The 1,153,433-nt window shown below is 37.3% G+C and overlaps 9 protein-coding genes, 2 long non-coding RNA genes and 2 pseudogenes across 20 annotated transcripts in view; 8 read left to right on the forward strand and 5 right to left on the reverse strand.

Moving 5' to 3' along the window:
• Positions 1-2,468: 2,468 nt before the first annotated feature.
• On the reverse strand, positions 2,469-192,721 carry KIAA0825 (KIAA0825 ortholog). Its single transcript, XM_043593653.1, has 20 exons — positions 192,609-192,721; positions 173,200-173,343; positions 145,846-145,977; positions 130,763-130,931; positions 127,114-127,783; positions 90,310-90,471; positions 80,268-80,362; positions 78,435-78,662; positions 76,740-77,005; positions 75,187-75,337; positions 70,528-70,718; positions 68,036-68,218; positions 56,368-56,478; positions 42,371-42,510; positions 27,133-27,312; positions 21,720-21,944; positions 13,058-13,466; positions 8,612-8,771; positions 4,366-4,524; positions 2,469-2,593 (listed from the first exon to the last, which is right to left on the reverse strand). The coding sequence occupies exons 3-20, from the start codon at positions 145,974-145,976 to the stop codon at positions 2,495-2,497; spliced, it is 3,729 nt and encodes a 1,242-aa protein (XP_043449588.1). The 5' UTR covers position 145,977; positions 173,200-173,343; positions 192,609-192,721; the 3' UTR covers positions 2,469-2,494.
• A 33-nt stretch (positions 192,722-192,754) lies between these two features.
• Positions 192,755-273,874, forward strand: SLF1 (SMC5-SMC6 complex localization factor 1). The gene is made up of 21 exons (XM_043593667.1): positions 192,755-192,879; positions 204,063-204,176; positions 204,337-204,412; positions 205,545-205,785; positions 217,716-217,878; positions 223,602-223,745; positions 225,860-226,006; positions 227,304-227,450; positions 228,309-228,431; positions 229,532-229,585; positions 230,531-230,689; positions 232,510-232,673; positions 240,705-240,836; positions 241,415-241,580; positions 248,413-248,560; positions 265,462-265,607; positions 266,603-266,766; positions 267,572-267,705; positions 269,609-269,701; positions 270,089-270,271; positions 272,896-273,874. Exons 2-21 carry the CDS (start codon positions 204,063-204,065, stop codon positions 273,375-273,377), a joined length of 3,180 nt encoding a protein of 1,059 aa, XP_043449602.1. The 5' UTR covers positions 192,755-192,879; the 3' UTR covers positions 273,378-273,874.
• A 9,812-nt stretch (positions 273,875-283,686) lies between these two features.
• Positions 283,687-815,438, reverse strand: MCTP1 (multiple C2 and transmembrane domain containing 1). Of its 5 annotated transcripts, none has more exons than XM_043593772.1 (23): positions 813,800-815,438; positions 568,386-568,500; positions 524,391-524,533; positions 515,430-515,509; positions 511,378-511,489; positions 502,095-502,133; positions 492,915-492,974; positions 487,502-487,579; positions 482,396-482,566; positions 479,432-479,562; positions 463,466-463,652; positions 458,641-458,734; positions 441,075-441,177; positions 439,201-439,303; positions 438,770-438,871; positions 438,315-438,389; positions 436,146-436,265; positions 378,626-378,745; positions 356,536-356,589; positions 299,402-299,511; positions 295,327-295,436; positions 286,694-286,791; positions 283,687-285,715 (listed from the first exon to the last, which is right to left on the reverse strand). In XM_043593772.1, exons 1-23 carry the CDS (start codon positions 814,520-814,522, stop codon positions 285,644-285,646), a joined length of 3,000 nt encoding a protein of 999 aa, XP_043449707.1. In that variant the 5' UTR covers positions 814,523-815,438; the 3' UTR covers positions 283,687-285,643. The 5 variants fall into 5 exon arrangements, with proteins under 5 accessions (XP_043449707.1, XP_043449743.1, XP_043449715.1 ...); XM_043593808.1 differs by lacking the exon at positions 813,800-815,438 and adding an exon at positions 619,723-619,949; XM_043593780.1 differs by lacking the exons at positions 487,502-487,579; positions 492,915-492,974 and having other exon boundaries at positions 813,800-814,540.
• Positions 339,576-340,561, forward strand: LOC122491277 (annotated as a pseudogene).
• On the forward strand, positions 468,498-469,691 carry LOC122491285. The gene is made up of 3 exons (XR_006299321.1): positions 468,498-468,687; positions 469,220-469,278; positions 469,565-469,691. It is a non-coding gene; the product is annotated as an uncharacterized LOC122491285 (long non-coding RNA).
• A 90,455-nt stretch (positions 815,439-905,893) lies between the features above and the next one.
• Positions 905,894-960,937, forward strand: FAM81B (family with sequence similarity 81 member B). Of its 2 annotated transcripts, XM_043593834.1 has the most exons (10): positions 905,894-906,032; positions 906,701-906,798; positions 910,610-910,674; positions 923,505-923,748; positions 929,773-929,891; positions 939,059-939,188; positions 947,770-947,876; positions 956,067-956,202; positions 958,495-958,690; positions 960,638-960,937. In XM_043593834.1, the coding sequence occupies exons 1-10, from the start codon at positions 906,023-906,025 to the stop codon at positions 960,769-960,771; spliced, it is 1,239 nt and encodes a 412-aa protein (XP_043449769.1). In that variant the 5' UTR covers positions 905,894-906,022; the 3' UTR covers positions 960,772-960,937. The 2 variants fall into 2 exon arrangements, with proteins under 2 accessions (XP_043449769.1, XP_043449775.1); XM_043593840.1 differs by lacking the exon at positions 906,701-906,798 and having other exon boundaries at positions 905,897-906,032.
• A 9,531-nt stretch (positions 960,938-970,468) lies between these two features.
• Positions 970,469-1,057,832, reverse strand: TTC37 (tetratricopeptide repeat domain 37). 2 transcript variants are annotated; one of them, XM_043593865.1, is made up of 44 exons: positions 1,057,749-1,057,832; positions 1,051,663-1,051,729; positions 1,049,365-1,049,508; positions 1,047,254-1,047,344; positions 1,045,189-1,045,332; positions 1,044,032-1,044,123; positions 1,043,505-1,043,580; positions 1,042,611-1,042,751; positions 1,039,886-1,039,984; positions 1,039,668-1,039,776; positions 1,032,305-1,032,445; positions 1,030,361-1,030,462; positions 1,029,160-1,029,299; positions 1,026,969-1,027,055; positions 1,026,778-1,026,881; positions 1,026,196-1,026,322; positions 1,025,122-1,025,301; positions 1,024,645-1,024,769; positions 1,022,889-1,023,142; positions 1,021,423-1,021,525; positions 1,018,802-1,018,978; positions 1,018,569-1,018,713; positions 1,018,331-1,018,409; positions 1,018,181-1,018,242; positions 1,018,014-1,018,070; positions 1,016,481-1,016,549; positions 1,014,499-1,014,573; positions 1,013,748-1,013,889; positions 1,011,092-1,011,185; positions 1,008,595-1,008,672; positions 1,005,910-1,006,034; positions 1,004,988-1,005,111; positions 1,003,506-1,003,727; positions 1,002,617-1,002,689; positions 1,000,012-1,000,065; positions 999,714-999,825; positions 995,923-996,051; positions 992,396-992,517; positions 990,482-990,640; positions 985,190-985,342; positions 979,168-979,298; positions 977,099-977,225; positions 974,557-974,648; positions 970,469-973,313 (listed from the first exon to the last, which is right to left on the reverse strand). In XM_043593865.1, the coding sequence occupies exons 4-43, from the start codon at positions 1,047,341-1,047,343 to the stop codon at positions 974,574-974,576; spliced, it is 4,698 nt and encodes a 1,565-aa protein (XP_043449800.1). In that variant the 5' UTR covers position 1,047,344; positions 1,049,365-1,049,508; positions 1,051,663-1,051,729; positions 1,057,749-1,057,832; the 3' UTR covers positions 970,469-973,313; positions 974,557-974,573. The 2 variants fall into 2 exon arrangements, with proteins under 2 accessions (XP_043449800.1, XP_043449789.1); XM_043593854.1 differs by lacking the exon at positions 1,049,365-1,049,508 and having other exon boundaries at positions 970,469-974,648.
• Positions 1,052,942-1,053,498, forward strand: LOC122491306 (annotated as a pseudogene).
• Positions 1,057,833-1,057,939: 107 nt separating the features above from the next.
• On the forward strand, positions 1,057,940-1,104,478 carry ARSK (arylsulfatase family member K). Of its 2 annotated transcripts, none has more exons than XM_043593886.1 (8): positions 1,057,940-1,058,196; positions 1,064,221-1,064,350; positions 1,070,105-1,070,264; positions 1,086,692-1,086,974; positions 1,089,645-1,089,816; positions 1,093,328-1,093,552; positions 1,101,621-1,101,845; positions 1,103,607-1,104,478. In XM_043593886.1, exons 1-8 carry the CDS (start codon positions 1,058,059-1,058,061, stop codon positions 1,103,894-1,103,896), a joined length of 1,623 nt encoding a protein of 540 aa, XP_043449821.1. In that variant the 5' UTR covers positions 1,057,940-1,058,058; the 3' UTR covers positions 1,103,897-1,104,478. The 2 variants fall into 2 exon arrangements, with proteins under 2 accessions (XP_043449821.1, XP_043449827.1); XM_043593892.1 differs by lacking the exon at positions 1,057,940-1,058,196 and adding an exon at positions 1,058,203-1,058,323 and having other exon boundaries at positions 1,103,607-1,103,965.
• A 9,195-nt stretch (positions 1,104,479-1,113,673) lies between these two features.
• Positions 1,113,674-1,115,653, forward strand: GPR150 (G protein-coupled receptor 150). Its single transcript, XM_043593901.1, has one exon. The coding sequence runs from the start codon at positions 1,113,782-1,113,784 to the stop codon at positions 1,115,084-1,115,086; it is 1,305 nt and encodes a 434-aa protein (XP_043449836.1). The 5' UTR covers positions 1,113,674-1,113,781; the 3' UTR covers positions 1,115,087-1,115,653.
• Positions 1,115,654-1,116,793: 1,140 nt separating this feature from the next.
• LOC122491356 lies at positions 1,116,794-1,137,075 on the reverse strand. The gene is made up of 2 exons (XR_006299339.1): positions 1,136,969-1,137,075; positions 1,116,794-1,118,310 (listed from the first exon to the last, which is right to left on the reverse strand). It is a non-coding gene; the product is annotated as an uncharacterized LOC122491356 (long non-coding RNA).
• A 47-nt stretch (positions 1,137,076-1,137,122) lies between these two features.
• Positions 1,137,123-1,148,834, forward strand: RFESD (Rieske Fe-S domain containing). Of its 2 annotated transcripts, XM_043593930.1 has the most exons (4): positions 1,137,123-1,137,231; positions 1,146,549-1,146,724; positions 1,146,882-1,146,916; positions 1,148,545-1,148,834. In XM_043593930.1, exons 2-4 carry the CDS (start codon positions 1,146,550-1,146,552, stop codon positions 1,148,806-1,148,808), a joined length of 474 nt encoding a protein of 157 aa, XP_043449865.1. In that variant the 5' UTR covers positions 1,137,123-1,137,231; position 1,146,549; the 3' UTR covers positions 1,148,809-1,148,834. The 2 variants fall into 2 exon arrangements, with proteins under 2 accessions (XP_043449865.1, XP_043449874.1); XM_043593939.1 differs by lacking the exon at positions 1,137,123-1,137,231 and having other exon boundaries at positions 1,146,530-1,146,724.
• A 2,703-nt stretch (positions 1,148,835-1,151,537) lies between these two features.
• The window catches only part of SPATA9 (spermatogenesis associated 9), a 24,012-nt gene continuing 22,116 nt past the window's right edge, over positions 1,151,538-1,153,433 (reverse strand). For both annotated transcript variants that reach the window (XM_043593916.1, XM_043593911.1), the window contains exon 5: positions 1,151,538-1,152,017. In XM_043593916.1, coding sequence (XP_043449851.1) covers positions 1,151,730-1,152,017 — 288 coding nt within the window. In that variant the 3' untranslated portion in view covers positions 1,151,538-1,151,729. The remainder of the gene's footprint in view (positions 1,152,018-1,153,433) is intronic.

The following is a 1,153,433-nucleotide window of genomic DNA, read 5'->3' on the forward strand; positions in this document are numbered from 1 at the left end:
TGTACCATTATGTCCTCAGATAATAATTGCCGTCCCATATATACACTTGACCAAAGTGCATAGATTAGTATAAACCTACTACCAATTAAAGACAGAAAAAGAAAACAAGTTTAATTGCTGAGTTTGAAAAAAAAGAATTCAGCATATTCAGCCGAACTACTATAGGTAGTTCACAATAGTATGTAAAAGTATCACTTTACGGATATAGGATAAAATTCTTAACTCTCATTCTAAAGCTCAGTGTTCTGTGGTCTCACTTTCAAATGCATATTTTCAAATAGCCGTGTTGTCAAAACTTCAGGGTACCTTTTAAAAAATAAATTAATAATAATAATAAAAATAAAAATAATAAATAGTAATAATAAATAATAAATAATAATAAATAAAAATTCCCTTTAAGGTAGATCAATTATACTCATAGCTTGCACTATGTAGTAGTTTGGAGTAGAATGCCTTTCACAGCATTCTTTAAGTTCCAAGGTTCTTTAATAAAGTGATAGTCTAGCTGTTTCTATTAAAGATTCATGACCCTTTTCCAATAAAACTGTTTTGACCTGTTACTTCTGGCTAAATTTGTGGGAGTTCTATTTTCTCACTCTTGCACATGCTATCTCAGGGAAATAGACTTTAATAGCTATGGTCCTAATTGAAGTGTATCTAAAGTTGTTAAACAAATATAACAACATGCAATTTTGTTAAAAACACAAATTCACTTCAAAGTGAACATTATACATAGCAAATGCAGAAGGGTTTGAAGGGTGTGTTGCCCCCAGAGCACCATTTAGTGGACTGGAAGCACCAATTCACAGCTGAAAACACTCATTAAGATAGAATACAGTTAGTCAGCAAAGGCTCAAAACTTTACAGACAGCAGGGAAAAACTGAGTTATCTTTCCTAGTTTGTTCCCAGACAGACATTTAACATTATGTAAACATCACACAACCATAGATTCAACAAAGACCTGGTGTCTCCTCTACCACCCCACCTCCCATCTCCCAAGCAACTTTGGGAGATGATAGGAGCCACTCCAGGGGACTTGTGCATGAACAGAGTGCATTTTCAACTACTACCTGCCAGGTGGTAAGCTTGCTTGGAGAAGGCTGTCCTTGATGGGAAAGCTAGATGGTTCAGCTTTGTACATGATGGGCAGGAGAGCTTCCTTCAGGGGTGAAATATTAGAAATACCATCGCGACCACACATTTAAGCTCCAGCTTTCACTGGCAATAAAGCTGCCCTTTTTAAACCTCCACTTAATGGGGCGCCTGGGTGGCGCAGTCGGTTAAGCGTCCGACTTCAGCCAGGTCACGATCTCGCGGTCCGTGAGTTCAAGCCCCGCGTCAGGCTCTGGGCTGATGGCTCAGAGCCTGGAGCCTGTTTCTGATTCTGTGTCTCCCTCTCTCTGCCCCTCCCCCGTTCATGCTCTGTCTCTCTCTGTCCCTAAAATAAATAAACGTTGAAAAAAAAAATTTTAAATAAAAAAAAAATAATAATAAAAAAAAATAAACCTCCACTTAAGAAATTATGGGAAATACTGGTTATCTCTCCCTCCTGATATTTTCATATATATACCCAGATTTGTCAAGGATGATTTGACTATTCTGTCATTGCTATCAGGAAAAAATATATATTTAATATTTGTATCAAAAAGATATGAACATTCTACATCACAAAGATTCTATACAAAATAATTCTCATACTGAACTACAAGCAAACAAATGATGCTTGAATTTAAAAAGTTGCACACATATGTAGCTTATGTGAAAATGTCATACTTGATAGAGAAATCCAATTTTTAAAGATAACACCTTACAGTTTTCACCAAAGACTTTAAAGTATTTTAAAATCTATGTTAATTGATCCAAAATAAAAGGAAATGTTTATACTTTTCTGCAAAATAAATTACATGTGTAGGTTCCCAGGCTGAAATCACGTTATCATTTTATTGGATTGTCCTGGGGTGTGCGTGTGTGTGTGTTTATGTGTGTGTAAAATAATATGCAACTGAAGCTTTAGCAAGAAAGTGCCAAAATAACTGGCTTCAAAGCAAAAAATTCCATCATGACAGTTTTACTTACATGTTTCCCCTGATGAGACTGGTTGATTTGGCTTGGCATTTTGTACGCATTCATTAAATTATTGTAAACAAATATATAGTATTCTAATGACATTCAAATTGGTAACTTTTGGTGTGTACAATGTTGTGCTATTGTATTTACAAATTCAAAAATATTTGAAATTCAGACTAAAACCAACTAATTTCATCTCAGAAAAAATTTTGTACTGCCTTTTGTAAATGCTTACTATGGAAAAACAGCATTTAGAAAGTATACTTGATCTACTTCCATCTCTCTCTCTCTCTCTCTCTCTCTCTCTATATATATATACACACACACACATACACACACACACACACACACACATATATGCATATAATATATAAAGGATATATGTATATATATCCCCCAACCAGATCCCCCAAATCACAAATCTCATTACCTGTTTTTGAGCAGTACACTGAAGGTCATCTTATCCAGTCTCAGATAATTTGGCAGCAAGTTTGACCAATTCCAGCTCCATTTTGTGATGGCTGACTGTTGATAAATGGGAAGACGCTATTGTTAGTTATTAATCAGAGTTAATATGATCAGTAAATTAAAGCTCCAGCTGTGATAGACTAACTAAGAAGGAGGGGGGTCCAGAACAAGGACTTAGACAGATAGCATCAATCATGTCCACAGAAGAAGGTTTTTATTCCAATAAGACAGCAATTAATTTATAAATCCATTTGGGGATGTAGTCATTATTTATAAAAATATAAATCAATTTCTTGAGTCGTTATTCTTCCAAGTGCTAATGGCATTTGCCCAACAAGTTTCTCTGAGAGGGTGACTCTTTGAAAAGTGAAATAATTGGCAACTTTTTCATATATCCATTCATGGTTTTTATTTCTTTAGCATCCAGAGCTCTGATGTAAAAAACAAACTTAGAAGTGCTAGGACTCAAATTACAAGACACAGCTTCATTAGAGTATGATATCAACGTTATTTTGGTTAAGAAAATGCTTTAAAGTGGAAATGAGAACGAGCTGTGAATGTAAAAAGCATTCTTTTTTCTCATTTAATAGGTAATTTCACAACAAAGTAAAGAGAAAAATTACTGTGAAAGATAATCTCATAATTCAGAGCAGAATAAAACATGTCATTTATTTAAATGAAGTGAGGATAATTCAACAGCTACAATGATTATTTATGGTTTGGAGCCGTCTAATGTACAACATAGAGAAGCAGCCAATAAACTCAAACTTATACAATATATTTGGTTTCCAAGTATTACAGATGCTTGCATTCCTTAAAATGAAATAGTTGTGCTAATAAGAGTCCAGGCCGATGTTTAAAATCCTACAAGAACTATGCCCTGTCACTTGCTGATTAATGGAGCACCACAATCCTGTCATAGAGCAGGAGAATTCTGCCCCGGGTTGTCAGCATTTGAAGGTCTTATTCTACTACAGTATTGATGAATGTAGACTAGGGTCGTAACAGGCATGGCAAAAATATTATCTGCATCCCGAATTAGGCCATTGTTTTAATTCTTATTTTCATCAGAGCTCTAGGTCAAGCAATCCTTCTCTTCTGCCCTGTTAGTTCAAATAGTCTGTCAAAAAGCTTTTTCCTTTTTTATTCAGCAAAAGAACAAACAAAGCAAAGGCAACTTTAGACTTCAAATACTTTGGCATAAATTTGATCTATTTCACGTAATGACTGAAGCAGGTAGCTTCAACAGTGGCATAATCTGATGTTAAAAATGTGTGGTATTTATCACATTGACTTTATTCCAAGTATCCTGACTTAAAGATCAGGAATATGTTTAGGGTTATAAGAAGGGAAACTTATCTCATTCCACTTAAAACAGGAACTCAAGGCTTTATTTATAATTAATTATAAGCTGTCATTATTTTCCTGATAAATTAGATAAATTCATAACAATTGCTAAGTGTTCTTTGAGTGTGTGGATCAGGGATGGGGGTGGGCACAAGAGAGGGAGAAGACTGTTACAAAATGCCTGGTTTTTCAGGCCTTCTGTAGACACAGCCTAACAGATGTTCCCATTGCCCATGGCGAGCTGACCCGGTCAAAAGTTAAATTATACAGACCAAACATATGAATCAGTTTGACAAATAGAAAGAAGGTAAAATAACTATTTCAAAGTCAATTCATGTAGACTACATAGGTAAGAACAAGGCCTTTTGCTTGCTAGCCAAAAAAAAGAAAAAAGCTTATAAGTATTCAGACACAAAGCACCTTTTTTATTTATGTAAAAAAAAAATCTCATGTTTAAGGTAAACTTACTATTTTCCACATACCTGATCTAGCATGTTTTCACTAAATGCCTTGTACACATGGAAAGGGTTAAAGGCAGAAGGCTGATCTTCCACACTCCTCAAGGTCGTCTTTAAAGGTCTGATGGGTAATGGCTTTTCCTCTGAACCATTCATAGAAAACAGCTGTTCTTTTAAATATTCCTTCAAGGGGGAAAAAAAAATTACAAGTCGTGATGGTGGGAAGCATATATTCTCTTTAAAAATACACTGATCAATATCCAAATCTACCCTTTCAGCACATTTGCTAGATTACAGTGTATTACTTGCCTCAGGACAGAATACATTTTCGGAAGAAACATAGCAGAATACCAATCAGCGTTGCAATAAACCCATCAAAAACAGGTTCACCTAATATATAGGATGGATTAGAAAACCATTTTACCAATTCTCACATAATGAATGTATGCTTGATATATCAGGATGTTTTTAATAGGCATTGTCTTGTCATTGGTTCATGTGTTAACATGTCTGGTTACCAAAACTTAACTCAGATGCATGATTACTCACAGGACAAGATTGCTCATTCATTCATTAAGTGAAGTTGTTATCTACTTCATGCTCAGCAGAGTGCTAAGTACTCTGATATTTCACTGCAAGCAATCTTACTCTATGTAGAATTAATTATAATTCAAACTCCTAAATTCTATTTCCATGCTCTTGACTGGAAAATATCAAGGTTCAAAAGAAGCTCAACATACGTAATTCTAACACCCCAACTGCCAGTGGCAGCCTGGGCAAAAAAGTCAATCTACTGCATTATATTTCATTCTCCATCCATAAATAAATAAGGTGAATGATCCTAATCTATTTTATTAGACTTCTTCTAGAAGACAACAATTAAAATGACTTACAGTTTCCTATAAACTATCAAATAGTAATGACTTAATGTTAATAAGCATTTAATACATAAGGAATATAAACATTTTTCTGATTTTCAGTTTTTCTTCAAGAGTAGGCCTAGGTTCACAACATTAGAGCTAAAAAGGATGTCAGAGGTCATCTGGAAAACCCTTGGTACCCACAGTCTAGGGCCTAGACCATTCAAGTCAGCCTTTCTTGGGAACTTAGAAAACCCGAATCTCAGACCCCACACCAAATAGAATCTGATCACTAACAGGGTTTCCCAGGAGATTGGTAGGCATATGAAAGTTTAAATAACTCTAGCCCACCCCACATTCAGTGGTTGATTCTGAAAGGTCATGGGCTGAGCCTGAGGTTACACAGGGGTGAGTGGTAGAGTGTGAGTGAGAATCCCCATATTTGGTTTCAGTTCACTGTGCTTTTTCCTGTGGCTCTGTAACTTCGGGAATAGAGAATGCCCACTGCACTCATCCTGGAAGGTAAATTTGAGTTCCTGAAACCATAAAAATCACCACTTAACAATGATAATCATTTCTTAAACTTGCTCATTGTGGACCACATCTCCTTAGATTAATTCCATAACACACACACACACATACACACACACACACACACAGACTCCTACTAAGTATCATTAGATAATAATAAAGCCACCAAAAAAGAATTTTATGCCTAGATTTAGATTTTTACACAGAAATAAAATTTCTCTGCATTATGATTTCGGAATGTAAAATTTTAAAAAGGAATAAAAGATTCTAACGAGAACAACTGCTTTGTTTTGGCTAATGGCAATCTGTCTCAACTGATTTCCCCTTACATTGCTGCATTTCGGCTTTTTTTGTTCCACAATTCAAAAAAGATAAAGTGCTGTGTTGCAAGTTGTCAACACAATGGTGTTTTCTCCCTTGTTAATTTCTCTGGCCTCTCTGCTATCTTGACCATGGTTGCTACCCCTTCTAAAAAAAACTGATTTTCTGCGGTGTCGCTTTAACCGGATTCACTGCTAAATCTGATGTACTTCTTTGGAAAAAAAATATATTCTTCTTTTAACATCCTTTTGAACACTCTACCGGTGCAGTTACATTAAAGCTTATTTCTCTACCCACCGTTTCTGCATTTTTCTCCACTGGAAGAGCTCCACCAGTCCCACGACCTCAACTACCAAACTCACTGAGGCCACCAAAAACTATAGTCACGGCCTTCCTCATCTTTGCTCATGGCCAGGTTCTTCAACTACCCACTGAACTTTTAACTAAGACATCTGACCTTTATCTCAAAGACAAACATTCTTAAACTCATTTCGTCTGACAACTTTGTTGTTATTTGATGGCACACTCATTCTTCCCCTTACCCATGCCTGTACCTGTCAATGCATCTGTATTTATGCTGCCATTTGGAAGCATATTAAACAGTACACCTGAAAATGCTAAAGACTCATAACGCTCAGCAAATGAACACGTTTCACAGTGCAAATTTTACCTACAGCATAGCAATGCCTCAGTATAAAAGCAGCTCGAAGTAGTAACACTAGGTGCCTAGTCAGCCTTGTGTTGTTATTGAATTTTTTGCCTGTTTTGTTTTAGAAGTTAAGACAAAGGGCTCACTACTTTTTCTGGCTCTAGCCTCACCTCACAGCAGGCCTCTTACCTTGCCGCGATATTTCGCATTCGGCACAGTCAATCAACAAGTACGTGGCTTGACATCCACGTACTTGATAAACGCTGCCCTAACAGTAAGTTTCTTCACTTGTAATGAAAGAAAATTCCTAACTCTGAACTTAATTGATCAAAATGAGGCAGTGCCCCAGTGAAGAGCCTTATATACAACAGGTCTCACAATAGACCTGGTCAGAGCCCCTGCCTCAAACGTCCATAAGCTCTAGGAGGGAAAAACAGCCTTTTGATTGATTTCCTGAATATGACAGGTGGCTGAGAGCCAGTAAATATCCAACTTAATTTCTCTTATTGGTGATTACTGATCTTTTTCATGCCAAAGGCTTTTAAAAAGTGGACTCGTCTATCAGTTTGGCAATCTATACCAGCCACGAATGTTCTCAGAACTCTTGCAACGCCACTTTCCTAAAAATCCCATGGTAATCCTCCTTCAACAGCTGTTCCTCAGTAATCACCATGGTTACTTAAGCCAATCTGGGTGGCCACGTGGGCATGCCAGTGAAGACCATGACTTCGCAGTGGTGGTCTTTCCATTAGCCAAGGCCAGGAGCACCTGAGTTCCCCACATAGAAACCCTTAACAAATTACGAGGGATCATTAGCAAATGTGAATAGGTAGTAGGTAGCTAACAATTATATACAGAGCTTAGGTGCCTCAGGGACTGGACCATTCCTCACAGCAACAAATCCTTCCCCTCCTTCTCAGGCGATCATTGAATGCACTATTATATCACCTGTTTATAGGTTGACTGGTTGATTAGCTCTAGGAAAGCCAGGAAACAAAATTTACTTGAAGTAACTTTCAGATAGATGGTAGCAGGAAGAACATTTATATAACTGGGTTGTAAAATGCTGTGGTAGAATTTAATTCACTCCTTGGAAATTTATGGTTTTTAAGGCCTACCTCATTGAGATAAAACACTATAGCTTCACATTATTCATATTATAGAATTTTTAGTATTTCCAAAAATACATGCATGCATTGGCAAATATAAACATAATTCTAATGCACATTAGATGTCACATTCTAATTCACATACAAATGCTCAGATTAAAAACCTGATCAAGTTGGCAAACTTGTATTGTTTCAAGGCAATAACTGAGATACCTGCTCTTTACATTTTTGTTCAAACAGCCACAAACATGCAAGGTCAGAGGCTTAACCCAGCAGAGACATAGACAAGCATGACATTGGCTCTAACCAGTGTCCATACATTAATGCATTTTCTTGGGTTAATCTAGTTGCTCCCGAGTATGGCTCAATATTCTTCCGAAATTTTCTCATTATGTGAGAAATGTCCAACTTCACCAAGTATGACGTCTATAGGAGAAGAAGTACATCTCTCTGAGGAAAATTCATCATTCGCCAACAGCAGATTTTAACATCAGCTTAACAGTCACAAACACACAATTCCCAAACTACACGTCTAGTCTATACAATTCAGAACTGCACTGAGTTTATGAGCCGTGTTATTGTTTAAACCATATAAATAAAACCTACATTGTTTCGGTGAAGCTTCTGCTGTACAAATGCAGAACAGCCGGGGCTGAATAGATTCTATTAATAATGCAATATTGAGTTTGGTATTGACTTTAAGAAGTATTATCACCTCCTTGACTAACCCTTAGCTGCCAGCAGACGCTGCCTCAGGCCAGTACACACCTAATTGCTCGGTAAAAAGGCCGTTTCCCTACCTCATTGAGCCGCATGATGTGATAAATTTGCCGCAGGTACTCGCTGCCACCTGGTTTGTGGCAGATATCCAGGACCATCATGTTTATTTTCTGCTCAGTCAGTTCAAGAGCACTATCTCCTTCTTCTAAGGCTGTGCTTTTCTCCATTGTCATAAATGCACTAAACACAAAGAAAGCCTATAAGTATCAGTGGTGAAGAATTGTAAAGATGGAAAATAATCAAAGAGATTGAGTGTGGAGAGTCGATGTAAATCTCATATTCAAAGCACCATAAAGACTGCTCAAATAGGTAAGCCTTCCCAAACCGCCCCTGCTCATAGAAATAGTGCCTCAGGACTGAGCACCTGAAAGCATTTTTAAAAATTGAACGGTTTCTTTTAAAACACTTCTTTATTGCATTTATACTCCTATCTATAAAACATTTTCCCATTACTGCAATTGTTGAAATTGCTATAATCATGGGATGAAAACAAAACATTTCTTTTTAAGAACATGTAAGAAATAATTTGTATTTTCTCTTTGAGGATAAAAAGTATCTTTGATGCCAGAAATAGCTTTGGTATTCTGTCTTTTGTAGATTCCTCTTTACACCTGTCGTAGAACACATTAAAGACTAATTAAAGTGTCAAAAGGGGAGCCTATTATGCTAAATATAGGCTGGGTGCTTCCTGGCAGTGTGCTTACCACTGGGTATTTTACATTAGCCTTTTGACACTTGTTGCCTTTTAAAAATATAAGGCCCCTCTCCTGTTTCTTCTTGGTAAGGACACCTAGCAAAAGTCACTGCCCTGATTATTCTTTCAGGAAAAGGGTCTAATGTCACCACGCTGGGAATATGCAAGTTTTATTTGTGAAACATTTCTAAAAACACATACTCTTGTTATTGATTTTAAACATTATTTACATAGTAATGATGAATGACATAAGTAAAAAAAAAATTCTCAAACTATACCAGTGCAAAAGAACTCTATACAACATGCATCATATATATTCCATACTACTTTTCTTATTACACTTGATATTAGGTATGATCATGTTAGGCTTTGCAATCTAAGCATTCTTAAGAAAATTCATGGTTTTCCACTGTTTCTCAGACTAAATGAAATTTACTGTGGTGTAATCAACTATATACTGCAGTTCATTACTGAGATTTTGCCATGATTATAAAATTAGTTCTGCTAAGAGTCAGTGCTGCTGACCTGAAGACTGAACCAAATGATACCCAGCTGCTGGACATTAACTTTTATATTGCTTCCACATGTAGCTTCCAAACATCTTTCTTAGAAAAAAAAAAAGAACTTTACAATTGTATAAGGCTTGCTAAAAGTAAAGCAAATTCTACTCTTAGAGATATTCATTAGCTGCAGTAAATTTTTAATAAACAGACAAAAAGACCTTGTTGCAGTAAAAGGAGTTTGTAAATATCTTTTTTGAAGCTGCACACAGGTTGCAAGCAAAATTTCGTGTCAGGTTTTGTTGAGGCTGACATTGAAAAAGTTGAGGCCCTCTGACAAAGGAGTGTCTCAGTGTCAGCCCCTGAATTGTATCCTTTCCTGTCCATCACTGTGCAGGTGAAGCAAATGATTGGATTCAGTCAATGCTATGATTAATGAGTTCCTCTCTGGATTTGGGACTGCCTATCAATCATGTCATTAGGGAGAATGTGCCCTGAAAGAGGCAGACCTTAGCCAAGGAATAACTGCATTAATCTTAATCTGTATATGCACCCAGCCAGCCAAGTCAGGGTCACCATGATGAAAAACAATAATCTTCAACTCGACAAATTACTTTGCAAAGACAGACATTTCTTTACTTTTGGGGCTGTGTGTTCTCCAGAATCTAAGTTGACTGTTTACAGCTTGAGTGTTACTACAAAGTGAAGGTTATTTTAATGAATAGTAATGCTTTCGGGCAGTGTGCAAGACAAGCAATGCTTCCAGCTGCCACCTTTCCACTGCAGATATTTTCACAATTTCCATAAAATCAAAATTAAGTCTGAATCCATGTGAAAGAGATCTAGCTAAGTGACGTTGCGTAGTTCCAAGATGATCTTCCTGGGGAATTAACATTTCATTTATTTTAACAGAAGAATTGTTTAAGTTTAAATGGTTACATTCTCAAACTTAAAACAGTTATGATAAAGCCAAGGAAACCCTCTATCTATATACAGACATCGTGGTTTAAAATACATTTTCCTAATGGTAGAGATCTATAAACAAAATGATCATCAATCATCAATTTGTGAGATGTGTAGACGGGGAAGTTTACTTGTATAATAGACAATCAACCTGAAATCAAAGTCAAGAAGTACCATCCTATAGTGCCCGAATCCTGTAGAGGTGACCTAAAGTGAATTAGTAGGTCAAATTTAACTTTTTCAAATAAATATAAGAACTAACTTTTAATCTGAATTCTTATATATTTGCATTTCAGAAATTGAGAAAGATGTAGCATTGTGCTTATTACATGCTTCCATAATGTACATTCAGGACCTTTTTAAAACATTTTTAAAAATCAGCAATTCTTCATTTCAGATGCATGTTCCAACAGAGAGCTAATCAGCCAAATATTAGCTGGACAACTCCCTATGTAGGAGGTATCAGATACAGTGGTGCTGTTTATAAAGACTTTAAACCAACTTTTAATGAAAAAATATTATTTATGGATTCCTGTATGCATCCTCAGGTATATTACTGAGACATTACTTTAAACTGACCTTATTGACAGAGGGACTCCTAAATCAAAAGTATCAGAAATTTAACTGTATAATCAGATCCACTATTATTCTTTTTTTTCTCTCCTTTACAACCACTGCCATGGATAATGACATCTGGCCTTAATCTTTTAGTCATTGAATTAAAGCTTGTAAATTGGGATTGAATGCAAATGTAAAGATTAAGAAAGTTGCTTTCAGGAGCACCTGGGTGGCTCAGTGGGTTAAATGTCCGACTTTGGCTCAGGTCATGATCTCAGAGTTCGTGGGTTCCAGCCCTGCGTTGGGCTGTGTGTTGACAGCTCAGAGCCTGGAGCCTGCTTCAGATTCTGTGTCTCCCTCTCTCTGTCCCTCCCCAGCTCACGCTCTGTCTCTCGCTCTGTCTCCCGCTCTCTCTCAAAAATAAATAAACATTTAAAAAAAATTAAGAAAGTTGTTTTCAGAGATACTAAGCACTTGCCTGACTGCAATTGTTATTCCTACCCACAGGACATGCCAGAAGTACATTTCTAGAAGTCACTACAAGACCAGGAAAATCACGATTACCTACATTTTTCCATTTGGATTAATACAGATTAATTGGATTAACACAGTTTTACCGACTAATACAAACCAGTAAAGAGTATTTGTTACCATAATACCAGTGAGTGCAATGTGTTTTAATAGGGTTTATAAATAAGAAATGCTTGCTAGTTCTAAGCTTGATGTAAAGAACTTTATCAATGTTATTTAAATTTTCTAAATCATGCCATCAGCTTGGTCTCACCACTGAAAATGAGGCTTTGAGAGATTCCATAATTTGCCCAAGATGGCCCACTTACAAGGGATTTGTAGTTGTCTGTCTGATTCCAAAGCCTGAGTTCTTTGTCACTACAAAGAACTATGTAGTAAGGAAAGTAACAACTTTTAGTCGTTTCAGGCAGAAAGTCAAAATAGTATCTGCTAGAATCATGAATATATTTTAAAAGAATGGGGGACAGTGTGTGGAGTGGTATAAAAAAGGGCTGGATTAGTGATCTGTAGACCATATGAACCATAATTTCTTTATCAATATCATGCAGTTCTATACTGAAGACGAATTTTAAGACAGGAGTACTCTATGTACATATTTGAATTCATCAGGGACCCTTAAAAATCTTAGCAATACCACAAATCACTTAGCTGTTGGTGACAAACCTATGAGAAGGCTGACATTTTCATACAGAAACAGCTGGGTGTGTTTATAGCTCGAGTGTGATATGCCCCAGCTGCCCTCTGGGATTCTTACATTACCAGATGAAAAATGTGTACCTTTTTGACAATCAGGTACACAGAAAGCAATAAAAAGCCTTTTATACCCATTAATTCCTTCTTAATTTAATCTCCATGCCCAATCCATTTACAAAACGCTCCAGGCTATCCACTAGATACCTGTTTGTGCACTGAAAAGAAATGAAACCAAATTCTCTTGGGTTTAACTCCCACCCTTTTTATCAGAAACCTTAAGATGGTGAGTAAACAAGTATAATGTTCCAGGGTATCAATGGGGTTCAAATTTTCATAAAACAAGGCACATCTAAATAATGCAGTTTTTGTTGGAATATTTACCTTTTTCTGTATTCATCAAAGTTCCCATTAAGTTAATAGAATAACCATTGTTGCCTATCTTAATGGTATTTTGTTGTTGTTCATTGGTAATTTTGTTATAGTGAACATATTTAATGAAATTCAGTGAAAGAAAAACATTGCTTTACCATTTGGTGCTCAGTTTCCTTGCCTTCACCAACTGGCTCTCAATCCAGTTGGGTTTCTGCTGCTCAATGATCTGTATGACCTTTTGAGTCATTTGATTAGGGTCACTTGTCTGCTTTCCCATGATACTTTCCAAACACAAGCAGATTAAACCAAGTTTCTCTTTACTCCATCTGTCAAGGGAGGCACCTGTTAAAAGTTCCACAGTGTTTCCATCCTCAAATATCTGACATATAATTACAATCAAGTTCCAGACAAGGAGGCTAGCTTTCTTCAATTCAACAAAGTTTTTTGACATTTTTCTCTCAGACAGAAAAAAGAAGTATTTAATTGGGGGAGGCAAACATGCAATCACCGTAGGTAACTCGCTGATTACAATAGATACTGCCTGAGCAGCAAGCCTCGTGAAGCCTGGGGAAGAAAAGAAAGAAAAGGTATGATTAATATTAGCATTTGCATTCCATCTCTGTGTTGTTTTCAGTGGTGCGTAGGGATGTCTAATTTTTGTGGAGAAAATTGTTGAGAAGAGCAAGTGCTTGACATATTCCGACAGAACTCTACTGGGATCCCCTCCAGTGCTGCCTAACATTCCTCAAGTCTCAAACTCATTTTTTTGCTCTCTCAGAAATGAAGATTCGAAAGTTTTAAATTATTAGGTATATTTTTGTCTATTAAGACTGCAGGGGTAAAGGGCTCCGATGTCCTCTTAATTAACAAATGCAAAAGCACTCCTGGTGGACCTCTTTGTGGCCTTTGATACTTTCTTAAACCTTTCTCCTCTTCCCTTGAAATCCATAGCAGAATTACACCAGGTCTTGTCAGGACTGGCTCCTCTTCTTCTACTTCTTTTTATTATTTATTTTTTTTAATGTTTGCTTATTTATTTTTGAGAGAGAGAGAGAGCGAGAGGGCAAAGGGCAGAGAGAGAGGGAGACAGAGGATGAGAAGCAGGCTCCGCACTGTCAGTGCAGAGTCCCATGCACAGCTCAAACCTACAAACCATGAGATCATGACCTGAGCTGAAGTTCGACACTTAACTGACTGAGCCGCACCCAGGTGCGCCTCTTCTACTTCTTAGCACAAATGTCACCTCCTCAGAGACTTCACTCACCACCCCATCCAGAGCATCCCTTCATGCTCTTCCCATCCCAGCTCCCACTTCCTCTGTATCATTAGACGCCATTTTGTTGCCTTTATTATAGCACTTAACCATTGTCTAATAAATATCTCCTTAATTCTTCTTTATCTGTTACTATCCACTAGAATATAAGCTTCATGAAGGCACTTCTGTATCCTCAACCCTTAGTACCTCATATATCAGTTGTTCAATAAATATTTGGTGAATAAATGGGTCAACAAACTGGTTCATGGTTACCTTTATTACTCTCTTTGTTTCTTCATGGCCCATTCTAGTTCTAATTTATACTAATACCTCTTAAATGTAGTTGTTTGCTAAGAAGTCTTTGCCTATTGACTGATGAGTCTACACACTCTCCCTTCTTTGCTCTGAAGGATGTACTGATCCTCCCTCTCTAGATCAGGGTGTTTCAACTTTGGCACTAATGACTTTGGGCTATATAGTTTTTTGTTATGATGAGTGTCCTATGAATTATAAGATATTATAGCAGCGTCTCTGACCTATGCCCACTAGATGCCAAGTAACATTCTCCTCAGCTGTGAGAACTAAAAATGTCTCCAAGCATTGCCAAATGTCCCCACGGGGGCAAAACCTTTCCTTGTTGAGAGCCACTCTTCTGGATGATTCTAGAATCTTTAGTCTTGGTCTTTCTCCAGGGTAGCAGTCCTACTACTTCAGCTCCCTGTTTTCCTCCTGAACTAGCTTGGCCTTGCTGACTCTCCCTCCCCACCTCCCTCTGTCCCTTCTTTTCTTTTGTCTTTTAAAATCTTTTAAATAGTAACCATGTTGATAAATCCTCCTACCCTTCATCTGACATACAGCTTCACCTCACTGTAACCATGCCTACCGACCTATTAAAGCCCTTCCTTATAAATGGTAGTTGGACTACTGCAGTATTCTCCTAACTCATCTCTCTGTTCCAGACTATCCCCAGCCTCTCTCCTGTGTTGTGAAGCCAGATTCACATACTGTAAAATTTGTTATCTAATTTCTCTGCCACAATTGTTTTAGCTGTTTTCCACTGATCAGTCTTCAGAGTGTTGCTGTCAAAACACTCCACAGTCCAGCCTCCGCCAGTTTCTGTAAACCTTATCTTTATTTTATCCTCATTGCTTTTAAACTTCTGAATATCTCATTACTCTCACATGGGTTGCCCTTTCTCTCCATGAGTCGTCCATCTTCTTCAACTCTTGGTTCAAAGTCCTCTCCTCCTATAAATTTATTTGAACATAGCATCTATATAACCACTTCGGTAATTAGGTCCATAATGTGCCATTCTGTCATCTTTTATATTATCATCTATTATTGTTTATGTTTTTTGTCTTGATGAGTTATCTTTACAACTAAACAAAAATCTCCTTAAGAGCACATAAAAGAACCTCATCGGTCCTTGGCTATCCTACAAAGCCAGACACAATCTTTTAATCCACTAAATACATGACTGAATTTGATAATTGGAACCAAGTGACAAGTCAAAAGAAGGTAGCTTTGCGTTCTTCCATGAAACATCCTTTCTGTTTTTACTAAACAAAAAGAATAAAACAATGTGAAATAATTTTCAAGATACTTGTGACATTTAAAGAAGTCATTCTGCTCTAAAAAAGTACGAAGCTTTTGGAAAACATATGTCTAGTCTAGTGACTCCACAGAAACTCAGGACAACTTAAGAATCATGTTAAAAATGCACTGGAATAGTCTTTGTAAGTTTGTAAAATTGAGCCCAACATATATTTGAAAGATCTCATAAGACTATTGTATTAAAGAAAATACTAAATGTGAAAACACCTAGTTTAGTACTTGTAAAATATAGTTCTTTGATAAAATGCTATCCTTTTATCAAATGAATATGCTTAGATGAAGCTTAAAATATAGGTAAAGCAAATTAAGAAACTCCTCTGTGACCATTCTTCTCTGTGTTCTTAAAATATTTTAAATGTTTTGTTGTTCGTTATGTGTTTGTACCATGCACTCCCTATTCTACTCTGAGGTATTTGACTTAAAAGATTATATCTTATGTTCTGTTTATTCAAAAGAGGATTTAACTGCTGATACCAAGGAAACATTTGACAATCTAAGTAGATATCAGGTAAATATTATCAATTCTCTTCACACCTGCACTTCTACTGATACTTTAGAGATTTTGAGGACTCCAAGTACTCAGATTCTCACTACTTCATTAAAGCTTACAGCAAATTCCAATCAGAACCTTTAGGTTGATGTCAGATTAATCAATTCGTTCTACTAATCACAGAAACTCTGAGTCTGTGGTGATATTAACAACACACCAGGGAGGGATCTTTTAAGAATGCCAAACACTCATTTTTCTGTCCTTATTTAAATGTTTTGACTTCTATGTAAGCCATATATATATTACATTTTGGAAGGGCCATCCCAATTTCAGAGCTGATAAGGTATGAAAAAAAAATATATGCCTTAGAATGAATGCAATGTGATATGAATATTTACATATTTATCATTTTTTTCTTCCTAGACATGTACTAGTGGCTGTAATAACATATTATGTGGATTATAAAACACTGAAAGGAAATTTACAATGAATGAAGTAAAGACAAAATAACATCTTAAAGTTATTTAAAAAATTTTACTTATTAATGGTATAAAATGTCAATAATAATTTACTGAGTGAGGATAATGTGATTTAATATGCTTTGTAATTTTTAAAATCTGGGTTTAACGCTTGAATACAATGATTGAAAGGGCAGGTTTTACATTCAGTTTGTGTCAGAACTTGGTTTTAATAGCTGTCATAGGTGAAAAAGCTACTACATGAACATACATAGATCCACATGGGAACAAGTATATCAATAACTGTGCTTATGAAATCATGGTACTTGTTGTTCAATCTGAAGCACCAAATAGGCCAAGGCTGTTGTTGAAATTTGTCTGTAAATATTCATTATCCATGATGTCATTCAGTTGTTCTAGCAAACAAAATGAAAAATAAATTTTGTATTTTTAAGAAAAATATTCAGGAATCATTGAAACCTTTATTTGGAATATTATAAATTATGTTAGAAAATATTATTTCTAAGGGACACCTAGGTGGCTCAGTCAGTTAAGTAGCCAACTCTTGATTTTTGGTCATGATCTCACAGTTCATGAGTTCGAGCCCGGCATTGGGCTCTGCATTGGCAATGCAAAGCCTGGTTGTGATTCTCTCTCTCAATCTCTCTTTCTCTCTCCTCTTCCCTCTCTCTTTTTTCTCTCTCTCCTCCCTCTCCCTCTCTCTCTGACCATCCCCTGCTCATACTCTCTCTCTCAGAATAAACATTAAAAAAAATTATTTCTAAGTTCTTAAGTATGTAGATAGGATATTTTTATTGGTGATACTGGTTTTTCTAAAATGAATATTTCTGGATTTTATAAAATAAACTATCTTAAGAACTTCTTTATAGGATTTTGTGTATTTCTGCGTTTGGTTTCTTTCTCCACAACCTGCATGTGAACGGTGCCATGAATACATTTTTCTAGCAATGTTACCTCTGTTTCCTCTCCAGAACCCATTCAGTTAAAATAATTATTCCAACAGTTTTCCCATCAAGCATTCTTTTTATTTAAAAAGTAACTTACTGGGGCACCTTGCTGGCTCAATGTGAGTCTTAATCTTGACATTGTAAATTTGAGCCCCCTGTTGTGTATAGAGATTACTTAAGAATAAAATCTTAAAAATATAAATTAAAATAAAATAAATAAAAAGTAATTTACTGCTATGAAAATTTTTCTGGTATATCTTTCATTTATTTGTTGTCAAAGAAACAAAACAACTAGTTCTTTGTGTATTTGAACTTTGAAACATAACAAATACCTAAGCTGAGCTGTACCAGAAATATCTGAACTTTGATTCAACTCTTTAAATCTCCTACATTGTATAATTTATTTTAATGTTTATTTCTTTAAATCTTCACTATTTTCTATGTAACAGTATTTGCTGACAAAGAAATAAAGAAATGCATTTTAATTTGTCACTACAGTGTTTTCTGTGTTCTGTCATTTTCACTGTTTCAGGAAAGACAAATGTTCCCTTACACTAGTAACTATTTGTCTTTTAATAAGTTAGAATCCTCAAAAAAAAAAGACTCTAAACATTTATCATTATTTAGACACCTTCTGTAAAGTACTGAATTAAATATCATTTGACTTAAAACGTTCTTGAAAAACAATTACAGAGGTTTGTCTTCATGTTTTGGATGCTGAGTTTTGAAACATTTTGCTGGCCATGATGATTTCCAACCATCTTTAGCTAGTATCTCAAGGCACAATACCTACTTAAGAGGAATTCTTGTTTAACAATAATATATGGGAAGTCATATTTCAAGTGGTTTTCCTATTTATTTCCTTTTGTAAATCCTCTTTTGACCAAATCTTATCAGATCATCATCATTTTGCCTTATAATATGGCTGAGTAAGAGTGCATGTTAGGAACAGAAATAAACGTGAACTTTTTCACTTTGTTATTGTTTGCTCTTCCTTGCATCAATATTAGTGTTAAACTGCAGTAGGTCTGTTGATTTATAGGAATATGTCAAAGCCACTTGTGTGTTTTGTGGGGATTAATTTTGTTAAAAGTAGATTCTGAAATATAAAGGACAAACTTAATTCCGTACTGCACCCTGAAAGCTGAAGAAGTGCTTTAGCACTGTCCATCACCTCCCCACCAACACCAAACTCAGCACATGACTGTCTCACTCACAGACCAAGGGACAGTTACAGTTACAATCTCCATATGAAATTTTAGTAGAGTTTCATTTCTTTCTTTCTTGTTATACACCAAAGAATTGTCTTGTACATTCCCTGAGGTGTTTGCACCCATTTGGAACCAATTTTACTAGTCTTCAAGCACCAAGAGGAGGTATTTTCTTTATAGTTTATCTCTAGCCTCAACTGAGATGCTTGATATGTAGTAGTAGCTCACTTAGTAAATATTTATTGGATGAATAAGTGACTTAATGTCTGGCCTGTAAATAAAATCTGTCTTGTATACTGTAGGGATAATAAAGGTTGAGCACTATCAGTCTAAAAGAGGGCAGAGATGGAGAATCATGGTATTTTCCTATTGAATTATCCACCTGGAATGCACAAAATGGTTTATAAAGTTACTTTCCTCCACCATTTTCTTGTATATATTTATGTGATTTGGAATGTTCTACTTCTACTCTTCTACTCTTAGTAGTAGTAGTGATAGTTGTTTTTTTTAATTTAACTTTTTATTTTTTAAAATCTACATCCAAATTAGTTAGCATATAGTGCAACAATGATTTCAGGAGTAGATTCCTTAGTGCCCCTTACCCATTTAGCCCACCCCCCCCTCCCACACCTCCTCCAGTAACCCTCAGTTTGTTCTCCGTATTTATGAGTCTCATGTTTTGTCCCCCTCCCTGTGTATATTATTTTTGTTTCCCTTCCCTTATGTTCATCTGTTTTGTCTCTTAAAGTCCTCATATGAGTGAACTCATATGATTTTTGTCTTTCTCTGACTGACTAATTTCACTTAGCATAATACCCTCCAGTTCCATCCACGTAGTTGCAAATGGCAAGATTTCCTTCTTTTTGATTGCTGAGTAATACTCCATTGTATATATATACCACCTCTTCTTTATCCATTCATCCATCGATGGACATTTGGGCTCTTTCCATACTTTGGCTATTGTTGATAGTGCTGCTATAAACATGGGGGTGCATGTGTCCCTTTGAGACAGCACACCTGTATCCCGTGGATAAATGCCTAGTAGTGCAATTGCTGGGTCGTAGGGTAGTTCTATTTTTAGTTTTTTGAGGAACCTCCATACTGTTTTCCAGAGTGGCTGCACCAGCTTGCATTGCCACCAAGAATGCAAAAGAGATCCTCTTTCTCCGCATCCTCGCCAACATCTGTTGTTGCCTGAGTTGTTAATGTTAACCATTCTGACAGGTGTAAGGTGGAGTCTTAGTGATAGTTTTATGGAGAATATTATTTAGTAAGGAAAATCACAAAAACTGGTATCTACAAGTAAGCATTTTTTCTTGGAACCAGCGGTTCTTTGAAATGTTATGGAAGAGTTCCAGAACACCTGTAGAAGGCAAAACTGTTCATGAATACAATGACCTGAAAGCCACCAACAAAATAGTGCTACTCATACAACATGATATATTAACTACAGATTATGCCTCCTGAATTGCTCAAAATCTATGAAATATCCAAAAGCTAGAATGAAGGAGAAATGGCAACCACTCAGACAAGGAAGAACTGAAGTAATGAAAAGCTGACATTTTCCAATTTCAATTAAATGGCTTTACTAGATTCAAAGGCAGTTTAATAGGGCTTGGACAGAATTAAAGCATTACTATGAAAGGTCACAGATAGATAATTGATTTGAGTTTGTAATATAAGGTCGCTGGAAAAGAGCCACATTAGTTAGGATCTCCATAGAGAAGAATGAAAGAAGGCTAGTCTCTTCAATTGACTTAGTAGGTTCAGTTGGAGTATTTTACCATTGAAACTTTCCTCAAGTTAATGAAAAAATATTCTTTTATAGATTAATATAAAGGGAAAAGTTTTATTAAAAAATTTTTTTAATGTTTATTTATTTTTGACAGAGAGAAAGAGACAGAGCATGAGCGGGGGAGGGGTAGAGAGAGAGGGAGACCCAGAATCTGAAGCAGGCTCCAGGCTCTGAGCTGTCAGCACAGAGCCCGAACGGGGGCTCAAACTCACAGACTGCGATACATGACCTGAGCTGAAGCCAGACGCTCAACTGACTGAGCCACGCAGGCGCCCTCAAAAAGTTTTATTTTAAAAGTCCTAAGAAGATTCATTCATATGTCTATATAATATACATAATAAAACATTACATGTTTTGTAATGCAGAAACACATAGGTGCAAAGAAACCATTTAAGAAGATAGCAATTAATAAAATAAATCAATAATGTAACTCATGTTCTAAAATACACTTAATAGATGCACTGCCCCTAATAGGAACAATGCACGGAATTCAGAACCATAGGTATTGGGGGAAATTACTCTGTCAAAAAACTATATAGTTACTCAATGAAGTGCTATTTTTGACCTAAAGGCTACACAAGTAGGTCTGTTAACAAGAAAAAAGAAAGTAATAATTAGTGGTGGCAGAGGGAAAAACTTCAAGGAAAGAACATTAAACATCAGAGCAATATTCTTGAGAGTATGAATTTTAGATTACTCAACAGATTTGAGGTAAGTTAGTCACAATCATCGACTAATGTGTGAATACTAACATGAACACAACGTATCACAGAAAATTCTGAGCTGATAGTTAAATAAAGAAGATGACCGTTTGAGTCATTTCCCTTTCTAGTTTCCTTGGTCATAAGGCTCATAGTAAAAAAAAAAGAAAAAAAAATTACAGGTCCCAAATACATAGAAATGGCGGGAAAAGGACTAACATAGTTTACAAATCTTATAATTTTTAGAATTTTACTTGATTTCATATCTTAGAAAATTGCTTCTTCAAGGATGGGTTCTTACAAAAAAAAAATAATAATAAGGTACCTTTGCTTGATTCTTTCCTCTTAGTTTCTTTTGGAGTATAATTCCATTCCTTTGGAATGCTCTCACGCAAACGTTCAGGAACACTGTGCTTGTTTAGGTTGGGTCCACAGTTTCTCCCAGACCTCATCACAAATACTATCTGCTGTACAATGTCCTTGATAGCATCAGTCAGTGCCAATCTCAAGCATCGGATGACCTCTGGCTCGGACTCCATGCATGTTGAGACTTTAAAATCAGACAGCATATTATAGTTAGCAGAATCTGGCAATATTTTGTGCCTTATTTAATTGGGAATTCAGTTTCTCATTAGCTAGTTTAAAGCCATAGAAAAGAAGAGCTGTTTTTAACCTTGAAATCACATAATTAATAAACAGTCCATAAAAATTTAAAAAAAATTCTTCTTAGTAATAAAGAAAATGGCAATTAAAATAACAGCGAATAACAGTATTTGCTTGTGGTCTGCAACTCTAATGGTGGAAATTGAAGTTGTATGATTTTCTTAGATGATAACTTGGCAATAATACCAAATCTGTAACATTTTGCTTACCTGTTAACTCATTTATTCCTTCTCTGGACCTTATCCTAAGAAATTAATTATAATCATGTAAAGGATATAAAGGAAAATTGAAAATAATCTTAATGTCCAATAATCATCAGTTATTTAAGTAGCTAAGATATATCCATCAACACAATAAGGCCATATATTGTGTAGTAAAAAATAAAAATAAAGACATGTTAGGAAAACTATGACATGTTATTTTTATTACATACACACTATACCACACACACACACACACACACACACACACACACACACATAAAAGAATTAAAAGATGCATTCTCCAGGTTAATGGTGATTATCAATGCCTGATGGGATTTCAGGTATTTTCCTCCTCCTTCCCTCTTTCTTCTTTTACTTTTCCTTCTTTTCTATCCTCCCATCCTCCCTTCTTTTCTTCTTTCTGCTATCCTACCTTCTTTCTGATAATATAGATTACCAACCATTAATATGTATTACTTGTGTGATAAATGCAATAAAATTTTATTATTTTTTTAATATGACAGGAAAGTCTTGGGATAACCACTTGAATCAACACAGAAAAGTACCCATATGTTTTTCCCCCCAAAATTTGAGGTGATATTTCTTTTTTTTCTTAATTTATTTAAATAATCTCTACATCCAACATGGGGCTCTAACTCATGACCCTGAGGTCAAAAGTTGCATGCTCTTCTGACTGAGTCAGTCAGGCACTCCAAGGTAATATTTCCCAAGTGACTCAATCCATTATTAAAACCAGCATGCTGGGGCACCTGGGTGGCCCAGTCAGTTAAGCGTCCAACTTTGGCTCAGGTCATGATCTCCTAGTTCATGCGTTTGAGCCCCACGTCGGGCTCTGTGCTCACAGCTCAGAGCCAGGAGCCTGCTTCAGATTCTATGTCTCCCTCTCTCTCTCTCTCTGCCCTTCCCCACTCACGCTCTGTCTCTGTCTCTCAAAAAATAAATAAATTTAAAAAAATTTTTAATGTTTAAAATAAAATCAAGGTATTACAAATGATAGAGAAAATAACAGCCCTATCTCAAAGAATTATTTTTAAATTATATGAATTAATTTGTGTTAAGCAACTAGCACATAGTAGGCACTATGTGCACCATGTAAACCTATGTTATTATTATTTTACCTAAGAGGAATTTTCTGTAAAGTTTGCAATATTATAGTATAGGGTGCCCAGTGTTTTTTGATGCAGGGTTCTGCAACAAGTTGAGCATGGGATAGTATAGGGAGGATCAAGCAATATCCACAGATGCCTACAGTAGGGATAAGATACAGATGTAGCAAGAAGAGAAGGAAATATAGGAAGAGAGAATAGAGAAGAAAAAAATAGTAAGTGACGAGCCCTTCTGGTTTCTGGCTCTGCATATAAAGAGCTTAGAAGTTGCCTCTCTGTCCTACAACAAGTAAATAGCTGAACAGATGGAAAAATCAACAAGACTTCTTGGATCTGTAGAGAGGTGGGGACATAAGGCAAACCACCGCCTCCAAGATTGGAGTGATGGACAGCAAATACAGGGAGTCACAGTTTACTGGAGTGGAGACTCATAAGCAGAACCTACCATGGGAACCAGTGCCAAAGTAGGAAGTCTGAACTGTAATTGATGAATTGCTGGAGGCTCAGTGTGGACAAGTCTGAGAGTTAAAATTCAGTGGGAACCCTGTTATGTGGAGGCTGCCACACTTTTGTGAGTTTTGTCTCTGTGAGTTCAACTAGGTGCCCATAGTAAATGTCAGAGAAAAATCCCCAAGAGCTTCCAGCAAGGGAAAAGGAAAAGAAACATTTTGAAATAAGTCAGAGCACTCTGTTCTTCAGGGTTGCCCTCAGGAGAAACTACTAAAATAGAGCCTAACCCACTGGGGTATTATCAGAGTCTAACTGACCTAGAAGAAGGGAAATACCCAATTTCAGCCCACTCTAGCTATACTCTCCTACATGGAATGGGAGAAAAAAACTGAGAAACACTTATGAAGTACATCATCCAGAGGCACAGGTCCACTAAAAGACCTAATCATAGCACCATAGAATGCTTCCCATCCCTCCCCCACTTTTCCACCACATCACTAAAACCCTCTTTACACCAGTTTCTTTTACCCAATACATCATGTCCAACTTCCAAGAAAAATTACAAGACATACTAAAAGGCAAAGAACACAGTTTTGAAAGGAGGAAACATCAGAAACAGACATGGAAATCAGAATTACCAGACCAGGAATTAAAATAACTTTGATTACTTTGCTAAGGGCTCTAATGTATAAAGTAGACAGCATGCAAGAGCAAATGGGCTATGTAAATAGAGAAATGGAAATCTTGAGAAAGAACCAAAAAGAAATACTAGACATCAAAAATACTGTAACAAAAATGAAGAATGCCTTTCCTGGGCTTATTAATAGACTGGACATAGCTGAGAAAAGAATTCTGAGCTTGAGGATATCTCAATAGGAACCTCTAAAACTCAAAAGCAAAGAGATCAAAGTCTGAAAAAAAAAAAAAGAAGAACAGAATATCCAAGGACTGTGGGACAACTACAAAAGATGTAATATGTGTAATGGGAATAGCAAAAGGAGAAGAAAAAGAAAAGATCAGAAGAAATATTTAAGAGAATAATGACCGAGAAGTTCCCCTCAAATTACTATCAAACACAAACCACAGATCCAGAAAGCTCAGAGAACACCAAGCAGAATAAATACTTAAAACTATACCTACACATATCATTTTCAAACTACAAAAAAAAACAAAGGCAAAGAAGTACTGAAAAAAGCCAGAGGAAAAAAAAAATTACCTTACCTACAGAGGAACAAAGGGACGAATTAACATCCAGCTTTTCAGAAACCATGCAAACAAGAAGACAGTGGTGTGAGATATGTAGGAGTATCAAGGGGAAAAATAAAAAACAAACAAAAAAACCCAAACGACCTAGAATTCTATGCCCTGCAGAATTATCCTTCACAACTGAAGGAGAAATAAAGACTTTCTCAGACAAACAAATATTGAAGACATTGGTTGCCAGTAGACCTGTCTTACAAGAAATGTTAAATGAAATTCTTTAGAGTAAAAGGAAATAATACAAGAGTGAAAACTCAGATTTACATAAAGTAAAAAAAAAAAGACATTAAAGAAGGAATAAGTGTTGGTAATATAAAAAAATTTTATTTTTCTTATTCATAATTGATCTAACAGATAAGTTTGTTCAAAATAATACCAACAAGTACTCACTTATGTATATATATCTTATATATAACTGTACAAAAGTGACCCTTGTGACCACTGTAAGGTCTCAGGTTCCAGAAAATATTCCAGACCCAGAGGATATTTAATGCTTATGGAGAAACAATTTATACAAAGACCAAGGATATTGCACCAATCTGAAATTCTGATCCTTTAAAACACCCTACACAATTCAGGCTGTATTAATATGTGTAACACTTGTTTCAAGAGACTTGTGTGACCTGGTGGAGAAGGGTTTGCTCAATGTGTATGTGAAGAGAAGACTAATGAGGAGAGAGTAGCAGTTTCACTTTCTCATGGCAGCACCTGAAGGCCATTGGTATCTTCAGTACAATGTTGTGCTAAGTGACAAAATGGTTCAAGAACTTAAGTGTTGAAGGACAAATAGTGGTTGAAGCATGTGGGTCAACAATTCTTTGTCATCTTGTGAGAGAATTCGGCTCTCACTTCACCTGAATAACTAAAAACCGGAGTGGTAGGGCTTCCAAGGTTATTTTTCTTTCAGTTCCATAAGGTCTACATCAGAAGTAATTCAGTCTTTTTAACTGGAAAACTGTCCCTCCTTTGGGTAAAGAGATCACAGTAGGAAATACATGGAAACTAGGAGATAAAATTTTAAGAGGAGATAATTATTAGGGCGTCTTAAGTGATAGATTCAGGTTTTAAAAATCATTATACAGTTATCTATTGGTATTTTTCAGGGATAATGACCAAAAGATGTAACATAATAACCTTAAACTAGCTAAAAAGATATTCAAGTAGTATCTAGAGGATAGTCAGAGTCCTGGAAGAGTGAAACCATGAATATGAGCAAGTTAGATTTTTTTATATGGATCCTAGGAAATATTTCATGGAAATGTAGTTTCTGAAACAGTGTATAAAAATGTTTGTAGGTTGAAAGCCAAATGTAAATGATGTAAATGGTTAAGGGACTAACAGTATAACCACTAGGTTCTCAGTCTTTGTTTTCCCAAGATATTAATAAGTATGTAATTTAAGGCAGGATATTAAGTATAGAACAAGGTGAGAATCTATTCATCTGGCCCCAAGGTAGGGCAACCCATGAACACTTTCTAGTTACATATGCAACCTGCAACATCCATTCTATGTAGACAGAAGAACAATACAAATGGAAAAACATATTGTTCCCAAAGGAACAAGAAGACATACTTGCCTTATAGAGACACAGGTGCTGTGGTCGTAATAAACACCTTTTACGTTTAAAGAAAATGACTAGTAGTTTTGTGCATTGGTTTGCCAAAAAATGCATCCAAGAATAATATGTCAGTAATGTCTTACTTGCTCAAGAGCAAAACATAATCTATGGTAAATATTAAACTAAATTTTTATGAGGGGACAGTTCCTAATAATAATTTAAAAAGAAAATCTGCATTACATAATTTCTCTCCTTCTCCCTCCCCTGCACCTTGTCCCAAGCATATTATATTTTGATAGGACTGAATGGTTAATGATTCCCCAAAGAAACTGTTATGCTTAAAAAAAAAATGTGTGATAAACTTTTACAAATAATAGACTCAACAAGAGCGATATCAATAAAACTTTCAAAGCATCTTTAAAGATATATTTAAGTATCCATAAAACACTTCTTTTGCAAACAGTAAATTTTTCATACCTGGAATGTTATATAGAAAGTTCCATAATTGTTCTTCTTCCATGTAGCTCACAAAAACATTTCCAAATGTTTGTGGAGAAAAATTGCAATGGTACAATACTTTAAAGATGGTTTCTATTAAGCTGGATCCTTGGTTCAGATTATCATCTGTATCAGAACCTTGCTCTTGAAAGGTACATTCTTGGAAAGAATAAAATTAATTTAGTAAGATAGGTATCAGTGAATGTGATTAAATTCTTGTCACTTACCCAAGCATACTGCAGTAAAACTGTATTTGATTAATATTTACATAATAAGAGAAATGCCATATTCTTTCAGAGTAATGGCCCATCAAACTGAATATTGCTACTGAGATACTTAGGATATTTGTAGGGGGGAAAATGTGAGAAGGGTCACAATGACATGACCTCAAAGAAAGAGAGAGAGAGAGAGAGAGAGAGAGAGAGAGAGAGGGAGGGAGGAAGGGAGAGAGTGAATCACAAGCAAGCTCCATGCTGTCAGGGCAGAATCCAATGTGGGGCTTGCAGTGAGATCATGACCTGAGCTGAAATCAAGAGTCAGCCACTTAACCAACTGAGCCACCTAGACACCCACCAAGGTGAGTTCTAAGTCGGACCTCACCAACTGTCTAAGAAGGTCTGGATGGAGGGTGAGCCTCAGCTGATTTCAAATGTTTCTAAGGTTGGTGTCCTAGAAACCTGGTGAAAACCAATACCTTTTCGAGGCACTCCTCCACAAACCTTGGTCTTTCCCAGCTTGCACATTTCCTACACTTTAGGGCTTTTCTTCTGCGTTCCCTTTCATTCTTCTATTTCCCATTCCTTTCAAGAAGACTCCGCTAGGGTTCTATTCTTTTAACCTTCTTCTTAAGTTCGTCCCTTCCCTGCTCCTCCACATGCAGGTCTAGCCCTTTCCTTTTTCTTTCCCTCAGCCTTCTGGACAAGACACTTGTTTGTTTAATGGAAAATCTCCCAGGTGTGTCTTCAATCGTGAAAGACAAATATCAAGGAGTTGTAGATCTGTCTAGAGCATCCACTGTTCAAACAAAGGTCATCCACTTAGCCTAATCTTCCTCAGTCAATATTAATACCCAAGAGGTATTTTCCCATCCGATCTACAACTAACCCAGGCCTGCACTCTCTTATTGTTCTCCCTTTAATATGAGTCACACTACTGTCTTTCTCCACACTTCTAGCTAAGGAAGGAGGACTCTTCTCAGTGGTGATTTTGGGGCCAACCTGACCACAGGGAGTTGCATTCTGGACTGCTCTCCTCCTCATTAAGGCTATGAGGGCTGGTTCTGCCATTGCAAGGGAGTTCCGTGGCTTTCAGCTCTGTTGGTGGCTTGGGGAGGTGGGAAGGGGGCAGCTAGGGCAGTTGGAGGGACAGAAGGATCATCTTAATTTTGGAAAATGAGGCTGTGTGGGCAAGCCATATTTAAAGCCATATTTTCTGACCCAAACAATAATAAAGCTGCTATTTTGAATTCCATCTGGCTCCCCTCTATCTATCAAATGTTTCATACCTTCTATAAACAAATACAAGAATTGAAAACAGATTGCCTTTTCAGTAACACTGAAGGGCTCTTTTCACTGCAGACATTAACTAGAACTAAACTTGTTAGCGCTTCAAAAGAGGGTGGTATCTGGGGAGGAGCTCCCCCACCAACCCCACCAGGAGCCTGTGTTTACTGCTACCACAGATTTACACATACATGGTTCACTAGCACTTTGCTTTCCAAGACTGCTTAATTTTTACTTTCTACAAAAATGCTGTTAATGACAAGCTCCTGCTGAGTCACTAAAATGGATTTGGCAGCAATGTTGGTGAAGAGAGTGCCATCAGCTGAGGGACGCTGAATTAACCAGGCTCTAACGAGCATCCCTAACCAAAGGGAAGAGGCTGAAAGACTCACTTTAGACATAGATATTAGAGAGAAAGTGCAGGGATAGAAAATGTAGCCTATAAAACCAGGATTCAACACCTAAAACACCAGGCTGGTAAATTGATACCTGAGAAAAAGGGGGTGGAGTGTCATGTGAAAATGGCTTCAAAGAAGCACTAAATTTGAAAATCACAGCCTAGTTCACTGTAAAAATTAATAACAATAAAATTGAAACCTGACTTGAAAATTGGTTTGGAGTCTACTGCATAAAAGGTAACAATAGATACAAAGATCTGCCATTTATTTACAAGTTTTCAGTTAAACGTGACTTGATTATTACTTTTTCCTCCCTCAATGCATTCTTATTTTGGCAAAATTTAAATTTTAAAAACAAAGTCTCATGAAATGGGTCGATGAATTAAACTACAAAGACACAACAAAACAAAACAAAATCATTCTTTTTCAGAGATTTTCTTTCCCAAGTCTTTCCTGGGAATTATTTTCCTGCTTTCTGTTCTAAAATTCTCATACGCAAATTAAAGCACTTACAACATTTTCTATGCTGTTTTCCTCAATACCCAAATAAACTAAACATCAGATTTCTACCTCTTTTGAACAACCACAGTCCCAAATTCAGGGCTGTGATAAATGGTGAGATGGGAGACAGGCCTTTATTGAATACCCACAATGGTGCAGGCTCTCTGCTCACTGTTTTGCACGTATTTACCTATTTATCTTGATCCTCACAAAAACTCTACTAAGTGTATATATTTTTTAAATGTTTATTTTTTAGAGAGAGTGCACGCGCAAGTGCCAGCGAGCAAAGGAGGGGCGAGAGAGAGGGAGACACAGAATCCGAAGCGGGCTCTGCACTGACAGCAGAGAGCCCCATGCATGGCTCAAACTCAGGAACTGCGACATCATGACCTGAGCCTAAGCTGGACACTTAACCAACTGAGCCACCCAGGCGCCCCAAAAATCTACTAAGTGTAGATTATCTCTGTTGAGGGAGCCTGAGGCAAGCTGAGGGCAAAACACAAACACAAGCTAGCACCGCCCTGCCCCGCCCGCCCAAGGTGGGATTCGTGTGATATTCCTTGGACACCTCTGGCTGCACAAAAACAAGAAAGGACAAAAAAACAAATGGTTAATCTGATTAAGAGTCTCCACCAGTTTACCAGAAAAAGGCAATCCTATCAAAAGCCTAAAGTCCGGGAACTCCTACTGTCAACGTTAATGCTTTTGTTAGGGGGGAAAACAACCTTAACTTGACAATAGGTAGGCCTCCAGTAAGTCTTTAGCATGTGAGAGTCTCTTTGGAAATTCCCTCTTGACTTTATCTCCCCAGACTCCATAAAACGGTGCCCCACAGTTACAGTGCAGTTTTTCCTGCACCTTGGTCCTGTCTCCCGGCTTTAATAAAATCACCTTTTTGCACCAAAGATGTCTTTAAGAATTCTTTCTTGACCATCGGCTCTGGACCCCACAAACCCCCCACCACCCCAAAACTTCATCAATCTCCATTTTTTTTTAACAAATAAAGAAAATAAGTCTTTTTTTTTTTAATTTTTTTTTAACGTTTATTTATTTTTGGGACAGAGAGAGACAGAGCATGAACGGGGGAGGGTCAGAGAGAGAGGGAGACACAGAATCGGAAACAGGCTCCAGGCTCTGAGCCATCAGCCCAGAGCCTGACGCGGGGCTCGAACTCATGGACCGCGAGATCGTGACCTGAGCTGAAGTCGGACACTTAACCGACTGAGCCACCCAGGCGCCCCGAGAAAATAAGTCTTAAAGAGGCTGATGATAAATAAAATACGAAAGTTCTCTACAAGTGATCAAGAAAATAGCTACATTCAAGAGAGATTTATAATTGGACAATTGACTCCAGTGTCTTGAAAACTGATCATCTTTATAGAGAAGGCACAGGTAATTCTGGTATTTGAAAATTATTATGTAATATCTACAAATTTATAAATGTAGATAGGCAAACCTCTTTGAAACAGTTTTGGCTCTATCTACCTGTATCTACTAGGGTTCCTGTCCATACTTTTTATAAGATAAGATTTTCTCCAAAGTGCATTTCATGGTATGTTAATGTAGTAGCCCATATGTTCTGGAAGTGCTGGCTTCAACAATATTAAATAGTTTTGTTTTCTGCAGCATTTCTCAGAGCCTTTAATTATTCATGAGCCCTGTGCCTCTCCAAGAAGGGATTTTAGTATATAGTGTTTTAAAACATTTTTGACCATAAAACCTTTTTCTAGTATTACATTTAGCAGGAGTACTATTCTATAAAACTGAATCTCGGAATCCTGGCTCTACTGTTTACAAATAGACTCTTAAATTAACTTCAAGCCCTTTACGTTTGCAAATGAAAGTGAGCATTTCAAATGAAAAAGGAAGCAAGGTAGAAAGAAGTGCAAAGTTTTACTCTGCATAAGGAGATTGCCAATTTGAAAAGAAATCTGGTCACCAAAGTTGGACTTAATTTTAATTCAAATGAATCATTTTGGGGCAAAGAAGGATTTTGCTTTACCAGCAGACACTGGAAAGAATAACATGGGGCGCCTGGGTGGCTCAGTCGGCTAAGTGTCAAACTTTGGCTCAGGTCACGATCTTGTGGTTCACGAGTTCGAGCCCCGTGTTGGGCTCTGTGCTGACAGCTCGGAGCCTGGAGCCTTCTTCTGATTCTGTGTCTCCCTCTCTCTTTGACCCTCCTCCCATTCATGCTCTGTCTCTATCTCAAAAATAAATAAACGTTAAAAAAAAATCTAAAAAAAATAAAAAAAATAACAAAGCACAGCCAAAAGAGGTCTTGAAAAACCGATTCTTAGCCCACAGATTTGTATCAGGTTCTAACCATCTGATTAAGAAACATAATGAAATTATACGACTGGCAGGCACCTTACAAGGAGGTCAGTAAATATTTGGTCAATAAATGAATAAACATTTGTTGAGTCAATGAATAAAAAGTCTTCTAGCATTCGTGACAATGGTGACCTAGCTTCTTTTTGAATACTTACAGTGGTGAAATTTCCATTACCATTCCAGGCAGCTGTCCCACTGCTGGACAGCTCAAGTTATGATACGAAAAGATAGGATTCAGGAAGCATAGAGGGAAAGGTTCGGACCTGAGGTCCCTGGGTGGGGAAAACCACATATTTTGGAACAATGCTGGGCATGACTGACCATAGCAAACTTCCTTGGGGGTAGTTCCTCTTAAGCATGTAACAGACACCACCTACTCCCCCTCATGTTCCCATCAGGAATTTGACAAAAGTCCTGACTATAAAAATAAGTAGTAGACCATAGAACGGTACAGCCATAGACCATTATGGAAATGGGTCAATTAAAAAGAAATGCCTAGGCATTTAGAGTTACCTAGCCAATAAGGGTAGAACCTGAGAAGGAAAGTGGGGGAAGGGGAGCACCCCACCCTCACCACCAAAACCCGATTTACAAAAGACCCCTGCCTATTCTCACAGGCATTCACTTTCCAATGCCCCCTCTCTGTTAAGACAGCTTTCATATTATTCTTACTTTCTGTAAGAAAGTAATAAACTTTTGCCTGCTGCTCTTTTTATTCTGTGTCCACCTCTTTATTCTTGGAAGCAGGGAGTCAAGGAACCCTAGGTATTGAGGTAAAGGATACTGAAACAAAGTTACCAAGCTGTTTTTCATTTTTAAGAAACATTACACGATACTGTTATCAGAAAGGGGTATAGAAATCTACTCTCCTCTCTTTAGTAGATAAAGAAAAGAAGCACAGAGTTGTAAACAATTTCCTCAGGTATCATTAGGGATGAGAATTCAGGTTTTCTGACTGACAGAGTGACAGCCAAATCCATCTCCTTCCAACTTATTCCCAAGTATTTCTACTTGCTGATGTGGACAGCTTTTTTTTTTTTTTTTTTTTTTTTTTTTTACATTCAGACTTAAAATATTCGAAGATAGCTATCCTGCCTCTTCTAGTCTTTTCTTCTCTAAGTTATACATACCCAGTTCACTTAAGCAAGGTATGGCCTAGGGTAACATCTTAGCAGTTTCAATCTTTTTCTTTTTTTTTAAGTTTATTTATTTTTGAGAGAAAAAGAGCATGAGTGGAGGAGGGGCAGAAAGAGAAGGAGACACAGAATCTGAAACAGGTTCCTGGCTCTGAGAGGTCAGCACAGAGCCTGATGTGGGGCTCGAACTCACGAAATGTGAGATCATGACCTGAGCAGAAGTCAGATGCTTAACCGACTGAGCCACCCAGGGGCACAGTTTTCACTCTTAATGGGCAATCTCCCTTTAAACAAGTTGTGTCAAGCAAAGATCATGATATTTCAGGCAGGATCTGATGACCACTAAGCATAGGTGGATAACTGGTCCAAATTGTGCAGCTGGCAGCCCTAGGGAGTGAGAGGTAAGTTTTGAGCTCCACCTGGACCCCCAATACACAAGGTCCCTAAATGGCTATACGGTAAATCCAAGTCAAAGCTATTTCAAAGGGAAATTGTAGGCAGATATCAAGCCTATCTACCCAGTGGGAATGTCTACTCAGACCTTGGGAGAGAAGTTAAAATTGTCATGCTAGCAGTATGTGCAGGTCTCCTCTCCAGATGACTACACTGCAGAGAAGTACTAAAGCCACCGTGGGAGCCTGGGTGCTGTACAATATTCTAGAGCAAGGGTTGGCAAGCCCGGGGGACAAATCCAGACCGATGCCTGTTTTCAACAGACTGATTTCTGTTTCAAGCAAAGAATGATTTGTATGTTGTTAAATGGTTGGAAAAAAAAATCACAAGTAGGATATCCTTTGTGACACACAAAATTATGTAAAATTCAAATTTCTGTGTGCATAAATAAAACTTCTTTGGAATACAGCTGATGGGGCTCTGACATGCTACCTCAAATATGGTACCTAGGCATACTGAATATTTTAAACACTGGAAAGAGTTTGAAAAAACAGCAGAAGCAGGAAGGTTACTCTGACCTTCCCCCTGCTCTTCTCTCCTGAAACAGGACAGGTGCCCTCTCTATACCAGGAGGGTAAGGGCATCCCTGTTTCTGAAGTCAAAAGGATACTAAGAAGGATCCTAACAAATAGGTCCTGCTAAGTTTCCCCCAACTTACTAATTTCATACCCTTTGACCTATCATATTTCTCCATGACTGTCCATTCTTCATTGAACCTAGCATAAAAAGGCTCCAATTTAACTGTTTCTTTGGGTCACTCCTGTATCAGAAAGCAAGCAAGCAAGCAAGCAAGAAAGAAAGCACATGGGCAGCTCAGCCAGTTGTGTCCGACTTCGGCTGAGGTCATGATCTCACACTATGTGAGTTCGAGCCCCGTGTAGGGCTCTGTGCTGAGAGCTCAGAGCCTGGAGCCTGCTTCTGATTCTGTGTCTCCCTCTCTCTCTCTGCCCCTCCACTGCTCTCTCTCTCTCTCTCTCTCTCTCTCTCTCTCTCTCTAAGAAAAATAAACATTAAAGAATTTTTTAAAAGTGAATTTGTATTCTTTTTCCCCTGTTAATGTATCTTTGTCAGTTGAATTTTCAACCCATTCAGAAGCCCTAAGAGTGTTGAAGAAAACTTCTTCCTCCCCTACACAGCCATGTTCATTTGCTTATGACAGTGGTAGAGTTTGGTGGCTGTGACAGAAATGGTAGAGTTGACAAAGCCTGAAATGTTCACTATGTGGCCCTTTATACAAAAGTTTGCCAGCTCCCATTCTAGAATACTGGAAGAAAGTGTACATGTATTCCAAATAATCTAATAGTGAAGGACATCGTCCATCTACTCCCCAATAACTTACTTCAAGCAAGTAGCCATCCGCTCTTCAGAGCAGCCTTTGCCTATTACCCAGTCTGTCAATCTTTCTTCAGTCACTCTGTTTTATAAAAGCACTCCATGGCACTTATTAGCAGCTGAACTTATCCAATTTTTAATACCTCCTTACTTTATAAGGTCCGTCCTCTCCACTTTTCCCCAGCAATTAATCCCCCCGAATGTAAGGGCACTATGGCATGTCACATTTACCACTCTATCTCCAACTGAGAACAGTGCCTCGTACCTAGTTAGAGCCCATTAAATATTAGTCTAATAGAGAACATATTTGTAAAATCAAGTAACCGAAATTTTCAGAAATTAATTCAAAAGACTGTTATTTCTCATTTCTAAGAATGAATACCTCCATAAAGTCTCATGTTTTTATTTTAGAAATTTATTTAAAAACAATTGATATACTGTCACAAAATAATGGCTCTTCTCTCTGCTAACAAGGACCACTTAAATATCAAGTGGGCAATTTATTCAATTTCTCTGAATCCAAGTTTCATCATTTGCAAAATGGTCCTAATAATCCAAGGGTCATAAATGAAATAATATGTTAAATCGCTCTGAGTTGTTGGGGACAAAGATGCTACATAAATTCATGATAATAGTATCACTTGTAATATAATGCCCAATCATTTTGCAATGCTAACACTAGAAGCACATTAACTGCTAAAGAAGACACATGTTCCTATAGTTATATTAGACATTTTCTAGGTGCCATGAAGAGATAGAATATAAAATATTTCAGCCACTGTCAAGCCAGATTAGATTTGATTCCGTGGAAGAGAAGCATTATAGCAAAATTCATGCTCCCAGTCTCCCAAGCTGTGTGTGAAGGTTCCCAAGGAGTGTTACAATATTTAGAACTTGAGAATATTTATTTGTCCCAGTTCTCATCTTCATGTGCTAGCATCTTGACAGCTGCTCGGTCAATACCTTCTCAGGCACAAGGCCTTAAAGGAGAAACTCTACTTCCTAGGAAGCACTTAAATTTATGCTTAGACAGAGGGAAGGATTACTGACAAGCACAAGGAGAGACCACTGCATAGGGACCACAGGAGGAGTGATTAGAAAAGAAAAAATACATCAGATGTATTCTTCCAGGCATTCAGTATAAAAGAAGGAAAGAATCTAATACAAATTAAGCACCTACTAAGTGCCAAACAATGGTACTTCGTATTTACTTTCTTAAACCTTAAAATGAACACATAAGATCAATATTAGTACTCCATTTAAAAATGAATGAAACGGAATTGCTTCATGGAAATTTAATTGCCATTTATTCATTCACTCATTCATTCAATAAATGATTTCAAGTACACTCTATGTACTAAAGAGTCGAGAAGGAGGCCAAGCACTGCGGATACAATGCTGATCTATCTGCCCTCCTGGAACTTGCACGCACTGAGACAGACGTTAAGTACATAGTTACGTTAATTCAGCATTCGCTTAAAATTGTAACAAGTGTTACAAAAGGAATCATGGTAGGACCTTTTGGAACAATCAAAGATGACTTCCTAGGAAGTAATATTCAAGCTAAAAGAGGATTAGCGGCAGCCAGGAAAATGAAGAGGGAAGAGATTCTGGACACACAAAAACCACATTTCAAAGGTTCTGCAGCAGAAAAGAACTTGTCATATGGGCCAAGTGAAAGGTAGTTGCTGTTAAAGTACCTGTCTATTTTCTCACGACACTTCTGCAGGGCCCACAAATCTAGGATGCACAACCTAAACCAGAAAATGCATGTTAAGCTAGAGGAAAGTAGGATGCAGTATGTTGGATGAGTCAGCCACAGCCAGGGCACAATGGGCGTTGCTCATGTCTCAAGGAGAGGGTCCTTACCCTGTAAGTAGTGGGCAGTCACTAAAGGGATTTAGGAGGGGAGTGACATAATCAGATCAATACTGAGATCACGCTTTCTGACTACGTGACCTTCTAGATAAAATGGTTTATAAATATTCCTAGGTAAATATTGTCTCCTTACAAGCCAGTAATACACTGGAAAGACAAGCCACATAGTCAGATTCTTCGCCTTCTATAGCAACTATAGAAGGAGTCTATAGACTCTTTCTTAGACAGCCTTGCTACTCAAAAGGTGGGCCAGGGACCAGCAGCAGCAGGGGCGGCATCACATGGGAGCTTGTTAGAAATGGAGAGACCCAGGCCCATCCCCAAACCTATTGAATCAGAATCTGCAGTTTTAACAAGCTTCCCAGGTGACACATTTGCATTTTAAAGTCAAGAAGCTTTGTTTTACTTAATACCCTATAAACACACCACCCTCAGAGAAACTCAGCAGACCCTAGGCAATAAGTGATAAATGTTTCTGGGACTATAATAGTTCTACAGAGCCCATTGATATTCTTTTAAAAAAATTTTTTTGTGTTTAGTTACTATTTGAGAGAATGAGACAGAGCACGAGTGGGGATGGAGGAGAGAGAGAGAGGGAGACACAGAATCCGAAGCAGGATCCAGGCTCTGACCTCTCAGCACAGAGCTGGATACAGGCTTCGAACCCACGAACCACAAGATCATGACCTGAGCTCAAGACTGGCGCTTAACCAACCGAGTCACCCAGGCACCCCAGAGCCCACTGACATTCTAAGCTAGTTCATCATCATTCTAGGACAGGATGGACACTTGGTTGGAAAAGACTAGGGCAAAAACACACAAATATGGTTCTACTGTTCCTAATAAGAATAGGGTACAAATCCAGAGAAGAAAAAAGACTGAACAAGTCGGAGTACAGATATCATCACCAGCAAAAGCAGCTTAGAACATCGACGTTAGGTACGCTGAGGGTATCAAGAGGGAGTATATTTTTACTTTTGGTCATCTCCTTCAAGACAGTCATAAAACAGCACTTTGCTCATACTTACAAAATAAAACAACACACACACACACACACACACAGAGTGTATAACAAACACTAAGTTTCTGCCATAACAGTGCTCTCATTATGCAAAAAAAAAAAAATCAGGCTGATATTAACTGTAAAATAAGAGAATTTGAATTGATTCATTCATTTTAAGTCAACCGTCCCTTTGTCGTGGTAGCAACGTTTTTATCTAAGAGTTTTGTGTAATCTGTTTCTTGATTATCTTCACTTTGTTACAAGGCTGAAATGTACAATCTGTTTCTTGATTATCTTCACTTTGTTACAAGGCTGAAATGTACACACTGTGCGGTATACAGGCTCCTGACAGCTCCCAGGTTGTGCAGCCCTGCAATCTGGGAAACTCCGGTTCTGCGTAGATGCCAAGGGGTGTGGTGGGGGAAAGCACAATCTCTGGAAGCCAGCTGTCTGGATCAAATACTGCTTGGCCAATCACATGTGACTTGGACATGTGACTTAATGTCTTCGTGTCTCAGTTTCTTCATCTTTAAAATGGAGATGAAAATTGTCCCTACCACAGAGAGTTGTTTAGGAGGATTTGTTCACTGAACACATGTAAAGTAGTTACAATGTCTGAAACATGATAAACATTACGTATTTGCTTGCTTCGTGTTGTTATATTCCAAGTGAAAACCACCAGAAACTCAGAAGTTTCACTAGGAGTCATTCTTGGGGCAATGGGCAAAGGAAAGAATGTTAGTCACACTTCATTCAAGTGTCACCAACAGGAAAAGGCCACCTGTTAACAAATATTTGTTCCTTTGTTGCCTCAAGAAACTGTTTGGGCCATGTGGTCTTTGTGAAGTAATTACCAAAACAATCACCCTAGGTTTTTAAAGTCAATAATCCAAAATAGTGTCTTACAACTTTAAAATCCTCTATAAACATTTGTAACTGAGAGTTTTTTCCCTCAAATTTAAGATGTCCTACCTTAAAAATAAAACCAACAAACATTATCTTCTAATGCCAACTGAACGTTACCCTAAGAATGTTATAAACTATCCCCATGTGAAATCAGTTTATGTTTATCAAGTTTTAGTCATGTAATCATTCCCTGAAAATGGTACATTTTTTTATACAGGAGGAATTATTACCCATAGCAAAAACATGATTTCACTTCCCAGAAGTTTGGAGCCCATGAAGCATATATTATAGGTTAAAATTTTACCATTCCTTTATTAAATTTTGCTATTTTCCAAAATAGCAGTGAAGTTGCATCTCATACTATAAGACAATCATTTCTGTATATGACCTGCTGATGTTTTTTGTTTGTTTTGTTTTGTTTTGTTTTGTTTGTTTTTTTAAGTAGCCTTCACACCCAGCATGGAGTCCAGTGTAGGGCTTAAACTCATGATCCTGAGATCAAGACCTGAGCTGAGATCAAGAGTCAGGGCTTACCTGACTGAGCTACCCAGGCACCTCTATGATCTGCTGGTTTAAAAAAATAAATAAATACAAATTCTGATAAATCATTTTCATAGAGCAAAACCAAAAGCTACAGATATAAAAGAGATAAGTGGCATGTGTTTTAGCCTTTATAATACATGACTATGTATCAAAAAATCTGTACCTAACAGAATTTAATAACTGTTTCTTAGAGAAAGAACTTTGTTTTAAAATATGTGTAATGAAAATATGTACTCAAAATCTCTTGATTCTTCTTCCTGAGGCAATTTAACACGAGTTAAGTTTTATCAATTAGACCAAAAAGACCCTATTTATAAAGGAAAACTCTCCCATAAAAAGCTGACAGTTATGTTGCTTGAAACAGCTAATTCAGCATATCTTACTCCAAAATTTTGCTTTTCTAAAAATATGATCAAACTTCTAAATTACCAAATGAGTTCTGAAATACTCTGAGACTTCTAATCAAATGAAAAGAAAAGCTCTGCATAAAATATTACAAATTTATTTTTATGTACATAATAATTTCCATCTTAGTCTAGTTAATAAGATTCCCTGAGTATATTGTTTCTAACTTAAAGTGACAAGACTTCCATGGGAACTTAATAAGTAAGTCAATCAACTGATTAGTATATTCTGTCACTTCATTCTTACAGTATTTGCAGTAGTCAATAAAATTCAATACAAGACAATACCAGAACAGCCATATAACCCTGATCAAACACCTAACAATACTATATGTACCAGAAGGTGGATATAATATTTTTGGCAAGTAAATGTCGTTTTCATTTGGAAGAAAACATGGTTAGATATTCATAACTATGACTGCTATACTTAGTGGCTATATCATTATAGTCAGAAGGTTTGATCACAATTGGCTTTCCAGGCTGCTCTATATACCTCTACCGATAAGAGACCAATTCTATTCTGGGACCATGCTTGTGAGTTTCTACGATTATATTAGTGTAACTCTGTAGCCCAGTTGGATAGTATCCAGTCAGCCATCTTGCCTGAAAGCCCCGATTATTAAGTTTAAGGGAAGCTCTGTATTTTATATTCTAACTGATCATTGATTGTACAATCACTAGACTTTTCCTTTTTTTTTTCTTTTTCTTTTCTTTTCTTTTCTTTTTTTTTTTTTTTTAGACTTTTTCCATAAAGCATTGTGGTAACTTGCAAAGGAATATAAAAACTTGTGATCGGCCTAATTACTTAACTGGGAAGACCTGTTAAATACATGTGCATCAGAATGTCTTAGTTGATTCAGCCTGAGAGTGGGCAGATTAAAGTTCTTTCAGATTCCTTTAGCCCACACCAGGATTTGATTTGTGTGAGTATTTATATAGGAAGGGCAGGGGACGGAAAGCTCCGGCTGGGTTCAGAATCCAGGTTTACCCACCATTTATAAGCTGTGTGTGTCTCTAGGCAAATGACATTATCTTAAACTCTAATGTCATTACTTTCAACATAAAGAAAACAATAGTATATACTCTATTAGGTTGTAAGAATCAAATGTGAAGTGCTTGGCACAGCACCTAAAACCTAATAAGCAAACAATAAAAGTTGGCTACTTAAGGAAGTATTTCCCTAATACCAGTTCTCTTCAGGAGAGTGGCCTTAGAGCCTGAAGTTAAAGAAATTGCTTTCAGATCAACTTTGTGAGATTTGAGACCCAAACAGTACTATCTGGAGGCAAAGGGAATAAAGTGAGATTCAGGGATTCAGGGTTTGGGAGAGGGGTAATCTATGAATTTCTGTTTGGAACACAGCAAGATGAGGAGTTGAAGTGACCTTTGGCACCACAAGATTTTATGAGTTTAGGAGCACCTGAGCAGGAGCAATAGTCTCACAAGGAGATCAGCAGTGAAGCACTTCCCCTAAATAAGTGGCTTTGGGGAAGCCATCATCAGGGTGGGTGGGAGAGGAGAATATGGGGAACTTGTTGTGTGCAGATCTGAGGAACTAAAAATTCCCAGAAATGACTGGAGCCATCTGGACAGGAGAACACCATAAGCCTCATTTATATACCAACAGGCTGATAGGGCCTGGTGACATCTGCCTTATTTATATACAAACACAATAACAACATAAGGCAGCATATACTAAAGGGCAAATAAATTGCCAACATAACAAACACCGTGAAGTTCAGGAGAGGAAGAGAACAGGGTCAACTAGAGCATTCAAAGGTCTGGAACATCAACTGGTCCTTGGATACTACTGGTGGAGGCTGGGCTGTCTATGGAGGGTCTTTCAAGTCGAAAACAAATGGGTGAGCCAAGGTGTGGAGGGAGCAGGTGCATGTAACTTTGAGGACAATGGGCTGAAATAAGTGAGCATATGTGTGCAGGCACATGCACGCATATAAGTGAATAGTGGGGGATAAAAGGTTAGAAAACTACTCTTGGGTCACATTTGAATGACAGATGGATGGGAATTAGGTACTTCAGGGGATGAAGAGCTAGAAAAAAAAGAATGTGATGCATGAAACCTACAGTGAAGCTAGTGATTGATAAAGTTAGTCTGGCTTCATGTGGGGTATAGAATGGAAGGAGAGAAACGTATAGGGGTATGCGAAAATGGTTAGAAAACTCTTCAAAGATATAGCAGGAGAGCAGTGGAATATAATTAGATTGGCATAATTTCACTTACCATTTTCTAAAATAGCACTTACAGGGAAAAAAGTAAATCTAATTAAGAGAAGTATGGTCTTCTATTACTCTTCAATTTCCATTCATACTTTTCTTACAATGACTTCTCTATGTCCCAATGGATATGGCTGTAAGCCACAGTTTGCTTGTTTATAAATTACATAAGCCCTCTTCATGATCCACTGAAATTTCTAGTGTAGTTCTAATGCAATTTCTCTCTTTCTCTGTCTTCCTTTCCCTCCCTCTCTCTTAGATCTGGTTGAGACTTCTGTTTTTGACATTTAACTATGTTTGTATAATATTCTTGGGCATCTCAAACTCCAGATATTAATATATTTCTATATAATGATAGTTATGATAAACTAGAACCACATAAAAAGATTATATTCCCACATTTTGAGGTACTGAAAAAGAATGTTTTCAATAGGTTTATAAAGTGATTCAATATTTTGTTTGCAGCTAACCCCACTGACTGTTGATACAAGGCAGTTGGTTTACATTCCTCTGCCCATGTTCAAATAGGGAAAAAAAATTCATTCAACTTGAGCAATGACTGGGTTTTTTGAGGACATTCTCATATACTCACTTGAGCTCTTCAGCAAGATTCTCAGTAAAAGACCATCTTGATGCAGTAGGGTTTCCAGAAGCAGGTTCCAATTACAACCTGGCTGGGATAAGAGCAGTTTCAATTGACCCTCGGCTGTCAGTCGTCCAGATGATGGAGCCCTTTCGAAATGTAAGATAAAGATAGAGTAATGAAGTTAATTTATCTATGAAATTAATAGCCTTAAAGTACAGATGTAATGCTAACTCCTTTAAATGTCAATTCCTCCTAGATTACTCTGAAAATGCTTTCATGCTTGCTTACTTTAGGGTTGCTCTGGGAAGGAATTACATTTAATCTCAACTAGCTAAAAGCAAATTAACATTTGGTAGCCTGCCAAATTTAAAACTGATACAAAATAACCATGCCTATATTTCACAAGACTATGTCTGTTTTTGTTTCATGGAGCAAATTGAAATTATTTATGCATTTATTTTAATTGCATTTATTTGTTCATTCAACAAATATATGAGTGCCTACTATGTGCTATTAACTCCTTTCATTAGTCATGGAAAGAAAGTTACAGTGGGTTTTGACTACTTGTAATTGGCCATGTACTGTGATTGCTGATAAAACTAAAGGAATTCAAAGCTTCTGTCAAGGGTCAACTGTAATCTAATTATTTAATAGTAAAGCCTTAAATCAACATGCAATTATCAGAGCCACTGTAACAGTCACACTGCTACCTACTTGGGTAATCATTTCATCAAAGAGAAATAAATCCAAGGCAAATAGGCTTCTACTTGGGAAGTAATTATCAGTGTTGAATAGAAAATCAAAATCAGGTCTCCACATTACTACATTAATTTACCAATGAATTGGCAGGAGATAAGGAAGTAAAAGTAGAAACTGAAAACTGATAACATTATTCACTTTTTCCTTTTAAGATCTCAAAGTTTAGATTGGCTGAAGATCACAACATCCGAAGTCAGCTTACAACCACAACAACAGAAAAGGCAGGAAATGATCGAACTCAATCTGGTTGCGACCATAAGGGTTGTGGGAATAGGGTGGCATTGGGAAAGAACGATGTGACTGAAATGGAAAGGTGTGAATGAGAGCACCATATGCTTAGGAGCAGAAAGAAGCAGAACAAAGGGTATTGCTGAGAGAGACGATTTGTCGCATAATTCCCGGATGACATTTACTGAGTAGTGAACCACCCAGTTACCAGCTTACTCAAGCCAGTGGTTTTCAAAGGTTGGGCCCTGGACCAGCACCAGCAGCATCACCTGAGAACTTGTTTAAAATGCAAATTGCCAGGCCTCATCCTATCAGAAATTCTGCGGTGGGTCCCAGAAATCTGTGTTTTAATGGAATATGACTCCCTCTTGGGTGTGAGAACCACTGTGGTAGGCAGTACTTTCTGGAGCGCTGGCAGTAGGGACAGGCCTACTTGATATCATTTCTCTTCTGTCTGTGCCTTTGTGCCCTTACAGGTCCACCTTGGCTGCCACCCATGCAATGAAATCCTCACAACCCTTTACTTACCTTAATCCCACCCATCCTTCAATTTGCAGCAAAAACATCACTTTCTCTGTTCAGTCTTCACTAAAAATTTCTCTTCATAGGAGTTTCTATCACTCTAAATTAAAGCACTTATGGCAATTATACACATTTTAGCACTTTATTATTTCATCAAGTAAAGCTTTATCTGTCCACTCAGAGTCAGGCCTTGTCAGGATGCTTGTTTTATAACCCCAAAGCTCCCACCAGTAAACTAAGCTCATTTAAGGGCGCTGTAAATGCTAACTGATTGACTCATATGCTCACAGATGGGTAGGCAAACTCTTTTTAAAAAAGAAGATACTTTGTCACAAGGCTGATTTGAGCAGTGAGAGGATCTGAAGATATAAAATGAAATTTCAAAGCACCTTCCCTTGGTTTGGCTTGGGTTGGCTTGTGTGGCATCTCACAACATTATGATGCAAAATCCTTCAGCCTTACATGAACTTTGGACCCACCCAAAGTGAGATTCTCTGATAACATAACTTAAAAGAGAGAAATTCCTTGGGTAATTGATGGGTCACTTAGCTAGGAAAACTCCTGCCCTAGGTGGGTGCTGAAGAGAGAAGCGGGGAGTTAAACATAACTCTCAGGCAGAGGAATCAAGGCCTTCAGTTGAAGAGTTCTGAATTACTTTGGGTACTCCCAGGCTGGTCTGGCCCTTGCAGAAGTTCCAAACATAGTACCAAAGGATTACACTAGGTGAGTCCTTTGACTGAAACACTAAAGCAAATCTTCACAATGGCTGTCCCTATTCCCATCCTAACTCCCAGGTGCTGAGTTCTGGGAACTTGCTTGGGCTTCAATAGATGAAAAGCAACTAGTTGGTAGTAAGTTATATATTAAAAGTGACTTAATTTTTAAACATGTCCTACCTATATATTTCACTTGAGTTGAATGCTGATTTAAGGATACTTTTAATAAACTGAAAGATTTAGTTTGATGGAGTATTGAAAAGGAGGGGATTGTTGAGAGACAGCTGAAGAAGAAGATAGGAGCCAGATCATGGAGGGCCTTATTAGGCAAAGTGGGGATCTGGGACTGGTTGAAGAATTTAAGGTACATGAGTTTCCTGATCTGGCTACAGTGTGGAGAGTGGATTGGAGGGGGTTAGTGTATTTGCTCAGCCCTTTAGACGTGTAATAAAACAAAATAATTTGAAGGTCATTTCATACTACTACATCTGAATACCTGGCTATAAATAAAACCACTCATTTACCAGATGGGAAACTGTGTGTTGAAATGTACCTCCATTCTTGGATCTTTCAACTTATCACAGATTTTGAAATGTACAGTAGAATGACTCACTATGAGGAAAAATAAAATATTACAAACATTCCTCAATCACTAAGCTCCGAGTAATAAATGCATTGAGGAGTCTGTGTTGGGCATATGGAGAAGCATATGTTCCCTCATCCTTTGAGCTGGTAGAGCTGTGAATGTGAGATTAGCCTCACAAAAAATGACAGAAAGGGAAATTTTATACATATATATATTTTATATTTTTGTTTCAAATATGTACATGTTGAATTCCAGTATAATACAAAGAAAGAGAACAAAAATTTATGAATCCACTGGAACTCATAAAACTTATACTGGGAGACAAGATGAATTTATGGCTGGGTTTTTTTAGGCTTATACTCTAATAAGTGCTACATTTCTGGGGCATGAATTAGCCTAAAGAATTTTTCAAGTCCTAGTAGTAAGGAGCAATATAATAATAGGGTTCAATCATTACTGGTTATGAAACTAACAAATTATTTTTATAGAATCTTCATGCAAAACCTAAGCTGTATTTGGGTGTGTTTACTTTATGGAAGCTCATCAGGTAGTTCACTTGTAATTACTGCAATTTTTTTTAGTATGAACTCATACTGTAGTAGAAAGTTAAAAAAAAAAAAAAATCTTAGCTGTGCCAGTATGTACGGGCTTGACTTCCAACCATGGTTGTGCATGAGGCACAGAACAAGAGAAGGCTCTGTAGCAGGTTCAGACTGCATGACCATGGGATCCACTGATCCTACTATATATGTTTCATGCAGATGCTGTCAGACTCGGAAAACATTGGAATGGACTCTAAAATTCACATCTTGGGAATAACACCCAGCAATGTTGGGGCACTGTCCTTCAGGATTTGATATTTACTTTGAACCAATAGCCATTATATGGTACTATGTCCCTAAAAGATAAACTACATGAGTCTGGGAGTCAAGAGTAAAATTAAAAGGGGCCCCCCTCACTGGTTCTCCTAATGATCCACTTGGGGAATCTGTGTTTTCCATTCCCACAACTCCCCATAGATCCTGGAGGAGTAGAGGTTCTGGTTTCCATGGTGGGGTGAGCTGGAGTACACACACCTCTACCAGGGTACCATCAGGAATCCCAATAAACTTAATGTTACAGATGCCATCTGGTCATTTGTGGCTTCTCATGCCAGCAGTCTAGCAGGCAAAGAAAGGAGTTATTATATTGGCAAGGGTAATGAACCCTAATTATTGAGGAAATGGAGTTGCTATTGCATAAGGGAAGCAGGGAGGAGTATGTCTGTGACTCAAGGGATTCACCAGGGCAGCTCTCAATGCCCTCCTGAATGTTAATAATCATAACCAGGATGCAGAAATAACAACATTCTGGTAAAGGAATGGTAGCCAGGGGTTCAACTCCTCAAGGATGAATGTCTCAGTGACTCCACTGGGCAAGCAACATAGCTCAGCAGATGTGATTGTCGAGGGTGAGGAGAAGCTGGAATAAGTCACAGAAGGATGTAATGATGATTATCATTTGCAGACTCGGGAATAATTGTAATAGGAGATACTCTAGCTTGTCCCACTAATGCTACTGCAATATTTTTTTAAAGCTGATTTAGCCAGGCATCACCTTGAAGAATCAATGGTAAGACTCAGAGAAATTAACATGGGTAATGAGTGGATTTCAGTAATGTAAGGGGTACACCAAAGCAGGTGTTGTTAATGTCCCCACATTCTCTTGCCCTTACCACTCACTTGACCTGGCCTGCATTTCTCTGCCTTCCAGCAAGACAAGTTGGAAGTGCCAGTGAATTAACAGCCCCAGAGCAGCCTTCAACCAATGACTGATGCAAGTTGCTATATAAATGCCTCAGTATCCTTGCTCCCTTGGTGGGATAATGCTGAGATATATGCCTTCCACAATGGCTCCAAGAATTTCCCCAGAAGGTTTAAGTTCTGGTTATTCCTTCGGTAGTTGGCTTGATTACACAAATCTTTATTTACTGTCTTTCTTTCTTCGTCCCACTTACCCACTCCCCTTCCAGGGTTTCCTCCACTTAGAAAATAAACTACTTTCACTTGAATCTTTGTCTCTGGGTCTGCTTCTTAGGGAAATCTAAAATAAGACATGCATAGAGACACTTTGAATTCACCTCACTTAATCTTTGTTTCAGGAATACTGAGAAACTACTCAAAGGTTATTTAATTAATAAATATAGCTACTGGACTTTGAACCCAGGTCTTTCTGACCCATGTTCATTCCTGTACTCCATGTTGCTCTCAATTCAACCTGGTTGATATTTGGTGGGTAAGTTATATTTTCCAGCATTGAGTATGTTTGACTCTATTCAACCTCCTGATTGAAGACACCATCTTTTTGACCCAAAATCAAGTTTGTGGTCTCAAGGCTGATTCCCAAATTGGAGCCATGTTATTCAAGGTATCTAGGAGCTGATTTCAACCAGATGGTTCCTGTCATGGATTGCTGGACCAAATTTATACCAGAGGCCATAAGTTACATGATTCAGAGAACAAAGGCAAGGGCACAACTAAAGAGAAATGGACAGTAAAAGCCTTTAAGTGAGAAAGCAAAAACAGAAGAGAAGCCCTGTCTTACTGTACTATTCTTGGCTTTCCAAAACTGATCTTTTACAATCTTCCTAGGTAAATAAGTAAACACAAATATTTAAAGCAATTTTGTCTTCTTTCTCTAGGAAAATAACTTTAGTACCCGAGGAAAATAGTTCAGGGAAAAAAACCCAAGTCAAGGCTCTATGATCTTTATAATTAAAGGTGATTCAATAAACAGAAATCATACAAGGTTCACCTGCACATTTACATACAGCATTTGCCTCGCTTTTTAATAATTCTGTTCACTAAGGTAGATTGACACTTCTAAAGGGTCTCATTTTTTTACAGTTGGTTGTATCCACATTATCTGTGTACAAATTAGAGGGTAGGTGTTAAAACTATGAGGAGCTGTGTTATGTCCTGATTTTAGCAAAATTAAACTTTTTAGTTGGGATGACCCCATTTCCCCCAAATCACCCAAAGATATTAGTATCCAAAACTCATAGCCCAGCTCCACACTTTAATATTACATAGGTGAGTGTATGCTACTTCTTAAAATATATAAAATCTAATTTTAATATTTATACATATCAACCATCACCTTTGGACTCCCCTTGAAGTGCTAATTTAGCAACTGAGTCACGAGACACTGGACACTACTGAATCACTCAGTCATCCATTTTGAGGAGCAGAAGTTAGCTCTCTAGCACCTTTAATTGTTATTGGTCCCTGTCTACCAGATAATAAATGCCTGTTACAAGGAGTTCAAGAAAGGTCTCCCTTGGCATCACGTTTCAGATAACTGAGGCTCAGTAAGAAAGTGGTTCAATATTCTATTCACTTTACACATTTATGAAGATTCATTTTAATATGTTTGGGTAACTGATAAAATCTGCCACTTTCTGAAACATACAGCTCTTTACTAACACAGCAGTACCGAATGACTGTTTAGTAAGTACTGATGTGATGAGGCATGTTAGCTCATTTAATTAATCCTCACGACTCTCGTAGGAGAGTGTCTCAGAAGTCAAGGAAGGAAGATGTTTCAAGATGGAAGAAGTATTGCAAGCTGTTTGCAAGTAGATTGGTAAAACTGTACTGTATGTATGTTTTAACTTTTCCTCCAAAATATAAATATTTCCTCTACAAGGAAACTGAAGTTCATATAAGTTAAATAATCTTCCAAGATCACAAAACTATAAAAGTCTATAAATCATGTCTGTCTCATGTGAAAACCCATTCTATTATCTCATTGCTGGCTCTAACGCTATATTCTTATTTATATAATACCTTTAAACCATAATAGAAAAGGGAAGATATGAATAACTAGATATATCAAGTAACTAGTTCATTGGACATTTTAGCTTCTTTTAATAACGGATCCACAGACATGCGACTTTCTAAAAAACATTTTCAATGATCCAGGTGCTTGTTCGCTCACACTCTGGAACAACCACTTAAGAGCTTTGGTGTTAAAAGGCTCTCATTTCTCCTTCCCTGACTGTTGGCTCCAAGTCAAAGCTTGGCACCTCATCAGAGTACAAGATCTCTAAGCTCTTTTCCTGAGTCCTGTGGAACAGGCTGTCAGAAGCAGCTGGGAGACCAAAACTCTTTTTTGTCTTCCTCCCCAGATGTTTTATCCTAAGGATACTAGAAGCCACCTCCTCAATAAGACCATGCTTCCTGTGCCTGCGCTTTACCATTCAAATCAAATGTTTGAAAAGAGCTCCATGTACTATTTAGCCTGGCAATATCTGAAACTATACTATAATGATTCATGTGTTCCTTCATTCACTTATTCATTCAACTACTATTTGCTGGCTGATTTCTACGTGCTAGGCCATGTATACACAACAGTAAGCAAAAACAGTCACTGTATTACAGAATTTAGTGAAGAATATATGTATAGTTTAAATGACCATACAAATAAAGATAAAATTACAACTATAAAAAGTCGATGAAGGAAAAGCAAAAAAGATGCTTTTAGAAAATGCAGTGAGGGGCGCCTGGGTGGCTCAGTTGGTTAAGCGTCCGACTTTGGCTCAGGTCATAATCTCGCAGTTCGTGGGTTTAAGGCCTGCATCGGGCTCTGAGCTGACCGCTTGGAGCCTGGAGCCTGCTTCGGATTCTGTGCCTCCCTCTCTCTCTGCCCCATCCCCACTCACATTCTGTATCTCTCTCTCTCTCAAAAATAAATAAACATTAAAAAGAAAAAGAAGATGCAGTGAGAAGTGAACCAGTTTTTGTGGTTGGTAAAAGGCTTCCATACAGAGGTCACACTGGAGCTGAGATATGAAGATAAGTTGATATTAACTAGGTGAAAGAGAATAAAGACAACTCAGGGAAAGGGGGAAAGCATGTGCAAAGATCCTGTGGCAGAAAGGAGTGTGGCACAACAAAGAAATGTAAAAAGGCTAATGTCTGCAGAGCAGAATCACAGGATAGTATGGTATCAGAAGAGGTTGCAGAGGTGGGTAAGCCACACCTACGTAAGTCTTATAGGATGCTAAATGTTTTTGTTTACACTTAAGGACACAGAAGAATTCATGGAAAGTTTTTAAGCCATGAATGTGAAATGATAAAAATTTAGTTTTGAAAATAGATTTGGATGTAAGGAATCTCTGGCTGCAGTTCAGAAAACATTGGACATAGGAGTCAACATACATATAGGAAGAAAACTAAGAGGTCACTGCCGTTACTGAGGAGAAAGATGATTGTTAGGAGTAACGCAAAGGTGGGCAATGGACAGCAAATACTAGGGGTTAAAGTAAATGAGACTTAGCAATCGACTGGATATAGTAGGAGAGAAAGAGGGAGGTATTCAGGTTGTCTCCTATGTCTCTGGCTTGTACAACTGCATAGAGGTACCATCATCTAAACAGGGAATAAAAGAAGGGGAGCAGTTTGGAGGAGAATATCCTAAGTCCAATTTTGGTCATTTTGAGTTTGAGGTGTCTTTGTGATCACCAGGAGCAACCCTCAGGAAGGCATTCAGGTATGGTTGGCACCCATGGATATACGGGTCTGTAGTCCCAGGAGAGGTAAAAATTAGAGACTTGAATCTGAGGGCACACAAGGAGTACAGGAAGCCACAGGCATGTTTCAGTTCACCTGGAAAAGTTCTGCAACAGAACACTAAAGACGTTCGATATTTCATGGCCAGGTCTAGGGAGATGAACTGGCAAAGGAGACAGAGAAAAAGCAACAGAAAAGGAGGAAGAAGATTGGGAGAATATGTCAGGAAGAACTGGGAGAGCATCTCAAGATGGAAGAAGTGGATAATGGTATGTGTAGTTATTTGAAGAAAGGGGCTTTGTCTCCAACTTCATTGTCTACCTCTTTCCTCACCGTTAACACCTAGCACGGTGCCTTACCTGGAGAAAACATTTTAAATGCACTTATTGAGAAAATGAATAAACATCTCTTGGTGAACTGGATAAAAGGAAAGACCCACAAAGCATATAATATAATGAAGCCAAAAGTTAATATATTTAGGGAGGGAAAATGTATATAAATATAAAACAGGATAAACTGTGTAAAAAAATAATAGAAACAAAAGCAGAGTGGAAAGAAGTATCGGCAGCTCAGAATGGACTGGCCACAAATCCAAACATCATGTTGTCATCATAAAAGAAAATGAGCAGTGTAAAATGAATGGGCTGTTTACTCACACTGATTATGCTACTTGGTTTCAGTGTGCAGTTATGACCTACTTAGGTAAGGAAGACTGGAAAAATATTAGGAAATATTTAAAGAACCACAAGAAGATGAAAGTTTGGAAAATAATAAAAAGCATTATAATATAATGGCATAATTGACTAAGATGGTATTCTTCCTTGAACATTTATATGAAAGCACAGTATGGTGTCATAGTATTAACCTTGAGATTAATATATTCTCCACATGCCTCAGTTTAATCTAGTATGAAACTGATTACCCTTTCTAAATCAACTCACATTGTTAGCCTATGCCAGTGCTAGGGATAATGAATACAGTACATTTCACTTACTGCTTTGAAAATACATTTATTTTCCCTAAAGCAAACTCTTCTAAACTCTATTCCAGGGATTCTGGGAGAACATGAAACATTCTATTTTTACCAATTTATATACTTCATGGGCTTTTGCGAGTAATCCTACAGACAAATTTATGGTCCATACAACTGTGTATGCATTTGTAACTCTTATTTTAAGTCTTAATTTCATGTCCTCCTCCTTGCTCTGCTTCTTGCTTCTCACCTACTTTTAATTCATTATCCTAATATATTTAATACTTGTTAAAGGCCAACTTAAATCCTTTCTAAAACAATGCACATGTGCAAATAAATAAGCAAATAGGTGAATAAGTTACTAAGATCCTTCATAATATTAGATATTTCAGTCACCTCTACCCTCAGACGTACTTTTTCTAAAAAAGAAAAGCCTAATATATTTTTAGTTTAGCGTCATCCAACCCATGTGTTTCCCTGAACAGTTCATTTTAGTTGCTAAAGTGAGGAATGGAGTTTTGAAGACTAATTTGGGGGTGAAAAAACATACAGAAACAGCAGGTGTATGTGAGGAAAATGGATGGAAAGGTGGAGATTAAAAAAATTTTTTTTTAACATTTACTCATTTTTGAGAGACAGGGTGCAAGCAGAGGAGGGGCAGAGAGAGAGGGAGACACAGAATACGAAGCAGGCTCCAGGCTCGGAGAGCTATCAGCACAGAGCCCAACGTGGTTTTAGAACTCACAAACCATGAGATCATGATCTGAGCCAAAGTTGGACGCTTGACCAACTATGCCACACAGGTGCCCCATGAAAGGTGGAGATTTTTAATGTCACATGATGGTGGTCTAGGAATTCATACTGCAATGTGTCACAAGTATGAATCAATATGTTGAGTTATTTTGAAATACTTTCGTTGCTTCTCTGGGTTCCTGTGACTATTCCACTGTTCTAAAAGTGTTAGATCTCAGGTCACATGGATCCTGTCTTTCTGGGCATATTCTGTGGACCTGTTAGAGAATAATTATCAGGAAGTATTGCCTTCATGGTAGGAGAGCTCATCCTGTACAAGGTTGGTGTAATGGGTTGGAGAGAAAGGATGGTTCTAAGAGAACAGTCAAGAAAAAATCAACTGAACCTGATAATACACGAGGAACAGGCAAAGAACCAGCTCAGTATGGAAACTATAATCAAGATTCTACCCTGCATGTGTTTCAGAATGATGACACTCCTAATACAAAAGACACCATGCAGAAAGGACAAGGGAAGATTGGAAGGAAGGATCAGTTGAGGACATCATAGTAGATCTCCAGTAATACAGTGGGTCATTTGAGAAATACGAGCAGCCAGACATACAATGTTGAGGGTAAAGGTAAGTGCTTAGAGCTGGAGATGCAAAGCTGGAAATCATCTGCATAGAGATTATAGGATAAGCCATGTGAACAAAAAAGCAATAAAAAATGGGTTTCTTTTTGTTAAAAAAAAATTTATATTAATAAGACGGTCCTGATTTTCGATGGTTCGACTTACGATTTTTTAACTTTATGATGGTGTGAAAACAATAGGCTTTGAGTAGAAACCACACATCAAGTTTTGAACTTAGATCTTTCCCCGGGCTAGCAATATGCTGTATGATACGGAGCTGGGTGGTGGCAGAGAGCTGCAGCTCGGGCACCCGTGCTGGGTGAACAACCCAGACGCTCACAACCACTCTGTGCCCGTTCAGCCATTCCATTTTTCACTTTCAGTAAATAGTCAAGATATTACATGAGATATGCATCACTTTGTTATAAAATAGGCTTGTGTTAGATCATTTTGTCCAATTGTAGGCTAATGTGAGTGTTCGCACCACGTTTAAGGTAGGTGAGGCTGAGCTATGATGATTCGTAGTTTAGGCATGTTAAATGCATTTGTGACTTAACAATATTTTCAAACTTATGATGAGGTCATCAGGATGTAACCCCATCACTAGTACAGGAAGATCTGTGAAATTAAATTGTTTTCATTATATGAAATACAGAAAATAGGTAAAATGATACATATAAAAATCAAAATTGCTTGCAATCCTACCATATAAAGATAAAAACTATAAACTCCCTAGCATATATCCTTTCAAGATTTGTTTTTACATATGTGCTTTTTTAAAGTTTTTTTTTTTTGTTTATTTAGGTTTATTTGTTTTTGAGAGAGAAAGATGGAGAGAGCAAGAGAGAGAGTACGTGGGAGTAGGAACAGAGAGAGAGGGAGAGAGAGACTCTCAAGCAGGTTCCATGTAGTCAGCTCAGAGCCTGATGCAGGGCGTGAACTGAAGAACTGTGAGATCATGACCTGAGCCAAAATCAAGAGTCAGACTTTCAACTGACTGAGTCACTCAGGCACCCCTCTATACATACTTTTTAATGCTATATGTAAATAATATGGCATAGTTCAACACTTTCAATTGTATCCCACTTTCCAATAACTGTTCATCCCCTGGGAAACATGGGTCTCACATCCAGCAAGCTTGAGGAATCCACACACTAGATCCTTCCCCTGGACATAAACACTATAGATTAGTATGTAAGAGCCCCATAAAAAAGAGCCTTTACATAGTAAATAACTGACAATCTTAGACATTTCATGCACACCTGTTAACATCTTTCTGAATATGTGCTCTCTAGTTGAGAAGCTTAGGTTCACCGTCCGCCTCCCAGCTTTGAAGTCTTCAGAAAGTCGCTACTTACACATCACTGTACTCTTCATGAAAGAAGCACAGGAATACACACAGACTGGTGAGATATTTAAAAGAGACAATGTGCATGAAGCACCTAGAATGTCTGGTATATGGTTATCATTTGAAAAACTGGGACAGTTTTGATGTCATAATCACTATCTGTAGCTTCCCTTTAACTATAAATCATAATTATTTGTCATTTTAATATTTTTAAATATCAACCCTTTTAATGACTCCATAGTAGTGTATCATATGACTATCCTATAATTGACTTGTCTCATTCTATATTGTGGGACATTCATTTCCATTTTTTGTCTTTCAGAAATAATGTTTCAGCAGATATCCTCACATATAAAGCTTCATCAGCAGCTCTGATTAATTCCTTATGATTGATTCCTAGAAATTTCTGGGTCAAGGGGAATAAATATTTTTAAGGTTTTTGACACAGCTCACTAAAAAGTCCTCCAGAAAGCGTGTACCAAACTGCATTTCTGAGTAGTGACTAAGTAGTGACCCTCATGTGCTAATGTCTGTGTTGGATAATAGTGGAGATTGATTACTACACAGAAGCAGACAGAAAGAAAAGTCTTATTACATTTATACTTGCTGCAGGTATAGAAGAAATAAAGAAGTTAAACATAAGAAGTAGCTGTTTGAAAGATAAACCCATTCCCATGCCGACTTTCCAGGCCTGTCTCTAGGCTGAGCAACCCTGAAGGGCAAGACTTTATAGAGCAATGCCTAAAGTTATAGATGGTTAGAGAGCATAGATTATAGACCTAGGACCTAGGTCTATAGGATAGATAGGATGTAGGCTCTACAGCATATAGATTATAGATCAATGGTTATAGATTAAGATGAAAGTGGTACTACTAAAAGATTAAAGCAACTTCTCATTTGTGCAATAATGAATTTTCAAGAGTCAGCTCTTTGCTTTTCAGTGACATAAGAGTCTACATGCAAGCTGCTGGGTACTGAAATGACAGGGTATTGAGGGCATTCCATTTCTAGGAATCAACCATAAGGAGTTAATCAGAGATGGTGAAAATGTTTTATTTGTAAGTGAAGTAACAACAATACACTTGAATATAGAGTCTTATGTGTCACTGACCTCAGATTCCCCATTACCTATATGGAGACAGCAACTTAATAGGTCAACAGGGCATATCTATTGTATTTATGGAGACTTTGTGTAGGAGGTTTACACACCCTTATTTCTGGGTATGACTCTTGTTCCTCAAGAGTGAGATACACTCAGTAAATTTAGAGAGTGAAATCACGGATAGTGTATTTCCAAGGTGCATCAAGAATGTATGGTGATTAACAATATCTCCTTCAGCTATACATGATATATTTATTCACAGATACCAAGCAAAGGTCCTCTCCAATGATATATTCAGTGAAGAATCAAACTGACACTCTATATAATGCCACCAAATGTCATCAGATTATTCTGGAAGTATATTTCATGCTTTAAATGATTTTTCTTATGTTTAAATTGCTGTTAATTAAATAATAAAAGTTAAAGACCCTATTCATAATTTTTAAAGTTTCTCCTCTCTCAACTTTTACCTAAGGCTCTGAGTTAGTTTACATGAATTATCCAGTTTTGCTGTTTTTTTTTTTTTTGATAATTAGTTGTAGTACTGTCAAATCCCCAGTCATAGATCAAAAAGGATAAATTGTAAGATGGCTAAGCAATTAGAACCACTAAATTCCAAAAATTAACAATTTGCCATTATATCAGTAAAACTATGTTAGTAAATGATTATGTAGTTTGTATCCTGGATTCTTGAGCTAATAAAAAAAGAAGTAGTACTTTTTACTTACCTATATAATATAAAATTTTGTAACTTCTTTTTGTGAGATGCATTTACCTCGATGAGTAAAAGTTTCTCCTAAACTTTAAAGAAATCACCGAATTTTACATAGTAAAGCATTTAGAGGTTCTCACCTGAGTAAAGAAGGGTAGAAATGTGATATGCAAGAAAACCAATGTAATGGTTGCTTAAAAAATGGTTTCATGGAATTTGAAGCAGAGTCATCCATGCCATGCTGAAAAGTCCTGGGGAAATAAAATAATTATTTCATAATATACAGAAAACATTACCATGAAGACCATCAAAACTTTTTATTCTCACTTAATCAAAGTTAATGATTTTACACAAAATGATATTGTGTTAGAATGGACAACACATTCATCCACTTGGAATCTGTGTTAATAGGTAACACAGAGGCCCCCATATAGCAATCCTTATACTTAGAAAGGTCTGACAATATCATCATTATATTAAAATCCTCATTATAAAATTTGTCAAACATAAATGTATAAAGAATAGGACAGTAAATACCATTTCTATCTCCCTCCTCAACCTAGATCCAATAAATGTCAATATTTTGTCATATTTGCTTCATTTATGTAAGATGTTTAGCATAAAGATACCTCTCTTTATTCTTGAAAGTGATTTATAAATACTAAACAATTAATGGGAATTTATAATTAATTCTGTATGCTCCTAAGAGCCTATAGAGAGCTTATAAAGAAGAATTTAACTAAAAAATATATGACTATGATTTCAAAATTAGAACAATTTGGCCAGAATATCTGGTTTACAACTATCTTTGGAGAAGTGACTATAACATTTTTCTTGGTTGGCCCAAATTCAACAATAAATCTTGAGGTAATAAGAAAGAATTTGCTACATAAAATCTTTAGTAGATAGCTTGGTTAATAAAATTTTTATCATAACAGGAGACTATACTTGCCTACATGGAGTGAGGAATAACAACTGGGAATATTTTAGAAATGGAATTGTTTGAAGTGGTACTCTCTTTATATATAGTACAGGAACAACAGCGTCTTTAAGTAATATGTAGAACAGAATTCCATTCTGAAAACCCTTCCTACCTTTTCATTCCATATCCTGCTTCTTATAATATCACACTTTCCAAATTTGACATGACTCTTCTCAGTCTGTCTTGCCAAATTGCACACCTTCTAATTAAATATACTTCAACATTTTTTAGACTTTAATATCTCTTCTTTGAATATTTATTTATTTATTTATTTATTTTGAGAGAGAGAGAGAGAGAGAGAGAGAGAGAGAGAGAGAGAGAATGAGCAGAGGAAGGGCAGAGGGAGAGAGGGAGACAGAGAATCCCAAGCAGGTTCCATACTGTCAGTGCAGAGCCTGGTATGGGGGTTGAACCCACGAACTTTGAGATCATGACCCGAGCTGAAATCAGGATTAGGAGTCTTAACTGAGTGAGCCACCCAGGGGCCCATAATATATCTCTTCTTTGAAAACCATTTTTTTCTTACTAATTTTTTTTTTTTTTTACTAAATTTCAGAAAGAACAAAAGTTACCAGATAGGCTTCAAAATGAGGCTGTCATATTCCAAACCTTACATTACACTGTGTGAACCAAGCAGAAGCTTAGATCAGGATCCTAGGATACGCTTTTCTAAGGAGTATGGACTTTGTGCCAGCAGTGAGGGATCACTGAAGACTTTAGAGCATGGGAGTTATATCAGCTATCTTATATTTTCAAAAAATCACTTGTGCAATAGTGTGGAGTGTTGACTAAAGAGACCAAGGCTAGGGAAGATCAGGCAGAAGAGAACAATGTCCTAAACCAAAGTAAGAGGCAGAGGAGACAGGGAGTAGGAGACAAATATAAAAAATATAAAATTAATAGAATCAACAATATTCATTCCCTAAAGACATGGGGTTGGAGATGGCACAGGGAGAAGGGAGAAGGAGAAGGGCTAAGGGTTAAGAGAAACCTGGGATGGCTTGAAGGCATTTTACTTAGTTTCAGATATATTGAGGGAACTGCAGGAATTTGAAGTATATCCAAAGAGAGACATCCACTTGAAACTTAGATTTGCTGATGTAACATATACAAGAGATATCTAGGGGGAAGATATTGATGTGGAAGTCATTAGCATAATGGCAAAGCCAAGGGGATGGCTGAATTCACCCAAAAGAAAGTGTAAAAGGAAAAGAGATGGTCTGGAACACACTGACAATTAAAGGATGAAGTGAGAAAAAGAAGCACTCAAATGAAACCAAGAAGGAATAATCAGAGATGCAGGCAAAGATCCAGGAGAAAGTGATGTTAGGTAAACCAAGGGAAGAAAAATGGCCAGTAGTGATAAAAGCTGCACAAAGGGTAATTGAACGTAGGGACAAAGATTTGAGCTGGCAACTGGGTAGGCATGGATGACCTGGCCCACGTTTTTTGTTTAGCATGATGAGGGCAATTGCAGTGCATTGAACGAATGGTAGGTGTGAAAGTGCAGACAATGAGTGCAAACTACATTTAGAAAGGAAACATAAAAATAAAGAAATATATATATATATATATTTTAAGTAGGCTTCACACTCAGCACAGGGCCCAGCGAGGGGCTTGAACTCATGACCCTGAGACCAAGACCTGAACTGAGATCAAGAGTTGGGTGCTTAATTATCTGAGCCACCCAGGTGCTCCCAAAAGAATATTTTTAAATGTAAAAGAATCTTTGGAGAAAGAGTCAGAAGACAGAAAGAGTGTTTAAAAGACTACAGCTACGGAGTAGGAGGTAAATGTGATCGAGAGCTCAGGTGAAAATATTTGTTTTGGTTGGGAAAAGAGATACATTGATCAAAGGATTTAGAGGGAGTAAGGATAGAGATAATTATTAAAATGGAAATGAGAAGTTAAAGTACATTCATGATGATCTAAGTTTTCTCAGAAAAGTATAGGGGCAAAGTCATCTGCTAACAAATAGTGGGATAGGGCAAGGGGAGGTTTGCTAAAGTGGAGGAGGATGGAAGAGAAAGCCACCCAGATGTAAGACAAAGACTGGAGTTATCAGAAAGTACAAAAGGCCAGCTAAGTGAATGTCACGGGCAGTGTTCCAAATTCTGGATGGAGAGGCCAAGAAAGTGAGGGAAGAGAGAAGGGACATGCACTAGCAAGGGAGCTAGGAAGCGTTGGTACTGGCATAACGTGAGAGGAGAAGAAGCAAGCATTCTGGAAAGAAAGAAGACCTCATAGGAAAGCAGTCTGAAAGAAAAGGATGGCACAAGAGATGAAGGGCTTGATGAGAGACCAGTAGGGATCGGAGGCTGTGGTATTGTAACCTCTGCCCATTTTACCACCTACATGATTGAGCCCTTTGCATAAAGTCCGTTCTGTCTAATTATCTGGGGGGCAGTTCATTTCTCCAAGAATGAAAACCTTACCTAGAAAGTACTCTCTGCCATGGTCAGCTGGCTCTCTAGACTGCTCTACCTCAAAACCTTATAAAAAGTCTTCCCTGACTAAGAAATTTTCTATCTCACCACCTCATCCCTGTCTGTGGTCTTATTTTGCTTTGTTTCTTCTTAGGACTTAAGTCTATCTCTGATCCTCTTACATTTATTGTTTTGCTGTCTGCTCTGTACCCAAGGGGAGGGTCACTGAAGATTATCTAGAGGCAGTGCACGGGCACATGCAGGAGCTCTGGAGCCAGACGGACTGAGTTTGTATTTTGGTGTTTTGGGTGGGCTTTTTATTTGACACACAGTGTGGTTTGATAATTTATTCAGTTTCAGTTTTCTCATTTGTAAAACAGTAAAAAAGAAATAATAATCACCTCACGAGGTCAGTGTGATGATTGAGATAATGCACATAAAGGACCTAGAAAGTGTATGTACATAATACAGGACCCACATATGTAACATATTATCAGCATGAAAACAACGGTTGTAAACACTTCTTAAGAAGGTCTACAGCTATCTCAGAGTCTAAATGGTTGCCTAATTACAGTTTCATCCTTGAGATTAGAAAACAATAATGGAGAATCTAAGGATAATGGAATGGTTATTTGGAATGGTGTGAAAACTTCTCAGACCACAAACCACTGGCAATACAGTATTTCCCAGAACACTTCTGCCAGTACCTAAGCTCTTTTATTCCGCTCATGGTTTCTCAGTCATCCCGGTAATAGTAGGGTTATTTGGCTATAAGAAATGTTATGGCAGATGTTTATGGTCTCAGAGGGGGTGGGATCTGTATAAGCATTTAATTCCACAGCAAGATCCCAAATTAGTGTCATTATTCTGGAGAGTATAACAGGGTGAAAATTGGCCCACAAGCCTCAATGGGGGAATGAAATGATGAGCTGGCTATTAGATAACCTCTAATGATGTTTTGGTATACACTTAAAAGAGAGGATGCTCTAAATAATTCATAGTGGAGAATAAAACACAATCATATGAGCCACAGAGTTATATTTTCCACAAGACTTAAAAGAACTTTGATACAGCAAATTTAAATACTCTTTAAAAAATAAGTAATTGTCCATAGGTTGAAGCAAAATACATTTCCTCACATTTCCAAATTAGCAGACTGTAAAGATGTTTTTGCTTAGGGGGAAAAATGTGAATTGGGGGAAATTCCTTGCCTTTGCCCTTCCTCCAGCATCAGCTGACCTTTGCCCCTTCCCTCTCGCTAACATCAGACAGACTCTGCAGTCTTCACAGCATGCCACTTGGGCCCTATGCCCCAGATTCAGTCTCTTGTGGGTCTGTGATGTACAAGTATGTTGCCTTCCTTCCTTTCTTCATTAACAAAACTGAATGACTTTTGGGGACTTATGCAGCCAGCTGCTGCTAGAAAGAAAGAAATCTAATGCACATCAAAAGTGAGAACAACTGATAAGCAAAAAAGAGTTAGCTGGGTTTTATGCTTCTCTTGTGCCACCCTGCTTTTGGCTGCTCTCCCAGGAGAACTCTGTCTCATAATATGATGCTAATGGATTAAATCTCCAGGATGGAATTGAGGCAGCAGAGGGATGTAAGTTTCACAGGGGTAGAGGGGCCAGGCCAGACACCTCACTTCTGTGTCTACCATAGTGCCTAAGCCACTGGAGGTGCTCAAGAAATTAAAGTACCAAGAGAAGACCACAAGTTCAGAAGAAGTAGAATTAGTTTGAAACTGAACTACAGAGATAGCAATGGAATATTCGAGACAATGAAGACATGCAAGCCTTTCTGATGTCTCAAAAATCACAATTAACCATGAACGTGTAGAGAGAGCCAAATTCAATCTACTTCACCATTTTATTTATTTTTATGTTTATTTATTTTTTAAATGTTTATTTATTTATGTAGAGGGAGGAAGAGCAGGCATGCACATCCACGGGGAAGGGGCCGAGAGAGAGAGAGAGAGAGAGAGAGAGAGAGAGAGAGAGAATCCCAAGCATGCTCCATGCCCGGCATGGACCCTGACACAGAGTTTGATCCCATAACCTAGGCCAAAATCAGGAGTTGGACACTTAACTGACTGACACACCACACAGGTGCCCCATCTACGCCACCATTTTAAACACAGTTCTAAGTCATTATTTTGCTTTCATAATCCAGCATTACCCCTGGGACTATAAATAGTTGCATGAATATCATTCAGTGAGAGAAATTAAGGTAAGACACTTAGGATAAACAATGGCTCCCCACACTTCTCCTGCCCCCTGCCTTATGTTTCTCATGATGAAAATAACTCTTTGAGGTTAGACAATAATGATTTGAATTTGGAAAATGACTGGCAGAATGCTTGGACAGACTGTAGGTACACAGCAGACATCGGTTAAAAAAAAAAAAAAGAAAAGAATGGGGCGCCTGGGTGGCTCAGTTGGTTGAGGGTCTGACTTTGGCTAAGGTCATGATCTCCTGATGGTTTGTGGGTTTGAGCCCCACATCACCTTGCTGTTCTCAGCACAGGGCCTGCTTCGGATCTTCTGTCCCCTCCCCCATCCCTCCCTCACTCATGCTTTCTTAAAAATAAATAAAAACGTTAAAAACAGAAAAAAGAAAAAAGAATGAACAGTGACAATGAAGATGAATTTCAGGGGCCATCTGTGACAAGCAATCTTGAGTGGTATATAACCAAAGGGCAGATGGAGAACAGGACAGATGGTGGTGAAGCAGAATAAGACTGGATCCCAGAAGACAGGGCAGGAACCAGCTAGTCAAAGATTCAGGGCACAGGCCTTCTTCAAAGGTCATGACTAGCCCTTCACCAGTGTTTTACTTTATTACCTTATTAGAATCACATATAAGGCTGTTTGTGATTAGAATCACATATAGGCTTAAACAAAAAAATAGAAAGTTTATTCAAAAGCAATGTTTAGAGGAAGGGGATTATGGGGGTCATTTAATCTAAACAAAATGGCTAAAACAACTAACTTCCCTTTCTGAATCCTTTTGCATTCTGCCACTTTTTTTTAACATGTTAATTATTTCAATTTTTATTTCTATTCAGTACGTACTTATTTTTTAACAGCTTTATTAAGGTGTCTAATTCATATACCACAAAATTTACTCATTTTGAGTTTACAGCAAAGTGGTTTCTACTATATTCACAGAGTTGTGCAAACTTCACCACTATCTAATTTTATAACATTTTCATTAGCCTCAAAAGAGATCCTACACCTATTAGGAGGTATGACCGATTCTCCCCTCCTTTCAGCCACTGGCAACTGACTAACCTACCTTCTGTCTCTCATTGCTTATTTTGGAAATTTCTAGTAAAACAAACCTTACAATATGTACTCTCTTTGGTCTGGCTTTTTTTACTTCACAAATGCTTTTGAAGCTCAGCCCTGAGGTAGGAAGCACCTGTCAGCACCCCATAGTTTTTTATAGCTGAATGATATTCCCCTGTATGGATAGGCCACATTTTGTTTGTCCATTCACCAATTGATGGGCATTTGGGTTCTTTTCACTCTGTGCTATTATGAAAAATCCTGCTATGAACACTGTGTACAAATCTTTGTACTGACACACATTTTTGGTTTGTTTACATATATACACCTAAGAGTAAAACTGCTGGGTCAGATGACCATATGTTCAACATTTTACATAAGCATACTCTATGCTTAACGTTTTGAGGAACGACTTGCTTTCAAAGCATGCCAGGCACTCTAGCAATATGAAAATGAAATTTTAGTCTAACATGCTCTGCTTTGTGAGGGACAGTGACATACTTTAAAATAAATAAGTAAATAAAAAGGCTAAGACCATAACCTCAAAATGATTACCTAGTGCTGGTTTGAAACCAGAGACACAGCATTGAAATACCTTGGGATTTAGTTCTTCAAAGCCATATTGGTGATACCAAGTGAACCCCAAGATAGTAGGTCTGCTATTCTTGTCGTAGTGGTCAATATTCTGGCCTATTTCTGATGATTCCGGTTTTTGCCTGTTAGGTTGGCACTTGTACTGAAAATCATCCTTCTGTGTTATTAAATATTGTAACACTGGGGACAGTGGCTATGTGTGTGTAAATAAATTCAATCTTAACATGGAAAATTTTATTAGACTTTACTTGATGGTACATACTTCATCTTGCTCAATGCTATAATCCTGGTGCTTAATCCCTGTGCTTAATCACAGGGGCTAGAGAGGCAGCAACATTTGTTGAATTGAAAACGAACTGCATTTACCTAAAATTCTACGAATTTAATTTTAATTTGCTACAGAGACACTAAAATTAACATTCTATGCAAGCAAAATGCAACATACAAAACCATGTTGGGGTATGTATATGAATGTGCACTGAGTATACTTCTGAATGTGCAGTTTAACTGCCTTTATGGAAGATCTACAAGCAATAGGCATTTTGGAAAAATACACGGTGAATATTTCATGTTTCGGCACGTCTCTTTCCCTGGAGGACAAACTTAAAGTACTCCTTTTATAACATTCTAACAGAAATCTACAAAGGAGAGTTAAAAGAGAACACACATTTTTGCAAACAGGTTTCATTCTTCCTGAAAAGATTTTAAAATCATGTATTCCTGCCCTGGGATTTAGTGGTCCTACGTTAAACTCAGAAAGGAAAATACATTCAGTTTATCTGTCAGAACTACTTGGAAGAAAGGCAGTCACCTTCAAAAAAAAGGCATATCACATGTAGTGACAAATGTCAGGTACAGTTTATGAAAAATTCAGTACTATCAACATCTGATTGTTACTTTTCACCAATCCCTCAAAGCACAGCTTAATTTTTAAATGTGAGCTAGAGATATATTTTTTCCTCCAATACTAATAATATGACAATTGCATACTCTGGTTGTGAAAAGAAGCTCAATAAGTCAATAGGGTCCTTGCAACACACATACAATTTTTCCTACTTGGTGAAGATCACCCTGTAGATTTCCTTTGTCAATATAAAGCAAAATATATTTCAAAGATTACACTGGTATTCTAGAAAAACAATCATAACATTTAAATCAACTTGAATGGATACAATTTGTGAAAATTTATACGAACTGAGAAATATTGAAAAGGAAAGTACCTAGACTTTGTTCATGCTTAAAGGCAATGTAGCTATCTGTGTTTTATATTAAGAAAAACCAGAGGCGGTGCTTGGTGTAAAATGTTCTGTAATCCTGGTTGAAATTAGCAATTTAAATTTGTTGAATGAGGTTACAGTGCAGTATCTAATGCACAAATCACAGAGATTTGAGTACTTGCATAGTTGTTAAAAAAATGTACCAAAAGGCCATGGGTTAACAATAATCAATGTATGTTACATTATTATTATTAAAATGTGCAATCTTTGATAATAATTTATTTGTTTTACAAATGTATTGGGGGGTTAAAATTTTTCTATTCATCTGTGACAAACCATGAAATTCAATATTGCTCACCATGACCAATCCATGAAATTTGTCAACTTTGTTCCTGATTTTCACAGGGCCTTCCTCTCAGATGAAATGACCCGTTGAACTAAGAGCATAGCAATTTTTTCATCTATGGTAAATCAGTTTAGTTTACTAGGATTTATTACGTGCTTCAGACCTTGAGCTTTTTATGATTATGAACTATTATGCATATAATCCCAAACTTACAGCAATTTATCTTACTATTTCTTCCCCTTCCTGAAAGAATTCTCCATTTCTAAAATTAGTTCTTCTTGCCAGAAGAAACAATCTATAAACAATGGGTTTGTTGAAAGTCAAAGAGTGGGTGAAAATTATAGGGAAGGTGAAATCAAACTTGTTAATTACTCTTAGAATTTCTAACACAGAAGTCTCAAAATTCACTGAAAATCAAGATTTATATATTTCTCCTACCAGAATCTTCCAGAAAGGAATACTTTACCTAATTTATCCTAAGAAATAAAAATATTCATCATTTTTCCTACCCAAGAAACTACAAATATGCAATTATCTAGTCTTTTGAGATAAAGTGACTATTTTGGAGGAGAGTTTAAAAAAACTTGTATAATTATTTTATGATAAGATCTACTCCAGCCTCTTCTACAATATTACCAATTTGAATGAAATAAACCAGAAAAGTAGTTCAAAATTTTAATTTCCCTAAATCTTATTTACTATGTAAAATCTTTCAATATTTTAAAAATGCAGTTGCTGGGGTGCCTGGGTGGCTCAGTTGGTTGAGCACCCGATTCCTGATTTCGGCTCAGTCATGATCTCACAGTTTGCGGGATTGAGCCCCGTAGCGGGTTCTGTGCTGACAGTGCAGAGACTGCTTGGGATTCTCTTTCTCCCTCTCTCTATCTGCCCCCACCCCACTCGTGTGCACACACACACACTCTCTCTTTCTCTCAAAATAAATAAATTTTCAAATAAAGTAAAAATAAAAATAAAATGCACTTGTCGAGTCTCTGCTTTGTTGTCCTGCCCATTGTTCCCCTGCAGTGTATTCAATTAACTTCTATCTCCTTTGTTCTGCCTTGGGTGAATTCTTTCACCACCCTACGACCAGCCTTCACCTGATTGGGTCACCCCACATTTGGTGGCTCTCACAGGGAACCTCTGCTGGTCTGGGACTTTCCTTGGATTATCTGGGAACTTGTTGGGACTCTTCCCTTGGTGGATGGATTCTAGTACTCGTTGGGAAACTGAAGACCTCAGGAGGAGGTTATTCCTCCATGAGGATCCAAACTCCAGGGGGAACCAGTTCCCCTCTTGCCCTTTGGAGGGACCCTTTCCTCCCTCTCCCTTACTCTTCTTGGCCCTTCTGTGGCCTAACCCTAGTACGCCTCATACAACTGAAGATCTCTACCCCGGTGGCTCCCAGGTGTGGTCTGAAGGTCTGAGGGTGAACAAGTTGGACTGCCCATGCCTGTGAGGGCAAAGGACTTCTGTCCTCTCTCCCACTCCATCCCCCTGAGGCATCCATCCCCAAAGTATGGCAGCTCATCCAGGGTCAATCCACACGTTAGGGAATTGGTTGGAACGCTTTCCTGATGCTATCTCTCAGTCACCTTGCTTCTTTCTGCCCTTCTTTTTTCCCTTTGTTCCTGAGGATCCAGGCACCATCTTGATCTATAGGCAAAATCTGTTACTATCTGTCTGAGTGAATCCAACAATTCCATGAATCAACAAGGATTCCAGCCCACACCATGGGAGGATCCGCTCCCCCTAAATTCTATGGAGCTGGCCACCAGGGAATTTCACTCGAATTGCCTATCAGCTTGTTGATCTAATACCATGCTCTGGTCTATAACTGCACAGAATGTCTGACGGACTGACAATTTTAGGTAGGGACAGGTGCCTCCCCTGTCTGGCATGAAGCAGCTAATGAAGACGATACCTCTGCCCAAATGCCAAAGATATGTCATTGTTGACCTGTCAGGGGGGAATATAGAGGCCACTTTTAGGCAACAGGCTTGAGCAATGGGTAAAAGGGCCCACAGTGACCGCTGAACTGAATGCAAACAGGCTCTTTAAACAGCCCACCTCAATCTATCTATAAGCCCTAGCTGGCCAATGGGCTGCTTACAACCCCGCACAGGTACCAAAAAAGGAAAATTCCATACATTCTTATACCTCCTCACTACAACCCCCTTAACTGTAGCCCGCATCACTGTCTCCTGGCAGGCAGTCTCTCCTTTGCTCTTTTGCCTGGTGCTTCCTTGCAGTATATTCAATAAACTTCTATCTCTTAAAAAAAAAAATGCAATTGCTGAGGCACCTGGCTGACTCAGTCAGTAGAATACATGACCCCTGATCTTGGGGTTTTGAGTTCAAAGCTCATATTGGGCATGTAGTTTACTTTAAAAAATAGGTAGATAAATAGATAGATACACAGACAGAAAATAAAAATTCAATTACTTAATCCTATTTCTACTTGCCATTACTAGCTTAGGCACTCAGCCTGCTACTAAAAATGCAAATCTATGGCAGATTAACTGACAGTATGGAACCATTAGGTTTCGTCCAGATTTGGGAATATTTTAGAATCCTCTTTTAAAATTTTTCAATTAAAGCAAATTACTTCATATAAAATTAAAACTAAAAACTATTTTCAAAAAGCCATTAAATATGATTTTCTTTTTCTATGAAATGATTAAAATAACTATTAATATAATCATTTAAACAATTCAAATAGTGAAGCTCAAGATAATCCTGATCCTACTGGAGCCTTAGCATCTGAATAAGATTGATAACAGAGATACAGCACAGTATTAGTTCCTTTCGTAAAATGGCCCAATTTACAATATCAAAAATGCACTTCAAAATATCTCTATTCGCTGCTTCACACAATTCAGTAAGTAGTATAAAAAGAACTTTAAGTCACATTATATACCCTAATAGCTAAAAAAATATGTTTGATACTTACTGATATAATTCAGTTAATGGTGAAGTCAAAATGACTAATGTTGTAAACAGATTATTACAATGGGTATGAATTTTAAAAATTTTATCATCTATATACTGATGGGGATTCAAAAGCTTCTGTACAGATGTGCAAATTGACCATAATAAGTTCTCAGTGCATATTAAAATCGTCGTGACATCAAGTCTATTGGAAAGAAAAAAGAAAATCTTGTTAAGCAAAATTGTTTCTCTGACTGGTATATACACTATCATCCCTATCTCTTATATCAAACAAATGTAAGGATAGAAATATTTGGTTAGATATCAGAGCTTCAGAAATCAAAGACAAACAGAAAACAACAAAGCTTAGCGTTTGAGTTTCCAGGTGTTAGATGACTCATATACCACTATCTTTAGGAATAGTGAGGTCTCTAATACTAAAATATGTTGGGAGGGCTTTTTTTTTTTTTTTAAGGTTTATTTTTCATTATTAGGATACTGTTCAAAAAGCTCAAGACACTTTCCTTCAAATTATGTCCAACAAAAAAGGAGGCAGATTAAAAGAAAATTTGCTATTACCCACATACATATGATAGGTAAAGTTTTGATAAGAGAATAATTCTCCTTATCCAAGTACAAGCTGTCAAAAGAAAGTTACAAGTTTGGGTAAACACATTTCCCTAGCAAGTGGGAGAGGAGAAAAAAATGAGACCAGAAGCACAAATGGAGAAGCCTATAGTTTCAGAAATTTTCAATATTGAGTAAATGTGTGGAAACTTTGTTGTATTATATAATCTTATTCATAAACTCATTTGTTTCTATCTTTCTTTTGTTTCAACAGAGACCCAAAGATCTGTTCAAAGATTATTTTGGTATATGACTGACTGAATTGTATAAACCTCAGTTAATTTCCTCTTTTTTTTTCTTTTAAATTCAGTGTTGAAGAAATAGAAGATAGAAATTATGAAGTGATAAGAAAACAAATAAGTCTGAAGATCTTTTAAATGACATTTTGGCCTCAAGTTTATTATATATGTAAAATAAATTTATACATATACTACATATTACAACGATTACATATATATAGTTTTAGCCATACTAAAAACATCAATAATCGCCTTTAGGAAGGTTTAACTGTAATTTGCATCCACTTTCTCTAATTGTTAACTAAACAATTACAAATCGAAGATATCTACACACACACACACACACACACACACACACGCACACGATCTGATTTCCACAATAATGGTGGTTTAGTATTAACCATTCAAATATGACAATTTATTTATTTTACTTAAAAAAACTAGAAGAAATAATTCTAGCATTTCATGGCATTTTTATGTAACCATCCAGAAAACAAAAACCAAAAGTCTCCATCGTACAGTTAATTAACTATACTACCAAGTTCATGAGCTAATAGTAAATCTGATTTCACACACATCTCGTAATGACTTGCCACCTCTGAGTCAAAAGTGATTTAATCTACATAAGGAAAAGAATGAAGGTACCCTTTGCTCTCAAAAAAAGCCTTTCCATCTATTCTTCAGAGTTCAATGATTTAAAAATGTTTGGTCAGTAATTCAAAACAGCCTTTGCAAAATACCATATTTATGAAACACTGTAGCAGGACCTAAATACCCTTCAAATGCAGCATGTTTTACAAGAACATGATCAGGAAATGATTCCCACTGCCAAAAAGAAAAAAAAAACAAAAAAACCCTCTGATGTCTTTAGATTCCTCCAAAAATATATCTGAAAAAAAAATCTTTTATACCTAAAAGACACTTCTTAATCACATTGATGAGAATATTTAGAAAACAAAAGCCTTTTCTTCATATGGCCTGTTGTCATGTAGGCAAATTTTTGTAAAGGTCATTGCCTAGATGTCTCATGGACCTGGACTATATATAATTTAGTCATTAATATCCCGTGACTGCTGCTCCTCATTTTCTGCGATTTCACATTTTGTTAAACTGGCTTTTAGTAATACATATTGAAAAAGAAGGGGGGGGGGAAGAGGTAATTAGAATATATCAAGAAGAAAAATTATTAGACAAAGGAGTTTCCTTAATGAAGATTAACTACACTATTTAAAGATTTACAAACAAAAACTAAAATCCCCCGGTTGCCTAGAATCTCAAAGTCAAATTAACTGCCCCATCACAGAACTGTTGCTTTTTTCTCCATTTCAGGGCCCCAATTCTCCCTCTTTATCTTATTTATTAAGTTTTGTATATAAATGTCTTAGATTGTAATACATCCTGAATCATTTTGTAGAAACTAGTGGGTTCTATACACAATTTTAAGAAGAAAAAAGAGCACAGTTATTTTGATTCAAGTTCCACATTTCCACTTTAGTATCTCAGGAGAATTGAATACGATTTCCTCTCAGATGTTAGGAACGTGTTAACTATACAAGGAGCTATATCATGAGATTTAGAATTACATTCTGCTTTATACCAGCTGATGAGAGTTTTCTTGAAAAGCAATGGTTTTCACAACTTCAATTACCTTATCTGTGGAGTTCTCTTATAACTGGGATGGGCCCGAGCATATCTGGAGGCCAGTAGACCCAAACATTTCTCCAGCACATCTGTTAGAATTTCCTGGGCTAACTTCGGGGGCAGAATGGTCCAGAGATCATGGTGAAGAGCGCAGAAGAAATAATGCCACATCTGGAGTGAGAAGGAGCATCTTTCCCCCTGGCAAAACCACCACACGTTAAACAACAGAATCACATCTTCCAAGATGTCAGTTTGCTTCCTATGAACATAATTAATTCAGGCTGAAAGGAAATAGCTGGAGAGTTTGACACACTAGATGACCAAGAAAGATTTTTGACAAGATGTAAAACATCCTTATTGACAAAGGAACATATGTTTTATTTCAATTACGAGACCAGATATTCTAGTGCAAATCCAGACCACAAGCCTTTAACCTAGCATATCTAGTTTTACCTACTCCTAGCCTGGAGTTTAAAATTCATTTTAAGCTATCAGCTTTACAGTTGCCAAACAAGTCATACTAGTTTAAGATGGTGGGCTGATGCTCCTAAAATTAAATGTTAATAATTTAAATGTTTTAAGTATGTATATGTTTCTGAGACTATTAGCATCATTGAGGTCATCCTGTAAATGTTTGAGATTTCACATTATAATGAAATGACAGGAGTAAAAATAAACTTACATGCCACATACTTATTAACATGCATGAAACCAAGGGGCATGGGTAACTATTAAATATTATTGCATCAGGCTATTCCATTCATGGAGTTCTAATAACAATGCTAGAAACAGACACTACAATGGTCTGATTTTACAAGATTTTGTAAACCTAAAGCAGATGTTATAGTCTCGTCATGTCTTAGTATTTTTACAGTACTTCATACATCCAAGGGGCCAGATTCTCATTCCTTTCCACCCCCCTACAGACCTCTTCTGTGTACCAAATTTTCCCTGACCACAGAGGAAGACCCAGCAGTGGCCAAGGCCAATGGGAACAGGCAGAAATAGAAGGTGGCCTCAAGTGATTTACAAGCATTAATTAGTTAACATGCTCTCAGGGAGGTAGGCTAGTAGTTTGACCTCATTTTCCTCAAACCAGATTAAAAAAATCACTTGAAATTGGAAGAGTTGAATGAGTTTTTCAAACATTACCCAGATCATTACTATATCAAAAGTTAAATGAGTAAAACTTCCCATTTTATCCCTAAGCAATCCTCTTTGACTTAAAATTCGGCTTTGCTAACTACTTATATTTCTCAAACATTATCTGAAGAAAAATCTGCTATACTCTTATATCAAAAATTGATAATTTTTCATGCATATATGCCTATCAGTATTCTCCTTACATATTATTCTTCTGATAATTTCCCTGATTACTAAAATCTTTTGTAGTCACTGTAGTAATAATCTATAATTATTATCTATTGACTTCCAAATGGAGTTTATAAATGAGTAGAACGGGGATACTTGGGTGGGAATCCGGGCATCAAAATGTCTAAGAGTCAGGATCAAAAGAGAAGGCTTTTACCACTCCTAAATTCTACACTAGATGTGTATCAAAACTGTTTTAAAAAATTACAAAATTCGTGTGGGAGTAGCAAAATCATAGTTTCTTATGCTTTGCGGTGTGTTCTGTGATAAGGAATGCTTTTTAAAATTTCCTAAAAGGGCGCCTGGTGGCTCAGTCAGGTGAGCATCGGACTCTGGCTCAGGTTGTGATCTTGGGGTTTGTGAGTTTGAGCCCTGCATTGGACTTGCGGCTGTCAGCTCAGAGCCTGCTTCAGAACCTCTGTCTCCATCTCTCTCTGCCCCTCTGCCACTCATGATCTCTCTCTCTCTCAAAGATAAAAAAAATGAAAAAAAGATAAGATTTTCTTAAGTCAGAAAGGAGTTTTAGAGCTTGATTTTCTCATACTTTTTGTGTCGTAGGTTATTAAAGCAAAATTGCCCCGGCTGATGTAATGACTCGTATGAATGAGTTACACTAACTTTCTCCATGGCAATGGACGGGTGATTAGAATAACATGGCCAACACGATTTCTCATATGTTTCAAAATAAAAACCCATTTCCTTAAAAGTTACCGATAAATGAGAAGATAAAAATAACTTGAGGCATGCGGATTTCTTTCCCTAGAAGTGAAAAACACTTATTGTAAGACTTTTAAAAATACAAACTTCGTATTTCCTTAAAGACATTCCCAACTGGTCATCGTTCTCACGATTCTCTTCGAAGTGTGTCACGTGCAATGTATGCAAAAGGGTTTTCATTGAACCAAATAGGATTCATTTATTTTTCTGACCTGTTTCCCTATCTGTTGTCATTTCAAAGCTATTCTGCTAGTAAACATCTGTTATTTTTGTAGACCCACTATAATGTAAACAGATGTGAGCTTTTATTTAGATTATATATCAGGAAACAAGCAGCTGGGCTTTATTATATAAGGCATTCAATATTATCTTTGAACAGACAATTCTTTATTCTTTGACCATTGGAAAACACAAGTTGCTAAAATTGAGCAGATGTCAAGTATACTGAAAGCTTAATTCTAAACACATAATCTGAACACCCACTGTGCCATCTGACCAGCACCTCATCAGAGAGATACCGAAGTCTCCGACTCTCTCAACTTGACAGTTCAGCAAATGGACATAATGTATTTGGGGCTCACTGGATATCACAAAACACGGATGAATATTGCTTCATATCTTGTAAATTCTTTCACTGTTTCCTTACTACACTCTGCACAAGGCGATAGGCTCCCCTGAGATCTCTATCCCACTCTTCGCCTGCAGTCAGGCAGATTTCATCTCTTTCCTCTCACAACAGCCCAGCCAAAAAACAGACTGGTCCTGTTTCACAAATGAGTTGGAATAATGGGGAGAGGAGGAGAACAGGGTGCAGCGAATGGGATAAAACCATGTCAAGTACTCCAGTTGTCAAAACAGTTTAAAATCTGTGCTATTTTTAGAAGTTCCTTATTTTTGGTAAATATAAAAGCAGTATCACTTTATTTTTCTGAGCATAAATAACAGCCACTAACTCTGCAATTAAATTGTAACTACTGACCACGTAAGTATATGGAAGCCACAGTACCATGTAATCACAGGGTAACTATCTTGTTATTTCTGTCTTTGAAGCTAAAGCCTTGTCATAAGATCTGAGAGCTGCATGTTACATGGTAATTTGTTGTTGTTGTTGTTTTTAATACTTGGTAACTTCAATACCAGGTTCTCAATGCATCCACTTATTATTTATACTGTACAATTCTTCTGACTCCCAATTTGCATAAGAGAAAACATAATACCCCTATGGTGGACCTATAGTGAAATGATACCTGTTCCTCAATGAAAACATCGTATGAAATTGCTCATTAGTACACTGACATATTGAAATAGTTTGAAACAGGAGACGGATTCATTTTCAATCTCTCTGTTTACCTCAAGGCAAATAAGGAAGCTGTGATGCTGCCAAGAGAGGAGAAGACCAATACTTTCATTCTTATCTCAAGCTACCAGCTGCACTGTGCCACTTTCTCGTTCTCATTCTGCTCACTGCTGTTTGAAGCATGTCAGGTTTGGAAAACCCTGTATGAATGCTCTTGCAGAAAGAAAAACTATCTGGGAAGGGCCTCTAAAGGACAGATGAAATGGCCTTTGAAAAAGTGGAAAGTCCTTTAAAAGAGCTTCTTAGCTCCCTCTCTCTGTTACGGCAACATTTATTATGATAATAACTCAGGCATAAATAGAGCCACAGGACCCCTCAGTGCCAGAGAATTGACAAGGGGGACTCTGCTGAATAATACCCCAGTCTGTTTTTCCCAGTACTCCACTGATATTAGGACAGTCAGGAAAAACAAAAATCATAAGCTTCAAGCCAGAGGAAAGGGCAAATTGGAAAAGTTAATGGAGTTGTTGGGCTCGACTGATGAATTTTTTTAAAAACCCTGATTATCTTTTATTAAGATATTATAAATGTTTCACCCTGCCCGAAATCAACTTCAAGGAATTTCAAATATTGTGGCTTATGTATAATCAATGGGATTTAGGAGAAGGGAAATTAATGAAGCCTGATGATGAATAATTTTAATTGATCCTGGGTTTGGTTGCACTGGAAATCATTAGGCTTTAATTCAGTTGGAATTTGGGATTTCAAAACATGGGCTAAATGAAAATAGGTAAGCTATAAATGATCAGATGGGTCTTAAAGCACCCTCATAAGAACATGCAATGAGAAGGAAAAAAATATGTATAAAGAATAAAATGGCTAATAAAAGATACTTGTAAAAAACAGAAATACATAAGAAAAAAAGTGCAGGAGTACCTATAACTGGTCCCTTTAGAAAAAAAATACGAAATTGTAGCATTTTGGCATTGTTATCTCTTTGACTTTCTCATTGTATCCCATTATATTCCAACTTATATAGCACATGCTGCAGCTCAAATTAAGTTATTTTTACTTTTAAGCAGAAGGAGAGTTCTGATGTCTAGTTATTTCAGGTTTTTAAAAAGTGTTTTTCCCAAGTACAAATTCAATATTTAAAAAATATTATCCTAACAGCCTTCGTGTGTTGGTAATGCCAAGCTCATGTTTCTAATTAGCCAGAAAGCAGGTAGGCAGTAAAACATATTTGTGTAAAAAGGAGGGATAGTAAACTTAACTTCACACCTCATAAAAAGCTTTGTAGTCATCCCAGTGGTGGCTCTCAGCATCCTGTAAAATGCTTGTAGCACAAACTCTGACGCAGTAGTCCGTAACCTGAAACTGTAGAGTGTTGATGAATTCCTGATATCGTTGGACAGGCACCAGGAATATGGGTCTGTTCAGAGGCAATGATCAAAGAGACAGAGATTTAAGGCCTGTGCAGTAGGCGGTAACAATCTCCAGTACTACAAATGGTTTTGATTATTAGATATCAATCATTCATTTCCTCCTAATGCTGAAGTCTGCATCCACATTCACTTTCCAAAAAGGAAAAAAAAAAAAAAGCTGGTCTTTGTTTTGCAAGTCCTTTGAAAACGTACATCTGCTGTTCCACAAATATGCACTTCAACTTGAGACAAACTGCATTGTCAATACATCATTCAAAAATAAAAGTATTCTTTGTAAGCCTATTATTAGAGATCAGTGCATTATTTAGGCATTAGGGTATCGTTATTACAGAGAACAACATGCATTTGTCAGAACCAACTTTTATAAAGCTATCACACGTCCCACAAACACACTTCTTTTGTTTTAAAAATTGTAATTTTGTAGATGTCAATTATCTCATAAACTGTTTTAAAATATTCTACGGAAATAAAGTGACTTCTGGCACATTTTGTTTATAACTTCAAGTATGAGTCACCACATCTGACTACTTACGAGAATTAAATAGCAGAGCTATATTCTGCATCAAGTCAAATTTATTTTACTTTTATCTTTAGTTATTTATATTACACTTTCTTATGCTTTCTCTCATAGCTAAGGGACTACAAACACTGAGTGAGAATAAGAAGAAACCGTTGGCTTCACGCTGGACAGCCACGTCCACATGTTCCCTTTGCAAAGGACTGTGCTATCTCCTAGAGGGGCCAAGAGCAGCCAAAAAGACCATGTGGCCATTTTTATTCTCTTTCCAGGAAACATCCAGTCTTTTTAGACTACTAATACATGAGAATTAAGACTGCCGGATGCTTTCTCCTCACATATTAAGGATAGTTTCTTACTAAATGGATGTTTTGAAATATGTTTACATTGGTCAATAGAATAGATTGAAAATGTGTTTATTCTCTCTGTCAGTCCTGACATCCTGTTTGCTTAGAAACAAAAAAAGAAAAGTGCATATTTCACAACTGAGTATACAAGGGACAGAAACAAGTTCAGCTTTCCTTTCCGGGGTAGTCACAGTAGCGTGCCTTACAAAATGGAGAGGGTTTACTCGGTCAGGTCATAACAGCATGCAGAAAATAGTTGCCCCAGATTAGATGGAAAACGGATGGGTCTTTGGAGTGAGCCTTTCAAAGGAATACCTGTCTCTCTTACTACCTGTGTATCTAGTTTAACACCCCACACCCCACCTTTCTGACATTTTCTGGTCAAGGCAGATGAAAATATAATGCGCCATGTTCATTATTATTTTCTCCTTCTTCAATATTGTCATCAAAGTTTCGCTCCTGTGATTTCCGAAGATTACATGTTACTTTAAGCATGGCCATCAACTTAATTTAAATGACACTCACTTCTTAGTATTTTCTTTCATCAAATTATCAAAATGCGTAAAATGCTGGAAGACATATACCGCTGTGGAGAGCAATGTGTGTAAGTTTGTCAGGGGTGCTCTGGAAGGAAACTCCTTGCCCCTCTCCTGCAGTCTCGCCAGGACAGCTGTTGCCACTTTATAACAGGCCTCCACAAAGTTTGCTCTAATTTCCTGGAAAGAATCATCTCTGCATGCCAGAGCCAGTGGAAGCATTGTGTCAAGTTTTTCCATGATGTCAGAACAAAACTAGGGAGAAATAAATGTAGCACTGAGTTATTTGTACTCTGACAGCACCGTGTAATTTATGTACAGGGGAGCCAAATTCCTAAATAATGAATTTGGCATCAAACATAAATATAATGACACAACTTTATAACAATCAATTTCTCAGTTATATAAAGTTAAATGTTTTATGTCAAATAAGGAAATCCCAAAATGATGCTTTCCTACATATAACCTTCAAACCTTATGCTTACCAGACAGACATTATGAAAAACTCATGAAATAGCTTTACATGACAATACTTTATTTGTAGTTCATAGAACTCAGAAAACATGTATCCTTGGCATTAATATGATTGGATTATTTTTGAACTTATTCTAATTTTTTTGCTGAATTTTCATAAAGTAAGTTTTTATTAATCACATGTACATAAGGTTATATCGATTTAATTTAAATAATCTAGAAGCATCAGAAGCAATCTCACCTGCCATCTTCTTACTGGTAAGGAGTCAGCAATTTTCAGAAGTGATGTGCCTGTCTTTTCAGTAGTTATTATGAATCTACTCTTTTTAAATGGCAAAGGAAATACAGTGGATGGAGAGGCAAAACTAGCCTGCACTCCCAATTTGCCAACAGTGTTCCCAGGGGAATGTTCTGGAGCCTCAGGTTGCCAGAAGCCGAATAAGGAAGCCATCTTTAAGATCCCTCTTTTACAGGGACGCCTGGGCGGCTCAGTAGGTTAAGCATCATGATCTCAGAGTTTGTGTGTTCAAGCCCTGCATTGGGCTTTAGACTGACAACTCAGAGACGGGCCTACTTCAGATTCTGTGTCTCCCTCTCTCTGCTCCTCCCCCACTTGCTCTTTCTCTCTCACTCTCAAAATAAATAAAAACACTAAAAAAAAAAAAAGAATGCTCTTTTACAAACATTCCAATCATACGTTGCCAAACTCATTGTGGACTTAATATTGAGTAACGGTATTTATTTATTTCCGTAATTACTTCCTATTTTCTCAGTATGCTCTGTAACTCTCAAGACACACATAAAGATGCAAGACGGATGCTAATGAAATGGAATGTACATTAACGTGTAAATAAAGATTTAAAAGTTGCCTAGGCTAATAAAAGACAGTAATTCCTTCAACCTCCTAAATTTCTCCTGAAATCATTCAAAGGAATAACCCAAACAAATAGTTTTCCCAGCTCTGCATGAAGTCACAGAAGCCTCCCCTTGAGGGGCCTGAGACTCATGGAACAACAAGTTGGCAACAAGTTTAAGGCTTTTTGCTAGCAGTAGCCCATGTACACCAGGGAAGAAATCTGGTACTGGGTCAAGTACCAAGTATTTGCCAGAGACTCCACCATTTCCCTTTGCAAAGTCTTAAATTAAAAAAAAAAAAAAAAAATCTAATTATGCCAGTCTACAGTTTGAAAGGATTTCATTTGAATCTTGCCTTTGCAATTTTCTTTGGTTGGTCCTCCTCCGGAACCACATGACTGTCTTGCCAGACTTGCTGGACATTTGCAAGGTTCATAGCATAGGTTACAGCTGAAGACCTTTCATTCTGTTCCTGTTGGAGAATTTTTGTGGAAAAATCTTCAGTTGCTGCTGTTATACAATGTGCCACAGGAAGAGACACTTCTTTAAATGCATTTCGCCAACGAAAGTCTGGTAAAGTAGCCTGAAATATAAATTTATATGAAGTTATATTAATCTTAACTCAGCAACACATGTTCCTATTGTTATAGATATAAAATTATTATTTTCTTTCAGCATTTGAATATGGGTATTCTTTGATAAATGGCAAAGGCCCTTCTTACAACCTGAAAAATATTACCCAGCGAATAAAGCAATATACACAAACATGTGTATTCTTTACCCAGAGTAATATACTGGCATTTCATTTTAATTCATCAGTGGATTTAATCAGAAACTTTTTTCAAAATTTAATCTCTTAAATATAGTTCAATAAGACTATCTTTATGAGAGTTAAAAGTTACATTTACTATTTATCACATAAAGCAACCTTTAAATTCAATATAGTTAATAAAGTCTAAATTGGATTTTTATAGTCTTTTTTTATAGTTTATTGTTAACAAGTATTCCAACATAAGACAGAGTTTAATATTCAGTCTTTTATTTTTTTTTCACTCTCAGAAATCCAGACAAGCCAAAAAATAGCAACAAGAAATTTCTCAAAGAAAATGACATCATTGTACCTTTCTGGATTTTTTTCTTTTGAATTTTATTTAGTTTCTTCACCCACAAAGTGGTAAGCAACACAACTTTCGTTCCAAGAGATGAGGAATTAAAATTATCTGCATTGCTCTGTGTGGGAGGAGTGGGAGACTGGAGAGAATGGAGACTGGTGGTGTTTTGTTTTCTTTTTTCTTGTGGTCTGGCTCAATACAATTGTCAATGTATACTTTCCCCAAGTCCTCTAATGTTCTCTTATGTACTAAGAACATTAAGTAGGTGAGCCTGTGCTTAGCATTACTTTCTCCCTGTTTTAATGTAATCTTGTTTACTGTAATAATTCACCTACTCTGACTTCAGAAGACTCTAAGCCAATATACCTGACTGAATTACTTATTTTTCTGACTCTGGATGATTTCTATGGTTTCTTTAGGCCTAAAATTACTGGGACTATGATCATTAGCTTAGTTTTCATATACACACATCCCGTACAGCATTTATTTAGTGCTTTTTGTATATACTATAATCAATAATCAAATCCATGGTCAAAAAAGTGGCTCCCATTTTCATTATGCATATAATTATGTTGTAATTGAATTTTTCTTTGTTAAGTTTTAACATCAGAGGGCTTGAAAACACATTTCTCATTTTATTTTTACATAAATTAGTTAAAAATTGAATCCACCCAGCTTTTACAACCTCCTTTGTTTTTTTTTCTAATTTTTTAATATTTATTTTTGAGAGAAAGAGACAGAGTGCAAGGGGGGAGGGGCAGAGAGAGAGGGAGACAGAATCCAGGCTTCAGAATCTGAGCTGTCAGCATAGAGCCTGATGTGGAGATGGAACCCACTACTGGTGAGATCATGACCTGAGCTGAAGTCATTCAACCTACTGAGCCACCTAAGCACCCAAAGCTTATAAGCTAATTTTCAACCAGGAATCAATCTTATTTATTTATTTATTTATTTATTTATTTATTTATTTATTTATTTAAGGGTAAAACTCAAGGCATTTTGATTCATAATGTATTCACAGACATATGATGCTATTATATATGAGTAAAAAATACCACTCTTTCCTCGTCACTCACCTCTTTTACTGGTAGCAATTGCTCTGAAGGAACACTAGTTGCATTTCTTTTAGGTTTCTCTGTTACAACTTTCCAACTGGATGTTTCTAAAATTCCTATGCAACAGAAAACAAACACACAAACATACATTAAGGAAAATAAGCCATACTAGATGGAATTAATAGGGTCAGTTTAACATTAATTATGTAGAAAAGCTCTATACATAGTATACACATACATACACATATATCAAGATTCAGACAACATAGTCAACAGATGTAGGGTGATGTTACCATTACAATAACTACAGGATGAAAATATAGAGTGTCCCTTTCCATATATACAACTTGATGAAATTTGTATGCCATTTATATTCAAATTTGATATACATGCTTATGTAATCTGTAAAATATAGATCCCTTTGTCATTATTCATTGTCATGTTGATAATGTAGGATAAGAGTACAAAGTTAAAATGAATTTCTTTTTTCACTTAAAAATTTAAATTCTAAATAAAGAATGGTGCATTTAAGAAATGATAGTGCTCCTTAGCACATTAATACTTCATTTCTTGAAATGAGGAAGAAAAAAAGTACATGAATAAACATCAACATATCATGAAAAATTACATTATTAATAAATATAACAATAATCCTTTGGAAAAATACAAACACTGGGATAAGAAATAATCTCCAGCTCTTAAAACGGAATTATTTCCTTACCTTTATCTTTGAGAATTAAGGAAGTCTTTTCCATGGGGAAAAAATAGAGCTACAAAAATGTAATTTAAAAATATGCCAAAAAGAAATATTTCCACTTTTCCATTAAGGTTTTATTAATTACAGTTTAATTTGAAATAAATGATTTAGCATTTACCTTTTGCTTTTGCCTAGATTTGACATATTATGATGAATTATATATTCTGATGCATTTAAAAACATTTTTTAGGATCCTAAGAGTCAGTTTCTGCTTACATCCTGAGTAAACAAATTTCAAAATCTACTTGATTCTTATCAATAGGGCTCTGACTGATAGATTCATTTAGCAGATGTGTGGGGTTTTTGGTTTTTGTTTTTTTCTAAGTGTGGTTCTATGAGCATAATCATGAATGATTTCTAAGTAATATCATTTACAAAAACATTCCTCATATGTGGAATTTGAGAAACTTAACAAAAGACCATGGGAGAGGGAAGGAGAAAAAAAAAGTTTCAAACAGAGAGGGAGGAAAACCATAAGAGACTCTTAAATACAGAGAACAAACTGAGGGTTGATGGGGGGGTGGTGAGGGGAAAACGGGTAATGGGCATTGAGAAGAGCACTTGTTGGGATGAGCACTGGGTGTTGTATGTAAGTGATAAATCATGGGAATCTACTCCCAAAGCCAAGAGCACACTGTATTGTTAGGTAACTTGACAACAAATTATATTTTAAAAAAACAAAACCAAAACATTCCTTAGAGAGGTAAAAACTCCCTTTGGTTAACAATAATATCCTTTTTGGAAATTTTATCAGAGTTTATTCTGAGGAAAAGTTTTCCTCAACTCTAGTGTTTCTTTATTATTATTACTTTATTTTTTTTATTCTCAAGTTAGTTAACATACAGTGTAGTCTTGACTTCAGGAGTAGAATCCAGTGATTCATCACTGACATATAACACCCAGTGCTCACCCAACAAGTGCCCTCCTTAATGTCCATCATCCATTTTCCCCATCTCCCCACCCACCTACTCTGGAGTTCCTTAATCATTTTGGGTTTGTGAACACTTCTAAGAACTTGATTAAAGTGACAGAACACTCCAGCCAAAATGCACCATATGATTGCATAGTAGGTATGTGCACACGTACACACACTCGCACCCCCATACATACACACATAAATACTATTGGGAATTCCCAGGCTCTTTTGCGTAGGGCACTCATTAACCCCAAGGGCCTGTGGACTACAGTTTAGGAATCCTGCTTCATTTCTCAACACAAACCACAACATAGAGAGGGTTTCAGATCAGCGTTATATCATTTAACCCAAATTGCTCTCACCATGGCTTGCATTTTATTGTCTTTAAAAAAAAATGGTATTATAAATAACTAATTCTAACACTGAAATAAAATCTAGATTAATGAAATATTTTTTTAAGTTTATTTATTTATTTAGAGAGAGACAGAGACAGCATGAGTGGGAGAGGGGCAGAGAGAGGAGACAGAGAATCCCAAGCAGGCTCTGCGCTGTCAGTGAGGAGCTGGATGTGGGGCTCAAACTCACACAACTGTGAGATCATGACCTGAGTTGAAACCAAGAGTCAGACACTTAACCAAATAAGCCACCCAGTAGCCCCATGGAAGATCTTTAAATAAAGAAAAATGAAACTACAAGGTATTAAAATATGGAATACTTTTTCAAAAGATCTGTGTAGAGAAGATTTTTCAAAAGGACACTAAATGCAAAAGCCATAAAATAATTCTGCATAACAAAAATACCATTAGCAGTCAAAATGGATAGGACAAACTGACTTAGCACTCTTTTTCAAAATGTCCATACTATATATTTTTTATTAGTAGACTTTTTTTTTTAGAGCAGTTTTAGGCTTACAGAAAAGTTGAGCAGAAAGTACAGAGTTTCCCATATATTCTCTTTCTCTCTGCCCTGTTTGCCCTAATGTTAACACCTTGCACTGGTGTGGTATATTTTTTTACAATTGAGGAACCAGTATTTATTAATATTAACTAAAGTCTATAGTTTACATTAGGATTCATTCTTTTTTTAATTAAGTTTTTAATTCAGGTATAGTTAACATACAGTGTTATATTAGTTTCAGGTGTACAATATAGTGACTCAACAGTTCCATATGTCACCAAACCTCATCAGGATAAGGCCATTCCTTAATCCCCATCATTTATTTCACTTATCCCCCTCGTACCTCCCCTCCGGTAGCCATCAGTTTGTTCTCTATAGTTAAGAGTCTATTTCTTGGTTTCCCTCTCTCTTTTTTTCCTTTGCTTGTTATTTTTTGTTTGTTTCTTTTTTTAAAAAAAATTAATAGCCCAAGCATACTTTTAAATTCAAATTTTAGTTAATATAGAGTGCAATATTGGTTTCAGAAGTAGAATTAATTCATAATTACATACAACACCCAGGGCTTATCACAAGTGTCCTCCTTAATGCCCATCATCCATTTAGCCTATCCCTCCACTCCCTTCCCCTACATTAAGCCTCAGTTTGTTCTCTATCATTAGGAGTCTCTTGTGATTTGTTTCCCTTTCTTCTCATTATCACGCCTTTCCCACATGTTCATCTCTTTTGTTTCTTAAATTCCACATATTAATGAAATCATATTAGTCTTTCTCTGATTGACTTATTTCGTTTAGCATAATACATTCTTAGCTCCATCTACATTGTTGCAAATGACAAGATTTCATTCTTTTTGATGGCTGAATAATATTCCATTTTGTGTGTGTGTGTGTGTGTGTGTGTGTGTGTGTGTGTGTGTGTGTGTATACATACGCTTAAACACACACACACACGCACACACACATCTTCTTCATCCAGTCATCAGTCAATGGACCCCTGGGTTGCTTCCATAATTTGGCTATTGTAGATAATGCTGCTATAAACATAGGAGTGCATATATCCCTTTGAATTAACGTTTTGTATTTTGGGGGCGGTAAGTTCCCAGTAATGTGATTCCTGAATTGTAGAGTAATTCTATTTTTAACTTTTTGAGGAAACTCCATACTGTTTTCGACAGTGACCACACCAGTATGCATTCCCACCAACAGTGCAGGAGGGTTCCTTTTTCTCCACATCCTCACCAAAACTTTTTGTTTATTGTGTTTTAAATTTTAGCCATTCTGACAGGTGCGAGGTGGTATCTCAATAAATTTTGGTTTGCATTTCCCTGATGATGAAGGATGTTGAGCATCTTTCACGTGTCTGTTGTCCATCTTGATGTCTTCTTTGGAGAAATGTCTGTTCATGTCTCTGTCCATTTTTTAATTGGATTGCTTTCTGGGTGTTGAGTTTGATAAGTTCTTTATATATTTTGGATATTAACTCCTTATCTGATATGCCATTTGCAAATATCTTCTCCCATTCTGTAGAATGTCTTTTAGTTTTGTTGATTGTTTCCTTTGCTGTGCAGAAGTTTTTATTTTGATATAGTCCCAATGGTTTATTTTTGCTTTTATATCTCTTGCCTTTGGAGACATATCTAGAAAAATGTTGCTACAGATGATGTCAGAGAAATTACTGCCTGTGCTCTCTTCTAGGATTTTTATAGTTTCAGGTCTCACATTTACATCTTTAATATATTTTGAAATTAAGGATTCATTCTTTGTGTTGTGTATTTTATGGGTTGAAAATGCATAATGGTATGTGTCCACCATTACTCTATCATATAGAATAATTTCACTGTTCTAGGAGTCTCCTGTGCTCCATCTAGTCACTGCTGTCCCTCTCTTCCCTTGCCTTGAAAACCACTGCTCTTTACCATCTCTATACTTTTGTTTTTTCCAGAAGTTCATTAAATTGGAATCATATAGTATGTAGTCTTTTCAGATTGGCTTCTCTCATTTAGCAGTATGCATTTAAGAGTCCTCCATGTATTTTTGTGGCTTGATATCTCATTTGTTTTTATCATTGAATAATATTTCATTTTCTGGATGCACCACAATTTGTTTATGCATTCACCTACTAAAGGACATCTTGGTTACTTCCATGGTTTGGCAGTTATGAAGAAAGCTGCTGAAAACACACACATGATGGTTTTTATGTGAACATAAGTTTTTAATTCACTTGCATAAATACCTGGGAATGTGATTACTGGGTCATATAAGACAGTGTTTAGCTTTATAAGATACAATGAAATCATCTTCTAAAGAGGCTATACTATTTTACATTCTTATCAGCAGTGAGCGAGAGTTCCTGTGGCTTCACGTCTTTGTAAGAATTTGGTGGTGTTAGTGTTTTAGATTTTAGCCATTCTAACAAGTATGTAGTGGTATCTCTTTGTTTCACTTTCCATTTCCCTGATGACATATGATGTTGAGCATGTTTTCATATGCTTATTTCCCATCTGTATATCTTCTTTGGTAAGGAGTCTGTTCAGATCGTTTGCTCTTTTTTTAAATTGAGGTTTTTTGTTTTTTGGTTTTTTTGGTTGTTGTTGTTTTCTTGTTGAATTTTAAGAGTTCTTTGCATATTTAAGACACAAGTCCTTTACCAGAGATGTGTTTTGCAAACATTTTTCTCAGTCTACGGCTTGTCTTCTTATCCTCTTAACTACCATAACTTTTTACTTGGCAATTTCACTTCAGAAGTATACTGCCAGATACATATGTGCTCATATAAGACATAGTTTCAAGGAAATCTGCTGTGTCATTGTTTGTGGTAGCAAACGGAGAGGAAAAAAGAACCCTATATGCTCATCAGTTAGGAACTGGTGAAATTATGGTACATGCACCAATGGAAAATTATTCAGCTATTAGAAAGAATGAGGTCTTTCTATATAACTGTTAATAAAAAAGCAGCTCTGCATCGTATGACAAGATTCCCTGTTATTTTAACTTGGTGAATAGTAGTTGTCCCTAAAAAGGAAAACTACACAAGTAGAGTGGAAAAAGACTTCATTTACAGTCTACTCTTTTGTCTTCTTAAAAGTTTTCCTATATGCATGGACTACTATTCAAAACAAATTTTAAAGAAGAAGACATAATAAAGATAAAATTGTTAATGACGTGAAGGGACAATGCTTAGATTCTTAACGTCACCTTACTTTTCTACAGATAGCTCATAAAGCCAGCTAATTTAAAAAGATACTTACTCTGGAAAAATAACACTAGTTCAAAGTACAAGCTTTGCAGATCTATTTCTGGAGATAACTATCTGCCATTGTGCAGCTATCATTTAAGACTTACAAAAAAAGTTAATTATCTTATATTTGTCTTTTCACTTCCAAATACATTATGCTTATTCACTCAAAGTAATATGTCTTGATGTTTATACAAACCATTTGCCTATTTTCAAGATGAATAAAAAAAGCTAAGCTTCCCAAGACTTCTGTTGCTGGTAAGCAATTCTACAGTAAGACAGAAAATGAATTATGAAGCTGTTATGCTAACTTTTAGGATACAATCTTTCCCCCCAAAATTAAAAAAAAAATTTTAAACCTAATCCTATATAAAGAGCAAAGGGTATCATTTTAAGGCAGTATTAGTAGGACCGATTCTAGACTAATAAAATATCTTACAGTTTTAGTGAATTATGGCATCTTTGCATTCACTTGAAATTCCAAATGGTCAACATCAAAATTTGGCACTGTCAAACTTTATGAGTTCTGTGAACATGTGCAAAGTATTTTACCTATTTAAATATATATTGAAAATTCTATTCACTTACTAGCATTGTCTAGAAAAGTAGATCATTTTTGGCTCATCACTCTAAAACATAGTTATTTATATACAGTCAACACTGGTTTCCTTAAGAGGATGCCCAGATTAAGGACCTCAGTAGAGTGCAGAGGGTCACAGGAATGCCAGCTGCGTAACAGTCTCTCCCTAAAGAGTTCGCTGTGGTTCATTTTACATTTCTGGTTAGTTTCCACACTGTCGCTTTCTTTCATAGAGAGTAGAGGTTGGCAGTACTTCCCTGTGACATCCACTTTCACACCCAAATTGGTCTTCATAGGCTCCCATTGTGTGCACTACAAAGCAACTTGCCTTGTTGGCAGCTCTAAGTGGGAACTACAAGTCTTTCTTTTCTTCACTGTTCTTTTCTGGCTCACAAGCAACCTCCCACCAAAAGCTGAATCTGTGGAAGAGACTACATCCAAGAGATAATACTATGAAAAAGTATGAAGAGAAGCCCAGGTGGCCACCTTGCAAATTTCCAATGTGGAAGCCTTCGACCTCTCTGCCCAAGAAACAGCTAAAGTCCTAGTGTAATGAGCTTTACAAACCCTAGGAGCCTCTTTACCTTAACTACATACGCCTCCCTAATACAATCCCTTAACCATCTAGCTAAGGAACTCTTAGAAGCCATTTGACCCCTCTTAAGACCCCCTAAGAGTACAAACAATCTTTCAGAAGATCTGAAATCTTTGATTCTTCTGAGACAAACCCTAAGTGTTCTTCTTACATCCAATTGAAGCAGCCATTGCTCTTTGTCATTGCTGGGGCTAAAGAAAAATGAGGGCCAAGAAACCTCCTGGTTTAGATAAATCTCAGATGCCACCTTTGGAAAATTTGAGGAACTGCCCGAAGAACAACTTTATTCCAAAGGAGCATTAGAAGTGCCCCATAAATCAAACCTGAGGCCACTCCAGAAGACATGATCAACTAAAAGAAATACAGTAAGGCACCATTACAGTCAAATAATGTGCTATCATTTACTGAAATGACCAGAACAGAAAACCATCAAGTCGTGACGAAAAAAACAAAACGAAACAAAAAAACCAAATAAATATAATAACTAAATATCTTTTTTTTCTCTGAAAATGCGATGTCTCACAAAATCTATTGTATCATATTCAAATTACTAAGAGCATGGCCAATTTAGCTAAATTGACGATATAATGGTAAACATCAAAGTAAAAAGTAAAATATTTAATCATCTTTATATTTTCTCTGTGTGATGTTAAGCACCTGGATATTTTTAAAACATCTGGACAATAAGAAAAAAAAAAACAAATCCTCACTTTCATCACATTGTTTTGGTTACATGGACATAGTAGGCAACTCTTTCCAAGATCTTTATTAGCAAAATATGCTCCAATCAAAAGAAATACACAGGAAACCAAATGACTTGATCTTTTTTTTTTTTTCACTATTCCCTCCTACACAAGATTTCCAAGCAAAACATTAACTATCAGGATAACTTAAGACGCATTTGGTTTCTTTAATCATCCATTTCAAGGAATCTTTCCCTTCCTGATTTAAAAAAAACCTATGCTTTTGATAAGAATTGATTAACTTGGCTGTACTGAATAAAACATTTAAGTTTTTCTTGACAATTTCCCTCAAGATCATTCTTTTCAGGGAGCCATTTATATAAAGTTATGTCAGATTAAATCAATCTTAGCTTTGTTTTAAAAAACATGAATTTCAACAATGAAGAACGCATATATCACAAGGGGATAGTCTAGTACTTAAGATATTTCTTATACCTGTCCTTCAAAATACCTTCCACATACTACGTTCAATAACCCACAACTGTGTTTCTATAATGCATTCTTATTAATGTGAACTTCAGTTACTTTTATCTGCCATGCTGCTTATATGACAAATTTGGGTAAGGCAGTATATGTAGCATAATTATATATTTTCTCTGTTGATTTTATTCTTTAATGATAACTATTTCTCTCAAATATATAGCATTTGCAAGTCTCAACATTTCTTGGTCTTAATCTAAATAAGTTGGGCCAGCTTTTCCTTTTCTCCTTTTATTCTGAAATCAGTATGTCAAACCTCTGCCTCAATCATTAGCCATTAAGTTTTGTATCTTCATAATACTTCTCTAATACAATTCTGATTTTGAATTTATGCTGCTCTTTAAAGGAATAAAGTTCTTAAAATCCACCTAATTTCTCTAGAGCCTAGTGTTGGACCAATATGAGTCCAAAGAGGTAAGAGGCTATATGTGTTGGAGTCCACTCTATTTCTTGATTCACACTTCAGAAAAGATCTGCTAGAGATGTGGATGAGAGATGCAAAATCATAGTCAACCATGGTGGATGAGTACCAACATCAACTGTCAACTGCTTGAGGCACCAACTTGTCACTAAAAAATTAGGATGTCATATTTATCTACTCAGATCTTTCTCTGACCCAGTCAGTTAAATCTAGAAGACCCACTAGGGTTCATATTATCTCTAATTAAATCTACTTTTCCATTCTGTCTTTTAATTTTCATATTTTCTGTCTTTATATTTTTATTATTTTCCTATTAGACTTTTTAATAGCTTTTAGAAACCTGAAATCCACCTCCATTTTTCTTCAAATTATCTCCAAACTTGAAAAAATGATCTACTTTACTTTATAATTTCATAGTGCTACTTAAATGTAATCTGACACATAGAAGTATAAGCTATGCTTAAAACAAAAGAAACTTAGACCCTATAACTTTCCCAATATTATTCACCCCAGGCAAATTAACTAAAGAAATGGAAAAGTAAACATATTAAAGTACATGTAATTTCTTACTAAGAAATTGGGTTTTGAAATCTTCTGATTGATTGTTAATCATCTGGTTTTCTCACGTCATTTTGCAAACGCAGCCACAAGCTCTATTAATTGTCCTTAACATGATATATGGTATCATGCAAAAGAGAACTTTGTATGGTTTATTCTGATACAGATGAAAATATTTTGAAGTACAGATAGGAACACAGGGAACATATTTTAACTATCTAGATTTTGAAATCTAGAAACATTATTTCAACATACATGGCATAGTTTGCCTCGAAAGGATTTTGTGAAGACTAAACTTAAAACATTATATAATTATTATTACTTTTATAACAGCTCTCATTTACTGATTGTGACCTACTAGACATTCTTTTAAATACATAACACTAAATCATTGAATTCCCACAACCCTACATAACATAATGAGATCTGAAGCATGTAGTAGTAACAAAAGAGAGAGAGAGAGAGAGAAAGTTAGTTTAGTCCTACACCATCATTTTGAAGATGAGAAAACAGAGGTCTAAAAAAATGAACTATCTTGCCTAAAGTCATGTGGCAGCTAGTAGCAGAAGAGGAGATACTTCATCATCCACTATGCTTGTTTTTTCCATAGGCTAGGCTGTGTTTCTCTGAATTAAAAAAAAAAAAAATCTGATTTTATCTAAAGATCATTATCCAGAATTGACCTCCAATGTTTTGTTAATTAGAATTATGGAGTTTGCCACGTATAAAGGATGAAAATATAATTCTATGGTGTGTATTATATTTAATATTTATTTAAAGGATTCTATCATGCATTTTTTTTCAAGTAATGGTATAGATTTAGTGGCAGGAAGTGAAAACAGAGAGAAGAGTTGATTTACAAATTTAAACAAAGGAGCATGTTACCTGAAGGATTTCTGGGTGTCTTGAGTGATATAAATATTTCTTCCAATAATTCTTCAACATTTTCTTCCAGCTTCAAAAAGGATTTTACGAGCTGTGCTAAGAATTTGAGTTCATTTATGGAGAGGAAAAAGTTTCTTCCTTTCTGTGAACATTCGGGTGTAACTGTGAAAGAGAAGATCTATTTGTACATTTTATTTGTTTTCTCAGTAAATACTGAAACAATCTATGTGCTTCCGTAAACCATCAAAACTAACAAGTTCAATAAGTAAACCAAGTTTGTTATTAAGAAATGAATATAGGGGCGCCTGGGTGGCTCAGTCAGTTGAACATCCAACTCTTGATTTTGGCTCAGGTCAGGACCCCAGGGTCATGGGATTGAGCCTTGCATTGGGCTCTGCACTTATCTTTTAAGATTCTGTCTCTCCCTCTGCCACTTTCACATTTGTGTTCTCTCTCTCTAAAAATTAAAAAAAAATGCATATAAAATCTCCTAAAAGAGTCTTTTCTTTAGGGAAACTGGGGATGAGCATTCTGTTTCATACAACTATGACACTTAAATAATTATATTGATTCTCAGAGTTATAAACAGGAAGGTGATTGGTTGTTGTAAAATCATATACAATTTTATTTTTTTTAAGTCTGTCACAACTTGAATCTAGTCACAAGGGAATATCACAAACCCAAATTGACAGAAAGTGTAGAAAACAGCTGGTCTGTACTCTTTAAAAGTGGTATGTTATGAAACACAGAGACTAGGACACGTTCTAGTCAAAAGGAGTTTAAAAAGACATGACAACAGAAATCAATACATGATCAGTGTTTTATTTTACTTTATTTTATTTTTTTTTACAAAGAACATTATTGGGATAATTTGGTAAAATGTGAGTAAGGTCTACAATCTGATGCTCTTATTTCATGATTGTTAATTTTCTGATATGGATAACTATACTGTGATTATGAAAGAAAATGCCCTTGTTTTTAAGAAATATAGTGAAGTATACAAGGACAAATATCTGTAATTTATTCTCAGTTCAGGAAAAAAAAAGTTTTCAGAGACAGTGAATGCAAAGGTGGAAATGTGGTAAATTATTAACATTTGATGAATCTGGATAATTTTTGTAAGTATGAAATTAAAATAAAAATTTAACTTAAAAGAAAAAGTGACAAGACAAAAGGAGTTTTCAAGACCTTAGAAGGATTCCTCCTATATCATTAAAAAGAAGCAACCTAATTGTTAAATCTAGACTACATAATTCATGAAATCATGTTTAAAAATAACTTCAGTCTAAGTAATTGTGATATCTATTGCTTTGATAAGAACAAAACAACTTAAAATAAATATTGATTTTTCCCTTTTATAATTAGTGTTTTCTTCTTTTGTAATTACATCACACTACCATCTGAATACAGAAAAATATCTTAAACTTCAAGCATATGGAGAATAGAACTCACCAAATGACACCGTGGACCAAGTTTTCAAAGATTTAAAGAATTCTTCTTTATTAATGTCACTTCTTAAAACATACATGGCATTTAAGAACTATCTTGAGGCTTAATAACAAATTGAAAAATCTGCACTCTTGTAAGGTAAGCATACAATCCCTTTGGTGAGAAAACACGTGCAAAGTCTCTTAGAAATAATGTAAGGCCTGGTGATTCCATGTGAAAAAGTTTACCTTCATCACATGGATCTAAAAGGAGGGTTCCAAACATGTGACAATTTAATGGGTAATCCACTTCATTTCAGTTACATTTTAAAACGCTGGCATCAGACTTGTAACCGTATGATAGAGGTTTTCACTGAGGACCAAAAATGTCATGGTACCTCTGTGGATAATTTGAGACCCTGTCAGCCAACTTAAACAGTGGAATTTAATCCTGTTCTTGAAGCGTAAAACAAGGCTTTAAAAAAACCCCCCAAAAACCCACAAGTGCCTACAAAAACTATTTCATCTCTACATTGATATTAGGCCCACATACATTAAAGTCTACCTCTAAACAGCCCTGCTCACACCTGTCATTCACCCACAGGCGTGCCAGAGAACACAAACATGGACGTCAGCATATAACTAAGATTCTACCATGAAAATCATGACCCAAAAATGAAAAGAAAAGAGAATAAATATACTGTGAATCATTTAGCTGTTGCTTGACTCTCATTTTGCCTGTTTGATTTCTTTTAGGCTTTGCTCATGTGGTTGAAGGGTCTGGTTTAACCTTCTAAATCTTAAAGGTGTTCCTTTGGAACTAAATATAAGCCAAATTTTCAGACTTGAAGAATTCTTCTTCATTCTTTAATAGTTTAGCTAGAAAAATAAGAAGGCTTTGTGTAGCTCCATTCTCATTACAAGTATTGTGTTTATAAAGTAAGCAAAGAAACACACACCTTCCTAAAACATCTTTGAGGGTCAAAACCCTCTAACCTAACAGTGCTACTTGTTTAAAAATTATGTAAGGTTGGGGCACCTGGGAGGCTCAGTCGGCTAATCGTCTGACTTTGGCTCAGGTCATGATTTCATGATTCATGGGTTCAAGCCCTGGGTCAGGCTCTGTGCTGACAGCTCAGAGCCTGGAGCCTGCTTTGGATTCTATGTCTCCCTGTCTCTCTGCCCCTCCCCTGCTTGGTTCTCTCCCTCCCTCTCTCTCTCTCTCTCTCAAAAATAAATAAACATGAAAAAAAATTATGTAGGGCCTGAGGATTCCATATGAAGAGGTCTTACCTTCATGATCTGGATTTAGAATAATCTTGTATTGCAGAAATTTAACAATATTGAGTGCTAAAGGCTTTTCAATTCAATGCATCTTTACAACTTCATAGTGAAAGAGGACAGAAAAATATGTGTGACCTAAATCTAATAATTTTTGTCCCCAAGAAGCAATGATTATGGTAGAGGTCCATTAATTAGTAGTCCTTATTTCCTATTACTATTAGCTCAGTGTTCTCCCAAGGGCTATTGTGAAGGTTCTTAATTTATGGAAAAATAATTCTGTGATAAATTCATTTTGTGGAAGTCCATTTAAAGCAAAATTAAACACAAAGGATGGACTAGCATAGCCCAAACTTGTCTTATTTTCCCTACAATATCTCCCAGGACTAGAGTTCTACTCATCACATCTTAGCTCATAATTTCTATTTGCCTACACATATCTATTTTTCTGTTTCTCAGACTCTCACTGTCAACAAAATTAGGAAAGGGTTTCCCCTTTTACTTTTGCTTTCAGTCAATTAATCTTTTTTTCCTCTTTCTTTCACCATTCTGTTTGTCCTGTCCTCCAACTCACCTCCCCAGAAAATCTTACCTGAATACAATCAATTCATCTTCCCTGTTAAACTAATCTGGCCTTTTATCTATTTTTTTTTCCTAAACATTATATGACTGTCTTCTTTCAAGAAACTTTGGGCATACAGGCTTACCCACAGGCAAATATGTTTAGCTGTCCCCTAATCACTGCTATAAAATACCTGAAATAATGATTGTCAGTTTATTATAGGATGAGTTCTATGATTCTTAAAAAATATAAAATTCTTCTAAATCCTAATAATATTATAAACAAAGGTTACATTTCCATCTTAGGGTAAGACTTTGATTTACCATTAACTAACAATGAATAAGTCCAGGTTGAGGGTTTTTCCCCCCTCCTCCATATTATTTTAATAAAAATTTTTCTAAAATATGATTCCCTGCTTTATTATTTAGTATTTAGAACACAATTAAAATTTTTCTTCATGACAGAGTTATGATAAAAGTTTTTTTATATGCTCCACTGAAAGATGAATATCTGTCCCTCATCAAAGGGCATTTCTCAAACCTCATTCTACAAGGATTCTATGATCAAATAGGTTTAGGAATCACTACATACTAAATGCTACTTAAAGAGACCCGCAATGCAAATTAGCATATTAAAATCTATTTACTTTTATCATAATGTAAATTTAAAAAAAAAACAATGTTTCTCAAACTTTTTTGAGACACCAGTTTACCAACAAATCTATTAACTTTTGGGATGTTCTCAAACACCAGTGTTGTATAGGACACACTGGTTTAGATTACAGAACTATTTGAATACTTATATCTGACTTGTAGTCTTTCCTCCAATTGTTAGACCTTTAGCAGAGGGTTCTTGTTGCTGGCTTTGTGACTAATTTTACCAGTATTTGCTTCCATTTGTAAACTACTGCTCCTTATAGCATCATAGTATTCTGCAGACCCCTTTGAGAAACTAATCAAAGTCTCCTAAATCCCTATGGACCCTCTCATTGAAAAAAAAAAAAAAAGAAAGAAAAGAAAAAAGAAAAAAATCTATGTAGTCATTGTTTCAGGGCTTAAACAGAACCACCTGAAGTCCATTATGGCTCTCACAGGGCACTGTGGTCCAGGACCTCCTGAATTGTTAAAAATGCAAATATATTCCTTGGCCATCACCATATGCCTGTTAAACAAGTGTCTCAATTGAGTTTTCCACCTATTGGAGTTTGAGACCACTGCCTGAGGAGTCCATGAATTCTAGTTAAAAACTGTTATGGCAGAAAACTACTCTTTGGACATCAGAAAATCTGGGGATTTGGGTCTTAGCAAGTCAACCAAAGAGGTGCTATTGTGTAAAACAATGACTTAAAAGAGAAATGTTCCCTTTTTTCTGATTTCTGATTTTTAAAAAAATTTCTGGAGGAAATATAGAACAATGGTAGGAAATTTCTAAAAGCATATCTTACACATCTGCTCTGGGCAAAAGACCTGCTCCTAGGAAAACACCCAAAGAATAGTTGTGGTTTTATAGGCACATTCATCACAAATGTGAAATGATTTCCATGAGGCCCAAGATTATTTCCAGTGTATTCATCATAATATTTCAAGAACACAGCATAATTTCTTACACAAAGTGGGCACTAAAAACAAAACAAAACAAACAAAAAAAATTGGTTAAAAAAATAAATGTATGAAATTCCACAGGTCCTAGAAGTAGGTAGGTTTGTCTCAGAACAAAGAAAGATTTTATACCTCTTCCTGAAATGCATTCTTCAAAACAATGACTATAGATTGAGTCAATAAATAAATAGATAAACAAACACATGCATAAATAAATACAGTATTATATACTTTTTTTAGTATTTAGTTAGACAAAAGAAATTTGAAGATTATTTCTAAAATAGAAAATGTGTGCAAAATATATATAAACTCAATTATGAGCTGGGAACCTGATAGAGCATATTGATAAATCCTAAAATAGGATTTTTTGTATGTGTTAACAAAAATAAAATTAGGGGTGCCTGGGTGGCTCAGTTGGTTGAATGTCTGACTCTTGGTTTCAGCTCAAGTCATGCTCTCAGGGTTGTGGGATTGAACCCTGTGTTGGGCTACACACTGAGCATGGAGCCTGCTTTGGACTTTCTCTCTCTCTCTCTCTCTCTCTCTCTCTCTCTCTCTCTCTCTCTCTCCCTCCCTCCCTCCCTCCCTCTCCCTCCCTCCCTCCTTCCCTCTGCCCATCTCCCTAGGTCGCATGCTCTCTCTAAAAAAAATAAAAATAAAAATAAATTATATATACTTTAGGTAACATCGTAAGCCAACTATACACAAATAAAAAAGACTATACTTAAGAAAAATATCTCACCACGAAAAAATATGCACAGATATTCATAGAAATATTGTTCTAAAATTAATAAAAAAAAACCTCTCTTCTCTCTTCAAATATATACACACATACATATATATACATATGCATCATAGTATACATATATATGGATATATCACTCATAAAGAATATAGACTATAAACTCTACACTTACAAGTGTTTTTCACCTAGTGACTAATAGTTAGAATCTTAACTCCATTCTCTGATAGCAAAATTAAGGAAATTGAAAACAAATCTTGAGAAACATTAGGTCTCCTCACACTTGATCCACAACAAAGAGTATTTGGATTAATTATCAAAGTCCAGCTAAATCAGACAAACCATAAAAGTACAGGTAGTTGCTGAAAGAACACATATTATTTTTCAAAACCATTAGCAACAGAATTCTTGTTAATAATAGCATTAAGATACAGGAGAAAATGAGAAGCTTGAAAATCAGATAATCTGAAGCTGGTGGATCAGTATAATAGGATAAAAGAAGCACATTTTAGTTTTCCCAAGAAAAACGAACACTAGCTACTCTATTATTGACCGTAAATGGATCCATTTTCAGTGAGGCGTATTCTTGGTGCCACCAGACAAATGATGTAAAAAAGAGGTAACACACAAAAGCTACTGGAAGGCTCATTATTGCAGATGAAATTCATGGCATAATCCAAATGGAATATATTTATTTCAGTAAAGAAAACTTTTTAACAATATTACAAAAGAAGTCAGCAGGGACCACATGGGAACAAATAATAAGCAGTACTTTTCCCGGTACCCAAGTCACTTCCTGAGAGCAGGTGGGACTTTGGAGCACACTGTCGTATTCCAGAAGCCTGAATGAGCACTGTGCCTCCCGGAGCGCCTGCGCCTGCCTCCATGGAGCCACACAGCAGGGGAAGGAAAGAATGCACACACTATGTCCCCAAGTGTGTAAGGAATCTTCTTTGTCATGTTAGCCTAATAAGAACCTGGAAAATCATGGACAACCTACAGGCATTAAGCTATTTTCCCCTTTTGCTTTGGCATTATTTTTTTTAACTTTTAGTTATTTTTCAAATATATACAAGTAGGAAAACATTTTTTTAAATGTTTATGTATTTTTGGAGGAGCTAGAGACAGAGTGGAGTGGGGGAAAGGCAGGGAGAGAGGGAGACGCAGAATCTGAAGCTGGCTCCGGGCTCTGAGCTGTCAGCACAGAGCTGATGCGAGATCATGACCTGAGCCGAAGCCGGAGCCTTAACTGACTGAGCCACCCAGGCGCCCCAGAAAATATTTGAAATAAAACTAAGAAAGGAGTATTTCCACCTTAGTTTTCAAAGTGAATTTATTATTTCTTATCTCATCAAGAAGCTTCCATATGTACCACCCAAAACAGGGTAAAACTTTAAAATGAACTGAGTAAATGGATGAGAGACTGAATAGGTGATTGAAAGGGTGAAGTGTTTATCTTTGAAGTGAAGTGAAAATGCAATTCAACACTAGCTGAATGTGTGGAAATTTCGAAACCCCAGAGATAAGTATCAGGACCCTTCTTTATGGTGAGACAATGGAGAAGGAATTATAGGGAAAGCTGAGCCTCATAAAAGTTCATGAATCTGGGGAAATAGTTGGTTCGGTAGGTGGAGCATGCGACTCTTGATCTCGGGTTGTAAGTCCAAGCCCCATGATGGGTGTAGAAATTACTTAAAAATAAAATCTTAAAGGGGCGCCCAGGTAGCTCAGTAGGTTAGGCGTCTGACTCTAGATCTCAGCTCAGGCCGTTATGTTAGAGTTGTCAGTTGAAACCCCATGCTGGGCTCTGCACTGGGTGGGAAGCCTACTTAAAAAAAAAAAAAAAAAGTTAAAAAAAATTCTTGTAAAGGTTAATGAATCTGAATTGGAAATCAGAAAACATTAAACTCTTAAAAACTGGAAGTTAGACTCCTCTGAGTCTCTCTGTCTCTCCCCACTTCCATTTTTCCCTCATGTTTTATTATATGGAATACTGTTCATAGCACCACTACCTGAAGTACAGGAGGTAATAGAGTGGAGTAGCTAACATGTGGAATTACGAGCCATATGGCCTGGGTTCAAATCCTGACACTACTCTCTCCCAGCCATGTGACTTTGGACAGTTATTTAGTCTTTCTATGACTCAACAGTGCATGAGGTTTAACTGAGTTAACATTTCAGAGCAGTAACTGAGGGGTAGTAAGTCCTGTATAAATGTTAGATATTATTATCATTTCCTTTGAGAAGCCTGCCCTCAGATCCTACACCAACTTACTTTCCTTTTCTACATGCTCTTTCTTATTTTACCTCACACATACCTTCATTTTAGCACTTACTATGTCACATTGTAATTATAAGTTTGGGAGATGTGTCCTGAAACTTTAATCTCCTCAAGGGAGAGATCCTTTTTCCCCATTACTGCATTCCCACTATTCATCAGAGTGCCTACATGAATGAATGACCAGAATTATACATACTGGTGAGTATCAGAGACAAAACTAACTGCTTTTAACTCATTTTATTTAGCTTTTTCTCCCTGCCATAAACATGGTTCTTTAGTAAAATACTAACATTAAATGAGTTTCACATTAATTACTATATGCCAATTTGAACAGGAAATGTTCAGAGGAGAAAGAACTAGAAACATATCAGAGATCTTATTACTGTTATTAAATGGACTCAACCATCTCTAAGCTTAAACACTCATAAAGTTGCATGGGAGCCCACTCCAAGACCTTCCACTGCTTCTTTGCTATGTGGGTTCTTCAAACCCACATATGGGGGTTTTGATTTTGTGTGGGTGTGGTCATCATCTTTTTTAGAATCTAAGTTAGGCACCCACGTTCATAGAAATAATGTTTTGCATACAGCTTTGGGAGATTCCCAGATCCTTTAAGGCCTTAGGGTTCTACTTGACCAGCTTGAGGCCCTCTGCCTTGGTCTGCTTGACTTTATGAGAAGTAGGCCCCATAGATCCCTCCCACTATGGGAACCTATAGCCCCTAAAAATTCTACTTCCCTTGCAAGAAGGATAAGTCTAGTCTAGCTTCTACCTTATAATCTTTTCACACTTTCCGTGTGATAAAATAAAGGTCTCAACATTTACACAGACAGCTAACCCTCCTGACTTCTGTGACATAGGTCCTGGGTAAGGTGAGGGAATAAACTGAGGAATAACTAATACTCCATCCTTTCAGGAACTTAGACAAACACACAGATGAGCACTACCTGGCCACTGCATAGATAATCGTATATGACAACTGAAACATTCTATTATAAAAAACTGGGTTGCTAGTATATACTTCATCTGCATTTTTTATATCTTTTTTCTCTGACTGTTCTGGGCCCAGGTAGTTGCGACACTTAATTTTATATCCATTGACAGGATCAGTATTCATGATCTAAAGGCAGGTAGACATATGGACAGAGAAAACTGCTGCACTTAAAATAAAGCTTCACAGCCCACCAAAAGCTCCCACATGAGAGAGAGGTTTGCTGTTCCCTTTGGAGGGACCCACACAACAAACAAATATCCCTTTCCTTCCCATATCAAGAATCACCTAGCCGACTAACGAGGATAGAGTCACCTTGAAGCTATTCTTCTGGGTCAATGAGAAAAACTGAAAAGAAACTGCTTCTATTATTACCCTTTATTATTCCCTAGCCAACACTGGCTCCACTGGATGATACCTAAACGTATTCCTAAATGATAACAAATTCTCCCACACTCCATTCCATCTTCTCTGGCAAAAGCTGTCAGTATTACATTAACAAGGGATCGGACTTCTTGCTCATATGCCAAGGGTATAATGCTTGTAGCCCTCTCCTATTTTCTACCTTTCTTATTTTGTTTTTTTGGCTGAGAACATGAGAGAATATCTGACTCCTGATGTGGCCACCAGGAGTTGAAGATGCTAATCTAAGAATGGCTTACATTTGAATACAGCCAAAATTGAGAACCATACCCGGGGCAAATTTCTGAATATTTTCTCAGCTGGCTTTGTTTTAGGCTAGTTTAACTCCCAGTTATAAATACTTAGATATGCTGACCTTCTCAGGGAACAGCTTAATAAAAAGACATTTCTAGTATAATGAAATGAGGTTTAAATTCTAAGTACTGTATGCTAATAGCACATCATTAATGAAGTATCTTCCTAATATCCCTTTCTTAGCCTCAAATTTTGCTAAAGTTCAGTTAATTATATCTCTCACCATATGTGTTACTTTCTATTATCATGACCAAAAATTAACCAATAGAAAAACCTTAAACTAAATTAACAATTCATTTTTACTATTGTCTAAGGTTGTATTGGAGAATTGATATTTCATTTTTAAAGGAATATACCATGACAGAGATGTTACATTATCGACTCTTAGTATAACATATTAGAAACTAATTTTAAAAATTTAGCACTGGGATAAAAATCATGCCATCATCAAAAAGATGGATTTAAGTCAAGACACCTGCTGAGTCTGTGCGCCTCCTAATATATTTTCTAATTAAATTCTAACCTTTCAAAATTGAACACTTTTCCTCTTTTATATTAAAAAATAAAGACTAAGGTTCTCTTCACACTTTTTATCAGAGAGGCAAATTATAATGCTTATGAATGTATGTTAAAATTACTATGGAAAGAGATAGCCATGGTGATAAGAGCAATCTCTTGTACGAACCGAGGAAGTTGTAGTCATGAGCTCGTTACTCTAACAGAGACTAGGGCAGGTCCTAGACTTCGGGATGCCATTTCCCAGGTGTGATGGCACCTCACACAGCAAATTTTGTGGTTAAGTTTACACTTTTAGCTGCCCCCCCTCACCTGACAAATAGTTACCCAGACATAGAGGCAAGGTCATATTTCCCTCAAAGTTCACAGAGGACTTTGGAGAACCTTGGCAGCAGATATCATCTTTTACAGTCTTCCTCAAGACCTACGAACTACAGAAACTACCTTTAAGTGCGTTTCCCTTGCTAATTCAACCAAAGATTTCCCTTGTGCCTGTGATGCACTAGGTACCAGGTAGCATACGACTCATGGTGACCCATCCCAGAGGAACAGAATAAGCTCTCTAAAAGCAAGACAGAGGTGACTAACAAGAGTCATACCTCAGACCTATCACCATCAGCTCTTGTGGCCATGCCCGTCTCTTCAGAATAAATTTATCCCCCTTTATTTAAGTTCAGGCAGGAAGAAAAGCATTAGGTTCAATATATAAGAAAAAATTCAGAGTGAAGAAAAATGCAAGGATAAAGAACTAGTTGAAGAAATTATCAGGAGTCGATGGTCATCCTATTTTGATATAAATGGTCAATGATGGGCTCTATTGTCTTGTTAGGGTTTGTTTCCTGGGAACATTTTCTAACTGAAAAAAAAAGTGAATACAAATACATGAAAATTAAACAACTAGACTTTGTTTTTTGATATACAAGCAAATCTTAGGTGTATTTGATTTTTATATCATAATAAAAAATGAAATTGTTCAATAAACACAGTATTTTAGAATTCAACTTGCATTGCATTTTTGGGTACAGGGTTGTTGGCAGCTGGGTGTGAAGAAGAAGAAAGAAAGGCAGGAGTAGATAGAAAAAGAGAAAGGCAGTAGGAGACTAGAAGGCAATGTTCTCAAACAGAGAACACTGTATTATAGTTTGTGGACAATTTGGCCCATAGCCTGTCTTGGTATGGTCTGTGAGCTAAGCTGGCTTTTTTCCTTTGTAAATGGATGAGAGAAAAATCAAAAGAAGGAGAGTATTTAATGATATGTGAAAATTATATGAAATTCAAGTTTCGGTGTCCATAAATAAAAAGTTTCATTGAAACAGCCACACTGATTCACTTATTTATTGTCTGTGGCTGGCCTGTGCCACAGTGCAGAGTTGAGTAGTAGAGACACAGGGTGTACAGCCTGCAAAGGCTAAAATATTAACTCTTTATCCCTTTGCAGAAAGGGACAACCTCAGCCCTGGACAAGTAGGAAGAATGCGAAAGAGAGAAACAGTCAGGGATAAGTTGACACACAAAGGGAGAAAGCAGGGCTAAAAAGGGGCAGCGAGATAAAAATGGTCTTCTAGGTGGTTTCTTTGTATCTTTCTCCCCATTCAGGTAATCTTATCTATTACTGGACAAGTTCTATTTCTTCAGTGGCTCTCTCTAGTTACTTTGCTGCTCTACAAACTTTAACAAGACCATGTATAATTGAGACATCAATGACTGTTTTTCAAGACCCTGTAACCTTTCCTCATGCTACATATCTCATCACTCATTCAGTCCACCATTTATTTGGCATCTTAGTTTTTGTCTGCCTAACACTTTCCTCCTCCTTCTGGTAACAAGCTGATGATCCCTTGGCCAAGCAGAGGTTTTCCTTGAGACTTTCTGAACTGAAGTACAAGGGAAGCTGTTGGGACGTAAGCAGGAAGCTCCTAGGGTGCACATACTCTATTGAGTGGAATCACCACTGGTCTGACAACACCTCGTGGGGAGAAACCCAGGCGACAGATAATGCAATACACTAGAAAGCGAAGTTTCAGCTGCTCAGGTTTCCAGAAATCCTCCAATCCTTATCTTTCCAGAGGTTTAAATGTTTAGCTCTTTCTTCTCTCGTGTGAACTACCATGTTAGTTTTAAATAAATGCTCATCTCTCTCTCTCCCTCTCTGCTTTTTTTTTTTTTTTGTATAAGAAGTAGAGATGAGGAATGGAAGAACAAAGCTGTCACTCGCACATTCAGAGTCCTGGCTAATGTCTTCATCAGTTACATATATCTCTTATGTGCCAGTCACAGTACTCTCCACTGTCTCAAACAATAGCCCCTACTGCTGATACTGCTGAACTGCAAGGGAACCTTTTTCTCTTTCCATCTGCTTATACAAGGGCTACTCATCCTTCAAGGCCAAATTCAAGGCCATATTCTTCATGAAGTTTTGCCAGCTTGCTCTCCCTCACAGTAAAACCTCCCTTTTATGAATTCCTAATGTACTTAAAGAGACAAATTAGTTGCTAATTAATTTAATATGGTATTATATGCTTTTTCCCTCACATATGGCTTGATGGGTTAGTCTTTCTCACCCTTTCTCTAGGTGTTAGCCCTAGATTTGAAAGTACTTGAAGACACCAAATAAAAGTAGACTTTAAATTGATTTCAAACTTCAGAAAAGATTGCCTCAAGGAAAGTGGTTATTCTCCAAAGGAATATTATTAGCTACTGCTGAGTTGAGCTGGGGGTGTGAGTCGGTGATAGAGAGTAGGAACAGAAGAAGGTATCTTGTTGGAAGTCTTGGGAGTGAGTGCTGAGATGGGAGAAGCCAGAAGACCTGAGAAACCAGGCCCGGGTGTTCTTCTTACTGCTGTGTCTTCCAAATAAACCCTCTACTCTGTATACATCCCCTACTCTGCATTTATAGGAAAGCACCAGGGAGTGAACACTGTCACTCAACTCTTCCCGCTTTCTGCTTCTCCAGATCTCGCTCACCCTGCAACCAATTCAGTTCCATGTCATCTGTCATCTTCATCACCCTGGACAGCAGAAGGGACCCCTACCTGCTGGAATCACTTTCTCAGAGCTCTGCAACTGCTTGTCTGCATAACTTCCAGCAGCTTTTCACATTCGCATTTTATTTCTCTATCTATATAGGAAGTGTGGGTCTTATACTTTTTGGAATCCCCATTCATCTTAGCACAATATTTTTAAAATATTGTAGAGGCTCAATTAGTAAGTTGATAAGTTGTCTCCTACATTATACCTCCAGACACTGATTTATTTCAAGAAAACGATGCAGTTAAAAAAATATATTCACTGAACTCCTGTTGTGTGCTAGGCAGTGGATTGGGTGCTGAGGAAAATAAATAATACTTGCCCTTGAGGTGCTTAGAGTCCATATGGGGAGACAGACCCCTAATTAGATATTTTAATAGAATATGCTAAGAGCTTTGAGAAAGGCATACGGAGATGCTGTGGGAGTATGGATTAGGGGCTCTAGCTCGGAGAAAGCTTCCTGGAAGAAATGACACATGAGCTGTCATAAAGGATCGATGGGAATTAGGCAAAGAAGGGAAGGGAAGAGGGTAAGGAGGTGAGAGAGAGCACAGCATGAGCGGGGCTGTCAGTTTCATGTTGTGAGAGAGTGAAAAATATGAGGTGTGTAGAGGCACGACATGAGGCTGGAGAACGCAGGTGCTAGGTCAAGGAAGGCTTGGTTTCTAATACTGAAGAGCTGGGGCTGTATGCTGACAGTGATGAGGAGCCAGTGAAGGGCCTTCAATGGGGAGTGGCATGTGCTTGTCAGATGTTTCAGAAAATACAAGAATAAGGGCAAGGAATCCAATAAAAAAGATTTTTTTAACAGTCCAAATGAGAGATGATGAAGACAGAAATCGGGCCTTGATGGCAAGAAGGGAGAGTAGATAGACTTGAAAACATTTAGGTGACACGGCAAATTAAAGAATCTTGGTAATTCTTTTGACGGTGAGGAGGTGGGCAGAAAGGGAAAATGAGTCACGGTTTCTGCCTGAGTGATTATTAGTGACATTAACTTGGGCTGAGGAAGAGGAACAGGGATGAGGGGGAATGAAGAGGAGTTCTGTTTTATCCATGCTGTATTTGGAGTGCCTGTGGACCATCCCAGGGACCAGCTGAGCAGGCATTTATTTAGCTCTGGAAATACACAAGCTCCAGTGGGGGGATCAGTGCAGGACCTACATCAGATAGCCCTTCCAACACAGTGATGGTTGGAGTCAAGAGGATAAAAAAGAGAGAATCTACATGCATCTATTATTTTAACTTAGTCTGATTTCATTACTATTGCTTATTTTGAAATTGGAAAATGTTAATATAGCACTTCCAGAGAATATTATATGAAAGATTCTGAAGACAAAATTATTCAATGAGAAATTGACAAAAGTAACAAATAAGCAGCCCTTTGTCATGTACAGGTATTTAGGAACACCATATTAATATATGACAAGTCACATTTTCAGTTTAATGCTATGTATGTATATATGTATATGTTTAAAATGATGATAACAAGGGGTGCCTGGGTGGCTCAGTCAGCTAAGCGTCTGACTCTTGATTTCAGCTCAGGTTATGATCTCACGGATCCTGAGCTTGAGTCCTGCGTCGGGCTTTGTGCTGACAGTGCAGAGCCTGCTTGGGATCCTCCCTCTCCCTCTCTCTCTGCCCCTCCCCTGCTCACTCACTCTCTCTCAAAATAAATAAATAAACTTAAAAAAATAATGATAAAAAAATGCTTAGTTTGTGCCAAACACTAAGTACATCTATATTAATACTTAGATACTATGAGGTAGATTTTATTATCATGTCCATCTTACAGACTAAACTGATGCTCATAGAAGATAAGCAACCTGTCCAAAGCCATGTAGCTGTCAAGTGGCAAAGCTGGAATGCAAAGCCACGTCTCTCCAGCTGCAAAGCCCCCTACAAGACACCGAGCATTAAGTGTCCTTCCTACACCCCCATCCCTTTGCTGAGGGCCTTTTTTGGCAGCAATAGGACAGCTGACAAGACAGCAATAGCCTTGATAATCCAGGAGGAGGCAGGTGAGCACAGGAATTTTAACACTTCAAAAAAAGTCATAATGATCTGATGTTCAAATGAATTCATGCATCAACTTAGATATTTATGCTTCTGAATAGTTGTAGTTAAAACCCAGTAAGTCTATTGATTTTGGAGGGCTATTTTGAGTTCACATACCAAATTTAATTAGCTTTTTCTTTGGCTCACCAATGTCTCTTCTAGAAATAAAACTTCAGAAGATACTCACACGAGCATACAAACAAAAAGAAACTGGGAAAACCCTCATATCTATCAACAGAAGTTAGTTAATTAATTAAATAATGACATAATCATAAACACAATAGGTGGCAGCCCCTAAAAAGAATAATACAGATCATTTTGTACATATTAATACAAAAGAGGTCCATGATAGAGTAAATTAAAAAAATTGCAGAGGAATTTGTAGAATGTGCATATACAGTACATGCACACACATAAATGTGCAAGGGCACACGTTAAACTGTAAAACAGGGATTACTTTAGGGTTTTAGGGTTAGGGGTGGAGAGGGTAAAAGATCTATCACTGTTTAATTTATACATTTTAAACATACATGCATGTTTGATTAAACGCACACATGTGTGTGTATGTACGCATATTTCTCTAAAAGTGGGCATGTTGCTTTGGGGGAGAAAAAAATTAAGATTTTCTAAATCCATTGAGCCAACAACCTGATAAGACCAATTTAAATTTAGCCATATGCAAATCAATTATGCTACACCTCTATTAGGGAATATAGTTCTGCTGCAAAGAATGTCAAACCAAATTGCAATGACACGGGAGGAGGTCATGAAATTTTAATTGAAAAAAGCACAATGCAGAACAATATGTCTAGTTTGATCTCATTTTGAAAAATATAAATTTGTATATCAATTTTTACATGTGCATAGAAAAATTCTAGAGTATGAACAAAGTGTGAATAAGAGTGGTGATCCTGGAGACTGGGATTGGAGGGAAGGAAATGTGAGGACTTTGACCTTCTTCTTTTTTTATTTTTTTTATTTTTTTAATGTTTATTTGTTTTTGACAGAGAGAGAGAGAGAGCATGAGCGGGAGAGGAGCAGAGAGAAAGGGAGACACAGAATCCGAAGCAGGCTCCAGGCTCCGAGCTGTCAGCACAGAGCCTGACGCGGGGCTCGAACCCACAGACCCCGAGATCATGACCTGAGCCGAAGTCGGATGCTCAACCGACTGAGCCACCCAGGTGCCCCTTTTGACCTTCTTCTTAATATGTATTTTATGTTTTAATTTTTAAAATAAAAATTCATTACTCTGGTAATTTTTTAAAGTAGTAAGACCATTTCTAATGAAATGCAGCTTTAGCAGTGGGACAGTGGATCACTTTATTTCCACTTTATTTCAGATCTTAAGTATTCGATATCACAACATCTACAACTGTGTCCTAGAAAAAATTTCAGATCCATGTTTATGAAATACATAATTTAGCATAGCTTTTCATGTATAAAAGTGCCCTCAAAACTGAACAAAATGAGGGGCACCTAGGTGGCTCAGTCAGCTCAGCATCCGACTTCTGACTTCAGTTCAGGTCATGATCTCAGTGTTTTTAAGAATGAGCCCCATAACGGGCTCTGCACTGACAGTGCGGAGCCTGCTTGGGATTCTCTCCCTCTCTGCCTCTCCCTAGACTTGCATGCATTCTCTTTCTCTGTCTCAAAATAAATAACCATTAAAAAAAAGACTTAACAAAATGAAAAATACTTTAATACATTTTCCAAATCTTAGTTTCTCTCTTTCTTCCTGTCCTCACAATATAAATCTAGGCCAGAAATGTTCCTGGCGTTCATTTTGGATGTGGAGCCACCTATCCTCTGGCCCCACCTCCTCTCTCAAAACACCAAACTGAACTCTCTATTTTAACTGGGAAGACCCCTAGTGAGACCCCACTGTCCTCTAAGTCACGATGCATGTCCCTGTCTCACCTGTGTTCTAGGCTTCCCGTTGCACTCACACCACTTTTCCATTATCTGACAGTCTCAATCCTGATTCTGAGCTCTTGCTCATGCCTTAAGCATTCTTCATCTCCTTGGTTGTCTTCAGAGAAGACCAATTCAAGAGCCTCTCTGATTTCTCCCAAGGGTTCAGAAAGAAAGTTCTGCCACTTGAAAGGCAAATATGTGTATCTTCCTAATAAGGAATCATCTACTCTGCTTCTTCCAACCTTCGACATCTTCCAGGGAGCCAGATATCTTGGAGCCAGACTTCATCACCTTTAGACCAAAAGGACAGGGTACTACAAGGGCATGATGTGGAAGACACCTAGGATTCTAGCCTGTGTACTAAGGCTTATGATCATAAACATGTACCTGAAATTCAAAGGGGCCTAAGGAAGAAAGAACCTCAGTTAGATCAGCTCAATTAGGTCTAAAACAAGGGCTGCTTTTAACAAATAACAAAGACAGTATTATCAGAGTCCTTAAGGTATCTTAGAGAAGGCATTTATTGATAAGATTGTAATTCTCGGGGCGCCTGGGTGGCTCAGTCGGTTAAGTGGCCGACTTCGGCTCAGGTCATGATCTCGCGGTCCGTGAGTTCGAGCCCCGCGTCGGGCTCTGTGCTGACAGCTCAGAGCCTGGAGCCTGTTTCGGATTCTGTGTCTCCCTCTCTCTGACCCTCCCCCGTTCATGCTCTGTCTCTCTCTGTCTCAAAAATAAATAAATGTTAAAAAAAAATTTTTTTTTTAAAGATTGTAATTCTCCAAAGTTTTCGGTTTCAAGTAACAGAAAAGTAAATTTGAGCAAGAAATGGGAATTTCCTGCAAGCTGAGGGCTGTCCTGTGGTCTTTGTCTCCAATGGGTAGAGAGATAACTGACAATCAGCTGGAGTGAAAGTTGTAAAGCCCCTCTCTTAATCTCAGCTGAGTTTGCTTTCACTCATGCCAAGCAATAGGATCGGAAAGCAGCCATTTACAGTTGTTGGAAGAGCCAAGATTTCCAGTTTGCCAAAGTGAGACTTACATGCTTGGAATTCACTTGGAGGCTAGAAGGCTCCAAAAGGCTTGTGATAAATCGGGGAAGCAGCTGTGCTCCTTTGTTTTTATCACAAAGTGGCACTAGTAACTCCAAGCTGGTATTAGATGAACAATCTTATTTTTGTGAGTGATTCAACATGGAGATCAGATTTTATCTTAGTGTGTGTAAATTTTAACTATGGAAAAAATACAAATCTGTTCTTTCCCTGAGAAATCAAAAACTATATTAACAGAAGCTGCCTTTTTATAATTCATTTATATTTGTTACAAATCAAGTTAACATTTAGAATTGTGTCTACCTGATATTTAAAAGTTAATCTCAGTATTCAAATCTTTATTTTGTGTGGACATCAAGTTAAAATATCTTAAATGCTAATTTTCAAGATCAAATCTACATTATGGCATAACTAAGAGCATAAAATATGTTAGCTCTATTGCACCACCAATAAAGATTAGATCTTCAAACTGTGACAATATAAACAACTTAGCAATTCTCATTTGATGACTATGAAAGCTAATATCCTTCAAAGTGTTTTAAAATTAATATAAAGAGGATGACATATATCTTTTTTTCAAAGTTTCATCTTAAGTAAATAAAAGGAAATAAAACTATAATTGAATAGAGACTTCAAGATCTTGAAGGAAAAGATCTAATGAATGATAAGAATGCTACATGTAAGTAAATAATCATGGGTAGGATAAACTCTTAAAATAATAGCATAAAATTCAAATTTTATTACAAGCTAAGGTTTCAATACAGGAACTTTGCCATAGAGATGAAAACCCTCCTGACATTTAATAGTTAGTACTTTGCGGGATTTGAAAAACACAATTAGATATCAGCAATCAATTTGTTGACTCTATTGTCCCCAGATAGGACAGTGGGGAATTTCCAGTGGGGAAATTCTGCTTACCCTCTAAGTACTACTGCACACTCCATAACTTACTAATTAGCACTTAATTTTCCCTTTGCTTAGGGAATAATGATTACTGCTTTCACCTAATACAACAAGGGCTACCTTTAACAATCAATTTTTAAAAATTAGCCAATGATCCATAGACAACACCCATCTCCCAATGAGTGCCTTACACATTCCATCAGGACAGCACCACTAAAATTTTTCAAGCTCTGCTAAGACACAGTTAACTTTTATGCTGACATAAATGCAGAATAGTCATTTTGATTATTTCAGGAACAATAAAACTTTGAACGTTTTGACTTTGGGTATGAAAATTTCAATCATGAGTTTTAAACTTGTATACTGAATGATTAGGGTGTGATTTAAAATATTTAACATGAAATGGCAAGAGCGAGCCATTAATTCCTATCAAACAGATGTTCAAGAGGCAAAGCACAAACAGCCTTAGCTAAAGCCTTTCATTCTTACGTTCTTTAAATTTATAGAGATATTTGGTAACATGAGACTTTGGTAAAGGAAGTAATTATAAAAGGGAAAAGCTGACTTCTAAGAGCTGTCTATGGTTTTCAATGGCACATCTCTAGTTTCTAAGCCTCAAAACATGCTATACCTTCAATCAAATAAACGAGTTTGAAGTGCCAGTTTATGAAATCTGGATTGTAATTCTGATGGTGATGAAAGCATGAAAATCTAGATATTTTGGGTGATAACAATGAATTTACAATGTACATCTAACTTGTGATTGTATGTATATTACCATACACTAATATCATACCCAGTGACAGAAAGTGAAATAAATAAATATGCAGTCAAGAAAATGAAGCCAAAATAGTTTCTATATCAGTAGGAGTATGAAGGATACTATTATCCAAATTTCCAAATTCTAAATTCTAATTGGATCTATTGAATAAAAAAATATGACAAACTTTAAAAAAAATGTTGGCCAAAATAATTTAGACAAGTGAAATAGCAAAATGATTGGCAAAAAAAGTAAAAAATTCACTCCACAGTGTCATAAGACACATAAAGTAAAAAAAAAAGACAAGGGAATGTAAATCTTGACTAACTGACCTGATCAAATAATTCCTCAATTTTATTTGTGGTTTATGGTGAACCAATGAAAAATCCAAAGAAGTCACACATTTGACAAAAATTACTAGAAAAGCCTAAGATTTAACGCTTATTATACAAGTAAAAATAGAAGAAAACAAAATTAGATTTGGGTTCAATCAGATATGAAGTAGTTTAATAAACCAAAAGCAAGGCAACTTAGCAATTGTGTAGGGGGAAATTTTAAGGAGTAAGTTTTCAAAGTGGTGCATGGGGAGATCTATGCATAAATCCCATTAGTAATAATGTGTTCCTCTGATCTTGGTGATATTCACTTTTAAGTGATGCCATCACTATTGTAACAATCCTGCATTTATGACAACATTCATCTATTCAGTCCCTGAAGACAGTGAACTTAAAAGTAGTTGTTCTTTCTTTTGCATTTACTAATAATATATTTAGTTTTATAGGCACTAGTCACAGATCGACCCTTTTTTATGTCTCACTGTGGTGTGTAATTTTTTTTTAATAACTGTATGTTTAAAATAATTAGTACTGCTGGATATAATCACTAATTTCCTAAAACTGCAAAAGGCAACTTAATATTTCTGCATAGCAGCTGTAATACACAATATTGCACAGAACTAAATTATTACAAACAGTGCCAGCAGTTTTCTATACACAGTACTTAAGATAATTATAAAAAATCATCTTCATTACTGCTTGCTAGCATTTTTTTTAACAGTTTAATTTGGATAGGTTACAAAATACATTCAAATCACACAGATATAATTACTGTAAACCCAAGAAGCTATAAAATGTTCCCAACCAAATCCCTTTGACCCTGTTAATGTCTGTTCCTTGTTAATCTAAGGCAAACATTGTTTGTAGTGTGCATTTGTTATAGAATATAAAAAAAAAAAGAAGGGGGGGGGCTAGGAAATCCCTTAACAGTTGTTATTGATTCCGGCATTTACCGACGGAGAGTTAAGTGCTGTTTACAAAACAGAACAGATGCAGATGCTGACAAAAAGGTAAACAATTGTTGCATGGCTTCCTGCCAGATTGTGAACCGATATATTAAACTCCAAGTGAAGCACATTTCCCCTATGGATTGCACTTATTGCCACTTCATTTCCTATGTGCTCCATCTCTCCATTGCCGTGCCTGGCACTAAGCTATTTCCAGTTCTTTGCTGACCCCTGAGGCCTGGTGCTACCACACACAGCCATTAGAGAAGGGAATTGCATGTGTCTGACACGGCCTGAAACCAATTATTTGATATTTTCTTCAGAATGATGCCTAACTCTGTTGGGAATGAGCAATCATGAAATAATTTACCTCCTGATTTAATTTTTTCCTGCACAAATTAGTTGTAGACTGAGCTGGCTATACACAGATGCCTGTGACATAGCTATCTTATCAAGATGATACTTGAATTGGGGGGGGGGGGGAGAGCCTGAATTGAATAGGTTGGGGAATCCTGCTTTAAAGAGGCATTGACAAGTTTATCAGATACACTGATCACATGTACTCTCTGTTGACTGAAAATGACAGAACCTTAAAGAACTGTCAGGATAGCAGAGAAAACCACAAGGATGCAAACCTTATCAGGGTATTTAATATTTTTGAACATCTGTCTGATTTCTGGTTTCCTTTTTGTGTCTCAGAAAACTTGGCACACGATCAAAATTTAACAAAACAAAACAAAAACTCGCATTGGTTCATGACTGAGTAATCCTAACCAAATTTAGTATTCATTAGTTCTGTCTTTAGATATAGTCATAGTGTCAAGAAGGTATGCATTTTTCTATAACTCAAATCCCTACAAGCTCCTTTCATTAAAATATAAACGGTGTATGCTTTATATTTTCTCTGTATGCCACAGAAACAAGGCAAAATATGAGATTATCACTTATCAATAAACATAGAAAGACTGTATAAATTAACATAGGTTTAATCTGAATAATGAGATATTAAGGCCAACTGCTCAAGTTCAATAAAGACAACACAAGTCTCTTTATAGCGATCTCAAGTGAACATAAAGCTCCAACCAAATCTGTGCAGTAATAGCTTGTCTATAAAGTCGGGTAAGGATTCTTCTCATTTTTACATACTGATTCCACATTAGATCTTGGCTACTTAGTCTTAAAAGGACTATGACTGCTGTGTCTTCCTATTTCTCTTCAGGGTCCAGGCTCTACTAACTAGACTCACATACCAACAACTGTGAACTTTATGGCTTTTGTAACCATGACTAAGAAAAATTATAAGAAAAATGTCCATTAAAAATATACCCTCTTCAAATAGCTGAAGGATCACTCTTTTACTGTGCTACAAAAAGAACTGCAACAATGATTATAAGTGATTTCAGTACAGTTTGGAAAAAATATATAGAAAGGCATAATAAAACAATTTTACAATATAGTTTTCTCTGACAATGATCATTATAAAATTTAGAGGCAACTTCTCTTTCCTAGATAGACTATTTTACAAACCTTGGTATCCACTTCAATAATTACTGCTAGAATGAATACTGTGTGCCTTGTACTAATGGAAATGCTAACACCGAATTTTATTTTATTTAAGTAATCTCCACACCCAACATGGGACTCGAATTCACAACCCCAAGATCGAGAGTCACATGCTCCACCGACTGAGCCAGCCAGGTGCTCCTAATACTGAATTTTAAACTTAATTTCTACTTTGGAGAACAAACAATATAATGCCAGTTATCTAAAATCAATTCAGTATGATCATGTGATAGAGATCTAAAATATCAAAACTTCAAAATATTGTCTTTTATATTTCATTGGCATCAGAATTTCAAAGCCAATACTATCAGGGTACCTGGCTGGCTCAGTTGGTAGAGCACGCAACTCTTGATCTAGGGGTTGTAAGTCCAAGCCCTACTTTGGGTGTAGAGATTAATTAAAAAAAAAGAAAATCTTTAAAACAAACAGGCAAAACTATCTTGTTGCTTTAAACACACACACACACACACACACACACACACACACACACAAAGGCCAAGAGTATCATCTCTCACTAGCACTTATCTGTTAATTTAGTACTTCCTAGTGTTCAATTGTGGAAGAGATTAAACCAGTAATAGAGTAAACTTCACTTTTCTAAACAATACACATGGGTTTTTATTCAATGTTAAAAAGAAGTTGCAAAAACAAACACTGATAGGTTTTGCTTTTGATTGAGGCAATACACTGTACTTCATTTTAAATAACTTTTTGTTTCCTTACGTGAATAATTTAGATCTCCACTTAGATACTCAACCAGAGTTCCCATGAATGTTTTGGTAAGAGGAGAAGCAAATTAAAAATATATGTATAAACAAAGGAAAAGAAATTCAATTTTAAGAATGACAGAGGCAAAAGAATTTGACTGTAAATCCATTAGGACTTGAAACATTTTACCCAAAGCTAAGGATTGTTTTCTCATTTCCACAATAGGGGACTGATTGGTCTAACTCTCAAAGCTGCTAGCCGTTTCTCCTGTATAAATCCCCACTCAGCGATCAGCCCATACTCAGAAAATACTACTTCAGGAAAAGAATTTTAACAGTCCCAGGTGTAAATGACACAGATTTCCTCTGAGTTCAAAAAAAGTAGGTGGAGATGTTAAATAACACCCGCTTTGAGGCAGAAGATACGTTTTATACCAAGCACTTGACTTCATAGATGTGACACTGATGGTCAAAGATTTTCATGCACATATATATACAATGACAGTGAAAATGTTATATCTAATGTGCATGTTCCAAGTTGATTTTCATAATAAAGAATGTTTTGATAAAAGAACCATTAAGTTTTTCAATTATTAAAATGATTCCATTTTAAAATGAATATTACCAATGTTTGTTTGCTTATTAAACTTTACTTCTCAAACATTTGTGAAAAAAATTTGTTGGGTACCAATGACTAATAGTATAATAAACAAACAAACAAACAAAAGTATAATAGCCAGAAGTCACATACTACATTTTCTGAGAACCTGAGGAAAAAATATGTTAATTGAACAATATTTAACATTTTAATAATCCACTGGAAAATGATCATCTGTTAAACAAAAATTTAGGGATTTATCACCCCTACATGTAAAAACCCACAAATGCTTTCATATAAAACAACAGAACTGAGCATTCTCATTTACTATTATGTTCATAAATCAAGACAGAATAACAAGTAATTCTAGCAAGGGAAAGCAGAAGTTACAAAAATTTTAGCAAGCTTACAAAGTGATTTAGGAACGCACTTTCTATAGAATATGAATTTCTGGCTTGCAATGACCTCATATATATTACTTTTATATTTCTCCAATTTCTTTGTTCAATATAAAATAGTTGTAAAATAAATTTGTTCACTTTTAGAATAATTTTATTCTAAACTTTTCAGTGATTCTTTTCAATTATTTTCATCTTGTTCTTAACATTTTATTTATATTTTAATCAATTTCTTTTCCAAGTTAAAAAAAAAACAAAGGTTAAAATCTCAGTATTTTAATTTTTTTTACTTTTTCAGTTTTTAAAAATGTTATTGAATGGCTCATAGGCATATAAATCTTAAACTGTCCTATGACCTTCATGAGAAACCACTGAGTCATTTCATCTGTCATTCTTCATATTTGAATGTCATAATTAAAAGATGTAGCAAGTGAAAATATCCTTTCCATCTGTAGGAAAAACATACAGGTATTCTAAGCAGAGAGGGAGTAAATAACTGAGTGCAATTTAGTGGTTGCTAATTGTTGCTGTATGAATGCAAAAATATTACTACAACTAAATTGCATCCACTTTCTTTCTTATGGAATATACTTTCCATCTTTGTTGCCCTGTCTTTAGAACAAAGACCCAGAGGTCCTAGAACATTTAATGGTGAATCAATGGGTCAGAAAAACAGAGTCCATGTAGCAGAAAACATGTTTAACGTAAATAAATACAGGCATTTGTATAATATCAAACGTCTACCCATAACATACGCCCTTCTCTCATACACCTACACATTCAGTCATTTTCTCCAAGTTTTTAATGAAATAAATAATTTTCACAGATGACACAATCTCTAGTAGGGAGAAGTTAAAATAAAAACACCATCAAAACCTCAGGGAAAAACATTCTAGCATCCGGCTTTTTGTTTATTTTCTTATGAGGCATTGAGACACAATGAGATGATTCTTCTAATCTTTGTTCTGTCTCAAAATTGATTTGTTAACCAGCCAGAATGGTTGATTTTCATCCAAAACACAAGAACTGAAAATGTTGCACTAATTTCAGCGTGGTGACGTGGCAAAGAGAACTCGAACAAACAAACAACTGTGGAAGCAACTTGCAAACATGATGCTAACTAATGGTTATTTATTAATCTAATAACTAATGTTATTTATTAATCTAAAGAGGATCTCAAACCTGGTAATAATTGTTTCAACTATTTCAGTAGCTTAGTTTCTTTTAGCTTAACTTTGGCAAAAAGCTTGAATATAAGCAGCTTAACTGCATCTCTAGGAATAAAATGAGTCTCCTTTAGATACATTTTTTAAAAAATATTAAGTCAAAAATTACTTTCCTTTGCATGTGTTACTATGTAAAGTCTTGGGTAGTTCTTTTTCTTCCCAAATTTTTTCCAAAGAGAAAATCCAGTGATGGAACTTTGTACTCTATTACTTAGTTCTTTCCAAAATACAAATTTGTTTAATTTTACATGTAGAGAAATAAATATACACGTTGCAATTCCAGAAAGTTCAAAACAGAAGTCGGAATTGTGGTTAAAGTGGGAATTACTCTTCAAATTGTACATAAAAGGATTATTTATCTTACAAGGGAATTAAGAAAAAGACAGAAATTACAGTAGTTAAGAGAATGAGCTTAGTTATAATTCAGAAAAGGCCTTCGATACCAGCTGAGGTATTTTCTGAAGTGGGACTTTGAACAAGCTATTTAACCTGTCCAAACTCTGTTTTTTATCTATAAAATACAGATAATAACCAACTTTTCAGAGATGTTGAGTAAATGGTATACCAGTATATACAATACTTAGCACAGTACATGATAAATTAAAAGCACTTAAAAAAATAGTCCATCATATAAATGACTTTATATATTTGTAAACCGATAATAAGGAAAAGTAAAAATGATCGAGGGGGAAATACTATTGAACATTAATGTTGCATTCATGTTGAGTACCATCCTTTGCAAAGTGTATACTTTAGTCAAGTATTTCCCACAAAACAGATCCTAAGTGATATGTGCCTTATCAAAACTCAAGAATCAAAATGGCTGGGAATGACTTTTAACACACAAAACACCATCTTAAATGGCTTGAAGAATTTGTCCTGTTCTGCCTGAATTCATAAAGTATGAAATAAAAATGAACAGTTCATTTTTACCATCACCCTAATGGACCACCTGTATACTTCTACTAGGTAGAGATCAACAGTACAGGAAGTAGACTGAATGGAGGGAGAAGGCCCTCCTGGCTCAGACAAAGGGAAGACAAGACTCCTTCTCTCAGCTGATGACATGGTCACGGTAACATATGAAGGCGCCATGTAACAAAACTGACTGGAGGAAAGGCTGTAGGATGGATCAATGATGCCAAAACTTCAAATCATCACTTTTGATGTTCTTTATGTGTAAAAAAAAAAAAAAAAAAAAAAAAAGAAAGAAAGAAAGAAAGAAAGAAAGAAAAGAAAAGAAAAAGAGAAATAGAATTATTTATAGAAGTTCAACATGCGTAATTGTTTTACTATAATATGCCTCGTGAAATTCTTACCCACGGTCTTTTAGGACAAGCTCTTTCCTCTATGCTTTATACGCTTAATTCTGAGGCTTTTATTTTGTACTTACACAAAGATTTGTATGGATACGGAGAGGTTTTTAGAGAAAAAGTATCGCCCATGCCTATGGGCTTGCAGAAATAAGCTGGTTCTTCCCCAGGAAAAAACACAAGTTATCATTAAATTCCTGCCTTGTCTGCTTTAAATACATGCCAGAGAAAAGGCATATGGATTTCTTTTTAATTGACAATACAGAATAATAATTGCATTTCCAGTCCTCGCCTGTGATCTTAATTTTCAATAATACGATTAAAAATGTTCCTGCAAAAATATAAATAAATAAAAATAGAAACTACAAATAAAACAAAATTAAAACACTTGGTTGTGGGATCAGAAGGGAAACCCAAAAAATAATTACTAGGAAAAGCTTCAGATGTTAGCTGGAAGGGGAGACTCGACTTCTTGTTTTTGCTTAATTACCTACTCCTCTCTTCACCCTCCCATCTTGATAAAAAAAAAAAAAACGCAACCACAGGAGGTGGGCAGTTTTCATATAGTGATTTTCAAGTTTCACTTGGGGAAGAAAAATCATACAGATAAAGATCTAAAAGAAATTTTTCTACCTGCTTCTGTGACGAACAAAATCACATCTTTAGCCAGTTTACACATCTGTACTGTCAGTACAGAAAATAAATGTGACAGCTTCCAATGACAAACTGTAGGTATAAAATCTGGCTGTGGAATGATTTCCATGTCGCAGAGCCTGAGAAAGTGTAGTAGAGTTTAGATGTTCCCTAATATAACCTTTAAATTTTATCCATTAAGAAATTTGAAAAGGTTAAATGACTTATCTAAGGTCACAAAACAAAGGGGTGGGAGATTCAGGACCAGCACCCTTGACTCCCAGTAAGTACGCTTTTCATCTTCTGAGAGCCAAGGTATAACTGTAGACAAGGAATGCACCAGTATTTCATTAAACATGGCAATTACGATAAAGCAGTGGGGGAAAAAAACCTGAGCAACAATATCACTTTTTGGAATTTAACAATGCTACAAAACCTGGAACTACATTATGATTTTACAAGAATTTGTAATAATTTGAAAAAAGATCCTACTTTCTCTTATGAATTCTTTTTCCCCATTACTATTTTCTATTATTTGGAATTTCAGCTTCTACTAGTGGGGGGGATAGAAAGCATAAATGTCATCAGAGTTAACAAAGCTCTTCCCTTCGGTCTTAGGAGCACATGACAGGGTGAAAGATGCGGTCCTTCATGGAGGCTTGGAACCTTCTGTAACAGTACTCATACAAATGCTTCTTTTTTGTACGCATTTTGTAGGCTGGCCTCCGGATGCTTCTTCATCTTTCCTGAATGATGGTCACCACTCAGCTAGTCAAAGCTACTTGAGGAGCAAGAGAGAAATTTGGGTAACTATAAGACTGGCCTACTTTCCAACTGTGATCTAAGCCTCCCCCAGTCAAAAATTCTACTTTTATTTTGTTTTCAAGGTCTTCTTCACTCTGAAGGATCTGTTTATCCCTTGAGAAATTCTGTTTTTCTCACTCTGTCTTCCTTAAATAAAACAGCAAGGGGCTGTGAATGGGAAGGGGCTTTAGATGCCACTTGGTTGCAAACTCACAACCACTGCAGATCTTTAGAAACCTTCCAAATATTCAAAGGCATGTATTGTAGTCTCTTAAGTCTTTCCTTCTCAAAGCTAACAATAACCTCAAAAAATTCAGAGTAAAGACGTATAAGGGACCAGAAAATTTATTCTATGATTAAAATCTTCTAATTGTATCATTTTATATAATACAGAGGATTTATATAATTGAAATTTACTACACATAAACAAATCCTCTTTTTCAAACATTGAGAAAAACAGCAGTAACTTTCCTTTAATCCAAATAAAAATATAATTTAAAAATTATGTATTATATATTATGTTTAAAAAACATAATTTTTAATGTTTATTTTTGAGAGAGAAAGAGACTGACAGAGTGCAAGCAGGAAACGGGCAGAGAGAGAGGGAGACATATAATCCTAAGCAGGCTCCAGGCTCTGAGGTGTCAGCACAGAGCCAACTTGGGGCTTGAACTCATCAACTATGAGATCATGACCTGAGCTGAAGTGGGATGCTTAATCAACTGAGCCACTCAGGCACCCTCAAATAAAATATAATTTTAAAAAGTAAAAGTAATTTGATCAGTTTACCACTCCAAATGTAGACATAAAAAATGTTACAATATAAGGATGACACTATTCTGAAATTTGGATGACACATGCACATGTGTAAATATGGACTTGACTTCCCAGGTAATAAGCAATCAGGTTACAGTCAAAATACAAAAGGTAAATTTCTAGCTTCAAGAAAGTTGTTTATTTTGACTTTAAATAAAAATTTAAAGCCTTATAAATTAAATGAAAAAACACTACATTACAAATTGTTATAAAATAATTGATAATTTTCTCCAAAAATTATTAGAGAAACTGTAAGAACACAAATCAGAATTATTGGCAAAGTCTGGGTTCTTAAATCATTCTTGAAACTTTGTAAAAGAGTATCTGCAAAAATTATATTACTCTTTTCTAGGATAGATCACCAAATCACAAAGATCCTACAATATTTATATTGACATTATTTCATCATTTTCTTCAAATTACAGAATATACAAGCCATATACTTCTAAATATATTATAACACTACACATACTCTCAAAGAAATAAAAATTATAAAACCATAAGAAAGGTTACCATACAATGCCAAGATGTGCAATTCAAGTCAAGGGATTAGCTTATACAAAATAAAATTCAGTGTCTGCCAGGTACTTTATCGTTGTTGAATCAATACCCAGCTGCGGTTGCAGGTGGAAGTCACTCTGGGGTGTGCAAGTAAACACCCACCACCACCAGAAGGGCCAGCTGGTAAAATAAAATAAAATAGAATAAAAAGTGCCTCTAGTCAGTTTCTGAATTAATATGCACAAGCAAATTATGAGTCAGTTATGAATCACTGTCAACAAAAAAAAAGCAAAAAATTTGAGAGTACAACACAGAAATGTTAAAATCAAAAAGAAAACATGAAAGCGTCTGGAAAATCATTTTTATGCTAATTATCATGTTCCTTGTACAGTTTTTGCCATGGAATTTAGCAGTATATCAAAATAATATACCAAATAACTGCAAACAATGAAATTCCCTTTCTGTGGATTATTAGAAAATAATAATGTATGGCCTTGGAAAAGATTTACCTTTATAAATCTCAGTTTTCTCATATTTAAAATATGAATATTATGAAGGGTTGTTCAAAGACTAATGAATTCACATGTGTAAAGCCTTATACACAATAAAAAGCTGTAACTTTTTTTGATATTCAAGTAATGTTATCTCTACTTATTTTTGATACCCAAGCAATGCTATCTCTCTATCTCTATATTATAAATAGAGATGAAAATACACATATGTTTATATGTATGTGTAAATAAATAATTTATAGACCATTCAGGGAAAAAACCAGTCCTCAATCCACCTAAAGAATCAAAGGCAGTTAAGGATTCAATAGGTTCAAATTGCTCATCAAGAACATGGTAGTATATACATAAAGAAGGAGCAGCACTCCCAAACTCAACTAACAAGGTCAAACATTACACTGACACCAAAGTCAGATAAGGATACTACATGAAAGCAAACTACAGACCAGTATTCTTGATGAATATAGATGCAAAAATTCTAAACAAAATATTAGCAAACCGAATTCAACTCCACATTAAAAGAATTATATACCAAGATCAAGTTGGATTTATCCTTGGGGTACAAGGATGGTTTAACCTATGTAAATTAATCAATGTGAAACACCACATTTAAAAAATAAAAATCATATGATATTCTCTATAGATGTAGAAAGGCATTTGACAAAATACACATCCTTTCAAATTCTATACCCTATACCTATACCCAAATTCTATTCCCTCTATACCAAATTCTCAGTGAATTTGCTCATCAAGAACATGGTAGTATATACATAAAGATTGAAACATCTTCCTCTAAGATCAGGAATAAGACAAGGGTGCCCATTCTCACCATTCCTATTCAACATAATACTAGAAGTCCTAGCCAGGACAATCAGGCAAGATAAAGAAATAAAATGCATTCAAATCAAGGGGGGGGGGGGGGAAGAGTGAAATTGTCTTTGTTTGCACATGATATAATCTTACATAGAAAATTCTAAAGACTCCACTAAAAAATTGTTAGAATTAATCAACAAACTCAGTAGTTTCAGGGTATAAAATCACACTTGATCTTCGCCAAAAGGCCGAGAAGCGATTAGGGTATAAAATCAACATACAGAAACTAGTTGTATTTATTTTTTTTTAATGTTTATTTTTGAGAGAGAGAACATGTGCAAGTGGGGGAAGGGCAGAGAGAGAAAGAGAGAGAGAAAGAGAGAGAGAGAGAAGGAGAAACAGAAAGGGTCCCATGCAGATTCCATGCTGTCAGTGCAGAGCCCAACACGGGGTTTGAACCCATGAACTGTGAGATCATGACCTGAACCAAAACCAAGTTGCCGAACCGACTAAGCCCACCCAGGTGCCCCCAGAAATCAGTTGCGTTTCCATATACTAACAATGAAGTATCTGAAAAAATAAACAATCCCATTCACAGCAGCACCAAAAAAAATGAAGTATTTAGGAATACATTAAACGAAGAAAGTTGAAGATCTGTATACTGAAAAAATAAGACTTTGAGGAAAGAAATCGAAGAAGATATAAAGAAATGGAAAAATACTGGATTTCGTGGATTGAAAGAATTAAAACTGTTAAAAATCCATACTATCCAAAGCCATCTATAGATTCAATTCTCTATCAGAATTTCAATGCAGGGGCACCTGGCTGGCTCAGTCAGTGGAGTGCACAACTCTTGGTCTTGGGATTGTGAATTCAAGATCCACAACAGAGGTAGAGGTTACTTAGAAAAAAAAAATTAAAAAATTTTCAATGTGGAAAAAAAATAATCCTAAAATTTGTATGGAACTACAAAGACCTCAAATAGCCAAACCAATCCTGAGAAAGAAGAACAGTCAGAGGCATCACATTCCTGATTCAAAATATACTGCAAACTCATAAATGAAAACAGAATGGTATTGGCACAAAACAGACACAGACCCAAAGGAACAGAATCAAGACCCCTGAAATAAACCCTCAGGTATATGGTCAATTAAGATTTGAAAAGGGAACCAAGAATACTCAATTAGGAAAGGATTAAATAAATGGTGCTGGGAAAACTGGATAATCACACGAAATTGGACCCTATCTTACAACACTCATAAAAATTAATGCATAATGGATTTAAATATAAACCCGAAACTGTAAAACTCCTAGAAGAAAGCAGTTTTTTTCCTTTGCTCCTTGACACTGGTCTTGGCAATGATTCTTTGGATGTGATACCACAAGCACAAGCAACAAAAGCAAAAATAGCATGGGACTACACCAAACTAAAAAGCTTCTCCACAGCACAATAAATAATCTACAAAATGAAAAAGCAACCTATAGTAGGGAGAAAATATTTGCAAACCATCTATCTAATAGTGGATTAATATCCAAAATATATAAAGAACTCATACAACTCAATAACAACAAAATTTTAGAAAGGCCAATGGACCTGAATAGACATTTTTCCAAAGAAGATATACAAAATGGCCAACAGCTACATAAAAAGATGGTCAACATCAGTAATCAGCAGAAAATTCAAATAAAAACCACAATGAGATATAACCTCACAACTGTTAGACTGGTTATCATCAAAACGACAAGACATGACAAGTATTGATGAGACTATGAAGAAAAGGAAACCTGTGTGCACTGTTCGTGGGAATATAAACTGGTATCTTCACTGTGAAAAAAAGGACGGGGTTCTTCAAAAAATAAAAGAAAACAAAACAAAACAAAAAGAACTACCAACAGCAATCTCACTTCTGGGTATATATCCAAAGGAAATGAAAAGAGGATATTGAAGACATATCTGTACTCCCATATTCATTACAGCATTAACCATAATAGTCAAGATATGGAAACAACCCAAGTGTCCCTATATGGAGATACACACACACACACACACACACCCCACAAATATATGATGGAATATTATTCAGCCATGAAAAAGAAAGGAAATCCTGAAATTTGCAACAACATAGATGGAACTTGAAGGCATTAAGCTAAGTGAAATGTCTGACAGAGAAAAGACAAATATTGTATAGCTACATTTATATGTGAAATAAAAAAAAACCTGAATTCATAGAAACAGTATTATGGTGGTTAGCAGGGGCTGGGGAATGGGGGAAATGGCAAAATGTTGATCAAAGGGTACAAATTTCTAGTTAGAGTAATCATTTCTGAGGCTCTAATGTACAACACTGTGAATATACTTAATAATAGTGTATTAAGTCGTTGAAAGTTGTTAAGAGAGTAAATCTTAAATGTTCTCACCACCAGAAAGTAATGGTAATTATGTGACATGATGGAGATATTAGCTAATGCTGTGGTGGTAACTAACAAAACACATAAGTGTATCCAATCACACATTGTAAATTTTAAACTTACACAATGTTATATGTCAATTATATCTCAATAAAGCTGGAAGAAAAAAGAATGGTGTACATACAACGCCTGCTTAAGATAGATCAATAGGTTACAAAATAGGAATTATAAGAAAAATACTTTCAAATTAGTGTTATATAGTCATCAGATGAGAAGAGGGTGAGATGGTTTAGAAAAAGTAAAACAATGGCTGCACTAAAGTAGAGTTAGCAATATGGAGAATTCAGAGCAGAGTGTTTTTTTTTTAACAGAATGAGCTATTTCTATCTCGTTCTTTCAGGCAGTGGAGCACAGTGACATAGCAGAGGATCTGCAGTTAGACAGTTTGAGTCCTGGCTTCCTTCTGTAATCTTGACCAAATTAATTATCTCTATGCCTTAGTTTCCTCACTGTGTAATAGAGATAACAACGGCACCTACCTTGTTGGTTGGTTAGGATTAAATGAGATAATCACATCAATGTTTGGTGCAATAAATGTTAGCTATTGTTATCTTAGGGAAAATCTTTTCTATAGTTTCAGGCAAAATAAGTCTTGGTGAGCATAAAGATACAAATATACATTAAGATATATAGATATCTTATATCTTATAGATATATATAATGATAGATATCTATACCTATATCTATCTATCTATCTATCTATCTATCTATCTATCTATCTATCTATCTATCTATCTAGGGGTGCCTGGGTGGGTCTGTGAGTTGAGCGTCTGACTTGGACTCAGATCATAATGTTGCAATTCATGGGTTTGAGCCCCATGTCAGGCTTGCTGGTGTCAGTCTGTCAACGCAGAGCCCACTTCAGATGCTCTGTCCCCCTCCTCTCTCTGCCCCTCCTCAACTTGCTCTCTCTCTCAAAAAATAAAACATAAAAAAAATTATTGAAGACCCTCAAGAGTTCTTAAAAACATAAAGATAATACAATGTACAACCCGTTCAAGTCAATGTAGACTTTATTCTAATAGGGCTATAAGTTATTGTAATTGTATTAATATTTATAAAGAATGTTTATCATTACGTTATTTCACTTATCTCAAAGTATATTTCCTTGATAAATAAAATTTGGTCATTGGGTCAGATATTAATAGCAAATATGGTTGATCCATTAAGAATTAGTTTAGCAGTTCTTATACTACATTAGAAGCAGTTACTCATTTTGTTTTCTTCCCCTAGTGGGTCTAGCTCAGAACCTTAAACATGGAAGCTGCTATATTCCTTGCCAATGTTAAATGCTCAATAAAGCTGCACCAAATTGATTTTCAGGTAGTCCACCTGAACAGTGTTGTCTGAAATCTCTTTTGCAAGCGACAAAGCACTATACACCTTAAAATAAGGTCCAATCGCATGATGGTTAAGTACACGGGTCTTGGAGACATGAAGACCAACATATGAATTCTGACTCTGTACAACATGGCCCAGAGCAAGTTAATGTTTCTAAGCTTCTTTCTCTGTTTATGAAATTGAGATAATAAGAAAAAGAATGCATGTGGCACAGTGCCTGGCATATGGAAAGTATTAATTTAACAAGTGATTTACTCCAACGGTTAGATAAAGGAGCTTGAGAAAGATCAGTGCACCTAGACTTGCAGAAAATGTTTCAAATTTTGGTGTTAAAGCCTACACACATAGTTTTCTCTCACGAATGAGAAAACACCTCAATATCAGCCCTAAAGACTCCATAGCAACTTACACATATTTTCAACCATATGGATCTTTTCTTCTGTTATAAACTATATTTAGCATATATAAAACTTTCATGTTTTAAACACTTTACAAGTAAGCAGGAATTCTTTTAGAGAATATAAAAATTTTTAGAAAATAAGTACACTCATGAAATGCATTTAAAATTTATGTAACAATTAAAATGAAAATCTATTTGCTTTGAGCAAAACTGTAATGTTCCTAAATTAGCTGACTTTGCATTCTGCCATAACCTAAAGTTGGCTGATGCATGTCTGTTCTGTGATATGATATAGCTTCCAGAGGAAAATAAAAAAATATAAGATAAAACATTAAACTACTTGAAAATTCACATATCACAGTATTTTGGTATTCTGGCATTTTATTAAGGAAGGTATGTAAAAATATGGTGAGCTATGGAAATTTTTAAAAGTGATCATAAATTCAAAGACAGCAATTCACCAAATAACAATTTTCAAATGCTTAAAAACTATAGTTTATGTACCTATTTAGAAATATACCTCAGAATTTTTACATAAAAGCATGACTAATAATTTTCAACGTTTATTTATTTTTGGGACAGAGAGAGACAGAGCATGAACGGGGGAAGGGCAGAGAGAGAGGGAGACACAGAATCGGAAACAGGCTCCAGGCTCTGAGCCATCAGCCCAGAGCCCGATGCGGGGCTCGAACTCACAGACCACGAGATCGTGACCTGGCTGAAGTCGGACGCTTAACCGACTGCGCCACCCAGGCACCCCGTGCATGACTAACAATTTTAAAAAATAATATTTTTATCGTGATTTTTCTCCACTAGTGGGAAATTAAAATGGTGACAGAAAAGTTTATTATATCACAATAATTTCTTTTTTCCTTTACCTTTTATATAAAATTAGGAATTTTCAAATCACCTTTTCTTTATGGATATTCTTATAGAAATGATACTAGAGGAACTTTTAAAATGTTATGCCTCTGTGACCAATTATAATATAGACTTTTATAGTTACCATTTCACAATAGCTCTTTATTGGAATTGACTAAAAGAATACAATTCTAAACGTCCAATTTTAGTTCATGTGAATTTCAACAAATCTTTAACAATTCTCTTTACCTAATGTGTTTCAGGTTGGGAAGATACAATGGGTTAAGAATTATACTTTTCTGTTACATATATGAGAATATTGATTCATATATATATATATATATATATAAACAGTTTCACCCAGTAATTTATGCAATCAAAAAAACCAAAAAAACTGTTTATATATATATATATATATATATATATATATATATATATATATATATATAAACAGTTTCACCCAGTAATTTATGCAATCAAAAAAACCAAAACTCTTACTGGCAACATTTTTGACTTACATTTTCAATATCTTTAACAATTTAAAGGACAGGAAGAAAAGCACGTCTAGGACTATACCTACAGAAAAAGAAATGCAGAAGAGAAATGTGCACTGAAAAATTTCATAATATTTATTTTCTGATTTAGTTTTAAGTTTGCAGTAAGTTTCACCAAATAGAAAAATGTTAGAAAATTAAAGGTATCAAAAGGCTTAAGTCAAACCGAACAAATTTAAAAAATCACTAACCCAAAGCATGCACTGATCCTCTATGCCTGCTGGAGCTCTTGCTTGTTTTAATCACACGGATAGCACTTTCTTTGAATTGCAGCTCACAAAAATTTTCAAGAAACTTTGCCATTTCTTCTGCAACAGTATCCAGGTAAGTTTCTTTAATGAATTTCAAAGTTGAGGTGGGAGCTAAAATTTCGTGTAGTGTGTTAAAATCTTCTTTTATCATTGAGTATAACCTAAGCATAGTACTTTGGTATCCATGAGCCATTATGTCTAAATTCAATTCTCTGCTATAAGCAGGAAAACAGTTCTGCAGGAGCTCAGCCAACAGTTTATTCTGTATGCTTTGGTACTTGATTATAACTTCTGATTCTGGATAAAGAAACAACAGTTGTTGTATGCACTGCTTTTTCAACCAACTTTTGTGCTGTGAATTGATGATTTCATTATGGGTTTGTAATTTGTTCACTAAGAAGCGTCGAAGATGTAGTCTTATGTTATCCCAGATAGACTGTACATCCATGGAGGAATCATCTTCCACAGAATGAAGAGAAGTCCGAGAGAGGAAATGGAAAGATGCTCCACTTAGAGTTGCCGGGAACGAAACGCTGCTCTGGCAGGAGAGATCCCAAAGTAAATCCAGTATCACTTCTTCTTGATTTAGTTCACTCTTCAACGAATCTTGCTAATAAAAGTAAATTATAACATGAGAAATGTGATTAGCTGTAAGAGTCACACAATTTCATACTAATTCATTTCAATTTAGAATCAATACTCAAATGGTCTTCAAGGTTTTTTTTGTTGTTGTTTTTTGTGTTTTTTGCATTTGGAATTTAATCAATTCAGGTATTTTAGAAGGTTAGCTTTATGATCCGTTAAATTATGCATGCTCAGGTGATGATCTATATTTTCAGTTAGCCTTCCAAACATAATATAGTTTTCAGCCCTCATTGTTATCTATCCCCAATATAATCTGAGCTGCAGCTTGAAAATTCTAAATAAAAACCTATAGCAAAACGTTGATTGAAATGTATTCCTCTGACAAAATAAACTCAAGATTATGTCCCTAAGTGATTCCTGGTAGAAAATTTTCATGCCTGAATAAGCATATCTATTATTATAGAACCCCAAATGAACATACAAAATGGAGACCTTTAAATATAGTCTGTGCCCAGAGGTTACTAATACCTGCCATCCTGAGAAATAAAATATAATATAAAGACATTAACTTTCATTTAAGTCCCTTTTCGAGAGCCATGTTAAGAAATATTTTACTTTGGAAATTAATCTGAGAATATTTCAGTTCTCTCCAAAAAGAGAAGTAACTCAATATGGGGAAAAATACTCTCAGAATCATTCCCCAAAAGATGATACAAAATTATTCCTTTATGCCTTCTGTGTTGCCAGAAAACAATGATAGGTATAATTATGAATAGTAAAGGAATAAAAAGTTACTTTCTTTTTAGACCTTGTATTACATGCTCACATTCTCCTTACATGCTGAATTTCCTAATTTTGTCTCTTTCAGGTAGCACTGAAATTAGTTTATATTCTCTGAGTAGTAACAAGCTGATTCTAAGAAAACTGGAAGCAAAATTCAAGTGGCATTAAATAAGGCTGGCTTTGAAATTTCCTATTGACAAAGATACCACAGGTATTATGTATGATTCAGAATTATGCAGAAGTCATGCGAATTCCAGGAATTTGCTCTGAAGCCATTCTAAGCAGTGCTCTATCCAATTTAATGTTCCATATGTAATATAGATAGATAGAGAGAGAGAGAGAGAGAGAGAGAGAGAGAGAGAGAGAGAGAGAGAGATGGTATTTTATTATATAAAAAGCACTTATCTATCATGTCTTTGGCTTATTCACAATAAAAATTCTGTGATACAGATATTTAGAAACCCAGTTTGCAGATAAGGACACTAACATGCAACATGTTTAAGGTAATTTCCAAATGTCACACACAGTAAAGCACAAGACCAAGAATGAATCCGTGGCTTCATTCTCCCTATCTATGTTCTTTCTACTACACTCCAGAGAGCCACAAAGTGCACTGATCTTTCTGAAGCTTCTCTCTCTCTCTCATCCCTCTCTATTTAGTGCTTTTGATACTTCTAGAAAAAATGGTAAATTCTATGAAACAAACAAGTCATGTTAGTGCCTCTATCTTGGGTTTCTTTTAATCAGTCTAAATCTGTAAATATTTGATCAAACAATATTTAAAGAATAATAGGTTCAGGACACGTGTATAGTATGACTACTTAAGTTTGAGAATAACTTCAGTATAATTGTCATAATGAGAACCTCTGTTTCTTATTTAAGTACTTAGATAATAAATTAAAAAATGTCTATTAAAAAAAGAAAGCTATGAAAAATGGCTGTTAAGATTGACAGCTTTAGCATGTAAAAACTTTATAATAAGGTCGTTTCAACCAGAATCTGTTTAATAATGTGGTTCTTTCCTCAAAATAACACGATCAATTATGTAAAAAAAAAAAAAAAAAAACCTAGGTCTGGAACAACCCTATCAGTTTAATGAATTTGAGCAAAACTAAAGCGGCCTTTGCCCTGCAGTGAATACAGAATGACTTATGTGTGACAGATTAAAAGATAATTAAAAGCTTTTGCTTTTAATTAAATGAGAAAGCATTATTACATCAATATTAATGAAATTCAATACACATGGCTCTTAATAGAAATTAAAGGAATAACTATGTCCATATTTATTCTTCAAGCCTGCACCTTCAAGAGATAATGGGTGAGGGGATTTTCTTAAAAGAATAGGCTTCAGGGCACATAGTCTTCCTTTCTCTTCCTCCTATTACTTTGTAAACATTAAAGAGACATCTGCAATAATAACAATAGCCAAAAACTTTTCATCTGATTCTGTCATCCTAAGCCATCTACAACCTCAAGATATTTTCCACATCTGCCTTAGTCAATGTTTGATGTTTAGACGAAAACAGTGCCTTTTTCCCCCTAAAGAAAATTAAAACCATAGCCACAGACATACTGCTTTCTAACAATCATGCTGTTTCTTTGGGAAACTGTTGTTGCAAGCTACTCCTTGTAGATATAGGGGTAATAAAGTAAGTGTTCTTACTGCATGGCTACAAACACATCCTAACATAGTGAGTGGTCAGTATCAAAGAATGACCAATGTAGTATTTCCCCATCAATTAACAGTGGTCTTGTAGAAATTACTGCCTTGCTTGAAAAAACTGGGTATGCCTGCAGTTTGGGAATACACAGAATGATAGACAAGGCAACTTAAAAGATACAATCAACGGTGATCTCATTATGCTTAATAATAAGCACAGAGAAGATGAGTGGTTGTGAAGGACATAAAACATAATAAATATGAACTTTTCTGGTAGACAAATGTGTGGTACGTATCTACACATTTTGGAATTACAATGTTTAATCTCCATTTATATAAAACTTCATTCTATTGATACAAATCATTGTAAAAGGTAAAAAACAAACAGCTCACTGTACTCCACTGGGGATACAGAAACCAAACAAAACCCCAACCCCTAGATATGGTAGGATAACAAGGTCACTAAAATATTTACATATAAGAAGCTGAATGAATTATATTCCTGTTCACCCACCCACCTCACTATAAAACAAAGGATTTTTTTTTTTTTTGTTTTTTTACCAGTGTTGTGAGGAATTTTATCAAATCTCCATGGGGAATGGAAGGTGACTTGGATGAATTATAATTGTAGTTATCTAGCCACTCAAAACAGTCAGTTGTCGTTTGCAGCTGCACATCTGGACACTGCTTGTTAACTTCAGATTGTATTTCTTTAATGCAATGTTCTATGCTATAAAAAAGAAAAGAAAAGATTATTTTGGTAGGAAACAAGTAATGGCTCCATGTCATAATATCACAGGACCTGAGACGTTTATACGTGGTACCTGGTTGAACATGGTTTACAAAATTATAAAGCATTCTTACGATAGGAAACAATAACAAAGAGACTACATATTTTCATTCATAATTGAAAACTGAATGCTCAGATTTTCTGGCAATTTCCTATCACACACAGTGGAGGAAATACAAGATATAAGATATCTAGATACTCTGAGATGAATCAGAAATCATTCTGTGTTAAAACAAAAATCAAGCATGGCTACAATGAAATGATGGTCCTCTTGATAAGCAGTAGATGGAATGCAGAGATAAGATACTCATGTTGACTAATGATCATAAACATAGTCTACTAATAGGTGAATGACTATACAAATTATGGAAAACTTCAATCAATGGGATATTAAAATGTCACAAAGCAATTACAAAAACCTTGTAATTTTAAAAGTTGTAAAACATAGATACATGCTGTATACACACTGTTATTACAGCCAACTATCTTTTCCTGCCCTGGAACTCCACTCCAAAAAACGAAAACAAAAACATACTAAACACTGTCTTTAAAAAAAAAAAAAAAAAAAAAAAGACTGGAAGGAAATGAAACAAAACAAATGGTTAATAGCAATTATCTTTGGGTAATGAAATTGATCTTTTACATTTTACTTTTCTATAATTTTCTAAAGTTTTAGAAAGTATATAATGCTCATTTACCAAAAAATAAACTAAAAACAGAAAAACTTGTCCAAATGAATCTTTCAATACATATCTGCTTTAAAAATAATATACAGAGTACCCTTAGTTCTAAAACTAAATGGATATACTATGTTATTTTAATTTTCATATAAAATCTGTGGATTCATGATTATAAATCTTCGTGGTATAAACTGATGACCTTAAGCAGAATGTCATCTGTGGAGCCACATGGATATGACATATTACTACCACCTGATGGCAGCATATCTAAACTGCAAGAAAGCTTATTAACAGAAAAATTCTTTTGAAGCTGACCGCCCTCACCCAAAATTGACAGCTATGCATTTGCCTTTTAATAGTATTAAGAAAGATCTGTTACTAAAAAGGTTATTACTGTTTTGAAAATATCATTGCTATTAATTATAGATACCATGCGACAAAATTATTTAAGCTTCGGAAACCAAACTGATTATTAAAAACTGATGTCATATGAATGGCTCTTCAAAAATCATCAGGTGTGGGTTGCCTATAAAACACACTGTCAATTTAAGGAAGGCTTTTCAGGAGACTTCTGAGCATGAGTGAATTCAAACTGAATTACCATGAAACAAATAACATTCTGAGACTCAAAGAGCTTTTTCATGAAAACAAGTAACAGAATACCTCCTTAGGCCACAGGCCATGCAATTTCCTGATGGGACAATTCTATTCAGGAATACCAGTTCTAAGTCAGCCTTAATATTGGCAGATATGTTTTTAACTTATGTAAGCACATCTATGGATGAGAAACATGATACCTGAAGCATACACCTTAACTCTAGGGACCCTTTAACAAAGGTTTTTATTATAGCATCCTCATGTGTCTCATTCAATGAAACCTAATAGATGATAGCAAAGTGAATTGGAAAGGCTCAGTGCTGAGTCTGCCTAAATCTGTTTCAATCAAGACTCAGCTTTTAGGCTAATCTCTAACATCTGAATCTGGGTAGAGGCCAATAACCACAATCTCTATATAGGGTAAAGCCTTCTGAAGGCTAGATATTTTAGTAATTTGTCCAAACACTGATAAAGGGACTGAGCAGTTAGTTGCATTTCAGACCACATCCCTCACTGATACAAACTAAGACAGCTGACTGAGCTGGCTTTTAAAATCACAGATTTTTGGGGTGCCTGAGTGGCTTATTCGGTTAAGTGTCTGACTCTTCAGCTCAGGTTTTGGTCTCATGCTCCATGAGAATGAGCCCCAACTCAGGCTCCTCACTGTTGGGATTCTCTTTCTCCCTCTCCCCCACCCACACTCTTGATCTCTCTCTCAAAATAAATAAACTTAAAAAGTTTTTGTCATAAAATTTTTTTAAATATTTAAATATTTAAATATTTATTTATTTATTTATTTTATTTATTTATTTTTTATGAAACTTATTGTCACATTGGTTTCCATACAACACCCAGTGCTCATCCCAAAAAATGCCCTCTTCAATACCCATCACCCATCCTCCCCTCCCTCCCACCCCCCATCAACCCTCAGTTTGTTCTCAGTTTTTAACAGTCTCTTATGCTTTGGCTCTCTCTCCCACTCTAACCTCTTTTTTTTGTTTGTTTTTTTCCTTCCCTTCCCCCATGGGTTTCTGTTAAGTTTCTCAGGATCCACATAAGAGTGAAAACAAATGGTATCTGTCTTTCTCTGTATGGCTTATTTCACTTAGCATCACACTCTCCAGTTCCATCCACGTTGCTGCAAAAGGCCATATTTCATTCTTTCTCATTGCCACGTAGTACTCCATTGTGTATATAAATCACAATTTCTTTATCCATTCATCAGTTGATGGACACTTAGGCTCTTTCCACAATTTGGCTATTATTGAGAGTGCTGCTATAAACATTGGGGTACAAGTGCCTCTCTGCATCAGCACTCCTGTATCCGTTGGATAAATTCCTAGCAGTGCTACAGCTGGGTCATAGGGTAGGTCTATTTTTCATTTTTTGAGGAACCTCCACACTGTTTTCCAGAGCGGCTGCACCAGTTTGCATTCCCACCAACAGTGCAAGAGGGTTCCCGTTTCTCCACATCCTCGCCAGCATCTATAGTCTCCTGATTTGTTCGTTTTGGCCACTCTGGTGTGAGGTGATATCTGAGTGTGGTTTTGATTTGTATTTCCCTGATGAGGAGCGACGTGGAGCATCTTTTCATGTGCCTGTTGGCCATCCAGATGTCTTCTTTAGAGAAGTGTCTATTCATGTTTTCTGCCCATTTCTTCACTGGATTATTTGTTTTTCGGGTGTGGAGTTTGGTGACCTGTTTATAGATTTTGGATACTAGCCCTTTGTCCGATATATCATTTGCAAATATCTTTTCCCATTACGTTGGTTGCCTTTTAGTTTTGTTGATTGTTTCCTTTGCTGTGTCACAAAATTTTCAATGTCAGAACTTCTGATTTTGTTTTTAGTTGGCTAAACATCTTGTCATTCTGCCATTCACCACTGTCTAAACATCTTGCTTTAAAAAAAACAAAACAGGGGCGCCTGGGTGGCGCAGTCGGTTAAGCGTCCGACTTCAGCCAGGTCACGATCTCGCGGTCCGTGAGTTCGAGCCCCGCATCGGGGTCTGGGCTGATGGCTCAGAGCTTGGAGCCTGTTTCCGATTCTGTGTCTCCCTCTCTCTCTGCCCCTCCCCCGTTCATGCTCTGTCTCTCTGTGTCCCAAAAATAAATAAACGTTGACAAAAAAAATTAAAAAAAAAACCCACAAAACAATAGTTGGAAGTGTAGAGATTTATTGCCCGATTAGTATACAAAGGTATTATTTTCAAAATTTAAGGTGAAAGCTTGATATGTAATTTTTATTGAGGTCAAAATTAATTCAAAATTACCTAAAATGTAAACTTATTTTCTTTTTTTTTATTTTTTTTAATTTTTTTTTTTAACGTTTATTTATTTTTGAGACAGGGAGAGACAGAACATGAACAGGGGAGGGTCAGAGAGAGGGAGACACAGAATCTGAAGCAGGCTCCAGGCTCTGAGCTGTCAGCACAGAGCCCCACGTGTGGCTAGAACTCACGGACTGTGAGATCATGACCTGAGCTGAAGTCGGCCGCTTAACCGACTGAGCCACCCAGGCGCCCCTTAAATTATTTTCATATATGTGTAGTAGTAATATTGCTGATGGGGACCATAATCTTGGATGGGAGGAGGTCTATATAACTTCAGAGGTAGATGATGCAAGACCCTAGTCTAGGATTTTTGAAATAACAAGGTACTTGTCTTTATTCGGGTTTAAGTGTTTTCTGATTAACTGTAAGATGCTTCAAATTTTCTTTAGAAGAAAGGTCATAAAAAAAACTACCAAGATAATTCAACAAATAGAAATCCAATTAACACTTTTATTGTTAGATCCTAGACATTAGCCCAAAAATGTAAACAGTCTAAAAACAGATGTAGAATCTCTTCCCTAAATAGTTTAAATTCCCAAATTTACACCATTAGTTGGCTTAGCAAGGACTTTTTTTTTGAGAGAGCAGAGAACATGAGAGAGAGAGAGAGAGAGAGAGAGAGAGAGAGAGAGCGCGAGCATAGGCACACAAGTGGGGGAGGGGCAGAGGAAGAAGGAGATAGAATCTCAAGCAGGCTCCATGCCCAGTGGGGCTCAATCCCATGACCCTGGGATCATTAGCAAGAACTTTTTTTTTTTCATTAGAAGAACTTTTAAAAGCATTTTTTTTAGCCTTATCCACTGAAACCATCTTAAATGTCTATCAACAAGAAAATTATTAAATTATTAAATAGTTAATTCACCGAGTGGAAGAGAGCCATGAAAGTAAAAGTAGAAATGTAGCTATCAACATGGATGAATCTTACAAATACACTGTTGAGAGGAAAAGGTACAAATAAATACACACAGTACGATACTATCCACACAACAGTTTGAAAATCTGCCATGCATCAGTACACCTTATTATAAGGGATTATAAGCATAGGTAGTCGAAGTGGAAGGAAATGTGCTGGAGCGATCACCATCACCAAATCCGGGGTGGAGATGAGAAAGTGGATGATATTGGAGAAAGGCATATAGTGAGCCTTTGCAGTCCTGGTATTGTTTTATTCCTTAAGCTGGATGATGAGTGTATGAATGTTTATCATTAATACCCTTTATGCCTTTTCATATGTCTCAACATTTCTTAATAAATTTGAACCCGATGTACTTAATTATAATGCCTCTGAATTATCCAAGTTAATAACGTGTATGAGTGCATACATTACTGACAGGCTGTGTGTAAATCAGATTTACAAACCATTTTTAAAATGCAATATGCAATATTCTTTTTTAGAAGATATCTGTGGTGGTTTTCTCATTCAACATTCACCCCTGGGTACCCTGAGTGTAAAAATTACTTATTGAATGAAGACATGTTCGATCAACATTAAGTGAATGCTGAATATGTGGCAGGCACTGTGATATATACTTGGGATCCAAATGTGAATAAGACAGGGTCCCATCTCTAAAGGAATTCTGTCTAATGAGAGAGACAGACCTGTAAATAAATAACTTCATTACAGTAAGACTTGATAAGAGGTGTGTACAGTGCTAAGGGACTACACAGGAGGCAGCTGCTAAATGTGCGTTGAAAGGTATAGAAAACTTATAGAAAAGGAAATTATATGCAAGGATATTGATGCTTTAAGAAAATTAATGGGGGGTGCCTGGGTGGCTCAGTCGCTTAAGTGACTGCCTTCAGCTCAGGTCATGATCTTGTGGTTCATGAGTTCGAGTCCCACGTCAGGCTCTGTGCTGACAGCTCAGAGCCTGGAGCCTGCTTCGGATTCTGTGTCTCCCTCTCTCTCTGCCTCTCCCCTGCTTGCACTCTATCTTTCTCTCAAAATTAAATAAACATTAAAAAAAAATTTTTTAAAGAAAAAAGAAAACTAATGGGATCACTGTTCTTAGAATTCCCTGACATCTGACCCCTGAGAATTTAGTGATCATCTAACTTTATTGCCATGTCACTTAAAAACAATGTTTATTTGGATAATGAAAAATAGTTTATTTTTATGGTCACAACTAATTTATGTATGCATGTAGGTGTGTATCTTACTTCCAAAAAAGGACTGAGATGTCTTACAGTTAGACAGCATTGAATAACAAAAGTGTAAGAGCCTATTAATATCAGGCTGGTATAGGTGAGGATAGGGAGAGGAACTGAGAAAAAAAGAGAGTATTTATGACATAAAATCTAGAAACTTTATTGTAAAAGTTCTTTCAAGATTTAAAACACAGAGTTTTTATTATTCAACCACATAATAATTCAAAGGAAAAAAAAAAGTATGTTCCATTGGGGAAAATTATGACAATGTTTTTGATGTAAAGGTTGTAGAAAACATTTTGGTATGCTTTCATGGAAAGCTATAATTTCTATTTTTATTTTTAAAATCAGAGTAGAGGTGTCATGGTAGAGATTAAGATTTTTACAGTAAGAGAAATCTAAACATTAAAAAAATTCATTTCATATTTTTAATGCTCTTGTTTATACTGTTTACCCACAACATAAATTCAGTCTAAAGAAAAGACTTTTTCAATCTATCACATGTTTAAAAGCACAAATAGGGGGCGCCTGGGTGGCTCAGTCGGTTGAGCGTCCGACTTCGCTCAGGTCACGATCTCACGGTCCGTGAGTTCGAGCCCCGCATCAGGCTCTGTGCTGACAGCTCAGAGCCTGGAGCCTGCTTCAGATTCTGTGTCTCCCTCTCTCTCTGGCCCTCCCCCCGTTCATGCTCTGTCTCTCTCTGTCTCAAAAATAAATAAATGTTAAAAAAAATTTTTTTTTAAAGCACAAATAGTTATGAGATAAACAGTTTTCCAGTTTTTAGCTAAGTCCAATTTATCTAACTAGATTAGTAAAATTCCTAGGAATTAATAAGTAATTAATAGGGAAGAGGGCTGATATATAAAAATTAGTAATTAAACTATAAGCCAGCCATAAAATAAAAGCTTATTTTCCTGAAACAAACGTATTTTGGGATAGTACTTTCTAAAAGGTTGAGAAAAGGATTCATAAAACTATTTTAATGGCTAAAAAGTATAGTAAGAAATTAAACAAATATGCCAAACTATCTTTTATTTCAAAGAGATTTTGGTCATTTCAAAATGTCTTAAGTATAGTTGCAAGGAAAAAACATCCTCAACACTAAATCCTGTTAACACTATCTGTTTAAATCTTTCTTAAATGTATCCTCCCCTTTCAATTCTTACTGTGAAAGACTGGGTTCAGTTTCTTTTTATCTCTCATCTGAAATATACAAATAACCTCCCAAGATTCCTGTTGTTATGTTCAGTTATTCTATGAGGAATGTAGGAAGAAAGGAACTTTTGGGGTGTCTGGGTGGCTCAGTCAGATGAGCATCTGATTCTTAGTTTTGGCTCAGGTCATGATCTCACAGTTTGTCGGTTCAAGCCCTGCATTGGGCTCTGTGCTGACAGAACCTGCTTGGGATTCTCTCTCTCCCTCTCTCTCTGCCCCTGCCCTTCTTTCTTTCTCTCTCTCTCTCTCTCTCTCTCTCTCTCTCTCTCTCTCTCTCAAAATGAATAAACTGTAAAAAACAAAGAAAGAAACTTTTGAGTTAGGACGCTCTGTTATTTATTGCTTTATATCACTAATCCTCACAACAGCAATGTAGAGAGGCTCTTGCATGGTTCAGACAGCTTCAAGAAAGTTCACACCTAGTGTAGGGGTTATGCCAATCTAAAAGTCTACAGCACTTTCAAAAAATTTCAAATGTGAAATACTCCCCCAGCTTCTAATCAATGGCAGAGTCATCCTGGGAGTACAAGAGTAAGCTGGAACTGATGGGAGTCAGCCTGGCATTACATCCCAAAGCACATCTTTTTTTTCCTCTCTCTTAAATTTACATCTAACTTGGGGGGTGCCTGGGTGGCTCAGTTGGTTAAGCGTTGGACTCTTGATATCAGCTCAGGTCATGATCTCAAGGTTGTGAGACTAGTCTACATCTTTATTTCCATTGCCTGGATAAATTCAATCATTGTGCTGGACAACAGGTTTGACTGGAAGTTACAAGTGAGGGTTTAACAACATCCATGTAGGAAGGCACATACAGCATGCATTGCTCTATACTGCCTCTGGGAAAGAAGACAGTTTTAGCATTGCTGGAGAACAATTTTTCAACAGCTAAGTGTACAACTTCTAAGAAATCATCTTGTAGATAAACTCTCATAATGAAGGAAGAATGCACATATGCATGCATGTGTGAAGTAAAGGCAGAGAGACTGCAAAGAATATAACGTTCATCAAGAAGGAATTGGCTTGGGGTGCCTGGGTGGCTCAGTCGGTTAAACATCTGACTCGACTTTGGCTCAGGTCCTGATCTCACGGTGTGAATTCGAGCCCCATATTGGGGTCTGCACTGACAGGACAGGGCTACTCTCTCACCTCTCTCTACCTCTCTCTCAAAACAAAAACAAAAACAAAAAAACTTAAGAAAAAATAGGGAAATGGCCTAATAAATTGTTGCACACCTAAATGAGTGAAATCTAAAAGATGAGGTAAAATTACATGGAGAGATTTAAAAAATGTATTAGGTAAAAAAAAAAATCTAACTATAGTACATCATATAGTTCCCATTTGTATAAAAAGGTAAAGTATGTTTGGGTGCATGCATACATATGCAGAGACTACTTCTGCACAGTTTTACAATAATTTAACCATATAGGTTACTTCTGAAGAATAAGACTACGAGGGTCAGAGCCTACCCTTCTGTACTGAACTTTTCCTCATATATGCCTTTCTCTGCTGTCTGAAATCTTCCATGAGTCATACTCATGTATGTATTTTCAAATACATAATGGAAAAGAAAACTAGCATGTGATGACAGCATCTTCTATCACATACTACTCATCTAGCCTCACACTAGTTAAAGATAAAGCAAACACAATAGATGCCTAATTGACTGTCTTCTAGCCTACTTTGTGCCAGGACTATTTAAGGCAGTGTTGAGCAGCTGAAGTCTTTAATGTTTATTATTTATTTTGAGAGAAAAAGAAAGCGTGAGCAAGGGAGGGGCAGAGAGAGAGAGGGAGAGAAAGAATTCCAAGCAGGCTCTTCAATGTCAGCATGGAGCCTGACATGGGGCCAAACTCACAAACTGTGGTATCATGACCTGAGCCAAAACCAAGAGTTGGATGCTTAACTGACTGAGCCACCCAGATGCCCTGAGCACTTGAAGTCTTTAAAGTAGAGATGAAGGAAGTAATAATCCCAGTTTCCAAATCCCCCGATCCACCCCTCAGCTCCCTTACCATCCCAAAGAAAAATATTTAGTCCAGACATTCTAAAATTAGGACTGTAATTAACAAAGGCTGTGTTGTGTTAGTGGGACTCTTTATTTTTTTAAAAATATATATTTTTAAGGTTTATTTATTTTGAGAGAGAGAGTGTGTGTGTGAGAGTGAGCAGGGGAGGGGCAGAGAGAGAGGGAGAGACAGAATCCCAAGAAGGCTCCACTGACAGCACAGCACCTGATGCAGGGCTCAAACTTGGAAACTCACGAATGAGGAGATCATGACCTGAGCTGAAATCAAGAGTTGGATGCTTAACTGCCTGAGCCACACAGGTGCCCCTCTTTTTATTTTTTTTAAAAGTTTCTTTGTTTGTTTATGTAAGTAAGTAAGTAACCTCTACACCCAACATGGGGCTCGAACTCAAGACCCCAAGATCAAGTCACATGCTCCTCTGACTGAGCCTGCCAGGTGCTCCTGATAGTGACTCTTTTTAGACAAAGTGTTGACTCTGCTGAATCCCTGACTAGGCGCTTTCCAGGGAAAACTGGCAGGGTTGGGTTAGATCTCAGGGCATGGATCTAACAGGGAAGATGAGCCAGCCACAGCAGTCACATCTCATTACCGTGGCTCAGTTCTCTTTTAGTATCTCTGTCCTATTCTTTCCCTCAGAGGTGGGCCAGGTCTTCACCAGGCACCCCTGATTCTTAGCTCAAGAGGACTTACTTCCTAGTGGCCAATTAACTACCTTTCTCCCTGAGAAACAGGGGCCTAACTATTGTTGGCTCAATCTTATTGTTGGATGGATATTTGGTATACTATTGTTCTATTTTTGTTATCATAACAACTTACAAACAAGCAGACACTTGCTTCCTGCTATTTCCCATGGAAAGATAATGATAATAATAATCCTTAAAAATATCTTAAATTTGGGGCACCTGGGTGGCTCAGTCCGTTAAGTGTCCAACTTCTGCTCAGATCATGATTTCGTGGTTCATGGATTCGAGCCCTGTGTTGGGCTCTGTGCTGACAGCTCAGAGCCTGGAGCCTGCTTCAGATTCTGTGTCTTCCTCTCTCTCTGCCCTTCTACTACTCACACTCTGTCTCTCTCTCTCTGTCTCAAAAATAACATTAACAAAAACGAAAAGAAATCATCAAATAAAAATCCGTTATTGCCTTATACATTCTGGACCAAGAGCAGGTGAAGCTAACACACATAAAAATAAAAGTTACACTTTTTAAAAATGTCAAACACTTAAAACCCATGTGTTGCTTGAAAGGATCACTTAATAATCATCTGATGAGCTACTTTACCTTACCTAAAGCAGAGGTCTAAGGGCAGTATTGCAGGCACACAACACAGGACTATGCAGAAAAGAGTTAGGAACACCACAGACATTCAAATAAGGAGCTAACAGAGAAAAACGAGGGAAGAAAGCAGGTCCACAAGCCACCATGAAACATGGCTCATCTTTCCTGTCTTCTCGCCTATCTCCACTTCTACCTGCACGCATCACTAGACTTTAGGTTGAGAGCTTCAGTAGGAGGACCAGATAAGTTTAAAAAGCAGCAAATGTAAATGGAGTCATGGAAAGTTTAGGTTACAGAGCTGAGGCCCAGGATGCTGTTTGCCTGGAGGCATTATTCATTCTGAGAAGGACAAGAGCCCTGATGGGGGAAACTGAAAATGCCTATTTAAGTCTCACTCTAGGTTCAAGGATAGATGGGGAAAGCTTTCGGGTTTCTTTCCATGTAGCCTAGTCTTGTGGAGTAATTTAGGAGAAGAGGTACAGATTCTGTCAGACGAATACATGAGAATAGAGAAACACATGAGAGAAGTACAAACACTAAACTTAAAAAAGGAGTATGTATATATTAGTATCCCGTTTTTATTCCTAAGTGCCAAAATACTGCCACAAATAGTAATAGTACAGTGTATGAAATGAGTAATTTTCACTTTATCTGATTTGCTATGGCCATAAAATATATTAACGTGAATATGTGTGTCCACTGGCAAATTTGTGGTTCTACCATGACAAGCCCAATGTTGACAGCTTATTTGAAGATTTCTTTTGGTTATTTCTTTCAGAACTTTAGGCCATCATGTGGAAAACTTCCCCCCAAGACTTCATATATAAATATAAAAAAATTAAGCATTATGTGGAAAATAAATGTAATGTATGGAATATGTATCCTCTGTAAATAAGCATGACTAAATTTACAGAAACCATTTATCTAACGTCCTGTCACAATTTAAAGTTAATGCTCTGCACCCCGCAGGCCTCTCCTGGATTAAGGCAAATATTATCTATGATAACACTTCTTGTTGTTTTTGTAGGTAAAACTTAGGTCTTGAAGGACACACAAAGACCTTCTATATTTAGAAAACAGAAAGGTAAAATAAACTTTTAATGATAAAATTGTATCTATCCAACTGAAAGTTAAGAGGAAAAAAAAAATTCTTATTGTGATTCCAATAAAACTTCTACTCTTCAGTATCTTTTCCAACTATTAAGATCCATTTAGCTCAAAAAATATTTCAGTGACGTGCAGTTTTCAGTTACTGAACTAATGTGAGTACAACATTCATAGTATTCCTCTCTGGCAAGTTACTTACCTTCTTGTTACCAATTTTGATATGTGTTAAAAGTAAATAATTTGCGATCACTGATTTCCACGGTCAGACTTAAGAGTCACCTAGCTCTGACTTGAATGGAAATGATGATGTAGAAGAGAAAATGGCCTGAGAGAATGACAGCCTCTCTTGAAGGGCAGGTGAAGGTTCACTGACCCCTGGGCACTCTACTCCATTCTGGTGAATCACTGCTTTGGGGAAACAAAAGACCCTGTGGCTCGTAAAACCTGATGATATTAAGAAGAGGGAAGGATTTTATACTTAGAATTCAGGGTTACTGCTAGAAACACAACTTTAAAAATTCAAGGGTAAGGAAAAATACCATATTTAAAAATGAATTACTTGTGTTTTTTCCTTTAAAAAGTATCTGGTAAACCCATATCATACAGATGTTCATTACTTATTCAATGTACACCATTGAGAGATAAATAGAACTGTTAGAATACAAAAATGCCAAGGGTAATTCAACTACTGCAGTGTAAGTGTGGCATAACTGATTCGTCATGACATACAATTTTCTAAAAGCTATTCTGTTAGAAGGCAATAAATGAGTGCATAAATGATTTACATTCTTCTGAGCCATGGTTATTATTCAGTATTTTATTCTAAAAAATATATACACCCTATACTATTATGTTTATTCTCTAGAGTATAATAAAAACATAATTGAATTTGATGAAAAATAGACTTTATTCTAAATGTAGCATACAGCACATATAGCTACTCCCTTATTTTATCCCTTGTGAAGATCAATGGTCACTTGAGGTGGTTCTGTTCTAGGTTTGTTTTAATATATGGGCAATAAAATATTTTTAATTTAAAAATTATATCCTTATATTCCATGTCATATTTCCTTTTTAATAACATGAGTTTTGACCTAAATAACAACTTATGAATGCAAAATACAATATTTTAATCACTGTTTTACTTCTGAGCATGATTTCTTATTGACCAGGTAGGGCAGGAAATTAACTACAGATGGTATAGCAAATAAAAACGAAGCATTCTATAACAAAAGCATCAGAGTTCAGTGATTTGTTTTATTTTGAAAAAGCCTAAATGCTATTATGAAAAAAAGGTTACCTTTTAAAAATTATTTAAAATTTGTTTCAATATAACCATCTCTGGAATTTAGATAAATTACTTACAAATATATTTAAGCTAATACTATTTCCATTTATAAGATTCTTTGGGTTAAAAACTGTGCCATAAAATATCCAAATATATAACATATAAATTACATAATATGTAATTATACTAAAGTTTAACACAGTTATTTTATATTTATATACAAATTATAATACACACTCTATAGTATGGTTAAATCATACATATATGCTATCTTTAAAAAAACTATACATAAACACATACACATATGTATGTGTGTATGCATATATATATATATATATATATAGATAGATGTATGTATATACGTCTATATGTATATATATTGTAAGGGCAATGCAAATTAAAAATAAAAGGCTTAATTCTCTCTGTTGAAAATAAGGGAATGGATTTCCCTCTCTTCCTTTTACTTATTTATCTTTGAACTTTATAATTTTAAGTATTTTTTCATCTTTTTGAAATATATCCCTTAGAAGACTAGATTAGATCTTTTGTCAGCTTTCTCAACCAGGACTATCTCAAGAACCTGGAAGCCATCTTTTCCAAATGCAGACACCAAGCGCAATGGCTCCTGGCTCCAGTTCCTGATGAAGGGCAAGGACTAATTTCAGTGGTTGCTTTGTTCCAATCTGCAAAATCACTCTGTCCTAAAGATATGAGAAGTGTGTTTGTCTTCAGGATAAAGACAATTAGCTAACGAAGGTATCCTCTAACACAGGTAAAATTAGGATGAACTATGCGTGAAAAAATATGCTGCCATGCCAAATCCTCTATGTGAGGACTAGCTACTGTTTATCTTGAAAACATGTTTGTTATGGATTGTATCTACCAGGTTATATGAAGGGGTGCGATGCCCAGTTCTGACTTGCCAATCTCTTAGCAGACAGCCTGTGATATGCAATGCATTCTGGTTGAACGCCTGCTGAATAACAGAAGTGTTTTTATTCTCTTCTGCCTTTGTAGAGGGAATGTCTGGGATGGGAGATTTTGGTTTTAATTATAATTCCCCCAAAATATGCTTTCTTCTGAATTTAAGTTATTTATGCCCTTTGTTATGACAAAAAATAGACTGCATTCTTATATAAAACATGAAAAAAAAATCATAGATAGGAACATTTCACTTGCTTGGTTCGGTTTCTTGGATAATTCAATATTAACTATACCTTATATATTAAAAAAGGAAATACTATGTCTCATTCTATATTAGAAATTTGTACTGTGGTTTGCATATTTATAACCTACATGAGGTGAATTATTAGAACCTTTGACCAAAAGGATCCAAATAGGTGAACTGATTCTAGGACCCAAAACACATATAAAGACAAAGTCTCTTCCATCTAATGGCAAACTGCTTAACTGTCCCATTACTCCTAATGTTTGGTAGCACTAACTTTTGGAGTAGGTGATAAAGATTAACCTTGCAGAGCAACTCTCTATGGAGTCTCTGGCCTTCCACGTGGGAAGGTGACTTATAATGACAAATGTTACATAAAAATAATACATTTTTTTTGGTCTCTTTCAACAACTCAAGCAATGCATGGCCTTATACTACCATTTTAATACTGTAATTTGAAATTTTTAATTTCTGTGCTTATCTATCAAGTGAAGCTGCTTAACTCTAAACATGTTAATGAAAATCCAGGTCATCAATATTGGCAAACTCTAAGAAAACATTAGTAGAAATTCAATAAACTTTAATTTACCTATTTGAAGGCAGTGCCTAAATTTTTGAGTCACATTTGCTTAAAAAAGTTTTTTTAAATTTATTTTTGAGAGAGTGTTGCACGTGTGGGGAAAGGCAGAGACAGGGAAACAGAGGTTAGTAGGTGGGCTCCACAGTGATAGCAGAGAGCCTGATGTGGAACTCGAACCTCATGAACCACGAGATCATGACCTGAGCCAAAGACGGACGAACGCTTAAAGGACTGAGCCACCCAGGAACCCCTTGAGTCTTAAAGTACTAATAATGTTAAATTCTAGGGAAGAGGGTTTAATCAATTTTTTTCAGGAAAATTAATAATATGAAAACCTAAAATGATCTAAGAGTAGAAAAACACTAAAACTAGACCAGGTAAAGTTTGTGTAAATGAAACATGAAACCAACTAGTTTTAAATAATTAACAATATTTACCTTGTAGCATTTTGTTCTATCTTTTCATCAATGTCACTGAAGATCTGCTTAAACTCCAAGTCTCCAGGAAGTGAATTTAACAAACAATGTAGGTCAAAAGAAGTATGGGAATATTTATCTCCCCAATCCATTCTGTGGAATAAGAATAAAAAGCATGTCACATCCTCAAAAATAAAGAAAAAAAAAAAAAAACCTCAAGTTGTGATCCTAAACCAAAAATAATAATTCTCATTTATAGGTAAAATGAAATACAGCAGTAGGAAAACTAGGGTATTGTTAAACTAGGTATAGAGTGCTTTGTTATTTAATTTGCATGAGGTGTGACCTGATTTTCACACTTCTCTATGGTTTGAAAGCTGAACAAAACCGCACCCCTCAGAGAGTACTCAAGCATCCTGCTGCTTCTCACTGTAACCAAGAGCTGCAAAGGCGATCCCAAACCACATAGACCACTGTGAACAAGGGTGGCAGCAACAAGAATTCAACACCTTCCCTCCACCCTTGTCAACACACTGACCTGGAAATTGTAACTTCCAAATTTCAAAGTGTCATTCCATACCCCTTATTTATATGTGAAGAAGGCAGAATTTTCCTTGAATTCCTCTATCACCTCTGTCAACCTAAGTACTTATAACTGATTAAAACTTACATATTCTACTCTTCCTAGAGAGACATGCATTTTCCCACTATCAAATCATTCATTCAGTCAGTGCATATATATTCTTGAATGTTTGATATGTAAAAGGCACTGCTGTGGAAGCTGGGGATACAACTGCAACAAGTCAAAGTCTCTGCCCTCATGGAGTTTTTATCTCATTTAAGAACACATAAGCAGGTATACTTTATAAAAGATCACATGGTGAGAAGTGCTGTGAATACAAGAAAGCGGGGCAATGGAACAGACTAAAAATGATGGAGATGGGGTAGAATGTGATCTATTTTATTTAGGGATATGTTATTTTTGGATATAAAGTAGTGCTTATAAAGTACATAATGACTAACGGTATAAATGAAATGAGAAATTTAAATTATAAGAAATATACACGGAATAAATATTAACAAGAAAAAGGATTGGGGAATGTGGTTTTATTTCAGATAAACCCAAAATACTTGACAAATTGTCTAAAAAGTTTTGCAGAGGCTACAACACTAATGGACTTCCTCATCTTTAGTTATTTAATTGCAACAAATTCAGCTAATTCATTATCCAAAACAAAATAGCTGAATTTCACACAGGCATCATCTGGAACTTCAATGAGGTAGTCTTGGGATAAAGCTTTTATTTTTTGCACAGATTTTATTTTAAAAGGGAAACATCCAACTAAAACATTTTAATATAAAAGTCGGTGGCATCACAAGGTTTGTCATTTGTAAACTCAATTAGTCCCAATACAGAATAATCACAGAAATGTCATTCTAAAATACATAAATTCTCATGTATTTAGATCCTCTTTTTAAAATATTTTGCAGTAAAAGGTATAGAACACCATATATTCACCAGAAATTATATATCTTTAGGGTACCAAAACCTCAGTTTTTCCATATAAGCAGAGTCTGAGATCTTACCTCCCTAGTCATTTCTAAATCCAATGGCCAATATTACTAAAAATGAATTCAGCTTCTGTATTAGCATGTTTTTGGATCATTTTGGGTAGTTCAACTCTTCAGATGACTCATTCAAAAACTGTTGCAAGAAAATAAAATTTCACTTTTGCAGTGAAAAAATTTGATCAGCTGAGGGTCTGTAGAAAGCTCAAACTTAGTAAATACTTTGGAACTAGCTTCTCTAACAGAACCAGTTATATATCAATACTCTGCTAAGACTTGTCTTATCAATACTAGAAAGTCTCATAAGCTCAGATTCTACATATTTAAAACATAAGAAAATAGGCATAGAGATCAGTTTTAAATATAGTAGCAAAATAGCAATATGACTTGTTATATATCTACTGTGTACAAACATATACGTCATCTTCCTTAATTCTCATAATTCTACAAAATAGTTATTACCCTCATTTATAACGGAAGGAACCTGGGCCCAGAGACATTAACTAACATGCCCGTGTAGCAGCTACTTACTGTTAGAAGTAGAATTTGAACTGGATCTATTTGGTTCTAAATTTTAAGGCTGCCTCATCTCTTGAGAAATGAATCACTTACTGCATACAGAGTAGTTTTGCAGAAATATATTTTTTTAACATTTTTATTTATTTTTGAGACAGAGAGAGACAGAGCATGAACGGGGGAGTGTCAGAGAGAGAGGGAGGCACAGAATCTGAAACAAGCTCCAGGCTCTGAGCTGTCAGCACAGAGCCCGACTCGGGGCTCGAACTCAAGGACCACGAGATCACGACCTGAGCTGAAGTCAGACGCTCAACCGACTGAGCCACTCCGTCGCCCCAGAAATATTTTTTTAAAGATTATATATTTTTGAGAGAGACTGTGTGTGCACACACATGCATGAGCAGAAGGGAAGAGAGAGAGAGAGAGAGAGAATCCGGAGCAGGCTTGGCATTGTTAGCACACAGCCGGATGCGGACATCAGTCTCACAAACCCTGAGATCCTGACCTGAGATGGAACAAAGAGTGGGATGTTTAACCAGCTGAGCCGCCCAGGCGCCCCATAGTTTTGTGGAAATATTAACCAATATGCTAAAATGGTTATCCGTGGGGGCGCCTGGGCGGCTAAGTCGGTTAAGCGTCCGACTTCGGCTCGGGTCATGATCTGGCGGTTCGTGAGTTCAAGCCCCGCGACAGGCTCTGTGCTGATGGCTCAGAGCCTGGAGCCTGTTTCGGATTCTGTGTCTCCCTCTCTCTCTGACCCTCCCCCGTTCATGCTCTGTCTTTCTCTGTCTCAAAAATAAATAAACGTTAAAAAAAATTTTTTTTAAATAAAAAAAATAAATAAATAAATAAAATGGTTATCCCTGGATATTTTGACTACTGTTGATATTTATTTCTTTATACTTAGCATTTTCCTATATTTTTGCAGTGAGTACTTTATTATACATGTGAAAAAACAAAATTCAACCAAGTGAATGTAAAGATCTAATTGGCTTTGCTAAACTATTCATGAGTCAGGCAGCACTTCATCTAGCAAAAAGAGAGGCACTCCCGGGAGGTGTGAAAAATGAAGGGTTTTTATAGAGGAGGGTGGGGACATAAGAGTTATTAACAAAAGCAGTGTGTTGTTCCAGACAAGGCTGTTTTCTAGGGGAAAAAGTATGAGGTCTTATCATGCAGAATACCTCATCTTTCTCTAGAGGATAGAGAGGACTCAAGTAGCGGACTTATTGGCATTGATGGAAAGGACAATTTCCTGAATAACTAGGTAAGGCCATATTTCTGGTGGAAGGTGAAAATGCAATTAGATTGGATATTAAGCTCCAGTTTGGGAACTTGGTCTGAGTGACACCTTTTTGGGCCTGTGGTTTTCCTTTTTGTTAAAACATATATAATGAAGACAAATACTTTAAAAAGAAATTATGCCTGCTCTCATGGGGTTTTTGATCGTACATTTTGTCTTCATTTGAAACCTCTTCGAACCTTAACACCTCTCTTGCCAATTTGAATTCATCATTACTCTCAAAATCAAATTCAAAACTTACATAATCCCTAAATATCTCTTGACTACCATTTCACTAAACTTTTTGTATTATTTTGTGGTATTTGTGCTTGCAAATGCTGTTAAAGGAAAATGTGCTGTTCTGTGCTATGTTGGTATTAAATGTATGTTATGTCTTTCATTGAAATGGAGTAAAACAATAATGGGCTGAAACATGTTGAGCATTCAGATGGGGTTGGTGACATCATTTTAAAGGATTCCCGATACAGAGTTGTGTGATTTTTCTCTATCTAACCTCAGTAGATAAGTTAATCAATAAATACAAATAATACATTAAAGAAGTGCCACTTGGTAACAACAGGGTACCAGAATGATGATGGTTCAGAATTTTCATGTGACCACCATAGATCTATGATGCTTCTGTATTTAAGATATGGTTCCATGGTCATGAAAGACAAGAGAAGCAAGAATGACATTTATAGGTAAAGAGAGAGTAAGGATAAGAGAGAAAACTTGATTGGCAAAATAGAACAAATAGGATGAGAAAATTAACCTGAACAAATAGAGACGCACAGGACCAACAGAAGAAATAAATTAAAAAGGGAGAGTAGCCTGTGTAAGTAATGCTACAAAGTATGAATTTAAAGGTTTTTCTCAATGGAATGGCAGTGATCCCTGCAGGAATGTGGTGACAAAAAAGGACTGAATGGGCATGAGCACAGACACCAGACCTCCCATGTCCTTTCAAGCACTCTGAAGGTCCACCGTGTGACACTGTGCCGGGGCATCATGAGGGTATCATGAAAGGGAGAATGACAGTCTCTCCTCTAAAGAAGCAGAGACAGTAAAAACATAAGACAATAAACAAGGGAGCCAGTAGAAAGAGCACTCTATTCTCTAAGTAAGACATAACTAAGTAGGACCTCAACAACAAAAAAGTGAATTATTAAGGGACTAATGTAACTTGACAAATACCTCAGTGGTATTTCAGAAACATAGACCAACCTTTAAAAAATTTAGGGGGAGGGGTGCCTGGGTGGCTCAGCTGGGTGAGCATCCAACTCTTGATTTTGGCTCAGGTCATGATCTCCCAGTTTGTGAGTTTGAGTCCCACATTGGGCTCTGTGCTGACAGTGCAGAACCTCCTTGGGATTCTCTCTCTCTCCCTTTCTCTCTCTCTGCCCTGAGCCCACTCACTTGTGCTCTCTCTCTCTCAAAATAAATTTTAAAAAATTTAAAAAATTATAGGTGGAAAAAGGAAGAGACTGTGAAGCTGTGTAGCTTAACCTAATGCAAGATCAATCAAAAATGGGAGCTGAAACTTTTTAAAGTATGCTTTCTTTTTGAAATTGTCATTCCACAGTACTATTTTTAAATATTCATTCTCCTGTAATGTTTCTGATCATTTTTGGCATAAGATTAAAAAACCAGTGCTTAATATTTCAAACAAGTATTAACAGCCAATCTAATATTAATTATTGCCTTTTAAAAATGAGTAATGTTTGAAGAATTATATCTGAGCCAAACATCTGTAGATCAAGTTTCAGCCATAGGCAAATTATAGCAGTTGAGCTATAAATTCCTAAGAACAGTGACTACAATAAAATATGTACATATTATAAGCACAGCCAGAAAACATTAAACTAAAGCAATAAAAAAAATCAAACCTCATGTGATCAAAAGAAAGTCCACGAAAGTAATTTCGGAATCTTGTCTTTTACCATATTTTAAAACAATACTTTCTAACCTAGGGTCTCTTTTTCATTATTTAAACACATATGATTAGAATCCTCATTTTATCCTTTTTTTTTTCTGTTTCTTCAAGAATAAAAATCCAGAGTGTCATTTTTTTTGTGTAACCAAACAAATGCATGTTTTCTCATGCATACACTTTTCTCAACTATACACTTTTAAAAAAGTGAAAAAAGAAAACCCAACCAGTGGGAAGAAATCTACACTGAAAATGAGTTAGTAAAGCAGAAACTGTAGGACCATGTGATTTCTCCTCTGTGGAAAAGTCCAGTGAGGAAGGTCAGATGCCTGAGATTCTCAGCCCAAACTGTGGACTTAATGTGTCTACCACCTCTACTTTACCTGAAGTCCTACTGTCTAGCCTAAAAAAAACACTTTTAATCAGCATGGTAAGGAAATGTTTTCATTAATTAAAAATTTATGTTCCACATTTAATTAAACAAATTTCAAAACGTTACACTATACTAAAACACATTTAACTCTAAACACCATTGAATCAAAGAATCAGTAGGTTTGAGTTCAGATCCTCATTCTGTTAATGACCTTGAGTAAGACACTTGATCTCTCAAGAGGGAGAGCTCACATTCCTCACTTATAAAATGAGATGGATGGATTTATTAGGCTCTGAGATTTCCTCTGGCTATAAATTTGTTGTATTCTTTAAGGAACGGAAGGAGTAGGACATATTTCTAACTACCCCCCCCCACCGCCCATTAACTCTTCCAATGGAGAACTTTATTCATTAATACCATCATTTTTCTTATATCATGTACTCAAAGCCATTTTAAATGATTTCCTTTGCCCTTTCCCAGGGCTGTTACATGAAAGGCTTATGCAGAATCTGGGGCATCTGGGTGGCTCGGTTGGTTGAGCTGCTGGCTCTTGATTTCGGCTCAGGTCATGACCCCAGGGTAATGGGATTGAGCACCTCATCAGGGTCTGTGCTGAGCATGGAACCCACTTAAGATTCTCTCCCTCATGGGGCGCCTGGGTGGCGCAGTCGGTTAAGCATCCGACTTCAGCCAGGTCACGATCTCGCGGTCCGTGAGTTCGAGCCCCGCGTCAGGCTCTGGGCTGATGGCTCAGAGCCTGGAGCCTGTTTCTGATTCTGTGTCTCCCTCTCTCTCTGCCCCTCCCCCGTTCATGCTCTGTCTCTCTCTGTCCCAAAAATAAATAAACGTTGAAAAAAAATTTTTTTAAAAAGATTCTCTCCCTCTTAATATGCTCTTCCTCTTCCCCACTTGTGCTCTCTTGCTCACTCTCTCTAAAAAAAGAAAAAGAAAAGAAAAAGCTTTTGTGGAATCTATAGTTGAGCAAGAAATAATATGAGAAAAGAGGAAATGTGAGGTAGCAAGATACTCTTTCATGGTAATAGGTAGATACCCAGTACTAATGTTTTACCCACCACCCCCTAGCTTGCTAAAATATCCTAACAAGCAGCGAGTGCCTGTTTCTGGGCTTCTCTGACTTGGCACACTCTTCACTCAACAAAAGATGTGTGAGATCAACTGACCTTGGACATTATGCCTCCACAAGGAACAGGGTGACATACCTTCACAGACATCATGTGTCCCTGACCTATTATTCTTTGTATTCTTTATATTCTTTGTATTATTTGTTGTATTGCTGGTTCAGGTTGAGTTGTTGGTTTAATAAAAGTAGCAGAGTGAAAATAAACTTTGACTAGGTCATCTTTTTTTTTTTTTAAAGTAGGCTCCATGTGGGTCCTGAACTCAAGACCCCAAGATCAAGACCAGAGCTGAGATCAAGAGTCAGATGCCCAACCGGCTGAGCCACCCAGGCACCCCCAGGTCATCTTCCTTAAATTCTGACCAGCCTTTTATTCCAGTTTGGCTCATTTTTACTTCTCCATCCATATCTAGTCACAAAGTAGTTCTCTGGATCATTCACAAAGTCTTGCCAATATTATATAATGCAAAATTTAACTTTCAATAAATCTTGAAAATTTTATGTAGTTCAGTAAATTCATTCATTAAGACATGGATTAAAAGTATGATGGCTGAATAGTTATTTTTATGATAATTACAGCTAACTTTTAGCTGGGCCATGCATTGTTCTAAGTATTTTATATATATGAACTCATTTAATCCTTACCATGATTCTATGGGTCAGGTATTATTATAATCTCCATATTAAAGATATAGAAACTGAGGCACAGAGAGGTTTGTGAGTTGCCCAAGATCCCTTACATATGAAGTGGCAAAGCTGAGATTCAGAGTCCTTAATCACAATGCTATAAACTGCCTCTCTGTGTAGACTTCTACTTAAAAGGAAAAAAAATTACTATTTTACATCTTATATGTATTGACTTATTTACTGCCATATGTATTTGACAGCTATCCCTAAAATCACTATAAATTTCCAAAAATAAATTTTTTAAGGCTAGATCTTCCCCTTATGATATTTCAAAGTCACTAGAAATTTATTTCTTTTCATCAGTTACTGGAAGTTGAAATTTTAATGTTTTAGCCTCTCCAAAGATTGAGAGACAACTAGGATGGATCTCAATTTGTTGATAGTCATTTAAGATTCCTTATGCATGAAACTCTTACATTAGGAAATACAGAACTTGATATTCTATTCCATTTATTTTCTCAACTCTCATCTATGTATTAGGACTTCCACCACAGACTGCTATAGTTTCTATTAATAATTGTGGAAATTCTGATTATTATAATTAAATGCATGAGAATATTAATATACATCCAATAAATACACATAGTAACATGCTATGGCTATTAAAATCCGCCTTGATAAAATATAAAATACTTCATTGTAACTCCTCTATTAGTAATTTAAATATGTGCATGTATGAAGCAGAAATTGACAGGATCAGTCAGAATACACTATTGTAGCTTGACAAGCAAACAGAATTAACTGTCATATGTTTTACTCACCAAATCTGACATCGCTTTCTTTATTTTTCAACGTATTTCTCTTTGTAGAAAATATTTTCATTTTAATAACTCTATAATCTTCAATATGCAATCCTAGCCATCTCTTGCTTTAACACAACAGTGAAACCCAGATAATGTGAAATTTTAATCTCCACATTCTTTTATAACTTAGCACTCATGCATTTCACAGGACTTAAGAATTATAAAATTTTATATTTTTAGATTAGACCTAAATACAATCACAAATCATAGGGTTAAGGATTAACTAATGAAATTTCAAGCACAGTAAAAGCTTTATTAATTTGGAAAGCAGTACATCTGCATTAGTAGAAAGTTTAAGTTATGGTATACTTTTAAAAAGGCAATTGTATTATCTCTCAACTAGGAATAACAAACATTGCTTATAAAATGTGTCAATTACATTTTTAAGGAATTTTCTTTTAATAACTAGGTGAGAATGATTTAAACTTAGTATGCACTTTCTATCTAAATTGGTGCTTCTAAAGAACGTAGGTCTTTTTTTTTTTTTTTAGGTCTATTTATTTATGTATTTTTGAGAGAGAAAGAGAGCAGGGGATGGGAGAAAGAGGGAGAGAGAGAATCCTAAGCAGGGTCTGCACTGGCAGTGAAGAATCCAACACAGGGCTGAAACTCACGAATTGTGAGATCATGACCTGAGCCAAAACCAAGAGTTGGAGGCTCAACAGACTGAGCACCCAGGCACCCCTAAAGGATGTAGGTCTTACAGTATGTTCCAAGGGTTTTAGAATTTCTCCTAAAATGCTGTTAATAGTGTTAATTAGCAATTCATATTAATGTGATATTGTTCTCCTAAATTTTGGAATATTATTAACCTAACATTAATTTCATGAATAACTCTATCCACTGAAATACCCTGTTATGTCTTCTAGGACTTTGCTCCATCAGTTATCATTAACTAGTCCTGTATCATCAATATCCCTTTCAGCTGACTATAAACATGTTCCACTTTCTTGCTTTGTAGAAACAAAACCTTCCCTAGGGCCCCCTTCCATTCATAGCCCAACTTCAGCAAACAGCGTCCATAATCCCTAATCTTTTATCTCATCTCTCATTTACTTCTCAACTCAGAGCAATCTGATTTCTGTCTCTGTCCTTACACTGAAAGTGACTAAATATTTTTCAATTTCTATCATACTTAATCTCTGCACTAGTTTGGTACTGACAGCTACTCCTTCTGTAAGAGAGGAGAAGTTGTCTCCTCTCTTGTCAATCTTCCAAAGTACAAGTACTAGTACAAAGTACTAGTTCTTTCCTTGCCTCTTACACATGTATTCACAGGCTCCCAGTAGGAGTCCCCAAATTAGGTAGCCAACCAGCTAAAATTTATTTTTTTAAGCTGACAGACAATATATGGATAGGAAATGGTGGTCAATTTCTATGCTAGCATACCCAGCTTTCCTGGTCATAACTATCTGATCCAAGCTAGACATCTGACCCAAACTGAACCATCAGATGCAAATAAATTCTGAAAGTTGGAATGAAGGCAGGAATAGGGAACTACTTGGAGGTACACCATCCAAGTTAAATCCAGCCTCCCAAGTGAAGGTGCATAGATTTTTTTGGCTGAGGCCCTAGAATTGCCTAGTTTCTGTCCTTCTGGGACTGAAAGTTCATAAAGATTGTTTTTTTTTTGGGTTTGTTTTGGTTTGGTTCTGTCAGATATACACAATAAATTTTCTCCCTGTTCTATTGAGAAACAGCCACTATTTTTTTCTTTGCTTCAATTAACCAGACTATTTTATTAAACTAATAAACATATTTATTGGCTCCTCTCTCATCTCTGGCATTAAACACTGATATTCACCACAAGGTTTTCTCTAGAATTTACTTCTCATTTTAATTACTTCCCTATGCATTCTTCATTCAAAGCTATTGCTTCTTTTTATGTAATTTTACCAGATTAAAGTATTTTAATTTTTAAAAATTTTATTTTTATTCACTGGATTTCATTCTCCTTGGATCGTAAAAAAAAAATCTATTCCTATTAATTCTCATGTTGTAGTCTTCCCAAATATCCTTATTCCCCTTGCCTGACTCGGAAAGGGAAATATAGAAAATTTTCCTCCCTTTCAATCCATTTCAATCCTTATTCTATACTTTTTTTTTATTGAGTAACCTCATGCATCTATTATCTCTATGCTGAAAATTTAAAGTCTGTATCTCTAAACCTAGTTTGTCCTCCAAAACCCCAAAAACTATTCCAAACACTTATTTGGCAATTCTACATTGCTGGTTCAAAGGTCCCTTAAACTCAACATGTCCAAAGTATAATTCAAAATCTTTTCCTTACACTGCCTTCTCTTCCTAGATTACAGAGTCACTATCTACCTAATATCATTCCTTTTCCTTGCCCTATTAACTTAAATCAGGTGTCAGTAAACTAGAGCACAATCTGTTTTTTCTTTGACCAGCCAACTATGAATGGTTTTTACATTTCTTAAGAGTTGTAAAAATAAAAACAAACAAAAAGGATATGCTACAGTGGCCACATGTAGTCCATAAATCCCAAAATATTTACTATCTGGCCTTTAACAGAAAAAGTTTGCTAAACTCTGCCTTAAATGGTCACTAAATTCTTTGACCTTTTTTTCCCCTAATATAGTAAATGGTAACCAAATGCTCTCAAATTTGACTTCTCCCTCTATGTGCTTCCAGTGTCCTACCTATGGCATTATTTATTGCTGAAAAAAACAGAAAAACCTCCTATCTGGCCTCCAAGATTCACATCTTGTGCCTTCATAAGAAATATATATTTGGTCATTGCTCCTTGTCTCCCCTAGTTCCTTCCTTACTTTGTCCTATGCATCTCTTCCATGTGGCCATTCCTGAGTTGTAGACTTTCTAAAAATATTGTAACCAGAACTGCAGCATTTTACTAAGTTCTGTGTGTCAGTCTAATGACCTATTGAACCTGAAGAGGGGACTGTGGGAACCCTCAAATTTGTAGTCAGCAGGGTGGAAGTAGACATCCCCTGGAGAGGTGTCACTTGATGTTCTCACATAAAGTGGGGACAGCCTTGCGGGACTGAGTTATTAACTTTGTGGGGTTTGTGTTAACCCCAGACAGTGTCAGAATTGAATTAAACTGAATTGTAGGACACTGAGTTGGGTTCCAACTTGCATATTGGCATTCAACTTATTGTTTTAAAAACCAAATCAGACAATTCATTACCGTGCTTAAATACCACTGTAGGTTTTGTACAATGCATAGGACAACCCAGGCTTTTTATCTTCTTTTATATATATAGTTCTTCATATTTAATTATATTTTTCTACCATAACTGTCCTTGATTAACAACTTGAAATAGCCTCCTGGCTATAAACTCCCTCTGCTAAGGATGTTTGCAGAAGAAATCATATTTATGGAACACATTTACTTCATCAATGTATATAATATTGTTTATAGGCCACATAAAATTATAACATTTACTATCGTCAAACAAAGAAAATTGTGGCTTAAATCATTTTTTAAATGCTTTTTAACAACTTAAACCATTTTTTAAAAATTGTGAAGAGGTAAGAAAATATACTTGTGAAAAATCAGGATTTAACATTTAAGCTATCAAATAAAATTTAAATGTGGTAACTTAAAACCCTTTCCAGTTTCCATTTATGAAAAAAAGGAAATTAGATAAAAAGTGTCTCTAAGGACCCTTCTAGTTTTAAACTTCTATTATTTTAGTCATGTGATCTATTTCTCTAATATTTAATCTTCTGTTTTATTGCCTTTGCAGAATATGTTTTAATTCTATAGTACAATACAAGTATAATTTGTTGTTGGTTAAAGCGGATTCATATGAAATGACCTGAAAATCTATTTAAAAAGCAATCAGTGAAAGTACATATAGGATTTCTTCATGTTAAATCTGAAAATCCATCACTATACTCGCTTTTTACTTTATTTGCTGCTTAACATATCTCAACAGTGAATCTATCATATCAACATAGTCATCATGATCCAAGCTGCAAATAATAGAGAGTGTCAGTGTCAATTTTGCTTTCTCACACTTGCTTCCCTTCACTTCATCTGATTTTAATAATCCCTGTCAAACCACAAACAGTCCAAATTACCTTCATGACACAGAAGCTTTCAAGGAGCAGACAGAATCTCAACTTTCATTTAGCAACTACAAAAGAAAGCTGTCCAGCTGGACAAATATTATTTCCACACTTGACAATCTCTACAGTTGAGCATGCATTTTAATTTTAACTAAACCTGCCAGGAGTTTGATATGAGCTTCTTGTTTTGTGTAGATTGACTCACGGGATTATCAGACCAATGACTGTAATTGTGATGAAAGAACCTAGCATTTTTCTACTAAAAGATAAATCATATATCAAAGCTAATGGACCACAATGAACACATAAGACATATGTGAAGGCATACCTTATAGGAGGAAAACTACTTAAATTAGGTGTTTTAATCACTAACTTAAGTCTAAACATAAGAATACATTCTTTTTATTATTATTTTTTTAAAGTAGGCTCCATACCCAATTTAGGGCTTGAACTTACAACCCTGAGATTAAGCGTCACATGCTCTACCGATTGATATAGCCAGATGCCTCCAGAATACATTTTTGATATAATTTTTAAAAGAAAATGCTAGGAAGTAAAAATAAAATGTAAAAAAAGTTAAAATTTTATCCATGGATACTATTGACAAACAGATTCTAAGAGTGAAATCAAGAGATTTTTTGGGCTGATTCAATGAATAGTCAAATTTCTAGGAGAGGTCTATGCATCAAATTATTTAATAAAACTAATGTTCTTGACAAGACATTAAAAAAAGTCCAATCTACACTGAAGCCTGCGCAGGTCCCAGCCTGTCTGTGGTATGGGGTTCATAACTGCCTCGTAAGGCAAAGCAGAGGGTTTGTCTTCTGGGAAGACAAAGTCGTGTTCTCCTCTGAAAAAGCCTCCTATATGGTTGGCTTTGGCATCCATCCCTAGGGAGACAGGGATTGGGACTTCATGAGTCTGGGTTTTCAGCTGAGGCAGGAAGAGAATACAGTGCTCACAACCAGAAAATCTAGAGTCGGGTGTAGTCACAGAAGTGGATTCCTTAACAATAAAATGATAATGATAATAATAATAATAATAATAATAATAATAATAATAATATTTTTTAAAGTCCACTCTATACTAATCAATGTGCTCCTGTACAAAGTAAAACTCTGAAAAAAAGTTATAGTAAAAAGAAATAATAATACTAAGTTTGTAGAAAAGTATTAGAATAAAAGTTACAGTGTAAAAATATACTAAAGAGCATTATACCTTGGAAATTTAATTTATTGAATTTGAATCTGAAAGTTCCAAATGATAAGATATTTCTTGGACCATTTCCTAAGCTAGGCCTAAATTCCTCCTCCAGTTATTAGAACCTCACAATTGCCAGATGTCAAGTCTTCCCTCCAACCTGTTACACTTGGCATTAATCTTGGGTACTCCCTTCTCCATAGGCCAAACCATTGCCTATTGGAGCCCTGTTCCTTTCCCAGTGCTATGTTGGACACCACAGCTCTGTCCTTTACTCATTTTATTAATCTTCCTCTTGGTCAAATTAATTTCTATCCATGTCCTCTGCTACAACCTGTGTTTTGGAGCACCTGCTCTCCTTCTTCTCTTGAGGTCCCTATGATAGTTAACAGCCCCACTATCAACTCGGGTACTCATGTCTGGGAGTGGGAGTCATCTTACACATTCTACCATTTTCTCATTAATCTCATAGCCAAATGATCAGTCTTCTCTTATATCTCCTACCCATCCATATCCTATTGTACCTGAATAGGTTCAAACTTCATCATTTCCCTCTAACTCATTCTCTATCCTCCCAAGAGAATGGTTTTTGTAAAACAGAGATAGAAATCGTTTATAGCAAGATTTTAAGTCCACGTGACTGGGAGAAAAATCATACTCTTAAGAGACAGAAAAATCAAAAGAACTTGTTAATTTGTAGAGGGAAATTTGGCAAGGAGGGGGGTCACCCAAACCAGGTCTTTTTTAGAATAAAAAAGGTACTGAAAATAATTAAAATTACATAATTTTTCAAATGTTGATTATTGACCAATTAAATGGTCTTACTTTAGCTGTGGACCTACAATCTACATTAATAATTATATTCAAACACTACTTTCAAAAATTACATGCTTTCAGGGTACCTTGGTGGCTCATTCACTTAAGCATTCACCTACAGCTCAGGTCATGATCTCACGGTTCCTGAATTCAAGCTCCACATAGGGCTCTGCGCTGATAGTGCAAAGCCTGCTTGGGATTCTCTCTCTCTCCCTCTCTCTGCTCCTACCCCACTGACTCTCGCTCTCTCTTTCAAAATAAATAAATAAACTAAAAAAAACACATGCTTTCTAAAGAATTCTTGTATCTGTGATTAAAGTAAAAAGTTTGTTATTAGAATATTTAAAAAATATACATGATTCATTTCCATATACTTTAAATAATTTCTTAGCTATATCTGTCTCTCACAGATACTTTTCTGAGAAAGTATTTTTTATGATCATATATTTTTTATATTTTTCTAAACTGCAATTTAGGGTTGGTAAATTGTAAATTGTTGACACCTGTATAGTCTCCCTCAGATGTTAAGTTACTTGGTAAATTTATTAAGTTCACAGCAAATTTTACTAAATGGAAAATATCCTCAGTTTGAATTTTTATTAATAAAATATATTAATACTTAGCCTAAATGTTCTTAAAGGTAGTGGTTTGGGCTCTTTGTATATATATTTTTTTTCCTCCATGGAGACTATGATCAATAATCAAAACTCAAATACATATAAATTAAATTTCTGAAATTAAAAAAACCTCATCACGTATTTATGATTAGTTTCAATGTTGTGCTAAACTTAGATGCTGCAGGCTTTCTCAGTTCAACTTTACTCTGAGCTAGAATATCAATTTATCCAATTAAAAATATAAACTCCATCAAAAGATGTTTCTTATTAGTCTGCATATTTCAAAACACAATTATGGAATTTCACAATTAAATCTTGTAGACCATTTGAGTTCTCATCATTTAATTTGTTCAGTCTTCCCTTTAATTTCATAGGGATACATTTCATGGTCTTCCTATTTATTTGTGAGCATTGGTTTCAATTCAATTCCCTAAATGCATCATATAAAATTGATTTTTTTTTTTTGCCTAACATTTGTTGAACACTCTGATTAAAGATCTCATATAGATTTTAAAGAAAATGAAACAAAAAATTTAGAGGGTAATGTTACAAGAGTATTTAATACCATGATAAGCACTTAAAGTCAATTTCCAAAATACTTAAATTCTTCAAAGTTTCGAATATTTCTAAATCCAAAAATAAAAAGTGTATACTGCCATGCTTAAGTTATTTTTATTTTCTTCAACAGCAATCTAATCATAAAAAGTTAAGGCTGGTTATCTTGTGTATAAACATATTTGTCTTTTTGACAACCACATCTCCTATTTAGATAGGTAAATTTGCAGAGTATTTGGGGTATAATTATGAGTTACCATGGCATCACAACATATTCCAAGTATAGGTTCTCTTCATAGGTTCTATATTTATTTAAATTTTTTATGGTGTTGTGTTCTACTACAACATATTTTTAATATCACTAAGACCAAAAAATTTTATCATGTTGCAGTTTGGAATTCAATTTATAGTAGGATCCACAATAATGCCAAGTATTTCACTGTTTAGAGAATGAACGTCTAAATGCTTTACTTTTCGGGCACCTGGGAGGTTCAGTCGGTTAAGCCTCTGACTCTTGGTTCGGCACAGGTCATGTCTTATGGATGGTGAGATCAAGCCCCGTGTCAGGCTCTGTGCTAACAGTGTGGAGCCTGCTTGGGATTCTCTCTCTCCTTTCCTCTCTAGCCCTTCCCAGCTCTCTCTCTCTCTCTTTAAAAATAAATATTTTTTTGGCACAAAAACAGACACATAGACCAATGGAATAGAATAGAAACCCCAGAACTAGACCCACAAACGTATGGCCAACTAATCTTTGACAAAACAGGAAAGAACATCCAATGGAAAAAAGACAGCCTCTTTAACAAATGGTGCTGGGAGAACTGGACAGCAACATGCAGAAGGTTGAAACTAGACCACTTTCTCACACCATTCACAAAAATAAACTCAAAATGGATAAAGGACCTGAATGTGAGACAGGAAACCATCAAAACCCTAGAGGAGAAAGCAGGAAAAGACCTCTCTGACCTCAGCCGTAGCAATCTCTTACTTGACACATCCCCCCAAAGGCAAGGGGATTAAAAGCAAAAATCAATTACTGGGACTTTATGAAGATAAAAAGCTTCTGCACAGCAAAGGAAACAACCAAAACTAAAAGGCAACCAACGTAATGGGAAAAGATATTTGCAAATGACATATTGGACAAAGGGCTAGTATCCAAAATCTATAAAGAGTTCACCAAACTCCACACCCGAAAAACAAACAACCCAGTGAAGAAATGGGCAGAAAACATGAATAGACACTTCTCTAAAGAAGACATCCAGATGGCCAACAGGCACATGAAAAGATGCTCAACGTCACTCCTTATCAGGGAAATACAAATCAAAACCACACTCAGGTATCACCTCACGCCAGTCAGAGTGGCCAAAATGAACAAATCAGGAGACTATAGATGCTGGAGAGGATGTGGAGAAATGGGAACCCTCTTGCACTGTTGGTGGGAATGCAAATTGGTGCAGCCACTCTGGAAAACAGTGTGGAGGTTCCTCAAAAAATGAAAAATAGACCTACCCTATGACCCAGCAATAGCACTGCTAGGAATTTACCCAAGGGATACAGGAGTGCTGATGCATAGGGGCACTTGTACCCCAATGTTTATAGCAGCACTCTCAACAATAGCCAAATTATGGAAAGAGCCTAAGTGTCCATCAACTGATGAATGGATAAAGAAATTGTGGTTTATATACACAATGGAGTACTACGTGGCAATGAGAAAGAATGAAATATGGCCCTTTGTGGCAACGTGGATGGAACTGGAGAGTGGGATGCTAAGTGAAATAAGCCATACAGAGAAAGACAGATACCATACGGTTTCACTCTTATGTGGATCCTGAGAAACTTAACAGAAACCCATGGGGGAGGGGAAGGAAAAAAAAAAAAAAGAGGTTAGAGTGGGAGAGAGCCAAAGCATAAGAGACTGTTAAAAACTGAGAACAAACTGAGGGTTGATGGGGGGTGGGAGGGAGGGGGGGGTGGGTGATGGGTATTGAGGAGGGCACCTTTTGGGATGAGCACTGGGTGTTGTATGGAAACCATTTTGACAATAAATTTCATATATTGAAAAAATAAATAAATAAATAAATAAATATTTTTAAAAAATAAACTACAATAAATAGGTAAAAAATAAATGCTCTACTTTAATTTCATGAATTAGACATGAAACTTGAACCATTATTGGAATTAATCTTTTATTAGAAATATCCAATGATACTGATTTAAAATTGGCATTATTTAACTGTTGATAAGGTTCTATTAATGGAGCCAACACATTAATAGTTATTGATTCACCTTTCTTATATGAACAAGAAGACCTGTAACTGAAAATGACATAAGTTAACTTAGAAGAACCACTTGACCTAAATAAAAAGTAAAGTTTCACAGAGTGGCACACAAATGTACCTTCTGCAGGTGAGTTATTAAATGTAGCATTTTCAGGCACAATCTTAAAATATGATTGTGCAATAGATGTTGCTGATTCATCAGCAGAAGCATGTGTTCTTATTTTCATGTGATCAGTGATGTCATTATAGCCCCCATAGTTTGAGTTACACATTATTTCAACTCCATAAGTTAAACAAAATTCCGTGCTGTTAAATGTGCACTGCTGTGTGTGTGTGTGTGTGTGTGTGTGCGCGCATGCTCATGCATGTTGTGTTTGAAATCAATGCCACCAAAAGGGTTATTACAAAATAAAAATGTGTTACTCAACAATAAAAGTAGTTGTAGATTTATGATACATGATAAAAAACTTGTGGCAATAGATTTCAGGCTGCATTCACTCTATTGGCGAGACTGAACAAAAGCTGGCAAATGTTATGCAACCCATGGGCAAGGGCATGGGCTGAGCACCAAGTGGCTGACATATCAAGTATCCAGCAGAAGGAGCAGCATCAAATACTTCTGCCACCACCACCACCCAAAGCCTGAAAAAGTTAGCTGTACCTAACTGCTCATGCCAGAGCACATTCATTTTATCAGCAAGCACCCTCATGTTACCCTTGAAAAAGGTGTGTTAAGCTATTATTACTTCCAGGAAGGATGTGGAAAAGGGAAATGGGAGATTGCCAACTTAACCATATGGTAAAGTGAGAATTTCGTTTAGTACACTGGAATCTCACATATGAGATTATGTCAGAATGTAGAAATACAAAATATAGGTCTACCTAAACCTAAGCTGGTTTACATGCAACTATTAAATAATACTTTATTCAAAAATGAAAAATCGGAGACAAATGCTAAACCAGATGAAATACTAGGACAAAAGGCATAAATTGAGACTATCTTGGGCAAACTCGATATATGTTATCACTATATGTAATATTTTAAATAAAAATATAACTTAAGTAAAAGAACTTATGTACATATAAAAATGATAATCTAGCTCTGTATGGCATGACATAAAAAGATTCCAAAGAGCTGCATTATTTCATTAAAAAAATAATAAGTTGCAGAACTACATATATAGCATGATATAGTTAAAATGCTTTTGAAAAAAACAAATCATCCCAAAATATCACGAACGATAGTCAACAAGCTAGTAACAGTGCTAATCTATGGGCAATGGAACTAAAATGGGACAGGGAAAAAAGAAATTTTTACTCTTAGTAACTTCCTTTATCTATCTGAACTTATAATGAGCATGTCTTAATTCTAACACAAAAAGCAAAAACTAATTTGGGGCACTGGGGTGGCTCAGTCAGCTAAGCCTCTGACTCTTGATTTCAGCTCAGATCACGATCTCACGGTTTGGTTCAAGACATGGAGCCCTACATCGGGTACCTGCACTGACAGTATGCAGCCTGCTAGGGATTCTCTCTCTGCCCCTCTCCCCAACTCCCACACACATTCTCTCTCTCTCTCTCAAAATAAATAAATTTGACAAAAAAATGGAAAAAAAATTTAAAAATACAAAAAATACTGCATTAGCTAATTTAGTATCAACTGAATGGTTCAAGTAACAAATGACCTAGAATCCTGCAGTGGGAAGTTCCTTCGAAGCAGATGGAGATAGAGAAGTCAAGCCACCAAGAAAAAGTAAGATAAAGGCATTTCCTGAAGGTGGGAGCCCAGTGATCTTCTAAAATCTACAGCCTCCCAGGCTCCACAGTTGAAGACATTTAATCTCTCACCATATGTAGGTTGAAGCCTTCTCCTAATCTGGAATGATCCAACAACTAGTGAAGAGAGGACATAAGAAGCCTTAGCCAGTTAACTTGAGAAGTAAATAATGAGTTTGTCTCCTGCTCATTTCTATTCTCTTCCAGAACCTAGACTCTTCTTAATAACTTGCTTATTACCAATATATAATTAGGTCCCCACGTTTTGTTCTCTCTTGTTTTGTTTTTGAGAGAGCGCATGTGCGTGGATGTATGCACGAGTGGGGAAGGGGCAGAGAGACAGAGAATCCTAAATAGGCTCTATGACCACCTCGCGGTGGAGTTGGGGGGAGGGTGAGGTCTTTTGCAACACCATTAGATCAGGACCTGAGCCAAAATCAAGAGCCACTTAACCAACTGAGCCACCCAGGTGCCCTGAGGTTCCCATCTTGAGGTTTCTTTGTATGTACTAGGACACACTCCTAAACCCCAGCCACAACTACCTGCTCCAGATTCATGAACCACCACCAAGAGGGGCCCCTGGTAATTAAAGTGATTAGAATATCCCTAGAGCATAAATGGGACTGTTTGGGCAAGACAGAGCAGAAAACTCACAGATGAAAATAGTGAAAAATAAAACCAAACAGGTATGGGGCACCTGACTCGCTTAGTCAGTAGAGCATGTAACTCTTGATCTCAAGGTCATGAGTTCAAGCCCCATGTTGGGCCTAGAACGTACTTAAAAAAAAAAAAAATTGAAAAGGTATGCTAAGGTTTTTTTTCCTCTAGAAGGAAAATATTTGGGCTTTATTTTGTAAATCCTATACAAAATAGGGAGTCAGAGTGTTTTTCTTTTTTCTTGTGTTTTTTTCTTTTTGTTTTTTTTTTTTTTGTGTTTTACTAAGGCAGTACCTAACTAATGTTGTATAAATATTTTTCAGTGTTAAGATGAGAGAACAGAGGCAGGAAGAACAATTAAGATAGTGAATTAACCCACATGAAGGTCATGATGAATAGGAAGAGGATGATGGGCCATGAGAAAAGGAAAGATGGTTTTTGAAATGACTTTCCAGAGTATAAAACTTGGGTTGCTGAATGAGGCAGGCAAGTATAGCTGAGAGAAAACCAGGCAGGTGTCACATGTCCCAGGTACATGTGTCACATGTCCCAAGCTTGGATTTGAGACCCAAGTCATTAGAGAAACCAAACAGGACAATATGAAAATTATAAAGGCACCATAAGAGATAGGAGATGTGTGGATGTGTCATTAGAAGCTAGCAAAGAGTGAAAGCCAAGGTGTGGGTATTCCTGGGCAATAAAACTCAGGGCAGGAAAAAACTAATTGTAAAAAGATGGGCATCAAACAGAGCAGGGCATGCTTGCTGTCAAGGGCTCTTACAGCCTTGCTGAAGGCGGTTATAGATACCATCTAGTGCATGTCCATGCTAGCCTTTGAGGAGTTAGCTGAGGGGTGGGTCACTACCATGGTCACCCATACGTTTTCTACGGTTGGGGCATAAGGATAGACAAACGAGAAGGAGCTAAATTATTACAAAGGAAATTCTGAAACTTTAATCTGGATGAAGTTATGAATAGATATAAAATATAGGAGGTAAATGGTGATAAGAAGACACAGCAAATGTACTTTTACACAGATGATTTTGAGTGTATTATACAAATGGAAATGTCCAGAGTAGAGATGGAGGCGATATATGAGATGAATGCATGAGAAAACATATCATTAACAATGTCACACTGAAGCCTGGAATACCAAGACTCAGACAGTACCTTAAAAAATTTTTGGATTATGATTCACAGGTTAAAAAGTACTTGTGTGCTCTCTCTAAAATAAGTGCATTGCAAACTCATGTGTATGTGTGCACATACTCATCTTAAACATAGGTTTCATGAACCACTACTGATCCTTAATTCTTGCTTTGATTTCTATTCTCTATTCTACTCCTTTTTCTTTCTTCATTTTTATTTATTTTTTAATGCACCCACAGCCTCTAGAATGATTTAAGCACCTGCATTTTGGCTTAAATATTTTTAGATTAAAGAGAGACCTTGGGGATGTCTCGGTGGCTCAATCAGTTAAACATCTACCTCTTAATTCCAGCTCAGGTCTTGAGGTTCATGGGACGGAGCCTCACTTTGGGCTCTGGGCTGACAATGCAGAGCTTGCTTGGGATTCACTCTCTCCCTGTCTCTCTGCCCCTCCCCCACTCTTGGGTGGGCTCTCAGTACTGGTGTTCTCTCTCAAGATAAACTTTTTTTTTTTAAAGAGACCTTTGTGATCATTTTGTACAACCATCCATAAAGACATGACTAATCAATCCAGAGGAGATGTTTTTTTGAGAAAGGGTAAAAAAGAAAAAGAATCAGAAAATTAAGGGCTGGCATGGGACCACTAACAGGGAGTAGAAGAGAACCAAGAAGATAAAGAAAACGGAAAAAAATAGCATCAAATTTGTGTCCTTGACTCTATTGTAGTGTTTCTCAAAGTGTAGTCCAAGACTAATTGAAGCAGAATTACCCCAGCAACTGTTAAAAATTCAAATACCTGGGTCTCATCCCAGGCCTTAGTGCATTAAACTCTCTAGGTATGGGTCTTGACATTGGCAATTTAAGTTTCCCAGGGCATTCTTTTCACCAACTATTTTTATCTCAGTGCCTTTCACAAGTCAGCTTTCAAAATGTTACTTTCCAGGAACATGCAATCTCACTTCACATATTAGACACATTCTTAAAAAGTTAAGGGAGTACTTGCACACTAAACCATTACTCCCCCAGAGACTATCATGATTAATTTCAGAATTACTTTCCCCAAAGGAAACAAAGAAGCTTCTGGAGTCTTCAGCCTTTAAACATTCTTTTTTCTTTTTTTAAATTTTATTTAATTATTTATTTTTTCAGAGACAGAGAGAGAATCTTAAGCAGGCCCCACACTCATCTGAACAGAGCCCGATGTAGCTCCATCCCACAATGCTGAGATCATGAACTGAGCCAAAATCAACAGTCAGATGCTGAACAGACTGAGCCAACCAGGCACCTCAAATATTCTTTATCCACTTAATTTTTCCTCTATTACTTATGCAAGTAGTTGGCCAAATGGGTTTACAATTCTCATTATCTTTGTTCAGTTTAAAAGCATACGTATTTAAGAATTCAATATATTGGGGCACCTGGGTGGCTCAGTCGGTTAAGCGCCGACTTCAGCTCAGGTCATGATCTCATGGTCTGTGAGTTCAAGCCCCGCATCGGGCTCTGGGCTGATGGCTCAGAGCCTGGAGCCTGCTTCCGGTTCTGTGTCTCCCTCTCTCTCTGCCCCTCCCCGTTCATGCTCTGTCTCTCTCTGTCTCAAAAATAAATAAACGTTAAAAATAAATTTTTTTTAAAAAGAATTCAATATATTAACATATTTCATTTTTATTTTCACCTGATTTCACTGGACTTAACTGGTTAAGTACCACAATCAAGTGGCCTTTAGCAGAACTCACAGGCAGGAAGTGCCTCAATGAGATATTTTTCAGAAAAATCCAAATACTGAAGTTTATGGTTTGGACTCTAACAGCAAAGATATCCCTTTATGTGATGAGCTATGCTAACAACAGTATCTGTCAATTTTTTACCAACTGAGAACCAAGAAGTATATGATATGAATCTATTCTATTCTAAGATGGAAATCATAGCAACATTAAACTACAGTAGCTAACATTTATGCACTTGCTTCATATCTGGCTCTGTTCTAGACCCTCTGCATGGATTACATGGATTACTCATTTCATCATTCCGATAATCCTGTGAAATAAGAACCATTTTAGACCTCATTTCCCAGATGGTGAAGCTAAGGTACAGACAGCTGTTTAACTTTCCTGAGGTCCCACAAAACTAGAAATAGGAGCTGACATCCAAACCCCTGCCAGTGGTCTCTAGAATTTGTACTCAAGGCAGTGTGCTACACTGTGCTTGTAAGAAAGTCTCGGGTGTTGGAGTAGTTAGGTACTATTGTGGAGAGAAAAGACCTCTTGCCCTTTACACTATGGGATGTCAGCCCCATTTCCTCTCCTTCCCCCCCCCCCACTCTTTATACAACTGATTTCAAGATAACTTGGGGTCTAACCTCGGATGGCTGCTCATGTTTACTTGTCAGATCTCTTTATAATACACTTTACATATAATAGGAACACCCAAAACAGCATAAAGATGAGCATTCAGTATTACACTGCAGATAAAAATAGAAATCAGTTTAAAAACTTTTATTATGGGGCACCTGGGTGGCTCAGTTGGTTGAGCATCCAACTTCTGCTCAGGTCATGATCTCACGGTTCATGGGTTCAAGTCCCGCATTAGGCTCTGTGCTGACAGCTCAGAGCCTGGAGCCTGCTTCAGATTCTGTATCTCCCTCTCTCTCTCTCCTCTCCCCCACTCATGCTCTGTCTTTCTCCCTTTCAAAAATAAATAAACATTAAAAAAAAAAAAACCTAAAAAAATTTATTCTGCACATATAGAAAACATATTCTGCACATGTTCTCTCAAAGTTAATAACCTGGGAATCTTGTTAAAAATGTAGATTTTCAGTAGGTCTGTGATTTTTCATTTCTAACAAGTTCCCAGCTAATGGTGATTCTGCTGGTCCAGGGACCACATTTTGAGTAGTGAGGGTTTTAGAATGCAAGCTTTGGAGTCACACTACTGGTGTATGACTTCTAGCTCCATTACTTACTAGTTTTGCAACCTTCTCCTGGGCCTCTACCACATCTGTAAAATAGTAAGATCATTAAATTGTTGTAATGAGGATTACATGAGATAATCCATGGATTGTTTACACAACAGTCACTGGCATATAGAAAGCACTCAATAAATATTAACTCTTAATATTATAAAAAACTATTAAAAACATATATTGTATCCCATTAGAAAGTCATTTATAGAAATGACTGATACAGCAGAAACAATAAATAAAATTCCATCATTCTTTCCCAGGCAGTCACTGGGACATCACTGTACAATAAAGGACATTTAATACGTAAGTTGGATCCAGCTTTATTAAATACATAAATCTGAACCTGCTCTAAATGAATTTGCAAGAAACCAGCTTGGCCTATAATATTTTGTTTTTCTGCAGAGAAATTTTTCATATTGTAGGTATATAGTGAGTTCTGATTCATTTATTTGAATAGCTTCCTCTGAATTTAGAAACAGCCATTTTTGCTTAAAACTTTTCATTTTTATCAAATAGAAATAAGAATTAGTATTAGTATGAACAATAATCATGATTTTAAAAATTTGTTCAGTGGTGCTTGGCTGGCTCAGTTGGTAGAAAATGCAACCCTAATCTTGGTCTTGGGGTTGTGAGTTTAAGCCTTATGTTGGGTGTAGAGTTTACTTAGAAATAAATCTTAAAAAAAAAAAAAAGGGGGGGCATTTGTTATTTAAAAAACAAAATGTTCAAACAAAGGACACTAAGTAGAGTTTAAATGGGTTTAAAGGATTTAGTCCAAACCTTCACAAACAAATGTACAGATTTTCAAACCACTACACCACGCAGCATAATTCCCTCTTCCTGTTGAGGACTAGGGCTTAGAAAGACTATAACTTGTCAGAATTGTGATGATTTAATAATGATGTGATATGGGAGGGTCCAGTGAATAGGAAAAGTTAGGACCAGAAGTGAAGATTTCACAGCATCGTCCTAAATGAAAACTATTAAAAATGTCTAAAATTTAACACAGCTTGAAAAATAGATAGATAGAGGGAACAGAATGGAACTAGAGGGAACTAGAAAAGATTAATGTTTGCTGAGTCATTGATAAAAACCAGGAAAGGTAAAACCTAGTGGTTCAATCAAGGAGGAGATGAGAATTATGTAGTGTTTTTGGTTAGTCAGTATCTTTGAGCCAGCAAGAAAAGATCAATAGGTAATTTGCTTCTCTTTTAATCTTTTGTACCTCTAACACAGGTGATGAAAAAGACAACTATGGGACAGATTCTAATATGTTTATTTTTCTAAATTAAAACTAGATTCAGCATAGACAATTCAGACCTGAGTTGTGAGATCATGACAGATAAGAATCCAGGAGAAGAAAGGAATGTGAATGAATAGATTACTCTTTCCCTCCTCTCTCTCCTCTTTTGCTCTTTCCCTGCAGAATGCTCTTGGTTGCTCTTTAACATGTGGTGGGGTACTAGAAAATTTTTTAACACACAACACAACATATTCCATTTTACTTTACATTTTACTTTCTGTAACAAGTGTTACTTTAAAACACAAGATTTTGCCCCTGCCAAAAATCTACATAAAAGTGTTTTATATAAAAGACTACCATATGAAGTTTTAAGGCAGGTTTTACATATACTCAACTACACCGAATAAGGATTGTTCCGGAGGAAATAACTTATACTCTTAGTGAAAAAAAATATCAAGTGTGGAAACTGTGATTCTCAACATCTATGGAGGTGACGACCAAGATCCAATGGTTAAGACTGGAGGCACAAGGAGAGTCGATTATGAACAGAATTATATCAACATCTCATATCTGGTTATTTGGGTTTCTATTGGTCTGAATCAAATTTCTGAAAAACCAGAAATTCACCAAAATGCCTGAGCTAACTTGTCCATTTACGAGGCAGGCATTACTTGTCTTTCAACAGCAGAGAAGCAACAAATTCCAGTTCAGTGTGACCCATTTATGCCTCTTAGATTTATCATATGCAGTTTTTAATGACCCCGAACTAAAGGAAACGTAGAAACCTATTTGAAAAGCTGACATTAAGGTTGTGACACCAACCAAAACAACAGAGAATTTAAAGTTAAATTGACACACAATCCCCAAATGAGTCTGTTGCTCTCCTAATTTAAAAAACAGGTACTATGTGAAATAGTGATGGCATGTCAGTGTCTGCTTTGAAACTCCTGAATTTTGTCATGTGGTGTTTGTGTCACAACCTTAATATTATTTAAATATACTTTTTAATATCTATTATTTAAAAAATATCTTTGAATTGAAGATGCTCCTAAGGCTTTGAAGAAGCCAACCTCAAAGCGCCGCATTGCTAGCATGCCACTTTTATTAGAAGTGGTGCATAAAACATTTGCTGTTGACAAATCTAATTCATTAGAAGGTGAGATGGATGCATTTTAAAATAACTGGCTGGCATCATTATCTGCAGCATCTTTTATAAATTATTCCTCTTTTCCCTTTTGACTGAACTTGTCACAGTTCCTTTCAGAGCCTGAATGTTATGCCTTATAGTCAATGCTTTCAACATGTTGAGACGAGTCATAAGTTAAACAAGCAGTGGGACTTTCTTTTCTAGAAATGAGGAAGAGTAGCTAAGAAATGCTTACAGATTATTTCGTTCAATTCATTGATTTTTAACTAAAGACAAGGAAAGTCAGTTAGTGGTGGTTTTATCTCACACAAAGGATTTAAAAATAAAACTGTACTGTTTGGGTAGAAGGCAGCATTTCAAAGCAAGGTACATAAAAAAGAGCTGCTGGCAGTCCCGCTGCACTGTGGTGCAGAAGACTTAGTTTAAAATTGAATTGTGCTTCCCCTGACATCGGAGATCAGGTACATCATAAGGCTGACAGCTGGCTGGCACACGAACTTCCTAAAGGAAAATGCTAACTGTATTTCTCTTCGAGGCCAAAGGAATAGAATTACAGAAGCCTTCAAGGAGACAGAGCGAGCAGAGAACAAATTATTCAAAATATGAAGAAAAACTTCTCTTACCTAATTTTGTTTCAGAAGACTCGAAGAATGAGCTGGTCTTCTAATGCTAAATAAGGGGAAATTATTTCCTTCCAAGTTGTCAGTGGAAGAGCTGCCTTTTCTTTATTATCTTCATTTTTCCTCCCCAACATATACAAAATACACCTATAAAATAATTAGATAAAACTTTATCACCGTCACAATGGAGGGGGTATGGTCACATTACTTGTTTACGATGGTAGTGACAGTACTATCATGAAGTTCTGACATACAGGCATGAGTCAAGAGACCGGAAATACATCAAGACATGCAAAAGTTGGGGTACCTAAGAAAACTTATTAACTAGACGATCCATAGACTACGGACACATGAATAAGATACGCATCTAGAAAAATCTACATGCAAAACATTCCTTTCATTGTCAGTGATTTTTCAAATGTTCCTAAATAAATGTAGATTTTACAGAGTAAAGGATGGATGTACCACACAGAAGCAAAGCATTTCAATACAATTACTTTTATCCTGTTAATTACCAGTTTAGTTTCCAGAACAATTTGTTAAAACCATTTTTTTTCTCACTCTTCTGGATATTCTTGTTAAAATAGATTCTAATTCAGTTAATTGGGGGTTGGGATTTGGGATTCTATATTTCTAAGAAGCTTCTAGATAATGCCACCAATGCTATGGAGCCATGGATCACGCTTTCACTAGTGGGGTTCCACCAGTCTATTTGTCTTTCCCTCCATTAAAGTATACTGTTGCTATTTTTGATGACTGGCCCTTTGTTTTTCCATATCATCTTATAATCTACTGTCAAGTATTCCCCCTTCCACACCAAAACAAACAGGAATTTGAGACTACACTGATTGAATTGGGCATCTGTTAAAACATCGAGTTTTGCAAGCCATCTGTATGGTATATCATTCCACTTACCAAGTTCTTATTGTCACACAATAGTGCTATACTTTCCCCATAGGAGTTTTGTATATCTCTTATTATGTTAGATGTATTCCTAGGGACTTCATATTTTCAGTGTTAGGGTAAACAGTATGTCTTTGCAAAAATCTTTTCACTTTTTTGTTTAAATATGTATTTGTATAATTTTTGAATATGGATGTTCTTATCCGGGGTATTTGCTAAATTAATGTTCTTATATTTTTTCTTTAATTTTGCATCATGCACAAATAATAAGTTTTACTTCTTTGCTCCAAAATCTATGCTTTTTATTTATGTTGCCTTATTAAAAGAAGGAAAAAAGTTAAACAATAAATGTGCTATTTAGTAGAAAAGACTATTTTGTTATCTTCAACCCATGAAACTGATCTCTTGGTTAGGCCTAGGTCGACTAGAAATCTGCTATAAAGGTTCCAAATGTTTCTTTTGACATTTACTGATTGTCCTCATACTTTTTGCCTTTCTCTGGTGTCTAATATTCAAGTGCTTAATTGTTACTAACATTCATTAAACCAAGCTGACGTCCAGTTGTTATTTCATCAAAAACAGACAAACATCCTCATAAATAACTTGGCCACTCTGGGAACTGAATTTGAACAAAAGGGGAAACAGGAATTATAAAGAGAGAAATGGTTCAGTTCCACCTGTGAAGTAGGGTGAAGATGCCAAAGCTAGGACACCATTTTAGAGATACAACACATCATCTATACTCCATAGCTGAAATCACAAGATTTCTTGGAAAACCTATAAATAACTGAAATTGCCTTCTGGACGACAATGTCAGCCTGCTCCAGGGCAAATTGCCCTTCTTGATAGCTTTCAGCCAATCGGCTGACCAAAGGGGAAAAAAATTAAGATTTACTGCTTCACAAACTGTCAATGTTGTTATCATGGGTCACCTGAGGGAAGTTATGGAGAAAAGAGTAAAAATAGAGGAGGCAGTAATTAAAATGCAAAAGCCCTGTAATAAAAAAGACACAGCAAACTGTTTCTTTAAAAATACATTCATATACTGCTACAAACAAGAATTATAAAGATGTAGAGCATTGTACAAAATGCTTAAATGGCGAAGTGAAAGCAGGACCCAAGACAGCATGTACACGTTACACTGCAACTGTTTAAAATACGTGGATAGGAGTGCCTAGTTGGCTTCATTGGTGGCGATTCTTGATTTTGGGGTCATGAGTTTGAACCCATGGTGGGAGTAGATGTGACTTAAAAATTTTTTTTAATTATGTGGACAAAATTTTTGATTAGGAAGACCAATCAGCATGCATTTTCCCCTTTTCCCTGACATCCCCTTAAAAGATAAAAAAGGTGTGTGTTAGTGGTTGGGGGAGAGGATATAAGCCATAACAATGAAGAGACTGAGAAAGCCATCACTATAAATTTATACAAAGTGACAGATAAAAGAGCATTCATGGAAGAAGCAGAGAAGGAAAAGTCAAACCCTAGAGTGTGTGTAGAGAATGCTGCAATTAAGGGAATGGCTTGATATCCCTGACAGAAGTGTGGAGTAAGAAGTGAAGCTAAAATATGCCAAATCTCCCTCCCCTACCTTTTTGTACAAGCAACTATGTACTTTGTCTTTTTCTTGTTCCTGATTAAATATCTGACTGTGAGTAAGAAAAAAATAAGCACATGGGAGAAGTGTTGTGGTTGAAGAAATGCATTAACAGTCTAGAAAACTAGGAAAGGCAGTATGGGTATGGATACTTCTAAAGAAAAGTCAACCTCATTCAGGCCTTTAGCTGACTGCCAGCATTCTTGATTTTCTCATTTCTAATATGAATGCACAGCCAAGAACCACTGGGCATTTCAAGAAAATCTTTTTTTTTTCCTCCACATTTGGGACCACTATAAAACAAAACTTTACCCTCCAAAAAACAGATAAAACAATAGAACATATAAATTTTCCATCACTGTAATAAAGTAAAGAAAAAAAAAACATATACATAATATAAGACCAGAAGTAGGACTTCCAGACAATCAGCAAATAATTCTTCTAAAAAGAAACTAAAGAGCTAGACAAAACTGATAAGCACAGTCATTTCAGTGCTCTAGAAATTGACCAAAGGGATATAACAATTTGAGAAGCATTTATATTTGAAAGACTGCTAATCTTTAGGTAAGAACACTAAGACCCTGTTACATTCTGGTCTGGCCTCTTATCGCCATCAACCACAACTCAGTCAGCAAAGAGGTTCTTCCAGGGTGAGGAAGATCATTGAGACTGGAAACATCTCTGTTGTCATCAAATAGGGCATCAAATAGGGCTTGAACTTGAGTGGTAGGTTATGCCCATGTCCAGCAGCATTTCAGTGGAAGTGATCATCTTGTAAGTGGGCAAGTAGGGAGAGTAAACAGCCACTTTAGTCCAAGGTCATGGTCATAACTGGGATAGATATATTCTTACCTAAGGTTGAGAGGATGTGCAATCAAGACCAGAGAGGAACAAAGCTAGTCACATATTCTTAAGGCTGAATAATCACATGCACAGAGCAAATGTGAAAAAGCCCAGCAGAGAGTGAAAGCTATACCACACCTGAAAACAGTGTAAACTTCGAATACATTCCTCTATCAATACAGAGATCCATGAGTAGATTACAGAAGACTTATTGATTTCATGTGTTTAAGCACGAGCACTGTCCAACAATCAGCTTAAAGGTTACAATACACAGACACAGGATCAAGTCCTAGAAAGCCAAATGTAAAACTCAAAACAAGAATATTAAAAAAACAAAACAAACAAAAAACCCCAGATTTATCAGTGCCACACATCACAAGGGAGACACACGGTCACTGTACTTAGTTTAGGCAAATTACTAAACAAAGAAACAATCAAATGAACAAAACCACAACTTTCAGGGGAAAAAAAAAAATATCAGAATCCAGAGTTGCCACAATAGATGATCTAAAATATCCAGTTTTCAATAAGAAATTATGAGACATACAAAGAAATAGGGGAAACTATCTCAGTGTCCCTAGATTATATTAGATTTAAAAAAAGACTTCAAAGTAGCTATTACCAATATGTTCGATGAAACACAAGTGACCTTATTTAGAGAATTAAAGGAAAGTAAGACAACAATGAACAAAAAATAGATTCTCCACAAATAGAAAGAAATTAGAAAAAAACATCAAATGGAAATTTTGGAGCTGAAAAGTACAATCACTGTTGGGGGGTGGGGCTGGGTGGCTCAGTCGGTTAAGCATCTGACTCTAGATCTCCTTCAGGTAATGATCTCATGATTCAGGGGATTGAACATTTCATTGTGCTCTGTGTTGATAGGGTGGATACTGCTTGAGATTCTCTTTCCCTTTCTCTCTGCCCTTCCCCCACTCACATGCACCATCTGTCTGTCTCTCAAAATAAATATACTTCAAAAATAAAATAAGCTTCAAAGAAAAAAGACACATATTAAAACTACAGCAAAATGGAAAATGTAAACCCAACCATGTTAATAAGTACATTAAATGTGAATGTTCTAAACACCTCAATCAAAAGGCAGAAATTGTCAAAGTAGATAAAAAAGCAAGATCCTACCATGTGTCATCTAAAGATACATATCTTACATCCTAAGACAAAAAACATATTAAAAGTAAAAGGATGGAAAAAGATGCCATGCAAACAGTAACTACAATCAGCTGGAGTTACTACACTAATATTAAACAAAATGGGCTTTAAAAAGTAGTATTTGAGGGGCACCTGGTTGGCTCACTCGGTTAAGCATCCAACTTCATCTAGGTCATGATCTCACTGCTCTTGAGTTCAAACACCATGTCAGGCTCTGTGCTGACAGCTCAGGACGCTTAGGACGCTGTGTCTCCCCCTCTCCTTCTGCCCCTCCTCCACTCATATTCTGTCTCTCTCTCCTTCAAAAATAAATAAACATTAAAAAAATATTGGGGGGGGGAGGGGCACCTGGGTGGCTCAGTCAGTTAAGCGCCCAACTTCAGCTCAGGTCATGATCTCGTGGTCCGTGAGTTGGAGCCCCACGTGGGGCTCTGTGCTGACAGCTCAATGCGTGAAGCCTGTTTTGGATTCTGTGTCTCTCTCACTCTCTGCCACTCCCCCACTCATACTGTGAGTGTCTCTCTCTCTATCTCAAAAGTAAATAAACATTAAAAAAATTTTTTTAAATATTTTTTAATGTTTAAAAAAAATAGTATTTGAGGGGCAGCTGGCTGGCTCAGTCAGTAGAACATGTGACTCTTGATCTCAGGATCATGAGTTTGAGCCACATGTTGAAACTGGGGCCTACTTAAAAAAAATAAATAGACAATAAATAATATTTAAAAAAAATAAAAAGGAAATTTTAACAGTAACAAACAAAAGAAAAATAAATTTAAAAAAGAAAATAAATAATGTTTAACAAAAATGGGATATTTCAAAATGATAAAAGGGTCAGTACATCACAAAAAATAATGTTCATAAATGTATATGCACTAAAACAAAGCACCAAAACCAGTGGAGCAAAAAACGACAGCTGAAAAAAGATATAGATCATTTGACAAGTATACGTGGATATTTCAATACTTTCCTATAAAAAATTAATAGAACAGAAAAGCAGCAAGAGTATTAGAAAATATCGTTCACCTACTCAACCTAACTCATATATACTACTCCATTTAATGATGCCACAACACACAATTTTTCAAATGTCAAAACATATTTTCCAAATTAGACCATACACAAAGTCATAAAATAAGTCTCAACAAATTTTAAATAAATAAGATCATAAAAAGCATAACCTATGAATAGAACAGAATTAAATTAGAAATCAATAGTAGAAAAAAAATCTTGGAAAATCCTCAATATTTGGAAGTTAAAGAACATACTTTTTTTTTTTTAAGTTTATTTATTTTGAGAGAGAGAAAGAGACAGAGTACGAGTGGGGAAGGGGCAGAGAGAGAGAGAGAGAGAGAGAGAGAGAGAGAGAATCCCAAGCAGGGCTCAGACTCGCAAAACGTGAAATCATGACCTGAGCCAAAACCAAGATTCGGACACTTAACAACTGAGCCACCCAGGTGCCCCAAGAACACATTTCTAAATATCAAAAAAGAAATCACAAAAGATTAAAAAAATTTTTTACTGGGGCGCCTGGGTGGCTCAGTCGGTTAAGAGTCCGACTTCAGCTCAGGTCACGATCTCGCGGTCCGTGAGTTTGAGCCCCAGGTCAGGCTCTGGGCTGATGGCTCAGAGCCTGGAGCCTGCTTCAGATTCTGTGTCTCCCTCTCTCTCTGCCCCTCCCCCGTTCATGCTCTGTCTCTCTCTGTCTCAAAAATAAGATAAAAAATAAATAAAGTCAGAGAATCTCAATCTATAAAAAAAAAAATTACTGAATGATAGTGAAAATACAATATGTCACATTTTATGGGATACACAAAAAGAATTATAGAAAGGCAACACATAAGATTACAGCAGAAATAAATGAAACAGAAAAGCGAAAAGCAATAGAAAAAATAAAGCCAAAAATTGATTCTTTGAAAAAATGAATAAAATTGCACACTTACCACGAGTCATCAAAAAGAAAAAAGACACAAATTATCAAAATAATGAATAAAAATGGTGTCACTATTGACTATGCAGAAATCAAAAGGATTATAAGACAACACAATTAATAACTTCATGCCAACAAAATAGACATGCAGATGAAAAAGACACATTCTTAGAAAGACATAAATGAGCACAACTGACTTAAGAAGTAAGGTGAAAACTGAATACACCTAAAGCAAGTAAAAACATTAGTCATTCAAAATTTCCACATAAAGAAAAGCAAAGTCCCAAGGGCTTCAATGGTAAATTCTATGAAATAAAAAAATGAAATAATAGCAACATTTCACAAACTATTTCAGAAAATAAAGGGAAGAAATCTTTCTAATTCTATGACAGTATTATACTGACAGCAAAGCCAAACAGATACAACACAAGAAAATAAAACTGCAGACTAAAAACCTATGTTAAAAAAGAAAGATATGGGGCACCTGAGTGTCTAAGTCAGTTAAGCGACTGACTTTGGCTCATGTAACGATCTCCCGGTTCACGGGTTTGAGCACTGCATCAGGCTCTGTGCTAACAGTTCAGAGTCTGGAGCCTGCTTCAGATTCTGTATCTTCCTCTCTCTCTACCCTTAGCCCACTCATGGTCTCTCTCTCACTCTCTCACAAAAATAATAAATAAGCATTAAAAAAATAAAAATAAAGTTCTAAAATCAATACCCTAACTCTCAATCTTCAGAAAATAGAAAAAGAGCAAGCTAAACCCAAAGCAAGCAGAAGGAAAATAAGGATTAGATTTGAAGTAAATAAAAATAGAAAAACAACAGAGAAAATCAATCAAACTAATGTTGAGTCTTTTATTTATTTATTTTTTCAACGTTTATTTATTTTTGGGACAGAGAGAGACAGAGCATGAACGGGGGAGGGGCAGAGAGAGAGGGAGACACAGAATCGGAAACAGGCTCCAGGCTCTGAGCCATCAGCCCAGAGCCTAACACAGGGCTCGAACTCCCGGACCGCGAGATCGTGACCTGGCTGAAGTCCGACGCTTAACCGACCGCGCCACCCAGGCGCCCCAATGTTGAGTCTTTTAAAAGGTGAACAAAGTTGACAAACCTTTAGGTAAACTGACCCCCCCCCCAGTCAAAAAGATAAAAGACTCAAATTATTAAAATTAGAAATGAAAGAAGGGATATTACTCACATTACAGAAATAAAGAGATTACAAGGGGATACAATAAACAAATGTGTATCATCAAATTATACAATCTAGGTGAAACAAACTCTGAGAAAGATACCAAGTATTGAAATGACTAAGAATTTTTAAAAAATATGCATAGACCTATAACAAATCAACAGATTGAAGTTAATATCAGAAATCTTACCACAAAGAGAAGCCCAGGGCCAGGTTGGCTTTATTGGTGCATTCTACCAAATATTTAAAGAGGAATTAACACCAAACCTTCACCAATTCTTCTAACGAATAGAAGCGGGGATACTTCCCAACTCATTCTGAGGTCAGTATTACCCTGATACCAAAACCAGACAAAAACATTACAAGAAAACTATAAACCAATATAAAGGCAAAGATACTTAGCAAAACATAGCTAACTGAATCCAGCAACATATGAAAAGAATTATACACCATGACTAACTAGGATTTATCACAAAAATGTAAGGTTGAATCACACACAAAAATGAATCAATGTAACACACTTTATTAACAGAATATAGAACAAAAACTACATAATGCTTTAAATAGATGCAGAAACGAATGTGTGGAAATCCAATAAGCTTCCATGATGAAAAACACTCAACAAACTAGGAATTGAACCCAGAAGCTGACCTCATACTTAATGGTAAAAGGCTGAAAGCTTTGCCGTTACAGTCAGGAACAAGACAAGAATATCCATTTTTTATTCTTCTAGTCAGCACTGTACTGGAAGTTCTAGCCAGGGCAATTAGGAAAGAAAAGTAAATAAAAGGCATCCAGATTTGAAAGGAAGAAGTAAAACTACCTTCACTTATAGATGACAAGATCTTGTATGTAGAAAACTCTAAGGAAAAAAACCCAATGATTGAAGCTAACGAATACATTCAAAAAGTATGTAAGACATCAGACAAATAAACAAAAATCAAACTGTATTTCTATATACTAGCAATTAACAATTTGAAAATGAAATTAGGAAAACAATTCCATTTACAATAGCATCAAGTAGAATAAAATACTATACTTAGGAAAAACTTAACAGAAGCAGTCCAAGACATTCATTGAAAACTAGAAAACCTCATTGTGAAAACTTGACTTAGCCCTAAGTAAATTAAAAGTCCGTATCTTATGAATTGAAAGATACAATATTGTGAAAGGGGCAGTAATTCCCAAATCAATCTACAAATTGAATGCGGTCTCTACCAAAATCTCAGCTGCTTATTTTGTAGAAATTAACAAACTGATCTTAAAATTCATATGGAAATACAAGGGACCCCGAATAGCAAAAACAATCTTGAGAAAGAAAAAGGAGAACTCACATTTCCCATTTTTCCAAACTTAGGACAGAGCTACAGTAATAAAGACTGTGTGACACGCTATACTTAAGGATAGAGATATAATCAATGGAATAGAATTGATGGTCCAGTAATAAATCCATACATGTCCAATTGATTTTTGATGAGAATTTCAAGAAAATTCAATAGGGAAAGATTAGTCTTTTCAAGAAATGCTGGTGAGACAACTGGATACCAACATGTAAAACTGTCAGATTTCTTCATCAGAAGACATACAAAAATTAACTCAAAAGTGATGAAACACCTAACTATAAGCACAAAGTATGTTAATTAAAAAAAAAAGCCACAGGTATAAATCTCCTTGACCTTAGATTGGGCAATAGTTTCTTAAAGCAATAAAAGCAGAATTAACAAAATAAACAGGTAAATTGGTTTTCACAAACATTAAAAACATTTGCACTTCAAAGAACACCATCAGTAAAGTGAAACAACAATCTACAGAATGAGAGAAAATATTTGTAAATCAAATACCTGATAAGGAAATAATATCCCACAACCTATAAAGAAATTATTATAGCGCAACAATAAAATGACAGGTAATTCCGTTTTAAAATGGCAAAGGACTTGATCAGATCTTTTCTCCAAGGAAGGCATACAAATGGCCATTAGGTACACGAAATGATGCTCAGCATCATTAGTTATTAGATAAATGCAAATTGAGACTACAAGAGGTACCACTTCACAATTCACTAGAACAGCTATGATCGAAAGACAATAGCAAGTACTGGGGAAGATGTGGAGAAACTGAAACCGTCATAAACTGCTACTGGGAATGTAAAGCACTATCCCTCACTTTGTCAGTGGGAATATTTCCTTAAAAGCACTTTGCATTTTGTAATTATTTTTATAATATCTTTCAGGAGACTGAAAGCACATGAAAACTGGTTTGAGGTCACTTTGCTTCACGTGAGTATGTTAGTTAGGGCACTTGTCATTCTGTACTACCTGCAATTACTGATTTGCTTACCTCTTTCAACCACTAAACTGAATTTTAATATTGGACTGTGCATTTTAAAACAAAAATGTGTTTGTTTATTTATTTATTTTGAGAGAGACAGACAGACGGCAGGGGGAGGGGCAGAGAGAGAGGGAGAGAGAGAATCCCACGCAGGCTCCAAGCTGTCAGCACAGAGCCCAATGCAGGGCGAAGTGGGGCTTGATCTCGTGAACCATGAGATCATGATCTGAGCCAAAATCCAGGATCAGACACTTAACTGACAGAGCCACCCAGGCACCCCTGGATTGGGCCTTCTTAATTTTTGCACCTCAGTACCTATTCAAGTGGCTGACACAGAAGAAGCACAAAGGAAAAGTTAAAGTGATATCAAAGTGTGGTACTCAGATCCTGGATGGAGCCCCAATATTCTTTCAGGGCATTCAAAATTTCAAAACTATTTTCATAATAAGACCTATGCCATTCACTAGATAGACACTTGTACTAATACTGCAAAAGCAATGATCCCCAGGCCCAAACTGCAGTCCTCAAACTGTATTAGTTGTATCAGTGGTCTATTGCTGCTGTACTAACTTCCCACAAATTTACTGTTCTAAAACCACAGAATTGTATCATCTGATAGTTCTCTAGGTTAGAAGTCTTGAAATGGGTCTCACCACCCTAAAAGGAAATGGGTCCGGAGAGCTACATTCCTTTCTGGAGGATCTGAAGAGGATGCATTATTTCCTTGAATTTTCTAACTTTTAGAAGCTGCTTTCATTCCGTGGCTCATGGCCCACTTCCCTCCTTTTCTATTTAGCTTTGTGGGTTGAGTCCTTTTCATACTGGATTACTCTGAATTCCTCTTCAGGCTCCTTCTTCCACTTTTGAGAACCATCATGATTATATTGGACCCATTTGGATAATCCAGGATAATCTCACTATTATAAGGTAAACTGATTAGCAACTTTAATTCCTCTTTGCTATATAATCTCTCATATTCACAGGTTCCAGGGATCAGGATGTAGGCATCTGGGGGCAGGGCAGGGGGGAGGGGTTGGTATATCCTGTTTTAACACCCTAGTCCTAGTTCTTCAACCACACAATTGGAATAACAAGTAAAGCCAGGTTTACTTGATAATGTCCTCAATGAGGCAGTAAAGATTAGTAATTTTATGAAGTCAACCTGTGAGTACACCACACATTTTTTTTTCAAAATTAACCAAACTGAGCTCTCACTTCAAGGAAAACATTAGACAACATTTGTTGCCAATGATAAAATTACAGCTTTCAAAGCAAAATAAGAATTTTGGAAAATTCATATATTGTCAGAGGGAGAGGTTCCCAACATTTAAAAATTTTCCTGATGAGACTGCTGGTAATATTAACAAGTAGGATTTTTTGATTATGTATAATGAAAGGTATTAAGATTTGGAAGATCAGCATACCTCAAAGAATCAGTGTTTTCCATGTGGCCAATATTTTATGTAACAAAATCATATGTTTATAAAAGAGTCCTTCAAAGTGCGAGATAGACCAGTAACAGAGTACATAAAGTTCACTGACAGGGTTTCAGATTTCACATTGCAATTAAACTTTAAGAAATCCTACTTACTAAGTTTGGGTATAGGATCAAAGAAAAATATTCACAATGATATGAAAAGGCCATTTAAAAAAATCCTTTCTTTTCCAACCAGATGTCTGTATGAGGTTGGATTTTGTTCACTTCAATCCAAAACAACTTAACACAACAGACTGAATACAGAAGCAGATCTAAGAATTCAGCACTCTTCTTTAAGCCAGACATTAAAGACACTGCAAAAACATAAAATAATACCACTCTTCCATTAAAACTTTCTTTGGGAATATATAATCATCTTTTTAAAAAAATGCTCTATATGTTAATGTGTAAGGCTTTATTATTGAATTAACTACTTTTTAAAAAATATTTAATTTTAATTTATAATATAATAAATATAAGTAGATAGAATTACATACATAAAAACTCTTTTTGAGTGTAATTTTTAATAGTGTAAATTACTCCTAAACCAAAAATTTGAGAACTGCCTAGTAAGATAAAGGAGAAAGCCCCAGAAAGATCATGATCTGATAAAGTCTATCAAAGGCATAAGCTGAGGCAGCCACACTGGGCTAGCAGGATAGAGAAGACAACATAAAAACAGGGCATGGAAGGAGGGCTCCATTTACAAAGAGCCCCACCCCCAAAGTCTTTCCCGGTCAAATCTATGATTAGCAAGGACAGAGCTCGCCCTTGAGAAGCTAAATTAGCCCACAGGCATTTGTGAGGGCAGGTATTAATATATGCTAGAAAAGGAAAGAATGATGTTTTACAAAATTATAGAGGAATAAATTAACATGTGATTATCCACAAAACTTGCATTTAAAAATATTAGTGTGAAAAAAAATATCAGTGAGCTGGTCTAAAATAGCAAGAAACATGGATAAAAAATGTCATCATGCCAATGAAGCACAGAATAATATTCACTGCTATCAGTAAAAATTAAGACTTCATCAGTAAAATGCTTCTCAAAAAGAGCTTCTATCACTCCTCAATTTAAATTACATAAACTCCAGACTTAAACTGTTGGATTAGCTGTGTTCCCCAAAGGGAAAATGGAAATTCAGGTCACGTGGTACGGATGCTAGAAACAACTACAACTGTACAATGTCTCTGACACTCAATGAATGGCCTGAGTCAGAGAAGAGCCCTTTTCAGTAACCTTAGCAAACAAACAATGAAAGTGACAGAAAAGGACAGCCATAGTAACCAACTGGAAAATAGAGTAATTACGTCCCCTAAATAGGACAAACAAGTCTTTTCTTGGAAGCATGATAAAAAAAAAAAAGAGAGAGAGAGAGAGAGCCCTAAATTTAGATTCTTAAGACCTAACTTTTGGCTCAAGTCGCATTTCCTGAGTTACCTGGGCAACTTAAACTACCTCTTTAGTTTTCATTTCCTTATGTAAGATAATAAAGTTAGTCTAAATCTCTTGCTTTAAAATTCAACTGTAAAGCACAGTAACAAACACATCCTGTATCCAAATCCTAAAGTCATACACATCTAAAATAAAAATATACGCTAGTACTCACCAAACAGATGAGTTATAATCTGCCATTTGAAAAGCACTGAATTGATTGACATCCACAGTTGTTTGTTAAAAACAAAAGTGAGGGGGTTGCCTACAAAACTGTAATATCATGATCTTTTTAACTACAGAAGTATGTTTGGGAGGAAGAAAAATGTACATTCACAAAAATGGATATGTAGGCTAATATTCAACTATGGATATTAACATTACTCCGGTTTTTGAGATTGTTGTATTTATTGGATACCTGAATTTAGAAAAGTTTTTAAAGTTTATTTATTTTTTTTTGGGGGGGGGGGGGCAAGGGAACGAAGTAGGGACAGAGAGGGAGAGACAGAATCCAAAGCAGGCTCTGCACTGTCAGCACAGAACCCAACACGGGGCTTGATCTCAAGAACTGTGAGACCCTGAGACAAAATCAAGAGTCAGACCATTAACCCAATGAGCTACCCAGGTGCCCCGTGAATTCAGAAATTTAAACAGCATATTGTGTTTGACTACCTAATGTCAAAAAATCAGTTGCTTAGCAAATGTTTGCATTTTTCCAACTGCTATTTGGATCTTATGATTCCTCAACTGTTCACTGGCTAACAAAACTGTGTCATAAAATATAGGAAGTTGTTGATCTAAGAATATGTCCCTCAAATGTTAATAATGTCAATGTTTGACAGCAGGGATTGTACTTGTCTTAGAGGAGGTTAGGGCAGACAGTAAAAGTAAGAGTTGAGGGGCACCTAGGTGGCTCAGTCGGTTGAGCGTCAGACTCTTGATTTCAACTCAGGTCATGATACCAGGGTTGTGGGATTGAGTCCCTTGTTGGGCTCCAAACTCAGCATAGAGCCTGCTGAGGATGCTCTCTCTCTTTCTCCCTCTGTGCCTATCCCTCCACTTACTCTCTAAAAAAAAAACAAAAAAAAACAAAAAACAAACAGAAAACCCAGCTCTTAAAAAAAAAAAAAATCAAGAGTTTAAATACACTTGTAAATTATAGCATGTGACAACTACCAATTATTTTTACTAATAGCTAACATTATATTGAGCACTGGGTAACATGAGATTCCTCTAACAGATGACTTTGGATCACATATTCCCCATTGTGCTGTTGAAGCTTTCTTAAAACAGCACAGCAGTCTGACTTCCTTGCTCTTTCCCTTCCTCCCTCCCTCCTTCCAGCCTTTGCAGGTGGTCAGACCTGCACTGAGGCCTGAAGGCACTTCCCTCCTACTCTTGCTGCCCCTTCTTTATCTTTCACAGGCCTCTTCCCCAATAAACCTCTAGGAAGTCTAAACCCCTCTTGGGATCTGCTTTTTCTGGGAATTTGAGCCAACAAAGAAAGTGCATACAAGTGTTGCCACCATATTAAACTCTATGCATCATTATTAAATCTTCGCACAAAACTTATGAACACGTTATCACTATTTTCATTTTAAAAATAAGGAAACAAACACTAAGAACAGAAAAATATCTTTCCCAGAGTCTCACAACTAGTGACAGAGCTGGGATTTGAACTGTTTGCCTTCAGAGTTAGAGCCCAGATCTTATTTTAAAGCAATTACACTACATTAAACAACAAAACTAGACAAATCCCTAACAACATTCTTTCTGATGCCTGTGTGCTTTCACACATTATCACACTTAATCCTAATAAATCTATAAAGTTGATATTAGCACTTGACAGATGAACAAATTGGAGCTCAAATAACAAGTAAATCCTTTCAAATCATGTGTAAGTTCATGAATTTGAGCTCATATGCAGGTCTTATCTGAATTCAGCTGCTTTACATTTTACTGTTTTGCCTAATTAATCAAAATAACTTTTTTTTTTTTAGTTTTAGCTAATTTTGCTGAGAATGTGATTCAGCAAAGAATCCACCAAATGATTTAAACAGCTATATATGTTTCTTCTCTCTCTGTGAGTACACGGGTATTCATAAATATTATACTCTATTAGCAACTTAAGCCTGAGCCACCTCTCTCCTTACTGACTTGTACCAAAGTTTACAGGAAAATTGCTGGGGCACTGTTTCAAAAACCTGTCTCCAATAACATGTCAGCAGTTGAGGATGGCAGGCAGTATTCTCTTCACACTTCCTGATACTTTTTAATATTTCTATGCTGATTTTTACCTTTATATCTTGATTCAACTGCAGACTTTTGTGTGCACCACTCAAAAACTTCCCTTAACCAGAGTCACCTGAAGAGGTAAGTCAGGCGTCTGTAGAATCATCATGTCTAAGGATTAATCCCTGGTTGTTTCCCAGCCTCTAAAAGAACACAGCCTAGCAGTACTGTGCAGTACGTCAGTCAGAGCTGCGTGTTGGAAGTAAGTCAGCAATATATGCAAACATTGGAATGTAGGTGAGGCAAGGTCGGGGGTTTTTTGGTGCTGTTTTTGTTATTTTGTATTTCTGTAGCAAAGGCCTGTGGAAAATCTTCCAAAAGTGGCAATCCTGGGGATCTGCGCGCAGGCAGATCAGGAAGAGGAGACCCAAGACTGACCCCATTGTGGAGGTCCTGGACCCACTCCTGGGAGGAAAGAGGCAAGGGTCCCCTACCCAGTGACTTCAAATGCGGAAACTGAGGCCTAGACACGAGCAGGTAGTTGCTCAGAGTCACAGACATCAGTAAGGGGCAGGAGCCACGGAGACCAGGAGTACAAGACCTCACGGCTTCAGAGAATCCCCACCCCCAGCCAAACCTGAACCCCCAACAGCATCTCAGCTAGGTGCCAGTGCCCAGCCCCCACCCTGTCGGAACAAAGAGCTTATAAACCAATCCCCACACTACTGATGTGAATCCATGTCCTCTCAGGGAGAAGCCCCAGAAACGGAGTGCTAGATGGACGCTTAGAGTCCCCTCCCACCTCTGGCTGGGCCTGAGCCCTGAGTCTCAGCCATCCATTCACTAAGAAGGACAGGACTACTCCCTAACCAGGTGAGCAGATTGGGGGTAGGGGGTAATAGGCAGGTGCTGGACTGGGGATGGAGTAGAACAATGGACAATTTTTCATTTATTTTTAGTTGATTTGTATAGTCTCTAATTTTTAATCTATAACACATGAAGGTGGGTTTAAATGATCTATAAGGTCCCTTCAGCTGTAAAATCCTCTGACTTTAGCTGACTCCCAAGTATTACTCTGAGTATTTGAGAAAAGATCCTCAGAGAAATAAATTTCCCTTTGTGTATACACCTAGTTAGTAGATGAGCCAGGATTAAAATCCAAATAGAGGCAGTATAGCAAAGTGGGTAAGGTAGTGGCCTCTGAAGCGAGCAATGGTTCAAATCACAGCTCTGGCACCTGATGAGTATGGTAACCTAGGACCATTTGCAAGCTTATCTTGGCTTTAGTTTTCTCATCTGTAAAAGCAGGATAATAATACTCTCTATATACTTCTGTGAGGATAAAATAGAACACTGCATAGCAGAGTGTAAACAACAATAAATATTAGGTATTCTCTTATCTCCCATCTCACTGTCCCATTTTCTTTGCAAGGGACCACACTGCCTTTTAAGGATGAGTGTGGAGTGGACATTACATTTCAGCATCAAAGTGAGTTTCGATAAATAAGTATGTGGTAAGACCCTTTAAAAAAAAATGCATGTACAAATACTTCTCTGTGGATAAAGAACATTTTGAAAAGCAATCACTCCTTCAGTAAATGTTTACTGATCCCCTACCCTATGCCAGACACTGTGCTAAATGCTGAATATGGGATAATGGACAAAAGATACAGTCTCAATCTTCATAGCAGTAACATTGGATTGAAAACAAACACCTGAGATCTACATATGAACTACGCAAAGCAAATACCTTTCACACAGTGAAGTTAATACAATGTAATAAAATGAACATTAGTATTTGAGACTAGCTGTACATATATACTTGTGTTTATAAAATAGGATATTCTTTATAACTAAGTTCTATGTTATTTGTAATATTGGTCATTTCAATGAATTTTTAGTAAATTCCCTGACAATTAGGCTACTTCTTCGCTACATAAAATAGAATACTGGAACGGGTATGTTTAATTAAAGATACTCTCTTAAAATGTGTGATAAGCACCATCTGTCTGAGGGTTACATGAATGAAATGTAACAGTTTTGCTAATAACCAATAAATAGCAATTCTTTACAGGGCATTACAAAGTTCAATTTTATGAAGTTTGTGCTCATTCATTTTCTTTTTTTAAAAAAAATTTTTTAATGTTTGTTTATTTTTTAGAGAGAGAGAGAGAGAGAGAGAGCACACGCGTGAGTGGGGGAGGAGCAGAGAGAGAGGGGGACACAGAATCTGAAGCAGTCTCCAGGCTCTGAGCTGTCAGCACAGAGCCCCATGTGGGGCTCTAACTCACGAACAATGAGATCATGACCTGAGCCGAAGTCGGATGCTTAACTGGCTGAGCCACCCAGGCGCCCCTCATTTTTCTTTTTCTTCATGTGGGTGGGTGGGTGGGTGGGTGTGTGTGGGTGGGTGGGTGGGTGGGTGGGTGGGTGGGTGGGTGTGTGTGTGTGTGTGTGTGTGTGTGTGTGTGTGTGTGGTGGGGGGAGAGAGGCAGATAGAGAGAGACAGAGAAAGAGAGGAAACACCTGTCTAAAAAGACAGCTGATATTCTGGAGTTAGAGTCATCTATATCCTGATGGTCTTTAGATTATTTACATTTGTTTGAGTTAGGAAGCTAAAAGAGGCCAAGAATCAACATAGAAAAGAAGCCGGATTATTCATATGACAAAGGTACTTCATGGTGATACCTTAAATCCTCAACACATTCCTTAATCTTTAATACTTTAACGTAAGGAATCCGTTAACCCATTAACGCATCCCTAAAATCTCTTTATACTCCAGTTTTGCTATCCCTCTGACTTCTGAATGTGACATACTGTCTATCCAATTTTACGTGAGAATAAAAAGAATGATTCTGTTATAGTTATTTATGAGTATAAAGCACAGTAAAAAGAGCCCAAGTTTAGGTGTCACGTAGACTGTTCAAATCTCAATTGTGCCATTTGATTATATAATTTGTGGGAATGTTTTTCAGTCTCAGTCACAATGTTTTTGAGTCTCAGTAGAAAACGTTGGCAAAACAGGGATAATACAAGTTTTCTTGTAGAATGGTAGTAACTTCAAGGAATGTACCGTGCCTGGCAAACGCTAGCTATTTGTGCTATTAGTCGTGGCTGTATAAATTTCAAAGACCACAAATCAAGGGCAAGAATACCAAAAGATCACTGCCTGTCTAAAAAGCTAGTTGCTATATTGACACATGTAATTTCCCTTCAATTATTTACAATCCTTTCAAATGGAGAACAGAAGTTTAAATAAACATGGTAAAATTGGGACTGAATGAGGATATTATAAAAGTTGGCTGAACTGTGAATCAACAAGGAGATCAAAATATCAATGTGCTGTCCTAAATATGGTTGCATGACTCTCACAAGGTAAAAAGGAATTTGGCCCATCAGGGGCTTTTTTCTTCAGGGTAATTTCTAGAACTCTTTTTGGAACCGGCTGTTGGGGAATAAAAATCAGCTGCCTTTTAGGAGGAAAAGTAATGATTTAAATAGAAGGTGCTGAGGGCTAACTACTTACGTGAAGAAAGTGCATACATAGAAGTGAAGTAGCCAAGGTTCCCTAAATGACATATTTCAAACCTTCCACTGAGAGAACACCTTTCCTCACATCATCTCTCCATCGCAAGAAATTTTCTCTTTACGATTATTGTGGGTACCTCAGTCTTCAAAATTCTCCCGAATCCTTCATTACGGAGGAAACCTGGAGCAGAGCAAGAGCACTTCTGTCTGAAGCTACACCTACTTTCCCCCTCGTGATCACAGGTTTCCTAAAGCTAAAACGTACATCTACAGTCCAGGAGCTCGTGGTAGTCAGGAAAACAAAGCACCTTCTTACCCAATTCAAACAGCGGCGGGAACGTTTAATTCCAAACATGAACGACTCCCTCATCCCAAACATTTGTAAAAGGTGCAACCCAAGGCAATGGAAACAGCCAGGACAAGGATGGTAAAGTAGCTCTCGAAAATCGAGAGCGACTAAATCCTGCCAATGGGAGAGTAATGACACTCCTTGGATACTGGACGACTCGCTACTACAAATCGCGGTACACTTTGTCTTTGGCTTCAGTTGGGATTCCGAGGTCGAGTTCCAAGTTGGAGATGGACTGTCCTCGTGGAGAACGGGGTGAGCCGGAATCCCGGGGCCTTTTCCAGCAGCAGCGAGTCAAACGCTTTAAGGCTGGATGCAGACTCCTGGTTCAACCCTCTCCCGCTCACTTCGTGGTCCTGCTAAGATGCTACACCGGGCCCCGACCAGTCGGAACTATCAGCCCAAGGAGGCAACCCAGAAAAATGACTTACCAGTCTCCCACGTCTGACGCACATCTAGCAGAACCTGGCCCACCCGCCAGAACTCAGTCAGGCACCCGCTCGGACCACCCTGACGACGGATCGAGAGCGTCACTGACAACCACCCGGAAATGGTACAATAGCTTCCGGGGCCGCCTAGCGCGCGGCGGGAAATTATTTCCCAGAGCCCGGATTAGTGAGGTAGCGAGTGCTGCAGCGGCAGTCGTCTCCCCTGTCACCACCGCCACCCGAGGGAAGCAGCCCAGACTCTCCGGCAGGGAAGGTAAAGGGCCTCAGCTCGGAAGACACAGTGTACCCTGACTCTCTGGGGTTGTTTCCTCATTGCCCCCGAAGTTTCTGCGGCGCCCGGCTGTGAGATTGGGAAGGGGCTGGGGTTGAGCGCCGGCGGTGCCCGCTTCTCCTGCCTTCCGCAGCCACCATTCGTTCCCACTCGCCCGGCCTCGCTGAGCTCTGCGCCCGCGTTGGTGGGCTGCGGCCGCAGACCCCGCCCCGCTCCGCCCTTGCCGCGGCTGGGACCGCCGCCGAGAGTCTCCGCAGTGCAGGGCTGAGCGGCTTCCCCCGCCTCCTGTTTGCGCAGCTCGGCTGGTCGATCTTCTGCCAGGAAGGCGCTAGGCCACCCGCGTCTCTCGTTTCCATAGAACCGACTGGGACGCCTCTCGCTGAGTCTCTTGGCTGCTTTCCATAATTTAGCGTCAGTGCAGGTGGCTCGGATCCCCCTGGCCCACCTACCAGTGACGGGGAAAGTGGTGCCATTCTTCTCTCCCTGGTAGAATTTTTTAACATAACCAAATGGTAATGATCATGTATTTGCGGCTACTGTATGCCTTTAAACATACGCACACACTTTTCCTAAAAGAAGGGTGTATGTTCCTGGAGATTATAATATCTTAGCTGCCTGAGTCTGGGAACAAGACTAATCATTTTCACATTTCCTCCCACTTCCAAAGTGTCTGATTAAATATTGAAAAAAATTTTTTTTGGTTTGTCTCAGATACTTCCTGTCAGGATTTGACCCAGAAATTAGATGGAGCCTGATTTTTGGACGTCACCAGCTCTTTTTTGACAAATGACTATCCTGTCCCCCTCCCCAATTTTTTTTTTCGTTGAGACTTTAGGTATGAACATTTAAATTGAATTCACAGTAGACGTGTGACGACAGAGTGCCTAGTGAACTTTTTGGTTTATGTTAAGTTATGCCTCAGTACCTAGAAGTATCTATTGATATGCAAGGTGTTCTCGTTTTAGGAACTTTTGATAACCTGTATTGCAGGTGTTCAGTACATAAGTTGAATGTTGGGGGTGTATTTTTATGTCTAACTTGATTATATCTGATTTAAAGAGTATTGTTAATTTAAATGAATCAGGATGTTTTAAACACTTGAAGTTATAAATTACTGTGAAGACCATTAGCCTTCAAGTAATGCAGATAAGCCCCTTTTAGGTCTGTTTTCTAAGTAACGATTTTTTTTTTTTTTTTTTTTTTGCCTGTTGACTTAGGTTCAATTGTATGATGTAATATTTTCTTGCTTCCTTAAAGCAGAAAGCATCATCATGTGAAACAGTCTTTGAAACAGTTGTTAAATGTGGCTACCTTTCATCAAAATTCATACCTCTTATGACTTCATAATAGTATCCAAAATTTTCATGGAAATGTTTTTTTTTTAACCAATAGTATAGCTTTATTAACTAAAGAGTATTTTTCTTATTAATTCTAAGGTAATCTTTTCATTGCTTAAACACTTTTTAAAATGAACAATTGCGTATAGACTGTGAATAATAAAACCTAAAGAAAGTACAGAATCCTCTTTCTCAATAATACAACTATAATGAAATATGTAACTCTTGTAATTGTCCATAGATATGCTAATGGAAAACATATCCTGCACAATGTATTATGTACTCTTTCTAACCTTCTAAGGACATCTTATTATTGCTTAAAAGTAAAATCTCCCTGAAACTTTTTTTAAGTTATTTTTTAGAGGTTTATTGATTTTGAGAGAGTAAGAGCATGAGCAGGGGGCAGGGCAGAGAGAGGGAGAGAGAACCTCAAACAGGCTCCATATTGTCAGTGCAGAGCCCGATGTGGAGCTCCAACTCAAGAACTACGAATCATGATATAAGCTGAAACCAGGAGTTGGACACTTAACCAACTGAGCCATCCAAGCGCCCCAAAATATCCCTGAAACTTTTTTTTAATGTTTATTTTTGAGAGAGAGAGAGAGAGAGCGCGCGCGCGCTCGTGCACAGGTGGGCAAGAAGCAGAGAGGGAGACACAGAATCTGAAGCAGGCTCTCAGTTGTCAGCACAGAGCGCAACATGGGCCAAAGTCAGATGCTTAATGGACTGAGCCACCCAGGTGCCCCTCCCTGAAACTTTTAGGTTGACTTAGTTTTTACTTTCTTTGTATCAGAATTACTTTGAAATAGACTGTTTCCTTGTTCTTGATGGAGAAAAGCCCATATGAATTAGTCTAGTAATTAATTCATCTGAGATCCATTTTGAAAAGAAAATGATGAAAATTTACTTTTTCATAATAAAAAAATGGCACTCTTTAGATTGTTCCTAGAAATGCATTGAAACTTTAGACATTAGTGTTATTTTTTTAATTATGTTTAAATATTTTCAGTAATACTGTTCATTTAAATATCTCCTCACCCTCATAGTAGATTCCTTTTCCTGCGGTATATTTTTCTCTTGTACTAGCTAAAAATAGGTTAATTTGTAAAATTATAATGTGGTTAAAAGTATTAGGCTAAATTCTGAAATTTAAGTTCGTGGTATTGTAGAAAAGGCCTTTAGAAACAGAAACAGGCAGATCTTTGAACCAAACCTTGGTTTCACCATTTTGCTAGCTGTGTACCCTTGAGCTAGTTTCTTAATCGCTAAGATTCTCTAGTATCCTCATCCGCATAAGAAGGGTAAACAGCACTTAAATTGTCAATAAGGGAAGGAACTAACATGTAGTATACAGACTATAGTTAGGTCCTCATTAAAAGTGAACTCTTGCTTGTTTAACTTTATATCTTATGCTTCTACTAAGTAATTAATACAAAGTTCCTAGTGTACTTAAAGCAGGTTTGACTTTATCCCCCATAGCTAGCCAACATAGACGGTCTATCCATTCTTTTTTCCCTGAACATGGCCCCTCTTGTCCATCTTGTTTCCTTAAGGGTGGCTTTATCCATAAAAGTAGCATCTCCAGTGCACTTGTTCCTTGTATAGTACTGGATAGATGGAATATCTCCATAAGTCCTCTTAGCCTGCCATTTCTTCCTCACCAGAGTCATTCCGCTGCAACTTCACTTGCTCCCTCTTCTGCTAAATTTACCGTCAAAGACTGAGTATGACTGCTCCTTTCCCAAGTAATGCCATTGGAATAACAGCATACCTTAGGTCTCACCACTGGAGACCTATACACACTGGAGTCAAATACACACAAGCACACATATTTTGTATCTTTAAAGGAAGACGCAGGAATGGACACTACATCTTTAAGAAAAAAATTCCAAAGGCCAGCTGAATGAAATTAAAAAAGGCCTAATTTGGCTCTTAGGCCAAGAGGGTACAGAATTCCTAAATTTCACTTGATGTTACTGCATTCAGAGCCAAACAGTAATCTACTCACTCAGTATGAATACAGTGATTTGTATATACCTTTTGTGATACTGGTTAAAACAGAGATCCAACCCTTTGGCCCTTTTTCATTTATTTGCTTTCCCTGTTAAACGCTTTAGGTAGGAGAAACCATGAAAATCTTAAAACTCTTGACAAAGCAGCAATATTGATTGTATTTAAGACTTGGTATATCCTTTCCAGAAAAGGGAAGTGTAGAAGTGATTTTCTTTAGTAGATTTAAAATCAAAAGAGAGGTAGGTTTAAAATCAAAATAGTTTGAATAACATTAAGAAACTTTAGTTTTCAGTTTTCAGTTACTTACTGGTTGCCTTGAAAGGATGAAGAATATTCACTGGCATGGAAAAATGAACATGATAATATTTTAAATAAAACTTAAAATACAGAACTATATCATCTCAGTTTTGTTTATATATATATATGTTATTTTTTCACATACATAAACTTTTAAGTAAATCCTTTATCTTAATTATTAGCATACAACTTAAAGGATGCATTATGGTTGATCATAAAATCAATGTAATCAGAGGATCAGACGTTTATGCTTATTTTCCTACCACAAACCTTGTTGAGCATCCCTGCCCATTTTTTGCAGCACTTTATTCTTTCACTCAGTGGTTTACACCCTGGTTTTTTATCATCCCTCCTGAACCAGACCTTTGCATTCAACTGTATTCCTGCCTCTACTTCTCCCTGACTTCTCTTTTCTATACACTCGGTCATATTCTTCAGTTATGTTCTAGCTATGTGTCATTGTAAAGAATTCATAGACCCTAAAAAGCTAGTACATAATAAAATGTTCTTAATTATGATGAGTGCTATAGGTTTATTTGCATTTCCAACCAACACCAACTGCACAAGAATTTCAGGCATCAGGGATAGGCCCATGTGGGAGATATTTTGGGAAAGTCCACACCACAGAGACAGTTGCTTTCTCTGCATAAATGCCAGGTCTGTTCACAATCATTATCTGCTTAGTTGTGTGTATTATATGGTTCAAGGTAAGTAACTATTTTTTTAAATACTATGTTTAAAAAAATTATTACAAAAGTATTTTCTTGTAACTAAGAATCTAGTGTATAATTTTTCACTTTTTGACGGTAAAGATAAAACCTTTAACTTTAAATAAATGCTCTCTGTTTTCTCTTCTTTTTGTTGTGTTAGGATAGTAGCTTCTGTGTGAATGCTTGAAGGACCACTCCCTACAAGTTCTAGAAAAAGCTATCATTTCCTTAGAAATACCAATGATAGAATTATATTGCAGCATGTTTACTTACTTTCTTGCGCTGGAAGACATCTGGCAGTTAGCCCTTGATCCTCCGTACCCCAGAACATATCACCCACATAAAACTTGACCCTTCTTATAAGGACTTTGAATTATTTGAGTCATTAGTAGTTATTAAACCAGTATTATATAATCCTCTCTTTGGGCTTATTGGCATATCAGGCTGTTGTTTCTTGTTTTCTTAATCCTGCAGGGTCATAGGAAGAATCATTAAACCACTGATTTAATAAATATAAATAACACTACTCATGTATCTATAAATGTCTTTTTCTATGTATACAAATATCAATTTTTTCATGTATCTGTATGAATTATATCAGTGATCCAGCCCATAAGTTTGTCATAGGATTATAGTATTAAAAAGCATTGCTAAATCTATTGTAAACTGTTACTTAAACTAGAACACTTGCTAATAGGATGCTACTCGATTAGGTTAATGGAATTTATTTTTATTTTTTTTTTTAATGTTTGTTTATTTTCAGAGAGAGAGAGAGAAGGAGGGAAGGGGGGAGAGAGAGAGAGAGAGGGGGGAGAGAGAATTCCAAGCAGGCTCTGTGTTGTCAGTGTGGAGCCTGATGGGGGGCTGGAACTAACAAACCCCATGAGACCATGACCTGAGCCAAAATTGAGTCTGGATGCTCCATCGACTGAGCCACCCTGGTGCCCCCGGAATTTGTTTTTAAAAAATTGTGCTAGTTAGTTTGTGCCATCGCTAGGATTCACACTTCTGTGAAAGTTTAGCTAATAGCCCAGTTTTTCTGATAAACTTGTAAATAAGTGCCCTGTGTTTTTATTTGTTTTTTAACATTAGTATTTGCATAATGTTTGAATCAGGACATGCTGTTATTTCACACTTCCCTTCTTCTTGCTTGTTTAGTTTCAGTTTCATTTTTAATTGTTTTTCAGAGGAAAGAAATTGCTTTAAAAGAGCTTTCCTGATTTCTATTAAGTAGTTGGTCCTGTTTTCATTTTACTGTGGACTCTTGCTGTGATAGAAAATGCTGTTAAATATACAAAATGGATGTATTTATTCCACTGCAAACAAAGTATGATTTAAGATGAAAAGTTTGCATGATGCACATCCAAGTCATTTAATAATTTATACATCAAAATATGCGAAAATGCCAATAATCATAAACATTCCGGGGCCCCTGGGTGACTCCGTCAGTAGAGCACTGGACTCTTGATTTTGGCCCTGGTGATGATCTCATGGTCGTGGCATGGAGCCCAGCGTCTGGCTCCATGCGGAGTGTGGAGCTTGCTTGAGATTCTCTCTCTCTTCTCTGCCCTTCTCCCCAACTTGCATGCTGTCTCTTTCTCTAAATAAACATTAAAAAAATAATAATAAACATTCCAATTATAGAATAGCTGTTAATTAACTTGATCGAAAAGAGGAATATAGTATTTTTCCCCCTTGTAGTTCTATATAACATCTAGTTCTCAGGAAGCAGAAGAATAAAATTTAAAGGACAATCTTTAAATAGAACATTCTGGATAATAATGTTACAGTGATTTTGTATTCATTGCTTTCTATATGTATATTCTGATTATTTAACAGTCTATATATGTCAATATTTTAGAAAAGCCAGATGAGCAAAATTTTAGGTTTTTAAAGCTAATCAGCCTCTCTTTTGGCAACATTTCTTCGAATAGCCTACTAAATAGCTTTTTGAATCTTTAAAATACATAAACAAAATAAATGTAGTAGGTAATATAAATATGACTAAAACACTTGTGTTCCTCTGATAAAAGTGGCTCTCAAGAAATATAAAAAGTTAGATTGCTTTTCCACTAGAATACCGAGATGATCTTCACCAGTATTTTGAATCTCACTTACCTAATATTTGTTAAAGGACCTACCATTTTCTTTTTGTTTGTTTTAATTCTTTTTTATTATTCTTTGGGGGGCACCTGAGTGGCTCAGTTGGTTAAGCATCTGACTTTGGCTCACGTCATGCTCTCTTGGTCCATGAGTTAGAGCCCTGTGCCTGGCTCTGCCCTGACAGCTCAGAACCTGGAGCCTGCTTGGGATTTTGTGTCTCCCTCTCTGCCCTTCCCCTGCTCTTTCTCTCTCTCTCTTTCTAAAATAAACATTAAAAAAAAAAAAGAAAATACCAAGATGATCTTCACTGGTGTGTTGAATTTCACTTACCTAGTATTTCTTTTTTTTTTTTTTTTTAGTTTTTTTTTTTTTTTTTAACATCTATTTATTTTTGAGAGACAGAGAGAGAGACCACAAGCAGGGGAGGAGCAGAGAGAGAGGGAGGCACAGAATCCAAACCAGGCTCCAGGCTTCAAGCTGCCAGCACAGAGCTCAATGCGGGGCTCGAACTCACGGACCGTGAGATCATGACCTGAGCTGAAGTTGGCCACTCAACCAACTGAGCCACCCGGACACCCCACTTACCTAGTATTTCTTAAAGGACCTACCATTTTCTTTTTTGCTTGTTTTTTTAATTGTTTTTTTAATTCTTTTTTAATGTTTTTATTTAAATTTCAGTTAACACAGTGTAATATTGGTTTCAGGTGTACAGTATAATGATTTAGCACTTCCTTACAACACCTGATGTTCATCACAAGTGCGCTCCTTATTCCCTACCACCTATTTAATCCATCCCCCACCCCTTTCCCCTGTGGTAACCATCATTTTTCTCTGTATAGTTAAGAGTCTGTTTTTTGGTATGCCTCCCTCTCTCTCTTTTTTTTTTTTTTTAATTTGCTCATTTTTGTTTCCTAAATTGCATCGATGAGTGAAATCATATGATATTTGTTGGTCTCTGACTTAATTCACTTAGCATAGTACTCTCTAGCTCCACCTATGTTGTTGCAAATGGCAAGATTTCATTCTTTTTTACCGCCAAGTAATATTCCATTGTATATATACCACATCTTTATCCATTCATCAGTCTATGTACACTTGGGCTGTTTCCATAATTTGGCTATTATAGACAATGCTGCTGTAAACATTGGGGTACATTTATCCCCAATAAAAAAATTAGTATATATATTTTTTTTATTCTTCGGGTAAATATCTACTATTGCAATTGCTGGATCATAGGGTAGGTCTATTTTTTACTTTTTGAGGAACCTCTATACTGTTGTCCAGAGTGACTGCACCAGTTTGCATTCTCACCAACAGTACAAGAGGGTTCTGCTTTCTCCACATCCTCACCAACAGCTGTTGTTTCTCATATTGTTGATTTTAGCCATTCTGTCCCGTGTGAGGTGATATCTTATAGTTTTGATTTGTATTTCCTTAATGATCAGTGATGTTGAGCCTCTTTTCATGTGTCTCTTGGCCATCTGGATGTGTTCTTTAGGAAAATGTCTATCATGTCTTCTGCCCATTTTCTGATTAGATTATTTGGTTTTTTTTTGCATGTTGAGTTCTATAAATTCTTTATATATTTTGGATACTAACCCTTTATCAGATATTTCATTTGCAAATGTCTTCTCCCGTTCCTAAATTGCCTTAGTTTTATTGATTGTTTACTTTTCTGTGCAGAAGCTTATTTTGATGAAGTCCCAATATTTTATTTTTGCTTTTGTCCTTTGCCTCAGGAGACCTATCTAGAAAAAGGTTACTGCCTCTGTTCTCCTCTAGGGTTTTTATAGTTTCAGGTCTCACATTTAGGTCTTCCATCCATGCTGAATTTATTTTTGTGTCCTGTGTCAGAAAATGTTCCGGTTTCATTCTTTTGCATGTTGCTGTCCAGTTTTCCCAGCATCATTTGTTGAAGTGACCATCTTTTTCCCATTGGATATTCTTTCCTGGTTTGTCAGAGATTAGTTGACCATATATTTGTTGATTCATTTCTGACTTTCTAGTCTGTTCCACTGATGTGTCTATTTTTGTGCCAGTACTATACTGTTTTGATCACTACAGCTTTGTAATATAACTTAAGTCGGGAACTGTGAAGCCTCCAGCTTTGCTTTCTTTTTCAAGGAGGACCTATCAAATTTTTAAAGGAAATTTGCCTGAAGGATTTATTTATATCCATAGAATTAATAGAAGCAGCATTTCTCCCTACTTGTGGTCATATGCCTTGTAATACACTTGTGGCTTTATTCTACATGTGTTAATGTGTTCTGCATCAAACTGAGTCATTGTTTCAAGCAGCAGAGCATATTCTTTGTAAAGTTTTTATATATTACCAGTCTATATAAGTGGATATTATCACTCAGCAGCTATGTCATATATCCCATAAACATGGTTAAAGAGATTTATAAGGAGTTCCTTCTGCAAGAAGCCACTTATAATTTACTTAGTTGGTTGTATTTTCATGAGTGGTTTTTCATATGATAACAAGCCCTGTTTTGTGCATTTTACAATTTTGTACCAGAACCTTTTAACTTTAAAAAAAATGTTTCATTGAGGAACCTTATCCTTAGAGACACGTTCTTTATGTTAAGTATCTTGATTTTTAGGATTTTAAAGGGTTAATGCATTACATCCCTTTCCCTCTTTTGGAGCCACTAGAGAAATAAGAAAATTCATTTTTTGGGGGCCAAAATACCAGCTTTTTTACTGATTAAAAATTGGTTTGGAAGAGTTAGCTTTGTGTAACTCAAGTGTGCTTCTTAATACATAATCTCAGAATTCATTTACCCACCACACTGCAGGATTACTACTGGCAGTTTCTTGGGTCATGTCAGAAAGCATTAATAGGAACTTGTCTTTGCAAGAGGATGGTCCAGCAAAGCATACATATCCAGTTAGTTCTCTCAGGTAACTTCTCCTCCCAAAGCAAGGAGTGATGAAGGGTAGAGAGAAACCAGGCTTATTTCCAGCTGAAGTTCTTCCTCTTAGAAACCTTAAGCAAAGAAAATGAAGCTTCACTCATAACCCTGAATAGTGTTTTTAATTGTTCACAGTGAGACTTTCTTTCAGGTTTTACTCAAGAATGAATCTCAACTTTTACTTAAATACATATATGTATGTATAGTTCATATATATTTAGTATCTATATATGTTTGGTCTTTTGACAGTAGACTTTCTATAAAGAACACTTGTGTTTATACTCGTCTTGTTCTGTGTAACACTTGTCACCAGCTGTCTGTTACTATTCCCGGCCTCAAACAGGTATAATTTTTTAGTTTCCTTTTAATTGTCTTTAAAGGGTCAGCTGCTTTTGCTCTACGGCATTAATTAAACACTAATTTAGAGCCATAGTGACATAATTGTTAGAGAAATGAAAAATTACCAATTTCTCTAGTCCCTGCTTTCTTCATCTATAAAGAGAAAGTAGCTTTTCTATATGATACTATCTAGTTCTGAAGTTCTGATGTCATGTAAGCAAACAAAATTCTGTATTCTAATTAAAAATACTGTGAGGGCGCCTGAGTGTCTCAGCAGGTAAAGCATCTGACTCTTGATCTCAGCTAAGGTCTCAGAGTTTCTGAGTTCAAGCCCCACGTTGGTCTCAGTGCTGGCAGCAAGGGGCCTGCCTGGGATCCTCTCTCTCCCTGACCTTTCCCTGCTTGTTCTCTCTCTCTCTCTCTCTCTCTCTCTCTCTCTCAAAAAGTAAATTAACTTTTTTAAAAAAACATTTAAATAAAAATACAGTGAGGTGTAATCTTTTTTGCTTAATAAATGTGCCTCTTTAAAAACAAAATGTTTTATGAATAACATTTAAATGTAGATTAAGGTTCCTATTAAAATAAATTTGAGGGGCGCCTGGGTGGCTCAGTTGGTTAAGCCTCCGACTTTGGCCCAGGTCATGACCTCACAGTTGGTGACTTCGAGCCCCACATCGGGCTCTGTGCTGATGGCTCAGAGCCTGGAGACTGCTTCAGATTCTGTGTCTCCCTCTCTCTCTGCCCCTCCCCTGCTCTGTCTCTCTCTCTCAAAAATAAATAAACATAAAAAAAAATAAAATAAAATAAACTTGAAAACTGATTTTTTTTTTCAGTTTATTTTGTAGGTGATGAAACTAACATATAGCAGAGTTAAGAAATGTATATTGGGAATAGAATCCAGGTTCATTATATGTACCTACTATACTAAGTTACTTGGTGTAAATGATGTGGGACCATAAGTTTTATCATCTCTACTTACTTACACATACTCTCAATATATATCCATAAGCACCTTAAAAATTGTTATAAGGTAAGATTAGGTTTCATTGTCCATATTGTACTTGTTGCATAAGACCTTAACAAAAAGAGTGCTTTTAAAACGAAGCTAGTTTTATTATACTAATATTGTTTAAATATCCCCTTCTGAAGAATTGTATTCATTCATCAGTGTTTTAGTGTCAAGTGATGTTCTGATGGAAACTTTCAGTGTTCAAGATAGAAAAAAAAAATCTATTTACAGTTGTATTTTGAGAAGATAACTTTATAAACCAATTTCTATTGAACATAAGCAATCTTAACAGTGGTATTGACAGTATAGCCTTAGATGTTTAATTCTTTTTATGTTTAAGTTTTATTTTTTTTATTTTTGCACTCATAGTTAAAAAAATAATGTCAATCCTGTGAATAATATCTTTAACATATTTTATCTTTATGTGTATATATGTTAGATGGAAGATGGTGCTCCAAAGCATATCATCCAGATGACGGGATTTAAGATGGAAGAAAAGGAAGCTCTAGGCAAATTGCTTTTAAAACTAGATTGCACTTTTATTAAGAGTGAGGTGAGTACAGAAACTTACCAACTATTTAAAATAGAATTGAAAAATAATATTGGCCTAAGAATGACAAAATGTCCTCCTGATATTATAAGAATAAAATAAATGTGCTATAAAGGAAATCTTACTTTAGTAACGTTTCTTCACTTGGATTTTTTTCTTCCAGAAATACAAAAATTGTACACATCTTATAGCTGAACGCTTGTGTAAAAGTGAAAAGTTTTTAGCAGCTTGTGCAGCAGGTAAATTAACTACTTTCCTCCTTGAATGAAAATCTTCATGTGAAAAAAGAAGTACCTTCATCACCAAAAGATAGTATGCTTATTATATCAAATAAATGTGGTTTTTCCTGATATTTTTCTGAAAATATGTTATAATATTTTTTTGTTTTATTTTTCTAAGGAAAACTTTGTAACACACGAAAATGTATCAAAGAGGCATAAATCCTTAACTTTACCAAAGACTTAGTGTCTTACATAAATGTTTTATGTCAGAAAAAAAAAAAATTAACAAAAAAGATAGGCACAAAATGCCAAAAAAAAAAAAAAAAAAGCTTTTCTTGAAGCTTCAGTGAACTGTTCTAGTCAAGTTTTCTTTGATCTGTCGTTGAAAAGAGACTTTGTTCTCCTTCTACTGCCTCTGTTCCCACCCATGCTATGAAGCAATGATCATGCTGTTTTGTTTTTCTAAGATTTTAATTCCGTAAGTCCAACTTGGGATTTAGTGTCCTCCCTTCTATCTTTGTCATCCTTGATGTTCCTTTTATTGTTTCTTTTACTGTGATTGATCTGGCATGTCATCAGTCCACTAATTTTCAGAAAAAAATTATATATAATGCCAGTAAATTTATTATTTTTTAGAGTAACTCACCAAAAGGATACTTGGATTTATTTTTATATCTGAAAATGAAAACCTATACTGTCCATGCTGTTGAAAACAATTATTGATGCCCAGTTAAAGAAGGTGCAAGAGTGTTTGTAAATTTCTTTTACAAAATGTAACATTGCTGTAAACATCATTGCAAAAGTTATTAGCATAGGAGGAAAAATATAAATCTCAGCCAAATTGGTGAATAGTAATAGTAGACATAATTTAATTCCACATGTATTTTATTAAGCCTTGGGTTTGTATTTTCTTCAGTAATGTTTTTAGACTTAGAATTATTATGGGAAAAATTACATACAATGTTCAGTGACATTGTAACCCTCTACCAAAAATTTGGGGAAACAAACATAATTCAAAGATCGTGTTGGCAACATAGCCTAAAGGTCTCATGTTGAAAAAGGTCAAACTTTATTTGATATTTAGTCCTTATTGTTTACCATTCATTAGAACCAAAATTATTTTGTGACTGACAGTTGATTTGCTTTCTAGGAAAGTGGGTACTAACTAAGGACTACATAATTCATAGTGCCAAAAGTGGCAGATGGCTTGATGAAACAACTTATGAATGGGGCTATAAAATTGAAAAAGACTCTCATTATTCGCCTCAAATGCAATCTGCACCTAAAAGATGGCGTGAAGAGCTGAAACGCACTGGTGCTCCAGGAGCCTTCCATAGATGGAAAGTTGTCCTCCTTGTTAGAGCTGATAAACGAAGTGATTCTCTTGTAAGGTAAGATGAGTTCAATCTCATGAAAGCTAAAGCAATGAACAAAAAAAACCAATTTTGGTTTGCATGAATACCTTTTTGAATTTCTTTGAAATTTGTGATTTAGTCCAATTGAGCCATGATGATTTACTCTTTAAACTCAGAGTTAAGTCGTTATGTACATTTAAGTATATGTGTCTACTAGAACAAAATCTATGTTATAGTATTGATTTAGATTACTCTTGGGGTTTCTGTTTAACTTTCCATGTTATTTGTTTTGGGTAACTCAAGCAAAATAAAACTTAAAAGATTTTGATTTTAGTTTTGAAGAAATTTAAATTTTCATAAGTATTACCGAGGCTTTTTCTGGGTCTATATAGTGCAGGCTTCATGGTTCATACTGTTTCCTTTGTTTCTTCCTGTTTTTTACATCATATTTTTAAAAGTCTTCTGAGTAAACTGTATTCTGGGACTGTGATAACTATTAGGGGTGATGCAAGGGCCTTTTGTCACCTGTACAGAAGTTTTATTTATAGGTAAGTAAAATGTATACATTTTAAGTATACATTTTGATGAATTTGGACAAATTTATATACCCATGTTTCCTCCCCCACACACCCACACCCACACTACTGTCAAGATCTGTAACAATTATGTAATTCTACAATGTTCCCTTGTGTCATTGCACATTTAATTTTGCCCCACCAATGTAAGACAACCATTAACTTCCTTTGTGTCACCCACCACACATTAAATTTGTCTTTTTTTTTTTTTTAAGTTTATGTGAATGGAATTCTGTATATACTCCTTTGATATAGTTTCATTTGCTTAACTCATTATTTTTGAGATTCATCCAGGTTATTGTATCATCCAGGTTCATTACTTTTTGTTGCTTAGTAGTATTTCACTTAGCAGATGTATTGCTGTTTATTCACCCATTGATAGACATTTGTTTTTTGTCTTTGTTTTTGTTTTCTTCATTTGTGCTAATATAAACAAAGCTGCCATGAACATTTGAGTACAAGTCTTCATGTATATTTGTTTTTATCTCTCTTGGGTAAATACCAAGAATGAAATTGCTGACTGAGATGGCAGTTGTATATTTAACATTATAGGAAAATGCCAAACTATTTTCTGAAGTTGTGTAAGATTTCAGTTGCTGTGCAATTACTTTGACACTGTTGTCCAAATATCACTTGACTGTAGTTGTGTATTTCTGGGCTTTTTACTCCACTGGTGTCTGTGTCTGCCTTATACCAAAAACACACAGTTTTGGTTCCTGTAGCTTTATAATGAGTCATGAAGTCAGGTGGAGCGAGTCCTCCAAATTTGTCTTACTCAAAATGTTTTTGGTGATTCTGGAATATTTATTTCCTTATACATTTTAGAACCACCTTGTCAATTCCTACAAAAAAAAAAAAAAAAACAGCTGGGATTCTGATTAGGATTTTATTGGATCTATAGGTCAAATTGGGAAGAATTGAGATCTTAACAATACTGAGTTGTCCTACCTATATACACCATATCTCTCCAAGTCTTTGATTCTGTCATTAAGATATTACAGTTTTCATGATATAAATATTGAAGATATGCTGTTGCATCTGTTGAGATAATCAGCATTTTTCCTCTACTCTGTTAATACGGTAAATTATTTTGATTATATGTAATTCCAGTTAGTTACATACAGTGTAGTATTGGTTTCAGGAATAGAATTTAGTTATTCATCACTTACAGATAACACCCAGTGCTCATCCCTACAAGTGCCTTCCTTAGCCCGTTTAGCCCATCCTCCCTCCTACTTCCCCTCCAGCACCCCTCAGTTTGTTCTCCTTAGTTAAGAGTCTCTTATGGTTTGCCTCTCCCTATTTTTATCTTAATTTTATTTTCCTTCCCTTCCCCTACGTTAATCTGTTTAGTCTCCTAAATGCCACACACATATGAGTGAAATTATATTTGTCTTTCTCTAACTGACTTGCTTCATTTAGCATAATATACTGTAGTTCCATTCATGTCCTTGCAGTGGCAAGATTTCATTCTTTTTAATGGCTGGGTAATATTTCATTGTATGTGTTTACCAGATCTTCTTTATCCATTTATCAGTTGATGGACATTTAGTCTCTTTCCATAATGTGACTATTGTTTATAGTGCTGCTATAAATATTGGGGTGCATGTGCCCCTTCAAATCAGTATTTTTGTATCGTTTAGATAAATACCTAGTAGTGTAAGTGTTGGACCATAGCGTGATTCTAGCTTTAACTTTCTGAGGAACCTCCATACTGTATTCCAGAATGCCTGCGCCAGTTTGCATTCCCACCAACAGGTAAGCAGGTTCCCCTTTTCCCACATCTTTGCCAGTATCTCTTGATTTGAGTTATTAATTTTAGCCATTCCAATAGTTGTGAGGTGGTATCTCATTGTGGTTTTGATTTGTATTTTCTTGATGATGAGTGATGTTGAACATTTTTTCATGTGGCTGTTAGCCATTTGTATGTCTTCTTCGGAGAAGTATTTATTCATGTCTTCTGCCTATTTCTTTACTGGATTTTTTGGTTTTTTGGGGGTGTTTGATAAGCTCTTTATAGGTTTTGGATACTAATTCTTTACTAGATAATGTCATTTGCAAATATCTTCTCCCATTCTCTAGGCTGCCTTTTAGTTTTATGGATTGTTTCCTAGCTGTGCAGAAACTTTTTATCCTGGTGAAGTCCCACTAGTTCATGTTTGTTTGCTTTTGTTTTCCTGGCCTCTGGAGATGTGTCTAGTAAGAAGTTGCTACAGCTCTGGTCAAAAAGATGGTTGCCTTTGCTCTCCTGTAGGATTTTGATGGTTTCCTGTCTCACATTTAGGTCTTTGATCCATTTTGAATTTATTTTAGCATGTGGTATAAGAAAGTGGTTTAATTTCATTCCTTTGCATGTTGCTGTCCAGTTTTCCCAACACTATTTGTTGAAGAGACTATCTTTCCCATTGGATATTCTTTCCTGCCTTGTCGAAGATGAGTTGACCATATAGATGTGAGTGTATTTCCGGGTTTTCTATTCTGTTCCGTGGATCTCTGTGTCTGTTTTTGTGCCAGTGTTATACTGTCTTGATGACTACAGCTTTGTGATGTAACTTGAAGTCTGGAATTGTGATGCCTTCAGCTTTGGTTTTCTTTTTCAACATAACTTTGCTTATTCAGGTTCTTCTCTGGTTCCATACAAATTTTAGGATTGTTTGCTCTAGGTATGTGAAAAATGCTGGTGGTATTTTGCACTGGGGATTTGCACTGGTATTTTACACTGGGGATTGCACTGAATGTGTAGAATGCTTTCAGTAGTATAGACATTTTAACAATATTTGCTCTTCTGATTCATAAGCGTGGAATGTTCTTCCATTTCTTTGTGTCATCTTCAGTTTCTTTCATAAGTGTTCTATAGTTTTCATAGTACAGATCTTTTACCTCTTTGGTTGGATTTATTCCTAGTCTTAAGGTTTTTGGTGCAGTTGTAAATGGGATCAATTCCTTAATTTCTCCTGCTGCTGCTTCATTATTGGTGTATAAAATGCAGCAAATTTTCGCACATTGATTTTGTATCCTGCCACTTTGCTGAATTCGTGTATCAGTTCTGGCAATTTTTTGGTGGAGTCTTTCAGGTTTTCCAGATAAAGGATCAAGTCATCTGCAGAGAGTGAGAGTTTGACTTCTTCCTTGCCAGTTTGAATGCCTTTTCTTTTTGTTGTCTGATAGCTGAGGTTAGGATTTCTAGTACTATGTTGAACAACACTGGTGAGAGTGGATGGCCCTTTCTTGTTCCTGACGTTAGGGAGAAAGCTCTCAGGATTTCCCCACTGAAGATGAGAGTAGTTGTTAGTCTTTCTATTATGGCCTTTATGATGTTGAGATACATTCCTTTTATCCCTGTTTTCTTGAGGGTGTTTACGAATAAAAGGATGCTATATTTTGTCAAATGCTTTTTCTGCATCTATTGAGAGGATCATTTGGTTATCGTTTCTTTTATTAATATATGACATTGATTTATGATAATTCTTTTAATGTACTCTTGGACTTGCTAGTATCTTGTAGAGAATTTTGTTTTGATGTACATCAGGGATATTGGTCTGTAATTCTCCTTTTTAGTGACTTCTTTGGTTTTGGAATCAAGGAAATACTGGCCTCATAGAATGAGTTTGGAAGTTTTCCTTCTGTTTCTGTTTTTTAGGATGGTTTTGAAAAAATAGGTAGTATTTCTTTAAATGTTTGGTAGAATTCCCTGGGAAGTCATCTGGCCCTGGACTCTTGTCTGTTGGGAGATTTTTGATTACTGATTGAATTTCTTTACTGGTTATGGTTCTGTTCAAGAACCAGCTATTAGTTTTATCTATCTGTTCTACCTTTTTTTTTTTTAATTATTCCTATGTGATTTATTTCAGCTCTAAATTTTATTATTTCCCTTTTTCTGCTGGTTTTGGGCTTCATTTACCGTTATTTTTCCACATCCTTTAGGTGTAAGGCTAGGTTGTGTATTTGAGACTTTGCTTCCTTTTTGAGGAAGGCCTGAATTGCTATATACTTCCCTCTTAGGACCGCCTTTGCTGCATCCCAAAGGTTTTAGACTGTCATGTTTTCATTTTCTTTGGCTTTCATGTATTTTTTAATTTCTTCTTTAATTTTCTGGGTTAACCCATTCATTCTTTAATAAGATGTTCTTTAACTTCCATGTATTGGTGGTCTTTCCAAATTTTTTCTCATGAGTGACTTCAAGTTTCATAGCGTTGTGGTCTGAAAATATGCCTGATATGATCTCAGTCTTTTTGTACTGGTTGAGGCCTGATTTGTGACCCAGTGTGAATCTATTCTGGAGAATATGTGCACTTAAAAAGAGTTTGTATTCTGCTGCTTTAGGGTGAAATGTTGTGAATATATGTTAAGTCCATCTGGTCCAGTGTGTCATTCAAAGCCATTATTTGCTTGTTGATCTCCTTAGATGATCTGTCCATTGCTGTAAGTGGGGTGTTAAAATCCCCTGCTATTATGTGATTATCGATGAATTTCTTTGTTATTCATTTATACATTTGGCTGCTTTCAATTTAGGGGCATAAGTATTTACAATTGTTAGATCTTCTGGTTGGATATACCCCTTTATTATGACATAGTGCCCTTCTTCATCTCTTATATAGTCTTTTGTTCAAAATCTAGTTTGTCTAAGTATGGTTACTCCAGCTTTCTTTTGATATCCATTAGCATGATAAATGGTTCTCCATCCCCCCTCCCCCACACTTTCAAATTGAAGGTGTCTTTGGGTGTAAAATAAGTCTCTTGTAAGCGCATATAGTTGGGTCTTGTTGTTTTTGTCCATTCTGATATGCTGTGTCTTTTGATTGGAGAATTTAGTCCATTTATATTCAGAATAACTATTGATAGATATGAATTTAGTGCTTTTGTATTCCCTGTAAAGTCACCGTGCCTATAGATTGTCTCTGTTCCTTTCTAGTCCTTGTTGCTTTTGGTCTCTTTCCCGCTCCAAGGGTCCCCTTTAATAATCCTTGCAGAGCTGGTTAGTGTTCAAGAACTTTAGTTTTTGCTTGTCTTAGAAACTCCTTATCTCTCCTTCTATTCTCAATGATATCGTTGCTGGATAAAGTATTGTTTTGGTTGCATATTTTTCCCCTTTAGCATGTTATGTGTATCATGCTACTCCCTTCTGGTTTGACAAGCTTCTGTGGATAGGTCTGCTGCTCACCTTATGTGTGTCTACCTTTGTCTGTTAAGGACCTTTTGTCCCTAGCTACTTTCAGAGTTCTCTCTTTATCTTTTTATTTTCTAAGTTTCACTATAATGTATGTTTTGGTGTTGACCTTTTTTTGTTGATTTCAAGGGGAGTTCTCTTTGTCTCTTATACTTGAATAATGCCTGTTTTCTTCCCCAGATTATGGAAGTTCTAAGCCATAATTTGGTCAAATAAACTTTCTATCCCTTTTTCCAGCTCTTCTTCTGGGACTCCTATGATACAAATCTTACTGCATTTTAGAGAGTCACTTATTTCTTGACCTCTCCTTTTTAGCTTGGTTCTTTTCCATAATTTTATCTTCTGTTTACCTATCTGATTCTCTGCATCTTCCATTCTCATTGTAATTATATCCAGTAGGATTTGCATCTCAGTTATAGCATTTTTATTTCGGCCTGAGTAGTTTTTAGGTCTTTTATCTCTACTGCAAGGGTTTCTCTGGAGTCTTCTATGATTTTTTTCAACTAGCTGGTGTTCTTATCACTATTGTTCTAAATTCTTGTTCAGGTATATCACTTATATCTGTTTTAGGCAAATCCCTGGTTTTAGTTTCTTCCTGATCTTTCTTGGGAATAGAATTCTTCTGTCTTAACATTTTGTCTAGGTTTCTGTCTTTTACATGGTATATAAAAACTTGTTTTGTTTTCTGCTCCTGAGTGTAATGCTATATTAAGAAGGGGAATATACACTGTCCAGGGCCTGGCGCTTTAAGAAGTGTTTCTGGTATATGCCCTGTGCACTCTGCTATTGTGATTTGGCTGTTCTTTTCCCCAGGTCAGTCCTTTGCAGAGTTCCTCTTTGCTTGTAGTGGGGAGTGTTTGGACCATTAACAAGGTGTGCTTTGATTCATTTGTTATAATAAGCCTGATTAAAAAAAGGAAAGAAAAGTCTTCTACAAAAACTAGAGCAGGAAAAAGAATAACAATAACAACAACAAAAATGGACAAAAATAAAATGGACAAAAAAAAAAAAGATTCCACAGAAAAAGAAAGCAAAAAAAAAAAAAAGATCCAAAAAAACGAGAAAAGGAAAGAAACAAACAAAAAACAAATGAACAAAGAAATTATAATCCTGATTCAAAAAGAAAAGAAAGAAAAAAAGCCTGATCTTATTTCCACCAGAACTGAAGCTGACGCTTTGGAGCACTCTATGATCAGTAGACTTGGTGCATGTGGGGGTCCTTTATTGGTCCTCTGGGGGAGAGGCCAGCTGCGCTGTCTAACAATCAGACCGGCTCTTGTAAAGATTTCCCTACAGGGCACAGAAAAGTGAGTTTTGATGTATGTGGCTCCAGCCTCTACTGGCAGCACTATGTTGCTTGCTGAAGTCTGACCATGCTGGTGGGTGGGAAAAGATGGCTTCACCTGCTCTCTGGTCCCTGGGAAGGAAAGCTTGCACCTGCTGCTGTTCAGGAAGCCCTCACAAGTGTACATTCTCCCCTTCTGTGTCCCAGGCTTCCATCAGATCCCTGCCCTCAACCCTTCTATGCCTGGGCCGTGGACATGCCCAGCATCTAGCTCTCCTGTGTTTCATCTTTGGCACAGAACTGAGATTCAATATTGCAAATCTTCTTACTTTTTTTAATTAAACAAATTTTTAAATATTTATTTATTTTTGAGAAAGAGAGACAGAGCATGAGCTCAGAAGGGGCAGAGAGAGAGGGGGAGTCACAAAGTCTGGAGCAGGATCCAGGCTCTGAGCTGTCAGCACAGAGCCCAACACGGGGCTTAAACTCACGGACTGCGAGATCACGATCTGAGACGAAGTCGGATGCTTAACTGAGCCACCTGGGCACCCCAAAACTCCAAATCTTAAAGGACGCAACAGGGCATGGACTTGCTCCTCCTTGCGGTGATGTGCCTGGTGCCATTCTGTTGCAGAAAGTAGTCCCTTGGCTGGGCAGTCCCATGGAGGTTAGAGAGAAGCACAGCAAAAAGCTGTGAGCACTTTAACCACCTTCTGTGCACACTTCTGTCTCTGTCATAGGAAGGTTGCTTAAAGGTGCCAGCCAGGTCTTTTGTCCTTGTAGAGGCAATATACAGTCTTCCAAATGTACTCCAGGAAGGGGAACTTTCTCTCCCATTGTGACCCAGGGGATCCCCCCATCATGCTGTCCATTCCCAGTCTTCCCGTCTTTCTCCCCAGAAGCACTGCTGCCCACCCAGATCTACTCCAGCGAATGGCACAAACTTCCAGAAATTCAGAATTTCAGCTCCACTGTTGCAGAAACTTGGGATAGTCAGTTCCTCTTGATTCCCCCATCTGTGGTTTTGGAGGAGTGCTTTTCTTGCGCAAACCCAGCAACCTACTCTCTCTCCTCTCTGTGAAAAGGCCTCCCACCTCCTGCAGCATTGTGGCTTTTCTCTCTCCCCGTTCCCCTCTCCGCACCGCATACCTGCCACATTCTCTTCTTGATGTTATACAGAATCTTCACTTAATCCGCAGATTGATTTCCTAGGTGTTCAAAATGATGTGATGTTGATGTAGCTGTGTTCCGGGGACGAGACTTCCAGGGTCTGCCTAGTACACCACCATCTTAACTCCTCCCCTGACCAATTTAAATGTTAAACCAAATTTGTATTCCTGAGATAAAGTGTACTTCATCATAGTGTAGTATCCATTTTTAATAATTGCAGATTCTTCAGATATTTTAAAAATTTTGTCTCTTCAATGTGCAAAACTGACAACTGTAAAAATATATAAACTACATATCATGGATTTTTTTCCCTCCCTAAATAGGAATGAAGAAATGGATGCTCACTCTGATCATTTCTTTTCAGCATTTTGCTACAGGTGCTAGGCAATATAGTAAGACAAAGAGAATAAGAGGAATGGAGTCAGATATAAAGAAATAAAAATGTCGTTATTTCTAAAAGGTATGGTCATATAATAAATAATTTACCCAGAAAAGCTGTTAGAACTAATTAGTGAATTTAGCAAGATGACGGGATAATAAGTCACTGTACAAAATTAATGGTGTTTTTATATTCTAGTGATGAACAATTGGAAATTAAAATTTAAAAATATATTACCTTTTTTTGGCAATTTTTGTGTGTGTGTGGGTGTGTGTATATTATTTTCTAATTATTTATGTCATTTGCATGGGGTTCTCTGAGCTTCATGGACATGTAGTTTTTTTTTATCTTTTATTAACTACGGAAAATTCTCAGCCACCAAGTTTTAAATTCTTCTGTTGGGTTCTTTTTCTTGCACTCTGTTACCTTTGTTTAAGACCATTTAATTCATTTCCACAGTTTATGCATGTTCTGTTTTTAACTTTTTTTCCCATTTTTGTGTTTTCAGTTGGATAATTTCTATTGACCTATCATCAAGTTCATTACCTTTTCATTTGTTTGCAATCTGTTCATTAGCCTGTCAAAAAGATTATTGTTTTGACAGTAACTTTTATTTCTATCAGTTTTTTTTTTTTTTTTTTTTTTTTTGAGAGAGAGCATGTGCATACACCTGCACAAGTGGGGAACTGCCAGAAGGAGCAGGAGGGAGAATCCTAAACAGGCATCACACCCAGTGCAGATATCAAGGCAAACCTTGATTCCATGATCTTGGGATCATGGATCATTTTTAAACTATTTTGTTTTCTTTGTTTGTTTGTTTATTTATTTATTTTGAGAGAGAGAGGATAGGGGAGGGGCAGAGAGAGAGGAAGAGAGAGAAGCCCAAGCAAGCCCCGCACTGTCAGCACAGAGCCTGGTCCTGGGCTGGATCTCAGAAACCGTGAGATCATGACCTGAGCTGACATCAAGAGTCAGTCACTTAACCAACTGAGCCACCCAGGTTCCCCTCTACCATTTTTAATGTACCCTATGCACAGTTCCTAATCTCTTAATGCAATTTGATCACTTTATCCATTGTATAACATTTCAGTCATAGTTATTTTAGTGTTGTTTTTTTTTTTTAATTTTTATTTATTTTTGAGAGAGAGACGTAGAACGTGAGCATGGGAGGCGCAGAGAGAGAGGGAAACACAGAATCTGAAGCAGGCTCCAGGCTCCAAGCTGTCAGCACAGAGCCGGACGTGGGGCTCAAACTCATGAACCGTGAGATCATGACCTGAACCGAAGTCAGAGGCTTATTAACCCACTGAGCCACCCAGGCGCCCCACAGTCATAGTTATTTTAAAGTCACTTTCTGGTAATTTCAACAAGTGAATCATCTCTCTATGCTTTATATTGCTTTGTCTCTTGACAGTGGTTTGTTTTTCTTGCTTTTTGTGTATGTCTTTTTTATTGCATGTTTAGATATCACAGTACAATAGGGGCTGAGGTAAATACTTCTATCCAACAATGGGCTTACTTTTTCTGTAAGGTAGTTAGTATGGGTAGTTAATCTTGTCAGTCGTTGAGCAGGCACTGGGTTTTCTTAATGCTATAGTTACTTCAATGCATCCTTTCTGATTACTCCAGCAGTAGATGGAATACAGTTTCTTTGTCCTTGGCATGGAACCTGGGTTGCTGGAGGGGTTTTAATCAATGTTTCTCACTTTCAGCTTTCAATAGTCCCTGCATTGCTAGGTCACAGAAGGACTCTGTCATCATTGTCTCCCTGTCTTGCTTGTTACTAATATCTAGCTGGTTGGGGGTAAGAGTGGATGTGTTTTTGGTTCTGCTAGAAAGACTTCAGCCTTTTTCTTTTTTTTTTTTTTTTTAAAGTAGGCTCCATGCCCAGCTTGGAGCCCAATGTGGGGCTTGAACTCATGACGCCAAGATCAAGATCTGAGCTGAAATCAAGAGTCAGACACTTAATCGACTGAGCCACCCAGGCACCCCTGGATATGCTTCAGTTTTAAGCATTCTTTGTGTTCTTGGTCTCTGAGGTTGGGACTTTGTTAATATTTGTGTCTCAGTCCCTCATGGCAGAGAAATTCTGCCTTGTATGTGTTGTTAGGGTTTTGACAACAGAGAATTTCTAGCCTATGTCCCAGTATTAGATCTTTGCTTTCTATTGATGCAGGAACCTAGGTTTGGCTGGCATTTTTTTCTGTCCCTTCTGCAGGGACAGATGGCTTTTGTTTCTGTTTCTTATCTAGAAATAGTGAATTGTTTTTTGGGTTGTGCAGCAGGAGATTTTCCTGTTCCTTTCCCAAAGGCGCATGGGTTTTACTTACACTCTCCCAACAGAAGCTGTGCATCTTTTCCTGGGTTCTGAAAGTATAAGACTTCTTACCTTAACCACATGACTTAAGATGTTACCTCGTATGAGAGAAGAATCCAGGGAAGTGGACCTAGTTTTAGGTCTATCTCTTGATGGCAGCCAATCCCCACTGAGCCACCTATGCTACGAGTAGGGACTCCCATTGGTATCTGCCCTAATTCTTTTTCATAAATGCTTAATAGAGGCCTATGGCAAAGAGCTTGCAACTGACTACAGGCTTTGCTTGAGTCACTTACTCCCAAATATTATAAATTGTCATGGTACTTGCACTTGACTCTTAAATTTGTTAGAATTTTATCTGATTCTTACTTTTATGACAGCTACTTCTCTCTAGCACCCTGGCAAAATGAAATAGTTTTGACTGTCCATTCTCTTCACAAAGGGGCTTATTATTATCACTCTTAAGGAAAGTTAAGTTTCTTGGTTGGCTTGTTACCTCAGTTCTCTGATAGGTTCGTGAAAGGTTAAAGGTTCTGTAGATTATTTGGCTTTTTCTTATTGTTAGGTAATAACAGTGTTCTCTCGTGGCTTTCTATATCCTAGGCACAAGTAGAACTTTCATGAAACTTTGGGGATGTTAAAAGTTAATCAAAAACTAATTTTTTAAAAGAATGCTGGCAACTGTAGTTCCTTTTTAGTGGTTTAGAATGATTTCCTTGGAGGTATGTTGCCTTCTGAGGTAGCTACATCCCTAAACTTCTTTCATTATTCTTTGGACTTAAGGAGGTGACTTTTCCTTAGGGAATAAAGTCAGTATTCTTGATTCTTAAAAATATTTCCCATATCAAGAAATGGATAAGCAAAAAGAATATCATGATTTCTTCAACATCTTTGAACAACTTATAATTTAAGAAATCACTATAGGACTTATTCTACATGACACTCACATAGCCCAGGGGCACTTAATTCTTTCAGAAAGTTCTACTCCTACTCTAAGGAAGTAATTGATTTAGATGATGTGACTGAATATACTTTAAAAAAATACTTTCTATACTATTTACATTTTTATTTAGAGTTCTGGAGGCTGGAAAAGCAAATGTTATTTTACCAAAAAGCTCACCAAGTGAAATAACTCACGTGATTGCCAGTAATGCAAGAATCAAGGCTGAGCAAGAAAAAGACAACTTTAAAGCTCCATTTTATCCAATTCAGTATCTAGGGGATTTTCTTTTAGAGGTAAGCAAAACAAATGGTAAACATTTTTGAGTGTTTATTTTATAAAATATTGATATTGTGAAATATGTTAAAAATTATGTTCTGAATTTTAAAAATACAATGATTAGAAATACATTTGACTCTTGAACTGCACAGATCCACTTTATAAACAGACTTTTCAGTAAGTTGAGTACTGTAAGTGTATTTTATTTATGATTTTAACATTTTTTTTCTTTAGCTTTGTTACAAGAATATAGTACATAATACATACAAAATATAAAATAATATGTTAGCTACATACTGGTACAGTGTCTGGTCAACAGAGGCTATTAAGTCTTTGGGGGGCTGAAAGTTATATGTGGAGTTTGAACTTTGGCAGGAGGTGTTCTTGCCCCTAATCTCCACATTGTTCAAGGGTCGGCTATGATTAAAATGACATATTCTTAAAGGCTATAGCTCTCAGTTTTTTAAATATTTGAGAATATTTCTGATAAATGTGAAAGAATCTTGCTTGTTAAAGTTTTCAGTGCTTTAGTGATGTTTACTACAAAACAATTTTAGCGTTTTAATGTCAGTATAAATAAAATAGCAGTATCATGTAGTATCACGTAAGAATTTGTAATTTTCCCATGGGAAAGGAGGAAGCTGTTTCTAAGGATTTAGAAATACTGTTCTGTCCTATTCCTCTGCCTCCCTCTTCCCACTTTGTGCAAATACCACTTCTTAAGTTGTTTGAATAGGAACAGTCCTAGAAGGAATTGTCTGGAGATAAGAATTTTTAAGAAGGGTCACTCAAGGTAAAAGAGAAACCTCAGTGTGTCTAAAAACTACACTTTGATCTTCTAGGAAAAACTGGCTCCTTGCATGTTAACATCTCAATAAATGCTATAACCTTTTACCTAATAATTTATATTAGAGACCTGGGAATCACCCTTGAAACCTTCCTTTCCCTGATTCCCCACATCTTGTCAATCACCAAATCCTATTGATTTTATTATCTTAAATACCACTTGAAATCACTGTGCTTTTTTCTTCCTATATTAACATCATATTGAGTTCATCCTCTTTCCCCTGCCCTCCTGGAATAGACTCTTAATTATTCATCTTTTTACTCTACCTTTTAACTCTTGCTAATCTACTGATTACTCTTAACCTTTTCCTAGTCCATTCTTCTTCCTTCAGAAGGAGCAGCCAAAATGCTCTAAAACAACTCTAATTCTGTCACTGTCCTGTTTAACCCTCCAGTGGCTTTCCATTGCCTTTAGGATATAGTCCTAAACTTGTAACAATGGCTTAAAAGTTCCCCACAGAATCCTTGTCAGTCCTGCCTTTAAGGCACATCCTGCTCTACTTTTCTGCACTCAGCTCTCAATAACAAAACTTTCTTCTGCCTGAAAAAGCCTTCACCGGTATTCTCTCACTCCCTGTGCCTGTGTGCCTTCTGTCTGTTCATCATTCAAGTTGCAGTTAGAATGATGCCTCTTCAAGGAAGCCTCCCTTACCCTTTGCTAAAACAGGTTCACCTATAATTGTCCTCATAGCATTATTTTGCTTTATAATTCTTACCACATTTGTAATTAATCAGCTGGCTGATTACTTGGTTAATGTCTGCTTTCCCCATCTAAACCAGAAGAACCATGTCATCAAGATGATGTCTGACTTTTCCATGATTATATCCAGTCATCTTGTATGAAGCTTGGCACATGGGTTCTCAGTTTTATTAGGTAAACAGAGAAATTATGAAATATCTCTGAGTCTTCCAAGAGTAGATGTAATATATTACTCTAGAATTACCTTTCCCTACTGAGTAGCAGCAATGTAGATTGGAAATTTGACCTTAATTCAAGGGATGGATCTGCTTGCACTATGGATGATCTCATTGTCCTTGATAATGATGGTTCTTGGAATGGGCATGTGAGCCAGTTTTGATCCATGAGACATGAAGAGTGGTATGTAAGAGTTTCTGGGAAGTTTCTTCATTCTTCTGAAAAGACCACCACTGGCATTCTGGCTCCTGCTAAATGTGAACATGGAATAATGTAACCTAAATTATTACTAGCAGCCAATTTTTGACCATGAGGAGAGGTAACCTTAGGAATAAACCAGCCTTGTAGATAGCAAAATATACAAACAATGTGGATCCTTACAGAGATACTTGAGTTACTAGATCAGCCAACACTAAAACCTGTCTTGGCCCTGGACCACATTACCATTCTGTGCTGTAAAACATGGCCGTGTTATTTATATTACTTTGAATTGGTTTTCTATTACTTGCAGCCAGAAGCATCCTATCTGATCTACCTATCTGAATAGTTTAATGGTAGCCTTTACTGTTAATAGAGTGAAAGCCATTCTTAACTAGTTTGGTAAAAGTATATAAATTTTTTTTCTATGGAAAGAAATGAATAAAGTGTAAAATTTAATATGCTTTATCCATAGTCTTAGTCTTATTTTACTGCAGTAATATGACAGCATTCAGATTCAGTTGTTGAAATATTATAAGGCAGCAATAGTATACCAAGTAAAAGTAGCAAATAATCTATAACTTAGATTTATTTTTAGAATATATTGTTTTATAAGTTCTAGATTAGGCAGCTGGGAGTTCATAGCCATTTATTCCAAATAAGGAAGGCATTTTGTGATCACTTATGATCAGAAAATAGTTACCTTCATTGTAGTATCTTCTTCTACCACTTTGTCTTATAGCATATCACATTCCTCATTAGTTGGATTCTGAAGTGTCCTCTGAGAGTTGCCATGTAAAATGAGTTGAAAGTTACAACCAATTGTTTAAAAAAAAAAAAAAAGTTTAACCTACTTATACTTATTTGGAAAGCTCCTGAGTAACAGAATCAGGGATCTGTTTATTTAGTTCAGGCTTATAGATCCTTATTGAAGAATTTTGATGTACCAGGCACTGTGCTGAGGAGTAGGGAAAATAAATAAGACCACGTGTCAGACTTCAAGGTGCTTACTATTTAGTTAGTGGTGAAAACAGTACATGGAAACTGTTAATTACATTTAGTGTATAGTGTGTATTGTACGTTGGCAAATTTAAGTACAAGGGATAGGTATTTAGAGAAACAGGTGACTAATGTATCTCAATTGTTTGGCCCAAAGAAGGCCTCACGAAAAAAGAGAAGATATTTAGGAATACTTAAAACTTCTTTTGACTATCAGCCTAAGAAAGAAAGTAAAAAGAGAAATATAACAGGAACAATAGAAAAAACATACACTTTTTGTGGCAGATCAACTAATTTGTGACCCAGATGTATAGTTTATTAGTTTTCTGACGGTAGGAAAGTAATTTAACCTGAGACTGAATTTCTTTTTTTGTGCATCAAAGTTCATACTTTCTCATTTTGGTTGTTGTGAAAACTATTAAAAATGTTACTCTGGACTAATATTTATTGAATGATTATTATGTGTCAGGCTCTGTGCTAAGCATTATTCATTCTTCCTTCCCTCCCTTCTTTCCTTCCTGTAGTCTCCATACAGCATGGGCTCTAACTCATGATCCCAGTATCAAGAGTCAAATGACCTTCTGACTGAGCCAGCCAGGCACCCCTCATGTTCCTGTGTCTATGTATTATAGCCTCATTTTATAGTTGGTGAAATGAGGTAGAGTCATGTTAAATTATTTTTCCATGCTCCTACAACTGGCATGTGTCAGACCAAAAATTTAGAGTCAAGCACTCAGTAAAAAGACTTTTCTTGAACTCCCTTTCCTTTACTCATTTTGGATATTAATAGATTTCCTTGATATTCACCTGGTCTCTTTCTGGGTATTAAAAATACTTAATTCTGTAAACAGTACTAGAACCAGTAGTCAATCATAAGATCTTGAGACATCATTTAAGAATCAGAGTATAAATAATAGTTAAGAACCATGTAGAGCACTCTTTCTCTACTTGACCTCTCTGATTCTTCATGTCTTCTCATGAAGTCATTCACGTTGTGTGGTAAATGCCATGGCTGAATCAAATAATAAGACTTGAAGACCAGAGCCTATCCATACCTAAGTACCAAATAGTACACCGCATCAAATACTGAATCAGAAGTCAGGCCAACTGTTACTGCACACTATGCTACTCTCCTCCTAGATAATAGAATAATTTACTGAATAAGTAGGCTTTGGGTCATCTATCTGGAACATAGCATTATACTGTATAAAAGAGACTAGACATAACCCTTTTTGCCTAGGTCATATAGGAGACAAACACTTAACACAATGCCTAGTACATAGTTGGCACTAAAGGAATATTTATAAAAAGAATTAAGAAATGAATATGTACAGATAAATAAAATAATTCCTATATATTTCATTAAAGTAGCCAATTAGAGTATTGGTGGTTTGGAGAAAATTATATGTTGATCATTTGTTTAGCTCTAAAAATATGGATGATTTTAAAAATCTTGTATATGCCGTGGTTTATCAGGTTATGATTTTTAATTGTTTAATTTATGTAGAGTACTTGCATTATAAATCTTAATTCACAGATCAGTGTATAACATCTGAAACAGATACATAAGTAAATATATTCAGGATTAGAAAACAGTATGTTCTTGCTAGTTGTTAATGATAATGGAATGTTCTGTTGAGTATTGTGTTTTACTGGAATCCATGTGGGATTAATTCATTCTGTATTTTAGACATTTTTTGATGATCTGGGCTTGAGGATTTATCCTCCCATTGTCAACCAGGTAAAATTTAAAGCCAGATATTTACTTTTATCCCACTTCAAGGTGTGCTTGTACATTCAGAGTACTTCTTTCTTTCATGCCAGGAATAGGAAGGAAGAAAGGTATTCCTTTTTCATAGTTTTCGTTTTTACCTTCCTGAATAACTGAAAGATGTCCGTCAGGTACTCCCAGGAATTCTTCTCTGATTGGAAGATTGCAGCCTGCTTAAAGGACCGTCTGTGTACACAGGAATCCCAGTACAAGTGAAAGGGAACCAAAGATGATACCATAGGCCTTACCCATTTCAATTTCTATCATAATTGTTTTTTAAGAGGACAGTGATTCTTTAGTCTCAGTGTAAAGGTAGTTAATCTCTGAATACTCTTCTGTAAGGGCATTGTGGGATCTGTTAGGAACTCATCTTTGCTTCCTTCTCTTTACCCCACTAAACTTTTAGAATTCTATGTATAGGTACATATGCAAATGTCTTTAACATTATTGGTAGGTGGTTTATGAATTCAGTTTGGATTTCTTGGCAAGAGAAATTTTAAATATTTGAGATAGAGTTAGGTAAAAATGATTGTTTATCTCTGTTCAAGTAAAATAGGAGCTGTGAATTCATCTGTTAAGCCTCTTTTCCTCTTTGTATGTAGTAGACTTTCCGATGAGAAGTCTTACCAGTAAAAAGCTGAAAAATTATCTGGCATGTAATCTATAATCTGAAACTTTTCTATCTATATTATACCTTTAACTTGGTCAGGAATGAGATAAAATACTTCTGTTCATGATTATTCATAAAAAGGATTAATTGTTGCTAGACCAACAAAGCATTACATTTTTTGGAGATACACAGAAATCACTTTATTAGGACCTTTGTTTTGAAGTTTTTTTTTTTTTTTCTGGAAAGAATTTATTGGTAATAACTTCTGATATAGGAGAATGCATTTTACCTATTAACTAAAGGATTTTGCAATTATAGATACATTTGGTTAACATAAAAAAGTACATAATGTTGAAATTATACTTAACTGATTGTCTGAACCATTTATATATACGTACAGAGAGAAATTCAGAATGATGAAGATTCCCAGACCAATTCTGTTTGGAATAAACATAGCAATCAGGAAAAAAACAAAGATTTCTGGAAGGATAGGGGATTTCTTGAAATGAAAGGTGCCTTAAAAGAGACCATGCATAGAACCCAGGTAAAACTTTATGGGCCAAAAATGTATATTTCTGGTTCTTATGTAATTGTTTGAGATGCAATATGGCAATGTAGAAATAACACAAATTTTGGAATCAGAGCTAGTATTTGAACCCAGCTCTATGTTTTATTGTGTGTGATTTGAGCTTACCAAGATACTGCCCTATGTCTCCTCAGACTCTTATTGAAATAATGCATATATGCATATAGAAACACACAGTTCCTAGTATGTAGTGTGTTCTCAGCACATGAGAATTACTTAAAATTCCCCTGTATTTTTAATATGGATGTGTTTCTTATAAAGGACTCTTATCTGTCAGCAATATGTGTATTCATAATTCATGATCTGAAGTCTAGTATTTTGCTGCATACAGAACAAAATTTTTTTAATGATACAAATGAATTCTGTTTTGAGTAAGGAAAACAAACAGGAAGTACTTTGAACTTGGAGCAATGAAATGTACCTTAAGGAAGCATGTATGTGGCTCTCATGTAATATTTTTCAAATAGCAGCAACCAAAAAAAGGCATTATTAGTTTTATCCTAGAATAGCTAATGTTTAAGTATGCTCAATTTCATATTGTGTTTTATAAAACAGACTCTTTAGTTGATGTACCAAGTTCTATACCTAGTAATTATTATTACTTAACCTAAACTAAAATGTTTTTAAATGTGACGAGAAAGAAATTAAAAATTTTGTTTTCACTGCATCTTTTACTGCATCAGAAATTTTACAAAGAGCATTTGAAGTAGTATTTGGAACTTCATAAAATGAACAGTGCCTTAAATTATATGTGGAGAGATTAGATAAAACTTTACAACAGATTAAAATATTAATGCAATTTTTTCTGGCTTTTCCAAAGTATAATTGATATTTATGTGATTTATAAGACTGCTTTCTATGACTACATGTACATGGTCTTAATAAGAGGCTTTTTGAGTCAGTCTATGAAAAATGCGTTATAAACCACTGTATAAAAATTTTGACATATAGAAAGGAATTTAAAATGGAGTTACTGGGGCGCCTGGGTGGCTCAGTCGGTTAAGCATCCGACTTCAGCTCAGGTTACGATCTCAAGGTCCGTGAGTTCGGGCCCCGCTTCGGGCTCTGTGCTGATGTCTCAGAGCCTGGAGCCTGTTTCAGATTCTGTGTCTCCCTCTCTCTGACCCTCCCCTGTTCATGCTCTGTCTCTCTCTGTCTCAAAAATAAATAAACGTTAAAAAAAAAATTTAAAAAAATAAAATAAAATGGAGTTACTAAAATAAACTTAGTTTTTATTTAACATGGAAAAAATCAAATGGAGATTTTGTGAAAGATAGGGAAATTAAGAAAAAGACATCAATTTATATTGGATTTAAAATTCAGGTAGAAATTTCTATTTTTAAAAATAAGTTTCTTTGTACAAAAAGCAGACTCTTAAATATAGAGAACTGGTGATTATCAGAGGGGAGGTGGGTGACAGGATGGGTGAAATAGGTGAACTTTGTTAAAGAGTACACTTACCATGATGAGCACTGTGTAATGTATAGAATTGTTGAATCCTTATATGCCCGTAACTAATATAATGAATATATATAATTCAGAATGCTTGTATAACTTTATAAAATGAATATAAACAATATGGTTTTAATACTTCTTACTCTGTTTATTATTAAACCTATGTTCTATAAAAAGATTTTTTTGAAGTGTTTTTATTTGATATGCCTAATAATGGCAAGTTTCTATTTGATCTCTAGTCTAAAATTATTTTTACAAATATTTGGAAAAATAAAATAATGGAGATAAATAACCTAATAGTGTTTTGACTGGTCACATGATAAATGGTGGGGAGAGGGGAAGAAAGATTCCAAGCAAGACTAAGTTAATAAAAGTACCTATATGAAATGTATATGTCAACACAGTATAAACCTTTCTCAACTAAAAATGTGTATTTCTCTGCTTCATCCAAATATAACTAAGACGTTATACAATTCACAAGGCTCTTTGCCATAGTTAATCTCATATGTATGTTACAGAAAACCTGCCTTCCTGAGTAGGTGTTTCTATTGTGACTTGCATTGGTTGAGGCTATATTGCATCCACAGTCTAACTAAAGTATTCTTATATGCACATAGAAAGAAAAGCAAAATCATGATGAAGATGTTAACGTTAGTTCTCTTTTGACTGGCCATCACAAAAAACAAAAATTCAGAGATTCCAATAAAGATTTGAAATTTGTTAAAATGAGAGATGCCTTAGGAAGGTGCACGTATGGAAGTCAGGTAAGATCTTCTAAATGAAAAATAATTTATATTTTACAACTCTTTTCTAAATTTACCAAATGTAATGATATTCATAAAATTGCTTCTTTGTAATTACATTATAAAAATGTTTATAAGGCATTTGTATACAATTTTAAAAGTCTGCAAAAGTGACTGCTGTCTATGCATCAGCTAGGTTAAGAAATAAGAGCATTACCAGTTTTGTAAGATCCTGCTGTGTGTCATTTCTAAACTGTGTCCTCTTTTTCTCCCTCATACCCACAGATGACCTCTATCTTGGCATTTGTGTTATTTTCTTGTTTTTCATTACACTTTTGCCAGCTGTGTATTTATAATTTATGGTATTGATAGCCTTCTGTGACTTTTTTTTTGTGGTGCATATAATGTTTAATTGATTCACAACTCTTTTTTTTTTTTTTTAAGAATTTTTTTTATTGTTGGTTTTTGAGAGAAAGCACATGCAAGTGGGGAAGGGGCAGAAAGAGATGGAGAGAGAGAATCCCAAGGAGGCTCCATACTCAGTGAGGAGCCCAAAGCCCAATGTGGGGCTCAATCCCACCACTGTGAGATCACAACCTGAACCAATATGAAAGAGTCAGACGCTCAACCAGCTGACCCACCCAGGCACCCCTCACAACTTTATCTTCTTTCCATTTTATTCATTCATATAAGTAAATTTTGGGGTTTCATTTTCTTGGTGTGTGTTTGATTGGTTTGTATTTGCAGTTATGAACGGTTGTGCCATGAACAGTGTGAACATTTTCTTACATGACTCTTGGCACACGTGTTCAGGAGTTTCTCTAGCTTAGGATATATTCCATGGAGTGGATTTGCTGTGTGGTAAGGACTGCATATTTAACTGTAGTAGGTAATGCCCAACTGTTTTCTAAAACGTTTTACTAATGTATACCCACTTTAACAATGGATGAGATTTCCTCTTGTATAAAACTATTATGTTTTTAACAGGGTATACTTGTGTTAGAAGTCAGACTCTTGAGGGGCCCGTGGGTGGCTCAGTCGGTTAAAGCATCCAACTTCGGCTCAGGTCATGATCTGCCAGTTCGTGAGTTTGAGTCCCACCCCCGGGCTCTGTGCTGACAACTCAGAGCCTGGAGTCTGCTTGGATTCTGTGTCTTCCACTGTCTGCTCCTCCCCTGCTTGCACTCTCTGTCTCTCAAAAAATGAATAAATGTTAAAAAAATTTTAAAACAAAAAGAAGTCAGACTCTTGAGTTTGTTTGGATTTTGTAATACATATCATTCATATTGAGATTTAATTGTGGTCTACATACTTATAGAAGGAAATTAAGAAAAAGGATGAAGATGTTCAAAGGAGTTATACTTTGAGGAAAAAACGCAAAAAAGGAAATGAAAGAGATTCCAGGAAAGACATTGAACGTAACAAAATTAGAAGTACCTCAAGAAAGCACATATATAGAGATGAGGTAAAACTTTGTAAGCTCAGCTAAACAGTTCATTTTTTCTGTTTCTTCTATAATAAAATCTAGACATAGAATCTTATTTTTAATATTGCTTGCTGTGTCAAATATAACCTGCACATCTTATGGAAAAAAATTGTCTTCAGTTGGTCTGGTGTGATATTTATAACTAATGTTATAATTAACTTTGGTTTATAAGGAAAGTATTTTTACATGCATACACAAAGAAATTTGAATTAATAGTCAGGATTTTAAAATGTATTCTTTTTTGCCTGTCACAAAAAAGAAAAAGAAACAAAGTTTCCGAAAAAAGAAGCTAAAATTTCTAAAAAATTTCCTAAAATTCCTATGAAAAATACCTTGAGACTACATATGTATGTAGTTTGGGTAATACATTCCTAATCTAAATGTTAGCTTTTGTCTTTCTCTTCCCTGGTATAATACAGATTATTTTTGATAAGATGGCTTGTCTTTTGAATGGGATCCCTCTTGAGTTAATTTTTCTAGGGTACAAATTAATGTAAACTACAGCATGTTTACATACTATATTCAGAAAAATCTTGAGAAAAATGATAAAGGTAGACAAATAATGAATCATATTATGTGTGACCGTGGCAACAAAAAGGAGGTGGAGGAAAGATTCCAGGAAAGATTAGGAATAGGTAAAACTCTCCAAATTAAAATGTTTGCTACTTTAAACTCTATTTCATTCTGTAATTTTCATGAAATATGATCGTAAAGGTCTTTGTTGAGATTAATGCTGCATGAATGAGTTGTTTTTGTATTCTTTTGTTCATTATGATACTTAGATTTGTGGTGAAATTGCTTTAGTCCACTGTCTAAAGTACTTTTATGTGTATGCAGAAAGAAATGAAGAATTCCATTTTTGCTGATGGTGCCAAAGAATCAAATCCCAAGGATGTCAGGACAGATGTGGATATTGTTGAAATAAAAAATGACCTAAGGAAGCACATATATAGAGCTCAGGTAGAACTTGCCGTACTAAAATTTTCTCTAGTTTCATGTCCTCCTTTGGTGTAGCCAAAATATAATAATAGTAATGACTCATTATTATATTTAACGTATCTTAAAATTTTCTCAGTTTATTCCTTTGTTATGAACAGTAATGTATTTGGACATTTAATAAGTAAGCTGAATTCTCTGCCATTTATAGCTCACTGACGCTAGAGATAGATTGGGTGTTTATAAACTGCTGTATCTTGGTGCAGTAATGCTTGCTAGCCTGATATTAGAGGACGACGGCTGGATAATGGCCTTTGTTCTGGGTCAGCCTCAGTTTTAGGCAGCTTTTGAGAGTTTGGGGGAAAGGGCTTTCTCAGTGATCTTGCCCTGCCCCCAGTGGTAGGAGATTGCTAATGATCTGGGACCCTGATCTTTTTTTGTACTTCTTCAGGAGTAAAAATTTTTTTTTCCTGTTCACTTACCCAGAGGCTTATGGCTTTTCACTTCTACATCCTAGGTGGAAGCCAAAGCTTTATCATTGTTTTAATTTGTATTTCTTTTGGTAATAGCAAGTTTGAGCATATTTTATACCTTCACTTACCATTTGTGTATTTCTGTTTCTGTCATCTGCATACTTAGATTCTTTTTCAGTTTTCCATTAGGTTATTTTATATCATTGTATCTGAAACTCATTATATAATCAGATTATTATCTCTTTTTATGTTGGTTGCAAATGTTTTTCCAGTCTAATCTTTGAAACCAATATACAATTGTAGATATTTTAGAACAGTGGAGGAAGATGGTTATTGTATAGAAAACATGACTATATTTTTTATTCTCTGGACTTTTATACAAAATGTTCTTCCCATTTGTATTTCTAATTATTAAAATACTAAGGACAGTGGACCTCTTCAGTTCTTCAAAGCGAATATGACTTTAATTTTTAAGTTATTTTAGTTTAGAAAGAGAAAATAGAGCATGTTCCAGATCAATTATAGCTATTAATATGCTTCTGAGTCTGTTCTGTAAGTTTCCCCAAGGTTTTATTTTTTTATACACTATAATGTATTGTTCTATCTGAAAAAAAAATTACTAATTTTGGTAATATGGTTGCTATTTTGTAGGCTATCAGATACAGCTGCATTAGAATAGATAAACAACCAGTGTACAATATTGAGGTAAGGGGCTTGGAGCAGGGTGGTGATGGGGGCAAAAAATAAACTTTGTGTTTTGTCATTGTTAGTTATTTTGATATAAAGGAATGTGTTGTCTGTGTAGCAAAGCTTGCCATCAAATGTGAAATGTACGTTCTCTAATCAGTAATGAAAAAAAAGTAATATTCTGTTAAAGCTTTGAAAAAATTGTATATGATAATAAAAACTGATAATGAGACTTACAAACTTACCTTGTGCTCATCATGGATGAGTTATATACCCCTGTTCTCACATTTCCCAGCTTTTATGATTACTACTTCCATATTAAATTTTCAATTTAATATTTATCAAAGTACATATTTCCTTTATATTATTCATTGCTTTACAATTTATCTCATGTAGTCTTTCACAGTATTTCATTGTAGTTATATTTTGACCAAGGGGTCATTCAACTCTTAGAGTTATATTAATGTGCATCTTCAGAGTGATTCTGTGACACAATAGCAATTGTAACTGTTTGCAAACATTGATTGTGCTTGGTGACATCTTAATCTCTTTAGTATATCTTAATAGATGTAGTTTGCTTGTAAGCTTAAAGAAAACCAAAAAATAATTTTGCACCTAAAGAACTATGTGTAGTTTTAGTTCTGAGGTCTCCTCATTATCAGCCATACTTTGGAAATGCCTTTTAAAGTTTTCCTTTAGTGGTTGTATTTCCTCTTACTATTTAAGGCAACAGAGAATAAAAAGTAAATCAATTAATAATGTGTATTTTTGTAGTACCTTATAGTTATAAAACACATTCATATAAATAATCTTTTTGAACCACGTAACAATCCTGTGAAGTCATGAGGGCAGGAGTTGTCTTCATTTTACAGATAGGAAAAATAAGTCTCCTTACTAATTTGATTTGCTCCCCAGATTTTTCTCTGTTTTGAGTTCTTGAATCTTTTTTTTTTTTTTTTTTAGGCTAAAAATGCTGAATTTCCCAGAGGTGTATTAAATTTAATTGAAAGTCTCATAGAAGGACAGTTTTTTAAAGAGGCGATTGAAGAGCTTTCCTCATTACAGGCACATTATATCCCCCCTGTATGCCTTCTTCATGCTCTCCTAGAGAACATTCTGCAGGTAAGAGTAGTCCTAGGGGTTTATAATCTTTCAGAGAATGTTAAAATACGGACATTCTCATTTTTTATGTATTTACAGTTTGTCTCTTCAGTATTTTCCCCTCATTTTTAAAATTTATTTGTTTTTAAATGTTTTATTTTTGAGAGAGCACAAGTGGGGGAGAGGGCGGAGAGAGAGGGACAGAAGATATGAAGTGGACTCCGCACTGAAAACAGCAAGGCAGTGTGGGGCTTGAACTCATCAATTGCGAGATCATGACCTGAGCATCCAGAGTAGGTCGCTCAACCAACTAAGCCACCTAGGTGCCCCTCCCTCATTTTAATAAGAAATGCTGTAGCCATATATTACATTTTTTTTCGTATATTTTGTATTTGGAGTTATTACAAAACATTTGCTAAAAATTCACAATTTACTATTAGTCCCATAGAACTAACACAGCAATGGGAGACAAAATGGGACTTTAATGAATTTATAAGAATTCAAAATTACACAGCAAGGACTTGGTGGCACAAAAGAGAGCATTGATTGGCTGCTACAGGAGCATCTCACAGGAGTGAATTGTCTTGGTGAGTTCACCAGGATCCAGGCCTTGGCCTTCACTCTTAGATGTCTACAGCCTGATCTTGGTTATGTCCCAGAACTCATCCAAATTCAAGAGGTGAAATTATGCTGATTATAGCATAAGATTTAAAAACACGATTTACCTGGTACAGGATGTCAGAAAAAGCAGAGCAGCATTGTCAGTAATCTTCATTGTCTTCACTGGGTGAGCTGTTTTACAAATGCACTAAGGAACTTGAGTCATTCTGCAATCCTTCAGATGCTGGTTTGGGATGGGAGAAGTATATTCTGCTACTCTGGTGGAGGACGGTACAACTTTAGGCTAGGTGATGCAGAAGAAGGTGCAGAGGGAAGAGAGGGCTACTACCTCCCTCATGTTTCCTTTTAGATAATCCCATTGTTGAGCTAGGAGGCAGCACTTTTGTGGAGGCCTGGTTTCCCACATGTGTCCAGGTGGGAACGTGGATCTCCTGCAGGCACAAGGTTGGTTTCTCATAAAGACTATATAAGGACTGGGTGTTAGATCTCTCTGGTGCATCCCAGCGAGTCCAAGACTTGAGATCGCGGCCCATTTCTTTTTTACTTTTAAACTATTTTCTAGGTACTTTTAAACTATTTTCTGGGTACTACTTTGAGTGATCTAATTTACTTTCTTAGAATCTCTAAGATAATTTTCTCTTAGGAAAAATTTATCTGATTTTTTCTGTGGCGGTAAAGTAACTAACATAAAAATCTGATAACAATGATCAGGAAAGCCATTTGTACAGTGGTAATCATTTTATTCATAGTATATGCAGACAATAAACACATTCCTTAAACTGTGAATACCAGCAAGAACAGCTTCTCAAAGGTAGCTTTCTAATTATGTTCTTCATCATAGTGCCAGTTTGAAGAAATAACAAACGTAAGCTATGTCAGACTAATGTTGGTGATAACTAAGCATATTGCATGAAAAGCTTTTTACCTTTAATTCCTCTCAGGTCACATTTGGGCACTCTTAATCTCACTATAATCATGAAAAGTAGAGTGGACATTTCATATAAGTTAGTGTCAATAGCTGGGATTACCTAATGTATAGAAACGTATTTAGAATGTGTGTCTTTCTCAGTTGCAGTGTTTTAATTAGTTAAATATAATAACTTCCAAATACATCTATTTGGGAAGAAAGGTCATGGTTATTACAGTTTTAGGCTAGAGGAACAGTTAAAGTGAATTTTTAGCTGTAGCGTTTTACTTGTTTGTTTATTTTTAAACAATAGGATAACATAGATACATTTTCTGGCCGATACTTTCATATATTGTCTGCTCTTCTTCACCTACATCCTCCTTGGAAGTCCCCAGCCATGTCAAGATATTACTTAGAGCTGTTTCAGTGTCCAACTTGTATGAAAGGAGCATGGTCTCTCATAGAAGTGCTTATCAGGTAAGGAATTTGACATCTGAGGATGCTTAATTTTATCTCATTTTGCTATATATGTTTTAGACAAAAATGAAAGAAGTACATTTCATGTTAGAAAAAGTTTATGTGTGTGTATAATATGTTGTATTTCTTCTAAAACTCACAAAAAGGTCAAGTCTAGATTGGTCATATTTGTCATTTAGTTTCTTTACAAAAGAAAGAAGTTTAATGAAATAGGAAAAGCAAATCATTTGTTTTGATTTTTTTAACAAAATTATATGTGTATATATTGTTTTAAAATCTAATTAAAATTTATTGAATATGGAGATCATCAAATTTTGGTCATCAAAAGTGTAAACATTGGTATCTGTATATATTCTCTCTTACAGTGTTTTGTGGGGTTTTTTTTAGCTAGAAATCTGAATTTTGAAACAAATTAGTGTTCCCTAAAGAGTCATTCCTTTTGTGTCTCTGCATGTTTTCTTCCTAGATTCTTCTTTTTGTCTTAAAGATGTTTCTCTGGAAATCCTTTTTAATTCTCTTTCTTTGTACTAAACCATGAAGTTTTGTTTTGTTTTGTTTTTTTTGTTTGTTTGTTTGTTTGTTTGTTTTCTTCTCTGATAGCTCCCTGTATCTGGTAGCCTGCTTTTGTTTGGAAAGTACTTCCTTATCCAAGTGTTCAGTTTTAGGACACTCCATCACGGTGAGAGAAAGGATGCTTGACTAGCCAGGCAAAGGCTAGACCTTTGATTATCTCTTTGAGATTATAAAGATTATATCTTTGAGATTATATAAAGATATAAAGGTTGTGATATATTGGAAGTGAACTAACACCTGGCTAGCATGCTTTTTGTTAATTCTTTCAACAAGTGTTTATTGAGTACTTATTGGGAGCCAGGCACTGTGCAACATATAGGGGATATCTTTTTTTTATCTGGGGATAAAAAGATAAATAAAAAAGCAGTTCCTTCATTTTTTTAAAAAAATGTTTATTTTTGAGAGAGACCATAGGCACACACGTGAGCAGAGGAAGGGCACAGAGAGAGGGAGAAAGAATTGTAAGCAGGTTCCCTGCTGTCAGCTCAGAGCTCTGCAGAAGGTGGAATTCACGAACCTTAAGATCATGATCTGAGCAAAACTCAAGAAGTTGGGTGCTCAACCAACTGAGCCACCCAGGCGCCAGTTCCTTCACTTTTGAAGGTGACTGAGATATAAATACAATTCTAAAGCACCAGTACTAGTCCAACATTTGTATAAAATGTGAAGATATATGGGTTATGTATTTACAAATCTGCATCTTTACTGTTATTGTCATTATTGAAAAGCCCTCATGGCTTCATATGTAAACTATTGCAATACCTGCTTTATTGATCTTGATTCTACTTTTTGCCCTTTATCTTCCAAAGTACCTCAGTATATTCTTACCAAAGTAATGTTGTCATTTCCCAGATAAAAGTTTTCCATTAACTGACACATCACCTATAAGAGACAATTGGAATTCCTTAGCAAAACATGTAAGACCTTTTGTGATTTAGCTGCTGTATATGGCTCTATTCTCATCTTCATTATTTTCCCAAATGTGCTCAGTAACTAAACTATTTTTCATTTCCTATCCCTTTGCTCTTATGTTTTCTCTGCCTAAATATACCTCTATTCCTGAACCCCATGAATATCTAGCCAATTCCTAATTATACTTCAACTTATAACTCAGATGCCACTTCATAATTCTTGCCCTTTTCTCTAAGTTGTTTGTCACTCACTTCAGCTTCTGACTTTTTCAAGAGTAGATGCCCAGTTTTTCTAAGGCTTTTTTTTTTTTAATTCAGGTATAGTTAACACACAGTGTTATATTAGTTTCAGACATACAGTATAACGATTCAACAATTCTTTACATTACTCGGTGCTCATAATGGTGAGTGTACTCTTTAATTCCCAATACCTATTTTGGCCATCTACCTACCCATCCATCTCCCTTCTGACATCCACCAGTTTGTTCTCTGTATCTAAGAGTTTGGTTTATTTTGTCTGTTTATTTATTCATTTATTTTGTTTCTTAAATTCCACATATGAGTGAGATCATGTGGTATTTGGCTTTCTCTGACTTACTTTTTTCATTTAACATTATACCATGTGGATCCATCCATGTTGTTGAAAATGGCAAGAGTTTTTGTTTTTTTGTTTTATGGCTGAGTAATACTCCATTGTAAAGAAATTGACTCATCTCTGGATGGATACTTGGGTTGCTTCCATACACTGACTATTGTAGATAATGCTGCAGTAAACACAATGCATATATCTTTTCCAATTAGTGTTTTTATTTCCTTTGGGCAAATACCCAGGAGCAGAATTATTGAATCATATGGTTATGTCTATTTTTAATTTTTTGAGGAACCTCCATACTATTTCCCAAAGTGGCTTCACCAGCTTGCATTAACACCAACTGTACAAGGGTTCCTTTTTCTCCACATCCTTGCCAACACTTGTTTTTTTCTTGAGTTTTTGATTTTGGCCTTTCTCATAGGTGTGAGGTGATACCATGGTGGTTTTGATTTGCATTTCCCTAACGATGAGTGATGTCAAGCATCTTCTCAAGTGTCTGTTGGCCATCTGGAAGTCTTCTTTGTAGAAATGTCTGTTCATATCTTCTGCCCATTTTTAATTAGATTATTTGTTTTTGGGGGGTGTTGCATTGTAGAAGTTCTTTATATATTTTGGCTATTAACCCCTTATCAGATATATCGTTTGCAGATATCTTCTCCCATTCAGTAGGCTGTCTTTTTGTTTTGTTGATGGTTTCTTTTGCTAGATCCAAGCATTTTATTTTGGTACAGTTCCAGTAGTTTAATTTTGCTTTTATTTTCCTTGCTTTAGGGGACATAGCTAGAAAAATGTTTCTGCGGCTGATGTCAAAAAGATTGCTGCCTGTGTTTTCTTCTAGGGATTTTATGGTTTCAGGTCTCACATTTAGGTCTTTCATCCATTTTGAGTTTATTTTTGCATGTGGTGTAAGCAAGTGGTCCAGTTTTATTCTTTAGCATGTAGCTGTCTGTCCAGTTTTCCCAACACCATGTGTTGAAAAGACTGTCTTTTTTTCTCATATATTCTTAATCTTCTTTGCCATGGATTAATTGACCACATAATTGTGGGTTTCTTTCTGGGTTTTCTCTTCTATTCCATGGATCTGTGTGTCTCTTTTGTGCCAGTACATATGGTTTTTGATTACTACAGCTTTGTACTATATCTTGAAATCGGCGATTATGATACCTCCAGTTTCATTCTTTTTTTTTTTTAATTTTTTTTTTTAATGTTTACTAATTTTTGAGAGACAGATTGTGAGTGGGAGGTGGACAGACAGAGAGGGAGACACAGAATCTGAAGCAGGCTCCAGGCTCAGAGGTGTCAGCACCGAGCCCAACATGGGGCTCGAACTCAAGAACCGCAAGATCATGACCTGAGCTGAAGTCAGACACTTGACCAACTGAACTACCTAGGCACCCCCAGTTTTATTCTTCTTAAGATTTCTTTGACTACTGGGGCCTTTTGTGGTTCTATTTTAGTATTACTTGTTCTGTCTCTGTAAAAAATGCTGTTGATATTTTGGTAGGGATTGCGTTAAATCTTTAGATTAATTTGAATAGTGTGGGCATTTTAACAATATTGGTTCTCCCAGCACATGAGCCTGGAATATCTTGCTTTTTCTTTGTATCACCTTCAGTATCTCTCATCAGTGTTTTATAGTTTTCAAAGAACAGTTCTTTCACTTCCTTGGTTGAGTTTATTGCTATGTATTTTATACTTCTTGGTGCAATTGTGGATGGAATGGTTGCCTAATATTTTCTTTCTGCTACTTCACTACTAGTGTACAGAAATAAAACAGATTTCTATATATTGATTTTGTATCCTACAACTTGACTGAATTCATTTATCATTTCTTATAGTTTCTTGGTGGAGTCTTTAACATTTTCTTTTTTCTTTTTTCTTTTTTTCTTTTTACATTTATTTTTGAGAAAGAGAGAGACAGAACGTGAGCAGGGGAGGGGCAGAGAGAGAGGGGGACACAGAATCCGAAGCAGGCTTCAGGCTGTGAGCTGTCAGTACAGAGCCCGATGCAGGGCTTGACCTCAAGAACCATGATATTATGACGGGAGCCAAAGTTGGTTGCTTAATTGACTGAGCCACCCAGGCACCCCTAACATCGTCTATATATAGTATCCCATCATCATCTGTAAATAGTGAAAGTCGTACTTCTTCCTTACCAATTTGGATGCCTTTTATTTCTTTTTCTTGTCTGATTGCTGTGACTAAGACTTCCAGTATTATATTGAATAAAAGTAGTGATAGTGGACATCCTTGTCTTGTTCCTGACTTTAGGGGGAAAGCTCTCAGTTTTTCACTATTAGGGATGATGTTAGCTGTCGGTTTTTCATAAGTGACCTTTAGTATGTTGAGGTATGTTCCCTCAATACCTACTTTGTTGAGGGTTTGTATCATGAATGGATTTTGTACTTCGTCAGCTGCTTTTTCTGTGTCTCTTGAAATGATCATATGGTTTCTATCTTTTCTCTTGTTGATGTGATGTATCATGTTGATTGATTTGTGAATATTGAACTACTCTTGCATCCCCTGAATAAGTCCCACTTGATCGTGATGAATTGTTTTTTAGATGTATTGTTAAATTTGGTTTGCTAATATTTTGTTGAGAATTTTTACATCTTTATCAGTTATTGGCCTAGAGTTTTCTTTTTTTTCTGTGATCTTAATCCAGTTTTGGTATGTATCAAGGTAATGCTGGCCTCAGAATGAATTTGGAAGCTTTTTTTCCTCCTCTATTTTTTGAAATAGCTTGAAAACAGTAAGTTTTAAATTGTCTTTAAATGTTTGGTAGTATTCACCTGCGAAATCATCTGGTCCTGGACTTTTGTTTGTTGAGAGATTTTTTTTTTTTTTAACTTTTTTTTTTTTAATTTTTTTTTTTCCAACATTTATTAATTTTTGGGACAGAGAGAGACAGAGCATGAACGGGGGAGGGGCAGAGAGAGAGGGAGACACAGAATAGGAAACAGGCTCCAGGCTCTGAGCCATCAGCCCAGAGCCTGATGCGGGGCTCGAACTCACGGACTGCGAGATCGTGACCTGGCTGAAGTCGGACGCTTAACCGACTGCGCCACCCAGGCGCCCCTGTTGAGAGATTTTTGATTACTGATTTTCATTGCTAGTAATCAGTCTGTTCAAATTTTCTTTTTTTTCCTGATTCAATTTTGTGAGGTTATATGTTTCTGGGAATTTATGTTTCTTTTATGTTGTCCAATTTGTTGGCATATAATTTTTTATAATACTCTCATAGTCCTTTATATTTCTATGGTTTAAATTGTTATTACTCCTCTCCTTCATTTCTGAATTTGTTTGAGTCCTGTTTTTAGTTTGTCAATTTTGTTCACCTTTTCAAAAAAGTAGCTCCTTGTTTCATTGATTTTTTTTTTAAGTCTCTATTTCATTTATTTCTGCTTTAATCTTTATAATTTCCTTCTTTCTGTTGGCTTTAGGCTTGGTTGTTCTTTTTAGGTTTAAGGTTAAGTTGTTTACTTGAGATGTTTCTTTCTTCTTGAGATAGACCTGTATTGCTATAATCTTCCCTCTTAGAACAGCTTTTGCTGTATCTCAAAGATTTTGGACCATTATATTTTTATTTTCATTCATCTCTACGTATTTTTTTATTTCCTCTTTGATTTCTTGGTTGACCCATTCATTGTTGAGTAACATGTTATTTAACATCTGTGTATTTGTGTTCCAATTTTTTTGTGTGTGTGTGGTTGATTACTAGTTTCATACTTTGTGGTCAGAATAGATGCGGGATATGATTTCAATCTTTTTTAAATTGTTGAGATTTTTTTGTAGCCTAACGTGATCTTTTCTGCAGAATGTTCTGTGTGCATTTGAAAATAAGGTGTATTTTGCAGGTTTTGGATGGAATGTTCTGAATATATCTTTTAGATGCATCTGGTCCAATGTGTCATTCAGTGGCACTATTTCCTGGTTGATTTTCTGTCTGATCTATCCAGTGATGTAACGGGGTGTTAAAAGTCCCCTACTGCTATTGTATTACTATCGATTTCTTCCTTTATGTCTGTTAATAGTTGCTTTATTTATTTTCACGCTCCTATGTTGGGTGCATAAATACTTAAAATTGTTATATCTTCTTCTTGGATTATTCCCTTCTGGTTATGTAGTGTCCTTTGTCTCTTGTTACAGTCTTTGTTTTAAAGTCTGTTTTGTCTGGTGTAAGTATTGCTACCCCAGCTTTCTTTTTGCTTCCATTTGCATAATGTTTTCCCATCTCTTCACTTAAATGCTCAGTTTTAAACATCTCTATCCTTAGTCTTATACAATATCTGGAATGTAATAAATGCTTAATAAATGTTCAGATCAATTAATTGATACAATAGGAGGTGGAATTACAAGTAGACTTTTTAATAAACAAATACCCAGATTTCATTTCAAAACAATTGGGTTCATTGGGAGTCAGAAAGAAGGTGTTTAGGGAAGTGGTAGACATATAGATGTGCTGGATAATATTAGTCTACTTTTAAATATGTTTGAAATATTCCCTAAAATATGTTTTTGGGTTGTTTTTTTTTTTTAATTTTTTTTTTTTTTAATGAAAGATACTATGGTGTCCAGCTCTGGCACTTTTCAGATAGACTAATTATATAGGCATAGAACATCTTCTAGAAGAGATTTGAGTATTGTTAAATTAAATTTTAACAGTCATTCATGACCCTCCTAACCTGACAATGTGGTATTCAAAAAGAAGATGGGAAAGGTGGAGACAGGTAGAAAATTACAAGTACATTGTTTATATAATTGATAATAAATTTGGAACATTACTATAAGTATTGTTACGTAGGATTTCTTAGTCCTAGACTTCTGAGTAATTGCACACCCTCTTTAAAAAAAAAACTATACAACTTTGCTGTCCAACCCAGTAGCCAATAGCCACATGTGACCATATTTAATTTTAAGATTAGGGGCACCTGGGTGGCTCTGTTGGTTGACAGCTGACTTCAGCTCAGGTCATGATCTCGCAGTTTGTGGGTTTGAGCCCTGTGTCGGGCTCTGTGCTGACAGCTCGGAGCCTGGAGCCTGCTTCGGATTCTGTGTCTCCCCCTCTCTCTGCCCCTCCCCTGCTCATGCTCTTTCTCTCTCTATCTCTCTCTCTCAATAATAAATAAACGTTAAAAAAATTAAAATAAATAAATTTAAGATTAAAATTCAAGTCTTCAGGTGCACATTTCACATGTTCAGCAGGACATATCCCATCATCGCCGAAAGTTCTGTTGGACAGTACGGCTATAGTAGATGAAAAGAAAATATTAAATTTTTAAAAATGCATATTTATTTAAGAGAGAACACACTCACACCCAAGTACGGGGGCGGGGGGGGGGGTGCAGAGAGAGAGGGAGAGAAAGAATCACAAACAGACTCTGTGCTGTCAGCACAGAGCCCAACAGGAGGCAGGAGGCTCCATCCCACCAACCAAATCATGACCTGAGCCGAAATCTAGAGTCAGATGCTTAGCCGACAGAATGACCCAGGTGCCCCAATATTAAATTTTTTAAACTCTTAAAAAATAGCCTTAAATGATCTTCATTTTACTAGATAATAACAACAAATAATCTTGAGTAAGAAGAGGACTATAGAAAGTATTCTAAGAGACTATAGCTTATCATCTGAATTGAAAGTGTTTAATGAAATACATAATTTTTTGGTCTTTATCAATGAAATAAAGAATAGAGTACCATTTGGCTATTAAATATTACAGTCGTTTACAAACAGAAATGAGATCTGTATTACTAAAAATTAAATGTCATGAGCTATTTGACATGGTTTACTTTTTAAAGGAAGAAAACATACTAATGAAATATTGTTGATTAGTTTTATAGTTTGTTGAAGCAAATTTCATTAGATTTCTAATAATTCTCTCAAAGAAATACTTTGTCCACAGAATATTCATTAAATTGCTTGTATGTTACAAATTATTGGGTTCATGTTCTTCAGGTCTTGTCTTTACAATGAAAGTTTTTGTCATCAAATTTCGAAAAATATTATTGGCAGTAAGGTGCTCCACCTGACCCTGCTCAAATTTTTCTTTAATTTAGTGGAAAGTGAAGTGCGACATCTGAGCCAAAAGTAAGTTTAATCATAAAGAAAAATTTTTCTATATTTATATTGTTTTATGTCTTATATTTCTAATTTATGTACATCTAGAAAGTCACCTTGTTTTCTAGTTTAAAGTAGATTTGTTTTTAAAACATGGCTGTAGACATAGTCTTTCAGTAAAGTTTTTTATGTTCTTTATGTGGCTTCAGTTCACATTTTTGTTTTTCACTAATTTAGACATTTGGATAGGTAAAATTTCATATATTTTTCAGGGTTTATGTATTTTTTAATTCTTAAGTAATGGAATACCTAAGTGGAAGTTCTACTGGGTTTTTTAACATTGAATCTGTAATATCCATGATAAGTTTTGTGTATGTTCTAAGACATGCAGTTAGATTACTATTTGTGTTTTTTGATCATTATATTGAATTATGACCATTTTTTATATTGTGCTCTTTATTATAATTTTGTTAAAATCTTTATATATTACACCCTTTCTATATTTAGAAATCACTAGATCATTTTGTGTTATGGCAAAAGATATTATGCTTAGTGACTATAGTGATCAAGTTGGCATAAAAATATACTTTGATTCATATTTTCATTAGGTTGTATGACTGGTCAGATTCTCAGAGTCTGAAAATAACAGGAAAAGCAATTCTTCTTGAAATCTTTTGGTCAGGAAATGAGGCCTCTGGGCTTTTGACCAAACCAGTAAATATGCTTTTGGAGTGGACCATATATTCTCACAAGGAAAAATGCAAGTCTAATGATGTAAGTAGAATTGATTTACAAATGAATAATGACCTATGAAAAAGCACATCTTTGAGTTACACATCTTTTGTCTTTATTCTTTGAACAGTTTGAATAAAAGTAAAATCTCTCCAAATGTATCATTGTTTTCTGTTCATTTAGGTTTTATTGTAAAAGATCCTTAGAAGTTGGTTTCTTCATCATCTTACATCTGGGTGTAGTAGCTAGGGACAGTTTTTTGATCATTACTGCTAAGATATCTGAATTCACTTACTCTAGATTTTTTACTTTTGTACAATTTCAATTCTTACGGAACCTATGATTTTAAAAACTGAGTCCATACAATTTTTTGTGTGTACAAATAGAAAGTTTTACTTGTTTTTAAAACTACCTTTGTGGTTGTTAGTTATTTCTTCATAAGTAGATCTTGCTTGTCATTAGAAATTTAAAGTACGGTGATTTTAGTGTATTACCTATCTGAAGGGTAGTTGGGACAATTAAATGCACTGAAATATGTAAGGTGCATTGCAACATACTGTGCCATGTTTTGGATGCCTAATAACCATTTATCACCTTTCTTCTCTTGAGAATAATCTGCCTTTGGGACTTAATTGTCTGCTTTTTGTGTGTTAATATCATTGATTTCTGCTTATAATTTTTTTTCAGACTGTTATTTAAATTATAGTTAGTGAACATACAGTGCAATATTGGTTTAAGCAGTAGAATTCAGTGATTCATCACTTACATATAACACCCAGTGCTCATCACAAGTGCCCTCCTTAATACCCATCACCCAACTAGCCCATGCCCCACCACCTCCCTCTGTTCTCTGTCATTAAGAGTCTCTCAGCTGTTCATAATTTTTTTAGTTCTTTCCTTTTATATCTTGAATATTTGGATCTATTTTCTTTTTAGTCCTTATTTCTAATATACTCAAAATAAATTGCCTTTGAGATTTATTCACAGGTTTTAATACTTAAGTGTGCTGTTAGTGTTTTTTTTTTCCCCAATGTTTTTTATTGTCAGTTATGAATTCTTTGATTCAAGAAGCATTTTAATATGCTTTAAAACTTCTAAATGGATATATTTTTGTTATGATTAATGGATATGTTTGTGCTTTTTTGTTAATTTCTAATGTAAATTATAGTTAAAAAAATGAGCCCTGTATTTCTGGCATGTGAAGTTAACTGAACTTTACTTTTCGAGTCCATGTAAGATCAGAGTAAACAGTATGTTTTCCCCATTGTTTTAAATTCCTCTCTGTCACTTTTAAGTCAAATTTAATAATTGCCTTAATTAATACTTCTGAATCTACTTTGTAAATTTGTTCCTTTTTTCTTTCTTTCTTTCTTTTTATTTTAACCATTTGTTTGTGTAGATGATGCATAGTGTTTTAGGTGGAGAATTCTGGTGTCAAATGGCCATAAGTCTATTCTCTCTCCAGAAAAATTCTTACATAGTTTCTCTTCTCATATTTCCTCTGATTGACTTTTTCTGCTCTACTTTTTTTTAGTTCCAATTAAACTTACTATACTTTCTCCATGTATCTTCTGTGCTTTTTCCCTGTCATCTAGATTTTCAGGTCTTTCATATTGTGAAGCATTCTGGGTAGTGTCTTTTCATTTAATTTTTAATTCACTAGTCTCTTCAGTAGTGTCTAATATGTTGTTAAACATGACTATTGCATTTTTACGTTTTGTATTTTTGCCAGTTTTAGACGTTTTTACTTCCTAATTACTATGACGTGTTTTTATGGTTTCTGGTTGCCTACAAAATATTCAAGGTTTTCTTTCGTTTTTCAACGTGGCAGTAATAAATTTATAGTCTTTGACTGACTGTTGCATATCTGAAGGCTTCGTAAGTCTACCTGTTTTCTCCTGTTAACTTCTCTTGTGTTTTATATATTCTCTTATGAGCTAGTTATCATTTGCTATATGCCATAAATCACATTTGAAAAATTATTTGTAAAAACAATAACATGACAAAGACAGAATATCTTCCTCTGGAGAGAATTTCTGTTGCCAGGTTTGAGGGTTCCTGGGTAATCCCAAGTGAAGTACAGGGCTACAAATACAAACAGTTTTTATTAGGCCTTGGGCTATGGCTTTTATACTCCTTTTCCTCTGGGCTCCAAAAACCACAGTTTTATATCTCAGCTCTTTCTCTGGATTCAACAAGTGTCCTTAGGGTAAAGTCATCTAGCTTTGAGTGCCTCATTTGGCTTTTTACCTAGATCTTGACTTAGCAATTTCTTAATAGGTTTCCAGAAGATGTTTTACCTATTTTATTCAACATTTTTAGTTTTCTTCTTTAACAGCATATATTTGAATTACTTAGACCTCTATTATCAGAAACGGAAGCCCTTACTGGTCTTTCAGAATTCTGTTTAGGTGGTACCTGAGGCTTTAAAAAAGGAAAATTCTTTTAAAGGCCCCAAACTTTCTTTAATTTGGCATTAAAAAGGGAGAATTATTTCCGAGTATTGCTTGTCTCTGTGACCAAGGAGTTGTATTATGTGGCAATAACCAAGTGAGTAGTCTTATTTAAAAAAACAGGGTTAAAAAAAAAAAATAGGGTTATATACATGTGTATAAGTTAGTCAACATAAAATGATACTTCATCGGCAGTTGAGTTTAATACTTCTGTAATACTTTTAAGATAAAACTGATAACATTCTGGGGTGCCTGGGTGGCTCAGTCGGTTAAGCGTCCGACTTCGCTCAGGTCATGATCTCACGGTCCGTGGGTTCGAGCCCTGCGTCGGGCTCTGGGCTGACAGCTCAGAGCCTGGAGCCTGTTTCGGATTCTGTGTCTCCCTCTTTCTCTGACTCTCCCCTATTCATGCTCTCTCTCTGTCTGTCTCAAAAATAAATAAATGTTAAAAAAAAAAATTAAAAGAAACTGGTAACATTCTTATTAATTACTGTCTGTCTTTTTATGTACTTTTTAGATCATAGAATCATTAGGGATAGAAAATATTTTCTTATTATGGAGAATTTCTTTTTTATCCATTTGGGTTATATAGATTAAATTACTCATTTATAACTGAAAATAATAATAACACTGACATTTTCACAGTTTTACAAAAGTACTGTCAAAGATAGAAATTTACTCAGGAAATGCTGATGTAAATAATAACAGATTTACCCGTATTTAACTTAAAGATTTTTGTTCAGATTTTTAAATAAATTAAACATTTTGTGAAGCATTGCAGTTGTAGCATCGGTTATAATATTAGAACTTGACAGATTAAACTTTAAACTTGACAGATTAATATTTTATTTAACATTTGAATTGTGTAAATTCATATAAACTGGTTTTTGTGTGTATGTGTTACCTTATCTGCTAGAATTCATTCTTGAACTAATTAAATCTTTTTGGCAGTTTCCAATTTCAAGAATTCCATGCATGTTCACAGACATCATTTTCTGTACTATAAAGCATTTGTTTCTTGATTTGCTGAGTTGAAGCATTCAATTTAAGTCATTAGCTAAACAGAAGTCCTCAGTTTATGCTAATATTGTTTTGTCATAATGTCAATCAGCAAGTGTTGCAGAGTGACACAATGGCAGTGAATTTCATTGTCATTAATCTGAGAAAGCTTTGGGCTTTCCTTGGCAAAGAGCAGAGGTGAGCTGTGTCAAGGTTAGGAGGGAGGTATAAATTTTGCTAAGCTTGGCGGCTAGTCCTACTTTTCTTTGTGATATCTTTAAGTGCTATTTAATGATAACCCTACTATTATAGGTAGAAATGGAAGCTACTTTGTATTTAAAAATAAGGAAATTGAGGCTAAAGAGTTTAAGGAACTTCTTCAAGGTGTCACAGCTTGTTAGGGCAAAGTCTTGACTAGGGGCCAAGTCTCCATTGCAACATACTTTCTCTTGCTTCAGATGCCAGTGTTTTAAACAGGAAGAGGCACATTATGTGTATTATGTTTGCATCTTTCTGACAGAGGTACTGGAGGAGCCATGTGTCCTCTATTGCCATGGGATATTATGTAAAGCCCTAACCTGGGAGTCGGAAGGCCAAGATTGTAGTTTGTTCTACATGATACACTAGTCGGTTTTTGGAAGATCACCAAATTGATTGATTCAATGGAGATTACTTGTACTGGCAGTCAATAGAGACACTAGAGAACTGTATTGACAAAATGTCTGATAATAGACTTTAACACATTAGAAAGGGGATTCTAAGATAAATATATGTCATGTGCAGATCATGTCTATCTTTCATTTGTTTGTTAATTCTCAGGGTTTTCTGTTCTTTCAGCTTTAGCAAACATTTCAGTATTCCAGGAAAGCTTGTCTCCCTTGATGATATATTTGCCATATTCTCACTAATCTCCTTCTAAATCATATATATTCACTCTGTTAGAATTGGTAGCATTATTTATACACTGTTAAAGTCACAGTGAGTACAGTCCATAGGGCAATATCTTGGCCCTGTGGTGACGGTGAGTGGCATAGATAAGAATAAAACGTGAAAGGGTCCAAAACCCTGATTTGAAAGTGTCTTTTTGTATAAAAATTTACTATAATGAATATGTGGTAGTATGGATGCTTAGCTAATGTCACACAGGTAAGAATAATTTTAACAAGATCTTTCTTACCATGGCAAAGAAGCTACAGTAATTCCTTGCAAGTACTACCTGTCTCTATTTAATAACAGTAGTATCAAGGTAAATTGGATAATAGGCACTATCAAAATTAATTTGTGGTACCAAGTACATGTGTACATACATTTGTGTAAGGAAAGAGAAAGGTCCCAACTGGTTGATTTTGTGGGGTCTTTTTTTAATTGATGGAGTGCTGGATTGTGGTTTTACATGAGACTTAGCTCTGTGGGCTAACCTCCTTTTTCCCTATTCAGAGCCTTATGACTAGGGATCTGAAGTGATCCTGATTTATTCTACTCTTGGGATGGAGAATATTTTGCGAAATCAAAATTTGCCAATCTCTCGATAGTTTCCTAAGTAGTGTCATTGCTGACATTCAGATAAACATTTTGTTGCAAGGAACATTCTGCAGCATGGATCTTGATATGATCAACTTTTAGTTCAAATGTAGATTCTCACTGTCCTGTTTTATGTTCTCTTGATAAGTTGAACCCTGAGAAATAAAACTTGCTCAGAGTGATTATCTCCATGTTGGCTTTACAAAGTCAAGAGTTGGCTTCCTGCAAACTACTTTGAAGACTAGCTAAGACTCAATGCCTAAGAGAGTGAGTTGTGGTCAGCTTATGGCTCGGACCCTACCAGGGTACTAGGGGAGGAGTTGGTACTTTCCCGCCTGCTGATACAGCCAGTCCTACTGCTAGCTGCCCGGGTCACACAGCTGCAAGTGCAAGACTTAAACACAGCCCTCTAATCAGGGTGGGTGAGAGGGTGGTGCTGATGCCCAGTCATGAATCCTGACCTGGCAGCATCGAGCTGTGGTCAAGGTTCTGTGTTGAGGCTCCTGATGATATTACAGGAAGGGTAGTGCTTCCCTAACCATGCAGCTTAAAATCTCCTCGGCCCCATTCTTCATAGTCTCTCTCTCACATTCTAATGTCCAGCCCTGCCTTAATGCAGTACGGCCATACAGTGTGATAGAGCCACAGGGAACTTGCACACCTACCTAAGCACCCTGACTCTGGGCTTTTCCTCAGTAAACACTGTTTTGGCAGGCCTGGTGTATGTGCTGCTTGCACAACAAACCAGAACTAGAACTTTAGTTTTGAAGTTAGTAATAGCTTCTTATAATAAGGAATGATGGTACTCTTATGAAATATTTTATACTGTAGGAACCTTGTCTGCTGAAGGCAGGAGAAAGAAATCCAGTAGTCTCTGATGGTTCGTGATTTCTCTGCCCTTAACCCCATATTAGGTTTAGTATAGTTGCGGAACATAGCACTTACCATCTATTTGGATACTATAACATTTATTTATTAAAATCTTTTCACATGTTTTGTACCCAGCTGTTAATTTGGCATTTTTTTTCACACATCCAACCCACCTAAAGAACAAATACCGAAAGTAAAGGAATTTCAACTAGTTTTAATGTCATTGTGGAAAAGTGTTAATTTTTAAATCAAAAGTGTTTAAAAATATTTTTATACCTCTTTGCCTTCATATTTTGTGAATTAGAGATTTTCCACATTAGGGTAAAGCATACTTACTGTAATTAAAGTTTGTATGCTTGCTTTATTTTTTATAGGAATTTAATGTTTAGAAGTGATAATATAGAACAATATTCATCTTTAAGAATTGATCCCTATACATCTCTAAATTAGGTAATGTAACTTGATACAGTTTAATAATTAGAATTTTAACCAATCTGTTTCTTTACAACAATCTTGTTTGCTAAAGTTCTTATTCATTGTGTTTTTTAAGTCTTTTTCTGGAGTATGCCCATATGGAGAAATGGAAAGTTTAATTTTATATATAAACAGGGATGGCTAAGTCTATTTTTTTTTTAATATCTCTGTATTCCTGTTAACAGAAATCCACAGAAGCCAGATATCTCCTCCATGTTTTAATGGAATTACTGCCATAGTAAAGCACTTGACACTGTTGAATAATGATACTTTAAAAGTTTATTCTAAGCTGTCTGTATATAAGTACTGGAGGTTTTGTTTTATTAGCGGTTTTGTCATATGGATATAAAGATTTAGATATGGATAGGGGGAGGAAGGAGAGGCAGAAAATGGAGAGAGGGAATTAGCTTGCTGCGGTTCTCAGGAACACCTTTTAGTGTTAGCGTACTCTAATTTTAAATAGCTAAGTTTGCCTCAACAAGTATTTGAAATAAACACTAATAAAAAAATATCTATTTTAATATGCATTACTAATATTTGTCCCATCTTAATGTTAGGTCTTCAAACATGAACTAGCCTACTTACTCACAGGAATTCTTGGAGCAGCAATAGATTATTGGATCTTCCTTGGTCTGAAGAGGGGTAAAAATGTGATGCGGCACATGTCTGATGACTTAGGAAGTTATGTTTCCCTTTCATGTGATGGTGAGTGTTCTGTGTTGTTTTTCTTAGACCTATTATGTGATTTTCCTTTAGGCAGTCTGTAATCTTTAACGTACATTCATATGAAGCTTTCTTAAAATAGTTACACACACACAGGCATGCATAACATAGAAACAGTATAAAGAAGGTAAAAATTCTTCATCATGAATGTTCCCACGCAGATAAACATTTAACTTTTTTATCTATTTCTTTCTAGTAATATCTAAGTATTTTTATACTCTTGAACTCGTATATATCATTTTATACTCTTATTTTCCTCTAAATGTTACATGAGCCTTCACCCCCACCACATTATTTATTTTTCAAAATATTATTTTGATGACTTCACAAAAACGGAATATTAGATGGTAATGTAAAAAATAGTACCTGGAAATATTTATTTATATGCAATATTATTAATATTTTCCTTAATCATATAATTAAAAATTATAAGTAAACTACCCTATGCAAGTAAATATTTGACCAAATTTTTTTTAATTTCAAAAAATTATTAACTAGACAAATTTAAATCAGTTTATTGTCTTTTCATTGAAGTAGCGGATTAACTTTTTTATGTATGGCGTTTCAGAATCTTACATGGTAAGAACAATTTTTAGTCCTTTTAATACTTATAATCATTGAGGTTGAGTAGAAAGCATTATCCTTCATCTTATATGTGCTATATGAACAGTTCCCAGGTCTGTTCCTATATAAATACTTAACAGTAGTAAAATGAAATTCACTGACTCAGAATACTTACTTTATAAAACCACTTGCATTAACTTGTTTATCTTATTAACTCACTATCACTGTTTAAAGCTTTTGCCCCCATGTACCTGTTGCTATATAATTTTTCTTACTATAAAAAGCTGCTACTATTTTCAATTGAGTCTGGTGGTGTAGCAAATGAGCCTGGATGAAGCAGTGGGGGAGACTTCCAAAAGACCTGAGGGCACCATTCCTGAACTTCAAAGTCAGGTTAGGGAACTATGAATCTTGTCATTTCTTTCTTTCTCACTTGTATCCTAACTTCCTAAAATGAATGTATTTTAAAACAAGTGAGTTTTTGTGGCCCTCAAATATAAAAGATAATTTTTTATATACTGCAAAAATTTTAGACTGCCAAGTATTCTTTTTTGTTATACATGTGTTTCAGTACATCTAGGTTTTATGTAAAAGAAAAAGTTCTTGAATATGCTTTAATATCACTTTAATACTTTGAAGAAAGATTCTAGAATAGGAATCCAGGACTAAAACTGGAGTTCAGGATTTATTCGATGATGCCCTCTGCAAACGGAGGTCTCTTTTATACTACTGAACTTAGAAGATTTTTATCTCAAGCATTTTATCTTCTTTTCCTTTTTCTTTGAGCTGAGGGGTGATTACTGTTACTTTTGTGGAGTAGCTAGCCTTTGTTGTTTGACTTTTTAACATTCCTTAGCTCAAATTCAATATTCCTCTAAAATCCTTTCTTATTTATTTCACTCCATTCCTACTGGGTAGTTCTTTTGTTGCTGTCGTTGATGTTCTTGTTGTTTTAGAAATAGCAAATTTCTGTCATTATTTGCTAGCATGAGAACTGAACATTTAGCTAAAAGGATTCCCCTGCTTGTATTCCATAATGAAACTTCTTTGAGTTGGGGGACCCAGGACAGGATTTGCAGTGGCTTTAGAGGCCATCAGTATAGTTAAATGTCTTGTTTCCAGTATGTGTTGGTTACCTTGAAGGTAATACAATTTGTCTCATAATTTAGCCAAATGCAGAAAATATGAGCCTGTATTAATAGGGTTTCATTATATGTTCTAAGTCAGGTTCAATGCTTTCTTCACTCATATGCTGATTTGCACTGTACTTTAAAGCAAGGTATTGTTATCCACTGCTATTTCTTCCTTTCACATGACAAATTTAAACCCAGCAAGTTTGAGCCTATGACTGACTTAAGCTAAAGCTAGATGTTAATGTTACCATTACGATCTTTTTGACACACTGAGCGATTACTTTGCTTCCCCCTGATATGTTTGATCACTAGTATTTAAAACTCTAGTTGAGATTTAACCTATATCCATGTTTGAAAAGTAGGCTTAACCCTTTTTTTTTTTTTAAACTCTTCTCAAAACACACATAATTGGTCCTTTGGGCTTCTAATTCAGCTACAGGTGGGCAGTTTTAAAAAAGACATTTCTAAAATGGTTCAAATTAATATCTTCCTAAATTTTTGTTGTTAGTATGACTTGATTTGTTACTATTGTCAAGAGACAGAAATCAAGTGAACAGTTTAAGAGAACAGTAAGTAGCTTTTCTATAGTTAATATACAAAATTAAAGTGTTTATCATGGACTTTAATAGCATAATAACTTTTATCCCTACAAGTGGACCAGGTGTTTTAATAATGTCCTTTTTGTCAGTATGTCAGTATTTTGATGAAGAACGATTTCTTTATCTCTGGATACTCCCTTTTTAAAAATTTCTTTGCATTTTTCATCAGGTGCTTTTTGCTTTTCCTAAGTCACTAGTAAAGATGTTATAGTTTGTTACATAACATTTAATTGAAGATAATGGTCCATCTTTCTCATGGCCAACTGTACATTTTTGTTTTTCTTAGTGCAAAAATACAAATCATATTATGATGCTACTCAGATTCAAATCTATTAATTTCAGTTTAGTAAAACTGTTGTTCGTTTTTGTTCTGTAGAAGATTAAGGTAGAAGATATTTCAGTAGATAAGTAAAATCCTTTTTTCTTTCCTTCAGATCTCATGTCCGTTAACCCACATTGATGTCCTTCTATTTCTAAACACTTTGAACAGAAAGAGTTTTCTTATATCCCTTTCTATATTTTAAGATCAGGTGATCTGAAATTATTTTTTATGCTTATTGAAATTTCTAGTATATTGGCTTAAACCAGGGGTTGGCAAACTTTTTTTGTGTATGATATCACATAGTAAGCATTGTTGGCTCTACAGGCTCGTAGTCTATCCCAGCTCCTCAGCTCTGCAGTTGTACGAAGAGCAGCCATACACAGAACATAAATGGACATGGTGATGTTTCAGTAAAACTTTATTTATAAAAATAGCAAGATATTGTTTCTTAACTTCTAACTTAAACTTATTTTTTCTCCTGCTTTTACTGGGAAGAAAACATGTCATCAAAATGTACTATAATATTTTTTACATCTTTAGAGAAATTTAGTAAAACTCCCTTTACCCTTCGCAGACTACTTTATTATTTTTTCCTGATAAATAATGTTTCCAAACTCTTTTATTTTTTAATTCCTCTCCATTTTTCAGACCTCTTTCATAAATATGTTTTCATAATTTTACTAATTATCTCATCAGAATGTTTCTATTCACTTTATTTATTCAACATATTTTTATTGCTACTCTACTAAGCACCGAAATAAATACTGTGTCTAGTGAAGGGGTGGGTAACAAAACGTGGCCCTTGATTTTTTGGAGTTTTTGGTGAGAGAAACAGACTATAATTAGATTAATGTAAATATATCGTTTAAAAATGCTGAGTGCTTCAAACAAGAAAAACTAGGTGTTGAGATGGGTGAACTTATACTTCATATCAGGTAATCATGTAGAACAGAACCTGAAGGAAAAGTAGGAGTTGGGCAGACAGGGAAACATGTTTGCATTAGAAGACACATTTACCAAAACTGAGATAGGAAGAAGCAGGGCCTATTTGAAATCTTAAGGTAGCTAGCTGATGGCAAGATGCAAGAAGAGTAGCCAGAATAAAGGCAAAGAAATTGTAAGAGAGTTTGCAGAGGAACTCCTAAGCCATGTTGATGAGTTAGAAGCTCTTTTAGGGGTGCCTGAGTCGCTCAGTCAGTTAAGCATCTGACTTTGGCTCAGGTCATGATCTCACGTTTTGTGGGTTGGAGCCCCCAGTTGGGCTCTATGCTGACAGCTCAGAGCCTGGAGCCTGCCTCAGATTCTGTGTCCGCCTCTCTCTCTCTGCCCCTCCCCTGCTTGCACTCTGTCTCTCTCTCTCTCTCTGAAAAATAAACAAACGTTTAAAAAAAAAAAAGTTTTTTTTAACAAGGGAGTGGCATGACTTGATAAACACTTTTTAAAAAGCCTATCAAATGCTCTTTCTGGGTGAATAACTTCAATTGGATCATCTCCTTTGAACAATAAAGTGCAAGTTATTTCTACTTTGTTTTTGCCTCTGCTTAGAGGTGATATGTTAAGAGATCAGTTGGTTGTAATAAACACTGTGATGATAGGCTTTTTTTTTTAATGTATAACTAGAGATTTAATATTCAAAAGAATTCTTTCAGAATAGAAAATTTTTGCAAATCATATATCAGATAAGGGGTTAATATTCAAAGTATATAAAGAGCTAACAAAACTTGAGAGCAGACAGTCTGTTAAAAATTGGGCGGAAGAACTAAATTTGTCCAAAGGGGAATCAAAATGCCTAACAGGCACATGAAAAGATGCTCAGTAGCACTAATCATCAAGGAGGTACAAATCAAAATGACAGTGAGATATCACCTCACACCAGTTGGAATGGCTATCATCAAGAAGACAAGACAGTGGTTCACATGGATGTGTTAAAAAGGGAGCCTGTACACACTATTAATGGGAATGTAAAGTAGTCCGAATACTATGGAAAATAACATGGAAGTTCCTCAACAAATTAAAAATTGATCCACCGTGCAATTCAGCAGTACCACTTCTGGGTACATACCCAGAGGAAATGAAAACAGGATTTTGATGAGGCTTATGCACACCCATGTTTGTCACAGCATTATTCACAATAGCCAAGATATGGGAAAACCCAAATGCCCATCGTTGGATGAATGTATACAAAAGATGTGGTATACATATACCATGGACTCTTATTCAGCCATGAGAAGGGAGGATATTCTTCTATTCACAACAACATGGATGGACCTTGAGCACGTTACACTAAATGAGAGAGACAAGTACTGTAAGAAGTCACTTACATGTGGAATCTTAAAAAGTCAAACCTCCAAAAAACAAAAAGCAAACCCAGTAAAATTGATGTGACATACATTGGGTTCTGGAATCAAACGGTCAAGAAAGAGTTCGTGGGATGTCTTTGGTGCAAAAGCACAGCGACAGGAATCATGGGCAGAAAAAGCTACACTGGGATTGTGAGGAGTGACTGATGATACACTATTAAGTTGGGAGGGGCTTAGGGAAGCAAGGTTTTTGGGACCTTGAGGGGCTAGCTGCTGTTTAAGAATAAGGTCATTTACTAATCTCTAGTAAAACCTTAGTCATGAGACTCTTCAGGTGTGTATCAGGGGGCCATATGTTTGGAGGATAATTGCTAACCTATAGCTTGGGGTGGGGGGCAGGGGGGTTGGCAGGGAGTAGAGATAAAGGAAGTTTTCAAAGGGATTTTCGTATGTTAAAGAAAACTTACAGGATCCTGGAGGTTGGGCTAACATCATAATGTCAGGCTAAGGTTGCCTTTTGCATCTAGCAAACTACTAACACTGAGGCATTTGAGTTCATGTAGGAAGGTCCCTCTGCCTGTCTTAAGTACTTGTCAGTGGGCTGCAAAGGAAATTTAATATTTTTTTCTTCTACGCTTCTTTTGCCTTTGTTTTCCATATCACAGTGGTGGTTACTATAGGATGGGGAGTGAGGGGATAAAGTTGATTGTGTTTAAGGCTACAAACTTGAAGCGAGTAGTAAATAAGCCATAGAGATCTATCTAATATACAATATGATGAACACAGATAATAATATTGTAGTATAATGATGTTATATAATAAATGCTACTTCAGTGGCAATCACGTTACAGTATATAAAAGTTTCAAAGTGACAGGCTGTACACCTTAAATTTATAAAATGTCATATGGCAAGTTGATTAAAATCTTTTGATGATCATTCTTACTGCTTGCACAGTTTCAGTATTTACAGTGCAGTAGGTTGTAAGTAGTCAGTTGTAACAAAAGGTTGTAAATAACTCCTTTCTCATTTCCAGTTCCTATAATTGTATCTCAGTGGAGGCTATTTTGGAAAGGTTTAATTGAATTGAGCAGTCTCCTGTATGTGTGGGGCTAGGTGGATCTACTTAACATCTGACCAGAGCCCTTTGCCTATATGGCAGTGTGTTGCCTCAAGGCAAGAAGTTTAGGTCTTTAGGCAAGGCAGAATTTCTAGGTTAGCCTGGACACTGTTTATATTTGGGGCTGGATCATTCTTTGTTGTTGGAGACTGTCCTATGAACTGTGAATTGTAGGGCTTTCAGTAGTAGCTGTGTCCTTTGGCCACTGAATGCCAGTAGCACTTCCCACACTAGTTATGACAACCAAACATTGCCAAATGTTCCCTGGAGGAATTCCCCACCCACTTAGTTCATTCTTTCTCCCTCTTCACCCTGCTATGCCCCCCTCCTGCAGTCAAAATTCAGACAATCAAGAACTGCAGGAATACCAGCCCTGAGCCTTTTGTTAAGGCATTTGAGCAGGATAGGACTCTTGTTGGGTGTCTGGAGTCTTTTCAGCCCAAAGGAACTCAGCCCCTGTGTACAGAGGTCAAGTTTTATACTTCATATTGATATTTAGTTTGTCATTCTGTTCAATTTTTAAAACGCATTTTAACCTGTTATGTTTATTTTGCTGATTTTATTGACTTTTTCCAGAGTTTGTAGTAAGGGAGAACAGAATATGCCACCCCAAAATGTGCCACCTTGGCATGTGGGTTATTTTGAGCTAAAGACAGTTGAGGACCAACAGACTTTAGGAAGAGTTTTATCTCCCCCTTAACTGCCTAAAATAATTTAAGTAACTTTCTTCCTAGACTAGGCCTTCTATACAAAGAGTATGGGCCAGATGTGGTAAGCTGGGGCTAACTTGGCAGGGTCTGTTTGTTCTGATTCCTGTATGTGTCCCATTGTCTCTGCATAGTATGACAGACATTTTGTTACCATACATTTGCTTTTCCCAATTGCCTCAATTGCCAAGTGTCTTTGAACCTCTCCTGTCTGTGTGTGGCTCCTGCATGAAAGGAATTAAATTTGTTTTTCTTCTGTTAGTCTTATGTCAATTTAATTAAGACACCAGCCAAAAGAACCTAGAAGGGTGGAGGAAAAAATGTTCCTCCCCTACAAGTGGCCACAGAAAGAGAATAGTTTTAGTGTCTGGATGGTGGACATTCTGTGGCTGCTGCAGCTGAGAGATCCTGGGACCATTTTCAGAAAGCCACAGAAGGTAAGAATTCTTATCATGTCAGTTTCCCAGATCTCTGCCTGCAGCGTCCAGTGGAAGCAAGAATAGTGAGAGTCCTCTTTTTCCTTTTATAAATTTAGATTAGCAGGAGGAAATATTTGTGAAACTAGTTCCTTGCATATAGGGACTCTGGGAAAGGTGTGTAATTAGTACTCTTGGTTTTGTTTAAATTTTTTTTTTTTTATTTAAGTAATCTCTGCATCTAACATGGGTCTTGAACTCATGATCTTAAGATCAAGAGTTGAATGCTCTTCCAGTTGACCAGCCAGGCATCCCAAGTTCTCTTGGTTTTTATTGGTCATTTTCCTCTCAAAGATGGTCACTGTTTTTCTTCGTCTCTCTGTTGTGTTATTATTCATAAGGAGGAAAATTGTAGGGTGTAACAAACACAAGCCCTATAAACCTGCTATTTGAGCCACTGACCTCACAGACTAGTGAGTTCACGGTTCTCTGACTCTTATCAAATTGGCATTTGTTTAGACAAGCTTTGTTGTGCGTTAACATGCACATAAGGTGAAGACTTTTGGAAGCCAAAGCTGCAAGATTGGTGGGCACGGGTCAAGCACTTAAAAGCTATTAGAGTGCTCACTACCTAACTCAGTGACCCCATGTTAGGATAAGTTGGTCCTAGAATAGGTTAGATTGGCACTAGGTCACCCATCATCCTCAAGATAATTTCTGTGCAGTGAGGTTCTTTGATTTAAAATAACTCAAAATTTCCAACTGAGCAACATGTCCCTATTAAGTATTACTCTGGCTCTGAGAGCCCTGAGGCTCAGTTAGTGTACATATAAGAAAAACTGGATGAGGTTTTACTTTTCTCTCATTCTGTACCTTGAGAACTTGGCTTTGTGACCAGTGAGAATATTTTCTATCCTCTCTGCCAGGTGCAAGGCGCACATACCAGCATGCATCTTGGTGGCCACTCAAATAGACTGGAGTTCCGAGACATGAAGTCACAAGCAGCACTCTCTTTCTCTGAGTGTGCAGTCTATGAGGGGAGTTTGTTATGAGAGGTCCCACTCAGTCCATAAGGGGTTTTAGCCATCTCAACCTGTGTCATTTTGTCAGTGCTAGAAAAGTCCCATTCCAGTAGCGCCTGCCTGGTGTCATAGATTAGCATGTGTGTGACTGGAGATGTCTCACATTCTCCTTGGAAACCTGAGACAGTGTTATCATTATACCATTTTTACTGTAACAACTTTTGTAGACTCTTTGAGTGAACTTCTTGAATCATAGGGGCTGCCTCTTCTGTACCCACTTGAGGAATGTCTCTTGTGTCCATGGTAAAAATTGATTCAGAACATAGAAAGTTGCTTCCGGGTTTTTCCACAAAAAGGCTTATTAATTTGAGTTGCTATTAAGATTAATACACAATCATTCTTGTCAATGGCCAGACAGTAGATACTTTATAATACAAAAATATATAATTGGTTATATTTAAAAGGAAAAATTTTAGAGAGATGTCATCTTAAACAGTTGGTGCCTTTGGAATGACCAGATTTAAAAAGAGGACCTAAAGGGGGCACCTGGGTGGCTCAGAAGGTTAAGCATCTGACTCATGGTTTTGGCTCAGGTCACGATCTCAGTTTTGTGAGTTCGAGCCCTGCATCAGGCTCTGAGCTGACAGCGCGGAGCCTGCTTCAGATTCTCTCTCTCTCCCTATTTCTCTCTCTGCCCCTCTCCCTCCCCCACTTTCACTGCCTCTGTCTCTCTCAAATAAAATAAAACTGAAAAAAGAGTTTAAAAAAAAGGACCCAAAGGAATATAATCAGTAGCCTTAGGGACTCCTTTACAAGGTTAAATAACAGAAATTAGAACAAAAATTATAGTACACATCCAGTGTAAATTCTCTGTCTTAAATTCCAGTCCCATCTCCTCAGCAAATTCCCTAACTCCCCGAATTCCCCTGCCTTCCCTAGAAGATTCCGTATACACCCAGCTGCCTGTATAAATTTTACTTTCTCTAAAAGATTTGCCTGGAGCTTTTCAGTTTGTACTTCAGACGCGAGTGTATAGGTTTCTAGTTTAAATGCTGAAGGCTGGGAAGTAAATTTAAACAGAAGCACCTGTGACAGGCAGTAGGCCTCACTTTACTATTTCATACAGTTCCTCCTACTTCCCAGGGCTTTGTAATCAGGCCCTGCCAGCTTTGGGCCTTCCTATGCAGTGTCCCTAGAGGATATATCCTGGAACCCCCACTGCAAAGAATTCATGACCCAAGAACAGGAGCAGATCTTTCACATTATAAAGCCCTCTTACCTCCACTTTCAGAAGACATACCAAATTTAGAGAGCAGAAACATTAATGGCCATTCACAACACTACTAACAGAGACCTTGATTAGCTGCAAAAGAGTGTTCTCCCCACCCATGATGTCGCTGTAGTTAACTGACAAGCCAGATGGCTCCCTGAGGAAAAATCTGCCTCCCATAGGAAACTGGTGACCACAAAGTATCTCTTAGATCCTCCAACAGATGATCAGCTGAAGGCCTGAAGGCTGGTGTTTGGGATCTGATAGAAGCAATAGTAGAGGCTTTTTCCCCTAAGGTGAATTGGTCCAAGGTTGAATTGTACAGTCTGAAAGAAGGCCTTTGTGTTTTAAAATGCTTAATAGAAACTTTACAGAGGCATATTGCACTAAACCCTGAAGTTATAGATAAGGGAATCTTTTGGTTTCTATCTTAGTCGGAAATCCTTTCCATGATGCAAGTCTTTATCTTACAGATCTTTGCAAAACCAGAAATGAAGCCCTGGAAACAATTACCAACCCTCAAGTCTCCCTTATAAATCTGTGTAGATACTGTAAAAGATTGGGACATTGAAAATAGAATTGTCCCTCACTTAAAAAGAAGGCAAAATTTAGATAGTAATTACCCCACATCTCTGATAATAGGCAAATGTATCCCAAAAGCTGAATCTTGGAGAAAACTATGGATACTTTGTGCTTTTGTGATGTGAATTTTCTACCCCCAGATCCTATAAGACCTAAGAGCCATTCTTTGAAATGCAAACTTTAGGAAAAAGTTTTTTATCAAGAAGGAGGGAAAAAGGAGCTTGGTGGAAATAAGGCGAATAAAAAATCTTAAGTGTCATCTCCATAAATATTGAAAAGCTTTAGCCATCTGAGCAGGTGATTTAACTTATTTCAACTGTCAAAACAAAATTTGGATCCAACTGCTCTTTTAAATACCAGTAAGGTTTGCATTATCATACCCATCTCATGGCTAAAATTTTAAAACAGCTATATTGTGTGTGGTAGATGTATTATTCTACCTCTGGATAGTGTTGCTAATACCAGTTTTTAAAAGAATTCTACTTAATTTGCTCAAAAACAAACAAGTGCTTATATGGATTAAGTAATCTTAAAATTCTGAGAAATACGTAAGACCTAACACAAATGCCTTTTAGGTCCACATAATTTGGAAAAGCAGTTAGTATTAAAGCTAGTTTAAGTTCATTGGTTTAGTTACAATAGACATGTCTTTAAAATTATCAACACTGAATATAATGCAGACATACAACTTACTGTACCTGAGTTTATTAGTGAATAAGTTCATGTTATCTCTGTTAAAATATTTGTCAGCAAGAAAAATAGGTTGGGATGGCTGACTTTGTCTATCTCATGACATTTTCATGGGTAATCCGAATATAATTGTTGGGAGCAAGTGATTTAGGTAGATGTAAGTGAGATGAGAATTGTTAGGTGAATTTTTTCCACAGTAATTATGTTTTATGGTATGTGTACTTACAAAGCTTTCCAAATCTCTTTGGTAACTTCTTAAATCCTTAGAGTTTTGTTTGTAAAGTCAAGTTACATTATAAAAATTAATTTCTTTAAAAAAAATGTCTTTTTTAATGTTTATTTTTGAGAAGGAGAAACCGAGCACAAGTGGGGGAGAGGCAGAGAGAGACAGAGACACAGAATCTGAAGCAGACTATAGGCTCTGTGCGGACAGCTCAGAGCTGACAGCTCACAGCCCCTGATGTGGGGCTCAAACTCACAAACCGTGAGATCATGACCTGAGCCGAAGTCGGATGCCCAACGGACTGAGCCACCCAGGTGCCCCCTTTGTTTTTTTTAATTTTTTAAAGTCTATTTATTTTGAGAGAGAGCATGCAGGCAGGGTAGGGACCGGGGGGGGGGGGGGGGGGGGGGGGGGGGGGGGGGGCAGGGAGAGAATCTCAAGCAGGCTCTGCAGTGTCAGTGAAGATGTGGGCCTCGAACCCACAAACTGGGATACCATGACCTGAGCCGAAATCAAGAGTTGAATGCCACCCCAACACCCTGGTAGAAATTCATTTCTAAATAAGATGGAAATACTAGATCATTTTTAAATAAGATAAAATACTACAACATTAATTACCGTATAAAGTTTTATCCCCTTTTGGATTCACAGAGGAACTAAAGATATTTGGTGTGTTAGTAAACTTGTCTTTTGTCACTTTGGCAAATTTACTGTGAGGAACAATATATTTCTAGAAATTATTGAATGTGTTCAAAATTTCTTGGTAATGCTACAATTGTCTACTTCTTAGTTTTTACTAGAAATTAACATTTCTAAGGGTTAAGAATTTTATTTAATATATGTAATTAAGACTACTGGAAATAATAGGGGTGATAACTGCATGCAAGGAACAAGTCGAGTTTCTGACTAAGAGAAGGTATGAGGTATGGAGATGTGTTTTTGGTAAGAGAGAAACAAGTAATTTTTTCCTAATTGTTTCAGAATGGGAAGGAGAGAGAATTTTACCTTCGAGGTCAAGTTGGCTGAAGTTAAATGAATTTATTATGAGGGTTTTACAAAATAACCTTCGAGGTCAATAATGTACTTACATTTAAGTACAACTGAAAGTATTATTTCATCTGCTAAAAGGACAAAGTTTTCTTGGACCATCCGATTTTCTTTCAATAATGTGAAAGGTTTTTATTCACCTTTTAAATAATCTGCCTAGGAAATAACAATTCTGTGTATTATCAAAATAATTTCCTCTGTTGTCTTAACAAGTTTTTGATTACTTAAGAAAACAGAGTGTTCTCTATTGCCAAGGTGTTTTGTTGTTTTTTTTTTTTTTTTTTTTTTCTGGCTACTTGAATTTCTATATTTGAGTGCAAAATCTTTGTCACTTTGGTTAAGTTATCTCACAGTGGCTTATGATACTGTTTGACCAAGCGTTCTAAAATTTTTTTTTTTTTTTATGTTTATTTTTGAGAGACAAAGAGAGACAGAGCACAAACAGGGGAGGGGCAGAGAAGGAGGGAGACACAGAATCCGAAGCAGGCTCCAGGCTCTGAGCTGTCAGCACAGGGCCCAATGCAGGGCTTGAACTCACAGACCGCAAGATTGTGACCTAAGCCAAAGTCGGATGCCCAACCAAAGGAGTCACCCAGTCTCCCCTAAAATCTTTTGATACTCTAACAAACTTCTCAAAATCGAATTCTAAAGCCCTTTGTGACTTCGAAGTAAATTTGCGATTTTGCAAAGGATCCCTGGAGTATTGCAAAAGATATGTTCTTTCTCCTTGTCAAATGTGCATTTCTGAACAAATTAGGTTTATTTGATAAGTCACATGGGAAACACTGTCAAATAAGAAGTAATACTTAAGCCTTCTTTATGTTGTTTTTCTATAGTTGTATGTAAGTGTTCCAAAAATAATGTAAAATACCCAGAAATGTGATATGTGCTGGTATAATGTTGTCACTTGTAATTCTAGTCTTCATTTTTTTTTTTTTACTTTTTTAACATTCATTTATTTTTGAGAGAGAGAGAGAGAGAGAGAGAACGAGCAGGGGAGGGGCAGAGAGAGAGAGAGGGAGACACAAATCTGAAGCAGGCTTCAGGCTCCGAGCTGTCAGCACAGAGCCTTGATGTGGGGCACGAACCCATGACCATGAGATCATGACCTGAGCCAAAGTCAGACACCCAACTGACTGAACCACCCAGACACCCCATTCTAGTCTTTACCTTAAGATGTGTGCCAGAGAGATAACCAAATAACCAGGGCCATTTTTAAGTTTGTTATTTACAAAGAGTTACTGTTCTGCTCTGTTGCATTGTGAATATGTTTCATCCTCAGATTCATGGAAAGGACTCTGACAAATACTGTAGTATATTGTTTCTCATAATTTTAAGATCATACCATTTAATTGGGTAAGGATTTGCAGAACTCTGATGGAGAAACATCATTTCCTAAAACTGCAAACATAAGATCCTGATCAATAAGCATTAATTTTATGGGACTGAATGGATTAATGAGGATGACTATAATTTTTATAACTGTTTGTTTGAAACATTACTGTTTTTTAATGTTATGTTTTTCCACTTTTAAGAAACTTTATAACAAACTGGTAAAGTATACTTTTGTAAGCAAAGACAAAACCTTAACCTTTTCTCCCTACCTGATCTCTCTGGAACTCAGAAACTTCTTAGTATTCTTATTTTCATGACAGTATAGTTATTTGCATAAGTTCAATAAGAATCGGTTCAGGGGCGCCTGGGTGGCGCAGTCGGTTAAGCGTCCGACTTCAGCCAGGTCACGATCTCGCACTCTGTGAGTTCGAGCCCCGCGTCGGGCTCTGGGCTGATGGCTCAGAGCCTGGAGCCTGTTTCTGATTCTGTGTCTCCTTCTCTCCCTGCCCCTCCCCCGTTCATGCTCTGTCTCTCTCTGTCCCAAAAATAAATAAACGTTGAAAAAAAAAAAAAAAATTAAAAAAAAAAAAAGAATCGGTTCTCCTTGTAACAAGACACAATTGGATACATTGGTTATGTTGCCAAAGTTTTGGCTGGAATGTCATATTTGAGAATGTGCATAGAATCGCATTATGACCAGACAGCTTTAAGGAACTAAAGCGGACTTCATGAAGCCATTAAATCCCCTTGGAAAGACAGCCTGGTACCTTGCTTTCAGGATTCCCAGCAGCCTTACCAGCTAAACAAGGTCACTTCCTAGCAGGCTCAGAAACCTTGGGATATTTTGGAGACCTCAAGAAAAGAGGAATTTATCCACGTCTATAGGTATAGCAGGCAAAGTCTTATAGCAGGAACTTTGCTTGGCTTCCTAGCCTCAAGAGTCTTTTGAAAGTTGAATCAGAGTCATGCCTGGCTGGCTCAGTCAAAGGAACATGAACTCTTGATCTTGGGGTCATGAGTTCAAGCCTCATATTGGGTGTTAAGATTACTAAAAAAAAAGAAAAGAAAATTAACTTTTTAAATCATAAAAAATAAAAGGTCAATCTGAAATTCCTTATGAAAAGTTCCAGCAGATTTAAAAGAGCCTGTATGGTCAGTATCTATTCTTGCTGCACTTATGTAAATAATCAGCCACGTTTACTAGACTTCATTTGCAAATGAATTTGTCTCATTGTGGTTATATTTGATAAAATGAGGGTGACTGTAGAAAGAAAAATCGTTTCCATAATACACTTTTATGGATATCAGATCCTGTTTCTGTTAATTGCCTTTGAGGTCCTGTTTTATACCTGTAAACTGGACTAGATGCTGAATTCTTCTAATTCCCTCCAATATTTGGCTATAATTCTCCAAACTGGCCTTTCTAAGTTTTTTTCCCACCTTTCTGACTTGGAATTGTTGAGAACTGAAATATCCCTTTTCCTGAAGCTGTGCAAGCAAAAGCTGGATAGCTTGATATAAACTTTATAGAAATTACCACAGCAGCTCCTGCATGGGCGGTCTTCATACCTAATGCTATATGGCCACTCAGAAAACTCACCAGAGACATTCACACTGCAAACGAGGAAAATCTGTCAGATTGCCACTGCCTGCACTTGTTCAATCTGAAGGTGTTTTGACCCAGACATCTAGAAATCTTGACTGGCTGCCTTCACAACTTAGAGATTTAGATTATAGTCTGTCCCAGCCATTAACTTTTGCTTCCATAGAAATAACCTTAGTAAATTCCAGATTGTACAATGTAAGCCTAACTTTGGGAGCACACCTGTATTACTACCTCCTGAAATGAGACACAACTCTTTTCATTGAACTGACCAGTTCTCAGGGCTAAGAGACTGGTTCAGTGAGATGGAGCAATCTATCAACTCAGCTTCTAGAATACTAAACTTCTTGGGAAGTTTCAAAGGCTGGACTGAAGGGGAGGAAAATATGCCACCCGAGAATGTGTCACTTTGGCAGGTGGATTATTTTGCACTAAAGATAATCAAGTATCCAAAGACTCGAGGGGCGCGTAGGTGGCTCAGTTTGTTAATTATCTGTCTCTTGATTTCAGCTCAGGTCATGATCTTGCATTCATGGGTTCGAGCCCTGCATAGGACTTCACATTGACAGTATGGAACCTGTTTGAGGTTCTCTCTCTTCCCCCCTCTTTCTGCCCCTCCCACACGTGTGCTCTCTCTCAAAATGGATAGAGGGTTTGGTCCTGAAAGAGAAATATCAGCAGAGGTAACTATAAAGAGTATAAGCTAGGAGTGGTGAGCTAGGGGAAGTTTAGCAAAGCCTATTTGTTCAGATTCCTCTCTGTGTCCCATTGTCTCTGTATAGCATGTCAAATATTTGTTTACCAAACATTTGCTTTTCCCATCTTCTGTAAATTGTCTTCCTTCCCTGTGACCCCTACCTCCATTCTCCTTAACTAGGATGGCATGTAAACCTTAATTACCTGTCTTTGTACCTCTCATGTATATGAGGCTCCCATATGAAAGGAATTAAATTTGTTTTCCCTATGTTAATCTTTCTTATGTCAATTTAATTAATAGACCCGCCAAAAGAACCTAGAAGGGTAAAGAAAAAAAAGTTTTCTCCCCCACAGGAGTGAATCTGCCATATTGTATAATATCACAACTTTTTTGTCCTGTTTTAATTTTAGCTCTTTTAGCATCTTGTTGATTGGTCTTGTTTATTCTTTATATTCCATTCTGTTACTTATACAGAAAGTATCAATGGAGAATTCATAGCATCGAATAGATTATTTTATGTGGCAGATAGTCCTTTATTACTTTCAGTTCTTGTGTATATTTATGCATTTCCATGTTATTGGAAAACTTGAGGTTTTTGGTAGAAAAGATTTGAGTCTCTTGGTGTTTCATTTTGGTTTTGTCATTTAAAATTATAGCCCCCTCCCCTACTTCCTATATAGTAGATGGGTACAGACTTCTAAGGATGTCCTCATACATTCTCTTGTCTTACATTTTCCCTTCCTTTACATTTACTCCTCCGCAGTGATAGGATTCATGGATGTTGTCAGGGGAAAGGGCCTAATTTCTTTCTTCCTGTCATCTCAAATTAAATAATATATGTGTCCATTAAAAAACCAAGTACTGGTTCCCCAAAGACAACCCTATTGTGTGAAGATATCTTTACATTAGTTGGAAAATATAGTGATAAAATCCTATACCTATCTATTCATATATCATCTCTCTGTTCATGTGTGTGTGTATGTAATTTCAAAACTTTTATTTAAAATAATAAAAATTAATGATTGTTTCAAATGTGAGAACATGCACCATAAAAAAAATAAAATTTCTAATTTCTTGAAAGACAAGTATCATCTTAGGAGCATCGTCTGGTTTTTGTGCTTTAAAATCATATGGATGAATCTTACTGGTGTAGGAGTCATCATTTCAATGAATGACACCCATGCAGAAATACTCTGTAGAAAGAAGTTTTATAGGGTGTAGCAATAACTATTTTTATTTCTCTTGCTTTGTACAGACTTTTCTTCACAGGAATTAGAGATTTTCATTTGTTCCTTTTCCTCCTCCTGGCTTCAAATGTTTGTTGCAGAGGCAGTCTTTAAAAGGTTGTGTTCACAGAGTTCCATCAGCATTTCTTCTGAGCCACTCTCTCTCCAAAAAATGGTAAGCACCAGTCTGTTCTAGTTCTTCTAATTGCCAAAAGATGACTTCATAAATTCAACTTTAAAATGTTTTTGTTATTTCTAATAATTGGGCAGAGCTTATTAACTCTAAATCTTACAAATTTATATAAATCTATATAACCTTTCAATTCTGTGTAAGAGTGGGTATTTTCTACCTTGAAAATGAAGTGATTAGTGAATAGAAATTTTAATTATGTATTTGAGAGTAATTAAGGATTGATAACAGAAAAATAATACAAAAATCTTTGTTTCCTTGCCATAGCACATAAAATAATAATTTCGGAAAGATGTAGATCCAAAAAAATTTTATGTAGTATTTAATGATACTTAAAAAGCAAAATGTGTCATTGATGCCACAAGTTATTCCTCTTTATCATACACACACACACACACACACACACACACACACACACAAGCTGCGTTTGATTCAAGGTTTTCCAGTTTTGTCTGTCTTTAAGATCTACTGTCTTCGGTGTCTTCAACAAATGAGAAACATGCTTGTTTATTGATCAAATTGGGCAAATACTGTTTTGCAGCAATCCTTGTCTTCACTGACTTTTGCTCTTCTTATTCTACTTATTCCAGACTTGTTTCATGTCGAAGGAAGGCATTACCAAAGTGGAAATGACAAAATACTGGTTGTACATAAACCATAAATATTTAAAATATGCAAATGAACTATAACAAGTTGAACATTAGGCTAATCAGAAGAACTTTGCTAAATGAGCATCAAAAGTGAATTTGAAAAAATAGTTACTTTCAAGAAGATGTTTTTCTTTTTACGTATGTCATATTAATGACATGGAACTAGCGGCTTTCTTAATATCTTGGCATGTTCAAATGAGAAAGGGTAGCAACCATAGTGATTAAAACAAGAAAATATAAACTAATGGTGAAATGAATCAGATAATTTCTTTTTAATGCTTTTCCAGGTCTTTGTAGTTGAGAAAGCATTATAATATTATTTTGCAACAGGTATATTCCTATTTGCCAGCTTTGGGGAAGGCTGGTGTGCATGGGGCTGGAAAGATACAGATATCAAAGAAAATAGGACAGCGGCCTTGCCTTGAATCTCAGAGAGCCTTGTTAATGCTGAATGGTGCGAAACAGAAACAAGTGGAAGGGCTGCCAGAATTACCGTAAGTGATGGTCATGTATCAACCTTTTTTTTTTTTTTTTTTAAAGTACGGCCCTTTTTTGGACACGTTAAGTCTTAAACTTAATACTTACCTGTGATGTTGTCTGAATTATACTGAGTAGCACATAACTCAGTTTGAGATGTATAAATAAATACATATGATCAACATTATTACTTTCTTTAATGCAGGGTGTATGTTTTATATTAAGAGCAAGTGCTTCCCAAAAGAAATAAAACTGTTTTTCAAATTCTTTTACACCATTTTTGCCTGTGATTTAAATTACCACTTGTATATATAATATGATAAAGATAGGATTTCAGAATCTATAGTCATGTAGGATACTCTGAATTGTTAACAGTAGCTTTCCCCAAGTGAGATACCTCTTCTAAAAGTTTACTGTATAAAATTCAGAAAACCTTAAAATGTTTTTAGAAAGAATAGGATCAGAATATGAAAATAAGAATGGGGAACAAGGGCCTGCATTTGGATCTTAGCGCTTGGCTTTTTTTCTGTCTGCCAAATGTAGTTTACTTGGTCTCTTCCTCTACGTGACAGTCCACATTCATAAATTTTTCAGTGGGCAGTTGGGGGTACCATGTTATTAAAATAAGAACTAATGCATGAAAACTTATTTCTGTACATGTGAAATAAATATTGAAAAAAAATAAGCAGTAAAGATGTGAATGAATAAGGGTGGGGGGGTTCAATGAACAGGGGGCTGGATTTTTGAAAGTACTCAGTATGTAATGTACACTGCCATACCTTGGTGAAAAACCAGCTTTCATTTTTTTTTCTTTATTTTCAGAGAGCTGAACCTTGCTAAATGTTCCTCATCGTTAAAAAGATTGAAAAAGAAGTCAGAAGGAGAATTATCGTGTTCCAAGGAGAATTGCCCCTCTTTAGTTACAAAGATGAATTTTCACAAAACTAATCTAAAAGGTATTCCAAGTATCTAATTTATGCTAGGAACTTCTCATGGTTGTAGTCAGTATTTGCAAGTTTTACACACTGGCCCTGATGAATACTTGAACTTGACTAGGTCCAGAAAATACCTTCTTAGCATATTATTTTTTTGAACTGTCATTTATGCAAAGAAAGTGATTGTTTAATACTCAGTATAATAGAATATTCCTCCCTTACTTTTTTCCCCCTGCCTCTCCAGATATTAACTCATATTGAGCTCATTCCAAATTTGCCCGCCTTACTTTTCTATTCCACCTCAACCTGTGCAGCTTGGGATTAGACTCTTTTGATTTGAAAGTATAATTCAGTCTTCATCTCTCTCAGTCCTAGACATTTTGTGAACAAAGAATGGGGAGTAGTCTATGTTACATAGCTGTGTTAAGCATATGGACTCTTTTCTCCCAGGCATTGAGCCCAGACTATGAAATGTGTTTGGCTTTTGGTTCTGACTATACTGGAACCTAAGTACCTAAAGGATGGAGTTACAAGAATAGTGCTGTAATAATTCACTTCGGCACCTCTTTCACTTAGTGACCTCTTAACTAAAATATAAGACTCTTCCAAGAGTCTGTACCTGGCCAAAGAAAATTGCGCAGTCTCTTGATACAGAGCTGTATTGTGCTTTTAATACACAAATTTTCATTAGGACACCAATGTGAACAGTAACAGTGAAGCTCTTTTAATCCTTCAACATGAATAAAAGTTCATAATTGCATTTCATGTATTTAAAATAGCTGCCCATTTAGCTCAAAATGTGAAAAATGTATTAAAGGAGAACTCCAATATTAACTGCACAAACAGTGTCCTTTTTCTTTGTTTATTGTGTCAGAAAGTAAAATGAATATGAATGACTTTAAGCTGAACAGCAGAGGGAACTGGGAGGGAGGAAGAGAACTGAGAAATAATAGAGGGAAAAAAACTTCAAAAGCTTTTCAGTGCATGTAAAAGAGATGTTTTGGTAGAAGTTACAGAGATAATCTATAAAATTGAATACTAAAAATATGCTATTTAGTATCTTATATCAAGAAAGAGTTTGATTATTTCATTTGTTTTCTAGACAGTCGCTTATTATAAGTTTTTTTAATTCCAGTTACATCAAATTATCACTACGTCTTATTAGTCTTGGTTACAACAGAGATGGATATGGACACTTTTGGCCAGCAGGCATTAATTGCATCCCTCCTAGAAAAAACTTTACCATTTCATTTGTCACTCTGTTTCAGCTTTAAATGGTACTAGGATTTTTTTTTTCGTGTGTGTGTGTGTGTGTGTGTGTGTGTGTGTGTGTTTATATTAAGATTCCCCCATTTCTCCTTCTCTGTGCTGCTGTAGCCAAGCCAGACAGCCTATTGAGAAGCAGCAAACCATCTGTTAATGGATTTGAAGTTCTGAATTATACTTGAGTGTGTAGAGGCACTCGTGCTTAGCCAGAAACATTCATTTGAATTAAGCTATAAATGCTGTATAAAAAAGAGCCATACATTTAACGTAGGTTCATGAATAAATTTAAGAGAGGGCAATTGCACTCTAAACTTTTATTGCCGCAAAACCCAGTATTTTTGGTGTTCTCTGATCATTTGGAGCTTTTATAGCGGGATTGAAGCTTTAAACCTTGAACTAGGGGGAGACAATGCCTGTATTAAACCTTTTGCAGTAGAATTTCATTGCTGAATTGCTGATAGAACAGAAGCTCTATGGATTGGTGGGTATCCCTCCCCCTTCTTTTTCTTAATGCGAGAAATGTTTAAACCAGTCAAAAGGAAAACTCAATAAATAATTTTCTGGCATGTGGCCAGATCTCCTAGTTCATGCCCTTTGATTATTTTCTTTAGTTTATATCTTGTCTTCTCTGGAATAATCTATTAATTTTTTATGGCAGGAGAAACAGCCCTCCATAGAGCTTGCATAAATAACCAAGTGGAGAAATTGATTCTTCTTCTCTCTTTGCCAGGAATAGACATCAATGTTAAAGGTAAGTTTTCCATTTTTGTGGTCTGATCCAGTGTCTTAATATTTGTGGTATTAAGTGGTTTTATGTCAACATTAAGAAAAATCATTTAAGTTTCTTTACCTAACATATCTTTAAAATATTACCAGTTACAAAACCAAGAAATTAATGATTAATAGTGCAGAAACATTTTTTGTCCATATTTTGATAAGATCTCAAAATCCATATTTTAAAACTTTTATTTTCTTACAGTTAGAAATATGACTATGTGTTAGACATTTTTATCAAAGCATGCTATTTCTATATGAAGCATCTAGAAAGTCACACTGATAAAGGAAGCAGAATATCAGTACTTCACTACCAAAAGTCCTACTTTTGCTGTTCTAAAACTTGCCTTGATTTCTAATTTAGACAATGCTGGCTGGACGCCTTTGCATGAAGCCTGTAACTATGGCAACACAGTGTGTGTCCAGGAAATTTTGCAACGTTGTCCAGAGGTAGATCTGCTCACTCAAGTGGACGGGGTGACTCCTTTGCATGATGCACTGTCAAACGGACATGTAGAAATTGGCAAGCTGCTACTACAGCATGGGGGTGAGTGCATTTATGCTAAACGGGTTTTGATAAATTATCCAGTTTTTTGATGAATCCCTTAAAGGTAGACAGCATTTTATGTTTAAGATCTGTAAGGAAAGATGCCTTTATTTCATATTAGTGAAAAAGATAAAAAGTCTCCTAGAACATAAGCACCTTTTATTTAATAGGGGTGCATTTTCATAATCCATAAATATTTATTTATTTTTATTAATTATAAAGCCTATTAGGTTTGTATATGAGGGTGTATTTTCAATTGAATGTGTTGATTTTAAATATTAATCCTTTTACTTAAATTGTGTAATGTCTTTGTAAACCAGCCATTTCTGAAAGCTTATTAATAAAAGAATGTAAATGTTCCATTGTGATTACTTGGATTTTTCATTCTTGTTTCATTTCTTGTATGTAGCTGCTAACGCGATTAATCTTTTTTTTAATCTTTTTTTTAATGAGTCATTTCTTTACAGACTATAAAAAAAGATAACCTAGAATATCTTTTCTTCATTCATATTTTGCAGTCACTTAAGTTACAGTAGGAAGCTTTTTTTCAAATGATGTAACTGTTGTGCAGGGGTTTTGTGATGGAGATAACTTGAGCTTAATACTCATCTGCTTTTTCTAATTTTTGATTTCTGCATTTCAGATAGCACCTCCAACCCCCTCTTAAGTGAAGTTCTTCTTATATCTGAACTGAATAGTATACACTGTAGGTTAAATTTCACAGATAACTGATTTGTGTTTTACAAGAGAAACAAAGGAAAAGTGATGACTAGCTTGTAATGCAGAAATAAAAATTTGTGTTAAATTTCCTGTGACTCTTATTTGTGCTAACTTTAAAATTATTTTCTCTTATAATTAAAGCTGTTTCATTTTGCATGAAAGTAAAAAGCATGTTTTCTTTAGGTGTCTTTCACCCCCTTCCCTCCCCCCCCCCTCAATATATACCCATAAGTGAATGGTTGTATAGCTTGGTAGCTTAAGCAATTTGGTTATTTATAGTCTTCTCCTGCCCCCTAAAGGCCTTAGTGTGTCTGTTTTAGTGACACCATTTCATAATCAATATGTGTTTCAGTTCTTCCACTTTTTTTTACTATTACATGTTTACTAAACTATAATGTTCTGTCTCCTAAGTGCTTTATTTTTCTACTCAATCACATATGTGACATTCGAAGCCAGTATTTGGCCTTGCTTCAAATGATCTAAGCGATGGTAGAGCCATTATTGTATTAAGTCCAGCTCTTTGGAAGAGAATGGGATTATACTGACCAAAGTAAATTTTTCCATGGCTCTTGGTGAAGAATAGTAAATGTATGAGTTTATTGTCATAAGAGAGGAAATCTACTTGTAGGTGAATTTACCACAGCCCTTTTACAGTCACACTTGCACTTACCTTTCCCGTAGTCATATTCTGACTTTGGATCTGTCAGATGGTTTAACACCATCATTATACTAACTACATTAACTCTTCATTATGAGTTACCCAGTGTTGAGAGAAGTAATTTCAAGAGTTTACTTACATCTCTAAAGCCTTTGTTTACTTTTGGCATCTTGGGTCTGTAATTTTCTTGTATTTTTTTTTTTAAGAGGGAATCATTTGGTGCAGTTTGTTGAAATAAAACATAATGATGAGACCTACCTAATTTTGGTATAGAATTCTCTTTTTTCCATGAAATCAATCACATATTCTCATTGGCTGATCTTTTATATTAAATACATTTTATATCTAGACCACTACATGTGTTTCATCAGTTTCATCATTAGGAATTTTGGCAGCTTTAATCTATTCTCTGACAACATATTCTTCTGTTGTATGTAGGATCTTCTGATCATGTCTTCTAGTACTAAAACCTTTCTATCCCTTATAAAATTTTTATGGCAGAACGCATAAATAATTATAGGACTTGACGGGGGGGGGGGGTACAGAGTACTCAGTGCTATGTAACCAAATACGGAGTCATTTTTCTTTTGCCCTTCCCATATTATCCTTTACTACCCAGGGGATAAACTCTTGAGTGCTTGCTAAGTGGATATAGATAGGTTTAGCTAGGACCGAAAGATGAAATCTGATTTTGACCCAGAGAAGTTAACATTTAGTTTTTTGTGAATCAGTTTTTGTACTAAAATTGAACATAAGCAGGAATAAGTGAAAAGTGTGATCTGTGGCTATGCAAGGTTTTGTAGTCTTTAATGCAGTCACCTATTAGCCATGGAAGGGGACAGTACTTTTTTTTCTTGGTAAAATTACGATACCTTCAAGACTCTTACACAAAATTGAAGATGAATATATTTTGTTAATATCTTCTGGGAACACTGAAATTTTTAGGTGAAGATGACAATTGATGAAGTTTTACATGCTTCTTTTAAATTTGTAGTTAAATCTATTGTTTATTGAACTAAGGCTTCTGTTTTTAGGCAAACCTAATTAGGCATTGCCGGAAAGTCTGAGTTTTTTTAATGTACCTTTATTAGGCATTCAGTTCATATAGCCAGTTAATTTTGTCAACATGAATTAGGACAAATTTGGATTGTAAACAGAGACCTGGATGCTTTTAAAAAATAGAGAAAACAACTGTTAAGCTGCCAAAATAAAAATGTTTTAACATTGTATGTTTTCTTTTTCCCAGGCCCGGTGCTTTTACAGCAGAGGAACTCTAAGGGAGAATTGCCCTTGGATTACGTGCTATCATCTCAAATCAAGGAGGAACTATTTGCCATTACAAAAATAGAAGATACAGTGGAGAACTTTCATGCACAAACAGAGAAACATTTTTACCACCAGCAACTTGAATTTGGTTCATTTTTACTTAGTAGGATGTTGCTAAATTTTTGTTCAATTTTTGATTTATCTTCGGAGTTCCTTTTAGCTTTCAAAGGGTTAACTCATCTAAATGAGCTCCTTGTGGCTTGTAAGAATTATAAGGAAGCCACCAGTGCTCACACCGACTGGTTATTGGATCTTTATGCTAGAAATATAAAGACATTGCAGACGCTCCCAAATATTCTTAAGGAACTGCCTGAGAATGTAAAAGTGTGCCCCGGAGTGCACACTGAGGCCTTATTGGTGACACTGGAAATGATGTGTCGTTCAGTCACAGAGTTTTCGTGATGATGCCAAAAACAATGAGTCCACTTTCCAAACGTAGTTAGCTTGCTTTGTCATTTCTCATGGACGTCATAGCTTATTAACAAATAATAATTTTATTTATTTATTGACAGAATTTGCAGCTTTGCTGAATTTCAAAAGCACTTAATGAGCTGCTGCAAAACTCTAAATGTAAGCCCCTGACTTTTTCCATGTTGTAGAATTTGACTCAGAAGTAAAAAGAGTTTCATTTGGTGTACGCTGTTTTCATTAATCTTTATTATTTCTTGTTCTGAAAATATTTATTTATATTGTACATGTAAAACATTTTAATTTAAATATTTTTTCAAATCAAAATGTAACATCCTCTGTTCGAGGGATTTGAGGTTTAGAATCATGACAAGGATATTCATGCATATGTGTACCTATAAGCATGTAGCTACCTGTTTTCTTCTCTGTAGGCTGTTGAGCTAAAATTACTCAGTTTAGTTTTGTTGTAAAATAAACATTTCTAAAATTTACAATAATACTACTCTCTTGGTTTTTAAATGCAGTGAATGTGCCAAGTTTGACAGTTTAATCCCTTGATCTACCTTATTTTAGCAGTTCATGTACAGTTTATTTCTACTCCATGTAATCACTATTCTGTAAGTGAAAACATATTGCTACGTACTAAGTTTTACCAAATATCAAGATTATAAGTGGTAACTAAGTAATAGATTTGAGATTATCTAAAATCTTAATGTGTAGTATGAATTTATGTTTCAATTTGCAGTTTTTTTTTTCTAACAGCAATTTATGGTAAGACTGAAAGAAAGGGTGTGGATAATAACCACTTTTGAAATTGGAGTTGCTTTACTTGTGGGAATAAGTTACACTGTGGTACAGCTGAAAAAGAAACATTAAAACTTCCATTTGGCTTTTTTTTTGTAACTAAAGTGATGATCTCACAGCAATTAATCTACTAAAGAAGCAAACTTTAGTTTTATCTCGGAAATCTTTTAATAAGATACAAATTCTGAGTGTTTTATTACTGGGTTTATAATCTAAACTGAAAACTGCTACATTTCAGCTGCTATATCAGCTCTGAATAAAAATCAAGGTTTCTTTTTCTATATTTTTAAATCAGTAATTGTTTACACGTACTGTAAGAAATATTAGTTGTTTCTAGTTAGCCTTCAGATGTGAAATAAAAGCCTCATTAATATTTACTTAATCTGCCAGAGTATCAGAGAAAACATGACGCAGCAGAGACTGAGGAACATTAAAATACTCAAGAAAGATCTAGTAAAATGTTTCCCAACATGATGAATAAGGACATTTTTATTCCAGAGAATAGCCACTTTACTTCAGTTGTGAAGGCATTGTGGAATAATTGCTTGGTCAACTAATATAAACTTAAATACATAGTTTTGAGATCTAACAGGCATAGTTACAAATCCCTATTTAATATCTTAATAGCTAAATTATAAGGCAAGTTCCTTTCTGAGCTTTTGTTTTCTTACCTATCAAATGGAAATAACACCAGGTATTATCTCTGTCATGATAGAATTGTTAGCCTATCACCTTATATGCCTCTTAATAAATGTTGCTTCTTTTCTAACTCTTACCTTCTCTTTTTAGCTACAATGAATCACTTAAGATAGTAATTGCTTAAGTAGGTGATAATTCTAAGTTAATAAAATAATCAGTGCTATGAGTTAGGGTTTTGCACGGCTAAGAAAAAGTAGTTTTCTAAATTAAATGATCTTAAGAAATATCATTTAGTTGCAATGAGAAGTAATTTTTCATAACCGTCTATCTGCCCACTTTTGCAAGTCATGATAATGTGAAATATTAAACACTAAAATGCTATTGAGGTCTCTGCCTTTAATCAGGTATCATTGTAGTTTTGCACTGACTCAGAAGTACAACTTGGCAAACAGATTACTATGTTCTTTGTCCTAGTTAACAATATCAATATATGTATATGAATTTGAACAAATGTATGTGAATTTAAGCCTTCAATGAGAGACTTGATTTCTAATATTCCTTATGTTTTATTTTAGAAAACAATAATTGCTTCAGATTGATCTTAGAGGTAGATGAAATAGAAATATTAATAAATAAAATTCATAGTCTTTTCGAGTCCTGGCTTTTAGTTGTAAATGTTTCAGAGTTCCAACAGCTGAAGGCAAGGCTGAGTTATGCTATTCTTTCTCATACATTGCTAGATTTAATATCGTAGTTCACTAGATTTGTTTTTAAAAAATCCTATCAAGGCCCTCATTACAAGTGTAAATAAATCCTGGAATAAGATTTCTGAGCTGTAAAGATGCGCCCTTCCCCATATGTAATCCCTACAAATATTTGGAATATAAAAGGTTTTAGAATGTTTACTGGTAGCTTCTTAGGAAGGGTCTCTTTGAAGTTAAAATTTTCTAGCTTGTTAGTTATTAATTTCCCTATGCAGAATAAAGTGGTCCATGTTTATACATTTTCTGTCATTTCCTTAACTCCAAGATGACCAGAAAAGCATTTATCCTTATATAAATCAAATGTGAAATTAATCAGTGTTTTTGTCTCTTGAACACCTACTATATTCCAGGTGGTGTGCTTAACAGGGCTGACTACAATAAAAGGAAAAAAGCTTACAGTCTAGGAAGGTAAACTAGATTGAAATATTGTTACTTTTATTGTCTTCTATATAGGCTGTTGAAAAGCTTTTCAGTTTGTGTGTTTCTAAAATGTGTAGTATATTAGATCTGAAAGTTTAATCCTTTGATCATTAGGATTTTAGCAATTCTGTTTTAGAGTGAGTATAATGTGGGGGGTGTGCTTTTGCAGTCTTAGGGAATTAATACGCATTCCAGGTAAACACAAATGCATTAATGCTAGGATACTTTATATAAACACCAGGAAATGTTTGCCGTTGCTGTCTATGCTATTACAGAAAGTTAAATGAATACCTTCTCATGAAAACCCTATTGCTGGAATGTGCAATCCATATGCCTTTACACACCTTTCCAGTTAAGTTATGAACTTGATGAGAGCCTGTCACTGTTGCTCCTGAAGCAGTAAGAAAGGGTCATCTTTGAGTGACATGAGGCTCTCTTTCCCTCAGGCATTTATCACGCAGCTTCCACGCCAATCTCACCTCCTGCTGACGTGGAGCTTGCAAAATTCTGAATGATAATTGTTTTTATAACAAATGTGGATTGAGTTAGAAAGGTTGGGGGATGGCATTATTGGAATTAGGCTGTGCCTGGTGTTGTCAAAGTGTAGACATCAGTTCCATGGAAACATTGAATACTTAACTCTTTCTTGTAAATCAAATCATGTTATCAAAAAATTAACCTTTTGGGTTGAAATGAATTGTGGTGGGAGGATATTCTCTGGCAATTATTTGCTGTGACTCAGAATTAGAAATTATTAGACTAAATTAATTGGAAAAGGTTGTGGGATTGTTTCTGCTTGGTTCCAAAGCATGTATTTTCCAACTATTGCAAATTTTACTAAAAGAAGACCTTTTTCAGATGACACAAAAGATTTTTACCATCATGGATCACTAGATTTTTTAAAAAGTTTCTCGTTTTCAGTAAGTGCTAGTCTTTGAATCATGCTTTCCAGTTCATGAAAGCCTGAAGCAACAAACGCCCATAAACATCTTTGTTTCTTGAGACCCATGAATTTATGTGAATTGTTAAGAAGGGGGGGAAGACATACTAAATTAATTGAGAATAGAGGCTTCTTAATGTTTCCCAATCACAAATCCAAAATGATTAGCTTTTTATCACAGAGAAGTCTGCTGTTTGGGAGTACTTTTGTGTTATAAGCAAAATTATAATCTGATATATAGATATTTTCCAGTATTTTGTATGTTTGAATTAATTACTATAGGCCTTTTTTTTTTTTTAAGTGTAAGTGTATAGTTTTTGTTATAAATTCACTTACACTCTGTGTTTAAAAAAAAACTAAAACATAACTCTTAGGACTAGATATACGTGATTTTTTTTATAATGTTGTCTTTGTACTGTTGAATATATTTTTTCTTGTTTAAAACAGAAATAGAGTGAACATATCTGGGTTTTTAAACTGCTTTCCTGAAATAAGATCCAGTAGTATTAAATTGGAAGGTAACCAGTAATCAGTTATTATAAAACCAATACTCCTAATAAAATAAGTATATGATATAATTTGTAGATCTATGTAGTGTGTGTGTGTGTATATATGTGTGTGTGTGTGTGTGTGTGTGTGTGTGTGTGTGTGTGTGTGTGTGTAGCTTATAACATGTAACATTGCTCTTAGTATAGACCAAAAAATAAAAGTTGCTTATTCAAGCAATATGAAACCCAGATTTGGTAAATACAATCTCCTTTCTTTCAAAAGCATCTGAATTGGAGCAAATGAACATTTATGCATAATGGGTGTTAAACATTAATAGAGAATGGCTAACTGCTTTGGAACATAGGATTTAGTTCTACTGAAGAATGTGTGTGTGTGTGTGTTTTTTTTTTTTTTAATGTAGTTAGGAATTCCAGCAGGTAAATTGCACTGAACAGAAAATCTGGAATCCAGCTTTGAATTTACACCTATTATACTATCATTTATCTTAATAGTAGATGAACTGAAATTTCCAATGATTCTCCATTTTTTTCTGTCCTCAAAATGAAATAGTCCGGTTGAAAAAATCATTAATCTTCAAGTGGTGACAGATAAAAAGGACTTAGTTTGTTGTCAGTACTTCTCAACTTAAAGGTTAGGTCAGCAATGGCTTATGTCATGACACTGATAAATTTTTCTAATGACCAGAATAGTTTGATTTATAATAGTTTTTTGTTTTTGTTTTAAGGAATATGTATCTTTGCTATCTGACTCCATCCTAAAGATGCATTTCTCTATTTTGCATTTTCTTTTTTTACAACATAGAGGTGAAATGACAGAGCAATAAGTAATACTCAGTAAAATTAAAATAAGCATTTTAAGAGCTTTTCATGAATTTTTAAAAGCATAATTGTAAAGATGAAAACTGGGCAAAGGGCTAAGGGGAAAATGGTCAGGAGTCTTTGTGGTTTAAAGGACTCAAGAGGGTAAAGATTTCTGTTGACTGAGAAGTTAATGAAAGTATAAAATCAAACAAAAAGCATAGGCAGATTTCCTAATCTCAGGAATAAACTAACCTATCTTTGAAATTTTTGAATAATGTTCATTAACCAAAGGGTCAAGATAATTGTTTTGTTTGAGGGTCTTTTACTCCATTAAAAATAAAGGAGAATCAAAATCCCTGGTTTACTGGTATTATCAGAAATAGGCTATCTTGACTAGCAATATTCAGGCCTTTCTTCAAGGTTAGGCCAATCTAGTTTCTTTCCCCATGACTTCAGTTCCTTTATTCTTCCTTGCACAATGCTTGTAAGTTCATAGTCATGTTATTGGAGGAAATGGGCTTAAGGAGAGGTTGAAAGCCATTTACAAAAAAAAATGGTTAGACTGGTTTTCTCTCAATGCCATTTTTCTTGACTAATTTTAGTTCTTTTTTAAAAATAGGATGTAATTAAAAATTAAATGTAATTAAAAATTAAGTAAAATTACGTAGGGGAATATATTATAAGCAAATATGTTGCTAATAGTGGTTGTATTTGTGATAGAATTTCGAATATTTTCTTCACTTCTCCAAGTTTCTTTGTAACATGATTCATATTTATAAGGCCAGTAACTCATTTAGTTTTTAAAGTAATGCTCCTAACGTAAGAATCAAGTCTTGAAATTTTTCTAAAGCTCTTAATCAAAATGGCATCTACTGGATTTTTAAAATATAAAGTATATCTGTGATGCCTGGGGGCTCAATTGGTTGAGCATCCCACTCTTGATTTTGGCTCAGGTCACGATCTCACGGTTCACGAGATCAAGCCCCACATGGGGCTCTGTGCTGTCAGCATGGAGCCTGCTTGGGATTTTCTCTCTCCTTCTCCCTACCCCTTCCCTGCTTATACACACACCTAAAAATAAATAAACATTAAAAAATAAAAATATGAAGTACGTTTCTAAAACACGCCATTTTTCTTCAGTGAAGGATATAATTAAATACAGTACCATCTAATGTAGATCTCAAAAAAATATATGTGGACTGTATGCCTCACCCCACCTTTGATTGTGAATCATTTTACTGATCATTTTACTCATCATTTTACTGATAAATGCTGCTTCAGTCTTCTAAGCCTCTTCCAAGTAGTGTTTAGGGTGGAGTCATTAGGAAGATTCTTAAATTGTTAAAGATTAAACTTCTTCATGTAGAAACCTTGTGGAGTCATGATAACATAGCTTCACTATGAGCCTTTTCTGATTTTAGAAGTATTCATGGAACCTGAAGAATTACTTTTCTGATTGTTTTTTTGTTGTTGTTGTTATTGTTTTTTTCAGATTCAACACCAAAAAAAGCAGGGAGAAACTAAGACTCAATCAAGGCTGTAGCTTAAATGCATTTGAAGGGAGTTTACTACTGTGTTACTGGGCATTTTTTTTCTTGTATCATCAACAGACTTGGAAAAAACTCACTTTTTACTATAGATTTTATTCTATACAACATTAATGCAGATACAAGCAGCCAGTGTCTACTGAGAGAATTCTTACCCTCTTCTCCAGAGCATATTATTTTGCACCTCTTCTGTGAAGGCTAGGAGAATGATTGCTTGTAAGGTACTATTTTAATAGTACAATTCAAAATATAATATTTTAACAATTACTTTATATGAATTCTGTGGATACCTGTAATGTAACCATAATGCAGTGGTGAGTATTCCAGTAATTGTTTTTGGAGGGAGATTTCTCACCTGCTTGTCCGGTTTGTCACAGTCACGGGAAGTTATGCGTTATCAAGTACTTCTGTGTTCTCCGTATCAGCTTCTAGTACCACGAGAGGGGTGTGTACCTGCTGCCCCACCCCACAAGAGTTAGTGTGCCTGACTCTTGGCTATCATGTGCCAGATGTTTTGTGCTAACCCCCCAAAAAGGTTTTCTCTGTTAAATCTGAAAATGCATTTTTTTTTTTTATCCTACAGGGAAATTTTTAAAGTAGTGTTCAGTAGCTTCAAATGAATAAGATGGACCGTCACATTGATCTATTTTAAAACTACTCTTTCAAACATATGAAGTATTTGACTTTTCCCAGTGGGTTCCCATGTACTTCAAAGACCCTGCTGTAGTTTGCTAGTTCTCTGTGTTAATAGAATCTTCCATGTAAGAGTTCCACATCAAAGGCAAGGAGTAAGTATACCATTGTGTAAGATTGGGTCAGAACTTGGGTCAGTTACCTATCGTGTTACACAACAGAGTCAACAAAAGCACAAACATCCCTCTCTGTATAGTAGAAAATAGACACATAAGTCTTTATCAAATTTTTCTGAGAGTTTATAAGTTCTTGACACCAATAAGTTGTTTTCTGTGATTTCAGTATTACAGGTTACACAGATTTTGTCTTGTCACAAAATTTTGCTGTACAAAGGAGGAATGTTTTGTGCGAATGATGTAGAGTTTAGTTGTAAGGTTTCCAGTTCTCTGAATGGCTTTATTAAAAGATCTCTGAACTTGGGACACACATGGGTATTCCCTCCCTCTCAGCCCTCTTCTGTAGTCCAGCTGCCTCAGTAATTACTCTTGACTGTTGTCTCAGGTGGGTCTCCTGTAATCAAGAGACACTTAAGCATGGTTGGGGCCAGGTGTGCACCTTTCTCTATGCTGTGAGCCTTCCCCTAAACTTGTTACCATTTGAATTTTAGCAAAATAAAATGTCTCAAGTTGACTCATGCCTTTGTGAAGCTTGTCTTTGATAATAAGTGGAACTGAGTCTATATTATCATCTTGGCACAACAGCAGCAACCAGCCAGCTCTTGGAATCTCTCATGCTTTCCTCCTAAGAAAACAAGAGGTGGTTTGCATGTTCCTTCATTGACTCAGGTTGGTCACTCCTTTTCTCTCTTGAAGGAACACTGAAGAATCTCCAGCAGGGGAGAATTATGTTGCATTTTTACTTTTGCTACAAACTGAGAAAACTTTGGCACAGCTACTTACCTATTTCTGTTCTCCTTAATACAAATAAAACATTCATCTTAATATACTAATGCTGTTAATTGACTAGAGCAGAAGAGCAGTGCCATTAGATACTTTTTTAAAAACGGAGTTTAACGATTGTTCAGTAACATTTGGAGACACAACCATCATATAGATAAAAAACCGTCTACAGAAATACTGCTGGTGCATTTGAAGGACCACTTCTATGCTATTAATTTAAAATGCAAAGGAAGAAGATCTTGATAAATTGAAATCATTTGAGACCACTTACATATTTGATTATTGCACTTTTTTGATTCCAAGCACAAATCCCCTTGGAAATGTGGGTATATAATCATTAACTGCCAGCAAACCATTCACAGTGGTGTTAGTTTCTGCAGCAAGTGACCACTTTGGACATTTAATGTTTGGTTGTTTTTTGTTTTTGTTTTTGTTTTTGCATAGTATTCTTATATAACAAGAGATTTTGTTTGGTGTTTAATCTCAAAGATTCAGCTGAAATAACTTTTACAATGTGACTGCCACTGTACAAATGTAGAAACTGAGTCATAAGAGATAACATTTTCTCTCCAAAAAAAAGAATGGTTTATGTTTTTTTCTTTCAGTGAGTTACATCAGTCATCCTGGGAAAGAGAATTATAATTGAAAGGAATGACACTATTGTAAGTATTCATTACTTTTTTTATGTAGTTTTAATTCATACTTGACTGAGCAATTAGAAAAGTCTGGTTCCAGATACTCTAATCAAACAAATGAATTGGCATCTGTATACATACACATACTCACACATGACATTTAAAGCCCCAGAATTTAAATAAGCATCACTTTAATAATGTCTGAAGCTCTTGCAAGAAATATAATGGTGGCTGTCTTTACTCTCTTACATAAAACTTCTGCATAAGACTAGTTAATACAAAATTAGACCACTTACAGCATTACAGACATTTGGATATTAAAATGGAAAAATAAGTTCCCATGGTCCCTGGGTAAGAGAGTTTACTAAATTTTTTTTCATTTTTAAATATAGAATAAAGTTCTATAAAAGATACTTTCCAGAAACCTGTCAATTAAATTTTCTTCTTACCTACTTTAGCTCCAGATTTGATTTTAATATACTGTCATTGGTTGGATCATTGCTTGTGACAGGCAAATCATATAATTAGGTACTTAATAAATGTATCACAAAGCAGAGTTGCTTAAAAAAAAATCTTTTATTTTTTAATTTTTTAATGTTTATTTTTGAGAGAGAGACAGAGACAGAGCACAAGCCATGGGAGGGGCAAATCTGAAGCAGGCTTCAGGCTCTGAGCCGTCAGTACAGAGCCCAACGTGGGGCTCGAACTCATGAGCTGCAAGATCATGACCTGAGCTCCAGTCAGGCACTTAACTGACTGAGCCACCCAGGTGCCCCCCCCCCCCCCCCCCCCCCCCCCCGCTAAAAAAAAAAATTTGGGGCACCTGGCTGGCTCAATTGGTCGAGCATGAGACTATTTGATTTCAGGATTGTGAGTTTTCAGAGCCCCAGTTTGGGTGTAGGGATTACTTAAAAATAAAATCTTAAAAAAAATTTTTCAATTCAGATTATCCTAGTGTATTCTATGGTTCAAATGTAATTTGTAATCCCTATAGCATCTGTCAGTTTGAGTCTGTGGAACAATACCAAAATGAACAAGTATTACATTCTTTTTATAAATGAAAAAGAAATTTAATATGCTTTTCTTAGGAATTACCACAATTGGCAATAATACTTTCCCATGTGAATGACCTTTAGTGAGTTTACTCACTAAAAGATACTGAGGAAGGTATTAATAGTTGACAAGATTACTGTCTTTAGCAGTCTAACACCTATTTGGAGTGACATTTAATCTCTTAAATATATCTTGACATATTTACATGGAAAATCTTTAAAAACTAAAGTTAAACAGCTTTCAAAAGGCAAAACTGTACCTATGTGAGAAGGGGAAAGAAATAGTTCAAATTTTATTAGACACAGTTTCTTCTTTTCAGCCTGTGAATGTAGTACTTTTGAAAGCAGTGAAGATCCCTCTGAATATCATTTCATGCCTCAAGATAGTTCTTCCTCTTCTATCAACTTCATTCCATGCTCAATCCTTTAAAGGCATTGAGTTTCATACAACAATAGGGTTTTGGCGAAGGTCCTATGTGTGCAAACCAAACCAAGTTCCTCTAAGTGAAGTGTCATTTGTAAGAATATGCAAACAATCCTCCAGCATTCCTCTCTCTACCACCACCACAGGAAAAAAAAAAAAAAAAAAAAGAGTACAGATTATACTTAGAAAAGAGTTTTTTTATTTAATGCAGTGAATGTGTAGTTAACATTACCATTAAACTTAACATCTGAAAGTTGGTAGAATGAAACAAAAATTGGGCATCTGTTAATGGTTACTATGCACTAGGTACATCTGAAGTTGTACTATATCAGGCTTGTAGACATTTGAGTAGACACTGTCAGCACACAACATAAATTTCGCATAAGGTATAATCAAAAGGTATTTTGAACAAATTAGCCCATCCATAAACTTTCTGTAGTAGCATCAGCTTCATGGAATATTATGTCTAAGTAACAGTGATGGTGTGCAGATATAAGCATGTCATTATAAACATGGTGAGCTAAATAGAGCATATTGAGGTCAAAGCCTTTCTGTAGAAAGGGAATTTAATTGACACTCTCTTTCAAGCATAGTGTATAAACAGATCAAAATAGTTATATCATAAGAAATAGTATTTAACAACAAAGCTTTAAAATAAAAATACTTTAAAAATTAGCTTTGATGAGATTAAATTTATTTTTTTAAAGAAAGAATCTTCCTTTAGAGTGAAATATATATATATTTCTGACTTTTCTACATTTTTCCATCACCCCCACCTTCACCCTATCCCAGGTATTAATAAAGTAGTGCAAAAACATTTTCTATAGCATTTTCACCCAAACTTAATCCTGTGCCCGGTCAGGGAAGTAAAACATTCTCACCAAATTATTTCTCTCTCCAGAGGTATACTCCCTTGATTTATCAGGGAGTTAGGTACAAAAACTACCATAAGTCTTGGGAATGCAATTTTTAAGTATAGATTCTATGGTAAGTATTGAAACATTTTTGTAAAGACAAACTCCCCCCACCCCATAAGCAGTTGTATCTTTTTTTTTTTTTTTTTTACAAAATAGGTTTCATGCATTCATATTATCAAGAATAGTTTTTCTATAAATGAATATAATGAAACACTAGCATATCACTTAGCACACTGCATTCTCCTTTACATTAAAATTCACACTAACAAAAATTATACTATGCATTAAAGCATTTCAGTAATTTAATGAGAAAGCAGATACTTTGTGAGAACAGTTGAATAGTAAATATTTTTAGATGCACAGAGACACCAAAAGCAATACGGATTTAGTTTGCTAGTATTTGTGACAACTGAACTGGGTTGCTAACCCACTAACTTGATGTAAATTAAAGTAGTGATAGTATAAAAATTCAGATAGGCAATCATTTATAAACCTGGCAGTATTTACGTGTAGTCCTGTAGAGATTTTAAGGTTTTAGATGGAATGATAGAAGGTTTGGAAGTTTTCTTTGCAGAGTATGCAGGATTATCTTGACAGAGTGACTGTACCTTCACTCATTAGCTTAAAATGAGCCGAGTCATATCTTTATAATTTGCACAGGAATGAATGTCAGGATCTGAAGTAGAACTACTATGTTAAATTGAAATGCATCTGTTCTATTATTCAGATTTTGGGATCTCCCTTCTCTTTTGAAATGTATAAAACATAGAAAACTGTAATGGATTACTTAGCAGATAAAAAATAGTCACATTAAAAAAAAAACTTTAAAACCAAATTGACATTTACATTTTATGTAGATTTAATAGAGCACAGCTGAGCATTTAATGTGATATTCTAGTTCTTCCACTTGTAATTAGAGACGTGTATATCTCCCAGTGTTACCATTCTTATATTTGTTGTTTCAGTGTGTTGTATTATTATCCACAGCCACCAAGGCTTTCACACAGCAACAGCTAAACCTTTATCAAATTGAGTCTGTACAATGGAAGTATATTTTCAAAGACATATGCCTTTGTACACTATTTACAAATTCTCTCGATCATGATAAAAAGACAAAATAAATAAAAAGCAGGAAGAAAGGAAATGCTGCTGAGGCTGAAGGCTTTTTCTTTTATCTTCCCAAACAGATGCTGGTCTCCTCAGTGCTGGGAGCTGACTAGCCAAGATTGTTTTTCTTCCTTTTACATGGGCTATGAGAAGGATCTGGTTTCAGTTCTTGGTATTGCACCTGTTTAAACAGAGTTCAGAGAAAGACTGGTCAGGTGGTCATTTTCTGGCAAAGGAAGGAAAAGCAAAGGAATGAGAGACTGTGTTTGGAGTCAGGGGTGGGAAGAGTGCTCACCCTGGAAGCTGTATGAGATCTGCAGCTGGGATGCAGAAAACAATAGAGTGATACAGCAAGAATCAGAAGGGAAATCCTGCCAGAAATTACATGAGAGCCCTGATGTGAACTTTGGTTAATAGGCTGGGTCTTCACTGTCCGTAACACAAAGCAAAACCATCTTTATCTGTTTTGAAAGACTGGATAACAGTTCTTTGCAATTTGTTTGTTTAATACAGGCTTAATCTCCCTCCAGCCCACTCTCCTGTCTGACACCAAATCAAAAACTCAACTGAAACAAAAGAAACAAGGTATTGCTGCCAGTAGCTTTAAGATTTCGATTAAAAACATTTTTCATTCATTCTGAAAATAGTTGATGATTAATGGGCATTAGTTAACCTCAAAGAATTTTAAAGGACTGAGATGTGCCCCAGTCTTCAAACACCAGTTTTTCTCCCTGGCCCCACCCCCCACTAGTCTCCACGTGGTTTTAAAACTCAATCCCTGCAGATTATGCAAAGAAAGGTTTTTCACATGTCCTTTGGCACTTCTGCTTTCATCATCTATAGTCCCATTTCCTCCCTTCAGGTAATGGTGACTTCCCTTCACAAACTCCAGCTGAACCTTCCTTGGAGGAAAATTGCCCCGAAGAGCCCGGGTAGGTTTTTGATGTAACTCTCTCTCTCCTTTCTCCACTCCCCATTCTTTATAAAATTCTTCTTGGACAACACCCCAAGTGGGCTACTTTCCTGAAAGGCAAAATCTGCTACAGGCCTTTTTCACTTTAATTGGTTCTTCTAAAACCTTTGAAATTAAAAGAATTAAAAGTTAAAACCCAAAGCCATACAACATTAAATAGTAGTAATAGTAGTGAAACCTACATACCACTTGTACATCTGAAGGGACTCTGGAAAGGAAGTCAAGTAGTTCATTGTTATCGATTGCATATGGACTCCGCAGCTTTTTTGTAAATTTATTGATACCTGAGAAAGTGATAGATCAAAGATGATTGAAATCTCCAGTTAGGAATTAATCATGTACATTTTTTATATGTTGCAGTGACTTAAAGATCTGGATTAAGGTGCTCTTCAGTCTTAATGAAGCAGTAAACCCTTTTTTCTTCTTCCCTCCCTCTCCTGTTTCTTTCTCTCCTTTCCTTTGTCCACTTCCTCCCTCCATCCCCACTCAATGGCTGCTCTGGTTTTCTCTTTGTACTTTAATGGCTTCTTCCCCCACAGGAAAGACTTTTTATCTGGAAAACAAAAGGCAGTTGGCAGCACCTTGCACTGCTGCATTTTGCTTCACCACTCAGTCTCACGTGACTAGAAGCCCTGTTTTAGTGTTCCATCTACTATGAAACTTGTCTCCTTACATTGTTTTCAAGGCAAAAAGTCTGATTTACTGGTTTTCCCTTTTTCAAAAGATAAACCTTATTGGGTTTGGGTTTTTTTTTTTGGCGGTGGGGGGGGGGGGGCAGGGAGGGTGTTAATATGCAAACTAAATGTTTAGAAGATACTTGTCCTTGTGGGGTTTTTTTTTTCCCCCTCAAAATGACCTGAAATGAGAGTTTACCACCAGCTTTTTAAAAAAATGAACCTCTTTTAAAGATGGTGATGCAAGAAGATCCTGAACTCTCCTCCCACACATTAGGTGCTGAGAGAAGGCTTATGTCAACGCAGGTAGGAGAGGCTGGGACACAAATCTCGTCATAAACCTTACCTCCAGCATGGCAACCCATAGTCAGGAACGAACTAAAAACCTGTAGCTTCTCCCTGAGGACTGAAAGGTTTGAACCCCACATCAGACACGCCAGGCTTTTAAGACATGCACCTAAGAGAAGACTCTCCAAAACATCTGGCTTTGAAAAACAATGGGGCTCATGTCAAGGCTACAGTGCTCTGAGAAATGGCTCTTAAAGGGCTTGAATGCTTGAAGTCACCCCCGCGCCCAATATAGAAGCAGGTAATTGAGGGGTGCCTGGACTTTGTATGGGAGAGGCTCATTTGCTGGTCTTGGAGCATCAACTCGAGAGGCAGGCACACATTCAAAGGACAGCTGGAGTGCTCTGAGGGCCAACGACAGGGGGTGCCATCTTTGTACTTTCCCTCTGCTTTGCTCCAGCTGGTGTGTGCCATCTTCATCCTCTCCCTTTGCCACACTCCAGAGTGTCAATACCTCCCTGAGGGAAGCTTTGACACATGTATGGTGCCCCAGTTTTATGTCTGGTTTTACTTCTAGGAGGTGGCTCAATATGGTGACGTAGGATGATCTTGAACTCACCTCCTCCCATGAACACACCAAATCTACAGCTACATATGGAACAGTTCCCTCTGAAAAAGACCTGAAAACTAGCTGAGCAACTTCTTCACATCAGGCAACAAGGAAAAGGCCAAAGTGAAGTGGGTAGCAGAGGCTGAGACACGGTCTCTACCCCAGCAAGGCAACCCACAATCACAACGTAACTCACAAACCCGGAGCGTCTCTCTGAGGACCAGCAGGTGATACCTTGTGTCAGGCACCCTAACTTTTAATTCCTGCACCTAACAGATGAGCCCCCAACACATCTGGCTTAGAAAACCATGAGCCCTAAAGAGCTGTAGTGAAATGAGAAATGGCTCAAAGAGCTAGTGTGCAGACTCTCTTGCCCCAGGGTGCAGCACAGAAGCAGCCATTAGAAATGCACCCAGACTTTAAGAAATGAAGATCTTTCCTATAATCTTAAAGCTTCAGCTGGAGGGGCAGGGACCTGCTGGGACACTCTTCTGCTTGTGGGTGACATATTTGCACTGTCTGCCTTGTAAAGCTGGTGGGTGCCATCTTTACCCTCCAACTGGCAGGTACCATCTTCACACTCTCCCTCTGCCACGCTTCAGAGCACCAGCATTTCCTGGATGGGAGTTTTTGCACACATCTGGTGCCTTTGCTCTTGTGGCTGCCAGCAAGGGGACACCCCTTGATTGCTGGGTTCAGTAGGCCAGTATTGCTTCCATTCCTTAGTTGCACGGGACTCTAACAATCAGACCATCCTTGGCAGACGACCATCCCCAGGACACTGTACACATAGCAAAGGGAAAGATCCTCCCAGTTGCTCAGAGAAAGAAGCCTATTTGCAAGCTTTGGCCCTCTGGGCCACCTTCTGCTCCGGCACACTTAGAATAATGTGTGGGAGAGTTCTCAGGGAACAGAGTCCAGTGGATACGGTCTTTGCACTCTCTGCCTCACTAGAGCTCATAAATATCTCCCTAGGAAGGTGCTTATATCCTTGTTTGACACCCTTGATTTTTTGTAGCTGCTTTTGGTGGATAAGGTGCTACTTGTGTTTCTGAGTCCCACACATTTCTATAGTCCCAGGCTACAACACACGTAGTCTGTGAAAGAGAACTATTTGTCCTGGAGCTGCAGGCCTACATGACAAGCTTTAAGTTTGGCATACATCTACAAGCTTAGAGACGTGCTCTGAGGAAGTGAGTGCAGCAGGGTGTCATCTTTGTGCTGTCCCTCCACCTCACTACAGCTCCCTGGCATCTCCTAGAAAGGAGTTCACACACTTACCTGGAGCCCCAATTTTAGTCACTGTTTCCCAGGGGATATTCTCTAGATAACCTGGTTCTAGTGGCTAGAGGGGCTTATGTGCAATCCCACAGAAATTATAGATATATATTTGCATTCTTTATATATTTATATTTACATAAATTTATAAATATACATAAATTTATACGTGTGTGTATATATATATTTATACGTGTGTGTATGTATATATATATACATACATACATATGTGTATGTGTGTATGTGTATGTATATATATATATATATATATATATATATATTTAAATTGCATTCTTTAACAGCTGCTGCCCGAGGGTTTGGTTTCCAACCAGCCTGAATCTAGGTACTAACTGGTCTTGGCACACCATCAACTACAAGGAGCTATTAAAATAAGCTACTCAGACAATCAAAAAGGTTAGAGAGACAACTAAGAGCTAAGGCAGGGTTGAATAATAAGGTTCACCTCCTAAACAAGGCCAGCCTTTCAAGAATGGGAGAAGTGTCTTTTCATCTAATGCACAGAAAACAACAGTCAAGGCAAATGAAGAAACAGGAATATGTTCCAGAGGGAAGAAAAAGATAAAAATCTCTGGAAAAACCTTAAGGAAAATGGTATGTAATTTACCTGATAAAAGTCCAAAGTAATGGTCGTAATAATGTTCACCAAATTCAGAAGACTAGATCACAGTGAAAATTTCAAAAAAGAGATGGAAAATATAATGAAGTACCAAATAGAAGTCACAGCTGTAGAATCCAGTCACTGAACTGAAAAATACATTAGAAGGGTTCAATAGCAGACTAGATGAAACAGAAGAAAAGAATAGTGAACTCGAATACCTGGCAGTGGAACTACCCAGGCAGAGGAGATTAAGGGACATGGGGCAAAACCAAGCATACTAACACAATAGGGGTCCCAGAAGGAGGTGAGAAAGACAAGGGGGTTGAAAACTTCCCTAAACCTGGGAAGGAAACAGGCATCCAGATCCAGGAAGGCCAGAGAGTTCCAAATAAGAGGAAGGCAAAAAGACCCACACCAAGGCATAGTTTAAAAGAGAAAAGGTAAAGACCAAAAAGAAAAGTCCTAAAAGCAGCAAGAGAAGAACAACTTGTTAAGTAAAGGGAACCCCCATAAGACTATAAGATTTTTGTCAACAGAAATTTTGCAAGCTGGAAGGGAGTGGCACAGAAGCTGAAAGAGTTCATCACCATGAAACTGGCCTTACAAGAAATGTTAAAGGGACTACTTTTAAGCTGAAAAAGGATGCTAATTAGTTAAAAGAAAATATGAAAGTATAGATCTCACTGGTAATGGTAAATATATAGTAAGGGTAGTAGATTAATCACTTACAAAGTTAGCATGAGGGTTAAAAGACATAATAAAACTACAATAATTGGTTAAGGGATATTTAAGATTAAAAGATGTTAAATGTGGGACACCTGCGTGGCTCAGTCAGTTGAGCATCTGACTTCAGCTTACGTCGTGATCTCTCAGTTCATGAGTTTGAGCCCCACATCAGGCTCACAAGCTGTCAGCACAGAACCCACTTCGGATCCTCTGTACCCCTCTGTCTGCCCCTCCCCTGCTTGTGCTTGCTCAAAAATAAAGATGTTTAACATCAAAAACATAAAACACGTGGATGGAGGTTAAAATGTAGAACTTCAAAATACATCCAACCTTACAACGTTACCAATTTAAAATAGACTGTTATAAGTTGTAATATATAAGCTTTATGGTAACCACAAGGCAGAAAGCTCTACTAGATACACAAAGGATAATAAAGCAACCAAAGCATACCACCAAAGAAAGTTATGAAATCACATAGGAAGAGAGCAAAACCCATCTATATATATGCTGCCTAGAAAAGGCTCATTTCAGATAGAAGGACACAGAAAGTGAAGGAATGGAAATCAAAAGAAAACTGGGGTAGCTATGCTTACATCAGACAAAACATACTTGAAAACAAAAACTGTAACATAAGACTAAAAAGGGCATTATGCAATGATAAAGGGGCCAGTCCAACAAGAGGACAGAGAATTTTAAAGTAGCTATACAGCCAACATAGAAGCACCTAAACATGTAAAGTCAATATTACCAGACATAAAGGGAGCAATAGCAGTATAATACTAGAGTACTTTAATACCTCACATCAACACATAGATCATCCAAGCAGAAGATCAATAAGGAAGCAGTCTTAAATGACATGTTAGACCACATGGACCTAACATGTATAGAACATTCCATCCCAAAGCAGGAGAATATGCACTCCTCTCAAGGGCACATGGAACATAACATTCTCCAGGATAAATATGTTAGGCCACAAAACAGATCTTAATAAAACAGATTGAAATCATATACATCTGAAAAAGATGAAAAAACCACAATGGTATTAAACTAGAAATCAGTTATAAGAAGAAAACTAGAAAATTCACTAATATGCGGAGATTAAATAACATGCTACTGAACCAATTTGTCAATGAAGAAATACCACCTTGAGACAAATGGAAATAAAACATACCAACATGTATAGGGTACAACAAAAGCAGTTATAAGGGGGAAGTTCATAGCAATAATGCCTACTTCAATTAAAAAAAAAATCTCAAACTAACTTTACACTTCAAGGAACTAGAGAAGAAAACAACAGACAAAACCCAAAGTTAGTAGAAGGAAGGAAATAATAAAGTTCAGAGCTGGTTCTTTGAAAAGATCAGTAAGATGGCAAACCTTGAGTTAGACTTACCAAGAAAAAAAGATTTAAATAAAATCAGAAATGAAAGGATATGTTAAACCAGAAACCACACATGTATAAAGGAGCATAAGAGACTAGTGTGAACAATTACACACCGACAAATTGGGAACCTAGAAGAAATGACAAATAAAGGTGGTAATAAGCTCCTTGGCATTGGTCTTGACAATGTTTCAGAGTGGACACCAAAAAGCAAAGACAACAAAAGTAAAAATAAACAGGACTACATCATACTAAAAAACTGCACAGCAAAGGAAACCATCAATAAAATAAAAAAGCAACCTACTGAATGGGAGAAAATATTTACAAATCTGATAAGGGGCTAATATCCAAAATATATAAAGAACTAATACAACTCAACAGGAAAAACAAAAACACAGTCCAATTAAAAAACAGGCAGAGGACCTTATTTTCCAAACAAGACCTACAGATGGCTCACAGGTACACGAAAAGATGCTCAACATCACTAATTATCAGGGAAATCAAAACACCTTGAGTTATCACCTCACACCTGTTAGAATGGCCATTATTCCTGTCAAAAGACAAGGAAGAACAAGTGCTGGCAAGCTTGTGCAGAAATAGGAACCTCATTCACTGGTGGTGGGAGTGTAAACTGGTGCATGTGGAAAACAGTATGGATAATCAAAAAAAAAAAAAAAAATTGAACCACCCTATGTCCATACAGTTCCACTTCTGGATATTTAGCCAATGAAAACAAAAACACTAACTCAAAAAGATAAATACACCCTCCTGGCACATGTTCATCGCAGCACTGTTTATAATAGCCAAGACATGGAAACAACCTAAGTATCCACTGACAGATTAAGGAAATCTTGCCATTTACAGTAACATAGATGGGCCTTGAAAGCATTATGCTAAGTGAAAAGAGTCTAAGACAAACATCTTATGATTTTACTTATATGTAGAATCTAAAAAAATAATAAACCAAGCTCATAGATTCAGATTGGTAGTTATCAGAGGCAGGAGGTGGGAGAATGGATGAAATGAGTTGAAGGGGTACAAATTCATGGGGATGTCATGTATAGATAGCATGGTGACTCTAGTTAATAATCCTGTACTGCATATCTGAAAGTCACTAAAGAGTAGATCTTAAAAGTTCTCACCATAGGAAAAATGTTTGCACTTCTCCATCTCTGGCAATGAGATGTTCAGAAAGCAATTTTCCTTTTAAATTACACAAAATTTAAATTTAATGCTTGCAAAAGATGCTGTGATTGACTTACTTGGATCACTTTTGGACTAGAGCAGCCAAAAACCATGACAGAGGAGCTATATCTACCCATACTAAGTTATTCAACAGTGAATCCTCTGCTCTTACCTGAAGAGCAAATGTCATTGGAGGGCAAACAGGGGAAATTGGGGCTATTACAGAAACAAAAACTGTAATGGGATAGCAATGTCAAAACAATACACAAAACCAGAAGTATCTATCCCACATATTCTATGATACAAGGTAGAATTTCAGTGAGATAAGTCTACTCTGAAATTTATATTGCTCTTAATAAGTGACCAAGCATATTCACATATACAAAATAAATTAACAGCTTTATATGAAATCAACAAACCGAGCTGTAACTTAGAGGATCTTGGCTCTTCTTCAGGAAGTTCAGCAGAATAAACTTCTTTTGCAGTCTTGAATTTGGTCTGTCTCCCCATGTGAGACCCATGTCTTAAATTTCTGGTTAACATTTCAGCAATCACCTAGCACTAAAGAAATACTGTTCTTGTTTTATTTCATTTGATGAAACAAGAGGCCCAAACACATTCTCTTAGAATTACGTTTAAGACAGAGCTAGTGAGGCCACCCCAGGTTACAGAGCCAGATGTTTGCCATGGACTCTGCTTTTTGAGAACGCTGGGGAAACAGAACCAGAGGTTCACTACCTATCACAGCTGAGATGGCAGTTCTGACCCTAAGTAGGTTAGAGAAAATAAACTGCCACACCTCATGCCCTACCCTAATTCCTTCAATAAAACAGCATCTGTTTTAAATACCAAAGGAAAGAATGAAAGACCTTGAACATACATCAGGGAAGCAAGAAGAGTAGAAATGCTTCCCTCCTTGTGTAGTGAAGGTATATCTTATTTGAAACTGTTTAAATTATAACAAGGGAAAAAAGTAATCATTCCCCCCACTCCTTACTCAAGATGTAAAGTAAGGAGAGTGATGATAAAGGGTAAGAGGGCTGATTCAGGATATGACAAGATAGGCCAAAAAGAAGAGGGAGACAGGAATCTGAAAACTGGAGGGTTTGGAGACCTCTGATCCCTTTTGTCACTTTTTCCAGCATTTCTTTAAAAATCTCAGAAAATAACAAAACATTCCTTTTCAAGTGTAAACGTGTGTTTTCTGGACTTAATACCCAATTTGGTTCTTTGCATTTTATATGTTTAACAATCTTAGGTGTATGCAGGCTGAGGGGGAAGTAGAGAGTCATACTTCTACTGAGTCATGTTTATGTATATCATTAATGTAGTTTTATAGGTTAGTACATCTTACAGAAGGACAATTTTTTTCAAACCAGGAATTTTCTCAGATAAGGAACAGAAGCCCTAAAATAATGAAGGATGCTGAAACTACCACCTAAGTGGAGTCTAGGTCCACAGGAACTATTGGCCTGCAGCATAACTGCGTTAAAAATTAGGACCAGAAAATACCACCTTTAAAGTGAACTTGCACAGAAGCAATTTTGTTTAGTATACATAAAGCAGGTTTCTTATTCCTAAGCAGCCTGTCAGTGCCAAGGACCCTTTTTCTGCCTCCTAAAGGTGACCTCTTAAATAGGCGGCCATATATAGAACTGTGTTTACGGACACTTCCACAAGATAAAGCACCACAGCACAAAAGCATATTGTCCTAAATGCACCATATGGATCGAAATGCCTCTGTTTACGTATAAGTGGTGAAAATAAATCAGAATGGTATCTAGACAAAGCTACACTTTGATATATGAAGAATCTGCACAACTACATGTTTACAGTATGATGGAGCCTATGATGCCAGATAAGAAAAATGCATTTTGTAGGTAGACCTAAATCTTTATACTGTTGTGATTTTTAACTGACCTGTCTCTTTTCATCATGGAGTAGCTTCATGATAATAAATACAGGGAACTACTGACAGTATAACTCATTCCTTAAAAATAGTTTGTTCCTAGTATCTAAGGCAGTTTACAAAAAAAAAAAAAAAAAGGCTTTACTTACCCCAGACAAGGACAATGTATCTCAGTGGAATGAAGTACAGGATGACTGTGAACACACAGAGGGCTACAATGGCCAGCCAGCTTAAGAATGGGACAGTCCAGTTGAAAGTACTGAATAAGAAATTAACACATCAGCAATCTGAGCACTTGATACTTTTTTCAAGCAAAGATTAAAATAAATGTGATTCTAACCCACACTCTGGACTAGGGATCTAGTAAGACTGCATTTCTCTCTGGAATAGAAGGCAATTGTAGTAGACTGTCAGAGGACACAGGTTAGTCACAATCTGCTGAGTTTCATGAAAGCAGGGCCCAGGTAAACAAGGCTTGCCACCAACCCCTCCAGATTGTCCCAGGTGACTTCAGGGCCTCAAGGTGCACTAGACTCCTAGGTGGTTAAAAAAAATTTTTTTTAAATAGGTTTTTCTGCTTTTAAAACTAGTAGCCAATCTTGTTTTCTCCAAAATTTCATAGAGCAGAATGCCCCTGGGCCTACCATTCTTTCTTCTGTCAACTCACACTGGATTCCCGACACTGGAAATAAAATGTCAGCAATTGTCTGTAGACTTAAATCTTACACTGTTGTGTAAATCCTCTTGAGTTTAGAATTCCTTCGAGAAATACTCACTTTTCACTTCAGCTATGTTTCAAATGTAACTAGAAGTCAGGAAGGGGGAACAGAGCAGTTAGATTTGTAAAAATTCACCTGCCATCCTTGCCCTTCCCAGAAATACAGAGATAATTAAGAAATAAAGTCAGTAGTGACTCCTATTCTCCCTGTATTATTTCTGGCAAAGGAAAGCACATGGTAGATTTGTTGGAAAGACTGAAAATGGAGTGTAAGCTGGTAAAGTGGGTTACAGCAGGCCCTGCCTGATGGGTCTGCAGTGTTCCCATCCTGCTGCTGATTGATAATGTAGAGGGGTCAGGGAAGGCTGCAAGACTGAATGTTGACAGTGAGATAACATCAGAACAAAGAACAAAAACAGGATCGGTGAGGAAAAGTAGAAGAAGTTACAAAAAAGACAGTACGAGGAAGATGGGGAGGAATGTGGTGGGACAAAAAAGAAAATGACAGAGAAGTTTAAAAAGATGTAGAAAAGCAGGGAAATCGAACATGGAAATATTGCAATAGTTTAGGATTCTTTGTGTAGAAATTCTGTAGTGAATCTCACGGTTTTTAATGGAGAATGGCAAAATAATAACGGAACCATTGCATGGAGTCCACAATGTTGGGCATATAATTATGCCACCGTTTACAAGCATACAACTGCCTCAACAACCAGCCTCTGAGGAGGAACTAACACATACTGTTGAGTGACACTTTACTGCAGTTTAATGAAAAAAGCAAAAAAAGATACCTATGTTAGGAGCCTAGATTCTGTCATTTGACTTTAGACAAATCAACCTTTCTGTGCCTCAACTTCCCCCTTTAAAAATGAGGACAGCTGTTACTGTGGTGGACTGATACTGATGGCAACACATTTATGTGAATCAAAGTGATATTTTTAGAGCTAATCAACTCTAGTAGTCTATTGCAGTGACAAGGGCGCCAAAGACACTTCAGGAAAATATGAAATTATACATGATAGGGATAAATGTGAATGTTTTTAATTTTCCCTAATTTCCTGACAATGTATGTTATATGCACTTGGAGTGGGGTTTGTCCAGGGCAGTTTTTGCTCCTATAAAGGATGATTAAGAGATTTTCTTCCTATATTTCCCCTCGGCATAACACTGAGGTGTGAATCCTTAGCTTTGTGGGCATATACCTTGCCTTTTGTCTGTCTAGGGTCAAATGTTTCCTAAAAAAAATTTTTTTTTTCTAGTAAAAGAGGCACAATGAAATCAATCTGGTTGTCTTGTTTTCAGTAACTCTTGGGGTCTGGCTTTTCTCTTTGTTTCCTCCCCTGGCCAGAGTGAGCACCCTGTTTCACTGTCACCTGGTAAAGGATCGTGCCTTCCTTTCTTCACTGACACCTGTGCTTCCCTTGGTTCTGCCCACGTGTGGAGAGAACAGAAGGCTGAGGAGGGTCTGCTCGTTTTCCTGGGGCTCAGCTCAGAGCCATGCATCAGCACACCTCAGTGTGCAAGAGCACTGGCTCTTCGGTGAGAAAACCCTCCTGGGCAGCCTTCTGAAGGGCTCCCTATGTTCTCCTTTCTCCTCTTGGAAGGATAAATGGCAAGGAATCGCTACCAGTGTAGCTAATGTCAGAAAAAAAGACTGCCCTTTTCTAAATCCACAGTGCATCATGAAAACTAAATCTAGAATATGATCTTTCCCCAAAAAAGATGCAATTCAAGAAAGTTCTGGAATGATTATTTAGTAACAAGATGTGGTAATTATAGAGGCTTTTCACTTTTTACTTAATGATTGCTTCTGAATCTGCCTTCTGAATAGATGCATTTTATCTCGTGTGACCCCAGGGGACCTTCTCTTTTTTAATATTCAAAAAATTGTGCAGGCAAGATGGCTTCTATAAGACTCACTGGATCCTATGCCTGTTTCTGTACCTCAGCCTATACCTATACCTCTGTCTATACCTGTGGAAAGTTCCATAAAACTCAGTTTTTCCCAAGGCTGTTCCACAGCCAGGATCTGGTCATATCCTCCAACTGGCTCTGATGTTTTCCAACCAAGCATCTGAGGTCCCCAACCACCTAGAGTTACAAAGAAGCCTTTTCCTCTCAGGCATAAATTTGCCTGACCTCAGAGCTGACCCAGTGTCTTTATGGTATAAATGAAATACTTCCATCAGGTATCAACACATAGTGTACCTCAGAGAAAGGACAACACTCAAAAGGGAAATGCCCTATTTAATTTAGGACTTCACACTATGCTCCAGTGGAAAGGGTGTGCAGAACAAAAGAACATTCTTAGAAATGGAAATAACATGGAGAGGAAGAAGAAAAAAATGTGGGACTTGGTCTTCAGATGTCTGAGACTAAAGGCTGCTGTACATTTGGAGTAAAGGGGAAGCTATTCTAATATGATATAAAAAATGGAAACTCAGCACCTATGCATAAGTGGAAATGTATTAAAAAATTATACAAAATAAAATGCATTATTCCTTGAAACATGAAAAGCACTAGGTGAATGACTCACACCTTTAGTTTAAATAATTTACTCCTTTCAAATGTGTATGCCCAAGGATTCATATCTGTAGAACACTTCTGGTGAATAATAATATGAATAATAATGAATAGATACATGAAACTAGAAAATGTAGGTTTATCCAGATAACAGCACCCCTTGAATAGACTATTTAGCAATCATTATGTAGGCCAATTTTCACATACTTTAGTAGTATGGAACCTTAGTATATTTTTAACTGGGTCATTAAGACTTATAAATCCACATCATTGGATTTATAGACAGTTGTTTTTAAAAGTTCATTAGTAAATAAAACTATTGCAAGTAAAACACAAGTAATGTAAAATTCACAAGAATATTCTTAATATAAGAAAATTATATTCTTAATTTTATATTAGCTTTCAATGAAGCTGTATTTATTTTTTTAATTAGGAAAGGTAATTCCTTTTTTAAGAATTATTAAAACTATTAGTTTATTTCATCTGTAATTATGATCTCAACTATTTAAATAGACAAGTTAAAAAATATTTTTGCAGAGTGCTCTATAAAATATGATTTTTTAAAAAATTTTAGAGTTACTCGATGACAATATGTCAACCTATAATAAAATGAAGATGTGTCTTGATTACCTGAAATTCTCATCTAGTTTGGTTTATTTTTTTCCTATCACGATTTCATATTCCATTTAAGAACAAAGTCTTTCACTGTGAAAATGTGCTAAAATTTAGGACGGTGTTATTTCTTCAAAGCTACAAGTAGGACTTCTTTCCAACCAATATGTTCTAAATTTCAGGAAGGAAATTGACAGAACTTTCAGAAAACCAAAGACTGGCAGAAACAAAGTAAATAATGATGAAACTGAGCAATAGATCACCCAGAAGGAGTATCCCCTGCCAAAAAGAATGTGGCATTTCACCCTCTGAGAAACAAATGGACACTCTGTCCCACAGAAGGTCAGGGCTCACATGTCAGCATCACTCACTTCTTTATCCTTTCGCCAAAGGAAGCCACTTCATCTAGGATGTTCTGGACACTGATACAAACCTCCTGGATGGCATAGATTTTATTTATAAATCCCTTTTTTTCACTGTCCTAAAATACAATTAAGAAAAAAGAGAGATTCTGTGTGAGTAACGGTACTCTTCAGTGCTTGAATTCTTGAATTGTCCCTCTCTTACATTTTTAAACGTAAATAAGCTTCATCTCTGTGTATATATAAATGGATGCTTGGAACCGATAAAAATATCAGGGTGTAAAGGGAGATGGAGGACGAGGGGCATCCAGCATCATGGACCTATGCCAACATAAAGGTGGTTGCAAAGCAAGAGACTCCAATTCTGTTGATTTTGCCCTGATGAACAGAAACATTTTAGCCAGAGTTGGGGGGTGGGGGTGGGGAAGGATGTAAAGGTGTAGGAGAGAGGGCAGGTCTCAGAATAACCAAATCCGGAAGACCTGTGAGCAATGAAAACTGAAAGGGGGAAAAAAAAAAAAAAAAAAGAAAGAAAAAGACAAGGTCAATGGAAACTAATCAAGTAAACACTTCCTAAGTAGTGGTTTAGGAAAATCAGATGCAAAGTAAGCCTGGCCCATCTCTTAAGTGTAACAGTCCATACCTGATGCAATAGCATATGCTATTTTCGGGTTCTAACTAAACATTTCCCCCCCTCTTTGTACTTCGTTCTTCATTTTAAAACTTGTCCTGGTTTTAAGCAGAGCTAGTGTGCTCCAGGGAATGGGTGGGTGGGATTGAGTGTAAAGCACCCAGAGAATGGTGTGAGCCTGGGGGAAATGTGCACATTTTGTAATTTTAGACCCAGAGAAAGAAATAGTGGTGGCCTTTCACGATTGAAATTTCTGCTTAGTAGCCTGGCATCACAGGCACTTGCCTAGGCTGTTTGGTGGAGACCATCCAACCCTGATTCCATGACTCCATTCCTCCATGCCAGCTTGAATATCTATGGAAATGTAGATCCAATTTCATTACTTTAACTTCTTTTGAACACTTCCACACTGTGCCAGAACACTTGAGACCTCATGTGGCAGTCAGTGCTTGCTGAAAGCAGCCAGAAAGCTAGAATAATAATGTCGTCATGTTGCACATTTACATACTGACTTTCACTTTAGAAAAGTCTCAAGCACTTTGCACTGTGAACATGGCTGGGCTGGCATCCTGCCACCTTAGAAACTGAGGGCAAATGAATGACAGGTGTATCTGCAGCCCCCAAGAACAACAGGCTACAGTGGGACTGAGGATATGGAGGCCAGTTTTAAACATGATCTTTAGATAAAAGTTACTTAGAGCTGTCATTTTAAATTTAATTCCCATGGGAGATATTGTCTTCATTATTCATTTGGCTTATATCAAGATAGACTGTCCAGACAATAAGGTAGATGCGATGCATAAGGCTCAAAGTAGACAGAACAATTAAGTACTCTCAAGGTCCCCACTGTCTTCAAAAGCCACCCTTCACTTACCATTACAGACATGAACGCATCAATTTCTTGTCTTTTTTCCCTCCCCAGTAATAAAGTCCATTAATTTCACTTCTGCAATTGTACACTTTAGAAAAAAATGGATATCCAGTGGCTCCTTCTGTTCTTTCCTAATTACAAAGTTGGTCTGTTCTAATCATCTCTATGGCCTTCAGTGTTTTCTCTCTCAAACACCAGCTAAATTCATTTATCTCTATGAAATAAAGTGCTCTTACAAGTATTTTTCTGCACACAGAATAAATCAAGCTAGAATCGAAAAGGCTGGTTGCACAATCAAAATTCATTGAGAATAATGTCTTACCAGTTTGAAATGATCATGTGAAAAAATACTTTTCACAATAGCAATAAAATCCACAATCACTTAAGCATAACATTAATAAGATACGTACAGAATCTACATAAAGAAAAGAGAGATACTGTGTTTCTGCACTGGAACAGTGATTATTAAAAGAATGTATTCTTTTCTTCTGTTGAACATACAGGTTTAGTGCATTTTCAAGCAAATTCTAATGTGTTTGGAATGCAGTGAAATGGGGAGAATTTGATAAATTTGTTTGGAAAAATAAATTGAGTGCTATAGCCAAGAAATTTTTGCAAAAGAGAAACAATGAGAAGGCATTTATTGTACCAGATATTTAAGTAATTAAAATATGAAAGATGAACAGTGAAAGAGAGATTGTTTAATGATAAAGCACCACATAAATCCACCATAAAGATGAAAGCAGTATGTTACTGGGTACTTGTGTCAACTATTTGTGGAAAATTATGTTAAATCCTACCTCAACAGACTCTCAAATCTACTTGAGATAGCCCAATTCTACTCAGATCTACCTCAAATAGCCACAAATACATTCTAGATTAATTAAAAAGCAAAACAACTAAAGGTGAATTATAAAAACTGAAGAAAATGTAGGTAAGTTATTTAGTCACCTTGGAACAGGAAATAACTTTTTAAACATACAAGCAGTAAAGGAAGTCACAACAATAATTGGTGGCAAAAGTTACATAAAATAAGAAACTTATTCTGTCAAAAATCCTCATAAATTTAAAAGGCTAAATGGGAAAAAATTTGCAACAAATATGACACATCAACGGATGGGATTTCCAGTATACTCAATATTGGAAATGTTGGTCTGAAAAGACCTTCATTGCAGTTTTTTTATTATAACAAAAAGAAAAGAAAAAACAGTGACATGTTTTGTGGAATTACTTATAGCACAAACAACTGACATACTACTATGAAATTACAAAATATTAAAGAGAATATTTAATGGCAACAAAAATGCTTATGACCAAATAGATATGGGGGGGGAGGTAAATGTGAGATAAAGTATAATAACTTTTTTTGAAACGGGTGGGTTGGAAAAAAGATGAAGAGAATGTGCCAAAATATTACAGGTAATAGAAGTTACCTCCTATAATGTTAATAATTCTTAGCAATTAATGCTTTACTTTTATTTCACTGATTTCCTCCAATATCATAATTGAAGGAACATGAGTAGAAGAAATAAAGGAATTGATACTCATTGAGCATGATTTTAGGTGGTTTCTGTATTTTTTCTTAATATATATTTTTGTATTCTTATATCTGTTTTAAATTATTTTTAGAAAGAAGTAGAAGATAAATACACACATTAAGCATTATCATGTGTTTTTCAACATGGCTCATTCAATCTTCATAACGTCATCCTACAATGTAGCTTTTTCTTCCACTCTACTGAAGAAGAAAGGAAGGATTGAGAAAAGTGACAACTTGGATTAGGACTAGGATAGGCCAACTCCAAAGTTTATTCTCTCCATAATATACCATGTTACCTTACCATCCTATCCAGGAAGGTTTCATTTCCTACCGAGAATTCCAGTGTAATAAAAAAGAACAAAAGACTTGAAAACATTTAGGAACTTATATTGTAGTCACCATGACCAGCAAGATAATAAAGTCAGGAAACTTGATTCAACAGTAGGAAGTGAAAGATGTGTTAGAAACCACCAGATGTAATGTCAATAATGCAGTGTGTAAATCTTAAATACTCGATCTTTGTTAGTAAGATGTGTCACTGAAAGCATGTACAAAGTCTTCTTAGTAGATACTTTAAAATTGATGTGCTGGTCTATGATTACTGGCTAAAGAGTTTTAAAAATCTGCTCACTCTTAATTTTCTGTTTTTTCTCTACTCCTACCCTACTACCCAACCCCTCATCCCCAAACACAAAAAAACAAAATAAGATGGCCTGTAATGTTGACAAAGTTTTGAAAAGCAAATGCTTTGGGATAAAATTTTTATTTTAAAATCTCTTTCATCAAGTCCTATATTCCTCCACTGTGGTCCCCAACCAATGAAGTAATTACTCTTTATATACAGTATATGACCCAAAACTGCAATGGGTAATGGAATTGCTCTGTGTTGCATTCCAATATTTCACACTTTTTTCACTAATGTTCAATACTTTATTAGTAGAGAATAAATTGGTACATTTCTTTTATTGTCGTTTTTGCTTTCCTTTATAAACCAGCTTGGATGAAAGAAATATCATAGGGTAGTTAATCATCCAAAGGCTTGGTAGTGACACTGGTTTTTTTTTTTTTTTTTTTTTTTAATGCATTATTAAGGTTTCTTCTGAAGATGTAAAAAAAAAAATTACCCATAAAAAAAAAGCTATAACTATAAATCTGAGAACATGTGAGATTTATATCATACAACTTTTTCTAATGGCTCTATATAATTTTTAAAAATCTTATTATATTTTAAATAGTCCACACAACATAAATAACTGCAAACTTGAAATACAGTGATTCTTTCATATTCACCTATTTTATGATCACATATCACGACAGGAAGTTAACTAGATTTTTCTACAGAAGTATCTACTTCCTAGCTTTGAAATATTTAGGAATATCTAAAGACCTAAAGAATCAATAGGAGTACATTACATATTTAGAGAATCCTGTCCAGTGACTTTCAAACCAAAATGACAAGTGCCCCATTCATGGGTCCTATTGTGAATGGGAACAAGAACCCAAAGTGATAGGTGTTGGGGGATATGTATTGTGTGGCTGGACTCTCCATGTATCCAGCTGCATCCTGTCATAGTCACGAACGCTATTTAGGGGCCCGGCCAAAGTAGTCATTGTCAGCCCTGTTGACGTGATGGAAAATGGATGTGTTGAACACCTGTACTATATTGGTCACAACAAGTATGTAGAATATGTTTGGTCAAAATATTTGTTATAAAATTAATACTATTTCAATTACTTTCTAGAGTGAAAGAATGTCTTGAGAGTGCAAAGGGGCAGCTATTAAATCTTATGCCAAGGGAAGCATAGAATGGAACTGACCCAGCCAGCAATCTGGGACATATGATCACCTTACCTATTATTTCCTGGATGAAGCATTCAGATATACCACCCCAAAGAGCTCATCTTGATTATAATTTTGCTTTTCCTTTAAAGTCTTGCTATGTAACCTCTGGTAAAGGGTGAGTGATAAGATTGATATTTGCTATGAGACAGAATTGTTATAGTTTACAGCTTTTCTGTGAGCAAATAGAGTCTCACATAGCACAGGGTGTACAACTGTGTTTGGAATACATCTTGTGTTTCATGTGATTTATTTTTTATGCTAAAGATGGTTTGGGTTCCCAACTTGCTTGGTTCATTCAGTAAAATGCCCTGCAAAACTCCTCTCAGAGCTACACTTCTAACTTAAGGAAAATATATTAGAAATGAGATATAGATTGAATAAAGACACACAAGGTGATGAAATATTTTCTCTGTGCCAATGTTCCTTCTTTTTCAGATAGAGAAAACTATGTTTCAGCCCCAAATCAAGAATACTGAAATTCTCACAGCAGCTTGGCAAGTCAGAGACCCTTTCCTACTGAGTTGTATCTCCGTGTGTTACTCAGTTTTTATTATATCAAATCTTACCCAGGTTACTTAATGCCTTGGCTCTTTAACTCATATTAACCTTAATAATAAGAACCCTCCATTGAGACATTAAAGGATTCTGAGATAATGTTTAAGGTTAAGAGGACAGATGTATACCAGTTAAGACAGTATATTTTTCTCTTAAAAAATAAAAGTTCTCTAAAACATTTACATTTCAGAGTTCTAAAGAGGACTAAAATAAGACATGTAGAGCTCTTAGCATAATGCCTGTACAAATAAACTGTCTATAATTATTATTGATAGTAGTAGTAATAATAAAGTTATGGACACGGTTTCTTATTAAAAGAATTTAAATTATCTGTTTTTGCTTATAGTAAAAACAAAACTTTGAAATAATAGACAGAATTCCCTAAAATATGCAACCTTTTTATGCATGATTAGTTTTGCCCCAGATGACTTAGTGTTAACTTGTCAAATTCCATTTTTGAAAATGATGGTAGATCTTTATAATGTTACACGGAGACCATCTTCCACCACCACCACCCCCCCACTTCCGCTGCCCCTGCACATGTTTTTTTTTGCAGAATGAACATTTACCTGGTCTTCATTTTTTGCCTCTTCTCTTGCAAGGTAGCCCTATGCTTTTCAGTACTCGCTTTCTACAATGCAATTTTTAATTGCATTTAGTTGTGCCTTGCCCTGTTAGTTTAATGTTATACATTTTGCCTGTAACTTTACAATTGATTGTAAAGTAACAGAAATTTAGAGAGAAATGGCTCCTGGGCTAGGCAATGTAAACAACAGGCATTTTTTAAATGGCAGCTAAGATTCCTAAGAATTATGATGAAAGCCAGCAAGGAAGGGAAAACAATAGGAGAAAAGAAAGAGAGGTGATAGGAGAAAAAAAGAAAAAGAAGAAGAAGAAGGAGAGAGAAGGAGAATGAGGGCAAGAGAAAGTAGAGGAGGGACTCAGAGATACTCTAAGGCCTTGAAGGAGGATGGAGCATGGGGATCATAAGTATGGGGTTGAACATGAAGAAAGGAAGGGAAACATCTTTGATCATAAATACAAAAGACATAAAACCAAAGTACAAGCAAAACTTGTTGCCTGTGTTCACTCTCAATTAAGCAAAAATAATTATTGTAGAAGTCTGCACCTAAATGTTTAATTTTCATTAAATGTAAACATAAACCTTACAGAAAGCACCCAGGGATGCACGTATATAAGGGTAGTCAAGAAGGAGAGTTCCCCCAAATTCCTTGCAACTCAAACCCCTCATCCATAGGCCCTAAGGGACTTGCAAATCTCCCTCTTCCTAATGATTTAAGAAAATTCCTTATAACTGTCCTGCTAGTGCTTGAAAGCTCTTAAAAGATTAGGACTATATATCAATATCAAAACCTTTGACTTAATCTCCCTGCCAGCAGGCAGGAAGTGTACTTTCTAGAGAGCAGCTTTATAGATGATGCCATCTCAGGCTTTTGTCCCATGGGAAACTGCTCTCAGATGGACTCCCGAGTGAAAGGGCCAGTAGGCCTGGCTCCAGGCTAACCTTTATAGAAGGCACATCAGAAGCTGTGAGGTTCCTGTTCCCAAATAACCAGGAAAATAAGTGGCAAAGGACACTTTCACCCAGAACAGTACAATACACGTTTTGAGATAAGAATTTGTAGGCCTCACAGAATTTTCTGTAAAGTCAAAACAGATTGTGGAAAAGTTTTGAAAATGGGAGGGCACACGCAGGATTATAGTGGCCTAGGACAAGTCACTTCATGTCCTTAGACCTCATTTGAAAACCAAAACCAAAACAAAACAAACGAAAAACCCACACAAAATATTTAAATAAAATGTGTCCTCAAATCCCTGCTGGTTCCAAACCAGCCATATTACAGAGACAGTAAGAGATGTGGTTTAGTTTTCTGCCCCTCAGAGTTCTTTGAGAGCTAATGTGAGGACCTAGCTGGTGGTAGAGTTTATCCTGCTCTTTGTATGGGTTTTGTGGTTGGAGCTTAAGTGACAATAGCGAACAGAAGCACCTAGCTTGTTTCTAAATCCAAATAGCAAATGCCACTCTAGCTTTTCTTTACCTTAACTTGTAATGAAAAAGTTGGGTGTATGTGTGTTTTAAAAAGTCTCTTTTGAGGCACCTGGGTGGCTCAGTTGGTTGAGTGTCTGACTATTGATTTCAGCTCAGGTCATGATCCCAAGGTCATGAGATTGGGCCCTGCATGGGGCTCTGCACTGATTGTGGAACCTGCTTAAGATTCTCTCTCTCTCTCTCTCTCTCTGTCTCTCTCTCTCTGTCTCTCTCTCTCTCTCTCTCTCTTCCTCTGCCTCTATTCCTTGCTTGCGCTCTTTCTCTCTCAAATTAATAATACTCTCTTTTGAAATTGTTTCTTTTATTTTCAAAATGTGTGTTTAAATAAGATTGGAATTCAAATGCAGAGCTGAGAAGGCAAGTGAGAATTTAGAGAAGGCTGTGACCTCCTTATTCTACTCGACCACAATCTGATTTAGAAGATCAGACTTCTGACTAACTGGCTCCATTGCTAAGCCTGGTCAAATCCTGCCTTCAGTATTTCCTTAGCTACGTGGTTTTGAGCAATTTACTTACCTTCATCCATAAAGTGGGGGTAACGATGGAATCCACTTTCATGATGGTTACAGAATTGAATGAGCCTAATCCATTTAAAGCATTCACCATTAATGTCTGGCACATAGGAAGTGCTCAATACCTGTTAGCTGTTAATATTATTAACAATTTGATGAACTTGACAAAGAAAATACAATAAAACTTTCAAATGCTAATTGTATTAAATCTTTGTAAAGATGACAGAGTTTTCTCCCCTCTTATTTATATATCTAATATAACCATAGATTATCTTAAATATATCATCCCGTAAGGTCCTTACAACAGTCACACTAGGAAGATAGGTATTACTATTCTCATTCCCTACACGAGAAAACTAAAGACCAGTCACTTGACATCCTACCTCAAACTTCTATCCCAGTCTATGCTCCCTCTTTGTTGGTGCCTATAGCCATATCAGTTCTCATGTGAGATACGGGATTTGAAAAATTAGCAGGGAGTTCATCGGTTTATAGTATTTCCCACCCACTGAAAGTTGTGCATCCTCCGTAGGCCAAAGCTAGTCATACTCAGGCAGGGCGCACACCTTTTTGTCGTGTGATTTTTATCTGTCAGTGTTGATGCAGGCAAAATTTCCCATTAGAATCGGTGATTGGTTCTTCAGCAAGCCTCATGGCTCAATCAGAGCCAGAATGTATTATTTAATCTTAAATAGTGCAAGCGTTGTTGCTAATCTACCTACTAGCACAGTTTTTAGTAACAACTTAAAAATGCCTTTTATTATATATACAAAAAAGCATATACATAAAGGTGTGGAAGCCACAAAGAATTTTTTCTTGAATAGATTTGTTATAAAAATAATCATTTACCATTATGTAGGACTTTAAGGTTTATAAAACATTTTAAATTTATCTCCCCACTTGGATGGCAGGGACAAGCGAATCTTCCATTTCACAGATAAGCAAACTGAGGCTTGGAGACGACCTCATCACTGGTTAAAAAGAGTTCCTAGGATTTTAACCCATGTCTCCTGACTGAAATTGGGCTCCTTTCAGGTCACTGTCAGAAAGCCATCAAGTCACATGTGGTATTTCTTCACTGCACTGTTTTAGGTATTTAAACTTGGCTCTTCCCAAAAACGAATCTTGAGTTATAATCAAATTGTGTGAGAAAAGAATTATATTAGTATTATAAAAACAATGCTCTTTGTGACATCTCCAAAACCAAGTAAGGATTACTTTGTGAAATCCGGAGGCTATCTTTCTTTACAAATATTTTACAAGACAAACTTGTACCTTTCTAAAAAACCACATCTGTTGTAAATTACCCCCTTGCAGAAAGAGCGAGAATCGCCATCCTTTCTTTCCCATCTGAGCTTAAAAGAGATTTGTTGACATACTCGAAGGCCAGCATAGACAAAACAGCACAGGAAAGAGGAGGCGGTCACCAGGACCAGGGCTCGGCTTTGCTTAAACTAATTCCACATGCCCCATGAACCATTAGCTGTTTTTTATTTCCTGCTCTAAAGATCTGTAGTGAAAATAATCTGGGGTAGGGAAAAGCTGCACTTATTATTTTTTTCCCTCAACAAGATGCTGTGTTAGCAAATAGAACATATGAGCCACCTTCAGCAAACCAAGGTCTTTAATAATCCATTTTTCAAACACTACTGGTATTTCCTTTCCAAACAAAGATGGACTGTGACTGGAATCAATTTCATTATTTGTATGGTACAATTGCCAAGTTTCTGTAAATAATAGCCATTTAAATACTGGATAATATTTTTTATATGAATCCAACAACAGTTTTATTGCTATTTAATTTCCATGATTTGTTTGTTTGCTCTAAGTTTTCAGTGTTCTGAGAGCATGATGTTTGGGGATAGCTGTCTTAAGAACGGCTCCGGGAAAAAGCAATGTTAGAGTCATACTGGTACTTGAATCAACCAAACAAGGGACATTAAAATTAGGAAAAAATGATTTGCTCTACCATTTTGGGCTTTTCTCCCTCAGTTTCTCTATAAACTGCACAGTATAACATCACCCCTTGGTGTTGTTTCAGACCTTGGCATAATATAGGAAATCAAGGATAATATTGAGAACTCACTGGTCCCAATTAACATGATAATGGAGCTCTTCAATGAAATTTGACAAAACAGAGGTGATGGTACAAATAAAGGCCTGGTGAATTTGAAGGGAACTGGGCCATCTTTCTCTATTGATGCCATATGTAGCACATACCTGAATAAAACTTCATGCTCTATGGGATGCTGCTGATATATGGGGTGGGCCTATCCCCTAACCCCCTTCCTTACTGCAGACTAAATCACTAAAACAGGCTCATTCTGAGGTCAACCTGGAAGAAAACACCAGAGGCCCACTGTACTGAGCTGATGGCAGTATTTTTATTTACTTAGTTGTGTGGATCGTGATCTGTCTTGCGATTCACGTAGGAGGAGGGGAGAGCAGTGGGAAGGGCAAGAAAAACTTGGGAACTGATTTGAAAAAGCATCTCCAATTCTTTCACTGGGGATGGCCACTGGGTGAAGAGGATAAAGTAAGTGCTTCAGAAACAGTGTATATATCTGCATTTAAAGCTGCTCCATTTAAAATAAAAGTACCATGGGCATGAATTCAAACAATGATGTACTTTCCTGAGCTGGTCCTACTCAGACAGATGGCAGGCTTGAATCCTGTTGTACATTTTACAGCCTTGTGATTTTAAATAAGTTAACCTCTAAGATCCTTAGTTTCCCCAACAGTAAAATGGAGACAATGTCTCTACCTGATAGAGCTGATGTGGGAACAGAATGAAATCATGTATATAAGGCAACTGGCACATTAGTGGATATTAAATAAAGGTGCTTTCTCGTCCCTCCTAACGGTCTTTCTTGCCAATGGGTAACATTTTCCTTTCTGGCCTGGTTTTCTCTCTTTCTCTTATTTTCCTTCCTTTTTCATGGATTTTGTATTTAGAAGTCTGATTATCATTCATTCACATCATCTCCCCATTGGAGCAGTGTTCAGCTTAGCCCAAGCTCAGTCCATTCTTTTTATTCATTTATTCAATAAATATTTGCTGAATCTCACCTGCATATCAGACACTATTATAGGCTCTGGGGATAGCACCAAACAAAGATAGAAATGAAGACAAAATAGCAGAAAATGACAAGTGCCATGAAGAGACTCAAAACAGATGCATGTCCTAGACAGTTGGGGAGTGACCCAGCAGGTTGGGACGGGTGCGGGAGGGTGAACCCTGTAGCTGAGAACTGGTTTGGTCAGGAAAATAGACACTACTGTAGGTATTTCACACAAAGGAATTTAACACAGTGAAATGGCTACACTGGTGTTGGAAGAACTGAGAATCAAACAGAGTGGCAGACATTAGCGATGCAGGAAGCCACCACCAGAGGAGGCGATGTAACTGCTAGACCACATACACCAACTGTGGCAGGAAATGGAGCCATGGACAGGGCTGCTGGGCAGCATTTGTGATTATGGCAGAGAGGCCCTCTCTGTCTGTTGGGGAGAATGAGGCACCCAGTCCCCACTGGAAAGTGCCCCGAGAAGCAGAGGTGGGGTTGGGAGATGAGGAAAGGCGAGAACAAAGGGGAGGAGAAAGGAAAGAGATGGAATGGAAGAAATTGTCCAGTTTTTTTTTTCCTTCTTCCTTCCTTCTACCATCTCCCATTGGGCAAATCCCCCAAAAGCCACTGTCAGGGAGCTGGGAAATGTGGCTTGCAGGAGAAAGGTGAGTGAGGATCAACCTGGAAGCAAAAAGGCAAAACCTAGAACAAGGTCTGAATGCCAAGAAGGAGCCTAACCAGGAGATCTAGGGAGCTAGGACCAGTAAAGCAAACGCTCTAAGGGAGAAACAAATTAACTTGCTTGAGAAAACAAAAGATGCCTAGACTACGGTAGCCAGGTGAAGGCGAGAGTGGCATAGGAAGATGTCAGAGGAGCAGGGCCAGAGGGCCTTGTAAACCAGAATAAGGAGTGAAGATGTTGGCACACTTGGTTGGCTCAGTTGGTTAAGCACCAGACTCTTGATCTCAGCTCAGGTCATGATCTCACAGTTTGTGAGATCAAGCCCCATGTCGGGCTCTGCGCTGACAGCATGGAGCCTGCTTGGGATTCTTTCCCTCTACCTCTTTCGTGCTTGTGCTCTCTCTTCTCTCTCAAAATAAATAAATAAACCTAAAAAAAAAGAGTGGGGATTTTATTATAAGTGTGATGGGAAGCCTGTGGAGTATGTCAACCAGGGAATTAATATGATCTAACTGACATTTTTAAAAGACCACTTAGGCAAAATGTATTGTAGAAGGAAAAACAAGAGGTTATTGTGGTAATCTACAAAAGGTGATAGCTTAGACCACACTGGACATCCTCAGGATGTTTTGTAAGGAAAATGACCACAGACAAGTTAATCAACTGTATTTGGGAGGTGAGAAAAAGAGAAATCAAGAACTGCTTACATTTTTGCCATGAGCACTGGGGTAAATGAATGCTGGTTTCACTGAGCTACAGAAGAGTAGAGAAAGAACAAACATGGGAAAAGTGTAGATGAAGAGCTACATTAGGGCCATGAAAGAGTAGGAGTTGCCTACAGGACATCCACCTATGTAATCCATAGGTGGACGGATATATGAGTCAGGGCTGGAGAGAGAGACATGAGAACCCTTGGCATTTAGAAGGTCCTTAAAGTCATGTGAATAGAAGGAGTCACCCAGGGAAAGAAAATAGACAAAGGGGGGCCAGAACAGAGCCCCATGGCACAACAAAACTCAGTAGCTGAACAGATGAGGACGAGCCAGCTAAGAATACTGAAAAAGACTGAAGTAGAAGAAAAATTAGAAAGAGGCATCACAGAAGTCACAACAAAAGTGTTTCAAGGAGGAAGAGGATTTGACAGGTGGAGTTCACTGACCAGAACATCTTCAGTTCAGTGGTGGGGATAGAAGCTTTGCATATATTGAGCAGAGAATGGGAGTGAAAATTGGACAAACCAAATGAAGACCCCTACCTCACAAAGCATTGCTTGTGAAGGATGGCAAAAAAAAAAAAGAAAAGAAAAAAATGGGGGAAGGGGTGGAGAGCATAGACATGTGATCAAGAGAGGGGATTGTTTATTTAAAGACGGAAAATACAGGCTGACTACTCAAAAAACAACCGGCGTTTTAACAAGATCCCCAGGCACATGCATGTTGAAGTTCGAGGAGGGCTACACTCTGGTGTATTTTCTTGCTTTTGGAATGATCTAGTAAAGAAAAGAAAGGGAGGGGGTGAAAGGGGCAACAAGTACAGGAGCCATGTGTTTGGGAAGAGGTGGGACAGAGTTTGAAGCACTCTGGAGGGGAGAAGCAAGGATACCTCCTCCCCTGTGACGAGAGGGAGTGCAGGAGAGTGGTGCAGATGAATTAGGTCTGAGATTTGGCAGAAGAAAGATGTGAGAATGTGCAAGTTCCCACTGCCTTCTATTTCCTCAATGACGCAGGAGGCAAATCATCAGTGAGCCTACTCCTGAGAGCGAACAGGAACAGAGGCTGGGAGAGCCAGTAGCAGGTGTGGGGAACGGTCTTTTCACTGGGAAATGCGTCGCTCAAGTTCTCAGGTCTGTTCACAGGCCTGCTAGGGTGATTTATAGGAGCTCTGCACTGTCCTACTTGCTATTGATTTTGCATTTCATTCTCTTTCACTGCCTTAATAAAATTAAGACTTTTCCCAGCTTGCCTAGCCAGTCTTTTATTTAGCCTCTTTTTATAAAGCTTAAAAGGATGCCATATAACTTACTGTTAAAACGTCTTAACCAGAATTGTGTTTAACAGCCATGACTTGCTCCCCAAAGGAAAAAAGACCCTACTTTTGGACAAAGACGGACTCTCCTGGCCCTGCCCCAGCAGACCTGGGGATCCAGCCTGCGCCTGCATCAATATCTGACACCTGAGAACGAGGCGATATTTTGGTTTCGTTCTCACCAATTCCTGCTTCTTATTCCAGGCTCTTGTGATTTCTAAGGAGCCAAAGACAGTTCTTGGGTAAGTAACTGTATAAACAGTCTAGAACTTAGCCAGGCCACAGGTGATTTAGGTTTGTTTCATTATGCTGGAATGGTGGCAGGAAACCTGTCTCTAAAATAGGTGAACAGTCCCATCACATTTCTATTGTGTTTGCTGTTGGCATGAGGGATCTTTGTTGACCTCTAGGTACGTTAGCATCCAATTGCTCGTAGTAAAGAACTGAATACTATCATCCCACCACAAGCTTCTCAAGATTTTTTTGGTTTGGTTTTTTTAAAGTTTGCTTATTTATTTTGATAGAAAGAGAGAGAGAATAAGAGTGGATAGGGGAGGGTCAGAGAGAGAGGGAGAGAGAGAATCCCAAGCAGGCTCTGTGCTCTCAGCACAGAGCCCAACATGGGGCTTGATCTCAAAAACTGTGAGATCATGACCTGAGCCAAGATCAAGAGTCAGACACTTAACTGAATGAGCCACCCAAGCACCCGAGGTACTCAAGCTTTAGTAAAGTGTTTATCCTTGTCCTGGCTCTTTAACCAAACATCCTCCGAGTCAAAATTCTGAGTGAACCTCTAATCCCAGTCTTGTTTGTGCCAGAGATTCCAGCATCCACTGAGGAGGAGGAATTCTTTGCAATATAAGCTGGAAAGAATTGGTGACAGGGATGGCCCTACACACAGATGGTGACCCAGAGGCAAATTTCAAAACCATACTTTGTAGGAGGAGGAGCTCACTGGGCATCTCACCAAAGTGCTCCTGCCAGCTGCCTTTAAGGAGCCCTCCTCTTATCCTGTGACATCCATTCTTCCCTGCTAACCCCCATTCCCAAGTGTTTCAGAGGGGAATTAGAAATAGATGTTCATCACCGTGTAGGAACCTTTGTAATAGTCAGAAATGCTGAGTTCTGGACTGTGGTTAATATTAGCAACTCCAGCCAAACATACACACACTAAATGAAGGAGAACTTGACAGTCGCAAAATCAAGTACCTGCGTCAAAAAGAAGAAAACTTCCAATGCGAAGGGATTGGGAAATAGTACCACGACAATAGGGAGTTACTTCCAGTTCTTTTCTTTTGAGTACACATTCCAGAAAGACAAAAAAAAAAATGTTTTTGGTATATTTGCTTGCAGAGTTTAATAAATTACTACATACTTAGATGGATTTAGAATTGTTCTGAGTCTAATATGGTAAATTAATCTTGAATCTGCAAAGCATTTTGCCTGCTGATTGGTATATGGTGAGTTCTCAAAAATGTGACTTAATCACCCTTTTAATATTATTACTTTTGTTACTATCAATGAGTGTTGGAAGATAGATGACAATATACATTGACTGTTCCTACCTGATTTCTTACATTTCTATGATATCGGATATACACAAACATTTAAATGCCTTTGTTTATGAATGTGTTCCAATCGTAAGCATGAGAGTTACAACACTCTGCTCTTCCTCAAACACACTAGGCAGAGTTGATAGAAATTATTTTTAACCTTCTGGTTTGTGTGACTTTTTGGCACAGCTACCATATTATGAATTAGAAATTTTACCTAAGCCAAACTGCTGCTATGCAGACATACAAATAGGAGTAGCATTCTCCAGACAGAGAGCTGGGGAAACAAAAATCTTATTAATTTCTTTTCAAGAGAACTGTTATGCACCTCAATAGTCCAAATGCCGAAATTTTGCTTCTAATTTCTGCATTCTTGTTTTTCTATTTCTGACAATCATTAAAATAATTTTAAGTAAATGGGCATTTATTTGTTTTTAACTTAGCAGAGATAATCAACAATACCAATTAAAAATTTAAGATAAGTGGGGCACCTGGGTGGCTCAGTCAGCTAAGTGTCCGACTTTGGCTCAAGTCACGATCTCATGGTTTGTTGAGTTCGAGTCCCACGTCAGGCTCTGTGCTGACAGCTCAGAGCCTGGAGCCTATTTCAGATTCTGTGCCTCCCTCTCTTTTTCTGCCCCTACCCTGCTCACACTCTGTCTCTTTCTCAAACAAACAAACAAACAAACAAACAAACAAACAACAAAGATTAGTGACACCAGGTACCAACAGTGAGGTTAATTTGTGGAAGAGCCACTTGGTGGCAAGCATCCCGTGTTTCATCGGGGTGGGAGACAAGTTAGCACCCCATGACTACATTTGAGAGAGAAGGTTCTAAGAAATATTAGAAGGTAGTGTTATCACGTTACATAAAGGATTTATTGACAGAATATTTTTTACATTGCTGACACATAGGATTTTTTTTCTGCTAGTATAAAATGTTCATCCATCTACAAGTTTGTATATTTCTCCTTAATGCACTATTAGCTCAATTAAGAATTTAAGTTAGTCAGATCATCCAGGTATGGCTTACAAAATGGTTTTTATAACGTTAACATTTTATACCTATACAATTTACATTTAAAGTTGAATTTTGCATAACTACTTGTAATTTTATCTATTCTAAATATGAAATCTTGATCATACTCATCTACTTTGTTATTTAAGCAAGTGCATTGTGTTAGAGGGTGTTAAAATTATTTGGAACACACAATGAAAAATTATTTTGTGAAATTAGTATTTTAAAAAAAGTTTTCTAATGCAATTGAAGTCAGAGAGCAAGAAGGAACAGAAAATTTTCCATTAAAAGTCCTGCTTTATCTTATTTGCAGGAATTATATGACTGATGAGGAATTTCTTGGGGCTGGAAGGTGGACATCAAAAGGTTTGTGGCTTTAGGCAAACATCCAAAACCCATACTAATGTAATAAGTTCTCCGTGTCCTCAGGCACAGCAATACGATCAATAGAGGATTTCCATCTTCTTTCCTCAGAACAAAATTCTAGAGGTCATAGAAAAACTCTGTGTATATTGTGTATGAGCATATCATAGATACTAATCATTAGGATCTTAGGATGCTCACAGCTTCCTGGGCAACACTCTCTCCCCACATCAGTATAATGGGATGATTCATATCTTAAAGGAGCTATAGTAGGATTAAATAAACTGCTTAAAAATTTAGTCTCTTCCCCACTTCTAAACCAACTTTTGTTCCCCATCCACATCCAGACACACTGACAAATATGGGAGGAGCAAAAAGGGGAGGGAGGCATCCAGAGAGACTTCTATATGCCAGGTACTGAACTAACCTCCTCACTTGCATTAAGAATGCACTCCGGGGGCGCCTGGGTGGCGCAGTCGGTTAAGCGTCCGACTTCAGCCAGGTCACGATCTTGCGGTCCGTGAGTTCGAGCCCCGCGTCGGGCTCTGGGCTGATGGCTCAGAGCCTGGAGCCTGTTTCCAATTCTGTGTCTCCCTCTCTCTCTGCCCCTCGCCCGTTCATGCTCTGTCTCTCTCTGTCCCCAAAATAAATAAACGTTGAAAAAAAAAATTTAAAAAAAAAAAAAAAAAAAAAGAATGCACTCCGGGGTGCCTGGGTGGCTCAGTTGGTCAAGCGTCAGACTTTGGCTCAGGTCATGATCTCACAGCTCGTGAGTTCGAACTCCACCTCGGGCTCTGTGCTGATAGCTCAGAGCCTGGAGCCTGCTTCAGATTCTGTGCCTCCCTCTCTCTCTGCCCCAACCCACTCTCATTTTGTCTCTGTCTCTCTCAAAAATAAATAAACATAAAAAAAAAATAAAAAAAAAAAGAAAGAATGCACTCCACTTGTAACCCAGCAAAGACCATGCCTCATTTTGCAGATGGAGATAGATCATCTTAAAAAGATCACAGAGTGTGTAAGTGGCTGAGTGGGGACCAGAACCTAGATCTGCCTACAGTCAAAAATGGGGAAAAAATAGGAATCAGGTCTAATGTTACAGAAAAAATCTTAATGTGCATATAGTGCTGCTCAGTCAAATAACCCCAGTCCTAGTTCTGTGATTCCTCCTAAGTGCAGAGTGATATTGTAATTAGCATTCAAATTATCCCCTCATGTACCTCCAATACTCACTAAATGTACCAGCTGCCACTTACACACCACTACCATCCTTTCCAGAATTTCTGTAAGCACTGCTGAGCAAATGCAAGCACTCACTAGTACTCATTAAAATAGCTGTTCATTCCTCTATTGATAGACATGGCATGAAAATATGAATTTCTTTTGGGGATGAAGTCTTCATAACCCTTATTGTACTTCTTTCCAATCATAAAAATAGTACATGTTCATTGCGGAAAACTTGGAAAAAAATCATAGAAGAAAATAAAAATCTCTGGTAAATGTTGTCAACATTTCAGAATATATCCTCCCAGTCTTTTTTCTATTAATTTTTCTATAATTATTAATCATGCGATTGTTATGCATCAAGCATTGTGTCAGATGTTGTGGATTCAGTGAACAAGACAGCATGCTTTTAATCCATGATAATGAAGATAAAAATTTGTTGCATTTTACATAGGAGGTGTGCAGTGCTTCCGCATCTACTTCTTCCTTCAAATTTCCAAATGCTAAATATTTTATTGCATCTCCTCTCTATTTTACCATTATAAATAATGATGCAAAGAACATCTTTGGATATAAGCCTTTGATACATCTTTTATAGTATCCCCAAGCTAAAGTCCTTGAGATACAGGATTAAAAGGTATACATGTTTTTAAAAGGTTTTAGAATTAGGGCACCTGGGTGGCTCAGTCGATTGAGTGACTGAGCATTCAACTTCGGCTCAGGTCATGATCTCATGAGTTCAAGCCCCCCATGGGGCTTCGTGCTGACAGCATGAAGCCTGCTTCTGATTCTCTGTCTCTCTCTCTCCACCCCTCCCTCACTCACATGCGCTTTCTCTCAAAACTAAATAAACATTTAAAAAAATTAAAAGAAAAAAGGTTTTAGGATTAAAATAGAGGGTTTTTAAAGGTAGAGAATGCATGTGCAAACATAAGGAAAGTCCTCTCTTTTACTCCGTGGCTCCCAGACAATTCACTGCCCTCCCCGGACATTTACCAATGTCACCAATTTCTTGTATATTCTTCCAGAGATTATTATACGCATAGTCAAGCAAATATAGACATGAATGTATGCGAATATCAGTTGCTGTCCTTTTTTTTTTTTTAAAGATTTTATTTTTCAGTAATCTCTACACCAAACGTGGGGCTTGAATTTACAACTCCGAAATCAAGAGTTGCATGCTTGACCAACTGAGCCAGCCAGGCACCCCTGCTTTCCTTTTTTCTTAAGACACAAATCTTACAAACGTTGCCATGCCCTTTTTTCCTAGTTAAATATAAAATATATATATATATATATATACGTAATTGTCCCATATCAGAGTTAAAAAACTTCCTCATTCTTATAGCTGCATAATAGTCCATTGTATTGATGTACTATAATCTATTTAATCAGTTTTCCCTTAATGAATGTTTAGGTTCTTTCTCGTTTTAATCGAAGTATAATTAAGATAGAGTGTTAGAGCAGTTCCAGGTGTACAATGTGATCATTCAATGGTTCCATACATGACACTTAAGTTCTTCACCAATATTTTGCTTTTCATATTTTGCTTTTACAAAGCAGTAAAAGCAAAGAATACCTTGTGTATATGGTAATTTTACGCATGTGTCAGTGTATCCGTAGGATAAACTTCTAAAAGTGGAATTGTTTGGGCACAGGATTTGTGTTTTTGTAATTTTGATACCTACTGCCAAATCGCCTTCCAAAAGAGAATGTACGGTTTCCACTCCCACCAGGAAGACAGAGACATGCCCGATTCCTTGCCAGGCTGTGTCAAAGATGTGCTTCCTCTCTTCCTTGTGTTTCCAAGACTATTTGGAGACCCAGATTAGTTGCTGTGGGGGCCCCAGAGTGTCAGGTTTTACATTTCTAACCAAGTATTTGTCTACACATGTTGTTAATTAATAGTCACTTTGATATACAGGGCTAAAACATTTTTTTTTAATGTTTATTTATTTTTGACACAGAGAGAGAGACAGAGCAGGAGAGGGGGAGGGGCAGAGAAAGAGGGAGACACAGAATCCAAAACAGTCTCCAGGCTCTGAGCTGTCAGCACTGAGCCCAACGCGGGGCTCGAACTCACTGACCGCGAGATCATGACCTGAACCGAAGTCGGACGCTCAACCGACTGAGCCACCCAGGCGCCCCTGATATACAGGATTTTTGAGTGCACAATATATATTAGACAAGAGGACAGTATTCCTATGGCTATAGAAATTGCCAAACCCGCTGAGTATTGTACAGTGTAAGAAGGTCATGAATAATTTCCAAACCACAACCAATAAACTTGTTAAATGGCAATTTCCACCGAAACTGATGAACTGAAAGAGATTTTAATATTATTTACATATGTCCACAGTATTTAACCCTGTACGTATGTTTGAATAAATATTTTTCTATTTTATGCTTTGGATAGGTTTTCAAGCAGAAAAATTCAACACAGTAGAGATGGGAAGCAGATAGCATTCGGGTGTCTACAGGCTATACTGCCAACCAGCTCCAGGTTTGGACCCTGGTTTGCGAACTATGTGTCCCTGAGCATCTAACTTATCCCATTTGCACTTCAGATTCTTCAGCTACAAAATTGGGCCGATGATACTTGATTATTTGAAACATTACATGACATATACCTAATACTCAATAGATCACTACTACTACCACTTGTAACGTTGCCGGAGAAGCACAGTCCCGAACATTCTATCCCATTGTAAGATGTGTTTTCACATTTATAAAGATAAATATAAGCAATAGAAATATAGGTTACCCTGGGAATTAAGCATAACAGAATGATAATCTCGTAGAGTTAATCTAGAAAGACTGAGGCCAAAGTGCCAAGGCTCTTAAACACATACATGCATGTCCATGTGAGTATCTTATGTTTTTTATTTTTAAAGTTTATTTATTTTTAGAGAAAAAGAGAGAGAAGGAGAGAGAACATGTGTGAGCAGAGGAGGGGTAGAGAGAGGGAGAGAGAGAATTCCAAGCAGGCTCCACACTGTCAGCTCAGAGCCCAACATGGGGCTCAATCTTATGAACTGTGAGATCATGACCCAAGGTGAAATCAAGAGTTAGACGCCTAACTGACTGAGACACCCAGGCACCTCCCCTGTGAATATTTTAAATGAAACGTTGCAAGAAACAAAGAATATGTCAAAATCTTTGTGTGAACTTCTTTTTGAGTCATTCTTGGAAGATAAAAGAGGTAAACTCTGATTGCCCAATTGGTAAAAATATACTATGCAATTGTATTTGACTTATTGAGATCAGGTGGAAAGGAAAGTGCATTTTTTTTTTTACTAGCAGAACAAGTTCATTAACTCACTGAGGGTCTACATTGTGTGGGGTACCGTGCTGGGCACTGGGATGAGTGCCGAGCCCAATAGACATGGGTCCTGCCTTCATGATGCTTACAGTCAGTAAAATACCTTGAGGGAAACAGTGCAAGTAAGACACAGTCTCACTGAGCTTCCTGGTAATAGCAGAAGCACTGCCATATAAGGGTGTTATTTAACACGTTAGTAAGAGCTAAGCAGAAGAAATAGGTTCTAACCCAGAGCAGTCAGCTCAGATATTAGAAGCAGCACAATTTTCAAATCTCTAAACACCCAGATAGTTTGATGTCATTCATTACCAAAGATAACTTGCTGCTATTTGAATACTAAGTGAGGAAGTTTCCCGAGTGGGCAACTAATAAGAAATATTAAAATAAAATGAGGATTCCTATAGGAGTTTTATTTAGATAGCTCCAATTTTGTACACAGGTTCTTATATGTTTGAAATAACTACCACTGAGTAATATTTCAGTTTCCTGTATCTATTAATAACTAGTCATATAAGCTATAAAGTTATATTTCACTAATAGAAATCTAATTTGACTTAATTAAAACCTGAATTCTCAAACTAAACCCCTTTCACCAGAAGAAAAGCCAATGGATAATCTAAAGCCACGGATAATGCACGTTCACCACCTAGCGGCATCTTTAGTAAACTGCAGCTACCTTGCACTTAAAGTAGTTTATTCTGCTAATGTAACTCACGGATAACATCAGAAACTTTACAAATAACTTCCATTTTCCAGATCACTATGACGTTTCAGTCCCTAGCAATTGAACATAGTAACTTCTATTCTTACTCCATCTCAGTCCCCACTCCACGGTCTAGAGAAGATAACCTAACCGTCACCTTATCCTGGCATTGTGGGAGTAGCCACCTGACTAAATTCACCAATCCCTTTAAAACGCTGCCCTTTATAGCATTCCTTTGCTTAAGAAATGCAGATAAACTCCTCTGTAATACAGTCAGTAGAAGCACCTGAGCCTGATATGAAGTGCCTGATTTTGGACTTGCTCAGCAAGGTGGATTCCAGTAAGCACTTCAAGTGTGACTGCTCTGTGAGCACACATCATGCTTTCCAGCCTGTCCCCTTGCTGAACTCATGACCTGAAGCCCTCTTCCTCCCACCCGTCCACCTGAAGAATTCCTACCCATTCTTTCAAGACTTAGCTCAAAGCACATTGCCTGCAAGAAGCCTTTACTGACGACTGCAATCCATTCATCTCTCCCTGTGATGAATTTTAAGAATGGTTGTCTGTAGCCTGAGATTTACCCTTGATTGGTTTTTGCTGCCTTCTTATTAGTGTCCATTACATCTGTGGTCTAGTAGACAGGTTCTCTACTGATCCGGGAAACATCTTGCAAACAGAGGTTGTTCTCTTGTGATTTTAAATACCCCCTTCTCCACTACACCCTTCACACTTCAGCTCAGTGAAGAACACAAAGCTCACTAAATACTTGAGGTTGCTTCCACCAACCCTTACCCGCGTTTCATTATTCTGATCTGTTGGGCTACAGATGACTCCCAGGTGTGGCTTCTGATCACCCTGTCACTTTTGCTAGTTAAAACACATGTGATCTTTTCAACAGCGCAGGTACGTTCATGTCAATGTATCTGCATATTCAGTGAGGAGGAGAACTGGCATGATGTCTCCTAGTAATTTAGGCCACGAGAACAGTTCTTCTTTGATTATGTGGGTATTTAAGGTAAAGTTAGGGCTCATATCAGCAAGGATTTGTCTCATTTATTCATTTCACTTTGTATTTGCAGGTCAGTTGTAAGTGATTTATGAATACCTTTCAAAGGTCACTATCCATCTTTCAAATGCATCAATCTTAAATAGCAACCTTACACTTTGAAGAAAGAAACTTACTGTTTCACAAACACGTTGGACAAGAATGTGGTCTGATCAACAGGGCATAGGATTCATGAAATCAACATTTGTTCACATGACATCACCGGAGGCAGCCAGAACTTCTGGTTCTGATTAAAACTACTGCAACAACTCATGGATCCAGGGGAACACTTTGTTCTTAAATTAATTTAAATGTATCCTGGAATAACAAAAGGTATTGAGCTTTGCCACATGTGCTCTCAATGACATGGCATTCTAATAGGAGGATGTGTTGGTCTTAATAAAATGGATAATCCAGCGAGTGCACACCCAGCCCCCTGGTATCTCCAACCTCCATTTTAACCCTGTGGTCACCAGTGTACAACAGGATCTTAACGTTCTTTAATTTGGAATAAGGTTTAAGACAGTTTTAAATACATTTTTTCTAAGACTCAACTCTCTTCGTCACACAAAGTGCTCCAGCAATTACTTGCCAGACACAATATTTTCTTGAATCATACACATATTGAAAATATATGTATATATACATTACAAAAAATAAAATTCATGTTGACTTATCATTCCTAAAATAACTCTCTCTACTCATATCCATTTATCTCTAGACAAACAGTCATTGAAAATATGATTTGCCAAGGATTTGAATTTGTGTATCTACAGGCTGCATCTTCTTATAATAAAAAAGTAGAAAAATCTACTTACATGCCTTCAGTTATCTTTGTTGAATTTGATTCTTTAGATATAAATAACCAAACTCTCTCAATGTAAGCCTGACACTGATAATGAATATGTTTCGGATGGCAACAGGAAAACATACTACCGCTGCAATTAAATGCAAATGTTTTGAGTGCATGCAGTTTTAAAGTCAAGTTTAAGCCACTGAATGAGGAAATTCAAAAGTTAAGTGGCTCAGAAGGAATAATTTAAACCTGCTGAGTCAGGTTTTCCCTGCGAACAAGCTGCCCTTTGGGAGCATATCTGGTGTGGTTGTATGTGGTAGAAATTCTGTCAGTTGGATTTCATAGTTTCAATACAAATGAAGATGTTATTCCTGCTATCTTAGCAATTTTTATGCAAAGTATATAGGGCTTCAGTTTGAGAGAAGCCTTGCCTCTGTTTATTAGTGAATCTGTATGTCCTGAGTACCCACTGTGTGTACAGTGTCCCAAATCCAGCTTTTAATTTGTGCCCTTGAGGAGCTGAACAGCCATATATGAAAACTCCTTCAAATACTTGAGAATGCTGAATCTATTAACTTGGGTGTGGGGGGTTCAGTGTGGGGAATAATCAGGTAGGTAGGATTAATCAAGGAAGGCTTTTAGGAGAAGGTGAGGACACAGACTGTGGAAACATACAAGTTACTGTGTGATGAGGAGAGATCAATGTGCTGAATAAGAGCTAAGAATCTATATCAAGGAGAACTGAAGGTAGAGGAAGGTGGTGGGGAAGCTGCCAAGGGCACCTATTCAGCCATCGTGGTACCATCTCCTTTCTCCCTGGAGTGAGTGCTGTTCACTCTTTATCTCTAAGCTGTGCATAAGGTGAGAAAACCCTAAAGAGTAAGTTAATTACTCTTACTTATAATTCTATTGCCCAAACTTAAAGTTTTCACAGAAAATATTTGGCTTTTGAAGAGCCTCTCACATAATTACCATTAAAAATAAAATTATTAAATTAAAAATAGGAAATAATGGGTCTCACAATAGAGGTATAAAAATGCAACCCTGGTTTAGACATTTCGAATTGTATTTTCCCTCTTAAACCAAAGTATGAAAGAAAACACTAAGAGACAGTCTGGTTTCTAGCATTCAAATATTTGCCTCTGTTTTTAGTAAATAAAATCACTACTCTCTCCTTGTATTAATAATTATGCTGTTAAATTCAACATGGAGCCCAGTATGAAAGCAATCCTAGATGATAAAAGTGAAATAAGGCAAGCTTGAAGACTTTGCTAATGCTACTATGTGCATTATTTAAAAATAATGTAACTTGTGTCTAGCTTCCTCTTAGGTGCTTCAATAACAGTTGAATAATAGTAGCCCATACCACCCAATTAGGAACTTCCTTCAGTGAGAGTCACCAGCGTGTTCTGGATGGTGAATTTCCAAAAAGCTGCCTATGAGAGAAGAATGCTGGGGGAACAAAGGGGCGAATGCTTGCATGGCTTGAACCGGAATCCTACTCTGCAGTTTTACCAGCTGAGACTTCGTATGAGTTCTTTAACCCATCTAAACCCTCAGTTTCTTCAAACATAAGATCTGGGTTAATAGGGATCCCCATTTCTCAGGGTTGTTCTAAGGATCAGATGCAATGATCCAATTAGAATGCTTGTCTCAGGGGTTGGCCGTAGCAATATTCCATACATGTTAAAACCCTTATTATTTTATTTCCAGAATGTCTCAATGACATCATGTAAGCTGCGGAGTTCAAGGCAAAATCTTGAGTGTCATCAGGGCAGTAAAATATTAGAATGAAACCCCTGGAAAGTGGAAAGCCAGGACTCTGGAACACTTCTACTCCAGGCCAACAGCAGAAAGTAAAAGAGAGGCATGTCTTGTTTGTTTGTTTGTTTACTGGTTTTTGATTTCTTGGGCCTGGTGATATTAAGAAAATGGAGTACCATGGCTGTCATTTGCTTTGGTCAATGAAGTCAGAGCTGGGCCAGGAACTGTAGCTGCTGATGGTCAGATCAAACACGCAAGTCGGCCACAGGGTGTTTGGGCTGGCCTCCGAAGGCTGTGGTAAAGAGAAGCCTAGGCTAATGAACCAATCACTGCCTGTTAAAACCTCTTCAAAAGAACAAAGAATAAGTAACTTCTGAAGCCTCTTGATTTTACCAAGAACTCCACAACAAAATTTCCCTTTGGTGTTTAAGAACGTAGTGTTAACATTTTTAACTGGCAGGAAGAAAAAAGAAAAATACTATATTACATTATCAATATCATTGATTAACTTGAGGAAGTAGTGTCAATGTTTCTTCATGTCAGACTTAAGAAACTTCAATTTAGATCATCTGTCTATTGTGCATGTACTTCAGGCAATAATTCAGTCAATGAAACCATATTGAACACCTATTATCTGCCAGGCAGTATGCTGAGCATGAGAGGAACAAAGATGAATAATAGTCTCTGCCAGTAAGAAAACAGACTTCTAAACAAATCCTTAGGATCCTGTCTGATAAATTCTACACTAGAGGCACAGAAAGGTGAGGACATGGCTAATGGCTGGAAGCAAGGTTGACTTGACATGGAAAGCAAAATGATTTCATCATCTTCCAGCGAGAACAATCAGAAGCAAGTATCTCATGAAAATCTAATGAAAACATCAATGTAATCCAATGTAAACAAATAAAAAACCTCAGAGATTTCTCGGTGGTTTTTCACTCCTACTATTTTTCTACAAATGGGGCCATGTCAGAATTGGTTATACTAAAATTAACCCAAAAGCTGTATTTAGAGAAATATTCAAAGTTGGGTTTATTGGCAAACCTGCAAACTTACCTATATTCAATTTAATAAAAGGCTAATTGATCCACAACATGCCAAGCACTGATTTCATGCTATAGAGAAAGAAAAAGAAAAAAAAAACAGACTAAAGAAGAAAGAAATAAAGGAGAAAGCTTGCAGCCTCAGGAAGGTGGAATGAGATAAGGGAGAGTTTGGAAAATGTTTTATGACAGGTGTTAACAAGCTCTTCTTGGGGACACAAACTCAAATGCCTGCCTAAGCCAGGCTGGGTGAGAGTACAAGTCCCATGTGAAGGGGCATATATGACCCAACTCCCCTGGATCAAGGCCACGTGGGAACCCATATCCAATGTTGCCAGAACTTCCTAATTTTTAAGAGAAGTTAAAAATCCACATTTTTCTGATCTCCTGATTTTTGAACATGGTTTTAAAATCCTGCCCATAGCTGAATTCAACTCGTTGACTGCCAGTTTTAAGCTTCTGTGCTTCCAAAATGCACAAGGAGCAATTATGATGGATAATGGGGTAGCAGCAGGCAGGGCTAAGGGAGACGCTTAAGCACTGGATTCAAATCCTACCTGGCCTGTGCTGTGCAAACTCAGGCAAATCCCTAAAGTGGCTCTGAGTTTCAGTGTCGCTATCTTTAAACTGGGGATAAACAGATCTGCCTCATAGGGTTTTTGTGAGAAGGAAATGTGAGCTAGCACATAGTGAGCTCTCCAAAAAACTGACACATTTATTATTATTTTTAGAAAAGGCTTCATGAAGGAAGGAAGATGAGAGCTGGTTCTCAAGAGATAGGTAGGATTTAGGACTTGTATTGGCAGAGATGGCTTACAGGGCTTTTCATGCATTCCAGGGAGAGGGAGCGAAGGCTTAGACACTACGAGGAGGCAAAAAGATCCTGTCTTGCAAAAGTAATGTCACCTAGTTTGGTTGGAACAGAGAGTAGATGACAGAATGTATAGGGGTGAATATAAAAATGTCAGAGTGTGACTCAAGCTCTGGAGCTCCTGAATGCCACCCTAGGGAGGGCCAGGCTTTATATCATGGGAAATGAGGAGATAATAAGGTTTTCAGCAGGGGATCAACATCGGATCAGGGTTTTTCTGTATGATGCATTCATCCAACCAACATTTCCTGGGAGCTAACTATGTGCTAGGCGCTGTATTCAGTCCTAGGAATGCAGTGGGATACAAGGCAAACAAACAAGGTCACTGCTCCAAGGAGCTCACACACGAGAGGCCACAGGAAGTGGATTGGATCCAAGAACCTGGGGTTGAGGAGACTAGTTGGTAGGCTATTGCTAGTTCCAGCAAGAGGTAATGATGGCCTGAGTTAATGCAGTGGCAGTGAAGTAATCCAGGAGAAGATTCGAGAGATGGGAAGCAGAAGGAAGCAACGTAAGTTGTTGGCTGGACTCAAGTGTTTGATAGCATCAACGGAAACAAGGGAGGCGAGAGGAGATGCTGGTTTGTGGGCAAGGATGATGTGTTGAGTTTAGCCTTAGTAGAGTTTTGGTACATGACACACTTTCACTTTTGGTAAAAGTTCTCTGTTACTGGCGTTATCACTGCAGCACCTTAGTCAAATGATCCTTTTTGAAGCAATTGGGTTTTCTTATCCAAAGATAATTCTTGGCTGGATTATACCCAGGGACTTGATACCAAGACTAAACCTATATTCAGCTCGTTTCCCAAAATAACGTATCAAAAGGAGAGAGTGAACACAAAGCATTTCCTGTCAGATAACCGTTTGCTTTTAAGATGGTGAAAAACAAGAAGGGAGTCTCCAGAGCATTCCTGTGATATACTCCCACCCGTGTAGAATAAAAACTTTCCCCAGCACGTCTCATGCTTGTGGATTTCTTTTTGCACAAGCCAGAGCATGGCAAAGCCCAAGATGGAGCTTAGGGGTTTGAGGATTCACTTAATGACCATCTTTCTTTTTGAGAGCAGTATACCACAAGTGAACTAACCTTTTCCCAGATGGGTCTATTACAGTGTTCTAGATGAAGATCCCGTAACAGTGCTAGAGCTCAGTTCTTTGGGCCAAGATATGAGGTAGAATAAAGGAGTTTTACTGGCTCCCTTGACTTCTTCTTACAGAGTGGTCATTTCTTTCCATTTCTTCTGAGGGAATGGTGAGGAAGCATGTGCAATAGATATATAAATATATTGGATCCTCCTGGCCTCATTTTTACTTGGTCTCTTTTTGTTTCTTTTGCAGGGTAAAGATACAGAGCAGTTAGACTGATATAAAAAACAGAGATGGAGAGAAAAGAGAAGTTCTATTGTTCCTATCTGAATATCTCCAACAGAACTACCACGTAATCTTAGCCTCTAGCACAGGGTCTGACACTTCATAGGTGCTTAAAAATACTTGTTAAAGAAATTAAGGAGTTGAAGAAATAAGTATTTGTAGAAAAGATATTTATTATAAAAGTGAATAAACAAAGAATCAGCTTTTCTCAATGAATCTTTTAGCATTCAGCTGTCTGCAAAAGAATATCCAACCAATACTAGTTTAGGTCGTAGAGCTAATTTTCCTCACGTAATAGGAAGTGCAGAAGTCAGTGGTTGCAAATGTTGTTTTATATGTTCAACGATATCACTGGGAACTCAAGAACTTCTATCTTTCCATTCTATTATTTTCTTTTTTATTGCCTCATGGTGGTAGGATGGCTGCCCCAGCTGTGGGCATTGCAACCACATTCAAGAGTAGATGAAAAGAGGAAGAAAGGAGCTAGTGGTATCTGTCCTATTTTATCAAGACAGTGGCAAGTTTTTCTAGAAACCTTCAGAAAGGTTTTCTTATAGATCTTTAGTCAGAACTATATTAGAAAGCCATTTAGAGATGAAATGAAACCCTTAGAAAATAAATATTTAGCCAGATTCTTTGCTGTTATATATAAAATAAGTTCTCTATTAGCAGGGGAAAATAGGGAAATGGACATTGAATAGACAATTAACAATGTCTACAGCACTATTAGAGCCCTCCCCATCCCTCACTCCTTCTGAACACTCAAAGTACTAATGGCATTGTCTTCGTTTATTTAATGTCATTTATTTCCCTCCTAGATTGAAGACAGAACCCCCTGTTTTACTCATTTTCCCCTATCTTTTACAGAGTAGGCCCTTAGTATTATTGAATAAATTGAAAATACTATGAATGTTTTTTGTAGTACATATAAAATAATGCTTTTTAAGTAGCATTTCTTAAAGAAAAAAACATGAATTCATTTTTACACTTGTGCATTAGCTACAACTCCATTTTAAACACACTAGGTAAAAGTAGGCTTAAGTGAAGTTTCAAAAAAGAACAAACAGAAACAACAAATATAAAACATAATTATAACAACAATGCAGACAAAACTGAAATTTTCTCTACAAAATGAACTTAATTTCTCATTTCTTTGTCCTGTGATACATTCTATACAGTAAAGATATTTCAATTTAGGAATACTAATGCTTTCAGGTGCAGAGCTCTTCGGTGGATCTCAATGCACATTAAAAAAAAAAAAAGCCAACCAACCAACCAAACAACAACAACAAAACCTTTTTACATTTCTTGCTCCAGTACTCAACCAACCTTCCTAGCTCTGTTACTCAAAATTCTTGTATCAGAATATTTTGTTCCCACCTAAGTTTTCTACACACTGCTCCTCATGCCTCTTGAGCATTCTCTTTTCCTTGACCTTGAATACCTTCAGCTCCTCACTTGGCTTGTCTAAATTTTAGCCTTCAAAAGTGGGCTTAAGTATCAAGTAGATATGTAAATGTTTACATAACATGTGTTTCTAGCACTCTTTAGGATGGAAATGTAGTTAGCCTATGGCTTATCTTTTGACCATGTTGGGTTTTGTTACTCCAGTTGGCCAAGTCCCATGCATCGACTGCCATTCTTTCCTTTCCGTGTAGCTTCTTAGAAGAGCACTGCAGCCACAACTATTTCTTCTGTAATGGGAAACTGCTAGAATCCTGATAGTGATTATACTCACCACTTAATTAACAGTGATATAATTATGTTACCTAGCATGTCATAAATAGGAACTACATTAAAAACTATCATTTGATTCTTATGATCTTATGAGTTACTATTTTTTTAAAGTTCATTTTGAGAGAGAGACAGAGAGCACGTGCATGCACATGAGCAGGGGAAGGGCAGAGAGAGAGGGAGAGAGAATCAATCCTAAGTAGTAGAATCCAGCACAGAGGCTGATACCAGGCTTAAACCCACCAACTGTGATATCATGACCTGAGCTGAAATCAAGAGCCAGACGCTTGACTGACTGAGCCACCCAGGTGCCCTGAGGTACTATTTTATTTTCACTTTGCAGATGAGAAAAGAGAGGAAATAGATAGCTTCCAACCTAAGAGTTAGTAAATTTTTCTGTAAAGGGCTGTAGAGTAAATATTTTTGGCTTTACAGGCCATATGGTCTCTGCCGTAACTACTTAACTCTGCTGTTGTACCATGACAACAGTCATAGATGTAGTTGTGGTCCAATAAAACTTTATTTGCAAAAATAGGCAGTAGGCTGGGATTGGCCTATGGGCTATTGTTTGCTAACCTCTGCTCTAGTCCAAATAACCCCTTTTATATATTAGGCCAAGAGAGGTAAAGCCACTTGCTCAAGACAGCACCAGAGGCAGATCCAGAATACAGGTCTTCTGATTGGTTTAGTGGTCTTTAATACTAAGTGAATTGGGATAATTATTCTGTAATAAATTGGACTTTTGAAGCTAGAAAGCAGATATGATACTATTGAAAAACTATATCATTTTGATCCAGGTGATTAGATGAATATAATTTGATGTGGATTTTATTCTGTCTTCTGGATCTCCCAAAGGTACATGAACTGTTAGACCCAATTTCCTTGTTTATCTTGCAGGGGAAAGCATTTCCCAGATCAGCCAAACATATATCACAATTGCGTATATACTTAGGACTTAGTGCTTGTTGAAAAGCATTGCTTGGTGGGTATGGAACAACTGAAAAACTGTCAACACAGAAGTCCTGTGACAAGATTCCTCAGAATGGTTCTAAATGTACATGGCTCCCTGCCAACTTTTTAATTTGGCTTCCGATTTTGCCAGGGGACATTCTGACATGGTTAAAAGGGGTAGGAATATACTTTGCAGCTACAGGGCAAAACCCATGACTGCTTGACCTCCTTAGTCCCATGCTCTAAGAAATTTAGTTCTGCGTTGTTGATTCAAATCTTTGACAGGAAATAAAATTTCTGTGGGGCAAGCTGTTATTATGTGACTTTCATTCCTTATATTAATAGCCTTGTAATATCATGGCAAGTATAGTTAACATCCCCTTGCACATCTATTTCTTGAGCACTGTTATCAGCAAAATAAAGACAAGATGCTGTTACCTTGACTGTTCACAGTAGACTAACCATTAGACTGGCCAGCCTATTCAGGAGTGCTCGACATAATCCGAAGGCTGCAAGATACGCTGACTCTACAAGGTCAAGAAGTATAGATACCCTTCATGCTTCTGCTATAATTGTGGCCCCACAGCATTCTTGTCTTTGACTTGTGTCACGACCTGCGGTTATGTTTTGATTCTGAGTGTCCATGTCTTATTAGGTTATGCGCATCATATTTAAATACTTAGAGCAACCTTGAAAGAAGTTCAGAATCTTCACCAGCCTATATAATTTTTGCTAGTCCAACTTATCATGAAGGTGATGAAAAGAAATATCTTTGAGTAGGTACAAGTATTTATTGTGGATGACTGGGCAAAAGAAAGGGATGTCTTATTTGTTGACCCCTCCTAGCACTTAAGATATATGCAACCCTATACCCTAAAACTTGCTTGTGAAGAATGAGGAATAATTAAAATATTTTATCAAAGCAGTGAAAAAAGAGCTCTTTTCCCCAAATTTCATAATTTTTAAGTATTGTACTAAAAATAAATATGAAAATTGTAAGTGATCTCCTGTTAGGGATAACATATATGGAGCCTTGGGCCAAGAACTATAAATATATTTTATCCATGCTATGAAGTAAAATACTATTTACTAAATGCTATTACTATATCCATTATGCAAATGAGGAAACTGAGGCCATAAAGCAGTTAAACAATGGATCCAAGGTCTTTTAGCTAGTAAATGATGGAGATGGGATGCACATTGAGGAAGTCTGACTACAGAGACTGAATCAACCATTACTCTAATGGCACCATCACCTGATAAAATCTAGATCCTTCAATGGAGACTTGTTAAGTGAGAGAAGGAGCAGAAGAACAGAAAGAGCAGACCACATATTCCAGTCACCTTGTTCCCCAGATCACTGCTGACATACTACAGAGTACATCCCACCTTGTGCTCCTATTCTTGCCTGGGCTGTCACAGAGGGATACACAGGACCCCAAGATCAGAGCTCAACATAGCTGTTTCCCAACAATTATTGAGGTCTGTGCCTTGCTTTTGTAATGTTACTGAAATGCAGGGAGAAGCACTACATTCTCAATGTTTCAGCTTACATATGTTTGGGTAGACAAAACTTGTTTTTTATGGTCATTGTCTTCCTTCATTATTTTAGGCTCATGAACCTACCAGGCCCTTGTAGTAATCATTAAGGCCATGCACAAATATTATGGCTCTTTTTAGGACTGTGGTAGGATCACACTTTTCTACCTGGTTAAAGTGAATTGCTTTGGCCAATGAAAGGTGAACACAAGTAGTCTGTGTTGCTTCCAGGAAGAAGCTTTAAGAGTCAGTGCATGCTTTGCCATCTTTCTCCTTCAGACTTGGTAACTGGCAATATTCCCAATAGCAGCTGCTCTGTTGGCCTTGAGCCCAAGGTGAGGATGACAGTAAAGCTGTGGAGCAAAGCTTCCTGTGTGCCTGTGATGGACAAATATTATTAACAAGAAATAAAACACTATGGTTTTAACCTATCAAGATTTGGATTCATTACTGCAGCAAAACCTAGCCTATCCTGATTGGTGCACTCTTACAGAAAATTTGAATGCCTAATAAAAGCAGCAACATAGAGAATATGGCAGAAGAAGGGGACTGGGTTTCTGGCTATCATCAAGACCCCCATTGTTGCCAGCTTAGCAGGAAATATCTAAGGCGTTTCCAAAAGGACTGGAGTTAGCAGCGCAGAAAGAAAAAGTCCTCATCATCCAGGACTGAAATCCTGGTTTCTTGGGATGTAGAAATGTGAAATTTCCAATTCCTGTAACTGACTTAAACTGTGAGGAGCACCGAAGAAGCCCCATATCTTCCCATGTGCCCTCATACATGAACAAGCGCACTGTGGGAGCAATGTGGAGTTTTTTACTAGACTGGCTGAAGTAACCACTTGGAAGCATACTATTTTAACCCTCCTGACAGATATTATCAGTCAGTAGTACAACCAAGGGCTTTTCTCTCTCCTTTCAGTAATAATCAAAAAGAGCGATGCTGTGAGTTAGAGGTTTAAACAGAAAGAAATTGAAATCCATGACAGTGATGACTTAATAATATTGCAAATTATAGTTTTTAGTTCAGGTAATTTAGCATACCAAATCACAGTTTAATTTCCTTCTACAGAGCTCAGGCAAGCAAGATAGTGTATGGGAGAAGGGGCAAGGCGGGGTAGTGGGTGGAGGCAAAGAGGAGAGTGAGGAAAAAATTTTAAGACCCCCCAAATGCAGGTACCCTTGAGAGACTAATAAAAGTGACCTGGAGAATGTAAAGGGCAGTCAGTTAATAAGTGTGAGGCATACAGCCATGATCTTGAGGGGCCAGGAGTCTTTGCTTGCTTTTGTTCAGGTGCCTGCTTCTCCTGCCTGGTGGAATGTGAGCATCAAGTGCCCAGAAGGAATGCATAACGTGTGCAGCGCCCTGACAGCTGCGAAGGGAAAGAATGACTTTGAGAGTGTCAGCAAAGCGGAGCCGCGGTTGAATGGCATGTGTCCTTGACTGCACACAGCACAATGCCTTGTGAAGGAACGAGGGTGGTGGGGCTGCATCACTTAATGATTTGTCTTTTGTTCTAGGATCAACCTTCCAGAAACCAACCACTATTCAACCTGCACACACCACTCATCTTGCAAAATACTCAAAATAGCTTCCTCAGGTATGTCAATTAATTCACCTGGCTGAAGCCGTATCTGTGTGCTTGGCTAGAGAATCAGGAAAGAATCCTCCTGATTAAATTTCCTCAAAAATGATTACCTGAGTTCCAGCCACGTACCTTGGGAGACAGTAGCTCTTCTAGCTGGTCAGTATTACCCAGATAGACTGCAGCTGACCAGCTGGCCCTCATGTTCACCAGAGTACCCTGGAGTAGTTATGTCCCTTTGCACCTACCTGAATTCGGTGTTTAGGGGTCAAATAGCTAGGCTGAGTTTGCAGATGTTTGAAACTGAAGTTTCGCACTCAGGTGCCTAAGAATCACCTACTTAGAAAAAATTCCTGTGAACCGCCCCATCCTTACTGAATAGGAATATCTTGAGGTGGGGCTGAGGAATCAATGTTTGAACATGATTCCTGTATTATTTTGGTGAAAACCAGGGTCTTTTTTTTTTTTCAATCTCCTCAAATTTACCTGAGTAGAAAAAAAAAAACAAAAAGTAACCCCTCATAAACACAAAAAGCACAAACACAAACACACCTAAGGAAACAGAACTCAATCCAAAGAACTCATATAAGTAGAGAGATCATGTCTTTTATTACACAAACCAAGACACTTCTGAAAGCAAAATTGGGCACTACTAATAATTACAGCAGGATAGCAGGTGTAGACTGGGACTCTGCTAGGCCAACCAGGACTCATGGTCACCAGAGTTCTAAGACTAATCTGATAGGAAAGGTGATTAGGATTTAGGCCACCAGCCCAAGAGAAAGCCCTCAATCATGTCTTGATGCTTAAACATCACTGCAAATATTTTAATAGGGAGGGTTTTGTGAGCCCTAAGCAGAGAGGATCTGGCTCAGAGGCTTGCACTAGCTTGGACAGAATGGATAAACTCTGTGGTCCAATTATGCCAACCAGGAAGAGACCAGTAGAAATCTTGACCTCCCAGTGGAAGAGTGCATACAGCAGTAACATTTATCCACAGCAACTTCAGAAATCAGTCTCATGAAATGTAAAGGATTATTCCTCAGAGGCAAAGAAGAGGAGAAACAAACTAGACATTATTCTATTCGTTACATTCATCTTACAGTTTCTAGAAAATACCTTTTCCCCAAGTTTTTAGTTTTACTCTCACGTGGTTGGCACAAACCACCTAACAATTATTGTCACATGGATTTCCTACTGCTTTCTTCCTGAGGGAACTACTGCAATATTTCTGTAGGACAAAGGAGGAATGGGTTGTGCATTTTCATTATTCAATGTGTGCAAATAAATCAGTGTGTAAAGGATGTTTTAGGAGTGCAAAATAGCTAAGTGAGAAAGCATTTTTTTTCTAGGAAATTTCATTTATTTCTTCGGTTTTTAATAATGATTATGGTAGATAGTGGCTTTTGCAAAACATTACAGTGATGTTATTGCATATTTCTTTTTAGATATTCCTTCTATTTTTAGCGTAAGCTCAAAATACAGTTGAATTTGGCATCTCTTAACCAACAAAATTCTATGCTTGCTCTAATGGGTAAATGCCCCAATATTGTAAGTCCTTCTTAAAATGTGAAAACCAAATAAACTGTATATGAGGAATCTGGATCTTCACAAAGTAACTTCTCTTACAGAAATTGTATGTAGGATAGGCTGTGCCTCTTTTGTGTTGAGTTGCCAGTGCATGGAATGGAAGGAAAGTGTAATTGGTGTGCCAGCCCCTGAGAGAAAAGCAGTATCTGAGGAAACATTGAAATAATTACTAAATATGTGTATAAAAGAGGCATGGTGATAGTTACAGGAGAAGGGAAAGAGAAGGCAAGGAAGAGAGAAATCGTTCTTAGATGATTATAAAATATATCTTATTTACCTGAGAGAGTTAAAGTGCATTGGCTATGCTTTTTAAAAACTGGTCTTAATTACCCTGGAGACCAGAATTCCATATGAGGTAAATATGTTTTTAGATAGTTTTCTAAAATATGTATAATTTACTCAAGGAAAAAAGGACTGTGTCCTCTGGAGCCAATCTAGCCTCACAGGTAAATACAAATTTAAGTAGATTCCTAAGAAGTATATTATGTACAGTGGCTGATGGAGTGGAATGTCTATGAAGAAGCTGGGAAGGTCCGTCAGTTAAGTACATAATAAAAATGTATTGGAAAAATACATCATTTTCTCAGTGGACTATAATTGGCTATGCATAGTAAAAAGTCTTATTTTCCAAAATGTATTCTGCATCCGCAGAGTTTTAAATCTCAATAACTGCGTTATTTTTAAAACTCAGAATGCTAAGCAATATTAGTGAGAGTGACAGAACTGCAGGGTAGATGTCATTCTATAATTTACAACTCTTTTTGACATCTTTTTTTCACCTTCTTCTTCTTTTCAAGCAGACTTCATCTAAAGCCATAGGTGAAAAGTTAAAGAAGATGGAGAACAAAACCCCACTTTCCTTATTCAACAGTTGGAGTGATGCTCTTAGAATTATCATTTAACTTTAAAATATACCCTCTTTTATTGTCCAGGAAGAGTTTTCCAGGATAAACAAAATAGAAAGAATGAATAAAAGAAAGAAAAAAAGAAAGAATCAAAGAAAGGGAGGGAGGGAGAGAGGGTGAAAGGAAGGAAAGGAGAAAGGAAGGAAGGGAGGAAGAGACAATGTGAAGTGTCTAGAGTAACACAACAGTCTAGTTCTGTCATTTACATCTTCATTTGGTGGGCAAGCCTTTCCTATCCCACTGATGAAGGGGCTTCCTCCTTCTAACTCCTCACCATTCTCCCAGCCCATCAGCTCAATTCTAACTTCACTTGTCATCTTTCTTTGAAACTTGTTCTATGTCCTTTCTGTATTACCCTGTTTGTGTACAAATCATTCTGGGTTGATGAACCATGAACTGTTGTGTTTTCATTGCTACATACTCACTTTACGTCACGTGGCCCCAGCCGAGCCTTCACTGCTGCTTGACCATCCAGTCATTCTGGGGTTGACTAGTTATCACATTCCTTTCAGATATTCTTTCAAACTTCCTCCATATTCCAGAGCCTCCCACCCTAAATTTTTTTTTAATATAATTTATTGTCAAGTTGGATAACATACAGTATATACACTGTGCTCTTCGCTTCGAGAGTAGATTCCCATGATTCATCACTTACATACAACACCCAGTGCTCACCCCAAGAAGTACCTTCCTCAATGTCCATCACCCGTTTCCTCCTCTCCCCTCCCCCCCATCAACCATCAGTATGTTCTCTGTATTTAAGAGTCTCTTTTGGTTTGCCTCCCTCTCTGTTTGAAGCTATTTTTTCCCCTTCCCTTCTCCTATGGTCTTCTGTTAAGTTTCTCAAATTCCACATATGACCCACCCTAACTTTGAATTCACAGCAGATGACCATTTCTCCCACTTTGCTGAAAGAAAGAGGCCATGTGTACTTCCTCAACACCCACCCTTCCATCCTGGATCTCCCATGAAACTCAATCCCTTCTCTAGTGTTCTTCTCTCCATCTATCCTATCTCTTCTGAGACCTTGAGCTTGTACTCTTCTAGCTCTGTAAACCCACCTTCCCCCACTTGTTCCTTCTGAAATAGTGTGGGTTCCCCAAGACTAAAACACAACACTCAAATTCCTGCCAAGATCCTAAGTTCTTGTCTTTCCTTCCCTCCCCTTCCAGAGTGAGGCCATTCTGAAGAGCAGTCCATACATGCTGCCTTCAACATACCCTATGCTTTCTGCTGTCACCACTCTAGGGAAACTACAAGCACTAAGGTCTTCACTAATTGAATCATCAATGTTCATGACTTTTTCCCTCAGTTGTCATCTTCCATGAGCATTTACCATATTTAATTCTAGTAATACGTTTCTCAAAACTCTTGGTTCCCATAACAGCAACCCTTCTGATTCCCCTCCTACCACTCTTATGATTCCTTCTCAGCCATATGCTCTGTTCTTCATCCTGTCTTGCCCCTTAAATAGAGGCATTCTCCACAGAACTGTCCTTGGCCCTCTTCCCTGCACTCCCAACAGCCTCTGTTTCAGTAATTACTTTTATCTGTAATTAGTACTGCTCAAATTTAACTTTCTGGCCATAACCTCTTCTTTGAATTCCAAATTTATATTTCTAGTATCTACGGGAATACCTAATTTGATGGCCTGGTGACATTTCAGATTCAACATGTTAGAACAAAAGTAATTTCTTTCCCTCTAAAATCTATCCCTGCTCAGACTCTCTCTCTTCCATTTAATAACATAACAATCTTCCTGGACTCCCATGACTGATAATGTTGCTGTTGCTGCTAACAATAATGATAATACCACTCTAATAACATTATACTTATGAAATTTGTTTTATGATAAAGACATCATTATAAGCTTTATACATATTTACTCATTTAATCCTTATAACAAGATAAGGTAGGAACTATCATCAAACCCCATTTTAAAGATGAGGAAACAGAGGGATAGAGGTGAAGTACTGTGCCTAACAGCATACAAAAGCCCGGTTCCAGAACCAATACTCTTAACCATTATGCTACCCTGTTTCAAAAAATCTAAAGCTAATTTTGGAGGCATTCTTAAGAACACATTATAGCTGAGAGTCGCTGGAAGGTGGCTCATTTGAGGTATGAGGGACTTGAAACCAAGTGGTGGTTTTAGGAATACAAAAGAGAGTGACTGATGGGAACACATTGGAACTCTGCGATGATGGAAACTGCGTTCAACTCTGTATCATCCTTGGCACCACGTGTAATGACTGGGTCTCAGAGACCAGTGAATGTGAATGGGAATACAGAATGAATTCTATACATAGGGAGCAGGAAGTTCCTTTTAATATCATACTGGCAAAGGTAGATCCAATTCTGTTTCCTTATGGGATATGTAAATATGAGGCAAGGGATCAGAAAGATATTGGCAAAATGAAGATGATAGGACAATCACTTTTCTTTTGCTAAATAATATCCAGTATACAACATGGCTAGTTGGAGTGGTTATGGGACTCTGATATCTGAATTGCTGTTTTCCATTCATACACATAGAACTTTCTATTCACTGAGCATTTAACCAAATGCTTACTATTTATATACCATTGTGCTTAATATGTGTTATAATACCGTTTTTGTCACTATGGTTTATAATGTTTTTTGTGGAGACTTACACATTAAATAAGACCATGAATTAATTAATTAATACATAAATGTTGTAAGAATGTGGCATAATGGTTTAAATCATGGGCTTTTGGAGTCTAGACAGAACTGGGTTCTAATTTCAGTCTTTAGTTGTGACTCTGGACAAGTCACTTAGCCTAGCACAGTGGATGATAGAACTACTTAATAGTGTTGTCGTGAACAAGAAATGAGATGATACATGTGAAGTGCTCAGTATAGTGCACATAATTTTAAAAAATGGAAGGGAAAATAGATGAATATCAACTGAGGAGAAAAAACACATTATTGTGTGTTTTGAAGTACAGTCATCACTGGCTAAAGAGTTAATTGGCAGGATCTGGGGTGGGGAGCAGATTCCAGCTGGGTTTTAAAGATGAATGGGTCTTGCTCCTCAGTGCTACCTGGGGAGGTGGCAGCCATCTTTCACTCAGCATCATGGCTGACCTCAGACCTCTGGTGAAGCCCCAGATCGTTAAAAAGAGGAAGAAGTCACCCGGCATCAGTCAGACTGGTATGTCAAAATTAAGTGCAACTGGTAAAAACCCAGAGGCATTGACAATAGGGTGCGCAGAAGATTCAAGGCCAGATCTTGATGCCTGGCATTGGTGACAGAAGCAACAAGAAAACAAAGCACATGATGCCCAGTGGCTTCCAGAAGTTCTTAGTCCGCAACGTCAAAGAGCTTGAAATGCTGCTGATGTGCAACAAATCTTACTGTGCAGAGATTGCCCACAATGTCTCCTCTGAGAACCACAAAGCCATTGTGGAAAGAACAGCTCAGCTGGCCATCAGAGTCACAATCCCAATGCCATGCTGTGCAGCGAAGAAAATGAACATACAGTTTATGTGCACATCATGTCTGTGTTCATAAAACCATGATACTACAAAAAACAAAAAGGATGAATGGGTCTTGAATAAGCAGAAAGGGCACTTCATGTAGACTGTAAGAGCATATCAGGAGAATCTTAAGAGGAAGATACAAAGTAAGGAAGAGTGCAACTGCAAAATCTATAGAATTTTTCTTATAGGTTAGAGAAAACCACCAAAAATGACTCGAGTGTTTGCATCTTCATGAGCAAAATATTTGCGCTACTGGTAGAAATTCTTGAGCTACAAAGGACGACGCTTTTCTGAGAAGAAGAGAAGTTCAGATTGAAATATACTGTGTTTGGGTTTATGATGAAGCAACTTTCAATGTACAAAAGGGTGGAAAGACACAACAGACTTGGGACAGAAGGCATAACCAGAAATGTCTAGCTCCTTGAGAAGAGGAATTAGGCCTCATTTCTGTTTGTATCCTTCAGAGAACATAGCGTAGTGCTTTGAATGTTACAAGTACATAATACTTGTTGCAGTGATGAAAGAATACACGAATCAAAGTAAAGATTTTGGAGTTATCTTCCTTGAAGTGATAGTTAAAATTGTGGGCAAAGATTAAGAAAGAACAAAAGTGGGAGATACCAAACACTGAAGACAAACAGTGAACATGGAAGTGTTAGAGCAAAAAGACCTGAGTGTCCAGGGAGATAGAAGGGTATATGATTAAATGGTGGCTAAGATAGCATTGAGCTCAATGCACTAAAAAGGTAGAAGGCCGAATGATGTTATTAATGTCTTCAGGGAACAAGTTCAGGGAACAGTGTTATAAATGGAAGCCACGAAGGAAAGAATTAAGATTGAACAAAAGAGGGGAGTAAATGGAAGCAGCAGATGTACAGCATGTCTGAGATTGATGGTGAACAAAGGAAAAGAAACCTACTCTCTTACAATGTATCTATATTTGATGCACAGAACAGACATTTGTCATAGGTACACAAATATTTATTACGTGCATACATGCATGAATATGTGAATGAAAGAATGAATTGAATGAATCATTCATACTGAATGAGAGAAAAATACCCTATCTTGATTCCTTTTTTCTTAATCAGAATATTTTCACCTTCATTTCTGTGCTGTATGTAAATAGAGGCAAACATACTTAAAGGTGACAAAGTTGGTCAACTCTTGTAAAAAAAAAAAAAGTTGATCTCTTTCTACCATATTACTTTTACTTGTTATGGGAAAAGAGTCACACAGGAAGTTCTATCATTATGATTTAGATTGTGGGAAGGGAAATGTTTAGAAATAAATACAAGGAATTTTAATTTTCCTGTCAATTGTTTTCACATAAGCTATAACCCTTCCAAGTGGCTCCCATGTGGATAGTCTCTTTTATTAAAACTAATTGTTTTGTATGTTTGGAAAATGCAGTTTTATTATGAGGGAGGAAAGTTTGTATACTATCATTACAATATAAAAAGTAAACATGACTTATGGAAACAAAGAAACATCCGAAATCAGTAAGCATCTGTTTACTTGTCTCTGTATAAATGAAAAACAGAGATCAAGAAAATATTTTAGCTATGGGTTTGTCTTTTTTTAATGCTCTGAAATTCATGCTGAGTGGGGAAAACTCATGCTTGATACATTCAACTTACAGTACGTTTTCAAGGTGAATTACTAAATCCTAAGAACCTGACCTTCTCATGAAGGCACTGAGGCAAGCACAGAGTTGGTGAAGAAAACCACAAAGATATAAAAATGCATAGATATATGATCAACCAGGGACAAACTCTGATAGAATTATCACCAGATCTCTACAGACAAGGTATATCTATCAAACATGCCTACCATAAGCTTTGATTCCGTTAATTTCCTGAGAAAAGACATCAGGTAGAGTTCTGGATGCCAGGTGTGTAAACACTAAGAGATTGTGATATTGCGATATCTTTTGTGCAGAAACCTGAACACAACGCAACCAGATGCAGAAGTGAGTTTCCATTGGGAATACTACCCACCCTTTTACTACTGGTACCATTATTTAAACGTTTAATGTAGGAGAAACTGAAGGCCAAAAAAGAACATGCTTGCACTTAATTTCAAGTGACAGCTAGTACAGTGCATTAAAGGTGTAATACTATACACATGGTAGTTATATATAAATAGTAACATTAAAAAGGGGTTACAACATCCCTAAGACATCCTAAGTCTAAAACACTTAAAAAGCACATTTGCAGTACAACTTATCTTAAATTATTTTAATTGGTTTCAAGACGACTTCAGATTACCGATGGGCTTTGACTTTTTCTGATTATAAAAGAGAAACACAGATGAAGGCTTTTTAGGCAGCCTAATACCATTCCCAGGTAGACTACCACCTAGCCTGTGTTACTTAAATATCATTAACTATCAACTAACATTATTTTTACATAAATGTTTTATGTAAATTTTGTTTTCCTAAAGTTGTTAGTCCTCTTCCTCTTAATAAATATAGCTAATGCAAAAAAAATTTTTTTGTTCTTTTTTTGTGTTCATTATCCAGGAACCTTATGAAAGAAAAAGGGGTGTGTGTGGGGGGGGGGACAGAGTGACAGAGTTTGGATACTTAGCAACCATTTTACTGTTGAGAGTCTTTTTTTTTTTTTATAGTATGAAAAATAATCCAGTTACATTCTTTAGCTCGATTACTCACAAATAACTTATCTGAAAAAAAAATCAAGTAAATCTGTCAGTCGGGGAAGTTTATTTTTCCATGTGTTATCTAGAGATAAGCCAGCCTGTACTATTAGATTTCCACTGACATAATTGTGCATGAATTCTGATCTGATTTGGTATTACATGGTGCAAAAGGTGACACATTTTCTCTAATATACCCCATTAGAAAGGAAAGAAATTGCCAAAGTATGAAATCTGAGGACCTTGATTCAGAAACTATGTGACTTTGAGGTCAGCTCAAAGGAAAAAAAGAACTTGTTCAACTACCCCAGGCACTGAAGGTTGTGACAAGAAAACCTAATACCTAGGGTAGTTACTCTTTTGGATAATCAATAAAATCTTACATTATCAGACTGCAGCAGCTGTATATTTGTTTATTATATTGCCTTGTATGTCTCCAAAATATTCTAGTGTGGAATCACAGAGAAGACAGATGCTGTCTCTGTTTCCAAATCATTGTGATCAGAATACATGGGTAAGATACCAGAACCAAGAAATAGCATATATGTGTATGATGAGCTCAATATTGATTTTAATATCTGCATACTGCTACCTCACTACAGCAGAAAAACATTAGCTCCAAGGATCCTGGAAAAGAGTCTTGACCGAGATACTTAGAGTTTGTACAACAAAATTTTCAGAGATATCAGTCATCTTTTAAATCCTATGAGAAATATCCTTGAACAAATTAGTAAAATACCAGATGTGAACTGTTGGCAATTTCAAATTACATTTTCTAAAAAGAAGAAACTCTTATGCTTTAAGAGGGAAATGTTCTGCAATCTCCTTTCCTCACTTGGCTTTTCATTTTTGGCAGCCAGTCAGAGCAAGTAAAACCTGACTTCCAGGACACTGGACAGTGGCATTTTGTCTTCCTTCACTGGTAGAGGACAATGGATGTCCAGTATAGTCTGAATAGGATTTAAAAAGGATTTTTTTTATGACTCCTTTCTATGTACCAACTATCTTCAAGGGAGAGTTCAGCTAGATAGTGAAATTTCTGGGCTGAATTCTTATCTATGGACAAAGCAGAAGAAGAAAGATTTAGGTAGCACTTTCAGGTTTTAGCGAAGTAGAGAATGACAATTCAGTCAGTCCTTTGATGCTTCTCCACTTGTAAATCAAAAACAAAAAATGACACAAAAATATACGGGATGATAAACTTTGGATACACCTGGCAATTTGAAGGCACTATGCTTGTTTAAGTTTTGAGATAACCTAATCAAGCACTATATGCTGATAAACCTTAGATAAAGAGAAAGTCTCCTGTTAGGCAACAGGCTTCATATACCTTAATGCTACTGGACATCTATTAGGAGCTTTTCTTCTTTAGAAATGGTAGCTGATTTTACTTTCCAAAGATGGCCACATAATATCTCCCATCTCTTAGATTCTTATGCAATAGGACCTTGACACTCCTTATTAAGAGGTAGAACCAAAGCCATCCTCTCCTTGAATCTGGGCTGGCCTTAGTGACTTGTTTGACCAATAGGACATGACAGAAGTGACATTCTGGGACTTCCAAGCCTACATCATAAGCTTTGCAGCTTCTGCTTGGATCTCTTGAAACACTCACTTTTGGAATCATTCTCCCTCTTAGAATTGAGTTGCCATGTCATGAGAAGCCAGCAACAACCCCTAGTCATCCAACTGAGCCATCTGGAATGTCCAGCCCAGTCAAGCCCTTGGAGGACCACAGCCCCAGATAGCTGGCTAGACCCACAAGAGTGATTCGAGCAAGAGCTGCCCAGGTGAGCCCAGTGAAGCCAGTGAATAATGAAAGAATGGAAATTATTACTTTAGTCACTAAGTGGGTTTTTGTAGGGGGTAGGCACTGGGAGATTGTTATGCAAAACAATGGCGGGCTTTGGAGACAAACAGGCTAAAGTTTGTGGTTTGGTTGTTTCCCTTATTTTGTGACGTTAAGTGAGTTACTCAGAGGCTTCAGTCTTTTCATTTTATAAATAGTGACAATATAAGGGGTTTCTCAACTGACCCATGATCCTCCTGCATCGTATTTTCCTAAAGTTTTAGATCAAAGCCAGAATAAGCATGGCTGTTACATGCCTTTCCTTCTGAACCAACTTTTGAGGCATCAAAAATATTTTGCATCCTTTTACATTGATACTTCTTGCTTCCACATTGGATCTGCGTTCACTTAGTGAAAGCACACTAAATGGGGAAGAGGCCCTGAATATGGACCTGTTGCCATCATTTTTTCAAAGTCTCTCTTAAGATCTAGTGCTGAAGGAAAAGAGGGCTGGGCAGGCACGGAGGACACTTTCTGTCTATACTGACCAGAACATGCAATTTTGCACACCAAGTGACCTACTCGTCATCTCTGGGTGGGTCAACAGGCCTTACTACAACATGACCAGGAAGGAAAGTTAATTAGAGAGTTAGTTTTCTGACCTCAGTTTCTTCATCATCAGACAAGTTACCTAATTCCCAGACTTACCTTCTTCTTAGATAAGTTAACTTGTTTTCAGATTCAACTACTTCTCTATTTTAGTCTCATTATCTGGTTTCTAATCTTAGCTACTTCCCCACTAGCCAAGTTAATCTTCCTGATACTGAAGCATGGGAATAATACTTGATAAGCCAATACACAGAGTTATTGTGAACATTAAATTAAGGTAAAGAAATGGAAGTACTTTGAAACATGTGAAGTGCTTCACAAATACAAGGATATCTCAGCCAAGCATCTTATAGTCCTCAGCAACTCTAAATTTTCCCTTATTCTATAGAACATAAATTGTTTCAATAATCTTAGTACATTTACTATTAAAAGTATCTCTCAAATTTGTTTCTTTCTTATTATCATGATTGCTGTTTTCAGTGCAGGATGACATTATTTCTTGCTGGGAATACCATGGCACCTCCTCGCATATTTCTCTACTTCGAGTCTCATTTCCTTCTTCTTTTTTTTCTTAATGTTTATTTTTTGAGAGAGAGAGAGAGAGAGAGAGAGAGAGAGAGAGAGAGAGAATGAGCATGCAAGCAGGGGAGGGGCAGAGAGAGAGGGAGGCAGAGGACCAGAAGTGGGCCCTGTGTTGACAGCAGGGAGCCCAATGCAGGGCTGAAACTCACAAACCTTGGGATCATGACCTGAGCCAAAGTCAGATGCTTAACTGACTGAGCCATGCAGGTGACCAAGTCTCGTTTCCTTCTTATTCCATCACCTGCCCATTAGCAGAGTTTTCTTCTTTTTTAAAATTTATTCATTTATTTTGAGAGAGAGAAAGAGAGGGAGAGCATGAGCAGGGGAGGGGCAGAGTGAGAGAGAGAGAGAGAGAGAGAGAGAGTGAAAGAGAGAGGGAGAGAATGGGAGAACCCATGAATCATGAGATCATGACCTGAGCCTAGATCAAGAGTTGAATGCTTAACTGGCTAAGCCACCCAGGTGCCCTGACAGAGTTTCCTTCTAAAAGCACAAATGTCATCATGACAATTCCCTATTTTAAAAGAGCCTTTGATTTCTCACTGCTTGAAGATAATTCAAATTTCTTAACTGATGGCTAAAGCATTCACAATCTTAAATTTACCTTTTCCAGTGTCATTTTCCTCCACTTTATGCTCCTACTGTACCAAATACTCCTTGAATTCACATACCACATTTCCTTGTACATTCTCACTCATCCTTCAAGACTTAAACTAAATGCCACCTCTACTGTGCAACATTTGCTGACAAGTCTGTGAAGATGGTCACCTTCCTGTTTTTCCCACCCAAACTCTTTATAACTCTATGACAACATTTTTCTCACTGTATTGTAGTTATTAGTTTACATAATCAAGGGTCCCATCCGACAGCGATTCCTGAAAGGCCCATATTCTGTCATATTTATCTGTCTGCCCAGTGTCTTGTCCTTCACTTTAAGTTTATGGGGAAAAGAAAGCACTTTTCAATGAGAGAGACCTAACAGCAGAATGATCTGAGACTGGGCTTCAAGGTCTGTGGGTAGATCTGTGAATTTAAGAAGAAAAAAATATTTTAAATTTTCCTTTCTGAGACTTTGATTAGTTTTATTTACAAAATTTATGTTTTCTTTGAAATTATAATATTAACACCTTGATTCACACCAAGTAATATGGATGAATATTTTATCTGCCAGCCTAGACTAAATTACGTCATGGTAAAAAAAAAAACCCTCAAAATCATGAAAGCTTATAAAAATAAAAACTCAGGTTTATTTTTTGTTCATACTACATGCCCTTATGGGTTGGCTCTACATCACCTTTATTCTAGAATTCAAGCTAAACAAGGATCTCCTATGCGGACAGTTCTAGCTATGTTTCAGAAGGAAAGGAGGGATGGCAGAGCCAAGGATGGCTCTTGAACCTTTGGCTGGGAAATGGCCTAGGTCAGCCAAAGTGAGATACATGGCCAGGCCGGAGATCCCTAGGCAGGGAAACATATTTTGAACAGTGAGCAATCTGATATTGAAGGTAAACAGATAGGTAATATTGTCACTATAATGTTAAGACCTCTAGAATGGTTTAGTATGGATAGGAATCTAAGAAAACACATGGTGCTAACATGACTATAGCCATACATCTCTGTTTACCTCGAGTCTAGCTTAAGTAGGAAAATTTCAAAAGAAAAAAAAACACAGTACCATGAGGTTTTCATATCTATTGATTTTCTATTAATTATGGAGTTTAATGGGATGCAAAACGACAGTATTTCTTACGTGGCAGGATTCTGGCCAATAGAAGTATGCAACCAATAAAATTAAAGGGAGTAGCTCAGGCTGCCTACTGTGAAAATCTATTGGACATTGTGTATCTTTTTTCTTTATATAAATACATTTTGGTTATTAACGACTGGGACTTTACCTGGCTTTGGATTTGCCCCAAGGAAAAAAAAAAGACCCGTATTAAAATATTTTTTGCATCCATCATATCACCAAGAAAAATAACCTACATGTCACTGGAAAGATGCTGGTGAAGCCACACATTTCTTGAAGTTGCGTTCTCATCAAATGATGTCAACACTACAGAATTTCTGACATGTCTTTAATATCTCCCTTTTGCACATAATAATACAAATAGATACCTCTATTTGCATAGCCAACTCCTGTCGACAAGTTCTTACAATCAAAGAATTCCTACTTTGTGAACTTCTTTGAGAATCTGCAGAGTCAATGTCTTTAACATGGTGAAGAATTTCTTTGCCAAACAAATTTTCAGGCAGAATAAAAATCTTGGCACTCTGGGCTCCGATAGAGCATCTGTGATGCTTGGCAACACATCTGGTTCTGCTGCTTTGGTGAAGAAACATGCTTCTCATCTCAACATGCAGTGGTGTCAGCCAGTGTCAACGATTCTGCCAGCGATCCTGAAAAAATTGTGTCTGTTTCTACGGATGTTGTCAACCTCTTGAGAGCCAGAGCTGACACACTATTTCAAGAGGTTTTGTCAAGAAATGGGAGTATAAGAGTAAGTTCATTGCTGCAGTACAGACGATAACTAGCTTTCTAGAGGACCTGTCTTGAAACATGTGATTGACTTTCAAATATGAGTTCTGCTTTTTTGAGGCAAAGGAAATCCAATGATGAGAATAAACCACAGGAAACCGTCCATTCATGGTTTGCTTTACTTGGTGATTATTCTTGCCAAATTATCTAAGGCGATCTTCCTATTTAAATTCTTTTAGCTCAACTGCCATGCAGAAGGGCATGTTGGGGCATTTACCTAAACTTTCTGAGGCTGGAGAAATACTTCTGAATACTGGAACAAGGAGTAATGAAAGTTTTCAATTTGTTTACAGCTGGAAACCCACAGACAGTTGGAATCATAACTCTTCAAAAGCTAATTCTGTCTCCAATGACCCTAACATGGAATCATGAATATTTAATCCTTTTTTTTAAGCTTATTTATTTTGAGACAGAGAAAGTGCAAGTGGGGAAGGGGCAGAGAGAGAGAGAGAGAGAGAGAGAGAGAGAGAGAGAATCCCAAACAGGCTCTGCAGTGCCAACACAGAGCCCGATGTGGGGCTCGAACCCACGAAGCTATGAGATCATGATTTGAGCTGAAACCAAGTTGGGTGCTTACCCAACTGAGCCACCCAGGTGCCCCTTAATCCTTTTTAAAAAAATAATGATGAGGCATTAATGATGCAAACAATTTAATACATGATATCTTCAGCACAATATGATAGGAATTCAACAAGGACTTTGGAGAACTCTAGGAATTTGTCTATGCTTAACCCTCATCTAATAAAGCCACAGCAGCTCCCATTTTGTTTGCTGTTTTCTTTTGCCAAGTCAGTGTTTTAAGCATGTATTGCCATGCAACTGAAAAGTCATAGTCAAACAGATGTCAAAAATAACAAGCCTATTGCTGTGTCAAAAACCACTCCATAATTTCAATATCAAAGCCAGACATCAGCCTTCTTGTAGAAGCTTACTTTTGAGCTGAACTAAACTTTATTTTTACTTGAAAAATTTGCATTTATCTCAGGTGTTTGAGGAAAATAGGCATTAATGTCAAGAGGAAGGTAGTGAGAGGAACAGAGGTACGACTCTATAAAAATACTTTACTCTGAAAAATAATTCAATTTCCATCCATTGCAATACAAAAAGGCATGAAAAAGTTTTTTTTTTTACATGTTTACATATTTTTTCCCCACCCTGGGGAAAAAATCTGCAGCTTTCTTCAGGTTTTCAAAGGGTCTGTGACCTAAATAGGGCTAATACCCTTTGTCCTGATGCTTTCTAGAATAGAATGAATGTTCTAAGGAAGTGAAATTCTCCTGATGAAAAGTCAAGTTAACCATGCTTTGGTGCTGTACTCACCAATGAATAATACAGGCTCCTCAACAGGAAAGTAAACACGTGCACTAGAGATGGGTACAAACCCACTCTCATCTTTGGACAAGCTTTTCTGAATAAAAACTAAGGCAATTCGGACAAAAATATTTGCTTTGCTATACTGTTTTAGTTTCCATATTGAATGAAGAACTGTGTAGCCATATTTATATAGAAGAGTAGATTAAGTTAATAAGGAAAAATTAGGAGCTTAGATCTAGTGCTTTAAAATGTACATATATATGTGTGTGTGGGCGGGGGGGGGGGAGATGCCATTGGAAGGCACCTGTATTAGTTTCTATTGCTGCTGTAATGAATAAACCTAGTGGCTTAAATGACACAGATTTATTATTTTATAGTTTTGTGGTCCGCACATTGGAAGTGGGTCACACAGGGCTAACTAAAATCAAGATGTGGGCATGACTGCATTTCTTTCTGGAGGCTCTAGGGGAGAATCTTCTTCCTTGCCCTTTCCGGCTTCTAAAGGCTGCACACATGTCTTGGTTTGTGGTCACCTTCCTCCATCTTCAAAGCTGGTGTAGCCCTTCAACCCTCCAACCTACCCTGCCCCTTGCCCCCCATCAGTTTGTTTTATTAACGCCAGTGCTCTGGCCTTGGCTCCATACTCCCCCACATTGGGTGCTGTCCAGCAGCTCCTTCTGCTGCTGTAGTTCTGGGTCTTCAGCTTCTTCTCGTGCTGTTGAGCCTACATTACAGGGCACACCCTCTCTCGGGCTGCAGAACTTCTGGCAGGACATCTTTGAGGGGTTATTACTCGCTCACCACAGTCCTGCTTAGCTGGTATAGTGGGAAAGGGCTGAATGTACACGAAAGCAGTGTGAAGAACTGGAAACCTAGAAGTAAAGAGCTTCTGGCTGGGGATGGATGCTGTACTCCCTGATTATGCTACCAGAATGCCTAAAGAGCATGTTTAAAGTAATTTGCATCTGTTCTTTGATTTTTATTTTCCAGGAAAAATTAGTTTTAAAGAAGGATAAAGATGCTAAACTTGGAAAACCTGAGTTTCAGCCCTGGCTCTGCCACTTATTATCTGTGTCACCTTTGGCAATGCACCCATGTTTGGCTGGAGCAGTTTCCCCATTTTTAAATTAAGTTGAACTAGGAGGAGCAAGGAGAAGATGGGCTGGGATGTGCTGAGTGTGTGGGGCTGTTTGGAGGATCTTGGGAATTTTATGGGCCCACAAGGGAGTCCTGGAATGAGAAACACCTGGGTGCCCTGGTGCCAGAAGCCCCTAGTTGTGAACTCTTACTAAGGAGTCTGGCTCACAGCACTTATCAAGCAAACCCCAATCCTTGTGGACACCTCCCCTGACACACCTGTCAGAGTCACAAGGCTGCAGAGCTTCACCTTAGGGGTCCAGCCAGGTGGGGCAGATGGGCTCTGGCCCAAGGGCTGTGCAGGGGCAACACCAGCAGAGGCAGGGTAAGGGCAGTGACTGTGCAGGCCAACTCAGAAGACTTCCTGCCTTGCAGGAGGCAGAAAGCCATGGGGCAGCAAGGCATCCTTCTGACACTTCTCTTCGGCATCCTCTAGTGTGAATGTTGCTATGATTCTAGATGAAGTAGAGTGTTCCTGCTGACTCAAGGTCAGTGTGCTATCTATCACCTTAGCGGGTCTGAGCACCAATACATCCCCTAAAGGAGGAATGGACCCTTCCTTGCTTTTTGCCTATTTTATTCTTTTTTGTTCTTCTCCCGACAAGGAAGCAACAAGGGGAAAGAACATGTTTCCCATCAGGCTTTCTGCATGCCCAACCACCCCTCACCCCAGAGAACTAGATAATAAGTAGGACATACTGTACTATAATTCAGTTTAAAATATAAAGTTTACCTCAGTAAAATATATTTCAGTTTGTATCTCTGGTATGAGATGTTTCCTACAATCTTTGAAAGGATGTGTCTGTGCAGGCAGGCTTTCCTAATTTGTTTACTGTAAGATAGTTATGGCATTGCCTGGCAATAGATACATACAAGGAACACAAAGACTGTTCCATTTTTGTTCCAGAGCCTGAGTGGATCTAGATGCAGTGGCAGAATTCTAAGATGACTGCCAAGATTCCTACTTCCTGGTGTATATGTTCTGTATAATCCCCTCACTTTGTAGGGGAAGGGAATTAGGAATATAATGGTATAGCCATCCCATGATTAGGTTATATCAGATGGCACAGTGGGCTTCAAGAAAGAATTATCTTTGGTCGGCATGATCTAATTAGGTGAACCCTTAAAAGGAACTAGGCTCTTCCTGAAGAAAGAGAGTTAAAGTGTTCGAGAGATTTGACAAAAGGGAGCTTCTCCATGGATGGATATAAAGATGGGAGGGACCATGGAAAGTAACCAGTGGGAGTGAAAAGCCAACAAGAAAACAAAGGCTTCAGTCCTCCAAATATAAGGAACTGAATTCTCTCAACAAACCGAATGAGCTTGGAAGTGGATTCTTCTGCAGAGCCTCAGATGAGAACTCAGCCTGACACCTTGAGTGTGAGATTCTGAGCAGAGAGCCCAGTTGAGCCATGCCTAGACTTCTGACCTGCTGAGTTGAGAGCTAATACATGTGGCTTGTTTGAAGCCTCTAAGTTTGTGGTCATTTGCAATGCAGCAATAGAAAACTAATAAACTAATACAATGCTATTCCAGTTAAATGTGAATTAAGATTTTTTTAAATAATTTTTTTTCTTGACTTCTCTTTCCCTGCCTTTCTCCAAAGCTTTGATCGGCTCCCCACCATGTAATTGTTTCATGGAATATAACTAGGACATGTTGCCAGATTAGAATCTTCTTCTATCACATATCAGAGGTATCTACCCCCCCCCACCCCATCCTTGATTTGAGATGCAGAGATGTATGCATCCTGGGTATATTGTATACATTTGTAGGGCTGGAGAATCAAAGCAGAAAACAGAGATTTCAAGAATTAAAGCAAACAATCTGTGTATTTTGAAGTAACTCAGATATGTTTCATTCATTGCATCTAGTTATCTTGAAACACAGTAACCTTGACATAATGGCCGAGGAAAAAGGAGAAGCAATGCAAGCATAAATGCCTGAACACTTTAATATCTTTTATCAATAAACATTAGTAGTATGCCATGCGTCTGAATCCATGCTTATCCTGAGGAAAACCTGCATTCTATCTTCTGCTTCCTGATATTGCAGCTGGATCCCATTACAAGGGTAGAACACACCATGGGAAGCATGCCTAAACTTTTTAAGCTACAAAACGAAAGCTGATCTTCATTAATTAGATGTCTAGATTATGCAGATTGACCAATGTATTATTATAAATAACATGGTCAAAAACACTATTAGATGGCTTATTGATAGGTCCACCTAGGTAATGTAGCTAAGCCTTAAGTATTTACTAAGATATTCTATTAACCACAAAGGCAGGATTTGGTGTCAGGTCAAAAATCAGATCAAACTGTGACTTTGTGGCTGATGGCTGAGAGAAGGCTCTACAACAAAGGGAACTGAGAACAAAGTAGGATGTCTTTCTAACATTTAATTCAGGAGAAATTTCATCTCCGGTAGAGCTTCATCTAGTACTACTACATAATGCAGATAAGTGAAACAAGTCAATGATTCATTCATAACTAAGAACCACCATTTAAAACCCATCTTCTCTGCCTTTGTGAAAACCGTGGAATTGGATTAAGAGAGAAGCCACCCAACTTTAGATTCAGGCAAATGTGGACAATGGATCCTAGAATGAAGGCTAAGTCTGAGGATCACAAACTCTCACCTGAGTGATTAGCTGTTTTAATAAAAAAAGGAGGACATACGAAAAAAAAAATCCTCAAAAGCCCATCGCATGGAAAAGCTTTAGGATCTGGGGTTCCAGGTGAATCGTGACTTAGCTTTTACTAACTTTAACCAAAGTCTTCCCAGGTGCTGAAGTTAGCACTAAAGAAAAGCTCTTACGAAACTGTTATGCAAAGTAATTATAATCTGTGTCCGCTTCAACTTCTTGTACCTGTGTCTTTGCCATCTATATAATTATGTTGAGGGAAAACACTTCGAGCTGAAATGAAATAAACGACTTCGGTTTATGCCCACACGGACCTTGTCAAGTAGCCAATGACTTGCCCTTTCATTGTGAGTGACTAATATCAATGCTGGCTCTAAAGAAAGACACTTTTCATAATCGCCCAACAATCTGCTAAGTGAAAACATATGGATAGGCTTAGGCAAAGCCTGCCAGGGGTCTTTGCTGAATGGAAAACAGGTGCTCTCATTCTGTGCCACGTAATACCCCATTTACCCCCAAGTCCAAAGGTTATAGGACTAATAGCTGCCTTGTGGTAATCAGGGAAAGCCCAGAAACCAGCCTTGGTGTAACATCTGGGACATATTTTACATACTTGCAACATATGCTTCAGGTTCAATTAAAGTGAGGCTTTGGCACATTTATTAATCTTTTTTACTTTTATCCTATAAGAGGACTCACTGACCTGACCCCACTATTATGCCATATGAGAAAACAGAGAAATAATGAGAGCTAGAGGTCAGTGCCTGCTCATATGGCAAAAAACACATTTGTTTTCTCCTGAAATTCCATTACGCACAACTCTATACACAAACTTTAAACAGAGGAACCAATGAATTTTTTAAAGTAGGAAATTACCCTTCTCTCACTCAGACACACTGATAGCCAAGACTTACAACCTTTGCCACTATGACAGCCACTCAAGAGACGGAAGCTGGTAAATGGAAACTTGAAGGATCTTTTCATATTTTCATTTCTTATGGTAAAAACTTTCTATTTTAACACGTCCACTCTAGGATTCTTCCATTACGCAAGCCCCTAAAAGTCTTTTGTAAATTATTATACTTGAGATTTTCTTTTTGTTCAGGTATGATTTTTATGCTATCAATTGCATTGTGACTGGAAAAGAAAAGCCTCCTTATATATCCCTCGAATAAAGGGTTGGATTTATGAAAATCAGCTCACAACCCTTTCATATGGAAAACACACTGTTTGTCAGCGTCCTGCACGCAAGAATACAGTAGAATTCACACAGTAATTTAAGCACTCACTTTCAATCAACTCTGGTAACCAGATCTGCAAATGTGTTAGAACCAGGGTGTCATTTCCAGACCCCTAAACACTAGACGACAATAGATGCCACTCCAGAGACCTGGTGCTGTTTCCACCTGGCATGCTCCACTCAACATCTAGGTTTTAGGGAGGTGGTTAACCAAGTGTTATTTGCTTCCCACTCCTAACATCCTCTTTGTTTAAAAAAATGACCATAAAGGGGAGATTAGTGGTTTGGAGTAGCAACAAACTGGCTAAAAAAAAATACAGGTTGACTTCAAGCAGGGACATTGAAGTACTAGACTTCACTAAGGGTTTCCATTTATTAACATTTCTGGAGAAACGCCCGCTGCTGGAATGAATCTTTATGGTGGCTTTAATAATAAAGCAGCAACAAGCAAGGGAAAATAGCCATAAATGGATGGCAGCTCAGTGTTTATCAGCAGAGAAATGATGATTCAGGGCTGGCATGTTGAGTTAAAATACAAGCTCTCTACCGCTCTAACACTGACCTTAACAATAAATCATATCATTTATTGCCAGAAGTGTATGTTCATGTTATTTAACATTAAAAACAAGCACATACATGTTTTTGTAGGAAGGAGATTTTGTTAGTTTATGTTTGATGATGTCACTAATGAGTAAATGATATACAGAAGAAAAATTTCACATAAAATCTCTATCAATTTAAAAATATTTGGAACAACATTAGATTGGAGAAAGTGTGTGTGTGTGTGTGTGTGTGTGTGTGTGTCTATGTTTTCATTCTCCTTCTAGCATTGAATATTAGTCAAGAAAAAATCATGTGGGAGTTTGACTAATCGCTGTGAATTTTTTTTAACATTTCTAATGCTTGCTTCCAGCATGTGAATTCTTATACAAGGATATAACTGTACATCTCTACTAGAATCAAAGGTCAAGGGCATAAATTAAGATATACTGTTGTTCTCCTTTATTCCAAAAATTCACTGCTTTATTATAATAGAAATCAGATTCCAGTGAAGGTCAAAATCTGGTTTTGTATGCCAAACAATTTGGAAATAATGATGATATTCTCTCTTCCCTCCCAATCTCACTCTAGCACCTTTTAGATTTTCGATCTAGAAATGCCCAAGGATTTTGCTAAACCAGCATCACTATCCTCCTTGCCATAAAAAGACTTTCTTCTGACCCGAGACACCACCACCACAGTGGTTCAAGGTCATCCTAATTCATCCCTCCAGTTATCCCCTCTCCACACAGGACACAGCCAATCCAAGCGATTCCAGAAACTAGCTGGTTTTTTTTTTTTTTTTTTTTTTTTTTTACCGTGGTCATCATTCCCATGCCAACCAGCAATCACAAAATAACCTGTCAACGGGCTTTCCTGACCAAGGAGCCACAGGGCTACCCCAAGTCAAGTCTAGGCAAGGACCGTGAGCACTGGATTATGTAAATGCCCTCTGAAGCCCTCCACACACACGTGTGTTCTTTTGCTGAGCAATTCTTTGAAAATTACAGATGACAACATCCATGTTGAACTTAAGCAGGCTGCTATTTTTTCACTTCTCTCTTCCTCCGAAGTGTAGCCCAATTTGTAATACTCAAGATAGGACAAATTTTTGCCCTTCAAAAACAGTTGTCACTGCTGTTATCTTCACGAGAGCTATCAAGTTTCAGACAAGCTGAATTATTTTTTTTTGTTCCTGGCAGAAAAATATTTGACCCAGCTCTGGACAAAAGCGAAGAGGATTTATAGCCCTCTCTCCTTCTTTGCAACATGCAGTGGCATTGTTAGGATGATAAACAGCGCTGTCCAATTTTCTGGACTCAAACACTTCAACTCCTTTTTTAACTGTCTGTGAAAACAGTGTCATGTCTACATTTCCCCATCCCCTGGTACCCAAGTGCTGGGAAAGATAATTACCTTGTCATCTTTGTCATCTTCTTCTTCCTCGTCCTCCAGCATGTCCTCCACTACCTGCAGACAGAAACAGAAGTCATTTTCGTGCTCTTAAGAGGAGAGAATTTTGTTCTGTCATTTTGAACCTTTTGGAAATGAAAACTTTATTAACATTTGAAACAGATTCATGGAGAGGGACTATTTGATCTAGAGATAGGGATTAGGGAAATGCTCTGCCTTTAATTGATTGAAACCAGGGAAGTGGATACCACTCAGGGAAACCCTATTTGTGTGAAATGTTCCGTGACAACTTAAAGAATTTGAACTATGCATAAGGTAAACTAACATTAATTTGAGAGATGCTTTAAATCAGGAACTTTCCTTTTTTACCTACTCCACTGTCTGTATTAATGAGGCACTTTAAGTTTGGAGCTAGATAACTAAGCAGAATCCAACTCTGCTATTTCGAATTCACTTTTCACCAAGCTTTAAGTATACTGTCTGTTTGTCGATTTATGCTGGTGGTCTATGGCATAAAGCTAGTATCTTCCATGGCTCAAATTTTACTTTTAAAAAATTTTTTTATTGAACACATTTGATGTGTAACATTGCATAAGTTTAAAGTATGCTGTGTGTTACTTGGACACATTTATATGTTGTAATATGTTTGCTAATGTAGCAGTATTTATATTACATAATTATAGTATACTATTAGTGCCTATGTTCATTATACTGTGCATCAGATCTTGATGGCCTACTTAATACCTGTCATAAGCTTGTACCCTTAAACACCATCACTGCTATCCCTGCCATCCATTCCGTGGTAACCACCATTTTACTATCTTTTTGTATACGTTTGAATTTTTTAGATACCATGTATAAATGCTATCATATAGTACCAGTCTTCCTCTGACTTATCTTGGTTATAATGTGCTCAAGGTCCAGCCATGTTCTCACAAAAGGGAGGCTATCTTCTTGTCTTGTAACTGAATAGCATTCCTCTGCATATACATGCCACATCTTTTTCACCCATTCACCTGTTGATGGGCATTTGGGTTGTTTCCATATATTGGCAACATATAGGGAATCATGCTGCAGTAAACATGTTAGCACAGATAATTTTTCGATATCCTGTGTTCATTTCCTTTGGGTATATATTTAGAAGCATAATTGTTGGACCATATGGCAGATCTATTTTTATTTTTTTGAGGAAACTCCACATTGTTTTCCATAGTGTTGTAACCAATTTATATTCCTACCAATAGTGTATAAAGTTCTATATTCACCACATCCTCAAGAGGACCTATCGTCTCTTCCTGATGACAGCCATTCTAAGAGACGTTCATTAACTCATTGAGACTTTGATATAGCGATGGTATTGCATTGTGGTTTAGGTTTGCATTTCCTTGATAGTAGTGATGTTAAGCATCTTTTCATCTGTCTGTTGGTCATTTTGATGTTCTCTTTGGAAAGTTGTCTATTTAGTTCTTCTGCCTATTTTTATTTATTCATTCATTCCTTCATTCATTCATTTATAAATATTTATTTAGTATTGAGAGAGAGAGAGAAAGTGAGAGAAGGCACAAGCAGGGGAGGGGCAGAGAGAGAGAGGGAGACACAGGATCAGCATCTGAAGCAGGCCATAGGCTCTGAGCTGTCAGCACAGAGCCAGTAGAGGGGCTCGAACTCACCAACTATGAGATCATGACCTGAGATGAATTTGGACGCTTAACCAACTGAGCCACCCTGGGTGTCCCTCTTCTGCCTAGTTTTAAATTGGATTGTTTGTTTGTTGTTGTTGTTGTTGTTGTTAGGGAGTTGAGTTCTTCAGATATTTTGGATATTAATCCCTTATCTGATATATTGTTTGCAAAAGTTTTCTCCCATTCTGTAGGTGGTCTTTTTATTGTGTTAAATCATTTGTTCCACTGTGCAGAGCTTTTGAGTTTGAGGTAGTCTCATTTGTTTATTTTTTCTTCTGTTGTTTGTGGTTTTGGGGTCATCAAGGCTCAAATTTTAATTCTTATGTATAAATGTCAACTTTTGACTATCTCTCTGTATTTTTGATTTTGTGGGTTACCAGAAACTCTAATTTTAATTCTTGATTTTACACAAGGATTACACTATGAGAATGGACAATAAAAGAACATTAGAAATGTATTCAATCATCAAACGTATAGGATATGTATAGGATATGTATAAATAACCCCTATAGGTAGATATTTTAATGAATGTATTTTTTATGACTCCTAGTTTCCTTACTTCAACTTAATGCAATCTTCATTTTGGATTTGTCAAATAATTTGCCCTTTCCTTGATTAATATGTAACTGTGGTATTACAAATGGGATTTCACTCTGTCAGGTGTTTTATTATGGTTTTATGTACCTACACACACTACACTCACTCTCTCTCTCTCCATGGAAACCAAAAATTTTAAAAAACTTTGGGGAGGGTTGGTATTCAGGTAAGTGCTAACTTCTGATTGAATTTATGCCATTTCATATAATTTCTAATTCTTGTGGTGCTTTGCTTTTTTATCCAGTCTGTATCTCGATTTCTGAATAAACTTGATAGAATCATGGTTATTAAATATTTTTAAATCTTTCTCCCAGAGCTCACAACTTTAAAAGATAGAGGAGACAGCTAGTGCTTCTTTCATGTGGCTTATGATACAGACAGGAATATGTTATGAGTGAAAACTTCAATAGCTAAGACTGTATTATGCAAAGAGCTACACAAACTGAGATAACATGTCAGGACTTCCAGTGATCTAATAATTGTTCTCAAATATTCTAAAAGCATTAACTTATTTAAAATAATAGCCCAAACACAAACTTCCATTTCTCATAAACCAATAGAGAACCTAAAGCATCTGACAGCTTGTGAGCTTGTTCCTAATTTTTTTTTTTTAATTTTAGAGAGAGAGAAAGAGAGTGAGAGAGCCCAAGCAGGTGAGAGGGGCAGAAGGGGATAGAGAATGTGTCCCATGCAGGCTCTACACTCAGCGTAGAGCATGATGCAGGGCTTGATCTCACGACCTTAGGATCATGACCTGAGCTGAAGTCAAGAGTTAGACACTCAACCAACTGAACCACCCAGGTGTTCTGAGATTGTTCCTAATTTAATGGCCTGCTTTAAATCTTCTATTGTATGGTAGAATTTTGTGGTCTTTCATTTGGACATTCAGCATTTCAAAAGAACCATAATAGTACAAAGTACTGTTTCCAATATCTGGTGAGAGTTTACACTTATTTTGAAGACATATAAAGCAATTAAACCTCACCAAGAAAGGACTCTTAACATTACTTCTAACTATACTCAGCAACTCCATGAGCATTTTTATAAAGCTCCTTGTCCAAGAAACACAGTGCTAGGTAATGCAGGAATATAAAGATGAAAAACACAGAAATTTCATCTATACTCATGTCAGCCTTCAAGAGGTTTATAATCCAATAGAATTTAAATGGAGCCTATAAGCTAATCTTTCATGTTGGCTTTTAATTTCCTGCAATTTTGAAGTATTCAGAAGTATATAGACAGTAATAGTAACAATGTATAATCAAGGTGCTATAAGCTAGGCAATTCCAAATTGGGCTAGTTTTGATGGAGGTTTAAATAGGAGAAACAGCGACAGTATTTCAGTACATTGCATTCTTCCAAAGAATTCACCTAACACAGCAAGTAGCTGAAATAGAACTCAAATCCAGACAGTGGGATAGCACAGAGGCAGTTCTCACCCCTTGCTCAATTATTGGGGCAGGGGATGAAGTCACCTAACTCTCGTAAGTTTTATTAAAATGATTACAATTTTGTATCTCTAATAAAACGAGTTTAAAAGTTTTGATTTAGATTAAGTAATTTTTTTAGGCTGGTCATTATTATCCGTTTTTATTTTTCAGTAAAAGTTGTATACATTTGAAGTATAAAACAGAATGATGTGGTGTGGTTAAGTCATGTTTTCCTTAAATTACCCACACAAAGTCATTTATCAAAAGAAATGAATAGTACAGTATACTTTTATTCCTGTGCATAAACTCAGTGTTTTCACTAGTTATTATTAAAAATGTATTATATGCCTCTCTTTAGTATGTATGATCAGACTGCAGGTGCTAGGAAAGAAAAATGGTGTCAGATTGTGCCTAACAGATTGCAAGGGGCATACTAATGTTCAAGAAATATTTGTTGATAGAATGAATAAATGATTGCATCAACAATTCTTAGTATCTCTTTTTTTTGTTTTCTTTTATAGTTTTTATTGATTTATTTATTTTAAGAGAGGGAGAGAGAGACAGAGAGACAGAGAGAGGTGGAGAGGGACAGAGAAGGAGAGAGAGAGAATCCCAAACAGGCTCTGTGTTGTCAGTGCAAAGCCTGACGTGGGGCTTGATCTCAGGAACCTTGAGATCATGATCTGAGCTGAAATCAAGAGTTGGCCGCTTAATCGACCAAGCTACCCAGGTGCCCATATTCTTTATGTCTTTCAATAGGCTTTTATGTAAAAGAACTGAACTAGCTCACAGAAGTGAACTAACTTGTCTGGAAAGACCTACACCTAATCAGTGATACAGATTAATAAAAGCAAATATTCAAAACGCCTTCAAATATTTGCCTGGACACAGAAACCATAAGTATTTAACCTTTAATATTTGGAGATTTGTACTACCTTCAAGTTAATTTTCAAAATTCCCAAGTATTATTGAAACAAAACAAGCCAATAGCTTAATTTACACAATTTCCAAATCAGCTGTGGATCTTATGTTCAAGAACAACTCAAAGAGGTCTTCAGAATCAGGCTCTTCATTTGCAAAACCCAAACTGTTCTTACCCTGCACAAGTGGGTAATTGGCTACGCACAATTGCTCTACAAATGTGCAGCCAGAACCACCCAATACAACCATTTGCTTTTACATTTGGCAGAAAAGTGTTGTGTTAGCGAGAGGCCTTTGTGTTGTGTTTTAGCGCTCTAGTGAGGGCTTTTCCCCTTCTCCAGTGCCTTTTTAATGTTACATCATAAACATCTACAAACGAGGATTTATAATACTGATGCTTTCCTATGGATGCCTTTAAGCTGCTTCAGAATTATCCCACTATTACATTTTGCTCAGGTGAAGTTAAGGTGGCTTCGAAAATGGAGATAATAGCACCTATCCCACAGTGTTGATTAAGGATCCAATGAAATCATGTGTTTAAAGTCCTTAGCACAGTTTCCGTATTGAAGTAAGTGTTCAGAAATGTTAGCTATTAGTGAAACGAAAAATAGCATCAAGAATATTTTAAACAGTAATTTTTAAAAATTATGTATTTTTTTTCCTGGGCAAAATATTCAGTCTTCTTAATGACATACAAAATTTCGATTCATGTTTCACAGACACTAAGAAACACACAATGGGACACAGGTAGAGGCTTGCATAAGTATTCCCAATTAAAATGATAATGCTTTTGCTAATTTTCAGGTGTTAACGGTCCAATAAAATGGAAGGCTATGAAGGCAAAAGTGTCTCAGAAGTGGGGCTGTGCTTGGAGACGTGAGCCCTGGCCAAATGCAATGAATACTGAAAATGCAGACCGAGCTTTTCAAAACAAACTGTATGTATTACTGAAGTGCATTTAATGACTGCACAAAACCGCAACCTTTCCCAGAGAACTCAAACAACACCTACCATTTTGAAAGAGTGTGCTGGAGTTGAACACTTAAAAAAGGAAAACAAAATAAAGGAGGCTTCGTCTCAAACTCCAGCTCCTTCCTCTTCAAATCAAACCCCATGAGGACTACATAGTTTTGTTTGCAAGTATATTAAGTTCAGTTGCCTAAACATTTGTCAACAATAATTTAATAACAACACATATGCAGGATTTCCTTGAGAAAAAAAATACATGTGTTAAAAAAAGATACATTTTTACCAAGTTTTTTTTTCTCCCCCCTTTCCCTTTTCTTCAAGGGGGATAGCTCAGACCGGCTCTAGAATTCTCTTTCCAAATTATGCTTTCTGATACCTTGCTTGAAAGCAAGTAGTATTAATCAAACAAAGGAAGGGCACTAGGGAAATCAGAAAGATGTAATGCAAGCAGTTAAAAGTGACATGACCTTCTGTAATGTCGCTCGTCACAGACTTATATGCCACACGCTGGAGGAAGGTCTTGAAAGAAACTGATTCCCTGGTACTATTCCTTGAACGTAATACTAATAAAGATGACATTTTTAAAAACACACGTAGACAGCCCCAAATGCAGCATGCCAGCTACACTACAGCCAAAGAATAAGCAGATAATGTTGTTTTTAAAAGCCTAATATTTCTTCCTTCATATTCCATATTTGCTGAACACTTGTCATTAACATATAAAACATAATATGTGGCTGCACTTTTTAAAAATCCATTTTCAAATGGAGCAAGATTGCATCTATAGAATCTATATGTTATAGAGTTGCATAGGAGCTCTTTTCAGATTATGACTTTTAATTATAATTCAACACAACTTAAATGCTTTATGATTTGCAAGGAAATAAAAATTTTATTTGGCTGAAAATGTTAATAATGGTGCTGGTAATCTGAATAAAAACATGACATGTTTAATGTTACTGCACCAGACAATGATATATAAGGGAAGGGAACAAGGGATGTGGAAAAGGATGACTGAGGTGGCGAAGGGATGAGAAAAAGTGGACTCGGGTAAACTTCATTGTTAAAGTCATCATGGAGCACTGAATCCCAATTACTGCTTTTTAATGCCAGTTTAGGGTGCATGTTTTAAGACAAAACTGACCAAAGGGGATTAAAACGCCCATCAATAATTCTAGAAACACTCTGTATGATGATTTTCCCAGGAATGAAGTCTTCCACTTATTTATAACTCTTTAAAGAAAAAGGAGCCAAAAGGATCCTGGCTATGTCACTCTTGTGAGATGAGGATTGAGTACCACAAGGCCAGAAACTCTCAAAAGCCAAAGCTGACACAAACCGGGTTCTTTCATCTGTTTACTTTTTTCCTGGGGAATAATCTTTGAATTAAATAGATGTTTTGCTATGTTCAGAATGAATAGTTGCACAATTCAAATTGCTTTACTCAAACACGGTCTATAAAAAAGCAACACATTTAAATTAAAGAAGAAATCACTGCTGTCCAGATGTGCAACTGCATGTTAAAAAATTAAAGAAAGAAAATTGTCACAAAAGAAAGAAGTTTCATATTTAATTTCATATTCATAGAACATCCAAATGTGTACAGATGCTTATATTTGGACACATTACAAACTAAATGCCTATTTCCACCCTAGAGATACAGAGGAATTTGGAGAGAACGGTATTCTTCAACATGGTCTGGAGTTCATTTATACCATTTTGTGTGTGCATAAACCAAGCAGAGCATGCATTTGTGTGCCAATGAATTTATTACATGTGTAAATATGTGAAATTATTGAAAGCCTATGGATTGAGAAGATGCCTATAACCAGTCAGATTATTTCAGATCACTGAAAAGTACCAGGGGTCAAGCTAAAGACTTCTGTGGTCAATGAGATCATTATAGGTGTGCTTGGGCTGTCATTTTCACAACAGCACATCTGCTCCTCACGAAATTTTTGAGAAGGAACTTTTGCAAAATGAATGGCGCAATTAAGCTGCACATGTAATTTACTCCACGTTTGCAAGGATAAGAAGAGTCGTAAACAGGTCTGGGATACACTGTTTCATCTAGTATATCTCAAAAGCAACTGGATGTATGATGGCTGCTTAGTTTGATTCACGCTATTAAAGATTTGACCTTGGAGAATTTCAGCCACAGTAGTCATCAAGATAACTGAACCACTAGATGTAATAATAATTAGTGTGATAGGCTTGCCAGTGAGGTTGAATATATTGCAATACAAAAGAAGGCAGACTAAAAAGAAAAGCACTATTACTTACTGCTAAAAGACTTCCTGATTTTCACAGAGACACTCAAATACAATTATTTCTTCTTGCAGAATGCATTTCCTTGGCTCATTCTGGGAAGTGCCGTGTTGTAATTTAGTCTGATTCTTAATAGGAAATGTGGCTTTAATGTGGCTATCAGATGACTTTTGATGCATGCCACTGATTACATATAGCCTGTACTCTGCATCATCAACAACAACATTCTTATTTGCAGTATAATACGCTTTGCTGTAAGGTGCAAGGGCAGTAAATTTACTTTACTGGTCAAGAATATGTAACCTTTTATTTTATTAAGTGTCAGCTTAATATGCAGGAACCCTCTTCCATTATGAAAGACTAAATATAATATAAATTCTATAATCAGTATAAGCATCTTAAATGAATTTCTTTTCATATTTCCTTCTGAGTATTCTTAAATGTTCATTCTTAGACTTACACAAAGCACTGTGAAAGGAATTCTAGTGTTTATTTGAACTATGTCTCCATCTAAAGGCTTCACAATGTATTGTGTTTTTGCTGGCAGGAAAAATTCTAAGCTTGGTGTCTTTAGGATGGTGCATATTAATTTGACTGAGAAGGGAAAAATAGGTCAACTCTTAACCAACAGTGCGCTTTTTAAATAACAATGCTTTTTTGAAACTATTTTTTTTGGTCAGGTTAGAAAGGAAGTATATAAAAAGCCCCCCAAATTGAATTGTTTAATATGCTTTGCGAAGTGAAATTAAAAGATCACTAGATGTAGCGCTAATCTATTTTATAAAATTTAGTATTTTCAAAGGCAAATTTCTCTGTGAACTCAAAGTAAACAGATCTCAAATAAAAAAGAAAATTATGCACTCGAGCCTCTCTCTATAAAACCAGATTTCCTTTCCAGAAGCACAAATTTGTTTAAAAAAAAAAGGAAGGGAGGGGGTACAATTTTAAATGTTTCAAACTCTAAAGCCACCGTAGGAATTTTTATTTTAAGTATCTCATCAAGAGTCCACATTATCCATTTAAAACATTTTCTGCCAAGCAAGAGGAGGGAGCCGTGTGACCTCTGTTAGACTTACCACATCTACATTCTTCTCAGAAACGTGCATTGTTCTAACCCCTGCAGACATGTTGGGGAGCATTAAAGCTGCAATAGTCAAGAAGTTCCTCTTCAGGTAAATGTAAGGTTTAGCACATGGAAGAGAGGAAAATGCTACACTTTGCGAACAACAGAATTTGAAAACAACGGCAACAATCATTTACCTTGGAGATTAATGTTCGCAAACTTTTGGACCATACTGCTCTATTAGGTTTGACTCACTTTTTACAGAAATTCACCGCTACTATTTTAAGCAGTCTGTTGGGGGTAATGGAGGGGTGAGGGGAATAGGTGGACATGTGTGGAGAAAAATATTCCGACACTAATTTGATTTTCTTTTTCTTTTGTTCTTCTTGTGCCTAGAATATTTTGAAGCCTGAGAACATTATGTGAGAAGAATCTAACTTTGAAAAGAGACTGCGTTTTGAATGTCAAAAAATCATAGTCAGAAAACTTTAGTTTTTTTCTTTATATCCTTTTTCTATAAATAATAATGATAAAAATATTTTTTATCTCTTTTTGTAAAGAATAATCACCTCACAAAAGAAAGCCCATGTGGGTTTAGACCTACATTTGAACTGGAAAGAATGTCTGTGGTGAATGGCGAATTGTAGCATAAAAGCCTGAATGAAAAGAATGTTCACGAAACCTCACATAAAACCTCCGTAACCGTTTTATCATGAGCTTCCCACAATATAACACAAGAGCTCTATATTCTAGGAAAAGCTTGCCTGGTCCACTTATCATGTCTGCTTTATGTAGTGTACTGTATGATTGCTAAATTAGTGCATAATGCATTTATAATATTTATAGTACCAACATTTAGTTAAATAACCTTTATGTAAGATTTATGTTGATTTTTTTTATTTCTCATTTAATGGCAAATTATGAAGAGCATGTTTCATAAAGATAATTCTCCATTTAAATTCATCAGTCCATTAAATATTAAAATTATGTTTCTGATGCAATCGAGAACAAATTTGTCCAGCTTCAGTGATTATTTGCACTCATAAAAATTAGGCTTGATTAATAAAATTTAAATGCTTGATTAAGTTGACATTTTCATGTTCTATTCTGATTTATTAAAATTAGTCCCTGTGCCCAGGCCTGGTACGCTAGTGTGGGTTTACCTTCCTCCTTCTCTTAGTCGACATCCAGAGAGAGGCTGTTAGGAAGGTGTATTGTGCTTTTGGACTCAAAGTTGGTTTCAGAAAAATGCCCTGTTCCTTGCTCACAGTGCTGCTGGCCCTGGTCTTTATGCATTGTGCATGGTGGAGGTTTGTATTACAATAAACAAGAAAAATGTTTCTTTCAAATATCTATTGATATGATCTGGAAAACGGCATTTATTTATGGTATTTCTGTAAAACCAGTTATGAAGAAGCTTTCATCTGTAGAGGATGGGTCAAATTTCTTCATCTGCTTTTTTTTTCTGATACAAAGTACAGTTTTTATATTTGTGGGACTTCCATACACATAGCAGGGGGGTTATAGCACAGGAAGTCTTTCTGTGACAGTGCTGTCTTTGTCTATAAGCCTAAAACCAAGACTGATGGTCATAGAAAACCATCCTCTTCAAGAGCATTTAAAAGGGAACTCTTCAAGAGAAGAAGTGACATACAATGTTTAAACCCTCATTATAGCCACCCTGGTTTGTCCTGTTTTCCACATGGTCAGGTGCCTAGTTGTCATTTATTGTGTCCTCAGTATAAGACAGTAAGTTGTCTCTTCAATCCTCACAAGACCTCAACAAGATGGGTATTATCCCTCTTGTTGATGAGGAAACTGCAGCTCATGGGAATGAGTAAATTTGTACAGCCAACAAGGGGGAAGGTCTTGAGCTAAATCCAGGTCTTCCTAATTTCAAAATTTGGTCTTTTAACCTCAACCACCTGGAAATGAGTAGTGGCTACACTCATTTTTAAGATGTTTTTGATGCTGCCTGTGGGAGTGTCGCTCAGTTGGAAATTCGTTTAGATAAACTGACTTTCTTCCATTTAAGCATGCTACCAAAATATTTGGCTATTTAAAAAAACAAATGGCAAGGTACGATAGTTATTTTTTCTCGCATGATGAAATGAATTCAGTAACAGATGACGGAAAATGCCCTTGAAGGGATATTTTAGTTTGGTTACCTACATGTACCATTACAGTTCTATGTACAAGATGGTGGAAAGGCTTTAAGTCTGCACGCCCTTGATAAATGTGTATCATATAACACTAAAAAAATTATGAATATAAAATGCTCAGAATTATTGGACCCCTATAATAGTTCTGAGTTACAAACATTTTCCACAAGCAGATAAAGACATACCATTTGGTTTCTACTTTTAGTTTGTTAATTGAAGTCTTGCACTTTCTTGTCACCTTTCCGAACCAGGACAATAAATCTCCACAAATATCACAGGAAACCCTGTGCCAACACCACCACTACGAAGGGTATAATGATCAGGACTAGCAATGCAAACTAGTCAAGGGATCATGAGTCAGCTACACTACAAAGTGCTTCTGTTGACTGTATATCCTACCTCCCTCACCATAATGTTCCAAGGAGTTTTGGCTAGGTACAAGGAGATGGCAAAATCATTCACAAAGAACAAACAGGCTACCACTAAAAAGAGGGACAGGGAGAATAACATATCCACCCTGGGAACTGAGACCCAAACTGTGAGTATCCTTTTTTCTTCTTTCCTTCAGCTCCCTCTTCAATTAGAGAAATGACAAAACTGTGGGGGAAGACCTTTTGGAAGAACAAAGGTAATAAAAACATTTGGTTGACATACAGGTAAACGCCTGGGTTGGACACTTTGGAGAACCACCTAGGTAATGAGTTCTTTGGATCTACGGGAGGCTTTGAAGGGAGTTTAGAAAGTTGGATTTTCAAGGAGTTTCTGAGACACCAGGGGTGATTTGGGGCCCAAGTAAGAGAAAATCCATTATTTATGGGGGCAAGATACTCAGGTTTATTTCAAGGTTGTCAAGACAATTCATTTAGTGGAAAAGGAGCTAGCTTTCAGGGAAGAATCCTCTAGAAGAATGAAGCTCCCCTCTTTATCTCTCACATGCGTCTTTGGAGAATCTGAACAAGGTGGGAAGGATTCAGGCAAGATACGAGAGTAACTACAAGCATCCTCTATGGCAGCTACCGCTAACTTTAATTCTACCTTTCTTCTGAGTCTTAACAGATCCAAACCAACAAGTATGCCTTCCAGTGAGGGGAATCTTTAGTAAATTGACTTTTAAAAATAGAAATGTTTTCCTTTACATCTTTCTCTGTATGAACTGAGATGTCACGTACAGGTAACACTCATCTTCTACCGTTCTATAATTTTATCTTTCCAATTTGAAGTTTTGCTACAGTCTGAGAATAGAGTAGAAAGACAGCCAATATACTGAAGAAGTATTAAAGGCAAACATGGAGTTAGTGAAAGGGACAGACTGAAGGGTGGAATAAGAACTGTGGTCACAGATGAGCAGACCCCTTTTCTTTACATATGCAGCACATGCGCATACATCTGGTGTGATCTAAACCCCTTTTGGTTGCACACCCTGCAAATCATATACACACCCCTATTATTGCATCTATTATATTCATGTACTTGACTTAGTTGTTTGTTTCTCTCATTAGACCACAAACTGTCCTGGGAAGGGACCCTCTCTTAATCATCTTTGAACAACAGCTAGTGACACGCCTGTAGATGTTTAATAAACTTTTGTTGAATGGAAATAGTCCTGCATAAAAATTAGACAATTTTTGGGGTGCCTAGGTGGCTCAGTCAGTTGAGCGTCTGACTTCGGCTGAGGTCATCATCTCGCGGTTTGTGGGTTTGAGCCTGGCATTGGGCTCTGTGTTGACAGCTCAGAGTCTGGAGCCTGTTTCAGATTCTGTGTCTCCCTCTCTCTCTGTCCCTCTCCTGCTTGTATTCTGTCTGTCTGTCTCTCTCTCAACAATAAATAAACATTAAAAGGGGTGCTTTGATGGCTCAGTTGGTTAAGCGTCCAACTTCGACTCAGGTCATTATCTCACAGTTCATGGGTTTGAGCCCGGCATTAGGTTCTGTGCTGACAGCTCAGATCCTGGAGCCTACTTCAGATTCTGTGTCTCCCTCTCTCTCTGCTCGTCCCCCATTCATGCTCTTTCTCTGTTTCTCAAAAATATATAAATGCTAAAAATTTTTTAAGTGAATAAACATTAAATAATTTTTTAAATCAAAAATATTAGACAATTTTTGACCCAGAAAGAAAAGAGTAAAATATTTATACATTCATCAAATATTTTTTTTTCAACGTTTATTTATTTTTTTGGGACAGAGAGAGACAGAGCATGACGGGGGAGGGGCAGAGAGAGAGGGAGACACAGAATCGGAAACAGGCTCCAGGCTCTGAGCCATCAACCCAGAGCCCAACGCGGGGTTCGAACTCACGGACCGCGAGATCGTGACCTGGCTGAAGTCGGACGCTTAACCGACTGTGCCACCCAGGCGCCCCTACATTCATCAAATATTTTTTGAGCAACTGCTACACTTCTGTGTCTGAGACATCTTGCTCTGTTCTGGGAGTAAATACAAAAACGTAAGATACAATGAGAACAATTTTGACCTGGTGATAAAGACCCACAGTGAGGTGACTATTGCAATATAGTGAGACAGGTATGGGATCTCAGAGGGGTCAGTTCACTTATCTTCTTGGTATGACTTGGTAGGGGCACACTGGTGGTAGGGGGAGAGAGTGAGAAAGTCAGGGATGATTTAGTAGAGAAAATGATAAAGATGTGAGGTGGTTACCCAGGAACATATACATGAAATATTAAAATCTTACTGGGTGGCAAAATAGTATTAACTGCCAAAATACTTAAAATGTACACAGACTTTGACCCAGAAATTCTCCTATGACAATAGTCCTAAAGGGCATTACCAGAGACCTGACCAAAGATTTGGTTAGAATTTTATTTACAGCATTAATTGAGATGGAAGAAATATCTGAAATACTTCTAAAAGGAGTGTTTAAGAAAAAATTATTCATATGGTGAAAATTATGTAGCTAATAATAATCATGGGGTTTTCCACTGATTTAAAGGATCCTCTGGATATGCTGCTGATATAAAAAGTAGATGTACTGGGGCACCTGGTTGGTTCAGTCCATTAAGCGTCCAACTTGATTTTGGCTGGGGTCATGATCTTGGGTCATGGTCTCATGGCTTCATGGGTTCGAGCCCTTCTTTGGGCTCTGTGTTGAAAACGCCAAGTCTGCTTAGGATTCTCTTCCTCCTCTCTGTCTGCCCCTCCCTTGTTTGTATGCACTCACTCTCTCTTTCTCTCTCCCTCTCTCTCAAAATAAATATTTAAAAAGTAAATGTAAAAGTAGGTGTACTAACTGTGCATGTAAGGTGATCCAATTTTTGTAAATGACATGCCAATGCCATGAATATATTATTTTTAAGGAAAGAGTAGAACGCATAGAGAGAATGTATCACTATTTGGGAAACCACAAATACACTCTGCTCCAGACATCACTGCTTCCAATGCAGCTGCTATCCTGGCCATGCTCAGTCCTAGTCTTCTGCATCCACCACCCCTCAAAGCTTCCTTTTTCCCCAAGGTGGGAAGCAGCAACAGGAGCAGTATGCTGCTACTCCTTCTCCTCCTCCTCCCCGCCCCCTTCCTCTCCTCCCCTGCCTTCTCCACCTACCCCCTCCCTGTCCCCTGGTGAGCGCACAAGGCCTCGACCAGCTGCTGCCTGCTGGTCAACTCCAAGAAGGTCCCTCCAAGTTCCTGGTGCAGCTCGAGGAGGAGCCTCTGAGGCAGACCCAGAATAAGGTGCTGGGGAGACCCGGCTTCAGTGGCTGCAGCGCCACCATGTAGCACACTTGGACCTCAAGCCCTTCACATGTGGCTCCTTTGGCAAGCACTTCAAGAGCTCCAGCCACCTGTCACGTAATCACACCACAAACTGTGCCAGGGGTGGCTGGCTACACGTACGCCCCCCAGAAGCATGTGTGGCTTCCAGGACAACTTGAGCCTGGTGCAGCACATGTGCTTCCACAAAGTTCGAGATCTGGCCTGCTCTGCTCCTCCCTGGGCCACCATGTTTGTCTCACACAAATTTACCGGCTTTGCAGATGTTACCTGCTTCCCCTGGGTAACCCAGGTACCCATCTACATGATGAGAAAGGCATCATTCCTTCCTTCCCCCTGCTTCTTACTAGGCTACACGGACAAAGTTGCTGCCCTCTGGGGGCCTGCTGAATGGGCGCCCGTGGAATGCAAGTAGAGAACAACAGAATCCTGGCCTGGGAGCCAGTTAGAACCGTGTTCTGGTCCAGCCTCAACGTGGGAGCCTTTGCAAGCAGCAAAACCTTGGTTTCCTGCACTCCCAAGTGGTGAAACATTGTTTTGTGGGTAAAAGAAATGACAAAAGAGCAGGGGCACTGCCTGGTTCATGTTTGTAACTCCCTCTTCCACCCAGTACCCTCACCCTTTGTTCAATAAACATTCTGCATTTGGAAACAAAAACAAAAACAAAAAACATACAAACAAACAATTCTGCTGGAATTCGGGGGAGACAGAACTGAAGGTATGGTTGAATGGGGCCTGCCTGTGAGGGGATCTTCCACAACATGCTTGAAGATGTTGGAGAAAGACCAAAGCGGCCCGAAAATCAGAAGTTTGTCTCAGAAGGGCTCATCTTCCTAAAGGTCTTGAGGTAAGAATTCAAGGTGTAGTTGGGATAAAGCTGCCAGATAAACACAGAACATCTAGTTACATCGGAATTTCAGATAAATAATGAATACTATTTTAGGATAAATATCTCTGTTTATCTCAAATTTCAATTTAACTGGGCATCTGTGTATCTACTGGATAACTCTGGCAACCTTAAATTGGGGGTGAATTCAGAGAGCTTTAGGGGCTAGAGTTTGAGAGAAATCTGCGGGGTACAGGCCTTGGCATCTACTGAGACTGAGGGGATAAGAGCATGGTGGTGAGGTGGGGGGCATTTGAGCAGTGTGGAAAAATTGTAGGAATCTATTGGTCAGTGTCCAGAGCCTGATGAGGTGACGATCATTGATGATCACTGGTGTATGGGGACACCAATCTGTCCGGCGACTGATTATCTGGCACAGCTAAGCAGTTGATGAACAGCTTTGAGGGCAGTCATAGGGGATAAACTTTTCTACTGACATCTGATTGGCTGTTTGGTTTCTACTTTTTTTTTTTTTTTAATGTTAGTGACTGTGTTGGGAAACTAAAGGTCTGGTTCTTTTCATGGTCCTTCTCAGATTTTTGCAAGCTGGTGACCTTCTGAAAAAATTGAGAAAATTGCTGTTGAAATAAGCAGGAAGAAGAAAAAACTGATCATCCATTTTTAGATGTGTTTACAGGCTGTATGACTCAGTGCTGCTTCTGTTAAGAGCAAGTATGTGGTCTTTTTTGGTACTGAGATGCAAACAGAGGAGGCTTGTGGTCTATGCTACTTTCCGTGAATGATAAAGTACTGAAGCAGAGAAGGTCTAACTGTACATTCAAAGTGCTTTGCTTATGGAGTCCTCTCTTCTCAGCCCGCTTTGGCCAGCCTCTTTAGATTCTGTTAGGAATATCTCACTTGTTCAATACTCTACTTATTCAAATATTACACCATGGACTTCTTTGCAGCTGGCTGAGAAAAGGACAAATGTATTTGGTTTACAGGAATTCAGGTCAAATAAGCAAATGTTTCTTTGCTGGCTTGTATTTGGTGGACCATCCCAAGTTGTCCAACCACCGGCATTTCTAGCAACAAAGACAATTCTCTCTCCATAAGCTTTATTTCTATAAATAAGTGCTCTGGGTTTAATGGGAACAGATCCAACAAGAAATAATAGTATGATTCTAAAGGGGAAAAGCAGAATTGAGGGCTTTGCCATTTAAGGAAGCTAACAAAACATTTCAGCATTTACTAAAGTATTTTAGCAAGGCAGAATTTGGCTCAATTTGTGTCACAGTCACATCATGAATCAGAGAATGATTTCATTGATTTACCCTACTCTTTAGTCTTTTAATGCCTCCATTGATTAGGCAACTGAGATTGCTACGTGGGAGGAGTATCATGACAGTACAAATGAATGTTCTTTTAAAGTGTAATTAAAAAACACCTCTTGAAGAATTTTTGTATATCAAGAACATTAAAAGTCTTTTAATCACTAATTCTCATCTCTGGTTTACTCTTCCCATCCATGTTCATCTGGGTGGATTGAAGGTGGTCCTACAGGTCATGAACAATTTTGAAATCAGTGGGGTCACCTGGGATCAAACAGGGACCAACACCAATTTTTGAGAGGTCACGGGGAACCTCATAAGAAGGATTCGGGGGGATACTTGATTCCATATAAGGCTCTGGACACTTAGAAAGTAAGCCCTTGGGAAGAGCATGTCCAAGAATATACCATGGAAATAGCCTGGGACTTTAGAACAGGGTACACTCTAGGTTCCTATCTCACTTACTCTATGGAGTTCATTATTTATCTTCTTAGATTTTGAATTTCCTTATTTGTAAAATGATGATAAAACCATTTAGAGTAATTTACTTGATAAAGTTATTATAAAGAATTAAAAGAGATAGTGTGTATAAAAAGGCTTAGCAGGATACCTGATACATAGAAGTTGCTTAATAAATAACTGTTCCATTTCCCTGAAGAGAAGGAGGATATGGAGGCGAAGTGGGGAAAATGAAGGTTTTCCATCAATCTGCATGCTTGAAGGTGGAATTCATACTGCTGGCTTTTCTACTGTTTTTTAATGTTTATTAATTTGAGAGAGAGAGAGAGAGAGAGAGAGAGAGAGAGAGAAAGAGAGAGAGAGAGAGAGACAGACCATGAGCAGGGGGGAGGCAAAGAGAGAAGAAAAGAGAGAGAATCCCAAGCAGGCTCTGTGCTGTCAGCACAGAGTCCAATGCAGGGCTCGAACTCATGAATTGTGAGATCATGACCTGAGCAGAAATCAAGAGTTGGATGCTCAATCAACTGAGCCACTCAGGTGCCCTGCTACTGGCTTTTTTAAAGCTCAAGGGAGAAACTTGCTCTAAAGGTATCCAGGGAGACATGAGATGTATCAAAATACAGTCTCAAGAGTAATGCACTTGACTGGTGATTAGAGGTAAAAACTTCAGACAGATTGACAGACTCTAATACCCATTCTGCTACTTTCCAACTGTATGCCTGTTCTGTGTCCCTTTGGGTAAGCTGGCTGGTTTCTCTGTATGTAAAGTACTAATAATGAAACCTATGCCTCACAAGGTGCAAGAGACCGCTGATTTGCTTGACCAACCCAGGTCTTTCCTTCTCTGAGACTTGATTCCCTTCTCTCAAGGAAGGGCTCTTATGGCCATGCTTATTCTACATGAGAATGTTCCCTTGCTTACCACAGAGGAAGAGACCACCAGTTGGCACTTAGGATGACCCAACCCACTGGCTAGGCAGATATAATCAGCTTTTCTCTCCTGGGGGTGAGATGAAGGACATGAGGAAAGAATGTGCCTAACATGGTGCCCAGGGCGTAATGAGCATGTAGTAGTGTTTAAGCCCCAAGTAAAGGCAACTTCCTGGCATCTACTCTTTAACTTAGAAATTTCGGTCTACAGTAACTATAATGTGGGTAGTTGGGACAAGCCTAATGGGCGCTGCAGGAGGGACTTTTCCTCAGGGTTTGGAGTGACAGCTCAAACCAAGACAAGTATGACATTCCTGTCTTTATATCCCCTTCATTGCTGAGACATATCTGAATGAAGCATGTATTTATTCAACAGGTTTTTTTTTTCTGGAAAAGCCTAACAATTCTCATGCCAGAAATTTTAATGTCATGGTCTGAGTGTAGGTAGACTCAGATGTAGGACTGCTTATTTTTAACAAGTCCAATTGGGAACCAGCAGAGGTGAAATACCACTTCTAACCACGCCTCTTTCTCATATGCACCTCTGAGCCTACAGCATTAGCCTCAGGAACGGCTGTTTCCTTACCCTGTTCTCAAAGGGTTCAGCTCATTAAATGCAGCAAAACTTACTCGGCAAGGATTACATCTCATTTTTCTCATTAAACTAGAACAGGCACCACGGTAGAGAAAAGATAGGGGGTTTTAGCTCCTACAATTTTAAGCATCCAAGAAAGGAAATGGTCTCCTTAATAAACAATAAACACACAAAGAAATCCTTTCCTATTTTGGTAATAATCTCAACTATCAACCCATATGGTGAGGACAGAATTTTTACCCATTGATGCACTTTTCATCTCTCACAGTATTTATTTTCTTTTTTTTTCAACTTCTTATATCATGGAAATGATACTTCGGTTTTTCTCTTGCATACAAAGCTCAAGGTCAGTTTGATTTGTTTTCCTTTTATAATTTTCATCCTGATTGAATTTTCTCAGCTGAATGTACAAATGATGTTTTTTTTTTTAATGACAGAAAATTTGCCAGCCCACCCACCCTCCTTCTTCCTCCTCTCTCTCTGTCTCCGTCTCTGTCTGTCTCTCTCTCAAAACAGAAAGGTTTCTAGAATCACACAGTGGTGTGGTTAATAAGGACTCAGGGCAAAATACCTTCCTCCAGTGCTATGCACTATGCAGTAGAGTCAGTTAGGCAGAGCACGGCAGCCCCTACAGACACTTTCCCTTGATTTACATATATGTGTATGTATGTGTGTATGAACGTATATGTAAATGTACAGAAGTGTGTGTGTGTGTGTGTGTGTGTGTATGTGTGCATACGTGCATAAACCGTAAGCAGCAAGGTGTAATCTAGGTTTGTTTTCAAAAGGAGCAACCGGTACAAATGCACAGTTAGGTATGACAGAAGATACATAATTAGATTGGATTTAAAAATTACATAAAGTCTCAACGGAGCCACTGAGTAAAAAACTGAATGAAATGTTGTGATTGCTGCTCTGGCATCTAGGAAGACAAGAATATGTGGATAGTGTGTTTGGGCAAATAAAAAGCAGCTACTGAGAGTTATGGAGTGTAGCTGGCATTTCATGAAACTTGAAGGAATAAAATGTTTGTGGCTAAAGGGGAACTCCCTTAGAGAGATGTCTAAAACAAAAGATTTGGTAAATACAATATTGGAATTATATTTTGGGGGGAAAAGGGCAGTAGAGAAATTTACATAGTACTAACTTTTCAGTAGTCATAAAAATTCCTAGAGAATTGTAAACCCAAGAGGATACATGATAGACTACTATTTCCCCTGTAAAAGTGGACCTTTCCAGACAAGGCAGGTGTATTCTGGAGAAGATAACAAGCAAACTCTACACTTACAGAATTTTTCACTAAGAATACTCAAACCAATGACTAAATATTGAAGATAAGCCCCCTCATAGGATTAAGAAGCTGGAACTAAATTACCACTTTTTCCTATTTGCAAATAATCTTATTTGCAAATTTGTCTCAAGGCAACTGAATGAAAAATAGATATTCTTCTCTCTCGACAATCTCCCTGAAATAAACGCAACAAAAAAGCAATTGTCTGAGTGAGTCTCATTTCTTAAAGAAAACATCCTGGATTAATTGATAAAAGCACCTATTAGTCCCCATGACACCAATGCTTATGGCATTTGGGGCTTGTCTCTCAGTGTGAAATTTAAATATATATATATATATATCTCCATAAAATCCTTGCTAATAATAACTTCTCATCTGTTAATACTGCCTAACCATTAAAATCTCTGTTAACAATCTCATGTTTGGTTTGCTAAACCTTACAAAAAATGTTTTCAACACTTCAAGCTTGCAAAACACTTGCCAGAGAAAGTGGCAAGTACAAAGATGAACAAAGAGTCCCCTCCCTCAAACATACAGTCATGTGAGAGAAACAGAAATATATACAAATTAAACAGGAAAATAAACATGGTGTTTTGTTGGCAACTTTGCCATGTAGTAGATGGCTGTGCATCAGGATGTTTCTTTTACTTTGATGATAAAGAAAATTATCCTGAAGAAATTGGTTCTCCCTGTGTTACCATTTGAAGTGTGTTTTGCTTGAATTGTTTAAAAGGGAAATTGTTTTAGGTCACAGGTATGTTTTTGCAACCGTGATGATGCTATTATAATAAAGTATGACATAATGTTACTCAACTGATGATCAAACAATTTTGGTTCCTGTACCCTTATGGACATGGTAGATGGCAGCAACTCCTGACTGGAAATCAAATGTAGATTCTTAATGGCCAAAAAAAAAAAATCTATGTAATCTGATGAAGACAAACAGCTACCAAATAGATTCCCACATTTGAAAAACCTTTAAAGTCTTCTCAGTAACTATCTATAAAGTTATCAGATCGCAAATGTCCTATTTGGAGAAGACACCTCCCTCCATTCATTTACATATAGGAAAGCTTTTTGAAGTTGTATGTTCGCTAAGGGTATAGTGACTGAGATAATCTAAGGGGAATGAAAGTTGGCAGAACAACAGATATGATAATAATGTGGGGCTAGCTTTTGCTTCTCAGTCTAGAACTCTTTTTGAGAGAGAAGGCTGTCTCACAGACTCTAAAAACTTTCGAAAATGCCAGAGAGGGCAGGTGGGTTCAGTATAATTTTTCCTAGGTTAAAAGAAAGCTCTTTATCCTCTAGCTGGTAATTCTAATACAACCCTGACACAAAGAAAGATATTTGCTGTTGTTCAGTGAATGTTCATTGAATTAAGGTACTTTATGCACTTTTCCAGGCCAACAACCATCAATCATTCCTTCCTTCCAATGACAGACTACAGAGAAATGTCTTAAATAAAATACATTCGTTCGGTCTGATCATAAATAATTTCATGATATTATGTCTAAATTCGAGATTAAGACATAAAAACAAATAAGGAGAGCAAAAGAAATACTCGTTTGAAATAATCCATTTATAATTAAAAATCATAGCTCATTCTTTGGTGGGCTCTTGATTTTAGTTCCTACCAAGACAAGTCATGTTAGAAATAGGTGATACTTTTTATTCTGTTAGGACCAAAGAATTGTTAGTTTTGAACTGGTTAAAAATCTCATCCAAACGTGAGTATTTATAAACAGAATTTCTAGTTTGTAAAAATGAATCGATGTTGACCTTGTCAGAGCAACTCGGAATAAGAACAAAAACACATACGAATAAGAAAGTAGAAACTTACTGTATCACGTTGCCTGTTATCTTTCCCTGATATTATCAAGAAGTAGTTCCATGTCAATAGTAACAACAAAACCAGTGGTATCATGTAGAGCTCAAAGTTCCAGACAACAAAGAGGAAGAGCTGGAGGAGAAGGAGAGAAAAAAAGATGAGTCAACTCAGACTTTCATTAAATGGACTCTCTTATCCATACTCCACTTCAAAACCATAAAACTAAATGCTTCAGAATGGAAAGATGTATCCTGAAAACAAAGACTTGAGAACTTGTTAGGCATTTTTCTAAAAGCACAACTGACCCCTGGAAACTTACTGTTAAGATTTTGACTTTAATTTCTATGAAGGAAAACTGTTATCATTACACTGTCAATGAGGCGATTTTAATTTTTCTCCCCTAGTGAAATTATTGTTAGGTTGGACAAAATACAGTTAAAAAAAAAAGGCTGCCCAATGAGCTTCACTACATTGTCAGATACAGCCTCTATCTGCCTTGATGATAAATAATGAATCACTATTTAATATCATGGACTTTTAAAAAAAGTCTCACAATGCAACACGCTTCATAGGCAGATGAAAATACCAAGTCCGCACCCGAGAGCAAAGATCTCACATTATGAATAAAAGCACTGCTACCAAGAAGTGTAAAATAACCAGCACTGTGTACCAAGTGTGACTCGCCCTACCCACCTCACCACTCCCCACCCCCCAAGTCTTGTAATCCTGAAGAGATCATCTGAATTCTCTGGGTCTGTGGCTCTGGCTACCAAATAAGGCAACATTAAGTCAGATGATTTAGTGAAGGGAGTGAAGAGCTGGATTCTATTCCTAATGCTGACTAGTCCCATAACTTTTGGCACCACATGCATCCTCCTTTCAGGTTTTGCCCCTGTAAAATGGAGGTGATAAGAGTATTCACCCGAGAGGCTGTGACAATTACACAGTTGAGACGTGGTAAGAAGTTAACACACTGCTTGGTACCCAATAAGCTCTCAAACCCATTTGTATTATTGTGTAAATGTTTAGCAATACCTTCTGAAACTCATAAAGTCAACTATGGTCGACTAAAGTCCTCAGGTAGTACTTATTCTGTTACTGAGAAGTGGAAAGTCATCCTCCTGCTAAGGTTTAGTGGAACCATGGTATAAGTGGAGATTTGAGCCAGCTGGTTGGGGTAATACAGACATCTTGCATTCGACAGGCCAGAAGGGTTAGGAGCAATGCCCTAAGAACATTCCTGCCAGGCATGGCAGCATGGACCATTTGCAGCCTTCTCAGTAAACCTCAGCCAAGCATACAGCTTATTAAGATGGCAGAGAAAATGAAATTGTGTGGAGTGGTAGAGAACACCCTGTTTTTAATGTTTATTTATTTATTTTGAGAAAGAGAGAGAGAACGAGTGGGGGAGGGGTAGAGAGAGAGGGAGAGAGAATCTCAAGTAGTCTGTGCACTGTCAGCAAAGACTCATGGGGCTGAATCCCACAAACCTTGCGATCACGATCTGAGCAGAAATCAAGAGTCGGATGCTTAATCGACTGAGCCACCCAGGTGCCCCAAAGTGTTTTCATTTCTAAACACAGGACTATAGACCTTATAACCTTTAACATCCCTTTCCTAATATTTAAAATGACTTCATGACATTGTGCCATCTATTTTTTAGGTGATATTAAATTCTGAAAATTATATATTTTACTAAATAATTGGATATTTATAACCCACACCAATAAATAATGATTTAGTAACCCAAGAAATGAATCTTAGACAAAATTACATGGTAACTATAGATTCAAGTTCATGAATAAGAAAAATCTCAAATATATCAATGCATGAGACATAAGCCTTATCTTTTCTTTCATGAGAGAAGTAGAAGAATCTCCAGAAAAAGCAAATATTTCTATTTAAGTTTTGAAACTTATGCAATATATGTAAAGATGATACAAATTATAATTGATGGTTTTTATTATTCTATTAAAATATGTTTTTAAAAGATAATTCTTTATTCAGGAAATGAATTAAGGCAAATTTGATAGACATGAACACATGTAAAAGGGAAAATAATTTTTGGCTGGGATCCATATTAATTATTTACACATTTATTAGTAAAATTTAGGCTGTTACCAGAAAATATGCTCTTTAAGGATAAGGACTTTTTCTTTTTATTCCTTGTTCTATCCCCAGAGCATAGAACAGTGCTTGGGCACAGTAGGTGTTCAATAAATATATATTTGCTGAATATATGAATAAATGGGCATTAGGTTCCCAAGTCTTTTAAAAGAAGTCTACCTAATTATTGTTTAGTAAAAGTAGTATACAGCCACTATATAGCATCAAGTAACTTCATGAAAATGTATTCAGAATTACAACCTGGGGGGCACCTGGGTGGGTCAGTCCGTTAAGCATCTGACTTTGGCTCAGGATATGATCTCACAGTTGGTGGGTTTGAGCTCCACGTGGGGCTCTGTGCTGACAGCTCAGAGCCTGGAGCCTGCTTCAGATTCTGTGTGTCTCTCTCTGTCTCTGCCCCTCCCCCACTTGTACCCTTTCAAAAATAAACGTTACAAATAATTAAAAGAAAAAAGAATTATAACCTAGGATGCCACTAACTAGTTTCTCTCTGAGGCACATAAAGATTCTCTATCCATTCTGGCTATGCAGTCATAAACTTGACTTGGTGTGTTTTGGCCTCAGGGATGGGACTCAGATGATTCCACAGTTAACAGCACCAACTCTAATTATTTTAAATCTATTAAACGCATATATTCCATCTAGTAATGTCCACTCACTGGTGTTAGAGTTCTGATAGGTCACCCAGAATAATGTTACTTGGGACGCCTATGTCTCAGTGTTAGCTGGAGGACAGGTATTGCATAGAATAAGCTTTCTAGATGATAACTCAGTAATCAAGACACATATCATACCTTTTTCTTCTCTAGATTCAATGTTACTAGTTACTTAAAGCACCAGTCACAAGGTATGGTTCACTGGGCACATCTCCATTGTGGGCATAGTCCTCTCACCACATCCAAATCCATACAGCAAAAGCTTTCTTAAAATACAGCACTCCGGGGGTGCCTGGGTGGCTCAGTGGGTTAAATGTCTGACTTTGGTCCAGGTCATGATCTCACAATTTGCGAATTCAAGGCCCGCATCAGGCTCTCTGCTGACAGCATGGAGCCAGCTTCAGATCCTCTGTCTCCCTCTCTCTCTCCCTCAAAATTAAATAAACATTTAAAAAAATACAGTACTCAGAACTGTACGTGCCTAATTAATACCTATGGTATTTACATGCCCTACCAACATGGGCACCAGAACATAGGATGGGGAAAGATATAGAAGAGAAAAAAAATAAAGTAGAGTTTCATTAGTTTTATGGATCTTGGCAGTAGAAAAATAATCTTCTCTATTTTGCGTTAAGAATCTACGGGGCGCCTGGGTGGCGCAGTCGGTTAAGCGTCCGACTTCAGCCAGGTCATGATCTCGCGGTCCGTGAGTTCGAGCCCCGCGTCAGGCTCTGGGCTGATGGCTCAGAGCCTGGAGCCTGTTTCCGATTCTGTGTCTCCCTCTCTCTCTGCCCCTCCCCCGTTCATGCTCTGTCTCTCTCTGTCCCAAAAATAAATAAACGTTGAAAAAAAAAAGAATCTAATAGTTGGATGATTAGGTAAATCATCTGCTGTTGACAGTATCTTTTTGTTAAAAAATAACAAGGGAGCTCTGAATAAACTCTACATACAAAAGCATTCTTTTTTTCTTTCTCAGTATCTAACTGGAGATTTCAAAAGGTCAAAGACAAAAAGAACATAAATACAGATTAACAATAAAAGGTACTTATTGAATATTTCCTATGTTCTATGTAATAGTGCTCAAAATTAGGATACGACATGGTTTCTGGATTCAGATTGCTAGGAATCACTAAGAAAAAAAAAGCAACCAGTCACTATAATATTAGTGATCATTATAATACTTGTTAGCTGGAGAGCATCCTCTAATTAAGAGAGGCCTCAAGGGAGGAAAAGTGCCTTTTAGCTTCTTGTTTCCACACTCAAGCTTCGTCTCCCTGGGGCCTATCTGCACCGAGATTGATCCTCTCTTCTTTTCCTACAGAAAGCCAAGGTAACACTCAAGACCAGGTCCTCAGTGTCCTACTAGGGCAGTACAAGAAAAATGGCTGGGAAACCTCAGGAAAGCCAAGACCATACAGGATCTATCCTTGGTCCTGACTCCACTTATTCCTAAATTGGAGAGAAAAAAGTCAGATATCATAACAGGCCAAAATGGGATGGAAAAAGAAATCAAGGAATGATTAAAAAAAAAAATCTCTGACACATTCACAGAATATAAATACAAACCATAAAAGTCCTAACATCTATCCTGACCCATACTTCCAAAACCCAAACTGAACCTGGTCCAAATTGCTCACTCATAAATCATCACTAAATAAATGGTAGTTGTTTTAAGCTACTAATTATGAAGTGGTTTGTTATATAGCAAAAGCTAACTGATACACATCCTTTTTTCCAAGGAGACAATGGCGTATAATAAATATGGTATGGACTAGAAGACTGAAGAAGTGGTTTTAGTTCCATTTCTGCTATTTGACCACAGGACCTTGAGCAAATCAGTTTTTCTCTTCTATTTTATTCCATTATTTATAAAATGGAGATGGTAACACCTGCCTATTTCACAGGTTGGCTGTGGGGAACAACTCATGTAAAGTATGAGAAAACACTTTATCACAAAGTACTCAGTAAGTACAAGTGTTATCAACTCAATGCTTTTCCTATTTAAATTGTTTCTGCAAAATTCAAAGACTTTATAGACTAATCCTCCAAGAATGGCCAAAATAATAATTCCTCTTTGAGAAGTTATAGCAGATGGGGAGTGTTTCTTAGAGGGATTTGTGTTTGAAAGGCATTTGCTGGAAGGAAATCTTAAGTGTTAAACAGAGGGCTTGCAGTTAAAATTTTTGCTAATAGTTGAAACAAGAAAAATCCAAGTCTTTACATAAATTCATTATTTCTAGTAAATGACACTAGCATACATTGCAGATTGTGTGAAATCTAAACTCAAAACAATCAGGCTTTTAAATGTTAACCATTTTTAACAATCTCATGCCCCTTGATATAAAAGAATCTTGTTCTCAACTAGCAGTTTTGTGAATGTTAATTCCTGACCCTAATTTTTTTCACTTTTAAATCCATATACCTTTCATCTAAATCAATGTTGTCTTGCCTAGGATATTAGCATCAACATTACAGAATGCAACTACTTGGCGTCTATTTGGGCTAGGCTTTCTTTTTGTTTGTTTATTTTTAATTTGGGCCAGACTTTAAAAGTAACCTAAATTTTAATCATAAATATTCAGAATGTTTTTTTTTAAATCCATAACTTATGGAAAGGTAAATAATGTAATTTATTATCATTCGTGTCTTGTATCACATTACAAAAAAGAACTTTAGGGAAAAAGTCCTGAAAGGTAGGCAGAGAAGGCAGAAGATACTGTGTTATTTTGCAAATAGGTAGACTGAGGCTCAAGTTTGAGAATTGTCTAGGGACACCTGCTACTGAGAGGCAGAGCCAGGTCTTCTGACTCTCAATCCAGTGTGCTGCTTTTCCACCAATGCTCCATCGCCTCTAAGGTAAAGAATTTTATTGAATATTGATGGGCTACAGTTATCAATTATTTATTGACTGATCATTTAATTTGTAGACTTCCTGTATGTTTATTTCTTTCCTGACTCTTACTCTGGGATACCTACTTTTGTATTAGTGCAAAGAAATGGAACACCACTTCTTAGGTGTTCTGGTTAAAGGTTTCACACAGCAGAGAGGTCAAAAACTAATGGTCAAATGAGGTTTGGGGAGCCAATTTCATTCTTCCCCTTTCTCACTATCTTGCATGGTTCTGAATAATCAAGAGTTGGCTATTCACAAGCTTTTTTATTAAATGGGGTCTTCTTCTATCCAAAATGTTTAGAAGAGGTTAGCAAGGTGGCCATAAAGCCAGAGATTAGAAAAATGAATGAGCCGATTACATTTTTTCAGATTAAAAAAAGCCTTCCTTTTTCACATGAAGATTAAACAAACAAACAAAAACCCTTTTTACTAAGAAGCGAAGTGAAGGTGGGCTAAGGCTTTTTGCTCATATTTAAACAAGGCAAATTATATAAAGTAGAGGGAATAATTCAAAATACTAAGATTTTAGAGCAACACCATTTCTTAGGAGATGTAAGACATGCAGGATTTTTCTTTCTTTGAGCCTGGGGTCTTGAGAGTCCCAGGCAGGACAGGGCCATTCACATCATCCTATCAATTGATGCTCTCATTGAAGTGCACTGGAAGATGCCTGCATTCAATGATCATTCAGCGCAACACATGACAGTTCCCCTGGGGGAGCACACTTCAAAAAAATCATTTAAGTTGGAATATTGAATATCCTATTCTTTTGCAAACTACAGTATATTTTAAAAAGAAATCTCATCCAAAATGATTAACACTTCCTACTGTTCAGGAAAAAAGCCTGCCCTTTCAGACTAACAGCTGTGGATCATTAGCTCTCCAGTGATGAGATGTGTTTGATGAGTATTTTTCTTTCTAATTAAGAGATGAGATTCTCTATTTGACTGTCTCTTCAGAAAGAAGTAAAGAAAAAATTCTCTGCCTACATGGAAAGGCCCTCTCCTACAAAACAATTAATTATTTCATGGCCCTTTTAGAAAATCCTTTTCCTCCCTAATTTCAATTCATTTTTTTTTCTTAAACTTAACACATTTACACCCAGGCCCTCACAGTATTAACCCATTTTTTACCCAGCATTCCCTCTCTGATGTTTTCCTGTTTGTTTTATCCTTCAATAATAACTATTTTAGAAAAAAACAGGATGAGGAAATGTATCAAAAGTACATATATGCTTACCCTAACAGAGAGCATCTGGTATGGTAATAATCTCTGATATGAGAGAGGCCTCAAATTAGAAAAGTAATAAATACCTACCATTTGCCTGTTGAGGAATTGGGTAGTGCAGTGCTTTAAAACAAACCAAAACAACAACAGGAACAACTCTAAGGTGCTTAGCATCATATAAAAAACTGCTTCCAGTAATTAATCCTTAAAAAGAAACTATTTCACCTCTACCAATAAGACAAGCCTTAAAGAAGAAAGCTAGGGAATGTAGAGCGACACCTAAAAATAACAGCTTTTCTTTTTGAAAAAGCCATCAACAAGGTTATAAAATTCTTGAATTAGAAAAACATGATTCAAGAGTAGAGTAAGAAGCAAATGAAAGAACTCTTGGCAAATTAGTCTCATCAGATGCTTCTTTAAATCCTTTTAGGCTCAGGGAGAGAAAGGAAGGAAGGAAGGGGAAAGCATCAGCTTTCAAAAATTTGGGTACTGTGCTGCCACATCCCTCCCCCATGATGCACTTGAAAATATGCGAGGATATTTTTCATTGCAACCGTGGGGTGGGAGCAGGGAAACACTGGCATTTCCTGGGTAAGGCTAGGGGCGCGAAACACCCTGAACTATGTGCAAGAGTCCTGCCCAGTGAAAAATTTTCCTGTCCCAAATTCTCCCAGCACGCCTCTCAGAAACATCGCCAGTTCTTTCACATAGACAACAGACCATCCCCAACTTAGCAAAGAAGATATGGTAGGCGTACAAACAAATGTATACAGAAGAAGGGCAGATATATTTCCTAGATGATGGCAAGAATTCTGACTGAAGGACTTAGGGTGAGGCAGTAGTATAGAAAAAAATGCACTCAGTCATTAGCGTTTGCTCTAGTTTCTTTCTCGCCATCTATTAACATTTAGCATTTCTGAAAAATATGGCTAAAGAACTGGAGGTTAACCCATTCTGCCTATTTACCCTCCCTTGGATTAAGTCAGACTCTGCACATCATCAGTCTTCAGAACTTCATCTTCTGGGAAGGGGGTGGTTTTGCCTTGATTTAAATAGCCAGATGGCATCACCACCTGCTCTAAGGTCTTTATTTCTGGTTGGTTCCACTAAAGCCTTTTGTTCCACCTCCAATGAAAAGAGGAGAGAAGATAGGCAAAATGAATTCGATTAATTCCCAGCATAGTGATACTTTTCCAAGGTGATTTTAAAGTATGAGATGCTGCTCTTTTGAAGAGAGGTTTTGTTTTGTTTGGAATGTTTTCTAAAATAAACAGCAGGGAAATGGTGACAACCTTAGACCCGATGGACTGCTCCAACTTGTGCCGTTTCCTGGGGTCATGCCACAATGGTACAAGGAGCATTATCATGTTCAAATGAGCCTCATACAGATGCTCATATACAATGATTTCTCTTCCCTTCTCTCAGCTAGAATGAGAATTGAGATGGCTCCCTCTACTGCTTTCTTTGTGAGTAGTTTCAACCAGATACCAAACTGCCAAGACTGTTGGTTTGTTGTGCCTATGTGTGTGTGTGTGCGCGCGCATGTGTGTGTATTTTGTGGGTTTAGAGCAAAAACTCAAGCACTCTACTAAATGATCCCTTATAGTGACTTCGAAAAATATGTCAAGAGAACCATCTATCCCTTTTCGGGTGACAGGAGGAATATATGGTTAGGGGTAGGAAAAAAAGAGAGAGAAATTGGTTAATGTGTTGGTAAAGCTTTGAATTGAATGCATATTATATACTATAACTTAGGTCATTATTTGCTGATAGGCTGAAAAGTCTTTGTTTATTCAGATTTACTTAGACAACTTATAAATACAGATCAGTAAGTTCTAATTCTTTACTTCGTGAAATTGTGCACTGGATTTTTGAAGTTGCTTCTTGAAACTTAAAGTCCACAATCTTAGTACACCCAAGCCTTTTTGAAAAGCATAGCTTGACTCCATCTAGTAAAGAAGCACATGTGACAACTAGATAGAACTCATTTGAAGATGTCTTACATACGACTCATGGAAACAGCTACAGAAGAATCTCCACAACAAAATGGACCAAAAACAACCTCAAAGATGGTGCTATCAACTAATCATAGCATAATGCACACTAGTTTCCTTGATGGAGATATTATATCAATATAACCTGCCAGCCAGGAGGCTTGGAAAGTTATTTATTTATTTAGATTTTTTTTTTTCTGTTTCAGCTTACAACTTGTACCGATATTTCATGTCATTTTTATCAAAGTCAGAGATGAAAGGCTCTGGCTTTGCTTTGAGAACACTGACAACTCCAAAATGTAAAGCCCAGAGTATGTCCAACTTGAGCATCACGTCAACCACACATGAATAACTGATAAGAAATCCCTGCAATGTTGTGCGTCTAATGTTAGTAAAAGTTGGGATGTAGAATGAAAGTGACAAATGCTTATAGATGCCTGGAGAATGTTGATTCTCTGAGGTCCCTTTCATTAGAAATTAGTACATTACCCAGTAGTTTTTAATGCCTACCACAGTACCAAATACAGTTAAGTTTTTCATTTTTTTTAATGTTTTCTTTTTATTTTTGACAGAGAAAGAGACAGAGCATGAGCGGGGGAGGGGCAGAGAGAGAGGGAGACAGAGAATCCGAAGCAGGCTCCAGGCTCCGAGCTGTCAGCACAGAGCCCGACGCGGGGCTCGAACTCACAGACTGCAAGATCATGACCTGAGCCGAAGTCGGACGCTCAACCGACTGAGCCACCCAGGCGCCCCAAGTTTTTCATTTCAATAGCTTTATTATTCATAGAAGTTCTGCTCATTCGAAACCAGGCTGCATGCAAAGTCATTCTGGCAGATTACACAGATCAATACATATCAAGGAACAACTGCTTTAAAAAATATCTAAAGACTATATAAAGAAACATGTAAGAATGTGTTAAGGCTGTTAAGCTCATTGAAATTTGTCTTTCTCTAGTGTCTCTTTTCTCAAGGCTTCAACTGGTTCTGGAAGGACCTATGACTATCTGACTAGTATAGGTAAAGAATATTCCATACTTTCATTTAAAAAAAGAAAGTACTTTAATGTTGATTCTCAATTTGTTTTTGTTTTTTATTTATTCCTCCGGAGCTAATGAAAAAAGCATATTTTTTTCGTGATATTCAAGTCATTGTATAGCATTCTGATATCCCTTCCTTTTAATTCCTAAACTATTACTAACAAAATTATTGGATTAAATGTTTAAATAATATTATTTGGGGATATTGTCATAAAAATACGCCATTATTAAAATATACTTCCATATATCTTCTGAACAATATTACCTGGGAGTATTGTCATACACACGTGCCGTTTCTGTGTATTTTTCTAGGCTTTAGAAGTGCTGTAAAGGTTTGTTAAGGCTTATTGAAGATAGTCATCTTTTACATTTTTAAAGAAATGAATCTGTTACCATTACTATTTTTGAAGTAAGTTCTTGATCAACTCCCTTCTTTGTGTGTGTAAATGCTGTGAGTAGACTTACAAATCTGATACCAATGTTTGCTGTTGTACAGAATGTAAAATTTTCCCTAAGCTTGAAATCTGGCTTTAAAGCTATCTCCATCATGAACAGGTACAATATTTAGGGCAACAGCTGGCACTTCAGTTGCTCATGGGGGGAAACTCCCTCTGTTCTATATACTGTGCCAGAAAATAGGATACTCAGCCAAACACATGTTAGTAAAGTCTGTGATACAAGTTACTTTAAAAATTAGTACTGTAGTCTTTATACTCGCCATTCTATGTCACTGAATAGGAATGCCTTTAAAAAAGTGGATGATCAATTACGGTGACTGCTTTTTGATGCAGCAGCTGATATGCAGAGAGCTGTACCCTGCCAAATTTTGGGATGTTGGGTACCATTCTGATTCATTTCCACTCAAATTATCTCACTCAGACTTATTCAACTTACCATGAATATCTTGCCTAGGCTATTGATTTCTGATTTTTCTTTTTAATCCTTCATGATACAACATAGTGGTTACTGTTGGTTATTCTTTGTCTAGATTTAATACCTTCATTTCAATCTTAAAACTGCAGAGCCAAAGTCAGAAAGCGTGTTTTAAAATTTTCACCTTTATAAATATATTTAAGACCTAATAATATCATATATTTCAGCTATCTTGCCAGCTTCTGAAACTTCATCTCCTATTCTGTCTTATAATTTTCTAATTTTCTCCTTCACTGGTCTCATTCCCCCCAATCCCTCTGTTCTGGAAAAACTTCAAGAGTTATGTTTAGCAGCTCTAGCTATGTCTGAACATTTCTCTTTGCAATTCAAATAATCATCTTGGGCTGATTTTAACAGCCTTCTTTACTCCATTCCATCTTTTAGCCTTGCTGTGTAATGTTTACTGATGAATGTCTTTCTCCCGTTTCTTAACAGATCTAAGTGGTGTAGTTACTGCACGGGAAGCCTAGAGGTTTGAACACTAAGTAGACATTTCTCTTGGCTATTTTCCACACCTCCAAACATTCTCTTAAATGCAACAGGGCTTGTGTTTCAATGGTAACAGAAGTTATCAGAGAACACTAGTTTAGACAGCAAGCAAGCTGAACTCCAACTGTTCCAACAGCCTGACTTTTACAGTAAAAGGAAAGGCCCTGGGCCAAGACCACTGAGATGAGCAGGTATTTTTAGTTCACTTGTAGGCCAGCTCTAATGTAATTCTGAAATGTTTTCTTCAAACCAAACCCAACTTTTTCAGGGCTGTCCAAATCTGTTTTCTTTTATAGCAAGTACAAATTCTTGGAGCAAGGGAAGCATGCGTATCATTTGCAATGCTGCTGCATGTCTATGGTGTTGATGCCCGATGGCTCAAATTAGTCCGCCAAGCAGATGAGCGCATTGTAATTAGCTCTTGTCAAACTGTTAGAAATACAAAAACCATTTCCACTGTAATAAAAATTATGAAAAAGAAAAATCTCTCATATCATTTTCAGCCAAAATAGTTCCTGAAATGTCTGGTAGTTTAGGATTCCAGAGTTCTAAAAGAAGGCCATTTCATTTTCAGAAAAGCTTTCACTTCATTGACATGGATATGCTGACATGTATTATCTTTCAGGCGTTTTTGTTGTTGTATTTGATTGTCTGTAAAACCTCGTTTCTAAAAATAATCTGTTGGGAGTGGACACATTTTGTTGAGCCACATGGTACTGATGTATGATTCTCAACAAACATTTAAACTTCTTCAAGTATTTTTTTAATCAAGGTTTTCTGACTTCTATCAGCGTGTTATTATTTTCAATTTTCCTGACTAAGTATTACATTCTTTTTCAACAAAAGAGGACATTAAGGAGGCATGATCACAGCTTCAGATGGGATAATTCTGATGTTAAACTCCCATGCGATGATCATCAGTTTCTTAGGGAAAATTTACTTGGATATTCACTGTTGGGACAGTGACTCAAAGACTACCTTGCTTAATATTTAAATTATTCACAAGATTCAGGAGGGTTCTTGAACTCTCTGGAATTTAATGTCCTCTCAAAAATATGAGCTATTAATAGGTGGTTATTTTCCAAAAGTAAATTTATTTAAAAAAATTTCAATGTTTATTTATTTTTGAGAGAGAGAGAAAGAGAGCGAGCGAGTACGACTGAGTGAACAGGAGTGGGGGGAGGCCAGAGAGAGAGGCAGACACAGAATCTGAAGCAGGCTCCACTCTCTGAGCTGTCAGCACAGAGCCCTAAGTGGGGCTTGAAACCACAAACCGTGAGATCAGGACCTGAGCCAAAGTCAGATGCTTAACTGATTGAGCCACCCAGGTGGCTTTTAAACAAAAGATAAGTTTGGAATTAGGTCATATATACCAAAAAAAATTATCCACTTCTACTTGCCTTCAGAACCTTCCTAAAGGTATCTTTAAGTATCTTTGTGGAAATCAGCAGGATGCTATAAATGAATCTATCTTTGAAAATAATAAAATTACCATACACAAAACTTAATACAAAATGATCATAGAGCTGAAACTATAAGACTTCTAGAAGAAAGCATAGAAGAAAATAGTTGTGGCCTTAGGCTAGGCAAAGAATTAAAAAATGTATTTTGTTTATATATTTTTGAGAAGAGAGAGAGAGAGGGAAACAGAGCATGAGTGGGGGAGGGACAGAGAGGTTAGGGAGACACAGAATCTGAAGCAGGCTCCAGACTCTGAGCTGTCAACATAGAGCCAGACCGAGGGCTCAAACTCAGGACTGTGAGATCATGACCTGAGCTGAAGTCAGATGCTCAACCGACTGAGCCACCCAGGTATCTCAGGCTAGGCAAAGAACTTGCAAATATCAAAAGCATGATCTAGATATGTATTTAAAAATTAGACCTCATTCAAGTTAAAAACTTTTATGCTTCAAAAGACACTATTAAGAAAATGAAAAGACAAGCCACATACTGGGAAAAAATAATTGCAAATCACGTATCTGATAAAGGACTTGTATCCAGTGTATATAAAGAACACTTAAAAATAATACAAAGACAAAAACCCAATTAAAAAATGAGCAAAAGATTTGAACAGCCATTTTACCAAAGAAAACACATGAATGGCTAATAAGCATATGAAAAGATGCTCCACATCATTAGTCACTAGGGAAATGTAAATTAAACTGCAAGGCAATACTGCTTCATACATACTAGAATGGTTATAATCAAGGCCAAGAGTACTGAATGGTCAAGATACAGAGAAACTGGAACTCTCCTAAAATGCTGATGAGGATGTAAGATGGTGTCATCACTTTGGAAAACAGTCTGGTAGTTTCTAAATAAGGTAAACAAACTTTAACTTAACATATGAATCAACACTTCCACTTCTAGTTATCACCTAAAGGAAGTGAAAACATATGCCCACATAAAGCCTTGTACATGAATGCTTATTTATAGCAGCGTTATTCACAATACACCTCCCAAATGGAAACAACCCAATTGTTTATCACCTGGTGAGTGGAAAGTGAAATGTGCTATATCCACACATTGGAATACTACAACAATAAAAAGACACTACTGACACATCCTGTGTCATGGACTCAGAATCATGCTAAATGAAACAAGTCAGACGTACAAGACTACTTTTGCACCATTCCATTTATGTGAAATGTCCAGAAAAAGCAAATCACTAGAGATAGAAAACAGACTGGAGGCTGCTACAGGCTGGAAGTGGGAACAGGGAGTGATTATAACTGGCATGAGGGATCTTTTTGGGATGATGGCTGTACAACTCTGTAAATGTACTAAAAATCAGTGAATTACATATTTAAGTTGGTGAGTTTTATGGTATATAAATTACGTTTTAGTACAGTTGGGTAAAATTAAAAATTATAACTTCTGCAGGGTAAATTCTGAAACAAAGAACTGAGAAAACCTAGGCTAAGGCAATGAATGATCATAGATCTCAGATGTATCTTTACTCCCAAAATATTTAAAATGCTACTTGGTGACACTACCTTCATTATGATTCTTTGGGCAGCTCTTGCTCCTTTGAGTTCAGAGAAGTTTTGCAAAGACTATTAAAATAGTTAAATCAAACACCAACATCAATCACTGTTAATTGGCAATGAAATGTCCCAGAGGCAGGCAATGAAAATGATAATAAAATACTACCACCCTAAGGTGAGACTACTGTTCTAAATTCCCATGAGAGGGGCGCCTGGGTGGCTCAGTCGGTTAAGCGGCCGACTTTGGCTCAGGTCACCATCTCGCGGTCCGGAGTTCCAGCCCCACGTCGGGCTCTGTGCTGACAGCTCAGAGCCTGGAGCCTGTTTCAGATTCTGTGTCTCCCTCTCTCTCTGACCCTCCCCCGTTCATGCTGTCTCTCCCTGTCTCAAAAATAAATAAACGTTAAAAAATTAAAAAAAATAAATTCCCATGATAAATATGATCAATTTGGGGAAAGAAAATGTTGAATTCCTTACCCTGTGAACAAGAGCTAGCTGACCGAATGAAAAAGGGATTCTAAGGAAAACTTAGGATGTGAAAAAAAAAAAAACCAGAAAAGGGGGGAAGCATAGTGAAGAGCAACAGGCTGAAAAAAATAAGTTGGATAAAGCAAAACAGAAGCAAATCTTAGTACAGGAGAATGAGGACAGAGTAGGCACTGGCAGCTTTCCTGCCCAGAACAAAGGACTGCTGCATAAATATGACAGTGTTTTCTATTTTGTAATTGTGCTGGGAAGCTCTTTCAATGTGGGCCTAGAGTCTTAGGTTTTCGTGTGGATTCCTCATTGATCTTTACTGCCAAGTTACCTACAGTACCACCTATTAGGAAATAAAACTTCTCACCACCTCCCTCTCCCCCTGCCCATCCATCCACCAAAATGGCAGGAAAATGTTAAGAGGCATTTGTTTTATCTTTCTGGTCAGCAATAGTCAGCAGCTCCCTTTGGTTGGTTGGGTTTGTTTTTCTCAGTATATTACATCAAGAAAATAGAAATGAAAACTGCTGAACACAGCAGGAAAAGTGAAATAAATCTGAAAACTGCTTCCAACTGTTTTTATTTGAGCACTTCTAAAACTCTAGGAAAATCCTCTATCTTCCTAAACTGCTGCATACTTTTCTTAATTTTTTTTTTCCACAGGGAAGCTTAATACATGTGTTTGTAAGTTAACTAAATTATATCAAGCATGGAAAAGCAGGTGAGCCCTGGCAGATTTCCCATTGTTTTTACATCCATTTTCTCCATCTATCAATTGCTGCAATCTAAACTGGCTCCCTGTTCTGCTGTCAGTGCCACTGAGCGATTCTATCTCCCAAGGCGACAGGTGTGGCTTTGTCCTCTAAGTGAACGACCCTGGGCAGAATCCAGCTCACCTTTCAGAGGTTCACTGTTGTGGCAACATTGCCTTTCCTTCACTTATGTAGTTGCCTTTCAGACGTGTTTGACCACACTTCTGTCTAGAAGTGTTCATCACGTTTCCTGCTCTAATAAAGACATCGACTCAGAGGCAACTCTGGATTCAGTGTTTACTAGTGTAATAAAGACAGTGAGACATGTTTCTCTTTCCTAGCCATGGCTTGATCTTGAGGAGGCAGGGAGAGAGAGGTGTATGGCTTCTAAATAGCAACTAGAAAAGAGTACCTCATTGCAAATTAGAGCAAGAGGATTGGGTTGGTGTCAAAGAGAGGGCAATATACTCACTAAAAAAAAAAAATACCTATCTCATCAAATATCGTAGAATCCTCTGGATTGTTTATAGCTGTGTTTCTCTCTTCTTTATGTCTAGTCTATGCAAAATAAAGGGTTACTGGCCTACAGATAGGCAGAACCTAGAAAGGAACACAGTGAAATGATTAAAATGGGCTAAAAATGTATTCTAAGATTTCTCCTTTATAACAATTTAGGCTTTTTTTTTTCTATTGAAAAACTTTATGGATAATGAGAGCCCCAAAGCAGCTGCAACAGTTTAGTATTCAGAGTAAAGTAGTTTATGTATAAATAAATTTTCCAAGTGTATGTCTGGATATAACATAAGATGTGTGTATATAAATTTATATTGTATCTATATCCATACTTTTATTTATTCATCCCATGGGAAGTTGTATCCATAATTATTAAGTGATTATTTATGCACCCTTCCCCCTCAACTGTAGAATGGAAATACCCGTTATAACGTGAAAGTTCATTAAATGCTGTTAATGATATAGTTTATCTCACTTCTTAGGAAATAATTTTACATGGGATTAATATTACACTATTAATACATTTAAGAAATTTTATTATTTTGAAACCTCAATAGGAACTGAAAATGAAGTCATCTTTAAATAATTTTAATTAAGTAAAATTATTACCATGAAGGAGTAATTATATATAAGCAGTTCTATGCCCGAAGAGACCAATTAACTTTTTTTCACCTTGATAATTAATTATTTTTATTCCCATACTGCAGATAGGAAAATTGAGTTGAGGGTGAAGCAAGCATTTTCTTACATGTACAATAGACACAATTTTTAAACTCTGCTTCACAATCTTATTTCCAGAAACAAGATGGTAAAGTTTGACAGGATTTTAAGACAATTTTTGTAGCCTCTTTTCCAGATCATATGAAAAGATATATTTTTAAAGCTTGTGAAATGTAAAAGAATATTTCTATATTATGTGACTTAACTGCATCATTTTATTAATCTGCCCTACGAAGTTCTCCCTCCCCATTTTAAGATCCATTTTAAAGACCATGTTAAAGATAACAGGTGTCAAAGGTAAGAAATGTACTTGATAACCAGTACTGAAGACCTGTAACAGAGAAGTCTCATACCTTGCTGAAAACCTCTTATCTTCTCTCACCTTCAAGACTCACCCAATGCCTTGGCACAGCTAAAATACGTCTGGCCCACCATACAGAAGTGGTTGAAATTTGTTACATCACAACCTTTCAATTCCACCATCTTTTTTGACAATTACAAGGGTGTTAGTGCCTGATGAACTGGTTACCTAAAAAAGGACAGTGACAGTCCCTTTTCTGGGGAGATTTTGCTTTCATTGTTGATTCTTTTGTCATACCTCCATTCCAATCTTAGGCAAGGTCTAAGTGGGAGGAGTCCGACTTGATCTGCAACACAAGACGGTGAATAGAGGGAGGCAGGGCGAGAGGGTGCCATGCCCCACCAAAAATCAGCTAATTATTTATGTATGGGGGCTCCTCTTCTCATAAGTGATTCAACTCTATGATGATTAATGCCTTTATTAATAACTATTGGCCCATTCACCATCAATGTACAATTGACATCCCTTGTCTTTTTACTCAGCACTCTGAACTTCCTTGTGGAAATCCTCCACCACCACCAATTCACAGTTTCTGGTGGAGCAGAACCTGTCTCTGGCTGCAGATGTACAGACACTTGAGCTAGACCCAGTCAGTGACAGCAGTACCAGCTCCTGGTCATAGTAGTGGGAACAACAGTGGGCCAATCAGAACAAGTGAGACTCAGCTGAGTCTTTGGACCTACTGAAAAAGAGAATCTCTTCTTTCCTGACCAAAAGCTACAAGACTGTAAACCTGGGGGTGTTGATGGACACTTCAGGGACATCTTGCTTGGGATCAATGTTTGCACAAATGAAAACCAAGCCAAGAAATGGCAAGAAGCTGAGTTCTGATTCAGTCACATGCATCCCCAGATCCAGACATGTCTGAAAGTATAATTTGACTTTCCACACATACACATATAAAAGAAGGTAAAGAGGACAGTTCAAACACTTCAATGTAATTCTGAGACCTGGAGGAGAAAAGAGGTGCTGTGGGCCATAGTTATTCTCATAGCTATAATGCCACCACCCCTCTTCTTCTCCAGTCAAGAAAGAGAAGAGATTGCAATTATGTGGGTGACACTTTAATGAAAGGAGGTCTCTGTTCTCCCTTCCAATAGCCTCCTGGTTAATTAAAAACAGTTTCTAATCCCTCTGTGTTCTGGAAAATGTGGGGCTTACTTTCCTGGCAATTGTTTGATTAGGAAAGTAGGATGAGCAGACAAAATGTAATTTGAAATTGAACACCCAAATTCAATTTTTCTCATTGTCTTAGTAAATTCAGGTAACCCACATTGAAGGAACTAAGTCTGTCTGTTAGACCTTACAATTCAGGGTAAGGAATCATTTTGGGGACATATTTCCTGAGGTGTAAATGGAGTGGGATCTCAACCCCAGTTGATAAAGCAAGATAAATTATTCCAAGTTTATTTTCTTGTGTTTCCGATTGGCTTCCAGCAACATTCTTGGCACACAGTGCTATTGTTCACAGAAGCTGAGGTAAATAAAATCTTCAGAGAAGATTCCCTGCCTTCACATCTGTTCAACAGTGATTTCTAGCCCTGCACATTTGTTTACCTATGTCAACTCTAAGGGTAGGGCACAGGTCTAATGCGGCCAACCCACTAAATAGTAGTGATTGTTTATTTTTTAGAGTGAACAACCTTTTTATATTATTAGATATTATGAGCTAGATTTCCCCTTAATAGTTTGCAGTTCAACTTTCTTAGGCCAAAATTTTATCTAAGGAGCAGGAGGGTTCCTGGCACAGCATTGTACCACTGACCACTGTACCTTTTAGGGAACTGGCCTCAAAAACTATGCTTTCAAATAGTTCATTCTGAGACCTCTCAAAGTGGATGAGAATTCACGATGAACAAACTTGCATGAGGTTCTCTAGGTCTCCGGGCATTAATGATCCTACAGAACCTTTCCCATGTGTTATCTTGTGGGCAAGCTGTCTTGAAGGATAGGAATTCCACTGAGATGATATGGGATGTGTTCTTCCCACGTTTGCAACAGCCTGCATCTCCTTTAAAAAATATACTTTATTGACCTGTTATCACTTTGGACTGAGCTGTACACAGAGCAAGAATAGAAGAGAGAAAAAAAGAGAGAAAAAGAGTACATTCCTAGTGTACTGATGGCATAGCTTTATTGTCACAAAAGAGGTGAGAGCTTAAGAAACAATCTAGTATTTAATTAGTATTAAAAATAGTGTTAAGATTAAACATCTTAAAGCCCAGATAATTATTTTTGGCAGATGCCCTGTTACACTATATTTGCTTACAAAGCTAACCACTCTGAACAGGATTTTGTCACCTAGGGTGGCAGGTTTTGTTGGAGGACTCACAGGAAGTTATAAGGTTAGCGATGCTATAAGTTTTCTAATGGGACCTTGGTTATGCCTAAGGCGGTGGGTGTTTCACAGCACTCTCTAACATTTTTCCAGGCTAAAATAATCAGTCATGCTCTTTGGCATCAGATTTTGAGGTTTGTGAGAAAAATCTTGTCCCGTTCTCAGTCCATGTCCATGTGGAGGCGAGGTGGCATTTTACAGACGTATGTTTTGGTTAGGCTTCTCAACTTTTAAAAGAGTTGTCAACTATATTCCCATCTCAGCCGAGGCTTAAAGCATGGTCTGTCCCTAATTGGCAACAGAATATTTGCACTCCAAGTACTTGTCAAAAGAGGATAACGCTGAATGCTTGCTGCCCAGTGCCTATCAAAAATCAGTCATGAGAAATTGTATTTATGGAAGGTTGCCTGAAGGACATGCATTCCCGTTTAGATGTTCTAAATTTTATTTTTGGGTTTAGCCAAACCATTTGCGAGTAACATACATAAACGCCATGGCTATGCTGCATCAAAATAATAGTTATCATGTGTGGTCACGTGCCTAGCACAGAGATGCTTTTCATACACTGGCAATAATCTTTAAAATAATTGTGCAAAGTCAGGGTCAAGAGCTGTTTTCCAGGGGAAGAAACAACCTCAGCACCATCAAATCACTTGCTCAAGACCACCCAGGAGGAAATGGCAGAGTCACAATTCAAACCAAAGTCTGCCTGGCTCTGAATTTCATGCCCCGTGAAGCTAGATCTGCTTTTACTGAATTGCATTCTGGTGTTACAGCAGCCTCTACTGAGAGAAATTAGAAGAGAATTCTATGAAGCACAGAATTGTATTGAACTCTGGAGATTTGGTTCAACTTTATGGAGGCTCTTGAGTAAGCATTTCTGAGATCTTAATACTGGATATAATTGGGTTTTCACTGAGCAACTAATAGGCTTAATATAAAAATATTAAGAAGATTATGAATCATGATAGTGTTTCCCTTCAACTACTTTCTGGGAAGCCCAGATTCCAAGTTTTGATCTTCCTTTGTCTAGTACTTGAACTCTTCATGTGCCATCTTTACCCCTAGTATCTTATTTACCCTCCCAGTCGCTGGCCATCAGTGTGATTCCTTTACTTACACATTCACTTGTCCTACTGCATGTATTCTTGTCATCTACTTCCATTATTTTTCTGGAATGAGATAGGATATATTAAAACTGAAACAAAAAGTCTGCACTTACTAGGCATTGACTAAATGCTTAATAGTTAGAATGCAAAATTTAGTTAAAATGCTAAATGGCATTTTATGTATAGTAAGACCTTGGATTGTGAGTAACTTCTTCTGTGAGTTTTCCTCAAGACAGGCAAATATTTCTAATAAATTTTGACTTGATAAGCAAGCAATGTTTTGCAATATGAGTAGTATGTGAGGCTGAATGTCACATGACCACAACTGAGCCAGTGGTTCTTCCCTCCCTCTCTCTCTCTCTCTCTCTCTCAGTGCGGGATTATAGGTGATCACCTCCCATCCTTGGATGCTGAGTCTCAGGCTGCAGTGTTTGGCAGAAATCAGTGATTTTTTAGAATGTTGGAGGGTGCCTGCACCGGGCATTAGTATATTCTTTGTCACTTCGAAGCACCTATGGACAATCCTTTGCTTCTCCATACAAGAGTTAGCTTAGGAATGCTTTACTTCATTCTAGGTCATTCGTTAGGTTCCTTGTTGAAGTTACACGAAAAGAAGATTCCATTGAACCAACAGATAGCAGTTATTCCATTAATGATAGTGAAAGTCGTCCTACACAATAACCCTCTTTCTGGTCTCCCTCACACAAGCTATGAAGGTTTTCAAAGGTAAGTGCAAGTTAATTTGTTTATTTTTCTTTATATTTTGTATGTTATTATTTTGTATTCTATTAGAGTATTGTAATCATTTTTATATGAATATTTTTGGATTGTGGAACGAGTCAGCTGCGTTTCCATGATTTCTTATGGGGCAATTTTCTTTGATGTGCAAGTACTTTGGATGACAAACATGTTTCCATAATGAATTATGCTCACAAACCAATGTTTTACTGTATTTTCTTTTTAGTCCTATAGCAACTGTGAACTAGTTTATATTACTAGCCCCATTTACAGGTGAGAAAACTGAGGCTCAGAGAGGCTGAATAAAATGCCCAAGGTCACACAGTAGAGACAGATTTCTGGCTGACTTCACAATCTGAACACATAACCACTATGCACATGTCTTTTCAGCTTCACATTTTAGTGAGTTAAGGGGAAGAGATGGACACAATATGATGAGACTAAAAGGAGACATGGGGGAAAGGAAATAGGAAAGGTGGGGAAAAGATTCCCTAAAGGGAAGAAAAAGGAATAAGGAAAAATAGAGGAGAGAAAAGTAGGGTAGAGAAGAGAAAGAGCACAGGACAGGGATGGAGTATGTTCACAATTCTGCCTCCAAAGTATGTAATTATACGAACTCTCGGAAGGACGTTTTCGTTAAGTGCCAGCCCGGAGTATTACCAACACACAAACACCAAGTCTGCATTATAAGTTTCTGTACCTCTTCCTCTTTGAACCACTCCTTCATGCAAAGGGTCTGCTCTTCCTTATTGCTATTGATCCTGTGTTCTGTTTCTGTACTCAACCCAAGTAGATTCTACCATTGGATGGAAAATGGGGCCACTCTCTTTAGAGCACATGATATAGCAGAGGCAGCATTCAAGAGAGATTTCATGGTGTTCATTTACAGAAAAAAAAAAAGCCTGTTTTTTTTCCCACTCCAAATAAATTCCTCTCTATTATTATCCATGGAAGTAAACAAAAAGAAGACTTAAGCACACAAATGAACAAAACCAAAACCAAACTCCTATATTTTTCTGACCCTAGGCAAAGAAATCATCCTCTTTTGGTTTCTTTCCACAGCCAGGGACAGGAAAGGTGACTGGATGGGGGGTGGGGTGGGGCGGTGGGGGAAGACACTCCTGAGAAGCACAGCTGTTTACATGGACTTCTATACATCACAGTAAGTTTGAATTTGAATTTATAATTAACTCTCCAAAACACTTTAAAAGTAGCCCTTGCTGTATTAGAAAATAGCTTCTCTGCTTTTACTTTCAAATTTAAGATTTATTTTTAAAACGAAGGGTTTTTCCCCCCAGGAAATTTTAAAGGAACTGCTATAGATTAAGAAATGATAGGAGTTTTACAAGTTCCTATTGGCTAGATGTCTGTGATTTTACCAGGTGGAAATATCTTTTAAATTTATTACCTGTCATAGTGATCATCTTTGAGAAACTGTATGAGGCTATGTAATTGTTGATTTCTGTGCATCCAGTTTGGACTCAACATTCCAAATAGGAGAATTTGAGTTTATTTTCCAGATCAAATTCTGTGTTTGATTAGGGTCATTCCCAAAGGAGGAAGTATATGTTTGGAGGATGAAGATTCTTTATGTTTCTACCTGGAAGCACTATTTCAGGGTCACACTCTAGGCATCTTTCCTCCTTTCGTGGCAGAGATTTACAAACACAGATAAAAATTGGGTCATTTTTAAAGGTGCCTTGATTCTTCTTCAACTGGGACGAGCTATAAAATGGTGAAGTAAGCACTAGGTTTGCTCCCAGGTGTAGCCCCAAATCCACCACCCATGAAGGGGGTTGTGAGGTACAGTATGGCACAACGATCAGCCAAGATTGTTTTGAAGATAATGCATGTGAATGGGCTTTGTAAATGGTAAAACATGAAGAAATTAAAGATAATTAGATCCAGACCCAGGTTCATATCTAGCTATAAATAAAGCAAAGACTCTGGATTTTCATTCTGCTACTGTCAATTAGCTAACATTTATCAAGAGCTGTTAGATTATGCCAGAACACACTGTGCTGTAAACTTTTTTTTAAAATTCTTTTAATGTTTATTTATTTTGAGAGGCAGAGAGGGAGAGAGAGGGAGACAGAGGGAGACAGAATCCTAAGCAGGCTCTGCTCTGTCAGTGCAGACCCCTACATGGGGCTCAATCTCAGCAACTGCGGCGAGATCGTGACCCTAGCCGAAATCAAGAGAAGGGTGCTTAACCCACTGAGCCACCCAGGCTGCCCTGGAGACTTCTTTAAAAAGGAGGCGACTGAAGTGCAGGATCACATTAAGAGCTCAACACTAGTATTAGTAACACAGCATTGCCACCAGACTGCAGACAGAGAATTAAGTTGATAAATGGGAAGGCCAAGAAAAATTCTACACTACTATATGATTATAGGATAACGTAGTTCAGAGTTGATGACATTAAACTAAGGATATTCCTGAACAGGACAAAATGGGCCTACATATTATTTTCCAGTTCATTCAATTTTTCTATCACTAGAATACCCAGTAAGAACCTCTGAGCCACAGCTGTATGCTTCCAACAAATCATAAAACATTTGTCTTTTGTAACCATACACAAAAATATGCTTACCAAGAATTTTTATGCCAACCTTGTTTAGTTTTTAAACTCTCAAATTTAATGCCAGATGTGACCTTTGAATGTCCTTTAAGGATACACTGAAATTTTTCTTTACAGCTGACAGACACCTGACATTTTAACCATTGTGCATGGTATTCCATCTTGTCTATGGGATTTGTTTTTAGGAGTCAAAGGTGCTTAAAATAAGAATCCTTCATGGAATGTAATTAATGTAAGCTTTAATGAGCTCAAATTAAACTTAAGATGTTTAAGAGTGTAAATGTCCACAAGAATTTCATGGGATGGATATATAGGTTTTCTGGTGGCAAATACAGAGGTATTCAGTTATTTCAAATAATAAGATGAAAAGAACTTCATTAATGTTGATAATATTTAGGCTAAAGAGAAAGGGCAGAGTAAAGTTTTAAATAACAAATACTTCTTTGGAATTTTTTATTGATCAAGTATCAACCTAGGACAGTTTTTTAATGAACCTACTGACGTTTGATTTGGGTGTTAAACGATTTCTAAATACTAGGGCACCCCCAAGGTTTCTGCAGTTTCCACTTTGAGTTCGTGATTCAACCACTTGGAAAAGACAAAGTCTCACCTTCTTTACACAAATGCTTGGGAGTCATTTTATAATGGAGTCCTTCCTCATGTATGCAATTTGTTCCAAACTAGACTAAGAGAAGATACAATGAAAAGCTGCTCACATTGCCAAAGGAATGAGAAAAGTTGTCCACTTCTCCCTCTGCTTTCTTCAGTGTAAGAGAACAAAGTTCATGAGTCATCACCACACTCTCACAAGACAGAGCCTTTCTTCCCTAGCTTTCAAAGCTTAATTTCTACCTAAGGTTATTTTTGCCCGGGAAATATATGGGTGATTTCTTTGATCGACAGCTAAAACATTTAGATCTCCCTCTATAAAATGCTTTGAAAAAGTGCATTTGTCTTCTTTGACTCACAGTCTACGATTTATCCTTTGACTTCTTCCCTCAGTCATTTTGACACAGGTTCACTTCTCTTGCTCTGGGCTATCTGCGTGCGCGCTTGTGCGCGCGCGCACACACACACACACACACACACACACACACACTCGTGCGTGCACACCCCTTCAGAATGACTTTATGACAAGTGGTCTGATTCCGAACACTACCTTAAATTTCAGCTGCCCCGTTGGCTCCTGTACTTACAAAGTCTGAATTTACTGTGGGCCCTTGTAGTGCTATTTTTGACACATCATTAAGCTCCCTTTTCATTGGGAGCCTAAGGGCATATTCAGGCTCACTGCGAAGAGCTAGCCTAAATAACGGTTAAAACACGTGTCATGAGCTGCAAGGGGCTTGTTTGCCAGCAGGGCAAACAGTTCACTGCAGCTCAAGCAATACCCTACAACAGGGTGGGTAGAGATAATGAGATAACCACACACCACAAGTGAGTTGTTCATCTTTGTCTTCAAGCATCTAAGAACACAGTTATCTCAGTAGGCTGGTGCACCCCGGGGAGTTATAAATATCTTTCAGAAGGTAAAGAAAAACTGTCAAAGAAAACACACCCGAAAAATAAAAGCAAAAGAAGAATTGTGAACAATTTTTTAAAGCAAAATTCCAGCTATATGAGAACTTACTGAATCAGGCCAATTAGTTCTCTGTGCCTTTTTTTTTTTTTGCAATGTTTTATTTTAATTGTATGCAGATTTATTCTAATGTTATGATGCTAATCAACCTTTGTAGCTATAATAAAATAAAGGCAGTGTCAACACCTCATCAAGTAATCACACTGCTTCTTTTATCCTAGAGACTGTTTCTTCCCTACACAACACCTAAGCACTATAAAAATTATTTATACAAATAAACTATTATCTAAAGACTGAAAAGGCGTAATAAATTATGCGTAATATGGCCCAATTATGTGGTAATTTCTTTGTTTTAATTATTTGTATAGTTTTAATGAAGGGGTTGCTAGAAGGTGGAACCATTTTTATATTTAATGGAAAAAACAAATTTGTTTTAAAGAATGAAAACAAAGATAATTGGCTCTTAAATTAGAGGCATACTAATATATGCATGTTCCTAATTTATTACCAGTATTATTACTTTGTTTGTGCTATCAAAACTTTTTTCTCTGGAGCTCTGATGTTGGCTATTCAAGTTATTTTTCCCATTTCTGTTAAATGTATTAATATCTTGCTGTTCATCAAGTGCCAAAATAAAGGTTAAAAAAGTTCCCTAGATTATCTACAGAAGAAAAATTGGGGTGGGTGATGACAACTCTGATCTTTCAAGATGCAGTTTACGAATGCATAATAACTTAAGAAAGTGAGAAAAAAAATAGATTTATCAAGAAAAGAGAGAACTATCCTCAATTCAACACAGCAAATCAGCAAATTTCTTCAGGGAAAGACATCAAATTTGAAAGGCATCAATACTTTTCTGCTGTCACCAAACTGTTATTTATGCTCATGTGCCAGCTGGATTTGTGTATGTGCGTGCATAATCTTTTTCTCACCACTGATGTCATCATTAAAGCTGTACAAGAATTTTGATTTTCGCTTTGCACAATCTTCAGGAGAGACTTGGACATTATGGTGAAAGTTTGTGACAAGTTTGTAAAAGTAAGAAACACAGGCTTTATGGCAGTGAAATTTCACCGCTGCAAAACAGAGGAAGGTTGCCTGACCATGTACGCTTTTGCCTCTCCAGTGTGCACTGTAGAAACCACACAGAGAAATTCTAGAGAGATAGGTAGCTCACCATTTGGGGGAAGGAAGAAAGACATTTAGAATTACCCACATGGGACTCCCTAGAATGAGCTGCCCTTTTTGAGTTTTCAAGCATATTCTGGAATTATTTCAAGACTAGTGATTTTACAACAACACAGAAAGATACCGACCATGGGGCATCCATCTCTCAAGGCAGAAACTAGTACTGCTTTTTATTGCTGTAAACCCCATTTTTGAGGTTTATAAAGCCTTCAAGATACTGAGGCTTTTAAGTGTTTTCATTTATGAAATCTCAAAGCTGTGATGAATTAATTTTCAGAGCAGGAGGCAATAACCAGGAACAAAGAGACCTCGTACAGCACTCCAGGGGCAGCTAAGTGTAGAGAGCTCAGGTTGCACAGGGGACAAGCAGACAGGGCAGAGGGTGGAGCCTATGAGAAGGGTCCCTTCCTATAGAAGTACCATGGCTTCATTCAATACTCATTCTGACTGGCCTGACAGGTCAAGTCAGGAAACATGTCCTTCAAACTCTTTCAGCGGCGTTTCAGTTTTTCCAGAAACAACGTAACCCAAGATAACCTATCGCCAACAAAACTTCATTGGGACATCTCCCAGTTGGATTGGATGATGGTGTGCCATGATTGTATATTATCTTTCTTAGTTTAGTTAGCCGTTATAAATGCCAAAGTTTGAGAGTTTGGATGCTGGGGATTTGGAAAGGGAAGGAAAACGGATTGTTATCTAGTGTGTCTTATGGAAGTTCAGTGAATATACCTCTTTCTTATATTTTCTTACTGTATTCTCACAGAACCGTACCAGGTAGGTCTAGGTTTCCCTCTTCTGACAGAGGAGCTAAGTGAAGGTCAGAGAGGCTTGATAACTTGTCCAAGGCAACCAATTTAACAAAATATAAATAAATAAATAAAATAAAGGAGTTACAAGGGCCTGGGCATTAACACCGGCTCTGTTCTACTAGCTCTATAGCACTGGGCAAGAGACCTCCCAACTCTGGGCTTTGCTGCCTCATCTATACAGTTGTTGTTTGTTAAGAGCAGAGATGCTATCTATGTATGCAACTCAATAGGCGCCTGATCCACCATATATGCCCACTAAAAGCTGTGCTTCTGTCCGTGCTCTCATCCTGAGGACTTCTCAAAACCATGACAGAGGCACAATCTGCATTCAGGCTGTTTTTCTTCAAAGCGCTTGCCTTTTCCTCAATATAGCTCTTCAAACTGGATTCTGGGAAGAAATGAATGAAATAACAAATCCATCTGTGTATGTCTGCATTGTATCACTGAGAGGTGCCAAAGGTATAGAAATGCCAGTCCTCAAGGGCTTACTATCCAGCTGGGAGGAGAAAACACACACAGAGGACCAATTTAATACATAAAACATGATATTGTATTGTTAAGCAACAGCATGACGGTAAAGACAGCAAGCACTTTAGGAGTTGAGGGATTTTCATTACTGCGTCTCTTCACCTTCTCCAGTCTCCTGTGCTTTTCTGGTTACCATGGTGGCTGGAATCAACCGAGATTCTCTATAAAGACACTTGGGGTTGAGACTTAATGCTGCAAGTTTTGCACCACGAAATTCCCTTTCTCTAGTGATTTTATAATTTCACTCATCTGAACCTGTGTCTTTGGAATAGATTTAAAAGACCCACATGATGGCTCATGGTTTTGTCCTAAGCAGCAACCTTAGTTTCTTATGTAAACTGGAGCCGATAAAATTTGCCATTTCCTATTTATAACATCTTTGCTTTTCTTAGACAAAAGGACAAGATAAGCAAGATAATTATTAGATCCTGCTCTGCCGTTTAAAAATCATGGACTTAAAAATTAAGGGGCCATTTACATGCCAGGAAGAAAAGAGGTTTTGATTAGGAATATTCTCTCTGCATATAGGACCATTAACAATGCCAACCTTAAGAGTGCTTTTTCCCTAAAAGCAAATCTTACTGAAAACCTGACTTTTAAGCTCTTTCCAGGAAGCTTCTATGGTTTTTACAAAAGCAAAAATGAGTCACGTGGTCCCTGGAGAGGTATCAGAGCACAGTGGTGAGGAACAGAGTCCAGAGCTAGTCTGTTTGGGTAGAAGATCCACCACTTAGCAGCTATGGGTCTCTGGGCAAATTATTTCACTTCTCTGTCCCTCAGTCTCTTCTCTAAGTAAGTATCTGAAATCTGAAGCCCTTGTATTTTAGGGTGCAGATGGGGGCATTGGTTAATTGATTGGTCATCTCTTAACATCCAAGAGTCTTAATAGGGGCCCCCAAATCAGATTACTCTTTGTGCTCAAGTAAGGGTAAAGTATTAATCTGTATACTTAACATCATTTTATGCTTGGAGTCAGAAAGGCAGATATCCTGAGGCACAGCTCTTGGACGGAACTTTTGGCAACGATATTTAAACATTCCTTTACATATCACTATTTGATTTAAGGCAGTGATTTGTTAACTGGGTCATCTGTAACACATATCCTTTCCTTTTTTTGGAAATACACCTGTTTCTGGGATTTGATTTGGCTCCTAATTCAAACAGACCTCCAAGTGCTCTGAAACAAAATCAACCTAAAATTACACACTTATCTAGAGTTACATTTAGGCCATATGGTTTAAGTTGTCCAAATGTCACAGAAGCAACAGCAGCAGCCATCATCATACTTTGCACTTACCCAGCATCTTTCCTGCCAGAATATTATGTAAGTTATAAAAGTTTCATTAAGACAGAGGTGTTAACCCTAATTTCAAAAGGACAGTCACTTAACTGTTATGTTTTGTTTTGGCTCTGTTTCATAGTGAATTGCAACATAGGAGTTTCTTCAAGTATGTAATGGTTTCATGATGGCATTCTTAAAACTGATAATGCCCAAAGTGTGAACTCCTATAATATGGAAGACAGATGGAAGGCATGTAGGACCAAGACCTTTTTCCTGGGTCTTTGAGAAGACTCTTCACTAAATTAGTAGACTCAAAGCATTACAGTCTGAGGACAATGGCTAGAATGTCATTACCAGAAACTCCTGTAGAAATAATCTACATTGGAAAAGTCTGGGCAGTAAAGAGATCTCAGTGCATCACTTTAAATCTTTACCCACCTGAATTTGAAATTCTCTCTCAGATTACCAGACCTGCTCCTTAGCATCCACCATCATGCCATATATGTATAGGAGGTGGTCAATAAATCAATGTTGAGTGGATAGACATATTAAATACATAATTAGTTTATTGCAGCCCTAACAACAAGAGAGTGTCACAGTATGTGTCTGCAGTACATGTGATGGATATAGGCAGAAAAAAAATGGTAAGAGGACACTGGATGAGAAAGATGATGATAGGGTTGACCAGGTTAGGCATAAACTGATTGAACTGAAAGGATTCTCAGAGTTGTTCATATTAACTTCTCTAGGTAGTGTAGTGTGACTCAAGATAAAATTCCATCATTATTTTGCCTAGAATTAGTCCTATGGTACTATGTCTGGAATTACCCAGGCAGAAGACAAGGAAGATCTATGCTTGCCTCATCATTAACCAAATAACCTTTTAACAAACGGATCAACCAACCCATATGCTAGGTGCTGGGACAGAGGCATGAAAACTTCTTTCAGATGCTGTCCCTGTAGTCTATAAACTTATAATGAAACTCAAGAGCTCAAAAATTCAATCTTTTAAAATATACCCCACTTTTTCCTGAGAAAGTTAACAGGAACCCATGGGGGAGGGGATGGAAAAAAAAAGAGAGAGAGAGGTTAGAGTGGGAGAGAGCCAAAGCATAAGAGACTCTTAAAAACTGAGAACTGAGGGCTGATGGGGGGTGGGAGTGAGGGGAGGGTGGGTGATGGGTATTGAAGAGGGCATCTTTTGGGATTAGCACTGGGTGTTGTATGGAAACCAATCTGACAATAAATTTCATATATTTAAAAAATAAAATAAAATAAAATAAAAATAAAATATACCCCGCTTTTGTCCAGTACTGATACTTGGCTATTGCCCCCACATTGAAGTCATCACAGTTAAATATCCAGAAAGGGTTTGTTGTTATTGCTCACTTGTTTATTTTGAGAGAGACAGAGAGAGACGGTGAGGGGGGAAGAGAATCCCAAGTAGGTTCCGTGCTGTCTACACAGAGACTGATGTGGGGGTTGATCCCATGAACCATGAGATTATGACTTGAGCCAAAATCAAGAGTTGGACGCTTAACTGACTGAGCCACCCAGACACCCCTAATAATGTTTTATGATCAACTGTAACCAGGCCTTTGGGCAAATATCCCACTCCCACCGGAATCTGCTTTCCTTTCTAACCAGGGATACAAAGACATTAAACCTCTATGTAGTATTTTCCTCCCAGTTGAGTTTTTACATCTCCCAACACTAAAAAACTCAGGTTTATACAGCAGATGACTGAGGGTAGGGAGAGATAAGGCTAAACAACATAGGAAATGTTTTTTTGCTTTACTGGTAGTAATTGTAATGAAATGTAAAATAAGCCTGAATAGGTTTCAGAATGGAAGGATTAAATTAAACTCCCTTAAAAATAACAGAAGACATTTAAAAAAAAATTTCTTGTCCACCAAAGTCCCCCTCAGGCTGGGCGACCTAGGCCTCGTTAGGAAGGATATTCACTCTGCTCTACTGATGATGGGGTATCTGGGAAGCACTGAGGTGCAAACTCAAACAATGGGTTTGAATCTTGGCTCTAGCACTGTCTAACTCTATGATCTCAGACAAATTTGCCTTTCAGAGCTTTGATTTCCTTTTCCATGAAATGCTAAAATAATAGCACCTTCCTTAAAAGAGGATTATAAAGATCACATGATGACATTTGCACACTGCCAGGCATGTAATATATGCTCAATAAATATTCATTCTCCCTAATTGAAAGAAACTAATTCACACATCAAATTCTAGGACTTTATATATCCTCGATTCAGTATTTAATTATGTCCTCTGGTAATAATTAGAGATCTAGAGTAATGACCTCAGGCTAAGCACTAGAAACATGGCTGCATCTGACCACCACAGGGGACACAAAGCCAAGTCCTTTGAATCAATCTTGTATCACCATAAATGAACCCCATATGCTAAAACTGGATTTGGTTCAAAGTGACACCTACCTTAAACTCAAATAATGTAGCTAGAGAACCCCCCCCCCCATTCTTCAACCCTCAGGGGTATTCTTGAAGCTATCTATAAATTCATCTGAGAATGGAAAAAACATTTGAGAGAGAACCTCCCTCAAGATTACAAATGGTATTAACAGGAAAATAGGACAAAATTGCAAAGCCTGGAGTATATAGAGAGGAAGAGAGATGACAAGTAACATGCTCTTCTCTCCTTTCTCACTCCTTAGTTGCAACACTACAGGCCTGGCAAGAGGAGTGTGAGAAAAGAACTGTGCCTGGATCTTCTAAGAGGAGAACTCACAGTGTGCAAAGAGATTTTGACCTCACTAGAACCAGATGATTGGGGCTTTTAGTCTCCGGGGACGCTCTGGATTTCTGATGGCTCTCATTCTTTCCCTTTAACTCCTTTGTTGCCTATTTTTTATTTTGTGATGGGAAAGGTCAACACCTGGGATGGTCACGGCTTACTATCCATGTGCTATTGAGCAAATGATTTAAACTCCTTGGACTCAGTGTCTATTTCCGAAATAAAGGGTACTTTCACAGGACTCAAATACTCCTGTAAAAACAAAATAGTGTAACATGTGTAATATAACCTAGATAACCATGCCTCCCAATTTCTAGAAAGGCAGGATTGTTATGTGAAAGGTAGCTAGACTTGCTTTGAAATTGAATTGGAATATTAAACAAGATGTTTTTGGTGAGCATCTATGTTGATTTGAGGTGGATTTTTATGTGTGTGTGGGAGATTGTTGATGGAGAGCTCTACTCTCAGGTATTGCCATTTCTGTAAAACATCTCAGTACCTGGTGCACAGAAGGTGCTCAATATGGCGAGTATCCTTGATATCTGAGTACCGCAGGACACAGTCAAGCATAAAGCTGGCTGTTTGGCGTGCATCCTAGGCTTAAAGGAGAGAAGTAGATGGGTCCTTCTTTTGTCCCAAAGTTGCCAGCCCAGTTAACCAGGAAATAAAGCCAAGGCCTCAAGGACACATCCCTGGGGCAGAAAGCTACCACCGAAAATAGAACAACGGTGTTCTCAAGAAAGTACTTAGGTTGGCCACCGCATATAAAAGGGGGGCAAAAGGGAACTTAAGCCACACATCTATGGTCGGTCACAAAGATCGGCACTCAGATTAGAAAAACGCTTAGGATCGAACTTTTTCCATTAAGAATAGCTGACAAATGAGGCTGATTTTCTATGCTGTTGCTACTCACCATTTTATAGTGGCACAACTCGCAACCCAAACACTGTGGAATTACATTCACTATAGGTTTGTTTATCAGTTCTTCTACCCTATCCATTTTTCAGCAGCTGATTAGTCTCCCTGGGATGTAGACACATCTCTGATCAAGAGCTGCTTGACTCTTTTCCATCCTCACACGTGCATCCCTATATCCACATTACTTATAATAAATGTGCTCCTATGTACATATATAAACACATTTGTATGCATATATGTTCCCAATGCTGTATTCAAAGACACATCCCGAACGGATGTATATACGTGCTCATATACATATAGGAATCCAACTGGATTCCCAGAGGGAAATGTGGAACACATTGTTAAAACGTCTGTCATCCATGTAAGAGAAACAGAAATGAGCTGGGCATTAAATTTGCATACAGCCCCGAGCACAGAGGTTCCTGTATGTGCACCATTCTCCTGTTCTTGATGATGGGCATATCTGACAGAAAGATTCTGTCAGGATTAGCTCAGGAAAAACACCCCCAAGGAGATAATTTGAAGACATACTGAGAATTTGCCTCAATACATGAAAATAAACATGAAATCCTCAGCACTCTCTGCACATTGAGAAGTTCCCACCAACACCCTGCTGCACACCGGGGGATAATCTACTGGAGCTAATTAACACACAGTCATACACAACGCTGTTAGAAGTGGTTGCCACTTAGGATTGATTTAGTTGCTGCAATGCTTAAAAGAGGCTCGAGAAGGTTTTTGTGTAAATGTGGGAGGAAAAGAGAGGAAATAAAAGTGTAAAAACAGCTGCAAAATTAAAAGGTTCTAAGGTCTTTTTTCTCCCCCTGAAGACATTAGGGAAACTTATTGAGAAACTATTAGTATTCCAGTAAAGCTTTTTACTTGATTTTAGGTTTCCTTCCACGTCAAAATTACACACACACACACACACACACACACACACACACACACAGTCAGTGCACAGTCTATAGATTGTGGTTATGAAAAAGGGGATTTTTACTTTACAAGCAAACAAGTTCTTCAGTAAATGCTAACATATGGATTGTGTCATCTAAAAACAACAACAAAAACAACAACAACAACAACAACAACCTTTCCTCTCCATGTCTGCTTCTCACTTTATCTTTCTGGATTTATGGAGATTTTCAGCAACTTTATTAATTAGTAGTGAGTTTTGGGAAAAATCATCAAGGAATAAAGGGCCACAGACAATTTATTCCTTGCACTATGAAAATGACAGGACAAATCTAAGTACTTGAAAATGTTCTGCCTCAAAGTCAATGTTGCGAATGCTATCTTATGAATGAACATCTCTCATCATCATGATAGTGAAATATCACAACTGAGTATATACAGAAGTTTTAGTAACCTGCTTTTCATTGCTGAAACATAATAGAAATAATATAGAAAAGGCCACTAGTGTAAACTGCTAAGTCAGGCTTTATGAAAATTTAGAGAGTTGCAATTGATTTTTGCCCTGATAAAAGAGTTTACTAAAGAAAATTAAAATAACATAAAAAGGATTTCCAGGGAGAGAGTATTTCCTTTGGATTTAACAAGGTACTTTTTATTTTAGTTGTATTGTTTATATCCCAAATAGCTAGGAACCATTCTTGATTCTAATTCTATTTGGCTATATTTTGCTTCCGGTTAGCTGAGGTACGATTTATTAAAGATAATAAGAACTATGACAAAAAATTCTGTAAATATATTTTTCCATTAGGTTAGACTAGCCTAAAAATAAAAAACTCAACAACAATGTTCTCACATGCAGTATCTACTATGTACAAAGCCCTTTACCACATCTTGAGTAGAACAGAGAGACCAATGCAACCACTCCTTCGTCCTTTAGAGGGTAACCCCAGGAGGGAAGGCAGACACCACCCCAGAGACCTAGAGCAAACAGGAGATAACTGACGGCGGCTATGCGGTGTGTTTGGTTGTGATACGTGGGTGAGCGTTTACACAAGCCTATGTGCTGCGATCAGCTTATTATGTCTGCCACGAGAAACGGCAAGGCCTCTGCCAGCTTGGTCCCAAAGTTGGTATGAAGCAGTGGGGTGGGAATTTATGTAAGAAAGGAGGTCAGAATGGTTAGTGACGTTTTATTTTCAGTATCTTTCAAAATGCCAACAAATTGTTAACAGCGGTGTTGAGACCATGAATTGTTCCTCCTTAAATGAGCTGTACGGTGGTTTACGTAGAAAATAAAAGCATCAACAAAACATTCAATACTAAAGCTGAAGTTACACAAGTTTACAAGGGTTCTGTCAAGTAAGCGACTGCTTTGAACTGGTTAAAATACTAGATAAAAATTCATGGGCTCAGAGAATTTGCAGTGTGGGGCAAGCACATGTGAATGAGGCAAACAGACTGATTACTAGATGCAAAGGTTGTGTCCTTGCAAACATAAAGAGGTTTTTCTTGTTTTTGTTTTGTGCTAGGTCTCCAAATTTTAGCCAAAAAAACATTAGCTGGAAGCAGTTACTCAGTCTACTCTAAATAGAACAGACACTAAGTACCCAAAAGGACCAGGAAAGATCAGCCTTCTATGTTTCGCCTCATTGTCCTTCTTGGAGTTCCCCCATTAACACCAACACCAAGTAATGCTGGGAACAGACAAGGCTTTTGTTCATCATTCTTTAAAAGAAAGAGTTGGAAAGCTCAGGAAAAAATTTTAAATATTTGAACAAACATGGACATTTCGTTTTTATTCCTTTCATTAATTTACTTCTACAGCTACACTCATCTACTCCAAGAACACTAGAGCCCTACAGATGCCACTTCAAGAGCCTGCTTTTCCTTCCGGATTTAAGGTGGCAGAAAGGCAGGCAGGAGACACAGAAAGAGAAAGATGGATTGAAAAGTGTCAGGATGTCAGTCTCGATGAAATCCTGGCAGCTTCCCAAATGCCAGTTGTAGGAACGGTTTTCTGAACCTCCCTCACTGACTTTCACTTTATATTTTCACTTTATATTGATAAAAAGAAATGAATCTTTACCATTTTCCTCCCTCCTCCTCCAGCAATTTCTGGTTTCTTTCTTCGGTCTTCTGAAACACCGGCACCTTTCTTCTCCTGACGTAGTTCTTCCTTTCTCAATGTATTCTATATCCTTTCATGGAAGCAACCCAGTTGGATTGTATAGCCTGACTTCACGTTAAAATAATGTGAGCTGGGGCATCCGGGAGGCTGAGTCAGTTAAGCGTATGCCTTCAGCTCAGGTCATGATCTCACGTTCGTGAGCTTGAGCCCCACATCGGGCTATCTACTGTCAGTGCAGGGACCGCTTCAGATCCTCTGTCCTCCTCTGTCTCTGCCCCTGCCTCATTCACATTCTCTCTCCCTCTCTTAAAAAAATTAAATTAAAAAAGTAAATAAAATAACGTGAGGAGAGTTGGATTTTACTCATCTTACCCGGGCCTTACCCGAGACCAGTTAAACCGGAATCATTGAAAGGCAGAAACTGGTGTGTGTGGGTGTATGTTTTATTACAGCCCTGATGATTTTAACAAGCACCCAACAGAGTGGATTGCAGATTAGTTCACAAAGTGAGGACCCTGGGTCAGCATGATTGGCATCACCTGTAAACTTGTTAAAAATGCAAATACTTGCACCCTACCTTACGCTAATCTATCAGAAACCTTGGGATCTGGGCTCAGATTTCTGTGTTTTTAAGAACCTTCCAGCTGATTCTGAAACATGCCAAAATTTGGAAGCCTATGTGCTAGATCACTGACATTTTAATTGTCTAAGTTAAGACTTTTAGCAAAGTCTTATTTAAAGTGTGGTCCCTGACCGGCAACATCAGGATCACCTAAGAGCTCTACCCTTGGCTTACTGAGGTTTTTAATAAGATCCCCAGGTGATGTATATGTAGATCAAAGGCTGAGAAGCGCTGTTCTAAGAACTTATTCAAAATTCCTTGGACCTTGCCAAATAGCTGGCTGTTACAATCTTATTAATACATGTAATAATTATCCATTTCTCAAAAATGGAACCCATTTATCCTTTAGCTATTAAAAGACAGAGTTGCTTTTCCTATGTGGTGCCAGGTCTAACTCTTTTTCTATATTTCTATTTTTGTTCTAAAGGTAATTTTGCATCTCTGGAGAAAATGGAGAAAAACCTTATGCCAGAACAATAAAATGGATACATCTCAGAACTAAGGAAAAGATCAAGAAGTAAAAAATCAAAATTCCTGATGTTTTCCTCGGTTCTGAGATGTATCCATTTTATTCCTCTGGAAACGGGATCTCTGAGGTTGCACAGAGAACAAGGATAGATTCTTTGCTTTGCGTCTACTCCCAAACACAGGAAAGGATCTCCGGAGGTGAAAAAACACACACACACACACACAAAAAACTTTATTGACCATAACCACTCCTATATATATGTATACATACATATGCAAATTAGAGGGAGAGGGAAATGTCATCTCCAGCAAGTCAAGTTCATCACCCTCTGAGGGTCAGGCTCTGGTGTGAGGATGGCCCAGATTTCTCTATAACAGAGAGAGCTCTGTTGCTTCTTGTGATTATTCTGAAGCATTACTTTGTGAGAACCGAGGTAATGGCAAAAGGTCACAAACCCACCTGCTTGAGCACCTGTTTTTCCACTCTTCTTCTTTCATTTGCAACTTCAGCCTCATTTAGTTCAGATAAGAACCGATCCCTTGAAACTGCAGGTCCTTCCCTGTTTGGTATCCTAGCCTGAGCCTTGATTTGGAAGGGGTGGTGAACAGGTGGAGAAAAGGGCTGTCACATGATCTACATTTGTAGCTAATAAGAAGAACATTTTCAGAGTTGAAAAGAGCAGACTAAAGAATAATGATTTTAAACTATTTCTGAATCTGATTAAAACCATCGTGCAAGTCAACTACATTCTTTTACTACAGAATATGTCATTGAATCTTATCATCAGAAAGTCTGAAAAAATTAAGAAAGATTCAAAATCAAATGTGTAACATTAAGAAGTGAAGAAGCCTCCTTACAACATGAACGTTAGTTGTCCAGTCTGACCAGTCTGTTCAAAACTTCTTAGTCACTTAGTTACTTCTTCCTGAGCTTCCCCACCCCCAGCCCTGGGGGTTACCCTGTGAGAAAATGACTTCTCTATCTAACCACTTAATGTGAATATTTGTTGTGAACCAGCTGCAGCTCTAATAACCACTGATCCATGGAATCGAAGGTTACTCTGCACAAACAATAAGCTCTCCTTGTTCCTGCAACTGCACTCTGTAACCTTTGCAAGTATTATAAAAAGTAGGCACCATGGATCCCAATGCAATTACAGCCACAAGTTTCTTACGATCAGATTAATTTCAAGCTTCAGTAAAGTAGTTAAAGGTTTATCAACAAAGGTGATAACTGATGACATACAATTGCTCAGACGATGGGGTAGTTTTTCTGCAAAATAAACTAGCTGCACTGTGTTGGCAATTTGGTCAACAGGTAAAACTAAAAATGCTGATGGTTCGAGGTATGTCGACATCGTGGTGACAATCAAAGGTTCGTTTCTTTCCCACATAAATATAATTTTCCATTTTAAGAAATAAAATCACTCAGAAAGAATTTTGTTCAAAGGGTCCCTGAACTAAATAAATCAAGCTCCATTCTCTAAAATCCAAATGAGTTCCTTGGTAGCAAAGGAACACAGGAATGAGTGTTTATAACATGTATTTTTTTGACCACCACAAAAACGTCATGGACTTAGACATTCACAGGTGTGATTTATTACCTCGAAGTAAAATATACTAATAAGATTTTAGTGTAATTAAAATCCATTTCCCTCCTCAGCAAAATAAGACTTTAAGAAAATATAGAACCAGTCAGGTTCTAACCACTTGTGACTCCTGATCTAGAACAGAGCCTGGACACTTAGTGGGCACTCAGTGAGTGTGAGGGAGGAAGGAAGGAAGGAAGGCAGGCAGGAAGGAGAGAACATCAAAATGGGAGAAATACCCCCGCTAAGAAAAGAGAATTATGTCTCTGAAATAAAAGTTATACTTCTAAAAATATCATGTACTATTTTCAACCCATGAATTAGAAATAAAGGTGCGTTTTGGTATGAAACACATGCTCTGCAACTGTTTGAATTAATACATGCTGTCAATTATTCCAAAAAAAAAAAAAAAAAAAAAACAACTGAGAAGAGAGGAAGGCAGTGATCTTCGTTTTCACTTAAGAAATATATACACGGTGGCATTTTGTTGTATTAGTTTAAAAATAACAAGTACAATAATGCCAGTCCTTCTGGCTTTTAACTGCTTTTAACAGAAATAAGATAAAACGGGTCTAAACTGGTGAAGGTTCTGAGATGCTAACAGCAATCGTCTTGCTGCTTGTGAGAGTGCCTGACTCCTAGAAGCACTTTTTTGTAATATTGCTACACAGTCCTAAAATATTACTCTATATTTTAGAAGACTTGTGTATTTCTTTTTTTATTTGAAGGGCTGTATGAGAAACAAAGCATTATGTTTCAGACAAGAGTCCTTATGATTTTCAAGATCCCAGGTTATGCACTCAGCCATTCAGCTGTCTCCCACCTACATGGGGTCACAATGCTAAGAAAAGTCACCTCTGAGCAAAATTGTGAACTTCAAGGCCAAACAACCACATAAATAATCTGTAGGCCACAGACCATCATCAAAGTCTGGAATTTATGCAAATAGTGCTGCTTACATTTAACAGATCTGTAATGGTGTAAGCTTTTCCAGCCTAAATAAACGAGAAAGTGGAGAGCTTTTATGGTGCAAGATTGCTACCTAGAGGCCAAACTGCAGAATAACATACAAAACAATTAGGGTGGGGGGGGGGGGAAAGAGGCAAACAGTATTTTATCAGGGCAATGTAAATTATATACTGATAATGAGAGAAATCCAGGAGAATGTAAAGATTGTATAATACACACTGGATGTGTATTGGCAGTTTTTGTTATAAAACCATAATCCAGTTTTAGAGCTTTTATTATTTCCCACTTCTTTCTTTTGAAGGGTTCTTTACCTCCTGAAAAACATAGTGTTTTTCTGCGGGGCAAATATATTCTGTCTCAATAATGTATTCTAATACCTCCGCACGTATATTGAATATATATATAGAGATTCTATGTAGAATCCGTATTGATAATTGTAATTGTTTTTGGTAGAGCAATCAATTACAAAATTTGGAGTAAGTTTCTATGGCTCGAACAAAACTCCTAAGGCAGTGGTGGCTGGGGGAGAGGACAGGTTATACTACATTCTCCCTGACTCTAGATAGTTTTTATAATTCATTTATTCAAAACTATCTACTTCCAATATTTAGAGTAATTTAAAGATTATGTATATTTTTAAACTGTATTTCTTCTTTAAGAAAATACCAAATAGTTTGGCTATGAAGCTCAGATGGTAGTTCATCTTACAGTAAAGCAATCTGATTTCCACTGACAAAAAAAATGTGATTAACACTGAATTCCCAGTAATTTATTTACCAGCCACAGTTTTTGAAATATTGAGGGTGATTTTTAAAATACAGATCTTTGAAACTATAAGACAAGTTATTAGAAATGCATTTTTCCTTCAACCATAAAGAAATTCCAACTCTAAAGAGAGTAGGTTTCAAAAGTGAATAATATATTATGGTTAAAACGCATCAACAATCTGTCACACCATATGTACAAATAAACATATCCTATCATCACTGCACATGCCATAAATGAGGCCAGGGAAACATCTGAAAAGGTAGAGCAAATTCTTCCTCGTACTCTTATAATCACTAAACAACATTGTCAACATTTTCCAAGATATGCATAGAGGAAAGCTATGCTAAGCTATAATACTGCTATTTATATAGTTCAAACATTCTGCTTGCCCATCTGATGAAGAGGTTCCGCACATTCTTAATTTTAAACTCCATTTAGAACATACTCAGTTTGAGGAAGGAAAGAATACTATTCTTTATAATTGGATTTTGGTTTTGAATAATGAAATATTAATTATAATCTATCCTTGAAATATTTAGGAGCAAGAATCTTAGGTGAAATGTGATTAATTCAAGAGTTCAAATATAACAGAATCATAAAGGAAAAATCATTGTAGAGTAACAAATATGCTAGTTTATTCTGACTTGTAGCCAACTGCATATAGTTCATCATTTCCCCCAACTAAAGTGTGGATTTTAAGCAATTAGATGGTGTAGTAAACATGTGTGATAGCATCCATAACTTTAGAAGGCAGAGTGGTGAAGGCATTAGACTACAGGTGGGTATTCCCCCCTAGTATTAGTGTCTCCTGAGGAGCAAATGTTTTATATATGGTGCTTAACTGTATATAATCATAATATAATTATGCAATGATTAAATGATCTCAATTTTATTTTAATCAAGTAGGTAATATTTTTATTAGAAATAGTTTTCTATAATTACATTACTCAGGAGAAATTTTAATAAAGATTGAGGGTAAACCATATAACTTCTAAAAGCAAATTCATAATAAATTTTCTGTGAAATTAATATTTAATTTACCTAACGGTATTTCTCCTCATATAGTTCTCCAGAAATTGGGTTGTTACTTTTGCAACTGATTTATACTTTGTCAGTCAGTATAATGGTGAACAGAATTAGTGAGAATGTTCAGGATGTGTGAGAGAATTATTAATTAAAGGGAAGAAAAAGTTTTTAATTCTTCCCTCTTAGGCAAAATGGATTTTCAAGTCCTTATTATTATTTACCTGAGGTAAATAAATTCATATGTAGAGCTCTAATTCTACCATAACATAATTACAAACCATAATAAAGGGTAAAAATTTTCCTATTGCCTTTAAGAAGGCTTTAGGAACGAAATATAAAGCTGAATAATAAAAATTACATTATGGTTGGTGGATACTTATCCTAAGGCTATTTATCAAAATCAACTCAACTTATTGATCATAAGAAACAGTGCCATTATTCTGTTGGTGTAATTGTAATGCTCATAACGAGGTAGCCTACTATGTTTGTGTACCATTTTAACACGGATTGTGTATCAGAAAAATTGTCCATACAAGCAACAAAACTATTTTTCCTTAGCTCACAGAACTGTATTCACTTTTTTCTTATTTGTGCATTTTCACTGTTCTCATGCTAGACACGAATGAGTCCTAAAACTAAATTCGCATTATCAATATGAATTCTAGACCCATCAGGTCTCTTTCTAGCTGAGGGGATGTTACTTTTATCTTTGCTACATTCTCTGCAGAACTTATTGGTAACATACTTTCAGAAATGCCAGCCAATAAACGACACTAAAATAATTTTCTTTATAAAAGCACAGTGATCTTTGGCACCATTCACTATTTTCAAAGCCAGAAAAGAACAGATAACAAATATATGACTCACAAATTATCAATTATGAAAAATAATCTGGTTCGGAAAGCTGCACTAATGTAAAAAGATGGATTACTTGTCACAAACCAATAAAGGCTATTGTTTGTGAATCCGATATTTGATTTTATCGTTTATGTTAGGCAACTTAAAATGATTTTTAAACCACATTACTTTTTGAAAAAAAAAATTTATAAAGGTGAACACAGGGGTTGGGGGGAGAAGAAACCAGATGTGTAATCTGTCATCCTTGAAACAATTTATACTCTTACATTGAATCCAGCCTGCAAATTTAAATCGCAAAGACCTGGTCAGCAAGGATGGACGTATTAGAAAGGGCCCTACCATGTTCCAGAGAATGGACAGCAGCAGGAACATTAGTATGACTTTGGTTCTATTTTTCTTTTTAATACGCCATTCTGATGGCAAAAACTTTGCAGCTATGATGCTTTGTTATGCAGAGAAGTTTAAACCCTGTGATTTCAAAGGTAAGTGTGGTTACACTTCTCACGAGGGTACTGGCCTTTGCCTATTTTGTATTACACAGAAAAAAGCACAGTGAGGCTACCAAGCTCAGAAAACCTTTATGACCGATTCTCTTCCAGATTGTTTCATATTTGTAATTTTACAATGAAGACAGAGGTACAGTTCTCACCAATCGTGGAGAACATTCTTGGGAGCGGCTAGGGCCAGAAATTTCCCACATGGTGTTACCTGGGCACCACTTCAGTGCTCTCTCTGCTCTCTGATAATCCAACTACAACCTTTTACACATGCTTGTGAATTAGGACTTGGGTATCTAAGATAATCAGAATATTTTGTCCACAAGGCCAGTAATAAAATGTGCATATGTTATCTACAGGTGGCTCACTCCCACCCCTAGATAACAGGCTTGATCATCAGATGATACAGGGCACAGATGGGTTTCAGTGACATAAAATATGGCAGACACAGGTAGAGGGTTGCAGGGACCATAATACAGATAGTCAGGAGTAATCCCAAGATTATGATGTGCTCGGATGGGTATCTGGTGGGAAGACTGAAAAATGGTGAAGGAAGGGATGGGTTTAAGGGTAGAAAGGGGTTCGCATCCTAGAGACATTACTGCACAATGAGGCTTTACCATAGACTTCTTCCTGCTCCTCACCCAGTGAAAAAATACTAGAAATCTTGAAATAAACAGAAAAAGGAAGAGACCAAGGGCCTGCTTATAAGCCAAAACATAGTTTAAAAAAAAGTTAAGTATTAAACCCTGAATCAACCTCTAACAGCTTGTTTCAGGTGAAGGTCATGAATTTTGCTTGAAGTGGGGCTCAAGAGTGTTCTTGGATATCTTCCTACTTGGACTCTGTAAAGAAGTGAAATGAGGTTGGGGGATGGACGTAATTGAGTAACTTATTCAATTATGGCAACTGCTCCTAATGAAGACCTATTACAACTAAGTTTTTAATAGAAAATGTGCTAATTGACTAGGTTGGAGCTCAGAACAAGCATATGGCTAAGATGTTTGATTACCTAGTCTGGTTCCATGTCAGTGATCAACTATAACACTGTAAAAATGAGTGTTTCTATGACAACTACTAAGCTTGCTGACTAAGGAGTGGGTGACCAACTTGACGGATGAGTTTCTCCAAATAATATATGATCCATTATTCCCCCACTATTTAACCTAGAGGCTCATCAGCTGAAGCATGCTTTCTCTTGTCCCTTACTCAAAACATTCATCCTGCTTTCAGCCGTGGCAAAGCTTAAATCAGACTCTTATGTGAAGAATATTGCATAGGATTTCTTTTTTAATTGGAAAGGGCATATATAGCTATGAATCCAATCTCTTCAGAAAAGTGAAGCAAGTCAACACACTCCGACTAGTTCTGAGTCTAACATTTAACCTCATGAGGAGTGACTGTAATAATTTTGGAAGTTTCTGGATAGGGGCAGTCTCTAAGTCAAAGAGAGCCTGTACAGCAACTTTCAGGAGATGGGTAATTCATCACCCACAATTTTAGACAAAAACTTTCTTTTCCAATGTCATTCTAAACTAAAATTCAAAACAGGTGTTTGATGCTAAGGCTGTAACCAAATTATTCCCCCTTATAACCTGCAACTCTGATAAGACTTCCCTCGGAAATATAATGGTTACATAGCCCTTGCACGGCTTTAACAAACCCCTATTTTCTTCTTTCTGCACCATACAATGTGCAGTCTATTTGCACCCATTCAGGACTAAATTACAGATAAAGTTACAGCAAATTTGTTTTCTCAAAAAAGCAGTCAGCCCTAATATCCCTTGAGTAATAAAAGCCTTGTCTTTCATTCAGAACTAGAACTGGCATAATTTTCTCCAAGAAACAAACTCTACTTCCTGCGACAATGGACCTGTTCTTAAAATTCTGAATGGGGTGCAGCTCAATTTGCAGGTGTTCAGGTATAAAGGTAAAAGGGCATTTGACCCCCCAACTGGCAATTGGTGCTGTGGTAGGTAACTTCAGTCTCCTAGTTATATCATTCTATTAGATAAGCTGCCAGAGTTTTCAGCTCTGAATTACAGAGGTAGGCTCAAGTGAATCAATAATTTATACAGATATATCTCATTCGTTCTGATGGTATAAAGATACATACTAACAGCCTGCTGCAGCCACAGAACAAAGCCAGGGAGACATTATTTAAAAAGAAAGACAGAAAAAGAAACCCATTTATCTATGTGAGCGAAAACATTACGTAATAATGACCTAATGGCTTATTAATATTATTTTTCAACCGTTTACACAAATGCTGTGATGAGATAAATCAGCTCTTTATGAATATCAATAAGGCGAATGTTGAACTAACATTTAAAACTTTTGGATTGACTTTAAAACAGAGTGGTATTTTACATGGCAGTACAATAGAAATCATTCGAAAGATTGGTGCACCTGAGAAGTTTACATTCGCTAGCTTAACTAAATCCTTCAAATATTTTATTACTGAATTTCAGTATAAAATTACTCTCTAAAAGATGAGGATCAAATACGTTTAGGGACTGTACACTAAGAGTATTGTTAATATAGCCTTATGCTGTTAATCATTACCTGGGGAAAATTACATAGTGTTTTATTCACTAATACTGTGACATTTTTATTAACTCATAATCCCTGTGCTAACAGTGGTGCATTAAACAAGTTATATTAAGAGGGCAGCAAATATTAAAAATGCCTATTTAAAATTCTTCAATCATGTTCAAGGGAATCCTCTAACACATGGGCTCCTCTAAAGGAAAGCAGTACCCAAAACAGTGTGGTTATAATATAAATTAATAATCAATAGCCCAGATAACTTAAACAATATTTCTATAACTTCCTGCTGTCTCGTCCGTAAAAATGAAGGGATTCTGTGATCTAAAAACATGATAAAAATCTGTCCTGGTAACTTTAATTATAAACTGTGACTGTTTCTTGACAGATCTCAAAATTTATGTGAGGACAAGATGCATTAGAAGTTGGTCCCCTGCCCATTTTACCTCTTTCCGTTCAAGGCCGGACATGTTGTCTGGCTGGGACACGTGAACCAATTGCATTCAGAAATGGCTTAAGAAGACTGTGTGCAAAATTAATTAAGGCAATGGATCCAATGAGAAAGAAGATAGCAATTAGAGGTAATACTCAGGTACCCTATTTTCCTCCACACAGAGAAATGATCTTTTCCCTTCTTTTCCAGGCAAACTCCTTTGGAAATACAGCAGATGATAAAATTCTGAAAGAAAATAAAAACACACGCAAGAGAGAAAACAAGAGCGAAAGCGAGAGCGAGAGCGAGAGCGAGCGAGAGAGAGACTAATGCAGTGGTCTCTACCACAAGTCCTTAAGCTTTTATATGCGATACTCTGGGGCTGCCTGCTGTAACCAGTTAACATTTCTGGCCTTCCAAGAAAATATAACTAGTCCCTTAAAGTAGAGAGAGGAAGAAGAAATAATGGAGTGTCCCATTTCTGACAGTCAAGAGGGAAAGGAGAGAAATGTTCCCACACTGATCTCATTAAGATGACGAGAATAATGAGTGTGAATCTTATGTATGAATCTCCTAGTAGATAGAGGAGGGCATAAATGTATCCCACATTCACTCCTTTATGATGCCTGATATACTACATTTATTCTTAGCTTCATCTGATACTACTGTTGGGGGCTTCTGTTACAATATTACAGCTTTAACTTCAAGTTTTGCCGCTGAAGTCATCTGAGTCAGTCATTCAACACAGCTTTATTGAGTGTGCATGAAAACGGGGAAGATCTGTTAATGGCAACTGAAATGCATCTCAAGCAGAACAGCCTGAATTTATTTCCTGTCACTGGTTCTAGTAATGGATTAAAAATACTGACAAATGGCATTTTTCAGTTTATAATCTATTTTATTTCCTAGCTCCTTAAACTTAGGTTAAACATTCTACTCGATTAGAAATAGAACCCTGGTATTATTAAATACGTCTAAATATTATTAAATATTTTTGGAGGAAGACTCATGCATTTTCCGCAAACACTGACGAGACATTTTCTTTGTGATTTGTTTCTCTTCCTTAGACCTAATGTAAGATATTTTCAAATAATAATTTTAAGTTATATCAGTTTTCAAGATTGGTATACATTCTGGAAGGGGACATAGCTCTCAGAAACAAAAACCTGTGCTCTGGTTGTGTATGTCGTTCAAGCCTAAATGATCCACGGGCCCTTGTACTTAAGGACTTCAAAGCATTTCATAGAGATGATTTAATTTAGCTTTCTTCACTCCAATAACTTTAATAGCAATAAATTGGGGCACCAAGCTTACAGCACATAATTTATATAATGAAGAGGACAACCCCCTTACAAATTCTAACGCTATCTCAAAATACGCCCAAATTATTATTTTAGTACTTCTACTACGTTGTGAAGGGATATGCTATCCTATCATATTACTTAATGACAGGCTAGAAAAATTTTGATCCACAGAATTTTGAAGGACATTTAGGATGAGAGCAATCAATGAAGCTGGATCACCAATTTTTCTAAATAATTCAAAATACATACACTTTTTTTCTTGGCATTTATTTAGTCTAATGAACACTTACACCATGGACAGCTTCATCTTAGCTACCATTAAATCAATACGAATCAATATAGATAGTTTAAACTGTTTAAGCAACTCAGTGACAATATATGTTTGAAACCTGGAAAATATATTCTTAATGAGTCTACATTTACTTTTGGGAATAAGTAATTTATACCGCTTGGAGGCCAAGTGACATTACTTGTCTAAAATGTGCCTCACTTAGACACACAGTGAACCCTTTAAGAGTTCTTTATTACTGTGCACTCGTCTCTGCAGTGGTTTGAGGAGTGGTGTACATGACCCCGACCAATGGAAAAGTTCATTAAAATATAAGATACACACTTATTAACTTCAGGAATAATACTAACTAAAGTGAACACGGCTTTACTGTTTCCAGTAGGCAATGCCAGCCCTCTCAGATGAACACATTCCTTAACAGGGAATACCAAGGACTGGGAGTCCAATTTTATACTCTTAGAACTCTACAAGACAACGTCAGACATTTGGTTTTCCTTAATTAAGAACATTCAACATATGAAGTTCAGGATAGAGAGACAGATAGATCTATCTGTATTTCTCTCTCTGCCCCCCTTTTTTTTTTAAAGTGTATTTATTTATTTTGAGGGAGAGGGAGAGAGAGAGAGAGAAAGAGAGGGAGGGAGGGGCAGAGAGAGAATCCCAAGCAGCCTCTGTACTGCCAGCACGGAGCTGGACACAGGGCTCGAACCCACAAACCGTGAGATCATGACCTGAGCCCAAATCAAGAATCAGACAGACGTTTAACTGACTGAGTCACCCAGGAGCCCCTCTCTCTCTGCCCTTCTTATCTTTTCAATGTTACTGTCTTGAAGGATCTACTCCCCACGACTGGGGGAGAAGGAGAGTGCCTCAGTAATTTCCTCTACCGCAAAATGGTCTCCAAGCTCCCTTCCAAGTGTAACATTCTGTCACTTCATCTGTGCCCTTCAGAGCCCCACAGAATCTAGGCCCCTTGCCTTTGCCATGAGGCAGGTGCTCTATGTTGAAGGTAGGACTGGGATAGGTGTGTTGGTGGCATCCTGAGCACCAAGCCATGATTGCACCGAATCTCCTTCCTACATGCAATGTTTCCATTCTGCAGCTAGTACTCTATAAAGGAATTGATTAGGTTTGTTAGTGGCTCTATGTCATTATTTATGACATTGCTACTATCGGGAAGTGTGTTCCAAAGTCCAAGTAACTATCTTACAAAACAGACTTTTCCATCTTATTTGGAGATGGGAACCCTATATGAAGAATATTTAGTCTTAACTACACTAACCAAGCCAATCAAGATTTAAGACTTAGAAACTATGGCATGAGTCTCTTATTCTGATAATATTTTTAAAAATGAAAGGAATAGGATACAGCCGGAGAAGCTGATAGAACCTGGGTTAAATGTCTCTTCGATAAACACCAGCCTGCTGGAGGAGGCATGCAAGAGGCTCTTGCAATGGAAGAACCAATTCTATTTAAAATAATTTAAACGCAACCAGATAAATTTTCAATATTGCCACCTAACCAGGAAAAGTGAACCCTGGCATCTGAACTTCTGCATTTATAAATTAATTTTCTCTGAGTAGCAGCCACCACTTTACTATTACTGCTTCAAAACGTAGCACCTCTTTTATACAACCTCATTAATCTGTGGACAATTAATGGACTACTTTTAAGACTGGCAATCTATTATTTTAAATTAAATCTTAAATATGTCTTTAACTAAGAAAAATAATATTTAATCCATCCACATTTTACGACAAAACTGAATGATAGATTCTTTTTCTCAAACATGTAAGCATTGCCTGAAATCTGCTTGACGAGAAATGTATAGAATCCTAACAACAGAAAATGCACTAGAATTATGTGTGTAGAGCTAAGTGGGATATAAAACATCATATATTTATGTACTATTGATAAATTGGAATAGTTCCAGTTTTGGGATTCCTATGCGGAACTAGATAACTTGACGTGCAGAATAGCCAGTAAAACATGTATCTTCACCATTTTAAATGACTTTCCTATTCTACAACCTTTTTCCTTCCCTTCCAATGAAGATCTAATAGGTAATCAAGCCTAATGAAGTATGCTTTTATATCTCAGACATAATGATATTCATTTAAGAATATAAAGATTATCTACTAGTCATAAATACAGTGCAATGTATAGACAAAACCCATCAAACCCTCATAATGATGGAGGTCATATTACTTAGGCCAGAATTAATGTTCACCCCACTTCTCCATTTCAGTGAAGCACAACAATGTACCCTTGGAATTGATGTAAAGAAGAAAACTCTCGTATGGGTTTCATAAGGGCAAGATTCAATTCTTTACTCTCTACAAAGCTAAACAAAATCTTTCCTTTAATTGGACTCTAATATAGTCAATAATTTCGTACAGAGATCACAAATTTTCTTTCTCCAGACTGGATTACCTATGGGAATAATCTTTATTATATGCAAACTACAGAAAATCCAAACTAGACTTCACCACCAAGAGTATGAAAATAAACAGAGTTAAGCTCATGTGAAACCTCATTTACAGTATGTATCCTCAAAGCGGGGCAATATGACATCCAAGGGGGCAAAAATTGGCTCTTAGGGGAGAATAAAAGAAACTTAGATATTACAATGATTTGTGCCCCTCCAAAACTCAACATTGTCTGAGATAATCGTATTCCTTAGCATTTATTTTCTCTCATTTAATGAAAATTTTCTTCTTAGGAGGTTGAATATGGAAAAAAAAAACCCACTGAGAAACACTGATTTAATATAAAATGAAAACCAAGTTTTATCTCTAACATCTCTTTTTTCCATTCTTAAAATCAGAGTTGCCTTTCATTTTCATCCAAATATCTACTGACACTTTAATGTAATTTCCATCTTTTCTTGCTTGTTAGTTTTTCTCTGATTTTCTCTTCATTATGTCCCTTTGAGCCAATAGCTGGTGACTGGTGTGAATGTGAGAAATGGTTGCTCTTTCATCTTTACTCTCTTACTGATCTCTCATGTTACCACTTGCTGAGTGTTGGACCTCTGTCATCACAGCCCAGGAGAAGGTGCAACGTGGAGTCAAAACTCACACACCTACTGTGGCAAGACTGACTACTGGGTCTATATCCAATTCTGACTGTAGTAGTCAAATGTGGTAAAATGGTGGCAGGAGAAAGAGCAACAAAAAAGCAGAAATAACTTTCTTAACAACATTTCAGGTCAGCTTTTCCCTCGGTAAATTAACACACTCATAATTCTAAGGTATATCGTCATAACTGGTCAAAATAGAAAAATGTCACAACGGAAAGCACTTTACTCCTATTTCTTCATATTTACCTGATACATAGGGGCATGGAAATATGTGTCAAGTAAACTTACGGACTCAAGTATATTAGTGACTGCATTTGTCTTATAATTTACAATCTTTCAGAAGAGTTATTACTTTACAAAATTTTAGTAAAATAAATTATATAATTATCTCTTTCATTTAAACGTTTTTCTTTGCAAAACACTTTCCATAATAATATTTCACGATAGAACCTGGCTTGCTCTTTTGTCCTGGACAGTTTCAATTGAAGCCGGAAGGTAGAAAGCTCTTCTGAGGACGAATATCCTCAGTTGGTTTAGGAATCTGAGGATGGAGAGTGATCTCATTACTTTATAATTGTTGATCGTTAGTCAACTCAGTTATAAAGTCTGGACCAACCAACATATTTTCAAAGGCTCTCACAAAGGTCTTGAGGCTGACACTACCTGATAAGTAATGCCTGAGGTGAAATGGCCTAGCACCCACAGAGCCAGGAGGAGACCACACTGAGGCATCGGCACCCCCTCCTGTCCCAGCTTTCATTGCTTGAACTATGAAGATTCACAAGAAGTCTAATTGCTGAATTCAAAAAGGTATCACAGTTATGTTCGTGATGTTAGCAGTTTATATTTGATTATAATATAGTACAATAGCACTATACCTGAGGAAAAGTGAAATAGTTTTATTTTCCCCAAATCACTCAAGGAAGAATGTATCCCCAGATTATAGCATTTTACTACTTCCTACTTTTGAATACAAAGGAGAGTAAAGATAATAGAAAATATGTGTTTGACATGCTCTAAGAATTAAATTCTTCTTGTAAATAGACAATAAAATTTAAGAGGAATAAGCTTTTCAGAGAGTAGTAGACTCAGTGTCTTATGTGATTATCTCCCTCCAAAGAGCAGGAGGCCATTTTGCTGATATCTATTAAAATAAACAACAAAAAAAGGGTGCTGGCAATATTTAAAGAGAGCTATGCACGAATTTGAGGAAGTGCTGCCTTTGTAGATGTAAGAGATAAAACACAAAAGAGAAAGACTACACATTTAAATAGATCTATAAACTAAGCTAGAGCAACACTCCTCAAGAAGGATTCGAGAAATCTAGTCAAAATGCTTTGTCCCATTAATATCTGATTTGCTACATTTCCTAAGATTCACAGTTGATTTTAGCTAATTGTGATCAATCTTCAAACTCAACTCACTTCTAAATTTTGATCTTTGAGGGGCTTTTATATAATTGCAAAATTTATACGCAATGCTTTGGCATCGCTTAAGAGAACCTAACTTTTTATTGTCCAATACTTGAAAAAAATTTTCTTCCTTGGAATTCAGATAAATTTAGGAGAAAAATGTGTGTTTTGAGTATCGACTTAAAAGTGTCAGTGCGTCCGCATGAATTGGGCATACGATCTATTTACTGAAAAGGAAACTGTAGTACTGGAACCTTCTAAGTGTCAATAGTCCTTGATTTTGTAAAAGGAATTTTGGGTAACTTTGGAGATATACAATCTTCTAAATTGATGAAATTCTATATAGGCTTTCTTGTTTCCTCACACATTTGGGAAGGAAGCATTTAATGTACCTTTAAAATTTGTGTAAATTAGATTGGAAGTATTGTTTAGTAAACAATAAATGTTTATGTCAGAGGATAGCATAAGTGAAGAAGGATGGACAGAAGGGCTTGGAAATTTAAATTTATATAATTTTAGGAAAATTAAAGAATGCAAGGATAGGAAGGAACAAGAGTTATAGATCATTTTGCTTTAGTACTTGTTTCTCTGATTTTTGAGGGTCCTTCTGTTTTGTTGTTGCAGGGGAAATAACAACAATTACATCTGGAACATTTCCAGTTTTCCTGCTTAGCACTAAAAAAATAATTGTAGCAACACCAACAAAAGCTTCTATACAAATCATTTGAAAATCGCCATAGATTTGAAGCATACTTTTGTTGGTATGCTACTGCTGTTGTCTCTTAGATTTTTAAAGTAGAAATTTCTGTTGGGATCTTAAAGTTACCTTTCCTGTGTCCAGTACAATCACCCTATATAGCTCACTAACAGGAACGCTAAGATTTGAATTACAGGGGATGTAGATATGCCTTTGTTTGCACATTGATGTTTCTTCTTAAGCAATGCTCCTCTCTTGGTCCTTGAACGTGAAGGCCACTTAAAATGTCCTCATTGTTGTAATAACTTTTAGAAAAATCCATATGTTGTTTAATAGCAGCAGGCTTTCTACACAGAAAATACCTGATAAGGTATCCTCATGAGCCTATTGTCTTCAGATCATTGCATTGTATTCCCATGGCCTCTGCAAGTTCAGTTCCTCCTCCCTTGCTTGTGCTTCCTCCATTTTTTAAAAAAATCATTTGGCTACACAGAGCTGCCTCATGTCATTCTCTGCATACATCATCTCTGTTTTTTCTCTTTTCCTGCATAATGGCCCAGCTTTTCTGAGAGTAGCTGTTGTCCCGAGTGTGATCCTTTACTAAAATGGGGATTGAATGAAGGTGAAGCACAAATTATCTGGACGCAAAGGAAAACCAGGCATTTGAAAAGGACCCAGAAAGGAACGAGTAATGAACCAGAGTGGCCTCGATGAATTGCTGTAGAGGGAATTCTCAGTTCTGACACAAAAGGAACACATGGATACCAAGGAAAACCAGGGGTGGGGGGGTGGGCAGAATCTCAGTAGGAAGCCTGCCTCATAGGCTGGTCAGCACAGAGGGTTGAAGCCAGTAGCCTTCCAGATAGCAACAGAAACAAATGCATTTTATGAGTAACAGTTAAAAATTCAAACATGCCGGTTCTGGGACACAAGATACTTGGAAGGGTTGACATCCCTTCATAATTCATGTTCATTGTTCCTCTAAGTAAAATATGTGTCTCCCTATAGTTATTCTGTTAGGAATTGTACTTTAAAGGCAAGAGGACATTTTTGATAATGCACATCTTAAACTTTTCATTAAACTACCAAATTTAAATTCTACCTTTTTGTGCACTCTGACATTTTTGTCTGGCATTTTCATTAATTTTGCGACATACATAAATGTAGCTGAAATGTTAACTGATCAATACTTTGTCTCTCTCATGTAGCACTAGCACTCCATTCCCTAAGGACCACACAGCAGAACAGAAATTAAATGTGTAAAATATCAAATGTTAATGTTAAACACAGCGGCACTTACTGTATAACGACAGAAAAGGCTAAAACAATTCCAAATGGACAGATGGTACCACAAATTATCTACAATCACATTTAAAGATTAAAGTTTGTCCTGTAAAATAATTCTTTGACGCACACTGAAGTGTGTCCTTTTACTGATAGCTCAGTTGTCCAATTATTTTTGTGCTCATTACAGTGAGAAATGACAGTACTGAAGAGAAAGAGAGAGTGCGCACTCCGTTTTTTTTTTCCACGTTGCACCCACTGACATCCGCAAGAACACAAATGTCTGGTCAAGAGCCTGATGAAAATTAGGCCCAATTTATGAGACATTTCCACGTCTGCAATAGATGATTCCAAAAGACAAGCAGGGCCTTCTGCGCCACATACGTCTGTGTTTGCTCTCAGGCATACAATATTCATAGTAAAATTTAAAAACCTAATTCATAGCACACAAAAACAAGGACATTCCCAGGAACATGTTTGCTTATGTTTTATCCCTCGCCTCCCCGGCCGACCGCAGCTTTGTGTCGTCAGCCGGCTCTAGCGTCTTCCCAGAGCACACAGGTAGTGCCAAAGGGGCCGGAACCTCTCTAGCCCTACGTTTCTTAGGCTTTCCCCTTTAACTGACATTGGGACAAAAAGATCATTGTCTTTCCATTTTGGTTTCGTTATTCTACATTTGTTTTTGGATAGGAAATTAGAAAAGAAAAAGAAAATGGAATAAAAAAAAAAAAGGCTCTTAAACATTATAAAGTTTACTGATCTGGGCCTAAAACCAAGCCACATAATGGTACAAATGCATGTGCTCCGTGAAGCAGCTGCATTTATGAAAAAGTGGGCCAAGTGGAACCAATATTATAATAATAGACCCGAGATCCATCAACAGGGAATGATGGGAACAATATGTTTGTAACAATGGGGTGCTGCTCATACTCTTCTCCTAATGGAAAGCAGTTCTTTTCAATAAACTGGCCTAAAAAGGCTCTGGTTATGCAACGAGATCTTTGAAACATTTCATTTTTAAATATATCACTTAATATCTTTAAGATGAATAAAAATCCTACAATTTTTTTTTCTGAATTGTTATGATACTTAGATTATAAGGTACATATTTTAAAAGCTCTTTTAGAAAGAAAAAAATATCTGTTGTGTGGCTTTGGGTAAGGTTCTTTTCTGTGCCTCAGTGTTTTCCTCTGCATATTGGGAAAATAATAGTATCTACTTTGTAGATTGTTTTTAGGTTATTGGGAGTATTAAATTCATGTATTCATGAAAAGCACTTTTGTGCATTAGTGTCTGTAAAACAGTTTCCTGGTACATAAAGGCTTAATAAGTATTGGTTGTTATTATTATATAGAGGATTATTATACTATTATTTATAGGACTATGAAATAGTTTAGAATTTAAATGAAAAGTCCAAGGAAAGCATTAGGCTATGTCTATCATCATTTAATAACTAGCTCTATTAGAGCAAAGCGTTATATGTCTGGCATCATTGGAGAAGAGTTTCTTCACTTAAGAACAAAAAATTTCACATTGATTGACTGGTTTATTGGTTGGTCTGTTGATCTGGATGCCCATTTATATTGGGAGCCTACCAAGTACTAGATACTCTGCAGGTGATGCTGGACCACCAGGGTAGAAAAGGCAGGGCCCCCCTTCTCATGGTATGCCCAGCTCAGGTCTAGATAAATGAAGTTCAGTTTTGTTGTTCGTTATTTTAATCACGTTCAGTAGAGTGTAACTCAGGGCTTGTATTCAACGAACCTGTCAATGTTATCATTTCTTCTCAAAAGTACTCTTCTTGCACATTCACATTGCGACTTGTGAGGCCTCTTCTCGCCATTCGTGTCTGCAGACCCTTATCCCACCTTTACTGTGACCTCCCCCTCCTTTTTTGCAAGCATCTCGCATTCAGTTTGTGTTTTGTAGGATGAAGGCTGTTGGAAACTGACTACCAGCTGAGAGAGATATTATAATCTGTCTTTCCCAGTGAACTTGGATACCCTTACAGTGAAACCACTCAAGTGTTATCATGTACATGTACCTAAGTGTCTCAGAATTTCAGCACCTGATTTTTGTTAATCAAAGGAAACTGTGAAAAAAGCCTGCCATCTTGAATTCGTTTTACGTCAGTGACCTCTAGAAGAGAAAGTTTATGAAGACTTATACAATACATTGTAACATTAAAGCATTCTGAATGAATGTTCCTGAACAAATGACATAACTGTATAGATTCCCCTGTTTTCAAATTTCACAAACAGTTGTGCAGGATGACTTTGGAAGGAGCGAATCAAAGATGGCATCATGGCATTTTTGGGAGAATATTACTGCGTCTGTTATAAGGGCCCATGGAACCTGGAAGTAATGGCATTAAATATACGTAGAAACTCAGTGTCAGTTTTTCCTCATTAATATCAAAGTGTCTCTATGATAGTGAAAAATCATAATCCAGTTTGCTTAACAGTACCCCAATGTATTTATTATGTGGAAGAGCTAACTAAAAGTGTATTGACAGAGGAAGATTTTCTTTTCCCAAACTTAATGATGATGGCAACTGCTTTCTTTAAGGAGACAACAACTTGTCTATGGGAAGCAGGCTGCCTAACTTTCTGGTAACTTACAACACAAAGGGACATACACACTCTTTGTTCCATGTGCTCAGACATTAATGAAAGTCCTATACAAGGCCTGAGAGGAGGACAGAGCTCAAAGTGCTAAACAGATGTGCAGACACTCATTTGAATGGTAATACTAAAATGTTGATTTGTTACTATAATTAAGGCTCTTCTTATGAGCTCCATCATCATAAAGTCATATTCTGCTAAACTGGAAACTATAAGAAAGCCTAAGGTACTCATCTTCTAACAAATATGACAATAAAATAAAGGATTTCAGAAGAAGGACTCTACTTAAACTTCAAACTGAAATCCTGAATAAGCAAAACTAACGTGAGAGCGGAAAATCCCAGCTAAAGCACAGAGGAAAGTATTCTCTCAGATTTTCTGGCTTTGCTAGTTGGTCTCATCAGCAGTTTTTAAATAACCAAAGTAAAAGGCTACAAGATGAACATTGTTAGAGGACTATTTGGATCTATCAAATTCTCACTTGTGCCTTTTTAAAAACTGGAAATCTCAGAAACAATAAAACGTCTCTTAAATAGGTCACATCTACTTCCAATTGATTCACATATTAAAATATTACCAACCAGCATCCTACTGCCAATGATTTTCATATTTTGAAAAAAAATCTATAGAACAATAACATTAAAATAAGGATGGTCAAGATTATTATTATTTTTTTTAACACTAAGGACTTTTCTTGGCTCTGTTATTGGGATTTGGAATTATGCAATAAGTAAAATTTTACTTTTTGACTGTCATGGAGAAAATTATATATTGGCTGAGATTTCTTGCTTTCCGGAAATCTGGTGGGGGTGGGGGATGTATTCTTGGACTCAGACCTTGAACGATCCATCAGGTTCCTGCCCACGGCAAATCTGTCCAGTCAAGTCTTAAAATAGGAGTTTTAAAATGGCCACATCACCATAACTGTTACTATAGCCACAGAAACATGCAGCTATGATTACTGAATTTAATGAATAACAATGTAAGTAATAAAGAATTATCATACCACAAAAGCAGCGAGGCTCCTTGGGGGTGAATCCCAATCAAAGCAACTATTAACGTAGTATGCAGCATTTACGAGCACCATGACACAACGCTTCATTCTGATAAAGTTTCTTAGGAGCAGCTGTACAAAAGATGAAAATATTATTAGAATTTGCAAGACTAAAAGCCATCAGATATGGCACAAAATTCTTCAAGTTTAGTGTGACTTGAAAAGGATTCATAAAGTTAATGAAGTTGGAAGAATATACCAAGCAATTTGGCTCATGAGTGAAAGGAAGAGAAGTATCTCTGGAAACAGCAGAAAGAACTGAATTATAAGAACAATTCCTTAGCTAAATAGATTTTCTTAAAAAAAGCATTATTATGTGGATTGGGCTACCTATGTGCAAAAGGCAAACATCTCCAAAAATTAAACACATTTACATACCGTGAATCTTAAATATATTTTTAAATTCTTAAATCTTATTGTGGTTTTAAGATTCTTTACATGCCTTAATTTCAAGATATTTGAAAGTGAAATGGATAACGTGGAATGTTTCAATTTCAGGTCTTAGAGAAAAACCTGTCAAGTATTGCTTTTTTTACAGAAAACAAAATTTTCATCATTTTTGTGGGATTCTCCCTTATTTACTATCAATTTTTCAGTCTCAGTCTCTCTTGGTGTCTCTCTCTCTCTCTCTCTCTCTCTCTCTCTCTCAGTTTCTCCCTCTCAGTCTAATTCTCTGTCTCTCCTTTCCACAACAAATTTAAATTATATTTTCTCATTACTTTTTCATCGTTTTGGAGTTAAGAAAAAAATTATGGTAACCAAGTGCTTTACAAAATCTTTCATTAAAAAGGTATATGAGAGTTGGTACAATTTAAATCTAAAATTTAAAACAAGGCATGGCTACAACTGTAAAAGAATAGCCCATATGCTAGATGATGATACAAAAAATGATCTACAGCTGTGCTAATAATTAGAATACTATGTCTACGGGTAATATTTTGCTAATTCCAAATATACTTCAATAGTGATCTGGTATTTTAAAGAAGTAGTTATATAAAGTTTCCTGAGGTCATATGGAAAAAATATGTCTATGTGTATGTCTAAATATAGATGCATGTACAGGCAAACCAGTTTTAACAAGTTATTAAAATTGAAATTCTTTCAGGAAAAGAGTCACCCTTTTTGTTTTCCTTCTTTCCTTCCTACGCTGATCACCGTCCTTTTAGAGCCACTTTCATTACTTTTATCTATAATTGTGAAAACAATGTAATCTGTATTTCTATTTAGATAGATATTGCATTTGTAATGCATGCACTGTCTTTAAACAACCAAAGATCCCACTGTTTACGGTGAATTGATTAGATGTAAAACAAAACTAATTTTAGGCTCCTAATAGCACAGAAAATTGTTCAATATTTTAACACACACAAATGAGTTCTGTATGCTTTATCGCCGCAACAAAAACATTTTACTTTAGCTGTGTTAATTGGAAGTAAACAGTTTTTTAAAGAGGTAGCTTAGTACCCTTTCTTAACTTGATAACAAACCTAATTTAAGACTGTGTCTAATTACAGGATATCAAGCCTTATTTATGACAGAAAATCAGATGTGCTGATTTTCTATTTTCCTAGCTAAAAATGTTAATAAAAGTTCACTTCAAAAAGATCACAGTCAAAATCTAATTAACAGGGAGGTTTCCCTTAAAAGATGGAGCCCCTCTCTTGTGGATTAGAGGGAAGAGCTTTACGCAGGGCTCGCTTTACACACACCTGCATCATACCTGTGGGTGGTCGTCTGGACATATATTTGAACCTCGGCTTTTGGTGTTCTCTCTTACACATTCCATGGCAATCAGACAGTATTTTATGTTCAAAATGATCATTCTTACGCCAATGCATGAATACATATCCATTCTATGCAGCACCTACAGTATCCCCTTTCCATTCTGACCACCCCCATCTAATTTATTAGTTTGGTATTGTCCTTGCTTGATCTTTTAAGGAAAGGAAGGGAAGAGAGAGAAAGAAAGAGAAAAAGAAAGAGCCATTTCACATAAGTAGATGATCAACAATTCCATAGGCTTCCCCCCTCTATACTTCCAAAGTTTATTTGAATTTACTTAGATGTTTTACAGATACAATCAGGTCTTCCCAGAGGGGTTAATCTTTCCTTGCTCTTTACCTGTTTAGAGAGTCTGTTTTCCTCTTCAATGTACTTCTGTTCTTTGGGTATTAATGTTCGTAAGCTGGCTTTCACCTATACATCAACATATGTGTCTGTTATGGATTAATATATTACAAACGTTTACAAGTTTTTCACGCAGTTCGATTTGCAATAATTCCTAAAGTTTCAAAGTCCTGGCTGCTGTGCTCATAAAATATAAATGTATACAGTTGCACATGCATGCGCTTCCATTTCTTACGCCGGCAGGCAGCGGCCGAAGCACAGCCGCAGTGGCAGCCGCCAACTATAACAGAAAGTGTGGGTGTGCCAGGCAGTGGCAGAAGCGTATTCTCCAGGATACATCAAGGTTTAGAGAAAATGAGGAATGACAGAAATTCTCTACAAATCAGGAACAAAAGCTTTCATGAAACTGAACTCTTTAGCAGTACAAAAAAGCCAAAGTTAAGACTTACAGCATTAAAAATCACATCTATTTCAAGATAGATGACCCCCTTTGTTGGCCCTGTCAGCTGCTTGTTTTTCAAGACGTAGGCTTTCTGTTCACCATTTTGAATCTGCGGGAAAAGGACATGACAGCCGTCTGTCTCGCGGTCTCCACTGAATACACTCCCTCAGTGACCTTTGACCCCCAGCTGCTGAAACTGACAGAGAACCCAAAACAACTGTGGCAATTCTGACAAGTACCTGTTCATTACCAGGATCAAGTCTGTCAGGAAAAATTAACTATCATGGGATTCAACATGGCCGTGAATTGAGTATGTTAAAATTTTTAGTGTTCTTATTACAGACCTTGGTTGAGAAATGACAGATACAGAGCTGAGGGTTTTTTTTTTTCCTTGAGCAAAAGCAACACAGAGCAGTGTGTCAGGTGAATAAAACTTACAGACAGCAATGGTATAGCAACTTTGCCCAGAAAGTCAGCACTTCGATCCCGATCTTCATCATAAACTGTCACTTCAAGAACTGAATGGATATCTTTAATGTTGCTGCATAATAAATACACATAAGAAGAAAAGACTTCATCAGTGGGGAACAAGAACAAAAATGCTTTTGAAAATTTAGATGGCTCCAGCTGATTTTGTGTGTATGTGTTTTTATGTATGCTATTTGCATATACACATATACAAGGTAGCTTGGTATCTGACAGAATTTCCCATAATGCACCTTAGTAGACTACAGTGATGGTTCTATTATCTGGAACTTTGAACACCACTGTAATTTCAAGTTATAATTTTTTAATGAAATATAATCTTCCATCTGGATGGGCGCAGAATAAGTTATTGTAAAAAAAAACCATCAATAAGTGACAGTGATGTTTTTGAGACTTTTCCCTCTAATTATTATCACAATAATTTCTACCTTCCTATTAACCCCATGTAAAACTTCAGTAAATTTGATATCAGCAAGAGTCACAGTGTATTTTTCTTTTTTTGTAACAGTAGGACATCTTTTTGTTTACAGTTCTTAACAAAACTTCTGGTAGTTTTATAGTAAAAATTAACCAACACATAAAACAGAATGGAGAAAATGTAACATTGATAGCTTTTGTACCACCCCAGGATTTAGAAATTAAATAGTGTTCCATTATGTTCCACAGACAACGTATGTTAATAAACAACTGTGTGAGCTCTGCATTTTTGTTTCTGGAAAAATAAACCCCAATTGCTGACAGCATTGATTCTTTGATCAAACTGTTTACCAAGAAAACATGAATTAAGAGAAAACAAAAAAAATGAATATATTCATTACTGAAAGACTGCAACCACATGTGAGAAGAGGCTTTATCAGGGCACAATCAATTAATGGCTTTGATAATAATCAAACCTATTCATTCAATTATGCATTCCAGGGAAAAACACTCTCAACAACCTTCTTAGTCTCCTGACCAGGCTTTCATCTCTTATAAAAATGTGGAATTCCTTAAAGATAAATTGGTCAGATAATTAAATCTGATTAGTTACTGGCTCTTAAGCTGAGACATTATAAGAAATTAATGAGGAATTTAGCAGTTTTCATATACAAGAAAATAAAACTATGTTAGAAAACTTTTAAGAAGTACTCTGTTTGGAGAGTTTTCCTTTGTTCAGAGTTCATTTCTAAAGCCCAGTTAAAAACATACACACACACACACACACACACACACGCACACACACAACGAACTTAGGAGATACTATGGTGTAGATCGGCAGCTTTTTTAGCGTATAGTCAAAAGATTTATAAACTTTTTTTTTTTAAAAAAAAGAAAAATCAACCTAAATGGTGATCTGGTAACTAGGACAATACTTAATGTTCTTATTGTACTAAAATGCAATAAAACAAAACTAAAGCATCTCTGAATTCGAGACTGAATTGTTTGCTGATTTGAGCAATGGAACAAATAGAGCTTTGTCCTCCCTGGTGTCAGTGCATTTGGGGGGAATTTCAATAGAAAGCATAAAAGGAAGAAGAGGTATGGCAATTCAGTTAATGGGAGCAAAACCCTTAGTCAAAGCATATAAAAACCTCAGTTTAAAAAAAAATCTGTGAAAACACAGAAAAACAGCATACGCTTTCCCCAGGCTTCACTATCAGAAAGGTAGTGCAATTACGCTATTCGGTGTTGCCAGCAAAGGCAGTCCAGATGTGCTGAGTTGTTAATCGGTCAAGAATAAACATACACACACACACACACACACACACATGCACACACACAAATATCTCAAAAATAAATATTATTAGCTCCAGTTTTGAAATGAGCTCAAGGTAATGATTACTTACAATGTGAAGATTTTGTTCCACTCAGGATTGAGATTTTTGTAGACGGTGTGTGTTAGCAGCCTATCATTGTTCAGTTCCACTACACAAAATGGGTCACTTTTGCCTATAAGAGATTTGGGGGGGACATTTTCAGTACAAATAGCACCCACAGTTCACAGGGTCATGAGCACGACTACATCTCTTTTCTACAGAGTTTTATAAAAAACAAAAACTATTGTACAGTTTAAAAAATTTAAAAACATCAAAATACAGTTAGACATAACTGGGTAATGTTAACAATTGTGATTCAGAGCAATTTAGAACCTGAAAAAAGTGGAAGAGAGAAAATTATATAGCTGGTATTTCAATTTGCACTTTTTTTAAATACAAAAATAACACTACTGCCAATTATGAGAGAAGATGTGATGCCAGTTTATCCCTAAGTCAATTTGTATTTAATTCTATAATGATCCTTTGAAAGGCTCAATCCCTTCACTTTTATGCATATATTTTCCAACTCCTCTGACTCATTAGTAACTTATAACAGAAACTCCTAAACAAGTTTATGTTGGGAAAACTGCTTTATTACAGAATTACTCCATTTTAATGTACCTTCAGATTCCCTCCTGAAATATCTATGGCATCACAAGAAGGTAAATTAGACCCTCTGAGGCAGAAGAAATTCTGCCATTTGAATCCTAACCGCTCAACCAGTCTGCATGTTAAAGAGCAGTATTTTTTTCCTGTCCACTGAGAGTAAAGAATTTGGAAGTTATCATCTGTTTACAGGGACTCTGTTCTGCCATAGTCAAATCTTGTCCATTCGGCAATTATATTGTGTGATATCCTCAATATTTCGTAATGTCATGTGAGGTATTATAAGAACCCCATAAAGTCAGAGGCTCTTTGGGGCAGCATTAATGATATTAGTGCAGCATGTAATTTGTTTGATACCTTATACAAATGACAATGAAATCAATATTTAGACAAAGCTGTCCAGAGGTCATATCTTTTAAACTACAATATTGATTTAGACTACATAAGAGGTTAATGTGCATATTATTAACTTTAATGATAAAGAATAATTGTTTTAGATGCATTGTGAATTGTAGTCACTGTAGTTTACACTTCTGTGAAAGCTTAAATATCATTGAAGATTTTCAATTAAATTTTAATAGGAAGGAATTCATTAGCTATCAGGGACAGATAAGCTACGTGTTCCCTCACAGCAGTGTATTTACTTTCCATGTTGTAATTCTTAAAGTGAGCTGTACCAACTTTGACTCACCTTTAATTGAACGTATTAGTTTTATATTAAAAAAAGAGATTAAATATACGTGTGCTATTTCAGCGGCCTCATATACCCCAGGTTGTTTGCATACTTTAACAGCATGGTAGTCTTTTCAATTTTTGGTCATAGGAACAATTTTGACTGAAGAGTAGAGACTAGAAAGCCTTTGAGCACTGGTAGAATTTTTATCTCTGCCTTAGGATCTGTATTATCCTTTTTCATACACAATGTGGAAACGAGAATTCAAAAAAGAACAGTTTGTTCATTAAAACACAGTGCAATAGGTTTTATACGCCACATCCACAATTTTATTTTCCTATGTGAATTCAAGTATAAGCATAAAAAGTAGATTTGAACAATTTCTAAACCCTCACTTCTTTTCACGTAGCTTTGTGCTGGGCACTATAGTGTGCACAAAAGAAGAGGACATAAACCACCACCTCAAATAATTTATTAAAGGGTGGGACGGAGAAAACACCTATCTGTAATGATCAGAGAGAAAATTAAGGCCATATTTAATAGAATTCAATGTCAAAAGAGTAATTATTTTACTATCACTTTAGATAGAACTTTAGATTAAGTGATAAGTGTTGGTAACTTTTACTTAAAAGCCAAGCGTAACGTTCACACTCTTCCTGGAACCTCCTTTTAATCTTTCTCATATATGTGCACATTCATGTAAATCTTAATTTAGTAAAAAAAAAAAAAAAAAACAGAAAAGAAAAAGAAAAAAAGACTACATAAAGAGAGCACTTATTGGCATTTTTGTTTCCTTATTTTCACTTGCTTTATTTCAGTTACTATTATATTTCAATTGACTTGGTTTTACTTGCCCTCAAGTGATCAACAATGTGTAAGAGATTCAGTCAAAGTTGCACCACTTTTTCAATTGCAAAACACAAGAACAAACTTCAGAGACCAATATCTATTGGGGGAAAAATTACTTTAAACTTCTATCAGCAGAAGATGAAAATCCTCCCTTGATTTTTTTTTTTTCCCCTACAGGAATTATATTCAATGGTGTAAGAGGCTTTCAACCCCATGGAAAGTCTCTGAACTCACCACCTTCTTTGTTACTCTATCTGTATTTGCTGACAAAAGATATGGAGTCTTAAAGAAACAAAATCTGTTCTTAATGATTAACTCTTTCCATATCTTGTTAAGAAACGAATACATTTATCAAACCCTATGCCCATGAGGCAGTGTCCATCCTTATTTTCTTACCATTTACTTGATTATTTTTCAAGACCATTCCTAGACAAAACTGATGTCCTCTGTCTACCATCCACTCTCAGTCATTGTTTTCTATTAGAATGAAGATGTTAAAGTCCTGGAGACAATGCTGCACCAAAAATAGTGTGAGAACCCTCTGAAGCCACTTCTCAGTCATTTTGCTGGACCAAATTCCAGTGGCATCCATCATTGGCAAAAATATTCACTCATATGTACCTGCTTATAACTTGAAATGGGTAAGCAATGTAATTTTTAAGAGACCATATTAGACACTGTACCAAATGGAATGGCACTTACATTAAAAAAAAAAAAGAGCCTTTTACCTCAGACCAAACTACCATTTAACTTAGCTTTAATTAAATGTATTTAAGCATAAGTCACTAGGCAAGACCTTTCCCAATAACTGTGTTGTATCTTAGCAGTTAGTTGGCCACACACCTGTGAAGAGCTGGCTAATGTTTTGACTACAGATTCATTCACTCAACAAATAATTATTACTTACCATGTACCAGGCAGTGTTCTATGTGTTGAGAATGCAGAGGCGCATAAAATAATAATAATAATCCTGACCTCATGGTGGTTACATTGAGGAAAAAGATAGACAATGCATACACACATTTTATGGTACTTTAGAAGGTGATAAGTGCTATAGAGAAAAACATCGGGAGGACAATGAGGAGTGCTTGTATATATGTGCAATTTTTAAAAGGACTGTCAGAGAAGGTCTCACTGAAAAGGTTCCGCATGGGCAAAAAGAAACGAAAGAGCCAAGGGAGTGAGCTTTGGGCTACCTAGAACAACAACAGACTGTGGAAAGGTCAGAGAAATAGCTGTGCCTGGTGTTTCTAGGAATATCCAAGAAACCAGTGTGACTGAAGGAATAGACTGGGAGAGGGGGACAGTATTCGATGAGGTATGGGGAGGGTGGCAGGTCTCTTTAGAATACGTTTCCTCTAGAAGTGCTAGGGGAAGCTTTTGGAGGTATTTGATCTGATGGCTGCTATTTGGAGAGTAAGGTGGAGAGAGGCCAATGGAGGAGGTAGCGGAAGAGTGAGGAGGATACTGTGATACTCCAGGTGATGGTAAGTGATTGGATTCTGAATGTATTTTGAAGGTAGAACCAACAGGGCTTGAAGATACCAAAAGTAAACAATCTACCATGCCTGATACTGTTATTTGCTGATGAGAAACAATTTATTGAGCTTAGCTAAGTCAGTCTTTTTTCCCAAGGACTAGAAGCATTCAACAAAGTGCTCAGAGTAGCTTTCTCTGGAATCTGGTAAAGAGGAAAATTTACGTAAGGAGAGAGCAGCCAACTTTATATTTAACTTCTCTTCAACTTTTCCTTCTAAAAAGTTATGTTTTTACAGTTATCAGTAACGGATGCCAACATCAGGTCTTTACACACTGTTATTTTCGACTAATTTAGAAAGTATCCTTCTGCCACTGCATGATTCAAGGGTAATTAAAAATTAACAGCAATTTCAACCAAAATAATAGTAAACGTACAATATCAAATTCTATAAACTTACCACTAAAAAGCATTCACCATAGTTTTATTTTAAAGAAGTGGCTACACATAGTTAATGTGCTTATCCGGCTTGCTAAATGATGCTTTAAATGACTGGCTTTTCAGTTTCTAAATTTTGCAGCCTTGATTATGTGCCACTTAAACAACTGAAAACAATCACAGAAATACCAGTGATGGACCTAACCATTAATTATCTCCTTAATTATTCCTTCTTTTCATCCTTTTATCGTTCCAGTTAGACCCCGTGATATGCTGCTTTGCTTGTTGAGAGTATCTGAGGAGAGGGATTGACTACAGGAAGCAGTGTTGATGTCTATTAAGAACACGGTATGCTGTAAAGCCCTAGAGAGTGATGCAAAGATGCTGCTTGTAATGATTTCATTCAATACTGTATGGCTACAAGTGCAAGAAATTAAGGCAGCATGCAAAGTTGAACTTTGATTATTTTGGGCTATTTAAACAGCCTAGATGTATGAGAACAGATTACATAATCGCTCATCTCCCTCTTATTCTAGTCATAAGGCTAAAGCTGACCTGTGGGTACCAACTGGTTTTCCCTTAACGTTCACTGTTTTGGCTGAAAAGCGCCTATCCTCTCCTTTGCAGTGCAGGTAAATGAAGATACGGGTTTGGATGCAAGATAGAAATTGCAGCGCTTGGCGGGGACTGGAGCAGTGGGGTTGATTGCATTAACCACCATGACTGCTAACAGAGAGTCTTAGCCTTGCTTGAGAACATTGCAATTTTCCATGTTGACAATCTTCTAGAGAGAAATAGGAATACCTTTTGAAGCACTCATTACTTATTGAATGCCTGCTCTTCTCACCCCAGAATTATAAGTATGATTAAGACATAGTCCAGCACTCAAGGCACGCACAATTTAGTGGGCATGATAGGCATGTAAATACACAATTATAATGCAGGATTGCAAGTGCTGTAATAAAGGTAAGTGAAGGGTGCAATGGAAGCAATGAGAAAGAAGCATATCATTCTCTAACTCTAGAACAGGAAGGGCTGAGGAGGCGAAGACTTCCTCAGTGGATGAGCTGACCCTGGTGATCTATGGTGATGACGCATCTCTATCACCAACAATTTTAGAAGGACAATTACCTAAAAAAAAGACTTTAACAATTTATGACAAGCAATGTTTAGCTTAAATTTATCTCTTTATCCTTTTAATAGGGTCTCTACAACACAAAAACTTAAAAATATGTTATGTAATGACTATAAAGTAGATACTTAAAAATACTGGGTTAGGACTAATGCATTTGTCCATAATCTAGTTAAATACGAGGGGCTGTTTTTTCCCCCTATGGATTTTTATAGGGGGAAAAAATCTCCCGCGGGAATGAGAATTGGAGGTTCTTCTATCTTAACTCAAAAATAAATCTATAACAAATTTTAAAGCATATGCTCTAATACCTAAATTCTTCTGGTGAAAAGCCATTCCCACCACAGTAAAAACAGATGTCAGAATTGTCTCCAATGGGCATCTTTTCTGGCAATCTTCAAAACAGCACTGAGGAATAAATAGGATGAAGTGACTGGCTAATTCTCTCTCACTCTTAGCTCTTGCTCTTTGAGGTCACAACACTGACATATTTATAAAGAACTGTGGGAAAGTCTGCACCACCCCTGCTTGCTTGTTACCTGTTATGTGGGCAAGTGGACGACTTCACTTTGTGCAAACTACTGGTTTGAGCATTAAAGTCACTCAAAAGATACTGAGAGATATTCTTGCTCCCAGAATAGAAAGTTAATCCTGATCCATCAGTGGTGGGCTTTGTCCAGGGTCATTTTGCTGCTGACAAGCAGCACAGTTTGCTGGATGTGATGTGTTATAGAAATGTGTGTGTAGGGGGGCTACGCAGTGACCACCTCTTTGTTGCCCTGTCTCTGAAAACACAGAAGGCTTTCAATAGCATGGAAAGCAATTCATATCCAATGGGGCCTTTTATTTGGGGCCTACCTTGCACAAATTAAGCTCCTTGGTTTAATTTCCTCAGGTGTCACAGTTTGAAATGGCTATACTTTAATCTTTTTAAAAAACTTATAATCATGGTTGCCCTCTGTCCTTTCCACAAACTGGAATTTCAATCATAACATATAACAATGTTCTACATACATGAGGGAATTGCACAGGGTCCAGCAAAACAAAAAAAAACAATGTATGTCGGATATATCTTGCAATCCCTCCCTTATCACTGGAGATGGGGTTTGACCTTTGCTTTTTTCATCAACTGACCTAAACACAGTTTAAACCTATGATTGGTAGAAATACATTAACTGAACTCCTCACTAGGTTCCCAATGGGTCTGATTCTGGGACCGAGTAATGATAATTGGACTTCTCTTTCCTCACGGAGTCATGACGCAGGTTTCCTTGTGTCAGGAAAACCAGCCCCCTACAATTGTGGCTCTCAGCCCATTAGATGTAGTACATCTTTTTTCATATTGAAGATTTTATAATGTCTTCCTTACTACTTTGAAATTAAACTCACCCAATCATGATTTCAAGATTTCATATAATGCATTAATGCCATGATAAAGGAGCACTAAATAGAAAGTTGTTTATAATAAAACCATGTTTTTTTTTTATTCAACAAATATTTATTGAGGGCCTACTATATGCCAGAATATACAAACAGAAAAAGGAAAGGTCCCTGCTCTCTTGGAGTCTGTTTGTGGTGGGGAGGGAGGAAAAAGAGACTAAATACTGAACACAATTAACAAGTATATTTTATGTTAGAGAGTGATACATGTTAATGTAAATAGAACAAAATAGAGCAGGAAAAAGGATTTGAAGAATGCCAAGAAGGGGCACAGTTTATAAATTTAATTAGTGTGGTTGGAGTAGTCCTCGTTGAGAAGGCGAGATGTGAGCAATGAACTGAAGGAAGTGATGGAGTAGTCAAAAGGTTACCTGGAGATAAAGGTCCCAGGCAGAGGCAAGAGCTAGAGCAAAGGCTTGGTGTGCTCAAGCACCCTGATGGTGGGGCGCAATGAGCAATGGGAAAAATTGTAGAACATGTCAGGGAAGTAATGGGCAACCAGATCATGAAGGGCTGTGGAGGCAATCCTAAGGTCTTTGGTGTTTGCAGTATAAAATGGCAGCCATTTGTAAGACTTGAGTAAATAATATGTATTTCAGAATGTAATCTAGGCTCAGATAATCATGAAACAGATTTAAAACCTATGTCAATGTCTATATTTAATCATGCGGCACATAGGACAATTTTCACTACTTAAAATCGTCTAATACTTTGTAGGATATTTAACATCCGCAACCTACTCCCACCAAATACTAACAGTGCTCCCTAACCACTGTGGCAATTCCATTCTCCCATAAAGCTCTAAAATGCTCAAGGGGGCAATACTGCCCTCCTCCAAACGAGAATCACTGCCCTACAGCAACAGTTCTTAAACATTTTGGTCTTTAGGTACCCTTAAAATTTTTTAAAAAATTTTTAATGTTTATTTATTTTTCAGGGAGAGAGAGAAAGAGAGAGTAAATGGGGAGGGGCAGAGAGAGAGGGAGACACAGAATCCAAAGCAGGCTCCAAGTGGTCAGCACAGAGCCAGATGTGGGGCTTGAACTCACAAACCGAGAGATCATGACCTGAGCTAAAGTCAGATCCTTAACCTACTGAGCCACCCAGGTGTCACAGGTACTCTTAAAAATTTCTGAAGGAGGGACACTGAGTGGCTCAGTGGGTTAAGCGGCCAACTTTGGCTCACATCATGATCTCACAGTTTGTGGGCCTGCACCCCATGTCAGGCCCTCTGCTGTCAGTGCAGACCCCGCTTTGGATCCTCTGTCCCTCTCTCTCTGCCTCTCTCCTGCTCATGCTCTCTCAAAATTAAATAAAACATTAAAAAAATTTTTTTGAGGACATCAAAAAACTTTTCTCTATATAAATCATATCTATCAGTTCACCATTTTAGACATTAAAAATGAGAGCATGTACAACTATCATTCATTTGAAAATGATACAATAAATCTATGACATGTTAACATCAGAGCAGTCAAAAATACAACCTTTGAAAAATTTCATCATCCACTCATGAGAGAAAGAGTGAAAAACACAATAACATCTTAGTATTATTATGGAAATAGTTTTGACTTTAAAGATCTCTGAAAAGTCTTAGGGATTCCTGGAAGCTCCTGGGCCACACACACTTTGAGAACCATGACAAAGAGCAATGGAAACAGAGCACAATGTAAATACGAATTTATTTCCCTTGGGATCTAGAATTAGATGCAAAAGAATATTTATAGTATTATGTGTAACAAGATGCATGCTTGAGTCCCAAAATTGAACCATCTTGGTATATGCTGGGAAGCTTGAAATTTAAGACAGAAGAACAAGAAATAAAATGAGACAGATAAGAAACTGGAAAAGAAAGAAAAGAGAGACTATGGGATCTATAAAATGAGAGGAGGCTATGAAAAAATTATGTCTCAGCTTTGGAACGTTTACATAAATTGTGGTTAAAACATTTAAACATTTTATTTCAATTAATATTTAATATAGAAACTCTATGCAAGTGACTGGTTACAAGATTGGAAACACAAAAGTTCTTTGTCCAAAGATATAAGTGTTAATATTAGAAGCTCTTTTGTTTTGGTAAGTTCCTATAGATACTTTAGGACCTACAGTAATTATATATTTAATTAGACTCCCTATAGAAAAGTGTCAGGTTCCAGATAATCTTCCTTATAAGTAAATTCGTTAGCTGGTAAGATACTTTGCAGTAGAATAAAATTCTTTAGACTGAAAAAACGAAGTACTCTACTCGGTGATTAAATATATAAATATTAGGCAATAAATAAATAAATAAATAAATAAATAAATAAATATTATATTAGGCAATAAAACTGAAAACTGTCATCTATCAAGCCTTTGTCTTTTTTTTTTATTTTATTTTTTCAACATTTTTAATTTATTTTTGGGACAGAGAGAGACAGAGCATGAACGGGGGAGGGGCAGAGAGAGAGGGAGACACAGAATCGGAAACAGGCTCCAGGCTCTGAGCCATCAGCCCAGAGCCCGACGCGGGGCTCGAACTCCCGGACCGCGAGATCGTGACCTGGCTGAAGTCGGACGCTTAACCGACTGCGCCACCCAGGCGCCCCAAGCCTTTGTCTTTAAAATCATATCTTTGTCTTTTTATTTCTTTTCTACAAAATATCTACTCATTCAAGAGTCTGTTACTCGTCTTAGTACCTATTACAGGATCTCTGATTCTGAGGGCTGGGAAAAATGCCTCAGAGGCCAAGTTCGAATAGCTCACCAGGGACTTGAATCCTCTCTACAACCAGGCAATCCGATAGGCTCTGGTTTCAGTGATGGGGAAATCACTACCTCCACAGGACTATTCTGATATGTATGTTTGGCAATTATAATTTTGGGGAAGTGCTTCTTTACAGTGCACACAAAATTACGTCTCGGTCACATTTGCTTATTTTATGATTTGCCCTCTGTGGTCATTTTTAAGTTAAAATGAAATAATGGGTGCAAAGGGAGGGTATAGCAACTGTCACTTCAAGTATCTGCTCATTACCCACCCTCCTGCACTATTAATGTGGATGGCTTGCTGAGCATCTATTCTAACTTTTGGTGTCTCTTCCTAAACGAGACAGGCTGTAAAGGCCAAAATCACATTTTTAGACTCCCTTGCAGCTAGGGTTGCAGATGTGTGTTTGGCCAACCCGGTCAGATGTACTTGCCTAAGATTTTATATTAGTATTCAGTTAACTGAGAGCGTGTGGAGTGCATTTTGCTGCTGTAGACTGCAAGCAGAAGTAGCATAATTAATTGTCACACTGTCTTCTCCACATGCCAGTGTGGACACTTGCTTAATTAACCCCTCCACATCTCAGTTTTCTAATTTGTAAAGTGGGCATAACAACAGCAACTAATTAGGTTGTTGTGAGATTGTGATAACCCTTGTTCCAAGCTGAGGGTAGTGTATGACATGTGTTAAGGGCTCCGTTAATGTAAGTTGCCACTATTTTTATTATTATTATGATCATTTCCCTGGAGCTATTCTCAACTGACTTGATTTTAAAACACCAGATATCTCCATCGAGAATAAATTCTGCTTTGTCACTGTCTTTGTTTAAAGAATAGCTTCTAAAGCTGAATTCATACCCCAGAGTCCAGAGGTATCATTCTGGACATTCCCCTTTGATTCAACATAACCAATTTGTATACTGTGAAACAATGTAACAAAATTTATATATGTATTATTCACACTCACAGAGCTTAACCTCAATTCAAACCCTAATTTTTTTTCTATATTTTCTACTGTTAATGCAGGATATCACCATTTTGTATCCCAGTAAGTCTTTTTAATTATACTCTTTAATGCTCGCCTTGTTGAACTAACCCTATTATTTTGAACTACATTATTACACATATATATGAATATATGAATATGCATGTATATATTATGTGTAAGTACCATAATATTATGTAAATATTTAAAATCTAAATATATAATATATACATATAGTATAAGCATATAACATGTGCATATAGTATATAGTTAACTATCCCTCTCAGCAAGTTTGATAAGGAAGCCCTCAATTGCCTCTTCAAAGTCACTAGTAAATTGGTTGAACGTGTTAGACCAAGAACGGAGCCCTGTATTCCTCCATTTGGCACACCCATTGACATCAATCCTTTATAACAATCACTTTTTGGGTGTGGCCATTCAATCATTTATGCACCTAACTTTACTATCATATAGCCCAAATATTCCTATGGTAAGATTTTTTTCCCAAAAGTCTAGTTAAATCCAGATCTTCTCTGTTTGCACCAGTCTCCTAGTCTGTCATCCCAGGAAATGTATTTCTTATTTACACAACTATGTCATAACAAAAAAATTTAAAAAAACGTTTAATTTTAAACAATGATTCTAGCATCTGAAAGCATTTCTTCAAGCACCGAATGGAAGCTAGCCATTCAAGCCAGATCACCAATTATCTATTTCTTTACTCAAAGGATCATTTTGTAATCTTACTTCCACAGAACACAATTAATTACTTTATAGTATTTCTTTTCCCCTCATTTCCCATTGATAGTGGGACCACCACTTTCTCAGCCCATAGTCCTTCACCTCTAGAGCATATCAAACCCAATTATTAATCTCTTTTGTCATCCCACCTATTCTTCCAGAGCAGTATCTTCTGACCATGTGACCTGCATATGAATCACACATGACTTCTGTAATTCCATGTAAAACACTAGTTCAGACTCAGCCTCACCAGCCCTTGTGTTACATTATCATTTTGATTCCTCTTCTCACAAATATTTAATATTAACTGTTGGGTTTTAGAAAAAACACTTTTGCATTTCTAAAATTAGAATATGATTTAGTTTTGTAAAAATGCAAGCACTAAAAGGAAACACCTTTTATTTTTATGTAAGCTATGTTGATGTAAATGAATGAAAGGGGGAAAAAAAAGAATGAAAAGCAATGATTTGCTTTTTCTTCTTGTGATGCCTTCTTTTGTTTAATTTCATCCTTAAGGAAGATATTTATATAGTGTTAGGACATTTAACATGTATGTATGTAATGTCATTTTCTAAACTAGGCGTATTATAATGATAAGATTGTCAGGTGTTGGGTATTTTTGATGCATTATAAATTGGATGATGTTTCTTTTCAAACTCTACTATCTGCTTAATAATCTTCTATAAGCTTAATTCTTAAAAAGCAAATAGGGACATCATTAGGTTATATAATGGAAATAAAGCATACTTTGGGAAATTTTCAAAACATTTTGTGTAAAACCTAGGTATTTTTGTTTCAAGCAATCAACATAATTTTAAGATTTAAAGATGGCAAAAGTTAAAAAAAACTTAAGAATGACATCCATACATAAGCCACTTTAATTTGGTAAATGATTTCACCCTTGCTAATTCACAAATAGGAAGGACTTCCTCCAAATGCTATATGATACTGTCTAAGGAGCTATGTAGCATTTAAAGGAGATCTATTTTCTCATCTTCCTAACAGGTTTTAAGTAATGATCATAAAATCTAAGACTGCATTTATCAGATATCAATATTAATAAATACGATGATATAATTAAAGGCACATGCTATTAAACATTCAAACTGCTATAGTTCTATAAAAGAAGACATATACCCACTTCTTCTAGTAGAACTCTTGTATTCTGAGGTCCACTCAAGCAACAACTGAATATATCTTATGCAATTTGCTTGGGTAACCCACAAAAAGTTAATTTTTTTTAAAAGGACAATATCTTATCTACGTTATATATATGTGCTTGGCATTTCTCCAGCTGTATATAAAACTTTGAAAGAACAGACTCGCCTTTTTCTGTACAACTACCTCTTCATTTTCTTTCTCTGAATAGACCCATAATGTTCAGGGAAAATACCAAGAATAATAAATCCACATCTCTATATAAAATATACCTTCATGACATACTCAAGCTGGAAATCACAGGAACCAATAAAAATGCAGGCAGCCTACTGATAATGAGGTCAGAAATACAAATAAATTTACTTTTAATGAAGACTGGAAGCACAGTAATCAAAGTGTTAAAATTCATTTCATGCATATCTCATTTGCTTCTTAGCTGATATTTACCACGCAATTCTGTGAGAAAGTAGAGGCCTAAGATGCTCCAGATAAATGGCTCAATTAATTGTACAGAGGTAGACCTCTTTGAGCTGAGCCAGAGCTGTGAGCTCTTTATTAAAAGCACTATTCTGTAGCCCATAACCTTGTTCCTTGACTCCTCTCTGGTTTCCAATTTAAACAAGTCCCCATGCGGCCTGCTCTAAAGGGCTTTGTCTCCCTGTCATTGTTAAGAGAGCTGAGGCATCCTGGAAGTGTGAAATCAGACCTCATGAGTTGAACGGTTCCCCAGGGAACGCCGGACTGCGCAGAAGGTCAAAGTCATGGGCCGGACCATCTAAAAGTGTCTGATCGCCGGTCTGTGACACAGCAAGGTTGGGGGGGGGGGGGGTGGCGCTAGACTGAAGAGGACTGAAATTGAACACATCTTAATTAAAGCCCACAGACAGCAAAACAAAATGTTTTCTAGGCAGCCTGTCAAATGGGGCTTAAATTTAGCTCTGCTAATGAATCTGAGCTGCTAACTGTTATTTCTTAAGATAATAAGACTCTCACGGAAGCTGATAAAAAAAACTGTAGCATGTCTTTTTCTGCTGTTTTGTTACTTAAATATTTTTCAACAATGAAGACAGTTTTCCTAAAGAAAAACATGGGAAAAGTCTATGTAAATAAAAGGGTAGTAAACATCTCCCTTAATAACTAGTAGGTTTCCAGGCTATGGGGCTGGTAAGTCACAGGTCTTTATGTGTAGCCCTGTTTTAGAAAAAGGTATGCTCATTTGATGGGATTGTTTCAGTGACAGATTATGTTAATTGTAAAATCCTCTCCCTCTCTTCCTTTTTTCTCTCCCTCTCCCTCTATTGTTTCCTGAAAGAGACGGTGCATTAATTTGAGAGATCAATTCACCTGGGGTGGAGAAGTTTTATATTAGTGTTCCTTTTAATACAGTGAAAAGGTAGGGCATCTGTTGAAAGGGCTTCGCAGTTCCCCCATATCACTGTTTCTGAACCTGAGTGGCTGGTATCCCTGGGGAGGCTGTGACCTCTTCCTCGGAACTCAAAAAAACAACCCAGGGGAAAATGCAGGGGAGGGGCTGAAGAGAAGAACCCTTTTCTCTTTCTTCTCTTAGAACTTGAAAGAACCAATAGGCCAGGTCTAAATACTCTGTGAAGAAAGCCTCACGCGATATAGAAGACTTTAAATGTTCTGTTGAAAGCAGAAATTAGGCCCTGTCCAACGAAGAGGGTAATTAGAAGCTAGGAAAGACAAACTCCAACACGAACTGTTTCCCACCACCTTAAAAAAAATCCCACCCCCCTGCCCCGGCTGGCGGTCTTTCCCTCCTCACAAACTGTCCAGTTTTAAGGAATACTTGATTTAGCAGCAGAATTTTCCCCAGTGAACGCAGGGCCAGTGTCTAGGTTTTGCTTTGATGATACAGAAAGACATTCACCTTTTCACTGTTTAGTTGAAAGGTAAGTAAGTTGTACTGCCAAGTATTTTTCACTTAATCAAACTTTTTCCCTCACGAAGAATTTAGCTGATCAACTTCGAACACCAGAGTGCCACTTTCTCAGGCTGTGAAAGGCTGCCCACAATTTGACTGAAATTTCAATCCACTCTTGTGCCTTGCTCAATGCATGTGTATGTGTGGGAGTTGTAAATTGAGGCCTTAACCACCAGAGTTAATCTCTTTTTAAAATCTGTATTAACCTTAATGATTTGAAGTGCACTGTCCAACACTGGGCTATTGAGACTGAAGAAAAAACTACCCTCAACTATCAACAGTTTATTAGGGGCTTAACTGAAGTGACCCTACTGTAGGAGTGTTCAGCTGAACAAGGCTATAGGCTTTTTGTGGAAAGGGAAAGAATTGAGGGTTTCATTAAAAAGTAATTTGTGCTTTGTACTCACTCATTCAAAGAGAGTCTCAATTGCTCTTTATTCACACAGAGTTAATACAGTATCACAATGTTACTCAATGAATGTGTTGTAACAAAAGAAAAATTTTACATTTTGAAAGGAAAAAATTCTTTGTAACTGCAGTAAGATTGATGGCTACTTAAAAGATTATGGAATCTCTTTTTCCCCCCGGGCCCATGTTAAATGATGGAATACTGTAATTTAAATTTTTTTTGGCTTGAACTATGGAAGTTTGACTTTACATTCTGATCGTTAAACATATTTTAAAAGTAGAGCCAAGTTGGTCAAATATACGTTTGTCTTGCTAGACTTGCCAGAAAAAAGTGTTCTGATGCCAACTAAGTATCTTATAATAATAGCCTCATTTATACCAGGTCAGAAAATACTCTTTGTGGAGCTCAGAGAGCGATCAGTGATTTAAAATCTCCCCTCTCCATCCACAACACTCCTAAATGGATGCTAATTTGAGGATCTGAAGACAGCATCATTGACTCAATGTCTGTTTTTCAAATCGTTGCTGAATATCTTGTAGAGCCTGACTGTGATTATCACTAGGATGTACAGCAGATTTTTCAAATTCTTCTCTGAACAAGTAAAAAAGCAAGTATGCAAAGAGCTTATTTGTGCTCCAGATTTAATGGCAAAGACCAGGGAGGATCAGTTTACCCATAAGTATTTATCCTTTCCAGAAGTAAAGATTATTTTTAAAGTTGGTAGTATATTCCGACCCTTCTCACTTAAATATGTGGTCCTCAGTTTCTGCCACCATCACAAATGTCATAAAGACCACAAAAGGTCCAAGAGTGAGCAAGGTCAAAGACTGAATTATCCTCTTGCCCCTGAATAGTTCAACATCGCTCTTGCTCAATTCAGAGCACATTAGATTATAAGGTCAGTGTGGAATGAGGAATCATTAGATTTATATCCTAAAACTGGAGGGAAAATAATGGAGAATCTGTTATTTAGTATTCCCCAAATTAAAGTTCATTTTACCAGATCAAAATTATGTCTCACTGAATCCCTAGGGAAAAGGCTATTGTTATTCACATTAATTTACATAGAACCATTAGGAAAGAAATATATCTATTTTTTACAGCTTTGAAAGAACATGTACTTTAACTTCCATAGTGGCATATAGGCCAAGTGGGTTAACATAGTTTGCATATTCATGGAGTTTTAAAAGCAATGACAGCTTCTCTCCAAGAGAAGCAAACTTAAATAATTACATTCAACTTGTGTAATGGGCAGGTGTCTAAGCTTTTGAAGTAAATGAGACTGGAATATTTTTTATAAGAAATTAGTGTGCCCCCTATAAATGTTCAGTAATAATTCTTAGCACTTAGGTGCCCACTGAGATACTGATTATTTTAGGCATTTCTCCCTGTCTTCAGAGGTTTCCAGCTCAACACTGGGGGCTCCCCTGCCATACAGAAAATCCTGAGGAAAATTGAAGGTGTCTCCCATGATGGTGAATGTCACTGCCACGAATTCCTGAATTTATCTGCTGCTGGGAATCAGAGGTTAGTTGTAACCTCTGTAGTGTAAAAGCAATACTGAGTTCCTATTCCAGTCTTTAAGTTAACGTCCAAAGTGAACAAAAAAAGAGCAGTCAATCATTCACTGTTGACTGCTGGTTCTAATAATAAATACAACATGTAAAAAGAAAAGAAAATGAAATACATTATGTCCAGATTAATTTGAATATAACCACATCATAAATAAAAAAGAAAATGAATAAATTTAGCATTCACTAATTGTTTAGTAGGAGGAACCAAGTGGGCATACTTGCAAAAAGATTACAAATTACTCTCTCTCCCAGTATTTTCAAGTACACCTGTCTTGAAAGAATATTTGACAGTTGTTATTATCTTCTTGGTTACAAATGAGCGGGTAATCACCTGTTTGAAGAAACTGTAAACTCTCAACATTTTAATTTTTATCACACAGTAAATAGTCACTCGACACTACGCAAATATTAAAATTTTAAAAATATTGCCATTTTGGAGCAGGCATCTGCTGTTTTAGTTTTAAGGCATGTGATCTTTTAATTCGGTTTTGATTCTGTTCCGTTTAGATTTGATGAATTAAAGAAGGGTACCAACAATCATGTAATGGATTTACAAGCTCTTAGATGGTAGGAAAAGAGCATTTCTCCCCTTCAGGTAAGTCTGCTACCTTATTAGGATCAACTTGCTGAACATTCACAGTGGTAAGCACATTTCTACAACTTATTAAGTGGATGCTTTCTTTCAGGAATAGCAAAATTTGCACAAAAATTGTTCAAGATGGATAACAAGTCTTGAGACAGACAACTTGAGGAATGGAATAATATTCCCCAAAACCTATGAAATTCAAGAGTAAATGAATGATCACATAATTGCAATTTTAAAACAACAATTTAATTCTGGAAATTGAGGAAATAATGATCATTAGTCAATTATTAATATATCACAGGAACAGCAGTATCTGAATCAGGAAGCTTTAAGAAATAAGACTGGTTTCAGTGTTTTTACAGGCCCATTTCTTTGTTAAAAAAAGTGGAACAAGGTAGACGCTTAGTGTAGATCCAGAATTATCTCTGGGATGTGCTAAGGAATTTGAACAAGAAAAAGAGTGATTCTGCCCGAGAGAAGGAGATGTAGCATTACTCCAAGGTGCTAAAATGATGAAACCTGGAAGAAATATTCCCACTAGTGTCTGGCAAACTGTGGAGAAGGCAATGATTCAAAAGTCATGTATTGTTTATTTTTTAATACATTACACTTCTTTCAAAAAGCAGGGACACTTTAAAAACTGGGTGGTTGGCAAATCCTATAAGATCAAACCTGAAACTTTGTATTTATATTATTTACTTTGAAGATCCAGTCAGGTGAAATGAGTTTAGTCATTAAATGGTGTGAACCCTGCATGCTGCTTGATATATATATATATTTATATATATGTACATATACAAATAAATATAGGCACTAGGAGAATTGCCTCATTTCTTACCTGTGACGTCGGCGACCATTAACCCTTCTGCTCTGATCACTTTCACCTGGAGAAATCCCACATCTTTCAGGTTGTGAAATATTCGCAATGGGCTCTGAAAGACCCCAACATCGATATTAGGAAAGAGAGGTCCTGGCGGGTCTCAAAGAGTGTGCTGAGAAAACACTAAGTTTTATGATTGATCTCAGGATGCTGCTTAAGTGATTCAAAGGGATATTTGTGTTTCTTCAGTACAGAGTATCGTCCACCAAAATTAACGAGTACATACGCATAGGCACACATATGTATCTACATAGGTAATTATTGCTCTACAAGACTTTTTGAAAGAATAAAAAATACCACATGCCTTCCCCATAAATAATTATCAGTACATGATGAACAATAAAATATAGAAGCGTGTATGTATAGTTCCTTCCTTCAATTTCCTTTACTTAAGGACTCCAAGAAACCTTTCATCTATGGGTATGATGGTTTGGAGACTAATGATTGTTAATACTGAGTCTTAAATTGTTGCTTATGTAACACACTGCAGCCTTTAGAATTAAGCAAGTTAACAATTTTTTTTAAGTTATTTTCTTCTTGTGATTTTTGGAAACAGCATGCGCCAGATGAGGGTTAAATTAATGAAGTGCCATTTCGTAATATTTAATTCAAAAGTTTGACACAGTTCTATAAGCCTGTTAGGAAAAATATCATATATAATCTTCTAAAATAAGTCAAATCGATCACTGAAAATAAGATCAAAAGTGACGAATAATTTTTCTTAGGTTTGTAATTTTATTTGCCATTGTAGTATGACTAGAAGTAGAGAAATTTCAACAGGTGAATCAGATCCAAAGAATAAAACGTATTTAATTTCATAAATTAATAATGGTAGTGTTTTGGGAAGTATAATACCTGAAGGCATTAGAAGAGGGCTACCAGTGCAGTAATTCAGAACCCTAATTAATGGTCACAATACTTGAGGAGTAAGTATTGACACAGAACATCGAAATGCGTTTATTTGCACTTCCTAGCATTTTTCTCATGACAAGACCAGCATTTCTTCTCAGTAAATCAAAGGCCCTTCTGTATCATAATCCTTAAAGTGCTATAATACCAGGGAGCATAACCTAACAAAGTCATCAAACTGTTACCAAAGAACATTCCCATCCTTGTATTAAGAATGTGAGAATACTGACAAGCAGAAGCTTACTGAAATATTAACTTTATCAGTCCTGTATGACTAATCAGTGTTTACTGAAGCCATGACCTTGGTATATTGAGAGGAGGCAATGCAGATATATGTGTAATCTCGGAGCCTAACTTTTAAGGGTGGTGAGCACAAGATTAGCGCTTAGTCTTTTATTGTTTTTAAACAGTTGCTTATCACCAAAAATCTATTTGAACTACCCAGAGGACAGCGTTCAGTAAAAATACACTTGTCTCTCCATTTAAATTACGTGTAAGTTAAGGGTTTAACAGTGGCAACTTTACACAGTGGTGTTACAACTCAGAGTTTGTTGTCTTCCTAATGTGGTAACACCAGGTTTGAGAAGCATGCCCTTATCTCAGAGCTTACGAGCTTATGGATTATTATACCCCAGGTAAATCTCCTATCCTAATGACAGAGAAGAGTTTTATCAAAAGGTTCCTGTCCTTTAATTTTCAAGAGTAATTTCAACCAAGTTTCACTGTGTCTAAAACAAATACCTTCAGTCTTCAGGCTGAGAACTGTTCAATACTAGTAACCTCACTGCCCAGACGTATAGCTTCTGACGCTTCAGCTCTGATGTTCTGCTTCTCATTTGGGGTAGTAATTATTGTCTGAACGTTTTATTTCCTCCAGTCAGCTGACACTCAGTAATTTATTGCCAACTTCAACTGTTTAGGCCAGTGACATATCGATTATAATAAGAATTCAAAAAAAAAAAAAAAAAACTTAAATATATCAGTTTATAAATACACCTTTCAGTAATGCTTCATCAGGACATATTCCTGCCTTGTTATTTATGGTTATTTTAGAAGGCCTCAAAACCTGGATGGCTTCTGAAGCCCGAAATTTCCATAGCAGAGGAATCTATGATTTGCTGTGAATCCTTTCAGCCCTCAATAGATGGGAAAAGATTGAAATGCTCTGGAGAGGAGTCCTCTTTATTTTTTTAATGAAAGGCTGTATAATATATTTTCTCTATGGCTGCAGCAGCTGTCAGGGAGAGCATCTCAGTTCAGCTCTATTACGGGAGAGGCAATACCCCATCCTATGGCATAGAGATGCTCTGAGGGGCCAGAGCTGATTGACAGCTTGTCACCGTGACGTCTTATTCCATCTCTGTTATGGAGAAAATTAATGTCACACCACCAGCCTTATGACTCGCTGTCATCTTAGAACCGCTCACCTTTTATCAATGCTCTAAATAACATTTCAAGCCCATCGTCTCACGGTGGACAATCCGGTCAAGGGACATTAAATCAGATGACTGTGAAATGTCATAATAAAAATGGAATGCTAACAACTTCTTCTCTAAACTAGCTCCTCTGGTTTTTAAACTGTGACAAGGGGGAGCAAGGGTTCAGCATACCCGTTCTGAAAAGGTCATACAATCGCTCTTGGTCTACTACCCATTACTACCCGCCCCCTATTGACCTTCCCTGCTTTCCTCCCCCTAAAAGAAAAAAAAAAAAAAAAAAAAAAAAGAAAAGAAAAATGGAATTAGCCATCTTTTCAGAATGAGGTGATCAAATAATGGTTCCCACAGTAATGTCTGTTTAATTTGTGGGGCTTCAATGCTTTACAATGAGCAGCTGAAGGACAGAAATGGAGAGCCTTTTCAGGGGCAATTCGTTTACTTTCCTCACTACGGCCACTGCCAAATCAAATTCTTAAGTTTAACCTAAAACTTAAAAAATACACATGTTCTCTCAGGGAAACATACAAATAAGTCTCCAAATAACCTCTTTTTTTAGGTTTCTTCAGAACAAGTGATGTTTCAGACATGATACAGCATTTCATCATCTCATAACCTGTGCGATAAAAAGGAAACATGATGAAACCAAAAACTACAGGTCTCTGTCCTTGTATGGCTATGAGCAATTATAACACATGTGCTTTACCACCTACAGTAGCGTCTTAGCAGCTACGTCTCTAGAGGGAAATACAGGCCTATGCTTGAAATTCAGGGCTAAAAAAAAAAGATGCATTTAAATATGGTTCACTTTTTAATACATTGAGCAGCATATAACCTGAGAATTAGCTGGGGGCATCCATATAATGTTTTGTATTTTATTGAAAAAATAACTAACATTTGAAAGAAAGTGTGGAAACAAATATTCAAATTCTGAATGGAAATGGCTGATTTAAGGAAGCCCATCCAACAAAAAGAAAAAAAAAAGGATCAATGATAGTTGGATTATTTCTAATTTCCAAGCCCGCAGTATCATTTTAATATACGGGATAGTATCAAATATTCATCCATAAAGTACAGTATCATAATACCTAGAATCTTTATATTAATATACCAATTAATTCCTTTAAAATTGTTTCAATTCATGAGGCTCACTTCTGGTAACAGGAGAATATGTTTTTGTGGGTACCAAAATGTGAAATAATTTTCATAATTGCAATTACATATTAGAAGATGCCCAACAATACGTTGGGCTCTTAGGTGGTTTAAAAATATATACTCTGTAGCCTGGCTGAGTCACCTCTATTAAACTGTTTATGATAACACCATTGGTGGATGAGTTGTACAAGCATTAGCAGACAGCTGATTCAGTGGAGATAGCCAGAATAAATTTGCTGAAGCGCACATCCTGCTAATCTGTTTGAAGAATATTGTAGAGCATTAGTACCAGCACTTCATGTTATCTGCACAGCCTGATAAGGTACATCTTTATTAAATTCAGTTATTGGAAGGATGTCAGTCAGCAAATAGGAATATTTTAGAATCTAAAAAAAAAAAAAATTAAGCGGTTCTTTGTTAGTCAGAGCTTGGTTTCATGGCTGAGTGTCTAGAGGAGCCTTCTAAACACCTGGCAGCATTGTACAATACAAGCTTTGTAATTTTAAGTGGAAAAGCCTTTTTCCCCCCCCGGCTTCACGGGTACCCAGGCATTCACTTTTTCGAGTCTCCAATGAGAGAGAATGGTGGAGTAAGAGCTCCCCTCTCTGTTGATTCGAGAAAACTACATGGTGGAAAATGCACAATGTGAGGATGCTGGGAAATAGGTAGATTTGGATACGAATATTTTGGTTTGGTAAAATTTGAGAAGGGTACTTACTATAGTGACTTGCTATCCCACCCAATAACTGTCTACATTTGGTCAAAAGGTAGGGAGGCTTCCTTTTAATTACATTTCACATTCATTGAAAATAAAATAAAGGAACGAAGTAAGGCTTTTCTAAGCAGTTGACATAAAAATTTCTGGAATATCTTCTTGTTACCAAGCTACTAATTAATGTAGATTCCATTAATTCCATTTCAAACTTGGAAAGACCAAGAATTTTTAATGGCAATTACAAAGAGTCAATGAATTAATTTTAAAGTAATGTTGTGTACACCTAACTTTCCTTTATGAGAAGTTTCCTTGCGTGATAATTGTGCTGCATGACAAAATCACTGAGGAGATGCTCAGGATCTAGAACTTGCTTTGGAAGAGACTCGAGAGTAGACGGGGTGTCTAGACATCAGGGTAATAAGTGTGGCATTTGCACTTGCCCAGCTTTCTGTTTGTGCTGATTCATCTGTCAGACAGCTTTGCAGATGTACTTCTGTCACTCCAAGTGAATTATTTACAACCTCAACTAGTCACACATAATCCTGAAGGAGGAGGGTTACATACGTACATATCTCCTTAATATTTCCTCTCGTTCTTTCTGGTCCTCCAGGGAGTTGACGGAGAGGTCAGAGATACTGACTGTGGCCGAAGCTGTCAGGGTGACCAGCAGCACCAGGTGTCCCTCACCCTCTTCCAGCTGCAGCTCCAACTTGTGGGTCTGTTCCCTACTGAGAGCCGACAGGTCGACCTGGCACCTAGGAACAAATGTTTTGAATTAGCAAGTGGCTTTTTTTCCCCTTTCCTTTCCTTTCCTTTCCTTTCCTTTCCTTTCCTTTCCTTTCCTTTCCTTTCCTTTCCTTTCCTTTCTTTCTCTTTCTTTCCTTTTCTTTCTTTCTTTCTTTCTTTCTTTCTTTCTTTCTTTCTTTCTTTCTTTCTTGTCACATCAAACAGTGAAAGGGCAGGCTGCTCAGAGCTATGTGAAAAACAAATCAACAGAAATACTATTTGGGCCACTGGAGGAATACGTCTTTCATGTCAACACACTTTCTTCACAAAATTCAGACCCTGATTATTTTTAGTGTCTAATTTCTTATTTCCTGTAAGATACAAAAAAAAAAAAAACCATACTTATATGATTCTATCACTACCCATTGTGACCATATTCATAAATCGGTAGGACTTTCAGTCCCTAGACAGACTAGTTTAGTGGAGCTTTGCCTACGGAAAGATTAATACGAGCTGTCTTAGAAGAAGCAAACCACCAAGAATCTGAATTCTTGTGCAGGTTTTAAAACAATGGATATTCTTCCTTCATTCATAAATGTTATTAAGCAATGAATAAAATATGTACTATGATGAGGCCATAAGTTTTTCATTTTTAAAACCATGCCAGTTTATTCATAGAACACCATGCATAAATCTAAATAAAAACAAATTATCCAAAAATATTATAGCTCAAGGGTTATGTAACAGAGTTGTTCTAATACAGGTTTCATAACATGGCAGCCCATGCTTGATTTGTTTGTTTATTTATTTATTCATTCAGAGAGCAAGGGAGGGGCAGGGAGAAGGGGAGAGAGAGAATCCCAAGCAGGCCCTGCACTGCCAGCGTGGAGCCCAACATGGGGCTCGAACCCACAAATGGTGAGATCAGTACCTGAGCAGAAACCAAGAGTTGGACACTTAACTGACTGAGCCACCCAGGCACCCCCATGGCAGCCCATGCATGAGAACCTACTTACTCAGAGCTAAACACTATTTTCATAAAAATGTCAACTGATTTGGAAGAGAAAGATACTGAGGTGCTCACAAAGCCAATCAACTGAGAAAGAGGGGGCAGATATGAACAGAAGGAATTTATAACAGGGAATAGCCTATTATAAGAATAAATGTGGTAACATCATAAACAGGGGAGTCAGCCATCAGGGACAGATTAAATGTTTGCTCCTTCTTCTGTTTTTATTTTCTTTCTTTCTTTCTTTTCTTTGAGAGATAGAATTAGCTGGGTACAGGGGCAGATGGAGAGAGAGAGAATCTTAAGCAGGCTCCACCCTCAGCACAGAGCCTGCTGAGGGGCTCGATTCCAAGACCCAGGGATCATGACCTGAGTGGAAATCAAGAGTCAGACACTGAACCAACTGAGCCACCCAGGCACCCTGCTCCTTCTTATTCTTTACTTGATTTATTGTCTATTGTTTTGCTTTTAAATTAAATTTTCTAGAAATAGGGTCTTAACACTTATAGGTGGTTTCAAACATCTCTTTAGTATGCATAAATTTAGAAACTGAACCAAAGTCTGACATTTTCCTTTTATTTGTGCCAATCAAAAATGACAAGAGAGGTAGCTGGGACTAGAAACATCTGAGAGGAAGGGGAGTACAGAAACAAAAGAAAAGGAAACGACCTGGTCAGTGACAGAAAGTCCGTGTGTGTAAATGCTAACTGTTGAGAGCAGGAAATCAGAGTCTGTACCAAGTCTGGAAAACATCTTCCTAAAGTGAGAACATATATCAAATAACCTCATTGTTTCTGCGAATATAACATGCATTTCAAAATACTTTCATGCTCTCTCCTTAAACTCTGAAGACTGGAAAACACATACCAAATTCCTTGTCTAATATTATAATTTTAACTGGAATTAAGTTCTTGTCAATGACACCTGGAACAAATTGAGGAGAAAAATGGAATGGTGAAAGACAACCAATCAAATGCATTTTCTAATAAAAAGGAAGAACATCAATATGATTTTCTACAGATCTTTCCAGCAATTGGCATAGTGCCTACCTGGAGTTTGTTGAATGTAAACGAGTCTTTGGATTAGATTGGGAGTATGATACCAGAGAGTTGAACAGGGATTACAATTCACACAGTACTTTTGGTTGGATAAAGTTGGGAAGAATAAAGATCTTTTGCTCATTTGGATCATGCATTTCCCAGTCTCATCCTCGCCTTACTCTTTTGTGTGACACTGTATCACTCTTGAAATACATCACAGCTTTCTGGAAGATTTCCTTCTTTGGCTATTACCATTTTACACTGGTCATATGGATGCTGGCCTACTCCTCATTTATGTTAGAGTCATTGCATTTTATGCTCTACACTTGGGGAAGGTTCTCTAAAGATGCTCTGGTCCAAGAATTGCAAATTGGCAACTTTCAGATAAAATCTGGCCCATGGATATACTGTTTTTGTTTGTAGTGCTAAAAAAGTTTTGAATTAAAAACATTTTAAGACAGAGCAAATGTCCTCTGACTTAATTACTATCCCTAATGCTGTCTATTATTTACAACTGGTCTATTTCACTTAACTCTGTATCTGATTCCAACAGACATAGGTTTTTGTGATCCTTACAATCTCCTTAATTTAGCAAAGAGAAAACTGAAGGCCAGAGAAGATACATGACTTAATGGAGCTATACAGTTAGTTATCAGCAGAGCTAGGACCTGAATCTGACACAATGGAATCCAAGATCTAGGCTTTTTCCTGAACTAGCCTTCACTAAGTAACCATGTATCCCAGGAGGAAGTGTGCCTATTTGCATTGGTTATTAAACTGGGTAATATCTGGACTTGTTTTTAACAGAATTCTTTTTCAGTTTTGAAGCATGGAATTATGTTTTTATACTTTTAAAATATATATAAACTACAGAAGACTGTAAATTATTGCTTTTATAAGAAGATAAACTCAGAAAATATACAAATTGAATTTTTAAAACTATGAAACTAATAAAACTTAAGTTAACATTGTAAATTTACAGGGAACATTATGCTTTTCTGCTGCAACTAAAGTTTCAGTATTGGGTATTCTTGTAGAAATGGTCTCAGATTCTATCCTATATTTAATGTTTCAGAATTTTGACTTTAATAATTCTAACGTAGAAAATGCTTATTTATATAAATGTATTGAAGAGTATTAATGACTCCAGGGTTCTTTGCTAGTTGGGGTTATTCAGCTCTACTCTTCATCTAAAAACTCTGCTCAGGAGTAATCCTCAGATGGTATTTTAAATGAAATGTTGCCTGATAACTGAGCCAACTTGTCTTGTTAACTTGAGAATGAAGTTAGCATCATGGCACCACTGAAATCTGCATTAAGTGAGTATTAAATCAAATTATTGCTGGAATTTTGTGGAAAAAAGTCTTTGCTACCCCTTTATTGCTGTTGAATAAATATGTACAAAGACAGAACTCCCACAACAGTCTGTTCCAAATTCAGTGCTTATTGCTACAGACCAGTGTCATGGTTTGAGTGTTTGTCTCCAAAATGCCTATGTTGAAACCTATTGGCCGATGTGATGGTATTATGAGGTGGGGCCTTTGTGAGGTGATTAGGTCATGAAGGTGGTGAATGAGATTAGTGCCTCTTCATGAATGAGATTAGTGCCTTCATAACAGAGGCCCCAGAGAGATCCTTCACTCCTTCTGCCATGTAAGGACACAGAGAAAACACAGCAGTCTCTGAACCAGGAAACCAGACACAGAATCTGCTGGTGTCTCCATTTTGGACTTACCAGCTTCTAGAACTGTGAGAAGTAAATTTCTGTTGTTTTTAACAGTCTGTGGTAATCTGGGATAGCAGCCCAATATACAGGCAGATTCACCTGTATTTAGCTCCCCTGTACTGTTATTTCCTAAAGGATGCAAGGATTCACTACGGTTTGGATATAGAAGTCCTTGGTGGTCATCTGGATGGTCAGAATTGGCATAAATTAATGGTTTGACATTGTTATCAAAGTGAAAATGAAAATTTAAAGAATGAAGCAAATTCATGAAGTCCCAAAGTACATGCGCAGATATGTACTCAGGGAAAAGAGCCCAGGATAGGGAGTCAGATTCCCTTCATTTCAGCCCTCCATCTGTCACTAATTACTTGTGTGACCTTTCCCAAGAAAACTTATTCTCTTGAATTCCAGTTTCCTCATCTGCAATATGAGGTAATTGAGCTAGATAAACTTCAAATTCCTGAAAACCCCCAATTTCACAATGTGTTACAACTCTATCCATGTTTACACTTGTTTGCATCCTTTCTTTGCAATTCCACAAACCAAAAACCTAAGAGAACAAATTCATCTTTTAGTCAACAAAATACTATTCTTCAAATGTATTATATGCATCTTCCAGAAAAGCCTTTATGTTGATGCTAGAGGGCAGATAATCTATTTTCAGACTGTCTTCCAAGGGGGTACCTCAAAAGTTGCTGTGGAGGGGAGAAGGGTGAAAAACTAGGGTGTGGACTCTCCTCTCTAGTTCAAAGAACGGCTTCTCTTACATACATCTGTTTCCACATGTAAGCTGAAAACTTATTGGATACATCTTTTCATTCCCTTAGATTCTCCTGAAACCAAGGCTTCCTGGGTCTGGGTCATCCGCTGCCTGCTTTGCCTCAACTGTGACTTTGGCTGAGGGTCTGCTTTTCAGCCCACCATCATGACCGATTAACTGCGCTTGAGTCCTCATGGAGCTTCCATCTAGGACTGACTCAACTTTCACTTGCCAAAATAAGCTGGGCACTCCCCTTGGCTGCCATTGTGCATCTAGGCCTAATGGCCACATGTCCCAAGTTTCTGACTTCTAAGATCACTTCCTCACTTGGATGACAAGCCATACGGTGGGTTGTGGGATCTGGTTACCTGATCAAGAGCCAGAGAAACAAGATGCAACAATAGCCTTCTGGTGGGGTGAACTTAGATTAATGGAATAGGAGCTGGGAAGATAACTCCCCACAACACTCTCCCTCTCACAGACTGCTTCAAAGGATGATTCTCCAGATTACCTGTCCACATGTGGCCAGGTGGGTGCATAGCAACCAGCTCTGTATCTGAAACTCAGGAAACAGTGGCCATCCCACCAATATACTGCCTTGCATTGCTACTCTTCCCTGCCTTATGTTTTTTGTCTCTCACTCTCAGTGCCCGGGGTTCTATCTCCCAATAAAGCATCAGAACTTGATCATTGCCTCAAACTCTCTTTTTTAGGGAGTTTGGCTAATGTGAAAACCATTGACACAATTCAATCCCCTCAGTAACAGATGTCTAAAACACAAACCTAACTACACCCCTCCCCTAGGTTCCCACCACTTCTGAAATATCCTTAACAAGGCAATGGTGCACTCCATGACTTACCATCAGCTGTCGTTGGCTGACTCATACTTATGACTCAAGTCATTGCAGACAGCTGATGATTCTCCCACCATCCATGCTAGGGCGTAGCTCTTTCTTTGTGTTTGGATAAAGCAACCCTCTGCCTGAGCTGATATATCTATCTTTGCTTGCCAAGTTTAATAATTCTCAATGAAATAACCTGCAGTTGTCTTTCTCTGCCAGTATCCTGAGACTTCAATGGCAGGCGTCTAGCACAGCACCCAGAATATAGTTGGTGCTTTGTAAGTATTGAAGTACTTATGGACAATATGGAAGTGAAGAGAGGTCCAAAATTTACCCACGGTGACAGTAGCAGACCAGGGCTAGTGTGTAATGTGCCCATTCTACCACCCTCTATTATCCCCCTAGAAAGGGGTTTGGTTTCTTTTCAATACTTGTTTCTCTCACTCATTAACCCATTTATTCATGAACTATTTAAGTGTGTCAGGCCTCTGTTATGTATTCTCTATTAGATTTTAGGAACTCAGTCATTCTAAGCCCACTAATTTCTCATCTCCTTTTTCCCAGAACTACCACAGACTCAGCGTGTTGCCTTGAACAAAGTTCAAATGGCTTCAGACTCTGCGACCAGGGGTTCAGAACACCAAAGTTTTAATAAAGCTTATTCATTAGCATTGTGCTATTATGCAAGTCACTTAAAGTTTTTGTACATCAGCTTTGTTCACTTATAAAATGGAAATCAATATTTTTAAATGTCTCCTCTTTGCATAGAGTTGTAAGAACACAGGAGTAACAGATGAGCAAGTACTTGGAAAAGTTGAAAGTAGTATCTAAATATAATATGTGGTTTTATTATTGTTATGCCTTGGTTTGATTTTGGAAAATTTAAAAACTTACTATATACTCTGAACCCAGCTCATCAATCCATCAATCAATAGAAGAATCAAAACAGACTCGAAACTGAAGATTTCAAAGCTACTTTCTCTCATTCCACAAATGGGGAAATTGAGGCTCAGAGAAATTTAATGATGGCAAGAACTTGAAAGTTTCCTGACTTCCATATGAAAGCTTAAAGTTCTTTGTGCTTTTAAAAAACTGTATGCATTTAGTCACATGAAAGAAATATGTCACATTTATTTGGTGACATTCTCCCTTAAGAGTACAGAGTAAAATTTCAGTGCTCTTACCATCTTTTTTCTCCTCTGTCCTTCTATCTGCCATGCCTGAACTAGTGACCAGTGATATTCCTCCCAGATGAAATACTCTTGAGCTTAGCACCCTGCACGTATACATGTACATACGTGTGAGAACACTGGGGTGCAGGAGTAAATGTTAGGACTATTGAGATTTTTTTTTAAATTTAAAAACAGGGCAAGAATCAAGCTTTATAAATGTTTAATATATGCATTAACACAGGTGTCCCATGCATCAGGTATGTCACTTATGGCCTGTAAGTATTTTAGGAAAGAGTAGGAACTACATAACATAGAGGGGTAGACAGTGGCCCCCTTACTTGCTGACTTGCTTTCGCCGAATTGCAGTTCATATATGCCTTGTTAAATGGATTTACAGATTATATAATCTAGTTTTAACTGAACTAATCCTCACAAAATGGACAATTGGCTTTAAAAGATCCCAGTAAAGAAACTGTGGATTGAAGATAATGCTAATTGAACAAGCACCAGTGAGCAGAATGATAAACAAGAATCTGCAGAGACACCACTTCTGCTCTTAGCTGAGCTCTATGTCAGCCACATTCTGATTCACAAACCAATGATGGTCTAATCAGATCTAGCAAGAATTCAGCCCAAACAACCCCAAATTATCAAGACAATGTTTGCAATAGAAATTTACATCTACGTTGACAATAAACTTGTTCAGTGAGTGCTGTGCCTTGAAGTATTAGCTAATGATATTATAAAGCCATCATGATTAGCAAGACATTTGAAAACAAAGTCTTCAGAATAGGAAGACAAGCCTCTATGGAATTTCTTTGGTGGGGGTGGGGGGTGGTAATTTAAACAACAACAACAACACATATTTTACATAATTGTGACCAAATGTAACAATAACATTATGAAGCTTTTTGAGATTTTGTAATATATGAGAACCCTTTTACATTAGTAAGACTAATAACACATGATATATTACAAAATTTTATACTATGGATCAATATAATACACAATTCCTTAGAATTTTTGCATTTTCAAGACTTCGATCCATAACCACTAACGTGTTTTCAAGTTTCACAACTATGCAGTTTTTACACCATCTCTGACATTACAAAATGCTCAGGCTGCTCTTGCTTTTCTGTTGTTAGAAGTTGTCACTGTTTAACTCTGTTCGGGGAGAGTGCTGTATTAGAGCAACTTGTGACAATCTCCATTGCTTGACATGAAGGTAAACTATTTAATATACACACGGTGGTGCCTGAAAGCTGTCTTTGGAAACTCTGCCCACTGTATAAGAAACACTGCAATGAGTATGAACTTTTGGAAGAAGTCTTCAGAAGAAAAGAATAGTAACCCATGCAGGAAAATAGATTGAAATCTTAGGTTGATTTTATGGAAAACCAAGACAAGAATCAATGACACATTCCATTCTTTCCTTAAATATGATCGATCTCACTAATGAAATATTTCACTCAATCCTCAGTGAGAAAAATAGTGAAATATAATGATTTCATGAAAAAACTCTCTTCAGTTTAGAATTTTCTGACTAGCTGTCTTTGTGCTTTCAAATTAATAATGCAGGAGGATTGTTTTCGTTCTATGTAGGAAGTAAAAGAATTATTGGAGAATTGGTATCATAAATAAGAACCTATGCAAATCAGAGCCTATAGAGTGTCAAATGCACTGACCTTCAACCTTCAGAGAACATTAATTTTGTTAATATCCAAAGTCAGAGGCTGTATTCCCCATTTGCCATGCTATACCGGAACACACATATGTGTGCACCTACACATCCCACGTTCTGTTTCCTTTGGCATTACACACAAGAGTCACAGATTTATTTCTATGGTTGTAGATTCTGGAAGCATTTGTTCTTCATCCAGAACTTGCCCATTTGGAATAAGTTTTTCTTATCAAACACCATTAATAAAAATTTTGTTGAAATAGATCTCTCTAGCGAAGCTTACATCTGTAGCACTTTGTTCTCATGGGCAGGACCAACTCCTCAGCCCCAATAACAATGGAACAAATAAAGTCAGTAGCAATTCCCCAACTGAAAATATATGTACCCCAAATCAATGCCACTTTCAAGATAAACAAGCATTTTGCACACTAATAAATAATGCCATAAATCTTGCTATATTGGGTTGCAAATAACTCCAACTGAATAAAATTGCTTGACACAGGATTTACTTATTCTGCACGTTCATAAAAACAACTTGTTCTCTGACAGCACTCATTCTTGGCAATTTACCGCAGCTGTCAGCAGCCAATTTGTTCAGATTACTGCTCTGCATAAAAGTGTAACAATCATGAGGATTTATTAGCTGATTATCGTAAAGGTGGCAGTCCGTCTTGCCTGCCAAAATGCAGGTGATCAGAAAGTTAAATAATTACATGCAGATTAACATTATTTCACCTTTACTTGATATTTGTAGTTCAGCGACAGGTAAAATGTGTTGTTCAAACTTGCACTATTGTGTAGACCACCTGAGTTGGTTTATGGACTACCTGGCATTTTATTGAGCACTTCATGGCTTCAGAACATACTGGGTTCAAGACCAAAGTGAAAGGAATGTGGTCTTTAGAGCCAGGAGTTCTGGATTTGAATCTCAGGTCAATCACCCAGATGCATACTAGCTGAGCAACCTCTAAATCTATCTTCTGCCTCACTTTTTCATCTACAAAAATGGCATAATATGAACGACTCTTATTATCCCCTAAAAGTGAGCTAATGTAATTGTGCCCTATTCATTGTAGAGCACTGTTACTATTGTTTCTTTCTACTCATGGTAATTTCATTTTTCTGTAAAATTTACCTACCAGGGGGCATTAACTCTTTGGATATAATAATGATGAAAAAGTTATAAGTATTGGGTAAAAGTGTAGACTACTTTTTAAAAAAATGCAACAATTCAGTATTTTTTAAGTATAAGTATTACTCAGGCACTTTCACCTTTAACTCATTAATTCTCCCCTTTTGGATTATATATACATAGCTTTCTTCAATTACACTGAAATTTTATACCTGTCACTAAGTCATACTGTTCTAATTGCCTCTGCATTGATGCCTATTGTTAAATTATGAATTTACGGTTAACCCTTGAACAATATGGGGGTTAGGGACACCAGCCCCCTGGCACAGTAGAACTTCTGCGTATAACTTCCGACTTCCCCCAAATTTAACTACTATAGCCTACTGTTGACAGGAAGCTGTACTGATAACATAAATAGATGATTCACATATATTTTATATGTTATAGGTATTATATGTTATATTCTCACAAAAAAGAAAGTGAGAGAAAGGAAAATGTCATTAAGAAAATCATAAGGAAGAGAAAATGCATTTACAGTGCTCTACAATATTTATCGAAAAAAATCTCTGTATACGTGGACATCCGTAGTTCAAGCCCATGTTGTTTAAAGGTCAACTGTACTGAGAGAAGGAAGAGCCATAATTTTCAGTATTAAATCAAACTTCAGATCTTTAAATTAAAATCTGGCAAATAATTTTTAAACACCTATTATACGCCATATACTTTTCTAGGCATTGGGAATGTGACAGTGAACAAAAAACAAAACACTCAAAACTCTTTGCCTTCATGAAGCTTATATTCTCTGCCTTCACGAAGCTTATATTCTAGTGGTGGGAAATAAATGATAAAACACATAACTGAAATGTATAGTAGGTCAAATGGTCGTTACTTCTATGGAGAAAAACAAAGCAGGATAGGGGAAAGGGGGGATTTAAATAGGGTTGGTATGGATGCCTCCCTGATGTGACATTTGTACAGAGACCTGAAGAAGATAAAGAAGCAATCCAGGTGGATATCTGAAGAAAGAGTGTCACAGATGTAGGGGAAGGTCCTCAGGTGGGAGGGTGTCTGGTGTGCTTGAGGAAGAGCAAAGAGGCTGGAAAAGAGTAGAGGGAGAGAGGGGCGGAACAGCAGAAGTTCAGGGTAGAGTGGTGATGGGGCTGGATCATGAGAAGCATTATAGGCCACTATAAGGACTTAGCCAGGTTTTGCCCAGATTAGGATGGGAAAACGTTGAAGGGTTTTGAGCAGAGGAGTCAAATTATTTTATTTGTTTTCTGTGGAAGAAAGAACACGAGGCTATGGCTATTGTCTACATGAGAGTTGATGGTAGCTTCAACCAGAATTATTATGATCAAGATAACGACAGGAGTGAATTCTGAATACATTTCAAAGGAATCATTGGTAGGTTGCTGACGGGTTTCATAAGAGTGAGAGAAAGAAAAGAAGCAAATAGGACTCTATGGTTTTGGCATTAGCAATACACGGGAGAATTTGAAAGGCAGGGAAGATTTGGGGATATTGGGTATCAGAAGTTTGGCCTTGGACCTGCTAAACTGAAGAATTCTATTAGGCATTCTAGGGAGATATCTAGCAGGGAGGTGATGTGGAATCTGGAGCTCAGAGAAGAGTTATGGAGTGGAGCTCGTTGTCATTATTGATCTCAGACAGTATGGAAAGTACAAGAGTAGATGGAATCAGTAGGGGAGCAGGTGTAGACAGAGAAGATGCCCAAGGAGTGGGCTTTGAGGCTCTCTAGAACTAAAACAGCAGGGAGATGAGGAAAATTCTGTGAATGAGACCAAGAAGGAACAAGTGATGAGGTAAAAGAAAAACAAAGAGTCTGGTGTTTTAAAAGCCAAGTGAAAAAGGTGTTTTAAGGTAATGAAGCAATCAGCCAAGTCCAGTACTACTTCTGGATGAAATTAAGATGAAGGTTGAAAATCGGCCATTGGATTTAACAACTCAGTGGTCACAGGGGACCTTGACAAGAGCAGTTTGTATGGACTATTAGCAGCATAAGCCTGACTGCATGGGTTCAAGAGAGAACTGGAAAGGGCAATGTTCAGTGTTAAATAGCTTCCACTGTATCAACACTCCAAATTTGCAAGTGGCCCTTTCACTCATAGCCAGCCTTGTCTTTGTAATGAAAAAAAAAAAAAAAAAAAAAAAAAAAAAACCAACAAACCCAAAAACCTGTTATTGAGCATACATTATTTACAAAACACATTTTCTTTTTTTTTAATTTTTTTTTTAACGCTTATTTATTCCTGAGACAGAGCATGAACGGGGGAGGGGCAGAGAGGGAGGGAGACACAGAATCGGATGCAGGCCCCAGGCTCTGAGCCATCAGCCCAGAGCCGGATGCGGGGCTCAAACTCACAGACCGCGAGATCGTGACCTGAGCTGAAGTCGGACGCTTAACCGACTGAGCCACCCAGGCGTCCCAACAAAACACATTTTCAAAAATCTTATATGTGACCAAAACTGGAAAATAAAGTGGACAATAACAAAACTATAACACAATAAACTAGTCTAGGTAGATAATCCGATCCATACAACTGTTCTCAAATGTAGGATTGAATTTAGGTAGTATCCTTAAAAAAAAATAACAGTCATGGAAATAACAGTATTATCCTTCATGGCCAACTTTAAATCTACTCACCAACTACCAGCCAGCTCCCAGAATAGTCTCTAATTTGTAAGTTAATACAGACATACCTAACTGTTCTCATCACAAAAAAGAAATAATTTGATGTGATAGAGGTGCTAACTCTAGCTACCATGACAATCATATTATAATATATAAATGCCACAAATCAGCTATTGCATACCTTAAATTTATATTAGTTACATGCAAAAATATTTATAAATAAATAAATAAATGTTAACAGGGCATAAAATGTTGTGATGATAGCTTGCAAAACAAGACAGAAGACCATGATGGATTTTACTCCTATTACTTTACTCCTAGAACTCTCATTTAATGGAAGGAATTCTCATCTAACCTACCCTAGGAACTGAGGAATTTTATTACAATCTGCATTATTTCCAATGTAACTACACAACCTTCACATAAACACAGCGACTTTATTCTGCCTACCACTTAGGTATAATAATACCTTGCTTTTCAAGGGCAGGATGTGTTTAAAGTATAATTTAATAAACATAAAGTAGAGACCTTGAGTTGCTGGTGCTATCTGGACATTGAATAGATTTGAAATAATGATTTACCATAGTCATTTCCTTTTTCTGCAACAGGCACCTTGGTTAAGTTGGCCGAGCATACAACAAGTTTTTACTGAACATATGTGATTACCTCAAAATTTGACAATACCCCCTTTATTGTGTAAAGGGGTTTTAACTGATACTCAAAAGCGTCCTAAAGAGTCATCTTGCCTACACCTGTGCTCTTGTGGACTCTAAAACTTTTTTGGCTTAAATTGCTTTTATAGGCTGTTATGTTTGGCATATGACCAAAAATGGTGTTTTTTTTTGTTTTTTTTTTTGTTTGTTTTTTTTTGAGAAAGAGAGCAAGAACATGGGCGCACTCTTGTGTGCACAAGCTGGGGAGGGGCAGGCGGAGAGGGAGAAAGAGAATCTTAAGCAGGATCCATGACCATCATGGAGCCTGACAGGAAGCCTGATCTCTGGACCACGGGATCATGACCTGAGTCAAAATCAAGGATTTGACCTGGATGCTTAACTGAATTTGCCACCCAGGTGCCCCAAAATGGATTTTTTTTAAAAGTGAGGCTGATGGGTAAGTTTTTATTATATTTAGAAAAAAAAAATGTAACTTGAGGTAAAAGTAATTTATTCAAAATGAATAAGAATTTAAAAAAAACCCTATGATTCTTTAATGGTAGCATTTGGACTTACCACCCCAGCCAGTTTTAATCCCACCAAAGTACTAGGAAGAAGAGCACAAAGTTGTGCCCATCAAGGCAGTGTGGGTGATAGGGCCTAGGGCTCCTTGATTCTGTTTGCTGGGTCCTCCTGTGTAATAACCATAATATAAAGAACCTGTCTAGAGGCGCCTGGAAGGCTCAGTCGATTTAGTGTCTGACTTGATTTTGGCTCAGGACATAATCCCAGGGTTGTGAGATCAAGCCTTGCATAGGGCTCTGTGCTGAGTGTGGAGCCTGCTTAAGATTCTCTCTCTCTCTCTCTCTCTCTCTCTCTCTCTCTCTCTCTCTCTCTCTCACTCTCTCTCTCTCTCTCTCTCTCTCTCTCTCTCTCTGTCTCTCTGTCTCTGTCTCTGTCTCTCTCCCTCTCTCCCTCTGCCCCTCTTGCCTGCTCACACATGCTGTCTCAAATTAAAAACAAAGATAAAAATCTTGTCTAACAATCTAGGCAAAGCCCAAGCTAGAAACTATACACAGGTGGTAACACCTCCAAGATCTAGCAAAAATAAAAAGGGTGGATATACACCCAACTAGATTACTAGTTTATTATAAAAAGAGATAATTCAGGAACAGCCAGATGGAAAAGATACCCAGACAAGGTAGGGGGAAAGGACACAGAGCTTCCATGCCCACTCAGGCATGCCAGTCTCCTAGCACCTCCACATGCTCACCAACAACAAAGCTCCAGAAATGAATTTCTTCTCTTCCCAAATTTCTTAAGACTTCCTTAGCTCCCCCAGTTACCAAAAACAATCCCTATGATCTTCAGATCAGCCAGTTGAGATCTTCAAATCAGATCTCTCAAAATTTGCCAAATTATGGGCAAACCTATAGAAACAAGGTGAAATGAGATGAACAGTTCCCCCTCTCTACCAACCATTTCCGCAATATAATTAGCCATGCCCTTGAAGAATTCATAATATTACAAAGTGAGGAAAACGTAAAGGTCAGTACCAGATGGGCTGAGAAATCATCATATTTTCCAAATTTGGAAATTATTTTCAAAGAAAGAATAAAATATATAAAAGGGTATCTGTTATCACAGGAAAAAAATAGAAAAAGGGATAAGATGTACTTCATGTAATATGGACCCAGAAGTACAGGAAGGCGGTATGTTGTAGCCATGATTTCATTATCTTACCAATATAAGTATAATTATAAAGTAAAGAGATTGAGGTAGCAAGTTACACATGACAGTCATACTGATTTATCTTATGGTAACCAAATATAGCTAATGTTGCCATAAATTATGAAAATGAATTAATTATTCAAGGAACAGCTAGACAGCACCTACTTGAAAGAGCTCGTAGCATGTTGAGGGAGATAGAAACATAGATATATAATCATAATAAGAGGTATTCAGTGTATCAACAGATATACACTGCTACTTAAGCTAGTGGTATATCCCAAAGAGAACAAGGTCAAACTTAAAGAAAACTCCGAAAATAGTGTTTTACTAAAGGGAAAAGATATGCAGTGAAGACCTGTCCTTTAAAAAGGATTGAAACAGTATTAGGTTATGGTAGTTTTTTCCATTTCATTTTACAAGTAAAATATTAAAGTATAAATGAAGCTATTTAACCTCTCACTTTATAATCCTATAAAGAAAACCATTGTTTAAAAAATATATATCAGAGTCACACACACAAAAAAAACAAAAACAAAGAGATAAATATGTTGGGTCAGATTCCTGTTCTTACTTTTCTAGCATAAAATTTCCTTAATTATTATTAGTATGTATGCATTTCTTCAGGCTGTGTGTTTAGAGACTTGGAATTCATGTGACCTGCAATGAAGAAAGAATTTCCTAAACCAACAAATTCTCCTGTACACTGTACTTTATTTTAATATAGGCAGGTTTCAATATGCTTTGCTACAAAGGCACCTACACATCAAAAAATAAAAACAGATTTTAAGAAAGGAAACAGTTCATATAATTCAAGTAGTCATTCAAAATAACCTTGTCTTTGTGGAGAGATGTCATTAGGCCTCAGAATACTCCTTCCTTCACTGCATTATTAGATTAACATGGATCTGTCTCTCTTACATGTTTCCATCACTAAAACTTGAGAACTCTACAGATTTATGAACTCCTTGGAGATTATAAAGATTCTCTACCTTGAAGGGGGGTTGTAGGAAACAATGCATTTTATGGTCTCACAATATGCTTTATGAAAAGTAATATTATCTTAGATCACTTTACAGACTATGAATGAGCTCTTTGTTTCTTTAAGTATCTTGATCAAATGAGATTCCTCGTTCTCAATTCCCATAACTTTTACACACAATATTCTGACATCTGGAGAAAATTTCTGGATATCAAATTCAGATAGCCTGTCCATGGACTGGTCAAAACTGCCACCTACTGGTCAGTCTTCAAATCTATTTTTCACTTTACCCAAGCATTGCTTTACCTTGGTCAGATCCCTTCCTTCAAAATGGTAAAAGATCAATTACAATAACTAGACAGAAAGCGATTATCCTTTTAAAAAAATTCACCCTCTCTAGGATGAACCAAAAATACCAAGTCGTACAAACCTGCCAATAAAATCATCCCTTTTCCCAGCGTCTTTGTCCCAGGCAGTGATATCAATGATTCCACCTCTTTCTTCATAGAGATGAAAATCAAATTGTTCCCTCCACTGAGGATTCAAAGTTTTTGGCATAATCTGGAAAACCAAAAAGTAATTACTGTCTTATAAATATGTCTTTTAAAAATATTTAACTTTGAGACATTATATCAAAATCAAGGTACTATCTACAAAAGTATATGTGAGATTTGAACAAAAGCTTCCAGAAGTGATGGAAATGAATCATTAGCTCTTTAGCAACCTTACTGCATATAATCTGAAAGAACCCTAAAGGATATGTCCTGAAAACCAAAGGGCATACCTTCATCATCTTGAATAAGAGATGAGAGATATGAATTATACAGAAAAGGCAAATAGTCTATACGTGAAATGGCTCACTCAGATACTAGCATTTATTTTACATAACCAGTTAATGCACAAAGACATAACTCTCAGCCTGTCATCTCCTAAAAAAGGACTATGTGGATTCCCAGAGTTCTTTTTCCCTTACTCCCTACACACAAGGGAATTCTGAGCTAAATCTGTAAAAATAAAAATAAAAATAAATAGTAATGAAACAACAGACAGTGAAGTTCTATGGGAGCAGGAGGAAACAGCAAGTAACTCTGGGGTGGTCGGGCAAACATTTATGTTGGAATCATAGCATTGATGTTTCATCTGATTTTATATCTGGAGAAACTGAGACCTGGAGTTTTACTGACCAACCCCAAATCATTACGTTTTAGTATCTAGACCCTAACTCAGGTCTTTGATTAGAGCTTCAGGTCTCTTTCCCCAAAACAATCTGCCAAAAATGTTTGTAAATTAATATGAATGTGTGTGTACAATTTCTATGTTGCAAATACCAGAAAGCTATCTGAAGTGCAATTGTGTAACTTCAAGCATTCAGATAAGACATCTGGTAGAATCAATGAATGAAGTGACCCATACTGATGTGCTTTGAAACTTCATTCACCACTGGGTTAAAAACATTCATATTTGTTTCCCTATTCTTTCTTTTTAGCAGGAGCGCATGCAATGGCCTTTTCTCTTTTGAATGTATGAGAGACAAATCTTCAGATGTAAAGACTCTGAAAGCAATGAAGTATGTTATGTGCAAAGGTAATACAAATGAATCACAATTTTTAAAGTTCATAATCTGAAATTAGTCAGCAATATATCATGGAAGGAAAGAGCAAAGAGAGACACATGTCCATAGCTAGATTTCATATTTCATACCTAAAGAGCAGAACTATAAAAAATAAGTAATGTTTTAAGCCTACCAGAACACAGAGATGATGTTAATTGATAAAGGACAAGACAGAAGTGGTCATAGGTACCTATTTTTGGAATCAGTAGTTTCCTTAAAATATGTTTTTAAGTCCATGGCAGAAAAAAAGAAAAAGATGGCATTAGATGGATCCTATGATAATTCAAACCTCTCATTATTGGGCTCAGATGCACTTCTGTGGTGTTTTGGGGATGGTCTATCTTACTTATTTGGCCATAAAGAGCCTAATTTTTCAGTTTCCTTTTTTTAGGATGGTCTTCCCTATATGATTTTCCTTCAGGTCAGAAATGATGCTTTCCCCTTCCACGTGGGCATTCAAGAAGATAACCAATCAGCCTGAGAGCAATTCTCACTGCCTACTAATGAGTCAGCTCTGTGATATTACTAACCCCCTTAGTTACTGATGAAAACTTCCTGTGCCAGAAGGAAGCTAGGCAGGCTGTTTATCAAAAGTTCTTGAAAATGGTAATGTCAAAGTGAAATTATTCTCATCAAAGTAGAATGTGATTTTTAATACAAGATAGATAGGATGAGTTTTCAAGCTATGAATAGTAGCTGTAGAAGCTGATCATTAAAGAGGTTGTATTGTGTTTTGTTTTTGTTTTTGTTTTTTGCTGTTTTTTGTTTTTCTTTAAAGTTTTAATTTATTTATTTAGGTGATCTCTACACCCAGTGTAGGGCTCCAACTCAGAACCCTGAGATAAAGTTTCATGCTCTTCAGACTGAGCCAGATAGGCACCCCAAAGAGGTTTTATTTGGATACAACACAGATAAGACATGTGTCCCAAATATAACTATGACTACTATGACCTTTACCGATTATGATTCCTTTTATCAAAAATATGACACTAATATGATTATTTAATGTATTATTACTATTAATATAATTGTTGTTAAACAATATCTTGTTCTTAAGGCTGCTACTCTTCCTGCTGCTACTACCATTTATTATTTATTATGGACAAGGCAGTATTCCAAGCCCTTCACGTGCGTAACATATATTTATTCAATCTTCTCAATAACTTTACGAGGCAGGCATTATTTTAATTCTCACTCATCTTACAGATGAGGAAATTGGGACATGGAATGGCAGAGTAACTTGCCCTGTAGCATACAGCGGAATTTGGCCCTTTGTTTTCTAAAGAAATAAAACAAACAAACAAAAATTGCAATCTGCACTGGTGCAAGTCATTTTGAATAAAACGTTTCAGAGTAAGGAACAAAGATTTTTATGGTATGTAAAACAGGGCTATTTGTAGCACTGATACCAGTACTGACTGTAATAATTATAGTAGCCAATACTCTTTGAGCACTTGATGTCCCAGGCCATCGACTTAGGTTTGTTTCAGCCCTTTTTTGTTTTGTTTGATTGCTTGTTATTTTTTTAAAGAGATAGTTCCAACTATTATCCCTGTGTTATAGGTGAGATTGAGACAGAGTAGTACTTTATGCAAGGTCACATAGCACATTGAGTAAGAAATGTGATAATATAGTTATTGGTCTGGTTTGCTGACGTGATATTCAAAAGAAATTCTGTTAAGCATTTGAAAAAGTATCTAGTGTTTTTATCTCCTAAACCATGGCTATTAACCAACCACTGCCTTCCAAATACTGGCTGGAACAGGAGAGAGATACGGTTACCTTGCTCTTGTACTTCTGATGCCCAAGCCGGAACTTCACATAGGGATCACTCAACCCATTTGAATCCATTGCCTTGAGATCTCGTCCCTCAATCAATGTGATGCTGACTATTCCTCTCCAAAGATGTGATTTTCTGTGTACGTCTGATAGACGTAAACTTTGGGTCTGAAACTTTGGGTAAAGGAAAACAGAGTTAGCTTATTGAGTTTTAACCCCAAATACCTTATCTGGCATTACCCTTTCTCCTGTTACAAGTTTTTGAAAATAAAAATGGTAGGTAGTTACAATTTAAGAAAATAAACAAAATTGACGGATTATTATTAATTACAGAATTGTTAATGAATGTGAAATTATCCTTTCATGATAAATTTAAGCTTGTTGTATGAGAAGTGAATGCTCAAAATAAGGTCTAATAATCCAACTCTTTAAATTACAAGATGTAGATACTTCAAGAATATCAGAATATTTGCCTCTGTGTCAAATATGCCAGTGTCAAAAAACTATTAGGAATACCAAAGGCCTCATCCACACTGTGATATTTAATTTTTAATTAGTTATGATTTTTAAAAATCTTTCATGTTACAAGTTGGTTTTTCAGATTAGTTATAAGTTCTATTCAATTAAAAACCTTCTTTATTGCTATGTTAGGAGATAGCTGAGTTTCAGCTCACTAGAGAACTACTTAAAGTACCACAGACAAGAAAACAAAATCAACATGCCCATTGGAGTTGTCTGGTTTATGCTGAAACTTGCATCAAAATTTTTTAAATTACGTATGTAATTTTCATTGGTGGGTGTGTTACTGAGTTTCTCATTCTAGTACTTGAACATTGTCTTTAATGATTTTTATTATGCCCAATGCTAAGTCACAATATTCAAACAAGCAAATGAAGTAAAAAATTTTAACATTAGGAAGCCTACAAAAAACAGCTCTATAATCTTTTTGAACTAAACAGCACATACAACAAATCCAAGTAGCTAAAATGTTAAAATCTTTTCCATTTGGATTCAGAACCAAGCAGTACTATAAAAACTGCTATATCTTTCATATTGCCAAGCATGTTTTCTTCACTTACAGTCATTTCATGAAGAAATTCAACATGTCTCTCAACCTCAAAGTACTCCACTTCTAAATTATAGATTAACTCTACTTTCAGTCTAATTCCATCTATGTTACCATTATAAAGTTATAGCCTATTTTGTATATCTCCCTCTCCCACCTTGAATCCTACTTTTTCTTTTCCATACCACACTAATGTGATAGCCATTTTTATCTGTCATTATTAAAAGCAATACATTTCAGGGGCCCTTGGGTGGCTCAGTAGATTAAGCGTCAGACTTTGGCTTAGGTGTTGATCTCACAGTCCGTGAGTTTGAGCCCTGCATTGGGTTCTGTGCTGACAGCTCAGAGCCTGGAGCCTGCTTCTGATTCTGTATCTCCCTCTCTCTTTGTCCCTCACCAGCTGTACTCTGTCTCTCTCTCAAAAAATAAATAAACATTAAAAAATTTTAAAATGTAATACATGTCAGGGTGTTTTATTAGCAAAATGAGAACTATGCTCCTCAAAAACCAATATTTTTAATATTTGAACATTTTAATGGAAATCTCTCTAAATCACATTGCCTATTTCCCTGCCTCGGTGGCCAGCAAATTTTGCAGGACATTGCTTTGTGACTTTGCCTTATTAATATTAACACAGGACTGTGCCTGCACACTGCACACCTTTGTGAACTCCACGGGTGGAGTTCAAGAGTGTTCTGAGGTGCCATGGAGTTTCACAGGCCACCTGTAACTTCCCCAGGACTCCACAGTCTGCTTCAGCTAGAGTCCCACTGCTCTCGTCTGTTTTACACATTGGGTTTCTACTCTGGACTGTGTTTGAATAAGGATTTCCCCGATTAAACAAATTTATTGTACCAAGTGACCTTGAAGGGGTTCTAAGATTTCATGCTACTTATTAATATATAATGCAGCAAGAGATGACAGTGTATTTTTATGTATTTTGTCTGTCTGTCTATCTATCTATCTATCTATCTATCTATCTATCTATCTATCTATCTACCTATCTACCTATCTACCTATCTACCTATCCATTCATCCACCCACCACTGCTGCTATTGAGATGGCCTCTCACTGAAGACTAGTCTAGAGAAACAAGTTCTAAACTCTGGGTCTGGAAGTTTTGTTAAGGAATAGGAGTGGCAAAGAAGGAAAGAAGAAAAATGAATTTGTGATAAGAAGAAATAATTATCTTGGCAAAGACCAAGGAGTTAGTAACAACCCATTTACATAGAGCTTAAAATAGAATTTAAAAGTGTACATGTATACATTTTATCACTTCATTTTCTCCAGGTAAGTGAGTCGTTATATTTGAAATGACATTCCAGTCTAGCTTTTCCTTCATGGTTAGTATGTGAAATCACCTTCTACTTTCTATTATATGAGCATCTGTATTCTTTACTATTACATGAGCGCATGTTTTCATTCTTACAATATTTCAGCTTGTTGATGGATATACTCAGTAACATTTTCTATGCACTCTAGAAGTCAAACTCTGCACTCAAATTATATGTGGGTACAATCTAGGCTATACAGCATCTTCCATTAGCAATGCTAGTTTCTCAAATGGTACCACGTCTGAAACTCTTACTTGCGTGTCCCTCCTTTCATTTCTCACATGAGAACAAGAACTTTACTTACAGGGTGGGAAGGAGAAAGAATACTCCATGGGATCTTTCATGCTTTCACAGAAATAAAAGGAAGTTCATGGCGGCTTTACCTACTGCCATTAGTTACAAAATGCTTTTCTATAACCTGGAAGAACATTCCTAAAATGACCTGGAAAGCTAAGGGAGAGGAGAAGGGGGAATATTTCTTCACACAAACAGGGATAATAAATGTGAGAATTAAGTTGATATACATGAAAGGTTAAAAGGAAAAAGGGGAGGAGGTCCCAAAGACATACTAACCAGGTATCATTTTAAAAGGAATTTTTCCTTCTCCAAAAATTTCTTTTATCAAAAATGGTGCTCTTCTAAAAAGAAGCTCCGCAATTCATTTGTGATTTGATTAACTGCATAGTCATGAAATAGAAAAATATTTAGTGTAAGTGTGAAGAATAGGAACTTGAAGTAAAATTATAAGGCAAAGAGGGAAGATATAAACTTATACCACCAGTAGTAGGAAAGACAGTTATTTATTTTTTTATTTAAAAAAATTTTTTAATGTTCATTTATTTTTGAGAGAGAGAGAGAGAGAGACAGAGTGTGAGCGGAGGAGGGGCAGACAGAGAGGGAGACACAGAATCTGAAGCAGGCTCCAGGCTCTGAGCTTCGAGCTTCTAGCTTCTAGCACAGAGCCCGATGCGGGACTCAAACTCACAAACTTTAAGATCATGACCTGAGCCGAAGTCAGACACTTAACCGACTGAGCCACCAAGGTGCCCCGGAAAGACAATGATTTAACATAAGTACCCATTTGCATCTTTCTGGCAATTCCTGACAATGTGACTTGGGCATGTTGCTCCCTCTCTGGGCCCCACTTTTTTTTTTTTTTTTACCTATGGTTCTCCTGACTCTAGAGCTCCACATATACTAAGAGCGCTATTCTGTGTGTGTGGTCCTGGAAGGGGGGAAGTAAGGGGAGTTAGAGGTGTCTGTGTGTGTAGGGGCTCCTGAAAAGAAAACAGTATATTCCATAAACAAAAAAGATTTAACCTGCTTAAGATAGCCATTTATAACTTTTATTACTTTTTTAAATCAAAATTTCAAGGAGCTTGTGGATGAGATGGTGACAAATGGAATTCCTCAGGGGAAGAAAAAAGAAACTGAAAACCACTAGCTTTAATGCTCTTTAAGGTACTTTCTGAGTCACCTGCTGCTCTGTTTAAAGTTTCTTTCCTCTGTATAGTAAAGTTCTCAAAGTGTGGTCCACAGACCAATGGCATCAGTGTCACCTGAAAAGTGGCTAGAAATTCACATTTTTTAGCTCCAGCCCAGACCAAGAAAATCGGCTCTGGATTACCCAGACCTCACTCAAGGTCATTATGATACATGCTCAAGTGTACAAACCCCTGCTTTAAAAGTTCTAAGGGTCATGTGCACTGGCCTTCTCCTATGTTCTAATTACTATTATTAATTACTACAATTGTGAACATTATCCACTCTCTGGCATGGATACCATTTATGCTAATTAAAGTCTTTTAGTCCTGCTTCTAAATTTACTGGTTAGGAAAGCAGATTGGTTTGGATAGTTGGAAAATTTAAAGAGAGAAGTAGGAGCCTACTGCAAATTTGTGTTAAGTTTATTATTTTCCTCCTTTAATTTTTTTTTCTCTTAGGCTGTACTTAAATAATACATATTGACGGAAGTATTGATAATTAGTCAACCAAAAATTACTTATTGAGCACCTAAGTGGCAAGGAGTGTTAAATCCAAGACATCCCTCAATAAAACGAACATATTAGAGCTGGGATTTAGTTATCTCAGGGAATGTTTTCAACCACGTCTGTGTTGAAACAGAATTCTGTTTGAGGAGGGAAAGAAAAGGGAGGGAAGAATAAATAGGAAAACCAACCTAGTTTCAAAGCAAAGAACCAACATTGCAAAAGGAAGAAAGAATCTTTGAACTTTTAAACAGGTAATTCCCCAATTTTAGTGGTGAATTTGTTGAAATTAGTGGGCCTGACCCTCCTGAACATGATTCGGTTCTTAAGGTGCAGAGCTACGCATGTATTTCCAACATGTGCCCCGTATGATTCTCACACGCACCGAAGTTTGAGGTCATTCGCATAAGGAATATTCATCCAAGTTGAGATTTAATAAAGAAAATCAACACACCAGGTAACAATATCAATTTCCAATTCTGAGGCAATTAGTCAATGACATATATCTTTAGTAAGATTTTAGAACGGGTGAGCTGGCATTTTAAGAAGCATATTAGTTTATGTGTTATTCCTTGAAAAGGAATTCAAGAATTCAATTCCTTTTCCTATGTATAAAAGAGGTTAGGCTAGGGAATAGGTTTTCAGAACAGTAAGTCAGCCAGGAGAGTTCACAGCTCATGCAAGCTCAGAAGAAATAAACAAACTGAATGATTGAACTTACTTGTGCATTTTGGTAATAAGTACTCTGAAGCTCTGCTCTGCAGAAGCCCAGGACAGGAAAAGCAGGCCTGCCGCACGTCTGGATGGAGATGAACGATCAGAGCTGTACGGGAAAGCCTTGTGCCTCTATCAACACCTCATTTCAATTAGAGTTCAGCATTACTCTTCAAAAAAACATTATTTGGAAAAGAATATGTATTGCCCCCCCCCCAAGTCACTGTCGGAAAATGTCTTCTAGCGCAATGAAGATCAATGCCAATGCAATAATATAATTTTCAGCCACTGTTTTCTTTAGTGGCGTAATGCAATGGTCAAGAAAATAAAGGACAGAGATTAAACGGTGACGGATCCTGCTTCAGTGGTTTCAGCTTTTTGTTAATGGGTGTCGCAGTGAAAAGAACCATAGCAAGAGAAATCATGGAAAGTCTGCTGCTTCAGAATATTTTGGAGACTGTTTCCAACATCAAAAAAGTGACAAGGCCCCAGAAGAGTGTTTCATGGACAGGCAACAACTATGATATGCTAACTACATCCCACATGCGAATCTTTTGCAATGATTAGAGAGATCTCTAAAGCAACCGAGAAATTCTACCCCACATAATTTGCCCCATTTTCTCTTTGTTGCCCCGTGCCTAAGAAAGCAATCATAAAGTCCCTGTATTACCAAGACCAAGAGCAGCGAGGTATGGATTAAGAAAGACGCAGCTGAGCAAGAAATACTGGAAGGAAACTATCATGATAAGCTGAAAGTTTGTATGCAATGACGAGAGCACCTGGACAGTCTTCAAACAATAGTATTATCATGAGATGAGAACATCAACAGGGAGGGTGAGATTTGGCCCGTGTGAAAGGTTAGATCATACACAAAGAAATAAGCATGCGTTGAGCAACTATTAGGCACTGGGGTTTTCATACTCCAGCATCTTTCATGACAAATATTGTTAAGGTAAAGAAACTGAGGCACAGAGTTGATAAATACTCTACTCAAAGCCAAATGGTTACAGATTGGCAAGACTGAGATTTGAATCTGGGTTTCTGATACCTAATTGACGGTTTTCTGCACTATTTCTCATGCTTTGGACAAAGCTTAAGAAGTTCATAATACAAAGAAAATAAGGGGGGAATGTGTATAGGATTTGTTGAAATACTTTGACTCTTGTTTAGACAAAATATATCCATGGGTATAGATTACTGAGAAAGGCTAATCAGGGACTTAGAGGAAGTAAAAGTGGGCAGGTGGTGATAACTCTAGCATATATTGTTCAGTAAAGTATATGAGAGTTAACTGTGTTCCATAATGAATTATACTCTAACATTTATTAATAAGGTGGTGAAATTGTAGAATCTCACAAATAAACTGAGAACACTTCTGTACTTCAATTCTGGTTATTAAAGTTTCTTAATTCAATTCCTTGAAAACCTGGATCACTAACAGAAGGAGGTATCCTATTATTCTAGATCCTGATTAAAAAACAGATCAAAACAAACAAAAAAAAATCTCTCTAGATTTAACATATGGCTAAAACAACCCACACGGTCATATTAATCTTCTCCCTGATATATGCAAATAATCCCTGGCTTTTGCTATCTTGGATTTCATTACCTGTGTACAACCTAATCCTTCCAAATGAGCCCCAGACCCTGTGAAATGAGTGAAAGACATCACTGTGTCTTTACAATAGCTGTGTGTGGAGTCAGCTCACCTCTATTTTCAGCACAGAGGTGCACATGCTTTTATTTAATCAAATGATCCACGAGACACTACAAAGGAGAGATAATGACAGCCTAGAATGACTGTTTTGTGCTGCAAAGCCTGGAGTGTGGAGCAATTATTAGCTCAATCCCAGGCACAGGCATGTTCTATCTTTTCCTTTGCCTGCTGAGTTGATTCCAGTGAATTACACCTAGGTGATGAAGTCCAACAAGCAGATTTGTTCTACAGTCCATCTGTCTGCTCAAAGCAGGATTGCCTTTACAGAAAACCTTCCCAGGGCTTTGTCCAGCCTAGTTTAAAGTGCCTCATGTAATAATAAAGCTTCGATCCCTTTTTTCTTAGAAGATGATTCACGGCACTATAATCCTTAGAGAAATTCTCCTGGTTTTTATCCTTAAACTTTCTTTCCTATTTCTGTTGCTTCTTGATATAACTTACGGTGTCAGGAAGGTATTTATGTTTACTTCAGATGCTTTAACTACTGTCTGAAAGCTTAACTGTAGCCAAACAAAAGTTCTCAAGCTTTTACAATGTTTGCTCAAAATATATACTCTTAGAAAATCATTATATATGCTGTAATCTTGTTGGCTAAAGTTGGCTTGTTGCTAACGTAATGTATTCGTTTCCACCAATAATGTAAAAAAAATAATGAGTCCTGGGTTTGACTTACACTTTTTCTTTGGGGACTTTTAATTAAATGTTATAAATATATTTTTTTCTGAAGGTCTTACTTTCATACCTGAAGATATAAATAATACCTGCACTTTTCTTGGTTATATGTCATATATGGTTGAGTTGTTAAGAATGCAAACACTTCAGCACAGGATAACATTCTTGTGTGATAAAACCAATACTTCTCTTTGGCCTTCAGGGTCTTCCTTCAACCACACTTTGATTTGACCCTACTGTAAGATGGTGCTCTGACATAATTCCTAATTGTTCTGTATTCTATGCACTCTTTTTGGCCCATTTCATATTACGAGCCATTTCTCTATTTTTCTATATGAGGTATCTTGGTATAGCCCAGCCATTCTCCACTTAAACAATCTTAACATTTCTCTTTAATTCTCTACAGCATTCTCATAATCTGGTTTGTTCAATTAACTCTCAGTCATGGAAATCTAAATGTCCAGTCAATGGAGTTAATTGGGAAAAACTTAAATGTACTAAATATTTGAAGCAACAGCACTAAGTTATCATCCTTTATTGAGAAGTTAAAATCTTTAATGAAATTCTGACTTAGAGTAATCCAAATGGCTTCGTATAATATTTGTTGCTTTTATGAAAAGTATGGCAATTGCTATATATCCATTGCTTAATGTTTTGTGTTGTAAGATATCATGTTTTGATGAATTATAAATATTATGCCTTTGGAAAATCAGACTATTTCTGTACCACTTTGGTCTTTTCTTTCTATTATTTTGCTCTCAAGGAAATTAAGATCTAGCAAGTAACCATGACATTTATTAAGTAAGTTCTCGCCAGGATTTAGTTTCACCCAATGTAATTCAGTTGCTGTCTCCTGAATACATGCATTGATCCTTATAAAGAAGCTGATAAAGGCGCATAAACACACATATACACCTCATGTAAGATTCTATCTGAACTATTTAGGTCTTCTGCATATCTGAAAATGTCTATGGAGAAACTCCTTTGCTACACATCTCCTCTAAAAACTAATAAACATAAAAAAATCACAATACAAATATTACCTGGGCAAGGAGCAATTAGGTCAGTTATCGGAGTGACTTTTAAACATGATATGAAAAATCATACTTATCCAAAGTAGACTTGATCAGTGATTTGCTGATTTTATAAGATGGGACCTCAAACATAGCAACATCACAGCCCTCAACACATCCATCTATCAGTGGGTTAATGAGCTGTGAGGGAGAAGGGTTACATAATGCAAGAAAAATCTGAAAGGGGGTTAGTAAAAAAAAATTAAAGGAAGGCTTTATTTTTACATCCTATCTGTATTCATTATTGACCCCGAAAGGAACTTAGTTGCTTTAAACAATTATGTCTGTGATATTCAGAGAAAGAAAAATATTGGTCCTGGTTGATTCTACCATTTTCAGGGATGTCAGGTCAATGGCATCACTTCTCTGGGCCTTAGTTTCCTTAGTGATAAAACAAATGACCGCTAAATGTTCTGCTTTTATGACTCACTTGGTTAGTTACTCAACATACGCTCGGAAGAAAAGATATTAGATTATGTACCTCAAATACAAAAAAAGCTATCTTTTAAATTTGCATATTTCTTATTCTAAAATAAGACAGTTAAAGAAATTGAGAAAGGTTAATAAAGAATATTTAAGGATGAACACAACCAAATGGAAAGTACTAGTACATGCAATACTGATTTGGAAGTAGCAAAGATTTTGAAAGAATCATTTGAAAGGGAAGGCCTTAAAACTTATTTCTTATGCAATTGATCCTGGTAGCAAGGTTTCATTCATAAAGATCGGTTTGCATGTTTGCTGTATATGGAACAAACTCAACAGAGAACACTCCTGAATTCTGCTCTCTTGGCAAAGAAGTATACTGTATGAATACAGAGGCTGCATTTTTGCCAAAAGCCAAATTCCATTTAAGGTGATATAACAATTCAAAAGCAGTCACTGTGTTCATGGATAATGCGTGAACATACAAGAGAAATTATTATTATTTTAGCAAGGACACCGAATAGCAATAGTGGAGGTAGCCGTCAGTAGACTGAAAGGAAATGAAGATGCTATAATAATTAAAATAAGCTCACACCAATAACAGTGTGTGTGGAGGGAGCAATGGATGAAGAGATGTGGTTTACGCTGGCTCATTGGTCAAGTCAAGGCATGACTTAATTTAGGGCATGCCAGTCTGCTTAAAAGACACTGCAACAAACCTTACAGTTCTAAAGGGGAAGGGTAGTTTTCAGTCATGAGCAGTTGAAGAGCCAAGGAAAGAAAATGGTAAAGCCTTACGAGTGTAGCATTTTCATTGCAATATCTATCGCTAGGTAATCATGTACCAAGTGTGAATTTTCCAAGAAAGAGGGAAATTCTTGGCAAAGTAATAAGTGCATTTGTAATAAATCGTGCTGTGCATAATGCAGAATTAGAGCAGAGAAAATAGGATGACAGAGCTCGTTATGTTTAAGTCATGAAAGAGTAAATAACATTAAATTGCAATGGCATTTAAAACAAATTCTCTGTGGAATTTTCACTTTTTTCTTTATTTAAATCAACAGCAGAGTTGCTGTTTTCTAATTCATAAGTTTTTTTTTTCAAAGAAAGAACACTGATTATGTAGTACGTATATAGTATAAGATCACTGTAATAGAAGTAAATTTTTCCCAAACAGATGGAGCAGATTTTACAAGAAGGGAAAAAAGAAACTTAACGGACTCTCTAGATAGCACCATTATATTCCTGGAAGGCCTGTGGGCCTCTAGCTGTTAAGAGTTTGGGATAAACTTAGTCCCACAAGCAACTGACTTCAAAGCAACATATTAAATACATGAAGTTCTTAGTTTACACAAATGAAGAAATGCAAGAGTCACTCGAATGACTTGGAATAAAAGTTAATAAAGAAGGCAATTGAATACATTTTTCTGAGACCCATTTTAAAAATGAATTTCCTAATTCACACTTAACTTTCAAAAATCACTGTTCAGAACCAAAATCAAAAATATTAATATAAAGGATTTCGACATTACCCTCCAAAAGAAAGACTTCACAGAGAAATAAGATCCAACCACTTCATTTTCTGAAAGATCCTAAAAACAAACAAATATTTAGCTAAATTTTGAGGTGTTTTGGAGAATACTTAATTATCCCAATGAAACCAAAATAAATAAAACCCCAAAGTTATAGGTCCTATGACACTTTCGATGTTTATAAACTGTTAGTTTTATTTCCTTGAGTAAATTAAAGTTTTTCTCTTATTCATACCTAATGTCAATGGCGGTAAGTTTAGAAAGGATTATTTCTGTAATTTTTAAAGAATCTACTTACCTCTTTATTTTAAATTGTTGATTATTATATCTCAAAGTGTAACACTTTATTTTAGAAAATAGAACTGTTCAAAAGTACTTCAAGATTTTGAAATAAGTCATATAATATCTGTGCCTTTTAACAAAACAATTTAACACCATAGACCCACAGAGCATTTTTAAAGAATAATAGTAGCAATTTTAGTTATAATCATGTACCTACTCAAATTTAGTTTAATCCCTATTAAAAACGTCCTAGTTTTATGATATAATATAGAACATAGATAATACAAGTTAGTTAACTTGGGCCTTACAAAAATAATTTAATAAAATGAATACTGAGAAGAGTAGCAATATCCTAACAAAACATCACGTTGGATATTTTATTACTTAATCCTCAGACATTTATAGAGTAAAACCAGTTCAACTTCAGGAAATCAAATCATTGTTGGTCACTTTTAAGGAGAACATTTGCATTACATGCAGCTTTTATTTTATTTATTTATTTTTCAACGTTTATTTATTTTTGGGACAGAGAGAGACAGAGCATGAGTGGGGGAGGGGCAGAGAGAGGGAGACACAGAATCGGAAACAGGCTCCAGGCTCTGAGCCATCAGCCCAGAGCCTGATGCGGGGCTCGAACTCACGGACCGCGAGATCGTGACCTGGCTGAAGTCGGACGCTTAACCGACTGCGCCACCCAGGCGCCCCTACATGCAGCTTTTAAATTGGTATGTTTTGCATCCTGTTTCTGGGTGTCAGTTATGGTAAAATTGTGGGAATCTGAGGACCCTTATCGGGCAGCATCAACCTCTGACATTGTGATGAATCAGAAGAAGTTTTGTAACTTACTTGATTCCTCCATAACTTTGTGTTAGCGACTAAGACAGTGGCCCCGCACCTCACATGATGCCTATTGCATAGTAGGTGCTCAATAAATAATTTGTTGATTGTTAGTTACTAGGAGTTTCGACTGGTTAGGTATAGATATTCCTTCCAAAAATGATACCAAAAATCATATCAGAAAATAATAGTGAGCTAACATGTTTAGGGTGTACAGCAAGTTGTATAATTTAAATTTAGAACTAGAATTACATTAAGGATAATTTATATAATCTACCTGTTTTGTTTGTTTGTTTGTTTACACAAAATCTATTTCTTACTGAAATTACTTTCACTTCCCCAAGTTACCTGCATAGGATTTGGTCAGGTAGCATAGCTAATGTCAGAGGTTACTAGGAAGAACTCTTGAGTTTAAGACTTTGTTTTATCATCACTACAGAGTTATAATTCAATTACATGTACAGCTATGGTTCTCATCTGTCACTCGTAGCACGCTGTCACATCAGTATCTCAAAAAAAAAAACCAAACAAACACGCAACAAACAACAAGTCCTGAAAAAACACATTTACCTTTGGACATTGGGGCATGAATGTTACAAGGAATGACTGTAGTCTTTTGATGCTGTACACTGTTTAACTACAAAGACCTTCTTCCAGATTTTACAAAAGATGTGTGTTTCTTTTCTATTGCTAATTCTCTCCTTACTCTGATTCCCAATTCTTTTTAAATTAAGCAGCATGTTTAGCAACATGTGGAGAATTTTAAAGTATCATATTATTTTTTTTTATGAAATTTATTGACAAATTGGTTTCCATACAACACCCAGTGCTCATCCCAAAAGGTGCCCTCCTCAATACCCATCACCCACCCTCTCCTCCCTCCCACCCCCCATCAACCCTCAGTTTGTTCTCAGTTTTTAACAGTCTCTTATGCTTTGGCTCTCTCCCATTCTAACCTTTTTTTTTTTTTTTAAAGTATCATATTAAAGGAACTGAAGTCTTTAAGTCTCCTTACACAAATAATTTCCCAAGAGCCAATAAGACAAGTAATACAACAGTGAGTTTTACCTTAACGTAAAATGCATTAAGGCAACTTAAATGGAGGTGAGAGTACTGGCTTTAGACTCAAGACAGTTACAACAAATAATATGACCATTAAACATTCCAAAGTATTGTTAATTCATTTAAAGTTCAAGTGGTCTAAGGTGACTAATGTTGAAACCACCAACTTCATACTTTTCATTCTTCCTCAGATGAATACCCTTTGAGGGTAATGAGATAATTATGTGACTGGTACGCAAAGAGATTGATGAATTTGTGTGTGGGGGGAGGGGGAAGGGGAAATTTTAATGATCAGCATTTAGAACTTAGGTTTCTCTGTTAAAATTTAAGAAACAAAAATATTAGCTACATTTGGATCCACTGACGTGCTCAGGCTGTGCTTTTCATGCCATGTTTAATTACTTCTGTCATTATTCATCAACTAAAATTTATATTTCATTTTACAACGTACATTCTCATGTAAATTTAGGCCTTTATTTCAAATGGAACAACTTAATTTTCCTGTGGACCCTTATGTCATTTATTGCCTTGATGAATATAAAATCCACAGTAGATGAGGCGTGGCTTTCCTTTAGTGAGAGTTTCTAATAATAACAATAATAATAAGACACCTGGCATTATGATAAAGAGTTCTAAAAAAAGTGATTCTTTGAGGGCAAGATTTCAATCATTATTGTAGATATTTAGTTATATTTCTGTCTCCATTGGAACAAGAATCTGATAAGTGAATGAAAGGCCATTTTAAAAGTGCTAAAATTATAAATTAAGAGCAAAAGGAAACAGAACAAAGAGCAGAGACATCAAATTGATAAAGGAAAATTATTGACATTATCCTGAATAATGAATCGTTGAGTATTTATGCTGAGGCGTTGCATTTATCAAAGTAGCTAGACACATTGATAATATCTTATTTAAATCTAGTTTTTGCCTCCAAAACACCAATACACACTAAGAAAGTTTATCTTCAAAGATCCAAAATCCTACTGTGAATCTAAAAAGTAACAAGATTGTAAATTTAAAAATCTAGAAGATATATTTTTTCCCCAGAAAAATAAAACTAAGGGACAGTTGATTTCTTTCCTAACAAATGAACATGATGCTGTATTTAGTTCAGCCTCCTATTTAAATACATCATAAAAATCTTTAAAGACTTTGTCATTGGATGAACAAGGATTAGCCTTGAACTTCTGTTAATTGTGGTATTTTTCATTAGCTTTAATGGGTACAGGCCTTTAAACATATTGTAGTTATCATAATTCAGCAATTCTTCAATACTCAAAAACTTACCACAGATTTGAAATTGGGAAGCCTGAGATTCAAACGTGAAGGTCAACCCAGGTAGCCTTCATATTACATAGAGTATTTTTAAGGTGCACAATTCCTTTTCTCAATACTCTCTAGGCATTTAAGAGGTTAGAAATAGATAAACCCATAAGTAAATAATTTTCGTAGCCTTTCCTGGTCTGACTGAAATCACTGTTTATCAGAGCTCTATAGCTCTTGGTTGCCCCCACCAAGTTGAATGTGTCTATTGATAGTTATGTAACTAAAAACAGGGACACGAAGTAAGTAGAAATTACAGTGAAGTTCTATTTTCCTGTTTTCTTGGTTACTCAAATAGGTGCTCATACCATTTATACTCATTAAACACCAATATGATTCCCTCTGCAACTCCAACTGTCCATTTAAATATTTCTGACGAGAGACAGACAATCTCAACTCCCCAGAGGACATGCCCTGTAACTGAAGGCTGGCTTTGCTTTGTCTTTTATTTTCCTAGAAATTTTAACTTAAATCTTTAATTTGTGCATTAGCGTGTATGTATACACACATGCATGCATGTGTATCTATTACTGTCAACCATGGCTTTGAAAGCAGAATCTTCACAAAATTATGATTTATTTTCATTGAGGATATTTAGGGAACTTTAAAACCAACATATCTCCTCCTAGTCACATTCAACTTAATATGCATATATACATGTGTGTATATACATATATATATATATATACACACACACATACATATATCACATGTATACATATATATGTTAGATATATCTGATGTACATCATATATATACATATATATCTTTGAATTCAAAGGCCATATAATCTTGCAAACCAACAGTTAGCTCCATTATCCTGGAGCCATGTTGTATTAGTTCCCTCCCTTTGGTCAGTCTGGAGAGGATCTTGGGAAATTGTCAGCTCACTGGGGAACACATATTAGCAGTGTGAATGCCAATCAGTGGTCCACAATTAAACATTTTAGAGCCAGCGTACAGGCGTCAAGGCATTCGTCTTCTGCCTGAGATTACCTTTTGTCCTTTCACTTTGTGCCAAGTCATCCAGCTTTGCTCCCTCAAGGACCCACAACATTTTAAAAATTCAACAAGAGCGGTCAAATAAATGTAAAGCCACTGTTACAGCAAATCCCTGTAGTTATGAATTACAATATATAAAAATGTATGATATTTTATACCAATGGGAAAATATTGTCAAAACAGCAAGAAAAAAAATCATCTCTACATAAAATTTAACCATGGCTTCATGTAATTTGTGGGATAATAAAATATTTACTGCACTATGATATCTCTATTTTAGATAAACTTACTACAAATTTTGAGAGTTCAGTCGATCGAGGTAAAAATAGTCTTTTATATTAGAAATGCCCATACTATTTGCCTTTTGTTCACCACTGCACTTGGGAATCTCAGAAGCCTTAATTATGAGGTTGACTTTATAGCATTCCCAGATAACACAGATTTGGTAGTATAAATAGTGGTAAGGACTTTTAAAAGAACATTGGATTTCCTTTGGAAACACTCATTTTTTCAAAAATTTATGCATAATAATTTTAAATGAGACACCAAAGAAAAGCCTTTTAGGTCCTCACGAGTGAGAGAGTCAATGACCAAGAAAGCTCGTGTGTTTTGCAGGTTTAAAAAAAATCATCTATTTATTATCAGGATGTGAAGTCTTTGGAGAAAGAACATAATAACTGCTAAATAATGACTCTCCCCCCCCCCCATGTTGGACTGTGTGAGATACCTAAAAATGTGTTAATCTGTTTCTCTAACGTTTCTTAAATTAAAGCACTTAGAGGTTTTCACTGATGCATTTTTAATGTGTCATCCAAGGTGTCAGGTTTAACTACGCCCTGCAGACTTAGAGTGGAAAGTGTTCTCTAGTTTAAATTAACAATATCCTTGCCAAAAGTCTTATTAGAAATTGTTTCATTCACCAGTGAATAAAGTGTTTTATAGTTCATTAAAATTATGCTAAGTGATTATAATAAAATCTTTATAAAAAAGATATATTACTAAAAAAATAAGCCATCAAGTAACAGAAGATATGCTAATGAGACATGATCACAAAGTCCATATTATATTATTCAAAGGACTATCTCTTCTTAAAAGATTTCTAAACTGTTATTGTTGAGAATATGAATTGCAGTGTGTATATCTTTATATTATCAGAATGGTTATGTCTCATGTAATTAAAGCGATTTATTGAAAGTACATAAGTTTATTATCACACTCATCGATAAACTAATTCTTCTACATTAAAATACACACACACACACACACACACACATACACACAATGTAGGGTAAAATCATTTCTGCTTATTGTCGGTCTGACAGGCAATTATTTCATTATTTTTTTCTATTTTTTGTCTGACCCCACAAAATTTATTCACAAAACACATATACATCTTCTCTTCTGAGCTCATGAAATTTTCTTGCTGAATAATTTAACCTTAGAATAAATTATCAATGATAAGCTTCTTCTAAAGAATAAAATATTGCAATAATTCAAAGCATTACCATTTTTCTGCCAAAATGCATTTTGTCATGTAAGTATAACTCTTTGACCAAGATAATTATTCAGTTGCCCAAGTTTAGGGAGACACTGATCCCTTTCTTCTGAAAATAACATTTTTCTTTAACAGCTGAGTGTGAGGCGGGATTACAAATGTGCAAGATGGAAAGTATGCTTGTGGAAAACCGGAATGAGAGTTTTAAAAGATGTTATCATTCCCAGAAGAGGAGCTATGAAGAAATTCATAATTATTTCCTGGTTAACATACCGTTCAAATACAACATGTATCATTCTTGCTTGTCAGAGGCAAGTTTAGGTGTATTTATTTTCCTACTTGTTAGATGGTAACACAATTACTCTAAATTATATGGAAGTCAGTCCTGAACAGCAATTATAATTCCCTGCCCTCAAGTTGGCTGTTCAGTTATTTTCAATAGTACATACAATTCCACATTATAAAAGTACCACAAATAATATGATTTCCATTGAAAGAATCAATTATTGACAAGATGACGAACATGATGAACCGATATTTAAGTAACAGGAAACCCCATGAGCTGATACACTTACATACGCGGGGGGCGGGGGGGGGGATGTGCATATTTAAAACATAACTATGTCAATTTAGTTTTCCCTTTCCATGATTACGTCACTTCTGAAAACAAAACAAAACAAAACAAAACAAACAAGAAGAGGAAGAAAAACTCCATACTAGAGAATGTCTAGCAACATTATCAGACTGTATTTAAGTCTTTGCCACAGAGTTCATAATTCTCAGATTTTATAATCACCGTTGGTACCCACACACAGACTGCACATAACAGTCCTGCTCCAGAGAAGCAGGAGACCTCATTCTCACAAGTCAAGATTCCAAAGAAAAAAATGACCTGTTCATATGAAAAATTCACCTTTGACTTTGAGCGAAGTTGTATCAAAGGTAAAATACTTGTATTTGACTGTAAGGCAAATAAATTATATCCTTTTACAAAAAACAAAAGAGGAAAAAAAATCTTAGACACAGGGTCTTGAAGGAGAAGACTGAAATAATTAGAAAAGGGATACATTTCCACAAAACAGTAACATGATAGTACATAAAGCTACATGGTACAGCCACTTATCCCTTAGTTTCTTGGGAAGCACAATTTGCTTGAACATCATTCTTCCTCCATCAATTCCTGAAGGAAGGAGCTGGGGAAGCAGTTTCAGTGTGTGTGAAGGACCATGGATTGTGTGGTAAATGAAGTTACAAACTTTCCCTTGATTTTGAACTTAACACCTTGTTTTTAAACACTAATGTGGATGAATATGACAAATGTTTCAGGGGACAGTGATGATTGAATGAATTAACAGGTGTTCAGTATGTTCTCATAGAAAAAAAAGCAAATGAGTGAACTGATTTTCCTTTACTCAGCACTCAATATCCCCAATAAATTTTATAAAATGGAAAATCCCTTAGGCTAAAAACCCCAAAGCCATATTACCATTTGAACTAAAAATAATCTGCCAACTACCCCAGTAAATGCAAAGCTAGACACAGGGAATTCTGTATCTTCAATGGCAAGCCAGAAAAATGGCAAGCCAGTCTGAATGCACAAATGAATTATTAATAATAAATTAGAACTTTCAGAATGTTAGAAGTAACAATAGTGTTGAAGAGATGTTTATTAGTCTTTTTTAATTTTTTGTAGACCAAAGTAAAAGATGCAGATTTATATTTACTTAATTATTCAAATTAAATTTAAATATAAATTAAATAAGTTATTTAAAGAAGAATCTTTATATTTATTCTTTCTTTTATACTACAATAAATGCATCATTCTTGCTAATTAATACTAACTACTATATAATATCCTGCTCTAGCATTACACCTTAACTGCATCTGGAACAGGAAATATTGATATATATTAATGAATTACAACGTTTTTACCCAGCTGTGTCATAATGTAGACACAGAATAAGGAAAGCCAAATTACGCAGCTTTCAAAAAATATATGTTTTTATAGAATACTAATTTTGAAGTATAATTACAAAAAATATGTAATACCAACATGAACAGTGCAAATATTTCTTTAAGACTTTTTGAAACTTTATTTTGGTCAATAAAAAACACAGTGAATACTAAGTCAGAAATATTCAGCAACTTTCTTTAGTAAATGGTTTTCACCTTATTAAAATGTAATGGTGATTTTTAATGTAGCCCTGACCTTTTTGTGAGCCAAGTTATCTTTCTGGCATGAATACTATAAGAATTGAGAAGAAACTGTACAGTAAGAAGTACTTGTTATAGCAAATTAATACATTACCATAAATACAAAAACATCTTGATGTAAATATTTTCTTAATTCACAGTAATAAAAATGATAAAATTAAAGACAAATTTAAGTAATAGCATGATTCAATCAGAATGAAAAAAAAAAAAAAGATTGTCATGTTCCAGGGTCTAAAAAAATTACTCACACTTAAAAATGAGTGCTGACTTTTTAAATGGAAATTTGAACAAAGATCTTTAGAAATAAAATCCCTTTATTTCAAGGAGTAATTTCAGTTTCATCTTGATATTTATTTGTGTCCAAGAGTGGTACCACCACTCAACAAATACAGAGTTTAGTTTGTATCTTAGATACTTTACAAGTTATAAGAAGAGCAAGGACTTTGTAAGTTACAGGAACCATAAACTCTTCTCACTCCCAGGAGTCATTTGTTTCTTGAAGTGAGAAGAGGCAATGATGGAAAACTCTTCTCATTACAGGCTCCACAGATGTAGCCCTAGAGGAATTTTTGAGTTTAGAAAGCTTCACTTTTAGTTTTCAGTGAACAGAGACAGTGAGTTACATGGATCTTCCTTCTCTCTGGAGTGGTCCCTACCCTAACCCCATCATTTTATTCCTGATCGGGAGCAAAGACATTTTCTAGACCCTGTGGCACACACAACAGAAACCAGATGCTGAGAAGTGACCAGGCATTAGCAAGAGGATGATGTGGATGTGATTGATCAGTGTGATTTCTAGTTACTTAAAAAAAGCATCACGTGATTTACTTAAAGTTATGGGAAAAAAAGAACAAGGGTGATGAAATCCTGTAGTACAGTTTGAAGAGGTATGAGAGAGATTTGGAAATGCAGCTGATAGTTCTTCTCAACAAGAAAAGCTGAAAGATCACATGCTAAGCCATTACCTTACTTGATCTTTTCCAACTCTTCCTCATTAGCATTGTCTGTAAATGAAATAAAGCATTTTCATTATCTTATCACTCAAGTACGGAATAGGGCAGCCAATTGTTTTCTAGAGGAAGCTTAACATTTAAACAGCAGTTTCCAGCAACCAGTATACAAGACAAAATTGTTTTCATCACGTACACACAGCTAGAAGAAGCACCTTTAACATTCAAGCAGTCTTTCTGGTGAGAGTTCATTTGCTTTATTCTTTTGTATAAAGAAATGAGACGGTATTTTTTAAATAGAATGGAAAATTTGAAATATCTTATTATTGGCTGGGAAAAAAAATATTGCATCTCATGATTGGCAACGGTTCCTTTTGGTGCTGGAGGTTGAGGATGTACTGACTCGACCAGGTAACTTGTCTCTTCAAACATGTTCAAAAGCCTGTTGCTTTGGTGGCATCTTAGAATTGTCTCTGCTTCCAATTAATCTTTCAAATGTGAAAATGCTTTCAAATGTGAAAAATGCTACATTAGTAGATCTTCCTGCTAAATGTTTAGCCATAACATATCCTTTAAATTAGTTTTTTTTTTGTCTGTGTGTGCCATAGTAAAAAGTATTTATGGCTACAAGTTTTATTTAAGGTTAATGGAAATTTGTAATGAGTGCCCAAGATCAGTGGTCTCTTAAATAAAGTAAGTCATAAAAATCCAAAGATATTTTATTTACTCCCCAGTTTTAAATTTTTCTCAGTGAACACTGTGGTATTAACTTCCTGATTAACCTCTTTACCCTCTCTTAGCTTTATCATTATCTTTAATGCTTATGAAGTGGAGAATAGGGAATATTTGGAGAAAGAATATACCTTTTGAAGTGCTTGTCATATTTGTATATTAAGGAGGCACACTGGTACCTTTAACAACTGTATCTCCTTCAGCAGAATTCACTATAAAGCAGGACCATTTCAAAAACCACTCATAAATCACAAAAATACAAAAGAAAATTTTAATAAAAGATTAAGTCGTATAGAAGACAACCTTTGGCCTAAACCAAGACAATAGAATTATGTGAAGGTTCTAGGACAGGAAAAGAGAAAAACATGAAATTGTCAAAGATAAGGATTCATTTTTCTTCTTTGTAGATAGTGCTTTTATAGGTTATATTTTCCCTATATATCCCCTGTGTTAAATATTGACCAAAATATGGAAGACTAGTGGATTTCCTAAGGTTACAATAATTCCCTATTTTATTTTGAATGGGGCCAGGAAACGGCAAAGCATTATTATCAAATACTATTATAGAAATATTTTATATGTTTTCTAAGTACTAACGTGCAATTTATTTTGAAGCAACCAAACCTACCATTGGGTTGTGGAGGTGTCCATACAGTGGCCATGTAATAAATGTTTGTTATTGATCTTAAGTGAGTTATTGTCATCATCATCATCATCATCATCATCATCACTCCCACCACCACCTCCACCACACCTTCTCCATCATCACTAAAAGGCAATTGGAAACCAAATACTTTTGTGGCATGCCATATTAACAAAACCTCCACCACTGGGAGTCAGACAATAAATCTTCAACTTTCTGAGAAAGCAGAGTTTCAGTGAACAGAGAATGATAATTCCTAGAGACAATGTTTTCAGTCAAATCAAGTGAGAATAATTAAGATAAATAAATAAATAAATAAGCAAAATCTTGTAACTCATGGCCATTTATTATCATCATCTAGTTTCTACGGATCTCCTAAAATTCCATTCTGTAAGAAATGGTATACTGTGAAAAAGGAGCTAAGAACAGGAGGAAGAGTTGAATCTCAAGGCAACACTATTCAGTATTACACAGATTTACTACTGCTGCTCAAAACCACATCCCTTGACTCAGAGCCACGGCATAAAATAAATCCTCATGATGTAAAGCAAACTATAGGGTTTGTATTTTTTCTGTCTCTCAAAATTGGCTTTACAAATAGACTGCAAGGTATCGTTTTTCAGACTGGGACACTGATACAAACAAAAAGTTAACGATTTCCCAAAGTATAAATATGCAATATTTGGCAGTTGTGGGAACAAATTCATTACTTTCCTGATTTGGTTTCTAGAATTCTATTATTAGATCCAGTGACCCCCAAAATGTGCCTAGATTTTTAAAATTATTAATTAATTAATTCATCATGGTAAGTGTACTCTTTAATCCCCATTCTTTATTTCATCCATCCCCTACCCACCTCCCCTCTGGTAACTATCAGTTTGTTCTCTACAGTTAAGAGTGTTTCTTGGTTCCTTTCTCTCTCTTTCTTTGCTCATTTGTGTTGTTTCTTAAATTTCCCATGTGAGTGAGGTCATGTGGTATTTACCTTTCTCTGACTGACTAATTTTGCTAAGCATTACACTCTGTAGCCCTAACTGTGTTGTTACAAATGGCAAGATTTCATTCTTTTTTATGGCTGAGTAATATTCCATTGTGCATATATATACAACATCTTCTTTATCCATTCATCAATCAATGGACACTTGGGCTGCTTCCATAATTTGGCTATTGTAAATAAGGCTGCTATAAACAAGGGGTTCACGTATCCCTTTGAATTAGTGCTTTTGTATTTTTTGGGTAAATACCCAGCAACATGATTACTGGATCATAGGGTAGTTCTATTTTTAACTTTTTCAGGAACCTCAAAACTGTTTTCCACAGTGGCTGCACTGCGTTCCCAACAGTGCAAGAGGCTTCCTTTTTCTGCATATTCTCACCAATGCTTGTTTCTGGAGTTTTTGATTTTAGCCATTCTTACAGGTGTGAGGTGATATCTTATTATAGTTTTGATTTGTATTTCCCTGATGATGAGTGATGTTGAGCATCTTTCCATGTGTCTGTTGGCCATCTGTATGTCTTCTTTGGAGAAATGTCTGTTCATGTCTCCTGTCCATTTTTTAATTGGATTATTTCCTTTTTGGGTGTTGAGTTCTTTACATATTTTGGATACTAGCCCTTTATAGGATGTGTCATTTTCAAATATCTTCTCTCATTCCATAGACTGTCTTTAGTTTTATTGTTTCCTTTGCTGTGCAGAAACTTTTTATTTTGATGTAGACCCAATGGCTTATTTTTGCTTTTATTTCCCTTGGCTTGGGAGACATATCTAGAAAAATGCTGCTACGGCGGACATCAGAGCCATTACTGCCTATGCCCTCTTCAAGGATTTTTATGGTTTCAGGTCTCATATTTAGATTTTAATCCATTTTGAGTTTATTTTAGTGTATGGTGAAATAAAATGGTCCCTGGATTTTAGAACAAAATTTCTGCTTCTTGAGCCAAGCCAACTGGATAAACAATGTGTTTTAGCATCCTACTCCTAAGTTTCTTTTTCTTTTTAGATATTTGGGTTAAGCTAGATTCAATGAAGCTGAAAACAGGAGAAAAGTTTTAAAAAAGTGAATTTAACAAACATACTATTAAATTATGAGACATGTTAGAGAAGAAAGATTGGGGAATGTTAAAGATAGGAGATAAAGCAAATTATAGAAAAATAAGATTTATTTTTTGCTCTATGATCTTAAGCTGAGAAACATATGAATTTTGTTTTTGAATGCATCATTATCTAATATTATTATAGGATCATCAAAATTCTTCATTAACATCTCAACTTTCTTTGAAGCCAGTGAAAGAATTAAGTAACATAAAAATATGGCCTGTGATAGAGCTGCAGAACTGATTATGTTTTTATGAGATTCTACAATCTCAATCCATTTTTTGCTTTTATTTTTTGTTGTAGTGATATTTTTCAGGCAATTACATGGTTACCATAGATATAAAAAATAATCACAGAATAGCTAGACAATATAGTGTATACATCTTATAAAACATTAAACTTTTTAAAAGTGTTTTTTAAAAAATGTTAGCTATGAAAATAATTCAGAAAAATTAGCAAAATAAACCATCATGAAAAAAAAAATTTAATTCGCCAAAGAGTCAATTCATATGTTTCTTATAATCTTCTATTTTTTAGCTTTAGCCAAGCAATTTGTAGGTCTAGGAGTGTGTAACACAAATTAACTCACTTTTATTTCACAAATTCTCCAATGAAGAAAGCTGTGGATTGAACTCTGCTAGAAAAAGAGCCAGAAAGAACTCAAACACACTATCAGACCAAAATACCATATACAGGACACACATGTATGCGCTACAGACTTTCGTAGGCTCAAAAACAAGACATGCATTCGAAACAGAAATGACAGTTGTATCATGCAATTCATCAGCATGCCCCTGCCCCCCACGAAGATTTTGGTTTCTCATACACACAATGCTGGAAACTTAAAAAAAAAATGTATATAAATCTGTTCACATCTGATATTTTTTTAAAAGACTCAATGATGAACTCAATGGACAAGATTTTAATATAAGCAATTTTGAAATACTTTTGCTATTACTCATACTATACTCCTCAAATTGCTGTAATTAGACACCGCATGTTTTAGAGGCTTTAGTAGATTCAGTAGGCTGGTAGGATTTTCAACTCATTCTTCAGTTTTACTGATTTCCAGAACTGGCAATCCACACAAGGAGAAATCATCCCAACTGCATTATTCATGGAATGTAGTGTCAGTATTAACAGTGTATAAAAAACTTGCAAGATAACTGATTTAGAAACTTTGGCACTTTTTGATGCTAAGTACTCTGTATTTACACTTAATTTATTCCTACTTTTGATAGCATTTTCTTAACATTAATGTTCTACTTCCTATTTGATTGTTAGACCTTATTTGTTAGTGGCTCTTGAAAACTCCTGTCTTCCATTCTCTATTTTAACACATATATTTAGCAAAGTTTTATAAATATAGGCATAAGAATAAATATGGAATTCTTAGACTAAAATCTTAAATCCCAAAAGCTTAAAATAGATGACTTCTGTGCTAATAATCAAAGAGAACAGAACTTTTAAAATTTTGCTGTGTGAGGATCAATGCAAAAATCATCCTCTATTCCTTCCCTATATATTATGCTAGATATTATATGGAATTGTGAGGCATTTAGTAACTGATTTCTGGTATGCTATATTTTGAGTTTGAATTTTTCTAAATAAGATTTGTTCCTGGATAATTTGTAAATTTCACAATAGCACTTTCACTGAAGCAATATAATATATATTTCAAGCATACAAATATTCAAGTTGAACATACATTGGATCCATGATTTTTTTTAACTAAAAAACTTCAATTATATTCCAGGAAAATATATTGGAGTAATACTAGACATGTGACAAAAAGAAAAATACAGTGACATGCTTCTAATGCATTGTTATTAATATCTTCATAGAGCAACACAGACTGATTTTAAGCAGATTATCATTAATGTACTAATTTTAAGAATGCAAAAGGAAATTAAATAATTATTTAGTACTGTTTGTGACAATCTCAGGGATTTAAATACTGAAGTAAGAAAAAAAAATCTTAAAATACCTTTCCCTGGACCTTTGAAGTATCCCTTCAAATCCTCATAGAATTTCATCTGCAACTCATTGAACAGCCACTAGGTACAGAAAGCTCGACTAGGTTTTGAATGCAGTCGTCAAAAAAAAAGATCATCAGAAGCAATAATTTATATATACTTTTTTTTTAACCAGAAGTGATAGGATAGAGAATGGAGTTGATGGGAAGTAATTTAGGTAGGGCAAATGACAGTGAAGAAAGCCTGGACTCGAGAGAAGGTGAGATCTGCCAGAGTTTGTATGGCTGGGGCAGAGGTTACCAGTGACAGAACATATGGTGCTCATTGGAGAGCTTTAAAGTCCCTCATCAGGAGTTTCCATTTAATTAGAGAAATAAACACATGTCACTGAACACTTAGAAGAAGGATAAAGAAGACATTATAGAACCTGGCACAATGCTTATAGAGTCAATAAATGTTTTTTGAACCCTGCCCAGCCAACAAATGGTCCTTGTTCAGAGTTTCAAAATCTCATATTAGTGTTGCTTAACAGTCTTAGAGATCTTAATAAAATAGCTATACAATTGTTATATAGACCAAAACAAGCAAGCAAACAGAAGCAAATTTATGTCTTTGTTAGAAATTTTCATCCTGTAAGCACATGCTTAGAAACCCTGATTCAAATCTAGGACATCAGACTAGCCAGGATACTGGGGATACCACCAGAATTACCCTGGCTTCTCTGCAACCACTCCCATGCTCCCAGCTGTTAATCACACCCACAAGGAAGAGCAAGTACAGTCAACCTGACACCTGGATAATGACACCCTTGTCTCCATTCCTCAGGTATGACTGAGGTCATTGTGGTCACCAGCCAGAAGCTGGCTCTGATACAGGCTGCAACAGGTTGTGCTTTCCTGAGGCACTGAGCCCTAGCTAAGCTACTTGATTCTCAGGTGAAAGTCAATGTTAGTATGGGAGGGGAGAAGACATCATTTTTCACTGGCCACAGCAGAATGAATTCAGTGCTATTTGGAACTCTGAAGGCAAGGGCATGAAGTAAGGCAGTGCATGAACAATACTTGGCAGTAAAGGATTTCTTTCAAAAAGCTGGAGTAGCAAAAGGCAGGGATTTGAATCAAGAAAATGGCACAAAGATTTCAGGGAAGGCTCTTTGTGTTAAGGGTGAAGGGGGCTGGAAAGGTACAATGAGGAAAATGGAAAAGGAAGAAAAGATGAATCATACCATATTTTTGACGAGCAACTGCTTCATGTAACCCACCTGTTCTCTTCCCATTCATGTGTGATAAATCACTGATGATCAATAATCAGGCACTGTAATACCTTTAAATGATATTTGTCTAAATGGACATTGAACTGAAATAATAAATTTGAGCAGCTACGGAGACTGGAAGATTTTTACAAGAAATGTTAAAGAAAAAATAATGTTGGGACCATTTTGCCTGTGCTGACACTCATTTCTGTGCAGTTTAGAGCAATTCAGCAGCTTCACCATAAGGTCTCTCGGTACTAGCTTGATCTCTCAAACCGTCAGTTTGATGTTAGAGCACTTAATAAATATTCCTTTTATGCAAAAATTCAGCAGACACTCCATCATCAAATCACCCAAATAACTAAACCAGCCACCATATCATTCTAACTTCCAATAATATTGCCAGTCGAATAATTTGGGATATATATGACCTCAGACACTTAGGTATTTTCATTTATGAAGTGCTGTTCCTCATGAAAATAATAAAGAACCCCAAACAAGAATATTCTATCACTAAATTTTGTTGATTTTACCTCTCACCAGTAAACTTGCTGATTTCTTTCCATCTCTATCTCTGATAATGCTAATCCAAACCTCCATCATCTTCCCCCAGGATTTATGAAATAATTAGTCCTATTTGGTCTCCAAGTATCTGTTCTCATTCTTCCATCTGTTTTCCACAATGCAGCCACACAGCTATTTTCAAAAAGCAAATATGATTATGCCACTTCCTATTCATAGACTCTTGGAGAATCACCACAAACCTTAACATGGCCAACAGTCCTTACATGGTCTGGGCATCTCCTGTCCGCTGTCGTCATGCACCATGATCTCCCACACTCTCCTCTGCGTACATCTTTTCTGAGCTCCAGTACTTTTTCAATTACTGGAGTGCAGCATAGGGCCTTTGCATGTGCTGTTTCCTCTGCTTGAAATATCTTCTCTCTTCCTGGTTTTTGCTTTATTAACTCCTATTCACACCTCAGACCTCAGGTCTCATTTGGCTTCCTTAGAGAATTCCTGCTACCTTAACTAGAACAAATTCTACTACATTCCCTCTTAACAGCAACATGTACCTCTCTTTCATGGCACTCAATACAGTTGTCATTTTAAATTTCCTTCACTAATGATTTGATCCCTGAGTTCTCCACTGGATATAAGTTCTATAGTATCCTATGGGTTTAGCATAGGACCTGGCTTATAGTAGGTTTGGTCAGTACTAGCATTATTTGAATAAAGCAATAAATAAACACTTACAATTTATTCCTGTGTATGGATTAGCCAGCTAGGATATACTCCTTGGCTTCCACTAGGTGAAATAAAGTATTCTGAATTGGCGATTTCTACAATGATGGGTTTCTATTTCTAAATATTCTCTGTTAAAAAAAAAAAAAGTCCTCACCTACCCTTCCTTTTGCACACATGGGCCTGTGCATATGCACACTTACACACTTTTTTTTTTTACTGTGTTAACTTCTCACAGTAGGTATCTGGTAGTCCTTGTTGGAAAGAGAAATGTACTTCTCACTGAATTAAGTATGGATACTTAAATCATACTTAGCAAACACAGCGTATGAAAATGTGTGCTCACTGTTTACTTTTTTAAAAGGGTAGAGCAAAATACTTGTTGAAAAGGGTGAGTTTTCCAATGAGTTTAAAACACTTCCAAATTTGAAGTTGGGATTCACTATTTTAATCTATAGTCTCCTGAAAAAATGTCAAGAATACCTTTCTGGCAGACAACATAAACCAACTTTAATCATGCATTATTTGAAGACAGCAATACATACATTGCTAAAGGAGGGTATGTGAACTTGCCCAAATAGTTATGTCTACTCCTAAAATGTGTTATAATCAAAACTTGTGAGAGCAGCTCCCGGTACATGAAAGCACATTGAGTCTAATGAGGACTCTCCGGTAAACTGTGGCAGAAAGTGCATTGGCCAGCATACTGATGCAGGTCACACCTGATATTTTTTAATGTCACTTCAACATGCTGGAGTAATTGGCTCCTCTGTCTCCCTTGTAAGTTTCTCACTGCAGCATGGTGTGCAAGGAAGTACAGACAGCCAGTGCTGGAAAATGGGTAACAGCTATATGGAAACCCATCAAGAAGATGAAGAGTATTCACTTATCATTCAGCAAACAAATACCAGAAAGCAGAAACTCTATTATAATTTCACCTCATTTTCTTTGTGGTGGTACGGATGACAATACAGTCAAAACATCAGGGTCTGGATACCTCGGTACGGAATTCCAAATACTCAGTTCAGTAGCAAATGTATTCCCTGAATGAATACTACCATTTGTCTACAATATAACATGTCTGAAATTGGGAAATGAAATTATAATAAAAGATGCAAACGTGTCCCTTATTTGCCACAAGAGGTTCTGATCTGGAGCACAGAACAGGAAATTTGAATTCAAAAGATATAATACACAGGGACTAGCGATACCTAGGATACTTACAGAAACAAAGAACAGGCCAGATTTTCATATGCTGCTTCTTTTTATTATCACCTCTGGATTCAAAGAAGGCTCATGACATTCCACCAAGTGATAACAAGAAAGCACTCCTCCTAGGCTGTGGGGGAACTTACCACATCCCTGTGTTCTCCTTCTTTAGGGGTAAGGATGACGGACAGCAAAATGATTCCAAGGTAGTGGTCAGGATAATGAGGATCTTTCAGTGTTAGGGTCACATCTGTGGGCCTATGATATACAATATTAAGATTGTAAACCATCATTAAATATATAAGCCAAAAATATATTTTATATTGACAATTTATTATTTTTAAGAAGAAAATAAATTTTGTTTTCTTTTACTTTCCTGGTCCAATTTCTGTTGTTATTAAAATATCATTAATGCACTCTTATCCAATAAATCGTGGACCAACTGGGTGTACTTGGATTCACTGTGTAAGTCTCAGTCCTTTCTGTGGTTCTAGAAAGCTAAGAAACTATAAAAGTATAGAGAAATGTACAAGTACCTTCTTTATAATCTCTAAACACACAGAAAGCCAGATATTTTCTATAAATTTGAGTCCAACAAGTAAATGAGGGTCATTTACAGACCACTACATGATTTAGAATAAAGAGATGAGTGGTAAAAGAGGAAAAGATAATACATAATTTGCCTTATATGCATCATAGACATATTTCTTTATTGTGTAATTATTTTTAACAGAGTCCATTGTTTACAATAATGCTACTATATTTTTTTGGCTGTTTAAACCTATGCCTAAACAATTTTTAGATTCAGAAACACAAGGAAACCACTACTTGGTCAAGTTGGTGAATACTTAGAAGGCTTTAGAATTAAGTATGTCTGAAGAAGAGATTATGAATTACTCAGTATTACCCAGAATAATTTTAGAAAATAATGCCAACCACACATTGAACTGACAATGTGTAGGTAATATCTTATTTCCATATCTCAATTAAACATATATTTCAATTTTAACAAATGCATGTTAAGCATTACAGTGTATATGCATATACTATATATATACATATATGTTTGATATATAATTTGATTTGGTTCATTTTGTTGAACAAATAGGAGTTCATGCCCCTCTACCCCCCAATAAACCTAAGGGATTGTGGAATATTTGACACAAAACCTGAATCTTTAAATGTTGGCAAATTAGGAACGTTCCCTTACTTGCTCAGTCACTTATTCATTTCATTCACAAAACATATATTAAACACATATGAAATACCACACACTGTGCTAAATCTTGGGTAAAAACCAGAGGTTAAGATCAGTGATAATATCATTATCTTTAGGGAGCTTAATAATTAGTAAATGCTATAGTTGGAATCTAGTACTGGGGAGAGGGCTTGGTGGGGAAAGCTGGTCCAAATAAGAATTTTCAATCCTGGCTGCATATAAGAATCCACTGGGAAGCTTTAAAAAAGTATATATTCCTTAATTCTACCCATGATGACCCTGGTTCTATAGATCAAGGTTGGGTCTGGAAATTTATATTGTTTATGAAGCTCTCTAAGTGATTTTCCCATACAACCAGGATTGAGAACCAAAGATACTTAAAAAAAAAATTTTTTTTAACATTTATTTATTATTGAGAGACAGAGAGAGAGAGAGCAGGGGAGGGGTAGAGAGAGGGGAGACACAGAATCTGAAGCAGGCTCCAGGCTCTGAGCTGTCAGCACATAGCCCGACTTGGGTCTCAAACTCACTGTGAGGTCATGACCTGAGCTCAAGTCAGTCGCCTAACCAACTGAACCACCCAGGCTCCCGAACCAAAGATACATTTTAAGGCTAAGGTATTATAATAGTAGGAAACTTTTACATGATGCTTAAAGTCAAGGAATAATGTTATGAAAAAGATGAACTGTTTTCCAATGCCAGAGGTTTTTTTGTTTCTTTGTTTGTTTTTAAGGAGGCTTCACGCCCAGCATGGAGTTCAACACGGGGCTTAAACTCACAACCCTGAGATCACGAGTCAAATACTTAACTGGCTGAGCCACCCAGGTGCTCCCCAGTGTCAGAGGTTTTAACTGAAACATGAAAAATTAGTCAGATTGATAATATACATGTTATAACAGTCGTGATACAAATGGCTCCAATATCAATTTAGTTACAACTACTCACCGTGGTTTGACAGCAACAACTTGTTCCTTTCATTTTAACAAATTCATGTTAAGCATTATAGAATGTATGTAAATACTATACATAGATACATGTTTTTATATGGAGTTACAATTTGATTTGGTTCATTTTCCTATAATGAGTACATATAAAATTAAAAGAAAACTTATTATATTTTTATAATGATTACATGATAAAGATTTAAGAACATTTTCAATTGCTTGATGATGCTGATGATGATGATTTTCTCTCAAAGTAAAACTTTAATGCATTACAGAATAGCATAAGTATTTATATGGCTAATATTATTATCCATTTATCTACACCTAGGGACTATTGATTTATACACAGAATGTAATGGCATACACCATCATGTGGTTTTAAAAAGTAGTAATTTGGTGTTTACCTAGTTTTGGGAGGAAGGAATGATTAAATACATAAACTAAGTAAAGTGGCAAAATAAACACCAAATGCTTGGATAAATGTCTTTTTATTTTCTTAATCATCCCATATTTTTCCATTTAAGGTTATTTTTCATCAATGATTTATCTTTAATAGGGAAAAAGAGAGATTTATGCTCTGTGATTAAATACAGCAGTTTGCATATCCTTTAGCAGAAATCTATACAGAAAATAGTTGTGGCCTTCATAGAACACCACAGCCCATTGAGCTGGAGCTCAGTCTTCATGGTAACGGATGACATAAAACACTATCTTGGATGGGGCGCCTGGGGAGCTTCGTTAAGTATCTGCCTCTTGATTTCCACTCAGGTCATGATGTCAGTTTGTAAGATAGAGTCCCTGTCACAGGCTCTGTGTTGACAGCATGGAGCCTGCTTAGGATTCTCTCTCCCTACCTCTCTCTGCCCCTCCCCCACTCACTCTTGCGTGTGAGCTCTCTCTCTCAAAATAAATAAATAAACTTAAAAACAACAACACCACTATGTAGGAAACATCCTTCCACTGTGGTGAGTGGGAGGCCGGCAATCACCCACATTCTATCATTAGGTCAGCCTGTGCTAACCTCTTGACTGGAATAGAGGACGTGCCGGAAGTCCAGAAAAGTCTGCTCTTTGGTCCAGTCCATGGCAAAAATGGCTTTTGGAAGACCAAGAAGCTGCCAGTGTGCTCAAGCTTAGCTGACTATGATACATACGGGGGTTCTATTATTTCTGTTTAATTTGCATTTAAAATATAAAGTAGCGATCTGGCCCATTTCTCTGCTCCCCTGTTTTCCACTGCTCCTGCCACATCACGTACATGATCACATAAAACACCTTAAAACCATCAAAGAAGATCTCACAGCTTCGTTTGCAACCTATCCCAGTACTGCTTGACCCTTTTAAAACATATTTTTTTCCTTCTGTAGTATTAATCAATTCTTAGCTTCCAGTTGAAGTGCATTTTAAAAAAATATAAGCCCATAATTAGGTGCCAGGTATGACTAATACTAATAATAATTCTATAGCTTTACAACTAGTCAAGCAATGATAAACTAATGTGACTGAGGGAATACAACTAATCTTTCTTCATGTTTGAGGCACTCCTGAGTAACTAGGATCACCAGTGATCGCAAAATTAGACTGTCTTTGGGCTTAGGTGATAAGAAAGTAGCTGTTTTTGACATAAAGTACATACATGTTTTATTTCCTGTATGGTAGCCTGATTCTTAAACTAGTCATTTCTATTTACATGCATAATCTACTTTATGTCCCACTACAACCATTTCAGCAACATGGAAGTAAGGAATTTGTCTTTTATCTCTAGATTGCTGGTGCTTAGTACAGTGCTGGGGGACAGATCAGGTGTCCTAGAATTTTTCTTCCAAATAACTGTTGTTGTTTAAGACAATCAAGGAAGATGCTATTATTTCCACTGGGTAGATAAAAAAGATGCACTTGAAAAAGGCTGGCTAGCATGACAGCTCACAACAATAAATGAGAGAACAGTGTCTAGAACCCAGATCGGCTGTCACTCTATTTATACAGGCCCAGCTTCACAACAAGAGGCAGTGATATAACAGTGGCTCAAAAGTTACCTGTTTAACTCCAGTTGTGTGAGATCCAGAAAGGCTGAGCCCATAAAGTCATCCTGTAGTCCAAAATCATAGTCAAATACCTGAGAAGCCAAAGAGACAAAGCATTATTAGAAATAATTACAATATAGCTTTCAATGAAAATATCTTGACTATAAAATATTGGTTGTCTGTGTCATCAAAAATAGTGAAACTTCCTAATATTTTTACAAATTTCTTTGTTTGAGGGGCACCTTGGTGGCTCAGTTGATTAAGCGTCTGACTCGATTTCAGTTCAGGCCGCAATCTTATGGTTTTGTGAGTTTGAGCTCCACATTAGGCTTTGCACTGACTCTATAGAACTTGCTTCGGATTCCCTTTCTCTCACTCTCACTCTCTCTCTCTCTCTGCCCCTACCCAGCTAGTGCTCAGTCTCTCTCAAAATAAATAAATAAACTTCAAAAAAATTTTCTTTGTTTGAAATGTTAGGGTCTCACAAAATATTCAAAGGAAATTGCATTTTTTACTTAAAATTGTTATTTATATCAAATAGAACTTTAAGGAAGATGAATAACAAAATCAAGTAAAATATAGTAAATCATCAAAAATCTGAGGAACCCAGGCTTAGAATATTTTCCCCATATTATAGAAGGGATATTAGCATTACTGGAAGGAAAAATAAGTGAGTATGAAATTCAACAAATATGTCTTCCATAGTGGGCTCTTGGTGATGAGTACATGATTCTAATTCCTTCATGTTTTTCAGGTCACTGAAGATAAATTCTGTGATATTATAGGGCAATGTCTTTTGAAATATACAAATAAGTTAAAATTGAAGTGTTGTTATTAAAAAATTTTGTAAAGTCATATTAAGGTTAAGTCAAATTTAGTTTTTATCATCACAAGGAAGACTAGGAAATAATATTAATGTAACTACCAACAACAATCAGAAAGGAAAAGAGAATGTGTTTCTATTTATTTATCCAGTATCTTCTTTGTGCCTTTTATGGTTCTTATTCATACTATGATAAATAAAAAAGTATTGTCCCTGATCTCTTGGACCCTGCATTTAAGAGCTGAGACAGTGTATACAAACCCAAATAGATAAATACACTTCAGTGATGAGCACTGTGGACACAAAAGTCTAAGGGGGTGTGTTGGAAGCTGCTATTTTAGATAGGGAGTCCAGGAAGGCCTCGTGCAGGAAGTGTGTCATGTAGAGACCAGAATGATGAGAAGGATTATGCCGGTTTGGGAAGATCATTCCCAGGCAGAAGAAACACCAAATGACCAACACAAGCAATGGTCATCAAGAAGTCAGTGTGGTTGAAGCAGAGTGAGAAATATGGAGAGTGGAAAGAAGGCTGAAGAGACAGCTCAGAGCTAGATCAATTAGGGCCATTTCCGAAAGACTCCAAGAAAATGGGAGTTGGCTAACTTCCATCCATTCATTAGTTTTCCTACTCATTCTGTCCTCAGTCAATATTGATTAAGTATTTATTATGTACCAGACAATATGCTAGGCATAAACAGGGGTGAGCAAAGCTGACATCATCATTGCTTACAGTTTAGTAAAGGAGACAGATGTTAAACAAGGAAGTGCACAGGTGATATGTAATTCCAAATGTTGGTAAGTATTGTAAAGAAAAGAACAGCGTTTGAAAAAAAATCATAGAGATCAGGGAAAGCTTTTTTTTTAAATTAATTAATTAATTAATTAATTTTTTTAATATATGAAATTTATTGTCAAATTGGTTTCCATACAACACCCAGTGCTCATCCCAAAAGGTGCCCTCCTCAATACCCATCACCCACCCTCCCCTCCCTCCCACCCCCCATCAACCCTCAGTTTGTTCTCAGGGAAAGCTTTTAAGATGGAAGAAAGATGCTAGTAGATGAAGTTTGGAGCTGTGCTTCTGGATCTTTTCAAACAGAAAATCTTTGTATTGCACATTGCAGTAAATGAGCATGGACAAGTAAGCCAGCTCTTGAAAAGGTCAACCAGGCCATGGAACTCTCCAGGATGTGAGAATCCATTAGGCTGAGAGAATTTAGCACAACTGGGCTCAGTAGTTAGAAAACCTGAAGCAAAGGGAACAATATGTACAGCAGCCTGCATCCTTGGTTTTTCTCCAGTATTAATAGCCTTTGATTAAAAAAAAAACTTAATATGTAAAAAAATTGATATTTAAATAAGAAGATAAATACTTTGCATTACAAAAGGACTCTTAAGTTTGAAGTCATAAGGGGATTTACTTAAGTGATAAGTTCCCCTAATGTCTTCTAAATTATTCAATTCACAGGCATTTGATTTACATACAACCTTTCAGGAGTACATTTGTTATAGAAAGCACAGTGCTCCTGTAATAGATATTCTCCTTGATCAATTACACCTCTGAGATCTAGTCATGTGCCCAGTGGCATATCACATGAATACACTGCCACGTCTCAGGCAACGGACACCTCACTGTTTGCAAGTGGCTACAAATACTGTATTTTACAACATAAAATTTATACTCAAAATTAAACAAATTTCTCTTACGCAATCTCTTCTAATTGTATCACCCTAAAGCTAAAACTCTTAGGGACTATAGTGATAATCAACCAACATCTGGGGTACACACATACATGTGAAGTGGAGAGCTGTGAATCCAGTGAACTGGCTAGAGGAGACAGTCCAAATGGGTGATTCAACATTCGAACTTTCTTAACTCTCACGGTGAAAGTCTTTCCTCCAGTCCTAATGCTAGGTGCTTACTTTAGTTTCTTCCTATTCATTAGTAAATGCATAACCATGGGAAAGAATGTAACAACTAGAATCCATTCATTAATGAAATTATTAGCTTTGCGACTTGGTTCCAAGTTCTATAAACTACCTGTCAGAAGGAGCATTGTTTTAGGGAAAGTTTCAGAAATACAGAACATAGAGAAGAGATAAAACAGGAAAAGATACTCCCACTGTTGGGGCACCTGGGTGGCTCAGTTAGTTAAGTGTTCAACTCTTGATATCAGCTCAGGTTGTGATCTCATGGTTAGTGATCTGAGGGTCGTGAGACTGAGCCCCATGTCAGGCTCTGTGCTGAGCATGGCGTCTGCTTGGGATTTTCTCTCTCCCTCTCTCTCTGTCCCTGCCCCCTCCAATAAATAAATAAACTTAAAAAAAAAAAAGAAAAGGTACTCCCACTGCAATAACAACAAGCACAGTGAACACTGATTAATGTTTATTCAATATTTAGTATCCATTAGGCACTGTTATCTGTTAAACATATTACGGAGATGCTGAAATTTATGTTGTATAGAACTCAGTGAACAGGGTATTGTTGTTTCCATTTTTCAGATAAGGAATCCAAAGCTAAAAAAGTTTATGTCACTTGCCCCCAAAACTTGGGGCTTTGAAGAGGTTGGATTCAGATTCAGTTGTGCAAGATACTCTGTTCAGAATAGAACACATTTAAATTTAGCAAATACGAGTTGGGTACCCACTGTGAGGGAAGCACTGTGAATTCACATGTGAACAGTTTAGATGGGATGCTTGCCTTCACACATCTCCTGGGAGAGGTGGAAACCTTAGATAACATTAGATAAAAGTTGCTTGGTTTCCATAACACCTCTCTTCATTCTCACGTGAGTTTAGAACAAAAAATGTTTTATTCTAATAAATGAATTTATTTAGCATTTTGATTTAATTGCCTCCCTTGAAAAATTGCATCAGGGAGTACACCAGCTAAAATGCTCTTGGAAATCAGTAACAGAAAGCTCAGCTCCCACAAATGGGAATTTGTTAGCTCAAATGACTGGAATGCCCAAAGGTAATTACGACTTCAGTGGAGTTTTCAATTGCCAGTTCAAATGATTCATGTATTTATTCATTCAGTTACGTGAGAAATATTTGTTTAGCATCTACAATGTGCCAAGTATTGTCCTAGGCACTGGAAATACAGCAGTGAACAGAAAAAATTTTCTGATTTCTTGGGGCTTACATATAGGGGAGCTGCAGATAATAAATGAATGCATGACAGGTAGTGATAAGTGCCATGGGGAAAAATATCTCAGGGTATGGGAGTGATGGGGACTGCTATTTATAAGATGTTTCAGAGAACAATCAGAGAGAGTGGCCTTTGAATAAAGATGCATAATGGGAATAGGATATGGAACAGGACCCAGATCACGTAATGTGACCCAGGATCTAAGATTCTATGAAGAAAATATGTCCATGACTCATTTTCATATTCAGGCAGCTTCAAAATAACCATTTCACTATACAAGAATAATTAAACTCAAAATCGTAGGACTGACATTGTAACGCAAAGAAAAAAGAAAACCTAACTGGGGCCATTGCAATTAGTCATCTTTAGTAGAAAATACAAGTTATGTTGCATAATTACTGGGTGGACATAGGAAACCCTAAATCTCTCTAAGTCTTACTCACCTATGTAATGGGGATGAGGAAAGTCATTTGTCAGGTATTTTGAGGATTACATGAGATAAAGTAGGCCTTGTGCCTCGCATGGTGCTCAAGAAATGGTAGTTATTATTATAGTGAAAATGTGACCAGAGATTCTATCTTCCCAAGACTCAATAACCTATGTTCTTTGCCCAAACATTGTTTCCATTTGTAAGTCTAGAAAAATAGCTCCCTCCCTACCCAAGCAGTGCATCAGAATAACCTATTGTGTTTCAAAAGTACAGAAGATTGTACTCTACCATACAGGCCCTAAATCAGTCTGTAGGGAAGACACTTGAACATCTGGATTCTTACACACACACACACACACACACACACACACACAAAACAAAAACAAAAAAAAGCTTCATGGTAATTCTGATGTACAGCCAGGGGTGACTATCATTGGTATATGACATTCATTTAGGGCCCTTAAAACCTACTCAGAAATAATTTGGCATAAGATAGCAATATGGTGCTTAACTTGAACCATGCTGAAGAATGTTTCAATTTTAAATCTTTTAAAAAAATTTTTAATGTTTATTTTTGAGAGAGACAGAGAGAGAGAGAGAGAGAGAGAGAGAGAGAGAGAGAGAATCCAAAGCAGGCTCCAGGCTCTGAGCTGTCAACACAGAGCCAGTCATGGGGCTTGAACTCACGAACTGTGAGATCATACCTGAACTGAAGTCAGACACTTAACCAACTGAGCCTCCCAGGCATCCCATCAATTTTAAATCTTAAGCCTGGATATATATGAGTTATTTAAGGAAATGTCAACTTTGGTAAAATGACAGTCTTAGACACAGTAATCTGATCCCAAACAGAATCACCTTCCTAATTATCAAAACCTTTCTATTAGTTAGAAAAGCACTCCAATCTAACCCAGATTTTTAGCCTGTGATTAGGCCAAACAAGCAGCAATTTATACAACCATTTCCCCTTTATATTACTTCTCTCTTTTCCACTATAACTCTGGGTGTTCACTGTGTAACTTGAATAATAGTGTCAGTGAAATGAAAATTGAAAATTTAATTCAATTCAGCTGAAATGGACACTGAATTTACCCTCTTATCTAAGATGTGTGCCTGAGCAGGCATCCCTGTGGCTACCGACCAGGCTCCAGTGGCTCTTGTCTCAGTTAAAACTACTGCATTTAAACCCCCAGCTTTTACTACGACCTTATAAGTATATTTCAAGTCCATTCCTATAGACTTGTTTTTATCTGCCCTTACTGTAAAGTCATTTGGAACTGAAGGAATAGTCTTATTAAAATTAAAAGCTATAGGAGTTCTAACCAATTGGAATGCATGTTATTTTTTATTTTGTGTCTAATTTTTTTTTAAATGACAGGTCCAAGATTTTTGGAGGGAAAAATCTGTTTTTGCTAGAAATGCTATAAGCACTGCAACTTTAATGTGATTTTACAATCTTGGCTCAGAAGTGAATTTTGTTTCCCTTGGTAACCTTTGCATTGATAGAAATCAGATTACAGGGCACATATAAGCTTCTTTTTCCTTTAACTACAGACAGGATGGTTGTAGACAGTATTTTCTAACCATCTAGTACATGGATGCATTTTCATATTGCCTGTCAGTACAGAATCAGTTAGTCCCTAAGAAATCTTTCAGGGAAGATTAATCTCCCAGTACATAGGATATGGGCATCATATCAAAATCAAGTCAGTCAATCACACATGGCTATGTAGAGACAATGAAAATAAAGCAATGTTCATGAAATTCTTAAAATATTTCCACCAGTGTATTTGATTTAGGTCTCTGTGTATGCAAGGTTAGGCAAAAAGCAGATAACATAAAAAGTGAAAAAAAGAAAGCAAAAAATTAGAGACTTTTTTCAAAAGATGCCCTATGCATTTCATAGAAAACAAAAATCAAATGAAAAATACGAAAGCATATTTAGAAGCATAAGTATTACATAAAAATATTGTCATTTTATGTTTGTACACGAAAGACCAGTATAATTTCTACTTAATCATTTTTCTTACGTAGAAATGTACGAAAGTGACAAATATTTTATAATTCATTGTGTATCTTTTTCTGTATAGTACAAGTTAAGTCGTGGCTACATGATGCCGTACTTTGAAAACTCAATGTGGTAAATAAACAAAAAAAAACAAAAACAATCTTTGGGGTCTCTCTCCTAGCTTTTGGCTTATACGGTGGTTGTTAACCAAGGCTTTGGGCCTGTATGTAGTATCACTGTCTCCAATGGCACAAGTATATGTGTGGACATATTCTCTCCCAAACCAAAACAAAAAATTTTGCCATCATTTTTTTTTCTGTGTACTACAGACTTTTGTTTATTTTTGAGTCTATTGTGATATTCCTTTCCAAATATCCATTTTGACATTTAGATTTCTACAGAGATGAATATTCATTCTCAAGCTCAAGAGAATAGCAAAAGAAATTAACTGTAATTTTGAGAAGTTTATTTCTTAATCCTTTGAAAGACTGGAGATCCACATGGTTCTGTTGTGGAGTAATATCCCATTAAAGAAACAGATACCCAGTAAAAGTAATTAAGAACAAATCTTGTTCCTTCCATGATTTTTCTCATAAGGGACCTTAAGCAAGATCCAAATGGTTCAGTTCAATCCTTAGTAACCCCCGCTTTCCTCTCCTGTCCATCATCCCCATGGCCACAGCTACCCCAACTCATCTCTTCCAAACCTCCCTAGAAATAAAATTTCCTTTACATATCATTTATATGTATTTTTAATTCCTTTTACAACTTCTATCTCAGTTCTTTATTATAAAGGCACTCCCTTTTTTCTCACGTAGATATTTCTTTCTCTCTAGAAGTGGAGAGGAGGGACGAAAAGCATCTCCAACTCTGAAGATCTTCCCTTTGGTGGGAGGAAGGTTGGCCATGAATACTGCCACATTAATAATACTTATGCTGTCACTCATATGTTAAAAGACAGTTCATGAATTCTATTTAATTGATTTTCTTTAGCCAATGTCCACTCAAGACTATTTCTTTTATTTTTTTAATTAAAAATTTTAGAAGTTTATTTATTTATTTTGAGAGAGAGAGCACTGAAGGGGCAGAGAGAGAGAGAGAGAGAGAGAGAATCCCAAGCAGTCTCCCCACTATCAGCACGGAGCCCAATGTGGGGCTGGAACCCACGAACTGTGAGATCATGACCTGAGCTGAAATCGAGTGGGTCACTTTACCCACTGAGCCACCCAGGTGCTCTGAGACTGTTTCTTATGCAAATATGGATCTATTCTCCTATAATGACTTCTAGAAACTTACCAACTATGTCATTAGAAGATTCTCTTCTCACCAATCTTAAAAACTGTTCTGCTATGGTTATTTTAAGACTAATCAAGTGCAGTAATGAGAAGGAGAAAGAGTGGAATAAGGAGTTGGATCTGTACCTGACTGTGAACATTCAACTGAGGTAATTCACTACCTTCAGACCAGTCAGTTCTGCTCTTATTTTAATAAAAGCCTCGTTACTTTTTTTTTCCCCTTTCTGTGTAGAAGAGAAACAAATGGAGGCAATATAAATGAAGAGTTGATGGGAATGAGGATGCCTAGAGGTTGCTCAAAGAGTGATTATATGAGATTTTTGGCTCAAGTGCCAGTTGCAAAATGTGGTTATTATGGTAAAAATAGAAAAAGGTTTGGTCACTGAGTGGATAGTCAGAACACAGGAACCACAAAGAGTGTCTACAAATATGAATTAGATACAGAAAAAGTACCTGGAGACATGGATTAAAGAGAAGTTAGGTAGGAAAATAAAACAAATTTCCTGGGGCGCCTGGGTGGCTCAGTCAGTTAAGCGTCTGACTCCAGCTCAGGTCATGATCTCATAGTTTATGAGTTTGAGCCCCGCATTGGGCTCTGTGCTGATAGCTCAGAGCCTGGAATCTGCTTCAGATTCTGTGTCTCCCTCTCTCTCTGCCCCTCCCCTGCTTGCACTCTGTCTGTCTGTCTCTCTTTCTCCAAAACAAATAAATATTTAAAAAAATTTAAAAAACAAAACAAGGAATCTCCTTAAGTTCTTAAAAAAAAAAAACACAAAAAAACAAAAAAAAAACTACATCAAGTGAGAGGAAACACCTTTTTTTTTTTCTTTCCATTTTTGGATATCTTTATCCTTCTCATCTTTCAAGGAAAATATTTTGTTTGCAACCAGTAATGGTAGATCCCCTGATATAATTCTTGGACAAAAAGACTAGGTTCTGTGTAAGCTTTCTTCCTTGCTAGATTTTATGGAGACTTGTTTATATATATTCCCAGAGTGTGCTAAATCATTTAACTTCGCCAAACAGGAGAAGATGGAGTCCATAATCCTTCTACGTGACTGGCAATAGAACTGTCCTGAAGAAAAATGCTCCCACGCTTCCCCTCCCCTCTATTTCGTTTCTGTCACACCATCAACAGGTTAGAGTTGTGCACAGCAGAATTTATCTCTCGTGAAAAATCTCATCAGACAAGGATACATGATAGAAAAACCATCAAACAGCGAGTTTTATGTCATTGCATTAGGGAAACACAAATAACTGGCTCACCTTTATATACAATGGTTCCCTAAGATGCTCAACAAGAATGCAAGCTTTCTCCTCCCATATGGGATTGAGGTTCTTGTGTATTATTTTACTTCTAAAAACTTCTTTTCCTCCAATTTTAAACTTCACGTATGGATCACTTGTCCCTGTTAAAGAGATACAGATTGATTCATGTTAATCATGCCTTTCGTTGGAAGCAAGAGAATAGCTCATTTAAACATAAGGAAGCATTTAAAGGAATAAAAGTTAAATAAAGCTTATCACATGGGAAAATAAAGGTTAAGGTTTTTTTCCAAAAATTCTCCTTAAATTTTAAAGGGACAGTATATAATACTATTAAATCTAAGTAATAATAATAATAGTAATTTTTTTTTCTGATCTTTACATGGTAACCCTGTCCTGATATTTAAAAACCTCTATTGCATGCTGCATATGTCAATTTAATTCATATTATAAATGACAGAGATGAATCTGACATTTCTCTTGGTATCATCTGGTCAACTACAAAAAGATGATCCAGCATCTTGACCTAACTGACTAGTTTTAGACTTAAATATGCTGCTCAAACTTTATACTAGTGTGATGGGCTTAAGGAAAGGTGAGTCACAAACTGGACTTTAAATTCATCCTTGGTCCCACATTCTCTCTTGCTCAGAATTTTCAATTTTAGAATGCTAGGAAAGGTTGGAGGTCTCAGAGTAAGCCATTGGGGGAAGGGGACAACTGCTTATTTAATCATCTGCCAATTTCATATTAACCCTGCACACCTCCCAAGCTCCCCATGATAATAAAGAAAATCAGAGCTAGGGTGGCCCCAGTTGGTTAAATGTCCGACTTCAGCTCAGGTCATGATCTCGCAGTTCGTGGGTTTGAGCCCCGCGTCGGGCTCTATGCTGACAGCTCAGAGCTTGAACTGCTTCAGATTCTGTGCCTCCCCCTCTCTCTGCCCCTCTCATGCTCATGCTCTGTCTCTGTTTCTCAATAATGAATAAATGTAAAAAAAAAAAAAAAAGAAAAAAAGAAAAAAGAAAATCAGAGCTGTTAAGTAAGTTGCTCATGGATACACAGCTAACAGGAGATGAAGTTAAAATTCCAACCAAGCTTGTTTGACTCTAATGCCTGTGATTTTTCTACTACACAGGGATGGGGCAAGGGCTTTGACATGCTTCTATATATATCATACCATTTCTCATTGTGACTGATGAATGAGGCCAATGGATCTAATGAGTCTATGCTACTAGAGAAGGTGAGTCTATGCCTCCTAGAGAAGGTGAATCAGAGACATCCTCAAGTAAATCATTCCAGTGTGACAATCTTCATCCTCAGGAAATAGTTCTTTATACAAGGCCCGACTCTGTTATGATAAGATTTTGTTTAATTCTTTCTGTTTTGTCTAAACTGAAGCTACACTTGATAACTTTGATCTATATGATTTAAAGACAAATGTAAGTGGGGCTCAGTAAACTGTGAAGCATGATGTAGATGTTAGACATTACAAGTACGCTGATATCCTTAAGCTTACTACCAGCATCCCCTCTCAACACCTCCCCTCACTGCAATGACACATAAATATCTGTGCTCAAAATAAGGACTGACTTGTAGGATTTGGCTTTTCTTATTTAATCATTTGGGGGTTTTCTCAAAACTCTCCACATTCCTGAAGTAACTTTAATATGCCTAGGCCTGGGTATAATGAAATAATGATCCCAATTTCCCACTGTGAAATTCCCATTTCAACAGTTTGATTTTATCAAAATGATACAAACTTTAAAAATATTTATAAATGTAAATGCAGGCTATTATATGGTAACCTGTTATAATGCATTCTTTAGGGGAGTCAGTGCAACCAAAAAGTTTAAAATTGCTACTTTTAACACAGTGGTTCCCAACTATGGGCTGAGGACCCTGGGGATTGGGAGTTTTGCAGCACATACATGGAGGGATATTAAAATCTACGTACCTATATGAAATTTCTCAGTCATGCCCTCATGATTTCAAATTCATCTATGTAACTATGCTACCTGCTAAAATATAAGGAGCTCCATAATATCAGAGCCATTTGGATCACTGTTTTGTTTTGTTTTAAATCGCCAGCACTTAGTACAGAATCAGACATATTGTTGGTCCCCAATAAACATCCGATGACTAACTGAATGAATCACTGACTTAATGGTGTGGGTGGTAGACCTCTGTTCCTCTTGACTTTTGTTGACTCCACTTGGATATCTAATAGACATCCCATCATCAACAATGTCCAACACTTAAGTCTTGATCCTCTCTCCTGCTAACTGCTCCTCCCTCAGGCTTTGTTGGGTCAGGTAATGACTTCATCATTTGATAACTGCTTATGTAAGAGACCTGGAAATTGTTCTCAATACCTCCTTCTTCTCCATGCATTGCATCCAGGACACCACCAAGTCCGATTAATCCCCAAACTCACCTTATCTATCTTCTCTGCCTCCAATCTAGTTAAGCTACTACCATGATTTCTTTGCTGTACTACTATAATAATAGCCTCCTAATTGGGCTCTCCACACCTTCTGTGTCCCTCTCCATTAGTTCACTAGATGACAGGCGGAGCTTTTGAAAGTACAAATCTAATCTTCCCCCTTCTTTGCCTAACACATCTCAACAGCTTTCAATTACACCTACAATAAAATCTAAAATCTGTAACATGGTAGACAGGACTTGCCATGTCTCCAACTCCATTTTGGGCCCTTCACCACGTTCTAGCTATCCTGTCATTGGAAGTTATTTTCTGCTTCCAGTTTTTGCATATTCTAGCAAGACTGTGCTTGAAAATCCCTCCCTCCCATTCTCTTCCCCTTTTGCCTGGCTGGCATTGTATTTTCCTCCTGGTCTTAGTTTAAATATAACTTGCTCAGGGATACCTTTCTCAACCTCCCAATCTGAATTAATTTTTTGTTATTATTTTTCCTTGGCATTTGCTCTTTGCTTAACAGCATGAATCATTATGAATGTTACTTATAGTTTACTTTATATGTCTAACTGTTTATTGTGTGCATTTTTCCACTGGCTATGACCCCCATAAAGGCCAAGACTCTTCCCCAGCACATGGCACAGTGTCTGGAGCAGAGGAAGCACTCAATAAATATTTGTTAAATAGATGTGGAGGTATAGATTAATGACTACTGAGTCAATTTACAGTGTACAGAGTACTATTAAATGCATCCTCTGAGATGTTGATAAAAGACGACATTATCCACCTATATTGAAGATGAGAAACAATCTGAGATTCAGTGTGACTTGCCCCCAGTCATGTAATGAGTAAGCCAGGAAGTAAGAGGGTAAAAGCAAACTTAGATTTTCAGATGCAATGTTCCCTCTACTTATGTCCCAAACATCCATATTTTCCTGCTTTTCTCTAAAGTACCATCAGGGAATAATTTTGGAAAGATGTTGAATAATCATTAGATACTATAAATAATGCTACTAATGACAAGCAGCCTCCTCTGGTCTATAGAATGCTCACACTCAGTATTTGTTTATCCACCCTACAATTGAGTCTCCATTTTACAGATGAGAAAACCAGGACAGGCTAAGTGGCTCATTTCAAGTCAGACGAGAACTCACATCTGAAGACCAAATAGCGCTCTTTCTGGCATATCATCACCAAACACTCATTTCAGGATGTAACAATGCTCTCTTTCTTTTGTCCAAAAAGTAAGAATAACTCTTTTATAAGAAAAGTGATTTCAAGAAACTGGGCCTTGTGTTTTTAAATTGGGTCTCACTCCATTTAGTCTAGGTATTCTGTAAAAGGACTGACAAAACTTCTAGTAATTCAGCACAGAAACCTATACACACAAAAGTAAATCCTTTTGAGACACAATCTGTTTCTTGCCCCTTCCCAGAAACATTTTCCTCACCTGCCATACAGGTGAACTGACAAAATTCCCAGTTTCGGGAATCCTGCTCAGTCGTCCTCAGGTCCATAGTAGAAGTTAAATTACAAAAGGGGATCTACATCACTCCAGGGAACATGTGCTGACGACTTACTATATCAGATATAATACACCACCCAACAAGCCTGTGAGATCACTTCTAGCACTGTCTTGAGGTTACATTGAAGAAACGACAGCATAGAAAAGGTGAGTAAAGTCGAGGCCACCTCCAAACACATTTTTCATGCTTGGTGTCATATCGATGATGCTGCTTGAGGCAGTATGTATCCAATGGCCTGAGGAAATAACAATCCAGCCAATAAAAGCAGGTCTACAGGTTAAGTTAGGGATGAGGGACAGATTTTTGAATGGTGACAGGCACAAAGATCACAGGAATTGGTAGAAGAGAGACAGTTTTGAGGGACTCTGAAAACATGTTATGATGGTAAAATATTTCATAAACATGTGGCTTCGGCCACAGGGTGACCTGGATTAGAGATAGCAAATATGTTAGCAAACATAAACATGTTGTACATGAAAAACAAATCCAGATGCACGCTCATGATGAGTCGGTCATCTGACTTTCTCTGCTTTGTTTTGACTCCCCAACGTAAAATTTGCTGCATGTCTCTTTCTAACCATCACTTAGAATCTTCTGATGTTACTATTAAAATTTAGTATTTTTTTAATATCATGTTTATTTAAGGAATTTCTAATTGTTTTCAAGTTCTTAACATAGAGGACCTTTGTGACTTAGAGTCCTTAATAGTTCAAGACTTTTGCCTTGTGATACCAACATAGGGGACTGGACACATTGTTTTTTGTTTTTTGTTTTTGTTTTTGTTTTTTAATTTTAATTTTTTATTTAGGTTCAGTAAAAGATTTGTATCTAACACTCTTCTTAAAAAATATTCTTCCTATAAAATTGGTTTCTTGACCATATCTGTACAAACACATATGTTTATCATTTTACATGAATGAAATATGATATTATTGTCTCAAACATACTTGGTGCTCAATAACTGGTAGATAAATAAACTTCTGAATAGCCTGGATTTTCATATCAATTTATTTAAATATACATAACTATAAAAATAACAGGATATAATCTACTTGGATAAATGTGTGAACACATTTACCTAGAATTATGACTGTAGATAAACAGGTTACTTACATTTTAAAAGTACAACTAAGGCTGTAATGAGTACCCTTGAGTTTATACGCAACACTTCCTATTATGTCCTCTAGGTAAATTTCTAAAAATAAAATGGTTAGTCAAAATGTGCTAATTTCCATCTAATAAATATTTCCCACTCTCTTCTAGAAAAATTATAAAACACGTCAGTCATTTTGACCTCAATGGTGCAGTTGTAATTGTTTCAACATCTCAGAATAAGATTCTCATATTCCAAAGCTGTTACTTAACATTGTTTACAAAACCTTGAGTCAGCAGTATACACAGCCAATGGATACAATCTTTAATCCACTTTCACTGTGGTTTCCAAGTTTGCTCTTGTGTCTAACACTTCTACCTTCTATGTTTAAAGGTGTTTTTCTAACTTTATTTTAGCAAGTTATGACTTATTGATTATTAATAGGCATTATATGCTTCTTTAAAAAAGGAATTTTTGTGGACAAGCATACTTAGAAAATGCTGGTTTAGAACAAAATTAAATAGATTCATTTTCTATGGCCTTTAAATAAGTGAATGTGCACCATGACTCTCCAAGAAGGGGATATGACCTGTGGTATTTTTCCAGGGTTCTTTGACCATGGGGCCTATTTTTCTTGAGTGCATTTTTCAGACTCATAGTCCCTAATTTGTCTTTGGGAAATAGCACCTTATTATATTTCATACATAAGGAATTTCCCACATGTTTTGGAATTTATTTTAGTGTAACAGACTATCCAGTGAACTCAAATTATTTTATTTTAATAAAACTCCCAAGCTCCTAACATGTGGTTAATCTTTTCTGGTGGTTATAACCAGAAACCTGGTTATAACCAGGTTATATATATTATGTTTTATATATATATATATGTATATATATATATATATGTTATAATAATAATTATATAATATAATAATTATACAATAATTAATATATAATTATACAATTATATTATTACATATATAAATAATTTATAATAAATATATAAATATATTTTATTTATGTATTAAAATTATTTCCAAATATATGTATTTAGTTTGTTCGTTCAAAAAACCAAAAAATTAATAAATTCACCTGATAGTGCTGCTGCTTTGTTGCATTACTGCATTCAACCACAAGATGGCACTAACACTTACCAAATTGTTGTGAGGCATGTGGCTCTATTCAAAATTAAGGCATCTCTACTGCACACATCGTGGCTCTTAAGCATTTTCTAGCAATTTGTGCTTTGCTGTTATTAGCTAAGCCATGATCCTCATTAAAACATTTTTTATGGTGCTAATGAAATGAAAACAGGGAAATAAGTATGGAAGAAGAAAGCAGGATAAGTTAGCTCTAAAATACAATTCAGGTTTTATTTTTATTAATGTCATAGTCAAGAGCAACCTTTCTTCCACATGCACTTTATCAGATAGCATTAACTTCAGAATTTATTTTTAAAAATTAATTCTTTTATTTTATAATTATAAATTCTATGCTTTAAAAATTCTAGATTAATCTAGTCTTAGGGATTATTAATTATTTCTGAAGCTTAGGATCAAAATTGTCTCAAAAAGAAGAATTAGATGGTATGTAAAATGTTTTCTCATGTACTAAAGGAATACATACCCTAATGCTATGCTTTATCTTATTTTATTTTATTTGGAGCCATGTCACTGATGAGCACTTCAACATTTTGTGTGATTATTTAGCCTTTAATGTAATTTAAGTCTAACACAGAACTAAACTCTGAATGGGTCCACTTTTGTGTGCAATCAACACAGCATACACAAGATGGCAGCCTCTTTTCCCTTAAAATAGCATTAACAATATTTCAGTGTAAATACTGGTCTTTCTCCTCAGAATTAACGAGCCTCCTGGTTAACAAGTTTAAATCTCTTATCCCAAAACTTGTATGTTCAACTACTCCTGTTTTGGGGATTTATAGTCATTCAATGATGCTGACCCCTAATCAAAAATAATGCCAAACTGAAACTCAGTCTCATATTGGAAGTAAGGAGAGAGAAGAAGGAGGAAGAGGAAGAGAAAGAAGAGTAAAAGAGGACAACAAAGAGAAGTGGACATAAGTATTGAGTGTGGACAGTTAAAAACCATCTGAATTCAAGGTGGATTTTCCTGAAGGTACTGGTTTTTCTAGAAATATTTAAAGCTAGCATCTATGCTGCCCAAATGCAACAGAGTGTGTGTATTGTATAATAAGGTTCTTCACACTTGAAAGAGGCCTGTAAAGGTGATGTTCAAGCATACTTAGAGAATAGGTTATGTCTTTATATACATTTATTTTTCACTAATGACTTAAACATCTTCAAAACATATATTTATGTATTAAAATTATTTCCTTAAACTCTCCCATTCCTGCTTCGTTTTTTGTTGGAGATTTGGAGTGCCCTACGAGTGACATATTACATAGGGGAAAATAACTAAAAATATTAAAATTCAAAGGCAAAAGGTTTCTAACAGCATATGGCTTACTGTAATAAAATAAGAGTAAACTTTTTTGACAATGAGAAATATAAATATTCCAATGATTTTGAAATTTGTGGTTAATGAAGTTACCATGATACAGCACATAGACGAACTAAAAATAATACTGTGATGTAACACAGCGTAGGGCTGAACTAAGTATATTTCTTTCTTTGAAGGGTAGAAGGCACTTCAAGGCACACTGTAGAGAGAAGGCGTAAGTGACAAGAATAGGCTATTGATTTTTATGAGTGATTTTCTGGCTTACTTTTCTCTTGTAAATGCAGAGTTCAGGATATGTGAGAAGAGATTCTACATGTTATATTTGGGATAAATACAGCTTACTCAATTCCTTTTCATATGTGGCATAAATTACAGTTGATATCTACATGGAACTTCTTGATAACGTCTGCAAGTATAGGTAAACTAAAATATGGAAGGGCAGTGGTTACTTATGGGTTTTTTTCCCACACTTCTTTAGACAAATTGCTTTAATTTTGAATATAAATTATATATTAATCCGTGATATAGGAGAAACACAGTGCAGGAGTGCCCTAGATGTCATTTTTTCCAAAGGGCTTTACTCCTATTGCCTCTGGGTGCTCCCTCTATGACCAGTAATTAATTAATGCATTGACTAGATACGACAGATATTCTTTGCCATTTCCCTTTTTTCTTTTTCTTTTTGTTTCCAAAGGGAAACAGTTTTCCCTGGAATTCTGTTAGAATATATTACTACGTTGGTACAGCCATCATAACCCCCTAAAAAATCAAATATAAGAAAACTGAAAAGTACTTTAATTTTCCCATGAAAAAAATCAGGATATTAAAAAATTACACCCCAAAGTTTCTATGCTTTTTTCAACTTTTTTTTCTTCTGGCTATCCCAGTACTTTTCTGAAATTGTTTCCTTGAGTGTCACCCATAACTTTTAACTACCGATTTCAGTGGGCTTTTCTCAGTCTTCCAACTGTGGACTGGGATTTCTTTCTCTCTCTCTCTCTCTCTCTCTCTCTCTCTCTCTCTCTCTTTCTTTCTCTCTCTCTCTCTCTCTCTCTCTCTCTCTCTCTCTCTCTCTGTGTGTGTGTGTGTGTGTGTGGGTGTGTTTCCTCTCTCTCTCTGTCTCCCTCTTTCTTTGGATTCTGTGACTCTGCTCTTGGTAATCCTATGGTGAAAAGAATATTGGCCATAGTCAGTTTTGCTTTTTACAGGCAGTGTGCTCATAACAAAGTCTCTTGTCTATAGTTTTTTAATCCTTAAAATGAGACAACTTCCCAAGTTTCTCTGAAAAAAGTAAACAATAAGATTTCACTTACATGCCACTGAGAGAGAAGAAGCTACTCCACATAAGAGAATTTTTCAAAAAACTAAAAATTGTCACATGAAACAACAAGACCTGTTTTACTAATAGATTTGAAGGAATTATTTCTGAAATTTATCCTCTTTTGTCCTTTTTGGGTAAATAAGAATGTAATTTTTTTTAAAAAATGGGGTAAGACCACTATCTGGGTGGCTCAGTCAGTGAAGGTCACAATCAGGTCATGATCTCACAGTCATAGGATCAAGCCTTGTGTTGCCTCTACACTTGCGGTGTGGACCTTGCTTGGGATTTTTCAATTTCAATTTCTGGAATTCCCAAGTGAATGCTGCTAAAAGTCAGAAAATACCTCACAGAGAGATATTTATCACAGAGAGTTCCCCCGGTCGTAAGTATCTCTATAATCTGTAATATATTCTATATATTCTTAATTTGCTCTATTCCTTTCAATTTAGAGTTGTTATAAACTCAACAACAGTAATATTTCTGTTATTATACATGCCAGTGAATAAAATGTGGTTCTTAAAATATAACAAGTTAAAAGTGATTTGAGGTGTAAGGAGTCTGAGTTCCTGGCATCACTGCATGGAGGGGAGCCATCTGCCAAGAAGCACGTGCCTTGGACAATTATGTGGATGAGGAATAAACTTCTGTGACATTTAAGCCATTAAATATTTTAAAGGTGCATTTATAACAGCAGCTCAGCCTACCTTAACCAAAACAGATTCCTACATCTTGTAAATTCTAATCATTAAAATTCTACTTGCAACTACAGTTTAGCCTGTACCACCTGATAAATGCTCCTGAACCCTCTGATTCTAATTCTTAAAATCTCTCTTGAAATCATCTCTGATTTCAATGCTCAAGTGAGCATTGCCTCACTATTCCTTACCTAGATTATTAAGCACCTTCTGTTTGGTCTCCTTGCCTCCCTTCAAATCCCTTCCCCAAAGGCTACTACAGTTCTCTGTCATACATAAATTGGGCCACCTCCACCTGATTCATCTTGGACCACATTTTACTCCATCTTCCCCATCCACAAGCAGGTCTGTGGGTAACCCAGGCCCCAGAGCTCAGGCTCGGAGCCAGTTTTCAAAGCTTCTCCTTGTCCAGGGAATTTTATATAAACTGGGTATTTTTTTGTATTGTTTTATACTCTTAACCAGGGAGCCTTCTGATCTTAATTTGGCTTCCCTGGCAGAATGAACCCCATTATCCATTTCTTTAATTTTTTTTTTAGTAATAGAGCCTCTGTGAGGTTAGCAACACATGTGATGACCTCAATAAGGAATTTCATATCCTCCAAGCAACAGGTGTGGCCATATGACAAGTTCTTGCTGGTAGATGGGAGCAGAAGTGGCAAACACAACTTCTGGATCTTCTGGTGAAAAGTGGAGCAAGTGCTTTGAATCAGAGAAGAAAGCATGAAGTGATGCAGGCAGAGCCTCTTCATCAGCCTGTGATCTCTCCCTTTTGGACTCAAGGTGGGAGGAAACATCTTTCCACTATACTTACAGCCTTCTTGTTACCAGAAGCTTGGCTTGCACTCTAAGATAACTTTCTAAATGTTTATTTATTTTTGAGAGCATAGAAGTGGGGGAGTGGCAGAAAGAGAGGGAGATAGAGGATCCAAAGTGGGTTCCGCACTCACAGCAGCAAGCCCAATGTGGGGCTTGAACTCACAAACCATGATATCATGACCTGAGCCAAAACCAAGAGTCAGACGCTCAACCAATTTAGGCACCCCTGAGACAACTTTCTAAATAGATTTTGCTTCCAGACGAGTATGATTTTTTATTGGAATGATTTGACTTTATATAGCTAATCAATCTTGAGTTCCATTCAATCCATTTCATTAAGATCAGGTGGTATGAACTAGTTTCCCCCACAGCCTGGCCATTCCTGGGCACTGAGCCTTCTGACTGACTGCAGTGGAAGATAAAATCCAGTCAAGAAAAGACAACAGATTGAGATGTAAAGGAGCTAACTTTCATGAATATTTACTACGTACCTGGGGCTTTTCACACAATATTTCATTTAGTTATAACTATAGCCCTGTGAGGTGAGTTAAACTAGTGGATAGAAGGCGTCCAAAAGATGTTTGCTGAAAAAATGAATAAATTAATATTCTTAGTACTTTATAGGTGAGTAAGCTGGTTCAGAGATGTTAGGCTGCTTGACCTGGTTATAGGATCCGTTTGATTCTAGATTCCAAATGTGCTCCACTGCACTATGATGTTTACCTACTATAAGCTTTTTAAATCAATAGACATGTTCCACCTAGCTCAAGCTCTTATTTTTGGGCTCAGTCCTCCCATATGGCGCCCCCATTAGAAACTGGATTCTATATTAGGAAGCCACAGATCTCACTGAACTTGGCAATCTTTAACTCTTGAACCATAATCATGACAGTGTAGCAGTTAGACAAGCATGGATGAATGTGATTGGGGAGATTTATTTAGTGCCCTTTGCCTGTATCTAATAGGAAATCTCATGAAGACAAGAACTCTTCTGCATCCCAGAACTTACCATGAAGCAGGTGCTCAACTCATCAATAAATATTTGTTGACTTGTATGAATGACATACATTACCATTAATATACTGGCTTTGCTAAGCTGGGCACTTATTCAGATGCTTAAAACTGGACTTCTCTGCAGAGAACAAAATTGTTCAGTGGTGCTCCACAAAAAAATCTAATTAAAAAGTATAAAATTATACTTTAATGTATTTTGAAGGCTTCTTTTCACTCCATCCACAACAGAGGTGGTTTGGTGCCATGTAGGGTATTGGTAAAGAGGTAGACCTCCAAGTTAGAAAGCCTGCTTTCTAATGTCAGCTCCAGTACTTACTGACTATGTGAATTGCAAAAAGCCACTTGACTCAGATGAAAATGAAGGTGGTATAAAACCTCATGAAGGTCGTTGTGAGGGTTTAATTACTTAATTTGTGTAAAGTACTTACCACAGTTACTGGCACAAAGAAAACATTCAATAACAATTAGCAAGTATTCTTACTCTTATTCAGATGCATGGAGACAAAATAATATAATTACATCACAATTTGAAAACTTGAATATAACAAAATTGAAATAAAGAACTAGAAACATATCAAAATGGGTATCAAATCTCTGATTTCCCATGTTGAATAATTCATTTCAGTTGAGATAACAGTTGCAATTTAGCTATTTTCCTTAATCATTTAAGAATACATAAAAATACACCAGAAAAGTAATGATTATTTTCCAGGGATTTCTCTTTCCCAGTTGTGTTAGAGATAGTAATTCTACTGTATTTGTCAAAAAAAAAAAAAAAAAGAATGAAAGAAAAAAAATAGCCTTGAAATAATTATAAACACTGCACGAATAAACATAAGTACAAGGAAGTATCATAAAATCGGACATTAAAATAACTGGAGCCTACAGAACATATCCTCTAAAAAAAGGGGGGGGGGAGTAATTATAACCCTAAGAAGAAAACAAAATCCTCTTCATCAATCAAAACTATAAGTAATAGCACTGTGAATAGTTTTATGACTCTTGTTGATTGATTACCATCATTAACTGAACCAATTTCAAATGACTATATTGCAGGATGATTAAAATGCATCACAGAGGCATGGTCATGGAATTATCCATTCCTTGGTATATTCACAAATTCAATTTGAGAAAAAAAAGAAAAGTCAATGATTTCCTCTTTGTCTCCCTGCTTCTCCTCTTCCTCGCTCCAACTCATTCTCCAAAATCTTAAGCCTGGATATTTTTTTGGACACAAGTCTGATATTTCCCTTGCTTTAAATTCTTCACTGCTTTCTCACTGATTTCAGAATAAAGTCCAAACTTCTTAGCATGTCATACAAATATTTCTCTGCTAATTTCTCCAGACTCCATTTCACTAGACCTCCAATATACAGAACAACTTGTAGCACCTCAAATTCCCATCTTCTCTCTCACACCTGTGTCCCTCCTCATCCCTTTCCCTTTGCCTTGAACTTGACAGTGTCCACCATCCTCTGTCCTATTCTGGTACCAAATGCGAGTCTCCCTGCTATGCAGACATCTTTCCCAAGCCGTCCTATGGACAGACACTATTTGGCCCTTCTCTTACTCTCCTGAACATCTCTGCAACACCACCTGCCATGTTGAGGACTTGTTTACTTCTGATCCCTGGTGTTTGGCACAACTCCTGGGTTATCATGTGTGATCAAGAAATGTTGGTTAATGTGACAACACTCATGTAGAAGTGAATAAAGGAATGTCTGTCTCATGTCAAGATAACACAGAAACTAGTAAGGGAACGAGTATGTAGGTTGTATACCCTTTATTTCCTCCCTTCTCTCATTCACTATGATTGTAAGAATCTTATTTCGATATTATTCTCAAATACTGAATCTGAACTATGAGAAGCTTAATATCACAACAGCATTGTGCTATCACTTGTACAAAAGTAAGCCTTTTGCCATTGCCACTTTCCCGAATTACGGTGATTGATGTTCACTATAACTCGTAAAAAATGGTCAGGCTGTCCTAGCTTTATAACGTGTTTTTCGACAATCTCATTTTAGCAGCAATCTGCTTAGAATGTTTACTTATTTGATAAATTGATTTGGATTTATTCAGAACAATCAACTAGAAATCATACCAGGGTAAATAAAGGTGAATGAATATGCTTGTGACATACACCTTCTATTACCTCAAATGTCCAACAAATAGGTGTACTAAACACACAGTAAGCAGTGTGATATTTTCATGCAAAATACTTAGAAGGAAGGTTATTTTTTAAGCTTATTTTTATTAAAAAAATTTTTTAACGTTTATTTTTTGAGAGACAAAGAGACAGCGTGAGTGGGGGAGGGGCAGAGAGAGAGGGAGACACAGAATCTGAAGCAGGCTCCTGGCTCTGAATTGTCAGCACAAAGCCCGATGTGGGGCTCAAACTCATGAGCTGTGAGATCATGACCTGAGTTGAAGTTGGACAATTAACTGACTGAGCCACCCAGGCGCTCCAAGTTTATTTTTATTTATTTTGAGACAGAGATAGAAAGCAAGCAGAGGAAGTGTAGAGAGACAGGGAGACAAAATCTCAAGCAGGCCCCATGCTGTCAGTGCAGAGCTGGATGCAGCACTTGAACTCATAAACTGTGAGATCATGACCTGAGCTGATATCAAGAGTTGGATGCTTAACCAACTGAGCCACCCAGGCTCCCCAGAAGGAAGGTTATTTTTATGTGTACAGAAGAATTATGGCTGATACTGCTACCTTTCACTGCTATCTGTGTTTTACTCTTCTGTACAAGTAAGTAGCTGAACTACATTTTCTACTCTTTTTATTTAGGTGGGGCTATGTGATTAAGAACTAGGCTCTGGCCAAGGGAATGTGAGCTGAAGGTGCAGGCTAATTCCAGCCCAGCCCATTACATCTTCCCATATGCAATCTTTTTTTTCCTCAACACTGAGAACCTAGATTAGGGCAGGACCACAGGATAGAAAGAGTCTGGAGTTTCTGAATGAAACAGAAGCCCTACAACCAGCTACAGTGGACTATGAAGTGATAAATTTTTATTTTGTTAAACCACTGAGATTTGGATGTTCCTCTTTTACAGGGCCTAACACTACTTACTTAACTGATACAAAAATTGATTCCAAAAATGGGTGCTGCCATTAAAAAAAAAAAAGCGCTGAAATATGTGACATTGACTTAGTGGTCAGGTGATGGCAGCAAGGTAACATTGGAAGGCTGGAAAGTCTTGCTAGGTCATGGTAAACATTTGATACAACAGTTCCCATGATAACTTGCAAGGCAAACTACCTGCTATTGAATGTAAGCTTGGGGGGGCCATGGTTGGAAAGAGTCAGAATGAAGGTATATATTTTCTACAATTTATTGCCTTTAGTAAGTAATCATAAGAAAGAGATGAGTTTAGATGAAAATAGGCTGATTTACAAGTAAAAATGAAACGAAGTATAAAGAGAAAAATTGAAAAAGTTGTTTTTAGACCCCAAATAATAGAAAACAAGATTGAAAAAACCTTTGACCAGCACAATCCCATTAAAACAACCTAAAGGCAAATGTCAGATTAGCCTTCCCACACAGCTGTATGGTACCTGTCATTATATTAAAAGGGAGAAGCAAAGAAGTAAGTCATGCTTGAGGAGTATAAGAAAGAACATTGGTATGGTTGTTGGCACCTGGAAGACTACTAACTTTTTGAGACTATTAAGTTTTAAGCTGGTTGACATACTTGGTCTTGCACCAGCACAAAGCAAGATATGAAAGCTTTGCAATATCCAAGGAGGGCAGTCTACTTCACACCCATTTCATACATGGCTATAGAGGATAAAGAACTTCTCAGATGGTGGAGACAGTGGTTACAGAGAACAATATACAAGAGGATTCTCCCCAAATAGTGAAGTTCTACTCAAGGAACTTTCCAACCCTCCAACTAAGTGGCCTTCATAAAGTCTGCCCCTGTGGATTTCAGAATTGCTATGGGCAAGAAACTGCTATGTGTCTCCCATGCTCTTATTTTTGGTCATTATCTGTTGGATATGTATGAAGTGGTAGGCAGATTTATATTTCAAAGGGCTATAAGGAAACACATTTGCAGTCAAATGCTCTACCACTCAGCTATACCCTCAGGAAACATACTGGGACCTGATAAAGGATTTCCTTCTATTCAGAGATCCTAGACTTGGAGTTGGATAAAGTGATTATATGGGACTCTGGGCTGTTTCCAGAAAGCAAGCAGAAAAGATAAAGCTTGTTTTTCAGAGAACTGCTCCTCCCTAATCAGCTATTGTGTCTTTTCAGATCCCACTAACAAATCCACTAGCTGTCTCTGCAGAAGCCTGGACTCAAGGTCAAGTGATATGATTCCAGCCTATGAATAAACAAGACCCTGCATTCCTTTCCTGAGATAAGGAGGCTAAGACTTCTTCCAGTTTATACCAACTCTCAGAGCATGCCAGTAGCCCCTTCCCCTTGTCCTAAGATAACTTCCAGACATCAGGAGCTGAATTTTGACTCATTCTGATGTTAAGTCTCTACCCTAAAGTGAACATGGAAGATGTGTTACCTATATGTTTGCTCAATGCCCATGCTCCATCTTTCCTTATAAATAGTCATAAGTTTCCCTGTCCTTTTCATCACTATGTATATAATCTCTACCCCTATGATTGTAAAAATCTTGTTCTCTCCCACGTTAGGAAGAAAGGAGTATTTGAGGCTTGCCCTCCTGTCTCTTCCTTTGGCTACCTCTGGAATAAACACTTTTCTTGCTGATACCTGAAGTCTCAGTGATTGGCTTTGCTGCACGTTAGGCAGATGAACTTGGGTTTGGTTACAAAGAGAGTTAGTAACACTAGATGGGAAAAAAGGTCCAGTGCCTTAATAACTGTGTAGTATTGAGACACCACTCTCCATCACTGACCCCTATTAGCTTATAAGAGCAAGATATAAGATTCTATTATGTTAAGTCACTGATATATGGGGTTTATCTGTTTAGAGCTATTTACATTAACAAACAAAAAAATTAAGCCAAATCATACTATGGTTACATTGTTTGCTAAAATAAATTTTTCATGCATGATTTAAGGCCATTAAATAAAGGACTTCATTGATATTTAGTTTTTAAAAATACTTTTAAAATCTAATTTGCAAAATATCTCATCAAGTGATTGACAGTTTATTCAAGAAATGATTCTTCACAGAGTTAATACTAAAAATAGAATTCTAAGAACTTACACTGGTTATATTCTACTTTATCATTTTATTAGAATTTAGTGACATTTAAATTTTTTAAGTTTATTTACTTATTTTGAGAGAGAGAGAAAGAGAGGCAGAGAGAGAGAGAGAGAGAGAGAGAGAGAGAGAGAGAGAGAGAATCCCAAGCAGCCCCACCCAATGCCCCAATGTGGGGCTCAAACTCACTAAACCATGAGATCATGAACTGAGCCAAAATCAAGAGTCAGACATTTAACTGACTGAGCCACCCGAGAGCCCCAGTGACATTTAAAATGGTATTCACAGATATATTTTAGATAGATCATTTTTATTCTTTTATCTGTCTCACCTATTTTAATTAATAACAATGACAAAATAAAAAAGTCCTATTATGCATATTGTTTGCCTTGCCATTCAGCAGTTGTTTTTCCTTCAAAACTGAGTGATGATAAAATAGTCTTATAGAAACATAAAGTCTTAGAATTGGAAGGGACCTTGTCCAGTCTTTCCTTGAATACAAGAATCCCAGCTACAAATGTGACTGATGACAGATGGTCATGCAGACAGGATGTAGACGTAGCTAGAATACTTTCAACTCAGCATTTCAAAATTAAATTTAGTATTTGTTGAACACATATACTGTGTGATGTAGTATTTTATTTTGGATAAATTATAAAATGTATGTTATAAAACTATTCTGCTTCCTCTGAATCTTTAGAGCTATAATAGCTAGTCTCTATTTCACAGATAGCCCTTCCAAGCATATATACAGTTCTGAATATATTTAGTCATTGGCACAATTATATCTCTGAGGTCATTAAAGATGCAATCAGCAAACTTTATCAATTATTTTTCAATGACAGAATTTTTAAAGGATATGCTTCCACAAGTAAACAATAAAAAGGAAGGATTTTTTTCTTTTTACAGTACATGTTTAAAAGGAATGACTACAGGGGTGCCTGGGTGAATCAGTTGGTTGAATGTCTGAGTCTTGATTTCAGCTCAGGTCATGATCCCAGGGTCATGAGATTGAGCCCCAGGTTGGGCTCAGCACTGAGCATGAAGCATGCTTAAGATTCTCTCTCTTTCCCTTTGCTCCTCTCCCCCACTCACTATGCTCTCTCTCTAAAAAAATAAAAAGGGGCTCCTGGGTGGCTCAGTGGGAAAAGCATCTGACTTTGGCTCAGGTCATGATCTCACAATTGGTGAGTTCAAGCCCCAGGTCAGGTTCTGTGCTGATAGCTCAGAGCCTGGACCCTGCTTCAGATTCTGTGTCTCCTTCCCTCTCTGCCTTTCCCCCACTCATGCTCTCTCTGTCTCTCAAAAATAAATAAACATTAAAAAAATTAAAAAATAAAAAAAATTTTAAAATGCAAGGAATTATTAGTTACCTACATGTCCCTGGATTATCAATTAAAGCTTTTCTTCAATTACCATATTATTTGATAAGTCACTGATTATAGAAGTTTTATAAGCAAGTAAAAAAGATAAGCAAAGTGAAGTGTTAACACCTACAATGTAACTAAAATACTTGAGGAACAATGAAAAAACCTTCACCCCTTAGTTTAAAAACAGTTAATAAGGGTTTAATGTGACAAGTGACTTCAAAACTTGCAATTATCCTGCTAAGGCATGTCGTCACCAACTGAGAAAAAGATGGCAGATACAGGGGTGTAGTAGGTGTTGTGAATCCTTGTTCCTCTCCTCAACACCACATTCCGTTCAATTCTCTGTCAGGGTGTGGAAAAGTCCATTGTCTGGGTTGGCAAGTTTAACAAAAACTGTAGAACCAACCCAAGTACTATATTTCCCCATGATCCACTCTTTTTGCCTTCTGCCTTTCTGCCAAGCTTGCTATTTTTTCCATTTCCATTAATACTCTGTTACTTTTTAAAGGAAGACAGGACTTTTTCTTAATAAAAGATTTGTGCTACTTTGCAGAGTGAATGAATTCTCCAGTTGGTATACTTTTCCTTTTCTGAAACACATTCATGCATTCAACAATATTTACTGGATGTCTATTATGTACTAGGTATTGGGGATTTAGCAAAGCATAAAATTAAGTTCCTACTCCTAAGGAGCTTTCGTTCTAGGGGAGGTAAACTGCCAATAAAGTGGAGGATAATATGTTACATGGTGATAGGTGCATGAAACAACATAAAGCCCTTGGTAAAGGGATGGTGGTCAGAGGGGCCTACTATTTTAGATAGGATATGGACAGAAAGCCTGCCCTGTAAGGAAACATTTGAAAAGGGACCTGAAGCAACGAGGAAGCATTTCAGGCAAAGGAAGCAGCAAATGCAGAGGCCCTGAAGAATTCTAGTGTGGGTGGAATGACTAGAAAGTGAATGGGAGGAGATGAAATCAGAACTTGTTGAAACAACAGATCACATGGGACCGTACAGACCCTTGGTAAAGACCTGGGTTTTTCTTTAAGTGAGTTAAAACAGAAAAGCAAATGAATAAATAGACTAAAATGGTGTAAGGTTGCTTTGTCTGATGTCAAAAGATCAGTCTTTATTAGAGAATACACCAACACCTAAAAATTGGATGTACTCAAAGGGCCAATTATAAAAGGGCAACTATATTGTTTTCTTAAATTACTCCAAGTAATTTTTAAATTTAAGACTAGCTGGGCCGAAATATTTCGACAAAGGCAACCTAAAGGTTAATAATGCATGTAAAATGAATGTGAATTTTTGTACTTCTCATCTTTGTGTCTACACTATATCCTTTAAAATTTAGATTTCTGAACTATATATAACATAATATAATCGAATATAAATTATATTCAGAATCTGCTATGACTCCTGTTGATGTCAGTAATATAATAACATCAAATGAGATTTGGCAACCAATATTCATCACTACACTATCATATTTAAAATAATGAGAATTCATTAAATACTAATGGTTTGCTCAGCACATAATGAGACCATTATCATTGGAAGCTACTGGGGTAGGCAGAATTCTAAAATGTACCCTCGAGATTTCTCATCTCAATCCCAGACTGTGAATATTGTATCTCATATACGTGACCATGTAGCTTATATGACAAAAGGGATTTTGCAGATGTAATTAGGTCTACTAATCAGTTGACTTTTGAGTTCATCAAAAGGGAGATTGGTAGGGTAGACCCATTCTGATCTAATTTCCTTTAAAAGCACAGTGTTTTCTCTACTTGGTAGCAGATAAATTCATTCCCCTTTCGAAAAACCATAGAGGGAGAAGTAACTCTAAGCCAATATAACAATTCTGCCATTCTCAAAGTGTGGCTTCTGGCTTTTGGTTCAGGACAGTCACTCTACTCCCCCTGCCCAGTTTTACTGGGATAAAATTGTGTAAGTTTTCAGATGTACAACATTATTTGATGTGTGTATACATTGTGAAATAATTATCATAGTAAGATTAGTTAACATGGTCTATCACCTCACATAGTTAACTTTGTGTGTGTGTGTGTGTGTGTGTGTGTGTGTGTGTGTGTGGTGAATATATTTAAGATCTATTCTCTTAGTAAATTTCAAGCATACAATATTACTAACTATAGTCATCATGCTGAACATAGATTCCCAGAAATTATTCATCTTATAACTAGAAGTTTATTCCCTTTGACCACCATCACCCATTTCCCCCATCCCAAGACAACCATTAAACTACTCTGTATTTCTGACATTAGTTTTTTCAGTTCCACACAGAAGCGAGATCACAGAGTATTTAAGACAGCCACTCTTGTTCTCTTCATTTCCCAACTGGAAAGAAGGTGGAAGAGGGTTAGAAAACAGCTGTGTATTTGTCTTAGGTGTACGACCCAGACGCTGCATTACCCAAAGTAGCACTTCTGCTTACACCTCATTGGCCAGAAAGTAGAACTAAGCTGCAAGGGAGGCTAGAAAATTCCAGCTGTTGCTATGAATCCTTTTGCACACAGAAAACATAGAAGTTCTATGATGAAAGATGGGGGTGGGGGAATGGATGTCAGTGGACAACTGGAAGTCTCTACTATAATCCCACAGATGAGCTCAGAACGGCATTGTGAATACTGAGTTATTCAAATTGTGACGAATTTTTTTTTCCATGGAATTGTGTTAGGTAGATAGCTGTTGCATCAAAACTGTCCCCAATTAGTCCTAAATCTATTTTATAGACTCTCTACCTAGACCAAAAAAAAAAAAAAAAAAAAAAAAAAAAAAAAAAGAAAAAAAAAAAAAAAGAATAATTCCCCTTTTATGTAATAGTCTTTCAAATATTTGAATCAGATTGTCAACATCCCCCATAAGTTTCTAGGCTCAGTACTCTCTAGTCCCTCTCCTACTTTTCCCTATTTAACATTCCTAACTATCTTAAATGTTCTGGAATCATTTTCACTTGTCAAGGAATTTTTTAAAACATGGCCTTCCTCAAAGAACATAGTCCTCAGTGAAAGGCTTTTGGCTAGAAATGTGAGTTGGCAAAGAGGCCAAGGGAGTATTTAAGGTAAAGAACTAAATCAGGTTGTGTTTGCAGGAACAAATGAACATGGTATGCTCTTAAGAAATCTATGAAAATCACACACGCTAGAGTGGAAAAATTTTTGGAGAGGGGGTAATTAACAAGAGATACAATTATTCAATAGTGCATATGGCATCCATAAATGTAGAGTCTTCAAGGCCAGATTACAGAATTATGACATAATCATATTAATATAAAGGAAGCAATGGAGGTAGTACATTGAAATCTACAGTCTAAACTATAAATACCTGCTTTTAAATGTGGATGTCAAAAAAGTAAAACAATGGATATGCATAGCTGTAGAAAGTATCACCTTTTAAAGTTGATAGATGGCTTTTCTTTAATTTCTTCATAAGGTTATAGCCTTAAAGACAAAGAAATTTTCATAATATATAAAATCGTACTTTAAAAACAAACACATCTTGTATTTAATATAAAAATAAATTGCCTAAAACATATTATATAAGAATAAACATGATATTTATGAATATTAAATATAAAATATTTTTAATATTAAATACTGTCCTCACACTGACATTTTCTTTAATCAAGAAGAGAGCACTTGCTAATAAACTTTATAATAAAGATGATTAAGTCATATATCGATATTCTTTTACATCTTATTTAATATAAGTTCTCATGTAAACAATACCCATGGCATTTTAAGTATTCTACAAAAATTTATGTTACTGTGTGATAAAACTAATTAAAATCTCTCAGGGAGATCATTATTCTCTGCTTATAAATCTCCACATCCTCCCAGTATCAGGGAGCAAATGCTCAAGAAAAGATTATGACTGTGGTAAATTTACAAAAGCCATCATTTTCAGAGCTGGTGAGAATCTGTGCTACCAGGCACCAGAAAAGTGAATGAGTGGTGGGAAAGAAAAATAAGACTACAACAAGATACTACCTCTCTCTCTATATATATTAAAAAACAAAAACAAAAAACAAAACAAAACAAAAACCCAAAACAGAAAATAACAAGTGTTGGTGAGAATGTATACAAATTACAATTAGAACCCTTGTGTAATGTTGGAGGAAATGAAAAATGGTACAGTCACTGGGAAAAAGAGTGAGGCAATTCCTCAAAACATTAAAAATGGATCCAGCAATCTCATTTCTGGTTACATATCCAAAGGAAATAAAATCACTATTTCAAACTGATAGCTGCACGCCGTGTTCATAACAGCATTATTCATAGTAGCCAAGATGTGAAAACAGCCTAAGGTCTGTTATTAGATGAATGGACAAAGAAAATGTGGTATATACATACAGTGGAATATTACTGAGGCTTAAAAAAGAAGGTAATTGTACCATTGGTGACCTAATGGATAGGTCTAGAAGTTTAATGGATGGACCATTAAGCTAAGTGAAATTAGCTAGACACAGAAAGACAAATACTGCTGATCTCACATATGTGAAATCTAAGAAAGTCAAAATTACAGTAACAGAGAGTAGAATGCTGATTAGCAGGTGCTGGGGGCAGTGAGGCAAATGGGGAGATGCTGGTCAAAGGGTATATATAAACTATCTGTTACAAGGTGAGGAAGTTCTGGAAATCTAATGTATGTCATGATGACTACAATACATGAATATATTATACTATAAATAATACATAATAATACCTTAATAATGAGGTATTGTACACTTGAAATTTGCTGGGAAACTAGGTCTCGATTATTCTTACCAAAAAAAAAAAAAAAAGGTAAATATGTACGGTGGTGGATATACTAATTAACTTGATTGGGAAAATCATTTTATAATGTCTGATATGCAAAACATTACATTGTACACCTTAAACATACAAATTTTTATCAATTACACTTTAGTGAAGCTGGAAAAAATTTATGGAAAACAAACAAATCATAGTGATCTTAAGAGGCTAATCCAATAAACTAATCTGATCAAACAAAGAAAAATTAGGGGGGAAAAGTACATGAGTGGTAAATGTAACCAAGTACCCTTTTTTGAGATTGAGCAATAGTTTATCTCTCCTTAATAACGTAGGCCGGTAAAACAACAGACCATTTAATGGCAATATGTGATATTAACATCACAGTAATATTGATAACTTAATATGAATGCTATCCTAAAGGAGACAAATGATTTGAAGCCCCAGTCATTAGTGCTTTCAATTTTTACTTTGTTTAGAATGAGATCTGATTTTTATTTTCTCTTAACATTTTTACACCTATGGGGCACCTGGATAGCTCAGTTGGTTAGGCAATAGACTCTTGGTCTCAGCTCAGGTCATGATCTCACAGTTCATGGGTTTGAGCCTCACATGGGGCTCTGCATTGACAGTGTGGAGATTGCTTGGGATTCTCTTTCTCCCTCTCTCTGGGATTCTCTCTCTTTCTCCCTCTCTCTCTCTGCCTCTACCCTGCTTGCACTCTCTCTCTCTCTTTCAATAAATAAATAAACAAAATTAAAAAAATTTTTACACCTACAATGTCTATTTAGAAAAGCAGTATAGAGATCAAAGGCCTTGCTCAAATTCTCTCAGTTCTGAAAAGCGCTTTATTTAAAAAATGAATTTCAGGGGCGCCTGGATGGCTCAGTCAGTTAAGTATCTGACTTCGGCTCAGGTCATGATCCTACGGTTCATGGGTTCGAGCCCCGTGTCGGGCTCTGTGCTGAAAGCTTAGAGCTTAGAGCGTGGAGCCTGCTTCAGATTCTGTCTCTCCCTCTCTCTCTGCCCCTCCTTATTCTGTCTTTTTTTGTCTCTCAAAAAATGAATAAATGTCAAAAAAAAATGAATTTCAAACTCTTTGCCATCAATTTGTAATTGTGACAATTACTTCATAAATTCTGTTTACTTAACTCTCAAAACATGTGTGGAGCAAGTCTGACTTTATCTGGCTCTGTAGCCAGAATGAAATTTTAAAAGTATGAAAAATTAAAATGCTAGAGAAATGCAGGATGTGACTATCATTGCTATGTGGGTTTTTTTTTTTCCCTTGCATAGCTGGAAAGAGAGTCTGCTTTTATTAATTTTTGCAAGTCTTACCCACCTATTTCTCTATTTTCCATGTTTTGTATCAAAGTACCCAGTTGGGTTTGCCTTACAGGGGACCTCAGCTAAATTTCAGTCCTTTGATCATGATCTGTTTTACTAAGAATATAATATGGGTCTTTGTTTTTTCTTCACTAAGGACCAGTAGTTCAAACTTCAAAGCAGCCTAGCACTGTCCTGGTTGTTGTTTTTATTAAAAAAGTTAACACATATTGCATGCTTACATTTGCCAGGCACTGTCCTTGTCATTTTACATGTCTCAACTCACCAAATGCTCAAAATAATTTTATACTGTGTTCTTTTATTATTTTGTATTATATATTCTATAATAACCGATGGTTGTAATTTTCATGAGCACCACTGTCATCTATATCAATACCAACATGGGACTTTGTCGGGCTGTTACGTTGCAGGACTCAGAGGATTCCTAGCACGGACCATGTTCTGCGGGTTGTGCAGAGGAACTGCTCAGTAAAATGCTCATGGATATTAATTTTTAACACTCGCGCACTTTGTGCTTTTCTGTGTCCCTTCTCACATCCCCGGTGTTCTGAGGAGTTCTGACTTATGTTGAAGATCAACTCTGCCAAAGGCATTACTTAGAGTTTCAGACGGGAGTGCAAATGGAAAATAGAATCTGTCTTAGGTGGGAACAAGGACTAGTATTTCGGAGCCAAAATAGCACAACAGAAGTCTTTTAATGAGGGAGTAATTTAGGGTATGCCTTGGGACTTCCTTGGGATAGTTGCCAGAACTATCTGCACAACCTGAACAAAGTAACTTAACGTGTACGCATAGAAAACAATAGCTACACTCTCTTATTTGTGTTTAGGAGGTAGTTGGGTATTTTTGGTAAGTAAAAAGCATGATTTCACAAAAGCCCAAAAGCTTTCACTGTTGAATGTAAGATTCCCTTGGAGAGCTTCTCAATGCTGAGTATGGTTTTACACAGGGAGTTTAATGGGCTTACCTAACTGCTTAAGCCTTTCCCATTTAATTACATTCTTATTACGAAAGTATATAAAAATTATGAAGTCCAAATAATGTGATTTTCTCTTCACTACTGTCAGGGACACTGATTCTGTTTGCTATAGACACTGTATACTGTGACTAGGCTCTGCAGAAGCCAAAGAATGACATTCAAATTTTAGCAATATTGTCCTCCTAGGCTAGTGCTGGGTCTTTATTTTTATATTTCTTTTTTTTTTCTTTTTTTTTCTTTTTTTTTCACGTTTATTCATTTTTGAGACAGAGAGAGACAGCATGAATGGGGGAAGGTCAGAGAGAGAGGGAGACACAGAATCTGAAACAGGCTCCAGGCTGTGAGCTGTCAGCACAGAGCCCGACGCGGGGCTCGAACTCATGGACCGCGAGATCATGACCTGAGCCGAAGTCGGACGCCCACCGACTGAGCCACCCAGGTGCCCCTTTTTGTATTTCAATTTACTTATTTTCTTCCAAGTTGTTTCACTGTAAATTTATTAAAGTAGTTTCTTCCAAGCTGAAGCAAATCTACTTTTCATGGATACTAAGAGCACTGAAGATTTATATTAATATTTATTCTTAAGCTAGAGCTTTCAACAATACCTTTCTGTTAACAGATATTGAGGCCTTTTGCTTTTTCTAAGCTGATTTACAAGTCTTCACAGAATAGCAATGTACCTTTTCTGAGTTATTTCAATCCTTCCTAACCTCTCCATTTCCATTTAGAAATGTGACAATTGATTTCTATTGTATTCAAATGATTGCTATCTCAAGAATTAATGAATATATTTTCCAAATGCTAATGTTTTAGTAAAATGAAAGTGCTCTTTTGCCCTTTAGCAATTTTGTGCATTAGATGTTGTAAAAATGATTTTTGGAGGTAGATTTATTGTATTTTATTTTTTTATTTTAGAGAGAGAGAGAGTGCCAGCAGGGGAGAGGGGAAGAAGGAGAGAGAATCTTAAGCAGGCTCCACTCTCAGCATGGAGCCCATCTTGTGGCTCAATCTCACAACCCTGGGATCATGACCTGAGCCGAAATCAAGAGTCAGATGCTCAAAAGACTGAGCCACCTAAGCTCCCCTGAAAGTCGGTGTTTTTTTTTTTTTTTAATTTTTTTTTCTTTTTTTCAACGTTTATTTTTATTTTTGGGACACAGAGAGACAGAGCATGAACGGGGGAGGGGCAGAGAGAGAGGGAGACACAGAATCGGAAACAGGCTCCAGGCTCCGAGCCGTCAGCCCAGAGCCTGACACGGGGCTCGAACTCACGGACCGCGAGATCGTGACCTGGCCGAAGTCGGACGCTTAACTGACTGCGCCACCCAGGCGCCCCTGAAAGTCGGTGTTTTTGTTGTTGTTGTTGTTTATTTATTTATTTTGAGAGAGAGAGAGAAAGCACGAGCAGGGGAAGGGCAAAGAGAACAGATCCCAAGCAGGTCTCTTGCTGTCAGCACAGAGCCTACCTGATGCAAGGCTCAGACTCATGAACCATGCAATCAGGACCTGAGCAGAAATCAAGTCAGAAGCTTAACTGACTAAGCCACCCAGGTGACACTAGAAGTGGGTTTTTGAAAACAACTTGGCATCTTTATATGTTCATTTATTTGTTTCTCTACCTTCTAACCTCATTAAGGGAAACTATTTAAGATCTGATTAAATCCAATGGCTCAAAGAACGTTTTTTAGTAGCATTATCCAGAAGAGCTGAAACACACTGGACACTCTGGGTGGAAAGACAAAGAAGATTCCTTTTGTCTCTCTTTAACTTAGATTCTGTATTAGTTTTCCATTGCTGTGTAATAAATTACCATAAACAAAGTTATTTAAACAACACACATTTGTTATTTCAATGATTCTGTAGGTCAGGTTAGTCTCATTACCTCAAGGAAGGTTCCAGTTACTTTCAAAGGTCTCACCTGGTTAGGTCAGGTTCATCAAAGATCACATTCCTTTAATTAACTTAAAATCAGTTTATTAGAAACATCTACTAAATTTGCAAAAATCCCTTTAATTTCTGCCATATAACATATCATAATCACAGGAGTGATATCCCATCATACTCAAAGATTCCACCCATACTAAAGGGGAGAGAATTAATACAAAGGACACATATTGTTACGGGTCAACTCAAAATTCTGTTTACACCAACACGTATTAAATCCAGTTTTATTGAACCAGTTTCTTACATCCTATTTTCCAGACCTCATCACAGTTAGAGGCTCAAGGCACAAATAAATTACAGAATTACCAACTGTGAGGCCCTCTCTGGCATGGCACAGGTCACTTTCCCCAGGGACTTGTATTACTCTTCCTACCAATTATGCGGGACTTTTTTTTTTTTTCAACGTTTATTTATTTTTTTGGGACAGAGAGAGACAGAGCATGAACGGGGGAGGGGCAGAGAGAGAGGGAGACACAGAATCGGAAACAGGCACCAGGCTCTGAGCCATCAGCCCAGAGCCTGACGTGGGGCTCGAACTCACGGACTGTGAGATCGTGACCTGGCTGAAGTCGGACGCTTAACCGACTGCGCCACCCAGGCGCCCCTATGCGGGACTTCTTAAAAGCAGTGTGTGCAATACTTTGTCTTCACAAGGCTATACACCAGATCCTACCATCCATCCCAAAGCATATACCTAATTGTACATCAGAGCATAGGAAGAAATAGAAATGTATCATAAGTTTGAAATTTCTGAAGTGATAGTACACATACTATTAAGCAATGGCAAATCTGAAATCTTCTTATTTTTGCTAATAAAATTTTAAGAACAATTCCTTATTCTCTCGTGAAAAAATGAAATGTTATCTTGTTCAGTTTTTTGCATTGCTGATACTCCACATTGGTGTATTTCAAAAGTAAAAGTTACCATTTGACAGGTGTTGAGCTTCCACTCTACTCCACATGTGATGGAGTAAAAAGAAAAACCTACTGACTTCCTCTATGACATATATTATTCATAAAGAACATCTCTGTTTCTCTTTAATATATATATATATATATTATATATATATTTATATATATATAAAATTTATTGTCAAGTTGGTTTCCATACAACACCCATTGCTCATCCCAACAGGCGCCCTCCTCAATGCCCATCACCCGCTTTCCCCTCCCCCCCACCCCCCATCAACCCTCAGTTTGTTCTTAGTATTTAAGAGTCTCTTAGGGTTTGCCTCCTTCCCTCTCTCTGTAACTTTTGCCCCCCTTCCCCTCCCCGCTGGTCTTCTGTTAAGTTTCTTGGGAGCCACATATGAGTCAATGTCATTGAGTCACAATGGTGAAACTGAAATCAGTAAACCATTTTAAATACTCTGAAGTACAGATTGCTTTCTCTAGCTTTATTTTTTTGCCATTTTGAAAACAGATAATCATTCCTTTCCAGGATTGTTTTAATGATCCCAGAGTTCAATTCCAAAATTATTAAGGAAATAGGAGTATGATATTTAAGGACAAAATACAAGGTTTGTGTTTTTAAAAGTTAGAAAAAAAAGGTATGAGAAATATCCTCAACATCACAAAAGCAATTGCCTTTTTCAGTTCTTAGCAAGAACCCTGATTTTTCTCTCCGTGTGAGGCAGAATGGCCGCTGGCGCTGGAATACATAGTAAAAAGACATGAGTAGACTGTCAACAACATAAGTTGGCAAAACTCTAAAGGCAAAAACTCCAAAGCTGAGTGCCAGAACCAATTAGAATATATAATACTAACTAAAAATAATGGGAAAAAAGTCCTTGCAGCTCTCATTCAGAAATATCCACCAACTTATGGGGCACCTGGGTGGATAAGTTGGCTAAAGGACCTACTCTTGATTTTGGCTCAGATCATGATCCCAGGGTCATGAGATCAAGTCCTGTATCTGGCTCCACACTGACAGCATGGAGCCTGCTTGGGATTGTCTCTCCCTCTCTGTCCCTCCTGTGTTCTTTCTCTTTCACAAGATAAGTAAGTAAACTTAAAAAGAAAAAAGAAATATTCACTAATTTAACCAGTAACACTTCAGTTAATACCATGCTAATAATAATAATGTTGATGATGGTGGAAATATAGACATAACTTGTTTCATTGCACTTTGCAGATACTGCACATTTTATAAATTGAAGGTTTCTGGCAACCCTGCACTAAGCAAGTCCATTGGCACCATTTTTTCCAACAGCATAGGCTCACTTTGTGTCTCTGTGTCACATTTGGTACCTTTCACAGCATTTCAAAAATTTTCATTATTACTGTATTTATAGTTATGGTGATCTGTGATCAGTGATCTTTGATGTTATTATTGTAACTGTTTTGGGGGTGCCATGAACTGTGCCTATGTAAGATAGCAAACTTAAATGATAAATGTTGTGTGGGTTCTGACTGTTCTACTGCCTGGCCATTCCCCCATCTCTCTCCCTCTCTTCAAGCCTCCCTAATCCCTGAGACACAACAATATTGAAATTAGGCCAATAACCCTACAATGGCCTATACGTGTTCAAGTGAAAGGAAGAGTTGTGTGTCTCTTAATTTAAATCCAAAGCTAGAGATGATTAAGCTTAGTGAGGAAGGGAAGTTGAAAGGTGACGCAGGCCAAAAGCTAAGCCTCTTGTGCCAAACAGCCAAGTTGCAAATGCAAAGGAAAAGTTCTTGGAAGGTAAAAGTTACTCCAGTGAACACATGAATGATATGATATTGCTGATATGGAGAAAATTTTAGTATTCTGGATAGAAGATCAAACCAGCTACAACATTCCCTTTAGCCAAAGCCAAATACAGAGTAAGGCCATAACTCTCTTCAATTCTATCAAGGTTGAGAGATGTGGAAGCTACAGAAGACAAGTTTGATGACAGCAGAGTTTGGTTCATGAAATTTAAGTGAAAGAAATAATCTCTAACATGGGCTTCATTCTTACAACTGCAATGAACTGAACTCTACAGCCTAAAAATTTCAAGGTTCAGCAGTAAGGTGAAGCAGTAAGTGCTGATGTAGAAGCTGCAGCAAGTTGTCCAGAAGATTTAGATAACGTAACTCAAAAAGATGGTTATTGTTTAGTGTGGCTAAACAATTTTCCATGTAGACAAAACAGGCTTACATTGGAAGAAGATGCCATCTAGGACTTTTATAGCTAGAGAAAAGAAGTCAATGTCTTGCTTCAAAGTTTCAAAGGATGGGGCATGTGACTTTTGATCTTGGGGTCATGAGTTGGAGCCCCATGTTGGGTGTAGAGATTGCTTAAATAAATAAACTTTCAAAAAAAGTTTCAAAGGACAGGCTGACTCTCTTATAGGGGTCAATAAAGCTGGTGACTTTAAGCGGAAGTCAATGGTCATTTACCATTCTGAAAATCGTAGGACTCTTAAGAATTATGCTACATCTATTCTGCAGGTGCTCTGTAAGTGGAACAACAAAACCTGATGACAGCACATCTATTTATATAACATGGTTTACTGAATATTGTAGGCCCATTATTCAGACCTTCTACTCAGAAAAAAATATTCCTTTCAAAATATTATGCTCATTGACAATACACCTGGTCACCCAAGAGCTCTGATGGAGATGCATAATGAGATTAATATTGTTTTCATGCTTGCTAACACAATGTCCATTCATCAACCTGTGGACCAAGGGGTAATTTCAACTTTCAAGTCTTATTATTTAAGAAATACATTTCATAAGGCTATAGTTGCCATAGATAGTGATTCCTCTCATGGATCTGGGCAAAGTAAACTGAAAACCTATGGAAACTATTCATTATGCCAGATGCCATTAAAAACATCTGTGATTCACAGGAAGGGGTTAAAATTCAACATGAATAGGAATTTGGAAGAAGTTGATTTCAATCCTTATGGATGACTTTACAGGATTCAAGACTTCAGAGCAGAAAGTAACTACAGATGTGGTGGGAAAAGCCAGAGAATGAGAATTAGAAGTGGAGCCTGAAGATGGAACTGAATTGTTGCTCATGACAAAACTTTAACAGATGAGGAGTTGCTTCTTCTTAAGCATGAGCAAAGAAAATGGTTTCTTGAGATGGAATCTATTCCTGGTGAAGATGCTGTGAAGACTGCAGATATGACAACAAAGGATTTAGAATATGACAAACTTAGTTGATGCAACAGCTGCATAGTTTGAGAGGATTGATTCCAATTTTGAAAGAAGTTCTACCATGAATAAAATGCTATCAAACAGCATCACATGCAACAGAGAAATAGTGAAAGGAAGAGTCAATCAATGTGGCAAACATTGCTGCTGTCTTATTTTAAGAAATTACCACAACCACCCCTATCCTCAGCAACTACCACCCTGGTCAGTTAGCAAACATCAACGTGGATGGAGGCAAGACCCTCACCAGCAAAAAGATGGCAACTAGCTGAAAGCTCAGACGATGGCTAGCCTTTTTTTAAATAATAAAATATTTTTAAATTAAGGTGTATACATTGTTTGTTCAGACATAATGCTATTGCACACTTAATGGACTGAAGTGTAATGTAAACATAACTTTTAAATGCAAAAACTCCCTTTGACTCTATTTATTGTGATATTCACTTTACTGCAGTGAAACTAAAACCACAATATCTCTGGGTTATGCCTTGTAGATGATCAGAGGGCTTACTTTGTGTCTTACTCTAAAACATTATGTGTAGAATCCCATTTAACCTGTAGAACACGCCCAGGAGGCAGATGCCTTTATTATTCCATTTGCATACGATGCTTAGTTACTCCGTGACTCACTCTTGGACTCTCTGATGCCCATCGTATGCTGTAGCAGATTGCCACTGTCCAACCACTACACTCTCAGTTTTCCTACACATCAAAGACTTTCTACCTCCATACCTTCCTCAAGCACCTGTGACTTTCTGCACAGAAGTGTGCTTGGCACAAGCATGGCCCAGGCCTCGGTGATACACGCTTCAGAGCAAGCCTTAGCAAATGGCATATGGGAATTGGTAAACAAATAGTCGGTCTTCTTGGTTACGCATTAGGGCTTGCTAGGGGCATTCCACACCATGTTTTAGAGGTCCCAGAACTAACCTGATTTTTCACTCACCCTGTGCTGACTCCCTTCCTTTCCCTATGTTATTCTTGCCCCTACCACTGCCTTCTGGGATTATCTCCCAAAGAAGCTCAAATCTGTGTCATGCTCTGCTTGTGCCTATCCACACTTAAAAAACATGGTGTTTTTCTTCTATGATACACTGCTAATGAGATATTATTTAAGATAATTGACTGAAGCTTGAGAACTTTTAAACTTGAATACACTTTTTGGAAAAGTAATTTATTTTATTCTTATAATTTATACTCAAATTTTCTTTAATAAAGAAGAGAGCTTTGTTCAATTCTTTTCTAAATTTAACTAGAAATTATTCTCTGAGAACGTTTTTCAATAGGTTAGTATGTTTCCCCAAACACTAGAAAATCTAGAAAAGCTTAAATATAAATTTTGTAGCCAAGGTCTCTCAGTACACTTGTTACAAAATTGTAACCCTTTAAAATTTAAAACCACTTGTCAGTCTACATACTAAAGATATCTGTGAGTGCTAAAGTGGTCATGCTTCAACTACAAAGATAATTTCACTTTAGACCATAATAACACAGCATCTACACCTATTGACAATAGGCAAAATCCACACTTAACAGAAAGGTAAACAACAGGGACATAATAAATGAAGAAATTCAGTACAAGCTATAAAGATAGAGAATGTCTCCTTTTCCCCAGAACCATTTTCTTTTCACATTGGAAGCTTGAAAGGCTTAGAGCCATGAGTTTACATTTCAAATGGTTGTGAAGATCTAAGAGTTCTTCTCTTATCTCAAGAGAGAATCTGTTCACTTCAGAAAGATAAGGTCTTTTTCTCTCCTAAGATGGGAGGAGGGGCTGCTGCGCAGTTGTTTTTATAAAGCTCCCCAGTTGCATAATTTTGGGTTCTTCTCCACAGTACAGACCCCCTGTATACGCAGCTGACAAATGTTCTCACTGCCATCTCCCTGAAGGGAGAGAGTGAAGCTTGGGAAACCAATACGATAAGTAATAATGTCTGATCTTTGATCTAGAAATCTGGTGTTTGCTTTTAGAATAATATAAAGATAGAAAACTAAAAACTTGCCAGTAAAATTTTCTTAGGAGTGAATCTTTGATATAGTCTAGAAGGAGCCTTTTTACTTGCAAAAGAAATGTGATACATTTTTTTTAAGTTCATTTATTTTGAGAGAGAGAGAGAGCACACACATGCACAGTAGTGGAGGAGGGGCACAGGGAGAGAGAGAGAGAGGGAGGTAGAGAGAGAGAGAGAGAGAGAGAGAGAGAGAGAGAGAGAGAGAATCCTAAGCAGGCCCCACAATGCCAGCACAGAGCCTGATGTGGGGCTCAAACCACAAAGCGTGAGATCATGAACTAAGCCAAAGTCAAGAGCTGGATGCTTAATAGACTGAGCCACCCCGGTGCCCCTGTGATACATTTCTGATACATATTCATAACTAAATTGATTGAAATATTTTCTTTTCACAATTTTTGGAGGACCCACATGTGAGGCAACCTGATCGGGTGGAGGCCAGCAAGTATGTGGTAAAAGAATTCACCCAAGGAAGAACAAAGGAGATAGAAGTTTATTGAATACACTGCAAGGGAGCAGTGGTCAGGACAGCAAAGGAGAGACTGTGGGGAGGCAGAGGTGGGAGGCCATAGTTAAGGGGGAAGGCGAGGAGATATGGGAACATATAGAATTTTCCTTTTTTGGTACCTGTGTCCAGCTTTAAGTAACCCATTGGTCAGGTGGAGTTTATGGATATTTTGAAGTGGGTTGCCTAACGGGTGGGTTTGTAGTCAGCCTGGTGGTCACTGTGGGTCCTTCTACCTTACTCAGGTTTCCAATGCTCAAGTTGGTTGCCTAAAAGCAGCCTCTACACCACAGAGATAGTCGGTCTCATAGGAACATCAAAGTCAGCAGACATCAGGTGTAGATCAAGTAACAACACAAGAATGCTCAGGATTCTTCGTGTTTCCTTGACCTTGCTCTTTAAGGGCAGCTATGACTGATAAACTATTAGAATTTTCAGAGACGTGGTGATTCCAGCCCATGTTCAGAGCTCTCTCCTATCAAAGTCCAAGGGCCATTTGAAAGGACTCTGGTTCTGTGGTTCTATGGCATCTTGCCATCTAGCATTAGCTCTAGGAGAAGTGAAATAGGCTTGAAGGCATGAGTGAGACTGGAGGGATAGTTTGGGACCTAGGACATCTCAGGGGTTCCACGAAGGGAAGGCCAGAATGGTTTCACAGGTTTCCAAAGAATGATTCAGATATGAGAAATTCTGTGGTCTTGGTTTTGTATTTGAGGAGTTCCATGTGGCCATCTGCTGTCACTGAAGAATATTTCTGTCACTGCTTTAAATATTGGTATTCGTTTTAATCGTTTATTTTATAATAAGCACATGATAAAGCCCCTTTAGTCTGCTCCTCTCAACCCAAAGTTTAGAAGATTAAATTAGTGCTAATTAGAACGAATGCCCTCTCTTAAAATAGTATTAATCAACAGGGCTATAACCTTGTAGGGTTTGGCTATACCAAACAGTTGTACCAAAAATATAAGCTCATTCTTAATTGGGGTACTGTGCCAATTGACATTTCAAAATTTTCCAAAAGGATAATTTTGTATACTTCGTATGATCCAATTTCAGGGAATGTGAATTCTACTAAATTCCTGAGAATATTTCTTCCCATGGGCAAGATACATCAAAATTCAGGGACACATAAAATTTCTTTTATGTTTATACCAAGAAGGAACATATTCTTTAAGAAGTTTAAATATGGTAAACTATAAATATAAGCTAATTAACCTCCAGAGAATTAAGGACAATGTCTAATAAATGGAGCTCAGACATGTACTTTTAAAATGAGTTAAGCTTAAAATCATCCTTTGTTAACAGATGCTGAATTAAATTATACTTATTCTAAATCAAATCATCTATAACAAATCAAATCACATTTCCAAAAAATCCACCATTGGCAAAGTCTATGCAGATCCTGAAGGAAATACGATGCATATTAATTGGCCTTGTTGATAAACCACTGAGAACAATGTCAGATATTATACACAGTGCCTTTCCTGGGTCCTTTTACTTTTCATGGCACTGCAGTTTTTGTAAAGATTCAATAAAAGTTGGTCCTTCTTATCTAACTACAGCAAAACCCTGGATTGTGAGTAACTTGTTCTGTGAGTGTTCTGCAAGATGAGCAAACATTTCTAATAAATTTGAACTTGATAAATGGGAAGTAGGTGAAGTCAAATGTCACATGATCACAACTGAGCCAATGGTTCTTCTCTCTCTCTCTCTCTCTCTCACTGCGGAATTGTGGGTGATCATCTCTCATGCTCAGATGCTTGGCCTCAGGTCATGGTGTATGACAGAAATCAGTCATTTTTCAGAACACTGGAAGGTGCCCACAACTGGCACTAGCGTATTTTTTGTTACTTCAAATCACCTATGGGCAGTCCTTTGCTTTGCCATACAAGAGTAAGTTTAGGGATGCTTTGCTTCATTCTAGGTCATGGGATAGGTTCCTTGTTAAAGGTGCGTGAAAAGAAAAAGATTTCCCTGAGCCAATAGATAGCAGTGATTCCATTAGTGACAGTGAAAGTCGTCCTACACAATAACCCTCCTCTCTCTTGTCTCCCTCACACCAGCCACGAAGATTTTCAAAGGCTAGTGCCAGTTCATTTGTTTATCTTTCTTTATATTTTGCATTTTCTTTAATATCTTGTATTATATTACAGTATTGTAATCATTTTTATATGATTATTTTTGGGTTGTGGAACAAATCATCTGAGTTTCCATTATTTCTTATGGGGAAATTCGCTTTGATATACAAGTGCTTTGGATTACAAGCATGCTTCCAGAACAAATTATGCTCACAAACTAAGGTTTTGCCATATAATTAAGCTGGGACACATGGGTGGCTCAGTCGGTTAAGCGTCTGACTCTTGGTTTCGGCTCAGGTCAAGAATTCAATAGTTTGTGAATCTGAGCCCCGTGACAGGCTCTGCACTGAAAGCACAGAGCCTGCTTGGGATTCTCTCTCTCCCTCTCTCTCTGACCTTCCCCCTTGTGCACTCTTTCTCTTTCAAAATAAATAAATAAACTTTAAATAAATATATATAAATACAATTAAAGAAAGTAAATCTGAAACCATAACAATATAAGAAACAGCACATTTGAAAGTTAGTATTATTTTTTAGGTGTGTTAGGTGTGATGTGACCACATTTCATCTATGGACCATCATCTTCAGAGTCCCTTCAGGAGGCTGGTGTAGTAGTTGCTGTGTGGCTTAAAGAGTTTCAGATTTTCATTTAGTCAAGAATGTCACTTCTTGGGAATTCTGAAGAAAGGAACACCCTGGTGTATGTAGTGCTGCAGACAGCTGGAGAAGGGTCACTGAACCCTTTGCTCTGGCTCAGAATAAGTGAAGTGTTAAGACCAGTACAAAAAAGCTTTCCAGAACAATGGTGCAGTCCTGGAGTCATTTACAAAATATCAGGTAGAATTTCATTACCAGTGCTTAGTAATTGTATGGCTTTAGTTATATTAACATGTAGCAGGGGAATCTTTGTGTGTCAGTGAGTGATGTTTTTTGCACCTATGAGAATAAGATAGGAAAAACAGAACAGAATGTATTCTGCAGAAGCTTATACATATATATGTACATATGTGTATGTCTGTGTGTATATATATATATATATATATATATATATATATTAGGCTTAATTTAAGATCATACATTGTATGGGGGGCTTATGGGGGGCTCAGTCAGTTGAGCATCTGACTTCAGCTCAGGTCATGATCTCATGGTTCGTGGGTTCGAACCCTATGTTGGGCTCTGTGCTGACAGCTCAGAGCCTGGAGTCTGCTTCGGATTCTGTGTCTCTCTCTGTCCTTCCTCCACTCATGCTCTGTATCTCTCCCTCTCTCAAAAAAAAAAAATAATAATAAAAGAAAGAGGATAGACTATGTGAAATAGCTATTATTAAAACTCTAAGTCCCTGTGATTTTTAAAAAAATTTCTCAATGGTAGGAAACTAGTAAAAGGAATGACATTTAACATGTATGTATATGATTGTGTTTGTATTGGGTAAAACAGGCTCTACCAGATTCCACCACTTGTAAGAAATGTGAAAAAACAATTGACTGACAACACATTCAATTCACAATCTTAGCACAAACAATGCAACCTGACAGACGTTTTCTTGATCAAAATAGCTCATCAACCTTGTAAATATAAAGAAGGAGTTGCCAAGAAAAAGGTATCTCCAACCTGCTCAGAGATAAACCTTCCTCTGATGATACAAGCTGCATTCTCCTTGTGGGAAAAAAGGGACATTCACACAGCTTAATTTTCTGACCAACTTTAACAGGACTAGAACTTTTTCTAGCAACCATCACTATATACAGTATGTCTCTGACATTGGGATGCTTTTGAGAGTGAAACGAAGCACTATTAACAATTATGCCAGTTAAAAAAAAAAAAAAAAAAAAAGAGCTTCCCTCAGGCAAACCAGGATATATGGCCATCTACCAGAGAGGAAATTCCTCAGCGTCAGAACCAGAGAGGAACCTGAACACCAAAAGGGAAATGAAGGTGTTGAGATGGCAGCGACCCTTATAGCCAATCCTGTGAAGATGAGGGAAATATATATGAACACCAACCGTCATGCCTGATGCATAATTCACAACAGAAATGTGACCATGACTTACGCACTCAGACAATCACTGTCTTTAAAAGTTGTCAGAAATGACATTTAATGGCAAAATTGCTGACAGGCCCTCCAACTTGAAAAAAGCTTATTTATACTTATATACTATAAAAATGAAAAATGTTTCATTTTTGTCAAATTGAATTATTTTGGGAAAAAATGCTTTCCAATTCATTTTCTCAGATCTGGCTATCTTATAACTGGTATCAGTTCTCAGTGAATGAGCTTTCACTAAGCTGTGAGAAAAATGAAGCTTGCAGGGGGAAACCTTCTAAAGCCTTTCCCATCCCCCAGGTTTCTGTAATCTTTAATCCAACCTGAAAACACTGTTCTCACAAGACTTGGAAACTTTCCTTTGACAGTGACACATCAGACTCACAGAGTGGAGAGACTGGATTTCTCGAACTCTACTCAGTGCAGGGATTTCTAACATTGTTATAAATACAACCACAATAAACAAGTTTCCATGGATCACTTTTTTTTTTTTTTTTTTTTTTTTTTTTTTTTGCAGATGATCTAATGCCTCATTGAATTTGTTAGATGCCATAGTTTACTTTAGTTCTAAGACCTTTGGCTGACAGTAAAACATGGATCACTTTTTAAAACCTTTTTTTAATTCTTAAATTTTTATTTATTTTTTAAGTTTATTTATTTATTTTTGAGAGAGAGAGAACGCATGAGTGGTGAGGTGCAGAGAGGAAGAGAGAATCTTAGGCAGTCTCCAAGCTGGCAGCACGGAGCCCAAAGTGGGGCTCGGGCCCAAGAACCGTGAGATCATGACCTGAGCCGAAGTCTGAGCTACCCAGGTGCACTGCCCCGCTTTTTTGAGTATTTAAATTTGTTCGTAGTATTTGAAGAGAATCAGTTGTCCTCTATTGTGGGTTGACTTGGGTTCTCCCAGAGATATGTCTCAGTCCTAACCCCGATACTTGTAAAGGTGACCTTATTTGGAAATAGGGGCTTTGTAGATGTACTGAAGGTACTAATCTTCAGATGAGATCATCCTGGATTTAGGTTAGGCCCTAAATCCAATGACAGTCCTTATGAGAGAGAAAGCAGGGAGGGATTTGAGACTTAGAGACACAGAGGGGGGTACCATGTAAGGATGGAAGCTGAGATCAGAGTGATGCTACCACAGCGCAAGGGATCCCTGGAGTCAACAGGAACTAGACGAAGCAGGGAAGAATTTTTCCCGAGAGCCTCTGGAGGGAGTATTGCCCTTGACTATTTGACTCCTAGACTCCAGAGCTGAGAGGTAATAAATCTCTGTTGTTTTAAGCCACCAAGTTTGTGCTAATTTGTAAAATCAGCCCTAGAAAATTAATACCTCTTCCATTGTACAAATCACAAGAAATAACATTGGAGAGAATTGCTAGCACCAGATTTAAGTACACAGATTACTCTCTCTCCCTTTTCTAACAATACAAATAATCCTGTCAAGACATTACATTCAAATGTGCTAGATTATAATTTGGTCCCGAAAAACCCAGTCCAATCAAAATATAAATAGCATTGTTCTAATAATAACTAGACATGATGATTGTCACAAGGCTGCCAGCTAAAATAAGGAATTCAGTTAAAACTGAAATTTCAGATAAACAATATGCAACATTTTAGTAAAGTATGTCCCAAGTAGTGTGAGATGAAGTTAAGAAATTTTTATTAATTTTTTATCGAATAAATTGACATGTAATATTGTGTAAGTTTGAGGTGTTCAGCCTGTTACTCTGATACATTTATAAATTGTCATATGTTGCCATTATAGCAATACTTACTACATTACGTATGGTATGATATTATTATCTATATTCATTATATTGTGGATTAGATGTGATGCATTTCTACTAAAAGATAATGTGTTGCTTATCTGAAATTCAAACTTAATGAGGCATCCTGTATTTTTGTTTGCTAACTCTGGACCCATACAACTTCAGCAGAGAGATAACACATATCACTCAAAATCACAGAGCTAATAAAATGTTGAGCTTGGTTTTGAAATTATGTCTGTCTGACTCTTCAGGATCATGTGTTTCTAGTTCATTAGACTGCTTAAAGCAGAGACGATAAAACCTAGCAAGAGGCAGTAGCATTGTAAGAAGAATGATGGCCAGTTCTGACTGCTGAGCCTAACTCAGTGCCAATTATGTTATGAAGGAAGATTCTGGAGATGAAAAGTTCAAACAATATTCTAGTGGCGTTGGTGACAGTGAAGTGAGTTTTCCCATTCTACTATTCTGTGCATGGGTGATATGAAACAGAGGGGGCACAGGTATTTTGGTTTTGATGGGCAGTTGGTAAGGGCATCAATGTAATAAATGATAAGAGTACAATTTCTGTTAGTTCTAATAGTTATGCAAATATTTTTGCTGACATTCACCTTTTTCCAAAATCCACATGGCTCCCAGGTACGATCATCCTTAAATCTCAAAGGTTTTTCTGAACTCCCTCAGCCATTTGACCTCAGGTGCTAGCAGACTTCCTCTGGAGGGCCTCTCACATTTTCCTTTCCTTCTCCATTTCCACATTCATAATTCCAGATGAGGCCCTCAAGACTATGTTCCCACATGCCTACAGTGTTTCTTCGCTTGTTTTCTCACTTCAAACTATCTATCTCCATCTAACTATCCTGTATGTATAAATTATCTGTATAAAATTCACAAGTTTAAAGTGACCCAATATGACCTATCCAATCACATGCTTAACACACCTGTCATTCACAGGTGTGTCTAAGATAAATTTTAATCAATCCAATACTTAACTAAGGTTGTTTCCTTTGTTTAAATATCTCTTCTCACATGTAGTCAATAAAAACCTCATAAATTCCAGGCCAAGTAAGTAAAAGAGTGAAGCTGGATTGGAGTTCGCATTTTAAACACTTTGGGATATTCTTCACCTCCACAAAGTCTTTTCTTTCCTGTTTTTCTTAAGAACATGGTCCTCTTGTTCTACCTTGAAAAACTTCCTATTTTTGGCAGAGACAACCATACAGAATAATTTGCAACTATAAGAAAGACAGTGTGTGGACAGTGCCATCCATGCTGAGATCCGTGGAGACACGGAACGGTGGGGCAAGACTGTGTGCACCCTGTCCAAAGGGTAGCTGCTACTCTGTTCAGGTAACTAGCATCATATATTGCCAGAGTTTGCCTTATGTTTTCTCACAATCACATTGACGTTACGCATTGTTAACAAAAGTGTTACAGAAAGGATGAGCCTTTGTCAATGCATCATACCAGGGGGTCCGTGTCTGTCTCAATCCACTTGGGTTAGGTGGTGTCTTCCAAGTTTCTCCACTGGAAAGTTACTATTCTTCCTTTGTAACTCATATGTCTATTGTTGGGAAATACCTTGAAATGATGCAAATATCCTATTTCTCATCATAATTTCACACATGTAATTGTGGCATCTATTGATTTTTGCCTGCAACATGTTACTGTGGTGTTTGTTAAAACGCAATTTTCTATTCCTATTTTCCCTTCTACAGTTGTTTGTTGGAATTATGCCATAAGGAAAAGCTGTACCTGCTCCCCTGCTTCCTTATGTATTCAGTTATTTACTTACCAGCATGAATTCATAGATATTGATATTATATTATTTGATGGGTTAGAATTCATTATTACCATCATTCATTTTGTTGCTGAAATTTTCCAAGTTTTGATTACTAGGAGCTGCTCTTTTAAGTTGGCTTCAATGTTGTTTTGACATCATGCCATCAATTTTTATTACTTCCTTACTGTCTGGGACTGCAAAATATTCCATGCTCATCTTGTACTTTCCTTGCCCCGGATCTGCAATCAACCATTTCTGTAGGAGCCCTGCTTACTTTTATTAGGGAAACTGTATTTAGAAACCAAAATCTGGACCCAATGGTATGTCGATTGCTTGTCTGCCATTACACATTTGGAATTGCTTCTAGGCCCTGTCAACAAACAGATGTAGGAGAAACACACACACACACACACACACACACACACACACACACACACACCCCTATCCATTTTAATCTCTATTAGAAACCATTTACATATTAAAAACTATTAGTTATACATATTAAAACCATTAGTTCATACTGATGCCTTTCTAACACCAGAAGGTTCATTCCATCTTTCTCTTGTTCTATTTTTATAACTTCTTTTTCCAACAGTGGAAAACCTGGCTCTCATTATGTATAATATATTTACTTACTTGTTCAGTCCTATTACACACATTAAGTAGTTTCAGAATTGGCAGTCATGCTCTAAGGTAGATCATGGATAGTGTTTTTTGTCTTGAATTTTATGGTGTATAATCCAAACACTGTTTTACATGATCACTTAGATTAGTTGTTTTATTCCTCGTCCCCATAAGGTATGATTATAGTTACAATTAATTTTGGGTTCCTCCCACATCCTAATAGATACTTACTTATTTATCTAGTTAACTGGATCTGAAATACTGCCATAATAACAAGGTTTACTCAAAGAACATTAACTTCTTCCTCACCCTTTTTATCCCATTCCCATCCCTCATTCTTAACACCTGTCCTTACCCATATTATGTATGTTACCAATCTCATTAGCTTCTGGATTTTACTTCTGACATTTCTTTTTGAACAAATGACCAGATAATGCATAATTTGTTACACTCCCTCCTTTCTTATATTCCATACTATCAGTAATCTTTCATATTTTGCTTTGTCACTTAATAATATATACTGCAACTCTTTTCATATCAATTCCTAGATAATTTCCTTATTCTTTACTTTATAGCTGCATAGTATTTGATCATGTGGATGTACCATGTTTATTTAAACACCTCTCCTATTTGTGGGCATTTTATAGTTACAAACAATGTTGTATTAAATAATTATTTACACATGTATTTAATATTGTTGGGAGTGCATAACTAGAACTAAAAATTTGATCTCCTGATGACTGATTCAATTCTATTTTAAATCAAATGATGCAATGTAATGTAATTAAGAATACTCTGAAAACTAAAAACAAGTTGCATAAATATATACAACAAAATAATACTATGTTAATAGCATTATTTTCTTTCTCTAATCTAATTGTAACTGCTTTTGAGACAAGCAGTTAAATTCAATAAAAATGTGTCCTCAGCTACTTAACTGGATGGTTAATTTTGAAAATTAAATGTATTAAAATTCTATATTTCCAATACACCTTCATTCCTTAAGAATGTTCTGATATTTACTAGTTTTTATTCAAAAATCAAATCGATTAGTTATATAGTTTCTGGTCTTAAAAAGCCCATTATTATACCAAATTATTTTCTCTATTTTGTTCTTATAGAGACAGGATGTAGATATTATAAGCTATTGTCCTAATTTGGTTCCTTCCACATCCTAAGTGTGTACGTCAAATAGGGTGGGAAGAGAACACTGCATGATGCCAGGAAACCTCTTCAGGTTGTCTGACGCCTGTTAGAGGCTTACTGGAGGAGCCTCCTTCCTTATTGGAGGAGTTAAACTTAAATTCAGCTTCCTTTGGAATTGTGAGTCCTCAGGGCACTCAGGTCTCCACATTTTGAATGGCTGGTATTTCAAAATATGAAAAGGATGATCCAAGTCTAGTTAAGGTCCATCCCTGGTGCTGCCTTTAATCTGGGTTCAAGGAATCCCTAATGTAGCCCAAGCTAGTTCCCCAGGAGACTGCCTTGAGATTTGGAATCCAGAAACTAAAGACAATTTTCATTTTCTGTTCTTTCATTGTGGCCTACAAAGACCTACTATGAGATTATTGCCAGGTCCAACGAAGCCTCATAAAATCACCTGTGGGGATCTCCAAAGTTTTGGTGAAATTTTAGTTCTGGATTCTGCAGTTTTAGCAGATGCAGCTATGCAAATCCATGCAGCAACAACAATTTCAGGTCTGCCAAAAGTTGACTTCTGATATGGCTCCAAATATGTGCTTCATCTACTAACCAATTATGTCACTGATAATATATAAGGAAGAGTCTAATTTGTCAGCAATTTGGTAGGAACCATGCTGTCTGGGTCAGGGTCAGTGTAGGAGTTTTTGATTTGTATCGTAACCTCTTGCTCCATGGTCACAGGAGTCAAATAAAGCTTCAAGCCATATTGTTGAACACAACCTTCTGAAAATTATAAAATTATAGTTGATTTTTTTAACTTAAGCAACCATAAGGAAAACAGAATCTGTCAAAAATTTAGGATAAGTTTCCAGGTGATGTTGTTCTTATGTTCTTACCTCCTCGATCTCGGGCAGCTAAACTTTGACCCCTTCTTAAGGTAATGTCCAATTGGTACATTCCGGGATCAGCCAAGGGGACATCTGCATTACTGGTTCCAGCAGTATTTATTTTCTGAAAAACAAGAATTATGCAAAATATTAAATTTAATATGTTTCCTATTTCCTTCAGTGGGGGACCATATGCAGCTTCACTCAAATTGTTAAAATTAGTCAATCAAATAAATCATCTTGTGCATTCACATGTCATAGTCACCCAGTTCTGTGAAGGTTTTTAAATTCATGAAATTATTTAGATCAAAATAAAAACATGACACTTACAGGAATCTTGTTTTAACTCAGATTACAGATAACAAATATAACAGGAAAACATTTCCCATGGAAAGCCCCACATAATTCAACCAAGGAAGACTAACATAGGAATAGTGTCTGAGATAAAAATACAATCAGTGATGAATGGAGAATAAAGGTATGCAAGAGCAGTTGATTTCCATACAAGTGAGCTGAAAATGAAAGTGATCTATTCAGGCAACTGTGTTGACTCATTTATCTGTGCAAAAGGGTCATACTGATGGATTACACACCTTTTTTTCAATTCCAACATAAAATATGATATAATTATACAGAAATAAATTCACCTAGCATTTTGACAGTATTTGCAAGAAATAAATTCTCAGGGGGGCTAAATTTCTAATGCTGCTTGCTATGGAATAGAAGTTCAAGTGCACAAGCTATTTCTAGAACTAAAAATTTCTGCAAGGCTACCCACAGAGAATAACTTCATTAACAATATACTATTAATTTACAGGCATTAAGTAAAATAAACACTTGTAAGAGGAATAGCTATATTGAAACAACACAAAAGAAACAGTAAAAATTGATTGGTCATATTTTATATTTTATGCCACTTTGAATACAATAGGAAAACTTACTTTTCTTTACACATTCGAAATGATTTTAAGTTCCTATAATTTATCTTCTAATACAAAAATAAATATTCTTTTGTTTTGGAGTAATATGCATGGATAAGGTAAAATTTTAGATACCAGTCCGGCTCTTTAAGTTCTATATTTCATTATGCAATACTATAAAGCAGCTTTTTTTTTTTTTTTAATGTTTCAAGACCAAGAAGAAAGCTTTCCTATAGGAGAAATTATCATTTAAAATAAGAAGCAGCACATCTTTGACAAGTCCTCATCTCTCCTCTGGTAACAATAAAAAAGATTCCACTTCTTCTCATGGTATCCCTGTTCCTATGTATGACAGCACTATTCTCACAGTGGCTCAGGCTGGAAATCAACAGAATCTCCTTGACTTCTTCATTTCCCTCCCTACCATTCAGAGAGTTGCCAAATCCCACCCACTCTATTTCCACCCCCATTACATCTCCCAGTTGTCTTTTTCTTTTAATTCTTAACACCACTATTTTGAATCATGCCTTCAAACCACAGAGGAACAAGGGTGAAATGATTGTGTTGGTCTTCCCTCAAACATCCATTTGCCCACCTCCTTGGGGTTACTGATTATAATAATTTAGAGTACACCCTTCCATACTTTTGAAGGGTTTATACAAACACATACACATGTGGGTTTATTTTTCTTTGACTGAGTTTTCAGTTTTTTGTTTTTATTTTAACAAAGACAGTATTATATTTTTGTCTATTATTTCACAATTTATTTAACTTAAAAAAGTCATGGGTACTTTGCTAATCCCCACATACAGATATATTTAGGTTTTTTATTCTGTTTTTTTTTTTTTAGGTATATCATTTTACATAGTGTGGGAGTACCATGATTTCTCTATTGATTAGGAGCTGGTTTCAGTAGTTGCTACTACAAGGACTTGTGCTTTTATTTCACTCATAGGATGAATTTTTCCAAAAAAAAAAGTTTAAATAGTTCATACTACTATTGAAAGTATACAAGACTGCCTATTTCCCAGATGCTAGTCAGCATAGGATGTTATTTTTCAAGTTTGGAGGGCAAAAAACGTTATCTCCCTTTAATACACATTTCCAGAACTAGGGTAGGGTGTCTTGAAACTACTATAAATGGCAAGACTGACAGCTGTTCACTGCGCCACACAGAAGATGCCAACTTTGAAAGACAGGAAGCCAATCAAGGTCTTCTAAACAACTTTTCAAAAAAGTTTGTATATGGGTCTAATTAATAAGCAAGATTTAAATTCAAATCCAGCAAACATCTGTTAAGCTCCAAGTACATTCCAAGCCTTTCATTAGGCTCTTGTACATACATAATTTCAAACTAAACAAGCCCATCAATAAATATTAAATATAGATAGATTTAGCACTTTCTCAGAAATAGAATAAAATCTATGGGAAAAGAGACATTTTCTAGCATCCTCCTGTAGTATTTTGATAGGTACTTCAAAGGCAGAAAAGTTTGAATGCTCAGATCGCTGTATATTTTGCAGTTTTCATTGTTCTTTCCAGTGTGTCTTGAAGTTTAGAGTTAATTATTTATAGAGTACCTGGTATAATATTTTGAAATGTATATTATACTCTGTGGGCAAATTAAGGAAGTTTCAAAGGTAATTTTAGTTATATTAGGTTTCTCACTTTTGCTCTTTTCGAATTTAACACCAAGTTTAAGAGATAGCTTCACTGGACTTCTATTTACTGGCTTTTTAAAGCCTGAATAATTTTCCTCTCTCTCTCTCTCTCTCTCTCTCTCTCTCTCTCTCTCTCTCTCTCTCTCTCTCTGTGTGTGTGTGTGTGTGTGTGTGTGTGTGTGTGTGTGTGTGTGTTTATCACATTTTCTTTATCCATTCACACGATGACAAACATTTATGTTGTTTCTGTATTTTGGCTATTGTGAATAATACTGTAATGAACATGGGAATACAGATCTCTCTCCAAGATACTGATTTCATTTCCTTTGAATAGATACCTGCCTTTCCCCTCTTGCTCTCCATGTCTTGTCTTCCTACACAGTCTTCCTGGGCCATTTTATTAGCCTTTATATCTTTCTTGTCCGTTATCATATTCTACATCAAATGTCATATTTGCCACTTTAGATTGTAAACTTTTAAAATCAGAAAATAGAGTGTTTAAGAATCAAATTGAACACAAATTGTGACAGAGGCAATGAAAAGAGAAAGATGTCTTTAAGGAAATACGATCTGGCTGAGTAGATACACACATGGGGGTAAAAAACAAAGTTGGCTACTAATAGGCAGTTTATTTCCTCTCTTTTTCTATGACCATGGGTGGCATCTGATCTGTTTTGGGAACTTCTGTGCCAAAGAAAACTAAGTATACCATCAGAAACCTTTTTTAGTATATAGTGATATAGGCTGCCATTACCAACTAATCAAAATTGGCTCTTATAAAGAAACCCTATCCACTCAAGAGCTGTAATTAAAGACAGACTGTACTATAATGGAATTATTTAGTCATTGGGACAGCAGGAAAGAAAGACCAATTTATTATGTGAGAAAAATCTGAGGTGCCTTCAGAGACATGACAATGGAGTAGGGTGTGAAAATATGGGTAGGACTTTGACTAGTGAAGATTTGAAAGAAGGGAAGATGGGAAAATCAGTGAGAGCCCAAGGTGAATAGTCACCAGAGGGTACATCACTAAACTGTATGAGAAAGAAGGTGTAAAGGAAGGCTGATGTGCACTGACTCCAGGCTGACAGGAGTTTCAACCCATGGGCAACATGAAACCATCCCAGGTTTTGAAGAGAGGAAGTACTATAACCAGTCCTCATTTAACAAACATTTATTGCCTATATGCTCTGGAGTAAGTGCTTAGAGTTCAGAAATAATCAAAACCAGGCCTTTTCTCTCCATAGGATAGAAAAGAGAAGAAAAATCCTGTCGATATAGACATTATTTAACAGGTTTTATAACAGTCCAGTTTAAGTCACAAGGGCCTGATCTGGTCAGTGGTAATGGAAATAAAAGTAAATTTGAGAGATATTGAAGAGATTCAATCAACTGAATTTGTCAACTGACAAGATGTGGGAGATATGGGAAATGGATGGATGAGTCACACGGAAGTCTGAGCTGAACCCCTGAGAGAATGGTGTGCCAGCAGTGTGAGATGAGAAGCAAGCTTCAAGCCACCATGGTGTCAGCTTCCAAGGATACCTCCAACTCCCTGAAAGAAGGTGGTCAAGAACTTAAGCAGATCTAGAGAGTCTTCTCTCCTCAGGCTCACTGAGATGGTTCCAAAAAGAAAATTGGTAGGCCGATTATATACAGACATACTAGAAATATAATTGTTTATTGTAAAGTATCTTAAGTCATGGAATGTTAAAAGGTATTAGGAAAGATGTATCTGAAGTGTTAGGTACATATACAGCTCTAAAACAGTCATTTTAAAAACATTTTTTTTTCAAATTTAAGATTTCTATAGTGACTATTATAGGAACTTCAAATATATTCTTCCCTTCCCTAAACTGTCATGCTCCACACTTAGTTGCTATTTTTAAACTACTTTATTGAGGTATGATTGGATGTAGAAAAAGCTATACATATTCAATAAACAACTTGAAATCATCACCACCATCAAGGCTACAAACCCAGCACCTCCAAAAGTTTTCTCCCACCTCCTTTATTATTATTATTACCATTATTATTATGGTTTGTGGTAAGAATACTTAATTGAAGATCTACCCTCTTAGACAATTTTAAGTGTACAATACAGTATTATTAGCCAAAGGCATTATGCTGTACAGCAGATCTCCAGAATTTATTCAACCTGTATAACTGAAACTTTGTACCCTTTGACCATTCGTCCCCATTTTCCCCTCCTCCTAGGCCCTGGAAATCACCATTCTCTGCTTTTATAAGTTTGACTGTTTTAGATTCTACATGTAAGTGAGATCATTCAGTATTTGTCTTTCTATGTTTGGCTTATTTCACTTAGCATAATGTTGTCCAGGTTCCCACATATTATCATACATGGATGATTTTCCTTCATTGCTTTTAAGGCAGGATGTTATTCTATTATATCTATTATATGTATACAAAAATTTTCCTTTATCCATTCACCCATCAATGGAAATTTAAGTTGGACATATCTTGGTTATTATGAATACTATAATAGACATGGGAATGTGGTTATCTCTTTGAGATCTTGACTTAAATTCTTTTGCATAAATCCCGAGGAGTGGGATTGCTGGATCATGTGGAACCACAAAGGACCCCACAGAGTCAAAACAACCTTGAGAAAGAACAAATATGGAGGCATCACACTTCTTGATTTCAAACTATACTACAAAGCTACACTGATCAAAACAGTAAGGTACAGGCATAAAAATAGACACATAAATCAATGGAACAAAATAAAAGGCCCAGAAAGAAACCCACACATCAGAGAAGAAACCCATGGTGAACTAACCTTCTGTAAAGGCACCAAAAACACAAAGTGGAGAAAATATAGCCTTTTTAGTACATGTTGCTGTTAAAAATGGATATCCACATGCAAAGGAATGAAATTAGACCCTCATCTTATGCCATATGTGAAAATCAGCTCAAAACAGATTCAAGACTTAATTATAAGACTTGAAGTTGTACAAATACCAGAAAAAACACAGCATGGGAAAAAGCTCCTTGATATTGGTTTTGACAATGAATTTTTGGATATGACACCAAAAGCACAGGAAACAAAAGCAGGAATAGACTAGGGGGACAACATCAAATTAAAAATCTTTTGAAGAGCAAAAGTAGCAATCAACGAAATAAAGACAACCTATGGAATGGGAAAAATATTTATAAGCCATATACCTGATAAGGCATTAATATCCAGAATATATGAGGAACTCATACAACTCAATAGCAAAAAAACACACAAACTGATTAAAAGTTGAGCAAATAGCTGAACATACATTTCTCCAAAGAATCCATACAAATGGTCAACAAATATATGACAAGGTGCTCAACATCCCTATCAGTGAAACGCAAATCAAAACCATAATGAGATATCACAGTATGCATTTTAGGATGGCTATTATTTAAAAAAAAAAAAGTAATAAATACTGGTTAGAATAAATTCCCCCTTTGGTGGGAATGTAAAATAAATGGGTAGCTCAAAGTCTGAAATTCAGAGTCTAGGCACAGTTAGAGGGTTAGGGAGGTTTCTATGACAACACTCAATCAAAGTTTTGGGACTGTTGAAGCCAAAAAGTAGCTGCAGTGTTTGGAGTTGTAAATTTTAATAAAAGTCAGAACTTTATCAGGTCACTTATGGGAAAGTCAGAAAAAGATGTGGAAGAGAGGGACTCTGAGAATTTGAAAGAAAGCTTTTGGAAGGATTACCTCCAGAGCACACATAGCTACTTCACCTAGCCACCATTTTTGCAGAAGACCTTCTTCTATGCTCCCGGCTTGCTTGAAGTGGGCCAGTACTATCCATGATGATGTCAAATTTCCTCATATCCAATCCCTGTTTCCCTCATTTTATACAGATTAATGGTTCTCAACCTTGAGGGCTTTGGCTAGGCACCCAGCAACTCTGGGGGTGGGACCCAGGTAGCAGTATTTTTTCTTACAGTCCTCAGACGATTTCAATAGGCAGCCTATCTTGATCAATTGTGCTAATTATAAAAGCAAGTCTTTGAGAAGGCTTATGTACAAAGAATTTACAGACTATGAAAATGTATATCATAAAACACCTGTGAAATATGTTGAGGAATCAATATGAGGGTCCCTGTTACTTTGAGCTCTGCTGCTTAGGAGGCCTTTTAACTTCAGTGGAGAAAGCTTCCACCACAAGATATAATGGTGCTGATGGATAAAAAGTTGAGAGTGCCACCTTGCCCTTTTGAAGTTTTCATTATAGGCAAAAAATGGGGTTACTTTGTTAGCTGGGCTGGTTGATCATTATTATCAATAGGAAGTAGCAGTGCACAGGGAGGGAGAAGAATGTCTGCATTCTAGGAGATTTTCTTGAATGCTCCTAGTATTGGCATGCCCAGTGGCTTATAGATTGGCTAAGTCATTCCATATGTGTTTCATACACTCAGGCCCTGCTCAGTGCAGCTCTAACTTTGTCTATCAACAAAATCCACTTAAAGTTAAAACTTCATGAAAGCTTTTACATTTTCAACTTTTCAAATTTAACAACCTTGTCAAGGATATCAACAGGCATCATTGAGGATTTCTTAGTCATTACCAATTTCTACTTTGTCATCTCTCCTAGTTTCTATGACATTGAAAATATTTGCATAGTGAAATCTCCATCATTTGGAAATCAAAAATTTTTTAAACTTAATTCTCAAAAACATAACTCAAAAGCCACTGATATATTCCAAATTCAGGGAAGCTCCATGATTCACTTACCATGGGAACATTATGATTATTTGGAGATCAACTGATAAAATGATTTTAGAAACCACAAAGAATGGGGAAAATTCATGGCAACAAATGGGCATAGCCCACTAGGTATGTCAGTTAAAGTGTCTGACTAATCCACAGCCCACCCTGTGGGCGTCCCATAAGCTTATGCAACAGCTATGTTTGATGTAAATTTTACTTTCTTGCCCCTTGTTCCTAGCTGATTAGACCTGCAGCTGGTTATCTGAACTGAGAACAGACAGGCTAGTCAGTGGATAGGTTGGTATTAACAAAGATGTTATTAGGCAAAGGTTGTTTCAAATTCAAAGAGAAGAAATAGAAGTGGCTGCTAAGACCAAGGGGCCATGACACAGAGAATGGAGAGGCCATGATGGTCCAAGTATAATCCCAAACCAAGAGAGTAGTGCTATAACTAAGCAGAAGCATGGGGTGGAAAAAATACGTATAGTAAAAAGTAGAATGTCACTTTGTAGCAAGACATATAAAAAGACCAAATGACCAAAGTGAAGTATGACAGTGTATGGGCAGGAGTATCTATGAATTACCACTAAAGACTTGGCTCTGGGACTTGAGAGCCAGTTGCTCTGGGCTCTGTGCTTTTGGTTGGCTATGGTCTCTGATCACCTTCTTACCTCCTTCGGCTTTGTACGAGACAGGTGAACTGAGTTGTGGCACTTAAAACAGAATAGATTAAGAGCAACAAGAATGAGCAAAAGAAGCACAGAAACAAGGAAGCAGTCAGGTAACAGGGGAAATCCACGAGGACAGTAATATAGGAGAAAGTGAGCTTCCCAGAGAGGCTGTAGACAGACAGAAATTGTCGCATGCCTCTGCTTCCTTCCTGTCTGTGCAGTGTTCACTGATGTTCACAAAGAGATGCCCCCGGGGTGCTAGCTCACCACCCTCAGGTCAAATAAGGTCAATGCTCTGCGGTTACAAAGTCAAGAAAACTTCATGTTTTTATTAATATCTTCAGCAAGAAATGGAGAAAAAGTCTTATGGCTACAGTAACCATATAATTTATCATTCAAACTGAGATACTTTGGAGAGTGAAAGGGAGTGCTCTTAATAATTATAGGGCAAAAACAGCCATAAAAAATCTCAGAGGAAGTGAAATACATGTTACAGTACTTAACAAGTTAGCCATGAGTTAACCAGAAAGATACGCTAAGCATAAAAGTCTGATCATCTGGTCATATCAAAGTTTTTCTACAGTTTCTTTTAGAACTGAATTACAACCCTGGGTTTAATTCTGGGATTTTCACTTTGCAATCGCCCAAACCAAACAACATGGGCCTATAAATTTCCAAGCCCGCTAAGTAGCAATATTTAACCACTGCTGAAAGAAGTAAAAAAAACAGTCTTTCCAGAATGTCTTTTCCAGGACTCCCGCAACACTGATTACTTTCCCCTGACTCCTCCACTAAATAGACTTTTGTGGAGCCTCACTTTATTATTGCAGATAACCTTTTCCACCCATACATACAGTATATAAAATATCCTGAGCAAAAGGAAAGCAAATAAGGTTTTCTTTTCTCAATTCAAAAGAACAATTCCTTTTTGGAATCAGACCCCATAACCTGCCTTTGTGTTAATCAGATGCAAACCCTGATGAGGTGGGGCAGGAGTGAGGTCAACTATTTAACTTCAGCCCAAAATACTTATCCCCTTGTGTCAGAAATTATTAAACTATAAGTAGTTATTTGAGGGCAGGAGGTGAGGAGACTCCTTATAAAACAGAAGAAAGATTACAGGAATCAAAACACAAAGATATGTACACAAGACCTAATTACACTATTTACTCTTGAGGTGGGGGAAAAGTTTTTTGGCCTCAATTTCTTCTTCTTTAAAAAAAAAAGCCTGTGAGGGGCACCTGGGTGTCTCAGTAGGTTGAGCCTCCCACTGTTGATTTTGGCTTAGGTCATAATCCCAGGGTTTTGGGATTGAGCCCTGTTTGGGGCTCTAGGCTGAACGCTGAGCCTGCTTGAGATTCTCTTTTTTTCTGCCTCTTTCCCCATTTGTACTCTCTCTCACTCTTTTTCAAAATGAATAAATATTAAAGAAAATAAGCCTGTGAAAACTAAAATAATGCAATTTATAGTGCTTTGTAAAGAATCAAATGGTTTATAAATACAAAACAGATTCTTCCTGCTTTTTTTGAATTATAATATACATTGTGTATATACTACTGTTAGTGTTCATGGATAGCTAATGAGAGATTAGAAAGTGCATCATGCTTAGGGTGACTCCTCTGCTTTCAGTGCTACCATATTAGTGAATGACTGTTATCTTCACTATTTCACCAAAATATTTGTCAGAACTGAGAGCATGATAGATATTATTCATATTGACTCTTCTGAACTTTTGTCTTTTGGTGAGTTCCCAAGCATACTTTTTTTCCCCCAGAGAAAATCAGGCTGCATTAAAGTACAGAGCTATCAGCAAAGAGAGCAACTCTGAGAAGGAAAGATTTGTCAGAAAAAAAGCATCATGTACAATAAATAACTTGTTTATTGATGTTATCTTCCTTGCCATGAGTCAAGGTATTAAATAAGTATTTACCAATAAGTATTTTAATAGATCAGTTCTATGATTTCCAAAAGTGGGGGAATATGCATAGGAAAACATTTTGTTTCACAGGACTTGAATTTTTGAGATTCTAACAAACTCAAGAGAGAGAACTTGTGTAACAGATGTTATGCTTGATGGCAAATATTTGGGGTTTTGCTAATAAATACTTCTAGTCTTTCTGTGTTCACATCTATAAAACTGGCAGTGCGTTGACCCATAGCCTCATAGCTTTTATGATGAACACAGCTTCTCATTAGACTTAAATACATATCTCTACTTCTTTTGGAACAATTCTATGGCTTTCTCTTTTTTCTTTTCTGTGAATCACAAGTGTTTTGTCTTTTATTTGGGTTTCTTTCGTTCTTTCTTTCTTTCTTTCTTTCTTTCTTTCTTTCAAGTTTCTGTATTATTTCTCTCAAAGTTAACTCCAGAAAAAAACAAAGAATCAAAGTAATATTTTAGTGTCTCTATCAGGTATCAATTTTGTGGGAATAGCCTATTAACCTTTATGGTAAAATTATATAGGAATCTTTCCAAACAATATCAAAGAGCTCCAGATAGCATGAACTCTACTACTCCCTTTATTTCAATACTTGATTTTCTTGGGAGAAAAGCATGGAGATGGTAGTTTTCCTGAACAGGAAATTAACAAATTTTAGTAATTAATCTCCAACCCCACACTCCTCAAACACCCAAAGTTTAACTCATCCTCATTCAGCATTTCCCTCCCTCATTCATTCCTCCCTCTTTCTCTCCCTTCTTCCCACGCTTCTATTTTTTAATCTTTCTGGATACCCATAAAAGAATTAATGTTATAGAGAATATAACTGTTTGATTATAGTCTTTGCCTTCAAAGACTATCATTAAAACAGTTTTGCATTTAAAATCTGTGATGAGAATGACTCTTTACCTCTTTTATCTTCCTCCCAAAATACACAAACTCTGCCTAACCGTAAGGAAAACACCAGACAAACCCAAATTGAAGGACATTCTGTAAAATATCTGACCAGTAACCTACTCAAAACCACCAAAGTCATCAAAAAAAGGAAAGCTTGAAAAATTGTCACAGCCATGAGAAGCCTAAGAGACATGGAAACTAAGTGAAATGTGGTATCCTGGATGAGATCCTGGAACAGAAAAGGGACCTTCAGTGAAAACTAAGGGTCTGAGTAAAGTATGGACTTTAGTTAATATTAATGTATTAAAACTGGTTCATTATTTGTGACAAGTGTACCAATTGATATAATATGTACTAATTAGTGTAATATGTAAACAACAGGGGAAATTGGGTATGGGACACATGGAAACCATCTTTTCCATCTTCATAGCTTTTCTGTAAATCTAAAAATACTCTAGGGGCCCCTGGATGGCTCAGTTAAGCATCTGACTATTGATTTCAGCTCAGGTTGTGATCTCACCATCATGAGATCAAGCCCCAAATTAGGCTCTGCACTGAGCATAAAGCCTGCTTGGGATTCTCTCTCTCCTTCTCTCTTGCTCCTCGCTCACTGATGTGCATGTGCATGCACCCTCTCGCTCCTCTCAACATAAACATTTTTTTAAAGTAATATTTAGAGCCTACCTTTGTACTCTTAAAATGACAGTCTAATTACAGATAAGAACATAAACTAGATGGTATTAGTTGAGACTCTGAGACACATTCACAAAGGAAGTGCTTCAAGGGAAAGAGGTCTGAGAAGTTGTAGGAAGCCTTTTGTCAGGAATAACTATGGGCATTTCTCAGTTTTCACACATCTTCAGAACCTTTCATCCATGAATTGCAATGCTCTCATCTGAGCATGATTTTCTGAGGAAAGTGTGTCATTCTCAATTATTCTTATAGTGGGAGTGAGGGGCTATGAGCAGAGGCATGAATAATAATAAAAAAAATAAGAAATCAGAAATATATTTCCATTTCCTTTTGCAATATGCTTTTACATTTGTTTATGAAATTTCAAATTGTAAAATGTCACCACAGGAATGTTAATTTTATCTCCTCAGCACATAGTCTGTCCTAGAAAAAGAATTTTATGAGGGTTTTCCATACATAAATAAAATCTATTGGATTAATAAATATTAAAGCAGGATCTGCTATGGATAAATAGTGGATTCTAGAAATGATCAAGAGTTGGCTGCAGTAATGAAGTACATACAATGAAAATAAATGCTTAGTTTAAATTATTCAATTAACTGATATTCTTTAAGTGTTCCAAAGATATAGTTAGAACAAAGTGAATAACAGCTTAAGTGTTCTCAGTACTAATTGCAAAAAAGACATCTAAACTGCCAAAACTTGAGTGATATCATATGAATAGATAATGATGCTAGGTGTCACTTTGAATTTTTTAAAACTTCCTTATAGCTTAGCATTAAATTGAAAATCCAAAATGGTCAAATGTTTTTCATTAATAGGTATTCAGTGTAAGGAAGCTTTGATTTATTCCAGAAACATATACTATTCATCTTGGCAAGCAGGTGTGTGTGTGTGTGTGTGTGTGTGTGTGTGTGTGTGTGTATACGCTTGCTTCCTGAAATTACTCTTCCTCTAACAGAAATTTTAACAACTTTTTGGGGGGTAATGTGTTCCCTCTATCCATCTAGGAACACAGATAACTTCCTGCCTGTGCAGTAGACAGTCCTTTCTGGGGTGCCTGGATAACAGTGATCACAATGCTGCATGCACTGATTACCTTCCAAGCACGTAATCCAAGCAGGTACTTTTCTCCCAACAGCTCACAATTTCCTCTTGATAACCAGTGTGGTTGTAGGCAACTAATTTGCCCCTCATCTTAAGGGTGGAGAAGGTCACAAAGATGAAGCCAATCAAATGCCCTGACTACCATGACTGGTTCGGAGTTAGGAATGTGACTGAAGCTCATCCAATCAAGGGTAAATCTTTGGTCTTGGTTGAGAATGCTGAAATGGGTTAAATCATTCCTCCTGGATGAGAATGAGGAAATATGGAGTAGCTGTGGGAATGCTGGCAGCCACCTTGGGTTCCTGAATGGAATTAATCTGGGATAAAGTTAATAATGGGGAAGGCTAGGTGAATCGACAGAAATACACTAAATTCTCATGACTTGATTAAACCATTAAGTTAACCTCTAGATTTTCCAGTTATATAAACCAATAAATTCCCTTTACAATTATAGTCCATTTGAGTTGTGTTTTTTGTTATTTGCAACCCAAAGTATTTCAACTGATGACATAGCACGGATGCAGCACAAACATTGCCTCATTTATTGTGCACAAAACTCTAAGGAATAATTTACTCTTATTATCCTAGTAATACAGGCATGGGGAATGAGGATCAGAGAAATCGAATTACTTGCTTCAGGTAGAAAATGCTAGAAGTAGGATTCAAACTCTCCAGTACCCACAGCCCACGCTCTCAACCACTACGCAGACACTTCCCAGATTAAAAAAAAAAATCAGAAAGTAAATTAGACAGTTGAGACTACACAGCAATTCTAGCTGCTCAGACCTTAATTATATAATTTTCCTTAACTAAAAGTTCATGCCAAAAAGAAAGGATGGGCTGTGGTTAAAGAAAAAGTACTTTAAATTTCTAATATCCAGGATTTCTAAGTAACAGATTCAGGGTCATTCTCATGGAAAAAAAATATTTTTCTCTGCCTTCTATAATTTGTAGAGCATTTGTTTGTTTGTTTCTAATGAAACCTTTTTGGTGTCATTAACTAGACTAAGTAGCCAGATACTATTTCAGGGTAAGGGTCTTATTCAGTGTATATACACCTTTATAATTAGTAAATAGAATACAATCACACATATCGCCTTTATATCAGTTCATGTTGTATAGAAATTATACATACCTTTCTCCATCTAAAAGGTGCAGAAAACATCTTCCCCAATGAAGTAGAATATATAATTATAGAATTATTTTTAGATTACAAAGATGAAAATGCACCCCTTCATTTTGCAAATAAAATGTTGCCCATTTCTTTTTTTAAACTCTTTTATATCTCCATGCCTTCAGCTGAATCTGTCCTCTTTCTCATAGTTGAAAAGGCTACCCGTGGAGCACACTATCTCACTTTCTACTGAAGTGCTAGTTCAAATTGTGAAAGCCTGAAGACCTCACGTATTATCTAGGGTTCTGAATCTCACTGCCTCATCAACTGAGACATTAGACCAGGTACTTTTGTTGGTTCACTGCAGGACTTTGAGAAGTTCCCAGTTATCAATAATTGGCATACTTACACTTATTTTCACAGCCAGTGGCCTGTTTCTCAGTACCACCCAGAAAGAGTGTTTATACAACAAGATCAAATAGGCATAAGGTCTATTTATAAAGCCAATAAATGCATTGCTCAGTGTATCGGATATGCACTGGTCAAAGGGTAAAACATGTGGCAATTCAAACTGCTTCATATGAAACTGTTAGTTCTGAAGAGTAAGCAAATATAAATGGTATCATGTTACCAGAAAACACTGGAAGATCCAGAAATCTGCTGCCTACTTGGGGTCCTCATTAATGGATGGTGATAGGTGAAAAAAAAACAGAGTTAAAAAAGAATAGCCCCACACACCATCCTCTTGTTAAAGACAAACCAGAGTGTATACATGTAGTTGGGAACATTGCATGTAGTGCCATTTCTTTAAAACATACCCACTGATTGGCTACTCCAAATGGAACTTAAAAGTAAAGTAAAAAGTAAAACTTTCCATCTCCCATTCAAACTCCTGCTTCTCCACAATTGTAACCACTAGTTAACATTTTCTTGAGTATCCTCCAAAAAGAAAAGTTGGCACATACCTTAAAAAGATACAGATATAGGAATGAATATATTGCATGCATTATTGTGTACTTTACTTTTCTCATATAGTACATCCTAATAATCTTTTGATGTCAGCACATTCAGATCTACCTTATCCTTTCTAAGAGATCAACAGAACTCTATTAAATGTGTATACCAAAATTTATTTGATCAGCTTTTTGTTGATGGATCCTTAGGTTTCTAGGTCCTCCTCCCCCCACTTTCCTCCACACAGAGCTGCAATGAATGTCACCTTATGCAAACTGTGGTGTACACATTTCTGAGTATCTAATGGGTGAATTCGTACCAATAGAATTGCTAGATAGAAGTGTTTTGTTTTTAATTTTGAGAGATGTTGTCAAATCACCAATCTTCCAAAAACAACCCACAAATGTACATTTCCACTAAAGGTGATTGAGAGTTTCCCATTTTTCCACTCCTAAAATAGGTATTCTCAGATAATTCAAATAAGCCAATCTTCTACAGAAGCTCACATTTAAAGATTCACAGTGCAAAAGGTAAATAAGAAATTTTATTATTTACTTGCATTTCTCCAAAATTTTTAAATTTAACCTATTTAACTTATAGCCTATTTTAACTCTTCTCAAAATTGCCTTCTTCCCCCTCCAAAACTCCTCAGCATGGATCTGCCCCCAGATTCTCCTGTACTTTCCACTAATACCAGCATTCTCCTCTACACCAGCCAGCGTGGTTTCCCCTTTCTTGAGACCTGTGTCCCTTTTCCCATCCCTACCCAGACTTCCAATGCCTTGATGTTATCATTCTACTTAGCCCTTTTCCTTCTTTCCTCTGAAGTTTGGAGATGAGGAAGAAACTGAGTGAAAATGCTTTGGATACTGGGCGGGAACACATGAACTCATACCTTCAACACTGCCTGACTGTCATACAAATTATAAATTGTTTGCCACTCTGACAGATTAAAACAGGCACCTTCTTTTGTTTTGCATGCACTTAATTACTAGTAGACTGTCTTTTGTGTCTGTGAGCCATTTATACTTATTTTTTGTGAACTGACTGTTCATATCCTCAACCCACTTTTATTTTGAATTTTTTAATTGACTAGTATGTGCTCTCTGTAAGTTAGGGAAATTAGCAAGGGCTGTATTCTAAAGGACATGGCTTGTGTGCATGGAGCCAGGAACCAGGGAATACACCTTTGGAATAATCCTGGTTAAAGTAGTCTCACCAACTCTGGTTCTGCCTGCTAAACTCTGTTTGCTCACGGGCTTCCAACAGAATGTCTTTTTGCCAGAGCCATTTGTTAGATTTTTCTTGTGCAGTTCAACAGAATTTAGTGTTCTTAAGGGTAAAACATGGAACCTGGATTTCCTGTCCTTCTCTGAATATAGGTGGGATGATTCTATATCCAATAGGGAGGGCAGGACCCGTCCGAGTACTTTATCTGTGGTGTGGGGCCATATCAGGGAGTAAGGATCTGGGACAGCCTGTTCAGAGGTTAAGTACAGGTGAGAGACAAAGGGACTCTAGGGATAGAAGAAGCAAGTAGTGGAATTAATTTCATTTTTCCTGTAGAATTCAGCTGGTGTTCTGCTATGTGCTGTTGATGTTTGAAGTGGGGTTTGGAAGCCAAGGGTCAGGAAAGAATCCTTGAGACATTTTTAGCACAGAAAGGTGTTTTTATTACAGGATGGGGACAGGACTTGTTGTCAGAAAGAGCTGCACTGTGGTTGTGAGGGGTGACTCATTATGTAAGATTCCCTATCCTATAGATGGGAAAGTGATGTTAGGACTCAAGGAAATTGAAACTATAGGTTTCTGGAGATTGCTTTTTTCTTGTAAATCATTAAGACAGTTGCAAACTGTTGGAGACTCATGTTCTGCATGACTGTGATCTCTATCAGTTAACCATTTGTTTTACCCTTTCCTTTGTCCCTGGGCAGCCAGGAGTATCTGAGGAATGTCACACATATCCCAAGGCTGTGGGGGCGGGGGGTTGAGGAGGGGGGATTCTTGTGGGTGTTAGCTTGTGCTTTGCCCTCAGCTTGCCTTTTGCTCCCTCCTCACAGCCATAGGAAAAGAGCAGGATAGATGGCGTGGATATTTCTGCCTTTCCAGCAGGCAGCAGAGAAAGAGCAGTTGTACTCAGGAGAAGAGAGAGCACCGCCTATCTCCAAATGTTGGTGTAAGTGCCGCAGGGTGTGATCTTCAGCCTGCTTCACACTGATGTTGGCATTCTGTCCCTGAGTACACAAATTTTGACTACTTTAGGTAACACCCACACCCTGGGGCTCAGACTTTTCTGAGTTTCAGGCCCCGCACAGCCAACAATTTCCTTGACATTTCTACTCAAATATCTCATGGGCAACTCAAACTCAACATGTCATCATGTCTGGATGACCCCATTCCACCTGGCCCCATCCTTCACTCAGAAAAAGCAGTCACTGTCCATCCTGTTGCTCAGCAGCATCCTTTCCTCCGTTTTCTCTTCAGCCTTCACATCAGACACAGGAGCAAGTACCATCAAGTACACTTCCAAAATGTGTCTTAACTCTGTCTTCTTTTCCAAATCTGTCACCACCACCCCTCGTACATGCCCATCATCCCTAACCTGAATTCGCCCAGTAGCCTTCTGGTAATGTTTCATTCATGTCTCCCAAAGCAGCTGCAGTGATCACCAAACATAAAAATGGCCATGTTAGTCCCCTAAATTTTTTTCCGTGGATTTCCAAACACTGAAAACTCCTTGTCATGGCTTACAAAATCCTGTACAATCTTCATCACCAACTTCTCCAATGTCCTCTGCAGCCACTCTCCCCCTTCACTACATGCTAGCCACACAGGTCCTGTGTGAGTTGCTTGACTAAGCTCTCGTTTACTAGCGGATTTATACAGGCTGTTACTTTTGGATGGAACCTTCTTCCCCAGGCTATTTGCATGACTATCTCCTTCTCATCCTGGAGGTATCAGCTCATCCCATCTCAGAGAGGCCTTCCCCGACCCATCTACTGAAAAAGTTCTTCATCTGCTATTCTTTACCATGGTAACCTGCTGCATCCTTTACTTAACTCATCATAATTTAGGAATCTTTTATGTGTGAGTAGACCCGGTTTTAGTGGATTTTATATCTCTGTGCAGTAAACCCTCATAATTCCCACTTTTAGCAGAGTGCTTGGCACAAAGGTACTCAATATATATTTGATGAATGGATGGACAAATGAAGAATGGTTCCTAGATGCAGAGAAAGTGACAGGGATAAGTGTCTCAAGATTTGGTGAAGTGAGGCTTGAGTCACATGTCAACCAGCATCATTTGTACAAGGGGTTTGTAGTCAGTGGTTGATATGAGCCAAATGGGCTATGGTGGTCCCATCTTCAGATATGGAGTTTGTATTTAATATGCAAACACATACCTAATGTCTGATATATGGTACATAGTAGTTTTTGAACGTTCTCAAAATAATACCATGATAAGAATGCTTATTCTATGTTTTAGAAACAGTATAACATAATGGTTGAGAAGAGAACTCTGTGGCCTACTTGCATTTGTATCCTGACTCTTACATTTCTACTGCGGGACCTTGGGAAAGTGGGTTAACCTCTTTATGTCTCTGTTTTCCATTCTGTGAAATAGATAATAACGGGTCATGCCTCATCAAGTTGTGAGAATGGAGAGAGTTAATAATTGCACCATGATTCTGATAGTGTTAGAGTGCACAGTAAACACTATAGAAATGTTAGCTATTAGTGTATATTTCCAGAAACAGCAGGAAAAAGGTTGTATTTGGAACAGATGAACTCTGAAAATATGTCTCTCAGCAATACAGTATTCTGAGGATCCAACCACATGCAGCAATTCATGAAAATCTGCACAGATAGAGATGCTATAATTTCACTGCTATTGTTACCTTGGAAAGAATTCATTTGAAAGGCTAATTAGCCACACATGCAATTCTTTAGAAGATGCACAGAAACCTTGTACAAAGCTACGGTCGACTAAATGAATGTGAAATCTATATCAGTGCTAACAGCTAATTTCACAATTTGACTACCCCTCAATACCTCCAGAGATAGAGCTCTTAAAAATAAATGTTCCTCCTCTATTAACTTTTATCTTGGATGTTATTTCATTATGCTAATAGTCTACCTATTGATCAACTCTATTCATTTTTCTTAAGCCTCAGGAAGAAATGCTAAAATATTCAAGGATGAAAGAATGAATGAATAAGAGCAACAGCATCAATACTACCTCACCACTTTTCACTTTACAATGTCAAATTAGGAGTGTTTTAAAGGATGATTACAAGTTCAGCAGAGAGGGTCACATTGCAGAAGTCCTCCTGACCATCCCTATCCTAACAACCTCTCTCCTTGATTCCTCCTTTCTCTGAAGTTAGTTACCCTCTACTCTGTGCAATGTCAACACCCACCTGTGCGTTGTCAATATCTACTTCTGTTACTGTCTCACTGTATTTTAACCCTTGACTACACACTTCTATTTACCCTACTAGACTGTGAATTCCTAGATATGAGGACCAGGACTAACTCATCTTTGCAGGTACCTTGATGAAGATCTATCACATTGATTTGAATTTCATGAAAGACTATAATCATGATTAATATTTGACACTAAAGCAGTATTTCAAATGGCATTCCTGCTGGAAGGTAAGCTCTTTGAGGGCAGTGATTTTTATCTATTTGGTTCACTCCATTATGTATCTAGACTAGTGTTTGACATGGTGTGAGAACTTACTACATATATTAAGGAAGTGTAGAGACTAGCTACCTATAACCTGAAGTAATGTTTATGTTTCCTGTATCAGAATAGGGCTAAGAATTAAGCAGTGGCCACAACAACTATATGGAAGTAGATGATGAGACTATTTTTCTTCTGTACTAGTCTCCATTTCACTTTGTAGACCATCTATGAATGTGAACACAGTCCTACCCTGAGCTATGCTTGGTTATGAGAATTCACATTTACAAAGTGTTTCATTTAATACTCTTTTTGTGGGTTAACTTACACAGTGCTTGATTTATTTATTCCAAAAACTAGATTGAATTCCTAAGGCCTTAAAAATAGCTAAGCACTGGCTTTGAATCAGACCATTATGATGTTGTCTTGGCAGGTATATAATTGGCACAGGTTGTTTGAAGGTGTCTTGACTGAAAACTCAGAATTTTCTATTGAAGGCAGAGATTAACTCGTGTATCATGTCCCCTTTGTCAGAGACGTCTTTAACATTTTTTCTGTTTTCCTGATTGTGTGAAGAGAACTTTGAAAATCAATATAAATTGGAACCAACTAGAGAGAGATTTTCATTCTTCAGAAAAGATGCCTAAAGTGGCTGAAAACTGACCCCTGAGCTTGTATCACCATGGTCTCAGTGAAATCTGTTCTTCCCAGTGCCTCATATAACGCTGGTTAAATGGTCCATGAGGCACTACATGGGTACCATGGTATAGACTCACACTGCACCCTGGAAGCAGTGAATGTTTCTCCTTGGCATGGACAATTTATCCTTTGAAAGTCATGTCGTGGGAGCAGATGTGGTTCCCTGAGTGCCTAACTGGTAGCATACAGTGTGTCATAACTGGTTGACCACTCTCAAAATATGTCATTGCATTAATGAAAATGAGGAACTTTAGAGATATTTCCATTTTAACAGATAATAGTTCTTTTTGATTCAATATTAATTTAATGTCATTTTTAAAGAATAAAGAAAATAAAAGACCATCAGTACTGTGTCCTCTCCTCCTATGAAAATTGTACCTCCTATAAAATTAACAATGGCTGCAATTTAGAAGTCTGACACTGTATCCAGGAATTTATATAATTATTTCCGAGGAATATGACTTCTAAGTACCAAACAGCCTACCCACCCTCTCTTCCCTTTTCTCCCAATCCCTACCTCTCCCTTATACCCATCAGTTCATCCACCCATCCATCCACCCACCCACCCATTGGAGGGAATGGATACACAAACATAGATTGAGACATAGCTCTCATCCATTAGGAAACACATAAATTTGGTGTTACATGTAATGTAATGAGATATTAAGCAGAAAAAGTTATTAAATTGCATAATATATTCAAAGGAAACTTTCTGATAATGACTGCATATAAAATATGTTAAGCACAGGGAGCTCACGATATTGTGCTTGAATAACACAAACTGACAAACGTAACTGCAGCATAATTGCTTTTCCACTCTTTCCAACACATAAAAGGAATAGAATTTGTTTTTTTAATTAGATTTAGAAGCTAGAGTATGAGTAATTTACTAATGTGCTTTTAATCTTTGTCTGCCATTAGTTGTAATTGCTGTCATAAACTAAAGATGGCAAAGAAAAAGCACAGCATATGGTTTATATAAAATTTTTTACATGAAAAATATTATTTTTACTGACTTCATATTTACTAGAATTTGCACCCTATCGAAGAAAAGACACGGATCATTATAACGACAAATCCTTTGTCACTGGGATTAATTTCATAAAGAATTTATGCCCACTGTTGTCATGCTGAGAATAGCAAATAATGATGATAAATGCTCTTACAGATTCTAGTCAAAATGTCACTTATCTCTCCTGAGGGAAGATGAGAAGCTGCAAAAATAGATAAATCATTGTCGGAAGTAAGAGTTCACCATTGCCCCAAACACATATTAATGTCCTACTTACTAAGCAACTAAGGTAATACAAAAGAAATAGTTAGAATAAGACGTCCAAGTACTAGTTCCCCTGATCTGAAGACTTGAAGCATATGGCTGCTCCATGGCTGCTCACTGGGTCCTATTCAGAGTTTCCTCAGTTGAGAAGAGTATTCACTGTAACAAGGTATAATAACTAATAGAATCCTGCAATATCAACTACTATTATCAAAGGGCAGGAGATGTGAGAGAAGAGTGACAAAGGATCAATGTTACCATCTTCCTTCTAGCAGAAAAGAAAGAGGGAGTCAAATTTTATAGCAAAGAGCTCTTGATAGGTGACTAATTGAATTCACTTCCAAAGAACCTCAGTCAAGTCTTTGGAAAAGAGATATGTATACCCAGGAAGTTGCACTAATGGAAAGTCCTTGTGTATTGGAATATACTGAATTCTAAAAGGCATCGGTGACAAAGCTTCCTGTGCTGGCATTAGCCATTTTGCTCTTACACCTCTAAATTCTTTAATGGCATCATCTTTAATTAAGCAGTGATGCATCTGAATCCCCAGACTCTTATTTTCCTCATCAACTCAAGTGTGAGGAGCTCACAGTGCTCACGCTAAACATTAGCTCATTTCTTTGCAAAATAAAAAAAATGCCAGCAAGGCACTTCTGAGTTTAGCACTTCACATTAAGTTTCTTAATATTTGCCTCCTATAGAGCAACACTCTTATTCAAGGAAAACAACTCACAGTTGGATGCCAAGACTCTTTTGAGGAGGTTTGAATTACTGCCCACTAGTAAGAGCAAAGTTTGTTGAGGCAGAAACCTCAGATGAACAAATAAAAATTTGGAATAGCATAAAGGTTACAAAATCATTGTAAAATAGCTTAAATAAGTGAAAGGATACCAAATGAGAAAGAGAAAGAAGGAATAAAATTGCATCCAGAGACGCAAAAACTAAAAGGCTAACATGCAGAAGCAGTTACAAAAGGACTGGTCTCCCAGGAAATATGATCAACTATTCTGATGCAGGGGCCAAGGGCAGGCTACTCCACAATGGGCCACTTTGTTGTATTGATTATTTTAAATAAAAGTTATGTTACTTAAGAGATAGCCAGTGCAAGGACACTGAGACCCTCCTCTGTTCCCCTGAAAGCAGGAAATACACTTCCTATGTAAAAGGTCCCCTCCCTGTAGTAGAGGTAAAGAGACATCCTTATCACTAGAGATAGGAAATTTAGAGCTGAGAAGGCTATATAAACAGCCTTGTTACTTTTCAATAATTTATCACCCCAGCCAAAATTATGTTTAGATTTCCTTATTGATTAAAACTCCCAAAGTTAAGTTTTCTTTGTCTAGTCAATTCCTCAAAGATATATTGTCTTCTTGTCTAAAAAGTATGTATGAAAACCATCTGCCTTGGTCATTTCTGTGAGTCTCAATTTTATTACTGGGCCTCTGTGTGCACATAACAAAACTTTGCTTTTTTTCTTCTGTTAATCTGTCTCATGTAAATCTAATTCTTAGTCTGTCTGTAAACCTTGAAGGTTAGAGAAGAATTTTCCTTACCCCCCCACTAGAAAAGCTCCTTAGCACCCAATCTTCTATCTTGAGTCACATGGATCGAAATCCAATTCCATATACTAGAAAAAAGAATATCCAAGTTCAAAATAAAGATTTGAAAAACATCTTCACTGTTTCCTCTTTGGGCCTTTGGACAGATGGAGAGCAGGCAGGGCTCCAGGGCACCCTGGCCCCACCCCTCAAAAGATATTAAGCAGCCATGTAGATGTGGCAGTCCTGAAGCTACGAAAGTAACATTTGAGAGACATTGTTCCATAGCACTAGGATTAAATTCACCTTTTATAGGTGAAGAAGACATAAGTAATAAGACAAGAAGGCAGGTACCAGATTTACAACAACAGGATGTCCAACTAAATTGGAATTTCAGATAAATAAATAATTCTCTAGTATAAGCATTTCCTATGCAATATTTGGGAAATAATTTTATTGAAATATATCTATAATTTTTATTTACCTGAAATTCTAATTTAGCTGGGATTCTTGTATTATATCTGGCAACCATATGTCCTGGAGTAGGATGGACCCTAATCCAATATGACTAGTGTCCTTATTAAAAAGGGAAATCTGGACATAGAGACATAGACACACAGGGGGAACACCATGGGCAGATATGCTGCACAAGCCAAGGAACTACCAGAAGCTATGAGAGAGGCTGAAATAGATCCCTCCCTTGTGCCTTCAGAAGGAACATGGTCTATGCTGACACCTTGATGCTGAAATTCCAGCCTCCACCCTGTGCGACAATACATTTCTATTATTTAAACCCACTCATTTTTTGGTATGTTGTTAAGGCAGCCCTAGGAAATGAATATGTGGACAGAATCATCATTTTACTTTTTTTTCCTTTCATTTTTTACTCTGGCTACAGGAACTGTATTCTGGGCTAATTGCTTTGGCCAAAGCATGACTTGTATACCAGTCTTATCCAATCTCATCCCAGGACTGAGGCTTTTCATATACTCAGTACTTGAAATTCCCCAAAACTGGGGTCCTGTAGAATCCCCAATCATTTAGAAAGTACAGACCAGCTCATAAATCCTAATGCTACATATTTATATTTATATATTTATAATAAGTGAATACTGTGACAGTGAATCTCTCCACCTGCTGAGATGACCACCCATTGTCTAGCTCAGGACCTCCCTGCCAGCCTTTCCTTAAATGCCAAAACTTCCTCCTTAGCTAGATGTGTGACCTCTCCAGCTCTCTTTTCTAGGAAAATTGGTCTGTAAACTAGTCTCACTCATCTCCTATCCTTGAACAAGTGGTTTATTATACTTTAAGCAGAAACATGATTAAATATATATTTGAAGGGTACCTGGGTGGCTCAGTCAGTTGAGCGTCTGACTTGGGCTCAGGTCATGATCTCACAGTTTGTGAGTTTAAGCCCCATATTAGGCTTGCTGCTGTCAGCATGTCAGCACAGAGCTCACTTTGGATCCTCTGTCCCCCTTTCTCTGCCCCTCCCCTGCTTGTGTTCTCCCCAAAATAAATATATGTGTATATATATTTGAGAAACATGTTTCTGCATATACCAAAAAAGTACAAATTGAAAAATAAAGAAAGAAGCTCCAAGAGAATAACCTAAAAACAATGCATGTGTATATAATATTAAGTTTCTCTGAAAATTTGGGGAAGTAGGTAGGTTATTTTCTAAGTCAAACCTATGAAGTTTTGAAATAAGATTCAGCACTTTATGGGTCAGCCTTAATATCAAGTTAGATTACTTCCAAACATTTTCAACAAGTATTTCTCAAAATGTGGTCCACTAAGACTTCATTGGCCTATTACCATGGCAATTCTACCTTAGAGCTACTGAGTCATTCTTGGAGGATGGGGTCCAAGAATATATCCAGAAAAATTTCTACACATATTAAAGGTGATATATGAAATAATTTAAAGGATTTTAGTGGTTGGCTTAACCTTCAAACATTCTGCTGCCACTCCTTTTCTACATTTTTGCAAATTGGATTTTTGTTTTCTGGTCCCCAATCAAAAAGCTATAATCTTATGATTGAAAGCTGTCATCCTATAGCTCTCCTAAAAGCCCTCTGCTTCTAGTTGTAGTAGAGGTATGAGGGGACCCCAAACCAAAGGTCTGTGACTTTGTTGGGAGGTAGTTTCCAGGGACCATGTGAGTAATGAACAAAGAAAGTGCTATTCCACCGGTTTGCTTGGGGGCCCCAGGTTAAATTTATGATACTGGGCTATAGAGGTTTTAATGTGTGGTTTCTCAACACACAAAATTTCATTAAGCTTGTTTTAATAAAAGAAGACTGGGTGGCTGTCCAGCTGAACCAAGTTTTAGTACTAGGAGAACACCATGAGTATTTAAAATTCAATTCTGGCCATGCAACGTTTAAATAAAAAGAAACTAATACCGCAACAGGGAAAAATATTTTACAGTTTTCTTTACCTCAGAAAGTTACTACAGCAAGTAAATGTAACAAAGAAATACCTGCAAACCCTAAAATAATTCTACTTATTATCTAAAAAACAACGGACCTATTTTTAGGCACAAAACAGTACGTTTGTAAATGTTCCATATTTTTACATGTAAACTAGGGAAACAAAATAATACTTAGGAGAACTGCAGACCAAAGTTTGAAATTACAAAATTCTTTCCAGATATTATTATCAAGAGCATATGAAGCATGAGCTCTTTTCATGGGTTTAAATAAGCATATCTCCACCCCCTTAAAATCAGAATGGCAAGCTTCTCAGTCCTTATAAAACCATCTACTCCAAAGTAGACATTAATTCAAGGTGTTATCGAGCTCATGAATGTGCTGTTCACATGTGAATACAAAACTATGACTACACATAAATCGGTAGCTTCAGGGAATTTTGGGGTAGGAGTAAGGATTGTAATGAACTCCACCATCCAGTATCTACCTCCTGCTTCTCTGATCCTACTATGCACAGGAATCACTGGTAGCCTAGTCAAAATGAAGACAGGGATTCCATGGCCGGGCTGAGACCTCAGCTCACACGACATTTCTACTTTGGGAAGCAAAGGTCTAACCTGTATTCTTTGTATCAGAAAGAAAAGGAGAGGCAGAAACACTAAAGGAAACACTCAAAAAGTTACAGCAATCTTCAGTGAGTACCTCCTAGGTGCCAAGCAGAGAGTGATGGACTTTGATTCACAAACTGCAACACAATCCCTGATGTCTTACTGATGGCACACCCAACTGTAGCCTCCACAAATCAACAGATAGAGGAGACTTCAAGGAGACAGTCAACCACTCACAAAATGTTTGATGCTGAAAAGCAGAACCTTAAAAGGAATATAGAGGGACTCTACTATGTAGTTATAATAATATTGAGCTTAAGACTACAAAAGGTATTATGTAGTGGATAAAAATCATCTTTCTTCCATGTCCATGATTATACGCTCCAAACTTGCCCTATTGGAAGAATTATCTGGGGCTTTTGGTAGTTCTCAGGCTCCAGACTGATCTGCCGAATCATCCCAGGTTGATTCTGGTCATTCTTCTAATCGAAAAGTTCAGAAGATACGGGGTTTTTATTTTATTTTGCTTTTAAGAATTTTGAATATTTAAAGCTTAAAGTAATCTTATTCTGCTCCAATATGCACGAGGAATAGGATACAGTAAAATAGATGAGAACACTAAGGCTCTTATGGCTCCAGGGGCCTGTCCAAGATCACTGAGTTAGTTTTAGTGGAGCTAAGACTTGCTTTCCCACTTTTCCAGAATAAAACTCAATACATCATAACTCTAAAACTAAATAAAATCATTTTAAAACAGGGAATTGCAATCAGGAAGATTATCTTCTTGGGATTTTTTAAAAGAATAAGTCATGATTCAATTTAATGATCATTATCCATTCTGTACAAGAGACAGTACTAGATGCTGCAGAAGATATAAAAAAGGACAAAACAAAAGTCCTTCTAGTTCTTACTTATAGCTGTGAGGATTGGGTATCACCCATTTGACAAATGTGGGTCTCTGAGTCTCTCCAGTAAGCACATGTCTGCATTGTTCATGACTCAGTACCTCATGTGACATTCCCATTCCAGCAGTGGAGTCTGTATGTTTGTATCCCACTTTGATGGTAATAATTCCTGTCTCAGAGACGTTGTCCTTGTCGGTTCTCTGAGGAAATAGACTTCCTACATCCCCTAATACTGCCGCTCTGCTCTAGGGTTTCCATTAAAAGGAGTGAAATCTCTCATTCCTCCTTGCCCCCTTCCAAGAACTGATCTCAAAGACATAATAGTGAGTATAAAAACAAGGTATAGGAAAATATACGGTATGATTTCATTTATATACTATATTTTGCTTATGGCCGCACACATATTTATGTAAAAAGATGAAAAGGGGGTTGAAAGAATACTAGATTCATGGCCACAAGAGGTCTCTAATTTTACTTCTTGGGGAAAAACAAGACTGGAAGCAAGTTAGCACAAAATATTATTGACATTTGTTAATGATGGAGAATGGAAACATAGGTGCTTGTTATTCTTTGTATTTCTATACTTTTGAAAATGTCTTTTTAAAAAAAGAATAAAGTAAACCTGTGTGCAAGTTACAATTATGTCACATGTGTTGTTGAATTTAAAAATGTTCAGCTGGGCAGTAAAAACTATTCTGAGAGAAACTTTTTTTCTTTTTGAAAACTGATCTGTGGTGCGACGCGATGCGGAAATGAATCATTTGGCAAAGTAAAGGTTAGTAAGAATAATTTAGTTGTTAGGAGTTAGAATTAGTAACTCTTTCTGTATTAGATATAATTTACCCAAAATTTAACCTCAGATTGCAGGCCACATAAGTCACTTAGAAATAAGAGAGACATTAAACAGAAATTTATACAACTAATAAAAAATGAATTTAAAAATATACTTAAATAGAGATTGAGGACAGTCTCTCAGAAGATAATAACTGTTTTGTTTAGCAAATAGCTCCCAAAGTTTTTGGTAAATTGAGACAGGGATAGTCTCAAATTACAAATGATTCCAAAGTTCATCTTAGTATATGCCTTTAGGTGGCTCTTGGTTCCCCCAACCCCAAATTTTTCTTTAGAGTAGTCAATGCAGTGATGAATAGGGATCTCTGAGCTCTATCTATTTCATAGTGGTGGGCTTGTTTATTTTTTTTTCCCTCTTCAACCACTGGAGCAACAATGAGCAGCAAAATAAAAAAGAAGAAGAATGGGAAGCAAGGGCAGAGATAATCAAACTTAGATAATCTTTCCGGAACAACATTTATTGTACATCTCCATTTCATGGGACTTAGTTCAATGACTAGAAGCCTGTTTTCAATGAAAGAGTAACTTTATTTCTGTTAACTGGGGTTGTTTTAATTAAATCGCAGGAAAAAAACCAGCCTTCTCAAGATAAATCAGTGTTCAGATAGAAATCATTTTCAGCCCAGCAATTTTTACAGCCTTTGATTCGCTATTCATATTCTAATAGAATAAATTAGCTGAGGCTTCAGCTCTTTTCTCTTATTCTATTAAAGATCTTCCAAATAATTCAAATAGATAAATTATATATGGTTGATTCTTAGAAAACAGTAGAATTTAATGTCCTATCACAACATTAAAGGAGGAATAATGAAGGAAAAATACATTCCCGCTTCAGTCTAAGCTATGCATAGTTCAGATTTTGCTTTTAAAGATTTTCATGAAACATAAAATGCCACATTTCCTATATTCTCACATTACTGTATTTTTGCTAATCCCATGAGTCAAGGCCAGTACTAAGAGGAAGAATCTAATGGAAAGGAAAAACAGTGAGCAAGTAATTGAATTTTTGGCCTGGATCTGTACCATATGCTCTGTGTATGACCTGTGGCAACTCAATCTTTCTGTCCCCCTTTGTCTTTAATAAAATAAGTCTTCTAGGACCTCCTTTGCATACCCTACAACTGTTATGAGGTTCAAAGGAAATACATTATGGGAAAGTACTTTGGAAACTATTAGGCCTTATGCAGACTTGAAATAAGTTACTCTGGCATGAATTTAAATAAAAATAAATGAAAGGGTGGGGATAAAAGATTTCCAGGTAGGGAAGATTGTGGTGATTTTTCCTTCTCTCCTGATGAGCTTACTGGGCCGAGTGCTTCCTGCTACTTGGGACAATTCGTTCCTGTTTAATTTACCTCAGAGATAACCCCAAACGGGGTTTTCAGGGGACAAGGAGAGCAATATGCTCTAAGAGTTTCTTTGACACTCTCTTTAGAAAAGGCCCACAGTTCCTTGACCTCAATGCTGCTCTACTCAACAATGTCTACAGTTCCCATCCCAGACCCTTGCATCCAGGTTAGGACCCAGGGACTCAGAAACTCTAGCCACTGTGGTGACAAGCATATGCGTGTAACCAGTCAGATTATTCTCTGAAATCTTGTAGAAATCTCAGTTGAGTCCATTTTGTACCCAAAGTTTTATTATTGGAGCCTTATCTCCAGCAGTTCACAGTGAAGAAGAGAGAGAGGAGAAAAAGAGATGTACAGGATGGTGATAGCAGTCATGGGACAAGGAGAGGGGAGGATAAACATAATAAGGACACTTTTTTTTTTAAATTTCTAGGCAGCTTTCTTTTGTCACTAGGAATAAAATTTTTTGCACTTTCTCAAAAGGCAGGGGAAAAGGAACTTGAGAGACTGTTTTATTCTGTGAACCCAAGATGGAGGTAAACCCTGGTCAGAATAAACCAATTAAAGGCAATAAGTGACCTAACCCTAGGAACTCTGGTGGGACAGAAAAGAGGTATTTAGGGGGTTAGTTTAGAAATAAGGAAAGCATTTTGCAGGCTGCAGGTCCTAAGCCCCTGGCTATTCTCTGCTTATACTTACCCTGCTCCCTAGTTCCATGCTCCCTTTAGCACCCCAGCCTCTATAGCACCTGCTACACTCCTCTCCCTTGTCTCATCTCTGTCTCTTTGGTTCCTGAAGATGGAGGGGCACCGAATCTGCCTGATACTCAGGGAAGGGAAGGGAAGTGTGTCCCTGTGTTAGCAGTGCATCTCTGGCACACTGGATGACCACCTCCTGCAGAGCTGTTAGAATCTCACCAGTTAATTATTGGTGGGTTAAACAGAGTTGTGGAAGTTGGTCATCATTCATAGACTTTCTGTTGGAAAATGCACCCCAACTTCTAACAAACAACCTTACAGAGAATAATTTACTCCTAAATTCAAGAAAGCTAAAAAAAAGCAAAAACATAAAATAAATAAAAGGCCCTATATGCAGGTGTATCAAAGTTTGCAAATAAAGAAAGGACTAATATATATCTTTTTCTTTTTTTAATAATTAAAAAAAATCATTGCCTTCTGTTGATTGTTGATGGCTCTATCTAAACTGACTTTGTTCTGGGGTGCCTGGGTGGTTCAGTCAGTTAAGCTTCTGACTCTTGCTTTTGGCCCAGGTCATGATTTCATGGTTCATGACTTTGGGTCCTGCGTGGGGTTCTGCACGGACAGTGTGGAGCCTGCTTGGGATTCTCTTTCTCTTCCTCTCTCTCTGACCCTCCCCACCTCTATCTTTCTCAAAATAAACAAACTTAAAAAAATTTTTTAAATAAAAGAATAGACTTTGTTTTATGCAGAATCCCAGATGACATATTGAACAGAATTTAAAGAGGAATCTACCCTTAAACCTACGTTTGTTTCTGCACTCCTAATTCCCAGCAGAAGGTCATCAGGCCTTTGTTACCCCTTCCCATTGTCTGGCAATACCATTAGGCAATGATGAGTACATGCTGGTCAGGGAAGATGGTTGACATGGATATAGCGACAGCAACTCTCTGACATTTCCATCTTTCCTTTTATGCCAAATTCAGAAAAAGAAAAGACTAAAACATCATGGGCTGAATGCATATGAACAGGGAATGATTATTGATGAAAGACATAAATCAGGGAAAAACATAGTAATTGAAAAGAGAATTCTAAAAATGGAGGTAGGTTTTCAAAGTCATACTGATAAAAGATTCCTTGGGTCTCTCTTTAGAGATGGGCTTTCTGCTTCCAGTGCACATCTAATGTACTTCCATATCCATTTCCACAAACCCTCTTCAAGTTTGTTTTTAGTAACATTTACTGAATGCTTTCTTTGTGGAAGATGCTGCATTTAATGATTGGCACCCACTGTTTCATTTGAAACTCATGACAGCACCAGGAGGCAGTTTTATGGCAATTATCACTTGATACATTAGGACACTGAGTCACACAGAGGCGAACATGCTTCAGGTTGAACAGCTTCAAATGAGAGGCAGAGAGTAGGGCTTCAACTACAGGGAGACTCCAGAACCTATGCAGTTCCTCACTGTGCTAACCCTGTTTCTGAGGAACAATATGAGGTTGAGAGAAGTTATGTTACTTACCCCAGCCAGTGGTTAGCAAATTCTGACTAAAAATGGGAAGTAAAGAAATCAATAGACATGAGACTTGGATTCCAGAATGACCATTTCCCCCAGTTTGATCAATGAATGGGGATTGGTCACAGCATTGATTCAGTATTTAATTCTTTATAATAATTGATTTTTTTTCCAGCCTCTGACATGTTTATTGACTAAAACGTCACTCTGGCAAAATTTTAGAGAATCCATGTGTAGCATTTATGATTTTTATTGAAGGGGACATATTTTGATGGAAAACTCTAGATACTAGAAAACCTATCATGGTTAATGTCTTGATGTACTTGAACAAGACAACCTTCCTCAAGTGGAAATCATAGTGAAGTGAAATGGAGGGCAGTTTATGTAAGACTAGCTGCAATTGACAAACACAGTCAACTAGAAACGACATTGATGTCATTTTGACTTTTAACTCTTGGTTGGTAACCATCTCTGGGTCGGTGGTATCCTTATCTTTAGGCTCAGAGCAGCATCCATTCCAGCTTAAGCTGTAAGAAAAAAGAGCTTCACAGTTCCTTCCCATGCTCAGATTCAGCTTCCTTTACAGAGGTGATAAAAATCTATAAGCAGCAGGAACAAGATTAAGTGTCTGATATTTTGATCTCATCCAAGAGTTCCCTCAGCATAAGATGGGCCAAAAGAACTGAACAGCCCCCACAGATTCTTCTGGCATCTGCATTATTTAATTTCAGTAATTACAAATTCTCTCAAAGCCAGAAAAATCCACCCACAGGCAAATAATTCCAATATGCACTGCAAATGATGATGATTGTCAAGACAATGTTACCTCATTATTTCTGGGTCCAGGAATTGATCTTTTAAAAAGAACTTTCCTTGCATAATTTTTAAAACAAGTTTCCCCAACATTCATAAGAAATGAGCTCTCCTGGAGATGAGGAAAGAAGATGTGTGCCAGTGTGATCCTGTGGAATATGACTGCCCTGGGAAAGCCAACCCTCTCACCCTCCACACCAGAGATCAAGGATCTTATAATTTCCATTTATGTGTCTATTCTCACTTCATTGAACTCTCTCTCTCATGTGAAGTCTGTTTTTGTTATAACAAACTCATCAGTGGTGCTGATACGGCCGTTCATTCTTTTAAAGAAAGTCTAAGCTGCAGGATTCCCAACTTCTCTGCCCAAATCAAAGGTTATTCATTACCACATAAGTTAATTCCAGAAGAAGCTTCACTTTTGAAGACAGGACACAAGGAAACATTCATTGAACTTGTATTTTTAAGAGAAGATAAAACAGACTTTTTGGTGAAGGCTGTTCACTCATAACCACCTCATTTTTTACATAGGCTGTTATCCCTACAGCCTTCTAAATTGTAACCCACAGACGGTTGTTACGTTGGCCCGATTATAACAAGGCAAATAACTCCACAGCCAGCCTACCCCAGACATTCTAATCTTCCAGTGGGAGACAGGAAGATGGAGGTGCAAGGAAGACTGGTAACAGTAAAACATCACAGTGGATCAAATTGTGTAAACATCTACTTCTGCACTAAACGTAAAAATAATTCCTATTCAAATTACAACACATGTCTTAAGATCTAATTATTAAAAATTTAGAGCCTCCTAACAGCTATTTGTACACACACGTACTTTACATGGTACAGGGTTCACTAGAGAACCCACTACAAATGGAATTGACAGTGAAGCAAAACTGATGCCAGTTTATGAGAATAACTGCAATGGCCAAACACAATCCACTAAACATGACACTAATGCTACATGAATACTAATACTCAACCCAGAAATCTGTGAAGACTCTGTGTGTACACAACAGGCGCTAGGCAATGCTGTCATATACATACATAAAAATCAATATCACTGGGCTCTAAGAACAAAAACAACAGTCTTGTATCTTAGATAAATTCTCAGTCCATGAGGAGAATGTTCAGGGCCCATCAGTGTTTCTATAAACTCTACTCAGAGAAACTCTGAGGTAGAGCCATATACAAAGGCCCATAGGACTACCAATATGACATGTAAGAATGAAATGTGGAACCAACCATGAAATGTTCCTCTAAAATGTGACAAGACATTTTAAACCAACAGGCAGCCCTCTTATAAGAAGGTGAAATTTTACAGAGTTAATAAAATTGAGCAAAAGATTCAATGATGTTGTTAATGGGTTGAGATGATGAAACGGAGTAGGACCACGTTAGAAAAGATTTTTACAGTTGCTTTTGAAATAGCTGACCGGTGAAGAGTTATATGTTTTGAATCCTAATCCAACTTATATTGCATAACATCCCTGAATACACTACAATTTTTTTCTACTCAAAAATCGTCAATGCTTCTGCATTTTCTACAAAATAAGAGAATACATTTTTGCCAAGTCATTTGAAATTTATATAAAATGGACTTAAATTTGAAAATATCATCTATTAAAAATGAATTCGAGAAGAACTAGAAAATCTGGACATTACTAAAACTGTTTAAGAAATGCTATCAATAATTAATATCTTCCTATATCTAAGAAACCACTGCAGAGTTACACATTATTCCAGTGTATAAAAAATGATCAGTTATTTATTGGAAGTCAATACCTTAATAACCAAATTTAACAAGAGGATTATAAGAAAGGACCCAAACTGGTCAATTTTACTCATAAATATCCATGCAAAAATTCCAAATAAAATATTAACAAACTGAATACAGCAAAGTATATAAAGGATAAAAGATGATGATCAATATGGGTCTTTTAATTTTTTTTTAAATGTTTATTTATTTTTTGAGAAACACAGAGACAGAGACAGAATGTGAGGGGGTTAGGGGCAGAGAGAAAGAGAGACACAGAATCTGAAGCAGGCTCTAGGCTCCGAGTTGCCAGCACAGAGCCCGACGCAGGGCTCGATCTCAGGAGCTGTGAGATCATGACCTGATCTGAAGTTGGATGCTCAACCGACTGAGCCACCCAGGTGCCTGAATATGGGTATATCTCATGAATTTGAAGCTGGGTTACCATCAGAAAATCATGATATAATTAAAAGCAAAATTTACATAATCGTCTCAAAAGATTTGGAAGAGCATTTTATAAAATTTAAAACTATTAATTTTTAAAACCATTGCAGCAAGTCACCAATAGAAGAGAGCTCTCTGAATCTCATAAAAGTAATTAACAAATATCATTGTACTCTATGGTAAAACGTGAAATCTTCCCTTTTGAGATGAAGAAAAAGTCAGGATACTCACTATCATCACTTCAACATTTTACTAAAGGTACTGACCAGAGCAGTAAGAGTAAAAACGAAATACAAAATATATGATTTAGAAAGAATGAAATAAAATGTACAATACTCATAGATTATCTCCCCTATACAGTCTTTATTGTTTCTACAGAAAATTCAAAAGGATGTAGAAATAAACATTAAAATTAAGAACATGATGAAAAATAGTTACACAAAAATAAACTAAGATATATTTGCTATGAAGCTTCAGAATATATTTACATGTATTTTCAAATATTTTACACCTATGTTTTGCTAGAATAAACGTTAAACAATTTCTTAGCCTCGATTAAAAAATAAATCATTAATTTACTTTTTCCATAACTTCTCTTATGACAGGGTAAAAAGAGGCAATTACTCTATTGTATTAAATTTATTATTATTCTATTCAAGTCAAATTAAGTGAATTATATGCTCAACAAGAGTTAAGTTTTTCAAAGACAGAAAGCAGTTCTTAGGTAGGTTTGCCCTAAGAACTATCCAATGAGAGACAATGGGTTTAATGCAGAGCAAAAAGAGAGAAAAATATGGATAGAACAAGAAAAACATTTAATTCTCAGGGACAGTAAATGCAGGAACTAGGCCACAGTTATTTTCAAAAAGGAAGCAAAAATCAAAGAAAATAAAAGAATAAACAGGGGGTCAGGTCTAACGTGTCCACAGCCCCCATGGCAGGTGGCGGTTTTATAGGCCCTTGCAGATTTACGGGTTAATCTTCTATAGTGTCCAGCACTCTGGGGACACGTGCAGAGCGGTGAATATTTCAAAAGTTCAACTGGCAGATCAGACAGAATCTGTTTTCTACTTAGTGCACCTCCCTTTCCTTTGCTGTTTCCAGCAGCTTTCCGGGTGTCAGTTTGTATTATTATGGTTTTCACAACTGGGTCAAAAACTAAAACTTCTCTGTTAATTAAACACTGAGCTAACACGCTTTGGCGATCATTCCTGTTCATAAATTTATGTTGACTGTTTTTGCCTGTCCTCTCCAATCTTACAATGCAGGCTCTGCAACAAGAATTATAAAGATTTTACATAGTATTTGCATGAAAGAACACGATTTTAATATCAATAGTAGCATTTTATAGCTAAAAGCAAATGAGACTTAGAAGATCCTGAGAAACTAGCAGGTAACTTATCTTTTTTTTCCTCCCTTCCAGAGACACTGTGAAACAACAGAACAGTCTGTGCTACATACATAATTAAAACAGATGTTCCCAATCTTAATTTTCATAGCTAATTTTGACAGCAAAAGAAACGCGCCTGTCTTTTGTATAGTCACCTATTTTCTCTCAAATGTGTCCTATTTCATCGCCCACTGTGATTGCTCAGAAAGAAAGGGGTGATGTGATGGAAGCTATAAATGCAATAGCAAGAGCTCTGCTATATTATTGGGAGGCACAGTGAATGGGAACAGGTCTAACAGAAATTGACCATACAGTCATTCAAAGTCCACATAGTCTAAGCATTTGTATGCACTAACTTTGCAGATCACAGTTTTCACTGGCTTTGTGTGGTCTTCCATGACAGAACCTTAGAAACCACAAAGAGAGGAGAGAACTGTCTTCCTGTTCTTTGTGGTGGCGCTTGTCATTTTCACACCCATGTCAAGGCGCTCTCTGATTGGCACCTAAGTTCTCTTCTTACACATCTGCCTACACCAGATCTGTGAAAGGCCTACTAGGTTGCAGCCCTGAGCCAGCTCTGCCCTCAGGACACTCTAAATCCCAGCTTAGCTTCTTCCTGAGGAGGGGATGGGACTGGAACACCATCTGATGGAGGTGCTCCTGTCTTCTGCTGCCTCCTGACCATTAGGTCTGCTTCCTCTCTTCTAGGGCCCTTCTCCCCTGCCAGGGAGGGGGTGGGAGTACTCCAGTTCTGCAGGACAGATTGGGGAACACCTATAGGGAACTCCAAGCCTCCCAACATCCATGGTAACTCTGGTTACTTCATAATTACACTTGGATCCTTTGACAATGAATTCAAACATAGCCCACTGCCAGCCTGCTAGAGTTGATGTGTTCTCTCTCCTCAGGAAAGCCCCGTGTGAAATGATCCAATCTAAGCCCTGCTACTGGCTCCTTTCTGGTGCAAATTGTCCTGGATTGCCATGGCTGAGGGAGCAACACTCTGGGTCCTTACCAATTGCACAAGACTCTGGCTACGTTCAAGGCAGAATCATCAGGGCAGTTGGCTGTGGCTCGGTGAATTCATGCAGCATTAGACCTCCCCACCCCCATTGCCCAGGAGTAATGCATAAGTAGGAACCACAAAATCTAAGGGGCAAAAGATAGCTCATTCTGATCTGAACGATGAACTGCATTGAAGCACTGTGATCTGCTTAAGGTGGTTTAAGGGGAGGGGGAACAGGCTGACATCGCTCACTGGGAAGATGGTAATGTCTTGGCTCAGGGAAGGTTCATAGGGTTGGGGTTCCAGCAGATGGACCTTCTTCCAAGGAGATGAGGCAGGGAATCATAAACAAGCCGAATGGACTGGAATACAGGGCAAGGGAGGGAAGGGTGCTTAACTCTGCAGAGAAATGTTAAACAAAGCTAGATATTCATAGATCAGGAAACAGAATCGATCTGAGTCTCCTGAATAACTTTTGTGCCAAATACTATGTTGGGTACTTCACATATGTTTTCTCTAATCCTCACAAACTTTTAAGCAACAGGGAAATAAAAATTAACTAGTGATCTAGTCTCAGCTTAAAAGTGACTTTCTCAGAGTAGACTTCCCTGAGCCCATTATCTAAATTAACTTCCCCTATTATACTCTCTATTATCTTCTCCTTCATCTAATGTCACTCAGTAAAGCTTATAATTTGATATTCATGAGAGTGATTAAAGCTCCTTGTTAGCATACATTGTGTTCATTTTATCTGCTAAATGTGTCCCCACAGTTTCTAGCACATGGGCTCTTAAAAAATATTTTTGCACGTTTGAATACATGGAAAGGAACTCACTGAAGCAACCAGTGAATTGCACGTGAGCTACAGAGGCCCTTGTTGGTTCAAAGTTTCACCCTACGGAATTGTGGTCACTGCAGACACTAATGTATCTAAAAATCAGAATGACATTCATCATCACAAAAGACATCGCCTTAAATAAAATTTAAAATTTAAAATTTAACATTCACTAGGTTTTTATTAAAATAATACAATTCATCCCTCCTGTGATTGCCAGATTTTACTTCTCTGTGGGACCTCCAAGAAGAAAAAGAATAGACAGAAATATGCACACGTCAAAGTCCATCTACTTGTACTCTTTTTAATTTTAATAGGTCCATGAGAAAAATAAGTCTTGCTTTAGAGTAAATATGTTTAACTGATATACAAGCTTCTTCACTACTGGACATTATCAGAGACTCTAATGTGAGACTACGCCTCACAAGTCTCCTCTCTGTGTGGAGGAGTGGGGGACAGTCAGGGGTGGGTTGGCATATTGATACTAAACGTATAGTCCTGGAGGCACCAATGGACTCCATTCCCCTCCCCATGAATAGAACAGAGTTTGACAAGATGCTCTTGTGTTCTGATAAAATCAGTATCAAGAAGCATTTGACCACTTCTGCAGTACATTAAATCCTACCTTCCTAACCCTAGTTCAATAAACCCTGAACAAATTATACAAGGCTGAGGAAATAGAAACAAGAGCTTGTGAACAAGAGTCCCATCAATCACTGTGCTGTCAAATTTACCCTGCATAGTACAGGCTTTTCAATTTTTGCCCAAGACTGTCTCACATAAATTGATCACTCCACAGGCCACTAGACGAGAACATGCTTGAATTGTAATAACTTGAAAGGGGCTGGGAACTGATGAGGTGGAAATATTGGCAGCACGAGAGGATCCACATTATACTCCACATCTGACCTGCGTTACCTAGGTAGTACCAAAGAAGGTACTTTTATTCTCTTTTTAGGAACAGGAAACTGAAGCCCAGAGATGTCACATAATGTTCTCAGGGTCATATCATATGTCTGGATTCAAGCCCAAGTCTTCTAGCTCCAGCTGTTTTCATTGGATGTATGAGAGACTCTTTCTCAAGTCCTCTTCCACATGCCCTTTCTGCTCCTCAGTACAGCTTGTCACACTACCCCATGTCATACCACAGTTCACAAGACCTTCTTTTACCAGCCCACCCATGCTGTACAGCTGAACCATCATCCTTTTCAGGGAGTGCGCCAATCTCCACACAAGAGGGCCTCTTATTTCTCCCATTGTCTTGGCAGAGGAAGGCCAAGCGCACATTGTGGCACTTGCCAAAGTTATTTTTGGTTGTTCAGCAGAATCTCAGCTTCCTCACCTCATCCATTTCCTCTTCAACCAGATTCATGTCTCAACTTCCTTCTGCTGCTCAGGCATGGTTGGGAGCCTTTGGCTCAGGATTGAGGACATCCATTCTTGCCTGCATTTTGTGATTGTTATCCTCTAACACCTCCCTCCTACCCCTCCAACCTCACTGAGTATAGAGTGGGGAAGTGGCTGATCACAGCCCTGACTAGATTCACAGTACAGGGTATTCTGTGAGTTCTCCTACAAAGATCCTTCATTCCCCTCTGTTTCCCCAAATGGTTACTCTCATGCTCAAAAGTTTTCCCCAAGTACCCTCTTGGTCCTGGGAAAGCTCTACCAGTTGATGAGGGTCTCTCTGGTGTTTTGTTTTGTTTTGTTCCAACAGGGAGGTGCTCAGTTGCAAAGAATGTCTGATGGCTGCAAAGTTATGAAGAAGCTGACAATGCAATGAGTTGGGAGCATCCTAGACATGACACAAAGTTGGAGATGAAGAGGAAAAATGAAGAAAAAACAAGAATTCATGTGCACCCCTTCTGGGTTTCCTGCCATGACTGTCAGCATCATCAAGCCAGAAACCTGGACACTTCTCGCTCACTTATGGTCAGCCGCCAAATACTAGATGGAGCGGCTCTAGACCAAATCTGTAACACCCATTCTTTCCATTCCACTCCCCTATTACTGCCTTTGTTGCCCTTGTTGTTTTTTGCCCAGACTGATGTAAGAACCTCCAAATGGGTTTCCCTGGCTTTGAAATCATTCCTCTCAAACCTTCCTCCTCAAAGCCTACAAAATGCCAATTACAACATTTCCCTCCTTGAAATGCTTCTTTGGTGCCCCAAGCTGTCTCAGCTTAGCATGGACATTGCCATCCCTTGAGTGCTTTTCTCCAGATTAACATTCTTGAGCTCGACCCATAACTTAATCAATCAGAATCGCTTGGGCATCAGGCCTGGGTACACACAGTTTGAAAAAGATTTCTGGTAAATGGGATGCATCATTTAGTTGAATAATCACTACCCTTTAAGGTGAAGGCCAAGTTCTGTAGCATGGCATTGAAAGACCTTTATGAACTGACTTGTATTGACCTGTCTCACCAGCTGTTCCCCTCTATTCACCTTAGACTCCAAAAATACTGTTTTTTGTTTTTTAACACCAGTTAAAAACTGTTGTGAACTGTTGTGCTAAGCCATGCCTCTGTACCTGTGTTCTTATCCACCTGGAAAATGACAGCACCTCCTTCTAGATCCAGCTTAAGGAGCATTTCTATGAAATCTTTTCCACCTCCCACTTTGGAATTTCATAACTCTCTGCCTTGAGCTTCCATGGTTTCTTGATCAAACCAGTTCAGAAATACGGTATTTTAGATGGTTCTGGTACTACTGAATGAGGTAAAAATCTAAAAGTCAAAATTACCTTAAAAATTCCTTAAATCACTCATAAAGTAGGCGGTTTGCTCTAAACAAACACAGTAATATGTGTGCATATGTATATATATACATATATACACACACACATAGAGTATAATTATTCAGTACTACTGTTTAAACACTAGTTTCACTCAGTACTGTGCTCACATTATGGGCTTGTAGGGGCATAGACACCCCCAATCTACCCTCTTTTAGGACATTTGATCACCGAGGGGAATGTTTATCTGTGTTTCTTAAGCGTGTTCCATGATAGGAGCAAGTAATATTTTGCAAATGGGCTTGTTTGAGAAAAGTGGGTTAGAGGATGTTAAACAAATCCCCCCTTTAAAGCTCCTAAAGTACATGCCTTTTGCCTCCAGTGTCAATATGCAATACGGGAACACAATATATCACAGTTCCCAAAGTTATTTGATTATAGAATGCCATTTTCACAGAACCGGCATTCCAAAAAATACTCTGGAAAACAATCTGCCTCCCTCATGCCTCACTGAAGTTGCAAATGAGAAGCCAAATGAGACACCATTTTTCTGGTTCTTTTCCAAAGAACAGGAGGGCAGACCACATTACCTGGTTTCTAGGCCATTTTCTAAAGGGACCTCCCTGCGTGGAGGAGCACCCTGCCCCCTTGAGGGTGCTGCCTGGTTGTGGCCATGCCGCTTCTCCACGAGCAACCAAAAGAGGGGCAGTGGGGCTGAAACTTCCAATGCATTACCAAGTTTAATGACAAAAGTGTAGTCATTAGGACAGCCATTGGTTAGTAATTGTTGCCACTTATTTGGTAAAATGATTCCAATAAATAAGTATGCTGTTTATTCACACAATAATTTGCAACAATGAAGTTTTCTGACAGTTTGATGTAGGCATTTGTTTTGAGATCTGGAAAGTTGGACGATGCGGAAAAGTACAACCAGTCTTAAGTGTGCACAAGTCGTTAAGTGTGGACCGATCCCTGTAATTACAAGTGCCTCTGCAGTGCCAAGTGAATAAAGATAAACTCTTTGGTGTCAGGAAAAGCTTCTGTGTAGACTCTGTGCTTAAAATATGCCCTTCCAAAAAATATGGTAAAAAACTGTTTAGTGGCCAAAAGGAAATTAGGCCAAATTTAAACTGATTTACGCTGTGCAAAATTAACATTCTAATAATAGAAGTGCAGGGGCACCTAGGTGGCTCAGTCAATTAAGTGTGCCACTTCGGCTTAGATCATGATCTCACAGTTTTGTGGGCTCGAGCCCCGAATCAGGCTCTGTGCTGACAGCTCAGAGCCTGGACCCTGCTTTGGATTCTGTGTCTCTCACTGTCTCTGCCCTTCCCCTGCTCGCACTCTGTCTCTGTCTCTCAAAAATAAATGAACAAATTTTTTTTAAAAGGAAGTACAAATCCAATGTACTATTTGACTACTAACTTCAGATAATGATGCTCTCATTGACTAGTGAAGTAAAAAGACTGCAGAGTTGCATGTTAGGAACCCCATGCCCAGCTCAGCTCTGTCAGGTGCTGGATGTATATAACCTTGGAAAAGTCATTTAATTTGCCTGTGCCAGAATATTTTTCATTGGCAAAATGAGAGAGTTGAGATAGTTGATTTCTAAGGCATCTTTTGATTACAAAATTTTGTGAATATGAATGACATGTTACTTGGATAAAGGGAGAGATCATAGAAATTTTACAGATGGTACAACACTTTGAACTACTTTGATACGCTGAACTATACTTTTTATTTTATTACTATTATTTTTCAAATGTTTATTTATTTTTGAGACAGAGAGAGACAGAGCATGAATGGGGCAGGAGCAGAGAGAGAGAGGGAGACACAGAATCTGAAGTAGGCTTCAGGCTCTGAGCTGTAAGCACAGAGCCTGATGCAGAGCTCAAACTCATGGACCATGAGATCGTGACCTGAGCCGAAGTCGGACGCTTAACCGACTGAGCCACCCAGGTGCCCCTGAACTATACTTTTTAAATAAAACTGATGTTTAGATTTTTGCTCTACATCTGGCGCAGAGCTCAACTCAGGGATTGAACCCACCACAACCCTGACATCAAGATCTGAGCTGAGATGGAGTCAGACACTTAACTGACTGATCCACTCAGGCGCCCCCTGATGTTTAGGTTTTAGTTAACTTTCTCCTTATGTTTTGTTTAAAAATATAATTAAAAGAGCAAAATATAGGGGCGCCTGGGTGGCGCAGTCGGTTAAGCGTCCGACTTCAGCCAGGTCACGATCTCTCGGTCTGTGAGTTCGAGCCCCGCGTCGGGTTCTGGGCTGATGGCTTGGAGCCTGGAGCCTGTTTCCGATTCTGTGTCTCCCTCTCTCTCTGCCCCTCCCCCGTTCATGCTCTGTCTCTCTCTGTCCCAAAAATAAATAAACGTTGAAAAAAAAAATTAAAAAAAAAAAGAGCAAAATATAATGGTAATCTCTTCTGAAAACATACAAAAATAAGAGACACAATGAGAAAGAGTTCAAGGTATGATGAGAAAAATATTTTAACACAGCAAACATAGTTTTCAGGCCTTAGTTGATTTCTGAAAAAAATTATGTTAGTGTCTGATACATAAAAACCATCCAAATGCGGAGTCTGCCCTTCGTTGTAAAGCACCTGCCATGTTAGGAGCCAAAGAACAGGACTGCTTTTCCAAAAGATTTGTTTCCATTGTCTAAAACTTACATATTTTGACCCTAAAAGTTGTGTGATCAAGTATTTTTACAGGAAAATTTTCTGTTCTTTTCTTCCTGGGAAAGCTTGAAACAATGATCACTTCAATAACTTCTCCTAAAAGTAACTATAAGAAGTCATATTCCTGTCGACATTAGCGGCTTCCTGATAGTAATCTGCATACTTTTGGAATTGCAGTGTACTTTTCAAACACTTTTGAACATTCATATATAGTGTAACTTATCAAATACTTAACAGAGGCAGGGGTGCCCGGGTGTCTCAGTTGGTTAAGCATCAGACTTTGGCACAGGTCATGATCTCCCTTTTCATGAGTATGAGCCCAGCATTGGGTTCTGTGCTGACAGCTCAGAGCCTGGAGCCTGCTTTGGATTCTGTGTCTCCCTCACTCTCTGCTCCTCCCCTGTTCACTCTCTTATTCTCTCATTCTCTCTCTCAAATAAATGAAAACATTAAAAATATTTAAGAGAGATAATAAAGCTACAAAGTCTCCTTTTGTCGGGCGTATTTTTTGTGGCAATTTACACATTTAGAAAGTATGCATTTGCCATGAGGCATTAATTCATTTATGTACCATCCATCCATATATCTATTTATAGCATGAACATTTCTCAAACTCTAGGCATGAACTTAGCAGAAGTTTTTCATCCACTTTGGCTAGATAAACTTGGAATTAATTGTTTCAGAATTGATTTGAAAATAAAGTAACCACTGATTTGAAAATGAAAAGAAAGAGAGAGAAAGAAGAAGGAAAGAAAGAAAGAAAGAAAGAAAGAAAGAAAGAAAGAAAGAAAGAAAGGGAGGGAGGGAGGGAGGGAGGGAGGGAGGGAGGGAGGGAGGGAGGGAGAAATCCTATCCAGAATTAATTCCTAGTCTTTGGGAAACAAGAGAGGGATAGAGGATGAATGCTTCATTTGAGGGATGTTAAAACGAGGCCCAGACTGTACAGTGTAGAATGCAGGTCTGCTGTTACCCAGTGTAACACTTTCAACTGATTGTTACTTGGAGCCTGCTATTTCTAAGGTAGGAAAATCACCCACAGTAAACAATGAGCCATAGGAATCATATGCATTTCAAATAACACAAGAAACCTATACACCAAAGAAGAGAATATCCTCAAACAGTGAACATATGCTACTTGCTGTGTTTAGGACCAGGAAAAAGAAAATCCAACCAATGATTTTGTGCTGACTGGGATTTTTTTCTGTGTGTGTGTGTGTGTTTCATTTTTAATTATTGCTTTGGGCCAAGGCCAAATGTATAATTTTCCCAATAGAGTTGCTCCCATTGTCTAAAACTTGGATATATTTTGCGTTTGATCACATGTTTTTATAGGAAAGTTTTTTGTGTTTTCCCCCCCTTGAAAAACTTGAAACAATAACCACCTTCCCTGGAAATCGGCAGTATTTCCTATCCTTAGTCGCTATTCTTATTTTGAAAACCATCTCTCAGTAATTGACCATATCTCAAAAAGTGATACTAAATAAATTTCAGCTCCCAGACTTCCTTGTATTTTTTTAATGTTGATCTATTTTTGAGAGGGAGAGAGCGAGAGACAGAGTATAAGCAGGGGAGGGGCAGAGAGAGAGATAGACACAGAATCTGAAGCAGGCCCCAGACTCTGAGCTGTTAGCACAGAGCCAGGCAGGGGCCTCAAACCCACAAACTGGGAGATCATGACCTGAGCTAAACTCCAATACTTGACCAACTGAGCCACCCAGGTGCCCTTGGTTCCCAGACTTCTTGGTTTGAGCTCTCTAATGAAATTTTGTGGAAAAAACAAAGCTTTTCTTCTGAGATTGAAAGAAACATATATTTTTGTACATAAGCATTTAAAAATGATTTTTAAAAATTCCTTTTTTTTCTCCAATTCTCTGCCTGAATTGTTTCTTCTGAAACAGTTTTGATTATTTTTCACAACAAATCCTAAAATAGTCAAACTTTGATAATTCCCATTAATTTAGGTATTCAAATTTATTTTGATCATTTAATTTTATCTAAATCTGTCTCTGTATATGTATAACATATATGCTATATATGTATATATTTGCATACATTTTTCATAAATTTTTTTAACCTTTATTTATTCTTAGAGAGAGAGAGAGAGACAGAGTGTGAGTGGGGGAGGGGCATAGAAAGAGGGAGACACAGAATCTGAAGCAGGCTCCAGACTCTGAGCTGTCAGCACAGAGCCCAACATGGGGCTAGAACTCGGACTGCGAGATCATGACCTGAGCCAAAGTCAGTCAGTTAACCAACTAAGCCACCCAGGCGCCCCCATTTAGCTTTTGAATCAAGGGAGTAAAGCAATTATGCTTTGTATGTGTAATTAAAGAAACTAATATGAAACAGTGTGAAAGGCTTGTACCAGTTGGCTATGTCAGTTCCATGTTGAAAACCATCATATGATAAAGTATCAAATTAACTGAGGTAAACTCTTTCATACTTTATACTTCATTCCCTTTTCCCACATGCTCAGTGACAGTCTGATCCAAATCCAGTTTCAGATACATGAGTCATGGCTCAGAGCAGATCTGGAGATGTGCCAGTTTATCCCTACCATCCATCCGTCCGTCCATCCATCCATCCATCCATCCTTCCACCCACCTTGCCGAGAAGCCTTACTGAGAGTCTACTATGTATTAGTCACCAAGGTAGTGCTAAGGGTGCACAACACTGTGAAGGAAGTCCTTGTCTGCAAAACCTGAAGAAACAAGAAGGTTTGGAAACCACTCAAGAATTTCAAGAAAAATTTGTGCAGTCTTTGGAGAAAGCAGATCAAAATGTACCCTAGTTGCACAATGGACCTAAACTCCTTCTACCATTCATTCAATGTGCTCCTTCCCCCAAATAATGCCTTTCATCAGGAAATGTTTACGGAGTGTCCAGACAAAAGGCGACATGACATTAATCTTTCCTCTAAACACAAAAATTTCCACAAGCTTTTCTGGGACTGTGTAAGTTGATTATGTATACATTGAAAGCTGTCTTTCTCTCCCTACCCCCTCAAAAAAGTGGAAAAATTTTCATTTGGCCAAAGACTATGATCACCTAGGAGAACTCTCTATTATGTCTTCTCATTCCAGACACATTTTGTATTGTTACTAGCTTCATCTTACATGAATTCCCAAGTAATTTTAGTATATTTCTGCTTCATAAAGGCCTGGGTTTCACTAAGAATGAGAATGTTGGAGTCATCAAAATGATTGAATACATTAACATTAAAAAGATTTCTTTTCCTGTCTGTGGCACTTTTTAACAGTCACTTCCTATTACTGGGATCAAGGGATTCGAACTGGAGGCAGCATAAAATGTACTCAGGTACCCTGGCTCTGAAGCCTGACTGCCTTGGTTCAATTCTGGTCATTCTATAACTATTTGTGTGATGTCAGGGATAAGTCATTAAATTTCTAAATACTTCAGTTTCTCCATCTATAAAGTGGGAATATTAATAGTGCCCAAATTTTATAAGGTGGTTTTAAGACATTAATTTAGATAGTTCATAAAAAGCTATTATATAGGCTGACTTCAGTGTTAGCATTACTGTTATTTTCATCTTGGACAAAAACATTTATGGAGTGAGAGATTTAGAACTTGATTTGTTACATTTGGGGATGCTGTAAATTGTCATGAATAAATATTACTAATCCTCTCCTACTAGTGAAATGACTCAAGCAAAGGAAGACCAAGTGACTGATTTGATTATCTTCACTATATTAATATGGAATCAAAACCCAGCAAACCATCTCCAAAGCTTTCTTCCTTGGGTTTCTCTCAAGGGGATATTTTTACAAACCTTGGCACTTATACCAATGATACATGGATAGACTCTTCAAAATGAGTTCAAAGTGCTTCACCCAACTTTGATGTTCACAGGATCATTAATCAATATTTACCAAGTACCTATAGGATATGTGGGATAAGTGTCTGGCTTTAATGTGTTTTCTAAGCTTCACAGATAGAAAAACAAAATCACAAGACTTGTTACTTCCAAAGCCACAGGAGGGGTCAATATTACAAGGAAGTACTGATTCCTCCCACTACACTCCTAGTGCCCAATATCACCTTATATTTCTATTTAGCAAAGTGTTTAAAGACTTTTACATCTTCATCTCACTTGTTTTCCTTTATCTCCTAAAGGTTATATAGCAGATTCATATAGTTCTAGGGATAAAGTAAGCAGTGAACTTTATTACAATGCAGGGCTAAGATTTGTTCATAAGATAGCATAATGATAAATTCCACTTACTTACTGAAGTGGTAAGTTGGAGTATAGGATATGCAGATAGCATATACCTTTCATAAGAGTTACATATTTTATTAAATGAAGTGGTGACCATGTTTTGATTCCTTGGAGTAAAAATAACCTTTATTAATACTACCAACATACAAAAAGTTTTCAATTAATCTGTCTTCTAATTTTTAAAAAATGTTTATTTATTTATTTTGAGAGAGAGGGAAAAGAGTGAGAGAGAGAGAGGGGGGGAGTTGGGGGGGGGGCAGAGAGGCAGAGAGAGAGGGAGAAACCCAAGCAGGCTTGGCACTGTTAGCACAGAGCCCAATGCAGGGCTCTGTCCCACAAACTGTGAGATCATGACCTGAGCTGAAATTAAGAGTCAGAAGCTTAGCCAACTGAGCCACACAAGCATCCTGCCTCTGTCTTCTATTCTTAATTTAAGAGGTTTTAAAGAAAAATTTTCTTTATAAACCTATCATGTTCATTGGTATAGTAAGATACACGTCCTTAACTTCTGTAATTTGGAAAGTCATGTTTCTCCCAACTCATGTCCCCGATAAAGAAGAGAGTTTCATAAATATGAAATAGCCAGATGGATTTTAACAGAAATGGTTGCAGGTCTATCTGGTTGTTTACATTTTCCCAATTTCTTTTTAATGATAAGCGTTTGGAGAATCTCTTTTTGCTAACCACTTTCAACAAACATATCAAAACAATCTACCATACTACCTACAATTTTAAAAGCTACAGATCTACCCCTATTCATTATGCATGCCTCCATTTATGATTCAATCTCCCATAGTAAGAGCTTGGGCACTTTTTGAAAAAGCTAAGAGACTCCAAGAGTCAGATGTTTTAGTTTGATAATCATTCCGAAAATTCATGCTCCATTAAACTAGATCCAACAGAGAATCTTCAGCCCACACAACTTATAGACAAGGCAATATGTCTTCTACAAAATATTCTCTAAGCATATGGCTTCCTAAAAAGATGTTCATCAATATGTAAAAAATATTATTTATTTATTTTTAAACCCTAATCATGCAACTCAAGAAAAAGTCTTTCTGATCAATTTCTAGCTAATTGAGCAGACAGAAAGACCTAGATTTTGGTCTTGACTCAGGTATTAGCTTAAGGAAAGTGAGGCACCTTTCTTAACTCTTGTGGATCTTAATTCCATTCTTTGTGAAATGAGAATATGTGAGAGGACATCAAGTTTGCCTCAAAAACGTAATTTTGTATATCTTACCTTGTGATAGTGGTATTTGTAAGCTCTATGGCATTTACAAGGACTCTCACAGCCAACAGTTTCATTTGATCTTCAAAACTGATTTTCAGAAATAGGTGGAGTTATCTCTACTTATTTTTACCAGCAAGTGTGCTGAATTTGATATCCAGAAGGATTCACTAGAGACAGCAGCATCTAAATCACCATCCAGAAAGATTCAGTTTCCAGGAGTCAGAATGAATACTCTATAAAAAAATTTCCTGAACCTGTCAAAGCCTCACCTAAGAGAAAAATCTTTAAAACCAAAGAAAAAATGTCATGTGTGCTTCTGCTGATGTAGTCCCCAGTTGAGAGACATCATGTTGTTTCTAGGTTGAAAATTAAGTTTAGCTGCCACTTGATAAATACTTTTTAAGTGATGATGAGTTTCCAGGAGATATTTGAAATTTTAAAACAGCACCAAGACTTAGGTAAATTTGGGTTCTTGGTTTTTAGTTTTGGAGCTCATCCTTGCAAAATATTTTTATATAAGTTGGAAATTAACCAGTAAAGTAGTTTACAAAGAGAAGAAAAAGGAGACTTTTATTACTGAAAAGAAATATTCTAGGGGCGCCTGGGTGGCGCAGTCGGTTAAGCGTCCGACTTCAGCCAGGTCACGATCTCGCGGTCCGGGAGTTCGAGCCCCGCGTCAGGCTCTGGGCTGATGGCTCAGAGCCTGGAGCCTGTTTCCGATTCTGTGTCTCCCTCTCTCTCTGCCCCTCCCCCATTCATGCTCTGTCTCTCTCTGTCCCAAAAATAAATAAACGTTGAAAAAAAAAAAAAAAAAGAAATATTCTAAATCCAGAGTGGAATTCTGAGTATCTTTGATATCTCATCAGCTCCTTTACTATAGGAAGACAAAAAAATTCTCAAATATATGCCTAACACCTTACAGTTAATAAAATACAACACAGATATGAAATTATTCCATCTTTGCAAACAATCCTGTAAGGTAAAAAAAGGTTTTCCAAACCAAGTTCCCAATTGTTCCTCATCTCAGAGGTCAAGGGATTTCCTGACTAATTAAGATCCACAGGTTATCTAAAGACTCATTTTAGCTATTATATCTAAACTCTTTCTTCATCAAAGCCATTTTGAAAGGTGAGACACAGAAAAATTACACTGTGTGTGTATTTGTTTTCTTTCCTTCTCTCTCCCTGCACTTTACCCACACCCCTTCTGGAAGTGTAAAGAATATAGTCAAAGAATGGGGATCACAGCAACGAAGGAGGAGAAGCAAGATGCCTTGATAATCTAATCAGGTAATTGCCAGTTGGCTGTGCAATGTCATAAATAATTAAGTCCATATTTGAAACAGAGCATACTGTAAAAACTTGATTTCACAACATTTTATCAGTCTGAGTTTTAATCCATAACAACAGCTTGTATGGCCGTTATAATCCATATTTAAGAATCGGACACTATGCAAAGTGTAATAATACATGCTTTTGTCTTGATGTAGATATATGCTATTCTTTCTATTGACATTTAGTAATTCACATATAGTATAAGGGAAAATAGTCAAGCAGATTTCGTCACTAACCAGAATAGGTCCCTTTCTGCCAGAAAAAAAAAGAGTTTGCTACAGATTCGATATCAGGATATTCTACTTATAACATTTTGTATTCTAATCTTTTGGGATATGTGCTTTTTCACTATGCATGGCCCCAAAGGCTTTCATTGTGCTAAGTCATTTTCCTTAAAGTTTTTTTATTTTCTCAATTTGGAACACTGCCATTAAATATGTTTGGAAGTTGAACTAATTTGAATTTCCCCTTCAAAGAAGAGGAAAACTACATGCCTTCCATTAGTTCATTGACCCCCTGACCTTTGCAAAAAACCATGAATTATTCAATATATATCTAATGAAAAGTAATTTCCATGTGTAGTTAGAATATAGCAATTTTGTAATGGGTATAATTTTGAACAGAAATGAAACAATCTCTAAGCATGACAATGGTCAATAATCAAGAAGAAAGTATTCTAATGCCAACTGTCATTAAACATACAAAAAATCCCTCAATTCATTAATAACTTACAAATTCACAGCTATAGCCCTCAAAATCAAATTAACCTTTTCTGTCTCAAAAGAATTCAAAGGTCTTAAATATGAGTGTTCAAAGTTATGTGACACCAGACACCACTGTTAGTCTCTGATTCGATGTTGGTTCTTCAATCAATAAAAACCCAAGACAACATTCCTGTCTTTCACCCCAGCCTCTCAGCTGCAAGCTTAAATAATTTGAAAAACAAACCTCTCATTCACTTTTCTATCCACAGATTTTTCCATCCATACGATTTATGTATGAGTGTCTCCAACAGCAACTGAGGAAGTGGGCTTGTGATACACTCATACACGTTTTAAAGTTGACACATCAATCAAAGTTTATGAATATGGTGGCCTTTTACTTAAACAGCCAAATAAGAAAGGGAAAGAGAGTTTCATTACTTTTCAACCCTAAACTTCCTATGACTAAGACCACTTTTTATTGCAGTGGAGAAATATAGCTGGCAAGCTATGGTTATTTAGAGTAAAATCCAAGCATAATCATGTGAGTTTTATGTACATTTCATCTTTAACGGAGATCATAAAGTAGCAAAAAGGGGGGACAAAAGGGAAAAGATCCTGGTACTATTTAATCCTTAAAAAAAAAACCTAAAATGATACAAAACTACTACAGCGTTTCTGCTTCTCAGGTATTACATTTTTCATAGAAAGCTAGTATGAAGAAAATATCAATCTCTTAAATTAAGCATTTCACAAATGGATTAAACTGTAAGTTCAAAATTACTTGTGTTAGCAACTCAAATGCCACCTTCAATACCTGTGAGAAGGCATTTTCTGAAGCACAACCATGTACGAAAACTGCCACGTTAATTCCAGGCTGTCCTGAGGCAATGAGTAAACCAAAACGTGGAGCTTACCTTATTATAAACAAATGGCAAATTGCAGGCACTTTTCGGCTTGCAGGTGTCTAGCATAGTTGATTAGAAATAGACCAAACATCTTTCATTCCAGTGAGAGAACTGCATATTCAGACTTGGCTTTCTTTCCTGAATCCTTGTAGGAGAGGCTGTTCACCTCCAAGGGCTGGTAACAGCCTCTTCGCAGACAGCACTTGCTGCTCTCAACTGCAGCCACTTAGAATGAAAGTAAGAGGAACCCGTGATGCTTAAATACTGTTGCCTCACATTCACAGGATATGACTCAACTCCCTCTCAAACCAGTAAGGGTAGAGTTTCCCCCTCACAAAACTGTTAGATTACGTAACAATCATCACATGTGGGGTCCCAAACTGTTTACAAACTAAAATGTAAACCTTTCCCCCCACCCCCAAACACCCCCTCCCTCACCAGGTCAAATAAACGTGCATTTTTTTAAGTGATTAATTTCTTCCCTGTGGCACAAGCCACGAATGGAAATGAGAACAATATGGCACAAAGAAAACTATTCTGCTTGCTCTCAGCAGTGAATTAATGTAATGTTATTAAATGTGTGTGAACTTGCTAGCATTGCCCTGACAGAGACGTGAGAGAGGCACGCGAAAGTCACTAACATTCCTCTCAGTTCAAAAACAATGTGTAGAGGGGGCGCCTGGGTGGCGCAGTCGGTTAAGCGTCCGACTTCAGCCAGGTCACGATCTCACGGTCCCTGAGTTCGAGCCCCACGTCAGGCGCTGGGCTGATGGCTCAGAGCCTGGAGCCTGTTTCTGATTCTGTGTCTCCCTCTCTCTCTGCCCCTCCCCTCCCCCGTTCATGCTCTGTCTCTCTCTGACCCCCCCCCCAAAAAAAAAAAAAAACAATGTGTAGAAGAAAACTCTGTTTTAACGTGCAAGAAGTGGCAGTTCTGTACAACACAACAGAATCTCCTTCACGAAGCAGAGAATGGAAATAGATCTTTGTGGTTTGCTCTCGCTCTTTCCCACAGAAATCCTGTCCCACGCTGTCATTACCTTGTGCCGTTTGCTCTGCCTACCTCTCCAGCTCAGAGCCCTCCTTTATCTGTTTTGTGAGCATTTCTAAAGGAACATGACTAATGACACAACTCCTTTAGTAAATGTGGCAATTTTCTGTGCTTTCTCTACCACCCACTACCTCTTAACTCTGAGCTTTATTAAGCTTGATCACACATTGAATTATTATATTTATACACCTCAGTCAATGAATATTACACACTTATATCCTTGGAGAGAAATCTACTACATAAATTCAGTTGCCACTGGCATGACCAAGGACGAAACGATGAAAAAGCACATGGCATTTATAGCAAATTGAAACCACCTAGACCAGGACTGTTCAAAAGACACATAAGTAAACTGCATATATAATTTTACAGTCTTAGTGGTCACATTAAAAACGTAAAGAGAAATACGTAAAATTAATTTTAACAATGCTTACTCTAACATATCTAAAATATTTCAATTTCAACATGTACTCAACATACAAATTATTATATATTTTATAATTTTTATACTAATCTTGGATATCTGGTATGCATTTTACATTTATAGCGGATTTTGATTCAAAGTCGCCACAACTGAGTGCTCAATAGCCACAAATGGGTGGAGGCTACTACATCTGACAGCACAGACCTAGAGTTCGGGGTTCATTCTTCATTCCCAGATTGCAGTTCAAACATTCTCTCTTCAGAGAGGTCTTCCCTTACCGCCTCACCAGACATGACCTTCCCCAATTACTTTCCTTATCAGGATCCTTTTTATTTCCTTCATAGTGCGTCACAGCCTGGAAAGTTCTCCTTTACTCATTCATTTACTTATGTATAGTCTGCGGCCCCTAACAATAATGTAAGAAACTTGAGGGCAGAGATCTTGTAGTCAAGATTATCCTCAGCCTCTGGAATGGTGCTGAGCACAGAGTGGAATTTGATAAACATTGTTAAATATAAATAAATAAATAAATAAATAAATAAATAAATAAATAAATAAATAAATAAAGTTTAGGCTATAGTTTGGCAAATAATAGAATATTTCAAAAGGTGTTCTAAGACAAGGTATTTATCATAGAAAAGATATGACCTACCATATCACTGAACTTTTAGCAAATATATTGGGTAACATTTTCCTGAATTGCAAAAATTACTTCTTTTTCATAATGTTAATGATCCTCAATCGATAACATACTTTATTTTCATATACAATAGTAAATATCAAAACATACTTGTTTCATTATTCCAGCAAAAATTTGGAAAGATGCTTACAGGAAAGCTTTGGTCCTAATGACATAAGTCTGGATATCATTAGGATGTCTATTCACTTCCTACTCACAAAAACATAAAATATTATCTATAAGACATTTGCAGGAAAAATTGATATATTTGCCTGACTGCTATATGTGCCTCCTCCTGGTATCATCCTTCTGATTTTTATTTCGCAAATCACCCATCCATCCCTTCTTCTTAGTCCGTATTTGAGTCATGCTGACCTGGCCCCAGAAGTGGGCATGTGACGCAGGCCTGATTAACCCGTGTATACTGTCTACAGAGCTACAGTGATCAGTTCAGGGATGATCACGTAACCCAAGCTGGTTCACTGAGATCTAATATTCTATTTTTTGCTTAGAATGTGAAAGAGTTTAAGTTTATAGAACGTAAGCCTAGAATTGCTGACAGACATATGTGCTACCACATGAGGTGAGGTTGTTTAAAAACTGAAGCCAATCAAGAAAAAAAAGGCAAAAATGTAAAAGGCAGACTCCTGATGCTACTGTAGTTCCTACATCTGGCCATGCATTAAGTCACATCTGCCTCCTGCTGCTACAATGGATACACTAGAATATTCACTGCAGAATTGTTTGTAATAGCGAAAAAATGCAAATGTTGCATTGGGCCATGAAGAGCAGAAGGTTAAGTAAACAATGGCTTCACCATACTAAGGAATAGTATGAAGCTGTTAAACATAACTAGGTTCTCTACATGCGCCACCATGCAAAACTCCCTAAAAGGTATTAAATGGAAAGGACGTGTTGCAAAAATAAACATTATCCTAGTTATGGGTACATGAATTTTTACATGCAAATTCATAGAAAAGAACCTGGATGGACTGCACACCAATTGTGGCTAAGACATTATATCTGGGAAGAAGGTTTGAAATAGGGGATGATGGGGGACAAAGACAGATCTGATCATTTTGCTCAGCGTATTACCTATTTCATAAATCTTGCTCAGTGTATTACCTATTTCATAAATTCACAAAAATAAATTCATGTATTCTTGAGGTAATTTGAAAAGAACATGTTATTTTTTGAAAATAAAATGTTACTTTTTTTGAGAGAGAGAGCATGAGCAGGGGAGGGGCAGAGGGAGAGAGAGAATTCCAAGCAGGCTCCACACCCAGCACAGACCCATGTGGGCCTCGATCTCACAACTGTGAGACCATGACCTGAGCCAAAATCCAGAGTTGGATTTTTAATTGACTAAGCCATCCAGGTGTCCCAAGAACATGGTATTTTTAAAAATAAGATCATAATTTGATATTTTTATGTCTATTTTGCTATATTATTTGCTGTCTAAGTGGACTACTCTTCTTTATTCTTATTTTTAAAACAATGTAACAAAAATAAAGTGCTCTTCTCTGCCCCACTCTCTCCATTCTTTACCAGCCCAAACTTATGTGTCCTCTCATTTTTCAGTCTGGCTAAAGGATATGCTAAGATAGAGACAAAGGCAGGACAGAAGATACAGGAACAGACACTAAACTACATTAGAACCTCCAATGTACCTTCTAACATTGGCCAAGGGCTTTGATTTTTTTTTTCTCTTAGTCTTTTCCAAAGCTCTTTTATTGACCTCATAAAAATACAGCTTGGATCTATTCAACAGTCAACATATCAACAGCCAAATGTTTATAATCATACATCCTATATTAATTTAGTTTGTCTTAAATCTGAGTAAATAAACTTGCTCATTATCAGCTCACTGAAAAAAACTCTGGTCTCTGAATTGGGTATAATTGCTTTTCTAATTAACATAAAACCTAAACCTTTTTTTTTCCCAGCTTGCTCTAGTCCTAAAAAATCTTCACATGATCTTAGTTATGTTCATACCACCCCATGATTTTGTATTCCCCCTAAATTTCCACAGTTATCTCTCCTTAAAAATTATACAGCTAAAGATGCTTTGAGTCTGAGGCGGGAGTCAGGGCCCTGTTGACTTTTAGGATAGCCAACCAGAATTGGAACATACACGGTGTTGACAAATGGATGAGTTTGCCAAGCAGTGAGTATTGCTCTATTTTATTCTCCCAATCATTCTAATAACGTAAACCTCTTACAGAGCCTACTGAACTTTCTCCTTCCATTCTCCTTGCTTCCACTTAAAATCCACCAAATTGACTTGAGATTTCCTGGAAGAAATACTACTTTACAGATAAAATTGAAGCCACCACGTTCCCCTGCCTATCCTGTTACCTGCCTTTCTCTTCAAAGGTAAACACTCTCCAGGGTTATCTTTATCATTCCCATACATCTTTTTAGTCTTTCATTAAATATGTGTTTATCTGTAAATAAGATATTGATTTGCATGTTTCAAGCTTTGCAAAATTATATAATAGATCCTTTACTTTTTTGTGTGTGTGCTTAATATTCTCTCCTTGGGATTTACATGTAGTTCTACATAGTTCATTCTTTTTAACTGCTGTGTGCCATTCCAATTCAGGTACCCATTCTCCTGTTGATGGACACAGGCTGTTTTTAATTTATTGCTATTATTAAACTATTCTAATTCTTGTATATGGGCAAGAATTTCTTTAAAGATGAATACCTAGAAATGGAATTAATAGGATCACAGGATGTGATCCTGTCTTGACATGGTGATGCCCTGTCTTGACTAAATATTGCCAAACCACATCTCAACATAATTGGACTAATTTATAATTCAACCGGTGGTGTATTTGAATTTTTGTTACACTAGATTCTTGTAAATAATCTCCACAGTATTGATATTCCAGCCTGATATTTTTGGCATGTGACTGATATAGAATCTTGGTGTTTAATTTGGGTTTCCCTAATTATTCCTGAGCTGAGCATCTTATTATTATTGGTCTTTTTCCTATCAGGTTGTTTGCTTTCCCTTATTAAATTTTGGTAGGTCTTTATATACTGCAGTTCTACTCCTTTGTCAATTGTATGAATTATAGATATCACCCTTCAGTGTGTGGTTTATCACTATTTATAATGTCTTTTGCTATTTATTATTATTATTATTTAATGTTTATTTTGAGAGAGCTAGAGTACTAGCAGGGGAGACAGGAAGAGAGAGAGAGAGAGAGAGAGAGAGAGAGAGAGAGAGAGAGAAAATCTTAAGCAGGATCCATGCTCAGCATGTATCCCACAACTGTGAGATCATGACCTGAACCGAAATCAAGAGTCAGACACTTAACCAACTAATCCACCCAGGTGCCCCTGCTATTTATTACTTTTAGACTTAGGATTTGATTTTAATTTAAAACTTTCCTTTTTTCAATTATTTATCCATATTTCTTGAGTCAGAAGTATGGTGAATATTATGTGTTCCTCAGTTATTCTGAAGCATTCCTAGCAATAACGTCATATTGCATATCAAAAGGGGAACCTAGAAGAACTCCTACTTCTAATGAGCACCTCAGTTCACCTTTTATAGGACATCTGCTGTTGGCCTTATTGTGTTAGAAAGTATAAATAAGAGCAGTCCACACAACTGAGAAATACACAGTCTAATTGAGCGGAAAAAAACTTAGAAGCATGATGATGATGAAGTAAACATGTGCCATTAACTATGGTAATTCATTATTTAATAGTTTTTTTATGTGAGAGAGAGAGAACACAAGTGGGGGTGGCAGATTCTTCAAGAGAGAGATTCTTAAGTAGGCTCCCTGCTGAACCTTAAAGTGGGGCTCGATCCCATGACTCTGGGATCATGACCTGAACTGAAATCAAGAGTCAGATGCTCAACTGACTGAGCCAGGCAGGTGCCCCTATTTAATAGTAGTTTAAATAAGATGAAGTGAATGTTATTGTAAGAGATACATACAAGGTGATATGGAAGCAGAGAGAAGAGAATATGTTACCATCTTGTATCTCAAAGATGTTTCAAGATATAAAGTGGTCAAGGGGTGCCTCGGTGACTGAGTCGGTTAAGCGTCCTACTTCAGCTCAGGTCATGATCTCAATGTTAGTGAGTTCGAGCCCCACATTGGGCTCTGTGCTGACAGCTCAGAGCCTGGAGCCTGCTTTGGATTCTGTCTCTCCCTCTCTCTCTGCCCCTCCCCTGCTTGAGCTCTGTCTCTCTCTCTCTCTCTCTCTCTCTCTCTCTCTCTCTCTCAAAAATAAATAAAGATAAAAAAAAGATATACAGTGGTCATATTTGAAGTAGTAGGACCTGAGAGATATAGCAAGACCTAGAACTGTTATTCCTATTTTCCCAAACAGATCACTCATAAATAAATCCTAATTTATTTAGAATATTAATAGGAATTAAGGGCTGAGTTACTCATGAAAAAAAAAATGCTTCCTTGGGAAACAACTTCATCTTTACAATCAGTGATCCAATCACATAATGACATTTACTTCATTCATGAGAGATAAAGTTAAAAAAAAAAAGCTGAGAGATCTTAGGAATCATAAGAAATGGCATGTCTGCCTGTGTCAGATTATTAATAATTTATAACACTGCAGTTAAAAATAAGCTCTTGTTCTAAAAGAAATCCATTGGTGAACACATTTTGTTTAGGCATCCAAATGTGTCTTTGTAAGTACAGATGTTCACATTGTGTTTCTCGTGGTGGAGATAATATCTATCGCCTTACAAAAAAGTACAGAAGATGAGAGTGCTTAATATTCGTCACCCAGGAGGAAGAAGAGACTATCGAGCTAGAAACAGAGAAGGGCAGCCAGCAGCACCGCGTATCTCCCGAGGATGGATGAAGCGTGTCCCACTTCCCTGAAGCTATGAGCTTTATACTCCAGTCTTCACATCAGTGTGAACCTCCAGGGCTTACAAACTAAAATGTGTTTTCAATACTTAGGGGTGACAGTGAAAGGAATCTGGAAGTGAAAACATAAGACTGCTGTCTGAGAATTAAATGTGAAAGTAAAAATACAGTAAGTCAGAGCATAGCTAAATGAAGGCAGCTTCACTAGTCAAAATGATGCAAATTCATGCCCAGAGGCATGCATAGTACTGAGTAAAGGTTTTCCAGCCTCATCTAAGGGAGACAGTCTCTGCTTGGCTTTAGAGGCCTGATCTGTTGTAGGAAAATCTCAGGAAGGCCAGACCTTCTTCAGGAGAGGCTGCACCTCTGGATGCTGATGTGAATATTCCTGATTTTTAAACCTTACCCTCTATACTGTATAAGAGACAAACAAAAGCTTTGGAAGGCCAGATGGACCCACTGGACAGGCAGCCTTGGACCCTCAGGCATGGCAATAAACTGACTGACCATACAATCTCTACTAATAGAAAAGCAGTCCAGACAAGAAAATAGGTATGAAGCAGTCTCCGAAGTAAGCACAGACAATGGCTGTTCAGACACTGGGAGATGGTGCTCCGGGCTGGTGACCTGTCCCTTGCTGCTGTGGATCCGCCTCTCTAATTCCATCAAACCCGAATCCAAAAATAAACCGACCTTCTGATTCCTTGCTCACCAAGCTGCTTTCTGGTTAGAATTTGGTATCCCGTCTGCATGTCTTCATGCAGAAACTTGAGGGACTTGAGAGGCAGCTCAGGAGCTATGTCCTCATCACAGATTAATAAATTGACAGCCCGGTCAGAGATGTGGCCCCTACAGGCACAAATAGGCTGGGTTGGAGTATGAGCCGCCAGGCCCAGGACTTTCACTTCTCCTTGTAAATGGGAACATTGGCATTCTGATCCTGTACATTAGTCGTATGTGCGTCATTAATATGAGCCCAGCCCTGGGGGACAGATGGGCTCTGGAAGTGCTGACGAGTGTGGTTTCTAGACCCACAAGGCTTTGGGCCAGACCATGGGTAGTGGCCAACTCCCTGACACAAGTCCACCTGCAAAGCCTCTTAGGACCTTAGGTAATTTATCTTGCAGCCTCACTTCCCCTGCCTTCTGCCCCCGTGGCATGTCTTTTAAAGGATCCTTACCTGGTTCTCAGGAGATCCAGAGGTGACCTAGAAGTGTGAAGAGAAGGATTAAGGATAAAACCCAATGAACACCAAGGGACAGAAAGTTCATGGAAATCAAAATATATACTTGCAACCATTGGTGCTACGAAGCAGACATTGTGCTATGAGCTTGCCAGACACCATCCCATGAAATCCTGAGAAACTGAAGCAGGTGCTACTTTTGGCAATTATTCTATTTTACAAAGGAGGAAAGTGAGGCTTAATGAGATTAAGTAACAACCACACTTACACAGCTAACAGGTAGTGGATATGGGGTTAGAACCCATACCTTCAAACACTACACTATGTGGTTTGTATACTTTACTACACATTTTAAAAAACACCAAACATGCATTTTGCACTAATATGCTAGGCACTGCTCTAACTACTTTACCAATATTAGTTAACTTCTTCCTCATAATAAACTTATGGATTGGGCACTAAACATCCCTATTCTGATAAGGAAAGTGAGGCAGAGAGAAGTTACGATTATACAGCTGGCAGGGGGCATAGCCAGGATTCAAACCCAGGCACTCTGGCTCCAGAGACCATGCTCTGTATCTGTGCTACTCACTAGATTCCTCAGGAAGAATTGATGAAGATTCCAATTTTAAATATTCATTTTAGTGCGATTGTAAGTAGTTTTTCAGGAGGATGGATAGAAACACAGGGCAAAGACATCTCTTTGCAATTCTTCTGTATTTGAGAACTATGGAGCAAGTAAACCACAGCATATGACAGGCCAGGGTGCAAGAACTCCTAGGATATATATACACAAAGAGGGTAACAAATTTAATTCTGCAGCTTTTTTTCTCTCACTACTATAGGAGGAATAAAATGACACTTTTTTATTTCTGCACTTATAAATCTTGGAAGGTAAAGATTGAAATACTTTTGAGAAATCTAAGATGAAGCAAATATTCCAGAGTTTAACTTAAGGGAAATTTTCTCTTAGAAACCGAGCAAGTTTAGTATCAGAATAAAAGTTCTTTGAGCATAAAGAAATTGATGTGGTTATCTCCTACTTTACTTTTTTTTTTAACCTGATATTTATAATGTGTATTTTTTTTGAGCAGCAGGCAAAAGTTTATTAGAGTATAAGATTAGAAAGGAAGAATATTGGGGCGTCTGGGTGTCTCGGTCAGTTAAGCATCCGACTTCGGCTCAGGTCATGATCTCACGGTCCGTGAGTTTGAGCCCCGCGTCGGGCTCTGTGCTGACTGCTGAGAGCCTGGAGCCTGTTTCAGATTCTGTGTCTCCCTCTCTCTCTGCCCCTCCCCTGTTCATGCTCTGTCTCTCTCTGTCTCAAAAATAGACGTTAAAAAAAAAAGAAAAAAAAAAGGAAGAATATTAGGAAAGCTCTCTTTACAGAGAGGGGACATTCAAAAGTGAATGCCCCTATAATGTGTATTTTTGTTAAAAAAAAACCTACATATTCTATAAAACAAAAAACTCAAAATACTATAGAAGAGTATTCTGCACAGTTTAAAAGCTCCCATCCCTGCTTCTCTGCTATCCAAAGCTGACTACTCCTAATTTTGTTATTTCTTCATTTCTAAGAATGTATGATCATATATAGGCACATGCTTTTTACAACCACAGAAAGGAATATACTTCCCACATTATTCTCCAACATTCTTCTCTCTGAACATAGCTTCTCTTTTCATGTCAAGATACACACATGTTTATACATATGTTTATTTGCTTATTTTTACCATCGTCTGCTTATTCTTTTTACCATTATATTACCACTTTAATAATTTTATTTATATTTAATTAAAGTATAGTCAAAATATAAAAATTGGTTTCAGGTGTACAACACAGTGATTTGCTAATTCTATACATTTAGTCAGTGCTTCCCATGAGTGTAATCACCATCTGCCACCACAATGCTATTACCATATTGTTGACTATATTCCCCACTCTATACTCATCATCCCCAAGACTTATTTATTTTATGACTGGAAGTCTGTACCTCTTAATCACTTTTGCTTATTTTGCCCACCCCCCACTCTCTCCTTTCTGGTAACCACCAGTTTATTGTCTGTATCTATGAGTCTGTTATTATTGTGTGTTTGCTTATTTGTTTGTATTATGAGATCAACATATAAGTGAAATCACGTAGTGCTTGTCTTTCTCTGTCTGCCTTACTTCACTTAGTATAATATCATCTAAGTCCATCCATGTTGTCACAAATGGTGAGATTTCAGTCTTTTTTATGGCTGGGTAATATTTCATTGTATATATGTATACCACCTCTTCTTTATCCATTCATCTATCAATGAACACTTAGGTTGCTTCTATATCTTGGATATTGTAAATAATGCTGCAATAAACATAGGAGTGTATAAATCTTTTTGAATTAGTGTTTTTGTTTTATTCAGGTAAATACCCAGAAGTAGAATCATTGTATCATATAATATTTCCATTTTTATCTTTCTGACTAATTTACATACTATTTTATAGTAGTTTCATCAATTTATATTCCCACCAACAGAGCATGAGGGCTCCCTTTTCTCCACATCCTTGCCAACACTTATTATTTCTAGATACTGCTTACTTTAAACCAAACTTTCCATTCAACTTAAAATGGAACTTTCAGATCTATAAATTATAGACTTTTATTAAGAATAATACTTTGGAATTGATTTGGTAAAAATAACACCTTCTGACTCATACTGTAAATGTGAAGGGACTTTCTATTTAAATAATGAGAAAAGGCTTTCATTGCTTCCTATACCAACTAAACAGTCCAATTAAAAAAAAATTTAGCATTTATTTATTTTTGAGAGACAGAGAGAGACAGCGTGAGCGGGAGAAGAGCAGAGAAAGAGGAAGTCACAGATTCCAAAGCAGCCTCCAGGCTCTGAGCTGTCAGCACAGAGTCCGATGCAGGCCTTGAACTCATGAACCGCGAGATCATGACCTGAACCAAAGTCAGACATTTAACTGACTAAGCCACCCAGGTGCTCATAAAAAAAACCAATTTAGACCTTTGCAGCCAGGGTCTAAAAAAGCTAACTCCATCCTGAATTTGTAAAGTCTCTTTAAGTCCTGGATCTGTTTTGTTCCCCTGCAAATCTGTGCTCTTTGATTTAGCTCATAAACTCTTTCCAGGGACTACCATCTTGGAAGATAGAGCATGCTACTCAACCAACTCATAAACTGTCTCTGAACAAAAAGGAAAAAATAATACTTTCCTTCTTTCAGCCATCTATTCTCCCAAACAACCCAACCTTCTTTGCTTATTAAATTTATATAATCTGGTAATCAGAACATACCACACTGCCCTAGCAATACCTCTTCCTAGGGTTATACCTTATAAAATTCTCAACACAGCCCAAACTCAAACTGGACTTGTTTAAAATTATATTTATCACTGCCACTCTACTCTATACTTCCTGCTCCTTTGCACCTTCTCTACCATAAACCTACTCCCTTTAGTGCCTCCTTCCTTATGTCCTTTGAAGACTGGGTTAAAAGTAAAACAAAACAAAAAGAACTTATTTCTTATTCTCAGCCTCTCCAAAGAGTAAACAATTCTCAACTTGAGAAATCTCTTTAGGGCAAAGAATAATCCAGAGTTAAATTATAAAATCCTTCATTAAGAGATAAGACTCTAAGGCAGTGTCTCCTAGAACTTTTTAGATACACAAAGGCTAAGAATCTTAAGAGTAGGCTTTATAATTTCTCTCCATTAAACAATTGGGCTTCTATATATCAAAAGGATGTTATCTCTAGGTATCTCATAGGGATCCTAAAGTAGAGATCTGTGGACTCATAGGAGTCTTTGACAGAGACAGAGTGAGTGGGGGAGGGGAAGAAAGAGAGGGAAGGAGAGAATCCCAAGCATGAACCATGAGATCATGATCTGAGCCCAAACCAAGACTTGGATGCTTAGCCAACTAAGCCATCCAGGTTCCCCAGAGCTGTTTTTTTCTTAGTGGAATAGTATCAAGGGTGACTCAGAAGTTAAAACCAAGAGCCTACAGGGTGAAACCAACAGCCAGAAAGGACAGTTCTCAGCAGTAGGACTACCCCCTTTTGAAGAAACTGGCAGCATGAGCCTGCACAGATGGTCCAGTCATTGCTATGTGCTTTCCCTCTATTTTAAACGGGTGTGTATAGCAGTTTACCTATGTATGTCCTGTCATTGAAAGTTGGGTTTGTGGGGGGTAGGGTATGTGGGGAGATCTTGGTTAAAAGGTACAGAGTTTCAGTTATACAAGATGAATAAATCCTGAGGATCTAATGTATAGCATGATGACTACAGTTAATAGTAGGTTGTATACCTGAAATTTGCTAATATATCCTAAATGTTCTCACCACACACACAAAATATTATTACTATGTGAGGTGATAGCAATGTTAATTAGGCTGGTTGTGGTAATCATTTCACAATGTATGCCTATATCAAAGCACTATATTCTACACCATGAATACACACACACACACACACACACACACACACACACACATATATATATATATATAACATATTTGTCAATTACACCTCAATAAAACTTGGGAAATAAATCTTTCCCATTCCACATGCTATTCGTGCAATGCAATTGACATTCCTCCCATCAAAAGATAATGGGAGGTTCCTTCTCTTTGAACAGAACTAGGACTATAGAAGATATTATGCTATGTGACTTCTGAAGATAGGACATAAAATCTGGCTCACAGTCTGTCTAGTTCTCTGGAGGGCTTGCTGTTAGGATCCAGCCACCATATTGGAAGCCCAAGCAGCTCATGGAGAGGATCACATGGAGAAAAACTAGGCCTATTGCCTGAGTTGAGCTCCTTGCTGATGGGCAGCACCAACTTTCCAGGTGTCTGAATAAACCATCTTGTACATGGATCTTCTAGTCCTCAACTGGGTGTTGGTGCAGGGGGCAGAAACAATCCGATCTTGCCAAGCCTTGCCCAAATTGCATATTGATGAACAATATAAATGACCAATGCTGTCTTAAGCCACTAAGTGTGGGATGGTGTGTTATGCACAATATATAACAGAAGTACCTTCTTACTGCTTTCCTTGCATGATGTCTTCTATTTCTCTTCATTCCCCATGAATTTTCTAGAAGATAAAGCTGATCAAGTTATGTCTGAGACTTTTGTTTTTGTTTTTGGGTTTTTTTGGCCATTAGGAGCTCTGCCACTAAACTATAATCACTCTGAGGTCATGAATGATTTCTTAACTTTATAATAGCATTAAACATTTACTGAATAAATCAATTACCAAAATATTTTGTTCCTGTAACTTAAATAGGATCTAAAATGGAGTCTCGACTCATAACATATAAATTTTGTGAAACCGAATTACCAAATTAACAATCCTGCTGATTCCCCTTTAATGAACATAAGGGGGAAAATTTAAAGAATTAATTCACTTTCAAATGTTGAAATAATTTCTACTTATAAATTGAGAGACATCCTTGATGAAAACATCCAATGACTAAGAAAATACAGTATGAGAAATTGACACATATTTCTTTATAAGCAAATGATATACTGTTTTGCCTAAACCTTAATAATCTGATTTTGATAAATACATAATTCTGCTTTATCACATAAAAGTACCAAATTATGAGCAATCCTTAATATTCCAAGTATGATATTTCTTAATGCCATTTCTGGGAATTCCTAAATTTTCTGTTTACATAATATACCATATATTTTCTTCTGTATATTCTTTTATTCCTTCTGTAGTGCACAACCACTCCCAAATTTACTCTGTAACAAATTCTTGGTATTTGCATTTTCTTCTTTTTCTTTTTCTTTTTTAATTTTTTAATGTTTTTATTTATTTTTGAGACATAGAGAGACAGAGTATGAGCAGGGGAGGGGCAGAGAGAGAGGGAGACACAGAATCTGAAGGAGGCTCCAGGCTCTGAGCTGTTAGCACAGAGCCCAATGCGGGGCTCGAATCCCACGGATTGTGAGATCATGACCTGAGCCGAAGTCGGACGGCCAACCAACTGAGCCACCCAGGAGCCCCGTTCTTTTCTTTTTCCTTTTGCTTCTTAGTGATTACTTCTTCCCAAGGAAGACTATTTTTTATTATTTATGTTATATTTTAATAAAACCCACTTCTTCCAAGAAGTTTAAGGTGCTTGGCATACAGAGGATTTTTTTGTTTCCTTTGTTTGTTTTAATGAACACCCTCCAAACCTTGCAATAGCAAAGAAGAACAACAGCAAAGTTAGGAGGAAAAGATCACAGTTCAGGGGACAGAGCAGCAAGGTCAGAAATGAATAGAAGTTGGTTTACTTGTAGAGTAGTTGAGATCTCAAGGAACTGTGAAAATAATAGGTCAAAACCATCGTCAACTTTATAGCATGACCCTTGGGAAAAGAAGGTGCTCCGGTATTTCATTTTTAAAGTTAACTGCAGGATCCCTAGTTCCAGGCTGCCCTATTTCTGCCAGTCTCTTACATTTGTGTCAAGGCAACTGATTAGAAATTAAGTAGTAGTCCCTGCTCTACATTATGCTGGATTTGGACAAAACTAAAGGTAGAAGCCATCTACCATCAATGACTTTCTCTATATTTAAACTCACTGAAGAAATTAATTGATATATGACTTGGGGACATGACAGTGAATTTGAAATAAAAGGAGGCACAGGGGGCAGTGAAGAGACTTTTGTGGGTTCCTTGTAACAAGACCTCCAAGAGGAAGGCTGGCATGCCACATCTGTGAAAGTGAGACCTCAGACACTTTTGAATAGGGACTAAGAGTTAGAACTAGGCTGATTTAAAGACAGTGAAGGAGTGTGGTATTTATCACACACTGATTGTGTGTGGGCAAAGACTCATGCAAAAGTGCCACATCTTCCACAGAACAAAATCAGAAAGGCATACCCAGTGTAACATCTGTGTCACACAAGACTGCTCACAATATTTCCCTTGTGGAGATTGTGACTTCTTAAGAGAAATTTTCAATAGGGAACAACGACAACAAAAGCAAAAAAGCAAAGTATTTCAACAGCTTCTTAAAAGAGTATTAATGACCACATGAGAATTGGTGGGCAAAACACCAAAGAACGTTTTCATTCTCTGGCATACAAAAATGAAATTCTTAATTGCGTGTTCAGTTTAATACAGTTAAGCACTTGCAAAAAAAATCAACCTCTTACAACCAATATAGCTTGTGGAATTGTGAAAATAATTAGGTCCAAACTATGGTCAATTTTATAGCACGACCCTTGGGAAAATGAAGGAAAAGGAAGACAGAATACATGTTAATCCAGGGGTGGAGTGGAAAGCACAGAAAAGGGAAAAGCAAGGAGTTATCTTAAAATCTGCTTGAGAAAATGGGTCTGCTTAAAAGACTTTCCATAAATGGAAGAAGCTTTAATTCTTGCAGTATGCTAAAGCACAAAAGCTTTTAGCGCCTTACAGAGCTACAGAAGATAAATGGAAGAACTTCAGGAAAAAAAACTAAATACCATGAAAGTCCTGAAATCTCTTTTCTTATAAAGTGTAAGATTTTAATTGTAAAGTCTTTTCATGAATGCTGAATGGGGCAGAGAAAGAATCAGCTGAATCTCCAAAATAACTCCCCAACCCATCAATGAATGTTAATATCATTCTAAAATATGTATTACATACAGTATTGTTCTAAATAGTTCTAGTGGGAGCCCCTGCAAGTGTAATTTTGTGTAATCCCATTATGTTTTTGCATTTTCATGGTGTTCAAATGCATTACGCATTATAATCGTTCAAACACACAGAGATGGTAGGGTTTAGGGTCTTCTACCATGATAGCAAATCATTATTTTTAATAGCTTCTACTCTGATTATAGTGGTAATCAATGTTTATTTTTACATATTAGGAAAGTTCTAAAAAGTATACATTTAAAAACTGTCTATAATACCAACTCTTACACATAACTAATGCTAACATATTTACATCCTTAAGTACTTTTTGAGCATCTACTTTGTGCCAGGTCCTTGTCTTAGAATGAAGACAAGAATTTCCATCCTTCCACATGAGAAGAGATAGAAAGTAAACCTATAAACAAATAAATAATATTGAACAATACAAAGTAATAAGGGAAAAATAATATGGGAAATAAATTAGGCTAATGTGATAGTGAGTAAATAAGAGGTAGGAAGAGGGAAGAGCTTAAACTAGTGGGAAGGGTTGATCACTCTGACAAGGTAACTTTCGCAAGAAGAAACAATTGATGATCAGGAATCAAGTGTGGCAAGATCCAGGGGAAGATTTTTTTGGGAACATGGACCAGCACGACCAAAGTCCCTGGCATAGAAATGATCTTGTGAGAGACAGAAGAAGGCCAGACTGTAGTGAAAGAAGGCAGAGTTGAGGGAGAGGATGTTGGAGAATTGAGTGGGGCCATAATCATGTAAGGTCTTGGAAGCAATGAGAAGGAATGTGCACTTCATTTTGGTGATTTCCAACATGGGAGTCACATAATCTGTTTTAGAAAGAACACTCCCACTGCTATGTGGAGGTAAGATCAGAGGACACAAAAGAATAAACATAGGCCCACCTGTCAGGAAGTTATTGCAGAATCCAGGTGGCTTAGATGAAAGTGTGTTGAGATTCAGGATATATTATGGGTAAAGGGAATATAAATTGCGAATAGAATAGACAAAAGTATGAAGAAAAGAAAGGGATCAAAGATTATTCTTAGGTTTCTGGCCTAAGCAATTAGAATAGTGGTTCTGTTTACTGAGCAGTGAAATTTCATAAATAAAGGTCCCTTTATCACACAGGAAGAATACATTGTTAATCTGGTCCCATTTCTGATTAGCCACTAAAAAGCTCAGAAACGCAATTAGCTTTAAGTTGTAGTAATTTGTATTTGAGATTTCTGAGATATCTTTCATTATCCAACAAAATAATATCTGATCCTCATTTCTTTGTTTATTTAGGGTCCAATTTTTGAGGTCAATCCTAGGTTTACTTTTTTTTTAATAGTGTGATGCTATTTATTATAAATAAAAGTAAACATGTCCCTAACCAAAAACATAAGCCAGATCCTGAGACTGAACAATATTTATACCCACTGGCTCCCTTTATTTCTTCTTTTGACTTGGGTCCTGTGCATTTTTTAAATGTGCATGTGTGTATGTGTGTTCCCCTATTAATTTAAAAACATACATCTTTTTATATTAAGAATATTAACTCTTGGTCTGCATGCAATTTTGATTTGTCATTTGCCTTTCCATTTTGTTTTTCATTTGTTTTTTTTTATCCAAGAAATAGTTTAGGGGTGCCTGGGGGGCTCAGTCGGTTGAGTGACCAACTCTTGATTTTGTCTCAGGTCATGATCCTAGGGTTGTGGGATCGAGACCCAGAGCCTGCTTGAGATTCTCTCTCTTCCTCTCCCTCTGCCCCTTCCTCCTTCCTGCACTCTCTCCCTCTCTCACTAAATTTTTTGTACTTTTGTACTATTTCATTTTGTACTATTGCCATTTTTAACCTATTTGAGACTAAATCAATCATTCATGAAATGGGTTTCCATGGGCTTGGGTCTTAGGGATGTGATTCTCTGCTTTCATTGAATAACTGCATCATCCCTGGCACTTCTGCTTCTGAGTGCTCTCGTAGGAGTTTCACTGTCACGTTACTCAATAGGTCATAGCACCTGGCACAAGTGATGTCATTCCATTGCCACATATCCCAGAAACAAAATCATCAAATAAATTCAAAACATCAAATCAACTCATTAGGGATGAAAGCAAAACAAAACCAAACAAGCAGTGAAAAATAGCAAAAACTAAAAGTGAATAAATACAGAAACAAACTAAGCTAATGGTTCATTAAATAGATCAAGTAGCCACATCGAGCAAACATTTACTCCAATATTTCCACCAAAAGCAACCAGGCATTCCTAAATAAATGAAGGGCTCCAGGTCTGAAGCAGGGAAAGGACAAGATAATTTGGGGCATTTTATGGCAGAAAACAACCATGCACTCAATGATGAAAGGCCACACCATAAGAGAAGAGAGATTAGAGAAAGCTCTTCTTTGCCAAAGAATCTCAGCTAATTAACACAGAAGGGGGACTTCTGGTTTCTGGCCTGGCATGTAAGGAGCTTAGAAGTCATGCCCTTCCAAGTAAAAAGCTGAACAAACTGAAAAAAAATCAATAGCTCTTCTTATCTGGCAGAGAAGTGAGGTCACAGGGCAAAATACTGACTCAAAAATTAGAGAGATGGACAATCAAATCAAGAGAATCACAACCTACCGGAGCAAAAACCCATGAGCAGAAACCTCTGTGGGAACCCGTGTCAGTATAGGAAAACCTAAACTGGAATTGATGAATTACTAGAGGCTCAGTGTGAACTAGTCTTAGCGTTAAAAAGCTCAGGGATGTCTAGTCAAAGGAGTGGGGGGGGGGGGGCGTCCATAATTTTATGAGTTTTACCTCCAGGATTTCTTACACTGAATATTTTTTTTTTAATTTTTTTTTCAACGTTTATTTATTTTTGGGACAGAGAGAGACAGAGCATGAATGGGGGAGGGGCAGAGAGAGAGGGAGACACAGAATCGGAAACAGGCTCCAGGCTCTAAGCCATCAGCCCAGAGCCTGACGCGGGGCTCGAACTCACGGACCGCGAGATCGTGACCTGGCTGAAGTCGGATGCTTAACCGACTGCGCCACCCAGGCGCCCCTCTTACACTGAATATTAAAGAAAAATCCCCTTGTACTTCCAGCAGTGGGAGGGGAAAAGAAACCATTTTGAAATAAGTTTTCTTTACCAAGGCCTGACCTCAGGGCCAACCTAAGGGTTAGTGGAGACTGAGAAGCACCTGTAAAGTTCACAGTCTAGGAGCACAGGCTCACTAGAAGACTGAAACTTTATCACAGCACTATAGAATTCTTCCCAGTCCCTCACACCTGACTACCACATCACTGAAGTTTTATTGATGTTCCTTTTACCCAATACATCATGTCTACATTTCAACAAAAGGATTACACACTATTAGCATACTAAAAGGTGAAAAACACAACTTGAAAAGACAAAGTCAGCATTAGGACCAGACTCAGATATGGCAGGGATGTTGGAATTATCAGACTGGGAATTTAAAACTATGATTCATATGCTAAGGGACTGAATGCAAAAAGTAGACAGCATGCAAGAACAGATGGGTAATGTATGCAGTGAGATAGAAATTCTGAGAAAGAATAAGAAGAAATGCCAGAGATCAAAAACCTGTAAAATAAATGAAGAGTGCCTTTGATGGGCTCATAGAGCAGGCACAGCTGAAGGAAGAATTTCTGAGCTTGACTCTATGTCAACAGAAACCTCCAAAGATGAAAAGCAAAGAGAAAAAGACAGAAGAAGAAGAAGAAGAACAGAATATCCAAGAACTGTGGGACAACTACAAAAACATATAACCTATGTGTCATGTAACTGGAATACCAAAATGAGAAGAGAAAAAGGAAAAGAAGAAAGATTTGGAGGCATAATGGTTGAGAATTTTCCCAAATTAATGTCAGACACCAAAACACAGATCCAGGAAGCTCAGAGAACACCAAAAAGAATAAATGCCAAAAAAAAAAAAGAAAGAAAGAAAGAAAGAAAGAAAGAAAGAAAGAAAGAAAGAAAGAAAGGAAGAAAGAAAGAATCCACAGAAGGAATGATAGAATTCCAGTTTCTCTTAAAAAATTAAAATCAAGACAAAGAGTCTACGCTTGATAAATTTGTATTTTGAAGATTCTATATCCTGAAATAAAACTCTCTCTTTTCAAAACAGATCATTTTTCCTGTCAAGATACAAACCAGTATATATGGGGAGACAACATCTTATTTCTTTTTGGTTCAATCCAATGAAAAGCAAGGCACACCACAGATATAGAGCCTCCTCCTTCAGCCAAAGTAACAACTTTCTTGTATTTATGTTTTGTGATCAGTGTAACAAATCTAATGGGGATTCTGAGCCATAACAAGGGGCACGACTGATTCACTGCCATCCCCACCAACACCGTATTCCATTCATCAGATTGGTCCTGACTGTGTGTGGCAGGCAGTGTGTGTGCCCAGGGCAGGGTGTGGTGGGGGCAGAAGTGCATATGGCAGAGACAACCTAGAGAGTCAGATTGAAGCTGCATCAAGAGGTGATACAATTCTTCCTATAGTTTCCAGGTTTCCTGTGGAGAATGCCTTCCCCTGGCCATAAGCTGGTCAATGGAGAGAATGAAAACCTGAATTATACATGAGCAGACTAGAGTGACAGTCTAAGGAACCCCATCAAAGACTAAATAAATGGCCTCAATTGGTATCTAATTTCAAGTAATCGATGGATAACAGAGCTGCTCTGGGTGACTTCACAAAAAAACAGTAAATAACACTATTTCATCCATTAGATTGTATGCTCCCTTGGGCCAGAGGCTTTTTTTTTTCTCATCATAAGTGGTCAGTTGCTAACATGACCCCCATCTTTTATTCCCCCTTGTATTCACATATGAGACAATTTGCAGCTCCTCCAGTAGAGAGGTGGAATTTGTTTGCCCTTCCCTTCAATGGAGTCTGGCCTTGTGACTTGCTTTGAATGATACAATGCACCAAAAGCAATGCTGTGCTAGCTCCAAGCATAGGCCTCAAGAGACCTTCCATGCACTTGCAAATTTGCTGACATGAATAAGCTCAGGCTAGCTGGCTGGAGGATCAGACCACTTTGACCAGAGACCAACAGGTGAGGCCATTCTGACACTGGTCTAGCCAGTGTCAGCTGACCTAATGGCTAAGTGCAGACACATGGGTGGGCCAAGCCAACACCAGAAGAAAAGCCCAGTCAAAATGCCAACCTGGAGAATTATGAGCTAAGTAAAGGCTATTGCTTTAAGCCACAAGGTTTAGGGTGGTTTATTACGTAGCAAAAGCCAATTGATACATAATCATCCCTAGTGTTTATCACAGTATTAGGCATTAAGAAGGCACACATCAAAAGGTGGGTAAATATGTCATTGAATATATTAGTCCATCTACCACATTGCCCATAATGTGCCAATGGTGTGCCAAGTATGAGGATACATGGTCTCTACCATTAAAGAGCTATCAGTCTAGCAGAAGAGACAAATGAATTGGTGGTATTCACACAAGATATTGTATTAAAGCATGCTAGTAGTATGTTCAGGATAACAGGAGAGATGCCTAGGGGCAAGGGTCAGAGGAAGCTCCTTGAGGAGGTGATAGATTAGCTAAGTGTTTTTTTTTAAATGGCAGAGTGACCAGATGAAGTAGTGGGATTGTGTGTATGTGCTGTACAGAGAAAAAAGTGTAGAAGGCTAAAAATTAAACTACTCAGGAAAATGGGACTGGAGCAGGGGAGGGGCAGGTGGTTAACGTTCAGTACGGCTCTGTTACCAGCTATGTGGAGCTCAGCCCTTACTTCAACTCTCTGAGCCTTGGTTTCCTTAGCCAAGTAGGACATGAATGGCGCTTGGCACATAGAGTTGTTTGGAGCAATAAATAAGATAGCCTGTGTAAAGTGCTTGCCCAGTGCCAGCATGTAATATCTACCAATAGTGCCTATTATTATTTATTGTCTTGTTACCATAAGCACATATTTCTTTCGATTTAAATATATTTCAACAAAGTAGAAAATAAATCTTCAAAAATAAGGTGATCATTGAACACTACAATATATACATTAACCTTGAAAAGAAGGAAATTCTTTACCTGAATCTTTATATTCTGCGTTTCTGTAACACATCAAACACATCAAATAAAATAGAAGTGAAGGAAAGGTTTTCCAAGCAGAAGAGACAGCAAGTATAAACTTAGGGTGTTGTGAAACTGTTTGGCACATATGTTGGATGGCAAATACCAAGTGTGACCAAAGTACAATGTGCAAGGGACAGAGTTCAATAGATGAAGCAGAGTGAATAGCAACAGCCAGGTCATGAAAGACCACATGTGAAGCAGAGTTTGGAGTCCATTCCAAAGGCACCAGGGAGCCACTGCTGCCTCTTATTTGGGATTCATGTAAGTAGCAGTCTTGTTAAAAAACAAACTATACATTTGTCATTTAAGTAGGAGTAAGAGATATCATTTCACTTATTCCACTTTACTCAACAATAATGTTTGGATGCCTTGTATAGATCACTACTTCTACAGCATTGGTGAATCCAAGTAATAAGATTCAGGTCCTGCTCTCAGAGGGTTTCCAGTCTAGTAGGTAAGACAGGCTTAGAAGCAAATGTTACAACTCAATATACTATGTTGTAAATGGGAAATAGGTCAAGTTCCATGGTATAAGGGGTTAGAACTACTAATTCTGGGAGATGGGGAGGGCAGGAATATTAAGGACAAAGCTTTTGGAAGCAAGATTTCAGTGGTGTACTGAGAGAAAAAGTACCGCAGTCTCAATCCATTCCTGGATCCACTTTCTCTACAGGGCATTCCTTCCTATAACCCTCTCCATCATATCAGTGTACCATTTCTATTTCTGTATTCACTGCCTGTGATTACCAACATAAATACCTTGGGCACCAATTACCAAAGAAATAATGCAACTATTTATAATATTATATAAACTGGGCCCAATAGAATTAAATCATAACATTGCATATTCAGATTTACCCCATTCCCAAATCCCAAAGAGAAATTTAGCAATATTTCCCTTTTGCTAATAGGACCCAAACTTATAACTCTCTAAATTCATATTAACCAACCACTTCATTCAGCAAAAATCCAAGTTGTTTACTTTGAAACCTGTGGCTCATATTCATAAATTTCATAAATGTGAGATTTTGTTCAATGTTAGATCTCACATTAAAAGCCAATGTTATGACTTACACCATAAATGCGAATACCTGATAAAATAGAAACCCACAGTGAAAACTTTAAGAAGCAAAATCCAACCTGAAAAACTTTGAGGCACTTGGGTAGTTCAGTTCATTAAGCATCTGACTCTTGATTTAGGCTCAGGTCATGATCTTGTGGTTTATGAGTTCAAGTCCAGCATCTAGCTCCATGCTGACAGTGCAGAGCCTGCTTGAGATTCTCTCACTCTCTCTCTCTCAAAATAAATAAACTTAAAAAAGAAGAAAAATTTGAACAGCTTTTATTATTATATAGGTTCAATAGTCAGTTTAGCAAGAGCAACCAATCTCCAGGTTTAGGCAGCCACCAAAGATGGTGACACACAGTGACTGTTCTTACGTGGGATCCTCACCTATGGATCCATATTTTTAAGCTTTCTATTTGTGTTCAGTTTAGGTTCACCTACACCACAATATGTACTTTAATTATGTCGACGGTTTTAAATGTAGTTGCTGTGCGAAAATCTACCACAAGAACAGGTATACGTTAAAGAATTGATACTACGGGTTTTCTTATAACACAAGAAAAATACTCAGGAGTTATCAAATTTGTGACTAGGTTGGTAAAGTTAAGCCATCACCTGCAACCATCTATTGATTCTTTCTTGCTTTTAAGGCCTCTCTTATCAACTGCAAATTTAGATAGGTAGGACTATACACGAGATTAATATAAAATAATGCTCTTCTGGATGACTGAAATCCTCTAAGCTCCTTTATAATTATCTATTATGAAAACATTTATTTCTTTTAAAAACAAATTTTAATGTTTATTTTTGAGAGGGAGAGACAGAGTGCGAGCATGGGAGGGACAGCGAGCGAGGAAGACACAGAAACTGAAGCAGGGTACAGGTTCTGAGCTGTTAGCACAGAGCCCAGTGCTGAGCTCGAACTCAGGGACAGTGAGATCATGACCGGGGCTTGAACTCACGAACAGTGAGATCATGACCTGAGCCGAAGTTGGACGCTTAACTGACTGAGCCACCCAGGCGCCCCTGAAAACATTTATTTCTAAAAATTCGTGTGCCTCACTGAAAGATACTTCAAGTGGTACTAAAAATGGTTCCTAAAAATAGACTTGGAACAATCTATTCCAGTACGCTGTATGTATTCTGTGTGATTTTCATACTTGAATACTCTCAGTGAATGAGAGCCACTTTAGCAGCTCTTGGCCAATTAGTAAGTTACAGAACTGGGATTTGAACGCAGCCTGTCTAGTTGCAGCGTCTGTGCTCTTAACCACCGTGTTATATGCCTCACTACCATTGAAGTTGAGTTTGATATCCTAAAAACATAGAAAGTACTGTAGTATGTGCTAGCTATTATTATATTTATTGTTTGACTTGAGATATACATATGCAATATGTAGACATATGTGTGCATATATATGATAGATTTACCACCTGTGATATATAACATTATAAACATCTTTGATAATCAAAAAAAAAAAAATCAAATGAAAAAAATACCCCAAAATACAATTAAAATCTTACAAATAATTTAGGAAGGAAAAACATAAAAGTTGTATTTCTGTCATGTGTTCTCTTTAATCTACTATTGGCCACTTATTTTGTTTTGGTGAGCAGTTTTAAGCCATGATGAAGTGATGGTACTGGATCAGATCTCCCACAAAGAAGTAAAAGAAAAGGGGCACTTGGGTGGGTCCATCGGGAAGCATCCAACTCTTGGTTTCAGCTCAGGTCATGATCTCACAGTTAGTGAGTTCAAGCCCCACATCGGGCTTTGTGCTGACAGTGCAGAGCCTGCTTGGGATTTCTCTCTCCCTCTCTCTTTACCCCTCCCTGACTTGCTCTCTCTCTCTCTCTCTCTCTCTCTCTGTCTCTCAAATAAATAAATAAACATTAAAAAAGAAGAACATCATGCTGAATGGTAAGATGAAATTTTGGGGAGGCTCAAGTAACCTTCTAAGAAATCTGGGAAACAAAATAATGTCAATAATAGTGATTATCAAGGAACGGCAAGAATCCCTTATTTCTTAGAAGGCATACCCAGCACTATACATTTAACAGTCATATCCAACAATCATACATTTGGGTCTTGATGTATCCACGTAGGAATTTAAATGCTAATATGAAGACTCACTGCATAGATTTTATGGGAAAAGTTCTGTGTACATAGAAGGGTCTTGCTTAGTATGCGAATTAATTTGCTAATAGAAAACTTTTCTACCGTATTACTACTTTAATTTGGATAGGAGTATTTAGAAAGTTAATTTTTAGATAAAAATACAAATAAAATACTATTATTTGGTTATAACTGTATATATTCTATCACAGTGAGAGCTTATTTATATTCAGGTAATAATTGATATGAAATTCCTTAAAGGTCAATTAATTTTCTCCAATAAATAAAAATACTCATAATATGACATAAGAGTAGCATATGGATAAATGAATTTAGTCAACATCTCAATGCAATGAAAACAAGATTTTTTGAATATTCACTGAAATTTTTATTATATTCTGCTATAGCAGAATCTTACTTTCCAATACTCTTAATTAGTATGATTTATCTAGACATTCACAAAAACACAATATGGGTCAGAATCACCAGGAAGTAATATATCAGGAGTAAAAGGGCCTCAGACAGCTTGCAAGTACATCTTATATTGCAGACCAAGGGAAAAAAGAGGAAGGTAGGCTGTTAGGGTTAAAAGAGGTTTTGATATGACTAGTAAGTTTCAGCCTCTATTTGGCCTGATCTCATGAGCCTAAAGCAGAACTTTATAAGGAGACTTTAGCATCAGAAATGGACTTTCTTATGGAAACTGAGGTCATTACAGGGCCTCATTTGTCTGTGGTGTCTTGGGGAACTCTGGGATCCACAAAACTGCATGGAAATCAATTTGCATGTGAAGATTAGTAACCCCAAAAAGGACATTTTAAAGAATACTAGGAACTTTTTCCAAGTGTCCTAGAGACTTGAGCTGAGATACCAGGAATTCCCTGACCCAGATCTGGCCAGATTATACTCTTTCTCCTGTACAAAGTGGTGGGTTCAGGGATGGTGAGGGCCACCTAAGCCACCTAAGCCAGGCCACTGAGACTCAGAGGGTCAGGCGCAGGACTTGTACAGAAGATATCTGCAGGGACACTTATCCCCCTGAGAAGCCTACGTGTTAGGGCAATGTTGAGTCTGAGGCTGCTGATAATCCCCCTTGCCTCCACAAGAAGGGAGTCTGCAAACAGAGGATAGTAGAGTCTGGAGCAGAAAGACAGAGGGAGATGCACAGTGCTCTGATAACACTGGGGAGGACTCTGAGATCCTGCCAAGTCTGAAGCCACGTGTATCCCTAGACATGTCAGATATTTGAACCAATAAAGTTTCTGTCTTGATCAGGTTGGTTTGAGCAGGCTTTTCTATCACTTGAAAACCAGACAATCTTGACTTGCTTGCCTGTATTTATTTAATTCGATTCAACAAACATTGAGGATCTGTTGAGGGCCACGCCCTGTGCTACATGCTTAGGCTACCAATATGAATGAAACATGGTTGCTGATCTCATGAGAGTTCTGTGCTAGGCAATAAGCCTAACTTCTAGTGATTCTCTACAGGTTAACAGGCCATGTGCTGTTTTGAAAGCACAGATCCATGGATCTCTGTCATGACCCCATCTCACTGGACTAGAACAGTCATTCTAAGGGACAAGGAAAGGGAATAACACCCAACTGGTAAGCATGTTTTAAAAAACATAAAACTGGAAGTATATTTTTACAGACTAATAATAATTACAGAAAAAAAATTTCCTTGAGAAGCTCTTCTATCATCTAAAAACAGTATTCTACAACATAATAATAAAGACTTTGTTCAAAGCTTACTGTGCCAAAAATAACAATGTAGAAAAATAAACTCATAGTGAATTTAGTTGAGTGTTAACAATGATAGAGATAAAATAAATGAACCCAGAGAGAGCATGAAACATGGGTACACAAGAGTTCATTTTGATAGTTTTGTATTTAAAATAATTTACTTTAAAATGATTAATCAATCCTCATTTTCAACCCAAAAACACAGGTGGAAAGAGATTACCTTCTCAAATATATTTAGTTTTACTTAGTGCATAGTATGAATCAGATATTCTGGAGGACACTGTATTGAAATGCTTCAGGGCATTTACTTTTAATAAGTGAAAAGTCACATTTCCTCATGAGAATGTAGCAACACCCTTTATAAAACTAGATGAGAGCTTTAAGAGGAGTCAAAAAAGTGACCTTTCCAAAGGGCTCATAATAGTCTCACTCGCCATTTATATTTATAAAAGTAACACTTTGTTACAAGTTTTTAAAGTAGGTCATAACAAAAAAGATAAAATATAATTTGCATATAACTTTTACAGAAAGAAACCTGGTAGGAATCTGAAGGTTGTTGTGTAGAGCAGACCCGAAGAAAAGCTAAGTAAGTACAGTTTTAGCTCCAGCCCTCACTTTTCTGAGCTTTCGATTGTGTTATACTATTCATTCAGGTGCCTTAGACACCTTGCCTCCATTAATCTGGAAAGTTCTCCACATCCTGATGGTATTTCTCTCTTTGTCCAAGTATTGACAGGGAAGAATGACAGTCTGGTACACACCTTGAAAAGCAAATTTCTGGAGGTGGGTCAAGGCTAGGAAAACTTCAGTTGATTTTTAAGCCAATTTAGTCTACCCATTCAGAGACTACATGAGTTGTACCAAACAGGAATTTTGGGGGTTCACCTTCCAGTAACACAGTTAGGTCAAGGTAAAGGAATCAGCCAAACCAATCTGAGAGTGCACTGTAATTAAGAAGGTTAGGAAATCTGTGCTCAGCATTGCTCTTTATTTTCCTTTCTCTACCTTCTGGTAACAATTTCTTTAAAAAACCAAGCCTTATACTAGTTGCCCTAAATGAAAGAGATTTTTTCACACTCCTTTTAAGTACTCTTTGTCCCAGGTACAGTTATGAGAACGGACTGCATGAGGAGGACAAGACTGAAACTGAGAACCTCTGCTAAAAGTCAGGACAGGTCTCTCCTGCTGGGTCTCAGGCCTTGACACACCTTATTAACAGGCACAGGGCAACCTTAAAAAATAATTCACAGCAAGGTGTTAATGATTAAGAACAAGCTTAATGTGGTATGGCTCAAACACAAACCAGTGATATATTTTAAAAGAGCAAAGCAAGGGGATGGAATAGTACAATAAAATCTGTAATACCTAGATAATTTATAAAATTTTTAGACCAATAAGGCATACCATAGCACTCAAATCAATTCAGTTTCGTAACATTGATTCCATCTATCATGAAGGAAATCTGGTTTTACCAACAACTGGCAAATCACTCACATCCAGACATTTTTTCCTCTTGTACATGCCGATAGTGTTTCCTACGTGTCATAATATCCCACCAATACGTGTAATAAGGTCTCTGTACCTAGTGGATGCTAATAAATATTTGTGAAGGGGTCATAGCATGGGGTGAAAGAAATGCAGAATCAAGACAGCCCTCAAAGATTGAAAATCCAGGGGAAATATTAATAGGTAGAAAAATAGGTAGCTACCTATTGTTTGGTATCTCCTATATAAGAGACACTACATTAAAAATAATTAAAATAATACCTAACATTTCATTCAAGGAAATCACAAAAAGTGGCATTAAATAGAAGTAAAATTATTTTTATTGTAAAACTAGTCAAAACCTGAGGGTCACCTGATAATGGCATATTCAGCATTATTTATAAGGTTACCAGGAGTCTAACCTAATCAACACACAGCCTGAAGTCAATGACATTTTTCCTTCAGGAGGCTGGGCTGCTGACACGGACCGTCTAGAATTCAGGGATATTCATATTCAGCAAATTCAGTCTTGACCACTTAGGTTTGCCCTAAGCAGGTACCTATATTTCCCCATATAAGGGGATGCACTCTATAAGCAAAAACAAAGCAGAGTATCAATGGAAAGATAAGAACAAAACAATGCTGAGATGCCAAATAAAATTCTAAAGAGCCCCCAAACTTAAAGATAATTACAAAATAAGATTCATTTATATTTTAAATATCTTTTTCTCTGAATATAAATTCTCAGAAGATAGGGACATTTTAGCTCACCAAGTAAAGTACTTCATGTGCTAGCAGTATTCTCTTTACTCTTAACTCTTCAGGCTTTTTCCTATAAAATGAAATCTTTAGCATATGACTTCTGGGCCTTCCAGAGTCTTCAAGCCATAGATTGAAAAAATGGTTTAGTACAGAAAGAGTCAGAGCTGGATCACCAGATTCAAGTCTGATTTTACAGTTGAGAACAGTGTGGCCTATGGTCACACATAGGCCGAAAAGAGAGGAGACAAATCTACTGACCTTAATGATGGAACTATTTCTTACACATCTGCTCTATGTCTCTGAATCCAACAGTTCTTACTCATTGGATTCTGCTGTGAGTTAATACCTTTGGCAGAAGATTATTTCCTTATATCAATACTTCATCAGCTCAAATGTTTGCAGACAAGCAAAACTAGTCAAAAGTACTTTTGCATACATTCCCATTTCCTTTTAGAAAGGATATGCAAAATTTAAAAAGAAAAGAGTAGGTAGGTGTACTGGATTCACAAAATCACACAAGAGAACCCTTCAGAAACTATGCCTTTAACAAATACATCACTAATTCGTTTGTGGCAGACTGGAGTTTATTACCATCATAACCTAGGTATCTCTTTCCAGGAATTTTTACAAACACTCAGCTGATGGATGTAAAATATTTTTACCAAAGAAGCAAAGCTTTTCAAAACAAATTACAACAGGACTTTTCACAGCATCTTCTTTAATCTGGTGTGATCAACTTTAGGCAGACAGAACTTGCTCTCTAACAAAATTTATGGGCTCCCTGCCATAATATAGATCCTGTAAATCCAGCAACCTTACCCACTCTTTATTATGTGTCTTTCTGGAAGGCAGTTGTTCAGGCAGTGACATTTCCTGGCAACCCTTGCATCTAAATGAAGCCATAAGACTGGTTCTCCCCAGTGGAATGTAAATGTAAGAGACATGTGTCACTTAGTGGCCAAGGTGGATAAAGGGAGGTTGTGTCTTCTCTGCTCCATCCTCTATCACTCTTTCTGCCTGAACACGGAGGACTCCAAGACTCCTAGGGAATAGCACACCCCCAGTATGGAAGGAGCTGGATTCTAGAAAAGCTCAGAAACACACATAATAGATATTATGTGAGTGAGAAATAAACTTCTATTGTGTTAAGACACTGAAATTTTGGAGTTTATTTTTTTTATAGGCACTGGCAAAACCCCAAGTAACACACTGATCTTACTAGATATATCCAAAGGCAAAATAGACATCTAGATGATAGTAATTGCCAATAAATGTGGCACAGAATATATACATTTTATAATTAAATGTGTCCTCTGTCTAGCCTGCTCCCAAGATCACAGTCACTGGCTAGGTAAGCTAAGTTGAACCCAAACAGAAAAGTTCTTATGGTCAAGCTGAGCACTTAAAAGGACTTTTTATTCTACCAATATGGTAGGTGATAAGATTTACTGTGATAGCCTCTGACTACAGATTTCTGCTGTCTATTATATCTCAGTAAGTTTCTGAAACCCAGGGGGACTTGGAACTCTTTAAGATCATAGCAAAACAACTCCTCATTCATAGGACTTAATATTTTTAAGGGGGGAAGCATCAATTCCTGGTGCTAGTGTGTAGGATTATTTTGGAGATGCTTCACAATCTACAATAAAAAAAAGGCCCTAAAACATGTTCAGATGTCCAAGGTTCTGACTAAAAAGATGTTCCTCCTTTCAATTAAAAAATATATATGAGGTATAAACTCTTATGGCCAATAAATCTTTGTTCACATGATGATTCAAATTCCAATGGAAATGTTTACTGTCTATTTTGCATCTGTTTTTATACTAACTAGTGATGGTGGTACCTTATTAAAAGAAAACTAGCAGAACACTAGAGCTACATGTTGATTGGGAACTAAATTGGGGAAATGTGGCCATGAAGGTGTGCTCTCTTTAGTGGCATGCTGAAAAACAAAGGCCTGCACAAACGGGAAGTACAGAGTCCCACAAAGTTTTTATCATAGTTTGTGGCAGACATGATGAAATTTGAGATCTTTTATTTCACATGAAGCCAAAATTCTGCTTTCAGCTTAGTTTATCATTCGTTGATCTCGGATGTTGGTCACATTATCAAAACTTTTAGCAATTTCACACATTTTAACCTTGTATTATACTTGTCAAATAACAAGGTGAGATCACCCAGAGAATGTTCTGATTTAGATACAGCTTTTTACTCAAAATCATACATTCAGAATATACCATTATGATTGGGGAAAGAAACATATTTAAACTGAGCTGAGCATGAAAAATCAATGAAATGGGTTTTTTCCAATAATTGAGACCAAATAACTAATTTCCTATTAATTTCTAATCATTGTATAGGAATATCTTCATGAAGCTTTCCTTATCTTTCTCTGATGGATTTCATATCTTTTTCCTTATCTATGTACCTTTTATGGCACCGATTACTCTCTCATTTGTTTTTCTAGCTATTTACACACTTTACACACTATTTACTTACACTAATAGACTCAGGCTCTGAGAAAGCATCCCCATCTGATTTACCTTGATCTTCCTTGTACTTTAGTACCTAATAAAATGCAGGCATGTAGAAAGAACACAACAAAGGTTTTAAAAGAAGCACACACACCATAGAATACTATCCATGGACTCCTATCTGTAATATCTTATGGAAAAAAAAGTAGTTTGTATCTACATGTCAGTGTGTGTGTGTGTGCAGTGTGTGCACACGCACATGCACGTCTGTATGTGTATGTATATATATGGAGGTGCTGGACATTTTTCTAATAACTGAACTCTTCTCTGAGTAATGTCAAAGGCAGTTCTCAAGTTAACATCAGTGAAACTGTCCCTAGAATAAATGCCAAACACCAGCATTTTAAAAATATATAGATTTAATCATCTCATTAAACACTGTGCTTAAACTGCTCCAAAGCCTTTCCTCATCCACATTACGTGATGACATTTGAAAGTCAGAATATTGTATTTTTAAAATGCCATTTATATCCATCACACCACAGCCTAAAGTTTAAAAGTTTATTGTTCCATTAAGAAACAAAAACATTGCAGGGTGCCTGAGTGGCTCAGTCAGTTAAGCGTCCGACTTCAGCTCAGGTCATGATCTCATGGTTCATGAGTTCGAGCCTTGCATCAGGCTCGAGCAGCTCAGAGCCTGGAGCCCACTTTGGATTCTGTGTCTCCCTCTGTCTACCCCTCTGCTGCTTGCACTCTGTCTCTCACATTGTCTCAAAAATAAATAAACCTTAAAAAGAAAAATTTGGAAAAGAAATAAAAACATTGCCAATTAATTTTAAGATGACAACAATTATAAGAAACATTTTAATTTCTGTAATGTTAAAATGTGAAGTAAAACGTTCATCTTAAAATCAAAGAAATGAGATAGCAGAGAACATGTAAGATGTGGTAAACATATTATGGAAATGTAATATAAGAAAAGTGAAAGAAATATTTATTAGTGCTGAAAATTTACTTTTATGATGTTTACTTCTTATCCTTAATATAAATTAATATATAGTTATAGTATATGGTTTTAAAAGTACAAATTATATTCAGACTTTTAATGATTTATTGATTATATAATGATAATTAATTATAATGTTGATGATACCTTAATGGTCAAAAGAGGACAGTATTGTATTCGCCTAAAAATTGATAACCCTGGTTCCCTGTAGGGAGAATTAGGTTTCTCTGTGTGTCAGTACCTTCCTAATAGAATACCATGTGCATTTTTTAATTAGGAAAATTAAAAAATAAAATCATGGACTTCTGGGGTAGATGGTGGGGTGGGAGGACCCTAAGCTCACCTCATCCCAAGGATACAAGTAGATAACACCTACATCAGTGTAAATAATCCAGAAAATGACCTGAAGACTGGCAGAACAGCTTCTCCACAGGTAAATGTAGGAAAGAGAAAGCATCTAAGAGGGTAGGAAAGACAGAGACTTGGATAGGAGCTAAATGGAACTTTGGGACTGTCCATAGGAGGAAGGGAAATAGCAGGTGAGAAAATGGAGAGGACAAGAGCCTCACACCAAGCACCCCAGGCATGAGGAACCTGCATAAAAACCAGAAGAACCCAATTTGATGAGTTCTTACAATCAGCTGGGCTTAACATCTGAAACTTTAAAAATCAGCAGGGGTGGCTCCAGGAAAGCCAGAAGGGCAAGAGAAAACAGAATCCTGACCTTAAAGAGACAGCACAACAAACAGCCTTATGGAAATACAGCAGAGAAGCAGCAGTTTGAAAAACATCAGGGGCATATGGGAGGGTAATTTGTTTCCTAATCCCAGAGTGTGTGCTGGAGGGACAGGGATCACTGGGACAAAAAAGCAAAGGAACAAAGCAGCTGGCAGGTGTCACAGCTGTGAAAACCATTATGGTGCAAATGCTTGTTACCTAGCTTGCCAAGACCATGCATCCAGACCCAGCATTCTCCTGTGGACCTGTCCCTGACTATGTGCCCTTGGCTAAAGCCCATCCAAAGTGGTGTCACAAGCCAAGCAGCCCCAACAGAGGCCAGCACTACTCCAAAGTTATTCCTGTCCTGGGAATAAGGGAAAATAACCATACACACCAGTCCAACAGTGGCTCCAGCAGTGGGCTGGGGGTAGGCATCTGGTCTGATTGCAGGCCCCGCCCACCAACCAAAGCTTATCAGGGGGTAACAGAGGGAAAGTACCTGCAGTTTGGTGCCACTGCATCGCTGGCAAATGTCTGGTCTTACTCAACTCAAGTCCAAGGTGGTCCAAAACTGGCCCACTAACAACATAGGGACCAAGCCCTGCCCACAACAAGCAAAAAGAGCCACTGCAGATGACTGGACTAAAGGCAAAAGTAGCTCAGCCACAACAGTAGGGTGCATGCAACACACATAGGAGACACCAATGAACAGGGGTGAACAGGGTACTACAGGAGCTCTTTCTCATAAAGTCACTGCTTTCAAGAGCAGGAGATACAGCTAACTTTCTTGATACAAAGAAACAGTCACAGGGAATTACACGAAGTGAGGAGATAGAGGAATGTGTCCCAAATGAAAGAAAAAAAAGAACAAAATCACAGGAAGAGAGCTAAATGAAACAGATATAAGTAATACACCTGAGAGAGAATTTAAAGTAATGGTCATAAAGATACTCCCTGGGCTTGAGAAAACAGTGGAGGGCCTCAGTAAGACCCTTAACAAAGATATAGAAAACATTAAAACAACAAGAACAAAACAGAGAGGAAGAACTCAATAACTGAAATTAAAAATACACTAGATGGAATATATAGTAGACTAGAGGAAGCAGAATGGCTCTGCATGCTTGAGGTCAGAGTAATGGAAAGCAATAAAGCTGAACAGGAGAGAAAATAATAATAAAAATAACAGTGGACTTATGGAACTTAGTGACACCATCAAGCATAATAAGGTTTACATTATAAGGATCCCAGAAGGAGAAGAGAGAGAAAAGGGGGCAGAAAACTTATGTGAAGAAATAATAGCTAAAAACCTCCTGATTCTGGGGAAGGAAACAGAAATCCAGATCTAGAAGTTAAAGAGAGCCCACAACAAAATCAACCCAAGGACATCCACACCAAGACAATAGTAATTAAAATGCCAAAAGTCAGTGATTAAAAAACCATTTTAAAGGCATCAGGGGAAGAGAAAACAGTCACATACAAAGGAAACCATTGAAGGCTATCAGGTAATTTTCCAGCAGAAACTTTGCAGGCCAGAAGGGAGAGGCATGATATATTTATAGTGCTGAAAGAAGAAAACCTGCAGCCAACAATACTCTATGCACCAAGGAAACTACTCAGAATAGAAGGAGAAATAGTTTCCCAGACAAACAAGAGTTAAAGAACTTCATGACCACTAAATCAGCCCTACAAGAAATGTTAAAGTGAACTCTTTAACTGGAAAGGAAACACCATAAGTAAGAGTAAGAAAAGTACAAAGCACACTTGCAGTAAAATTAAATATATCTACAAAATTTAGTCAAAGGATTCACAAATTAAAAGGATATGAGTTATGACACCATATTCCTAAAATGTGGGGGAGAGGAGTAAAGCATGGGTTCAAACTTAAGTGACAACTTAGTTTACACTGCTATATGTATTAGATATTATATACAAACCTAATGATAACCACAAATCAAAAACCAGTAAGAGGTATGTAAAAAATAAAGACTAACAAACCCAAGCATATCACTAAATAAAGCCAGCAAATTGTGAGAAATGAGAGTTGGAGAAGAAAAATACAGAGAAGAACTACAAAAACAACCATAAGTAACAAAATGGCAATAAGTATATACCTACCAATAATTACTTTGAATTTAAGTGGACTAAATGCTCCATCAAAAGATATAGGGTGACAGAATGAATTAAAAAGCATGACTCATCGATATGCTACCTGCAGGAAACCCATTTCAGACCTAAAGATACATGCAGACCAAAAGTGAAAGAATGCAAAATCATTCATTATGCAAATGGAAGTGAAAAGAAAGCTGGGGAAGCAATGCTTCTATTGGACAAAACAGACTCTAAAACAAAGACTGTAACAAGAGATAAAGAAGGACACTACATAATCATAAAGGCAACAATCCAATAAGAAGATATAACAATTGTAAATATTTATGCATCCAACATTTTTCCAAAGAAGACATTCATATGGCTAACAGACACATGAAAAGATGCTCAACATCACTCATCATCAGGGAGATACAAATCAAAACCATGATGAGATACCACCTCACACCTGTCAGAATGCCTAAAATTAACAATACAAGAAACAACAGGTGTTGGCAAGAATGTGGAGAAAGGGAAATCCTCTTGCTCTTGCTTTGCTGGGAGTGCAAACTGTTTTAGCCACTCTGAACAGTGTGGAGGATCCTCCATAAACTAAAAATAGAACTACCCTACCATCCAGCAATTACACTGTTAGGTATTTATCCAACATATACAAAGATACAGATTCAAAGGGGTACATACAATCTTTATAGCAGCATTATCAACAATAGCCAAACTATGGAGAGAGCCCAAATGTCCATCGACTGATGAATGAATAAAGATGTGCTATATCTATATCTATATCTATATCTATATCTATATCTATATCTATATACACAAAGGAATATTACTCAGCCATTGAAAAAATGAAATCTTGCCATTTGCAACCATTTGGATGAAGCTAGAATGTATTATGCTAAGTGAAATAAGTCAATCAAAGAAAGCCAAATACTACGTGATTTTACTCAAATGTAGAATTTAAGAAAACAAAACGGATAAACATACGGGAAAAGGGAAAAAGAGAAGAGAAGGAAACAAATCACAAGAGACTCTTAAGGATAGAGAACAAACTGAGGGTTAATGGAGGGAGGTGGGTGGGGGGATGGGCTAGATGGGTAATGGGTATTAAGGAAGGCACTTGTTGTGATGAGCACTGTCTGTTGTATATTAGTGATGTCACTGAATTCTATTCCTGAAACCAACATTGCAATGTATGTTACCTAAAATTTAAATAAATTTAAAAAAGGGGGGTGAACCTGGGTAGCTCAGTTGGCTAAGTGTCCAACTTCGGCTCAGCTCATGATCTTATGGTTTATGAGTTCAAGCCCTCCATTGGGCTTTGTGCTGATCTGTGCTGATAGCTCAGAGCCTGGAGCCTGACTCAGATTCTGTGTCTCCCCCTCTCTCTGCCCCTCCCCTGCTCATGCTCTGTCTCTCTTTCTCTCCCTCTCTCAAAAATAAACATTAAAAAAATCTTTAAAAAAAAGAATTTATACAACTCAACACCCAAAAACCAAATAATGTAACTAAAAAATGGGCAGAAGACATGAATAGACTTTTTCCAACAAAGGCATAATGATGGCCAATGGGCACATAAAAAGATGCTCAACATCACTCATCATAAGGGGAATGCAAATCAAAACCACAATGAAATATCATCTCATACCTATTGGAATGGCTAAAATCAAAAGACCAGAAACAACAGTGTTGGTGAAGATGTGGAGAAAAAGGAACCCTCATTCACTGCTGGTGGGAATGCAAACTTGTGCAGCCAATGTGGAAGACAGTATGGAGGCTCTTCAAAAAATTAAAAGTAGAATTACAACATGATCCAGTAATTCCACTATTGGATGTTTGCCCAAAGAATACAAAAACACTAATTCAGGGATCGGCGGCAAGATGGCGGCTTAGGAGGACGCTGGGCTCACCGCACGTCCTGCTGATCACTTAGATTCCATCTACACCTGCCTAAATAACCCAGAAAACCGCCAGAGGATTAGCAGAACAGAGTCGCCGGAGCCAAACGCAGACGAGAGGCCCACGGAAGAGGGTAGGAAGGGCGGCGAGGCGGTGCGCTCTCCACGGACTGGCGGGAGGGAGCCGGGGCGGAGGGGCGGCTCGCCGGCCAAGCAGAGCCCCCGAGTCGGGCTTGCAAAAGCGGAGGGGCCGGGCGGACTGTGTTCCGACAGCAAGCGCGACTTAGCGTCTGGGAGGTCAGAAATTAACAGCTCTGCTCGGAAAGCGGGAAGGCTGGAGGACAAAGGGAGGGAGAGCTGCTGAGCCCCCTGACAACAGAGCTCAGTTTGGTGGGGAACAAAGGCGCTCGCCAGCGCCATTTCCCCCGCCCATCCCCCAGCCGAAATCCCAAAGGGAACCGGTTCCTGCCAGGGAACTTGCTCGCTCCGCGCAAACACCCAACTCTGCGCTTCTGCGGAGCCAAACCTCCGGCAGCGGATCTGACTCCCTCCCGCTGCCACAGGGCCCCTCCTGAAGTGGATCACCTAAGGAGAAGCGATCTAAGCCTGCCCCTCCTGCCCCCGAGCACCTTGCCTACCCACCCCAGCTAATACGCCAGATCCCCAGCATCACAAGCCTGGCAGGGTGCAAGTAGCCCAGACGAGCCACACCACCCCACAGTGAATCCCGCCCCTAGGAGAGGGGAAGAGAAGGCACACACCAGTCTGACTGTGGCCCCAGCGGTGGGCTGGGGGCAGACATCAGGTCTGACTGCGGCCCCGCCCACCAACTCCAGGTATACACCACAGCACAGGGGAAGTGCCCTGCAGGTCCTCACCACGCCAGGGACTATCCAAAATGACCAAGCGGAAGAACTCCCCTCAGAAGAATCTCCAGGAAATAACAACAGCTAATGAGCTGATCAAAAAGGATTTAAATAATATAACAGAAAGTGAATTTAGAATAATAGTCATAAAATTAATCGCTGGGCTTGAAAACAGTATACAGGACAGCAGAGAATCTCTTGCTACAGAGATCAAGGGACTAAGGAACAGTCACGAGGAGCTGAAAAACGCTTTAAACGAAATGCATAACAAAATGGAAACCACCACAGCTCGGCTTGAAGAGGCAGAGGAGAGAATAGGTGAACTAGAAGATAAAGTTATGGAAAAAGAGGAAGCTGAGAAAAAGAGAGATAAAAAAATCCAGGAGTATGAGGGGAAAATTAGAGAATTAAGTGATACACTAAAAAGAAATAATATACGCATAATTGGTATCCCAGAGGAGGAAGAGAGAGGGAAAGGTGCTGAAGGGGTACTTGAAGAAATCATAGCTGAGAACTTCCCTGAACTGGGGAAGGAAAAAGGCATTGAAATCCAAGAGGCACAGAGAACTCCCTTCAGACGTAACTTGAATCGATCTTCTGCACGACATATCATAGTGAAACTGGCAAAATACAAGGATAAAGAGAAAATTCTGAAAGCAGCAAGGGGTAAACGTGCCCTCACATATAAAGGGAGACCTATAAGACTCGTGACTGATCTCTCTTTTGAAACTTGGCAGGCCAGAAAGAATTGGCAAGAGATTTTCAGGGTGCTAGACAGAAAAAATATGCAGCCAAGAATCCTTTATCCAGCAAGTCTGTCATTTAGAATAGAAGGAGAGATAAAGGTCTTCCCAAACAAACAAAAACTGAAGGAATTTGTCACCACTAAACCAGCCCTACAAGAGATCCTAAGGGGGACCCTGTGAGACAAAGTCCCAGAGACATCACTATAAGCATAAAACATACAGACATCACAATGACTCTAAACCCGTATCTTTCTATAATAACACTGAATGTAAATGGATTAAATGCGCCAACCAAAAGACATAGGGTATCAGAATGGATAAAAAAACAAGACCCATCTATTTGCTGTCTACAAGAGACTCATTTTAGACCTGAGGACACCTTTAGATTGAGAGTGAGGGGATGGAGAACTATTTATCATGCGACTGGAAGCCAAAAGAAAGCTGGAGTAGCCATACTTATATCAGACAAACTAGACTTTAAATTAAAGGCTGTAACAAGAGATGAAGAAGGACATTATATAATAGTTACAGGGTCTATCCATCAGGAAGAGCTAACAATTATAAATGTCTATGCACCGAATACCGGAGCCCCCAAATATATAAAACAATTACTCATAAACATAAGCAACCTTATTGATAAGAATGTGGTAATTGCAGGGGACTTTAATACACCACTTACAGAAATGGATAGATCATCTAGACACACGGTCAATAAAGAAACAAGGGCCCTGAATGAGACATTGGATGAGATGGACTTGACAGATATATTTAGAACTCTGCATCCCAAAGCAACAGAATATACTTTCTTCTCGAGTGCACATGGAACATTCTCCAAGATAGATCATATACTGGGTCACAAAACAGCCCTTCATAAGTTTACAAGAATTGAAATTATACCATGCTTACTTTCAGACCACAATGCCATGAAGCTTGAAATCAACCACAGGAAAAAGTCTGGAAAACCTCCAAAAGCATGGAGGTTAAAGAACACCCTACTAACGAATGAGTGGGTCAACCAGGCAATTAGAGAAGAAATTAAAAAATATATGGAAACAAACGAAAATGAAAATACAACAATCCAAACGCTTTGGGACGCAGCAAAGGCAGTCCTGAGAGGAAAATACATTGCAATCCAGGCCTATCTCAAGAAACAAGAAAAATCCCAAATACAAAATCTAACAGCACACCTAAAGGAACTAGAAGCAGAACAGCAAAGGCAGCCTAAGCCCAGCAGAAGAAGAGAAATAATAAAGATCAGAGCAGAAATAAACAATATAGAAACTAAAAAAACTGTAGAGCAGATCAACGAAACCAAGAGTTGGTTTTTTGAAAAAATAAACAAAATTGACAAACCTCTAGCCAGGCTTCTCAAAAAGAAAAGGGAGATGACCCAAATAGATAAAATCATGAATGAAAATGGAATTATTACAACCAATCCCTCAGAGATACAAACAATTATCAGGGAATACTATGAAAAATTATATGCCAACAAATTGGACAACCTGGAAGAAATGGACAAATTCCTGAACACCCACACTCTTCCAAAACTCAATCAGGAGGAAATAGAAAGCTTGAACAGACCCATAACCAGCGAAGAAATTGAATCGGTTATCAAAAATCTCCCAACAAATAAGAGTCCAGGACCAGATGGCTTCCCAGGGGAGTTCTACCAGACGTTTAAAGCAGAGATAATACCTATCCTTCTCAAGCTATTCCAAGAAATAGAAAGGGAAGGAAAACTTCCAGACTCATTCTATGAAGCCAGTATTACTTTGATTCCTAAACCAGACAGAGACCCAGTAAAAAAAGAGAACTACAGGCCAATATCCCTGATGAATATGGATGCAAAAATTCTCAATAAGATACTAGCAAATCGAATTCAACGGCATATAAAAAGAATTATTCACCATGATCAAGTGGGATTCATTCCTGGGATGCAGGGCTGGTTCAACATTCGCAAATCAATCAACGTGATACATCACATTAACAAAAAAAGAGAGAAGAACCATATGATCCTGTCAATCGATGCAGAAAAGGCCTTCGACAAAATCCAGCACCCTTTCTTAATAAAAACCCTTGAGAAAGTCGGGATAGAAGGAACATACTTAAAGATCATAAAAGCCATTTATGAAAAGCCCACAGCTAACATCATCCTCAACGGGGAAAAACTGAAAGCTTTTTCCCTGAGATCAGGAACACGACAAGGATGCCCACTCTCACCGCTGCTGTTTAACATAGTGCTGGAAGTTCTAGCATCAGCAATCAGACAACAAAAGGAAATCAAAGGCATCAAAATTGGCAAAGATGAAGTCAAGCTTTCGCTTTTTGCAGATGACATGATATTATACATGGAAAATCCGATAGACTCCACCAAAAGTCTGCTAGAACTGATACAGGAATTCAGCAAAGTTGCAGGATACAAAATCAATGTACAGAAATCAGTTGCATTCTTATACACTAACAATGAAGCAACAGAAAGACAAATAAAGAAACTGATCCCATTCACAATTGCACCAAGAAGCATAAAATACCTAGGAATAAATCTAACCAAAGATGTAAAGGATCTGTATGCTGAAAACTATAGAAAGCTTATGAAGGAAATTGAAGAAGATTTAAAGAAATGGAAAGACATTCCCTGCTCATGGATTGGAAAAATAAATATTGTCAAAATGTCAATACTACCCAAAGCTATCTACACATTCAATGCAATCCCAATCAAAATTGCACCAGCATTCTTCTCGAAACTAGAACAAGCAATCCTAAAATTCATATGGAACCACAAAAGGCCCCGAATAGCCAAAGGAATTTTGAAGAAGAAGACCAAAGCAGGAGGCATCACAATCCCAGACTTTAGCCTCTACTACAAAGCTGTCATCATCAAGACAGCATGGTATTGGCACCAAAACAGACACATAGACCAATGGAATAGAATAGAAACCCCAGAACTAGACCCACAAACGTATGGCCAACTCATCTTTGACAAAGCAGGAAAGAACATCCAATGGAAAAAAGACAGCCTCTTTAACAAATGGTGCTGGGAGAACTGGACAGCAACATGCAGAAGGTTGAAACTAGACCACTTTCTCACACCATTCACAAAAATAAACTCAAAATGGATAAAGGACCTAAATGTGAGACAGGAAACCATCAAAACCTTAGAGGAGAAAGCAGGAAAAGACCTCTCTGACCTCAGCCGTAGCAATCTCTTACTCGACACATCCCCAAAGGCAAGGGAATTAAAAGCAAAAGTGAATTACTGGGACCTTATGAAGATAAAAAGCTTCTGCACAGCAAAGGAAACAACCAACAAAACTAAAAGGCAACCAACGGAATGGGAAAAGATATTCGCAAATGACATATCGGACAAAGGGCTAGTATCCAAAATCTATAAAGAGCTCACCAAACTCCACACCCGAAAAACAAATAACCCAGTGAAGAAATGGGCAGAAAACATGAATAGACACTTCTCTAAAGAAGACATCCGGATGGCCAACAGGCACATGAAAAGATGTTCAGCGTCGCTCCTTATCAGGGAAATACAAATCAAAACCACACTCAGGTATCACCTCACGCCAGTCAGAGTGGCCAAAATGAACAAATCAGGAGACTATAGATGCTGGAGAGGATGTGGAGAAACGGGAACCCTCTTGCACTGTTGGTGGGAATGCAAATTGGTGCAGCCGCTCTGGAAAGCAGTGTGGAGGTTCCTCAGAAAATTAAAAATAGACCTACCCTATGACCCAGCAATAGCACTGCTAGGAATTTATCCAAGGGATACAGGAGCACTGATGCATAGGGCCACTTGTACACCAATGTTCCTAGCAGCACTCTCAACAATAGCCAAATTATGGAAAGAGCCTAAATGTCCATCAACTGATGAATGGATAAAGAAATTGTGGTTTATATACACAATGGAATATTACATGGCAATGAGAAAAAATGAAATATGGCCTTTTGTAGCAACGTGGATGGAACTGGAGAGTGTGATGCTAAGTGAAATAAGCCATACAGAGAAAGACAGATACCATATGGTCTCACTCTTATGTGGATCCTGAGAAACTTAACAGGAACCCATGGGGGAGGGGAAGGAAAAAAAAAAAAGAGGTTAGAATGGGAGAGAGCCAAAGCATAAGAGACTGTTAAAAACTGAGAACTAACTGAGGGTTGATGGGGGGTGGGAGGGAGGAGAGGGTGGGTGATGGGTATTGAGGAGGGCACCTTTTGGGATGAGCACTGGGTGTTGTATGGAAACCAATTTGTCAATAAATTTCAGAAAAAAAACAAAACAAAAACAAAAAACACTAATTCAGAAAGATACATGCAACCTTATGTTTATTGTAACATTATTTACAATAGCCAAATTATGGAAGCAGCCCAAGTGTCCATCTATAGATGAATGGATAAAGAAGATGTGATATACATATATATATATAATATATAATACATAATGGAATATTACTCAGCCACAAAAAAATGACTTTTTGCCATTTGCAACAACATGAACGGATCTAGAGAGTATGATGCTAAGCGAAATAAGACAGAGAAAAACAAATACCATATAATTTCATTCATATGTGGAATTTAAGAAATGAAACAAATGAACAAAGGAAAAAGAGACAAACCAAAAAACAGACTTAACATTTATTAACCATAGAAAATGAAGTGATGGTTACTAGAGGGAAGGTGGATAGAAAGATGGATGAAATAGGTAAAGGGGATTTAAGAGCACACTTATCATAATGAACACTGAGTAATGTATAGAATTGTTGAATCACTGTATTTGTACAACTGAAACTAATATAACATTGCATGTTAACTATACTGGAATTAAACATTTAAAAATGACTAGAGTTCTTGTGTGGCTCTGTTGGTTAAGTGTCCAACTCTTGATATCAGCTCAGGTCTTGATCTCAGGGTTGTGAGTTCAGATCCGGCAATGGGCTCTGTGATGGGCATGAAGTCTACTTTCAAAAAACTTTTTAAAAACTTTTTAAATTCAAGGAAACATTAAAAAACTAAATCATTAAAATATGTTCTCCTTTATTTAACTATTGGAGGAATAAAATATATGGAGTTTGATTTTTCTAATTTACTGTTTTAGGGGGAAAAACCCTAGATTTATGAGCTTTGATTAAACATAGGCTTCAAAGTTGAGACATCACTGAGGATCCAGAATATGTATTTCAGAAGAGAAAATACTTTTAAGAGATGAGATCTATCTTAGGATTTGCAACAACAACAACAACAACAACAACAAAACCCACCCATCTCTTCGCATGTGAAATGTTTGCCACCCCCTTTCACTAAAGGCCTCATTGAGCTTCTTTAAGAGAGGCACAATTCAACATTCAGGACAAGATTGTACTTTTATTTTTCAAGAAAGCATTTGGATTGTAACAAGATCTCATCTATATGGATAAAGCCAAGTAGCAACATACAAATAAAGATATTCTGAGACATAATTGGATGCCTAAATGGATAGAAGAGAAAAGGTATTTAATGGTCACATATACAACTTTAAGAGAACTATCCTGTGTCTATATCCAACCTGGGGCCTAAGAGATGCCACAAAGGCCTTGGTCTTTATCCATCTAGCAATTACTCATATGGTGCAGCTTAGAATCTCAGATAAATGAAGGTTTGTGATGAATTTTCAGTTCTGAATTTTCACCCAACTGCCTCTAGCTGACTGGCATTCTCTGCTTCAGAAAGTTTTCAAATTTGAACTATAGGTGGGTGTGGTGGATAAAGATGAGTGAACTGACAGATTTGTGTGGGAAAGCACGCACTACCTGTCAGGTTTTTATAAAATGGGGAAAAGGAACTTTATAAAATGGGAAAATATGATTCAAAAATGTATAGATTAAACAAAGGACTCAAAGTGATGCTTTAAAATTTTTCTTTTACCTTAAAAACTATTCTCAGCCCTTTGATTCCAAGTCCCCTCCCGACAGCCTGCTGTGCTGCTGTGACCAGGTACCTATTTTCACAGTATCTGTGGTGTGTAACTGGCAGAAATGTGTACAACAGAAAGCCAGCTCCTATGTTACAAGCACTGACTGTCTTACCAGAACACTTCTGTAGGCTTTCAGAATCTATCCAAAGATTGACCATGGGAACCCAAAACAGCATTCTAAAGAGAATATGGTTCAATTTTCACTGAATATAGTCATGTATGTTCCATGGCCTTTCTGTCATTGAGACTGGAAAGACTTGTGGAATGGGGTTTCTTGCAGGAATGGGTAGTGGGAGGACTCAATAGTTTTGTCTTGGTCAATGCTAAGTTTCAGATGCCTGTCAGAAATCAAGTACAGATGCTAGGTAGGCCATTGACTCTGTAAGCCTGGAGTTCATGGGAGAAGGCCAGCCTAGAGATGTTCATTTCAAAGTCAGCAGTGCAGTGATGGCATGTTATGCTATGAGGCTAGTGTGTGAGTAAAGAAGAGGGCTGAGGACACAGCTCTTGCAACCTTCACCCTTTAAAGAGCTGATGGAGGGTGAGGAGCCAGCTAATGAGACTCCGAGAAAATAGCCAAAAAAGCAAGAAATGCATTAAATAAAATAAAATAAAATAAAATTTAAAACTCTGCATAGTTCACAGAGGCCTAGAGATGAAGGGGTTCATGTAGGATACTGTCAACCATGTTAAGTGCTGCTAGGATGGGAGGTAGGGTATTGATAACGAATAGTGTAAGGGTTCAGAGAAGAAATCCTGAACCAGACTGCTCAAGTTCAAGTCCTAGTTCTACCACTTACCAAAATTGAGACTTTTGTCAAGTTATTTAACCTTCAAGAGCCCTCATTTGTAAAATGGATGTTCTAATGGTTCTTACCTTATAGGGGTAGTTGTAATAATTGAGTTAGTACCTATTAAACACTTAGAATACTGCCTGACACACAATAAACTTTATAAAGATTTATTTATTTATTTATTTATTTATTTATTTATTTATTTATTTATTTTTAGAGAGAGAGCACAAGCAGGGGAGAGGGGCTGTGGGAGAGAGAATCTTAAGCAGACTCCAAGATGGGGGCTCAGTCCCACAACTGTGGGATCATGAACTAAACCGACATCAAGAGTCAGATGCTCAACCAATTGAGCCACCTAGGCACCACATGCTGTTGTTATTAATCTCCACCACCATCATCATCATTGTCTTTGGCTTTGTGAAGATGTTGACCTTGATAGAAGGCATTTGTGGAGTGAGAATGAAAGCTTACCTAAACTGGATTGAGAACATTTGAGGTGAAGAAGAGCATTAAACAAAATGAAACAAAAGACTTTAAGGTGAGAAGGGAATGGGTAAGTAGGTGTGAAGGGAATGGGTAAGGACGACAAGGGCTGAAAAAGGGATTTTTGCTTTGTTAATTATAAATATGTGGCATTAATGCATGTCTACATACCAAATGGGAATTATCCAATAAAAAGGGAAAAATCCAGAAACTTGATGGAAAAGAGATCATGGCAGGAGTCAAGTCTCTGGCCAGTGACTGGGAGCCAGTGCCCCAATGGCAGACATTCTCTTACATGGAGCAGGAATATGACTGCCATTCTACAAGGCTGCTGGCCAGGTCAGTAGATTTTGGTAGTGGGAAGAGAAAGTACGGTTTGTCTAACTCTATTTATTTTCTCTGTAAGTATTTGGAGAAATAATCAACTAAGAGAAGATGCTGGGGATTTGAGAAGAAGGAGCAAAGAGTGAAAACTTTGTCTCCGAGGAAGTAATTTTATTCTAGAGGGAAAGTGGGATCACCTGGCAGTGCTGAGCATCTATTTCAAATTTGTAGTTACAAATCTGTAGCAAGTCCAATCTGCATTATTCCAAAATATCCTTTCAAAAGTACTTTCCAGTGCTTCATAAAAAGAATACATATTTCTCCTCTATTCTTTCTATATTAGACAGTTACATAATTAATTAAAACTTTGGTATTTAACTTATATATTTTCTTAAGAGTCTGATTATTTCTTGACTGCATATAAATGTTTTATTATTCAGTTAGGACATTTATTTTCATACTGGAACATGAGACTTCCAAAGATGATGATTCTTTTTTGAAATAAATTAATGCCAGAGGCATATCCATTCCAAGAATGTATGTCAAGCCAGAAGTGACTGGGTATTTGTTAGGCATTAGGTTCTGAAATGTAGTACCTGCTTGTTTAAATTCAACAGATTCCAGAACTGTATTCTGATATGTTTTGTCTTTAAAATGACCATACAGTACTCAATTCTTGCTCCTTCCATCAGTATCATTTACAATGCATACACTGAAAGTATTTTTCTAGTTTTTATGGGAAAGGAAAAGCATAATTCTGTATTTGTAGAACTTACTGCATTATTTCCCACAAACACATGATTCTGCTATCCTGGATTTTGTGATGACCAAACCACTAAGTCAAATTATTTAATACAATCTAAGGAATTGTTAAGACCTCAAAGATATTTCTCCCATTTTTTCCATCTCTTCTTTCATCTTTCGCATGTCTTTTTATTTGGCTTTGTTAGAACTTAAAGTGCTTTTATATGTATATTAAAGATATCATTTCACCTAGAAGAGGTTATGGTTAACCCATAACATCTTTCTTTGAATATCCTTCAGTAGTGCCCAGCAATTGACAATCTTAATGCATTAGACTTTTACCCTTGAAAAGCAAAACATTTTAAAAGGTCAAGAAATTTTTAACACTGACTTGCACACCCATTAACCATTAGGATGTATATGTTCTGTATGGAAGGGAGGGGAGTAATGTCCATCAACTATTAAGAAATCAATCTCTTGTGTGTCTCTTGATTTTGTCCCTCCCAATCTAATTGCTTGCTTAGTTGATGGTAGTTACCTTCTGAGGGTGTTCAAATTACTCAAGTATTGTTATGGGCTAAATTGTGTTCTCCCAAAATTCCTATGTTTAAGTCTTAATTGTGGAAGTATTTGGAAATGGGGCCTTTAGGTAGGTAATTAGGATTAAATGAAGTAATAAGGGTGGACCCCAGTTCAAGGGAATTAGTGTCCTTATTAGAAAAGGAAGAGACACCAGAGAGTTCTCTCTCTGTGTGCATTCACAGAGGAAAGACCATGTGAGGACACAGCAAGGAGACTCTCCTTCAAGTCAGGAAGACAACTCTCACCAGAAATCAAATGTGCTGGCACCTTCATCTTGAACTTCAGGTCTGTAGAACACTGAGAAATAAATTTCTGGCATTAAAGCCATCCAGCCTGTGGTATTTTGTTACTGCAGTCCAAGCAGACTAGTACAAGTGTGTGTGTGTGTGTGTGTGTGTGTGTGTGTGCATGTGTGTGCATGTGTGTGTGTATGTATATGTGTATATATATACATATATACATATATATATACATATATATGTATATATGTGTGTATATATATATGTATGTGTATATATATATATGTATGTATGTGTATATATATATATATATATAAAATTAACTTCCAGGTAGATCAAACTGTCTGGTTTGAGTTATTATAAAACAATTTTAAACATATAAATTGTTATATTAAAGAAAGAGTAATAATGTTATCAATATCTAACTCTCTGCTATTAGCTAATTAATCCCAGCTGCCACCTGAATCTCAGTGCCTTTGCCCTGATGACTCCTCCATCTGGAATTTGATAGCTTTAGACCTTTGTCTGTCTGTCTCTTAATCTTTTAGATATTAACTCAAAGTTTGCCAGTTCAACAAGGCATTCTCTGTCCACTGAAGTTTTCCTCACCACCATGCAGTGACACTATGAAATCATATTGTCTTGTTTTATTCCTCACACTCATTACTACCTGAATGTTTTCATTTATTTGTTTATTGTGTTTTTCTTAATAAAAAGTAAACCCATGAGGACAGGTATATTCTGTTACTAATTGGTATATCCCTAGATTTGAAATAGCATTTGGCACATAGTAGGTGCACAATCAATGCTCAGTGAATGAATGAATGAATGAATGAATAAAACCATATATGTTAACTAAACTTGCCTTGAAATTTGTGTTCATAACTTATCAGGTCTAGAAAGTCTGATTCAATTCACTTATCCTGCATTGATCTAATCATCAATACCTAATGGCTAATTATCCAACAATCTTCTTTATCTTCTATACCAACAGATTTTTTTCAACTACTCTCCAGATTACTTCAAAACTATAAACATCTTTCAAATCTTTACCTTAAAGTCAAACTGAACATCCCAAACTCCAGGATATAAATAACCCAGACCGGGCCTAAAGGCAGTAGACGTGTATGATTTAAATCCAGAGACTGAAGTATGAAATTTGAGGGGAATCAGAGTCACCAGTAGGTGGTGGGCACCCTATACACCTTGTGAGGAAGGGCTCAGACTTATCCAGGTGATGATGGGAAGGCATTGGAGGGCTTACACAGGGAAATGACACAATTAGATATGCTTAGACAGTTCAATCTGGTGGCTATCCAGGGGTTGGTTTGAGGAAAAGGTTGGTTAGGTACACAAAGGTGTGGTTAGCAGTGAGTACCCTGAACTTATCTAAAGCTCCATGACCATCACCCACAGCTAGTTATGGTGATTCAAACCACAAGAATGGATGAGAGCTTTGGAAAATACTCTGGTAGTTCCTCAAACCATTACTCAAATGGCTAAATGTAGAGTTGCTGTATGACTCAGCAATTCTGCTCCTAGGAGTTTCACCCAAGAAGAAGGGAAAACATATATCCACACAAAACACTGGTATACGAATGTTACAGCAGCATTATCCATAATAGCCAAAGAGTGGAAACAACTCAAATGTCCATCAACTAATAAATGGGTAAAATGTAGTACAGCCATACAATGGACTATCATTTAGCAAAGAAAGGAAGTGAAGTACTAATACATGTTACCCTGTAGATGACCGTTGAAAACATTATGCTAAGTGAAAGAAGCCAGTCATAAACAAATACCTATTGCATAATTCCAGTTATAAGAAAAATCCATAGTAGGCAAACCTGCAGAGGCAGAAAGTGGGTTGGCACTTGCGTAGGCCAGTGTGGGATGCCTGGAAAGAGGAGAACGAGGAAGGAGGGAGAGACTGGAGGTGATGACTAAGGGGCCCAGGATTTCTTTTGGGGCTAACTAAAATGTTCTAAAATTGATCATGTAATAGATGCACAATTCTGTGATTACATTTAAAGCTACTGAATTGTATCCTTTAAACGGATGAATTGTATGGTATATGATTTATATCTTAATAAAGTTGTTGAAAAAGAAACAGACTAAGAACGACAATGAAAGCATTGTTATGTGGCCCTACAGTGGCCATCTGGAAAACTATCAGAAGTCAAAACTGAAAAAGCTCTTTAAAAATGATGGCTCATGTTTACTCGATTGGGATTACAAATTTATATCCATGCTTATGAAGCACTATGAAACTTATGTCCAGTTTCTTCCAAAGATCACAGAAATCCTCTTTACTATACCATGCAAGGCTAACATAAATACTAGTTTAGGAACATCTTAGAAGAGAGGGATAGCACTGGACAGAAAGGACCAGTTATTGGCCTTGTATTTTTCAGCTCACAACTTTCAAGTTTCATAGTTCTGATCAAGTGCATCAGATCTGTGTACTCAATAAACTCACTAACTGAAGTGTGTTGTCCCAGATGGCTCATCACAATTGGTCTTCACTTAACTTCTATCAGGAACAGTTACCTAATCTATAAAATAAAAATCTATAAAATAAAAGGCTTAAATAATATGGGGGGATCTCCAATCTTTTTATGGAGAAAAGTGTGTTCCCCGCAACCCAGAAACTTTGAGATACCTGATGTGGGATGGGTCATAAGCAAAGCACAGGTGCTTGGTTTCCACTGGGAAGAGACTTTTTGCCTAGGTATCAGAAAATAGAATTTAAGGGTACAAATTATTCATTCCATAAATTATATTGTCTTTAAACTTGTTTGAGGAAAATTTCAGGTTTGTTATTCTTGTTGTTGTTTTGTTTTAACTAAAATTAATACCAATACTTAGAAACTGGAGGGTTCACTCTATATTCAACTCACTCTGGTAAACTACCAGTCATTAAAATTGATGTCAATTATTTCCCTTTCCCCTACTGAAATGCTCTCATGTTCTCCGGGGGTAACAGAGGAACAAATAGAGTTGATTTTCCAGATCTTGATGTTGTCGGAGTTGCCTCTGAAAATAAGGAAGGAAACCCTGCCCTTCTAATACCACTTCTGCATAACTCTCAGATCTAAGACAGAAGAAGAGAGAAAGGCCAAGGCCCAGCAGGGGAGAGGTACAGTTATTAATAAAGCAGGCTGAGCTCCAGAAAACATGATTCAGGGAATGGGTTTAATTCAATAGATCTGGTTCTGTTCATGTGGCTTGGTGTTGATGCTGAGGACTTTTCCCACACTTACTGGATCATAATAACCCCAGAATTAGACTAATTAGTGGCCAAGGTTGTGATCATGAAATGGAATTTAGGGCAAGGACCTCAAGCAGGGTCATGGTTTTTAATGATAAAAAGAAATTTTAAAAGGAGTCTCATTATTCATTATGATTTAGGTCTCATTTTCACTTTTACAGTGGAAGGTGCATTGGTCTGGGTACATTCCCAAACCCCTTACTCTGCTCTACTTTTTCTTTTCTTATTATAATAATTATCACTTCCAACATACTATACAATTTCTCTTAATTTTGATTATCTACATTAGACTAAAATGTAAATTCCTCTAGGGCAAGGACTTCTGCCTGTTTTATTCACTGATGTATCCCAAGAACCCAAAATAAAGCTGGTCTCATAGTATATATTTAATAAAGAATGGCTGAATGAGTGAGTGAATGAATGAATATATAGCAGCTTCATTATAAAAAGTAAGTTAACTTTGTAAACATGAATTCAAAATTATATAAGCATGTAGTCTCTTGAAATAATTATCCTCGGGGGCGGAGGTGCTCTATCCTTATTCCAGTTATACCATTACTCAAAAACATTTAGAATTGCTTAAGCCATGGTTTATGAGCCACACAAGAAATTAGTCATGTTACCTTAAAGTTCTATTTTATTTTTCCATATAGTTCTACTTTTTCAGTGCAATCATCTATTTTCTTTATCAAACCCTGTTCTAAATGACCTTTAGTATTTTTTTCCAAGTTAAATTCCACCTGAAAGGGTGAAGATTTGTGACAAATCCATAGAGAATTAACAACAACAACAACAAAATTTTTGAGAGCACAGTCAGCAGAATTGAAGAAAGAGAACCCTGGGAACATCCTATCATGCTATTAATGTCAATAGAGACTGCATATAATATCTTGGGCAGGACACATAACTCTTGTTCCTAAGAAGCATTTGGATAATCATATTTGGCAGCATGTTTGTTCTTTTATACCTATATGTTTTGCCATCTCTTGCTGATTTAATTAAAATTTTAAATTAAATACATTGAGCTGGGTAGGATATTAAGCACAACAAGAAGCAAAGCCATGAAAAATTAGCGAAGTGACACTTCTTTACAAGATATTTCATAGTGCTACCTTTTGTAAAATTCCGTCCCCCCCTCCCCAATACAAAAGAATTATGTGCTCAATGGAGGAAACTCAAAAGACACATAGAACACCAGAAAAGTGTTTTGATGGAATTTCTCTGTGTCTAGGAAATAAATGTGAGGAAGGCCTGGTAACCACAGACTCAGGCCTCATCTCAGGCTGCAACCCACTCTTTGCTCACCAGGCACACTTGCCTTCCTTGTGATTCCTCCATGCTCCTGCTGTCTCAGCACCTTTGCAAAAGGCTCTTTCTTCTGCCCCAGTTGTGTTCTCTATCCCCCATTGTCCCTTTCTTCATCTGGTGGGACTGCCTGACCAAACCGATCCTAGCTCTCACATCATTTCCACAAGGGACCTTCTGTCACTTCCAGGTAGGTTAGGTCCCTTGTGTTTTGGCTTTGAAGCACTGATCACAGTGGGTGGTGATATACTGGGTAACTTTGATTACTACCTGTCTCCACAGTTACCTAAGTAACAGGAGAGCAGGGGCAAGGCTGTTTCTCTCACCATAGTCCCTCTAGTGCTCCCTGCTGAGTCCAGCCCAAGCAGGTGCTCCGTAAATGCATTCATTCATTCTATACACACTCCTTAAGTGATGAATGCCTGCCAGGAACCAGGTAAGGTGCTGGGGAAAGTGGACATAAATATTCCTGAATTCTGACCAAGGACTGACTTCTATGAAAATCATCACACTTAATTATCAGGTCTCTCTAAAGAAGTCATGAGTGGATTTACAATTTGATCATAACTACTAAGGTTTTTACAAGAGACAATATAAGAAATGTCCATAAGACTACTATTTTTATAACTTTTGCAAAACAATAGTCAAGAATCTACTGTCTGCATTTAAGGTCCATGTACTAAATTTCTCCTAAAGGGGAAAAAAAAAGGTTCATTCTTGAGATGAATTTGTGTGCTTCCTACTCGAGTAACTGTATATATTAAAAATGTTTTGCATTTTCTTGGCTACCCACGAGGTCAGGCTGAAGTTGAGCTCCTGATAATAATAATTACAACACTCTTACTATTTATTTTTCATTTGCATTCTACTCTTATTTTTAATTACCGGTTTCTACATGTTTTAATACTACAAAATGCTTCAAATCTGTTCTGTAAATAGTTGATATTCATAAATAATAAATAAATATTTTCACATAATTAATTTTTCCAAGTATTGTAATTATTTTAGTATATGCTTTTTAAAACTATGCTTTTCATATACTGAGTTATTAAATATTATTCCACTGAAAACATTTAAAGACTTAATCTAGTTTCAATTCTGGTATCTATATTCTCACGGTAAAAGTGAGATTACATATAAGAGTGACATACAGTATTTAAATATTGTTGTGAAACACTCCTCCCCAACTTTGTAATTTAAAACAACAATTGCCTTCTTAGCTCAAAACTCAGTGAGTTGGCAATTTGGACTGGGTTCATGTAGGCAGTTCTTTTGCTGGACTCATTTAAGCAGCCGCAATTAGGCAACATTTCAGTGGGGCCCAGAGAGTCCAAGAAGGTCTCACTCACATACAGTGGTGCTGTTAGCTGGGCCACAGGTCTCTAGCAGACCAGCAGGGCTTCTTCATACAGCAGATGGATTCCAAAAGCAGCAATAAAAACATAACCTCAAGTTCTTTTCCAGTCAGGGTTCTGCTAGCAACTCTTTGCTAGTATCATGTTCATCAAAGCAAATCACATGGTCAAGCTCAAAGTCAGAGTGGGGCATTGATAAAGAGAGGTGTGATTAATTGGAGGCTATCACTGTAACAATTTACTACAGAATATAATTAATTAAAGTTATCTTGCTTCTCAGTTTTCAAAATACCGTTGCAGCTACTGTCTTTGAATAAATAGCAAGCGATCTCCAAGACAACAATTGTCATTTATTATAACCTCTATGTTACATTGTTTTTCTGGGATCTTAATTCACTTTTGCCTCATGGAAAAAGAAATACCATTTTTCCCCCAAGTAGAAAAAAGGTTAAACTCAGACACTGAGGGATGTGAAAATCAATATTTCATTAGATCAAGCATAGTTCCAATACCAGTGTGGAGAAATAAAACTAAAGAAAAAATTATGTTTGCAGAACAAATATGAATAGCTTCTATTACTATGAAAAAATATAGTCCATAATAATACATATTCCCAATTTTTCACTCAGGGGCCATAAATACCAAAAGATCACAAAGAACACAAGAAAAAAATAAATACATTAAGTTGGTAAGCTGAGAATATTAATGACAATTATGACTTACTGTTTATAATTTGAGTTTAAAAAGTCCTGTGAAATGAACAAGTATCCAAGCCAAATGAAATATCATTGGGTTCAGTGAACATTATAGTATTGTGGTTCAATACATTGAGAAGAAATTATAGCTTGGTTTACTATTTCAAACCAGTTTATGAAACATTTTCTATTTCAGAAAATAACAAACATTAAGATTCAGGATTTAACACCCACTCGGAAGTTGGCAATTAAAGTGAATTTCAGGTGATGGGTGTAGGTTTCAAAAATCTGTCCCTAAACTACTTTATTGTCCTTATCTCCTGCATTGCACAAATCTACCCTTCAAGTACACTAAAACATGAATCTTTCCATGTATAAGTACTGATAATCATGATTTCTATGCCTTGACATTCCTCCCCTTGCTTGTCAATCTCATCCATTGTTTTTCTTGGTGAAGACCCAGAGAAATGTCACTTTCTGTGTGAATGCCCCCAAGCAGAGATAACTGCTCACTCACTTCTGTGGGCTCCACAGGCTATACGTCCTTTGTCTTCCCCGATGGTTACCAGCTGGGCTCCTTTCCCAGGTGGACTCCTTTCCCAGGTGGACAGCTCTGTCCATTCAGGAAGAGCCCAGATTGGATACCTCATGTTCATGACAAGGTGTCAGCTTAAACTATTTGCTCAGTTGAAGGTGGGAGGATGAATTGGGATGCAGGAGGAGAGGAGAGGGAAGATGGAAAAAGGGAAGTTGATGAGAGGGAAAGGGTGAGGACAAAGGAAGTTAGGGAGAAGGAAGATCAAGAAGGGGGGATGTGGGGAAGGAAGAAAGCCCAGGAAGAAGGAAGTTAGAGAGAAGCAGAAGTGAGGAACAGAAGGAACATTAGCTCACAGAGAGCTTACAATGTACCCGGCTTGAGGTTTTTACATACATTACTTTTTAAAATGTTGGGCGCCTGGGTGGCGCAGTCGGTTAAGCGTCCGACTTCAGCCAGGTCACGATCTCGCGGTCCGTGAGTTCGAGCCCCGCGTCAGGCTCTGGGCTGATGGCTCAGAGCCTGGAGCCTATTTCCGATTCTGTGTCTCCCTGTCTCTCTGCCCCTCCCCCGTTCATGCTCTGTCTCTCTCTGTCCCAAAAATAAATAAAAAAACGTTGAAAAAAAATTTTTTAATGTTTATAACTATTTTGTAATGTAAATACTATTATGATCCCTATATTATGCATAAAGAAACTGAGACATGGAGATATTGAGTACCAGAATCTTACAGTTAGGGAGAGGAGGGGTAAGAGAATTCACAAAATGTCTAGAACCCTCAAGCCTGAGCAATCACACTAAGTCTTCCTACCTCACGTCAATCTGCCCTTGAATGAACAAAGAGTAACTCCAGACTTGTTCCTGGAACTATCTCCTGATCAATTTCATCATGCCCACAGGGAGAGAAATTACATTTTACAAAGATTATTTGTAAAGTACATTCCATTTACTCAACAAAATAGTCTAGATTTTAAACCTCAGTTAACAAAACAATTACTAAGCTAAGTGCTTAACTTACTCAGTTTGCAGCAGAAAATTTTCCCTGAATTCCTTCAGCATGATGCCCCCAAGCTTACCTTCAGAGACGAAGTGAGCAACAGATGTATGAACTCTAATGTTGTATTTGTCTCTGGCTTGTTGGTTATGACCTTGCTCCCTGCTAGAGAAGGCAGGGAGCACTTCACAGGGGAAGGATAACCTAGTGATGACGGGGACATGTTCTGCAGTTGTCTGGGCCCCACCTCCACTGTCAGGAACTGTAAAGTTTATTGGATTCTCAAAGCCTTGGTTCTGTCATCAATAACATAGTAGTCCTTGGTTCAGAGTTGTGAAGATTGCATGAGAAAATGCTTGTAAAACACTTAGGATGCCTAGTATATAGAAAGTGCTCAATAAATGTCATCAAACAGTATCCCCCAATACAAAGTAGCATGCAATTTCTTTAACATATGTATTCTAGGCAAGGTTTTGCCTCTCCTGAAGAGTCAACACATTTTCTTTTCTTGAGATGTTTTATATATTTTTGAGAGAAAGAGAGAGAGAGAGAGAGAGAGAGAGAGCACAGGCAGGGGAGGAGCAGAGAGAGAGAGAGAGAGGGAGAGACAGACAGAATCCCAAGCAGGGTCCATGCTGTCAGTGCAGAGTCCGACATGGGGCTCAGTCCCATGAACTGTGAGATCATGACCTGAGCTGAAGCCAAGAGTGGGATGCTTAACTGCTTAACTGACTGAGCCACCCAGGTGCCACAGGGCACAACTTTTCATGGACATGGAGATTCTCTTTTAGCTTTGGTTACTACAAAGACCAGAGCCAAAATTTCACGGCAACTTTAGCAGCTCTGTGGAATTCTGATGTTTGCTGATCTGTCGTCTGACATTGCTTTCCATTCCATCTACGTTTTATTTCATCCCAACTGTTGTTCCTATTGATATATACATTTTGTAAGCTGCTTCAAATGTTTGTGGGGTAAAACAAAAACAATAAATAAATAATTTTGTTTGTTTGCATGTGTGGTCAACCACCAGGAAAGACTGTTTCCCTAGAGTTGGTAACATGCTGGTTCCCTCACACACAAAAAAATTGGACTTGATGATCTGTAGGCAACATTGTCTTAGAAAATGTTCACGGAATCAATACATGACTATTGAATTAGAGGGAATATGGTAATGAAGGTCCTACCAAAAACATTAAAACCACAGCTCTAGATAATAATCCTGCAAGTTTAACTGTTTTCAAATTGCTTCTACTTTATTTATTTATTTTTTCAACGTTTATTTATTTTTGGGACAGAGAAGACAGAGCATGAACGGGGGAGGGGCAGAGAGAGAGGGAGACACAGAATCGGAAACAGGCTCCAGGCTCTGAGCCATCAGCCCAGAGCCTGACGTGGGGCTCGAACTCACGGACGGCGAGATCGTGACCTGGCTGAAGTCGGACGCTTAACCGACTGCACCACCCAGGCACCCCACTTCTACTTTATTTTTTAGAGAAGTGTTTTCCTCATTTTTTAGGTATCTTTCACAACAACTTCAATTAGTATCCCTTCTTCATGCTCCCAGAAGAGTTGTGCTGTGTCTGCTAGTGAGCTTACCATGACTGAGTATCATGATGTGGGCACAGACTTTTCCATTAGACCCCACATCATGGTGACAATATTTTAGGGGCAGGATAGGAATGTAGAGAGCACTGAAGCCAGCTGTGTTACTTTTTAGATGAGAAAACAAGGTCCAGGGAGTTTCTATGATATGAGGATAGCAGCAGCAGAGCTGAACAAGAACATGGGTTCCTCAGTCCCCATCCACTCTCTTCTCATTATACTCACCTGCAACTTTCTAGAAGAGCAAGAATATAATGGCAGAACACTAGATCAGTTACATATACAAAGAGTCATCTTTTTCTTCAGTTAGAGTTTCCCCTCTAAAGTACCTTATTATACAAACAAACGAACCACTTAAATAGAAATTCCAGGGGTGCCTGTATGGCTCAGTTGTTAAGCCTCCAACTCTTAATTTCAGCTCAGGTCATGATCTCACGGTTTGTGAGTTTGAGCCTCACATCGGGCTCTGTGCTGATGAGCCTGCTTGGGACTCTCTCTCTCTCTCCCTCCCCAATTTGTGCATGTGTGCATAAATAAATAAATAGAAATTCCATGGAACTGGTATAGTGGTTTGGGAGGGCCTCTGAAAAGTTTAGGGAAAGGTGTGCTAATAATAAGATCAACCTTCTCACCTCTCAGCTCACAAGATAACTATCGCCCCTTCCTGGAGACCTTCTCTGACAATCCACAGAAGCAGCTGTCCCCATGCTGCCCTCATCCCACCACCTGTTCCCTATCATATCACTCTCTAGAGTCTTGATCACAATGCACAATCATCTCTATTTCTCACTTGGTTTTTGTAACTGGCACTGTCTCTAGAGTGAAATTCAGAACTTGCCTATTATCTGGATGATCATTTTTGATTAGTATCTGTAACGTGTCTGGACAATGTAGATTACATTCTATTTTATACACAAAACAATGGAGTATATTTTATTTATTACCTTATAATGTTTCTGGACAATCCCACTGTCAGTTATTTTCAATAAGATCCTTTTCTAGAGTGTTGAAATTGTCAGGGTTTTCATTTACATCTTCTCTCTCTCTCTCTCTCTCTCTCTCGTGTGTGTGTATGTGTGTGTGTGTGTGTGTGTGTGTGTGTGAATACACAGTGCGATCTGAAAATTATAGTTTTAATAATTCAGTACTTGTTGAAAACCTTTAGAATTATTTATTTCAATATTCATATTATTTTACTATCAATTAAGAAGTGTAACTATGATAGAATGCATTCACCAAAAAAGTTAGATCTTCATGTCAAAACCAAAATATAAATGCTAAGAATAGAAGAATTAATGTGTGCATGCTAATAGCCAGAAACATATGCTGCTCAAAACAAAAGAAAACAGATGAAATTACATTATTCTTAATGTGTTTGTAACCTAGGAACCTTTTGAGAATATACTCAACATGGAGAACAGGGTTAGAGATTTACAGATATTTGCATGTTGTTCCCTCTGGCAGATGCAAATTTCTTAAGGAAATAAAAAGATCTAGAAATTGCAGCATGTCCAGTGAAAATGAGTGCAGGTGACAGCAGTATTTGCCTGGTGTAGTACCTGTGTCTCTCACTCTGGGGACCAGAGAGCTTCTTTGTACATTTTTTTCTCTTTTTTCCCAAACTATTTTAAGTGAAAGGAATTTTAAAAGGACTCTCAAAATCAACCTTGTTAAAATACCAAAAGGTTAAAGATATTTTGAGCCTGAATCCAGCTAAGAGGGATTTTTGCTACTCATAGATCATTTTCTAGACAAAACATTCCTATTTGTAGCTACTTATTGAGGAGCACAGGCCAAAAAGTAAACCAAAAACTAAATAACAGACCCACAGAAACTGTCTCCTGATGGGCAAATTAAGTGGCTATTAGCCCCACTCCCCACTAAACTATGATCTTCTTAAAAGTAAAATTGCCATTAACTCCTGCATTATTATCTAGCATGTAACCTGACACAGAATAGGGATTAATAACATTATGTTATATACCTGAAAGTAACATATTATAAAAAAAATGGTTGAATAATAAATGCATAAGAGAATATGAATCAACTTTCACATCTATAAGCTTTGTGTAAAAAAACAGATAATCCAGACAAGAATGAGCACGTATTTTAAAATGAAAAAATTTCATGTTTAAAGGGAACTTTACTGTCATCTGGTTCAGGCTCCTCTTCAACACAGTCCCCTCGTCACGAGCTAAATCACCTTTTACTTCAGCCTGACCTTCCGCTGTCTTCCAATCCTACTGCTCCCAGATGTGGATACAATTTGGAATGGTAGAAAACTGCCACATTTTTTTAAATTCCTTTTAAAAATTGATATTTGCAAAAATTAGTTCTTGGGTAACATGTTCCATTGACCTGTTTTCCAAAGCACCAGCTATCATTCACGTCTTCATCTGCAATCTGAATCTTGCCACATGATATGGAAGGTGTTCTAAGCCAATTAGTAATGGAAAAAATAAGTGAACACAGTTGGCTCATTTATTATTTCTCTATACTCTGAAAGTAATCTTGTGACGACAAAAGGAATCTTTCATCAAACAGGAAATTATTCTATGTAAAAATGTTTAAAACAAACTAGTAGTTTGAGCATTTGAAATATTCAAAAAGTAAAATCTTTTTTTTTGAAATCTGAAAAACAATCGCCTCAATAAACCTTTGGATCGTGATTTTGCTTTAAAAACAATTTAATGAGAATGTGTTAGAAAAGACTATGGATACCTTCCATGACTGTCAATTTCAGAATGGAGGTGTTTTCCATCAGAGGAAGCACAAGACAAACCCGAGAGACTTGGGTTATCTAACCTCATTAAGAACATCTCTCACTGCCCTTCACACTGAGGCAGAGTGGTTTACCAAAGCTATTTCCCTTTCCTAAAAACCTTAAAGGTGGGATTGTACCAAATTGAAACTTTTTTTTCAGAAACTTACTCAGGTCTGCTAACTACAATGCATGCATTTTGACATTTTCATAAAATCTCATTAGTTCGGTTCCTATACATTTGGAATTTATTATTGGAAAGTTAACCTTTGCTTTTATTATGGATATTTGAAAGGATATGACCAAGCAAATAAAAAGTGTGAGGAGATTCCAATGGAAACATGCTGGTTACTGAAGAGAACAAGTCTCCCCCACCCCCCACCCCCAATTACCTACAGTTACTTTGTGGATTCAATCAAGACTACCTTTTTACTTGATAACAACCCCCACAGGCTAACACTTATTCACATGGTTGGGGGACTTTTGGATTCTAGCTCAAAATAGATCACAGCTAGTGTGTGAGAGGACTGAGAGTTGGCTTTTTTTTTTTTTTGAAGCAAAGGTCCATATGTCTGGTTTGTGTTTTGCTCCTTTTTACCATCCGATACCAAACTGTCAAAAGAGTTTCTTTACCTCCCATTATCTAGTAATCATTGCTTCTGCTCATCGTTACTATCTTCTTGATTTCCCTTCCCCTCCCTTCTTTCCTTCCTTTCTTTTATTCTTCTTTTTTTTGGCGGGGGGGAGACAGGTACCAGTGCTGGTTTTCATATAAGAATTTAACTTTTACCTTCATTCAAATCAATATTTTGATTAGAACAGATCAGACACACTTATGGGAGGCAGTAAGATGCCAGCTAAAAGATTTTTCTTTAGAAAAATTATTGGTGAATACTTTAAGAAAAATGATCTGAATAAATACTATAAGACTTTATGTATCACTGGTCTCCATTTTCAACACTAATGACGGTAGTTACCTACTGCACAGTTAAAAAAATTTTTTGTACAAGAGCTACCTACTATAAACTAAAGGAACTAAAACTTCATTTCTTTTACATAGTTTCAAAATTTCTTTCTTCATCATTGACCAGACTGGTTTGTCTTCAGAATTATCCTCATCTTTTTATTTATTTTTTAAATCCGACAACTGTCTAAAAGCTTTAATGTAGGTCTCATGAAGGCTGTACACAGAGTTAACTTCAGTTTTTAAGGATTTTCACAACACAGCTCAGTCACTGAGCTTTAGCTCAGTCACTGTCTCCAGAAAGACACCACGTGATTCTCCTAATTGCCAAGTCTCCAGTTAACAAGAATCATGGCTTATCATGAATCTCTATTGTTAGTACTAATTTGAACACCCTGCCAAGAAATAAAGCTAACAGGAAAAATAATAACTTTTTAAAATAGAACTTGTGCTTATAATTAGGAATCAAACATGAGATTTTTGCACAAGGAACAACTCCTCAGCATGCTTGGAAATTTCACCCTAGGTTAGATCCTATGTCACGTTTCCTTACAGTGTGATCAAAGTTTTCAGTTCCCAGAAAATTGAAAATTATCATTGTTTTTTTTTTCCATTATTACAGTCACTATGGGTAAAGAAACAAAATGAGTATGAGCAGGGACTGTGGACCAAGAACACTAAGAGTTGTACATTTAACGTCCATTTAATGAAAAAGCTTAACAAAAGCCTGTTTTCAGTCAAAATTTGGAGTCAATTTGCATGGAACCAGTGAGAAGGGAAAGAGCTCACTGGGTCCTGGTCCAGGATTGCTCTGGACTGTTGACATTGGGCCCTCTGTGTATAGCATGAAACCCTGATGATTCACTAACATGAAATATCATTTTGAAAAGTGAAAAGTGCAGTGGCAAGGTAAGTGATAGTAACTGTGCAGCTTAAAGTCATGGAGTGACTCAAGGTCAAGTTCATGAACAATAATCTAGTGTTTTAAGTGCAATGATAGATGTGGGAGAGAAATATAAACTACAAGCGTCACTATGCAAACGGAAGGTAGTGTATTTCCCAAGGACAAGCAAACTAAAGTTCTAAAAGGAAAGACAAGGCCCAATGCCAAAAAAGCAACACAACCATGAGTTACTAAGAATATTCTTTCCCCTGCCCACCATGACCACCATGTATTACAGGCAGTCCACTTCTTGCTCAGGATGCCTGCGCACCATGACACTCTGTCTCATCCTTGGCAGAAGGACTCGGAGACCCCATGTGCAGCTCGGGACACCTGACAGGCCCCACCCTTACCAACAGGCTCAGAGGTTTTAACAAAACCTTCTATTTTACAGGCCCTAAATTGGCCCAATTCTCTACAGACAACACATTTTACTATAAATTTGTAGAATGAACCGTTCTACATAAGTAAGTACAAGTTCTAGGAAATGGGACCTCAACTCCTCAGGTAACAAAAGGAGTATTTTTATATTTTCACCATTTTTGATGAAAGCTTCCTAAATTGAAGTATCCTTTCTCAATATTTGTTTTCAGTGTATAATCTAATGATGAAAATGCAAACTTTTGTTGACGGCTGGAATGTTCTATTTTCATTCTTCATTTTCATAACTAATGCAACAATTATGTCTCTGCATTTTGCTTTCCCTTCTCCCTTGACATTAGACTGCACCTTCTGCTTGTTCTGTATAGACGTTGTTTGTGTGACTTGTCATGCATTTCTGCCTAGAGCCACACATACACAATCATGGAGGGCTTAGTTGGCTTGTGCTCCATATCTGGCCTTGAGATCAGAACTGGCTCTTCTGTTCCTGATGCCAAGAGGGATGCCAAGAGGCTCACCTACTTGAGCCAGGCCAGGCTCGCCCCCTGGAATGCATCAGGGAGAGAAGAGAAATATGCAGAGGCCAAGCCTCCTAAGATTGTGAGAGAGACAGAGAAGAGAAACAGAGGAAAAAATAATAATAAACAGCTTGCTCGGGACTACACTTAAGCAAACTTAATGATTAACCATAAATCACTCACGGGTAGTATATTTATTGCCCTGAGGGAATAGTTGAAGGTCTCACCTGAGGGGAGGACACTCTGCTAGGACCCTCAGTAGGGATTCCAACCTGGCTGTTCACCGCAGGGCTTCCCCAGCCAGAAGAATGGATGTTGTGAGTACCGGATTTGATGTATTCAGCCTTCTTTGTTCTTCTCTATACTTTTCTATCTCTTTATGTATACTATAATTGTTTAATTCTTATATTCTCTTTCCCTTATAATTAATAAAGTTTTCCTGCACCAAAGTACGGCTATTGTGACTTACTATCATTTAGAACACTGTTGTCATAGAGCCAGCTTTTAGCAGGACAGCCTCCTTATACATTGCTGCTTCTGATCAGCTTTGGAAAAGGAGATAATGATATTGTATATTTTGGGTCCCTAAGTAAAAATTAATTAATTATATGTGGGGTCAAAGCATAGAAACTTTGATTTTTAGTTGAGAGTTTTCTCATTAGCAATCTTTACCCGGTTATTTTTGGATTAAAACACAGAATTCAAGTTAACAAAAACAACAACAAAATCCAATTTATGAATAAACTGAATATTATTCTACTAGAAAATACGATTACCACATCATTTTCAATTACCACAAAAATATTAGAATTATTTAGCATTTCTTCTAAGAAAATGAAAAGAACACTCAGGTTCACTGAACTTCTGTTTCATATGGCTAAAGCCTATAGGATCTAGAAACGATGCCATAGGAAGAAAATGTATGTAATATTATTGCATTATGCTTATTATCATGTAACAGCATCTGAAAGGACCATTATTCTATAGCTCCACTGGAAAAGGACCTAATAGTTAAATATAGCCCATTACCGACACCACCTTGGACTCTCTCTAATGCTCTATTTCCGTAATGATAACAACCCATTTCCCCACTTACCTGTCTTCGCCTCTGGCTTGGCTATTAGGATTAGGAGATCCTACCATTTGCCACTTGTTTGAATGTTCAGGCAGAACCCTTTCCACTCACCAGCAGTAGTCTCTTAACTGTTTTCTCCTCTCTGCGCTATTCTTTGACTCAATGCCTCCAACCAGAGAGGCCAGCACTCACAGAACATCCCCTGACCACTTTCCACTTTCACACACGTGCGCGCACACATGCACACACATATGCACACTAGCAACATTCCTGTTTCCCTCCCTAGACAACCAGCAATTGCAAATACCAGCACATTTTTAGATCTTTACTGATGAATATTCTAAGTTATAACTAAAGATAACACTTTGCCATTTATCTTTCCTTGAAGCTCAACAGTATTAAGAAAAAAAAAAGCTTTGGAATATGAATGCAATTTACACCAGTTTTTAAAATCCAAAATCATTTAATACAGTCAAAACAGTAACTGAAGAAAAACTGAAATAAAACCTAAAAATAATGTCACTTGCTTTCCGTCAGCCTAGTAAGATTCAATGGAAATTCAAAACTGAGAGAAGATTTGGATTTATTCCTCATTTAAATCTGATCAAAACTCCAGGATCATTCGAAATTCTATTCCACTATTTTTGCGTTTTCATATTAGGCATGCAAAGGAAATGAGCTTGGGCAGCAAGCCTCAGGCACATCAGACTGAAAGCCAAAAGCCAGAGCAATGCATTCTGTATGAAGGATATAAGATTTCTTGTGTATCCTGGGCCTTAACTCTCAGCTATTCTTTTTGGACGTTCATCACAAGATACATAGATAATATCTAGGATAATTTTCCATTTATAATCTAGGGAATGTTGCCAGATATGAGGGAAAATATAAACTTTAGAAACTAAATAACTTTGAACCCAGAAAGCGAATCTAGACCTCTTTAGATTCATTAATAAAGACTGCAGTTAAAGTGTATTCCTTTGGGGGTGCCTGGGTAGCTCAGTCGGTTGGGCGTCTGACTTTGGCTCAGGTCATGATCTCCCGGTTTGTGAGTTCTAGCCCCGCGTCAGGCTCTGTGCTGACAGCTCGGAGCCTGGAGCCTGCTTCAGGTTCTGTGTCTCCCTCTCTCTCTGCCCCTCCTCCACTCATGCTCTGTCTCTCTCGCTCTCCAAGACAAATAACCATTAAAAAATTTTAAAAAATGTATTCCTTTGTTGGGTTCTTTTGGCAAATATTCCTTCAGGGCTGGGTAGCAAGGGAAAGATAACTTTCCATCTAGGGGAAACAAGAGAAAACATAGCCACAGCCGTTAACATAGCAATATGCCATTATAGTAATCACTGTAAACATACAAGAATATCAATGAACCCAAACTGAATCTTGGCCAGTTCAACTAACAAGCTCAGCAAGCCAAACACACAATCAACTGTGCCCAGGACAGCAAGTTCAGGCACAGTGATACTGACAGTTCCCCATCTGACCCTCAGAGATTTGTGTGTGGGGACAAAGGGAGAGAATAAAATAAGAGAAAATGCTCCCAAACATCCAAGTTTGCATAGAAGTTTGAAAAGCTCACTGTAAAGCCCATAAAGTTTTGAAGTAGTGAAAAATGTGTCCCTAAATCTGCTCTGTGGTTCTCTCTCTGAGGAGTGATCAAGAGTTACTGAGCCAAAATGCTTTCCCATAAAGAGGAAATGGAGCTTTCAGTTGCCAGAATGGTCTTCAGGATTCTGAAGTCTCATTAGAAGCAGTCTTTGTTTTTAAGGACTTTTTTTGTCTCCAAAGAGAATGAGTAATTAAAGGCTTCTGAATTATCCATGCTTGTCTTTCTAAAATCAAATATTTTTTATTGCATTTCTAAAAAAAAAAATAAGAGACTATATTTTTATCTGAAAATCAGGCCTGAAATAACTGTTTTAATGATGAAAGAAATATTCCTTTTTGATAAAATACATTTAACATTTTATTCACTTAGAATTGATATCACAACAATGATGCTGTCAACAGAAACCTGGGAGTTGTTGGTGGTTGTGGTGCCATCGTTTTTGCTGTGCTGATGATGCATTTGTGCACTTCTTGTCACACTGTGTCACTCAGCCACCAACAGATATTTAACACACTGTGTTACACTTCAAAGGTGAGCACGGTACATGCCCAGGGCTTAGTGGTTTCTTGGGGTGCCTGGGTGGCTTAGTCAGTTAAGTGTCTGACTCTTGATTTTGGCTCAGGTCATGACCTCACGGGTTGTGAGATCAAGCCCTATGTGTGGCTCTGTGCCCATGTTGGGATTCTCTCTCTGCCTCTCTCTCTGCTCCTCCCCCTCTTGCACTCTCTCTCTCCAAATAAATAAACTTAAAAAAGTGAGAGCTAATGAAAATTAGAACACCTAGAATATTGAAAAAATTTTCTTTAACCATGATGCATCTTTCAGAATAGAAAGAAGCTCATAGGTGTGGGGTGATAACAATCAAAAGTGCAGCACACTGAAATGAAGTTTTTACGCCAACAGAAACCTGAAACCAGGGAATCATTCCCAACCTTTGAACACATTTCTACTAGATTTTAACTCCTTTGGTGTTCATTTTCTCATCTGTGAAATAAAGGAATGGAACTAGATGAACTGTAAGTCTCATTTCAGCACTAACATTCTGCCGTCCAACACAAAGAATAAGACAGCTGCCACCACATTTACATACTAATTCAATATTTTTTGGCTTACATAAATTAACTTCCTCAAAATGAAATTATCCAGGATCCTTACTAAAAACTCAAGGACTGAGACTCTGTGTAATTATGGCAAACATCTTATTCAATCATGCAACTAAAAGTCTGCGGATGTTGCCCAAAATTCCTACAGAGAGAAATTTTTAAAATAAATGAGACAACAAAGAATGATGAAAATTAGAGCACTGAGAATATTGGAAAAATTAACCTAACCATGATGTTCCTTTCATAATAATATTAGATACTGGAATTGTTTTTTAAAAAATGAAAAGTGTGACCATGATGAATCAATTTGGTGATAAATGTTGTCTTTTCTATAATTTATTAAGGGGGAACCTTGATGAGGTTATCCTACTTAGAGAAGTTTTCATTTTCAATACATAAAGGAAAGGGGCGCCTGGGTGGCTCAGTCGGTTGAGCTTCTGACTTTAGCTCAGGTCATGATCTCACAATCTGTGAGTTCGAGCCCCACATTGGGCTCTTTGCTGACAGCTCAGAGCCTGGAGCCTGCTTCAGATTCTGTGTCTCCCTCTCTCTCTGACCCTCCCCCATTCATACTCTGTCTCTCTCTGTCTCAAAAATAAACATTAAAAAATGTTTTTTAAAAACATAAAGGAAAGTTGGTTAAACTGCAAATATGATGAGCTACACGGTTTGTAGAGAAGACAGAGGTTATCACAATTTAGGCACTATGTTGCTAACTATGTTTGGTAAACAGAAAGCATAAGCCTGTATAATTTTATAGTTAATATACTCAGTGAATATGAACAGAAACAAAATAGATGGCATTAAGAATATAAACACACCATTGATAATTAATGAAATCCAATTTTCCTTTTAAGACTTTGCTTTAAAGAAAAATATTAGCTATTCAGAGTTCTATTCATATGCAGTGTGTATAGAAGAATAATTAGAAAAATAAGCAAGGATTGCATGATTAGAACATAAAGACACAGGTGAGGAGATGTTGAACTACAATTAGAAGCATTTTGCAGAGGTCAATGTTATAAGGAGGAAAAGGCAGGAAATAACATATAATTTATGGAAAATCAGTCTCAGCACAGCACATAGCAACACAGAACACAACAACATAGAACAGCAGCAGCACAGCACAGCAACATAGAACATTCCTATGTTCTAAAGAAGAGTTTTGCCAAGATTGTTGAACTCTTATTCACCTAATCATCTTGCATATAAAATTTGCTAAAGTATATATTTAACATGTGAAACAAACCTGTATGTCTATGATTGTTTTTCTTTTTAATGGCTGAGAGGGAAAGTGAGGGTGGAAATAAGTTATTTATACCTTAATCCTTAAAATATGCAACTTTGAGCCCCCAAATGGAGCCTGTAAAAAGACAAAAAAGTAAATACTGGCAATGAAGTTTAGGATATTAATCATATTCCAAGATCGCAACCTATATGCAAGATGAGTAGAACCCACTAAACTGCACAGACCCCAAAGCTATGGATGGAGAACAAAATTGCACGCTAACCATACCAGGCAGAATTATAAGATGGCCCCCCAAATTCTTGCCCCCTGGTACTCATGCCCCATATAATGCCTTTTCCTTGAATGTGGTAGATTGTGAATATGATAGAATAAGCTTTCCCTTGCTTTGGTTCCACTATCTGACAAAGGTGATAGATAATACTCCCTTGCTTACATAATACTATACAAGGCTGGTGGTAACAGACTGGAGAGAGTTTCCTCTGGCTGGCTTTGAAGACATAAGCTGCCATATTGTGAGACTGCCACACGGCTAGGCCCTCAAGTGGTTTCTAGGCGCTGAGAGCAACTCCTGGCCAACAGCCATCAAGATAGCAGGGACCTCATTCTACAGTCATAAGGAACTGAATTTTGCCAATAACTTCGTTGGACCTGGAAACGTACCCTGAGCTCCAGGTGAGAACCACAGGGTGGCTGCCTCCTTGAGACAGCCCAGTGAGATTCTGAGCAAAAGTCCCTGAGAAGAGCTAATATGACTCCAGACCCATGGAAAATGTGAGGTAATAAATTTGTATTGTTTAACTTGATAATTTATTACATAGCAAAAGAAAACTAATGACCAATACTTGGCTATCCATGATACGTTTCAGGGCCAACAAACCCAACTTCCAAGTCATGATTTGAACTGTAAAGTGAATTAGAGATATTCTGAATCAAATGCCTGAACCACTTTGGAAACCTCTTTTGTGGGTTTTAATTATACTGCACATGCATTATACAGCAGTGTGGATAAGTAAGCCTCAGGTTAAGCAATGATTCCTCTTCTCTACCTACCTCAACTCAAACCAGACTTGGTCACAAACATTACTTTCCTGGCATTTATATTTTACAGTATTTCCTTAAAACTCTCATCTGCTTTATTCACAGCCACGCTTATATTGGTTCTGAGGATAAAAAACAAAGAGAAGTAGATTAAGTGACTCACTAACAAATACATTCCTAATGAGATTCCAATTTGAGAAACTTGGGCTTTTGTCACAATCTGTACATTTATTGTAAATGCCTTTGCCTCCTCTTATAATTAACTGTTATGTGTACAAAAAACATCAAGGTTTTTATATCCATGTCACTGGTCAGCTAAAACCACAAAAACCAAATATTTTGGCATACTGATTTGGCAATAAAATATAATGTCCCCAATATCTGATATACGGATGAAACTTTAATAATTCATATATTCTCATGTATTCATGGCTGGCCCTTTATTAATTCATATTTTCTCATGCATTCTGGCTTCCCAGAGCAGCCAACCTCACCGGGAAGTTTTATTTGAGATGTGACTAAACACTTAACCACAAAGCTCTCATACCATCTCAGTAAGATGCCCAGGGTTGCAATCATTAAGGCAGACTAAGGGCCCCCAATATTTTTTGAAGCACATATGTGAAAATTCTAAATAAGTAAGAACAAATACATATATAAATAAATGAGAGTTATACTTTGTTGGAGTTAAAATTATCTTAAGAAAACCTATGGAGGGGCGCCTGGGTGGCGCAGTCGGTTAAGCGTCCGACTTCAGCCAGGTCACGATCTCGCGGTCCGTGAGTTCGAGCCCCGCGTCGGGCTCTGGGCTGATGGCTCGGAGCCTGGAGCCTGTTTCCGATTCTGTGTCTCCCTCTCTCTCTGCCCCTCCCCCGTTCATGCTCTGTCTCTCTCTGTCCCAAAAATAAAAAAAAAAAAACATTGAAAAAAAAAGAAAACCTATGGAAATCCAAATACATTATAAAGTAGGTGATAGGTATTAGAATATATTAGCCAACTGACTAGCTTCTGTCTTGCTAGAAGAGGTGTTTCCATAAAAGGCCCTGGAAAACTAAGAGACAGGATAAAGGCAATGGGTCCTAAGGTGCTCTGCAGATAAACTGAATACTACATGATTTACTTGCTCTACCTCTAGATATAAATATGACATTGAAAAATAATTTTCTAGTTTATGTTATTCTATCAAAGTAATTCAACTGCCCATATAGAAACCCCAAGAAGAGAAAATGTTAGCACCTTGGCCATGGTCAGTGATACTGATAGGGCTAGAGGAGGCAAGTAATAAGCATTTAATCTATTTTTTCAAATTAAGAAAGAATTAATTATATCATTAAAAATACTAAGAAAAAAGTCTGAGTTCTGGTTATGATAAAGTAGACAATGCACAAACAAAACCATCACAACCACAGCCAATCCTGATTTCTCTTATTTGGAATAAAAAATATGATTATGTAGGGCAGGGATTGGCATATTATGGCTCATGGCCAATTCAGCCAGCTGTGTTTTTTTGTGAATAACAATGTAGTGAAACATGGCCATGTCCTTTCCTTTATGTATTGCTTGTGGCTGCTTTCCTGAAACAATGACAAAATTAAGCAGTCATGACAGAGACTGCATGGCCTATAGAGCCTAAAATATTTACTATCTGACCCTTAATGGAAAATGCCAACCCCTGTTCTAGCTCATCAAAATTAGTATTTAGTCTAAGCCTATATCTTCTATCCCTATAATACCTAGAAAAAATTATATATGACCCTATTTAAAGAAAGTCCTTGGTTAAGTAAATAAATAGAACTGACTTTGGGGTGCCTGGGTGGCTTAGTCAGTTAGGCATTCAAGTCTTGATTTTGGCTCAGGTCATGATCTCACTGTTTGTGAGATAGAGCCCTGTGTCAACCTCTGCACTGACAGTGCAAAGCCTGCTTGGGATTCTCTCTCTCCCTCTTCTCTGCCCCACCCCTGTGCACTAATGCTCTCTCTCAAAATAAATAAATACTTTTAAAAAATGGAACTGACATTAAGTGTGCAAAATTAAAATGTTGTAAATTGAGCCTAGCTGTTGATTTCACAAAGACCCAAACAATATGAACTGTGACATCTTGCTCTTTTTTTTTTTTGTAAGCATTTCCAAAATGATAAACACGTCTCATTGCTATTTTTGGTAATTACATATCATTCATTTACTGCAAATCTTATCTTGAGATTTTAGTCTTGAAACATTTTTTGATGGATTTCATTTTTCCACAGGCCTCTATGTAAGACAATTCTGTATAAAAATTTTATAACCTTCTGTGTACAAATTACTTCTAGAACATGGCTGAGAGGAAAAAACAGAGTGAAAATGGAAATTTTAAAAAGTCATGAGAGCTTTTTGAAATTATAAGATATATTTTTGCAATAAGTATTAAAACTAGTATATTCTAAGGATATGCTTATCAGGGATCTAGGGGGAAAAAGGTTATGCAAACCTATCCCCAGCACTTTCTAAAAGGCATACAGTTTAAACAGTACATATAATTGTAGATAAATGTTTAAACTCAAAAGCAAATTATTAAAGCTCAAATATATCCTTTTTATAGTGAAGAATTTTTGGGTTTCTGATGAGTATTTATCCATACCCTTGACATGATTATTTTTTGAAAAAGTATTTGATGCTACCTGTAAGCGACCATCCCAGTTTACAACCATGTGAAAGTGGAATGATACCATGTCCAGAGAAGAATTCAAGTTAGAGTGCCTTATTTTTATGACAGGTTGTCAATTTTATAAAAGAATCTGTCTGTTCATCTATTATAAAAAATTCCAAACCACAGTACCATGCCTCCAAATATGCCTTCAGAGAGTTCAACCAATACTTTAAATCTCAACTACTTAAAAGTTCAGAAAACATATCTGACATTCGCAATATTTAAGAGATTCAATAGGCTCAGATAATATTTTCTCTAGCTTCACTGAGCTCTTTGAATTAATTACTTAATTAATTCAATCATTCATATGTCCAACATTGCACACTTTCTGATGACCTATTAAGTTCCAGGTATGTTAGCTGCTCTATTGCTATGTATGTGAGCTCAATAGAAACAGAAGGCCATGTTTTATTCCCAAAAAGAATTTAAGTACCATAATAAATTCTTATGTATTATGCAAGATTCTAAGGATAAAGGAATGAGTAAAACAGAAGAATGGTCTAAAACATTCAGGTGCACAGAAATCTGGGGATCTCATAAAACATACAGAAGCTTGGCTCCAACCTGATCCACTGGATCAGAATTTCTGACGGTAGGACCCAGGACTTTGCATTTTGCAAATTCTACTTGTCATTTCAGGCACATTGAAATTTGAGAGTCATTCGTCTATAAGATGCACCATGTAGCGAAGAGATAAGGAAAGTACCATGAATAAAATGCAAATACAAGGAAAGCAGCAAGTTCAGAGAGCTCTCCACGGAAGAGATAGCCTTGAAGCTAAGTCTTAATAGATGAAAAATGTACCAAGCAGATATGCAGGCAGAGGTAGATCATGTACAAAGAGATAATCTATGTGAAAATAAATGAAGACATGAAACAACATGGTATGTTTGGAGAATTCCAAATAGCTAAGTATGGATGGAGGGCATGTGTGGGGAAAGCCCAAGACAAGAAATTTTAAAAGTAAGCAGAAGAAGCCAGACCATTAAGGACCCTATAAGCACTGCTAACAATTTTTATTTGATCTATAGACCATAAGGTAGTTGCTGAAGTTTTGTTGTGGAAGAAGTGACATTATTAGACAAATTGCAAACAGGAAAAGAGAATTCCATGGAAGCAAGGACATAGGTTATGCTGGTGAGAGATGATGAGTACCTGAACTAAAACTAGTTCAGGGGAAAAAGGACAGATAAAATAGATTTTTAGGAACCAGTAGTGATGTATCCAGATGATAAAGTAAATTGTGAAGAGAGAAAGAGGAAAATTACTAGTTTCTAATTTGAGAAATTGACTAGACTATGCATGTTTTAGAAACAAGAATAAAAGCTAACATTTATAGAACATAAGCTATATTCTAAGACTGCTGAGAGATTGTTTATTCAACTCTCATCCAACACCAGGAGACAGGTATTACTCCTGTATTAAAGATCAGGAAACTTAGGACAGAAACATTGAGTAATTTGCACAAGGTCACCAACTAGAAAGTGACAGAGTCAAGATTTGAAGCCAGACAGTCTGATTTCATAGCCTATTCTAATAATTACTCTGCTATACTCCCATAATTAGATAATTTAGAGAAGCAGAGGGTAATTTAGGAATTAGAGTTAGTTTTGCAGGAAAGGCACTGTGGTCCATTTGGGAGACATGTTGAGATGTCACGTAGGCAGTTGAGAACGTGCATCTGGAGGTGAGCAGAACAGTCGACAGGCATTTAGAATTGGAAGGCATTTAGGATGTAGGCAGTTTGACGCTGCTGGTGTAAAGGAGATGCAGAGCAAGAACATGTGAAGTGAGAAGAGAAGTAGCCTAAGAATAGCATCAATAATGTTTTCGAGATAGACAAACGCATAATGTTGATAATGTAATGTTATATTTAGATACATGTAGATTTATATCTATTTACCTATATAGTCCATTATTTTTTTAATGTTTATATATTTTTGAGAGACAAGAGAGAGAGCACAAGCCAGGGAGTGGCAGAGAGTGACACCGAGAATCTGAAGCAGGCTCCAGGCTCTGAGCTCTGAGCACAAAACCCATTGTGGGACTTGAATCCATGTACCTGAGCTGAAGTCAGATGCTTAACTGACTAAGCCACCTGGGTGCCCCTTCATACATTCCATCACAGAGAGAATTTCATTTCTTTGACAAAGCTGCCTCTTAGTATATTTTTGAAAAAGAAATTAAACAGTTACTTGAAAGTGTTTTTCAATACTTCAGTGTTGGCCTGAAATTATAGGAGAGGAAAGCTATGGAGGGAAAGACTGTTAAAGTGATATGACTTTTTTCAGATCATTTATGGTCTTTGAAGGAAATAGTCAGGTTACCATACATGTGGCTAAATCTACAGACATTTATGTCAGCAAGATTTTATCATTTTTAAAGGATTATTTTTAAAAGACTCATTATATTGCTATGAGACATTTCAGCCCAAATTTTAATAGGATGCCATGATCCAATGGGAACGTGTGAAAGCTGCATGTACATCATTTTGGTGGCAAGGAAAATTTTAGATTGCTTTCATTTCTCCCAACTTCAATAACGGCTGACTTCGTTCTGTAACAGTGAGATTCCTTGTCACTATTACCATTTATCTGTCAAGTATGAATATGACTTAACTTCATGATTTTTCCCTGCGGATTTACATATAAGCCTGACAGAATCATCTAGCACCATTTTCTGGCTCTACTCAGCAAAGGCACAATATTAGCAGGAACTAGGATTAAATATTAAGTCACATCTTAAAAATGGCCTAACCTAGAAAGCCATATTAGAAATATCATTCTTTCTCTTCAAATAAGGCTATGTTATCCAGACCTTCAAGATTTTAATTTTATTGACTATTAAAATATACTTAAGAGTTTTAAAATCTTATACATCAAAATTTGCTTTCTCTGTAATATGAGTCTACCCAAAGCACACTCTTCTGATTACTATTTTATCCCAATATCTTAACTATTTATTTTTAAGGAGTTAAAGATTTAACACAGTGAAGTGCAAAGAATCAGAAAGCCCAAGTTTGTGCCAGGGACTGGCATAGTGCCCGCCACCCAGTCGATGATCAATAACTATTAAATGAACGTGGCCTCAGTTGCTAAGGTGACAGATACATCGTGACGTTTGGGGTTAGACAGATAATATATGTTAAATGTGCTGTAGTCCCAATACAGACACCATGTATTTGATGTTTCTCATTTAGCATTAACTAAACAGTAAAAATCTATCCTTTATTATGGAAGTATTCTAATGTTCTTTTGGTTCATTCTTGGAGAGAAAATCTCTTCACTATTGCAAATGAAAGGAAAAAAATAAAACACCGACATATAAAATAATATATATCATTATATACAGTCGTAGTACTTTTTTTTTTAATGTTTAGTTATTTTTGAGACAGAGAGAGACAGAGCATGAATGGGGGAGGGTCAGAGAGAGGGAGACACAGAATCTGAAATAGGCTCCAGGCTCCAAGCTGTCAGCACAGAGCCCGACGCGGGGCTCGAACTCACAGACCGCGAGATCATGACCTGAGCCGAAGTCGGCCGCTTAACCGACTGAGCCACCCAGGCGCCCCCAGTCGTAGTACTCCTTAACAGGTGTTGAGCAATACTGTATATTCAGTAGTGTACAAACCTTGTCTTGACATTTAAATATCTAGAATTTTTCTGATTTGCTACTCTGATTCAAGAGATGTATCATATCACAGAAATTGTACTTTTTGTTTTAAGGCAATTAAATGTAGGTATTGTCCTCTTAATGATAAAACAGAATTTTGATGCACTAGAATTTGGTCTTTTTTTCTCAGTTTGCTTCCATTGCAGGAACTTCTCTGTAGGAAAAAGAGATGAACCTAAGAAAAAGCACATGACTGGGTTTTGTAGCACTGATTAGCTGCGTGTCTTGGGGCATATTCATAATTTTTTGGGTCTCATTTCTCTCTCTGTAAAAAAGGAGGATTTAATTAAATGATAGTAGAGAATCACTAATTTTCTCTTAATTTAAATCTGTCACATTAATTACCTCCTGCTTTTATTTTGAAAAGGTACTTTTTTTTAATAGTTTTTCTAGTTTAAGAAGTTTTGATTAATGTACTGTAATGGCAATCAATTTTTATTTTCTCTAATTGGTAACTCTTTGAAATTCTTTGTATATATGATTTATTACTTCTGAATGAGAGTTCATATATTCAATTTTCCATGACTTCATAGCGAGTCAGGAAAGGAACCAGACCTGTTATACAGTGATGGTGTTCCTGAGCTCTGCATGATTTTCCTTGAAAACACATTGAGCTTTTTTCCTTTATCTTCATCAAGAGTATGAAATTCAAGTGGTAGAATTATTGGTCTCCATCAAAAAAAAAAAAAAAAAGAAAGAAAGAAAGAAAAAAGAGACCCAATTGTATAAAACATTTAACTCACATTAAATTTCTATTTTATCTTTTTACCACTTTCCTTCTTTATTTTCAGGAGAGGTTTACAAACAGACCCTTAGCAAATTCTCACTTTCCATTTCTGCAATAGTAAGTGTCTTGGGGTTTTAAATGCTGAAGTTCACTAGAGAGGGTAGGATTAAAGACAACATTTGCTAGTAAACAAATCTCTTCCAAAATAAAATGTTTCATACAACAAATTAATAATTAAACATCCAAGCACAATTATGTCAACTCTTTAATTTGCTTACTCATAATTCTAGGGTTATCAGATAAAATACAGGATGTCTAGTTAAGTTTGGATTACAGATGAACAGTGAATAAAGCTTTTGTAGAACATGCACATAATTTTTAGAACATACTTATACTAAAATTTATTGTTATAAATGATTACTATATTAAAAATTATTACTATTTATCCAAAAATCTATATTTAACTAGGTGTCATATATATATTGTTTGTTTGGGGTTTTTTAAGGCATGTATAATACTATAATAGTGGTAGATAAATGTCACTATACAATTGTCAAAACCCATAGAATGTACAACACCAAGAGTGAACCCCCATAGAAACTATGCCGAGGGTGGTATGTCAGTATGGGTTTATCATTTGTAACAAATGTGCCACTGTGGTAAGGGACGTCAATAGCAGGGTTTCCGGGAAAGAAGGAGAGGGAATATATGGACCTCTGTACTTTCAGCTCAATTTTGCTTTGAACCTAAAACCGCTCTAATAAAGTTTTCAGTTAAAAACAAAGAATCTGTTGAGAAACACATTTAAAGATCAGGAATATTTAGATTTTTAAAAAATTTTTGATTTATTTCTTTTGAGAGAGAGAGAGAGAGAGAGAGAGAGAGAGAGCGAGCATGGAGGAGTGGCAGATAAAGAGGGAGAGAGAGAATCCCAAACAGACTCCACACTGTCAGCACACAGCCCGATGTGGGGCTTAGACTCACACAAACTGTGAAATCATGACCTGACCTGAAATCAAGACTTGAATGCTTAACTGACTGAGCCACCCAGAGGCCCCTGAAGATCAGGACTATTTAAATGAATATGCAAATAGAGCAGAAAACTGTTCCACAGGGGAGAAGAAAAGCCAATTGAATTTCCATTGGATAAAACAGAATTTGCCTGTTAGTAGACAGAAGTTATTTTGCATTGCTCTTGATCATCTGTAATTTAAAGAGTTCTAACTAGACTTTGTAGAATCAGAATCAAATGACCCTGAAAGATATCTTCTAGAATTGAAAAAAATGCACTGAAATACAAATATTATCCTACCCTGTTTCCTCCTTTCCTTTTATAGTTCTATAGACTTAATTCCAGGAAAGGAAACCAGTAAGTAGCTCATGCTGATTCACCTTTTCGTGAACGTCAGAATTAGAGGTGAACCCAATCTACTTCAGTAACTTCTACAAATTTATCATTATTTCTCTTCTACTCTTGATACCCTTTCTTGTTTTTCAGCAATATTATGGAAGTTTCTTTTGAAAAATGCAAAAATAATGGCAACATTTTTCTATTCTTTTAAGGAATTAGGAATTCACAGTCAGTAAGCCCTGTTGAAAATAATCAGGTACTTATTATTTTTTTTATTTTTATTTTTTTATTCCTTTAACCCTAGAAATTTAGAGACAAAGCCTTATAATATATATTTACAGTATATGCATGCAAAAATGCTTTTCTTTTCTTTTTTTTTTCAATATATGAAGTTTATTGTCAAATTGGTTTCCATACAACACCCAGTGCTCATCCCAAATTATTTTTTTTAATGGAACATAATTATAAATACTTTTTGACATAATCTAATAATTTTAGATTTCCATTTTTAAAAATATGTTATTGCATACTTCAGTTTAAATTTACATTGATAACAGCTAGATGTTGTTTTAGGACTGACATATTTTATCTAAATAATAATGGTTAAATATTTCAGGGGTGCTTTGGTGGCTCAGTTGATGCAGTGTCGGACTTTGGCTCAGGTCATGATCTCACGGTTGCCTTTGAGCCTTGCATCAGGCTCTCTGCTATTAGGAGAGAGCCTGCTTCAGATCCTCTGTTCCCCTCTTTTTCTGCCCGTCCCCCACTCCTTCTCTCTTCCTCTGTCTCTCAAAAATAAATAAACGTTAAAAATGTTTTTCAGAAAGAATGATATAAGTATTCTGAACGATATAAATTCTCAAATCTATTATCAATTTGATATATTACATATCGAATGTCACCATTTGATGATACAGCATTCTGCTTGATTTAACGCCTTTTATAGTTTCAAAATACATATATATTAATGGTCTTCACTTGCTTGCACCTCTGTCTTTAGTCACTTAATGGTCTATGTTTTTATTTACTTAAATCTGGTAACTCTTCTTAATTCCTATTTTTAAAAGGAATTATGTAGTCAATGTGATAACAGCTGCTGAACATAACAAGTGGTCTAACTCAACATACATCTGTTTCTCACTTTCTAATGTGAATGTTCCTAGTTGGCAGGTGGTTTCTCTCTATATGGTTATTCAAGGACCCAAGTTCCTCCCATTTGGTGGCTCTGCCATCCCAAGGGACTTAGACGGAGTCCTTTGCATCCAGCTGACAGAAAGAGGGAGAAGGATGGATAAGGCACACCTACTTCTTAACTACCTGGACCCAGAAGTCACCTTTCTAATCACAAGTCATTAGTGAGAAGCAGTCATCTGGCTCCACCTAGATTAAACAAAGGCTGAAAAATACAATATTTTGCTGGATAGTGACCTCCCAGAGACAACACTACATAATGAAATAGAGATGACATTTTGATGAAATAGTCATTTGTATCCTCAGTTTGAAACCAAAGGAAACAAACACAATAATCACCCTAGACTATACCACTTTGTATTTTGGAAAGATAAAAACACTGAACATATCTACAGCCTTCTCTCTTTGCATAAGTGGTATTGCAATCTGTGGTATTTAATAAATAGTAGAAATGAAGCTGGCCAAGTTGATGGTTTTGTGCAGAATTGTCTTTCTTGATAAAAAAAAATGATTATGTACACATACCAATCTATGTCAAAGATCTATCATGAGAATCAACAAGATAATAGGTGTGAATTGCTTTGAGGAACTCAAATGCCATTCACACATAAAATCAAAACATACATCATAACTGCTGACTCCTCAGAGGATCTAGCTGTTTGCTGCAAAGACCACCAGCAGCCAAATCCTCCCTTATTCTGGCTTGTGATGCAGCTGTTAACCCTTGAAGTCTGCTGGAAACTCAACCACAAGGATGAACCATGGCCTGCTTGTTCTAACCTATGAGTCTCCATGATTCCACCTCAGGGGATTCAGTTCCTTGCTTGCTCATGCCTGGTCTGAAATGAAACGAAGACATAGTTTTGTACTTTCTGGTTCTGTCTGGCTCTTTTCTGTGTCTTTGCCCATGTTGGATTTCTACACACTGCTTCTGATCTCTCCACTTGGTCCAGAATTTTGCATTCAACCTGCCTCACTTTCAGCACTTGTAATGACCACAGTAACACCCCTTTCTTTGTAACTGGGTTCCTGGTCAAAGTTTCCATATCCGCATTCTTAACATTTCTCTTGCCAGCTCCAGTCCTCATGGGCACTGATATTAAATCTCCAGCCACTGTTGAGAAACTGCATTCCCTGAATTAAGTCTCTATAAAAGCATTCTCCCGACATATTTGAAATGACAGAAGGTCACCTCTTGCTCTCCATACCAGTAACAATGAGCTCCAGTCTTATATGGAAGTGAGAATTGCTCAGATTGCTCGAGATCTGGCTTTCTACACTTTTTCCCCCAAGGAGAAAGTGGAATTAGTGTTAACTTTTTTCTATGTCACTCAAAGGAATTCCTCTCTCATTTTTCTTCTTTCGTAAGAGCTTTAAGTGCTCCAAAGAGGTGAGCCTGCTCTATAAGCACTCAGCTCTTTAGATCAAAATGTTCCTCCTCAATAGTAATGTAATCACATGCAAGTTTTTCATGGAAACACTTAAAAGCTAGATTCTTGCAACATTTCGTGTCCTTTGGCTAAATTCTTAACCTCTTTTGTCAAAAGCAGTTCATAATTCTTGTTACCTTTAATACTCTTTCCTGTGTTGGTAGCTTCACTGAGGATTTTATTCTATTTAACTACCAGAGTGCTAGAAAGCCCTCCCTGACCTTCACAGGCACAGATGAATTACCATTCTTCATCCTCCATCATTTATTTGGTGCCTGTATGATGTCTGGCACCAGGAGGCACTGCAGAGATTTACCAAGATGTAAAATTTGATCTTTGTTTGTGGTGCCTGGTCTATAATCTACACAAAATATATATGCACTGAATGAATAATGAAGTGAATGAGGACTACTAGTTTGGGAATTTCTGTGCTGCTGTGTGCCGTCTCCTTGCATTGAGGCTTAGGACCTCACTACTCACCTATTGCCCCGTTGGCAGGGCAGTGTTACTAAAGGGCAAATCTCCAAGAATTCATGAGTGCAAAGGGCTCTGTTCACAGAAAGTAATTTACACAAGTTATATACCATATAATAAAAAATGTTTTCTGCCATTTTTCTTAAGGAAAAGAAATTGTGTTTTGAGGTATTTTGTTTATATCAATTGTCGAAGTGAACACTGTCACTTATTTTACTTGGAATTATAATTGACCCTTGAACAACACAGGTTTAAACTGAAGGGTCGGGGCCCCTGGGTGGCTCAGTCGGTTAAGAGTCCTTCCTCGACTCAGGTCATGATCTCGCAGCTCATGGGTTTGACCCACGTCGGGCTCTGTGCTGACAGCTCAGAGCCTGGGCCCTGCTTTGGATTCTGTTCCTCCCCTGCTCACTGTTCCTGAGCAGTTCTCTGTTCCTCTGTTCCTCCCCTGCTCACTCTGTTCCTCCCCTGCTCACGCTCTCTCTCTCTCAAAAATAAGATTTAAAAAAATGTTAAAAAAAAATAAACTGCAGGGTCCACTTACATGGGGTTTTTCCAATAAATATACGTACAGTACTATAAATGTATTTTCTCTTCCTGATGACTTTCCTCATAACATTCTATAGCTTACTTTACTGTAAGAATACAGAATATAATATATAACATAAAAAATATGTGTTAATTGACTATTTGTTATTGGTAAGCCTTTCAGCCAACAGTAGGCTATTCGTAGCTTCCTTTTTGGGAAGTCAGAAGTAATATGTGGATTCTTGACTGTGCAGGGGGTTGGTACCACTCACCCCCATGTTGTACTAGGGTCAATTGTACTTAGAACAAATAAAAGATATGATGTAGCATGAACAAAGACCGAGAGTGTTACCTTTTTTTTTTTTAACTAGTTACTAAAACATGTACCTAGAAAATACATACTATTGAGTGACTAACATTAGGGCCAATGTGACTGTAAATGATTTCAATTACAACTCAGCACTTCCCCAGCCAGCAATAGTATAACTGGGTTATATCAAGAGTTGTTACTTGATATTTGCATTCAAAATGAAAGAATTAACTACATTACGATAGATATGGCAATTAAAAGCAGTGGATTTAGTATTTAGTCACTAATATTAAAATATTATCAGAGCCAGAGATAACTGTTTATGAGAGAATGGAACAAAGGCAGGAAATTTGCATCTAAAGGGAATAACGGCAAATGACTCACCTCAAGTATGAACATCATGTGCATTCTCAGTGTTTATGGGAATAAAGCTTAAACTGCTTATCTAGGTACACAGGGCATACTATACTCTGATCCCAGCAATCATGTCCAGTCTCAGTTCCACTTTCTCTTCTCTTTTGCCTCATGGCCACATGATTGGTTAACAGATTATAAACTCACACGTATAGGCAGAGTGCCTAATTAGCATTTTAGTGCTTAACTCTTAAATACTAACACATAGGGAAGGACCATCACACATTTAGGGAAAGCCACAGACATGAAAGAGACTCAACCAAATAAACTACAAAAGCAACTTAGAATAAATAGAGACCACGCAGAGCACAGAAGAATACTTTTAAAAAATGCGTTTTAGTTAACTGTCACAGAGACAGAGAAGAAAGAAAGAAAAAGAAACAGGATTCTATAAAAAAGACATAATCAGAGAATAAGAAGGAGCAACTGGAAATTTAAAAAAATAAAAGAATAGAAATTAAAAATAAGTCAGTAAGTAAAAGATCTGGAAGATAAAGCCATGGACATCTTTCAGAAAGTATAACAAAGTAGATCAACAGATGGATTACAATAAAAAGAAAATTAAAGGCTCAATTGAGAAGGCCCAATATCCGACTAATTTGCTCAGTGACAGCCATGCTTTCACTGCTGTGACTTCAAGCCAGAATCACTGGCAGAGAGAAGGTGCTTAATAACTATATTTGTTGAATAAATGAGTGACCGTTCCACAGAGAACAGAGAGCTAGCAATGGAAGTGGAAGAGGAGCAAAAACTTCATTTCCAAAAATGAACATCCATCATATGAAATGTCCCACAAAATGTCTGGAATAACTATTTTTAAAAACTTCACATTTGTGCTCATTATCTTGCAATTTCAGAATAAGGGCTAAAGTAAAGATCCTAAAAGCCCAAGAGCAAAATCAGATCTATTACAGAGAATGAGAAACAAAAACGGCTTCCACTTCTCAAAGAAACATTAGAAGCTCAAAGTCAAAAGAATACCATCTTCAAATGTTAAGAGAAAATGATTTCTTCACTGAGTACTATTAATCAGATGGTAGCACAAAGACATTTTTGTGTGTGAAAAGTAAGAGAAAATTTCTGTCACAAATATTTTTTTCTCAAAAAACTAATGGAGGATATGTCCTACCAAAAACAAAGAACTAAACCAAGAAAAAGATTCACACAGACACTGAAGTGGGATCCAGCCTAAATGAGATGAAACAGTAACTCCAAGCTGCTAGCAAAAGGAGCCGCTTTGGATGACACAGGTTCAGCTAGCTGAAAGAGCAACTGGTTCAGATGGAAGCCAGGGATGGAATATTCCAGCAAGAATGTCTCTGAGAAAAGAAAAAAAAAAAGGAGCAGTAGGTTTGACAAGTTAGACTACATGAAAAACTATAGTTATTGGAAAGTGTGTAAAAACATAATACAGATTCAAAGAAAACTAAACAAAAAAAATTAGGAAAATAACTTACACATGAAAGGAAATGAAACTGGGAAATACATTTACACAGTCACGAAACTAAAATCACTGACAATGCATTTAATATAAAATTTAACCAAAGTTCACTGGGAGAACGTGTAGAGGGGATGAGAGAACTAAAATCCTCATTTTAGGACTAAAGGAAGAGGGGAAGCTACAGGCTGTGTCAAGAAAGCTAGGGAAACATCACCAGCTTTTCATTCTAAGCCATTGATCATTATGTGACCTATGGATCATGATGTTTCAAGCTAAATAAATACATTTTTTAAGAAGTGATATAATGTAATTAACAGACTGGCAACACTAATTTTGAAAAATCGTATTTAATCACTGAATTTGGCATATGTGGGACTTAAAAATTAGAAGTTCATTGAATTTAATCAGAAATGGCTTAGCTGAACACTTTTAAAAAAGCTGTTTCCACATGTAGCCATCTGAAAAAAATACCAATGTGATAAGCAATAACAACACAAGCCATGTCTGTTTGGCTTAGTCCAGCCGTTAACGGTGTTCAATCTGGGGGCCAGGCAGCCTTCCTCCACTTACTAACAGCATGGCCTCAGGCAAGTGACTCCAGCAATAGGGTCTCACTCAATTCATATGTAAAATGTGACAGTTCTGCTAGTTATTTCCTAAAGTTGCTGTGTGGATTCAGAGAGCTATTTCGTGGAGAGCAGGGAGAACCACACCAGGCAAAATGTCAGCACTCAAGAAATTGCCAATTACCATTTTTAATTATTCTAAAATACAAAAGAAAAAAGGTCTACAAACCAACAGAATATTTACTGACTTCACGTACAAATTTTATTTGGTTATTAGAAAGCCATTTGTAATTTCTACCCTTATTGTATTCGCCATCCATTGGATTCTTTATTTTTTCCCGTTGTGTCCCCCTATCTTTTTTACTTCAACATTTATTATATTATTGGGACAAATGTTAAGTTTTTGGTAAGCAAGAAGAAAATGGCTATGCTTAAGTGAAGATCCATGCTTAAGAATGTAAGTAATGCATAAATATCCATGTGGAGAGCAAAGACAAAAGACAAAAAAATTAAACTTCCTTACAATTACAGCCCATTGACAAGTACTTGAGATAGGCAGAGTGACCTGCCTCCAGGAACTCAACCTCCTACTAGATATTAACATCCTTCTCAACTTAACATCCTTCTCAACATCCCTTCTCAACTTAAAAGTATATAATCAGGGGGCACCTGGGTGGTTCAGTGTCCGACTTTGGCTCAGGTCATGATCGCATGGTTGGGTTCATGAATTCAAGCCCTGCATAAGACCCACTGCTGTCAGTGCAGAGCCTGCTTTGGATCCTCTTGTCCTCCTCTCTCTCTCTCTCTCTCAGCCCCTCCCCCACTCACGCACAGGCATGATCTCTCTCAAAAAAAAAAAAACAAAAAAAAACCTTAAAGTATATAGTCAATCACTCCTCACAACCCCAGTGCAGCTCTTTCTGTCCCCGTGCTTTAATAAAACCACTTTTTTTGTCCTGAAGACATCTCAGGAATTCTGTCTTGATGGGGCACCTGGGTGGCTTAGTTGGTTAAGCATCTGACTACAGTGCAGGTCATGTACTTGCAGTTCATGCGTTGAAGCCCCGAGGTGGGTTCTATGCTGACAGCTCAGAGCCTGAAGCCTGCTTCTGATTCTGTGTATCCCTCTCTCTCTGTCCCTCTCCTGCCCCTGCTCTCTCTCTCTCAAAAATAAATAAAAACATAAAAAAAAGAATTATTTCTTGACTGTTTGCTCCTGGACCCCTACATTTCACATCAAATATTACTTTAAAAAGTATTAAATAAATAACTTCAATACCACTGAAGGGAAGAATACAAGACAACACTTATTTTTCAAATACAATGGGGGGAAAAACAGAATTAAACTCATGTTGTGCCTTTAAACCAAGTTTTTGAGTGAAAAATTACAAGTGAAAATCATCCTGTGAGACTGTAATTCATTCATCAATGTTGAATACAAGCACTTGAAACCTTTCCAGCTCTTAATTCTATCCTGAACTGACAAGCTTCATTATTGTCAGGCGGATTTTAAACTAAGAGGAATAGTTTTGAACATTTGCTGCTCTTTAGCATAGCAAACACACAAGAAAAGGCACATCAGGATTTAAACCAATCTCCTGTTCTTAGACTCAGTTTGTTTTTCATTTGGAGTGACTGATCAGTACCTGTTCTACAAGTATTGATATCCTCAGCTCTATTTTTCATAAAGCTCTACTTTCAGTTGAGGAGAAAACAGAAGAATATTTTGGATGGGGGGAGGCACATGGAAGAAACTAGGAGAATTTCCAAAGTAAATCCTCCTACCTTGATGGAAAAAACAACAACAACAACAACAAAAAAATCAAAGAAAAAAATCCCAATTTCTGTATCATAGAAAAATCCCACTTTAAATCAAATTCTAAAGGATTATGACTTTTGGTAAATACTGCTTGAAATAGCTTCTAGGTAAATCCAGATTTGCAGTACAATTGCATTTTAAGTATAAGGGGAAATGCCTTTCCGCAGTCACATTTCCTCTACATAAACAAGGTATACTGGGGCAATCCTCAGAGGCCCCACCCACTCCTACCTGATGGGGTGTCCTTGGTCTCCACCAGCAACAATCCTATCCACCGCACAATACCCCTGGCAAATTTAGTTCAGCCTAAGAGAAACAAAAATTTAAAAAAGTTCTCAAACATAAAACAAAAACAGGAAAAATGACACTTATATTGCCCTTTGTCTTCCAAGAATGCTACCAGGATATGAAGACACAATGGACAAAACACAGATTAAGAGGCAAGAAGTCTATTTCACACACCAAAATCTGATTTACATTCATTCTCTGTGAAGTAGTGGTAGTTGCTATTTATACACCTTATTGCATCTTTAAATAAATAAAAAAAAGGAGTTAATTGATGTGAAGGGACTCAAAAACTGTCTTTATTATTCCAAATGATAAAACTTATGTTGTTAAAGAAATGTTTGTTGAGTATGCTCACCTCTGTTCTAGGTCTGAAGCACATAACAATGAGCAATAGAAAGTCTTTGTCTCCAATGAACTTTCATTCAAAAAAAAATACATACACACACACACACACACACCCAATGTATTTATAAACATAGGCACACAAGTATGTACCTATACATTATACATACTTATATATAATACATATATATTATCTATTCTCCGGAGAAACACAACCAATTAGATGTGTGTGTGTGTGTGTGTGTGTGTGTGTGTGTAGGTATTTTTTTAGATGTGTGTATACGTATATGTGGGGAGAAAGAGAGAGAATGAGAGAGACAATTTGCTCTTTTTTTGTTTTTAAATTTATCTTTTTAAAGTTTATCCATTTATTTTGAGAGAGCGAGAGAGAGCAAGCATGAGCAGGAGATGGGTAGACAGAGAGTGAAAGAGAGAATCCAAGCAGGCTCCCCACTGTCAGCACAGAGCCCTACATGGGCCTGATCTCACAAACTGGGAGGTCATGACCTGAGCCCAAACCAAGAGTCAGAGGCCTAACTGACTGAGCCACACAGGCGCCCCTAGAGAGAAATTTGTTCTAAGGAATTAGCTCATGTGATTTTGGAGGGCTGGCAAGTCCAAAAACTGGTGAAGTAGGCTAGCAGGCTGAAGACTCAGGGGAAGAGTTGCAGAATGAGTGCAAAAGCAGTCTGTTGGTAGAATTCCTTCTGGCTTGGGGGGAGGTGGTCAGTCTGTTCTATTACAGCTTTTGACTAATTAGATGAGTCTACCACATAATGGAAGGTAATCTGCTTTATTCAAAGTTCACTGGTTAAATGTCAGTCTCATACCAAAAACACCCTCATAGAAACATCCATCCAAAAGACTGTTTCACCAAATATCCAGTCACTATGGCTTAGCCATGTTGACACATAAAATTAACCGTCACATTATATAAATACATGCAGCCCCTTGCTTGGCATGGTACTGTGGGACCATGAAAAGGTCTATGCAAGTTGCAACCATGTGGGGAAATAGGTTCAAGAATTCCTTATACTTACATAAATTGGTTAAAAAAGCTTAGGGAAGGAAAAAAAAAGAGGGGGTGGCTGGGTGGCTCAGTCCGTTGAGCATCTGACTTCGGCTCAGGTCATGATCTTGGAGTTCACGAGTTCGAGCCCCGCGTTGGGCTCTGTGCTGACAGCTCAGAGCCTGAAGCCTGCTTCAGATTCTGTGTCTCTCTCTCTCTCTGCCCCTCCCCTGCTCACACTCTGTCTCTCTCTCTCTCTCTCAAAAATAAATAAAAACATTAAAAAAAAAAAAAGCTCAGGGCAGAAAGCCACCACCACAGGGCAAAAGCACCTAAGGTTAGTTAGCAAGACAGTATAATGAGATTGTGAGTAACTTGTTATATCACCTGCAGGAAACTACTTTCCATCTGGCTCCAATATACTTTGATCACAACTTCAAACTGCATTTGTTCCCCAGACCCTTTGCTTCTTACACACACGTTAATGATTACTATGTGATTGTTTTCTTCACATTCACCATGTGTAAGATCTTGAGAATGCAATAAATATGGAGACAAAAGCCCTGTTTGGAGTTCTTGTTTCCTCCCAAACATTAGCTTCCCTCTTATTCAATTCTGCATTCCCTCTCTTGCTGGACAAGAAAGAACTCCAGACTTATAGTCTGTGACAGTTGGTGACCCTGATGTGGATAGAAGGTGACATGTACTCAAGGACTGTAGAAAGCCGTGGAAGACTAGAGCTCTAAAAGAAAAAGTGTACGGAACTTTAATCTCCCCTGACAAGGTCAGAGAAAAGTGAAACTATATGAGGATTCACTGCTGCAGAACTTTTGAGAGACTCACAATTGGAAATGTCTAGGAGCAAAGACCCTTCACTTCAGATTTCCCCAGAAATGTTCCAGGTAAAAATTAAACATGGGGAACAAATTGTCTTAGGTAGACCCAAGTAAAATGTATTCAATGTTTAAGCTAATTTAAGTTTGTTGGTTTGAAATAGACCTGTTTATCAACATTAAATTAAAAATATATATATATTCTACCTACGTTTTCTCAAGGTCAAAGAAGCTCATACTTTCTGTTCCAATTTGTTAGCAAAAGGATGACTTTAATGGTAAACTTTGTCTCATAGTTTTCATGGGTAATTATTAAGATAGCTTTCAAAGGCTTTGGTAACCTAAAACATTAAAGTTTTGCTTGCATGACAAATTGGGGATATCTAATGACAAATCATTGGATATCTAATGAAATAAAGGCTAAAGCATTAATTGCTAGATGTAGGTTTCTGCTTTTGACTTATTGCAAAAATTGCTAGATGTAGGTTTGTGCTTTTGTCTTATTGCAAAAAGGACTATTTGGGTCTTAAAAATGTGCTTTGTGCTTAATTAAGATTTTACCATGGAAAACTTGCTTTGTGCTTAATTGATAAATCTAGCATTAAAAAAAATTTGCATTAGACGTTAAAAAAAAAGTTAAGGTTTTTTTTTTTCTCTTTGGTCTGCCCAAAAGATGGAAAAAAAATATATTATTTTAACCAAAAGGGCAGAACAGCAGGACAGCATGCCCTTTTCAGTTGTTCTACTCAAACCTTGGTTGAAATTGTCCCTCCTTATAGTCCATAAGGCCAAACAATTGTAGAATGAGTACATAACACACTTAAAAAAATGTTAAAAAAACAAAAAAGGGGGAATTGCCTCTAGCTGCCTATATTATAACCTCATGTTCTCCTCAGTCACACTGTGATCACTCTTAACTTTTTAAATCTTGACCCTCAAGGGCTAACTGCAGTTGAGTGGCATTCTTTAAAATGAGATAAACCCTCTCATCCCATGGTGCTATACAAAACCCCTGAAGGGAGACCCACCTGGGTTGGACCCACTAAACTCCTCACCTGGGGTAAAGTATATGTTTGTGCTCTTTCAGATTCTGGACCTCTGTAGATTCCCTTTTGGTTGGTGAAACTGTATCATGACATAGTTTAGACCCCCAGAATATCTTCCAATCAACCAGGACTTCCAGAGAATGACTCTGAATGAGTGACCACTGCCCCCTTCTTTCGAGATGGAAGAAGCCTCTTCATTGACTCCTCATCCCGACGCCACTCCACAAACTCAAATCCTTGCCCCTGATATAACATGGGGAAGCCTTAAACGCCTGTCTAACCAAACCATTACCCTCTTACAACACAATGGTATTGTATATACCCCTGATTTGCATCTGATGGCCATGATCTCCATCACTGGCAGGAATTCCATGCAGATAACCCTGATTTTTCTCCTTACTTTCCTTTGTGCAGGCCAAGCTTAAAATCTATGCAGAAGACCAACTTAGAAATGAATGGGATAATTCCTGGGCAATACGACATAACCTAAATCCTTTTTCACTTATAGCCAGTACCTATCTCAAATTTTGGATAATTCTGGGAAATGGAATGCTTTTACTAGGTCTCTTTTTATGCCTTTTCAGAATCACCCTCCAACCCATTTGACAGCAAAAGAAGGATCAGGAACTTGTCATGACAGTCCTTGCATGTAGCATTGTTTTCCTCACATTCACCACGTGTGTAATATCTTGAGAGCTCAATAAATATGCAGACAAAACCCCCGCTCAGGGCTCTTGTCTCCTCCCAGACATGAGCTTCTCCTGTATTCAATTCTGTGTCCACTCTCTTGCTGGAGAAGGGAGAACTCCAGACTTCCAGTCTGCAATACAACTATACAAAACTATCTTACTAATCAACAGGAAAAAATTACAGTTGCCCAGGACTTAAAAATTTTCCTATCAAAACATTAAAAACTCTTCTATTGTCAGTTATAAATGTACAGGGAAACGAAAAAAAAAACAGTGAAACGAATTTTTTTTTAGTATACTGTAGATTAAAACATTAGAAACAGTGAGAATTTCGAGTGCTTTATTTAGCAAGAGGAATTTGAACATTTCAAAACTCACCTCCTTTCTACTGTATGACTTACAATACAAAACAGGCATCTTTTCTATGCCTTGGTGAATCTAAGTTTGAATTAGCCTCCAACCTTTTACTCATTGTATTTTCAAAATCGTGAAACACCTCCCAAGTTGCTTTAATATAGTTTTTTTTTTTTTGCCAGCATCACTTTCTATGGAACACATACATGACAGCCACTTTTATCATTTATGTTGATAAATTTGCATTCACTAAATGGCTGTGTATCTAGAGTTCCTTGAATCTAGATAGTGTTAACACTTACAGGCAGTGTTAAAATTTCAAAGTTCACTCTTTCTTCTATAACTCCATTTACATTTGATTCAAACACTGCAAAGCTATTTGTAAAGTGAGTTAAAAGATTTTACCATACTGCATGCATGTTACTTCTTCTCACGATGTTTGAATGTTTTCAGTTACATGCATTATGTCTTATTTTTTCAAAACTCAGTTAAAAATGCATTATTTTAATTCAATACCCTGTCTGAAAGTCCATGTAACAGGTTTTAAATATTGAAATAATTCTATGTCCATTAGCTGAATTAATGAAGTTGTGTTTGAAGATAAAAAGCAACTTTTCACATTTTATTCAAGTCCATCAGAGTTATTTGAAGCATTTATCAGAATAGCTTTAAAAATTCACCTATCATTTACATATATCACTGAGAGATAAGCAAGACGACTCTATGCTTTGCAGTCTGTGTATGAGCTGAATAACAGATGCACAGTAACCAATCACTAATACACTTTGAAAGAAGTGATATGGCTGGTCACTGATCAGTGTGCACATAGGTTAATTACATCATAATTTGTGTACTAGAGAGGTAGCAGCAAAGTTCATACTTTAATTAGTTAATATACTGAAATTTGAACAGTGTTTTTGAGAGTCCAGTGTTAACTAACCTGAAGTAACTGCACTCATGTTTACAAATATAATATTCTGGAAAAAAAATGGATACACATATAACCTCTCCTTAGACCTGGAGTCTTGCTGCAAGACTATCCCATTTTTCTTTCTTGCTTCTTGTAACAAATCTCATTAAAGGGGTGGTCAACATTTGCTCTCTCCCTTTTCTCACCACTTGGCCTGTCCTCATACATTCTATTTGGGTTTTAGGCCTTATTTTACTCTGCCAAAACATCCCCTGTTAATATTACCAAATGTGGTGTCTCTTCCAATTGGGTGGGGTCCCCCAAATGTGAGGTGACAAATGTGTGGAAACCAGTGGCACATGCAGTGAAAGAATTCCCCAGAGACCGGGGTGCCTGGGTGGCTCAGTTAGTTAAGCATCTGATTTTGACTCAGGTCATGATCTCATGGTTCTTGAATTCAGGCACCGAATGGCGATGAGGTCAAGCCCCACATTGCATCCATAGCTCCACACTGCCAGGGCAGAGCCTGTGTGGGATTCTCTCTCTTCCTTTCTCTCTCCCTCTCCCTCTCTGCTCCTTGTTCACTTGCACCCTCTCTAAAAAATACAAACAAACAACAAAATCTAACAGCACACCTAAAGGAACTAGAAGCAGAACAGCAAAGGCAGCCTAAACCCAGCAGAAGAAGAGAAATAATAAAGATCAGAGCAGAAATAAACAATATAGAATGTAAAAAAACTGTAGAGCAGATCAACGAAACCAAGAGTTGGTTTTTTGAAAAAATAAACAAAATTGATAAACCTCTAGCCAGGCTTCTCAAAAAGAAAAGGGAGATGACCCAAATAGATAAAATCATGAATGAAAATGGAATGATTACAACCAATCCCTCAGAGATACAAGCAATTATCAGGGAATACTCTGAAGAATTATATGCCAACAAACTGGACAACCTGGAAGAAATGGACAAATTCCTAAACACCCACAAGCTTCCAAAACTCAATCAGGAGGAAATAGAAAGCTTGAACAGAGCCATAACCAGCGAAGAAATTGAATCAGTCATCAAAAATTTCCCAACAAATAAGAGTCCAGGACCAGATGGCTTCCCAGGGGAGTTCTACCAGACATCTAAAGCAGAGATAATACCTATACTTCTCAAGCTATTCCAAAAAATCGAAAGGGAAGGAAAACTTCCAGACTCATTCTATGAAGCCAGTATTACTTTGATTTCTAAACCAGACAGAGACCCAGCAAAAAAAGAGAACTACAGGCCAATATCCCTGATGAATATGGATGCAAAAATTCTCAATAAGATACTAGCAAATCGAATTCAACGGCATAGAAAAAGAATTATTCACCATGATCAAGTGGGATTCATTCCTGGGATGCAGGGCTGGTTCAACATTCGCAAATCAATCAACGTGATACATCACATTAATAAAAGAAAAGATAAGAACCATATGATCCTGTCAATCGATGCAGAAAGGCCTTTGACAAAATTCAACCTTTCTTAATAAAAACCCTTGAGAAAGTCGGGATAGAAGGAACATACTTAAAGATCATAAACGTCATTTATGAAAAGCTAACATCATCCTCAATGGGGAAAAACTGAGAGCTTTTTTCCTGAAATCAGGAACACGACAGGGATGTCCACTCTCACCGCTGTTGTTTAACATAGTGTTGGAAGTGCTAGCATCAGCAATCAGACAACAAAAGGAAATCAAAGGCATCAAAATTGGCAAAGATGAAGTCAAGCTTTCACTTTTTGCAGATGACATGATATTATACATGGAAAATCCGACAGACTCCACCAGAAGTCTGCTAGAACTGATACATGAATTTAGCAAAATTACAGGATACAAAATCAATGTACATTGAAATCAGTTGCATTCTTATACACTAATAATGAAGCAACAGAAAGACAAAGAAACTGATCCCATTCACAATTGCACCCAGAAGCATAAAATACCTAGGAATAAATCTAACCAAAGATGTATAAGATCTGTATGCTGAAAACTATAGAAAGCTCATGAAGGAAATTGAAGAAGATATAAAGAAATGGAAAAACATTCCGTGCTCATGGATTGGAAGAATAAATATTGTCAAAATGTTAATACTACTCAAAGCTATCTACACATTCAATGCAATCCCAATCAAAATTGCACCAGCATTCTTCTCAAAGCTACAACAAGCAATCCTAAAATTCATATGGAACCACAAAAGGCCCTGAATAGCCAAAGGAATTTTGAAGAAGAAGACCAAAGCAGGAGGCATCACAATCCCAGACTTTAGCCTCTACTACAAAGCTGTCATCATCAAGACAGCATGGTATTGGCACAAAAACAGACACATAGACCAATGGAATAGAATAGAAACCCCAGAACTAGACCCACAAACGTATGGCCAACTCATCTTTGACAAAGTAGGAAAGAATATCCAATGGAAAAGGACAGTCTCTTTAACAAATGGTGCTGGGAGAACTGGACAGCAACATGCAGAAGGTTGAAACTAGACCACTTTCTCACACCATTCACAAAAATTAACTCAAAATGGATAAAGGACCTGAATGTGACACAGGAAACCATCAAAACCCTAGAGGAGAAAGCAGGAAAAGACCTCTCTGACCTCAGCCGCAGCAATTTCTTACTTGACACATCCCCAAAGGCAAGGGAATTAAAAGCAAAAATGAACTACTGGGACCTCATGAAGATAAAAAGCTTCTGCACAGCAAAGGAAACAATCAACACAACTAAAAGGCAACCAATGGAATGGGAAAAGATATTTGCAAATGACATATCGGACAAAGGGCTAGTATCCAAAATCTATAAAGAGCTCACCAAACTCCACACCCAAGAAACAAATAATCCAGTGAAGAAATGGGCACAAAACATGAATAGACACTTCTATAGACACTAAAGAAAACATCCAGATGTCCAACAGGCACATGAAAAGACGCTCCACATCGCTCCTCATCAGGGAAATACAAATCAAAACCACACTCAGATATCACCTCACGCCAGTCAGAGTGGCCAAAATGAACAAATCAGGAGACTATAGATGCCGGAGAGGATGTGGAGAAATGGGAACCCTCTTGCACTGTTGGTGGGAATGCAAATTGGTGCAGCCACTCTGGAAAACAGTGTGGAGGTTCCTCAAAAAATTAAAAATAGACCTACCCTATGACCCAGCAGTAGCACTGCTAGAATTTACCCAAGGGATACAGGAGTACTGACGCATAGGGGCACTTGTACCCCAATGTTTATAGCAGCACTCTCAACAATAGCCAAATTGTGGAAAGAGCCTAAATGTCCATCAACTGATGAATGGATAAAGAAACTGTGGTTTATATACACAATGGAGTACTACGTGGCAATGAGAAAGAATGAAATATGGCCCTTTGTAGCAACGTGGATGGAACTGGAGAGTGGGATGCTAAGTGAAATAAGCCATACAGAGAAAGACAGATACCATATGGTTTCACTCTTATGTGGATCCTGAGAAACTTAACAGAAACCCATGGGGGAGGGGAAGGAAAAAAAAAAAGAGGTTAGAGTGGAAGAGAGCCAAAGCATAAGAGATTCTTAAAAACTGAGAACAAATTGAGGGTTGAAGGGGGGGTGGGAGGGAGGGGAGGGTGGGTGATGGGTATTGAGGAGGGCACCTTTTGGGATGAGCACTGGTGTTGTATGGAAACCAATTTGACAATAAATTTCATATGTTGAAAAAAGAAAAAGAAAAAGAAAAAAAATACAAACAAATAAATATTTTAGAAAGGAATTCACCTGAGGCAGAACGAAAGAGATAGAAGTTTATTGAATACACCACAAGGGAGCAGCAGGCAGAACAGCAGAGGAGGGGCTGTGGGCGAGGAGGCAGTGGGTGGGGACTGTTTCTAAAGGGGAAAGGTGAGGAGAAGGTATAGTGAAGTATGGAATTTTCCCCTTTTGGTAACTGTGCCTGGTTTTAAGCAGTCCATTGGTCAGTTAGGGCCTATGGATATTTTGAAGTGGGCCCCTGATGGGCCAGTCTGTATTCAGCCAGTGGGTCACTTTGGGCCCCTTTCTAAATTCTATTGCTCAATCCTGTTTGCCTAGAAGCAGCCTCTACACCAAATTCAGTGGTGAATTAGCCCACATTACTTAGCCTTATGGGAACATTTTGATAAAACTATTAACTTCCTCTTTCATGAAATACTATCAAAATTTGGTTTCTGAGCACTGTGCCTTTTTCATTTTCCCACGGCCTCACTGGTTGTTCTTTGTAATCTCTTTTGCTAGGTTTTTCCTTTCTATTTCACCTATGCAGCTGGTTGCCACAAGGTACAGTCCCTAACCATCTCTTGTTCTCTAGTCACTCCCTGTATTATCCTCATCCAGTTTGGGGCTCTAAGTAACATCTCTACACTGATGAGTCCCACAATTGTATGTATTTCTAGCTCATATCACTTCCCTGACCTCTAAATAGGTGAAGAGAGACAATTCAATTTATCATGTCTAAGAGAACTTTTTTTTAAAGTTTATTTATTCTGGGGGGGGGGGGGGAGAGGGAGGGAGGGGCAGAGAAAGAGGGAGAGAGAGAATCCCAAGCAGGCTCTGTGCTGTCAGTGCAGAGCCTGACGTGGGGCTTGATGACATCATGACCTGAGCTGAGATCAAGCATCAGATGCATAACCGACTGAACCACCCAGGCGCTCCTAAGAGAACTTTATACCCTCCATTCCCATATGTTGTCTCCCCCATCTTTGTATAGGGTACCCTCAGTTGCCCTAGCGAAAACCTTAGGAATAATCATTAATCCCTATCTTTTCCTCATAGCCCACACCCAGTCTAATAACAAGTCTGCTCAATTCTGTCTTCAGGATGTACATATCCTGGACCTGGCCTCTTCTCTCATCTCTTTTACTAAAACTCTGACCCAAACCATAATTTTCCCTCACCTAAACCGTTCCAAAAGCCTCCCAGCTGGTTTCCTTGCTTCCACAATAGCTGCCCCATAACCAATTTTGATAGTTCAGCTGTCAGAATGATTGAAGAATGCACATAAAATTATATCACTCCTCTGCTTAAGACACTCTGGTGGCTCCCACCACACAAAGTATCTTATTATGGCCTGTACGGCCTCCCGTGATCTATCCTCTGCATACTTCTCCAAGCTCATTTTCTGATTACTCCCCTCTTGCTCACTCTAGTTGCACAGGCACACAATCTGTTCTCTGGATACTCCAAGTTCATTCCTGCCTCTGGGGTTTGGATTTTGCTATTCCTTCCACCTAATGTTTTCTTCACCCTTATCTTAGCAATCCTTTATTTCTTCACTTCATTTGGATGTCTTTGATCGAATATTAACTCATCAAGAGGACTTTCATAGTTATATAAAACAGTACTTCCCATGCACACGCAAAACCCCCATCTCCCCTTCATTTCACTTCATAGCAATTACCACACATCTGGGATTGTATTACACACACACACACACACACACACACACACAGAGCACACCTCACTTTGCATACTTCCAGCATGCCTGGGCTTCAGTTACCATGAGCTTCACTTACAAACACCAGTCCCTCAACAACATAGTTCAAATTTTAGTTACCATAATAGATTAACTGTAAGTAATTGCGTAAAGTGCAAACTTTGCTGTCAGTACTTCAGTACACAAATCACTATATAAAAAACAGATGTGGATGACAATCAGTAACTGTCACATCACTTCTTTTTAAATCTATCAGTGATTGGTCATGATGTATCTGTTATTCTGTTCATTCACATAAACAAAGAATATACTTTAAAGTTTTTTTTAATGTTTATTTTTGAGAAAGAGAGCACAAGTGGGGGAGGGCAGAGAGAGGGAGACACAGAAGCCAAAGCAGGCTCCAGGCTTTGAGATGTCAGCACAGAGCCTGATGCAGGGCTTGAACTCATGAACTGTGATATCTGACCTGAGCAGAAGTCAGACACTTAACCCACTGAGCCACCTAGGCGTCCCTTTTATAAATTTTTTATTTAATGGCAAAGCATATACTTTTGATGTTTTCTTGTCTCCCATTTGATACATTGATGGGATATTTTACAAAATTGGATAAATGAAAGAGAGGATTGGCCAACAAAGATGAAAATGTATTAAAAATCAAAAAGTGACAACACTGAAAGTGAAATTTGAATCAAATGTAAACGAGGTTATAAAAGAAATATTCATTGGTAGGAATGTTGACATTGCCACCATTCAAGAAACTAGATAAACAGCTAGAGGCATTTTTGACATAAATGAGAGAAGTGGTTCTGATGGAAAAGGTGATGATGTCCCAGAAGTCATCCGCACCAAAAACTTTCTCCTAAAATCACTCTCAGAGATACTTTGTGAGATTGTAGGCACAAAGGATAACCCATTAGAAGTTGATCCAAACTTAGGAGTATGACAATTTGTCAATGTATAAGAAGATCCTCACTCTGTATCATAGGTTATACAATGAGAAGAAGGCAAACACTGTGCAAAGACTTTCAATACATTTTTTTTCCAGAAAATAAAACACTGTAATTTTGAATGTTTCCAATGCTTGCAAGGTTGCAAAATACAAGATACACTCATGAAAATCTATCAAATTCCTAAAAATGAATCTGCAGAAACCAAAATCAAAATAAAACACTATCTAGAATCACTTTAAATAAAATCAAATGCTTAAGCATAAAATTAACAAACATGTATGGGACTTCATGCTAAAAATTGCAGAATGCAGATTAAATAAAACAACAACATGAATAAATAGACATACTTTGCTCATGGGTTGGAAAACTCAACACAGTAAAGGTATTAATTCTCTCCAAATTATGTATATATAATTATGTGTATAGGGTTAATATAATTCCTATCAAAATTCCATCTTTGTAGACAATGACAGTCTTACTCTAAAATTTATATGGAAAATTATGGCTCCTAGGATAGCTAAAATAGTGTTGATAAAGAAGAATAAAGTGAGGAGAAAAATCACTCTACCTGATAATAAGGCTTGCCTGATGATCAAGCCAGTGTGGTAGGTGGAGGTATAGACAAGAGATCAACAGCAGCAGCGAATAGGGAGCCCAAAAATAGACACACAAAATATGCTAACTGATTTTTGACAAAAGGCAAATGAAATTCAATGGAAGAAGGATAGCCATTTCAACAACAACAACAACAAAATGCTGGAGCAATTAGACATCTTTAGTCAAAAAGAAAATGAACCTGGACTAAGGCTCAGATACCTTTTCATACAAAAATTTACTCAAAATGGATCACAGACTTAAATATACAATGAAAAAAAGTCACATTAAGAAACAAAGTCACATTTTTATTAAGAAAAAAATGTCACATTTTAGAAACAAACATTGGAAAAAAATCTTTGAGATCTAGAACTAAGCAAACCGTTTTCAGACTTGATCCCAAACACATGATCCACCAAAGGAAAGACTGATAAAATAAACTTGTTTAAAATTAAAAATGCATGCTCTGTGAAAAACCCTTATAAGAGGATGTGAAGACAAACTATACGTAGGAGGAAATATGTGCAAACCTCATAGCCAATAAGAAAGTAGTATCTACATATGTGAAGAATTCTCCAAACAGAGCAGGAAAGAAAAACTCCAAACAGAAAACAGACCAAAGATATGAAGAGATCCTTTCCTAAAACAGATATACAGATGGCAAAAAAAAAAAAAGCATATGAAAAGATGTCCAGCATCATTAGCTATTCAGAAACAAATAAAACCACAATGAGATATCACTACAGAATAAAGTATGGCTAGGGGTGCACGGGTGGCTCAGTCGATTAAGCCTCCAACTCTTGGTTTTGGCTCCGATCATGATCTCATGGTTGTGAGATTGAGCCCTGTATCAGGCAGGCTCTGTGCTGGGTGTGGAGCCTGCTTAAGATTCTCTCCCTCCCCATCTCTCTCTCTACCCCTCCCCTGCTCTCTCTCTTTCAAAAAACAAAAACAAAACAAAACAAAACAAAAAAAAATGCCTAAAATAAAAGCGTGACATCAAATGCTGGTGAGGACGTAGAGAAGTTACATCACACATACTCTGCTGCTGGATATGTAAAATGGTACAGTCACTGTAGAGAATAGTTTAGCAGTTTCTTTAAACTGAACTTACTATTACCATATGACCCAGCAATTGCACTCTTGAACAGTTATGCCACAGAAGTGAAAATTTATGTTCACACAAAACCCTGTATACTAATGTTCGTGACAGTTTTATTTATAATAGCACAAAGCTGAAAACAATCTTCAGTAGGAAGTAACTACCATTGGTGGATGCGAAGCTTAGATTAATCTCAATAAAATTATGTTGAGTAAAAAATTCCAATCTCAAAAGTTACATAATGTGTGATCCCATATTTATAACATTCTCAAAGTGACAAAATTATAAATATGGAGAGTATATTTGTGCTTTCTAGGGGGTTAGGGATGGGGGAGATGCCTGTGGTTATAAAAAGGCAACATGAGAGATCCCTGCAATAGAATTGTTCTGTATCTGACTTCAGGGATGAATATACAAAACTACATGTGGGATAAAATGTGTGTAAATGCACATATACATGCACTAAAACTGGGAAATCTCATAGAGACCAATGGATTATATCAACGCCAATTTCCTGGTAGTGATAACATACTTTCATTTCATAAGATATTACCATTAGAGAAAACTGAATAAAAGGTACATGGAATCTCTTCTTATGACTTCTTAAAATTGTATGTGAATCTATAATTATCTCAAAATAAAAAGTTTTATTAAAGCAAAAAGACTATATACACAATCTCATATGTTGTTTATTTGAGTCCCAAACTGGGAATAATCCAAATAATCCATCAACGAGTAAATGGAGAAACTACTTATGTTATAGTGATATGATGGAATCTCACTCAGAAATAGAAATAAATTACATATACTGGCAACACCAAAGAAAATCTCAAGACCTTATCTTGAATTAAAGAAGTCAATATTTCATTTATATAAAGTTCTAGACTTCTATGGTGGTCAAAATTAAATCAGTGTATGCCTGGGTGAAAGAGAGGAAGAAAAGTGATTCAAAGGGACATGAGGAAGTGCTGTGGGATGAGGCAAATACTATGTATCTTGATGAGCATGCTGGTCACATGGTATACACATTTGTCAAAACCATAAAAATGTACTCTTACAATCTGATCTTATTGTAAGTGATACCTCAATAAGTTATTTAAAAAAATAAATGTCTGCACAGCTGTAAAACAGACAGAAAAGGAGGCTAAGATATGGAGAATAAAGGCAAGGAAATGTTTGGGGAGGTCCTGGTACAGGAATCTTCTATGCTGGTCAGATGGCCTTAAGGGTACATCCATCATGGAAAGAGAGAGTATGCATTATTTATAAAAGCCAAGAAATGGAAACAATCTAAGTGTCCATCAATGCATGAATGGATTAAGAATGTGTGTTCAACACACACACAAATTGATATATTATTCAGCCATTAAAAAGAAAGCAATCCTGCCTTTTATGACAACATGGATAGATCTTGAGGACACTATGCTAAGTGAAAAATGTGAGACAAAGAAAGACTCATACTGTATGACCTCACTTACATGTGTGCTCTAAAAATATCAAACTCATAGAAACAGAGAGAAGAATGGTGGTTGCCAGGGGTGGAGGGGTGGGGAAACGGAGAGATATTGGTCAAAGGGTACAAACTTTTAGTTATAAAATGAGTAAGTTCTGGGGATCTAATGTACTGCATGGTGACTATGGTTAACAAAACTTGAAAGTTGCTATGAGAGTAGAGCTTTAATGTTCTCACCGTCACAACAAAATGATAGCTATGTGAGGTAAAGGATGTGTTAACTAACCTTATTGTGGCAAACATTTTGCAATAGATATGTGTATCAAATCATATTGTACACCTTAAACTTACACAATGTTATATCTCAATAAAGCTGGAGGGGAAAAAAATAAGCAAAGAAATCAGTGAGAAATAAAGCCTCTCTCCTGTTACAATACCTTTCTACACCATAGGGCATGTGGGGAAATGGAAACCCTAAAGCTTACACTTCAGTGCGATAATGTAGATGATGACATAACTTGCACAGGCTATAATTTGCATTTTCTTTTTTTTTTTTTTTCAACGTTTATTTATTTTGGGACAGAGAGAGACAGAGCATGAACGGGGGAGGGGCAGAGAGAGGGAGACACAGAATCGGAAACAGGCTCCAGGCTCTGAGTCATCAGCCCAGAGCCCGACGCGGGGCTCGAACTCACGGACCGCGAGATCGTTACCTGGCTGAAGTCGGACGCCCAACCGACTGCGCCACCCAGACGCCCCGATAATTTGCATTTTCCACATATGCTTAATTAGTGTTATGTTTAAGGTTTAAATAAACAAACTTGTTATTTCAGGAACACATCTAACTTACCATGCTCCCCCCTTGACTGTGCACTTTTGATTACTAAGCACTTTCAGAGAATCAATAAATACACTGGGAGATTAAATGACATGGAAAATATTGCCTGTGGCTTTGATATCCATACTTGGCAGAAGTGACATATATACAAAGAGATTGAAGTATATGCCAGAGAAAAGTAAGCTTAGAAGATGAAACTATCAGCCTTTTATTAATGGCCTTCAACTGCCTCAATTTTGCTGTGTTTTTAAAGTAACAGAATATGTTTCTAACACACATACTCCAGAGCAGTCTACAGCCTGGGAGGGAAATCTGGTAAGGACACAAACATCTCTCTACCATTTATGTCTTCTGGAACTGGCAGTGAATCCTGATGCCCAGATATTTGGAGTCTCCAACTAACCTGTAGATAAGTCAATTTGAGGAAATTACATCATCATCTTAATTTAAAAAAAAAATAAATTAAGACATAGGGAAAAGATATCTGAGATGTCGAATATAAAGGTAGTACTCAGTTATTCTGGAGTTGGTTATTTAGAGGATCAGTTCTTCACCACCAAAAGCAACACACCATGCTGTTTTTGTATATTTTTTCTGCTAAACTTCATCTTTTTAGACACTTATATTCTATAGATATTGACCTTCTAATCCCCCATTCAAAACTGGGAAGAAAGCTACTAAGTGGATTCCAATATGGAACCCAGGAAAGAGCTGAGCTACTGAAACCTGAAACATGTAACACTTACTAGCTGTCTGCTTCCCAGTTTCCTTACTGGAAAAACAGGGATAAAAACAATTAGTTCCCTATTTTCCTGACAAGACTGTTTGGAGGATTGAGTAAATGAATGAACACACTTAAAACACAAGGCATGTTTCATGTATTAAGTATAAGTGCTATTTGATGCGTATTTGGGGAGAAATTTGACAGAAGCAATAGATTTACCATATGGATACTTGATGAAGTTTGAAAATTAACTTTTGTTTTCACAACATGAGCAACCAAAAATTAATAAAATTCCTCCAGGGACTAAAATTCTGAAATCTTCAAAATTCCATGAGTTGAAAATCAACTTATATTAATGGTGTGAAATCAGCATCGGACAAACACAAAGAAAAGTCATGTACAATTAAATAGGTCACAGCTAGCTCATGAGTTTCCACAACTTTGTTATAAGTTATTTGATTCTGAAGATCAAAGTACATAATAGGTTGAAAAAAAAAATATATATATATAGTAAATGTTCTCTATTCTTTCCATTTTACTTTTCATAATGAAAACATAAAATCTACTCATCATGCTATATCACAATATGCCAGGGAACACTATCTTCATATCAGTACAAAGCGTTCATATTAAAAATCTCTGTGTTCAGACTAAAACTTAAGCAGAATGAAACTTTTTTAAAACTTCTAAATGTCCCAGGTTTGGGGGGAAGATGATAGAGCAGCATGGAAACTTCTAAATGTCCCTAGGTTTCAAACAGAAGTTTTAATAATGCTAACAATACAACAGTATATGCCAATATATATTACTTTCTATCACATATGAATCTGCAAAGGAGGCTATTAATCTAAGAAGCCATCTGCCCAAGTCTTCATAATTTTACCCAAAGGAGAAATTTGTTTTTATTTTCTTCCCCTTCACCTTCTTATCTATCTCATGGCTCTCAGTTTTGAGTTCCTATGAGTTGCTTTCCTTTGCCTCACTTTTTCAAACACTTTTAGAAAGGTAAAAATAAGTAGAGTGGTTTGCTTGAAAATATTTTTTCTACTATTCTTTTTTCAAATGGTCAAAAATAGTATGTCTCTAACAACCAGGAAGAATATATTCTTCCTGAAGTGACTCCAACCCCTGTTGTAAGTTACATTATTATAGCTGACTAATCTATCTGCTTCCCCTCCTATTGCTTAAAAAAATGTTTCCGAGGCTATGATTTCAAAGCAATTTGTGCTTTGGGAATCAAACTCCAAGTAGTTATAGTGAAAATAAAGGTTTTGTTTCTCTAGACAAATTCCCAAACTTTGAAATCAATTTCTTTTGATCCAACCTTACCACCCAACTATTGATATAGCTAGTTACTATGCAACAAATCAGAATCCTAACTATATAGCCAATATTCTAAAAATTAGACACACTCAAAATTTTCACTTTTTTCTCCACAGCAAAATTTTCCCTCACCCATATGCTGCTGCTACCCAAAACTGTGTGCACAGAGAGAGTATGCCCAGGGAATGAAAAAAGCTTTTATGTCAAGCTAAGTGAAGTAATTAAAAATATAAATAGTGGAAGAGACATATGCTTTGGGTTGGCAAGTCTTTTCCCATGTGTGACGAATCATATATGATAACCACGTTCATAACCAAGTACACTAAGAATTTGACATGTTTTCCCCTTTAGGATACTGAGAATATGTATTTCAGCCTATTTCCATTTTTTCCCCCTGGCTTCCAGGAAGCTAAGAGTCAAATAAATTAGCTACTCATTATATAACTATATTAGCCTCTTGAACAAATTTGCTTCCTTTTCTTTCTCAAGTTCTAGAGCATTGTCTAGTAAAAATTCATTAGTTTTACTGTGCCTATGTTATGCATCATATTCTTTTCCAAATCTCTTTTAGGGAACTGGTAGGATATAGTACTAGCACACATATATGTACACACATGTTCAAATCAAAGGAGTAGGTTCTGATTTTAACAAAAACTAACAGCAGTTGACAAATACTTTCATATGTCTTGAAAAAGCATTTAAAACCAAACTGCATAAAATAGTACATTTTATTTTAGCTTACATATTTGCCACTTTCAGGCCTCCTGGGAAGGCTGGGAGGCTTTTAGTTAAAGAATATCAGAGGACTTAAGAGCACAAAGGCTGTGAGTATCATTATTGAAACCAAGATTTATAAAAGCCTATTATGGTTCCAGTGACATTTCCTCTGTATTTGTCCACATTAGCAGGAACATCTTGAGGGAATAAATTGCTATATGTTGGTGAGATCTTCTGACAGTGAAGGTAGGCTAGGTGAGAAACTAGAAACTAGAAAATAAAGAATTGTCAACTGTAAAGCATGTAACATTTCACCTGTTATGTAAGTGGATTCACCTTGTAGTAGGGTCATTGCTTTTCCTCAAAACTGTACAAAGTTGCACCCTAATCAATATTAGTGGGAAAAAAATATACTTTACTAAACTCAATATACTAGGAGGTCATGTTAAGCATGATTAAGGTTTAATAAAAAGCTAAAGACATTTACAAGCAAATAAGTAATCATAATCATTGATCACCAAATTAGAGGAAAACATCTCATGCACTTTTTATAATCCTCAAAGCTTTTTTGGCTATGTGAATCTAACCACAGCTGCCTTATTTTAACTTGATGACAATTCATTATTTTTTGAGTCCAAAGAATTTTTATGCATAGATGACCTCACTCAAGCCTCACCATTCTGGAAGAACAGATTGCATCTTCAAAAAACATAGGATGAAGTTCACAAATAGACCATATGTACAAACTGTTAAATCAGGCTGATTATGACTCTAGGACTTAAATATTCTGAAAGTTTTAGAAACCTAATCATCAAATTAGAAACTTTATCATCAAATTCACTGAAAACCTTTTATTAACTAATATTTGTATGGAGCACAGTGCTCTAAGATAAACTATAAACTATTAACATGGACAAACACTAGGAACATACAGATAGAAAATAAAGATGTAAATGTATATAACTTCAGAGAAAAAAATTGAGTCTTTTCATCAGTTAAATCTCAGATGAATATGGTAGGTAGAATTTATCACTTGGTTTTTTTAGTTCAAGGTAATAGTAAGATAGGGTTTAATTTATGTAATCTGCACAAGAACCCTGTGATGTAGGCACTATTATCATGCTCATTTGATAAATGGAAAACTATGGAACTGAGATTAAGAAACATCACTCGAGGGCCACCTGGATGGCTCAGTCCAACTCTTGATTTCAACTCAGGTCATGATCTTGTGGTTTGTGAATTCAAGCCCCGCGTAGGCCTCTGTGCTAACAGTGCAGAACCTATTTGGGATTCTGTCTCCGTCTCTCTTGGCCAGTCCCCTGTGCGCGCTCATGCTTGCTCTCTCTCTCTCTCTCCCTCTCTCAAACAAACAAACAAACATTTTTAAAAAAAAGAAAAAGAAAAAAGAAACATCACTCAAGATCATACACCTAAAAAGTGGAAAAGTGGCCAGGGTGAGATTCAAATCCAGGTAGTCGGACTTCCTACAATTTGGCCCTAACCCCACTCTTCTGCCAAGAGAGTTGTCTGTTACTGTGAACCAGAACTTGAAACTGTGTGAAAGAAAGGGGAGGGCAGTGTTTATCTTATAATCAGATGGTATCCAGAGGCGTGATTCAAGCAAAAGACAAGAATGACACCTCTTTAAAATATTCACCTCATTTACTTTTTACCATTAGAAGTTTCCTTCTTAGGACTTGCTTTCAAAAATCTTCTGTTTGATGCGGGTATTCAGGGATGTGCAGTTACTATCCAACATGTTAGTTTCCACTAATATCATGGGGATAGTAATGACTCTTATGACACCCACATGAACAACAACAAAAAAAAGCCCACGTCTAGGGTTGTGCCTAGACCTGAACCCTTCAAGGGGAAAAAGTAACCAAAATAGCCTGTTCTACATTTGGGCTGGGGACCAGGGCAGAAAGTGGATGGCATAGAGACGAACCTTCCAAACACATAAAATAGCACCCACAGAAACAAAGTCCTAGCCACAGGAGTGGTCATTGATCAAATGTAGCCAGAGGGATGAAAGGGAAAAGGCGGGCCTTAAGGCTTCAAAATTGAGGGCAGAGACCTTGGCAATAAGAAACTGCTGGAAAGTTTTCAGAGAAGGTTCAAAATAGAAAGGCAGATTGGTTAATTTGGCACCAGCAGAAGTACAAAGTGGAGTCTAGCCAAGCCTCCAAGACCTTGAATCTTGAGACTAGAAGATGGCAGGCAACCAAAGTGCAGGAGATAGTACCAAAAGCACTCTTATTCACAGCACATTCTAGAATACACTCCAGGGATTCAGAATGACAGATGACAGAGAAGAAATTCTTGCTTGTGATGTTTCCAGGGAAGATTTGGGACACAGCAGCCTCACAGAATGTTGAGTTTTGCCCCAGAGGCAACTTGACTGGAGGAGACAGTTTCAATACACACTATCTGGCTTCATTTTTACCACCACTGACAGAAGCTCAGAAGAGATGTGGAAATAAAAACTCACTCTTTACAAAGAATGGGATAATTTTCCATATCTATTCCTAATAGAAGAGAAGAGAGAGAAAGAGAGAAGAAAGAGAAACCGTTGTGACAGAAGACAAAGGCAAATAAAAAGTAGATGTTCAGCAATGGTAGGGAGCATAGGATATGCAGCTCCCAGGGTCAGCATGATCACAGACAGGGCCTCTACTGGTGACCTGTATTATTCTAGAAGGAAAGAGAGAATTAAAGGATGCACATAAAATCAGAGAAGAAAAAGAGGACCAGAAAGGGGTTCAGGAGAAGACAGTACATAAGGTACCAATTTGACGTGCATACGCTATAAAGGGTACAGGTTTGGATCCAAATGTCCAGTCAATAAAGCACTGGGACTTTCTGAAATAAATGACATGGAGAAGAGTGGGCAAAAAATGACCATGCTCAGAGGTAAATAATAATTCCTAGACCCAGATTTCAATGATAGCAATAAAGCTTGTGGTGGGAAGAATAAACATTTTATGCATATGGAAGTTAGAGGGATATGTGAGTTAATTCCCAAAGGAAGATTAAAGCTCTGGGAAGATGAGAATTCTAGCCATGAGATCACATTCTACAAATGTTTGGTTGTTTCCTTTATACATGATCCCTCATCTTTTTGAAATCTCTACAGTGGGCCGGTTAAAGGACCACTATCTCAGTGTGCTGGCTCACTCCTAGATATTTTCATAACTATTAACAGTAAGTGCTGTGTCCTCTGTCCAATTTTTAAGTGCCTGATTAAACCAATATCTTGGGAACCTGACCATATTTTACACTGAGCTAACTCTGTGCTGAATAAATGCAGAGAGATGCAGCTTATAGTAGACAAAAACAGAAGTAACTCACATCTCTTCCCTATTTGGAAAATAAAAGAGACTGGGGAATTTAGGCTACATTTTTATAATAGCTTATCCTTCTTCATATCAAGAGTTTTTTTTACCTAGTTCTTCTTAAACTATAATTCAACAACAATGATCATAATGATAGCAGCTATCAATTCACTGTTCATACTGTACTAAGCATAAAAATGTTAAAATTAATCCCCCCAAGCAACCTTTAAGGTAGACAGTGCCAACTTACAGAAAAGGAAACTGAGGCATAGGTGTCTTGAACAAGAACTATGGAGACCTAGGGGTGGAAAGTATCCAGCCAGGAGTGCCAATTACCAGTTGACTGAGTTCATTCTAAACATCCCCGGAATGTACCAATTGAGGAAGATCCTAGTTTTAGTGGTGACCTTTTTTTTTTTTTTTTTTTTTTTTTTAGGGACAGAGTACGCAAGCAAGGGAGACAGAGAAAGACAATCTTAAACGGGCTCCATGCTCAGCATGGAGCCTGATGTTAGGGCTCAATCCCACATCCCTGGGATCATGACCTGAGTGGAAATCCAGAGTTGGATAATCAACGAACTAAGCCACACAGGCACCTCTAGCAGTGACTTTTTTTAAACCAGCCTAAGGCCCCCATTATTCTTAAACTATGCTCAGTTTTATTAAGTTTACTTTTTATTCCCTCACTTTTTAAAAAAACTGAGAGTATCAAACCAGAGAAACTTAAAAAAAGACCTTCATATTGATGCTAAATTATTGAGTACTGGATTTTGATTTTGGCATGACAGCTAAATGAGTTCCTAACCATTGTATATTTCAAAGCAGTTTTCCCACATTCACTAGTAAGAAAATTATGTAATTCCAATCGAAATCTTCATTTCAAATATATTGCTTTTCTTCCTTCCCCCTTATCTACAGGGCTATAGTTTGTTACTGAGGAAATTAAACTGCACAAGAACAAGTTGTTTTTCACAAAGCCCATTTTAAGATTTAATATTCGGTAATATCAATGATTATATCTGCACAAGCAAATCAATTCATCAATTTGAAAGTATCTCACAAAACGTAAAAGGTGTATAACCTATATAATAGAGCAAACTGCTCAGTTGCAAAATGAAGCACGCCCAAAAAGGTTCAATGCACAGTATAGGTTTAAGAGCAAAAGCTGGAAGCAAAATAAATAATCATCCATCAGGCAATATTTAAATAGAGATCCTGTGTGGCAGTTAAAAACAATGAGGTAAATCTTTATGGACTAACGTAATAAGATCTCCAGGACACACTGATGAAAAGAATCAAGTTGTGCAATACGTGTAGTAAGACACCAGTTATGTAGAAATATCACACACTCACATGCAGTCACATAAGTATTTATGTAGAGCTCTATCTATCTACATAGATATTACATATACATAGTGCATTTACATAGATATGTAACACCTAGAGATTAGGGTTAGGGAAGTATTCAAAGGAACCTCTACCCATCCCATTTATTTATTTCTATAAAAGTAATGAATTTCTTCTTTTTAATGTTTTTTTTTAATGTTTATTAGTTTTGAAATAGAGACGGAGCATGAGTGTGGGAGGGCCTGAAAGAGAGGAAGACACAGAATCCTAAGCAGGCTCCAGGCTCCAAGCTGTCAGCACACAGCCCTATGCAGGGTTCAAACCCATGGACCAAGAGATCATGACCTGAGCCGAAGTCAGACGCTCAACCCACCGAGCCACCCAGGCGCCCCTAAAAATAACGAATTTCTACATTACTTGTATAATTAAAAAGAAAATAGTATGTTTTTAAAATTTTTATACAAAAAATTAAGTATACTTTCAATTTATCATAAATTAATTTACTGCATTTCATTTTTAACCAACTTATTAAGGGTAACTAGTCTGTAATTTTTAGAGTTTTAGACTTTGACAAATGGAGGAGGCTCTGTATAGGTGAGGTAGGGAGTATATGGGAAATCTCTCTACTTCTCTCAATTTTGCTGTAAATCCAAAACTGTTTTTAATGACAATTACAACAACAACAAAACCCAAAGGGCATAAAATGAAAAGCTTTCGTATCCACCACCTACTCCAGTTTCCTTTTCCAGAAACTGTGAATAGGATAGTTATTGTTATTGCTTTTCCCCCTATTTTTTCTGATAGTTAATTGAAGATATTGCTATTTTGAGTTCTATCCTCAGATGCTAGGATGAAAAGTTTCATTCATATTTCTAGCATTCCTTGGTAGGTAAACCATTTATTTTCACATGGAAGATTTTCAGATTTTCTCTTATTCTTGGAGTTATGGAACTTCTCCTAGGAAGTATCCAAATTAATGCCTCGTGTTTTATTTTTCACTTGTCTTGTTTGATAAGTACTTACTGGACTTCTTCAAAATTAAGTACTAATCTTTCTTAAGCCTGAATGAATTTTCTTCTACTAATTCTTTGATTACTTCCCCTGTTCTACTGCTCCTATTCTCCATTCTGGAATCCTAGGCTAATGTTCAGTTAGCATCAATTGTGACTAGATAGTTTCCATTTTGATCAATCTATGCCTATGCCACACTAGTGGTTAGATATTTTGAATGGTAACTTCAATTGGATTTATTCTTTAGTTCCTTAAGGACTTTTCTCTCAGATTTTCCATTTCTGTGATATGTTTCTGTAGTGGACAGAATTGTAGATCCCAAAAGAAATGTCCACCTGGAACCTCAGAATACAAACTTATTTTGAAAAGGGGTCTTTGCAAATGTAATTAAGGTAAAGATGAGACTAATCTGGATAAGTGTGGGTCCCAAATTCAATGGCAATTCCTTAGAGAAGAGAAATATGTACACAGGCACGGGGGGGAGGTTTTGTGAAGACAGAGGCAGAGGATGGAATGATGAATCTATAAGTCATGGCACACCAAGAATTGCCAGCAGCCACCAGAAGCTAGGAGAAGAGACATGTGGAAGCCTCCAGAAGGAACCAACCCTGCTGACACCTTGATTTCAAATTCCTGGCTTCTAGAACTGGGAGGGAATAAAATTCTGTTGCTTTAGCAATGACTTTGTGATAATTTGTTCTTAGGGCAAATACAGTTTCCTTGGCTTTATTTTTCATATTCTTACCTTATTTTCAACAATAAATAACTTGTGATTTACTCAATTCAAATTTTATTGTAATTTATGTCCATATATTTAAATTTCCAGGTTATTTTCTTAATTTTAGCATATCATGTTTGTCTTACTTTGTGGAAACAAACAAACAAAAAAACCCATAGAGGATATTAATTGAATAATCTTAATTTCTATATTGTTCCCTAAGTTATCTTTTTTGTTCTGGAACTGTTTCTACTGATTCATCTTTCATTTTGCTGGTTTTTCAAGTATATCCTAATATTCTGTCTCCATTTATGTTTATGAAGCACAGAATCTACTGGTTAGCATAAATAAGAGGCTTAAACTTCTTCTATGTGGTATGTTTTCCCAGCTTGCCTCCTCTTTGTGCCCATGTGTACATGCCATGTATGTGCATGTATGTTGGGGCAAAGGGAAGCTGACACATGTACTTAGGCTGCCATCTTGAACTGGAAGTCCCTATCAACTACTTCACATTATCTTATTTATTTTAATTACTCTAATAAATTATAAATTTCTGCAGAATAGTGATTTCTGATTTTACTTACATCTGTAGAAATTAGTATAAACGCACATTTTAAAAATTAATTGAAGGGACGCCTGGGTGAGCGCCGTCAGTTAAACGTCAGACTCTTGATTTTGGCTCAGGTCATGATCTCATCCTTTCTGAGATGGAGCCACAAGTGGGGCTCAGCTCTGATAGCAGATATTCTAGCTCTCCCTCTCTCTCTCTGCCCTCCCCCCTCCCCGCTTGCTCACTTGCACTCTCTCTTTCTCTCTCAAAATAAATAAACTTTAAAAGATTAATTGCATTGGGGCACCTGGGTGGCTCAGTCGGTTAAGTCCAGTATCAGCTCGGGTCATGATCTCGCGGTTCGTGAGTTTGAGCCCCACATCTGGCTCTGTGCTGACAGTTCAGAGCCTGGAGCCTGCTTCAGATTCTGTGTCTCCCTCTCTCTCTGCCCCTAACCCACTCGTATAGTCTCTGTCTCTCAAAAATAAATAAAACATTTTAAAAAATTAAAAAAAATAAAGGATTAATTGCATAAATGAATTGGTATGTGAATGAGTGACTGAAAGAAAACTATTAAAACAATGTTAAAAGCTAATCTACCCAAGTGAAGGAAAAACTCAATATTTTCCCTATTTGAGAACAAAAGTGGCAGAAATGAATTGTGACTTAATATACAGGCAAGGAAAAATCATTAATCTTCAGGTTTCAATTAATATGCCATCTTATTAAAAAATATATTTCACTGGATCAGACAGCTCACAATCTCTTTTCTGCTGAAGGATATTTAATATTTATCATTTTAGATCTTTCATGTTAAGGACTCATTTTTATTAGATTTTTGCAAATGCACTGATTACTAATTATACAAACCGATATACATTGGTTTGTACTTTGTAAATGCATTCCTGCTTATGCAAATTACTGAGTTTTGCATTTAAAAATCACATGACAGATTAAACAGAATTATCTGTGAGGGCTCTGTGATCTTTGTGTCTTGAATTCAAAATTGGACATTTTCCAAATTGAAAAAAGTCTTTTCAATAGTGACTCAAAGTCAAGTTCTTCCATTCCTTTAGGACTTACAGCCCTACAAGCCAAAAGTGGAAAAAATGAAGAGGATTAGCTTTTTTGAATGGAGACATTTAAGCTGGTCTTAGATAATTTGACAGAATTCAAATTCTGCCCAAAGAAAGGGCATTCCCGGCAGAGTAAGGTCCTGAGAAACTTAACAGAAGACCATGGGGGAGGGGAAGGAGTTACAGAGAGGGAAGGAGGCAAACCCTAAGAGACTCTTAAATACTGAGAACAAACTGAGGGTGGATGGTGGGTGGGGGAGAGGGGAAAGTGGGTCATGGGCACTGAGGAGGGCACCTGTTGGGATGAGCACTGGGTGTTGTATGGAAACCAATTTGACAATCAATTCTATTTAATATAAAAAAAAAATCAACAAACCAGTATTAAAAGGAAGCAAACTTACCACAGTAAAGGGCATTTATAAAAAACCCATAGCTAGCACCATACTTAAGGTGAAAGACTGAATACTTTTTCCCTAAGATCAGGAACAAGCAAGGATATTTTCTTCTTTACTTCTATTCAACATTGCACTAGAGATTCTTGCCAGAACAATTAACAAGAAAATAAAATAAAAAGCATCCAGGTTAGAAAAGAAGTAGTGAAACAATCTTAATTTGTAGATGACATGAATTTAAATATAGAAAGTCCTAAGGAACTCACTGCAAAACTATTAAAACTAATAAGTTCAGCAAGGTTTTGGGATACAAGATTAATATTTAAAAATCAATTGAATTTCTGTCCAGTAGCAATGAGTAAATGACAAATTAAATTAAGAAAATAGTACCATTTACAATAACATCAAAAAGAATAAAATACTTAGGAATAAACACAAAATAAATGCAAAATATATACTGTGGAAACTATAAACCATTGTTGAAAGAAATTAAGGAGACCTAAATAAATAGAAGATATCTCATATTCAGGGATCTGAAGACGTGGTATTGTGAAGGTGGCAGTACATCTCCAATTGGTCTAGAGATCCAGTACCATGTCTATCAGAATCCCAGTTAGCTTCTTTGCAAACAAGTGATAAGCTAATCCTAAAATTCACATGAAAATTCAAATAAATTAAAATAACCACACAATTTCGACAAAGAAGAAACACGAAGTACTCACACTTCCTAATATCAAAATTTGCTACCAAGTTGCAGTAATCAAGATAGTGTAGTACTATTATAATAGAAATACAGTTAAATGGGATAGAATTGAGATTTTAGAGATAAACCTTCACATTTGTGGTCAATTTATTTTTGATACGGGGGAAAAATAGTCTACTTAACAAATGGTGCAGGGACAGCCACATATCTACAGACAAAGAATAAAACTGTACCCCTACCTCATACCGTATACAAAAATTAACTCAAAATAGATCAAATACCTAAATGTAAGAGCTAAAACCATAAAACTTTTAGAAGAAAACACAGATATAAATCTTCATGACATTAGATTAGGCAATGGTTTCTTAGATAGGACATCAAAAGCACAAGCAACAAAAGAAAAATAATTGTACTTCATCAAATTTAAAATATTTTGTGTTTGAAAATATGCCATCAGGAAAGTGAAAAGAAAACACAGAACAAAGGAAAAAATATTTACAAATCATATGGCTTTTTTTTAACGTTTATTTTATTTTTGAGAGAGCAAAAGCAGAAGGGGCGGGCGGGGCAGAGAGAGAGGGAACCAGAGAATCCAAAGTGGGCTCTGTGCTGACAGCAGAGAACCTGATGTAGGGCTCAAAGTCAAGAACCCTGAGACTGTGACCTGAACTGAAACCAAGAGTTGGATGCTTCACCGACTGAATCACCTAGGTGCCCCTAAAAGTCATGTTTTATAAGGAACTGTGTCTAGAATATATATTAAAAAAAACTTTACCACTCAATAATAAAAACTAATAAAAAGACAGTGAGCCAATTAAAAATAGGCAAAGGATCTGCAAATCCTTTATAAACAATATATACAAATGGCCAATAAGCACATGAAAAGAGGTGTAATATCATTATCCATGACAGAAATGCAAATCAAAACCATACAAAATGCCATTTCACACCCACTAAGGTGGCTATAGTCAAGAAGACAAATAATAACAAATTTTAGCAACAATGTGGAGAAAGTAGAATCCTCATACACTACTGGTGAGAATGTAAAATGATGCATCACTTTGGGAAACTGGGAATTTCTCAAAAGTTTAAACAGAGATACCATATGACCCAGAAATTCTACTTCTAGTCGTATACCATAGAAAAATGAAAGCATATGTACAAATGAACACAAATGTTCAGAGTGACATTATTCATAATAGCCAAATAGTAGAAACAACCCAAATGCTGATCACTTAACGAATGGATAAGTAAAATGTGATATATCCATACAATGGAATATTATTTGGTAATAAAAATTAATGAAATACTGATACATGCTACAACATGGAGAAATCTTGAAAACATTATGCTAAGTGAAAGATGCCAGACACAAAAGACATGGAATATTGTATATTCCATTTATATGAAATAGTGAATAAATAATAAATAATTCCATTTATATGAAAGTTCAGAATAGGGAAATCTATACTAAGAAAATGTAGATTGGTGGCTGCCTAGGGCTCAGAAGATTGGAATGAAATGGGGAATGAGTGATAATTGGTACAGGATTTCTTTTGAAGGTGATAAAAATGTTCCCAAATTAAAATAGTTGGACAACTCTGAGTCTATTAAAACCACTGAATTGTACACTTAAAACAGATATGTGGATTATATCTCAATGAAGCTGTTATAAGAAAAAAACATTAGGAGAATCCCTAATTACTCAGAATCATGGGATTATAGAAATAAAAGAACATTCATATCCTTAATTGTATAGATTACAAGACACTTGGAGGGTTTTACATTAGGTCATAGAATTTGAATAGTATCTACATTTACAATTTAATTATTTAATTTACTAAATGTTGATATATTTTGATTTCAGGAATCTCTTCACTATATACATCAAATTACATATTTAAACCCACTGACATATGGACATCCTATTATCTCTATCTAATAGACCAATGAGTCTCAGCTTTTTTTCTTTTCCACTAATTCTAACACACTGAAAAATCTGGCCAATTACCATCAGAAACATTCCTCAATACAGGGCAACAGCAGTAGGGAGTAGAGAATATGCTTCTAGAATATGGGAGGAAGATAGATTTTTGACAACTTCCAGGCTGAAATATATATTTTGCAAGTTTGCTCCCCTCAAATTCTGAAAAACACATGTAGGGAACTATGTGCATTCTGATCTAATAAGAATCACTGTAGGGATGATATTTAAAGGTTTCTGCACATTCTTCAGAAGGCTATTTAAATATCTCTGCAAATTCTGATTAACCTTATCAGAGTTTAAACAAAATGAAGTAGGTCAGGAGTAGTAAAACTGAAGTACACTGAGGTCTACAATATGAATAATGAGCTTTGTCAGAGTGAGAGAGAGTGATTGGGAGGGGTAAATGCAAATTCTCATAAAACTGCCTGGTAAACACACATAAATACAAAGACTGTAGACTAGTATATGTCCAGATCCTGAAAAGAATTCTTAACATACAGTAAATGCTCAACAAATATGTACTGAATACATTACTAAAAATATGATTGAGCAGGAGAGAGAAGGTGTGAGAGAAGAAGAATGAAAGTTAACAAAGAGAAAGAAAAAAATCTAATGATCAGAAAACCTGGGGAGATGGAAGAGACAGGAAACACAACCCCAAGATTTTGCTACATAAAGTAAGCCATGGAATCACTTTCTAACACATCCAAAACTCTGAGATTATTTCATTTAGCAGATGAGGAAACTTAGACTTTGAGAATTTAAATAACATGAGTAGCACCATACAAGTGGAGGAACTGGAACTTCAGCCAGTCCTAAACGCATACATCTATAATGGATGTCAGAGCAAAGAACCATAGACTAAGACACAGAATAGGTACCAAACCTGTTCATCTTGACTCTTTCCTAAAAAATAAAAAAATCTAAAAAGCACTTATTGCCCTTAACTGGAATGTTCCTGCTTACCTAAAAATTACTTTCTTGTAAGGCACAAATGATACATGAATCAGAAAAGTCAATGAACTCTCAAGTTCCAGTCTGCTTTTCCAATCTGTAGCATTCATCATTGTGGGCCATTCCTTCTTTCTTTTCGTGACATTGTTCTGTGTCATCTCCTCTTTGCCATGACCAAAATGGAATTTTTTTTATCTTCATCCACTGTCTTCCAAAATTCCAAAATTCCCATCTTTAGCTAAGGTCATCACCATTCTCCCAGTGACTAAGTCAAAATGCTGAAAAGAAAAATTTTTGACTTCCCTCTTTTCCCCTTCACCTTCATGGCCAATTAGCCATCAAATCCCCGCTATGTTACTCAAAAATTCATTACCACTGGACCTTCTCACTTCAGTCCACTGTCTCTCTTTGAACTAGCTGTAGCTTTCCAAGAAATCTCTCTCCCTGGCCCCCTCTCTCTTCCTTCTCTTTCTCACCTAAATCTTTCCTACTGACATCAGAGTTACTGTCCTTAAAGATTATTCATCTACTCAAAAGCCTTCAGAGAATCCCCATTATTCACAGAATGAAGTTCAAATTCTTCAGCATAGTCTTCAAGCCCGTTCTTGGTCTGGCCTCAATTTACCAAAAACATGGACCATGTGATGCTTCCAAATATATCTGAGACTCACCAATGGCCACACCTTAATTCATGCTAGCCAACTTCACCACCAATCCACAATTAGAATGCCCCCACCTCTGTCCTAATTATCTTTCAAGGTCCTGTTTAAACTTCCCTCTGGGAAGCTCCTTTTAATATCACCTCTACTCTAAAGCCTCAGTCAAAATTAATGCTGTATTTTTTAATAGTCTATTTTGTTTACCCCTCTTAACCATTTTACCCATACTTATTCATACCATAGTCACCAAATATAGGTATTTCCTCATTAAATTACAATCTCTCAATTTTTTTGATTGCACATAGCTCTTAGCATATAAATGCTTCATAAATGTTTACTGAATTGTGGAATCACCAAGCAAAAATCACTTAAATTAAAAAATAAGCATTTAGCTGACAGGTAGCTTGTGATATACAACATTAAATTGACTTCTGGCAAAAAAAAAAGTATATTTTTTACTGTTATTGCTAGATAAAATGCCTTGTAAAGAAGTTATAAGGAAATACACATTTTAATAGAAATTCTTAATTTAAGGTTAAATTATAGTTATAAAGCAAACAAAATTGTTTCATTTCTTTTTTTTTATTATAGTACAAAAAAAATGTAGCCATCTTTGTTCTATTTGTAGATCCATGTATAATTGGAATGAGCTCTGTAAGGAGTACACAAGCTTGAGGGGGTAAAGGAATACTGGTTATGATGCTGTTTCTATTCAAAATTTCTAGTTGTAACTTTTAGCTACAACCAGTAGTATGTTCTAGAAGCTTGACTCCGTATGCTCAATTTCCCTCAGTGACCTGCAACTTCTGATTCATGTGCTCAGAGATGTTTTCTAGACCTGCTACAGATCCTATAAATGTGAATTAAAATCCTTCTATTTTTGCCACTTTGATGCTGTATAGGACTGAGTTTTTAAACAAACAAAATGAGGTCAGAAAAAAAAATAGTTGTGCTATGCTAACTTCTCCCTTTGCCAAAAGAGCATAAGAAAATATCTTAGCAGTGGATGAAAATGAGAAAGCACAAAACATCAAAGAGGAACATCCTGTCCTGTACATATCTGAATCTCAAATGTAAACAAATTTAGTTAGTACCAGTTTGAAGGAGGCGGGGGGAGACTAATCGAAATCACTAATTGCCAGTAGACTGTGGCCATCTGGAGAATCAAAACCCTCTGCTGTATCAAATGATATTATAAGGTATTGCTACACAAAAAAAAGTGAATAAACTCTCTCTGATTTGTTAATTTTCTCATCAAGAAATATAAAGTTATGAATTTCTAACATAACACTGGCATAAATTTCATAAATTTCCTTTTAGCCAATCACCATTTGGATCATCTCTACTAATTACTTACCACTAGAGAAAAACTAATACCCCAATGAAGTAATTCATGTTAAATTATCTATTGTAAATTACACAGCAGATTTTCTTTGAATTACGAGGAGTTTGCTGGTTTGAGATTACTTTTATTTTTAGTGTTTTTCTCAGAGAAATAATGTATTATTCATCTATTTGTCCACTTTACAAATAACATATGATTTTTAAAATAACAAACCACATGGTTACAAAAAATTTTTCTCTATGTATAAGAATTTTTATTTTTATTTTTTTTTATTTTGTTTTTAATGTTTATTTATTTTTGAGACAGAGAGAGACAGAGCATGAACGGGGGAGGGGCAGAGAGAGATGGAGACACAGAATCGGAAGCAGGCTCCAGGCTCCAAGCCATCAGCCCAGAGCCCGACGCAGGGCTCGAACTCACGGACCGCAAGATCGTGACCTGAGCTGAAGTCGGACACTTAACTGACTGAGCCACCCAGGCGCCCCTATGTATAAGAATTTTTAAATCTTCACATAGAAAACCAATCTCTTTTTCCTATTAAAAAGAAATCTAAACATGCCTAACCATATCATTCAGAAATTTCTCTGAATGCAAAGTACATAACTATACTATCTGTTCTCTAATCTAAAAATTGATTTTCTTTGATGCTTAATTAATTCTCTATACAAAAGCACATTAATTTTTAAGGATTATTTCAGAAGACGTAATGAAACTAACAAAAATAAAAACCACAAAAGTAAATGTGAAAAAAAGAGCTAACTTTGATAATATTTTATTTCATATATTACTTCTAGGGAAGATAATTATCACACAATAATCCATGTTTAGTAAATGACAATAAATTTTAATTTTAATTAAAAAAAAACTAAAAATCTCCAGCAAAGTGCCTTAAAGTTCTACAAACACACCATATTACAAGTGGGTACTCAATATAGCAGTTATCTCTAAATAAAAGAGTTATAATACTATAGACTCAAGGACTATAAACCAAGCAGTGTGACAATACCTTCTCTTGTAATTATTGCTTACTTTGCAGCATCCCTAGATTCACTCTGATAAACCACTTAAGGTCAAGTTTGGCTGGTTAGGCAATTCTGATCTGACAGACCAAGGAGGTGATTGTGATATCTGTCGTAAGACCAAAGTCTCAGAACAATAGAGAAGGTAGTGCATGAGCATGGTTTTATGGTCTAAACATACTTCTGATTGGTCCCTATAGAACCTTCTAACTTTACCCCCAAAATGTGGAAAATTCACTTATATACTTCCTATCCTATGTTATTAGAGCTTCCAAGATTGGATGAATTGTAATAATTACTTGTACTAATATGTAAATAATAGTACATTAGGACAATCTGCATGAATTCCAAAGATGACACAGGCTTTCATTTTTAAAAAGACTTCACTATCAATCCTACAATTTTCAAACAGGAGTAATAATGCTTACTATGCAAGAACAAGATAATTGGAATGAATGGTTGCACTAATTTTATATTGCCATTTAAAAAGATATAATGTATCAATAGTGCCTCCTCTTTTTAATGTAATCTCATCCCTCTAACAGGAACATACAGGAATATTTTTCAAATATATTTCTTTGTTAAGCATAAGTGATAGCAAGACAGAGAGAAACCCATACATACCCGTCTAAGAAAAGAAAATTTACTGAAAGGACACTAGATTTTCACTGAAGGAAAGGGAAGTTGAGCCAAACCTCTAAGAACTGGAAACTTTGATGTCTTTGGTGTGATACCTTCCCATTTGCTTCTTTTTGCACTCTTTGTCTATATAGAACAGCTTCCTCTCCTTTTTCCTGGTTTATAGCCTCTTCTCTCCCCTATCTGCTTGTCAGTGACCTTATTTCCAGATAGCTTGGTAGTTTTGTTACTGGAAGTTAAACTATGAAGACTGTCAGAAACCCTTAAATTCTCAAGAGAAAATATATTTGGTTCAGATAATCTGTTCTGAATGAACTTCCTCTGACTCAGGTGGTCTATGAATAAAGGGACATGCGTGGAGGAACCAACATGGAAGCCTAGGCCTAACCCTTGAGCAAGAGCTTTGGGCCATTTCCATGAGAGTTGATGAGCAGGGGACCATTCAATTTAATCTGATTAAGTAAATATACAAGTACTTTCTATGTGTTAGGAAGGTGATAAAATACAAATTACCCTAAAAACTTAGAAAATTCAAGGTAGCCTCAAAGATAATGAGTATAGAAATGGAAAACGCAGGGGCGCCTGGGTGGCGCAGTGGTTAAGTGTCCGACTTCAGCCAGGTCACGATCTCGTGGCACGTGAGTTCGAGCCCCGCGTCAGGCTCTGGGCTGATGGCTCAGAGCCTGGAGCCTATTTCCGATTCTGTGTCTCCCTCTCTCTCTGCCCCTCCCCCGTTCATGCTCTGTCTCTCTCTGTCCCAAAAATAAATAAATGTTGAAAAAAAAAATTTTAGAAATGGAAAATGCATATTAAATAGCTATTGATGGAGGCTACATTTAGAGATGAGTTTCCTTCTTTTATAGACCTTAAGAATTAGAGATTCTCTTGGGACTAGAATTCGGAATGCTTTATGCTCTCCATAATGCTATATAACAATCAGATCTGAGTATCTGACATAATTCTCTCCATCCATTCTACTTTTTAAATTTTTTTTTCAACGTTTATTTATTTTTGGGACAGAGAGAGACAGAGCATGAATGGGGGAGGGGCAGAGAGAGAGGGAGACACAGAATCGGAAACAGGCTCCAGGCTCTGAGCCATCAGCCCAGAGCCTGAGGCGGGGCTCGAACTCAAGGACTGCGAGATCGAGATCGTGACCTGAGCTGAAGTCGGAAGCTTAACCGACTGCGCCACCTAGGCGCCCCTATTCTACTTTTTAAAGAAACACCTCAAAGATTTTCCAAACATCTCAGCTCATGCAAGTCTGGTGTCCTAATTGCCTCTTTGCCCACAACCATAATCACACTCTTATGTACCACGATCACTTCAAGTTTGGGGATTTTATCACTTCTGCTTAGAATTCCTACCATGCCTTTTTTTTCCTCCAAATTATAACTAAACTTCAAAACTCATCTTCAATTCTCACATCCTCATGATACACTCTTTGATCAATCCAATTAACCGATAACTTCTTATATCTAATTTGTTAAATGTGGTGACAGAGAAATAAAGAAATATGAATAGATTTGAGAATTATTTCAGGTAACATTAATGATGGACGGACTAATTTCCAATCATTTCCATCATCCTTTCTAAAAGAATGTCAATTTGGGGAATCAGGAATAGTAATGTTCTCATCTCTAAAACAATAACCACCTTCTCTGGCAGGCAGAAGATGTCCTGCAATACAATTCTGGCCAATGAGATATAAATAGATTGAGCAGTTTTTCAAAAAGGGAGTAAACTCATGCTAACTTAGCATGAGATCTTTTAGTTTTTCCCTTCTTTTCTTTCTGCCTGGAATATGGATGTGATGTTGGAGATTGGACAGCTGCCTTATGACCATAATACCACAAAGAAAAGGGCGAGGAATTTGTAGGACCTAGACCCTGGAATCCTTGAGCCAGCAACTGCCTACCTCCCAGCTTTTAGTTTGGTGAGCAAAATAAAATTTCTAAAATATTTAAGCTGCTGGGTGGTTCTTTGGTTGGGGAAGGGGGTTTGTTGGAGGGGTCTGTTATGTGGAGAACACAGTTCCTCACTGATTCGTGGCTCCTCTCATGTATATCACTGTTGGATCAGATCAGGTTCAAGCAAGTCAGCACAAACTACTTGGATCATGTCCTTACTTAGTTGAGCTATTCTTTCTATTTATTTATTTTCAGAGTTATTTACTATTAAGAGAATTGAGAACGGGCAACTCAGATGCTAATTAGCTTGTCTACAATATTAACCTGAGACTTGCTCTTAAGTAGGATTTCTGCCCTGGAATTGAAAGTCATAGCTCAGAAGTTGTCTTATTTACTCTTCCAGGAATATCAGGTATTATAAAGAAAAATGGAAAGCAAGGCTTCAAGTCCACTGCAATGGAACAGTCTTTGAGAAATAAGAATTAAAATTGCCCCAGACTTCACTTATTTCTCTCATTCTTCAATCATTCCACTCACTGGTGATGATTTTTCAAGGACAATTGAAGGATTCTTTGAAAAATGCTTAAGGCAAATGACAGCAATAATCCTCTGTTAATTTGCTGCCCAGATCTCTCCTGAACCCAGGCAACCTCACTTTCAAGGCATATTAGCACCAGCTGCATTCAGTCAACATCTACCATCTGCAACACCCCAAATTTAAAGTCTTACAGTCTCATGACGTTCATTTTTAAATAAAGAGGAGTATATACACTGAGAATTCCTTAATACTAATATTAGGATTCCTAATATTAGTCTGTGCATATTTTTAATACCTGAAGAATTAAAAAGCAAAACAAAAAAGCACGAGCAAAAGCTTTTATACAACCTGAAGGGATAACATTTTTGGAACAATTCAATATTTTCTTGATGTCTTTGAAATTAAGTATTTCAAATAATTTTCAGATTAATATATTTCACATATTAACTTAATTAAATTAACATATTTATCAATTTGATAAGCCTAGAATTAACCTTCTTTGTTTTAAACGGCAACAAATAACCAATAAATTAACTCTTTGATCTTTGGCATTTATTGTAAATATTTTTTTCATAGTAGTCTAAGAAGGCCTATGGTAAATAGAGATTCCTCTTCCAATGAGAACATATATACACTAAATGTTATCTAAAAATAGTCATAACTTTGTCAATGCCCTTGTGTCAATATCCTTCCTATTCATAGATGTCTCTGTAAGTGTGTGCTGGCATAATTGGAGACACTACTATGTTGCCAGAAATTCTTGCTATGCTATGTCCATAGGAAGCCTGGGCTTTGGTCCAAAGAGCTAGTGCTGGGAAAATAGTCACTTGCCTTTCCAGAGAATTACTAAGAAACTACTTCATCTTGCAGATTGTCCTTTTTCCATAGCTACCCGTAGCAAAAATATTTTCTTGGCTTTAATCCTCTGACACTGTGTTCTACTGGCATTTTTCCAGCTCAAAAGAGCGTGAAGCTCTCAAACCTGACAGGTAACTGCTGGGATGCCCCAACAGAAATTTCTACATGAGTTTCTCTTAAGGTGTTTAGAGGAAATTCCACCAGATGTCAAAGCTCCTCCATCATCACACCACTCAGAAGCAGACATTTGTAAGAGACATAGGTCACACACACTGAGGAGTGAGATGGCAGAATTATAAATTCTTGTTATAAACACACTGTTACAGCAAAGTGAGAAATTGCAGAGTTGCATTAAGCTGATGGATAACCTGGCAGCAAACAAACACATACTTACTGTCTTTCCAATCTAAACTGTACAACTGTTCCCTGCCATCTTGCATGCCAAGCTTTTCAAAGACTTCATCTCCAAATTACTATCACTAATAAAGTACAAGAGGGCATCCAGTATCATCTCTCCTGAAGCTATCTCTGGAAGGAAAAGACAAAAAAAAAGAGAGCAATTCAACTCTTTTCAGTTAGCATTCTGTTGACTACTCCAAGGGGTACATGACTCTAGCAGAGGTATATACAGCCCTAATGGAATCCACAATCGAAGGCACACATAGTAAAGTTTTCAAAAAGCAACAAGACAGATTCACTTTCAATAAGTTCACAGATTTATGCTCAGTGATGCCACTGTAAACACTTTAAAAAATATGTATTACTCATCCATTCTAGCACATTCATATTTCCTAGTATTGTTTCCAATTATTCTTGCATTTACTGTAAATAGCTCTTCTTTCCTGGAATTTACCATTGACATTATTTTTTAAATTTGTTCATGAGTTTACTTTCCTCAGAATTTAAAGATTTTTCTTCCCTTGGAGGATGTCAAAATTTGTCATATCTAAATTTACAAGGATAACAGAATAGGTACACCCCCTTCTCAAAGCAGTTTATATAATTATGCTGACATTCAGCCAGAACAACAAATGAATTTGGAGGCTCCACATTTTAACTACAGACAACTTTTTATATTTGTTCCAGAAAAGATGAGAGGGGCCTATTAACACAGCTGGTTTGGGCCACAGCTGCTTTCCTCTGGCAAACGGAACATGAGGCCATAATCTTTGTTATTAAACTCTTGTGACATCGGATAATCTACACTGAAATTAATTGCTATGGGGATAATGGAGAGTTAACTGAAGAGTTCATAGGCATTGACTCTGAAGATGTTCTCAGACTTGGTAATAACACCGAAGGCAAGATTTTATATGGGAACATAGAATAGCACTTACTAGTATACTAGATCATGTTAATAAAATAAATATCTTTTGAATTAACGACCTGCAGTGAGATGATTTCACCAGGCAATATTTAGATACTTGATGTGGCCAGATTACTTAGTCTAGGCCCCAGAACACATTTTGGGATCAAAACCAATTTATGACCAAATAGTAGCACAAATGGAAAGAATAACCAGGACCCTGGACCTCCTGATATTAAATGTTCCTCCTGGTTTTCTCACTCATCTGATCCTGTAGGATTTGCAGGAAAGGCATAAAAAACTTGAAATATAATTTAAATTTTCTAGAGGTTGGAGAAGTTCTGCCTGTGGGCAAGATCAAGGTACATTCCAAGACTGAACCTTAGACAAAGGGAGTGGATTGACCTCAGAAGAGATAAGGAATTTCTAGTCACCACAGTAAGTTAGGTTGGATTGGGATAACAAGTGGAAAGATCTGGGACAGAAAAAAAAGAGAGGGGATAGGACTGTACACATGATATAAGAGGTTGAAACGAAAGATCTGTGCCCCATAGTAGGCCCATGGGGGCAAGGATTTATGTGCTTTGTTCAACACTGCATACCCAGTTGGGGGGCACATAATAAAGTGAATGCATAAATGAATTGTTGAGTTGATTAGGTTGTTAGATCCATGTTCTTTATTTGTTCTTTTTAATCCTGTATTTCCCAAAGCATGGTCTGGTATATCATTTTAGGAGGTAACAGCGCATGAAAAACTCTGACTTAGAGAATGACAAACTTTTCACCTTTCTATTTTCCAATAACAAGGAGAAAAATCTCAGTTTGGTGCTAGCAGGTCTTTCACATCTCTCCATTCTTGTCTTAACGGAAGAAAAATGTTCGTAGGCGTTAAGTCTTCATGTAACATCATCCTGCTCAGAACTGTATACTTGTTTTGGTTTTCATCCTACTTATTTTTATAGTTACCATCTTTTTTTTTTAATTTTAATGTTTTTTATTTATTTTTGAGAGAGAGAGAGAGAGAGAGCACAAGTTGGGGAGAGGCAGAGAGAGATGGAGACATAGAATCTGAAGCAGGCTCCAGGCTCTGAGCTGTCAGCACAGAGCCCGGTGCAGGACTTGAATTCATGCAATGGGAGATCATGACCTGAGCTGAAGCTGGATGCTTAACCACTGAGTCACACAGGAACCCCAGTTACCAACTATTTTTGAAGAGGATTTTTCTGATTTGTGGTAGTAATATGAAATTACCTTTTAAAATAATTTAAGTCGCTAAAGTAAGTTGACTTAAAGTAAAATCAGTAGGTAATAATGAAGGTTATATACGTATATGTATATGTACATGGCAAAAGGTTATATGTATATGTATATGGCAAAAATGAGATAATACTCAAATGAATTATATTTAGGAGTCTCTATTCTAATTGCCTTACGCCTCATGCAGGCCTTAAGTCTTACTGCTGTTGTAATAACAAAAACTTAATGTCAGCTTTGAATGACCCTCACAGAGCCCTCTCTCTCCCAGTGCAATGAACAAGCCATAGGCCCAGAATCCAATGCCTCCTTCAGCACACACACAACTTGAGACAAAAGTCCATCAAACAATCCACATGTATTCTTTGGTCTCCTGGTGAGCAACTTAAATCAAAATACAGAAACTCCACTTTCCCAAATTTGCCATAAATTTTATATTCTTATTGAGAAAGAGGCCTATGGTTTCCCCTTCATTTTTATTCACTTGATACTCTACCATTACGCTAATTTATAAATAAAACCTAAGTGAATTAATTAATGAGCTTAAGATGTAAGAGAAAATATAAAATTAGAAGTCAAATACCAGCTAGAATTCTGCCGAACACCATAAACTCTTTTGGATGATCCTAACTTTAATTCCATAACAAGTACCTGATAGATCTCAAACTCAATTCAGCAACAGCCTGCATCATCTATATTGGGAGCCCAAAGTTCCTGAACTAACTTGCAGAGGTGGTATGCGTTGTTAACAGATGACATTTCATTTCTGACATTCAAAACTAAGGATAAAAAAAGGGCTAAACCAGAACTGAAATTCTTTATGTGCCTGCTAAGGCCTAGGCCACTGGGTAGTCAGTAAACGCACTGCTGAACTACAGAAGAGAATGTTTCCTGTGTTAACCAAGCACAACTGGATTGCTACAGTGCAACACAACTTTAAAGTAAAATAAAATATATACATTCAGTAATGGGACTGGATTCTCATTTTATGCATTTTTCACAAAGGATTCCTTGGTCTGTAGGCCTCTGAAAGGATGTCTAAACATTGACAATGCCATAATTTAAAAGGGAGAGAGACAAGATGGTGAAATTTTATATTACCCTTAATAATTCATTTTACCTGATTCTTTTGTTTCTCCTTTTTCCTCTAACTTTCTTGGCTTCTTGCCATTTCATAATAATTAAGACTTGGATTTGGGGACCAAGCAGGAACTGGGAAGAAAGTAAAACTCATTCATCAATCTAATACAATCATTCCCACCTCTCATGTCATTACACTACCACCGGAAGCACTCTAACAACTTATTAATGACTCAAAGCAACAAGAATACCTAGTAACAGACAAACTCTACAATGCCTGAAATATTTCCTTCTATCTGAAATAAGTCATACTAGTGTTGCAATGCTAACTATAAAATTCTTTACCTCACATGGGTAACATTGTTTAATACAATAGCTTTATAAATATACTTTGAGTTTCCTGGAAAAGTGACATGTAAATAAAGCATTATTGCCATAACATCTCCCTTAATGATCTAAAAGAGGCAGTAAATAGCAAGCTGATGGATTCACAGATGGTACTAAATTGAGAAGTGTTGCAAACATCAGTAAAGGCAGGGAAAATTATGCAAAAGAGACCTAACATGCCTTAAATAAAAGCAAAACATTTTAAGTTTACGGGGGAAAGAAAGTGACATTTTTTTAAAGGGAGCCCAAAATGTACTGTCCAGCATAGATGCTCCAACCACCACATAAAAACATACCAGCCAGAATCATTTTCAGCTCTTCAAAATCAGCTAACACGGCAATATCCGTTGAAGGGGGACTGGCAGTCACATAAATATAAAACTTACAATAAAAAGGGAGGGAGGGACTATGATTTCATTAGAAAGTGTCAATGAGAAGTTTGGGTTTGTTTTGTATGTTTATCACTTTGAAAGGATACAAAATTCCATTTAGGAAGCTTAATTCAAGTAAATCTGCTTGATCCAAAGCATTTTTATAAGACTAAATTTGTCTTCCATTTAGGCAAAGCCATCTGTCTGGGCAGATTTTGCATATGGACCAAAACAGAAACAATGCTCCTTGAGAGCTGTGCTTAGGGTTGCAGGTGGCTTTGAGTTTGTCCTCTACTTCCCATGGTGACTAATGGTGTACATCTGAGACATGCGGTTAGAAATACCATCTGTAATAGTGGTGACCGACTCAAATAGACACCAAAGATGTTGACACCACGACCACTTTCACACATCTATGCTTTAACCTGTGTCTTTTGGAAAATTTAGACCCATTTTAATATCAAAACATTTTAATATCATATATATTCCCTCTTGGCTCCCAATACACCTGTTGGTTACTTCATTTGTTCAGGTGACAGACAATAGTTGCTGAATATAAAGTCTTGATGAACTCAGTGAAGGCTCTTTTTTCAGGAGACAGATCCATTCACCTGTTCTATCCAACTGTGTTTGCTGACCATTGGGGTCTGACACATGAAGTCTTACTGCAAAATTGTAAACCAGGCATTCAGTGCCGTTGTTGATCTGAGAATGTGCCACAGAACTTTACTATCCTGAGGAATTTATTTGCACAGAAAGCCATCTTACAAGTGATCAAAAAGAAAAATAATTTGACGTATCTGCCCGAGTTAACTTCAGTAAGCTTAGACCCCAAAAAGAGATCTCAATCCAGTAACCGAAAACAAGCTGATTAAACATAATAGCTTATTTCTATTGAAAAAAGAAAAAGACTGGAAGTCATCATCGACCAAGGTCTGGTATGGCATTCCATGATGTTGGGCACCCAGGTTCCGCCTCTTTGCTGCTTTGCCATCTTCAGCACGTAGTAGTACCTTCCAGTCCAAGATGGCTGTTTGTGTTCTAATGGGATGAAGTCACATGACCACAGCTGGCTGCAAGCTGACTGGAAAATAAGGTCTTTATTCCAAGCACCCAAGTACTAGGTAAAAATTAGGGGTTCTTATATATCTATTAATGAGTAAGAAAGAGAGAACAGATTCTGGAGAATAACAAGTTTTAATTAACAATCATATTTTAATATTCAAAGCTTGCTAATGTTAAGATTTATTTAACATCAGTCCTTGGTTAACAAAATAAGCACTGATTCTTGACTCTATTCAACAGTTTCTTTGAGCTTAGTGACTGAATAAAATTTCTTATTTGTTCTCAACTTTTAAAGAATTCTGCTGCATGGATTTACAGTTGCTGTACCACAGCAATGTCTTTATTTACACTACCACAAAATGAAAGGGGAAATGGCCAGTGTTTATGAAATGATAAAAGGTAAACTTTAAGCTTTCCCTTTTTCTGCTAAGGCCTTTTCTTTGGTTTTAAGGTAGAATTTTAGGACTAGTTAAAAGAATCACTTTAGTTAGGACCATTTTTAATGTTTTAGTCACATTGAACAGTTTTTTTCATATATTTTCTTACCTTTTGTAAGTGTATAATTAATATACATTCATTGTGCTTTCTTATATAGCACATCACATCATATGAACAACTATTCATTTAAGCCCTCTTTCAGGGGAAGTGAACCAGGTATTTTTTGCTTAACAAGTGGCTCATTGTTGGTTATACCTGTTAATCAGGGACATTAATAATTGTATCACTTATTATTTGCTATTGATTCCACAAATCTTCTTTGCATATTTCTAGAAACTAAAAAAATGACTGCATTGATGGAAATTCTAAATTCAGAAAAAATTAACTGGCGACTTACATGAAAGGAATATCAAATGTTGCAACAACAGGAGGAGTTTTCTTCAGATGTAACAGCAGATAAGTACACTTCCTCTTTCAAGTTAATTTGAACCTAAGTCTAAAATTCATTTCTAAAGTCTCTAAGCATTCCCCAAACTTTCTCTAAAAACTGTTTATCTGCTTGCTTTTAAAGATCATACCAAACATATATGATCCGTTTGAGAAGAGACATTTTTCTGTTTTTCCACGTCTTTTTTAAAATAAACAATGAGGCTACTTGAAAACATTTCTAAGAAACGCATCTAAATAGCAGGAAACCATGTGTAAACGTTGGCAAATACAGTACAAATAAAGGAAATTCTGATTTTTACCAACATGAGAAATGCAATGGTTCTGGTGAAATAAGTGTCAGCTACTCGTAAGAGCATATTCTGAAATTTTGTTCTCCAGTCACAGTAGGCCCCAGTATAACCAAGTAACTGCAGGACTGAAGAGAAGTGAGCTATTCCTCCCTGGAATAAGGTTTCTATGGTGTAGGGCAGCTCTTCAAGCCCCTCAGGGATGGGAATTAGTCTTGTAGACATATTTCTGATAAAACCAAAAGAACTTTCAAGATTCACTCTTGTCTTATCAACATCTATGGGGAAACTTATATTCAGCTATTAGAAAATATGTAGCACTCAAGCATCCAAAGAATCAGTCCACAGTCCAACTTCTCTGCATTTAAACAATTGTCTAAACAACCAGGGAAGTCAGTGATCCCAAACCAGCACAATTTCAGGTGCACACAGATTGTCTAAAGGAAGGCGCAAAGTTTCCTCTGAGAAAATAGAATGGATAAATGCGCTTTTTTCTTAATTCTTTACCCAGTTGCTGTTTCCCATGTTTAAAGAGTGTGTCTCCTTTAAACCAAAAAAAAAAAAAAAAACAAATAAAATAAAAATAAAATAAAATAAAAACAGTATCTGTGTGCTTATACCCCAATTAACAAAAACATGGACAACTTCCAAACAATGCTCTATAACTTGTGGTTTTCACTTCTCAGAAGAGTAAAATTTATGAACAACTATCAATTACAGTAATTCTCTTTCTCTATGTGTGTGTGTCTGTCTCTCTATATCTTTGTCTCTCAGTTCTTTCTGCCTCTCTCTTTTATACCTACGCAGCCACATGTGCACACACAGACACACACACATCCCCCTACTCCCTCATGGCTCAGTAACACTAAAAAGCCATAATGGTTCAAAGACAGAAAATTCTGTGTCTCCAGATGCCAACTTAAATCAGTATATAAAGCTTTCTCCTGCTACCCATAGTATAGGAACTAGCAAAGAGTGCAGACTATGACTTCAAACTTAATGTTAGCTCTGCAAGGTCAGGTATAAAGCGTTAACCTCTCTAAACTTCCATTTTCTTTGCCTTAAAATTAGGATAACACCTAACTCACATGCAAGTGATAAAGACTAAGTGAAATATCATTTTCCGTAGCTTAGCACATAGTATCTAGTACATTAGTTTATATAAGTTTCTTTCCACTTTTCACTTGTGAAGCAAGATTCATGGCACCACTGTAAACTCTGGGGTGAACAGTCCTGTGGTTGTTCTGAGAAACTAAGCAGTCCAATTAAACAGTATTTATGTTCAACTACTAAATGCTATCATCTGCTCTTTTCTTTTTTTAGAATCCATCTCAAAAGCAAACCACACAGTCATTTCAGAAGTGACCAGCACTTACGAAGCAAAATGAAAGTTGTCAACTCACTCATTACGAATAACAGAAACCTAATACTTTGTATGGCCTCGAACAACAGTATCCAGTACCGTCAACAATCCAAATAAAAATCCTTCCTGCGCAGGCCCCATAGCAGAGATAAAAGTGCCAGGAAACCGATGTCTCCCCAGGAACAGCACTTAACCAATGCCCAAAGGATGTAGGACTATGATCTGCTCTGATCTGGACCTCCAGGGGGTGGTCTATTTTGTCTATACTGCCCCTCTGTAAGACGGAGCCAGCTGCTCCTCTGACACTTTGCTTGATATCACAGCCTTGCTGGTCCTGCTTCCTTGCTGGTCCTATCTTCCCAACATCCTACCAGCTTCTGTGAGCAAACTTACTAGTAAATAATGTTCATAGGAACAAATCCTGTCAAGATCGGCTCCTAGGGAACACAGCCTAAGATAGGCATACATTCTCGGACACATCTGGGTCAAAACAGGGGTCTGTGCCTATTCCCGCAAGGATGTGGGGATAATTATCTAGAGACAGATATGCACAATCCATACATAGATAACAGAGGTCACGGTCCTCACTCAACATGTGATAAGAATAATAACTGACCCATACCTGGTTTTACTCCATGCTAGGCATGGCTATTAGTGCCTAGGGATAAGACCTAGGATTCAGATCTCCGGAGGCACACTTTTAACCTCCCTGCCATACAGTCTCTATAGATAAGTCACACTAACTGTAATTGACCACAGGATGAAAAATAGTGTTTTTTTTTTTTAACGTTTATTTACTTTTGAGATAGAGAGAGACAGAGGATGAACGGGGGAGGGTCAGAGAGAGAGAGAGGGAGACACAGAATCTGAAACAGGCTCCAGGCTCTGAGCGGTCAGCACAGAGCCCGACGCGGGGCTCGAACTCACGGACCGTGAGATCATGACCCGAGCCGAAGTCGGCCACTTAACCTACTGAGCCACCCAGGCGCCCCGAAAAATAGTGTTTAATAGTTTGTCACAGAATCTGTAGTATTTCAAAAGCAAAAAACTAATTAACAGGAATATTTAAACTACAATTTTATTTTAATATGACAGCTTTATATATTTACATTATAAAATTAATTACATGCCACAGGTATGATTTCCTTTTTCTTTAATTGCATGGCCCTAATTTTTCAACTCAACTTTTAATTTTTGTTTATCAAGTACATATCTTCTCCCTAATTTCCTACTAGATTAAAGGACTGAAGGTACCTAATCTTGATTTTTTTAATTTATTGTTTAAATCATTAATACAAATTTAATTTCCCAATAAAATATTGTAACTTCATATATACTCTGGGCAAGACTTCTGATATTCTAGGTTAGAAGAGTTCATTTCAATAACTATCATAATGATATGACTTGTCTCAAAGGTACCTTTGAGGAGGTTTTGTATTCTGTTATTCAGTGACATCTTAGCAGAAAAAATAGATTTTTTTTTCTGAAAATGTATTGGTTATAAAATGCCATGAGGTAATAAATCCAGATACATCATAAATATCCTATGTCATCATTACAAATGTTTGGGCTGATATAATTTCACATCGCCTCAGAAGAAACTGACAATTTAATGATACAGAAATGCATGCCTTTGGTCTAAATAGCATATGAAGGGTGCATATGTCAGGTAAGTCATCTGTGTCCAGAATCCCATGGCTGAAATAATTCTAAGGAAGTAGATGGCATAAACTCAATTGTTCCTGTTCCTATATTCATTTTCTAGCACTTACAAAGTAAACATAATGATAAAAATGACAACAAAAGTAAGAAAAATACCAAAGACAAACCAAGGAAGGCATAATTATGAGAAATTACTTTATTACAATGGTTCCAAATTTAAAGAAGGTAGCATCGCCCCCTAGGGTATAGTTGGAGGTAACAGGACAGTTGGGATGAAGTAGTTAGATATAAATATACATATATTTACTATAAATTGCTTTTCTCTTATTTCTCCTTTTTAATAGGTCATATCAGTCTTTTGAAACTATACATTTTAACATATTAAATGAGTCATTACAAATTACTTGTTATAAAAAAAGTGCATTTTCTGATACAATTGAGAACCACTGCTTTATAATTATCACAAATACAGAAAAGACTCCATCAAATGGCCAATTTGTAAAAATGGAAGCAAATGAATATATATATATATAGTTGTATATATATATATATATATAGTATGTTGTATGTATATGAATTATATATGAATTATATATGAATTATATAATGAATTATATATGAATATATAATTCATATATATATGAATTCATATTCATTCATATATATGAATTATATATGAATATGTATACATGAATATATATGAATTCATATATATGATATATATGAATATATATATATAGTTGTATATATATATTGTATGTTGTATGTATGTATATATATATATAGTCGTATGCTATTAATCAGCTCTTAACATTTCCAAGAGTAGTAAATACTCCAAGTTCAAGTGAGAAGGCTTTACACTTTGACTTCCACTTTAGATTCCACTGAGACTCCACAGTGCTTGCTGCTGTCTTCACGTCTTTCCTCGGCGTTCTCTCTCTCTCCCCTAAATCCGCCTTTCTCTGTTCCTGGGATTTTGTTTTGTTTTTCTCTGTGTCTATGGGTCTTTCTCTCTCCATTTTTTCTTCTCTCCATCTCCCCTTTTACCCTCCCTTTTCTCTCCACCACTTTTACTAGAGCATCACCTGGACATGAGACATATTTATTACTAATGTATTGGCTCTTGTTGTCTTTAGGAAAGTATGTTGTATATTTTCGAGTACAGTATCACAACTATGTCATTTTTTATAGTTATTTAATTGAAAGAGAACCTTTCCTCCTCTTTTGAGTTTACTACCTCCTGCCTAAACAAATAATCCAGTCCGCCAAAGAAACACCAACAAATCTGAACAAATCAATCCAAACAATATCAAATCAGCACAAAAAGCTTGAGAATTTCTGTGTGACATATGCAGGACTCTTCTTGTTTGCAGTGGATTTCAGTCAGTGGCCTATGTGTCCAGAGCAAATACTTTCCATAGTTATTCTCCCTGTTAACTAATCCCTCCCTCACCATTTGCCACACTTTCAAAAACACTCCTTTTTAAAAACTCAACACCTATTGAGGGTTCCTTTCTGTACTTTCTAAGAGATAATTCTGTTAAGTTTTATAAATTTGGAATTTTTTTCACTTGTGAGTTTTGAAAATATTTATTAAGAAAAAAATGCAACTTTTCAAAAACTTTTCAAGTATCCACGAAAATCTAATAACTTGCTTTTAAAAAGCAATCTCATTTTTTTTTTCAACGTTTATTTATTTTTGGGACAGAGGGAGACAGAGCATGAACAGGGGAGGGGCAGAGAGAGAGGGAGACACAGAATCGGAAACAGGCTCCAGGCTCTGAGCCATCAGCCCAGAGCCTGACGCGGGGCTCGAACTCACGGACCGCAAGATCGTGACCTGGCTGAAGTCGGCCGCTTAACCGACTGCGCCACCCAGGCGCCCCAAAAGCAATCTCATTTTAAACTGTACTAATTTCAAGATGAATTTGAAGAAAAGAAAAAATTAATTTGAGGTCATTTTCTATATGAGATCATCAAGAAAGAACACTTCATTTTCTGAGGCAATTGACAAAATGACTATGCAAGTCCAGACAGACGCTGGATTATAAAATATGACAGAATTTTAGGCTATCCGAAAAAGATCAGATAACCGTAAAGAAAGAGACTCTGAATTAACAGTCTCTAAATCCCCTTCCAGTCTTTTCCTGCCTCCTGCACAAATGGACTCAGACAAGCCCATTAAGCCTTATGGGCCACAAGGGAAGAATTTGATGCATTTCTTTAGTTTTAGAAAGAAAATAAGAAACTGACAGTTCAAATCCTGGTGAAGCTGGTAAATTCAAGCTTAGATTTGCATCTGCCCATGTTTCATGTGAATAGCGTATGATTTTACTGTGGTACCACATTTTCTTTTCTCCTTAGCTCTTTTTGTTCCTCCTCATCCCAACTCTAACAGGTAGAGTTAGATAGCAGAGTCTAAAGCAGAGTAGATAGTGGCTTTCTTTTAATGCAAGAATCCCTTAAAGTTATGTTCTGAATGATTGTTAATATTAGTAAAGGAAAATCATGTTATGTGCACAGATGTTCTAGTAGGGTATACACTGGAGGCCTAAAGCATTTTTCTATGAGTGCTGAGAGAACCACTCATCACTTCTTCTTAGATGAAACCAAGGAAAAAACAGAACCTTAACAGCTCGAGGATTCAGAAAAGAAGAAAATGAGAACAGCCAAAGAGAGATCAAACTCCCATCTGAGACAGACTTTGTACCACCTAAAAGGCAACTTGAAGGGAAGCATAAAGAATAATCTATACCATCTAAAATCTTGCAAATGTTAAGGAGTAACATTACTTCCTTTCTGGTGATACAGGCTATGTCTATCTACCTTTCCAAAGACAGAGGGCTTAATGGAAGGTTAACATTTTATAATATACATTGTACCATTTTTCACCACTAGATTATTCTCTTATATTGACATTATCAATTAAGAAGTCTTTGTTTCAAGAATAAGTATACAAAGGGTTTATAAAATTGTAAAAAGGACAGAAAGTATAAAGCATGCCTCTAGCCTCAAGAAGTTTTTGATCTAGTTGGGTAGAAAGCTCAGTATATGTCAACCAAACTAGTTCAGACAATGTATGCTTGAAGAGCTCAAAAGAAGGCAACATCATATTGTTATTCATTTAAATACTTACTTAAATTGTACTATGTATAAGACATTGTGATAAACACTTTTTCAATTGTGCATTTTTTTAAATTTTATGATATAGTGAGATAGAAAAGACATATACACAGATAACAGTAAGAACAAGTACATTCTAAGAAATTACTATACTAGTTCAAACAAAAAGCTATAAACGTTGAGATGTTTCCTTCCTTCCTCTTTCCAAGGAGAATTTGTTTACAAGGACAAAATTAAGTTTCTTCCTCTCTTTCCTTCAGAAGGGTAAAGTTCAGCATTCACATGAGTTCTCAGATTCAAATTTTTGCAGTTCCTTACCTACAGTTGAAACCCCAGTACACATTGGCTGACTTCTGACTCACATCTCCCAAGAAAGGAGAAATGCTAAGGATAATGGAGCCAATGTAATTATTGCTGTAAGTAATAATAGTCTGTCCTTGTCTCAGATAGCTTACATCTACTTTCAGGGTAATATGAGTAAATATAGATGTTTGAAACCCATCAGTAACATAATTACACATTCTACATATACTGAAAGGATAATGAATGAATATTATGAATGACAATCCCAATCAAAACTGACAACTTAGGAGGTGTCTGGGTGGCTCAGTCATTTAAGCATCTGACTCTTGATCTTGGCTCAGGTCTTGATCTCAGGGTCATGAGTTCAAACCCCATATTGGGCTCCAAGCTGGATAGGAGCCTACTTAAAACAAAATATTTTTTAAATTATAAAACTGCCTACTTAGAATGGACAAATTTCTTGAATTTCCTTGAAAGACACAAACTACTAAAGCTAACTCAAGAAGAAATAGATAACCAGAATATTCTGGCCCTATAACTAGTAAATAAATTCAATTTGGAAAACAATCAAACAAAGAAACAAAAACACAAAGAAAACTCAAGGCTCAGATGGCTTCACTGGTGCATTACAGAAAACATTAAAGAAGAAGTAATATAAATTCTACACAAATTCTTCCTAAAAATATTGATGAGGAAATACTTCCCAACCTATTCCAGAGCCCAGCATTTCTCTATCAAACTGGACAATAACATAACAAAAAAATAAAACTACAGTGTCATGAGCATAGATGCAAAAATTTAAAATGAAATTTTAGCATATCAAATCCAACAATATGTAGAATCAATATATCAAGTGGGGTTTTCTTCAGGAATGCAAGAATTGATTTAACATTTTTAAAAAGCAATCGATACATCCCCAAAGGCAAGGGAATTAAAAGCAAAAGTGAATTACTGGGACCTTATGAAGATAAAAAGCTTCTGCACAGCAAAGGAAACAACCAACAAAACTAAAAGGCAACCAACGGAATGGGAAAAGATATTCGCAAAGGACATATCGGACAAAGGGCTAGTATCCAAAATCTATAAAGAGCTCACCAAACTCCACACCCGAAAAACAAATAACCCAGTGAAGAAATGGGCAGAAAACATGAATAGACACTTCTCTAAAGAAGACATCCAGATGGCCAACAGGCACATGAAAAGATGTTCAGCGTCGCTCCTTATCAGGGAGATACAAATCAAAACCACACTCAGGTATCACCTCACGCCAGTCAGAGTGGCCAAAATGAACAAATCAGGAGAATATAGATGCTGGAGAGGATGTGGAGAAACGGGAACCCTCTTGCACTGTTGGTGGGAATGCAAATTGGTGCAGCCGCTCTGGAAAGCAGTGTGGAGGTTCCTCAAAAAATTAAAAATAGACCTACCCTATGACCCAGCAATAGCACTGCTAGGAATTTATCCAAGGGATACAGGAGCACTGATGCATAGGGCCACTTGTACCCCAATGTTCATAGCAGCACTCTCAACAATAGCCAAATTATGGAAAGAGCCTAAATGTCCATCAACTGATGAATGGATAAAGAAATTGTGGTTTATATACACAATGGAATATTACGTGGCAATGAGAAAAAATGAAATATGGCCTTTTGTAGCAACGTGGATGGAACTGGAGAGTGTGATGCTAAGTGAAATAAGCCATACAGAGAAAGACAGATACCATATGGTTTCACTCTTATGTGGATCCTGAGAAACTGAACAGGAACCCATGGGGGAGGGGAAGGAAAAAAAAAAAAAAAAGAGGTTAGAATGGGAGAGAGCCAAAGCATAAGAGACTGTTAAAAACTGAGAACAAACTAAGGGTTGATGGGGGGTGGGAGGGAGGAGAGGGTGGGTGATGGGTATTGAGGAGGGCACCTTTTGGGATGAGCACTGGGTGTTGTATGGAAACCAATTTGTCAATAAATTTCATAAAAAAAAAAAGCAATCGATATAATCACTATAGTGACAAACTCAATAAGAACCCCTCCCCTTTATTTTTGATAACTGCAACAGATATAAAGACACCATTTGACAAAAATCCAACATTTATTCCTGATAAAAACTGTCACGAAACTAAGAATAAAAAGAAATTCCCTCAACTTAATAAAGGGCATTCCCAAAACAAAACACTAAACTAAAAATCCTTACAGCTAACGCTTTCCTCCTAAAATTATAAATAAGACAAGGATGATGGTCAGTCTCATCACTTTTAGTTAGTATTTTGCTCAACATTCAAGCTAGTGTAATAAGAAAAGACATCTAGAATAGAAAGGAAGAAGTAAAATTGTCCTTATTCACAGATGACATAATCATCTATGTAAAAAAGCCAATGAACCTACAAAAAAGCTACTAGACCTAATATAAGAGTTTAGCAAGGTTTCAGGATACGATATCAATATACACAAATCTATTGTGATCTTAGCATACTAGCAACAAACAATACAGAAATTAAAAAAAAACCACTATAAACAACAGCCTAAAAATTATTAAATATTTAGATATAAATCTTACAAAAGATGAGCAAGACCTTAACACTGAGAGAAATTAAAAATCTGAATAAATAGAGAGGCAAATTATTGTGTTCATGTGTGACGCAACTTAGTCTTGATAACAAGCCAATTCTCTCCAGTTGGTCTAGAGATTCAACACAGTCCAATCAAAATCCCAGCAGGAAAATTTTCATAGAAATTGACAAACTGAATCTAAAATTCATATCAAGATGCAAATGACCTAGAATAGCCAAAACAACTTGGAAATAGAAGAAAAAATTAAAGGACTAATACTATCTGATTTCAAGATTTCCACAGATCTATAGTACTCGAGATAGTTTAGTACTGATGTAAAACAGAGAGCAAGATCAATGGATTAAAATAGAAAGTCCAGAAATAGCCCACACGTACAAGGAAGACTAATATTCAAGGTGGAAAGATACTTCATTCTGTGAAGAAAGCATAATCTTTTAATAAATGGTGCTATAACAACTGGACATCCATATGCAAAACAGTGAGCTTCAATCCATGCCTTGAAAGACATAAAAAAATTAACTAGAAATAGATCATAGGCCTAAATGTACACTCTAAAACTATAAAACTTCCAGACAAAAACATAGGATATCTTCGTGAACTTGTGATAAAGACTTAGCTGCAACGATAAAGAAATCTACATTAAGTTTTTTTTAATTGTTAAATTGACCTGCAGCAAAATTAAAACTTTCTTTCTTTGAAAGACAGTGTTTAAACAATGGAAAGGAAAACTACTACTAAAGGGCAATATTTGCAAATCATGTATGTGATCAAGGACTTGAATCCAGAATACCTAAAGAACACTCAAAACTCAATAATAATTTTAAAAATTTTACATTTAAAAAGTGGGCAAAAGATCTGAACAGACACTTCAGCAAAAAAGATACATGGATGGCACATGCACATATGTAAAGATGCTCAATATAATCAGTCTTTAGAAAAATGCAAGTTAAAACCACAAGATACCACTACATCCGTATTAGAGCAGCTCAAATTTAATACTGACTGTACCAACTAGTGATGAGGATGTAGAGGAACTGGAATTCTCACACACTCCCCTGCTGCCGGGAGTATAAAATGTTAAAACCACTTTGGAAAACAGTTAAATAGTTACTTTAAACATATGCTTACCATATGATCTAGCCATTCCACTCCTAAGTATTTAGCCAAGAGAAGTGAAAGCTTGTGTCCATACAAACATGTGTATCTCAATATTACAGTAGCTTTATTTATGATAGCTAAAATCTGGACACAACCCAAGTGTCCATCAACAAGTGAATGAATAAACACGTTGTTGTATATCCATAGAATAGAATACTATTTGCAATAAAAAGAAATGAACAGTGGATACATGCAACATGAACAAATTTCAAACAATCATGCTGAGTGAAAGAAGCCAGAACAACAAAAGTAAAAAAAAATGATAAAAAGAGAAGAAAAAGTATCCTCTCTGCAGCCAAGAAGGAAGGAAAACAGTTATTAGATAAAGTCCCAGAGTATTTACTACAATTTCAAATACTTCCACCATATATCTTGGGTTTACTTTATATAAACATGCCAAATAAGACGGTCAATTTCCTAACAATACCTTCCTGACCTATGTGTGTGTATGCGGTGGGCGGGGGGGGGGGGGGGGGGGGGGGGGAGTAAAAATAGAACATGATTCCCTCATAGCTATAAAGCACTCCAGAGTCTAACCCAGAGTTCAAAATATAGGTAGTTTTTACTACTTAATTGACCCACTACAACATTCTCCAGACCCTTGAAATGTAATTATTTGTCACTTACATTAAAATAGCAATGTGACTCAAAATTGGATCAACACATTAACTTTTCATTTATACGTATTTTTTGCCTTCCTTTCTAAGACTTCTAATTTCAAAGGGTCTGATTTAATCCACAAGAATAGCTGTGGCCATGTTCCAGCAAGAGCACTTTACCCACTCTGTGAGCTGCCACTCAATCTTACAAGGAGCTTACTAAACATGTAGATAGAGGAGTCCTATACCAGACATACTGTTGCAGACAGAATCCTCAGATGCCCTCTCCCATGATATCCAGTCCCTAGTGTTACTCACATAATAATATTATATTACATGACAAAAGGGATTTTGCACATGTAATTAAAGTTACTATTCAGTTAAACTGGAGCAATTATCCAGGTAGGCTTAAACGAATCATTCAAGGCCCTTTAAAAGCAAATGGTTTCTCTAGCTAGTTGCAGATGGGCAAATCACAAAGATTGAAATGTGAGAGGGGCGCCTGTCTGCCTCAATCAGAAGAGCAGGCAACTCTTGATCTGGTGGTTGTGAGTTTAAGCCCCATGTTGGGGGTAGAGATTACTTAAATAAATTTTTTTTAAAAACTAAAAGAAACATGAGAGGGATAGATATGAGAGAGTTTCTCTGCCATTGAGATAAAGGGGGCCATGTGGCAAGGATTGAGAGCAGCCTTTAGGGGCTGAGAGGGGTCCTCAGTCAACAGCTGGTAAGATAAAGGGGCCTCAGCCCTACAACCACAAGAAGTCAATTCTACCAACAATTGGAGGGAGCTTGAAAGCAGATGGTTACCCAGAGGCTTCAGCTAAAAGCTCAGCCCAGCTGACACCTTATAAGCCCCTAAGTGGAAAATCCACTTGAGCCCACCAAAACTACTTCTGACTACAGAGCTGTGAAATAGTAAATAGGTACCATTTTATGTACCTGAGTTTGATAATTGGTTATGCATCAACAGAAAATATACTTCCTGGTGGTGCCTAGGTGGCTCAGTTGGTTAAGTGACCAACTTCGGCTCAGGTCATGATCTCACAGTTCCTGAGTTCGAGCCCCACAATGGTCTCTGCACATTGACAGCACGGAGCCTGCTTTAGATTGGGTTTCCCTCTCTCGGCCCCTCCCCCAGCTATGCCTGCCGCTCAAAAGTAAACATTTAAAAAAGAAAATTAATACACTTTCTGAATCAATGTCTCTGAAAGTGGTGCCCAATAATTTATGTGCTTAACAAGCTCCCAATTTATTTGTATACACAGTAAAGTATAAGACCAATTGAACCAGAAGAATATGATCACAGAAATGAAGCAAATTACACTTCTGAGCTTATTTTTCAAAGCTTGAGAGGCCAAATCAATTTACAATTTGAACACAGTTCTTACTTAACTCCTTGTTAATGACATTTCTCCTTATCCACATGATGAAGAAAACTCTTAAGGTCATTTAATTCATCTTCCAGCCTCCAAGCAAGGCTGAATTATGTTCTACTCAAAATCCATTCATTCTACTTTCAGAAAATCTTTAATAAGTAAATATGCTCACTGTCAATTATATGATCCAGTGTACAGTACCACTTTCTTGTCTGCACATTCTTCCTTTAGAGGCATTCTAAATTCTGTTTCATGTGCTTTAAGTCAATTTCTCTTTTAAGATCTTGGAAAAAATAGTTAACAGCTGGCTATCTTCCTTTTATGTTATGTCCTTTATTTCCTATGAGACTGTTGAGTAGCAATGTGCCTATTCCTAGGAGGCCAATTGTGATTGGTCTAGATTGAAGCTATATATAGTCTGGGCTGATAACTGGATAAAGGTTGGCATGCGATCCGTTTCTGACCAAAAGACCTAAAAAGAACGCTGCTCGATGATCATTGGAAAAATTTTCCTCCTTGGTAAAAAGGAAGATCCAGAGAGACACCACTTTTTCCCTCCCAAAAATCACACACACACACACACACACACACACACACACACACATGAATGAAGATGCCAAAGTGACTATGTACTCATGTCAGAATTCCTTTGCTCAATCCATGCCCTGCATCACCCTCAAAGAGGTTAGACCACATCTGCATATAACACATTTAGAAACACAAGATAATTGGAATATCCTGTGACATGAGAGGAGACTTCAGTGACATGCTGTTGGTCCAGAAGGGAAATATGAAGAGCATCTTCATCCTTGAAGACTCTGTAAAGCTGCCAAACTGATCCTGAAACATCAAAATTCCCCCATTGAGATTTAAATTTTTTTTTAATGTTTATTTATTTTTGAGACAGCGAGAGACAGAGCATGAACGGGGGAGGGTCAGAGAGAGAAGGAGACACAGAATCAGAAACAGGCTCCAGGCTCCGAGCTGTCAGCCCAGAGCCCGACGCGGGGCTTGAACTCACGGACCGCGAGATCATGACCTGAGCCGAAGTCAGACGCCCAACCGACTGAGCCACCCAGGCGCCCCTCCCCCATTGAGATTTAAAACGGCCTTCTTATTCAACCCATTTTTAGCTGGGTGTTCTGATGCTTCCTTGCATCTCATATAATATAAACCACTTTCATATCAGGTAACATCCCCAGAAAGATCCTAGAAATGCTTAGTGTGTAGTAATTATCTCTAGTCCCTCTTCTTGGCATGTTCCTTGAACCAGAAATCCCAAAGATCCTCTGAGGATTGGCAAGGTGGCACTCTTCCAGGCAGTCTAGAGGAGATGATGGCTGCCACCCACCTCTTTGCCCCTTAACTGATCCATAGAACCAGCAGGCAACACTGCTGAGTCCAGACTGAAGTTCCCAGAAACACTTTCTGAAGGAGTCTTCATAACAAACCATTAGGGACACAGTGAGTTGGAGCAAGCCTGGACTCCACCCAGAAGAGAATAACTCTGTTGGGATGGACCTCAAATCTGTGAGTAAAGGAAATGCTTCAGTTCCTCTAGGCATGACCAAGGTAGCAAGAGCCTGACAGCTAGCTAAGCCCCCTGTCGGCTGTTCTCTGCCTACACAAGAATCCTCTACTAGAAATTGTGGCTGCTGTTTCATAGGAAAAAAAAAAAAAAGCCAGGCTTCCAAGGAAGAGAGATATTCCACTTTGTGTTCTTGGCAAACTGCAATGGAACACAAGGGTGAAAAACACACAATGTTAAGCACATAGTAAATGCTCCCTCTTTTGATTCATGAATAAAATATTGTGAAAAAAAATTTATAATTACAACATTTGGTATTTCCTTTTTACTTTTTTAAGTTTATTTATTTATTTTGAGAGAGAGAGAGAGAGAGAATGAGCATAAGCAGGGGAGGGGCAGAGAGAGAAAGGGAGAGAGAGAATCCCAAGTAGGCTCCACACTGTTGGCACACAGCCCTACATGGGGCTCTATCTCAAAAAGAGTGAGATCATGAGCCGAGATCAAGAGTCCAGCACTCCATCGACTGAGCCACCCAGGCGCCCCAGGTATTTCCTTTCTAAAATTAGTTTTTTTTTTTAATTTTTTTTTCAACGTTTATTTATTTTTGGGACAGAGAGAGACAGAGCATGAACGGGGGAGGGGCAGAGAGAGAGGGAGACACAGAATCGGAAACAGGCTCCAGGCTCTGAGCCATCAGCCCAGAGCCCGACGCGGGGCTCGAACTCACGGACAGTGAGATCGTGACCTGGCTGAAGTCGGCCGCTTAACCGACTGCACCACCCAGGCACCCCTCTAAAATTAGTTTTAAAGAAAGGGTCAGTCTTTCTTTCTGATTTACTCTAAGAAATATTTAGTGGCAGTGTAGGGACTGGAAGGAAAGTTGACCTTGGGAAGCATGACCACGACAGTCCCTGCACAAGCTGCAAATAGCCTAAGAAAGTGGCAAATACCTTGGTGAACCTGCCATGGCCCAGAGTGTTGTTCTCAACTCTGCTGGCTCAGAACCTGATTCTTTCATCCACACATGTGGATGCTGAGCTGATGCGAAAAGCATACCTGACACATGGATCTGAACAGTCAGATTGAAATGACCAGCACATTCTCTACAATAGGCAAAGCAATGAAAGGCCAAATCATAGACAAAATGTAATTGAATAAGCATGAAATCAGAACAAGGAGAATTCGCTGATGATTCAAAATCACAGGGGTACAAGCATCCATCACCATGGTGGAGAAGTCAAAAGGATTGAAGTTGTCATGCCAACCTTCTTGAGCAGTTCTTAGCCAGGCTTCTCCGAAGTTTCATTCTCAGACCCTCCCCTAATCCTGTGTTGGTGTCAGTCTGAAAAGTCATCTCCCTTCCAACTGGCATATTATTTATCTTTAAATATGTTAATTTTTCAATTAATTTGTAGTTAAGTCTTATCAAACCTGGGAGAGCCATTCTGATATTTCCATCTTTCTGCTTTCTGTTGATTTTATACTTTCACTTGGGGGTCAACACTGTCTCTAGGTTGTTTGCACAACACTTCATTGCTACTCCCTGGATGCTTACAAAATACCACAAAAAAAAAAAAAAAAAAAAACACATCCCAAACTGCTGTAGCACTCATGTCAGAATTCATTTGTTCAATCCATACTCCAGCATTAGCCTTATGGAAGGTGGACCACATATTCACATAATACTTGCAGGAAAATAACTGCAATCATAATCTTTACAACAAAACAAGCAACAGTGAGTCCTGGAACCATCCATGACCGCTATTCCCCAGACACTCAGTCCAATATCCTTTCAATTAGTCCGTACAAATATTCCCACTCCCACCCGTACTACATTAATCATATAATTCTTGGACGTGCAAAGCACTCAGCCCCCTTCCTCCACCTCTCCACCACACTGCCACCAGCACGTACACACAGGCACTCCACAGGTGCACATGTACATGCTGAAAGTCTTACTGGGTATAGTTCTGATTCCCTTGCATTCTTTTGGAGAGAAGCTACTGCAGCCTATATGATTTCAGTTTAGATGCAGCAATGGCGAGATTTTCCATCTTTGAGGGCATTTTACAAAAGCATTTTGACTGAAATGACACACACACTTAGGCACCTAAATGTACGCCCTCCCCATAAAAAACAGATTTTCTCAAAAAAGGGAGCAAGTTTGTTTTTGTCTCCAAGTCTTACTGTTGTACAAACATAAAATTTGGTTTCTTAAAAGCAACATTAAAAAGGCCATTGAGCCCTCCAGTGGTAAAATTATGAAAATGATACAAGGCACATCCAAACATCCTAAAGAACTCTCACAAAGATAGGCAGAAACAGAGTAGACACAAGTAAGTCAATTTAGGGGTTTTGGGTTTTCAGAAGGCCCTTTAAAACTTATTTACTGTGCTTTGAGGTTTGTTTATTTTCACAGTTGTATGTTTTAATAAAAGGTTTAATTAAAGGTGTGTCACAAGATATATCTGGTGAATCTTGTTCCAGGTTTGAATTATAGCACTTTTGAAAATGAAACATAAAATGCAAACAGTAGTCATTCCTAGAGGTCTGTAATCAACTGTTTCAACTCAGAGAACATCTGGCTTGAGTTAAAGATGTTTGGTGAATTTGTTAATTATTTTCTCTTGCCATAGGCATTTTCCTGCACTGAGTTACACAGACTATTTGGTACATGTTTACAACTCTCTTCTTTGCTTTCCTAGTTTCTAAAGAACTAAGGGGACAAAGAGAGGCAAAGGGTTTATATTTTTGATGGCTGGTCAAAACAGATGACCTCTTCTCCTGTGAGGCTTCTGACATCTGATCATACCAGCCTATCTCCCTCCTCACTGCAGTCACCAAGGCAGGAGCCCAATTTACTGAATATTTTGGTCAGAGGCTTAGAGTCCTCTTTCCGTCACAGTATTTTATCCATTCAATCATGAATTTATTCATTTACAACTTATCCAGCAAATATTTGAGTGCCATTTATTTCTGTGCTCATAAAGTGTAGACTCTTCATGGAATGAAGACTCTAAGAAGTGTACTCATTTAATCATATATTTGTAAACAAGCTACAAGAAGTAAAATCACTAAAAGCAGCTGGGAAGATGGCGGTGTAGGAGGACGCTGAGCTCACCACATCCTGCGGATCACTTAGATTCCACCCACACCTGCCTAAATAACCCAGAAAATCGCGAGAAGACTAGCAGAATGGATTCTGATGAGAGGTCCACGGAAGAGGGTAGGAAGGGCAGTGAGGCAGTGCGCGTTACATGGACTGGCAGGAGGGAGCCGGGGCGGAGGGGCGGCCTGCCAGCAAAGCAGGCCCCCAAGTCTGGCTTGCAAAAGCGGAGGGGCCGGACGGAGTGTGTTCAGACAGCGAGCGGGACTTAACATCTGGAAGGTTATAAGTTAACAGCTCTGCTCGGAGAGCGGGAGGGCTGGAGGACAACGGGAGGGAGAGTTGTTGAGCCCTGGACGACAGAGCACAGCTTGGTGGGGGGGGGGGGGGGGGGGAACAAAGGCACTCTCCAGCGCCATCTCCCTCGCCCATCTCCCAGCCAAAATCCCAAAGGGAACTGGTTCCTGCCAGGGAACTGGCTTGCACCGAGAAAACACCGAACGCTGTGCTTCTGTGGATCCATCCCTCTGGCGGGTCTGACTCCCTCCCGGTGCCATGGGGCCCTTCTCAAGGCGGATCACCAAAGGAAAAGCAGAAAAGCGAGCTGAGCCTGCCCCTCCTGCCCATGTGCACCTTGCCTATCCACCCCAGCTAATACGCCAGATCCCCAGCACCACAAGCCTGGCAATGTGCAAGTAGCCCAGACAAGCTATGCCAACCCACAGTGAATCCTGCCCCTAGGAGAGGGGAAGAGAAAGTACACACCAGTCTGACTGTGGCCCCAGCAGTGGCCCCCAGGGGGGCTGGGGGAAGACATCAGGTCTGACTGCAGCCCCGCCCACCAACGCAAGTTATTCAAGACAGCACAGGGGAAGTGCCCTGCAGTTCCCCACCACTCCAGGGACTATCCAAAATGATGAAACGGAAGAATTCCCCTCAAAAAAAATCCAGGAAATAACGACAGCTAACGAACTGATCAAAAATGATTTAAACAATATAACAGAAAATGAATTTAGAATATTAGTCATAAAATTAATCGCTGGGCTTGAAAACACTATAAAGGACAGGAGAGAATCTATTGCTACAGAGATCAAGGGACTAAGGAACAGCCAGGAGGAGCTAAAAAATGCTATTAGCCAGCTGCAAAATAAAATGGAGACGACCACAGCTCGGATTGAAGAGGCAGAGGAGAGAATACGTGAACTAGAAGATAAAGTTATGGAAAAAGAAGAAGCTGAGAAAAAGAGAGATAAAAAAAATCCAGGAGTATGAGGGGAAAATTAGAGAACTACGTGATGCACTAAAGAGAAATAATCTACGCATAATTGGTATTCCAGAGGAGGAAGAGAGAGGGAAAGGTGCTGAAGGTGTACTTGAAGAAATAATAGCTGAGAACTTCCCTGAACTGGGGAAGGAAAAAGGCATTGAAATCCAAGAGGCACAGAGAACTCCCTTCAGACGTAACTTGAATCGATCTTCTGCAAGACCTATCATAGTCAAACTGGCAAAATACAAGGATAAAGAGAAAATTCTGAAAGCAGCTAGGGATAAACGTGCTCTAACATATAAAGGGAGACCAATAAGACTCATGACCGATCTCTCTACTGAAACGTGGCAGGCCAGAAAGGAATGGCAGGAGATCTTCAATGTGATGAAAAGAAAAAATATGCAGCCAAGAATCCTTTATCCAGCAAGTCTGTCATTTAGAATAGAAGGAGAGATAAAGGTCTTCCCAAACAAACAAAAACTGAAGGAATTCGTCACCACTAAACCAGCCCTACAAGAGATCCTAAGGGGGATCCTGTGAGACAAAGTACCAGAGACATCGCTACAAGCATTAAACCTACAGACATCACAATGACTCTAAACCCATATCTTTCTATAATACACTGAACGTAAATGGACTAAATGCGCCAACCATAAGACACAGGGTATCAGAATGGATAAAAAAACAAGACCCATCTATTTTCTGTCTACAACAGACTCATTTTAGACCTGAAGACACCTTTAGATTGAGAGTGAGGGGATGGAGAACTACTTATCATGCTACTGGAAGTCAAAAGAAAGCTGGAGTAGCCATATGCATATCAGACAAACTAGACTTTAAATTAAAGGCTGTAACAAGAGATGAAGAAGGACATTATATAATAGTTACAGGGTCTATCCATCAGGAAGAGCTAACAATTATCAATGTCTATGCACCGAATATGGGAACCCCCAAATATATAAAACAATTACTCACAAACATAAGCAACCTTATTGATAAGAATGTGGTAATTGCAGGGAACTTTAACACCCCATGCACAGCAATGGATAGATCATCTAACACATGGTCAATAAACAAACAAGTGTCCTGAATGATACATTGGATCAGAAGGACTTGACAGATACATTTAGAACTCTGCATCCCAAAGCAACAGAATATACTTTCTTTTCGAGTGCACATGGAACATTCTCCAAGATAGATCACATACTGGGTCACAAAACAGCCCTTCATAAGTATACAAGAATTGAGATCATACCATGCATACTTTCAGACCACAATGCTATGAAGCCTGAAATCAACCACAGGAAAAAGTCTGGAAAACCTCCAAAAGCATGGAGGTTAAAGAACACCCTACTAAAAAATGAATGGGTCAACCAGGCAATTAGAGAAGAAATTTAAAAATATATGGAAATAAACGAAAATGAAAATACAACAATCCAAACGCTTTGGGACGCAGCGAAGGCAGTCCTGAGAGGAAAATATATTGCAATCCAGGCCTATCTCAAGAAACAAGAAAAATCCCAAATACAAAATCTAACAGCACATCTAGAGGAAATAGAAGCAGGGCAGCAAAGACACTCCAAACCCAGCAGAAGAAGAGAAATAATAAAGATCAGAGCAGAAATAAACAATATAGAATGTAAAAAAACTGTAGAGCAGATCAACGAAACCAAGAATTGGTTTTTGAAAAAATAAACAAATTTGATGAGCCTCTAACCAGGCTTCTCAAAAAGAAAAGGGAGATGACCCAAATAGATAAAATCATGAATGAAAATGGAATCATTACAACCAATCCCTCAGAGATACAAGCAATTATCAGGGAATACTCTGAAAAATTATATGCCAACAAACTGGAAAACCTGGAAGAAATGGACAAATTCCTAAACACCCACAAGCTTCTAAAACTCAATCAGGAGGAAATAGAAAGCTTGAACAGACCCATAACCAGTGAAGAAATTGAATCAGTTATCAAAAACCTCCCAACAAATAAGAGTCCAGGACCAGATGGCTTCCCTGGAGAATTCTACCAGACATTTAAAGCAGAGATAATACCTATCCTTCTCAAGCTATTCCAAGAAATAGAAAGGGAAGGAAAACTTCCAGACTCATTCTATGAAGCCAGCATTACTTTGATTCCTAAACCAGACAGAGACCCGGTAAAAAAAGAGAACTACAGGCCAATATCCCTGATGAATATGGATGCAAAAATTCTCAATAAGATACTAGCAAATCGAATTCAACAGCATAGAAAAAGAATTATTCACCATGATCAAGTGGGATTCATTCCTGGAATGCAGGGCTGGTTCAACATTCGCAAGTCAATCAACGTGATACATCACATTAATAAAAGAAAAATATAAGAACCATATGATCCTGTCAATCGATGCAGAAAAGGCATTTGACAAAATTCAGCATCCTTTCTTAATAAAAACCCTTGAGAAAGTCGGGGTAGAAGGAACATACTTAAACATCATAAAAGCCATTTATGAAAAGCCCACAGCTAATATCACCCTCAATGGGGAAAAACTGAGAGCTTTCCCCGAGATCAGGAACATGACAGGGATGCCCACTCTCACCGCTGTTGTTTAACATAGTGTTGGAAGTGCTAGCATCAGCAATCAGACAACAAAAGGAAATCAAAGGCATCAAAATTGGCAAAGATGAAGTCAAGCTTTCACTTTTTGCAGATGACATGGTATTATACATGGAAAATCCGATAGACTCCACCAAAAGTCTGCTAGAACTGATACATGAATTCAGCAAAGTTGCAGGATACAAAATCAATGTACAGAAATCAGTTGCATTCTTATACACTAATAATGAAGCAACAGAAAGACAAATAAAGAAACTGATCCCATTCACAATTGCACCAGAAGCATAAAATACCTAGTAATAAATCTAACCAAAGATGTACAAGATCTGTATGCTGAAAACTATAGAAAGCTTATGAAGGAAATTGAAGAAGATATAAAGAAATGGAAAAACATTCCGTGCTCATGGATTGGAAGAATACTGTTAAAATGTCAATACTACCCAAAGCTATCTACACGTTCAGTGCAATCCCAATCAAAATTGCACCAGCATTCTTCTCGAAGCTACAAGAAGCAATCCTAAAATTCATATGGAACCACAAAAGGCCCCAAATAGCCAAAGTAATTTTGAAGAAGAAGGCCAAAGCAGGAGGCATCACAATCCCAGACTTTAGCCTCTACTATAAAGCTGTAATCACCAAGACAGCATGGTATTGGCATAAAAACAGACACATAGACCAATGGAATAGAATAGAAACCCCAGAACTAGACCCACAAAAGTATGGCCAACTAATCTTTGACAAAGCAGGAAAGAATATCCAATGGAAAAGAGACAGTCTCTTTAACAAATGGTGCTGGGAGAACTGGACAGCAACATGCAGAAGGTTGAAACTAGACCACTTTCTCACACCATTCACAAAAATTAACTCAAAATGGATAAAGGACTTGAATGTGAGACAGGAAACCATCAAAACCCTAGAGGAGAAAGCAGGAAAAGACCTCCCTGACCTCAGCCGCAGCAATTTCTTACTTGACACATCCCCAAAGGCAAGGGAATTAAAAGCAAAAATGAACTACTGGGACCTCATGAAGATAAAAAGCTTCTGCACAGCAAAGGAAACAATCAACAAAACTAAAAGGCAACCAACGGAATGGGAAAAGATATTTGCAAATGACATATCGGACAAAGGGCTCGTATCCAAAATCTATAAAGAGCTCACCAAACTCCACCCCAAGAAACAAATAATCCAGTGAAGAAATGGGCACAAAACATGAATAGACACTTCTATAGACACTAAAGAAAACATCCAGATGGCCAACAGGCACATGAAAAGATGCTCCACATCGCTCCTCATCAGGGAAATACAAATCAAAACCACACTCAGATATCACCTCACGCCAGTCAGAGTGGCCAAAATGAACAAATCAGGAGACTATAGATGCTGGAGAGGATGTGGAGAAATGGGAACCCTCTTGCACTGTTCGTGGGAATGCAAACTGATGCAGCCGCTCTGGAAAACAGTGTGGAGGTTCCTCAAAAAATTAAAAATAGACCTACCCTATGACCCAGCAGTAGCACTGCTAGGAATTTACCCAAGGGATACAGGAGTACTGATGCATAGGGGCACTTGTACCCCAATGTTTATAGCAGCACTCTCAACAATAGCCAAATTGTGGAAAGAGCCTAAATGTCCATCAACTGATGAATGGATAAAGAAACTGTGGTTTATATACACAATGGAGTACTACGTGGCAATGAGAAAGAATGAAATATGGCCCTTTGTAGCAACGTGGATGGAACTGGAGAGTGGGATGCTAAGTGAAATAAGCCATACAGAGAAAGACAGATACCATATGGTTTCACTCTTATGTGGATCCTGAGAAACTTAACAGAAACCCATGTGGAAGGGGAAGGAAAAAAGAAAAAAAAAAAAAAAAGAGGTTAGAGTGGGAGAGAGAGCCAAAGCATAAGAGACTGTTAAAAACTGAGAACAAACTGAGGGTTGATGGGGGGTGGGAGGGAGGGGAAGGTAGGTGATGGGCATTGAAGACGGCATCTTTTGGGATGAGCACTGGGTGTTGTATGGAAACTAATTTGACAATAAATTTCATATAATAAAAAATTTAAAAAAATTAAAAAATCACTAAAAGCATTGAGAATATACAATAATGGGAATGTTATGCAGTCAGAGATGGTCAAGGAAGATCTCTTTTTTTAGAAAGTGGTATTTTAAAGAGATTGGAAAGAGTAGGCAGTGTTAATTAGCCAAAGATAAGCATTAAGGAGAAGGATATTTCATAAGAAGATAGGTATGCACAAAGGCCCTGAGGCAGGAAAGAGGCACATATGCCATGAACCCAGGGTTCAGCAGGAGATAAGTCTCATGTTCTCCCTAGGTTGCTGCAGCAGCCTCCTTACAGTCTTTGCTTACACTATTGTCTATATCCCCAGTGTATTCCCAGCCCAGCTGCCATAGAAATTCCTTTAAAATATAAGGCAAGTTATACCATTACTTTTCTCAAAACCTGCAACACTTCACTCACCCATCCCAGCCACCCTGGCCTCCTCCATGTTCCTAGCACATTGCAGACATTCTCTCAAGTCAGGGCTTTTGCCCTGGATGTCCCTTCCAGCCTGCAGTACTCTCCCCCTGGACAAGAGCATGACTGACTCCCTCACATCCTTCAAATCTGTGCTCCAATCTCACCTTCCCATTGAAGCCCACCATGTCTACCCAATTTAAATATCAAACCCTTTCCCTCAACTCCAGCACTCTTCATGCCCCTGCCTGTGTTCAGTTTTCTTTTTACTCTGGTACTTATCACCTTCTAACACCCTGCTGCTCTCCTCATGTTGTCCCACCCTCTTCCATCCACCATCCACCCGTGGATGGGTCTCAAACCTACAACTCTCTCAGGGTATGCCTGACTCTTGGGAGCTTTAGATGCATACATCCAGATCTCCACTGATCTCCACCTCAACAGCTCATCAGCACAAAGCTCAATATTACACCTTCCTTTACCACAGACTTCACCTCCTTATGCAATCACATCTCTAAATCCACCCCAGTTCAGTAGGCTACTCCGCTACAAAGCTGAGGGAGCCTCTTAGAATCCTCAATCCCTCTGGCTCCCCAAAACCCAATAAGCATCACATTTATTGATTTTACGTCTGAAAAAATATCTTAACTCTGCCAATGCCTCATTCAGGTTCTCCTCACCTTGTCCCTTCACTATCCCAGCAGCTTCCTAAATTGTCAAATACAGCCTCACATCGTTGCCACTCAGACCACCAAGCATAACACAAGTTTGAGCAAGTCATTCCTTTTTCAGAAGAGAAAGCCTAAACCATCAAGCATGGAAGAGAAATTCTGCATGTCCTAGTTCTTCCTCCGTTTCCCCTACCATAGTCTCAGCCTCATGCTCCACCTCAGTAATGTTAAACATCTGGGGATCCACTCTCCTTCCTTGTATTCACCACACCCCTTCTTTACCTCAGGTACTCCCACTCGTCTTTCAGGACAACTCAGGAAAACTTCCCTGACCCAAACTGAGTCAAACACCTTCCTTTTATGTTCTGCTAATATCTGTGTGTACCTCTATCCAATGGAGACCGAGTCCTAGAATCCACGTTTAGCCAAAGCTGGGGCTGAAGTCAACTTCACCATAACACACAAGTTTCTGCATTGTTAAGAATATGCCTGTGAAACTTTATCAGATATGTTTATTAGTATTACAGTTATTATAATTTTATATCAAAATCATTTTACATTTTTTTCTCAGCCCTTTCAGTCATTAGATTGTGCCTACAGTTACCATGCTACCATGCTACACAAGTGCTTTCCCAAACAGATGCTCATTTTCAGATTTCAAGGTACATCATTTTTTCTACCACTATTTTCTTCACACTTTGTACATTATTTATTATCTCTTATTAAAGAAGATTTCTCATGGATGTTGTCACACATGATTGTGTAATTTTTCCTCCTCATGGAATTTTGAGTCCTAAGATCTCTACAAATGTTAGGATTCTATAGAGATTAGTGATATAATGTGATTTCATCTGTATTCTTCTTTCATGGATTGCTATTTAAATATCTATAATGTATATATATTTATATATAAATTACATATTTTATAACCATCTATTTATTGAAAATATATAATATTCTTCATAAAGTCACCTAGCTAACACAGTATCTCTTAGTATTTGTGCTATTTGTTCATCTCTTTTTCTATTAATTACTTGAAATTCATCATTCAATATAAAAAGCACATAAGGATATGATCATTCTAAGTTATCTGTACGTTACTTATATATGTTTAAAAGTTAAATGTTAAGTATGGTGTCATACCTTGAATACATAAGAGTTATTGTTGTATAGATTAGCTATGATGCCAACCTTGTGTTCACACACAAGTTCGGGGATGACAGAAACAACATGAGGGTGAGCATTTCCTCTTGAGCTGTCCAAAGACTCAGACCTAATAGCAGGTTCTGACTGAACAGTGAGGCCAAGCCTGAAAAATGATATATCTCTAAGCTCTAGATAGTAATTTTTGGTCTGTTTCTCTATCTCCCCCAGCACAGCATGAACCCTTTGGAGGCAGACACTCTACATCAGTCATCAATGACAGTGTTTGGCAAATACTGAATATTCAAAATACTTTTTTGAATATTCAACAAACTGACCTATTAAATCAGTGAGAAAGATCTTTTCTAAGATCTTTGCTTATTTTTCTAAGATCGTTGTTAGCTGCGTATCTGTTCAGCTGCATAGCTGAATCTGTTAGGCAGATTCAAACTTGGTCCATCATGTGCAATGAAGTCTTGGCAACATGCCACTTTACATTTAATCAAAACAATTCTCGGGGTGCCTGGGTGGCTCAGTCGGTTGAGCGTCTGACTTCAGCTCAGGTCACGATCTCACGGTTCGTGAGTTCGAGCCCCACGTCGGGCTCTGGGCTGATGGCTCAGAGCCTGGAGCCTGCTTCAGATTCTGTGTCTCCCTCTCTCTCTGCTCCTCCCCCATTCATGCTCTGCCTCTCTCTGTCTCAAAAATAAATAAACATTTAAAAAAAATTAAAAAGAAACAACAACAATAATTCTCTATCTTTAGATCCTGTCATCAGTTTATTACCTACATTTTCATACTTACAGGTTATACTCTGATCAGTTAAATCTTACTATCTTCTTCTTTGTTGTCTAATAACACACACTCTGTCTTCTTTCTTCATGTTAACTATTTCCTTCATGTCATTAGAAAACATCCTACTAGGACATTTTATGTTGTAAATATTATTTATCTTATTCGATTCTAAACCAATGAGATATTCCATTTTTTTCCTTTTTTTTGGTATTTTGTTCTTAAATACAGATTCTTGATCAACTTTCACAATTCTGTGAAGGTTCTATAATATTGCAGTTTTTTAAATGATCAAAATGATAAAACTATAACAAGTTAAAAAATCAAAATGCTTACATTTATTTCCATGAATTGTGAAGTCTAAAATATAGTTTTATAATCCCACCTCAAAGAACAATTTAAAATCTTACTGTACACATCTTTCAGTCTTTAATTTATCCATTTTCATGTAACTTTATTAACTACACATTATATGTAAGATGCTGCTTTAGGCACTGCCATAAATTAAGGAAAAAATGTAATTAGCCAGATATCTACTACATATAATTATGCCTAATATTTAATAAACCCTATCCATGTGGGAATTGTGCCTAAAGCACTAACATTAGCCTTTCTGCACAGGTAAAGACCATTCTCATGTCTCAGTATGGTAGCCATTTTGTAAGACAATGTGGATATTTGCAACTCAACTTCTTATGGTCTCCAAAATGAGGACAATGCCATTATTTTTAGAACATTAAGAAGTCTGCAGGAGAAGATACTGTATAACCCACTTCCTCACTTCCTATACCACAGAAGTCTGAAGAACACATAAACTTGGAGATTTCTGTGAATTCACAGCAGTCAAAAATCTTAAAAATCGATCTGGTTTGATGTGACACATTAAGCCCATAATACACCTGGGGTATCATCCTGCTCAAACGTCACAGTCCCAAAACAATACTTTAGGGGGGAAAACATCTCAAAGAACATGTCATTCTTTCATTAGGCAGCTGGCTATTTCTTTACATTCATACCACTTTTTAGTTTGCCCAGAGAACATAAAGCCCTTACCACCTTCTGAAGTTATTTTCCCTCAATTTAAACTCCTAAGAAAATTTAAATCCTTCAGAATTCATTAGCTGTAAAACTCCATTTACACTGGCATTAGAGTCTATTTCTACCTGGCAGCAACATTCATCAAACACCTACATGCTACTGTATAGAAATGAGTCATTTCCTCTTCTGGGAGAGATTTAAAGCACAACTATGCAAAGCAAAATAGACTGAAGGGCTAGAAAAAGGAAAAGTTTCCAAAAAAGGAAACACTGAACCAAAGTCTCTCACTGAGTGAAAATAGGTAGAGAAAATAAAAATATAAATCGACTATAAGGTTTAATGAACATCAACACCTTTATGAATCAAAATGCCTGTGCAAAAGGCTTATTGGGAAAAAGAAGTCCTCAAAGAAATGCTTAAAATAACTTCATTCAAATGATGTGACCCTTATTCATTTAAAACACAACTCTGTGGTTATTTTTGACTGAGAATTGAATAGGTTCATCTCTAACCAACAAAACTAGATTTTTCTAAATTGTCATATCACTCTTCACTTTCTCTCTCTCTCTGCCTCTCTCCCTTTGATTCCCACTTACTTCTGGTGAGGCATTAATGAAAAAAAAAAAAAAGGAAAAGGAACAAGGAAAAGTATTATTCAAACTCAGTCAGACTTAATTAGGATTCTGAAACTTTTGTAATGGTTGGCATCTTTTTTTTTTTTTCCAGTTCCTCTACAGTTTATTGTTAACAGCAGTAGTTGTGGGACACAGGAGGGTACCCTCCACACATAATACAGTGTGGTCAGAGCCTTAAGAGAGCCCTTTCACCCATATGACAAGATCCAATCAGCCCTGCCTCAGCTTAACTCCCTCCCCTTACCACTCTAAACACACACTGTCTAGACAGCTACCAAAGTTGGTACAGATAATGGCCCCAGACCCTTTCCTATTGCTCCAGCTCCAATCCTTCCCTCATACTTGTTTATTGCCCACCACATCCCATTCCAACTTCTATTTCACACACTGGATGTTTCTATCACATCCTAAGGACCACTAACCCACCAGCAAGCCTCCCCTGACACATACTGTTCAGGTCTTTGAAGGGTTACTGAGAAGCCATATCACCTGTGGTGAATGGAGTCCCAGCCCCAAGCCCCCCACCCTTGCAACAGGATAAGTAGGGACAGTCTGTTGGAGGCACCATGGGCAACTACAACAATCTCTTGCCCCTTATATACAAACATCTAGATTAGGGAGAGGCGATACATGCCTTCTCCACCTTAACACCGTAATGAGGGAGAGGAATACTTAAAGGGTGTGGGTCCTTAAGAGATATTAGGACATCTCTCCAAGGAGATGAGGGGTATCACAAGTTAGAAGTCAAAGTTAGGGTGGCAGTCAAATATCAAAGTCATCTCCCCACATGATCTGCCCATCTTCCCTTACTCTACCCCAGTACCCTATGTACCTCCCAGGTTAGTGCATGAGGAGATGAGGGCCGGGTCCTACACCAGGGCAACAAGGGTCATTCAACAGGAGACCTCCTGGTATGCCCTGGGGTCCTGAAGGGAGAGTCCCAGACTTGTTGCTCTGGGACAGAGTGCAAAAGCCTGACCAGTTGCCATCCATGGATACTACACTGGTCAAGGAGGTCTGGCGATCGTGACAGGCAAGTCATGTAGGATGAGGCCATGTAGTCCATGCCTTGTGGGAAGTACTTGAAGGCCGTGGTCAGCTTGGGTTGGCACCTTTTAAAAGCCAGTTTGTTTGTCTTGTTAAAGCAAGAATCCTTAAATTACTTAGTTGTGAGAAGCAATAACAGACTAATCTACTGGAAGCAATAATAAATTTTACATTTCCAGCCTTATTTGTAATAGCACAAAAGTGGAAATAACCCAAAAGTTCACTAAGAGATTGGACATGATGAGAAAATTGAAGTATATCCATACAATCAGCACTATGAAGGAATTAACTATTAATACGTAAAATAACATTAATAGATCTCAAAATTATACTGAGTGAAAAAAATCCAGGCCCCCCAAAAATACATACTATAGGATCTTCCTGATATAACATTCTAGAAAATGCAAACTAGATCTATGATTAAATAAGTTGCAAGGGGATGAAGGAAGGGAGGGATTAAAACGTGGCATAAAGGAGGGGCACCTGGGTAGCTCAGTCAGTTAAGCACTGACTCCTGATTTTGGCTCAGGTCAGGTCATGATCTCACATTTCATGAGATCAAGCGCTGCAGTCTGGCTTCGTGCAGGCATCATGAAGCCTGCTTGGGATTCTCTCTCCCACTCTCTGTACCTTCCCTACTCCTGTTTGCATGCTCTCTCTCACTCTCTCTCTCAAAATAAATAAACATTAAAAAAAATAATTTTAAAAAGTGGTATAAGGAAACTTTCTGGATCCAGGGAGATATTTTTTATTTTGATAATAATGAAGATTTTACACATGTATACAATTTCAAAACTCATCAAATTGTACACTTTTAACATGTGAAATTTATTGTGTGACAATTATGCTGCAATAAAGCTGTTTAAACAAAAAAACCGCCACTCTCACAAAGAAGTCATTGAAGTTCCCGTCAAAATTAGAACTTCCAGTGGTTCCAGTTCAAGATGGCAATGTAAGAGGATCCTGAAACTCTTCCCATCCATCCCATCCCACTCTGACAAATACACAGAATCTATGGCTACATATGGAACAACTTCCTCTCGGGAAAAAAAAAACAAAAAAAAACAGAACTGGCTGAGCAACTCCTATGCACTGGATGAGCCAGAGAAAGCACACAACACAGTGGAAGAAGAAGCTGGGACACAATCTCGCCATAAATCTGAGTCCTGGTGCAGCAAGTCATAATCCAGAGGGAATTCAAAACTCCAAGCTTCTCCCTAAGGAGCAAAGGGTTTGAACCTCACATCAGGCACACCCATTTTTAGGACCTGCTCCTGAGAAATGAGCCCCCAAAACATTTAGCTTTAAAACCAACAGGGCTTACATCCACAAGACCCACAAGGCTATAACAATCTAAGAAATGGCTCCTACAGGGCTTGGACACTTAGACTCACCCGCCTCAAGACAAAGAATGGACATAATAGGTAATCAATCAGGAGCGTGTGGACTTTGTGTGGGAACAGCTCAACTGCTAGTCTTGGGACGTCAGCCTAGGGGACAAGCATCTGATATGACACACATTTCGGGGCCTGCTGGGGTGGTCTCTGGGGATGGAGACTGGTGGGTGCCAGCTTTACACTCACCTTACTTCAGCCAGCAGACACCATCTTGAAGTGCGCATGCTTCACACACACACACACACACACACACACACACACACACAATCTCTAGGCTTATTTTTCTCTTTTCTTTCTTTCTCTTCTGACAGGCACAATCTCTACACTCTCCTCCTGCCTAACTACAGCTTTCCAGTATCTCCCAGAAAGGGGCTTATACACTTACCTGGAGCCCCAATTTTGATGAATGCTATGCAGGGGACAGCTCCAGATGGCCTGGCACTGGTGGCCATTGGGGCTTACACTTTTTATCCAATAGGATTGTACATATTTACATACATGAAAAGTTGCTGTTTGAGAGTCTGGCTTCCAATCAATCCGAAACTAGGTGCTGACTGAAATTTTCCCCTTTGGGACACTGACAGTTGACACCCTCAACTACTGGGAAGTATTAAAAATAAAATGAGCTGCCTGGACAATCACAAAATCTTAAAAGACAACCAAGATCTAGGGCAAGATTGAATGATAAGGTTCATCTCCTACATGAGGCTACTCCTTCAAGGCTGAGAGAGTTAGCTGTTCATTTAATGCATAGAAGTTAATACAGAGTGTCAAGCAAAATGAAGAAACAGAGGAGGATGTTCCAAATGAAAGGACAAAATAAAACCTCAATAAAAAAAAAAAACTCCATGAAATGGAGATAAATATAACTATGGCTATTAGGTATATGTAAATCAATAAACAAGATGAATCCCAGCTCTCAGACATAGATATATAGATAGATAATAGATAGATAGATATAGATATAGATATTATATATATACATAATATTATACTATATATAAATATATAGTATATATCTATATATATAGATATAGATAGATATCTTACTTGATGATGTAGTAATGAAGAACTACTAAAGCCATGGATAAATCAAACTCATAGAAAATCTCTCATGATAAGAAAAGATGAAAGTGGCTTAAACCACAAAAAGGAAGGGACAACTATAAAATGGGAAAATATAAGAGGGCACTGTTTTTAAACAGGTAGCATACAACTGTGGTCCTGGAAAGAAGAGAAACATAAAGTTAGTCCAGGATTGGACTTTCCTGGGACAGCACAGGACAACAGAAACCCAGCAGAGCAGAGATCTTAGTAAGCCAATGATGCAGAGAGAATAGAATCCTAAGTTTCAGGGGGTGGGAAGAGAGAAGGCTGGAAGTCATTATGGGGATTTATAATTAGTCCTTGGTGCAAATATGAAGGTCTAGCAGACATTACCTGATACAGACATGAGAGCTGAACAGAGATAACAAAGGTTGCACAGGGCTGAAAGATGGAGCAACCAGAATGTGGATATCTTGCTGAACACCTTGGGCATTCAGTTGACACCCCATTTCAGACTAAAAAGCACATGCTAGAGTAGAAAAGGATACATACATATATACATATATGTATGCATAGAAAAGACTGTGTACAATATATCACCTACAATGTACATCATACAATAAGAAAATTACTAGACATAAGAAGAAACAGCACAAAACAACCCACAGTCAAGAAATAAAGCAGTCAAGAGAAACCATGAAATGATGATTCAGGTGTCAGAATTACTAAACCAGGATTGTAAAGCAGCTATTATAAACACATCCAAGGACTTAAAGGAACAGATGGTAATAAGGAGTGCACTGATGGGGAAGTTACTACATTTCTCTGTGTTTCTGTTCCCTCATCTAAAAAATGGGGATAAAAATAATATCACAGAGTATGTAATTATATGTAAGTGCTTAGAATAATGCCTGATTTATCATAAGCACTTAGTAAGGTTTACTCTGATCATGTAACTTGGGGCATTTTATGTTCAAATCTGAACCTCAATTTCTTCAATAGGAAGAAGAGAAAATTAAATTTATCTCATTAGGACTCTTATAAACATTAAATTCATTATAAAAGTATAGAGGAGAACTAACACAATACGTGGTAGACAATAAGTATTTGATGTCAGCTCTCTTGAACTTCCAGATTCATACTTTTAAGCTTAAGAATATATCATAAGGTAAAGTTGTGATAACACTTCTTTTTCTAAAACAGAACTAATTAGGAATAAAAGCAATACTATAATACACTTCTACACTTCTTCCATTGGAATATACATAGTTGTCCAAGTTTAAATAAAATGTTCTAACAGTTAAGTCATCCTTGATCTCCCCCAGCTGGAGCTCCTCAGTCACTAATTCCTGAATTACTTCATTATTTACTCATCCATCTGCTCTTTCCCTAAATGGCTTATGAGGTTCAACTCAGAACCAGGTTCTGCGCTGGTCTCGGGAAGAAATCTAAAAAACAAGATAGTCTCTGTCCTCAAGTAATGAAAAGTAAATTAGAATAACTACACTAACTACTTAGAGAGGGATAGGTACAGAAAATACAGAAAGGAGTTAAGGTTTACTTATGTTACAACAGGTGATATTTTAGCTGGGACTTAAGCTGGAAGAAGAGAGATGTGCATCTCAAGGACAGGGAGAAGACCTGAAGTATCTGAAATGGGTAAGCTTGGATTCTGGAGAACGACGATATGAATGGAGCCTAGTCTGACTAAGGAAGGTACTGAGACATGAGGTATGCAGGGGTCACATCACAAAGGACCTAATATTTCATGTTAAGGACTTTGAACTTCATTATGTGAGCAATGAAGAATTGGTGACACTTTTAAAAAGCAAAAGAAAAAAGATAAAGTTTAAAAAAAAAAGCTCATCGCCTATGCCGTAAGTCATAAAATCCTTTGTCTCTGACTCAAGGTTCTAGTATCTACTGTCAGCATCATGAAACAGTGGCAACTAACTTGTTAACAGACAAGACTTGTCTGTAACAAGTAACAGTAACAGTAACAAGTCTTGTAACAGTAACAGACTTGTTACTGTTGCAAGAACAGTAAAATCTCAGACTCTTCACAGGTTTTGATGGAGGAGAGGGTTTTCATTTTTAGAGCAATGGAAAGAAAACAAGATTTTGAGTCAGACCAATATTAGTCTGGAATTTTTGCCCATCCACTTACAAGCTGCCTAAAAACTTCTGAGGATCTTTTCCTCTTCTATAAAAATGAGTATAACAACACACAAATGTGAAAGTATGTGCAAGCATAATGCTTAACAAACAGGTCTTTCCTTTTTTATGACATTTTCATTTCCAACTTTTTCTTATGGTGTATATAGTTCAATGGCTATATTTTTAAAGCTCTGTGACCTAAGCCGAAGTCGGATGCTTAACCAACTGAGCCACCCAGGCGCCCCTTATGTAGCATTTTGAAAGATTTACACACATTTCAAAGGGACAGAGAACTTGCAACTACAAGTTTTCTAAAGTACACACTCTAAGAAAAGGCAGGAGGTAGAAGTCTCATCTCTTCCTTTTGAGAATTCAGCCTCTAATTTTTCATTTGCATTTGCCCTTTCCTAAGTATTGTAATTGGAACCTGAATCTACACAGCCTGGGACTAGGATCTGCACTTCTAGATTTTTCTTTCTTAGGAACTCAATTCCTATTTTTTCCCATGTATATAATTACATTCCTAATTCTCACTTTTTGCTGCCTTTAGTTAGACAAATAATATAATAGATGTGAGGAGCAATGAAAATCATAAATATTGGAACCTCTACTGTCAATAGCACTGATTTAATTCCCAAAGATTAAACACTGCATTACATGCGGCTCAATTCTATCAATACTTTGGCAACCTGCCCATCTAACAATGCATTCACATCCCTGGCAGAACAGAAAAATAATGTCATTTCATGTACATTCCAGAAGATTGTTTTAAAAAATAGGTCTTTTTCATCATGTACCAATACTAACATACAAATCATGCAAGGAAAGAATACTTGGTATGTTTGGAAAATGAAAATCAGCAACTAGCACAATAAATATAGCAGATTTTAAGGCAACTAGCAGAATATATAAGAGACAAGGGAGTGAGAACACATGAGATGATTTTTAAAATTTCATCTGTATAAAAATCACTGCCTTTCTTAGAAATAGAGATTATTTCTAAACTATACATATTTTGTCCATATACTCTACAAAAATTTTTACGTGCAAGTACAAGAACATTGCCAGGGGATGGGATAACTACCTCTCTGGTATGATTTGAGAAGTTTCCTCTGACCACGATAACTTTAACAACTCCATTCAAAACAAGAAGAAGGGATAGTATATGACATGCACTAGTTCAAATTTAATAGAAAATGAACAAGGTGCAAGTCAACAACGTACTCCACACACAGATGATGTATTAAGTACCCACCTTACATTAACCTTCCATAGGAAATTGTTGTCTTTGCTCTTTCCCAATGAAAATTCATGAAACGAATTACTAAAGAAAGGGCCAGATTGATATATATCCTTTTATAACCACGGCACACATCATTAGGATAAAATAAGGTATAAGTATGAAGAAAATAATAAATATGTAAATCCAAACTAACGTACAAAGACAAGACTATGAAAAGTTCTGAAAAGAAGACATTTCATTTCATTGCCTATGAAGCATTGTGGTGGGGACAGGGAAATGTAAATTTGTTAATTTGAAAGCTTAATCCAATATCCTAACAGCAGACAGTCTACTGTTGTTTGCAGTTTTCACTACTGCTAAATATACTTGTAGTCTGGGCTATAAAATACCTATTATTATATTAGCTTTTTATTGAATCAGCAATAAATTCCTAGATTTTTTAACTTGCTAGACAGGTTTACTACACCTGCTAAAAATTCAGTCAATAAAAATGTAAATAACTTTGTCTTCCAAACTATAAACTACTGAAGCATTTCATTCATAACCACACAGTTAGTAAATGGTGAAGCCAGAATTCCATCCATGAAGACTAGCTCTAGAGCTTATATCTTAACCTCAAGTTTAGCTGATAATAAAGCATGGTGTCCTTTCTGATAATCTACAAATGACGTCTTTCAGTCTCTAATCTCAAATAAAATTAACAATGAATCTTCTATATAAGTTATTATGGTGAGTCATGTGGGGCTCTAATGAAATACAGACCTGGCTACTCTATCAAAATGCTTAGCTTATAACAAGAAAAGACAAAGTAATAACAACAAAATCAATTGGTGTTTAAGACAATAGAAAAATGTGTCTCAAAACCCACTGCAGATATTATTTGGCAAGTTAATTATCTATATAGGTGCTACTGAAATTTATAAGCAAGAGAGAAAACTCCAGGATGTGTGCTCCAGCTCTCACTCACCAGCTCTGATTTAGGCAGGTCAATTAATCAGCTTCTGGGTGCACTATTATACTAATTTGTATAACAATTCGATATCAGCTTTTTTCAAATCGTGGGTTGCAATCCATTAGTGAGTCATAAAATCAATAAAACTGGTCGAAACCAGCAACTCTATTAAAAAAATGGACTGGAATGGAAAATATCAGAGGTTATCCAGTCGAATTTTAAAGTACACATGTGTATATGAGTGTGTTTACAAGTCTATTACAAAATGCATTGCTGAACATGGGGATGATCATGAAAATTAGAAAGCCATAGTTATATTCCAAACTCAGGAGAGAATGAGTTCAACATTCTTGTCCTTTAAAGATCTTTCCAAAGGTGAAAAAAAATATAGCTTTCTATACTGTCAACTCAAGAGTGGCAAGCATGTCTTACAAATAATGTTTGTACTCCCAGCACTAGCACAGTGCCTGACAAAGAGTCAGTCTTCACTATTTGCTGACCATATACTAGGACTGGGAAGGAAATAAAGCAGAAAGCTTTCTACTCAGAGCAGCGAGATAATAAACCAAATGACAGTGCCAAGCCAGATTCCTGCCCCCTCCAGTGCACTGATCTCACCCCTAGCCCTGTGAATAATGGGAAAATTATAGGTCCTGGAGTCTGAGGCTGGAAAAGTGTACTGAGGACACTAAGAAGAGCTAGTGTTAACCCTTTACTGAGAAAAGATAAAATTAGAGGGTTGTGATTCATGCTTCCTATTTTCAACAGGAGCACAGAGAACAAAGGTTAGATATCACATATAAAGCAGAGAGTCAGAGAACCAAGAATTAAAGACAGGCATTAGCATCCAAATGCAAGCTGCCTTTATGGATTGGGCTCCAGAACCTCTCAAGGATTGTCCCCTTGAAATCAGTGAGTCATTGCCCTCCCTAAGCACTGTGTGCATTCTAGCACTGAATCAGGAAGAAGTTTAGCCACAATGCAGCACAAGGGAAGGTGGTGGTTCATCTGTAGCTCAGGGCATCAATGGCTAATCAGAAACATCAGATGCTCTTAAATAAAGGGCTAAATATTGTACATCATGGAACTCTTTTAGTAAAAGTCCACATCAAGTTCTGCCATGTGGGACTTACATGGGCAGAACCCTAGTTTGAGTCACCTTTCTTCTTTTTGCTTTGTTCATTTATTCTTTGATATTTTTCAAAAAAGAAGAAAGAGAGGAAGGAAGGAAAGGAGAGAAGGAAGGAAGGAAGGAAGGAAGGAAGGAAGGAAGGAAGGAAGAAAATAAATGAGGGTTTCTTTTCTAGTAGGTGGTAGGAAACTCTCCTGGAGTGTACCTAGCAATAGGAAATGACACACTATCTCGGCTCATCTAGGGCCTGTGTTCCAGCAGACCCATTCTTAGCATATCCATACTGTTCTACATATCGGGCTGGGGGCCACACTGACTTCTGTGATTGATAGTAAAAGAAGGGTGAAAAAGACCCTATCAAAAGAGTTTATTTATGTATTTATTTTACCAAAAAAAATCACTTTTTTACAATCACAGTTAGTGGTATACAGGTTGGATGGTTGGTTGGTTAGTTGGTTGGTTGGTTTCCTCCCTCTCTTTTTAGGCCTATTTCTGAAGAGTTATGTTAGTCAGGGTCCAGTAAGGAAAGCACAAACCACTCTGAGCATTTGAAGCAGAGGGGATATAATGTGAGGAATTGGCTGCACAGATGGTGGAAAGCTGAGAAGCCAAACAGGGAACCATAAGGCAACCCAGAGTTTGGCAAAAGCAGGCATATTACTGCCACCCTCAGCAGGGATGGACAAAGGGAGGAGGTGACTGGAGCCCAGTGGTGGAGGTCACCCAGTGAAGCAGGTATCACATTGGAATAAATGGGGGGTGGACCCTGGAGGCATGGGAGTCACAATACCCTACCGAAAGCCTCCACAAGAGGCATGGAGGTGGGAGGAGAAATACTTTGGCTTCTCCCTTCCAACCCACCTCCCATTGGCTGAACCCAGCTGGATGCCAGCTGACAAGCAGTCAACAGGAATCTGAGATGAGTAGGGAGGACAAAGCTTGAAACTCAAAATCTTTTTCAGGGTCACAAAGATCTAGTTGGTGTTTATTCCCTATCCCTCTTTATTAGTCAGATTTAATATAACCTGTGGGAAAAAAGACACATTAAGTAGAGAGAAAATATCCTAAACTCACTAGGAATGTTTGCAATTCATTAATCACAATGTCAAATGCTTAGGGAGTGTTATAGTCATTTATTCATACATTTCAATATTTAGTGAGTTCCTATTATAGGCCAGGCACTATTCAACATGCTGGGAATACAACAGCATGTCTAGATCCACAGTCTCATGGAGGAAAATTAAAAAAAAAAAATCTCATTATTATAACATCCCAGTTGGGAGCAGTGCTACAAAGCAGGGTATGTAAAGGAGAGAACTATAACTGGGGATTTGATCAAGTCAGGAAGACTGAGAACAGCTTCCCTGAGGATGAGTTAATAGCTGGCAAATTAGTAGACATTACCTAAATGTTCCCGGCAAAAGAAACAGCATAATGAGGAAGGTTGTGACCAATAAAAGGCTCTAAAGTAAGAAGAGTATAGCTTCAAAGAAAAAGCAAGATGGGGTGGTGAAATAGGGTCCAAAACCATGAGGAAATTTTAGGCCATATTTTTACAAGTTGACCTTACATCAGGACACCCTTCACTTGATCTGTTAACTTCAATAACATTCTGTTCCAGTATATTTAGTTTTCTGTCTACATTCTATTCATGACAGGGTATTTTTACTTAGGGTAGTGAAAAAAAATTTTCTTAAATGTATCTAGAGTTTTAAAAAAATCAATTTAGAGAAAACCATTAAATATATATTGTACAAGCGTTGGGTTGATATGGCAGAAAGTATGAATTACTAATGTTTAAGAAACCCTAGCATAAGAAATAATAATGTTCTTGAATCATTTTAATACTGGTAAGGACATTTCACAATATTGAGGCTCCTGGGAAATTTCCCTCATTACATTACCTGTCCTCAAACTCTCTGCAACACAGATATTGATAACAGCTTCTGGTTCAATTCACAGTGTACAACTTGAGAATGTATGAGATGGAAGCTTAATGGTTAGTAAAATACAGTGTGAGGAGATGGGTAACATTAACAAGATCTGACTCATTTTACTTTTTAAAGATAATTTAACTGTTAAAAAAAAAACCTACTAGCTGCTGTTCCACTTTTGCTTTTTAATGTTTGTTTATGTATTTTTGAGACAGAGAGCGTGCATGGGGAAGGGGCAGAGAGAGGGAGAGAGAATCCCAAGCAGGCTCTGTGCTGTCAGCCCAGAGCTTGTTGCAGGGCTCAATCCCATTAAACATGAGATCCTGACCTGAGCTGAAATCAAGAGTCAGACACTTAACCAACTAAGCCACCTAGTGCCCCTGCTGTTTCTTTTTGGTAATTGCAAGATGTATGATTCATGATCCAGAAATGGGATGGGGAGAGGGGAAGAAAAAAATATATAAAAGTCTTCCTTACAATCCCTTGATAAATGAATTGTTGTTACATTGGTATTTTTTCTTTAGTTTTCTATGAACTTATATTTATAGCTTATACATATACACAATTGATATCACTACTTATCCAATTTTATGTGTTTTTAAAATTTCAGATTATAATAAACATTGTTCTATACCATTAAAACTGCTTCCCAATAGCAATGAGCACACCTCATATGCAGATCTTGGTTTCTAATACCATTCTCCAATAAAAAGAACTAGGGATTCTTCGGGAAATGGTTATTTCCAGGACTAAGGAAGGAAACATAAAAGATGAGCCTGGAGCATCTAATAGCAAGAAAGTAAGGGGGCACCTAGATGGCTCCGTTGGTTAAATGCTGGACTTCAGCTCAGGTCATGATCTCAGAGTTCATGGGTTTGAGATCCACATCAGGCTCTGTGCTGACAGCTCAGAGCTTGGAGCCTGCCTCAGATTCAGTGTCTCCCTCTCTCCTTGCCCCTCCCCCACTCACAATCTGTCTGTCTCTCTCTGTGTGTGTCTCTCTCTCAAAAAATAAACACTAATTTTTTTAAAAAAATAAGGAAGTAAGGAAGTACTTATGGAAATAAATACACATACAATGATGGGAGTATGCCAAAGGGACAAAGGGGCAAATTGAAGGAGCTCTCAATTGCCAAAGCTGGAACAATCTGAGCAACCAAGTAAATAAATTAGTGTTGGGTTATCACACAGTACAAAATGAATACCCACCAGTCCATACTGCTATAAATCAACGACTGAATAAATAAATACTGGGAAGACTGAATAAATCTCCTCTGCTGAATTTGAAACAATTGATGTCTATACTCCACCCTCACAGAAGTGGAACATAACTTCCCACTCCCTAAGTATAAGCTGTGCACAGTGTCTTCCTTCCAAGTACACTATGGGAGAGGGGTGGGGAGGAATAATTTCACAGAAGCCTGCCAAACACGGCTTCAGGCAAGTGATCAAGGTTCACATTGACCATAATAAATCAGGTTGATAAGAACTGATGAAAAGAGCATTCTACCTCTGCAGTGTTTCTCCTCAAAACCCATAACCCCAGTCTAATAATGAGAAAAACATCAGACAAATCCCAATGGAGAAATATTCTACAAAATATCTGACCATACTCCTCAAACCCATCAAGGTCATCAAAAATAAGGAATGTCTAAAACACTAGGGCCTGAAGGAAACATGACAAAATACAATCAGGGCGCCTGAGTGGCTCATTTGGTTAAGCGGCCTACTTCAGCTCAGGTCATGATCTCGTGGTTCGTGGGTTCGAGCCCCGTGTCGGGCTCGGGGCTGACAGCTCGGAGCCTGGAGCCTGCTTCAGATTCTGTGTCTCCCTCTGTCTGCCCCTCCGCTGCTTGCACTCTGTCTCTCACATTGTCTCAAAAATAAATAAACATTTAAAAAGAAAAATTGGTATACCGGATGGGATCCCAGAACAAACAAATGGCCTTAGGTAAAATCTAGGGAGATCTGAATAAAGAATGGACTTTAAGTTAATAGTAATGTCAGTTTGTTAACCACAAAAAATGTACCACAATAATGTTAAATGTTAATAATAGGGGAAACTGAGTGCTGAATACACGGTAATTTTCTGTACTCTGTGTAATTTTTCTGTAATTATAAAACTGTTCTAAAAATAAACTTCATTTAAAATGTATACCAATAAATGTTTTGAAAATACTTAAGTTATCACATAATAACCTAGAGAGTTTATTTACTGATTATTTAAGCTTTTCCCTATTGTTGAATAATTGAGCCATTTCCAAATTTTCCCTGTTAAACATAACAGAGGGATGAACAGATAACTAAATAGACATTTGGTTCATACCTTTGATTATATCCTAGCAGTAGATTCCTAGGAGTTCATTCTGTTTTTAAAAAGCCAAAATAACCAAAAATATTAGAAGTCCCATTAGATTGTGCAACTTTTCTGAAGTACCATTTTTCTCAACATAAAAAAATTCAGAATTTGCATTCAACTTGTAGTATTATCCACTGGTTGTTGCATTCATTCAATAAACACCTGAGTAGCTGCTATGTACTGGGCAAATATACTATTAGGAAAGACATTTAACCACCCTAAGACCTGATGCCCTAATACATAATAAGAGAACACCTAATTTACAGAGCTCTTAATCTGACAGTTTAAGATCATTTCCTGATCTTTGCAGTGAGATGGTACACGTGGTAGGCACTTTACACTAATTTTTTGCAACATTTGAATCTCCAGGGCACAATGTGATTATGTAGCTAAAAACGATTCCTCCAACATTAGCATTTGGTAATATTTTGAAAATTACTCATTTGAAAATTTAAAATTTTTATTCTATAATAAATGATTTCTTGTAGTATTCTTCTACCTCCTTTTAATTTCACTGCCCTCTGGCGCCACCTAACGCCCATCTTTCTGGCACTTCTCTGTTTCTTCGTCCACCGGTAAATGTTATTTTAAGTCTGGGTGTAACCACATCAGCAAAACTTCCCTTGATTGTCTTCAAAATGTCCATGTTTCACCGCACTCTTCAAAATCATTGCCATTGTTTCCATGACGTCTAATTGTTTCTTCCTAAAACTTAGAGGTCACTTCAAGAAATTCAACAATGGTGTCTGTCAGAATGAGTTTCTTGGAAATGTTTTCTGTGATGAAGAACTGCGTGCAGATGGTTTTTGGGGGCGAGGAGGGTGCCTCACAGATGCACCTGTAAAGATGTGAGGGGGGCAGGCTTGGGAGGGAGAAGATGATCTACAATGTGGTTTCAAAGGAGTCAAAATACATGCTACAGGGAGCACTGGAGCCTAGACTACAGAGGTACCCCAAATGGAGGCAAGAGGGCTGGACCTATAAACCTGTCATCAACTAGTCACTGACTCTGGCCAGCCCCTTAGAGGGGTCCCACATTAGGGGAGGCAGTTTCCTGTGGCCGAGGGCAATGCCCAGAGAGGGACACAGCTGGGAAGCCATCACAGTCCACAACCCCAGATGCATATCACCGGGGATCTGATGGGAACTCCAAAGTTTCCACTATGGCTCTGTTCTCACTAGGTCTTTGCCTGCTCATTTACTCTTAGGTATTAAGAAGATCAAGCTCTTGAAAATAAAGTCTACAGTCCACAGGCACTTTTGTTAATCAGGAAGACTTTTGAGGGCTTTTTTTTTTTCATTTCAGTTGTAAAATGGTAAAGGAAAGTGGGCACACCTACCTGCTACACCTAGCAAGGCACCCGGGTAGGCACTCTGTAAATACCTTCAGGGGGTACCAAAAACATCATTATCCTTAAGCATTACACTCACTTTTAGGAAGTGAAGGGAAATGACACCCCCAAATAAAAATACAAACAATATAAAAAGACCAACCAGGAGATGAAAATGTCTAAATCAGTTCTTAGCAAAAAACTTGAGGAGGACCATGTGGATAGCTGTGAGCTGAGAAACATTAGGAACCCCATTCTAAAATCTAAATTGGAGAAATTGATTATTTCTATTTAACCTTGAAAAATAAAATCTCTGTAGTAGTTGTAGCAATGTGAAACATTCTCAGGAGAGTAAGAGGAAGCCTAACTCAAAAACTTAAGATTTTGTGAACAGGGGTGCCTGGGTGGCTCAGTCGGTTATGCATCTGACTTCTGCTCAGGTCATGATCTCATGGTTCATGACTTCAAAACCTGTGTCAGGCTCTGTGCTGATGGCTCAGAGCCTGGAGCCTGCTTCAGATTCTGTCTCCCTCTCTCTCTGCCCCTCCCTCACCAGCACTCTGGTGCTGTCTGTCTCTATCTCCCTCAAAAATAAATAAACACTATTTAAAAACAAAAAGGTTTTGTGAGCAAAAGTTTGCATTTAATTTTCTTATGTTAGATTCCTCTCGTTTTTTTTTTCAGACTTTACATAATTATTCTGATTCTCAAAATTTAAAACAGCTAACTAAATCCTTTCTTTAAAAACAGAATTTTGGACTTACAAAATGTTTTATTTGAAAAAGTTCACTGCTGCACAAATATTAAGACATTGATAAAGATATGTTGAATATTTTTTAAAAACTTAGAGCTGCAGGGCACCTGGGTGACTCAGTTAAGTTTTGAACTTCAGCTCAGGTCATGATCTGACGGTTCATGAGTTTGAGCCTCACATCGGGCTCTGTGCTAATGGTGCGGAGCTTGTTTGGGATACTGTCTCTCTGCCCCCCTCTCTCTCTGCCCCTTCCCCACTCGTGATTTCTCTCTCTCTCAAAATAAGTAAACCAAAAAAAAAAAAAATCTTACAGCTAAATGGCTCCCTGAGATATTCCTTTAATAAATGGCCAAAAGCTATTCAATAAATATCAGAAAACTAAATGATAAAGGGCATAAATGAACCTAATTATTCTATTACTTTAAAAATTAATTTTTTCTCCAATAATGGAAAAATTATATACTAATTATTCACTTTTACTTCACAATTGTGGGGTAACCACTGTGTGCAAGGCATGCATTAAGCAAAGGAAGTAATTTAAAGTGACCCCTTCGGAGACACTGCACTTAGGCTGTGGTGAAGGAAAACTCTCAAGTGTAGGAAGGCTAATCATTACAAAAATATTATCTATAAAGTGCAGGCAGCCCCTGGCTTCCTGAACTGGTGAGGTTCCAGAAAGCTGTTTACTGACTTCATTTGCCCAGGGAAGCAGTATCACAAATGTGGCTGCTTTGCAGATGAGACCTCCTAATATGGTAATAGCAGCTCCAGCCCAAGTTCTGGGGCAAGAAGTTATGAAGAACATGGGGCGCCTGGGTGGCTCCATCAGTTAAGCATCCGACTTCGGCTCAAGTCACGATCTCATGGCTTGTGAGTTCAAGCCTCACATCAGGCTCTGTGCTGACAGTGAGGAGACTGTTTGGGATTCTGTCTCTTCCCCCCTCTCTCTCTCTGTCCCTTCCCCACTTGTGCTTTCTCTCTTTCAAAATAAATAAGCTAAAAAAAAAATCTTACAGTTAAACGGCTTCTTGAGATATTCCTTTAATAAATGACTAAAGCAGGGGCACCTGACTGGCTCAGTCGGTTAAGCGTTCACCTACAGCTCAGGTCATGATCTCATAGTCTGTGAGTTCGAGACCCACGTCTGGCTGTGTGCTAACAGCTGGGAGCCTGAAGCCTGCTTCAGATTCTGTGTCTCCCTCTCTCTCTGTTCCTCCCATATTTGCACTCTATCTCTCTCTTTCAAAAACAAATAAATATTTTTAAAATCTTTTTTTTAATAAAAAAAAAAAATAAATAAATGACCAAAGCAGAGCGCCTGGGTGGCTCAGTTGGTTAAGCATCTGAATTTGGCTCAGGTCATGATCTCACCTTTCCTGAGTTTGAGGCTCCGTGCTGATGGCTCAGCCTGTTTCAGATTCTGTGTCTCCCTCTATATCTCTGCCCCTCTCCCACTCGTGCTCTGTCTCCATCTCTCTCAAAAATAAATAAACATTTTTAAAAATAAAAAAAAAAGAAGTTATGAAGAACAAGAGGAGAACCTGGTAGTTTCTCATTCATTTGGCAAATCCAGATTCTTTCTGTAGCAAAGTTCTGGATCAAAGAAAGTTTTCAGGTAGCTAGCATTCTCCTTTCCCACACACCTCCACTCAAAGCTCTACTAGTTTCCAGCCTCTTAGCAAGCCCACCAATTACTAACTCCCACAGCACCCACTCAGACCCAGGTCACTGCCACAAATTCTACATATTGAGTTTGAATTCATTTCTATCCCACCAAATCCACCCACCCCCATCAAAATTCACAGTTTTCTACCCAGAGTTTAGGAGGGAAAAAAATCTAAGTGAACTAATTCGGGCTAAAGTAGGATCATTCCTGAAGGCACAAAAAGACAAAGCATGTCACTTTTTTTAAAGTTTATTTATTTATTTTTGAGAGAGAGAGACAAAGAGAGAGACAGAGAAGGAGAGAGAGAATCTCAAGCACGCTCCACATGGTCAGCATGGAGTGCAGTGTGGGGCTCGAACTCACAAATTGTGAGACAATGACCTAAGCCGAAACCAAGAGTCAGATGCTTAACCAACTGAGCCGTGCTGGCACCCCAAGGGTGTAACTTTTGAAGAAAATACTTCTTAAGTCGAATGTGAATAGCAGCCCATTAGCAGTGATGGGGTGGGGTGGGGGAGGTCATAGCAGAATAATGACTATGTATTGAGCACTTACAATGTGCCAGGAACCCACACTGCTTCACAAGACTCTCTTAAGAATATGATTGGGTAAACGTATCATTCCTCCAGTTTTACAGAAAAGAAGTGTGGGGGTTTGGAGGGATTAAGCACCTCACTGAGCTCTGGAAGACTCCCTGCCCAGTCCTCTCTCCACCATGGCAAAGTCAACCAGTATGATCTTCACCCTGGGGTGGGCAGCTCACCTAGTCCATTTTTCCTTTGTGCTATTTCTTCAATTCCTTCATACTGTTCCTTTGTAGAGATCCTCTAAAGGCAAACTTTTTTCCAGAGTGTGACAGTAGTGACAGCAGAGAAACTGAGACATCAATGGATGAATACTACCAAAGCATAGTTGTATAAATGAAACTGCCCCCCAGTGGGGCGTGAATCAGGAAATGAGGGTATACTAGGCTCTGAAAAGGGAGAAGACGGTATCTTAACTTCTTTACTGTATTTATCCCTTAAGCATCAGTACGCACCTGTGTGAAACATGTTTTATAGGTTCTTTTGCAATGTTCTAGGACTCAATTAATGAGAAAGCCTTTAAGGTAACTCATTTGTGCCAAAGCTGACTTTAAAATTAGTCATTCTCGGGTGCCTGGGTGGCTCAGTGGGTTGAGCATCTGACTCTTGATTTTGGCTCATAGTTCATGAGATCCATGCTGACAGTATGGAGCTAGGAATCTCTCTCCTCTCTCTCTGCCCTTCCCCCACTCTCACATGTATGCTCTCCCTCTCTCTCTCTCTTAAAATAAATACATGAACATTTAAAAAAAAAAACAAACGCTAGTGATCTCATTACTATGGCTTTACAAATAGTATAACCCACTCAGGAAGAAAGGCATAAAGAAGGAATCTAATGGGCATACTTTTTTATTCTGTACACTAGGCTCATGTTACATTAAAAACAGGAAGAACAGTCTCCCTCTGCAGGGCTGGAGTGAGTCCTGTGCCCCAGGCCTGCAGCTAACAGATCAATGTTCTCCTTGCCTGATCATTCATCTTCCCAACTGCTGATTACTGACAGAGCCCCAAGGGCACATGGGAAATTTTTCCCTGCTTACAGCCATCTGATTTGCCTTTAAGGACCTGTTCCACTCTCTCTTCCACTCTCAGTTCCAACTGTTTAGGAAGAATCCCCCTCACTCCGGGGCTTTAAGGTACACACATGACCTGACAAAGCACCTCATCCCCTGGCCACAGTGAGTAGAGTAAGATCCCAATCATTCCAGTGAGACTCACTCCCAAGAACCGCAAGGAGTATGTGTGCCAAGGGCTGGTGGAGGCTACCATGTAGAAAGACACTACCAGAGACAGAAGATGCCCAGAACTAAGCAATTCCAAGGAAAGAAGGTAAGAAGGAGGGGAGGGGCAGAGACAGGGACCTGATGGCACTGTCTGAAGCTCTGGATCCAGCTTGCCCTGGGTCTTTCCAGGTATGAGCCAATACACTCTCTGTTGAAGTCACAGGCAAGAAGAAGTGAACTCCTGTCACTTACAAAGAAAGAGTCCTGTATAAGACATCTCTGTGTCTGGTCTCCATTTATCTCATTACTCATCTGCACTCCCGTCCACCTCTCTTCAAATGTTCCCATTACTATGATGGGAACCACTGTGTGGTCCTGATTCTGGCCCACCTGGCAGGACCTGGGCCCAGCCTCAGCAGCAGGTGGGACTCCTGTGTCCTGGCACACCAGGCATCAGTTCAGCAAGTGCTCATGTTCCACCCCCAGCTCCACCGACCGTCCTTCTCCTAGGTTGCTGCCCCAAGGAGAGAGTCAGGCTTCAGCCAAGGAGCTCCAGGTGAGGCCTGTGGCTGGTTTGTTTCTTTTAAACGGGGCTAAGTGTGATTCCATTTGTCAAGGCCCAGATAAATACAAAAGGTCATGGTTGAAAATTCAGAGATTCAGGGTTGATTTTTTTGTAGTGCTAATGGGGCCACCATATTTCATGAAAGTTATCACTGCGTCTTCCATTTAACCCAACGGTACTAAATGAGGGCTGTGGAGTCCATGAGCTGGAGGTCATTGACTTCCTTGCTTGAAGGTGAATGAACAACATTGGATTTATGTACATTTGTATTTCTTTATGAAGAGAAGGCCACAACTTTCATCTGTTTCTGAAAAGGGTCTATTACCCCCAGGATGAAAATTACTGTTAAATTTCTCTGCTATTTAAATAGTATAGTGTTTACTTGGTTGTGACTCCCGTAACCTACTACATAAAGAAACAAAAAATGAGTACATCTTTACATTTTTTCCATTATAGCAGATACAACATGTGTAGGTTCTTGATACTCTTTGCACTGGGGCATGGCTTATGTCATTGGGAGTTTTTACTAGATGCTAGTTCCTACTCCAGTAATGCTTGGGTGTTTAAGGCAGCCCACACTGCCTCCCCAGTGGTTGGCTGGGGAGATCAAACCCTGATTCACAGGCCTGAGTTGGGCAGGGCTGGGTATAATTTCTGAGCCCTCACTTGCTGGACACGCTGGAATCCATATCCTGAGCTTTCATAAAGTCACAAATATGCTGCTCATACCACCACTTCAAGTTTGATTGACAGACTGCAGTCTCAATGAGGAGTTTTTACATCTTTTTTTTCTACTATAGCACTATAACAAATATCATGGTGAGCTTTTATACCCTTTAAGCTTTCCTTCCTGCTTAGGCACTCCTGCAAATCTGTTGAACAAATGTGAATGTTGGCTGCACATGAAAATCTAAAACTTAGATTTTATACCTAAGAAAATATATAGGAAACCATAAAACTTAAATCTCCCTCACTATGCTTTAAATCTCTACAACAAGCAGTCTTCCTAATTACCCATGATTATGTTAACAAACAATACAGATTTAAATGTACTCCTCCCCACAGAATCCCTTCCCAAGGTTCTTCATTTTTTCCCCCCATCCTGACTTCAGGAAAGAAACGGGAAGCTCACAAAATATATGTTTTCCATAACTTAGAGCTGTAACATCTAAATCGCTGGGCTTTATCTCATTTTCATCTCTACTTAGGCTTGGAAATGTGCTGCCTATGAGAATCTCTCCCTTGAGTACTAACAAGGGGAGATTAGATTGCATTTCCTGCCTTCATTTACCTTCCAATAGTGCACAATAAAAAAGCAATAGGAAAAATGAAATGGCTTGTTTTTCCAGGGGGAAAGGTATTTTCATCCACTAGGTACTTCTATTTCTTACAAACATTTTTTTAAAAGATAGCATCCCAGGGGCGCATGGGTGGCTCAGTCAGTTAAACATTCAACTCATGGTTTCAGCTCAGGTCATGACCTCAGGATTCCTGAGATCACTCTGTGCTGCTGGTCAGGAGCCTGCTTGGGATTCTCTCTCTCTCCCTATCTATCTGCCCCTTCCCCACGCCCCAAAATAAATAAATAAACTTTAAAAAATATTGCATCTTAGGAGAGCAAGGTAGCCCCAACCAACATTCCTGCCTCATTACAAACCAAGTCTATGAGCACAATGTATGTAGTTCCATATGTAGCAGCAAAGAACAGCTATTTCCAGATGAAAGTCATGAACTTCCTGAACATGGTTCTCCTCTTAATATAGGAGCATCTGAACTCTCAAGACTGTTTCAGAACTTGCTACGAGTCCACAAACTTTCCACGGCCCACAAGATCCTGCATAACCTGGCCCCTGCCAACTGTTCCAGACTGATCCCTCATACTTTCCTTCTCACCAAATTCCAGTTCCCCAGGCAAACTTTTTCTAAGTGCCTTCTGCCGTAGCGTCCTCTGCCTACAACTATATGCCACATCCTTTACACCCTTCTGCTCTGCCAAATCTGGCCAACTCCTGTTCATTCTTCGCATTTTATCCTAAATGTCACTTCTTCAGGAAAGCCTTCCTGGTCCCTCCCCTTCCTGCAAGTTTAGGTCAGGACCTCTTACAATTCTTTCCTCTAGTTCTCCGTACTCCTCTGAATCAGTTATTACAATCATAATTAATCATGATTTGCGTATTTTAAAAAGTATAATGTAAGTTTCTCCTACTAGATCATAAACTCTATTGACAGCAGGAATTGATATATCTTCTTTGTCAAGGTAGATATTTAATAAATATGGGAAGAAGGGAGTGAGAAAGGAAGACAGTATATTACCGAAATTGTTGGCACTGTACTGGAAGGAGATCTTCCAGCTTCATGTGGGGATAATTCATTGTACAGAACATTTAGCCAAATCTTTCCACTGTCCCAAGACATCTAGAAAAGATAGTGCTCATGAGCAGATGTAGCAGCTCTTCGGTGTGGAGGAGAGCCACATACCATGGCAGTTAGACTCATGAGTGTTGGAGCCAGCCACTTACTTGCACGCAAAAATCCCTTTCTGAGCACCCTTTCTGAGCCTCCACCAATTCATCTATAAAATGAGACCAAGAATTCTGGCCCCTTTCAGAGTTGTTGCAAAGGTTAAAAGAAGAAATGCCTGCACAGCACTTAAGACTAAGATTTTAGTGCTTCTGTTATTATCACCAAGAAACATTAGAAGTTGTACACATTCAGAAGACATTACCTTATATCTTGTCTTTTCCTTGTAAAAGGAATATATGCCAAACAGTCATATTCACAGACAACTAGATGCCTAGAAAACAAGTTGTTTTCCTGTCCAGGCATCCTAACACCTAGATTAACTGTAGAATGTATAGCTTTTCTTTTCACAGAAATTATATATATTTTTAATATGTAATTTTAATATATATTATATATAATATATATGTATATATATAAAGTTTATTTATTATATATAACATATATACATATATATATATATATATAAAGTTTATTTATCTATTTTGAGAGAGAGAGAGAGAGAGAGAGACAGAGAGAGAGAGAAGCAGAGAGAGAAGTTGAGAGAGAATCCCAAGCAGCCTTCACACTGTTAGTGCAGAGCCTGACACAGGGCTCAAACTTACAAACTGTGAGATCATGACCTGAACCAAACCAAAAGTTGGGTGCTCAACTGACTGAGCCACCCAGGAGCCCCACAGCCATTTAACAACATGATTGAAAGTCCAGATACATGTACAGAACACACAAGAAGAATGATCTGAAAAATATTCACTCATGAGCTCTCAGAACCGAGTGTGAAAATAAACAAACTAACCCATTCACACTCACTACATCTTTCTGGATACTTTCCCTCAACTAATAATGGCATATTCTTCCAGTTGCCTGTCCAAAACAAAGTTGAGACTCAGATCCGTTAGCAAGACTGGTGCTAAAGGAATGCCAGAATCAACCATGAATCAGTAGTTTGGGCACCAGTCATGTACCTGGCACTGATGTGGCCTCGCTAACCAGTGGAGCAGTGGGTTTCTGGAAACTATGGTCCCGGCACAAATCAGATGTCTGTAACCCAAGCTCTGCCACTTACTAACCATGGACATAACCTGGACTCCAAGTCCATTATTAGCTTAATAATTTACCAGACATAAAATGCCACCAACACTACCTCTCTGTCAAAACTGATGTGAGGTTTGAAGTGAGATAATGCACATAATCTATAATGATTATTTCAGGTACTGTGTAAAGAATGCCTAGCAAATAAATCTATTTCATTTCATATCCTTTCCCTAATACCATGCCTTTCACAGAACAAGAAAGCCAGGCAAGGCTGTAGAATATAGAAAATACATAATTATGAGGGTATTATAACTTATAAAATGTTCCCAATAACAATAACAGAAATAGTGGTGATGATCTGGTGGGGTACCTGATGAGGAAGAATCTTTTTAAAAGTAGGACTGACATTTCAAAGGTGCTAGCAATATCTTTATCTAGCAGTCAAAGAGAGCTTAAAGGGCTTACTGGCAGTAAGAAATAAGTGGGAGAGCTAGGATTATGCCTGACACCAAAATTTTCTGTTACATTAAGTCTATCTTTATTAAATTTGCTTGATATGATAACCTTCAGATAAGAAAGATGGGAAAGAAATGGCAGAGGCAAAGAAGGACTATAATGTTACTACTGAGATGGGAAAGAAGACAAGCTTTTACAACTTCATTCCAAACTTCCACTGGGGTTCCATTTTCCTAGGCTGGGCTTCCCAGGCACAACCTACTTCAGACGGCCTTCCTGGGTAGGAACCAAATTATACTGACGTGTGACTTTGGACCAGTCCCTCAATTTCCTATAACTCAGTTTCCTCATCTGGAAAATCCAAAAGATAATAAACTTACTTCAGAAAGTATTGTAGTAAATAAATGAGCTAATGCATATAAAGCACCTAGAATAGTGCCAATACATAATAAGTATTCTGTAGGTTTAGTAATTATCAATAGTAGGCATAAAGTGTCATTTTAAAATGGCACCAGGGTGAGAGGCCCCCATGCTGGTTGGCCATAGGTCAGAGGTGAGTCAATGCAATTACAAAGAGAGCTCAGCCCAGGTGGGTTGGGGAGGACCACCATCACCATTTCCTACCTCACAAAATCTAACTTCAGAAGATGGAAAATGTATTGCAATTTTCCAAAAATTAATTCTAACACAGGGTGGTAAAGCCAAGCCCTACCACAGTAGTTACCACTGGAAAGAAGTTCAAAGACACTTAAGCAAAATTTGTTCGCACAACAAATTTCTAGCACCAAATACAAAGAAAACTTGTGTAGCTGCCTAAAATTCATATTAGATTTATAAGCCTAGAAAGAACAAAATATTTTAAAATATGAAACGGGCACAGATAAAGACACTACTCAGGATGCAATCCAGATATAATTAAGAGGATGAATAAAGTAATAAAATGGTATAAGAACATGTTTTCAAAAACAGCCAGTGAGGTTCATTAGCAACAATTAACAGAAAACAGAACATTCTTTAAGCAGCCAACAACAACAAAAAAGACTCTGCCATACCAAATCCATTTGTGCCTACCTCAGTTATCCTCAGATTCATCTTTTGAATTGATTTCACAAAATGAGTTTCCTCATGAGTATCAGGAGTATCCTCAGATGAGAATACATCTTTATGATCCTAAAGGTATCACTTTTTCTCTAATTAAAATGTGAACTATATCATAAAGAAGCTCACCAAAACATCTCCCCATTTATAACTGTAAGGATCCTTTTGTGAGGGTTAAGCCAGGTCAGGCTTGAAAATACTAATGCTAGATATTGGTCATTGTGACTTCTAGGTTTCAAAGGATGAAGGGAATAATTCAATTATATCTTTTTTTATGGTTGCCATAAATAAGATGGCTACTGATGAAAGAATAATTGTTCTGCTGAAGGCATTCCTTATACATTCATTCAAATTCAAAATGAAATTACTGGGGTACCTGGGTGGCTCAGTCAGTTAAGTGCCTGACTTCAGCTTAGGTCATGATCTCACAGTTCATGGGTTCAAGCCCTGCACTGACAGCTCAGAGCCTGGAGCCTACTTAGGATTCTGTGTCTCCTTCTCTCTCTGCCCATCTCCCACTCGTGCCCTCTCTCTCTCTCTCTATCTCTCGAAAATAAATAAATAAATAAATAAATAAATAAATAAATAAATAAATAAATGTTAAATTTTTTTTAATTAAAAAAAATAAGTTACTCATTCTGTTTGTAGAACACGCCCCATAATAAACCACGAAAACTGTCTTCTGATTGGTTTTTCTTCTCTTCTTTGGCTGAGCAAGTTCTTGTACAACTATTTCACCTACATAGACTTAAACCAGTTGCAAAGACAAAGTTATCATTGAAATTGATATTGAAAATTGAAATTTAGTACTATCACATTAAATTTAGAAGTAGAAGAATATTGGAGTTGTGGTCACCTTTGACTCCAGGGGAAAACAGCACATGTGTGAAAGAACAGGTGTCCGTATAAAACATACCTGGTAAAGGCATAATTGTGTGTGCATGTGTGTGTGTGTGTGTATATGTGTGTACAGCCTACGTCAAAGCAATACAAAATGTCAAAACATAATAGGAGCTAAGTATTGAACCTCACCATGAACAAAAAAAAGTGCCTGAGTTTCCTTTTTTTTTAAATTTTCCCTTCCCATGTTCCCAGAAAGAGAGAAGTGAAATTGCTGAAAGGCAGGTGGCAGCAGGGCAGAGAATGAAGAGCCAAGACCCATATAATATACCACCTGGAAAGTCCCGGGAGAGGTAAACAGACTACCCATGGTTGGCAACCCAAGATACAAAAATCTCCTCCTGGTAAGTTCCATATAGTTCTTCCTCCTGTTCTGGACACCCAGGGAGAAAAAACGGTGAAGGCAGAGAAAGTAAAAGTGTCAGGCAGAAAGGAATAGATAGATCATGTTACAAAGCTCCATCTTCCTTGAAAAGAAGCTGAGGGCCTGGGGCCTGGGAAACTGCAAAATGCAGGCTTCCCTCCATCTCTGCTTGGCTCCTTGTCTCACTGGGCTGATCCCCACAGAGCAGGCCAGAGAGTCACAAAAGTACCAGCCTGAGTCTAGAGTAAAGCAGTGCTGCCTAGGGGGCCAAAGGGAACAGAAAGGGGTTGAGGGGTGATGACCCAAATGGTTGGGTAAGTGGTTTTTTACCTGAAACTACTGGGTCAAATTAGCATGTATGCAAGGCCAGGTCACAACCTCAACTGCACCCCATCCCTGTCCCTCACCTGCAGTTTCTTTTTAAAAGCAGAAGGAAGCAAAGAAAGGAGAAGGGAAAGTGCAGCCCATGCCTGCTCTCAGCCAGGAGACATGGTGGGGGTGGGGGGGCAGGAGAGGGGTGCATGCTGATTCAGGATGTTCCCACTTCTAGGGAGCATGAGGCTTGGCAACAGCTCTGTAGTGACAGTGAGCTTCTCTCCAAAATCTGTTCCCATCTCAAAAGATATTTTGGAAAACACTCAGACTTCTAATTTGGTGTGGTGAAAATACTATTCAAAAGCAACTATAGAAACGCTGAATTTTTTGTTATCAAAAGCTATTTTACACTTCAATAAAAGAACATGAGTCAAACATGGCTTAAGGGTCTAAATAGAATATGGTTTCTATTTTGAGAAAATACCTATCTGCAATTTTCAGAAATTGATCATTTGCCATGCATGGATCAATCTTTCATCTGAGAAAGAAAGCATATTTTAATACGTTTGAAGCACAATGCCTCAAGAATGAAAATTTCCAAGTGAGCCCACGGATTCTAAAACTTTTCATTATAACTATATCTCCAAGTATTTAACCACTCTGACATCAGTACCATACGAATCTATGAGACACAGTCATGTGGAAGGTTTTCTTTCTTTACCTGATTTTGCTTAACAAACATGTTTTGACCTTTCTTTTGCTCCATTAACACTACTTTCAATGTCTGATGCTGCACAGAAAAGGAGAACTATTTTATTTAGGAAGAATTCAAAATAACTATAAAGAATATGAGCTACTACAGTAAATACGTGACAATCTGGCACTCAGGAGCCTGGAAACTTCAACCATTCTGCATAAATGCAAATTCAAAACTAAAACCTCCTTCTCTCTTCCCAAGAAAGAGACTTTTCAATAGAAACCTTTTTTTTAATGTTTATTCATTTATGTTGGCCGGGGGGCGGGGGGGGGGGGAGGAATAGCAGCAGAGAGAGAGAATCCTAAGCAGGCTCCACAGTCTCGGCACAGAGCCCGATGCAGGACTCAGTCCCAGGGAACCATGTGTTCATGCCTGAGCTGAATTCAAGTGGGACACTTAACCAACTGAGCCACCCAGGCACCCCATTAAAAGCATTTTTTAACAGAACCAGGAAAAACCAAAGACATAAGTAAAGGGGAAAACATCCTGTGATTGATTCCCTTCCACTCTCCCTTTCCTTGAAGTTTCAGCCAAATAGCCGGTGTTTCAAGTATTTCTGTCTTTTCATCCCTAAGGTCAGGTCACTGCCCAGCTTCAGGCTCCCACTGGGACTGTTGTGGCCTCTGCCTCTAACTACTCACTTCTGATTCTCACTTGACCCTACCCCCTGCTCATACACCTCCAGGGTCCCCAGGACTGCTGCTTCCCAGAGGCACTCCTCAGTCCCAACAGTCTGGCCACACCTTCCTTTTCACTTTTACTTCCCAGCACCCTCCTTGTGGAAACTTAGGCCTTGGTCGCACTACTGACTCTGTGTTTTGACCACACAGCACACTCCCTGGCCTCTGTGCCTGCGGCAGCATTCTTTCCCCTATCTCCTTGTGTCCAAATCCTAACCACACTCCAAACCAAGGCAGAAGAGGTCGGGGGGAGCACTCTTGAACTACAGACACCAAACCTCCTGCTGACCTGCACCCATGCCCACAGTGTCTCCTTCCGTTTGCACTGGAAGAAGAACCCTTCTCCTGGCTGAGGCTACCACTTCCCCTCAGCTCTGGGGCCCATGCTGACCCATGCCCTGAGGCACCTCACCCCTTCATTTATCCCTCTGTTCTTAATCTTCGGCCTCTCCCTCTCCGCAGGCTCCTTCCTACTCATCAGCGGCTCAGGTGATACCGATTAAAAAACCAAAAATCTTCAGGAGACCCCATCCCAACACTGTTCTTGTTCTCCTGCTACCGCTTTTATCCCCTACGGAGTCAAACTGCTTGGCTTCTTGCCCCATCCCCAGCTCCTTTCCACACACCCCTCAGCCAACTGAGTTCTGCTTCAATTCCACCATGCCTGATTCCATTATTTTGTAAAATGTATTGACTCATACTATGTCCCAGGTAACCTATGCCTGGCACTGGGAGAAGAGAGGAGAAATCTGACATGAGCTGTCTGAGCCGGCAGTTCAAAGTGATAGCTAAATTCAACCCAGAAATATATTTTATTTGGCCTGTAGTTAAAAAAAATTTTTTTTCAAAAAATTTTCCAAAAATTCAAGAATCTGGAGATTTCACATGAAAATCCAGATTAAAAAAAATTTTTGTTTATCTTTGAGATAGAGAGAGACAGAGCACAAGCTGGGGAGGGGCAGAAAGAGAGGAGACACAGAATCTGAAGCAGGCTCCAGGCTCTTACCTGTCAGCACTGAGCCCGACATGGGGCTGGAACTCAGGAACCGTGAAATCATGACCTGAACCGAAGTCTGGCGCTTAGCCGACCGAGCCACCCAGGTGCTCCCAGACATTTGGCTTGTATTAAAGAATCCAGGGGTGCCTGGGTGGCTCAGCTGGTTAAGCATCCGACTCAGGATATGACCTTACCCTTGGTGGCATCAAGCCCCAAGTCTGGCTCTGTGCTGACAATCTGGGGCCTGCTTGGGATTCTCTGTCTCCCTGTTTCTCCGCCCCTCCCCTGCTCTCTCTCTCTCTCTCTCTCTCTCTCTCCTCTCTCTCTCTCTCTCAAAAATAAACATTTTAAAAAATCCAGAAACTTTGGCGACACTGCTTCTATCACCGTATGATAATAATCAGTTGACACTGAAAAGCAGTTGCCCTTCAATGGGGTAAAGGGCTCCCTGGTTCACCATGGACCCCATCAAACCCTCTATGCTCATTTTCTTTCCTCTGATGGCCCCTGTAGGCAGTGAAGTTTGAATCCCTGCTCTAGATCAGTGCTGTCTAACAGAAATGAAAATGTGAGCAACATACATAATTTTAAATATTCTGATAGCCATACTTTTAAAAAATAGAAAGGAAGTGGTATAGTTAACTTTAATAATATATTCTATTTAATTCAACATATCCAAAATATTATTTTGGTGTACAAGCACCGTAAAAAATGAGTAATGAGATATTGTACCTCTTTTCTCTGTGCTAAGGCTTCACAATCCAGGGTGCATCTTACACTTATAGTGCACCTCAGTTCAAACTAGCCACATTTCTAGCATTCAAGAGCCACATGTGACTAGTGGCTGCTTCTGAGACAGCACAGCTCCAGATGCTTAATAATCCATCAGAAAAAAAATCACCTTGCAAGCAGAGAGAGGGGGAGAGAATTTTAAGGGAAAAAAGAAACCAGGCAGGAATGAGGAAAAGGGTGATGATGTTAGAGAGTAAGCATTGTGAGGACTTCAAAAATAGGAGGGAAGGAAGTAGGATCATAGAGACAATGAAGAGTGCTCCCCAAAAAGTTCAGCTATAGTCTAGTGCTCCAAGGGAAGAGATGCCATTTATTGTCAAATGTAATTAACTGGCAATGCAGATTTTCTGGAGAAAGGCTTTAGTGTTTTATTAACAGGTTCAGCATTAGACATGTGGTCACTATGAAAAGCAACTGACCAAATGTCTGAACCCGAGTTTACCCACTTGGCATTCAAGAACCAACAGAATGGGCCAGGCCACTAAGGACAGGATTCTTGGTCAAGACTGGGATTTTAACCTAGTTCAAGGGGATGAGTTTGAAGAGAAGTGGCAGTGAAGCAGGCAGGAAAGTATCTTGAGCTAAAATCCAAGCAAAGTTCAAGACTTAGAGATCATAAGTGAGTGAGACTATGTCAGCAGGTATTGGAAATCCAGACGGGGGAAGCAACATGAGAGGCCAGACAAGGAGACGTGGATGCAAAAGGGGATACCCCAAGTCAGAGACTGGCACCAAGAAATGCATCCCTGAGCCAGAGACCTCAGAAGTAAGAATCACTCCTCCATCCTCCATGCAAATACAACATGGCAGCCATTTAGTAGGTATCGTGTCCTCCTTTCACACCCACAGACATGAATAAGAATTATTAAAGTAGGGGTTGAGAAAAGCCAGGGGAAGAGGGAAAGTCAAATACATCTGTCAGGCTTAAAAGGACTTGGAAACAAGAAGGCAGGAACATCATTACATAACTATAAGTGATTTTGGAACTTTTCCAGAGAATTTCTTCTGAATAGCTCTGTGCCATCCATTCATCCCTTCATTCACTCAGCAAGCACTTGAAGTCTTCCCTCTACAATGCTGATTAGATAGGTCAATTGTACCAAGGCTTGCCAAATTCTACTCTAGCATGCTGGTAAAGGTAGCTCAGGCTTAAGCAAAATAGGGTCAGTTGCTAATACTGACAGGGCCGCACTGAATAAAACCTGTGGGATTAAGAGAATGTATCGGCCCCAACACATCCAGAGATCCATTTGTCTATCATGTGTTGTAATTTTTCCAGATTCACTAGGACCCAAAAGGATGGGAAATAAGGCTGGTATAAACTATCTCAAGAGACTTCACAGGAAAATTGTTCTCTCAAGAAGGCAAGACTTTCAAAGGCAAGTATGCAGGACTTTCAAACCTCATTACATTGAAAATATAGGGTTTTTTTGCAGCACTTGCATTCAGATTAATGTTAAATACAAGTATTTGGAGACATGAGGAAAATCATGGCCTGATATTCTGCCAAAAAATAAAATTTTAATATAAGAAACTGGTATACATTGGAGGAGGAAACTATTTGCATAAAATCTTCAATTATTGAGGGATAGGAATCACTTTGCACATCTCATTTATAAAAAGCAGTGTAAGAAGAAAAGTTTGATGATGACAAAGAAAGCAAAATGGCACATAAAGTTAATCACACAGGGGAAAAAATGCATGTTGTCAATGCTTCCAACAAATCAAAATTCACAAATAAAAATAGTAGCGAATATTTGGCAACTGAAAAAATGACATGAGGAAGTGTGCCTCACACCTGTCAATAATTAACTTTATAGAAAGATGAACTTGTCCTAAATAGATATGCTTTATATAGTAATTTTATGGAAACAAACAAGTGTGTCTAAAGCAAGCTCTAGAACAGTATTTACTACTTCATCCACATTAAACAAACAAAAAAGCCAGTATTGAAACAATAGTCCTCAATTACTAAGAGATTTAATTTAGGACGATTGGCTTAATCAGGCAAGGAAATACATCATTTTTAGTTAAGATTTCCAGCAAAAAAAAAAAAAGTCAAAACAAAAACCTTCACATTTCAAAAAATTAATTTCTGCTTATCTAAAACATGTCTATGACACTGCAAATAGCTATGAATTAACAAAAAAAAAAAACCAAAAAACTCATGACCCTAACTTCTGAATATGCAGATTTCATTAATGCTTGCAATGTTATCTAGACAAACTATTTACTCTTCACCAATCTAGAGCTAACAAACGTTTTGATAATCATCCTGAGCCAAGAAACCATGCTACATGTTTCTTTGAGTTACAGAAGATATATTATTAATCTTTAATTTTGTGAAATCATCCCTTATTTCCAAAGTCAGGGCAAGAGAAAAAAGGAGGAGTGCTTGTCCTGTTACCTTTATGAATCTATTAATCCTATTTTATCCCTCTAAGTATTTACTTTGCTTTTCCAGGGTAACGCACACATACTTGCCAAAAGTAATATGATTTTTTCATTACTCTGTGAAATTGTGAGGTCACCTGTACTGCCTGGGTTCACTTGCGGCTATGTTCCCCACCAGTGCAAGTAAATGAATTTACACCTTAAATGAGAAGGACCAGCAAAGTTCCCTGTGAATTTTTCTTCAACAACCCACTTATTTGTATTGGTGCCAGTGGCAAGACTTTAATATCTGCTCAATAATAACAACTTACACAGCCATTGCTAGTGTTTTCTGAGTTCATAAAATATCTACCTGATAACACTACCACTTGTACAAGATTCATAGCTGTACTCAAGTTTTCCAGATACACAATATAGAACGTAAAGGTCATGGGAAAATAATTCCACTCCAGAGTAAACCTGTCACTCTGTTCATTCCATTCCTCTGGAATAATGTGATGATCACAGCATATTTCCAGGATGCTATCACACATCAAACTTCATGCCTTGCTCCAAAATGTCCTAAGATCTCATCTTGCCTCTCTCACTTTGAAAAAGCCATTAACATTGCTTTTGGGGCTTGTTCTTGAGAATATTAGGGGTTTTTTTGGTGATTTTAAGTCATTTACGTTAGGAATTGCATTTTTTTTAGACTTGTGTCTTCCCCAAGATTAACTTATGTTCTTTGAAGTAATATTAAAGACACTTGGAAAATTGATAATAAAAATTAACACAAACCACATTTTAAATCATTTTTGAAAATACAAGCTTTCTCTAAAAGGTCGGATAATAAACAAAGCAAGATGCACTTCATGTACAGATCTCATCTTAGAAAATATTTTTCTACTTTTCGTTGGGGCTTACAGATGTATTTTAGGAATTTTACCCCAATGAATGAATATTCCTCTTACTATGTTTTGAAACATTCCTATCATACCCTGAGTACTTTAGCCACTTTTTTTACAAAAAAATTTTTTTTACTTCTCAATGAAAACAATTTTAACAAAATGAATTTAAAAGAAAAACAATAAGAGTTTAACATTCATAAACTTCATGCTTTTGTTAAAGCACTAAAAAAATGTGACATACTCATTCTTCACTCTTTATCTTAAAATACTGGCTTCCTGATTCTAGCAAAATGTAATTTTAGCAACTCATCAAGACAGAATACATAAAATTGGCATATTTTTGATATGCACACAAATTGAGAAAGCATCTTTCCCAACTGTGTTGCAGAAAATGAAATGCATCTGGTATGACAATATGGCCCAGCACGTGAACTAGAGTCAGTGGGAAGAAATGGGTTTTTTTTCTTTTTCTCAGAGCAGAACATTTTAAATAATGCCCATGCCCCAACAACAAGGCATTATTAAGTCTGTTAAAGTGTCTTTCAAAGGTATATTTCGCTAAAGAGCACACAGCAGAAAGAGGGCAGGCTGGGGCATGGCGGGGGGGGGGGGGGGGGGCGGGTAGCACAGTATGCTCAGTTTTAAACATTGTACATCAGTGACTTCCAAACCTCTCTCCCCCAGGAGTCCAAACTGATTTTTTTTTCTTTTTCTTTTTTCTTTCCTTCTTTCTTTCTCCTCCCCTCCCCGCTTTTTTTTTTTTTTTAACATCCCCCCCTAGAGTCAGAGCTTATGCACATATGTTGCTGTGGCCTCATGCTGAGCTGGAGGGAGAAGCAGAGAGGTAGGAAGAGTGTTGGAGAACATGGTTGATGCCAGGATCAAGCAGAGAACAAGAGAAAAATCGAGACACTTGCATGATTTTTGCAATGAATTTTCTTTCTTCTTTAAAAGAAAGTTCTTTTTATTTAGTCAATCTGAAGATGTATGTAATGCTTTTATGGTCTTTTCCTTCCTGTGTGCCTCTCTGGGACTGTGAATAGAACAGGAATCTGCATATGGTACATATCCCTCCCTCAACCCAAGTATCTTCTGAGGCCAGGGGCTGGGGTGGGGGGCAAGGCAATCCCTCTGAGAGATGCAGGAAGCTCAGAAGGGTACCGCACAGCATAGCCTACTCCTGGACACTTTCAAGAGTCCTCTTCTAGTTTCAGCTTCCAATTCGATTTCTTCCTCTTCCTCATCACAGGGTGAGCCAGCCAGGCTTGAGGAATTATTGGGCAGAGGGGCCATGAGAGGACCGAGGGATCCTGCGTCTGCACTGGTGAGCTAGTGCTGAAAGCCACATTTGTGACTCCGAGCGGAAAACTGTCCACTTCTCAAGGAACAGACTCCAGGAGCAGCACATGCAGGGAACCAACAATGGTGCCTCTCCCTGGGACTGTGTGTGACATCAAACAGGACCCTAGGGGCTACTGTTCTGCCTACAACCATCTTTCACACATTCTGTGAAAGGTATTTTAGCTTTGTTATTCATTTTACATCTTCACTGAAATGCTGATTCCTTGTAACAAAAAAGCTTTAGAATCATAGATGGTATGATTAATAATGTCACTTGTAAATGTGATATAATAGTTATACAATAATGTATCACAGAAAAAAAATTGATATAGCGAATACATCATAGAACTGATTCTAGGGAGGGGAAAGAAAATCCAGAATGTATGTAAACTTGCAAGCATTAATCAGAGGACTGAAGTCATCCCAGAAACACGACAAGCTCTAAAAGTTGTCAAAGGAAGCTGTGGTAATGTAAAAAATTCTGGAGAATTTCAGTACAACACCTCTGTCATTTATTGACCATGTGACTCTGGAAAGGTTATTAAATTTATCTGAGCACTGGTTTCCTATTCCATAAAATGGCAACAAGAACTTCGGTCATGCAGGACTGCTGGGAGCATTAAATCATGGAAGGCTATAAGTGCCCAGCATATGGTAAAGTTACACACAATAATGTTGTACATACAATATGTATGTAAAGGTACATACATATGGTAAAGGTACATACAATAATGTTAGTTTAGTACATTCTCCAAAATAGGCTTAGGTCGTTTGTATACAAAATTCATGTTTACATAGCAGTTTTCTAAAAGATTGATAGCTTCAGAAAATTTTTTGGTAAAAACTAACAAAGATTAATTCAGAATTCTCTGCTTTTGCTTTGAAAATCTTGGTTCAGTGAACTGCAAAGTAATTTAGTAAGTTAACATTTGCAGTAATGTATCTACCTTCAAAACAACTCAATTGTTTTTTGATTATTCTTGATCATAGAAGTCAATAAAAACAAATGTAAACAGTACCCCACCTCTAAAATTCTTATATGTTCGGATATGTACACATTCAAAAGTAAATTCCTTCAATATATATAATATTCATCTACACTGAATTTAACACATTCTTTTAAAACCACATTTTGTTTTATTTTAGGAACCAAAACCAGGAGTTCTATTCAATTCTCTTTCAAGATAAAAGGAAAAGTAGAGTTAGTGAGACTGTCAATGTTACCTTCTGAGAATGACTACAATCTTTTTCTAGAACATGAGATGTTTTCTACAACATCAATAACATCAGGTTACCCACCTGTATTCTGGTTTTCTGAAATTACACTAATTAGCTAATAAACCATAAAAATTTTCAACTGATATCCCATGTATTCCCACATCTTACCGTTCAAAACATGTCGTTATGTTTTTTTGTAGTTCAAACTTGCAGCTAATTAAAGATTAACCTTTAAAGATTAACCTAACAATCAGGTTCGAAATAATGAGAATTAAATAAACTATGATGTATTGAAAGAAAAGAGTCCTTTACGTCACTGATGGACTGTAACTTTTAAAATATTTGCTAACATTAACACAATTTCTAAGTATTTACCAAAGGTGCGCATCTCCTCTACAAAACCGAGGCAATGAAAGCAGCTGCTGGGGAAATGCCTTATGGATCCTACGTTCATTTTTACTTGACTCTGGTCGGACCACACTTAACTCTTGCCTAACCAAAGAGGCAACATACTTAAAACGCAACTGCTTCAGGTGAATATTGAAAGTTAGAAAAGGCCACAGGAATCTATTTGAGTGACTCGGATGAGGCGCTCACTCTGTCCACTTGTTGGGCAGCGATCTCTTGGCAGCGAGTACTTTTAAGAAGCGAGTGCAAAAATACGCACAGACTTGCTTTAAGGGTTTCCCCAATAAAGGACCTCAGTTTGCCAATAATTCACCTCTCCTTATTGCTATTCCTTCCTGCAAGTCCTTATTGTTTCAAGTGCTGGCCCCTCCTTACCGTCATACAGGGTTGTAATTTTTTTTTTTAATTGCTGGATTTGTTTTTCTTTAGAGAAGGTGAGACTTCACTAGACAGCCCTTAGACCTCCAAAAAGTACCCACTTTACGTCTAACTTTATTCCTCTCCTATTTGGCTACTATTAATACTTCCACTTTCATAGCGATTCATAAAGCTACCCGGCTTCTGGCAGTAGGTGTTATTTCTTCCAAAAGTAATGTCAGGGTGCAAGTCAGAGCTGTATCTTTACAAAGCGGGAGCGGGAATGTTTCCTTTTCCCTGTGGATTTACTTGGTAGCACCCCCCCCACGCCGCTGCAACACCAGGGGTAGCTACTGCCCCAAGCCGGAGGCGTGGCCAGGCGCACCTGTCTCGGGCCGCGCGCAACCTTCACTCACCTGGTTGCTGCCGAGCTCCTCGCCCTTCTCCGGGGTCCGCGGCTGCACTGGGCTCTCAGCTGGTTCTGCGAGAGGCGGCGGCGGTTCCAGCAGCTGCTCCAGGCAGGCCGTGCCGGGCAGGGAGGAACTCTTCTGATGGCACAAGTGCGCCTCGGGGCCCCGACGCCGTGCCCCCTCATCTCGGGCGCGGTCTCCCCTCGCGGGAGGCTGGGGCGAGGAGGACAGGGAGGATGAGGCGGAAGATGAAGAGGGAGCTGAGTCCGGGGACCGTCCGCCAGGAGGCGTCACTCCCGCTGCTCCCGCGGCGGTTGTCGCCGGTCCCCTTCCCGCTGGGAGCAAATGCTCACGGATCCGGCGGCGCAAGGTGGACCCCTGCTCGGTTCTGCCGGCGCCGCCGGGCTCAAGAGGCTCCGGCGAGGAGCAGCACAGGTTGGGCTGGGAGGAGGAGAAGACGCGGTCCAGCACTTGCTTCCGTTTCTTGAAGCCGCTCCACCTGCTGCCCGCGCCACCCACGCCGGCCAGTGCTTCCCGCCTGCCCCCCGGGGGTGGCGGGGAGGGCGATGGGGTGTCCGCAGTGCGGCGCTCTGGGACCCCTGAGCGCCCGCCCCCGCCGCCCTTGCTCTTGCCCACCCCCAGCTGCAGGTTCTTCCAGAGCCGGGCCTGGAAGGAGGAGGACGCCGCCGCAGGCTCGGGCGAGCCCGCCGCGGCTGCCCGGGGCTCCATCCTCCACCCCCTGCTCCTCCTTTCCACTCCTCCTCCTCCTCCTTCTTCTCCTCCGCCCTCTCGGGCTGCACCTCCTCCCGGAGCCCCGCGGTGGCGGCGGCGGCGGCGGCGGGCGCAGCAGCAGAAGCCGGGAGTGCCCGGCGGCTTCAGGACAGCTCGGGGGAAAGACGCGGCCGCCGCCAAGGTTCTTCGGCCGCCAGACTCCGGCGCCGCCTCTTCCTCCCGCACCTGCCGGTGTGGGCTGGCGCTGTCACCGAATCCCGGCCGCCGAGCCTGCAAAGTTTCTGGCTCAGAGCTGCGCAGCTCCAGTCCCCTGGACTCCCCAAGGCCGCGCCCTGGCTTCCTCTCCTCGCCGGCTTTGGGCTGGGGAAGCTACACGCACCCGAGCGTGCGCGTCCAGCTGCGCCAAGGACCGCACCCTGAGCCCTCAGGGCAGCACCTGTCAGCGGCGGGGGCGGCTGCTTCCCAACTGGGCGCGCGCGCGACTCGCACAGCAGGGCGGATCGGGCTGAAGACAACTGCGACCAGCAGCCGCACAGGAGCACCCCGGACCATCCTCCAGTTCCTGGGTGGGAGGGTGGGCAGGCGAGAGCCGGGTGGAGCTGAGTAGGGACTGGCGCCAGGTTGCTCCCCAGAATCTGGCCACAGCTCCCCCGCGCAGCTCTCTTTGGGCCGGCGGCTGGACGCGCCCGCCGACTAGTGTCTGGGTCCAATGAAGTGAGCTGGAGAAAAGATTATGCGCCCTGGGTGGGTCGTGTGGGGCACAGAACGCCCTTATCGAGAGTGAACCTGACCGAATTCTGGGCTTGAAGACCGCTGCTTCCGCCCCGTATTGTGACCTGCATCCATCAAGAGTTTGATTTCTTCTGTCTTGACTTCATCCCTTCCATCCCCCTTGCTCTCTATTTGCGTGTACACCGGTAGTTCCTTTTGTGGTTCGGGTCTAGAGGTTTCCGGAGTCTGACCATAAATTAGCCAGCCCTAAAGTTGCAGGGAGTTGTTGGTGGACGAAATGAGAGGATGCCCACTGCCTCTGACACTATTCCAAACCCAGAGAATCTTGCTTTCGTGCAAGGCAAATGGAAAAGGTTTTGTTTAGCTCATTCAGTCTGAATGAGTCAGTCTGAATCTACTGATCCAAGGGTCTTCTGATTCTGTTAAGTGAGCCTCTTGAAACGCAGGTGACACCTTGTCCTTCCCTCCTCCATTGTCCTTTGCACCACTAAACGTGGAAAACATGGAAGAGTTCTCTGAGCTTTGGCACTGTGCTGATTCCAGTCTCCTCTAGCTAGCAATATGCCCTCAAGGTCTTACCAACCCCTCTAAGCTTTTTAGTCTTCTTCTTTATTTTTTTCCCCTTTATAACAAGTACTTAACACATTTACCGAGCACCTACTCTGTTCCAAGCAATGCAGTAGGTTCTGGGGATGAAGCCGCGAACAAGGCAGACAAGGCCCTGACCTCATGGAGCCCATCTTCCAGTAGGAGAGTCAAACAGTGAACAGAATTTCTAATAGTGAAAAGTCCCACGGAGAAAATAAAACAGGTTACCATAACAGGGTGGCTAAGGAGGAAGGGTTACCAAATAAACTGTAGGACATCCAGTTAAAGTTAAATTGCAGACAATTTTTGAGTATAGATATGTCCCAAATATTGTACAAGGCTTGCTAAAATACCTTTAGTTGTTTATCTGAAATTCAGGTTCAACTGGGTATTTTGTATTTTTTATTCCTGAAGCTGACTACCCCCTACAAAGGGTTGTGGGGCTTATTTGTTTTTTTTTAAACTAAAAGTCTATTGAGAAACTAAAATTTGAATTGAGACTTACTGAGGACAAAGAGCCACTGAAAGATCTGACTACAGCCTTCCAGGCAGAAGGAACAGCAGTTGCAAGGGCCCCAGGCAGGAAGCAGCTTGGCTAGGCAAGTTCAAGGAAGGTGGAGACCAGTGCATATAGAAAGGAGCAAGGTGAGCAGAGTTGGTGAGAGATGGAGTGGAAGAAACGGACAGGATCCTGGTGGGTGGGTCCCATAGCCACAGGAAAAGTCTGAGGTTCCTGTAAGTGAAATGGGGAGCCATTAGAGAGTTTTTATAAACAAGAGCCCCATAGGGAGTTTTAGGAATTAAGTGGAAAAGGACTTAGCTCAGTGCCTGAGGCTTTTCCACACACGATAGTGACGCTTAAAGTGCCACAACCACAAAATATTACCTCAGTATAGAGCTACCACAATAGTCCAAAAAGAACTTCTGCAGTATACAGAAGTCTTCTCTATAACACGGGGACATTATTTTGTTACTAATTTTTCTAGGACGTGGTGAACAAAAGCATACAGAAAGTAAGAAGTACAAAATCATTGGAGAGAATTAAGAAGAAATGACCACCACTTCTTACCAAAACTCTTTATAAATATGCCAACTTGTCATATTTATATGATGACATGGCGTTGTGGACCTATGGAGATAACTCCACACAATTCAACCTTACATAGTCTTTTAATGATGCATCTAATTGACTTTTATAGTTTAATATTTTCATTTTTCTCCTCTATCTAATTTTCCCTGAAAATACTCTCAGATTTTGGGTTCTGGGCTCTATGATCGATCCCACATAACACTTATCTGTCAATGTGGATTCATTTATACAGCTTGAATATGTCTATGTAACTCACATATGTAACTTTTCCTAATTATCTAGAGTGGATTATAAATGAGAGGTTGTCCTACAAATTTTGCATTATATAAAGTTGCACTAGATATGTCCAATGAGTTTTTGTATTTAAGAGAAGATACAAAAACTACAACACAAGGGGAAAGCGAATGGTACAAATTGATCACTGAAGGAATACGGAGGAGTGAAGAATCACTTCTGGCCTGACTGATCAAGGAAGATTTCTTGCTGGAGGCACCATCTGAGCTAAGATCTATTGCAGGCGACAGAGTATACCAGGAAGATAGATGGCCACCCACCAGGGAAAACCAAATTCATCGCACATAGCATAAGTTCAATAAATGTTAGCTGTTCTTTTTATTATAGTTTACTACCCATCTTAAACATTGATAGAGCATCTGTTGCTTGAATTAATATGAAATTAATAGATGCATCACACATTGATATACAGGAGGTTGGGAAGGTGATGGATAAGGTAATATTTCACCACAAACCGAAAGGAGGGGAGGGAGTGAACCAAGTACTGAATCTGAAGGAAAATTTTTCCAGGAAGAGGGAACATTAAATATGAAGAGGCAGAGGACGAAATTTGCTCAGCCTGAGATATGGCAAAGAAAACAAAATAGCTAGAATAGAGAAAGCAAGAGGTTAATGAGAGGGGAAGAATTGCCGAGACGGCTAAGGGCCAGATCGTGTACGGTTCTGTGGGCAACAGCGAGGACTTTGGATTTGGGTGGGTGGGAAGCCACTAGGAGTCTTTGAGTAGAGTTTCTTTATAATCCAGTTTGCATTTTAAAAGATTCATTGTGGTCATTTCATTTTGTGGACAGTAAAGTAGAGGAAGGGAATGGGTAGAAACAGAGTTTAGATCAGAGCTGTCACTCATTATAGTACTGGAGGGACAAGGGTGGCTTTGAGCTTTACCTGAGAAGTGATGAGAGTAATTAAATTCTAGATACAAGAAGTCTGGAGGACAGAAGCAACAGGACTAGCCATGGTCTAGACATGGAGTACCCCAGCACTATGCTTAACAGTTTTCATCATTTACTATATGTAATTCTCACAGCAACCCCATTTTGTAGACCAAGGAATGAAGTCTGAAGCATGTGATAGGATTGTGCAAGGTCAGTCACTGAGTAGTTAGCAGATTCCAGGTCTAGGGATTCCAAAGCCACATCCCTTCTTTAATTTCAAAATGTACGCATAAATAAAGAGAATCAAATAATTGAACAAGGCCTCAAAAGATGCACTGATCCATGTCCTTGCCTTGGGTGAGCAACAAGACTCTCTTGGACAGAACCACAACTTCCACTTGATGAGATCAAGGACATAAATGCAAGCATAAAAACAACATTTTGGGGATTAATTGAGTTAAAGGCCAACTAAATGGCACTGAAGTAGCCCTCTTGTCAGTGGAGCCCTGGCTGCTGTCCCAGCTCCCAGCATTGGGCCAGATGCCTTCATGCCCTCATGTCTTCTATCAGTCTCTAAAATGGGAATAATAATATCTATTGGCCTGACCCACCACAGTAGGACCCAATTGAAAGCCAATGCAGGCAGCATTTTTGATGAGTAAAGCCTGTCTACAAGAGAGACGTTATCATCACTTTGTGATCAAAAACAAGAAAAGCTATGAGACTGACTTGTTCCAACTTACATGGAAAAACCCTGCCGGTGTGGAGAGACGCATTTTAAACCTTTGAAAACCAAGAACCCAGTCATCACAGTTCCACCTATTGAGATGCCTTCTGACTATCCAGTCAGCTCAATGGACCAAACCCCTGTTCAGGTGTCAACTAGTTTTTGCCTTTTTCTTCCCTGAAAGTTTTCTGGACAGTTCTCAAATGCAGTTTAATGTTGAAGTACCTTCAGAGAAGCTATTTCTGTTACCTTTGTTTAACCTAAGTCGCTTCCTATTTTCTTCCAAACCAGAGTGGTAAAAAATTCTAGGGTCCTAGACCAAGAGATGCTCTGGAATTTCTATGTTGGAAGAGTGTCATGTGGCTTGAATGGATGAGGGGGGTACTGAAGCTGCCTTTAACATAATTTTTTTTTTACATCAATTGTCCTTATAAAAGAAGAGAAGAAGGGGTTAACTGGAGATTTGGAGAGAGAAAAGCCTTCCCTGCCCACTTCCCATTGCCAGTTCTATATGGCACAAAGTCAGAGACGTGGGCATTTGCCTGGTGTTGCACCTAAGTGCTCTGTAACCACAGGCAGCCCATAGAGCCTCAGTGTTTTCATTAGCAAAAGAAGAAATAGAATTTGTTTCCCTTCAAGGTCCCTTTCAGCTTAAAAATTATGTAAGTTTCTGTAACAATTCTCCAGTGTAGGATATAATCCATCTACTCATTCCTGGTCTGATGTCCTACTTTCAGTGGTATACACAAAGGCAGATACTACTGGACAGGCATGTAAATAGCCCCCTTTGAACATAAAGGATGTCACAGAAGCTTTTAGGGCCCTACTCCTATCTCTCAGGTCTCAGCACTTCAGGGTGGGCATCTGATCTCTCTGCCACACCGTCCCCTGGTGCCTGGAATAGCTCTTAACCAATGAATTCAAGGAGATGATGTATAGATATTTTGAGCTCCCTATCCTATCCTATCCTATCCTATCCTATCCTATCCTATCCTATCCTATCAGGTAGGATAACTCAGAGGCAGGGATTCTATCTTTTCCCCAGTTTCGGTGCCTTTGGTGCCATTTGGGTTGATAACATACCCTTTCTCAGCTGCCTTTCCTTCCTGTCTCACATGGCTCCTCTCCTAACACTGCTCCCTCCACCACACAAATAAACTGCTTGTGTTTGAATCTTTGTCACTAAGTTGGCTTCTGGCGGAACCCAAACTAAAACACATTATGTGCACATTTCAATCTTTCACTAATGAAATTCCCAATTTGACTACTCAATGAGAATAAAAGTAATGTTCTCTAGCAAGATTCCTTTGGGCCATACAATTAATTCTGTTATAGGGGGCTATAAAGACAAGGTTTATCCCCCAACCTACAATCAATGCCCTAAAAGTGAGATCCCTTGAGAATCAGAGTTTTCACCTATGATTTACCTTCTAGAGTATTCCATAGGGTGGGCTCCTCAGCATCCATTACCTTCTAGAAGATTAGTCTCAGCTGGTCATGGTCATTTCATCCCTTTTGTCAGATCTGTAACCAATCCTGGAAACTCTAAGGGTACATTACCTGGGACTGGATTCCACTGCAAGTAACACACACACAAAAAAAACTTCAACATGTTCAAGAAGGCTGTCTTAACTATAGAGAACCAACTAATGTTTACCCAAGGGGAGGTAGGCAGGGGGATGCGTTACATAGATGATGGGGATTAAGAGGGCACTTGTGATGAGTACCTGGTGTTGTATATAAATGTTGAATCACTAAGTTCTGTACCTGAAACTAATATTACACTGTCTATTAACTAACTGGATTTTAAATAAAAATTTGGGAAAAGAAAAAAGTCTGAAAGCTGTCACTCAGATTGAGTTTGGCATTCCTACCTCATTGCTCCACCACATATGACTACATTCCCAAAGTCACTCACACTTCATCATAAGCAGTGGGGCTCCAGTCATTACATTCACCTGCAGGTAAATAGGAGAAAAGGATAGAGTATGCCCCCACCTTTAAAGTTCCTTACCAACTCTTCTTATATCCCAGGGCTTAGAACTCAGGTATGTGGCCATGCTTCACCACAAAATCTTGATTGTAGGCAGTCATGTGTCCAGCTGAGAAATCTGGGGTTTCATTATTGAAGAAGAGGGGGAAGGTGGAAATTGGGGTGACAACAAGCAGAGTATGACATGGAGGAGTGGTCATTTGAGGGGCTTCTTCACTCATAAAGAGGAGGCACAAACTAACTGATCTCTTTTCTTTATCCACATGTTTTCGTGTTTGGTGAGATGTGTGGAAGTGCTGCCCATCTCCCTAGGAACCCGAGGAAGAAGGGAACACCATTGTTGGCAGAGAAGAACCGACCTCAGTTCTGGATGTCATTGTGCTACAGAATCAGTCAGTCCTTGAGGCCTTCCTTATTCTGATCCTATTATTATGTAGTTATCCATCTATAATTATTAAGTAGTAAATTAATTTGTCTAGATTTTTAGCCAGTTTTAGCTGAGCTTTAGGTTTTTTGTTGCTGTCATAACAAATTTAACTGCTTAAAACAAATACCCATTTAGGGAGAAGATATTTACAAATGACATATCTGATGAAGGGTTAGTATCCCAAAACAAATAATCCAGTTGAGAAAAGGGCAGAAGACATGAGTAGACACTTTTCCAAAGAAGACATCCAGATGGCTAACAGACACATGAAAAGATGCTCAACATCACTCATCATCAGGAAAATACTAATCAAAACCATGATGAGAAACCACCTCACACCTGTCAGAATGGCTAAAATTAACAACACAAGAAACAACAGTTGTCGGCAAGGACGTGGAGAAAGGGAGCCCTCTTGCACTGCTGGTGGAAATGTAAACTGTTGCAGCCACTCTGGAAAACAGTATGGAGATTCCTCAAAAAGTTAAAAATAGAGCTGTCCTATGATCCAGCAATTACACTACTAGATATTTACCCAAAGGATACAAAATACAGATTTGGAGGGGTACACGTACCCTGATGTTTATAGAAACATTATCAACAATAGCCAAGGTATGGAAAGAGCCTAAATGTCCATCAACTGATGAATGGATAAAAAAGATATGGTATCCACACATTGGAATATTACTCAGCCATTTAAAAAAAAATGGAATCTTGCCATTTGCAATGATGTGGATGGAGCTAGAGGGTAGTATGCTAAGTGAAATAAGTCAGAGAAAGACAAATACCATATGATTTAATTCATATGTGGAGTTTAAGAAACAAAACAGATGAACATATGAGAGGGGGAAAGAGAGAGAGAAAACAAACCATAAGAGACTCTTAATGATAGATAACAAACTGAGGGGTGATAGGGGGAGGTGGTGGAGGATGGGTTGGATGGATGATGGGTATTAAGGAGAGTACTTGTTATGATGAGTGCTGGGTATTATACATGCGTGAGGAATTTTGAAATTCTACTCCTGAAACCACTATTAACTAACGAGAATTTAAATAAAAATTTGAAAAGAAAAAAACTAAACTAAAACAAGACAAATATTCATTTATGGTCTCACAGTGTTTGTAATTTGGATATCTGGTCAAAGCATCACTTCACGGTTCCTCTGCTTCAGGTCTCACAAGACGGAAATCCAAGTGTTGACCAAAATACATAAAGCGCTCCTTTAGGAAGTCCCTGGTAAAGAATTTGCTTTTAAGCTCATTCACATTGTTGACTGAATTAAGTTCTATGCCCTTGTAGGGCTGAGATCCCTGTTTTCTTGCTGGCTGTCCACAGGAACAGGGACGAGGAGTCATACTCAGCTTCTAGAGACTACCTGCATTCCTTGACTCAGGGCCCTTTTCATCTTCAAAGCCAACAATGACAGACTAGGTCCTTCTCACATTTCAGATCTCAACCACCTCCACTTCTGCCTAATCTCTCTTATTGACTCTTCTGCTGGTTTGTTGTATCAAAAGCTCAGGTGATCACAGTGGAAAACTTAATTACACCTACAAAGTCCCTTTACACTTATACCAATACTGGCGTCTGATTGAATAACAAAAGGACAAGAACCTTTGGGCAGACATCTTTAGAATTCTAGTTACCCCAAGTTTCCTAGAACCCAGTGTGTCCTGATTGACACATCCTCATTGTAGACCAGAAGAACAAATACATCTCCCCAGAATGCCTCATTAACAGTAGGGCATTAGACCCAGAGGAACTGGCTCAGTGTTACGAAGTAGCAGAATTAAGACACATTGATATTCACTAATAATAAGAACACTGAGGGGTGCCTAGGTGGCTCCCTCAGTTGAGTGTTCAACTTCAGCTCAGGCCATGATCTCCTGGTTTGTGAGTTCAAGCCCTGTTTTGGCTCTGTGCTGACAGCTCAGAGCCTGGAGTCTGCTTCAGATTTCTGTGTCCCCCACGCTCTCTGCCCCGCCCCCACTCGTGCATGTGCTCTCTCTCTTTCTCTCTCTCTCTCAAAAATAAACAATAAAATTTTTTTTAAAAAAATAAGAACACTGAGAGGATGCTAAACAGTGCAGATTTTTACTCTTTGCTGTGTTATTTCAAATCTGGCCATTTTGCTAATTACAATCACAATGCTCCCCTATTTTTCCCTAACATGATGCTTTCCCAGGTTGCAATCAGTTTTTGGTTTGTTTCAAATCCAATCCCCTAACTCACACATTTTTCTCTGAGATAAAGTGGTTATTTAAAAAATACACATTATTGATTTCAAACCAGTGCCTAAAACTTCAGCAGCCTTTCTGGCAAGCTTTGTTTTAAAAATGCCTGCATTGGGAATACAAGAGAAAGAACTAGTTAGAAAAAACTTTTGTAGAGTTTTATTCTGAGGTGACCTTCTGTCTGAATCCCATAGGGGAGGTAGGAAAACGGAAGGAAAGATGGAGTAGCTAAATCCGTATAATCATCCTTGGAATAATAAAATCAAGTATAATGTATTTTACGAAGAAAATCTTTCAGTGAAACTACCTTGGCTAAAATAGATTTCTCAGATCCTGATTTGTAGCCGGTAAGTCCATCCCCCAGGCTTATTTGTAATCTTTTTTTTTTTAGGTTTATTTATTTATTTTGAGGGAGAGAGAGAGAGAGCAAGAGCAGGAGAGGGGCAGAGAGAAAGAGGGAGAGAGAGAGAGAATCCCGCATTGACAGTGCGGAGCCCAATGCAGGCCTCAAACCCACAAACAGTGAGATCATGACCTGAGCTGAAACCAAGAGTCAGACATTTAACCAACTGAGACACCCAGGTGCCCTCGTTTATTCTTAATCTTGATGTCTGCTACCATTCACAGTTAAACCTCTAAATTCTGGCCATGTAATTACACAGATAGTACAGGTATTATTTTCCCCCTTTGACAGAACACCTAAGAAACTAAGGTATGAGGGGACTTGGCCCAGATCTCATATAAAATCAGTGGTGGGATCAGTGAGATAATTACAAACGGCAACATCTTTTAGGGTTTGAACCACCCTTCCTCCCCACCATTCCCAGTGTACATGGAACTATTTCTCATTCCATTATATGATTCAGCAGATTGGATCCAAGCACAATTTAACCACTCCAAGATCAAGAAATGTTTGTCTTTGTCAGGATACATCACACAATAGCCTCAACTCCAAAGACATCAAGTCTGGCATTGCAAAGCCTTGGCTCAGGCTGGATGGCAACACCTGGGAACTCTGCACATTTCCCCCAGCCTTGGGTTAAGAAATGAATTTGAGGCAGAGAAATTGCTGCCATAAATAAACAAAATGGCACTCACCATTTATGGACGCTGTCATCTATTTATAAATACAACTTCTGTGCTCTAATGAGATTGGATATATGGCAAGAGGGCTAGGGACTATAAGGAGAATTTGACATTGCAAATAGTGTATTGGAATAAAAAATCAGTCCTGTTAACTTCTGTGCAGATGGGCAGAAAAATATAGCTCCTTTAGGTTTCCTGTAACTAATCTGGTTTTCTTCTAGAGTAATGCTATCCAACCAAAAGTAAATGGTGAAAAAAATAATGAAATATCCAACCCAATTTTAACAATCACTAAGATTCCATCATTTAGACAGTCTCTTTAGGAAATGCCTACAGTCTTCTTGGGGCACAATGTTTGTCTCTTAGGTAGGTTTCTCTCCCCTTGTTACTCTTCCTAAGAAGGTATCTGGGTTACTGGGGAAAGGATGCATCATTTACATATTCATCAAAGGTAGTGTCATCTACCTCTTCGGCTCTGGGAGAGATGTCCTTTGTCTACCTGCTTTGCCTGCTAAGATTGTGAGCAAGTATGCACTCATATCCTAATCAGAGCCCATAGAAGCCCCCAGATGACTCAATGTTTCCTTGGCTCCTGGCTAGGGTCCCTAACATGTATCTGTCATTTCTCTTTCCCATCCTGGACCCAATTATTCATACTAAGCTTCTACTATGAGGCCACCTCAGCCTACTGGCATTTGACTCCATAACACAGGAAATGAGTCGGACTCAGAGCTGAATGTCAGGGCCACCTCTGGCCTACTATAGAGCGTTACCTAGTCTTTGTTAATGTGGCTGAATCCTAAATTGGTTTGCAACAGCTCTGGCCTCTGGGTGTAAATAGAACTTCTCTCTCTCTCCCTCTCTCTCTCTCTCTCTCTCTCTTTCCTCCCTTCTTTCCTACCTCCTATCTCTATCCCTATCCCTATCCTCATCCTTCCCTCCCTATTCCTATCCCTAACTCCCCTGCCTTCCCTCCATACCCTCAGACTATCCTTTGGTATCCAGACAGGATAGGTTTATCGTTCAGGGTTACTGCAGGAAATAGCACATTCAAATAAGGAAATTTTGAGGGGTGCCTGTGTAGTTCAGTCAGTTAAGCATCAGACTTCGGCTCATGTCATGATCTCACAGTTTGTATGTTCAAGCCCTGCATTGGGCTCTCTGCTGTCAGCACAGAGGTGGCTTTGGATCCTCTGTCTCCCTCTCCCTGCCCCTCCCCTGCTTGCTGTCTTAAAAAAAATAAATAAATATTTTTAAAAATAAGGATATTTCTATATAAATTTAATATATGTCATTATTTTCAAAGCTGTGTCAAGGTTTAGAGCAGTGGTTCTCAGAATTTGATTTGGAGACCTGAGATCCTTTTAGGCCAAAGCTATTTTCCCAGTAATTCCAAGATGTCATGTGTCTTTCTCATAGTCAGTCTCCCACAAGTGTACAGCAGTTTCCCAAAGACTACACAGCATGTAATACGTATAAGAAAGGACATCATAAACAACATAAAAGGTAAAATACAAAATGGGGAAGGGGAAAGAACTGCAAAATATATAACAGGAAAGAGATAAAAATACAGAAGTTATAAGGAACTCCTCAAACTGATACAAAAAAGACAAACAACCTAATACAAAAATGGGCAAAGAACATGAACGGGAAATTCACAGCATAGCACAAAGAAAAAAATGCAGATTTAAACCTCATGAAGATATTTTCCAAACAATTTTATTACAGAGATTAATAAAATGTAAAATTGCTTGAGGGTATCAGCTTTGTTATGGGTGTGGGGAATGGATATCACAGTTATTACTAATGACTGTGTGAACTGTTATAGCCACTTAAAAAGTCAATTTGGCAATACCTATTTAAATGCACATAATTCATGACTCAGGAATTCTACTCCTAGGCATCATCCTCACCCACACCTCCAAACTCTGCACATAAATTAAAATATACATGTAAGGATTGTATTGCAGCATTGTTAGAAATAGCAATAATGGTTAGTAATAGCCAAATAAAAAAAAACAAAAAGAAAATTTGAATGTCCTTCAACACAGGAATGATCATATCAGTGATGATTTATTTGTGCTATGAAATTTTAAGCAACAGACAAAGAGAAAGGGAAAGATCAATATGTCTACATAAGAAAGATTACCAAAACATTGCTGAGTCAAAAAAAGCAAGTTATAAGTAAATATTAATGTTATAATAGCATATTTACATTTATAAGTAAATAAATAAGTTCACAAATAGAAATTAGTGGTACATTAAAAAGGAATACACCACAACATATTTAGATTCATCTCCACAGGGAAATAATAGTGTAATATTAGGGAATTTACAAAAATAGCATGTCCTATTAATTGGTCAAATGAGATCAAATAATACTTACAAAGCATAAAACAAAATTTGACATTCTTTACTAATTTAAAAATCCTAGGAAAATAGAAAGGGATGGATAATTTCCTAACATGACATTATAATATATGTGTAAATTCCAAAGCCAGCAATAATGTTCATAGCAAAGTAATAGTAAAGGCAATCCTGTATAAGAACCAGGCAAGGGTCCCAAATAATGGCCCAGCTACTGCTAAGAGTTCTGCAGCAGTGAGCCAATGCATTTAAGTAAGAAAATCAAATAAGACGTGTAAATATTTGAAGAATGAGGCAATATTTTCATTATTTAGAGATGATAATTATTGTGTACTTGAAAAACTAAAGAAAAAAAAACGAAGAAAAAACAGTGGAGTAAGTTACAAAATTCATCTCAAAAAACAATAGTTTTCCTTTCTACAGAGATTATAAAATAAAACAGAAAAAATAATATTGTTAAAATAGTAACCAAAATATAAAAACCAAGCGAACAAAACAATATAAACACAAGAGCTATATGAGGAAAGCTTTAAAACGTTATTGTGGGACATGAAAGAAGACTTGAATAGTTAAAAAACACCTAGGTGAGGAGATCCACTACTCAATAGCGATCATTTATACTTAAATGAATCCATAAAGTCAATATGATCTTAATCAAAACACTAAGAATTTTTAAAACATGACTAAATAGTTAATAAAGTTCATTTGGAAAACTATGTTTGTAATGAAGAGTCAGAAAAACAAATCTGTAAAAGAAGAGTTTCAAGGAAGAAATTAGTCCCTTCAGAAATCAAAATTCATTATAAACTACAGTAATTTTAAAATTATAATACTGGTTCAGAAACAGACACAACTGATTAATGTTCAGAATGGAGTTTAGAAATAAACCTAAGTACCTACAGGTATTCAGTTTTTCATAAGGGTGTTGTTTGAAAATCAATAGTAAAAGATAAAACGTTTAGTTGAGATAAATAGCTAATCTTATAAAGAAAAATAAAACAAAATGTATTCCTACCTCATACCTTTTAGCAAAGTAAATTTCATATAGCTCAACTACTAATCTAATGCTAAGATAATTAATAATATCATAGCAGATTGAATTGAGTATATTAAAAGAATATCTAAGTGAATCGAACATCATTCATGAATGCAGATATTTTTGTCTGTTTTCTTCACTAATGGAAGATGCCTGACACAGTTGTCATACAATAAATATTTGTTTGATGAATGCATGAATTACAGGCCAAAAAATTAATAAAGATAATAACTACCAAAGAAAATATAAATGATTTTTAAAAAATCTTTGAATCTCATTGTAATAGGAAATCCAGAAACCACTGGGGGAAAAAAAGATTGATAAGCCCAGTCAAATGAAAATTAAATTTGTCCACTCAACGAAATTCCCACATATAAAAACACATGAGTGGCAGGGTGCCTGAGTGGCTCAGTGGGTTAAGTGTCCAACTTCAGCTTAGGTCATGATCTCACGGTTCGTGGGTTCGAGTCCTGCGACAGGCTCTGTGCTGACAGCTCAGAGCCTGGAGCCCGCTTTAGATACTGTGTCTCCCTCTCTCTCTGCCCCTCCCCTACTAGCTTTCTCTCTCTCTGTCTCTCTCAAAAATAAATTAACATTAAAAAAAAAAAAGGAACACATGAGTGGCAAAAGAGACCTTTTTAACATTCAAAAAGAATTTACTAATTAATATTAAAACAACAACCCAATACAAAACTTAACAGAAATTAGTGGATAAATAAGCTGTGCACAGAGAAAGGAATACACGTGGTCATCAATAACTTCATCATTATGTAAATAAATGTAAATTTTTTAAATGCCACATTTTCTAACCAGTAATATTGAAAAAGATAAATTAAATGGATTATACCCATTATTCACATGTGTTGCTTTTTTAAAAAAAGGAACTCTCATGCACTATTAGTGGAAATCCAAAATGGAACACATTTGTTAAGGAAATTTAGCAATATATATCAAAATGCTGAAAATATTTATCATTTGACCCAGTAAGTGCTGGTCAACTACTTTGGGGAGTTCCCCAGGTGAAACTCATTATTCAATTTTTTTATTATTTATAGATAATATCAAATCTGGTCCCCCTACAAGGGTTTAATAAGCAAAGGAACTTATGAGGCTTGTCTTAGATGGCCATGAGACTAATCAATCTCCACACTCACTCACCAGAATCTTAAAAGTTTATATAGCGGCCTTAACTGGGTTCAGACCCGTATTCAATCTACTTGGTCTCAACAACACCTTGCTCTCTCAAGGCTTCATCCTTGAAATGGCCACTAGTATGGGGAATCGTAGGCAGAACATACATTTTAGGGACAAGGGAGCAGTCATACAATAGTAGGCAAAACATACATTCTAAAGACAGACCAGATCTCTGGTCAACCAGCAGTCACATCCTCTCTATGGCCTTTTTCAACAGTAAGTTTTTCTAATAATTTACCTGACAGATATACTGTCACAAATGTTCAAAGACGTGTAATAATTACAGCATGTTTAAACAGTGAAATTTTAAAACAATCTAAATATTCATCGGTAGGGGTCTGGTTAAATAGCAATGCATAAAAACAAGGGAATACCACAAAGTCATTAAAGTAAACTGTAAGATATGAAAAATAACTATAATACATATTTAAATTTAAAGGAAATTCACAGAACAAAGCGAGAATGCTTTTTTTTTAACCTTTAAAAGTGTAGAGGTAGGTTAATATATACCCCATGTGTGCACTTAGGGCATCTGGAAGGGAATACATCTCACATTTCTCACATTGCACAATTTTGAACTGTCAGATCTTTATAACCATATGTTGACTTTAAAATAAAAACTTTCTAATAACTGGTTAAACTTTTTTTTTCTTTTTTTTTTAATTTTTTTTCAACGTTTATTTATTTTTGGGACAGAGAGAGACAGAGCATGAACGGGGGAGGGGCAGAGAGAGAGGGAGACACAGAATCGGAAACAGGCTCCAGGCTCTGAGCCATCAGCCCAGAGCCTGACGCGGGGCTCGAACTCACGGACCACGAGATCGTGACCTGGCTGAAGTCGGACGCTTAACCGACTGCGCCACCCAGGCGCCCCCTGGTTAAACTTTTAAGACATAGGAAAGCCTTAACATTTCTAAAATAAAGAATGAATTTAATATAGGACATATAATAAATTAACATGAATTAATATCACATTAATTAATATCAACTATATTATTATAGGACATAATGTAGTGGGCATTAGATGTCTTGGAATGAGAAAATCTGTGTTTGAATTCAGCTTTATCCCTTACTTACTATCAATAATTTATCAAACCCATATTTACTGAGATACTAGTACCTGTGTGCTAGCTATTAGAATTCTAGCAATTAGCAAAACAGAAGAGACCTTTCCTTTATGGAGCCCACAACTACTAGTTATATCATTTAACTTATCTGGAATGCAGTTTTCCCATCTGTAAAATGGGAGTAGCAATGCCCACTTCCCAGGTTACTGTGACAATCAAATGAGTTCATGCATTGAAAGTATCTAGCTAGTGCCTGGAACATAATAAGCACTCAGAAAATATTTGCTGAATGTAAAGTTTATGCAGTCACAGTTGACTTCACTAGCCTGAGTTTTCAGAGAAAATAAAAAAGACAACAAAAGTAACTTTGTTTAGAAGACAAATGATAGATAGATGCTATCTCCAGGCTGCTCTAACAAAATATCATAAACTGGGTAGGTTAAATAACAGACATTTATTTCTTATAGTACTGGAGGCTAGGAAGTCTGAGATCCAAGTGCCTGGGGATTCTGTTTCTTTTTCTTTCTTTCTTTCTTTCTTTCTTTCTTTCTTTCTTTCTTTCTTTCTTTCTTCCTTTCCTTCTTTTCTTTCTTTCTTTCTTTCTTTCTTTCTTTCTTTCTTTCTTTCTTTCTTTCTTTCTTTCTTTAAGTTTATTTATTTATTTAGAGAGAGAACATGAGAGAGAGAGAGAGAGAGAATTCCAAGCTGGCTCTGCACTGACAGACGTGAGGGCCTGAACTCACAAACCATGAGATCAAGACCTGAGCCAAGATCAAGAGTTGGATGCTCAACCAACTGAGCCACCCAGGCACCCAGGAGATTCTGTCTCTGACAAAAGCTCTCTTCCTGATTTGCAGATGATCACCTCTTTGCTGTTCCCCTCATGGTAGAGAAAGAGCTCTGGTCTTGCTTCCTCTTCTTATAAGGACACTAATCCCATCATGAAGGCTTCACAATGAAGACTTACTCAAACTTAATTGCTGGCAAAGTCCCACCAGTAAGTACTATCGCAGTAGATGTTATAGTTTCAAGGTATCAATGTGGGGAAGGGCACAAACATTCAATCCATACAGATACCAATATTTATATACTCATTGCATAAGAGGCTATTGCTCCCTCCTCAGAATAAGCCAAGATAGGTAAATATTTCATTTGAGCAAATTTGTCATTGATCTTATGAACAAAGAATAGTTTTGATATGTCAGACTAATTAATGTCATCACAGAAAAATCTCTTGGGATATGTTTGGATTTGCTAGTTATTGCCAAACTCACATCCTGACATTCCCAGCTTACATCTGTAAAGGAAAGATGATAGGATTGGTATTACATAATTTTTTTCAAATTATCGACTAATCTGACTTTGGAAATATTTATTTTAAATGTATTTTCAACAATTTTTGTTTATGATACAGTTGCAAACCATTTTGGAGCAACTTTTTTGTTTGTTTGTTTGCTCAACTAAATTAAGTTGGCAGTGAAAAGGGATGAAACCAATAATAAGGAGGTAAAGGGTAAAAAGGAATAGATAATACTTATGTTAAACCCACTGAGAACAATAGAGATTAATTGCTTTCATACCAATATTATAATTTTATAAATAATGACTTAAAAGCCATTTCAACTTTGAAGTTACTTGGTTGACTTGAATTAGAGTAAAATCTGCTATTTTACTATAGTAGGCAATAAGGGAGATTGCATTAGTTTCAGCAAAAGCATTTTTGTTTTTTATAGTTTGGGATTATTCTTGAGATTTATTCTCCCTGGTAGTAAAATAAACAACTAAGAAGATTGAGTGACGTAAGTAACTTTTAAGACAATAACTTCAATTTTAAAGCCAAAAATGCAATAAAAGGACCCAATAATTCAATTCAACATGCACATTATGAGCACTTCCAAAGTACAGAGTTTGTCCTAGGTGCTAACTTAACATAAAGATGAAGCATGCCCAATCTTTGTCCTTGCAGAGCATATATTCTAGAAAGGGAGCTATGACACATTCATAAATGATTATTAGACAGTAAAGAATGATTTGTGTTCTTTAAGAGAAATAAAAGATGGTTTAGTGATAGAGGAGAGAGATATTTTTTGGGTGGCAGATGGGGTAGGTGATAGGGTCAAGAAGTTTCCATGAGCAACATGGCATTTGAGCTAAGCCTTGAAAAATGGATAAGGTTTATTTGACAGGTGGAGATGAGGAGCAGGAATGCCAAATGGAAGAGCATAAGCATAAGCACGGTGTAAGATCATGCACAAGAATGAGCAAATGTTCTGGTTTGCCCAGTTCACTCTGACAAATTCTAGGGTGGGATCTCTACATATTATGCAGGAGCAAAATATTGCCATCATTTATATAGTATGTTGGACTTTATTCCAGGTAAAGTCACTATTTTTTTTTTTTTGTATAAAAGTGACATAGTTTAAGCTGTGGTTTGAAGGGATTACACTGACAATGTATTGGACAAGGGCACAAAAGGAAGCTGGAGGAACCATTATAGACTGCATTGACAAAAGGGTAAGTAATAATGGCCTTGGAGTTTGGGGCTAGGGTTGTGGCAAAAAGGAAGAAATCTTAAAACCCAATGAATGACACATAGGAGGGAAACAATACATATTGAGCTCTTATTTCATTCTAGATGCTTTCTATATGAGCATATATATTTTTTATATATGAGCAGGGGTGGCTGGGTGGCTCAGTCAGTTAAGCATCTGACTTTTGATTTCAGCTTAGTTCTTGATCTCTTGGTTTGTGAGATGGAGCCCCACATTGGGCTCTGTGCTGACAGCGTGGGAGCTCCTTGGGATTCTCTCTCTCCCTCTCTGCCACTGTCCTGCTCGTGTGCTCTCACTCTCCCTCAAATAAATAAATAAAATATTTATATATGACTGTGTGTGTGTGTATGTAATCACCACAAGAATCCTAAGTGTTAATAATATTATCCTCCTTGCTTAACTGAGGCTAAGAGATCAAATAACTTGCTAACTAGATGTGCTCAATTTGAAAAGGCATAGTTTTTCTAGTGTATTTTTCTATAAAATTTACTTGCTAGTTGATTAATGTGGGAATGTGAGAAAGAGAAATGAGTAAAAGATGACTCTTTGGCTTTGACCATGAGTGACTAAGAGTATGAAGTTGCCACCAATAAAAAAAAAAATATATAAATATATATATATATATCCTAGAGAACGAATAGATTAGATTAGGAAGGAGGGGGATAAGAGTCAAGTTTTAGATACTTTGAGTTTGAATCAATTTAAAGGTGCTATTAGTAGGCACTGTTTCTAATTCCTGCCACCCCCCTCTCTCTTGTTCACTCACTCAGATCAGGCTTTCATCCCTACCGTTTCACCAAAAGTGCTCATGTGAGGCACACAAACAACTGCCTCATTGTTAAATCCAATGGCCAATTCTCTACTGTCCTCATAAATTAACAACAGCATTTAATACAACTGTGCTCTCTCTTCTCCCTGATAACTTTTTTTCACTTTGTCTCTAACTCCTTGTGTTCTCCTGCTTTTCCTTCTACCTCTCAGATAAACCTATTAGTCTCCTTTCTTTGGCTCTTCTCTTCTCAAACTTATAATGTCATAGTGTCTTGGGGATCAGTTCTTGGTCCTTTCATCTTTTCCATCCATGCTCATCCTTGTGGTGGTCTCATCCGGCCATGACTTTAAATACCATCTATCTGGCACCAACAGTCACGTTCATATTTCCAGCCCAATGTCACTCCAGAATCCCAGAATACTATAATCCAATATCCTGTCCAACATCTCCACGTGAACATCAAATGGATGCCTCAAATTTATCATGTCCAAATGTGATCTCCTGATCCTCCCCATCAAACCTGTTTTACCTGCCAACTTTCCAATCTCAATTGATCGCAACTCCATTCTTCTAGTTTTTCAGGCTAAACAAATCTAATACATCAGGAAATTCTAATGGCTCTTAATTCAAAATATATCCACAAGCTTTCCGTCTCCCATCGACTCTACTTCCAATGTGGTACACTATAACACTGTGCCCAGATTAGAAAATAGCGGTATAATTGGTCTCTCAGAGCTACCCTTACTACGTTACACTTTGTTCTAAGTACAGTAGCTAGAATAATCCATTAAACCTGTAAAATACCTCATGTCATTCCTCTGATCAAAACTCTCCAATAGTTTCTCATTTCACAAAGGATAAAAGCCAAATTCCTTACAAGGCCTGCCAAGACCCTAAACCTTCTCATTTTCTCTCTGACCTTCCCTCCTACCACCACTATTCTTTGAATATACCAGACACATTTGTGCTTTGCAATCGCTATTCCTTTGCCTAAAATGCATTACCCCTGAATATTTTCAAACTTAACTCCCTCACTTTCTTTGAGACATTTACAAATGTTTTCGTCTGAGCCAGGGCAGTGCTGACCACCCTATAGAAGAGCACAACCAATACTCCTATCACCACCCCTGCTAACTACACTCCTGATTCTCTTTATCCTGTTTTTTTTTTCTCTTCTTTTTCATAATGCTTCTCACATACAATCTACTTTTTATATTTTTTATGCTTAAGGTTTCTTGTCTGTCTTCTGCCACTAAAAAGTAAGCACCATGAGGGAGGGTAACTTTGTTTTATTCACTGGTATGTCCCAAGCATCTAGAATATTACCTGCTACCTAGTAGGCACCAGTAAATGTTTCTTGAATAAATGAGATGGTTAGCAAATGGAAATTTAATTCAAGTACTATTTAGTGAGTCTTTACTGTGTTCAATATTCTGAAACTGATCTGGAGCTCAGGGGAAAAATTAGAGATACATTTGAGAGACATCAGAACAATTCTAATAACTGAAATTGTGGAAGTGTATATATTTCCAAGCAGAAATCCATGAAGCCAAAGGAAAGGCAATTACACACAAATCTTGAGTGTAGAAGGATAAAGAGCCAGTGAAGCATAGATGGAGAGCTCAGAATCACGCACATGCCACTTCATAGAAAGAAATTTTCCAGAAGAAAGGGGATGTTCAACGGTGTGAAGTGTTGTGAAGAGGAGAAGGGGACAAGGATGGGGAAATGGTAACTGGATTTAGTAACTATACTTCAAAAGTTACTATGAGCTTCAGGGGCGCCTGGGTGGCTCAGTCAGTTGAGTGTCCGACTTTGGCTCAGGTAGTGATCTTGCATTCTGTGAGTTCGAGCCCTGTATCGGGCTCTGTGCTGACAGCTCAGAGCCTGGAGCCTGCTTCGGATTCTGTGTCTCCCTCTCTCTGCCCCTCCACCACTCATGCTCTGTCTCTCTCTCTCTCTGTCAAAAATAAACTTTAAAAGTTACTATGAGCTTCAAAACAACAGTTATTAAAACAATTATTTCATAAGAAGTTTTATGATGCTCAGTTACAAAAATAGGACAGTGGAATCAAGAAAAGATTTTGTTACACTAGTGAGAAAGCCAAACATATATAAGAAACATTTTATGATATAAGCATTAATTATTAAATGTTAAGCAATCAAAACCCAAAAATTATTCATACTTCATTGGCACTTCTTCATCTGTTGGTCACTTGAGTAGTAGTAAAACTTAGACAGCAGGCAGCACTTGGACTTGAAAAACAAGAGTTTGAGTCCTGGTTCTGCCACTTTCTAGCTTATGACTTTGGGCAAATTACTTCAACCCTCTGAGTCTCAGTTTGCTCCTCTGCCAAATAGATTTAATAATATTTGCCTTAACTACCTCACAAGTTGATGGGGAGAATAAATGAAATGATGTAAGAGAAGGAGTAAACTATAAATCTCACCATTCCAAGCCAATATTATTCACAGGCAGCATGCTGTGCTAAGAGTTTTTCAGCTCTGCTATGGTTTGACCAAGACATTGGGCATGACAAATACCCATTGTCCCCGCTTGTAAAATTAAAATATCAATACCTGCCTTGTTTATCTCATTTGATTCTTCGAGGGATCTAAAGAGTGACTGTATAAAAGTGCTTTGCAAACTTGAATGTACCATATGTTTGAAGAAAATACCTACAGGTTCTCTGTTTAAGACTCTTGAAACAGCGGTTCTCATACTTCAGTGTATATAGAATCACTTGGGGAGCTTAGTAAAATTGTAGAATCCAGGGACCCCACCCCAGAAATTCCCAGTCAGTGCTCTTACATTTGAGAGACATCAGAACAATTCTACATTTGGGATCTACATTTGGTATAAGCCCCCTAGGTAATTCTGTTGTACAGTCTACCTGCAGAAAGTGGCAAGATTGGGAGTACTGAGGAGATATGAAAAGAAGGGTAGAGGGGTGCCTGGGTGGCTCAGTCGGTTAAGTGTCAGACTCAGGTCATGGTCTCACGGCTCTTGAGTTCCATCCCCACGTCAGGCTCTGTACTGATAGCTCAGAGCCTGGAGTCTGCTTCAGAGTCTGTGTGTGTCTCTCTCTCTGCTCCTACCCTGCTCTCCCTCTGTCTCTCTCTCTCTAAAAAAAAATAAACATTTAAGAAAAAAGAAAAATAAAAAGAAGGGTAGAAAGGGTGGTAGAAAGAAGGTGAGGCCCCTTCTTCATTCCTGCTGAAGGAGGCCTGGAGGTATAGGAAGGGGTGGGCTTATTCTGACATCTGGGTCTCACTCTTGATGCCTACTGAGGAGGGATGGTCTTTCCTCCAAACAGTCAAGAAAGTTCTAGAAGCTCTTTATCTAACTGCAAAGAATTTGATCAGAAAGTGAACAAATAACATCACTGATCATTTTATTAGTTTGAAATTGGAATAGATGCTTGAATATTGAGAACACATTAATATAATGGGATATGGAATATTTTTATACCAAAATGTTAGACTTTCTCATCCTTGATACCAAAACCACTAGGCATGAAAACTGATGATCAGTATGGAAACAAGCACATAATTCTCTCCTACTGGCCACAAAGGTAATCCTCCCAAGTCTCCCTGTGATTGCATCTCAGTGTTTTGATTCATAGGATGCCCAATACCTTACTTGAATAGGATCTTAGCCATCCTGGTCCTTCACTGATTTCACACAGCTGAGACTTGCACTGGAAATAATTGCTATTTTCCCACAAAAAATCCCCTTTCTGCCATTAAGGGTTATCATTTGTTTAAGTGTGGGATAGTACATTTCCCACAATTAACCTGGAATAATGTCATAGTTCTCCATAGCAACACAAAGATACCATAGATGGTTGCTAAAATAAAAACAGTTAATGAAACAAATCCATGTGTAATTTAAAAAGTAAATCCATACTCCCCTGCAATGAAGTATTTCTCAATGACAAAAATAAAAAGCTTCTGCACAGCAAAGGAAACAATCAATAAAACTAAAAGGCAACCTATGAAATGAGAGAAAATATTTGCAAATAACATATCTAATAAGGGTTAGTAACTAAAACCCATAAATAACTTGTCAAACTCAACACCTAAAAAATGAATAATCCATTTAAAAACTGGCAGAATACATGAATAGACATTTTTCCAAAGAAGACATATAGACGGCCAACAGACACATAAAATGCTCAGGATCACTCATCATCAGAGAAATACAAATCAAAACCATGATGAGATATCATCTTACACCTGTCAGAATGGCTAAAATTAACACAAAAAACAACAGGTGTTGGCAAGGATGAGAAGAAAGGGGAACCTTCTCACTGTTGGTGGAAATGCAAACTGGTGGGGCCACTCTGGAAAACAGTACAGAGGTTCCTCAAAAAGTTTAAAATAAAACTATATTACAATCTAGCAACTGCACGGCTAGGTATTTACCCAAAGGATACAAAAATACTAATTCAAAGAGATACATGCACCTCAATGTTTATAGCTACATTATAATCCAAATTATGGAAGCAGTGCAAGTGTCCATCAATAGAGAAATGGATAAAGAAGAGTTGGTGTGTCTATATGTGTATACACACACACATACACACATATACACGATGTAATATTACTTAGCCATAAAAAAAGATAATGAAATCTTGCCATTTGCAAAGATGTGGATGGAGCTAGAGAGTATTATGCTAATCGAAATCAGCCAATTAGAGAAAGACAAATACCATATGATTTCACTCGTAGAATTTAAGAAACAAAACAAATGAGCAAGAGGGGGAAGAGAGAAAGGAGGCAAACCAAGTCACAGACTCTTACACAGAACAAAGTCATGGTTACCTGAGGGGAGATGGGTGTGGGGATGGGTTAAATAAGTGGTGGGGATTGTTGCCATGAGCACTGGGTGTTGTAGGGAGGTGGTGAGTTGTTATGCTGTACGCTTGAAACTGATATTGCACTGTGTGTTAACTAACTAGAATTTAAATAAAAAGTTAAATTTTTTTTCAAATAATGTTCATCTCCTTTAAAACATTTCCTGTGTGTATTTACCATAGATCATCAAGACATTTGAAATAAATTCCAGGGAAGTTAAAAACAAAAATCGTCTGTCTCTGAAGGGTGTATACGTTCCACAAACACTAACTCAGAAACGTTCAGGTTCTCTGGTTCAATGTGACAAGTGTCTGTAGTTCCCCTTGGGAAACAGTCCCAAGAGTCTTATTTTACTTTTATCTTTCACTTTTTTCCCTGCAATACTATTATGCCACTTTATGTCCAAGTTTTATCATTTGAAACATAGGAGCACATACAAGCATTTTATTTTCCCTTGCTGAAGATCTATACACGGTGACTTTGCTACTAGGACATCATGAAAAAAGTCTTTTAGCACATGATTCGAGATTAAATGTGCCAGATAATATGTTTAACGGTGATGATCATTCTCTTCATTAAACGTGTGTACTACAGGGGCGCCTGGGTGGCGCAGTCGGTTAAGCATCTGACTTCAGCCAGGTCACGATCTCACGGTCCGTGAGTTCGAGCCCCGCGTTGGGCTCTGGGCTGATGGCTCAGAGCCTGGAGCCTGTTTCTGATTCTGTGTCTCCCTCTCTCTCTGACCCTCCCCCATTCATGCTCTGTCTCTCTCTGTCCCAAAAAGAAATAAACGTTGAAAAAAAAAAATTAAAAAAAAAAAAACAAAAAAAAACGTGTGTACTACAGCCATGCTTTACAAGGAGATAAAGAAATATGGTTTAAAAAATTTTTTTTAACGTTTATTTATTTTTGAGACAGAGAGAGACAGAGCATGAACGGGGGAGGGGCAGAGAGAGAGGGAGACACAGAATCGGAAGCAGGCTCCAGGCTCTGAGGCAACAGCCCAGAGCCTGACGCGGGGCTCGAACTCACTGACCCCCCTCTACTTTCTGTAGAGTCAAGTGCATAATAAAATATTTTTCAGCCACAGATCATGGAAAATGCCCAAAACAGCTTCATGAAGGAAGTTGTCTCACTGAGACAGAAGACAGGTTCTGAGTTTATAAGACTCGTGTTCCTAGGGTATATTATCTGAACATTAGAAAATTAAGGACCTTGGTCTAATTCTTTGGGTTCTAGTTCCTTCTTTTGGAATGTAAATTCCACTAATCTAAATCAACAAACATGAGAGCCCATTATATATAAGACCCTGTTTCAGGCTCCTTCTCTATAAAAAAAAAAAGTCGTTAGTAATGATTAATGTCTGCTTCACACTTTGAGGGTAATTATTCCCCCTTTGCCGAAACAAGCTTTTCCTGATTCCAACAAAGCACAGCACATTTAGAGGTCAATTACAATCGCCTGAGCAAATCTCATTGCGTGCTACATTTATCTGAATAATCTAAAACAACTAACGGGAAATAAACGTTTCTAGCTCTTAAGAACTAGGATTCTCAATACCTCAGAAAAGTATTTTAACACAATGAAAGGGTTCCAGAGAAGGGAGACTAAAACACATCACCACAATCTTGGCATTTATTCTATACTAATTACATTTTCGTCAAATTAAGTATGAGAGGAAAATGACTCAAAGCTTCTAATATATTTAACTGTGTACAAGATCACTAAGTGCCCCTGGGTGTGTTTCTTGCCTTTAATAAATTAGCATCATTTTCCTGTGAAGAAGACAGTTTGGCATGTGGGAAACCTGAGAGGACAAAGTCCTGTGAGAAAGTTCCGCATCTTCCCATATACCTCTGTCTGAATTCTGACGGCAGGGAAGCAACAGAAAAGGAGAGAAAGCAGTGGCTGAGGATCAAAACAAAGACTTCAGACAGGATTCCAGCAGGAGAGACAGGATAGGTTTGGTCCCATTCAGCCAGAGGTCAAGTGGTCTCACTTAAGGTGGTACAATGTGCCTGATGACACAATCCCCAGGCAGCATCCCTTGTGATTCATTTCTCCATCACGCACGCACTGCAGGGGAACTCCAGGTAGCTCCCTGAATACACACATGTTCACTAGATATACCTGCTTGAATTCCCTGGCCTTTTTCAATTGCTGAATATTCCTTTTTTATTTTTATTTTTCCTTGAATTTTGAGTGGTTTTGTTGGTCCTTTGACATCAGGTTTAACATACATCCTTCAAAATACAAAATATACAGCTCCACTATACTTAATATGAAAAATGCTTGCAAGAAATTCATGGTTTAATTTCTAGTCTGTCTTAAAGGGGAGGTCACATTCAGTATTATTGCTCTGATTTTTACAGTTTAAGAAACAAAAAAAAAACCATAAAAAACTGTTAGACTTCAAGCTCTGGGAGAGAAGGGACCATGGTATAGACATCAGCATGGTCATAGAACGGTGGTTCCACATTTAGATTCTTGAGTAAGCCTGCCTGGTTCAAATACTAACTTTATGAGCTACGCAATCTTTGGAGAAGCTAGATCAGGTCTCTTGGGCTTAGCTATCTCATCGATAAATTGGAATAGTAATGATAATAATATCTATCTCAAAGATAGGTTGAATATATTGAATGCAATAATCTATACAAAACATTTATCACAATGCCTGTGACAAATACATAAAAAATGTTTAATAAATGTAATAAATACCCATGACATATTGGCTAGTAACTAAGCATTTTAAAGGATTTGAACAGAGCTACTTGATCTCCTTTGTTGCAAATAAACTAAGTTGATATTGCAGATATACCTCAAATATTTTCAAGTCTGCTTCATATTGGGTTTTGGTACATATAGTTCAATTCTCTTTTCATTTATCTTTATTAAATTGAGGAAGTACAAAACATTGACCTGCGATATTCTTCCCTGGTTACTGTTTCACTATTTTCTTTGGTTGCATAATGCATGATGTGTCAGAAAGATAAAGTTTATACTCAAGACACTGATTCATGAGTTCTTATTTTTACTTTTGAGTAATTTTCTATTTCTTTGGGACTATTTTAAGTGTTTCCTCTGTTAAAGTTGAGTTTCTCCTCTTGAGTAAAATTGAATTCACATTTTAGAGTATTTTTACATCTTAAAATATTGCATCTTATGGTTTTCTTTTTCCTTTTTTTTTTTTTTTAAATTCACTTCTATGACAAATGATCTTATGGGTGATGGTGAGAAAATTTCCTCGTTCTTTGGCCTTTTTCTTACTAGATTTGGTCAGGAGGGCTGGTTCCTTTGTCCTGTGCTCACAGTGTCCTGGCCTCTTTCTAGCTATTTTCTGATTTTTTTTCTATTGTTTTCTGAGTCACTTCAACATATGTAGTAATAAGGAATAGTTGTCACTATCTCCTCTACATTTGAAAAATGAAAGTATTTTCATGACAGGAAGAACAAATTTGTTAATATTGTTGCCAGCACACTAGATCACAAGGCATTTGGTTCTCCTGGCTTTTCATGATCTTTCCTGTTGTTGTTAATCTTGTTTTTATATTCTTCTCTATATCATATTTTATGCAGAACTTAGAGAACGTGCGTGACGTTTCAATAAATTCTTACTTTCAATTTTCTGGAGGAAATAATGATAGGATAAAAGGGACTCTAGCAATCGCACCTACACCAAAATCTAAGTATGTCTTATGTCTTCTTATTTGGGTGTCACAGTCCTAGCACGGATCCCCATTCTGTCTCGATCTCTCCAAGGTTGAGCACATAAATCTCAACCTTCCTGGGCCTTGATTTTCTTTACTGTGTTCTGTTTTGTTTCTGTAAGAAGAGGTTGAATAAGTGAGTTGTAAGTTTCCCTGCAGATACAAAATTTGTCCTCAGATGAACACATGCTAAAAAAAAAAATACAACCATTGATACTACTGTGGCTCTTAAAAGGAATTAGAAGAAGCAGCACAGAGTAATACAACAAAATACACTTTAGTAAGTGATCATTCTTTTTTCTGGAAAAAAAAAAGCCAAATGTAAAATGTACTTCCTTAAAAGAAACATTCCTGTCCCTTCAATATTAGATGGTATTTAAATATACTTTTTTCAGGGGCACCTGGGTGACTCAGTTGGTTAAGCATCTGGCTCTTGATTTCAGCTCACGTCATGATCTCATGGTTTGTGAGCTCGAGCCCCATGTTAGGCTCTGTGTGGACAGCACGAAGCCTGCTTGGGATTCTCTCTCTCCCTCTCTCACTGCCCCAACCCCACTCGCACTCTAAATCTCTCTCAATATAAATAAATAAGCATTTGAAAAAGTAAACTTTTTTTAGACTTGACATTTTAAAACTTAAAGATGTATGAGTGCTTTAATAATAATAACAACACTTCTTGACCATTAATGAGGGTTCAGATGTTATAAAACATTAAACTTCAACCACATATCTGTATCTGTAACAACTCAGAAAATTTTGCTATATAAAACTGCACCTTGGATATGTGTTTGTCGTCATCCTTGCTCCTGGTTCTCTTTTCCCTGTTAATGCAGAATGATACCTCGTCCAGTACATCTTATTGGAAAGACAAGCACCCAAAGGGGTTACTGTCTCCAGGGAGAGTTGGCCTTCCCCCTAGCCCTGGGAGGAGGCGGAGGAACTAAAGAATAGAGCCATTTGGTATCACTATCACAAGGACCAAATCATCCTGCTCACAGCAATGACTGTGAAATGGGCAGTCTCCCATTTCACCTGGAGTGGGAGGATGTCACTCATCTGGGGGGAAAAAAGCATTAGCAGAATAGAATCTCTGTTATGACAGAGGGAGATGGAAATATGTGCGTAAATAAACTGACTTCATTATTTCACTCGAACATGAAGGTCTACTGAACTACAGGGTGTGTTCAGCTGTTTTTTATTTTAATGAGATTCTGTACAATGGTTTCTACTTTTATCATCCCCAGAAGAGGCTTCAGAAAAACATTCTCAAATTTTCACTCTTCAAAGCAGTCCCACAGCTTTTGCTTTCAATATTTTACTCCTTATTTTAAGGTCTAAATCAAAATTGAAGTAATTGTGAAATGATCCCTACCCCCTCTTTGAGGATTCAAGTAAGAGCAAAAAGAGAGGAAATCCTATCAGAAAACCTGGGTCTTCACCTTAATCCTCAAAACAACCAACTGTGTGTTTATGGGCAAGTCGCTTGACTTCTCTGTGCCTCAGTTTCCACCTCTGCAAAATGAGAGCATTGGACTTGATCTTTAAGTGCCTCCCCTGTAGCTATAAAAATCCATAGCTCTGAAACAAAAATAATTTTTGAGAGCCAGTTCAGTGAAACAACCCCATTTGCAGATTCAGTCAAGTCATTCTCTGGTTTTGATGTTAGGAAGAATTTACCTGATCAGCATTGGGGGAGAGAGTATGAGACTGGAGAAAAGATGATTTCAGTGCATATGTTGACCCTCAAGCAAGTATGTTAATATTGGGCTCTAGAACTAGTCGAGATGGACAAGATGCACTGATTAGTGGTCCTTCTCTATCACTGATAGTGGGTTTGAATGCTGGGACACTGACCAAGTTTAGATACCATCACTGGCCTCATGATGCTTTAGATGCTTTAGGTTAGAAGGTTAGGCATAAAGCTTCAGTCTAGGAGGCCCTGGTCTTGTCCCCTCAGCCACTGCATCATTTCCTGAGTCTTGCCACTGTTACATTCACTGAACAATGGTTGCAGGTTGTTTCAATAACTTAATACAATCTTTCCTGTCCAAACGTAAACATCCCAATGTGAGACTATATTCAGTTTTTTCTTCACTGCACATAAATTTTTAGACTCTTTCCCCAGATAAGATTTTGATGAGAAAAGATAAAAAAGGAGAGAGTACTGCACCATCAGGGGTTAAAAAGTGAGTAACCAAGAATGTAGAATGCAAAGGCAAACTAGCTGGGAACCCAGACTTTCAGTTTACAACAAATCTGCAAGGGTGCCATGGTGCTCCCTAGGTCCTGTTTAGCAAGGATAAGAACAGCTTAAAACCCAGATTGGAGAATGGTGGGAATCTACATTTAAGCAAAGAAAGTTGGTAATGAGTCTGAGCAAGAAAAGTATTGACAAACGAAAATCTTATTATCTGCCATTATCAACGGATAAGGGGTGGGAGTTTACCAAATAACTCAACTCTCATTTAAATTCCAATACATCTCATGATTGTAACATTTTTTTTAAGTTTATATTATTTATTTTGGGAGAGAGACAGTGAGACAGAGTGCTTGTGCATGTAAGCAGGGGAGGATAAAGAGAGAGGGAGAGAATCCCAAACAGGCTCAGCACTGTCAGCACACAACCCAGTAAGGGACTCCATCTCATGAACCATGGGATCATGACCTGAGCTGAAGTCAAGAGTCAGACGCTTATCTCACTGAGCCACCCAGGAACCCCTTGATTTTCACAATTTTGGCTGTAACCTTTCCAAGCTATTAATAGAGTACTATATAATTTATCAAACAAATGGGGATACTTTCAAGAATAAAGGAAATACTATTTTTAACTCGATGATATATTTATACCAGCACTGTTCCAGGAAAACCAGATGTATGGTCACCCTTGGTAACTATCGTATCTTCTTGGGTGAGGTATTCTATATAAAAAAACTTTCCACTATGATCCAAGTCATGAACACTCATGCAGTGTTCATGCAGTGGTGCCCTCTGGATTTAGAGAGCTCTGTGCAGTGGACTTCACACCGTACTGGACACCAGAATTACTGGAGGATCTGTTAGATTGCTGAGCTCCACTCTCAAAGTTTCTGACTGGGTAGGTCTGGGGTGGGATCGGAGTATTTGCTTTCTAAACTTCTAAGCGATCCTGATGCTGGTCCAGAGACCACACTTTGAGAAATATGTATCGTATACTTAGTGGTGATCTCATGTAGCTGTGCCTTTCTTTGTTCTTGTGTCTTCATTTTGTCGTCCTTCAGTATCGCCATATCAAACCCACTGTCAGTGACAGAGAAGGACCACTATCAGTATTCAGGGAACTCAGCTGTCATCCCTCCCCCCACCTTTTTTGTTGAGCTCTCCGTACACCTGTCCCAAACAATCCTAGTTTTCTAATTCTTTCAGTTCCTTCCAAAGTACTTCTCATTTCCTTCTGACTAGGAAAATCAATATGCAAGCTTATTACAACTCTCTTTAAAATAAGTGCACATATATCCTTATTCATGCATTTATTCACTCAGCCAACATGTATTTGTGTTTTCCTTTGGACCATCACTAAGATCTACTTGGAGAATATGTAATTTAAAATATATCTATTCAATTTTGTTAATTTTGATTTGTTTTGAGAGAGAGAGAGTGAGCAGAGAGGAAGAGAGAGGGAGAGAGAGAATACCAAGCAGGATCCTCACTGTCAGTGCAGAGCCTGATGGAGGACTCGATCTCGTGAACGATGAGATCACAACCTGAGCTAAAACAAGAGTTGGTTGCTTAACCAACTGAGCTACCCAGGTTCCCCAAAATTTATTCGATTTTTGAAAGGACATTGCTATAGAGACATTGCTATATAATACTCCTTTATAGAGAGAATGACTAACATTTTTACCAAGATTTTTTTGTAAAATCTTATAAAAATATTCCATTAATTCATAATGTCCATCCCATATTTGTCATCAACACTGCTCTTGCAAAATTATTTGTTTCCTTACAATACCATCACCAGGTTATCCTTATCCTCTTGGCCCATCCATGCATATTGCCAGTGTCCAACTTCATATTTAACTGAGATATACAGATTCTGCTAGAAGTATAATGGAACAAACTCAGCTTTGAAGGAGGCCTTTCTGGCGCACCGGGGTGGCTCAGTCAGTGAAGCATCCGACTTCGGCTCAGGTCATGATCTCACGGTTTGTGAGTTCAAGCCCCGTGTTGGGCTCTGTGCTGACAGCTCAGAGCCTGCAGCCTGCTTCAGATTCTGTGTCTCCCTCTCTCTTCCCCTCCCATGCTCATGCTCTGTCTCCCTCTGTCTCTAATAAATAAATGTTATAAATAAATAAGTAAATAAATAAAGGAGTTCTTTCTCACAGACAGTAAATCCTCATTTAGCCAAGAAATCTACTTTAGCTAACCTCAGAACTTTGTGGCTTGTTAAGCTATGACTATTTCTTTGTTTTTCATTGCCGTCTAATAGATACTCCTTGACACCAGAAAGTTGTTCTAATTAAAATTGGCATTGGAGTGGTGGGTGAAAAAACAAGAACTCTCATGATCTGAGAGGAAAAAGAGAAGCCCCAGTAGTAGGTCCAGTCCAGCACAGACTTCAGGACAACGTACGACACTGTGCAACTGAATCGCCTGCATTTCATCCTGTGCTGATGCTGTCCACACACGGCAGGACAGTGATCCACTAGGAAGGAACTGGGCTTTACCCTCAAGATTCTTCTCCGTCTCCTACTAATATGATCAAAGAGCCCCAAGACTCCTACTGTCTGGGATTCTCCTTCTTTTTATTATCTAAACAAAATGATTCACACTCTGAGACAGGTTAATCCACCACCACCACACCCCCCAATATTTCTGAAGATTTTAGAAGGAGAGACCTTCATGTTTCCATTCCTTCTTGCTCCAAGTTTGACTCTCACCCCCACTCATATCTTCTCTCTTGTAAAGTACTTTCCTTTCTCCTCCTCACTTCACCCTACATGTGAGCCACACAACCAAAATGCTATCAAAGCAAGACTCCAACGTGTAATAAAGTTTTACTAAGCTTTGACTAGAACTGAGAGTAATTGCACACAGTGCGGAGTTGGGGGGGGAGGGGGGGAGGGAAGCTTTGAATTCAATGCAGATCTCACTATCCCCCAAAATACATCCACCACTTCCAGTCAGATGGCCTTTTTCTTTCACATTTATAGGTTCCTACTTACTAGATGAGTGGCCATACTAGGTCTCCATGTACTCTCCATTCTGTTCACTCCTCTGTCTTCCAGAAATCCTGCCCTCCTCTCAGAGCACTAGTGTGTAGTCTAAAAACTTCTGTTACTTTATTATGCAGAGCCATTTCATTTCTCAAACTCCACTCTAGACTGATTGTTGGTTCCTTCACATAACCCAAACAAGCTCTTCTCCCCTGAAACTAACTTTACTGCTATCTTATAATGGTAATCAATGTCTCTAGTCATCTTTTTGAATTGCATTTTTTCCTGTCCATGACCATGGCTGCATGAATGTGTGTGAGCCAATTAGTCCTTTATCTAAGCCTCAGTTTACTCATCCACTTCATATGGTTGTTACCAAGATTAAATGTAAAAGCCTAGCATAACACTTTCCAAAAGGTAACTGATAACCATGAGGAATTACCACTGGAAAGGATAATTAATAATGGCATCACTTGGGTAATATTAGCTAATACCCACAGCCAGTAGCTCATGTGCCAGGCTCAAGCTCAAGCTGAGGGTGTCACCCCCTGGCACCAGGGACGACATTTCCTGATGCCTTTCATCCTACATTTTTGGCAAATACATAGTTAGAAATATTAGGCAAATCATCATACCCAAGTGCTAAATATATCACCACTACCCCCCAACAGCAAGGGATGGTATTCTATCTTGCTTATGTTGTTTACGTCTTTCTCTCAGAGAGGAGAACAGAGCTGGACAGAGGCCCAGCTATGTGCTACACGCTTCTGCGATCCATTGCCTGCCATCATATATCTGCTCTGAGAATAAACTGCTCACAGTTTTACAGGGATTTAATTTCCCAATGAGATCAAAGTTGGTCTATAGATAATCTGCAAATCATTTAAACTGACAGATGAGTTAATGTCAGTTAATGTCAATGAAATGAGTTAATGTCAATGAAAAAGGAGCCAAGTTTAAGGTGAATACCAGGGGGGAGACTTGAATCAGGTCCCACCAGCCTGCATCTTGTTCCCAGGTTCCTTCAAATCAAAATGACCCAAGGCTTTCCCTGAGGAAAGAGACCCTCACCCCCTGTCTCTTATCCTTTTTACATTTCCAAGATGATGCTTCCTATTCCTACAGATCTTTCCCAGAGCTGTAACTCAAGCACTCGTCTAAAAAGGAGGTGCAGCCCGAGTATCTTTGGCTTTTTGTGGTACATGGCCTGTACAACAGCTGTGTGTCAGGCCTCTGCTATGTGGCTTCCATCAGATGATTTCTACTTAGACTCAAAGAATTCTAGAAGTCTTAGCTCAAAAGAACATTTAGGCTCATAGCCTAAAATATTTCCAAATATGTTTATCTCCACCCAACTGGTGACAGTGAGGCATTCCTGTGGGATTCAGGAATAGTCCACCATTTCTAGCTAATCTCATAAAGTGCCAGGTGCTGTCTCATAATACATGGGTGATTAATATAGTTAGAGTCTTAGAACCACCTTGACAATGGAGTACTCATTCCCAGCCTTTGTTCTTCCCAGTAAAGCCTATGTCATGATACAATCTACTGTTCTGTTTCCCAGCTCCCATTAAGGCATTTCTTTCCTTAAAAACTACCTTTCACCTTCTGATGTGCCTCTATTTAGTGTTCAAGGCCCTGTTCTTCCTGACTCTAATGTAATATTTCAGCTTCATCTTTCATTGGCTCTGACATTTAGATGTCCCTCCTGTCAAGTGAAACCACTCAAGGTCCCACTCATATGCCTTGAACCTTTGTTCTACAGTGCAAAATGCCCTAGTTCAGGGTAGAAGTTGAGAGTAAATTCCTCTGCAATAAGAAATAACAGAAACTTACCACAAAGAGATACCACTTCATGCTTACTATGGGATTGGCTATGTAGGACAGCTATAATCAAAAAAGTAGAAAATAGCAAGTATTGATGATGTGGAAAAACTGGAACCCTCATGCATTGCTAGGGAATGTAAAATGGTACAGCTACTGTGGAAACAGTTTGGTGGTTTCTGAAACAGTTAAACATAGATCTGCCATATTACCCAGTAATTCCGTGCCTAGGTATATATACCAAAAAATGAAAGAAAGGACTTGAACAGGTATGTGTGCACCAATGTTCATGGCAGCATTATTCACAATAGCCAAAAGGTAGAAACAATCTAAATGTTCATCAATAGATGTGTGCATAAGCAAAATGTGGTGTGTGTGTGTGTGTGTGTGTGTGTGTGTATGCAATGGAATATTATTCAGCTTTAACAAGGAATTAAATTTTGAAATATGTTACATCATAGATGGGCTTCGAAATCATTATGTTCAGCGAAGTGGCCAGATATAAAGGCCACATATTGTATGATTTCATCTATATGAAATATCCAGAATAGGTAAATCCATAGAGACAATAGAGAAGTAGAGGTTGCCAAGGGCTGGGATGAGGGGAAATGGAGAGTGACTGCTTAATGGGGATGGAGTTTCTTTTTCGGGTGACAATAATGTTCTGGAACTAGGTAGTGCTGATAGTTGCATACTGTAAATGTACTAAATGCCACTGAATTTTAAACTTTAAAATAGTTAAAATAATCAATTTTGTTATGTGCATTTTATCAAAATAAAAAGTACAAAGTCTATAGAATTGGCATAAAAAATGTTCTATCATATTTATTCAATAACACATATCCAAGGATGCTTGCCTTAAGGAGAAGTGAGATTCCAATTCTAATGCAATAAATGTTTCTTTGGAATTGTTAAAAACAAAAATGTACCTTAAATCAGAGGTCAAAGTGAAAGAACTGGGCCCCCTTTTTTTTGTTATTGAAGCTCTAGGCATGATGACTGACACAGTATGTGGATATGAACTGGATAGTATTGATATTTTGAGAAGTTTATCAAGTTGGTCAAGGCATACTGGATTCAAGTCAATTCTGAAAATAATCATCCCTGAGAAATAGCAAAAAGGATTTTTAAATTTTTATATCTATATTCCTGAGGCGCTCCCTGACAGAGAATCTGGAGCCCAATCTAACCACTAAAACTTGCATTTCAGGCATTCATCCATTGGCACCAATTATCTGTTAATCTATTAATCAGCGGTAAAGACTGAAAAACACTTTGCAATCTATGCAAACCCAAAGGGAAAGACAGCCTTGGTAAATGCTCACCTTTCAGGACTGGTAACCAACTAGAAAAATTGTTCAGTGTATCCAAACTAATACAGCAGTTAGTTTCTATAAAAATGCACCTTCCTTCCAGACAACTTAAATGGACAAATACCATTGGAGGAGAAAATGTGCATTCCTCCTACCATTTGGGGCAATGCTTTACATAAAATTTGCAGTAATTTCAACTTTAGCCATTTATTAGGAAATAGGATATTATTCCTGGAGTCATTACAATCAGTTGGAACAGAGTTGCCAGGAAAAAACACTGTACAATTTAATATCTGGCACTCTTCCGCCTTTTCTTCTTACAGCTATTGCTTTTGAATAGCAGTTCTGACTCCAGAACCTTTCAAATTTATTGATTCATATATTATTATCTGACGTCCTGGGGCTAGTGAAGACAGAGCATATATTGCATGGGAGAGATAGCAATGACTTTTGAAGCTAGAAGATTTAAATTGAAACCTCTTCTCTGCTTCTTTCTAGTTGAAGGAGTGAGTCCCTTAAACTTGGTCCCTCTTGATCTCTGTCTGTAAAATGGGAATGATAATCTGTCCTACCTACTTCACCATGTCGTTCTGAAGATTACAATGGGTTGGTGATTGCGAAAGTCAATTGTAAGGGGCGATGTTGAAAACAGCGATTAGCAATCATAGCTCTTTATAACCTGGTCACTACTTACAACTAATCAACTGCCTGCGCTCTTCATACTCTCTTCTCTTATAGTTGTTGAACTGACCTGCCTGGAGATTGTGAAAGAAAACTGCACAAGAGGAGCAGGCTTGTTTTTATTTTGATACTACTGCCAGCAATAGGGGAGAAAGCACAGACCAAGTCGAGATACCTAGCCCCACAGAGAAAAGGGCTGGAGAGACTTATTTAAGAGATAGCATGGTAGATCATAGGCCACCTATGTTTGCTAATTGGCCTCATCCATAGGAAAAGTAAACTTTCTCATATCTTCGGGACAAAAGTAGTTTTACAACTTGGAGCGAGGAGGCAGAGGAAGTGAGGCTCCTCCCTTTCCAAGAACTGGAAGACAGGAGCGCTATCTCCTTAAATAATTGTATTTCAAAGGGTGGCTTTCAGGTCCTCGAGAAAGACATTTCTAGGTGGCAAAACTGGCAAGAGGTTGACTGAAAGATTTACATCTCGGAACGCCTGGGTGACTCAATCAGTTAAGTGTCTGACTTTGGCTCAGGTCATGATCTCATGGCTCCTGAGTTCGAGCCCTGTGTTGGGCTCTGTGCTGACAGCTCAGAGCCTGGAGACTGCTTCAGATTCTGTGTCTCCCTCTCATTCTCTCACTTGCTTGCTTTCACTTTCTCAAAAATATATAAACATTTTAAAAGATGTTTACATCTCAAAGGAGCAGAATAAAGGATATACAATAACACGTTTTAGTTTCTAAATTTTTTTTTTTTACATTTTATTTATTTTTGATAGAGAGAGTCCTAGCACAAGTGAGGGAGGGACAGAAAGAGACGGAGACACAGAATCTGAAGCAGGCTCCAGGCTCTGAGCTGTCAGCACAGAGCCCGATGCAGGGCTTGAACTCACAGACTGTGAGATCATGACCTGAGCCAAAGTCGGACGCTTAACCGACTGAGCCACCCAGGTGCCCCTAACAGTTTCTAAATGTTTTCTAAAATTTTCTAAAAAACGCTCTAGGAAAAGGGAGGTCAGGGGCTTAGAGTCAGGAGAACCCTGTCTAAAGTTAGTCAAGCTAAAGGGTACTTTAAAGCTGTTTTGGTTGGGGTGCCTGGGTGGCTCAGGTCATGATCTCAGGGCTTGTGAGCTTGTACTGTTTCAGATCCTCTGCCTCCCTCTGTCTCTGTCCCTTCCCCATTCCCTCTCTCTCTCTCTTTCTGTGTGTGTGTGTCTCTCTCAAAAATACACATCAAAAAAAAAAAAGCCATCTTGTTCAAGAACTGTGAGATAATGGCAGCAAACTGATTTTTTTTACAATTCAGAAAACATGTGCCAAAGTGTTCTGGTTTCACCGGATTTCCTCATCAGAGTAGTCACAATTTTATTCATTCAGGAAAAAGATTGTGAATTAATGTCCAGCAGTAAAACTTGGGTTCCCCTGTGTGATGCCCCCTGGTGTTCTCAGGACACAGTGCGGTCAGTACTAGCAGAGCACAAAGTTTTATCCTACAAGATCTGCCACAGAAATTACCCAAGAGTTCACACGCTGGCCATTATAACCTGAATACAATTTTGGGATGTTATCAACAAAGGGGCAAAGAGTCAGTAATGGAAGTCAAAGTCCCTTTACTGCAGCCTTTTAGAAACTTCAAAGGGGAAGCGAATGAAACATAAAAGCCATATCAAAAAGGAAGTAGAGTTAAGTTAAAGAAAAATCTCATTCCTCTCAAGCTACCAAATCCCCTCCGGGTTTCCTTCCCTCCCTACCAGGCCCCTTGATCAATCAACTCAATAACATCTACCAGCTTCTTTCATTCACTTACCTCCTTGTCCTTATACCTTAATCCTAGTCTACCAATCCCTCAAAGTATCAATTCAACAATGTACTTTCTCTACCACTGCTGCTATGAAGTCGAGTACTATTGGAGAAATCTTGAAATTTATCTACTGGCAGTATTACATATATAAAGTTTCTGTAGACCGAATAATGGCCTCCAGCAAAGATGCTCATGTCCCTTCCCCCAGATCTGGGAATATGTGACCTTAGTTGGAAAAAGGAACTTTGCAGATATGATTAAGGTAAGGCTTGACATTGGGAGATTATCCTGGATTATCCAAGTGAGCCCAAAGGTCGGGATCAAAGGCAAAGATGCGAACAACAGAGGTAGAGAGATGGAGCGATGGATGAGCTTTAAAGATGGAAGAAGGAGCATGAAGTCAAACAATACAGGTGTCTTCTAAAAGCTGGAAATCCTCCCCTGGATCCTCCAGAAGAAGCACAGCTCTGCAGAAACCTTGAATCCAGTCCCACAAGACTCATTTTGGATGTCTGACCCCAGAACTGTAAGACAATAAATATGTGGCTTTCCCAGGGGCTGCCAACAATGATTGGTGGGAGCGGGGGGTGGGGAGGAGAGGTGCAAGGCCTAGTGCTCAGTGGCCAATGACGTCTCCTGGCCACCTGCAGACATCATAACGAAGGAGGCACTGTTGGGCTGGAAGGTGGTATTCCTGCACTAAGAGGGCATCAACATTTCTGGCAATTTCTACAGAAACAAGGGCAGACCATTTGAGGTGTGCTGTCCCACAAGACCAATGGAAGCCAAGGCTGCCCTGGACCACCTCTAGGAGTTTGATGAGATCCTATCACCTCATGACAAGTAAAAGTGGACAGTAGGTTCTGCTGCTCTTGAGGTTGTGTCTCTGAAGCCTATGTGAAAGTGTGCCTACCTATATGGGGCCACAAAGTTGGCTGGACATATCAGGTGGTGATAGCCACACTAAAAGAGGAAGGAGAAAGCCAAGATTCATTACTGGGAGGAAAAAACCCAGCTTATGAGCCTAGAGAAACAGGACAAAACACACACACACACACACACACACACACACACACACAGGGAGCACCTGGGTGGCTCAGTCAGTTAAGCACCCAACTCTCGATTTTGCCTAGGGTTGTGATCTCACAGTTTATGAGTTTTAGTCCCAAGTCAGGCTGTGTGCTGACAGTGCAGAGCCTGCTTGGGATTCTCTCTCTCTCTCTCTCTCTCTCTCTCTCTCTGTCTCTCTGTCTCTGTCTGTCTCTCTCTCTCTCTCTCTCTCTCTCTCTCTTTCTCTCTACTCCTTCCCTGCCCTCACACACTCTATCAAAATAAACAAATAAACTTAAAAAAAAAAAAACATGAAGAAGAAAATTGATAAATACATGGAGGTATTTATCAAGACTCATGGACTCTTGGCCTGAGCACAATAAAGACTGTTTATTCCCCATGCTTGGCCTGGCTTGCCCTTTCTCCATCACTTCCCTGGATGTGGGTGGATCCAGAGGCAGCCATCCAGGTGCAAGACAGCTTGGGGCCTAGAAAGCTAAAACACAGAAGCGGCTTTGGTCACCACTCCTATTTTAAAAAGAACTGTTTTCTGGGGCACCTGGGTGGCTCGGTCAGTTAAGTGTCTGACTTTGGCTCAGGTCATGATCTCACAGCTCATGCGTTCGAGCACCACATCGGGGTCTGTGCTGACAGCTCAGAGTCTGGAGCCAGCTTCTAATTCTGTGTCTCGCTCTCTCTCCCTGCCCCTCCCCGGCTTGCACTCTGTCTCTCTCTCAAAAAACAAAAAGTAAAAAGAATGTCTTCTAAAAATATGTTTTAAACAGCTCTAACAGTTACATAACAAAATTTGTCTATAATTTACGAGTTCCTAGAGAATTTTAGAAAATTGACAGTAGGGACAACCAGTTACATATTTCTTTCGATATTTGTACAAGTAAGCTGGAAAACTAATCAGAACAAGGCATCATGAATGAGGCATCTGTTTAAATTTGCTGCGTGTCGCGTACTATACCCTGTAGCCATCAGCATCAGAGTGCTAGTGGGGCAGTGTGAGCCTGGGCTTGCACAAAGGCATTCATAGTTGCAGACCTGGAAGATGTGCAACCCACGTTACAGGCATTGCCCCTGCCGCTTTTCTGTATTTTGTGATCAGAAATGAATACATTATTTCAAAATAAATATACATTGTGTTATGTTAAGCCACCTAAGTTTGTATTCATAAGTCCCAGTGGCAGTAGAAAACTGCTACAGTTTGCAACCTCCCATGAGTCTTCGAACTCTCAGAAATTCTAGGGGAGAGACTTCAAAGACGACTGTTTTCAGTTCCTCCCTTCCCTGCCTGCGCACGCTGCACGTTACTTCAACAGGTGCCATCTATTTGCCTTCCTCTTAAATCTGGGCTGGCTTCATCACTTGCTTTGACCAATAGAGCCAGATAGAAGTGACTCTGTGCCAGCTGCTTTCAGCAGCTTCTTGCTTTCCCCCTCTGGGTGACCAGCCACCATGGAGGAAGTCTGACCGTCCTGAGACCATTATGCAGTGGGGAAGCCCAAGCTGTTCCAAGCATCCCAGCTGAGACACAACATGTGAGTGCAGAAACCATCCTGGATAGTTCAGCTGACACCACGGGAAGAACTGCCCACCTATGCCTAGCCCAGATTTCAGAATCATAAATAATAAATGGCTGTTTAGTAAGCCACTAAGTTTTGGGTGGTTCGTTACCAAGCAATAACTAACTGAAACAAAAATAATTTCCGCTTGCCATTAGTCAACTTCTTCCCCCTTTCCTTTACCTATCCCTCTCTACAGATGATCTTCCCCTTTATTTCAAAGAAATTCTGGTCCTTCCAGCATATTTTCCCTATTTTCAACCCTAATCTCCCCTACCCTATCTGTAGCCATATCAATCTTCTGGTCTTTCTTAGAATTACCCTTCTGCTTTAAGTCCTTCCTGCATCTCTAAGTTTCAAACTTTCTGCATACTCTGTCACTGTCAGTCTCCACTGGCTCCTTTCTTCAGGTGGTACACACACCCAGGCTGACCCCAATCCCTTTAATTATAGCTTCAAGTGGTTGCCCTATCTCCTCTTTCGGTTTGATCTTTCTGAAAAGAGTCTGCACATGTCATGTCCACGTTCAATGTTCAGCCAGGTAGTGAGCTAAACCAGCTGAAGGACCTAAAAGGGTTTATTGGAAAACAAAATGTACCTGGGAGTGGGGCAGGAGGTCTATTATTTAAACAGAATCTAGATGCCAAGACCACTAAGGGTAGATGGGTTGGTGGCAAGTAGTGGCAGAGTCAGGAAGAGGACCAGTCTGTGGGGTTGAATGCACCATGCAGGCTGGGTGCAAGTCCCAGGGAAGACATAGGGAAGGGACTCTGTCCAGCCAAACCAGGAGAAGACGCAGGGTTGGAGCCTCTATTATCCAGCTGTGCATGGTTGCTCTTGCTGGGGGGGACAACCAGGCCCCTCCCTTACAGATGAACTTGCCTGCCCAGACTTTTCTGTTCAGTGGTGAGGGCTCCAACCCTATACTTAATGGACGATACTCAGAAAATAATTGGGGTGCCCCAGTAGCTCAGTAGGTTAAGCATCTGACTCTTGATTTTGGTTCAGGTCATGGTCTCACAGTCTGTGAGATCGAGCCCCGTGTTGGGCTCTATGCTGGCAGCACAGAGTCTGCTTCGGATTTTCTCTCCCTCTCCCTCTCTCTCTCTGCCCCTCCCCCACTTGTTTTCTCTCTGTTTCAAAATAAATAAACATTAAAATTTTTTTAAAAAAGAAAACAGTTAACACTTAGATGCCTACAATAAATCAACATTTCTTTCTTTTTTTTTAACAAATCAACATTTCTAAATAAAGTAACATTGAGGTGAAATAACCAAATTAATTCTTTCAAATTATTTTTTCCCTGAAGATATATTCCCTTTGGACTATATATAACTAAAAATCTGCAAACCTACTTTCCAAAAATAATAAATGCCAACACTTTCGCATTCTACTAGGAGGGTGAAACTGTTAAGAGCATGCTCTTGGGAATCAGACTGTGATATACAGAAGAGTACACGCACACCCACAGACATACATCAAAACAAAAGTCTGCATCTTAATGCTGGAAACTGTGACGATCTTATCTTACGTAGCAAGGGGAAATTAAAGTTGCAGATAGAATTGAGATTGCTAATTGGATGGCCTTAAAATGGGGAGAGTATCCTGGTTTATGCAGGGAAGCAATGTTATCAAAGGCTGTTAAAGTATCTGAGAGAAGCAAAGGAGCAGGGGAGAGTGACGCAGTGTGACGACTCAACACATTTACTGGCTTTGAAGTTGGAGAAAGGTGGCCAGGAGCCAAGGAAGGCAGGAAGCCTCTAGAAGCTGGAGAAGGCACAGGAAACATTCTCCCCTAGATCCTCTAGAGAGGAGCTCAGCCCCACTGACACCTTCATTTTAGTCCAGTGAGACCTTCATCAGACTCGTGACCTATAGAAATGTAAGGTAATAAACTTGTGCCGTTTAAGCTGCTAAATTTGTGACAATTTGTGAATGGCAGCAGTAGAAAATTAATAGTGACTACATGATTCACATCCTGACTGTCATTTACTGCCTGTGGACTTAAGGAACATTACTTAATTTTTCTATTCCTGTTTATCTGTAAATAAGACTAATAATACTATCTGCTTGAGGATGAAATGAGATGAGATAATATATAAACTATCTTGAATAATGACAGACACACAGTAAGTGCTCAATGTTAAATGTGGCTATTGTTATTTCATTGTTGCTTTGAATTTACCCTTCTCTTTGATTTTTATCCCAAGATTTTACCCAAGAACCATACTTCAAATACCTTTATCCTATATCCACTTAAACAGCACAAGACAAATACCTACTAAAAGATTAATACCCTCGAAGTTATGAATTGCCTGAAAACCTTCTTAGAGTGTTTTGTTTCTAGCTTTGAACATGTAACTCATCTTGCTTGTTCCTAACTTGCTGGAACAAGCCGTGGGAACACCATTTTTTAAAAAAGAACTTTGCTACTTCTTGAGGACTTAATTACAGAGCTGCTGGTTGATGAGTCTGCATTTTAAACCAAGACCTTGAAATAAACACAGTCATTTCAGCTCTTGATAAAACCCAGTGAAAGTGCATTCACTGATTAGCCTGTAGCCCTAGGACTCCGCCATGACAATGGGATAAAATTAGCCACACTTGCCAAAGACCTAATGCCCATTACAGATTTTGGCAGTTTCTGAACTCTTAATTCTTTCTGAAGTATACTGCATTTGATATATTTAGTGTGTTTACAGGACATCTAGGCATTTTATTTGAAAAGTGTAATAAGTGTTTGCAATATGTGACTTAAATAATTTATATTTTCACAAGACAGAAGTTTTTTTACACACCTAAAACATAAAGTCCTTTTATTTTTACTAAGTCCTGGGATCCACTAAGAGGTCACACTCCTAAACAACATCCTTCTTCATGCCTACAAATCATGAAAAAGATCTGGTCTTGCATTGGTCTGAAGAGTCCCACCCTCCTACTCTTTATGGTTAACAACAGGAGACCCTTTTATTACGATTGACAAAAATATACATAAAAAATATCAAATAACATTGTCCGGACAAAGATGTGATGTACCATACCTTTGGTAATTTCAATGGCTGGTGAAAGAGAATGGATTGAGCTTCCTTGTTTGCCATTAATTCATTCTTTCAACAAGTGTTTATTATGTTTATACAACGTCTCAGGAATTATGAAACTCTCTCAAAAGCTAAATCATGTACTGTTTAGGAATATACATATACATGTGATTAAATGGATTTTAAAATCCACAAAATTCAGAATAGTACCGCCTCCAGGGGAGATAAAGAGATGGGAAGGGTGAGGAATATACAGGTAGTCCCCAAGGGTATGGGTGTGTTGGAGTTCTGGAATAGGTGGTGGGTCCTCAGGTGTGCACATATATATATATATGTATATATATATATATGCTTTACTTATGTTCTTTCGCTGTATCAAATACTCATTTTTAAAAAGAACAACCAATTCCTATTTTAAGGAGCTTATAGTCTTGTATAGTCTCCAGAGCTTGACTGTTTCTCATATCTTACACCATAACCATAGCCTCTCTCAACCCCGCCACCTCATATTTAAAAGTCTGTCACCATTTTTTAGGGGAAAAAAACTACACGAACCCACATTTTAAAAAATCCTTAATTAAAAAGCATCATAAATTCACATGTGCTTCCCTATCCTGAGTTCAAAGGCTCCAAATCATCACTGTCTAATGAGAAAAGCAATAATGCATTTTTTTGTTTCTTACCTGTTTCCTGCTACTGGAGCTCAAGGCAGGGTCAGCCCCTAACATACCTTGTGTTTAACATAGTGTTAAATAGTCGAAAGACAGGTTTGTACACCAAGTTCTACCCTTAGCTCAGGGTGTGAACTTATGTAAGTAATTAAATATTCTGTGGGTTTTTAAAAAAACTTTATCACTGTCAAAATGCCCACATATATAACCTATCTCCCTGGGTCTATCAAACATAATTACAAATATGAAAGCATTTTGAAAAGTTAAGTGGTTTATTGAAGTTGAATACTATTATAAGTATTCTTATTACAAATATATGAATTTAATAAACATTTATAAAGAAATGTGTTGCCTGTAATTCAACACAAATAAAAAGATAAAAAGAGCATAGTGGGGCCAAAAGAAGGTAGATTTACAATCAGAGAAGCTTTGGTTCAAACCGTGGCTGTGTTTATTATTAGCTGTGTCATCTTTATCAAGTACATTTATTCTTTTGAACCTCTATTTCTCCACCTGTAAAGTGGAATAATAACACTAGCCTTATGGGGGGGGGGGGGCACCTTGGTGGCTCAGCCAGTTAAGCATCTGACTCTTGAATTCAGCTCAGGTCATGATCTCATGGTTCCTGAGACCGAGCACCAAGTTCAGCTCTGCATGGACAGCACGAGCCTGCTTGGGATTCTCTGTCTCCCTCTCTCTCTGCCCCTCCCCTTCTTGTGCTCACTCCTCTCTCTCAAAATAAATAAATAAACTTAAAAAAAATAATAGCCTTAAGGGATTGTTGAAAAGATTATCTAAAATATAACAGTAAATCCTACTACTCATCCAGTGGAAACGGAAACTGGTACAGCATCTGAAGAGAGATACATGGCAACATCCACCTTATCAAGTTGACATAGCCTTTGAACAAGCACTCCTAATTCAACAAGCCTATTGCACAGTCTCACACAACTATGAAATGACAATACATGCAGGGGCGCTTATTATAGGATTATAACAGAGGTTTAGGAATCATCTAAATACACAAGAATAAAACCCATCCATACAATAGGAACTTATAAAACTATTAAAAAACCTGAGGAAGTTCTTTGTATATTTATATGGAATGACCTTCAGGAGAACTTGTTCAGGGAAAACCAAGTCACAAAGGGAAAAGTAGGTAATATACCACAATTTGTGCTTTTTTAAAAAAAAAATAGAAAAAATATAAGCTTAGTATGCATGAAATATTTCTCTGAGGACACACAAGGATGGTATCACTTTGAGGAGGGAGGAGAGAGGTTGGAGGCACCCTGTGTACCCTTCTTGACCTTTCAGATTTGGAACCAACAAGTTTACCACCTATATGATAAAGTTGAATGGATATATGGATGGATGGATGGATGGATGAATCACAATATCTGGCATAAAGTAAGTGCTCAAAAACTCTTAGCTTTCACTCCCCACTCCTCTCCACCTAAATTATTTTAAAACTAAATGTATAAATTTTAACCCTTTACTAATTTTCCCTCCAATAATTGCAAATATTCAATTATTTAAATAAAACAGTAAATCTGTCAGTTTAAAAAAAATCCATATTTGCCTATGGCATCAGTTGCAGAAAACGAAATAGAACACTGTATCTTTCGGCAGATTCTGACTCTTTGGCAAAAAGAAAAAAAGCAAAACAAAAGCCCATTTCAAACCCAACGCCAACTCAAGGACATTGGCAATGAGAGAACAAGCTCAAACATCTCTGTACCTCCCTCCCCAAAGGGAACAAGGTGAACTCTCTTCCTGCAGAGCCTGAGCCACGTCATCATGTGAAATCAGCCTCCTTTCCCACCTGACCTTTACAGCCACTTTCCAGCAGCAAAATGAAATTTCCTGATTGAAGCGCCAATGAGGAAGGAAATGTTCCAGGAAAGGGAAGAGGCCAACAGAGCTACAAACTCAATAACGCAAGTAGTTGGGAGGACAGACAAAGTAATTTGACTTTATGAACTTTTCCATTCTTCTATGATTAAAGTGATCTCCCTTTACCTACAACCTACTATCCTTCTGCTCTCCATTTCTAGGACCATTTTTAGAATGCTTTTGGAGTCCTAAGATACTAAAACAGGCTGGAGTTCGGTTGGTATTTCCTATTTCAGTTCTCACACTCCCTGCCTTTTCAGTACCTTCCCTTTCTTTTGACTTCATTTACTATATCCATCATGCTTTTGCAGCTCATTATGTGTTTAATCTTGAAAACATGCTTAAGGATATAGAACTATACATGATATAGGACACTGAAAAGGTAAATAATAACCCCAGACAAGAACGTTGAAAGTAAAACAGTGCAGCCTGCCATAAAAGTCAAATGCATGAGAACAGTAGATGCTATGGGCCCCTAAAGGAGGAAGTTGCTGTGGTCTTAGGGAACTGGAAAGGTTTTATGAAGGAAGAAATACTATTGGGCACCAGAGAACTTGGATAATGGAAGGAATGAAGAGGTGAGGACATCCCAGGTGGGAGAAACAGTGTGAGTGGAGGTATGGAGAATGGAAAACCTGAACCACATTAGGCCAGGAGTTGTCAGTTTGGGGCGGTATTTCCCAAAGTGTGTTTACAAAGAAGCACTTTGAAGATCAAAGGGAAAATGAATAATAATCAAGGAGACACAGATTTCCAAAAAAATGGGTTATTATCCATGTGAAGATAGATGTAGATGCCAAATTCTTAGACTTAGGCAGGCTCATTAATTTAAAATGAGAGTTTTGTTTTTCATTTGGAGCATAAGAACAAATAAGATAAATTTGGGATAATTAAAAACTTGGTTTTTCCAGCTATCATAATATTTTTATATGCTATTAGTATCATTCCATCCGTGAGAAAAGACTAAAAATAAAGACATCCAGCAATTAGTATTATCAAGGCCACATAATTTCTTTCCTTCCTCAATCTAGTGCCCTCCCTCCTTAAGTTGGTGATTCTTAGTATCATCAAATGTGCATTTACTTTACCCAGATTAGTACAAAGTTTCAGGCTTTCAGTACAAGTCCTTTCTAATTTAATAACTCTCCAAATCCTTTGAAAGACCTGTGCTGTCATTTTGGTTTCTTTTCTTCTAATTATCCACGAATGCTGGATTTATGTTCCTATTTTTCAACAATCTAGCATAGTCTTATAAAATGTAGCCCAGCATATAGCTCCAGAAATAGTCAGACAATGAAGAATTTTCAAACCTAGGGCAGATAAAAACTACAATATTACTCTCCATTGCATGATTTTTTTTCCATCTCTGTTGTCATCAATTTAGTCAAGAGTCCTTCAGTATGAATTCTCAACATAGCAGTAAATTTGTTTCTGTTCTTTCTATCCATACTCATGTCTCTGGGGCAAATGTGAAGGCCAACTTTTGCCTTTATTACTTCAAGGGTGGTTCTGCCCTGAATCACCATGTACCACTGTACTTTCATTTTTTTCCCTCAACAAGAGGAAAAAAATCTATAGCCCCACATAGTTACTCGCTGTTTCTAAGGTATCATAACATGTGAGGTCAACTTCTGTTTTTGAAATACTGGAAATTTTGGAAACATTCACAATTATTAAGATGAAAAGCAAATGTATGGCTAAAATTTAGAGATTTTTTTTAAAGATATTTAATACTTTTAAAGTTTTGTCAAACATCAAGGGGTATCCAGTCATTTATTCTTTTAACAAATATTTATTGATTCCTTGAATGTGCCAGTCAATATGGACTAGGAGCTGAGGACACAGCACTGAACCAAATACTAGCACCTGTCCTCATGGAAATTATATTCCAAAGAAGAAGCAGGTAATAAATACAAACAACACATGTCATATTGTAAGAAAAACTGAGTCAAAAGGTAGAGAGTGCCTGAGGAGAACACAAGGAAGTTCTCTCTCAGGACATAGCATCTGAGCTGAGACTGGGGGATGAGAAAAAGACATTCATGTTATGGGGTTGAATCAGGACAAACTTCCAGGCAGAAGGAACACAAATGCAAAAGCCTGGAGGCTGGAAAAAGTTCCTCAAAGTCAGGAGTTAGAAAGGAGGCCACTGGGGTTAGATTGCTATTTTCACTCATCTCTATAATCACACATAAGCCCAGTTCAGAGACATTATTTCTTGTTTTCACTTAATGCACCATTTTAGTTTCATGTTAAGTAACTGACTTCTTCACTGTAATTATGACTGTGTTTTTCTTATGCATTTGGGTCTTTGGAATTCTCTGAATGAATCTGTCTTTAACAATAGAGAAGCCTTCTGAGAGCCAATATATTAAAAAGCATCAGCTACCATTCCAGTGGTCAGGAAGAGTTAATAGACCTCCCAAAATGCCCAGTTCACTGCCAAGAAATCCTGTATACCCTGAGAGAATCTGGCTGGGTATTTGCAGCCAGCTGGTATTGAAAACTAAAACCCATTGTGTAGAACTGGCCAGTATGTTTTAAATATAATACAACTAATCTAGGTTTTAAACGCATACACACATTGAATTAGACTATGCTAATCTTTGCCTTTGAGTGCCCTGGTTTTAATCACATTTCAAACTAACAAAATGTCATGTAAAAATGGAAGGAGCAGGGCTTGATTGTCCCTTTTGAGCTCAGCAGGATCCTGGTGTCTGCTCCATCTGCTTCCTGTAAGCACTGGGCCAATCAGAAATCAGTCAGTCTGAAGATAACAAAATGCTGACTGCTTCCCCAGCCCTGCTCCAGTTCTCTGGCAAGTGGGAGAAGAGCTTCCTTGGCAAGGAATGGGGTAATCATTGAGAGGATGGACTTTGATGCCTGGAAGACTTACGTACAAATTCTAGGCTACCATTCACTGGCATTAAGACCTCAGTTCCTAGGTAACTGACCTGACCTCTCCAAGCTTCACTTTTAGTAACTGTAAAAGAAGTATGATAACTATGCACTTGATTCATTGTGAGAATTAAGTATGAGACTGTGCCACACATTCTTATGTGGCATAATAAAGTATATGTAGCACACAAATACTTACGTGGCGTAAGTAAACTATGTGGCACACAGTAGGTGTTCAACAGTAGCAGATATCATCTTTATTAGTCTTAACAATAAATTCCATTCTTTGGGTGAGTAGAGAAACACCTCCTAAGCAATTCCCAATCCATAGAGATGCGGCAGGTACTGAAGGCATATAAGATAAGCAACCTACCAAGGCCATCTTGTACCATCAAGATGGTACAAGATCCAATTTATTCCCCTTATCTATGTAGGGACCTCAGGAAGACCACTGACCTAGGGACCCTCACTCTTTTTTTTTAATTTTTTTTTAACGTTTATTTATTTTTGAGACAGAGAGAGACAGAGCATGAACGGGGGAGGCTCAGAGAGAGGGAGACACAAAATCTGAAACAGGCTCCAGGCTCTGAGCTGTCAGCACAGAGCCCGACACGGGGCTCGAACTCACGGACCGCGGGGCTCGAACTCACGGACCGCGGGGCTCGAACTCACGGAGTGCGAGATCATGACCTGAGCCGAACTCGGCCCCTTAACCGACTGAGCCACCCAGGCGCCCCCTAGGGACCCTCATTCTTAAGGGAGGTGATTCCAACATGATCTATCTACTGTCCTGAGCTTTCTTTCCAAAGGTATTTTGGTCTTTTTTAGATTCCCATGTGGGAAAAAGAGTAACTGGCAGCAACTTCAGTTCCCCTACCAATTCTAAGACAGCTCTGTTAAACCTCTGTCCCCTGGGTACTCGGTGACCTCAAAGTTATAGAGAAAAAAAAAAAAAATACCTGCTTCTAATACAATAAAAAAGCCTAGAATGTCCTGCCAAGAAAACACTACAAACACTTGAAACTTACAAATGATTTCAGGTACTCATCACCTGATGGCGTTATTTGCTGTTTGTAACTTAGTAACAGCCAATTTTATAAATGCCTCTTACTCTTCCCATCAAAGTAGATTCTGTTAAAATGCCAGATTTTCTACAACAAAATAATACAGGACTTGAAATATTACTTTAAAGCAAGAACAGAGAGAAAAACATTTCCTAGGCATTTTGAACATCCCTCTACTCGATGTACACACCTTCTTGAAGCCTTGATGATAGGCTTCTGAAGGCTAGATCTCAGCAACGGCAACAGTGGGCTCTACCTCTGGATCCAGCTGCCTTAGGCCTGGACATGAGAACAGCAACGGGAAGCCTCGAATAGTTGGCTGTCTTCCAACACCTTGTAACCCATTGTTGGCCTCTGTCCCAAGGCTTTAGCCCCAGTTTGGTGATGGGTTATTTGAAAGTCACCCTCCAGGATAACTTCTCAACAGAGTGGTCCCTGGGCCAGTGGAAACACTTGAGTTTATGGCAGTGGTGGAGTCACTGCCAGAGATTCTGCCTCTCCCTGACTTCACTTCCGGCCATTCAGCTCCTTACTCCTTCTTGGCTTTCTTTCAGTTCTTCTCATACAACTTGCTCTTCCCTGACTTAATTCTTAGCACATGCAGTCTTTTCTAATTTGAATGCTTTTCCCCAGATCAGCTACACTCTTTGCAGGGCCCACAGCTAAGTTAAAAAAAAAAAAAAAAAAAAAAACAGGCATTCTTATTCAAATTTCATTAAGAATTTCAAGATGGTGACAGCAGAGCTTTACATTAAGTATGGGGCCCTTCTAAGCATGGGGACCTAAGCAAATGCATAGGACTTATGCTCACAAAAACTGGTCCCGTGTTTCTTCTGCTCTTTACATAGTTGGCTCATCATCACTGATGTCATTATTTCTAGTTATTCTTTCTCAGTTTTTTTTTTCTTTAGAGCACTTGTCACAATTTTAGATGTTAAATAATTAGCTTACTTTTTTGGTGTTTAGCTCCTGCCCACCCAACCCATTTTAGGCTGTAAGCTGCATAAGGGCAGAGGTGCTATTCAGTCTTAGTCACATGGATCTCCAGTGCCTGGAATATGTCTGGCATAGTAGACACTTAATGAATATATCCTGCATAGATGGATTAATTTATGCGTTGTTGGGTTTTTGTTGTTGTTGTTTTGCTTTCAGCTTCAAATTCTTTTAATAATTGAAATCTTCAGTGCATGAAATATCTTTCGACTTGTCAGAGAGAAAGCAAGAACCTGTAAGAGTAATCGTGCCTGAGTTGAGTTAGTGTCATAGAGTTCTCTTCTCATCTGAGAAATGGTCTCTTATTTCCCCAGAGATAGCTTGCTTTCTAGAATGACGTCATTGCTTTTATGATTTCTGATCTACCCAAATTTCCAGATTTTTCTCGTATAAAGAAAACATCCCAGTCATTCTATGAGGTGTATTTAGAAAAGTAAGAGATGGATATTATGATGTCTCTGTGGGAGAAGTGAATGAGGAATTATTCTGACACCAACTGGTGTGCTGTGGACTGGGGTACAATTCTGACAGTAACCACCCAGAATTAGCACAGATCCCACAGATTAAAGAGCCCAGTACCCAAAAAGACACTTCAAATACCAGCTGTAAGTGGAGTCCCCAGGCCACCCACACTTTTGACCAAGTGAGATGGTCGTGAGTTCTCTGTGGGAGAGAAGGACAGGCCTCTCAAGCAGTGGCTTGAGAGAGTAAAGAAAGAAAATTGGCATGGGTTTTTATTGCAGTTAGGGGATTGAATCTCCTGCAAATGTCAAAGGAGGAAACACAGGACTTTCTTCTCAACTAGTGCAGATGTAGGGCACAATGGGAAGGGGGAAGGTGACACTTAAAAGTGGTTGGCAGTCAAACATCAAAATATGGAGTCAGATTTGTCATTACACACACTAAAGTAGACAGAATGTTCTCTGCATCCCCATTGACACATCACATAGTTTCAAAATTTGTCATGCAATTTCTTGTTTCTTCTAAACTTCTTCCCACTTCCCCACCCCCATCAGATTATTTTGAGGTAAATCCTAAGCATCAGACCATTTTACTTATAAATATTTCACTATGAAGTAAAAAATACAGACTTTCCTTTAAAATTATACCTAGAATTCCATCATTAAACCCAAACAAATTGACAATAATTCCTTAACATTATCAAATATTCATTCTGTGTTCATATTTCCACAACTAGCCTATATTTTTTTAAGTTTATTTTATCAGAATTTGAATCCAAAGAACATAATTACGTTTAGTTAATATGACTCTTAAGTCTTTAATTTAGGTTCCTACTATATCCAATTATTTTTTTCTTTGCAAATTTGTTGCTAAAGAAACTAGGTTGTCTTATGGTCTTCTGTCTCTTTTAAACTGATAGTAATATCTAGAAGCTTGATCACATTCAAGTTTAATTTTTTTTTCCTTTTTTGAAAGCCACTTTTCTGAGGTTGCTATAAACTTCTACAAGGAAGTACATGATATCCAAATGCCTTTTTTAAGTGATGCTAAGAACCACTGATGGTTGGTTCACAGATCCATTAATTCATTAAGGGCTGTAAAATGATGAATTCTTAATTCTATCATTTATTTTGCTTACTTAAAATACTTATGTAAGAAGGAACTTCTCTTTGCCAACCACTTGGTTACTTGTGGTATGGTTCTACAGGAAAATTAGAAGAACTGCTTGAGTTTTTCCCTATATTTATCATTATTTATAATGAGTTGGTGACCTTGTGTCCTCAAAAGGCAATCTCTGAGTCTGTTGGAAGATTTATTAATTAATGGTTTTGAATACATGGGTTTAAATGTTTGCTTTTATTATTCTCATTATCAAATTTTACAACCTTAAACTAGTGAGAATCAGTTCAAGTTGGTTTTTGAGTTCATTTGACATGATCCCAGTGGTCTTTGATAACTCTCTTATTTGTTGTGACAAAGCAAATCTTCAATGTTTCCTTGGACTGGACATTTCTCTAAGACATTCTTGTGCCTTTAGTTGGAAATGGTACTTAGAGATCAGTATCTGAAAGCTAAAATTACTTGTAGCTATTGGGTTGATATTATAGAATTGTTTATGTTTCTATTTTTGTATTTCCATTCTTATTTCAAATTGATTTTTTAAATTCTGCTCCCACTCACTAATTTGGTAGTTTTACAGTATTTTAATGTTCTTAAAGTGGTTATACCAGAGGTTGCAACAATCATCTTTAACTTACGTCAGTTTAACTTAAAAGAATATTTTATCTCCTTTCAGATAATGAAAGGTTTTGATCCCATTCACTTCTTCTGTAAAAATATATACTATTGTTGTCTTATATAACTTTAAAGTATATGTATTTTGTTTATATGTTTATGTAGTATTATTGTTTCATACTATCAATACTCATTTAGATTTACCTTTTTCAGTGCTTGTCATTTCTGCCTGCATCTTTAAGCTTTCATCCGGGATGTTTTTCTACCTGAAAACCTAGTATTTCCCTTAGTGCAGATCTTCTGGTTATGAATTCTGCCAGTTTTTATTTGTCTGAAAAAGCATTTATTTTATCTTCATTTTCTTTAGGCTGGAAATTATTTTATTTCAGTAATTTGGAAAATACTGCCCAACTGTGTTCTAGAGTCAATTGTTTTTCTAAACTTTGTCTTTTTACTCTGCTTACTTTATTTTGTTTTGTTTGCAGTTTCAAGTTTTTATTTAAATTCCAATTACTTAATATATAGTACAATATTAATTTCAGGAGTAGAATTTAGTGATTCATCACTTACATATAACACCCAGTGCTCATCACAAGTGCCCTCCTTAATCCCCGTCACCTACTTAACCCATCGCCCGAAGAACCACCACCCCCTTAGCAACTCTCAGTTTGTTCTCAGCTAAGGGTCTGTTTTATGGTTTGCCTCTTTTTCCCCCATGTTCATCTGTTTTGTTTCTTAAATTCCAAATATGGATGAATATGCCATCATCTGTTGTTTCCTGTGTTGTTAATTTTAACTATTCTGACAGATGTGAGGTGATATCTTATTGTAGTTTTGATTTGTATTTCCCTCCTGATGAGTGATGTTAAGCATATTCTCATGTACCTGTTAGCCATCTGTATGTCTTCTTTGAAAAAATGTCTATTCATGTCTTCTGCCATTTCTTGACTGGATTATTTGTTTTTTGGGTGTTGAGTTTGGCAAGATCTTTATAGATTTTGGATACTAACCCTTTCTCTGATATGTCATTTGCAAGTATCTTCTCCCATTCCGTAAGTTGCCTTTTAGTTTTGCTAATTGTTTCCTTTGCTGTGCAGGAGGTTTTTATCTTGATGAGGTCGCAGTAGTTCATTTTTGCTTTTGTTTCCCTTGCCTCTAGAGAGGTGTCTGGTAAGAAGTTGCTACAGCCAAAGTCAAAGAGGTTGCTGCCTGTGATCTTCTACAGAATTTTGATGGTTTCCTGTCTCACAGTTAGGTCTCTCATCCATTTTGAGTTTATTTTTGTGTATGGTGTAGGAAAGTGATCCAGTTTCATTCTTCTGCATGTCACCATCCAGTTTTCCCAATACCATTTGTTGAAAAGACCATCTTTTTTCAATTGGATTTTCTATACTGCTTTGTAAAACATTAGTTGGCCATATACTTGTGGGTCCATTTCTGGGTTTTGCATTCTGTTACATTGATCTATGTGTCTATTTTTGTGCTAGTACCATACTGTCTTGACGACGACTACAGCTTTGCAACATAGCTTGAAGTCTGAAGTCTGGAATTGTAATGTCTTCAGCCTTGCTTTTCTTTTCCAAGATTGCTTTGGCTATTCAGGGACTTTTGTGGAACCATACAAATTTTAGGATTTTTGGTTCTAGTTCTGTGAAAACTGCTGGTGGTATTTTGATAGGGATTGTATTAAATCTGCAGATTGCTTTGGGTAGCACAAACATTTTAACAATATTTGTTCTTCCAATCCATGAGCATGGAAGATTTTTCCATTTCTTAGCATCATCTTCAATTTCTTCCATAAGTGTTCTATAGTTTTTCAGAGTACAGATTTTTACCTCTTGGGTTAGGTTTATTCCTAGCTTTCTTATGGATTTTGATGCAATTGTAAAAGGGATCGATTCCCTGATTTCTCTTTCTGCTGCTTCATTATTAATGTATAGAAATGCAACAGACTTCTGCATGTTGATTTTTTTATCCTGTGATTTTACTGAATTCATGTATCAGTTCCAGCAGTTTTTTGGTGGAATCGTTCTGGTTCTCTAGAGTATCATGTCCTCTGTGAATAGTGAAAGTGACTTCTTTCTTGCCAATTTGGATGCCTTTTATTTCATTTTGTTATCCAATTACTGAGGCTTGGACTTCCAGTACTATGTTAAATAACAATGGTGAAATTGGACACCCCTTTCTTGTTCCTGACTGTAGAGGAAAATCTCTCAGTTTTCCCCCATTAAGAATATTAGCTATGAGGGGCGCCTGGGTGGCGCAGTCAGTTGGGCGTCCGACTTCAGCCAGGTCACGATCTCGCGGTCCGTGAGTTCGAGCCCCGCGTGGGGCTCTGGGCTGATGGCTCAGAGCCTGGAGCCTGTTTCCGATTCTGTGTCTCCCTCTCTCTCTGCCCCTCCCCCGTTCATGCTCTGTCTCTGTCCCCAAATAAATAAAAAACGTTGAAAAAAAATTAAAAAAAAAAAGAATATTAGCTATGGGTCTTTCATATATGGCCTTTATGTAGTTGAGGTATGTTCCTTCTATCCCTACTTTGTTGAGAGTTTTTATCAAGAATGGGTGCTGTGCTTTGTAAAATGCTTTTTGTGCATCTATTGCAAGGATCATACAGTTCTAATCCTTTCTTTTTATTAATGTGGTGTATCATGTTGATTTGTAAATATTTAACCCCCCATGCAGCCCAAAAATAAATCCTACTTAATGGTGGCGAATGACTCTTTTAATGGACTGTTGGATTCAATCGGCTAGTATTTTGTTGAGAATTTTTGCATCCATGTTCATCAGGGATATCAGTCTATAATTCTCTTTTTTAGTCAGGTCTTTGTCTGGTTTTGGAATCAAGGTAATGCTGGTCTTGTAGAATGAGTTTGGAAGTTTTCCTTTCATTTCTGTTTTCTGGAACAGTTTGAGAAGAATAGGTATTAATTCTTTAAATGGCTGGTAGAATTCCTTTGGGAAGCCGTCTGTTCCTGGAATTTTGTTTGTTGGGATATTTTTGATTAATGGTTCAATTTCTTTGCTGGTTAAGGGTCTGTTCAAATTTTTGATTTCTTCCAATTTCCATTTTGGTAGTTTATGTTTCTAGAAATTAATCAATTTCTTCCATATACATGGAGGTTAAAGAATATCCTATTAAAGAATGAATGGTCAACTAACCATGAAATTAAAGAAGAAATTTTAAAAATACATAGAAACAAATGAAAATGAAAACATGATGGTCCAAAAACCTTTGGAATGCAGCAAAAGTGATCATAAGAGGGAAGTATATAGTAATACAGGACTACCTCAAGAAGAAAGACAAATTTAAAAAACACAACCTAACCTTACAGTGAAAGGACTTAGAAAAGGAACAACAAATGAAACCTAAATGCGCAGCAGAAGAAGGGAAATAATAAGGATTAGAGCAGAAATAAATGATACAGAAACAAACAAAAACAGTAGAACATAGCAATAAAACCAGGAGCTGGTTTAATAAAATTTATAAACCCCTAGCCAGACCTATCAAAAAGAGAGAGAGAGAGAAAGAACCCAAATAAATAAAATCATGAATGAGAGAGATTACAACCAACATCTGAGAAATACAAAAAATTATAAGAGAATATTATGAAAAATTATATGCCAACAAATTAGGCAATACTCTGCTTTGTAAGAGATTTTTATCTTTGACATTTCTTTTCAGCAGTTTTAGTATCATGTGTCTAGCTGTGATTTTCTTTGAATTTACCTTGCCTGAGGCTTGTATTGCTTGTCAAATCTATGGCTTGATGTCTTTCATCAGTTTGGGAAATTTTTTCAGCCATTATCTCTTGAAATATTTCTTCTGCCCCTTTCAATTTTTCTCCTTCTTCTGAGATTTCAATGAAACGTATGTGACTTTTTTCTATATCTTTTTTTACATCTTTCTCTTGTTTTAGAATTCCCAACCTCTTGTCCCTTCATTCTAGATGTTTTCTCTTACCTGCTGCTCTGTTTATTAATTCTCTCCTGGGTAGCACATGATCTTCTAAGTCAAACCCTTGTGTCATTAATTTTAGATACTATATTTCTCATTTCTTTTCATTGAACTTCCCATTCTTTGCAAAAGTTATTGATCTTGTCTTTTATCTCTTTAATCAAATTATACACATAGTTTTGAATTCTATTATCTAGATTCTCTGTGAATCTGTTTCTGTTTGTAGTTTTTAATTATACTGTCTAGTTTCCTGATACACCTTTTATTTTTTATTGAGTGCCAGATATTGCACATTAAAAATAATAGATGCAACTTGAGCCCTATAAGAATACAATCTTTTTTCCCCAAGAGAATTCACTTTTACTTCTGGTAGGGACCATGAAAACTGTAATTTTGGATTTGCTTAACACACAAAGGGATTAAAATTATTTGAATCACCTGGGCTTTAGTACCTGAGAACATTGGCCTAACTTCTGTACACTCTTACTTGGGTAATGGATGCATCTATGGGGTGCCAACCCAGTGCCTAGGAGTTTGTCAGGGACCTTCTTGTTTTCATTCTCCCCACCACCCAGTCACATGATTTTGTTAAAATATTGCTCAGCTTTTCAGGTCCTCAACCCATGTTTCTGAACATGGTTCTGAACAAAGCTGTGGCAAAAACAGCTCAAAAATTCTGAGCTCATCCCTCTGGATTTACTATCCTGGATCTTAGTCCCATAATTCTTTGCAGCCTTGGTGGTTCTCTGATACTTTCAAAAAGGTTATTTTCATATTTTTGCACCCATTTTTGTTGTTCTTAATGGCAATATTAGTCCAAATTATCCTTTCAGTCTCTATTGGAAGCCAAAGGCTGATGTCTATGCTTTTAGATTGCTAGTACAGCTATGGTAAAAGTTAATTAAAGCTGTTCTGTAAACTAAAACAGTACTCAAAAATCTTAAGTCTGAAAAACTGATGGTACATTAAATGATTTGAGGTGATGGACTTTTGTATTTTCACAATTATATATTAAGTGCTAAAAATTTCTTTGTGGTAAGTTAAAAAATGAGTTGATTTGAAGAAAAACATTAATGAGAGAGAAGTCAGTGCCTTAATGTGGCAAAAATCATTGATACCTTTCACATATAACTGCAGTTTGACAGTCTGAATTTTAAAAATTGATCATTGGCAAATAAAGAAACGGGAGAGAGACTCCTTTCCTGGCTTTATTCAAAATATAAATTAATTATTCATTTTAGTTCCTAGCTTCAAGCCAGCTACATTTTCAAACTACCTTAAATAAACGTTCCAAGACATACAGACAGCAAAAACTTTGCATAGGAAATGAATACTTTAGGAATAGCTAAATCTATAAGTTTATAGAGATTTGCCTTAGAAGTATAGTATAACTGATACTTTCTTGCAAGGGTATGTATTACTGATTCCTCCAAGAAGTCCACTAAAATAATGCAAACCATTCCAGAAGATCCTCCCTCCCAGAGGAAGACAGGAGAAAAATATGGACAAAGACTAGACAGAACAAGCTCTGCAGGAGCTTTAGAAATGCTTTCTATTAATTTTATTTGAAAAGGTCCCAGCTCCTTTTTTCTTCTACCAACTATACTTCTGGAATTCTTTCTCCAACTTCCAGATTGCTCAGCATCAAATTTCGCTTGATTAATGTGATATACATGATGTTTTTGCCCTCCAGTATCCCTCTGGAAAAGTCACCTCTCCCCCACCCTTCATGTGCTCCTAGTTGGGCTATCAATCATTGTGTTGCTGTAACCCTAGTGGGTTGGGCACACACTGGGTATATTAGTTTCCTATTGCTGCTATAACAAATGATTACAAATTTACTGGCTCAAACAATACACATTTATTCTCTTACAGTTCTAGAGAGCAGAAGTTCTAAAGTCAAGGTGTCACCAGGCTGCATTCCTTCCAGAGGCTTCGGGGGAAAAATCCATTTCCCTGCTTTTTCTAACTTCTAGAGGCAGCCTGAACTCATTGCCCCATGGCCACATCCTCCACCTTCAAAGCCAGAAGCATAGCCTCTTCCAATCAGGCTCTCTCTGACCTTGGATTCCACTCTGCCATTTCCTTCTCTATGATTCTGCCCCTCTTACCTCCCCTTTATAAGGAACCCTGTGACTACACTGAGCCTATCAAAATAACACAGGGTAATTTCCCCAGCTCAAAATCCTTAATCACATCTGCAACGTCCCTTTTGCTTAATATGGTAACACATTCATAAATTCCAGGAATTCAGCCTGCCACATTGGGTCAGTTTGGGTCAGTTTGAATACCAATAGCTCAGGCCACAGAGATTTTTGAAGAATGAGCTCACAGCCCAATCAGAGACAATTGAGAGAATTTTCAAAGGTTGATATGTGGATGTTGAGAAATTCATCTCTTCCTACCACTGTTGTTTATCAAAACTTCTGTGAATGTCCATCTTGCCTGACACACGGAAAGAGATTAAAGCAGACTCCAGTCAGTCTGGAACAATCAGAAGCAAGGAATGGACAGGTGCAGGGGAGAGACTGGGGAAGGCCACACCCCTAGAAATGTCCTTAAACTTCCCTTACCAAGTAGATTCTGAAATAGTGTCTCCACCCACAAACATCTCAGTACCATGGTTCAATTCATTCTCTTATTGGTTAAGCAAGTTTGAATGTTTTTTTTTTCCCCTTACTCATTTAATTGCTTATCTATAAACTGATCTCTAAATTCTAGGTCAAAAACCCCTGGTCAGTATATTACTCTGGCTTAAAAGATCAAACTAATCATAGGGAAGACCTTATTTTGTACTCAAGCTTTTTGTGGTTAGAATTTCTGCTGCTTTTCTCCACATGAGAAAGAAAGGAAAAGAAAAGGATACATGCAGCATTTTTCCAATGGAAATATAACAGCAACTTTCCTCCTATGCTAAAGTTCTCCTCAGTAGCAGACTTCTTTACCAATTACCTTTGTTTTTTTAGTTTTAATTTTCTTTGCAGAAGGACTCATTTGTTTAATTATCCACTAACATTCATTTCTGCATGAGTGGAGATACTGGCTATAAGGAGCCCTAAGTCATTTCCTAAAAGAGATGTATTCTTTGTAGAAAACAGAATTCTAAACAACATTTAAGTATGGTTTTTTGGTGGGTTTTTTTTTGTAGAAACATTAAAATTGCTTTCATCATAAGATGCAATACTATTTTTTGCCATGTAGGGATCTTCTCCATAGACTAGCTTACTCCATGGAGAAATAAATGTATTAAGTTTGGATCAATTATCAGCTACACAGATCTATGCGCCTCTCCCCACTCCAACACACACACACATACACACACACACACACACACACACACACACACGACTGTAAATTTTCAGCATTCCATATTCTTAGTAACATTTCTAAGTCAAGATTACTTTCCACTTGTGATTTATAAGGTTTATTACATAACCAGCTTCATATATCTACTTCAAAATTTAAACAACCTGGGACTGCCAAGAGGTCTAGTCTGCTTTCCGTGGTGACCCTGGAAACCACTCAGACCAGACAACCAGTCACTGCCACCAATGAATCTGGCTCCATTGCCAGCATGTTTGCTGTTAGTTGACAACATTTTTATCTGACTTCTGCTAAAATTAGCCTCACTTGGAATACAGTCTTTCTGTTTCATCAGTATAATTACTGGCCCTCGAGTGCCTTCCCAAAGCTGTTGTTTATAATGAATCATGTAGCAGAAAATATACAACTTTGTTCTTGAGAGCCAAGCAATGACAATTCAATCCTATGGCAGAGAAAATGCAAAAGCAATCAGTATAAAAACCCAATGGTAAAGGCAATTTCTTCTTTAAGTGGATCATTTTTTGGTGAAGGAAACACACGCACAACACACACACACGAGCCTGCACTTTAAAACATCTCTCATTCTAAAAATCAGTGACCGACATCTATTTGGTAGCTCATCTCATCCAGGTTAATTATAAACTGGGTATATGTCATGGCACCATGACCATGACCATGAAACCATATGTTAGGGCAAAATGAGGAACTAGAGCTAATACTGTCATGAGAAGGGCTGATGTTTCTCCAAATGCTTTCTTTGTACTGGTAAATGACTGACATGTCACCATTAGTGCTTCATTCTTTCAATATAACAGCTGAATGTGGCTAAAGTGCAACACCCTTGGGGCAGGTTAGCATTCAAACTTCTTCTTCTTCTGTGTGGAGGATGGACAGTTTCTTCCCAGCATCAAGTTTAGTTTGAACCAGTAACCTTCAACCCTGCCTGCACATTAAAATCACCTAGGAAGCTTTTACAAAACATGATTGAAAGCGTTCTACTTTAGACAAAGTGGATCAAAATCTCTGGGGGTGGGGCTTGGGCACCAGTACTTTTTAAAGTTAAAGTGCTCCATGTAACTTCCAATGTGGGGCTACGATTGTGAAGCCAGAGGGTTTCGATGAGAAAGGAATGGAGAAGATAGGGGCTAAGCATACAGTGTGAAGGCACAATGTGTGCACACTGACAAACCTCACCCAGGAAGAAAGGAATAAAAGAGGGAAAGACCTGAGAAGGCTGTCCACATGTGAGGGAGGGCTTGTCTGTACTCCAAACACTCCCTCCACCCCCAAATCTGCCCATTTGCACTTTAGGTCTATCTGTTGGTGGGGAAGGGAGATGTGACCCAGGCCTTACCAGCTGTAGCCGTGAAACCCTCTGAAAAAGTGATTGCTTTGAGGAACCCAAACTGGACCAATCTAAACCCAAAATCCTTTAGATACAGAACTTTTACTGGAACTGTTGGGAAAGAAGCTCTTTTTCCAGTGAGAATGCTAAACTGCCAAGATGTGAGTCTAGATCTGCTAAGGCTTGCTACTATACTGAGGGGAGAAGCTGCCTGAGAAGGAAGCCAATGTGGAAGGCTTTCCAGAAGGAAGAGAACCAATCCTAATGGCATTCTGTGAACACTGGATCTTACCTCACATATTATATAGACCACAGTGGTGGGAACCAATGAACTCTTAATGCTTGAGTCATTTTGAGTTGAATTATCTATAAATTACAACAAAAAGAATTCTGAATAACAGACAAGTGGGAAAGCCCAAATGAGTCAATGAAATTGTCTAGGTTGCACTGTCAGATCTGTTACTGTCCCTACTCTTGGGGGAGGCCTGGTTTAGTCAAAAGCGGTAAAGGTTAACCTAAGCTATAGAAAAGAAATTGAGATTTTCAGTGTTTCAAAGTAACTATGTTAGACTTTTCCTTTTATTTGAAAACAAATGTCAAAAAGAAGAATTGGTGCCTTTAACTAGGTCCCTAATTTTAAGAAAATCTAAACTTTTTTTGCTAATTGAGTTAAACTGAGTGAGATTAATTATACCATCAGTTAATTTTTAGCAACACTTAACTTCCTATGGTGAATCAATCTCTGATAAAAACTTAGTTTACAACTTTAAGTGGAAAAAAACCCCATAGTTTTCTGCAACAAACATTACAATAAATTGGGTTTCTATGTACATTAGTAGTCTAGTCTGGAATTTACGAGTTAACAATCCTTAACTACTCAAATCAGCATTACAATATTTTAGTAAAGCTGAATGTCCTTCATAGCAAACAGAGACAAATATACAATTTTATGGTAAGATATGGAGTAAATTTATATGTAACTTACATTTTACAGTCACTGTTTTGAAAATATTTGTCACCTTCACCTTATCCATTTACCATGTAATGAATGGATGATTCAAGTCTGGTCATCTCAGATCTCATGGGTCAACAGACTCCCTTCTTTCCCAGTTCTTTATAAATAATTTCTAGTTGGAACTAGAAATCCATAACATTCAGTTATACTTTTTAACCAAAACTGATTTAAGTAAGGAATTATAATCATCTAATTTTACAGGTCTGTACTTGAAATGCCCCAATCTTGTGTTTCCCCGTGAAGCAAGTAGATGCTAGTAGACTTTGATAAAGTTTTAGGGACAAGACTCCACAAGGGTGAAGGAATACACTTAGGAACAAACCATATGAGTCAACAGGTCTCAGGAACAAGGCTAAGCCACCACAGGTAGATGTGGGTGTGACAGGCCAAACCAATCATCTGGCCCCCCTCCTAATTGACACTCCTTAAATTTGTTCAACATTTAATGATGTGTGATCTGGCAGCAGGCAGTTTTTGTTTATTTGTTGTTTCGTTCCATGTTGTGAATGCTGCTGTTTTAATTTCCACTTGAGGTCATTGCTTTCTGCAGCAGGAATGGGACTAATTAATGTGTCTGTCAGTAGGTAAGACGTTGCATATGGAAACCCGAAGTAACTGGTGCCATAATTCTGACTTATCCCAACTGTATCTTAACATGCCTTAAAAACTAGTGACCTGACTAACCTGCTCTCTGATCCTGCCTTTGGCCCATCATTTGGAGCAGGCCACCACTTAGACTAAATCCTAATACTGGGGTAACTATTGTCCTTGAGCCTCAAAATGTTTTCTCTGGCATTTCACTTCCTGAGGTATGTGCATTCGGCCACTAATCCAAAGGGAGCTCGCAGAGCTGTACCTCCAGGTCATCTTCACTGCCTCTCATCCTGGCCTGTGCCCTTTATCCCATCCCATAGGCTCAGTAGGACCACAGCACATAGTCAGCCCATCTCTCACTCTGAACATTTCCCAGGTAGGAGTCATACACCTGCCCACTGTGTGCTTCTCACTTAAGGGGACACATATCAAATTCTCCAAGTGAAACCCCTTTCTCCCTCTTTTCTTAAGAGTGAAGCAGTCTAGTTTATTAAGTTTTTTTCATGTTTATTTTTTCAGAGAGACAGAGAGTGCAAGAGGGGGAGAGGCAGAAAGAGAAGGGGACAGAGGATCCAAAGCAGGCTCTGCAATGATAGCAGAGAGCTTGATGCAGGGCTCGAACCCACCAATGGTGAGATCATGACCTGAGCCGAAGGCAGAAGCTTAACTGACTGAGCCACCCAGGTGCCCCGAAGCCCCTTTCTTTTGAACCTAAACACATATAACTTTTCTCCCCTTGGGGGATAGGTCTCTAAGGATATTCTCACACATTCTCCTTGATCCCCAAAAAACTCTTTTTTATCCTAGAGGTGGATGAGGTATAGAATCCTGTAACTGATGTATGTGTAACTACATTTCAGACACTTAACTTGGAAATCTGTCTCACAGATCATATTGTTATCTATCACCTGAGGGTTCCTCCAAAACTTCCCTTTTAATCTCCTGTTTTGGCAAGGACTGCTCTAGCTGGCCTACAGCACCTTTAGAAAACCTCGTAAAATCATCCAGATAAAAAATGAAAAGATTCTTTGCTGAGAATATTTAGAACATCTACCCTTCATCATGTCTTACGTGGAGAACAATTGGATGACGACCACCTTGTGCTCTATTTCTCATCTCTGAGGTTCCATGCCATTTTTAGGAAAACTTGGCAAACAGTGTTGCTTTAACTTATAGCAAAGGCAGAACCACCTCGACTGCCTGAAATAACACCCTCCTTATCTACCTGTAACAGTGTCCGATTCATTCACTGAAGAGTGTTCGGTGTACTGCAGACTGAAAAGACACACAATTCAGCTCAGCAAGATTTCAAGAGTCAAAACTGCTATAAATAAATACAAATCACCTATCTACTCTGGGGTGTGATAACTTGAGTCAACGAACCTTTACAATTGTGTCTTCTAAGTAACAAGACAGATAAATCCATGGTTGACATTAGAAGAGGCATAGGATCTTCTCAATACTTAGAGAGGCAGAACTTTTTGGGATAGCAATTGTATAAATAATACATCCTGATAGTTTTTTGTTTTTTTCTTTATTTTTTTTAGCGTGTATTTATTATTGAGAGACACAGAGACACAGAGCATGAGCAGGGAAGGGGTAGAGAAAGAGAGGAAGACACAGAATCGGAAGCAGGCTCCAGGCCCTGAGCTGTTAGCCCAGAGCCCGACATGGGGCTCGAACTCACAAACTGTGACATCATGACCTGAGCTGAAGTCGGTCACCCAACCAACTGAGCCACCCAGGTGCCCCAACACATCCTCATAGTTTTAAGAATCAGTACTGACCATCAGAGAAAAACAAATATCATGTGATTTCATTCACATGTGGAATTTAAGAAACAAAACACATGAACATAGGGGAAGGGAAAGAAAAATAAGATAAAAGCAGAGAGGGAGGTAAACCCTGAGAGACTCTTGAATACAGAGAACAAACTGAGGGTTGCTGGAGGGGTGGTGGGTGGGGGATGGGCTAAATGGGTAATGGGCATTAGGGAGGGCACTTACTGGGACGAGCATTAGGTGTTATATGTCAGTGATGAATCACTGGGTTCTACTCCTGAAACCAATACTACACTGTATGTAACTAAACTGAATTTAAGTAAATAATGTACCCCCTCCCCCCAAAAAAAGATTTAGTAATGACCAGAATAACAAACAGTGTTTTAAAAGTCACTTGAGTTCTTCTATCTAAACGATCGGTGATTAACAACACATAAATACCATTTAAATACTTTTTAAAATAGTTTTCCATACATATATAGAAATATAAGGATAGCTTGCTAGCTTAAATAGCTAGATAGGTAAATGGAGAGTAAGACCTTTTCTTTTAAAAGGAAGCATAACATCTAACATAGCATCAAATGCCTCCACATTTCTTTCAAAGCACCGAGTATTTTATCTTCCATTTTATTTGTTTGTGAAAATACTGGGGCTCTGTTTTATCGCTAAGAAGGGAGAAAAAAAACAAACCAAAACAGAAACCCCCTTCAGAGATTGCCAGGGAGAAAGCAGGAAGTAAATGTGGAATCCAAGGTGCATTCCTGGAGCAGACAGAGGCTATGACAGGCTGGGAGCTGAGAGTGCGTGGAGAGCAAAGGAAGTGTGCTGGTTTGTTATGTTGAACATGAAGAAAATTCAAAGATATTTGATCTTTCACACTTTGTTTGCCTTCTTTTAAGTTCAGTCTTATTTTATTGATCCTTTTACTTATATTAAAGATAAAAATTTATCTGGGAATATCCATGGATCTGTTTTCAACAGGAAACATTTGGCAAATGATCTGATCGGTGCTGGAGATACAGAGACGAACCCAAGGCCAACTGTGTACCCAAGATATTTCCAGTTCCATGGAGAAAGCAGCATTAATGCACGATGACAGTAAGATGTGGTAAATCCGAGAGTGGAGTCACTTACAGAGGGCCATTGGAACAACAAAACCCCCCCTAAGAAGTAGCTTAGTCTAAAGCACTCTAGGCATAGAGAGTGGTGTGTGCAAAAGATACAAGAAGTGACAATACAGGATTTATTTCTGGAATGCAGACTAGTTCCATAGGCAGGGCAGCCTGCCCGGTCAGTGCCTCTGTCTGGTTTGCTGCAGTCTGATGTACACACCTACTGGCTCCCATGGCTTTGATAAGCTAAGTAACAAGAAAGGGAAAATGTCTGTGAGGGCTTACCCATGTACCAAGCCAGTAACAGACATCCTGAGATCACCTTGGTATTTAAGTTAAATGTACTCCACAGAGAAGCCATCTCACTACGTTGTCTAATTTATGAATGAAAATGCGTGTGTGCTACGTGCAGTAGACTCTGGTCAACCAAAATAATATACTTTCTCTTCCCTTTCTTTTCCCTTCCCTTAGACCCAAGCCTCCCGTTAATCTCCTCATTTGTTCCTACTTAGAGCATCTGGTGGAATAATGTTTTCATTGTTTTTAAATAAATGTATTTTAAAATTAAAAGTGACTTGAAGGTATCCTTCAGTGACCTTCAGGACACTTTTCTAAGAATTTTGGAAAGGGAGGAAAAAAGTAATTCAAAACACTTACAGGTATTGGAAATGTCTTCTCCTAACTGGGATATTTTCTTTAGGTAGGTTTCTTCCAGATGACCAGAAGCACCTGCAACTTGTTAGAAATGCAATTTCTCCAGCCCCAGCCCAGACGTACCCAATCGGAAACTCATGCTGGGGCCCAGCCGCCTATATTCTAACAAGGCTCCAGGTGATTCTGATGCAGGCTCAAGTTTGAGAACCGTCGTTCTAAAGTAGTAAGTAAGAGCCTGGAAAACCCCACAAATATTCCTATACAAGACTGCCAGCTATGTTATAAAAGTGTTTATCATTAAAATGTATTTCTTGCGATTAATGCACAAACCCCTTAAAGTGATCATATCTTACTTGGGGAAGTCACAGCCACAAACTCACCAGAGGTACCTGAGGCATCTTTCTCCTCCAAACCCCTTCTTTTGTTGATGAAAACACTGAGGCTCAGAAAGGCCAAGGAACTTGTCCAAGATCACAGAGTTGATCTGCGGAGGGCAAGATCTAGTCTTTAGACTTCTTAACACAAATTCAAGATCTGGGCAACAAATACTAACCAACTACACAAACAAATTCAGTTCCTCTAGCGAAAAACAGGGATTCAAAAACATGGACTATAGTGAAAATAGTTGTGTTTCTAAGCAGGTTTTTTTGTATTAGGAAACTAATACACATTCATGTAGGGAAACTGGAATTAATAAAACTCCTAAAAAAGACAAAAAATACCAAGAAAAGTGTTTTTAAGCTTTAGTGTGTGCACATATATGTGCAAATATGTGCACAAAAATATTTTGTAGAATAATATATACATATACATGTATATGTATATATACATATATGTATATTCCACTACATATATATGTATATATAGCAGAATAATGTTTTCATATACACATATATATGTACATATACATATATACATATACTCAACTATATATATATACATATTATGTGTGTGTGTGTGTATATATATATATATAGCAGAATAATGTTTTCATTGTTTTCAATGAAAGGGAAGGGAAACAAAAAAAAGGTAAGGGAGACAAGGGAAACAAAAGCAAAAATGAACTATTGGGACTTCATCAAGATAAAAAGCTTCTGCACAGCAAAGGAAACAATCAACAGAACTAAAAAGCAACTTACAGAAAGGGAGAAGATATTTGCAAATGACATATCCAACAAAGGGTTAGTATCCAAAATCTATAAAGAACTTATCAAACTCAACACCCAAAAAACAAATAATCCTGTTAAGAAATGGGAAGAAGACATGAATAGACATTTTTTTCAAAGAAAACATACAATACAAATGGGTAACAGACACATAAAAAGATGCTTAACATCACTCATCAGCAGGGAAATACAAACCAAAGCCATGATAAGATACCACCTCACACCTGTCAGAATGGGTAAAATTAACACAAGAAACAACAGATGTTGGTGAGAATGAGGAGAAAGGGAAACCTTCTTGCACTGTTGGTGGGAATGCAAACTGGTGCAGCCACTCTGGAGAACACTATGGAGGTTCCTCAAAAAATTGAAAATAGATCTACCCTACAACCCCACAATTACACTAATAGGTATTTACCCAAAGGATACAAAAGTACAGATTCAAAGGGGTACATGTACCTGATGTTTATAGCAGTATTATCAACAATAGCCTAACTATGGAAAGACCCCAAATGTCCATTAACTGATGAATGGATAAAGAAGATGTGGTGTGTGATGTGGTGTGTGTGTGTGTGTGTGTGTGTGTGTGTAATATTACTCAGCCATCAAAAGGAATGAAATCTTGCCATTTGCAATGACATGGATGGAGATAGTGTATTATGCTAAACAAAGTAGGTCAGGCAGAGAAAGACAAATATCGTATGATGTCACCCATGTATGGAATTTAAGAAACAAAACAGATGAACATAAGGGATTGGGGGTGAAAAAGAGAGAGAGGGAAACAAACCATTTTAATGATTGATTTGTATCTCATTAGAATCTATTTTTTACATTTTCTTATTTTTTACATTTACGTTGTTTCCAACATTTTGCTCTAGGAATAGGAAAGAGAGTAAGATATGAAATGTCAGTAACATGCAGGAAAGGTGCATTACATAAGCAGGCCACAATTCAGTACCAAAGAAGGGACCCTTGCGAGCTGGAGAATTGAAAGACCAGGCCCCTATGGAGATACTAAGATGGGGAGGAGGAATATTTCAGGAAATGTGGAAATCCCCAAGTAAAAATGACCAGTCACAATGTTCCCAAACATGGTACGTGTACAGATGTGGCAACCCCAGAAAGCGCACAAAGGTTCACCCAAGGCTAACACATCCACTCGCCTCTCTGTGTCCCATAACTCTTAGAAGTTACTTTTCTAGAAAGACTTCAGTCAAGTAATAATAAACCTCTTCAGTGTTTCATTTATCATAGAAAGGACAATTCATCAAAACAAATCTTCAGAAGAATTCTTGAAAGCTAATATAATACACCCTTTTTCTTTCTTAATCAATGCCTGTTGTTTCCTCCCATCAGAATAAAATTCTGTCTTTTTTTTAAACTCAGTGCAAAAACAATGTTCTCTAATAATGATGGATGACCTATTTATATCATATGAAAGTGAGAGTATATTGCTTCTAACCTAAAAGGCTATGTTTAGGTTGCTCAGCTAAAATGTTCTCTAGTTATAAAATATTTATAAAGTAATTTTCCTATGTTTTGCCCTTTCAACAGGTTTGAGATTATAAGTATAGTGTTTGGGTAGGAACTACATTCATATCTTACCAGTTCAACAATTTTCCCAAACAAATAACAATCTTTTCCCAATTGGGTCCTTACTCAACACAGTCATAGTCTTTATTTTTAATTCTATCTAAATTTTAGAAAGAATTTCAACACCTGTGTTGAGTGATAAATTTTTTAATTGAAATATTCTGATCTTCAAGTGGCCACTTACATTTTCACACTTTCCTTTTTAACTCTTTGGCAGCATTTCTAAAGGGCTGGTCTTTTTTGGATTTTAAATGTCTGTTCAAAGAGAAGATTCACAGAGATTTAATCATGCAGAGCTCCAAATGAAATAAAACAAAACTTCTTTTCTGAAAGGCCAGGTATTCCAATGTTGACCTTGAGTTTTAGTGGAAGAACCCATCTCCTGAGCAGTTGGTAGTGACACTGACTCTGTACCATTGTTGGGGGAGGGGACTCCACTATGGAAGTCTACCAAGGAAGATACCATTCACCTCTAAAAGAATTTCAAGGCAATTCCTTCCTGAGCTTTTTATGGGGACTAGTCTCAAAAACAAACTTTCTGAGGCAGTATTTCTGAAAGTGTGTTCTGTGATTCACAATTACCCTAGGATGATAATAACTGTTTCTCAGTTTAAAATAAAACAAGAGGTTGCAGCAAGATGGCGGCTTAGGAGGACGCTGGGCTCACCGCACGTCCTGCTGATCACTTAGATTCCATCTACATCCGCCTAAATAACCCAGAAAACCGCCAGAGGATTAGCAGAACAGAGTCGCCGGAGCCAAACGCAGACGAGAGGCCCACGGAAGAGGGTAGGAAGGGCGGCGAGGCGGTGCGCGCTCCACGGACTGGCGGGAGGGAGCCGGGGCGGAGGGGCGGCTCGCCGGCCAAGCAGAGCCCCCAAGTCGGGCTTGCAAAAGCGGAGGGGCCGGGCGGACTGTGTTCCGACAGCAAGCGCGACTTAGCGTCTGGGAGGTCAGAAATTAACAGCTCTGCTCGGAAAGCGGGAAGGCTGGAGGACAAAGGGAGGGAGAGCTGCTGAGCCCCCTGACAACAGAGCTCAGTTTGGTGGGGAACAAAGGCGCTCGCCAGCGCCATTTCCCCCGCCCATCCCCCAGCCGAAATCCCAAAGGGAACCGGTTCCTGCCAGGGAACTTGCTCGCTCCGCGCAAACACCCAACTCGGCGCTTCGGCGGAGCCAAACCTCCGGCAGCGGATCTGACTCCCTCTCGCTGCCACAGGGCCCCTCCTGAAGTGGATCACCTAAGGAGAAGCGATCTAAGCCTGCCCCTCCTGCCCCCGAGCACCTTGCCTACCCACCCCAGCTAATACGCCAGATCCCCAGCATCACAAGCCTGGCAGGGTGCAAGTAGCCCAGACGAGCCACACCACCCCACAGTGAATCCCGCCCCTAGGAGAGGGGAAGAGAAGGCACACACCAGTCCGACTGTGGCCCCAGCGGTGGGCTGGGGGCAGACATCAGGTCTGACTGCGGCCCCGCCCACCAACTCCAGGTATACACCACAGCACAGGGGAAGTGCCCTGCAGGTCCTCACCACGCCAGGGACTATCCAAAATGACCAAGCGGAAGAACTCCCCTCAGAAGAATCTCCAGGAAATAACAACAGCTAATGAGCTGATCAAAAAGGATTTAAATAATATAACAGAAAGTGAATTTAGAATAATAGTCATAAAATTAATCGCTGGGCTTGAAAACAGTATACAGGACAGCAGAGAATCTCTTGCTACAGAGATCAAGGGACTAAGGAACAGTCACGAGGAGCTGAAAAACGCTTTAAACGAAATGCATAACAAAATGGAAACCACCACAGCTCGGCTTGAAGAGGCAGAGGAGAGAATAGGTGAACTAGAAGATAAAGTTATGGAAAAAGAGGAAGCTGAGAAAAAGAGAGATAAAAAAATCCAGGAGTATGAGGGGAAAATTAGAGAATTAAGTGATACACTAAAAAGAAATAATATACGCATAATTGGTATCCCAGAGGAGGAAGAGAGAGGGAAAGGTGCTGAAGGGGTACTTGAAGAAATCATAGCTGAGAACTTCCCTGAACTGGGGAAGGAAAAAGGCATTGAAATCCAAGAGGCACAGAGAACTCCCTTCAGACGTAACTTGAATCGATCTTCTGCACGACATATCATAGTGAAACTGGCAAAATACAAGGATAAAGAGAAAATTCTGAAAGCAGCAAGGGGTAAACGTGCCCTCACATATAAAGGGAGACCTATAAGACTCGTGACTGATCTCTCTTTTGAAACTTGGCAGGCCAGAAAGAATTGGCAAGAGATTTTCAGGGTGCTAGACAGAAAAAATATGCAGCCAAGAATCCTTTATCCAGCAAGTCTGTCATTTAGAATAGAAGGAGAGATAAAGGTCTTCCCAAACAAACAAAAACTGAAGGAATTTGTCACCACTAAACCAGCCCTACAAGAGATCCTAAGGGGGACCCTGTGAGACAAAGTCCCAGAGACATCACTATAAGCATAAAACATACAGACATCACAATGACTCTAAACCCGTATCTTTCTATAATAACACTGAATGTAAATGGATTAAATGCGCCAACCAAAAGACATAGGGTATCAGAATGGATAAAAAAACAAGACCCATCTATTTGCTGTCTACAAGAGACTCATTTTAGACCTGAGGACACCTTTAGATTGAGAGTGAGGGGATGGAGAACTATTTATCATGCGACTGGAAGCCAAAAGAAAGCTGGAGTAGCCATACTTATATCAGACAAACTAGACTTTAAATTAAAGGCTGTAACAAGAGATGAAGAAGGACATTATATAATAGTTACAGGGTCTATCCATCAGGAAGAGCTAACAATTATCAATGTCTATGCACCGAATACCGGAGCCCCCAAATATATAAAACAATTACTCATAAACATAAGCCACCTTATTGATAAGAATGTGGTAATTGCAGGGGACTTTAATACACCACTTACAGAAATGGATAGATCATCTAGACACACGGTCAATAAAGAAACAAGGGCCCTGAATGAGACATTGGATGAGATGGACTTGACAGATATATTTAGAACTCTGCATCCCAAAGCAACAGAATATACTTTCTTCTCGAGTGCACATGGAACATTCTCCAAGATAGATCATATACTGGGTCACAAAACAGCCCTTCATAAGTTTACAAGAATTGAAATTATACCATGCTTACTTTCAGACCACAATGCCATGAAGCTTGAAATCAACCACAGGAAAAAGTCTGGAAAACCTCCAAAAGCATGGAGGTTAAAGAACACCCTACTAACGAATGAGTGGGTCAACCAGGCAATTAGAGAAGAAATTAAAAAATATATGGAAACAAATGAAAATGAAAATACAACAATCCAAACGCTTTGGGACGCAGCAAAGGCAGTCCTGAGAGGAAAATACATTGCAATCCAGGCCTATCTCAAGAAACAAGAAAAATCCCAAATACAAAATCTAACAGCACACCTAAAGGAACTAGAAGCAGAACAGCAAAGGCAGCCTAAGCCCAGCAGAAGAAGAGAAATAATAAAGATCAGAGCAGAAATCAACAATATAGAAACTAAAAAAACTGTAGAGCAGATCAACGAAACCAAGAGTTGGTTTTTTGAAAAAATAAACAAAATTGACAAACCTCTAGCCAGGCTTCTCAAAAAGAAAAGGGAGATGACCCAAATAGATAAAATCATGAATGAAAATGGAATGATTACAACCAATCCCTCAGAGATACAAACAATTATCAGGGAATACTATGAAAACTTATATGCCAACAAATTGGACAACCTGGAAGAAATGGACGAATTCCTGAACACCCACACGCTTCCAAAACTCAATCAGGAGGAAATAGAAAGCTTGAACAGACCCATAACCAGCGAAGAAATTGAATCGGTTATCAAAAATCTCCCAACAAATAAGAGTCCAGGACCAGATGGCTTCCCAGGGGAGTTCTACCAGACGTTTAAAGCAGAGATAATACCTATCCTTCTCAAGCTATTCCAAGAAATAGAAAGGGAAGGAAAACTTCCAGACTCATTCTATGAAGCCAGTATTACTTTGATTCCCAAACCAGACAGAGACCCAGTAAAAAAAGAGAACTACAGGCCAATATCCCTGATGAATATGGATGCAAAAATTCTCAATAAGATACTAGCAAATCGAATTCAACGGCACATAAAAAGAATTATTCACCATGATCAAGTGGGATTCATTCCTGGGATGCAGGGCTGGTTCAACATTCGCAAATCAATCAACGTGATACATCACATTAACAAAAAAAGAGAGAAGAACCATATGATCCTGTCAATCGATGCAGAAAAGGCCTTCGACAAAATCCAGCACCCTTTCTTAATAAAAACCCTTGAGAAAGTCGGGATAGAAGGAACATACTTAAAGATCATAAAAGCCATTTATGAAAAGCCCACAGCTAACATCATCCTCAACGGGGAAAAACTGACAGCTTTTTCCCTGAGATCAGGAACACGACAAGGATGCCCACTCTCACCGCTGCTGTTTAACATAGTGCTGGAAGTTCTAGCATCAGCAATCAGACAACAAAAGGAAATCAAAGGCATCAAAATTGGCAAAGATGAAGTCAAGCTTTCGCTTTTTGCAGATGACATGATATTATACATGGAAAATCCGATAGACTCCACCAAAAGTCTGCTAGAACTGATACAGGAATTCAGCAAAGTTGCAGGATACAAAATCAATGTACAGAAATCAGTTGCATTCTTATACACTAACAATGAAGCAACAGAAAGACAAATAAAGAAACTGATCCCATTCACAATTGCACCAAGAAGCATAAAATACCTAGGAATAAATCTAACCAAAGATGTAAAGGATCTGTATGCTGAAAACTATAGAAAGCTTCTGAAGGAAATTGAAGAAGATTTAAAGAAATGGAAAGACATTCCCTGCTCATGGATTGGAAAAATAAATATTGTCAAAATGTCAATACTACCCAAAGCTATCTACACATTCAATGCAATCCCAATCAAAATTGCACCAGCATTCTTCTCGAAACTAGAACAAGCAATCCTAAAATTCATATGGAACCACAAAAGGCCCCGAATAGCCAAAGGAATTTTGAAGAAGAAGACCAAAGCAGGAGGCATCACAATCCCAGACTTTAGCCTCTACTACAAAGCTGTCATCATCAAGACAGCATGGTATTGGCACCAAAACAGACACATAGACCAATGGAATAGAATAGAAACCCCAGAACTAGACCCACAAACGTATGGCCAACTCATCTTTGACAAAGCAGGAAAGAACATCCAATGGAAAAAAGACAGCCTCTTTAACAAATGGTGCTGGGAGAACTGGACAGCAACATGCAGAAGGTTGAAACTAGACCACTTTCTCACACCATTCACAAAAATAAACTCAAAATGGATAAAGGACCTAAATGTGAGACAGGAAACCATCAAAACCTTAGAGGAGAAAGCAGGAAAAGACCTCTCTGACCTCAGCCGTAGCAATCTCTTACTCGACACATCCCCAAAGGCAAGGGAATTAAAAGGAAAGGTGAATTACTGGGACCTTATGAAGATAAAAAGCTTCTGCACAGCAAAGGAAACAACCAACAAAACTAAAAGGCAACCAACGGAATGGGAAAAGATATTCGCAAATGACATATCGGACAAAGGGCTAGTATCCAAAATCTATAAAGAGCTCACCAAACTCCACACCCGAAAAACAAATAACCCAGTGAAGAAATGGGCAGAAAACATGAATAGACACTTCTCTAAAGAAGACATCCGGATGGCCAACAGGCACATGAAAAGATGTTCAGCGTCGCTCCTTATCAGGGAAATACAAATCAAAACCACACTCAGGTATCACCTCACGCCAGTCAGAGTGGCCAAAATGAACAAATCAGGAGACTATAGATGCTGGAGAGGATGTGGAGAAACGGGAACCCTCTTGCACTGTTGGTGGGAATGCAAATTGGTGCAGCCGCTCTGGAAAGCAGTGTGGAGGTTCCTCAGAAAATTAAAAATAGACCTACCCTATGACCCAGCAATAGCACTGCTAGGAATTTATCCAAGGGATACAGGAGCACTGATGCATAGGGCCACTTGTACCCCAATGTTCATAGCAGCACTCTCAACAATAGCCAAATTATGGAAAGAGCCTAAATGTCCATCCACTGATGAATGGATAAAGAAATTGTGGTTTATATACACAATGGAATATTACATGGCAATGAGAAAAAATGAAATATGGCCTTTTGTAGCAACGTGGATGGAACTGGAGAGTGTGATGCTAAGTGAAATAAGCCATACAGAGAAAGACAGATACCATATGGTCTCACTCTTATGTGGATCCTGAGAAACTTAACAGGAACCCATGGGGGAGGGGAAGGAAAAAAAAAAAAAAAGAGGTTAGAATGGGAGAGAGCCAAAGCATAAGAGACTGTTAAAAACTGAGAACAAACTGAGGGTTGATGGGGGGTGGGAGGGAGGAGAGGGTGGGTGATGGGTATTGAGGAGGGCACCTTTTGGGATGAGCACTGGGTGTTGTATGGAAACCAATTTGTCAATAAATTTCAGAAAAAAAAAAATAAAATAAAATAAAATAAAATAAAATAAAACAAGATTACCTAATTATACAGTTTTGGAAATGGTTAAGCAAAGGTGAGCCGTTCAACATGCTAAATTACCTGCTGAAGAAGGGAAGGGGTAGAGAGGCAAATGGTGGCTCCCAAAGCTTATCTGACCATGAACTCTTCCAAAAAAAAAAAAACAAACAAACTATTAAATGTCCCAGTGAAGAATTTGAAGTCACCAAGGCAGCATCAAAGGTCAATTGTCTCTTCTTTTATGTCCTGCCCTAACATTACCTCCACAGTTTTACTGACAATTCTGTAGATACTTCTACCCTTTCAGCTCTGTTCTTTATGAATTTACATCAGCCTATATTTACCCCATGTGTTGGAAAGGCTTTTCTGTCATGAAAGCGTGTAATTGCCTTATTTTCTAATTCCTGCAAAGGGACGGGTAGCTGTTCCTAACGTGTGCCATGGCACTACTTTATCTCTTTAGACTTTTCCCCTGGTGTCTTTCCCTCATGTACACATATTTTGAATTGAAATCAGTGGAATTTTTTTAAACATAATTCAATTGCCTCTCCCATATTTGTTTTCAAAAAGTGATGGCTTCTTCCATCAGGAAATAAGGAATGTGCTTTGCTTCCTGTCAGAAGAAAGTAAACAGCCAGCTTCCTACTGTGGCAGAGGTGGGGGGTAGAAGAAACCTACTCCATAGCCAGGCCTCTATTGCCAACCCCCTGCACCTCATATTTCTAATCCCTTTATCCCTGTCCCCTGAACAAGAATTCAGGTCTGTTGGCCTCCGGATATCTAAGTGTGATTGGGAACCTTAGTAGTAACAGCTCTGTCCTTTCTCTGGATCAAGGAATCCTGGAATCCAAATTGAAATGAGAAAAAAGTAAATCTCTTATATGAAACATACTTTCCAAACTGGCTTCCACTGCTCTGACTTTATCCTGCCCTGGTACTAATATTGAGTCCAAGAGAGCACCACTTCCTGCAAGGCCCCTAACCTCTAGCCCCACCTCAAATTCCACAGGATTCTAGGGTGACCAACCACTGAGGGGTTTTCCAAAATTCGGGACTTTCAGGATAAAAACTGGGAAAGTCCTGGACAAATTGGGATTGGTCACTCTGTTCTTAAAGCACCTTTGACAGCAGTCCTTCCTGATAGGAGCACAGAGTCAGGGTAGCAGAACCTCCTCTCTAGTGATTCCTACTCTTGTCTCTAGGAAGCTAGTAAGCAGCTGAAGCCAGGATAAAGACCCAGTGAGGAGTCTGGCTCCTCTCCTCTCCCCCTCCTCCCTTTTAGCACCTCCCAGCAGTTCCTAGAGCCTCCTCTTTCTATCCTTTTGTCCTTCAAGTCTTGGTCATAGAATGTCCTACTTTATTATTTCCTTACTAATAATATGACTTATTAGTAAGTCATTCTAATAAGGGGAATCACCTGGAGACTTTATCTCCCTTGAGTCTGGGCATAAAGTCAGCACAATCAAATGGCCCCTGGGATGGATGGCAAGTTCATTAAAGGAATACTTATGTTCTTTCTACCTAGTTGTTATTATTTGTGACCAGTGGGGTTGATAAACTCTTCTGGTCTGATACGGTTCCTTCTAGAACTATTTGGCTGAGTCACAGCTTCCTGACCTAAGACCTAAAGAGTATGATCTACACATAAGGTAGTAATACTCTTTTTATTACTTATATTAGTTAGGATGTATCTACTTTAAGTAACAGAAAACCCTATTCCAGCTGATTTATAAAATAAAGGGATTGTATTGTTTCAAAAAACTTGGAAGTTTAAAATTGGGAAGTTTTCAAAAGAGGCTTGACAGCACTCTGTGAAGTCATCCAGGATCTATTGTTTTCATTGTCTGCCCTACTTTTCATGGTTTTGCTTCATCATAAGACTGGATTCATTACCCCCAACAAAGGTTGTTTTTTGTCACAAATTGGATCAGGTGAAATCTGCAGGCCTTATTTCTCACTTCCAGCTCCAGTGTTAGTGCTTGGATTTCTGTTACACTAGTGTAAACCAGTCACAAATCCCTGACTGATCACTGGCTTCCAAAAACAAACAACCAAAAACACCATTCTCACCCAGCATTTAAAGAATCAGAAAGGGCTAAAGATTTGCAAACAAAGGAGAGGTCACCCCAAGCCCAAAATGGTCCACACCTGAATACTCTCTCAATCTCCCACACGTCCCAGCGATTCTCCTCCCTCAGGAGCAAACCAGTCCTCACTGGCTTTTCCTCTCCTATCCAAAGCCCGGGCACTGGTAGGCATGCTCCCCAGGAGATGATGGAGGCATTTTCCCTCTAAAAACTGGTTTGCTCCACCTAGAGGCATACTCACCACACTCAGCTAATAGGGGAATGGCCCGTGCAGGGACTGAAACATAGTCTGGGGCCATATTGTCCCCTATTCCTCCCACCAAGTGTGGGGTCAGACTCCAGGTCCTTCCACTTGCGTGTGCCACCTCGAGAGATGTTAAGGACAAACTCCTATTGGGTATTTGGATGACTTTCTGCAGTTTTCATCATTTATTCAGTTCCATTATTACACATTTATTTATTTATTTATTTATATTTTGAAAGAGAGCGCGCGTGTGCACAAAAGTGGGGGAGGGGCAGAGAGAGAGAAAGAGAGAGATTGAATCCCAAAGGGGCTTCATGCTGTCAGCACAGAGCCTGACACAGAGCTCTAACTCACCAACCATGAGATCCTGACCAGAGGATCCTGACCAAAACCAAAAGTTGGATGCTTAACCACCCGAGCCACCCAGGCACTCCATTATTACACGTGTTAATGTTATAATGTGAACATCTTTTGTTCTCCTTCTTTCAATTCGAATACATTCAAACTACCTTATTGAAAATGTAGGTTTATTCGTAATTCAATACACTTGTATTTATGTAGTACTTATTTATTACTTAAACTAGGCTAACAAAGAATTATCTAGCAGAATTCCCAAGGACTTTTTGAAGAGATTTTAAAATAAATAAGCAAATAAATACATGTACATACATACATACATACCAGACATACTTACGTAAATCCATTCTTCTGACTTTCTTCAAAGTAGTGAGGTTTCCCTCATAAGTATCTTCAATTTCCCTCTTCAACTTTATTTATACCATTAGTATTTAGACTCTTGAGCTTTTTAAAAAGAGTTTACTAAAAAAAGTTATCAAAAACTTCAACCCTCATAAGCTATCCCAGATTCTATACAATAAATTTGAATTAGTCCAGTTTTACTCAGTGTTATTTGCATAAGTTCACTTATTCAATGTCAGAAACCTAATATTAGATTACATTTGCATTGTTTCTTAAAAGTTGCATTTTTAAACTGAATTTGCGAATACAAAAAGTAAGTATGAAACATGGTTTAAAGGTAGAGACAGAGGTGACTGGAGACATTTTGGTAGATAGCGTGCTTTCACATACAGGTCACAGGTTCACCCAGACACTTCCGTCCCACTGACTTACCCAGCTGGCTCCCCATCAGACCCTCTCGCTGCCACACTTCCACTACCTTCTGCCTTTTCCAGCCCCATATGATCTCCCGCCCGCCTCAGCTGTGGGTGAAGCCAGAATGAATAGACCCTCTGTGGGATTTAGTAATACAAATGAAGAGTGCACATGAACACCAGCTCTGTACTGTTTAATACGAAGCAAGATGCAGATGGAAGGCTGGGTCTCCCCAACAACAGACAACTTCAAGAACAGTGTCCATTATAAGGCCAAATGTTGCTGGGGGGGGGGGTGGTAAGGAAATAATCTGCTTTGCCCATTTCATAATCTAAATTTTACTCTTTCTAACCAAGGGTATTTTAGCCATTTCTTATAGTCGAGTTTAGTCATCACCATGATTAAAGTAAACAATAGAATAAAAAGCATAATTAAGTTCAGCCCAAAACTGCCTTAAGAGATACTCCAACAAGCAGTTGGAGAGATGCTTGGCTCAGAAATAATACTGTTTGTCTTATTAACTTGTACCTATCACTCTTCCTGAACTGTGTTTGATGCAGTAATGAAAGAGAAAGAAGTAGTGACACAGAGAGTTGGACTCTGTCTCCATGACACCAAATCAAGAACTGCCTCCTTCTCCATCTTTCGCCACCACCTGGGAGACTCTGTTGGCAGAAGACAGAGCAGAGCAGTTTCTGTGGCAGACTGAGGTTGTGATGCAAACAACTCTGATGACATTTCCTTGAGTGGTGCCCTGTCACCTGAAAAGCCACTTCTGCTTCTCGATCACGCCCCAGTCCTAAAATGGTCACAGAGAATTAATCATCTGAAACCCACATGTCATCACAGATGGGGGAGGGAGGAGGCCTGTAGCGATAAATGACAATGTCTTCAAAGCAAGTTCTAAAACCACAGCTTCAGTGAATAGAAATGCTTTTGTCTAATAAACTTTATTTATGTGGAGTTTACCCATAACGGACATATTTTAAACATATAGTTCAATAGAGTTTGACAAATGCTACACACTTCTGTAATCACCACCACGGTCAAGATTATAGAACATTTCTATCACTCCAGAAAGTTCCCTTGTGCCCTTCCCCAGAAATGGCCACAGGAAATATTTTTTATTTTATAAGCCATAGAACATTTATTTGAACATTTTTAAAATTGGAGTAGCATAAAGAAGAATCTGTTCACTTGCCAGAAAAAAAATTTAGATCTTAAATCCTTAACATAAAATCAGATAACACTTCCCTCAGCATAGTTTTAGCATGAACTAACTACTAATGAGTAGACATTGCCATAGTACTTTCAAACAGGGCTAACATTTGAAGTGTAACATTCACCCAAAAATCTGAGTGGGAAAGGAATGTTTTAGCTTACTTGATATATCCTGAAGTTATAAAGGTCGTACTAAGGCTACATGGTAGGTAGCTCACATTGGCAAGAAGACTGGAAGAGGGAGGAAGCAAAAATGGAAAGAAAAAAGACCACGTAAAATACATATCATTCATGTACTTATGTAAAATTATACATATGTATGTACATATGTGGAAGTTGAATTTAAAATACAAAAAAAAAATTACACACACCTCGATTCTTGCAAAATTTTAAAAGTCTCCTAGTGAACTCCCTTCAAAACATTTCTAGTTTTATGTCACATCAAATAACTTTCTCGTCCATCTTAAAAAATAAAAACAAACTACAATCTAGAAGAGATTATTGACTGATGGAAATAGAGTCTGAGATTTGGAGTGAAAAGTGCTTTCTCAGCCTGCAGCTGAACATTCTGCTCCGAAAGTGCTTCCCTGCCTGCTTCTCCACAAATCAATAATAGATCAGACAAGAACTTTTGTTGTTGCTACTTTCTAAGAGATGCAGAAAACTGGGCAAGTCGGGAACCCAACGAGAATTCTTGACTGTAAACCCCATATCCATCTCTGTCAAGTGCAGTCTGTGGAAGCATTTCGGAAGGAGAGCCACTTTCAGCCTGCTCTCTTCAAAGCAGTCTGCAGCTAGGAAGCTCCAGTGATTTCTAGTGTGACTTCTTAAGCAAACCTTAAAATTGGTTCATGCCATTAGAAAATGAAATTATAGCTGAAATTTTATCCAAAAACTGACATTGGTAAGGACATCTAGGAGGGAAAAAACCCACAATTGCACAACAGAAGATTTACCTTACTTTTTAAAATATAAAAACAATTCACTAATAAAAATATGGTGAGGAAACAAAACAGATGAATGTCGGGGGGAAGGGAAGGAAATATAAGATAAAAACAGAGAGGGAGGCAATGCATAAGGGACTCTTAAATACAGAGAATAAGCTGAGGGTTGCTGGAGGGGAGGTGGGAGGGGAATGGCCTAATGGGTGATTGGTATTAAGGAGGACACTTGGGATGAGCCCTGGGTGTTATATGCAAGTGATGAATTACTAAGTTCTACTCCTGAAACCAATACTATACACTCTCTGTTAAGTAACTTGAATTTAAATAAATAAGTTTAAAGCTATGCCTGGGTGACTCAGTCAGTTGAACATCCGACTCCTGATTTCAGCTCAGGTCATAATCTCACTGTGAGTTCAAGCCCCGCGTTGGGCTCCACGCTGACAGTGCAGAACCTGCTTGGGATTCTCACTCTCTCAAAATAAATAAATAAACTAAAAAAAAAAAAAGTTTAAATAAATAAATTTAAAAACAAAATAAAAATATGGTAAACTAGAAAAAAAATTATCCATAATTCTTCCTCCCAAAAAGCTTTGATAAAATTTAGTCTCAAATATTTCTTAACATCGTGGAAATCAAACCATATATAACATTTTGTATCTCAGTTTTCCACTTAACTATTGTAATGTATATGTTTTACAAATCATAAATAATTGTTAATAAACGTTTTTATGGTTGTCATAATTAAATCCGACAAAAGTAATACTCTTGCATCCCCAGAGCTGGACAATTCAGCTGGTTCCAATATTTGGTTATCACTGTGGCTAATGTATTTATATGTGAGTCTTCTTCTGTATTTTGGAATATTTCCCTAGAATATATTTTAAGATGGGCAGTCTCTGCATTTGGGTGTAAAAACTTTACATCTCTTGTGACATATTTCCAGTTTGCTTTACAAAGCGTAATAGTCTCTTTTTAGGGCAATTTGGCAGTGTGTATCAAGATCCTCACAAATATTCCATTATTTTCCTAGAGAACAATCAGAGATGCATAAAATGGTTTTGTTTACAGTATTATTGCAGTACTTCTTCCATTAAAAAAAGTTGGCCAGAATCTAAATGTCAAAACTAAAAAAGCAGTTAGAAGAAAATTATGATAGCCATAGAATATACTTATACACCCTTAAAATCCTTTTTTCAAAAAATATGTAAAAACATGCAACATGTCAAAATATACATATAATTAAGACTGAATGAAAAAACTAGAATATAAAATTATACATATATGCCAATTATATACCTAATTATATACATACACACATATAATTATATGTATGTGTTCACAGAAAAATGTCCACAAAGAAACACATCAAAATGTATACAAGATTGTTTTCAATGATTATTTCATAAGGGATGATTATAAGTGTTCCTTGTTGGGGGCGCCTGGGTGGCGCAGTCGGTTAAGCGTCCGACTTCAGCCAGGTCACGATCTCGCGGTCCGTGAGTTCGAGCCCCGCGTCAGGCTCTGGGCTGATGGCTCAGAGCCTGGAGCCTGTTTCCGATTCTGTGTCTCCCTCTCTCTCTGCCCCTCCCCCGTTCATGCTCTGTCTCTCTGTCCCAAAAATAAATAAACGTTGAAAAAAAAAAAAAATAAGTGTTCCTTGTTGTATACCTTAATATATATTTTTACATATTCAGACTATTAATCCTTTATTGCATTTCCATGTTCTATCACATTTATGTAAAAGTATATATGTGTATATTAAAGAACAGATTAAATAGACTGTTTAAAACAAAAAAATAATTAGAGACACTCCAATTCTTACAAAATAAATTTTTAAGGTTTATTTTTGGTCTATTTTGTTTGAATAGAAGAACTGATTAATTTTTCAGGCTGAGTTCTTATATTTAAACACATCCAAAGTCCTCAAGTAAATACTATGTGACCACTCAGCTGTCTGTCTACAGGGTACATTCCAAACTCCTCAAATGCCCACACAGATCCAAAATCCCTCAGAATCTGGCTTCTACTCACCTACACAGCCTCCTGATTATCAACCCTCCCAGTTCACAACACTCTGCCCTCCTGGCCATGGGAATGGGCATTCGCCAAGCAGAAACATACTTCATCCATTCAATAGAGGCAACTCCTACAGGGCCACAAGACTCTCCTGAGATGTCACTTCTGAGAAGTCTTCTGTTCCCTCCTTTCCCGCAGGCTGCTGCGTGTCCTTCCTTTGAACTGTCAGCATGCCTTCACTTTTGCAATTCTTGATAATTGTACTCATCACACTTACTATACCCTCCCTTTTAAAAAGTCAGCAAGGGCAGATTTTTTTTTCTTGTTTTGCTCACTGCTGAATGCCCAGTGTCCAGAAAAGTACTTAGAGGTACCCAATCAATGTTTGAATGTTTCTATGACTGACTTACAGAATCAAGGAGTCAATGAATGATTGAATGGATTCAGCAGAAAACTTCAGTGTCTAAAATACAAGGTATCCAGCAAGGGGCAGAAGTAATGCCAAAAAGGAGGCAGAAAAGGAAGAAGATATAGAGAGACTTCAAAGATAAGTAGATTGGCAATGTGGAAAAAGCATAGACTCTCACCAGAAACACTCCTATGTGACTTTGAGAAAGTTCCTCAATTTGCACTTGTAAAATGGGATATAATACTCATTTGGTTGAGAATTAACTGAACTATATTTATAAATGCACACACAGTGCCTTGCATGTAGTAAGCATTCAGTGAATTTTTTAAAAATTTTCTTAATGTTTCATTTATTTTTGAGAGAGAAAAAGTATGAGCGGGGGAGAGGCAGAGAGACAGGGAGATACCAAATCCATGAAGCAAGTTCCAGGCTGTGGGCTGTCGGCACAGGGCCCACAGAAGCACTCAAACTCATGAACCATGAGATCATGACCTGAGCTAAACTGGAAACTTAACCTACTGAGCCACCCAGATGACCCAGCATTCAGTGAATGTTTGACCTTTTCCCTATCCCCTTCCAGTTTGATCTAGTTGTTTAGATACCTATGAAAAACTGGTCACAAATTCATAAGAAAAAATGCACTGGATAAAATTATGTTTACTATAATTTTTTCAAGATAAGTCATTCTAACAGTAAAGGGAAGATGCCCAAACTCTTACAAGGTTAGGCATCACAACCACAAGGAGATGCTTTTAATGTGACCCATACTGAAGGAGGGGGCTCCAGAGGTCGCTCAGGGGTGAGTTTTGTACAGAACTCACCTTATATACTTTAATGACGGAGCAAAGAAGTATTCCCAGAACACAGGAAAACTACTCTCTTATGGGTTTCGTTACCCTTTCTGTTGATGAGACAAACACATGCAATATTAAATTCTGTCCTAGAGCCATTTGGCTAAATGTGTGGATGTCTAGAACCAAAAATACATTCATCGATTTTGGGATTAGACTCTATTAATATGCTTTTCAAACAGACATTTCTGTTCACCTTGAAGCACTGGTGCTCATGTTAGGCTGGATGGTTGGGAACACTGGTCTTACTAGACAACAAAAATCAGCTCTTTGAGGTCATTAGAGCCACACATGGGAGGGCGGCCCACCACAGCCTGTTCCTGGTGAGCTGGCACCATCAGGGACGTCAAGGTGAGTTTTCTAGAGCAGAATGCTGCATCCACAAGCCTCACTCAGGGCCTCCCTGGCAGAGCAAGAAAATTTGCCACAGCAAAAGAGTTTTTTGCTGAGAAAAAAGGAAAATAAGCCATGGGATTAGAGCAGCAAGAATAAACATTCCTGCTGCCAGTATCATAAAGATTCTTTAATTTAACAATGAGCACAAGCCTTTATTGCTTCCACCAAAATTTATGGCTCTCATATCTGGCAGCAACACAATAAATCTTCACTCACATTGTCATAGCCTTTTTTATTTAGAACTTTTCATGCTTTTATTTTATTGTTTTAGTTTACAGGGAGAGAGTGCAAGAGAGAGCAGGGGTGGAGCAGAGGGAGAGAGAGAGAATCTTAAGCAGGCTCCATGCTCAGCACAGAGCCCAGCACAGCGCTTGATCCCACAAACTGTGAGATCATGATGTGAGCCGAAATCAAGAGTCAGAAGCTTAACCAACTGAGCCGCCCAGGTGCCCTCACTTGTCATTGCCTTTGAACTATTAGTTTACCTACCTTGGTTCTGCATTATGAGCCACGTGGGATTTTGTCAGTATTCTTAGGTGTTGTGTTTTACTTCTTTGTTAGTTTGAAACTCTATACGTATGAATATGTGTGCTAGACATACAAAGATGAGTCCCCTTCTCCTGAGTATATATTTTCCCTTGCCATTTTATGTCATTGTAATGCTCAAACTTCCTACATTTGAATGTCGAGCACTTCTTAATTTGACTAGTCAACTCATTTGGCTGATATCAGCCAAAGTCAGACAAAGGGAAGAGGGAATTGTAGGCAGGAAACATAGTTAAGCAAGGTGGGAATTCACCATAGAGCTTGGCTACAATTAGGTGTCTGGGGAGAAGCTGTTTGTTCAGAGGTAGGGGAGACAGAAGGGGTAACGAAAAACCGATGAAGGAAGAACGGCGCCTTGCTGGCAAGTGGAAGGAGGAGGAGCAGACGGATAAAAACGGCAAGGTAGGAATGATAGCAAATTCATGGGTGGCACCTGAGGAGAGACTTCCTAGTAGGATGTGGTGTGGCCTTGGGGGAGGTGCCGATGGTAATTAGGAGCTGAGGCAGTTGTCTCCAGAGGAGGAAGCTCCCCTAGCACTGCTACAGTGTAGGAAAATTCATGTAGACACAAGATCTAAACACAGGTTTCATCCGTTATGAGATGGAAAACTATTGAAGGACTCTGAGCAGATGAATTCCATGATTGGTCTTAACTTTGAAAACATCACTGGCTATTTCGTTGAGAATAATTAACGGGTGGCAAGTTTGATTGACAGAAGGGAGATTGGTTTTAGAAAGCCATTGGCATAGTCCAAAGGAGAAACAATGATAACTTGGACCAGTGTGGCAGCAGAGGAGGCAGCGAGAAGTGACCCATTCTGGATATATTTTTAAGGTGCAACAAACATAGGGGATGAAAGAAAAAGAGAAGTAAAGGAGAATTCCAAGGTTTGAGGCCTGAGCAACTAGAAAAAGCCTGGTGCCATTTTACTGTAATAGGGACGGCTGTACGGGGAGCAACTTTGGGAGGGGGAAGAGATTTGAGGGATCACCAGCTTACAGCCATGAGACTGGCTGAGCTCATTAAGGTGGTGAGTGTGGGAGTGCAAGGACTGAACTCTGGGGCACAACACTCACAGGAAGGGTGACCAGCTATTCTGGTTTTCCCAAGGCTGAGGATTCCCAGAACATGGGACCTTCAGGAAGCCTCCGAGAAAACTGAAATCATTGATCACCTGTTCAGAGGTCAGGGAGATGAATGTGAAACCCATGGGAACGAATAGCAGGGTGATGAGAGACATGTTGCCCGGGGAGCCAAGTAAGGAACACACAGCCCTCAACTCTGTTAAATGCTGCTGATGGGGCAAATGACAGGAAGACTGACAGCTGACCACTGGAAAGACAACAGAGAATCACAGGGGACCCTGACAAGGGCAGTTTTAGTGGAAGTCACCTGGGACAGAAAGCCTGATTCTGGTTATACGAGAGGATCTTAATCTGTTTAGGCTGCTATAGAAAAATATCATAATCTGTGTAGCATAAATGACAGAAATTAATTTCTCATAGTTCTGGAAGCTGGGAAGTCTGAGATCAAGGTGTTAACAGATTCAGTTCCTAGTGGGGACCCCCTCTACCTAGCTTGCAGACAGCTACCTTCTCATTGGGTTCTCACCTTCCTGTGTGTGTATGTGTGTGTGTTTACGCCCGCAAAGACAGACAGAGACAGAGAGGTTGAGATTCCTTTCTATTCCTATAAGGCCATCAATCCTATTAGGTTAGGACCTCACCCTTATGACTTCATTTAACCTTAAAGTCCTTATCTCCATAGAGGGTCACATTTGAGGTTAGGCCATCAACATATGAAGGGGATAGAAGAAGTAGGGGACACACAATTTAGACCACATCAAAGAGAGAAATTAGAATGAGAAAAATAAAAACACTTTCAGAGAGTTTTCCTGTCCACAAAAGGTAGGGGGAGTGGTAGTTGATATATAGGATTGAAAGAAGGTGTTGGTTGGTTTTAAGGTAGATAGAAGGGGGGAAATGTGTTTGTATCCTGACGGAAATGATCTAGCAAAATGGGAAGACAGTCCTTGAATAGTTGAGAGGGAGTAGGACCTAAGGACAACTGGGGGATAGGCCTGAACAAGGAACACAGATGGCTCATTTGCTGGAAGAGGAGCGAGGGCAAAATTTTTGGACAGAGACGCACGTGGGTCTGTAGATGTAGCATGTGGGCTCATCAAAATTCTGTTCCGATAACTTGTTTTCTTGATTACGTATAAAGGAAAGGTCATGAGCCGAGAGTGAGGATGGCAGCAGCCGATGGCAGTTTGAGCACAGAGGGAAGGTAAGAGTCATCTAGGAGAGTAGGAGAGTCCTGTGGAGAGGAAATCCAGTATAATTGTGAGGGAGCATTAAGGACTCCCTTTGCATTGAGCACCCTTTACAATGGAAGTCCAACACTTACAGCTTAGCAGAATCCAGTATGATCATCACAGGGGGGCTGTACACAAGGCTAAGTGTTAGCCGCCCTGGGGTCTGGTCAGTCAGGGTTTCACCATCCACGTATGTGAGTCAATCTATCTGAACCTCCTTGTATTTTAATCTGTAAAACTGGGATATTCGTGTCTGCACTGCCTTCCTCAGAGGATTCAAGAGATGGCACCTGAGGAGCATCTTCTAAACTGTGAAATGTTCAACACAACAGAGATTACTAGAAAATTGTCCTGATATACTGAGCTTGTTAGAATAAGATATTTTCTTTAAATTTGTTTAATGTTTATTTTTGGGAAGGAGACAAAGCGTGAGTGGGAGAGGGGCAGAGAGAGAGGGAGACACAGAATCCGAAGCAGGCTCCAGGCTCTGAGCTGTCAGCACAGAACCGAATGCGGGCCTTGAACTCACAAACCGCGAGACCATGACCTCAGCCAAAATCGGACACTTAACTGACTGAGCCACCCAGGTGCCCTGAGAAGAAGACATTTTCTTTACATATGTGTGAAAACTTGTAAAAAATAGGAAATCTAGTTTTATCGCATGAAAGATGCCCCTAGGGTTGTGTCGTGCACAGCACACAGTGGTTGTCTCCACTGACCCTCAACACTCACCAACCCCTTTAACTGCCCACCACATCACAATTATTTCTTTATGCCTATATTTAGAGTTATATCAGAATATAATGTCATTTTTAAGTTTTAAGATCTAAACTGAACGTTATTGGTTTTTGTGCTTTTGGGCTCTACTCTCGGTAGGCCTGGATTAGAATAGACCTTAGAAGATTACTGCCTTCTAGGAAGGATTTTACGTACACATTGGTCAGGTGGGAATCCAGTGGTACAAATATCCTATTGCACTGCTATGTTAATAACCAAGCAACCATTTAGAGAACAAACAAATTAGATTCTTATTTCATTGGAGTCCATTTTTCTAGTCAAGTGCTATCGACTAAAAGCTGAATTTAAGGAGGGAGAGAACCACAAAAAGTTTCTTAGCAAGGTCAAATCCAGTTTTCCTTTCTCACACAGAGCCTGTATCTATTTCTTGGATAATTGCCAACTTGAGAGATAATCACTAATAATAGCTACCTTTTAGTGAATTCCCAGTCTGGCACTCAGCTGAGTACTTTAAGTATATCATTGCGTTTAATCCTCAACCACCTTATGAGATCAATGTTATTAACTCACTTCACAGATGAGAAAACTGAGTCTTGAAAAAGTGAAGTCATTTTGCCCAAGTAGCCAGTTGGTTGAGGAGTCAGGGTTCTAACCCACTCTCTTGGTATCCATAGCCATTGGCTCTCACTCATGGTGTGCCATTTCCCTTGGTGCTTGATAAAATGATGATTAGGATGGTGTAATGAGCTGTTTGGACAGATTACAAACCATGAAATACTGTATTTCTAAGTGTTAAGGGCTAAGCACTAGAAGACATATCCCTGAAGCAAAAAAATCATAGGCAGTATTTATCTGTGGGATCTAAGTTTGTCATTTGGCATCCTGAACATTATGTGTCCTCAGAACAAGGCAAATCTGCCACCATAATTTGAAAAGTAACTCAACCAATAATATAATTTCTGTATATGAGGGCCAAGTAGTATTACCAAAATGTACACATTCCAATTTTAGAATTCAGGAGAATATTTCAGAGCTCAAACAATCAACATCTTGTTGACCAAGTACCCAAGCAAGATTTTCTCTACAGACCCAAAGTTCAAGATTTTATTTATTAAAAAAACAAAAACAAAAAAACAAAAAGCAAAAAACAAAAAAACTCAAGATTTTAATTTGTTTAAAGCCAGGACCTACCACTCCCGTCATTATTGCTGCATTTTTTGTGAGACTCCCCCTAGTGGCCTACAAGAGTTAGCTTCCTGAATGAGTACACTTGGAGGAAGACTGGGGAGTGTGGCAACAGTTCATTCTCTTTGTCTATCTAATTTGATGGAAACTGGTCTTCCATCAAATGGGAAGGTGAAATCAGGGGAAGGTGTGAATGTCAGCCTAAAAATAACCACTTCCCATCCAATGAGACCAAGAGGTGAAGGACCTAGTGATTTTATGACAATGAGCACTAACTGAAAACCCTTGAAGCTCTGAATCCCTGGGGGCTTGACTTAAAGTGTGGGGGTCAACCCCATTGACATCACAGATCCTTCCTGCAGTCACAATGCTACTGAGCCACACCGGGAAGATGCCCTGGATACATAAAGACATTAGTCAGATTGTAATCCAGTTTCCTTAGTGCTCTGGCTTTCTGAAAGACAAAACAAAAAGTTCTGCTCCCTTTAAAAAAAAAAATCAAATCAGCAAAAAATAAAGCCAGGAAATCAAGCATCATGAGTGCAGGTATTTAACCCACGATTACCCAAGGTCTCTAAATTCTCATTCTTTACTACCTTACTTATATTTCTTATTACATATAAGCAAGGTAATAAATCCCAAGGAAGATCCTTGGGTGGCTTGGGCACAATAGTGTGAGAAATCTTTTCCCATTATTTCATAACAGTTTGATCTAAATCAGTGTGTCTCAACAAAATTTCCTAAATGTCTAATGGAAGTACCTGGGATGATAAATTTTTGTAGCTGACTATGGGTGTGATGGGGGCCTGGTGAAGAAATGATGTAGGGGAGGACAGAAGAGGAGGGTGTAAAACCAATTAGAAGCATCCCTTGGGGCACCTGTGTGGCTCAGTTGGTTAAGCTGCCGACTTCAGTTCAGGTCATGATCTCACCGTTAGTGGGTTTAAGCCCTGCGTCAGGCTGTGTGCTGACAGCTCAGAGCCTAAGCCTATTTCAAATTCTGTGTCTCCCCCTCTCTCTCTGCTCCTCCCTGGCTAGAGCTCTGTCTCTTTGTGTCTCAAAAATAAATAAACATTAAAAAAAAAAAAAAGAAGCCTCCCTGAGCTTTTGCCATAGGTACAGAAACTGCCCTTAATTTTAAAGAGAAGATTAATACCACTGCAAAAATTCACTTGCCTTAGTTCCTGATCTAATTCAGCATTCTGGTTGCCTAGATACAGATGTAAACAAAAATGCCTCTCCGACTGCAGAGGAACAGCGGAATGAACCTGATGGCCACCTTCCTGGCTCAGTCAGTGACCAAGAAAAGAAAGCAAGTACTTTTAGACATTCATAGTAAAAATAGAATATTTTGTTCAGCTTCTTTAAAGCTTAGCGTTATTCAGAGAGTTCTAAGGGGTCCTAGAAGAGTTGTTTTTCTTTTCACTCTACCTATATTTCTTATTTGTTCTGCTTTTTACAAAGTGACTGATGACAGCACAAGCTGAAAAGAAAAGGGGCTTAATTTGTGGATACATTCATTGGACTGACTTTTAACAGGCAGGGCTAGGTGTTAACAAAATTTGACAATTATTTTTTATAAAGATCAAAAGAAACTATGATAAATTCGAGATACAGACTTTATCTCTAACATGAAAAAGAGAAGAGCTAAATAGGTTTCTTTTATTGGTACTTGTCATTAATGAAAAAGAACATTCAAAGAAGCAGTAGTTTTAGCCCTCATCAGTGGATGAAGCCTCTTGTGATAGAAAGAGCACTGGAAAGCTAGCACAATATCAATATCAAGCATTGATCTTTGGTATCTGATGGCTGTACCATACCCAGGCTGTGTGACTTTTAGCAGTTACTTAACTTCTCTGTTTCCTCTTCTACAAAATGGGCTAATTAGGCCTAACATACAAAGATGTGAGATTTGAATGAGCCCTAAGAAAAAGGGCTTAGCAAGTAAAAGGGACTCCATCAATAGCTGTAATATAATTATTATCATCATCTATAGGATCTTGAGCAAGTCCACTATTTCTCTAATCCTCACATTCGTCATCTATAAAAATAATCATCTTAGGGGGGCGCCTGGGTGGCGCAGTCGGTTAAGCGTCCGACTTCAGCCAGGTCACGATCTCGCGGTACGTGAGTTCGAGCCCCGCGTCAGGCTCTGGGCTAATGGCTCGGAGCCTGGAGCCTGTTTCCGATTCTGTGTCTCCCTCTCTCTCTGCCCCTCCCCCGTTCATGCTCTGTGTCTCTCTGTCCCAAAAATAAATAAAAACGTTGAAAAAAAATTAAAAAAAAAATCATCTTAGGGATGCCTGGGTAGCTCAGTTGTTCAAGGGTCCGACTCTTGGTTTGGGCTCAGGTCATGATCTCATGGGTTCATGAGTTTGAGACCTATGTGGGGCTCCTTGTGGAGCCTGCTTGAGATTATCAGTCTCTCCTTCCTTCTCTCCCTGCCCCTCCCCCACTCACACTCTCTCACACTGTCTCTCTCTCTCTCTCTCTCAAAATAAATAAACTTAAAAAAACAATAATCATCTTAAATTTTTCTGTGATGAAGTAGGATCTCAGTAACTACGATTCCCACCTTATAGGACATCATATATGTGAAAGGTTTTTTTTTTTAATTTTTTAATCTTTATTTATTTTTGAGAGAGAGACAGAGTGTGAGCAGGGGAGTAGCAGAGAGAGAGGGAGACACAGAATCTGAAGCAGGCTCCAGGCCCTGAGCTGTCGGCACAGAGCCTGACGTGGGGCCTGAACCCACGAACCGTGAGATCATGACCTGAGCCGAAGTCGGATGCTCAACCCACTGAACCACCCAGGCGCCCCTATGTGAAAGTATTTTGTAGGCCATTAAGCCATAAAGGATCATAGCATTTTAAGGTATTCTTATAAAGCCGATGAAAACTGACACACATAAAAAATCCCATGTTGTTCCTGAGAATTGTTAATATAATTACATTCTTGCTTGTAGAAATAGGGATGAAACAGAGCTGACTCTTATATTCAATTACCAAAGATATAGAAATTTACATATTACCTTAGATACATCAAAAATTGCAGAGAAGAAAGAGGAAACGTATGTCACAATGGTAATGACTTTTGCTCTATGTAAGTAGTACAATTACAATAAGATTTCTTTTTTCTGTAACTTTTACTTTTCTATATTTTCCCAAATTCTCCTCCATTATCAGGTTTAACATTTATTACTTTAAAAGTATGTGAGTTGTGTTTTTAAGAGGATGCTATTTACAGTTTTCAAAATAAGACTTAAAAATTAATAATATAAAAGTAAAAGATATATATCCAATTGTTTCACTTGAGAAGGGGGAAGGAAACAATAGACCAGTAATTTAGTGTCCTTGGACACAATAGTCACAGACTCTTTCATCCCACAAAAGGGAATGAAAGAACTACTAGGTGCCAAACATGTAAGGCCCGGGACCAGCCAGTTGCTGAGGAAATACCACAGACTCCCTCACACAGGCCAGGACAGCCATGGCAAGGTGAGAAAGGAAGAGCTGGCACAGGTCGGGAACCCAGGACCCAGCGCTGTTCCAGCTCAAAACTGGAGTCAAAACACAAACCAGGGCAGAAGGCGTCATGTTCTCTAGGGAGTTAGGATGGTTTCCATAACATGGATACCTGAGTGCCCTGTGAATCAGTGTATATACATCCTCTAGGGGAAGACTCAGCTTCAGGCCATCAGACCCATTGCAGACTCCAGTCAGCAAAGGGGAGGCAGGGCCTACAGCACTATCATGGCGATCACTGGCTCCATTCTGAGCATCCTCGAGCCTGTGCTGGTTGACCAATATCAAGTCAGCAGGGTCAGGAGAGCCTATTGTCAGGATTCTTTATTAGCTTCCTTGATAATACATTTCTTTCTTTTTCTTTTTTCTTTTTTTTTTTTTTTTTTTAAGTTTTATTGGAGGGGAGAGCTTTCCAATTAAGTCTCTTAGGCCCTACATCAAGAAGTAAGACGTGGTAATTCCTTAGGCATTTGCAAAACGAATGATTCCTGTATGTAGGTCTTAAATTTTACTCTGCTCACCATTACAGTATACAATAATATAAACCAAGACAAAATATCCCAGGAAAATATTTTGTTTAAGTTTTAAGCAGAGGTGGAATACTACTCATACTCTCCCTATTGAGTCCAGTTCAGTGACGGGCTATCAAAATTAACATAAATCTGTGTCCTGTTTTTAATCTTAAAAATAAAGAACATTAGAGTTTAAAACAGTTTTAGCATATGCCAAACAATGAGTGCATTTGGTGAACTCTCTCCTCCCAGAAATGCTGCAATATTATGAACTTTGATGCAGTGGAACTTTCTTTCTAGTAGCACCATGTTATTGAATTAGTTAAGTGTTCATACAGTCAGCTCTATTTAATACTAGTAAGTAATGTACATAACTGTGCTCTACTTTTATTTCTCATTGACTATAATAATCTGACATCCAGGTTTCCTAGAAAACAAAATTATCTGGATAGACCAGATTTCTAGTTTTGGAGTTTGTTTGTGAAAATTAGCTGATTCCCCGCAGAAATTGGTATGATGGAATAATTTACTCTGTGAGAACTTCTTTAGTAACTCAACCAATAATCACTGGATATTTCACTTTAAAAATTTTCTAAGAATAATCCATGGTTTGACTTGTCTAAAAAGTTTTTTTCTGACTGTGATACCAATCAATGAAATGCAGCTCTCTAGTATCTTTCCAGAACTTGACTTTGGTTTTAGTCTCCAGAAACACAGATGGAGCATGTGCGAGTTTAACTGGGCTGATAGTCTATGGTATATATTTTGTTTAAAACTAAAATATTTAGGGGCGCCTGGGTGGCGCAGTCGGTTAAGCGTCCGACTTCAGCCAGGTCACGATCTCGCGGTCCGTGAGTTCGAGCCCCGCGTCGGGCTCTGGGCTGATGGCTCAGAGCCTGGATCCTGTTTCCGATTCTGTGTCTCCCTCTCTCTCTGCCCCTCCCCCGTTCATGCTCTGTCTCTCTCTATCCCAAAAATAAATAAACGTTGAAAAAAAAAACTAAAATATTTATATAAAAATAATATGGATAAGACTTCCGTATAAAGTAGATGATGATACATTTTAAACCCGTGACCTTTATTTTAGGTAAGATTATCTCCAGCCGCAATGTCAGCTAAGAATTCTACGGATCTAGTTGAATATGTTGACAGGTAAGTTGGTAAATTACAACGTGTTTTAACTACTTACTATATTTAATGATTCAGCTAGAGATTCAAGTGCCTGAATAAGATGTTTGAGTTCATCTAAACTAGTTCTCTTCATTCAGAAGAGACGTATTAAATCATGTCAGAAGATGAACCTCTCTATGCTATTCCTTTCTGATTCAGAAAACAAGCCAGTTTTATTTTATTAATTTATTTAAAGCCTCCTCTTTAAATAACTTCCATAGGTTCCTATAGATTATGAATAATGCCACACAACGAGTGACATGAAAAGATCGATACAGGTACCTACGACTTTCAAAGTAAACCAATAAATCTATTAACAATTCCATTATTAAAACTCAGAGAATTTGTAAGTATGTTAAATTAATCATCAGAAAATTTTATTTCTGCTGTCCAGTGCCACACCTGGAGCTCATCCAGGGAAGGACTGCAGAAGAGGGTCTGCTCTGGGGACTTGGAAATAGGACATATTATTAATGAAAGTGCAATGTCCAAAAGATACTAGAACTCTAGTTTGTAAAGGTGGGATCACAGAGGTGACACATATCTGTTTGAATTGTTTTCTATTTTGTATGTCAGGAGATTTGGTCTGATGCAACAATTAATGCTTTTTGGACACTTGGGATTTAGTCTCGGGACTTGCACTAATTGTCTGTATGACCTCAGTCAGGCCCATCATGTGTCTTTGCTTTGGTTCTTTCATTTGCCAAATGAAGAGGTTTGATTAGAAGCTCTTAGAACCCACTATAGTTTTTAAAAAATTCTGGTCGTAAAATATACATTATGACAAAGAAGAAAAATTATCAAACAAAAGAAATGATCAAACAACATGAGAAAAGTCTAAATACTGAATTTTCATTTTTTTTTAATTACCTTTAACAATGAAGATGATATACAATTTTTGAAGATGACAAACATTTTAAATTCACTGATTTTTTATCACAGTCTGTTCACATGAAGGATTTCCCTGATCCGTTGCCAATCGAATGAACACACCACACAGAGTTCAACCACGATATTTCGGCCCCTCTTTTCATGTTGCCCATAACTTGTACTTGTTTATGTGACAATAAGGTCATAATCAAGGGAAAATGAAACCAAACAAGGGAAAAGGATTTTTTAATGTTTAAAAATACAGTATTTGGACAGGTGACATTTTTTCTGAGCTAAAGACAATGATTGTGGTGTGCATAAAAATAATTACTTTACAGGGACATATTAGCTACACTTGCCATCCAAGGAGGAATGGGAGACTTATTCTTACTTGAATCTACACATGACAAATAGAAAATAGAATTCATTCTTCTGATCTGTCAAATTCCAGTATGAACCCAAGTGGATTTCTTTAGCCCAGGCTGCTGACCTACATACCAGGAGATGACAGAACAAATTCCTGGAAGACAATGACAAACCTACAAAGAAATTCAAGGAAATTTTTGCCCTTTCTTGGATTCCAGAGAAACTAAAATTAAGACAAAAGGGGAGAAATATTATGTAATTCAAAGCAAAAGTATAATGAAGATTATCTGGTGCCAACATTCATTTCTCCCTTGATCTCCTCCAAAACCACTCTCTTGCGGTCTAAGCCAAGGTAACTCCTAGGTACCACCTAAGATGGTTGGGCTTTTGTTTTGTTTTGTTTTGTTTTGTTTTGTTTTGTTTTGATCTTTCCCCTCTAATCTCCCAGAGCAGGCTGCAAGCTCCCGAAATGCAGGGACTATAGGATATTATGCTTTCTGATCTCCCCCCCACTACAGTCGTAGCCTATCACGGAGTATTGGATATTGATTCCTTCAGAACCATAGTGGACAGACTGAATGGAGAGTCTAGTGGAACAGCCGAATCTTTAAGACTCTGCTTCATGCAGTAGACTCCTGGGTAGCTGATTAACTGGAAAAGCAAGGTGGCACACAGGCATTTCAATAATCAGTGAAGGTACTTCAAACTGACATGCTAACTCCAAAAACATAAACATAAAAAACAATTCAAAAAATAGCTTCATCCTTCAAGTCATAGTATTCATCGAGTAACAACAGATTTATTGATATGCAGAGAGGGTAATAACAGAAGCAAAAGTCATTATGAACTTAAGCTACCAGAATCTATATTACATATTCTCAGAGGTTCTGCCTTATAAATCTATATGGGAATATTTATAGGAAATACTGAAAAAAAAAAACAACAACAAAACCAATAATAACAGCCCCAAAAAAGTGAGAATGAGCAATAAAATGGGTGATACATACCCTATGAAAAAGGTTTGTCTAGAGACATGCACATTAAAAGACCTGGCAGACCAAGCACTGACAAGGCTCTTCCCAGCCTCAAGCAGTTGGAACAACACCCACACATTATAGTACTTGTTAAATATTAGGTCATATTAATAATCCATGGAACAGGGGGAGGCGGAATGCTTGCAATCATTTATAGGACAAGTACGGTGACATTATATTAAAGGCAGTAAATAATTCTGATTTCCACAATGTGTTCGTGGATTCACAGTGGCAGTGTGGCCAATGCTCATTTAAGCTTCATTGAACAGGAAAGCACCAAAGCCTTTTTTTTCTTTTTCTTCTTTTTGTCCCTGCTGGTGGAAGGATCACCGCATTGAGGCCAGGCGCCTCAGGTCCACTCTTGAATCTGCCTCTAATTAATTAGCTATGGGACCTTGAGAAAAAGGAAATGCCTTTTCTTTGTGGGCAATCTCTGCCTCTTCTCTAAAATGGGGTGGAGTTTTAAGTGATGATGAGCAGCCTGAGTCCCAAGGGCTGTCTGTGTTCAAAATCAAATCCAGATTTCACTTCCAGGATGCAGCTCAGAAAGCTGCCTCTATGTGCTACTTTCTCAACTCTGGCCATAATTTCTCATAAGCATTCTTTTATGTAATAAGGCAAATGGCTAAGATTTAAGAACATGGACTATTACCCCTTGGGATTTAATTTTGAATAAAAAACAAATTCTGCCTATAAATCTCTTTTTATTTTTCTTCAACTGACTGCTGGAAAAAAATTCTTAACACTGAATCAATAATTTCTAAGGTCTCTTCCATCCCTCAAATTCTTTGGTCTTCTAAAACTGGTTATTACCTTTTATGCACTTAACAAATACTTACTGAGCATTTATTATGTGCTGGGCATTATGTTAGGCACTTAGATAGTCATTAGCAAACAAAACAGACAAAGATCCCTACCCTCATGGGGATTCCATTCTAGCAGGAGGAAGGGACACACATTGTTAGATAGCCTGTCAGGGCAGGCCTCACTGAGACATCAGATGTGAGCAAAAACTAGGAGATGAGGGAGTTGGCCATGTGGACATGTATGGGAAGAGTAACGTTTCCAAGGCAGGAACCTTCCCGAGGTGTGGCTGAAAAGGCAAGGGGGCAAAGATGGCTGGAATAAAAAAAAGAGGGAAGTATAAACTTGAACCACCATGCCCCCTGGGCCAGGGAAATGAAGTTGTTTGTTATGGAGGAGTTGTCCAGTACATATATCAGAAATTCTCTCAGGAGTACAGTTTGGGAAGATGAGGGGTCTGGCTGACAACCAAAGAATGGTATTTAAAATTGGGATACATAAAACTCTAAGTGAAATAGGCAAAAGCATACATGATTGATGATTTCTCCTTGTGAGTAGGATATGGCATTCAGGGCCTGTGAAGTATTTATTTTCAAGGTTTTCTCTTACTACCATGGCAGACATTTTATTGTATTGTGATGCATTGCTTTGCTTGGTACAAAATGATGATAGATATTTCACATTACAGTACACAAGAAAGGAAGACAAAACACTGTTGGTTGAGCTTTCTATGGGATAGGTCATGTTAGGTTGGAGGACTTTCTGGTTTTGTTTTGCAACATCATATCCATCATTGAGGGCAACCAGCTCCCAGGTGAGAAAGCTCAAAACAGTCTGGGCAGCTTGGGAAGAAGGGATACATGGGGCACTCTGGGTTCATTAGCAAGGTTTTTTATGATCTGGCAAACCCTCTTACACCCTGCACAACTCCCTGGTCTCACTGACCATATTTGTTGTTAAAGAGTCCAGTTCTTAGTCCATGTTAATCTTCTCATTTAATCCTCTCAATAACCCTAACAGCAGCATAGTGTCACTATTTTAAATATGGAGACCCTGGGGTTCAAAGGAGTCAAATATTTGTCCAAGTGCACATAATGCTATGACAGAACCAAGATTCTAATCCAGAAATCTATGTCTAAGTTATTCCAAAGCCTGTTTTCTTAACCACCCCTCTATCCACATTCCCTGCCAGCTATCCTCTCAAGACACACACACACACACACACACACACACACACACACAGACATTTAACCTCCAGCCCATCCCTGGACCATAGAAGATGTGATTCAACCATAGATTTCTGATCTTCCTCCACTAGGGCCCCTCTGGGAGGAGTGGCCAACCTGGACTCACAGCATCCTAGCTGTGCCTGGGAGGTGCTGCCATCAGCCACAGTGCTGTCTCTTATTCCTCTCTAGCATCTTCTCACTGCCTGCCCCACAACCTGTGATGGGCAAGACTCTGGCTGTGGGTGGACACAGCTACAGGAATTGGGCACAACCCACAACACCCACATATTGCTCAAGGCAGGGCCTGCCCAGATGAAGTTCAGTCCCTCCCACCCCAGGATGCCTCCTGGATTCCCGCCACACCTATGAGCTTCTGCTCAAGTCTGAGAAATGCACTGAGGTCAGGTTGAGCCAGACTCAGTTCTCTAGAGCAGAGAGGGAGCCCCTCCAGCCTCTGGGCTTCAGTGAGGATCCTTAGGATTCCACATGAGATGTGAGCCAAGCAGAGGAAAGGTAACTGGTAATTACATAATGTATTCTGAGGTAACACAATATAACAGGAAGAGCTACTAAGTAGTCTAAGCAAAGCTGCTGTGATGTAGGAAAGAGTCAAAGAAGCAAATTGAAATATTTCCCAGCTGAGTGACTGACAATCTCCAAGTCTCAGTTTCCATCTGAATTGAGAAAAATTTTACCTATGCCATGGGGGTAGTTGTGGGGATGAAATGAAATGATGTATATAAAAATGACACGTCAGGGGCACCTGAGTGGCACAGTCTGTTAAGCATCCAACTCTTGATCTCAGCTCAGGTCATGATCTCACAGTTTGTGAGAGCAAGCCCCCCATCGGGCTCTGTGCTGATGGTGCGGAAACTGCTTGGGATTGTGTCTCTCCTTCTCTCTGCCCCTCCCCAACTTGTCCTCTCTATCTCTCTCTCAAAAATAAATAAATAAACTTAAAAAAATTGTTTAAATGACATGTAAACCATGAGCATTATATAAAAATAAGACTGTGTAATAATAAATTCCTTACATTTCTCCATGGCTAGGAACTCCCCTTAAATAACTTACCATCTGTATTAGTTTCCTAGGGCTTCCATAACACAGTATCATAAACTGGGAAGGTTAAAACAACAGATATTTTATTGCCTCACATTTCTAGAGGTTAGAAGTCTAAAACCAAGGTGTCATCAGGGTTGGTTTTTTTCTAAGGACTCTGAGGAAGAATCTTTTTCATTCCTCTCTCTTAGCTTCTGGTGACAGCTGGTGATTGCCGGTGTTCCTTGACTTCTAGATACATCACTTCAATTTCTACCACCATTTCACATGGTATTCTCCATATGTCTCCATTTTTACATAGCCATTTTCTTATAAGGGCATCAGTCATATTGGATTATGGCTCCACGCTCCCCCCTATGACCTCATCTTAACTAATTACATCTGCAATGACCTTACTTCCAAATAAGATCACATTTTGAGGTACTAAGAATTAGGACTTCAACATATCTCCTTGTGGGGATACAATTCAGCCCATGATTCCATCTAATAATTACTAATAATTATAGTAAGAACATTTGTATATGACACTTATAGATGTTGCAAAGCACTTCAAGTACATTAAGTAAATTGATATCCTTCAGTCAATTGGTAGGGCAGGAGTCATGATCTCCACAGGACACAAAGATCTCTCCTCTGGACAACCTAAGAAAGGTTAAAGATAATAAGTGGCAGAGACAGCCCTTGAACCCTGGTCTTCTGACTCCAAATACGGTATTCTTTACCCAGGAGACTGACATAAATAACACGTACATCCCCAAAACAGCAAGGCAATATGGAAAAGTGTCACAAAATAACTACAAATCCTGTAAGAACTCCAAATATCATCAAAACTACTTGCTAGAGCAGTTTACATACACTTTGCCTATAAGTATAACTCATCATGCCCTCATTCACACAGAGACTCTGGAACACTTGCCAACTGAATGCCTCCCACAAGGAAGCCAATCACAACAGGTGCATCATTAATTCTGTAATTTTAATGAAAATTTTACTAACAAAGTGTTTGCCTCATATAGCATATAACTGGTTTGCTAGAAATTATCTACAACCAGTCTCCTTATCCAGTCTCTCTTGGCCATGTCCTTATTTAGAGTCCTCTCCTCCAGGCTCCTTTAGGCAGACCTCATGCTGGCACAACCCTATTGGCTTTGGTCTGCCTCTTCCCCACCTGTACCCATGAACCTGGAGTTGCCTCCATCTCAATCCTAAAGCATTCAGTCTTGTGTAAAACCCAGCAATGGAGGCTTGTCTAGCTGCCAAAATCCATTCGCCAGGGTGGTTAGAAATAAGCAACAGAGAAACTACAGAAAATATTTTTTTCAATTTCATTGTTCCATAAACTTACAGGTTATTTTTGTGAGGCATCAAAATGTTCTCTAAAATTTCACTTCACGTGTGTGTGTGTTGTGTGTGTTGCAGGACTGTATGCACTGAGAATGGAACTAGGCATAGAAGATCTCCCAAAAATGAAAATTTTTTTCAGTTATACTCTTCATTGTTCTAGAAAAGAACTCAAATTTTCAAATTTCTGCATCTTGAGTATTACAGGCTGACAAAATAGTTATCAGAATCTCCTAAGTAAATTTAGTGCTCGATTCACAAGAACAGAACAGGCAGAGAAGTGAGAGGCTCTAGGTACGGATGTCTCTGCCAGCAACAGCACAGCTGGTACAAGTCACACCGAATCACAGAGAAACAGAACTCAGAGTTTGTGGAAAATCTGTTCAGATTCAGTTGTCAGCTACATAATCAATGATTTATGTAAAGCCCAAATATCTCTCTGAAAAGGCCCCCTGGGAATTCTTTCTCCTGTGCTTAGTAACTCCATCTGGACTAGTCTGGAATATTCAGTCATTTCTTTCCTTTCACAGTTAAATTTAGATGTAAGTCCCACTGATACAATACACTAATAAAACAGTGCTTTCTTTTTTTTTTTTTTAATTTACTGAAAATTAGAGTGACCACATCTTGTTACTCAGTTTTTAACCATTTGGATGATCTTTGAAAAATGGTATCAGGAAACTCTCTTAGAAGACTGAGACTGTTCATACGTGTGTATTTCCAGTTGTTGATTTAGAAAGTCAATTGCAAAATAACATTCTCTTTTTTTAAGTTATTTTTGAGAGAGAGAGTGCACACACACACACACACATGCGCATGGGAGAGGGGCAGAGAGAGAGAGAGAGACAAAGAGAGAATCCCAAGCAGGCTCCACACTGTGGAGCCCAGTGCAGGGCTCAAACTCACAAACTGAGAGATCATGACCTGAGCCAAAATCAAGAGTTGGACACTTAACCGACTGATTCACCCAGGCACCCCCATGATATTCTCTTTTGTTATGGTAATGGAAATGGAAAAATATATAAGCTCTGTGTTTATCTTGCAGGAATCGTGTAAATAGAATGAAACAGCATTATTTTGTGCTTCATTAAGCATCATTAAGCTTCATCTTTAATGCTTCACTAAGCATTTTTTATTAATAAAAAATAATAAAACTCCCAATTTATAGTAAACCTTAGGCACAAAAAGGAATGCTTTCCACTTAAATATAAAATAACTTCTAAAAATAAATTTTACAAACTAAAGGAAACTATATATCTATCACTTATATAAGTCACTTCATGTCCCTATTGTTGCAGGAAAATACATTTGCATAACACTAGGTGCTGCCCTCCTTACCGGGTTCCTTCCATGTGCCAAATAGCAACATCATTGAGGCCAATCATGGCAAATGGGACCACAGACTGGCATCTGAGCAGAGGTGGCAGCTTTGTTCCACTGGTCTCTCTGCCACCTTAGGTCTGATTCCTCAAGTTCTTTCTGGACACAATCTTGACACCAGCCAATAAATAGCACACCCAAAGAGTGAGTGAACAGGGGCTCCCCATAACCCTGGGCTGCATTGGTTTTGCCGCCCCTACCACATGCTTCTCACATGTTATCTCTGTATTTACAACCACACAGTGAAGTAGGCCTGTTAGCCCCATTCAAGGATGAATTAATTGAAACACTTGGTTGGTCAGTGGTGGAACCTGTGTTCTGCCATCAGTCTATCTTGCCTACCACCTTGCTAAATTGCTTCTGACTCTCCATATAACTTGAGAGCTCATATTCTCTATTTCACACCTCAGCACTTTATATATTCTGCCTTATCACTCACTGATCACAAACTGAGAATCACTCACTGATTCACATGACCAGTTTTAAATAAATAAATGGGTTTCAATATCTAGAAGACATAGAATCATCTAAGTGCTTACGTAAAATGTTTATTCTTGCTCTGTCCCCCTCAACACCCAAGATTGTGATCTAACAAATCTATGACAGAGCTAAGGAATCTGCATTGTAACAACTTCCCTCCCTTCTCCACCCCCCATGATATTAATTCAATTTTCTTTATGAGAAACCCTGAATTAAACTAAGTTCCTTGAGGGACAGACCATTATCTATTATGCATGGACTAGAGTAGACATTTAGTAAATACTAATATAGTTTTATTTTAACTGACATTTTTATCGGTAGATTGTTAGATATAGATACAGTGCTTTCAGCTACACAGAACAAAGACTACAACCAAAATGATTAGTTCACATTTTTAAAAATCTAGAGTTTAGTTAATTTAGAGACTTAGCATCATCAAGCAAATGTTTTCTATCCTCTTTTTCCGCTATCTTCTTTTCCCTCATGGTCACAAGATGGCTTCAGAAGTTCCAGACATCACACACAGGCATGACAACATCCAGCAAACAAGAGAGAAGTTTCTTCTTAGGTGTTTTTTCTTGAAAGCAAAGAAACATTATCCAGAAACCCCACAATAGGTTTTTCCTTTCACCTGACTGGCCAGGTCAGTCCTACCTAAACCAGCTTCATCTCAACCCAGAAGAATTAGACCACCATGATTGATTTGCCCCCCTCCCAAATGACATGGGGGGTGGGAGGATGAACCAAATCAGGCAGTGGTGGTGTGGGTTGGGGGGTTAACTATTAGGAAGTTAACCAACAATGCCTGACACACTGGGAACACCTAAGAGAACACAAATACTAAATTTTGAGAAGAATGTAGCATAATTTATAAGTATCTGTATAGGACTGATGACTAAGGACCTACTTCTCTTTCCCTGGCACATCCAGACTGCAGACTGTGGAGAGGTCAGAAAGCAGCACTAGCTCAAGGAAGGTAACAAGTAAATCTGCCGTCTGCCACTAGGCTATGTGTCACCATCAGCAGGGCCTGACATCCTCTTCCCTTCTGCCTGTGACTCATACATCCAATCGACAGAGCACTGTCAGCATGGTGGGGTTTTAGAGAAATGGAATATATATATATATATATATATATATATATATATATATATATCCCCATATCCATTTATCCATTTGGTAATATTCCAGAAGAACATTTTTAAGCCAAATGAGTGGTAGAGGGAATCTAATGAAACCCTTAACAAAGCCTTCTTTGTTCCTAAAATGTGCAGATGACAAGAAAGGGGAACTTCACCCAGGCTGAGGCTATTTTGTACTGCTCAAGAGAAGAAACTGTAAACCTTGAAGCTCAAACAGTAGTCTTCATTGTACCTTCCTCCACCCCCAATTTCCAACAACAGAGCCTTAAGGGAACAAACAGTACAGCCAGAAAAATCAGTCAGTCAATAAACATTTACTGATGACCTATGGTGTGTCAGGCACTCTTCTCAGTGTTGGAGGCATTGTGAAGAACAACTTAGATAAAGCACCTGTCTACGGGGAGCTTTCATTCTAGTGATGGAGGGAAGAAAATAAACACAATTAAGATCATTTTAGATAATGACAAATGCTGGGGAGAAGAAGAAATGGGGTATTATGATAGAAAGTGACCTAGGGGAAGACTTGTCTGAGGAGGGGATACTAGATTTGAGACAAAATCAATGAGAAGGAGGCAGCCGTGAAGTGACTTCAGGGAAGAGCAGTCTAAGCAGAAAGAATAGCAAGCACCAAGGCTCTGAACAATGTCCTAGTTTTGCATGGGTGAGGGATGGAAAGAAGATGCATGTGGTTGAATGAGAGTAAATGGATGGAAGAGCAGGAGGAGATGAGGTTGGAAAGGGGAACAAGGATTTTATTCTCAGAAAATGGATAAGCCATTGGAGGGTCTCAGACTTTGAGAAAGACCACTCTAGCTTCCATGTGGAGGATGCACTTTTTGTTCAGATGCAGAAATAGAGGAGATAATGGCGGCCAGGACCAAGAAAGGAAGAGACAACTAAGGAAAGAGTGTATATGAAGCCTGGGGACACTTCTGTGTGTCCTTACTGCTGCCACTCTATTAGGTCACATGAGTAGCATCAAAGTGAGTCCCCTGCTTCTGCTTATTATCTCTTGGAATTCTAGGAACGTAGGAGAGTTAAGCTTAACATTGGATTTTGGAGTCACACAGATGAGTTTCAAAGTTTGACCCTGACATAACTAAGTTGTGTAACCCTTCCTTCTGTCTGATTAATTTTTTTCATTCTGGTATTCTAAATCACTAGTTCATTCTTCAGCTATTTCCTCCTTCATATTATCCCATCTTTTTCTTTATTTCAACCATTATATTTTCACTTGTTTGTTTTTTAACATTTTCTAGTTTTTTGTTTTCATTTTGCTAACATCTTCCCTTCTTTTAATGTTTATTAGCCTTTTAAAAAATGTCTTACTGCATATATCTTAGTGTTTATCTTCTGTAGAAATCTATAATCCAGTAGGTTATTTGTTGGCTAGTTGGTTTTGGAAGAGACCGTGCTCCTCAAATGTCTTGCTATCTTGGCCTGTGAGTTAATTTTCCCCTGGGGGTTTTGGCCAGACCCAGTTCTCCACTGGAGTCCTGTCAGCTCCAATAAACTCAGGGGGCTGGCATGGATGAGCCCCAGGCCCAGTAAAACCTCCCCATCCTACAAAATAACTTGTCCTGTCAGGTTTTCACCTTTGCTCCTCAGAAAGAAGTAGCATTAGGAGACCAGTGACTTTCCCACCCCTGGAGCCTGTGGAGGTAGGAAGGTATAAAAGCAAATGCTCAAGGTCTGTTTTTACCCCAAGCTTTTTGTTACTGTTGTTTGAGGTTCTTACAGGTCTTCTGCCTTGCCTGATCTGACTCTTGAGGACACTTAAACAAGAATCTGAATTTCACACAACTAGAGCAGTTTACTATCTAGAAGAAGCAAGAGTAGAACTACAACAGTCCTTCTTCCCCATTTTACCCTCCCACAGCCTTGCTGAATTCTCTCTTGCCCCAGGCCAAAGTGGCCACCTGACTGTGGTTGGGTTGCCCAGGAAACAGGCTCTGAGACAGAGATTGGTGAGCAGAAGGCTCATTAAGGAGTGCTCTGGGGTCACTGCCAGGAATGGAAGGAAAAAAAATATTGTGATACAATTCCACAGGGAGCCCTGAAGCTGGGATAGCCCTTCCAACTTGTTCTGAGATAGAACAAGTGTGCCAGGCCTTTATAGCCATACAGTGACCCATCACTGATTTCAAGCTGCCCCAGGAAATGGGCATGGCCTTGAGCAAAGTGACTGTCTTCACCAAGGCGGTTCCCAGAGAAGCTATCAGCTGAGGGCTGTCAGCCAGCAGCTCACCCAACACTTAGGGTGTTTCACCTTCCTGAAAAGTGAGCTGGGGGGCACATCAGGGCACCCCCTGCACCACCCCACACCCTCACCAGTTTAAAATAGCCCCTGCTGCCCAAGGAGGGCAGTTTTCTAATTTTTCTTTCTAGTCACTCCAAGGTTTTAGGAGGGAGAGAGGATAGAAAACTAGCAGTCATGCTAGCTGAGCATTTTGGTCAAGACCATAGGACACCCAGGAAATTTTACTCCTGAGGAACTGTGTAACTCATTTCTTTCTTCAGAGTCTGGGTCACAGAACCAAGCAAAGTGAATTCAATGAAGAAAAAGACACAACAAAGTAGCTTGTCCTTCAAGAGGCTTATCAGTGAAGGGAAAGAGTAATATACTAATGCCAATAGGGCCTATCAGGATTTTACATGCTACTTTACCCTAATTCTTAAGAGCTCTAGCCTATTTCTTTTTTTCTCATTTATTGTGTTTACTTTTTCACTGAACTTCTGACTCTTTCATGAATCTCTGCCTTTGAACTATCATTTCCTCAAAGTTAGTAGGCAGCACTCTCCTCAATGTAGAATTCTCAAGTATTAAATGTATGTGGATCCAAGTTGGCTTGTTAGAATAGTGGGTAAAATATAAAATGATTCCTGCTTAGAAACATGAAAAATGCATAATGTAAGACCAAGGCAGAAGTCAGATCTTGTGAGATGAGAGACAAACCAGGAATCCAACCAGGCCGATTCCTTTAAGGTCCTCCCAAACCTCTCACAGGGGAGATGGTACAGAAGTTAAGTGAAGAGACAAGTTCTGGTTCTGGCTCCTCCAACTCATTCTTGTAACGTCCCTGGTGTTGTTTCCTGTTCCTGACTAGGGGTCATTCTTTTCTTCCTGTGATTCCAAACACCCAGAGAAGGCAGCTAGAAGACAGATTGAACACCCAGGAGCGTACCATCGCTTTCCTCCTTGAACAAGCCTTCCGCATCAAGGAGGAAATCTCTGCTTGTCTTCAAGGGGCCCATGGCTTTCAAAAAGAGGAGTTGCTTGCCAGGAAGCTACTGGAAAGCCACATCCAGACCATCACGAGCATTGTCAAAAAACTGAGCCAAAATATTGAGGTAATTCTTCATTTCCCATACATTGGCATCATTGCTTGACAATGATGATCAACCACCAATATCATTTTCAACTACAGAAATGACTCACTAGAGCTTAAGTTTAAATGACTACAACATGTAGCCCCAGAGGAAAACAGTTCAACTTTTCAACTGCTCATGTATGCTAAAAAGTAGAAGGAAATTCTATTCAAAAAGCATTTAATATCTATTTTGTGACAGCAGAGAGAATTGTTTAACAGTATGTCAGACATTGTGCTAAGGTGATTATTTTAATCTCAATTTCTGAGATTCTTTTTGTGTAATTGTTTCAAATAGAGCTTTTCATGATGCACTGGCAATGACGGTTCACAGGCCCATCACAGTCTGACCCAAGCCATCTCTCTCCCCATCTCCCACCCCCTCACTTCTTTCATTGTGACCACACTGGCTCCCAGCTCTTCCTAGAACACACCAAGCATGTTCTGGCTTCAGGGCCTTGGCACTTAATATTCACTCTGGCTGAATCATCTTCCCCTAGACATTCCTGTGAAATGTTCTCCATTGCCTTGAAGTCTGTGCTCAGTTATCACCCTATCAGAGAGGAGTTCCTCAGCATTCTGTAAAAAAGCACCCTTCCCTACCCAGCAGTCACAATCTTCGTTAAATCTTACATTATAGATATTCATAGCATGTATCCATGTGATAAGCAAACTCATAGTCTATATTTGTTAATTGCTTGTTTTCCCCTTCTAATATATGAATATATATATACATGTGTGTGTATATACCTATATATGTATGTGTGTGTGTGTGTGTGTATATATATATATATATATATATATATATATATATATACATATATATATTCTAATATATAATGGTGAAGATTCTTTTTTCTTCATTATTAAATAACACAACAGATGACAACAGCACATGGTAGGTAGTCATCACTCTACATATTTCCCGAATGAATGATGTTTAAGATGTTAAAGGGAAAATAGAATTTCTGATCACAAAAGAAAATATCTATCTTGGTTAAACCAAAATAAACAGATTTTCACTACAGGCCTTTCAGCATTTTTAAGGTGCCAATAGGCATGATGAATCTGGGGTCGAAACTTTCAAGCAAGAGTCCCAGAGAATATACTTTGGGACACTGACTAAAAATTTGCAGAATTATCATTAAAATTCCCACAACAAATGTCCTCTTTTACTGTCAGAGAATATAATATAGTGGATCTGACAAACAGACAAACAAAACTCATGCAATTAACTCAGCAAAGACTTCCTTAGGACTTTGTTTATAAAGCTAAGGATATTTATTAATTTATTTTCCATCTGTAGGGTCTGGCAAACCCTAGGATGCATTAGAGGGAGTATAGAAGTTAAAAAAAAAAAAATCTTAGTGAACTTTTAAAAGGTACTTCATTGGTATTTAGCACATACTGAATTGACCCCAGTGCCTAAAAGTCAGTACCACTTCTCAAAGTGGTCAAAGGTGTTTCCAGCATAACAGTGGTAAGAAAATGATGAGGTTAGCGGCTCAGCGCCTTTGACATGATGACCAAACCAAGTATAGCACTCGCACTAAACAAGATACCATTTAAAAGTCAAAACTTGCTGGTAATTGAAAAGAGAGTAGCATTCTCAGAAATGAGAAATGGTTGTTACATGTTGATTATATTTGTCAAAATCCATTCAGATATATACTTTGATTGGTACCTTTTAATACTATTAATTATACCTCAGTAAAATAATCTTAATTTTAAAAGGGAAATTATTTCCAGAAGTCTAGAAATCTGTTTTTTTTTAATTTTTTTTAACATTTATTCATTTTTGAGACAGAGAGAGAGAGAGAGAGAGAGAGAGAGAAAGAGAGAGCTGCCAGCACAAAGCCTGATGTGGGGCTCAAACTCACTGAGGGCAAGATCATGACCCGAGCTGAAGTTGGATGCTTAACTGACTGAGCCATCCAGGCACCCCATTAGAAATCTTGTTAAGGGCTTCTTTTCCTAAAATAATTGGTTGTCTTAGATTAGCTCTGAAAAAAAGACAAAATATTTTCCCAAAACTATAAAATCTCAAAATATATGCCATCCTGTTAAGGGGATGAGGAGGACTGGTCTATGAGTTTCTAAAATATTAGAAAATATTTTAAAGTCTGTAGACAACATAGTTAAACATCATAAAGAAGAAACTATTAGGCTACCTTTAGTAAATAACTAATACTATAACGTGCTCTTTATAGTGAAATAGGTGCTATTCAAGTATTTTTTAAAAGCCTAAACTCATTAACGAGGTCAGTCCATTGCAAACTGACCAGCAAGACAGGTTCAAGTGTGAGCTGAAGCTTGACTTGGACCTATGAAAGGAATTAAAAAAAAATGTTTTTAATCAACCATAATTACAGCAGTTGCTTGTTCCTTTTTATATTCAAACTATTTGTTTTTCAAGCTGGCAGCTAATTACAAATTTTAAAATTAATTTATTTTAAACTCAAGGAAAGAGAATTTTATGTATCACATTTATTTTGTTTATTTATTTTGTTTCTTTTTCCCACCAACTTGTAAGAGCAATACTTGTTCATTGTAATTATTTTGAAAGCTTAAGAAAAAAAATGTTTAAACCTGGGGGAAAAAAATTCTCAATTCCCCTACCAAATGGCAATTTCTACAAACACCCAGATTCATTACCTTCAAGTCCTTCCACATATTCCATTAGGAGGCTGGGACTACATTTGTAAGCATAATCTTTAATATAAAATTATATCATACACTCTCATGTCATTAAAGGTTATTTGTACAGTGCACACACCATGATTTGCTAAGTCATTCTGTTAATATTAAAATACCCTTGCTCATAAGTATAGGTCTGTATTTGGATTATTTCCATAGTATAAATTCTTAGAAGTAGAACTCCAGGGTGTGGACACTGTAAAGGCTCTTGATACATGTTGCCAAATTGGTTTCCGGAAAGTTTATACTTACACTTCCATTAGCATTACACGAGTGCTTTTTCATGGGCCTACACCAGCATTGAGATGTATTGTTTTAACTTCACTAATTTAATGGGATAGAGATGAGATCTTTCTCTCGTTTTCACTTTTTAAAAAAAATTTTTTTAACGTTTATTTATTTTTGAGACAGAGAGAGACAGAGCATGAACGGGGGAGGGTCAGAGAGAGGGAGACACAATCTGAAACAGGCTCCAGGCTCTGAGCTGTCAGCACAGAGCCCGATGCGGGGCCCGAACTCACGGACCGTGAGATCATGACCTGAGCCAAAGTCGGCCGCTTAACCGACTGAGCCACCCAGGCGCCCCTCGTTTTCACTTTTTAAAAGTGACTATAACGCTTTTCATTTTCTCTGTCCATCATCTATTAATGTCGTTTGCCAATTTATCTTTTGGAGTTTTAGTGCTTTTTAATTCTTATTGATTTGATGAGCTTTTTTATTAATTGAGGATAATAGCTGCTGGTAGCTTGGCAAATGGTTAGCGACTAGCAAGCAAATATTTTCTGGAGAATAAAAACTTGGTTGGAGTGTTCGCCTATTTCCATGGTGTTAATAGTCTCACTGTGATTGATTTCAAACATCAAAACACCAAACACAAAGATGGGAAAAGATACGCACAACTGGCTTTTGCCAACAAATGCATGCTGATTGCAGTACTAGGCTGAAATCTGTGGCAGTAACATTTGTTATAAATGTTTTTTTCAGTTCATTGTTTATATCTCAGTTATATTTACAAGGTTTCTGTCAAGTTTTATATAAGGTTGTTAAACTTTCCATTATTTTGCTCTCGTTAAGCATTCCAATATTTTGCTCTGTGATTCCTCTCATTATTTTTAAGAATAGAAATGTCTTCATTTAGAATTGAAATAATCACCTTTATTATCTGTTATTTTTATGGCTTAACTATTTATATTTTTAAACTACTTTTCTAAAATCTATACTGATGTGTGTCATGAGGTAAGGATCTAAACTGATTGTTTTCTGAATAAACAACCAGAGAACCCAACACCATTCGTGAAATTCCTCCCCCACTAATTTGTGAGCCTCAAGTATAGTACATTCCTTTTTTAAAAAATATTTTAATGCTTATTTATTTTTGAAAGAGAGAGACAGAGTGTGAGGGAGGGAGGGGCAGAGAGAGAGGGAGACACAGAATCCAAAGTAGGCTCCAGGCTATGAGCTGTCAGCGCAAAGACCTATGCAGGGCTCAAACTCATAAACAGCGAGATCATGACCTGAGCCAAAGTCGGACACTCAACCAACTGAGCCACACAGGCGCCCCAGCACATTTCTTTCTTATGTTTACCGAGGTCTTCATTACATTACATTGATTTATTTACATATGCATATCTATTTTGCTACACTTATTTATTTATTATCATCTCATATGTTTTAGTGTTTAGTAGGGCAAATTCCTTTTCATCACTATACTTTACCAAAACAAAGCAAAGTAACATCTTTTGCTATGGTCTGAATATTGGGTCTCTCCCCGCTCCTCCAAAATTCATATGTTGAAATCTAATGTCCCATGTGATGGTGTTAGGAGGTGGGGTCTCGTGATTAGGACCAGTGCCCTCCCACAAGATACCCCTGACTCCTACCACCACCTGAGGACGCAGTAGGAAGTAGACAGTCTGCAGCCCAGCAGAGGGCTCTCACCAGAACTGGACCAAGCAGGCACCCTGACCTTGGACTTCCAGCCAAGAACTGTGAGAAACATATGTCTGTTGTTTATTAGCTACCCAGTCTCTGGTATTTTGTTAGAGCTGTGAGAAACATATGTCTGTTGTTTATTAGCTACCCAGTCTCTGGTATTTTGTTAGAGCAACGTGAATGGACTGAGACACTTAGAGTCAGGCAAAAACAAATGAAAACATAAAAACTCCAGCTAGCATACTTGACACTTCTAAGTTTTCAATTAAAGGTTTTTTTGTTTGTTTTTGCTCTTGGGTTGTTTCAATCTGCCAGTTTACAAATGAGAAAGATCCTGTATATGGTATTTAAAATTTCTACGACTCATTTGCTACAAAAATCCTTCTTTCCTCAAAAAATTGATAAACATAAATTTAGACATAGTTCAGGCCTTGATCAAACATAGTAACTAAACTTTAATGCTTCCCCAAATCCTGAACTTGTCATATACTCTCACTTATTTTACAAATAAATATGTTTTTTTTTTTTAATATATGTCTTCACTTTACTTTGGATTTTGCTTGAGTGTCAACTAAGATAGAAATTTTTGCTGTGGACAAGCAGATTTTTTTTTTTTTTTAGTTTTAAATTAATGCTTACATGTTAAGTGTGAAAAATTTTTAAGCCGCTGTTCTTGAGACCACCGACCTGGTAGTATAAGATAGTCAGCTCTATTTCAGAATACCAAGACCTACCTAAGACATGACTAAGAATACCCAAGGACAAAATCTGAATATACTTCAAGCCATAAATCTCTCGTGTTCTCTAAAAATCTAGAATAAACCTTCTTCACTCCTTTCGAGTGGAACAGTTTGATTCACATTTACTCATGTTAGTTGTATTAGCTTCACTGTGGTTCTGATTCAATCTGCAAAGGGCCTTGCCTGATGCCGTAGTAAAGATCCCTTTCTAAACTCTGCCACCAATTCTGAAATAGGTTTTCGTGAAAAGCTTTTGTATCAATGATGGCCAAATGGCAACTCGTGGCCATAACAGCACAATAAGTATATTTTACTTGGCCCGTAGTGTGTTTATGTAAGATTTTGACTAAGATGTCAATATTTAAAAATTGAAAGATTTAACATAAAATCTAGATTTCTGGCTTGTGTTGAAACACTGTTGAGCCATCATTCCTACCTGGCAATAATCAGCTGGAATCAGGCCATCACTACCTTCTCAGATAAAGTAGGGACTGCCTCTCTCTGACATAGGACTCTCTCACTCATTTACACTGTCAGCCTAATTAGGAAAGCCTTTTGATTTTGCAACCTCTGCTTTAAATTATACTTTCTTATCATGTGGGGTAGGAAATTAATGGGAATTTTACTTAAAATTACAGATTTTAGAACACCAAATAAGAGCACGAGACCAGGCGGCCACAGGAACTAATTTTGCAGTACAGGAGCTAAACACCAGACACCTTCAAGGAGTTGGAGATCTTCGAGGAAGAGTAGCCAGGTGAGAAGAAGCATATCAATGAATGGCAGTCAGTTCTTGCCCATTGAATTCTCATTCCCAACTAAGTTCCATATAGTAAAAAAGTAGATACTGTCTTTACGCTAAACTGATGAGGTGGAGGTTGAGAAAGTCTATGATACACCTTGAAAGCTTCATGCTACCTTGAGAATCAAGGGTTCTCTAAAAAGCCCCTTTTACAGAATGTCCAGTTTGGTTCCGTCTGCTAGTGATGAGAATCATATTATATTTGCAGCCCTCAACTGTCTAAATGCCAATATCTATACAAAGACACACCCTCAAGAACACCTACAAATATTTAAAATACTTGAATTTAATTTAATTTAATAATTTAATTTAATAATTAATTAAAATATTTAAAATATGTAAGAATTACATATAAAAGTCTAACAAAAGGAATTTACTTCCAAATCGATAAAATTTTGAAAAATATGGTTCATATGATATTTCTAAATCAAAAGAATTAATGCTATACAGTTTAACAAAAACCTGTGGGTATTGACAATGGCAGGACCACTCTAGTAGACATATCAAAGATCACCTGTGAATGGCTGACTGTAGTCACCTTTGCAACTCAGCATCTTCTGCCAGCACATCTTTACTCTCTCCTGGAATACTCAATCTCCATCTTGTTAATCTGCTCTGTAGTGTTAATGACCAAATAACAATTAGGTGATTAACACCTAAGACTCCTTTTAGAGCATCTATCCATTCAATTCAACAACAACAAAAAGGTATTAAGCTTCATGCCACATAAGCACATGGCAGGCAGTGTACTGGGATTTGGGGATTCAGCAACATGGTCCACTTCCAATTCCTCATGACCCCAGATTTGTGGTCTACCTGGGAAAACAAGCTCCAAATGTAAGTGATTAGATAAACAATGTAATGAAAGCTTGAGGTGCTATGGGAATATCCAAATCAGACTGAGGCATAGGGAAGTCTTCCTGGAGGAGGTGACACTGAAATTAGTTTTGAAGGATCCATAGCAGATATCTAGACAAGGAAGGACAACAGGAAATGCACTTTACATAGGAGGGATAATAAGTGCAAATGAACTGAGGGATGAATTACTGAGACATGTTCAAAGGGCTACCTGTAAGAAGAGTGTTTTAGTTTTGGTATTTGGGGGTTTGCTTTTAGGGAGAGATGGGAGATTGGGAGATGAAGCTTACAAGTGGTCCAAATTGGATGCTGAGAGATCTTGTGGGTCGAGGTAAGAAGTTTGAACTTTATATAAAAAGTTATAAGTAAGCATGGGAAGATTGATTATAAGTAAGAGGGATGACATATTTAGGAACATTCTAGTATTAGCTAAGTTGGTGGGGTACAGAAAGGAAAAATGAAAATGAAAGGAAGCCTACTGCAGCAGTCAAGGTGGGAAATGTCAAGGGCCTAAACTAACACACTAGCCATGAAAGTCCAGACCAGGTAGCAAACATTAGGAAAATAGAATCTTCAGGAATAGTACCTATGTGTACACACACACACACACACACACACACACACAGATAGATATGTAACTATGCTATGTATAAATACATGTTTAGTCATCTAAAATACACAAAATTATATATTTCCTTATATAATATCTGATACACACAAAAGAAAGTTTATAGTATTTGGGTAAGTTTGAAGCAAGGTAATAAAACAAACACGAACAGACCCACCATCCTATTTAGATGTGCCATGATTTCTCAAAGACAAATACCAAACATCTGTCTTGAATAAAACTTGGAATTTGGTTCCACTTGGTGGTGTGCTGATGACACGTGAACTATTTATTTTTTCTGCAAACCATTACAAACCCAGTATTCTATTTTTCTAAATCCTGCCTTACATATAAGACACAATAACAGATTTCAATGAAACCAAGATATGAAAGGAATAATATCTAGAACAAGATGGATCAGCTTCAATTTCTTTTTTTCTTTTTTGTTTCCTTTTTTAAAAATAAAAATTGTTTCGGTTTAAAGTCTACACCATGATTTGATATATACAAGCATAGTAAAATGATTACTACAGTCAAGCTAATTAACATATCTTCTCACATGGTTACCATTTTATGTGTGTGATAAGAGCAACTGAAATCTACTTTCTTAGCATATTTCCATTCTTCAGTACATTATTAACTATCGTCATCACACTGTATATTAGGTCTCTAGGCATATTCTTCCCATTTAACTGTGACTTTGTACTCTTTGACCAACATTTCCCCATCTCCCCTACCTCTGCACCCTGGTTATCCACCATTCTACTCTCTGCTTCTGCGTATTTGACTTTTTCAGGTTCCATATGAGATCATGCAGGGTTTTTTTTCTGTGTCTATCTTAATTAACTTAGCATAATGTCCTCCAATTTTATCTGTGTATTCACAAATGGCAATATCTCTTTTTTTGAGTCTGGATAATACTCGGAATGTGTGTGTGTGTGTGTGTGTGTGTCACAATTTATTTTTCCATTCATCTGTCAACAGATGCTTAGGTTGTTTCCATATCTTGGCTATTGTGAATATTGCTACAGTGAACATGGGAGTGTGGGAGTGCAGATATTCCTTCCAAGTACTGATTTCATTTCCTTTGGATATACATCCAGAACAGGGGTTGCTGAATGATGTAATAGTTCTATTTTTAGTTTTTTGAAGAACCTTCATACTGTTTTCTATAATTGCCGCACCAATTTACATTCTTACCAATAATATATAAGGGTTTTCTTTTCTCTACCTACTAGTCGACATTTGTTATATTTTTATTATTTTGATAATAGCCACTCTAACAGGTGAAGGGTAATATCTCATTGTGCTTTTGATTTGCAGTTTCCTGATGATCAGTGACACTGAGCACCTCTTCATGTACTTGCTGGTCACTTGTATGTCATCTGTGGATAAATATCTATTCAGATGCTTTGCCTGTTTTTTAAAAATATTTATTTATTTTTGAGAGAGGGAGAGAGAAAGAGAAAGAGAAAGAGAAAGAGAAAGAGAAAGAGAAAGAGAAAGAGAAAGAGAAAGAGAAAGAGAAAGAGAAAGAGAAAGAGAAAGAGATTGAGATGGGAGAAGGGCAGAGAGAGACGGGGACAGATTATCCGAAGCAGGCTCTGCACCAACAGCAGACAGCCGATGTGGGGCTCCAAGTCACGAACTGTGAGATCATCACCTGAGCCAAAGTCAGGGGCTGCTTAACCGACTAAGCCACCCAGGCACCCCCACATTTGTCCATTTTTTAATCTGTGGTCATTTACAGCTACTTCTTTTTTCTGTGGTCCTAGGGGACTTGCAAATGAGTCCTATCAGCTCTCAGAGCTAGGTGATTTGGAAGCCAGTCTCTCAGGTGGCAGCTGTAAAAGTTGAAGTGCTCAATGTATGGTCCAAACCTTTCACTCCTCAGGAAGAAGCTAAGATTTGGGGGTCCCCTCCCAACTGTAAGGAAGGCACTGTGCCAAGAATGGGGTTTACAGCATGAATGTGTCTCAGTTTTCCTGCCCATTTCAGTGTGGGTATATTCTTAGATGCCTGATAAGCATGAGTCTTTAAATTAGTTTCTGGGTTTTTCTCAGAGGAAACTGATCTGTGTGTAGCTGTTTATTTGGTACATCCAGAGAAGGGGAAACCAAGAGCCTCCTATCCCTCCATTTTATTCTTCAATTGCTTACCTTCCCCTTGAATCTTAGGTAGTGATTTTAGGACGAGGTCTTATTTTTCCTTGAAATATCTCCTTATTATGAAAATTTCTTTATTGTATTTGTTAATCCGAGACAGAATCTGGCTAAAAGCCATGAGACTTAAATTCACCTTTCCTCTCCCGTTCTGTGTATTTTTGCCAGGCAAGGGACTAATAGACAAGCTGAGACAGATTAATTACTGTCTTTCCACATATTGACCTTAATTCTAATGAGTATTTTGGCATAACTGAGATTAAGTTGATTATTTTAACATAATTCCTAGGAAACATTTTACTGCTGCATAAATCAAACTCAATATTTAATAATGGCAACCTGTTTTGAATTTTACACCGTATTTCCTACTCCAAAACAGGGGCAGTATAAAAGCAAGTAACTCCAATGAGACAAAGTTCTCAAAGGTGTCTGGTCTGCTTTTGATACCCTCTCCTCTATTCAGTAGATGATAATCTCAGGTGCAAATGAGGAAAAGCAAGTATGTAAATAACATCCATAGGGATGGCCATGATTTACAGTCTGCAGTAGCAGTCAGAGGACGCAGGACTTCCAGCTACATTTGGCTATTTGGGACCCAAAGGCAGATTTTTCTTATTAAAAAAATTAAAAATTGTGTTGATATGAAATTAAAAGCAAAAATCATATTCTTTGGAAGAATGATATGGATATTGTCAACTTTTGAAAAGTTAAGAGTAGAAACTTCTGGCTAAAGATAATTGAATAAAGATATTTTTACGCCACTCCTCTCACTTGCGACGTCTTAAAGCCAGTTAAAAATAGAAGGGAAGCAAAAATTCCATCTTTTTTAAAAAAGTGTTTATTTATTTTTGACAAAGAGAGATAGAGCATGAGCGGGGGAGGGGCAGAGGGAGAGGGAGATACAGAATGCGAAGCAGGCTCCAGGCTCTGTCAACACAGAGTCCCAAGCGGGGCTGAACTCAGACTGCGAGATCATGACCTGAGCGGAAGCCGGATGCTCAACTGACTCAGTCACCCAGGCGCCCCTAAAAATTCCATCTTTAATAGAACTTGGAAGTTGCCACAACTGCTAACCACAACCACAAACAGAGTACACTTACAAATACTGTCATGTCTGTCTTCCTCGGACCTTAGATATTAATGACTTGCGCCAAAACAAGAGTCGTAATCCTAAATAATTTGAATGGAGTAATATTACTCCATTACTCGGGACTCAGGCGGGTCACAGGACACACAGGAAATGTCCCTTCAGGGAATCAGGTCAGTAACACAGAGCAGCTGAGGAGTGTAGCTGAGGATGCATTTGTGTTATTTATCATTTGGAAGCTCTGTGCTTGCAAATTCATACCCGAGAGAAATGCTGACGTGCTACAGGCAGAGGAAGTAGAGCGGGCCTATAGCGTCACTACAGAAAATCTAGGATTCAGTGATTGGCTGTAAAATACACCAATCCCGTTTTTGAGGAGGAAAGGGGGAGATGTGCCCTCCTACAGCCTGTAGGGCTTAAGAAAAGAATAGATTTGATACTGCAAGCCTGAGCGGAGGATGTGGTCTACTCCTCCCCCCCACACACACTTGGTGATCTTCTGTAGGTAGTCAGAATCAGCCAAAATGTAAGCATGATAGGTAGAATCTAGCCTGTGCATAAAAATCGGCACCACCAATATCGATAGTCAGACAGAGAAAACTATGAGGCTGATGTGCAAACCTCAATGAGAGGAATTACCCAGAAACACACACGAGGGGTTCAAATCAGAGGTTCTCTTGGTTTCAAAGAAGTTAAGAACAAAGGAAAAAGATTAAAGCAGATTGCTGATTGAACAGCAATCAGCTGTAATTTTGCTCCTTCCCAAAGTCCCACTAAATCTACTGCAAAAAAAAAAAAAAAAAAAAAAAGTTTCTCTTTAAAACAGACCCACCAAAACAGAGGATATCAGCATAGAAATGTTGGGACGAAGAAAACAGACATGTGGAAACTGACTTAGCAGATGTAATAAAACCAGTTTTAAACCTGTGGGATAAACTGAAAATGATCTGGTTTTACACCACACAATTCTCAAAAGGCTTAGGTGTTGGCAGCACTAGGAAACTCTGAAACTAGGTAAAGGCAGGCTCTTGTCTCTAGGGAGAACTGGGAAAAGCAGGAAGAGGGAGAGCAAAGAACCACTGTAGTTTGTTGTCACAGACTCTGGGTCTGGAGTTCTCTTGTCCAGCAAGAGAGCAGACACAGGTTTAATATGCAAGTCACAGGATTAATATTCCAAGTCCGAGAGGAGACAAGAGCTCCCAGTAAGTGTCCTTGCTCCGTTTTTATTAGGATCAGAAGGTTTATCAGCATGATGGACATGCACAAAGAGACAATGAAATTGTGAACATTAACTCACGGGCGTGATGGAAAGGGGGTTTTGAAGATATGTGGTGTTAGGGGTTTGGGTCAATACAAAACAAAATCCAGGTGCTGAGCAGATGGTTGTTTACAGCAGACATGAGGCGCCTTGTCTGTTTACCTAAACTTGCCTAGGGGGACAAGAAAGAACATGCTACCTCAGGGTCAACAAGGCACCTTTCTTTTGCTAATTAGCTCCACTCCCGGCAACTTTGCCCGGGGTGGTCTCTAGCCCCTTTTACCTGTTTACCTATTTTGATCCTTCCTTCCTGTGAAAGCAGTTTTCTGCTATTGTACTAAATTGGGGGGCACTGCTGCCCTGAATACCTAATCTCTACCTATTCTTGGATACTTTCATCCTGTGGCTTTCTATTTCTTCATGCCTTGTTAACCCTTCAGCGCAAGCTCAGGGAATTCTTAAGCTTAATTCCCACAGTTTATTATTAGCCTTTTAGTTTTTATTGACTTCTAAACTATAGGCATGTTTTACTTTGATACAATAAAAATACTGAATAAATATGAAATAAAAGGCCTTCCCCAAAACAGAGATCATCACCTAACAGAACGAGATGGATATACTGGAATTGCTCAGGGATAAGGTAGGGAAAAAAAATTAAAATATCACAGAGATCCAATCTGTTTTGGAAGGCGCCCCCCCCCATGGAATAAATACAACTAAAAATAATTATTTTTTAAATGCTAACATGAGAAAACCACAAAAAATGAAAAGAAAATGTTTTTTTAACATAAAAATTGTTGTAGAAAAATGATGTATATAGCAGACAAGTAAAACTCATTCAACATAGACTCTGTAGGACCGCCTGAAGAAGAAAGAGAACAAATTCTTCAGGAAAAAAGAATGGGTATAAGAAAAGAGAACTTCCTTGAAACGGAGATTTGAATCCATAAATCAAAACTAGAATTCAAGAAAAATTGCTATAAGAACAACTGAATCAAAATATACCAGTTGAGGGGCCCCTGGGTAGATCAGTTGGCTAATCATCCTATCCAACTCTTGATTTTGGCTCAGGTAATGATCTCACTGTTCATGAGATCAAGCTGGTGTGCTGTCAGTGTGGAACTTGCTTGGGATTCCCTCTCCCTCTCTCTCTGCCCTTCCTCCACTCATGCTCAAGGGTGTGCTCTCTCTCTCTCCCTCTCAAAACAAACAGACAAACAAAAAATCCTGGTTGAAGTTACTGAACATCAGGAATAAAGAATCATTAGACAACCAGGTGGACAAAACAAACCAGCATGTGGTGTTAGGCTGGCAGTCTGTGTTTTTGCATGGGGAGATAGGAATTAATAAATAATAGCTACTGATCTTGTAGGGGTGCTTCCTCAGTGCTAGGTGCTGGCTAAATCATTTGATTCATTACCTCCTTTCATCTTAAAATAACCCTATCAAGTGACATTTTTTTCAGGATAGCCACTTACGGTTTTGAAGGTTGAGCATAAAGCATTCCAGGAGATACTATCTATGGCTCCTGTGTTCATGCTGCCCATGTTGCTGGCAAGTCTGGTGTTGTGTGGTAGACAAATCGTGCAGCTATGTTCAGTGGCCTTGGGGTCATTACTCCCTTTTCTCAGTTAAGGAGAACTGAAGCTCATAGACCGTTAAGAAATTTTTCCCAGATCACAAAGCTAGGAAACGGCAGAAGCCAGATTCAAAGCCTGGTCAATGTGACATCAGAGACAAATTCTTAACCGTTAGCCTACAATGTACAGGCCAGCTGTCTCTGAAGGTCGAACAAGGAGGGAGTTGGGTGACAAGTGGCTGGGAGCAGTGATAGCAGCAACTGTTTCTATGTAATCTTTGGGGATCTTGATGTGGATTCACATAGTAGCCTAACTAACTGACAACAGAGCTTGTTTTGACAACAGGTTTTATGTACAAATGTGTGAAATGGCTTTTGCCTGTGACTTTGCTGCATTACAAGCCAGCTCCCATTTTTGATCAGATTAATTCCTAATTTTTCCTCCCAGCAGTATCCCCTCCCCTACCACAGTCCCCTGGTTTCTCTTCTAAGGATTTCTCAGGCAAAATTACCACCATACTCATTTTGGGCTCAACTTTGGTACCAAAAATCTTAAGAAAAAAAATTCATTTCTAGATCCTAAAAAAATATTGACAGCCATAAAATAAACTATATTTATAGCACTTTGCATAATAGCATGAAAATGTAGTTCCTAACAAATATTATTTGAGGACAAAGAATTGTTTTATAAAATTACAAACTTAACAGTGATCTCTGATAACTTTACACAAAAAACACAGTCCTTCAGCATTCTCCATGTCTTCCATGCATTTATGAGTGCATATATTTCATGCATATATGAGTGTATTGAAACTGATAACACAGTACGTAACCTGCCGTCTCCCAAGAGAAGCCTTGAGTAGTGATATGGGGTGGGCTTCCCTGACATGCTGGAAAGATGATTAATCTTCAACTCCAACCCCATTTCACTAGAATTACTTCTTAAAATACCATGTGCAACTTTATGAGCCAAAACTTCATTCACATGTTACTGTGAATTGTTTTTGTCCTAATATGACACTTGACTGAGCCCACTCCAGGAGCAGGAGTTGTGACTGGGGCTAAGAGGAGGGAAATTGGTTTTTGAAGATGGGTTGGAAGATGATGGTGAGCTAAGACTCTGTAGCCAGAGGAGAATTGACAATCTTGGATCCAACAAAGAGACTACAGGAAAGTGGATTCAGAATGCAATATAGAACAGGATAAAGTTTCAATTTTACCTAAACACAGGCAGTAGGGAGTACTCCCCCAATATCAAAACCTGTTGGAACTCCTATGACCGTATTAATATATCAGACTGAAAATCAAAAATCCCCCCCATTTTCTCCCAATGTCTTCATCTACCCCAACCCAGTTCTTTGATTTTGACTGATGTATCATTATCCAACCTGGTTTCTCTCTCATCAGAAAAAAGAGAGAAAAGTGAAGATTTCTGTTTATGTTCCTACGTCTACTAACTCATTATTCAAAGAACTTTAGAACTTTGCCATGAATGAATGCACACATCCTACTGTAGTATTAAAAATGTTTGAGCCTATTGATCTCACAACCAATTTTCGTCTTGCCACTAGATGTGACTCCAGCATTGTGAAGCTTTCTGGAGACATTCAGTTCATCAGGCATGAGCACCAGAAAATTGAGAAAACAATTCAAAATTTCATGTCTGCCCTAGAAACTGTTTCTAAGAACTTGGATATGAAGGTAACCAAAAATATTTGGAACTCTTACATTATGTGTTATTGCCAGAAGATCATTATAGCTTATCAAAATGCCTAGTCGGGTGGAAATTTTTCAAAAGAACTCTTTACTTCCAAAGCATTTAAATATGACAGGCATGCATATGTACCATGAGCACTGTCAGTTGAATTAACAAAACTTTAATGAGTACCTCCTATGTTCCAATGTAGCCACCCATTATAAGCCTGTGCTACTTGATTCCACTGTTGCTATTCTTTTACTCTCTGGGATTTGCTCAAAGACTGTAGAACCAAAGATTATAAGCAAAACATTTTTTCATGGACTATTATTATTAAATATCCAACCTAAATATGAGTTGATTATGTTACATCCCTACAATAGGTTACGTCTCTCACAAAATAATGTACAAATCCATTGCCCTGGTTTTAAAGGCCATCTCTACACTGGCCCCCTGCTTATCTTTTCAGCTCACCCCATTTTTCCTGGCTCACCCCTCATACCCAGTGGTACTGAACAACCTGGAGGTAGGTCTGTACTCACTCTAAGACATTACACAGCCTCCATATTGTTTGTGCTTTTTTTCTGCCTGAAATGCCTTTCCTTTTTCACCCTCCCAATGGCTTAACTAAAGGAGCCAATGCAAAGTATTCTGTGCCTTATTTTGTCATGTACCTTATGTGACAATAAGCACTTCTCTGAAGTCATTTAGGCAGAACAAAGTGGAAATCCTTTGAGAATAGGGGGACATGTAAGTTTGGTGTATGATTATTTGTTCATAGGACCAAAAAATCAAGAGCAGAAGGTTCAAAGGGGCACATAGATTACTCCAATCCCATTGGGCTCACCTTGCCCACACCTATGCACCCATCTAATTAAGTCCTAATAGTTTTTTGGTTGAGTCTCTTTGTTTTCCAAAATACCTAGTCATATCAAAAACAAATCATAACCATATTACCTCTGGTTTTCTGATGTAACACCTCAGTACTTTTTTTTTTTAAGTACTTTAAAGCCATGACCAGATCTCCAGATGATTGTTAAATAAAAGTGGTCATAGAAGGCAATTTATCTAGTTTCTTATTATACTGGAGATGTCTTTGTTGTTTTCTGTTGGATATTGGTGTGATATATTTTTAACCATGTTAAAGTAACCTTCAATTCCTACTTACTTCCAGTAGTTTTTATTAGTGCTCAGTTTTTATTAGGACTGAACATTTCACCTTAAAAAATGCCTTGTAGACATCAACAAATGCCTACATCATCATATTAGGGTTTTTTTAATTTGGGTTTGTTCACTCGTTTATTTCTTTGGACTTCTAATGTGCTATGTCAATACATTTCCCAATACTGAAACATTCCTGCATTTCTGCCATACAGTCATTGTATAACCATTCAGCATTTGACTTTGCATCTAGGTTCAAAATTTGATTTGGGGTGCCTGGGTGGCTCAGTCAATTAAGCCTCCAACTCTTGATTTCAGCTCAGGTCATATCTCATGGTTCATGAGTTCGAGCTCTGAATTGGGGTTCGCACTGAGAGTGGGGAGCCTGCTTGGGATTCTCTGTCTCCCTGTCTCCCTCCCCTTCCCCCGCTCTCTCTCTCTAAATAAATAAACTTAAAAAACTTTTTCAAAAAAGTGACACTGACTGAAGTTTATTCTTAGTTTTTTTTAAGGTAATACAGATGATATGTATGGTTCACAAATCAAAATTACATAAGAAAATATACACTGAGAATTTTCGTGCCCACCTCTATCACCATTATCACATTCTTTCATTTCCTCACTGAAAGCCATTTTTATTATTCTGTTGTGGATTCTTCAGTATGCCTTTATGCAGATACAAACAAATGCAAATATATTCCTATTTTCTCCTTTTTACAAATAAGGTAGCATATTACACACACACACACACACACACACACACACACACACTAATATGTACCTTTTTTTTTTTTTAACTAAACAAAGACATCCTGGAGATCAGTGATACTAATGCATGGAAAGCTTCCTCATTCTTTTTTTTACAACTGCATATTCTCCTCCATGTTCATAGCTCACTCATTTAACCAATCTCTCACAGACGGACATTTGGACATTTTTAGTATTTTTCTCTTTCAAACAATGCTGCAAGGTGTAACTTGCACCTATATCATTGTGTGTATGTCCATAGGTATGTTTGTAGGATCAATTACCAGAAGTGTGATTGCTGGGTCAAAATACATGTTTGTTATTTTGAGGTATCTTGCTGTCTGTAGGGTTTTGATCATATTACATAGCCATCGGCGATATGTAAAATGTAAAAATGACATTTTACATATTGCCTCACCAATGGTGTTGACTTTTGAATTTTGCCACTCTTATAGGAAAAAGAAAGCTAAAATCTCTGTGTTTCACTTAGCCTTTCCTTTCTGTTTTTTTAATTTTTTTTATTTATTTATTTATTTATTTATTTATTTATTTTTGAGCAGAAGATGGAGGGAGAGAGCAGATCCTCAGTAGGATCCGAGCTGTCAGTGCAGAGGTCAACATGGGGCTCAAACTGATAAACAACCATGAGATTATTACCTTAGCTGAAATCAAGAATCGGATACTTAACCAACTGAGCCACACAGGCACCCCTTCACTTAGCCTTTCTCATTGTGAATGAGGTTCACATCTTCAAGAGCTATTTTCATTTCTTTTCCAGCAAGTTATCTGTTCATCTCTTTTATCCATTTCCTTATTGATCTGTTTTTCTTTTTCTTCTCAATTTTTAGGAGCTCTTTATATGTTCTTTTGACTTTTGTCATGCTTATGTTCTATATTTTTAGCTAAGTTTATCAGCTTTTTTTTTTTTTGTAGCTTCTTTTAAGTCACACTTAAAAAGAAATTCCCTAGGGGTGCTGGGTGGCTAAGTTGATTTTGGCTCAAGTCATGATCTCAGTCATGAGATTGAGCCCCATGTTGGGCTACATACTAACAGCATGGAGATGCTTGGGATTCTCTCCCTCTCTCTCTGCCTTTCTCCCACTTGCAGTGTCTGTCTCCCCCTCTCAAAATAATTACTCATGTTTTCTTCTAGCACTTCCATGGCTTTACTGTTTATATTTAGATTCTTGATCCATTTGGAGTTTTTCTAATATAGAATGTGCCTTAATTATTATTTTAATCACTGAGACCTTATAGTACTTTTAGTATCTGGTACAGCAAGTGCCTTTCATTGCTTTCTTTTCTCCCTTTCCCTGGTGATAATTGTTTGTTTTTGCATATGATTTTAAAATCAGTCTGTCTATTCCCAGCAAATAATAACTCATTTTTAATTTTTATTGAAATCACATTAAATCATAAATTAACTTTTGAATTTACTGAATCATAATGCTGAGTATTTTATCCAAGAACATAGTGTGCTTCCTATTTGTCAGGTTTGCTTTTCTATCCTTCAAGAATAGTTTGAAATTTTCCTCATGTTCACATCATCTTCAATATATTTTGGGGTTTTGTTATCTTTTTTTTTTTTTTAGTTTATTGTAGTGGGGTCTCATTATATCTTCTGATGAGTTGTTAGTTGTATATAATGAAAGCTATATTAACTTCATCTTCTATTAGTGAATTCTCCTCTTGATTATAGAAATTTTCCAGTTTGTTGTTGTTTTTCCAGGCACACAATCATATGATTTTTAAATAATAATTTTACTCATTTTTTTTTTCACTTTCATACACACAATTTCTCTCCCTGCTATAATTGCCTTAATAACTCCAGTATGGTATTAAATAGTAGTGTGGGAATAGTGGTCATCCTGCTCTTGTTCCTGACGTTAATGGAAATTCCCCCAGGGTTTCCCTTATGGTGAGGGAAGTTAGTTTCCTCAGTGAACATGTTTGATGCACTATTCCTATTATATTGAGTTTTTGTTTGTAATCCAGAATGATTACGAATTTGTCAAATGCCTTTCAACATTATTTGTGGAGATAATCATGTGAGTTTTCTCCTCAACTATGCTGGCATAATTATTTGTATTAATATATTTCTTATTAAACGATTCTTGTTTTAAAAATAAATTGTGCTTGATTATGTGTTTTTAAAATTGTGCTGATACTGTTTGCTGATATTTTATTTAAGAAGTTTGCATCAATATTTATAAACAAGATTAGTCTTTTTGTGCAACCTTTTTCAGATTTTAGAATTGATGTTTTGCTCACTTCATGAAAATAATTTGGAAGTTTCCCTTCTTTTTCTATGCTCTGAAACAGTTTTAAAAACATTGCAATGACTTATTCTTTAAAGATTCAGTAGTTCGCCTCTGAAGCCATTTAGACCTAACGATTTAGTGGAAAGAAGAGTTCTTTGATATCTTTGCTCAGTTTTTTCCATGGAAAATCTTTTCAAGGGTCAGCTTTAGTAAATTACTTCTGCTTGGAAAAAAGTACCTTTTTCATCCAGATTTTGAAATTAATTTGCATAAAATTGTGCAAAATACTATGAAGATTATTTTCATTCCTTCTGCTTTTATATTTTCCCCCTCACCATTTTATTTGTGCTTTTTTGACCCTTTGATTAGTTAGGCTATTTGTGCTTTAATAATTATATTGATTCCTCTCCATTGAGCCACTCTTTTTATGTATTTTTAAGTTCTTCTATTTTGTTCTCCATGTGTTCTCAGCAATTCAAGTTTTTGTCTTTTTTTCCCCTTTTCCTGTGATTTGTTTTGCTGTTAATTTTCTAACTTTTTGAACCAAACATATTTGTAATCTTTTGCTGACAGAAGCATTTTTGACTATGAATTTTCCCTGAGCATTTATTTGCTTCCCTGTATCCCCTAGGGTTGATATAGTGTTCTCATGGTTTCCTAGAAATTCTGCAGTTGTATATTGTATTTTTCCCTTTGATTGAACAGATTAAGAGGGGTTGTTGTTTTTCCTGAGTTAAGGATTTTTTGTTATCCTAGTATTCATTTTTAGTTTTATCTCCCTGTAATTGAAATTTTTATGTATATACCAGTTTCAGTTTTTGGAATACTTTGAGGGATTTATTTTGGCATCTGGATAGAAAAATTTTCTACACGTTCTAAAATAATATATTCTGTATTTTTAGGGCACAAAGTTCAGTCGCTATCTAAAACATTGCTTATTGTTTAGGTCTATTGTATCCTTACATATTTTTTTGGTTTTTTCTTCTGTCTTGGATTGAGAAAAGTGAATTAAAATCTATAATTATTTGGCTTCCATTTCGTCTATCACTTCAGCTTTGTGAATATTCTCACTACATTATTTGGATCGTATTTATAACTACTCTATCTTTCCTTATTCTTAATTTTAGTATTTATTTGTTTTCTTTACGTTTAGACCAAGAAAAATGTTGTCTACTACCTTTTCAAAGAAACAACCCTGGGATTTACCTATCAATCCTATAATTTTTTTACTTCTCAATTTTTTTAATGTTTGTATATTAGTTTGCTATTGCTGCCATAACAAATGACCACACACTCAGTAGTTTATAGCAACATAAATATATTATCTCATAGTTGCTGCAAGTCAAAAGCCTGGTGGGCTAGAGTAAATCCCCTGCATAGGGTCTCACAAGACAGAAATCAAGATATCAGCAGGGCTATGTTTCTTTGAGGTAGCTCTGGGAATTAGTTCTCTTCCAGACTCATTCAAGTTTTGGCCAAATTCAGTTTCTTGAAGTTGTGTGACTGAGGTTCTTGCTGGAGTTGGAGACATGTTCCCCCAGCTGCCAGCCTTCTTTCTCATGTTTTCCATGTGGCCTCTCTCCAGGAACAGGCCAAGTCCTTGTCATGCTTCAAATCTCTCTGACTCTGGCTGGAGAAAGTTCTCTGCTTTTAAAGGCTCATGTGATTTAATTGGACCCACTTGGATAAGACAGGATAATCTCTCTATTTCAAGGTCTGTAACCTCAATTACAGCTACAAATGCCATTGGCCATCTAACATATCATATACACAGGTTCTAGGAATTAGAGAATGGACATCTTAAAGGAGCCAGTCCACCTATCACAATTTGTCAGTTTCTTCATTCTGCTTTCCCTTGGTTAGGTTTGTTATTCTTTTTAATGGTTGGTTTACATAGCTTTATTCTCTTTAGGTGTTGGTTTACATAGCTTATTCTGACTTTTATGTAATTATGGAAACATTTAATGCCACAAATTTACCACTGATTATAGATGTGGCTGTGTCCTGTTGATATATAATGTCTTATTATCCTTTCCTAAGTAAATTGTAATTGCAGAGTTGAGTTATTCTTTGACACTTGTGTTAGTCCTTTGAGAAGCATATGCCATAAAAGAGCTGATGAGCAAGAGATTTACTAAGGAAAAAAAAAAACCAACTGTGAAGGAAAATGGGGAGAGAGCTGGAAGAGATGGAAAGAGCCATCAGACTACAAAATAGTTCTGACTCCAGTGAAAAAGAGAGAAGGTCTTAGACAGCCATTCTACTAATAGTTTCATTAAGTTCTTTGAACCAAAGTCCCTCATCATAGGAATACTATTCAGACACTCACTGGAAGCAGCCAATGGGAAGTATGATATCCACACATGGTAATATGTATGAAACATAGCAGTCGGGCCCTTGGCCAGTTATGCTCCTCCTAGTAGGGGATCTGAGAGGCACATTTCCATGTGAAACACTGGAATTAAACAATAGAATTAAAAGAGGTTTGTTTTTTTTTTAATACAAATTGTCAGATTTTTGTTTCTTTATACTTTTCTTATTAATTTCTACTTTCTGGGCAGTATAGAGTCATGATCTGTACTTCTCCTACTTTGTGGAATAACGTGAGTTCTTTATAGTCACATATCTACTTAGTTGTTGCAAAGGCTGACTGGGCACTGGGAAAGAATGAGTGTTTCTTGCTGTTTGCAAGTTGGATTGCTTGGTATATAAATTGACTAAATAAGCTATACTTTTCATATTTTCCTATATCCTTATTTATATTTTACTTATTTGGCCTTTGTTGGTGACAGAGAAATCATTTAAAATCATTAATATATCATCTCCATTTATCCTTGTAATTCTATAGCTGTTACTTTTTAGTCAATATATAATGTAAATAAAGGTTCAAACTTCTTCACTGTGCAGTCTACTCTTCATCTGTAAAAATGACCACCTTTGTCTCATTTAACATATTTTGCCTCAAATAACATTTTATCTAACAATATTGTTCTGCTAGCTTTCCTTTTTAAGACTCTTTTACATTTATTTATTTATTCATTTATTTTGAAAGAGAGAGTGAAAGAGAGAGCAAAGGAGGGGCAGAGAGGGAGGGAGGGAATGAGAGGGAGAGAGGTGGGGGGGGGGGGGGGGGGGAGAGTCCCAAGCAGATTCCATGCTGACAGCACAGACATGGGGCTTGAACTCAAAATGTGAGATCGTGACCTGAGCCAAAATCAAGAATCAGATGCTTAACCAACTGAGCCACCCAGGCGCCCTGGCTTTCTTTTCCTTTGCTTTTGCCAGTGATATATTTGCCTGATATTTTATTGTTAAGAATTCTGCCTTTAAGTATACCTCCTATAAGGAGCCTGTTTTAAGTGAAACTCCTATAAATAGCCATTCATGTGCTATTGGTTGCCCACCAAACATTTATCTATTCAAACCCTTCTGTTATTCATCTCTTTCTTTTCTAAGAGAACTTAGATTTTGGTGGGTTCGGGGATTGACTCAATGGGTAATAGGCATTAAAGAGGGCACTTGTTGGGATGAGCATCGGGTGTTATATCTAACTGATGAATCACTACATTCTACTCCTGAAACCAGTACTACACTGTATGTGAAGTAACTTGAATTTAAATTAAAAAAACAAAAACAAAAAAACAAAACTTAGATTTTGTTAACTGCCCATTTTCCTCCATGCGACTGTTTCAGGAGCTGAATTCTGTTTGGCCAAAGCCCATCAGGTAGTTTCATTCCCCTGGACGGTGATTAGTTTATGTGTGATTATGTGCTACAATTCTGTGTCTATTTTCCAAACCAGTCCTTTTACCTAAAGGAACTTCCTCAATGTTTCTGGATGTGTAGAAGGCCCTCTTATCCTAACTTCCAGACCTGGAACTTGTTGTTTCCTATCTTTCTATGCTCTAAAGTCATTTCATCTAAGGAAATTCCTAAGGCCTAATCTTAGGCCACTCATGTGTTTTCCTCAGAGCCCAATTAATTGTACATTTAAACATGTATTCAATAAGTATTTGGTGGATATTTATCATTGGTCAACTGATGTGCACTAAGGTTGTAGTGATGATAGAGGATACATACCGGCTTACACAGTGATTGGGGGAAAAGTAAAGAAGCAATAAAATTAAACAATTGATAAACCAATATCAATAGCAGGCTTTTGTTATATCATTAGGTAGCCTATTATCAAGATGAATATTATAGACAGCAGAATGGAACACTTCCCTATAAATCTTTCCTTGAAGATAGTTCTGTAACTATTGAATCATTCCTTTAGAAAAGATCATTTTCAAATGAAAATATGCTTTAATTTAGGCTCAAGTCTGTTTCTTGGCTCTTTTAGGAATAAAGTATAATTAATTTAAGTGCTAGTGATTTTGTTCACACACACACAAGCTCCCTTTTGTACTTTCATTAGGTAATGCAGCTCTTAGGAAAGATTGAGGCTTCCGGTTCTGAACAAACCTCAAATTTAAAGATGGTCCAGGGGGATTATCGCCATGAAATGAACCTTTTGGAGTTCAAGTAAGTGAATGGAAGATTTTTAATTCTGTTAAGTACATTCCAAAAGGTTTTGCCTAATGAAAGCATTGGCTTTAAATGAAAATCTATCCCAGGAATTTGAAACTGGCCAAGACATAAAGCAACAAACTGTTAGAGAGAATACTCTACACTAAAGTAATTCATACAATATTCATAATAAAGGAAATATGAGGGGAGGTGGGTGGGAGGATATGTGAAAGAGGTGACGGGGATTAAGAAGGGCACTTGTAATGAGCACTGGGCATTATATGTAAGCCTTGAATCACTAATTTGTACACCTGAAACTAATTACACTGTATGTTAGCTAATTGGAACTTAAATAAAAAATTTTTAAAGAATGGATATTGTAATTCTCTTTGTTTATGTATTGCAACTGAATTGATATACATCCTGACCTTTTCCAAAGAGTAATTTGAACTTATCATCAACTATATGTCTCAATGTAACACACTTCATTGAATATACATCAATTCCCCAAGACTACCAAATAATTATTAAAACAACTTTGATTTACAAGCTTTCTTTTTAAAATTTCTTCTAAGATTCTCTACCTTCTTTACATTATCCTTTTTTTAAGACCGGTCTCTGTCCTATCTTCACTGAGTTCTCCCCTACGCACAGTAAAAGAGACAAGACTCCACAAACATTCAAATTATTGTCCTCCTTATTCCCCAATCCTCCTTTCTTGTATAAAAGACCACCATTTCCTGGAATCCTGGCACAGGCAAAGGAAAATTCTAGTCTCTTGGATGATACTACCTTACTGCCTCTTCTCTCCTTGTTCTTTTTCCTCTTGGATTTTCCACTTGGGTTTAGTTACTTGGTCAAATCCAGTGTTCTGAATATACTCTGCTTGCTCCATTTTCCCCCATCCTTACAGTATTTCATCAAATCTAATTTTTAAGATACCTCCTGATTTCAGAGATGTTAAATTGGGAAATACGTGTGTCCTAGACACTGATGAAAAACTATACTCATCTCTAAAATTCAAAGAAGTAAATGTCTTGTGTAAAGAGAATATAGCCACTTACTTCATACAATAAAAAAGCATGTCTAGGTACTTAAATTCCAGTACAATGAGGATGCCCAGTAAATATCTGTGTGGTGCTTGGTCTAATCCCATTAGCTTAGAATTAAATAAAGTGTCCAAAGTAGAAGAGTAAACTGTTTCTAGAGGTACACTTTAAGAAATGATTTTCCTGGGGGAGAAAAGGGACTTATAATCTGGAATGGAATACTGGCTTAAATGGATGAAGTACGTTAACAAATAGAAAATCAGGGCACCTAAGTGGCTCAGTTGGTTAAGCGTCCAACTTTGGCTCAGGTCATGATCTCACGGATTCGTGAGTTCGAGCCCCGCGTGGGGCTCTATGCTGACAGCTCAGAGTCTGAAGCTTGCTTCAGATTCTGTGTCTCCCTCTCTTTCTGCCCTCCCCCACTTGCACCCTCTCTCTCTCTCTCTTTCTGTCTCAAGAATAAACATTAAAAATAAATTTAGAAAAAGGGGCGCCTGGGTGGCTCAGTTGGTTAAGCCTCCAACTCTTGGTTTCAGCTCAGGTCACGATCTCGTGGTTCATGAGTCTGAGCTCTGCATCGGGCTCTGCAGTTACAGCTCAGAGCCTGCTTGGGATTCTCTCTCTCTCTCCCTCTCTCTCTGCCCCCCCTTGTTCACGCTCTCTCTCGCTCAAAATAAATAAACTTAAAAAAAATTTTTTTAATAAAATAAAAAGTAACAAAATAAAACAAAGATGAAAAAAAGTTCTCCATCTCAGCTTCCTTAAAGTAACCAATGCTAACACCAGAGATATGTCCTCCAACACTGTCCTCCTTGTTAATATAAATATCTAACAGAAAAAGGATGTTTATATATATTTTATGTATCATACACTATTTGTATAGAAAGAACATGGCTTTTTAAAATACACCCTATACACATTACTCAATAATTTGCTTTTTTATAGTGCATTGTAATCATCTCTCTAGATCTAACATTAGTTTAATAGTTGTGTAATATTTTAACTTACAGAGGTGCTATAGCTAATTCAATCACTTATTATATTGATTCTTTCCAGTTTACAGCTACCCCAAACAAACCCCAAAATTATTGTGTGTATATATCTTTAAATATCCTTAAATTTAGATGTTTTTTTTTTTTTAATTTTTTTTTTCAACGTTTATTTATTTTTGGGACAGAGAGAGACAGAGCATGAACGGGGGAGGGGCAGAGAGAGAGGGAGACACAGAATCGGAAACAGGCTCCAGGCTCTGAGCCATCAGCTCAGAGCCCGACGCGGGGCTCGAACTCACGGACCGCGAGATCGTGACCTGGCTGAAATCGGACGCTTAACCGACTGCGCCACCCAGGCGCCCCTAAATTTAGATGTTTTTATTTCTACCGGCAAGATTCCTAGGTCAAAGAGTTCATTTATTAATTTTTATAAATTTATTATTATTATTATTTTTTTAATGTAGCAACGCACACTCCCACCAGCAATATATGAGAAGGCTTTCTCTACATTCTTATCAACACTGGATGTTCTTTTTAATATGTGCCAATTCAAGGATGAAGATTGAATGTTTTGTTTCTATTTGCTTTCCCTTCACCATTTGAATTTCCTTTTCTGTGAATTACCCATCCTTATCATTTGTCAAAGTTTATATCATGACTTTCCTCATATTCTTATCAATTTGTAGGATTCCTTCACATTAGAGATATTAACCCTTTGACTGAGATATTTATTACAAATATATTTTCTTCAAAGAGAAAGTAAGGCAAGTAGGGCTCTCTTTTTTTTCTTTTCCATTCAGAGCATTTCTCCAATTAAAGTAGATGGGGTATAGTATTTGCTTTTCCTTTTTTAAGAAACTACTGTCTCTGAGAAAAGGGACTTTAAAAAAATTTAATAGCATTCAAAAATGCATTTAATTGGACAGTTTTACCATTTAGAAACTTTAACAATTTCAAGTTTAATGGCCAATTAAATTTATGTTTTATATACAACTTAAAAGCCCCAATACTGTCTGTGGTTTTCTAGTGAATTCCTAGGACTTTGGCATTCAACCCTAGACCTAACAAAGGAGATGTACAGGCTCTTCATCTGAACACCAATATGGAGACTCCTTTTCCCAGAAAGGTCTTAATCACATGTTCAGCTAAATAACTTCCTAAGCTAACAACTTAGTGCTTATAGAGCAAGAGTCTTAGTCATCATAAAATATGGCTGTCTTTTTAGGAAGGGTTGAGCAGGGGAAGTACCTATTAGTCACTCCCTAGATAGTTCTTGCTGCTGACAATGTTTAATTGATAGTGATTTATTAGAAAAGAAAAAGTATATGGTCAATGAAGCAAATGCATAGACTCAAATCTTCTCATACAGCTTTGAAAATGCTACCACAGTATTATGTTACAAACTATTCAAGTCGAGGATATGTCTCATCCATCTTCGTATTCTCAGCACCCAGCACATTCAGATGCAAATAGCCAATGAATATTTTGAAAATCAATAATGTGTAAGTTGTGTTTTGGAATACTCAAAGACAACATCATAACCATATACAGTTGGGGGGAAATATACAAATAAGTGAAAAGCTAAACACGAAGTAAAAGTTAAGACAGTGTTAGAGGAAATAGATCAGTAGACAGAAATAAGAAATGTACTAATTGTTATTTCTGAATGTCTACCAATCCCTAAGTGACCAAGATATTCAGGTGTGTCCATCTCTGCAGTGTAAGTCTTCTCCCCATTTTAATGATGAGGAAACACAATCATAGAAATTAAATACTTTGCCCAAAGTCACATCGCTAGAAAATATCTGACTCCAAACCTCAGGTTGTTTTGTCAATCTATGACACATCCATCTCACAACTCCAGCCATTAGTAAGCTAATTGTACTACAGAAATTTAGGGAATGGGAAGATCACATCTGCTTGAAACTATGAAGGTAAGAAGCTATGAAGGTATTGGGATTTAAGCTCAAGTACAATATGGAACAACAAGCAAAAAGCTTCCTATCAGAATGGAGTTGGAGTTGCTCTTTACTTGCATCATTAGGACATAAAGAAGAAGTTGAAGTAGATAGGCACAAACTTACTAGAAATAATTTTCTTAGAATTAATTTCTTTCTTCTGACATGAAATTTAAAATCTTAGGTTCAGTCTCCAAAACTGACTTGGTTAAAGCCACTATCTGAATTCTTGAGAGCCTATTAAGAGTAACATTTTTCAAGAAATCAAACTTTTCATGTCTTCTGGAAAAGTTCAATTGATTATTAAATGCAAGCCAATGAGTTTGAGACTTAAGAGAACTGGTTAAAAAAAAAAAAAAAGCCCCAGATTGGAGCTATGTCCTCATTTACGTATGTCAACCATAACCACAGCGGTCACTAGGATGACTGTTGCAAGCCCTACACTCTGTCCTCACCATTCATGTTCATCACAGCCATCTGCTGTGTCTATGACTCCCCATTAAATTTTATTTTATGCTTTTGTGACTTTCTCCCTTATAATTGCCCTTGGTGTGTATATTAAGTTGATTCCACCAATATAAAAAAAATTTTTTTAACTGTATCCCACATTATTCTAGTAAGATCTGTGGCCATAATTTAAAAGTCTGACTTTTGTGTTTTTTGAAAAAGAAATCAGCTATCTATGCTACCTACTTACTTATCTACCTACCTATCTGTATCTAACTACATATTTTTAAAATATTCATTTTTGAGAGAGAGAGAGAAAGTGTGCAAGTGGGGGAGGGGCAGAGACGGAGACAGAATCTGAAGCAGGCTCCAAGCTGTCAGCACAGAGCCTAATGTGGGGCTGGGACCCACGAACTGTGAGATCATGAGCTGAGTCGAAGTTGGATGCTTAACTGACTGAGCCACCCAGGCACCCTATATCTATCTACATCTGATAGAAATACTACCATAATTATTGGAATAGAGGATTTGGGAACTAAAATGTGAATGTCATATTTCATCCTGTTGAAATTTTAATTATAAATACTGTAATTCACAGAAAAGTCATTCTTTCATGGAAAGCCATGCCCATTATGTTAGGAGAAAGTCTAAGTAAAGGAGACGTATATAAACCTTTATTTTAGCTTATCCTTTTTTATCTTTCAAGGAGAATGCTTTTTAAAAAATGCTTTCATATTTTCATAAACTACCAGTTCTGACTTTTTCATGGTAACCAGTAAAGTCAGTCTCTAATTGCAGGCAAAACCTTATAATAAAATGATCACAGGTAATAACTCATTCTTTATGACTATTTTAATTTCAGAATTCTAATTACTGATATGCACTTCTGGAGATATTACTTGGTCACATTTAATGGTTCCCTGGTTTTCAGAGGGATGTTAATATCACATCAGTAGTAAATGTTCTTATTTACATGCACAGTAAAAGTGCACACTGAAGGCTGGATTTCCAATTGCAAAGTTACCTCTTGATTATCTGGGGATTTACTGTCCCTCTTAACAATCACTATTAATTAATATTTCCACCACAGATAGGAAAGAAAGATGAAAATTGAAGATTAGATATCTAAATATCTAAGCAAATGTACAATTTGTTATTTGTGAACAGCTCTAGTAAAGGGTATTAAATGAGAAACAATGAATCATTTATTCAACAACTATTCATCGAGCGCTTTCTAAATTCCAGCCACTGTTCACAGCCATGAACAAAGCAAATTCCTTGTTTTTATGGAGCTTAGATTCTAGTGAAGTAGACAGCACACAAATTGTATATATCACATGATGATCAGCATTTTGGAAAAAATAAAGTAGGGTAAAGGAATAAGGGAGGGTCAGATGGGGAAAAAGAATTTTTTTTTTAAGTGTGGTTTTAAAAAAGTCCTGGGGCGCCTGGGCGGCTCAGTCAGTTAAACATCAGACTCTTGATTTCTGCTCAGGTCACGATTTCACAGTCGTGAGATCAAGCCCTGAGTCGGGCTCCTTGCTGGGTATGAAGCCTGCTTAAGAGTCTCCCTTTGCCCCTCCCCCACTTGTGTGCTTGCATGCTCTCAAATACAAATAAAAACAAACCAACAAACACAGTCCTATGTTAAGGAGGAAAATGGTGCTTGAAAAGATATCTGAATGAAATGAGGGCAGGAGCCACTGGGTATTCTAAGGAAGAGTGTTCCAGACATAGAAAACAGTTGGCTAAAATGAGGCTGTCCATGTGTCAGTTGGGAACTTATTTGAGATCCATCAGTTGTTAGTAGCACAGGTGTTTGGAAATCATGATTAGATTAGCAGGAACTGTGGCCGATAGTATCTTCTCAATGTGGAAATACTCACCTGAATCAAGATACACTTTCTATGTGAAAAGTATCTCTCTCCGTATCAAAACATGTGATAATTCAAAGCGATGAAGATTAGAATTCAGGTATTATACCACAGCTAATACAGCTACTGGAAAATTAACTTTTCCCATTCCTTGATTTCATCATCCAAATTCTGGTTTCTCAACGTGGGCACTATTGGGTAATTCTTTTCTGTGAGGCTGTCCTGTGCATTGTAGGATATTTAGCAGTATTTCTGCCGTCTACACACTCCACAAGTCAGTAGCACCTCCAAGTTGTGACAACCAAAAATGTCTCCGTACATTGTTAGAGGGCCACTGCTCTAAATAAAAACTGGAAATGGTCTCATATAATTTGTCTTTTCCAAATACTAGTCCAAACACTTTTTCAAGGAAGCTAGAGACACATATATGTCCAGCATGTCTTAAGCAATTTCCAGTGATAAATACCGCAAAATTATTGAAACATTTTTTCCTGAAAAATTACAGCACTATAGCAATGATTACTTCAAGCCATCCACATGTTGTAAGTTAGTCTGAATATTTTCAATAATAAACAACATGCATTACTCCTGCCTGTCTAATATAGTGCCTATTCTAGAAGGGAATTCGAAAGTGACATTTTACCACAAGCTAGTCACATGCAGAAAACATACAGAGGCCGCTTGCCAGTCCCCATCCTCATCCTTCCTCTTCTCAGACCATATTTCTCAGTCATTCCAGGTATGGATTCTCCTTTTTACTCAAATCTCAGCCATTCTAGAGTGACTTTTCATGTTGAAGCTATATGATTCCAATCTTTTCAATCTCTGTAATAACATCCACTTTCATTTTAAAAAATCATTCATTCTCTGTTATTTAATATTCCTATGGTGCATCATTTTTATGCCAGCGGTCTTTTCCTGCACCTTAGCGTATTATATATCTGTTTTTGCCCCACATGAGTAACTCAGTACCTCTTTAAGCCCTCTCCGAACCCTACTCCCTAAAGAATCCACAGAGACCCACTGGAGGCAAAGGGGACTTTACTGAGGATCTCACCTGAGACAGAAAAGACAACCAAGGACTGTCTCCCATGGGCACTGTGCTTTCCCAAAGTCCTTCTGGGTCTTTCTACATCCTACCTATGATTTTCTCTGGCCCAGCTCCTCCCCCAGCCAGGTAGTGACCTTTGCAGGACAGAGATTCCACCAACTGCCACCCTTAGCCAAATCTGCCCACTGCTAAGAATGATTTGCACACTTTCTACTAATTTTTTAAATTAGAAAATGTATTTCATGATGTGATTATATGTTGCTTAAATTTCAGTGTATGTAAAGTTAGATTAGACAACCAAGTTCTTTTTTCATTTGTTTGTATTGTATGTGGCTGCTTTCCCACTGCAATGGCAGCACTGAGTGGTTAAAGAATTGACTGGTTGCAATGGAGACCATATGGCGCACAAAGCCTAAAATATTTACTATCGACCTTTCATAGAAGAAGTTTGCTGACCCCTACGTACCCCGGAGTGATATCACCATCCAAGTGGCTTGTCAAGGTGTTTCTTCCACATATACAATGTACCCCAGGCCCTAAGAGGAAACCTGCATGGATGGATGATACATGTGTTTCTGTGGGTCCATGTGTCTGTCTTTGTGTCTATGTGTATTTTAATGTATGCAGAGGGGTGTTGTCAGCAGCCGGGTTGAATGCAAGCTTGGGGCAGGGACCCAAAATGTGCTCCCTTGCTCCCTACCTCCCACATCAACCCATAAGTACTTGTTAGACATCTTGAACCTCATCATCTGAAAAAACTGCAGTTTGTCAATACTAAATTTTGGTTTTATGTTTAAATTTACTTTATTAAAATATAACTATTTTCCCCCTTAGATTTAATTCAGTTTCAAACAACCTATATGAGGCAGTTGAGAACCATCAAAAATGGACAGAGAAACAGTTCCTCAACTATGAAAAAAACCACCTTGGCCATGTAAATCAATGTCTGAAGCTCCTACAGGAGAAGCTGGTAAGTAAACAGCTGCATAGTCATTGTCTTGATGTTGAAAGTTTCACTGGGACATTCACAGTAACCTTCACTGTGTCAGTAATTAACCTTTTCTGGCACCAGAATGGGAATCCAGAGGCCTGCCTTTTGGTTCTGTGTGCTACTCTCCAACTCCGGGAACCCACACTTCTGAGTGTGCTCTACCCATAATAACCTAAAGAGAGGTGTTTTTTTGTTTTTTTTTTTTTTTAATACATATTCTCGGTTCCAACCCAGAGCTGAGGTCCCTGGGGCCTCCCCTGGAGATCTGTGCACCTAGGCAAGCCTCCTGGAGGACACTTAGACACAGTAAAACCTGAAAACTTCTGCCATAGACAAGTCAGTTTACCTCTCTGAAGATCCATCCGTCGATCAAAGGTTTTCAAAACTTCTTTTCCAGAGGCAACCTCATAGAGAAACTCCCAGCTTTGGGGCAAGACTACCAGGATGGAGGGGAAATCTGTTGATTGCAGGTACCCCTCACTCCAAGCAGCGCATCCAACCAGCTGCTAGCCCCAATGGGAGAGCAACACAGGGCCATCCGTGTCATCAGTGACTGCCAGCCTTGCTGGTGATTCAAATAAGATGTTTCTGGAATTTCGGTAGAGGGGCTTTGGGCAGCTGAGTTTGTAGAGAGCTGACAGAGGCAGGAATCCAAGAGATGTAGATAACCGTTCCAGCTTTATCACTGATAAGGCTATTAAAGTCTGTGTGGTCCAACATGCAGCCAACAGGGCCTGCTAGTTCTCTAGGATTTAGACAGACTCATCCACCAGTTATAGGCAGCACTAGGTGACCACAGGGTCACCTGCAGGCAAAAGCTTTCCACCACAAGTAAGAAAGAGGCTGGAATCCACTTCCCCGATGCAAGCAGGGCCAAAAATAGGAGGGGGGCGCCTGGGTGGATCGGTCGGTTGGGCGTCCGACTTTGGCCTAGGTCATGGTCTGGTGATTCATGAGTTCCAGCCCCACGTGGGGCTCGGCGCTGACAGCTCAGAACCAGGAGCCTGCTTCTAGATTCTGTGTCTCCTCCTCTCTCTGCCCCTCCCCTGCTCATGCTCTGTTGTTCAAAAATAAATAAATGTTAAAAAAATAATAATAAAAAATAGGAGGAACAATGGGGCCAAGTCACTGTCACCCAGTTCCTGCTGGCAAGTTCCCTGTGAGAGGGTGAGGAGGAGCAGAGAAGCTCCTGAGCCTGGGGCATCCATGAAGTCCCCACCTCGCTGCAATTAGAATCACCTGGAGAGTTTTTCAACTAGATAAATTCCTGAGTTCCACTGTGGACCAATTAAATCAGTTTAATGAGGGGCGGGTTGGTGGTAGTGGTTTTGTGATGGTCCAGGTGATATCAATAGACAACAGAGGTCAAGAATCACTATTCTATCTGAACTCTGTCCACGTGGAGATACGAAGCTCGAGGAAATAGGAATGTGTAACAGGAACATGACCCAGGAGCTTAAAGAGTCTAAAATGCCTCCCTTCAGGCACCTGGGTGGCTCAGTCAGTTGAGAGTCTGACTTCGGCTCACGGCATGATCTCACAGTTCGTGAGTTCGAGCCCCACATAGGGCTCTGTGCTGACAGCTCAGGGCCTGGAGCCTGCTTCAGATTCTGTGTCTCCCTCTCTCTCTGCTCCTCCTCCGCTTCCACTCTGTCTCTCTCTCTCTCTCAAAAATAAATAAAGATTAAAAAAATTAAAAAAATAAATAAAATGCCTTCCTTGACCACACTTCTTTAAACACTAGACTGTAATTCCAACTCCTCAAGGCATTTCAGCAAAACCACAGTCCTTTCTTTTCTTTCTCCTATCACATGCAGAATTCTAGAAACTGCAAACAAAGCCAAGCAAAGGGATGAACTCTCACACGTGTGAACACAGTTTTCGATACAAAGGAACCTGGTTGAAATTTTCATGTTTAATATGGAAAAATGAACATGTTGGGGCGCCTGGGTGGCTCAGTCGGTTAAGTGGCTGACTTTGGCTCAGGTCATGATCTCACGGGTGATGAGTTCGAGCCCTGAGTCAGGCTGTGTGCTGACAGCTCAGAACCTGGAGCCTGTTTCAGGTTCTGTGTCTCCTTTTCTCTCTGCCCCTTCGCTGCTTATGCTCTCTCTCTCACTCTCAAATAATAATAATAATAATAATAATAATAAATATTTAAAAAAATAAAATAAATAAAAGTGAACTTGTTAAAAACATTCCTTAAGCTGAAGTACATATCCACCTAAGTTTTCTTTTCTGCAGAGTTTTATTTCATGATATCTTTTATAGGAAAAGTCTGAAAATAAAATGGAAGAGAAATTACTGAAGCTTTCAAGCAAATTAGAGAATTTTGTTAACACAGAGAAACAGGAAGCAGAACTAAGTACAGTAAAGCATATAGAAAATAAACTGTCCAAAAAGATGAACCAACTGGAAAAGCACATCTGGGGTGAATTAGAGAAAATTCAGACTGAATATCAATCAGGTGAGCAGACACCTTTGATTAAGAACACTAGCTCTTGCTTATCCAATTCCTCAGAGTTGTCTACTTGGAGCTCATGGCCATGGATCAGTCTTGTCAGTATTGATATCCTTCCGTATTTAATCTCACTTTTCTCAATATCCCATAGAATGTCAGCATGCCATTGGAAGGTAGATAAACAAGTTCACATTCTTCATTCAGACTGGGCAGTGTCACAAGCTTGCCAACACTGTGAGGTTGTTTCTGTTTGGTTGTTTTGTTTTTTGTTTTTTTACGGAGATCATAGAATCATAGAATTGTTAGACTTGGAACGTCCTTGAGATCAAGACCTGACTTGTGGTATGTCATGAAATCAGGACTTGAAATCGAATGCCCCTCATTGAACTGCAGGTAATGAGCCTGGACGGATGTCAGACTGGAGACCTGACCTTTACAAGTGAGAGAGAGAGATGAATTAACAGAGTCCGGTATAATGACTGCTTTTCTTCTTAAGGAGGCTAATGGCAGCAGTGTCAAGCTGAGCTAACATCAAAGAGGATTAATTTGAAAGCTCATCTAATTTGTCAAAGGGAAGGACATGGGATAGGAGCTGGGGAGCAGCCATCTGCCTCCAGTCACAATTCTGAGCAAATTACCAGAACCAGAGGTTCCTTTATTAAAGAAAGTCCCAACTCATTTTCCGTCTTCTAGTTCTCAGAAAAATGCCTGCAAATTCTCTCAAATGTTGATCCTGTACAGAGATGCCTTGAAGGTGTCCTGGGAAGATAATATGGTCTCATTCTCCCCGATGCTCGATGCTCGTAGCATATAAGTAAAATTTGCTGCCTGGAAATCTGACCCACACTGCCCCTATCCCCATCTCCCATTGTCAAACCAAAATAATGAATTATCTGGTCAGGAATCACATTCCAAACTTAACTGGCCCTTGTTTTAGGTCCCTGCTTTCTACTTAAATACCAGAGGTTTCATTATATTCATCCCATTAGTATAACCCCAGGATGAGCCAAAGAGGAATTTGCATTCTGCTTTTTTTCTGCATTTTACTAACTGGAAGTTCTAGCAAAGGGGAATTTCAAATTAATGGTGTGCTCTTTTATGCCTTTCATAAAAATGTGTTGAGAAATGACTATTTGAAAGGCCCAGTGAATAAGAAATGGGCTGTACCCTAAGAAGCTTGCAGTCTGGTGGGTCTGTGGCCATGAGTGACTAGACCTGCAGAAAAGAGAAGGTGCTGGCGGTGGGAGGTGCAGGGGGAACAGCTGGTGGCCACTCCTTAGGTCCCTCAACAGGTCACTTTCTGAGAAGTTTTTAAATCTCACCTGTGTTCTTTGTCTTCAATTTGGTAACAAGGATTAAAAAAGAGATCATCCAAATCTCTTATTAAAGCATACAGAGGGGCGCCTGGGTGGCGCAGTCGGTTGAGCGTCCGACTTCAGCCAGGTCACGGTCTCGCGGTCCGTGAGTTCGAGCCCTGCGTCGGGCTCTGGGCGGATGGCTCAGAGCCTGGAGCCTGTTTCAGATTCTGTGTCTCCCTCTCTCTGCCCCTCCCCCGTTCATGCTCTGTCTCTCTCTGTCCCAAAAATAAATGAACGTTGAAAAAAAAAAAGTTAAAAAAAAAAAAAGCATACAGAGAGCAGAAAATATTTTAAATTTCTCTCTTGAAATATAGAATTATTTAGCTACGCAATATATTTGGGCAAGGAGAAGGAGAGGAATTGAATTAAATTTTCCCGATGAAGCCAGATACAAGCGGAAACACTATCGCTAATATATCTTCATGACATAGAAGAAATGGGTTATTGTACATTTTTACACTGGTCTTAATGGAATTTAATATGCTTTAAATGATGATCAATTATGGCAGAAGCGCTCATTAGCAACTTTTGTTTAAAAAAAAAATTCCAATGCATTGTTTAATTTCAGTATACCTTTTCTCATATCCTCTTCCAGGATTTAAATCAATTCATGACTCTCTCAGCTCCCTCCAACAAATACAGAAAACAAAGATGGATTTAGAGAAATATAAAGTACAGAAAGACCTAAAGAAATTGCAGCGTAAGCTAGTGGAACTCCAGGAAGTATAAAACTTTTCTGTCATCTTTTTCACCAGCCAATATAGTGGTTTGCTGGCAAAAGTTGGGAAGAAGTTAATATCTCTGGGATGTTGACTGCTTCTTAGACCTCTGTATTTCTTATCACCTTTTTCAGGAAATGAATGTGCCAGAAAACCCAATAAAGCAGAGAAGTTTATGATGTCTTCACTAATTTATTAATGAAAAAGTTAAGGAATTTTTTACATACATGCCTTTTCATATTTTTATTTGCCTATAGAAAAGAGCATTCAACAAAATGTACATATACAAGTGAAATGGGACTGGTGTAAACATAAAACGAGGGCAGGAACTGTGGCAAATTGGACCACTTACCCTGTCTACAAAGGAATAGCCACCATGCAGTCCTGGTTCATCATTAATATGCATATAATCCATTGGTGCCAAGATTTCATTTTTCAAGAGAAACTAGAAATCTGGTTTTATTTATTTATTTTTTTAACGTTTTATTTATTTTTGAGACAGGGAGAGACAGAGCATGAACGGGGAAGGGTCAGAGAGAGGGAGACATGGAATCCGAACAGGCTCCAGGCTCTGAGCTGTCAGCACAGAGCCCGACGCGGGGCTCAAACTCACGGACCGTGAGATCATGACCTGAGATGAAGTCGGCCGCTTAACCAACTGAGCCACCCAGGCGCCCCTAGAAATCTGGTTTTATATGAAGCCATTTATAAGCATTAGCAACTAGTTCAGAACGGTTCTTACACTAGGAGGGAATATCTGCGGGACAGATACAACTAGCAGGCTATCAAATTACAACTTCAAATCCAGAGATTCTTGTCTTCTAACAATCCCAATATTTATAGCAAGTCTAACTTATTCATATTTAAATGATTGATTCATTGTACTCAAGATGTATCAGAAATATGAGCAAGTAAGAGCTAACTATGCAAAATAAGAAAATATACCAGTTTCCATGAAAAATCATCCAACATAATTTGATCTAGGTGCTAAATTCGGGAGTACTTCAAAAACACAAATTAGTTTCCTATAAAATTAAAATATTTCTAATTTTTCTAGACATACATGTTAAATGTAGAGTCTAGTATTAGGCAATAAAATCATTAAAGGTAAAAATAAGCTATTCATGTTATATACTGTCTGCTGGAAACAAAGACTGTTTCCTTTTTTTAAAAGTTTATTTATTTATTTTGAGAGAAAGAGCTCATGTACAAGCAGGGAGGGGCAGAGAGAGAGAGGGAAAGAGAGAACCCCAAGCAGACTCCACACTGTCAACACGGAGCCTAATGAGGGGCTCTAGCTCATAAAATCATGAGCTGAGCCGAAATCCAGTCAGATGCTTAACCGACTGAGTGCCCAGATACCCCCAAAGACTAATTCTTAATCACAGAGCTTTCTGTAAATCTGGTAAGAGGATCCTTGCTTCAGACTTAGTCTCCTGCTTTGGTTTAGGGAGAAGTGATAACTTTTCCCCTAAGAAAGTACAAACTTACCTTCCAAATAAAATTTTGACCAGTGCCCACCTAATTTTTTAGTTACATGAAACATCTCCATTTATTTTTATTAATTTACACAAAGCATCGTGGACTATATTTCACGGGATTTTCATAGCAGAATTTAAGAGTTTAAAATGCAATAGCAAGTATTCTTTGCAAACAAGTGTCATGCTAAGACATAGGGTCAATACCTCAAGTAATACTAATTAATTCTTATAAGTTGATAAGAAAATAATAATAGTGAACAGGCAAGTCACAGAAGAATACAATAATAAATGAAGATACGAAAAGACATTCAACCTATTAAATACAAGTTAAAGGAACCATTTTCATATTGTCATAAATTAAAACACTTGATAATATTGGTTGGCAAGGCTATTGAGAAATGTGCACTCCTATATTATAGGTTAGTCTGTAAATTGGTAGAGTGACTAACAGGGCAATTTGGAAACATCTATTAACATTTTAAAATGTATTTATCCTTTGACCCTGAAACTTTAGTATTAGAAATTTATTTTGGAATAAAAAACCTTCCAAAATATGCAAAGATGTATGACCAAGGATGCTCATTACAGCACCATTTGTTATAGTAAAACAAACAAAGTGAAAACAACACAAATATTAGGAATTGCCTGACTAAATTAATGATATCACCGATAAAAATGCTATCCAACCCTTAAAAAGAACACAAAAAGAGGGGTGCCTACATGGCTCAGTTGGTTAATTGTCTGACTTTGGATCAGGTCATGATCTCGCAGTTCATGGTTTGAGTCCCACTTGGGGCTCGGTGCTGACAGCTCAGAGACTGGAGCCTGCTTAGGATTCTGTGTGTGTCTCTCTCTCTGCCCCTCCCCCACTTGTGTTCTGTCTCTGTGTCTCTTTCTCTCAAGGATAAATAAACATTAAAAAAAAAAAAAAAAGAACACAAAAAGATATCCAAGATTCACTGTTAGGCAAAAAAAAGTAACTTGAAAAGCAATATGGGTATGATCCCACTTATGTCAAAAAATATTTTTAGGGACACCTGGGTCACTCAGTTGGTTGGATGTCCAACTTCAGTTCGGGTCATGGTCTTGCAGTTTTTGGGTTTGGCCTGCATCAGGCTCTCTGCTATCAGCACAGAGCCTGCTTGGGATCCTCTGTTCTCTTCTCTCTCTGCCCCTACCCTGCTTGGCTCTCTCTCTCTCTCTCTCTCAAAAATAAATAAACATTTAAAAATATATATGTTTTTAAATATGTTAAACAGAATATGCATACTCTCTATGATGCAAAAATGTAGGAATTTACAACAAACTTAGCCATGAATGAATTATGAAGAACTTTGCTTTCTACATAAGAATTTATTAATGTTTTACATTAATGTTTCCAGTAAAAATATATTTTAAAAACATTCACCACCACAAATACACTACTAGATTGAAAGAGTAATTCTTTCTAGTGAACAAAATAAGTGATTGTAGGAAGGATTAAATTAGGAATCCAGACAGCCAAGTCATCTCACTCATACCCATTTTTACTCTACAGTTTTTTTTTCCTTGTGAGCAAAAATGCTCTAAATTGAAGTTGAAATCATAGCTACACTATTATTGTAACGATCCTATAATCAAGCCAAAGGGTTTTCAGAATGGATCTCTCTCACTGGTGGCGACAGGGTAGTACCATGTAGAAATGAATGCAATGCAAGAGGATAGGAGGGGAATCAAGAGGTCTTCTGCAGTATTCTTGCTTGGAATCCCAAGCTGAGGTGTTCACAGGTGTACATAGATGCTAGATAACCTGAGAGCTATGCCTAGTGAGAAGGTGGATCCAGGTTTTGTAGGGCTTAAAGCTTATACAGTTTTGATTTACTATTAATGCCCCATCCTGATGAATTGGCACACAAGTCTGTAGGAATATTCCTGAAAGCCATGGCTACCTCAGAGCAGCCGCAACTTACCTCCCTACAGAAGTGACTATGAACAACAGAAACATATCCCTCTAATCCAATGTTTCCCCAACTCAACTTCTCTTTTGCTGGATCCAGACATGCCCATAGCCCTCCCGGGGTACCTGACGTCAAGGGAAGGGGGAGTTGAGATGATGATCTTAATCACCGGCCTTATCGTAGTTACAGTGTCTCATTTCTTCGTATTTTACAACAACCTCGTAAACACATTTTTAGGTCTAAGTAAGGGAGGCACCCTGGAACTTAAGAGCCACCGTTTTCAACAAATTCACCTCTGCTCCGGGACCAGTGGAACCCTGGGCCTCTTTCCCTTTGCATCTATTTTGCCACGGATCCACGAAGATGACAAGGACAAACAATCCCCCTAGAGAACCTCAGTATACACTTTATTCTCTGTCAAGCAGCAACACTTAATCCCTTGGGAAATGTCAGACTTCTCTCCCACATATACAGGAGAATGTTTGAACATCACAGAGTCTGCAATCCAGATCCACCCTGTGGACCTGGGGCATATGTTAAGTTATCTCTGAGAGTTCTCAATTTAGACCCAAACACCACCTAAACAGGTTTGGATAGCCCAAGGGTCCTGCTGCCTCCCAGTGTTTCCTGCCATTTTCTTCCTCTTGTGCAACCTGCTTTTAGGGGTAAAAATCATATGAAATTATTTACACTGAGGACTAAATGGTAATGTTCCAAGTACTTTGCTTCCCTGCTAAAGATGAAGGACAAATGCCTCACCTTATGCTACATGGGTTAACACCTTCTCAGCCCCACAGTGGGGGGGGCATGCTCACCACCTGATAGGCAGGAGAGCAATAAGGCCCTAGGTAAAAAAAAAAAAAAAAAAAATCCCCAGAGTTCACTGGACATTAGCAGCTTCCCCATCTTCTACAGAAACTTACCAAATGTCTCCTCACTTCTATCGGTATGATAGCAGCAAGTAACACCCAAAAACATCGAGGGAAAACTATAATATATATACGTGCATACATATCTGTGTTTTTACCTTTGGAAGGTAAGGATCTCCAAACCCATGTGAGATACTACTTTTTACATCTTTGCGGTCTCCATTCATTCATGTGCTAGGCACTGGGGATACCATGTTGAGTAAACTAAACATGGACCCTGCTCTTAGAGAACTTATGATTTAGTGGAAAAGACTAATAATTAAACTTTCCAATACATGGGTAAGGAAAGGTTGTGATGGAGCACCTGAAAGAGGCGTTTAGGAAAACTTGGGGAATCAGGCAGAGGGATCTTCCAGAAGAAAGGATATCTAAACTGAGACCTCTGCAGTATAAGCAGATGTTAGCCTAGGGAAAGGGGGATAATTGGTAGAGATGGGGGCTCAGGGAGATAGAGCAACCTGGGCACACACCCGGAGGCCAAGAGACTAGAACACGGCAGGAACTGCAAGATACAGTGTATGTGGTGGGAGGTGGGAGAGAAGGTTTGAGGATGTACATAATGAAAAGGAAGACTGGAGAGATTAGGGGGAGTAGGGTGTCTGATCACAGAGGACTTTATAACTCGTGTTGAGGAACTTGGGCTTGATCTTCGGGGTCCAGAATAGCTTTGAAGGATTTTAATGTTGTTTTTTTTAAGTTTATTTATTTTGAGAAAACAGTGTGTGAGAGGGTAGAGAGAGAGACATGGAGAGAAAATCCCAAGCAGGCTGCATGCAGTCAGCACAGAGCCGGACATGGGGCCAAACTCATGAACCATGAGATTGTGACCTGAGCTGAAATAAGTCAGACGCTCAACTGACCAAGCCACCCAGGTGCCCCTGAAGGATTTTGAATAGGCAAGTGACTTTATCAGATTTGTGTTTTAGAGAGATCCCCCTGGCTGTAGTGTGGAGAATAGATTACAGATACAGTGTGAGAAGCAAATCTGGATGGGAAAGGGGGGAGATAAAGGAGAAGAGTGGAGATAATTAGCTCAGGTTTAAACTAATTGATTTTGAAGCATCTATGGGATGTCCAGGTGGAGGTATCCAGTGGCGAGTGAGAGAGATGACCTGGAGCATGAGAGAGATCTAAACTGAAGCTCTGGCATGGAAATAGTCATTGGACTTCATGGGTGAGGGAGGAAGAGACAGCCTGGAGTTGGGACCGGGGGAGTGGAGGACATGAAGGGTTCAGTGAGAAACAGAGACCAGGGGAAACCCTTGAGGACACCTAACACTGAGGGGACAGGCAGAGGAGGAATCTAGAAGTTCCTAGGTGAGCATCTGAAGACAGTGACAGCAAAGTAGGAGAGGGAACATCATCTCTTGAGGATTTCAGTCTTCTCGGTGAGTTCCTGCTGGCAGATGGTGTCAACTTGAAGTGAGTTCTTCCAGTAATGATTTCAGACCAAGCATTAGATCCCCACCTATTGAAGAGAACCCTGTCCAAAAGTGGGTACATTACACAATGCAGTAGGAAAACAGTTGTCAATGCTTTCCTGACTACCCTTCCAGGCATGAAATAAATGTGTTGAGCCTTCTCAGATGCAGAGAGGGTGGTAAGCCCTCCCAGAGAGAGGCAGGATTATTATCAGGAAAAATATTAGACTGTTTTGGCCCCTACCCAGTTTGGCATTTTCCTCTCCAGGAGATTAGAGTCACACTCATTTGTGGTAAAGTTGTTATTTCAGATCTTTCCCTTAGTATACAGTCATGAAATATTCTAACCTCAGAGACTAAATTTTCCATAAACCCATTCCTTGGTTCTGTAACTTCATTTTCAGAAGGTATTTACACATGTGACTAACGTTGTGACAAAAAAATGACTGATGTGTTCACCAGTACGTCAGAAACCAGGTCCTCTTTTACGGTCCCACAGACACAAACTGAGGAAACAGAAAAATAATCCAAACATCTATGCTAGGTCTTGAGGGGTTTTGAGGTTTGACAGACCTTAGTTTAAAACCAGAGTCCCACCAGTCACTATCTGTGTGACTTTGGATCTGTTGTCTAACTTTGGAGTCTTAGTTTCCTCACTTAAAATGAGGACAAGACTACACCTACCTTGTAGGTTATTGGAAGAATTAGAAAAACATTTGTTGAGCTATTACCAGTTGGCAGAGACTTCTCAAAGCATTTTACCTGGATTAATTCATTTAATCCTCCAAAGAGATGTCTATTATTAAAATGAGGAGAAATTAGGTAATTTTTGTGAGGTTATACCACTCATGACAGGTACAGCCAGAATTTGAACTCATTAGTCCAGAGAAGAGCTCTTAAACATTCTATTATATTGTTTCTCTATATGTAGACCATCCAATGTGGTATTGCATACATAGTAGGTACTGTACTTAATAAATGGTACCGATTACTAATAATAAACAGAGCTTTTGATTTTGATGGGAAAGACAAGTCCCATGGTACTCTTTCATCCAATTCTGATTCAGAGTAGTATCTAAAAATACTTGAGTTTATAAAGGTCCTTGCACTATGTGTGAGAAGAAATACCTTGGCTAGCAATAATTCCAGCAATGGACGAAAGCAGAAAGAAGTACAAAATATAGATTTCTCCTGGAACAAAATTATAATGAGGAAGTATTTCTCTACTTTAAAAGCACTTCTTTCTCCGGTCTCTGGGGAGGGAGGCTAACATAATGAAGAAACATTATGGACATTGACTGGAGGCGGGCAAGGTGCTGATGCCAACATCCTGTGAAGTAGATTTCCTCTGTAGGTTCTGGCCACCAAAGCCTACCCAAGAGCCATTACTGTCAGGTAAAAGTCATTAGTATCCAACAGATGTTTCTCCAAAAAGGTAATGCACCGCTTTCACAAGGGAGACACTCAGGGATGGACTTCAGGTGGGTGGGGCCCATATGGAGACATGTGAATGGGGGTGGACAAAACCTACTTCTGCAACTCAGAACAACTCCATATTGAGGAATCTATCTAGTCCTTATGCCTAAATTCCACTGCTGAGCACTTAAAGGCTTTTACATATTCACAAAACCAACACAAAACCCTCAAAAAGGAACAAAAACACACCCAGGAACTTTTATCAACTACCTCCTCTGCAGGGATTAGTTGGTAAGTAAAAGAGGTCTTTAAAAACTAAGAAGTGCTAGATAACTAAGACATGAGAGGGCTGAAAGGAAGTTGATGGAAGAGAGATTAACACCAAGGAGAAAACCAAGCGATTTTATCAAGGACTAACTGAAACAATTAGCTCACTGTGGCCTCTCTATTGGAACTTTCTATTAAGTTCAAAATCTAACAAGGGTGGAGCACTCCCTATCATTGCATAGGTTTAAATTTGTGAATAAAGGTAAGGGAAAAATAAGTTTGCCAAGTTAGTCTTTTGGAGGAGGTTCCTTCTAAGGTTCTTTCTAGAATTCAGATAGTGGCACTAGGTAAATGGCAGCCTCAGCATACTATCTGGTAGGGCAACTGTGTCAGTCGCAAAGACACATACCTCAAGTCTTTGAGGTGTCACCAATTTCTTTTTTTAAACATAATTTACTGCCAAGTTGGCTAACGTCCAGTGTATACAGTGTGCTCTTGGTTTTGGGGGTAGGTTCCCGTGATTCATCGCTTGCAACACTCAGCGCTCATCCCACCCAACAAGTGCCCTCCTCAATGCCCATCATCCATTTTCTCCTCTCTCCCGAGGTGTCACCAATTGTCAAAAAAATTGAACAGTAGTATTGGAATTGATCTTGGGAGCCTGATTCTATGTGCTTAAGAATATAGAGAAAAGCTGAGCTTTCTTTCTTTTTTTTGTCTGTAAAATTAGCATCTACTGTAAAAAATGATGTGAGAATTAAATGAGGTAATAATGGTGTAAAGAGTTTGGCAAATCATTTAACCTACCCCTGCCTCTAAGTCCTTGGTTGCTGAAGCCCTGGTGGGTAATGATCACCACCCCAGAAGCACAGAATGCTCCTCTGCTGAAGCAAAAGACGGTGCCAAGATGCTCTGTAATGCTGGCTCTTATTTGGCTTCGTTAGAAACTACGTGACTTGCATAAAATCTTATTGCTGCCTACATATTTCCCCATGTTCACAAAGTACTCACCATTGCTTACTGTAAATCTGGTTCTAGTGAGTTAATAAATTATTCTGAGCCTAGTCCTTGGACAGAGAAGCCTTCCAACCATATATAAATAGCACTTGTTCTGGGGCACCACGGGGCTGGCCTCAGGCAATTCAGAAACAAATACTGAAGCTGCTTATAACAATATAAATTTGCCTTCTCAGCAGTGTATTTTCACTCTAATTTCCTTCTTTGCACACGAAAAATCTTCTGCTCCATCTGGCTTTTCTCTTGTGCCCAGAGATACATAACTCTGCCTGCAAAGATAGAACCTATAACCATCTTTTTTTTTTTTCCCCACACCACCTGACTTTTTAGGCTAATTTCCAAACTTCTGAAGACAGCAAATAATCCTTTTCTAAAAACTATTTGCACACTATTTCTTGATCTATTAAACAGAATTAAGATTAGGACTTTGTAAACTACTATATAGTGGTTTTCCCCCCAAAATTCCTGAATGATATTAAACTGTGTGGCATATTTTTTCACAGAGAAAGCAACAACCATATTTTGTATGATTAAAGGAGAGGAAATGACATTTAAAAAGGCAGGGTCTTAGAAACTCAAGTTATTTAAGAGTCAGATAATCAATGTGCTTATTTTATTTAATGCGGGTGCTCTTTTTGTATGAAGCGTAAGTATTTGGTATGAAGAAGTCACATGTAATTACACTCAACTATTCACGGATGCTGGCTTCCATTAAAATATTTTCTGAGCGTAGGTTTGCTTTCCTGCTCAGTCTTAATACTTGGAACTGATTACCTACCTTTCTACAGCAGAGGCCTCTTTGGAAGGGGGGTTCTACCCTAAGATTGGTAAGCACAAGAGGGGCCCCCTGTTTAGTGGAAATCAGAGGTGCTGCTTCACAGGTGCTGCACCAAGCAATTGATTTCAGTATTTTGCTCCAGCTCACTTTGGACCTGGAAAACTTTGGTGACCTTAGAACAACATATTGCTGCCATTAGAAATCTAGCTGAAGGCCCTGACTTCACAAATTTACATAAAAATTAAAGGTCAAGACATAAGTTTACCAGTTACATGCCCATTCAGTAGTGAAACCCAGAATGAAACATACCACTGAGGTTCTGGGAGTATAGTTTAATGCAGTTCTTTTAAAGAGGATGAGAGTGAAGTACCTGGTCAGCTACATTGGTGATACTGTACTCTAAGCAGCATGTTGAGTGAGAATAGTTCAGAAACTATTATAGAAATAAACAGCCACACATGTTAAGAGTCAAATTCTTATGATGTTTATATTTTCACAGTAACCATTTTTAATAACTCATCATCTTTATCTGATGACTCCTTTTATGACAATTAAGATGGTAATCCCCAATTTCAGTGATCTAGTAAAATTCAGATTCAAAGGAATGCAAATTCATTTTAACAATAGACACAATGGGCAATGTACTAATTTTCTCTGCTGTCATAACAAATTACCACAAACTTAGTGGCTTTAAAACAACATAAATTTATTTCCTTACAGTTCTGTAAGTCACATGTCCAACACGGGTCTCAGCAGGTTACAATCGAGGTCCCAGAAGGGCTGCATCCCTTTCTGGGAACTCCACTGGAGAAAGTTTCCTTGCTTCTTCAAGTTTCTAGAGCCTGCCCTTAGTCCAAGGATGGACCCACCTTCCTCCATCTTCAAAGCCAGTAATGTTGAATCTCTGACCTTCCATTGTCATTCTTTGAAAGGCTCTCCACTTTTAAGGACTTCTGTGATTAAACTGGGTCCACTCAATAATCCAATATAATCTCTCTGTCTCAAGGTCTACACCCTCAAGCACATTTGCATAGCCCCTTTACCACATATTCACAAGTTCTGGTGATTAGGGCATGACACCTTTGGGGACCATTATTCTGCCTACATATAAGCAGAAACAGCAAGATAAACATTTTTTTATTGTCCATCTTTCAGAAAAATTCATGTAATTTAAATGTTTCTTATGATAGGTACTATACACAGGGGAAGTATGTAGCCCAAATGAACTTTTGTACTGATTCAAACTCAGGAGAGACCATGGCATGAAAATTATTTCAACACTGGAGTGATGTCATATGAAACCCAATTTTCATGGGATACTCCAATTTTAATTATCCCTCTCCTGGCATCATTTCCCTTCACTAAAACAAATAGGTATTTTCAATTCTAAGTCCAAAATAGAAAAAAAAAAAAAGAATTTAAAATGTTTCATAAGAGCTGTTTGTTAAAGAGACCCTATTCTTAAGTTTCTCCAAAGCATTTTGAGGTCTAAATATAATTTAGCATTCATTTTAAAAATTATAGTTGTATAGGGTTTTAAAACACTGCTATCCAAAAAGTTCCTATTCTAATCAGCCAAAAAGAGGAAAAACCCATTATTATATGGCAAAGGGACAGCTAGACACATTGAGCGGGCTTTCAGTGCAATAGGTCTTAAGTGACTCTATTTGCTAAACCAAAAACAAACTCTAAATAAGGATATTTTGTGACTTTTTACCTTCTCTGTGTAAAAAGTCTTAAAAAACAAATATATGGGAAGACTACTGTACTTGTATCTGATACACAAGTATATTTTTCTAATGGAAAACACAATAAAACAAAAAGACCTCTCCTGAAATTGACGGTCAGTTTACAACCAACAGCTGCATGCTACACCTTGTAACAAGTAACATGGGAGTCTGAGAAACTTTCTATCCACTAGTAACTGAAGTGGAAGAAAGAAGACCTGTAGAGAGACAAGGGTCAACTTTGCCAAAACAGTTTCCACATTTTTTAAAGTGTGCAAAAATGGGAATAGATCTACAAGCCCTTCTCACTCATACATTAAATATACTTCATTTTTGTGTCCGTATAAAACGTCCCAAAACAAGTATCGAATGTTCTATGAAGCAACCAAACATGTAGGTTTTCATATTCATATATTACATATCCATAATATTAATGTTCATCTAATGTTTCATGTTAGTTTAGATAACTGTACCTTTTAATCCCCTGTCCAATTCTGTTCTGTGTACATTCCTAACTTAAAGGAAGTTTGTCAACTCATTTTGTAAAGTGAAGAAAGAGTACAGCATTTTAAACTAAAGCTTATATTTTTTATCCTGACTAGAAATTAATGCAAGGGACATTTCTAGAAATATGACAAGTGATCTCAAACAAATAGATTGTGTTTTGAAAGTTTAATTATAAGCCAAAATATATTTTTTCCACAGAAAATGATCACCAGATACCAAGCTGGTCTGTAAACACCTAATTAAACAATAATAGCCAAATGGTAGATAAAAATTAGCAGAAAATGCACTATAATTCTCAAATAATGAAACACTATGAATGCTAAATATTGACACTTCAGGAAATAACTTTTTATGTAATTTCTCTAAACTTACATATAAAATGAAGGGAAATTCCAGCTACCTTAAAGTTCCTAGACTCTGGTAACACTGATTCCATTTCAGGTTTTCTTTGCTTTGAGCATGCTGTTTAGCACTATTCTCCTTTACTTACTAGGATTACATGACAATGTTAAAACATTTAGCATAGGTCTGGTATGAAGTAAGCACTATAAAAATCATACATTTATTATTTGAGCCTCACGATAACTGGGCAGTAACCTGAAGAGAGGGTAACAAAAGAGAGGATGTGTATACATCCATGCAAAAAGAATTACCTGAGATGGTATAACTATCATCTTTTCGAACCTTCCATTCTAGAAAACCTGGGTCTGAGGTCACTGAAGGCCAGAACTAGGCAACTTAGTCAAAAGGTCACTTAGTCAAAAGGTCACAGGACTGGAGGAAAGGCTGACCAAATCCACCCTGTAGATGAAAGTAACCTTGTGAAGCAAGTGACACCCCAGAAAGTGGATAGAAAACAAGAAATGACTTCTAAGCATTTAAGCAGATGGATCCAGCCCATTCTGGGATAAGGGCTAAAGTACTTTCCAGAGGAAGCAAGAGGGCATGGGCACCAGAGATCAACTCGTGCTCACCTCTGGCTAAGTCTGTGGGCCAGGCTGTTAAAAGCACTCAATCATCATCGGTTGTTAGGGTAAAGAAGAGATGAGCAGAGACTGGCAAGTGCCTGATCCTATTAAAGAAAAAGTAAAGGGAAGAATCATCATTGCAGTAATCCAGGGGTTCGAAACCTGAATGAACATTAGAATCTCTTAGGCATGCCTTTATAATGCAGAGTCCTAGGCCCTTCTCCTTAAAGATTCTGATTGCATAGGTCTGAATAATGAGAATACTTAGCTAAATTTGGGAATTCATCAAATTACAGTCAGTTCAATAGATTAGATTAACCTTTGGAGTAAAATTTAATTACAGAACATTGTCAATTTATATTATCTCACAAAATAACACGCAAAGCTGACTTAAAAAAACTACACACATGAATTGTACAACCACACATTTTCATAAAACAAATAATATATGTAAATGTCTGAAAACTTTTAAAACCACAAATCCAAAGTAAGCAACATACAGCTTCTTCAGATATATAAAAGGTTTTCTGAAAAAATAAAATAGGTAAATGTGCTTTCAAGTTTTAAAATTTGAAACTTAGAAATTATATCTGATTTTAATAAAGAAAATAAGACACTAGGTTTTTTTTTCATTTCAGAAACTTCAAGTCTTTTCATCATAATTGAAGGAACTGCATGATCGATTAAACACTGTCAGCATTGTTTTCCAAAATTCTCCATTAATTTTTTTAATGCAGCCATACACCTGAGTGCTCTGAATTACACAAACATATCCAATGGAGTCTAAGACTCACCAACATTTACATTATGCTTCTTCAACAGAATCTGAGATGAGCCACTAGTAAAACAGACTGTAAGATTATTTAGATGTGATGATGAATTGGTCTGCTGAACTCCAGAGGTCACAGAAGGAATTACATCTTTGAATTTACTTTTTAACAAATAAAATTCAGCGTTGTGCTAATCTGCTTTTGCATATTATTTGGAAAATGGCTATTAAGGCTTTATTGTAGAGGGGTACAAAAAATATCCTATTGTGCCTAATGAAAGATGGAGAAAAGAATGGTTTACAAATTACTGATGACCACCTAAGGGAATCCTGTTTTTTCCTTTCATTATGGATTTCTCAAAATCAAAGATATTTTTCAAATTAAAGTTACATTAAGAGCTTTCAGAAAATTAAATCCCTAGCTTAAGAACTTAAATGTTTTCAGATTCAAAATAGGAATGGATGATTATAACTCTGTTTTTTTTTGTTGTTTTTTTTTTTTGTTTTTTTAAATGTTGCTTTGGGGAAAAGTTTTGATTCATTGATTCATTCTTTCTAACAGCTTTTTCTTTGTTTACTATAAAATAACGCACTGTTACTGTGAGGACAATTTCTGATTCAATTCCAATGCTCTTGTATCTCCATGAGTTTTGGCATTGTTTACCAGCACCTACGGGAAATCACATACAGAAATATTAGTATTTTGTTTATTCACAATAACTGTAATTAAATCCATGGAAGCCAAGTATGCCAAAAGGCAGCAGGCAATATCAAACAACACAAGAAAAAGGGACTACGTGCAATCCTTCCAGTCATTTTAGCTGAAATAAATTGTTCAGCCAAAGCCAACATCAAAGATAAGCACAATTTATTCAAATGCTCAATTAGTAAAGATGCAACATTTTGATTGTTACCATTGTCAGCGCTGTATAAAACTGAAGGTTTCGTTTGGTGGTTTTGTTCACAATGCTGTCATCTCTAATCCCTTACCCAAAAAGACCATTTTATACACAGAACCGTGCAAGTGGTATTCCTCTCCTTTAAAACCACAGTTTAGAATCGAGGTTCTAGATTCTAGGCTCTATCAAGAAACTTTGCAAGGTTTTCACCAATTCTACAAACTAGAAGATTTAATTTCAGTTGTTCATTTGACTACTAAAACTTTTGGTTGTTCCGTTTTCAAACACTGTGAAGGGTTTGAGATTTTGATCTACTTGCAAGCTAACAAGTTAGCCTTGGATACTGCCAAAAGACATGGCTCTCCTGGGTCAAAAGTTTTTATCAATCATGGTACAGTAAACCGCATGAACATCAAGACATTTACATTTGTTTCCCTTAGCCCCTAAGACTCACAGGGGTGACATGTAGGGATGCACATAGTTTCCCACATACATACTGGATCACATTACAAGAAAAAAACCCTGAGACTAGGAGACTTGAATCTTTTATTTTTGTTATTTTTTTAATGTTTATTTATTTATTTTGAGAGAGACAGAAAGAACATGAGTAGGGAAGGGACAGAGAGAGACAGAGACAGGGAGGGAGAGAATCCCAAGCAGGCTCCATGCAGAGTCCAACACGGGGCTCAGTCTCATGACCATGAGATCATGACCTGAGCCGAAATCAAGAGTCAGAAGCTTAACCGACTGAGCCACCCACACATCCCGAGACTTGAATCTTTTATGATGGGCAATAAATAGGCCTAACCTCTGGTTTGGAGGAAGACACTTATGTCAGTCTCCCAAGGCTGTCACTATAAAAACATCCTTGAAAAGATGGTCTGGAACAAAGAGCAGTCAGGCCATCTGCTCACAGGATGTTTAGAAATACAAGAACATCATGGAGAATTCCCAGCATTCATACAAGTTCTACCTTTTTGCTTTGCAATAGGATAATTATAATGCGTTTCTCCAAGCATTGTTTTTATTAATATTTCTTTAAGATTATAAGTTTCACTGAAAGGCAAACAGTATTTCAAATGCTGTAAGTATTTAAAAAGCTTCTCATTTATTTATTTATTTATTTATTTATTTTTTAAATTTTTTTTTTCAACGTTTTTTATTTATTTTTGGGACAGAGAGAAACAGAGCATGAACGGGGGAGGGGCAGAGAGAGAGGGAGACACAGCATCGGAAACAGGCTCCAGGCTCCGAGCCATCAGCCCAGAGCCTGACGCGGGGCTCGAACTCATGGACCGCGAGATTGTGACCTGGCTGAAGTCGGACGCTTAACCGACTGCGCCACCCAGGCGCCCCAAAAAGCTTCTCATTTATACTCATTGTATTTTGTAAATTACAGGCTCAAATTATGAGAAAACAATGTATGTTTTTATATACTCTACCTTTTTTTTTTTCTTAACATTTATTCATTTTTGAGAGACAGAGTGTGAGCAGGGGAGGGGCAGAGACAGAGTGAAACACAGAATCTGAAGCAGGCTCCAGGCTCTGAGCTGTCAGCACAGAGCCTGACAAGGGGCTCGAACCCACGAACCGTGAGATCATGACCTGAGCTGAAGTCGGATGCTTAACCGACTGAGCCACCCAGGTGCCCCCTTATTTATTTATTTATTTATTTATTTATTTATTTATTTATTATACTCTACCTTTTTAAAAAGAATTTTAGACATACAAACAAATATGTTTATACATTTAGATACTAGTGCCATGCTATGAGGAGTAGAAACTGTCACATGTATCTTACAGAAAAAACAAGAAGTAAAATAATATTTCCAAAGATAATATGAAGATCCCATTAAATTCTGCTACGTTCAAACTTACCCTATTTGCCTCCAGTGCAATGCTTATAAAAAATACTATAACTAGCACCTAGCACCTTCATCAATACTTTCTTATTCTGCATGACACATTAGGAGAATCTATTTCCTACAGGTTAAATCAGTGGCTCTCAACGAGGGGCAATTACTGGTATCATCTGGCATTTCTAAAGATATTTTTAGTTGTCACAAGTTGGGTAAAGGGAGGAAGGCAGTGTTACTGGCATCTACCGTTTAGGGTGGTTAGGGATGTTGCTCAATAGCCTACAACGCCCAGGACAGGAACCCTCACCCCTCCTCCAACAAAGGTCCGAAATGAAATATTGTGAATAAAATTAATGCCTTACATCAATAAGTTCGTAGTCATTTTTGGCATGTAAGTGTCTCAGCAGGTACCAGCGTGCAGTTGATACAATAGACTTGGGAAAGCCCGGTTGATGATACACCACTTTTTCCAAAAGTCGCCGTGTCTCTCTGAAAAAGAGTTCAAAGCATCTAAATTAACACAAGATATTTCATTTACTAGTCTCACACATATTATCTTTCTCATTCTTTTGCACACATGGTACTGATTACTTCATGATTTTTTTCATAGAATAAAGGTAATAATAATAGCTAACATTTATTAAGTGTTTATTACATGTTGGGTACTATGCTAAGTGGTTTACACATGTGGTCACATTTAATATATTCAACTTGTAAGGTTAGGTTGCTGTTACTATTCCCACTTTGCATATAAGAAAAGTATGGCTCATTCCAAATAGAAGAGGGGAAAGGCTCCTATTTTATGAGCACTTCTGATTAGAGCATACCTCTAATTTTTTTTGAAAACAGATAGAAAACAATTAAGTCCATAAAAAATACAAAGATAATTTACACAAGACTAAAAGTGTATTATATCAGGCTTTTTAGTATATGCTTTAAAAGGACGTATACAATATGTGAACACATATAATAGAACAGGGTGGTTTACAGTTGTGTTGTAAGTTTTTCTTTCCTAATTTACTAACATCTGTGACTCCAAAGACTTCCGTATTTGTAGAAACAACACAAATTGTAACTTCAGAAGTTTTGAATAGGAGGATCTTATAAGAAGTAACTGGTTTGAGGTAGAAGGTAAAGAACCTGTCTTGAAGATGCTTCTACATAGAAATCACCATATAATAGGCACACACTTTTTTCTTTGAGTCTGTGCTGATTCGGGCTGATTTTTGGTGGTGATCACGTTGTGGGATGTGCTAACAGATTACAGGCAGGTGGAGACTAAGGCCTTTAAGTAATCTACACTGAGCTTCAGCAGAAAGAGTTCATGAGGAAGTATAAATTATAGGCTAAAACATTTCTTGGTGAAATTTGCCATACAAAAAAATGACCAAGAATAAATCATAAATGATGCTGGAACTGGTGATGAGCCATTAGTCTTAGTTCTTCCTTCACTCCTATTTTGGGATGTTGATGTGCCCTTTGCCACATATTTATATGTATGAAACTCTATAACTTCACTACCTATCTTGTTCTAGTAACATATGCTCCTAAATGGCTGTCTTACCTACAGTTGCTTTGTATTATGTGTGATATCCATTAGAGAGAGATATTATTCTCAGAATTTCAAAATATTCTTGCTTGTTTTTTCATCCATATGGACTTTTAAGTAGTTTTCTTCAAATTTATTTCTGACCCCATCCATACCCTCCAATAAAAAGATCACCCAAATTATTATATTTTAATCTCAGAAGCTTCGAGCTTTTCTAGATATAAGAACCACACTATCGGGGCGCCTGGGTGGCGCAGTCGGTTAAGCGTCCGACTTCAGCCAGGTCACGATCTCGCGGTCCGGGAGTTCGAGCCCCGCGTCAGGCTCTGGGCTGATGGCTCAGAGCCTGGAGCCTGTTTCCGATTCTGTGTCTCCCTCTCTCTCTGCCCCACCCCCGTTCATGCTCTGTCTCTCTCTGTCCCAAAAATAAATAAACGTTGAAAAAAAAAATTTAAAAAAAAAAAAAAAAAAAAAAAAGAACCACACTATTATAATATGTCTCTATCTTTTAAATATTCATTAGTTTTCCATAGCTTATTGCCTTGCATGAACTTGGGTCAATCTAGCCTTGAACTTGGGTCTTTTTGGTTTCTAGAATCCACATTACAATGTTGGTGCATCCTAAGACAGCAAAACTCCCAGCCCTTCTTTACTTGAAATCCTGTCATGCCCAACCTCTCATACTGTATGTACCAAACTATTTTTTGTAAAACAAATGTAAGACTTTATTTTCTTTATATGGTACTAGAACACCTTTCCCAAAGTAGTAACGAATATATGAATAACACCAAGTTTGTTAGACTAACTTTAAATCTGTTTCCTAGAAGGACTGAAAGTGAAGAAACATTTCCAAGAAAAAAAGGGAACAACGATTTTTCATACCTTGCCCCCATTTTGCGGTTGAATTGTAACAAAGCTTGTAAAAAGACAGCCAATGGACAAAAGCAAAGTTTCAAGGCCTCAGTTGTAGCTTCTTGAACCAAAGATGACCAGTGATTATTGGGAATATTAGCCTGCGAAAATATAAGACACATATTAAATCAAAGCTTTCCGGATGTTTACGTTAAAAGGATGCAATTCAACTCTCATTTATTGAATGCCTACTTGTCCAAGTCACCATGTAAATGCTACAGGGACCATGATTCTACAAAATGATTAAGATCTGATTTCTGTCCTTAAATAGCTACAGAACAGGGCAGACTGGAATAAAGAAAGGTTTCAAAGAGAAGACATCACTTAAAACACACTAAAATATTTATTAAAACAAAATGCACTATTCTGCTATATAGGTGAATAAAATCTATCAGTTACTAAGCCTCTTGTTTACCAAATATACAAAACTCAATTTAACATGACTTCAACAGGTAGTGATAAAGTCCCACATTCAAAAATTATCTAAGGATAAAGAAAAGACTAAAATAAAATATTTTAATGAAATCCCAACACAGAAAAAAGGTACAAAGCACAATTAATTAAACTGAACTCATCAATACTGAGAACTTTTTTTAAAGAATTTCACCTTATAAGGAAAATGTTAAGGCAAACTTTAGTGTCTTACAATATGGGCTGATTCAGAAATAATAGATAAGTATTTCCTAAGGAACAATAACTGGAGTTAAATATGGTGAACAGTCTGCTGAATTATGTTAGAAGGAAAAAAATACACACTTAAAACCTTTCATTAAAAACCTGAGACTGTATCCAAAATCTATAAAGAACTTATCAAACTCAACACCCAAAAAAGCAAATAATCCAGTGAAGAAATGGGCTAAAGACATGAAGAAACACTTCTCCAAAGAAGACATCCCGATGGCCAACCGACACATGAAAAAATGCTCAATGTCTCTCACCATCAGGGAAATACAAATCAAAACCACCATGAGATACCACCTTACACCTGTCAGAATGGCTACATTAATAACTCAGGCAACAACAGATGTTGGTGAGGATGTGGAGAAAGAGAATCTCTTTTGCATTGTTGGTGGCAATGCAAGCTGGTGCATTGGAAAACAGTATGGAGGTTCCTCAAGAAACTAAAAATAGACCTACTGTATGCCCCAGCAATTGCACTACTAGGCATTTATCCAAGGGATACAGGTGTGCTGTTTCGAAGGGACACATGCACCCCCGTGTTTATAGTAGCACTATCAACAATAGCCAAAGTATGGGAAGAGCCAAAATGTCCATCGATGGATGAATGAATAAAGAAGAGGTGGTATACACACACACACAATGGAGTATTACTCAGCAATCAAAAAGAATGAAATCTTGCCATTTGCACCTATGGAGATGGAATTGGAGGGTATTATGCTAAGTGAAATTAGTCAGAGAAAGACAAAAATCACATGACTTCACTCATATGAGGACTTTAAGAGACAAAACAGATGAACATAAGGAAAGGGAAACAAAAATAATACAAAAACAGGGAGGGGGACAAAACATAAGAGATTCATAAATATGGAGAACTGAGGGTTACTGGAGGGGTTGTGGGAGGGGGGATGGGCTAAATGGGTAAGGGGCACTAAGGAATCTACTCCTGAAATCATTGTTGCACTATATGCTAATTTGGATGTAAATTTTTAAAAATAAAAAAAATTTAAGAAAATAATATTAAATAATTAAAAAACCCTTAGACTTTAACTAAGATTTCATAATTACAGGCATCTAGAATACACATTTTAATAAAGGTAATAGAATGAGTCAATACATGGTCCATTTCAAACACTAAAGTATAAAAAAATGTTTTAATGTTAGGACAATAAACAGTGCATGCAGTATATTAGTGTAATCAAGGAAGAGGAAGCTATAAAGACAATAAATCTGAAAACAGAGGACAGAGGTAGTAAGGCACCTTCTGTAAAGATGGGAGCAATGAACCATTGGATACATCTGGCAAAGAAAATAAGGCAAAGCCCAAACTAACAAACTTAATCCCTGATATATTTTAGAAACCAGTAATACAAAACGTTTACTGGTTACTTTTATAATGTACTCTCATAAAATATTCTGTAAAGTTAGCCCAAAGATTATTATAGAAGGAAAAAGTTTCTATGCGTAACTGGTATATTAAATAGTAGAATGCACACTTTTGACTTCCATTGTGTCTTTAAAACTGATTATATGAGAAAGCACTTTTCCTCTCTCCCTGGATAGAAATTATAGCAGGTTCCATGACTCTGATATCCATTTTTCTTACAGTCATCACAAATAATCTTAATTAGAATATCCTCTTCTTTTAAGTATTTCAATCTTCATTTAAAGGTACGGTTTGCACCCGATCCCACCACAGCTCCCAGACTGGATATGGTTACAGGTAGCAGCACCTGGCCTGTTCTTTCTCCCAACACTCCTACCTTTTCTTGTTAATTGCAGTTTCAAACTGCTACTGAAATACTAGAAGTCTGTATTTGACTGGTGTCACTGTAAGATGATATTTCTAAGCCTGACAGATATTTAAATCTTTTTCTCATCCAGACTTTCCTGGCTTTATCCTAACTTCATGGGTAGTGTCTTATCTGCAGGACCAGCTATGTACTCTCTGGAGCCCAGTGCAAAATCACTGCAAAAATGTATGGCCCTTTGTTCAAAAATAATTAAGAATTTCAAGATGGCGACTACAAGGATTAAAGCAAGAGTGGAGCCCTGAGCAACTGCACAGAATGCACACCTGTGAAGCAGTCCTGTTCATCCACAGTTCCACTAGATGAATATACTCTATTTCACTTACTCTCCACATCCTCAAAGCAATCTTGAGACCTCTCGTTTCTTTTGTACTGAAACCCCATCACTCTTCTAGGTAGCCCTACTGGATTGGATTTAAGAGAATTCCTACGCCAATCCACTTTCACGCTGGACCACTCATTCCTGGCTCCAACAAATTCTAGGAGTGTTGCCAATCCCATGTCACAGGAATTCTCCTTCACTCCCTCTGTCTTGTACCCGAGCGTATATTGCTACCCACCTTTAGGATACACCCACCACTGACCACTCTCTGCCAGGGCACATACTTTCCAAAGCACTTTTTTTTCTGTCCTAAGACACCAAGTGGAGAGCCACAGCTTCTGAGGTTATGTCAGATACCTGTCTATATGCTACTAGACATGTGCCTCCAGGATCTCAGAGGCCATACATCAAAACCTTCCTTTCTTTGGCAGAAATCAAAAAGATTCTTTTTTGTTTTTGTTCTTTTTTATTTTTACTTACTGATTTGTTTTACTTTTTTTTTTTAACTCTTATTTTTATCCCATAATCAGTTACTCTAGAGGATGAAACCCAATTGTGTATAGATTGAAAGCAAAAAATATACACTTTCTCCCTTCCTCACCTTTGTGGGCATCTGTGTGTGGAAATGTGCCATCAAGATGGGGGGAGGTAAGCGCTCTCCAAAAAAATTTCTCCATATTCCTTCTCTAACTTCTAATCCATTTATAGCTTCCTTATAGGTTAATCTTCTACTTACTGCCAAAGTCTGTACCTTGATTTTATATCTTCCTTTGGAATCTGTTATCTATGAAATCTGATACTTAGCATCTTAGCCAAACCTGAGTTTAATATCCTATCCATATATTATCACACATTCAGTAGCCTCTCATAAAAGTGTAATTTTAATATAGTCATGCTCTGTACCAGCTGTTTACCATAGAAATGTGGCATCTCTTATATTCTTTTTTTTTTTAATGTTTATTTTTGAGAGAGAGACAGAGTGTGAGTGGGAGAGGGGTAGAGAGAGAGGGAGCACAGAATCCAAAGCAGGCTCCAGGCTCTGAGCTGTCAGCACAGAGCCCAACGTGGGGCTTGAACTCACAAACCCCAAGATCATGACCTGAGCCAAAGTCTGATGCTTAACTGACTGAGCCACCCAGCTGACCCTCTTATATTCTTTTACAATAAATGTTCAGTGTCAAATATTACAATAAGAACAGGTTAGATGAGTAGTGTTATAAGGGCATTTGTAAATGTTATTCTACTTGATATTTAACCCTATAAGAAGGCAAAGTAGTATTATCATCTTTACTACTACTACTCCAAAAAAAAAAAAAAAAAAGACTCTAAATAGTTTAATTGGCTGAAGTTTTCACAAGGAATACATGGCAGAACCAGAACCAAAGCTATTAGAGAAAATACTTTTTGTGGTTGGGGGGAGGGGGGATAGAAGAGATAGGGTGTATTTGGGTATTACTAAACTGCAAGCTAATTTCCTCAACTGTAAAACAGGATTATTGTAAATATTAAATAAACTAATATGTGTAAATCACTATAACAGTATCTAGCACAGGCTAAGTGCTATAATGTTTGCTATTGTTATTCCTATTGTTCTATTCCAAGTCAGATTTAATTTCCCAGCATTAAGAACAGGCAAAAAAAAAAAAAAAAAACCACCCTCCCCCCAAATAAAAATATTTATTAACTAACAAATAATGTTAGACTAAAAGAGTTTCTACTTTTCCAGTTCACATATACAAGAGACTTATAAGTACTATGTGTGGCTTCCATAGCACACAGCTATCAATGTCACAAAGATATTTGTTAAATATAAATATGTAACAAAACAAAATATTTGATGGTCTACAATTAACCACCATTTTTTTTCACCCAAATCAGCACAAATTTGACAACCATTATTATGTACACATTCATTCAAAACCATTTATTGAAGAGCTCCTATGTACAAGGCAGGGTGGTAAAGCAAGGATGCAAAGATGAACAAAACATGGCCACCGACCTAAGGAGCTCTTAAATGTGCTCTGTAGTCATCTCACCAAAGCTGAAAACATTTCCTAATCCTTATATATCTTTATCAGAAAGCTTAGTTAAAGCAAGCAAATAACATTGGCAATGGATTGCTACGACAAAAGCAGGAATTAATTCAGGCCTATCTAGGACAATTTCTTCTAACCATGTAAAACAAAGAACGACAGTTTATCTTTTAATTACAGAAGCAACATTATATGATAAAAATTAAAATACTATCAAAGGATATGAAATGAAAACGTCTTCTCTATCATCCTTTAAAAACCCCCAGTGCTATTCTCCAAAGTAACTGTCATTAACTTTCTTTTTTTAATTATTATTTTATTTATTTTTTTATTTTAGACAGCTAGAGAGCTAGGGATGGAGAGGGGCAGAGCAGGGAGGGGGAGAGAGAATCATAAGCAAGCTCCATGCTCAGTGCAGAGCCCCATGTGGGGCTGGATCCTTTGACCTTGGGATCATGACCTGAGTTGAAATCAAGACTTGAATGCTTAACCAACTGAGCCACCCAGATGCCCCTCATTAATTTTCTTTTTATATCTTTTTATATCTTTCTATGTACCCATAAGCAGGTGCACACAAACACAACATATTTAGACATATATGTTCTTAAATATATGTATCACACATACATACACTCAACTAGGATATCATATACACTGTTCTGCAGTTTTCCCCCCAAAGCACACACACACTTAAACATTTATCTAAGGAGTTTTCCATACTAGTACAGAGGACTTACAGATTAATGTACCAATCTTTGTATCAAAAATCTGATGTCAAATCAAAACTTACTAGAAATCCTCTTACAGAATGTTAAATTGAACTGAGAAATGGGCTGAAATGTTAATTATTGCCACCTTTGTCACAGATGAGTAGCTGGGTTAATTCTAACTTATCAACAAGAAATAAAAATGTATATTCTGCCTTAATTCAACTTTTTAATTTCAATCTTTGTTTCTTTTCTTCCCCAAACAATGACACTGTTCTGCTGGAGTCTATGGATTTACATTGCTATTATTTCCATCAAAAGCCCAAATACAAAGTCCATAAGGAGGCCTCACGAGAAGGTGACAAAACAGGAACTTGAGAGAAAGCACGATCATCTTAAAAATAAATGAATCAATTTTTCATGATTATAACATGATCTTACCATGCAGGCTTTTAAAGCAAGTAGAGCTAGTCTCAGCAGACTTGACAGCTTCCCACTCCAACTGCCCTGCTGGGATGCTACTTGTAGACTCTTTCTATAACACATCTCTGCAGCACCCATCATTCCTTGGCACTGATACACGTGTGCCAGCCACTGAGGAACATAAAGAGAAAAGAACCAAAAAGATTTCAATTTAGTACATAGCCTGCTACTCTACTTCCAACAAAGTCAATACACATTGATAAAGTTAATTTTTTATTTCATTATTGCTAAATTTTGTGCCCCCAAAAAACAAAAATCACAGGTCAAGAAAGGAGTAGCCATCTTGCCCATTCTATCAGCAAGAGCTTACTAGCCACATCACTGGAAAGTCGTTTTTTTTTAATATAAATGCGTATCTACTTATTTTGAGACAGAGAAAGAGAGAGTGTGAGCAGGGGAAGGGCAAGGAGAGAGGGAGAGAGAGAATCCCAAGCTGGCTCCATGCTGTCATCACAGAGCCCAATGTGCAGCTTAATTTCAAGAACCATGAGATCATGACTTGATAAGAAATCAAGAGTCGGATGCTTTAACCAACTAAGCCACCCAGGTGCCCCTGACTTGACAGTCTTAAAGAGTTTTCTGAGATGGTAAGTCAAGAACAAAATCAAAATGGACTATGAAAACAGACATATCATGTAAATGCTAATCAAAAAGAAGTTTGTATAGTTGTATTAATAAAGTAGACTTTAAAACAAGAAATATTGGAGACAAAGGGGGCTGTTTCATAATAAGAATCAATTAATTGGAAGATATAACACTCCTACATTTGTATTTACCTAATAATATAGATTTTATGCAGCAAAAGTTGACAGAAATGAAAAAAAATAGTCAAATGCAGAATCAAAGTTGGAGATTTTTAGGACACCTATCTTAGCAATGGTTAAAGAAACACAAAACGTTCAATAAGGACATAGAAGATTTAAACATAATTAATTAGCTCGATTTAAGTGACATATTGAGAAGACTACATTCAGTAACCACAGTATATACATTAAGTGACAATGTGTATGCAATATTTACCAAATCCAACCATATAACTAAAGAACTAAAATCATACAGTTTACTGATTAAGTGAAATTAAACAGTAACAGAAATAACTAAAAAATTCATCCTCTCCCATATTAGAAATTTTGCATCATGCTTCAGAAAAAAACATGAATCAAAGAAGAAATCCCAATGGAAATTAGAAAACATATTCAGATAAATGACAATGAAAACACTACATAAAGTCCTGGGGGATGCATATATATATTGGAGAAAGACAGAAAATCTGTAAGTTTCTCTGTCAAGAAGCTAGGTAAAAAAAAAAAAAAAAAAAAAACCCAAAATGCAAAGAACATAAAGAAAATAAAAAATAAAAGAAATCAATAATGTGTAAAGAAAATATAATGAAGAAAATCAAACCAAAAAGTTGGTTCTCTGACAAGTTAACAAAATTGTTTATCAAGAAAAAATTCAGAAAACAAATTACCAATGTAAGAATGAAAATGGAAAAAAAGCATTACAGATTATATAAACAGTGAAAAAAATTTTTTAATGTTTATTTATTTTTGTGAGAGAGACAGAGTGTGAGAGAGCAGGGAAGGGGCAGAAAGAGAAAGGGAGACACAGAACCTGATGCAGGCTCCAGGCTCTGAGTTGTCAGCACAGAGCCCAACATGGGGCTCAAACTCACGAACCATAAGATCATGACCTGAGCCAAATTCAGCTTAACAAACTGAGCCACTCAGGTGCCCCCATGATACATTTAAGAGGATATCATGAACAACTTTATGCCAATAAACATGAAATTGAGATGTGCTGGACAAATTTCCTATAGCTCATGAATGCTAAAGAAGTGAAAAGAAATTTAACCAGCAATTAAAAAAAAAAAAAAAAATCCTTAGCCCAAGTGGCTTCAATGGTGAATTCTTCCAAACATTAAAGAAATAAATGTCACTCTCATACAAACTCTTTCAGAAAATAAAGGAGAATTAACAACATAGATGCCAAAACCTAACACAGACCTCATAAGAATGAAAAATAAGCCATTCTCTCCTGAATATAGGTATTAAAAATTCTCTAAAAAGACATTAACAAATCAACCCCAGCAATATATAAAAGGAATAATACATCATAACCAGGAAAACCAAGTAAGATTTCTACTAAGAATGCAAAGTTAGTTGAGCATTTGAAAGTCAACACAGTCCACATTAGCAGAATAATAAAAAAGAACCATTCTAACAGATGCCCCTCACAAGATCTGTTAAAATTCAACATCCATTCATGAAAAAAATAAAAAATCTTTTATCAATTTAGAATAGAAGACTTCCTTGATCTGATAAATGTATCTATAAAAACTTGCAGTAAATATCATAATTGGGAAACAGTAAATGTTTTCTATGTGAGGTTGAAAATAAGAACATTCACTTATTTTACCACCACTTCCATTTAATATTGTTATTCAAGGTTCTAAACAGTGCAATACAGCAAGAAAAAATCAATATAAATATATTGGAAAGAAAAAGTAAAACTTTACTACTCACAGAAATGACTTAATTATGTTTACAGAAAACCCAAAATCATTTCAAAAGAATAAGTGAATTCAGCAAGGTTGTTGATGGTCAACATATAAATATCATTGCATTTCTAAGTGTTTGGAGCTAACATACAAGACAAAAATACCATTTGTAATAGAACAAAAAACATGAACTACCCAGAAATAAATTTAACACAAAAATGTAAGAGACTCTACACTGAAAACTGTAAAACACTACTGAGAGAAATTTAGAACTTAAATAATTTGAGGCATATACCACATTTGTGGATAGAGAAATTCAGTAGTATTCCTTTATCAATCCTCCCCCAATTAAACTACAGATTCATGTAATTCCAATCAAGATCCTAGCAGGGCTTTTGTTTGGGGGGGGGGGGGGAGGGGGCGGTAAGGAAGCAGGGTAACTGACAATCTACATGTAAATGCAAAAAACCTAAATGACCTGAGACACTTGAAGGAGAAAAAGTCAGAGGTCTTACTATTAGCTCCACACATCAAAACTAATTGTAAAGCTGTAAGAATAAACAAGTAGATGAATGGAAAAGAATAGGGAGCCCTATACAACCCACATATACAGTCACCTGATTCATGTAAAACCATCACTACAGTTCTGTGGGGTCAGAATGGTCTTTTCAAGGAATGATGCGGGGACAGTAAGATATACATCTGGGAAAAAAAGAACCTTGACTCTGCAACATCAACAAAAATTAATCCTGTACGGATCATGTACCTAATATGTGAAAAGTAAAACAAAAATCTCTGAAAGAAAAGCGAAAAATATCTTCAGGAGCTTAAAGGAGGCAAAGCACTCTTAAATAGAAATTTAAGCATTAACCATTAAAAGGTAAGTTAGACTTAATTAAAATTAACAACTATTCATCAAAAAATAATATTAACAGTGTTAAGCCAAGGTACAGACATGAGGAACTATGTGCAGTAATACAAATACTCAAAATGTGCTTGTATCCAAAAACTACAATGAATTCCAAAAATCAATTAAAAAGCAGCCCACGAAAAACTAAAAAAAAAAAAAAAAAAAAAAAAAAAAGGCACTTTATAAAGAGGATATCCAAAGGTTCATTAAGCTTATGAAAAGTGGCTCAACATCATGAGTCAGGTAAAGTCAAGTTAAAACTATCACAAGATACTATTATCTACTTATCTACTGAGAAGGGGAAATAATAACCATTTCTAGCAATACCAGCAATTGGAATGCTCAAAATTTGTTAGTGGTTTATAAAACTGTTTGATAGGATCTACTAGAGTAAACATACATATCCCTTATCACCCACCAAAAGACATATCTAAGGATGGACATGGCAGCATTAACTATGATAGCCAAAACCTGTTAATAATCCAAATGTCCATCAACTGTAAAAGAGATACATTTTATAATATATTCATAAGATGAAACCGAAAAAAACTACAGCTACGTGAAACAACTAAATGAGTCCCAAAGACTTGATGCTGAATGAAAGTAACCACACACAAAACAAGAGTCTGTTTATGTGATGTTCAAAAAGCAGAAAGACTAGAGAGAAGTGACAGAAGTCAGAATAGTTGTTCTCCTTTTTATTTGAGGTAGGGGGAAATCAAAGAGAGAGGCAGGGGGGAGACAACCAGGTTATTGACAATATTCTGTATCATGGTATAGGTGGTGGCTAAATAGGTATATAGGTAAGTAAAAATGTAATGAATGGTACTTATAAGATTTTCATACTCTATTCTTTGTGAATTATATCATAAAAGAAGACACACTATCTTTTAAGACTCTACATGCTATATAATTTATCTTTTAATTTTTCCTTTTTAGTTTGACATGCATATGAAGTCTTGATGAAGAATATGAAATCATTACTATCCATCTGACCTTAGAATTAAAGTATCTTAATTCTCATATGGCAAACTTTAGAAGAGGGGAAAAAAGCACCACCCTTCTCCAATAATTAGAATAAAAAGTAGGCTTAGCTTGCATAGTCCAACTACTGTATGCCATAGGATAATCTTTTTAAGCAGGGACATCAAAAAGGTGTTATAATGAAAGATCAAAATGAGCAAGAAATTACAGTAAAAAATAAGCTTCTGTAAAATCGATATCAAAAAGCCCCTTTGATACTTTCTCTGGAGCAGAGAGGAAACTATAATACACTGAATAAAGTAATTACATGTTTTCTTGTGTTTTAATATCGATAAGAATAAAGTATATAATGATCATTATGTGTTTGTCACTGTAGATAACCAGAGCCAGCTAAAAGGATAGTCTATTCATTCAAGCATCCATAACTACTTCAAAAAGCACTAAACACCCATTAAAATCCTGGATATGGGTTCCCTATAAGGTAGCTAGAAAAAAAAACACATACATCCTCCCTAAAGGTGGAGTTAGCACCATTATGACAAAATATTTGAAACACTCCTTTAGTGTGTTACATCAATCCTATGTAAAAGGCAGTATTTTCAACATTGTTTTAAATTGAGGATATTCATAATCGACAATTTAAAAACCTTTGAAGCGGTGTAGCTGCAGATCCTAAATTAGTATTAAACTTGCTTAGTCTCCTTAATCCCAATACAGCATGCTTCAGTTATTGAAAACGAAACATATATGGTGACTTTAAAAGCAAGATAAACAAAATGGAGCATACCGCCTAACCTCATCTAGTATCATGAAGTATTCTAATTAAGGACTCATTGTAAGAATGGAAAGAATTTACCTGCCACGCTGGAACAGAAGTTGAATTGGACATGACTGTTTTCTGCAGCTCTTCAAGTACAGCATCTGGGAGAGGGTTTTGTGAATCCAGGAGTGGTTTACACTGAACTTGTCTCAGAAGTAAGATAACAGCTGGCTGATTAGGGTTACTTTTTAAATTCTAAAAATTAAACCCCAAATACAAATATATCACACAGATTCTTGAATGTTAAAATAGCAACTAAGCTATTCTTAATGTTGGAAAAAAATCTGAATTTAACCTTTTTTCTTATTAAGAAAATAACTGCAAAAGTAAAATAAATAGAACGATGAACATATAAAACTCCACATTTAAATAAACTTTGAAATTGGTAATGCTATAATTGTAGTTTATAAGGAATTTATTTTAGATTTAGTTTCCCTTTGACTTGTTTTATTCTCAAGTGATATCCTGAAAAACTTAAGTTCTGAATGTAAATAGCTGAACCAAGAAAACATAATATTAACAGTGAAGGCTAAAACAATGCCTTATTGGAAGAAACTAGACCATATAAGAAGAAAAGAGCTATAAATGTTTTCCTTTTTCAACCTCTTCACAAAGATATTCACTGGATGTCCTTCTCTAGGCAAAGACTTCCTACACGTAGTAAGAAAAATGACCCATTTATCCATTTCCCTAAGCCATTATTAGTACATGAAAACACACACATACATAATTATATATATGTATATGCATCTCCTTTCCTATATATATCTGTACGGGGGAGAAGTTAAAGAAAGTTTTCTAAACAAGCCTTCCACTATTGTTTTAAACATTTCTTTATTGCTTGTCCTTCAATCTCATGCTTCTCTATTTTTTATTAATTAAGTTATAGTCTTAAATGTATGTGATTGCTTTCTTCTAAGTAAGAGATTGGAACAAAAGAATGACAAGAAAAAAATCATAAAAGTATCCCTTATTCTGTCAAACAGAACATAGCAACTGTCAGTTGCTTGTTAAACACTCACTGCATAATACTAATCTGTCCTGAATATAGATGAAATTTCTTAAATAAAAGAGAAAATTTATTACTCTGCTTTTTCGGAGAATTAAAACACCAAAGGGATCTTCAAAGATCCATTCTTCCTTCTCTGTAAAATTTATATTGATCTTTCTTTCAAAAACAAAAACAAAACAAAACACATTTCTAAAGAAAATAAAATCTTCCTGGTAAGCAATTATGAAAAAAGATGTTTTCAGGAAAACGTCAGGATAAGGAGATGTTTAAAACTGTCCTTATCCATTAAATTATTTCTAAATAGCTTTATGAAATGGATTCATTCATTCAATAGAAATTTATTGAACCCATACTGTGTGCTGGCAAGGTGCTAAGGATTTACTCACAGAGCCCACAATCCAGGTTTACAAAAGGTGACTACTGAGTAGCTCCAATCACCCACTTAATCCTCACAGTCATTCTATGTGGTTCAGAATTTTGGAAAAATACAGGGATGCTGGAAAACATAGCATTCTGAAGGCAGTAACCAGAAATCAAAGGAAAATACTGCTTCCATAATGGTACTGCCTTCCCAAAGACCTATTAAGTCCTTGGGTCCTAGAATCAGACAAATGTGAGTTCAAATGGCAACTCAATCAATTTCTAGCTGCAAACTCTTGTGTAAATCGCTTACCCTAAGCTTTAGTTTACTTATTTATAAAAAGGGGATAATAATAAAACATCCATGTCATACATTGTTGTGAAGTTCAAATACAAACTGCTAAATGTACTGACCAGCTTATAGTAAGTACTCAATAAATGTTGGGTAATTATAATCATTACTATCATCACACCATCACCATATGCCCTTTAAATAATGTGCACTCTATTTTTAATGTCATTTTCCAAGTAGGATAAGAATCCACAAATCTCAATGCTCAATTTCATAATAATAATACCTTTGTGCAGAGGCCTTCAGCTTCAGCTAGTCTTCCTGTGTCTATTAGACCAGTGACAGCTTGGGAGAGAGACCACTTTTCAAGAGATTGGTTATAATTTTCAAGGAATTCTTTGTCTCTAACTGTGAACAAAAATGTCAGTGTTACTTTCCTCTGCGATTTATAACATTTTCCCAAAGGAGTAATTAGTTGCTAAGAAGTATTACAATTAGACTTACCATGCATCTATAATTTTTTAAACTTACATGTACTACCGAAATACCATAAACTATCCTGACACGTGACAGGTTTCTGAAGAGTTTCATGGTAGGAATGTTTGTGGCTGAGTAACTTAAAACTTTATAGACTTGTGACTTACATAAAAACAAAACAAAACAAACAAAAAACAAAAAACACTTTACAGCAAAATTAAAAATAATTCATTGTAAAAAATTAAATATTTATTGTGATATAATTGATGTATCGTAAATTACACACATGTACGTATTCAAACAGTACATTCTGAAGACTTTTGACATGGGCGTCTATCCATGAACCATCATTAAAATCAAGATAATGAACATAGTCACCATCATGAAAAGTTTCTTCCTACTCCTCTGTAATCACTTCTGTTCCCCTACCTACCTCTCCTCTCACCCTCTGTCCCCAAGCAACCGCTAATTCTTTTCAGTCACAATAGATCAGACTGTATCTTCTAAACTTTCATACAAATAGAATCATAAAGTATAGACCCCCTTTGTCTAGCACGTTCACAGCTGTTAATATGGTAAATTACATGCATTTTCAAATGTTAAAGTGACTTTGCGATCCCAAGATAAACCCCAGGTGATCATGATGTATCATCTTTTCTATGTGTTGTTGCATTTGAATTGATACAGTGTGTTATGAATTTTTGCACAGTAGTTCTGCAGTATCCTTATTGAAGTCTTTGCCTGGTTTTGGTGTCAGGGTAATGTTGGCCATATAGAAAAAAGTTACCAAACTTTAAAATTACCTGGAAGGATTTGTTTAGAACTGGCATTATTTCTTCCTTAATTGGTTGGTAGAATTCATCAGTGAAGACATTGGGTCCTGGAGTTTTCTTTGTGGGGAGATTTAGAACTATAAATTCAGTATCTTTAACAGATACAAAGCTATTCAGTTTATTTCTTCCGAAGTGAGTTTTGTGTCTTTCAAAGAATTTGTCCATTTCTAAGTTGCCAAATTTAGTGGCATAAACTTGTTCATAAGATCCTATTAGCCTTTAAATAGCTATAGCGATGTACCTACCCTCTTTCATTTCTGACATGGGTACTGTTTTTTATCCCTGATGTCTGGCTAGAGGTTTATCAATTCTATTGATCTTCTCAAAGAACAAGTTTTCACATTTGTTAATTTTCTGTTTTCTATTTCACTGATCACTACTATTTATTACTTCTTTTCTTCTGCTTACTTTGGGTATAATTTCATCTTCCATTTTCTAGTTCTTAAGGAGAAGATGAGATCACTGATTTGAAGGCTTTAATGTAGACATTAGATGCTATAAATTTCTCTGTAAGCAGTGCTTTTAATACTTTGAAAGGCTGTTTTTCCCTTTTCACTCAGTTCAAAATATTTTCTCACTTCCCTTCTAGCTTATTCTTTGAACTGGATTATTTAAAAGTATTTATTTAGTTTCTAAATACATTATTTGAAGCCCTTTAAATTTATTTAGACCTGTTTCATGGCCCATTTAAGATTTGGGTAAGTGCTCTGCATGCATTTGACAATAGGCCTTCTGCTGTTATTAGAAGTATTCCACAAAGGCCAATTAGGTCAAGTTACTTGACAGTGCTGTTCAAGTCTTTATTATATCTTTACAGATTTTTTTGTCCAATTGTTCTGTCAATTATCAAAAGATTACTAAATCTCTAGTTATAATTGTGGATTTGTCTATCCCTTTCAGTTCTGTAAGTTTTTGCTTCGTACATTTTTCCATAAGTTTTCATTTTTTCTACCCATCTTATTGTGAAATACAATGCAGATTTTTTGTATTTTGAAGCTCTGCTACTTAGTGCTTAAATGCTTAGATTTGTTATGTTCTCTTGATGAACTGATTCCATTATGAAATGGCCTTCTGTATCATTGGCAATATTCCTTGCTCTGAAATCTAATTTGCCTGAAATTAGCAGTGCCATTTCAACTTTCTTTTTTTTTTTTAATGTTTATTCTTGTTTGAGAGAGAGAGAGAGAGAGAGAGAGAGAGAGAGAGAGAGAGCGCGCACGCGAGTGCACACATGAGTGGGGGAGGGGCAGAGAGAAAGGCAGACGTAGCATCCAAAGCAGGCTCCAGGTTCTGAGCTGTCAGCACAGAGCCCAATGCAGGGCTTGAACTCCAGAACTGTGAGATAATAACCTGAGCTAAAGTCAGATGCTTAACTGACTCAGCCACCCAGGTGCCCCTCACCTATTTTTGATTAGTGTTGACATGGAATATCTTTTTCATCCTTTCACTTTTTAGGCTATTTTTATCTTTATGTTTAAATATAAATTTATATTTTATCTATTCTTCTTTTAGGCAGTTTATAGTTGGCTCTTGCTTTTTTATCAATCTGACAATCTCTGCCTTTTAATTAGGGTATTTAGACCATTTAAGTTGACTACCGATATTGCTGGGTTTAACTAATGTGTTGTTTTCTATTTGTCTTATCTGGTCTTTGTTCTCTTTTCCTCTTCTTTGGATTATTTTTTATGATTTCATTTTATCTACTTTGGTGGCTTATTTACTATAACTCTATTTAGTGTCTACTTTAAATTTTAAAGTATTCATCTTTAACCTGTCACAGTCCACCTTTAAGTAATATTATACCACTTCACTTACAGTGTAATTTTATAACAGAATACTTCCATTTTCCCCTTTTATTCTTTTTTTTTTTAATTTTTTTTTCAACGTTTATTTTATTTTTGGGACAGAGAGAGACAGAGCATGAACGGGGGAGGGGCACAGAGAGAGGGAGACACAGAATCGGAAACAGGCTCCAGGCTCTGAGCCATCAGCCCAGAGCCTGACGCGGGGCTCGAACTCACGGACCACGAGATCGTGACCTGGCTGAAGTCGGACGCTTAACCGACTGCGCCACCCAGGCGCCCCCCCTTTTATTCTTTGTGCTATTGTTGTAATGTGTGCTTTGAACAATTACGTTTTAAAGAGACTTCTATCATGTCACCTGTGGATCTGTTTCTATTGAGTGATTTATCTCACTATGCGTGGTATTTTTCTACCTCTTCGCATGCCTATTCTGTTTTTAACTGGACACCAGACATTGTTAATTTTACCTTGTTGAAGGCTGAACATTTTTGTATTTCTGTAATGTTCTTGGGCTTTGTTCTGTAGGAAGTTAAGCCCCTTGAAAATGATTTCATCTTTTCAAGGCTTGTTTTTAAGCTTTGTCTGATGAGAACATAATAGCCTTTAGTGTAGGGCTAAGTGTGCCCACTACCTTTTGGCAATATCCTTCTGAGTACTTTGCCCTGAATTCATCATGTATGAAATGGTTGTTTAAGCTTACTTGAAGCAGAAACAGCAGATAACAGGGCCAAGTACAAATCCATTCTCTTCGGCTCAGTGTTGTCCACTAGAGCCAGTTTATCTTCAGCATGACAGGCTGCCATTAGCCCAGCCCAGACGGCAGGGTCACCTAAACACAGGAAATGTTAGAAGGCTTGTTAATATCAACATATTGCTGAAAAGCTACCAAAAATGAGAGTAAGAGTTTATAAATACCAAAAAATTAAACTGAAAATAAAATAAATTATATATCTAGAAAAAAAAAATCATTTTCTTAAAGGAAAACTATACTTCTTTTCAGAAGGCATATTACTATATTCATTCTTCAAGATTTGCTTTTTTTTCAAAATACAGCAAAGGATGAGAAATATCCTATTAAGCTCTTCCATGGCTGATTAGCTCAGCTGCCTAGAGTACTGTTCTATTGTGGAAAAGAAGAATAAGATAAAAACAGAGAGGGAGGTAAACCATAAGAGACTCAACTACAGAGAAAATAAAAGAGTTATTGGAGGGGAGGTGGGTGGGGGAATGGGCTAAACGGGTGATGGGCATTAAGGAGGGCACCTGTGATGAGCACTGTTGGGTTACATGTAAGTGATGATTCACTAAATTCTACTACTGAAACCAACAACAAAAAAAGGAAAAGTCAATTATATTCACTTTCATTGGACACCAAGGACAAGTCTCAAAGAGACATTTATGTTTATCATTCAATCTCTGTATTAAAGGTTCAATCATAGGAAAGGCAAGATAACACTCCTTCTCAGTTTTTAAGAAAAGTCTGAGTCAAAGGAAAAGCTCAAGATAACTCCATTTACATATGTTCTAACAGCCAATCGTGAAAGCCATTTTATCATTCCAAATGAAGGAATTCTATGATTATATATCTCTTCATCGATTTGATCTTTCCTTCCTTCCTTCACACCATGATAGCTTCTTCTGGGGAGAGGGGGAAGCAGTGGACTGAGACTGAGATGGTAATAATAGAGATTATGCAGACAGATGCCTCTTTTTAAGAAAGGCAGTTGTGAAGACAAGGTGAAAAAGAACTTGGAACTTTAGAAGAGTTTTTATTTTTTGCTTTTATTTCATAAGTCATATTTTGCAGGTTAATATTTGCATGGCCTGTATGTTAGTCCTGCTACACTTAAAAAAAATTTTTTTTAATCCCACAAGGGGTGCTAGCTAAAAAGAGTGTCATTTAAACAAAAATTTTAGCTTCAATTTTATATTTTTTATCTAACTGCTCCATCTAATATATATCCCCTATCAAATGTCTGAAATGTTTCTCTACTTCATTTATAGAGGATCAGTATTACTGCTATAATAGTATAAGAATCATTAGAAATCTTAGGCACATAAAAAATTTTTACGAAAAAATTAAATGCATACCACATTATAAAATAACTCCTGCCTGAAATAATGACTATTTAAATAACAAAAGATATAATCAAATTCTAGAATAAGGAAATGGGAACCATCCCTCAGAACTTATGAGATCTGATTAATGTATAATGAAAGGCACATGACTCTTAGATCTGGGTTTTAGGTCTAACAATGGCACTAATTAACTCTGCCAGCTTTCCCTTCAGGACTCATTTTTCTATAAAACAAATGAACTGGATGATGGCTCGGGTATCATCAGGTCTAAAATCCAAAGTTCCAACTGAGGTAGACTCAATTTCTGAATTTTTTTTTGTAGTTTCAAGTTTTTATTTAAATTCCAGTTAATAATTTCTGAACATTGACTTATTTCTAAGATTAAGTGAAGAAATCCCTTAGAGATCTTAGGGTATTCTATAGTTTAGATTACAGGAGGGAGGAGATGGACATTAGTTGGCAGCAATTTCTTCTGTCACATTTCAAAAGAACTGCTGTTTTCATTTAGTCTTCCAGACTATTCAGCAACTTCAAATTCCCTATGAAATAAAGTGATAGTATAAAAATATATTTATTACAAGCCTCAATTTTTTAATTTTTTTAATGTTTATTTTTGAGAGAGACGACAGAGTATGAGAAGGGGGAGAGGCAGAGAGATAGGGAGACACAGAATCTGAAGCAGTCTCCAGGCTCTGAGCTGTCAACAGAGAGCCCAATGCAGGGCTTGAACCCATGAACCGTGAGATCATGACTTGAGACAAAGTTGGCACTTAACCAACTGAGCCTCCCAGGTGCCCCTCAAATTTTTTAAATATAGTTTGCTAAAAATATCTTTTAATATCACAGAAGCACTAATCTAGCAGAAATTGGATTTTTTAAAATTTGATTCTAAATTCTTGGGATTATATTTAAATTTCTAAAAGATTCCTTTGAATACCATCTGTCAAAACTATACTTTGTTCAGCTACAAGGACTAGGTATATGCTACTACCCATAACTACAATTACATTTACTTTTATTGGACTCCAAAACCAAGTCTCAGACAGGCATTCATCTTCATCACTCAGGCTCTGTTTTAAGCATCTTTGAGTATATATTTCTCCAGATAATATGGGAAAGTAAGATCATTACAGAAGACCTTATATGGGCAATGTCACCTTTTTAACGTTTAATGCCCCTCATACAATCAAAACCTAACAGATCTTTTATCATACTAGATTCACAGTAAAAATCCTTGAGAGTAATTATACCCATTTTTTTTTTTAATTTATTGACTTTGAAAGAGAGAGAAAAAGAAAACGCAAGCAGGAGAGGGGCAGAAAGACAAGAGGAGAGAGAGAATCCCAACGAGGCTCCACACTGTTAGCACAGAGCCTCACACAGGGCTCAAACTCATGAATCCTGAGATCATGACCTGAGTCAAAATCCAGAGTTAGATGCTTAACTAACTGAGCCACCAGGCACCCCCTGCCTTTTTTTTTTTTAATCCAATACTTACATGAAAACACCTCTAAAAATCAAAAACTTATCCAATGTATAACAAAAACAAATCGAAATGTTTAGGGTCTCTTTTTGTTCTATTACATAAATGAAACAAAGAATAAGCAATAAGATATTGGTCTGTTTACTTGTTTTATAAAATAATCTCTGAATTACTAGATATTTAGCCATTTAGTTAGGATCTTTATAATTTATAGTGAAGACAACATTGGACTTATTTTGTACAATTTGTTTCCTAACAGTCCCCAGCCAAAAGCAAAACTATTCCGATCTAACAAATGTTTGAAGTGCTCTGTGGGAATAAATTATTTAATGCTACATGTCATATTAAAAATAATATTAGTAAAAATACGCCTCATAAGCCCACAGGTATTCCAGTGCTCTGGGGCATTTCTCCAGCAGTGATAATGGAAGTATGCTGATGCAGTCGTATATACTCTCTCAGTGTGATCAATGGTATACACATGACACAAAAAGAGCTGCTCAGGTGAGGCCATCACCTTGGCATTCCAACATTACCACAGAACACACCTCTACTCCTCAAATAGCTAACTACCCATAAAGATAATTAAAATGACTAAACATGTTCATTAAATAATTTAGCAGCTATAGGTAAACCTCATTAAACCAGACAGATGCAAAACAGAAATAAAACTATTCCATGAAAATAAGAATTCAGATTTTCAATCAAGGATAATAAAGTATCCTTATGCAGATATTCCATTCAGCCTGTTTCAAGAATTGATTACCTCTTAATTATCAACAGCCAAATGTAGATAATCAAATAATATGCAAAACCTTATTTTCTTAAAATTCCCTTTTATTTCATGAAAATACAAACTTTGTACCCATAAGCCGCAAATGCAAGACCAACAAAATTTGAATTAATGAAATGGATTATATTATACTCACCTGGAGAAAGAAGAGCTGCTTTCTGAATGGTCTTTAGTGCAATATTTTTTTCACCTTCTGATGAACTGCTTCCCATAGCTAACTGATTTACCGCAGTATACAGTAACGCCTTCTGCATAAGAGAAAAGAAGAGGGTTAACAAATTATCTTTATAGCTCAGTGACTTTCAAACTGGCTAAAAGCGGGCCTCTATTGGGTATAATGTAACCTCTTAAACTTAGGGAGAAAAAATTGTTATTGTTTATCAATAATATTATTCAATAAGTAGGACATTTCCTTTGTACTGGGGAAAACTAACCTTTCCATGATTTGAGTCCAAAATATGAGCCACATTTCCTGCAACAGCACCTCCCTATAATAGAAAATAATTATTTAGATAAACTTTCACAAGTAGTAAAAATTAAGACTGATAAACTCTTTCCATTAAATCATTTGAAAAGTTCAGTTTTATCGTATTTACAACTTCCAAACTCTAGAAGTATCAATTTATTATTGCTTTAAGAGACAAGTTAAGTATTTTTATGAAAGAAAATCTTTTCTACTAGGATCATCTCAACTCTGCTCTTTTAAAATACTAAAAGTTACATAATTTTATACTAAACACAAGTACGTGTTTTCTAACAATTGTGATTAGATTGAAAGAGACATAGAATCTCAAAAGTGATCTTAAGATTAACATGGTTTCACTCCACGGAAATATTAGTATTTTAAAAATTTCTGTAGTCCCTAGTAAAATGAATAGCCAAAGTTCAGAGAGCCTGAAACTAATCACTGATTCAATAATCAACTCAATACTAAAAATGAGAAAAATATATATATCATAGTTTTTGTAAAGTCAATTTGAAATCCTTAATTTTTAAAAATTCAACCAGACATTTTACCTGGAAAAAAAAAGTGAATTATAAGAATGATTTCATTTTATTTCAGAAGTATACTGTTGTCTTCATTTTATATTGGAATTGGAGTATCAGAAATGTTTTGCACATCATATTTACTACATAAAGAACGCTAAAAACAAACTTTAAAAAATATGTCAACATAAAACAAATAGAAGATGGATTAAAAAGAAAACAGGGGTGCCTGGGTGGTTCAGTCGGTTGTGCATCCTACTTCAGCTTAGGTCATGATCTCACAGTTTGTGAGTTCGAGCCCTGCGTCGGCTTCTGTGCTGACAGCTCGGAGCCTGGAGCTGCTTCAGATTCTGTGTATTCCTCTCTCTCTGCCCCTGCCCCGCTTCTGCTCTCTCTGTTTCTCAAAAATGAATAAATGTAAAAAAAATAAAAGAGGAAAAAAAAAAAAAAAAAAGAAAACAACACAGGGGTGCCTGGGTGGCTCAGTCAGTTGGGCATCCAACTCTTGATTTTGGCTCTCAGGTCATAATCTCAGTTTGTCAGTTTGAGTCCCACGTTGGGCTCTGCGCTAACAGCATGAAGCTTGCTTGGTATTCTGTCTCCCCCTCTCTGTGCCTTTCCTCCATTTGCTCTCTTTATCTCTCTCAAAATAAATAAAAATTTAAAAAAGGAAATTAAAAAGAAAAAAAGAAACACAGAAAGTAGGAGGATTCAGGAGTTAGATCTGGGATGATCCATCACCACAAACACTGTGATTCTGCACAAGTTATTTAATATCTACATCTCATGTGTCCTCTATAAAATGGACATTACTTGGAGCTACTTCATATGGTTGTTGGGATTAAATGACAAAATATATACAGTAGTTGGTGCATAATAAGTACTTTATTCTAGTAATAATGATGATGTTCTAGGTTCTTTGTACTACCATGTGTGAAAACCAGTAGGAATAAAAAATAAAAACAGACCCCCACACACTCCAGACAGTGGAATTATTAGATGTAATAAGGTTCAAAATATATTAGCTACTACCATTATGTTTACCAACCAGTTAAGTAACTCTGAAAGGGCTTAGTAACCACAGAAGTTAACAAAATAGTTTATAGACTCCTAAAAAATATCTGGTTATTGTGAACTAAAATATAATATATAATACCTTTCATAGAACATCAATGACTTTGGGGTGCCTGGGTAGTTCAGTTGGTTAAGCATTCAACTCTTTGTTTCAGCTCAGGTCATGATCTCACAGTTCATGAGTTTGAGCCCTGTGATAGGTTCTGCACTGACAGCATAGAGCCTGCATGGGATTCTCTCTCCCCCTCTCTCTGTCCCTCCCTGACTCACATGTTCTCTCTCTCTCTCTCTCAAAATAAATAAACTTAAATTAAAAAAAAAAAAAAAAGAATGACTTCATGTTGTGATTCACATTTTTAGATTTTAGACATTACCAATGTTCCAGCTCTTAATTTCTTTTTTTTAGGTCTTTTTTTAATGTTTATTTATTTTTGAGAGAGACAGAGCAAGTGTGAGCAGGGGGGGGGGGGCAGAGAGAGAGGGATACAGAGGATTCAAAGCAGGCTCCATGCTGTCAGCGCAGACCCCAACGCAAGGCATGAACCCGTGAACCGGGAGGCCATGACCCAAGCCGAAGTCAGATGCTTAACCAATTGAGTCACCCAGTCGCCCCGCTCATTCTTAATTTCTTATCTTTAAGGAACTTTTAGATAAAACCATCTTTTGGGATTCAGAAACACAATACTTCATTCTCCCTAAATAGCAACATTATAAACATAACCTAACTACATAGCCATTAACATAGTTTGTAGGTATTAAAAAGTCCACCTACTTCTTTGTATCTTTCATAATGCCTGCCCAGAACTAGTACAATAGTACATGAAAAAAACTCAGTGTACTGCTTGTTAAATGACTAATGGAAAATCTGGCTGTATTCGTTGTTTCCCAGAATGATAATGCTAATACTTTAAAAAATTATATTATTCACTACATCACAAATTATTTTATCTTTTTGACAGAATTTAGAACATTACTCACCTTTGCACTTCGGTGAGTATACTGAGCAACTACTCGGGACAACAGAGACCAAAGAGCAGGATCAGCTGGGTTACTACAGAGATAATCAAAAGCAGAAGGCTTAGAGATGGGAGACACTTTAACCACAAAAAGTAAAAGTAACCAACATTTTATTTAGTACCTAAGTTCAAAAGCTTGTCGACATCTAAAACAAGTTCATATTGTCTATGTGTGAATGAAAGTGCCTTAATTTTTAGAAAACATATCTCCTATGTACATCAAGAGTCCTTATGAAAATAAGAGGGAAGATCAGTAATACGATGATTACAAAGCCATGAGACTAAGAAAAGCTAAGGAAATTTAATGTGTTGTGTTCAAGGAAAACACAAGGAGATGAAAAGTGTGGAAGGAAAACAAACTACATTTACAACACTTTACTACCGAAAATAAAACAAATAACTACTGTTACTAGTAATAACAACTTTCTATTTTCTAAATTTTGAAGACATTAATGAATGTTTGAGTGGCCAAAAAATTCCTAAGACCATCCAAGTGGACAGTATCAGATAACAAATGGGCAATACCACAAGCTTAAGCATAAATAAAGGCAAAAATAAATAAATGAAAGAATAAACAAGGGCTTCTGTATTAAAATGAGGTTCAGGCCTTAACCTAAGTGCAAAATTTCTGTTCTCTTACCTCCTTATCAACTGAATTAAAAATATATATATATTTATAGATGAAATAATGTGTATAGTTAGTTACCTGGTCCTAAGTGCAGTTTCATAAAACCACATTCTGGTATCCAAATACATATGTTTACCTGATTTTATATTTATATTTATATTCCCAATGTCAAAGATCAGCTCATCAAGTATAGTTATTCCAAGTTCACAAACACAGAACTTACCTGTGAACAGCTTTAGATACTTGTCTCTGCACTGCCACACTGCGGCCTTGCAGTGCATAAATTGCTGACGAAAGAAGGCACTTGTGATAATTACTGTCTTTCTGTTTGATGTGCTTCAGTAATTCATTAAGCGCCGCTTTTGACAGTGTAGGATCCTGCATTGTCAATCCTAGAGCACACAAGGCTTGAAGGCTTTCTGTGGTTGGTTCCTTTAAGATAGAGCTGTAAACATTTTTAATTGTCTATTAGCCAAAGTACACTAGTCTGTAAGTATTAAAACATATTTAACATTTAGTAAAAAAGCAATTTACTTAAAGATTCACCAAACTAAGTTCAAATTTAAGATAAACATAAAACAGATTCCTTGGCTTCTAGGGACAGAAATTTCCCTGAATGTCTAAAGCATTAAAAATACCAAGAGCTTTCCACAGTGCAACAGCCAAATTTCTTTTCTGTTCATTATATCTAAGTTTTAGAAACAAGTACAAATAGCGTTTTGTGGTTTGAGTTTTAGATAATTAACCATATAACCGTGTAAATAACCATAGATACCATAGGCTGTTATTTTATTAATTTATTCCAAAAATATAGAAATAGGTACAAGTTATATTGGTATAATTTTTCTATTTTTATTTATTATTTATTTTTTAAAATATTTATTTATTTTGAGACAAAGAGGGAGAGAGAGTGTGAGCACGGACGAGGCAAGACAGAGGGAGAGAGAGAATACCAAGCAGGCTCCATACTCAGCAGAAGCCTGATGCAGGGCTCGAACTCATGATCATGAGATCACAATCTGAGCTGAAATCAAGAGCTAGACACTTAACCAACTGAGCCACCCAGGCGCCCCTGCTATGATTTTTTTTTTTTAAGTTTTAATTTTAAATGAATTTTATTTTATCAGGTTAACTTGAAAAAGAAAGAGAAAGAAATCTCTTTGGGGACCAAAGAGGCCAACAAAAAAAAGCCAGTTAGAAATGCCTTCATTAAAGATTTAACATCTTATTAGATCCAGTGATCAATTACTCTTTTTTTTTTTTTTATGTTTATTTTTGAGAGAGAGAAAGAGTGTGAGCGGGGGAGGGGCAAGAGAGAGGGAGACACAGAATCTGAAGCAGGCTCCAGGCGCTGAGCTGTCAGCAGAGAGGCCGATGTGGGTGGGGCTTGAACTCCCGAAGCATGAGATCATGGCCTGAGTTGAAGTGGAAGCTTAACCGAGGCCCAGGAGCCCCTCGATTAGTCTTTAAACAAAACAATAATACACAGAGAGTACAGGATGCTTTTGAAGGACTGGATGGATCCAGAGCTAAGAATTAAGCCATGATCTCTAGCTCCACCTATGATTTTCAGTTCACAACTGGTTCAGTCCCATCTTTTTTGTTCACCAAAAAGATCCAACATTAAAAGCCTCATTTTACATTGTTCCAATTTTTAATCCAATGTTTAAGTATCTGGTTAAGTGGTGATGTCAACCATACATACCATTTAAATAGCAATGTCTTGGCTACATCCATTTTTCCTTGTTTATACTCTGTTATTGCTAGAGCTGTCAAGATATGTGCTTTGTCCTGCTCTGATTCAACAACAGACAAGGCTCTCTCATAGGCTATTACACAGAGTTGGAAACAGAAACAAAACAATATAAACACAATTTTGACTGACAAATAGTGAAATTTCTCCCTTTCTAATCTTACTTTTTAAAGGTCTAACTATAATTACATGTTATTGTTCCCTTATTTTCAAGTGGACAGAACAAACATTTATAATAACCTAACTTGGTTTAGCTGGCCCAAGGTGATACTGGGCATATCGTTAGGATTATTGTGGGACGTTCCCCAACTTCTATCTTTACAGGGAAGTCTTTAAGAGATGTGAAGATTTGTAGCCAATGACATATCATGAAAATTCTCACATGCATACCAGTAATTCCATCAAGCTGTAGATACTTAAAATGAGCTGCACACACATAGATTGGGTCTTTATATATACATGAGAATGTACTCAATGAGCATTTCTGGAGAAAATAAAACACACTATTACTAACAACGGTTAAGGTCTTCATTTATCAGAAATTTACACTTAAGCAAAGACCTGCTTTCAGGTGGTAACGCGTATTTCTACCTTAAGTGATCTTTGGCCTCAGTTTCCTCATGTAAATAATAAAGATAAATACTCAGCTCATTACACTGCTATAAGGCCTATTCATCAAAATAATGTATTAAATAAGGAAACAGATAAAAAGTACCTAGTGTCATTCCTGGTTACTAGTCAGATTTAAATAAACATTGCAAGTCCTGTTCCCATTTCAATGTTCCATCTTTCTATATGTAAGTTTGTTGTAATTAAATTCCACTCAGCCCTAGAAAAGTAAGATGTGTCCTTTAGCATCAAGCAACATACTCACCTTTGCTGCTTTCCTTATATAGACCTTTCATAAATAAAGCCAATGCAAAACCTATGATGTCTTCTAACTCTTCAAGAGGTGTTGACTTAAAAGCCTGGATAGCTTTATCATATTCACCAATGGAACTAAGAAGCAAAACATAACTTACTTTTAATATTAAAAATTTTTTTTGGTTTACATCATAAAAATACAGAGAGATACTAAGGTTCTTTTAATACCTTCAACTACCTCATCTATCACTGTTAAGGCTATAGAAAAGATAAAATAAAAGGTGTATTATTTATTTCAAATAAGATGTACTGGGGTAATTTAACTTCAAAATTTGCTTCCTTTAAATTACATGTGAAAGTGATTAGTTTGGCTAAATTACAGAGTCTTTCTTATTAACGAACTTGAACTAAAATCCCAAGTTATAAAAATAATTTCAAGTTAACTTCTATACAGAACTCTTTAAGCTACATATGTGGGTTGAATATTACCCTATGAGTATTGTCCGAGCATCTTTGACAAGCTTAACTAAAGTCATAAAATACCTAGTCAAAATCAAACCTAGCCTTTGTGTAAAGTGTTTCCCTGCACATCCTTTTTTTTTTTTTTTTTTTTTTGGAAGTATAAAGATACACTAAATTCCACAGACAAAACTATAGATTACCTTTTCTGTATTTAATAGGAAGAAAAGTAAAACTTGTTACATATGATAAAAGTACAATACTTTTTAACAACAAAAAAATAATTGTTTTGCTTATTTAAAGATGAAGAGAAGCTGCCATCACCTGGAAATGATACACTGTGTCTTTGAGATTCTTATTCTTGGTATCCATCACTATAATCACAAGCTGTTTCTATTTTTAATGTGTTATTGGAAATCTTTTTAGAAAATCCTTTTAATCTTGAGGAGTGTGTGTGGGAGCTAAAAATACAATCTTTGGTTCTAAAATTAGTTCTCATAAAGGTGAAAGATTTTAAAAAGCAAAAAAATTTAAGGTTTTTAAAATAAAAAAAAAACCTCAAATTTTGGTAAATATTTTGATGAAGGAAAGAGGGCTACCTTAAATTGTTCATGGATATATACATATATTAATTTTAAAAAAACACTATCTTCAAACAAGTGATTACTTTTGTAGAGAAAAGAACAGAACTAGAAAGGGCACAAGGGGCTTCAACTTATAAATTTTTCTTTGGTAAAAGAAAAAAAAAAAAAAAAACCCTAAAGACAATGGACAATTTTAAGATCTGTTATATTTGAGCAGTGACTATTCATTAAATTATGTTCTATACTACTTACTGCATTTTGCATGTTTAATGTATTTCATAATAAAACAAATTAAAAAGATGATCTATTTTCAATAGGAGATAGAGATTTTCTTCTAAAATATTTACATTACATCAAAACTAAAGAGAACAGATACTTGTTCCATATAATTTCTTATAACCTATCTTCTGCTACAACAAAATCTTAGAAATAACAACACTCTATCAACTCCTAAACAAAACAGTTTAAAAGAAATGGAAGGAAGAGCAGTCAGAACAATAGTATTTTCCTGTCTATGGATATTATTCAGTTACACAAATATAAATGAAAATAACTGGATACCTCAGATCTCTAGCATGTATCTCTTTAAAAGATGTAGGCACTAATCTCAAAATATCAAACTACAGTTTTGATCATTCAATTTGGGGGCAGTTTTCAGCTTGAGGAACACCTCTCTAACTGAAGCCAAAAACCTTCCCCCCACTGCCCCATAACACTTCTGTTCTCCAGACCTAATTCTATTCTCTAAAATACCTAGGTTTTAATCTTTTTTTTAAAATTCTTTTCCAGTCAAAAGTCTTTGAGAATCTGAAAAGGCTATACAGCTCTCTCTCCATCCCAAAATATACATACACAAAAAATTTTTTGCACAATTTTATTTTTTGAATGTTTATTTATTTTTGAGAGAGAAAGAGTGAGAGCATGAGCAGAGGAGGGGCAGAGAGAGAGGGGGAGACACAGAATCTGAAGTAGGCTCCAGGCTCCGAGCTGTCAGCTCAGAGCCCAACACAGGACTCAAACCCATGAACCACGAGACCATGACCTGAGGAAGTTGGATGCTCAACCGACTGAGCCACCCAGGCGCCCGTTTGTAAAATTTTAAAAGGGCCTTTTTTTTTTTCTTTTTTGATGGAAGGAAAGAGGGCTGGCTACCTTAGATTGTTTATGGATATATACATATATTATTTAATACTAATTTAATATTAATTAAAAATTAATGACATATTAATTTATTTAAGGTATGTAATACATACATTAATACATATATTAATGGATCTCTAAAGTCCATTCCCAGTGTAAATATATATAGCATGCAAATGAGAATAAGTCCAATTTCCCTTCCAATTAACAAGGGTTCTACTATACAGATAGCAACGCCTCTCTTTGAAATGTTCTCTTGTATAGTCCACAACCATCAGTTCTAAATCTGCTTCTCACTAAAGCACAGTGCCATTAGGTACCGTTAGAGGAACAGGAAAGTATTAACAGAGCCCAGTATTGAGGAGATTATGTATCCAGTGGACATAATCATCAGCCCACTCATCTCTACATGTTCCATTAGTCTGGATTCATCACTACCTCACTAGTCCCATAGCTTTCACCAGAAAAGTCTAACAGATTCACAGAATTAATGGGGAAAAAAATATGCTTACCATAATAATCTGCCATAATTTCTTACTGTAACATTATAAGTATCTTGGTCTTCCACACTTTGTAACAATAACATTGCCCTGGAAAAAAAAGGGGGGGGGGGCAGGTATTTTAAATTAGCTCTGTGAAACAGCATTCTTTTACTCTTCTTCAACTGAATCTACAGATTCTTGTTTTCTTCATTTCATTCATCTAATTCTTCAATGTCAGCTATAACAACTTTTTCATATATTAATAAGTTGGTACACCAAAAACACTTAATATGTAGATTTTAGACTATCAGGAAAGGAACTTGAATAAGGTGATCTCTTATTTAGTGAAATCATTCATCACACGTGAGTTTTAAATATTCCAAAAAAACTTAATCTAAATACAGGAAACAATGGTATCACTATTTTAAGTTTTGACATTAACTCAAGTATACAGCAAACAATCTTAAAAATATTTATATACTAGTGGTTTAAGTTAGGAAGCCAGGAAATTGAGTGCTTTCATGTGCATTTACCTTTTACATATAGAAAAATATTTAAGCAATACTTAGTTAAAAAGAAAAGATTTATCAGGAGTCCCTAAAGGCTTAGAATAAATACATCAACATGTGACATGTCTCATTTTATCTTGTGTTCAGTCCCCTTTGGGAAAGCAGAAAAATGTCTTAACAACTAATAGGAGTTGGATATTTAGTAAGATTTTTTTGTTTTTTTAATTTTCTTTTCTGTTTAAAAAGGATGATCTAGGGAGAAACACTCAAGTGATGTTACATGAAAAACAAATATTTGCTAAAGAAGTCTAAGGCAATATTACACATTATTATACTATACTATACTATACTATACTATACTATACTATACTGGTTAGATTTATACCTAATTTGTGGTTTCAAGCCTCAAATACTTGTCTAAGGCAGAAAACAACAGCAGTGATTGGTCAAGGAAGACTGGTGCATATACACATGACTGTGGAGTTGCTATTTGAACTTGAAGGTGTAACTAGTTGTTAGATTCACACTATTTGTGATTAGAGTATATACAATAAAATGGCAAGCACTCTGAAGTTAATCTTCTTTGTTTAAAAATCCTGCTCACTGTTGTATTCTACCATATTTCTACAATTTGTTTACTATTAAGCTTAACATGCCATTGAGAGACACAGAATTGTTGCTTTTCATGAACTTCCACATATACCTTTAAAAAAGAACTTCTTGGGGCGCCTGGGTGGCTCTGTCAGTTAAGCGTCCGACTTCGGCTCAGGTTATGATCTCGCAGTTCGTGAGTTCCAGCCCCACGTCAGGCTCTGTGCTGACAGCTCAGAGCCTGGAGCCTGCTTCAGATTCTGTGTCTCCCCCTCTCTCTCTCTGCCCCTCCCCTGCTCATGCTCTGTCTCTCTCTGTCTCTCAAAAATAAATAAATGTTAAAAAATAAAAATAAAAAATAAAATAAAAAAGAACTTCTTGATTATATAGCCTCCAGTACCATCTAGTGATAACCCCTTTGAACTGCCAGGAGATCCATGAAAGGGCATGGCAAAGCGTTTGGGACACCTCAATGACTTTGTGAATGACAAAGTTTCTTCTAAGTATCTATTTTTTTACTTTTCAGGCAATGATACATGCAGTTAGGTCTTTTAACTTTTCAACTAGTATCCCCAACATTGTCATTTTTTTTATTCACCCATCAATTAATCTGCAGAGAATAAACCTGCAAGTCGATTTCATTGCCTACCACCCTCTTGGTTGGTCATTTCACTCGAGCACACGGTCCTTGTTTTCTCAACATGGCAAGTGCACTCCTGTTTCAGAGCACGTGCTCTTGCCGTTCCTCTGCCTGGAATGCTGTTGCCCTCTTGAATGGCTTATAGCCTCACTTCATGCAGGCCAAGCCTCAACTGCCTCTTTAGTAAGCCTATGCTTGTTAAACCTGTCTCAAATTCACTGCCTGCCTTAACACTCCCTGGCCCTCTACCCCATTTTGATTTTCTTTCTTAGCAATTACCATCACAGATGTCTATAAGCTTATGATATGTCTCCCCACCACCAGGTCAGAAGCTCCATGAAAATGGAGCCTGTGTCTGTTTTATTTCACTGCTCAATTGCTAGTGTCAAGGACAATGTTTGGCACACAGCAATTCAAAAACTATGTATTGAATGAATAAAATACAGTAGATCTTAAAGCGATTCAGACAAATATAATGTTCTCATTTCTTCTCTGAATGAACCTACACATTTTTAAAATAAAGAGACAGATTTTTCTAAAACAGAATCTGGGAGACTTTTCAGTTTGATTTTTGTTTTTTCTCCTGTCTGTCTCTCTCGGATAGAGCAACAGAAACCAAAATATAGCTGAAAATTTAAAACTGAATTTTTAAAAATGTAATGATAGATAATTAGAGACCAGGAAAGGAATCAGAACATTTGTGTAGCACCTTCTTCATGAAATGAAAACAAATTTTAAAAAGCCAAGTGATAAATACAGACGACTCTTAATTAAATGTAGAATTTACCTTTGGTATGCACCTGCTGCTTCCTTTCTCAGTTGTAGATGTTCATTTAAGTAACCCAACATTGTGAAAGCTGGAGCATAATTCTGAATTCTTTCTGGAAATCCAAAAATATCTTTTCTTTACATGTGCATGTTGATCGTATTTGTAAAATGTGAGTCTTATTTTCAATGCCTTTAACACCAGATTACTTCCTGAGATCACAGCTATTAAAAATGGTCTCATTTTTATCTTGACTATAAAGTACTAGTAATCATTTTATAACTGTTTTAAGTTATTGAATATTTTATAATTATTTATAGTTTCTCGTTATGCTTAAAGTCTAAACATTTTTATCCCCAAAGGTGTAATAATTTGAAATTGTAGCTTATATTAACACTAGTCATGAGATTCATAAGGAAATTCAGTTTTTTAGCTAATCACTTAATCTTTCCTGCAATTTTCTTGGTGGTTTGCTTCCAATTTCTATGTGTTTTTAAAAAATTCACTCAGTATTATACACTGGAAACATGGATGACTTGGGCACTTTCAGTGCAGAACTTTGAAATTTTAATGTCAAAAAACATCATCTATCTACTAATGCACAAAGAAGAAACACATCTGATTTATTTAAAAGCAGTATTGAGAGGGGTGCCTGGGTGGCTTAGTTGATCAAGCGTTCGACTACAAGGTCAAGCCTTGGTTGGGCTCTGTGCTGACAGCTGACAGTCTGGAGCCTGCTTCAGGTTCTGTGCCTCCCTCTCTCTCTGCCCCTCCCCTGCTCATGCTCTGTCTCTCTGTCTCTGTCTCTCTCTCTCAAAAATAAACATTAAAAAACATAAAAGTAGTATTGGGAAACAAACCATCACTTAAAATCCCTTAAAATTGCTTAACAAAGTACAGTGTAACCACAATTTATATGATAGTTAGGCTCTAACGTCAAAGCATAAAGTGAAAATCACATAATCAACCTTATTCTTGAAAAATCCTAACGTCACAAAAGAGAGGAATACCAAAACTGAATCACACTAAAAAGAGATTCATGCCTTCCAAGTACACTCACCCTAAGGCAAATTGTCAGCCAGACAAATAGATACGACTCCACTCTAGGGTAAAAAACCAGACTACGCATAACTGTCAGGAAATTATGTGTTCATTGTTCTAGGGACCCAAATTTTGTAGAAAGGTAAATATTTACCCCTGTGTAAATTCTTTATAAATGTTACCCATTCTTATGGAAATTTATCAATAAAACTTCTGATCCATACACTCTCACAGAGGCTCTAGATATTTATTGGAGTCATTCATTTTGGGAAATGGCATAAGATGTTAGTGCTCTGATGTGCTGATGTTTATAAACTAACTGCCTTCTGCTCAAGTATCCCAGGCTCAATGCAGGAAGAGTATTACAATCCTCTCCATACCTATGATGAGAAATTTTCTCTTCTGCTTTTCAGTTTATCTGTTTCTTCATAATACTAAACTGCCCATATGCCTGCTTAAACTTCTTTCTTCTTTATTAGAATTTCTCAAGGGATAAATAAAAGGCTAGCAAAACTAACATTTCTTGAGCATACAGGGTACTTTGCATATCATTTTGTATAAATCATCCCATTTAAACTCTAAGCAATAGATGCTTTTATTCTTGTATTACAGATGAGAAAACTAAAATCCAATTCGGTAATATGACCAAGGTTTCATCATAGCTAAGAGGAGGAGCAGAGACTAAAAGCCACTGGTAGTTTTCCACCCCCCACCTCCCATGACCACAAGTGCATTCCTTAATTAATCCACATCACCTGTCTCACCCATTCACCCACCCACATTCCCTATGGTAACCATCAGTTTGTTCTGTATAGTTAAGAGTGTGTTTCTTGGTTTGTCACCTCTCTTATTTTTTAAACTTTGCTAGTTTGTTTTGTTTCTTAAATTCCACATATGAGTGAAATCATATGGTATTTTTGGACTTATTTGACTCTATTGACTTATTCTTTTTGGACTTACTTGACTCTTGTCTCTATTTGACTTGTTTCATTTAATTTGACTTATTACACTCTAGCTCCATCCATGTTGCTACAAATGGCAAGATTAAGCTGGTAATAAAACTAGTAGTTTTAGTAAGGAAGAAAGGAAAATTTTACAATAGATGGTTAATGAAACTTCACCATTCTGTCCTTTTCCTAAGGCTACATGTATTTTTCCAGTATTCTGAAGAAAAATCAGGTGTTAAAGTGGGAGATTAAACACACTAATTTTGGAATTTAAAGCATATTATCTCATTTAATTTTCACATCTCTACCATCTAGATATTATTAACTAACTCCACTTTCCAAGGTTAATAGAGGTTAAAAGAAGTAAAATCCTTGGCCTAAGACTGTAGAGAAATAAATGGCAGAGATAGAACAGCAACAACTCAGGCCCATTACACTCCAAAATGCTTTCCACTACAACATGGAAATCAGTTTTATTGTGATCATTAGGTAGCAGCAATCTTCATCACTCTTCAAAAGGCCTTATACATTTTGAAAAGGAGACTGACCATTGGAGAAAAAAAAAAAAAGCAAATTCATGTCTTAAGGAACACTAATATTTTACTTGGAATTAACTAATTTTAAAACTTCTTTCAACTGTTTCAACAATTTATTCAAATATTGAGTTATTCAAATACTGAATACCTTACCTATGTATTTACTCAAAACAACTTGTGCGGCTGGAATAGCATTCATCTGAACGATATTGTACCGGTACAGCTCAGTATCTCTGTTGCTTTTATCTTGCAATGTTGTACAGACCCAATAAGCATAACCTATTGCTCCCTCGGTCTTTAAAAATGACAAAGTTAACAAGTGAATATAAGATAATAAATATACCAATAAAAATTATAAAACAGCAAGTTTCAATACAGTAAATATCACATCTTAGTCTTAAGTCAACTGCAAAGTGTCTCTAATTAAAGAGTCACTGTGATACAACACAGCTCAGAGCATATTTAAATCACTTGCTTCAACCCTAAGTAGGAGAATCACATGGGATTAAATAAAGTGCAAAAAAACAGAGCCCCACCTAATGGGTTGATATCCTTCTCTAAGCACCATTTTTAGAGATTAAACCAATAATTACCAAAGAAGTTCTAAAACACATTTGTAAATAAGAAATGCTGGCCTACTCCTTATCTCATGTTGATTTTTCTCTAGGGTCCCAGTTTCTATTCTAAATGACTACTGTATCTATTGAATCCCATGTCATTTCTTCCTGAGCTTATGAAAGATAACACAAGATGAAAATGAGAAGTTCTTTAAAGATAATTTCTAAGATAGAATAAAGAATAGAGACAATTGCTGTTATCAACATCTGATACCACTCTATTCGTTTTCTTAACAAGAATAATACTTTATTCATGAATGAATCCTCAATAATGTTCAAATTCTTACATGCATACTAAGCTCTGTAGTGTGCCTGAAAAGATCCATGGTGTCATAACTTCCAACTGTCTCTGCGATAAGAGCCTATAAAAGGAAAAAAGAGGTTCTTAAAGTGAAATTATTTGGCAGAACCAAAGGTTTACTAGCTGTGCTTCAAAGCACAGCTAATTTCTTTTCCAATCTTGGCTACTACATTCCCATGGCTCAGAGGACCAGAATAACTTGTCAAATTGGCCCTTAAACTGACAAATGCTTTCCGAATTCCCTCTGCAACCAGGCAGCGGTGCAATAATCCACATAAAATTCCTCAGAACACTGATAAAGCTGTGCTACCTTCTCCCTTCCCTTTCACCCTTGATCCATTCATACTGGTATTTGTCTGGACAGGGGTTCTTAATCACACGATCATCTTGGATTCACCTGGGTAAGCTTTTTAAAAAAGGAAGTCCTTACCTCTAGATTTCTAGTTTCCACAGACCTGGAGTACAGTCTCAACATATTTATTTTTCAAAAGTGTGTCAGGAATTTAAATAATATACCTATGCCTTTAACTTTATAGACTATGAGATAAAAGTACTTTCAAGCTCCTATATCTTTTATTTAAAAATCAGGTTTTTTTAAGTTATCATACATTACTAATATTATCAAAAAATTAATATAAAGTCTCACTTCTGTTGTTACCATTTTGATTAAATCTACCAGTTAACTCTTGAAATAAATTATTTTTAGATAAAAAGAACTGAAGGGCGCCTGGGTGGCTTAGTAGGTTGAGCATCCGACTTCAGGTCATGATCTCACAGTTTGTGGGTTCAAGCCTCATATCAGGGTTTGCACCTGCAGCATGGAGCCTGCTTCTGATTGATTCTCTGTCTCCCTCTCTCTCCATCCCTTCTCCACTTGCATACACACACTCTCTCAAAAATAAACATTAAAAAAAAAGAATAAAATACTTGAAAAATTAAAAAAAGAATACGAGGTGGCTCTGATTAGCATCCAAAATCTACTGGTCTAGAGCAGTGCTACTCAGAGTCAAGTCCCTGGAGCAGCATCAGCATCATCACTTGGAAGCAGTTAGAAATACAAATTCTTGGGCCTCCTGCATCCAACTTACACAGAGATTAGTAGTAATGCCGTTAGCTCCCAGATGCTAACCACAATTCATAGAGAAAGGAGTTACTTTTCTAACTCTGCTTGCTTCACCAATTAACTAGAATTAGATCCAAGAGTCAAAGGTAGAATAAAAGATTCTAAACTCTGATGGCTGATTTTCTGATACGGGTGATGCTCCTGCTATTCTCTGAACCCAAACAATCAACTACTTACTAATTCATTACAATTTCTCAACTAGAAAGACCTTGAAGACCACTCAGTCCAATCTCTTTCAGGTAAAGAAAATGAAATCCAGCAGTGATACGTTAAAAATCAGTCAGTGACAGACTCACACTCATAACCAAGTATCTGGATTCCTGTCTGGCAGTACAAAACTCTGAACTTTGGGGAAGCAGAGGAAGAATACTCATAAACAAGCACCAAATCAAATATAAAGATTTTACAGAAAATGGGAAAACATAATCAAAATGATCTTTGTCGATGTTTATTTTTTTGGTTAATGTGCTTTAAACAACAGAGTTCTAGGGTTTTTTAGCATAATAATGTCAGGCTGATGGAGCCCAAAGCCCCCCAAATCAAGGCTTAATCATTATAAGCTGTATGCCCTTGGGCACCATACTAAGGATCTCTAATCTTCAATTTCCCCATCTGTGAAAAGAGTTTAACAACCACCACCATCTCAAAGGATCAATGAAAGATTAACCAAAATAATATATATACAAAGAGACTAGCACAATTACTGGCACAAAGGAAGTCCTCGTATGTTACCTGTTATCCAACATTATCATTGCTATTTATATTAACAGGTTACTTGTAATTTTTTATATTAACTGGTTGTTTATACCCTAGGATTATTAATAACTATATGTTATATGTCTTACTTGTCCAATCCAGCACATTAAGTAAGATGGATCAAGGGACTGAGCCATTTTGAAAGCTTCATGAGCTTGCTAGGAAAAAAAAAGGCAAAAATTAACATGTCATGTCATTTTATTAATTTAGTATTAAATTGCTTATGTTTAAAAAGCATAAAAGAAGAAGATAAGTCAGACTTGTCAACATAAATACTTACAAGTCCAAAACTTCATTGTTGAAACACAATTAGCAACGCTTAAAACAGTGTTTTACTACGTAGTCCTAGAAAACTCCTGGGTACAACAGCTCTCTCTACAGGCTTAAGGGTTTCGGTCCCCAGTGAAAGGGCAATAGGGATGCACCTCATAGTCTGTAGAACTTTTAACCAATCACCCATGCATTTGCTGGCCACAGGTTTGACAGAAGTATCTATTGCCCTCTCCTGAAGCTTAACTGGCCTGATAAGAACTAACGGCAAGGAGGTCAAAGAGACGTACCTGAAACTTGGCAAAAAAAGAATGGACAGCATAAATATGTGCTAAGCAGTGAGGAAACCTTAAAGATATCTCACTTGGACACATTAACTTGCATGTTTATTTTTCTACTACAAAAACTTATTATATGCTGCCTTATACTGTTTTCTCAAAAATCAATGTGTGACAGGAAACAGTCTTATTTTTCTTATGAAAACAACAACTCCTGGACAGCAACTGAGTTGTACTATCATAAAACTACATTCAGAGTTTTTTAACTGAGATCTAGCTATGTTTAAATTTTTAAAAATATTTTTACATATTTTAAGATCTAACTTAATATTCTCCTTCATTCTATTTACAGGCTTTTGAAGCAATCTTGGCAATGACTTACTTTATCCCTGAGAGTATTACTGAAACTATTTTAAAAGGAGGATATTCAGTATAACGGCTGAAACACAAAATAGTACGGATGTTCTATTATCTATAGATTTATGGAAACTACTAAACATGACCTACAAGCATGCTTCCAATTACTTACTGTATTTCTAATTCTCTAATATATAACTGTTCAAGTATGACAAATTACATTGTGGCATATAAAAGAATTAATATCCACTAAAGCCAAATCTAAATCACCCAACATAGGCTAAACTTAATCTGCTAGACATTACTAATCACCTCTTTTACTTCATCACCCCATCCCTAACACAGCCCACACAGGACTCTTCTTATACATGTACAGATAAAAAAGAAAAACACCCCAATAAAACATAACAAAATTGTTCTAATCTTTAAATGAAAAACATAATTATAAATCCAAAATTTCTTCAGTGATATGAAAAGGAAAATAAATCTTACACGTTCATTATTTAATATAACAAATGGAATGCCATCAACTATCTAGCATATAGGTGAGCATACTGAATAGGTAACAATATTCAAAGTATTTCTCCACAAGAAGCTAAGCTATTACAAAGAAGTAATATTCATATATAAAAAATTCATATATAAAGCTATTACAAAGAGGTAACGTTCATATATAAAGAATGTTCTTTAACATGACAAAACAGACAACACATTTACCTCAATGTTTTCATTTGCAAGGTATAAGACTCCCAAGTTGGTCCATGCAACAGGATTCTAAAAGATGTATATATAAAATTAGGTCCCTGTCTACATGGCAGCCTGAGAAAGTTATTAACATGAAATTTTGAAGTTCTTTTTCACAGACAGACACATAAAACACTCACAATTTGTTCTGATTGGATTGACTTGATGAAACAATGCTGAGCAAGGGCGTAATTTCCAATACCTAAAAAATACAGAGTTTGATGAAACTGAACTTTATTACCTGAAACAGGCAATCTTCTAATAATATTGAAGTGTTATGCAATTCTTACCACTGTAACATGAAACCACGCCAAGAGCATTCCAGTATAAATGGTTTTTACTGTCGAGTCTCACCGCCTTTTTCAGACACTGAAAAAGTAAAATTAGATTAATTTTGGTATCTTGGAACATCAGTATTTATATCAAGATAAACATGGTTTTATGTAAAAACATGATAGTATTTATCAAAAACATCAGAAAAGCATTTCTTTTTTTAAAAAGGCTATAAAAAATTTCTCAAAACCCCACCTGTAAAGATTTCTCCAACAACTCTTTAAGATCATTTGTGTTGTTGCCTGTTTCTGCTAGATGTTGTGCTTGACGGTAATAATTAATTCCGAGATCACACCATGTATTAGATGTGGACATCAGTTTTAATGCACGACCATAACACCTGTGGAAATATAAAAATAAATGTTGTGTTCTGTTAAAATGTCCTAATTCAAAGTAAATGTCATTAACTAGCAAACTTTGTAAATTACCTTCCTCCAAGATGGAGGAGCTCATTCTTCTTTAATACTTGTTTTCCTTCTTTCTGACCTAGGAGGACTCCTAAAACATTAACATTTACTTTAGATGGTGAGACAGCATACAGACTGGTACAAGCATCCCCAACTAGCTTCCAAAGGCAAGACACATCAGCTCGATGCTGCAGAGCCCTAAAAAAATAAACAGTGTTTATTTTATTTTTATACTTACAAGTTATTTCCAAAAACTAGGAAGTTTATCTCTCTCATTACAATCTTGATTAAGAATTACTTCCTTGGTTAAGTGCAGTGAATGCTTTACTAAATTCTTTCCAAATAAGTTACATGTCATCACTCCCTTATTAGGAAGAAGAAAGGAAGGGGGGAAGGGGAAAGAAGTGATTATTTTGAACGCCAGAAATTTTGCAAACACCTCTTTGGTACTCTTCTTCATTTTTATTAGAAGTAGCAGAAATCACATAAATAAACCAATACATTTTCCAGGACCAATTCACCTTTAACTGAATTTTTTTGAACTGTGCTGTCTGTGTTTGTCTTTTAAACAGTAACCAAAGTAGTAAAGTTGGTAGCTCTCTCTCAGTTAATTATTGTAAACTCACGTTTTTGCTTGTTGGTCTTTGGTCAAATAAAAATGACTAGTAAATGTGTGCTATATTAAATATATTTGGTGGTCCAAAGGATTTTTACTAAGACCAAGATTACCAAAAAGCTAAATATGAAAATGTGAAAACTCATGATTTATTGAAGAAATATGACTGAATGCACAAGCTTAAAAGAGTAAATAAAAATATTAATTATGGTGATAAAGGTCACCTCTTCTTAAAATGAGAAAAATCTCACTATTTCTCTTCATTTTTCTCTTCTCAAGATCTTATAAATAAAACATGACAATTTCACTTAAGCCAAGTCTCAATAATCAGTCATCACAAACAGCTATGTTACTGGCAGATGGACAAGCAGATGGAACATTTCTCATAGCCTTTTCTACTAAAAGAGTCCAGCCAAAAATCATTTTCCAGTATCTTTCTGAGAGATAAGATTAATTATTGCAGTCATCACTGAGAGCCCACTGTGAGAATCAGGAGGAAGGACAACACTATTTGTAGTTCCTCTGCTTAAATATCTTAGCATAACTTCTAAAAATGACAGCATGAGAGGATAATGCTAAGCGAAATAAGTCAGTTGGAGAAAGGCAAATACCATACGATCTCACTCATATGTGAAATTTAAGAAACAAAACAAACGAGCAAAGGAAAAATAAAAGAAAAAAAGAGACACAAACCAAGAAACAAGAAACAGACTCTTAACTAGACAGAACACACAATGGTTACCAGAGGGGAGGAGGGTGGGAGATGAGGGGGAAAAGAGAATGGGAGTTAAACAGTACACTTGTTGTGATGAAAAGAGTAAAATAAAATAAAATAAAACAAAATAAAAGCAAATAAAATCTACAACATGAAAGAAGAAAATAGAAGGAGAAAAGGGAACCAGAGGGCATTTTAATAGCCTAAAATCTTTCAATAAAAAAATAAAGTATCTGTAAGGTGAAATAACTTCTATCACCTTTACACAAGAATTGTGGTAGTACGAACTTTTACATCCAGAAGTAAATATAAATTTGGGGATTATCACTTTAAGAGTTTTATATACCTCCATATAATTGGCTGTGAATGCTACAAGCTATGGGCTACCCAGAACAAAATTTCCCATTCTCAGAAAGGCAGTTTTTGTATCTCCAGTATCATCAAAGGTTCACAATTACTCTTAAACACTAGTTCAAACAAAGCATGCCCTGTTCACAATACCCTTTCCTCTTTGGAAAGATCTATATAATGTGAGACTTGAAAAGCAGCAATAAAAACCTGTGGGAGAAAAAAGGCTAAGGTTTTCTTTTCATATTTGGTTCACATTCTGGAGCAACTAAATCAACAGGAAACAGAAGGGAAGACAAGTCAGAAAAGAAAGGAAGGGAAGCACAAGAAAGGTGTTTAAGAAAAAAATTTCAAACGTATGTGCAACATGTGGACTTTTTAAAATCATCTACCACAAATAGCACTTCTACTTAGCTGGTGAATTTACAGTTCGATAAAAATACCAGGTTTACTCAAATTTTTCTGATTCCCTTAATATTACACATCACTTTTTTTACTACACAGATTCTCTCCAGGAGCAGATTGCTCGTTTCCCCTCACCTTCAACCCTACCAATATACCTAGAAGCGGCCCTTACCATTGAATATAAATCATACTGTTCACCTCAAGTCCTAGTTCCCAATCAGTTCAATTGGAGGTACTGGCATTTCTAGGTCTCCTGCAAGGGAACACTGATGCACAGTATTCAAGCTGCTGCTCCTCTAGCAGAATGCTTCTTTCTTCCCACCCTTCCCCATGCAGCCAGCAGGTCAACAAGAGCAAGAAACTGTATCTGTTCCCCAGTGCCACGTTAATACAATATGTGTGCTATAGAATTCATTGGCTACTCCGTTACTCTTTATGTTTAATATTCTGAGTACTGATTGCTGTATCTCACAGAAAAAATACAGAAAGATTTTCTAAATTTGGCTTTAAGATAATGCTAAGAAAATAAACACAATGAATAATAAGAATAACACTAACCAAGTAAAATATTCCAGTGCTTTTTCTATGTAGTCCACAGCTTTCCCATCAAGATAATCCACTAGAGCTGCTTTTGCCATCATAAGATGGCATTCGCCCAAACCTAAAACCAGTTAGTTTATAGTTATTAAAACACATACAGAAACACTTAGAGTAAACTTTAAAAAATGTAGCGGTGTTATTTTAAAGCCACTTTTCAGAAAACAAAACTTAACGGTATTTTATAAAAATTATCTTTAAGTATGGTCTCGCATACACTTAGTACTGTTGCAGTAACATGTGCTAAAAGTGATAAAAATCTATAGAAAGAATTTCCTTGACTTTGGGCAGATTACTTAACTCTTAAAACCTCAGCCTTGAAAATGGTGATATTACCTAAATGCTATTCTCCATCATATTACTATTTATTAACTGTTGTGAAGCAAGATTTCATCTATTTATATTCAAAACTAGATAGCAAACTACACAGTAAAAATGTAATAAATGAAACAGCAATTTCCTAAAGTACCCAGTAAAGATTTAATAAATGTGAATTCTTTTGAGGAAAGTTTTACAAAATTAAAACAAAAGTTTTCAAGGCCTAAGTTATGCATTGCTTACAACATACACTATTTCTGATTTTTTTTTTTAACAACGTTTATTTATTTTTGAGACAGAGACAGAGCATGAACGGGGGGGGGGGGGGGGGGCGGGCAGAGAGAGAGGGAGACACAGAATCTGAAACAGGCTCCAGGCTCTGAGCTGTCAGCACAGAGCCCGACGCGGGGCTTGAACCCACGGACCATGAGATCATGACCTGAGTGGAAGTCGGACGCTCAACCGACCAAGCCACCCAGACGCCCCCACTATTTCTGATTTAAACCGCAGTTGTTTAGTTAAAAAGTAAAAAGAAATGGAGTAAAAGACATATTAATGGGCTCCAAGTTTTTTTAAATGGTTAGATAAAGTCATAAAAAATTTGGATTATATATGGATGGTGTTTTACTTTGTACTACCAAAAATCATTTGTTAAGGAGTAGGTATCTATGGAGAAACTTAAATTAATTTAGGTAATTACAAAACAATGTAAGTTGCCCTTAAAGTTCAAAAAGTGAAAAAAAAATCTTCTGTAAGTTAAAAAGCAATTAAAAGGTATTGAGATATTTTGAAGATATGGTAAATTAATTACCAAAATATAACAGGAGGAAAACTCTTGTTTTAGAGATCCATTTTTAGATCAAATAGCTATCATGCTGTTTGTCTAAAAATTAAATCTTTATCATACTACTATTGATTAACTGTTGGGAAATAAGATTTGATCTCTCTATATTCAAATCTATATAACAAGCCATATTATAAGAGGTTCATGAAAGAAGCCACTGTTGACTAAAGAAGTCCTTTTCAGGTTATGAAATACATTTAGGAAATTTACACAAGGATTTTATACTCTAGTATCACAAAAGTCAAAGGAGCTATGAAAAAATTACCTTTCAAAGCTGGCACATAATCTTCTTTCTTTTTAATGATCAGCTGGTATTGAGCTATCGCCTCCTTATATTTGCCTAGGATTTGCTGTATTGCTGCAACCTTAAACACACTGTATGTGGATTCTGGGTTCAGCTCACTGGCTTTTGTGAAGGATTTCAAGGCTGTGGTATAGCCACCTCTGCTTAAGTATGCCTCTCCTAATGACTCCCAACAATTGAAGTCCTTTGGGTCTGCCCTTAATGCTGCCTGTAAACTAAAATTTCAGTAAACCGTAAGACAACTAAATGTAAAAGAACTACTTCCACATTTGACAAGAAAATATAAAATAAAGAATTCAGTTGAATCACATACAACCATGGTTACTTCTATTTATCAAAGTGCTATTTAAAGCAGGTATACCTGTTCCTTTTATAACTTGAATTTTTTTATAACTTTCATATTTTAATACTAAGAAATTTTATTACAAATTTGGAATGAATAAGAATACTTTCTTGCACAAGAGTTGACCAGAATTTTCTTCCTTGACTATCTGAAAGAATCCCAGTTTCCTACCAGAATAGGCATATATCTCAGTATGCCTCATGACAATTAGTAATCTCCCACTGATCCTGTTACCAAAACAGAAATATCACAGCAGCCTAGGTATTTACATGAATCAGAAACTTTATCTTGATCCAAATATATATATATATTTGTTAATGTTTTCACAAATAGAAGAAAAAAATAACTGTTTACAACAATTTGTTAGGTTCAGAAAAAAGGCACTTTCTAATCCTTTCTAAAAAGAAAACATACAAGGCTTATAGTTAATTGTGGGCATTCACGTTTAAGTATTCATTTTAAGTTTTGGGGGTGACTGTAGTAATAAACAAATTTTATCACTTGTAGTATAACCAAAAAAACTTATATAAAGGCTTAGGTCTTATAAACCTAATTAAGTTGATAGATATTATAATCTCATTACTAGGAAATGCCAATGCTCTGTTACACTTCCTTATAAACAGAAAGTCTTGCCTTTGTTTTTCATTTTTTTTTTGAACTGAAGTACAGTTGACATACAATATTATATTAGTTTTGGGTGTACAACATACTGACTTGAATTTTACAGACACTATGAAATATTCACCATGGTTAAGTGTAATTACCATTTGTCATCATACGAAGTTATTACAATATTTTATTATATATTTACTATTAATTAAATATATTTTATTCTTTTTTTTTTTTTTTAAGGTAAACTCTGTGCCTAACGTGGGGCTTCAGCTCACAACACTGAGATCAAGAGTTGCATGCTCTACCAACTGAGGCAGCCAGGTGTCTCTATTCTCAAGTATAATTCAAACCAAATAACTGAAAATGAGCTGCTCCAGATGGACTTCAAGGTGTTAAATGTATCCCCTGCCCCCAGGAGATACAAAGCATGTCACTGGAAGAACAACAAAGGTATCAGCCTTGGCTTTTTATCATTCCTTAAGTTTCCACTGAGAACCTATTACATGTATAACACTAGGAAGACTTCACTTCATTAGACTGGCTATTCCCTTAACAACAGGACATCATTTAATCTATTTTTGCATTCTCCAGTGCCTTCCAGATAATAAGAACCAATCAACTATAAATAAATTTTGCTATTTCTTCTCTCAAAATATAATCTGGAATGAGGAAACTTGTCAAGTCCATTTTGGGTATAAACAGGAGTTTAATTTAAGGAACCAACAGGCTGTCTAACAGTTTAAATATAATAAGGTGCCTTACTCAGCCACTGCTTGAGAATGCTGACCAGCTTTCAAATAGTACAGTCCGCGCCTCAGCCAGGCCCATTTTGCTGTTCCAGCACTTGCCTTTTGAGTTACTGTTGTTAGGATGGCTAAGGCAGTTTCCTTAAAAAAGGAAGAAAAGACTGATTAAGAAAGACTAATATTAGAGATAGTGAATATCATGAAAATACAGACCACCTATGTGTAGTACCCAAATATATTTTCATTTACCACTTTTGATTCTTTAAACTTATACTAGTTTATACTGAACTACAGTTTCAACAATAAGTGAGGAGTGATGTAATGTCTGTCAATGAAAAGAAAAGTTTCTCCATAAACAGTGGCAAAAATATTTCTATTGTATCTCCAAAGAAAAATTTAAAGAAATAATAACTTCCAAGTGTACATATATAAAAATATTTCTATTTCCATACTCAGGATAAAAAGAAAAAGGTATTTAAGTTATTAGACATACCATCTCTTCAAGCTCCACACTTAAGTCAACTGCTGCAGCTCCAGATTCAGCATCAGTATCATCTAACTCAAACGCTTTCCTGTAACAGCCACGGGCTCTGTTTTTATCTCCTACCACATCTCTGTAGTAATGACCTAAATAGCAGAAAACTTTGCCCATGTATGTATCCAGTCTGGCAGCCTTTGAAACAGAGATGGATAGCAACACAAAATTAAAGTTTGTTTGAGTGGGTCTCTTTAAAAACACAAAAGATAAATACACAGATTAAAAGAAAAATGGAACACTTTCATTAAACATAGAAAAAAGATGCCAACACGTCCTTTAATGTAAGATTTAAAGCAACAGGAAACCTAGTCATCACTGCTTATAAAAAACAAGTGCAAAAATATAAATAATATTTATTAAAAAGAAATGTGAAATTAGAGTTATTATATTCACCCTCTTTTATGCATCAAGGTAAGAATGTGACACTGGTACTTGTTAAACATTTTAAATATGAGAAATTATACATCTGGAAGTATACATGGCCATAAAACTACAGTAGAAATTACTTAAAAACATTATTCTTTTCCAAAGATAATTATGTCTCATTTTGTATAATGTCTGTTTCTTACATAAGTAACTTTTAGGGGTGCCTGGATGGCTCAGTCAGTTAGGTAGCCGACTCTTGATTTTGACTCAGGTCATGATCTCATGGTTGTGGGATCAAGCCCCACATTCTTTGTGCTAAGTATGAAGCCAGCCTGGGATTCTCTCTCTCTCCCTCTCTCTCTGCCCTTCCCCGGTTGTGCTTGCTCAAGTGCTCGCTCGCTCTCTCACATTCTCTCTCTCAAAATAAATAAACTTTAAAATATAAAAAGTTAGATAAGTATCTTTTATATTTTTATTTTCTCCTTACCCATATAACTTTCTCACAAAACTTTATGTGACAGAGATCAAACACCAAAAACTTCAGTTTAAAAAAAAAGCAATTCAACAAACAGTAATTTTAAATACCTAACTTATAAGATTATTATTTATGATTTTACAATGAATCCATTTCAACTAAGAATTAAATAGTAGCACATGTTTTACCTTTAGAAAGTGAGTAAGAGCCTTTGTTTTATCTTTTCTTGTTTCTTCACCCATGAACCAATATGTTAACCCAAGTTGGTAATGATATTCAGCAACTTCAGCATTTTTCTCCAGAGCTCTCTGGAAACTAAGTCACCAAAGGGAAGTAAAAAGATATGCATACACACAATATAGAAAACTTAGTTGGGACAAAGTTTGAGTGATTCAAAGATGCTAAACCAGAAACAAGTTATTACTTTATAATTTAGATTATAATGAGAGAGGAAATTATTTGAAAAGGAGTTTATAAAAGCACATGGCCTTTCAGCTTAACCAATGTGCTAAGTGTTTAGGAGCACACACCAAACATTATATATGCTCACTGACCATTATGATCAGCTAGTCAGAATTCAAATCCATCTCACAGAATTTTCTCACAGGTACTGCGCTACATGCTAAATACATTTCTTAAAAATATTCACGCATACACAGATCAAATTTATACACAATGGATCTGTATCAAATCCACACATTTTGAATTTTTGAGAAATATAATAAATTAAGATATGACTAGATCTATGAGCAATCTATATGTATTTTTACCATTTCTCTGCTTGTGGATAGTCCTTTTTGGTAAAATGAATCAAAGCCTCCAGGGCATGAACTTCAGCTAGGTCAGGGTAAGAAGAGAGAAGGTCTTCCATAATCTACAAAGTAGATATCTGTCAATTCCTTATTCAAATAAAGTAACTTGTAACTTAAAAAAATTCCCCGTTTGAATGGAAAAAACCAACCTTTGAAGCTTCATCTAATGAGCCTTTATTCAGATAGGCCAAGCTTTTAAGAACCAAAAGTCCTGGGATATTATTTGCATCAGAAACCTAGAAAATGATTGTAAAGAACTGCTGTTAAGTCTCTTTCAACACAGATCATCAATATTTGCTTTAATTAAAGAATAACCATAGAAGAGCACAAAATAAAGACATAGTGATTTCTATCAGTATGAACACATTCATTTTTATAACTTTTTATTAGAGAAAATTGCAAATGCATTTCAAAAAATTAGAAAATAGTATAATAATCCCACATATACTCATTATCTACCTTCAAAATTAACTCAAATCCAATCTTTTCTCATCCATATCTACACTCAATTCACTACACACCTGCTTAGATTATCCCAGATAACTTCTCATCAATGCTTTAGCACGAATATCTAAAAACGAAGTTCATTGTTATATAACACAATCATACTACCATTATAGACACCTAGACAAAACCAACAATACATCCTTAGTATCATCAAAAAAAATTAGCAAGTGTTCAAATTTCCCAGTTGGTTCAGAAAATATTTGAATAATTCATTTGTTTTAACCAAATCCGAATAAGGTACATACATTTCAAAAGGCTGGTATGTCTATTAAGTCTCTTTTAATCTATAGGGCTCCCTTCCATTCTTTTTTCCTCCCTCACAATTTAACTGTTGAAAAATATGGGCCAATTGTCACAGTTTTCACACAGTCTGGATTTTACCGAATGCAGTCTCATGGTCCTGACATGTTCCTTGGTCCCCTATATTTTCTGTAAATTAGTAGTTAGGCCTGAAAGCTTAATCTGATTCCAGTTTAATGCTTTGGTAAGACTACATCATGTGTACATGCACTTGTTATGTATGGTACTTTCTTTTGGTAATGTTAGCAACCACTGATCCTCAATGCCTTAGATCAGATTGCAAAATGGCGGTTTTCCTTATTCAATGGAATACTTCAACAACAACAAAATTTCCCTCCCTCATTATCTATTTGATTATCCTGAGGAACAGTTCATAAAGGAAAGGTAAGATACTTTGATTCTTTCCAAATGGTTCCTCAGCACCCTCCAAAGATTTTTTTTTTTTTTTTATTGAGAATGTTCTATTTTTTTTCATCTTGAATACATGGATTTAAACATATTTGGTATTTTTCAATCTACTGCAGTTACTGGTGCTCAAACTCCCCTTTAGCCAGTGACAATCAACCCATGATAGTTCCTAAGCCTTTCTAACATAATTCTAGTAGCCTTATATAGTTTCCTTGCTTTCTAGCATTCTAAGATGTTCTGGGCTCATCCTATACATCTTCTGTTTCATACCTGGACTTCACCAGCTCTCTAAGAAACTTTTCTTTGTGTGTGTGCGTGTGTGTGTGTGTGTGTGTGTGTGTGTGTGTGTGTGTGGCAGGGGAAAGATTGGAAAGACCTCAAAGCATTTAAAAAACACACTATTGGTAGAAGGCAAGTAGAAAATAAGAAATTAACATATTAGTTATTGAAGGATGCTAACAACTGTTCTAATTTTAATGAAATGTAAAGCCCTTTGAAATATATCAAACAATGATATTTTAAAAATTCAAAATCCTACAATACACTGGGTAATAGAATTTTAATTTTGGATAAAAAATAGCTTTTATCTGAAAAAAACTGTTTAAAAATACCATGTTGTTATAATTCATAATTTATAGTTTTTTTGACACAGAATTTCTAAATGCCTGAATTAAAAACATTAAGAAATAGGATTCCTTCTTAAATATCATTCTCCTTCTATTTTATTAAATTGAAAAACAAATAAATAATATTGTCTACTATGAAGCTACTTGAGTCCTTAACTGTTCTTGTCAATAATCTATGAAATCTTTTCTGGAGGCAAAAATTTAGAGTCCCAAATTAAAAATAATCAAGTCATAATAACTTAAGGCAAAAAGAGAAAAGGAGAATAAGAACAATACTAAAGAAAGAAATCACACCTATGAAAAACACTGTAAGTACTTAACCAAGAGGCAAACAAATAACTTTGGAAGTTTCCAAGTGTGTGATCTGGAAAAGGCAGATGTGGTGAATTCATACCTCAAACACAAAATTTGTTTAAGTATTTGTGGAAGGAGGGAGTGGTTGGTGCCCGGTTGACTGGAAAAAATAAAGTTGAAGGGAAAAACCTGATGATAAGACTACCTGATCAAGAGTACAGATTGCTTCCACTGAAGATTCATAATCTGAGAGTTTAATCAAAGCCTCTGCTTTCAAACGGAGACAAAGATTCTTCTGATGAAGACTGCCACCAGACACACCAAGATTATCTATGTTCTTCAGAGCTGACAAAATTAAGGAGATCTGAATGAAGACAACCATATTACTTCACTGATTTCTTCTCGTTAAGGGTAAAAAATAATAAATTGGAGATACAGTAAGAATAAATTGCCAAAATAATATACATGAAGAATAATTCCGAGCTAAAGATAGATTCTTCCTTGAATTCTTTAAGGAAATATCTGAACTTAAAACAGAATACATCTGAATTTAAAATATCTATCTTTACATAACATATAATAAAAGTGAACATTCTGAAACACAATGGCTATCTATATCTGTATCTGCTACATAACAAAAGTTAGCCAAACCATTGGTAACAAACTTAGCAAATTAGGAACACCGGAAGGGGAAAGAAGCTGGATTCAAAAGGACCAGGGTGAACTGTGTCTCAACTATAGAAGGTAGGCCACCAGCTGTGTCAAGAGCAGTGAATCACTTTTTATGATTTCCTATCCCTTGCCTGACCCATCTGACCACATTCAAATAGGCTCCAAGATGCCTAAGACTGCTCTTATCTACATGAGAGGAATCAAAAACTCCTGAAGTCCTGGATGCACCAGAAACTTCCTTATTACAAAGACAGACCACCTCCACACAAGCCTAAACTGACTATGTCAAAATTCCAAGGAATCCTTTGAAAAATACTCATGGTTAGTTTAAAAGTAAATACACACTGGGGCACCTGGGTGGCGCAGTCGGTTAAGCGTCCGACTTCAGCCAGGTCACGATCTTGCGGTCCGTGAGTTCGAGCCCCGTGTCAGGCTCTGGGCTGATGGCTCAGAGCCTGGAGCCTGTTTCCGATTCTGTGTCTCCCTCTCTCTCTGCCCCTCCCCTGTTCATGCTCTGTCTCTCTCTGTCCCAAAAATAAATAAATGTTGAAAAAAAAATTAAAAAAAAAAAAAAGTAAATACACACTAGGCATTATTTAACCATCTCAATAAAATTTAAATTAGTGAGTAACTTAAAATACAAAATAAAGCATGTGAGTTTTTTTAAACCACCAACTTTCTCCTTTAACATGAAAAGAAACAGAGTTGGCCACCAATGCAGATATCAAGAATACCTTGACTGCATGAAAGAACAGCTTCCTTAGGTCTATGCATTTTAACCTGGGCTTCGGCCAGATGATACCACCCCGTTGTGCAAAGAGGGCTTTCCTTTAACCCTAAAAGGAAAAAAGCAATCACAAAACCCAAACTTACTATGACCAATGAGATGAATGGCACCGCCATCTACTCCCCCAAATCAGATGCCTCCCCTCTCCCTTGTCTCTCATACATGATCATTCCCTACATTGATTCCACGCCCCAATCCATTTCTCTACCATCGCTTCTTCACTTCACATCTCCACCATCTTTATCCCAGATCCCTGCAAGTGCTTGCCACCCATTCCAATTCGTTCTTTACACTGCAGCCAGAATGTCTCTAAAAATACAAATGGAATTATAAAATTCCTCTGCTCAAAACATTCCACAGGTCCCTGGCTGCCCTTAACACGCAAACTGTTTCACAAGGTGTGCAAGGCCCCTCTCCAGTATCATTTCTTAGCTCTTCCTGCTCCCATACATCCTTGTCACATCTTGCTGAACCACCTTGAATTTCCAGCTGTGCTCTCCTCTCAGGCTATTTCAGCTCTTGGCTTGAAAAGCTCCTCCCACCCCAAGCTTACATTTGTCTTTCAGATCTCTACTTGAATGTAAGTCTATCCATTGTGACAGATGTTAAAACTAAGTTAAAGTTTCCTGGCAAAACTAAGTTAAAGATTCCTAAGGGCGGCAGCAGGGTGAAAACATATATAATTATCCTTATTTTACAAATGAGACACAGATAATTTAATTAGTTTTCTCATGGTCTGGGAATTAGTGAGTGACAGTTTTGGAATTCAGACCTAAGCATATCCAGAATATATAAGCATATTTCTTCCACTTCTATCTTAAATATATGTTCCTTTTTGTTTTTAATGTTTTTGTTTATTTATTTTGAGAGAGAGAGAGAGAGAGAGCATGCAGGGGAGAGGCAGAGAGAGAGGGAGAATCCTAAGCAGGCTCTGTGTTGTCAGTGCAGAGGTGGACAAAAGGCTTGATCTCAGGAACCATGAGATCATGACCTGAGCGGAGATCAAGGGTCAAATGCTTAACTGACTGAGCCATCCAGATGCCCCTTAAATATACACTCCTTAAGGAAAGGCCCAAAGATAACCACCTACTGACTATGTTAGCTAGGATGCAAGGCGGAGTTACTCAGATCAGAGGGCTGAAAGCTATCAGCAGAAGAGAGGAGGGGAAGGGACAAAATCAGGGACAGAATGTGTTTTGCTTTGCAGAACCAGTGGTTCCTACCTACCCAGGAGTCTGCTAGGTGTTTTACCTGACAGCCCATGGCATGAGCCAGTCTGAGCAGATATGGAGTTGCGGACCTGTACCAAAGCCCACCTGAGTGATCCTGAAGTTACCTTGAGCTCATTGGAATACTAAGATTTTTTTCCTCGAATGGGATTTTCTGCCATTTTTTGAACATACAATGTGTGTACTAGCATGCTGATATACTGAGCATGCACACCGTGACCAAAGTGCCTAAGTAACAGCATATGGATTCATTATATTTGAAAATGAAGCATGGGAGCTAGCAAAGTATGAAGGAAGGGGCAAGAAATCAGACTCGAGAAGGTTGCAAACCCTGTGAAGAAGTTTGGATGTTATCCTAAGGGCAGTCAGAAACCCATGAAAAGCTTTAAGTTGGGGAAGAGAATATGTGTACATTAAATTAATGTCTACACCAGCTCTCTGCCCCTGCCCAATACACTGAATAAACACTTTCTGTACAAACCCCATGGGGAGACACCGCCTTGAAAGCTATCTCCCTGTCTCCTTACCGTGATAAGTAATAAAAGTTCTTTGCTTTCAACACTTCCTTGGGTTGTGTTCAATTTAAAGCACCCCAAACAGTGAGACCCTTGAGTTTGGTTACAGCTACACCTCATGTTACATGCTCTATGCTGTACACTTGCCTTCAGTTAGGTTCCTAACAGCATCTTCATACTTTCTGTCTTGTAATGCTTTAATCCCCAAACCAATGAAGCCTGGACCACTTTTTGAATCCATTTCCACTAGTCTGCGACAATACTGCTGTCCTTCATCAGTAAGACTGCCTGGAATTAAAAGGGAAAAATGATTAGCATACATACTCCAAACTTTTTTAAAAAGTTTAATGTTTCTTTATTTTTGAGAGAGACACAGAGCCTGAGTTGGGGAGGGGCAGAGAGAGAGGGAGACACAGAATCCACAGCAGGCTCCAGGCTCCAAGCCATCAGCACAGAGGCTGACTTGTGGCTTAAACTCACAGACTGCGAGATCATGACCTGAGCCAAAGTGGGGTGCTTAACTGACTGAGCCACCCAGGGGCTCTAATACTTCAAATTTCTAATTGCCAAAGCATACATACTTAAATCTCAAATACCATTTTACATATCTTTCACCATATCAATTCCAGGAATTCAAAACTTAAATAGACCAACAAACACCAAAAATTTTAACATTTCATTAAAAACTTATGCTCTTCATCTTAAATTTTGGAAGTAGAAACCACTTTACCCACTGCAGTATGGGTAAACTGAACCTGTAGTCATACTCAAGGTTTCAAATAGGAAACCTACCGCTACTTGCCATTAGGCTAAGACACACAGCCTCCTGCTTGCCAGCTCTCCTTTTGCTGTTCAGCACTAACAATTTCGGTTGTTAAATGAAGGAATCCCTAAGGACAGTGTCTTCACCAGTCTCTCTCCCTGGGCAACCAAGTGCTGCTAGAGATGTGACAGCCAGGATGCCCTATCTAGTGTTCTTCCAGAACCTGGGATTAAAAGACAGTCTTCTTGTCAAGACACTATACAAAAACTTAGTCACATTCTTCTTAAGTCTACAAGTCTAGTAGCACCTTTCTGCATTCTTTCAAAAATTTTGTTTTCCTATATACGTTAATGGTTAAGCTTATGTAACAATCATGTAATGCCTATATTTATTTCAAATTTATTCTGGTAAAATAATTTAGTTTAGAAAATATTATTTATTTTGTTTTATTTCCATTTTCTCCAACCTCAATCTCAGGATTTCCATTCCCAGAAAAGCATAAAAACATGTGGAAAATGTGACTTCTGCTTGAGAATAAACTGTGCATAGTATTCACCACTTTGATAAATTGTTTAATCACACAGGAAAATTCTTAAAAACTAATTACAACAAACTACAACCTGAAGAATAAATATTAAACTAATTTATTTGAAACAATTAAATTAAACTAATTTATTTGAAAAAGCAGGCTGATGCTTTTTTTTGAAATCTATTTAAAACACATACCCCCATGTGGAGCCACCCTTTCAGTCACAGATGTCAAAGATAAATTCTTTGCATGTTACCATTTAGGTTATCTGTTTCAAATTTTTCAAAACCAGATACACACCAATACATAATCTATGATATTATATATTGATTTAGCAGTCCAAGTTAGTAAAAAAATTCATAACGGCTAAAGAATTAAAACTTCAGTACTGTTTGGTGAGATATGAAAGCAAATTGGAAGAAATACTACTTTTGTTAGCTTATAAAAAAAGACCTGAGCCAGCTATTATTACGCTTCTAGATATGAATTTTCTTTTCCCAATGTGTTCTCACTATTGCTTCCATAAATGTTAATTTCCAAAAACAGACATGCCTTGTTCCATATACCCTATTCCTCTCAAGCACACCAGTGGGATATTTTTTCCCCTTTTCAACCAGAGATATTGTCTAAACTGGACATCAGAATCACCCAAAAGACTTGTTAAAACACAGAATGATGGGGCGCCTGGGTGGCTCAGTCGGTTAAGCATTTGACTTCAGTTCAGGTCACGATCTCGCGGTCCATGAGTTCGAGCCCAGCGTCGGGCTCTGGGCTGATGGCTCAGAGCCTGGAGCCTGCTTCTGATTCTGTGTCTCCCTCTCTCTCTGCCCCTCCCCGTTCATTCCCTGTCTCTCTCTGTCTCAAAAATAAATAAACGTTAAAAAAAATTAAAAAATAAAAAATAAAAAATAAATAAAACACAGAATGCTAAGCCCCACTGTCAAAGTTTCTGACTTCAGTAGGTCTATATTAGACCTGAAAGTTGGCATTTCTAAGTTCTCAGGTGATACTGATATTACTGGTTCAGAGACAATACTTTAAGAACCACAGGCCTATAGAATTCAATACCATAGACCACCTTTATTATTAGTCATATAAACACATATACATACATATGTATATATATCTCCTGTGTTTCTACATCTATAGCTAAACAGTAACTTCTGGAGGGTAGGGACTAGCATAGTATCTTGTATACAATAGACATCCATTAAATATTGTAATGGTCCTTTAAGAACACCATTATGAACTGATCCTCCAAAAGACTTAGTCTGCTAATAAGTAATAGCTGAGAATTACTATGGAAAAATAAAAATGTTCACCCTTCTAGAAAAGAAAATAAAATAGCTATTAAAATTTTCCTTTAGGGGCACTTAGGTGGCTTAGATAAGCTTCCGACTTCTGCTCAGATCATGATCTCATGGTTGCTGAGTTCGAGTCCTGCATATGGCTCCGTACTGCCAGCGCAGAGAGCCTGCTTTGGGAGTCTCTGTCCCATTCTCTCTCTGTCCCTCCCCCATGCACACTCTTGCTCTCTCTCTCTCTCTCTCTCTTTCTTCCTCTCAAAAATAAATATTTTTTAAAAATTTTTTACAGGGGCGCCTGGGTAGCTCAGTCAATTAATTGTCTGACTACAGCTGAGGTCATGATTTCACGGATCATGAGTTCGAGCCCCCTGTCAGGCTCTGTGCTGACAGCGTGGAACCTGCTTAGGATTCTGTGTCTTCCTCTCTTTGTCTGCCCCTCCCATGCTCACACTCTCTCTCTGTCTGTCTCTGTCTCTCAAAAAAATGCATAAAACATTTAAAAAAAATAAATTCTTAAATTTCTACCTATCTGAATCAAAACTCTCTTATTCCATAGAAATGTAATTCGTGAGAGACTACCTTGGCCACATAAACTGCCCTTATTACAGAAAACACACCTGTGATGGAAACAAGAGAAGCCAACCATGCATCTTTCAAGATCATCCATAAGCACGGTACCTGAAAACTTACAAAGGTAAACAAAGTATGGGTAGGTAGATGAAAACAGTTTCTAAAAGGCTAAGATGAACAAGAGAAACTTTTAAAACAAGATAAACTTTCCTTAACATCTGGGAGCACAATTTCAGAAATCAAGAGATTTGAATAGACTATGTTCTAGCCTTGGGAAACATATTCTCTACATATGACAAAGAGGAATTTTCTCTAGTGTTCCCCCAAACCATCAACGGTAGTAACAACATCACTGATCCTATGTAGAAATGAGGGATATTCCAAAGCTTCAATCCTCACCCCTCTTCTCCATACTAACTCTTGTTGAGAATACTAGCTGAATAATAGGTGGAGACTAGAAACAGGAATAAACGTGAATTCTTTTGAATAGAAAATCATTTATTTATCTGCTCTTTTTAACATTTAAAAGAGCCTAAGATTCCAGATTTAACAACCTGAAAACAAGTCTGACAATATTATTTTTATTTGCCAATAAAACAAGTTAGATTTGGGGCCAACGAATGCTAAATCTCCAAGAATAAAAGGTGTTCTGAAGAGGTTCAGGATAGATGCTCAGTAATACCGATGAGAATTCCGTTTCCTAAAGTTTACCACCAAAACAACGTGATTTTTAAAAATAACTAATCAATTGCTGACATCACAAAGAAACTGATCACTACTATAGAATTTTTGTTTTAAATAAACCTAGCTTTGGGAAAAAACAAAACAAAACAGCATGTACTCATTTTTTTATTTGCATACAGATTTTCTAATATTTCCAGAGCACACAATCTTGAGCTTTTTCATGTTTGGATTTGAAGAACCAAGCTTTATTATCCTCCCCCATTTCAGCTATAAAGCAAAATAAAATAAACTGAGGTCATTTAGCACAAAATAACATTTTACCGGCTGACAACTGTAAAAGCTATTCACTACTTGTTATGTGAAGCTTTATAAACTGAGTCATTTTGAAAATGAATCTTCAAGTCTCAACATGCAAAGGAGGACAAAAGAGAACCAAATATTATTTGTCCCCAGTGTAAGAGAACCCAGTGATTAACTGCTGTGAAGTACCACATTCTGCAGATACTAAAGCACACTGGAGGAGGATAGGTCAGTCTTGAAAGACCTTACAGATTTTCACAAGTTCTTAATACACAGAAAGTTTGGTTTAGAGAAGCAATGAAAAGAAAACAAGAAATCTTTAACCACAGCTCCCTACTGTCCTGCATTAACTGTCAAAGTTCTATGCCAAGAATGATGCTTTACTTTAGAATGTACCTAAGCCTGAACCACTCCATCCCACAAATTCTTACAGCCAAAGATCCCACAAAGAAAAAACTCTTCCTTGATGTACCATATGTGTGAATATCCACCTACCCACTCCCCTTTACCAGGATATAAACCTCTCTTTCTTTCAGTTCTACAAAATACCCTCACCAAGGATGATTTTTTTTCACGTAAACCAACACACTCTCTAATCATTTAGCATAACCCACTTGCTCTCTCTTTACTAGAATGCTTTGTCAAATACTGAATTTACGTGCAAAACTGCTGACTTTGTTGATCTAATTTCTTCTATAATTTTGTAATCTTTTGGAAATACAGGGGCCATGTTTATTCAACAAATCTACATTATAGGCATACATGTGCTTATTGAGAAAGCTTTCAATCAGTCTTCAAAAAGAAATTTCAAGTATTGTCTTGTGCCATTTGGCCCATGAGCAGGTCAAGAATAAGGGAATAATAAAAACCTAATAGCTGAAAGAAAATAGAGAGAAAAGGGTGAACAATAGCCATTACTTTCTCAATAGCAATTTTAAGAGTAGAAAAAGGGGTGGAGGGATGGGTACCAGAGGCCAACTACAAAAATCAGCCCATTTATCTTGGGAACCTATTGGGTCTCATGTTAAAATCTGAAGAAACTAGGTGAATTTTGGAACTATGTTTCCTGTCAGTGGAAAAAGAAAACCCACAAAAATTCACAAGTATGCTCCTCATACTGAAAGTTTCTTATTATGCCTCATCTTCCTTGACCTCAATACAAATTAACAATGTTAACTAGCCCTTTCTTCTTGAAACTCTCCTCGCAGGCAACATGACTATAATCCTCCTACTCCTCTAAAAGTTTACCATCCCCTTTGTATCCTTCCTCCTCCTTTCCCTTAAACACAATCGGTCAAATCCCTAGATTGCTTCTTTTAGTATCTGCTAACCACTTCTTTGGACTCTTTTCCCATCACTGAAATCTAAGTTCCAATTCAATCACCTTGGTTAGAAAGAATACCCCTAAATAAAGGCCTCCCGATCATAAAATTAGCTGTTCAATATGTCAATGAAGATCTTTCTGAAATGTTCTTTCCTTGAGCCTTCTCTGTTACTTCACATCAGTTTCCTCCATGTTCCTGTGAGATTTCTCTGCATCTCTGTTTTCTACTTTCCTCTTTGCTTTCTTCCTCCCTTTCCCTTTAAGCCATCCAGCACCACCCAAGCCAGTTTTCAGCTTTTTGTACTTTAGTCATCCTCTGAAGTCACACACTTCACTTTAACCAACATGCAAGTGATCTCTAAACCTTATGTCTAGTCTTAGTACAGATCTCTCATCTGTAAGCCAGATGGACATTTCCCTTTGTCCACTAACATCTCCTCTCCACCACTCAACTTTCTTACAGATGATCATTCTATATTAGACCAACTTTTCAAGAGAGCTAAAAGTAAAATTATATTCTTCCTCCATTTACCTCTAACAAATCTCTTCTATTTTATTTTCATTCAGGTGTTACTTTCTATTGTTACAGTAGAACATATTCACATATGTTCACAGTTCATTCATTCCCAAGATCATTTAGTCTACCCAATCTAGTCTATCTTCTATACAATCTATCCTGCATACTACCGTATTAGTTTGATTTTATACTTCATAAGTTGACTGACTGAAACAATTAGTAGTTCTTCTCTCACATTAGTGAAAAGTGCTCTTGCAAGTCTGTTTCTGAGTCAGTTAAAGAAAAGGGGATCTGCTTAATTCTCACAAAAAAAAAATAAGACTGAAGGTAACAGTTCTGAATCTAAATTCAGACACCAGCCGGGAAAAAGTACAAGTAGAACTAGAAGGGAAACTTAAAGTGGAGAGCCAAGATAGATGCAATGATATTTTTCCAACAGGCATTTTCCCTCGGTCACCTCTAGCCCTAGTTTTCAACAATTTTTCTATAATGAAACATGTGATGGTTATTCATACATAAAGCATTCCCACAGGTCTACTCATTTAGCAACAAAGTAAAAACAATTAGTAAAGCTCTGCAATAATTTATAATCACTAACACAAATTACTTCCATTTCAGTGACTAATTTCTATGAACTTTGTTCACATCAGTTGAATACAGGCATGGACAAAAGTGATGGTCAAATTATATGAAAAACAATCTACTTAGCACAGATACTGACAGAAAGGACAGAGACTGGTGTGAAAACCAACTGGGTCAACCTCCTGTAAACAGACTGAACACCAGCCCTGGGCACAAGATGTCGGCAGACACAGGTTCTGACAACTCCTAGCAAGTTGGGTGTCATCAGTTCTCTCTCCTCTCCCCAGGAAAGGAGAGGCATACGTTAAGACATAATCTCTGATTTGAATCTACTCTATTTCATTAAAAAAGGAGATCATTTATAAGCTCCATTACTTTATAGTATTACAGCATGTGTAACTATGTACCTGTGACACTGCAACATAACATCAACACTGAGAATGTGCATGGTTCACAAAACCCTTTGCATGACATTCATAGCCCTATGCAATATGGTCTAACCTATGCAACCAAAATCTATCTTAAGTTATTCCTTCCAGTAGAGCAAGTGAAACTATCTTACTATTCCGAAAAATTGCAACCTAGCTCTCTCCATACTTCTGTTCATGCCCTCAGAGCTCCTTTCACCTCCTCCAGTTTTTCTAATTTGTATGGAAAATTTAAGACTCTCCTCAATTCTCACCTTCCAAAAGACTTCAGTGATCTACAATGAACTCAGGAATTCATAATTCCTCTGTGTCACTATACTTTCCTACATTTATTAGCCTCTTCATGTGCGTACTTCCTTCATACTGTACTTCCTTTTATGTCCAGAAATATTCAAACAATACATTGGCACACTGTAGGCACTGAAACAATTTTTTTATTGATAGCAACATCACTCTCACATGCTCATACACTTTTAGGACACACAATATAATAAAGAAGAAATTACCTGATTCAATCAAATGCAAACAAAGCACTTCTAATGGATATTGTACAGTGGGATAGATGTTTATCATTCCTTCACAGGCCTTCTTCAACCTAGCAATTTCATGAGGAAACTAGAAAATATCAAAGTAAAATAAACTAAGTAATAGTAAAATATACTTGTGAACACTTTCCTAATTAGAATATAAACATCACATCAGAGATTTTTAAAAATCAACTTACTTTGGATAAACACTGAATGAAATGTCTATAAAGTACTTGGTGATCTTCACTAGGAATATTTTCTGATAAGCCCAGTGCATTCTCAAAAGCAGTTAAAAGCTGAAACAAACAAAAAACCTATCATCCGTAGCATATTGAAATGACAAATGTAGTAAACAGTTGAACATGTAAGACTCACTTATACAAGATACAACTTCAACTAATTGCAAATGTATTTTATTATCTGGCTTTGGCAATTTCATGAAGAAAAAAAAAAATGGCACGTCGGTTTTTGAATACAGTTTAACCCCAACTGGCCAGGAGACTGCACTGAACTAATGAGGGTAACTATATAAATCAGCATTATGAATTTAACAAAACATTCTTGTAAGTGCTTGCTATTCCCTATAAAGTAGTCAACTGGAGAGGTATAATCGTGAATAGCAGTGTAACTGCTACTGCTCAGACCATTTTTAAAATATCTCTACCAAAATCACCAGCATGTCCTTTGGAACATCTTCAATGGTAGGAAATCTTCAGTCTTAAAAAACAAATTTTATGAAGTTATGCTTTTATCAAAATAAAACCAGAAATATGACTAAACTATAATGAAATCACTTTTTATCCAGTATTACTAAGTGATTTTGAAGAAAATACCAAAAGCAGCTTTCTAAATGTATTTGAGCAAGAATAGCAATACTAGAACCCAAATCAAGCATTTTAAAGGATACTATTCAATTAATTACAGAAGTTCTACCATTTTTAAAAATGAATCTCCATGACTTCATACTGAAAACTCATAATACAGTTCACTACTTCCAATTTTCTTTGTACAGTATAGTATAAAGTCTACATAAATAAGTAAAATTTTACTGTTCTGATTAAGTTAATGATCTTGCAAAAAAGGAAGCCTAACTTATGGTGTTTAGCACAAGGGGTTTAAAAAAATAGTAATGAAATTATCATCTGGAAAACAAGTGATGTCTTTTTTCATGAACACATTTAAATAAAACAAAATTATCATTAGAATTCAAGGTGAAAATAACCCCACCGCCAAAATCCTCTTTTCATATTTTAACAGTTAAGAATCAAGTCTTAACATGGCAAGTATAATTAGTTCTCTTTCATAGAGGAGAAAACAGATAATTCAAAAAAAAAATTTTTTTTTACTTATTTTGGTATATGTTTGATATTCTGGTAACCTATACTTACATGATGTCATAATATAAAGATATCATTTAAGAGAAGTTGGCAGGGTGCCTGGGTGCTCAGTCGGTTAAGCATCTGGCTTCGGCTCAGGTTGTGATCTCCCAGTGGGTGGGTTCGAGCCCCGCATCAGGCTCTGTGCTGACAACTTGGAGCCTGGAGCCTGCTTAGGATTCTATGTCTCCCTCGCTCTCTGCCCCTCCCCCACTCACGCTCTGTCTCTGTCTCTCTCTCTCTCAAAATAAATAAACATTAAAAAAAGAGAGAGAGAAGTTGGCAAACCACTTAATTTTGTCACTGCTCAATTTTTTCCACAACTAAATCTATACACAGATAAACCAACACACAGACAAATGCAAATCTTATTTTTGTTATTTTTATCTCCAGCATTTAGGACACTGCCTGACAAATATAGTAGGTTCTTAATAAGTATTTTCTGAATAAAAGAATAAATTAATGAGTGAACAAATGAACATACAAAAAAAATGAACTTCCCATCCTTTACAGTCTATAACTGCTTATATATTTTTTTTAATTTTTTTTTTTTTACATTTATTTATTTTTGAGAGACAGAGAGAAACAGGGTGAGCAGGGGAGAGGCAGAGAGAGAGGGAGACACAGAATCAGAAGCAGGCTCCAGGCTCCAAGCTGTCAGCACAGAGCCTGATGTGGGGCTCGAACCCACAAACCGTGAGATCATGACCTGAGCCGAGGTCGGATGCTTAACTGACTGAGCCACCCAGGTGCCCCTATAACTGCTTATATTTAAAAAGTCCATTCGGGTGCCTGGGTGGCTCATTTGGTTGAGCATCCAACTTGGGCTCAAATCATGATCTCACAGTCTGTGGGTTCGAGCCCCACATGGGGCTCTGAGCTGACAGCTCAAAGCCTAGAGCCTGCTTTGGATTCTGTGTCTCCCTCTCTCTCTGCCCCTTCCCCACTGTGCATTTTCTCTCTCTCTCAAAAATAAACTTTTAAAAAATTAAAATAAATAAATAGTCCATTCAAGTTACAAGTGTACAGTGAGTGATTATTTATTATAAGAAATTAAGTTTACTTTTAAACTTAGAAGTGTAAAAAAGCAGAATAAGACATTTTCCAACTACAGTTCAAAATCATAAACAAAATATTCGAGTTACTAAACCTCAAAATAATTCAGTACTCTTATTTCAAAAATATAAAGAAACATATCTTTAAGTAAGTACAACTTTAGAAATTACCGTAGTTTTGTGAAAGCCAAGCTCATAGTTTCTTTTTCACAGTGATGGCATAACTGATTTATTGTGGATTCTTATGAACACAAGGAAGGAAATTATGATACCCTAAGTACCAATTCCACTCTGTCCGGACTTAGTATGAGACTGCAGGCCAATAATTCTGACGGTGTCAGCAAGAACTTCTATCAATTTAAAACTGAACTCTGATAACAATTTTGACATACGGCACTTTTCTATATTACACTATTATGTTTCCATTTGCTAAATTCAATTCAATGATCAATTTTCATGACACAAACTGTAGGGAATAAATGGGTTAATACCAATTGCTGGGTCTCATTATTCTGATCCTCAGTACTATCAGCCAGCAACTGAGTCAATCTCCTCCACAGCTGATGAAGCTCTTGGTTGTCTGCACCTTCCTCCTGCCGTGTCTTTATCAATTTGTGCCATGTTCGGGCCACCTATGAAGAGGGAGATTTAAATCATTATTTTATCTTAAATATCAAAAACGCCAGTGCAAAAAATATAAAATCTACAAATAGCCATATTTTCATCTGCTAATACATAAAACAGCAAAAGCCCAGAACTCCATTTACTCTGAATTCTACAAAAAAGGTGACTAGATAAATCCACATAGCCCTTACTTTAGAAGTACGACTGAGATACCAGAGTAGAAACTGGAATAAGACTACACCCCCCAAACTTCCTAACTTAGAGCATCCACTATGGGTGCACTACAAACACGTCACTAAATTCTACAGATGATGCCTCTGTTTATTTATTTATCCCTGCCTAGTTTCAAAAGGGTTTGGAAGTTATGACAACTAAAATTTCAAAGTTCCAAAATACGGTAATTGGTATTATTTCTCTATATTCTTTTAATATCATACTACATAGTAATTTTTTAAATTTTCTCTCAAGCTAAAATCAAAGTTTTCTTTTTTTTAATGTTTATTTATTTATTTTGAGAGAGAGAGAGACAGAGAGAGAGCGCACATTCATAAGTGGGGGAGGGGCAGAGAGAGAGGGAGAGAGAGAATACCGAGCAGAGCCCGATGCATGGGGCTCAATTTCACAAACCAGTGAGATCATGACCTGAGCTGAAATCAAGAGTTGGACCTTTAACCAATGAGCCACTCAGGCACCCTGAAAGCTTTTTTTAAATAATGGTTTCATTAAAAGAAGCCTACCAGTCCAGCAAATCATTTACAAACCTCTAGGTGTTTCTTTTCTTGGTAATATAGATCCACAAGTTTCTTACAGACATCACACCACTTCTGTTTGTCAACACTTGGAATAAAAAAAAAAAAAAAAAAATGATTTTGAATCTGATTATTGAAAACAACCAAGGACTTAAGATACTAAAATTAATAAATCCCAGTAATACATTCAGGCATTATCTTAAATTAGAACGTATCTTCTTTAAATTAGAACATATCCTCTTTCATACCACAAGAAAATTTTATAAAATGAGCCTCCCATTAAAAAATAAAAGGTTTAAGAAATAATATCTTCCATGGTCTTAACTGAAAATTATATCAAAGTTCCCAGATTAATCAGTCCTCTTATTAATCGTGTTTTGATTCTGTTTCAGTCACAATCAAGGAATTCTATAACCAAAGTATGAAAGAAAAATGCTTCTCAATTCCCAGTAAATGTCTGGAGTACTTCTATATAAGTTTTTATCAGTTTATTTCAATTAAAACTTTAAAGACACTGCCTTTCCCCATACAGTGATTACCTCTCATAAAGATCCAGGAGCTTTTGGTAAACACCAGGTAAGTCTTCCTTAGCATTTATGTGATTACATTTCTCATATAAACTTGCTAACCCCTAAAAGAGGAAACAATAGAGATTATTCTTCCAAAAAGTACAACATTCTCACATTCATTTTGCTAAACAAAGTGACAATCTATAAAGATTATTCGTGATTAAAAAAAATGTAATTTACAAATAAACAATATGTCTGGGATTTGCCTCCAAATAATTAAGGGTGAGGGAAAATAGATGAAAGTATAGATGAAAAAATACTGAAATGTGTGGATTTTTAATGAAGCTAGGTAATAGCCAGAGGGGCTCATTATACCATTGTCTTTACTTCCGAAAATACATCTGAAGTGTTTTACAACAAAAAATATTTCTGAATGATTATATAATCTTAACTCTTAAGACATTACCAGATGACCCTACTTTTATATGGCCAAATAAAAAAAATCCAAGAGTTTTGTGGAGACTGTAATTTTTGCTTCAATTAAAGATCACATATCCTAAATCAATCAATACATAATAAAAGCAGGCATCTCCCTAAGTGTGTCACCAGATACCCCCACTCATGTTCTTGTTCACATAACATGAGGCAAACAGGTTCATGTTCTCCTACTATCTACTAGAAATCACAGTTTCTAAGATGTGGTTAGATAGGAAACAAAGTTATTAAATATGAAGAAGTTGGAGAAGCCAACAAAAAACATGAAGACCATTAAATAAGAAAAAAGAATTTCACTCGTATTCAAAACAGACTGCACATTTTTTATACTTTACTTTTACAAAACATATTAATATACATGTTTCCCTCAAGCATAAAGAATATTCTTGATAAGTCTTTCATATACACACATAATTAAGTTAGAGATTTACATAATCATATTTCAATTCTTATCCTCACATTTAGAAATAATCCATTGGCTTGGATGTTAAATAATGGAAAACAGCTTCACTGGCATCTTTTTTTTTTTTTTTTTTAACTAACTTGCTGGTTTAGAAAACCAATACATTTAAATTTTTTTTCTTCTGAGGTTAAATAAAGGTTTAAATGCCTATTTTAAAGCTGTTACCTATATTTTTAAAAAAGGGGAAAAACTTCTTTACTATAATATAGGGCACAAAATTTGTACATACCTGCCAAGCCAGCAATTGGTCTGGCTCTAGTTCAGCAGCTTTCTTATAGGCACCCTGGGCCTGATCGGGTTGTTCTAGCTCGGCTGCAGCAACACCAATAAAAACCCAGGCATTATAGTTATTTTTCTCTTGTTTTAACACTGTCTGATTAAAAAAATTAAAAGAGCAGGTCATTAAATTTTGGAAGCTAATGGGTAAAAAGCAACTAAAGACAGTCTACTTGAGTGTCAGGAAATCTGGACCTGCCATTGAGCAATCTTAAGAAAGCCACCTAACGTCTCTGGTCTTTAGTTTCCTCAAGGAGAGGAGGAGTGCAACTGGATCAATAAATCTAACAGGTCAAAAATATGAGTCATATTTTTTAAAAGCTGCCCAAGTAATCCTGATGCCTCCATCAAATGCCTCCCCATGCTCCCTGAAAATGCTGTGTAAAAAGAGTGAAAGTATTCATACCACCCAACCATCCTGCCTGCTTCCACTCCACACTGTTACAGGTCAATTCACAAAACTGTTTTCCATATCATTTCACCCTAACCAATTCCCACATTTTCTTTCACTATGACAACATTGCCCTCTCTTAGACAGATGAGAGTTTTCACTGAAATTGTAGGGTAAGAAAGCAGACTGACCCCAATGTGACTATATCAAATATGTTCAAAATAAATAGTGGTGATGAATGTTTAAACACCACCTGTCAACGGGAATAAAAATTATATGTAGAGCTACCGCTTTCAGAAATAACAGCTATTTGCTAAGGTAAAAGTTTGAAATAGAAAACCAAAAGGTTCTAGTGTAAGAAAACAAAACTAGTAGCTAAAATGAAATCAGTTAAGATTTTACATATTCTAGAGAAAAAAAGAATATTGACATGAGTTGAGCCAGATTATTATTTTTATACACATCCACATAACACTTCTAGCAACCTGTCACCAATCTATATAGCACAAATTCCATTCTATCCAACAATGCTGCCTCCCAAAAACCCAACAAATGGGGTAACTACCAAAGTTAACAATGCTTTAACCTCTGATATGTCCAATTAGTTGACCCCACCCTCTTTTCTACTACTGCCCCACTTCTCAATTCTCATTCCTCCTTCCCCAGCTTAGACTCCCCTGACCCATCACTTTCATCACTCCCTTGCAAACATCCTCAACTCCTTCTCCTCTCTTCTCCATCATCTTTCTCAACATTCATACTTGACCCACAACATGCCCATTTCTAAGCCTAAGAAGTTGAACATGAAGGGAGAAGCTACACAACTTGCTTCACTGATGTCCCTTCAATAACATGAAACTTCAAATGGACATTCAGTAGGGCCTGGCAATCCTTTCCAAACCTCACTAGTAAGTTCATTTTCCCAATAAATAACAACTACTTCGTACCTTCCTTCGTCTCAAACCTCCTATGCAATTGCTCTTCCACTTTCAGCTTATACCTCACTAAGAAAATAGAAGACATCAGAGGGGAACATGCCCCTCTTCCTACCCCCAAATCTATAAATCTGAAAATCTACAAATCTGGATTTACACCTATCTTTCCTCCTGCTAAGATGGAAGAAGTATCAAGACTCTCCTCTCAAACTTGGGATCCCATCCTCTCTTCCCTTCCCAAGGACTTCACTTCCACCACTACTCTCTCCTTCCTGCACATACAATTCCTCCCTCTGGACAGGCACATTCCCATCAGCAGCATACAAAGGGGTTTAGAATCTTGAGTCTCCCATTCACAAACCAAATAGAATTACAATGTCAACATACCATTAAAGAAGAAGAACTTTGTGATACAGTAGTGCTCCATAGTACAGCCCATCAAAAGATACCACAGAGGTATTCAGGTTTTAAGAATATGACTTTGATAAGTTACCAATACAGAGAGAGACAAAATTAAGAATGGTGAAGTAGTTTGTCCTAGCACAACCATTCTAATGGTGCTACTAAACAACCCAGGCATTTTGTTATATTTAGACAATAAATGATACACTTATTATATCCATAATGCTTGTGAATGGGAAACACACTTTCACCGTGGAAGGAAAAACAAAACAAAACAAAACATTGGTTACCTTACAATGTTTCAAAGCTTCTTTGTATTCTTTGTTTCTGATTGCATCTCTAGCACTTTTTAGAGCAGTCTTTACTTCCTTGCTGGACATTCTGTCAAAATAAAAATCCTGAGTGAACCTATAATAATACCTGCCTAATTATAATAGTTCCAACAAACTTAATTATCTGAAAAAGGCATATGCAATTCCTTCTCCCTGGAAGATTCTTTCCACCTTAAGGTACATATAGCATATTCCCCTACCTCTTCAGATTTTTATTCAAATGTCATTGCTTGGTGAAACCTTGGTTAGCCAAGCTAATTAAAATTTCAACACTTCCTCACCCCCAACACCCAACCCCAATATTGCCTTAACTGCATCCCTAACATTTAGCATCTTTTACACTATATATTTTACTTATTTTTATTTACTATCTGTTCCCCCAAACCCAGGAGAATATAAGTTCCATGGAGGCAGGGATTTCTGTCTGTAGTTGTGTTGTGTACTACTTTGTATTATTGCCAGCACCTATTATCTGACAAGTTGGACACATTAATAAATATTTGTTAAAATTGAGTTGCACTTGAGTTATACTCATTCTTCATATAGTAGGATAAAACACAGATGATATAATGTACAGGACCCAAAATACACATCAACCTCAATCCAATTCTACATTAAGCAAGATTTAGTAGAATAAGCCCAAATATTGTTTTAACGCTGGTTTCTATAAATTATAAATTAACTTTCTTCATGGTAAGTGTCATGCAGAGTTATAGTAGTATAAATTCTGTGAGAGAAATAAATGCGATGTTTACACTTAAATGAAGGCAATGAAAATGCTAGATGATTATGCACTAATTTGAACCATAAAAAGATATTTCAAATGGTAGGTAAAATATTTCTTCATTTAAATTTAAGGTATGTTAATTTAATTTTAAATTATTTTGACATTTATTAATTTTTGAGAGACAGAGACAGAGTGTGAGCAGGGGAGGGGCAGAATCCAAAGCAGGCTCCAGGCTCTGAGCTGTCAGCACAGAGTCTGATGCAGGGCTCAAACTCACGAACTGTGAGATAATGACCTGAGCCCAAGTCGGCCACTTAATCAACTGAGCCACTCGGGTACCTCATAAGCTAGTTAATTTAATTTAAAAAAATTGTTTTAATGTTTTTTTTTGAAAGAGAGAGAGATAGAGCACAAACAGGGAGAGAGAGGGAGACACAGAATCTGAAGCAGGCTCCAGGCTCTGAGCTGTCAGCACAGAGCCTGACGCAGGGCTGGAACTCACAAACTGTGAGATCATGACCTGAGCTGAAGCCGGACGCTTAACTGAGCCACCCTGGTGCACCTAGTTAATTTAATTTTAAATGAACTAACATACCTTAAGATTTCACAACTTACTCTGATATCGGGTAAACAAGTCAAATTCAATCACAACTAAATGTTGAAAAAAAGAAACACTTGTATTTTTTGATAACTCCACTGAACTCCAATCTCATCAGGAAACAAACCTGGGTAAATATGAAGTCATTATAGACTGCAGATGTTCACAGTAGCAAGATGAACCAAGAAGATGGCTCACTGACATGGTACAGTGACACCCTGTATACCCAAAGAGGCTAAAGCAGAAGTGCAGATCAAAGGAGTTTAAGAAAGTAAGGAATAAAAAGCAAAAGAACAACAACAACAAAAAAAAAACCCAATCCTGGGGCGCCTGGGTGGCGCAATCGGTTAAGCGTCTGACTTCAGCCAGGTCACGATCTCGCGGTCCGGGAGTTCGAGCCCCGCGTCAGGCTCTGGGCTGATGGCTCGGAGCCTGGAGCCTGTTTCTGATTCTGTGTCTCCCTCTCTCTCTGCCCCTCCCCCATTCATGCTCTGTCTCTCTCTGTCCCAAAAATAAATAAAAACGTTGAAAAAAAAATTAAAAAAGAAAAAAAACCCAATCCTTTTGACTTAAAAAATGTTAGGTGGAAAGTAATACAAAAATTAACATGTCATAAATCAATTTATCTGCAACTAGAATCAGGCTCCTTAAATACACAGAAAAATGACTTTTTGCCTAATTATGTTAATTATACATTAAAGCAGCATATTTCATATGCTCTTATTTTAGAAACTGCTCTCTTACCTGAGTTTATCTTGGTATACATTTATAGATGCAAACTTCAGTATTTCTTTTTTCTATAGCCTACAGACTTTGACCGGAACAGGCAATAAATTTCAATGCTGATTTCAAATTTTCTCACACCAAAGTTATCTTGGCTAGGTAACTCTGCAGATTAAAACAGAAGATAAATCAATGATGATAACAACTAATCTGGACCAACAGCAAGGGATTACAAGAGACATCCAAGGAGGAAAAAAAAAATTAAAAAGGAACAAAAACAGTTTTAAGTCTAAACAAAAGCAAACGGAAAAATTCAACTTTACAAGGAAAAGGATCACCATCTTTTCTATCATCCAACACTTGAGTGGAAGCACGTTCAAACAAGGTAAAACTGGGGTGCGTGGGTGGCTCAGTTGGTTAAGTGGCCAACTTGGGCTCAGGTCATTATCTCACAGTTTGTGGGTTGAGCCCCTTGTTGGGCTCTGTGCTGATAGCTCAGAGCCTGGAGCCTGCTTCGGATTCTGTGTCTCCCGCTCTCTCTGCCCCTCTCCCGCTTGCTTTCTCTGTCTCTCACAATAATAAATTTAAAAAGACAATAAAAACAAGGTAAAACCAGCCATCACTTATCCTACATGCAACTCCCAAACTATGCACTGCAAACCACACACACACACACACACACACACACACACACACACACACACAGAAAAAAGGGCTCTTGTTCTAAAGAACATAATCTAAATCAAAAGAAAGACCTAAAACACATGAGTCATTAGAGAATCAAACAGTAACTATGGATAATGAGTACAACTGCAATAGGAGTTCAAAGAAGGAAAAGTGTGATGTGAAGTAATTAAGGGGTACTAGGAAAACACAGAATTTAAGAATGTTGGGAGGAAAGAGATTGCTCCAGTCAGAAGCAACTGCATTAGCCAAGGCAGAGAAATAGGAATGAACACGTGTAGGAAACAATGAGAAAACTGAGCAGTGTGGAACAAAAGGGACTTGCTGAGGACAAGAAGAAAACAAGGCTTGGTGGATAATGTAGAGCACAAGACTACAGAAGACCTTAAACGTCAGACAGACAGACAAGTTTAGATTTAAATACAGCAGCCAACACAGAGCTGTTAAATGCCTCTACATGAGTTATTTTTAAAGACCACAATAGATAAACTCCATTGTTCCCTTGGTAACCAATTAATGTTTAATACCCTTCCATATCCCTATATGTCCCTACATGTAATTACAATTACTCTTGCTGCAGTGGAATTGCTAGTCTTCTCTTCCTAATCCTTCACGTGATTTGGAATTTAGCATAATATGCTAGCACTGAGGCCCTCTCTCTTCACAAAACATTTATACAGGTAGAGATATACAGATATGGACAAGGTAGATATATAGACATAGATCAGTTTCAGGAGATTAACCTATTTTTGAAAAGACAAAATAATCTGTCCCTTTCTAGGCCTAAAACCTTCTTCCTATTTTGGGAGCTGGGGTGGAGAAGAGAGAGGCTCATCCATTCATTTTCTAAAAAAATTTTCCTAAGTACTAACCTTCCACAAGGTATCAACAAACAAAGGTAAAAATCTACTTAAAAAATGATTCCATGTAACCACATACACCTGTATTTGGGACATTTCCCTCTGTTTCACGCACATCCAAGATGTCAAAGTAAAATCTAGCTCTCTTAAGTGTCTTTAATATTCTTCCACAAAGTGTGTTTAATGGTCATCCACAGCCGCACCCACTTTCCCCTGACAATCTCTCCTATTTTTTTCTTCTCAATCTCATGTCATTCTTTAAAAAAAAAAAAAAAAGTATTCGTTTTTGCACACTTTCACTCAGTTAAAGGGCTTATAGTACCAAACCAAAAGGGTTTTTATTCAACATATCAAGCATAGAAAGTAGCAACAGCTGCACTTAAAAAAGTTACAAAGTATCAAACATGCCAAAATGTTAAACCTCGAAACTAACAAATGTAGGTGGATGAATTGCTACATACCCCAGCTAAAGCTATGGAACCTTCAACTACATTGTGTGGTGCACATACAAAGACTCCATACAGCAAAAGTAACAAAATCAAAACAATAAATAATAATAACAATGACAATGGAAACAAATTACACAAAAGCAAAACATGATACTTTTAAATCTAGTAACAAAAGTCCAAAGGTATTTTGTGATGACCTATAGTCTGGCATAACAGCCTAGAGGTATATCATCCCACCCTTCCTCTGAAAGGAATTGGTAAAAACAATCATTAAGTAAAAATAGACTCCAATTACCTGTTACATATGCAGCATTCTGGACACTTACCTTTTACCTATTATCTTCTACCTTCTTTTTGACTTGAATTTCAGATTGTTCCTTGACCATTATCCACCTAAATAAAGTAAAACATCAAGTAGTTAAGCAAATAAAAAGGATGATAACCCAAAACTCTGTGAATTTTTTAACATACCAAATTCAGGTTTAATTTTCATAATTCATAATTTAAAACACAAGAAATAATTAGGTATAATTTTTCATCTTTTCTTCCCCAATTTTCTGAATTGGTCTGTGTTCCCACAGACTCTGGTGATAAAAGGACATCCATAAGCAATCAGAAAAATGCTCAAAAAACATTCCAGAAACTCAAAATACATTAACCACAGTATAAAAAATTGAGCCAAAACAAGAGTATCAACTATTTCTATGCTACTTTATTTTGAATCAAGGACAATTAATACCACTTATTTACTCCCCATGTGGAGCCCAACTACACTAAAGTGACCCTGTTTTATGCCATGTAAAGAATTATAAATATGTAGGGATGCCTGGGTGACTCAGTTGAGCATTTGACCTCAGCTCAGGTCATGATCTCGATGTTCATGGGTTCGAGCCCAATGTTGGGCTCTGTGCTGACTGCTCAGAGCCTGGAGCCTGCTTTGGATTCCGTGTCTCCCTCAATCTGCCCCTCCCCTACTCGTGCTCTCTCTCTCTCAAAAATAAATAAACATTAAAAAATTTTTAAATTAAAAATCAAATTATAGGGGCCCCTGGGTGGCTCAGTTGGTTGGGCGTCCGACTTCGGCTCAGGTCATGATCTCACAGTTTGTGGGTTCAAGCCCCGCATCAGGCTCTGTGATGACCGCTTGCCACAGCCTGGAGCCTGCTTCAGATTCTGTGTCTCTTTCTCTCTCTGCCCCTCCCCCACTCACACTTTGTCTCACTCTGTTTCTTAAAAAATAAATAAATAAATGTAAAAAAAAATTTTAATAAATCAAAATAAAAATCAAATTATAAATACATAAAACGTTGCCCACATCATGTAACTAGATTAATTTATAATCTAATGAAACTAGAGAGCACTTTTTAAAATGTCAAAAATCCCATCTAAATAAACATCTGAAATATTCACACAAATTCAACATGATATAATTCTAAGTATCTTTTGATGGGATCTCTGGAACAAATTCTATCAAAATTAACTCAGAATGTTTCATGGACAGAATGGAAGTGGCTTCAAAGAACTGAAAAAAAAAAAAAAAAAAAAAAAAAAGCCAGGCTACTTTAAACAAGGAAATAAAATTTAAGTGAAGCAGGTGGGGGTGAACAAAAAAGAGAAAGTGAGTTTACTGGCAGTATACTTAAATAGAGTGGTTAGTTCCAGAGAAAACAGTCTTACTATTAAGAAAAAAAGTACTGGGGCCTTCTCTTTCCTCCATCTTTCCATGCCACCACAATGGTGCTCATGAATGTCCTGGCAGATGCTCAAGAGCATTAACAATGACAAAAGAGAGACAAACGCCAGGTTCTTACTAGGCCATGCTCCAAAGTCATCATCTGGTTTCTAACTCTGATGATGAAGCATGATTACATTGGCAAATTTGAAATCACTGATGATCACTGAGCTGGGAAAACTGTTGTGAACCTCACCAGCAGGTTAAACAAGTGTGGAGTGATCAGTTCCAGATTTGATGTACAACTCAAAGATCTAGAAAAATGGCAGAATAATCTGCTCCCATCCTGCCAATTTGATTTCACTGCACTGACAACCTCAGTTGGCATCAGGGACCAGGAAGAAGCAAGAGGAAAACACACAGGAGGGTAAAATTCTGAGATTCTTTTTCTAGGGATGTAATACAAGCATGCAAATAAAATGCCTCAATGTAAAACAAAAACAAAAGTATTGTGATCTAAATAATGTTTAAGAAAGTAAAATAAAAGTTAAAACAAGATGGGCAAGGAGGGAAGGTAAAATAAAAGTAAAAACCTGATTCTATCCATCATACTAACTTCTCTGAGCTCCAAACCAACCTGACTGTAATTTATTACTCAGTCACTTCAACACTGTTCTTACAAAATACCCTAGATTTTGTCAGCACCTTCATGATACCATACCCACTCACAAAACCACAACTCATCTGGACTCCAGTACAACCCGACCTTGGACACCTTACTTAACTACTCCAAGCCTATTTCCTTATTGGTAAAGTGAGGATTATATCACTTACTTCTTATGTATGTAAATGCAGTGCCTGAATATGTTACACAGTTGATCCTCAAATAACACTGGTTTGAGGTCCACTTAGAAATGGATTTTTTCTCTTTCTTATGATTTCTTAATAACCTTTTCTCTAGCTTATTTTATTGTAAGAATACAGTATACAATATATATACCATACAAAATTATGTGTTAACTTTGTATTATCGATAAGTATAATATTGATGTATTATCTAGTCAAAAGTAGGCTACTAGTAATTAGGTTTTTGAGGAGTAAAAGTTACACATGGATTTTTGACTGCTTGGTAGGGATCAGCACTCCTAATTCCTACATAGTTCAAGGGTCAACTGCATATTAGTTCTATTCTCCTTATCTACTTACTGTCCTTATCAATCAACTTCACTACTTTTTTTTCTATTCCTAACCCACATGGTTACTACAAACTTTCTCAACACATTTAAAAACCCTAATGTGTATCAAGAAGTAACTTTCTCACCAATGTTCCTCAAAAGATGCTATCACCAAACACAAGTATCTTCTTTGAAGCACATGAATACTACTAGTCTAGAGTAAAGCCTGCAAAAGAGATCACTCCATCCTCTGAACCACTGAAACATTTATTAGTTGAGCTATTCAATTCAAACTTAGCCAATATTTTTTTACTATGCTATACTGATGTCTCCTGACTCCCAGATCAATAAATCCCCAAACAAAAGTATTATATCTTCGGAGCTCCTTACATCCCAACAACTATTGAGTAATATGTACTCAATAAATGGTGGATTATCCAGCTCCGAAGGCCTGCTCTAAATATTTAGTTTTCCCCCTTCCAAAAGGCAGTAGTTCTCAATTTGCTAAAATGAGAAAGGAAGCAACTCTTTTCAGTATCAGCTCACATTACTTTTTTCACTATCCCCCAATACTTTCCACTTATACATCTTTGCTTCTCTCATTCAGCCTGTTCATACTTGCTTCTATCTACTCAAATGGTACACGTAATCAAAGCCAAATTCAAGTGTCAAGCATAAAAGCTTCTCAGATGAATCTCACTAGTTTGAACTTCTAACACTTTTATTTTTATTTTTTTAAGTTTATTTACTTATTTTGAAAGAGAGAGAGAGAGAGAGAAAACGAGCATGAGTAGGGGAGGGGCAGAGAGAGGAGAGAGAGCATCACAAGCAGACTCAGCACTGTCAGCACAGAGCCCGACCTGGGGTTAGATGTCACAAATCATAAGGTAACAACCTGAGCCAAAATCAAGAGTCAGACACTTAACCAACTGAGCCAACCAGGCACCCCTGAACTTCTAACACTTTTAATGTATACTAACATTTCCAAAAAGTATTCCAAGGAATATTCCTATGCTTAAAGCTATCAATACACCATCAACTAATTTTGTTAATACTCACATTATATATCTCACTCTTTTACAGTCATTCTAAATGTATATTAGCACTCTAAGGGTTCTGAGAAGTCCTAAAGGCCCAAAGATATTTTAACCTAGCATTTCTAAAACTTATGTTATGATGGAACATTTACTTTAACGAACAGCAATTAATTTTGAAGCAGATGAGCATCCTCCAAAGCATAATTTGGGATAGTCTGGGTTTTATTTTTGTATGCTTGGCAATTAACTATATTTTTTATACCTTTTATACTGTGATTAAATTTAAAGGTAATGTGCTTGTTTCCCACAACTAAACTGGAAGTTCCTTAGAAGCAAATACTATTTCTATTACTCTCTTTTATTTGCTACAGTGTCTAATACATTGTAGATAATCAGCAAATATTCACAGAATCACAAATGGTGAAGACAATCCTGATTTTATTCCATGTACTCACTAACTTCACACTTAGCCTCCTTTTCCTAAGGCAGAATATAGTGCTGTGGGTACAATGGACACTAAAAGAACTAAAAAGAATCATAATCTATACCAAGACCTTTCAATTGAAGATCTTTCAGAACTGCAGTTATTTCACAAAAGTAAGAAATCTCTAGCATACAAATCTTTAACTGATGATTTAAACGTACATGTAATGGAGTACCTACCCTCACTGTGACACATATGTAGGCATGTGCACACATAAAGACGTGCACAAACACCCCACAAAAGTACCTTTTCGGATAGTTACTGATTTGTAAAAATGCTTTATGTCCACAAAAGAGTGATCAAAATGACGAAGAAACGTTACAGTTATATAATGAGCTGAAGGAAATGGGGAAGGCCTTGGGAAAAAAAAAAAAAAATTGGTGAAGAAAGAAGCAAGAAGTATTGTTGAAAAGGTGATTACCCAGGTAAAAATGAAGAGAAATGGACCAACGAATGATTAAAAGTAGAGGGAGACTGACTTCAGCTCAAAATAAGAACTTTTAATAATTAAACATGACAAATGTGGAACGGGCTGCTCAAAGGAAGTGCATTCCCATCACTACAGATAAAAAAGCACAGACTGGACAATTCACTTGGCAGGAATGTTGCAAGAAAAAGTGAATGTCAGATGGGAAGTAGGACTAGAAGCCTCTTAAGATTTTTCCAGCACTGTATCTCTGGGGCCCTAAAATATCCATCTTGCTCCAACTCACTGCAGCACCTGCTCCCACGGGCACTGCCAAAGGGAGAGAGAGGAAAAAAGAGATGTGTCCCTGTCATTCTAACCAGGACTTCAGAATATATGTCCTGTGAGAACAAGGCCATAGAGAGTAAACAGTGTTCACAGAAATAGTACCACACCACAGATATAGTTTTTACAAATCTAAAGGTCAGTCGACAATGTTTCTATGATAAGATGCATTCCACATTCAGAATTAACTCGAAACAAATTTTTGAAACATATCCTGATCCTGAGGTAGCCTATGTACATTACCTCCCGTACCATACAACTACAATTTCATGGATGTTAGTTTTGTTTCCCTACAGCGTAAGTTCCTTGTGGAAGGGAACTAATGTTTATGTTTGTATTCTCACACAGGGCTTTAGAATGCTCCTTAAGAATTTGTCTATACAAATAGAGTTTAGGCTCAACGGAAAGTCATGAAATTTTATAACTAACTAGGAACAGAGAACTGCAGTGAGTTAGGGCACAGACTACTGAAGTTCAAATCCCGCTCAGACTGGCTCCCTGTGTAATCTGGGTTAAATCATTTAACCTGTCCAAGCTTCAGTTCTCCTGTCTGCAAAATGATGAAAGTGAGGATCACAGAGAATATTAAATTGAGTTGATTTTATGTTAAGTACCGCAATTTCTCCTTTTCCTATCAAAATATTAACACGACTAACGTGACGAACAAATTATATAACTGAAACTATGATAATGAAATAAAAAATTTGGCTCTGGGGCAGAAATTGTCTTCTTCCAGAACTCTCCAAAGTAGTTCAACAGTCAAGAGAGACCAGTGATTTTTCTGCAGCAGAACAATGGTATTCTGAACCTGTGCCGATTAATCCAGCTAGTCACACAGCTCAACATTTCTTCCTGCGAGAACCTGTTCCCCTTCTCTCCTTTGCACTCTGAAGGCAAGATGCACCTAAGCTTTTCCCCGTCTAGAACATGATTACTAGGCCCCGCGCCCCGCTCCCCACTCCACGGAGCACGATCAATCCTACTGCACTGACAATAAGATGTGGCAGGCTAGCAATTTCCTCAAGGGAATACATTCGAGAGCCCCACGAATCCACAACGTACCTGAGGCTGTAGAGTCAGAAGCCCCACAAAGAACCGCCCCATCTAACTTAAGTGACAGACGCGCTGCCACCTCATCATCGCCTAGTTCACGGTCTCGGCTGATACTCAGCCATGCCTGCGCGACACAAAATGAGCAGCCCCGGCCCCTGACACTATCTCTCGCCAGTTATCATTTCAATCGCGTACTGCCTCCAACTTCTGCAAAAGCTACAGCGAGCGACCCAAACCCACCTGGGACAGATGCTTCTCCTCCAAACGCCAAGGCAGCAATCCGGGCGCATGCGCATTCCGCAGGCATCGTTCACGTGACTGAAAGTAGCTAAGTTTTAGCACGCTCGGTATTTGCTTAAAAGGCCTTAATGTGAGTTAAGGAATGCCCCCTGTGCGCATGTGCCCATGCGCAGCCCGCTGGGAATTGTAGTTCTGCCAGTAAAACGCTAGAAGGAAACCAAACTGTGAACTGTGTGATCCCCGCCCACCTCTCTCCGGAGGCGTGCCTAGAGGGAGGCGGCGGCCCAGCGCCGCTGAGCCGCTCTCCGCAATGCTGGTGCTGTGGGTGTCGGTGGTCGCGGCCACAGCGCTGGCAGCCCCAGACCCCGGGGCAGGTGGGCAGAGGCGAGGAGCTGCTGGGGTTTGGCCCGTTGCACCCAACGTGGTGCTAGTCGCGAGCGACTCCTTCGTAAGTACGGAGAGGCAAGGGAGGGGGCGTCCGGCTCCAGACTAGCGACCGTCCTACAGCTTTTCCTGTGATGCAAGCTTTGAGGAGCAGAATCTGAGACTTCCAAACGTATTTTCCCCGAGGCAGAGTAAGAATTCCATTTTATTTTGAGGTCCCACGTATGCACGTACACCACATACATTTAAAACAATACTCCAGTAAATAAAATGTACTCTGATAGTATCTTTGCAAAAAAAAAAAAAAAATTAATGCTGGCCTCGACCAAATTAATTATTTTACGACTACTAATAATACTTTCTGTCCATACTCTCGTTTGTTTCGATAGTGGGGGAAAGTAACATTCTGCATCTCCATAAAAAGGTGTTAGCTTCCTAGTGGTCGTTTCCCACTTTATCTCAAGTTTGCAGGAATGTCAATACTTTTATCACCCAGGTTATCTGATAATCCTGTTAGTGCTGATTTAAGTGCAATAGTTGTCATTTGACCCACTCCCCCTTTTAACAAAGAAATTGTGTGCGTGTGTTATTGCTGTTGTTTAATCCCAGACTTCAACAGTTTTTGGTACGTCCCCAAGCCATCATCCGAAAGAATACTACTATCAACATTCCCTGAAACTTTTAGTATAATCCATGATTTAAAAACTACTACTTGGACAAATATTAGGTTAAAAGTGATAAATCTAGTTTATTATCACTGGGTGTTACTGTGGTCACATAGATTGTTGGTGTTAAGCATGTCTGCACCAAAGAGTGCTTTTAATCACTGTATTCTATTGGTTTTCTCATTGATTAACCTGTGAAGATTAAAGTCACATAATCTGGATATGCCCGTAGGACTTGCTGAGAAAATTATTAAAAGTAATCTTTATGATTATCTAAATTTAGGGAACAGGCAATATTGGAGATTAACATGAAAGAGGTTTCTTAGAGAGTGCTCCTGAGATCAAAGGGAAAGGAAGAAAGAAGGATTGTATAGAGAAGTTTGAGTTCTGTTACTGTCTCAATAGAAGCCTCAGATGACTTTATGGGTAATTCTCAAACTAGTAAAATGTTTCAGAACTGTTCCATTTGGGGTGAGGGGATCCAGGGCCTTATACCCTCATGTTGGATGGCCATTAGTTGTGCGCTGCTCCCGGAAAGGGACATGATTTTGGTCCAGGCAACTGTCTTTAGCAGCAGCAATCTTTCTTTCCTAGAGGGAATTTGAGTGGTGTATTACAGAATTCTAGGAACTTCCAAAGGTGACAAATATTTTTTCCACTATAGTATGAATACATAGGTTTTTATATATATTTGTGTTTAAATCCTTTGCATTCATTATACTTACTAATGTTCAAACTGTCCTATATTTGGTTTTTGAAGGACACTTCAGGTTGTTCCTGAGTCCTTTTGACCCATTCATAATAATCTTTAGCAGCTTCCTTTGATAGACTTCCACATCCTTCTTGTGTATTTCCTGTACTATCTTGTGTGTAGAGACTAGATCCAGGTGTTCCCATTTTTCATTGCTTTCAGGCCTTTCCAATGGACAAATCTAGAAAGTATATGTATTTATTTATTTTTATTTTTTATTAAAAATTTTTAACGTTTATTTATTATTGAGAGACAGAGAGACAGACCATGAGCAGAGGAGGGGCAGAGAGAGGAGGAGACACAAAATCCAAAGCAGGCTTCAGGCTCTGAGCTGTCAGCACAGAGCCCGACGCGGGGCTCGAACTCACAAACCGTGAGATCATGACCTGAGCTGAAGTCGGACGCTCAACCGACTGAGCCTCCCAGGTGCCCCGAAAGTATATGTATTTAATTTGATTTTTGCACTTATATCTGTTTTATACTATTTTGGTTTCTACATTAATGTAATTGTTTACTTTATTAAATATATGTATATGTTATATATACTTACACATATTTTATACACATTTGGGTAAAAATATATAATATATAAGCATATACATAGTATCTAGGGCTCCAATCACCCTTACTCTAGATCACTAGTAGGGGAAAGGTTTAATGCCAGGAGAGACAATCCAAAAGACCAGACAAGTTTCTGCAAAGCAAGCAGAAGGAAGGAAATAATAGCAGAAATTAATGAGTTAAAGAGTACTATAACAATAGAGAAAAACAATGAAACCAAAAGTTGATTTACTGAAAATATCAACAAAATTGACAAACCTTTGGCTAAACTGACCTAGAAAAAAAGAGACAAGACCTGACTTACTAAAATCAGGAAGAAAAAGAGGGAATATTACCTTACAGAAATAAAGAATTATCAGGGAATACTGTGAACAACTGTACGTTAACAAATTAGATAATTTAGATGAAATGAACAAATTTCCAGTTTGTTCCAATGAACAAACTACTGAAACTAACTCAAAAATAAAAACAATCTGACAGACCTATAACAAGTAAAGAGATTGAGTTGGTGATTTTAAGACACCCACAAAGAAAAACTCAGACCCAAATGGCTTCACTGGTTAATTCAACCAAACATTTTAAGAAGAATTAATACTGGGGCACCTGGATGGCTCAGTCGGTTGGGTGTCTGACTTTGGCTCAGGTCAATTTGTGAGTTCAAGCCCCACGTTGGGCTCTGTGCTGACAGCTCAGAGCCTGGAGCCTGCTTCAGATTCTGTGTCTCCCTGTCTCTCTCTGCCCCTTCCCCACTCATGCTCTGTCTCTCAAAAATAAATAAAAATGTTAAAAATATTTTTAAAAATAAAAAATAAAGAAGAATTAATACTAATTCTTTTTAAACTCTTCCAAAAAATAGAAGAATGCTTCCAAATTATTTCTATGAGATCAGTGTGTTGCTGATTTCAAAGCCAGACAAATACATCACAAGAAAACTACAGGGGCGCCTGGGTGGCGCAGTCGGTTAAGCGTCCGACTTCAGCCAGGTCACGATCTCGCGGTCCGTGGGTTCGAGCCCCGCGTCGGGCTCTGGGCTGATGGCTCAGAGCCTGGAGCCTGCTTCCGATTCTGTGTCTCCCTCTCTCTCTGCCCCTCCCCCGTTCATGCTCTGTCTCTCTCTGTCCCAAAAATAAATAAAAGTTGAAAAAAAATTAAAAAAAAAAAAAAAAGAAAAGAAAACTACAGACTAATATATCTTCTTAATATAGAAGCTCCACAACAAAAATACTAGCAAGTCAGGGGTGCCTGGGTGGCTCAGTCAATTAAGTGTCCGACTCTTTATTTCAGCTCAGGTCATGGTCTCACAGTTGTGAGATCGAGCCCCACATAGGGCTCCACACTGGGCGTGGACCCTGCTTAGGATTCTTTCTCTCCCTCTACTGCTCGCTCTTTCTTGCTGTCTAAAAAAATAAATAAAAATAAAATACTACAATTTGTTTAAAAAACACTAGCTAGTCAAATTTAGCAATATACATAAAGCATTATATACCATAACCAAATGGGATTTATCCCCAGAATGTAAGGTTGGTTTAATATCTGAAAATCAGTTGTTTTATAATACACCATGTTAACTGAATAAAGGGCAAAAGCCGCTGATCATGTCAGTAAATACAGAAGGAACACTTGACAAAATTCAACAACGCTTCATGATGAAAGCACTCAACCAACTAGAAATAGAATATTCTTGACCTGTAAAGAGCATCTGCAAAGACACCATAGCTCTAATCACCTTAAACACATTCCATATTAGAAACTTCCCCAAATGGGTCAGTTATCCTTTCCCCCTCTTGCCCATCCCCACCACTCTACACTTTCAATACAGATGAAATCCTTGTGCCAGTCACAGAAATGCATAAAGAAATCACTAACATGGATTTTAATATGATACATGAATTACTGGTAAACTGCAGTAGTCATCTGCAGTGGTAGTTACACCAGTTTAAACGGTGCCTACAGAACTTGGAGTCCTCAATCTTTGAATTATATAGCATCACAGTGCTTCTGCCATGTGATCTCCTGCTCCAGTCCTCCCACCAGATTAGTCTGGATTTGTCTAGATTCCAAGAAGTGACCACAAATGGTTGCTATCCCCTATGTCCAAAAGATTATAAGAATAAAACATGTAGGCATTTCTGATTTCTGAAGATAAGTTTCTAAGAATTTAAATTTGTGGAGTTAAAGAAATTCTTATGAGGGAAGAATATACACTTTTATCTTGGGCCTCCTCATTCATCGTTCAGGAAATCAGCAGTTATTTACTTAGAATTCAGTGATACTCCTGTTGGAAGTGGTTCTTTATTTCAAGATACAAGTATGCTCTAATTTTTTACATCTTAAAAAAAAAATGAACTTTAATCTCCCATTCTCCTATAGCCAATAGTCCATTTCCTGACATCCATCCTATTTTTCTGTTCACCTTTGCAAAATCACTTCTTAGAAGAGTTTTATTTACCTGCTGTCTCACCTTCCATTATCTTCCCCATTCTAGTTTAGCTGGCTGTTCCTACCACTTAAAGTGCCCTTCAGATCACCACCTGTCTCCATACAACCAATACCACTGTGCACTTTCTGGCCTTATTTTAGGTAGCCTCTCAACACGGTTGACATTACCTCTTTCTTGACACACTGTTTTCTCTTGGTTTTCATGGTCTTATATCATCTCCCTCCCTCTTTGGCCATTCTTTGTTTCCCACCTCCTCTTATTTGGGAATCCCCAGGGTTCCTTGCTTTCCTCCTTTTCACTTTTTTCCTAAAATCTTTCATTCAGTAACATCATTTTCAATACCATGAATATGCTTAAGATTCCCAAGTTTATTTCACCAGAGTAGACTTTCCAAGCTCCAGATTCCTCTCTGTAACCAACAGCCTACTTTATATACCCATTTGGAAATCTCAGCCATATCAAGGGTTTATATATATCCCATATTTGGATGAACTCATTTTTAAAAGTGTATTTTTACTTAAATTCATAGTGAAAATATATAATAAATACAACTCCAGGCCTAAAATATTCTTTTTTCTGTCTTTGCTCTTTACCAAGAAGATTTCTTCAATTCCAAAATGCATAACACCTCTTCTAATCTTCATGCTTATTTATCCACAGTGGCCAAGACATCTTCACTTATGTCCAGCCTAAAGAATTGCTGGACTTTTCTCATTCTTTAGGTCTTGCACTTCCCAGAGAAACTTTCCCTGTTCACTCCATTTAAAATATATATCCCTCATTATTCTGTATCTTAGGGTTTTCTTTTTTTTCAAAGCACATATCACAATTTGTAATTTTTTTTAAGTTTACTTATTCTGAGAGAGAGAGAGGGAGAGAGGATGAGTGGAGGAGGGGCAGAGAGATGGAGAGAGAGAGGCTCCACACTGTTAGTACAGAGCCCAATGTGGGGTTCAAACTCATGAACCATGAGATCATGACCTGAGCCAAAGTCAAATGCTTAACCAACTGAGCCACCCAGGTGCCCCCACAATTTATAATTATTAATGGTTTGTTTACCAGTATATTTTTTGCTTCTCCTACTAAACCATAAGCTTCAAGGGCCAGGGACTCTGTTTCTTTTCACCATTCAATTTCCACATCTTTCACAGTACCTGGCACACAGTAAATGCTGAGTAAATATTTATTCCATCAATCCATCATGCCCCAAAAGAACTTTCCAGAGAGTCCTTTATTATATTCAAATGAATCTGAGTACAACACTAAATTCTTAATATTATGATACTAGTAACACTATGCTTGGTTTATCTTTTTTTTTTTAATTTTTTTTTAACGTTTATTTATTTTTGAGACAGAGAGAGACAGAGCATGAGCAGGGGAGGGGCAGAGAGAGAGGGAGACACAGAATCTGAAACAGGCTCCAGGCTCTGAGCAGTCAGCACAGAGCCCAACGCGGGGCTCGAACTCACGGACGTGAGATCATGACCTGAGCCGAAGTCAGATGCTTAACCGACCAAGCCACCCAGGCGCCCCTGCTTGGTTTATCTTTTGAGGATCCTTAGGATCATATTGAAGTCTTTTGCTTACTTTTGAACTTTATGGTTAAAATTAAAGGAAATAATTTTATTCTTTTCTAACACAATCAGTATTAATTAAATTTCTTTATTCCAGGATGGAAGGCTGACATTTTATCCAGAAAGTCAGGTAGTGAAACTTCCTTTTATCAACTTCATGAAAGCACATGGCACCTCCTTTCTGAATGCTTACACAAACTCTCCAATCTGTTGCCCATCACGTGCAGGTATGAACACGCTCAAGATTAATGGAAGTGGCCACACACATAAAAAGGTTCTCACAATTTAAAAGATTATGCCCAAAAGTAGTATAGTAAGTTATATTTTTCATCTAATTAAAAAAAAATTTTAATTTAACTGATGTGTATTTTAAGGTATGTATTGAGGTTATTGGAATTTCTAATTTATTTTTCAGGAGTAGTAATTTTTATTATCCAAAGTGGTGTTGAGTTCATGTGTTACTGTTTCATTTCCTTATGATTGGTGACTAAGAATCTCTGGACTATCCAAGCAAGTGAGGAAATACTCCTATTTCCTAGAAAAGTTGTATCTTTAAGAAAATTTTCAGTAAGAATAGAGGGGGTTGGGAGGGACTTCAGAGCATACACAAAGTAGTTAGAATTTTCATACATCAGGTTTCTCTGAATTTTTCCATATTATTTCAGATTACAGACTGTTTCTCTTTAGTCTCAATTCACTTCTATCCCAAATATATTTGTTCACTTTTATTATCGTAATTTAACAAATAAGCATAGTTTTAATGGCAAAATGTCAGCAGTATTAATCCATGAATAATGGAGAAGCAGGGGAAAATGCCTTTTTTTTTTAATTGTCTATTCTCTGATAGAGTTGTTTTCCTTCCCACCTTTCTAATGTTTAGTTGTTTGCTTTGGGGTACACAAAACACATGCAACTGTTTGCATCTGTCAGGACATTCCTGACATGATCTTCTCTGTGATTTGAGTCCCAAGTCCCTTCACGTTCACTGCCAGCACAATCACCTATGTAATTACCAGTGATTAAAAGTAACCCAGATTAAAGGAAACCCAGTACTCTAAATGATATTTCAGTGAAGGCCCAGGTATATTAAAACAGTTTTGTATTTTTTTTTTCTCTATTGAGCAAGTGGAATGAGCAATGGACTAGGGTGAGGTGTTGTCCTAGATTTTAATCTTCAGTGGGCCAAGAAAGTCACTTAGTTTCCTTATCTACAAAAGGTTGTATATGCTGTGTACCTCACAGGGTTGTTCCCAGCATCAAATAATGAATAAAATGGCAATTAATGAACTCCAAAGGTTTCAGAAATGTTAGCTGATGCTTTTCCTAAAAGAACTATATTTTGAAGAGTTTGAACACAGAGAAGGAACAATAGTAATACAAACTAATGTTTGTTGCATTCTTACCCTGTGCCTGCCAATATTCTAAGTGCCTTACATGTCTTAATTTATACAATAATAACATTTCCATGAAGTAGATATTGTTACTACCTCCTTTTTGCATATGAAAACAAAAGTACTAAAAGGTTAAGTAACTTGTCAAAGGTCACTCAGTCATTGGCATTATTGAGATTCAAACCCAGGTAACCCTCATCCCACTTCTCAAAAAGAAAGCATTGTGTAGGATGAGAACAGAAAGCTTATTTAACCCTACCGTGTGTACACAAAAATGGAAAGAGAAAAGGATTTTCCCCCAGTTTTGAGATAATTGACATATAACATTGTATTAATTAAGGTGTATACAATATAACAACTTCATATATGTATATATTGTGAAATGATTATCATAATAAGTGTCATTAATATTCATCACCTCCTATAATTAAAAAGTTTTCTTTTGATGAGATCTTTTAACACCAATTCTCTTAGCAACTTTTAAATATCCAGTATTGTTAGCTGTAGTTGCCATGCTATACATTATATCCCCAGAACTTACTTATTACTGTGAATTTGTACATGTTTACCACTTTCATGCATTTTCCCATCCCCACCCCTACTTTTGACCATCATAGTCTTTTATGTTTCTATTTGTTCCATCTTTTTAGATTCCACATATATGTAAGATCATACACTACTTGTTTTTCTCTGTATGACTTCTTTCACTTAACACAATGAACTAAAGTTCCATCTATGTTGTTGAAAAAGACAGTGTTTCTTTTTTTCATGACTAATATTTCTCTCTGTATATATGTAATATATATATATATACATATATATAAGGTAGATATAGATATAGATATAGATACATGGCATTTATGCATTCATCTATCAATGGACACTTAGGTTGCTTCCATGTCTTGACTATTATGAATAGTGCTCCAATGAACATAGGGGTACAGACATCTTTTTGAGATAATGATTTTCTCCTTTGGGTATATACCTAGAAGTGGGGACTGCAGGGCTGTATGGTACTTCTAGTTCTAATGTTCTTGAGGAACCTCCATACTGTTTTCCACAGTGGCCTCATCAATTTACATTTCCAACAACATTGCACAGGGTTCTCTTGTCTCCACATCTTCACCATGACTTGTTATCTCTTGTTATTTTTGGCAGTCATTCTAACAGGGGTGAGGTAATACCTCATTGTGGTCTTGATTTGCATTTCCCTGATGATTACTGATACTGAGCCTATTTTCATGTAGCTGGTTGACCATTTCTAGGTCTTTGTAAAACTATTCATTTCCTCTGCCCATTTTTTAATCTATTTTTTTTTTTTTTTGCTATTCAGTTATATGAGTTCTTTTTATATTTTGGATATTAATTATCAGATCTATGATTTGCAAATATTTTCTCCCATTCCACAGATTGCCTTTTCATTTTGTTGATGGTTTCCTTTGCTGTGCAGAAGCTTTCAAGTTTAACATAGTTCCACTTGTTGATATTACCTGTTTTGCCTTTGCTTTTAGTGTGAAATGCAAAAAAATTATTGGCAATTCTGATGTCAAGGAGCTTGCCCCCTGTTTTCTTCTAGTAGTTTCGTGGTTTCAAGTCTTACTTTCAGTGTTTAATCCATTTTGAGTTTATTTTGTGTATGGCGTAAGACAAGGGTCCAATTTTCCCATCACAATTTATTGAAGAGATGGTCCTTTCCCTATTATATATTCTTGGCTCCTTTATTTTAAATTAATTGAATTATGTGGGTGGGCTTATTTCTGGGCTCTCTATTCTGTTTCATTGATCTGTGTGTCTGTTTTTATGCCAACATGTTTTTTTCATGGTTATACCTTTGTAATATAGTTTGAAATTGAGAACTGCAATCTTTCCAGCTTTAGTCTTCTTTCTCAAGATTTCTTTGGCTATTTAGTGTCTTATGTGGTTCCATACAAATTTTAGCATTGTTTATTCTACTTCTGGGAAAAATGCCATTGGAATTTTGATAAGGATTGCCTTGAATCTGTAGGTTGCATTGGGTGGTACAGACGTTTTAATAATATCAATTCTTCCTATCTGTGAGCACAGAACATCTTTCCATTTATTTGTGTCTTCAGTTTCTTTCATCAGTATCTTACAATTTTTAGGTTACAGATCTTTTCCTCCTTGGTTAAAGTTTTTCCAGGTAATGTATTCTTTTTGATGCAATTATACGTGGGATTGTTTTAACTTCTCTGATAGTCTATCATTAGTATATAGAAATGTAAGTGATTTTTGTATATTGATTTTGTATCCTGCAACTTTACTAAATGCATTGAATAGTTACAACAGTTTCTTGGTGGAATCTTTGGGGTTTTCTATATATACATATACATATACACACACATATATATATATATACATATATATATATATATATATATATATATATATATATATATATATCATCTGCAAATAGAGACTGTTTTACCTCTTACAGTTTGGATGCCTTCTATTTCTTCTTCTTGCCTAATCACTCTATCTAGGACTTCTACTATGTTGAATAAGAATTGTGAGAGTAGGCATCCTTGTCTTGTTTCTGATCTTAGAAGAAAAACTTTCAGCTTTTCACCACTAAATATAATGTTAGCTGTGGACTTGCCATACGTGGATTTTATTATATTGAGCTACGTTCATTCTATACCCAGTTTGTTGAGAGTTTTTATCATGAATGAATATTCAATTTTGTCAGATGCTTTCTCTGCATCTATTGAGATGAGCATATGATTTTTATCCTTCATTTTGTTAATGTGGTATATTATGTTGATTGATTTACAGATGTTGAATCATCTTTGCATCCCTGGAATAAATCCCAGTTGATCATGGCATATGGCCCTTCTAATGTATTGTTGAAATAAGTTTGCTGATATTTTGTAGATGATTTTACACTATGTTCATCAGGAATATTGGCCTGTCATTTTCTTCTTTTGTGGTGGCCTCCTCTGGTTTTGGTATCAGGGTAATGTTGGCATCATAAAATGAGTGTGGAAGTGTTTCTTCCTCTTCTCTTTTTTAGAAGAGTTTGGAGAAAGGGATTGGTATTAGTTCTTCTATAAATGTTTGGTAGAATTCACCAGTAAAGCTTTCTGGTCCTGGACTTTGTTGGGAGGCATTTGATTACTGATTCTGTCTCCTTATTCATAATTGGTCTGTTGGATTTTCTATATCTTCATGATTCAGTCTTGGTAGGTTGTATACTTATAGGAATATATCACTTCTAGGTCTTCCAATTTATTGGCATATAATTGTCTGTAGTGGCCTTATAATTGTTTATATTTCTGTGTCATCAGTTGTAACTTCTCTTTCATTTCTGATTGTATTCATTTCAGTCGTCTCTTTTCCTGGTAGGTCTAGCTAAATGTTTATCTTTTTGTTTAATCGATCTTTTGTTTATTGACCTAAATGTTTATCTTAATTTTATTGATCTTTTCCATTTCCTTTTTTAGTATCTATTTTATTTATCTTCACTCTAATCTCTGTTATTTCCTTTCTTCTAATGTTGGGCTTAGTTTGTTCTTTTTCTAGTTCCTAGAGATATAAAGTTAGGTTGTTTATTTGAGCTCTTTTTTCTTAATGTAGGTATTTAACTCCTACGAACTTCCCTCTTAGAATGCTTTTTCTGCATGCCATTAGTTTTGATATTTTGTTGCATTTTCATTTGTCTCAAGATATTGTTTAATTTCTCTTTTGATTTCTTCTTTGACCCATTGGTTGTTCAGTAGCATGTGGTTTAATCTTCACATATTTGTGAATTTTCTGATTTTCTTCTTATAAATGACTTCCAGTTTCATACCTTTGTGGTCAGAAAAGATGCTTGACATTTCACCTTCTAAATTTATTGACTTTTTTTGTGGTCTATCATATGATCTGTCCTAGAGAATGTTCCACATGCACTTAATAAGAGTGTATATTCTGTTGCTTTTAGATGGAATGTTCTGTAAATGTCTTTTAAGTCCATCTGGCCTAATGTGTAATTCTTAAGTCCAGTGCTACTTTATTGATTTTCTGCCTGCATGATCCATACATTGTTGAAACTGGTGCATTGAAGTCCCTGCTCTTATTGTATTGCTGCCTATTTCTCCCTGTAGGTCTGTTAATACTTGAAAAAGGATTTATTGGTTACAATCATAGTTGTAGAAATTAAGAACAAAGACATAGTACACTTAAATTTTTCATAGAAAGATAGTACATAGACAAGGATGTTGGAAAAAGATCTATACTTCAATTGACTGACTTGGAAAATAAATACTTAGTGATTACTTTTATGATTGAAAGAAGACTTTATAGTCCAACAGGCCTTATACATAATTCCAGCTGTATTTGCCTTAAACAACTTAACCTGTAAGCCTTAGACACTCACCTGTAAAATGGAAATAGTAACTCCTTGCAGAATTCTCCACTTGATAATATGAGGTAACAACCAGAGATGTTATGCAAAGCACCTAATACAGGTTATGTCTGACTCCACAGCATGAGCTCTAAAGTAGTAGATTCTTTCTCTTGCTATAATTGTCTTAATAATTAAAACAAATCAATAAGCTTTACACCAGTCCCAATTTCTTTGTTTCCCCCCAGCAATGTGGAGTGGCCTCTTCACTCACTTAACAGAATCATGGAATAACTTTAAGGGCCTAGATCCAAATTATACAACATGGATGGATATCATGCAGAAGCATGGCTACCGAACACAAAAGTTTGGAAAACTGGACTACACTTCAGGACATCACTCCATTAGGTAAAAAAATATATAACAAAATAATCTAATATGCTACCCTCTGCTATAGCACATACATGTACTCTTTTTTGACTTTCGTTTTCTATTTTTCTACAAAGGTGAAAGTAAATCTCTTAATCCCTTGATTGTGTTAATTTGGCTAATATTTCACCTTTCTTTAATCTTCTTAAAATATTAAGTTGCTAATACGCTAGTAATTTTGTTTTTCTTAAACATCAAAGGTCTTTAAAATTGTTTAGTCCAAAATTTATTCTGAGTTTTTGTTATACAATGTCTACTTTCTTATTCACTTTACATTCTTTTTTAAAGACCATAATCTTCTTGGTACTTGCTTTTGTCAGTTATCTCCAATGTCAGCCTATTATAACTTTTTTTTTTCCATTTTATTAAGTCCTCAAAAACCAGGTGGCCAAGCATAGTGGGTAAGAGCAGAGATCTGGAATCAGATTCCATACTTACAAATCTTGGTTTCTCTGTTTACTGCTGACCTCTAGTAGTACAATCTTGGGAACATTATCTAAGCTAACTTAACTTTAATTTCTTTATTGTGAGGATTAAATGGAATGAGATCTGCAGAAAAAAAAAAAAAGGCTAACACAGCAGATTTGAGATGGCTATCCTTAGAAAGGCCTGCTTCCAAGAATGGCCCTTGGCTTATATCTGGTAACTTGAATTTCAGGAGTATTCCCTCTATTCCCTGATAAAAAGTGACTTATTATGTACCTAGAGTGTAAAATGTGATTTGTGCTGAACACCTGCTTTCCCTCTGAGAGTCTGGGATTTTGGTATGTGGTAGGCAGAGGGTGATCGGCCTCAATAACAACTTGGGTACTAATGAGCTTCCCTGATAGACAACACTTCACATGCATTGTCATGTTTGATGCTGGATGAATTAAGTGTGCTCTTTGTGACTCTACTTGGAAACTTGTAAGTGGTTTGCTATGGACTTACCCTAAATACCTTTTCCCTTTGCTGATTTTGCTTTGTGTCCTTTCACTATAATAAATCATAGCCATGTGAACAACTACATGCTGAGTCCTGTGAATCCTCCTAGCGAACTTGGGTATGATCTTAGAGTCTTCCAACACTGTGACCCCTGGCATAAATACCTATTAAAGGCTTAGAGCAGTACCTCTTGCCTACCAGGTGCTAATTGAGGATTATGGCAGTGGTAGTAGTGATGATGATAATTCTAATGATTATGGTAAGAACCAGAAAATAAATTAAATAAAATAATAGTGAATGTAGTGAGGTAAATAGTGTTACCCAAAACTTCATGTCCCCCTGGAACTTCAGAATGTGACCTTATTTGGAAATAGATCCTGTTTACAGATGCAATTAATTAATGGTTCAAGATGAAGTCATCTTGAATTTAAAAGTGAGACCTACATCCAATGACTAGTGTTCTCATTAGAAAAGAAAAGGACATAAATACACACAGAAGGCAGTGTGAATGAAGATGGAAGCAGAGACTGGGATGATCACAGCTATAAACCACAGAAGAGGAAAAAAAAGGAATAATTCTTCCCAAGAGCCTTCAGAGGGAGCATGGCCCAGCCAATACCTTGATTTATGATTTTTAGCCTCTAGAACTGTGAGAAAATAAGTTTGTTGTTTTAAGCCACACTTTTTGCAGTAATTTGCTACTGCAGCCCTAGGAAACTAATACAATGAGTTTTGGGTAAACAGATACTAAAATAGAATAATCTGAGTATTATTAGTCTTGCTCTTCTGGGTAATGTCAAATTTCTTTCCTTTTCTGTCCTCCAAAATCTGAAAGATACCCATCCTGAAAACCCAGAAGGGACCCTCACATCTCCTCCCCACCTCTGTCTTGTAATCCATCACCAGATGTTGTCAGCTCTACTTCTAAAATAGATCTCCAGCTAATTCACTTACAATCTCTACCAAGCCACTAGCCTCTCCTGCCTAAAATATTGAAGTGGCCCTCTAACGTTTCCCCTATCTCACCCTTTTGTAGGCAGCCAGAGTGATCTTTTTAAAATAAACATCTGATCGAGTGACTTATCCGCTTAAAATCTTTCAGTGTTTTTTTTTTTCCCCCTCTGTAAGTAGGCTAAAATCCCAAATCCACAACATGGTTTGTAAGACCTTACATGATCCAGTCCCTGCATGCCTCCTGTCTCATTTCATACCTCATGCTCTCCTCCTCAGTATGCAGTTGCTCCTTCATTTCTTTCACGTGTCTTCACTAGCTCTGGACCACCGCACAAGTCTGTGCACAAAGCTCTTCCCCCACTCTGTCCAGTAATGCGGCAGAAGAAAAGGGTGGAAGCAGAGGTAAATGTAGTGGAAGGAGCACAGACTTTGAGTCCCACCAGAACTGTTAAACCTCCAACTTCCCTGCCTATCATCCTTGTGATCATGGGAGAGTTACTTGACTTCTCTAAGTGTCAGTGTGCTTCTCTGAAAACTGGAATTAATAATAAACACCTGAGTGCACCCCGCTGACTCGGTTGGTGGAGCATGTGACTCTTGATCTCATGGTCATGAGTTTGAGCCCCATGTTGGGTATAGAGATTACTAACAAACTTTTTTAAATCTTAAAAAAATAATAATACCTACCTCATTGGAAGATTAAGGTTTTAAATGAGTTAATATAAGAGATCATGTAAAAAGATTAAATAAGGCGGGGGGGGGGGGGGGTACCTGGGTGGCTCCGTCAGTTAAGCATCCAATTTTGGTCATAATCTCACTGTTCATGAGTTCTAGCCCCCACATCTGGCTCTGCACTGAGAACTTGAAGCCTGGAGCCTGCTTCGGATTCTCTGTCTCTCTCTCTCTTCCCCATCCCCTCTGTGTACACACATGCACATGCTCTCTGTCTCAAAAATAAATAAATAAAACATTAAAAAATTTTTAAAAAGATGCAATGAGGTAAAATGAAGTATTTAACAATGCCTGGCACAGAATAAGTGTTTAATCAAGAGGAAAATTATTATAAAAATGGCTTAACTAGAATTATAGTTTAATATTTACATAATGCCTTCTTTTTTCTAAAGTGTGTTGCACTGCTAATTATTTGGTGCAGTTTCACAAATTTCTTTTTAAAATTCTTCTAGTTTCTAGAAAGTAAGCTTAATCCAAAGTAAAATGTAACTATTCTTATTATCCTATCCTATCCTATTGTCCTCTTGTTTTCTCAGTTTCCTCAGCCAATCCCATAATAAAAAGAATCTAAGATTGAATGCCTCATACTCCCTGTAACTATCATTCTGTATGTGACACAGTTAAAATATGATTTTAATTTTACTCCTCAGTGGGATAATAAAGACCCTGTTTCTCTTTTTCATTGCTTTATTCCCACTGCCAATATGGTGCCAGTGCATTGTAGGCACAGAATTAATTGTTGAAATGAATGAGATAGAAAGTTACATTGATCTATCTATAGCTTATTATTTGATAAACATTGATGTTTTGTTTAAATTATGGTTTAAAATCAGTAAAAGGAGGGCGCCTGGGTGGCGCAGTCGGTTAAGCATCCGACTTCAGCCAGGTCACGATCTCACGGTCCGTGAGTTCGAGCCCCGCATCAGGCTCTGGGCTGATGGCTCAGAGCCTGGAGCCTGTTTCGGATTCTGTGTCTCCCTCTCTCTCTGCCCCTCTCCCGTTCATGCTCTGTCTCTCTCTGTCCCAAAAATAAAATAAACGTTGAAAAAAAAATTAAAAAAATAAAATAAAATAAAATAAAATCAGTAAAAGGAAAAGAGCCACTTCACCATTGATATTTAGGACATCAAAGATGGTTTCCAGTAAAATAATTGCTTGTAGCTAATTTTCATATCTCACCAGAGCTTAGAAAATTGAAATAACCTCTCAGGATTATTTGTGTTAGTGCTGTATGTACCCATACAGTCATTTCACTGACAGATAGGTCAAGGTAGCTGTTAATAGCGTATCTGCAAAAGTTATATGAATTATGCTACATTATCTTTTATATTTTCCATTCCATTTTAAAAATTGGTCTCAGAAAAAAAAGTCTCTCAATGTCAAATTTAATAGGGGTATTTACTATTTTGATAGACTGACTCTCAAAGTCAAAACTTGTTTTTATAACTCTGCTGCCTTTCCCACTGAAATTGGCCATTTTTTAACCTACTTGTATTTTCAGGCAGCATTACAAATTTCTTTAGTTTATTACTACAATATCCCATCTTTCTTTTTTAGGCATCAAGTAATACTTTCTTCTTGTATCAGTTTAGGAACACTAGTCCAGCTATGTGTCCCTTCTGTACATAATATACTACACCATCCTGGGATCTTTAAAGGCTTCACACTTGTATCTTCCAGACAACTGTTAAACAAGTAGTGGTGGTAGTACTCATTAAGATTCTACTTACTAATTATAAGACTTTATGCAAGTTATGTATCTCCTTAACACCCCTCACATTGTATGTATTATACCTATAATATGATTAAGTTCAAATATGCTGTATCTTATTAGCAACTGAACCGAAACATTTGTATTTAATTCATAGGGTGTTTTGGTAATTTTTACTATCAGGTAAAACTGTTTGCCAGTATATTCTCAATATCAAACACAGTGATTCTCAACCAAGGGCAGTTTTGACACCCCACTTTCCAAACAGAAATCAGGGTAGGGGCAGAGAGAGAGAATCCCATGCCCTGTCAGTGCAGAGCCCAGCATGGGGCTCGATCCCACAAACCATGAGATCATGATGTGAGTGAAACCGAGAGACAGATGCTTAACTAACTGAGCCACCCAGGAACCCCAGACTCTATTTTTAAATGATGGGAGTAGAGTAGTGATCAAAACACAAAAATCTCTAAACTCGTGGAACTTACATTCTAAAGGCATCACAAGACAATTTAAATAAGCTGCTGTTTTCTCTTTCCCAGCTAAAAGTTTAAAAGTTTAAAACCTAAAATCAAATCCTCTATTATCTTACTACTACTGAAATTTATCTACATTCTCAATTCATGTAACTTCATGTTTTTCTGAAGCCAAGTCAGAATAGGCAATTTTCACTCCTCTGAAACAAATGAAAAATAAAGTCCTACTTCCAAAATGAGAGACTTGCTTTGCAAAATTCTTAAGCTTGAACCTCTTGGCAGACAGCAAAGTGAAGCAAATCATGAGCTGATGACATCACCCTTCCTGTCCCCAGTTAGGCTTTCAGATCAGAAGCACAGACTTTCTCAACAGAATCAGAGCGACTAAGAAGGAAGAGATAGAACTCAGAATAGCAACTGTAGAGTCCTCTCTCAGCCCCTTTCAATTCTGTAGCCTAGTGGTAAGCATGTGTATATCTCATTCACATCCACTATTATTTTATAATCTAAGATCACATATATCTTTACATTGGTTTTTCTCCATATCAAAGAAGTGTTTTATTCTTATAACGGAGAAAGGGATCTATTCCTTTGGTCATCTTAGAAGCCTTTGTAGAACCCACACTACCACTACCACCATCTTATTATCTTTAATGAAATTTACTATCTAGAACACCTTGCATTATTCTGGATGCATTCCCAGATTAATTTATGATAATGGAAGAGTCTTCTTTTTTTTTTTTTAATTTTTTTTTTCAACGTTTATTTATTTTTGGGACAGAGAGAGACAGAGCATGAACGGGGGAGGGGCAGAGAGAGAGGGAGACACAGAATCGGAAACAGGCTCCAGGCTCTAAGCCATCAGCCCAGAGCCCAACGCGGGGCTCGAACTCACGGACCGCGAGATCGTGACCTGGCTGAAGTCGGACGCTTAACCGAGTGCGCCACCCAGGCGCCCCAATGGAAGAGTCTTCTGATGACTAACCGAGCTGAGGCAGCCCCTAGAGCTATCTTCAGAATGCTATCTACCATAATTCCTAGATCAGTTTCTTGAAACACTAGTGATACCTCTGAGCCTACAACTTCATTACTGTTCTTGGATTTTTTCCTATTTAATTACTAAATTTTAATGCACTATGTATTTAGCTGCCTGTAATGAAGTTTATATCTCCTACTTTGGCCAGCGTTAGCCATTTGTGGAAATTTATCTCAATCTATTTGAGAAGAGCCTAAAGCTCTCTAATAATGTGGAGATTTAACTTTTCAGTTTAACATTAGCATTAGCCAGATATGACCTAGCTGGAGAGACTCAAAATAAGGAGGTTAAAAAAAAAAAAAAAAAAAAAAAAAAGCCTAGATAACTAAAGTACAGGCAAAATATGTTGTCTTCTGTTTAAAAGAGGAAGTGATCACATTCAAATGTTTTTTTCAGGGGATGGGAATAAAGGCTGTAAAGTACTGTATTTAATTTATCTCTGAAATTGCAATTTATCTTACTATTGACTACAAAATTCTGTTTAGTTTAATTGGCAATACTTTTAATAGTGTATATGTGTATATAGACACACGCATACACACATAAACAGTATAGTTTTAATAGCATTTTAAATTTAATAAACTCATAGAAGTAGAACATTACTAGACTAAAATGGACAGGAGGGAGAAACTTCTGAACAAAGCCATCCAAGTAGGAAGGTACAAACCTTTTGGAGAACTTTGGATAAACCAGAATTCTTGCAGGGAAGCAATGAAAGGTAAGGCTTTCATATGTGAGAAAGGCTTCAGAAACAGGTTCAGGCAGCTGACAGAAAATAGCCTGCATGTTTCATCATCTGGTAAGCTAAATTTGAGAATCTCCATAAAGGTGTGGTTCTGTAAATAACAACAACAACACAACAACAACAACTATTTTGGAATGGTTCTGTTTTTTTTCTTTTCATTCTTGAACAGATTTTTTGCTTGCTGATCAAGTCCCATGATTATTTTACATGAATTTTTTTGGAGTTCATGTAATTTCTTTTTTTTTATTATTATTATTTTTTTAATGTTTATTTATTTTTGAGAGAGAGACAGAGCACAAGCAGGGGAGGGGCAGAAAGACAGGGAGACACTCTATCCGAAGCAGGCTCCAGGCTCTGAGCTGTCAGCACAGAGCCCGATTCAGAGCTCAAACTCATGAACCATGAGGTCATGACCTGAACCGAAGTCAGATGCTCAACTGACTGAACCATCCAGGTGCCTCTCATGTAATTTCTTTTTTTTTTTTTTTTTTAACATTTTTTAATTTTTATTTTTGGGACAGAGAGAGACAGAGCATGAACGGGGGAGGGGCAGAGAGAGAGGGAGACACAGAATCGGAAACAGGCTCCAGGCTCCGAGCCATCAGCCCAGAGCCTGACGCGGGGCTGGAACTCACGGACAGCGAGATCGTGACCTGGCTGAAGTCAGATGCTTAACCGACTGTGCCACCCAGGCGCCCCTCATGTAATTTCTTGATTGATCTAATTTGTCATCTGTTCCAAGTTTCCTTGTGTTCCTTTAAGTATTTCCATCCTTCCAGTTGTCTTTTATATTGTCTACACTCTGTTGTAGTTAGCCATGAAAAATAGAGAATTTATTGACTATTTAGTATTATTAGTATAAAATGTGTTTATAATAAAAACTGTAATTATGAAATTATTTAGAATATAAAGTACAGTATTATGTTAACATTATTAGATCAGTATTTCATGTTACATATAATAAATATTAATAAAAATAATATTATTTAGTGGCAAAAAAAATCTATAATTTTCATCTTATTTACAAATAGCTCTATGAATAAAAGATTAAGGAGCACTAGATACTTTGATTTCACCAAAAAAGTAAAATGGTTGGAATTAATAAAAGTAATCAATGAAAAAACATGCATATATTCAGCATTTAAATAACATATATTAAAAAGGAATGTTCCAACCTAAATTTGCCAGAGTTTATTCATTACACTAAAACAGACTGTTTTTTGAGTGTTTGTATATGTGAGGAAGATATATGACAGCCTTATAATAGTCCTTTAAGAGATGGTATGTGTATTTCTTACCAGTTTGAGAGAAGAACATTTAATGGAAAGGAATATGGATTTCTTTTTCTTTTACAGAATATGTTAGGCTGATACCAAAATTTGCAAGGGGATTATTCACAATTGTAATGTTTTCATTAAGGAGACTTATCTGAGATACATCTAGCTGTTTAAATCCCATCAGAAACAATAATTGTATGTGTGTGTGTGAGAGAGAGAGAAAGAGATCTCCATAGAACTCTTGAAGTCTGAGAGTTAATTATCTTAGGTAGCTGCAGGTTAGTCTAACCTCTCCAAATTCATCTTGAAGGAAAACAGTCATGTAATCAATTGTAGTGTGTCATATTTTTTCACATGTGATTGCTATGTTAATTAATCCCGTGCTACCTGCAGACGGACTGTATCCAGTGCTGCAGCATAATTTGGCATATTGGCACAGAAAACCTGCACAGCAATGGCACACATGTACATTTCTGCAAAAATTTGTTGGTATTGTGTTAGGGTTTTCTTTTTCTATGCATACTGGAGGATAGTTTATTGTTAAAAAGAATTAACCAAACTGCTAATTGGATAGTGCATTTAGCCGTCACCTTGTTTCTGGAACTGAACCAAGGTAGTCCATTGATGGGCTACTGAAGATACTATTTTGATTATCCTGTCTAAAAACTGAGAAGTTTTTGCATAAAAGAATTCTTAGACTGGTATGTAGAACAACACATCTCAAATTTTAATATGCATATAAATCACCTGGGCATCATGTTAAATATCCTTTTTGATTCATTGAGTCTGGGAGGGACGTGAAATTCTGCATCTGTATCAAGCTCCTAGGTGATGCTGATGCTGTTGGTCCATAGACCACTTTGGAGTAGTGAGGATATAAAGAACTGGACCTCAGGTAGAGGATGGACAAGTTATAACATATTGTGAATGCCTTTATCAGAAACATGATAATTTTGTGTCCCTTTGTCCACTCATGTGAGATTGAATGTGAAAAAAGCAAATAACATCTTACTGTTATGGCAGTAGTTTTGACCTCGTGGACCCCCCCGACAGCCCTTCAGGGTCTCTGGGATCTGCTAGGTCTCTGCAGGGTCTCTGGGATCAGCTGTAAATACCCTGTGGAAGAGATCCAGAACCATCTTGTTAAAACTGCACACCCCAACCACTACTTTTAAGAGCAAGAGACATAGCTGACTTTCCTAACAAAGAGAAACAGACAGAGAGTTAGGCAAAATGAGGAGACAGAGGAATATGTACCAAATGAAAGAACAGGACAAAAATCACAGCAAGAGAAACAAGAAACCTAAGTGAAACAGAGCTAAGTATTACACCTGATGGAGAATTTAAGGTAATGATCATAAAGATACTCACTGGACTTGAGAAAAGAGTAGAGGACGTGAGACCATTAAAAAATTCAAAATGATAAAAAAAAAAAATAACAAATCATGGGGCACCTGGGTGGCTCAGTCACTTGAGCATCCAACTTCGGCTTATGTCATCATCTCACGGTTTATGAGTTCAAGCCCTGTGTCAAGTTTGCTGCTGTCAATGCAGAGCCACTTTGGATCTTCTGTCTCCCTCTCTGCCCCTCCCTGACTCATGTGCACATGTGCACTTACATGCTCTCTATCTCAAAAATAAGCATAAAAAAAAAAGAATCAGAAATAAAGAACAAAATAATTCCAATTAAAAATACACTAGATGGGGACTCCTGGGTGGGTGTCGGTTGGGTGTCCCACTTTGGCTCAGGTCATGATCTAGCGGTTTGAGCCCCATGTTGAGCTCTGTGCTGACAGCTCAGAGCCTGGAGTCTGCTTCATATTCTCTCTCTCTCTCTCTCTCTCTCTCTCTCTCTGCACCTCCCTGCTCATGCTCTCTCTCTCTCAAAAATAAATAAAAATTTTAAAAAAATTAAAATACACTAGAGGGGGCACCTGAGTGGCTCAGTCGGTTAAGTGTCTGACTTTGGCTCAAGTCATGATCTCGTGGTTTGTGAGATCAAGCCCCATGCCAGGCTCTGCACTGACAGCACAGAGCCTGCTTGGGATTCTCTCTCTCTCTCTCTCTCTCTCTCTCTCTCTCTCTCTCTCTCCTTCTCCCCTTCTTTTGCACACACACTCTCTCAAAATAAATAAGTTAACTTAAAAAAATTTTAATACACTAGATGGAATAAATAGCAGGCTAGAAGAAGCAGAAGAACAAGTCAGCAACCTGGAGGATAGAGTAATGGAAAGTAATCAAGCTGAGCAGATGACAGAAAAAAAAAACTTATGCAAAATTAGAATAGACTTCGGGAACTCAGTGGCTCACTCAAGCATAATAATATTTGCATTATAGGGACCCAGAAAAGAATAGAGGAAAGGGGGAAGAAAATCTATTTGAAGAAATAATAGATGAAACTTCCCAGGAAGTAAATTCAGATCCAGGAGGCCCAGACATTCCCCCCCAAAAATCAACACCAAGACATACACTAATTAAAATGGCAAAAAGCAGTGATAAAGAAGTAATTTTAAAAGTAGCAAAAGAAAACAGTTACATCCAAGGGAAAACCCATAAGGCTCTTAGTGGATTTTTCCACAGAAACTTTGCAGAAGGGAGTGGCATGATACATTTAAAGTGCTGAAAGGAAAAAAATCTGCAGCCAAGAATCCTCTATTCAGCAAGCTATCATTCAGAATAGATGGAGACATAAAGAGTTTCCCAGACAAAAATTGAAGGAGTTCATTAGAGCACCTGGCTGACACCGTCAGTTAAGTGCCGACTCCTGATTTGATTCAGGTCATGATCTCAGGGCCATGGGATGGAGCCCCACATTGGGATCCTCACTGAGCATGAAGCCTCCTTAAGATTCTTTCTCTCTCCATCTCTCTCTTCCTTCTCTCTCTTTCTTCTCTCAAATTAAAAAATTAAAGGAGTTCATGACTAACCTAGCCCTACAAGAAATATTAAAGAGGACTCTTGAGTGGAGAGACCATGAATAGGAATATGAAAAGTGAGAAACACAGAGGTAGTAAAAATAAGTTTATATGAAAAAATCAGCCAAGGGACTCACAAAAGGAAATAAAGTATGACATCGTATACCTAAAATGTGGGAAGGAGAGGAGTAAAGAATGGGTTCAAACTTGAGCAACCATCAACTTAAGATAGACTGCTCTATGCAGAAGATGTTACATACAGGCTTAATAGAAACCACCAACAAAATGTAATAGAAATGTAAAAAATAAAGAGAAAGGAATCCAAATATATCACTAAAGAAAAGCCAACTTATGGTGACAAAAGAAAGCAAGGAAGAAAAGAACAGAGAAGATCCACAAACACAACACAAATAACAAAATGGCAATAAATAAAATAAATACAAAATAAATATATACATATCTAACAATAATTACTTTGAATGTAAATGGACTAAATTCTCCAATCAAAAGACACAGGGTGGTGGACCATCTAAATTCTGCTTACAAGAGACACACTTCATACCTAAAGACACTTGCAGCCTGAAAGTGAGGAGATGCAAAAACATTTATCATGCAAACAGGTGTCAAAAGAAAACCAGGGTTTCAATACTTAGACAAAATTGACTTAAAACCAAGAATGTAACAAGAGACAAAGGACACTATATAATCATCACAGAGACAATCCAAAAAGAAGATATAATTGTAAATATTTATGCACCCAACATGAAAGCACCCAAATACATAAAACAGTTAATAATAAGTACAAATGAACTAATCAATAATACAATAATAGTAGGGGACTTTAACACTCCACTTATATCAATGGACACATCATCTAAACAGATAATCAAAAAGGAAACAGTGGCTTTGAATGACAAACCAGATGGATTTAATAGATACATTAATAGATATGGATATATTCAGAACATTCCATCCCAGAAGAGCAGAATACACATTCTTTTCAAGTGTACATGGAACATTCTCCAGAATAGATCACATATTAGGTCACAAAATAAGTCTTGACAATTTCAAAAAGACTGAAGTCATACCACATATCTTTTCTTATCACAACACAATGAAATTAGAAATCAACTATAAGAGGGTTGCCTGGGTGGCTTAGTCGGTAAAGCATCTGACTTTGGTTCAGGTCACAAGATTCAGGTCAGCAGATTTTTTCCTTCCTGCAGTTTGTGGGTTCAAGCCCTGTATTGGGCTCTGTTTTGATAGCCTGGAGCCTGCTTCGGATTCTGTATCTCCCTGTCTCTCTTCCCCTCCCCCGCTCACTCTCTCTCAAAAATAAACAAACATTAAAAATAATTTTTTAAAAACACCAGAAAAAATCTGGAAAGAACACAAATACATGGAGGTTAAATAACATGCTACTAAACAATGAATGGGTCAACTAAGAAATCAAAGGGAAAATAAAAATACATGGAGACAAGTGAAAATGAAAACACAAGAGTCCAAAATTTTTGTGATGCGGAAAAAAATGGTTCTAAGAGAGAATTTTATAGCACTACAGGCCCACAAAAAGAAGCAAGAAAAATTTCAAATAAACAACTTGACCTTACACTTAAAGGAGATAGTAAAAGAAAAAGAAACAAAACCCAAAAGCAGCAGAAGGAAGGAACTAATAAAGATTAGAACAGAAATAAATGATATAGACACTGAAAAACAATAGAATAGATCAATGAAACCAGGAGCTGACCCTTTGATAACATCAACAAAATTGACAAACCTCTAGCCACACTCATCAAAAAAGAAAAGAGAGAGAGAAGGAGAGGACTCAAATAAACAAAAACAGAAACAAAAGATGAGAATTAACAACCAACATCACAGAAATACGAAGGACAATCAGAGAATATTTTGAAAAATTACATCCAAAAAACTGGGCAACCTAGAAGAAATGGATAAATTTCTAGAAACATACACTAAAACTGAAACCAGAGGAAATAGAAAATTTGAACAAACCAATTACCAGCAATGAAATTGAATCAAACAAAACAAAACAAAACAAAACAAAAAAAAACAAAAACCTCCCAATGAACAAAAGTCTAGGACCAGACATCTTCATAGGTGAATTCTACTGAACATTTAAAGAGTTAATACCAATTCTCAAACTTTTTCCAACAATAAGAAGTGGAAGTAAAATTTCCAAATTAATTCTATGAGGCCAGCATTACCCTGATAACCAAAACCATAGAAAGACACAACAACAACAACAAACTACAGGCCAATATCTCTGATTAATATAGATGTAAAAATCCTCAACAAAAAAAATTAGCAAACCAAATCCAACAATACATTTTAAAAAATAATTCACCACAATCAACTGAGATTTATTCAAGGATGTTTCAATATTTGCAAATCAGTCAACATGATACATCACACCAATAGGAGAAAGGACAAAAACCACGTGATCATTTTTAGTAGATGCAAAAAAAAGCACATAACAAAGTATGTCATCCATTCATTATTTTAAAAACCTTCAACAAAGTAGATTTAAAGGGAACACACTTCAACATAATAAATGCCTTATGTGAAAAACCCACAGCAAACATCATACTTAATGGTGAAAAACTAAGAGTTTTTCCTTTATGGTCAGGAACAAGACAGGGATATCCACTCTCACCACTGTTACTTAACTTAGTACTGGAAGTTCTAGCCCCAGCAGCCAGAAAAAAAAGAAAGGAATAAAAGGCATCCAAATTGGTAAAGAAGAAGAAAAATTTTCACTATTTGCAGATGACATGGTACTATATATAGAAAACTCCAAAGACTCCACCAAAAAACTACTAGAACTGATAAATGAATTCAGTAAGGTTGCAGGGTACAAAATCACTGTACAGAAATCCATTGCATTTCTATACACTAATAGTGAAGCAGGAAAAAGAGAAATTAAGAAAACAATCCCATTTACAGTTGCACCAAAAATAATAAAATTCCTAGGAATAAATGTAACTGAAGAGGTGAAAGACCTATATTCTGAAAACTATAAAACACTGATGAAAGAAATTGAAGGTGACAATGGTGAAAGAAATGGGATGACATTCCATGCTCATGGATTGGAACCACAGATATTATTAAAATATCTATACTACCCAAAGCAGTATACAGATTTAATACAATCCCTATCAAAATACCAACAGCATTTTTCACAGAGCTAGAACTATCAAAAAATTTGTATGGAACCACAAAAGACCCTGAATAGCCAAAGCAATCTTGGAAAAGAAAAACAAAACTGGAGGTATCATAATTGCAGACTTAGGTTACGTTACAAAGCTGTAGTAATCAAAATAATATGGTACTGGCACAAAAATAGACACATAGATCAACAGAATAGAAAGCCCAGAAATAGACCCACAATTTTTGATAAAGGATGCAAGAATATGCAATAAGAAAAAGGCAGTCTCTTTGACAAATGGTGCTGGGAAAAATGGACAGCTACATGCACAAGAATAATACTGGACCAATTTGTTACATCATACCCAAAAATAAACCCAAAATGGATCAAAGATCTAAATGTGAGACCTGAAACCATAAAAATCCTAGAAGACCGCACAGGCAATAATATCTCTGACATTGGCCATAAGAACATCTTTCTAGATATGTCTCCTGAGACAAGAGAAACAAAAGCAAAAATAAACTATTGGTACGGCATCAAAATAAACAGCTTCTCACAGCAAAAGAACAACCAACAAAAAACAACCTACTCAATGGGAGAAGATATTTGCAAATGACATATCCAAAATCTGTGGGTTAGTATCCATTTCTCCAAGAAGACATCCAGATGGCCAAACAGATGCATGAAAAGATGCTCATCATCACTCATCATCAGGGAAATGCAAATCAAAACCATAATGAGATATCACCTTACACCTGTCAGAATGGCTGAAATCAAAACACAAGAAACAAGTGTTGGTGAGGATGTGGAGAAATAGAAAACCTGGTGCACTGTTGATAGGAATGCAAACTGGTGTAGCCTCTGTGGAAGACAGTGTAGAGGTTCAAAAAGTTAAAAATGGAACCACCATATGATTTAGTAATCACACTACTGAGTATTTACCCAAAAACCAAAAAGCTAATTCAAAGGGAAACATGTACTCCTATGTTTATTGAAGCTTTGCAATAGTGAAATTATGGAAACAACCTAAGTGTCCATTGATAGATGAATGGATAAAAAGGAAGTGGTATATATATACAATGGAATATTATTCAGCCACAGAAAGGAATGAAATCTTGCCATTTGCAACAACATGGATGGAGCTAGAGAGTATAATGCTAAGCAAGATAAGCCCATCAGAAAAAGACAAATAGCCTATGATTTCACCCATATGTGGAATTTAAGAAACAAATCAACAAAGGGAAAAAAAGAGAGAGAGAGAGAGAGAGAGAGAGAGAGAGAGAGAGAGAGAGAGAGAAACAAAAAAGCAGACTGTTAACTATAGAGAACAAGCACACAGTTACCATACGGGAGGTGGGTAGGGAGATGGGTGAAATGGGTGAAGGGGATTAAAGAGTACACTGATCTTGATGAGCACTGAGTTATATATGGAAATGTTGAATCACTATATTATACACCTGAAACAAAATTGTATGTTAACTACACTGGAACAAAAATAAAAATAAAATCCTCTCTTCTTCTGACAGAAAAAAAGACAAAATGCTAGAAAATTTAGGAGAGATATTAGGAACTTGAAACATTTTTTTATTTTACTAAATATCTTATATGAAAAAGTAACCCTTCTATAAGTGAATGTTATCCCCTGGAGCTTTGCAATAAGGTTATCCTGGTTAAGGTCAGAGGTGAAACAGCTGGGCTGATGATGGGCTTTGGAGACTTTGGGGCTGGGGTTGAAAATGAGGAGTTACTTCAAATAAAGCAAAAATTGCTTGGGAGCTGATGGAAATGTTCTAAAATTATTGTTTGTGTGCCTGGCTGGCTAAGTCAGTACAGCATGTGACTCTTGATCTAGGGTTGTGAATTCAAGCCCCACACTTGGCATAGAAATTACTTTAAAAAATTGGATTGTTGTGGGGCACCTGGGTGGCTCAGTCGGTTAAGCATCAACTTCAGCTCAGGTCTTGGTATTACGGGTTCATGAGTTCAAGCCCTGCATCAGGCTCTGTGCTGACAGCTCAAAGACTGGAGCCTGCTTTGCATTCTGTGTCTCTTTCTGTCTCTCTGCCCGTTCCCCACTCATGCTCTGTCTCTCTCTGCCTCAAAAATAAATAAACACTAAAAAAAAAAAAAAAAAATTGGATTGTTGTGATGGTTGCATAACTTTGCAAATCTACTAAAAGTCAATTGTACACTTAAAATGAAAAAAAAAAAAAAAGAAAAAGTAACCCTTCTAAATAATCTATCTTAGTTTAAAGAACACACGGGTGAATATTTGCGTTTTGTCATTTTTTTTCCTGGTTTTTGTATTTGCAAGCCTCAGTAACCCTCTTAATGAGATTTAGTGTAGTGAGCCTGGTTCTTTACACGACTGAGTCTAAAAATTGTTTTCCATATTGATTTCTTATATTTATGTTTAGTCAGTTTTTTAAAATCTTTTTTAGTACCTTCTAACACACCTGTCTTTTGACCTCCTCAGCAATCGCGTTGAAGCATGGACAAGAGATGTTGCTTTCTTACTCAGACAAGAAGGCAGGCCTATGGTTAATCTTATCCCTAAAAAGACTAAAGTCAGAATAATGGAAGAAGACTGGAAGAATACAGACAGAGCAGTAAATTGGTTAAGAAAGGAAGCAAGTAATTACACTCAACCATTTGTTCTATACTTGGGATTAAATTTACCACATCCATATCCTTCACCATCGTCAGGAGAAAATTTTGGATCTTCAACATTTCACACATCTCTTTACTGGCTTAAAAAGGTAGGTACACTATTGTGTGCTCAAAAGTACAAGTTAACATTAGAAGCTGTATGTTATTGGTACTTGCCCAGGGTTTTTTTTTATTATCACTTTTAAAGAAAAATTTAAAAATTGTTTACTTTAGTAAATCAAACTTGACCAATAATTGGTTCACAAAAGCCAAAGGGACAATTTTACAGAAATAAATAAGTATTAAAACTCAGGAAACTACTTCTGAGTTGAACACATTTGCATATAATTTATCTGTAAAAAGAGAAACTAGGGGCATCTGGGTGGCTCAGTAGGTTGGGCATCTGACTTCTGCTCAGGTCAAGATCTTGCGGTGCATGAGTTTGAGCCCCAGTCAGGCCCTGTGCCGACAGCTGGGAGCCTGGAGCTTGCTTCAGATTCTGTGTCTCCCTCTTTCTCTCTGCCCCTCCCCCACTCATGCTCTGTCTCTGTCTCTGTCTCTCTCAAAAATAAAAATAAACATTAAAAAGAGAGAGAGAGAGAAAAACTAAAAGATACTCTCTTAAGAGTGCAGGCAGTCCTCACCTGCCACAGGTCAGGGTGGTAAAAGTGACCATGCAAGCTGAAACTGTACAAAGAGATCTCAATAATCAACTGAGAAAATGACTATTTTTCTAGGACTCCTAAATACATTTGTCAAAACATTAAACCTCTCTTCTTCTGGGTTATAAACATATAGGGAAATGGAAAAAAAAAAATAGTAACACTAATGTTTAATGCACTAATGTTTAATAACTAAAAACACTAGAAACTGAGAATTAAAGTATTTTGTGTCTTTGTAAAAAAAAACAAATCAGGAGTTTGAACAGTGCTTGCCTGCTCGTTGTATAACAAGACATGGAGCAAGCAGCTCTATGTCTTGGCAGATTGTCATATTCCTTTCTAAACATGGATCACCTTCCAACATTTTACCCTTTGCACTTTCAATGTCATGATAAATTTCTGAGAGCTCCTTTAAGGTACAGATTTTTGCTAGTGTCACTTTCCCTAGGACACGCTCATCCTTTTTTGCAACGGCCTTCCTCCTTTATATCCACCAGTGTGTCTTCGCCAAGCTCCTCTGGCTGCACAGCTAGAATGTATCAAATGGCAGCAGTGTCAGCATTCTCAGATTGGTTACTTTTTCTATAACTCTAATTAATGTTTGATTCAAATTTCACGTCTAGTGTTACCACTTTTTCATTTTTTTTTTTTTACTCTACATTTATCTTTTTTGGTAAGTCCCCTCTTTTGATTATCCATTTTTGCAAAACGTCACGTGGATTTATCGCTGGGAGGCAAGGAGGCAGCACAAGGATACACTTTGCTGAGGGTACATAACTGAAGAAAAGATATGCAGTGACCAATCACTGACAGACGCTTTTAAAAATGACCTGATTAGTCACTGATTTGATACACATCTGTAATTTACATAGTGATTTGTAGACTAAAGAGCTAGCAGTATTTGTGAAATTTTGCGCTTTATGCAGTATAATTACAGTTAATGTACTTTGGTAACTAAAATTTGAACTGTGTGTTGAGGGACTGGTATTCCTTAAACTGTGGTAACTGAAATCCATACACATCTGGACCATGCAAATGAGGACTACCTGTGTTATGAAACGTGTCAAGTTAAATTTAAGTTCGTACCTAATCAGGGGGTATCTGGGTGGCTTAGTCAGTTAAGAGTCTGACTCTTGATTTTGGCGTAGGTCATGATCCCAGGCTCATAGGATGGAGCCTCATGTCAGGCTTTGCACTGAGCATGGAGCCTGCTTAAGATTCTGTCTGTCCCTCTGCCCCTCCTGGCTCTCACTCTCTAAAATTAAAAAACAAAAACAAAATCTCTAATCAAAAATGCTAGGGGCACCTGCCTGGCTCAGTCAGTAGAGCATGTGACTCCTGATCTTGGTATTGTAAGTTCAAGTCCCACATTGGGTGTAGAGATTACTTAAAACTAAAATCTTTAAAAAAAAAAAAAAAGGGGGGGGGGAATGTTTAGTGAACCCTGTTTCAAAGGAAACAATATAAAATTTTTAGATACTTTATGTCTTCTGAAAAACTTGTATCTAGCTCTATCTTGAAAAATTTGTCTAGAATTAGTACTAGCCTAATGAACTGAATCAAATAACTTTTAAGTAAATTGCAAGTAGAAATTTGAGATTTTTTAGTTACATGACTAAAAAAAGACATGTATGACTTAAGGCTAGTCTTTTCACCAAAACTCTAAGCATTTATATGTATTAAAAAGTTGTATTTGTTTTTAGCAAACATTTGACTGTCTCACTCAATATTTGCATTTTTCTAGTGAACTGCTGGGAAAATGATCTAGATTCTCAGGTCGTTGATTCTGGAATTTTGAGTTGATCACACACTATGTTAAAAAGCTTGGATACTTTTTCTGGACTAGAATAATGCCTAATATAGTTCATGTTTATTATTGTCATGTATAATTATAAAATAATTTTTATAACTGTCTCACTATATATGCAAGTATCAGTATATACCTTTTGTTGTTACTATGAATATTAACAATTTGTTCCTAATTATGTATTTGATTTACTTTTACATAACTCATAATTATTCTCTTCTACTATCCTAAGTAATTAAGTCAGTCTAGTTCACCATACATACTTGTTGGAGGAGAAGAATATTACTACCTTGTTTTTCTCTCCTTTTTAGGTATCTTATGATGCCATCAAAATCCCCAAGTGGTTACCTCTGTCTGAAATGCACCCTGTAGATTATTACTCTTCTTATACAAAAAACTGCACTGGAAAGTTTACAGAAAAAGAAATTAAGAATATTAGGGCCTTTTATTATGCTATGTGTGCCGAGACAGATGCCATGCTTGGTAGGTGGTATATTTAATAAGCAATTAAATGAAGAAAATGTATAATATTTTTCCAATAAACTGTGATCATGCTGGTTGGTGACTTGTATGAACTTCCTCAGATAGTGTTTTGTAACAGTTGCTTAGATGCTAAAAACTTAAAATTATAAAAATCTTGACACATTAAAAATTGGATAATGTGCATTATTAATTGTGGAATAAAAAGCCTTTTCTATCTTGATTATTCATAAATTAAGAAATGCTCAGATTTGTTCATAAAGATAGGAGCATACAAGGCTAGTATCTGCTTGAAACAAAACTTTTTACCTGCTTTAAACAGGAATCAGTGTTTAACCTAACAGAGGGACCCATGTGACAGGTAATTGTAAGACAGCTTAGGTTCTAAGTGGCCCTAAGTGTTTAGTCACAGGTTCTTGTGACTTCTCCCAAGCTTGTAATAACTTCGAAACAAAACCATTCTTCCCAGGCCCTTTAGAGCAAGGTTTAACTAAACCTGACATCAGTTTCCCATCAGTGTATTCTGGTCCAGAATCATATGGAGTTTCCTTCCCTAGCTCATTTCAAGACCCTACCTGGTTCCATAAGATGCCTATCAAGAAAGTGTTTTGCCTACTCATTTGTAGAGTTACTTGATGGCCATTTCTAATTTATATTGGAGAACCCTTGGTTTAAAAAAAAATTTATTTTTCTAACAAGTTATTTTTCATATTTTGCTATACTGTGGAGTGGAGCAGAATTGCTTTAGTGAAATGCGGGAAGCACCTCTTCTGTACAAAGTATACTTTGAGAGTGAAGGAGTGGCTGTTTCTTAAAAAGCATTCATTGGGCAAAAATAAAAATAAAAAAAAAACATTCGTTGGGCAAAGATAGAAAAGTATAAAACAGAAAGCAAAAAAGATATGGGTAAATTATTTATATATAGTGAGTATAATATGATTTAAAAGTCCTAAGGATCTTCCAAGTACTCAATCTTAAATGTAAATGAGATTTTAAGTAAATTTCTTTCATCCTCACATTTTCTGATGTTTGTGAATATTGACCCATTTGCACCCTGGAAATTACTTCTTAAAGTTTGCAGCTATCCATTCATCTGTATCTACTAAGGTGAAATACTTTATATATATAATGTCGCTGCAGGGAGTGTGGGAATACCTCTTGAAGTCTCTTCAGAGAAAAAAAATGCAGCAGCAGCTCACTTCTAGTTACAAAGTTTATGGAATATGGTGTATCTTGTTAAAGGCACAAAAAACACTAAGCTCTTGGGACACCTGGGTGGCTCAGTCAGTTAAGCCACTGACTCCTGATTTCGGTTCAGGTCATTATCTCACAGTTTGTGAGTTCCAGCCCTGTGTCAGGCCCTGCCCTGACAGCTCTCTTCCTCTCTCTCTGCCCCTCCCCCACATGTGCTCATGTTTTCTCTCTCAAAATAAATAAATAAACTTAAAACAAAAAACACTAAGCTCTTTTTCCACCTCAGGGCCTTTATATTTGCTTTTCACCTCTGCCTGGAATACTTTTCCATTTGTTTAAAAAAAATTTTTTTTTTAATGTTTATTTATTTTTGAGACAGAGAGACAGAACATGAGTAGGGGAGGGGGCAGAGAGAGAGGAGACACAGAATCCAAAGCAGGCTCCAGGTGCTGAGCTGTCAGCACAGAGCCCAATGTGGGGCTCAAATTCACGAACCTCAAGATCATGACCTAAGCCAAAGTTGGACGCTTAACCGACTGAGCCACCCAGGTGCCCCTCCATTTGTTTTTTACATGGCTGGCTATTCTCAGTCTTAAGTTCTCAGTTCAAGTATCACCTCCTCAGGGATGTCTTCCCCACCACCGTAAGTTAGTATACCAGCCCCACCATCCTGCTTACTCTATACCTTATCATCCTGATTGTTTATATAATCTTTAATTATTAAGTTTATTTACTTGTTTACATCTGCTTCCCTTGAACAATGAGAGCCTCATGAGGGCCGTGACTTCAGTCTTATTCAGAATTGCAACATCCATGCCTAGCTTTGTATCCATGATGCCTGGCACATAGTAAGAACTCAGGAAACATTTACTGAATGAGGATAAACATCATTTATAACCTGTTGTTGTAACTACAGTTGTATACAAGTTGTTGGGGCCTTGGAGGAGAGCAATTCAGTCTACCTGGAGGAGCAGGGAATGTTTCACCAGGAAGATAATACTTGAATTAGGTCATAAAAGAAGAATGGGAATCTGCCAAGTAGCTGGCAGGAGAAAAGGCATTCAACACAGATGAAGGCAGAGTGTGTGCAAGAAAATCTTAACTAATTATTATTAGTTCAGGGAATTCTAAGTAATTTAGGACTATAAAAGGTAAAGGCTTAGGGGTAGCTGAAGGTGCTGAGCTTGCTCGGGAATTACACAATGGAAAGTTTTGAAAAAGTTTTAAGGTGAGGTGTGACATGATCAGATATTTTAGAAAGATAGCCACCAGAGTGGTACAAGGTGTGTGTGGGGGGGGGGGGGGAGGGGGGATGGGGGCAAAGGAGACCAATTAGGAAGCCATCACAGTTGTCCAGTTGAAAGATCCTGATGGTCTGTATTCGGTAAATAACTCCATAGAGCAGTGGGTCTCAGTTCTGACTGGACTTCAAAATCACCTGTGGATTTTGTTTTTAATAATACAGACCCCTGTAGGCCAGATTCAGGAACTGTCAAAAGCAGGAGGATTCCTCCCTGGACTATGCCTTACTGCAATTCTCTTAATTACAATGAAGAGGAGAGGGGGCACCTGGGTGGCTCAGTCGGTTAAGCATCTGACTTTGGTTCAGGTCATGATTTCATGGTTCGTTGAGTTTGAGTCCCACATCCGGTGAGCTTGAGCCCTGCTTCTCTTTCTCTTTCTCTCTCTTTCTCTTTCTCTCTTTCTCTTTTTCTCTTTCTCCCCCTCCCTTCCTCTACCCCTTGTGGGATTCTCCCTCTCTCTCTCTCTCTCTCTCTCTCTCTCAAAAAACAGTGATCTATGATTAAGAGGACACTAATAGACAGGGACTAGTCACAGGAATTGTACTGTCCAGTTATTCCCTATCCAAGAATATGCTAAGTCTGACCTGCAAATTGGGGATTTCGAGAAAGGTAGCAGGGAGGAGTTCTGATTTCCCACTGGGCAGAAATTGTGGAGTGGCGGTAATATCAGTCCTTTCATTGTCTGAGACATGTGCGATGCTGACATCTAGAGTTGTTTCTCTTTTTTCATTCAAGTCACTAAGGGGGAAAAAAATTGCCCAATCTCTGACAGAAACATAGAAAGCAAGCCAGCATAATCTCCAGATAAAGAATCTTATTCTATTGGTTCTATATTTTCTCCTTCCTCTCTCTAGTCTGTCATCTGAGGAGCAGGAACATGAAACTTGGCATAACTTACTAGATGACACTCAGATGTTAAGAATTATCCTAACAAACTCCTGCAAGTTAGGGTTGTTATAAACTTACTGTGATAAGACACAAACTAAAAGCTAACTAAGACTTGATTTGTATTGTAGGAGAAATTATTTTAGCTCTTCACCAGTTAGACCTTCTTCAGAAAACTATTGTCATATACACCTCAGACCACGGAGAACTGGCCATGGAACATCGTCAGTTTTATAAAATGAGTATGTATGAAGCTAGTGCTCATGTTCCACTGTTGATAATGGGACCAAGAATTAAGGCCAACCTACAAGTATCAAATGTGGTTTCTCTTGTGGATATTTACCCTACTATGCTTGGTAAGTAACACAATTCTGTAAATATTTATTTGTAATGATATTGGAAAATGATTAAGCAAAAATACAGGCTTTGCTGACTTGTTCATAACCTTGAGCAATTTTAAGTGAGTCAAATCCACATCTAAAAAATGAGGATAATACTCCTCAGGATCCTGTAACCTTCATACTCTACAGTTATTTTTCCCTTCAAAAGATTCACAATCAGGACATGACTATACAGTAGGCACCAAAGATATTCAGGTTCATAACTTTATAGATATGATTTGTGTATCATTTGATTCTCTACCACTACCTCTCAAAAGTATAAGCATTTCCCTTCTGGATTATTCCATCCACTTTGAAACTACTAATTTTGTACAGTATTATAGAAAAGTCTCTTAATTCTAATGTATGCACATATTTCTCCTCAGAATCTTTAGATTTTTCTGTGCTATGTGCTTTACTAGCTTCTTAATGTCTATAAGCATAATGATAGGTCAAGAACAGCAACATTTGGATAGAGGTAGTTAACAGTTTTTGTGAAGATAACAGAACAACACCATCATCAAATTCAGAGGAAATTATATAGAACTGTTAGTCTCTTCTAATTCAGCAGAGTACTTTAAATTAAATAACATTTAAATACTGAAATTCTTCTGTTCTAAGGCACCATCAATTGCAAAAAGTACCATCTATTTATAAATAGATTTTGGTGAAAGAAAAAGATAACACAACATATGTTTAATATGTATATATCAAAATGTGAAAGAAACATATATCTGAAAAGCAAAGACAGAAGAAAAGTTCTTTTTTTCTCCTTCCTTCTGGTACAGAGTATTTCCCTTCATTTAAGTAAACGCTACTCCAGGGTCTTAAATTTCTTTACAGTTGTTTTCATCGTTTTCTTTTCTCTTTTATTTCACATCACTTCTTGTATCTGAACACACTTCTTTGTTGTCCTTTTGTCTGGTGATATTTTTAATCTCTTCAGTTTCTTAGTTGTCATTTGCTGGCTCCCCTTTATCCCAAAGCAATTATCACACTTAGTCATATCTCTGCCACTTTCTTGCTCTATCAGTTTTCAGGCAACCCTTATTACTTGCTCATTTCTGTTTTGATAAGAAATGTATGTATGATTATGTATATTTGTGTCTTTTTATCATCTTTATAGTTTTGTGAATATGTGCTTCTTGATGGTGACATCTTTATAGTTTCCTCCTCTAGTTTTCTCTCCTGCAGAGGTCTCCCCACCCCACTTCCAAATTTGCCTTCTCTGTTTTCTTGAAGTACAGTGATCAAAAGTCCAAATGATTATGAAAGGTTGGGATGATTCGTTATCAGTGTTCCCTCAATATGTTTCATAGTGATATTTGACATTTTGTTTGTCTTTTGGACTCTAGCAGTTCAATAGACCATTATGCATAGGAAACTATCTGCAGTGAGTCTTAATCTATGCTTAGTCACTCTATCATCCAATATATTAGTTGGTTAATATGCTTTGCTTAATTCAATTTTCTTTAAACATTCTTTTACATTTGCCTACAGCACAAATTTTCTACTTTATAATTTTGATACACCATTATTACTACCTGCCATTTCATGCATCATAGAAGTTAAAAGTCATCTGCAAGATTTCACAATGTATTTACCTAACAGATTATATAAGAAAACACTAAATAAAGTTGGTTAGAATGAGGGAATTTATTACCCACTTAGAGGAACACCTGCCTATCCCTGGCTACTTTGTATTGCATGACAATAAGCATTTCCAAAACCAAACATTCCCGGAAACTCCTTGCATTCATTCCTTCCCTACTCTTCTGGAAATTATGTAAATTCTCTCTGATTGCAAGCTTTTTCCCTACTATTTGTCAGTTAGTACAGTTTTTTAAAACTTACTGTTCTGTGTAGATTTTTACTTATTTTTATCTTTTACTGATTCTTCGTGATAGACTCCCTCTGAATCACATTTCCCTACAGAATATATTTTATTAACAGCATTTAGATCATGTGTTGATTAGACCTGCCCAACTAGAGTAAAGGAAGTGAAGGCAAAAATCAGTGTCTAATTCTAAAGTGGAAATTAACATCTTAAGGCTTAGCACAGTTTATAATATGTGTCATTACAAATATTTTTATTATCAAAAGGGAAAAGTTACATTTATGTGGTTGAGACAGGAAGGAGAATATCTGTGTATGTGTCTTTTTATATAAAACACTGAAACATCCTACGGACTGGATGTTAGCCAGAGATAAGGTAGAAAGAGAATGAAGCATAGATGTACAGGAAGAATCTTATGTTGGAGCCAGGAAACAACATGGCAACATTAGCATTTATCTAAGATTAACCTTTTTACAAATGATAAAAGGTTAATATTTATAGAGCCCTTACAAATCTATAGGAAAAAGAGAAATACCCTACTAAAAAATTGACGAAAAGATGTAAACAAACAACTCACAATAGAAGATACACAAATGGCCAAGATACTTTAAAGATTCAAGCTTGGTAGAAAAATATTAAAACGAAAAGATATCAATTTTCTTTCACATATAGAGTTTGCAAAGTTTAAAAAGAATTAAAAAATCTTATTTTGGAAATAGGCCTTCTCTTATTCTGCTTTTGGGAGTATAAACTGGCACAGATTTTCTGGAGGCAATGTGGCATTATGTTCCAAATTACTCAGAGATGTGCATACTTTTTGACCTAAAAATTCCAATTTTAGAAAATAACCTATAACTATATACAAAGATTTATCGGGGCACCTGGGTGGTTCACTTGGTTAATCAATCGACTCTTGGTTTCAGCTCAGATCATGATCTCACAGTCATGGGATGAAGCCCCATGGGGGGTTCCAGTGGCAGCACAGAGCTTGCTTGGGATTCTCTCTCCCTCTCTCTCTGCCCCTCCTCCACTCATGTAGATGCTCTCTCTCCCAAAATAAATAAATATCAAAAAATAGTAAAATAAAATTGGTCAGGGCTAGAAGAGTTTAAAGCTACCTCAGTGAGAATTAACTTAAAAATTAGATTTGTGGGGAGAGTAAATTCTATTTCACCTCTGCTTAATAAATAATATACACAAATTAGAATAACGTATCTACAAGTCACTTCTTGTTTTGTGATTTTGCTAACCAATTAGGAGTTTACAATAGATACAAGACAATCTATTCTTAGGATTCGAAAAGCCCTCACTTTATTAGCTTAACCATAGCTGTATTATCTTGCATGAATCTAAATTACACACAGAGTATGGGATTAAATTTTTAGAGCAAAGCCTCAAGCCAGACATCCTCTTCCCTTCCAGTCTATTGGATCTCATAAATATCATATCAAAGTTGGTGATTCAAAAAACCTCAAATAGGATATTCAATAGGAAAAAACAGCTGGGTTGCCTGTTTTAATAAACCTACCTTACTATGAAGAGGCTGTTCAAATTTAAGAGGCTACAATGCTTTTATTAAAAAGTCTGAATATACAAATAGTTTTTAAAAGGTATTTAATGACACCTGAAGCTAATATTGCACTCTATGTTAACTAGCTGGAATTTAAATTAAAACTTGGAAAAATATAAAAGAGTTACTTTAAAAGAGTTTTTTTTCTTTTCTATAAAGTGATATTTTATGATAAAGTGGGTATTCTTAGTGTGTTTATCTTAGTAGGTGCTTTGTGGTATACTCTCATATTATCATTTTCTAATACTGGCAGAAAAGTGCCATTTTTATGGACAAGAAGTCTTTATACTATTAAAGTTGATACCATTTCAGAGACTATTCTTTAAAAATTACTTCCCCAATATTTTCTTCTCTAATAACCTAGTACCAACATCTTTTGGCTCAGTTAGAAATGAAAGTAAATTAAAATTGTTTTAACTTTAAACTTATTTTCATGTGAATTTTTTTTCTTTTAAAAGTTGATCTTTTTTGTAAAACACCTGCCTTCCTCTCATATGAAAGATAAATCCATGTTTTTTGGATTGTGAAAATATAATTATATAAAAATGCGGTTGTGTTTGAAAGAATACTTAATTGCTAAGGATTCAAACTGCAAACCCGTCCTTGTTACAAGATCTTAATGGAGGGTTGGGAGAAGCATTCTACACAGACTTTTTTTTTTTTTTTTTACCTAAAAAATATTGCAAAGTTGAATAACTACAGTAAAGTAAGACTTGTGTTGTAGTCCTGAAGAATCCAGAGATCTTGGAGTCAGACTGCCTAAATTCAAATCCCTCCTTCAGTGTTGGCCTGGGGCAAGTTACTTAACATCTGTGGTCTACAGTTTTCTTATCAATAAAATGTAAATAATAGTGGGTAATGCATAGCTCAGAACAATGACTGGAACACTGTAAACAATTAAATGTTAGACATTATCATCATTAGTATTTTTTATTCTTAGGTATGCCCTCAAAAATGTACATGGTTGGCATCATTGCCATACCAGTCTAAAACTTTATCTACTCATATGGTCAGGAAGAAATATATCGGGGCACCTGGGCGGCTCAGTCGGTTAAACATCCAACTCTTGATTTCCGCTCAGGTCATAATCTCATGGTCATGGGATCGAGCCCCTCATCCAGCTCCATGCTCAGTGCAGAGCCTGCTTGGGATTCTCTCTCTCCTCCTCTCTTTGCCCCTCCTACATTCAAGTGTGCGTGCTCTCTCTCTCTCTCAAAATAAATAAATAAACTTAAAAAAAATATATAATCTTATCTCTCTTCAGGAGACCATTATATATATATATATCCAGGTCTGCATTTTTCCCCATTTATTTATTATTTTAATTTTAAGACACTTTATTAAGAATTCTGCAGTTACTTTTAATCTTTCTTACGCTACCAAGAAAGATGAAACTTACTAAAATGTAATCAGAACGACAGATTTGCTAGAAGAAAAAAAATTACGAAAAATAGTTTTAAGCAAAGATCAAAGAGCTTTTGGAAATGCAGTTTAAACTAAAGTGCTTTTGAGGAAACCATTAATATATGAGAAGTGAATACCCAGTTTCCTGAGGCACAGAAAAGTAAATAAATATGTATTTATTAAATACGGTGGATATTTGATATGGCTTTTATTCTTCACCAGTTTACAAAGGTATATTATACTACTACTAATAGATTGGAAATAATTCGCCATTCTCTCTTTCCTGGACTCCTACAGTAGCTTCCCGATGCCTACCTACCTTCTGCTCGTACCACCTTCAGTCATTTCACCACGCAGTAGTCACCGTCAGACATGTCATGCTTCTACTCAGAATCCTCTACTGGCTTCCCATTTCACACAGAGTGAAAATTCAAAATCTCTTATTGCGCTTGAGATTCTAACATGATATCTTCCCTCTCCTAACTCCTCTTTTACAATTTCATCCATCACTTAGACTCTGCTGCAGCCATTCAGGGCTCCTTGGTGTCTGGGGAATGAACTAAGCAGGTTCCTGCCTCAGGGTCTATACATATGCTATTCCCTGGGGGGTTGCTCTACCACCCCCATCCCCCACCCCACCCCCACCCCCAGATATCTTTAGGACTCAGCCTAGCCCTTCCACAGGGTTTAAATGGCACTTCCTCAGAGAGGCTTCCCTGAACACACTATATAAAATAGCACCTGAACACATACTCGACATCCTTCTCTGTCTCCTTTCCTCTGCTTTCTTCTTCTTCATTGCACCTAGCACCATCTGACATGTTTATTTGTCTCACCATGTTAGAAGGTAAGCTCCAGGAGAGCTAACTGCTTTGTCCTCTGTTGTTTCCTTACACCTGGAATAGCACCTAGTTTATCGAATGAATTTTAAAAATATTTAAATGCACTCTTATCCCAGTTTACTACTGACTTCTCATAAACATAGGAGACCCATGTAAATTTTCTTAGTCTTACGAGCTTCTTTAGGAGAATTCAGCCTGGAATAAATCTGAAATAAAGTATTTCTTTTTTTTTTTTTTTAACTTTATTTGAGAGCGAGAGCGTGCGCATGTGCACGCATGTGTGCGCACACACACACACACACGCATGCTTGCATCAGCGGAGGGGCAGAGAGAGAGAGAGGGAGAGAATCCCAAGCACGCTCCACACTTAGCACAGAGCCCAATGTGGGGCTTGATCTCACGACCATGAGATCATGACCTGAGCTGAAATCAAGAGTCAGACGCTCAACCAACTGAGCCACCCAAGCACCCCTGAAACAAGGTATTTCTAAGTATCAAAGGTTATTAAAATGCTGAATACAGGGACTTCATGGGCCTAGGTATATGCCAATTGGTCCTTGCTTTCCAATCATCTTCCAAGTCCTCTTCTGTTGCCACCCAACGGCTGCCATGCAGACCAGCCTGACCCAGCCTGTTCCCTCGATACTTGGGTTCCTTACGGTAAGACCTCACAGTAGTAGCCTACTGTCTTGTAGCTCAAGTGAGTTTTATCTCAGGCTGTTCCTTTTTCTCATGCACATCCTCCTTAATGTCTTTGTTCCTTTTGTTTTTAACCAGTTATCTCTGATCTTTCTTTTTCTTTCTTACTTTCTTCCTCAAAAAAAAATCCATAATTATGATTGGTTGGCAGAAGATCAGTACTTATAAAATGCCCCTCCCAAGGAAATGGAGGATACAGATTTTTAAATTCCATCATATGTAAAACATGCACCTTCAGAAAATTTATAGAGGTTTTTGTCTACTTCCTTATTCTCCTTTAATTAACCTATTTTTCCTCAAATACTTACAGTCAAGTTAATTTTCCTATTCAATTTTGCTTAACTCCTAGAATTGCAGATATATTACTTCCTATTTTTTATTGAAAATATTTAATTATACTTAAAAACTATGGAACATGGAAACTAGAAAAGGGGTGGAGAGGCAAGTACAAATCATTTTGGAACTGTCCCAAGTACCAGCCATAATTAATGGTAATTTTTCTATAGGAAAAAGACAGTTTGAGTTCCAAATACCTTAAGAGAAAGAGAGACACACAGAGCATGAGTGAGGGAGGGGCAGAGAGAGAATGAGACACAGAATCTGAAGAAGGCTCCAGGCTCTGAGCTGTCAGCACAGAGCCCAACACGGGGCTCGAACTCACCGACTATGAGATCATGACCTGAACCAAAGTTGGACGCTCAACTGACTGAGCCACCCAGATGCCCCAAAAAGACTTCTTTTTACATTAGACATCTCTCATGCCTTATATATTTATATTTGATAAGGGAAAAATAAGTTATTTTTTCCTAAATCAGTATAATCCAGGATTTCCAACATATGTTCTGCAAAATACTAGCCCCTGAAGATGCTACTTGAGAGTAAAATATTATGTCATCAAATAACTTTGAGACACATGGCATGCCACTATTAAAGGTTTATGAGAGGGGTGCCTGGGTGGCTTAGTCAGTTAAGCGTCCGACTTCGGCTCAGGTCATGATCTCACAGTCCATGAGTTTGAGCCCCGCGTCAGGCTCTGTGCTGACAGCTCAGAGCCTGGAGCCTGTTTCAGATTCTGTGTCTCCCTCTCTCTCTGCCCCTCCCCTATTCATGCTCTGTCTCTCTCTGTCTCAAAAATAAATAAACGTTGAAAAAAAATTTTTTTTAAAAAAAGGTTTATGAGATACATCAGCAATACATTTACATCTACAAAAAATTTACCTATTTGATTTTAATCCTTGTTGGTAAACATGTATGACTACTAAGCCCCTTTTTCATATAGGTCTTATTAATATCTGGTAGAACAAATGTGAGAAGCAACTGTGATCATTTATCATTCGGAAATAAATGACTGATTAAATAATATATGTTGAGGATTTCCTATCAGGCACTGTTCTCAGAATTTTACCTAAGTATCACATTTACACCTAATATAAGCCTTTGAAGTACAGGTGTGATTATTATTCCCCTTTTACAAATGAGGAAATTGAGTTTTGGACTGGTTAATATCATGCCCAAGGTCACATGGGTAGTGAAGTAAGCATTTACTTCAAATAGACCTACGCAGTCTATTTACAAAATCCATATATGGTCTCTTGTCTCTGCAATCTTTGATGATGTCATATGTGAATGTTTCAACTAATAACTAGTAAAAGAATAAGTTATTTTAAAATATTGTGTTATTTTGTTACATAGATATTGCTGGAGTTCCTCTGCCTCAGAACCTGAGTGGATACTCGTTGTTGCCATTATCATCAGAAACGTTTAAGAATGAACATGAATTCAGGAACCTACATCCACCCTGGATTCTAAGTGAATTCCATGGATGCAATGTGAATGCTTCCACCTACATGCTTCGGACTAACCAGTGGAAGTATATAGCATACTCTGATGGTACTTCAGTACTGCCTCAACTCTTTGGTAAATCTGTTGATATGTTTTTGTAAGTGTGGTATTATATGTAATGAGTTGACCTATACAGTGTTGTTCAAGAGATCTAGTAATCTTTAGTTAAATGCATAAATCTCTGCTGCTTTTTGTGGCAGGACAGTCTACAAATGGTTGCCCATTTGAGGTGAAGCTTCTTTGTAAGTCATCTGAATTCCACAGCAAGTGCCCTAAAACTTCTGATCTGAGTTTCAAGATTGAAACCACTGTTTTCTCTGATCAAGGTGTCTTCTCATATTCATGCTTATCTGCCTCAAACAGTGGTCATCACCCTCTCATTATACCATGGTTTCAGCTATTCTGGAGAAATAACCCTTATATGTTGTGGAGCCTGACATTCTGCATCTATCATTTAATGTTTGCCTCAACTCTACAAGATGACACCATTATCCTTATTTTGTAGAGAAGACTAGGGGTTAAATGGACTCAGATACCAATGAAAAATCTCATAGCTAAGTGGCAGGGCTGGGATTTTAACCCAGGTCTAAGTTTCAAAATCCATGCTCCTTCCACTCCACAAAGATGCCTGCTAGCTTCACTACTCTATGAATTAATCTTAAAACAACATTATTAAATTAAGGCTTTACTCACCCTTTGCCCCCTTTTCACACAAAATACACCATTATTAATATTCTTTTCTCCCTAAGTTTCCTTTCCAGTTATAAATGTCAAAATTATTAATTCCAAATAATTCTTCAGGGACCAAACTGATTGGCCTATGCCTCTCCCCATAACTGTAAGAGCAGGAGATTCTCGGCTTCAAAAGGAAGTCCTTAAATTTTTATCCTGATGAGTCTTGGGCATGTCTTGCTCATTCATTGGCCATGTTGTGCAAAAAGCAGATGTAACAGTCAAAGGATCAGTGAGTGAGCCTGCCTTTCCTATATTCTCGGGTTTATTGACTACTTTCCCTGACCAAAGAGGTGTCATCTGAAGTCACCTAACAAAGTCACAAATGTCATTAGGGCTCTTCTGGCAAATGCACTCAAATAGGCCCAGAGAGGTTTTTTCCTCAACATGTAATGTTCATTTATTATCTCAAGTAAATTGTCATAAGATCTTTGACTTGGTATTTTTCCAATTAGATCGGCATCCCAGTTATGTCTTCCTTTTACCTAGGTAAAAAGGATGTTTGTGTTCTGAAAATATTTATCATTATTTTCTTGATGGTAGCAGTTAAGATACATCATTATTTCCATGGCTATTTGCTCCGTGGACAGTATTGACAAATCTAACTTTCAAAAATCGGAGCACAAGAGATGCTAAAATATATAGAAAACTAGGAGTAAGTGAAGTTGGGAAAAATAGGCCTTGACCATATAAAGAATTCTTATATCTGGCAAGTTTGGGACTGCTGAAATGGGACAATATAAGCATTACTATTTTTTTTTTCTATGTATGTCAAAGTAAGCAAGGCATGAAAACCAGGAAGAATTAGGGCTAAGCCAGCTTACTAGTGATAAGAGTTTGACTTATTTCTGCCATCCAGGAATGGATAAGAAAAAGATTGGGACAGTAGGATGGTGGTAGGAAGATAATCTGGACATGCATTTAGAGGAGTGTTTAACTTTTGGTATATTATTTTACCATTAATACTATCTTTCATCTTATACTAAAAGGAACTGAAAATAAAAATAAATTCAAATACATTATCTGTCATAGAGTAATGACATTCTAAAAAATGTTTCTGTAGCAGATAAATATTTTGACCGGTATTTAATTTTTTTCTTTCAGATCTTTCCTCGGATCCAGATGAACTAACAAATATTGCTACAAAATTTCCAGAGATTACTTATTCTTTGGATCAAAAGCTTCGTTCCATTATCAACTACCCTAAGGTTTCTGCTTCTGTCCACCAATACAACAAAGAACAGTTTCTCAAGTGGAGACGAAGTGTAGGGCAAAACTATTCAAATGTTATAGGGAACCTCAGGTGGCATCAGGACTGGCTGAAAAAACCAAGGAAGTATGAAAGTGCAATTGATCAGTGGCTTAACACCCACTCTAATCCAAAAAAAATCTGAACAAAAGTTAGAAAATAATGTTCTAGAGCAACATACGGAGATATGCTAAGAGATCGTGATTAATTTTTATGTCTGTTCTAATACTTACTGATTTTTGGTTACTTTTAAAGAATGTATTCTATTTTAGGGGCACCTGGGTGGCTCAGTCGGCTAAGCGTCCGACTTTGGCTCAGGTCGTGATCTCGCGATCTGTGGATTCAAGCCCCACATCGAGGCTCTGTGCTGACAGCTCGGAGCCTGGAGCCTGCTTCGGATTCTGTGTCTCCCTCTCTCTCCCCTCCCCCTCTCATGTGCATGCTCTCTCTCTCTCTCTCTCTCTCTCAAAAATAAATAAACATTAAAAAAAATTTAAGAATGCATTCTATTTTAAAATAAAATACTAACCATTATAGAATTATATATTTTCAAAAATGATTACTATCCAGACTTCATTCTTAACAACTTTTAACAACTTAATGGAGGTATTAAAAAGATGGAAGCAAGTAGTATAATATAAAGTTATGTTCCTGTGAATAATACGGAATATAGAGTATCTTAACAATTAGAATTACTTACAAACCATTAAATAGTTATCTATGAGTATCTAATGGTGTCTGATGAGTTATTTGGATCTGATGGGACATAGACCATTTAGATGTCTGTGGTGGGAGTATTTAGAGTATTTGGTGGGACACAGATCTTGGATATGGCTGACTTTATTACTGTTTGTTTTTTTTTAATAGGTAATATATACACAAGGTAAAAGTTTTAAAAGGCACAAAAGAGTTAACAATGAGCATAAAGTCTCCCTCCTTTCCCAGGTCCCCTTCCTGGGGCAACTACTGTAACCATCTTCCTAAGTATCCTTTTAGAGACATACCATACATCTGTAAACAAACTTTGTATTTTTCCCCCCACACATAAAGTAGCTTACTATACAAAATGTTCTGCATATTGCTCTGTTTTTTTCTCTCCCATTTAAAAATACCTAAAAGTGAAATTGCTGGGGCAGGATTGTATCTAGCAAAATTACAGCAAATTACCCCTAAAGAAGTTGTACCCATTAAAATTCTCACCAGCAATGCACTTCCTCACATCCTTTGCCAACCTGATAAGAATATATATTATTTTTAATTGTTTTAATTATGAGTAAGATCATATTTTCATATATCTCATAGCCATTTGAATTTACTGTACTGTGATCTTGCTATTTCTATTCTTTGCCTATTTTTCTATTGGTTATTGGTCTTTTTTATTTTTTTTTTTTTAATTTTTTTTTCAATGTTTTTTATTTTATTATTGGGACAGAGAGAGACAGAGCATGAACGGGGGAGGGGCAGAGAGAGAGGGAGACACAGAATCGGAAACAGGCTCCAGGCTCTGAGCCACCAGCCCAGAGCCTGATGCGGGGCTCGAACTCCCGGTGGTCTTTTTTATTTTAGGCATGCTTTTAGATATTAGCTTCTTGTAAGAGAAGCTGCAAATATTTTTTTTTCCTTTTTGTAATTAGTCTTTTGATGGAGTTCTGGTGTTTTTTACCTGTGGAAATTGGTATTTTCAACCTGTGGAAATTGGTATTTTCATGCAATCAAATTTATGAATCTTTGCTTTTATGGCTTTGGGATTTTATGTCATACGTATTCTGAATGGTATTCTCCACTTTCCCCATTTACCTTCTTTTAGAGTTTTATTTTTTGACCTTAGATCTGCACCCCATCTGGAATGTCTTCCATAGTAGAGATCTAACTTTAGTTTGTTGTTTAAGATGGCAACCCAAATGACCTTTTATTGAGTAAACTAACATGTGTACCATTAGTTAAAAAAAAATGCCACTTCATTATATAACACCTTTTATTGAATAAATCATCTTTTTCTCTATTGTTTTGAAATGCCATTTTATCATATTCCAAAGTCTCATTTATATTTGTGTCCTTTCAGAACATTTTTTATCTTCCAGTCGACTACTTTGTTTACTAATGTGGTAGTCAATATCTGGCCAAACTAGTCCTTTTCCAATACTTTTTCAGAGTTTCCCTGGATACTCTTGCTAACTTACGTTTCCCACACAAATTTAGAATAAGTTTGTCCAGTTCAAAAGTGAAAAATCTTTTTAGTCTTTTTATGAAATCATATTAAATTTGTCACCTAGTTTAGAGAGAACTGACCTCTTTATAATCCTCAGTTACTTTAAAGACTATAGCACACTTTTCCCTTTCTTCAAGGCTTCTTTGCCCTCTCTCATAATATGCAAGCGTTCTTCATATGGATCGATTTTTTTCAGAGATTTTTAGAAAAGTAGGAACTTTTTAAAAAGATACTGCCTAGGCCCTACCCCACACCGATAGAATTAGAATTCTAGGGAAGGCACCTGGGCACTGTTTTATTCTTATTGTTCTGTGAAGCTCTCCAGCTGATGATCCTGAAGTGTAGGCAGAGATGAATTTATTCCTAGTTGCTTCATCATTTGTTGGTGGTATGCTATTTTAAGTGGACCTTTCTTCCATTATCTTTTCTAACTGGTTGTTTATGTATACAAATTCTATTTCTATATATTTATTTTATGCCAAAAATATGATATTTTTTGGTACCAATAGTTTTTCAGTTGGTATCTTATTTTTTTTTCAGTTAAAAAGCTGATCTGCAAATAATAATTTTACCTAACTTCCTTTTCAAACTGCCTTTGAAGTTTTCTTAATAAGCCAGTTCATCTCCTTTGTTTGCTATTCTTCAGTGACTTAGTATGAACTTATCTTTGCAGTTATGTATGAATTTCTGAGAAATAAACTTCACTTCAGATACATTTCGAAGTAAAACCCTTATGGAAAAGATCTCAATATTAAACTGTTGCGATTAAGATGAAAATACACAAATCTACCTCCCTAGTTAAGCCTAAAGAACATGAAATAGCTACTGTGTGGGTGAATATGCTAATTATAGGGGAAAAATAAAGCAATAATAATAGCAATGTGGTTCTGAAAACATAGGCATGTGAAGATAAATATAATCCATCTTGTCCTACCCAAACTCTTCAAGATACATTCATTGTTACGATTTACCAAGCATACACATTGTTTTAAGCATATTAGATACAGAATCATACTTAGGTATAACTGAGTGTTTAAGGACAAAAGCTAATTCAAAATGGTATCTAACAACCATGAAAACAGAAAAAGAAGAAAAACTTAATGCCAGAATCTGAGAGAAACCCACACCAATTATAAACTAGATTGAAGACAATCTTTGGGCTTCCTTTTTACAACCTCTACCGCTACCACCGTAATTCCTGTCAGCCATAGTCTCTTGTTTGGAATTTTGCACTAGCCTCCTAAGAAGTCTCCCTGAGTCTGCCCCTGAACTTTCTTCAGTCTGTACTCAGCAGAGCAGCCAGAGTGATTCTATTAAGATACATCACATCCCTTCACTGGATACTCCAAACCTTCCACTGGTGTCCCCTCTTAACTCTGTAAGAGCCAAAATCCTTACAAAGGCCTACAGCACCTGAACTACCTCGCTGCATGTTACCTCACAGACCGGCTCTCCTTCCATATTCCCACTTTGTTCACTATGTTCTGGCCACACTGGCATCCATCCCTGTCGTTTTCCAACATGCCAGGCATGCACCACCTCAAGACCTTCGTGCTTGTCAATACTTCCTGCTTGGCATACGGTTCTCCAGATTTCCGTACGGCTGTCTTTGCTACGTCTTTCAGGTCATTGCTCCAATGCTACCTTCTCACACAGACTTCCCTGCTTTATTTTTCTCCATAGAAATTATTACCACCCAACATAGTATATGTTTTATATATATGATTTGCTTATACTGTCCCCTACCCCTCCTACCCCACTAGGATGAAAGTTCGATACAGGCGCAGATTTTTGTCCTTTTTGTTGCTTAAGGTATCCCAAGTGCCTGACACATAGAAGATTAGTAAATACTTGTCTTATTAATTTTCTAGGAATTTGAGTTTTTCAGATAACACAATGGATTAGAAAACCAACACTTTAGGCAATGGCAGGGCAGAGCTGAAAAGGAGTACCCTTCTCAATAAAGCAGAGCCTTCCAAAAACAGTAAATTCTAGCAAAAGCCTGAACAAAAGGGTCAACAGAGGGACTTTCTATCCCTCTATGTTTGTCTTTTTCTGTGAAAAAGGCCAGATACTGAATTATTTTAGGCTTTGTGAACCATATGGTCTTTTTCACAACTACTCAGTACTGTGCTAGTAGCATGAAAACAGCAACAGACAATATGTAAACAGAGGAGCCTGGCTACTTTAGAATGAAACTTTGTTTACAAAAACATAGGATTGGACCTGCGGGCCATAGTTTGCTAAGGCTAGTGTAGAACAATGGTTCACAACTTTACTGCAAACTGGAGTTACCAGAGGCTATTTAAAATCTATTAATGCCTGGCTCCCACCTCCAACCACTGAGAGTTTTCAAAGCGCCCCAGGTGAGTCTAATGTGCAGTCAGATTTGGGAAACAAGGTTCTGAAAACTTGTTCTTCAAACCATAATCCAGAAACATCCACATCAACTGGGAGCCTTATACATTTTTATTTGTCCCTGTTAAAAAAAAGAAATAAAATAAAATGGTGGATTTTGTATTTATCCTTTCTACTCTTTGTAGGTCTCCATCTCATTAAACCTAGGGCACCCTAATAAAAACTACTAGAAATGATGAAACTTGTTAAATGGCTACATATATAAAAATCAATACATAAGAATAATCACTAGATAAAAATGGGAATTAGGAAAAATATCTCACTCACATTAGGACAGTCTATAAAATAAATTTTAGCAAGAGGCCCAAACCTAGATAAAAAAAATTATAAAGTTCTACTGAAGTGTACAAACAAGATATGAACATGGAATGATAGTATGTTCTTGAATGGGAAGATCTTAAAATGTCACTGCTCCAGAACTAATGTAGAAATTTCATACAATCCTGATTTTAATCTCAGTAAGTTTCTTTTTTAGGGGCGCCTGGGTGGCTCAGTCACATTGTGTGTTCAACTTCGGCTCAGGTCATGATCTCACAGTTCGTGGGTTCAAGCGCTGCATCTGGCTCTGTGCTGACAGCTCAGATCCTGGAGCCTGTTTCAGATTCTGCATCTCCCTCTCTGTCTCTGCCTGTCCCCCGCTTGTGGTTTGTCTCTCTCTCTCAAAACAAAACAAAACAAAAAACTCAATAAACATTAAAAAAAATAAAATTATAAGGCAGCATCCTAAAGAATTCTTAGGTCAAAAAATTATACTTCTATGCTATTTTTATAATACTTTTTAATGTTTATTTATTTTTGAGAGAGGCAGAGAGACAAAGCACGAGTGGGGAAGGGGAAGAGAAGAAGGGAGACACAGAATCTGAAGCAGGCTCCAGGCTCTGTGCTGACAGCAGAGAGTCCAAACCAGGGCTCAAACTCAGAACCTTGAGATCATGACCTGAGCCAAAGTCAGATGCTTAAGCGACTGAGACACCCAGGTGCCCCTATGCTACTTTTAAAATGAAAATAAGAAAACCTAGAACATATGACACAATCAGAACTATATTCAGAAGAATATTTTTAGCCTTAGGCTTTTAATTATTAAGAGGAAATAAAAATAAACTGTTCAAGAAGTTAAACAACAAAATAAGTATCAATTTTGTAATATTTATAGAAAAGGATTGCCATCCTTCAATAATATTTTGAGAGTCTTGCTTTCCCATAGGAAAGGGAAAGTTGCAAGGAATATTCCTCCCACATTAACAAAAATCAAGAAAAAAAGGCTAGATCATCTAAACTTTTTTTGAGCCTATCAGTGAGTAAGGTTGCAAGGCAACTGGTAAACTGAATTCAAAAGGGTGGCAAGTCCCTCTGAGAAGGTGATACACTCAAACTGGTCCACCTTTGGCAGAACATCAGGGGAGGCGGAGGTGGAAACCAGTAGCCCAAAGAGTGGATAACAAAACAACGGATACTTTGACAAATTCTTAAAGCCCAATGTGTGTGAAAATAACAACACAAATTCTGGGAGCCCCCACACAAGGGAAACCACCTCCACTCACGAACTTTTTTTCATAGACCTCAAGCAGCACTCATGAGAAAGATTGGGGGCAGGGCTGGAGACCTAATGGAGCCCCTCAGTGGGACAGGTGGACAAATGCAGAGTGGCTACCTCTGGAGGACAAGCACAGAACCTAGAACCTTAGGTTTTAAAAAACATATGTCAAGTTTAACATCACTGGTATTGAGACAAACTAGCACTATATATGCCCCTGAAATGACATACTACGGACACATTATTACCTAAGTAGTATTTCAGCCCAAAAACTCTGACTCAGATTTAATTATGTGGAAACAAAAAGCAACGTTAGAGACATTCTACTAAACATGTATCGTGGACCCTTCAGACCTGTCAGAATCATGAAAGGAAAAAGAAAGGCTGGGAAACCGTTGTAGATTAAAGGCCACTAGAGGCATAATGCAATTTAATACAACTCCTGACCCTTGATTATGCCCAGCAGTGGATCAAATAAACACATCTTTGTGAAATTTTTCAGAGAGAAGAAAAGAATCAAACTTCAAAAATGGAAAAAACAATGATCATGTTTACACCAATGAGGATCCAGAGTGGCTTTAAGCTTCTCAACACACTTAAAATCCAGAAGGTAATGGAACAATGCCATCAAAATTCAGAAGGAAAATGTTTCCAATATAGAATTCTAACCCCAGCCAAGACTTCGGTTAAGCATGATGGTAAAATAAAGAAATTTTCAGACATACAAGATCCCCCAAATATACCCTTTCTCAAGAAGCCACTGAAGATGCTTTCCACCCAAGGAGGGAAATAAAGAACAAAAAATACCCATGAAATTAGAAAGCAGAAAAAACAGCATGAGATAAAGAAAGGAGTCTCTAGGATGATGGCAAAGGGAGATGCCTGGGTAACAGGTGTCCTGGAGGGCAAACGTGATTGAATCTACGTGACTCAGGTATAATAGGCACAGTGAGACTCTCGCAGCTACATCCTCAGCCTCTGCACAGTCTTTTTAACCTTACAACATGTCAGGTGATGTTTTCTACCAAAAAGGAAGAAACCAAGAAAAAAGACCAGAAACCCAAGAGGCAGGAATTCCAACCCAAGAGAAGGGCAGAGAGTTTCAGTGTTGACAACAAACATATTTCAGGATGATAAGTGTGTAGCAGGCCTGGAAATAAACCAGCCCACATAGGAGAGAGAAGGGAGTCTCTGATAAGAAGGTTTCCAAAAAAAAAAAAAAAATTGGAATTGCTACATTATGTTACAAAACCAAACTTATGCAAATCGAACTGAGGGACCATTTAAAGGAAGAATTAGCTGTATAACAAGGAAAATTAAGGCGGTTATTAACTTCAAGAAAACAAAAAACTGATACTCAAAATATACTATAACATTCAGCTGAGAATATTTTCATTTCATAATAATGTAAACACTAAACATAGATCTAACCTGAAATTACAAGATTATTGTATCTCATGAGAAGATAATCGTGTCTGAAATCACTGAGTCAATAAATAGCATTACACATTTGTGATTTAGAATTCTGGAATTAAGTAAATGCCAGAAGAAACAGCAAATAGATTCTAAATTGGTTCCCTCTAGAAGGAGGAGTGAAGATGTGTGTATAGGAAACGATATTGTTGTTGGCCCTCTAGTTCTGTTAGACTTTCCAAACCGTGTGCATGTGTCATTTTGAGAATCATTTTCTTTAATCAATGATTTATCAGGTCTTAGTAAAGTTCTGTGAAATGTAATGTCACTGGTAGAGTCTTATTTTGCTATACGAGAGCATTTCAACAAATTTGAGACAAATTATAGAATTACCTTGAGAAATATTAAACTGATATTGCTTAGAGGAATCACTGAATTATGGGTATTGCTCACAGACAGCACCTTGGAAGAAGTGGATCATAAGCTGGGATGGTGTATGTTACAAAGAAAAAGGCCCCAGCAAAATCCTCTGAGGGGAGAATGTGAAAATTAAACCAAGAGTCTGATTTCCCAAGACTATTGCTCTTCCTCTCCCTTAAGTGTTCCATCAAGAATGGCTATCCCTACACCTCTTCCAGAGCTTCCTTGGGCTCCTCTGGATGATACTGGCATAGGTATGAAAGGTAGTTTTTTCTTAGGTTGATGGATTTATAGTCAAAGCAGGAACATTTGCTCAAAATTATCTGAAATGTGTCATATATCGTCTAGTTCATTAATTCAAAACATATTTACTGATACCTAACCTGTATCAGGCCCAGTGCTAGCCACTGGAGATAGGATAATAAAAATGACAAAGGTCTCTGGCCAAAGGACAACAGTTTAGGAATTAGGATTCCTCCAGGCAACTAACAGCACTGTCATCTGCATCTACCAACCCCTCCTATCCTGAGCATCTTAAAGTGCCAAATGTGTCCTCAGTCTGGGAATATGAACCCCAGCAGATGCCCAGGCCAGAAACACAGGAAATCTACTTACACTGTAATAATGTAAGAGGGTGGCTGAGTTAGTTCAGCGTCTGACTTCTGCTCAAGTCTTGATCTCACAGTTTGAGAATTCAAGCCCTGCGTTGGGCTCTGTGCTGACAGCTCGGCGGAGCCTGGAGCCTGCTTCGGATTCTGTGTCTCCCCTTCTCACTGCTCCTCTGCTCTCTCGCTCTCTCTCTCTCTCTCTCTCTCTCTCTCTCTCTCTCTGATTAAAAATAAAGCATTAAGAAAAAAATTTTAAAAATAATTTAAGAGGGTACATAAAAGACAAATTGATGTTTCCAACAGGAAAAGTAAAATTTGTTTGTGAGGAGGAGATAGGACTAAAATAAAAGACAGCATTTAATCTAAACCATTTCCTGTGACTTGAATTTCTTTTTTGAAAATTGGCCGCCTTATCGTTCTCTTAGTCACCTTTTCTCTAGGCTTATTGGGGGCGTACTCCCTCCCAGCAACCTCCATCTGCTTGGAAAACAGAATCAAGAGAATGAAAAGCCATGATGACACATCCTCCACTGGATGAAAATATTAGGGGAAAATCAATAAATGCACTACCATATGCATAAAACCTATGAATGTCCCCTTCAGACTAATGCAGCAAATTTTACATCACCGAGAGAGCAGCTGTGAACCGTGGCTTCAAGTAATGAGGAGTATTTGAAACATCTGCAAATCACTGCTCCTCCTAATTGCCAAGCAACATCATTACTTTAGTTCTCTCCAAGTAAATACTCTCACTGATGGCCAGAGGAAGATACATGTTTATCAAAGATTCATCTCTTGGGCTCCTCTTTGCCCAAAACGCTGTTGGGTTTCTTGTGTTCCTGTTTGTCTCATGCTAGTGCATGTAGATCCATGCCATTTCTGATTATTATTATTTTTTTAATCAAAACTAGTCTTTTTTTTTTTTTTTTCCTACTAGCAATCCGTAACCGTAATCCATAACCGTTTTTGAGAGGTACAGTCTCGGTCAGGACCCTCCTCTCTGGTGTGTCAGTCCCGGTTAGCATGCGCTTTTGCAAAGGCCGGGCAAAGCGACCTTCTGCCCTGTTTTGTGCTCTTCCTGTAAATTGAATAGCGAACGGGAGAGGCACCCAGAACTCAGTGGTCCCCGCCGCCACTGCGAGCGCGCTGTGGGAGCCGCGGCAGAGATTGGAAGGGCATCCACCGGGACTGGGAGGAGAGCCACGGAGAAGGTGGAGAATAGGAATCATGTGTGTTCCTCGAGTGTACAACCCACATTTGAGTGACAAATGACGAGGACAACCTATAAAAACAACTAAGCGCGAGTCTACCCGAATCCATTTCCCTCTCTGTTGCGTGTGCGTTTTCAACAAACTTTGAGCGCCCCTCGCAGCCTCGCCTCCACCTGGGTTTCCCTCGCTTCCTACCTCCGCTCCCCCCAGGCTAAGGATGGAGGATCCCTTCAGCCCCTCAACTTTCTCGCTGGCGCCCAACGTCTCCGTACCCGTCTTTCCCGGCTGGGGTCTCAACTTCACTTCGGAACAGGGAGCCCCGGCCCCGGGGCCGCCGCCGCCGCCTCCGCCGCCTCCCGGACCGCCCGGCCGCCACGTCCGCCTGGTCTTCCTGGGGGTCATCTTGGTGGTGGCGGTGGCCGGCAACAGCACTGTGCTGTGCCGCCTGTGCGGGGGTGCCGGGCCGTGGGCGGGCCCCAAGCGTCGCAAGATGGACTTCCTGCTCGTGCAGCTGGCCCTCGCTGACCTGTACGCGTGCGGAGGCACCGCGCTGTCGCAGCTGGCCTGGGAGCTGCTGGGCGAGCCGCGCCGGGCGGCGGGAGACCTGTCGTGCCGCTTCGTGCAGCTGCTGCAGGCGTCCGGCCGAGGCGCCTCGGCCCACCTCGTGGTACTCATTGCCCTCGAACGCCAGCGCACCGTGCGCCGGCCGCAGGGCCCGCCGCTGCCAGCGCGCGCCCTCGCCGCCCTGGGCTGGCTGCTGGCGCTGCTGCTGGCGCTGCCCCCCGCCTTCGTGGTGCGCGGGGGCGCCCCCTCGCCGCCACCCGCCGCGCCCTCGGCCCCCCGCGCTTGGTCCGGGGAGCGTCGCTGCCGTGACATCTTCGCGCCTCTGCCGCGCTGGCACCTGCAGGTCTATGCGCTTTACGAGGCCGTCGCGGGCTTCGTGGCGCCGGTCGCGGTCATGGGCGTAGCTTGCAGCCGCCTGCTCTGCGCCTGGTGGCAGCGCCCGCCCCAGGCCCCGCCGCCTTCAGCGCCCTGGTGGGCGAGTCCCGGCCGAGCCCCTGCGCCCAGCGCGCTGCCACGCGCTAAGGTACAGAGTCTGAAGATGAGCCTGGCGCTGGCGCTGCTGTTCGTGAGCTGCGAGCTTCCCTACTTCGCTGCCCGGCTGGCGGCCGTGTGGTCGTCGGGACAGGTGGGAGACTGGGAGGCCGAGGAAGTGGCGGCCGCGCTGCACCTCGTGGGAGTGGCCAACAGCGCTCTCGATCCCTTCGTTTACCTCTTCTTCCAGGCAGGCGACTGCCGGCTCCTGCGGCGGCTGCGGAGGCGCCTGGGCGCAGTCTGCTGTTCGTGGGAGGGAACAGCGGAGGACGATGAGGGGACGGGGGGCCACCAAGCGCTGCACCGCCACCGCTGGCCCCACCCCCATTATCACCACGCTAGACGCGAACAGCCAGAAGAGGGCTGCTGGCGCCCACCTCCGCCTCGCCCCCGGCCGCTGCCCTGCTCCTGCGAAAGCGCTTTCTAGCTGCTCCATGGCCACTCAGGTCACCGTCGCCGCCGCACGGCCTCCACGGAACACGCGGCGGGCCCGGGTCTATCCAGATCACAACGGGCAGGAGAGTCTCAGATTGACCCTGAAGCTGTCCCCTTCCTACACTCTCTCTTTCTAATGTTTACATTTCCCTACACTTTTCCAGGTTCTTCTCTCCCTTTCAGTTCCTCTCACATTTCCCAGTTTGGAGATGAGAGTTTGAGCCACTGGAAATTTTAAGAACAGTCAAAGATACACAGAGTTATTTTTGCATTTCTCTTTGACGCTCCCATAGTGTTCTGGATAAGATAATTTGTTTTAGCGAAATTGCCAAGCTTTCATTATTTGCTGTGTTATCATCTGCTTTTACTTATTTTGAATCGTGTTTAAATCAAGTGTACCTTCCAGACCAGAGAATTTGCCTTTGCTTCCAGGAGGAAAATCCCCACATTGCTCTCCCTGAGGAGCCTGGAAATTGTACCAGCGATACTGTCAGAACTATAATCGTGCTGTCACTTCAGAGCCACAGAGTATTTGTAAAATAAAAACATTTCCCACAGAGCAATTAGTACTTTTTGTTACATGGTAATGCGTTTTCACAGAAGAAAAGCAGTGAGGCACTTATTTCCAGTCTTCCCTTCAATAGAAGCTGGGGTTTTGGAGGGACACAAAAACGCTTCCCTTTGCCCCTTTCAAATTTGCCCAGTTTCTGTAGGAAATTGTGCCCTTACCCACGCGAGCCTCTACAGCTGAGACGCTGTGCTCCGGTGTAACCTCTCAGCAGAGTCCCCAGCAAACTAGCGAAGGGAAACACCAAGGTGGTGCCTATGGGCGGGGCTCACTGTCCCGGCTGGCGCTGCAACCACCCAATGTTGCATGTACGCAGAAAACTACCTTTAAAAAAATGAAGGCAAAGCCTATTGGTGTGGGCTGCTAAGAACAAGGTAAAGAAGCAGATTTAATTGATGACCTTCTCCTTTTAACTGTCCTTGGTCCTAGAGAGAAGTGGCAGCACTTATCAACAATATATCCATGTGTTTACCATTGCCTTTCATCTGAGAATCAGCATGCTTTCCATGATAGTGTTTCCTGTTTAAGCACAAATGTCAAACTAAAATGCAGAAAGGGGAAATGATTGCTGGAGTTCACTTGTAGGGCCAATGCTCTCTGAGGGCTTTCTTTGTTTACTTCGCCTATGTATCCCAAACTCTTAAAAAAAAATTTTTTTTTTAAATCTTTATTTTTGAGAGAGAGAGAGAGAGAGCATGAGCAGGGGAGGAACAGAGAGAGAGGGAGACACAGAATCCGAAGAAGGCTCCAGGCTCTGAGCTGTCAGCACATAGCCCAACGCGGGGCTCGAACCCACAAACTGCTAGATCATGCCCTGAGCTGAAGTCGGATGCTTAACCGACTGAGCCACCCAGGCACCCCATATGTATCCCCAACACTTAAACAATGCTTAATGTGTACTAGGCACTCAACACATATATGTTGAATGACTCATAATATGAGTCAGGCAAAGATAGAATGTATACAAGATTTACAAAAACCTTCATTAAGCTTGATTTACCTTCCTCCAAAGTTTTGTCAAAAAATGTTAGAGTTACAGGTTTTCCTTCATCTTTTTAATCATCCCCACCCTGCTTAGGATACCATGGGGTGTAATATACCGGGAATAAGTCAGTCAAAGAGAGAACACAGTGGTCTTCAGGACATTTTTATTCATCATTATTTTTCTTCACTAATAAACATTAATTCCTTATTTTGTGCCAAGCAATGTTTTAGGGGTTGAACATGCTAAGATGAATAACACACATCTTTTCCCTCAAAGATCCTATAATCGTATGTAGGAGACAATCTGAAAATTACCACACAGTATCACATATGTTTTAACAAGGGTCCCAGTCATGGTGTCACATCACCATGAAAAAGAACATCTGACAACCTCAGGAGACTGAAGCCATCATTCCAATGATGGTATGAAGGACCAAGTAATGGGAAGGGGGGAATGTGTAAAGGGAGGGATCAGACAGAAGCTCTGAGAGACCTCAAAATATGACCTGGTGGGGCACCTGGGTGGCTCAGTCGGTTAAGCGGCCGACTTCGGCTCAGGTCATGATCTCGCGGTCCGTGAGTTCGAGCCCCGCGTCAGGCTCTGTGCTGACAGCTCAGAGCCTGGGGCCTGTTTCAGATTCTGTGTCTCCCTCTCTCTGACCCTCCCCCGTTCATGCTCTGTCTTTCTCTGTCTCAAAAATAAATAAGCGTTAAAAAAAAAAGTTTAAAAAAAAAATAAAAATATGACCTGGTATGTTGTATCACTTTGAATGCTTGCAACTGAGATAATTTAAGCCAGCTAAGTCACCTTTTCTGTCATCTGTAATTTGAGAGCACCCTAACAGAAAAATGAATTCAGCTGGTTTAAATCTGCTCTCTCGCATAAGTCCAGTGGTAGGAATGCTCCAGAGGTGGTTAGTTGAGTAGCTTCATAACTTCACAATCAAAGACCTAGCTCCTTTTCAGTTTTCTATTCTGCCATCCTGAGCTGGTGGACTTGACATTAAGGTTGATATCCCTTGAAGTCACAGAATGACTGCTATGGTTCCAGGCATCACACTCAAATGTGTCAGTATCCAGAAAAAGAAGGATTTCTCTTGTGTTTTGTTTTGTTTTTTTTTCTTCACTCTATAGGAATGAAGAAACATTTCTCAGAAGTCCCAAGCAGATGTTCCTGCATGGCTCATTGGCCAGAACTATATCATATATCCATATCTAGACCATTGCAAGGGAAATGGGGCCACCATAATGGTTTAGACCTGGAGCTGAAGATGAGCTGCACAGGAAAGGGGTGAAAAAAATGAGACTTCCATTTTTTTTTTCCTTTTAAGAAGAAAAATGAAGGGGAAATGTGTATGAGGGCAAGACTAAACTTTTATATAATTGCCAAACTGTTAAAGAGATGAGTTTTATTCTATTAGAGCTTTTAATCTGTGCCATCTGGAAATTATGAGAAATCTCCCTCTGGGTCAAAAATACAGAATACAGGGGCACCTGGGTGGCTCAGTCGGTTGAACATCTGACTTCGGCTCAGGTCATGATCTTGTGGTCTGTGAGTTCGAGCCCCACATCAGGCTCTGTGCTGACAGCTCAGAGCCTGGAGCCTGCTTCGGATTCAGTGTCTCCCTCTCTCTCTGCTCCTCTCCCACTTATGCTCTCTCTCTCTGTCAAAAATAAATAAAACATTAAAAACAAATACAGAGTACATATTCATGTAATTAATTTGAAATTAAACTGTACTTTCCCTAGATTTTGTGGAAGATTTGGTTAAGCCCAATTCATACTGAAATACTTCAATGGCTAAGGAGCTTTCTCTAACCTTAATTAAATCTGACACTTGAAGGTAGATCGAGGTGATTTAGTTCCCATCTCTAGTGGCATTTGTAGATTAGAAATTTGAAGCATTCCCTCAGAATGATCAGCATCAATCCCAGGAAGCTGCATTGCTATAGACAACACAGAGATTGAGTTCTGTCCCCATAGAGGAAGCCCCAAGGGTTATTCTAAATTTACACTCTCAGTTGAGTGGGACATACCATTCAAACTTCACAGCAAAGGTAAATGAATGGTTGACTCTGACTTGATCTCTTTTTTAGGTATCACTCAAATAAGATATGACCAGAGGAGAAATTAAACCACACACTGGAGTTTGGGAGGAATCAAATTACATCTCCTCGCCCACTTCCCTCACACAGTTCCCCTTGGAATTTGATTTTAACTAAGCTGCCACACACAGGCCCAGACTGCAGGACTCCAGGAGGCACTATTCATATAGATGACAATGTAAATGTCAGCACCTGAACTTTAAAGTTAAATACAAAGAATTCTATATTAAAAAAAAAAAAAAGCTGCATGGTAACATACAGCTAAAATAAGTAAATATGACCTATTACATAATTTGAAGCAGATAGTATGAAGAAAACAGCCAGAAGTGTAACTAAAACTACAATTAGTGACTAGCTATAACTCATTTACTAAAAATAGAAGAGTCTAGCTCATTTGTGGAAGAGGAGGTGGATTTTTTTCTAAGCCACTTCCTAGGAAACACAAAAGAAAGTAGAAAATTGGAGGAGCTTCCCTCTTATTCCTAAAATGTTCTGATTGATCAAAGGAAAGATATTATAAAGAAAATGAAGTCTAATTAAATTAAATTTGCTGAGTTGTGAGGCAGTATAATGAAGAAAAGAGTAGTCTGTAGAGCTTACAGACCTAGACCTGAATTTCATCTCTACCACTTAGTAGCTGTGTGACTTTAGGCTGTTTGCTGAATCTTTCTGAGTCTTGGTTTTCTTATCAGTAAAAATGGGGTTTATGTGGGGCGCCTGGGTGGCGCAGTCGGTTAAGCGTCCGACTTCAGCCAGGTCACGATCTCGCGGTCCATGAGTTCGAGCCCCGCGTCAGGCTCTGGGCTGATGGCTCAGAGCCTGGAGCCTGTTTCCGATTCTGTGTCTCCCTCTCTCTCTGCCCCTCCCCCGTTCATGCTCTGTCTCTCTCTGTCCCAAAAATAAATAAACGTTGAAAAAAAAATTTTTTTAAATGGGGTTTATGTTATCTACTTCATAGGATTAATGTATGTAAAATACTTGATTGGTCGGGGGGGGGGGGAATCCTGTCAGCCTTCAGATTCACCCTAGTACTCAATATATGATACTATTATTTTCTAACACTGGGCTGTGAGGGATAAAATCCAGTATATTACATGAAGGGAAGCAGGGGATCTTGGGGAATCAATCTATGGAAGATTAATGCAATGATGGTAGCATCTAAACCAAGTCTAGAATGTGAAACTCTTCAGAAGCTTGAGGAGGGACCCTAGGTCCAAGAATTCCAAGCCAAATCATGCCTGTAGGATGTCCTTTATTTGCCCCAAAGGAAGTCATTTAGCCTTAGGGAACACTTTTGTTTTCTAAAAAAGCTAAAAGTTGAGTATGTTAGAGAAGCCTGATATCCATGGACATCAGTAGAAGAGCAGGTATCAAAAAAGGAGCAGGCTCCATGGTTGCCTGCAATTACACTGATTATTCTCTTGCCTTACTAAAAGAATCCAAATTTTGTTAAAAATTAACATGTTCTAATTACCTATTGTTATGCAACAAACTACCCCAAATCTTGTGGTATAAAATAACAACCATCTAATTATGCTTATGAATTTTGTGGGTCAGGATTTCGATAGAGTAGAGGAGGGCTGGCTTGTGTCTCTTCCATGATCTGGGGCCTTAGTGGGAGACTCAAATGACTGGGGTCCGCAATCATCTGGGAGCTTCTCTACTCATATGTCTGCTGCCTTGGCTGGAATATTCAAAGGCTGGGCTCATCAAGAACTATTGATCAGAGTGCTTAAACTTGGCCCTCCATGTGGCTTTGGCTTTCTTACTGTATGGCAGCCTTAGAGCAGTCAAACTTCTCCTAAGGCAGCTCAAGGTTCCAAGGGCAAATGTTTTAATGGGCAAGGTGGAAGCCACATGGCTTTGTGTGGTCTTGTGGCAGAAGTCACATGGATTCCTCTGTACTCTATTGGCTGAAGCAGTCACAAACCTGCCCAGATTCAAAGACATAAGCCCCCCCCCCCCCCCTTCTAATGGAAGAAGTGTTAAAGACTTTATCACATTTCACAGCTGCCATACCAGCCATCAAGGAAGATAACCTTACCCCTATCCTCCCCGCCCCTGTTCTGGGAGATACCTAAATCAACCATGATAATCCCATTATGCCTGGGATTGATTGATTGATTGGTTCTGGACAATGAAACTAGAAGTAAGGGCTTCTGGCAAAGGTTTTGTAACCTTAAATAGGAGATATCAGTAGAGGCCATTCTTTATCTTCCTCTGGAGGGTGTAGCTTGTACATGTGACCTAAAGCTTCTATAGCCATCTTGTAACCCACAGAGGGGAGATAATGTTAAGAGAAGGCCAACATCTGTGGCTCAAAGAGTGGAAAGGTAAAAAAACTTAAGTCTTTGATTATGTAGTTGAGCAGCTGAATTAAGCAAAGTTTAAGCCATCCAATCTGACTGTCCTATGTGAAATAGTAAATTTCCTCATTGTTTAATAAGTTTGAGTTGTTGTTTTCTCTAAAGTCATCCAAATGGAAATAAGGAATGTATTTGTCAGGGTTCTCCAAAGAAATAGAAACAACAGTGTGTATGTACACACATATTTATTATAAGGAACTGGCTCAAGCAATTATAGAGGCTAAGAAGCCGCACAATCTGCTATCTACATGCTGGAGACCCAGGAGATCAGGTGATGAAGTTCCAGTTGGAGAACAGGAGACCAATATCCCAGCACAAACAGGCAAATAGAGTGAATTCTCCCTCTCTCTTCTTTTGTTCTATTGAAGCCTTCAGTTGATTAGATGATGACCAGCCAAATCAGGGGAAGGCAATTTGCTTTACTCATTCTACCAATTCAAATGCTAATCTCATCCAGAAACACCCTCAGATATACCCCAAAATAATGTTTAACCAAATATCTAGGCACTCCATGGCTCAACTTGATACATAAAATGAACTATCACAAGAAGCTATTGGGTTTCCTTAAAACTTCATCCCAGATAGGAACTGTCAATTATGCATGCAAATTTTTGTTTCTCTCTATTCCTGAAAGTGCTCTAAGCTATCTATTATTTCAGCTAATTCTTTAAGCACAGAAGGATACCGATGATTGAAAATTTAGCCTGGATCATCAACCATGAGGTTATACTAAAAGGATTTGGACAGTGCAATTCTAGACATGCAAGAATGCCTATGCAAGCTGTGAACTTCCCTTCCTCTGGCCAGTCACACCACTGTGTTGACAGAGTATTAGAACTGCCCCATCGTAGACAATGTAGCGAACGGGTAGCAAACGTTTCTTTAGCTAGCTGGATGGAGTTTCATGGTTGGTTTGTTTGTTTGTTTTTAAGTTCATTTATTTATTTTGAGAGAGAGACAGAGTGTGTGTGTGCAGGGGAAGGGCAGAGAGAGAGAGGGAGGGAGAGAATCCCAAGCAGGCTCCACACTGTCGGCACAGAGCCCGACACGGGGCTTGATCTCAGGAACAGTGAGATCATGACCTGAACTGAGATCAAGAGTTGGGCGCTTATCGCTTCTCGGCCTTTTGGCTAAGATCAAGTGAAGAGTTGGGCGCTTAACTGACTGAGCCACTCAGGCACCCCCAGATGGAATTTTTTAAGTGCATTCTGAATTTTTTAAAAAAGATCTGTATTCTTCACTGAGCATTTATCATTACTGAATATTTTTTAAATGTAGCCATTGAAAGCCTGACCTAGGCCAACATGTTCCAGGGTATATTTTGTGAAGCAACAGATGCTTCCATATTAATATATCATCAGGGAAAAAAGAGTTTCAGAGTTAAATGTTTAGAACACTAGGTTAAATAGGTCTTTCTTTTTAGTTTTTTTATTATTATAAAATACTCAGAAAAGTTGAAGGATACAAAAGAACACCCACATATTCACCGAGATTCAACTGTTGCTAACGTTTTGCCATCTTTGCTTTTATACATCAGTATATATTGTTGTTTTTGAATAACTTGAAAACTAGCTGCAAACATGATATCATTACACTTCATCTCTGAATACTTGAGCATGCATCTCCTAAGACATTCTTGCATAACCACAAGAGCAATACCACACTTAAGGAAATTAACAATTCCCTGAGATCATCTAATACTCCGTCCATATTCAAATTTTCTCAACATAACTTGAATAGATTTTTTACTTTTGAACCAAAATCTAATTACAGTATATACATTGCCTCTGATTGTTATGTCTCTTTAGTCCCTTCCATTCTAAAACAGCTTCCACGACCTTTTTAAAAAAAACTACTGTTTTTTGAAAAGACCAAGTCAGTTGTCTTGCAGAATATCCCACATTCTGCATTTTTCTCAGTATTGCCTCAGAGATATCTTCTATCTGATTCCTCTCTTCAAAACCAGGTTTGTTAAAGCAGTACCTGTCAGAGGCTTCAATATGCTTAGTGCAAAATGACCCTCTAAGTGAACACCTTTTAGGAACCTCTGCCCTCTTCACAATAACCCTTTCTTTGGGAATTGTCCCCACCATCAACACACACACACACACACACACACACACACACAGGGCTTCCAGCAGTCACATATGGACTTTGTAGCCTGACCTCTGGGGCAATCCATCAGAAACACCTCCTTGAAGACTAATGCAGATTTAAGGGAAAAGATTAGGAAAATTAGGATAAAATACTCAGTTTTTTAGGTGAGTTCAGAAGTGATACAGTTATTGCACTTGTGGATATTGGTAAGGCTTACAACTCGAGGAAGTGGGCAACAGAAATGTGTTGAGTAAGGGCCCTAGAAAAGGCACAACCACGATGACACATGTCAAAGTAGAGCCAGGTTGGACAATACCAGAGCAAGCACAGGTCTGGCTTAGATATGTTGATCTGATGGAAGGTTATCTTCTCTTGGCATCCAGAACATTTGTTTTTGTACAGTGCTTCTTATGGGAAGATCGGGGGGGGGGGGAATCTATGCTAGAAAGCAAGGAGAAAGTAAAAGGAAGGAAAGAAGGCACTCAGTTTTGGCAAGCAGTGCATATGGCAGATAAAGAGACCGACCTAAGAAGCAAATTAACCTGTTAGAAACTCACCCAAGCTTCCCTAGAAGGAACAGGGGCACAGCTGAAGGGATGGAAGCATTGAAGATAGATCTCACTTTGGAAAGCCTGGAATATTCCAGACTTGAAATAAAGCAGTGTTTTGAAGAGCATGTGGCAGAGGTATTCTTGCTGCCTAAGACCTGAGGGAACCAGATCAGAAGCATCAACAGCAGTGTCAGAACACTGCCACAAGGGATACCTGAGGTGGAGCAGAGGTAAGGAATACTGGGGAATCATCCCTAGCAGCATTTTGCATGAACCTAATCAATTCTGTAACAAGATGGGGAGAAGTCAGACACTATGTTCAAGACTTAAAATGCTGCTCACAAGGGATATGGGGATTTTGACACTAGATAGAGCCACCTTTAATGCAACACACACATGCCAGAAATATCAGGCTCAGCAGAGTGTTAGAGGGGACCACACAGCCCTTACCCTTTGGCCTATGTGAAGGGACTTCAATTAGACCAGCACTGCTGGACTACCTCCACTGTTGGGGTTGGAGGGGCCAAGTTAAAGACAAAACAAAAAATAAAAACAAAACAAACATTCTCCTTATTTGAGTTCTAAACCAATGTCTAGGGGAGAAGCTGAGGTTCAGAGTTTAAATCCTCTTGCAGGTTAAAGCCCAAAGATAACAAAATCCAAAGAACTGTGGTTCAAAAAGCAAAATTTCCTATCTCATCTGAAAAACTTAAAGACCTCCTTGATTGCCAATTCCACATAGCCTCTGCTGGCGAGTTCCCTGAAGCATGAGGATTTGTGAATCCTTCCTTCAGTAGAGGTAGCTGCAGACTGCTCTCCTTGAAACAGAGTAGTCCTTTAGGACCTCTCAGGTTCTCTTGATCAGTTCTCATTTCATGATGAGCCTCACTCTTTTAAAGAGTTCAAAGTGCTAAGAGGAAGCAGAACTGTATTGCAGTACTGGTTCCTCATCTACCTACTTAAGTTAGGAAACAACCCACTCCCCACTCCTGGAACAATGGCCAAGCAAAACCGTACTCCCAGAACCCAGTACTTGGTATCACCAAAGACTCTTTAGAATAGGCTTAAGATAGGAGATAAAAAAACCCTAGTCTCGGCTACCCAGGATGGCTGTCAGTTGGTGGATGCAGGTCCAAATCTATAACAATCGGGAGACACCTTCTCATAAAAGGTTACTTTGGCATCATGTTAACCCTGGGGGTGGGGAGAAGATCCATCTATGCATTTGCCTAAGACAGAAGCAAGTATAAAAATGAACTACTGGGACCTCATCAAAATAAAAAGCTTCTGCACAGCAAAGGAAACAATCAGCAAAACTAAAAGGCAACCGACAGAATGGGAGAAGATATTTGCAAATGATAAAGGGTTAGTCAGATAAAGGGTTAGTATTCAAAATCTATAAAGAACTTATCAAACTCAACACCAAAAAACAAATAATCCAGTGAAGAAATGGGCTAAAGACACGAATAGACACTTCTCCAAGGAAGACATCCAGATGGCCAGCTGACACATGAAAAAATGTTCAACATGACTCATCATCAGGGAAACACAAATAAAACCACAATGAGATACCACCTTACACCTGTCAGAATCGCTCACATTAACAACGCAGGCAACAACAGATGTTGGCGAGGATGCGGAAAAAGAGGATCTCTTTTGCACTGCTGGTGGGAATGCAAACTGGTGCAGCCACTCTGGAAAACAGTATGGAGGTTCCTCAAAAAACTGAAAATAGAACTACCCTACGACCCAGCAATTGCACTACTAGGCATTTATCCAAGGGATACAGGTGTGCTGTTTCGAAGGGACACATGCACCCCCATGTTTAGAGCAGCACTATCAACAATAGCCAAAGTATGCAAAGAGCCCAAATGTCCATTGATGGATTAATGGATAAAGAAGAAGTGGTATACACACACACACACACACACACACACACACACAGAATGGAGTATTACTCGGCAATCAAAAAGAATGAAATCTTGCCATTTGCAACTGCGTGGATGGAACTGGAGGGTATTATGCTAAGTGAAATCAGCCAGTCAGAGAAAGACAAAAATCATATGAATTCACTCATATGAGGACTTTAGGAGACAAAAAAGATGAACATAAGAGAAGGGAAACAAAAATAATATAAAAACAGGGAGGGGGACAAAACAGAGGAGACTCATAAATATGGAGAACAAACTGAGGGTTGCTGGAGGGGTTGTGGGAGGGGGGATGGGCTAAATGGGTAAGGGGCACTAAGGAATCTACTCCTGAAATCATTGTTTCACTAAATGCTAACTAATTTGGATGTAAATATTAAAAAATAAAAAATAAAATAAAAAAAAAAAGAAGCAAGTGAATCCACCTTCCCACAAGTTTAGAAATTTGCAAAGATGGAGGTCCCAGTCTCCAGGTGTCTTTCCCTTCTTACAAATTAAAAATCTCTTCATTGCCATTTCCATTCTGAATCCTCCTACTTCATGGAACAGGGCCTCTATGTCGTGCCATGGAGCTCTCTTGGAGCATGTATTTTCACTCCTGTGCCTCAGTGCCTGTTTTCAGCGACTTTGGCTAAGCAATCTGCCTCTAGGTATGCTTTCTCCAGCACCATCTGGACTGAAAGAGATGGTGTGGAATGACTCTGAGCATGTGACATCTACACGAATCCAAGGCTAGTTCTACCATGCTTCTCTTTCTGGACCAGAATGCAAATGGAACTTGGAGCAGCCCAGGCAGTGCCGCTTGCCCACGCTGTCATGGACAATTTCCAGTTAGATACTCATTAGCGCTCTGTAGCGGGCACAGAGCTCAGCCGCCTTGCAGTTTAAATGTAGCTCAGGGTAGATCTAGGTCACAATGGGTGGGAGGGGGAGGCTCTCTTTAAGGAAAAGAAGACAAAATAATAAATAAATAATTAGGTATTAAAGTGAATATTCAGAATGGGCAAATAATCACAAAAAAAACACAAATACTAAAAACCTAACAGAATAGCAGACATTTATTAATTAATTGCTACACACACCACTATCATACTTTCTGCCTACAAGTTTTGGCTCCCTGCTCTTTACTCATCTGTTCACATGATAACAATTTTAAAACATTTTACATAAAGAGAATAGAACGATAACTCGATCTTTCTTATAGCATAATTTTTTTTTTAATTGACAGAAAGCATAAAACAAACGGTAATCCTGGTTCAGGTTTGTGTATTTATGGGAATCATGATAAATTCTATGTCATATGCTTCCCATCAAGAAAGATATATGAATTTATAGTTTTTAATGTTGTATTATTGAGCATGTCCCATGTGTACTCTCTATGAGAACAGAATCCTGGGCTTGCCATTTTACCAAAAATGTAATGATAAGATAAAAATTTCCATAGAATAGTTTCTAGCTCTATCTGTTCAAATCTTATTTCTCCTCCTGGACTTTCATATTCCCTGTCCCAGACACCAGAGCCCATACTCACATTTTGATAGAACCGTAGCCTGCATCTAGCATATAAGGAGAGACATCACAATGGGCACTGGGAATATATTTGGAGGTTGTTTTTACACTAGGACAGCCAGCAGAAACTTAGCTATACACCACAACTGGCTGCAAACCATATAAATATACCCCACCAAACACAAACTAAATGCATTTCCAATTCAAATGCCTCTTAGCCAAATTCCCAAAATGCCTGTGTGACAGAAGGAAAAGAGACAATGGCCTTAATCCACTGAAGTTAAATTGTCTTACTTTTGCACATTTTTACAAAAACATATGACAATTATTCCTTTCTTTCTTCTCTTTCCTTCATGAACAATTCAGTCCTAAAGCCAGCAGGAAAGGACAGAGCAGGGTAGATAGACATCTATGCTGGCTAGGGGACTGGCAGGACATGCAGTGGCTTAGAGAGAAGTGACAGAGCCCCGGTGAGGTAGATGACAACATGGTAGTGTAGTGAGTTGGCTCAAGCTGAGTGAGAAGGGAACAGAAGTACAGCCATACAGGGGCTCAGGCCCCCATCTATGTGAAGTTCCTGCCAAAGATGCACAATCTGAATCTCATCATAGAGAAGTGTCAGACAAACCTCAGTTAGGGAACATTCTATAAAATATATGGCCTATAATCTTTAAACGTGAATGTCATGAATGCTGGTGAAGGACTGAGAAACTGTCCCACACAAGGAAGCTAAACATACATCACAACTAAATGCAACTTGATTCTGAACTGGATTTGAGGATTAGATGGTAGAAACATGTCAGTGTTAAATTCCTGATTTTGAGGGCTGTATGGTGGTTACGTAGAAGGATGTCCTTGCTTGCAGGAAACACATACTAGAGCAAGAAGGGCTGATGTGGCATCAGATTGGCAACATACTCTTAAATGGCTGTTGGGATAGAGTTCCCTGTACTACTTTTCTGTAATTTTGAGTGCTTCCAAATTATATTAAAAGGATATAAAGGATGACCATGTGAACACGTTACTAGGGTTGCTCAGGACCTTGGAAAGGGTCCACACGTGTGAGGGGACCTGAAGTTATGTTTCATTAACTTCACTATCTCTAATTGCAGCAAATATTCTAGGCAGTACCGTCTGAAAGGTCAATGTACCAAAAGGCATTTTATCTGCAATTTAATCCTTGCCTTAGCTATGCCTGCTTTCTGAGGTCTTTTTGGCCTTCCTACCTTTACTGAGAATGAATGGAGTGGAATGAAGATGTTGTAAACATGCTTCAAGGTCAAGGAACGGCAACCTGCACTCTGAAGCTCACATCACTGAAGTCTCTTTGGCCTGTGCCTATTTGCCCAGCCTGGCTTGGTACTACTAATGGCCAGTGTTTTGCTTGAGGCTCACCGCAGACAACCTGGTGTTCACTGACCACACTCCCTTCTCTACTGCCTATTAGAGTTAGGGTCAGCATGTGTATCATTTGCTGGATGCCCAAGACTTGGAGTTCCACTTGGAAGATAAAATTCAGAGTGAACAAGAAATCTTTAAAATCTACAACCTTCACTCCCTTCTTCTGTATACTCAGTTCAGTCCTTCCCTTCTCCTCTCTACAAATCTGTGTTCCTAAAGAGAGTACAATGTGGTCCATCCTCTCAAGATGGATAGCTTGAAGGTAGAGGGCAGCAATTTGGGCACATAAATTTAGTTCAGGCGATGTTAATCCATTTGACTGCACATCTAAGCTATCCCAATCTAGATTTTTATCATTTACTAAAGTTTACACTTTGATCTCTTACTATATCTCTGAGTTGGTTCCAAATTCAGGCAGGGAAAAAAGGTGGTTTCTATTGGGTCCTCTTAATGTCCAATACAAATAAAAGATGATGGCACCTTCCAGAATGGTGGCAACAAATTTTAAAAAAAGTAATTTGAAGTACATTTTAGGAAGTAGAATTGACAAGATTCAGAATTGGATTAGATATGGGGGGATAGCCCAAGGGGTCCTAAGGCAACATTGTGTTTGGGGATTCACTCACTAGAAGGACTCCTGAAACTCATTATATAGTCCTTCTCATGCTAAGATTACTAGAGTGATATTGTAAGGATACAGAGCTGGATGGTAAGGAAAAAGGACACAGGTGGAAAATGGAAGAATCCAAGTGCAGGCTTCCTTATGTTCTCTCCCTCTGGGGAGGGATAACACAAAGCTGACTCTTCTGCCAGCAACGAAAATGCAAAAATAGGTGTGCAATGTTTTTTCCCAGGGAAGCTCGTTAAAGGCTCAGTACCCAAAGGTTTTTATTAGGGCTGGTCATGCAAGCACTTCTGCCTAGCATGCACCAAAGTTCTTGACTACCAGAAGGAAAGCAGGTCATGGTCAGCATAAACCATATTGTTTGTACAAACAGATGAGTCACAGCGAGGTATCCTTACTATTTAGGGGAAATCTTATTTCAGTAGAGAGAACTATTTTACCAGCCACGTTCCCAGATGTCAGCCAGGGGCCAACTTTACAAGCAGAGCTTTATAAGGAGAGCCATCTTTGGTCAGCTGTGTTAACTCTTTTCTGCACAGGAGAAGAAAAGGGGAGATGTGAGTATGGCATCCAGGTTTCTACCTTAAGCATGTGGATGAACAGGGTTGTCACTTATAGAGATGGAGGAAAAAAAGAAGTACAGGTTTATAGGAGAAAATTAATATTTCAACCTCGAACACATAAAACTGATGATAGCTATGAGACGTCAAATTAAATTATGCTTTGGTGTAATCATAAACAACCTTAGAATTTCAGTGGTTTAACACAACAGTTAATTTCTCACTTAAGTTATGTATCTTTCATGGCTTGGTGGAAGGTAGTGAGTGGGGGTTGATGGGTGGTCTCTGTCTCACATAGTCACTCAGGGACCCAGGTCAGTAGAAGTCCATCATCTATAATGTCTGTGGTTGTGACGAGAGAGAGAGAGAGAGAGAGAGAGAGAGAGAGAGAGAGAGACTGGGGAGGTGGAGTTAAGAACTCTTCTATGCTTCAGTCTAGAAGGGACACATGACCTCAACCAACTGTAAACAGAGTGGGAAATGTGGGGTAGTGGATGGGATGTTTGGTGAACATCTGCCACAAGTAGGAATGTCACATAGGTATCCACAACCAACTCTCACTTATGTTATGAGCAGATAGGTTGTATTTGAAGCCACCCTTTCTCTTATCTGAATCACAATGGCCTCATAAGGGCAATGTTATCACCCTTTCAGGTTTGAAAGAGTAAGAAATCCTGATTGGTTGATACTCCTCAAATCACCCTGTAGTGAAACTATCAGCACACTGAGGTCTTCATTATTCACAAAATAGATGATGGTTTAGGATTGAAGGCAGTTTTTGAACTTCTCTGAGAGGAAGAGCTTAGTCCTAGAAAAGTCAGCCTAGAAACAGCCTGCTGCTCAGAGGACAGAACAGGGGCTCACAATGGTGAGAAGAGACATTTGAAACTATTTTTAGGGCTCCTGGGTGGCTCAGTCACTTAAACATCCAACTTCAGCTCAGGTCATGATCTTCTTGGTTCATGAGTTTGAGCCCCACATTGGCCTGCTTCAGAGCCTCTGTCCCCTTCTCTCTCTGCCCCTCAGCCATTCACACACACGCTCTCTCTCTCTCTCTCTCAAAAATAAATAAACATTAAAAAAAAAAACAAAAAACTATTTTTAGAGCAAGATATTGGTGAGCAAGTTCACAGAGGAAAAGCTGGAGTTTTCCATGGTAGGTAACAAAACTCATGCCAGGGCTACCACTAGGTGTCAACAGCAGGAAAGGAAAGGATGAGAGAACAAATGGAGGAAGGTTGTAGGGGAAGATGCAGATTGGCTCCAAGGAGTGAGAAGGTAGAAAGGGTCTCCATACTTACACTAAAGTTTTCCAAGAATTTCATATTATTAGGTGATTAACCCCATTAATACTTTATATAGAAATAAAAGAAAGTTTCTCTCCCTCTTGTGTACATATGCATGTGTAACTACTGAGGTCTTCTGTTTATTCAAAATCAGATTTAAGGTCAAAGAATCTAAGATACGTCTTATTTTAATGCCCAGATTATGTCAAGGCAAAAAAGAAGGACTTTTCATTAGAAACAGCAAATCTTATTTAGCCCTTTCATGACACAAGCTAAAGACTGCTAACACCCTCCATGTGCCATAAAATAATTTGGAATGGCTAATAGATAATGTAATTTATAATAAATCCAAATATATTTTCACTTTGGTAAGACAGTTCATCAAAACTAGATGATTAGTTTTTGCTTGGATCAGTGCAGTAAATGGTCAAAAGGGAAATTATCCCATAAAATATTACTATCATCCTAAAACTATACTGAACAGAATACAAATCAGAAGAAACTAGCATTGGAGGCAAATCCATTATGCTGGGTTTCTCAATATTTTATATGTAGAGGCTTACAGAAAAATTGATGAGGAAGACGAACAAGGCACTGCATTTCAGCTGCCTCAGACCCACTGGAACACTCTATGATCTAAGATCAGTATTCAGGACATTAAATATAGATTGTGGTTTTCAACCTTGAGGTCACACTGGAATCACCTGGGAAGTTAGAAAAAATGTGTTAACCCTCCTGCCACCCCAGGTTTCATTGGTCCGGGCATCGTGACTGTCTAAAACTCCCAGGTGACTCTAACGTATAGCCCAAGTTAAGAACCACTCCATTAGAAGATTGTCGGGGACACTTTAAAAAACATGCCAGAGTGAAAGAATGAGGATGGCAGCTTAGGAGGACGCTGGGCTCACCGCGCGTCCTGCTGATCACTTAGATTCCACCTATACCTGCCTAAATAACCCAGAAAACCGCCAGAGGATTAGCAGAATGGACTCTCCGGAGCCAAGCGCAGACGACAGGCCCACGGAAGAGGGCCAGAAAGGATTGGCACGAGATCTTCAATGTGTTGAACAGAAAAAATATGCAGCCGAGAATCCTTTATCCAGCAAGTCTGTCATTTAGAATAGAAGGAGAGATAAAGGTCTTCCCAAACAAACAAAAACTGAAGGAATTTGTCACCACTAAACCAGTCCTACAAGAAATCCTAAGGGGGATCCTGTGAGACAAAGTCCCAGAGACGTCACTACAAGCATAAAACATACAGACATCACAATGACTCTAAACCCGTATCTTTCTATAATAACACTGAATATAAATGGATTAAATGCGCCAACCAAAAGACATAGGGTATCAGAATGGATAAAAAAACAAGACCTATCTATTTGCTGTCTATAAGAGACTCATTTTAGATCTGAGGACACCTTTAGATTAAGAGTGAGGGGATGGAGAACTATTTATCATGCAACTAGAAGCCAAAAGAAAGCTGGAGTAGCCATACTTATATCAGACAAACTAGACTTTAAATTAAAGGCTGTAACAAGAGATGAAGAAGGACATTGTATAATAATTACAGCGTCTATCCATCAGGAAGAGCTAACAATTATAAATGTCTATGTGCCGAATACCGGAGCCCCCAAATATATAAAACAATTACTCATAAACATAAGCAACTTTATTGATAAGAATGTGGTAATTGCAGGGGACTTTAACACTCCACTTACAGAAATGGATAGATCATCTAGACACACGGTCAATAAAGAAACAAGGGCCCTGAATGACACATTGGATCAGATGGACTTGACAGATATATTTAGAACTCTGCATCCCAAAGCAACAGAATATACTTTCTTCTCGAGTGCACATGGAACATTCTCCAAGATAGATCATATACTGGGTCACAAAACAGCCCTTCATAAGTCTACAAGAATTGAAATTATACCATGCATACTTTCAGAACACAATGCTATGAAGCTTGAAATCAACCACAGGAAAAAGTCTGGAAAACCTCCAAAAGCATGGAGGTTAAAGAACACCCTACTAACGAATGAGTGGGTCAACCAGGCAATTAGAGAAGAAATTACAAAATATATGGAAACAAACGAAAATGAAAATACAACAATCCAAACGCTTTGGACTCAGTGAAGGCAGTCCTGAGAGGAAAATACACTGCAATCCAGGCCTATCTCAAGAAACAAGAAAAATCCCAAATACAAAATCTAACAGCACACCTAAAGGAAATAGAAGCAGAACAGCAAAGGCAGCCTAAACCAAGCAGAAGAAGAGAAATAATAAAGATCAGAGCAGAAATAAACAATATAGAATCTAAAAAAACTGTAGAGCAGATCAACGAAACCAAGAGTTGGTTTTTTGAAAAAATAAACAAAATTGACAAACCTCTAGCCAGGCTTCTCAAAAAGAAAAGGGAGATGACCCAAATAGATAAAATCATGAATGAAAATGGAATGATTACAACCAATCCCTCAGAGATACAAACAATTATCAGGGAATACTATGAAAAATTATATGCCAACAAACTGGACAACCTGGAAGAAATGGACAAATTCCTAAACACCCACACGCTTCCAAAACTCAATCAGGAGGAAATAGAAAGCTTGAACAGGCCCATAACCAGCGAAGAAATTGAATCAGTTATCAAAAATCTCCCAACAAATAAGAGTCCAGGACCAGATGGCTTCCCAGGGGACTTCTACCAGATGTTTAAAGCAGAGATAATACCTATCCTTCTTAAGCTATTCCAAGAGATAGAAAGGGAAGGAAAACTTCCAGATTCATTCTATGAAGCCAGTATTACTTTGATTCCTAAACCAGAGACCCAGTAAAAAAAAAGAGAACTACAGGCCAATATCCCTGATGAATATGGATGCAAAAATTCTCAATAAGATACTAGCAAATCGAATTCAACGGCATATAAAAAGAATTATTCACCATGATCAAGTGGGATTCATTCCTGGGCTACAGGGCTGGTTCAACATTCGCAAATCAATCAACGTGATACATCACATTAATAAAAGAAAAGATAAGAACCATATGATCCTGTCAATCGATGCAGAAAAGGCCTTTGACAAAACCCAGCAACCTTTCTTAATAAAAACCCTTGAGAAAGTCAGGGTAGAAGGAACACACTTAAACATCATAAAATCCATTTAGGAAAAGCCCACAGCTAACATCATCCTCAATGGGGAAAAACTGAGAGCTTTTTCCCTGAGATCAGGAACACGACAGGGATGCCCACTCTCACCGCTGTTGTTTAACAGAGTGTTGGAAGTTCTAGCATCAGCAATCACACAACAAAAGGAAATCAAAGGCATCAAATTGGCAAAGATGAAGTCAAGCTTTCGCTTTTTGCAGATGACATGATATTATACATGGAAAATCCGATAGACTCCACCAAAAGTCTGCTAGAACTGATACATGAATTCAGCAAAGTTGCAGGATACAAAATCAGTGTACAGAAATCAGTTGCATTCTTATACACTAACAATGAAGCAACAGAAAGACAAATAAAAAAACTGATCCCATTCACAATTGCACCAAGAAGCATAAAATACCTAGGAATAAATCTAACCAAAGATGTAAAAGATCTGTATGCTGAAAACTATAGAAAGCTTCTGAAGGAAATTGAAGAAGATTTAAAGAAATGGAAAGACATTCCCTGCTCATGGATTGGAAAAATAAATATAGTCAAAATGTCAATACTACCCAAAGCTATCTACACATTCAATGCAATCCCAATCAAAATTGCACCAGCATTCTTCTCAAAACTAGTACAAGCAATCCTAAAATTCATATGGAACCACAAAGGCCCTGAATAGCCAAAGTAATTTTGAAGAAGACCAAAGCAGGAGCCATCACAATCCCAGACTTTAGCCTCTACTACAAAGCTGTAATCATCAAGACAGCAAGGTATTGGCACAAAAACAGACACATAGACCAATGGAATAGAATAGAAACCCCAGAACTAGACCCACAAACGTATGGCCAACTCATCTTTGACAAAGCAGGAAAGAACATCCAATGGAAAAAAAAAACAGTCTCTTTAACAAATGGTGCTGGGAGAACTGGACAGCAACATGCAGAAGGTTGAAACTAGACCACTTTCTCACACCATTCACAAAAATAAACTCAAAATGGATAAAGGACCTGAATGTGAGACAGGAAACCATCAAAACCTTGGAGGAGAAAGCAGGAAAAGACCTCTCTGACCTTAGCCGTAGCAATCTCTTGCTCAACACATCCCCAAAGGCAAGGGAATTAAAAGCAAAAATGAATTACTGGGACCTTATGAAGATAAAAAGCTTCTGCACAGCAAAGGAAACAACCAACCAAACTAAAAGGCAACCAACGGAATGGGAAAAGATATTTGCAAATGACATATCGGACAAAGGGCTAGTATCCAAAATCTATAAAGAGCTCACCAAACTCCACACCCGAAAAACAAATAACCCAGTGAAGAAATGGGCAGAAAACATGAATAGACACTTCTCTAAAGAAGACATCTGGATGGCCAACAGGCACATGAAAAGATGCTCAACGTCGCTCCTCATCAGGGAAATACAAATCAAAACCACATTCAGATACCACCTCGCACCAGTCAGAGTGGCCAAAATGAACAAATCAGGAGACTATAGATGCTGGAGAGGATGTGGAGAAATGGGAACCCTCTTGCACTGTTGGTGGGAATGCAAACTGGTGCAGCCACTCTGGAAAACAGTGTGGAGGTTCCTCAAAAAATTAACAATAGACCTATCCTATGACCTAGCAATAGCACTGCTAGGAATTTACCCAAGGGATACAGGAGTACTGATGCATAGGGGCACTTGTACCCCAATGCTTATAGCAGCACTCTCAACAATAGCCGAATTATGGAAAGAGCCTAAATGTCCATCAACTGATGAATGGATAAAGAAATTGTGGTTTATATACACAATGGAGTACTACGTGGCAATGAGAAAGAATGAAATATGGCCCTTTGTAGCAACGTGGATGGAACTGGAGAGTGTGATGCTAAGTGAAATAAGCCATACAGAGAAAGACAGATACCATATGGTTTCACTCTTATGTGGATCCTGAGAAACTTAACAGAAACCCATGGGGGAGGGGAAGGAAAAAAAAAAAAAAGAGGTTAGAGTGGGAGAGAGCCAAAGCATAAGAGACTCTTAAAAACTGAGAACAAACTGAGGGTTGATGGGGGGTGGGAGGGCGGGCAGGGTGGGTGATGGGTATTGAGGAGGGCACCTTTTGGGATGAGCACTGGGTGTTTTATGGAAACCAATTTGACAATAAATTTCATATATTGAAAAATAAATAAATAAATAAATAAATAAACCAAAAATAAAAAATAAAAAAATAAAAAACATGCCAGACTCAACTAGCTTCCAGCTTTGAATACAAGTGGGAGGTGTTGTGTTTCATTTGTTTTCAAATTCACAAAGTATACAGAGAAACAGCAAAGTTCAAAAACTTATCTACCACCTCTAATGCAACCAGTTAAGTTAAAAAAAAATCTTATAAAAAGCTTACGTACATATATATCTATTTGTATCATGAGAAATATTTTTATTTACACCAAAGAATTGTGTATTGTATCCTTTCCTTTTTAATATTAATTACATTCATGATATCTGTTGAGTATGTGGCTACAAAGTAATTCACATGTCTACACCATATTTTATTTGACCACCATTCCCTTCTTGCTGATCACTTTAGCTATTCTTAATTCTTTCGTGGCAGTAAGCATCCTTACACATAGATTATACGCATCGTGATGAACTTCTGTAAATATTTTATAAGGTAAATTCCTGAGAGTGAGATCGTGGATGCATGTAAAATGTGGATAAATGTAGTGAGATTAACACATATTTTAAAATAGATGCTACCTACGGTTGTCAAGCACACTTTCACGACTGTCAGTTCGGAGGCCTCGGCAGAGCGCGGTTGACCAGCGGCCAGCTGGGGACGGCGGTCATCAGCCCGCAGTGCCACTGAGGCAGTCTCCGAGGGCAGGCGCTCTCGGGTCACGTGGGCGGCTTGCCCCGCCCCGCGGAAGCTCCGAGCCTCCGTCGGAGGCCTGGCTCCCGCAGGAGAGTCACGAGGCCTCAGCTGCTGGCAGGACTTGCGGAGGCGGAGCAAGGGACTAAAGGTAAATTCACTCTCGCGGCGGGGTTGGGCGGGGCTCGGGAAAGCCGCTGTTTCCGGCCGGGCTGCGGGCCTCAGGTCGGGCTTCCGCCGGCAGCGCCGGCGGTGGCCTGCAGCTGGTGGGGCGTGCTGTCGTCTGGCCTATGCTCCCGGCCCTTCTGAGCGCTGTGGCTCTGCTAGGAGTCGGCTCGCGTTCGTTAACCGTTAATCTCCGGACTGGCTTCCGCCCAGTCACAGCGAGGCCCTTCGAGCTTGTTCACCTTACAGTCTGGGCCCACCCGCGACCTGCCGCCTGTGTGGGGCAGGCGGGGCGTTTTTAACTAGCTTTCCTGGCCTCTATGCGTACTAAATCTGCTCCGCGGTTTCTGCAGCCCAGGCCGTGGTAGATACTCGTCTCCTGAAGTCTGTAGGCGCAACAGTCCAGAACCTCTGGACAGCCACGTGTAGCCTGTGCCCGGGGTTCCTGAGTGCCTCTCCGTATAACTACTGTAGAAGGTCTTTACTAAGGTGTTAAATACACTTTCAAGTCGTGCGTTAATTTGTCAGAACTGGAAGGGCCTTAGAGATGACAGCTAACATGGTTAGAGCGTTTCCCATGGTCCGGTCCTGCTATAAAACACTTGATTTGTAGTGAGCATTCATTTCTCTCCGCATCCCTATGTGGCAGATCATTCTTACAGACGTGCAAACTGCAGCACAGGGAAATTAAGCAACTTGCCCCAAATCACGCAGAGCCAGGATTCAAACCGAGATGAACTCACCAGTGATTACAGATTTCTAATAGCAGGGATGATGGTAGTAAATTCCAGAGCAGCTACATGACTTTATTAAATGATTAGGGAACTATTCCGCTTTAAACATCTGTTGATGCTACGTGACATTAGCTTTCCTAAAGTAAAAAAAATTCAGAACCATGTTTGGTGATAAACGTACATCTATGTATATATGTATGTACACAGATATCTTTTTTTTGCTAAAAGGCTTTGTACCTTTAAGACAGTTTACTTGCAGGCCACGTGTTTTTATAAACCCATGGATGCTGCTTAGATGAAATGTTAAGATGTATACACTGTGTTCACTGAACATAGACTCAGAAGATGTAGGTTTGAATCCTGAGTGCTACTTTGTGGGTTTTGAATCCTGACTGCTACTTTTGTTAAAGGGGATCTTTTACCCTTAGTTTCCTAATCTGCAAGATAGGTATACTGCTTACCCCTTGGAGATAGTGAACTCCTGTATGCAAACAGTCCAAGTGGGTGGCCACTCACTGAAGGATAACTAGTTTTATCTATAATATTCTGCCATCCAAAGAGATGCAAAACTAATATCTAAGGCTGGTCTCTTCTCTGAACCTAAAAACAAGGGTGTCACCCTGGAGCTATGCATTCTGATAATGTGTAGGTCAAGGCTCCAGACTTAGTAAAAGCACCTTTGTCAGAGATCAAGAGGAATAACAAGTAAGTTCTTTTAATTTCATGTCTCTTTTGTCTCCAGTGTCTTATGGAAACTTATTTATTTTTTTAATTTAACCTGAATGGATTCCCTATGCTGGAAAAGTATCTAATAGAGACTGAGGATCTATTGAACTAATCTGTAATTTTATATAGTGTTAGCACCTTTAGAAACCTATTTTAGGCACGGGCCAAAAAAATACTTCTTAAGGAGGAAAATGGAACAAAATGGCTAAATTTTTCAGAAGTGACTTTGCTTGATCTAGTCCCCAAACAGCACAGACCGGTTAACTTTTCACTTTCTTTTTAGTTAAGATTCTGCTATCTTAAAGTAGACTCAAAATGAGGAAATGTATGGGAGCATATGAATAGTGCATCAAAGTAACAGTAATTAAGGTGAATACATTGACTCTTATTATTGTCTGAATGGACCATGATATTCACAATATTTAATTAAGAATAATGTGGATGTTAATTATAAATATTACTAGCTATCATAAATACATATGATCATTATTTGAAGGGTATGATAATACTTTCCTAAGCAAAAAGCAAGACTGTAATCATAGTTCTCTGAAACCTTTTATCATTTAGCCCAGCGTTCTCTGCTCATTTCTTATCAGCTTGTGCAAAGTTCACTGCAGTTTTCCTTGGTTGGGGTGCAAACCCTGCTAAAACTGTATGTTCGAAGAGACTGAAACTTGAGGAAGGATTGTATTGGGTTCTCATTTCTTTGGAAGTCTGGAGAACTTAATTAACTTTTCATGCTGCACATTTCATATATTTTACTTGCTTGATACTAGTATTTCTTTTCTAACTTTTTGCCTGGACAAAGAAAACTAAATATTCATTTATTGCCCCTTTCTAGTGCCAAGTTTTTAAAGAAGCTGAACAAAATTCTCTGTCCATTCATGATCTTTCTGCAGAGGCACGTTTTCTGAGGATAGAAAGTGCCATTTTATCCCGTTTCTTGGTTTTTGGATCATCTATTACATAAATGTAAAGTAGGATACAACTTATAAGCTAAAAGAGTAATTTTAAATATAAGACTAAATGTTACATTTTTAGGCATTTAAGAAATTTTGTGTTTTCTATCCCCTTGATTTTCTTTATAAATTTACTCTATCTGCATGTATCCATCAATGATATATTGCTTTGTTTTGCCCATTTTTGCACTTGGTAAAAATAGAAGCATACTCTGAATTCTTTAAAAATTGTTTTCCTTTAAAGTTATATTTTTGAAGTTAATCCAACTTGATGCATCCAGACATTTTTTACTGCTACATTGCATTCCATTGAATGAATGTGAAAATTCTCCATTCTACTGTTGATGCATTTTGAGTTTTTTCCCATCGTTTGCTGTTATAACCATTCCTGTGATTATCTCTTAGTGTACCTCTGCATGTTTCTCTGGAGTGTACTTAAAGGGGGATTAATGGATCGTGAATATGTTCGACTTTACTAGGTCATGCCAAATTGTGGTAGCACTAATTAATGTCATCACTATCAATTTCTCCATATCCTCACCAATACTTGCTATAATTTTTGCCACTCAATTGGATAGAAAATAGTATCCCATTTGTGACTTTGCTTTGCCTTTCTTTTACTTTTTCCTTCTGATGAGGTGGAGCATCTTTACATGTAATCACTGGCCATTTACACTTTCTCATCTATGCAATGTTTGTGTCTTTTGCCCATTTGTGTGTGTGTGTGTGTGTGTGTGTGTGTGTGTGTATGTGTGTGTGTGTGTTTGCACTTTACTGGTATAGTAAAGTCCTTCATACTTTCTGAGTCGTCATCCTTAGTCGGTTATACGTGTTGCAAACTCCACATTTCTTGTTTTTTTCTTCAGCCTATTTCAGTTCATCTGTTCCCTTTTATCTTATCTTTATTGCCCCTCTGTCTGTCCTGTCACAAAATGTGATAAAGGCTGCACATCCAATGCTGTGGAGTAAATACTACCACCTAAGAAATTTGTATACTTTGGGTACCTGCCAATATCGAGCAAAACAAGATAATTGTTTAGGGATGTGGTTATCCAGCCTTCTGTTAGCCACAGCTAATCCAGGAAATTATGGCATGGCCCTCATTGCCTTTTCTTAAAAATACTATATTTTTGGGTTTTTTTGTTATTGTGAAATGATTTTCAGTTTTTTAATTTGAGTATAGTTGACACACAATGTTACATTAGTTTCAGGTGTACAACATAGTGATTCAGCTTCTCTGTATGTTAGCTGTGCTCACCACAAGTGTAGCTACCATCTGTCACCATACAACACTATTACAATATTATTGACTGTATTCTCTCTGCTGTGCCTTTTATTCTCATGACTTATTCATTCCATAACTGGAGGTCTGTATCTCCCACTCCCCCTTACCAATTTTGCCATTCCCTAACCCCCTTCCCTTTGGCAGCCATCAGTTCTCTGTGTTTATAGGTCTGATTCTGCTTTTTGTTTCTTTGTTTATTCATTTGAGTGAAATCACATGGTATTTGTCTTTCTCAGTCTGATTTACTTATTGTGAAATAATTTTTTAAAATAGCATATGTTATGTTTTTCCATCATGTAAAAAGCAACTAGGTTAGTTAGAGCAGGAATTAACAGTGCAAACTTCAGAGTACAGACTTGACATTTCTATAATTTCCTAAGATTGATTTGTGTAATGCTTTCCTTTATACCTTGAATTCAAAGTTCCTTCCTGCCTCTCCTCATCAACACACATGCACACACACAAACATCCCTAATCCTACACCTCAGTTTTGGAGCGCAGGCTGATGTAATATCTAGTATCTATGTTCCTTGTGGCTCAGAATTACCCTTCTCAAAACAGTAGCCTGTGAAGTCCTTCATCTAAGGCTCTCTCCTAACACATTCACATGGAGATTTTTTACTTCTAAATAATAATTTCTGTTTTACAAACTTATCCATGCTCTTTTTCTCCCAACATTTCCAGACTTCCAATCAATCAGTCATACAAGATTAAATAAATATTTAGAAAAGTCATCAGAAAGCCTGGAGCCTCTGCGATAAAACACATATTCCCTCTTGTTGGGAGGAGATTGGGTCTACAGCTTATGACCATTCTAATCTATATTCATCAAGGTCCAAGTGCCCTTTTTAAAGAGGTTCCACAAGGGGCACCTGGGGGGGCTCAGTCATTTAAGCGTCCAATTTCAGGTCAGGTCATGATCTCCTGGTTCATGAGTTCGAGCCCCACATCAGGCTCTGTGCTGACAGCTCAGAGCCTGGAGCCTGCTTCGAATTCTCTGACTCCCTCTCTCTCTGTCCCTCCCCTGCTCGTGTGTGCTCTCTTTCTCTCAAAAATAAATACACATTTAAAGAAATTTTTAAAAGAATTTCCATATATGCATTTATATGTAAAATGTTAACCTAAGACGAGTGAAATCAAAATGGCAGTTTCCTGTTCTCAAGGAAAGTTACATCATCACTCTGTATAACTTCCTTTGAAATATGACAATATTACTGTATTTGAAGAGGAGGTAGATTAGGAAGGTTTGGTCATCTTCCTAAAATTAGAATATTTGAAGTTGACATGTGGTTTATAATTTTGTTAAATATCTTAAATTATAGGCAACTGTATTCTGTTTAACACCATGAGCATTCCATGGCAACCTTCCTTTGTTTAACAGCATCTGGGTCTCTACAACTATCATGGGCCATCACTTTGATTCACTTCCTTTCCTTTTCTATATGTAATTCCTTATCTTGTATCAGGCAGAGTTGGATACCTCTCACGTTATCTGCAGCTTTCTCATTTCCCAATCTGATGAAATCCATAAAATAATTAAATTGTTAAAATGGACCTGAAACTGGAAATGTTGAGTAAAACCTAGCCTTGCCACAACCTTTAGAATGGTTGTTACATTTTGTTTTGGAAGGCTTGTGTCAACATAAACATCTATTGAGACATTATGACTGAAGAGTTATTTTGGATTGAAAATGAACATATAAGCCATTTTTAAGGCTGATTGTGTGATTAATTTTGAAATAATAGCTCCTAAATGTCATACAGTGATGTATATAAATCATTATTTTGATTGAAGGGCTAGATCAGACCTATACAGAGAGCCAGTCTCAATATGAACAATATTGAAAGATTTCTTAGTCTTATTTTTCTCACCTTTCAATTTCTATATTTGGCCAAAAGGGTATTTAAGAATCTAATAGACAAACTTTAAAGATACTAGGAAGAAAATTAGTAATAATAATTCTGGATGTAAACTCTTACTTGGAATTTAACCACTATTTGATTTCTAGGAGAGTGGAGGTTAAGGAAATAAGGAAAATTACAAGGAGAAAAGTAGTCCAACCCTTCATGAAAGAACCAACCTTTTGGGACAATTTCCTAGGAAGTCCATATTTTCTTCATGTATTGTGTAATACACATAGAGGTGGCCAGCATTAGAATGGATTTCACCTCATTGCCTGCCTTCCTGAAGGCAGTGGATCACCACTTACTTATCATTTGAGGAAAATGTAGGACAGAAAAGTAAACACCAAGTGAATGTCATTTGATTAACAGTATATTGGACACATACTGGTCTTGCCTCTCTTCAGGCTCTCTTCCACTTGATCTTTAACTGTTGATGCACCTAAGGAATTATATTAGACCTGTCTGTACTCCCTCTCCAACTTACTCCATTGAATTCTGTAACTTTTCAACTCTCAAATTTCTCTCTCTTGTGATTTTCAACTCTAGTTTCATATATCCAACTGTAGACATGATATCTCTGTCTAGAGTCTTTTAGTTACACCAAACTCAGTATGTGCAAAATGTAGCTAGTTCTTGATTTTCCATTTCTGGAAATACCATTCCATTTTCAGTCTTTCCTATCATAGTTACAATCTCGCTGGTTGCACAAAACTAAAACCTGGGAGCTACCCTTATTTATTTTCTGTAGCTCCTTTATTCCTGTTCACAAGCCCAACCTCTCTGCTCTTACTCAGTTTCCTCACTATACAATTAAAATAATACCTTTTTATAGTAACATGTTAGGATATTAAATGAGTTAAGTAAATGTAAAGTCTTAAAACAGTACCTGACATTTAATTAGCACAGTGTAATTGTGGCTACTGCTATTGTTGTTGTTGTTGTTGTTACTTTTTCACCCCCACAAAATCAACACCCTGGTCCAAACCACCATATTCTGTCCTGTGGATCACTACAATAGCTTTCTGATTTCTGTGTTTCCACTCTTGTTTGGCTACAATCTATTGTCCACACAGCCAGGGCATTCTTTTAAAAACAGATCATGTCATCTCTGCCTGCTTTACACCCTTTAACGCATTCCCTTTGCCCCTACAATAAAATTCACACACAGTACTGCATGACCTGGCTCCTGTTTGTTTCACTAAGCTCACTTGTTATGGTCCGGTCTCCTATCTGTTCCTCATTAGCCAAGTCTCCTTTCCTCAGGTTTTCATATTTGTTGTTCCTCGGCCTGGAATGCTCTTCCTTCAGCTCTTAGAATGTCTGGTTCATTTGCATTTTTCAGGTTCTAGCTCAACTGTCATTTCAGAATCATCTTCCCAGCCTATTCTTTGCAAAATGGCCTCCCCTTTTCTCTCTCATATTACACAGTTAATTTTATTCATGGTTGTTATGGTACTGTGTAATTATATCATTTGTGTATTTGTTTACTGGTATTTATTTGTTGGTCTCACCAACTAGAATATAATATCTAGAAGAAAGAGACCTTATCTCTTTTACTTCCTTGAAGTGCTAGTCACATAGTACGTGTTGAGAAAATATTTGTCAAATGAATGATAATCTCTGACAAGAAAAGAGAACTTTGCAAAAGGAGAATCTGAAGATCTATTGTTGAAATTTTCTTTTCATCTTGTAATTCTGTGCTAAAGATTACTGTCAATAGTCCCTTCTTGAGAAATTTTCCCGCTTACTTTTTAGACATATATTCCTCCCTAAATAGATTACAGAGAAATTTGTCCATCAATGATCCAAAGAAAAAGTAGGTTGTGATTAGATGTTACCATGAACTTTTAGTTTCTTTCATATAATAAAGGGGTTGAAGTAGCCCTGCTCCAAGGTAATGGTCTGGGTACATACAAGATCTCATGCCCAAATGCTGTAGGCAGCCTCTTTTCTGTCCACTCACATTGGGGAGTGAGCTTGCCTTATGCCACTTGTGGAGCTGGACATTGTCTGGATAGTTGAAGGTTCCCATTCTCCACCAGAGGGCAGAAACCATGAAGGAATATCCAAAAATGCATTATTAAGAAATAAAAAGTAAAACTCTTTGAGTGGTCTCAGTTTGCGTTTTGTGATTTTTATTTCATTACATGCAAAGATTTAAAATATGCTCTTGCCTGGGGAAGAAAGCTGTTTGTCAACCCTAAGGTAATATTATATGTGGTTCTTTATACTTTTTGAAAGTTATAGACCACCACAATCTCTATCCTGAGAGGAAAAGCAGGAATGTTTCCAGAAAAATTGGTGATTACAACACTAATGGAAAGAGGGTGGCGAGAAGAAGAAAGATTTGGGGTTAGGAGTGAAGAAAGAAAAATACAGCAATTCTTGGCAAAACAGGATATATAGTTTTTTGTTTTGTTTTGTTTTCCAGAAACTGTCATAGAATAAAACTTAAATACTCCTCCTATGGGACGCCCTCAGGAAAATCCTCTACAGAGGCTGACACTCCTGACACTGATGTATCTTGATGTTTCCTTCTCACATGGAATTAACAGACTATGACTGTGTTTTTAAAGTATACAAAGGTCTCTTTGAAAGAGCTGCTTTCAAAGAAGTAGCCTAAACATCTGTGCTGAGAAAAAATATATTCAGAGTACCTGGAAATTCTCTACTAAAACTTCTTTGTTTAGAAATATAGGGGCGCCTGGGTGGCGCAGTCGGTTAAGCGTCCGACTTCAGCCAGGTCACGATCTCGCGGTCTGTGAGTTCGAGCCCCACGTCGGGCTCTGGGCTGATGGCTCAGAGCCTGGAGCCTGTTTCCGATTCTGTGTCTCCCTCTCTCTCTGCCCCTCCCCCGTTCATGCTCTGTCTCTCTCTGTCCCAAAGATAAATAAACGTTGGAAAAAAAAAAATTAAAAAAAAAAAAAAAAGAAATATATATACATATATTCTAACAATGTATACAATATATATACAATTCTAACAATATATATATATTCTAACAAAGTATGTACATATAATATATACATACATATATTAGAAATATATACTTCTATATATTACATACTTCTATAAATTAATTGAAGAGAAAGCCATCTCTTTGAATTCCCAACAAGGCAGAAGAAAGTAATGACAGTTTCTGAGTTAAGAAAATGTAATATGCCCATTCATACCTATCTCCTTATGGCAGAGTAGTTATCTGGTTGATTTCTAAGACTGGCTTTTCACTCCAGGCAAAATCAAATGAATCACCCTACCAAGATCTCAACCAAGAGATCCAAGACTGTTCAGACTATCAAAGAATCCTACCTTCAGAAGAAGGTTGAAAACAACACTGGTAACTGGCTGTTGTTTAGCATTGAATTGATAGGGAATAAAAGGACAATGAAACTTAACTCTTTGGGTCTTGGGACTTTGAAATACACACCTTACCCATTGAAATGAATCTAATATGAGTCCAGCGTCAAAGTGGGGAATCTCCCCTAATTTGGGCAAGCTTTAAGAGTCTCTAACTTGAAATTATGACCATGACCCAGTGTGTATAAATGTTTTATTTTGTATAGCTACCAAAAAAAACAAAAACAAAACAAAAACACCATCCATCAGTCTTAGAGAAATCAAACGTCTATTACAGTATGATTCTCTCCATAGCCAAACTAGTGAAGACTACTTGCTTTTTGTTTTGTTCGACTAGCATGGATCTTGATGGCTCTGAACAAGATCCTGAAGTGAAGGAATATTCTCCTGTCTGTGTTGGCAGAGAAGATGACATTAAAAAATCTAAAAGAATGACAGCTGTTGTCCATGATAGAGAAGTGGTCATTTTCTACCACAAAGGAGAATATCATGCGATGGATATTCGCTGTTACCGTAAGAGTTTATTTTTCATTTGTAAACCTTGTATTTGTTTACTAACCACAAAACTATCAAAATTTCAGGTGTTTTTTGTTTTTTTGTTTTTTTGTTTTTTTGTTTTTTTGTTTTTTTTTTTTTTAGTGACTAGATGTAATATTCAATTTCTTTTCAGACTCAGGAGGGCCTTTACATTTGGGAGAAATAGAGGTATGTAAAATCTATTCTCTACAAATTCACGTTTTATTTATATTGTCTCATTCTGTATGCAAAAAAATTGTATTTGAGTTTGAACTGTCTTTTAATGCTTTGAGTATAATTGCTAATATTCTAGGAATTTACAGTCCTACAATGTAGAGAAAACTATTTCACAGATAAATATGAGAAGTATGCATGTCTTCTGACCTAACAATTATACTCTGATATCTACCCTGCAGATATAATTGCACAAATGTTTAAGAATATATAAAGGAGAGGTTTACTGTGGCATTATTTGTCATAATGAAAAATTGAAGGCAACCTAAATGTTTTAACAATAGGAAACAGTTTCAATAAGCTATGAATAGCCATACTGTGGAAAACTGTGCAGCCACAAAATTAATGAGGCAGATTTTTGTGTGTTGGTATGGAGGGATGACAGCAGTATATCTTTGAGCAGAAAAAAGCAAGCCATAGAATAATATGTCTAATGAGATCCAATTTTTTAAATAAAAAGTAACATTCACTTTTTACTTTTTACTGCACAGTTTGATTTTTTTTGGTGATTATATATTACCTGTATAATGTAGTAAAAATGTGTGTATTTAAAAAAAATTTTTTTTTTAAAGGCTTATCTGAGGAGGGAATGGGGGAACTGTCTTACTTCCAAACTAGCTAGCTGCCTAATTTGTTTTCTACTTCATAAAACTGATTTCTCTCCCTCCTTCCCTCCCTCTCCTCCCTGAACAGTAAAAAATGAATGCTTAAACTTAGTGTTCCACTCTCTCTACACTTCATATCTACCTATTTCCACACCTGTCCTCATGTTAAAGGACATACATTATGAACATGAATGTATGAATTATGAAAATGTGAACGTTTGTTGACAGTTCTGTGGGGGTACAATATCAGCACTCCTGCACTTCTGGTGTAGAGAAAAAGGTAAGCACATGGTGATGATAATGTGAAAGAATTTCCCTGAGTTTTGGACCATAATGAGAGCTGTAAGACTTTGCTCCTCCAAGTGTGATCCATAGACCAGCAACACTGGCGTCACCTGGGAGTTTGTTGGAACCACAGAATCTTGTACCCTACCCTAAGCCTACTGAACTTAAACAAGATCCAGGTGATTCCCATGCTGTTTAAAATTTGAGAACCACTGACTTAAGACAGTTAAAAAGTTGAGAATTGACTGCTTTGAGTCACAGATCACTCTTCAGTTAACGTATACACTCATGCCTTTAGTAACCTTCTTAAATTTATATTTGAAGCTTACTGTGCTCCCAGCGGCTAGAGGAAATTCCTTTAGAAGCACTTGATGCCCTTGTCCCATTTCTGTCAAGGAAGTGACGTTCACATCTAATACATAACAGCATAGCTTCAGTCACATGGTGTAGTTGCCTGAGCTCATTTTCTGATACAGTTCTAACACGCTGGGTTTCTAATCAAATGCAAAAGTGACCTGATGACTGCTAAGATTAGGTTCTGCCTTATGCTGAATAATTTGTAAATGGAAGGAAAAAAGAGGAGCTGGCCTGTTCTTTAACCTGGTTATTCTGCAATAGAATCTGTTCTGAGTCTGAGATTTATTGTGAATGTTGGAAATGTCAGACTATTAAATCATTTATTTCCTTCCCCAGGAGTTTGACGGACGACCATGCATAGTTTGCCCCTGGCATAAATACAAAATTACTTTGGCAACAGGAGAAGGACTATACCAGTCTATAAACCCTAGAGATCCATCAGCAAAACCTGAGTGGTGCTCCAAAGGAGTAAAGCAAAGGATTCATACAGTGACAGTGGACAATGGGAACATTTACGTGACTCTTTCTAAAGAACCTTTTAAGTGTGACTCTGATTTTTATGCCACTGGAGACTTCAAAGTCATTCAGAGTTCTTTCTGATAAAATTATATGGCAATGAAAAATGGTGTGTGTGTTTGGAAAATATTTTTAGAATAACTTTGCTTCAATACCAAAGAGGATTAATTTTCCCAAAACAGGCACATTTATTACTTACTTTAAAAAAATCACATACATCTGAGCAGTTCAAAGTGATGTAAGGATTATTGTTAAGATCTATAGAATACATTTCACCCAATCCTCTGGACTGATTGGAACCTGAAGGTTATAGGTTTGGAATGTGCATTTTCAGGGTGAAAATAATTTGCAGTAACCACATTGAAAAAGGTAAAAATAAGATCTAATAAGAACCATTGGGGAGGGGGGTAATCCTTATTTTGATGTAGTAGACTTTATCTTGCAAAAGTTTTAATATATACAAACTAAACAAAATAGTGTAACAAACTCTCATCACCTAGCTTCAACAATTACCAGCATTCTTCCATTCTTATTTCCATTCTTATTTCACTGATACCTCCACACACTCTCCATCTCCCCTATTTATTATTCTTACTTTTTAAAAGTAAAATTTAAATACACTGAAATACTTAAATCTCAACTATTCAATATTTCTAAATAAATAGCAGACTTGTTATACTTTAAAAATGTCTCCAAAATGGGGTTGATTTACATGCTTCATTTAAAAATAAGAAACTTATTCAACACTTACATACAACACCTGGTGCTCGTCACAAGTGCACTCCTTAATCCTCATGTACTGCGCATTGAAACCACATAAATCTTGGCTCAGTTTCTCTCTGGTCAAGGCAGACACTCCTAAAGTAAGGAAGATACACACAGCTGCTTCCCAGACATGAAGGACGTGAAGTCTCTTACTCAGTGAGCCAAAGTACTGGGAGTGCCTAGATGAAATTGTCAAATAAAGGTGTTCTTTCTTTTTTCAGAATTTTGTGATGTGTGTAGAACTAAGCATTCCGTGTAAATGTTACAGAGAAGAGATATAGGATGTTCTTCCTCGGAGTCCTTTCTGCTGAGTTCACAGGCAGGGTTGATGTTAAATTGGTCCACCCTGTTTTTACATGCCAGTTATTTATGGCCAACACTATTCTGGTTGCCTCGTGCCACACTGTACCAGAACACTCTGGGTGCTTATCATCTAAAATGCGGCAGCATATAGTAGAATATAAGAATAAGAAGGACCAGAACCAGGATGAACAGATTATGAATTCAGAGAATTCTGTGAGAAAAGCTGTTTGTCAAAATTGGAACTTTGTCTCAAAATCACAGTAATCTTCTTAGTGGCACAGGATTGAATTAAGGCTCCAAACATAATACTTAACATTCTAAGGGGGCCACCTGGACTCTTTCCCTTGGTTATTGTAAAAATAATAAGTGACTAAAATACTTATCATTAAGGGTCTGCTTACAGAGCCCTTTGCTACATATTACATTTCCTTTTCTGATGGAATATGGGTAACATGGGGTAATATAACACTTGTTACTCATTTCTCAGACTACTAAAAAGCCAGGGCTGGACTTTTTGTAAATACTGTTCATGGCAGTAGCTATTTACCAGGTACAGGAAATGTATGTACCATCACTGGACGGGTACATCTTCGCCTATTATATCAGGTGCTGATCCTCCAATGACCAGTCAGGTCTTAACATGTGTCCAGAATTTAAAACACATGGAAGAAACCTAAGTACCTTCTGCAGGCAAAACAGTGGCCCTCATTTGCAGGACCAGTTACAGAAGCATTCTCTCTCAGAAGCCAGTGGCAACAATGAGTAACATTAACTTGATTTCTGGTTCTAAATTTGTTCCTCTAAATCTGGAAATAAAAAATATCATATTCTATCCTTACATACAGAAATCTTCTGTAAGATTTCGAAACAATATTGTGTTTTATAAATTTATTATACGTGACTTACAACTCCTACCGATGAGTTATAAAAGGATTGATAACAGGCAGTTTCAAACTATGCAGCCTGTATATAGAAAAAAAAAATCCCTATTATCTCTGAAAAAGTAATGTATCATTTTAATACAGAGTGTGTTTTCCCTCCAGATAAATAAAGTTGATCCTTGAACAATGCAGGGGATGGGGGTACCATCCCCCTCACAGTCAAAATTCTACATAAAACTTTGGACTCCCCCAAAACTTAACTACTAATAGTCTACTGTTAACCAGAAGCCTGACTGATTACATAAACAGTCAATTAACACACTTTTTGAATATTGTATGTATCATACACTGTATTCTTAAAGTAAGCTAGAGAAAATATTAAAATCATAAGGAAGAGAATATACATTTACAGTACTATAATGTATTTACTTAAAAAGATCTGCATATAAGTAGGTTTGCATAGTTAAAACCCATGTTCAAGGGCCAACTGTAATTGGAAAGATACTTTAAACAAATCAGTAATAAAAACATAAATGCATTATAAATATACCCATGTTATAAACCATAGCATAAAGTCTAACCCTCCAAAGGGTACACTTTCTTGTTCACTAAAAAATATCATATAGGGGCACCTGGGTGGCTCAGTCGGTTAAGCATCTGACTCTTGATTTTGGTTCAGGTCATGATCTCACATCTCATAAGTTTGAGCCCTATGTCAGGCTCTGCGTTGACAGCATGCAGCCTGCTTGGGATTTTCTCCCTCTCTGTCTGCCCCTTATTCATGTATGTGCACGTGCTTGCTCGCTCACTTTCTCTCTCTCTCTCTGAAAATATATAAATAAACTTTAAAATCATAGTCATACATAAATTCTACATCAAGATTCATTTTATTTTCTCCACTATATAAGTACTTGAGAATGACATTTTAGTAGTTCTCTACCCCTTTTCTAAAGCAGAGCATTAGTATATGAAAACTAGTTTCTTAGTTTTCAGTTGAAATGTGATTAGATAGATAGCTCTTAAGCTCCACTCAATGATATTTATGTTCAGATTTGCTCATTCATTCATTTCAGTGCATTGGTCAAACACAGAATGTAAAACCTGGATCTTGTTACTCAACTTATTGGCAAGAAGTTTGGAGCAATCCGAAATACTGTCTGGTTTCTCCGGTAATGACCTGTAAGGTTTTGCTTTGATTTCACCTTCATCAAACGTAGGTTCAGAAAGCACAGGCTCTGAAAAGGCTTTTCTAAGATTTTCACTCTCCTTTCTGTTTTGCCTTATGGATTCTTCTTCTTGGAAAATTTTCTTTACCTTCTCCAGCACAGCATTAACACAGACTGTCTAATAATAAAAAAAAATGTGTTCGAAAAGTAAAGTTTCTTCTTAAGCTACTGAACTTTCCACTAACAAATCCAATAAAATATTTAACATAAAGCCATTAATCTACTTAATTCTAATAAAGAAGCGCTTCCTTTCCTGGCACATGATAAACATCTAGAGATTGCTTCCTTGTTCTAAATATATTACATCATAAGCTAGAAAGAAAATTAAAGCCTGGTATACTTCAGTAAAGACAAGCTTTCCCTCTTTTCCCTTCAATTCATTAGTTGTCTTACATCTTTACTCCCTGATTTAATTAAACTCTTTTATTCTCCTGAATTAAATGAAACATTTTCTGGGAGATGAAATTTGTTACCAAACATGTTAATATCTCAAAGTAGGTTTTTGTTTTTAATTTTTCCCCCTAGACTTTGCTTATACCTATGTGTACAATTGGAAGGGCATTAACATTTTAGAAAGAATTTAGTAACCCAGTGGAGCAATGATTTCTAAACAAACACACGATCCATTTTCCCTCCAAAAAAAAAAAAAAAAAGCCATTCAGTACTTTAAGAGTGTCAAAACAAAACACATAGAGAAATATAACTTTGAAAATTGAGAACCACTAAGAACTATATCCAGTAAACTTATTCTGTAAGTTTACTAATGAAGATGATGATGCCTAGTGTTTAAGACAAGTAACAAGAATAATGAAATCCACAAATATGAGAATACCTAACCAGCTTATTTTGCCAAAGTGATGCCTAAAGCTGACATAACAGGCAATAAACACTTTGAAGATTTTCCTAAAGAGGGTAATGGAGAAAAGATCAAGGGCCTTAGACTGACAAGTTCTTCCTGACCTCCTGCCTCCTCCTCTCTTGGCCTGCATCCCACTGATGCTTTCCTTCACTTTCCTGTAGTTAGTATGTAGTCACCTGACCCTGTTCTAGCCAAAAAATAAAATAAAATATGTCTGCTGGGGGAAGGTCAGGAGGGATTTTTGGAAGTTTTTCTCCTATATAAAAAGGAAGGCTCTTCATCTTTTCCTCCTAATTTGGACAATGATATAGATAGGATGCCTGACCATAAGGTGACAAACCTAAGGATCAAAAACAACAAACAAGGTAGCAGAAGAGAAAAATGGAAAGGCCCTGGGTTCATAATGACATTGTAGATCCACCGTACAAACCTGGGAACCACCTAACTCTAGACTTCTAATTAACTGAGATATTTAAATGTCTTCATTGATGAAGGCCCTGGCAGCTATTTTTTGTTACATGCATACAAGTATATCCCAACCAGGACCTATAAAATTTTGAGGTCCGTCACTTTCAGCTGCAAACAGCTTCATTCATTTATCCCCATATGTGATCATTTTCTATGTATGCCATGCTGTGAAAGAAGATTAGGAAGCCCTGTCCTATTTGATGTATT

This window comes from Prionailurus bengalensis, chromosome A1, assembly GCF_016509475.1.
Source record: "Prionailurus bengalensis isolate Pbe53 chromosome A1, Fcat_Pben_1.1_paternal_pri, whole genome shotgun sequence".
Taxonomy (NCBI): Eukaryota; Metazoa; Chordata; class Mammalia; order Carnivora; family Felidae; genus Prionailurus; species Prionailurus bengalensis.

What these genes read in the sequence shown, in the direction of transcription:
- FAM81B (XM_043593834.1), top strand. An exon ending in CTAAGAACTTGGATATGAAG is followed by an intron (nt 939,189 to 947,769) that starts GTAACCAAAAAT and finishes TACTTTCATTAG; the next exon opens with GTAATGCAGCTCTTAGGAAA. An exon ending in TCAGACTGAATATCAATCAG is followed by an intron (nt 958,691 to 960,637) that starts GTGAGCAGACAC and finishes ATCCTCTTCCAG; the next exon opens with GATTTAAATCAATTCATGAC.
- RFESD (XM_043593930.1), top strand. Translation starts at nt 1,146,550, where the DNA reads ATGGATCTTGATGGCTCTGAACAAGATCCTGAAGTGAAGGAATATTCT. An exon ending in GATGGATATTCGCTGTTACC is followed by an intron (nt 1,146,725 to 1,146,881) that starts GTAAGAGTTTAT and finishes ATTTCTTTTCAG; the next exon opens with ACTCAGGAGGGCCTTTACAT. An exon ending in TACATTTGGGAGAAATAGAG is followed by an intron (nt 1,146,917 to 1,148,544) that starts GTATGTAAAATC and finishes TTCCTTCCCCAG; the next exon opens with GAGTTTGACGGACGACCATG.
- TTC37 (XM_043593854.1), bottom strand. Translation starts at nt 1,047,343, where the DNA reads ATGTCCAGCAAGGAAGTAAAGACTGCTCTAAAAAGTGCTAGAGATGCA. An exon ending in GTGTGGAGCTTGAAGAGATG is followed by an intron (nt 1,024,770 to 1,025,121) that starts GTATGTCTAATA and finishes TCCTTTTTTAAG; the next exon opens with GAAACTGCCTTAGCCATCCT. An exon ending in AAGACATTGCTATTTAAATG is followed by an intron (nt 1,003,728 to 1,004,987) that starts GTATGTATGGTT and finishes AAATGTTTACAG; the next exon opens with CTCTATCTTAAAGGAACCAA.
- GPR150 (XM_043593901.1), top strand. Translation starts at nt 1,113,782, where the DNA reads ATGGAGGATCCCTTCAGCCCCTCAACTTTCTCGCTGGCGCCCAACGTC.
- KIAA0825 (XM_043593653.1), bottom strand. Translation starts at nt 145,976, where the DNA reads ATGGATTGGGGAGATAAATATTCCCATACTTCTTTTGACCTACATTGT. An exon ending in ATAGAACAAAATGCTACAAG is followed by an intron (nt 130,932 to 145,845) that starts GTAAATATTGTT and finishes TCTTTTTTATAG; the next exon opens with CATAGAACATTGCATTAAAG. An exon ending in AATCTTGCTGAAGAGCTCAA is followed by an intron (nt 27,313 to 42,370) that starts GTGAGTATATGA and finishes ATTCTTTCCAAG; the next exon opens with AATGTACCTTTCAAGAGCAA.
- ARSK (XM_043593886.1), top strand. Translation starts at nt 1,058,059, where the DNA reads ATGCTGGTGCTGTGGGTGTCGGTGGTCGCGGCCACAGCGCTGGCAGCC. An exon ending in CTGTTGCCCATCACGTGCAG is followed by an intron (nt 1,064,351 to 1,070,104) that starts GTATGAACACGC and finishes GTTTCCCCCCAG; the next exon opens with CAATGTGGAGTGGCCTCTTC. An exon ending in AGTACTGCCTCAACTCTTTG is followed by an intron (nt 1,101,846 to 1,103,606) that starts GTAAATCTGTTG and finishes TTTTTCTTTCAG; the next exon opens with ATCTTTCCTCGGATCCAGAT.
- SLF1 (XM_043593667.1), top strand. Translation starts at nt 204,063, where the DNA reads ATGGAAGATGGTGCTCCAAAGCATATCATCCAGATGACGGGATTTAAG. An exon ending in AACCAGTGTACAATATTGAG is followed by an intron (nt 229,586 to 230,530) that starts GTAAGGGGCTTG and finishes TTTTTTTTTTAG; the next exon opens with GCTAAAAATGCTGAATTTCC. An exon ending in CACTCTCTCTCCAAAAAATG is followed by an intron (nt 265,608 to 266,602) that starts GTAAGCACCAGT and finishes ATTTTGCAACAG; the next exon opens with GTATATTCCTATTTGCCAGC.
- MCTP1 (XM_043593772.1), bottom strand. Translation starts at nt 814,522, where the DNA reads ATGGAGCCCCGGGCAGCCGCGGCGGGCTCGCCCGAGCCTGCGGCGGCG. An exon ending in AGGAGCTCGGCAGCAACCAG is followed by an intron (nt 568,501 to 813,799) that starts GTGAGTGAAGGT and finishes CTTGTTTTTCAG; the next exon opens with AAAATAAATACTGCTGGAAC. An exon ending in ATAACAGGCAACGTGATACA is followed by an intron (nt 356,590 to 378,625) that starts GTAAGTTTCTAC and finishes TTCTGTCTGCAG; the next exon opens with GTAGTGGAGGACATGCTGGA.